The 1,153,433-nt window shown below is 42.4% G+C and overlaps 3 protein-coding genes and 1 pseudogene across 4 annotated transcripts; all 4 read left to right on the top strand.

The window, feature by feature from the left end:
• Positions 1-103,872: 103,872 nt before the first annotated feature.
• On the top strand, positions 103,873-138,191 carry VDAC1 (voltage dependent anion channel 1). 2 transcript variants are annotated; one of them, XM_075009354.1, is made up of 9 exons: positions 103,873-104,002; positions 117,567-117,636; positions 118,558-118,607; positions 125,491-125,643; positions 125,739-125,791; positions 131,233-131,460; positions 135,065-135,215; positions 136,325-136,382; positions 137,271-138,191. In XM_075009354.1, the coding sequence occupies exons 2-9, from the start codon at positions 117,570-117,572 to the stop codon at positions 137,360-137,362; spliced, it is 852 nt and encodes a 283-aa protein (XP_074865455.1). In that variant the 5' UTR covers positions 103,873-104,002; positions 117,567-117,569; the 3' UTR covers positions 137,363-138,191. The 2 variants fall into 2 exon arrangements, with proteins under 2 accessions (XP_074865455.1, XP_074865456.1); XM_075009355.1 differs by lacking the exon at positions 103,873-104,002 and adding an exon at positions 104,034-104,088.
• A 3,131-nt stretch (positions 138,192-141,322) lies between these two features.
• On the top strand, positions 141,323-154,241 carry C15H5orf15 (chromosome 15 C5orf15 homolog). The gene is made up of 3 exons (XM_075009753.1): positions 141,323-141,487; positions 151,592-152,154; positions 153,560-154,241. Exons 1-3 carry the CDS (start codon positions 141,364-141,366, stop codon positions 153,689-153,691), a joined length of 819 nt encoding a protein of 272 aa, XP_074865854.1. The 5' UTR covers positions 141,323-141,363; the 3' UTR covers positions 153,692-154,241.
• Positions 154,242-177,971: 23,730 nt separating this feature from the next.
• On the top strand, positions 177,972-178,145 carry LOC142021379 (ATP synthase F(1) complex subunit epsilon, mitochondrial pseudogene; annotated as a pseudogene).
• Positions 178,146-646,662: 468,517 nt separating this feature from the next.
• Positions 646,663-1,137,332, top strand: FSTL4 (follistatin like 4). The gene is made up of 15 exons (XM_075009751.1): positions 646,663-646,806; positions 693,981-694,014; positions 804,728-804,976; positions 904,485-904,675; positions 916,634-916,754; positions 1,069,813-1,069,979; positions 1,093,149-1,093,269; positions 1,108,007-1,108,168; positions 1,109,131-1,109,265; positions 1,112,416-1,112,442; positions 1,119,496-1,119,614; positions 1,124,400-1,124,549; positions 1,125,070-1,125,177; positions 1,131,514-1,131,623; positions 1,136,599-1,137,332. The coding sequence occupies exons 1-15, from the start codon at positions 646,681-646,683 to the stop codon at positions 1,137,299-1,137,301; spliced, it is 2,523 nt and encodes an 840-aa protein (XP_074865852.1). The 5' UTR covers positions 646,663-646,680; the 3' UTR covers positions 1,137,302-1,137,332.
• The last annotated feature ends 16,101 nt before the right edge of the window (positions 1,137,333-1,153,433 follow it).

Here is a 1,153,433-nt window from a genome sequence, read left to right as displayed (position 1 = left end):
AGGGGCAGCCAGTTTTAATTCTCTCCAGCTCAAGTGCAAAAAGGAACTGGACGGGCTTCTGTGAAGAGCTCTCTGGGACAGGGATGGGAAGCAGGGGGCACTTCTGGGACCCAGCCAGGCTAAGGAGGAGGTGGCTTAGCTTTTATTCTTACATAAATTAACAACAAAGGAAGCCATAGGAAGAGGGTGGATTTGTGTGTGTGTGTGTTCGTGTTCATGGATTCAGATCTGGGTAGCTGCTGTCTTTTGTTATGCAGAAAGAAGGTATTGTGTTCTAGTCTCAATTTGGATCAGCACTTTTCTTTTCATTTCAAATAACTGTATGAAATTGCTGGCCCCTAATACTGTTGGAAATGATCCCTGGCTCTATTCTCACTGACATCAACTAGAGCACACTCTGCCCCATGCTTCAGCTCCCATCTTTCTCTGAATGTTAGTTCGGTAATTCCATGTGCCCGACTGTGGCAGATCTCAACCTTTCCTTTAAGAGTACAGTAATACTAAAACAAAGTTCAGGCTCTGCTTTAACTGGTTATTATGCTCGAGCTCTGTGCTTGTTCTTCAGCATGCAGTTAGGCATGTACGATACCATCAGCTATTTCAGGGCAAACCTGAAATCCTAGGCACAGGCCCTGGCTAACCAGTAAAAGGGAACTGGCTTGTCAACCGTTTTGCTTTAAAATGTATGAAAACTTTAAAGTTTTCTTTGCTCAGGTGCCCATAAAAAGCTTGGCAGTGTTTAGGTGGCTGGTATGCTGAGATCCTGCTGCCTGTCAGGTGAATTAGTATTGTTTCATTGTTCCCCTGTGCTCGCCCTTCTGCCTAGATCCACATGCTGTCTCTCAACTTGTCCTTTGATAGTAAGCTCTTCAAGGCAGGGACTGTTTTTGTTCTGTGTTGGTAGAGAGCCTATCACAGTGGGAACCTGATCCAATATTGGAGCTCCTAGTCTTTGCTGCCATACAAATCTCATCATCAATCATCATCATCATCTAAGTCAGCTGGAGTTTTCTATGTTCAGGGAATAGAGAATCAGGCCCATATCCTTTAAGGGTGAAATTCTGCCTAGTACAGAAGGCCTACTTGGTTTCATGCACCATTTACGACAGGGGTGGGCAATAAGCAGCCTGCCAGCTGGACATGCTGCACTGGGCTAACCTTGCTGTAAGCCATTAGAGGCAAATTCATCTCTGTGGATAAGGAAGTCTTTCTGTGTTAAGACCTGAGTGAGTCTCCCTGTGTGTGGGGCGGGTTGGTTTGATGTAACTGTGCAGGAATGCACACCTGGTGTGCCTTGGGAACTCAGCACCACTGACTCCCGGCTTGGTAGTAGTCAAGCAGCTTGGACATAATAGCAGTGAGCTCTGAGGGGAACCAGAGGAATCAGCCTCGGGCAGTTGCCCTGCCCCGCTGGAATGGCAGTGGCGTGCTGGAGCAGTGGATGACACAGGCTGAAAAATCTCTGGAGGGTAGGTCTGTGGATATCCTACAGCCCCTGAGTAGTATTCTTGGCTACTTGGGTTGGGCCTGGAGTCTCAAGCCCACTGCTTAAGTAGGGCTTGTGTGGCAGTGATGCTCCTGTGGTGAGTTCTGTGGCCAGTTTTTGACAGCCTAGACAATCAGTGTCAGGCAGCTCCAGCCATGGCCACCTGAAGGTCCTACTGGGCCCTCACTCACCCAGCTGAGCTGTGGGCTGGCTGAAGGCATTTGCTTGCTATTGAGCCTTCTGCCACATGGGGCTGCTGTAGTGCTGGCTGAGCTGGCAGGCAGGTGTTTTCTCTTGCTGTTCCACCTCTCTATTGGATGGAGGAGCGGAAGAGGTGGTGGTGGCCTCGGTCAAAGCGGCAGCAGCTGTGGAAGAGGTAAAGGGTTTCCATCCACAGACATCTGCACTAGGCTCCCTCATCATATACCTTAGTAACTCCCACAAACAATCTCCATGCACTGACAGGCAGCCACCTCCCCAGCAACTATACCTGGCCCTGCAGATTTCCATGACCAGCATCTGATGAAGTGAGTCTGTGCTCACGAAAGCTCATGCTCAGAACTTTTCTGTTCGTCTATAAGGTGCCCCAGGACCCTTCGTTGCTGTTACAGATCCAGACTAACACAGCTACCCCTCCGATACTGCAGGCATTTCGTGAGTCTCCGCTGCCCCTAGACAGTCACCAGTGTCTCTCAGCAACCTTCTACCTACCGCATTTTCGGCACTCCCAAGTCTGACCCTTCCCAGCTCACAGGGCAGTGTTTGTGGACCGTGAGCTGAAGTTGATGGCTGTGGGCAAACTACTTAATTGATTTGAATGATCTTGTCACATGATGTCAAGTATCAGAGGGGTAGATGAGTGAGTCTCTATCTTCAAAAACAACAAGAGGTCCTGTGGCACCTAAAAGACAAATAGATATTTTGGAGCATAAGCTTTCATGGGCAAAGACCCACTTCATCAGATGCATTCTTGTTATTGTCACTTGAGCTGCACAAGACTTGGCTACCATGAGCAAGATCTTGTGGTGGTTCAGGGACTTTACGGAGTTTAGATTTGTTTTCACACTTGGTTGTTCCCATCAGGCTGTTAGGGTGACACTCAAGTCACCGTTTGGATGGCTGGGAATAGTATTTTTGCCTTTTTTTTCTTTTGTTTGTTTGACCTGGGGGGGGGGTCTCCAAGGATATTGCAGGGGTCCCACAAATAAAAATTATCATAGAAAATAAGTTTTAAATAAATTGCAAAGTTACAATCTATTATAACAACAATAATGCTGTGAATTGGTGTCTGAAAATCTATGTTGTGGTTTCCTTTCATTTAATGATGTGTACGTTGTGGGTAGAATTGGCTTTGCTGGGGTCCACAAATGGTTTGTGTGGTGATTGGAGGTCAACGAATGCTTTGCAGGGGGTGACTGGGGGTCCACATTACTGAAAAGTTTGGGAACCACTAGCCTAACTGACCTTCCTATATTCTGAATGGAACTAAAATGGGTGATTTTTACTTTATGTAATGTTGTCTCAGCTTGAAAGGACCTGGAGATTTCATGTGCTGGAATGGATGAAGCTGAAAAAAGCGTGAAAAGGTGGACACGAACAGCTCAAGCCAGAAGGAAAACAGAGAAGCCAAAATATTAAAGTCTTAAGAAAACAGACAAAGCCATAAGGCAGGGGACGGCGGGGTGGGGGATGGGGAGCCTGCTTTGTAGGGATCCTCTGCTGGACCTTACACTGGGGATCTCTCGCCCTTCATTTTCAGGAGTCTAGAAGTATTCTTTGTGACCAACACCTGTGTCTTTATCTCCTGATTGGCCCCTCTCTCAGTCTGCCTATTTCTGAGTTTTGGAGAATATAAAATCTTAGCTTGGGTTCAAAGTTTGCAGCTCTGCTCTTTCGAAGTTTGTGAGGAGTAAGCACAGAAAACAGAGAATGCAGAACAGTGATCTGTGTACAGATAGTAATTGTGTGTCTCTGTAGAGCAAAACATGCTGGTCTACAGTTGTTCTCTATCCTTAAGAGCATATTTCTTACTTGAGGTGTTACAAAGCGTTACCGATGCTCATGATTTGCTCTTGAGTTCTGTGATGCTTTTGTTAAAATCCCAGCTCCTGGAGTTATGAGATTACATGAGAAACGTGTGCCTTCATTTGGGGAAAAAAAAAAGTGCCTAGCCTTCAGGGTTGCTGAGAAAAGTGTGAAAAAACAGCCATTATTTTGAAATAACTTTGTGAACGTCTTCACTATGCGCACGCTGTTTTGAAATAAATGCAAAGTACTGGGTGTGTTGTTTTGAGTTTCATAAACCTCATTGTAGGAGGAGTAATTAACACAGAATAGAGTTATGTCGAAATAAGCCATAATAACATCCAATGGCAGTATTTTGAAATAGGCACTGTGTGTCTGGATATGCTATTTTGATATAAATGGGTGCTATTTCAAAATACATTCCTGTGTGTAGCTGTGTTATTTCAAAATAAACTGTTTCAGAATAGCTATTCTAGCATGGATTATTTGGAATAATGCTGCTGAGTAGATATGTAGACTGCAGGTATAGACGTAGCTCAGACCAGAAGGAAACAGAGAAGCCAAAACATTACTATTATTATTTATTTTATTTATTTTAAATCTCATGATTGTTTATGGCCTGATTAATTTTTGAGCACGGGCAGTAGGCAGAACTACTATCACTTTAAACAAAGTGGCTATTTGTTTTCACTTCATCTTATTCACTGTTAGAAGAGTAATTATTATGCGTGCCCCCCCCATCAAGGGACAGACCCTGCAATCCCATATTAGTTGTTAGAATTTGTACATTTCAATAGCTTCCATTGGCTTCTGAGCAGAACCTAGGCTCCTTCACTTCCAATCTGAAAATTTTAGGCCTGAGTTCCAGAGGTTTGGATTACCTGCAGCTCGTGCTCACTTCAAGAGAGAGCTGAATTGTAATGCACTCTTCCTGGCATTTTGTTTGCCACCTACATCGTGAACAGTTGCGAGAAGTGCTCTGCCTTTCTGTTTTCTGTTAAACTGAAACCCAAAGTGATTTCTGAAATATCCGCAAGTCACCAAGTCTGTTTTCAAGCATGGTGTCATGTATTATATATTTCCAGTGTGTTCGTTAGCCATTTCTTATTCTTTCATATCAGCAGTCAACAAAGAAAAGTGGGAAAAGGCTGCTAAATTAACCTTAGCATTGCCCTCACAAAATGCCCAGCATTTAAGACCAGCACAATATAGGTATATTTTTTATTAAAAATACATAATCTTATTGAATTTTGCTCTTTTCACCTCAAAGGATCAAAAGCCATTTTTATATTGTATGTGTGTTACAGTGCAAAGGCAGTTAAATTCACTTAACTCTCTTTTCCAGTTAAGGAAACTGAGGCACAAAGAGGGAGGGGCTAAAAGCGCACATCCTGGTGGTTTGGGCACTCACCTGGGAGGAGGGGCACCCAGGTACCCATCTGTGCTCTAATGAATATTTAACTCTGTATCTACCCATAGAGAGAGACGCACATGGGCACACAATGGAACCGTGTCAATGGGTGAGACAGAGAGATCTGTCACAGAATTAGTGATGTTGTGCCTGTACTTGCCAGTACTGACTACTAGCACCTTGGCAGCCCCAGCCATGGGATTGGCTGAGTGCTGGCTCCCAACGTGCATTTTTTTTAACAAAAAAAAGCACTACTTAGAATAACTCAGTGTCGCAGGTACTAAAAGGGGAAGGTGGGATACCTGGTTCCAGCTAATGTCCTAAATTAAGCAGAGGGGAGAGACCTGTCCCACATGTCAGATGAGTGCCATGACCACTGCAATATTGGGACTAACAGAGGTGATGTCCGCAGGTGTGTTTTGGGAAGGAGCTCTGTAGGTGAGAATATGCTAGGGGTCTGCCCTTGCTACCCGGAAGATCAACCTGGTAAGGTAAGGGTCGATCTTCCAGGGTTTGATTTCACGCGCCCAGTGGGGATACACAAAATTGAACTGTTGGGTCGACAGTCGACCCCTGTACTCTTCAATGTTGTGAGGAGTAAGGGAGGTTGACTGGAGAGTTTCTCCCATTATCCTTCCTCAGTGAGGACGGCCAGGTAAGTCAATTGTAGATAAACAATTCCAGCTACTGCACTTGTGTAGCTGGAATTGACTAATCTACATTAGACTTTAAGGTCTAGTGTAGACCTGGCCTTAGTCTGACAATCCCACTGGGGCTGAGATATGGGTGTGGCAGCAGCAGGACAGATGGCTTGACACATGTGCACTGGCCAGTCATTTGGGCTATGGGGAACTTTGTGGGTGGAAACTTAGGCACCAGCTGAGCTGGAGGTTTTGAGGATCTCACTGTTATTGAAATGTTGGACTTACATCTGCCCACCCACCCTGGATTTGTAAAGTGATGTTGGTGGCTGTTCCCTAGCTGGGGCAGGTCCAGATTCATCTGCCCCACTGTGCTCCCTAGCCGGAGTGAGGAATGCAGCAAACTGTTCGCTTTTGCCTGGCTCCCTGGTGAAGGGAAACACGTACCTCCCTTAGAGCAGGGGTGCGTAAAGGGGTGGGGCAGGCCCCCTCAGTGGAGTGTAAAATTTTCAAAGTGGAGGGCAGAGCATGATCGGCTGCTGGGTGTCAGGCTCATCCATCTCATTGAAAATGTTGAAATACGTTACCATTTTTATGTACTTGTATTCACATTTTATGTACTTGGTTTCTTTCACATGAACATAACCAACATTTCCATGGGTTTGCATTCGGGAGGAGGGGCCCAGCTAATTGCAGGGACAAAAAGTGGGGCCCAGTGTAAAAAGTTTTCTCCTCTCTGCCTTAGATGACCTAGCCCTCAGTGACTTGCTCAGGGTTAGCAGTAGCTCAGTGAATAGAACTTAGTCTAGTGCCTGCCACTGAACCATGCCAGTCCACATCAGAAAGAAGCCTTTTCTCTGGGGTCACGATCTCCCAGGATTTTATAGCTGCTCTTAAATTATAAATGACAAGAGGATTTGTCCAGCATTGCTCAGGTCCTTAAATTAATTTTTGTTTTTTGGAAAATGAAATGAAAACGTATATGTTTCATTTGAATCATTGGTCTGGGGTGGGGCAGGGGATGAGGCATTCAGGATGCAGCTGCCCCAGGGAGAGAGGACTATCCCAGACCTCTCTCTCTGCTGCAGCTTGGGGTCAGGTGAGAAGCACCTCTCTCTGGCCACTGTATCTCCAGCAGCACAACCTGGGGAGGGTGCATGTTCCCCAGCTGGGGCAGGTCTAGATTCATCTGCCCCCTGTGCTCCCCAGCCAGATGTAGGAATGCAGCAAACTGTTCACTTTTGCCTGGCTCCCTGACAAAGGGAAACAACCAAAAACATCCCTTTACAAATCGGCCGGGGGAGCTTCAGCCCTCCCTCCTTCCCTCTCTAAAGGGTACATTTTTGGGGGGAAGGGTTTGGGGTCAGGGCTCTCCCAAGTGGGAGGTGTGGAGAGGGCATCCCCAGTCCATCCCTTTCACCTGTCTGGTGATTCTCTTTTCTGTATTGTTTTATGAGAAGCAATCCCATTCTGGGCACATCCCGTTTTCCTGGCACAGCCAAACCCTTACCTAGCTCTAAGTAATGATAAGAAGAAGGTGTAATATTGAATTTGGTGGTCCTAGCTCTTACCTTTTAGGAGGAGTTCTTGAAGAAACAGACCAACTCCTCAAATATATAGGAGATTTCTACCTACAATTCCCCAGGATATAATGCCAGTGCTTTTCAGCCTACAGCTGAAACAACAGGTGTGCATAATGTGGTCAGGAGAAATCAAACACATTTTTCTCAGTCCCATCCAAACACTAAGTCAGGCATAAACTGAATATTATTGTTATAGGGAATCCTTTTCTCTTTCCTTTCCCTAGGCTCCCCACTGTACCTGCATGGAGGATGAATAAAAAGGCATTTGCTTTGATTACTTACACTGTGGTTGCAGTTCTCCATACTAGAGATGGAACCAAAGCAAACACCCAGCTATCTGCTGGTCTCTGATAAATTTTAGAGCTGAATCCAAGCTTGATTGGCCCCACCCCTAAACACCATCTCTCCACTGGACTGAACCAGAACTTTGGGTTCTGAAAACCCAGAGGTTTTGAGAACTTCTCATCTGAATCCAAACTGTGGTTTAAATCCATTTCCACTATTTCAGACTACATCCCTGTTGGGATATCTTGCAAAGTATGCTTTTCATTCCTACCCGGTCTGTTTCTAATAAGAAGTAGATCTGTTGTTGATCGTAAGTAATAGTGCGTGCTGAAAAATGAAGGAAAAATGGTAATAATAATATTCTTCACTGATCTGTGCCTTTCATCTATAGATCTCAAAGCAAAACAGAGATAATTGTCACAGTTCCCATATAGAGTGGGTTGTCCAAGATTGTATGGTAAGTCAGTGGTGGAACCAGGAATAGAATCCACATTGTCTGGGATCCAGCCCCTTGAATCTAAATATTGGACAGCGCTGTCTCTTTCCATGTTGCCATTTATGAAAAACAGATATAGTTAGAAATTACATTGTATTTTGACAATAATATATAACAGTGCTAGAATATCTTCTATCCAGGTATCTTGAAGTCCCTTAAAAATAAATTATATCCCATTCCCCTTCCCCTTGTGAGGTAGGTGGATCTATAAAGAAGACACTGTTTTGAGTAACAGGGCTGTTAAATGTATTGCTCATATTGTAAGAGATTAAGTGCTACTTTTCAAGGCTGGTTACTAATGATGAGTAGGACCCATTCCCTGAAACGTCTGGAATGAATGCAGAATTCCCTTTACGTCAGTGAGAGCAGGATTGGGGCAACAAGTTGTAGCTATCCCAGCACAGAATTATCAGACCTTTTTTCTCTGCAAATGGCAAAAATGGTATCTTGGTGCAGGGGTGAGCAAACTTTTTATGTCAGGCCCCAGTTTTTGTCCCTGGAATTAAAAGGGCCTCCCAGCCTGTCTAATGTAATCTAAACCAATGGAAATGTCAGTTATGTTTATATAAAAAAACACGAAAAGCTTTCAGCATGTGTCGCAAAATCTGTAGAATGTAAAAACTTTATTAATCGGTATATGCATGTGAATACCCAGACATAAGAACAGTAGCATAGTTCAACATTTTCAGTGAGATGAATGAGTCTGAGACCCAGCAGCTGATTGTACTATGCCCCCTTACGATATTTCATGGCCCCCCAAAGGGGTCCACCCCCCGCTTAGTGCACTCCTATTAGTGTGTCACACCCAGACTTGCTACAAAGCCTGGCAGTTACTAGAAATGTACAAGCTCTGTTAAATGCAGAGTGCAATTAAACTCCGATGGAATACAAACCTATGTCAATCAACTTTAAAAGAAAGATGAACCCTTTCTAGAATGCTGCTGTTTCTTGTCATACAGCTGACTTACTGTGTTTATATTCTGTATGTAACTGTGTGACATAATAGCTCTTTAAAAGATGTCCTGGCCTCACTCTCCAGCCAGAGGTGTGGGTCTGTGCAGCAGGAGAGCAGGGATGTTTCTGGAACTATTAGGCAGGTACGACTCTCATTGTGTTGAAAATCGCAGCTTTTAAGGTCAGGTGAAGACATTTTGCTCTTGCACCCACAGACAGAGAATGGCCTGACAATCTTTATCACAGTTGAGTAAGGGCTTGAACTTCCAAACACTTATTTCAGGAGTTGTCCTTACACAAGTTTTGGCTGCTGCAGACCCTGGAGTGACTTAGCTAGATTGTAAGGTTACCTCAATTATGGCAACCTGTTGCCATCCATCTCTGGGCAGCAGTGCCCCCTTGCAGAGCCTAGTCCTGTGTATTAAGGCCCTGCTGTTTGCTGTTGCTGATGTACCCTTTTCTAGCCTCATGCGTTTGTGGTGGAGCTCGGGGTAGTGTGTGCCTCTGCCAGAGGAATTGGCTCCTGCCTGGATCTGAGTCTGATGTTCCTTCTATGCTGCCACAGCTGTATAAAAAGGCTGTAGTAGAGGAAAAAGTCCTTCCCTCAGGTTAAAATTCACCTCCAAGCTGAGGGGTCACATGAGATTTGAGTGGTGTATAACCCTTGGACTGCTTCTCTGCATAAGGGTGAATTTCACCTGTGAGTAGTGTCACACTGAGGTTGGACTGACAGGAAAGTTAGACTGGAAGATCTCGTGGTCCTTTCTGGCCTTAAATTCTGACTCTCTAAGCTGGTATTCTTAACCTGTGTTCCATGGAACATTGGTCTTCAACGAGAACTCACAGGTGTGCTGTCAGCGTTTGGAAAAATACATGGCTGATAAATATATATTTTCTGTTATTAAAATCAGATACAATGTTACTTCTTCATTGCTGTGATACTTGATTAAATTACTTCGTTTTGTTTTTGCTGTATATGTTGCTATTTGTGTAGGTTGTTTTTTTTGGATCTGGCAACAATTTTTTGAAGAAAAGTTTCATAGGCGTTCCATATTAAAATATTATTTATGAATAGCATTGTAATATTAATATTACACTATCATTGTTCTGTGGTCTCAAAGTTTGAGAAACACTGCTTTAAATGCTCCAGCTGAGTAGGGACTGTGGTGGTGAGCACATGACCTATGAGGAGAGGCTATGGGACTTGGGCTTATTTAGTTTGCAAAAGGGAAGAGTGAGGGGCTATTTGGTAGCAGCCTTCAACTTCCTGAAGTGGGGCTCTAAAGAGGATGGAAAGAGCTGTTCTGAGTAGTGATGGATGGCAGAACAAGGAGCAATGGTCTGAAGTTAGAGTGAGAGGTCTAGGTTGGATATTAGGAAAACCTATTTTACCAGGAATGTGGTGAAGCACTGGAGTGCATTACCTAGAGAGGTGGTGGAATCTCCATCCCTAAAGGTTTGCTAAATCCCAGATTGACAAAGTATGGTCTGGGATGATTTAGTTGGGATTGATCCTGCTTTAGGCAAGGGGGCTGGACTAGATGACCTCCCAAGATCCCTTCCAGCCCTAGGATATTATGATTCTATGATCACAGACACTGTCCGTAAGGGTCTACTCCTGCAAGGTGCTGTGACTCTCCAAAGAGGTGCTCAGTGCTTTGTGTGTATGCAGGATTGAGCCCTACACGAGGCACATTGGTATGACAGGAATGAGAGAATAGAATTATGCACCAGAGGGAGAGAGAGTAATGCAAAATGAAACCTGGGTTCATTTACAACAGCACATAAAAGGTTTCTAACTGTTTCTGATCTGCAACTGTTGTCTGACTCTTAGTAATACTGTAAGAATTCCACAAGGTCCTCCTGGCCCAAAGCAGGAGGTTAGGAACATATAAACATGTAGCAGTTGTGGCATGAGGACTTACCCAGGTGTTTGGATCTTGGAGCAGATGTCTGACTTTAACAGATGTATGCAGCAGTGGAAACAGTATTACTTTGCTACAGGGAGCTTTCTTGCTCGTGGCAGATGATTTAATCAGGGGATTTTTTTAAATGAAAATGAAAAAGTGAAATAGAGAGGGCTAGGTAATTCAGTATAGGCTCTCCTATTTTTGGTTTTAGTGTAAATGTACTTTTAGATGTAAACCTCCTTAGTCATTTGAAAAGAGACACGTAAAAAATAATATGCATGACGATGTTCATATTTTTTGTGTGTTTGTGTGGGAGCAGGTCACCGTCAAAGAGTGTTGCGGTAGTCTAAAACAACCCCTTCTCTCAGTCTGTAGTAATTGCTATGGTTATTTTTACATGGGCATATTTTCAACCAGTGTTGCCTCTAATTTTTAATCATCCATGTGTGGAATAAATTTTGTCATGTGCAGCTGTGCACCCTCATTAGAAACACATGCCACCAGCTATGTGCACTCTGGGCACTCTGCTAATCAGCTGGATGACCACTCAAGTGCTCAGCTTAGAGGGATCACTGTTTTCAACCCTATTTCCAGCATTTTATTCACCTTGGAGATAACACAACTGAAGCAGCATAAATTGAATTGAGAATATACCTGTTTATCAGAGCCCAATCCAAAGCACTGTCCAACACCGTGACTTTGCATAGATGCCTCTGTGGTCTTTATGCAAACTTTGCAATCTACTGGCTGAGTCTGACCCTCCAAATTGACAACTGATGGCTTAGGATCCTTATTCTCTTCCAGGTAGTTGGAGCCTGAGTTTGCTGCAGATCCTGCAAACCATGAGGTCATCTCTGCCCTTTGTTCATTATCTTGACTTAAGCTACACAAGAAACTGTATTTTTAGATCCTGCTTCCATTAAGTCAATGGGAATTTTGCCATATTTTTCAATAGGAGTAAGATGGGGCTGCTAATGATTTTATCTAAAGCATTTGGCCCCAGACAGAAACACAGGATCTTTGAAGATGACAAGTTGTAGAGTTTGGAAAGGTCATTAACACACTTGTCATAGTGAGATAGCGTAAATAAGCAACTTGAAAAGACAGTTATTAATTACGCTTCAGATAATATTGCTGTTTCCTGATGACATACCTTAGCTCTGCAGACAACTGAAATATGAACCCAACCAGCACACAAGCTGAGCAATTAGTTCTTTGTGAGTTGGAAGAGTGACATCATAGCTGTGTCTACACGTGCACGCTACTTCGAAGTAGCGGCACTAACTTCGAAATAGCGCCCGTCGCGGTTTCGAAGTTAACTTCGACGTTAGGCGGCGAGACGTCGAAGTCACTAACCTCATGAGGGGATCGGAATAGCGCCCTACTTCGACCGTGTAGACGATCCGTGTCCCGCAATGTCGAAATTGCCGGGTCCTCCATGGCGGCCATCAGCTGGGGGGTTGAGAGATGCTCTCTCCAGCCCCTCAGCTCACTGGTGGCCGCGTGGAGCGGCCCCTTAAAGGTCCCCTCCCCCTCCCTTCCTCTGCAGGAAGCTGAGGGAACGTGCAGGCTGCAGCCTGCACACGCGGCCAGCCTGCACCACCCTCAGCCCCACAGAGCTGCGATGGCTGCCCGGCAGCCCCCACAGCGCCCCCAGGGGACCCCCCCCCAAGGGGAGCCAGGGCAGCCAGCCCAGCCAGAAGGGCAGCCAGGCTGGGAAGCGGCAGCGGGGCCCCTCCTGGACGGAGGCCGAGCTGCGGGACCTGCTGGGGCTCTGGAGCGAGGAGGAGGTGCTCCAGGTAATGGGGAGCAAGAGGCGGAACACGGATGCATTCGCTCAGCTGGCCGATGGCCTGGCTGCCCGGGGTCACCCTGCCCGCACTCCTGATCACGTCAGGAGTAAGGTCAAGGGGCTGCGGCAGGGTTACTCCCGGGCCTGGGATGTGGCCAGCCGATCTGGGGCCGCCCCCGTCACTTGCCCCTTTTACAGGGAGCTCAGGGACATCCTGGGCTCCCGGCACACCTCCTCCCCTCCGGCCACCCTTGACACCTCGGCTGACGAGCCCCAGCAGGCCTTGCAGCCGGAGTCTGCCCCGGAGGCAAGCCCCGCACCCTGGGGGCCCCCCCCCCGGAGGCCATCCCCGGGACATCGCGGCAGGAAGAGGAGGAGGAGGAGGAGGGGGGCTCCTCCTCTGCAGAATCCAGCCTGCAGATCCTCCTCCTGCCATCCCGGAGCAGCAGCAGGGCCTCCGACCCCCGGGGATCTCCGGACCGTGGGAGCGGACCGACAGGTAGGTACCCCCCTCTGGTGGACACCCCTGGGCTTGAGGGGCGGGGGTAAGAGATATGTGTCCAGGGCCCCCCACATGCTCACATGGCCATGGCCCCAAGGACACCAGGGCCATGGCCCTCACAGCACTGCATCCATCAGCCCCTGCCCCCCCCAACCCCGCATGACAGTGCCATGCCCCATCCCCGGGCCAGGGGGGAGCGGAACCTCGAGGGGCCCCCGGGAGGAGGGGGTGGGACACCCCGCAGCAGCAGCATGTGTTGGAGTGGGGGGAGCGCCAAAGGGAGACTTAGGCTACATATGAGCAACAAGAGCCAAATAGCTCCCAGGGGCAAAGGAGGATCCTGGGGCTACAGCTGGCAGGTGACACCTCTGCCCTGAACAAACAGGAGGGAGGAGCCGAGCTGGCTTGGACTTGGGGGGCGAGGGCGGGGGCCACAGGTAGAGGCTAGGGGAAGGGAGAGCTGGAAGGCAGCCAGCCTGAGGAGGGGGAAAGCTGCATCCCCGAGGGGCCCCCCTTGGGGTCTTCTCCCCAGGACGGGTTGGAAGGACTGTCTCTTCCGACAGCTGGTGCTGTCACTCCTGGGAGAAACTGGGCATCTGTGGCCTAAGAAACCTCTCCTGCTGTCCGACCCTGCGGAGTGAAGTGAGAGTCGCTCCCACCAGGGGACGGGGTGCAGGGCAGGGGGACCCCTGAACCCCATCCATCACAGCAGCATCTCCCGGGGACGGGGATGGGGAACCTGCAGCACAGGGCTGGGGGCACAAAGGCCACGGCTCGGGACCCACACTAACGCCTGTCTCCATTCTTCTTCCCCCCCTCCTCTCCTGTGTCCTGCACCTGCACCATCAGAAGGACCGGAAAAGAGCACTGGAGAGGCGTCAGTCGTCCCAGAGAGCCCTCCGGGACCATCGCTCCAGGGCAGCCCCTCGGCCGAGGACCGACCGGCCCCACGGCGGGCTAGACGGCGGACCCCACGCCTCCAACTGCCGACGGCGACGGACCCCCAGCTGCTGGCCATCCACCGTTGGCAGCTGGAGGTCGCGGAGCAGCACCTCCAGCTGCAGGAGCGGGCGCTGGCCTGGCGCCAGGAGGCATGGGGGGCCTACATGGACACATTTAACCACCTGGTGGACTACCTGGCCCCCCATGCCGTGCCGGCCACAACCTCGCCCGCCCTGCCTGCTCCTGCAGCCCCACCACCAGCTGCTCCGCCTATCGCTGTCCCGTCCGCCGTCGCCCTGCCACCCACCGGCGAGGGCCGGAGCGCCGAGGGACGCCTGGAGCCACCTGACACTCGCCGGCCACCGTACCTTCCGGTCCAGCCCGCTCCCACCCAGCCACGGACCAGGCTGCGAGCGCGGCGGGGCTCCCGGCCGCCAACGCCCAGTGCCGGGCTATAGGGGCGAGGGGCCCGGGACGTGGCCCCCCCCTTGTATATAGTTGGACCCTGTTTTTTTCGGCCCCCAGTTTGCCCCGTCCCCCACATGTAAATAGTTCTCCCCTTTATCCTCCCTGGTTTTCTTTTTATTATTGCGGACAGTTGTTTCTTTGGATTGTTTTATTTTTGTACATATTGCTTTTGTTCAACGTTTGTACCTAGTTTTTGGTTTGTGGTTCACATATTTATTTACAGTCAGAAAAACAAAAGTTTCGGAAAGAAAAAAAAAAGTTTACGTTCAGCCACAAGTGCGTGCTGTCATTTGTCCAGGACAAGTAGGGGGGGGGGGGGGCGGTGGGGTGCTCCATGGTGTGGGCGTTGGGGCAGGAGTGTGGGGGAGGAAGGGGCGGGCAGTAGGGGGCCTGGGCAGAGTTCACCCCGCGGCCTGTTCATCAAAGTGGGCCCACAGGGCCTCCCGGACCCGGGTCCCCTCGGGGTCCACCTGCCGACTGGGGGCAGCGAGTGGCTGGACGTGTGCCCTGGTGGCCTCCGCAGCCCAGCCCTGGAAAAAGGTCTCCCCCTTGCTCTCGACCAAATTGTGCAGGGCGCAGCAGGCACCCACAATCTGGGGGATGTTGTTGGGGCCCGCATCCAGGTGGGTCAGGAGACATCTCCAGCATCCCTTCAGGCGGCCAAATGAGCACTCCACCACCTTGCGCGCGTGGTTCAGGCGGTCGTTGAAGCACTCCTGGCTAGCAGAGAGATGGCCCGTGTAGGGGTGCATGAGCCACGGCCGGAGGGGGTATGCTGCATCTGCGATGACGCAGAAGGGCATGGTGGTGTCCCCCAGAGGGATCTCCCGCTGGGGGATGTAGGTCCCCGCCTCCAGCCAGCGGCACAGGCCCAAGTTCCGGAAAACCCGGGCGTTGTGGGTGCTGCCAGGCCAGCCCATGTAAATGTCCTGGAAACGTCCCCGGCTGTCCACCAAGGCCTGGAGGACGACAGAATGGTAGCCCTTTCGATTGAGGTATCATCCTCCACTGTGATGCGGGGCGCAGATGGGGATGTGAGTCCCATCCAGAGCCCCGAAGCAGTTGGGGAAGCCCAGGGTGGCAAAGGCGGCGATGGTGGCATGTGGGTCCCCCAGCCTCACGAGCCTGTGCAGGAGCATGGAGTTGATGGCACGCACAACCTGCAGGGAAAGCACATGGGACAGCACCAATGAGGGGTGAGCAGGGTGTGCGTGGCCCTGCCCTGCCCTGGCCCCCCTGCCCTGCCCTGCCCTGCTCTGCTCTGGCCGCCCTGCCCTGCCCTCCCCTCGTGGGTTCGCTTACCTCCATGAAGACAGCCCCGACGGTGGCCTTTCCGACACCAAACTGCTGCCCCACGGATCGGTAGCTGTTGGGAGTGGCCAGCTTCCAGACAGCGATGCCGACCCGTTTCTGCACTGTGAGGGCACGCCGCATGGCAGTGTCCTGGTGCCTGAGTGCGGGGGTGAGCCACTGGCACAGCTCCAGGAATGTCTGCCGGGTCATCCTGAAGTTCCTGAGCCAGTGGTCGTCGTCCCACTCCCCAAGCACCAGCCGCTCCCACCAGTTGGTGCTGGTGGGGTAGCTCCACAGCTGCTGGCGTGTGAGGCGGGGGGTGGGGCGGGGTGCTGCAGGGGTAGGGGTTGAGCCCTGCTGCCCTGGGGGCATCTCCTCCACTGGGGCAAGGAGGTGCTCAGCTGCCTCCCGCATGACATGGGTCAGGGCAAGCCCTGCTCCTGCCGGGAGGGCTGGGTGGACCTCTAGCTGCTGCTGCTGCTGCTGCTGCTGCTGCTGCTGCTGGGGGTCCATGACTGCGGCGCCCGGGGTCTGTGTGCCTATGGCTCCTCAGACCGCGTGCTGTGCAGGCTGAGTGTGTCTGGGAGGGGCCCTTTAAGGGAGCGGCTAGCTGTTGCCCCGGAAGCGCTAGTCCGCCCGGTGACCCTGTCTGCAGCTGTGCCTGGCATCCCTATTTCAATGTGTGCTACTTGGGCGTGTAGACGTTCCCTCGCTGCGCCTATTTCGATGTTGGGCTGCGCAATGTCGAAGTTGAACATCAATGTTGCCGGCCCTGGAGGACGTGTAGACGCTATTCATCGAAATAGCCTATTTCGATGTCGCCACATCGAAATAGGCTACTTCGATGTAGGCTTCACGTGTAGACGTAGCCCATGTGTGCAAAACATGCCTCAGTCTTGAGTTAACAATGCACCCATTCATTTTCCTTCCGGGAGAGTCCTGCTGTGCTGCTAAGGTACTACATTAAAGTTTATTGCTCAGAATTTGGTGACTAAGGAACCTGAAGTGCAGCTGAAGGAAGTTTCATCCCAAAGCCTAGTTTAAAATTTCACATGGACAGAGAGAAACAAACCAATTCGAAATCAGGGATCTAACTGTGTGCCCTGTTTCTGCTGCATGGCATCTGTATGCCTTTTAAAGACCTAAGTGAGTTCTTATCAAGATCTTAAGATGGAAGGAGCATGAATGTTTGTACTAGCTGAGGAACTGGCCCTATAAAATCAAACTATTTTTTATTCTTGTGTATTTGTTGGGAAAGCCTAGCTGTTTCTTTTATGAGATCTTATTTAGACCTTAATAATACACAGATAGGAAATGTAAACAGTAACAGAGAGGTAGCTGTGTTAGTCTGTACTCCGACTAAACAAAAGAGCGGAGATGTAGCACTTTAAAACCAGCGAAACGATTTATTTGGTGATGAGCTTTCATGGGACAGACCAACTTCATCAGCTCAATCTCATTTCCAAAATAGACTCATATTTATAAGTACAGAGGACCAAAAAAACCCAAAATAAAATTGCAATAAAAGGTGGCACTGGGGGATGTTAACATCCCCCTGCCCCTCATTCCCCTGTGTCAGTTTTTATTGCAATTTTCTTTTGTTGGTCCTCTGTATTTATAAATATCCGTACATGGAAATGAGATCGATCTGATGAGGTGGGTCTGTCCCACGAAAGCTCATGACTGAATAAACACGTTTAGATAGGCAATATAACCAAGTGTGCAGTTATCAGACAATGATTTAAATTATATATTAAAGATTTGGGAGTAGTTTCCCTAGGGATATTGTGGCAGACTCGTGGATTGTTTTTTATTGTCTAATTTTAAATGATCCACTGTTGACTAGACTGTAAGGAACCCATCTGATACACATAGGCTGTGTCTACACTACCACCCTCCTTCAAAGGAAGGATGGTAATTAGGGTGTTGGGAATTTACTAATGAAGTGCTGCACTGCATACGCAGCACTTAATTAAGTAAATTCCCCCCCGCGGCAACTTCAAAGTTTTAAACTTTGAAGTACCAGCTCGCATCTAGCCGTGGCTCACCTGCCGTTACTTAGAAGTGCCAGGGCAACTTCGAAGTCCCTTTACGCCTCAAAATTTTGGTGTGACTGTGGGGTCCCGGCTGTGCCTTCGTCTCCACCTCCACTTCCAGCTGTGGCTCGTCCACTCAGTGTTCAGGACTGTGTGTGGTGGGGAGAGGTCATGGGTCCCAAAGAGACTCCGTAGCTCCAAGAAGAAGGGGTATGTGGCAAGGTGGCTAGCTGCCCCCCAAGTGTGGGTGTACCCCGTCTCAGTTCTTTGCCTTTTGACCACACTTGCTCCTGGTTGTGGGCAGGGAGTCCCTAGGTGGCCAAGCTGATGGCCAGACAGGTGAAGGTAGCTGTGTCCCACCTGTTCCCGGCTGTCTCCCGGAGGCCCTCTTCATCCTGCCACAGGCCGAGGAGGTCCTGAAACTCTGTCTCAGTTCAGAAAGGGGTGTGGTTTTTGTTGGCCCAGATGGGCTCCTGTGACCCCTCCAAGGACTTGGTGGGGGAGCCCCTGGGGCTCACATGGGGGGGCTGACTGGTGTCATGGCTGTCTTCGCAGCTGCAGAGGGTGGCCATTAGGGTGTGCCACAGGAGGCTTGTGCCTTTGCTGCCAGCATGCTCTGAGCTTCCTGCCACAGGGTTTCTGGTCCCTGAGTCTTTAAATGTGGCCGGATGCAGGGAGCATAGACCTCCGCTGGCACTGCCCAGGGTGTCTCCATGCGCCAGCTGGCTGGGAGCCATGGAGGATTCCTCTTTTGAAAGAGTGGCCTGGGGAATGTCTATATGCATTTTTTTTTATAGAGTCTTTTGAAAGTAGGCGCTCTTCCTGATCACTGCATTCATTTGATTTACTTTCGAAAGAACGTGTTTTGTGTGTAGACGTTTCGCGGGATCTTTAGAAAGAGCTTCGGCTTTCGAAAGAACTTGCTGGTGTAGACACAGCTGAAGTGTGTTTTCAGCATGTGGGAAAAAAATTGCCCATTAATTCTTTCATACCAAACTTCTGTATGTTTTAAGTTAATTTGCCACCATTGCTGTTTGTGTTTTGATTCTACTGTGAGGCAAAATGAAATAAGAAAGAGCCTAATGAGTTTTGGGTTCATAAGGAATGCAGGATTGGGAGCTAACAAACCAGCACCACTGTACTGAATTAGGGAGACCTAGATTACATCTAAGTAGGCATCTAAAACTTCAACAAAATATGATTTCTGTGTTGCATTATAGGTTTCCATAGAAAAGTGTAAATATATACCCAAATCTCCTTTCCTTTTTGTTGTCCTAATCCAATGGGGCTGCTTTGTGCTTATAACTCTCCATGTGTCATGTTGTATTAAGAGCTCACTGATGTTTGCAGAAGGCTCTCATTAATTCCAGTGGGAGTTGGATCATACCCATAAAGATTTTCATGTTGAAATTGTATCTACTTTGCATTTCAATATAATTTTCTCCCTACAGCAGGATACTTTGAACCCATCATTTACATCACATGCTCTTTTCAAATTACTCCATCATAACTTTGGTCTATATTTAGGCTATTTAGGGGTCTGGGACAAATAGATTTAAATAAAAATCAGTCAGGGATGGTGCTTGGTCCTGCCAAGAGTATATCTCCATGTATTTCTTCACCACCCTCCAAAGTGAAGTAATTTTACCTAATATCCAGTCTAGACCTTCTCTGACACCATCTGTGCCACCACACATTTACCTCCACAATTTGATGGTCCCTACCTGGAACCTTTTCCTTGAATAGAACAGATAGACAAGAACATGACTTGTACCTCCAATTCCTTTATTCTTCTTCCTAGAGCCACATAGTCTACAATGACCTGCTCAAGGTCATTCTTGGCAGTATCTGCCCACATGGAGAAGTAGGAAAGAGTAGCGACAGTGTGGGCTCATGCTTGAGTAGGAGGGGGTGCAGGGCGATGGATGCGGAGGGACAGGGAGGGACATGTGGGGATACCCCATTTATCAAATAAAATTTTGGTGGGGGTGTAAAGGAGTGGTGCACCTCCTATGTACTCCCATGAATCACCCCTGGGTAGTGATCTGATGGCTTGACCAATCTCAGGAGATGCTCAACTCATGCTGAATTGTAGCTCCAAGCAAGCCGCATGCTTTTTGAATTTCCTGGTCTGAACAGCAGGTGGATGATTCCATCCCCTTCTGAAGGAGTCCCTAACGTCACCACCCATATCTTCCTTTTGGGAGTGGTAGTTATGGAAACCGCAATGCAGAGAAGATACTTAGGCCTCTAGTCCTTTGACCTGCTCTTCCAATATGGAGACCAGCTTGCACTTTGTACAGACGAAGTCACTTCTCTGCTCTGGGAGAAAGACAACAAACACGGCATGTCCTGTGCAGGTCACAACAGATGATGTCTCACTATCCATATTGTCTTCTGTCTAAGAGCCTCTTCAGATGTATGTACTGCTCACAGAAGCCAAAAAGGTGAAAGAAAAACCAAACCAAAACAAACACCCTTCCGTGGGAACTCTCCTCAGGTGAGCTCTAAGACAAACTCCCTCTGTTTGCTGGTCATTTGGTTCACAACTGGCTCAATGCATTTGGCCAGGCTCAACCCTTTTCCGCTAATGGATCGAGGTCCACCTGGAACACAACATTCCCAATTTGCACCTTTCAAGCAAACAACCACAAGGTCAAACAGTCCCTGCAACTAAATCCAGTAACAACTTGTCACAACAGACAGATACTCAGATATTCACCCCACCAGCTCACAACACGGCCCCCATAATGCAGCTGTCACTTCTCATATGGTTCTCAGGCAAACTTCCTCTGTTAGCTGCTTGGTTCTTTCTGTTTGTTTTAAATCTGCTGTCTGTTCATTTAATTGGGTGACCTGGGTTCTTGTGTTATTTACTCCTTCGCATAACATCTATTTATTCAATTTCTCCACACCATTCATGATTTTATAGACCTCCATCAGATCCCATCTTCGTTGTCTCTTTTCAGTGCTAAAAACTCTTTTAAAAAATCTCTCCTTATTTAGAAGCTGTTCTGTAGCCTTAATCATTTTTGTTTTGCTTTTTGTATCTTTTCCAGTTCGAACGTATCTTTTATGAGATGTGGTGACCAGAACTGCATGCAGCATTGAAGGTGTGGGTGTACTGTGCACAGTGGCGTTTTGATATTTTCAGTCTAGATGTGTTATTGATCCATTTCCTAATGGTTACTACCATTCTGTTAGCAGTTTTGGTTGCTTCTGCACACTGAGCAAAAGTTTTTTCAATGAACTATCTACAATGGCTCCAAGATCAGCTAATAGGCATTCCATCATTTTGCATGTACACTTGGGTTTATGTTTTCCAATGTGCAATACTTTGCATTTGTCAACATTAAATTTCATCTGTCTTTGTGTTGCCCAGTTGCCCAGTTTGCTGAGACCCTTCTGTAACTCCTCACAGTCTACTTTGGATTAACTATCTTGAATAATTTTGTATCATCTGCAAATTTTGCCACCTCACTGTTTACCCCTTTGCGCAGATTATTGAGCAATATGTTGAACAGCACTGGTCCCAGTACAGATCCTTGAGGAACACCACTATTTCTCTCTCTCCAGTCTGAAAAATGACCATTTATTATTCTTAGCTTTAGATTACTCTGTTTTAACCACTTACTGGTCCATGTGAGGATCTTCCCTCTGTTCCTTGGCTGGCTTACTTTGAGAGAATCTGATGAGGGACCCTGTCAAAGGCTCTCTGAAAGTCCAAGCACACTGTCCAAGTCCAAGTCTACTGAATCACCCTTGTCCACATGTTAATTGATATGGTTGCTGTTGCTCGACATATTGTGATTTGTCTTGTTCATATTGTGAGCTGTCTCATCTTTTAAAAAAATTGTGTTGCAACACAACTGCACCTCAGAGGTGAAAGTCAACCTGGGAGAACTTTAAAGGGCCAGAGTCAGGACTCTTCCTGAGAATGTTTTATTCTGGCTAATCATACATGAAACCATGTTGCCTTCTAATGTGTGGCCACAGAATATGTTGGAGAGATGTGTTCTCAGATTAGAAATTCCCGAGGTTCATTTCTGCTTATGACCGAGTCTCTGTGTGGTGCTTACAGAGTTATCTGAGTATTGATAGAAAGTGACAAATATCATCTGGCTTTGTCTGTAGCACTTCTCCTAGCTGATCACAGGAGTGGAAGAACATAATCAGTTATAGAGCCGCTCTACAGGATCTACGCATGGTTCAGAGCTTTGGCGTGAGAAAAAAAAAATCCTGACCCCGTTTAAAGATGTTACAGTCTTGTTCCCCAGGCTCAAATGCAGGCAGTTTCCTTTTAACTGAAAAATGGGGCTCTCCTCAAATGAAGCTGGCAAGTCAATTCTCTTATCTGTAGCTGCCAGTATGGCCACAGATGTGATGTGGGAAACCATCGGCTGTGGTGTTGTGGTCTAAGGGAAGAGAAGAGTGCATTTGCTTGAGCTGCCCTCAGCTAACGAGCTCTGTGGTGCTTACACAGCAAGGCTGGAGGAGTCAGCCTCCCACATAGCCACAATCTGCTTGCTTCACAGACCATTCTGGTTGAATTACTCCTCTGGCAATGCACACCCTAAGTTAAAAGATTAACAGTGTAAAGCAGGTAGAGGTGCTGGTTCAAGTCAGACCAGCATGGGGTTGATTAATTTCCTACCTTTTGAGGGCAAGAATGTGTGAAACATGGTCTTTGCTGGACCTTCTTGGGTTACCATATAAAAAAGAGGGCTCTCCTTCAAGGGAGTATATCCGTATCAGTGTATATACCAACTAATACTGTACAATGTGAGCTGGTAGATACCAATAGATTGACTCCCTCTCAGGGGCATCCTCTGTTTTGAAAGGCCAGATATGACAACCCTACATGCTATGCTCACCTCCTCTTTCCAGCATGTGCCTTTTTCTGGCCTGCGTGGCGTGCTTTTCTGTATTTTGGAAGGGAGCACATGGAGATTGTATACCTGAAATCATGGCACCCGTGACCATGGTTCCTTCTAACTTTTCCCCATCCAGGGGTGGAATAAATTTTATGTGCACCAAGACATATGGGGATGTGTACCACTAGTAGGCACATGCGCTGCTAGCTGTGGGTGCTCTGTGAGACACCTGGGTGGGACACGAATCTTTTCAAGGTGGCCACCCAACTGCTCATCTTACAGGGAACGCTACTCATCAGCCATCCTAATATCACCTTGAAAATCACCCCAGAAGACATGGGCTACACGGTCTTACGAGTGAACACAAAAGAGCTTTTAATCTCCACCAGGATCATCAGTTAAAATGAAAGCAAAAATGTCCTCATTAATCCATCAGACACTAGGCACACTTCCCCTTGCTACACACACACATACAGAATGTGAGGGACCTAAAAGAAGCTTTTCTCTGTTTTTCATACGTGCGCAGGCGTGCACGCACACACACACACACACCCCTCCCACAAAGCACATAAGAAAGAATCCCTTTGGTGGTTTTTAATGAAAATGCAGTTTCATGGCTTTAATGGCCAACAGCTGGGACAATGCATGCCTCTATTCTTCACCCTCTATAGATTTATTTGAAAGATTGGTGTTTTGTGGCTTTACTGGGTGCCTTTCCTGATGATTTGATTTAAAAAGTCATTTAATTTCTTCTAAGACCACTGTGGTTGCCATAGAAATACATGAGCTTGAAGACAAGGAATAATTAGCTTACCTTTGTTCCTTTGTTTCTCCTAATTTCTTCCATTCAGGATTGTATACATGTAATTAAAGAGATTATTCATCTTTCTCATTTTCCCCCCTTCTGTAAATTCATTTAAAGATCAAACTCTGATGTCTGCAAAGCATAAATAATAACAATTATATTTGGTAATTAGTCCAACCTGTTTGCCCACAGAGCAGAAAATGTGTGTTTTCTATTGAGACACAGGAATTTAAACTAGTGGGAACTCTTTAGTTTTCACAGATTGTGCAGCACCGTGAGTTCTCTCTTTATTATTGTAACTAATTAGCCCCAGCTAGGCATCATTTGATAACAGCTATTGTCAATATGAAGTGAGATAGTTAGGGATTGCTCTCAATATGGTGCATGGTTATGATTGTAAAGCTAACTAAATTGCTAATTGTGTCCGCGGTAATGATGCCAGAACTCTCTATCTAGATAGGGCAGCATTTCCAAAATCATTGAGGGACTGCTCCCATTCCTGTTGAAGCCAGTGGTTTTACTTGAACCCTGTTGACTTTCAGACTTGTGCTCCAGCATCACTTGGGAACTTTTGAAATTCCCCCTTCTTGTTTATACAGGATGTATGTACACAATAGGCCTACACAAAAAATGTTATAAAATGTCTTTATTGCATTAAATTGGTGGCTAGCGCAGAAACATTTCATAAATGAAACAACATATTTTTGGAGAAAAAAATGCATGATCATTGTTGCAACTGAACCTGCATATTAGGCAGAATTCAGCCCTAGTTAAACAAGAAAAACTCCCAGGAAAAGCGAAGAGATTTTGGTGAACATAACAGATTGGAGAATTTAGCCCAGTATTTTGTGAATGTGTTCCAACTCCTTTATAAAGAAAAAGTTAAGTGCCAGGCTCCATTCATTTTTTTTTGTTGCTTTTCCTGTTAAATTCTACGATTACTTCCAAAAGTGATCTAGCACATAATGTATATATAATTAATTTACAGGTCGGCCTCAAAGAAATTTCAGCTGGCTGGTATTTAGCTCATAATTTTGAGCTGAGAGTTTATCTTAAATATAGGAATCAGCAATTATTGCTTATGGTTATATGTGATGGTTCTAAATAGGAGAACAGTGCATCAAGATTATGGCTGGGGTTTTCAAATAGGCTTTAGCTTGTAAAACTTTCTTGATGGGAAATGTGCACTTTTGAAATTTCAGCTTGCAAGGCCAGCTTTTAAATGTGGGAACCTAAGGCTTAGGAACACTAGGCAGGTAAGTCAATTGCAGATATGCAATTCTAGTCAGGGCAATTGCGTGGCTAGAATCGACTTATCTGCAGTCGACTTACCTGGCCATCCACACAGAGGGAGGTCGACAGGAGAATTTCTCCCATCAACCTCTCTTACTCCTCTCAGCAAGGAATACAGAAGTTGACTGCCAGCCCAGACAGTTTGATTTTGTACATCTCTACCAGGTGTAAAAAATCGAACTCTGGAAGATTGGCCTTGACTGGGTAGACATAAAATTTAAAGTTATTCAGAGTGTAATCTGTAGGTTGGTGCTTCGGCATTAAGACAACAGATTTTTAAAGTTATTTGGGTATTGCTGTGATCCATTTTCCATGCTTGACTAATTTAGGAGACTGTTTCATTTTCAAAATGGATTGAGGCAATTGGGAGCCTAAATCCCATTGACTAAATTTCATTGTCTTAACCGTAGGCAGCCAAGTTTGAAAATGTTAGCTATATATGCCCAAAGTGGATACTTGCCCTTTGAACATCAACACATGAGCCTTCGTGTATCTGGAGCCCTATTAGTATTATAGTCAGTTGCTTAGTCAGATTTTCTTCCCTCTACTTTCCTATTAACTGCTTTTCCACTTATTGTATGTAGATCTGTGGTATCTTTAGATCAGAAAGATTATTTTCATTCCATTTGGCAGATTTTAGAGCAGAACCATCCCTGTGTTCATGATCTCTTAACCAAGTCAGACTATCATAGAATCATAGAACAATAGAGCTGGAAGAGACCTAAAAAAGCCCTTAAGTCCAGCCCCCTGCCTTAAGCAGGACCAAACCCATCAGATCAGCCCAGCCAAGGCTTTGTCGAGGTGAGACTTAAACACTCCAGGGATGGAGACTCCACTACTTCCCTGGGCAGACCATTCCAACGCTTCACCACCCTCCTAGTGACAAAGTTTTTCCTAATATTCAACCTGGACCTTCCCAACCACAACTTGAGACCATTGTTCCCTGTTCTGCCATCCGTGACCACTGCGAGCAGCCTCTCTCCCTATCAGATTGAAACCCTATCAAATTGAAGATGTTTGACAATTCTCTTTTACACCATCACTTTGCACAGTGGCAGGCAAAATGCAGATCAGATTTACCCTTTGAAACTTCTGAAGGGCAGTTTGGTTTTGTGATGGTCACCCACTGATGGTTAAAGACTGCAGACACAATGCATGGCTTTGTGTGTCTGACCAAGGCTCCCTCTAGTGGCTGACCCCAAGAGTTATAAAATCTTTCTATAACAGCAACGAAGGGTCCTGTGGCACCTTATAGACTAGCGGAAAAGTTTTGAGCATGAGCTTTCGTGACCACAGACTCACTTCATCAGATGCAGATGAGCCATCTTTCTAATCACTGATAGCTAATGGATTTGCTCCTGGGAGTACTTTGAGACCAGTGTTTCTTATGGTATATTCTGTGGAATACTGGTGTTCTATGAGCAACTTGCAGGTATGCCGTGAGCCTCTGACGCTTTTTTTGATATCATACCCTGATGAAATATATTTTGTTATTAAAATCAGATACATTGTTATTTCTTCATTGCTGTGATTAAAGTACTTCATTTTGGTTTAGCCTGAACACATTTTTTTTTGAAGAAAATTTTCATAGATGTTCTGCATTAAAAATATTGTTGTCTGGTGTTCTGAGTTCTCAAAAAGTTAAGAAACACGGGTCTAGACTACTGAGAAGATTGACTGCGTCAGTGTCAATCTTCCGGAGTTTGATATTACGCACTTGGTATTGATGCACAAAATCGAACTGTTTGTGGTCAGCACTCAACCCCTGTACTCCTCAGTATTGCAAGGAGTAAGGGAGGTTAATGGGAGTGTTTTGCCCTTCGACCTCCCACTGTGAAGACAGCCAGGTAAGCTGATTGCAGATAAGTTGATTCTAGCTACTCAATTGCCGTAGCTGCCATACCTGCAACCCACTTCCCTGCCTAGGGTAGACCAAGCTTGAGGGTCAGGTATGAGGGGCTGGTGCTTAATATATTTGATCGGCTCTGCTGATCATGGTACTCAGATGGGTGCGCTCACAGTTTGTTACAAGATAGCACCCTTGAATTCCACTGAACCTCAGATGTTCTGGATGAATTTGTCTATAGGCAGGAATATGTAGCGTACTTCCTAAGTGTGTGTGATTGTGACTTCCCCAGGTGATTGGTCTACTCTAGAGCAGGGGTGCACAAAGTGGAGGGAAAAGTGTTTTTATGTGTGTGTATTCACATTTTTATATACCCATTAATAATGTTTTTACATTCTACATACTTATTTACTTACACTTGCCAAAACATTTTTTTTTTAACATTTGAACACAAGTGAAATTTCCAGTAGTTTTAATTACGTGAGACAGGTTGGGGTGACCCTGCTAATTGCAGGGGCAAAAAATGGGGTCTGATTTGCTCACTCCTATTCTAGATCATACTGCTTAATGCTCTTCTGTATAGTTATGGGTCATCTGCATTAAATATTATCATGAGAAATGCTAAGAAAACACAGAAGATCCTGGCAGCTAAGGCAAATGCCTAAGCTAAGGCTCTGTTCCAAATTATAGATGCAAAAAACAAGGTTTACGTAACAGATGTGTTTAATTCAGATATAGTGCCTGGTTAACCCCTGTGTGCCTTCTAATACATGCTCAAGGCTATGCCAGTTTTAGTGCGTGCCGTGCATTTGAACGGAAACAGATTGAAGATGAGCTTCATCTGAGAAGTGAAGATGATAGTCCATATGCAAAGAAGCCCTCCTTATTGTCTTGCTGTTGTCTGCTACTAATGATAGTAACTAGGCCATGGAAGATCGAAAATGATATTGTAGTCCAGTGGCTTCAGTTCTCAAACCTGTCTGTGGTTGATTTTGGGAAGTCCTGAGCACTCTGATCTTTATCATCGTGTAGGTGAACTCAAGACCACTCTGCTGTTTACCTCACAGAGGTCCTACTGTGGTTTTGCCAAGGCTAATGAAATAGCAAATCAATATAAAGGAAACATACAAGTCTGAACTTCATCTGAACCCTTTGAACAGTACTTGGCAAGAGACAGGCAGCTAGGTATGGTGTGTGTTATTCAGGGATTTGGTTATTTTTTTCACATACTGAATCTGGCAATTATCTTATAAATATGGTCTGTTCTTTTCGCTGTTTTTGATGTGGCACCTTTTGCTTCTCTGAATGTTACTGCTTGCTTTTATTTTGCTGCTGACATCACTATGTAGGCTGGGCAAATGTCATGAGGCCCAGTATGGGTCTGCATATGTCAAAATAAGAAAAACTGTTTTCAATATACAAATCATTCTCCTGTGGTAGAAGATAAACTTCACCCATGGTCCTTAGCGATCCTTGGCAGAACTCTACTGGAGTCAATGGAGTTGCAACAGGGACCAGTTTTGCCACTGGTGTTCTGAAAAAGAAGGTTTCAAAATGCTTTAAATTCTGAGTGTGACACTGTGTTGCATTGTATCCTGTGCTCTAGTAAGATAAAACAGCATTAGATATATTGGAGCTGGAAAAGATTTAATAGGTGACCTAGGCCATCCACCAGCACCACAGAAAATTCTCCCTATCAAAAATTCATTAGAGCTTTATGGGGCTTGCTTTTAAACGTCTCCCTTGATGGAGTTTCCTCATATTTCCTTCTCACCCCTAATTTTCTGCTGTTATTCCCTTTTCTTATGTTGAAACTAAAATTCTCTTTATGGAATTTCATATAATTATGCCTAGTTATCACACAATCCCACCGTGATCAGTTCTCCCCCTCTCCACTCCTCCTTGGGATGCTGATAACTTTCACATCTTCATGTTTAGGCTCCTTTTGTCAAAGACACACATATTCGGTCCTTCTAATCTTCCCTATTCCATCTATTACCCCTAAGGTCTTCATTATTTAAATAGCCCTACTTGAATGGCTTCTCATTTATCAACAGCATTTTTAATAAGATCTTCCTAACAGTATGTTCTTCTCTGGGCCTTTTTCTGTCCTCAGTGTGCATGTATCAGTCCAGTTATATTGTTAGGGCAGTATGCCAAAATAACCAGTGACTCCTGTCTGTTGGTATATCAGTGGGGGCCCCAGAGATGAACTAAAAGAGCACGTTGCCTCCTTTAACTTGTACTGACGTGTAGTAGAGTATGTCCCATGGTTAATGGCCATAATTAAATGTTTGTCAGAGAAGAATACTGGAAGAAGGAATGCATGCAGGACTAATACAGGAAAAGAGGCTGCGTTTGCCTACCATTGTAGACATGTTATGTAAAGAAGCTTCCCAAGTCAGTCAGATCTCTGGCCGACAGCAGGAGTGAGAGCTGGCTACTCACAATTATACTTGATGTAGCTAGCATTTTAAAATCATTATATATTTTGCGTTCAAGAGATGAGATCGTTTGCTTATTTAAGGATAGCGTCTCCCCTTTCTGAATGTCAATCTCATCCAGTGTGAGGTGTCTGCTTTTGTCCCCTTCTGTGTTTCTTAGGTCAAGTTGTGATTTGATGTGCTCCTTCTGTATGTATGTATATAGACACCTGGCAGTGCTGGGTGGGAAAATGAGTATTTAGGGAGAGCCTGCAAGCAAAATGCTTTTAGAGTAAGTAAATTTTGGCCCTAAAACTTTGCCCAGTGTCTGTTTAATATAACCTTTAAGTTTCATGCCATGATGGGTGAGGGAGATTGCAGAAATATGTGTTTAGGAGGCTTTTTATAGCAAACAAATTATGCTAATACACAGAACAGAAAACAACTGGTAAAACCACTAAGTACTAGCAATAAAATATAGTGACCACTGACTATTTCATTTCTGAAATTAAACCACCACAAAATTACATTTCAAATGGTTTGCAGACTGAACATGCTTCTAAATGTTAGCAGACTTTGAAAGAAAAAAAGAGTTGAACAATAAATCCTTATAAACATTATCCGCATAGTTATCAGGGGAAAACAGATCACTCCTGATACACAGTGAGCACTTCAAGATTCTGCTCTGTTTGTACTGAAATGCCCTGTTAGCAGGTGGATGGAGGGTCCATAAAAGTACTCGGGGAGAGGGAGGGATAAAAGAATAATGGACATCAATGGGATTTTTGTCGGAATAGAAACTCTGAGCCTGAGAGTATGTCTGTACTACAGGGAAGATCGACCCAGTCAGATTCACTCTTCCAGAGCTTGACTTCAAGTGCTTGGTAGAGATATGTGAAATCAAACTGTCTGGGGCCAGCAGTTGACCCCTGCACTCCTTGACATCATGAGGAGTAAGGGAGGTCAATGGAAGAGTTTCTCCTGTCAACCTCCCGCTGCATAGACAGCCATGTAAATTGACTGCAGATAAGTCAATCCTAGATAGACAATTGTGTAGCTAGAATTGACTTATATGAAATCGACTTACCTCTCCATGCTCACTCTCCTATCAGCCTCCCTTACTTCCCATGTTACCCACCGCAGGCCCCAGATAGTCCAGGTGAGCTAAGGGCCCCAGAGAGTTCAATTTTAAATTGAACCTCGGAAGATTGACTCTGAGCTCCGGGTAATGTAGACATAACCTAAATAAAGGAGATATTCTCTGTGCCACTGATGGTACTGGCCAAATATCTTGAGTACTGCAGCAGCAATTGCTGTGAAATTCCAATAAGAAATACTGAAGTATAGGGCAGTCACATGTGTAAGTGACTCTGAATGTCTTTGGGAGGTGTCTTGTTGTCTTCATATGTGGGAGACCACAGTATAGCTACGCCACCAGATTGGTAGGAGGTTCTTTCCTTGAGGCTAACAACATTCATACTATACCCCTTTTTCCTGTCCTGCTAGTTGCTACTTTTAAGTTGTCCATTTGTGCTTATTAAATAAAGGCCCCCATTATTTGTCCCACTGCTGATTGTGATGGGACTTTACAGTTTCCTCTGCATCTTTCGGATGGACGGACAAACATGATGTGCATCCTGTTGATCTGTCTTGAGAATTGCTGAACAGAGGCTATTCCTTGGCTCTGGATAAATAATGGCACTGTCATTTGTGTGTGTGACTCGCAGGGGAGACAACAGACTTGCTAGGCCCCTGGGCAAGGAGAGGGGGAGCTCTGCGTACCAGGAATGGTGGGGCCTTGAGCAGAAGGGATGGAGCCTATGGCAGCCAGCCTTTTGCACCACCTGGATGGCCTTTGGCTTTCCCTCCCCCTGCCCCTCTCAGGCATGCCACTCAGGCATCCAGTGGCGATTTAAAGGGTGACCTAAAGCAGCAGTGGCAGCAGTCAGGAGCCCCAGGCTCTTTTGAATCACTAGAGCCCAGGACAGTTGCCTTCTTTGTCTCACTCATTAGAGGGCCCTGGTTACTGTGGTCTTCATAAACTGTGCGCTTGTGTGGCCCAGCTGATTAGCAGAGCACCCAGAACTAGGTGCCGTGTTCCTACTGGTGATGCACATTCGCACATGCCTCAGGGCACATAAAAATTATTCTGCACTTGGATGGAAAAAAAATCCACACATGGATGGAACAGATTAGCAGGACCATTGCTGGTGACTCTTCAAGAGTTATGAGGACAGGGTGGGGGAGAGCAACAGATGGGCTGAAGGTGAGGCCTTGGCCAAAGGAGCGGGGTTGGGAGTAGCCAGCTCTCAGTGCTGCCTGGAGTGCTCCGTATGGCACTCAGGCAGTGATTTAAAGGGCCTGAGATTCTGGCCATTGCTGCTTATGTGGTGAAGCAGTGGTGACTAGGAGCCCCAGGCCCGTGTGAATTGCTGGGCCCGTTGGCCCCCGGCCCCATCAGCCAGCTGGTATGGGAACACATCCCATGACTGGAACATTTTCTGCACATGTTTTCAGATGACAGTATATCAGTAGCAAGATATCGGTCAAATAAGGACAGCATCTTCTGTGTCAGGGTATGTCTACACAGCAAAGTTATCTCAAAAGAACAGCCGTTATTTCAAAATACCTTTGCTAGTGTCTACACAACGCAACCACCATTTTACAGACCTTTTGAAATCAGGGGTGGAAAGGGGATTTCCAACTATCCAACATCACCACTGGGACACTCAGGATCTCCTTTAATATTGAACCCATCAGGCACACAACTGAGTGCTGCCTGCTTGTGAATAACCCAGGGAGGAAAGAAAAGGGGTTACAGATGTTTAATAGGGACAAATGCAAAATACTCCACTTAGGAAGGAACAATCAGTATCACACATAAAGAATGGGAAGCAACTGTCTAGGAAGGAGTACTGCAGAAAGGTATCCAGGTCCTAGTGGACCACAGACTAAATATGAGTCAACAGTGTGATGCTTTTGCAAAAAAAGCAAACATGATTCTGGGATGCATTAACAGGGATATTGTGAGCACCAGACGGGAAGTCATTCTTCCGTTCTGCTCTGTGCTGATTAGGTCTCAGTTGGAGTAATGTGTCCAGTTCTGAGCACAACATTTCAAAAAAGATGTGGCGAAATTGGAGAAGGTCCGAAGAAGATCAACAAGAATGATTAAAGGTCTGGAGAAGATGAGATATGAGGGAAGACTGAAAAAACTGGGCTTGTTTGGTTTAGAAAAGAGAAGATCGAGAGGTGACATGATAGCGGTTTTCAAGTACCTAAAGAGTCTTACAAGGAGGAGGGAGAAAAATTGTTGGAATATGGATGTGAAATTCAGGAGTTCCCACTTTCTAATCACACAAAACCAATACCCTGCCCCTTCCCTGAGACCTCGCCCCCCACTGACTACATTTTGTCTCCCTCAGTGGTTTGCTCTCTCCCTCGTTCTGTTTCGTTGGGGTGTGGGAGGGGATGAGGGCGCCAGATGAGGTGAGGCTGAGGGGTTTGAGGTCTATGAGGGGGTGGGGCAGAGAGATTTGGAGTGTGGCAGGGGGCTGTGGGTTGTGGCCAGGGGCTGGGGTGTGGGAGAAGGATACAGGCTCCAGGCTGGGAGCATGGGCTCTAGGGTGGGGCTGGGGCTGGGGAAGTGGGATTAGGGGTGAAGGAGGTGAGGATGGGGCAGAGACATTCAGAATGTGGGAGGGGACTGTGGGTTGAGGCAAGAGGTGGAGGTGTGAAAGGTGCTTAGGGCTCTGGGGTGGGGGTGGGGATAAGTGGTTTGGAGCAGAGGAGGGGACTCCAGGTTTGAGGGGCTCAGGGCTGAGGCAATGGTTTGGGGTTATCTCACGCAGCTCCTGAGTGCTGGTGCAGTGAGGCTAAGGCAGGTGCTGTAGTAAGCCCCAGAAGTGGTTCCTAGGTTGTGAGGCCTTGTGAGTAGCTCTTGCCTGCAGGCACTGCCCCTGCAGCTCCCATTGGCTATGGTTCCCAGCCAATGGGAGTGCATAGCCAGTGCTTGGGGTGGGGGCAATGACTAGAGTCCCTTGACTCTTGGCCAACGAGCCAAGCCTGCTGGCTGCTTCCGGGGTGTAATACAGAGCCTTGAATTTTAGGGTGTAGTCTGCTTAGCCCTGCAGCAATGCTGACTGGACTTTTAATGGTCCTGTCAGCAGCTGTCTGGTGCTGCCAAGATCCCTTTTTGATTAGGTGTTTCAACTGAAAATTGGGCACATGGCAATCCTAGTGAAATTCCATGGTGATGTGATAAAGCATTTGTGATTTTCTGACATTTACCAGACATATGATAGGTTGTGTAAAAAGCATAATGTCAGCATTATAATTAGTAAGAAATGTTCTGACATAGAGGGGCCTGAGATGGCCTCAGTGGGAGACCACATATTCAAAGGATATGAGTAGCCTTTAGTGTGGACAAATATGAAATATTTGCAAAGCACAGACTTTCAAGATGAACAATAAGAACAAACCATAACTGAAGTGAATAGAGATGTTGCATCCTAGGAGAGATCCCCTTCTTTAGAAGAGGAAAGGATATTTATTAATCCATTTTGCTTCATATCACACATTTCCATTTCATAATAAAGTGAAGCAAGGGGACAGCGTAAAGCCCACAGGAGAGCTTCAGCGGGATTTAAGAAGAAGGTCAGGGGCTGATTGCTTCTTTTAGTGAATTTCACACCCAGTTAATTTACTAGGTTTTGCAACCGATGAAGCATCCTGTTATAAAAGACAGCAAATGCTTTATGATCAGAGTGTCGGATTCAGTATTCCTTGCACTCCCACATCTTCCATTGAGGCAGGAGGCATTTGAGGGGTGCCGAGAATACAGGATTTGGCCCTACATCAGGAAGATATCTTAAATGGTCAAGAAATACAACAGCTTCAAAATAGACTTTCAAACCCCTCACAAAAAATTGGGTAGCCCCTGCTCAATATCCCCTCCACCATTGTTCTAATTTTTTCCATCCATGGGCAGAATAAATTTTGTTATGTGCACCAGGATATGTGAGGCTGTTCACCAGCGGTAGAAACACATGCTGCTGCCAGCTATGGGCAGCTGTGGGCGCTCTGGTAATCAGTGGGGTAGCACCTGAATCGCTCCTGGGCAGCCGCCCAAACACTCAGCTTCCAGTGGAAACTGCCTTCCATCATGGAGCTGATGACAAAATAAAAATAAATGCTATTTTATTTCCACCAAAACCTCCACAAATATACCAAAAATCCTACCTTAGTGAGAGAACAGAATTTTTGTGAGGCTCTTTTTAAAAAGCTTAAATCCAATGAAAATTTGCAGTCCCAGAGCTGTTGAAATCTGTTTTAAGTTATAAGAGCACTTCTGGTCTTAATGTATTTGAAATCTCAATAAGTGGAACCTCTTTAAAATATTCAACCACTTAAATCCCACGAGGCGTTTGCATTGCACTTGGCATTAATAACTTTTGGCTTACGCGATTATGTCATTGTTTGGATGCTTCAACTGGAAGAGTTTGTGTGGTTGGGTATTTATCGAAATAAATATGTTTTAATCCCATTTAAATTTTCTACAAAATTTTAATTCTAGGCTCCGGGATAGCTTACTTTTGTTTTTCTGTCATCAGCACGTTTCAGAAGAGCTTGGATGAGGAAATCGGAAGATAGGGTTTCAGGGTTTCGTACACATGACATGCACTTGTGTTGGCTATGAGAAAGGACAAACATCAAAGAATGGCCATTAATTTCAATGGAATACACATGTAAAACAGTAACAATACCAGTGTATTTCATCTGAGGATCTTAAAATACTTTACAATAGCATTAATTAGCTCCACAACACCCTTGAGGGACTGGGAGGAAATGATAGGCCGCCATTCTATCGATGATGAAACTAAAACGCTGGGCAGAAGAAAGTTTGGGTCCTTGGGTGAAAGTAAAAATAATTTCTTCCTGGTGCTGGGGAGGTTAACATGACTTCTCTATGTGACTCCATCCCACCCCCAGCCTGGGGACCCTATGCTCTTCCCCTCCTCTCCCCATTCCACATGAGCCGGGGGAGGGTGAGCTGGGGGCAGTACAACAGTTGGAGGAGCTGCAGACACACTGCTCCTTTCCCTGCTACTCTCTCCAGTGGGAAAAGGAACAGAAGCCCTATCTCCTGGCCTTCTGGGTCTGTACCTCAGCAGCCCAGCTGGGAGAGGCAGCAGAACAACAGCAGCTCCTCTGGCTGCTGCACTGCTCCCAGCTCCTTCCTCCAGCTTGGCTCTCCCAAGAGGCAGCTCTGGAGAGCACTGGGTGTCTTTCTTAGACCAGGTCTACACTAGACATTAAAGTCAATTGTAGATGCACAATTCTAGCTAATGCAATCGTGTAGCTAGAATCTCCTTCTCTACAATCAACTTACATGACCATCCCCTTAGAGGGAGGCTGACGGGAGAAACCCTACTGTCGACCTCCCTTACTCCTCACAGTATTGAGGAGTACAGGGGTTGGCTGTTGAGCTCCGGTAGTTTGAATTCGTGCATGCCTACTAGGTGTGTGAAATCAAATCCCGGAAGATTGACCCTGACCAGGTCAATCTTCCATGTAGTGAAGACATACCGTTACACTGTACCAGCTAAACATATGTATGCAAAATATGTAAAAAGTAGTCTTTCTGGTGCCTTGTGCCATCTAAAAATACTGTCTTGTCTTACTTGCACAGCTTCACTCTCTTACCACTACATCATACCAACCCATAAGGGGTTACTTTTACCTCTGGTTAGATCTGGAGGTGCTAGGGAAGATAAAGCTACCCTTCACCTCTGTCTGTATGGCTCAAAGCTGCTGCCTCTCCATCCAAATTGCTGGGATAGCGGCTCAATGCCAGTTGGATGATGGTGTGATGTCACAGGAACTAGTCATAGGCTACTCCTGGACTATACTATAGTCACAGGCTACTGTTGGACTATATGGAAAAAGAAAGCTCAATAAAAATAAACAAGTTGTTTTCCTTTTGTTGGTAAAAAGGACTTCTGGAGAAATTTGAATGGTCCTTTATTTTTACTAGTATAAGGACCTGAGATAACACCTTTTGCAGTCAATGGAAAGTCTTTTGTTGATTTCATTGGTCTTTGGATCAGGCCGTCTGGGTCATATCTTCCCATATCTTATGTGAATGTCACACCTTGTGCAAATTTTCATAGCAAAGTTGACGCCAATGGAGATAGGACAATTTTTGCTTTCTGCCACCCCAGATTCTTTTTAATTTTTTGGGAGCTAAGGCTTTATATTATCAACCTCTCTAATCCAGAACCCTCTTGTCCAGCAAACTCCATAATCTGGCATGACTTTAGTTAGCCAGACAACCAATTATCCTGGGTGTGGCCATGTTTCCCATGGTCCCATGGCATTTGTTTCCAGTCGCCAATCCTGTCTCTGTTCTGTGCTGTTATTTAGCTGTAATTCACTCCTAAATGTCTTCTAAGAGCCCAGTGAGCAGTGGAAGTGTTGGCAATCAATGCTTTTTTTCTAGAAAAAAACGGTGTCAGAACTCAACTGTCCCCACCACTGCCCCCAAGTTCTCACAGCCCCAACCCACCACCACCCTCAACCCCCAGATGGCTTAACTTCCCGACAGCCCCAAACTACCCTCTACCCGTCCCCTTGCTTGACCCCCCTGCAGACCCAAACTGTCCCCCTCAAGCCCCCAGGCATAACTCCCAGGCTTAGCCACTCCGCAGCCCAAAACTGCCCCCCCACCTACCTCACATAGGAGCAGCCAGCAGCTCCTCTGCTCTGCCACCTACAGCAGCTCCCTGTACGGTGCAGCCATGCACAAGCCACCTGGAGTGCTGTCCTCTGCAGTATGGTGCCCTGCTCAGAGCAGCTTCTGGTGCAGCCCAGCCATTCACAAGCCACCCAGAGTGGCTTCCAGCACAGCCTGGCTGTGTGTGAGCCACCCCCAGTGGCTTCCGGTGCGGTGCAGTCATGCTTGAGCCACCCAGAGTAGCTCCCAGTGTGGCATGGTGTGGCTCAGCCATGTGCAAGACTCTCAGAGCAGCTCCTTGCACAGTGCAGCCCAGCCATACACAAGCTGTCCAGAGTGGCTCCCAGCATGGCAACCCACCGCACTCAGGGAAAAAAGGTGCCTGAATGCCATTCTGTGGTGCTCCAGCAGGAAAAAAGCCCTGTTGTTATTGCTGTGAGACAATATGGCCTTCTGTAGTCTGGCAAATTCTATTGCCTGGCACCGGTCAGGTCCCCATGGTGCCAAATGAGAGAGGTTCAACCTGTATTAACATGGCGTTGTGCGGTGGCACCTTAACAGCTAACAGTTTTTATTACGGCATAAGCTTTCATGAGTTGCAATTCACTTCATCAGATGCATGAAGCGAGAGAAATAGAAACAGCAAGTTTGACACCATCAGAATGGTTCTGAATAGGAACCGAGAATGGCTCTGTCTTTACAATGAGTAAGTTTTGCACTTTTGGTATTCTTACCTTTTTGTTCGCATCTACACGGATTGAATTAGCTCTGATGTAATACTCCCAGTTCTGTAGTCCTACTATGTTTGTTTTTCTTTCATTTCATGTGTCTGATGAAGTGAGTTGCAACTAACAGAAATTTATGCCTTACTAAAATAGTTAGTCTTTAAGGTGGCATTGGACTTTTTGTTTTTGCTGAAACCGACTAACATGGCTACCTCTTAAACCTGTCATAGAACAGTGTGTAGTGGCATTTAGGAAGTCTCTGAGAACAATCAACAGAAGTAAGATAATAAAACCAGAGGGGGCTAAAAATGAAATACAAGATTCTCTGTGTGTTTTGTGTCATCTCTTAGGCATTGACTTGCTCTGATTTGAAAGAGATTGGCTTTTGCTTTCCTTTGTGTTGACCTATATTAATTTGAAAAGGTCCTTGTTGATGTTTAATAGATCTGAGTCCTTGATATTATTAATGAAAAAGAACAGATAGTGGGGTGTGGGAGTGCTCAAGAATAGCCCATTCTGTGACTTCAGGTTTTAATGCTTAACGTGAAAAAGTACAACAACAGATTATTAAAACAAATATTTTAATGCATGTGCTGATCTAAAAGATTGAGAGACATTTTTCAAGGTTTGCTGCTTTTCAGAATTTGCTACTTTTAATGTATAATTACTTTTTACTATCTTACCAGATTCTAATTTGCTAATTCAGAAAGGAATAATCTGTTAAATAATTTAGCACTTGAAAACAAACAAAAGTTTTAATTTAAAATATTTATTTCACTTCCATTTTTATGTATTCAGTTGTATTGCAATAAATCTAACAAAGCAAAACTGCAAAGAAATATAACCTGATATATCAAGTGGTGAATTTGCAATAGCAATAATTAGATGCATTCAGTTAATAAATCTATATTTATCTCAGTGTGAGAATTTCTCACCAAAGAGATAAAGGTGCTACATGAGGCACACGAAAGCAACAAATTTCAGAAGTTTCCATTGTCTACTTATCTAATTATGAATCTATCTCCATGCAAACGCATCTACTGCAGGTAAAAATATAGCTAGATGTCTATCTTTGTTCCACTGTACGCTTGCCAGTAGATAGCTATACATAGCAACATAAAACAGTTTGTATATCCTGCTAGCTTTTGAAACGTACAAAAACTTATAAGTAGTTTTTTTTTTTTGTGTAGTTTGCTTACATGTTTTTGGATAGAGATTCTCAATATACAGAATTTAAAATAAATAGATAGATAGATAGATAGTATCCTTTGTCCAAAAACAAGTTAATTAAATAAGCTACCACATTATTATGATTATCAGTCTGTTATTTGATAATATATTGTCCTTGAAATCAGTATTGCTGTTAAAAATTAAATTAATCTCAAGTTCATTGGTAGGACTGAAATCACATTCAGTGGCATCTGATTGCTACAATTTAAGAGGAGTTTGTGGTTGGTTTTGTAGAAGTGAATTTACATTGCATCTATATTACCAAATAAAATATGGATATAATAAAGATTTTCTTGGGTGTATGCACAGTTTTCTTGCCTCCTCTGAACTTTAGTCATACCAAATGCAAGACAAATTAAAATGAAAAATCTTACTTAAAATTTTTCTACAAAACTTTTGACAGGAATATTCCTTTACATTTTTAAAATTTTAAATTTAAGTAAGAACAAAAATATTTTCTAGCAGTATTCTAAAAATGCAGGTAATAAAAATACTGAAAACATGTTCCTTGATTAAGGAAAGCATGACTGTTTTACATTGTGGTGTGATTTGTGAGTATAAGACAAAACAAACAACGACATACTGGTTAGTGATGTGTTTAAAGTGGATGAGCATACATGTTAATCAGACTTGTTCACATCTCCTGGCTGTTTGATCCTCAGTATGATTGTTCCTTAGTATTCAAAATCTACAAAGAGAAAAAACACCTGGCCCTATTTTATGTTAACACATTCTGGCTAAGAGGACAAAACCCATATGGTTTTAACAGCAGAGCAGTGTATGGCACTTTGAATTTAATGGACAGTTTCACATTAATAATTAAGGAATCAAAGGAGCACTGAACATCGAGTTATTTTAAAGAGTTTTGCTTGGGATGGCATTGGTTTTTAAAAAAAAAACAGCAAAGATTTACTTAAAAGAACTGTCTTCACAGGACTCAAAGGTTTTATGAGGATTTAGTGCTGTATATAAAATGAGCAAGAGTTATTCCTCATGTGCAGTATCTTTTAAGCATTCATTATTATTTCTAGATAGAATCCTATTGGGTTTTCTTGATGTCTGTATTGAGAATTTTCATTCTACACTCTATTTCAGTAAAAAAGAGAAAAGGCTTTCTGTCAGTGTTGTTGGTCTGAACCTGATTCCACAGAAATGGCAAATATTCCAGTGACTTCAATGGGAACAGCATTAGACTTTCTGCTTTCGCTGCAATTTATGGTCCTGAGCCAGTAAAGCACTTAAGTGCAAGTTGAACCTCTCTAGTCCATCACTGTCTGGTCCAGCAACATTTGTGGTCCGGCATGATTTTAGTTAGCTGGATGTCTACTTCTCATGGGTGTGGCCAAGTTTCCCATCGTCCCATAAAGTTTATTTACAGCCATGAGTCCTGGCTCTCAGTGTTCTGTGATGTTACTTACCTGTAATTTACCCCTCAATGTCTTCTAAGAGCCCAGGAAGCAGTGGAAGTGTTGGTATTGCTGCTAGACGAAATTGACCTTCCATGCTTCCACAAATTCTCTGATTTGGCGCCAACCAGGTCCTCAGGGTGCCAGACGAGAAATGTTCAACCTGTACATGCTGAACTTGTGGTTAAGTTCCAGTGAATTTAAAGGAACTTAAGGAACAGATCCTTGCATTCTACAACTAAATTAACATTACATTTCTGTGTCAGCTGTGCCAGATTATTTTATGAGAAGCCAGCTGTCAAAATCTATTCAGTTTTTAAAGGGAATTAATAATTTTCTTTGTTCAATTTACAAGAGCATACAATGAAAATCACTGATTTATTTGTAAAATGGGTCACATCAGAACTAAACAGATATTTTTATTTTACATTTCATAACTTGAAAGGGTATGTTTTCTTAATGTGCTTTGATTCCATCTGTAATGTGATATAATTAGAAATGAGTGACTAATTCCTAGTGCATAACTTCTAATCCAATGATTTCCAGCTTTTTCTTCTGTTTACAAAGTCTGATTTACTGCTTGCCTGAAATCATGTGAAAAAGTCTCAAGTTTTATTTAATTTGTGCTCTGCTAATCCAAATCTAAAATTCAAGATGTTTTGTTTAGATGTGTTTGCCACAAAAATCACATGGTATTGTTTCTATTCTGTGCCTGGAGGGATCTATGAGTTTTCCATGTCTGTTTTAGCATGTGAGATTTAAAATCATTTTTCTGTTATCATTCATGCTTGTACAACTGTATGATGCTAATGTTTATGGAAAATGAATACAAAAGAGGCATGAGAACAGCAAAAGAAAAGCATTTACAAATTTAAACAGACTATTTTATTTTTATAGTATTATTAATTATTATTATTATTTATTAATATTATTAATAATAATAATACTTTGCATTAATTTACAGCTGTAATACCACTGGGGTGCACCTGCATTTCAGCCCGAATCTTGAAACTCAGCAAACATTTAGTGCAGAAGGGGTCACGGTTCCAGAATAGAAAAGTTATTTTAAAATTAGTTAGCTTCTGCCAACTCATCAGTCCAGTGTGTTTCAGGTAAGCAATACGTCACTTATATAATCACATCTAGGTGCACTGGTGTCTGTCATTGACTTCATGTAGGACCTGACACTGTGATATGTTGACAACCTCCCGTTCCATTGAAATTGAGGGCCCGTACATCAGCATTAAATAAAAGGTAGGCTCCATAAAAGAGTAAGGACATTTATGCAAATTAGACCTCAGGGTATTTCGTAAATGTGTTCACAGAAATAATAATCTAGTCCAAGGGAAAATTCTCCTTCATGGGCAAATGCTTATTCTGCATTGGTTCTTTACGCTGCACTGAAATTGGCGTCAGTGGAATTTCTGTGTAAGGAATGAGCACAGGATATGACAGAGTCCAGAGCGTGGTTAAGAGATCTGCAGATTGCAGTTCAGAGCTTTGCCTCAGTTAGTACTACCTAGAACTTTAAGACAAAAATGTGTGCTAAAATACTCAGTAATTAAGTGGTAATATTAAAATATGAGCTACAAATCCCCCTAGTACAACTTGGGTTTAGAAGAGCTCTTGGAAGTCTTTTCCTAATAGGAATATTTGAAAATATGCTTTGCATTGGAGTGAAAACAACAAGAAGTCCGGTGGCGCCTTATAGACTAACACATGTATTGGCACATAAGCTTTCCTGGGCAAACACCCACTTTGTTAGATAAGGTACCACAAGACTTCTCATTGCTTTTGTGGATACAGACTAACACTTGGCATTGGAGTGTTGCATTAGAACAGTCGTTCTCAACCTGGGTTCTGGGGCCGAAGGTTTTGCAGGGATTCCTGGGGGGGAAAAAAAAGATAAATAAAAATGATCATAGAAAATAAGTTTTAAATTGCAAAGTAACACTCAATTATTATTTTTAAATGAAAGAACTTCCAATAATGTTATTGATTGCTGTCCTTAAATTTATGTTGTCGTGTCTTTGTGTGATGATGATTGTGACAGTTAGATGCATACATTCAACGTGGATCTGTGGCTGAAATCAGACTCTCAGAGGAGAAAGGAGACCGATGAGCAGAACGAAGCATCTGCATTGTTTTAAATGTTAATTATTTCCATTTCCATTTTCATTTAATTACATGTACATGGTAGCTGGAATTGGCTTTGATGGGGTCTGTGAACGGTTTGGGGGGGGTGCTTGAGGAGCTGCACTAGTCAAAAGGCTGGGAGCCACTGCATCAGAAAATTTAAGCTTGTGCCTCTGTGTATGCAAAGACACTAAAATGCTGCACTGGGGTTTGGCCAAATAGAATGAGAGTTTAAAGTATGTAAAAGCTGAAGTGAGTGATGGAAGTAAGGAGATCCTGCTGTGAGGTCTACAGGGCACCTTAGAATAATGTTTTTCCCTTTCACTTTTGGATCCCTTAGTTAAACAAATTGGGACTGCTCCACAGACTTGCAGTGACTTCAGTGGCCTTTGCATCAGGTCCTAAGAGACACTGAGCTTGTGGGTGACAAACCACAGGGAAGCAGAAGAACAATGTCAGCACTTTTCAGGATTGGCACCCTCTGCTCATGAGATGCCAAGACTTGGACAGAAGGAGGACTTGCAGGGTTTGGTTAACTGATATTGGCAGAGTTGCCTGGGGAAACTTATATATTCCTGGATTTGCAGTCTGCCGTGCTCATTCCAAGCCACCATTTTCAGTAGTTCTGGAATGCTTCACTTTCAGGTCAGACAGAAGGGAGGATTTCTATTCAGTCTTCTCCAGGGTTCATTTCATTTCACAAATGACTCACTGGGGAGCTTGGTTGGCAAGAGAGAAACTTTTGATTCAAACTATGCCAAAAATAAACAGACTGGCCTGGAAAGGTACAAAGGTCCTTTTGCTGCCATGCAACATGAAATGGAAATACAGGTAGCCAGCGGGTGTACTTGACAACACTGTGACATGTGATGTTTTCAGAGGTATCTCGGGAGCATCTACCGCATTTTACAGCATGTGAGGCATGTCATCTGGAGCCGGTTTGATCTCTTCGACCCTGTTCACAAATGCACATATTTCATAACAAGCCCTACATCTTGATAAGAATCTCTGAGTTTCTTCTACGAGATACCTGCAAACAATTCAAAGCTCTTCTTCACAACAAATGTGAGAACCCCCTGACCACAGGCTGCCTTTAGCGCAGACCAAGATTTGACGTTACTCATATCTTCCAGTACCTGTCAAAGTTCAAACAGGAAACCTGGTTTTTCCTCTAATGTCAACAACTTTTTTTTTTAAAGCAAGCCTTCAGAGGCAGGCTTAGACTCTCGAGCAGTGGAAGTCCTGTACTTCTTCAGGACCAAATACACTTTCTCTGGTACGTCATTTGTGACATTAACAAGAGCTGAATATGTGGTTTTAAGTGAACCTCTGGGTGTTTCAGTAGAAACGGACACCCTGGCTTTGAACCACTGCACAAAGAAAAGACCCATTCATTCATACAGGAAATAGATAATATATAGCGGAGGGCTCACTTTAAATAGTACTTGGCTTGGAAAAGTTCAGAAAAAAAACTGGTTTCTTTCTTTTTGTGCTGCTACATTAAATGCACCCAAATTTGTATATATGACACCACTTCCCATTACTTCAAACATCTATGTAGTCTGCATGATAGATTGAAAATTTAAATACAATAAATAATAGTATTTACTAGTGATAAAGTCTTTCTTCAGATATATATCTCAATCATTTGTTAATTCTCATGGCTTCTCAGAAAGCTACGGAATGAAACTGACAAACATTTTGGAGATGGGTTAAGGAACTTACCTAGTGTTACAAAGTGAGTTATTCTCGCAGCAGGACACAAGATCCTAGATAACTGCCACCTGTTCTAAATGCTATCCAACATTCTCAGTCTTTGGTAAAAGCAATGAATAATACAGTAAATCATAGAATCATAGAATCATAGAACACTAGGACTGGAAGGGACCTTGAGAGGCCATCAAGTCCAGCCCCCTGTCCCAATGGCAGGACCAAGTACTATCTAAACCATCCCTGACAGACATCTATCTAACCTGTTCTTAAATATCTCCAGCAATGGAGATTCCACAACCTCCCTTGGCAATTTATTCCACTGTTTGACCACCCTGACAGTTAGGAACTTTTTCCCAATGTCCAACCTAAACCTTCCTTGCTGCTGTTTAAGCCCGTTTCCTCTTGTTCTATCCTCAGAGGCCAAGAAGAACAAGTTTTCTCCTTCCTCCTTATGACTCCCTTTTAGATACCTGAAAACTGCTATCATGTCTCGCCTCAATCTTCTCTTTTCCAAACTAAACAAGCCCAAGTCTTTCAACCTTTTTTCATAGGTCACATTGTGTAGACCTTTAATCATTCTTGTCGCTCTTCTCTGGACCCTCTCTAGTTTCTCCACATCTTTTTTGAACTGCGGTGCCCAGAACTGGACACAATACTCCAGCTGAGGCCTAACCAGCGCAGAGTAGAGCGGAAGAATGACTTCTCGTGTCTTGTTCACAACACATCTGTTAATGCATCCCAGAATCATGTTTGCTTTTTTCGCAACAGCATCACACTGTTGACTCATATTTAGCTTGTGGTCCACTATAATTCCTAGATCCCTTTCTGCTGTAGTCGTTCCTAGACAGTCTCTCCCCATTCTGTATGTGTAAAACTGATTGTTCCTTCCCAAGGGGAGCACTTTGCATTTGTCCTTATTAAACTTCATCCTGTTTACCTCAGGCCATTTCTCCAATTTATCCAGATCATTTTGAATTATGACCCTATCCTCCAAAGTAGTCTCAACCCCTCCCAACTTGGTATCATCTGCAAATTTAATAAGCGTACTTTCTATGCCAATATCTAAATCATTGATGAAGACATTGAACAGAACCGGTCCTAACACAGACCCCAGTGGAACCCCACTTTTTATACTTTTCTAGCAGGACTGAGAACCATTAAGAACTACTCTCTGGCTACGGTTATCCAGCCAGTTATGCACTCACCTTATAGTAGCCTCATCTAAATTGTATTTGCCTAGTTTTTTTATAAGAATATCATGAGAGACTGTATCAAATGCTTTACTAAAGTCTAAGTAGACCACATCTACCGCTTCTCCCCTATCCACAAGGCTCGTTATCCTATCAAAGAAAGCTATCAGATTAGTTTGACAAGATTTATTCTTTACAAATCCATGCTGGCTGTTTCCTGTTACCTTACCACCTTCCAAGTGCTTGCAGATGATTTCTTTAATTACCTGCTCCATCATCTTTCCTGGCACTGAAGTTAAGCTGACTGGCCTGTAGTTTCCTGGGTTATTCTTATTTCCCTTTTTATCGATGGGCACTATATTTGCCCTTTTCCAGTCTTCTGGAATCTCTCCTGTCTCCCATGATTTTCCAGAGATGATAGATAAAGGCTCAGATATCTCCTCTGTCAGCTCCTTGAGTAAATGTTGCATCTCTAAGCACTTCACATTCCAGGGTTCAATGTGGCTTAATGTCGATCCAGCCACTCCTATCCTAAATGCTCATAAAAAGATAGTAAGAAGAAAGTGATCAGTCACTGTATCAAACAATTATATCAAGTTCCACTATGCTTTGCAATTTAGTAAAGAGAATAATTTCATTTCTAAGATGCATTTTCCTTTCAACTCCTAATAGCCAATGAAATATCAATGGCAAATAATTTCAGGTATGGCCGTGATTCAACAAAGCACTTATGCAACATGTTTAGATCATGTGCTTAAAGTGAGTGCATGCTCAAGTGCTTTGCTAACTCAGATCCTAGATCAGAAGTGGACAATAAGCTGCCTTTGGGTCGGATACAGTTCACCATGGTTACAGTTCGCCATGGTCGGATACAGTTCACCATGGTTAGATCCAGGCTGACAATGACACTTTATTTACCTGCATCTTCACTGGTACAGCTGCTGGCAGCACCTGCTGGTCATGGTTTGCTGTTCCCAGCCAATGGGAGCTCTGGGAAATGGTGGCTTGGCCTGTGCCTCTTCCTACAGCTCCCTTTGGCCAGGAAAAGTAAACTGTGGCCAACCCGAGTTGCAAACGGTCGCACCTGCAGACACACAAGCAAATAAAGCATCTGGCAGCTCACCAGGGGCTAACCACTTCCAGCTAAGGTCTGCTTATTTCCCACCTCTGTTCTTGATGGTGGGCCACTTTTAAGTTCTGCTTTCGTAGCCACTCAGGCCTAGTCTAAACTACTGCTGTAAATAACGTAGCTGATGTTGACATACTTAGTTCTACTTATTGTGATATCTTCACTGCAGTAAGTTGACAGCTGATGCTCTCCTGTCTACTTCCCCTTGGCTTCTTGTTCTGATGGAGCACCAGAGTTGATGGGAGAGCACTCGGCAGTCAATTCATCACCTCTATACTAGACATGATAAACTGACCCCTGGATATGGTCTGAAGAAGTGGGTCTGTCCCACAAAAGCTCACCTAATAAACTATTTTGCTAGTCTTTAAAGTGCTACTTGACTGCTTTTTGTTTTGATAGTGTATAGACTAGCACGGCTTCCTCTCTGTGACCCCTGGTGGGTAAGTGAAGACATGCCCTCAGATGAGCAATGAATATTAAAGTACTGGAAGCTGCATTTGCCCATCTGGGTGAGTTAGCTATCTGAACCATGCCTGGTACATCCATATGAATTCACTGACTTGAAATGCACTTTCTCACCAGAAGTTCAGGGTGCAGAATGCAGTGCATGCTGGAAAAATTCTGAAGTTGGTCAATACAAACTTCGGGTGTCCTAAGTCTCATCCTGAAAATCTTGGCTGTCCGGATTCCCCTCAATATGGAGCTATCTGTCCAGAGGACATAGCATGGACCCTGTGAGTTAGATAACAGATGTAGCATTAACCTTTGTGGAAAGGGAAGTAAGTGATCTGTTATAGTGTGGTCATGTATACTTCTTATACTAACCTGGTTGGTGGCTACTTCTGTTTTTCCTGTTTGAGTGGTATCTCTATGTAAGTGCTACAATATTGCAGCCATTGCAGTGATATGCAAAGCTTGTTATGGGCATTTCTTTAAGTCTATATAGCTACATTCAATTATTACTTGAAGGTATATGGATCATAAGCTGTCCTCTCATTGTAAATGCATATACTGTGGTTATAAGTATCTTAATAGTAATTGTATGTAGTATGTTATATTTTTATAAACTCACTGGTTCCAGTATGATAGACTATTGCACTTGTTCCTCATTTCAGCTGTGGAATAAATAAATTCTGTTGCTTTTTCATGGCCTTTTAATGCTGTAAAGAGCCATTTTGGTTCCTCCATACTGCTGAGAAAATTGCAATGTAGGCACCTGTGCTGAGGGGGCTGTGTAGATGCAGTAGCTAGATGTTCTATACCATTTCTGAGGAGCACATACATTTAGAGTTTTGATGGACTTTTTTTATTCCTTGCACAGTCTCGTGGCAAATGTAAACTCCTATTCAAAGAGTGGAACAGTTTGCCAGCCTTCAGGAAACCACAACAGGGATATAATTATTAGACTTTCCAAGCACAAAAAGCATTCCCTGCCACTCTGAGCAAAGCCTTAAAACCACACTATTAAAAGCTGATTCCAAAAGTCGTTGCCTTCATGGACCTGTCATTTAAGTGGTGGGAACTCTGCATGTGTGGTAAGATCCACTGCACCTTCAAAATGCCATAGAGCAGGTAGAGCAGTGCAATATTCTCTTCTTGTGTTTTCTCAACAGCATATCTCAGTCCTGACCAGTGAAGTGAGAAGGGATGTTAGACTGCCATAGCCTACTGGCCTTTGATGTCTCTGTAAGGACTGCCAACAAGGAGCCTGCAAACTCATTTCACTTCAGCCAGCAAGCAATCATTAGAGAGTAAGAACCTTTGGTCACTACTGGCCTGGTCTGGATTTATCCAGCAACTTAAAACTGAAAGCTTCTGTTTCTCAGTCACACTCCCTTTATTCCCCCACAGCAGAGGTCGGCAACCTTGCCGAGGCGGAGTGCCAAAATTTGACCTTTAACCCTATGTACGGTCTGAGTGCAGGTGATACTTTTTAAAGTCACTAGGGCTATGTCTACACTAGCCCCAAACTTCGAAATGGCCATTTAGAAGTTTTACTAATGAAGCGCTGAAATACATATTCAGCGCCTCATTAGCATGCGGGCAGCTGCGGCACTTCGAAGTAGGCGGGGTCCTTTCGAAAAGGAGCCACGTCTGGACGATCCGCGCGGCGGCAAGCTGCGTCAATTTCGAAGTCCCCTTATTCCTATCTGCTCATATTCATATCTGCTCATAGGAATAAGGGGACTTTGAAGTAGGTGGGGTCCTTTCGAAAAGGAGCCCCATCTGGACGAGCTGTGTCAATTTCCAAGTGCCGCGACAGCCCACATGCTAATGAGGCACTGAATATGTATTTCAGGGCTTCATTAGTAAACTTCGAAATGGCCATTTGCATGGCCATTTCGAAGTTTGGGGCTAGTGTAGACATAGCCTAGTAGTCCTACTTACAACAGCTTCATTAATAATGAAATTAGGATGCAGAGCTTTACTGTTTAGGTGGCTCATAGCATTAGCTGATCTTTTACTAATCCACAAGCGGCATGCCTTTGAGCAAGCTCCCGGATGCATGGGGGGAAAGGAGGCAGGGCTGAGCTCCGGCCTAGCATGCTGATGAGAATCAACTCACATTCCGCTCTTGGCACGTTTGCTGGGGGGTTGCTGACCCCTGCCTTCCAGGATTGCATTATAGTGTAGTAAAGAAAAGAGAAAAGCTGGCAGTGTTAATGCAGATGTTTCTGAGATTCTGCCCTAGAATGGCTATGAATCTTTAAGGTGCTTTTGTTTGATTTCCAGCATTAACATCATAACAAAAGGCCCACAATTTATGAGGGATGACAGACTTTCAGAATTCAGTGATGGAATTCACGAACAAGTAACCAAGCACTTTGTTACCCATTTTTGTTTTTTTCATGTATAATGACACTGACACTAGTGTCTGTCTCTCGCATTGGTCTAGTTTATGCTAGAAAATAATTTCATAGGTGGAGTCGACGTACATTGGGTTAAATTTCTGGCCCCACTGGAAACAATCCTGTTGACTTCCCTTACTCCTTGGGACACTGAGGAGTACTGTGGTCAATGAGGATGTCCTCGAGGTTTGATTTAGTACATTCCTTCTAGGCACGCTAAATTGAACACTGGAAGATCAACCACAGCAGTGTCGATCTTTCCCTTGGCATGATGGCCGCAGCAGTGCCTTATGCCTCTCCCTGGACTAGACAATACCTTTACCCCAAACCCTGCCTGTGGGGCTGCATGCAGCTCAGGAACAACACTGTGAGTGCCTCAGAGATGCCCTGCTTTGCCCTTGCTTAACATGGGAAGAGGGGGAGAATTTGCAGTCATCTTAGGCACATTAAGACACCCCCATTATAGGTTCAGGTGGTGAAAACTGCATTTGGGAGAGTCGCAGAGCTGCCTAAGGGTGCACCTGCTCCAGTGATGTGGGGAGTAGTTGGTGCACCCAGCTGTGTTTTCCTACACACCTGGAGCCACTGTGTGGGTATCCCATGTAAAGAACGGTTCTTGCTTCCTTTTGTGTGCTCCTAGCACAGCTATGCAGCTTTAGTCACAAATTAGCTCCTTGTGTCTGTGCAGAATGGTCAAAGACTTCATGTGGACAAAATGTGCATCTTTCACTGAATAGTCATGTGCCACCCCATCATTATTCTTGCCACTGTATAAAGTATGGAGCTCCTTACTCATCAAGATCTGAAGAGTAAACACTGTTATGTTATTTCTATGTGGAGTTTTTCTATCGGGATAAAGTCACATTTAGTCTAGAATAGCATCCCACCTGGGGAGTTATACTAATCAATTTTCCTGTGCAGACAAGCCCTAAGCGTTATAAGCTGCATATAATTAGTTCTGGCCAGAATGGATGTGGCTGAGATGCACCGGTCTTCACAGTGTAGATGGTTGGTGTGTTCTGCACTAAACAAATTAGAATAATAAATTGTGTTTTAATTTTCCAGCAGTAGGTAAACTATGGAACTGCAACTTAAGACTTCTGCTCTTGGGTCTCCTGTTGACTCAGTGTTTGCGTGGTTAGTTATTTAACCTCCCTGTGCCTCAGTAAAACAGATAATGATACTTCTTATCATCCTTTGGTAAGTGCTTTGCAATCTGTGCAGTAAGGTTTTATAGAAGTACTCAGTCTTCTCACTGCATTGTTTTATTAGGACTTAAGAATACTTTAAGGATCTAGGAATTAGCTCTCTCTAATTTCAGAGAACTTTAAGGTTTTGGACTCCAAATTCAGAGCCCCATGTTTAAGTTCATATTCCAATACAAAGAATACCCTATCTTTACACTTTTTTGATATGTGATTTACCACAAAATTCTGTATATTAGCTGGAGTTTCATTGTGGTGGTAAGTAGAATTTACGTACTTCGTTCTGTAGCAGCATGTATGTGACTGTGTTAGTAGAACACATAAAAGTAGCTTCTTTCGCATACTTTGGTTTCACTATTTCATATAATGTTAGTAGCAGCAGCGGGTGTTTCAACTCTTTTTTTTTTTTTTGCGAGGGGGTGGGTACTTACTGGGCCCTCTTCATTGCAGTATCTGAGCATATCACAGTCTTTAATGTATTTATTCTCAGAGCACCTGATTAGGTAGGAAAGTTCTATTGTCTCCATTTATCATCTGGGGAAGTGAGGCACAAATAGGTTAAGGGACCCAGAAAATAGAAAGGTATTTGGATGACTGACTTTGGTTGTTACAGCTAAAGTCTTTGGCTGAGCAGGGAATTGAACTCTTGGGCTATGTCTACACTATCCAAAAACTTCGAAATGGCCATACAAATGGCCATTTTGAAGTTTACTAATGAAGCACTGAAATAAATATTCAGCGCCTCATTAGCATGCGGGCGGCCGCGGCACTTCAAAGTAGCTCGGGTCCTTTCAAAAAGGAGCCCCGTCTGGACAAGCCGCGTGGAGGCGAGCCGCATCAATTTCAAAGTGCCACGGCTGCCCACATGCTAATGAGGCGCTGAATATGTATTTCAGCACTTCATTCGTAAACTTCGAAATGGCCATTTGCATGGCTATTTTGAAGTTTTTGGATAGTGTAGACACAGCCTTGGAGTATATCTATATGGGGATTAAAAACCCATGGTTGTCCTTGGTCTACTGTTTGGTGCTCCAGGACTGAAAAAGTGCATTGTAGACATGCAGGATTGGGCTGGAGCCTGAGTTCTGGGAGTCTGCAAGGATAGAGGGTCCCAGAGATCTGACACCAGCCTGAGCCCGAACAACTACATCAATGGCTTGCTGACCTTTTGAGCTGTGGGCCTCCCTCCCGTCATGTCACAAGTTTTGGTTGTTCCTCAACTGAAGCAAAATACAGTTGGGCTACTTATATGGAATCACAGAATCACAGGGCTGGAAGGAAGCTCAGGAGGTCATCTAATCCAGCCCCTTGCTTCAAGCAGGATCAACCCCCACCAAGTCATCCCAGCCAGGACCTTGTCAAGCTGGGGCTTAAAAACCTGGAGGGATGGAGAAGCCACCACCTCTTTAGGCAACGCATCGCAATGCTTCACCACGCACCTGGTGAAGTAGTTTTTCCTAATATCTAACCTACACCTCTCCCTCTTCAACTTTTGACCATTACTCCTTGTTCTGCCATCTGACGCCACTGAGAACAGTTTCTTACCCTCCTCTTTAGAGCTCCCCTTCAGGAAGTTGGAGGCTGCTATTAAATCACCCCTAAGTCTTCTCTTCTGTACATTAAACAAGCCCAAATCCCTCAGCCTCTCCTCATAGGTCTTGTGCTCCAGCCCCTTAATCGTTTTTGTTGCCCTCTGCTGAACCTGCTCCAGTACATCCACATCCTTTCTATACTGGGGCACCCAAAACTAGACCCAATATTCCAGATGCAGCCTCACCAGTGCCAAATAGAGGGGAATAACTACTTCTCTAGATCTGCTCGAAATGCTCCTCATAATGCACCCTAGTATGCTGTTAGCCTTCTTGACTACAAGGGCACACTGCTTACTCATATCCAGCCTTTCAGCCACCATAAACCCTAGGTCCCTTTCCATCTTACTGCTGCTGAGCCAGTCAATCCCCAGCCTATAACAATGCTTGGGATTCTTCCGCCCCAGGTGAAGGACTCTACACTTCTCCTTGTTGAACCGCATCAGATTTCTTTTGGCCCAGTCCTCCAATTTATCCAGGTCACTCTGGATTCTCTCTCTACCCTCCAATGTATCTACCTCTCCCCCTAGTTTTGTGTCATCCACAAACTTGCTGAGGGTGCAATCTTGTCCCTCATCCAGGTCATTAATAAAGATGTCAAATAACACTGGCCCCAGAACCGAGCTTTGCAGCACTCTGCTTGAAACCGACCGCCATTCAGACATTGAGCCATTGACCAGTACCCATTGGGCCCAAACTTTAAGCCAGCTTTCTATCTATCTTATAGTCCAAGGATCCAAACCGTATTTCTTCAACTTATGGACTAGAATGTTGTGGGAGACTGTATCAAAAGCTTTGCTGAAGTCAAGGTATATCACATCCACTGAATTCCCCATGTCCACAGATCCTGTTATCTTGTCATAGAAGCTAATCAGATTGGTCAGGCAGGACTTGCCCCTGGTGAATCCATGTTGGCTACTTTTGATCACTTTCCCCTCTTCCAAGTGCTCCAAAATGGATTCCTTGTGGATTGAGGTAAGGCTGACCGGTCTATAGTTCCCTGGATTGTTCTTGTTTCCTTTTTTAAACATGGGCACTATGTTTGCCTTTTTCCAGTCATCTGGTATATTCCCCCAATCTCCAAGAGTCTTCAAAGATAATGGCCAAAGGTTCAGCAATGACATCTGCCAATTCCCTCAGTACCCTCGGGTGCATTAAATCCAGACCCATGGATTTTTGTACATCTAGTTTTTCTAGATAGCTCAGAACTTGTTTCTTCCCCACAGAAGGCTGCTCTTCACCTTCCCATACTGCATTGTCTACGACCATCATGTGGGAGTTGACTTTGTCCGTGAAGACTGAGGCAAAAGAAGCATTCAGTACATCATCTGTCACTAGGTTACCTCCCTCATATATCAAGCAGAGGACTACCCTGCCTCATGCATAGATGCTAGAGACCCTGAAAGTGAACTTGACTAGAAACAAAAAGCATAAACAGTGAAATAGAAGTTAGATTTTAAAAATTTCTCTCAGTTTTAATAACATAAGATGTTGTTGAGACCACATAGGCAAGGAAATGCCCTTTTAAAATATTATTACAACCAGATAAAATCCTTTTCATTTCTACATATGTTTTACAATAACTTATTCCCATGCCAGAATGCTGGGAAAACATGGAAATCAGTGACAGTTTGTAGCAGTCACTGCTGGGATTTAGCGGATTATTTTAATGAAATCAAGATAAATGCTGTACTTGTAAAAACATCTGTTGGGTGGTCCCTTGTCTCAGCTCTGTCATCTCACATTTCACATCTGCTTTGGAGCAGAATTAATGCATCCCTGGTTGAGCACCAAACTGTTTCCATTATGCAATATTTAAATGATTTTAGATTTCCATAAATGAAAACTACATGGAAAAAAAATGAAAGAAAAAAAAAAGATCACCCGTGCAGAGCAGATTACAATAATTAAGTATTCAAGTGATTCCAACCCATGTCATTGTGGATAGTGGTGCTCTGAGATCACAAAGAAACATTTGCATGTGAGCTCTCTGGGTAGAGACTACATCTTCCTAAGTGCCGGTTCAACATTGGGCACTTCAGGGCCTGATTCTGATGGGAACCTTTGGGCCCACCTCCAGTGCCAATAATAAATAAGAAGGCCAAACTGTTAATTCACACTAATGACTGGGAGACCTACGGGGAATGACTAAGTGTGCATTGCAAAAGAAGCCTTGATCTGCAAGGTGCTCTAGGGACCTACCAAATTCACAGCTCTATAAAATGCATCATGGACCATGAAATCTGGTGTCCTCCTGTGAAATCTGGCCTTTTGTGTGTGTCTACCCTATACTATACAGTTTTCCTGGGGGAAACAGAACAGCATTTCTCAAATTGGAGGGCCAGGGTATTGCCACCCTTACTTCTGCACTGTCTTGAGAGCTGGGCAACTGGAGAGCTGTGGTTGTAATGTTGGCCCTGTGCCCAGCCCTGCTGGTAGCACCCCCCAGGAAGAACAGAGAAATAAGGGTGGTAATACCGTACCCACATTGCCTTTACTGCTGTATTGCTGCTTTCAGACCTGGGTGGCCAGAGAGTGGAAGCTGCTAGGGACTCAGCTCTGCAGGCAGCAGTTCAGATTTAAGGGCAGCAACACCATATTGAGCCATCCTTCCTTCTGCGCCAGTGCTGGTGGTAGCTCTGCCTTCAGAACTGGATTTCTGGCTGGCAGCAACCACTGCCCAGCTGCCTCACTCTGAAGACCATGCTGCTGCCAGCAACTGCACAGAAGGAAGGGTAGCAATACCGCAACCCCCATGCTGTAACCTTGTGATCTGCACACAACTCCTTTGAGGGTCAGGACCCCTAAAATGAAAACATGGAGAAATTTCCTATAGGCAATAAGTTTGCCATTGTGCTTATAACTGTGCAAAAAGGATAAATGAAAATAAATAGATGAGCATAAAGTAAGTCCGATTGTTTTATTCATAAAAGGTTGAGAAACACTGAATTAATGTACCCTCTGGAAGAGCTCTGACTACCCCCGGCTGACTACCACTGCTATAACACATTAATACAACATGAATTGGTAGATATTGATACAGATGCACTCTCTCTCAGGGGTGTCCTCTTTTTTTTATATGGTAACACTACACTGGAGTGCCGCAGATCTGGTGCTGCTTGTAGTTATGCTGGTGCAAAATCAGCTCCACCATTCACTTTGGTGGAGCTACTCTGGATCTATAACCTCATGTGAGAAGAGAATGTTGCCCTTTCTGCCAACTTCTCCTTGCACCTTTTTTTCTCAAGGATTTAAGAGGATGAATTAACTGCTTTTTAAAAACTGCTTTGAGCTCCTCAGATAAAAGATGCTATTGAAATGCAGAGTAGTCCCTCGTCAGGCATTTATCTTAGCAGTCACTTCAAACTTTTGATGCCCCCGCAATGCTGAAAAATTGCTGCATGAGCAGGGGAAGGAATTCTGAGAAGTCTTCTGTTGGTGAGAAACCCGCTTCTTTAACATCCATGTCTTACATGGTTTCTTTGTTCTCAGGTTTTAAGAATCTTGCGGTGTAGCTTTGTTTATAAAAATGGAGAACGTAACAGAAATAATTGAGCAAAACAGGCAGCTTTATAATACCAAGCAATGTAGGCTGATTTTCAGTCAAATTTCCTTGCTGGTTTTTTTTTTTTTTTTTTTGTAAGACCATTTGTGGGTTGCTGCATATGACAACTGGCATCTTTGGCCTCCTTCACTTAATGGAGTGGAGGAAAAATGCTAGTGCAGGTAAGAGAGGGCCCTAAGTCAGGTCAGATGGGATGTTTTTGTGGTGGACTCTGTTTGCCCCTAGCATGGTTTCATGCCCATGACCTTTTTTTCTCCTTTTGCTCTCTGCCTTTCCCCTCTAGAGGCAGCTAGGATTAAGTGGAACCTTTAGCCCCCCCCCCCCACACCATTTGTCTTTTTTATAAAATAGAGGTGGGCAATCAGTGGGCCATGGGGGGCTGGATGTGATTTGCCAGTGTTAGCCCCTGGTGTAAATCTGTTAATGCCACAGGAGTCCTCGTTTTTTGCAGATACAGACTGACATGGCCACCCCTCTGCTACTCTCATATGTACACATAGAGATCAGCAGAATCTATAGCTCAGGAATTCATGTGTATCAATAATGTATAAACCATCAGATTATGATGAGACCATTTATAAACCAAGAGACCTGCTCATGAATAGAGCAATAAACCACTTACGTATCAGTAGCTGATGCTCCATTTACATTCTCCCATTGGCTGCAGATTGTGTTCCTGGCCAATGGGAGCTGCAGGAAGCAGTGTCCTGGTCCACGCTGCTTCCCACAGATCCCGGTGGCCGGGAATAGCAATCTGTAGCCAATGGGAGCTGCAAGCAGCCGTAACTATGGATGTGCAGGCAAATAAAATGCAGTGGACCGCCACAGACTAATCCTGGCAAACTGCCTTCGGCTTATTGCTTATCTCTGAACTAAAGGTAGACACAAAAGCTCAGATGTCTTTGGTCTGAAAACCAGGCAGCAAATCTTAGAAGATCAGCAGTCTCACAAGCTTCAAGTACCTCCTGGGTTTGGCTATGTTCAGGATACCCATGATAAAAACAATTTAACTGGGATGTTGGCAGTTTTGTTTCTAGGCTACCTTTTAACAGCTTTTCAGTTTTTTCCCTTGGGAGACATGATGGCATCAGACAAGAAACTTCTGATTTAGTATTAGAGGTGATTGATGTGGGGAAAATTAGAGTTGTGCAAATAAATAAATAAATAAAATGTAAAATGAAATCAAAGCATCTCAAAATTAGCAAAATTTTACCTCTCATTGTGAAACTGAAAACTGTCCTTTTTCTGATCAATTCACTGATTTTTTTTTCATTCAAAAAGAGGATATTTTCAACAGAAAATTGTGATGTTTTGCCTGATGTGGAGTGAAATTGGGCTGTTTTAAGCAGACAAAATTTGCAACGAAACTACCCACATTTTCAGATTTTTTTTAGATGGCTCGATGTAAAATCTCTGTTTTGTGAAAGTTAGCAAACAGCAAAAATATAATTTTGTGGTTGTTAAATCAGCTGAAATTTAAAAATAATGGCTGTTCTGCAGGTTTGTCCCACCTCCATCCAAATTTCACACAGCCACAGTTGAGATCTGTTTTACTTCTGAAGGCCTTGGAGCATATGATACACATTTGCATTATTTACTATATCTTTCACGCTCTAGTCATTTTACTGCAGTAGTTCTCAAACTTTTTGGCCTGTGGTCCACCGCACTCAACACGAACCTTTCTGCGGCCCAGCAGCCAACCTCTCAAGACAAAATACCTTTGCTTATCTCTAAATACCTTAGCTACTAAATTATTCATATTCGGTCATTGGCGCTATAACAACGCAAGGAAGGAAATCTTATTAATCAACATAAAAATAATGAAACAGACTAAGCACTTGAGCTTTATCATGTTAGTTTATCAAACTTCATTTAAAATAAAGTAAAATATTTAATTTATGCCCAAAACAAAAGGTTTCAACATTGTCCTCGTTTTTGGCAGGGTGGGGAAACTTTTTTGGGTCGGGGCCACTGATTTACAGAAAAATCAGTTGGGGACCACACAAGTGTGAAGCAACCCCCCTCCAAAACCTCATACTCATCCTGCACGCACATCCCCCCAAACCCCAAACCCTCACTGATGTGGCCCCCCAACTGCGATACTCCCCTGGTGCTCCAGCCTCACAGGAGGGGAAGGGAGAAGAGGCAGCAGAGAGGATCAAGGTTCAGGGTTTCCCACAGGCCATATTAGCTCTATTGAACTATTTTGTGCATGGGGGTTTCTGGCCAGGAGGGAGGATGCAGGAGAGGGCTGAGAGGAGGGGAAGGTGTCTGGAAGGGAGAGAAGGGGCAGCATTGGGCTGAGGTTAGGATATCTGGTCTGGAGGAAGGGTGAAGAAGTAGGCTGGGTGTGGGGTGTATGGCCGGGTGGGACAGTACAGGAGCAAGGGAGGTTGCAGGAGCCGGTTGGGGTGTGGGGTCTTGGCAGGGGTTGTGTGCACAGGAGGAGTATGGAGGTACAGGATCAGGGTGTGAGGAGAATGGAGGGCACTTCCTTAGTTTTGCATCCCACCCACCACTCCCAAGCACTATGTCCCAGTCATGGCCTCCTGCTGCTCCCATTGCAGAATTGCAGCCCATGGGGGCAGCAGGAAGAGCCTACAGGCAGTGCCTCGTGTGCTGAAGTTTCTTCTGCCAAGGAAGAGGGAGCAGCAGCCTGTGCAGCCACTTGCTCCCCTCATGACCCGGACCGGGAGTGAGGCACAGGGCTTTTTTCCTCCCTCCCACAGCAGGAGGCCGGTGCTGGCGCTCCAACCTTCTCCTCGCTAGTGGCCCCTGGACCTCAGTTTGAGAACCAACGTTGTGCTGGTGTGCACACTTGGTCTGCGCCGTACAAATATTGGCCATAGTTGAGTTTTGCCTTTAACGTCAGTGGAAGTGGAATCAGGCCCTCAGTTTGCTCAAATCATCAGAACGTCGAAATATCAGAGGGGGAGCCATGTTAGTTTGCATCCGCAAAAGCAACAAGAAGTCCTGTGGCACCTTAGAGACTAACAAACTTCTCATTATTTTTGCAGAATTTCCAAAGGTCTGCTGCGTTTTACCCTGATGTGTAGTGTTGCAGACAGGCCTGCTGGTGGGGGATCGGAGGGCAAAAGAGACAGTTCCCCCAGGGACTGGCAATACAAAAGTGCTTGGGGCTCCTGGCCATCACTGTTGCTACTGCAGGAGTGGCAGTGTCTGGAGCCCGGGGCCCTTCAAATTGCTGCTGGAGCTCTGTGTAGCATCCTCTGAGCAGCTCTCAGGGCTGCCTGGGTGGGTGGACAGATCAGCACAGTGTGCTCCAGGCAACTCCAGCCACTCCCTTTGCCCCAGAGGCCCTGCCCTTTCTGAAGATGCTGTGCTGCTCCCTCCCCTTGCAAGTCTCTTGGCACCTCAGGTTGCAGGATAATGAATCCTAATAAAGTGAAGCCAGTGGCTGTCTTTCCATTGACCAACATGGAAGTTGAACTGAGACCTAATTGCAGATATTTATTCCACAATAATTCTTAGTCTTGTTTCTCAATATTGCTCTAAAGTTTTCACTTGGTTCTCCTGGAGAAGGTGCATCTTACCTTCATTTTCGTCCATATATTAACTGAAACTGTGTTTGTTCTGTTCTTTTGATGGCCCCTTTCCTTCCCTCAATGCTATAGCTTTGTTCAGAAGAACAGAAATCACCAGAAATATGGATATGCAGCCTGCTGCATAGTAATTATGATTCATCACTTCAGTAATGCTCAGTGTTGCACCATGACAAGCTGAGAGTTAGCACAGTTGTAATCTGCAGCTTCAAAAGGGAATAAACAGCAGGTCACATCATGCATATGGATTATTTAGGAATCTGGGTATTGTAGTTTTCTTTCAAGCTAAGCCCTTTCTGATGGTTAGCTGGTGCTTAAATAAGAGAACTAGGGTAACAAGACAGCTAGCCAAATGTAAATTAGCTTTCATTTTTATCCATCATTATTTGATCTGTCATGACAAATGCTACTAGGTGCCAATGAAAAACCCCTCCTCTGCTGCCAGTTTGTTGAAAAAGTTGAAATTTTTGTAGTGCAGTATTTAGATTTGCCTTTTGTTCTGTAATAAGATCTGTCACCTTGTGATTCACAATATTTCCAGATTCCAGCAGGGAAATACAACATTAGAATTCAGTTCTAGCTCAACTCTTTGAGTTCAGGAAAGCAGTCAGGTAGCCTGACTTGTCTCTTTCTCACATATCCCTAAAAAAATAACTATGGGAAAACATGCTTTAGAAACCTTTTTTTTTACCAGGTAAACCCACATAACCATTTGTGTGCCCAGTCTCTGAGGGTGTGTCTACATAGCAGCCTTATTCTGAAATAAAATATTCTGGAATAGCTTATGTTGAAATAACGCTGGTACATACAACAATGCATTTTGAAGGAACACTTAGCTATGTCAAAATACAGCACCTACGCACACAGACTATGTCTATACTAGAGAGTTCTGCAGACAAAAATGGGGTTTTGTTGACAAACCTCAGGGAATATCTACACACAATATGCGTTTTGACTGAAACTGTCAAAAAAAAGCCATATGATTCTCTGGAGGGCCCTTTTGTCGACAGAGGAGATCAAAAGATCGATCTGCTCTTAAATGTAGACGTGATCTGTCAACAGAAGATTTGTTGGAATATCTCTTTTGATAGTAATTTCTGTAGAAAGATGCTTCTCGTGTAGATGTAGCCACAGAATCCATGTCCAAATATAGCCATTGGATGGACTATGGCTTATTTGGAAATAGGCACTATTCCTTGTGGAATGAGGTTGACCTATTTTGAAAAAAACCAACTGCTATTTTGAAATTATTTTGAAATAGCAGTTGCATTTTGTAGACACTTGGCTATTTATTCTACAGTAACTTTGCTGTGTTATACCCTGAGTTACTAGCACAGATGCAGATAAAGTCTGTTGATTTTTAGGTAAGTCTCCTTTCCCAAGAGAATTGCACTGTAATTCAGCATTAGTCAATGGACACTTAATGTGATGCCAAAACCTTCACATGAAGAGTCATACTTCCAAGCTTGAAACATGGATATCCCAAGAGATCTGACCTTTAAAGGGTTGTAAATTGTGAAAACAAGCCAGGTAAAGTATTTAGATTGAAACAGCTCCACAATAATGGCTTTTATGCATGCACCACTGATGTGCTGTTGGAATAAGGTGCTCTGATTTATAAATCTCCTGTCCTGGCACAAGGAAACAAAAGTAGTTTGATCTGAAATTAGGATTTTTATGCAGGAATAATGGGTTGAAATTCTATGGCCTGTGTTATCCAATAGGTCAGACTATATGACCATAAGTGTTTGTTAGAGCCTTAAAATCTATCGTGCTAACACGCCTGCTTTATGTAGCACAAAAGAATTGCAAATCATTTTCTGAACATTTTAGTTTTGTGATGGTGCTTCTTTTCTACGTCGACTTCTCTTTTGGGCCCACAGCAGTGGTGGGTAGACATAGATCAATGGGCACTGCCACCACCTAGTGGCATCATACTATGGATCTTCAGGGACAACAGCTGTTTAGCTTCCTACTTGTTTCTCACCCATCTACGCTGGACAGTTACTGAGTTTTACTTGTTTCCAGTGCTGGAAACTGGGTTGCACCTGGAGCTCTATCCCATAGGATTTCCCTTTGCTGCAGTGAGGCAGCAGCAATGCAAAGGTGGCATAGAATGATCTGAGTAAAAATACCCACCATCCCTAGGCTATTTATTTATTTATTTATTTATGTATTTGTAAGATGAAAATGTGGTACTCTCTCATTACAATAAGTAATGCAGGTATTCTCACCACTTATTCACATCTACTGTGATTGAATTAGCTTGGATGTAACACTCCCATCACCCTACCCCTCCTATCTGTTTCTTTTTCTTTCGCTTCATGCTTCTGATGAAGTGAGCTGCATGCAGCTCATGAAAGTTTATGCCTGGGGTCAGCGACCTTTCCAAGGCAAAGTGCTAAAATTTGACCTTTTGACATCTATGTAGAGTCTGAATGCTGGTGATACTTTTTAAAGTCACTAATAGTCCTATCTGCAGCTTCATTAATAAATTAAGATGCAGAGCTTTACCATTTCAGCGGTCGTTAGCTGGTAGCATTAGCTGGTCTTTTGTTAATCCACAGGCGGCATGTCTTTGAACAAGCTCATGGCTGCATAGGGGAGGAGGGGTGGGACTGAGCTCCCATCTCATGTGGCACGTGAGATGATTTTCACTGGTGCTCTTGGCACCCATGGTGGGCATTGCTAACCCCTGTTTGATGCCATAATAGTATGGTTAATGTTTAAGGTGCCACCAGACTCTTTGTTGGTTTTGCTGAAACAGACTAACTCGGCTAACCCTGTAACCTGGGTGTCTAGGCTGGGAACATTCCATCTTCCTGCCCAATCAGCCGCTTTCATTTTCCTGTTTAATAGTCAAAACCCCCAAACGAGCTATGTTCATACTGGATCCAACCTCTCCACGCCTTGTGTTTCTCTCAGGCCCTCAACATCCTTTAGCTGTTAGCAGTTTGCAAGGTGATTTCCCACTAGAGCAGTTGATCTGTTCTCACGCACTCCCCACGCAAGAAGTGGAGGCAACATTTGGCAATGTCTCACCTCTTAAACGGTTTGTTTCCCAGACAGGAAAATGACTAATTGATCCATTTTTTTCAAAGCACTAATTTTCTCACTCCACAGCTGGGAAGGGATAATGAACAACCTAGGGTTTGTGGCAATCTGTCCGGGTATCATGGGCTTCCCAGAAATGATTTTCAGCAATACCAATCCCACCCACTCAATCTGCAACTTTTAGATATTTTCTTCTTATTTGTAGCTTGGGTTTGTTTCCTTTGGTTGCCTGTCACTATTAATGGATACTCTGAGCATCCCCCACGACCAGCACGAACATCAGTATTGTTGCAAACGCAACATTTCATCTCTCTGATTTAGCTCTTTCACAGACACACAAACCAGCAAATAAGCTATTCTCAAGGTGCTGTGGTGCTGCAGTAATGGGGAAGCAAGAGCACTAAGACAGAGAGGTAATGTTGGAGTCTCTGAGGAATGGTTATTGTGCTCAGCGCAGCATCATTCTTGAGCAGCTCTCGGTAGTCTCCAAAGGATCGTGACACTGAGGATGGCTCAACAGCCTTTTGCCCTGACGTGCCTTTTGCTGATACATGAAGCACTCTGCCAGTGGAAGTCCTGAAGAGAATCTTCTGCAGTGGAGTTACTGATCCACATATTCTGTTTTCACTCCCAGTTCCTCCTCTGTCCTTCACAACTGCCATGCTTGTGCACTTGCTTGTGTGTGTGTGTGTGTGAGTTCGCTGTATAGTAGGGACTATACAGAAAATATAATGCAGTTTCTGGCTTCTTGGCTTTAATCTTTTAAGCTGGCTAGAAGGTTGGGCCCAGCGGGTAGTGATCAACGGCTCAATGTTGGGATGGCGGTCGGTTTCTAGTGGAGTGCCCCAGGGTTCGGTTCTGGGTCATGTTCTATTCAACATATTTATCAATGACCTGGATGAGGGGTTGGATTGCACCCTCAGCAAGTTTGCGGGTGACACTAAGCTAGGGGGGACAGGTAGATATGCTGGAGGGTAGGGACAGGGTCCAGACTGACTTAGACAAATTGGAAGACTAGACTGCAAGAAATCTGATGAGGTTCAATAAGGACAAGTGCAGAGTCCGGCACTTGGGCCAGAAGAATCCCAAGAATTGTTACAGGCTGGGGTCCGACTGGCTTGGTAGTAGTTTTGCAGAAAAGGACCTGGGAATTGTAGTGGATGGGAAGTTGGACATGAGTAAACAGTGTGCCGTTGTAACTAAGAAAGCTAATGGCATATTAGGTTGCATCAAGAGGAGCATTGTCAGTAGATCCAGAGAAGAGATTATTCCTCTTCATTTGGCTTTGGTAAGGCCGCATCTGGAGTCCTGTGTCCAGTTCTGGGCCCCCAATTATAGGAAAGATGTGGATACACTGGAGAGGGTCCAGCAGAGAGCATATGACTTATGAAGAAAAGTTGAGGGAATTGGGACTGTTTAGTCTGCAGAAGAGAAGACTGAGGGGGGACTTGACAACAGCCTTCAACTTACCGAAGGGAGGCTGCAAAGAGACTGGAGAGAGGCTGTTCACAGGGGTCATGGATGGCAGAACACGGAACAATGGTCTCAAGTTGCGGTTGGAAAGGTCCAGGTTGAACATTAGGAAAAACTTTTTCACTAGGAGGGTGGTGCCAAACTGTAGCTCTGGCGACAAACTGGCACCGAGCAGACGGACATACTGTATAAGGTATGCGTTATGAACTTCACCACTGGGAGGGTGGTGAAGTATTGGAATGGTCTACCCAGGGAAGTAGTGGAGGTGTTTGTCTCGCCTCGACAAAGCCCTGGCGGGGCTGATCTGATGGGTTTGGTCCTGCTTAGAGCAGGGGGCTGGACTCGATGGCTTTTTTTAGATCTCTTCCATCTCTGTTGTTCTATGATTCTATGATACTTACATGGCTCCTGTCATCCAAGAATCTGAGCATCTTAGTGGCAGTGTAGGATATTCAGTCTACCAAGGAGAGGCTCAGCATCTTGCAGAAAAAAACAGATTTTCTCTTCGCCATGCTGATTCCATGCAGAATACATGTTCAGGGTGCAAGCCTCTGGGTGCAAAGTCCCCCTTGCCTACAACGAGGCATGTGCCAGCTAGTCCTTTGCTGGATTGGGCCTCTGATACCTAACCCAGTATGAAAATTACTCCCCTGCAGAAGGCCAGCCTCAGGTCTAGAAACCACATAAATCCCACCTAAGCCATGTGTTCAGACCCGTGCTAATACAAATGCACCCACGCAATGTGCAGCAATGACCACTTTCTCTAGTTTGCCAGGTTTCTATTTTTAACATAAACATAATGTACTATATCAGTGTATCTCACCCCCTCCACCGTAACCCAATACTCTTCAAACCGAAGAGAGAAAGCAAACAAGGGACCATTCTCAGAAAAGCAAACGTAACCACATCTGAAAAACTAGAATGTAACTCTCACAAAGAAGGGAAAAAGAAAACTGCTTTCGGACTAATTAAGCTGATTTTTTTTTTTAGTAGTCCGGGTTGGAGCTGAAAAGTGATGAAGCATAGCGAAATGGAAAACCAATTGTCTCTTTGAGACAGTTTTTTTTTGCACTGCAATGTGTGAAAGATCGCTGGGGAAATAGGACTGGAACAAACAGGGCACTGACTGTTTTGATTTTCAGTGGACAGGCTGGAGGTTTATCAAACAAGAAATCAGCCACGATGCATCTCCTGTGTTTCCTCCAGAGCGCGGGGCCAAAACTGACTAATTAGTGCCATGCCTGACTTAATTCCATTACAAACTTATTTTAGAAAAGAGAAATAATTCTAGCTGTTCATATATACTCTCCCCATCCACCCACCAACTCTATTCTCTCTCTGTTAGTGTGTTTATGCACATACACGCTCTATAACATCCTCAGGTCTTACTCATCCAAAATCTTTAACATTACCCAGACTTTTTTTGGAGGTAGGGGCTATTTTCTTTGTTTCTAGACCGCATTTTATTTACTTTTTTTAAATTTCTGGTTCTGATCTGGGAAGCTCCTATATTTCCCTGCTGCTTGGAACGCGTACTTGTCCATTTTGGCCCCTAAGAGCCCTAATTAGCTAACCTTCAGGTGCAGTGAAAAAATCCCCTATTTACGGCTCTACTGAGAATGAGGTGAGGTGAAGGTCAGGGCAGAGGGAGTTGGTAGATATTTAGAGTTAGATTTCTGAAAGGGTTCAGGGCTTATCCTAAGTTCAGGTCAGTGATTTTGATGCTTCTATGGGAGCAGAGGTCTATTTAAAATTTGACTTCAACTGTGGGTGGTGGCCCCTGGCAAAGGAAGATAACCTGATGCAATTTTTTAAAATAAACTTGAATAAATAAGTGCTTATAAATGTATAAGCATACATAACTAACTGGTAGTGATGTTCACTTAAATGTTCAAGTCTCAAATGTTTTGCATTTTGTGACATTAACATTCTGAAAGCCTTTATAAAATCCAGTGGAGAAAAATAAAGAATTCTAAGATTCTGGAAAAAACAAAAACATTTCCCTCTCCCTGCTCCATGATATGAGAGTTTTGTAATTGATTTCCATGGGAATAGCATTTGTCTCAGTCAACATCATCCGGTCCTAAGAACTTTTTGAAACACTTAATGCCCAAATCCTTTCTCAGATACATGTATAGGGCTCCCATTAACTTCCATGGTAAGTTTATCTGAGACCATCTAAGTGAACATTTTGGTCCAAATTAACTCTTTGTCCTTCTGGAACAGCATTGGTTTTAAAGTCTCATAGGGTTAGCACCTTAGAGACTAATTGTTTTTACCACTTGATTTTACCTGTAGAAGCTTATGTCCTAAGAAATCGGTTAGTCTCTAAGGTGTTGCAGGACTCCTCTTTTTTTTTTTAATCAGTTTTAAAATACATGTTTGAAATCTTGGCCCATTGAAGTCAATGGCAAAACTTACATTGGCTTTAACAGGATCAGGATTTTACCTTATAGGTCCACATATAGTAGAGGAAAGGCAGGACAGGCCATAGAATGCTGAGAAAATATAGAAGGTGCAGTCAATGAGCTGGAGGCAGAGAGAAAACAAGCACATAGCTCCTGTGAAATAAGGAGGGCATTTTCACTGCGTTGCCATGGTGTCGAGAGGAATGTGTTTCTTAACAACATTGATGGCACTGAAATCTCAGCTTCAAAGAAGACTTTACCTTTCATTTTCCTTCTATTGACGTGTTTTTTTTTTTAAAAAGAAACTGACTGTATTTAACAGAGCTACATTTTGTGTATTGGGGATTACAAGATATAGCATGCTCTGCTCTGATTACAAAGGGGAATCTTTGTCACATATGGAGGGCACTTAATGCTAAAAGGGTTGAAGAAAAAAGCACCTTACACAGAGCACTAGAAAAGTATTAATTGCACCCAGAGCTTTGTTCTTTGAAGCCCAATTCTAACTGGAGGTTGGAGCATGGTGTTTATATTAAATAACTGGAAATGTATGAAGCAGCTCCTCATTAACTGCTATTGGTATTACTTGCATATAGGGTGTTTCACTACAAAGAAGCCCAAAGAATTCACAGAAGTATCCAGCTGAAATGCAAATTATATACACAAGTTACTTCAATCACTCCTGAAGTGCAGGATGAAGCATGACAACTGTTTAACTGTGCACAGCATGGGTATATGGCATTTCAGAACCGGAAGTGGAGATTACTTTATTCTGTTAACACTGCACAAGGACTTGAAAGCCAGAATGTGATTACCCCATTGGCCAGGATACTGTGGTTAACTCTTCTGAAAAGGGTCTGGAGGACTTTACTGAATACAAGGATCTTGGTTTTACATCACCACCACTGCACTGCTCCTCTAGCAGACCATGGTCACTTGATGTCTCCTAACATGTGGTGGCTTTGCTTAGTCTTTTGCAATGGACAGTCTGTTAGGCATAGCATAACAAGCATTATGTATGGCATAGGAGAAAAAAGCCACTTACCAACCCTGTTGACAAGTCCAAAAGATTGATTAGAGCTCTACACTGGCATCTGCCTCCAAGTTTCTGATTCTTCTTACTGAACTGAGAACCAGTCTGCTCTAACCAGCTCTGGAATCTAAATTAACACCCTCCCCCCCAACATACAAAAATAAAAGCATGAAAATGTTCCAAAGAAGTATAATATTTTACACAGGTGCTCTCTAGAATCTGTTTTTATATCATTTATGAAAGGAAGTTCAGGGGGTTTGGCTTGGTTTCAGTTGACATATTATTACCACAGAATCATGGCGCACTTCTCTGAAAGGTAGAAATGCATAAATTGCACAGTGAGAACTCACATACACATACACGCATTAATGGATTCATTTGTATCAGACTTACAGTAACCTTTCTTTGTTCAGCTAATTTTATGCACCATATTTGGTGTGAAAAATGGATGGAAAGAATTTTACAGGGTGCAAACAAAAAGAAATCAGCAGTTACTGGAAGAATAAGTTTGACAGCTGACATCCATAAGGAAAAAACATTTCATATATGCCACAGTTTGTTTTTGTTTTAAAAGAAAAAAGCCCTTTGCGTCCAGCGAGGTACATTGGACTGGGAGGACTCAGTTTAATGCCATCTGGATGTTCCTACTATCCTGACTGTATGATAAAAGCTCTGTTATCAACAAGCAAGAAAAAAATCAGACCTCCTAATAGTGTATTTTTTTGCAGATATGTATATGTCTCAGTCAAAAGTTCCTCCTTATCCAGTTTTGAGAGAGATGCTCCTAAATCACAGGGACAATCTTGAAGGGAAAACAAAACAAAAATTGATTGCTTGGCATTCAAAAGTGTTGGTCATCTGTTTTTTGTTGCTGTTGTTTCCTTCCTCTCAAGAATCTCACTGACCAATGTATGTCTGATGTGACAAAATGGTGTGAGTCTCTATCTTATAATATCCCTGTGATGTTCCATCCCCCACAGCATTCCACAGAAGAAGCTTGCTGAGCAAATGAATTATTTCCAGTTTGCTCTAGCTCCCCTTATTTTTCTCCTATCAGATTAAGGCAATCTTTACTGAGTCAGCTTTGAGTCAAGGCTTCAATTAGATCTGGGCTGAGAGTCTGCACTGAATACTTCATGCAGCGAGTTTTCCCCCTTTTTGCTAGTTTCAGTTTTTCCGCAGGAATCAGTTACGGCTTCATCAGGAGCTTTTCAGGGCTGCCTCTAGGAGCAGACCAAGAGGAAGATGTGGAACTGGGAGTCAGTCTTCTTGTTGGTCTTGCTCTTCTAGAGTGGGTGCATGATGCGCAAGATCTATGCCTGGTTCAGCATACGTTCATTGCAGTGGTAGCGACATAGCAGGGGAACATTTTGTGCGCGCGTGTGTGTAACCCCTAAAGTTTCAGAGCTTGTGTTCCTCTCATCCATGATGTGAATAGCTCTTGAAAGTTCATAACGCATACCTTATACAGTATGTCCGTCTGCTCAGTGCCAGTTTGTCGCCAGAGCTACAGTTTGGCACCTACTGATTTTTTTTTAGTATATTAATTATTTAGAACTATTAAGAGAATCTTCTCTATGGCTTAGTTGTTAGCTAATCTGAGAGCAGTTCATTGTACATGTCTGAGGTTGAACATTTTATCTGTTTCCACTGTACAACTAGATCACATGACGTATTTCTGGTTCCTGATTGGATGACCTTAGCTCTCAGCAACAAGCTTCCCATGTTAATATTCAGGATGATGAGCCCAGAATGTGTTTGTTACTAATATTCCGAAATGTTTGCTCTCTCAATCAATAGTCCTTCTAGCAAATTTGTTTGTTAAAACAGGGAATTTCAAAAGGGCCTAATGCAATTAGGTATCCAATTCCTATCCAGAGTTTGATGGGATTTGAGTGCCTAACTAAGTCCTTTATGTTCTTTTGAAAACTCCAGCCCAGAATATTTGTGGAGAACAAATACAAAATACTGTGATCTATGTTCTTGTATTCCCTCTAATTTTTCCATCTATGGGTAGATAAAATTTTTATGGGCCCCCATGTATGTGTGGTTGTGCACCACCAATAGAAACATGTGTTGCCCACGATGGGCTCTGTGCTAATCATCTGGGAAGCACCTGAATCTCTCCTGGGTGGTCACCCTCTCGCTCAGCTTACAGGGAACACTAGCTGTGATTCCCAGCCAAAGCAAATTTGTTTAAAGGTAAAAACAAAAAGTCTTGATTTTTTTGCCCTCATTGCCCACCTCTGTTGCTGATCTATGTGATCAGTTGAATGTTTCACTTTAACAATTTGTGTTGTTGTCAGGGTGAAATTTTCCCTTGTGCAGAAGCCCAGAGCACAGACCTTGTTTTGAGGATTTAACTGAGGCTTAAATTAGCTCAATCTGTGCACTGATCTCTGCATATTGGTGAACATAAGTCAAAGTGAGTGGAGAGATTATTATTCAAACTTTTTAAGATTAAAGTTTCATGTCCCATGAAGAAAAGCACTGGGCTTTGGCCAAGGGCTGATAAATAATTCAAAGATGCAGGCTGTTTCTCTGAGATCCAAGTATGGGAGGAAATGTAGAATTTAACAGAAAATTATAACATCCATAAGGTGTTGAACCATCACAAGGAACTGAACAGAGAATTATTTCCCTGATAAAGATTTTCTGGGCTGCTTACAGAAGTTGGTTGAAAACAGAATTTTCCAGGGCTGTTTCGCAAATTGGCTAGAATGAAAACAGGTTTTCTTGGACATCACAAGCTTGATTTACTGCCTGGTGATGCAAGGGAGCATAGCCTGTTGCCCTGTAGCAGCAAGGGAAGCAGTATATGGCAGGAAAGGCAGATAATATACATCTCATAGAACTTTCAAAAGCTCACCTAATAAACTATTTTGCTAGTCTTTAAAGTGCTACTTGACTGCTTTTTGTTTTGATAGTGTATAGACTAGCACGGCTTCCTCTCTGTTACATCTCATAGAACTGGAAGGGATCTTGAGAAGTCATTGGGTCCAGTCATTTGCACTCCTGGCAGGACCAAGCACCATCCTTTTTTTTTTTTTTTCTCCTCCAGATCCCTAAATGGGCCCCTCAAGGATTGAACGCACATAATGATGGCACAAGAGCCCTCCCTGAGAATTTTCACATCCAAGAATAGTTTTAAATTGTGGTTGAGTCTCCATTCATGCTCTTCTACTGAAAGCTATAGAGGATCAATATTAAGTCAGTGCATCTATCACCATAGCCTGTTTGTGGCCGGCTCCCAAAGTAGCTCATCTTGACTTCACCACTGATACACCTTCTGGCCTTGCACAAGTCACTTAATCTCTCCATCACAAGCTATCCTCATATGTAAAATGAGTGATTGATGCTTCTCTATACACCTGAAGTAGGGATGTTAAATGGCCGTTGCCAGTGAACTCTGGTTATGGCCAGCCACGCTGTGCCAGAGCACCCTGTGCTGTAGAGGGGCTAGCAAGCTGGGATGCAGGACCTGATGGCGGGCCCTACCTTAAAACTGTATATCAGTTAAGTGCAATTATTTAACTGCTTATCTACTTTAACATCCCTAACCTGACAGGGGGATTGGGAGCTTTAACTGGTTGATTAAGGTGGCACTCTCAAAATCTAAATAGCTATTTAAGGGCTCGTCTACTACTAGTGTCAGTGGAATGCCTACTTGTATTAGACTATAGTATTCACAGCACCAGGCTACTGACTTCAGAGGCTTTACAAGTCTAATCAGTGCATCTGATGCATGTGGAAATGAGATCTGGGAATGGTGAGACCAGATGTTTTGCAGAGGACCATGTGTTTACAAAAATCACGATGGGAGATTATGAAAATAAAGAGCGTCCAGTATACAGGAGTATAGCAGAATTCTTGTGCACTCATCTATCACTCATCTGTGAATACTCTTGTGTCTTCTCTGGATAGCAGGTTGTGATTTTGTGGCATCAGGTGGCAAGCCAGCAGAAACTGGAGGACCAGGTGATGTAGGAGCCATGCTGTGGTCCTTGTGGAGGTCAAGCATAGAATATTGATTTTGATCCATAGGAAAAAAAATGAATCAAATATAGTTTTTATCCCGGTCAGATGAGCACTGTGAAAATTAAAATACAGTGTGTGTCTTTATCACACTAGAGATTCTCTGTGCTTCTATAACGTTTCCGTCTGAGGAATTTTAAAAGCATTTCAGACTGATTCAGGAAGCCTCACAGCCCTCTTGTGAGGCCCAACCCAGAATCCTATGTTTTCAAAACACACTTCTCTCTTCCCCCTGAAGGATTTTTCATTAGTGAAATTAGTGTCTCTGGTGAATCTGTAGGTTGCAGATTTTCTTTCTCACAGTTCTCTGTAAAAGGGGCTGGATAATATATACTGTTCAGGGCATCAGACAGTCTGGGAAAGGAGGTTTCATGGGGTGGTGCAAGCAATTCAGGATCAGCACTTTGTCCAGTAAGCGTTCTTATTTCTACACTAGAAATGAGCAGCTTAGGGCTTCTGAATCACAAGAGTTTTGGTTACAGCAGTACCATAGAGTCCGGCTCCTTATCACCATGTTATGGAAAGAGGCCCATAAAAGGCTAGGCTATTCCCCAGCCTGGAATTCCTGCAAAGTGCACTGCTTTTCCAAGAGTTATGGTAGGAACAAAGCTCTCAGAGATGTACATATAAAGAATGGGGAGCACATAATGACAATAAAATGGAAGGTCGAGATCTTCAGCCAATGCAAATTGCATACCTCATTGATTTCAGTGGACCCATACTGATTTACACCAGCTGAAGATCTGTCTCATATTTGCTGTATAAATAAGGTACGTGGTAGATATTGCAAACTGAAGATGGGATCTACTAGAAAGTTCTCCTCCCCACGCCTTGTCAGAACCTCACAGCAAGCTGGCTGCATTAAAATGGATTGCTTCCTTAAAAAGTTAGTTTGAATCGACAGAAGTTGACGTGAGAGTGGGAGGATGATATAGGTCAAGTGCTTCAGGAAGCACAAGCAGAATGTTTAAACAACCACAAAATGTGTTTCTGCTAACGTACGAAATAACTTACTGCAGTGCAATGATTGTAATGGAATTTATTTTACAACCATCAGAGGAATTCTTAAAATAAACTTTTCTACTGTGCTACACGCGTGCCACAGGAAGTACCCAGAATTAGTCCATCTGTCCCACAAAGAATGAACTCTCAGAATCTGCTGGGGATGATCAAGATGGCACTTGGTCCTGCCTTGTGGGCAGGGGACTGGGCTTGATGACCTCTCCAGATCCCTTCCAGTTCTAGTGTTCTGTGATTCTAAAAATGTTGCTGAGGCATGCTGTATGTACTGTAACTGTGCCACAGGAAAGGACGGATTGTATGTTATGGGTCACATGCCACCTGCAAATTATGGAGACACTTCCATAGACATGTGTAGCACCTGACACAGGCCACCACTGATCTCAATACAAGGTGAAAGTCTTGAAGAGAGATATATGTCTGCAAAACCAATGTGACCCATAGAATTAATTGTGGTGTTAGACTCACTATTTATTTCATTTTTTTTCCTCTTCTTCCAGGAGTATTGCTTTCTTGCCACTAGCAGGGCATAATGGTCAATGGTGTGACTTCCTAGTGCTCCAAAGCTGTTTCTGATGCCAGTTTTTTCCCCTGCCTTCCCCAGTTTACTGTTCAGCACAGGACAGTCTAGTTACCTGGCTGAGAATGATGGGTGGTGAGGGTATGGTGGCCTCAGGCATAGGCTGTGTAGGTAGATGTCTGGTATGCCATAGCTAAGGGGGCCAGCATTTGTCCTAAAAAGATATAAGCTTGGTCTTTCACAGTTCAATTGAATGGGCTTTTTCCCTGAGTGGGAGAAGGACAAAGTCTAGTCTAGTTCAGTCTCAAATTACTGGGCTCCATACAACTATCACTGGGTCAAATCCTCTGGCCTGTGTTATGCAGGGAGTCAGACTAGATGATCTTAATGGCTCCTTCTGGCCTTAAAACCTGTGAGTGCTGGGATCATCCACCATAGTCACTCAGCAATAGGCACCAGTTCTTAGCAGGGAAACCTGGCTGCTATGGCTAGAGACCTGTGTGGGTACAAATACGTACAGGCAGATGCAGATATCTAAGGAGATACACTGGTATCCACTGATCCATAGGGCCCTACTTACAAGAGACCCTGAACAGATATCCATATCTATGAGTAGAAATGTGTATCAGCACAGGGGTCCAATTGTGGCTTTTCAACTCTGTTGTTTTAGTCATTGCCTATGGCTGTAATTCTAACTATCCCTAGTACATAACCACCATCACACAGTACCTCACCATTGCCTAGCTGTCCTTCTCAAAGGCTGTAACATCTGTTTTCACATACCATGGCAACTAATCCAAAGAAGTAAGATTATCTCTGTAATCCAAAAAAGTAAAAGACAAACCAACATAACTAAATACTGGGTGAAATTCTGGCTCCATTGAGATCCATAGGAGTTTTCCTGCTAACTTTAAGTTCCTCTGTCATAACTGAACCAAGTTAATTCATCTGTTTATTATTACACACACACAGCTGAAATCTGAAGACACAGGGTAGTGCAAGATGTAAGTCAGTACAGCATTTAGCCCTCATTGCTTCATACGAGCTGGTCTCTATGTAGGTGTCCTTGAAGGAGGCTGTGGTGTCCTATAGGGTCCCCTAGATGCCTGCTGTAGTGTCTAGACAAAATTACCCTATTACAGATTTGTAGTAGTCGTAAATTAAAACAATGATTTCTGTTCATCTGTCAAGTAGACCTGGGTCAAGAACCTGGATCCAAACTGCATTTCATAATCTCCAACTCCAGTGCTCCAAAAATGTACACACCTACTTATCATTAAGCCTATGAATATTATTATTTGTACTACAGTAATTCTGAGAGACTCTGGTTGTGAGACCAACTCTATATAGCTGATAGCAGGTTGTCTCTATACCAAAGTGTTTACAGCCTCAATAGATGAGGCAGACCAAAGGTGAGAGAATTCAAGTTCTTTTCCCCATTAATGATTCAAAGGAATAACATTTTAATTCCAACCCCATTGGCCTTAGTGGTATAAAGTTAAGCATAGATATAACACTTTGCAAGTCTGTGGCCTAACTTTGCAGAAGTTTGGCTCAGTAGCTAAAATGCAACTGATTGAAAATCCTTGGACCCAGCACTCTTATATTAAAGAAGCCACCTCAATCTCAAGGGAAGGCACATGCAAAATCAAATATTGTGACTGTTCCAATTAACTTTTTAAGGGCATATTTTTATCAAGAAATGTAAAAGTGGATCCAACTTAATCACACATGAACCAGAATCTTGCAATATTTATATAGATGTGTTGCAGAGTTTATATGGACATCAGAGTCTATATGGACACAAAGGTTTGCCCACGTGGATGTGAATTCTGGTTTGAGTGAGTGAATTGAAAACCTTATAGACTCAGTGTAGCCGAAGAGTCATAAACAGTGCAACAGCTAGGAGATGAAACAATGTTGGCTTTCTAGTCAATTATTTGACATAATTGCTGGAATTCCCTGATATTCATAACAAAATTGTAATGATACATCTCCATAATTTTTCTATTTACCATTTTCTTGATGACAAGCTTTGTTGAGCAACTGTCTTGTAAAGTGTGCTGTTTTTCATTTTGTTTGGATTTTGTCAACTCCTTGTTGCAAAATTAGCAGCATTCGGCCTCTGTCTTATGATCATCCTCTCCCCTAACATGATATAAATCATCCATGTTGTTTGACATGAAAATAGCACACTTGTCACATGGCTCCTGTAACTGCTAATTAACTGTCTGTTCCTTCCCCACATAAAAAGCCTTTTTTTTTTTAATGGAAGGGGGAAACACTGTATTTGTTTTCTTGTGACCTACTTGAGCTTTAAAGGCTCGATTTAACAGCAACATTTTGCAGTTCTCCCCAGAAGTTTCTGAAGTAGTGTGATCTGTAAAGTGTTGGTGGCATTTCTCGTGCCGCAAGCAGGGCTGTCAGCCAATAGGTCTATAAAGTCTGAGTCCAGGAGGCATTGATTACAAAGTTATTTTGGAAAGCCATCCAGAGAGCAGAGAGCGACAGCAGTGAAAAGAGCTGACTAGGAATGGAACAGCTAGTGCCAGCATAGAGAAGATTCTAGATGTGTGAAAGAGAGATGCGGGGCGAAGAGTCATATGGGAGGCTGGGCAGAAAGGTTGGAGATCAGCAATCTGTTTGTCTCTGGGCTGTTCCAAAGTGTTATGTTGTTTGGAGTCACTGAGTTTAGGAAGAATTGCTTGAACACAGAGAGCTTCAGGAGTCGCAAGCTGTCTATTTTATTCCCTCACAAGCTAGAACCAACCAAAACCAGCTGGGCTAACTCCCCAGTGATCTAACTCAGTTACTATGACTACAATAACAAGATCTATCACTGCCACAACCCAATACACAATACAAAGGTGCCAGTTTAGCACTGAGATGAAAGGAGTAGGAAGAGAACATGACAGGAAGACCCAACTTGTGTCACGTCTACTTTACCCAGAAAATTGACCCACTCAGGGACAATCTTTCAGGGTTCGATTTCATGCGTCACATAGAAACACGCGAAATCGACCTATCATGCGTCAGCAGTCAACTCCTCATGAGGAGTGAGAGAGGTTAATGGGAGAAACTCTCATGTTGACCTTCCTCAGTGGGGACTGCCAGGTAAGTTGATTTCAGATAAGTTGATTCTAGCTATGCAATTGCTGGAGTTAGAATTGCATATCTGAAATTGAGTTATTTTCCTAGTGTAGACCTAGCAGCCTTGGTTTGCTGTGTTCCGGCAAAGCAGGCTAATGCTAATGCCCTCTTGGGGCTCAATGAAGGGAGAGTTTGCCCCCTCTTCCAGTGTGGTGTTCATGCAGTCATCTGGCTCAGTTATTCAGCTGCTGTTTCCGATGAGCCTTGAGACCATGCTGGATCAGTTCTGCAAGATGCCTTGTAGGAAGAGAGTCTCAATTGTGGGTTGAACACATGAGGTTTCTGTCCACCAGAATCTAACTTGGAAGGAGAAACAGGTGTCTTTTGTGCTTTGCAGAAATCTTAAAAAAAGGGGGAAATTTTGTTCTGGGCTGGGTTAACCACTCCCTTCTCTACCATTCCTACACAGATGCTGCAGACAGAAGCAATTAGGAGCCTGTACTTAACTTGGAAATGTCGTACTCAGTAATCTCACTGAATTTTAAAATGGCATATATGAGTTTTAGTGATTTAGAAAATTATTGGCTTGATACACCTGGAGCCTGACCAGCTCTCTTTGATACCCAATTGATAGTGTGGGACCTGGAAGTGCAAATCACAGTCATGACTTGGAAGGGTCAATATGGAACCTGACCTATCTTGCCAATGTAGGGACCCACTCATCCAGGGTTTATTGCAGGATAAGGGTCTTGTTCATTTAACTGGGTATAGAAGGTAAATTAAAAGCATACAAGGCAGTTGAAATTCAGAAATGTTGAAGCACAAACTGAGCTCTGTATCCAGTGCCTAACTCCTTAGCATCCCAGTTGTCTGCTATATAAAGGGGCTTCTGAATGGTACAGTGCATCAATGGAATTCTAATGCTATGCAAATTACATTACAATGCTAGTGCAATAAAACTAATGTTCAGGAAGCAGAGGAGAGCCAGACTTCTAATACATAAAGAGGTGCCAGAAGCAGAAACATTCATAAAGGAGAAATATGGGTTGAGGACTGGTCACTGTTATGGATCAAGAAATTACAACATTTGTCCTTGACCTCTCATTAGAGTCAAACTTCCAAATTTTTCCTTTATGTGAGATGCAAAACTTTATCCAATTTAGGTTTTTAAATGAAAAGAAAGTCCTAAGGGCCAGAGCCAAAACTTACTGAAATTGAGGCTCCCATGGATTTTGGATTAGGCCTGAAATGATGCTATTCTGTGCATGTGCTACGGTGGAACTGGAAATGGAGCATCTCTCAGAGCATTCCCTTAGAGCAGCAGTTCCCAGCCTATTTGAGATGGCGACCCCTTTTGACAATTCAGTAAGACTTTGTGACCCACGGCAATTCAAAACCAGGAGTGGGAGCTGGGGATTCTTCCTTTATGCCCCCTGGCTTAAACCCCTCATTGCCCCAAACTGCCCCCTTGCTTCCGGGCTTAAACGTTTCAGCCCTCCGTCTCCTTTTCCCCACTCCTGTGACTCCTGATACTCTTGCTAATATGTTTCCAGAATGACATTTGTCTTTTTCACAACAGCATCATATGGTTGACTCATATTACTCATTTGTGATCCACTGTAATCCCCAGAACCTTTCCTGCAATACGATTGGTAGTTATTTCCCATTTTGTGTTTGTGCACTTGATCATTCCTTCCCAAGTGTGTTATTTTGCACTTTTCTTTATTGACTTTCTCCTTATTAATTTCAGACAAATTCTTGAATTTATTAAGATACTTTGGAATTCTAATCTTGTCCTCCAGAATGTTTTCCATCCAGCCACTCCCCAGCTTGGTATCACATGCAAATTTCATGAATGTATTCTCTACTACATCATGCAAGTTATTAATAAAAGTATTGAACAGTATCAAACCTAGAGCAGACCTCTGTCAGTCTTGACACATTATCCAAGTTTGCCATTCATTACCATTATAAATACTCTTTGAGTATATTTTTTCAACCAACTGTGCATCCACTTTATAGCAATTTCTTTTAGACCACACTTCTCTAACTTGTTTTTGAAAATCTCTTTTGAGACAGCATCAAAAGACCTAATAAAGACATAATATATCATGTCTACTGCTTTTTACCAGGCATTAGGGTGGTCACCCTGCCACAAAAATTAGGTTGCTTTGGCATGATTTATCCTTGACAAAACCATATTGGCTGTTACTTATCTCACTCTTATCCTCAAGATGTCTACAAATTGACCCTTTAATAATTATGTAAGCTACCCTCACATCAGTCAAAAACAGTGGTCGAAAAACAGTGAAAAGAAAGATGATATTTGGAGCATGGAACGTTCTCACCCTCTTGGACAGGGAGAACACTCCAAAGCCTGAGAGAAGAACGGCCTTCATAGCAAGAGAACGGGCACACTACAACATTGACATAGCCACTCTGAGTGAGACCAGACTTGCAAAGGAGGGATCCATCTTTGAACTGAAAGGAGGTGACACCTTCTTCTTGAAAGGCAGGACAGCAGACCAAGACAGAATCCAGAGAGTGGGACTTGCCATCAAGACATCACTTCTGCGTCAGCTTCCTGACCTACCAATTTGCATCAGTGAGCGTGTGATCAAGCTCTGCTTCCCGCTCAACACCTCTCACAACATTACAGTCATCAGTGCTTATGCCCCCACTTTGACCAGCAGCTATGAAACAAAAGAGAGTTTCTATGAGGACCTTGACTGTCTTGCGAGAGCGACTCCTCCTAGTGACAAGCATCTCATGTTGGGTGACTTCAACACCAGAGTTGGCAAGGACTGTAGGAACTGGAAGGGGTTGCTGGGGCATCACTGTGTTGGTAACGTGAATGCTAATGGCCTTCTTCTGTGAGTCTGTGTGCAGAAAATGACCTGATGGTTACCAACGCTCTCTTCAGGCAGGTCGATAAATACAAGACCACTTGGATGCACCTGAGATCAAAACAGTGGAACTGATTGACTATGTTAAGTAACAGGTGAGACATTAATGATGTTAAGATCACCAGGGCCTTGTGGGGAGCTGAGTGCTGGACTGATCATAGACTTATCAGATGTCCTTATGCTGCACATCACACCACTGCACCGCAAGAAGCTCAAGGCTGTCAGACCCTCCTTCAACATTGGGAAGCTGCAACATATTAGTCATCGTGAGCAATTCGCAGCCTGCCTAGACAATGTGCTGACGTCCCATGGAGCTCTGACTGGAGACCCAACACAAAAGTGGGACCAGTTTAAAACCCTGGTGATGGAGTCAGCCAAGTCAACACTAGGACTAAAAAAGAGAGTTTACTAAGACTGGTTTGATAAAAATGTCAAGAACATCATGAAGATCTTAGAGGAAGAATAGAACACATTTCTAGTATGGCAAAACAATCAGTCCTCAATCTCCAAACATGACTGTTTCGAGCACCTTCAGAGTCAGGTTCAGACTGCACTTCGCAAACTGCAAGATGAGTGGTGGGAGAGAAAAGCTGATGAAGTCCAATACTACACTGACACCAAGTCTTCCAAGATGTTCTTCAGTGCTATTAAAGCTGTATATGGACCTTCAAAGCCAAGTACTACACCTCTCCTGTCTGCAGATGGCATGACCCTCCTGAGTGAGAGGAGCAGCATCAAAGATAGGTGGAGAGAGAACTTCAGCAACCTTCTGAACAGGCCCTCCATCGTTGACCCTGAGGCCCTAGACCAGATCCCTCAGAAACCCACGATAGACAGTCTTGACCTGCCCCATACAATGGATGAGGTCAAAAAGGAAGACCCTGGGATGGATGGTGTCCATGCTGAAATTTTCAAGGCAGTAGGACCAGTGTCACTAGAAGCCTTTCACAGCATTTTGACCAGAATTTGGGAAGAAGAAGACATGCCCAGAGACTTCAGAGATGCCACAGTTGTCTCATGCTTCAAGAACGTGGGCAACAAAGCTGACTGTGGAAATTACTGGGCCATCCCCCTTCTCTCTACGGGTGGGAAGATCTTGGCTCGAGTCGTCCTCAACCATCTGATCACCAGCATCTCAGAGAAGAACCTACCAGAGGCACAGTGTGGTTTCTGCCCAGGCTGCAACACCATTGACATGATCTTTGCTGTTCATCAGGTCCAGGAAAGGTGCATGGAGCAGAACTTGGATCTATACGCTGCCTTTATAGACCTGACCAAGGCATTTAACACCATCAACACAGAAGCCCTGTGGATTACCCTGTCAAAATTTGTCTGCCCAAGAAGATTCGTTAACCTTTATATGCCTGTTCCATGATGACATGACTGGCTTTCTTCTTTTGAATGGTGAGTCCTCAAATCAATTTGAGATATCCAATGGCGTAAAGCAGGGGTGCATGCTGCCCCAGTGTCATTCAACCTTTTTTTCACGTGAGTCCTCAGCCACATGGTTAGGGACCTGGACCATGGAGCCTACATAAAGTACAGGCTTGATGGGTCACTTTTCGACCTTTGTTGTTTGAATGCTAAAACCAAGACACTTGGGAGGCTCATCTTTGAAGCCCTTTTTGCTGATGACTCTGCACTTATGGCACACAAGGAATCTGATCTGCAGCTTATCGTCAACAAATTTTGCTGAAAGCACTTGCCTCTTTGGTTTGACCATCAGCCTAGGAAAAACTGAGGTACTGTTTCAGCCTGCTCCAGTATCTGCTGCTCTCCCTGCTCCAATCTCTATTGAAGGAACAGAGTTAAAAGCAGTGGATGAGTTTAAGTACCTCGGCAGCATGATAGCCAGTGATGGGTCCCTTGACAAAGAAATCAATGCCAGGATCTGCCAGGCCAGCCAGGCACTAGGACATCTGAGAGCACAAGTGTTGAATCAGCACAATATCCGACAGTCCACTAAACTGAAAGTGTACAAGGCTGTAGTCCTGACAGGTCTCCTGTATGACTGTGAAACCTGGACCTTGTACAGAAAACGTGAAACTACTGGAGCACTTCCACACACGCAGCCTGAGGTCAATACTGCACATTCGATGGCAGGACAAGGTTACAAACCTGGAAGTCCTTGACACAGCAGGAACCACAAGCACTGAAGCCATGATTCTGAAAGTCCAGCTTCGCTGGACAGGGCACGTCACACGAATGGAGGAGTTGAGAATCCCTAAGCAACTCCTCTATGGTGAACTTTCCCAGGGCAAAAGGAATCAAGATAGGCCTTGCAAGAGGTATGAAGACTGTGTGAAGGTCAACATTGCTCATGCTGGACTAAAGCCAAAGCAGCTAGAGCAGCATGCAGAAGACCAAACAGCCTGGCATGCTCTCTTACGACACACGTAGGACAACTTTGAAGAGCAGCGATGCATACGCCTGATTGGCACTTGGGAGAAGAGGAAAGCAACAGCAGCAGCCACACCCACAGAGCCAGGACAATTCCCTTGCCCTACTGTGAACGCCCTTGCTGTTCAAGGCTTGGACTCCTCAGCCACATGTGAGTCCACAACCGATGAGTCTGTGGAAGCTCAAAACATCATCATCAGACATGATGGACTACTAAAAAAGAAGCTTTTTTTATTCCAAAATAATCTATTCCAGAATAGCTATTCTGAAATAGCTTATTTTGCAATAACACAATTACACACAAGGATGCATTTTGAAATAGCACCCAGCTGTTTTGAAATAGCATATCTGGACACGTGCCTAATTCAAAATAGTGCCATTGGATGCTATTGTGGCTTATTTCAAAATAGCACTATTCCATGTCTTCACAGTTCCTGTTTCAAAATAGCTTCTTCTAAAGAGTTTTTCAAAATAGGCACTATTGCTCCTCATGGTAATGGTAATGAGGTTTACTAAATTCGAAATAAAGCACGTGCTATTTTGAATTTATTTCAAAATAGTGTGTGTGTAGTGTAGATGCTAGCAAAGTTATTTTGAAATAATGGCTGTTATCTTGAAATAACTTTGTGTGGTCATAGACTTTATCACCATCTATGGTCCCTGATATCTGTCATTCCTTTTAATGTGGACATCTGACTGAGGAAGAAAGGCAGCAGCAGAAAAGTAACTTCTTGGGCATGAACCAAGAGATGAGTCGGATGCGTTTATGTGGCACTTCAAAGTATAGAAGGCCCTATGATACTGCACATATGACAGAAATAAGGCCACCAAAATGATGATGTCCTGAAAATTAGGGAATTGGGGCAAAGGACCACCTAGAAAAATATAGTGACCTGGTGAGATTGTTCTGAAGAGCAAATGCAGTGAGCTTTGGTTCATGAAACATCAACATTGCATCTTTAACCCACAGTCATCCAGTGAGTCATTCTCTTTGTGGCTTGGGTTGGGATCAGACCTCTCCCTATGCTCAGAACTGCTTCTTACTGTTCACACACACTTCTTAAGTTTCTTGGAGCTTCAGTATATCCTGAGGTTCTTTCTTTTCATCCTTTCCTGGGATATCAGGACAAGGCACTCAGCAGAATGTATGTAAACTGAGAACAAAGAGAAAGCTTCTTCCCATGGTTGTTCATTTCTGGGATTCCTGGCCACAGTAGAACATGGAGAAAACCACAGTGGCTGTAGTTTTAAAAAGCTTGGATAATTTTATGCCTAAATTTACAGCATATTTTGTGTTTTACAGTCAAAGGGGCAACTCCTCCTCCACCAAAGTCGATTAGAGTTTTGACATTAATAGTTGCAGGGATTTGGGAGCAATTCTCAACTCACCACCATGTGCTGAAGTGCTTTATGAGACATTTGTTTTGCCTCTGATGGATCAACTGTTACTGATAAAGAGAAACCACTCAGTTCCCTGGTATGACGTCTGATATCCCTGCAGTATGTTTGGGCCTTTTACGAGTGTGTGACATTCCCATTTGTAAAAGATTCTTTCTCTTACTTGCACTAAAGAAAATCTATGTCAATATCAAATATTTAACCAAGCTCTTTGTTCTGAGCTGATTTAATGTGAAATTATGATTTGATCAGCATGTTTTCACATTCAACATAGTTGAAAAGAGACCAAGTGTGTGTGTTTGTGTTTTACGGGGTAGATTTCCTCACAAGAGTGCAGAAATACAGAATGGACTGTATTCAGAATCCTTGGAAGTTTATTTTCAATTGTAAACGATCAGATCAGTTTGTGATCCTCTGCACTAAAACAGCTGGGAGCAAAGACTGATTAAGCATGCATGGTGCAGGGGGCAGGAGGAGCTACTGAATATCCTGTTCTACAACATGGCAAAATCTTGTTCGAAAACAAGAGAAGGTCATTCATTTATTCGCAGGAATAATTATTCCAGCAGGACCTTTCCCATGACAATTAGAGGAATTTTTAATTTCATTTTCAAACAATAACAATACTGATGGTGGCAAATGATGAGATGAAAGATGGGGGAGAGGAAAGAGAACTGCCAAAAAGAAATCTCAAGGAGAAACTGATCAACTAGATTTTCTGAAGCAAGCATCCTCAATTACCTAGTTGTGAGCAACGGTACTTTGAACAGACAGGATAACACAAGAAGAGCTGGGGAAAAAGAGTGAAGAAATTCTTCTCTTAAGAAGGTTAGATTTAGTGGGTAAGCCAAAGGAACTGTAGAGGAAAACATAATAACAATGCTTTGCACTTATGTAGGGTTTCAAAAAGCACTATAAATACCACAGGCTAGTCTATACTACAAAATAAAATTGAATTTATTAAAGTCAACTGTGTAACACTGGATTTTATAAAGTTGAAGTTGAGTGTCTGCACCTGCCCACAAAGTCAACTTAGTGTGTCCCCACTAAATCATCAAAGTTTGACTGCTGCAGCATTCCCTTGTGGGAACCTATCCCACAGTTTCCTCAGCATTCTGGGTGTTTTTGCTGGTGCATTATGGGGAAAAATGCCTCACAAGTTGTTGTGGGTGTGTGATGTCATCATCTCAGACTGCACTGCCCTCATTCCCCTCCTGTTGAAAACAAACAGCTATTTTTCAGAAGTTTCCTCCCTTGATGAGAGAAATTGAGTCATCTGCATTACAGACCTTGTTACCAAATGTATGCTGTGCTTCATTCTGTCCCTTTGTAAAGAAAAGTGACTTTAAAAAATAACCTTACCAAATGTGCTGGCTGAACCATGTCACCAGGTTGCTCAACTAGTTTTCTCCGGGTGGACAGACACCAAACAGTTGGGCTTCAGAACCTGAAGTCCATGATACTCAAGTGGAACAAACTGGCTCTGTGAGATGAGGGAAAGATGTCATGTTATTCTTAAGAAAGAAAAGTAAAGAATCCCAGGGGAAAAAAACCCCACCAAACACATGAGCTTCAGAAGCTGAAGCACCTTTAACATTTGTGTTCTGGAAGCACCCAGCTATGGAAAGCACTCAGCTGACTGTACCGTGTCAACAAGTTGCTCAACTAGCTTTCCCCCAGTGAAAAAGCACCTACAAGGTTTCAGATGGCATGTGTATGGTGGGGTGGGGGCTAGCCCACCAGCTGTACAAATGTGCAGCAGAGAAAAGAAGTGTCTCAGCCTCTCCTGCTAAATCACATGTAGGGAAGAGGCTCTCACCCTGCACAGGGCAGGACATGCCACTGTCTGCAAGCTTGGTCGCCACAGCCCAGGCCTGGTAAATCTGATAGAGTTTGCAGCATTGGCTGGAGGGGTTACTTGCAGACAGACTGGAATGAACTGGGAATAACAGTGTGCAGAAAGCAGGGAGCTTGACTGAATAAGCTTTCTCTCATAGCTCTGCAGCAAGGTACCAAGCCAAAAGCATCTATTTTTTCCTATCACAAAGAGCTCTGGCCGTTTCTGACCCTACCGTAGAAAGATACAAAAGGCAATAAATATTAAAGCCACTAGATGGCAGGAAGGGGCTATTATCTGAATATTGACTTACTTGACTTAAAACCCTTGCACTCCCACTGGAGCTCAGGTCACCTACAAATCTCTTCTACTTCACTCTGTCTCAGGACGAACCTTCTAGCTGACCTCAGGAGTACCCCAGTTGTTGTCCGAGGTTGTCTTTTTTTGCATTTTCCTTGCAGGTGCCATGTGAAAGCTTCACGGGTAATGGTTTTCTGAGCGTATTGGCACAGGGTTAAACACTAGGGTTTCCTCCCACCACAGTACAATACACACTAAGTGCCATGGATACCCAGTAACTCTGCCCCACTGGTTGCTGACTAGCCCCTTGCTCCTCCCATACATGGCATCACCCCTTCAGCCTGCACTTATTGTATTACGTGTTTGGTCACAAATCACACTTTTAATGAAGACTGAAGCAAAATGGGCATTAGCATTCTGAGTCTTCCAGAAGTCACCCATTATTAGCTCTCCTTCCCCACTAAGTAGAGGGCTCACACTTGCCTTCATCTTTCTCTTGCTCCTAATGTATTCCTAGAACTGCAGAAAGAGGCAGGGGCAGGAGGGGGAGGGGCATAGGCAGAACATGGATGCAGAGGGGTGGAGCATGGGTGCGGAGAAGGCAGGGGCACATCACTGGTGGAGGGGGGCCCTCCCTCCCTCCCTCCAGAGTTCCCTCGCTAGCCTCCGCTGAACATGAAGATGTAAGTAGTGGCTAAAGTGGAAACCCATCTCACCGACCTGATTTTTCTCTCTCTACGTCATGCTCACTGCATTGAGAGATCCGAGAAGTTACTGGAACTAATTCTCAGGGGCAAGATCCAGATGCAAGCAGAATCTGAAGGAATGCCTCCCTTACAACTAGCTGAAAGGGGGAGGAGTTTCTATGTAAATACAGTTTGCTCCTGCTTTGATTTGTTAAATGTGCAGGAGATGGAGCGGTATTTTGCTTATTGTGATGAACTTAATCTGTAACCCAACACCAGCTATGTTTCTGTTAAATGCAGGGATAGCTAAAATATAGTTTGCAATTTGGTGGGAATACAAGAAGAATGGGACTGTGCTAAATTGTTCCAAAGGGCAGGCCTCACAGTTAGCAGAAGTTGCTAAGCAGGGGCTTGACTATTTGAGGGTTTTGAGATTAGGCAGAGTGAGAGAAAATGATTGTAATCAGGAGGTTGTGTAGTGTCTGGAGCTGGTTTGTTCTGTACTTCAGGGTATGAAGAACTAAACTGAGTATGTACTATTAAGAGCCTTTTCCTTGCATGAATTGTGTTGGGGTTGAATTGTGTCCTGCGTGCTAAGAGTTGAGAGCAGTGGGAGATCATATCACTTGAGGCTGATGGGCTGGATGGTGCCAGATAGTGAGTGACTGCTAGCAGGGTGGCGGTAAAGGTAGAGAGGTGCAATGAGAGGCCAGCAAGGCATCAGTGGAGAGATGTGACCAGTGAGGTGGTGGCAGAGAGCAGGCAGATGGCAAGTGACCAGCTGATTGAGTAAGATGCTTCTTTACCTTCCCACACCCAGGATAGGAGGTGAACTCTGTGGATGCCCCTCTGAACTCTGGGTCTTCCCAGACCAAGGGCAGCAACTATGAATGGGGTGCAGAGAAGTGCTGGGCAGGGAAGGGGACATTTAGAATGCTGGGCTTACGAACCTCAGAGGAAAAGGACATTGCCCAGCCTACTTGAGGTGGAACTTGTACTCATGGTTTATGTTTATGAACCCTGTTGTGATGGTTTTTCAAATTAATGCTGTTACTTCCCTTCCTTCTATTAAAAGTTTCTTTCCTGCACTGAGTCTGTGCTTACAAGTGGGGAAGAATTGTCTCTCAGAGGTGCGCAGGAGTGGTGTGTGAATTTCCCAGACTAATTGGGTTGGAGCTCAAGCTGGTTTTGTGTTGGATGGATGGAGAACTCCTAGATATTGAACCCACCCCGGCTGCTGCTGGCTCCACCTGACAGACAGGTTACATACATGTCCTTGCTAGTTGGTGGTTGTAGAAATTCTGCTGCTGAAAGGCTAGTTTCAGCCATGTTTAAGCATGCTAAGTCTGACTTTAGCCCGTGAATTGCCCTCCTAATTTCAATGAAAGGTCTCTTCTGTGAGAATATCTAACAGAATTCAACCCGAAACAAGCAGCAGCAGTAAATAGAGCATTATATCACATTGCTATGAACCATATTGTGTTGCACACCTAACCGCAGTATGATGGGTCTATCTGTCAAATTAATACTCTTATTTCCTTAAAATACAGCTCTCTGAATTAAGTAGCCTACAGCTCTATATGTGTTGTGTGTTTGGCATGCATACCATATCTTTTCTGTTTCTATAATCCCTTTTGTAGGAAGGAGTAATCGGATATGCTTGAAAAAACAGTGGCTGGGAAAACTTTGTATTTGATTCTGCATTTTTGGGGACATTAACAAAGCTGAACGTCCTTCAGAAGCAGAATGTGTTGAAAGTGCGTCAATTTTGTATTTCTTCTAAAGAAAATGTTCCACGCGGGATGAATTGTAACAATAGAAAGGATCCTCTGTCAGCCTATGGGAACTACATCAGCAATATCCTGAGTCCAACAAGCTCTCGTGGTACTGTGTGAGAAAAAGAGTGGTCTAAAACACGACTCAGCAACCTTTATCCCCTCATGGATGCTTCAGCGCTTGTTATAATTTCACGGCAACCCAAAATATATACAATCCAATCCCCTCCCCCTCTCCCAAAGCCAGACACCCCCAGCCCTAACCCAATGCCTGCAACTCACCAGAGCCGCTGCTGCCACCATGTACTGCTGCCACCAAGTGCTGGGGCATGTGTGCAGTGTTGGAGGGCAGTCCTGCCATGTGGCTCTGAGGCACACTAAGCATCACTTTGCAGCACACCAGTTGCAGAGCACTGCACTGGTAGCAGCCTGGGGCAGGGGGGATAGTGGCCAGAAGTTCTGCGTCCCAGCCCCCCCCAACTCTAACCACTAGGCTAGACTCCCACCTCCCTCTCCTGGTGGGGGGGAAATAGAACTTAAGAGTCCTTGCTCCCAGCCTCCCTCTGCTAGACTCCCACCTCCCACTCCTGAGAGGGAGGGGGACAGACCCTGTGACTGCTGGCTCCCAGTCCCACTGCTCTAAGCACTAGGCTGGACTCCCCTCCCACCCTCTCCCTAGGGCTGGAATAGAACCCGGGAGTGCTGGCTCCTAGCCTCCCTCCGCTCTAACCAGTGCATACCGCATCCCTCCTGCTGCTGGGTTTGAACCCCAGGGTTCTGGCACCCAGTCCTCCTGCTCTAACCACGAGGCTTGGCTCCCAGCCCCATCCCAAGGCTGGGATAGAACCCAGGAGTCTTGCCTCCTAGCCCTTCCCTCCTCTCTGAACACTAGATAAATGTTCAGAAACCTTTATCACCTTGTGGCACACTTCAGTACCCATTACAGTTTCACGGCACACCCAATATATATAACCTGATCCCTTTGCCCAGAGCCAGGCAGTGCCAGGCACACTTCCCCCTCACCCCCCAGCTCTAATTCAACGCTCTCCTCCTCCCCAAAGCCAGGCACCCTCCGCTCCCTGCTCTAACCCAATCTCCCCCCCGTCGTTCAGAACCAGGCACACCCAGCGCCCCCCTGCAACTTGATGCTCGCGACTCATCAGAGCTGCCACTGCTGCCGCCACATGCTTCTCTTACCACATGGTGGGGCGCATGTGCAGAGCAGTGGACAGCACTCCTGGCACATGGCTCTGAGGCACACAATTGCCGCTTCACGGCACACCGGTTGTGGAGCCGTGATCTAAAAGACAGGTTGAGAGAACTTTTGGGTTCTGGTCTTGGCACTGACATTAACTTTGTTGCATAAGTCATATCTGACCCAGCTACCAAAAGTGCTGGTCTCTGAAATTGCTGGAAGCTGCAATAGTTAACTACCTTGGAAAATCACACTATTAATATTTGTACCTCAGCTTGCCCATCTATAAAACTGAATCTGTTACTCCTCTGCTTCACAATTCTTTGCTTTCTAAAGTGCTTTGAGTTCTTCAAATGAAGAGTGTTACAGAAATACAAAGGAGTGTCTATATTAGCTGATGAAAGTGAACTAGCGTCCCTTCTTAATTCTGTGTCACTGCGCAGCTCCTCTTGTTCCTGTCAGCCTTGTTGAATTTCTTCGGTGTCAGTGGCAATAAAACCTGCAATTTGTCCTGGAACAACTGAACTTGGTGTATTTCCTAGTAATTTCCTCGGTAAGCTCATGTTTTTTCCTTACACAAATAAATGTGATCACCTCTAAAGAATCATGTGAGGCAAATATCTTGGGGACTATGAGTAAGTATGGGAGCATACTGTCTGACAGGCTCTCTTAGAAAGAAGGCAACAGTACTAATCCACCAGCGGTGATCCTTTGGCTAAGGTAAGGGTCCATGACCTGTTTGTGAGTAAACCAGACACTGATTTTTCTTCTTACCCTTACCCCTCACCTGCAATTTTTTTCATCTGAATCCACAAAAGATATCCATTAGGCAATTAAATTCAGCATCCCACCTGCCACAGTCACCTCTTCCTCTTGGTTATTCTTTGAAGTATTGTCTCAAATCTGCAGTCAGATCACACTACAATGATACCTTTCCAAATTCCTTCCCTTAGAAGTTATCACGCCCTCACTCAGTTCCCTAGGGATTTTGACATTGTCCAAGGCCCATCATCAAATGGACCACAACTCTAAGCAGCCATTTCCTTGCCTCACATATTAAAATACAGACCTTTGCAAAATAAACAGAAGTCTTAGAAGCCGTTATATGCATTCTGACACTGCTTCCAGGGCTGCAGGGTACCTACCACAATCTTCTCCCACTTCCCTAACATTGCATGCATTTGCCTCTGCAATGTGAGGATGAGGTTACTGAAACAACAGGAGTTTGCTCTCCTCTCAGGAGCCCTGTTTGAAGTAGACTACTGGTCCAGGACAGACAAGAGAGCTGGTGCTGCAGCCTTTGCAACTTTTGTTCAGAGTAAAAAGAAAAATATAGAGTGACAGAAAGAATCTTGCCTTTGATCATTGCCAATTACAGAAAATCAAAATATAACCTAAGGTGGAAGGGGGCAGAGAGATAATATATTGCCAGGTCAATAGCTTTGTTATTTTCCTAGCTCAAAAGAGGCTTGACAGTTTTGCTTTTATTACATTTTCCTTTTATTTCTGTTTTTATCTTTCTGGTCTTCTCCTTCCTCTCTTCCAAAATCAGTAAAATAGGATAAACATTTATTTTATATGTTGTTTTGCCAGCTGCATTTTGAGCTTTTACATTCCCAATCTAGAGATGCACATGTGTCACTGAAGGAGGAATCTGGCCTGTGCTATATTTCCACGTGTTTCACAGTTGGTATGCAGGGGCATAATCTTGCAAACAGTGAAATATCTGAGTAATTTCCCATATAGAAATAACCTCCCCACAACATCCTTGAGTTTACTCCTGTTAAGTATTTGCTGGAGATGACCCTAATTTGTTAATTAATTTTAAATGACTGGTTGTAAGTCTCAGATATAGATATTGATGTATAGATAGGTTTAAGTCACTGAAAATCCGTTGTGTGCAGCTCTAATTCTTATTTGCCAGGTTTTTGAACTGACCCTTTAAATAACAGTGAATGTTTTTTCTTTAACATTCTAGAAATTTTGTTATATTCTGTTGATGTGTATGTGATTGCTTTAGTTGCTAGAGGGTGCACAGATGCCTTGCTGATAGGTGATGACTACGGCTCTCACATATATCTTTAACTAATTAAGATCTTAAATGCCTGCTGATCATGCAGCACAGTGCAAAGACATGTACAAGAACTCTGCACTGCAAGAAATACATAAATGCTGTAGTGACAAACAACACAAATACCTTTAATTGGCATCTGCAAGGGCCTAATAGATCACACCAGTGTTCCCTGTAAGCTGAGCACTTGGGCAGTCACCCAGGAGAGATTCAAATGCCACTCACCTAATTAGTACAGGGCACACAATGCCCACAGCATGTGTTTCTACTAGTGGTGCATATGTCTCAGTGCACAAAACAAATTTATTCCGCACGTGGATGGAAAAATTTAGAGGGATCATTGGCTCACACCTGTACTGCAACTGATGTAAATTGGCTTCTTCTGGTTTCCATGAAACAGCATAAAGAACACAACTGCTTGTGCATGCTAGGATAGCCACACGTACGCACGCATATGAAGTGCTTAGGTGACTGCTTGTGTACGTGCCTGTATTGCATGTGCAGCCAGCTCCATGGGCACGATCAGCTGCATGTGCAAAAGTGAGTAAGCAAAACTAGAGGGCAGGGCTGAAAATATGACCCTCTTTGTCACCTATGATGCTGTAAGATTGGCCTCTACAGTTTACTGACCTCCTCTAATGTAGTTCACAGGATCACACTAGTCATAGTACTTATCTCCCCTTAGGACAGGAGGTTTGATCCTATCAGTGGCTGAGGGGCTCTAGGCAGGTGTTTGTAGGAGATCCTTTGTACTTTTCAGGAGTTATGCATACACCATAGAGAACCCGCAGTTAAAACATCTGTTTCTGCTGCAAGCTCATTGATCTTATCTATGCTGCCTAGTGTGTAACAGAAAACAATTTCATTTTAGTAGGAGGAACTGCAGGGTGAACTGTTGCTTTATTCTGGAAATGGTATCACCATGAAATTCCTGTCAGACAGGATTAGGGCTCTGATTAACTGGGACAAAGGCACAGATATCAGACAGATTTAAATACTTCTTGATCCCAGTAATGACTTCATAGTCTCTAATGAAACTCATATCTGTCACCCTCAAGAAAATGTTAGCAACAGAATTAAAATGACACGAATGCATTTGAATGCTCAGGGCCTGATATGTGAGTACCCACGCATTATACAATCCATCCCCCCCGCCAAGAATGCCTTCTCCTGCTGTACCCATGTAGCTCCTGTTAATGTCACAGAACTGAGAAAACAGATCCTAATTTAAGGCTTGGAGGACGTGTAACTGTTTCTATTACAGCAGTGGCCAGAGAGCCCAAATAGATCAGTACAAAGTCAGTCCAAGTAATTGTTGTACAAACATAGTAAAAGTCAGTCCCTGCCCCAAAGAACTTGCAATCTGTTTAAAATCAGGCACGACTATTAAGAGACCAAGCCGACAGGGAGGATGGGGTTATGTGCATGTTTTGAACAGATTACTTACATACTACTGAAGAGAGCTGGTTTATACTCAGGCCCATATGCAAGGCACTGCAAAGGGATGCGAATGCACCCACACCTCCTGTCTGGTTTCACTCCCTTCCTCCCCACTGCATTGTGCTGGTGGAGGGTGGGGAGGAGGAGTCTGCAAGTCATGATGGGTGAACCCAAGGCATCCTGGGGGCTGTAGTTCCTTGGCCAGCTCCCTGGAGCAAGGAAGTGACTACATTTGCCAGCATGCCTTTGGCTGGCAGCAACAGGAAAGGGAGGGAGACGAGGGAATATTGTTTTCACTTACGATATTACAGCAAGATCCCAGAAGGTAATTTCTATAAAACCTTTATTATGCTATATATTTTTAGCTGTGGAATCTCCATCACTGGAGATGTTTAAGAGCAGGTTAGTTAGACACCTATCAGGGATGGTGCAGAGACTCTTGATCAGGGATCAGTGATCTACGGCACGGATCACTGATGGCTTGCAAGCTGATTTTCATTGGCACAGGAGGTGAGATCTCAGCCCCATCTTCCTCCCCCATGCAGCCAAGAGCTTACTTAAAGCTATGCTGCCTGTGGATTAACAAAAGCCAGCTAATGCTACCAACTGCCACCTAAACAGTAAAGCTCTGCATCTTCATTTATGTATTAACGAAGCTGTTGTATTCGTGATTTTAAAAAGTATCACCGGCACTTGGACTGTACATAGAAATCAAAAGGTGAAATTTTGGCACTCTGCCTTGGCAAGGTTACTGTCCCCTGCTGTGGATGATGCTTGTTCCCGCCATGAGGGCAAGGGACTGGACTCAATGACCTCGTGAGATTTCGTCCAGTTCTAGTGTTCTATGATTCTATATTATACCAAAAATCACTTTACCAATCACTGTGTCCAATCAAATTTTTCATTAACCTCTTATGTGCACACTCATTGCATGGTTGTTCTGAATTCCTTTAGATTTAAAATAATTGTGGTCCACTTCCACAAACAAAGCAATCCCCTTCCCCCGAAATTCCTGCATATAGGCCTGATATTGATAAGCAAAAAATAGTTTTCTTCATTCCTGTGTTGTTAAGGGACTTGAATCAGAAGCAGAATGTATAGTAAATAGGGTCTGATTCCTTATTGCCTTGCCTCTTATGCCATTCCTGACTCCTTTGCAAAATAAGTGTAAAATGCTGCCAGAGCTGCAGGAGAGTTCAAAATATAATGCAGAGCAGAATCAGACCCACGGGGCCTCAATCTGATTATATTTATGCCGCTGATGTAGCTCCATTGCCTTCAACTGAGTTACTCTGATTTATACTAGTGTAAATTATGTATGTAAAATTCCCTTTAATTAGTTAACCAGTTATATGTTAATTTTAACTGGTTAACCAATTAAACAGGAGGAGGGGGCAAATTGGAGGGGCTGCACTGGCCAGGCTGAAGCACCAATGCCTGCAGAGCCCTCAGGCCCACTGTGGATGAGGGCTGCACCGGCCTTGGTAGATTATCCCCTCTTCTACCTTGGACCCCGCAGGGCTGGAGCACATGGCAGGTGGGGGGTGGAGTGGGGCAGCTCTTGCTCCCACTGGTTAACCAGTTAACCATTAACATTCGTATTGTAAATAGTCCATAATCAGGCTCATATTGAAAAGGCGCATCTCACAGTAATATAAGAGAGCGTTTAAAAATGACTTCTCGGAATAACTCCATGCTAATTTATTATCTAACAAATGGTAACTCAGATACAAATTTACTGCTAAGGCAAATGTCCAGTAAAAGCTGTAAAATTAAACATGCCTGTTGAATAAACCCTGGTTTGTTATTATCTACTCCAATCTAAAAACCTGAGGAAGGGGGTCTTACCTGCAAAAGCTCATCACCTAATAAATAAAATTGTTAGTCTTTAAGGTGCTGCAGAGCTGGTTGTTTTTTGTGGTGCCTGTTAAAGGTGAAAATCTGTGATATGTGACAGCAGGGAGAAGGCAGCTGACCTTGTACCTGGATTATTTGTGACAACCAGGGATTCTCTGACACTCCAGCCTCACTTGTATCAATGGCAAAATAAACTGAGATCAATATTGTTCAAATTATAGACAGTTTAAATAAATGAAGAAACGGCCATTTACAGCTTGCCAGTTCTTTTTGATGATCCTCTTGCATTCCAACCCAAACTGCAAGCATAAATTTTTGTTCTGTCATAGTAGAGGTCACAACCCTTCAGTTTAGATAGGATTTATAAGATTCATGGCATTAATCACCTTAGAAAAGAGTGATGTAAATACCCAGTAAACATAGTGAGAGATTTGCTGCCACCTTTTGGTGGATGTGTCTTATGGAAGTAAAGTATTTTAGTTACACTCTCTACTTGCACATTATAAACACCCACTTTTAATGCTCTTCCTGAACTCACCTGCCAAGTTCTCAATACTTCCCACTCCACCAAGTAGCAGTAGGGCTCATCCCTTACTGCACCATCCCACACAGGTGGCACCTATTCTTTTTTTTTTTTTTTTCCCCCAGCAGGGTCTTGGCAGCTGTGCCTCCATTGGCCAGTTCTGATCTGGTCTCTGGTCTGGTGTGTGTCACTGAGGCATCATCTGCCAGGCTAGGAAACAGGCAGAAGTTTGACCTATCACTGAGGCATTAACTTTATGTACCAAACTAACTAAAAGTAATAAATGCCAGGTTTGGGGCTTAGCAGAGCTCTGATTCAGATATACAATAAATAGGTATGAATCTCATCTCACCAAGCCTGATTCCCCACAGGAAAAATTGGTTGAGGTTAGTTGCTAGATTTAGCTAATTACAAATACTTTCCCAATTGCTATACAGTATGTACATTTGCAGCAGTTTACTCAGTGGCATTAGTGCTGCTTTGCCTTTCGTTTGTACACACTCTCCACTGGTTCAAAGTTCCAATGGCGTCATGGCATCTAGTGCCTTCTGGCCATGTTGCAGAGCTGCTCAGCTTGTCACTACCACAGATTGCACTATCCAGCTGTCAGTCTGTGAAGTTGAGGCTGATGTGGGTTCCAGCACTGAAGACCTTCTTGATGCTGGTGCATCCTTTGGCACCATCATTGTCTTTGTGGCAGGCCCCTCTATCAAGCTCATCATTGGCTTTTGCCCCAGTATCGGTATCTCTTCCAGAAGTAGGTAGGAGTGTGTCTCATTTGGTATCACCGGTGCTGATCCCCATTCCTCTTTGGCACTGATGCCACCCCTGTACTGGATTTCAGATGAACAAGTTAGTTTGCCCTTAATGGGACTGTTCCTCCTGAACCTCTGGGATGATTCCAGTAGGATCCTGTGGTGTAAGAACAGGAATTGTCGGCACAGCACACACATCCCCAAATGAGTCTACCACGCCAGAATCTTCCTCAGTTGATGGATGCCCTTTACCACAGTCCAAAACTTCTCTATATTGTTTCACATTTCATCTGGTGACTACAGAGACCCAAGATCAAGCTGTTCTCTGTTGTGTGAGTCTCCCTCACTGGCCGTGTCTACACTTGCCCCCTCCTTTTGGAAGGGGCATGTTAATGAGATAGTTCAGAAGATGCGAATGGGGCACTGACATGAATATGCAGAGCCTCATTAGCATAATAGCGGCCGTGCATGATTTGAAAGTGCCGCTTTCAGAACACACGCTGCCCATGTAGATGGGGGTCTTTCGAAAGGAACCCCTTGACTTCGAAAGCCCCTTCTTCCTATTTGGTTTCAAAAGGCCTCATGTCAGCACCTCATTAGCATCTTCCAAATGGCCTCATTAACATGCCCCTTCTGAAAGGGGGGCAAGTGTAGACACGGCCAATTAGGCTAGGTCTACACTGTACATTAAAGTTGATTGTAGATAAGTAATTCCAGCTACAACAATTGCGTCGCTAGAACTGACTTCTCTACAGTTGACTTACTTGGCCGACCTCCGTTACTCCTGGTGATATTGAGGAGTACAGAGGTTGACTGTCGACAGCACATTCCTGCGAAGCTCTTTAAGTGGGTCGATCTTCCATGTAGTGAGAACAAACTCTTAGTTTCAGTCTTTAATAGAAAACAGGGAGAGCAGAAGAGAGAAAATGGCTCTCCTGTGTATCTGAACATGGTGTTCTGTGGGGAACCAGACAATGGTTCTGAAGCTGTGGACCAGCAGCTGTCAAACTCCTGTAGAGAGGGCTGATTAAATTTTTATTCAGGGATTGGTGGCTCAGGGAAGAGGCGACCCATGAGGCAGTGCACAGAGGGTCACACGCACCTCCCAGTGCCAGCCCTCTCACCATTCACTGGCAGTGTCATGCTGCTTCTTGTGGGGGATTGACACTGTACTCACCAGAAGTGATGCAGTGCTTCTGCAGGAAGGGGCAGATGGGGGCAGAGCAGGGGAGGTGGTGGAGATGGGGTGAAGAGAGGGTGGGGCATGGGTGGGATAAGACACAGGCAGAACATGGACAGAGAAGGGATAAATCATGTGTGGGGGAGGGGTGGGACCAGGGGCATGTGGCTAGTTGTCATTATCATCAACAATCATGGGCTCAGTGCCTGTTGGTGTCTGATGCCTCCCTCATTGTTTCCTTCCATCGTTCCCTGTCCAGTGTGGAGTGGCTCAGTGGCTGGTGCTGAGCTAATCTACAATCTACTATATCATCTACCCATTCTCTTTGGGGTCTGCTTTTCCTGTTTAAACAGTCCATTATGCCAAATACCAGGGTCTTGATTTTTCAGTCGTCATTCATTCTGCAGCTATGCCTGAATAGCTGTAACTTCTGTTGTACAACCTTCTGCAGTAGGTTCTCTTTTGGCTATATCTTTCTATATAATTCCTCACTGGTGGCTTCTGCATCCATCCTATTCTCAGGATCTTTCTATAACAACTCCTCTTGAATGCCAATATCCCTCTCTTTGAATCCTTCCTTATCACCCATGTCTTGCATCTGTAAAACAAGCTGCTGAATACACGTTTTCACGTATCAGAGAGGTAGCCATGTTTGTCTGTATCTCCGAGAACAATAAGAAGTCCTGTGGCAACTTATAGACTAACAGATATTTTAGAGCATAAGCTTTTGTGGGCAAATAGCTGCTTTGTCAGATGATTCATGCATCTGATGAAGCGGGTCTTTGCCCACGAAAGCTTATGCTCCAAAATATCTGTTAGTCTATAAGGTGCCACAGGACTTCTTGTTGTTCATGTTTTTAAGATGCTCAGCTTCATTCCTAAGCTAATCACTTTGCCTTTCCAGATCTCATCCATCGCCTTAGGATTTGCTCTTGCTTTCCCTATTCTAGTTGCTATTTCCTTCTTACAGTCTAGAACATATGTTATGTTGCTCCCCAGATATGTGCACTTCTCTGTGTTCTCTAGGTCGAGCCCGTCTATGCCGATCTTCCTATTTTCTTATCTCCAAATACCATTGTTTTTGTTTTATTGATGTTCATAATCAGTCCATACTGCTTCCCTTCCTTGTTTAGCACCTCCACCGTTCTCGCTAGCTTCTCTTCATCTTCTTCAATGATAACTATATCATCCACAAATCTCAAGATGTTGATTCTCATCCTGCACACAGATATCCCTTCTACCTCTTCCTTGATCTTGTCCATCGCTCTCTCTAGGTGCATGATGAAGATACTTGGAGATATTGTATCTTGTCTCATACCTCTACTTGTTCTAAACCAACTTCCCAACTCCCTGCATGTTCTCACTGCCTCCGCATTGTTGTTGATATCCTTCAAAAACTGTATCAGTGTGCTATCCACTCTGTACAACTCCAACACTTCCCAAATCACTTTTTGATCAATACTGTCAAATGCCTTCTGAAAATGAAGAAGCAATTGTAGATGTTCTTGTTCTTTTGTCGAGCTTTCTCTGCTATCAGTCTTAGTGTCAATATCTGCTGTATGGTGCTTCTGTCTTTCCTGAATCATGCTTGCTCATCTGCTAGATGTTTTTCTATCTGCAGTCTCAGTCTCTCCATCAGTGTCATCATCGGCACCTTGCCTAGATGACTTCTTAGGCAATCGTCCTCTATCCAGGCTTGGGAGTGGCATGGAACACCTAGAGGCTTCATGGCGGAGATAGGTGGCTGATGCCCCTCCTACAATTCCTGCACCAGTTGCCTCTGGGTCAGGGCTACAAACTTAGAGTGATACACTTCCCTGGCTCCATTCAGGAAATCCTACCAATGAGAAAGTTTAATGCCCGGATTTCCAAAGGTGGTGCGTGCCTTCAGTTCCCATTGACCTACAATGGAATCTGGGTACTCTGCCCTTCTGATAATCAGGCCCAAAACCTTTAGGCACTGATTCTGCAAATATCTATGTCCGTGTATTATGTTCCATTTGTGAGTAGTCATTAGGGGTGTTTTAATGGGAAAAAATATCACAAACGTAAAGAAAAACTACATGCATAAACACAGCCAGGGAGTATTGGAAAAGGGGCGTGGCTACGGATCATGAGGATGACTTCTGTAAGGTGTAACCATACATTGGGGTCTGCATGCAAGAAAGTGCAGAGGAAGTTTCTCAAGAGACGAAGAAGCAGACAAGGGTAAGAATGTTGGGAGAAAGGGCACAGACCTGGTGAGCTATTTCCAAGCTCAAAGGGCCACTTGGGTGTGACTTACAAAGCACTGGGGCCTCAAGGGCCTGATTGTTACCTAATTACTGCTATTGCAAAATGCAAGTGACCAGGAGGGCAGCTCAATGGCCATCTGTATGCACAGAGACCCAATTTGCACCATCAGTGGCAATGATTAAGCAACAATCTGGTCCTGAGGTCCCAGTGCTTTGGAAATCCAGCTCCAGTTGTTTACAGATTGTCCCTGGCATTTTTCTATGTATCACCATGTGACCATGTAGTAGCCCCTGGGGCAGATAAAGGTTGCTATTTCACATCTTTGATAGAGAAAATTTATAGAGAAGTGTCTGTAATCTTTGATTTCCGTGAGCATTTGGCCAGGAGGTAAGTGTGTTTGAAGAGGACAGCAGTGAATGTAACATTGACTGTGAACGGTTAGGGAGAACGATTGTGTTGCATAAAATGGGGTCCCTGCTATGTAAATTCAGTGTAACTTGCTGCATAGGGCACATGGACTTGACTGTGAATATACGGAATTTATGGGTGTGGCTATCATGAAATCTTGATGGGCTCTGTTGTCCTATCTGTGAGGAACTACATCATAAACAGATACAAGTCCTGTGGCACCTTACAGACTAACATATTTTGGAGCATAAACTTTTGTGGGCAAAGACCAACTTCATCAGATGTATAATCATAGATGATAGATAATCATAGATGACAACGATAAACAGATGTCACACAGAAATATGACTTCCACTGTGGTCTGTGAGCCTTTGAGGTTTTTTCTTTTTCTCAAGGTGATTTTTAGCTCCTTAAAACCCTGCTGCAGCTCATTTTTCTAGCAAAATTCTAGGTAAGGGGGAGGGACCAAAACTAAACCATGTATTTGGTCTCCAAAGGAGACAGTGACTGGGAAATTTGTGCCCATCCAAAAATTGGGGAAATTGTGTCAAAAACTTGGACTTCTGTAATTTGAGCAAAGCACCCTCAATAGCGAGCCAGTGGGTGAGATAATAATTGGTCTGGATTTTATTATGGCTAATAATTGTGTAATAAATACAGGAAAGATGTCCTATGAATTCACCCTGTGCAGTTTCCCTTTAAAGATGTTGCACAAGTAAGACACATGATTTTAGGCATCTGGTTTGCAGTGAGTTGTCTTACCAGATTTAGCCCCAGCAGCATGTGGGGGGTAGCTTTCAAATGAAAGGAAGATGGAGAATGACTGAGACATGCTAAGATCCAGGTGCTGAAAGAGATTGTAGCTGCTAAGCTTCTTGGGGGTGGATTATGGTTCATTTACTAAATGTTTCTGAAAATATTAGAAAAGGGAACCACAGCTGCAAAACAAGGAGCAGTGGATCTAACAAATGTTAGAAGACAACTACAAAGTGGGATAGGGTGAAAGTGAGCTCCAAGAGTTTGCAGGCACAGAGCAACCGAAAACCAGGAAATGAAAGAGAAACTCTTGTAGCGTGGCCCTGAGAGAAAGCCAAAAGAGAGTGCTGGCTGCAAAGGGAGATTTGGGATTGTGAGTAGGGAAAGTGACTCTTGTTGTTTACTCCTACTGTTATTTGTGGAAATAGTATCTTGTGTACATTCTTTGTAAATAAAAACACTGTCTCAAAGAAATAATATGACTATTTCACCATTTCCCCCTCCTAATACGAAGTCCCAAATATTGGCAAATGCTCAGCCCAGATATAGTAACAGTATGAAAATCAATACCCTTTTTCTTAGGTGGAACTATTATTGTTTGAAGGATTAATGCTACACTATCGTGCATTCAGTGGTATTGGAAAACCAGTGCATTGGCTTTACATATTGTCCTGGGATGTTGGAACAATTTTTCTAGTGAGGGTTCATAGAGCCCATGTACCAAACTTTAAACATTGTATATAAACCAGGGGATGCGACAGCACTCCAGCATCCCTAGTTCCAACACTTACGTCTGGGGTGATGCTTTTTTTTTTTTTTACAGCAGGGAGTTCCTTAGCTCAGGGGTGCACAGAGTGGGGGGCAGGCCCCCTAGGGGAAGCGGGACGTGCAATTTCATAAGGAGGGCACAGCATGATCGTCTGTGGGATCTCAGGCTCATTCATCTCATTAAAATATTGAACTATGTTACTGTTTTTATGTATGTATATTCACATTTATATACCGATTAATAATGTTTTTACTTTCTGCAGACTTATTTTCTTACACATTCCAAAAGGCTTTTTTATATGAACATAACCAGAATTTCCATGGGTTTGGATTCCATTAGATGGGTTGGGTGGCCCTGCTAATTCCAGGGATGGAAAGAAGGGACCAATGTAAAAAGCTTTCTCACTCCTGCCTTAGCTGTGAGCCTTTCATTAAGGATTCAGCCATGTAAATTTCACTCAGCTCAGAGGCAACCAGTGCTGGGATTCCCAGGTCTGGGGGAGAGACAGGTGCACTGGCCACTTGCCCCTGCCCTGCCCACCCATGTTCCACCCCTCCTGCCCCTGCCTGACTGCTTCCTGCCTGTGCTCTGCCCATAGAATCATAGGGCTGGAAGAAACCTCAGGAAGTCATTGGGTCCCACCCTCTGCGCAAAGCAGGACCTAACCAACCTTAACAGCTCCCCGCCTCCCTTGAAGTGGTGGGGCCTGAGGGTAGTGCAAGCTAGGAAGCTCATGCTGTTCTTGGACATGCTAACCCAGGGGAGGGGTGGGATTGCCCCCACCACCCATTGGAAGTGGTGCTGACAGTGAGTACGAAGGAGAGGAGGCAGGCTGATGGTGGGGTGTGTGTGCATGTGCCCCCTGTGCACCCCCCCCATCACCAATGGCTCTATGTTTCAATACTTCTGTTCATCACCTGATGCTTATTCAGTAGCACAGTGAGTTTTCTGAAAATAGTTAACAATGTAAATCTCACAAAACAAACCAGCAGTCATAGCACTTTAAAGACAAACAAAATAATTCATTAGGTGATGAGCTTTCATGGGACAGACCCACTTCTTCAGATCAATAGCACTTCCAGTAGAGACTGACAGTTGTATAGCCTGGACTGGAAAGTCTATTGATCTGAAGAAGTGGGTCTGTCCCACAAAAGCTCATCACCTAATTATTTTGTTAGTCTTTAAAGAGCTACGACTGCTGGCTTGTTTTGTTAGAATACAGACTAACACTACCTTTTTATTACTATTCAATGTAAATCTCAGTGATTCTATCTGTATGACTTTGGCTTTGCTCCCCCAGTGTTTGTCTGGCACATTGTCTGTCTCCCTCCATAGGATGCTGCATTGACCCTCTCTGACAGCTCCTCGTGAATGGATGGATGCCTTTCATCTTTTATTTGACATGGCCAAAAATGAATTTATTATTCCCCTGAATCCTTCACTGTCACTCTTGACAACACAACCTACCTCATGAGAGTCATTGTTAACCCTTCCCTCCTGCCCCAAATTCAGCCACTGTCCAAATACTTCCATTTCTTTCTCAACATTTTAAGGATCTGATTTTTTTTTCTCCTCTTGTTCAGGCTCCATTTTCTCTCACCATGAAAACAGCAAATATTAGAAAAGAGAACTACAGCTGCAAACAAGAACCAGTGGATGTAAGAAATACTGGTTTTGAAGAATACTACAAGGGAGAAGGAGGTGACAGTGAGCTCCCAGCTTCCATCCTCAACATATAAGGTCTCCCTGACACACATGTTGTTGGAGTCCATGCAAAATGCAGCTTCTTTCACTTCCACATTCCATCCAGCATACCTTACTGTCATCATCCCACACCCCCACAACAAGCCAGCATTGACTACCATGCAGCAAACACTTAAGCAAGTGAAAATCTTTATTTTTATGGGTAACTCCATCAGTTTCAGGACTACTGATCGGAGGGAAGTTACATATGTCTGTTTGCTGGATAAAGCCCTTAGATGGTAAGGTCCTGGGGGCAGAGTGTGTATTTTTCACTACGTTGCGGGCGGTGCTGTATTCAGTAAGAGAATGCACTTCACTTTCTAGTTCTCCTGCCCCCAGCACCAGGGTACCACAGCTGGGTAACACACAGGGCAAGGGGGTGTTTCTTCAGTAAAGAAGAGAAGGCAGAAACACACACTGTTGCCCCTAGAATTATACACCACAATTTGGATTTTATTAGGTTTCTATCTGACCTGAAAATTTTCCCTGAAGTGACAAAAGCAGGCGGGTATTGGAACAATTTGCACAGTGGGCAGTGTTCCCTGTAAACTGAGAGCTTGGGTGGCTGCTTGGCCAGATTCAAAACCACCCAGCCGTCTAGTGGAGCACTCACCACTGGCAGCACGTGTTTCTACTATGGTGGTACACATCTGCACATGCCTCAGGGAGCATCACAAATTTCATTCCGCACATGGAGGAGAAAAATCAGTATTACCATCACTGAACTTTCAAAAAGAGAACACTCCTGAGAGGGAGGGTATCAGTATCTACCAATTCATGTTGTATTAAGGTACAGTAAACTCTCAATTTAACGGACTAATGGGTGGAAGGGGTGTCTGTTAATGCCAAAAGTCAGTTAAATCCAAATGGTTATAGTGTATGACGATGCACTGCCCTTCCCAGACCATCTCTCCTGCCTGTCCTCTGCTTCCCTCTTCCTTTCCCCACCTCCTGCCCCGTTCTTATCCTCACCTCCATCTCCCTCACCCAATTACTGGGAGAGGAGCTGCAAGCTGGCCTGGCTTCTGCTACCTCCCGTGGCTCTTGACACGCTCAGTGCTGGGGCTCCTCAGGTCCAGCCATTCCTGTGGCCCCACCAGTGGTGGCAGCTCTGGCAAGTCACTGGCATTTATTTGGGGGAGGGAGGGGCTAGCAGACAGCCTCCGTTATTTCCAAAGCCTGTTAAATCAAGGGTTGACTATATTAAATATACGATAACACATTAATACAAGGTGAGTTGGTCGATACTGGGTCTCCTGCATTCCCGCTCTCTTGGTAATTTTAACAAATTAGACAATCATACATCTTGGAGCATGAGCTCTTGGGGGCAAAGAGGTCTTTGCCCCTGAAAGGTTATGCTCCAAAACATCAAAACAAAAAGCAGTCAAGCAGCACTTTAAAGATTAGCAAAATAGTTTATTAGGTGAGCTCCGTGGGACAGACCCACTTCTTCAGACCAGAGCTCCAAAATATGTTAGTCTGTAAGGACTTCTTGTTGTTTTTGCACATAGACTAACAGGGCTACCCTTGTGATACTCCAACAAGGTGGAGGAAGCAGTGATTGTGGAATGCTGAAAAGTATTGACCCAAACGGTAAACCCCGCATTGGACGCAAACCACTCGGGGTCAGGCTGGACATCCGTCTGGACCAGAGCTACCTGGCCCGGCCGTGGAGGACTTCCAGGAGTTGGAGCTGGGTGAAGCTCCTGGGTACCATGTTCCCCGCCTGCTGCCGAGCTGCCGCTGTGCCCAGCGCTGGTCTCCCAGGACTCTCCCTCGACCAGGCTGAACGCACTGGTTTGCTGCCAGAGAACTGACGCCCGGCCTCGCCAAGCGCCGCACCCACCTCCACGGCTCCCCTCCCCAGCCCAGCCCAGCCCAGCCGGCGGCAGTCACGTCCGCCGTCCATCAGGGCGCGTCCGGGCTGCTATCGCGGTCTCTCCCCAGGCCGGGCTCCAGCCTCGCAAGGTCCGCCCCGCTCCCTCCCAGCTGTCACTCAGCCCCGCCGCCGCCGCCGCAGAGCCGGGCGAGCTAGGTAAGCGCGTGGGCCGGCAGCCGAGCCGCGCTGCAGCGGCTCCCGTTCCCCGGGCAGGCCGCGGCTCCCGCTGCGGGTCTGCCGAGGTAACGGGAAGGCGGGCTGGGCTGGGCTGGGCTGGGCCGGGCGGGGCCTTGCAGAGGTGGGGTGCTCAGGGCTGGCGCCAGGCCCTGGCAGCTGCCTCCCCCCTGGCGCCTTGGAGGAGTCTCCGGAGCCCGAACAGGGCCGCCTGTGCCTGCAGCTCGCCGCCCCCAGCGGGACGGTGCGGTGCGGTGCAGAGCAGTTATGTGGCGCAGAAGGTGGCAGGTGGGGGGGCCCTGTCCCCTCGAAAATGGCACGCAGCGCTCGCTGGGCAGCGCCATCGGCTTGCCCGCCGGGAACGGGAGAGCTTTGCAGGGTGGCTGTCTGCAGCTTCCTTCCCCACCCTGCCACGCCCGCAGAGCTGGGCTGTAGGTGACCTTCTCTCGGGGGGAGGCATGGTGATTCGCCCTCCCGCTTATCACTGGGCAGGCCCCCTCCGGGAGATGTAAGTCCGCCCTCACCCCGGGGCAGTGGCTGGACCTGGACTGGTTACATCCTGGTGCAGGGCTCTGAGCTGATGCAATATATAGGTTATTCTCCAAGCCAGGAGCATTGGGATATAAATATCGTGCCTACAATTGGTAGCTTCTCCATAAGTAAGATGTTGCTGTTGTTCATCCTAACTCCCCCCCCCCCCCCGCAAAAAAAATAACAAAACCAAAACAAGTCATCCTGTAGCACCTTAAAGACTAACATTATTCATTAGGAAATGAGCTTTTGTGGGTAAGACCCCCCTGTTCTTTATGCATTTTGGGCTCTACTATTTCAATTGTTTTCCTGTTTTCTCCTCCCTTTCCATTTTCAAGCCTGTTTCTGGGGGCTTGAGAATAATAATAAAAAAAAGTTTGATGTCTGTCCCTCAGGTGGTTGAAACTGCCAGGTTGTGAGACGTGAATTGCTTCAGTTGGTGTCAGGAATGATACGAGGAAATTCCATAGTAGCTGTGCTTTGCACATTTTTAAAAAATGTACATGGGGACAAAATAAGTATTGTTTTCTAACAGTTGGAATATTCAACCATATAAACTTTTTATGAAACTGTGTCTAGATTGTAGCCTTTGCTATCCGATGGCTTGTGATCCTTTGAAACATGACTTGCTATGTGGTTGATAGAATATGAGCAATAACACTTGACACAATGTTGGTTATACTAGAATACTTTCCTGCAGTGGACAAAATTCTGTCATTAACTCTCTGTGCAATCCTATTGACTTTGATGGAGTAGTAGTACTATGTGCTAATCAGTCAGAGAGCTGGTTTGATGGCAATTGTCCTTCAACCCTTGAAGTGTGCTCATGTTTCTGAGTAGCCGTGCTTACTGAGGGGTGTGCTTTTTTTTTTTATTATTTTTCATTTTCAGATAAAGCAAAAGCCACTGGCAATGTCTCCATCTGTACAGTTGTGTTGTATGATAGTATGACTCAGCACAGAATCTTTGATAGCCAGTATTTTACCTTATTTGAACTTCCTATTCCAGCCTCTTACTTCCGGTAGTGTTGTGAAAAGTGCAAATAAGTTATGGGGCTTAATGGAGGAAAATTCATCATGAAATGTTTAAAAAGACACAAAAAATCCAGCTCTCAAGATAATGAGATTTTGTTAAAAAAGATATTTATATTTTAGCTACTTTAATATTGGGGTAAAGTACCAGTTTGAGAATGCTAGGGACTGAATACCTGTATCCTCCGAATGGGTTCAAGTTTTATGCAGCAGCCATGAAAGTTTCTCCACCCAGCCATATCATGGATGAGACCTGGAAGAACAATTTCTGGTAGTGTAAAATAGCTCTGTCCCCATGTACTTTCTGTGTTTGGCCAATTGAATTAAAATAAAATTGAAGCAGAATACATCCATGCTGTTGAGTTACTGAAGTTATTTCTGAGGAGTGTTAGTGATACCAATGCAAACCTTTCTGATTCTGTGTTGCATATCACATTGCCTCGTGAGGATCAGAAATGAAAACTGACACAACTCATACCTGGAAATGGCAATCTCAAGGATTTGCACACTGAGAGTGCTTTAAAATACACCACCTGCTCCATTTTTACACAAGTCACTAATTTGGCCCATCATTTTTTGTACTCCTTGTTTTTTCCATGGGATCCAACCTCAGCTTTTGTCTGATTCTGAAGTAGAGTCTGAGTGTAGTATGGAAACATAAATGATGTCTGCACTTCAGTGTATTGTGACTTCCCTGCAGGATGGTGTCAGCAGACTCTAAGCAGTGACATTGCAAAGCCCAGACATGCGTATTTTGAGGCCAGGACAGATGAAAAGCATAGATGGAGAAAACTGGTACAAGGTTAAATATAGTAAATGTTTTTTTATAGTGTGAAAGGAACTAGCATACAAAAATACACTGGAGAACCAAATGTTGCCTTCTGTTTTAACTGGTCAGGCCCATTGATTTCAGGGTGCACTGCTAGATCACCCTCTGTCTCCTTTCAGTTCTTTGCCCATGCCTGCTGTGCTCTTTCTACTGGATACCCTATACTACATTGGTGAGATAATTGTGGTAACTCATAGATTTTACTGGACAAGTAAATAACTGTCTTAATTCTGTTCCCGTCCCTGCTGCTGCTGATCACATTATGTCTCACTGCTTCCTAAACATGTATTTGCATGAACAGTTAGTTAATGTATGGTTTGGGATTTAATTCCTGAAGAATAGGATCTGTGGGACTTGTTCAGCTTTCATAACCTTTTTAACTTCATTGGCCGCAGAGAGGAGGGCAGAATTGTATTACGTGTTTTTTTTATTTAATTAGCGTCTTCAATTTTACACATAATAATTAAGCATGTCTAAATTAAAATTGAATTTACAGTCATGTAACTCAGAACTTGAACACAAAGATCATTCAACTGGTCTTGTAAATATGTGCCAGAGGGGTTTTGAAAATGCTTATCACTTGATTGATCAAAAGAGTTGCTTGATTGTAATAAATACATCACTATTTAAGAATGAAATACATTACTTACTTGGATGACAATGTAACTAGTTTGAAAGGGGTTTAAATGCATAATGTTTGCCCAGTAAGTAATGCCCTTACCCTGTGAACAGTTCCATGAACTCAATGTAGAGTTACCAAACATCCCAATTTTGCTGCAATCTCCTCATACTGGGCTTTATCTCCCAAAGGCTATGGAAGCCAATTGGGGAACCTCTGACAATTTGCTTCCTGGCCTGCCCTGGCCCTGTGGTTCTCTCAAAATCAGCTGGCACATTCCTGTGACTTCTAGGCAGAGGTAGGAGGAGGATCTCTGTGAACAGACTTCCCCTCACCCCCGAGTGCTGATTCCACAGCTCCCATTGTCTGGGAACTGTGGCCAATGGGAGTGGTGTGGGCAGCACCTAAAGGCAAGGGCAGCATGTGAAGCCAACTGGCCTCTCACCACTAGAGGCTATAGGAACATGCAGGTTGCTTCTGGGAACCACACGTGAGCCAGAGCAGGCAGAGAGCCTGTCTTTGCTCCACCATGACACTGGCTAGGGCCCACAGTGTAAGTGCTGTCTGGCTAGAGCCTGCACCCCAGCCCTGAGCCCTGTCCTGGAGTCAGCATCTGACACCCCTCACCCTATTCCGCCCCCTCATGCACTTAAACTCCCTTCAGAGCCTGCACTCTGCATCCCAGTCCCTGCCTCAGGCTCAGCCCAGAGCCTCGTTCCAACACTCTGAACCTCTTGAAACCAACATGGAGGCTGCATCCCAACACTTTGCCCCATCTTGGTGAAGGTGAGTAAGGGTGGAAGTGTACAAATGAAGGAGGGAGAGAAGTTGGAGTAAACACTGATGGGGCTTCTGAGAAGGGTTGAGATGGGGCATGGCCTTGGGGAAGGGTCAGGGCAAGGGTGTTTGGGTTTGTGCAGTTAGGCAGTTGGCTTATCTAAATGTGGAACTGCGGTTCGAGGCCTTGCCCTACCACAGACTTCCTGTGTAACCTTGGGCAGGTCACTGAAACTCTCTGCCTCAGTTTCCTGTTAAATGTGTATTTCTACCTCAAAAAACTATTTTGGGGATATTGCTCAGATGCTGTGGTAATGGTTGCCACATAAGTACCTTTAATAGTTTGACTCTGCAAGAGCTTAGTGCTCTACCTATGTGGAACAGCTTGCAGACTTTGGCCTTGTATTTAAGTCACTACGGCTACATCTACACGTGAAGCCAACATCGAAATAGCTTATTTCGATGTAGCGACATCAAAATAGGCTATTTCGATGAATAATGTCTACACGTCCTCCAGGGCTGGCAACGTCGACGTTCAACGTCGATGTTGCGCAGCACCACATCGAAATAGGCGCTGCGAGGGAACGTCTACACGCCAAAGTAGCACACATCGAAATAAGGGTGCCAGGCACAGCTGCAGACAGGGTCACAGGGCGGACTCAACAGCCAGCCGCTCCCTTAAAGGGCCCCTCCCAGACACAGTTGCACTAAACAACACAAGATCCACAGAGCCGACAACTGGTTGCAGACCCTGTGCCTGCAGCATGGATCCCCAGCTGCCGCAGCAGCAGCCAGAAGCCCTGGGCTAAGGGCTGCTGAACACGGTGACCATAGAGCCCTGCAGGGGCTGGAGAGAGAGCGTCTCTCAACCCCTTAGCTGATGGCCACCATGGCGGACCCCACTATTTTGATGTTGCGGGACGCGGATCGGCTACACGTGCCCTACTTCGATGTTCAACTTCGAAGTAGGGCACTATTCCCATCCCCTCATGGGGTTAGCGGCTTCGACGTCTAGCCACCTAACGTCGATGTTAACATCGAAATAGCACCCAACACGTGTAGCCGTGACGGGCGCTATTTCGAAGTTAGTGCCGCTACTTCGAAGTAGCATGCACGTGTAGACACGGCTTACAATGTGTTGCCTCAGTGGAGTTAGAAGTTGGGGCAAAATTAGGACTTCGGTTTCCTATTGATGTGTAATGCAGAATAGTCATAACTATGTGCACTTATGTCCAGGTTCTGCAGCTATTGGTTCATATTTGACTTCCATAACACGATTGGGGTATAAAGTTCAGTGCATGCATAAATCGTTGCCCTGATCAGAAGCCGATGGCAGTGACGACCCAAACGGACTTTGTGTTGGGCCCTTAAATGTCTTTTGAAACAAGACTTAGTTATTTTTTCATCTGGGAGCTGTTTTTCGAGGACCATCTTTTTTGCAGTTCTGTAATACAGACCCACCATGTTGGGTTTTTTTAATTATTTTTAATTTGTAAATTAAATCTTATGGCCAAAGATTCCAGAACGTTGTTTAAGTTATAACTTTATGGCAACTATTTAAAAAAATTAACCAAATCTCTTAGGTTTGTGGACAGTAAAGGGCAGTGCTCCCTGGCCAGCAGCTCCTGAGGGGCCTGGAGACGCACGCCTTGTCCAGCATTTCCAGGCTGTGTGCTTGTCAGGTGGGGCCTGGGTTCTGCAGAGTGGCCCTGGCCTTTAGCTTGTTGGGGGCAGCAGCACTCTGGGGGCTGCCCCCAGCCTGCTGCTAGCTCCCAGGCCTGCAGCTTCTCCAAGAGGGTCTTTGCTTGGGGTAGTGCCCACTTTGTCCTGAAGTTCTTTGGGGATGGGGCAACACTCTGTGGACTGACCCCAGCCTCCAGCTGCTCCCCCCACAGCCCTGCACTGGTCCTGGGGGGTATTGCTTTGGGGGCTAAGTGAGGGTGAGGATCTGGGGATCTGCCCCCTCCAACAGCCCCTCCATGGCCTGCAGGCTCTGAGGGGGACTGGCTCTCAGGGCTGTCCCAGTGTCCCTCCCATGGCCTGCAGGCTGTGTGGGGACTGCCCCCCTTCAGCTGGCCTCCAGCAGTCTGAAGGCAGTCTGGGTTGGGGGAGGGGGAGCTAGGCTCCTGGGAGCTACCCCTCTCCGGTTGCCCCCCATCTCGCAGACTGTCTTGGCAAGGTCAGGCTCCAGGGACTGTCCCCGTTCCAGCTGCTTCCCAGGGCCTGCAGACTGTGGGCCCAATCGCCTCCAGGTTGTTTGGGGAGAGCCAGGCCCTGGGGACTGTCCCCCTCTCCAGCAGTTGCTCCAGAGCAGCCTCCCATAGCCTGCAGCCTGTCTGGGTTGGGTGAGGTTCTGCAGGCTGCCCTGGCCTCCAGCATCCCCTCCCATGGCCTGCAGGTGATCTGGGAGGCTGACCCACCCCCACCAGCAGTTCCGTCTGCAGCTTGTAGTCTCTTCGGGGGGCAGGCTCTGGGTTTGGGGAGGAAGAGCTACTTATCCGGTCTTCGTGGCAGGCAAGATGGTGGAGACCCCCGCCTGCTGGCCTCTCTGGTGGTGCTGCAGCTGCCTCCAGCAGTCACTCAATATTGTCTCCCCTTCTCTTCCTCTTGTCGCTCCCTTTCCATGTTCTGAGAAATCCTGGGATTTCAGCCATTTTCCTGGCACAACCAAACCTTGACCTTGGTTTAAGGTAGGATAGGAGGAAGCTGCATGCCAAATTTTGTGGTCTTAGCTCTTATACTTTAAGAGGAGTTCTTGAACAAAGATCGCACTGCAGACAGACATACTACTAATATATAGATTACACACAGAGTAGGATGGGGATAAGACCAGTACTTTCGGTTTCATTTGTGACCTAGTTTGAGTTCAGCTCCTGGAATTCTGGAGGTGAAAGACGAGGGCATGTGCTTGGTATGTCCTTCGTTCCCGGCCCTTTATTCTGGTTAAGCATGCTGCAGTTGTATATGATGTTATCCATTTGTTGCTCTCCTGTAATAGAGTAGACTTCCATTGTCGAGTTGATGTGAACAGAAATAATAGTTTTTTCTTATCACTACCAGCACTACCACTTTGTTCATAGAAAGTTTTTCACCAATTTTGGACACCTCTTTATATGTAACTTAATTAATTTGCCTTATAAATAAATTTACAGTGGGCATGGACTGAGCATTATTATATTATTTCTTAATTATAGTGATTACATAAGAGGAGACTAGACATCTGCCATGTCTCTACAACCACAGACAACTGCTGCACTATAGCAGCATGTCACAGCTGATTCATCATACAAGCATGGCTGACTCCCTGCTGATAGCTTGCTGAGGAGATAAAATCTTAGAAATGAATCCTTGGGCCTGCCTCCATTCTGTTACACTTGCATAAGTCAAGATTAACTGCATTGCTCTTAGGGGTGTTGCACAACTGAGAGAGCAAAATTTGGCACTGTGGAGTTTTATAGAGGAGAATTATTAAAAAAAAATTTATGCACGGTCCTTGTGAAAACAAGTTATGAAATTTTAAGAAAATGCTGAATCATTGTGGTTTTAGGTGTGTGTTGGAAATGCATATGGATTCTAAAATGCTGCTTGTACTAAGAGCAATTAGGGTTTATGCAGAATGATAGCAGAGACTATTGTTCTTCCCAGCAATACTACCTTGTTTTCAGTCACATGTAGTGTTAATACTGTGATTTGATGCTGCTTTGTCTTTTGGAAATTTCCCCCACTCCCGATTCTAATGAGATTTGGCTGCCAACACTGGATAAGTGGTGTTGTCTAAACTGCAAGTGGCCCTGACTCTTTATATTCTTGGTGTGTCCAGGATTCTGGAGTTTCTAGGCCAACTTTGACTCTGGCTTTTTTGTGAATTGACCTGTACACTGAGGGCCAGAGTTGTGCTGTATTGTGGTCCATGGGGCAGAGAAATATTTTTTTTTAAAGTAGAAGCATTACAAGATGTATAAGCTGTTTGCTGAATCACATCTGGCCAAGTTTTAAACATGATTTCTCCTGTAGGGAGAGGTGCTTACAGAATTAAATCTCAGCTTACATGATGGCACACAAAAGCCCTACAAAATTCTGCCATAATGTAAGCAGCTTCAGATCTTTTGGAATGTGGCTGTAACTTTTATTAACCATTTAGCTGCTTCATGTCAGACTGTTGTTGCTCAGATACTTTTTGGTGCACACAGCTAATAAATTGTAAGATTTTGCTGAGGTGTATGGTTGTAGCAGTGTTGGCCTCAGGCAGTGTTCTCTCTAGTGTTTTCTATGCATGGACAGAATAAATTTTGTTATGTGCATGGAGGCATGTGCAAGTATGCACGCCATAGAAACACATGCTGATGGCTGTGGGTGCTCTGTTAACTAGCTGGGTGGCACGTGAATCTGTTCTGGGTGGCTGCCCAAGCGCTCAGTTTACAGGGAATACTGAAACTAGAAAGACCAGGTGGTCGAGGTAATGTCTTTGATTGGGCTGGCTTCTGATTGTGGGAGAGCTTAAAAGTTTGTCTCTCTCACCAGCAGAAGTTAGTCCTGTAAAAGCTATTAGCCGACCACCCTTGGGTCTCTCAGGGTCTTTTCATGCATTCAGATACGATGTGGTCTGAGTAACTGAATCTAGACTTGAATATGTCTGTTTATGGTCTCTATGTGAATTTAGAGAAGACAGTTCAGTTTAATGTAGTCATCAGGTCTGTTTTATATACTCTAGGTTAGGTATTCTTCACTTATGTAACAGCAAGAGCCTTCTTTGGCAGGCAACAACTTGTTGAGGGAATGCTTGAGGCTTTAAGTGGCTGTTTAAAAGTCCCTGTCAGCTCTTAATGGGTGAGGATTTCATGTGGAAACAAATTACATCCAAGACTGATGCCAAAGAGAGTAAAAGCAACTCCATCTTGTGTGCATGCGATGGGAGTCTATGTGTTTTGTTGGGCTTTAGATCTTACATTAAGGCAGTTTTCTAGCATTGCACTGGTCTTACTGTGTTGAGTCAGGATTGGTTACTCCTCACAGAAAATTCCCTTTATCATGGTTATACTCTCCTTTACTGGAATTATGTTATTAATGTCACTAAACCAAGTATGATTTTAGGAATATGAAATCCCAGTGCAGTGCCTGGTATTGATAGGCCAGGAGAAACCATCTATTTTGTGGTTTTTAAATTGTAAGTACGGGAGTAGGGAATTTGTGTGTGAGCAAAGAAGGTCCATAAAACCTAAGGTCAGGTGACTTTGACTGTCCTTGTCAAACAACAAAACAAAGCACAGAAGGGTCACAGCTTCATATAATGGTGTATATCTATCTATCTATATATATTTAAAAAAACGTGTTTCCTCTGGTATGGCATATCTTACAAACCTCTGTGGGTGTGGAGTGAGGAGAGATCTCTTGCTGATGCACATTGGGGAGGGCTTTAAACTAGGTTCGACGGGGGCAGGGGAGCAAAGCCTGCAGGTAAGTGGAGAGCATGGATACCTGGGAGATGAACTTGAAATGGGAGGGAGTATGGGCTACACTGGGAGAGTAAAAAGAGGGCCAGGGCAAAACTGGGAGGCAAGACCAAATCAATGTCTGAGATGCCTATAAACAAATGCAAGACGTATGGGAAATAAACAAGAAGAATTGGAAGTACTAATAAATGCATACAACTATGATATCATTGGCATCACAGAAACTTGGTGGGATAATACTCATGATTGGAATGTTGGTATTGAAGGGTACAGCCTGCTTAGGGAGGACAGACAGGGAAAGAAGGGAGGAGGTGTTGCCTTGTACATTAAAAATGTACACACTTGGACAGAGGTGGAGATGGACGGGTTGAAAGTCTCTGGGTTAGACTCAGAGGAGTAAAAAACAAGGATGAGGTCCTACTAGGAGTCTACTACAGGCCCCCTAGCCAGGTGGAAGAGGTGGATGAGGCTTTCTTTAAACAGCTAACAAAATCATCCAGGGCCCAGAATTTGGTGGTGATGGGGGACTTCAACTATCCAGGTATATGTTGGGAAACTAATACAGCAGGGGACAGACTGTCCAATAAATTCTTGGATTACATTGCAGACAACTTTTTATTCCAAAAGGTTGAAAAAGCTACCAGAAGGGAAGCTGTTCTAGATTTAATTTCAACAAATAGGGAGGAAATTATTGAGAATTTGAAAGTGGAAGGATGCTTGGGTGAAAGTGATCATGAAATCATAGAGTTCACAATTCTAAGGAAGGGTAGAAGGGAAAACAGTACAATAGAGATAATGGCTGTCAGGAAGTCAGATTTTGGTAAACTCAGACAGCTGGTAGGTAAGGTCCCATGGGAAGCTAAACTGAAGGGAAAAACGGCTGAGGAGAGTTGGCAGTTTTTCAAAGGGACATTATTAAGGGCCCAAAAGCAAGCTATCCCGCTGCGTAGGAAAGATAGAAAACATGGCAAAAGACTGCCTTGGCTTAACCAGGAGATCTTGCATGATCTCAAACTAAAAAAGGAATCATATAAGAAATGGAAACTAGGACAAATTACGAAGGATGAATATAGGCAAACAACATGAGCATGCAGGAGCAAGATTAGAAAGGCTAAGGCACAAAATGAGCTCAAGCTAGCTACAAGCATAAAGGGAAACAAGAAGGCTTTTTACAAATACATTGGTAACAAGAGGAAGACCAAGGAGAGGGTAGGGCCATTGGTCAGTGACGAGGGAGAAACAGTAACAGGGAATTTGGAAATGGCAGAGATGTTTAATGATTTCTTTGTTTCGGTCTTCACTGAGAAATCTGAAGGAATGCCTGACATAGCGAATGCTAGTGAAAAAGGGGTAGGTTTAGAAGTTGAAATACGAAAAGAACAAATTAAAATTTACTTAGAAAAATTAGATGTCTGCAAATCACCAGGGCCTGATGAAGTGCATCCTAGAATCCTCAAGGAGCTGATAGAAGAGGTATCTGAGCCTTTAGCAATCATTTTTGGAAAATCATGGGAGACGGGAGAGATTCCAGAAGACTGGAAAAGGGCAAATATAGTACCCATTTATAAAAAGGGGAACAAGAATAACCCAGGAAACTACAGGCCAGTCAGCTTAACTTCTGTGCCAGGAAAGATAATGGAGCAGGTCATTAAAGAATTCATCTGCAAGCAGTTGGAAGGTGGTAAGGTGATAGGGAACAGCCAGCATGGTTTTGTTAAAAACAGATCATGTCAGACCAATCTAATAGCACTCTTTGATAGAATAACGAGCCTTGCGGATAAGGGAGAAGCGGTGGATGTGATATACGTAGACTTCAGTAAAACATTTGACACGGTCTCACATAATATACTTATCAATAAACTACTCAAATACAACTTAGATGGGGCTACTATAAGGTGGGTGAACAACTGGCTGGATAACCGTACCCAGAGAGTAGTTATTAATAGTTTTCAATCCTGCTGGAAAAGTATAACTAGTGGGGTTCTGCAGGGGTCTGTTTTAGGACCGGTTCTGTTCAATATCTTCATTAACGATTTAGATATTGCATAGAAAGTACACTTATTAAGTTTGTAGATGATACCAAGCTGGGAGGGGTTGCAACTTCTTCGGAGGATAGGGTCATAATTCAAAAGGATCTGGATAAACTGGAGAAATGGGCTGAGGTAAACAGGATGAAGTTTAATAAGGACAAATGCAAAGTGCTCCACTTGGGAAGGAACAATCAGTGTCACACGTACAGAATGGGAAAGGACTGCCTAGGAATGAGTACAGCAGAAAGGGATCTAGGACTTATAGTGGTCCACAAGCTAAATACGAGTCAACAGTGTGATGCTGTTGCAAAAAAAGCAAACATGATTCTAGGATGCATTAACAGGTGTGTTGTGAACAAAACACGAGAAGTCATTCTCCAGCTCTACTCTGCGCTGGTTAGGCCTCAGCTGGAGTATTGTGTCCAGTTCTGGGCACTGCAGTTCAGGAAGGATGTGGAGAAATTGGAGAGGGTCCAGAGGAGAGCAACGAGAATGATCAAAGGTCTAGAGAACATGACCTATGAAGAAGGGCTGAAAGAATTGGGCTTGTTTAGTTTGGAAAAGAGAAGATTGAGGGGGGGACATGATAGCAGTGTCCAGGTATCTAAAAGGGTGTCATAAGGCAGAGGGAGGGAACTTGTTCTTCTTTGCCTCTGAGGATAGAACAAGAGGCAATGGACTTAAACCGCAGCAGGGGAGGTTCAGGTTGGACATTAGGAAAAAGTTCCTAACTGTCAGGGTGATCAAACACCGGAACGAATTGCCAAGGGAGGTGGTAGAATCTCCATCACTGGAGATATTTAAGAAGAGGTTAGATAGATGGCTTTCAGGGATGGTCTAGAAAGTGCTTGGTCCTGCCATGAGGGCAGGGGGCTGGACTCGATGGCCTCTCGAGGTCCCTTCCAGTCCTACTCTTCTATGATTCTATGATTGAATTAGCAGAGAGCATGTCTTGCAGATCATATACAGCCTGAAAAGCTGTTGGAAAATCTGGGTTAAAGCCTATGGCTCTCTGGATAGCCCTGTCCAAAGAAAGCATCTTGCCCAGTAGCCTCTCCCAGGCTCCATTATTTCTCATCTCGTCAGGCCATGCTGCAGAGTTTGCCTGGCGCTCTGATCTTGTTGGTGTGGAGGGATAGCCGATGAGTGCCTGAGGCAGTACGTTCTACACAGCCATCTCTGCCCTCTGTGGTCCCCTCAGGTCAAGTTTTGCACAGTGAATTCAATTTCTCTTCCTGGTGGACAACAGGATGAAATTGAGGGATCAATGCCTAAAGAGGTTTAAAAATCTGATCGTGCTGTAGTTGTGATGCACAAATAAAAGAAAGTTTAGGGTGAAGAATAGCCAGTCAGAGTGTCCTCCCTCCCCCGCATAAATTGTAACCTGTTGAACTGTGTAACAGAGGAGCTTACCTTTTTCTCTGTGGCCATGTCTACACTGCCCCCGTCCCTCGCTTCCAGAAGGGGCATGGTAACGAGTGGAGCAAATGAAGCATGGACGAAAATATCTCACACCTCATTTGCACATTCCTGTGAGATCTCGCTTCTAGAAGATCCCCTACCGGAAGCCAAAACTGCTGTGTATGTGGGGTTCCTTTGGAAGGAAATAGGGGTCCTTCTGAAGGAAACCCCCTTTCCGGAAGACCCTTCTTCTGGTTTGCGGATTGGAGTAGGGCTGCTTGAGCCAGGACTGGGGCCGGGGCGGCTGGAGCTGTGCAGGGTTGAGCCAGGCTACGTAGGTTGGAGTGGGGGCCAGGCTGGGGGGGAGTGGGGGTGATGGAGTGGGGCTGCTGGAGCCAGAGCTTCAGCTGTAGGGGGTTTGAACCGGGGGCAGGGGGTGGTGAACTGTGGCCGCAGTGGGGTTTGAGCTGGAGCCGCCCAGCTTCTCCCAGGTGGGGCAGTCAGGAGCTGGACCTGTGTGGCAGTGTGGGCTGCCATCCTCAGCTTGGGGAAGCCAGGAGCTTTGCTAGTTGAGGGGCAGCCCTGTTCCCAGCACTCCAGATAGGGTGACCATCCATCCCGTTTTGGCTGGGGTGGGGTCATTCCCCTTGTCCCATGTTTGGCCATGGGAGGTATGGTCATCTTCCATATATGTGTCAGTCACTAATACTAGTCACTTGAAAAAAATCACTATTGCTGTAGACATTGCATCCAGCTTTATGGCTAACTGAGACCTGATGGTTGGAAAAAGGAGACTGGCCATACTGTAGGAAATTTACTGACATTATCAGCTAGAAGAATTATTCTAAATATTGTAATCCCGTCTGTTGTTTTTGCAGAAAATGGCTGTTCCACCTGCTTACGCTGATCTAGGAAAAGCCGCCAGGGATGTTTTCACCAAGGGCTATGGTAAGTAATACCAGCAGGAACTCATTTTTTTTTTTTAACTGAACAACCAGAGCCTAGAAGCTGTCTTCCTCAGATTTTATTCTCTTGCCTCCTAGAAATTTCAGTGCATTCGCTACAGAAATTTAGTCTGGTTTCTACTTCTCAGATATCAATAGGTTGTTATTGGAGAACCAGTAATCCAAAGAACTGGTCAACAAGTTGACCTATTACAAAATCTAATACCTGGCTGAAACTAGTGGGAACCAAATGAAAAATCTCAGCTGAAAATTTCCACTTCTGTTTGTGTTGAGCTGTTTACAGCCCGACTGCTAATTTGAGTGCCTTCTGTGATGGAGCCCTTATAAGTTATTTTTGCAGATGATAATATCTAGGGGCAGGTGGAACTTTCTGGCTGAGTTTCAAGGTATTGTAGAATCTGCATCCCACAGGCTGAGATTTAGATTGATCTGTAGAGCTACATGTTTTCCTGCGGGTATAGGTCATCAGTACCTTGCTTAAGGCACTCTCTGATTGAAGGAAACTGGTGTATACTACCTTTTTATGGGCCAGATTATGATCTCCTTAGTCATGTCAAACATTACCTTACTCCATACATAGTATCACTAGTATAATTTGGGTTACTTGTGGACCAAGTTACTCCTTGATGCCAGAAGTATTCCAATCTAGCCTGGTGTAAGTAGTGTTTCTAAAATCAATAGGACTAGTGTGGGAAGTTGCTTCCTAATATGACTATAGATGGCAAAATCTGTCTCCTGGCAAACAAATAATAGGAGCAGCTGTTAATTTTTGTTTAAATTCCATTTTCTGAGATGACTCAAAGGAGATGTATCTGAAACTGTATGAGAGAAAACAAAAATGCTGTTTCTGTATGTTGCTGTTTCAGACTAATATGTAAAATTCTTATTTTTTGCCATCTTTTAGGATTTGGATTAATAAAACTTGATTTGAAAACAAAATCTGAAAATGGACTGGTGAGTTTGGAAAGAAAAAACATTAATATCTGTCAGCTATATATTTGTTATGTCCCCATTTCTGAAAGTGCAAATACATGACTCAAACCTTTTTCATTCCGAATTATATTATAGTATGGCTGTATTATGTTTTCCAGTTATCTTTCTGCAATGAGGGATGTATAATGTGGTAGATATGTTCATTTGTGATACTCTGCATCATTTGTATAATATACTAATTCTACCTTGCATTTTATGAGAGTAGTTAAATGGTTCAATTTTTTCTTACTTGCTAAAATTTCATATTTATCATTTGACCTGCCTTTGATGGGGTGCAATTTTGGTGAATAGATTTGTAGTTTGGTGTAATAGTTGCTAGAGAAGATTGCACTATACAACATGCCATTTTTCAACACTAATTCTGGAGAAGGGTTCCAGAGGAGGTTTGATCAGTTACAAGCTGGTGAACCTAATTTCCTTGCCAGGCAAATTGATATAAATTGTAGAAAAGAACAGAATTGCTAGACACCTATATTAAAATGATTTATTGGGGAAGAATCATCATGACTTTTCGAAAGGGAAATTGTGCATCACTGATCTATTAAAATTCTTAAAATTCTTTGGCAGAGTCATGAAGCATATGGATGGGGGGATCCAGTGGCTACAGTATACTTGGATATTCAGAAAGCCTTTGACAAGGTTGGGGTGTGGTGCGGTTACAGAAGACCCCTTGGGATGTTCTCCAGGGGGCTGACCAGACCAACCTAGTGAGCCCTCCCTGCACAAATCTTTTGCGGAGATATGGATTTCTTGGAGTTTTTGATTCCTTCTGAAGGTAGATTTATTGGATGGTGTGCCCTGGAACTGCACCAGCCCAGAGTTGTGGCTAATCAGTGTCTGCATTGTTCTCCTTGGGGCGGAGCAGTAACTTCAATTGTGTACTTTGGCTGTGGAAGACCAGAGGAGATGGCTTAGCTGGACAGGGTGGTGGGGAGCCCCAGAGAACAAGAAGGTGGGTTTCAGTGGCCTGATCAGCACACTGGGGAACATCCTGAGGGGTTTTCTGTGACCGCACCCCATCACAAAGGTCCTTTACCAAAATGTCTTCAGGGAACTAAGTAGTTTTGGGCTATGAGGCAAGATTCTCTCATGGTTCAGCAACTGGTTTAAAGAAAGGAAACAGTGATAGGAATAAATAGTTATTTTTTCCACAGTGAAGAGAAGTAAATAGCAGGGTCCCTCCTAGATCTGTACGGGGACATGTGCTATTCAACCTTTTATAAATAATCTGGAAAAGTTTACAGAACCAGAAGTGAACAGAGATGTGGCAAAGTTTGCAAGTGGTACAAAATTATTCCAGATCAGTTCAAAGCAGACTGCACTGAGTTACACAGGGATCTCACGAAACAGCATGACTGGGCAACAAAATGGTAGATGCCATTCGCTGTTGATAAGTGCAAAGTACAATACATCCTTGCAATAACAAACATTGGGATTCAAGCCCTTTGTTTGTTATAGCTAGGGGTTACTTACGCTTGGCAGGGTGGTGGCAAAGAAGAGTGATAGCTGACAATTCCTCATGGGCTTAGATTTAATGTTTCTAATATTTGTTATTGTGAAGGTGTGATAGTGAAAGTGTACAGTAATGCACATCAGAATACTCCCAACTTGACATATACAATGATGGGTGCTAAATTAGCTGTTACCACCCAAAATGTAGGTCTTGAAGTCGCTGTGGATATTCTTTGAAAATTTCAGCTCTGCATACAGCAAGGGCCAAAAAGATTAACAATATATTAAGGACTAGTGTGAAATAGAGAGAAAGTAAGATAAAATACCATAATGCCACTATGTATGTCCATTTTATGCCCACACCTTGAATACTGTGTCCAGTTCTGGTTGACTTATCTTACAGAGAAGAAAATAGTGGAACTGAAAAAGATCCAGTAAAGGGCAACAAAGGTGACTGAGGGTATAGAATGGCTTCCATGTGAGGAAACAAGTAGGGCTGTTCAGCTTAGAAAAGATGTCCGTGTGTGTGAGAGAGAGAGAATGATATGAAAGATGTCTATAAAATCATGAAAAGTGAGGAGAAAGTGAACAGAGAAGTATTATTTATCCTTTCACGCAATACAAAAACCTGCAGTTCTCTGATGACATTAATCAGCAGTGATTTTAATTCAAACAAGAGAGTACTTTTTCAGACAACACATAACTAATCTGGAACTCATTGCCATGGCATGTGATGTTCAAAGTATAACTGGATACATTCAAAGAATCCTTCAACTGCTGATGGCCAAGGATGCAGCCCCTCACTCAGGGTATGTCTACACATAAAGGGAGATTGATGCAGTAGTGGATGATCTTTCTGGATTCATTTTAGCGTGCCTAGTTGCGACATGCTAAATTGAACTGTCAGGGCCAAGCATTTAACCCCAGGACTCCTGGCAGTCATGAGGAGTAAGGGAAGTTGACAGGAGAGTTTCTCCTGTTCACCTCTGTGGTGTCAATGGTGGGAAAAATCAATTTTAGATATGTCAGTTCCAGCTAGGCATAGTTAGATTTGTGTATTTAAAATTCATTTTTCCTCCTAGTGTAGCCCAGGCCTCAGGGTGACTCTGAACCTCTGATTATCAGAAGCTATGCCTAGAAGACAGAGTACTCCATAATTGCCCATATTATGTGTGCTCCCCCTGAAGTTCTGGCCTGGGCCACTGTTGCAGAAGAAACAGGGAAAGATGGACCATGTCTGACCCAGTGGGACAGCTCTCTCTGTTCTTATATAAGCGGTATGGTGATGTGTAATCCATAGAGTGGGAGTGGGGAACCTGCGGCTTGCAGCAAGCCTGCTACTTCATTTCATCTAGCCCATGGCGAGTCTTTGCATTGCGAGCTGGAAGCCCCGAATCTTGGTGGCCCCGATGGGGCCAGAAATGTGAGTACTGGCTTTCTGGCCTGACCCAGTGAACCCTAGCCCAAGGGGTGATGAGGGAAGCTCTGTGTGCTGCCCCCAGCACCAGCACTCTAGCTTCCATTGCTGGTCATTCTGCATAGGGGCTAGATATAGTAGTTACTTCCAGGAGGCACACAGGAGCCAGGACAAGGAGGCTGCTGCCTTACCCCCACTTCACGGCTTGTGGGAGCTGGGAAACTAAGCAGTTCTGCTGTACCTGGCTCCAGGCTCCCTGCTGCTTGTGGGAGCAGGGAGCCAGGTGTGGCTGGGAGCCAGATACACCAGCACCAGTCGGTTTCCTGGCTCTCCTCTGCTTGTGGGAGCCAGGAAACCGACCGGCACAGCAGCGCTGGTCGATTTCAGCATGTGTTGTTCTAAGAATCATGCAAGTGGAAGTCATGTAAGCTGGGGGTTCTACTGTACTGTATGCTGGAGAGATAGATTCTAAGCCTAGATAAATAAACAAGCCATAAGGATTAGCTAAGCTAAACTGTTTTGAGGGTTTTTTTTTTTTAATAGCAACAACCAACACAGCAAACAGCTTGGGAATTCATTTGTTAAATCACACTTTTACTGCAAGGCACAGAGAGAGTCTGGAAGAATGATTCATTGCAAAGTGAATTATTTAAGTTACTAACCAGTCAATCCATTCAGCTGTATCCACATCATTTTCTCCTAATAAGCAGTCTTCCTTACAATAGTTCATTCTTGCAACTAAGTAGTGTATCATCTCCTTATCATAGAATACTAGGACTGGAAGGGACCTCGAGAGGCCATCGAGTCCAGCCCCCTGCCCCAATGGCAGGACCAAGTAGTGTCTAAACCATCCCTGACAGACATTTATCTAACCTGTTCTTAAATATCTCCAGCAATGAAGATTCCACAACCTCCCTTGGCAATTTATTCCACTGCTTGACCACCCTGACAGTCAGGAACTTTTTCCTAATGTCCAACCTAAACCTCTCCTGCTGCAGTTTTAGTCCATTGCCTCTTGTTCTATCCTCAGAGGACAAAAAAGAACAAGTTTTCTCCCTCCTCCTTATGATACCCTTTTAGATACCTGAAAACTGCTATCATGTCACCCCTCAATCTTCTCTTTTCTAAACTAAACAAGCCCATTTCTTTCAGCCTTTCTTCATAGGTCACAGTCTCTAGACCTTTAATCATTCTTGCTGCTCTGTTCTGGACCCTCTCTAATTCCTCCACATCTTTCTTGAACTGCGATGCCCAGAACTGGACACTATACTCCAGCCGAGGCCTAACCAGCGCAGAGTAGAGCGGGAGAATGACTTCTCGTGTCTTGTTCACAACACATCTGTTAATGCATCCTAGAATCATGTTTGCTTTTTTTGCAACAGCATCACACTGTTGACTCATATTTAGCTTGTGGTCCACTGTATCCCCTAGATCCCTTTCTGTTGTAGTCATTCCTAGACAGTCTCTTCCCATTCTGTATGTGTGAAACTGATTGTTCCTTCCCAAGTGGAGCACTTTGCATTTGTCCTTATTAAACTTCATCTTGTTTACCTCAGACCATTTCTCCAATTTATCCAGATCCTTTTGAATTATGACCCTATCTTCCAAAGCAGTTGCAGCCCCTCCCAGCTTGGTATCATCTGCAAACATAATAGGCATACTTTCTATGCCAATATCTGAATTGTTGATGAAGATATTGAACAGAACTGGTCCTAAAACAGACCCCTACGGAACCCTACTTGTTATACTTTTCCAGTAGGATTGAGAACCATTAAGAAGGACTCTCTGAGTACAGTTATCCAGCCAGTTATGCACCCACCTTATAGTAGCCTCATCTAAATTGTATTTTCCTTGTATATGCATTATCTCCTTGTACTGCTAATGCTTGACACGTTTTCCTTTTTTACCCATGAAATGAATTTCTTCAAAATATTCCTTGATAAAGTCTCTCCTACATCCGGAAGCCATGACGCTTTTTCTGTGCTAGAAGTGTTTGGGAATAATATTGGAAGCTGTGTGAGTGAGCTGAATAATATTTTCCCTTTTTCTTTGTCGTCCCCTCTGTTGTTCCTTTCTATGCTGCCTTCATCTTTCCCTGTATATTGTCTCTTTGTTTTAAGGCAATGCCTTAACTAATTCCTCTGATGTGCTTGGCCAAGATCCACCACCGCATAAACACAGAACAGAAAGAATCCTATCCAGCCTGTGTCTTTCTTTGCACGTTACTTTTTAGTCTGCTGAGAAATGAAATTGAAATCCCAGAACTTTGAAGAAGCAAGAGCTAATAGTTAGAATGGGCAGACTAGAGCCATTGATTCATTTTTATGAGATTGTAAGTGTATATGTATCATGTTTGTGATGAGATTTAATTTAACTGTTATTTTTAAATTAAAAGTGTAGTATTTTATTGATTTTAAATAAAATTTGATTTAAATAAAAATATCAGATTTTTAATTTTTTTAAGGCGCCAGTTTTTGTCCACCTGAGTCTCTGCACCCTCTGCCTCCTAGACTGTCTGTGGTCCATGACTGATTATTTTATTTTCTGTGGGTCAGTGGACCCTAATGGGAAAAAAGTTCTCCCCTCCTGCCATATGAGTGTGTGGAATGAACTTGTACACAAATGGGAGCCAGAAAATGGAGTTCCTTCTAAACTCCTCCAGAATTTTATTCCCTTTTCTTTTTCACACGCTCCAGGATCTCCTGCATACCCAAAGTCTAGCTGAAATTTCCATGAGCTTTTTTGATTATTCTGATGATTTGTCACTTCACTTTGCCCCTCCACCCTCTCAAAAAAGAATTACATTTTTCTGAAAATGCTCATGAATATTTTCCCCTTAGATCAGCTCTGTTGCCGTCCCTCCAGCTTTGTTATTTCACACTTCCTCCCTGTCTACACTAGGGATTGAAGTAAATCCCAGGTACACAATTCTAGCCATGCCATTTACGTAGCTAGAATTGACGTATTCAGATTGACTTTCTTCTCTGGTGCAGATGGGGCCTCTTTGGGCTCACCCCGATGTCCATGCGGCTGCGTGGAGTACCACAGTTGACGGCTGAGCCCGGAGAGATCGATTTTGCTGCATCTTTACATACGCAGCAAAATCAATCATGGTGCGCCAACCCCCTTCCCCCCCCGTTAAGTACAGACATACCTCTAGGATCTCCACTAAGACACACTGTGGGGAGTAACCCCTCTTTTCCCAGAGTCCTTTAAAAATGCAGATCTTTCCCTATCAGGGGTCCCTGGGATTGCTCTGTATTCCCACTATCTGTGCTGTTCCGAAGGCCAACCCCCCTGCCACTGGGACAGTCGTTCCCTCTCTACCCATCTGAAGAGGGTGAATAGAAAACTGCATAGACTTCACCTTGCAAAGGCTGCAGACTTTGAGTTAGCTCTAAGTAAAGTGTTCAAGATTGAGCCACTTTTGTCTGGGAACCTGTGCCTGAGTGCTCTTTGGCAGCACTGTCAGTCACCTGTTTCAAAATAAAGGGTATAGACTGCTGCTGTGACTTGTAGCATCTCTCCTTCCCTGTGTGACAACTTTTGAAATGTTTGCCCTTCAAAACCTGAAGAATTCGTACACTTTTTCTCATTTGGGTTATGCTACAAAATGAGCATTGATTGCTATTTGAGTACTTAACTGAGCTAGTGGCTGAAATACTTATAAAAGATGTAGTTGCAGACTTGAGAAATTATTTTATTTTCCAGGCTTTCCCTTGCATAGTAACACTTGAAATACTGATTCATTTTATGTCAGCAGAGAAAATTATTCACACATCCATCATAAGTGCATTTCTTAAATGTGAAGCATTCTTATTTTCCAATTTTGTCAGGGCAAGTGTGTACTGATATTAAGGACAAGGAAACAAATGCAGAGAAGGCATTTGAGAAAGCATTGTGATGCTGAATGCTCAACCAACTTGTGCAATTACTGTATTCTGCAATTTATGTATTTATTTTGCTTTACTTTAGGAATTTATGAGCTCAGGTTCAGCAAACTCAGAAACAAGTAAAGTTACTGGCAGTTTGGAAACAAAATACAAATGGGGGGAATATGGCTTGACGTTCACAGAGAAGTGGAACACCGACAATACCCTTGGCACAGAGATTACTCTTGAAGATCAGGTAACACTTAATTCAAAGGTAGCAGTTTGCCAATTCACTTATCACAATCTCCTTTTTAATTATAAATGCAATCAGTGAATTTCTTTTCTGTTCAGCTTGCACATGGACTGAAGCTGACCTTTGACTCCTCGTTCTCTCCTAACACTGGGTAAGAAGTGGTTGTTTGATTTTTCACTTGTTTTTATTTCTAGAATACTGGTTTATTCTTTTACTCCCTCCAGACTGAGGTATAAGAACAGATAGGAATTATTCTCCAAGCAATCAAATAATGTCACATCTTATTAAATCTTAGAACTGAAATTCACTTTCCTGATGTAATTTATAAGAAACAAACGATTAAGTACAGTAATATGAAAATTTATATTTGAAACTGGTGTCAGGTGAAACAGTTTTGTTTTCATCTTTGTGACTTAATACAATCATATCGTAAGATATAAACTTTGGCTACCATCTGAACAGGAAAAACCCTAAACAAATCATTTGAATTGAACAGATTAATCAGTAATGCAAGCCATTTGGCTGACTGCCCTAATAACTCAGTTCAGTAACTGAGTTCTTCTTTCAAGCTGAATATAAAGCTTAAATTCTAGCAGGCTGTATTATGGTTTGGGATTGGATGAATGTTTCGGTTGGTGTGACTGGACATTGACATTTTATATGGGCTAGGAGGATTAGGGAGCTGTAAGACTATTTGTTGATTTTTTTTCTCCGTTGATTCCTCCCTACAACCCCCCCCCCCCAAAAATATTGTGATGATTGAGACTGTCATGAAGATTTACTTCCGAGAGTGGCACATGGCACTGCAAATGACAAGTGCAGTATTCACAGTGAACTTTTCACCCCAAATTGCAGACCTCATAATTTCACATTTCAGACTGCTTGGTAACCCTTGTGCAGATAGTATATTCAGTTTTAGTTTTATAGAATAATAATCTGTGGTTTTGTTGAATTATTATATCAGCTTTTAAAAATAATCACATGTGAATAGGAAATTATAGCTCAGCAGTTATCTCACAGCAGTTCCCCCAGACATTATATAATTTGCCTTATAATTAAAACAGGGATTCCTCTGTGGAGGCTGATAAAGATTATCTGAATCAAGTAGGCCAGAATCAGGTGTGACTGCACTGAATTCTGTAGAATTATACCAGGTAGGAGTTTGACAGGCTTAAACTTTCCCTTTCTTGCTGGATGAACCTATTAACTACAAATGGAATTTCCAAACACATGCAGTGCTGGCCTGTCTGTTGCTTTTGCAGTCCTTCTGAATTTTACTATTGACTTCAGTGGGAGCACACACAGGTAGGCGAATGCCAAGTGCTATTGGCAGATTGTTTTGGGAGCGACCATCAGTTGAGCAATGCAAAGGTTAAGAAGCTCCTGAGAGTAGAAGGAAGGCATAAAGCACTCCAAAAGTGTGATGCAGGCCAGGTTGAAGCCATTAAAGTTTAAATGCTTTTGTTTTTCAGCTGAGATCGTTACTCTGAAAGGTCAGTTAGATTCCAAATGCATGACTCAATGATTCAGGGAAGTTATCAAGTGGCAGAAGAAACTTTTTGATACAATTTCCCCAAAATTTAAGATTAGCGTAACACTTTCATTCTGCTGACAAAGGAAAGAAAAGATATGAAAAAATTAGTCTGCAGTGTGAGTCCACCAGATAATCAGAATTTGCTCCTTTAATGTAAACAGGTCCAAGGAAGTGTAAGATAAATATAATGAATTAGTCAAGACTGTAGCAAGGAGCAAGTGATTCGAGAAAGCAGATTGATCTGTAGGTGTATATGCACATTGAAAAGTACAAGGCCAGTACAGGGGGACTCAGCACTTTCCTTTTGGCTTTTTATTCTGTTGTTGCTAGGTCCTGGTGCTAGTCTTTAAAACCCTTAACTGAATAGGTCTTACTGTCTGAGAGAGTGCCGTTCCCTCTGTGACCCTGTCAGACAAGAGAGTGCAGCTTGCCAGGAGCAGTGTTGGTTTTGAAAGAGAAACCTGTAAGGAACTCTTTGACATAGAAGATCGAATGTGTTTGAGCCTATTTTTGGATTGTGGTGCAAGACCCACCCTGTTTGTGCAAGCCTCCTTCAGAAGAAGGCATGGAAGAATGATGAGGCATGCTTTATTTTAAATGTAAAGAAAGACAATCTCCGTATGAGTGCTGGAGAAGAGATGCTTTGTGGACGAAGGCAATACATTCTTGAGTTTGCATTTGGTGCCTGATACATTTAGCACGTGGTGATTTCTGCACTAGAAATGCATCAGTTGCTTCATAGTTGCCACAAGGCCTAAATTCTTCCAACTTCTTCTTTTACTTAATTGTTCAAAAACTAGACCAGTGTTTCTCAGCATGTGGTACGTGTACCCTTAGAGGTACTTGAGGGAAGTCCGGTGGGTATGTGCGCTGGAGCCATGTGGGGCTCTTAGAGCAATAAAATGCCCAGAGCCACGAGAGCGCTGTGCACCGCAGTGCGCACGTGTCTCTCTGTAGCACTTGGAGGGAGAAATGTTTGGCAGTGGTGGTGGCAGCAGCAGCAGCTCATGAGTTGCTGGTCTTGGATTACAGCGGGGCTGGGTGTGTGGCTGTGTGCCCAGCTGTGTGTGCATGTGCCTGGCTCTGGAGGAGTGGAGGGTGTGTGTATGTGTGTGCGTGCATGCACGGCTCTGGGAGTGGTGGTGGGGGACTGGGTTAGAGTGGCTGTGAGCAAGGTTGGAGCTGCCTGGTTCTGGAGGAGGGGAGGGAGGGTTGGGTTAAAGCAGGGAGCTGGAGGTGCCTGGCTCTGGAGGTGGGGAGGGTGATTGGGTTAAAGTGGAGAGCTGGCTGTGCATGGCTCTGGGATATTATGCTTGTTATCTGAAATAAGAGATGAAATTGCTATTTGTACAATTTTAGGTTAGTATTTATAATTATAACTGAAAGGGTTTTAGATGGAATCGTGAAAATGGACTTTGTAAAAACAAAGAATAAAATTGCAGATTTGGAAGAAGATGATACACAGGAAACAATATCAGAAACATTGATTTAATTGTGGTCCTCAGCAGTTTGAAGCCTAGATTTGAACATTTGATTTCATTCAAACAAGCTCAAATTTCTTATTAAATTAATATTTTTTCTTGTTATTTCATTAATCACCATTCATTGACATTTGCATAAAAGTATATACATATGTATGAATAAAAATTGGACTTATTTTATGTTCATTTAATATTTTGTTATTTATCCTCTTTGCACAATCATAAGCACAATGACAAGTGTATTTCCTATAGACAATTTCTTCCAAACAACCAGTTACAGTTGTTTAAACAAATGTGTTGCAATGGTAGACAAAATTTTGCATGTCTGCAAATTGTGGGCACTGGGGACACTATATATAATTTTTTTTAAAAAGGGGTACATTATTGGAAAAAAAAATTGAGAAACGCCAAACTAGACTGACTCGCTACACAGATGGCTCTGTGGGGCTCTCCAAAACAAAAGTAAACTGAAGGAGTTAATATTTACTGTGACAGAAGGGTGGAAAAGTATTTCCAAAGACTGGGTCAAAACTCTTGCTACTCATAACTCTCCTATTTTATGGCAAAGGAGATCCTTCTGTGTGTCATGTTGTGGCAAGTCTTGGAAATACTGTTTCAGTTGCCAGTGGCTTCTTATTGCAATGCTCTGCTGACTTCTCCTGAGTGATTGTTAATGGAACAGCTACACTTTTACCCCTCCTCTGTTCCCATCTTCATGTTTAATGACAGTGTTCAAGTAAAAATGTTTGCAGTGACTATGGGTGGCTATAAAAAGGGCTGGGAACAGACCTCTCCAAGCCCTGGGCAATGGGGGGAGAGTAGGGAGGGAGCCCAGTTCTGGGTCTTGCCGAGGGGTGGGGCTGTGACTAGCCTGCCCTGGGGCTCCAGCAGCGATTGAAAGGTTCCAGGACTCTTGGTGCTGCTGTTGTCATGCTAGTCCTAGTGGTGGCCTGGAGCGCTGGGCCCTTTTAAATCTCTGGGCCCCAGGACAACTACCCCATCTTCTTCCTGCCTCCCCATTGGCGTCCCTGACTGTACAATAATGGGAACAGCTGTGTAGGGGAGGAGGCAGGGAGTCTGGTTACTTGAACTTTTGAAAATTTGTGATTCTTTATATCTTGTATTTGTGGAGACCAAAATGACATTGATGTAAATATCTTATAATCAGGGAAGAGGGATATGTAGCAGCTGCTGAGGACATTAGCCATAGTTGATCTTTAGTCGTTAGAAGTGTCCTCCTCCTACTGCCATGTGGATTGTGGATAATTCATTGTTACTAATAGAAATTGAACAGTATGGTGAGCCAGGGCATTAGGTAATTTTTAATGGGTGATAATAGAGTTTTCCAAGGGAACGAATGTCCTAGATTAATACTTGTGTATAGAAAAACTAGATGTGTAACTGGAGAAGCCCTTCCTCTTTAGGTTGCATGAAAGGAAACCTATTCAACTGAATGAAAGTGTTTGTGTGTATTTATTAGGCAACCAGCAGTCTGCATGTGTCACTTGATAGCAAACATTTCACTTCCTGCTTTTCTCAGAACTATAAGGTACCTAAGGGATATCAATGAAGCAGTCTTTTAAAAATATATTCAAATAAAAATGACCTAATGCAAAGCAATCTTCGCACTCCTCTAAACCAAGTTACAAAGCACATAAGTAGGATCATATATAAATCAGTCTTTAAGTGCAAAGAATTATCATGGGGTGGAAAACTTTTCTCTTTTTATAATCACATCATTATACAATTGTAGGGGAACCACCAAGTGCAGAATTGAGTCAAGCTGTAATCTTGCATAAATTGATTTATAGCTGATTCCCCATAGAAAGTGCACGCATCGTCAAATGGGATTATAACTGCTCTAATAACTGGGAAGGGAAAGATTGGGAAAAAGTAACACTTTCTGTTTTAGGAGCTGATTCGTCAAGATACTGAAGCACCTCAGTACCATTGAGCACATAAGTAGTTCAGCTGAAGGTTACTTAAAGTTACAGCACCCAGCATATGAAACTTGACTAAGCAAACTTTCTGCTTCATGTTGTCAGTTTTAGGCATTTAGGAGCTATCAGTGAAACAAGCTTTTAAAATTATACTAAAAACCAAAATAAGGACATTAATATTCTCTCGCCTATACCAGTTTACAAATCAATTAGGTAGGATCCTAGAAAACTCAGTCTTTAATAGTTAAATAAGTAAGTAAGTAAATAAATAAATAAACCAGTATATGGTAGGTTGGTAAACAGGAACTTGATGCTTTTTTACATTGCAGATTTCATATATAGTAATTTAGTTTCAAGATCTGCATGTAAATCTTAAGTATTCCAGATGTTGTTTTTATTCAATTTATTTTTTGCTTCATGTGCACATAACTGCAAATAAATTATGTATATAAAATTAAACAAATTTAAAGCATGGGTCTTGGGGTATGTGTACTTTTGTCTTTTGGCACTGTTACGTTTTATTAAAAGTAACAATTGAGTGAGAAACTCACTACATATGACTGATTTTGTCTAAAACATTTTTGTCACTGCATCACCATCCTTTCCCTTCATTTTCCCCCTCTCCCCTTTTCTTTAGGAAAAAAAATGCTAAAATTAAGACAGGATATAAACGAGAGCACATCAACCTTGGCTGTGACATGGATTTTGATATTGCTGGACCTTCAATACGTGGAGCCTTTGTGTTCGGCTATGAGGGTTGGTTGGCTGGTTACCAGATGACTTTTGAGACGACTAAATCCAGAATAACCCAGAGCAACTTTGCAGTTGGTTATAAGACTGATGAATTCCAGCTTCACACAAATGTGTAAGTACCAGCAGATGAGCATTGAGGAATATTGCTCCTTAGTTTAGTAATGAAAGGGAGCGGTCATCAAAATCAAAGAGAGAGAGAATGATGGAGTTGGCGTGGATTCTTCCCTCACTGAAAAGGCTCAGTAGAGGCTTTCAAGAGTGAGATCTGCTTACAGATTTCTGATGCTGTTTATACTGTGCTTTTATTTGTATGTGGGTGAAGGTGTGGGAGGCAGAAGGAATCTTTAGCACTCCTGCAGTTTTGGAGGGAATAGGCACGGATTGTAAACAGTTGATTGGCTTGTCATTCAACTGAATACCTTTGTAACAGGTTTTTATTGGGGGAAGAAAAACAAGTGAACATATCCAGTTACACATTCTTGCTCCACGTAGGAGAAAATAAAAACTACTTGTCTGTTTGTGCAAGGTAAATAGGTATAGAGACTAATGGCTTGGCCCAAGTGAGGTTATGGTTACACTAGTGAATTTTGCCAACAAAACCCTAGTTTTGTCAATAAAACGCTTTGTGTGTACACACACAATGTGTTTTCTTTACAACTTGTCGACAAAACTCTGCACTTTTGCTGGCAGTATTCTGTCCCTCAGCCATGAGGCATAACGCTGCTGTCGACAGATTCTGTCAACAAAAAAAGCTGTATGGACGTTCAGGGGGTGGGTGGGGGAAGGAATACTCCTGACAGACAGGGCATCCAGAACAATGGGTAGCCCTGTCTGCTGTACTTCCGGGTGCCTGTTTTGTTGAGAGAGCAGACGGGCAGTCCAAGCGCTCTGTCGACAAGTGTAGTGCTCTTTCAGTCTGCTTTTAGTGTGTGGCCCCAATCTGTTGGCAGAATCTTTGTCAGGAGATTTCTTCTGACAGTGACTTCTGTTGACAGAGCACTGTTTGTGTAATGTAGCTTGGGAGAAAACAAACAATGTTGGAAGAATGTGTTTGAGAATTTAAATTCCTAATAATCCATCTATACAAGTGCTTGTCATTTCTGCATAAACACACAAAGAGGACAACATTTAATTAAATCTTCAGTTCTGTATTTGCTCTTTTCTGATAATTATTTTGTATGTTGCAGGGCTGTTGCAACCCTTCCCATTTGGAACTTGAACCACTGCCTTGTAGGAACTGTTTAGTCAAACACTGCTTTTGCACAGGTTTCCCATGTTTCCGCAAGATCTGATTTTGGAAGCTTAAATTGCCATAAAGAACAGTTGAATCCATGCAATCCAGAAAGGAATGACTGGCAAACTGCAAATTAATGAACGGAAAATTCTCATCCAAAGTATATGCATTGGCCCTTACAGAAATGTAAACAGAAATCCACATCAAAAGTTGTGAGCTTTCCCATCAAACATTTAAAATGGGTTTCCAACAACAGTAATCTGCAGTAGTGCAAAGCATTGTGTTTGTGGCCATTACTATAAAATAGTGTTGGGAGATTTTGCTTTTAAAGAAGGCAACAGCAGGAAGGAATTTCTAAACAACATGAATGCTGCTGCCGTTTCTTAGACCCCTGGAAATATATTTCTTAGTTAGCAATTACTGCACTAATATTCTCCAAGAAAATTTTTATTTTGTATTTGGCATTCTCAATCTATAGTACACAACCCCACCCCGCGTATATACTATGTGCAAGGCAAAAATGTTAACTCCCGATATTCATGGGTTAATAGATCCTTAGACATGATCTGAGGCTTTAATAAAGTTTGGCACCTGTGATAAGTTGATGGCACTGTGTTTTGTATCAGGGAATTTAAAATTGTATTTTTAAAGAAACGTAAACAAATGTTGTCTGATGTAATCCACAACATCCAGGAAATTGATTTACAGTTGGAACTCCATTCCTAGCATGTTTGGATATTTCAGAATTTTTAAAATGATGATGTAAAATAACATGAATCTTAATTATGATATCTGGGTTTTAGGTAGGGCGAGATGGGATTTCTTCCTTTTGTGAGTACACTCAGCCTCTTACTGTTGCAGGTCAGCTATAGAGCCCAAAATCTGCTTGCCTTTCCAATTCTCAACAGTGCTTTTTAATCTCTCCCTTTCTTGCATGCCAAATACAGTCAGTTATGAGTTTATTGTACATGAACTTTAGTTGCATATGAAGTATTTTAATGCTTGCCTGGAATAATAGTTCTGACAATTAAAAGGCTGATGCTAGTCCTTGAATTTGCAAAATAGGTTTTCATATGTTCCATGAACGCTGCTTCAGATTTATATAGGTTGTAAGGACTCCATGTCCATCTGTCACTTGTCATCTCAAAATGTCTTTCTTACTTTAAAAAGTGGATTATTGCAGTTGATTTTTAAATCCTGATGAGTGATCTCTTATTTGCAAAGGAGTTCACGTGGTTAATAAACTTCTATATTCTGCAAGTTCTGTGCAATATATTTTCACCCTTTTTTAGCAGAATGAGCTTACTGAAAATGCAAAAGCCAGACAGAGCTTTTACCATGAGCTGTGTCAGTAAAAATTGTTTGTTCTTTTAAAAACTTCACTCTTGCTAAGAGGGTTCATAAATTTGATGAATGAAATTTGGAGCTTTCTTTACCTCTTATATAACCAGTTTAAACTAGGCTAGTATTAATTGGAAGTTCTTACTATAAGGTAGCTGAATGAAATCAGAATAAACTTTTAGTACAGACAAGTTTATGGTGCAAAACTGCTATTACTATAAACTACACTAATGTGCATTCACAGGAGGGAGGTTTAGGATTGCGTAGACTTGGAAACTGAACTGGCATTTTACCCCTAGAGATGGTATTTCTTTTCTGTGTAGAAGTTGTGTTGATGAGGCAGCAGGCGGAAATTTCTCTGCCAGGGCTTGTCTAGCCCCTCCTTCGCAGGGGGCATGTAAACAAGAATGAGCAGAGAATAGCAATGAGGTGATCCTTACCTACGCTTCTGTGAAATCTGTTTCCCCATCACATATACCTTTTCAGTGCTTATCAAAAGGGTTACAAAGAAAGTCCTGCAGTCTGAACCTCCTGTTTATCCACAGAACAGGTATAACAGTGGGGGCTTGTATAAACTAACCCCTTCCTTTGAAGGGGGCATGCAAATGAGCCCAAGAAGAGAATAGCAATGAGGTGCTGCACTGCATATGCAGCACGTTGTTAGCCTAATTCTCATTGCGGGAACTTCAAAGTCTGATGGATCCAGTTTGCTGCAAAGATTTTCGTCACTGAGGAGGGGAAATTGGAAACCATCAGAGTTATAAGCCCATTGCTATTTATTTTTCCTGGCTTCTCTTTAGGTCAAGGATGGGTTTATTGAAATTCGATAAGCAATTCATGAAATTCAGTGTTAGAAAAGAAAACAGTAGTTCATGCCTTCTCAAAATCAGTCTGGCCTATTGTTTCCATTCTACATGGTTACTATGGAGTTATTAAATGAGTTGTTAATGAAGCTTTTCCTTACATACATCCTGATGAAACTGTAAAGTTTCCTGTTCAATTTAAATAAAACAAAAAAGCAGTCATGTAGCACTTCAAAGACTAACAAAATAATTTATTAGGTGATGAGCTTTTGTGGAGCAGACCCACTCCTTCAGATCTAGAGATAGTGCTGTACTAGAAATTAATCTTCTCTTTACAGGAATGATGGCACAGAATTTGGAGGCTCCATTTACCAGAAGGTGAATGATAAATTGGAAACAGCTGTCAATCTTGCTTGGACAGCAGGAAATAGCAACACCCGCTTTGGAATAGCAGCCAAATATCAAATTGACCCTGATGCTTCTTTCTCTGTGAGTACTGTAGATGCGCATTTACAATCAATAGAAAACAGGTTCTTATAATGGACATTGAATAACTGCAACACAACCTGCACTGCCTATAATAATATAAAGTTCCTGATTTCATAATACAGTAGGGTCTCAACATTCGTGAGCCTAAATTTTGAGAATTCAAGTATTTGCGAGCGGCCACTTCCCCCAGGGCCCCAGGCAGGGAGCACCAGCAGCCGCCAATTCCCCTGTGGCTCCAGGCGGGGAGCACTGGCAGCTGCCACTTCCCAGGGGCAGGGAGCCCCGGTAGCTGCGGCTTCCTCAGGGCTCTGAGTGCCCCTGTTTTTTGCCAAATTCAGCATTTGCAAGGGTTCTCAACACAGAACCCACATGAATGTCGAGACCCTATTGTATTTGTTTTGGAGTCAGTGGGTCAAATAAATCCTTTATGTAATTCCATGGGATGCATCTGATCCATTCTCTGTACTTTGCCTCCTGTCCATTAGTCCAACATGCACTTTCAGAAAAGTAGTACAGAGTCCTCTCAGGCTGGTACAGGTCAAACGTCTCTCATCTGGCACTCTCTCATCTGGCAACATCTGTCATTTATCATGATTTTAGTTACCCATTATAGAGTGGACATCTGGCTGTGGCCAAGTTTCCCATGGTCCCATAAAGTTTGTTTGTCCCATAAAGCCACTAATTCTGGCTGTTAGTGTTCTGTGCTGTTGTTTTCATGTAATTTACCCCTAAAGTATCTTTTAAGAGCCCAGTAAGCAGTGGAAGTGTTGATAATGCTGCTAGAAAGTGTTGACCTCACATGGTTCAGCATATTCTCTGGTTTGACACTGGTCAGGTCCCGAAGGTGACAGACTAGAGAGGTTCAACCTGTATGTAAGAATTTACCTACTATTCTCTGGTATTCATGACTCATTACAATAGTTATTAAGTTGGTTAACAAAAACATCTTTGTATATATTGCAAGTTTTTAGTGAATGTGCATAGATGAAAGGGCAAATTTTGGTTCGTATTCTCCATGATTTGGAATCTCAAATAGTTTAAGCTCTAAAAAAAGCCACTTACGTTGAAGAAATATACCTACCAGATTATTACAATGTTTGTTTTTTCAGGCTAAAGTGAACAACTCCAGTCTGATTGGTTTAGGATACACTCAGACTTTGAAGCCAGGTAAGTGTAAACAGAAGGAATTCAAAATTTAAGATATCTTTTAGTCTAAGTAACAAAGAGGTTTTTGTGTAGGAAAGTGATTTGGTTTTATAACATTGTCTTACTTGCTAACTCAAGAACTGAACCTTTTAGGGTTGTGGGTTTTTTTTTCAAAAGCTTTTTACATTCAGTGAGGAGCTGGCTTGCCAGAGGCATGCAGCACCTCAAATGACCAGTTAGACACGCAAACGGGCCTTTTGTACGTGTAAAAACCTGATTTAGCAAGTGCATTCACGGTCACTGGAAGCTCTCCTATTGTATGCTTCTCTTTTGAGTCAAAGCCTGACACGCTTGAGCTCCCATGGCCCAAAGAGGAGAACTTCAGTGCTTCTGATCATAGAATTACTGAAGTGCAGTAATGCTGCTCTCAGAACACCAGGCTGACTGATACACATTTTTATAACTTTTGCATTTTGCACTATTCACTTGTACATGTAAACAGGATTTAGAAAGTTGTGTAGACATAATAGACTTGATTCTGTCATTCACACTCACATTTAGTAGTAGCTTATTCTACAGTTAGTCCCACTGAAATCAACAGAAGGATTGATTCAGAGCAAAGTACCACTCAGATGAGTAAATACAGCATAATTTAGCCCTATGTCATTGTTCATTATTATTTCTTTTGACAGAAGTGCATCCACTGCTTTTAAGTATTCTACAAGTTATTGAAAATAGGCAATCCTTACACTAATAGTCATCCCCATACAATCAAATTAAATTACCATAACCAGACAATAATTCAGAGAGGGAAAATATACACTCACCATATTTTATGTGGTACTGTAACTCTGTTCCAGGTTTATCTTGTCTCTCTCTCTCTCTCTCTCTCTCTGATTTCTTATGCAGGTATCAAACTGACATTGTCAGCTTTATTGGATGGCAAGAATGTCAATGCAGGTGGACACAAACTTGGTCTAGGATTGGAATTTGAAGCATGAAAAGGGATTGTATGATTATTAATTTGAAAATAATTTACAGCATAGCTACCTTCAAAATTTAGTGAACCTTTCAATGTTTTATGTCTGGGATGCAGGTATTGTTATGTATCGGTCATGTTGAATGTGGTTAAAAACAGCGAAGCTTTAAAGTGTGCTTTGGGAAGAAAACATTAAAAAAATCTTAATTTTGGGCTTGTTGCCCATCACAGCTGCTAATTATGACTTTACAAGAGATATGCAGGTATTGATTACCTGTTCTAGACTAATGGCTATATGAGGACAGACAAGTGTTATAAGGATACTGTGACTGAGACTTGCAATCCACTGTAGTGAACACTTTATTCATGAAGCATAGTTTTTGGATATTAACTTATCAAAGTTTCAGTCCATGATGGAGTGTGCGAAACTGTCCAAAAATATTTTTAGACAGATGTTTGTTTAACTGTTTGTCTTATTTGGTTATTTGACACCTACAACTGTCTTCAGGATGCTTTAGATTGTTCACTTTGTATAATTTTAATATGCAGGTTTGATGTGAGTCAGTCAATAATACTTGTTCTGTGTTGTGATTCCTTTCCCTTCCACTAAATATGGAAAAAGCTTGTGAGACACAGCCATAAGCAGGGAGGAGTCTTTGTACCTGTCATCACATAGTGGCATCACTTTGAATTTAAAATGGACTTTTGTTTTATTACCACTTTTTTTTTAGCAATTTAATTGATACATTTTTAGAGTCTTCCATTTTGTGTGGAATTAGACCCCAAAATGCTGTACTTAACACTACTGACAATGAAATAAAGAAAAAACCCCACTTGAATAAAATATTGAAACTTCATCTTTTGTCTTTATGTTAATTCTGGAAATAACTTCAGATTAATTCCTCTTGGTTTGTATAAAACAGTCCTACCCTATCTTATTTTATTATGACAAGGAGTCTTGTGGCACCTTAGAGACTAAGAAATATATTAGGTCCTGAGCTTTTGTGAGTAAAACCCACCTCCTCAGATGGAAGACAGTGTTTTTTACTCATGAAAGCTGACAACCTAATACATTTGTAAGCCTCTAAGGTGTCACAGGACTGCTTGTTTTTTGTGATGCTACAGACTAACACAGCTTACCCTCTGAGATTGATTACTGTTTTTTTTTCCTAGCTTGTATCCTGTATGCAGTGCTTTTTTTGTGCCCGTATGGCTGGCATGCAGAACTGGCATCTTGGCAGTCCCAGCCAGGATCCTCGGCCGGGTGGCAGGGGAGCCCTGCCAGCTCCATAGCTGGTAACTGGCTGGGGCCTGGCAGTGCCAGCCCTGGAGACCCAGCTGGGGCCAGGGAACCTCCAGCAGGCTCAGGGCTGGGAGTGGGCCCCTGGCAGTTCCAGCCCCAGGGACCTGAGTAGAGCTGGGATCTGCCAGCAGGAACAAGGAGCCCCACAGCAGCTCAGTCCTCAGGGACCTGGCTGGGGCTGGGAGCTCTGCCAGGAGCTGTGGGGACCTGGGAGCCCTAGGACTGGTAGCCGCCAGGGATGCGGATCCCCACCAGCAGCTCCAGCCCTGTGGAGGAGCCCTGGGGCTGGGAACCATGTTGGTAACTGCAGCCCTGGCGACCCAGCTGGGGGGCAGGGGTCCTGGCAGCCCTGTGGCAGATAGCTGTCTGGGGCACAGAGCACTGGCAGCTCTAGCCTCAGGAACCTAGCCAGGCCCGGGGGAACTTTGGCAGCCCCAGGGCTGGGAGCTTCTCCAGCAGCAGCATCCCTGGGGACCTGGCCAGGCTGGGGGAATCCAGGAGCCCTGGGATTGGGAGCCGCAAGGGGCCTGGAGCTGCACTTGCAGCTCCAGCCCTGGTGGAGGGGCCTTGGCAGCCCCAGGGCGGGGAGGCTTGCCAGTAGTTCCAGCCCTGCGGTCCTTAATCTCATCTAGGATGCATCTACACTAGGAACTAACTCTGAAGTTAGACACTAATTCTAAGTAGCCAGCAGAGAGTTTACACACATTTTTCCTTTGAAGTTAACTTTGAAGTAGGGAGCCCAACTTCTAAGTCCTTACTTAATTCCTGGGAAAGGAGTAGTGCCCTACTTCAAAGTTTAACTTCGTGTGTAGACACTTGAAGTTATTTTTGTAGTGTAGACATAGCCTCAATGATTTATGTTCTAGTCGCCAATTATAAATAAGTATTTATTTACAGATAAGTGAATGCATTTTGTCATCATGGGTGGTTGGCTGGTGGACCACAGAAGGGTTTGTGTTGATCAAGATGGGGTGTGGGCCAAAAAGTTTGAGAACTGTATGCTCTGTTGGTTTCCTCCTGCTGTGCTTCCCCTTGTTGAGCCTTGTTACTTATTCCACTGGGTCTGAGTTTTGTTTCATGTAATAGGCTTTGGATACTCTACTAGTTTCCTGAACTTGGCAGCTCTTAGATTAGGAACTGGGGAAAAGTGATCATACTCTCCCACATTTGCTACTCTCATAATGCTTAAATGACGTATTATTCAACATTAGATTGCATGACTTTAATATGATTTCTTACATGTTTTGATGAGCAGTGAAATAGCTCTTTGTGTCTTCAGATGATAGCAATGTTGTTAGTGACTATTGACACAAATGGGGTAGTTCTTATGGTTTCAGATTGTGCAAATGCAGTTAGCACTAAATCAGTTACACTGTGCTCACAGTTTCAGGACTATCTCAACAAGTACCATAGCTAGAAACTTTATAAAAAAAGGTATGGGCCAAATCAGAATCCTAGGCTGCTGTATATTTGCATTTCTGAAGCTGACTAATATTGTTTACATGCAATTGTTAGTGAAGACTGGAAGGCTGAGTTCTACTTGCTTAGCGTAAGGGAAAGGTAGCAATTTTGCTTTCAATGCGTCAGTCCTTTAGACCAGTGTTTCGCAAGGTGTGGTATGTGAACGGATTTCAAGGGGTGCATGGCAAAAAATAAATTACTAAAGATCTGGAGATAAGCACTAGGATGACTCTAGGAAAGGGGGTACACCAATAGAGCTGAAATCCTGAAAGGGGTATGTGAATGTTTTAAGTCTGGCAAACACTGGTGTCGTGTAAATTCCTTGGTTTATCAAGCTTAATGAGCTTGCTCCTGTTTATCTCAACCTAACCTGTGTCTCTTTACTCTCTACATGATTCCTTTAAGCTTCTGTTTATCCCTCCAGTCTCCCAAAAGTGTGTAGGAACCTTTTGCACTGCTTCATTTGTCAGTTGCAACAACTTTCCTCCACTTCTTGCAGTGGTTTTAGATCTTAGACGAAAACATCTGTTTTGCCCTGTGCATGCAGTACCTCAGCTATGTGTTATGTTTGTTAACTGCAAATCTATCACTTAATCGTTCCTAAGGGTGAGATGCAGGTTGTGAAAGGAGTTACACAAAATTAGGGCCTAATTAGGCAGCAGTCTTTAAGCAGGGCTGCATGCTTAACTTTGAACTCAGGAACAATTCTGCTCAGGCATCTTCTCTATGCAGCTCAATCTTCATTGGCAGGGGAAGGGTGACACATTGCTGTAGCACTGAACTTGGCCTCCGCAGCCATGGAGTGTGGGGCCGCAGGTGACCGTGCCCAGCTCTGGGGGTACATGGTGCCGGCGAGCCTGAGCTGCCCCCCCTTTTTTTTTGGGGGGGGGAGGCGAAGTTAAGCATTTGTCCTGTTTGTCTTTTTTACCAACTCTATCAGGGCGGGAGGGGTTCGTGACGCGGCCCAGTCCCATTTTGGGGGGACGGATCCGAGCCAGCAACGCGCCCAACCGCCACGAACACGCTCAGGCTCGCCCCAGGCGCCGCCGTAGTCTTACCTCCTCAAACAAGCGCATGCGGAGGAGCGTTTGTCGCATGCGCAGTAGGCCTGGGGCGGAGTGCGCATGCGCTTCCCCCCCAGCCCCGCATGTGTGGAAGAGAGGGTGACGTCATCTTCGCGGAACCTCCCGACCTAGCAACGAAAGGCGGGGCTTAGCTACATCCGCGTTCCGCTCCTCGCAACCTCCGGCTCCGCCAAGATGGCAGCTGCTAGGGAGAGGGTCCGGGCAGCCTGGAACGAAGCGTCTCTGCCGGGCTGGGTCCTTTTCCGCCTGCTGCTGCTTGTTGGCCTGGCCTTGCCGGCCTGCAGCCAGGAGCACAATGGTGAGCGCGGCGCGGTGGCACCGGTCGCGGAAGGGACAGCCGGGGAGGGCGGCGTGATGGTGTGAATGGGCAAAGCCTGGGCGGGGGGCTGGGGTCGGAGGCGTGAGGGTCTGAAGAAAGGGCCTGGGAGGGCTGCGGAGGGTAAACGGGCCCTCGGGACGCCACCTGCGTAGAAAAGAGGGAAGGACTCGGCTTGGAGCTGGGGCACCTGTCGGTGGGGGGTGGGATGTGGGGCGTAAGTGGGGGCGGAGGTGTGTGTCTCGCTGAAAATATTCCGCTCATCAGAGGGAGTGTGCGGGATGGTGCGTTGGACCTACCTAAGATCCCCAAACGGTTACAGCCAAGACAGTGGAAGACGTTCAAGGGGGGAGACAGGTCTCCATTTATTTTTCTCAAGTGTCTTTTCTTCAGAGGTTTCTCCCTTGCATCCCCTGCTAGGCCACTCCTGCGGTTCTGCCTTTCCTGCTCTCAGGCCTTTAATGTAGAACTTTTTGAGGTCCGAATTTTGGAAATCTGCAGGAGGTACCTTTTTTAGTATGTATCATCGTGACTGGTGACTAGCCGAGGAAGCTGTGCGAATGCTACCTGCTGTTGTCCACTGATGAAATTAGGATTCCTGTTGCTGTTTTCTTTCTAGAGAGGTGTTAATGATGGGAATCTCACACAGTTATCTTTAGGGGCAGGTTTAACATTTTCCGCAGTATGTTTGGTATATTATCTAATGAGAAAATGTGCCTTTAAACTAATTGGCACAGACTTTATTGTGCTGATGTGTCAGACATCCTGGTAGATGAGATGTTTCTTATGTTGTTTCTGTTCAGTACCATCTACCTTTAACTTGCCTGTGTTGCTTTTAATGCACGTTCCAGTGAATATGCAACGTTGACAGATTGCTTAATTTGACAGCATTGTCCTGTGTGGAAAGTTTGTGTGAAAGAAACAAGGGAGAGAGGTTCATAAAAATAGGAAATGATCTTTGTGAACATCACAAAAATAGCACTGAGATTCAGGAGTGTGTCATTTTCAGGGTAATTTCACATGTATTCCCTCTTATGTAGTCCCTCAAGGATTTCTGGCTCCCAGCCATCACCTGTTTTGGTTGGTGACCTGTCTGTCTCCTTCTTGCCTGGGATTTTAAGGCTGCAGAGCACCTCCTTGCCTTATACAGTGTACTTCAGCAAGTTAGTCGTCTTAAAGGCCAATAGCAATGCTTTGTCTTCTAAGAGTGATGAACAGGATATTGCTAGTAGTTACAAGGAGCCTTGATCTTTGTAAGCAAATGTATTTATTTTGAAGGTAAAATAATTATAATTGAGGCGAAAACATATAAAAACAATAGAAGTTCCTATACACATTCTCAAAGCTTACCAGAAGTCACTGCTCAGTCGTATGAGGCCATGGCAGGCCAAAACTGTATGTAGCTTTCTGAAAGGATCAGGGCCTCCGCTGGATAGAAGTCCTGCCCGTTTGGTGGCTCAGAAAGAAGACACTGAGTCAGTTTAAACCCAGCCATTTATATCAAAATATTTTCCTCTTGGCTTCTGAAGGGATGATATCACTCTGGAGTTTTTAATGTGCATAAAATGTATCACTTAACACCCTTTCTGCTCTCTGACACACTGTTTTTAGTTCCTGGTGCAACTGTGTCAAGTGCTGTCCTTCTGAAGTTAGTGATACCCAGAGATATTACGTAGTATTGCGGCATCTGTCATAAAGAGAAGAACGGTCCAAATGATCTGATTCCTGTGTCCTGAGACAGGTCTGTGACCTATGCCTTAGACCAGTGGTTCCCAAACTTTTCAGCATCACATTTCCCTTTTGATTTTTGAGAAACCCTCATGTCCCCCCCCACCTCTTCTTTACCATCATCCAACCCTCCTTTTAAAAAAAAAACTTCAATTGGTAATTTAAAATAAATACAAAAACTTGATATAGTGCTGTTATTTAAAATTAGAAATAAGCACAAATAGTTCTTCTTGGCCCCTTGTGGGTGCCTGATTCAGCCCCAGCTGCCTGCCCGAGCCCCATGCTGTGGGGGCCAGCTGCCCGCCAGCCACTGGGGCTAGCCTCCTGCCTGCCTGAGCCCGGGACTGCCAGAGTCACCAGCTGCCTGATCCCCATGCTGCTGGGCCCAGCTGGCCACCCTGAGTCTCACTCTGCTGGGCTGCCCACCCAAGCCTCATGCTTCCAGGTCCAGCTGCCCGCCTGAGCCCCCCACTTCCAGAGCCAGCCGCCTGTCTGTTAGCCCGAGCCCCGCGCTGCCAGGATCAGCCGCCCACCCGAGCCCTGCAGTACTAGGTCCAGCCGCCCAAGCCCTATGAGCTCCTTATCTGAGCTTCTCCCTGCCTCCAAAGCCAGGCAACATCAGCCTCCTGCTCTTATCCCATCCCCATCCCCCAAGCCAGTCACTGTCAGCCCCGCATCTAACCCCCGCATCGTTGTCCTCCTTCCGCCCCAAACCACACTCATTCACCTTTGCAGGAAGCAGTATCTCCAAGTGGGTCTTAGTTGGCTGCATGGGGGTTTCCTGCATAAAATGGCAGGGGCTGAGAGCTGGAAGTAAAGGCTGGCTCTTCCTTGGTGTGGGGGGCTGGGTCATCTCACACCACTACCCACCAGGATTTCTTCATGTCCTCCCAGTTTGGGAAACCATGCCTTAGACTGTAACTGTCAGGTTACAGCTCTTTTTTCCCAAGCTCTCTCCTAAGGAAAGAATAAGAGCTGGGGATTATCCCACAGGAAAGCATCCCCAAGTGTTCTGTTCACAAGAAATTAAAGACCTTTCAGTGTCTATACTGACCTCAGATTTCGTCCAAGTGTGTGACCTCTGTGAATGACTCTGTCACCATTTGATTTTATTGTAAACCAAACATAACGTATAAGTCTTGGTTGAATGCATTATCTGTTCTGAAGGAATATTGTGGGAGAAATTGTTTATTGGCTATGTTTGTGTACGGGGACTATTACAATTTACAAGATTTTCTTGTGGCTTGTTTACTCTCTCTTGAAACCGTCACATGTAATAATTGTCTCAAAAAATCATTCACGGAAGATGGGAATGTCTATAATGAAAGTATTTTGTAGTTAATGCCATCGGCTATGGTGTCAGCTAGCAGAAAGAGAGCATTGATGGATTTCATGGCAGAACTTAGCTTTAGACATGGGGAATGTTTATCTTGGCATCACCACCCAAATATATTTTCCCCTGCAGTAAAAACAAAACAAAATAAAAACAAAATTCTAAAATTATATAAAATTCCATCACTGTTATCAAAGGTGTTAGTTAAAATGTAATTATATTTGGTAAATGGTGTCTCTGTAGTGCAGACTAGATTGTTTGTGACTTTCCTTTATTTTAGGAGTTAGAAGGCTCCATGACGTCTAGTTCAAATTGGGTTAGTTGAGGGTTTTGTTTTTACAGTTGGCTACACCCTATTTCATGTTGGAAAAGTTTGCCAGATAAACAAGGAGTAGTTTGTTCAGCTTTAGCCATAAATGTCCATTGGTCTATGTGTAACTTGATTAATGTAGCATCTGAATAATGTTTTATTGGTAAGTAATCTGACAAAAAATGGCTGATTGTCAGTGATTCATTCACAGATATTTTAGACGCCAAATGACTGGTTGGGAGTTATTAATGAATTATTAAATAAACATACATAATGGTAGTGTTTTAGAACATACATTCCCATGTGTGATAAAGCAGTGAAAAAAGCATTTGGCACATCAAAAATAATCAGATTTTTACTTTTGAAGCAGTTGTTGGATATTTGCTGCTAGAGGTAAAGTGCCCTAAACATGAGCAGTTTTATGGTCTAATCCTACAGAGTATTAAGAAGTTTTGTTATTTTGGCCTGTTAGCCCTTAGGAAATTTTTGTCATTAGAGGGAAAGGGGGATTTCTGTAATCGGGTGCTTTCTCTGTATGATCCAGGACTCCTGTATTGTTTCTCATACTTATCCTGCTTTAACTCTATGCTTTGCAAAATTGTCCCAGTCTTACATAGATCATGTCATTTGTCTTTGTTCTCATGGATGGACTGTTCTGTAATATCAGTTTCTATGTACTTCCAATTCTCACTTTAATGACATGTTCAGGAATGGTGCAAAGTTTTTATTTGTGTGGTTCCAGTTTGGTTTACTGTCAGTTGTGCCACTGGAAATCCACCTTTGTCTGTTTGGGGGAAACACTTGTCTTAAAGTTGTTTTGAGTCACATTTCGGTTCTTAAGAACAATTTAATATCATTGCACTTCTTTGAAAAATTAGTTTTATGCAAGCTAACTTTGTTATAGGATTTCTTGGTCCACTGTGGTGTTCTTTAGGATAATAGCAACAGACTAAATTTAAACTTAAGGGGATATGTGGGAATTGTTGAATGGTGCTATGGTTAGGGATGTTAATAAGCTAAACAGTAAGTCTCACACTAAATCAGGGGTTGGCAACCTGTGGCTCTGGAGCTGCATACGGCTCTTTAATGAGCCTCTTATGGCTCCAAATGCTGCCACTGCTGACTCCTCTGGAGGCTGCCACCACTTAAACAAAAAAACCAAGTTCAGTTGCCTGCTGTTAAACCAACTGAATGTAGGTTTTTGTTTGTCATGGGTGTCCAACCTTTTGGCTTGCCTGGGCCGCATTGAGTGAAGAGGAATTGTCTTGGGCCGCATATAAAATATATAATATAGTTAATGTATATAAATCCCATAATAATGTTAAAAGTTTACGATCTTGTGGGGCCTCATTACTAGCTGTCCAGGGCCGCATGCGGCCTGTGGGCCGCAGGTTGGACACGCCTGTTTTAAGTGGTGACAGCCTATGGAGCCCTGAGCTGTCAGCTGTGGCAGGGCAGGGAGCCCCAGAAATGAAAGCCAGTGGCACAGAGTGACACCCACATGGGCGGAAGTCTGAGCTGGCAGGGTAGCTGGAGGGAAGGCCAGCCAAGCCTGCCCCTTCCAGAGCCACTCTGAGAACGTGGCTAGGAGCAGCATGGAGCCTGCGGAGAAGCTGTGCACACTGAGGTGAGTTAACCCTGGGATATCGGGGGTGGAGGTTGGGGCTCAGAGGAGTTAAGCCTGGGGGGAGGGGACTGGTTCACAACACTGGGGGGTGAAGTCAGGGGATAGGGTCTGGATTTGGGGGCTGAGACAGGTAAAGCCTGGAGATGGGGGTAACTAAACTTTCTAACGTGTACAAATCATGATGTGTATGCTGTTCTTAAAATAGGGGTGACAAAAAGTACTGTTTATTTACTAAGAACTGTTTTGCATTCACATGCATTGTGGCTCTTGAAGGGTTTTTTTTTTTTTGTAACTCAGTTTGAAAAAATGGCTCTTTAGCTATTCTGGTTGCAGACTCCTGCCCTAAATGAAAGAGGCTTACTGGTTATGCCTAACTGATGGGGGCTGGAGCAGCCCACTGTGGGCAGTGTGCTACTCCAGCCCTGCAGGGACCTGTGTGAGCTCTTGATTCAGGGTGGTGATAAAGTATGGATTTGTGAAGGCTCGCCAATCTAACCTAAAGATCAAGGTTTGCACCTCTCCTCAGCTAACATGAAGAGCCAGTGTGTGTCTCAAGTTAGTGGTGAGTTTTTGAGATTTCCAGTGATCACGCAGACAGTACTTTTAGCAACACTTACGGTTTGTTTATTTTAGCAGCACAATGGTATTAAAACAGCACTTAGATACAAACTGAAGATGTTTAACACTGTCAGTATCTGGTTACAGTCAAAGATTTTTTATCCAAGATTTTACTTAACAATGTTATAACAGTAATACAAGTTACTTGACTAACTGCACTTATGGTTTAAACTTATGGTAGGCAAACAGGATGCAATACTCACTGATTCTTCTGAACCGTCTAGAACATGGTTTCCCAAACTGCGTGAGGGGGCATGAAGAAATTATAGGGGGGTGTGAGGCGACCCAGGCCCCCATCATTCACTGCACCTGAAGCCCCTGCCATTTTACATGGGTGACTTGGCGCAACCACTGTAAAGAGCAGGCAGCTGAGAAAGACCTTTGTGGAGATAGTTGCCTTCTGCAAAGATGAATGAGTGTGGGTTGTTGAGGGGAGGAGGAGAATGGGGTTAGATGGCGGTCTGGGGGTGCCTGGCTTGGGTGAGGGGATGCAGGAAGAACTGGGGGGCTGTGGGATGGGAGGGGCTCGGGTGGCTGGCCAGCTTGTGGGACTCTTGGTGCTTGGGCAGCTGGTCCTGGCATTACAGGGTTCAGGCAGCTTGGGCTGGCAGCTCGCCCCAGCAGCACAGGGCTCGGGTGGCTCAGGCTGGCAGGTGGGCAGCTGGCCCCAGCAGTGCAGGGCTTAAGCAGGCAGCTGGCGGGTGGGTGGCGGTTGTGGTCAGTTCTGGCGGCTGGCATGGGGCTCAGGTAGCTGGCCAACTGGGGCTACAGCAGGCATCTTAAAGGGGCCAAGAAAAAACTATTTTTGCTTGCTTTTAATTTTAAATAACACTTTACACCAAGTTTTTGTTTATTTTAAATTACAAATTGAATTTTTCATTAAAAGGGTTTGGATAATGGTAAAGAAGAGGAGTGCCATGATCTGTTCTGGGCACCACACTTTAGGAAAGATTTAGATGAAGGCAACAAAAAATAAGTGTGAGAGAACCTTAATTATAAGGAAAGGTTACAGTAAACCTGGACACATTTCATCTTGGGCAAAGAATACTGAGAGGGGACTGGATTAGTCTTTAAATATGTTAAGTGCTTGTAAAGAGAATGTGTTCTCCATGTCCACTGAAGTTTGACAAGCAGTGAGGAGTTGGAGAAGAAGTAAGTGGTTAATCTGCAGTAAGAGATTTAGGTTAGCTGTTAGGAAAGCTAACAACAATAGTCAACTCTGAAATAGGCTTCCAAGGTGAAGTTGTAGAAGCCCTGTAATTGGAGAGTGGAAAACCCTACTTTTGTGATTGTGGGACACGAGGTAAGAAAGTAAATTCTCGGAGAAATTTTCATTTTCACTGGAAAACATTAAAGTGGGCAATGGAGGTCCTATGAAAGTCGTATTTTTTTAGGTGAATTATGACTCTTTGGCTGTAAAGTATTTATTAATTCATATCTTCTATAAGTGTAGTCTTTCATCATTTTTTGCTGAAGTTTCAGATACACCATTTCTCTGTGGAGCAACTTAACATTTTTTGATAGAACACGATGGTGTGACATTCTGACCATTTCTTGAGATATCCTGAATTATTTTTATTGAATTAGATAAAACCTTACTCAGTTTTAGAATTAAAAAAAATCAAACTTATGTTCTGTAATATTGCATGGAGTTCATTAGTGGGAAGAAAAGGTAACCGCAATCCCTGGAAGTTAAGAACTTCCCAGGGCTTTTTGTTGCACTGTATGTGATGTGGATTTCCTAGGAAGTATCTGGGTGCAAGTGGAATGCAAATTCTCTCCTCCAAAAACAACCTCTTAAAGGTACACCCTAGGAAGTGAGACTTCTGTATATTAATTACCTGCTTCTGCAAACTCCAGATCAAAGTTCTTTGAACCATATAAAAGGTGGTCTAAGCATGTTATGAGTGTGCTTTTTAGAGGCAGAGCTCTGAGTTTGTGACTGTAAAGGAAACTCCTAAGTGTGGAATTTTGAAGGAAGGTACCTGAGAGGGAGGGAGGCTGCCATGTACAAATGTGAAACGCAGAAAAGAAGTATCTCGGCCTCTCCAGCTATATCTTGTGCAGGGAAGAAGCTTTCACCCCATGCAGGACATGCTGCCCCACTGTCTCACGTTCCATTGTCTCATGTGCCACTGTCTCATGTGCCATCACAGGCAAGCTGCCACATAGTGTGGTAGGGTGTGGGGTTAGCCCTACCAGCTGAACTGAAGCCGTGGCTCTCCTGATGGTTCCATGCTTGGACTCCCTAACAGGGCTAGATGTGATCGACACACTGATCATAAAGAAATTCATTCAAAATGCCGGGGGTCCGGTTTCCTACTTCCTGCACACCTGGAGAGCAGTGGGGGTGGAGTGATGACTGGAAGGGACACCTCAAAGGGCATTGTGGGATAGTTAAAAGCTAATCAAATCAATCTTAATTCTGCAGTCTCCACCTGTGTAGTCTGATTTTTTAAATTCGACCTCTCAAATTACTTTGGGGGGAAGTTAACATTCTAAAAGTCGATATTAGAGCCCCTTAAAATTGACCTGTTGAGTGCTGGGTGTAAATACATAGTTATATAAAATCAAATTACACCCTTAAATTCAACTTACTCTCCTAGTATAGACCAGGCCCTAGTGACAAGGGAGTGAGATGTGGATCTCCGCCCTAGGAAACTGGTAGCGTGAGAGTGGGTGTCCTTGCTTGGACCTCTGTGGCAGAATACATGTGCAGTTGTGGTGGCCTTGGATGAGGATTCATCTTTTGAACCTTCATATAAGAATTGAGTTAAAGTACTTTTTGTCACTGCAGCCAAGTAATGTGGGTCATTTGTAAAATAAATGAAACTATAGTAATAGCAGCTTTGTTACATGCTTGTTTTAATCTGACAAACAGATCAGACATCTTTTAACTATGTTTATAAAAATATATTCAAATATTTTTTCAAAGCAGTTTTAAAACTAGAAGTGATGAAATATAATAATTGTGTGGCAATGGGTTTTTTAATGATGTACTTTCACCCTGATTTGATCCCTGTGATTAAAACATAATAAGATCTCAAACTTTATTGGCATCTAGGTGGTTTGACCTCATCTATACAAGTAAGATGAGTGGGGAATGTGGAAATATAGAATGCTTACCTAGACAAATAGGGAATTTATTACTTGCATTGCATTGAAATTAATCGGTAAACCTAGGCCAGTGCTGTGTGCACATTTAAGGACTAACAAGACCATAATGTGTCCTTTTGGTATAAACTGTCCATAGTTAGTATATTTTTCTTGTTTTGGCTTTTAGACATACTGTCATCTTTTGCAGAGGCCTTCTGCAGTCTCACGTGACAAAAAAAAAAAATAGCACTACAGGTGTAGGATAAAATCTCGGTGCCTGCAGGTTTCTTGTCTCCCAGGTGAGTGGGAACAGGGTGCCAAGTGCACTTAGATTTCATCCTCAAGCTTTGATGTCGTATTTGAGGTTCTCCAAAGATTACTGCTATCTTCTAGGCAGATAGGTCAAGTCAAAAACTCTGTTTTTGTAAGTTTGGGTATTTTTAAACCCAACATTGACACCATAAGAACACAAGGCATTTTGTTGCTTTGCATATCACTTTCAACATCATGCCACAAACTGAAAATAAAAAGACATTGGAGGTTAGTGCTGATTGCAGAAACTTGCACCGGCGGGTGAAGCAGAAAGGAAACGGTCTGATCTGCAGCTCAAGTGTCAAGCTAAGGTTTCTGGTTTCTTTTGATTCATGTGGGTCTTCTAAAATAAGTTACTGAAACTAAACACCTTTTTTCACTCAAAGGTGAAAAGTGGTTTCTTAGGTTAATTCTTCTTTTTCTTTTTTTTGGTTCTTTGGAAATATTTGAGAATATTTTAAAATAATTTAATATTGACCTTCTTTTCTAAATACTAGTCCAGATGAGTTTTTAAAGCATATACCTCTAATTTGCCAACAGTTACCTTCTGTGGCAGATTTGAAAAGTTTAATCATCCTGTTGTGTTATTTCCCTAATTAACTCCATCCAAGTAAATATATTGGAAGTTCTTCTGACGAGGTGTGAATATGGTATTTGAAAATACAATGAATTTTGCTTACAGGAGTCCAACCTTTTTAGTGTGTTGTGTATTTAAATCTTGCGATTTATACATTGCAAGAATTGTCAATGTCGTAATGAAATATTTTACCATTGTAAAACGATGCATAGTAACCAAAATTGACACTTCAAGTCACTAAACCATTTACCATATTAGCGTAGCATACTGTATGGTTCCTGCTCCATTTTTCTTACTTGTGAACAGTCAGAATTGTATATTCTAGCTTTAAAATCCATAAAATTGTTGTACTCCAAAATGGGCCTAATCCATTGTAGTATGACTTCCTTGTAAATTAAGTCAAGAGACATAGTGAGTGATGTTGTTTGTATTCCAATCTAAAGAAGAAAAAATATAGAATAAATGGCTTTTCTCTCTTCCCCCAGTTACTGCAGAAGCTTCTAATACTAGTGAAGTGTTAAGTACATCTCAGATGTCGACATCCAGTCTGCCCAACCTGATAGCAAAAAAAGAAACATCCCTAATTCTTAAAATAGATCCTGTCACACCTGGACCATCTGTTGAGAAGGATGACCCAGTCACATCAGTTGCAACTCATTCCACATTTGTTAGCCCCATTTCACAAATGGAGGTGGATGCTTCTGAGGATACTAAAATAGAGGAAGAGGGTCTCCTAGCAGATTTCAAAGAAATGCTGAATAGTTCGCCACCAACAGCAAAAGAAACAATGGAGCCTGATGGGCACGATGACTATGGCCATTATGAGATGACATCCAATTCCAGATATAATACAGACTTCCTTGATTTGCCGGACGATGTGGATACTGATATCTTTGGCAATTATAATGAGCATGAGAAATCTATTGATGCCAAGATAAAGGACCCTGTCTCAGGATTGGAAGAAGAGGACACGCATTTTTTTTTCCACCTGGTTATTGTTGCTTTCTTAGTAGCAGTTGTATATATCACATATCACAATAAGAGAAAGGTAGGTATACTCCAAAAGCAAGACAGAATTCCACTTTAATGTTTCAAAGTAATTTTACTTTGAAACATAGAAAAACTTTTTCATAAAAACTATTTGGTTGTACTAATTGTCTAAGTACACTTACAGATAATATTCTGTCTTGTGATCTTCATAGGCAGTTCATTAATATCTGTACAAAGATGAAAGCTAATTTTAAAATGCAATCATTTTAAGTTGGGAAAAATTAATTAAATGATAGCATCAGGAATCAATCAGTTCAGTAATATGCTATGATGGAATATATTGATTTTAGAAAACATCAAGGAAACATTATGTGGAGGTGATTGATGAACTAATTTTGTGTATGCACAGGTTTATAAACCTCAAATTGAGGAAAAATTGAATCTTGTGTAAAGTGAGATTTCCTGAGAGAGTGCTAATGCTTATAATTGAGACCATTTTTGAACTGTAGATATGCCTAGGGCAATGGTAAAAGCCTGTCACAATTTCATAATTAGAAGATTGGGTTACTTTTGTTTGCAGTTCTAACATATCTCACTGATGATGAAATCAGACTATCACTGAAATATCTTTCTCCAGTTTAATCAGAGTAGTCTCATTTCTGAATTTACAGATCACATGACACATTTTAGAAATAAGCTGTGCACTATTTTCTTAATAAATAAATTTAGATGTTTCTCCTGTCATGCTCTTTCTTTATCTCTTTAGTAAACTTTTATTATTTGGCCCTCTGTTTTATTGAGTCTGAAAGGAACATAAGTAATTTTGTACCACAATATTATGTCAGAAATAACTGCATTGCTGAATATGAGTAAAAATGTCAAAAGTGCTTATGATACTTTTGGAAATAGGATTTGGATTAAGGACTAAAATGGGATGTGCTGTTTGTGGGATTTCTGTCTTCACAACTCCTATGACTGCACCTTGCTGCTGAGAGTAAGCAGACTTTGGTTGAGTTACCAGTGCATACTCCTTCAGTGCTGGATTGTGGCAGCAGAAAATTCTCTATAGTGCTGAAACTACTGGCATTAATAGCAATGGAAGGTCGAGGGTAGATCAGCCAAAGTTTTTTGCCAGTATTACCTAATGGTGGCTGTGCTGAAAACTTGTATGCTATTAAAACTGATGTTTTGGCCATTACTGAATTGCACTTATGTAAAATAAATTGTGGGAGAAGTTTTGGTGTGGGCAAGTGCTTGATTAGCAGTGGGTGAGTAAATGGTGGGGGAAGAGTATGTGGAGAGTACAGATTGCTAGTGCTATGAACTTTTAGCAGCTGTCATGCTGACAGTTCTGGATGGGGCCTTGTGACTACAAATGTAGCTGTTAAGTTAGGTGACAAAGTGAAACGTTTGTATCACATTGCCATTTTATCCATATCAAAACTGGTTGTGTTTTCTTCCAGATCTTCTTGTTGGTCCAAAGCCGAAGGTGGCGTGATGGTCTTTGCTCCAGAACAGTGGAATATCATCGTTTAGATCAAAATGTTAATGAAGCAATGCCTTCACTGAAGATAACCAATGATTACATTTTTTAAAAGCACCAGTTCTCTGAATTAGTCCTTTTTTTGCCTGACTTTTTATATAATAATCTTCAGTGTCTGCCATAAAAGAGTTTATACTGAAATGAGAGAGCTCTCTTGCCTGGGTGGGTTTAAGATTAAACTCAGGCAGGACAAGGGGCATATATTATTAGCATTTAACTCTTTGTCAACAGTCGAGTTTCAAATCATATGTACAGAAAATAGATTTAAACAATTTATTTTACTTATTTTTTCCTGTGTTTCATTTTCTTTTGTGCATCCTTTCCTTTTGTCTAGAGCAGTGCCAACATGGCCAATACAAAAATGTGGGGATGAAATGTTTGAGATCTAACACATTGAATCTGCAGTCACTGAATCAAATTAATAGTCTCTTTCTGCAAATAAGTTGTATGTCTCATAAATCCTGCTGTCTTACATAGTTTAAAAATATTTTTTCCATGTATTAATGGCACAGTGCAGCAAAACTTTCATCTCAATACCTTTTTTAACAGCAATGAAGGGTCCAGTGGCACCTCACAGACTAACAGAAAAGTTTTGAGCATGAGCTTTCATGAGCACAGACTCGCTTCATCAGATGCATCTGATGAAGCGAGTCTGTGCTCACGAAAGCTCATGCTCAAAACTTTTCTGTTAGTCTGTAAGGTGCCACAGGACCCTTTGTTGCTGTTATAGATCCAGACTAACACGGCTACCCCTCCGATACTTAATACCTTTTTTGTAATTCAGTCTCTTCTCATGTTAGGTAATTAATGTGTCACACTTTATGCTGATAGTCTTCTCTGGATATTTCATGCAGTAAAGCTTTTTAACATAATTATATACCAAGTATGACAGGATTTCAAGTTCCCTTCCATTTCTTTGGCATATCACAGGTGTGTGTGAAAGTACTGCTGCTTCTTGATTGCCCAAGATTTACTTTAATGATGGTTAAAGAAACATCATTCACTTTTTAAGATAAGTGAACCAAAAATAAACTTCATAGTATAATTATTTATAAAATTCAAATATATCTTGCAGGCAACTGCAACAAAAGTTTTCCCAATTTTTAAGATGCTTGTGGTGTGCAGTCATGTGGTTTGTTTACTTACAAACATGTTAGTTCTGAAAATCAAAGTGATTAATTTTGATATTATTATTCTAACCCAAGTAATTGGCAGGTGGGCTAGAAATTAACTATATTGGTTGCCTTGGTCTATTGACAACACTGCACCATTCTTTAATTTTGTCAAAATTAATTTTACACTGCATTAGGTGTACAAAAAGTTATTGGTATGTTTTTGTACTGTGTCCTATGTAGTTCAACTATTTGTTTTTCCATGAGTTGTAAAATGTACAATTTCATAGTTTTCTTTTTTGTACATTCGATTTGATTTGATTTTCAGAGTTGATAAATATGTAAATAATGGTAAATAAGAAATACGATAACTTGGAAATCAAGTGGTAAAGTACTGTTTTGAGAAGTGAGACTTTACACATGTTAGCATGAGAAGAGTTGTGATGGCACGATGTTACGGGTGAAATAGTTTAACTTCTAAGTTCTTACTGTTACATTCTTGCTTTTGATAACCATAAGAAAGTGAAGCATAAACAATATGCAAGAACTGTTTTCTTGGAGTAGTTTTTATCATATTTAGACTTGTATCACATAACATTTTGTTTTTTTAAAGGGAAGATTATAAGCTTCTGTTTTTATAAAAACTTGATCTATTTGAATGTTTTCATGTTAAAGTATTCACTTTCATTGGAATGTGCTATGTCTTCTATTTAGGGTTGAACAGGGCATTGTGAACTATCTTTTGAGACTCAGAACAACTGTTTGTGCCATTGTATTGATTCATCCTCTGTAGAATCCTTTATATGATTCTTATATAGGCATTTTATAATGTGACAAACAATTTGCACTTTACAAGTACCTTTGCTGCCGTTCATCTCAACCCAATCCAGTGAAGGAGTTTTCCATTGTGTCATCTTGTGCAGGATCACTCAACTTTTTCGAGTAGAAAAGTAAAAATAAAAAATAAGAAAAATTGTCATTTGGTTTATTGTAAACCCATCTTGACTATAGGTTATAGGATCTGGTGGGGAGAGGGGCAGGAAAAAGTCCACACCATAACAGGTACATTTGTCTTGAATCAGTAACCAAAAAAATCTTTGTTTAGGTTTTTTTGGAGTTTATGGATGTCTTACTCTCTCTTATTTGTATCATTATCAGTTCTCAGCTTCACTGATAAACCCTGGACCTACTATAATTATTTGCCGCTCAAAAGGTCTGAAAAAACCATTTATAAGATATGCATTATTTGTATTATAGCAAGTGCTTTCTGGAGATAATGAGATGGCAAACTAACCAGAGATACTTTGTCCGTAAGAGACTAGGAATGGTGGCTTGAAATGTAAATGATGATTAAAACTGTAAAGGTTGTGATAATACTATCTCTTTTCAAAAATATGCCTGTTGTTCTATTCTTCTGTGATGTCCATTATGGAATCCTTTGATTATTATATAGGCATTTTATAATTTTTTTCCATTTTGTGGGGGAAGAAGGGGGCTTTTGAAATCAGGGCACCATTTTGAAGGAACCCTGTCTACACAGCTATTTTTATTTTGAAATCAGCAGTTTCGATGGGCCACATGGCTCCATTATGCAATTAAGGTGCAGAATATTCATACTAGTGCTTCATTTGCATTTTTGAACTGTAATTTACATGGCCCTTCCAAAAAGAAGTGGTAGTGTAGCTACAGAACTACAGCTTTGCCAACATAGTCATTGTTGTGTGGACATGTCCCCAGTCAGTTTTGGTGTCCACCTCTGGGTGACAACTAACTTTGAAGAAGTTTCCCCCGGCTCTTATGTTTGCTCGTTTGATTTCCTTTGGTTTCTCCCTTGCCAGCCTCCTTTGACTTAACACCTGGTTGAAAGAAGATCAAATTAGATGTGATATACATTTAAAAAAAATACACAAGTCCTTTGGTGTGCTTCTAGTCATCTGCCCTCAACCAGAGAGCAGGTGTGGGGATTAGAATTATAGAACTGGAAGGGACCTTGAGCGGTCAAGTCCAGTGCCCTGCACTCCTGGCAGGACCAAGCACTGGTAGATCCAGGGGTCTGCAACCTGTGGCTCTGGATCCACATTTGGCTCTTTAAGGACTTCTTTTGTGGCTCCCAGTACCATAATTGCAAAGTATAAAAACTGTCCTGATTCATTTTGATAAATGGTGAATGTCTAAAAGCCCAACAATGAATAACTTAATCTAAATGGCAAACAATATGTGATCTTGAAACATTGGATAACTCCTTTAATATGTGCGGTGCATTGTGGGATATGATACTGTATGTGTTGTGTTGCTAATAAAGTTTTTTGATTTTTGAAGAGGAAAAGGAAGCTTGCGGCATTCCTGCTGTGAAGGACAACACACATGTTTTAAGAGAGAAATCTGAAATTAAATGTGAAGTTAAATTGGCATAATTAAAATAGGTTCGAGAGTGAAAGTCAGGAGGACAGTAGTACAGACGCGCAAATGTAAAGTGTGAGGAAATAGATAATGTAAAAAGTTTGTGAATGTCTTGCAGTAAAAGTATTGCATTTCAAATCATTGTGTGTGCGCTGTTTTTAAAATAGGTGTTACAAAAAGTATGGTTTGACGTTATTGAGGACGGTCTCATTCACATGCATTGTGGCTCTTGAATTCTTCAGTTTTTACCAAATTTGAAAAAACAGGCTTTTTTTTTTTTTTTTTGCTATTTTGGTTGCCCACTCCAGCCTAGACTGTCTGTGACTAGTATTTCTCTAACCTGTTTCTAAAAATCTCCAGTGATGGAGATTCCACATCCTCCCTCGGCAGTTTATTTTAATTATTAACCATTCTGGGTATGTCTAGAGTGTTTTGTCGACAGAAATTTTTGTCATAAGATGTTTTGTGACAAAGCTTCTGTTGGCAGATTGTGTCCAGATAGCAAAGTGGATCGAAAGAGTGATCTGCTTTGTCGACAGTGTGTGTGGCTGGACTGTCAGGCTCCACTACCCTCAAAATGGCCACCTCGAACCACAGCAGACAGGGTCACAAGTCACAAGCCTTCCAGAAGCCTGGGTGAGATGCTCCTGTAAAGAGACACCCCTCCTGCCCCCAACACCCCCCACCCCATGCTTCAGGCATGCCTATCTCCTTGAGGGACGGCACAGCTGGAGTAGGTCTTCATCTCTTTCTGGGAGACACAACTCATTCCAGGGAGCCGTGGTGCTGGAGCAGCCCCTGGGCTTGCACTGGCCTCAGACAGAAAGCACCTGCTGCACCTCTTGACAGCCATCCTCCTCTTCCTCATGGAGAGTGAGCCCAAGACCATCTTCAAGCACCTTGCCATGGCTGCAGGATGGTCTCGCCTCCCCCGGTCTCCTCCTCCTCCCCCCGCCCCCCAATGCACAGGCAGATCTGGAGGCACTGCACCAGTTCTGATGAGTGGGACTGGCTGGTCATGGTGCAGTGGGACAAATAGCAGTGGCTCTAGAACTTCCAAATATGGAAAGACACCTTACTGCAGCTCTGCGCCTGGCTCGCACCCCCCACTCCACCTCCCGGAGCCAGGAAGCCCAGGGAGCCAGCGTCACAGGAAGACAGACAAGCCCCAGGCCCCTAGGTGGAGGGTTGCTAGTACCTGCCACAGCTGGAAGCGGGCTGTCCACAAGGGCAGCAACCTGACCCCAGACACACCAAGGAATGTGGCGGCTGGCACACAGGCATGCCCGCAAGTGCAAGGCAGCACCTGCTCCTGCAGACAGTGCTGTGAGCTGTGGGTGAGTGAGGGTTAGGGTGCTGGGAGGGCCAGGCTGCTCCTGGCTCACCCAGCATCCATGAGGGGCCCTCTCTGTGACTGGACAACCCCCCCCTCCCCATCTACTAGCTCATCAAGTGGGGTGGGGGAGGGCACCGTGGTCAGCCCAGTCCCAAAGGTACTGTGGAGACCCCATTCGGCAGGCTTGTTGTGTAGGCCACACCTAGCTTTCTCCTAGGACAGTCCCATCTCTTGGCCTGGGGAATGTTGGTCACTGCTCATGGTGCTGGGGGTAGGGCTCTAGGGGCTGCCTTGCAGGAATGACTCGCTGTGTCTCTTGTCTTCCTTACAGCTGCACCTATGCCGTCCGAGGGTTGGCCTAGTTCTACCTCACCGCTAGCTTGGGCTGCAGCTGGAGGCGCCATTGGTGCATCTCGGAGGACCACCTCAGGGACCACACTGCCACCCTCTGGAGGATGACCCAGAGTAGGGAGCAGCAGCTGCTGGCTGACATGGAGTGGCAGTTGCAGGCCTGGAAGCAGCTCAAGTCCTGTTTCCTGGTGTCTGGTGGGCCATGATGGCTCAGCTGCCTGCAGCTGCCACCTCTGCCAGCCATGGATCTGCTCCAGTTGCTGAAGGACATGCCCACACCATCATGTTCCCGGCCTCCTGGCAGCCCCACCTCCTCTGGTCCTAGCCCCAATGAGTGCCCCAAACCCACAGTGGGAGGGGATCCCGAGACTGATGCTGATCAGGGTCGTGTTCCCTCTGGGATTCACAGTCCCCCCCATCTCCTGTCCCAATGCCCACCATCCAATTTCTGATGCCCCATACCCCCTGTCCCAAGCACCCCACTATGTATATATAGCTGAGTCTGTAATGGATACAGTTTTCATTTGGTCTTACTTGTGCACATATTTAAAGAAAATTATAAATATAGCTCCTGCATATGGTACTTCAGGAATACTTATTTACATATTTTAAATCCATAAACAAACATGGATGTGAAATGCTTGAAGTTAAACATAGAACTAGGTTTTACTGGAGGTATTCTTTTTCAGAATGGTAATGCATTATACACCAGCAGTGAATACTCATAAAATTAACAAATACATTCACCAGCTATCCTAAGAGAGGTTTGAAATATAAGATGAGACAGCTGCTGAAGTGTGGCAGAACACTTTCCTTTATTTGTTTAGCTGCAGGCATTATAAAAACTAATTCGAATTATGATCAGGTAATACTGGAATCCTACAAATTAGAAACCACTTAGTGGATGGCTATCACTTTCACTCGCTCCCTAACTAATGGTTAATAAGTGGCGTCAACTGTGTTAGTCTGTTTTCCAAAACTTGGGCTTTGAAAAAGAGAATTCCATTGAGAATTTTCAAGACAGCAAGAATATTCCTTCAGATTGTAACTGTGAATAAGGGAAAAGTTAAAAGTAGGAAAAGGAATAAACAAACTATGAGAAGACCATTTTTACTCAAAACTAGATATGACTACCCCATTTGCAGTACTTTTAATCGTGCTTTTCTTATCCCCATTCTGTAGAGAGACAAAATATATTTATAGAGAAAGATTGGAAATGCAGACAGAAGCCCTCTGCACATGAGTGGCAGCCCTGTGTGACTTGCAAGATTGCCCAGACTTACTTTCATTGGATAAGGTCACACCTGTCTGATGTTTGCCTGTTAAGGGATCTCTAATAAAGAGTTTTTCATTCAAATCACATCATCACTACAAGAGTAGGGTGTGTATCATTCCCTGTGCCATAAAGGAACTATTGCTTACGAGGTAAGCAAGGTGGAACTGTTGTGTGTTACTAAATTTCCAACGTGCACATTCAATTAAATAGTGAAATTCATAAAAGTACAGACCAAATGTTAGCAAATTTATGTGAAAATCTTATCTACAGGATTGATTTTGATGTATTCTTCCCCTGGAGCAAGGAAACTTTCTTGTATTATATGAATTATGACTTCCATCAGCATTCTTATAAAAGGAATAAAATTCCAGATGAGTTTTCTGATTAAACTTCTCATGATGAGAGTTGAAGTTCTATTTATGTAGGTTCTCCTGAGTGACTTGATTCTCTCTTTTATGAAATGAGGAAAGAAATAATAAGAGCTTAAACATGATACATCTCACAAGACGTCAGATAATTAAACTACAAATACTTTAAAATTTTATTTAGTATTAGTGCATGTTATTTGGCTAAATCAGCTATTCTTTGCTTCTGCTCAACTGTATTCAAGATGAAAAGAAAATGGTTTATCTGAGTGGGATGGGTTGAGTTAGAGGAAACTCATGTAGGTTCAGTAAGATGGAAAAATTAACACAACAGTTAGATTAAAGCATCACAAAAATTGTTAGAGGGAGACAGACTTTGTGGAGCAAAGATTAATTTGTGGCCCTAGTGATCTGGAGTTAATCACCACATATACAGTAGAGTTCCTGAATGACAGGGGACAAGTTGTAGGCTAACGTAGACAAAAACATAGACAGACATTTTCAAAAAAAAGCAACCAGTTTTTGGGTCTCAAGTGAGGCACATTGGGTCTGATTTTTAGAAGCTCCCTCTCAAGCAGGGATGGGAACCATGAATAATGGTGGTGGGGATGGGGGCTGTATGGGTGGCCCACCTTCACTTCAGTGGCATGCAGCAGCCCATTGCCCAGTGGGGTTCCACCTGTGGCCCACAGGTGGACCAACCTTGTTTTAAAGCCTGTGAAAGTAGCTTATAGTCAGGGCCCAGTAGTTCAGGCATCAATTTCTATCCCTGAATTAAGGACTATGTCTTAAAGGTTTGCTCTTAAAAACCCTGTGCTTGAAATGTATATTTTTAAAACTAGGGCACAAATACTTTCCTGTATCTGAGACATATAGTAGATATAACTCTTATCAACACTTGGAAGGGCTTATCTGATAGTGGAATAGGGTGGGACAAGGTGATGTCACTGCACCAGCCAAACAGGAAGTCCTAGTTCCACCTATCAGGGAGTGCTTACCTTCTGTGCTTAGCAGAGGAGGCTGAGTTTTGTTTTAGCCCCATTTGGGATTCTTACAAATGAATAGATGGTCCTACAGATATCATTAAGAATTGGATCATGCTGCTTGGGCCCGGCTTTTGCTCTCATGAAGATTTGCAGAACAGCTTACTACAGGTAAAACCTAACAATACAAGGTTTCACTTGTCAGGTGGGTTCTTCTGGTACCATTTAAAGCAGGCATTGTGGCTTTCATATTACCCTTGAGGTAGCCTTTTAACCCCCAATTACAACTGGTCAGATTCAGTTCTTAAAAGTACTAAAGTGCTGGTGAGTTGAGGTTTCCCCTACTAGGAGAACAAGTCCATCATTATCTTAACAAGATTTCTTTTGGTTACTAGCAGCTAAAAAAATTAACTGTCCTGCAAACACAATCTCAGTATTAAGCTTTGCTCGCTGCTGAAGCGTTAGTCTGTGCTGTGATTTCTCTTTTGTAATGGCTAGCATGGGTAAAATCCTTGATGTGTGATGGTGGTGTAGTTTGGATCTACATGTGTCCTTGAGGGGTAGATGGGAAAGGAATATCTGTAAGAGATGAGTATATTCTGGCAAGTATTACTACTGTAATTCTCCTACTGTGTTATTAGAAAGTACCAGAAGTTGGGGCAAACCTTTAGATTGTTTTACAAGCAAAAAAATGTGCATTCTTTAAGGATTCCAGTATATCATTGTCTGTTAAACTGTCTAGTACACAGTATGCAAATGTCTTCTATATAATAATACTTAATTTCAGAGCTTTCCCTTTGCACTGTTCCCAATATTTAATTAGGAAGGGAAGAATGAGATCTTTCCTATAACTGGTCCTTAAATCCATTATCAAAATCATTTCGCAGCCTCCTTAAACTTATTTTTAATTACAAGGTCTATTGCCTGCTTAAATTATTAACTCTAAAAACTACTTATCTTGGCAATTTCTTATCTTTATTAAAATTAATATATGAAGGTCAAGTTATTCTGATTGGGGAATGATCATGGTTTCATTTATTATAAATTAAATTGAAGCCTGATCTAATCAGCAAACTTTATAGCAATTCTGTAAACAATGCTGAAAAGCATATTAGTAGTCGTTTATGGAAATCAATAGAACAATAATTTTAATGTAGGTGCAGTTGTACTCACGATGTTGAGTCTGTTCTGACTTCATATTGCATTAACTAAGAGATTTTTTTTTCCCCTGCTTTCCTGGGTTGGTCAAAATGTCACCTATCTTATGCCTAAGTCCCATCAAGATCCCTCCCTTCCCTCAGCTCACTTGCCTATGAGGCCTGAGCTGACACTGGGTGCGCAGAACCATATGGATGAGGGGGTAGTGACATGCTGCTCGTGGGAGATCCAGATTCATTTCCCTTCTCTGGAGAGGAGATTTGATCTTGAGTTTTCTCCCTTTCATGCTACTGTTTTAACCACTAAGTTATGTCTTTTTCAATCACAGATGATGCTTTTCCACTCTTTAACAAACAAGCAAACATGCTTTGAGCAGGGCGCCTGGGCTCTGGGTCTTCCCTTGCACAGGTTCGCCCTAACCATTAAGCTATAGAATAATTCTCACTCTCCTTTGGCCCCAAAGGGATGTTTACATTGGTAGAAGCAATGGAAGAGCTCTAAAAGGAGTGAATGAAATGCTGCTGCCTGACAATAGTTCATCGCTCAATTGTTAGGGGCATGCTCTCTCTTGGAGGGAGGAGCAGAAGCTATGTTCATATCCCTTCATCAGCTTATGCAAAGGGGAGTACTGAACATTCTTCCACATCCTGTGTGAATGCCATAATCACTTGGCTAAAAGTTGGAAGGTGCTCAGCACACGCCAGTTTTGTGTGCTCAGAACCATTCTGTGTGGACTGAGGTAGTTTTTTTGTTTTGTTCAACCTCAGAGGCAGAAACTCTTTAGAGCCGCTTCAGAGCGTTCCATCTAAATTGCCTTTCCTTTGAAGAGTGTTGGCAGTACTCTAGTGCTGCAGTGACCATATGCAGAGAATGAGTGGGCTAACGAGAATCACCTGACACCCCAACAGGATTCCGAAACACAGAAACCATCAAGGCTGCCCGGAGTCAGTAGAGGACGCTGTCACCGGTGGTTGAGGCAAAGAAAGTAGGCTGACTTTTGTTTGTGGCCAGTACCTCGGTGCCATGCCATCTGCCTTGAGAAGATGCCAGGGACGGAGCTGAGGTTGGAAGACTGTGAAGATGTTAGGAAGTGTAGGGAATTTGTTTGTTCTTATAAATTGTTAATTAACCCTTTCCTTCCTCTGATCCTAGTTTCCTCTTCTCAAATAATGGTCACCTCATTTCAGTGCTGTTGTTTTGGAGTGGTCTTTTCTTGCTGTGGGTAGTTTTATTTCTCTTATTGTTGTTGTATGCTGGCCTTTACTTTTCCTTGCCATTTAAGAGTGATCTTTGTGAATTCTCAAGAGGCAGCAGCACCTCCTGTGTATCTGGCATAGGGAGGAGTCACTTTGTGTAGAGGCATTCAAAGAAAAGGAGCCTAGGACCTCATCTGCATGAGGAGAAGCCACTCTAAATATTGATGATGATAAACACCGAAGAAAGGAAAGGAAGAAGGCTAATGTTACATCTCAGAGGAGGGCTGCATAAATATTTGGCAGGATGGGCAGAGACAGAGCAAGACTATATAGCCCTGTGTTAGGGCTCTCAGTTGGGATTTGGGGATTCTGTCCTTAAGTCCTGGCCAGCAGGACTCTTGGGGTACATTTTGTTGGTGGATTCCCAACCTAGTCGCCACCGGCTGTCTTCTGTGTGGGTGTTGTGCTGCCTCTCTGTCTCCTGGGGTATGTCTGCACAGCAGCGAGGAGTGTGTTTTTAGCTTTGGGTAGACAGACACGTCAGCTCTGCTTGAGTTAGTGCACTAAAAACAGCAGCGTAGCTGCATGGTAGCCAGGTGATGGCTCAGCCCGGCCCAGCCATCACAGCACGTAACCAGGATGTCTGGGGAGATTTGCATGCAAGCAGCCAGCCCAGGTTACTGCACTTGGAATTTTCCCCAGCCTCATTGGCTTCTGTGCTATTTTTTGGTGCTTTAGCAGAGAAGGTAAGAGTTAGTGCCTGTCTTTCTACTTGAACTAGGAAACATCCTCCCAGTTGCAGAGCAGATGTAACCTTCTGCTGCATGGTCTGACAGCAGTCTTAGGTAAGCTGTCCAGAGTGGCCGGATCCTGTCAGCTTGCTTCCAGCACACCTACAGAATTGTGGTCCTGCTGGCAAGACTAGGTATTCCCCGTGTACTTTGAGAATCCCGCTTGAAGGCCAGCAGGTGCCCCCTGTGAGTCGGCACTGTAGCTGGTGTAGATGGCTTTAGGAATTCTGATTAGCGGAAACTTTGGCATTTGTGGAGTTAGACACTTAAGTACCTTTGTGAATCTGGACCTTAATGCCTAGGTCATTTTTGGGATTAGAGTCACTGGTACCTTAGTAACTTTTGAAAAAGTTAGCCCAAGACTTACCAGAGTCCTATTAAATATCCTTCATTCTTATTGGTACAGTTTCTGAAGGTCTCAGCTGGAAGGTGCTGGACAAATGCAATACTAGTTTTTAAAATAGCAGCGTAAAAGCAAGTAATAGGAGAGAAAAGGAACAAAAAGCGAGGTTCTCATGGAAGGGGATTGGGATGAGAGTGGGAAGCTGTAGAGATCTGACTGCTCACAGGTTGAGTAAAGATGCCAGGGTTATGAGAGGAATCCCTTTGTGTTTTATAGTCCTGGGTAGCAGGCAAACTACTCAAATGCTCATTTGTTCTTTGAGCGTCCTTTGCATATTCCCACTCACGGTACACTGATGGGTGCAGCTTGAATGATGAAACCTTCTCCTAGTAATGGTGGTAGAGCTGTCATGCACCTTTTTTACTTCTCTCTCTTACATTCCTGAGTGTCGTGAGGGCACAGCGGTAAAAGGAGGCATGGTACCCTCTGCTGTCTCAGGCCCTTCCATCACTCTTTTAGCACTCTTGCTTTTCCTGCAATCCAAAATGCAAAGGGAGGAATAGAAGTTGTGTTTGAGTGCTGTACTGGAAAGCGCTGTGAGAAAGTTGCACGGTATGAGATGCACTGGCTAATGCAGACTATGAGTGAGTAGGCCAAGTCCATCTCAAGGAACTGTGGTTACAGGTCACTTTGTCTGAACAGCAGCAACAGCATTGTCTCATCCCTCCATTGTGATGGTGTCTCTGTGGTCCCTGCATAACTTCTTGTGCCAGGGATTCTTTCCTGTGATGCATTAGTTGCATTTTTTTTAGTTGCGCATCCATTTCCAGCAAAGAGGACACTGTAATACTGCTGCACATTGTGTGGCTTGTGGCAAATTGTTTGCCACCATGAACACTTGCGCAAACTGTGTGAAAATAGAAGTGACTATTCACTTGTGTGTATGTTGGTAACATTTATTGAAGCTCTTTGTCCTCCAGTTATTATTGATTTCTTTTCTTGGTGGCCTAATGTATCTGAAGTTTCACTTGGAGCATGGTAGGTAAAAGTGAAGCTCTACTCTGGGGGAAAAAAGCATGGCAGGATTCTGTGTTTATCATTCGTGCCCCATCTGTTCCACATCAGATTTGTTCAGTTTGCAATGACAGAGATTGCAACAAGGCTGGAAGTGTTTGGACGACCTACCCTTTTCACCTGGCTAACAGGTGGTAGTCCTTTTTAAAAGCAGAACTCTCCTAACTGAGTTATTGAAGCAGTGGCTTCTTGTCCCACCTGACTATGTGGGACAGGGGATCTCCTGAGAGGAAGAACTCTGAGCAGTTACAGGTGGAGAGCATTGAGCTCAACTTTGCATCATGTCATTGTTGATTTTCTCTTTTTTAACAAAGGTGGATCCATTCCTCCTTCCTAGGAAGGAGGTGAGTTAGGCATTAGGCACTCTGTGGGCTATGTTTGGAGAATAGTCTGTTAGAGTCAGCAAGAGAAGGCCAAGGAATGAATGAACTATGAAGGCTACGCAGTGTGGTTGTAGCTTTGGCACTCCCATGGAGGCTAATCTGTCTGCTCAGCCATTGAGGCGTCTCCCTTTCCATGGTAGAGTGTCACTGGCATGATGGTATGAAAGTCCTACTGCTGATGCCCAGACTGTACCTGGTCTGTGAGTAGATAAGAGGCTTCCATTGCCTTTGATGCTGCTCACAAGTATTAACTTCACCCACATACATCTGTGTCCTCATGGACAAGAAATAAACAAAACCGAAAGACCACCTCTTAAAAAGGAGTTGAATAATGAGGCAGGCAATTTGAAGATTTAACTCAAGCAGTCATTTGTAAATGTGAAGCTACTTTTTTTTTTTTTTTTTTTTTTTTGCTGTTGTTGTGAAACTGCCATTCATGAAATAAAACTTTGACTAATAGCCAGGAGAAAAATTGGGGGTGGGGGGGAATTCTATTCTAAAAGCATGCTTTCTAGAACTGTACCTATGTGTATCCAGCAGGGGGCAATATGACCACACTGTACAGGGGGATGATAAAGTAAAAGAAGAACGAAAAACATTTAAATCGAGCATTGGAAGCCCTTCAGATAAAAGTTGACATTGTAAGACATACTGTGTGATACCATAAAGCATATGCCTTTGTTTTGGATTGTTTACTTAGGAAATGAGGAGCAGTACTGCTGACTGAATTACACAGAAGAAAAGTTTGACTGTCTCACAATCAGCTTTGATTGCTCTTGAATCATTTGCACCAAGGTGGTGACTGAGACACAAATATTCAGCTGAGTGCACACTAACAGTGGAGCTTTGAGGAGTTGGAATATAACAGGCGTGGATGGTACACAATGTCGTTTTCACTAGATGCTCTTGATCACTCTTCCATTCTCTCCCATACAGGAGTATCAACGACTCATCTTGTGGCGGTTCCTTTTCATTGCCTGTAGGTGCCGAGCTTTGCCTGTGCATTCCCTGTTACTTGGATTGTAAGCTTTTTCTGTGGGAGACCATTCTTTTGTGCAGCTTCTAACGCAACAGGGCGGTGAGCCCAAACTGAGACTGCTGATGAATATGTCAGTCCAGATATAATAGGAAGCTGGAGGGGTCAGTCCCCTTAGCCTGCAGTTCCACTGAGAGCTGTATGGACACCATCAGATTTGCACAAGGTATTTTAGAATTCTGTCTGTCCTACCTACTCCCTGATGTCACTTAGGCAGCATGCTTACTGTTAAAGGTTCTGTCCCCACCCCACTGCATCTTGGACCTTATTATTTGTACTTCAGTAGCCGCAGATTGGATCCTAATTGTACTGAACAGATATGAAGTACAGCAGTTCCTGCCCTTCAGATTTTAGTTTTCCAAGCTCAGGCGGTTTTGGTTCATTCCCACATTAAAGCAGTTATGAATGATGTGACCTATTCTTAAAAACAAGTCTCCTTTTTAACATGCACATTATTTGACTGTTCTAAAGTAAATGAATGATTATTGGGGATCCATCACAACGCTCCACGTGACTGGTGTGGGTGGACACCACATAATACATCTTTGGCAATAGTGACGAGGTAGACTGTCAGAGGTCCCCTGCTGGAAGCCTTGTGGAAATTCTGCAGCCATTCTAGGCTGCTGACAGAGAAGCATCCAAGCAGAGAAGCTGCTAGAGAGACCAATCGGGGGCAAAAAGGACCTAATAAGACAAGCCTCAGAGCAGAAATTGCAGTTGCTGTGGGTGGAGCTTGAGGGGGTGAAGATCAAGTGCCTGGCTTGTAAGGAAAGCATTGGGATCAGGAGAAGACAGGGAAAGGAAGGCTGAAGCCCAGAGGACTGAACCCAGAACCTGCCCAGGCCAGCAAGAGTAACAAGATGGGCCCCAGGTGACAGAATGGAGAAGGCAGTGCCTCTGGGAGAAATCTTGGCTCCATGTCCCCATATCAAGGCTTGATATAAGAACTTGGACTATGTACCCTGGAAATGGGGGCAATGTGGGTGAGTTGGCCAGAGGACTGAGCTGCTGAAGTCCTGCCAGTGGGCCCTTGTGAGAGACCAGTGCCACACCAATGTGCACCCAACCCAAGGGCCTGGTGATTTTAAAAGGGTCCAGGACTCCAGGCTGCTGCTACCATGACAACAGCAGAAGATAGAGCCCCTTGTCTTTTAAATTGCATCCAGAGCCCTGTGTGGCTCTGAGGTCTGGCTGCCCCTAGCTCCGCCCTTTCACAGAGCTAGAGTTGAGTCCCCACAGTGCCCAGGGCAAGTCAAAGTCTGTAGCCAGCCTGCTGTCCTGTGACAAAGAAATGATGATGTGGGCACAATGGGCCAGAGAAAGGAGATGCTCAGGAGAGGTGGTGATGATCCCAGTACTGGGATGTATTTAGCTGGCAAAAAATTCCTGATACACAACGTAAGGCCCTATCTTGCATGATGCCGGACTCCCAACTCCAGCCATATGGTGAAAATTTACCTATAATAGTGATTGTGAGACCAGGTGCAACTAGGGAAAGTCCCTGGTATGAAGCCTGCAGTTGGGGGGTGAAGGGAAGGATGGAAAACAAATATGAGTGGGGTTTTAGTGGTGGTGCAGAAGCATATGGCCTCCTGCAGATCTCTGAGATTCATGGATGCTGGGAGAGCAGAAAGCTTGCTGCATCCTGAGGGAATGATTAAGGCGAAAAGCCAAGAAGGGATTCTCAGTCATCCTCAATCTGGTTCAGTGCAGGAGATGTAGCTAAAGAATGAGGAAACATGAAGTCATGTGCTTAATTAACATGATGGGAATTGCATTTAAAGCCAGATTGCTCTTTTCTGTCTGCTCCATGCCCTTTTGTATCCCATGTATATGTTGATAAGGGGGCATGGGCAAGGAAGTTTAAGTTGAGTATTTTGTTTTTCGTGTTAAAACAGGACCTCAGGTTTAAGGATTACCTAACTCTAACCCAAGAGAAATCAGAGCTCGCTGCAACTCATCCTCTGAGGCCACAGCTTGGCTCCAACCTGGAAGGTGGCCTGTCTGACCTCTGCAAGCACACCTTGACACAGCAACTGTCCCTCACTTCCATTTAGGGCAATGGAGTTAACTAACTCATTCCTGTTCATCTCCTTCCCATCTTTCAGTGCCTTGCACAAAGCCCTGCTGCTTAGAGCACATAGTACTCAATGTTGGGCTCCTCATATTTGGCTTTATGCAACTAAAAATAGGCTCTCCTATTTTGTAAGGCTATGTCTACACTACATTCCTCTTTCAAAAAAGGAATGCAGTTGAGGGAAATTGAAAATGCAAATGAAGTGCCGATTTACAAATCTTGCACTTGCATAATTGTGTTTTTGGAAGAGAATTTTGGAAAAAAAAAGCAGTGTAGACAGAGTTCTTTTGAGAAAAAAACCCTTTTTTGAAAGAATCCCTATTTCTGGAGGGGAGAAAAAAAAGTGGTACTGGGGTCTTTTTTTTAAAAAAAAGGGTTTTTTTTGAAAGAACCCTCTCTACACTGCTTTTATTTGAAAAAAATCACTTCTGAAAAAGTGATCAGAAGAGATTATGCAAATAAAGCACAAGATTTGTGTATCAGCACTTCTTTTGCATTATCCATTTCCCTTATTTGCATTCCTCTTTTGAAAGAGGAATGTAGTGAAGATGCATTTGTGAGCACGTTATCCTTATCTGATTTCACAATATATTCTGCCTTACCTCTGGTGGGGGAAAAACTGCTTTCTCAGCTGAACGTATTTCTATTACTGTGTGTTCAAGGAAAACATTGAAATATGAAGGTACAGATCTTTCTAAATATTACTGCATGATAAAGCAATTAATGCAATGAGAAACTTAATATTTATGGGGTTATGAAATTATTTTTACTTGACAGCTTCTTGAGAGCAATAAATAAACTTGCTGGATTCTTCTAGGAAAATAAATTTGTTCTGCTAATAGCTGATGATTCTGCCTCCCCCCAATATTGATTTGGATGTCTGAACAGTGGTTGTTTTATATTTGCATATAATTTGCTTGTCTAATTAGGTGGCTAGCCACACATCCTTTCAATTAAGCATAGAAATGCAGTAATTGCAGGGAAGTGTCTAATGGCTGAAGAAGTTTAGTGTCAGGCTAGAGCACTTTGAAGGGGAATTTTAGTGCTGTGAAGGTGCCCCCACTCCTCAAGTTCATGCCTCGAAGGTTTGCCTCTCAGAAAATTAACTAATTAATCACTTACTCAAATTACATTCTCAGCTCTTCCCTCCTCACTTGTAACAGAACGGAAAGGGCTGTAGTGTGTAATAACCACAGACAGACGAGAGCCATTGTGGATCTTCTGGACCATCAGTGCTGTCCATAATCATTACTTCTAAAAATCTGCCTGCTTATTCGGGTGCTTCCTGCGCACTCCCCTTGATTGGTCACTTTGGAGGAATTACAAATATAAAGCATGTTGAACACAACAGAAACAATTTGATAGAATCGGTGAGCTACAGGCATGTCTCGTACTGCGTAGCCAGGAGAATCTAACTGCTGTCAGCCTTTTTCCTTCCAGTACTGTTCAGCTCTGCCTCTATATTTCCCTCGCTGTGATGTTGCCTGTGAGAGGTACTGTGGCTATTTGTTTCTGTGAAGCTTAAAATTTAAAAACAACCCCCACTCAGCTCACATGCAAAATGCTGGTCTTAGGCTATGTCTAGGCCAAGTAAGCCAATCACAGATACACAATTCTAGCTATGGCAATTGCATAGCTAAACTTATATCTGTGCTCGGTTAATTTGGCTGTCCATAGTGGGGAAGGTCAATGGGAGAGTTTCTCCCATCAACCTACCTAACTCATGAGACATGAGGAGTACAGGGGTTGACTGCAACCTCTGAGAGGTCAATTTTGTGAGTTTGTACTAGATGTGTGAGATCAACCCTGAGCAGGTCAATCTTCTGGGGCAGTGTAGGTGTAGCCTAATTCATCCCCATGAATACCAACAGGTACAATGCCTGTTTATTCCAGGGCTGCTATCAGGTTTGTTACTAGTTGTTCCATAGGACTAGATGGCTTTATTGGCTTACTACAGAATGTAACCCACTATGCTGTGCAGGGACACAGCTAATAGTCTTCTAGACATTTGACTTCATGTACAATTAAACTGTAATACAACATGTCTCCTCTCCCAAGCGTGGCTGCTTCTATGGTTCCTTCTTTTGGACTGTTCAGTCTGGAACATCTCTGAGATGCTCTCCTGTCCCTTTAGATCCAGGGTGCAACTAATGAACCACATTGCATCCAGTCATTGGGAACCCATCAGCTTTCCCTGAAGGGTTCCAAACCCTGCCCCCAGAGACCAGCAGCAAAAAAAATCCTGCCCCTGTGCTACATGCAGTTTTTAGCAGAGCCTTGCCACCCTATGGCTCTGTCTTGTGTGAACCGTACGCACATTTCTTTACATGTAAACTTCAAAACGTGAGTTCTAGTATGATCAAGGAAATTAAACTGATGTTCTCTGAGGCGCAGGAACCGTATACCACAACCTATCATAGAAGACATGGTCATTTAACATAGCTCTCTTAGGGCCTATTAATTTGCTCCACTTGTTCCAATCACAAACTTCAAGCATACAGATTTCTCTTCTCTTTCTCTCGTTCTCTCAAATGCTGTGTGACTACTGAACTTTCCTAAGGACTCTATGGCACACTGCAGATCTTATATTCAGTACACGACAAGCAAAAGAGCTGTACATATCCTATCTTAAGAAGTTAATCCTAGACTGTCCAAGGTAAACCTGGTATTGGAAATTCCTTTTTTTCCATGTTTACGGTACCACTTTTTTCTGTTTAAAATCAATTGTAATTCCAAACACTAAGTCTTCAAAGGAGAGCTTTGTTAAAGTTCAAAGCAGTCTAATATATTTCTTTGAGGCATGTCAGAGTTCTGGTAATGTTCCCTTTTAAGCTGTACGCTGAACAATTTAAAAAAAAACCAACAACCCTAAATTGACAGGAATGCTAACATGGTTCCTTTCCAAAGATTAACTTTTGTTAAGAAATCAATTGCATTCATCAGAACTGAAAGAATCACATGAAAATGCCCATTATTCAGCTCTCCACATACCTCTGCTTGACTTCCAGGTTTCCCACTTTTACACTCATGTATCAGATTATGCAGAGTTGAAAGCAGAATGGTTGAGAGATTCAAGGGAAGCTAATTTTGTTTATTGAAAATATGCACATTTTTCAGAGCATTTGGCGCAGTCAAGATGCACAAGAATATATGTCGTATTGATGGCTGTGGAGTAATATTAGAATGGCAACATGATTATTTGGATGGGTGTGTTACGCATCTCAGCATACTCTGTGAACTAGATTCCTCCTGAGTTCCTAGCAGATTTGGTGCTTGTCTATGCTTTACTGGAGATTGAGGCTTTGGACAACGACCTCTTGGGTGTTGATTTAACGGATCTGGATGGGACATGCTAAACTGGCCACTTATGGCTGTCCCATAGGTCCTGGAACTCCATGAGGCTGCGAGGCATAAGGGAAGTTGACTGGAGAATTTCTTCTGTCAGGTTCCTGCTGTGGGGATACTGCAGAAATTCATCTTAAGGTATTTCTACTCTAGTTATGTCATTCATGTAGCTGGAGTTGCATATATTAAGCCAGCCTTCTCCCTAAGTGTTGACCTGTCTTTGGTCTCATGACCTGCCCCTGCATCAAATGAAAGGGCTGTGCTTTCACTCCGACTACCTGATTTCCATATGCTCACCCTAGAAATGCGTATAACAACAATGACCTTTTTGGGGGGGCTTCTCTGTATTAAAGTTTTGTAAAACTTCTGGCTCACTATGTATTTCAGTGAGGCTCAATGACCTCATTAGGGCTCTGTTATACTAACAAGAAAATAACACAAAGATAATCCTTGCCTCAGCAAATGAGTAAACTAGAACTTGGACAGGAGGTGACAGGAAAATAGGTAGGGCCAAGCAATGTAGACTGTCTGCTCTAGGTCACAGATGCAAACCTGCTGCTATGTTTGAAATACTGTTAGTTGAGTAAATGATCTGTAACAGCCTCACAGAGTATTGCCAGTCTCTATTGCATCTTCACCCCTCCTTTGCATTACACAGTAGCTTGGCTTGTTGAGCCATACAGTATGTATTGCAAGAAGGTGCTATTGCACCTCACACAGCAGGATTAGGTATCTGAGATAAACTGTAGTTTCTATCTACACCAGTACCAAATATTGAGACAGATGAGATATCACACGGTAACCATAAGAGTCCTCCCCGGGGGAGGACTCTTATGGTTACCGTGTGATATCTCATCTGTCTCAATATTTGGTACTGGTGTAGATAGAAACTACAGTTTATCTCAGATACCTAATCCTGCTGTGTGAGGTGCAATAGCACCTTCTTGCAATACATACTGTATGGCTCAACAAGCCAAGCTACTGTGTAATGCAAAGGAGGGGTGAAGATGCAATAAATCCCAAGGTGGACTTCATCCAATTGAAATTAATGAGTGTCTGTTTGGTAGTAGGTTCATTTGCAGGGCTGCAGCCATAAAGATGATGGGGAGTGTTTTTATACTAAGTTAGGTATCTCCTTACTTCACAAATAACCCCACTGATTTCAAAAAGACAGACTGAACAATTCAGGCACTATTTAGCGTCATCTGGTGCTATATGATAAACACTCATACCTGCTGAAACCCCACTGATTGCATGAACATCAGTGGGGATGCAGTGGGCTCAGATTCTTACATTTATTGGGCAGAAAGTTACGAATAGGCCAGACTGGTTTTATTCTTCCTTTGGGCATCTATCTCTCTTCTGTTCCCCTCAGCTTGCTCTATGCAAGCTACTGGGGTTGTTTGTAGCAATACTGTGGAGGGCTGCTTTCAGAATAGGGAGGAGGAAAACCTCTAGCAGGTCCAGCCTTAGGCAAGGCGAGCACGGTGATTGCCTTGGGTCCCTTGCTCCAGTTGATTACAGCATCTGCTGCCTACTGGCCGAGCCTGTCAGCATGCCACTTTGGGCTCCATAATTTTTTTGGCTGAGCCTAACCTCTAAAAGATGGGAATCAGAGGCTTGTCTGTTTTGGTTCCCACTTTGAATGCAGCGTGAAAGACCTTCCTCTGTATTCTAGTTTGCAGGCTCATGTACTGGCTCTCACAGTGTGGCTTGTAAGTTTGTGAATACCCTGTCCATTGTGGGGAGGGAAATACGTGTAAGAGCCTTGGGTGAGAGCCGGTTTTTATTACGAAAAGAAGAGGGAAAAGAGATCCCATTTTCACTAGTGGTCAATTGCTGCACATTTAGTTCAGGGAACTTTCTGCAAAGCTTAGCTTTGAAATGACCAGCTGACTAACGTTGGTCTAGCTGTCAGTCCTAGGATATTAGTAAGACAAGCTGGTGAGAAAATATCTTTTTTTTTCCAACCAGCTGTCACACTAGCTCAAAAAATTCTCTCCCACAGAAGTTGGTCCAACAAAGATATTTCCTCGCCCACCTTGTCTCAGTTGGCTAAAGGACAAGGCTGGCTGTATCTGGCTTTTAAATAGGGAACATTTCTTTGTGGTGCTAAAGCCATTAGCATTCTAGGCAGGAGTTTCAAGGTTAGCTCCTGCATACACAATGCACACGTGAAAGTTTCTGAGTACTTAGGCTTCACCAGACAAGATTTTCCAAACAGCTTGAGAGGGTCTTTGTAGGCTTTGACCTGAATGACACCAAAGCCAGAGCGAGCACTAACTTTGCAGCTTGTAAGGATGAACTGCAGCATTTTTAGTAGATTCTTTGTCCTCGAGGATTATGGAAATGTTAGTTTTTCTTGTACTCCGTGTTGTTGTAGCCACGTTGGCCCCAAGATATTAGCTAGACCAGGTGGCTGAGGTAATTACTTTTTTATTGGATCAACTTCTGTTGGTGACAAGCTTACACAGAGCATACAACAGGAGGGAGAGATTCCCTCCTCCACCTTGTGTCTCCCCAGTTCTTCTTGTGTTGGAAATACAACAATGAGCCATTTCCAAGGGAGTTTGGTGAATTAGCTAGTATTTCAGAGGCTGTTTGTTATGTACTGCTATAGAGATGAACTATGACTCGTTAAGGCCTGGATTTTTCACATATCTGCATAGCACAGTGCAGGATGCACAGGGTTTCTGGGTTCATGTACAGGTGTGAATGAAGGCAATGTGCTGGCACAAGTAAAATTAGGAACCAGGGGTAATCCCTTGCCCTCCTCTTCCATTTTTGTGCTCAGGGAAAGGAAGCATGGGAGTGTTCTAGTGTCAGGGTCACTTTTGCTCACAGAGACAGGGAAGAATAAATTCTTCAGGCCCGCAAAGGGGAAACAAAAATCTCCCCTTTTCTGTCCCATGCATGTTCACCTTTTGATCCCAGTGGTTAGTGAATACTACGCTTGTAGTTAATGAGATTTCAAGGCTATCTCCAAGTTCCCAGGGCTTGCAGACTCCCACTCTTGTGTCTCCTGAGGCCATGTCTACATGACAGCTTAGGTAGGCAAAGCTTATGTGGCTTGAGGGTGTGAAAGTCCCAACCCCCTGAGTGACACAAATTGTGCCAACACTGGAGTTCATAGAACTCCAGTGGCAGGAGAGTGTCTTTTGTTGGCATAGCTACTGGGAAAAGCTTTCTCATTGGCATAAGATCATCTTTACTAAACTCCTACCACTTCATCAGTGGCACTGCACCAATCAGCATGTTAGGTGTAGACTGTGTGCCATTAGTCACAAATCCAAAACCACTGCTACATTTGAAGCCTTGTTAATTGGATAAAATATCCAGCATAACCTTCAGAGTATTGCCAGTCCCTGTTTGCAGTTTACCCATTCTTTGCATTACACATTAGCTTCGTTGTTGAACCTTAATTAATCTGTAAAAGGCCAACAACAATGAAAGCTGTCAAATTATATAGACAGCTTGCCTGTTTAAAAACATTATTGTTCTAAAACAGTGTAAAAGGAAATGGAATCTGCATGCTAGTGTTAACAAACCTGTGCTCAGAAAACTTTTCCAAGCAAAGTTTTTACAGTCTCTATGTAAAAGAATAAGCGCACACAAATCAGATATCAGAAATGGCAATATACAAAAACCCATAGGAGAGCACTTCAATCTCCCAGGCCACACAGTAGCAGACTTAAAAGTAGCTATCCTACAGCAAAGAAATTTCAGGACCAGACTCCAAAGAGAAATTTCTGAGCTACAATTCATCTGCAAATTCGACGCCCTCAGCTCAGGCTTAAACAAAGACTGTGAATGGCTGGCTAAATACAGAAGCAGCTTCCCCTCCCTTGGTGTTCACACCTCCAGATCAACTGCGGTAGTAAGCCTCACCCTTGCTGACTGAGCTAACCTTGTTATCCCCACCCTTGCTCTGGCTTATTTATACCTGGCCCTGCAGATTTCCATGACCAGCATCTGATGAAGTGAGTCTGTGCTCACGAAAGCTCATGCTCAAAACTTTTCTGTCAGTCTGTAAGGTGCCACAGGACCCTTCGTTGCTGTTACAGATCCAGACTAACACGGCTACCTCTCCGATACTTTTCCAAGCATGTTTTCTTACATCTAATTGTATGATCTAGCTGTTTTGGCTGTATGCCACCCCAGCAGGTAGTATTTTAGAAACAATGGTGTACTTCTAACAGGGCTGTGACCATTTTTTTATGTGGCTGTCCTATTATTTAATACTTATTGCAGAAGCATCTTTAGGTATTAATTAAACCCAAGTAAATTCAGCAAAAAAAGGTCTTTCCTTTCAAAGAATGTGTCTCTCTCACTTTTCTATCTCTCTAAACCCTTCCAAAAACACCAGTGGGGAAAGAAGAAAGAAAACATGCTCTCTCCCAAGCTGAGCTTGGAGACATGCCAGAGCCTCCATCGAGTCCATCGGGGCTTTGCAGTTGATGTTTTTTTCATGGACTGTGGTAATAGGTGTCCCTATATACAGCCCTAAGATAGGAAATGAATGATAGTTCCTGCTGCCAAAGGCCTGCAAGCTGAGAAGTTTGCAATTAGAGAGCTCTTACTGCCAGGCTGTGGGGCAGGATATGCTGAACTGTGCCACTGTTGCAAGAGATGGTGTGAAGCTTCTCAAGTGCTAACACTATAACATTCATTCAACATACCATGCTCAGAGTCTTTGATGGAACTATTCGTGTAAGTTACCAGACTTTGCCTACTGCCCATAGACCACTACTTTGGCAACATGAACAAGCTCTTGCATGTGCTGGAGTTCTTCGACCATCTGTTGTCTGCATTCGTCACATCTGCATTTTAACTAGTCAACATGAACAGCAGTAATGCCACATAGTACAGGCTGAACCTCTCTAATCTGGCACCCTCAGGACCTGACTGGTGCCAGACGAGAGAATTTGCTGGATCGTGGGAGGTCAACTTTGTCTAGCATGTTACCAACACTTCTACCACTTAATGGGCTCTTAGAAGATATTTAGAGGTAAAATGCAGCTAAATAACAGCACAGAACAGAGACCCAGGACTGGTGGTTGGAAACAAACTTTATGGGATCGCAGGAAACTTTGCCACTCTGGGATTGCAGCCATGGTGGCGTATTGGAGACAGGCCGGGCTCAGCTACATCCAGCACTCCCAGATCTGTGCCCAGGCTGTCAGAGCAGCACTGAAACCGCAATACAAAACTGAGGCAGAGAGAGGTGCAGTGGCCACTATAAAAATAGTGAAACCTAAAAAGGAGAACATAAGAACATAAGAATGGCCATACTGGGTCAGACCAAAGGTCCATCCAGCCCAGTATCCTGTCTGCCTACCGTGGCCAATGCCAGGTGCCCCAGAGAAGGAGAACAGAAGACAATGATCAAGTGATTTATCTCCTGCCATCCATCTCCCGCCCTTGTACTGAAGGCTAGGGCACCATGCTTTACCCCTGGCTAATAGCCATTTATGGACCTAACCTGCAAAAATTTATCGAGCTCTTTTTTAAACCCTAATAGAGTCCTGGCCTTCATAGCCTCCTCCGGCAAGGAGGTCCACAGGTTGACTGTGCGCTGGGTGAAGAAAAATTTCCTTTTATTAGTTTTGAACCCATCAATTTCATTTGGTGTCCCCTAGTTCTTGTATTATGGGAAAAGGTAAATAATTTTTCTATATTCACTTTCTCCACACCATTCATGATTTTATATACCTCTATCATATCGCCCCTCAATCGCCTCTTTTCCAGACTGAAAAGTCCCAGTCTCTCTAGCCTCTCCCCATATGGGACCCTTTCCAAACCCCAAATCATCTTAGTCGCCCTTTTCTGAACCTTTTCTAATGCCAATATATCTTTTTTGAGGTGAGGAGACCACATCTGCACACAGTACTCAAGATGTGGGCGTACCATAGTTTTATATAGGGGAAGTATGATATCTTTTGTCTTATTATCTATCCCTTTTTTAATAATTCCTAACATCCTATTTGCTTTATTAACTGCCGCTGCACACTGCGTGGATGTCTTCAGAGAACTATCCACTATAAGAGTAAGGAGTAAGATGACTGGCTCAGTGATGTACTGTATGGACAGAATATTAAGTGAAAACAAGATCATGGGCCTGCAAGGGTGTGATATAGTCTGTTCATGGTAGTTGTATAATCTGTCTGCACCTATAAAACAGCATGGTAATAAACAGCTTCTGGTTCACCAATGGGTGGAGGGAGGGAAGTGGTTATCCAGCTAACTAAAATCATGGCAGATTACGGGTGTTGCTGGGTGAGAGTTCCCAATTTGAGAGGTTCAAGGTATATCTACAATTTATCTGTATTCTTTTAAAGAAAATTACCATCCACTTCTAAAGGCTACAATTTATGTGAGTCTTGACTATCTGCTGGAAGTTTCAATTTTCCAAATGTTTATAAGACTTTTGAAGTATATAAAAGTCACTTTTTCATTCTTTCCCATGACCAGCTACAAGTCTTTATGAAACCTGTGTTTTTTTTTTAAACTAAGATTTGCTTTGAAGCAGCATTCTTTTCCCCGACAAAATATTTGTAGAAATTTCTGATGACTTCCTGTGAGAACTGAGAGTTACACTTGATCTTGAAGTCTTGAGGTCTGATGAGATGACTTTTCAGTAAAATTGCACATCACACCTGACTTATTTCATATCGCTGAAGGAGGAAAAGGCAGTTATTTTAAATTCACTTTTCACAGAGTCCAGTTGGGTGCCTTCTCTGTTTGCCTCTTAAGCTACCTTTTGGTTCAGAAATTGTTACAGATTCTAGCACCCACAAACATGGTCATTAAGTTGTTCATTTTATTATCAATAATTGGGAGATGTGGAAAATACATGAAATAAAACTATGGCTGGGATTGTAGGGGAAAACTTGACCACATTGAGGGCTTATCTTAACAAAAGGGTTCTGCTGGCAATAGGCTTTATCACACACCAACCCTTCCATGGATGGCAGCGCTCAGAAAAGCCCAGATCCTCAAAGGTATGTAGACTCCTAACATCTGTTGAAATCAAAATACCTTTCCAGATGAGACCCAAGAACTTAAGGACTTCTGCTTTAACCAGTAGGCAAACTATACAACAATCACCAACATGACCCTTCTGTTTCCATTGTGGCACCATACACACAACTTGTAGTAAGTATTTGTGTTATGATATTACCCAGAGGCTGGAATTGTGTTGGATGTAATAAAAATGGAGACTAGCCCCAACCCTGATTTGTGGCTGGAACACTGATTTTAAATGAGCACATTCTCTAACAGATCAGCAACCTAATAGTTCAAGAATGTTAACCAGGAGAACTTTTAAGTGAGGAGTTACCATGCTCTTATTTAGGCCATACAAGGAACTATTATGATTTTTTTTTCTTTTCTAGTGAAGTGCTGATTATCTCCAGATTCTTTAAGGTTATAGGGCTGGATTGACCCTTTTGTTGTTGATGGAATTATTATAGAGTCTGAATGTTAAGAGCTAATGCCGACAATTATTTCTCTTAGAAACTCCCTATCTATTGCACTCACAAAATATGTCATTATCTGAAAGCCATGACATCTGTCACTCATTTATTGCCTTTGCTTTTGGGCTTAAAGGGCAGAGTAATGCTCAAGGTGTATTATTAAAGGAGATTACTAATACGCTTGACTCAAATCTCAGTAAGAAACAAGATTATAGATGACTAATGTTGCCATGGAAAACCAATCACTTTAATCATACCCATGTGTAGTAATGGATTTCTACTAGCCACTCTAGCCACAACCTAAGTGAAAACAGCTACTCTGTACTTGAGACATTAAAAAGCACTTTAAGGAACTCTGCCGGTGAAATTTACCATCGTCCTGTATGTGTCTACTAAGCCATAAGGGGAACATTTTACATTCATTTTGTGCTGGTGTAAAAGTCTGTTCAGGTCAATGATGAATCAAGTCCTAAAAATCTAACTTAATCTGTACAGTGGAGTGATTGGCCTACTCTGGCAGAAAAAGGGTGGGAAAGGGCTGAGGCTGAAAGACCCAGTGGCTGAGGCAATTAGCTGATAATTAGGGCCCAGCTGGGGTTGTATAAATAGAGGGATCTTTGAGAAGAGGAGAATGGAGTAGACTCTTGCTCCATCTGTGGGGCAGGAGGGAGCTAATGCCTGCTAGCGTGGGGTACCTTGGGCAGAGCAGTGCTGGGGAAAGGCAGGGCGAGCAAGGGGATCTCTGGCCTGAGTAAGCCCAGGCTGAGGCTTACGGACGGGGGTCTGGGGGTTTCCAAGGCTGTGGAGAGGCAGGCAAAGGAAGCACCTCTTTGCCAATGATGTGTGGCCATTTCATAATGCAGTTTGCCCTGAGGTAAAGGGCTAGATGGTGACAGGTAGTGGGTCACTGAGGCAAGATAGTTATTGGAGGCTTGGGATTGCCTGAGTGGGGAGGATCCCAGAGTATGGGGGACTGGGGCAGGGCAGTAGCCTGAAGGCAGGGCTCTGCAGTGTGGGAGGGGGCGTGTGTCCTGAGACTACACGGAGGATGCACGGGTAACAGCTGGCAAGACAGCAGCCTGATGGAGGCATTTCAAAGGCAGAAATGAGCTGGCGGGGGGGGGGGGGGGAATCAAATTCTGACCACAACATACTCCACTTCTGCAGAATTCTATGTATCTTATTTGTCAAAATAACTCAATATAATCACACCAGTTTCACTTATTGTGGTTATTTATTTCAGAATACCTGTTAGCAAGTACGTCAGTAACAATACCCACGCCAAAAAAGATTCAGGAAGTGCGTGTTGACAGATTCCTTATCAGACATATTAATACAGCAGTCTGAGTAATTCATTTAATAATTGATGTCACTAGAAGCATATTTCCTGTATTGCAGAGAGCAGTGCAACAGCTGATGGGAGATGGGTAAAGGAGGCACCCAAGGAAATAATTATTGGGAAAGAATCTAGGTGTGAACTTGATGGTTGTTGGATATGGGTGGAAATAGTATGGGACTGGGTCTTTTGGGCAGTGGGAGGGTAGGGGAATGAATGTTGTTGAGCTGCCCCCATGCATACCTGGGTTGAGCCTCTAGCTTCTCCCATTCAGTCAGTCACATGTGGCCCTGCACCTCCAGTCCCATATATCCCTTACCCCAGTCCTTGATCACTGGACCTTATGAGCCCATCTGATTCCCCAGCAGCCCTATTATATCTCCCCATATTCCTGTAATCTGGCCCCACAGGTGCTGTGAAAAGGCAGGTTCTCTCCCTTTCCCAGCAGGCTTGGAGCAGCTGCTGTGTTCTAGCACCACAGCATCCTCTGGTGGGCAAAGGCAGAACTGCAGCAACCTTTCATCGGAAGCATTTAAGCCGTGTCTACATGTGCACGCTACTTTGAAGTAGTGGCACTAACTTCGAAATACCGCCCGTCACGGCTACACGCGTCGGGCGCTATTTCGAAGTTAACTTCGACGTTAGGCGGCGAGACGTCGAAGCCGCTATCCTCATCAGGAGATAGGAATAGCGCCCTCCTTCGACGTTGAATGTCGAAGTAGGGACCGTGTAGTCGTTGCGCGTCCCGCAACGTCGAAATTGTGGGGTCCTCCATGGCGGCCATCAGCTGAGGGGTTGAGAGACGCTCTCTCCAGTCCCTCAGCTCAATGGTGGCCGCGTGGAGCGGCCCCTTAAAGGTCCCCTCCCCCTCCCTTCCTGTGCAGGAAGCTGGGGGAACGTGCAGGCGGCAGCCTAGACACGCGGCCAGCCTGCACGTCCCTCAGCCACCCAGAACAGGGCCAGCACCTGCCATGGCTGTCTGGCAGCCCCCCCCAGTGCCCCGAGGGGAGGCCCCCCCAGGGGAGCCAAAGCAGCCAGGCCAGCCAGCCCGGCAGCCAGCCTGGGAAGTGGCAGCGGGGCCCCTCCTGGACGGAGGCCGAGCTGCGGGACCTGCTGGGGCTCTGGAGCGAGGAGGAGGTGCTCCAGGTAATGGGGAGCAAGAGGCAGAAAGCGGATGCGTTCGCTCAGCTGTCCGCGGGCCTGGCCGCCTGGGGTCACCCTGCCCGCACGCTTGACCACGTCAGGAGTAAGGTTAAGGAGCTGCAGCAGGGTTATGCCCGGGTCCGGGATGCGGCCGGCCGATCTGGGGCCGCCCCCGTCACTTGCCCCTTTTACAGGGAGCTCAGGGACATCTTGGGCCCCCGGCACACCTCCTCCCCTCCGGCCACCCTTGATACTTCGGCCGACGAGCCCCAGCAGGCCCTGCAGCTGGAGTCCGCCCTGGAGGTAAGCCCCGCACCCCGGGGGCCCCCCCGTAGCCCACCCCCGGGCCATCGTGGCAGGAGGAGGAGGGGGTGGGGTTCTCCTCCGCAGAATCCGGGCTGCAGATCCTCCTCCTGCCATCCCGGAGCAGCAGCCGGGCCTCCGCCCCCCGGGGATCTCCGGACCGTGGGAGTGGACCGACAGGTATGTACCCGCCTCTGGTGTACACCCTGGGCTTGAGGGGCGGGGGTAATAGATATGTGTCCAGGGCCCCCCACATGCTCACATGGCCATGGCCCCAAGGACAGCAGGGCCATGTCCCTCACACCAGTGCATCAGCCCCTGCCCCCCCCCACCCCGCACGACAGTGCCATGCCCCATCCCTGGGGCAGGGGGGAGCGGAACCTCGAGGGGCTCCTGGGAGGAGGGGGTGGGACACCCCGCAGCAGCAGCAGCAGCAGCAGCAGCAGCAGCATGTGATGGAGTGGGGGGAGTGCAAAAGGGAGACTCAGGCTAGATATGAACAACAAGAGCTGAATAGCTCCCAGGGGCAAAGGATGATCCTGGGGCTACAGCTGGCAGGTGACACCTCTGCTCTGGACAAAGAGGAGGGAGGAGCTGAGCTGGCTTTGAATCGGCGGGGGGGGGCCCGCAGGTAGAGGCTAGGGGAAGGGAGAGCTGGAAGGCAGCCAGCCTGAGGAGGGGGAAAGCTACACCCCAGAGGGGCACCCCTTGGGGTCTTCTCCCCAGGACGGGTTGGAAGGACTGTCTCTTCTGACAGCTGGTGCTGTCACTCCTGGGAGAAACTGGGCATCTGTGGCCTAAGAAACCTTTCCTGTCAGACCCTGCGGAGTGAAGTGAGAGTCGCTCCCACCAGGGGACGGGGTGCAATGCAGGGGGACCCCTGAACCCCATCCATCACAGCAGCATCTCCCGGGGACAGGGATGGGGAACCTGTAGCACAGGGCTGGGGGGACAAAGGCCACGGCTCAGGGCCCACACTAACGCCTGTCTCCATTCTTCTTCCCCCTCTCCTCTCCTGTGTCCCGCACCTGCACCATCGGAAGGACTGGAAGACAGCGCCGGTGAGGCATCAGTGGTCCCGGAGACCCCTCCGGGGCCACCACTCCAGGCAAGCCCCTCGGCCGAGGACCGACCGGCCCCACGGCGGGCTAGACGGTGGACCCCGCACCACCACCAGCCGACGGCGATGGACCCCCAGCTGCTGGCCATCCACCGTCGGCAGCTGGAGGTGGCGGAGCAGCGCCTGTGGGTGGAGCAACGCCGCCTCGACCTGCAGGAGCGGGCGCTGGCCTGGCGCCAAGAGGCATGGGGGGCCTACATGGACACTTTCAACCGCCTTGTTGACTACCTGGCCCTGCCATGCCGCGCCGGCCGTCGCAGCACCCGCCCTGACTGCTCCACCCGCCGCACCACCTGCTGCTCCACTCGTCGCCGTCCTGTCCGCCGTCGCCCCGCCATCCACCAGTGAGGGCCGGACCGCCGAGGGACCCCTGGAGCCACCTGAGACTTGCCGGGCATATCTTCCAGTCCGCCCCGCCCCCAGCCAGCCCCGGACAGGGCTGCGGCCGCGGCGGGGCTCCCGACCGCCCACCCCCAGTGCCGGACTTTAGGGGCGTGGGGCCCAGGACCTGGCCCCCCCCTCCCCCTTGTATATAGTTGATTTTTAAAAAAGGACTCTGATGGACAGTTGTAGGTCTCTTTTTTTGTGCCCCCCTTTGCCCCGTCCCCCCCCATGTAAATAGTTCTTCCCTTTATCATCCCTGGTTTTCTTTTTAGTGAACAAACTTTTCTATTACTATTGTTTTCTTTGTACACATTACTTTTGTTACACACATCTTGTATATAGTTTGTTCTTGTTTTAATTCTAGTTCCAAAAAAACAAAGTTCTCAAAGAAAAAGCAGTTTAATTTCAGCCTCAAGTGCGTGCTGTCATTTGTCCAGGAAAAGTTGGGGGTGGGTGTGCTGTTGGGTGCTCCATGGTGTGGGCGTTGGGGCAGGGAGTGTTGTGGAGGAAGGGGTGGGCAGTGGGGGGCCTGGCAGAGTTCACCCCGCGGCCTCATCATTAAAGTGGGCCCGCAGGGCCTCCCGGACCCGGGTCCCTTCGGGGTCCACCTGCCAACTGGGGGCAGCGGGTGGCTGCACGTCGGCCCTGCCGGCCTCCGCAGCCCAGCTCTGGAAAAAGGCCTCCCCCTTGCTCTCCACCAAATTGTGCAGGGTGCAGCAGGCACCCACAATCTGGGGGATGTTGTTGGGGCCCGTATCCAGGCGGGTCAGGAGACATCTCCAGTGTCCTTTCAGGCGGCCAAATGAGCGCTCCACCACCTGGCGTGTGTGGTTCAGGTGCTGGCTGAAGCGCTCCTGGCTAGCGGAGAGATGGCCCGTGTACGGGTGCATGAGCCAGGGCCGGAGGGGGTATGCCACATCTGCGATGACGCGGAGGGGTATGGTGGTGTCCCCCACAGGGAGCTCCCGCTGGGGGATGTAGGTCCCCGCCTCCAGCCGGTGGCACAGGCCCGAGTTCCGGAAAACCCGGGTGTCGTGGGTGCTGCCAGGCCAGTCCACGTAAATGTCCTGGAAACGGCCCCAGCTGTCCACCAAGGCCTGGAGGACCACAGAATGGTAGCCCTTGCGATTGATGTAGCGTCCTCCACTGTGATGCGGGGCGCGGATGGGGATGTGAGTCCCATCCAGAGCCCCGAAGCAACTGGGGAAGCCCAGGGTGGCAAAGGCCGTGATGGTGGCATCTGGGTCCCCCAGCCTCACAAGCCTGTGCAGGAGCATGGCGTTGATGGCACGCACAACCTGCAGGGAAAGCACATGGGAGAGCACCAATGAGGGGTGAGCAGGGTGTGCGTGGCCCTGCCCTGCCCTCCCCTCCTCTGCCCTCCTCTGCCCTGCCCTGCCCTCCCCTCCTCTGCCCGGGCCCCCCTCCCCCCGTGGGTCCTCTTACCTCCATGAGGACAGCCCCGACGGTGGCCTTGCCGACACCAAACTGCTGTCCCACGGATTGGTAGCTGTCTGGAGTGGCCGGCTTCCAGACAGCGATGCCAACCTGTTTCTCCACAGGGAGGGCACACTGCATGGCAGTGTCCTGGTGCCTGAGTACGGGGGTGAGCCACTGGCACAGCTCCATAAATGTCTGCCAGCTCATCCTGAAGTTCCTGAGCCAGCAGTCGTCGGCCCACTCCTCAAGCACCAGCCGCTCCCACCAGTCGGTGCTGGTGGGGTAGCTCTACAGCCGCCGGCGTGTGAGGTGGGGGGGGGGCGGGGTGCTGCAGGGTTGGGGGTTGAGCCCTGCTGCCCTGGGGGCAGCTCCTCTTCCGGTGTAGCAAGGAGGTGCTCAGCTGCCTCCCGCATGGCATGGATCAGGGCGAGCCCTGCTCCTGCCGGGAGGGCTGGGTGGACCTGTGGCAGCGGCGGCTGCTGCTGCTGCTGCTGGGGGTCCATGCTTGCGTCGCCTGGGGTCTGTGTGCCTATGGCTCCTCAGACCGCGTGCTGTGCAGGCTGAGTGTGTCTGGGAGGGGCCCTTTAAGTGAGCGGCTAGCTGTTGCCCCAGAAGCGCTAGTCTGCCCTGTGACCCTGTCTGCAGCTGTGCCTGGCATCCCTATTTCGATGTGTGCTACTTTGGCGTGTAGACGTTCCCTTGCAGCACCTATTTCAATGTGGTGCTGCGCAACGTCAATGTTGAACGTTGACGTTGCCAGCCCTGGAGGACGTGTAGACGTTACTCATCGTCTATTTCGATGTTGCTACATTGAAATAAGCTATTTCGATGTAGGCTTCACGTGTAGACATAGCCTTAGTGGGCAAAACATCAAATGTGGGCTTATTGTGTGCAGTGCCACAGAATTGCCCCAGGACTAACTGACCCCTTGGGAGTCTGACGTGACAAATACAACTTAAAATTCAACAAAACTCCATAGGAAGTGCTTTCATCTGGGGTTTCGCAGGAGCTGATTCAGCACATTGGGTAGCCTGTTTAGCCTTGGTCAGCCCCACTCACCCTGTGGGAGGCTATGGGCCCTTCTCCTGGGATACTTGGTCGGAAGAAAGGTGTCCGCGGCTGAGGAACTGCATTTTGTCTCCTGGATGACTTTTTCACAGATGGAGCAGTGGGGGAGGCCTGCAGTTCAGAGTGAGCACTGAAGAACAGACGTACCTTTTAGCCAGGCTGCACTTCAGAGCCAAGCTATGTCTGCCTCTGTACTGACTGGCACCAAAGAGAATGCAGTATGAAGCCCGTACTCATTCTACTGCAAGAAGAGAACCCTTTGTCCCCACTCACCATGGCTTCAAATAGAATCTATTCAGGCTGTGAACTAGAACAGTTTCCAGTTCCAAAACTTGATGTACCTGCACTGAGACCATTTATTGTCCTTCTGAACCCAGTAAATGAGAAAAAGCAAAGACAGTTGGCATTTCCTAATGTCACTGAGAGATGGCAAGAATGACTCTTAGCCATTTTACTGTAGCCATTGGAATTGATGCAGGTTCAACAATGTAAAAAATGAAACTAATAAAAAGAGGGAGATTTAAATAGGGAAGTGGTACTGGGCAGTTAGATTTAGAGTCAGTTTGAGATTACACAGTGACACTTAGGAAAGCCGAAAAGAGAATCTCGGGACATAATAGAGCTGATTTGTTACAAGCACATAGCTGAAATAAAATGAATTCTCCATTCTGTTTGTTCCCACGCATATTCCCTGATCTCGTAAAGTTACTAATTTTATAATGAAATGCTGTCAAATTCTGGCATCAGTGCTGAAACTTGAAGGGTATAGTCACATTTTTCAAATGTTACAGGATAGTGTCTCTAAGGTCTAGGCAGTGGCTCTCAACAGGGATCCATTTTGACAATTCAGGAAGACTCGGTGACCCAAGGCAATTCAAAAACAGGGGCGGGGGGGAAGTGCCGTAACTAGCTAATTTAGTGCCTGAGCCAAGAATATAAAATTGCACCCCCATGTTTATATAGTTATAGTCATTATTTCATAGAAAAATGGAAAATACATTAACACTACATTTATTATAGTTAATTACTTTATAATTGATCTGAGCAGTGGTGCGGGAAAGACCCTCATCCCCAAACTGCTTCCTACCCCCTGCTCCCACACTCAGAGGCTGCGGGAAGGTCACATTCAGGGGCTGGGGGCGGCTGGGTGAATCACACTCAGGCTGTGGGGAGATACAAACAAAAAATGAAAACTGACAGATCAGCTACAAAGAAGAAAAGGAAGGAGAGGAGGTGAAAATTACTTTCTGCAAGAGTCTATTAAGTGGCTTGCCTGAGAGGACTACAAATATCAAAAGTGGAGGTTCTGTGGCGCTTTGTAGACTAACAGATATTTTGGAGCATAAGCTTTAATGGGCAAAGACCCACTTCATCAGATGCATCCAAAATATGCTCCAAAATATCTGTTAGCCTATAAGGTGCCACAGGACGACTTGTTTTTGAAGATACATACTAACATGGCTACCTCTCTGATACTTGTCTTTGTAATGTGTAATTGCTTCTGTATTTATAGAGACAGCTCCTTAACGCTGCCACATCCAGCAGCTGCAAATGGCTTCTTTAAGACCCACATGCAGATCCGAGCTGCTGGCAACGCTTAACAAATCTAATTGTGACCCATGTTTGGGTACCGACCCAGACATTGGGAATCCCTGCTGTAGATGGACGTTATATTGCCATTAACTGGTCTCTGGGTTACTCCTTTGTTATCAGATGTCAATAACCAAGCATCAGAGACGGGTAGTTGTGTTAGTCTGTATCTGCAAAACCAAAAAAGTCCTGTGGCACTTTACAGGCTAACAGTTATTTTGGAGCAGAATATTTCCAGGGCAAAGACCTGCTTTGTCAGAAAGCTTATGCTCCAAAGTATCTAATAACAGAGCAAAGTTTCATTTGGTGGACCTTAAAAAGGGCAGAATAAACTAGTTGATTATGTAATTGGAAAAAAGTCTGTCTGACCTTGCAAGCTTTGCTAGGAAGAAAACTGTGCCCTTTTGCTTGACGTAGCTTGTCACTTTAATTTATCTACGTAATAATCTTTCCAGAAAATCTTACTTTTTTTCTTCTTAATTAGTGAATCCCTGCCTGGCACTAGTGGGAGGCAGTACTTCAGTCAGGGCTGTTGTTGCACATTAAAAGACTAAGGCAATTAGCTGTAACATGCACAAAAGCTGATTCTCCAAACTTGTACAAAATATTTAATGAGACAATTGGGAGAGATACAATTGGGATCTATATGTATTGCAAGTAGCTTAGTGTTATTAAACTGAAGTCATGAGCTTTGGAGGGAATCTCTTTAAGCTGCCAAATTTCTGCACTCTTCTCCCTCTTGATCAGGTTGCAAACCTTCTTTGGAAGAGAATTATTATTTTTTTAAATGGAACGTTTTGATCAGTGTATTAGTGAGCTCTGCACATGTATTAAAGGCCTTTCAGGGTTTTCTCTTTGCACCTGAGCTATTTGGGTGCGCCAGTCTGGCTGAAAATGCTTGATCTCACTGGATTTCTTAATTTGTACTGAGAATTGGGGCTTGAAAATCTGTCAGTGTGTAGAAAGTCTCTTGCTGTGGAAGCTCATATCTTTAGTTCTGAATTTAATTTTATTTGGGATGTGGTGATCATGTTAGTTCTAAAAGGGGTAATGACCTCATACACCAGCATTCTGTTTTATTCAGCAGCATAACAAAGTCCTGTTTCTAAGACACAAATGTTGCTCTTGAGCTCAGGTAGTCTCGCAGACAGAACATCCAATATGTTTTCTTATCTGACAACTGCTATTTGGGAGTCCTCAATGAACTGATGATCTGCAATTTAAGGGCCCTGGTTCAGCAAACTGCCCAATGGGTTCAAGATCCTTCTGCTCAGATCTGCTTGTTGGGACTGAGGTCTAAAGGTCCTGGTGTTACATTGTGAGGAGCATCACGTTACAATCACGGTCATCCTTGGATTCTTGGATCCGCTCAGTAGATGCGCAAAGTCAAGAGCATACAGGCCAATTGCCATCATATGACACAATCTGAGGAAGGCATTTGGCTGTTAGGTTCCACTCACATATGCACTTAGACAGATTCTGGTTCAGATCAGAGGATGGAGCTGTTTCTGTTGGATCTGAATGTGTTTGTTTGATTTTTTTTTCGTGGGTGGATCCAACAGGGTGCTGTAGGGAGATGATGGAACTGTATATCTGATTTGATTCCACTGAATGGAAGGTTGCAGGGTTGAAGGTTCTCATTTGGTTCAGAGAAGTCAGGGGGGTCTTGGTACCAATGAGCGATTAAACCTCAGATAGAAAGCAGCTCTGTGGGGGGGTAAGTTAGACTCTGAGGGGTATATTTGCCTTTAGGTGCAAGTGTGTGGCTAGGGCTACATTTACAGTGCTCCTTCAAAAGAAGCTCTTTCAGAATATCTCTGATTTCAAAATATTGTGACCACACACACAAAATGCAGATGGAAAAATCAATCCGCTTTTTTGATAGAGAGCGGCCACACTCTAGCTGCTGTATTGAGAGAACAGGCCAGGAAATGCTGCAGTTGGAAAAATTGGCACCATGGTGGACTGCTCTTTCAGGGGAAAAAAGGGCCTCTAGGGTGTCTACACGTGTGTGTGTGTGTGTGTGTGTGTGTGTGTGGTTTTTTTTTTTTTTTCAAAAGAATATTTCAGAAAAAGGTGATCTTCCTCACTCAGAAGCGGAAGAGGATCACTAGAAAAACTGCCACATTCTTCTGATTTCATATTGAAAGAACCCATTTCGCGTGTAGATGCTACGTGGGATTTTTTGAAAGAGTCTCGGCTTTTTTGAAAAAAAAAACTCACTAGTGTAGATGTAGCTTGTATGTGGTTCCATGAATGGGAGCTATGGAAATTTAAAATTCTCTTACCTTGGACATGTTGCCCCTCCCATTGAAATTGGAGGAAGCTTCCCCATTGACTTAAATGGCCACAAGCTATTTTTGTGTGCATTCGGTATTCAGTTTAAATACATTGATCTGATATGTGTATTTTTTTTCCACTCTCTGCAGGTGGTAAGATGGGTGGAAATTTACTTACTATTGTTCAGAAGGTCTGGGGAGAGAAATTGCTCAATTCTAGGAGGTGTTAAGAATGATGTGGCATGGAGGGTCCTCATTACATCACAAGATTCAGCCTTACAGTAGTATCTGAAACAAATCCAGACAAATAACTTCTTGAAGGAAATGAGATACCAGAATGAACACACTACTTATTTGCCTGGATAGATAATTGGTTGCCCTAAACTAAAATACATCATAGTAAATTGGAAACCATTCATAATTTGAAAGTTGGATGCATTTTTCTTTAATTTGTCATTCTAGGAAAATAGGATCTAACTGTTTTGGCAAACGTAAGCCTTAAAGGAAAGTGTTGATCAAGAAAGAGCTTTTTCATCATAGAATGCAGAATGCCTACATTTTCTTTTCGTTTCACTTTGTTTTAGTGCTGTATCTCTATTTCTAATAGTCAAATATTTTTGCTGCTTTCTTCATTGGGAAGGAATATTCCATCAGCTGATATTTAAAATATCATTAATATCTTTTTGCCAAAAAGAAATCCCTGACTTGGAGGATAAGTGCTTTTTAAAAGAAAAGCTCCATAACCTCAGGCTTCCAGTGCACATTACAAAGCTGAGCCAAATTGGATTTAAAATAGCTGCTGAAATAACTTAGAAGTGAAGGGGCTGATACATGTGTGAGTTAATTTAGATTTAGGCCTATGAAATTGTATTGAAATCATTGGCCTGATTACAGTTCTTGTTTTTTCATGGTAGACTTTCACAGGTTGCGTTACAGAGATCTCCTTCAGACTGTTGTTTGATATGCAAATCATACCCCAGAGCTCACTGTCTGCTCTCTGGGATGCTCCACCACTCTATCGTGCTGAGCCAGCAGCTCCAAACTCTCCACAAGCAAAGGCCCAGATTTGGGGCAACAGCCCCTCCCACCAGCAGAGTAACACAGACGCTGGTAACAGCTCTGCCATGGAAGGGCTCATTTATAGGGACAAAGATCCAAGCAGGACCAACCCTCCAAATACATCCATCTTGCTATATATAAAAGTTTTAAAATAGAGAGAGCTCCTGAAATTTGCTTCCTTTATCAGTGACAGAGAGCAATGCTCAGCTGCTGTTCCCCTTCCCTCTGGTAACAAATATTTACACTGGGTTTGATTATAAGCAAGAGTGATTTTTATTGAGTATGAAAAGCAGGATTTAAGTGGTGACAGATCAAAGTGAGTTACTAAGCTAAAATACACAAAACATGCCAAATGAGCCTCATACATGTAGACAAGTTATTACAAATCGCCTATCTCACCCTAGTTCTTATTTCAGATGCAGTTCTGCAGAAGCCAGAGCTGATTTATTTATTTTTTCTCTGCCCTGGGCCCAGCAACGTTCCTCCATGCCTTTTGTTACAGTTCTTCCCTCTCCCCTACCCCCGCCTGGGTATTCTTGTGTATCCTCTTAGAGTTGGAAGGTGGTTTCAAAAACCAGTGGAAGATCCTCATTGTTTGCTCTCCATCACTTTAATAGAAATTTAAGGGAATTTAAGACAGGAATCCTTTGTACAGTTTCTTTGTACTGCCCCCCAGCACCCCACAGGGGAAGAATACTAAATTCAAGAGGGATTCCAGAACCAGGTGGCCTGGTCACATCTCTTTGTAGGACCTAACACAGTTTGAGCTAACAGGAAAAACAAAACTACAGATCATTGTCTTGAGCACTTGGCCATTGAGTTCCTTAAGTATAGCTAGTGGCTTTCACTAGAAGGCCTAGATTAATAACCAGATTTGCCCTTCTTTTTTATAACTTTGCATACAAGAACAATACATGCACACAAATAGAGTACACACCTTTAGCAGGTTATATGCTTTTTAACAAGAGGTTACATGCTGCATTTTGCATAAAGCATCTTTGAGTTATGTACAGTCACATCTAAAACATATGACTATAAAAATATGGGGCATAGTGTCATGGTCTTTTTCTGAACAGTGAGTACTCATGGAGCACTGCCCCCAAAACCATCCTGAATTTAAAATAGTTGGGTAGCAGCATGTTGCAATATATATTTATAAATGAGAAAAGTTAGAAATGGAATTTCAAAATCCATCTCTAGCCTTGCTACCATTTGAAAATCATCACATTTCCTTTATAGTCCATGTATTATTTTCATTCCATTGACACTGGGGTAAATCCAGAGTAACTCCATTGAAGTCAATAGCATTACTTCAGGTTTACACCAATGCAACTGAAGCCAGAGTCACACCCTGTGGGTCTATTTCCTGGAGCAGTGTGGGTTTGTGGTATATGAGTATATTTCTGGATATAACATGAGTGTGTTGCGAATGTGCATGTTGCCATTTTATATACCTGTGCATTATCTAGGGCTCTGCCACCCATGGATTACTCTCCCATTCATCATCTGTATCTCTGAATCCCTTAGTAGTATTAAGGTCACTCTAACAAATGTTGTTTCCCAGTTACTTTTGTCTTTGTCTTTTGCTGCCTTGCTTGTTAAGCTTACACAGCACCCTGTTATCTATGAAGGGTACTTTATAAATCAGAAGTGTATATGTACAGATAAATGTGTTACGTTTTGTTTTCTCTCTCATATCTTGTTGCTTTATTTAATGTTTGAAAAATGAGGGACTGGGAGCAGTGCTTTCTGCTGGTCATAAAGGAGGGAGGCACTTTGCAAACAGCCCACATGCAGGTCTGCCACTGCACATCTGTGCTAACCTGCAGTGCCCCTGCTATGCTAAGCCTGAGCCACTCTTGCGCAGACCCTGATGTTTTTGCTAATTTGTGTGGTGTGCCTGTATTGCATATGGACATGCTGGTGAAACAAGATTGATAGTAGCAAGCTGAAATCACACTGTGCTTCTAACCTTGGTGTCTTGTCTCCAAAAGCATGTGTATGAGTTAGTGTATGTGACACTGTGTGTGTGAACATGCTCGAGGGCAAAACATTTAGTCTAATAATGTAGAGGAAACTCGCTCATAACTACAGAGTCATCCCCTTGGCATTGCATCAGATCACTTAAAATGGTTTGGATGAAATTGGTGAATTAACGTCTAAGTCTGAGTAGGTAATTTTTGAAGAAAAAGTAGTCAGTGTCATATGCCCTTTATTTTCAGCACGCTGTGTAAAAGGAGACCCTGTGGCTATGTCTGAACTTCAGGGTGCCAGCCTTGCAGGTGTATTTTCTGCCATGCATGGCTTAATTTCTTTGTTCCCCTCTTTCTTGTGACCTGCTTGATAGAACTCCCAGGAAACAGGTACACAAAGAGGATCATGTTGTCATATCACAGCCTCCACTCCACTTTGTACCTGTGCAGAGCCCTACTTGCAGCACTCCACTGAGGTTGGCTCTCAGACAGTATTGCTAGCCATTCCGAAAGAGGAGAGGACAGTACAGAGCCTTGAGGTACTGATGGGGTTGTGCTTCCCTGGAATAGTTGGGGTATAGTTCCTTCCTTCCAATCTCCTGCTGGAGTTATGCTGCACTGTCCTGAGCAGAGACTACCTGAAAGGCACAATGAGACCACAGCTACTGAATTCCTAGACTAAACTCTAGTAACCAGCGAGAGGGAAACTCTCCAAACAAATAAGAAAGTTAGGAACTGGTATCTTAAGCAACCCAAGTTCTTTTAGGGTATGTCTTTGCTACGGGGCAGATCTACACTGCTGCAGTCTATCGTCCAGAATTCGATTAGGGACATGTGAAATCGAACTCAGAGGGTGCCTCAACTGCTCCTGCTCCTCATGCAGAATAAGGGAGCTCAATGGGAGTATTTGCTCCCATCAACCACCTTCAGTGGAGCATGAATTGAGGTACATGGATTCTAGGTACGTAATTAGTGTAGCTGGAATTGCTTATCTTAATTTGATCTTCCCCTTTAGTGTAGACTTGGCCTTACTGGCTACGTCTACACGTGAAGCCAACATCGAAATAGGCTATTTCGATGAATAACATCTACACGTCCTCCAGGGCTGGCAACGTCGATGTTCAACTTCGACGTTGCGCGGCACCACATCGAAATAGGTGCTGCGAGGGTACGTCTACACGCCAAAGTAGCACACGTCGAAATAAGGGTGCCAGGCACAGCTGCAGACAGGGTCACAGGGAGGACTCAACAGCAAGCCGCTCCCTTAAAGGGCCCCTCCCAGACACAGTTGCACTAAACAACACAAGATACACAGAGCTGACAACTGGTTGCAGACCCTGTGCCTGCAGCATGGATCCCCAGCTGCCGCAGAAGCAGCCAGAAGCCCTGGGCTAAGGGCTGCTGCCCACGGTGACCATAGAGCCCCGCAGGGGCTGGAGAGAGAGCATCTCTCAACCCCCCAGCTGATGGCCGCCATGGAGGACCCGGCAATTTCGACGTTGCGGGACGCGGATCGTCTACACGGTCCCTACTTCGACGTTGAACGTTGAAGTAGGGCGCTATTCCGATCCCCTCATGAGGTTAGCGACTTCGACGTCTTGCCGCCTAACGTCGAAGTTAACTTCGAAATAGCGCCCGACGCGTATAGCCGTGACGGGCGCTATTTCGAAGTTAGTGCCGCTACTTCGAAGTAGCGTGCACGTGTAGACACAGCTATTCTGACCAGGGTGCCTCCAGGAAAGAGTCAGGGCTAAAGTCAGAGCTGGTATAAGTAGGTGCCCTGCAGTGACTTCATTTGGAATTGTGCCCATTAACACAATTTTCTCAGTTCTTCCCACCATCTCTAGCTCTGAAACTAGCAATGTAACCATGAGACAGAAGCAAGGCAACTTATGAAAGGGGTCGATTGCTTTGTTCAGTGTTAAAGAAAACAACACTGCACAATGCTGTCATGAACTCGCTTGAAACAACACTTTTCCACTTGCATGTAATGGCTCCATGAAGGGAGTAGTCAGCAGGTATGTTTGGAGCATTCCTGTCCAGGCTCTGGGGTTCTGACATACCCTTGTTCTGCCAAATATGCCTTTCTCTGGTTGACTGTTCTTGAAGCCTTTACTTGCACACACATTCCTTAGGTGTGCAGCATTGAATCACAGACTGGCACATTGATGCTACTTGTTAACAAGGTCTGCAAGTCCTTTGACTTGTGGGTGTGTTGTTTGTGAAGGGAAACCCCACATGGTTTACAAGTTGTAACCCTGATGGCACTGCTGACTCAAGCAATTGTAAATGGTTCACAATAGGCCTCTAAATCTGCCTGCTAAAATGTTCTGATAGTTAAATTTGTGTATGTTACTGTATTATTTGTAACCCACTAGTGGCATTTGGGCAACTTTTGGCAATTACTAACCTTTCTGTCTTCACTTTTTCCCTAGTTTGAAGCGAGGCAATGCATAAAGTAATACTGCTGCTGACTGGCTGAGTTGTTTTTTATGATAAATGGCATTTCTGAACCCAATTATTTTGCCTTAACCAAATTTCATCAAAAAGTCCTCAAGCTGTAGGGGAAGATTCACCCCTGCCTCACTTTCACAGATAGAAAACTTAGACACTTAATTCTCTTGTAAACTTCAGCTGGTTCAGCGTGGAGCCTGCAGCCTCATAGCAGCTTAGTGCCCTGTTAATTATTTTGGAGGCTTACTATGCAAGGTAGTTTGGGCATGGTGCATTGTTAGGACTGCAGTGTTCTGAAACAGAAGTCTTTTATTGAATGGGAAGTAACTTTATGGCACAGATTTAAACTTCCTTTAATAAATGGAGGCTGGTCATGAAGGGCAGTTTCCCTGCTGAGGGAAGTGTATGGCCTATGTTTAGTTTCATTGTGACCCAGAGTTTACTGTGCATAAGCCTCTTAACAGAGCATACAGAGCCACCCACTGAATTAACAGGGTTTTAGCTGCCCTCTGGAGGTAGGCAAACATGAGATGTTAATCAAGTTCCCATACCTTCATCTGTGCTTCTGCTACGAAGTCACAGGAAGGAATAATGCTGAGGTTGTAATTTATTTCCATATTCTTTAATTATATTTCACTCAATGTTTGGTTTATGGTCTTTTTAAAACCATCTTAGAATTTTGACTGATAAATGGAAGGCCAATAAATTCCTCAAAATAAGCAATTTTCAGCCTATGGAAGGTCAACAGAGGGCTGTGCAATCATTGTTCCTATTAATATGTTCTATTTCAGTCAGAAGCTTTTAAATGTTGAAGGTTTTCAGAGGGAGAAGCCATACTTTGGATTAATGGATTTCTTCTAATAGCTGGATGGGAAATGGAAATCAAAGCAAGGGGGAAAACACCCATGTCTTTTGCAGTGGAGGAAAGAAATATCTTCTTGTTGATACTGAATGTTGAATTATAATAGAATTGCAAGGACAGCTGGTTCTCCTTTGGAAAGCGAGGTTCAACTTGCAAATGAATGCAAATTGCAGCTGTTAATACTGGGTGAACACACACGCATCTTCCTTTCTTCTTTTCTTTTGTTTGTTTTGTTTTGTTTCATATGCTTTAACATATCTTTTCCCACACCCTCTGGCTTACTGTCAAAGGATAGTCTAATGAAGTAATACAAGTTCCTTTCCCAAAGAGTTTACAATCTAAGGTCCTCCTGAGGTGAAATCCTGACACTACTTGCAGTGAGTGACAAAACTGCCATTGACATAATTAGGACCAGGATTTCGCCCATGAACCTGCAAGTTTTTCCGTTTATCTGACTCCCTATAACCACATGGAACACAACCAGAGTCGATGGGCCTCCACTTGGCTGTGGCAGTGAGTTTGGTGGGATTGGAGCTCCCCACAGACTTGTAAACTTCAGTTCCATGTAGGGCAGGTCAATTGAAAGGACAGGATCTGGACGGAATAGATTTTCTTATGTACACCAAGGCATTTGTGGATGTGTACCATCTATAGAAACACATGGTGCCCATTGTGGGTGGCTGTGGGTGTTCTGCTGATCAGTGGGATGGCACCTGAATCTCTCCTGGATGACCGCCCAAGTGCTCAGCTTACTGGGAACGCTGACCAGAATCCATGTTGGTTTGTTAACTAAGACTTTTCAGTTTTTATATTAAACTGTAAAGTCTTGATCCTGCATTCTCAGCACACTCCAAGATTCCTGTGCAGGTTAGCAGGGCACCTGGCTGCTCAGAGGAATGTAGGATTTGACCTTCGTGGCAGCTGTTTTGGTCATAGAGAGTCATTATCCATGTCTTGATGATGATGCATTTTGAACAAAATAATCCTCACTGGCAATGGCTCTATTAGGTTCAGAAGATCAATACATGCTCTTTATAATTAAACATGCTCAGTTCTTGTACATGGAAGTGTTTCTGACCAGCACACAGTGTCAAGTGCCAACTATTTGGACTATCATGCTGCTGAGCTAAACAAAATGGTTGTAATTCACCTTTAAAATATTAATCCGATGCTAATGAGCACATTAATCAATGCAAAGTAATTTTAGAAGTGCTATTTAGGAACTGTGTGTAAAGCAAGAGCCATAATCACTTTTAAAACTGGTTATAAGGAGGGACAGTTACCTGGAAGAACCTGTCCCTGGACTGAAGAGTGGAAGTGAAGCTATTGCATAGCAGCTACTTCATTCTTCCCTGGCAAGAGTAGCCTCTACACCTCTGGGATCCACAGAGAAGACTAGAGAATCCAAATATGGCAGGTATCCCATCTTTGCTGTCTTGCCAATTCTCAACCTGGGCATGGCTGTATGAGGAGCCCTGAAGGAGCTGGGTTACACATGACAATGTGGAACCTATGTTTAGCTCATCTGATTTTCTGCAGATCTCGTATACAGGCCTTTGAGCCATGCCTCCAAAGATAAAGATTGGTTTTCCCCCTTAATTATGGGTGATCATAGTGTATCTTGCAGGATGATGTCCCCCTGAATTTTAAAATCTGGCCAGGGGCTTTCTCATTGGGTTTATAGGTGGCAGCATACATTGTCCCAACTTGATCTGAAGAGACGCCTCCTGGGAGAATGGCATGCAAGGATGAGTGGACACAGGCCACATTTCTGGCTAGAAGATGAGTGAGGGCAAGTGGCTCAATTTTATTGAATTTTGATGCAGCCCTTGGAGAATAAAGATCTTACAAAAAAAAAGAAGCATCAGTTTCATCCCTATGCCAGCCCTCATGTAAGGACCTTGGTGTTTGACTAATGTTTCTAAAATGCAAGATTACCTTACGGAGGAGTAAACTGAGTGAATTTCCCAGGGTCACTCTGTTATCCAGTTGCAGGATCAGGAACTGAAACTGGAGTTCTGCCCTCATGCCCTTTGCACGAGCTGCTCCTTTGGTTGGGTGGTGTTTGTGCACTGTTCTTAGTCCTTTCATTGTGACACTTCTCTTTGGCCATTGGTAGGGCACCATGGAATTTGACATTGGCAGTTCCCTCTCTAGCTCCTTTGCAATTCCACTTTAAGTGTGGCGGGAGTAAAGAGAACTCTTTGGATAGTGTACAGTACACGAAGGCGACCTTAGAGTGAGTTAAGTCCATGGTTAAAAGGGAAGGTTAAAAGCAGTGGGTGGATAAAATATACATTGAAAAAGAGGACAAGGTTGAAAACGATGTTGCAGTTCTGATGTAGCCTCCTGGGATGGAGAGGAAAGGAATTGAAATAGCAGGAGACAGAAAGTTAAAGTCCCCCAAAAAAGGGAAGCAGAGATGGGAAGGACAGATTATGTAAAGTGAAGACATGGCAAATAGGAAGGTGAAAATGACCAAGACCAGAAGAAAAGGCATGGAGGATGGTGTGGGAACAGTGAGGTGGGGACATGGGTTGCGAAGACAGAATATGAGGAATCTGTCAGTGCAGTTGCTAGTCAGTTTCTCTCTTATATTCTCCACCTTTACAGGTTCTAACTGGAAAGATTAGTTACGATTATGCTGGTATTGGTTCTCACTCCAATTTCCAAGTGGGCTACATTAAGGTGAAAAATTCTGCTACTATTCACTGGATGTCACCTGAGTCAGGGCAAAACTCAGCTATTAGAAATGTCCCCTTTCTAAGGTGATTAAGTCCAATATAACTGACATTGTTTTCTGGTTTCTTCCAGTCTACTAATGAAAAATATTGACATTATCAATGGGATGCAAACTTTGCTTGCACCTGAACTGTATGTAGCTATGTAACTTTTTTCTTTTCTTGTTATTACAACTTGACATGTAGGTGAGCCTCCCACAAATGAGGCAGTTGTTCTTTTGTATTCGGAATGTTAGTTACTTCCAGGCTTTCTCTCTTAGTGATGGGGTGTGTGTATATCTTTTGCTGTGCATAATCTGAAACAAGACATCTAAACTGAAAACACTGCTTTTCCTCTTAATACGTACGAGAGCACACGTACCCGAGTAAATTCATTTCAGCTACATCTAAATGAGAGGCTTTTTCTGGCAAAAATGGGCTTTTCATGGAAAAAAAAACCACGGAGCATCCACATGCAAAACGTGCCTTGTCGACAGTTTGTTAACAAAAACCAGGCATGTCCACCAGCAGTGCTGTACCTCTCCCCATTCAGGTACAACCCCTCTGGCAGTGTTTTATGGAGAAAGGAGCTGTGTAGACACTCCAGGTCTCCTTTTGTTGACAGAGGGAGTTCTCCATGGCACCAGGGGACATCCTCGCCACTGCACGCGTGGCTCTATGGTCTGTGCCTCTGGCCACTTTCAGGGAGCCCTGGAAACCCTGTGAAGGCAGCTGGAGACATGCCAGCGTGCTACTAGCCTGCAGACAGCACCGTGCCCCAGTAGACACTCCCTGCCTGTGGGGAAAATTGTCCCAATCTGCCTGAGACCCCCCCTGCCCCCTCATAGGATGCTGGAGAGGGATCTCTGGCTCCACTGAGGGGCACCAGGAAGCAGGACCCCTCTTGGTCCGGCTTCAAGCTCTGGGACCTGCTGTCCTCTGGGGCGATGAGCCAGTCCTGTTACACCCGCCTGCGTTGCTGGAACCCTGCCACCCTGCCTGCACCCTGGAGCAGGAGCAGGCCAAGGTGAAAGAGCTCTGCCCGGGCTACGTGGGTGCCTGGGTCACACAATGGAGGTCAGGGGCAGGGATGGCCATCTGCCCCGATGATGAGGAGCTGGACCACCTCCTTGGGGGCAACAGTGGTGCACTCAGCCATGAGACAGAGGACACTGGGGGGAGGCTGCCCCTATACAGATGGTGCCCTGGGACCTGGGAACCTTGCTGGAGCCATCCCAGGACCTGCCCTTGGACCCTGAGTCCAGCCTGGATACCCTAACAAATTGCCCTGGACTTGAGCCCATTCCGTGCCACAACATCAGCACGGGCATGTCCAGACCAGGCAGCCCCCGGGAGGAGTCAGAACTGGAGGAACCAGGAGCGGCGACTCTGAGAGATGGCACCCTACCACCACTAGGGCATGCTTGTGACCATTGATGCCCGGAAGAGGACAGCCTTCAGGTCTACACAGCCACCCTCATGGCAAAATGAAATTGCGGATGCAGGCCTTGGAGCAGTGGCTGGCCTGGGCTGACTGCTTCCTGTACATCCTGGAGGCCTGGGTGGCCCGTGCCACTGCACCATGGTCCCTGCCACTCCCGCTCACTGCTCCTGCTCCCCCAGACCCTATGCCTGCCAGACTTGCCTAAGCCCCTGAGGGGGTGAGGGCGGGTGGGGCATGGGGGCACCATGGATGTGCCCCATGGGCTGCCTGTCGGTCATTCAACCAGATGTGGTGGAACACACCCATTGGGGCAGGGCCGACAGCAGCTGGGCGTTGGTCCAGAGTGAGCCTGGGGGCTCCTCTGGCGTGGTAGTGGTCTGGCAAGAATTGCTTCTCGCTCAAACAACTAGGAAGTCCTGTGATGGCTTTGCTTCCCCTTGGGGAGGTATGCAATGGGCTCCTCAGCATGGGCAGGGAGCATGGGTTGGGGTGTGGGTGCATTTAAGGGCATGCAGGTCCAGCAGTCCAGGAAGGGCTTGCCCTCCATGTGAGCCTCACTTCCAGGAGTCCGGGGGTGGTTCTTTTGACATGGAGGCTGGAGCACGTGGCCGTTTTCTGTCAACAACATGGATTGAAAGATTGATCTAGTTTTATGTGTAGACGCCATCTGTCAACAGATGTTTTGCTGGGGAATCCCTTCCAAGAGTGATATCTACCAACAGAGGCTTCTTGTCTAGACATAGCCTTTATGTCTATCTTGTGGGAAATGCAGAAAGTGCTGTTTCTATGTAACACTATTTTAAAACTGCTTCTTAAGATTACTATTAAAGGACCTCCCACTGACATTGTTCTGTATGTGGACTGAGTCAAGTGTATGGGCGTAAACATTAGCAAACCAAGAAATGCCAGACTGCATCAGATCAAAGGATTCACCTTGTCCAGTAACGAGTCTCTGATGGCACCTAGTAGCAGATATTTCAGATTTTACACATAAGAACCCCATAGGACACAGATGTGGCTAATCTGTTGCCTCCTCTTCTTCTAGTAGGTTTCATCCTCATCTGTAGTAGTTACAGATCATCTTCAGCCCTGAAATATAAGGTTCGATTTAATATTCCTTTCAAAGCTCTCATTGTCATTAATTGTGCTGACTCTGGATGGATGCTTCTACACTGCATTCCCCTTTCGAAAGGGGAATGCAAATGAGTGAGGTCGGAAATGCAAATGAGGCATGGATTTACACATCTTGTGCCTCATTTGCATATCTCATACAATCTTGCTTCCAAAAGAGACTGCTTTCAAAACAAAAACAGCCAAGTAGGCAGGGTTCCTTCAAAAACAAACCCCATTTTTGAAAGAACCTTTCTTCCTATTTTGTTTTGGGAAGAAGGGTTCTTGCGAAAACAAGATCATGCAAGAATATGCAAATGCAGCACAAAATAGTGAAATATGTGCTTCATTTGTATTCCCAATCTCACTCATTTGCATTCACCTTTTGAAAGGGGAATGTAGTGTAAGCACAGCAGATATGTTTAATAAATGATGCTTGGTTGGGGGTTTCCAGCTACCTACAGTTGTTGAGTAACCATTTTCACCACTGATCTAAACAAAGGAACATTTTATAATCCCTCCGCCCTTTTTTACTCCTTCAAAAATGATGCTTTTCAGTTCTTTAGGCCTGTCTTTCTGTGATGAACAGTCTCCTGCTTCTTCCACAGACATCTGTTGCCCGTTTGCAATGACACATCCTTTGTATGAATCTGGATGGCAGTGTAAAGATGTTCTCTTACATGGCTGAAAGCTAGAAATATGCGTCTGACATGTCACTTTTGTTGAGCGGTGTGATTTTTTTTTTTAATGGGTGTCTGTGCTGTTTCTCTGGAATTATCTGTGCACACAACTCTTTGTAAGCCCTCTTCTTTTTCAGTGTAGCTGATTTGAGAACTCCTGGAAAAAGTTGGCTGTCCCCAAGAGGTATGAAGAATAATAGTCAAAGCCGCGAGTGATTATTGCAGGGGATCACCCTGGCAACAACTCTCTTCTCGTGTTCAGGGATGCTAGGATTCCTCCATTTGTCTTTCTCAAAGCCACAGGAGAAGGGGAGAGACCGAAATAAGTAAAAATCCGCATCAAAGGACCACATCCTACCCTGCCACAGGAAACTGGTGGGAGGATAAAATGACTGAAACATTCAGAGTTAGTAGCAAATGGTTGCATCTGGGGGGAGAAAGGAGTTTTGTCTATGCACAGGAAATTGGTTTTTGTGGCCCAAAAACCTATGTGCCCCATTGTGCAAGGAGAGGGGTTGACCCTCAGAAATGATGGATTATAGCCATGCTTTTAAGTGCCTGATTCTCCTTTCATGCATTCCTATCTCAGGAGCCATGCCTGTGCCCAGACCCTCTTCTGGTCAGATGGCTTGGACAGAGAAGAGTGACTGCTTGTTCAACTAGCAAGAACCTACTGGATTTTTGCTCCTCAGTGGAATATGTTGGAGTCAGCTACCACTTTCTGGGCCTTTCCCATTCCCAGTACCTAACCCCCAAAGCCAGAAAGGCCCTGCCAACTAGTGGGGCAAACAACATGCAGAAGAGGCATAGCTATCCTCCCTTTTGCTGGGGGTTTTGGTCTTTTTAAGAGCTTTTCTGCTTGCCTGCGTGTCCCCCTGCACTTTGTAACAAAGGGGTGCTCATGATCTCACATGCAAGTATCTTCAGATCCATATGCATGTATGACCGTACCTTTGCTAATGGCAATACCCTTCAGTGATAATACTGTATTGATTATTATTTCTGTTTGTTTACTGGCAGTTGGATTTTCAAGAGAACAGAGCATTGACTTAACTCTGCGCCCTTTGATGTGAATGAGTTTTACAACTTATTTCACTGGGAACAGTCACTCTATCCTGGAGTGATTTTTTGAAAGTCCTGTACCAGTTTAGAGTTACCAGTGTGATTTGGGGCTGTACACAGCAGAAAGAGACAGTCCTGGCCCCAAAGAGTCTACATTATAAAGCAACCAATACAAAGCAGAAATGTTTAGTGCTGGCAGCTTTTGTTGAAGTTGAGATGTTCCCATCCTTTGATTCGTGATGCTCTATGCAGGAACTGAGTCTGTGAGGCCAATTCCCACTGACTTCAACAAGAGCAGTCAGCACTAAGCATTTCTACATCGTACTGATTATTTTAGAGTGTAGGTTCTTTAGGGCCAGGACTGTGTCTTTCTGTAGTGTACAATGTCTATCACACTGATGACTCTAAATTTCCCCGGGGCGGGGGGGGGGCTTGTTGTAAAAATGTCTTAATGAGAGCCGTGTTTTCTATTTTTAAATTAACATGCTCACTGGCAGATGGATGTTAGGCTTAATGCAGAATTACGCTTAATAAATCTGTTGGAAAAGAGCAATTTAAGAACAAAACATTTCAGAGCATTAGTTATAAGAAAGAATGTTCCTCATCTTACACATGCTTATCTTAGGAAGCTCTGTGAAAATCTTACACCATTTAAGTTGCTATTTCCTGAGTGCTCAAAGATTTTGGTGCATCCAATTTGGGAGTGGAGTTAGTTTTAACACTCCAATATATGTGACCTTTGCTTATATGTATAGGGAACAGCATATCTGTGCCCCCCAAAAGATATGATGAGTAGTGTGCTTCGTGAAGAGGGTGTCTGAGAACCTGTCATAGGTTAACGTGAACATTTTCAAGTAATTAGACCCCAGAAGGGAGAAGAAGCAGAATCCTACTTGTTTAGCTGTGGAATTTGAAAATATTCTCACACTTCAGTGAAAGTGTCAATATTACCAGCAGTATAAATAGTGCTGACTGAAATCGCCATGTATTGGAGTCAAATATTGCTATGGGCAAGAGCACAGATCCTAAAACAAATGGGAAAACGACACCCCTTGCACCTGCGGCACTGGAAAGTGGCTTTGACCAAGATTCGATGGAGAAGCAGGAGGACAGGGACTGTTTTGTGTAATATCTTGTTTCTTAGTATATGATATATTTTAACTGTCAGTAAAGACACGGCCTACGAAGGCCAAGAAGGCTAATGGCATGTTGAGGTGCACTAGGAGAAGCATTTCCAGCAGATCTAAAGAAGTTGTTATTTCCCTTTTATTCAGCACCGGTGGGGCCACATCTGGAGTATTGTGTCGAGTTCTGGGCCCCCTGTATAGAAAGGGTGTGCATACACTGGATCGTGTTCAGCGGAGGACAATGAAAAAAATTAGGGGGCTGAAGCACATGACCTATGAAGAGAGGCCAAGGGACTCGGACTTATTTAGTTTGCAGAAGAGAAGAGCGAGGGACAATTTGATGTCAGCCTTCAACTTCCTGAACGGGGGCTCTAAACAGGATGGAAAGAGGCTCTTCTTAGTAGTGGGGGATGGCAGAACAAGGAGCAATGGTCCTAAGTTACAGAGGGGGAGGTGTAAGTTGGATAGTAGGAAAAACTATTTCACAAGGAGGGTGGTGAAAAGCACTGTTTTGCTTTTCCTAGAGAAGTGGTGCAATGCCCATCCCTAGAGAGTTTTAAGTCCCAGCTTGACATAGTCCTGGCTGGGATGATTTAGTTAAGGTTGATTCTGCTTTATGCAGGGAGCTGGACTAGATGACCTCCTAAAGTCCCTTCCAGCCCTAGGAGTCTATGATTTTATGAACAGCAAATTGACAAGGTCTAGGATGTAGGAGACTTCGGGGATGGGAACTAGACATACAAATGCCCATTAAATCAAAATGTTGTAGCGATGGTAATTGTGTACATACAGATGTGTGCTTCTTTGGGCACAGTTTATATGCCATATTCTAAAAAGCTAGGCAGGCATCTACAATTATTGACCAAAACCAGCTTTTTTGTTCCTATTGATCATTACAGGAATTTCACTCTGATGCCATTCCTAGCTTTTCTTCTGACAACCGGATTGTGTTGCTGGTTCTCATGCAATGATTTGAGTCACGTTTCTCTAGGCTGTTAAAAACAAAAAAAAACAAACTGTCTTCTGTCTTGGGAGGAAACGTTCTAAATTTAGATGAAGAACTCCCACCAGAGTTTTATCTCTTCATTTAAGACTATTGTAAATCCATGTATGGGTGAGTCCACCTAGTTAAAAGATGGTGAACTTATCACGGCCACATCACTACTGATGTGAAGGTCAAGTGAGTTTAAATTTAGTGAACTGTGGCCATAAATGGTTTGTAAAGTGCTGATTTTCAGATTAATATATTCCCATTTTAAAAGGTGTCCTACCACCTCTAAACAGTCAATGGAAACTAGCTGGGAGGGTACAACTGTGGGTAGTTCTGCCGCACCACAGTTTTAGTATGAAGTGTGGCCCCACACCTGGGTCCTGGGCACCAACCCACACCCAAAGGAAAGGGGGTGGGCACAACTGACACCAGTGTTCCCTGTAAGCTGAACACTTGGGCAGCCACCCAGGAGAGATTCAAATAACACCCAGTTGATTAGCAGAGCGCCCACAGCCAGCAACATGTGTTTCTATTGGTGGTGCACATCAGCACTTGCAAATAACAAAATTTATTCTACACGTGGATAGAAAACATTAGAGGGAGCAGTGCTCAGCATCCCCACCCTAAAAATTGTTCCAGTGCCACTGGGTGCCCTGTGATGAAACAAATTTGGATCTTTAGCTTAATGCAAAGCTAGATTAAACAGATGTATGTGTGAGCATGTGGGTTTTTTACAAGAAAGGGGGAAACATCCTTTTAAACTGAACTGTCTTGTAATCCAAGAGGCAAAGTGCCTAGGAACTGAGGTGCAAAATAGAGCGAGTATATGGTTGGGAGCCAGGAGTTATTTTACACTAGTCCCAAAAATGCATTAACTCTACAGGTACAAGGACACCCAGTGCCTGTTCTGAGCTTCGTCTACCTGGATGAGATACATATGCTCCTCCCAGCTAAGGACAAGAGCAAGAGTTTTATATTGACTGGGTCACTGACTTGTAGTGCAGAATTGCTGCTTGGCAGCTAATAACAAGCTGTAATTTCAAAGGAGAGCTGCTGCAAAAAGACATGCTCGCTCTGTAATGGGAGTGAACTAGGAGTGTGGGGAACATTTTGTGTAATTTGTAGCACTGTCTTGAACAGCCTTTCTTTTTAAAATGGTAATAAAACAATCACTAAAGATTCGATTTGCAATGAGAATCTGGGTCAAGAAGTTCAGGGACATGTAGCAACCTGGGACTGTCCTAGAAAAACCAGGAACACTATAACTCTTTCTGCAAAATTCTGCATTTCTTACACTGTACGTGCTTGTAGGGGTGATTAAAGATGGAAGATTCCTGAGTCAGGTTGCTGATTGGAGGCTGTATGGCTCAGAGGGCCTCGGACATCGTCTGGAAATATACTCTGCAGCAAACATTACTGTATGGTGAGCTAGCCTCTGGCAAAAGACCTCCCGGACGCCCCCAGTTGCGCTACAAAGATGTCTGCAAGAGAGACCTCAGAGAGGTAGACATCGAGCTGGACAACTGGGAAGAACTAGCAGATGACCGCAGCAGATGGAGGCAGGGGTTGCACAAGGGCCTTCAGAAGGGCGAGATGAAGATCAGACAGCTAGCAGAGGAGAAGCGAGCGCACAGAAAGTACAATAAGGACTTGCCAGACACCCACTACACCTGCAAGAGATGCAGCAAGGACTGTCACTCTCGTGTGGGTCTTCGTAGTCACAATAGACGCTGTAAATGAAGTCCTCAATTGAAACTTTAAAGGGCGCGATCCATAGTCTATGCAGACTGAAGGATGCCTACTACTACTACTACAGCAAACATTACTGCTCAGTAAAGAAACAGATTGGCAAAGCCAGAGGAGAACACAGAAGTCACCTACTTTACGATAGGCCCAACAAGGGAAATAACAGAACACCACTTGTACCTATAGCCCTCAGCTTAATCCCCTCCAGTGCAGGAAGGTCCAAATTGTACTTTGTCATTTGGGGGTGTCCCTTCTACCTCAAATGACTGAGTCATCAGTGCTGGGTTCAGTTCTTCTTTCGGATTAGGAAATTAAGCTAATACTTAGACGTCCTTCATTTGAGGTGCAATAAAGCTGTTTGCAGTGGCCAGCATAAGATGTGCACTATTTAAATCCCATAGAAGCACTACTTTGCTCAGGTGTGAAATTCACATCTATGCACCAATCAAATAACTGACAGCTGCTACATCTGGCTTATCTTGCCACAGTCCAGACTTCTGTAATTTACTTTTTAAAACCACATTCTGGGTAGCTTTTTGTTACCAGTGCTCATGCTTGCTATGTGAAAGGCAGGGAGGGAAATTCACTGCGGAGGTGTTCTCCTGTTGCACCTTTATGTGTGAGTGATAGAGAGTTTATTTAAATGAACGATGGCTAGCAGGCTTATCTAACTAGAGTTAAAACATCACATGAATAATTCACTAAGTTATTTGGAATCATGATGGTAGGAACAAATTAGCTGACTGAAAACTGGAAATTAATGTTGCTTATTAATAATGCATATGTTGGGGCAGAACGCTGGGAGAGCAGGCAGGTTGTTTCGGAGCATACAAATGTTAAATTTTCCATTTTTATAAATATTCCTTCAACGACACTGTGTGCAGAATTATCACAGGCAACTGTGTATGACACCTGGAAGCCAGAAGATGACATCTGGGGGTAGTAATAATATTACTATTTAATCAAGGTGCTTGCTTTTGAAAATAGAGTCCAGTTCTTTCTTGGTGCTAAACGTCAATGTTGTTTTTCCATCTGTGGGATGTTGCAAGCTGCCTGACTAGAAACTGACTCACAGTTGTCAAATAAGTAAGGGAGTTGGCCTTGTCACTTGCAGAACATCCCTCTGGTGTTAGAGGTGAGGAGGACACAGTCTGAAATATCGCTGCCTTGCAGATAAAACTGTGATCATCACAGGAGTAGGAGGTACTTATTCCTCCTGCAGCCTCCCAGGCATCAGAAAAGGCAAATTTTGCCCATTTCACTGATGTGAATACAGCTTGGTCTGGAGAGAGAGAGAGAGAGAGAGAGATGCTTATTTAAGATGAGCAGTTTAACTGGAGTGCTTCATATACGGAACTTCCATGCTTCTCTCCTACTGCAACTTTCTTCTTTCCAGGTCTCAGTACTAACAGATATACAAGGGATTTTTTTACTTTGTTTCCTAAATGGTTATTCTGGATGAGACCATTTTCAAAATAAAGGGTTGAAAATAGTAGCTATAAAGGAAGCAATCTCTTATGGGTAAGACAATGGGTTATATCCTCACCCTTAATTTCAAAGGCCTTGCACTATTCCACAGAATTGGCATTTTTTGGGGGGGGGGAGGGGAAATGATTGTGTGTCACTTTAACATTTCTGGGAAATTGATGTTCTCTTTGCTTTAATACTAATACATCACCTGATGTGCTATCTGATAAGGAAAATATAATCTACACAGGGCATGAATTAGATAATGAGGGGCAATATGCAAAGTTGCATGATTGCTTTGCTTTGATTAAGATAATAGTTGGAAGCGTGGGGAGAAGGAAATTATAATCTATATATTGCTGATTGTGAGGTTTATTTTCAGGACATCATTTTAAGATTGTCAAAAAGGCAAAGCAAGATTCTGAATTCATTGACTGAAGGTGGAACAAAAGAGTGACTTGAATTAAACCTCTGTACTCCTGGTGGAGCATAGGTCATCTACAAGTCTCCTCCACTTCACTCTGTCTTGGGGAAAAAAAACTTCTAGCTAACCCCAGGAGTACATCAGTTGTTGTCTTTCAGTACTAGAAAAACAAGTAATAAAGGTGAAATAAGGAACAAAAATGTAGCATTAAGATGGTCCTGAGCCTTGCCTGATTGGGACTGCATACAGGCTCTTACATTCCAGAGCTCTGCGCTGTTTGTGCAATGCTGATAGGCTGAACCAAATCTGGGACTTGTGGAGTTTAGTGCATGGTTGAACTAAAAGCCAATGGGATCTCAGCTCAGGCTGGAGAGGAGACTAAATCTTTCTCTCTGTAAGCAGTTTAAGTGCCACCGCATGGGACAGTGAACCACAGTCCATAGGTATATGGGTTACACTTGTATTCGGGGATCGGAGCGAGGGAGTTGAAGGTTGGGTGGGAATGTTTGTGATGGGTGGAGTCTGTAACTGGGTGGTGGGGGGGTGAGACAGCTGCAGATGAAAATATGAGGCTGGCAAAGGATTTGCTGCTACTGGAGGAGTTTGGGTGGGAACGGAAACTGTGTTGAAACAGCCTGTGAAGAGAAGCCGTAGAACTGTTTCTGTGAAGAAAGCACTTGTTTCTACTATGTTCCCGTTAGGGATCAAAAGTTTATTTGTTTCTCTCATTCACATGCAGGAAATGAAGATACAGTACAAGCTCATGACTTGCACTGCCACAGATGAGATGCCTTAATGGATGGCGAAACAGCCCATGTGTTATGACCTTGATTCTCAATTAAAAAATTAATTTTTCAAGCTGAATGAAACATTTCACATTAGCGGGTAGATGAACCATTTTTACATGCTACACATGCAGGCTTTTTCCCCTTAATTAATACCAAATAGTGGTGGAATAGATTTATTGTTGTCAGGAAAGCAGTTAAGTGTCATGCCACTTATGAGTCAATGGCTTGTTGTGTGGTAAGGGCTGATAATGCTCAGCTTTGGTCTTGTATTGAGGCTGTGCTGCAGTGATTTAGTTTTTGCACACCATTTAGTTATGCTTCCATCTCAAGTTAATCTTCCTTCTTCCCCCTTCAATTCAATTCTAATTCTTCAGTTCTAACTGGTTAAGTTCAGAAGTGGGTTTCAGGTGCAAGTCGCATTGAAAATTTGCCATCACCGAGCTTCAGATACAATTATGGTCTCTTAGGGCTCTTGTTGGCAGGCCTGGCGAAAGAGTTTGCAGGGCCCAAGGCAATATGTTGACAGCGGGGCCTGGCCAGTGGGCAGTGGATGCTATAAGCAATTGGAGCATGGGGCCCAAGACAGCCACCTTGCCCTAAGGCCAGGCCTGCTTGTTGAAAAGGAAGCACATGAAGCATCACCTGAGGGATGAAGGAGTGACGGTTGACCCAATATGCCAGCATTCATGGAGCATTGGGATCTATAAAGCTGCAGTGTGCCTTGTGAGCAACAGGTAGCCAGATTCTCACCTGGGGAGCCATGCAGGTCCTTGGAGGAGATGTAATCCTGGGAGCTTTTCAGCCAAACTTGCCTCACCTCAGGCTTTTGTACAATCTTTCAGGCCCCCTGGAGAGCCTCTGAAATATCCAGGTTTGTTTGTTGTCTGTGGGCTGTGCAGGTGAGAGACAAAGCAGGCCACAAGCAAGATGGTGTTTGCATGTGAGGTTTCGCTATTCTCTAGAGCCACCAGCAGGTGCTCAGGGAAAGGTAAGGGTGGCTGAAAGCTCCTTCTGTGTTCCTTGCACACTCCCTCTCCCTGCCTCCTCCTGTGCTGCTCTGTCTGGACCTGTTCCCCCATGTTGTGTTGGAGCAGTTGGCAGCTGTTCATACTTCTGCCAGGCTGAGACCAGCCCCCTTGGGGCTAAAACCACTTCTGAGTACTAACATAGTGACAGAGTGTCTGGCCACCCTCCTTTTGCCTCCAGTCATGACTCTGTGTTTTCCTTTTATGCTGGGAACTGGTAGGATGTGCGGACTAAGAGCTCTTATGTTGGTTGCAGGCTACTGGAGAACCACTGTTCCTCTGTAGTGATTGGTCCCTGGGTGGGTTAATATGGTGCTAGGGGTGGTTAGCCTGGCAGTTCCATGAAAACAGTTCTTTCACAGTGAAGAACCCAGACCATGTTTCTGTTTCTATTTTTTAAAATGTCTTTGTTATGTTCGTCCCCAGTTATTAAAGAATTGAGTAAAGCCTGGGAGAGAAGTTAGATCTCAGGACATTCTCTGTAAATATGTTTTGTCTCAACTAAGGTTACTAGGCATCTGCTTGGTGGCTACAGTGGAAACCTGGGGCTAAGGCAGGCTCCCCTCCAGCCCTGGCTCTGCACTACTCCCAGAGGTAGTTGCCAAGTCCATGCAGCCCCAAGACGCCGGATTAGCCAGGAGCTGGAAGGCTCTGCAGGATGGCTCTGCCCCAAGTGCTGGCTCTACCACTCCCACTGGGCAGGAATGGCAACTCTGGGGTCAGGTTTTCCTGCTCACTGTTGCGGGGTGTTGGTTTTATTTATTTATTTGTGACTGAATTCTGCTAGTGGCATTTTCGCTAATTAACGATGGATGATTCCTCACCTTTCATCCTTTTCATTAAATGGTTCTTTTCTACATGCAGACTGTGCTTGTGAGCGGAAAATATGGCCTCCGTGGAGTCTCAAAGGCACCCCCACGTGGCATGTAATTTTCACAGGTGGTTGGGTTGGGGCTTGAGACAGTTCTGTGCTGTCATGTTGAGAAGAAGCTCCTAGAAACTCAACTCTGCACCGGTTGTTGCCATCTCCAACTTGCACAAGAGTTACGAAAGAATCCCATGCAGTGGTATAGAGTTGCGACCCCTTTATTAAAAACAGGGGTAGCTGCAGAGCTGGATACTTTTAGATTTGTGCAATCCAAATTGTGATGGGTGCGTGTGCTGCCTTGTGTTGGTAGGAAGGAGAGGCTGGCTTTATGGTGCAGGCTGCTTCAGTCCCTGTTACTTCTCTTCCTTTAATCACTGCGCTGAAGCACCTCTTTCCACCAGTGGAGTGACTCGCGCCTGTTGTCTTTGCCCATGTTGCTATTTGGTTGTGGAATGTAAAAAGTGAAGCTGATGCGTTTTACGTGGCGGTTCCAGTGCGCCTTTCTTCCTTATTCATTCATAACGGATGTGGCCCAGAGGTGGATTCAGTTTATAGGAATTAAGCATTTCGGGAACGTGCCTGGAATAGGAGAGGTTAGGGATTTGTCTTTTTCCCCCAGACCTCACATGGACTCACCTCACCTTCATGGACCCCTACACTCCCACACAAGCAGTTGAGTGAAACGATCCCTGTGAGATGAATTAAAAGGGGTCCTGCACAACATAAGCGGAAAGCAGGGAGACACTAGCATGGCACATACTGTGAATACCATAACTTCTTTCCCAGCGTTCCTTTTCAAGAGTCAGCTAAGGTTTATTGAATGACCTCCTTTGTTGTGGATTTTTTTTAACCCCTAGACTGCAGACCCAGCGTTAACACTGGGAAGGCTCACCCAAGGTATGTAAATACAATGCATAATCTTTGTTTTTTTCAGGAAATCTGACAAAGCAGGAGGGGAAAAAAAAGGAAATTGACTTACAAATGAGGATGAGCCTTTTCAAATGGCTATTCAATAAAACAAAATCCATTCTTTGTATTTAAATGTGTTTTGTCACTTAAAATAAATGGCTCTCTGCTCACTTGAATCTGTCAGCCCATAAAAGCTAGAGGAAATCTTCCAATGAGTGTTGGTCTGGGAGGCCAACAGCTGAGCTGAAAACCTGAGGTCAGTTTGATTCAATCTCTGTTCCTTGAGGCTGGATGTATAAGAACAATATGCAGCAAGGATTCACAAAGAAGCCTTTGTTTCCACTGCTCCAGATCCCAAAGCTGTTTTTCTTTTTTTTCTTTAAATGCAACCTCCATCTAGAGATTGTTTGTGCTTGCTCAGCAATCCTGTACCAGATGCCAGAGCACATGACCTATGAGGAGAGCCTGACGGATTTGGGCTTATTTAGGGTACAGCTATGCTATCTGGTAGGTCGACCAGGTCGGGGTTGATCTTCCGGGGTTCAATTTTGTGCACCTAGTGGGGACGCGTGAAATCGAACTGTCAGGATTTGACAGTCGACCCCTGTATTCCTCAATGTCATGAGGTGTAAGGGAGGTTGATGGGAGAATTTATCCCATTGGTCTCACTCAGTGAGGATGGTCAGGTAAGTCGATTGTAGATTAGTCAATTCCAGCTATGGAATTGCCGTAGCCAGAATTGCATGCCTATGATTGACTTTAAGGTCTAGTGTAGACCTGGCCTTAGTCTACAGAAGAGAAGAGTATTGGATAGCAGCATTCAACTGTCAGAAGGGGGCTTCTGAAGAGGATGGAGAGAGGCTATATTATAAGTGGAGAAAGATGACAGATCGAGGAGCAGTAGTTTCAAGTTGAAGTGTGGGCAGTGGCACTGACAGCTGCCAGGGGCCGTGGGGCAAGGTGGAAGAGGGGCCTGGCTCCACAGCCTGGAAGGGCAGAGCCAAGAGTGGAAGGTGCATGGCCAAGGGCATGAGATTGCTGCCTGGATCATGGCACTGGACTCTCATTCACTCCCTCATAGCTGTGCAAGGCTGGACCAGCACTACTGTGGTGTTTCAAAGGGGCCTGGAGGTCCAGCCACCACTGCTACCAAAGTAGCAGCCGTGGCAGCTGGAGCTCTGGTCCCCTTTGAAATGTTGGGTCCCAGGGACATCCTAAATGGAAGTAAACTTCTGCTTCCGATACTGTATCGCTCAATGAAATTTAAATGAGGCCACTTATTCCCTGGTGCTTAGGCAATTCTGAAACTAGTTTTTAATGTTACTACTATACCTCTCTCTTTGGGCATAGCCTCAAAATCTAGACTTATTTTTAGCAGGGAACTAACTAGGTTAAAATGGAAAGTCACCCAACATATTCTAATGTCAGCATCCTCCCTAAAGTTTATTTACTCAGAGTAGCTAGACGGAAGGTTGTGAATTTAAGTTAAGGCCATTGGTCAACATTATTGCTGCTAAAGTCTCATGAATTAGAAAGTAGGAGCTAGCACTTTTTTTTTTTCCCCTATTGGCTCCATATTACTGCATTTTGGACAAGGCATCATTTCAGATAGCTGTTCAGCAGCATTTTATATCAGCTCAGGAGCTTCTGTGGCACCCATAAGACCTGTTCTCCCTCTTCCCTACCACACTGAGCAAAGTGGGAACTTTCATGTCATATACCTATTAGAATCTGCAGTATGTTTGCAACAGCAAAAGATTACAAGGTTCACATGCCTTCTTAAAAGATTATTCTGAAGATGTACTACTGGGTTGGGAAACTTTTTTCCTGTCAGGCACTGCTGATCTCCAGGTAGGATAGTGATGGACCACATACAGCCCTGTGGAGATGGGGCAGAGGAGAGGCTTGCGACAAAAATGAGGGACTCCAGATGCAGGAAAGGGGTCCAGACTGGGGCAGAGGATTGGGGTGGAGAGGGGGTGAGGGTTCCAACCTGGGGGATGGAGATTGAGTAGGGTGACCATATTTCCCTAAGCTGAATACAGGACACTTGGTAAAATTAGTTACATTTAAGCTAGTTCAATGGCTGTCAGTCAGGACTGTGCAGTACAAAAAACCCAAGCAGTCCTGTAGCACCTTAAAGACTAACAATTTTATGTATCAGCTCTCGTGGGTAAGACCCACTTCATCAGACTGTGGAGCAGAAAGGAGCAAACAGGGAGGAGGAGGGAAGAAATGTGGAGGAAGAATGTGAAGGAGGGAAGAAAGAAGGGGAGGGAAGGGAGGAGTCACCTATCATTAAGAAGGCTTCTGGAAAGAGGCAGCCATCCCACTTAACTTAATTTACTCTTGGAACATGCAGGGCTTGGCTTCTCCTGGCCAGTGACCTGGGCCTGAGGGACTTGAGCTTTCCCTGGGTGCCAGGCCAGCCTGAGGCAGTGGGAGAAGGAAGGAGCCAGCCAGCCAGGCTGTTGGTGAGATGAATGATCCCATCAGTGTCTCTTTCTGCACACAGTGTGGGGAGCAGGCCACCCCTGTGTAGGGGTGCACGAGGGTCGTATGCCCACCCCTGCATTCACCATCAGTGGCATACCACTTCTGGTGAGTAGGGGGGCGGAGATGTGACTGCACTGATAAACTGGCAGTGGCTAGGCTTGCATGTTGCAACTTTGCCTGATCACCAGCCTTGCACACTCCCACTGTCTACTGGATCCCTGTACTCACCACTAGTGGGTGGCTGGTGAGCAAGGGTCTGGCCAGCAGTTGGACCAACCAGTACTGATGGAAGGGGAGAAACAGAAAATGTGTGATAATTTGCCAGTCAAAAAAAATAGGAACACTGGAAAGAGGGCTTAAATTCAAGACTGTCCCTTTAAAAATGGAACATCTGGACTTCCTAGGTCTGGGGGTGTGAGGTTTGGGGTTCAGGAGGGGCTCTTGGCAAGAGGTTAGGGTGTGGGTCTCAGCTGGAGTTTGGGTACAGGAGGGGGGCTCAGGGTTGGCACAGAGGATTGGGGTGCAAGGCACTTACCTGTGGTAGCTGCTGTTTGGTGGCACAGCATGGTTAAGGCAAACACGAGAAGTCCTGTGGCACCTCAAAGACTAATGGATTTTTTTGGAGTATAAGCTTGCGTGGGCAAAGACCCCATTGTCAGGCATTGCATCCCAGGCATTGCATCAGACGAAGCAGGTCTTTGCCCACGAAAGCTTATGCTCCAATAAAATCTGTTAGTCTATAAGGTGCCACACGACTTCTCATTGTTTTTGTGGATACAGACTAACATGACTGCCCCCCTGATACCGGGTTAAGGCAGTATCCCCATTGACCCTGGCCACTGCCACAAGCAGCTATGCCTGGCATGTCGCAGCAGCCCCCGGGGGAGGCAGGTGGGTGGCTCCATGAGCTACCCTCACTTGTAGGTAGGTTCTATGTGTTATGCTGTTTGCAGCTCCAGCCCAGCAGAGGTACAAGGCTCAGGGCTTCCAGCCCACAGTGCAGAGGCCTGCTGCGGCCTAGATGAAATTAATCAGAGGCCCAGCTCCAAAAGCCAAAGGGAAACCGCTGTTGAGATGTGCAAATTGATGGCAAAATCAGTTATTTATATTGCTAAAGACTTCTGATGCATCTAATCAAGAGGGTGGCAGAAAGAAACCTAAATGTTTCTGGACTGAAGGTACATCTTCACTCCGGACAATGTTGACTCAGCCGTAGTCAATTTTCTGGAGCTCCCTGATGGGGACACGCTAAATTGCACTCATGGGCGCCCCTGTTGGCTCTGGTACTCTTACTGCTCACTAGAGCCACGTCTACACGTGCACGCTACTTTGAAGTAGCGGCACTAACTTCGAAATAGCGCCCGTCACGGCTACACGTGTTGGGCGCTATTTCGATGTTAACATCGACGTTAGGCGGCGAGATGTCGAAGCCGCTAACCCCATGAGGGGATGGGAATAGCGCCCTACTTCGATGTCCAACGTCGAAGTAGGGACCGTGTAGACGATCCGCGTCCCGCAACATCGAAATAGCGGGGTCCGCCATGGTGGCCATCAGCTGAGGGGTTGAGAGACGCTCTCTCTCCAGCCCCTGTGGGGCTCTATGGTCACCATGTGCAGCAGCCCTTAGCCCAGGGCTTCTGGCTGCTGCTGCTGCAGCTGGGGATCCATGCTGCATGCACAGGGTCTGCAACCAGTTGTCGGCTCTGTGGATCTTGTGTTGTTTAGTGCAACTGTGTCTGGGAGGGGCCCTTTAAGGGAGAGGCTTGCTGTTGAGTCCGCCCTGTGACCCTGTCTGTAGCTGTGCCTGGCACCCTTATTTCGATGTGTGCTACTTTGGCGTGTAGACATTCCCTCACAGTGCCTATTTCGATGTGGTGCTGCGCAACATCGATGTTGAACGTCGACGTTGCCAGCCCTGGAGGACGTGTAGACGTTATTCATCGAAATAAGCTACTTAGATGTAGGGTTCACGTGTAGACGTAGCTTAGGAGTTGAATGGAAGTGTGTGTTTGCTTGCAGTAGAGATGGAGCTCAAATTAAGGTACAGTGACTCTAGCTACTTAACAACTCTCTAGCTGGAGTTGTGTATTTTAATTGGACCATTCCCTTTTGTGTAGACCTGCTCTGGGTAGTATATTCTGCATCTTCGCAACAACCAGAGTATAGTTAGACCCTTCTGTTTTCCAAAGGGTTCTATTTGTTGATGTATGAAGACTCTTCACCTCGGTGATACCTGAATGCTTCACACATATTAACAAATGTATCCTATCAACATGCACTTATGGCAGGTGTCAGGAATTGGCACTGTTGCATGTCTGTTAGATCTTTTTCTTAATTTTTGAACAAATCTTCATAAATTGGATGGCCAAAAGTACTCGCTGCCATCATTCTCATCTCCCACATTCAGAGTGGCTGACTGAATTGCCAGATGCTTGGACAAAGTATGTGTGTGTGGGGCCACTCTGCACTCCCAGAGGGGCAGGGCTGACGTAGCCAGTCCTTAGTGTAGCACCACCCCTGCAACCCACCCTGAGTTGCTTGTTCCAGTGTTGATTTAAAGGGCTCTGGGCCTGTGCTCCGGCTGTGGCAGTAGTTGTGGTGGAGGCTGGGAGCCCTAGGTGCTTCTGAATTACTGGGCCCTGGGGCAGTGGCCATCTGTGACCTTTCTGTCAGCTGGTCTGCCTGTATCACAGGTTATGGAACTTCCCCTAAACAATGTGGAGAGTCTATTGTTTTCTGAAAGATCCAGTCTTAATTTAAAAATTGTCAGTGGTACAGAATGCACCCTAATCCCCTTTCCAGTGGTTAACCACCCTCCCCATTTAAAAAATGCATGCCTTATTTCCAATCTAAATTTGTCTGGCTTCAACTTCCAGCCATTGGATTGTGTGCCACCTTTCCCTGCTAGACTGAAGAACTCATTACATATTTGATTTCCCCTTAGGTACTTAGAGACTGTGATTAAGTCTCTGCTTAACCTTCTCTTTAATCTAAAATAGACCGAGCTCCTTGAGTCTTGCTATATAACATGGTTTCTAATAATTCTTGTGCCTCTTCCCTGACCCCACTCCAATATGTTAACATCCTGCTTGAATTGTGGGAACCAGAACTTGACCCATCATTCCAGCAATGTTTGCACCAGTTTCAGGTACAGAGGTAAAATAAGTTTTCTAATCCAACTTGAGATTGTTCTGTGTGACATCTATACCTTGGGGAGCACACTGTAACCTCCATATTCCTCATCTATATATACTTGTGGTATTGCATATAAGGCATGGCATGGGAGGTATGAGGGGAAAGGTTACGATTTGCTGAAAATCATTTCTCTGTCCATAAGTAGATATCTTAAATGCATATGAGGTTATGAAAATTAGGTTGTATGGTTGTCAGTAAGGCTATGTCTACACTGCAAGGTTTTTTTCAGAGAAAACTTATTTTTAAATCAGTTATTTCTGAAACAAGCGTTCACACTGCAAGAACATCTCAAAATTGAACATTCACACTAGGGAGCCCAACTTTGAAATAAGAGCAATGAGGCCAATTAAGCTGTAATGATCTCTGCTTAGGATGCACCAAGTTAATTTCAAAATTGAAAGTAGGGTGGGTCAGCAAAAATCATTTTGTTTTGGTGGAGTTACTATTTATGAGTTAAAAGCCCTGTTATTCCAGAATAACAAGCTTTGGAGTGCGGATGCAAGGGTGGTTCCTCCTGCCCCCTGACCCCCCGAAAATAAAGGGTTTTCTGGGGAAAAAAATGGTGTAGACAAGCCCTAAAACATACTGTAGATTGGGGATTTAGCCTGATATTTGCTCTGCAGAAGCAACAGTAAGGAAAGAAACTCATGTCTGAGTAGGGTATGAAAGAACAACTCAACAGTTATTGTCTAGTGAAGGTGCTACAAGGAAACCACTCACCTGCATGAGGCCACACCAGCAGAATTGCTCAGTCCGGGCTGGAGGCTCCATAAGGTCCCCAGACTTATGCTTGGTATAAAACTGCGCACAGTGCAGAGCACAAGTCTGGGGCTCTTACAGAATCTCCAGGCCAGACTGAGCAATTCTGCTGGTGTGGTCTCATGCAGGTGAGTGGTTGCCTTGTAGCACCTTTGCTAGACAATAACCGATTTTCACCATCTACAGGGTAGTTGACTTTCAAGATCCTAGACATCTACATCCATTTGAAAGGGGAGCAACAAAACTGTCCTTGTTGTAGATGTGCAGGCAGAGAGAGCTGATGATGCGATTTCCTCCAAGTCACACTGGAAGCTTGTGGCAGAGCTCTGCAGGGAACTCAGATGGTGCGGAGTCCCAGCGTGTTGCTTGAACCACAAGATCATACTTCTGTCTGGCATTGCAGTGTAACGATATCATTCCCCCCCCGAAAGTTATCACACCTTGCTGTTAGGGCTGTCAAACCTCAGCTTTCAGGAGTTGAAATTGTGGTTGGCAGACTTGCATGTGGCTGGTAAGGGCTGGGTTAAGTTTCTATCAACTGTGAACCCTTTGTTCTCTGTTCATGTAAAGATAAAATAGGCAGGTATGAAAGAGGGAAAAATGGATATACTACAGAGTGCATAAAAAAGCAGATGACACTAAGTAATGACCATTACATTGCATAATAAATCCTCCGCTGCAGTCTAACATCCTTGCACCCACTCATAAGGCAGGATTATTTCATTGTTTCCAGTTCACTTGCACTGATATATGAGTCCGTGTCCTAATCCCTTCAAGACCACATCTACATCGAAGATGTTATTAATTTTCATCCCAATGTTTTTTTCCTGTCAGCCGGTGGTAATTATGTGGCTAAGCTGGAATCCAGTTTGGTACCTAATGCAAAAATAAGTCATGCATTTTATGTCTCTTGGTCTTACAACTCTTGCCAGAGTGTCAGGCCACATTGGTTTTGTATTTACTTTAACAACTTCTCTGTAGTTATGAGACAGTGCACATGAAGTTTGGATCTTTCTCGCATTTTTGTGTTTTGAATTCATAATACCCATACAAACTTCAGGCATGATCAGATTGGAGTTTTGACTCAGACTGATCTAATGTATTTCAGATTTATGCTTGTGTTTTGAAACCAATAGGACAAAATAATACAGAAATTAGATGCTTGTTAAATTATTTAATATGCTGACTACAGTACAGTAAAATTCCTTGTCTACATATGCAGCTTTGTAAACCTGTGTTAGCTAAGATTTAAGAGGCACTTGTTACAAACAACATGCTCTATTTTCTGTAGCTTTTGTTCCCAGACTGATTGAAAAGACACAGCACAGGAGCAATGTGGTGGTGCTGGGAGTTTATTCTGGTATTCTGATCTTCAGAAAGCCATTAAGAGGCTTCAGAATGGAATTGTTTGGGCTTGAAAGTGCGCCATTAAGCTGCAGTAATGGGCAAATTCAATATTCCAAGACAGCGCTCTGAGGTTTTTTCTAGATCTCATAAAGCTAATAATTTATCCCTGCACCATTCAGTCTGGTGTTTTCAAAGTTTGCATAGCAATATACCAAAGAATTACCTTGAGAGTTGAGGAAGCTTTACTGCTATTACAAATTCTACCATGTCAGTTGTTTTTCAAAAAGAACATTCTGTTGGAGAAGCAGGGTAAGATCTGCCAATCTGGGCTGCGTCTACACGTGCACGCTACTTCGAAGTAGCGGCAGTAACTTCGAAATAGCGCCCGTCACGTCTACATGTGTTGGGCGCTATTTCGAAGTTGAAATCGACGTTAGGCGGCGAGACGTCGAAGTCGCTAACCCCATGAGCGGATGGGAATAGCGCCCTACTTCGACGTTCAACATCGAGGTAGGGACGTGTAGACGATCCGCGTCCCGCAACATCGAAATAGCGGGGTCCTCCATGGCGGCCATCAGCTGGGGGGTTGAGAGATACTCTCTCTCCAGCCCTTGCGGGGCTCTGTGGTCACCGTGGGCAGCAGCCCTTAGCCCAGGGCTTCTGGCTGCTGCTGCTGCAGCTGGGGGTCCGTGCTGCATATACAGGGTCTGCAACTAGTTGTTGGCTCTGTGTATCTTGCACTGTTTAATGAAAGTGTGTCTGGGAGGGGCCCTTTAAGGGAGCGACTTGCTGTTGAGTCCGCCCCGTGACCCTGTCTGCAGCTGTGCCTGGCTCCCTTATTTCGATGTGTGCTACTTTGGCGTGTAGACGTTCCCTCGCTGTGCCTATTTCGATGTTGGGCTGAGCAACGTCGAAGTTGAACATCGACGTTGCCAGCCCTGGAGGACATGTAGACGTTATTCATCGAAATAGCCTATTTCGATGTCGCAACATCGAAATAAGCTATTTCGAAGTTGGGTGCACGTGTAGACGTAGCCATAGTGTTTTTTCTGAGCAATTAGGCCCAGATTCTCTCCTCCAGCCAACCAAAGGTCTTACGTATGCTGTTTCTGGCCTCACCAAGGGTTGAATTTGCTCTGCGTGCAAATCAGAACAGTCTCAAGGTTATCCCTGTATTGTGTTTGTGATAGGGTGGACTAAGCCCTGATGCCCCCTACAGAAGGCCAGACGCCTCACCACACCCTATCCCAGTGGAAGAACAGAAAAGAAGTCCTCCAGGCATGGTAAGAGTGGCGTTTTTGGTGGCAGCCAATCAGGACCCAGCAGACCAGTATAAAAGAAGCTTCTGGGCTAGGACCTGGCAGTTCCTGACAGGTATTTGATCCAGGAAGGTCTATATACTGACTTGGAGACCACCAGCACTACAGACCACTCCGAATGCACGCTGAATGTAGACCTGAATAGGACTCAGGTCTTGTGGCTGAAGGCTGGCCACATGCCTCATACAAGAACCGGTAGCACTGTGGACACAACTAGTCAGATCTTAGCCTCAGAACCTTAAAGATGACCAGACAAGGCAGCATCCAGGAGAAGTGACCCAGGGAGCAAGGAAAGGGCCAGGTGACTGGGCAAGGACTTTACGCAGCATCCCTTTGCCATAAATGGGCACTCCCAAGTTACAGTGCCCATCTCCATGTGGTAGCTATCAGTGGCTTTTCCGTCATCTTGGGATTGCTAGAATGGAAAGAAACTTGGGCTGAACGTCCTTCCTGTGAGGAATGCTCTCTAGAGGAAAGGACTGGGGTGGCACGGAATCCTAAGGGTAGCTCTTCATCATGCTGAGAATTCCCAAGTTCATGTGGAATCCCATGGTAATATTTAAGCGGAGAATGGCTCCCTTGTGCTGCCAATTTGGTCTGAGGGCAGTTTTCCAGATTTGTCCCTCCAAAGCCTTTTCATAAGCAGAGAAGTGTGTGTGTGTGTGTGTGTGTGTGTGCGCGCATGTGTGTTCAAAACACAGAAAACTAGAAAGATGGGCTGCTCACAGAAAGGTTACTACAAAATACTTTGCTAAACTCTAATGCAGCATACTTGCATGGTTTGATCCCACTCTCAGGGCATTAATTGCTGAATAAATGGTATAAAAACAGCTGCTGTCCTTCTGTGTGTGATTTTTTTTTTAAGAGGCATGGAGAGACTTATGTAAGGTAAGGCCCTTTGTTACATTCTATAAATAAAGTCTACCTAGCTTTATAGACATGTAGGCCTGGACAGAGATGCAGCATTCTGACACTGGGGGGTGGGAGGGGGAGGTACGTCTTCACGACAGGGAGGATCAACACTGCTGTGGTCTTCTGGAGTTCGATTTAGTGTGGCTGTTAGGGATGCACTAAATCAGACTCAGAGGGCACTTCCATAGGCGCCAGTAGTCCTGCTCCTTATGAGGAGTAAGGGAAGTCCATCAGGAGCATTTGTTCCCATTGACCTCCTGTAGTGGAGATGGAACAGAAGCTCAAATGAAGATACATCGTCATAATCTTAGCATATCTTAATTTGAGCTTCCACTTCAGCATAGACCTGACCTTAGATTCAGTTTCAGCATAAACTGGTCCTATTTTAGCCAAGCCCAATTTACTCCTTGTCTGCTTTTGGTAGTGTAGTTGTTGCGAAGACCTAATTTCTTCTGGCTCTTGTTATGTATATTTATTTGGTACATGAGTGAATTAAAAGCGGTCCTGACTTGACATGTGAAATCTTGATTACTTTTATGTTGCTTTCCCTTGTCTAGGTCTGCCATGAAAAATATTTTTAATTAAAAATGAGATATGATATTCACTTTGAATATGTCTAGGGGAGAGCAATCTAAAATTATTGGAGAGACCATACATATGTCTTAAAGACTAGTTTACACTGCCACTAGAAACACACAACTGACTTTTTTCTTTGTTATTAACTGACCTTTTTCTTTAATGAAATGGAAGTCTGCAAACAAAACCCTGCATATTTAACTAGCTGTAATGACAGGGGATAATCTTCCTCTAAATTCATTTCACAGCATAATGTAAAAAAAAAAATTGTGTGGACGAGGGAAAGCAACATAATCATGAATTGTTAATCACAGGGGTTTCAGTGAAGTCTGTGAATGAGTTTTGTCTTTAAAAATGAATACATTTTAAGCCTATCTGGTGTATGTTTTCTGAGCAAGGAGGAGTTGTGTGGCTTCTTTTTCTTCAGAAAATGCAATCCTCTATGTCCTACTCTGGAGGAATGATCCATGTTATTTAAATACGACATTGGTTTCACTTTGACAACACTTTGTCTTTGCATTTAAAGGTTGCTGGTTAACACCTACAGCATTGAGCTGAAGTATTATAAGTGACATTGTTCAGAAAGAAGTATGTTCAGATAAGACCTTTCAGTACTCAGACTCTCTCTCCAAAGGGCAGAGGATCATTCTTGGTGCACTGGTACACCGTCTATCTCATTACACAGCTTGAGGGGTTATGGCTGATTGCATAATTGGGGTTTAGAGAGAGGGAGAGAAGGTAGGTGAGGTAGTATCTTTTATTGGACCAACTTCTGTTGGTAGAAGGGGTGAACTCTTGAGTTTCACAGAGCTCTTCTTCAGGTCTGGGCAAGGAAACCAAACTGAGTTAAATATAAGTAGGGTCAGATTGTCAGATACAAGGAGTGCTGTAGAACAGGTGCACAAAGTGAGGGGGTGGGCCCCTTGGAAGGCATGAAGTTTCATAAGGGGGCACAACATGATCAGCTGTTGGGTCTCAGGCTACATCTACACTTGGCAAAGTGAGTCTCAGATATACAGTTCTCGCTATGGCAATTGCATAACTAGAATTGATATATCTGTGTTTGGCTAACTTGGCCAGCCCTACTGGGGAAGGTTGTTGGGAACTCCCTGCATCCCATGAGGAGTGAAGGGGTTGACTGTGACCCTGAGAGGTCGATTTCATGCATCCGTACTATACATGTGAAATCGAACTCCAGAAGATCAGCCTGAAGCAGGTCAGTCTTTTGGGGCAGTGTAGACACAGCCTCAGGCTCATCCATCTCATTAAATGTTGACGTATGTTACTGTTTTTTGTATGTTTGTTCAGATTTATATATTAATTGATAAACTTTTTACATCCTACATATTTATTTTCTTACATGTGCCAAAAGCCCCCCCCTTTTTTTTAAATAAACATAACTGAAATTTCCATTGGTTAGCATTACATTAGGCAGGTTCATGGAGGAGTCCTCTAATTGCAGGGACAAAATGTGGGTCCTGATGTAAAAAGTTTGTTCACCCCACTGTTGGAGACAACCGAAGATGAAGTGGGCAGCAAAGGGTTAGGTAGCAGTAGGATATGTTACAAACATTAGTGTGCCCCAGTTCTTTTAACTCATTTTTAATCTTTTAGTCACTGAGGAGTGAGACTGTTGCCTATTGAGAAACACTTGAATCCCAACCTATTCAATTGCACATTACAGCTTTTATTATGGAATCACTCTATAAACTCAAATTATGTTTTGTGTCTGAGTACATAAATGTAATTTTGTATTCTCTACAGTAGAATGGAAATTTCTAGACCAAAATGACTACTGTAGACAATACTTCTGGAATTTTAAAAACTCAACTATAGCTAATGGTGGATTGAAAACTTATTTATATTAGTAGAAATGCAGGTGAGTAATCTGTCACTCCTTTTTGTTTTGTTTTGAACAGACTAAGTGGTAATTTTTACTGGCCCAACTTCTGTTCATGAAAGATAAGCTTTAGCTTGTCTCACCCACAGCGGTTGGTCTAATAAAAGAAAATTACCTTACCCACTTTGTCTATCTGTTTAATATCTTGGGACCTACCATGGCTACAAAAATTCTGCAAACAGCTATTTAAATAGTCGTGAAATATACAAAATACTTGCTGAAAGCAAGTAACTGAACAGATGGGCAAGGTAGCTAAAGGCAGTGCTTACCCTTTTAATGTTTTTAGACAAAAATGGAAAGCCAGAATAGAAAATATGCATAACTTGGGGATGCTTAGGAGAAAACACTACTTATAATTTCTCATTCTAAATGTTACAACCTGCTGAATGTGTATATCATATTTTTGTGCATGTATCATTCTTCTATGTGACGTTAGAAATGTGGAGTATATCTCTCTTTATAGTTCTAAAGCCATTACTGGTATTGCAGGAACAACCCCAAAGACTGGCTTATCAACCCTAATGACCGAGCAATCCGCTTAATGACTTGTAAACAGCCTTGCAAATCCTGCAAGTCTGAGATGATCGGTGCTAGAACACCATGTGACCATGCCATCTGGTACAGGCCTCCTTTGTAGAATTCACTTTTTTCCCCATGTAGCAGGAACAGGTGACAGGGAAATCTCGAAGAAAGGGTTCAGACGAAGGGCGGGGGGGAGCATATTTAAACAATGGGAATCTTTCAGCAACTTTCTCTTCAGCCTGCCTTAAAAATTGTGTGACACACCCTTAGAGGGAGGGAGAACTTTACAGTGAATTGGAGACCCAGGTCAGGATAAGATGGTTTCTGACCTGGAGCTTTCACTTCGTATATGAACAGATGTTTAGGGTGAGAATTCACATGTAACTAGATTCTTAGTGGAATAGGACTAGCTATGCATTTTCTTTTATTTTTATTTTAATACCTCACTTTGATCTGCCCATTTTACTTCTAACCACTTAAATCTTACTGTTGTTGCTTAATAAAATTCTTTTGTTTATAATCAAGCCCAGTATAAATAGTTATTTCCTGGGAAGGGTTACCATTGTGCATATCTCCCTTTCATTGATGAAGGGGGCTTATGTGATAAGCTCTCTCCATGCAAATCTTTTGCATAGAGGGAGAGAGGTGGATTTAGCTGGGGGTTTTGATCCCTCTTAGGGGTTTGATTTTTTTTTCCAGGTGATATGCCCTACAACTGCATCCTGTCAGAGCTGTGATTGGTTAATCTGCATTGCTCTGCAGGGGGCAGTAATCCCACCTCTTTGACTTGGCTAACAGAGACCAGAGGATCTGTCTCAGCAGGACAGGGTAGTAGGGAGCCCCAGAGAGAAGGTATGTATCTTCTGTTCCCACACCCAGTCACAGAGAGGTTGACTAATAGTGAGGCTAGAACCATGGGTCCAGTCCTGTCTTCAGTGGTGAACACAGTGGAGGGAAACTCATGGTTCACCATTTCAAAGGGTGTGGTAGCCCTTAGTCTGTTATGAATACTCTTGGAAGCATATCTAGCTGGCTAAGCTGGACCTTTTTCCACACATCAGTAAGATTGGTATTATCTTATTCTTGGAACTGGGTTGCAAATGTTAGGGGAAAGGAATAATGTTTATAAATTGCCTCGTTTCTTGATGATGAATTCTTTTAAACTTTTCTGCTGCATGTAGGGTGTGTTTTTAACCAAAGTCCATGGTTAATAACATTAGTTGAGTTACATGAATTACTTATAAAGGTCTGATTTTATTTAAAATGTGAACTCCATGTGTTTTTGCCATGAATTTCAGTGGGACCAGGGTTTTCATGATTGCATGTAATTCCTCTAAAATTCCTCTAAATCTGAATGGAAATTTCTCCATTGCAAACATTACTTTAAGTACTAAGACAGCTTTGGACCTTACCAATCATATAATCATCTATGCTGTTATTTAACTTAGTGCTAGGAGAGTCAGCATGCAGGAGGAGCTGTGGAAAGAAACAGTCATTAAATATGGCAGTATTAATGAAACATGTAAGCCGCGTCTACACATGCCGCCTACTTCAAAGTAGTGGCACCAACTTCGAAATAGCGCCCGTCACAGCTACACGTGTTGGGCGCTATTTCGAAGTTAACATCGACATTAGGCGGTGAGACGTCGAAGCCGCTAACCCCATGAGGGGATGGGAGTAGCGCCCTACTTCGACGTTCAACGTCGAAGTAGGGACCGTGTAATTATTGCGCGTCCCACAACATCGAAATAGCGGGGTCCTCCATGGTGGCCATCAGCTGAGAGGTTGAGAGATGCTCTCTCCAGCCCCTGAGCTCGATGGTGGCCGCGTGCAGCGGCCCCTTAAAGCTCCCCGCCCCCTGCCTTCCTGTGCAGAAAGCTGAGAGAACGTGCAGGCGGCAGCCTAGACATGCAGCCAGCCTGCACGTCTCTGAGCAGCCACACACATACCCCACTGCTGCAATGGCCGCCCGCCAGCCCCCCAAGCGCTCCCAGGGGACACCCCCCCAAGGGGAGCCAGGGCTCCCAGCCCAGCAGCCAGGCGGGGAAGAGGCAGCGGGGCCCCTCCTGGATGGAGGCCGAGCTTCGGGACCTGCTGGGGCTCTGGAGCGAGGAGGAGGTGCTCCAGGTAATGGGGAGCAAGAGGCGGAACGTGGATGCGTTCGCTCAGCTGGCCAAGGGCCTGGCCGCCCGGGGTCACCCTGCCCGCACTCCAGATCATGTCCAGAGTAAAGAGAAGGAGCTGCAGCAGGGTTATGCCCGGGATGTGGCCGGCCGATCTGGGGCCGCCCCCGTCACTTGCCCCTTTTACAGGGAGCTCAGGGACATCCTGGGCCCCCGGCACACCTCCTCCCCTCTGGCCACTCTTGATACCTCAGCCGACAAGCCCCAGCAGGCCCCGGAGGCAGAGTCTGCCCCAGAGGCAAGCCCCGCACCCCGGGCCCCCCCCCCAGAAGCCCACCCCCGGGGCACCGGAGGAGGAGGAGGAGGAGGAGGAGGGGGAGTCCTCCTCCAGCGACGCCAGCCTGAGGATCGTCCTGCCATCCAGGAGCTCCAGCCGGGCGTCCGCCCCCCGGGTGTCCCCCGACCGTGGGAGTGGACCATCAGGTATGTACCCCCCCGATGCACACCCCCGGGGTTGAGGGGCAGGGGTAATAGATATGACCAGGGCCCTCCACATGCCCAGATGACCATGGCCCCAAGGACAGCAGTGGCATGTCCCTCAGAAGAGCGCATCAGCCCCTGCCCCCCCCCAGCACAACAGTGCCATGCCCCATCCCCGGGGCTGGGGGGAGCGGAACCTCTAGGGTCCCCCGGCGGGAGGGGGTGGGACACCTAGCAGCAGCAGCAGCAGCAGCAGCAGCAGCAGCAGCAGCATGTGATGGAGTGGGGGGAGTGCAAATGCAAGACTCAGGCTACATATGAGAAACAAGCAGAATAGCTCCCAGTGGCTAAGGATGACCCTGGGGCTACAACTGGCAGGTTACACCTCTGCCCTGAACAAAGAGGAGGGAGGAGCCGAGCTGGGTTTGAATCGGGGCGGCAGTTAGAGGCTAGGGGAAGGGAGAGCTAGAAGGCAGCCAGCCTGAGGAGGGGAAAGCTACACCCCAGGGGGGCACCCCTCGGGGTCTTCTCCCCAGGACGGGTTGGAAGTACCGTCTCTGACCTGCTGTACTGTCACTTCTGTGAGAAACTGGGCACCTGTTGCCTAATAAACCTCCTGTTGCACCTGCTGAGTGAGAGTCACTTCTGCCAGCGGATGGGGTGCAGTGCAGGGGGACCCCAGAACCCCATCACAGCAGCATCTCCCGGGGACAGGGATGGGGAACCTGCAGCAGAGGGATGGGGGGACAAGGGCCACGGCTCAGGGCCCACACTAATGGCTGTCTCCACTCTTCTTCCCCCCCGTGTTCCGCAGCTGCACCATCGGAAGGACCGGAGAGCGCCGGTGAGGCATCAGTGGTCCCGGACAGCCCTCTGGGGCCATCACTCCAGGCCAGCCCCTCAGCGGAGGACCGACCAGCCCCACGGTGGGGAAGACGGCGGACCCAGCACCACCACCTGATGGCGACGGACCCCCAGCTGCTGGCCCTTCACCGTCGGTAGCTGGAGGTCGCCGAGCAGCAGCTGCGGGTGGAGGAGTGCCGCCTCCAGCTGCAGGAGCGGACGCTGGCCTGGTACCAGGAGGCATGGGGGGCCTTCATGCGGACCTTCAATCGTATCGCTGACTACCTGGCCCCACATGCCACACCGACCGCCGCTGCACCTGCCCTGCCTGCTCTACCCACTGCTCCACCCGCTGCGCCGTCCGCCGTCGCACCGCCACCTGCCACCAAGGGCCCTTCCGCCGAGGGGGACCTGGGGCCCACTGACACCCGCAGGCCGTATCTACCGGTCCACCCGGCCCCCAGCCAGCCCCGGCCAGGGCTGAGGCCGAGGCGGGGATCCCGGCCGCCCACCCCCAGCACTGGACATTAGGGGGTGTGGGGCCCAGGACGTGGCTCCCCCCTTCGTATATATTCCCGCCAGTGTTATGTTCTTTTGTAAATAGTTTGTATATTTGACCCCTGTTGCTATGCTGATCCTTGCCCCCCCCATGTAAATAGTTCTCCCCTTCTTGTCTTCCCCTTTCATCTTATCCTTATTTATAATACATATATATATGTTAGATTTTGCCTGTAAATAGTTAGTCTTGTTGATAATAATAATGAGTTCTACAGATATTTGATTTGATGAGCAACTGTCTGCTTTTATTTACAAGAAAAGTCAGGGGGGTGCTCTTGGGTGCTCTGTGGTGTGGGCGTAGGGGTAGGGAGTGTTGTGGAGGATGGGGGGGCAGTGGGGGGCCTGCCAGCATTCACCCCGTGGCCTCATCGAACTGGGCCCGCAGGGCCTCCCGGACCCGGGTCCCTTCGGGGGTCCACCTGGCGACTGGGGGCAGCGGGTGGCTGCACATCGGCCCTGCTGGCCTCCACAGCCCAGCCCTGAAAGAACATCAAGGCGGGTGAGGAGACACCTCCAGTGCCCTTTGAGGCGGCCAAATGTGCACTCCACCACCAGGTGCGCGTGGTTCAGGCGCTGGTTGAAGCGCTTCTGGCTGGCTGACAGATGGCCCGTGTAAGGGTGCATGAGCCAGGGCCGGAGGGGGTATGCTGCATCTGTGATGATGCAGAGGGGCATGGTGGTGTCCCCCACAGGGATCTCCCGCTGGGGGATGTTGGTCCCCGCCTCCAGCCGGTGGCACAGGCCCGAGTTCTGGAATACCCAGGCATCGTGGGTGCTGCCAGGCCAGCCCACATATATGTCCAGGAAACGGCCCCGGCTGTCCACCAAGGCCTGGAGGACCACTGAGTGGTAGCCCTTCCTGTTTAAGTAGCGTCCTCCACTGTGTTCCGGGGCGTGGATGGGGATGTGAGTCCCATCCAGAGCCCCGAAGCAACTGGGGAAGCCCAGGGTGGCAAAGCCCGCGATGGCGGCATCCAGGTCCCCAAGCCTCACGAGCCTGTGGAGGAGCAGGGCGTTGATGGCGTGGATGACCTGCAGGGGAAGCACATGGGAGAGCACCAATGAGGAGTGTGCAGGGTGTGTGTGGCCTTCCCCTGCCAGGGCCCCCCTCCCCACCGTGGATCCTCTTACCTCCATGAGGACAGCCCCGACGGTGGCCTTGCCGACGCCAAACTGCTGGCCCACGGATCAGTAGCTGTCTGGAGTGGCCAGCTTCCAGACAGCGATGCCGACCCATTTCTCGACGGTGAGGGCATGCCGCATGGCGGTGTCCTGGTGCCTCAGTGAGGGGGTGAGCCACTGGCATAGCTCCAGAAATGTCTGCCGGCTCATGCGAAAGTTCTGGAGCCAGCGGTCGTCGTCCCACTCTCCGAGCACCAGCCGCTCCCACCAGTCGGTGCTCGTGGGGTAGCTCCACAGCTGGCGGTGTGTGCGGCAGGGGGGGCGGGGTGCTGCAGGGTTGGGGGTTGCGTCCTCCTCCCCTGCAGGCAGCTCCTCCTCTGTGGCAAGGAGGTGCTCAGCTGCCTCCTGCATGGCATGGAGCAGGGCGAGCACTGCTCCTGCAGGGGCAGCTGGGTGGACCTCTGGCGGCAGCTGCTGCTGCTGCTGGGGGTCCATGACTGCGTCACTTGAGGTGTGCATGCCTATGGCTCTGCAGACTGCGTGCTGTGCAGGCTGCGTGTGTCTGGGAGGGGCCCTTTAAGGGAGCGGCTAGCTGTTGCCCTGGAAGCGCTAGTCCACCCTGTGACCCTGTCTGCAGCTGTTCCTGGCACCCTTATTGCAATGTGTGCTACTTTGGCGTGTAGACGTTCCCTTGCAGCGCCTATTTCAATGTGGTGCTGTCCAAGGTCGGTGTTGAACGTCGACATTGCCAGCCCTGGAGGACGTGTAGACGTTATTCATCGAAATAGGCTATTTCGATGTCGCTACATTGAAATAGCCTATTTCGATGTAGCGTTCATGTGTAGACGTAGACATAGAAGTACTGTGAAAAAGTTAGCTAATTATTGACATGCCACATTTGCATCAACACTTTGTTTTGACATAAAATGTAATTAGATTCTTTGGCACCAAATCTTTCTCTCTGAGGAATAAATGCTAGACTTCAAATAATAGAACAAACAAATGATACCTTGTAAGAGACCTCTAGATAATCTGGAGAACGTGGACATTGTGACTTGATAATTCTTGGCTTTTGTTCCTGGGTGATTCTATTATAAATAGTTGATGGTTGTGAAAATGAAGGAGAATCTTGCCAACAGGGAAAAAAAGATAAAGATAGTAACAATCACCCAAATGCATTACTGTTAGTTGTGGAGGGGATCTCAATTCTGCATTGAACAGTAATTGCTTTATTGGGTCTCGGCTTTGGAAAGTAACACAGCAAAAGAAACAGCTGCCTCTAATTTGGCATTCAGAACAGGAGTTCTGATAAATGCTTCCAAGAATGACAGCTCATTATTACAAATTGTTGATACAGAGTAAGGAATGCTCTCATTGATTACTGTGCTAAAAACCAACTGAAGCTGAGTTGACACTTGGAGGGGATATTTGCTATCATGATAGCAAAGCTTGACTTGCCATTTCATTGAGCCCACTTTCCCTTTCTTTCTATATGTTCATTTGAGGGATACAGCTGTTTTGGAGAGCAGGCAAATACAGGGCACAGACATGGATGGGTAGGTTCTTGTGTCACTTGGCATTTGTATCAAAAGTGTCCCTGCATCTCTGGCTTAAGGTGGTTGGGAACTGAGGGTGCTTGGGGGGACTGGGAGGTTGAGAAAGCTAATGATTACAACACAACACTTAAGGGGTGTTTACACTTCAAGATTCATAGCTAGAGGAGCCTTGGTTGTGCTAGCTTTGATGGAGCTAGGGTGCACAAAAAATATTTAACCATAGAGTATGAGTGGTGAGTGGGGCTAGCTACCCTGATAATATACTCATTGTGGTTAGCTCACCTGCTTGCACTACTGTACAGTGGCTACCTTACTTTTTTAGCATGCAAGTGTTTCCCTGTATGCTGGAAATTGTACCCCCCCACCTCCCCATCTTGAAGCGTAGATATACCCTGAGTGATCACTGACAGCACCAGCAATGAAAATGAGACATGCTCTAGTAGCAAAAGGGCCACTTGATTAGAGACTCTTTTATAGTAAGAGTGATACACACAGGAAGGTTGATGTGTGATTGATTTTTATTTCCAGTCTGTCACATTGATATGGGTTACAAGGAATTCGATCTACCCTGTAGCATTTTATAGCAGTCCAAGACAGAAGGTCTATGGAAACGGGGAGCACTTTGAACCTGCTTCTGTTACAAGACCATTCTATCTAGCTGTGTACACTGACTTGTTGAATCTCTTGACTCTCCATTAGAATATAGAATCCTGGACATGTTCAGAGGAAGGACTGACACACAATGCAACTCAAAGTTTTATGAGAGAGTCATAAAAATGGGAGACAGGAAACAAAAGAGGCAATGGGCAGCTAAAACTTACCTTCAGGATGCTAGTTACTTTCTGAATGTCTTTAATAGGAAGTATTAGGGGTATATATCTTTTCAAAGGTTGCTTTTCCTCTACCAGAGAGCAAATTTGAATGCAGCTGCTGTTTTTTTTGTGATCATTTTTTACTTTAATTAGAAACACATATTCCAGCAGTATAAAATATTAACATAGCCCAAAATGTCATCTCTGGTGCACAGCAGTACATAATAAGTCAGAGCGCACACTTTCGTGACCATTTTATGGGTGGTGGAAAGTCTTTAAAAGAACTTTGAGCTTTAAATCTCTCCTTTGGCCCAAATCCATTGTTAATTTAACCATACTGACTTCAGTAGAATTACACCAGGAATGAACCTGGCCCATCGTGTTTTTTGCAAAATATGAGGTCTCTCTTTTGCTTATCAAATAAAAAAAAAGTATAAAGTTGGGCAACCCAATACAAATGTAATCAATATGGCAACAGAAATCTTACAGTCTCTCCCCACCTTTTACAATCTGTTTCTTTGGTACCCATTAATTTTTATATTGATTTTACTATAAACACAAACTGCATTTCTCTCACAGCCCAAGGGAAAAACACATTGATTATATTGGAACGAGTTACATTGTAAAAATGAAATGGCTAAAACATTTTAAATGTAGTAAGTTTTCTTAAAGTACATAAATCACATTCTTAATGTTGTAAATGAGAAGTGCCTTCTTAAATACCAGAAAAATATGATGCCATAAAACAATTTTGATGTAAACTAACAATCTCCTTTCTCTTTACCTGCATTTCAAAAGTGCTATCAATAATGATTATGGCTGTTTGTAAACAGAATGAGAGTGTGTTCTCAATATCCTCTTTAAAAAAGTTCCTTCAAAGTCACTTTGCAAAAATGACAAAAAATGGTGTTACCTAGCTATAAATAAATCTGGATTCACTATTATGTTGGCTTTTATCGTTCACTCAGAAACCATTTGCTGGGCAATTGCTAATTATCCCTGTGTGGTATAAATATATTGGTGAGACTGACTACTATTGATGACTGGGGAAAATACATCCAACTTCTGAACAACATGAGAAACAAATTCTGTTGATGGAGCTGTGGCCATTTGAATCAGCTTATATGGGACTATAACTGTTTACAGCTGCTGAGAATTTAGCCCCAGGTATTGCAAATCTCATTGTAAATGCATTCTCCTTTGAGGGCATGTCATGTTGATAAAGAATTGTAGAATTTCATGGTGTCTCTTCTAAAAAGACTTTTTTCAGTACCAACATTAGAACTGCTTGCAGACTATTGATGGTGCACCCATTTAATCCTTAAATTAATCAGGGCAAAGGTTATGTCCTCTTATTTACCCTGTACAGCACCATAATCACCAATTATGGCATATAAATAAATCTTCCATTCCTCTGGCATTTCCTAAATGAGCTCAGGTGACATTACCTCATCTTGGATTTTTTAGACCTTCAAGCTCAAAAACACTAAGGTATTGCTGAATACATCTTGCATTTGAAAAGTAGGATGAAGCTAAATCTATTTCTGGCACATGGGTATTTCTGTCTTGCTATTGTTCCAGGTACCTGTTACTTCTGACATAAGTGCACATGCATTAATTTGAGTCTTTTTCGTATTCTTGAATATCTGTATTTAAGGCAGTGTAACTTCAGAGGAGCAATCCAGAGCTAGGAGTAAAGTCCACAGTATGACTCTTAAGGGCTACGTCTACACTAGCCCCAAACTTCGAAATGGCCACGAAAATGGCCATTTTGAAGTTTACTAATGAAGTGCTGAAATGCATATTCAGCGTTTCATTAGCATGCGGGCGGCCGCGGCACTTCAAAATTGATGTGCCTCGCTGCTGCGCAGCTCGTCCCAACGGGGCTCCTTTTCGAAAGGATCCTGCCTACTTCGAAGTCCCTGAGGGAATAAGGGGACTTTGAAGTAGGTGGGGTCCTTTCGAAAAGGAGCTCCGTCGGGATGAGCCGCGTGGCGGCGAGGCGCATCAATTTCGAAGTGCCACGGCCGCCCGCATGCTAAAGAAGCGCTGAATATGCATTTCAGTGCTTCATTATTAAACTTCAAAATGGCCATTTGCGTGGCCATTTCGAAGTTTGGGGCTATAGTGTAGACATGGCCAAGGAGTCTCTGCCAGACTTAGAGCTATGGTTGCCAAGTTGCCACAGTGTCCAGTTGAAAACCAGACGCCTAGCCACCCAGCTTAGAGCTGTGTAGCCATAGGAAGTCATGTAACATATTTGGGTCAGTTTTCCCATCTGTAAAATGGAGATAATCAATATGAAATAATATTCTTATTTTTCTTCTCTTGTCTCTGACAGAGTGCTGCAAATTCCATACATACTTAACTGGCTTTACACCAATGAACAGGATTTGGCCCATTCATCCTCAGAGAAAAAGAGGGGCTTTATTTCTGGAGACTGAATAGAATCCAAGGAAGGTTTTATGTTTTTTTTTTCTTAAGAGTTTTATGAACTAAAAGCAGCAGTAGCTTAACTGAATTGTTTATCAGCAGCTGGCTTCCATTCAGAATGGTATTGGCTGAAGCTGGTCCTATGCCAAGTGGCAGCCTTTTGGACAGGTTGTATGCACCAGACAATAATCGCCAAAGGAATGCAGTGTATTGCAGCATTCATGCTGTGTATTTATACTTCTGTAAATGTTCCTTTGTTGGTGCCTTTTCCTCAAGTAGGTGAAAGATGTGAAAATTATCTCACCCTTGGGTGGTGTGAAGTCTGCAGCTGCAAGTGGTTCATTACTTGGCACTTCCTTATTCTAATTTCCTTGCATTAGCTTTTCCCACATGGCTATCTATTTGCCCCTTTAAATTTCTAAGTGTTTGTCTAATGGGAGATGCCTATCATACCAATTTGGCCAGCACTGTAGCTCTCTAGTGGTTTTTTCACACCTCATGAAACTCTGCAATCAGCAGAGAGCAGCACGCTTGTTGTTTTTTTGCCAGTTGGGTAGGATCACTGCCACTCCCTCCCATCCCATCAGAATCAGCTGCACAAAGCAATATAAGGAAGCTTGTGAGAAAGAGGAGATGGAGGGATGTGGAGAGGATGAGATTTATAGAAAGCCAGGAGTGTTGAAAATTTTGTTTTACAAGTGAAGAAATCTATTTAAAATGGCATTCTAAAAGGAGGGTGCCTACTTTACAAGGAGAACTCCCAGCTGTAAGGCTTGCCTAAAGAGAAGGTTGGAGTGAATTATCTTGGACCTGTTATCAGTAGGAATCTTTGATGCTTCATTTCCCAGTGCAGCGATCCTGCAAGGTCTGGAGCACTCTAGTCCAGATGTACGCAAACATTTAAGCACATGCTCGTCTTAGGTGCCTGAATAGTCCCATTGGCGTTAATTATAGCATGACATTCAATACTGTCAGTAGAAAATGGAAAGAAGTGAATAACTGTGTAGCTGCAGACCCAAATTCTGACAGTGGAGCAAGTACCTGTTTAAGGTACTTATAAAGCCCCCATTGCTGTAAGCGCTGAGCACCTCACAATCTTTAATACAGTAAAAGCTGTGTTTTCTGGCTCTGGGATAACTGGCAAGCCTGGTTAACAGGCATCTTCCAGGGCCAGCTACCCAAGCACAAATAACTGGTGCATATGATTATCTGGTGACCCTGTTCCCCAGGGATGTTGGGTAATCAAACTTCTACTGTATATTCATGCACTCAGCATCCCTCTGAGGTAGGGAGATGCTAGTTTTCCCATTTTATAATCGGGAGCAAAAGCACATAGAGGCTAAGTGATTTAACCAAGGTCATGGAGCAAGTCTGGTAGAGCAGGGACTTGAACCCAGTTCTCTCACAGCCTCAGCTAGTGTCTTAACTGCACTGCAGATTTACACTGGTGTAATAGACTAAAATTTGGAGTTGCAACCATGTGTTCTGCTCTCTTTTATTGTTTTTATGAGACTCCATACTGGTGCGAAGTGTTTGATGGAAGGTGTGGATACAGTGAGATTGTTGTAATTATGGTGTGTTGCATGGGAATACACTGAAGATTTATTCTAGTGCCCTTGGAATGCTTCACGTTAATTTCATCTAGGGTTACATGGGTGTGTTATAGAAGACTTATAGTCATGCTTGTTTGGCTTTTCGCCTACTTGATTTACTGTGTTGAATTGAGGACTAGCTTAAGTCTTTGCTCAGAGGAAATGCAGCAGGTGTTTGATTTCAGAAGTAGGGTCTACAGATCCTACTGGATTAAACATATTGCAGTATGAAGACCAGATCATGTCCCTGATAGAGAATGATAGTGACGTGGGGGCATCTAGTGGATTAGATTCTCAGCCAGTGTTCTGCCTATTTTTTTTCATCCATTGGCAGAATAGATTTTGTTATATGCACTAAGGTATGTATGCATGTGCACCACCAGTAAAATTGGACGCTGCTGGCTGTTGGTAGTTGTGGGCACTCTGCTAATCATTGGGATGGCACCTGAATTTCTTCTGGGTGGCGGTCCAAGTGCTCAGCTTACAGGGAATCCTGTTCTCAGCTGTGAGCAAAGGCATGATTCACATTGAACTACTCCAGTTTTATTCTGATGCAAAGCCGTAGGTTTTGTGTGTAATATTACATATTGTAATATGGTATAGTAAGTGAATCAGGCCCAAAGTGCAGATTGTACAAAATAGGAAATGACTGACCATGAAAGAGTACTGTGTAAGGGGATCTAGGTGTTAGAGTGGATGAGTCAACAGTGTGACAATGTTGCAAGAAAAAGCAAACACTATTCTGGTATACGTTAGCAGGAGTCTTGAAAGCAAGGCATGAGAAGTTGTTCTTCTTCTGTGGTACACTGCACTGACTAAGCCAGAGTTGGAGTACTGTGCCAATTCTGGATGCCTCATTTCAGGAAAGATGTGGGCCAATTGGAGAAGGTCCAGAGAAGAGCAACAAAAATGATTAAATTCTTGTAAATTATCTGTGGTGGGAACACTGAAAGAATTGGGTTAATTTAGTCTGGAGATGAGAAGACTGAAAGGAGACGTAACATCTTTCAAGTACCTGAAAGGTTGTTACAAGAAGGAGAGTGAAAAATTGCTCTTTAATCTCTGATGATAGGACAAGGAGTAATAGGATTAAATTGCAAGAAGGAGCTTTAGTGCATTCGTTAGGAATAACTTCCTATTGGAGGTGTTAAATACTGGAATAAATTGCATATGGAGGCTGTGGAATCTCCATCATGGGAGATTTTAAAGAGCAGGTTAGACAAACACCGGTCAGGGATGGTCTAGGAACTTAGTCCTGCAATGAATGCAGGGGACTGGATTTGATGACCACTTGAAGTTCCTTCCAGTTCTTTGATTCTATGGTGTGTGTGAAGGTGATTTAAAGCTCTCCTTTGCTCTCCCATGATGCAACTCAAAAAAATCTGACAATAATAGAAGTGGTGTCAAGTGATTTGAAACATTAATTGCTCTGTTATAGAATACCATTTAGTTAAATATTTTGGAAGTTTTCTACATTTTCAAAAATAATGATTTATATTTCAACAAAATAACATAACATCTTTCAAGTACCTGTAAATTTGTTACAAGAAGGAGTGAGGAAAAAATACAGTGCTTGCTTATATTTGTATTACAAACATTTGCACTGTAAAAACATATTTTTCAATTCCCCTATTATAAATATGATAGTTCAATCTCCTTATCAAAGCTGAACTTACAAATATAGAATTATGCATAAAAATAACTGCAAGCAAACAAAGCTATGTAAGACTTTAGAACTTGCAGGCCCACTCAGATCTTCTTCTCATTCAGCCAATGACCAAGACAGACAAGTTTATTTTTGCAGGAGGTAATTTCTTGTTCACAATGTCACCTGATAGTGAGAAGAGGCATTCACATAGCACTGTTATAGCCAGGATTGCAAGATATTGACATGCCAGATGTGATAAATATTCATATGCCCCTTCATGTTTCAACTACCATTCCAAAGTACGTGTCTATGCAGATGCCAGGTTCCACTAATAGTGATCAAAAACAGTGCAGATCAATGCATTTTCATTTTTATCATCTGAGTCAGATGCTACCAGCAGAAGGCTGATTTTGTTTTTTGGTGATCTGGGGTCTGTAGTTTCTGCATTAGCATGTTGCTGTTTTAAGACTTCTGAAAGTCTCTCCACACCTTGTCCCACTCAGATTTTTGGAAGGCACTTCAAATTCTTAAACCTTGGGTCAAGTGCTGTAGCTATCTTTAGAAATCTCATTTGTATGTTCTTTGCATTTTGACAGCTCTGCAGTGAAAAATGTTATTAAAATGAGCATGCGCTCTGTCATCATCCATGGCTTCTATAATGTGAAATATATGGCAGAATGCAGCTAAAATGGTGCAGGAGGCATACAATTCCTCTCCCCTCCCCCCATTGTTCAGTCACAAATGTAATTAATGCATTTTTCTTTATGGAGTATCATCAGCATGGAAACATGTCCCCTGGAATGCGGCTGAAGCATGAAGGAGCGTATGAATGTTTAGCTTATCTGGCAAGTAAATACCTTGCAATGCTAGTTACAAAAAAGGCCATAGGAAAGCCTGGTCTTACTTTCAGGTGACATTGCAAATAAGAAGCAGGCAGCATTATTTCCTGTAAATATAAACAAACTTGTTTGGCTGAGCAGTTGGCTGAATGAGAAATAGGACTGAGTGGACTTGCAGGTTCTAAAGTTTCACACTATTCTGTTTTGTTATGTAACAAAAAATCTACATTTGTAAAGTTACACTTTCCTGATAAACATATTGCATTATAGTACTGGAGTGAGGTAAATTGAAAAACGCTATTTTTTACAGTGCAAGTATTTGTAATATAAAGTGAGTACTGTATCCTTTGTGTCTGGTTTTTGTATCGGAAGTAAATATATTTGAAAGTGTAGAAAAACAGGCAAAATATTTAACGCATTTCAATTGGGATTCTATTGCTTAATGGGGCAATTATTCACAAGTAATTTTTGAATTCCTTGCATGAGTTAATGGCCGTTGATCAACAGCCCTACTAAATACATATATGTAGGTACTGACTCCAGGGTGGCTCTCAGAGGAGGGAGTGGAACTGGACAGGTGGAGGCAGGGCAGGAGGAAGTGAGGTGGAGCCTGGACCTGGGCAAAACTTGGGGTCAAATATCCTCTGGCAGTTTAGAAAATTGGCCCCTGTACATGGCTGCATACTCTGTACTTAATTCAGTTGCTATGGTCTGTTCAAGCAGCACAAAGTAGTCAGCAAGCTGCCATAGGGGCTCAGCAGGAATCCAACCCCCAATTGTTATTGGTGTGGTGAAAAGTTGCTTTTGCAGCATCTGTTACCTGCTTGGCCAGGTCCACACAGTGAGGGTTTTAGGGCTGGGCTGAGGTGGAAGAATGTGGTTACTCTGGCAAACCCCAACTGAACGAGTGGCTAGGGGTTCACTATTGCCAGCAAAATTTGTATCAGCCCATAGGTTGCTTTTTAAGTTAAGTTTGGGTCCAGTCAGAGGACTGGGGGGAAAACAACAGCTTAGAGACACCTTTCCTGCCAAACTGTCCTCCTGAAACGAATGCCACTTGGCTAGTTCAAGGCATTTAGTCTATATGGTAAAGAGTCAAAAGCTAAATAGAGCACTCATGTAAAATAAAAACCTAGCCCTAGGAAGTAATGGTATTTATCCAGAAGGCTAGTGGTCTTGAAGGGTTTCTTCTATGAGTCAGTTTTTAAGGGGACATGAAAACATCTCCACTTAAGCTTTATAAAAAATGGAAGGGAAAACAAACAAACATGTTCTGTGCAAATGATGCTGAGATTAGGACTTAGTGACAGATGGCAAGACATATAAAATGAAGCCTGACACTGTGTTCTTCACATGCCCCACCTTCTACACCATTTTTATTTCTTATGTGCCACCCATGAATGACAGTGTCAACCCTAATGTTGATTTCTCTGGCTTTTGGGGGCGAGTGTCACAGCCTTAATGTTAGTGAAATGGCTTCTTGTATTTAATAGATGCTGAGGAGCGGATGAAGTCACTTTGATTTCTGACAGATGTTAGATGAGTGGGTACCAAGCAGGTCTTAATCTTTGCTTAAGTATTTTCTCTTTTACATAACTTAATACTGTATCTTCTAGAAATAACTTTAAGTGATTGTCTGACTTAGGATTCTGAGGGGATGCAGGCCTGCTTTGAAATAGTCTTGGAAATCTTTTTTCTGCTTTAGATAAGGGAATCCTTATTTTATATACATACTACTTTTATTTATATATATATATATATATATATATATATATATACATATACACACACACACACACACTACTTGCATGATTTAATGCTTGCCTTGTAATAATAATTTTAGCTGGTAACTTTTTGTCACTGCAGGAAAAGAAGTGTAAATTAAGTGTAAAGAATGAAACATAATGAAATAGGACACAAATGCGAAAGAATTAATGAATAAAGTGGCTCAAAGGCACAAAGATTCCCTTGAAAAACAAACATGCAGATAAATGAGATAAATGGTTTGCAAGCATTAAACTGATAAAAGGAAGGAAAGACCACATTGCAGGATATATTATTTAGTGCCAAAGTAGTAATTGCATTCTTTCTTTTCTTAACAAATAAATGAAGATTCTCCCTAAAAGTTAACCAACTGTGTAATTATTGTATGGTAAATTTCCTCCAAACTTACATAACAGTGCATCAAAATGTTTTGACCATCCTCATTAGGTTTGTAAAACAAACCATGTTATACAGTATTTATCTCTGGGGCCTCCTGTTTTCTGAAGGAAAGGCATGCCTCTAGAGACAAGAAAGAATTCTGCTTGCAACTAAACTAACTGAGAAATGGTAGGCACTGGCTCAGCAAAACCCTTTAGAACAGTGAAGGGCAACCTAGGCTAGTGAGTGGACCATATGAATGGCCCTCCTTCATCTCTGTGGATTGCAAGATTGTTGTAACAAGGATCGTCTCCCAAGTTAGGGTAGTTTTGCTAACTGCACTTGCATACATAGAACTTGCACGCTGTGCTGACTGAGCCATAGCAGCACTTTGATTAGATGCACAGGAAGCATGTGTCTGTCACAATGTTGTTAGCACTCACGTCACCTCAAGTGACCTTGATTTAAGTGCATGTCACTTTTATAATACCAGTAAGGGGGGGGTGGGAAAACTATGTGGACAAAAACCAGAAGAATCTGGCAACCCTGTGCCTAAGCAATAGTAAACAAAATGTCTCATGGCCCATACATAGAACTCCAGTGAGCCCCATGTGGTCCTCGGGCTGCAGGTTGCCCATCCCTATGTTAGAACAAGCTAAAGTCTAACTGATGTAGCTGCAAAGGACTGGGTTGCACAACAAGTTCCACTTGATGTCATGGTCCTGTCTGGCCTTGTAAGAGTAGGGTGCTAGAAAACCATGTGCTCATGCCACCTGGTACAAGCCTCTATTTTGAAATTCAGTTTTTTCCCATCAGTGGGAAATATTAAAACAAAGGGTTCCTGCCCGGGGGAAAGTCTCTATTAAAGCAATGGGAATCTTTCATTTCCTTTGTCTTCAGTGTGCCTTGGAAATTGCTTGACACAATCTAAGAGGGAGAAAGAGCTTTACAGTGTACCGGCAAACCAGATAAGAATAAGATCACGTCTGACCTGAAGCTTCCGCCTAATGTAAGAACAGCTGTTTTGGGGTAAGAACGCAAATGTAACTAGATTCTTAGTGAAATAGAATTAGCTATGCATTTTCTTTTATTTTAATTAGATAAGTGACATTGATCTTCCTGTTTTATTTATAGCCACTTAAATCCTACTGTTTTGCTTAGTGAAAACTCTTGTTTTATAACCAAGTCCAGTGTAAACAGTTATTACTTGGAGAGGGTTACCACTGTGCATATCTCCCTTTCTTTGATAAAGGGGGCTAACCTAATAAGCCCTATTTGCACAGAGGGAGATGGATTTAGTTGGGGTTTTGATCACTTTTGGGGGTTGATTTCCTGGGTGCTGTGCCCTAGAACTCCATCCTCCCAGAGCTGTGGTTAATGGGTGTGTGCATTGCTCTGTAGGGGGTGGTAACTACAACTCTGTGATTTGCATGGGAGAGACCAGAGGATCTGGCTCAGCAGGACAGGGTGGTGGGGAGCCCCAGGGATCAGGAAGGTGGGTGTCAGTGGCCTGATCAGCATACCAGGGAACATCCTAAGTGGTCTTCTGTGACTGCAACTCATCAAAGTGGGATTTTCAATAGCATTAGGCGCCCTTTTTTTTTTGTAGGCACCAAAATACCTTTGAAAATCTGGGCCAAATTGCTATTTCCACTCTTTAGTTGAGCAAAGATGTGTCATATGTTTTGGACACTTGGGTTTTAACCTAACGAAGTTCTCATTTGGGGTTACTGAAGCATAACTTTGAGTCAGGGTATCAATGATTTGCTAATGGTTCACATTTGAAACCTGTCCATAGTATATGCGGTTGAAATTTTACTTGTATTCAGATTTTCTTCTCTTGTGTCTGTTTATTAGGGATGGTGTCACGAGAATAGGGTTTCTTATTTTCAAAAGTATTCATGCAAATGCTTGTTTACTCTCAGCCTGAAGTCAGAATAATTGGGTGCATTCATTACCATAGACCCAAATGTGCTCATGGGAAGCAAAGGACATCACCTAGTTAGCAAACAGCAGGTTTGATTAAAAAAAAATCAATATTTTCCTTAAAATGGAGAAGGAAAAAAAAAAGCTCTTTATAGACCATGCTTGCACCAGAATGAGCTCATGCATCCCAGCAAGGGATTGGAGCTAGGGCAACTTACATCAACTTACATCTGCCCTTGGTGATGTGAAAGTCCCTTAAATTTGCACCTAGTTAAGTTTTCTTTATAATACCAGAGTACTGAAAAGGGTCTTGTGACAATCTGGCCCGGTACATTTAGTACAGATACTTGGTACTTGAAATCATTATTCAGGCTTCTCTTATTTTCCCCATATACATATTCAAGTTGAAAGGTTCATAAATAGACATTTCACTTGATTTGCCTGAAAGCAGACTGTACTTTTTTAAAAAGTTTCTGCTAAAAGGAAAGGAAAAAAGTACTTCAGGTAATTTGTATTAAACACTATTGCCAACCTCCAAATGTTCAAAAGTAATTACTCAAATTTACCGAAAATCATGAACTTATGTAAAAATAATAGACTGGATGATGATTTCATTTGCCTTCTGCTTTTTGAGCTTTTAGGGTGCACTGGGGTCACATTTTAAAGCTTTGTCCACAATCAGAAGTGAGAGAAATGTACTTTTTCTTTAAAAGTGAAGGCTGAAATCGTATGCTTACTTGACTACTAGGCGTTGGAGCTTAAAGGAGATCAATCTTGGGAGTCATGATAAAATCATGCTCCTTATTGAAACAAGACCTACTTGACTACAAATCTGTTCTTATCCTTCAAAAACAACTTAATTGTCTTATTTGATGGTGGCACCAGCCTTGCAAATACAAACAATTTGTTCAGAGCCGGGGGTGATGTAATTTCTGTGAACAGAGGGGAACTTAAGGGTTATGGATATATTTGGGGACCAAGCCTGCAGAAATAAGTGGCATTAATGCAGAAATATGACTGAGATTTTACATAGACTGAAGCCAGGACTTCGAATTTAGGATCTCAGAAACTGTTGCTGAGGTTTAGGTTTCCTTCAGTCTTATATTGTGACCTTTCATGCTTCTAATATTTACTTCAAACGTTTTCCAATATCTACCTTAAGGCGAGCTTGTATATGGGAAATATCATGCTGAGATGTGGGATTTTCTACAAGAATAACTAGAAGAGAGCATAGATGTATGTAGCATAGATTTTTATGGCAATCCTATTGGTAGAATTGAGTGCCCCTAGGGTCTCAGTAGTGGTCCGAATCTGCAAACAAGCTTGGCATCCAGTAGCTCTCATTCTCTACAGTGGATACTGCTGGAGCCAAGCACTTTGAAAAATCCAGCCATTTCATGTAACCTCCTAAGTGGCTATGTCTACACTAGCCCCAAACTTCGAAATGGCCACGCAAATGGCCATTTCGAAGTTTACGAATGAAGCACTGAAATGCATATTCAGTGCTTCATCAGCATGCGGGCGGCCGTGGCACTTTGTAGTAGGCGGGGTCCTTTCGAAAAGGAGCCCCGTCAGGACGAGCCGTGTGGCGGCGAGGCGCGTCAATTTCGAAGTGCCGCGGCCGCCCGCATGCTGATGAAGCGCTGAATATGCATTTCAGTGCTTCATTAGTAAACTTTGAAATGGCCATTTGCGTGGCCATTTCGAAGTTTGGGGCTAGTGTAGACATGGCCAGTGAGAGGTAAGTTCTTTTGAAAGGTTGGACCCACACTTTCTTGTCCTCCTTCCATCCCCACCTCTCCATAGACTTTGCTGGGGGCCCTGACTGAGCTCCTGAAGTGTGATTGAGCTCTTTTTCCATATCAGTGGATCATAGTGGGGGTTGGGGTAGAAAGGAATGCTGGGATAGAAAGATCCCCATCAGTCAAGATTTCTTCGCTCTGTTTAGAGGGGTCGAGGGATTGGCAACAAAGAAGCAGCACAGAAAGGGCTGAGGAAAAAGGCCCTGGGAGAAGACTTTGAGGCTGTCAGGATATAGGAAAAAAACCAGGCACAATACAAAGTGGAAATGAGGCCTGAATGGGCACCTGAGGATTATCTGAGACTCCTGCTGTTCATTCTCGGCAATAATGCAGGGAAGGATCAGAGCAGAGCTTGTAGCTGCTTAGCTCAAGGAGGCCAAATGGTTCTTGACGTTCACTCTGTGCAGGTTCTCATTCATCTTTCAGACCACAGCTGTATTTCATTTTACAGATAAACATCAGGTGTTCGAGCCCACAGGAACATAGGGATTGCTGTACTGCATCAGGGCAGCGTAACCTCTAGTGTGGCTGACAGCAGGTAGTAGCAGGTACAAGGGAGATGAAAGGGGAGTGAGAGTGTGTGTAATTGTGGCAATGGACAATTTTTATGGAATAGCTGCTCATAGGGGAAGCCTCTTCATAATCCCTGTTAGACAGTGATGCTTAGAACATTCTTAGCCTTTAAAATAAGATTCTCAAACCTGAGGACTAACTGCAGCCTGAGCAGTTCCGCAACCCGGCCTGCAAACAGTTGCTGCCACTTGAGTCCCTGCAGCCCTGGGGGTGCCTGTACCCTTCTCCCCAGTCCAGCCCCTGCTCAGTGGTTCCCCCTCCCCTTGCACCTCTTCCCTTAAGCCCCGTCCCTGAGAGAGATGTCCTCAGGGATTACCAGGGGTCCTGGCACGGCGTGGCAGCATGAGCTGGGTCCTGTACTCATTGTGATGGTGAAGCTGTGGGGAAGTGGAGAAATGCATCAGCCTCTGCTCTGCTTGGCCACCATCCCCTAGGCTAGCCCCATTTGCTCCACTTCGCTGTGGCAGCAGGAGGCAGTGCCTCAGCCTCAGCAAGGGCTGGTTTAGGGGATGGCAGTGGGAGGTAGCAGATTGCTGTGTACTTCTTCCCATGGCTCTGGCTGTCAAGGTCAGTGGGGGGAGAGGGGTGCTAACCCTGCTGTCGGCCCCAGACCACCCAGGGTCCCACAGACTTGCCTGAGTATGGGGGACTAGCCCATCCATAGGATATTTGGGGTGGCTGCTGCGGCTCCACCTCCAAAGAAAGGACCCCGGGGTGGCTGTGCTAAACCATCCTATGGACAGGATGGTTCTGCACAGACCTCCCCCTGGCCTCAGGGATGTGCTGGCAGTGGCACAGAGCTAGCACCCAGAAGCTAGCTCCGCTGCACTCCCTGTGGTGGCACTGAGGGAGCCTGGGGGGTGGGGTTAAATTGTCTGGGGGTGGAAGACGGGGCCAGGGGATGCATGGAGAGAGTGCGGGCCAGCAGATGGGACAGTTGGATGGAGGGGAGAACACATGGAGGACCCCCCTCCCCACTGGAGCCCTGCCAGAGAATGGCGCTACTGGTCCATTAGGTGTGTTTGAGGACAGCACTGGCCATAAAGAAAACTGAGTTTGAGACCCCTGATCGAAAACAAAGGGTGGGAAGGTGTTTCTTCATCAACAGCTCCTGCAACATTTTAATCACCATTGATACACACTTCTGGTAGTGGAAGCGATTTAGCAAGTATCTGAACTTCTTTTAGAATATAAAAGACCTGCGAGAGGTCTCAGTACATTACAAAGACTTTCCCTGACATCCATTTGTTTAATTTAAAAATGCAAATTTCCAGGAGATGGTTAAATATGCTCATCTTTAATTACCGGGATTACTCACAATCTTTTTTTTAATTCAGTCTTTTGAGATCTAAATGAAGACTAAACCCCTGCTGTTGGTTATGGGGTATGCCTGCCTATCACAGGAAAGTGTGGCTATATGGAGTACAACATTTAGAATTGTGTATAATCCTTTTGTACAGATACAGTAAGAAGGCCTGGAGAGATGTAGAATGAGGAGGATGAAGCCATCTCCTTTGACACCTGCTTAGGATCAGATTTAATGCAAGCCAAAGAGTTTCTAATTTTAATGTCAGTCACCTGTTTCCCTCGCTACTGAGGGAGACTTTGAAAATCACAAAGGGCAGTTGTCATGACATTGTGCTTAGGCCTTTCACCCTTGGCATTGTTAACTTTTCAGTGAAAACTTACAATGCAAGTCGTCAAGTGCAGCAACTGACTTGAATCACATCCCCATACATACATGGGTGCAACAGGACTGACAACCCCTACAGGCTTAGGGACAAGGTGTGGGGGGGCCCGGCTCCATGCACGTGGAAGGGGTGCAGCCTCAGGGAGGAGGGGGAGAGACAAGGGTGGTCAGTCCTGACTGCTGCCTGGGCCATGGGCACTGAGCCTCCTTCCTGCCCTCAGGAGGCATGCAGAATGGCGATCCCAGGACATTTCAGGGGCTCCTATCTACTGCTGTTGCTACTGTGGTAGTGGTGGCAGCTGGGAGCTCTGGAACTTTTTGAGATGTTCGGCCCCTGCAATTTTGCTCCCTCCCTGTTGGCAGGTATGCATGGATGCCAGGTTGTATAATTTTTGCTGGGGCCTAAAACAAGTCCAAGCAGATCCACACTCTCCATAGGATGGACCAAAGCAACCACTTCGGGGGTGGGGTGGGGGGCATGATTTGTGGGGTTTTAGAGTCCAGGAGGGACTGGCACAGGCAGCAGCGAGGAGCCCAGTCCCAGCCTGCTCTCTTCTGTCCTGCCAGCTCATGGCATCACTAGGCGAAGGGACAGGAACCAGAAAGTGGTGGGGTGGTGGTGGAGGCTTGGAGGAAGGGGTGGAATGGTGGTGGGGAGAAGCAGAGCAGCGGCAGACTCTTGGGGGTAGAGTGGAATGGGGAGGGCTTGCTCACTGATGCTGATGCCAGGCCCCTTAAAGCCTCCCAGGCCACCCATGACTGAGTATCTCCCTGAAGCATGGGGTCCTCCTAGGCGCAGGGCCTGGGCCAGTTTCCCCAGTCCATCCTATGGAAGGGCTGGCTCTGAAAATAAAGCCCCTATATTGGCATAGCTGGATCCACATTGGTGAATATTGGTGGAGCACAGGCACCATGGGCCCACAGAAGTTTCTGTCTATGCACACATACACACTTAACTTGAATGTGACAGTGATTTTACCATGAGCTGGAGGGCTTATCAGGAAATATATGTGAAAGTTGATTAGCACAGATCAAGAGCAATTAACATGACTTTGTTGTATGGTTGCAGGCAAGTACCAATTGAGTTCTATTTGTTCTCCTTTGCCTTCCCACAATTACCATTTTCTACTCCTCCCACGTGTTGAGAAAGGACAGTCTAATTTTCCCATAAGTCACCAGAAAAGAAGTCTGAATAATTGAGCTTATTGCAGTGCAAGGAACTGTGGGATGTGCTCCAGAAACCTTACTGCCAGACACACGTGAGTACTCTACCAGTGGAATGAAGTGACTTGGGAGGTATGTCATCATGTGGCTATTCTCACATGAGTGCTGCTAACACAAGAGGAGTAACTTGAATGTAGACAACTCAGGTTAATTAAACAGAAATTAAAAAGTACAGAGCCAAAAGTGAAATCCCTGCAAGCTGCATGGAAACTTTTCAGAGACCATAATAGAGGCTCAACTTGAAAATATACCCCAAATTTGGGGAAAAAAAAAAGAACGAAAAAAATGCCACCGTGGCTCCACAACCAAGAAAAAAAGCAATAAGAGATAAAGGCATTTTATAAAAAGGGGAAGGTAAATCTTATTGAAGAAAAGAGAAAGGAGAATAAACTCTGGCAAATAATGTGTTTAAAATATAATTAGGAAGGCCAAAAAAGAATTTAAAGAACAGTTAGCTGAAAACAGCAATTCAGTAGTACATCAGAGGCAGAAATTCTGTTAAACAACCAGTGGGGGCCACTGGAGGCTTGAAATACTAAAGGAGCACTCGAAGACAATAGGGTCATTCCAGAGAAATTAAATTAATTCTTTTGTGTTAGTCTTTTTTGCAGCTGAGAGAGGTGAGGGAGATTCCTAAACCTGAATCCTTCTTTTATGGTAACAAATCTGAGGAAATGAAGTACCCTTAGAGGAGGTTTTGGAACAAATTGATAAACCAAACAGTAATAAGTCACCAAGACCAGATAACATTCACTCAAGAGTTCTGAAAGAACTTAAATGTGAAATTGCAGAATTACTAACTGTGGTTTGTAACCTATTTTTAAATCATCTTCTGAACCAAAGAAATGGAGGATAGCTAATGTGATGCCAATTTTTAAAAAGGGCTTTAGAAGTGATCCTGGCAATTATAGGCCATTAAGTCTAACTTTAGTACCAGGCAAATTGGTTGAAAATATAGCAAAGAACAGAAATGGCAGACACCCAGATGAACATAATTTATTGGGGCAGAGTCAACATGGTTTCTGTAATGGGTTATTTAACAGAATGTTGGCAATCATTAAAAAGGGATATGGGATAAGAAAAACAATATCTTATTGCCTGTGTATTAATCTGTCTTAAATACTGTGTGCTGATGTGGTTGCTTCATCTCAAAAAAAAAAAGTTATCTTGGCATTGGAAAAAGTTCAGAAAAGTGCAACAAAAATGATTAGGGATATGGAATGGCTATTAAATGATGAGAGATTAGTAAGACTGTGACTTTTCAGTTTGGAAAAGAGAGGACTAAGGAGGGAGATGATAGAGGTTATAATATCATGTCTGGTGGAAAGAAAGTAAATAAAAAAGAGCTATTTACTCCTTCCTGTAACTCAATGACTAGGGTCACCAAATGAAATTAACAGTTTGCAAGTTTAAAACAAACAAAAGGAAGTAGTTCTTCACACAATGCAAAGTTATCCTGTGGAACTCCTTGCCAGAGGATGTTATGAAGGCCAAGAGTACAGCAATGTTCAAAAAAGAGAGAAGTTCCTGGAGGATAGGTCCATAAATAGCTACCTGTCAGAAGCTGGGAATGGGTGATAGGGGTTGGGATCACTGTTCATTCCCCCTGGGGCATCTGGCATTGGCACTGTTTGAATGGCTAGATGGACTTTTGGTCTGACCCAGTATATCTGTTCTTACTGTCCAGTTATTTTTTCAGTGAAGTTATAGCCTCGGAGGGATTTCCACCATCTGGTAGTTAGAGTTATTTGGGATTGAAATATTTTGGTTCGTACTAAGGGTCCACATTAATTTAAATTCATTTTTGGCAAAAACCAAAGTTGTTTGATTTTTCCCTATGTAAGGCTTCCTAGGTATGACACTTCCCATGGGTGCACATCAGTTTTTGGCTTGTCTTTTCTGAGTTACTACTGAATTTGTATAACCCAGATCTTCCCTTATGTAGGGAATTAGATTTAAGCTTCCCAAGTTGTGTTGTGTTTTGAAGCTCCTAGCACAATTTAAACTTCCTTGTTTGAGTTTGTGAAGCTCCAAGTCAATTGCAGGCAATGGAAATTAATGGTTGGCAATGTTAAGGATATGATTTCAAAGAACGTGTCCTGGTATCTACTAAAGCTAAAGAGAAATAGATTCCTATTCAGTCCTGAACATATGCCTCTGAAAGATATTAATCTATTACACAGCCCTGGATCATGGTACTCTCATCTTGTATTTTCAAATTTCTTGTAATCCATGGATAAATTAAAAACCATACTAAGGTATTTATGCTTGCTGTCATTTAATACATATCTGTATGTGAATGGTTTATTACACACATGCTCACAAACCTGGTACAGAACCAAGATGTGTTTCTTCTAACTGCAAACAAAGGGCCTGTTTATACTTGAGAGAGTCTGCAAAAGTTCCCCGCTGCTGCATGTGCTGATTGTAGGGCACTCCACATTGCTAGGATGGTCAGGCTGGTGCTGGCTTTTTCAGCATTTTATTCATTAGACGTTCTCTGAACAGAATTAGATGCCATAAAGCTGGAGATGCTGGCAAGAGCTGGTGTCTTTTTGGTTTCCAGTGCTGCTGAAAAAGTGGTAACTACAGTGGGACATTTTAAAAAGTGTTATTCTTTCACCTCCCACAAAATGAGTGTTTCAGAAAATAGCAGCTATGTCTGAACGAGCAGGCAGCCTAGCATGTAGTTTTTTTGTGTTTTTGTAAAGGTTGAACATCAGCTGTTGCTTTGCAAATAACAAGAGATCCTGTAGCACTTTAGAGACTAACAGAAACTTTGTAGTCTGACTAAGGTGCTACAGGACTGCTTGTTGATTGTGAAGCTATACACTCCTCTGGTGTGCAGTGATCCAGAGACTACAGGGATGCACTGTAAACAAGTGATCATTTATGCTCAGAGGATATCAGACCCTGTCTCAAAGGGCCAGTGGTTTGGTGCCATGTCTTTCAATATGTATCTTGGAAATTCAGCAGCGATCAATGTGTTTCGGATAAGAAAGTGTGAAATCCTTTGAGATGCTGAATATCTTTCCAGCTCTGGACTTGTTTGTTTGCTGCAAAACCATATCGCTGGGCCTGATTCTCAACTTGTTTGTACAGCCATTTACAGTGGTGCAAAGCTGCTATAAATGAATAACCTGTCAGAATGGGAGCGTTAAATTACTCTTCCAGATGTAAGGCAATAGGCAATCGGGCCTGCAGTGTTCAAATCAGAACTGGAGCTTTGCTCTGTTGCCAAAGATAATCACTATAATTGCTGGCTGTACAGCTATTGATACTGGTAGCTAGGGATATGTCACAGGTTCTGTTCTGGATTGTGAATCTTTGCTCTTTCTAAGGGTGATTGGATCTGGGGTTCTATTACAAGCTTCTTGCTCATTTCAGCGGCTGGTCTGGTATGTCTCCCATCCAAACAGCCCTGGAATGACAGTGTTTTGTGAAGGGAGAAAAGAATCTGAGCAAATGGTAGCTATAGATAAACTTTCCTGAATTCAAACTGTGGCTATCTATGATATAAGCTAAATGGAAAACTCAGTTACAGAGACTTGATTTCATCTCTTTGTGTCTTCCCAAGGTGATGTGGTGACTCCGCTACTCTGTAGTTTTTGTGATTTCTGCTGGTCATTTAATTTGATTTAATGCTCCAGGCTAACTCCTTCTGAGTAGCAGGAACTGGTGTGCTGAAGGAACAGTACAGCACTGTGAAGGATGGAATAGAAGGAGGGTTTTTTCGGGGGGGGGGGGCGGGGCTTGAGGGTATGGCTTAATACTATTTCTAGGCTACCATTGATAACTCAATTAAATTTGTTTAGGAACCTTTAAATAGGCCTCACAACACATTTTTATTTACACATGTCTATACCATGTTAGATCCATTTCAGAGAGAGAAACTGAGGACTAGGGCCTAATTCTAATTTATACACTGACTTACATCAGGGATAACTCAGCTGAGCTCTCAGAAGTAAAACTATTGCAAAATAAGTGAGAGTCTAGAATCAAATGCAAGTACCCTTCACAAGTACTTCGATTATAAATGCTTTTGACTCTGTACTCAAATACAGTCATACAGCTTTTCATTATTTGTTCATCATTGTTGCAAACACACACAGTATATCCCTGATGATATAAATAGATCTTCAAATCAAGAGCAACAGTGCTGGGTTTGTCACAGTTTATTTAAGTTTCATTCATTACTTTATTTTAAAAAATATACTTACACCAGTTACGTTTATTCATGACCAGTGTTCCCCTCTCTTTTGATCCACGGGCAGAATAAATTTTGTTATGTGCACCAGAGCATGTGCAGATATGCACCGCCAACAGAAACCCAGACTGCTGGCTGTGGGTGCCCTGCCAATCAGCTGGGTGGCACCTGTACCACTCCTGGATGAGTGCCAAGCATTTAGCTTACGGGGAACACTACTCATGACTTTGGTGACTGGATTTCCATGAGGCGTAGGCAAATACATATATGAACGCTAAACAAGGGAAGAAGGAAGTTTGTAGCTCCAAGTGGGGCATGGTAATTTGGTGTCATTCACATCAGAGGGAAAAATACCCCATCAACTAACTTTACATTGATATCAGTTTTTATACTTCTATAATTATTTCAGAAATTGTAAAGCAGGGATCACCTTGTGTGCATTACATAACCATGGAAACAAAAGAGTGTTAATTATTCGCCTTCATCTTAATTAACACCTATAGGCCCAATCATTGATTGGGTCCCCATGTTGCTAGGTGCTGTTTGAACACTGAATTGCAAGATGGGGCTGCAGATTCATTACAGGTGGCAACAGGTGACCATAGAGATACAGACTGGACGACACAAGAAAATGATGATAGGCTATTGGTTAGCATGAGAGGCAGTGGCTTCAGCATGTTACCTGCCTGTCCATTGTTCAGTATTCTCTCATTTAAACCATACAACCAAAATGATTCTTTGGAAAAGAGGCATGAGATGAGGTAGGCTTTTAAAATTGTGTTTTAACAGGCATATTTATCAGTGACTTACACAGACTGTCTATAGCAATGTTGGCGAGACTTTATTTCCTGAGGATGCAAATTGTTGGGATCAAGATTTGAAAACAAAAAACAAAACAGGAACTTTTTAGGCTGGTACGTCTATATTTAAATTCTGAAGGACAGGTCTATGCCACTGCTCAAGTGAATCTAATTTCCGTCTCTCAAGAGCGTGAAGAAGATAACCCTCTGAGTGACACAAGCAACAGTCTCAGAGGAGAAGCCGTGTTGGTCTGTACAGGTTGAACATCTTTAGTCATATGTGCTCTGGATTTAACTGTAGTCTGAGTAGATTCTGATCCAAAATATGCAAATCTAATACTGAGCAGTGAAGAGACAGGCCTATTGTTCTCCTGATTTAAGAGACTACATCTCATTTTCCCTAGTGATTTAGTTTCTTATGACCTTAAATTCTACTGATGTTTCATTTTTGAAAATGAAATATAGGCTTCTGCATCCCTGAGGCATTGCAACACTTATCTCAGCAACGCCTAAATACCTTTGAAAAATATGGACCAGGGTGATATTGACAGTATTAATATCAGAGGCATATGAAATATTTTCAATGTTTTTGTGGGGAAAAAATCTTTGTCATTTCATTTTCCCCTTGTGTCTGGGGTGTGCTGCATGTGGTCACAAAAGAGGATTAATTACACCTGGTCTACACCTAAGTAAGGTCAACATAGTGAAGGAAGTTATGGGTCTGAGGAGTTCCTATCTCTTTGCACTGTAGCTATGCCAGGCCAATCTCTAAGGCTTTCTCTACACTACAGACTTTATAGAGGCAGAGGTAATGACGCTGTAGCAAGTTATGTTGACAGGTGATGCTCTCCTGATGACAGCATGATTCGCACTGTCAGTTCTCTTGGTGAAACTCATATTGTTCGAGGTGTTTTTATTTCATACAGGGTGATGTGGCTAATTTGACAGAATGGCATTGAATGGGGCAGTTGACCTCCTGCAGTGATGGGGAGGCCCCTTTGGTTGCTGTAAAAAGATCAAGCACATTGTGGTGGTAAACAGCTCAGCTATGGTGCCATGTCTGTATGCCCATATCATAGACATGGCTGTAGAAAAGACATTTTGATTAAGTCTCTTGATTAGAAACTGTGGCGTGCCCTCTGGATATAATTAGCCTATTGAGGATCTATTTTGATGAAATGAAGCTTCTTCCATGGTTTTTTGTTTGTTGTACATAATGTCCTTTGTTATCCTGATGGAGTGCCTTAAGGGTGGAATTATTTGCCAGAAAACTTGCAACTCTCTCTCTATCTCTTGCAGCTTATATCAGTGGTTCTCAACCAGGAGTATGTGTAGCCCTGGGAGTACTCAGAGCTCTTCCAGAGGGTACATTAACTCAGTGTTTCTCAACCTTTATATGAAAAAAAATTGGACTTATTTCATGTTCATGTAATTTTTTTAATTCACCCTTTTTACAGAATCATAAGTACAATGGTAGGCTTATTGCCTATAAGCAATTTCTTCCAACAACCAGTCATGATAAAGAAAAAAAATTGTGTGTCTGAAAATTGTAGGTACTGGCAGTACTTATAATTTTTTTTAAAAAAGGGGTACTTTATAAAAATAAAGGTTGAGAAACAGTGGCTTAGACTGTATCTGCGCTTAAAATGCTACAAGTTGGCACAACTACAGTGGTGCGTATAGCTGTAGCTATACTGCTGTAATTTTTTTGGTGTAAGACAGCCCTTCTAAGTTATTTGGAAACTGTTCTCTAACTCTTTTCTAACTCTTAATTATGTTGAATCTCATAGGCCCAATCTTGGTCTGTCTTACATCAGTGTAAATGCAGAAATCCCAGAGGAGAGCAATAAAAATGATTAAAAAAATCTAGAAAACATGACCTATTGGAAACACTGTGAAATCTGGATTTGAACAGTCTGGAGAAGAGAGGGCATTGGGAGGTGCACAGGGAATAAGTCTTCAAGTCCATAAAGCTTGTTATAAAAAGAAGGATGATAAATAAATAATAAACCCCTGAGGACAAAATCTCATCATGGGAGATTTTGGATAGATAGTAGGAATAACTTCCCAATTATCAGGGTAGTTAAGCACTGGAACAAATTACCTAGGGAGGCTGTGGAATCTGCATCAATGAAGCTTTTTAAGAACAGGTTAGACAAACATGTACGGAAGTTTATGTCTAGACTACAGGGATTTGTTGGCAGAAGTTTGTGTCTGATGATGTGACAAAACTTCTGTTGACATATCACATCCAGAGTGCAGGGCAGATCCAAAGAGCTATCTGCTCTGTCGACACAGAGAGGCCAGACTGCCCGGCCGCTCTATCAGCTAAACGGCCACTGGGAACCACAGCAGACAGGGCAGAAGTCTGCTCGGAACGTCCAGACTGGCGTTTTGTTGATGGAGATCTGTTGACAGTGGCGTTCTTCCTTGTGGAGGATGGAGTACGGCTGTCGACAAAAGCGCTGCACTTGGTGATCTGGACATGCCATAGGTTTTGTTGACAAAACAGCCATTTTGTCAACAAATCCCTATAGTCTAGACATGGGCGAAGTGTTCATATATTCTTGCCTTACTGCAGGGGAGTGGATTAGATAACCTGTTTAGGTCTCTTTCCATCCTATTATTTGATATTATCCTTAGATGTCAGTGACACAGGAATGGTGCCTTGGTTGTCGGGTAACCTCTCCATATTTTGCTACTCATAGTAAATATACTTTGAGATGCTATTTCATTTTCTTCTCCCTCTTTGAACCTTTTGGTGTAGCTTCTGGATATCTCTTTTGGGACTTGGAGGTTTGTGGTTCTTTCTAAAATACAAACATCAGATTCTTCCTTGTAAAGAGCCTGTTCCACTCTCAAGCAGACTCAGTTCATGAATTTGTTTGCCTGCTGTTCCTCTCTGTTGCTCACCTCTTATTCTATCACAGGGGCACTGTAATCTCCTAACCATTTCTGTGAATTAATTTTTTCCCCATATTTCATAGTTTCTTCTGCATGCCCTGAAACTGTACTTGAAAAATAGTGGATACACGCTATCCTTGCTGCCATTAGGCCACTTGTCATAATATTTCCCCCTCCATTTGTATTGGAGTTGTGACAAACTGAGCAGCCAACTTTGTAAAATAGTTTTTTCTTTTAAACAAATTGCAAATGCTCAATTATGCATGTAAAATAAATTGTGAATAATTTGCACATGCAATTACCATAGTTGATACTATTATGACAATGGCTTATCAAGTGACCAGGTGGACACATCCAATCAGAATAGTTGGGAGGGGCGAATAAAGCACATACTTTTAAAATTCTATCATTGAGATGTAATTTTGATGACATGGGATAAGGTATGCACAGAGGGCTAAGGATGGGAGCATAGATGACACATGGTATGTGCATGGGGGGGATACATGCATGACTAAGTATCACCCCCCGGCACCAGGCGCTCCCTGGAAGCATCGGGTAAGGGTGGTGCTTGAGGGAGGATGGGGCACGGCTAATAGAAAGGTTGGGAGGGGCATGGGAAAGGGTGGGACAGGGTGGAGTATGGACAGGGGTGTGAATGGGAGGGGCAGAGGCACATGGCTGGAGGCCCCTGCCCAGAATCTCTGCACAAGTTACCTCTGGATTAGTGCCCCATAAATTTGTGGATACCTGCTTTATATCCATGGGTATGCGCATCCACAGATATGGATGTGGATATCCACAGCTCAGTTTTGTGAATACAGATATGGATACAAATTTTTTATCTAGAACCCTGAAAATTTGTGGATACCTGCTTTATGTCCATGGGTATCCATATCCATGGATGTGGACATGAATACCTGCATTAATTTATGCAGAGGCAGATGTGGCTACAAATTTTGTGTCCGTACAAGGCTCTACTAAGAGTGTTGAATTTGTTCCTTGTCCCAGTATTGATGCATCCTGCCCTTTCCCTAAGTGGTTGCCTTCATACATCATTCAGCTCACAAATGTCACTGGTGAATGAGAAGAACTTGATTTTTCTGAGGCTGTAGGATTATCACCATCTATTTCATCGGATTGTTCAGTTTGAAAAGGGTTTATTTGGTGTGTTACTCCAGTGCGAATGGTGGTTTCAGGTGTAACTATCCACAGTGAAATGCTGAGGTAAACTGAGGCATGGTCAGAGTCTTCCTTGAAGAGGTAAGACATTCATTTAGAGGCTTTTAAGACCAGACTGTGTTCCAGATTCACTGGCTGCATTCCCTAATGATGATCTTGGCTGCTTTGAGCTATATGCAGTCTTGAACAATGACATTTGTACTGCTCACAAGTCACCTCTCCTTACTGTAGTTCTTGCTGGTAAACTAGGGTCACAAGCCTGTCTTTTAACATTGGTGCTCCCGCTGTGCAGAGGCAGGTGTGCAAAGGGGTTAAATAGCCTATTGAACTAATTGTTAAGTATGCCCCACAACCATTTGCTTGCACTAGCTCGCTGCAGCAACTGCAAACTGAGTTAAATTGACTTAAACAAAAGAAAAACAAAATCAAACAAAACCCACATGGTTTTGTAAGAAGAGTAAATTCCACTGCAGTATGTGCTGTGCCTTGACAGATGAAGTTGCGCTGAGGGAAGAAGATCAGGCTCAGTGAAGAAAAAATCGTGCTTTAGAAACCAGACTCTGCAATAACTCATGCTTGTCTTCAGAAGCAGGCTGAAGGAACCTCATACACTAAATATCAGGTAGTACTGGGACATCAGAGTATTTCAACCTTAGGAAGGCAATTATAAGTGTTCCCATTCTGCTCTACTGATGGGACATGCACATGTTTGAATGCCTCTTGAGGGTTTGTGTTCAGTGCATAAATGGATCAAAACAACACAGTTTCTCATGTGCTGAAACAAATACAGGCAAATAAAATTTACATTTGGAAAACAAAGCATCGGAAGATAAAAAAAAGGCTAATCCCAGCCTAGTCCACAAACAAACACTACTGTTCAAACTGGAGCAAGATAATACAAACAACATGTGAATGCAGTCAGCAGAGTGCCTAATGGCTCTCAGTCATATAACATATCCAACATCCTTGCTGTGTGGCTTGCAGTTAGATTTGCTGCCATGTAACTGTTTCTGAAGATACTATATTTAAAGTTGCTTTGACACTATCATTTATAAATGCTGCTTTGCAGCAATTTGCATTCCCAACTGAAATTTGACTCATAGCTTCTCATCCCAGAAGTGATGATTATTTCAGCTGAATAACAAAAAAAAACAACTGAGAGTGGTTGTTACATGTGCGTGTGTGTTTGTTTTAAAGCAAAAACTACAGCAAAACAGTAGATATTTTCCATATATTACTCGTCATTACTGCTGCTGCTTCCAGGTTGTATGTTTTTATTACATATAGAATTCTAGGGTTAGAAGAGACATCAGGAGGTCATCAAGTCCAACCCACTGCTCAAAGCAGGACCAAACCTAAATAAATCACTCCAATAAGAACTTTGTCACTTCTAGGGATGGAGATTGCACCACCTCTCTAGATAACCTATTTCAGTGCTTCACCACTCTCCTGGTGAAATAGTTTTGCCTAATATCCAACCTAGACCTCTTCCACTGCAACCTGAGACCGCCGCTCCTGGTTCTGTCATATGTCACCACTAAAAGCAGCCTCTCTCCATCCTCTTTCGAACTTATCCTTCAGGTAGCTGAAGGCTGCTATCAAGTCTCTCCTGGCTCTTCCCTTCTCCAGATGAAAGAAGGCTAAATCCCTCAGGCTGTCCTCATGAGTCATGTGCTCCAGCCCCCTAATCATTTTGGTTGCCCTCTGCTGGACGCTCTCCAATGTATCCACATCCTTTTTGTAATGGCAGGGGGGAGAATTGGACACAATGGCTGTGTCTACATTAGCATTTCTCTTTCAAAAGAGACATGCAAATGAGGGAAATTGAAAGAACCCTTCTTCCTAAAACAAACAAGAAAAACAAATAAAAGAAAAAGGAAGATGGGTTTCAAAGATGGGACTTACTTTTGAAAGAGCCACGTCCACACATCTTTTCTTCTTTTGAAAGAATATGCAAATGAGGTGCCAGATTTTTAAATCTGGCACCTCATTTGCATTTTCAAAAATGGGGATTACTTTTGAAAGAGCCACGTGTACACAGCTTTTCTTCTTTTGAAAGAATAGGCAAATGAGGTTGCCAGATATGTAAATCTGTGCCTCATTTGCATTTTTGATTTCCCTCATTTGCATGGCTCTTTCGAAAGAGGAGTGCTAATGTAGATGTAGCCAGTGTTGTAGATATGGCCTCAAGTAATAATCGTTTCCTTAATCTGCTGGCAGTGCTCCTACTAATGCAATGGGATCTGCTGTTAGCCTTCTTGGCTACAAGGCACATTGTTGACTCACGTCCAGATTCTCATCCGTTGTAATGCCCAGGTCCTTTTCTGCAGAACTGCTGCTTAGCCAGTCAGTCCCCAGCCTGTAGCAGTGTTTGGGATTCCTATGTTCTAAGTGCAGGACCTTACACTTGTTAAACCTCATGAGATTGACTATATTGTTATGTGCAAATATATATAGTTCTGTGTATGCATGACAGTCAGTCTTGAAACCAACACACTCTAGTCATTTTATATTTTTCAAAAAGCCCCAATACATTAAATCTGCAGTGTGAGTTTTATGTAAATCAATGTTATTGTGCTTTTATACTCCCTTTTTTTTACACAGTGGGCAGGTGTATGTGTAGATAAGCCAAGCAAATAAATACTTCCTCTCTGGTTCAAATGGGCAGTGAAATGCAGTTGCAAGTTGTCATTGACATGAACTTAATGAGTTGGATAATTATTTATTCTAATGAGAACATCTGACATTACAATAAGGATTTAAAACAAACCCAAGAGTTCAGGAAGGGTTATAACCAATGTTTTCATGGGTTATCCAACCTTTAGCCAGTGGGAGTTGGAGGGAAATGTCCTGTTGAGTAGGTTATTCTCTCTAACTGCCTGCACCAGTGTTCCTTTTACCTTGCTCAGAATCATTAGATATATGACAAGATGCTGGCCTAGGATAGCTCAAGCAATCTGATCCAGTACTATGGTCCTAATTTAAACAAGTTTTGAAAATATTTTTGGGTTGGACTGATCTTATTTCCAATTAATGAATTAATATGAAGGACTGTCAAGGGAAATATTACAGGTATGTTTCCCTCCAAAGTCAGTGTGCATAGACACTGATGTCAAGATACCATGTGAACCAGGGACATCTCCAGTGGTGAAAGCACGAGTCTTCACACAGATTGAGCTAAAGATATGAGTTATGTCTACACTAGAGAGTTATGTCAACAAAACTCATGGAACAACTACAACCAAAATGTGTTTTGTTGACAGTTTCTGTCAACAAAAAAGCTGTGTAGACACTCCAGAGGGCCTTTTTGTTGACATAGCCGGTTTAAAGATTGATCCGCTTTTATGTATAGAAGCTATCTGTCAACAGAAGTTTTGTCAGAACATCTCTTCTGACAGTAGCTTTTGTAGACAGATGCCTCTAGTGTAGATGTAGCCCTAGGGTCTTGGATGGGGCCAGAAAAGGCTTTCACCCTGTGTTGATTGGACACAGATTGGGATACATGTCAAACCCCCTGACCAGTGAGTTATAGCTAGGAGCTAGTGTATGCCTATGTGTCTGTAACATCGGTACACACCCCCTTTTGCAAAGATTTTCAGTTGCCTATTTTAAATGAGATGTAAAATTGTGGGTTGAGGATAAAGTCTAGCCCCGAAGAACACTGAAATCAGTGCTGTCCCTGAAATGCTTGATTTGCACAACGGAGCAAATTGGTGGGCTCAGAATGAGAGCTTGTGCATGTGCCTTGGTGCTGGGGGAATGACAAGACAAGTGCAGCAGCATGCTGCTCATTTAAGCCTGTGCATCACGAAACCTGACAGGAATATTTCTTAACAGCATTGATCAAAACTTTACCAGCACCCAATTTTTAGTCTGAAGTCTGCTCTACCCTTAAAAATTAGATCCACCTAGCAACAGTGATTAAAGCTGTGAAATTTTACACTCTCAGCCAATGTTCCTTCTAATCTTTTCCATCCATGTGAAGAATAATTATTATGTACGCTAAGGCAGATGCACAAATGTGCACCACCAGTAGAAACAAAAACTTAGCTTTGGGTGCTCTGCTAATCAGTTGGGCAGCATTTGAATCTCTTCTGAGTTGCAGCCTGTGAGCCGATGCCCAGGTGCCAGCTAAAGGTCCGGTGGGGCAAAGGGGGTGATGCCGCACCAGCAGCTACGCTAAGCAGCCAGGGCAGGCTGGGTTCTTTGGTTTGCGTTTTGTTTGGGTACAGCAGCAAGAGGAAAATTACACTTATTAGAGGCTTTAACAATTACCTTTTATTTATACAAAGATGGAAACAATTTAACTTAAGAAAAGTTTTAGACAAACTAGCTAGCTTAAACTAATACAATTAATGTGTACACAAGAAAGGCATGTTGCAGGTGTGATTTTCACCCCTGCCTCTTAGACCTGGTGGAACCAGAGTCTTTTCCTCAATTCCTATAGGAAAGAAGTGTAATACAGGTGTAATTCTTACCCCTGCCTCATAGATCCAGTGTGACCCAGAATCTTTCCCTCAATCCCTCGGGAAGAAGTAGATAAGAACCAGGCGTCCCCAGTCTCGGGAGTCAATACCGGACCTTGCCAGCAGGTGTAGGTGATTGGAGCTCAAAGGGGGTGGGCTGCCAAACCCCTCTTTATACCCCTTCGGTCATGTAGGCTTCTTCCTGATCTCAAGTGGCCAATTGGGGAGGAATGTGTTTGAACCCCAGGTTTCCCAGGGAAGGTGCAAGGCTCAATTTGCACCTGTGAATTGTGGACAATTGGGCACCTTGGAGGTGATGGGCGGAGGTTCCCCGTTCTTCCTGGGGCAGTTATCAGGCATGTCAATTACTGATATCAGCCAGAAGGGCGGCCATTAGCTAGCCCATTCACTGTCTGGTTTCTGTGTATGGTAGAGAGTCTGGGTGAGACAGCACACCTGAGTTCCCAGGGCATCAAAGGCTGCCTGTCTTGCTCTCTGTCTCTCCCAGTGGGGGGGCGGGGAAGAAGAAAAGGCCAAATGGGGGGTTCATGTCTGGCTACACAGCCCAAGCTCAGAGTTTACAGGGAACACTGGCTATTACCCCAACTCTGCCTTGGATGGGTGAAGACCAGAATTTCTGGCCCAGCAGGACATGCAAGGCACCCCAGACAGCAGGTAGGCTGGTCTCAGTAACCAGCACATTGGGTGGCAGTCCCAAAGGCACTTCTGTGATCTAACTTGTTAGAGTGATATCTGTGACTTGTTAAGTGAAACGACAGTGGATTCTCTGTAAGCCCTTATTCAAATGACAATTTGTTTTATAAAACTGAACAGACGTAAATAATCACATCCAAAGAGCTATAAAACTGTGTGCTCATTTTCTGAGGACTAAACCATTTGATTTGGTCCTGCCGAAGGCCTGAAGTTTTTAAATGGATAACTAAATTCTGAAGTCCATTAAACAAGGTAATTTACAATGTTCTCAAGCTTTGCCCATGGAAATACATTAACACGTTTTCCCATTTGGTTAGTAGAAAAGCCATTATTCTAAGCATGCACACACACACACACACACACACACACACACACAAAATTAATGATGTTTGTGACGATAAAGAAATTGGTTTCCACTGACAAGGTGATTCAAAGCACTTGACCAGTGCATTAATTTTAGAAGAAAGCTGTAGAAGTAGGCAAGCTTCACAAAAGCATTTAAAATGTACCAAAGGCAGATGGGTAGGAGTTGCTTTTCTCTTTCTTCAAGATTTGTGCTTGAGCTGATCTGTCTGAAAATGCTGCTCCTAGACAGCTGACTACTGGGGAACATGAATAGTGGATTTCTGATTGTTTTGTTAGGCCATGAACATAATTAGAACTCTCTTTCACAGGCCATTCTGAAAACCTTATGTTAAGCTTTGGGTAGGGTTGGAACAAAAAATGTTCAAATTTTGCTGAAAAGATGAAAAATTGTTTCAGTCTGAACAAAGTGTTTTTGTTTGAGTTTCTTTGATATTTCAGAAATGTCAATGAAATCTTTTTTGCCAGCTCAGTTCAATTAATTTTGTACAATTGACGAAAATCTACAGTGGAAACAAGTTTTTGTCCCTTTTTTCCCCCACAATTCTACAATGGCTATGTCTACACTAGCCAAAAACTTCAAAATGGCCATGCAAATGGCCATTTCGAAGTTTACCAATGAAGCGCTGAAATACATATTCAGCGCCTCATTAGCATGCGGGTGGCTGCGGCACTTTGAAGTAGCCGGGGTCCTTTCGAAAAGGAGCCTTATCTGGACAAGCCACGCGGCAGCTAGCCGCGTCAATTTCGAAGTGCTGCAGCCACCCGCATGCTAATGAGGCGCTGAATATGTATTTCAGCGCTTCATTAGTAAACTTCGAAATGGCCATTTGCATGGCTAGTGTAGACACGGCCAATGTCTCCATAGAACAGAGATGGAATTAGTTAAATGCATCCTGACGAGCTCCAAACTGCAGAAGCCGCTAAATTTCCATGAGATGAGCCAGGCAGTACTTAAATAGCTTGACAACCACCGAACTAGACTGAGCTTGCTTCCACTATGTGGCAGCGACCCATCCACTGGCCATAGATTTATCATGTCTACTGAGATGTCATATATCGATCTCTGAGTGCTCTCCTGTTGATGCTGATACTCCAACAAAAGAAGAAGGGTTTGTCTACACTAGGAACTGACTTTGAAGTTAACTTTGAAATTAGGTACTACTTTGAAGTAGCAGAGAGTCTACACACATTTTCCCTAACTTTGAAGTTGACTTCAAAGTAGGGAGCCCAACTTCGAACTCCTTAATCCGTTTCTGGGAATTGAGTGGTGCCCTACTTTGAAGTTTAATTTCAAAGTAGGGTGTGTGTTGATGCTCAACTTCGAAGTTGCTTACTTCAAAGTTGTACTTTGAAGTTTTTTTGTAGCGTAGACACAGCCGAAGAGCAGCTGACATTTGTGGAAGAGCAGCCTCCAGCGACTTTAGCTCATGCAAGATGCCATGGTGAATATGTCAACTTCAGCTATGACTTCAAGTACATTTTAGTCTTTATTCCAATTGAACTTTTTATAGCCAATATATTTTTTTTGTCAGTCACTGAGATGAACAAAGTCAGTTGCTAAGTAGGACAAAACTTTAATAAAAAAGATGCAACCTGAAACATCCCATTAATGTCAATGAGCAAACTTCAATGAGGTGAAGATTTTGATGCTTGTTTCTGTCTTGCTGTTGCGTCTGCTTGTAGCTTTTGCCCTACTTGATAGTCCTGGAAGATGTTCAGTGTTTCATGGAATGTATCTTACCCAGAAGCTTGACAGGAGGGCTTTATGTTGGCTCCCTATGTTTGGTTTGTAAGGGAATATTGGAAGAGACAAGGGCATTGGCCTATAGACCTGCTGGTTACTGCTGGGCTGATGCTATGGAAACAAGAGTAGCCATGACATGGTCATCAGCAAACCAGTGTGAGAATAGTTGAGAGTCAGATCAGTAAGCAAGAGTTGGGGGTCAGGATTAAGGTCAGGCTGTCATTAGAGACTGGCAAGGTGAAGTGAAGTCCGGAGCTGCAGCAAGGTGAAAGTTTTGTGTCATTGCCTGACAACTTCCTGGGGCACCTTCCAGGGCTAAATGGTAAGAGTGGTCCATTCAGAGGGCTGCAGGATGCTGTCACTTGGGCCCCTTGGTTCAGTACTCTCTGAGTCTCCTAATGTCCATGGTGATTCTTGTACAGGGCAACATCAGCTGATGCAGGCTCCATAGACCTGGGATTTAGTTCCATGGATCTTTATGGATACATAAAGTAGCATGATATAGCTCTGCTTTTGGCATGGGGATGGAACAACTATGACAGTGTATGTTGTTGATTTTCTAATTTTCCATTTACCCTTGAAAGATTGGTTTGGAGGATCTGACCAGGCTTATTGGTACATTGAGAAATGCAGAAGGAAAATAGGACCATACCAGACTATCTCTAGTGGAGACAACTAAAACTCAGGTAGGAACTTAGTTTTAGGACTATTTAGAGAGGAGGACCCAGGTGCTCAAGGATATTTAAACATCAAACTCCCATTGAAATCAAAGGGACTGAAAGGGGATGTGATAAAGCAGGCACCATAATGAATGGTATTGAGACAGTAAATTGGACACTATTCATGTTCTCAATAATATAAAAAGAAAGGGGAGTCAATGAAGAGGAAAGACAATCATTTAAAACTGATAAGGAAACCTACACAACAGATAATTCACCTGTAGAATTCCCTGTCATGAGATATCATTGTGTCTAAGTGCTTACTAAGATTCATGAGAGGAGAAAAAAAGAATATAGAATATAGACCATGAAAGCAGAGCCAGCGCAGCCCTATGGGTGAAATAGGTGGTTTCCTAGGGGCCAGGCTTTAAGGGGTACCAAATAAGACAGAACTGATATTTTTTCTTTAGTTAATACGTTCATATGTTTTGTTATGTACTATATATTTTAGAGTGTGTCTGACTGTTTGTCAGTTCCACTTTTGTTTAAGAACATCTCTTAAAATGTAAGAGCGATGGACATGAAATTTGCTATGCAGCTTCCTCTTACCAAGGTCAGGGTCTGGGTGTCTGGAAAGTGGGAAATGCCTGAAACTTCAGGACTTCCCAAAACATGGAAAGGGTGGGGCACTGGCAGGAGGAATGATGTACTTCAGACTTACCACTGGGAGCAGTGAGCATAGCTAACAGCCATACGGCAGAGTGACCACAGGGAGTAGCCACAACAGAAAAACGGGCCAAAAGAGACAGGGTTCTCCTCCTCTATTCCACCCCGGCACTTGGCCACAGCACTACAAGGGGGAAGCTCTGCTACCCCAAGCATCTCCCACAAACAATTAACCTCCCCCTGAGATGCTGTGGCCACAAATCCCAGCCCTAGGCTGTGTCTACACGTACACGCTACTTCGAAGTAGCGGCACTAACTTCGAAATAGCGCCCGTCGCGGCTACACGCATAGGGCGCTAATTCGAAGTTAACTTCGACGTTAGGCAGCGAGACGTCGAAGTCGCTAACCTCATGAGGGGATCGGAATAGCGCCCTACTTCGACGTTCAACGTCGAAGTAGGGACCGTGTAGACAATCCGCGTCCCGCAACGTCAAAATTGTGGGGTCCTCCATGGCAGCCATCAGCTGGGGGGTTGAGAGACGCTGTCTCTCCAGCCTGTGCGGGGCTCTATGGTCACTGTGTGCAGCAGCCTTTAGCCAAGGGCTTCTGGCTGCTGCTGCTGCAGCTGGGGATTCATGCTGCAGGCACAGGGTCTGCAACTCGTTGTCGGCTCTGTGGATCTTGTGCTGTTTAGTGCAAGCGTGTCTGGGAGGGGCCCTTTAAGGGAGCGGCTTGCTGTTGAGTCCGCCCTGTGACCCTGTCTGCAGCTATGCCTGGCACCCTTATTTCGATGTGTGCTACTGTGGCGTGTAGACATTCCCTCGCAGCGCCTATTTCGATGTGGTGCTGCGCAACGTCGAAGTTGAACATCGACGTTGCCAGCCCTGGAGGACGTGTAGATGTTATTCATCGAAATAGCCTATTTCGATGTCGCCACATCGAAATAGGCTACTTCGATGTAGGCTTCACGTGTAGACGTAGCCCTAGTCTCCACAAGCTCTTGCTGGGGCTGGGAAAACTACCTCAGCTCCAGGTCAGGCCCCACAGCTGCTCTCCCTGGAGCTGGGGACAAAAAAGCTGCAGCCCTGGCTCCTGCCCTGCCTCCACCCCCCGCTGTTGGGCCAGGGAAAAAAGCTGGAGCCCCAGTTCCAGCTCCCCTCCCCTCTGCTGCTGCTGAGGCAAGGCCATAGAGAACAGCCCCAGCTCTCTTCTTGCTGTCACTGAGATGGGGTGGGGGAAAAAAGCCCCAGCTGTGGCTTGGCCCCCCTGCTCGTGCTAGACTCGGGGGGCGGGGGTGACGGGGAGAACCAGGGCCAGGGCCGTGGCTGTGGCTTCTTTTCCCCAGCCCAGCTGGTGTGGGGGATGTCAGAAGTGGGGGCGGGGGAAACCCTCTATTTAAACACCTGAGCAATCCAGGTCAATTTGCTAGTCTCTTATAAAGGAAAGTTTCAAATATTGTACTTGTAAAACAGGGCATCTTTGCTGTGCCAGAAGTTATGTGGTTTCACATTTGTGGAGCATGGCTGCGTGTGTGAACACAGTTAAAATGTGTCATGGAGTAGCTTCAAAAGAGCACTGCCTGGCTTTGCTGCCTGGGGGCGGAGTCTGGCAGTTCAAGTCATTTTCAGTAGCCTAGGTTAGTCTCAAACAGGAGATCCAATGATAAAATGAATTAAACTCCAGATTTGAACGTGCAAAGGCCAGGTGCAAGAGACTCTGCATCTGCACACACTATTGCCAGATGATCCTGTTACAGTAGTATAAGAAATTTTAATTAACGCGTCAGATATTTCCAAGCTCATACGGACGGGGCTTCATGGCATCAATGTGACTCTCCCATCTTGTTTTACTCAATGGTTTCAGAGTTAGAGAATGCACATGGGCACAAAAATATTCCCAATGGCATGTTGAACTTGGGTGGGGGAGGGGGGGGAACATATATGCTTTGTCCAAGTCAAAGAAATGATTTCCCCCCAAACAACGTCTGGCAGTATCATTGACAGCCAAATTCAGGGACTGTGTACTGCATGGAACAAAACCACCCAAAGATTCATTCCTATTATCAGGGAGGCTGACAGACTTGCCAGGCCCCGAGGCAAAATGGGATACGTGTGGCTCTGTGCTCCTGGAAGGGGAGGGCCATGGCTGGAGATGAGGGCAGCCAGCCCTTAGCACTGCCCGGAACGCACTGGTCTGGCTCCCCCCGCAGCCCTCAGAGATTTAAAGGGTCTGGGCTCTGGACACCACTGCTCCAGCAGTAGCAGTGGTAGTGGCTAGGGGCCACCTGTTTTAGGGTCCCCAGGACAGAACCTGGAGTAGTGGATGGGCCTGGGTTCCTCCCAAACCCTCCCCTCACCACCGCAGAGTCTACTCCTGAGAGGGTGGACTGGGACTAAAGAGGGGTTTCACCCAAGTCCACTGACTGGCCTATGATGAAGGTGGCTCAGTAGGATGTGACCCTAGCCTCTAGTAAAGGGCAAGAGGCTATGTTGAGAGCTCTGAGGCAAGCACTAAGCACCCAGAAGCACAGGACTCCTGAGGCAAAGCCGAAGCTGTCTCACATCAATTATATCATATTCTTTATAAGCACATATGTAGCTCACATTTCTCCTTTCTGCCTCTCTTCTTTCTCTTCCCCCCACCGCCTTTTTATTTTTTTGTTCACTTTCCAAATATTCCTGAAAATCAGAAGTACATGCCAGAGCAATTTGGAGATTCAGTTCATGGCACACCATTTTCTCTTCCTCATGTTTTACATGCACTCACAAAAGTCAATTAACTGGTGCTTCGGGGATTAATCTGTCTTCCTTCAGTGCACTCAAAGCCTGGGGCCCTTTCCCACAACAACAATAGGGCAGAAATTACGGAGCAAGTAGGGAAGTCGTTCCCCAGTTACTTTACAGCTCAGTGCCTTTATTGGATCCCTCACTGGAAGTGGTTTGAATTTCCACTGGCTTTGTGAGGAGATTTAGTGTGCATGTGTGTCTTTAGTTAGGCTTGCAATACATCAGAAGCTTAATGGTGCTTTCAGGCTTACAAAGGAAGGTGAGGGCTAGGAGTTTGCCTTCTTTGGAAGTTGAAGTTTGAAGGTCTGGCAAACTCTTCATTGCAGCGACATTGTGCTTTAAGCACAGCCAGTATCTTGGTTTACAGATTCTCTTGCAAAACTAGATAGCAGAGTTTTAGGACTGTACAATCACTGCAGCACAATAGAACTAGTGTGATATGAAGGTTTTACATTTCTAGCTGATGATTCACAGCAGAATATTTGATATTTAAGACTCTGTTCATTAATAAGTTATGCTCCATTTACCTGGTTTTCTGTGGAATTTATGATTTGAAAGTGCAGAGTGCACCAAAAATGATCCATTAATCAATTTCCTTTTCCTTCTGAATAATTGGCTAGCTCATCATTGTAACCCCAAAGGGCACATTACACAAAAAGGTGTATCCTGCGTGAAAAAGTAAAGCAGTTTTATTTGAGGAGGCGAAAATTCATCTTTTGTTTAAACAGATGGGTGCTTCTCCTGGTTTCTTTGAGTTACCTCTCTTCTAGACTAGAAACGTCCAAATCCTTTCCCCTTCTCCTAGTCTGCTGTATGTAGACAACAGCAGAAGTGATGAGGAAGGGTATGACTTGTACTTGCAAATAGTCCTATTGAAGTCACTACTTTGAAACTAGGAGTTGTAAAGCTGAAAAAAGACCATTGAAACTGGAAAAAGACTGTTAACAAAAATCTGGGTGACTCTTGGAGCATCGTTTATTTCATCTAAATTTTCACTAATCAGCATCAGTGTAATTCTGTTAATGATAGAGAATGTGCTTATATACAAAAGAAGAAACAATTGAGAGTAAAACAGGTCATGCCAATCTAGCACTGAGCATTCTGATAACTGGCAGAAGCACGAGTCAATGAGTATACATACACCTAAAAACTGACAAATATTGCTTTTTTTTTTAAAAAAAAATGAACTGCGTGAAAACACTTCCAAGACGTAGAATCTCTAGCATATAATCCTAAAATTGAGAGCGACTTGGATTTTCTTGTGTCTTGGATTTGTTTTGCTTCTTTTTTTCTACCAGCAAAAATTCTTGGGAAATTAAGTTGGGGAAAAAAGTTACCCTGTCTAATGCTAATTCTGTTCCAGCATGGCCATTAACAGAAGCTTTACATCTTATTTACAGTGTAGCAGCAATAAAAGAAAATACCATGTTTTGGCAAGCTGGCTTTAGTTACTTATTTGCCCAACAGTGGGAAGCAGATTTAGTCCACTAAATCAGAGATTCTTCTAAAACTTTGTATAAATTTCTATTTTAACGGCTCTGAAATGCAAATTGCTGGGCACTGTGACTCTGATGCATCAAACCACTGAAGCGCATGCCCATTTAAACATGTGCATTATGCCATTGACTTTGGTGGAACTGCACATTATTTAAGTGCTTTAGACTGGGAACAGAGTGCTTTGTAGAACTGAACCACAAAGTTTCTCCTACGCTGAGCATAGAAAAGTTGTCAGTCGGCAAATCCTAGCATGTGCATTGAAAATGAGCATTAGGTTAAATTCTCTGGGTTGTGTCATGTAGGTCATCAGACTAGACTCTCATGCTGCTCACATTTGGCCTCAAAGATCTCTGAATCTAATGTTCTCAACCCTACGTGACATCCCCGCAGAGCAGAGCAGAGCCGAGCCAACAGCCTCACTATGTCCATGAGCTAAGATGAGGGAGGGGCTCTCCTCTGTGCACTCCGGAAGGGACAGGGCCTCAGGCAGAAGGGGCAGGGCTGGGGTTCGGCAGCCCTCAGCACCAATCAGAGAGCACCCTATCCCGCTGCCCGCAAACCCTCAGTGCTAAATGGAGTTTTTGACTCCGTGCTCCAGCAGCGATTTAAAGGGCCAGAGGCTCCGGCCACCACTGCGGCTACCGTGGCAACAGCAGTGGATGGAACTCTAGGCCCTTTTGTATGGCTAGGCCCCCAGGACCCCACTGTCAGGCCTGGCTCTGCACAGATTGTGTTATGTGAGCACATCCACATACAGGCAGCTGTGGCCCACTGTGGTAAATGCATTAAGAACTACTGAAAATTGTGTTTTTGTGAGCTTGCTAATGTCAGATGCAGCAGCTGTGGGCACGGGAAGAGTGGGTACCTGAAAAACCCTTGTTGGTTCAAACAACCTCATGGGTAATTAGGCAGTATTACATTGATTTATGGTGTACTTTGGTACCATGCACTTAAGCACATGCTTAAATGCATTTCCTGACTCCGTGACTGAATTCTGTTCATTTTGAAATTAAGCATATGCTTAAGTACTTTCTTGAATAGGGGACAGACTGAGTGTTGATTCTTCCACTGGCATTAACAAGCTACACAGCAAGATCCCTGTGCGCTGGTGTGGCATATATGTTTCTCCATATCTGATGCATCAGGGTTCAGATCTGCAGGTGCAAAACTCTGAAAGAACAGCTAATTCTCTAACAAACAGAGTCCTGCAGTATGTGACCAGACTTCCAGTATGGTAACATGGGGAGAGGTAAGAGTAGTCTGAATAATTTGTCTTAATTAACCAAATCCTTAATGTTAGGAAAAACTGCATGTTTCATAGGGAAAGCAAGAATGAAATATTTAGAAACATTTTGGTTTTATGACTGTTGGAAGGGGTTTTTGTATAAAACTAACTTATTTGGGTACAAAATCTAATAATAATATTACTTATATGAAATCCACAGTCAGTAGTTAGTTTTTCATTTAAAGGCCAAATCATAGCTCTGCTGAAGTTAATGGTAAAACTCTACTCTCTTCAGTGGGACTGGGATTTGACCCCCAGAGAAATGTATGTCGTTGTTAATAGGAATTTATGAAGCCCTCACAAAGAAGGTCTATTTTAGTATCCCATGTGGCTTCTTTGGTGTTTACATAGCAGCAGAAGAAATAAACAAAAGAGAGAACACACCAAATCTTGATTACAATTTGCAAATCATGTCACTGGGGTGTATTAAACAAATTTACTGAAAGCACTTGGCAAGTAGATAAAGTATCTTCCCTTTAGACAAAATTCCCATGATAGTGCACACAAAACAATGTAATGGATTTCTTTCTCTGAATTATTTTGCATAATTCATACAGCATAAACAATGAGGTTTTTAACCTGGTGTTACAGTTTACATCGGTTATCTTTATACTACTATTTCCCAAAAGGAGAAGCCTTCATTTGATTAGCTTTCCCCTTCTTGGTTAAAGATTTCCTAACTGAATTTTGTATTCCTGGTTCATACTCCGCTATATATTTTGAATAGTTGTCAGATCTTCACAAACATTTATTTAACTCATTTCTGATTCAGGAATTGTCACAAATCCTTTTCTTTTTTTATTCACACTCATATCATGCTTTATGACCTTACAGCACTATCAAACCTGCATACCTTATTTATGGATACTGCTTCATCATGTCACTTTAGGGGACTGTTAATCTTATAATTAAACATAATCTCAATTAAATAGCCAGACAAGTTAGTTTTCACTCTTGTATATGGGAAAAGCGTCTACTGTTAAACACTGAATTGAAATGGCATTGTCTACAGGTGGAACTGTAGGATTCTTTTTTAACTTGGAAAAAGTGTCGAAGTATAAAGATATTTGTGAAAACTACATTTTTAAAAAAAATTACCATTTTCTCTGTCTTTCCTGGAAGTCCATGGCTTTATTTTAATTCTAGGGTCAGATTTGCATCTGCTTGTGCAGGCATCTGTCTGCCAGTGAGGGTTACATGCCTCACTCAAGCTACATCTATGCTACAAAACTCGCAGAGCATCTACACTAAAAGTGCATTATGTCAACGTAGTGTTGACAGAACTTGGCACTTTTCTTGACAGCCTTCTGCCTCTCCCTCATGAGGCAGAATGCCTTTCTCGACAGACTCTGTCAACAAAAATGCCACATAGGTGCTCTGGGGGTCCTCTGTACTTCCAATTGGCCCTTCTGTCGAGTGAGTTGCCAGGCAGTCTGGCCACCCTCTGTCAACAGTGCGGGTTGACAGAGCAATCTGCTTTCAAGTTTGTAGCTGCAATCTGTTGACAGAGAAGTTTTGTTGGAAGATATCTTCTGACAATAATTTCTGCTGACAAATTGCTGTAGCGTTGACATTGCCTTAAGTGTAAGTCTTCACTTACAGTGGTACGTAAAGTTCAGATATTGCACATCTAGCTAGCATGGGTATAAATACAAGGGGAGATAGTAGAACACTCCTAGGCAAGTAGAGTATAGATACATTACAATAGGGTATTCCTGTGTGACTCTCTACATGGCAAAGTAGTGCCTCTCATGTCCATACTGCTATTTTTGGCAGGTAGCATTGAACTGCAAATGTAACAAAAGGATTGTGGGTTAATCAAAATGGTCACCAATCCATTTTGACAAAAGTCTCTACATGAACGTTTTTTCCAGAGAGTTACATAAGCAGAAGCTCCACTCCTATCCTCAAACCCCTTGAAAGTCCTAACCTTATGGGAAGCATCTCTGATTCCCCAATGCACTCAGCCCTAATTTTAGATGACATAACCCCTTGTTGTTCTTCCTTAAGCAGTGATAGTCAATCTAGTTTAGTCAGCAGGCCACAAGATTGTTGTAACCAAAATGGTCTTCCATGATAGTGTACTTTTTCTAATTGTGTTTGCATACCTAGAATTGTAGGTTATGCCAGTTGAACTGTAGCAGTGCCTTGGTGGGATGCAGAGGGAGCACATAACAGTCAGCGTTGCCTGCAGTCGGAATGCACCTCACTTCGTGTGCCCTTCCTTTACATGTGTGTCAGCTTAGTAATACTGGTAGGAAAACAACAATATGGATGGAAGCTGCTGGAATCTGGCAACCCTGCTTAGGGACAACAGTAAACAAAATGTCTCATGAGACACACACAGAACCCTGAAGCGTTGCTTGTGTCCCATGGGCTATAGTTTCCCCACCACTGTCCTTAAGCCTTCTCTCCACTAGGGCCTTTTTCTCTAGAAATTCCTAGCACAGGAATTCCTAACTGGCTTGACTCATGTTATCACTTTTGGTACCCTTCTTGCAGGCAAAATCCAGTGGCTTCTGAGGGTTTAGTTAAACCCGTGAACCCCAAGTGGGGCATAGGTCATCCATAAGGCTCCTCCACCTGGTTCTATCTTGGGCAATGGCTTCAATCTGGCCTCATGAATATCCCAGTTCTTGTGCTTCCGTGACTGTAGATCTCCTGCATGTTATTCGGGGTCTTCCTGGGCTGCGTTTCGCCTGAGGGTTCCATTTTAGGGCATGTTGAACAATGCTGGATGGGGGTTTCCTCAAAGTGTGTCCCAGCCATCCCCATTTTCTCCTTTTTATTTGGATTCCCCCTGGCTCTTAGCCTGTTCGTGTCCACAGATGTTCATTTGTTACTTTGTCGTGCCATCTTATTTGTAATATGTACCTCAGGCATCTATTCGAAAACGTCTGCAGTTTGTGTGTTGAGGACTTTGTGGTGCGCCATGATTCACAGGCATACAGCAGGACAGACTTTACATTTGAATTGAAGATTCTCAGCTTTGTTTCGACAGAGATGTTGTGTGATCTCCATACTGTCCACAGAGTTTGAAATGCTGCTGTGGCTTTGCCAATCCTGGATTTGATGTCTAAGTCAGTACCACCATCTTTATTCACAACCCTACCTAGATAAGTAAATTGTTCGACGTCTTCGAGGGTCTCTCCTCCTAAAGTGAAGTTGTCTTGTTTAGTGTGGTTGACCCTCATAGGTCTAGTTTTACATCTACTGATTTTCAGGCCTGCCTTTGAGGCAGTACTATCCAGTGCTGCAACTTTGCTGTCCATATACTCATGCTGATGTGCCAGGAGAGCAATGTCATCAGCAAAATTGATATCCTCTAATTGACGAGAGAAGGTCCACTGAATACCTCTCTGGTGTCCTCTTGTTGTTTTTAGCATAATCCAATCCAAAACTATATGAAAAAGGAATGGTGAGAGTAGACATCCCTGTCTCACACCTGTTCGGACAGTGAAAGATTCTGTCAGAGTGCCATTATGTACAACCTGGCAAGTGGAGGGTTCATAACTGGCTTGAATGAGATTAATGATCTTCTGGGGAATGCCATGATACTGCAACAGTCTCCACAGTGTATTTCTGTCTACACTATCAAAGGCCTGTTCAAGGTCTATGAAAGTTATATACAGTGGGGAGTTCCATTCCAATGACTGTTCTATGATGATCCTCAAGGTCGTTATCTGGTCTATACATGATCTCTCGCTCCGAAAACCAGCTTGTTCATCCCTCAACAGCCTGTCAATCTCTGCTTTCATTCTCTCCAACAGGATCCTGTTAAAGACTTTCCCAGGAATAGACAGCAGAGTGATACCTCTCCAGTTTCTGCATTCATTCAAACTTCCTTTCTTGGGTATTTTAATTATATGTCCATGTTTGCAGTCTCGTGGTATTTCCTTGGTGTCCCTTATTCTGCCAAGGAGTTCATACAGCATGTCTGTGGAGGTTTCAAGGTCTGCCTTCACTGCTTCTGAGGGAATGCAGTCTGGCCCTGGAGCTTTTCCACTTCTCAGCAGAGAAATGGCCTTCTTTATCTCCTCCTTAATTGGTCTGTCTGTATTTATTGGTAGTGGGTTTGCCACCCCATTAATTAAACATGCTCTGCTTTGTGAGTTTACTGCTTCCAAATTTCAAAACTTGAGTGACTTAAGTCGTGGTGAAATGTACTAGCACAATGCTTCTTAAATTTTGAAGCCATGGAACATCAACAAAGAATATTTATTTGGAACACCTATGAAAATTTTCTTGAAAAAAGATTGTTGTCAGATTAAAATCAAATGGTAACAGATACAGCAAAAACAAAATGAAGTAATTTAATCAGATAAAAGAGCAATGAAGGTGTAACATTGAATCTGGTTTTAATAACAGAAAATGTGTACCATCAGTGTATTTTTCCAAACGCTTGAGGCATACCTGCGAGTTGGTCTTGGAACACCAGTGTTCCATGGAATACAATTTTAGAAATACTGTACTAGAATGGCTGTCTGTTCTGTAAGACTAAAACCCAAATTACAGGATCAGTAGCAGTAGTGCAGGCTTTCTCCATAGCACCCTACCAACATGCCTGCAGGATGACTTTTTAGATCTGATGCCTCAGTCGGCAAACATGCCAGACCCTTGACTGTGTAACAGCTCCCCCTAGGGAGCCCATTCATTTTCTTGCACTAAGTAGACTTTTTAATTTACTCCTAGAGGGTAAAATGCTTCCCTTTCGCCACCCTATCAAGATCAGGACTGAAGAGAGAGTGCTTTGACTCAAGGTTCAAGATTATTGCCACTTCAGGAAGTAGGCATCTGCAGGTTACAGTACACATACCACCAGTGACAATGGGTTAAAAAGAAGAGATTTTTCAATTAACTAATATGGCTATCTCTCTGCTACTATTCACTTAATTGAAATTATAATTGTTTACAAGTTATTTTTGGCTTTCGTTCTGCAGATTTATACTTCAAAGCTCAACTTTATCCTCTGTAAGTAGTGTTGCTGATTTCAATGGCGCTTCTTTCAACGTGTAAAGTTGAGCATATACATACGATTTTGTAACAGTTGGGCCTTAACACAATTTCTTGTAAACTCTTCATATGAAGCATGGTGCTAATGACTATGAAAAGTCCCAAGAGCCATGAATCCAGTTTTGGTAGCTTCTTGCTAGAATTGATTTTCTTTATGTTCCAGCTGTAGGGATGAAGAGATGACATGGGAACATCAATTTTAACTTTAAAAAGTAAATTACTAGCCCTCATGGCTGTTTCCAGACAAGTAGCTTGAAACTGTGGGAAGAGTGTGACCCAAAGGACCTGGAAGGGAAATAGAAAGAATCTAACAGTGGCAAAGAGACCATGATTTTGACTTCAAATAGTTTCATGATTTTGGGGCCCTGATTCATGGTGTGAGGAGGAGTGGCTGAAGTGCTACTCAGTTACTTTGTTTGCGTTTTGTTATAGAATGCTGATGTGCCTTTTTATAAAGCACCCAAGAGCCCCAAAACCTGAAAGGAAATTGAGAAGTTATTATATGGATCACCATCTGTGTTAGAGGCGGAATAGACAGAGAAATATTTGTTCTCATCTTCCAATATTTTGTTGTTAATACTTCATCAAACAAGTTCCTAAAAGGCTGGTAAAGAGCTTTAGATTAATGATCTAAAGCATGGTTTCCCAAACTGGGGAGCATGAAGAAATTCCAGGAGAGGTGTTAGGCATCCCAGCCCCTGCATCATTCTGCCCACCCTTTGCTTCTGGCTCTCAACCCCTGCCATTTTCTGTGGGTGACCCGGCACAGCCACTATAAAAAGCAGGCAGCTGGTGAAGACCCATGTGCAAAGGTGAGTGTGGGTTGGGGGTGGGGAGGAGGATGGGATTAGATGGGGGCTGGGAGTGCCTGGCTCAAGTAAGGGGCATGAGGTAAGAGTGAGGAGCTGGTGGTACCTGGTGTTGTGGGAGGGGAGAGGTTCAGGCGGGCAGCTCGCGGGGCTTGTGGGGCTCAGGTGGCCAGCCAGCTTGCATGACTCATGGGTCTTTGGTGGTTGGCCCTGACATCCCGGGGCTCAGGCGGGTGGCTGGCCCAAGCAGCTCTGGGCTCGGGCTGGCAGGCGGGTGGCTGAGCCCAGCAGCATGGGAGTTGGGTGGCTCAGGTTGGCAGGTGGATAGTTGGCCCCAGCAACGTGGGGCTTGGGTGGTGCAGGCTGGTGGGTGGGCAGCTGGCCTGAGCAGTGTGGGACTTGTGTGGGTGGCTGGTCCTAGTGACTGACGGGTGGGCATGTGGCTGGCCCCAGCCGTGCAGGGTTCAAGTGGGCAGCTCTGGCAGTGCAGGTCTGAGGTGGGTGGGCGGCTGGTGCAGGCAGTTCTGGTGGCTGGTATGGGGCTCAGGCAGCTGGCCAACTGGGGCTGCACCAGGCACCCTCCAGGGGCCAAGAAAAAATATTTGTGCTCATTTTTAATTTCAAATGACACTTTTATATCAAGTTTTTGTGTTTATTTTAAATTACAAATTGAATTTTTTGTTAAAAAGGGGGTTGGATGATAATGAAGAGATGGGGTGTTTGAGGATTTCTCAAAACTCAAAAGGGGGCATGATGCTGAACATTTTGGGAACCACCAATCTAAAGTGATCCACCTACAATTAAATGATCAGATTTAACTTACTATGCACACAGCTGGGATTATTTTTTTTCTTCTCATTTTATCTAAGTTGTAATATCTTCTGCTTCCAGAAAGGACTTTGTGGGGGGTGGGAGGGTATGCAGCTGAAAGGACTTTGGGGGGTGTTAGACTGTTTAGGCAGCATTGTCTTTTCCTTCACCTAAATCCCAAAATGCAGACTTGTGAGTTGCCATAATTAGATGAGAACATCTCTTAATTAGTGATGAAACAATCCTAATTTGAAACCAAATATTATAAGATAAATCTCATTGTCATTTTCAGTTTGATGGTTGATTTAAAGCAGGTCAGATTCTTCACAGAATTCTTAGGAAAGCAAGACAGGTGAATGTGGTCTCCCCCATTCACCTGGTGGCTTGCAGGACTGCTATTTTCCTTCCTTTTGGCAACTTCCTTAAATTTTCATTCACTGTATCATCAACCTCTTTTTCTCTTAACACCAAAACCACATTATTATTCTGTGTTTCATTCAATTTCTCATATTCTGTTATCACCACAACCAACCTAGGTGAGTTCAATGAAAATTATATCCCTAGTACATCAATAGACTTGGCATAGAGCAACTTGTAGGATCTGAGCCAGGAAGGAAGTTTCAACTTCTCGAGCTTTGGGGGCTGTTAAAAGCAAGAAGCTGTAGAACAGAGCTGTCCCCACAGCCCAGAAAAGACCAGCACAACTCCTGAGGTTTGACAGGCCCTTCATCTTAGTACAGTTTATTCTTCAAAACCAATAAAATAGTTAATAGAATCATAAAATGTAAGACTGAAAAGGATCTCAGTAAGTCATCTAGTCCAGTTCTCTGCACTGAAGCAGGAATAAATATAATCTAGACTGTCCCTGATGTTTGCCTCATTTACTCCATATATAAATCCTGCCTTTCATCTTGCCTAGTTTCTTCTTTAGGGACCCAGAAAATCTTTCCCCAACTTAATAGCCTACCACAGAAACCAGTATGTTTCCTGTATCTCTCTCCTCAAGTGAGCTCTTTGGCTCTTATAAACCTTGATCCTTGTCAGCTGGGAGATAGCTGATTAGTCACAGGTGAGGTGGAACCAGCCACACTGTGACACTGACACTTGTGAGAGCTAACTGCAATGTTGGCAATTACAGCCAAGAGTGATGTTTTTTGTAGAAGGAAAAATACTGAAGGTGGTAACCACATGAAATTTGAGAAGAGGGAACCTGGGGAGAGAACCTCCAAAGCAGAGGGAAAGATTTGAGGCCTGTCCATCCAGAGTAAAATGTCTTGGAAGTTTGTGTTTGAACAAGCAGTCAGTTCAGGTGAGACCTTTAGTCACAATTTAAAAAATAAACAAACAAACACCCCCCACATGTTCGGAGTGTAGTTCATATGTTTTACTTTATTAACTGCTTTAGGAGGTCCTGGAAAGAAACAAATATATGTGATGTTTCATTTTAATTTAGACTAGTGCAGAAGCCTTCATGCTAAAGTCAGTTCAAGTTTAAGTGTTTGGCTTGTGGAAATAATAAGAAAGATAGATAGCATCAATACTTAAGTAACTGGAGATTGACTCGTGGTGCTAATGGCCTTTATGCAGATACAAGATATTGTAGATATGTATCTGTGCAACAGGACTTCTTGTTATTGTAGATATGCTTTTTCGAGGACTGAGTTGAAGACCTCTCTATTGTACTGTGCATTTGCAGCTGCTTTTTTTTTTAAAAGTTTTAAAGGAATGTGTCCAGCAAAGATTTTCAAGGTGGAAGATTGTCTGTATGAGGACATTAAGATTTTATACCCAATTCTAATATTAAATAGGGCCTATAAACTTTATAGCTTTGCACAACATTTAATTAGCTTGGTTACAACACTCTTGCTTATGAGACATGATGAAATAGATGTTTTGCTTATTTTTGATCCTTTTTCTTCCCCCATGCAACTGGTTTAAAGAGAGCAATTCTCCCATATGAGAGGGAATTGCATGTAAACTGTGAAGTTTAACATGGCTTCACTGGATAATTATTTATTCATCATGCATTTGTTATGGTAGTTAAGCATTTAGGAATGATAAAATGTAAGCAATGTTTTCAGTACAAGCTATGTTTTTTGAAAATGCATATAATCTTACTGGAACTATTTTTCTTCCAGGTTATGGGGAATCTTAACTGTGTGAATTTACATACCCTACAGATTGCAGATGCTTGTTTTTAAAAACAACTACTTTAGCAATTTCTTTTAAATTGTTTGATCTCGAAAAGTGAAGGTGCAAACTTTCTCCTGCAAGATTTACTTATTTTTAGAACTTGTGCCAGTGAAGCAGTCATAAAAGGTAATAGAACTCAGAAGTCAAAAGAAAATTCTATTCTTCATTTAAAACATTTATTTAGGTGGCATCTGAAGTGGATTTTTTTTCTGTGTAATGGGTAATCAAAAGAAAAATTGAGCCTGCAAGTAGGGTTTGCTGTGCATCTATGAAAGGGAAAGAATGTGCAATGCATTAAAATTAACAGTAGTATTTTTTCAGTTGAATGACTTCTTTAAAACCATGGAACAATGAGTTTTAAGCCCATAATTTATTATTTACATGATATCATTCTGGCAGTTAAGAATGAATGGAACAGAGCAGATGAACTGTATAACTTTTATGCCAAAAGTGTTTAATCAAATATGCAGAGAATCTTGCAAAATATTTCATTATAAATAGATATACTGTGTGCAAAAATTGTACATATTTGAGATAATTGCAGCTCTGCCTATTTGTCACTTCGCAAAACTACCTGTACTACTCAGCCATACGGGTAGGGTTGGGCCATGGTGCAGCTCCCTGGAGAGGGCTGGGCCCACCGCAGCTCAGGCCCTTCAGATGGTCAGGAAGGATCAGGCTGAGGTCAGGCTGGGCTTGGCTCTGTGTGAGGGATGGGGAAGGTTGATGAAGGGGTGGGACTTTTGGATGGAACAGGCAAAAGTGCCCGTGGTCATAGGTCATATTTTCTAAACCTTTTACAATTTTTGTTGCTCTTCTCTGTACTTTTTTTTTTTTCATTTTGTCCACATCTTTCCTGAAACGTGGTGCCCGGAACTGGACACAGTACTCCTGCTTAGGCCTAATCAGTGCGGTATAAAGTGGGAGAATGACATTGTGTCCTGCTTACAGCACTCCTGCTAATACTTCCCAGAATGTCTGCTTTATTTGCAGCAGTGTCACACTGTTGACTTATATTTAGCTTATGATCCACTATGTCCCACTGATCTATTTCCACAGTACTCCTGCCTAGGTAGTTATTTCCTATTTTGTATGTGTACAACTGATTGTTCCTTCCTAAGAGGAGAACTTCGCATTTGTCCTTATTGAATTTCATCCTGTTTATCTCAGACCATTTCTTCCAGTTGTCCTTTTCAATTATAACCCTGTCCTCCAAAGCACTTGTAATGCCTTCCAGCTTGGTAGCATCTGCAAATGTTGTAAGTGTACTTTCTGTGGTGTTATCTGATGAAGATGTAGAACAGAACTGGACCCAGAACTGGTCCGTAGAGAACCACACTCATGTCATTCCAGCATGTCTGTGAACCATTGATAACTACTCTGGGGGAATATTTTAAGTACTAGGTACACAAAAACAATTTTTTTTTCAGCCAAACAGTTTTCTTCTTCTTTCTTTCTTCCTTTCTTTGGGGTGGGGATGAGGACAGCGGGAAGCAATTGAATTAAAAAAAATCATGAAAACTAGTCAATTTTTCAAGAAGGGAAGAAATTTATTTGGTTTTGACTACATTGAAACTTGTTTTCACTTTACCACTTTTTTCACTTTTTTTTTAAATAATTAGATAATCAAAACAAAGTTGAAATGAGATGAAATGTTTCAGTGACCCTAAATCATCTGTGGAATTTTTGTCTTTTGGAAAATTTTGGCTTTTGTTTCAAATCAGAACAATTCCATGCCCCCCCACCCCATCACAAAGTCAGCGTTGTTCCTGGAATGGGAATCTTGGTTCCCAGCTCAATCTAATATTCTGGAAAGTTCCTGGGAATGTCACCAAGCCAAAGTGCAAAGGAAAGACTCTCAGCTGCCCCTGGTGGCAGGAGAACTGATAGCAGCTCCCTTACTCTGGGGCCAGATATATGTCACACATTCATATGGCCTCACCATAGTTTAAACAGAGCTGGCCCAACCGGGGCCTGGCCAGTGGGTGGAGATCAAGGCAGCATGCTGACAGTGGGGCTGAGCTGGTGGGTGGTGGATGCTGAAGTCATCACAGAGCCCAAAGCAACCACCTTACTTACCTTGCCCTAATGCTGGGCCTGAGTTTAAAGCAAGCTGCTTTAAACTACTGTAGCTGGATTTGGTTCTTTTACTAGTCAGGAGTGGCTCAAGTATAAGGCATCTCTGCCACCATTTCTCACTCACCATCTGTGTTAGGGGCATACAGGGCTGTGGCGGAGTCATCATCTCTTTGCTCCTTGTTTATTTTCAGAGTGGGATGTGAGTCACTTTTCCTCCTTCTTTACTTTCAGAATGGTGCAAAGAAGAGCAACAGGCCGTACATGGAATTTGTTCTTTAAAGATATCTGTCCACACTATCTGCTGCTGTTTTTTCCTGTGGAATGCGCTCTGTAATTAGTGTTGATTATGCTGCCATTATGTAACACATTTGAAAACACTTTAGTGTGAAGTAAGCCAAAAATACAAAATGTGTTAAGAATATACTTTATTATCAGGAATTATCACATGAAAAGTTTCCGTGATGATGTAAATTGTGAAAGCAAAGCTTGAAGATATAGCTTCAGTGAAACTTTCCAAATCACAATGGCATGAATACATCAATTTGTTGACTGATGTTGCTTTTTCTATATATTTGAGGATATTGGATACATTAGAGTTTTTTATGGGTTAATACATAAATGTGACTAGTTTTTAATGGGTTTGTCTATCTTTTACACACCACATTACAAATCATGCTTTTTTGGGCTTTTGGTGATTAATGCATTTGGTTTGTAAATTTTGCTAATTTTAGCTGCTTATTTTACAAGTTTTGGATTATCTCATGGGCAGTGTGTCTGGTGTGTTGGTGAATCTGTCTTTTATGTAAAACAAAATGAAGTGACAAATCTGAAAGGGTACTATAAATAAGGAAGGCAGATTTTTCTTAGATCCTTTCAGTGCTGGACAGTTTGGTTGCCATTCGGCATGAAATCTTTATTAACGAGTGACTGTACACACTCAGTGGATTTAGCATGGGTCTCTAAGAAAAGTTTCTGAAGACTAATTTTTCCTTCACTCATCCACATAATTTAAAATTCCCTAAAAAGGTGATTCAGACAGAAACCTGATTTTATATATTTAAATTTAATCTGGACATTTTACCAGACGCTATGGGGAAAGCTTAACATACATGACTCTTTTTCCCAGGCACCAAATCCAGCCTCGTCCGTTACCACAGCACAGAATCCCCAGGACTACTACTTGCAGGCTACAGAGGGAAAATGAAACCCTGAGCACTTGTGTTGTTCTTGGACAGCCTCAGTCTTGCATCCTCCTCCGGAATTCAGCCTTGACTATCAGTCTCACTCTCTTCTAGGGTGTCCAGGTTCCCAGTTTTGGACCTGAACACCCAGTCAAAAAGGAATCCTGGAGGCTCTGGTGAGCTCTGCTGACTGGGCTGTGGAATGTCTGGTTTGCAGCTGCAGTGGGGCTGGCAGGCTTTGTGCTAGCTGCTGCGTGGTCCACAGGCAAGCAGCTGAGCTGGAATGTCCCTCTCCTAAATGTAAGGGCTGTGGGAATGGGTGTGTATGCTATCCTGCCCCCACTGCAAGCACAGCTCCCATTGGCTGGGTCTGGGTAGGGGTGGAGCATGACTCAAGTGGGCAGCCCGTGGCTGTTGAGGGGTTGCCTGGCAGTGGTGTGTGACACCTCTCCTGCTGCTGCCTGGCAGCAGCCCTCTTCTTGTGCACCTCATCTGGCAGTTCTCTGCCTGTGGCACGTGCGGTCTGTTGCCCCATCGTCAGCACTTGGGTGTGTGTATCTCCATCTTTGAGTGCTGGGAATGGGGCTGCAGCCCCATCCCCCTCATTGTATCCCTCCCCATCCCAGCTCCCAAGCTTTGCACACTTCATCCCCCAGTCATTTCATCTGTCCCCTTCCCACCTCTGCCTCCATACCCCTCACTGCATCTACCTCATTCCATCCTGTCCTGCTCCCCACACCTACCCATCTCAGACAGCTCTCTCCCACCCATCCTGCCCATCTGTCTCAGCCTCCATGTCCCTCACTCCCACACCCTTGCATCCTATTCACTACACTGCTGCACTCCCACTATGTCCCTATACAGTGCTCCCCACTCCTTCATGCACTGGTAGCCTTCAGCCTCTCCTGGATTCCTCATCCATCCCACATGCTTCCCCACACTCCCACCGCTCTCATTCACTGTTCCTTCCACTCCTACCGTGCTCACATCCTTGGCCTTTTTCATTCCCCAGCCTTCTCCCCACCTGCATCTTTTCTCCTTCAGACCACCTTCCTCCCGGCTGGGTGGTTTAGAGTGCCCCTGGAAAAGTGTATGAAACGGTGTCTTTGTGTAGGGGTGACACTGGGGCTGAAGAGGTTAAACCTGTTCACTTGGCCGGGGAGGCTCTTCCCCCACAACCCTGTTGGGCATGCGTCAGCTGGAACCTGAGAAGGCAATGATCTAGAAAAGGAGGTAAGCAGTGAGATGGCAAAATTTGCAGATGACACCAAGTTGTTAACGACAGTCAAAACCAAAAGGGATTGTGAAGAACTACAAAAAGATCTCAGCAAACTGAGTGATTGGGCAGCAAAATGGCAAATGAAATTTAATGTGGGTAAGTGTAAGGTAATGCACATTGGAAAAAATAACCCAAATTACACGTACAACATTATGGGGTCAAATTTAGCTACGACAGATCAGGAAAGGGATCTTGGAGTTATAGTGGATAGTTCTCTGAAGACATCCACGCAGTGTGCAGCGGCAGTTAGTAAAGTAAATAGGATGTTAGGAATTATTAAAAAAGGGATAGATAATAAGACAAAAGATATCATACTTCCCCTATATAAAACTATGGTACGCCCACATCTTGAGTACTGTGTGCAGATGTGGTCTCCTCACCTCAAAAAAGATATATTGGCATTAGAAAAGGTTCAGAAAAGGGCGACTAAGATGGTTAGGGGTTTGGAATGGGTCCCATATGGGGAGAGGCTAGAGAGACTGGGACTTTTCAGTCTGGAAAAGAGGCGATTGAGGGGCGATATGATAGAGGTATATAAAATCATGAATGGTGTGGAGAAAGTGAATATAGAAAAATTATTTACCTTTTCCCATAATACAAGAACTAGGGGACACCAAATGAAATTGATGGGTAGTAGGTTCAAAACTAATAAAAGGAAATTTTTCTTCACACAGCGCACAGTCAACCTGTGGAACTCCTTGCCCGAGGAGGCTGTGAAGGCCAGGACTCTATTAGGGTTTAAAAAAGAGCTTGATAAATTTTTGCAGGTTAGGTCCATAAATGGCTATTAGCCAGGGGTAAAGTATGGTGCCCTAGCCTTCAGTACAAGGGCAGGAGATGGATGGCAGGAGATAAATCACTTGATCATTGTCTTCTGTTCTCCTTCTCTGGGGCACCTGGCATTGGCCACTGTTGGCAGACGGGATACTGGACTGGATGGACCTTTGGTCTGACCCAGTGTGGCCATTCTTATGTTCTTATGAGAGGAGCTCCATCAGGGCAGACTGCTGCTGCTGGAGTTCCTGAGGAAGAACTGCCAATGGCCCAGGATGAGGAGGCCAGCCGGCGGGGAATGGCAGGAAACGCCCCACATAGTCTAGAGGGATAAGCTGATGAGGACTGCACTGGAAAAAATGGTAGGAAGTAGCCCAGGGAGGAGAGTTGCCCCCAGGAGCTTGGCATGTTTTGGAGGGATTCCCTGCTGAGCTGGCGGTGGTCCATGCCATCGCTAATAGGGCCCTGGGCTGGAACTCAGTGGAGGGGAAGAGCCTGGATCTCCTTACCCCATTGACTGCATGTGGGGTTCAACACCCATTGCTATTAACTCTGGCTGCTAGGCTGCACTGTCTTGAAGCGGGCTTTGCTGTTGACTCAGGCTCCTAGGCTACCCTGCCCTGTAGGAAGGGGGCTGATGTTCTAAATTGCAACCCCTGGCTCCACAGCCTGGGATGACATACAGGAATAGATGGGAGGGGCAATACACCCTCCCACCTTTCCCCACTGGGGTGCTTGCTCTGCAACAGTAGGCACATGTGTGCATGCATTGTATGCATGTAAGAGACTGTATATCTTTGTCTCGGGAAATGAGGGTATTGCTGCATCTGTGTGAATAAAATTTACAGCCCAACTGAGTTTTGGTTCCTGTTGTTGGCTTGACCACAAAAAGCTGATGAGCTAAAATGTGTGTGTGCATTTGCTCACTAGTTTTTAAAAGGGAAGGGAACGTTAAAAGACATGTATTCCATTTTAAAATATGAATATTGTTCATTAACTGCTAATGTATCCTACATTTCCGGCCACCTTTATCTACTCTAGCAGTATTATAAACTCTTTGCTGCAGACTGTCTTTATGTTTATGTCCAGCAGCTATCCCCTGGAGTCCTGATATTATTTGAGGTGGGTAGACCCTAAACAACAATTGTAGTAACAAAAATAATGTGGAGGTACACGTGCTAGTGCATGCCAGATGTGAAGACATGAATACTCGTGTGTATCTGCATGTAGGTGGGGAGTCAGTTTCTACAGATTTTTATGTAGGTATTTGGACAGGTGCATTTGTGGGGCTAGGCTCTAGGGATATGAACATGGCCTTCAGAGTGGGCCTTTAAAGGGTCCGTTGCAACTGTGATTGTGTGAGTCTTATTCCACATATGAAATTGCAATAACTGAAGTGGAACAAAAATATGGAGCTGGTTATGAAAAATGAGAAGAGGGGAGGGAGAGGTTGATGAAAAAACTTTTTTAAATGACCCTTTTTGAATATTTTGCTGCCAGCTCTAGTATCCTGTAACAATTGAAACCTGAACTTAGCACACCACACCTGTCCAAACAATAAACAGGCCTGTTTAGGCCTTGCAGTTAAAATGAGCAGGTGAGCCAGGGTGAGGAGAGCAAGCAACAGAGAGATGGAGCTGGAGTGAAGAGGGATGCGGGTGTGAGAGAGGATAGGCAGTGGGTGGGGCAAGAGTCTTCAGTTTTCTCGAATTAAAGTTGGCAGCTTTCCTCCCTCCTGTAGGGGTTTGCCATCTTATTTACAAATAAACCTAGTGAAAGTTAGCACCGCTATGTTAGTATAATTCTATATTTTTTGTGACATTAAGTCCAAAGTCTCCAGCACTGACTTGCCCTGCAGAGAATTATTACCACACATTACAGATCAACAAAATTTGACAACTGCTCCAGCCCTTTGCTAATTAATACTTTAGAAGTAGCAAGGGTTTCAACTGCAATGTTTTAGTAGACCATGGGTCAAGGTGACCACATCTCCCCTGGCCAAATATGGGACAAGGGGGAATGATGCTGTCCTGGCCAAAATGGGGCGGATGGTCATCCTTCATTGGAGTCAGGCTATGGCTGCCACCCTGCTGATGGTCACCCTACTTTGGAAACACTGCAGTTAAGTTGTTTTAGTCATGGAAAAGTACATGAATGCTAAGCAGTTGTGCTACCTATTGGCTCACAAAGTGAGAATTAGGGTTGGCTCTAAAATGAGATTTTTGGGTTGAGAGTATTATTCAGATTGGGGTTAATTTGTGATTATTGGTTTAGATTAGGGGTTGGAGCAGTTTCTTCCAGTTGTGGCAGTATAACACAGGAAAAAGTTAGATAAAAATAGATGTTCTTGCTGGAAGGATAAAATGCAAAATAACCTTTTCTTAGAATTTAGAACAGTAGCACACAAGAACTCAAACTGCAATAAAGCCGTCTGCTTCTTAAAACTCACCTGATCTTGTTACAGACTGTTAGTAGAACTGATTTAAACTGTCTGCTTCTTTACGGAGCTTGCAATGTGGAGCAGAAACTGCCCCCCTAAGGTATTTAAAATGATCACAATTACACCATATTTGGCCCGCTGGCTAGGGTTAATATTGAAGTGACTTTGGACCAAGACTAAGGACAGGGCTGACGCCAGTTTATACACTTACAGTAAAGTTAGGGGTTTGACAGACTAAGTAATTGCTCATGTACGTCTGCTGACTTAATTGGAGTTAAGCTTGTAGGAATTAGGAGATGTGGTTTCTATTCAGACTGCCTGTCTGTCAGCACAGAAATCCTGTAAGTCTGGATTTTTTTCAGAAGGGTGGAGCACCCAGAACTCCAGCTGAGTCAATGGGAGTTAAGCCTTTAATCTCTTTTGCCTCAATTTCTCCATGTGCAAAATGGGTCTGACAATACTTAATTTGGTTGCACTATGGTGTTGTAAAACTTAATTGCTGAATGTTTATGAATGGTGTTGATTACTCAAAGATGCCAAATGAGTGCAAAGCATCATTAATGACTGTTTCTTTCTGTTTCCTAATTACTTCATTATGAATTAGAATTAGAGGCCTTTCCTGTAAGAGAATAAAGCTGTTGGAACTTCTAGTTTCCGTTGTGTGGGTAATTCCAACATCCTGAAACTCATTTTTGTTCCAAATCAGAATGAAAAGTTTAGATTTCTGGTAGCATGAAATTTAAAAAAAAAATTCCAAACTGCATTTGCTCTTCCATAATGACAGTGTATAGTCTTCATAAGTACATTTTTATCTGAGAGATCTCAAAATTATTTATTAAATATAAAACATTAAAATTAATAAAATAGTTGAAACAAAATTACATAAGAACTTCCTTAAAAGGGCAGACCGAAGTTCCATCTGGCCCAGTATCCTATCTGCTGACAGAGGCCAATGCCAGATGCTCCAGAGAGAGTGAGAAGGTAATCATCAAAGCTATCCCTTTGCTATCATCTATTTCCAGCCTCTGACAAACAGAGGCTATGGACAGCATTCCTACCCATCCTGGTTAATAGCTATTGATGGACCTAACCTCCATGAATTTATCTAGTTCTTCTTTTGAACCTGCTAAAGTCTTGGTCTTCACAGCATCCTCTGGCAGTGAGTTCCACAGGCCTACTATGCACTGCATGAAGAGAAACTTCCTTATGTTAGTTTTAACCCTACTACACATTAATTTCATTTGACGACTCCTAGTTCCTATGATACAAGAACAAGTAAGTAACTTTTCCTTATTCATTTTTTCCACACCATTCACAAATAACAAAGATATATGAAAATTAATATCACACAGTCAGGATGACATGACCACAACAAAGCACATGAACCAAGTGGGAAGAGCTGGGTAGCTGAGGGAAAAGAGTCAGCCTTGCACTGCATTCTGCTGTATTCCTCCGCATTCATTACTTAGGAAGCGGATGCTTGGATGAAGGTTAGTGGTTCTTTGTAGTGAAACTATGTTTGTAAATTGAAAGATAGGTATAAATTTTTGTAAATCAAGGGATAGGTGTACCTTGAATCCCCCTTGTTTACATGCGTATTGACCCGTTCAGAGAACTCTAGTGGACTAGTAAGGTATGACTTCCCTTTACACAAACCATGTTGATTTTTCCCAACAAGTTATGTTACTTTTGTTTCTGACCATTTTATTTTTTACTAAATACCTGGTGATGATTGCTGCGACAGGGCACATCATCCTTTGATAGTATATGTGCAAGCCATGCAAAAGAACTTCATCTTCAAAGGCAAAACTCTGACTCCAGAATTCGGAAATAGCCTGACATGCAGCTTTTGTAATCCACCATGCAAATCCAGTTTGGATGGGTAAGGCATGGGAGAAGCTGCAGACATAAACACTGTCCATAGATCCTCACCGCTGCTAACCACCATCTCTCTAGATGAAAAGGGGCCATAGCATAGTAGTATAGTTTCAGTTAATTTGCCCAGTACTGACATTAGACTTACCGGTCTGAAATTGTCAGGATTACCTCTAGGGCTCTTTTAAAATATTGGCATCCCATTAATTAACTTACAGTCATTAGGTGCAGAAGCTGATTAAAGGATAAAGTACAAATCACAGTTAATAGTTCTGCAATTTCACATTTGTGTTCTTTCAGAGCTCTTGGATAAATGCCATCTGGTCCTGGTGACTTGTTACCATTAAGTTTGTCAATTTTGTCCAAAACCTCCTCTAAAGACACCTCAATGTGGGACAGTTCCTTACACTTGTCGCCAAAAAATGGCTCATGTTTGGTAATCTTCCTAACATCCTCAGCCACAGCAACCAAAGCAAGGAATTCATTTAGTTTATTCACAATGGCTTTATCATGTTTCAGTGTTCTCTCAGCATCTCCATCATCCAGGGGCCCCAGTGGTTGTTTTTCAGGCTTCCTGCTTCTGATGTACTAAAAACATTACTTTTTGTTTTGTCTAGTTGTTCTCCAAACTCCTTTTTGGGGTTTTTTATTATGTTTTTATTCTTAACTTGACGGAGTTTATGTTCTTTACTATTTTTCTCACAGGAATTTAACTTCCACTTTGTAAACAATGCCTTTTTATCTCTCACTGCTTTTTAACTGGTCATTAAGCCACAGTGACACTTTTTGGTACTTCTACTGGGCATTTTTAAATTTGGGGCCTGTATTATGGTGCCTTTGAAAAGTTTCCATATGGCTTACATGGATTTTACTTTTGGCACTGTACCTTTTAATTTCTCTTTAACTAACCTCCTCGTTTTTGTGTAGTTTCCCTTTCTGAAATTAAATGCCACAGTGTTGGGCTGCTGCGGTGTTTTCTCCACAGAAGGGATGTCAAATTTTATTACATTATGGTCATAATAGTCTAGAAATGAAGTTGAAATAAATCTAAGTGAAACAAACTTAGAAATGATCACTGCTATTTCCCCCGTCAAATATAAGCATAGTCCTGCAAAAAGTTTAGATTTTAACAATTTAATTTTTTGTCAGGGAAAACTGTGTCAAAAACTAAAAAGCAGTCATGTAGTACTTTAAAAGCTAACAAAATAATTTATTATGTGATGAGCTTTCATGGGGCAGACCCACTTCTTCAGTTCTGGAGATAGTGCTGTACACATTTTGCAGTACAGAACTTTCTCCCGATCTGAAGAAGTGGATATGCCCCATGAAAGCTCATTACCTAATAAATTATTTTGTTAGTCTGTATCTTTCCAGAACAAAACAAAGTCAGTCATGTAGCACTTTAAAGACTAACATGGCTACCTGTCTGTGTGGAAGAAATGTTCACCCAACTCTGTAAGGGCACCTATCTGTATCTACAAATACCCATCCTCTCCATGAATCCGTACCCATCAGACAAGAATGAGACTAGAAACAAATACCTAAACAAAATATTGCAACCAGCAGAATGAAATAATGGATGAACACTAAGGCCCTCTGGGTGTATATCACATTGCGTTTTGAAAGAACACGGTCAGGTAATGCAAAAGAGATCGATGAGTGTATTCACCTTGTAAACTGTCCACTCCAGTAGACATTTTCCTTATTTGAAATATTGTAACCTAAAATGTGTATAAATATCAGTAAGCATTGACCTTTAGTTTAAGATTGCTAGGATGCTCTCAGTTGAGTTTTACTGCATTTTAACCATTTATTGAGACCCCAAATGCCTTATGGAAATTTTAAAAGAAAGAATTGCAACATTACAGAACAGAGCATCAGCATAACATACAAAGTACTACATTTAAAGTGCATGCAAGTAATTTACAATATCTATGGAATTTACATCTGTAATGTTAATAGAATGGCAACATTGTTGCCATTACTTGTATATTCTACAATAGTTCAATAATGACTGGAATTAAGTAAAATGCTAACCATCCATAATGGATATTGTAGTTGCATTGACCAACGCAGCAATGTCACAGGTAGGAAACCTTTATTAGAGTAGAGCCTATTACAGCTGTCCTGTAAATGCACTGGGGGTTTCTACAAATTCTCTTTGGTCTAGTGGCTCTCCTCAGTGAGAAACTTCCCTCATATCACGGGCACTTTCTCATGCTCCTCTACTAACATCATATATGCCATCATGTGCCAACAATGCCCAGATGCTTTGTATATTGGACAGACTTCTAACTCCCTTAGACAAAGGGTCAATGTGCACAAAACAGACATCAAAACACTCCAGATCCACAAACCAGTTAGTCAACATTTTAATGGAATGGGGCATTCTGTCAATGACCTAAAGGTATGTGTGTTACTGAAGAGGAATTATCGCACCATTTTGGAAAGAGAAGCGGCCGAGCTGGCTTTTATATTCAAATTCGGCACATTAACACATGGTCTGAAGAAGTGGGCCTGTCCCACGAAAGCTCACCTAATAAACCATTTTGCTAGTCTTTAAAGTGCTACTTGACTGCTTTTTGTTTTGATAGTGTATAGACTAGCACGGCTTCCTCTTTGTTACTATGGTTTAAATCGTGATGGGAACTTTCTGAGTCACTATAGGGGCTCGTCTGCATACTTGGCTCAATCTAATTCTTGACCTTCCCTCCCACCCCTCCACTCTCTGATTTGCTCACCTTGATTATCTTTTTCTGATTTGTCCTCCTTGCTTACTGTTTTTAGTTCTCTGTGTCTTAAATATTGAGTCTGTTCTGGTCTGGCTATGGTCTGAAGAAGTGGGTCTGTCCCACGAAAGCTCACCTAATAAACTATTTTGCTAGTCTTTAAAGTGCTACTTGACTGGTTTTTGTTTTGATAGTGTATAGACTAGCACAGCTTCCTCTCTGTTATTTAGCCTAAATGTTCCTTTTTCATGTCTCACTGGTGCTTACCCTAATTTTTTTCTGTTAGGTTTGGATTAGGAAGTTGATGCCCATTTTAGTGAGGTAAACCTAACTATTAGAATACTCAGTTTAGTGGCATGACTTGTGTGAGGTGTTTCTCAGTCTGATCAAAATTGACTGTTATGGATTCCATGATATCATTTAATGGAGTTACACATATCAAATAGCAATTATTAAACAATTTCATGACTAGAATTCATGGTTCATATTTAATTTATTCCCCATTCAGGCAAGGCCTGTTTCCTTCAGCATACAAAGGTGCAATGAGACCTGGTCAGTTCCAGTTTGGCTCAGAGTTAGTGAGGGCAAGTCATGGCCAAGCCAGTTAAACAATTATGACATTTCTTCCTTGACTCTCATGAAAGAGATCTGTAATATGGTACATGAGTAGGGTCCTCTTAAGTGACTTTGCAGCCTGGATTCATAGCTGTGGAATGGCCATATGATGTGCTGGCGTGCTTTGATTAATAAGCATTCTGAGGGCTGTCACTGTGACAAGCCTCCTTGAAACTGGTGACACACAGCTGAAAGCAAAAAGCGATTTTACTAATTCCTCACAATACATTATGCAAATACCATGCCTCCATTACCATTTGAGGGAAGCAGAATAGATACCTTTAGTGGAATTAAGGTGTTTCCCGGGGAGTTGGGGAAAGAAAGAAGGGGAAGAGGACAGAATTGAGCAAATAATGCTGCAGCCATAAAAGCTGTACTGCCCTAGGTATTATCCACAAAACCCAGCCCACGAGTAATCTGATATTTGTTGTGGGTCTAAGCACTTGCACCTTTCTGGGAACGCGACCTGATAATGCTTTAAGGTCTGTATAATTCCCAAATGGACTTTTAATAAATAAATTATAGTGAGTAATATGGTGCTGCATTTCTTAAGTACTGATTGCCATCAGTTGCTTGTGGTCACATATTCATATGGTAAACAAGTGATGTCAGGGGGAAAGTACTTCATGCGCTTTTGAGTATAACCAGTGGGTAAGTGGGTACAAATCAGTATATGGCCACCTTAAAGCTTGAATCTGTGCTTGATGAAAGGTAGCGTCAGTTTGTTCTTGATCAGTAGCACTCCTCATTTCCAGATGACTGTCGCCAATTTAGGGGTCTGATTTGTCTTGCGTACCTTCAAGTTTCCCCCTCACTTAAACTATGTGTTTACCAGATGAGACCTAGAAATACAACCATGTCACAGCTGAATACTGAAAAATTGCTTACTTTTTCATTTTTACCAGATAATTATAAAATCAGTTGGAATATAAATATTGTACTTGTCTGTCAGTGTATGGTATCTAGAGCCATATAAACTTTTGGTTGTATGAAATGTTAGGGCGTTTTATACAGCCTGGTGCAAAACTAGGCAAATATCTAAATGAGCGGATGTACCCCTGGACAATCTGTGTACCTTTGGGGTACGTGAACCACTGTTCTAGATGGCTAATCACAGGCCTGGGAGCCTGGGATGTGTTCTGGTCTCTTCTCAGCCACTGACAGACTGGTCATAGAACTTTTCAAATATTAAACTTTACAGTGCCCCAAAGGGGTAGATAAATAACATTTGTCCTGGCTTGCATCCACCCCTACTGGCTGGGTCCTGCTATCAGCGTAACATGTTGGCTCCTGCCCACTAGCCAGGCCCCACTGGGCTGACTTTAACCAAATGGACTGGACACCATTTGCAGTAATGGTGCATCTGGCCCATCCAGTCAGGGAAACTGGCAAACCTAAGCAGGAATGAGAACTCCACATTTGCTCTCCCAGCCTCTTTCCTGACTTGCCCTTAGCTTAGATTCATAGTAAATAATAGAAGATTCATCTAGTGTAATCTCCTGCACACTGCAGGTCATGGGCTTCCCTTCTGGTCTCTTCCCATCTTTAGGTCTGTGTGCCCTTTTGAAACCCAAAAGTTAGGATTAACTGACAGGGAGAGGTTGCATAGGGCCTGCTCCCTACTAATTGGTTAATGTTATCCTGTGACAATAGTGATTTTTATAGCTGTGGAAAAAATAAGCTAAGAGATTTCAGGTGAATGTTTTTAGATGTGTCAGTCTGGTGCCTGGTTTGAGATACCTAATTCTACAGTAACAAGTCCTGTGGCACCTTGTAGACTAACAGATACTTTGGAGCATAAGCTTTCATTGGCAAAGACCTGCTTCATCAGATGTGCCCACTCATTCTTCTGACAAAGTGGGTCTTTGCCCCCGAAAGCTTATGCTCCAAAATATCTGTTAGTCTGTAAGGTGCCACGGGACTTCTTGTTGTTTCTGAAGATACAGACTAATATGGCTACCTCTCTGATACTAATTCTACAGTGGCTAAGCTAAAAACTCATAAATGGAGGAAACAAAAACTTGAGGATGTTCTGGGAAATGAAGTGTAGGTGATTTGCTAAAGATCACACAGCAAGTGAGTTTTAGAATCAAGGGTGGAATTCAAGTTTTAGGACCCAGTCCTACTTCTGAATTCCTGGACATTTGTGCATCACAAAGGGATTATTTAAAAGGAAATATAGCCACATAACTAGGCTTGGAGCTAGGCTAGGGTTAAGCTCACCCCCGTCAAAATGGAATATCAGTTAGGGATAAGCAACTGAAATGTGTTTAAACAGAAAAATAGGCAAGGATTTAAAAATATGAAAGAGTATTTTATTTTTGACAAGTATCGGGGTAGCTGTGTTAGTCTGTATCTGCAAAAAAAAAACAAGAATTCCTGTGACACCTTATGGACTAACAGATTTTTTGGAGCGTAACCTTTTATGGTCAAAGACACACACTGCATCTGATGAAGTGGATCTTTGCCCACCAAGCTTATCCTCCAAAAAATTCTCTTGGTCTATAGGGTGTCACGGGACTTCTCATTGTTCTGTTTTTGTTAGTGTCCTGGTTCCACTGTGCTAGACACTGTAGAAACCAAGTAAAAGACAATCTGCTACCAAATTCCCTTGAGCTGTGTCATTCCTAATTCCCCACTTCAGTTGTCAATTGTCCTGTATACCTTAGTACTGTGGTTCTCAAGCTCTTCTGTACTGTAACTCTATTCTAAAAACAGAAAAAGCTTTCGGTATCCTCCCTCACATTTAGCCGTAAGAAGAAGTAGAGAGGCTGCAGCCCTCCTGGATCTATTGTTGTAAACTGTTTTGATGACTGAGATACCCTGGTCTACTTACATTCATAGCTCTTGTGGCCAGAGACCTCTGTACAAAAGACCTAACCATGCTTCTGTGTGCTCTTAGTTCTGGTCACCCTAACACAGAAAAGAGATTAGGATTTGAGAAGATGCAGAGAAGGGCAACAAAATTATTAGGGTATGGAATAACTTCCATGTGAGGAGAAATTACAAAGGCTGGGACTCCTCAGCATAGAAAAGAGAGGCCTAAGGCAGTGGTAAGGGAATATCACTAAAGTCCATAAAATCATAAATGGTATGGAGAAAGTGGATAAAGTAGTACTCTCTGTAGCTTCACATATCACAAGTAGGAGTCTTCTGCTGAAATGAATATACAGCAGATTTGAAATAAACACAAGGAAATAGTTCACATGAGACACAGTCAACATGTGGAACTCTGCCAAGGGGTGTTGTGAAGGCCAAAGGCATAACAGAGTTCAAAAAAGAATTGAATTCATGGAGGATGTGTCTATCAATGGCTATTAGCCAAGAATGCCAGCAATGCAGCTGGATGCTTTGGGTCTCCCTAATCATCTATCTGCTGGAAGCTGGGCCTAGAGAGTGTGGGATCGATCGCTCTCAAAATTACTCTTTCCTGTTTGTTCCATTTTGAAGTATCTAGTATGATCCACTGTCAGAAGACAGGATGCTGGGCAGTACGGACCCGTGGTCCGGTATGGCTGTTCTTACATGCATCTGTTGCTTGACCTGTGAGAAAATGAAATTATTTTGGTCACTGTGTTCATTGCATTAAATGATAATGTCTGATCTACTTTAGTCCTCCTGTAGAGATAACATGAATTTTAAATTACATTAAATGTTATATTTTATCCTTGTCACATAAAAATTATTCAGCTTTCAAAAATCGTGTGGTTGCTAAATCACTGCATTTAGTAGTGAGTGCATAAATTACATAACTTGTAAGCCTGGTACTCTCAGTTATTGGGTGGTGCAACATGTAATTGTTAGAGCTGAAAATCATGGGATGTAAACCTTGGAAAGAAGGAAGTCCTCAAAACCTTGAAAAGGCATTAAGACTTGAATGAGACACTGAAGCTACTAGAGGCCAGGTCTGTTTTTGTATGAGACTCCAATACATATTTGGCAGAGGCCATATGTCCCAGCCATAAGGAAAGGGAGTGTAATCAAAAATGTAAACCTAGTTCCGTCACCCTTGAGAGTTCATAGAGTGCCATTTGTTTTCATTGCAGAACTATTGAACATTTGGCTAATGGCTCTCCCTGCTTTGCTAAGAATGCACAATGTCATTTATAAGGATACTTTGGTAAAATTAGCAATTCATCTGCACTTTGAATCTATGCAGTCATTGTGCCTCAACAGAGTATTTTGGTGTCGTGTTGTCAATTAGTTGTGTTTGTCAGCAGCTGTACAACATTACATTTTTCATGTGATTTGAGCCTATTCTTTCAGTTTAATACATTCTCTTTTGCTAAGGGGCTTGGGAGTTGGGGCAGCAGGAAGGAGCAAAGACAATAAGCTTCTCCATCCTCATTCACTGTTTACCTGGATCTTAGCCTGACAAAAGTTGGATAAATAGGACCTATTAAGGTAGACATTCATATGGAATTTGGAGTATGTCAGTGATTCTAGTGGCTGGAACGTACTTGATCTTCTTGAAGTAGTTGTAGTACATCCAATTAAGTGGTTGAAGCCAGATATTGCATATTGACCCATATCTCTTCATGAGAAGTGTCCATTAATGTGCACCCCATGACTTAGTGTGTGTTACCAGTCACCTTCCAAGTCTGACTTGCTAAGAATATGAATCTCTTATGGCACCATATAGAGAACTTTAGGTCAAATTGTAGCAGACCATGGCCTACCTCTGGAGGACAATGATGCATCAGTGAAGACAGGTGCCCATCGCAAATGTGCTGTTACCAGAGCTCTCTATATAAAGTTGTTTCCTTTCATCAATCCTTGAGTAAAGCTGAATACATAGCAATGGGATGGAAAGAATGTGAGATGGTCTCACTAGGCGTCAGCTGTGGCTGTACAAGTAGGCCCAGATGCCTTCTCTGTAGATGTACTGCTGATTAGTTTCCCAAGTTGAGTGGTTACATAGCTAGTGAGGGAGAAATGGAAGCAAGGTATTATAGGCTGCGATTCTGTACTGCTCCTCAAGGTGCATTCTGGAGTGAAGGAGGGGCAGGATGGCTTTAAGCCGCCACTGTGCCCTTGGGGTTCTGTACTCCCAACACAGCTTAAATGGTCCAAGTATAATTTACACAGGATGGATGGCTATTCTTGGTCACATTAGGCTTGTCTGTGGGTTGCAGCTTAAGCCAGAAAGGCTAGGGTGACATTTGTGATTAGCCTGCTCCAGCTGCCTCCCACCGCTGCCCCACTTTCAGCATGATCCCAGTGCAAGATGCCAGAATAAAAACACTCCCTGCAGATCAGTACCTGCTTTGTGTTAAGGGAATTCTTCCTCACCCCCTTTATGTTTATGACCCCCTATACTTCATCACTTTAGCATAAGAAGCCAAGCATGGAGTCTATTCACAGCTTTGAAACAACTTCCTCTTGGGTTACTTACCTAATTCCTTGGGCCAAACAAATAAAGTAAATAACAATGTAAGTAATATGGCTATGAGACTTCCTTATATTCAGACTAACTTGCATGGAAGTCAAAGCAGCTGGAAGACGTGTAGATGCTTTCTCTCATATTAGTAGCTGTTCTCTTGACCCCTGGGCATGTTACACCTAATATTTGACTCGCATTTACTTGCCAACATGTAATTTGGTCTGTAGGTCACCTCTGAGTTTGGCCTTTTGATTCATTTCTGGATATCCATAATAGGGATGATGTATTTATGTGTGTGGTGCAAGTAATTATTGGTTTTATTTTCCTTTTATGAGAGAGCACACTTTTGTATGCCATTGTAGAGATCTATGTATTTCATGGACTAGATAGATGTTTCATGTCCAGTGAAAATGACGAGTCTTGACTTTCCCACAGGTCTTCCTCCGTCTTCTTAAGGCATTGCCACCACAGATAATGTGAATGTTTAGGTCAGCTGAGGTGCTTTTGGTATCAGTGCTATTTTGTCTAAGGACTGGGGGCAAGGCAGTCTTGGGAGAGAGCTGTTGAATATGGAATTTGCTGTGCTGATCCAGATTTTCTCTTTCAAGTCCAAAGTAAAGTGTCTTCCTCAGAAATTGAAATTAGAGTGGGTGTTTGAATTTACGAGGGTGGGGGTGAGAGCTGAGGGGCGACACTGAAGGCAAAGGTGAGTTGTACATTTTGGTTGGCAAGGTGAGTAGGCACTAACTCCTGGCCCACATTTAAAACATCATAAAACACTAAACACCATCTGTATTTGAATGTGATTTTTTTGGTCATAATCTTAATCTGAAATTTTTATTTCAGCCAACATTGTCATAACAAGCATAGCTCTGTGAGGAAGCTAGTTTTCATTCATACTTTCAAAAACTATGATTTTTCTGGTACGAGTGTGCTTTTAAAGGGTATATTAATGCTTCGATTTCAATTCAAATTTCCATTTAACAACCAAATGGAATAATCTTCCAACTGGAAATTTATTTACAACTATATCTGCTGGAAAATGATGAAATTATCAACACTATATGTAATGAATGGGCAATGAGGAGTTTGTGTTTGTGTGTGAGGGGGCGTGATTTGTAGTTAAATGCCTGTCGAGATATAAGGCCAATCTTTTCTTCAGCTTTTTGTATGAGGAGGTGGTATTGTATGACAGGTACAGTGTTCTGTGCTGTTTAGCACTGATTTACAGGTCAATGTCTTCTAAGAGCCTAGTAAGAAGTGGAAGCAGTGGAAATTCTGCTAGACAATATTGACCTTCCCTGGTCTGCCAAATTCTCTCATTGGGCATCAGTCAGGTCCTCAGGGTGCCAGTTGAGAGAGGCTCACCTGCACTGAGCTTTATTTTGAGGCAGACTCTTTCTGGATTGATATGTAATAACATCTTTTGTGGGCCATATTCATCTCCTGAGTAAACTTCTAGAACTGTCAGAATCTGGTCCACTATTTTAAAATTACTGTGTATGTACCCAAATGTAGTTTTGATGGTGCCCTTCAAAAATCCTAAATATGGGCAAACCGTAAAAACAAAAATGATGAAGTTACAGAGGCTTCCTCTATATTAGTTATTGGCAGCAGCTATTCTAGGAGTTTGTATAGTCAGAAAAAAGCCAAAGAAATATTTTTATCACTTCAGAACTGAGCTGCAGAATGGATTTGTCAATAAATTTAAATTGCGCAGTGACATAAATGTCATGAAAGAAAAGTGAAAGTATTTGCCTTTGGCACTTGGGGCAGCAGTGTCTGAAATACTAAAATATCTGGAAACTACTGGAACAGCTGAGAGGACTGATACATTTGAATGCATCCTGGTTGAATCAGGGAGTGTAAACAAAAGTTAGATTTGTGTTTGCTTGTTTGTTTAAGGATGTTATGACATGTACTGCCTCCACTGAGGATTTGTTGTTGGCATTGTGGTGTTCGTCATGAGTTGATAATAAATATCCTTGCATTCTTCAAAACGGAAATGGGCATATTTATTATGCATGAGCATTGGTCTTTTTTTTTTTTTTTTTGCCACACACCACAAAATTTTAAGATGGCATCTGTATTCTCCCGAATGGTATCAGTAATATCGTGCAAATTACTTAATGTACAAGTGTTGGGGATATAATTGCTAGAAAAGTCCAGATGCCAGTTGAACAATGGAACAACATATGTGCTTTCTTGCTTTGTGTCTGTAAATTAGGCCTGAAATTGGGGGGGTGGGGGTGGGGGAAGAGGTCAGCAATGGGCATCCTAGGCTAGTGAGATGGTTGTAACCAAGATGGCCTCTTGGAATAGGGTAGCTTTTGCTAACTTTGCTTGCATAGATAGAATTTGTGGGTTGTGCCCATTGAACTGTAGCAGCTCCTTGGATGCAGACGGAGTGCACAGCTTTCACAGTCAATGTTGTTTGCTACCAGTGTGCACCTCACTTCATATGCCCTTCCTTCACGTGCCTGTCACTTCAATAACAACAGTAGGGAAAGGGAGGGGGGAAAACTATGTGCATAAAAACTGGCAAAATCTGGCAGCCCTTGTGTATGGGCAACACTGAACAAAATGTCTTGCCTGCCACACACAGAAACCTGATAGGCCACATGTGGCCTTCAGGGCGCAGGTTGCCCACCCATGGTCTAGGTCCTGATCCAAGAACCTGGCTTTAAGAGCTGAATAAAGAAGGCAGCCATAGATTATTTGCATAGGGGAGTAGTAAGAGCCACACTACTCTGGTTTGTAAAGGCTGGGAAAATATTGGGTGCATCTACTCCTAAAAGAACATGTGTGCACTATGGAGTTTTTGCCAGATAACTTTGCCTAGCAGGACTGTAGAGGTAGTGGTCACACTGTGATCATAACCCCTCCCCAGATGCTGCTTAAGTGCAATGCCACCCAGACCACCTCAGTTCCTTCTCATCACCCGTGACTACAGTTGCTCGTCTGTCTGTCAAAACTGCTGGCCGGTCCCTCTAGATGTTGTGTGCCCCTTGTGGAGGAGTGGAGACTTTGCACACTGCCCTCAGCCCAATTATTGCAGCTCTCATTAGCCGGAAGCTGAGCAAAGTCTCTCTCTTTCTACGAGAGGCATGCAGTACAGAGAGGTGTGGAGGGAGCCTCCAGCCATTTTGAGCAGCCTGGGGCCACAGCAGGCAGGAAGCTTGTCTCAGATATTCACCTAGGAGACTCCCAGACAGCAGACCAGTAAGCACATCCCAGCCTTAGCCTGCCTCTGCCACCCCACCCTCTCTCAAGCTTCCTGCCCCAGGTCATTGCCCAAAGCCACTGTACCTCCTCCCCAGGTCACAGCTTCCTCCCATACCCTGCACCCATACCCCATCCTTGACCCTGACCCCCAATCCCCTGCCCCAGGTCCCAAACCCTATCCTTTACCCATACTCCCTCTCAGACCGTGCTCCCATGCCTACATCCCAGTCCCCTATCCTGAGCTTCCTTCTGCATCCAGGCTCCATCCCAGACTACACACCATCTCCATAGAAAACTGCAGTCCTTGACCACTTACCAAATCTTGGAGTGGCCTCCCATCAAAAATTATTGCCCAGCGTTTTGCAAATGGACTCATTAAAGAGAGCTGCTCCATCTTCAAGTTGTTCACCAAGAGGACTCAGTGGCAAGAAGCCTTGATTGAAGTAGCATCCTCAGGAGGCATCATACCTTTCCAATGAGACAGTGCCAGAATGTGGCAATACAGTTTAATATTGACTTGCCTCAAAATGAAAAGTTTCAGGTCAGTTTAAAGAAAAATTTTTCAATTCAGGTCAAATCAACCTGAAACATACTTTTATTTTTGTTTTGCACACAGAAAAATAAAGTTGTCAACATGGGAATTTTCTCAAGGAAAAATTCAATTTTTCAGAAACTGCATTTTTCATTGAAAAAATTTTTCTGCCAGAAAACTTCTGGAAAGTTCTGGTGCTCGGTCTCTTCTGTTATTGAGAGAGCATAATGCTAAATTATCTTCTCATCTTGACGAGTTTGTATTAGAAGAGATGTAAATCATTCTTTCCTAAAAAGGTTTCCCTCTCCCTCCTTCTAACTTCTCTATTCAATTCCGTATTATTTCCAGATTTTCTTGTATTAATGCATATAAGACATGAATAAAGTAGTCTGTAGCCAAGAATGCATGAAGTAGTGTAAGAAAAGTTGTGGAAGCAGATGAGAGGCCTTGTGCTTTTAGCCTGTGTTTACTTTTGTGTCACAATTACATTTTTGCAGCTCAGGTGAAAAAGATCCTTTAGGCTGCGTCTACACGTGCATGCTACTTCGAAGTAGCGGCAGTAACTTCGAAATAGCGCCCGTCACGTCTACACGTGTTGGGCGCTATTTCGAAGTTGAAATCAACGTTAGGCGGCGAGACGTCGAAGTCGCTAACCCCATGAGGGGATGGGAATAGCGCCCTACTTCGACGTTCAACATCGAAGTAGGGACGTGTAGACGATCCGCGTCCCGCAACATCGAAATAGCGGGGTCCTCCATGGCGGCCATCAGCTGGGGGGTTGAGAGATACTCTCTCTCCAGCCCTTGCGGGGCTCTGTGGTCACCGTGGGCAGCAGCCCTTAGCCCAGGGCTTCTGGCTGCTGCTGCTGCAGCTGGGGGTCCGTGCTGCATATACAGGGTCTGCAACTAGTTGTTGGCTCTGTGTATCTTGCACTGTTTAATGAAAGTGTGTCTGGGAGGGGCCCTTTAAGGGAGCGACTTGCTGTTGAGTCCGCCCCGTGACCCTGTCTGCAGCTGTGCCTGGCTCCCTTATTTCGATGTGTGCTACTTTGGCGTGTAGACGTTCCCTCGCTGTGCCTATTTCGATGTTGGGCTGAGCAACGTCGAAGTTGAACATCGACGTTGCCAGCCCTGGAGGACGTGTAGACGTTATTCATCGAAATAGCCTATTTCGATGTCGCAACATCGAAATAAGCTATTTCGAAGTTGGGTGCACGTGTAGACGTAGCCTTAATGTGCCCCAACCAGTGTGCTCCTTTAAATTCTTCCAAGTTAATTTTCTCAGTGTTGTTAAGATGACAGACCTCTGGCAACAGAACTGATGTGGAAGACAATAATAAACAAGGAAATAGCTTATTCCATTGCCACTATATTAATTTCATAACTTGAAACATGAACTCATTTTCTAGAATGGCCTTGGGTGGTATGTATGGGTGTGCAGCTACCTGACAATCAAAAAGATTGATTTCCCCTTGCTGCAGGCTCACCTCCCTGGGGGCTCCTCTCCCAGAAAGGATTGAATAAAGGGAAAATGAAGTAAAGTGATCATTTGAATTTTGGGCAAAGGATGTTGTCAGACTACTGCCAGTTGATGAGATCATGTGTCATTAGACGGTACAAATGGAGCTCAGCAGCAAGTGGAGGATCCCTGTGGGAAACATTGTCACATAGGCCATGTCTACACAGCAGCCTTATTCTGAAATAATGCAGCTACACTCAATGGCCATGACTATGCGGCCCCTACCTTTCAGAAGACGCATGTAAATTATGGCCGTTTGAAAATGCAAATGAGAAGCTGATACGAATATTCAGGGCCTAATTTGTGTAATGGTGGCCACCCAGCCCATCAAGTGCTGATTTTGAACTAAAACTATCTGTGTAAATGGGGGTCCTTTAAAAAGATACCCCAATTTTGAGAGCACCTTTCTTCCCAAATTGGTGGCCACCATTATTCAAAGGAAGTGATGGATATTCATAATAGTGCCTCATTTACATTTTTGAACAGCCATAATTTACATGCGCCTTCTGAAGGGGGAGGGTGGTAGTGTAGCCACGGCCAAAATGCATTTAGAAATTGGGCATCTGCACACATTAGAGTCTATTTGAAACAGATCCATAGGATGCACTATGGCTTATTTCGATATGGGCTCTATTCCCTGTTAAACAGCCCCTATTTTGAAACACCTGTTTCAAAAAAGGCACTATTGCTTGTGGAATGAGGTTTACCTATTTAAAAATAAGGCAACCACTATTTCAAAGCAGTAGTTGCATTGAGTAGATACTCTCATAGTTATTTTGAAATAGCCGTTGCTATTTTGAAATGATTATGCTGTGTAGACATACCCTTTCACTACTGGAAAGAGGGGTGGGGTGGATGATTTTGGGAAGAAGGGTCTTTTGAAGTCCAGGGGGTCCTTTCAGAAGGCTCCTGTCTACACCGGTGGCATGTGTTTCGAAAGTTAAACTTTCAAAACACGTATGGCCACCATTATGCTAATGACGCACTGCATATTCATGGCAGCACCTCATTAACGTCTGCCAAAATCCCTCATTACCATGCCCCTTCTGAAGGAGGGGGCTAGTGTAGATGTAGCTGAAGTAAAATTGACATAATTAAAGTAGGTAGGAGTGGAAGTCTGGAAGATAGTGATACAAACACACACACATGTAGAGTGTGAGGAAATAGAATATGTGAAAAAGTTTGTGAACGTCCTGCAGTAAACACATTACGAATCATTGTGTGTCCATTGTTCCTAAAACGGGTTACAAAAAGCATGGTTTGACATTATTTATTAAGAACCATCTCATATATAAATGCATTGTGTCTCTCTTGAATTGTTGAGCTTTTTACCAAATTAAGGAGAAAAAAAAAAAAAGGCCCTTACTGCTATTTAGGTTGCTGACCCATGACCTAGGCAATTTTTCTTGACCTATGTCTGCCAGTAGAAGCTATTGCATATGTACCACAAAGGTATGTGCAGACTTAAGTATTAGTGCAACCACATATGTTAACAGCTTTATTTTACGCTTTTCTGCTCTTCCCTAAATCCTTTTTTCTACATTGTTTGAAGTGCATCCCTCATATGTCATAGCTGTTGCTGTTTAATGAATGAGCTGATGAATGAGCTAAATTAATATGGCCTTGGGAAGTCTATCGGCCATATCCGTAGCTGGTGTAGCTCTACTGAAGTAAGTGGAACTATGTTGACATAGGTCAGAAATCTGAGCTAGTTCCCACTATAGACAAAGGTAAGAATATTCTGATCTGGTCTCAGCTGTATCAGGTTTCACCTGTGGAACTGACCCATTAATTATTTCCTGCAGTATTTTGGGAAAGGCTTGTCAATAGATTAGACAGTTGCAATATACTTTATACACCACCATATTTAATATTACCATCTTCAAAAATTTCAAGTGTTTCAGAATTTAATACTTCTCAAAGTTGCATTTAAAACTGATTAAAGCTTCCATTTAACTTTTTAATCTTGAGCTGATATTGAGAAGCCTTTAAAAAGGTGAAGGAGTAAACCAATGGACTTTCTAATCAATTATATGAAATTATAATATATTGGAAACATATTAATAATGGACTATTCTTTATATGTCTCACTATCTAATCTATCTGTGTCTGTTTCTTTTTAAAGGAATAGATTGATGAATTACTCTAATAAAAAGAGGAAAGAGACAAATTCCTTAGGGCAAAAACGCAGGATTTTTTATAGGGACTTACAATGTTGCAAAATTCTGTGTGCACCACTTTTGTCCTTCTAGACATGTAGTTTAGTGGGAAGAATTTCAGCTTGAAGTGTAGAAGATTTGCATCCTGGTGTAAGTGAGTGTCTCCTGATAATTCTAATAAACAGTAAGTCCTAGTTCAGGGAAGCAATGATGTATGTGCTAAATAAAGGTCCTCCCTATTTAGGACAGCACTTAAGTACATGCTCAAAACTAAATGTTAAGTGCTGCCCTGAAATGGACCCATATCCCTTAACATGTGTCTATATTGTCAATATTAATAATCTTTTGGGAATGTGATTTTAATATTTTATTTTTAAACTGTTGTCCAAGCACTAATTAAATCAATATGAAAGCCCTGGAATGGCTGGCTTTTTTCCCACAGAATTCAGTCAAAATAAAACAGCAGAAATGTAGCGCTTTAAAGACTAACAAAATGATTTATTTGGTGATGAGCTTTTGTGGGACAGAACCACTTCAGCAAATCAATCACATTACCAATATAAACTGACATATAGAAGTACAGAGGTTAAAAAAGAATTGCAATAAAAACTGACAAATCAAGTACATAGGGCTGAAGGAGGGGGGTAAGGGATGGAGGATGTTAACTGTGTTGCCTGAGATAAATAAGAGCATCAAACAAAGGGAAGCAGCCCTTGTTGTCTCTGTTTACACTGGCTGTGTCGACACTTGCATTCCTCTTTGGGAAAATATACGCAAATGAGACGCAAATTTGCACCTCATTTGCATTTCAGACTTCCCTCATTTGCATACCTCTTTCAAAAGAGGAATGCCAGTGTAGACACAGCCACCAACTGTTAATATGTCAAATATGAATATGTATTCCAATTCAAACAGATTGCATAGAGAAAGTTGTGAACTGGAGTTCATATTCAAATTTGACACATTAACATGTGGTATGAACAGAGCCAACAATTGTCTCACGCATTACAAGGACTGCTTCCCTTCCTTTCATGCTTGTAATTATCTCAGGCAAGACACTTGACATCCCCCCACTTCAGTCCCATGTACTTGATTTGTCAGTTTTATTGCAATTTTTTTTTAAACCTCTGTACTTATAGATGTCAGTCTCTACTGGTAATGCAATTGATCTGATCAAGTGGGTCTGTCCCAGGAAAGCTCATCACAGAATAAATTGTTTTGTTAGTCTTTTAAAATACCACATTTCTGCTGTTTTGTTTTGTTCCCACAGAATTCAGTTATCCTGAGAACAAACTCAGGAGATGCTGTTCCTTGAAATAAACCTAGTGACTTTAAGGGCCACATGTAGAAACATGTCATGGTGTCATGTGACAATCTGTGTTATATTAGAGGAAAGGGGCCTTTTTCTAGACGTGGGGCTGGGAAAATGGCATGCTGCAGTCAGTGGGAGCTGTGGGGAACTGTGGATGCAGATGGTCAATGTCAGCAAAATATCTCCTGGCCTGCCAATGGATTACCCATATGGGCTGTGTGCTGCCCATGGACCGCAGGTTGCCTGGTATAGGCATAGACCCTACTGGCAAGCACTGAAAGTTCCTTAGGGCCCTTTCATATAGTGCTGTTTGAAACAGTACTACTTTAACACATACTAACTTTGACTCTGTGAGAAATAAACAATGAATGGCAGGGGACACGATAGTCACTTGCAAACAACAGGGAACCTCTTGGTGAGTGCCAGCAGAGTCCACAAAGGCTGGTTGGTGCATAGCATGTTTGTGGTCCCTTAGAAGTCACGTTTCTTCACTAAAACAACGAGAAGCCCTGTGGCACCTTATAAACTAACAGATTTATTGGAGCATAAGCCGTCATGGGCAAAGACCCACTTCATCAGATGCAATTAAATTTGTTACTCTATAAAGTGCCGCAGGACTCATTGTTTTTGTGGATACAGACTAACACGTCTACCTCTCTGATACAGGAGCCCTTCTACTGCACGCCTAGACAAGTCCTTAGATCTTACTGAAGGGAATAGTAATTAGTAAACTGCTGAAAAGAGGAAGTCCTGTAATATGAATATACGACAGGCAGCTAATAAACTCCCTGAGCCTTAATGCTGTCTCTGAAACGTGTGGCAAGCTACCCACTTTATTTATGTTTGTTGCAATATTGTCTCAGGATTAGGACACCACTGGGATAGGCATTGTACAAACATGTATAATATGAGAGGTGTTATGAAAGTTTCTGAAAATAGAATGGAAATTGGGAAATCAAACAAACCAATAGAGAAGATTAATCTATATTAATATTTCTGGCTCTGAACTCTCCATATATGGGAAAAATCAATTTACCAAACCCCTAAATAAATAACGGATAAAGTACCCTTTTCTCAAATAGAAAACAAAAACGAGAATGGAAAATAAATGGTTGCATGTATGAATGAAAATGCTAACATCCATAGCGAAATTGCAAGGCTACAGGGACTTTAATTTCCATTTAAAGCAAAATTATAAAAGTGCATAAATTGAGGATAAAAGATTCAGTAGTAAGAAGTCTTTGTTTGTTTACTAATGCTCTAAATAGCTCATTTCCCCCCTTATTTTGATTTACAATAATCTAAAATGATGATGAGGGTTTTTGTTGGAAGGAAGCACAGCATGCACAGCCTAATCTTCCATGGCACAGAGAATTACTAATGTTATCATAAAAAAGCTGAAGGTTTTCTTTTTGATCTCACTTTAGTGAAAGTCTTGACAAAAGAAACTGAAGTGCATTTATCATGGAACTAGAGTGATTTTTCATGTACGTGAAAAATATACAAAATCCAAATAAGGCATATTTTGTTTTTCACAGTTGTAATGCTCCGTTGACATCTACAACCCATTTGTTTGGGATACAGTTGATCTCTATTGGGACTTGAGTTGCCTTACTCCACTTACAAACTGATGTAAATTTAAACTTCAAAACAGATGACTTAAACCTTGTCTCTGAGAAATAAACAGGGATTGGCAAGGGACATGATAGTAATAGGACCCTTATCTTATGGAAGACTTATTTGGTCCTACTCTTAAATATGGTATCATTACATCAAAAACTGGAACGAAGGGTCCTGTGGCACCTTATAGACTAACAGAAAAGTTTTGAGCATGAGCTTTCGTGAGCACAGACTCGCTTCATCAGATGCCCCTCCGCTATATACATCGGACAAACTGGACAGTCTCTACATAAAAGAATAAATGCACACAAATCAGATATCAGAAATGGCAATATACAAAAACCCATAGGAGAGCGCTTCAATCTCCCAGGCCACACAGTAGCAGACTTAAAAGTAGCTATCCTACAGCAAAGAAATTTCAGGACCAGACTCCAAAGAGAAATTTCTGAGCTACAATTCATCTGCAAATTTGATGCCCTCAGCTCAGGCTTAAACAAAGACTGCAAATGGCTGGCTAAATACAGAAGCAGCTTCCCCTCCCTTGGTGTTCACACCTCCAGATCAACTGCTGGTAGTAAGCCTTACCCTTGCTGACTGAGCTAACCTTGTTATCCCCACCCTTGCTCTGGCTTATTTATACCTGGCCCTGCAGATTTCCAAGACCAGCATCTGATGAAGTGAGTCTGTGCTCACGAAAGCTCATGCTCAAAACTTTTCCGTTAGTCTATAAGGTGCCACAGGATCCTTTGCTGCTGTTACAGATCCAGACTAACACGGCTACCCCTCCAGTACTTGATATCAAAAACTGGATTGTTTTTGGTGGTGTTATAATAACCTGCCTCTTTCCCCAGTTCTTTCTGAGGTAGAAGTTTCTTGGGTTGTTAAAGAAAAATGGAAGGACAGGGGTATAGCCTTCTGATAAAGTAATTGACACAGACAGTATTCTTTCCAAAACAAAGCATATTTTATTAGCAAGTAACTAATAATCCCTAATGCTGCAGATTCTAAAAATCCTTAAACAGAATACGCAATACCTGAGGCACAAATCCCTTCTTGCAGTTTAAGAGAATTCAAACCATGTGTAGTTCAAATGATTTTAAATAAAAATTTTGTAACCAGTGACCAGTTTGCATCAAATGTCTGACAGCAGTTCTTAAATTATACTTTAAATTTTACTTAAGTAAAATAGAATTAAACACACAAACATTTCAAGCCTGCACATATTGAATACCATCCTAAATTATATTACACTAAAGATCAACAATTGAAAAATTTATTTTGGAAATCTACTGGTATCCCTTTACAATTGTTGCTGCTTTATACATCACACCTATGTTTACATGAGAGGCTCTTCCCAGCAAAACTGGGCTTTTGTCAGGAAAAACCATGGAGCATCTACATGCAAAATTTGCTTTGTCAACAATTTGTTGATAAAACTCAGCACATCCTCCAGCAGTGTTATACCTCTCCCTGTTCAGGTATAACACCTCTCTCAACAGTGTTCTGTCACCAAAACAGCCATGTAGACACTTTGGGTCCCTTTTGTTGACAGACAAGGCTTCAGGTTCCTTGGGCAGCCCTGTTTGAAGAGCTTCCAGTCAGCCGTTCTATGGAGAGAGGGCTGGGCGGTCTGGCTGCTCGCTGTTGACAGAGAGGATTGTTCTTTTGATCTTTTTATTTGTAGATGCAATCTGTCAACAGAAGTTTTGCTGGGAAATTACTTCTGACAGTAACTTCTGTTGACAGAGGCTTCTCGTGTAGGCGTAGCCTGCTTGTCCAATATTCTTCTATAATTGCTTTTCAGAGTCACCTCCTGGTCAGTGAGTATTTCCACACCCTGGAGTGACCAAGCACATTATGGTAACAGAGGGGTCGCAGTGTTAGTCTGTACTCCAATAAAACAAAAGAGCAGACATGTAGCACTGTAAAGACTAACAAAGTGATTTATTCGGTGATGAGCTTTTGTGGGACAGACCCACTTCATCAGATCAATCTAATTTTCAATACAGACTGACACAAGTACAGAGGACCAAAAAAAAAATGCAGTAAAACTGATGTTGAATACATAGGACTGAAGGAGGGGGATGAGGGGTGGGGGGATGTTGGTTAAATGTATGATTTTTTTTTAATTAACTGAAATAGTTAGTAGCAATATCCTGAGTGCGGAGATAGTTACACCTGTGTCAAGTTGATTTATACTGGTATATTTCATTCTCTTTCTTGTGTAGGAAATGGCTATACCAGTATGAACCATCTTTGTATTAATATAACTGCATCCGCACTGGGAAGACTGTACTCTGTCATGAAATCAGTATAGCTAAAAAGGTACAATTTTCTATTGCAGACAAAGCCTTAAAAGTAGCACTGCCGGAATTACACTTATATAACTCATCTTTGGACTGCACTAAAAGCTTATATCAGCATGCCTATGCTGGTCAGGAGTATGTGGAGTGCTCCTGTCAACATAGCCAACATTATTTGGGGAGATGGTGTCAAAGTTAGACTCGAACTCACAATTTGTCAGACCACTCTGTTGATTAGCAAAGCTGCTCTGCTAATACAATCAGAAAAAGGTGAGCCCCCCACCTAGGGCTCAGGTCTCTCAATTTATACAGGCAAAAGAAGGCAAGTTAATAAACAAAGAAAAACCAAACACAGCCCCTGAGATCAGTCATGTATCTTCATTTCCACATTACCTTCAGCAGTCTCCTGTTTATGACTCTCTGGTTACCTTAATTAATTACCATCTAGCACCTACTGCTCTGGTTCCTGCTTTCCCAGGCACACCTGGCTTCATCCAAACCCACCGTACATTCATACACACAGCATCAACGTAACTTCCCCTTCTTGAGCTCAGAAGCAACATTGTATCATAGTGTGATTTTTACAGTGAAACTCTTATACTACCACAATGGTTATCCAGAAGTGCAGGAACAATTCCTTCTTTCAGTGTACACTGCCCCTACACAGGGTGGTTTTCCAGCATAGCTATGTTCATGTAGGCCTGTTAGTGTCGATACAGCCAAATATATAAACAAGCCCAATATGACTGTCTTGAGTACTGTAGCATGTTGAAAAAGTGCAGGGAAATCCACCAATATCCTCTTTTTTTCTTTGTTGCCAATAGAAGTTATTATAGTTAATAGATTGAGTTGACTAATTGTTGAATATATCATTGTTCCCAGAGGGAAGTGAAACAAAGAAAAGAATGTTACATTTTTAAAGTTCTCATAGTAGATCAGAGTGACTAAATGGTACTTGGTGTTCCAAGGTGAAGCAGCAGTGTATAAACTGAAGTTGAACCTGCACTTTTGAGTGTTACAGTAGCAGTAGTAATATTGAAGATTAAGCCCAATGAATGTAACAGATTATGATTATGGAGATAAAGAAAAGGTATCTACCTGGCTTTCCTCTTACCGTGGTGGATGACATTTAATTATTATTAATTCTTTTCCTTCTACAGCACTTAAGCTGTGCACAGCACTTTAGAGACAATTTATATAATGATAGTTGTCTGTCGTAGTGATTTTGTAATCTAAATTAGACAGACATGAGTCTGCAAGGAAAGCCAAACAACAATGAATAGCTAGGACTGGAGGAAAGGAAGGATGACTTTTAACAAAAAGTGTAGATGATATAAGATTATTGCATACTGTGTGCTTCATGTTAGTGCTAGTTCTTCCTGAAGTGGTGTTGGGGGAAAATTTGAGGGGCTGAGGTTAACAAAGAGTGTGTATAGGGAAGTCCATGTGGAAAGCAAGCTGTTAAGTGGGAGTTCTGAGAAGGGCTTCACAGGTGATGAAGGTGGGGCACACATGGACAGGGATCATGTTGCAGACATGATGTGGTAGCAGCATCAGGGTCAAAGCTGTTTGCAGGAGAAATTCAAAATGGTATCAAGGCAGTCTTAATTGAAAGAATGTAGCTTCTGAATGGGGATGTGGTGAGGGCCACTAAGGATGATATTGATCGTACACAGAAGCAGAAAGGCCATGTCTACAGTACAAAAATAACTTCAAAGTTGCTTACTTTGAAGTAACAGACTTTGAAATTGAACAACTACACATAGCCTACTTCAAAGTTAGACTTCGAAGTAGGGCACTGTTCCATTCCCAGGAACGTAGTAAGAACTTTGAAGCTGGGCTCCCTTACTTCGCAGTAAGGGAAAATGTGTGTAGGCTCTATTAGTTAGTTCCTAGTGTAGATGCACCCTTTGGAGTTGGAGGAGGGACATTGGTCTTGTGGTCAAGAAATAGGCAGTTACAGCAGAATTGTTTTTGAACAAAGAAACTACAGTAGTTGTCTGGTCTGACACCCCTCCTCCCCCCGAAATAAAGTGTACATACTTGAACACAATGGTCAGTATTTATGACAAATTAGTTTTAGGTGCCAAAATATGGCCTTTGGTTTCTAGCATTAGACAAACCATGTCTGAAAATATTGGTTTTAGTGTCTTTTCTAAAGAGTTTAGTCTATTTTCAGATTTCATTTGAGTTTCCTATAGGACAGTAGGATTTATCATATGCCTTTCTAGTGTGAGATAGCCAATACCAATATTTCTAGAGAGATTCTAGAAACCACTTAGTAAACAGTTGTAGAATAACCTGAAAGTAGGTGATGGTTGGTTAATGCCTAGAACAGTGAGGGTTTATATGTTTGTAAAATATGTGTAATTTTTCCTAATATAGCTGCAGATATTACCATGTTTCATATGAATCTTCAGTCTTTCATTAGTCCTATTAGACTCTGGTCAAAGTGGTATCTTGTGGCAATTACTTCCATACATCAACTGTGAACCATATAACGGTGAAGATGTATTTCATTATATCATCTTTAAATTGATTTCCATCCAGTCTTATTTAATGTTCCCTTTTTGTGGTATTAAAAGGGTGTGTCATTCTATATTGTATGTCTCTTTGTTCCCATTTACTCAGAGCAATTCTCTGAAAAGACAAACGTTCTAATTTAGTCTTTTCCTCATGTACATACCTGCAATCATTTTTGTTGACAGTGTCTGACACCTTATTTTGCTGGACTCTCTGGGACAAGCTAACCAGAAGTGAAGACTATATTCCAGATGAGGGCACAATGACATCAATATATCTTTTCAGTATTCTAATGTATGGTGAATCTTATTCCTACTAACCATTTCCCACCTCTTTTTGGCCATTGCTGTACGTCTTGCAGAGGTGTTGGCTCATTTGTCCACAGTGATGCCCAGGTATGTTTACTGGGTGGTGTGGTGGGACAAGTTCAGGTGACCATGGGGAGACGCTTCTTACCTGGCCCTAAGCTGCTGTGATGAGAGAGGGAAAGGGTGGTCCTTTCTCCCAGGGCTGTCTGCACACTGAACTCCTCATCCCCAGCTCCACCCCAGAGCAATGATTCAAATGTAGACTTTAGAGTAGTCATTTAGTTTTCCAAGAACCAAATTAAGGGAACAAGCCACCCTAGGTAACTCTCCTAGTAGGCTATTTTACGCTTATTCGCATATTTAAGGATTATGGCATTATGACCCAATCACTTTGGATTCTTATCTTTTGAAATATATTTCCTAGTACTGTTTTAAAAGCATTGCAGTTTTTTTTTTGGACAGTTACAAAATCTGGAGGCTTTGAATGGTCTTTTATATTTTGCTGTTAAAATGTTGGATTAATTTACAGGTGCTGGTTTAAAGTTTGTTTGGCCTGTCTGGTGACAAAGTGGAGCTTTTTTGTTATGCAGTGCTGTGCACCTTGCAAGACAATGCAGATCTTGCATGAGACATGGAATTTTAAAACACTATGGCTGCTGCGTGTGTGACACTCCTATTGAAATTAAAGGGAGATTGGCTCATGCTAGGACAAGACCCTCTGAATACAGGCAGTATTGTGCAGTAGCTAGCTGCATCTTGGTGGCCCCTTCATGATAGCTATAACTTATGTCTCCTTCTCCACAGTCTTATATCACATTCCAGGTTTTTGTCCTATTAGTTTTGTGATTTGCAAAAGTAAAAGTTAATTCTTTAATTATCTCTGCTTGCCTGCTTCCTTTTAGAGAGAATGTTTTCAACAATACACTTGTGCAAAGTTCTTGTAGGCTTCTGATACAAGTCTCCTTCAGTAGCTCATTCAGATATAAATCTGTTTTCACTAGCAGTCTTGTCTTTCTCTCTTCCCCAGTCCCTGGGGCCGTCACATGGAAAAACCAATATTGTAGTAATTGGTTAAACAAAAAATGCGGGGTGTGGGAGAGGGATTATTTACAGACTCAGCTGATAAAACCTACCTCTGATTCTTCTTCTTTTTACTCTGCTCCCTCTTCATTTGTGTATCAGAAACATCTTCCAGTTCTGTTTGACCTGTGCTTTATTTTTAGAGTGTAACTTTAAAAATTTTATAGATCCGGTAATGCAATCTTTAACAGGCAGCCAGGCATTAGGGAGGATCGGGCTAGAAGGCACAGTACTTCTGATTAAACATGTGCACCAAGCTCAGTCTGCTTAGGCTTCTGGAAGCATTTAGTTCAGGACTCCTCTACCTCCAAGGCTTGCATGAGATGGCTAGGGAGGGAAAGCCAACTGAGTCAGAACACCTAGAATGAGGGAGAAGAATGGCAGCAGTATCCAGTATGTTTTTGGACCTATTGACAGTTTTTAGAATTTGTACAACGTGCTTATCACTGAAATGACTAGCTCTATGGTTCACAAAGGGGCTTGTTTAGGGTTGGTCAGAAAATATATTTTTTACTGTTAAAAATGTGACCATTTTTTATTTTACATTAAAAAAATTTTCTGCAAAACTTCTGAACTTCAAATGGCTTGGTTTCTGGCTGTGACATACATTTTCCTTAAATTTTCAGTTAGAGCCTACTTTTGTTTGAAAAATTTCTGTTAAAAGACAGAGTGGCTTTTTTCTCAGGAAATGTCATTTTCAAATTGGTCTAACCTAAATTCTTAAGAAACTGAAGCTGGGAATGTCTTATTGCCTATCAAGGCAAAAATTGTAATGGAGGAATGGTCTGAGTAAAGACACTGTGGAAACCAACAGATGCTATAGTATGAAAAGGAATGATTTGAAAATGTATTTACCTTAGGCAATAATGGATTTATTCTTGTGTTCCTGTGAAATGTTATCCAGTGCCTTAGCAGAAGGAAAAGGCAACCAAGCAGCTGGGTGTAAAAGAGGAAGATAAGAAGAATTTACTTCAGAATTCCAGCTCTAAAAGATTCCCTTTCTGTCAATTGCCAGGAAGTTTGTAATGGGTTTTTCATTGCTGGTTGTCTTTGACTCATAAACCAGCTCACAAGTTTAAAAGATTAGTTCAAATTAGAAAGAGATTTGAGTTCCTCAGTTTAGTCACTGGGTCATAAATGAGGCAAGTGAAACCTGGCCTCATGATCTATAGCCAATTAAAACAGCACCCCTGTTTAGGAACATGGAAATGATTTGTGGCTTACAGCTATATCCTTTTAGCCTGTGATCATGTTAGATCTTAGGGAAGCATTTTAGAACCTAAACCGCAATCCTGCATAGGCGACTAGAAGCTCCTGTCTAGACCCCTACTGACGACATTGTAGTTCTGTTCTGCAGGTGTTTGTTCTGTACTTTGCCCATGTATTGAATCTGGCTCATAGTAAATCTTTTTTTAAAAATAAAGCCTAGGCTGTCACAGGAATTAATGTTGGAGATTCAGTAGGTGGTATCACTGGTGAAACCATGGACATTTGCTATTGATTTGAATGAGACTAGGATAAGGTTTTGAGGGGAGACTAGAAACCTGAATGTGTTTCTTTAGAATACATTTATAGACGGACTAATTGTCAGCAAACATTACCTTGTTACTTTTTAGTTATTAGAATTCAGTATGCATCTTGATGAGCTTATGTCTGTTTTAGAATGAGAAAAAAATTTAGTCAGATTTGAGAAATTTGCTGAAAGAATTATATTTATGAAGCATCTTTCATCTGATGAAATCCATACATTTTATCTCAGCAGTGCTGTGAAGCAGCTATCACTAGTAGAGGTGTCTGAATAATGGATTTATTTTTGCTTTAGTTCATAGTTCTGGCCCAAAAATTTTAGATTAGTTATAGATTTCAACGTGTTTGAATTGTTAAACAAAATTGGAGGAAATTCTGAAATCAAGTAATTTTAAACTGAAAAATCAAAAGGAATTTTTGATTGTTTTTTCCTTCAGATTTTGTTTTCCTGATGGAACCATTTGATGAAACTGACATAAATTTACAAAATGTTTTGCTGTTGCCAAATCTGCAGTGGGGCCGTTTCCTGAAAAATGTGTTGGCTGAAAAATGTCATCCAGATCCACTTACTACCCCACTTCTGCGCATGGAAAAGCTGAGGATGGACAGCCTGGGGCACTTGACCCAGATCAAACAAAGAGGGAGTATCTGAACTGAAATGAGGTTCCAAAAACATTTTTCCCTTTCCCTACTTTAGTGACTAATATTCCAAAAGGAAGTAAAATCAGTCAAAGTTTTAACATCTAAGAACAAAACCATTTGGAAAAAGGATTTGAATGAAAAGGTTGATCAGCCCTCAGCTGCTGTGGAGTGAAAGATTATATTGCTTGAGTAGCATTGCTTATCTCTGCTACAGAGAGGGATGGTGGGTTCTTGCTGCAATATTAATCACAAAAATATCTTGGTGTCCTTTATCTGAATCTTCAACAGGCAAGGTCATTATTACAGAGGAAGATCATGTCACGTGAAAATAGTGCAGTTGGGTGTGCAAGGCCATGGATCAGGAAGACTACCTGAATTAGCTTGACTTTGTAATGAATGAGCCTGGCAATAGCTTTCTAAAGAGTCACAGGAAGCTGGCTCTGCATTGATTAGCAAGGATACATCACCTGTAAAGATCTAGTGCAGGGGTCTGCAACCCAAATAGTGAGAAGAGCTGTTTTTTCAGATTTGGTTAGAAAATCAACACTTCAAGAGTAGCAATACATGTGAATAGGAGACAGTCCTTAATAAATTATGTCAAACCCCACTTTTTGTCACCTCTATTTTAAGAACAGCGCGCACACAATGATTTGTGCCAGTTAGAAAGTTGTTAATCCCATCTCCAGGCTTTACCTGCCTCAGGTCACAAATCCACCCTCCGGTCCCCAAGCTTTACTACCTATCCTGCAGACCCATCCCAGACTTAACTTCTGTCAGCCCCAAAACCCATTGCCCATCCCCAGGCTTAACCTGTCTCAGCCCCAAACTGCACCCCCATCCCCAGGATTAACCTGGTTGCCAAAGAGCTCTGTGCGCTGATGCTGATCATCCCTGGCCACTGCTGCTCCCCCCACACCTTCTCCCCACAGCTCTCCTGCAGGTTTAGACTCCTCCTATGTGTGGCAGTGGTGGCTCCCTGCCCTGCCGCGGCTTTGTTCTCCAGGGCTCCCTGTGGAAGCTGACAGCTCAGTGGCTCGGCTGAAACAAAAAACAAACAAACAGACAAAAAACAACTAAATTCAGTTAGGTTAACAGTGGGCGACTGAATTTAGTTTTTGTTTAAGTGGCAGCAGCACTTGGAGACACAGGTCCCGACCCCTGATCTGTTCAAACAAAATTTCCCGCAATGACACAATTTGATTATCTCTGGACTATGCTCAGGGAACGTGACTAGCAGTGTGGCAGTGAACAGGTCGAAGTAACTTCACAAGGAAAATGAAGGCGTCAATTCACAGAAGCCAAGGTCAGCAGTGAAGTAGTATCTGGAGTAGTGTTCAGGTTGAAGGAGGAAGTAAGAGAAGGTTTCAAGCTCCTCTGGATTATACAAAGCTGTCCTTGCTTGGAGTTACTTGTCTGGCATGTAGTTCATAATGCTCCTTATGAAGATCAAGAGTCTGATTTTGCTTACTGACCCTGGGTAAAACTAGTATAATCCCACTGACACCTGTGAAGTTTATTCATGATTGATTTCAGTATAAGAGCGTAAGGAAATGTGTGGTAAATCAAATGAGGTGACACTGGTGTATTCCGGTCGATAACTGCCCAGTTTTCAAGCATATTGCAGTTGCAAAATATTGTCAAGGGGGAAGAGTTTTCCAAGGTCCTACTCCAGAGGGTTTGCCCCCTCCCACCCACACACCCATGTACTTGGCTCCAAAATATTTCTGGAGTAAATCATATACATTGTAACTGTTGTCTGCATTTTTTTAAATGGGCTTTTAAATCCACTCATGACATCACATCAACCAGCCGGCACTCTAGAAAAGGTGTATGAATGTATTATTATTTGATTGTGGTATCTAATGGGCCGTGAAAACAACGAGAAGTACTCATTGAGCTGTGTTTATCTTGCTGTTTCCTGTTTGTGTGGTGCTTTAAAGGGTGTGTTTGTAATCCAGTTAAATTGTAAATGCTCCAGGATAGGGTTTCTATTTGTTTCTATGTTCGTATAGTGTAGGTTCTGATCTAAAGCTGTCTGAAGTCAATGGGAAGCTGGCTACCAATTTTAGGAGGTGTTAGTTTCATCTTAGGTTTGTTCCCAGGGCCTGATCCAGGTACTGAAATTGGTACTCACAGGTTTGAAAGTAGACGCTGGAGTAAGCTTTGGATGGGTGGTCAGGAACATTTTAGAAGGTACACTGTAGACTTCAAAACATAGTGACATCTTTAATTTTATTAAATAAATACGATATAGTCGATACAATGTAATTTTCCTTTCCTCAGAGTTTAGGAATCCTTAGTTTTAGGAAAAAGCACTTGAGACCTGGAAATAATCCTGTGGAGGCAGTAGTCAAGGCCAGATAACAAGATAGGTCATTTGTATCTCTTGTTTCTATTATTGTCTTTTGTAATTGGTTGCAATGAAACTGAAGTCTCATAGGGTGCCATCCTTCAAACACCTACTTCATTAATTACAATGGGCCTACTCTCCTTCTTTAGGTTAGGTTCATGCACAAGCATTTGCCATGAACCAGTCAAGACATTACTAATGAATGTAGTGCTTATTCTGGTGAATATACTGATTGGTCTCCACACCTTGCACTATGATATTTTTTCCAGAGGTCACTGGAGAAAAGTTAGAAAAAAATCCCATGACTCTATGAATTTAGAACTACATTAATTGGAAAAATGTACTTCTGGTAAAGTGCCCGTGAGTGCGTCTGAAACATGGTATAACTCTACAAGGTCAATGGGTCTCTCATGTAGAAACACTTGATTTTCACTTACATAGTTTAGAGTACCTCCATTGACATGCTCAGTTGCTTCAGTACAGGTGGCATTTGGAGTATTTTATTTTATTTTTTTAAACTAAGGGCCCCGTGGAGATGTGTGGAGCTGGCTGCTTTTATTCATGAACCTATACATAATGTGTGTTTAAACGTCAGCCTTAGCTAATTTGCAGCAGTTTGCAAACTCACATGTATTTTGGATTTGTTGAAGGAAAAAAATCTACTTTAACCAGTTCACTGACACAAAATTATGGCTGAAATGAAGGCCGTTTAGACTTTCTCTATGATTTGTAAAATTGCCATGTTAATTCAAACCACTTGGTCTTTAAGAGATCATATGATGCAAAACCACTTTACCACAACAATTTTATTAAACTAACCCTGCAATTTGCCCAGAATGGCTTTTCTATTGATGAACCATTCATATCACCTGACATGCGTACATATGCAGTGCCTTTCAAGATCTCACTACATGCTTTGGGGGTGTGGTGGAAGGTTACATTACTCAATGTGTTGGTATAAAAGACTTTGTTTCAATCTAAAACTACTGTATATGCTACAGATGCACAAGGATAGCAAATCTTTCCTCTACACAGACATATGGAGAAATCAAGCATGAATGCACCACCACTGAGTGCATAGATTTTATATGTCCCTGGGTTTCAGTAAAGTACAGTGCAGAAAGAATCAAAGTAGTATAAACAGTACCATCTGCTAGGAGAAGTTATGATGGATGTGTGGCAGAAGAGGTAGCCTGGGAATAGTCTTTTTGAAAAACTGTGTAATAGGAACTATATTTGTGAATCAAACTCCTCTTTAGAAATGGGCCTAAAACAGAAAATCTAGGTTTTGCAATATTGTGTTTTTTGTCCCCTCTAACCAGATCCAAAAGTGAGATTGGGCACTGATCCAATTAGTTTCCAACTTGAAAACAAGCATTGGACTTGTACAGGGTCAGTCAGTTGAATTGGGATAACCAAAAGAAACAGGCTTTCCAAGCTGGAGGGAACAGGAAGGTAGCAACTTCCCCAGGGCAACTCCAAAGGGCCTGGGGCTCCTGGCCACTGTCGCCTCCGCTGCAGTAGTAGTAGTGGCTGGAGACCCATCTGGTGTGGTCAGGACAGTGCTAAAGGCTGGCATCAGGGAAGGGGACATGGTGCAGTCCAGGAGGCACTGAGGGTTGGCTACCCAGCCTCACCCCTTCCACTTGAGGCACTGCCTCCTCCCCACCTTGCCCAGGGGCCCAGCAGTTTTGTTGGGCCTCTGACAAAGAATCTCGTATTCATAAATGAGCGCTCTTCAAATGGTCTGCCTTCAGACTTCCGTAAGATATTAATGACCCACTCCAGACTTGGCTTCTGAAGTTGGTAAGGGGTCTGGCTATACGTATAAGCATTTTCACTGGACTGCTTAAAGGAAAAAAGGCCAGGAGGAATTAATTACTGTGGTAGCATGTATGTGCTAGGCATTGGCTCTTTGTGAATGCTAGTAGCTGCTTTCCTAAAGCTACGTCTACTTTGGAGAGTTTTGTTGACAAAACCCAGGGAACATGCAGATTACCAAGGCATCCCATTGATGGTATATTGATAGAACTCAGCACTTTTGTCCACAGCCTTGTCCCACTCCCCGCAAGACATAATGCCTCTGTTCACAGAGATCTGTTGACAGAAAGCACATCTGGATGTTCTGGGGGGGGCGCCCTTTGTCAACAGACAGAGCTTCTGGGACACCAGGCAGCCCTGTCTTCTTGCTTCTAATTGGCTGTTATGCTGATAGAGCAGCCGGGCAGTCTGGCTGCTCTCTGTCAGAGTGGATCACTTGTGGAATCCATATTGGTGTCTGGGTACGATCTGTCGACAGAAGTTTTGTCGGGAGATATCTTCTGACAAAAACTTCTGTCGACAGATCACTTTAATCTAGACGTAGCCTAAGAGAGGGAATGTTGGGCAGGTCTGTTATCCACCTAAAAATACCTATCTTGCTGTAATTCTGAGCAGCATAAGGTGTGAGCTCAGGTTTTGAATGGTACCTGAACCACTCATCCCTTTGTAAAGAAGTGACAGTACCACTAACTAAGGCATTCTGTCAAGTGTCTGCAATTGCATGTGTTAGCATTTCCAGTTTAGCAAGTCGTTAGCTAAGTCTGTGTTCCTTGCTTTCCATCTGTGTAGTCCCCAGATGGGTTAAACTAGGAGCCCAGAAGGCTCACAGAGTAGGAGGAGCTCTGAGGTTGGGGATGCATTACAGAGGTGTGATTTGGGAAATGCTCTTACATCTAGGATGGCTTGGTTGCCCTGTCCTGTGTGCTACAGGTGGGAATCAAAGAAGAAATCTGAGCCCAGGAGCATGCCTGGTAGACCTAGAGTGAGAAAAGGTGACTAGACTTTGACTTCGAAGCATGTGGGACCCAGCAGTAGGGCACACTTCCAACAGACTGGTGACCATAAAGTGGTCTGCTGGGCCAGGTTGTAGCAGCCTTCAGCAAGTTTCTTATTCTCATAGCTGTGGAGAAAACCTGAAAATGTGAATTCAGAGTACTCCAAAGGCTCAGAAACTGAGATGGGATAAAACTCCAAGTGCATTTAGTTTAAATCTTGTGCATTTTAAACCAATCTTATAATTTGTGAGGGCCTAGACCCTGTTTTTTTGAATGCTGGAAGCTGGTAACAATGAAATCTAAACAACCCTAAAGCTAGTTCAAATGGAAATAAATCCACAAGGGACAGGTCATTTGATAGCCTGGAGCTAGTGAAATATTTGCCCAAATGCTCAGGCAAATGAACTACAGATTGAACCTTCCTGGTCCAGCATCCTTGGGACCTGAGTGGTGAAATCAGCAAATTTGCCAGACAAGGGGACATCAGTGCTGACCCTCTGCTGCCCCCAGCTGCGAGGCTCTGTTCTGGTGGTGGCAGAGTGGGTATGGGGGGATGTGATGGGTGGCGGGGAGGAGCAGAGATCGGGCAGCTGCAGAGCCCAGTGGCTGGGGGCCAGGAACAAAGGGCCATGGATAGTGGTGGGAGGTGATGGAGCCCTGTGGCTGGTGGGCTGTGCTCCTGACCATCAGCCACAGGACTTCATAACCAGCCCACCTCTTCCCCGAGCATGTCCATCCCTGCTCTTCCCCCTCCCTGCCTGAGCTTGAGTGCCACAAATTATCCCTTTGTGGCACTCCAGAAACTCTGGGAGAGTCGGATAAGAGTTGCTGTGCACAGGCCTTCTGGCTTTTTTCTGTTGGGTGTCTGACCTTTGATGTTGCTAGACAAGGGAGATCCCAGATCATAGAGGTTCAACCTGTTCTTGTCTGAGTTACATCCTCCCATTTTATATCCCTCTTGATGTACGCCCCGTTACAGCTACAGTATCAATCCGCTGTGATAGTGATGGGCCTCCTGTGAAGTAACAGACAGAGTCTAATCTCTTTGCATTTTAAATGTGACACAACAAAGAAACACTCTTCTCAAGTTTCAATTACACATAGCGTGTGAAGCTGATATTCTATGAAAATTCAATAAACCTTGAAAGGAGCATCAGGCCTGATATCTGTAATTTAAAATAATGGCTATCAAGAAATTGCTTCTCATTTATCTTTACTGTGGAGTTTCAGAGGCACCAAAGAGACTTCATTAGGTATCTTTGTTTTAAATAGCTTCATCTATCTCAATCAATGATGAGTTTTAGAGGGCTGACTATTACTTTGAATAATCCACAGAATAGAAAAACCTCCATCTTTTCACAGATTTTGACATATCTGAGAAAGATGCACAAAATCAGTTTGCTGTGGGAGACATTCTTTTTTTTAAATTCGTCATTAGACGAATGTTTTTTGTGTACGATCCGGTGTTGTGGGCGGAATATATGAGTCTTTGTTTTACAAGGATAGAAGAAATTGCTCCAGAAACTTGGTTTGTACTGTTTGCTTAAGTAATGCTTCTTATACATGACGGAATCATAAAGGCCCTGCTGTGAAGAATTTATCTCCAGGGAACCCAATTTAGCCCTTACTTCTCAATCAGAGTGTAGTTGTTTATGGAAAATTGAAATTTCTAGGCAGCGATTGTTTGTCTCTATTTCTTTAAAAGCACCAAATACCTCAGTCATTATCAGTTTCAAGAAGGATGGATTTAACCCTATCCTGATCATGACATTTGAGTAACCGTACATTTCTGAAACTGTTTCAGTCCCTGAAAACAAGTAAAAATGGCAACACAGTCTATCATTTTCCTATCCAGAATAGTGCTTGGAGGATTGCTTCTTTTTTTTGCACAAACTTAGACACTGATCCTGCAAGTAGAGAAGGGGAGATCAGACCATGCTAGTGGTGCACATCAGTGGATTAGAGTGGCTTCACATCACGAGGTATATGTAGTACATGAGTGTATCTGTGCAGTCCATGAATTAGCTCCAGCTGCATACATGCATACACACACAGTCCTATTACTTCCAACGCTATAGGTGCATTTCTTTTTTCTTTCTGTTAGTCAGTATTGTAAACACACATCTCTGTTGTGGGCCAGATATCTGACCCATGGTCCTTTAATCTCCTTTGTGCCATTCTTGCAGCTGAAAGGCTCTAATGTGTAAACTGGGGAACAATTGATGGTATAAAACTGATTTTATGCTACCCATTACCCCACCCTCTATGTAAGAGCTTTCTGGGCTGAGGCAGGGGCATGATGCTGTGGCAAGGGGCAGAGGCTAAGTGCACCTAACATCAGAGAATTGGAGCTGGTGAAATGGCCCCCAACAGTCTGTTCCAGTTGGCGTAACTTAGAGCAGACTTGAGTGGGTGAGTATAGCCTAGATCCAGGCTTGGGAATCTAGCCTACTGCCACCATCTGCAACCATCCCTCAACTACAGTGTGAATCAGCTTTGCATCCCATAGGAATTAAGTCTTAGGAGCTCTACTGAGTTCTTTGTCCCTCAGCCCTTTCACTAAATATGGGGCATATTAAAAGGTCATCAGACTGGGGATCTGATGATTTACCCGTATAAAGAGACCTTAATTTTGCAACACTATAGCACACGCAGTTCGTCCAGCCAAAGAGACTGAAGGAAAACAGCCTCTAGGAAAGGAAGTCTAATGAAGTGTTTCTCAACCTTTTTTTTAAATAAAGTACTGCTGGTTTTTTTTTTTTTTTGTTTAAAATGTAAGTATCCACAGGCTTCTCTTGTGCACCCTTAGCTGGTTGAGAAACATGGTCCTAAGGTAATTTGAGGTCTTGAAACAGGTGCCATTCAACCTTTCCAGATTACTGTACCTTTTTCAGGAATTGGATTTGTTTTGCATACCACCAAGTTACGGCTCACTTAAAAACTACTTATTTGCAAAAATATCATATCACTGATATCTTGCTGACTTTCTATCATCTTATCAAATAAATGAATTGGAACAGAAATATTGTACTTACACTTCAGCGTAAAGCAGTAGAAACAAATCATTGCCTGAATGAACTTCTAGATTGCACTGACTTTACTAGTGTTTTTTATGTAGCCTGTTGTAAAACTAGGCAAATATCTAGATGAGTTGATGTACCCCCTGGAAAGCCTTGGTGTACCCCCAAAGGTACACATACTGCTGGTCTAATGGATCTTGCTACTTTGGGCTCATAGATAATGTTCAAATATGGACTGCTGCTCTCTCAAGCCGTGTCTACACGTGCACGCTACTTCGAAGTAGTGGCACTAACTTCGAAATAGCTCCCGTCATGGCTACACGTGCTGGGTGCTATTTTGATGTTAACATCGACGTTAGGCGGTGAGACGTCGAAGCCGCTAACCCCATGAGGGGATGGGAATAGTGCCCTACTTTGAAGTTGAACGTCGAAGTAGGGACTGTGTAGTCGTTGTGCGTCCCGCAACATCGAAATTGCGGGGTCCGCCATGGCGGCCATCAGCTGAGGGGTTGAGAGACGGTCTCTCTCCAGCCCCTGCGGGGCTCTATGGTCACTGTGTGCAGCAGCCCTTAGCCCAGGGCTTCTGGCTGCTGCTGCTGCAGCTGGGGATCCATGCTGCATGCACAGGGTCTGCAAGCAGTTGTCGGCTCTGTGGATCTTGTGTTGTTTAGTGCAACTGTGTCTGGGAGGGGCCCTTTAAGGGAGCGGCTTGCTGTTGAGTCCGCCTTGTGACCCTGTCTGCAGCTGTGCCTGGCACCCTTATTTCGATGTGTGCTACTTTGGCGTGTAGACGTTCCCTCGCAGCGCCTATTTCGATGTGGTGCTGCACAACATCGATGTTGAACATCGACGTTGCCAGCCCTGGAGGACGTGTAGACGTTATTCATCGAAATAGCCTATTTTGATGTCGCCACATCGAAATAGGCTACTTCGATGTAGGCTTCACGTGTAGACGTAGCCTCAGTTTAGGAGAATTGAAGGAGTTCAGATAAGAGAAGCAGATTCTTAAACAAAAGTAATGAACCAGATGTCAAATAAAGGGGGAAATCCAGAGGACATATCCATAATGTTACACATGGTGATTCAAAGAGGAAAGGTCTTTTGATCATGTGAGAGTTTTTATTCTACTGCCTGGTTGCCCTTCTATTTTTATAGCAGAGGACTGTACCATTTAATAATTGTGTGTAGTGAACAGTTCAAATTACTAGGTCAAGCATAGGCTGTAACATCTTAAACAGCAAAAGTGTCACTAATAGAGTGAGATAATAAAGTAGGATACTAGTATATAAACCCACTGAACATGAAGAATTAATATGTTTTCTCCAATGTTTTGTCCTTCACATTGGTTCTAAAAAGCTTTTTTACTTGACTGCACTGTAATGCCAGAACACATCACTTAAGGTGAAATATGAAACGAACAGTTCTATCCTATTCATTAATCTTAAATACTAGGGCTGGATGAAAAAAAAATCCAGTTAATTAAATTCTGCGGTTTTAGAATTTTTGGGGAAGGAAGATGCGACTCTAGCCTGGAATAATCCAGTGGTTAGGACCCTCACCTGAAATGTGGGGGACCAAGGTTGAAATCTACTGTTTCCATCTAGAATGCAAAGATTGTAAAAGAAGACACTTAAAAAAAAAAGAGACCAAAATTAGATAAATCCCCCCCAGTGATCTCATGATAAAGTGCCAAAGAACCTGCCAGAATTGGTTAATGAGAAACTATTTTCCTTCCAAGAGACTGTTTTTTAAAATCCAATTAAATCTATTTTAAAGTGAGCTCGGATTCAGTGTTTCCAATTATGATTTATTTACATTCTTTATAAGAAAAAACAACTTTGATTATGTACTTTTCTTTTTTCCCTTCAGTGCAGCAGGAACAGGCCTGTAGCTTGACAATAATTTTAGTAGATGATCTATAATGGTGTTGCCGAGAGTCACACTGGAGCAAGGTGGCAGGGGGCCCTGCTCTGTGTTCCAGAAGGGGAGGAGCCAATGGTGGAAGGGGCAAGGCCTAGGTCATTCAGTCCTCAGCACTGCTGGGACTGTGCTGGCACCTCCACCTTCTCCCTTCAACCTGTTTATATCTCTTGCCATGGCAATTCAAAGAGGCCTGGAGCTCCAGCTGCCACCTGAAACTTTGGCAGTGGTGATATCTGAAGCTTCAGGCCCCACTGAAATGAAAGGCCGGGCTTGGGGGCAACTGGCCTCTTTGCCATCCCCCTCATCTGTGAGCCTGCATAAAGTTATAGAATTTGCTAATGTATGTTGTATCTTTCAGTTTAACTTCGTGGGATTTGGGATAAAACATCTCTTTTCTCATAGTTGCAGCAATAGGACTTTATTTAGATGGCATTCAGTGAGCCATTTCAGAGAGTTCTCAGAATAGCAAAGAACAAAGACCAGTTCCTGCTCCCAGTGGACTCGACAGCAAAAACTTCTATGTATTTTGATGAGTGCATGATTAGGTTCCAGTCTTGTGCAGGCAATGAATTTTCCATTTGAAATTTGACCATTCATATGGATGCGCTCAGGACTGGAGTTCCAAGGATTATCCTGAGAACCTCTTTGCTCTGTGTGCAATTGTAAAATGCAGTCAAGTTCAAAGGCTTGAACAAACACTAAAATAATTGTTTCCAGTAGCTCAGGTGGAATCAGTGTCCATGGCTTAGGCATGTTAAAATACAGGGTGAACTTCTTTAGTCCGACATCCTCAGGACCTGACCAGTGCTGAACTAGAGAATTTGCTGAACCATGGGAGGTCAATATTTTCTAGCAGCATTGCCAGTACTTCCACTGTTTACTGGGCTCTTGGAAGACATTCTTAGAAGAATTGCAGCTAAATAACAGCACAGAATGATGAGAGCCAGGATTGTTGGCTCTAAAACTCCATGGGACTGTGGGAAACTTTACCACACCCAGGATAAATGCCTGGGTAACCAACTTCATCCTGGATCGTGGATGTTGCTGGCCCAGAAAGTGATGGACTAGAGAGGTTCAACCTATATCAGTAACTGAGGTGCTTCTATATATGTGTTTGAGGGATGTGATGGTTTTTGGATTTGGCAGGGGAGGTATCACACTGCACAAGGTTATTCTGAAGCAACTGATTTACCTAGAACTTAATTTTGAACTCGCAGAAATGAGGGTAGGGAAGTAAGGGCTCTCAGCTCCCTGTAGTGGGCACTTCATCCCTGATGCTTCAGTTGAAGGAATCGTTTATCAGACAGGCTGCCTGTAGTGAAGTGGGTAGAAAATCTTGAAGGAGAAGTTATTTGAGTGACCTTGTAGTGCTGGTTTCACACAGGTTGCTAGAACTCTGGCAAGATGAGGCCCTACTTGTGATGTTACTCTTATAAGGTGTACTCTGGAAGTCAAAGGAATGAAAGGGAGAAAGGAGAAGACAAATAATAAAAGTATCTCTAGTAGTGAAACATTTTGGATTTGGATTTTAAGAAGAGTTATTGTGAAACTGATTTTGTTCGGTGCATTTGTGGTAGTAGTCGAAGCTGATGTGGAGCCAGCTAGAGTCTTATTAATTTGTAGTTATTTTCATAGCCAGTAAAACAACAGCAAATCAAACTTTTACTTGTGCATAATTTAAAAAAAAATAAGCACAGTGAGAGACATTAGATCTAGTGTTCTGAGTCCTGAATTGGAATCCAGAAACTTCTGGGTAGAATTGAGCAAATATTTCTTTTTTCAATTAATCGTAAACTTGTCCAAAACACAAATGCAATTCTGGGGCCACTGAGACTATTTGCAAATAGTTTCATCTGAAAAAAAGAGAGATTTTTGAAAAAGTAAAACTGTTCTCTTTTGCAGTGGCCAAAAGAACTTTTTGACTTTCATTTTGAAACAATATTTTGTTTTTCATTTTTGATGAAATTTTATTTTGATAATCAATGTGTGTGATTGACAGCCAGAGGCTCACTGTGCACAGAACTAGCAGCCTGATACTCGACTCCTATCAGCTCAGATAAATCTTGTTCTACTGAATCACTTTGTGGGAGAAGGGCGTGTTAAAAACATCAAAGTGTCAGCAAAATTTTGGACCGTGCACAGTAAACTAATTTAGAATCATAATTTGGTGGAAGACAAATATTGAATGATCTGCCATGTCTCATATTAAGTAGGACCTTAGTGGGGACCAGTACAGGATATATTTCTGATGTATCATAAATGTATAGCATTGTCTGAATGCCTCCATAAGCTGGGGAAGTTCAATTTCACTGTTTTTAGCTAAGCAATCTTTTAGTGGCTCTTGATGTAAAAAGACAGAAAGACATGAGCAATGTGAACAGCCCCAACCCAATTAGCTATTTTTACCTGATCCCAAAAGATGGTGTTTTCTGTAGCGGATTGGCAATTTCCTATCACAATACCTTTTGGATGTAAAATGCAGTTGCTGCAAAACTAAACAGTTTCCTTGGGAGGAAAATATGTTAATGTTTGCCAAATGTTTGTTTCATGTTATGCTGACTCAAATCAAAACATGTTGTTGAGCTTTTTGAAACACATTAGAATGTTTTGATTCAGTTTGATATTGAATCCTTGGTGTCTGTGCTCTCACAGTGACTTATGGAAGACGTACTTTGTGTCTCTCGTGTCCACAGTTTCTTTTGTGAGCCAGAACTCCTGGGTAGACTACATCTCCCATGATTGTACTGCAGCCATCTTGCCATTTGAACCGCTACAGAGACTCGTGGGAGATGTAATACCAACCTAGAACCCAATGGGGATACGAGATGTGACACAATTGTCATGAAGCAGTCAAGCAGCTTTGGGTGACATAGATTAACTCTCAAAATAAGTAGAAATAAAATGTTAAGATGAGGGAGTGTTGAGATGTTTCGTTAGGACCCAAATGTTAAAACATTTCAGTATATAAGTTGGAATTGTCTTGAACTTTCTGATCCTGTAAAACTATCTGTGGCCAGAAGAAGAGCATGTCTGTTCTGGCTTTTCTACCAACTCTTCATGAGCAGTGTTTCTTGATGTTTCTTTTAAAGTGTCAAAGAATGAAGATGAGCTCCTTCTCTTTAGCTATGTGTACACTCTGAGATAATATTGGTTTTAAGTCAACTAGCTCAGTTTTTTCTGAGTGCCTGTCCTCACTGTAAATTCCATTAACTCAATTTATGAGACACTAAATTTGACATAGTATCAATATAATATCATAGTAACCTGATGGGTGTAGCATTCACTTCAACTTTAAAATTCTGGATGAAGTATGGTGAGGAAGCGCCATGTCTTTAAATTGAATTATTAGCTTCCAGACTTGTCCCTTATGTGCCCCCACAGTACTCTGCTCTGGTCTCTTCTATCTCCACTGCTCTCAGGTGTGGAGGAAGTCGGCAACAGGAAGACCATTTCAATTTGGCATCTGGAAGCCCATGGCTGTAGGGTCATGAGAGGCTGAAAAATCTTCTTTCTTTTTGTTTGTTAATAGCATGGCTGTGGGGTCTGTGTTTCTGTGTATACCCCCGCGAGTTGCCTTTTTTTTTTTTTCTGGCTGCCTGGTGCTAGCTCACCCCACCCCCATGTGGCAGCTAGGCTGTGTGTGGGGGTCTTGCTTGTCTGATAGGATGAAAAACTTCGTTTCAGCCATTTTACTTGTTGTTCCATCCCCCATATCCCCTACTTCCCCTCCCTGAGAGGCGCTGTGCATTCTGGAACTTTCCCTCACCCACATCACGTGGCAGCTAGTCTGTGGGTGGGGGTTGTGCTTGGATGAGAAGCTTCTTTTCAGCCATTTTGTCCTGACCCCTGCATCTCTTCCCTTCCCTCCCCCCAGAGGTGTCATGCAGTCTAACTTTCCCATGCCCAGCCGCATCACATGGCTTGACCCTGAGCTAATAAAAGGACATGCTGCGCAAGGTGCCAGGCAGCTTGTGTGTGGTGAGATTAAGGATTTTTGGGTGCTGGCTGTAGTCTGGGGTCTTTCAGCTGCTCAGGTGATGTCTCTCTTGGTGGTCATGATTTTCTGGGCTGGCTATAGCCATGGGTCTTTTAGCATCCCCAAGCCATAACTGTTTCAATGATTCATTGCAGTTTCCGTGTAGCACCCTTCTCTACTTAAAAATATTCTTCTTTTGAGGGTCTTCTTTGCTGGGAGGTCTAAATCCAGATCCGAGCCTGCTAAGAGTCAGTGCTTTTGCATCCTGTTTTCAAAAATCTGTCAGTTTGGACAGGTTTACTACCTCTCCCCTCCGCTCCCCTCAATTACAAAAAGCACATCTCTTATAAAGGCAAGCCAGACCCCCATCTGGAAAAAGGGATGTTTGTTTAACACAACAGGGGAAAGAGGGGAATGAAATGTGGGAAGATATTGTCAGATTCTCACATCTACTTGACGGACATTTTTCTCCCATGCTGCACCAGTGAACATAGCCAGAATGTTGTGGGGCTCAGGGAACTGTGGGATAGGTTTCCACAATAAACTGCTGCAGCACTCAGTTTAAGCTACTTGTGTGTGGCAGCAATAAGTTGATTTGGTGAGGAGCATGTGGGAAGGTGAGGATGCTCAAAATCAAATGGCTAAAACCTGGCATTAATAAATTGATTTTAATAAATTCGATTTTAGCTCATAGTGTAGACACAACCATAGTCGGACTCACTTTGCTGTCAACAGATAAGTTTACAAAGAGTTTTTTTGTATATAACAGAGTTTGTGCTTCATGTTCAGGCTGGTTATAATGCTATGCCTCAGTTACAGGTTTTTTTTTATGTTAGTAAACTCAAAACTTCAGAGAAGTTTTGTGCAAAGTAGAGATCAAGGACAGGGTAAAGATTTGTGTTAATGTTTGTTTTATCTGAACTAAATAGTTCTTTCCTCCCTGTTACAGACTCTCAGCTCTCTTTGAAAGAGAGATATATCAGACATACCTACACTTGGCAGAATTTGATATTTTTATTATAAATTTGATGGACAATAATTCTTTTAAATCACTTTCATTTAAATTTTCACCGGTGACAGATTACCAGTGGATCAGCCAACAGAGAGTGTATGTGGAGTTTGGATGATAATTTAATTATAGTAGATGTTGAGACTTGAAAAGTTAAAGCTTTATAACTGTTTAAACACAAATTGTCAACATCATCTGTCAAAATATACAAAGTAAATAGCCTTAAATTAAACTAAGCTTTCGAGCAGCATTTTGTTTACTCTTGCCTATCTGTAAATTTTGATTGTAGATTAAAATGCTTTATACTGGTTATTCTGTTTATATTTTATTACTACTGCTTAAAATACACCTTACTGAGACAAGATATTAAACATGGCATGCACATTGACTGAAATCTGAAGACGAGGTCTGAGTAACAAAGTGGCTGTGGCATGGATAATTCTTCCTGATTCATAGAAAATATTTCTTTTGAATCATTTTTATGATTTTGAAAATTAAACTCAGAGGAATCAGGCTTTTGTTGATGTGGTGCCATTGGATACATGTAGATACAATCTATTACAAGAAAGATGGTCACATTTTATTAACCATTGTAACTCATCTGAGGCTCTGTCAGTCTATTTGTCTCTACTGAACTTCCTGGTCTTTTCCAATTATCTAGGGAAGTTCAACTAAAAGAATAGAGCTGAAAGCTCTCAAATGTGGAAGCCATTAGTAAGAACCTCCTTCTTTTCCAGAGAGTTTCTTTCTTAAGTATTTTCTGTTCACATGCTAATTAGCATTTTTAATATCTCCCCCCACCTCTGATCTTTACGATATTACTTATACGTGAATAATACTTCAGTGTAGAACCACTACCACAGAAGGTGACTGTAAATCCCAAGGAAGCAAAAGTGAAATGAGGGATCTTTTTCCCATGTTGCACCTTATTGTACTTAATTTCCTCCTTTTGTATTTTACAGTCACATGTCCACTGGTTCCCAATTACTGTTGTAGGTATAGTACCTTTTGGTATCCTCAGCAGGGCTGCCAGCCACTATGGGCCTGGGAACATAATGTGTGGGGGGGGGGCAGAGTGACGGGGGGCTGGCTCCTTGCCCTTGGAAAGCTGGGTGACCACTTATCATGGATGTGACCAAGTTTTCCGTGGTCCCATAAAGTTTGTTTACAGTCACCAGTCCTGGCTCTCCGTGTTCTGTGCTGTTGTTTAGCTATAACTTACCCCTACATGTCTCTTAAGAGTCCAGGAAGCAGTGGAAGTGTTGGTAATGCTGCTAGACAATACTGATCTTGCATAGTCCAGCAAATTCTCTCATCCAACACCAGTCAGGTCCCAACAGTGCCGGACTAGAGAGGTTCAACCTGTAGTTGCTTAATCTGATCCATTTGCCCTAAGAAGTAATTGATTATAATTTTATATTATCTTCTGTTGCATTGCTGAATAGTGCCAGGCTCCTTCAGAACAGCTGATACTAAGAAGGAGAGAAGGGAAGGAACAGAAGGTGAACAGCACCTTGAGACTGGTCTCCTTGTTCCTTTCCTATCTTGTGAAAATGGATAAGTGAATATCCTATAGAAGCAGCTAAAAAGGTTACACTGTTCTCTTTCACAGCCAACAGCAGAAAGTAAACACAGGTTACCCCATCTCTTATAAGTCTTCTTTCCTTACCTTTTTGGTTCAATAGACCCTCCTTAAGTGCTCCAGTCTAGCGAACATGCCTTAGAACTGAATGAGAGTTTTCAGAAAATGATGAATATATGTATGAAGTTGCTAGAACTTAATTCTAAAAGAAGCCAGGCTTGTGAGCTGGGACTGGGAAGGGTAAACTTTGAAAAATGACTTAGGTCTAGATCCTCAAAGGTATTTAGGTGCCTAATGTCCAGTGAAATCAGTGGGAATTTGGCACCAAGGTGCACTTGAAAAAACAACTAAGGGGTCTACCTGCCTCTGAAAGCACCTAACTGTCTTCAAAATCTGGCCCTTGGGAGCCACACTATTACTGACTTTCAGTAGATTTGAGGTCCTCTGTGCCTGGAATACTTTTAAAAATTGAATTTAGGCTTCTAAATCACCTAGGTGCTTTTTGAAAAATGTTATTCTGGTCTCGTAGTTGAAGGGTAAGCACACGACTGAGAAGACTGATGTGTTCCCAGCTCCGTGTGACTGACCTTGATTCACCAACTTCATGGTAGCATGAGGCCAGATTCGAAGAAGTGCTTAAATGCATGGAGAGTCTTGAATGGAAGTCTCAATTGAGGTAGTGAAAGTATATAAAATAGATGCTTTCAGTGCAGGAACCTCCAAGTGCTGCATGGAAGTGGAGTGTAACAAAAAGAAAACAAGAAAGCCAAAGTGATTACACATTTGGTGTTTTTTTCCCCTCCCAACGACATGTGTCTATCTGTGTCCTCCTTCAGATATTTGCTCACATTTTGCTTGGACATCTCTAATTATTTTATTTTCCCACTTTACCTTCAGGCTTCCTGGGAAATCTTGCTCTGGTATCTCCCAAAGGTCTAAGTCTTTACATCTCTGTAAGACTGATTTTGTTACATAGAGTCCTGCTCCATTAACACAATCTATAGGCTACTTTTAATCCCAGGAATTGATTTATTTAATCCTTGTAGATGCCATTTATCATACGTTATTTTCAGCATTTATTCACAGCACAAACAGATGGTCAATGAAACCAATTAACCTTTCCCGATCTCCCTTTCAGACTTTTCACGTCTTCTGAGTCTATGGACAAATGAACAGGAACTACCAAGAGACTTCATGACAGACTGTGATGAATTGGAAGGCTGGTTGGTGCACATGCAGCTTGCTCAGATAGACCCCATGTTCACTAGACTGGAGCACCTGAGGAGGGCTTATTCAACCAAAAAGGTAGGGAGAGAAGACATGTAAGAGATGGAATAACCTGTGTTTACTTTCTGCTGTTGGCTGTGAAAGAGAACGGTGTAACCTTTTTTGTTCCTTTTATAGGACATGCAAGATGTGACGAATATGTATTTTGAGAGTGACAGATGAGTGTTTGTTGTAAAACCTAATCCTCTAGATAATCAAAGCCTTCAGGATACACCACTTGAATATAAATGTCCATTTTATTACCTACACACACACACACACACATATATACTCATAACTATTTCTTTCCCCTCTGTTTTCTTTCAGTACAATAAAATGAACTGTGTACTTTTAGAGGAGCTTAGCCATCTGGAGACTGAGCCCAAGATTTCCTGGGAAAGTAATATTAGGGTGAATCAGCTCCTTGGTCAATACATGGAAGGATCGGAGTGAGTAGGATTTATGTACCACTTTTTGCCTTTAAAATGTTCTGCAAGCAGCTAATTAATTCTCTTCGTATGCCTGGGTTAGGTAATGTGGTGGTAGGTGTCTTGTTTCTTATGTGAGAAAAATGAGACAAAGCAGTTAAATGATTTTCCCAGATCCAAAAAGTCTGTATCCAAGTTCAAAATTAGAACTTTAAGTTCCTTTGATAAAGTAGAATAGAAAAACCTGTATGCATTGTGGAGGATATTTATATTGCTTAAAGATGTGCCACATTTTTATTAACATCATTATTTCTTGCTGCATGCCTGCCTGACTGAAATATTAATATTTTCTTACCAACCCACAGTTGTTTGGACATCTCAAATCCTTTTTGTGCATGCAAGGTGTAAATGGGTACAAGAAAAAACAAAGAGCTGTGTATACTCTTAATCCTGAATGAAGTTTAGATTCACATCAAGATGTTGTAGATTATCCCAATCACAATGGTGGCTCAAAGCAACCCCCTACTTCTAAATAGCCCTGAATTTATGGAGAGGATCTGGGTTGGATTTGGGGTCAGTTATAAAATGTATGGATTATTGCTAGATCCTGTGCTACATCTTGACTAAGAAGCTGAGTGGCATCCAGGGAATCCTCAGGATATTAAGGCTATTCAGACTTGGTCTATACTGAAAAAGTTTTGGCAGCATAATTTTTAGTGGCATAATTTTTTTAATTGGTATAGTTATCTAGGTGAAATTATATTGGTATAAGAAGCTTTGTATTGGTTTAGCTTATTTTGTTATGCCTAATCAAAGGAAGTTATACCAAGAAGTCCTGATTTTTTTTTTAGGCAGTTAATATAAAGAGATAATGTGAGTTACAGGTTTGCCAGTTATTTCCTGATCAGATTAAGTTGCTTGTCCCAAACTCAGGCTGTAATATTTTTTTTGGTGGGGGGAGGGGAGGGTGTTTTTGGGCCAAGCTGAGAGAGTCAACCCTGGGCAAATTGCTTAAGACCGGGCCACTTACAGCCCAGGCTAGAGTTACCTTCTCAGTAAGGTGAACCAAGTTAGCCACAAAAGTACCTCTGCTGCCTGTCTGGCTAACCAGAAGCTACATAAGGTAACTCACAGATTCTTCAGCTGCTTCTAATGCTCAAACCAGTAACCCTCTTTACTCAGGTGAGAGGTTATGAAAACCTATTTCACCAAATCCACACTGATTCTTCCAGGCCCCAAAGGGTCTAGCCATATTTCCAGTCAATATATACTTAGATCTGACCCAAAACAGTATGCTGTGCCAATCCTTTAGAACCTAAAATCTAAAGGTTTATTAGTAAAGAAAGAATTAGGTGAGAGAGAAAAATTACTGAAGTGGTAAATTACATACATCAGTTAACGCTATTGATGTAGGTTACAGCTGATGATATAAGCTGCTATTCATGAGAGTTTCTGAAGATACACCATCTGAGGGATGGGCCCCTTCAGTCCACACAGGCTTCGTTCATAAGGACCGAGGAACAAAATGGTCACTGCCAGGGATATCTTTCTAGACTTCCCAAGTGGAGGGGAAAACCCTTTCTCCTTCACGTAGGCAATGGAGCATCACCTGATCAGGTTACCTATGAAAGCATTCTACCATTTGCAGCTGGGTTAGACAGCTCATCTCCGAACTTGTCTATACTAGGGAAAGAAGTTGGTTTCAGATACGCAATTCTAACTACGGCATTTGCATAGCTGGAATCAGTGTTTAGGAATCAACTTACTTCTTCCCTAGTGAAGACAGAGCCTGTGTAGTCTTGTGTCAATGTCCCTTACTTCATTGTGGAGTATGGGGGTTGACAGCTTAGCCCAGAGAGGTCAATTTTGCTATATCTTCACCAGACATGCAAAATTGAATTCCGGAAGATCGACTGCCAGCATATCAATCTTCCAGCAAGTATAGACAAGTCCTCATTCAATGTGGATTTGAATGTGGGTCTCTGTTCCTTTGTTCAGTCCATGTCACCTGACTGAGGAGGTGATCACATATCCCATTGTAAATCCTAGACTCTAAAACATTCCTAATAAATGTATAAAGCCAATATCTATAACTTTACATACAAATATGGTACAGGCATAAAAGTAGAATAAGCAGATTCAGTGAATCACAAGCTTTCATTAGACATCCAACTTGACCACCTGACACAGGATTTGGTGCAAACTTAACACAGTAATGGCTTTCATATTTAATTTAAAATCCAGTAATGCCACATAGGCCACAGAGTTTGCAAGGACCCTCTGGATGTATGATGGACACAGAGAAATGTAACCTTAAAGACATTTATTGAGACAAATGAAATAATAATAAAATGGTAAAATAATCAGGTACAAATGCAATATAAGTTTTCTAGGGATACATATATTCTCTTCCAGGGGTACTCAAATTTCATTGTACTGTAACCCCCTTCTGACAACAAAAATTGCTGCAGGACTCCAGGAGTCTGCCACAGCACTGCTATGATGCACTGAGGGCAGCTGGGAGGGCTTCCGGGAAGGGAGGGTGTGGTGCCATGGGCTGGCTGGCTGCTCCAGCCCTGCCCCCTTATGCTCAAGGCCCCTCCCCTTCCAGGAGTACAGAGCTAGCCCCTTCCCACCTTGCTTTGGGGCCCCAGTGAGACTGTTGGCCCTGCTGCCCACCACTCAGGGCTAAAATCCTTCGGCTTTTACTTCAGGTCCAGGAGCTCACAAGCCTAAGTTAAATGGGATTGTGACCCACTTTGTGGTCCTGACCCACAGGTTGAGAACTGTTTTTATATATTATAAAGCTTTAGATTAATATTCTCACACCCTTACTTGGTAACCTGTTAGCAATCAGACCAATGACCTGCCTCCCCTCTGGCATGCCAAGAGAATTCAGGTCCAGATTCCTTAGTTCCTGAATGGGAGGTGCAGAGTTGAGAAGCTATAGAAAAGTAAAACTAAGTTAACTTCTTTAGTTAACTGACTGACTTAAAACTTAAATAAGAACTGACTAATAAACAGAAGGATAATAACTAAGAACAAAGAAGCCTTGAAACTTAAAAGCTTGAAGCTGCCTTGGCACAGTGAACCATCTCTTTTACAGGGCTTGAACACCTGAACCCTCCTATTTCCAAACCTGGTTCTCTCACCCACAAAATATTGGGTACAGTTATTCTACAGGCTGGTATGTTTGTATGTATTGATGACACACATGTACCTAATGAATGACATTTAGCTCATGCTCGCATCTGCTATTTTGGTTCTTTCCAAGCTGAGGCGTACCTGTTAAGTTTAGAGAGGGTATGAACTTAGGTAACCTTTCCAAAGCACCCAGCTTTAACACATCCTTTAGCTGTCTAGGTTAAAGTACCAACCATACATGGACCTTTATGCTTTAGTGCATCACTACCTATCTGAGTGAAAGATCCCAAACACATGTGTGCTAATGTGCCTTAGCTCAGTGTTTAGGATGTGGTCTGTAGGTCTCTTGCATTACAGCCAAAAATACTAGAATATAAACCTATTCTAACACACTGTACCAAAATATAATAAAACAAATAATTGAAATCTCTGAGAGGGGGAGAGAGGGAGAACAGGCACACCAAGCAGGCTACCCCTACAGGATACAATAAGCGTTTATAGAGATATAACTGTGTCTATAACTAGAGTGCTTGGCACTTGTTCTTCTGATTCAAACAATGCAAAAACCTTTAAGTGTAGATGAGGCCTTATTAGTGATCAGAGAGGTTTCAGTGAAAGTGGAAATTATAATCACACAGGAAAATTAAAAAAAAAATGTTCACACGAACAATGAGATTCCAGTCCTTCAAAGTGCACATGCAAGCAAATATTTAAAAGACACAAATCAGCTGCTTGAGAAGTTAACACATTTTTGTCGAATGACATTCAGAGCAGGCCAAATCAAGTGGACTCTGCTCAAAGAACAAAGAATCTCCCCCTCACCTCTCCCAGGCGATGGCTCTGTGTGGTAAAATGCAGCTGCTTTAAACCACAGGGCATTGGATCACAATTAGACAGCCCCACCGAGGGTGAGAGCAGGGGAGAATGGCTATTGCCCCCAGGCCCAGTGTTTCAAAGGGGCATAGAGCTCCAGCTGCTGCCACTGCCAAAGTAGTAGTGGCAGTAGCTTGAGCTCTGGGCCCCTTTGAATTGTCAAAGCCGTGCTCCTGCGCACAGCTGTGAGGGATGCCAGGACCATGGTTCAGACTGCACTGAGGGCTAAGAAATGCTCTAGGAGTTGCCCCTTGACCCCGCCCCTTCTGGGGTGCAGAGCTGGTCCCCCTCCCACCTTGTTCCATGGCTCCCAGCACCTCTGCAAGTGGATCATCTGCATCTTGACTAGACCTTCTACATCAAACTCTGATCCTTCTGCCTTGTAAGAACAGGCTGCTATTGCAAGAGCTAAAAGATGCTTTCTGCAGCAACTCCTCGAGTGCATTTACACTGGACGTTCCTCAGTCTCTGTGCATCAAGTACATGTGTTACCTGTTCCCCCAACATGAGCATATAAAGCAGTTTAGCTGGTGATCCTCAGCTTACTTGAACTCTGTGCATATGCAACTACACTGCTCTCTACATACCCAAACAGTGTCTGGAAGGGACTCCTGTTTGGGAGCATATAAACCATTTGCACACACCAGCATGCACATGGTGAGTTGCTAGTAAGCCTGGTGTGCTCCCACCCTCTATTGGGCCTGACTGCAAGCAGTACAACCACACTGGAGAAGCTGCCTGGTCTGGGCACGGGCTTCTCCAAGTAGCAGCTTGCCATGCTACTGCTTTCACTACTGCAGTTTCTGGACATGGCTGCGGGCCATGAACCTGCTGGTCTCACTGATTGTTGCTAGAGCAGTGCAGCTGCACAGATATCGACTCTCTATCCTGGCAGAGCTTTACCTGTTTACTCCAAGTCAGAGCATGGCAGTATCAGGCACAAGAGTAGGAGCTGTTAGGTGTCCCAGCAAGCTGGGCTACCGATCTCCATGGCTCCTAGGCAGTAGAATTCACAATTGTGGCCAGAGCAATCAGAGAGAGGCATTGTGGGACAGCTGCTGGAGGACTGTTTGGGCTGATTTCACTAAGCCGGTCCATTAACCTCAGTACATTGACTATAGCTCAACACATCATGGAGAGGTTGTGTGAGTTTGATGCTATAATGAGGCATTTGCATCAGTGGAAGACTGTTTTGAGCATAGACATGCACAGCTCTGTCAACATCAGACAGATTACATCAGCCGATCATTTTAGTGTAGCCCGATCCTTAGTGATGGAGGAGGGGCACGTCTGCAGTATCACAACAAGCATCCAAAAAGTGTCATATAAAATGTGAGATGAAGACCCTGTACTCTCCTAAAAGAGTTGGATTAGGTTAGGGTATTGTTGGCTACTTGTACAATATGAAAGTGATTGGCTCTTTTACAATACAGAATTAATAGCACGAATCAGCCTAACTTTCGAGACTTTTAAAAAAAATTTATATAAAGAATGTATGTTTCCATTTGGAAAGGTCTTGTTTGCTCGGCTGTAATGCTCAATTTTTCTGATCTAAATTTATTTCCTTTGGCGGGGAGAAAGCATGGAAGAGGAGATAAAACACTATGATCTTTTAGGAAAAAAACTCTCCCTCTAGTAAAAGGACATTTATGGATGAAGAATTGCTTCATGCACTAAACTTAAGTTCTCATTTTGCACCTGACATTCTCTGATGAAAATTTAAAAGAACTCTGCCCATATCCAGCTGTACATTACATGAGAAAATAAATCTAACTTTTAGCTGGTGGTGCCATCTGTGCAGACATTTCTGTTCATGTTTTAGGTAAAAGGTTTTAATAGCTTTTAGACCTCTATAAAAATATCTGCATTTTGAGGATGGGTTAACTCATAGGACAAGAGGGACGCTGGCCTGTCCTACACTTTAAGAATTAAATCCATCTAACTATACTGCTCAGTGTTGTGAAACATTTTGCCTCCTGTGTGACACAGATCAGCCTAACCACTACAAAGTCCTTCACTGACCTAGCTATTACCTCTTGGAGAGGAGGATTGCCTACGTGGATGGACAGCACCTTTCTTTCATAAGGAAACAGCTAGGGTACAAATAGGTGTGCCATTATACGCTCTGTAGTGGAGATGTATTCGTAGGACCCTGTCTTCACAGTTGTGTTACCTTCCCCCAACCCCTAAAAAATAACTTTAACATTAGAATTTATCACAGATATTAGGAGTTGTTGCTGAAAACACGCATGCAGCTCATATGGCATTAAACTTTACATATTCTATTCTGCCCTTTAACACTATTGAAGCAAATCCTGGCAGTCTTGAACAGTTCCCTCTTTTATTCATGTTAAGTAGTACATAATTAGCCCTGTTGATTTCAAAGGACTGCATGCCATGGGGTCAACAGCCAGTGCAGGGCTCTGTGCCCTGAAAGAGGCAAGGTCAAAGTTGGGGGTGGTGTGCCTAAGACAGTCAGCCCTTAGAGCTGCTGGAACCGTGGTGCTAGACTCCCCATCACAGACACATGGAGGGGCTCTACCATGGCAGTTCAAAGGGCCCCTATGCAACAGCCCCCTTGTTGGCAGGCCTGACTGCTTGTGATGTAACTGAAAGGCAGTACTTCATGTGCCGCTGGAATTGTGGTGGAGGGATACTGAGAGGAACACTGAAACCAAAGGAACCATCCTGCAAACCTTTATGGCCCTGAGCAATCCCTTATTCATCTGAATATTCCCATTGAGTTCGATGGAACTTCAGCCATGAGAAGATTATTTTCTTGAGTGATATTGTGCAGAATCAGATGTCTAAATGCTGCTCCTGCAGCCACTGAAATAAGTGAGTTCTGGGTTCCATCATAGGTCCTGGAACTAGGGATGCTACATTTGTTGCAGCAGTCTCTGGTTTGAAGTGGTTTCCATTATATGCATGCTTACAGTTTGGTTCAGTGGCTGTCAGCACCGCTGCTATACAAATTTTGCAAGCACCTCTGGGTTCTAACGTCATTTTTTGGAAGGCTGTGCAGAGTTCGTGGCCAAGACAAGTTCGTCTACAACCCAGGGGTCTTGATATCTAGCCCTCTACACTAAACATTACACTGTTGGTTTTCCCCGTTAGTCACGAAGTGTATTTCTTACATTTGTTCTTTAGCTGATACCTCTTCAGAGCTGGGATCTCTTCTTCATGCCTGTCCTCACACTTCTGGTTTGGAAGGACATTTCTGTTGTTTAAAGACAGCTGGCTAGGCTTGGGCTAATCCTAACATGAGTTAGAGAACTTTGTTTCATACCTTATGTCTTTTTATACTAGAAAAACAAGCAAGAAATACTTTAGAAAGGCTTTGATTTCTCTTGTGCTTATTTTCTACAGTCATGTTTGATGGCAGCATAAGGCTAACATTTATATTATAGTTTTTTGCTAGCTGCTGTCTGTTTGAATAACAATAAAAAGTAGGCCGGGGAGCCTACAAAACAGTAAATTCCATGGTACAGGCTTCTGTGTCATAATCCTCATTCTAAATGTACAGCATGTGTATTTTTCAGATAAAACTAATAAAGTCAAATGATTGTGATGGACATTTATTATTAACTTTCCATTGGAATCACATGTCAGAGCATAAAGGAAGCTGGCAAGGATGATATTCTGTATGTGAGGGAAGGAGAGGCCTTTTATTCTGATTTATGTGACTTTCAGTTTTTAAAAAGGTAGCTTGCTTTTTAGCCAGGTTTTGAGCTCTGACTATATCTCTATTTAGAAATAAGGGTGACATGCTTTCCTTTCATGTTAGAAAGAACATAGCAAAGCCCCAACCTCAAATGAAACTTGTTATTGATCTCACTGAGGGGCAGGGAGTGAGAGTGGAAGTTGAACATGAAATGAGGTACAGATGTTCTGATGCCAAAATTTCCGTCCTGGCTTCATCATAGCTTCTTTTGGTCTTCCTGTTTGAAAAAATACTAACAGTATCTCCTAAAAATACTCAGTGAATGTATGCCCTGCTTTCTGAATGGGACAGGTGTTAAAAAAATTCTTGGATCCTGCTATGCTCCTAATTGAAAGTCTCAGAGGTGTAGCAGTGGTTAGCCTGTAACTTCAAAAACAGCAAGCAGTCCCGTGCAGTGTTCCCTGTGAGCTGAGCGCCTGGGCAGCTGCCCAGGATTGATTATAGTGTAGTCCAGATGATTGGCAGAGCACCCATAGTGGACAGCATGTGTTTCTATAGGTGGTGCACACCCACACATGTTTTGGCGCACATAATAAAATTTATTCCACCCACGGTTGGAGAAGAATAGAGGGCACACTGGTCCTGTGGCACCTTGGAGGCTAACAAATTAATTAGGTCATGAGCTTACCACATATGAAAGCTCATGACCCAATAAATTTGTTAGTCTCTGAGGCATAGCAGGACTGATTTGTTCTAACTGAAAGTGTAGATTTTGAATTTGCTCAGCACGCAGCATCTCCAATTGAGAACAATGGGTGCTAGTGGACGTGGAGTGCTTTTGGAAATCTTGCCAACCAAATTCAGACTGGTTACTTTGATCAGGAGTTTTGAGAGGGGCCTTAACAAAATCCAGCCCTGCTGAGACCTAGTGGAATTTAAAGATTTCTGCTTAAGAGCTTTGCTCAGTTGGGACATCAGCATCTTGAAGCACCCATCTGGAAAACAAGACACATCTGGTCCTTAACTGGTAGTAAGTATTAAATTTCAACAATGAATAGTTTTTTCCAGAGGCTTGCTTTTGCTAGTGGTAATATGAAAACACAAGGGATCATATCCTTGCAAAGACAATGGAGAAATTGTCGTATACCATAAATATGGTGATTTTTGCATCAAAGCCTTGCTTAAATTGTCTACCATCACCTTCTGGTTTACTTATCAATGACTTGCTTACCATTTCTCTAACATAAAATGCACTACACAGTGTTTTAGTATTCACAGGGATGCAACATTTCACTTCAGAAGTATCTTTTAAAAAGTACACTTGGAGTGGACAAATAACTTGTGTGAAGGATAGGCTTGCCTTCCCATAGAAAACATCTGCAGGCTATGCATACTTAGCAGCTAATTTCATTTTGTTTATTTCCATTAAAATTATAGCAGGAGTTGGCTTCACAACCAACCCATCTATATTCCTTCATAGGTGTCTTCCAAACAAAGATGTTTTTCAGTCTGAACTTAAAACTTACAAACAGGAAACACTCTCATGCCAGGAAGGTTCCTTCTAATATTTTGCATCTATGGGTGGAATAAATTTTACATTCACTAATGCATATAGGATGTGCACCACCAATAGAAACACATGTTGCTGGCCGTGGGAAATGTGGGTGCTCTGCTAATCAGCCAGCTAGCATCTGCATCTCACCTGGACAGCTGCCCAAACACTCAGCTTATAGGAACACTGGTTGCTGCCAATCAAAATTAGTCTCACCATGTTTCTGACATGAATGGTGATACCCTTTTTGGCCTGCTTGTTGCCTATTTCCAGCTATGTAATTTAAAGGAGTAGAATTTTAATAAAAATCATTGTTGATCTTAAAACTTATTCCCAGAACTGCTATAAGCATATATAACCATAAATTCCATTTTGCAGTCAGGCAATGCATAAAGAGGTGACATTTCTCAGAAGCCAGTAAACCAGGGAGTACAAAATGATGGAAGGTATCGTGTCATCTCTGCAGCTCAGCAACTTGATTCTGAATGCAGTTTGGCACATAGTATTACCAGCATGAAGTCCCTGGATCAGTGATACTCAGTGTGCAGCTCGTGAGCCACCTACGGCTCTGTCAAGTATAGCCTGTGTCTCTTCAAGGCTCCCTCCAGGACTGTGGTAAATCAGCTGATTGGGAAAACAGGGCTCGCTGAGCTCGTACACAGAACATGCTCCAGTGAGGAGACCTCTTCTCCTTGCTGGCCCTGACACAAGGGCTGAGGATACGAGATGTTGTAAACAGCATTGCTGCATAGAAGGGTAAAGATGTGGGCAAAGGGAACAGAATAAGCAGAACAGTGTGCTCACCCAACCAATGCGTAAGCTAAGCCTAGTTTTTGTTATATTGAATATTTTAGAGCATTTGGCTATAGTTATATATTTAAATTATTGCATGTGTGCACATGGTGTGGTAGTGCAGACGGCATAAAGTAGTCATGTGGCTCTTTACATTAATGGTGGGTGCCAGTGTGGCTCCTGAGTCACCTAACTGGGAGTACCACTGCGCTAGACCATCATGTGGTGAGCTGGTAAGATCAGTTTCCAGGATTAGGTCAGGAATGTAGTAAATGATGAGAATCCTCCCATGCTGAAATTGAAGCAAGTGCTTAAATAGTACCAGGGCCAGAGTGGCCAGGACATTACAGGTTTGGATTCCCATGTGGTCTTGCATGAAATATTTGTGTGTGTGTGGGGGGAGAATGGAGTCTAGTTCTGTATGCTTACCCTACTTCATTGTAGAGTAGAAACATTGCTGGTTTCCCACTCTTTTTAACAGAACATCCCTGTGCAAAATCTGTATGTAAATTACCAGTACTTGTTCAGAAATGGCTCTCATTTGTGAGAGCTTAAGACGGGGGTCAGGAAACCTCAGCACAGATGCCAAGAGTGGCACACATGCTGATTTTCATGGGCAAACAAGGTGGGAGCTCAGCCCTGCCCCTTCTTCCACCATGCAATGGGGATGCAGAGCTCCTCAAGCACCACTCTGTTCTTGCAGGTCACACCATGGTGAGCAGAGCTGCTGTGGGAAGGCAGGGACATGTGAGCCCCTCCCACAAGCTGGCTGGCGGAGGGGTGGGGCAGGTTGCGGGTGTGGGGCAACATGGAACTGTGCCAGGAGCATGGGGCTGGGCCGTTCAGGCCAAAGCTGGAGCAAGGGCGGAGCTGCTCCTCCTGCTGCATGTGCCACCCCTCCTCCTGCCATTTGCCCTCCTCTTCTCTGGGGAGAGGGACTGACCCCTCTACCTCCCAGCTCTGCCATCTGCCCTGGGGAAGGGTTTTTTTAGATCATCTCCCCGCATCACCTCTGCATGGGATGGAGGCTGATCCCGATCACTTTCCATTTCTGCCCTGTCTTGCTACCTCACCAATCACTGCCAGTGTCCTTCAAGTAGTCATATGATTTCAGAGAGGTGTTCGCATGTCCTTCTTCACTAGGGCTGCCCAGCTCCTCCCCTTCAGCTCACCTGCCTCCAGCACGTCAGCCTCATTTCTGCACACCAGGGCTCTCCCGCCTGCCACCAGGCACCACTAAATGGTAAAGCTCTGCATCTTGGTTAATGAAGCTGCTGTAAGTAGGGCTATTAGTGACTTCAAAAAGTATCACCAGCACTCAGACCGTATATTGAGGTCAAAAGGTCAAATTTCGGCACTCCACCTTGGAAAGGCTGCTGATCCCTGGCTTAAAATTTCAAAATATTTTTCGTGTGCTAAGTGTGGCAACTGCCGAGCATTACCATGGTGGTCCTGCACTTCCCTTTCATGAGGTGGGTCAGGGCGCTACCCCTTGCCCTTATTACTGGATACTGTGCATTTGCTTCTGTCCCAGTTGGGGGGAGGGGAATGGGGAAGGGCTATGGCTCTAAACCCCAGTTCCTGCAAATTTTTTTACCCTCTCCCCTCACTCAGTCTTGATGCTGGGAGCAGGGTCTCCCTTTGCTAGTTCTCTGGTCTTTGAAGTTCCAGTATCACACCTCCAAACTCCAGTCATCTCTCTCTTCTCACTCTGCACAATGTCTGAAGCAGTGGGTTTACAGGGGGTCCTCGTTATAAGTCCAGGTAACATTCTTAAATAATGCAACTTAGAGTGAAACAACTTATAAAGGGAAATTAATATCCATAAGGAATAATGTAGTTAGCTTGAGATACGTTCCCAACACATACAGTTCACACGTGCTCCATATAATATACCTATGACCCACAAAAAACAACAAATAAAAACAAAATAGAAATAAATAGAATAAATACCTAGATAATAAGATAAACAAATAAATAGAAAAAGATAAGCCAGTTTCCCACCAGCTCCCCGCAGCTCTCCCTGGTCCCCATGACTTCAGGGCTCACTTCCAGGGCCCCTGCACTGTAGTGCCTGCTGCCTGGCCTCCACAAAACTCCACTATGTTCTTGTCTTTTGGTCCCTTAGCCCCTAAACGATGTAAGTGCAGATTAGTGCAATTTATAATAAATCTGCTTTCCTGAATTACTTGACGTATATGCGAAACAACTTATAGCAAAGCAGCCAATAATGAGGACCCCCGTATTAGGTTTCTGATAAGACCTTAATTGGCTACAGGTGTCTCAATTAACTTGTAGTAACCTTCCCAATTCCACCTTAATTCGCACAGGGCTTCTATGTCTCCACTCTCCTGCTGCTCTGAGGCCCTGCTGTATCATCCAAGTCAAGCTCAAATTTTCATGATTCTGAAATAAATTGTATTGGATTAGTTGAAACATCTTGTTTCAATTTTGACTTTTTAAATTTTTTCTAAACTTTTTAAAATGTATATTGACTGAAATTTAGAGCCAATATACAAAATTTTTCATTTCTGAAATGTCACAAAATAATGTTTCAGTGATTTCTATTTTTTTTCCAGAAATTCTCACACTGATATGTGGTGCAACCAACCCTTTTCTATAGTTTGTTTTCATGAATCAACATTTTTCTAACAAAGCAAAAGTGAATTCATAAAATCATAACCTAGCTCTAATCTCTATCACTGTTGATACCATTACCTTCCTGTCCCACCCCTCAATAAAGTTTTTCTGGGTTCAGGAATATTTCTCATTATTGCCTTTGCTTTTACGTTCGGAGAACATACAAGTGCAGTCCTGCATTCCTTTCTGTTAAGGCAGCATTCCTACTGAGTTCGATGGAAAGGTTATATGAGCAATGGGTTGCAGAACTGGAATTTCAGTGTTAGGAACATGCACAGACTTCGCAGTGACAGAAATCCTTAAAAATCTGAGCGGTGATAGTAGCACTATTAATGCAAACACTTATCATGAAAAGTCTTTGCCACCTCAGAATTTGTTGGACGTCGTTTATAGGGTGACTTCCTTTTTTTATTTTGTATGGATACTTAGCGAGTCCATTGAGTTAATAAATGCAGTTAGTTTTAATCTGTGAAAGTTGTAACAACCTGTATATAATTACCCCTAGTTTTTTTGAATTAAGTCTGAGCTCCAGAACCTTTTACTATAATTGGTCCACAAGTTAAGTCTAGTAAAACCGTGCTCTCCAATTTTGTGCTACTGCTTTATCCTTTTAGATTTGTGGAAAACCTGCTGATTTTAGGATGCTGGGTGAGGTGTATGTAAATCTGGGAAAAAGTTGCTCAGATCAAAGATCTTAGTCTCTCTCAGTGGTTTCTGTGTAATTTTACTCTCAAGTGACTCTGGCAAACAGTTCTGCTTGTTCTTATATGGGTTATGCCTGTGGAATAGCTATTGTACGTCTTCACTGCATTCGTAGCTCAAGATGGGTGAGCAAACGTTTTACGCTGGGCCCCACTTTTCGTCCCTGCAATTAGCAGGGTTCTGTCCACCCCCAACCTGTCTTAACGTAATCCAAACAAATGGAAATTTTGGTTATGTTCATATGAAAAAAAAAAACCCCAAAAACCTTTCAGAATGTGTAAGAAGAAAGTGTGTAGAATGTAAAAACTTTATTAATCAGTATACAAATGTGAATACACATATATGAAAACAATCTCAGAGGGGTAGTCATGTTAGTCTGTAGCTTCACAAAAAACAAACAGTCCTGCAGCACCTTAAGGACTAACAATTTTATTTATTATGTAATGAGTTTTAGTCAATAAGGTCTTACGCACGAAAGCTCAACTAATAAACAAAATTGTTTTAAGGTACTACAGGACTGCTTGTTTTTCATATATAAAAACAATAACACATTTCAGCATTTTTATTGAGAGGGATGAGCCTGAGAATCAGCAGCTGATTGTGCCTTGCCCCCTCCCACTTACAAAATTTCACGCTTTGTTCACCCATGGCTCAAGGTATAATTCAAGTGTCGCCTCTAATTTCATTCTCATCCCCACCTAAAATATCTCCAACTTGAAGCAAATGGGCTTTATGTCTGGCACAGGTGGCCCACCAGGAGGGACGAGTTGTGGCTCAAGTAATTCAGATTCAGGATGTAAAGTCATTTGAATGCTTTAAATTAGATTTTTTTTTTAAAAAAAAATAATTTTTTTATTTATTTATTGCTATGAAGATTAGAAAAGTTAATAGTACACACATCCATCAGTGTAAATTGGCATAACTTCATTGATGTCAGTGGAATGGGGCCAGATTACACCAACTGGGAATATGGCTTAGTATGTTTAATAAAATCTTTCAGAGACAGAGTATGAATGTAATTTGAGACACGAAAAATCAGGCAGTGTCAACTGACTTCGCATTCTTTTATTTCCATTTATTCAGATTTGCCAATTGTCCTGCCTAATGAAGTTTTGTAGGATTTGGAAAAGAGTTCTAATTTCCTGCTCCATATATTTTTCAGACTCAAAAAAATATATAAATCCATTAGTTTCATGTACTGTATTGATGGTGAATTAATTTCCTATTTTTCTGCTGTCCTTGTGTTCTCTGCATACTTAATTAACAGTATATAATCTTGCTGCAAGCTACTTCTCATTTGTACTCACATGCTCCCCTCTCATAAATCCTTCACTAGGTCCCAGCTTGACCTTTGGGAGTGACGGTCTTTCAATCTGCCCCTCTGTCTCACTTGAGAAAAGATTGTAAATACAATACTGCAGTGAAATCAATAGTCATTGCGGATACTGACTATAGAATCTAAAAGCCAGTGTGCCAAACTTATACATCCGTTAGTTAACAGCTGCTCCCATAAGCACCAAGTAACAATAAAACTATATAACTGCCAAGAAGATTTATGGTTTTTTTGTTGCTAAGCTCCCAGTCAGATAATTTTTCAGTGTCCACTTTTCTGCAGTATTGCATAAAAATGAATTATGTAGAATTTGGTTAGATCCTTCTTTTTTGGAAAATGATTCTTTTGGGGAAGTAGATAGTAAGGACTTGGAGGGAGCCTGGCCATTAACCAGTAATGAGAGGTAAAAGTTTTTCAAGTTATTTTGATATTAGTTCTGACAGCGTTTAGGAATTCCATTCCCCATGTCCCTTTCTCTGGATGGAAAATGGGCTTGACAAGAGTTGTTGAGGTAGGAACCTGCATTACATGATTAAATAGAAAAGCTGTTCAGTGACAAAGCAAGGGATGGCACATTAAAAGATAAAGTTTCCCTGGAGGCTCTGGTAGGAATGCAGCATTGCTATTAGGGTAGGGTTTTATTGAAGAGATTCAGTTTTAAGCTCAGTCTGGTAAAAAATCTTTGGCTGCAAAACCACCATGCAGTTTACAAGCAGTAAACTTTACCCCCACTCCACCTCCCCCCACACGGTCTCTGACTACATCTCACTTCACCCCTACCCTCCTCCTGTCCCGTTGCTTTTCAGCTTCCTTTGCCCTGTCTTCTGGTCAGCACAAATGGCCACAGTCCCCATAAAAGAATATCAAAGGTGGCAACATTGCCCTTGTATTGCATCAGGTAGTTAGGCTGCCTGTTCAGGCCAAGGTCAAAGGTATCAAATTTGCAAGTGAATTCCCATTCAGATGTCTCCCTTGGTAATCTTGTGATAAAATTGTCCAGTTCACAAAATTACTTTGATATTCACAGGAATGAAACACATCCTACTTAATTTGCTTCATTAACTGGTCTCAAGAGTGACAGGTAATTTCCTACCCCCTTACCCCCGCATATAGGCCCAGAAATGTTTTTCCTTTTCATTTTCAGCTGATGAAGTGGGTTTTACCCATAAATGCCCATGACCTGGCATTGGTCCCCTAAACCAAGGCTGTTGGCTAGGCACACCATCTGGGCCTATATGCCCTATCACAGAAACCTGAATTTTCAACAAAACTGAAAGCATTGGATAGGTTCTGCGTGTGCACGGCTAGGTGGTTGGGGCAGGGGGGCATGCGACAGGGTTGCTTGTGGCTGCTCCTGTGGTTCAAACCCTATAGGTTGAACTGGGAAGCTCTAGTGCTAAAAACAGGAGCTGCTGGAGCTCCCTATCTGTGAGCTGCCACAACTCTCCTCTGTCAATTGGCATGAGGGTGAAGTATCTGTAAGCATACTGACCTGTGGGTCAGTCATACACTTCCCATGGAGCAGGAAAGCACGGTTCGTTCTTTTTCACTACTAGAGCAGCACCCCTTCGTTTTTGCATGCTTACTGCCATTTGCAATTGGGTGTAGATGTTTTTACTAATGGAGTCTGGGAGTGACTGGGCCTAGGATTTTTAGCTCTGCCACTGACTCGCTGACTCCATCTGGACATACTTCACGCAGGGCTGAAGCCTCTATTCTTTTTGTAAAAGTGCTTTGGTTTTCCTGAAAGGCAGGGGCAATAGTCAAGTATTGCATAGGGGGAGAAATCTCTTAACATATAACCTCATTTGGAATATAAGGGGTGTCACAGGGAGCACTCGAGGGCTGCTCGGAGATGTCCGCTAAGCAGTGAAGCCCTGAGATTTACATGCTGTCACATGTCAACGCTTTATCTTGTGCTTTTTTAGCTGAGGGTTTAATTTCTCTGAGGCTTTATTGTAAGGAAAAGCCTGACTTTTCTGAATATTTGATTAATGAAAACTAGACTTCTGCATGAATGCACACTATAGTACTTTATATGGAGCATTGGAAGCTTTAAATGAATATAGCCATTAATTTTGGAGAGAGAGACATATCGCCATTATGCGGCACAGTGATAAAGCATCTAAGGTGATGTGAAGTTCAGAAGTGGGGAAAAAAGAAACCACAGACAAATATCCCTGGTTTTCAGTGCTTGCTTCTGCAGCAGCTGCATTTGAACATCTCCCTCTTCTACAGTACACTGCTGGCTCAATCAAACTGATATTTATTCAGCAATTTTACATCAGGATAAGACTACAATTTATCCACATTTGTAAAGAATGGGCAGAGCTATACACTGGGCAGCTGGTATAAGAAGCAAAGGGAGGCAATGCCTCTGCTAGGTCTTAGTGTTCAAGCTATCCCCTCTTTGAATCCCTATTCTGACAGTTTGTGAAGGCTTCTCCGGCAGGCTGCTGCAGCTTGCAGACAGGTAACCCAGCTTACCAGACCTAACACTGAACCTGTGAAAGAGCCATGAAGTAGTAATTAAAACCATTTACCAGGCATCTCCCAACTCTGAATTTACTGACAAAGCCAGTTGTACATTACTACGGCGACAGCCACACTACTGCGGAAGATGGACCTGGTCAGGTGTTTCATTTAGTGCATGAATGAAATGATGCTCTCGGACCCAAAGTTGACCCTCGAACTCCTCGCAAGAGGTGAGGAACAAGGAAAGTTGAAAGGAGAAATGCTTATGTTGACCGTCTGCTGTGTAGAAAGACATGGAAGTTGACTGCAGATAAATCGATTTTCACTATGCAATTGGTGTAGGTAAAATTGCATATCTGCAGTGGACTTCTACGTAGACAAAGCCTACGTCTACCAGATCTACACAGAGTTTTGTAAACAAAACTCATGGAGCATCTACACACAAAGTGTTTTGTCAACAGACACTGTTGACAAAAAAGCTTTGTAGACACAAAGAGGGGAATCAAAAGATCGATCTGCTTTTATGTGTAGATGCAATCTGCTGACAGAAGTTTTGTCAGAACATCTCTTCCGACAATAACTTCTGCAGACAGATGCTTTTAGTGAAGACATAGCCCATTAGTTTGTGGGTGAATGTTTTAAAATCACACCTCTAAAAAATCCTTTTTATGTTAGGAAGTCTTAAGAGTATATTTAGAATTATAAAATCGGCTTCGAAATACGGATTAAGGAAATGTAAAACAGAAAAGGTCTGCACCATGTATTCTACAATATTTCATGTATTCAGCAGGACAACTGACTTGCCCTTATTACAATGTTTTTTGCAAATAAATCTCTGACAGACTTCAGGTTATATCACAATACCTGTGACTGACATTATTTTAGTCTCAAATTTAGAGCTCTTAATTGAGTACCTTCTGCATACCCAGTCTTCACAAGCTGGCATGCAGTGGAAAATGTGCTCCATTTGCTTTAAAAAAAACTTTAGAAGAGTGTTTCTCCACCACCCCCAAATGTCATTTGCTGCATTTGGGTTCAAGGATTTAGTTGGAATGATTGAGCAGCAAGGAGAGGGGGATGATGGGGAAGGTGTGGGACTTTGGGAAGGGGGCAGGGCCTACAAGGAGCAGAGTTGGTATATGGGCGGGTTCACAGGCTGTGGAGTTTGCCTCCCCAAGCAGCAGCTTCACCCACCACCCATGGGTAATGCCCCCTTACCCCCTCAGTCCTCTGGTCAAACTTCAAGCTACTATTACAACAGGTTAGCAGAAAACTCCTGTTAGGCCTGGTAGTGGCAGCAGCATTCTCTCTTTCTCTTTCAAACCATGAGATTGTCCAATTTAGATAAAAAGCATGTATACAGCGTTTGTCAGCTATTTATAGGGCTGATTTGTCATTCAGGGTTTATCTACAGCCCAGTAACGGGAAGCAAAGTTTTTGACACTCTCCATGATGATGTTGGTATTGGTACACTGTCATTTCTACAACACTTGAAGGGCTTTGTGTGAAAATGGAATTGGTATCCGTGTTATAATGCAGTTAAAAATAATAATTTAAACTGCTGTCCTGACTGTACCTGTTTGGTGAAAGAATGAAGGAACTCCTTCCCAAGGGCTGTTGAGTTGTCCATAGACTAATAGAATCCTATGGCTGGAAGGGACAGGATCAACCCTAATTAAATAATCCCAGCCAGGACTTTGTCAAGGTGGGATTTAAAAACCTCTAGGGATGGAGATTCCTCCACTTCTCTAGGTAACACATTCCAGTGCTTCACCACACTTCTGGTGAAACAGATTTTCCTAATATCCAGCCTACAACTCCCCCTCTGTAACTTCAGACCATAGCTTCTTGTTCTGACACCAGTTACTACTGAGAATGGCCTCTCTCCATCCTCTTTAGAGCCCTCCTTTTGGAAGTGGAAAGCTACTATCAAATCACCCCCACTCTTCTCTTTTGCAAACTAAATAAGTCCAACTCCATCAGCCTCTCCTCACAGATCATGTGCTCCAGCCTCCTAATCATTTTTGTTGCCCTCTGCTGGATCTGCTCCAATCTATGCCCTTTCTATACTGGGGGCCCCAGAACTGGATGCAATACTCCAGGTAAGGCCTCACCAGTGCCAAATAAAGGGGAATAATAACTTCTCTAGATTGGCTGGAAATGCTTCTCCTAATGCACACCAGTGTGCTGTTAGTCTTCTTGGCTACAAGGGCACATATCCATCTTCTCATCCTCCATATTCCCCACGTCCTTTTCTCCTGCAGTTTCTTAACCAGTTGGCACCTAGCCTGTAACAAAGCTTGTGATTCTTCTGTGCCAAGTGCAGGACTCCATGCATTTCCTTGTTGAACCTCATCAGATTTCTTTTGGCTCAATCCTCCAATTTATCTAGGTCACTCTGTACCCTATCCCTACCCTCCAACTTATCTACCTGTCCCCCTAACTTAGTGTCATCCTCAAATTTGCTGAGAGTGCAATCCTTCCCCTCATCCAAGTCATTTAATAAAGATAGTGTAAAATACCTGCCCTAGAACTGATCTTTGGGGCACCCCACTTGAACTTGATCCCCAACCAAACATTGAGCCATTGATCGCTACCAATTGGGCCCAACCATCTAGCCAGCTTTCTATCATCTTATGGTCCATGTATGCAACCCATACTTCTTTAACTTATGGGCAAGAATATTGTGGGAGACAATATCAAAAGCTTTGCTAAAGTCAAGGAATATCACATCCTTTGACTTCCCCATGTTCACAGAGACATTTACCTCATCATAGAAACTAATCAGATTGGTCGGGCATGACTTTCCCTTGGTGAGTCCATGCTGACTACTTTTGATCGCTTTACCCTCTTCCAAGTGCTTCAAAATGGATTCCTTGAGGATCCCCTCCATGATTTTTCCAAGAATTGAGGTAAGGCTGACCAGTCTATATTTTCCTGACTTGTCCTCCTTTCCTTTTTTTAGTGATGGGCACTACATTTGCCTTTTTCCGCTCATCTGGGACCTCTCCTGATTGCCACGAGTTTTCAAAGATAATAGCTGTTGAAGCACAAGACTTCTCTGTGTTGAGACGGCTAACATTCAGCTTTATTGAATTCAATAAGGCAACAGATGAGCCAAACTGGACACCAGTAAAATCAGGCCCAGCAAGGCTGCTTGATGCAGCTAACTCTCGTATTTTATGCCCTTATACAAACAAGTCCAGTGTCAGAGGCAATTAGTTAGAGAATCGTAAATCAGTTTCCAAAGAGAAACCATTATCAGCAAGGAAAAACAGGTACAAGGGAGCTGGATCCCCAACTCCAAACAGTTCATTAATGAATTTCATAGAGCTCATCCTCCCAGCCATTCCCAAACAGGTCAAGGAAAGGACAGGCTCCTGTGTGGGTGCAGAAGTAAGGGAGGTGAAATGGCTTCTAAACAAGATGGCTTCCACATAGCCAAAGGCTCTGCAATGACATTTGCCAATTCCCTCAGTACCTTTGGTTGAATTAAATCCAGATTCATGGATTTGTATGTGTCTAGTTTTTCTAAATAGCTCTTAACTTGTTCTTTCCCCACCAAGGGCTGCCTGCCTCCTTCCCATACTGAATTGCCTAGTGCTGTAGTCTGGGAACTGACCTTGTCCGTGAAGACTGAGGCAAAAAAAGCTTTGAGTTCTTGAGCTTTTGACATATAATCTGTCACCAGGTTACCTCCCTCATCCAGTAACAGCCCCACACCCTCCCTGATAACCCTCTTATTGTTAACATGCCCATAGAAAGCTTTCTTGTTGCCCTTCACATTCATTGCAAGCTGCAATTCCAAGTGTGCTTTTGCTTTCCTGATTATGCCCCCTGGCATTCTGCAGCCATACATTTATACTCCTCCTTAGTCATCTATTCAAGTTTCTACTTCTTCTATGCATCCTTTTTGAGTTTAAGCTCACCAAGACATCTGACACAAGATACAAGTTCACTTGAAAATTAAAGTGAATGTTGTGAATGGACTCAACAATAGGGGATGTTATATACTGTAACAATGTAATTGTAATTTTCTAAACAATGTGAGTTGTTTTGTATAAAGAACTGGGTGAAATAAGCAACCTGGGAACTGCCAGCTGAGGTTACGAATACATATACACTCAAAGGTGTCTGTTCAAACCAGTTCATCCGCAAAAGGGTACTAAATTCAGTAATTATTAATATCCAACAGATTGTACCAGGACAATAAAGCTATGGTGGAATAAGATTTGCACAACACATTTGACAATTGGATGAGAAAAAATACAAATAGTAATAGACCAAATTTCTTACAATAGTTCCATAATGTTGTGATTTCCCCCCACAAATTTCTAGTAGGTATAGTATCGGAGGGGTAGCCGTGTTAGTTTGGATCTGTAACAGCAACGAAGGGTCCTGTGGCACCTTATAGACTAACAGAAAAGTTTTGAGCATGAGCTTTTGTGAGCACAGACTCACTTCATCAGATGCTTTCAAAAGATGCAAGACCAGCATCTGATGAAGTGAGTCTGTGCTCACGAAAGCTCATGCTCAAAACTTTTCTGTTAGTCTATAAGGTGCCACAGGACCCTTCGTTGCTGTTAGTAGGTATAGTGAGTTTTGGCTTTGTGTATAATGAATTCCTAAAATTCTAAGTAAAAAGGCAGCTTGAAATTCAGAATAATAACAAAATAAAAGTTAAAACAAATATAAATGAGGGACAAAGGTGAAGGATTGAAGGGAGGCCAATGAGCCTACACTGCTTGTGTTGTCACTTTTAAAGACACCCATGGGATTGCTTGTTTAGATTTGAAATACCCCCTCACAAATTAACATCTGACAATCACATTGTATTCAGGTCTTGTTCTTAGAGCTAATATTCCTTAGGTCAGCAAGATACCGCAACAAGTGAGATATTATCAGGTTAAACTGTTTTACCTTGAATCACACATGAATAATTCAAGCCTTTCACATTATCATTCATCCACATAACCTCAGCTGTCACTCCTCAAAGGTTACATTTTCCATCTCTGGGCAATAGTGTTTGTCCTTGACCTAGGCCTCCCACACCCTTGTATGTTAATAGGCACTGAATTAATGGGGGAATAGCTTGATATTGCCCTATGTCTTATCCGGCTGTTTCCAGAGATGAGAACTCTTTTCACACCTATCCATTCCAAACCAGTGGCAGTTCCAGCTCTTTCAAGAAATAAAATCCATTTAAAAATATGAGTGAGGTCCTTTAATCTGTATATGTTATGACAGTAGACCCCCACCCCAAATTGTCATGATACAGGGAGTTTCCTCCTTCATAGATTTTAGTTCTCAGGACACTTGAGGATCTTGGCACATCTGAGGTTTCAACCTTTCTTTCCTTACAAAGACATGAACACATAAAAGCTTCATAATAGAGAGGCAGCTCTGTGGTTTTGTTTTTGATAGGAAGTAGCTTCAGACTTTGAGGTGGTAGTAGGAAAGAATGATCTTTTGGTGCAAGGCAATGTTCCCTGTAAGCTAAGTGCTTGGGTGGCCATCCCGGTGTGATTCAGGTGCCCCCTGCTGATGAGCAGAGTGCCCACAGACGCCCATAAAGGGCAGCCTGTGTTTCTACAGGTGGTTCACATCCACACATGCCTTGGTGCATATAAAATTTATTCTGCCCATGTATGGAAAAAAATAAAGGGAACACTGGTCCGGAGCAGGTCAGCAGGTACACTTTCTGAAGCGCTGCCTCTGGGAAGACAAATGATTTTTTTCAGAAGAAACCTATGGCATTATATTCCTCCAGCATTAGAAATATTTATTAATTTTTTGTACTGATCATATATATTAAAACTCTTCTATGCAAATCTGGCCCATGTAGTAAACTTTCATATCTGGCAGTCCTGGGGCTGGTTGCTGGATATTCAAATATTCCAGATAATATAGAGGTACACCTAGCAACGCTTAACACTGAAGAAAAACAAGATTAGATTTTAAGAAATCAACAAAAATGTATGCAGATTACTTTATTTACCAACGGTAGTATTGTACACTGTAAACGTATACTGTATTTGCTGCATTTGTTTGTATTTACTTTCATTATACAGTACTTTTGGAAAAAGTAATTAAAATTTACTTAAAATGCCAGTTATTTGAGAGATCCAGATGATAGAATTCCAGATACGAAAGAATTTACTGTGTAAGTAAATGAAAATTGTGCCCCATAGCAGGGCATGCTGATTTAAATAGACAATTTTAGCTAAGATTTACGTAGCTGATTTTAATCATGCTTTGTATTTGTATGTTTTAGTTATTTCCCTAGCTGGTTAACGTTAAAGCATGTTGGCCTGCAACTAATATAGCCTTTTCACTAAATTTCTGTCTTCTTTTTCTAACCCAGAATGCACACCACATATCTATATCAGTGTTCCCCGTTTTATTTGGCCACAGAACCCTTTTAAACTTGAAAGAATTTTGCAGAACCCCAGTCCCAGATTCTACCCTGCTCAGCCCCCAAATTACGGTGACCATCCGTCCCGTATTGGGCAGGACAGTCCCCTGTTTGGGAAGCCAAAAAGGTGTCCTGGCTTATTTTTTAAAAGGGACAAATTGTCTCACGTTTGGGCCATCCCCCTTCCCTTCACTTCCCTGAGACTTGGGGAAGCAGGGGTAGCATGGGCAGCTGTGGCTTCCCTGGGGCTCCAAGGGGAGCACCGGCAGCTGCTGCTTCCTTCCAGGCTCCCTGGAGCTTGGTGGAACCGTCCCTTTCCCCAATATCTCCCTGTCCTGCTGTATTTGGGACAGGGAGATATGGTCGCCTTACCTCAAATCCACCCCCTATCCCCAAGCTTTACCCCCTGCATTCCACAAAGCTGACACCCTTCCCCAGACTTAACCCCTCTCAGCCCCAAACCAGCTTCTGGGGCTTAACGCATCCATGGCACTGGCTGGGGAGCCTACATGGGGCAGCCACTTGCACTCAGCGAAAGAAAAGCTGGTATGGAGGTGTTCTGCTGGTGGGGTGTGGCCGCTTGAGTAGCAGGGCAAGAGAGGGGCTCTCTGCTGCTCCCTGCCCTACTGCATGTGAAATAATAGAACTAAATTCAGTTGGTTTAACAGCTGCATTCCTCCCACCTCCCTGCTGGCTGCTAAACCAATTAAATTTTAGTTCTACTCTTTCAGTGGTGGCAGAGCAGAGAACTTCAGAAGAGTCAGCTGTTGTAATGGAATTTTCTCGCGGAACCCCAGGGTTCTGTGAAACACAATTTGGGAAATACTGATCTATATATATTTAAACAATTGTATAGCTTAATTTATATTTATGCAGATTCTTAATTTTTAGAAAATGGTGGTAAGTTAGAAAATGACGACTTCTTAAATATGAATTAACTAGTCATTGAACTGAGGTAGTTGAATAAAACAAAATGAAAAAAAAATTGTCTCTGCACCACCACCACCAAAAAAACCCACAAACAAACCTCAAACAAACCCAAAATCTTATTCAACATATTCATAAATGATTTGGAGAAAGAAGTAAACCGTGAGGTAGGAAAACTTGCAGATAATACAAAGCTGGTCAAGATGATAAAGTCCAAAGCAGACTGTGAGGAGATTCAAAGGGATCTCTGAAAACTAGGTGACTGGGGTAAGAAAATGGCAGATGAATTTTAATGTTGATAAATGCAAAGTAATGCATATTAAAGTATGTAATCCCAAGTATATGCATAAAATGATGGGGACTAAATTAGCTATTACCCCTCAAGAGATCTTGGAGCCATTGTGGATAATTCTCTGAAGACATCCACTCAGTGTGCAGTGACAGTCAAAAAAGCAAACAGAATTATAATTATAGCTTCTATGTAACACTGCATGCACATGTGGTGGCCTTATCTCAAAAAAGATATCTTGGCAGTAGAAAAAGTTCAGAAAAGGACAAAGAAAATTATTACAGGTATGGAACAGTTGCTCTGGGAGGAGAAATTAATAGGACTGGGATTTTTAGCATGGGGAAAAAAGAGGACTAAGGGGTGATATGGTAGAGGTCTATAAAATCAGGGCTGCTGGGGCAAAAATGAATAAAGAAGAGTTATTTACTCCTTTACATAACACAAAGAGAGATCACCAAATAAAATTAATAGATATCAGGTTGAAAACAAAAGGAAGCATTTCTTCACAACAGGACACATTCAACTTGTGGAACTCCTTGCCAAATGATGTTATGAAGTCCCAGACTGTGGCAGGATTCAGAAAAGAGCTAGAAAAATTCATGTAAGATAGGTCCATCTATGGCTTTTAGCCAAAATGAGCAGGAATGGGGTCTCTCGCCTCAGTTTTGTCAGGAGGTGGGAATGGGTGCTATAAGATGGATTACCTTTTTGTATTCATTCTTTCTGTGGCATATGAAATTGGTCACTGTCAGAAGATGGAATACTGGCTAGATGGATCTTTCATCTGGCCCCAGATGGCCATTCTTGTTTTCTAAAAAACCTGACTATTGCTTTCAAAAGTTGGTTTAGCACTTCAAAAGAATATGGTTCCAAAACCTTAATAACTTCCACCAGTTCTTCTTCCTTCAAAGCCTGGCAACATACACTTCCTGCTTAATATTTTTAATTAGTATAAATTATTATAATAGTTTTAATTTCAAATTAAATGGTTTGTGAACATTACTTAATTTAAATATTTTTTTCTTTCAAAAAGAAAAACATAATCTATATATATATATTGCTTAGCCTCACTATAGAGGGACCAATAACTGGAGCTTATTCATCTATACCGCTGCGATGAAAGGGAGGGCAACTACCCTTCTCTAAACATCACAGACATTCAATTAACTAAATTGCTGGTAAAGGGTTAAACTCCGAGACAGCAAGTCCCTGAGAAGCTCCAGGATATGTTGACAGGGAGCCAGGTGAACCAATGGGAAGAGAGTATGAAATTTGAATTGAAGAGTGATCTGTCTGTCTTTTGTTAGTCTTTAAAGTGCTACATTTCTGCTGCTTTGTTCTGTCTGTCTTTGGTTACATTTACACTTACTGTTAGGTTGACCCAGTTGTGGTGGATCTTCCAGGATTCGATTTTGTGTTCCTACTGGGGATGTGCAAAATTCACTATCTGGGTTCAATAGTAGACCCCTGTAGTCCTCATTCTTGTGAGGAGCCAGGGAAGTTGACAGGAGAAATTTCTCCTGTCAACCTCTCTCAGGCTACATCTACACTAGCCCAAAACTTCGAAATGGCCATGCAAATGGCCATTTCGAAGTTTACTAATGAAGCACTGAACTACATATTCAGAGTCTCATTAGAATGCCGGCAGCAAAGGCACTTTGAAACTGACGTGGCTTGCCACCACATGGCTCGTCCAGACGGGGCTCCTTTTCGAAAGGACCCCAGCAACTTCGAAATCCCCTTATTCCTAACAGCAGATAGGAATAAGGGGATTTTGAAGTTGCTGGGGTCCTTTCTAAAAGGAGCCCCATCTGGATGAGTCACGTGGCAGCAAGCCGCATCAATTTCGAAGTGCCGTGGCTGCTGGCATTCTAGTGAGGCACTGAATATGTATTTCAGCGCTTCATTAGTAAACTTCGAATAGGTGCATGGCCATTTCGAAGTTTTGGGCTAGTGTAGACATGGCCTCAGTGAGGTTGGCCAGATAAGTCGATTCCAGCTACACAATTGTTGTAGCTGGAATTGTGTATCTAGGATCGACTTCCAGGTCTCGTGAGACCTACCCTTCATTTGACCCCAGCGAAAATAATAGGAGACATGAGTTAAGTCAGGAAGACAGGTGGCATATTCAGCACCATCCATGCTCAGGGTGGAACTAAATCTGGAAACTACAGATAAGTATGTAGAACAGGGAATGTTTGCATCGACATGACCAGGTTATATTAGTTATTTTGAGGGTTATTGGAATTCTCTGGGCTGAGCACATGTACTCCCTGTATGTTGTAACTTTTAAACTGAATCTCAGGGAATCAATTGTCTGTGCTGCAATCTGCTTTTTTTCAGTTGCTCTGTAGCACCTACCAATCAATTGTGCTTTACCCAGTAAGTCATCTTTGTTTTGTTTAAAAAAAAAATCACCTTTTAATGCTGTGATCTGATTCCTGTGTCCTAGAAGGCAGGAGGTGCATGTGCCTGAGATGGAAAGGTCAGCTCTGCGGAGTGAGTTTGTTTTCAAGCTCTCCCCTAAGGGAAGGTGAAAGAGCTTGTGGGTACTCCACAGGAAGGAGTTCCCAAGTGCATCTTCCTGGGTTCTCAGATGGGTTTCTGTGTTTGGGCAGTACAGCGTATCACCCAAGGTCAGGGAATCTGTGACCTACAGGAGTTTGAGAAGCCTTTAGCAGCAGGTTACTTTAAAGTTTTTTTGAGGCCCCCATCTTTGGCACTTGAAGTACCAGTGTGGGGATCAGCTTTGACAACTGCCAAGTCAAGTCATCTGTTTTTTCTCTTTATAATATTTTGGAACTGAAAGAGAACTCCCACTGATACCATGTTTGATAGTCAATCCTTTAGAACAGCTGGCATCAAGGACCATTACAGGGAAATGTTGTTTTGCTATGGGTAGGCTGAGTTCTGGCTTCCTCAGAGACCTAGAAATAGCACATACTGAGAAGTTTTTTGGCAGATGTGTGAACCTGAAAGTCCCACTGTCAGAGTAAGCAAAACAATTATTGCCATCCACACAATGACTTGCTATACAGTTAAAATGACATTTTTATTCTGAACCAAAATTGCATGCAAATAAAATAATAGCTTATACAAGCTGTAAAAGATTTGAAAGTATGAATTTACAAGTCATGACTACAGCTGTTTAAAGGTCAGTTGGTAAAAACGGATTCAAAAATTTGTTTTAATATTTTCTAACAGTGCCTGGACAAATTCTTCTTTCACTCAGTTCCAGGCATCATTGTGTTTACTCCAGATTCACAGTGGTGCAAATGATGGCAGAAGTGATGTACTTCCTTTTGATTACTTGTACTTTCAACAGCTTTTAACATTTCAGTTCACCTTTAAGGTAATGTGTAGCCTGTCAGTTCAACCTTGAGAGCTATTATGGACTTGCTCTTATAAACTGTCCCATCTCCCCTCCCCCTCCCCCCCCCCAACACCTTGGTAGCATTATGGAACTCTTATAAACAATCTGGGCTGTTATTACTTGTATTTTTTTCTCTTCCAACCTGATGAACAAATGATTCAGATGCAGCTGCACTGTGCTATTGATTGTTCTGGTACAATCTGTTGTGTTGTAATAATTATTGAACTTTGTGTCTTGTTGCAGATGAATTAGCTCGAGCTAACGTGTTTGCATGTGTATGTATTTGTGACCTTAGCTGGCAGGATTGCTTATGGATGCTTTCTGCCATCAAGCCACTCTCTTTCCTAATACTTTGTTTCTATCTGGAATCAAATGATCTGTCCCTGTCTCCATTCAAACCATTGATAAAACTTCCATTGATTTCATTGAGATCTGGAATTGTGGCTGTACCTAAGTACTACATAGAGATTAGCATCAGTTATTATTATTAAACAGCTCAGCTTCATTTGCTCCCAGCATTTCTGCTGCCAGTATCACTGCCAGGGCTGTTACAAGGGCATGGTGAGTCAGGTACAAGGCTGAAGGGGTGCAGAAAAATAATATAGAAAATTTAATTTTTTTAAGACAGCTACTAAGCTTTCTTGTGCCTCGCTCCACGTCAGCACCCCTGCCCATGCAGAGGTCAGTCAACTGTTCCTAGGGGCACATCCTGTTCAAACTGGAATAGTAAAATAATATTCTTTGCAACAAAGATTTTGTCCAATTTCAAAAAAGATGTTTCATTTGTGAGGTCCATGGTAATGTTAATGTGGTGATCCCTTAAAAATATATTTCCGATTTTCAAGATAACTATTTTGAGCAGGAGTGTGAGCCATTAAAGGCTATTGTATTTAAGTTTAAGAATTGAAGTGAGAGAAAGTTGTTTTTATTAGTTGTGTAGGGTGTTTGACCGGAGGTAGATGTTCTTTTGTTAAAATGGATGCAGTAAAGTTCCCACATTCATGAGCTTCAGATACGCGAATTGAATTATTTGCTTCCCTGGGGCTCCCAGGCAGGGAGTGCCGGCTGGTGGGGAGCGCTGGCCACCACTGCCTCACCAGGACTCTGGGCAGGAGCGCCCAGAGCTGGGACTCCAAGCGGGGAGTGCTGGTGGCTGCAGCTTCCCCATATTTGCAAAATTCAACATTCATGAGTGTTTGAAACACCAGATCCTCACAAATGTTGAGACCCCACTGTACTGCTAAACTTCAAAAAGCAGCAGTAGATGCAAGTTTTAACTATGACAGCCATTTGAATGCCTTGGAAATTTTGTCAGAGATCAGAGTTTTAAACATCAGGTATTAGCACTGTTGCCAAATGATTCATCTGCAGCTAGTTTGGACCTTATACAGTTAATTCATGAAGGTAATCTGCTTGAATCTTCATCCAAATTTGGAAATAACCCTGTGAATATTTCTCTGCTTGACAGTAAGTATGACTTCTTGCAAAAGAAATTTTAGTAAACTAAAATTAATTAGGAACTACCTTCAAGCATTCACAGATCAGGAGAGATTATTAAAGATATCCATCTTATCAACAGAACAAGATGCAGCAAATTAATATTAATTTCAACTCCTTTATTAATGAATTTCCCTCATTAAAAGTGTGCAAAGTGCAATTATAAACAAGTACCTAATGGTACCTGACATGGTGATATTTTATAGTTATATGTATTAATGTATAGATTATATGTATAGATTACATTATAGTTATATGTATTAAGACTGTGATGTCCAGAACAGTCTCCACTCACCACATGTGACGAATAGGAGACCGCACTGTAGAGAATGGGGCTTCTTGAGCACAGTGCCAGAGCCCAAGCCCCTGCCAGAGCACAGGGCCACAGACCAAGCACGAGCCCCTGCTGTGGAGCCTTCACTACCTGGGGCTGTGGTAGGGCCCCTTCTGGAGGCGGGGGCTGGAGCCTGAACCTCTACCATGGGGCCCCTGCTTTTCCAAAAGAGCTTGCTAGCGTAGATGTAGCCATCATGTCTGGGTGACTTAGAATTTTTCCAGGATTCATTGCTATTATCCTCTCCTCTCTAGCTGAATGAACCTAAGCACTTTTATTAAATTAGCCAGTTATGTCTCTTCTCACATCACAGAAAGAGATTTCAGACTAATGACTCTTGCAATAGTAGGAGTAAACTTTTAGTGTCACAGCAAGTTGGACTCAGGAGGAAGTCATTGGCAGTGACGTCTAGCAGACAAAGTTGTTAAAGCCATGTCAATATACCACTTGGCTTTCATTTAGCTCAAATTAATTTGCTTAGAACCTTTGCCAAAATCTATTGAAGTCAGTGGAAAGTCTTCCATTTATTTCAGTAAATTAAAAATCTTGGGCAGATGGACCTCAGACCTCAAGATGTGGGGGACGCTTATAATGTAGCAGCAGTATAGTGGAGTCCAACCACTTGTGATTGGAAGTAAAGATCTGATTGATATTAGATTAGATCAATGAATAACATTTTATAGCTTCTCTAAAACCAAATCTATAGATGGGGGAGGGTGAATGCTAGTTCAGAGAAACATTTTTTATTTTTGTTTTCTGCTTCCCACCCTGAAATGATGCTGTTGAAAGTGAACAGGAATTAAAATGGGAAATCCGTTTAAGAAGAGAGTAAGGGGTGAGAGTGAAAAATCCAGTCATACATACTGGGAAATTTTTAATCCATACAAAAATGTAGTGATTTATTGTTTGTGCGTGTGTATATTTGGGGGGGGGAGGGGAGAGATTGCAGAGAGGGGGAGCAGTAGCACATTTTTGTGCTTCTAATTCTTATTAGATTTCAGTGTTCTTGTTGTGCCTGGTACAAATAAATAAATAAAGCCCCTTTCTAGCATGGCAATTACACCTTTACTTCAGAAGCTAGAGATATTAATGTTTACTTCAGAAGCTAGAGATATGAACTTCATGTTTACCAGCCACTGCTTCGTACTGCCGTTCCGTTGCCGTGGAACTAGAGATTGTCATTATTCTTTTGTAGAAGCTGTGCATCAGCCTTTTTACTCCCACACATCACTGTTGGCTGTCGTTCTAGAAATGATGCCTTCTTGTGGACATTACCTCTGTTAGGGTGCATGGGGTGTCCAGGGAGGGGTAGCCCCACTAGTGTGAAGGATTTGCCGTGTCTCTTTGGGGGCAGTTAGTGCATCTTTGGTCCCCACCTGGCATTCAGCTCTCACCTGTGGTTCCAAGAAGCTGTAGCATGCACTGTGGCTACACCCTGATAAACTTCTTCGACAGGGGGGCTAAACCAGGTGAGGGTAGCTGACAGGTCTGAAACTTTTGGCGAGATAGGGACTTGCCTATCCCAGCATACGAAGTTGGCTGTGGTGGACTGAATGGATGAGATCAACAGCGAGATCCAACAACCAGGAAGGCAGCTCTCCAACGCTCTGTGAAGAGTGAAGGCATGATAAGGCACTGAAGATGTTATGGCCATGCACTGCAGTCTCGGAAGTCTCCAGCCGTGATAACTTTTTGTACCACTGGAACCAGGCTTTTGAGACCCAGAGAGTGGAGCTGCCCTTGTGCAACGGCTTTTCCACTTCAGACATTCTGCTGCACAGGTTCTTTGCACATTATCTCTCAAATCGGTCTACTTTATTAATCTACTTTATCCTTCTACATCATCTGTTTACTTCAAAGTCCTGCAGTGATGGGGGAGGGGCGGAGCGTGGCCCCTGGGAGTTGTGGTTCCAAACCTGCACGTAGGTGGCCCGTGGACTTTGGTTGCTTGACTCTGACCCTGGGACAAGAGAGGAATTCGGCAACATCCCAGGTGACTGAGCAGGCCTTTTTAGGAGCAGCACTGCTAACCCTCAAATGAAGGAGGTGACTAGAAAAGGTGTCCCAAAAATTGCTGGTCTCAACCAAACTGGCCAGCCGGCCGCAGCTGGCAGTTTTACCCTTACAGTACTCAAAAAACAGTGAAAAGATAGATGATATTTGGAGCATGGAAAGTTTGCACCCTCTTGGAAAGGGAGAACACGATGAAGAGTGAGAGAAGAACGGCCCTCAGAGCAAGAGAACTGGCACACTATAACATTTGACATAGCCACCCTAAGCAAGACCAGACTTGAAGAGGATGAATCCACGTGCAGACCAAAAGGGGGTTACACCTTCTTCTGGAAAGGCAGGCCAAAAAAACCAGACAATTCAAGGAGTGGGACTTGCCATCAAGACATCACATCTGTTCCAGCTTCCTGACCCACCGACTTGCATCAAGTTTGTGTTTTGATCAAGCTCTGATTCCCCCTCAACCTCTCTCACCGTGTTAAAGTCATCAGCAGTTATGCCTCTGTTGATAGGTACAAATATCTACAGAAAACCATTTTACATGGTCAGTGGGTGTCTCATGTGTAGAGGTATGGCAATATTATGGGGGCTTCTCATCACCTTTCCGTCAGAATCTGTTCTGTTAATGTATGAGATTTTTTGAGCCCAGAGTACATGAGCTATTATAAAGAATGATCTATAAATCTGCTCATATTAATTTAATGTCTCTTTCATGCAAAGCGTTTTTACTGCTACAGCTATTGAGTAAAGACAAGACAAACTCAAAGCACAGTGATACTCTGTAACAACTTGTGATGATATGTACGCACAGTGATCTGGACATGCAGCATGGGGAACAGGCTTCATGTGACCTTAGGATCCAGAATGAAAAGCTTCTTCCCAGTGAGATAAATGGAGCCAAGAGAGGAAACTGTTCAACATGTAGCTGGTCTGATAAATTCTGTCCATTCAGTACAGTGTTTCCTAGTCACACAATCAATTTTACTGCCTAACCATAGAATTGGAAGGAACCTTGAGAGGTCATCAAGGCCATTCCCTTACACTCCTGGCAGGGACCAGCCATTAGCTAGACCATCCCTGATATGTTTGTCTAAATTGCTCTTAAAAATCTCCAGTGATGGAAATTCCACAACCACCCTAGGCAATTTATTCCAGTGGTTCGGACAGTTTGGAAATTTTTCCTAATGTCCAACCTAAACCTCGATTACTGCAATTTTTAAGTCTGTTGCTGCTTGTCCTATCTTCAGAGGTTAAGGAGAATAATTAGTGCTCCAGTGTGTAACAAAAAGTAACTTGTTTAAAAAATCTGGGCCAGATCATCAACCGATATAAATCGGCCTATCTCCCTTGACATCAAACCTCTCCTCCGCCCCACCCACTTTGTTATTGTTTTGGGCTTTGGATCAGAATCTCTACCATCGTGGTTGTCATACTATCTGTCAAGATTTACCTGCTGTGAATACTTTGTCCTTATGATGGACTGATATCACATTTCACCATCTGAGCAGGTTCGCCAAATTGCTTGGGAATAGCAGCTCTGAAGAAAGAGCTGCAAAAATTGGTGTTGGTGATTCATTAAGTGATGCTGGTGCTGCTAAAGCTCGTCTATGCTAAAATCAGACCTTTTGCAGGCTGGAGCATGTGCAATTACATTTGAACTAGCTTTGATTATAGCTCACATGAGTAGCAACAGCACATGAAGCCACAGCAACAGGGATACCAGCTTGAGTACATACACAGAGTCCTAAGTGGGTTTGAACACCCTATATTACCACCAAAGCTGCCATGGCTGCATTGTTATTGTTCAAGTTAGCGGACTCAGGTCCCAGAATACCTTTGGCCATTCAAGGTTGGACAGGGTTTTTGCATGTCTTGCAACTCTGCAGCTACATGTAAATAACTACCTTTAGCTTCAAAGGGAAATATTTGTAGACTGTGGGAGAAAACTGAGCCCAAGTGTCCAAATTCAAATATCATAATTACACTCTTTCTGCCTGCAAATCCTTCCATACGTTCTATTGGGTAGGATCTTCTTTACTTTCCATCAGAGGCAACTGGTGCAGATATTCCAAAGGGGTGCCAACAATGTGTCCTTGCCCTATCCCCTCCCTGCCCATGCCCCACCCAAGTGCCTCCTTCTCCTGTCCATGTACCACCCCTTCTCTGCTAATGCCCTTTCCCCTTCCAGTCCTGCTCTTCCCATTCCCCACCTCTTCCTTTGGAAGTGCCGTGGCACTTCTGTGAGCATGGCAGATGTGTGCTGGGGGGGCATGCCTTTGGCTCCCATGTGCTCCCACAGGTCACCTATGCTTTCTATTGTAATCTGTGCTGTAGTGTAGCCTTGCTGCGTACTGGTGAATAGATGCAATGGCTCAGTTACTTCAAGAAAGGAAGTGATTTTTGTGTAATAAGTAACAATAGTCAGAACCTTCCCACAGAGCTAGTTTTTTGAAAGTTACATTATAATCATATCCCTGCTGGTTCTATTAATTGGGACCCAGATAGTCAGGCTGGCTCCAGATGTTTGGAGGCCCTGTCAGTTTGGTTTGGAAAGAGGTGAGAAAATTTCCCTTTAAGAGAGACAAAGTACCAGGAACTCTGCCTAAATACCTGATTTTTATTATTTATCTTTGGTGTCCTGTTGTGACATGGGTGTCTAACACAGGAACTTTGAACTTCTTGTTGTTATCTGTCTTTAACAGTATTTGGGATCTATTGTTTCTTTGGCATACAAACCTCAGACCAAAACCATTCTTCCTGCCAAAGAGCAATTTGCTTCTCTGGGTGGATTATTATGAGTTGCTGTGACTCGGTCCAAGAATGCAGTTCTTCTTTCTTTCTGGAGGGCGGTTTCTATTACATCTGTCAGTCTTTCACTTTAAAATAAAGAACATTTTAAAAAGCTGCACCATCAATCATTTGATTTCCAGGGGGCTTTTGGTAGCATCTGTAACATGATCAGATGTTTATTTTAAATCACATTTATACCCACTCCCTCAACCTCTCACAACATAAAACAGTTAATGATCCTATGCAGGGGAAAACTTCTAGGTCAGATCAGTAAAACAAATAAGCAACACAACCCTTTTTATTGTGCCATGAGACCATGTTTTATTGGTGAATTAATAGGAATAACTGAACTATTTTAGTTGCTAACTGGGAGCAGTATATTAGTTACAGTTTTAATAAGTGCAGAGTGACAGGAGACTAGAGGGAATCAGAAAATGAGATACTTTATTTTTCCCTTGTGGACAATTTCTTTTTTAAAAGACGTTGGGTTAACTGGGGATAGATATAATGGCTCCGCTATGTTTTTATTGGATGCTTAGTGATGAGCAATCCCAAAGGTGGTATGAGAAAAGAAACGACCCTGCAAAGATGAAGGAAAGCATGAAAGGAAAAGAAAGAAAGCAAAAGGACAAAAGTTTAATGCTTCATTGTTGCCACCAGGGAGTAGGTTTATTTTATTTTTTCCCCTTCTGTCTTTTAAATAGTCACCCACTGCTCAGAACAGACCTTTCCTGGGAGCCAGCATTTTAGATTTAAAGCACAAGATCCTCAGTTGCTCCAAGTTGATGTAGGTTCATGTGTGGCAGGTGTAATAGGCTAGAGGAAGCTAAGCTTTGCCAAACAGGCAGATCATATTTGAAAGCACAACTGCCTGGGCTGTTTGCTCCACCTGCATTCTGCCCCATGGCTCTTATCCTGCTCTTCCTCTGTGGCCCTGTCTTGGTTGCTGCAGCCTTCCCAAATGCCAGAACCTTGTGCTGTCCATCGTTAGGTTCATGGAAATGAGCAACATAGATGTGTCACATTATAACAAGCAAGAATCTAGCCCTTACTTGCTCTCTATCAACTTGACATGCACCTTGCTACACGTTGAATTCTTTTCTATGCCTGGGCATAATTTATACATGTTTCTCTTTTAATCTAGATTTCTGCACTTGTCAAATGCTATTGACATTTGTGGTTTTGGTGACTCAGTGCATTTATTTCTGCCTCTTTTCCAGGGGCTAATTTTAGCTCCTTGCTATTTTTAATGTGGATAAAGCTGCTATGAACACTAAATGCTTGAACTCTCTAGTTTTACTGTCTTATGTAAATTTAGGCCATGTCTACGTGATCCTGCAGTTTGGACTCAGATTGTAGAGGTGTGAGTTGCAATGCTTACACGCATGCTGTTCCTTTTGTGGATGCTGCGTGTTCAAATGAATAGGTATCTAATGGCGTTAATATAGAGCATTGGGACTAAGTTAATGTGAGCTAGGTACTTTTCATTTTGCACTCTCAGTATCCAGGTGAGATTAATGGTGCAACACAGTCATGTGTGCTCCAGTTCACAGTCCTGCAGTCTAAACTGCTTGCCATGTAGACAAATCCTTAGAAAGATTTGATATTAATTATATTCATTGTGATTTTTTTTAACATCTTACTGAAGTATTTTCCTGAATTTGATGGAATCTGTTCATTTGCTGGTTGGATTGTAAACTTTTCAAGAGAGGAGACAGCCCTCTTTATCATGTCCTTTGCAGAGAGCCATCTATGCTTTCAGCACTCTGGCTATGTCTATATCTGAAATAAGCTATTCCAGAATAGGGCTGCTATGTACAAAAATATATTTTGAAAAACCACTTAGCTACTTCAAAATACCTAGTCTGCACACACAAGCTGTGTCTACCACATGCAACTGAATTTCAAAAATACAGGCCCTCTTTTGAAAGAATGCAGGGACCGTCTAACATGTAATGTGTTCTTTCGAAAGGAAATCGGAGGAGCACGGCTCAGACTTTGAAATCCAGACCCTGATCCTGTATTAGGAAAAATGCCCCCTTTCAAAATTCTCTTTTGAAAGAAGGTATGTGTAGATGCTCCATGGCCCACTTTTTCAAAAGAGGAGTCTGCCATGGCATCAGCCAGCTGGAGGGCAGAGGTGCCCTGGCCCACAGTAGTGGGACTCTATGATGCCTGAGTCTGGCCGCTCTTAAAGCTCCATGGACCCAGTAAGGCTGTGGCAGGAAGCTGAGACCATGCGAGCAGCAAAAGCACAAGCTCCTCTCAGCATGCCCTTACAGATGCCCCCAGAACATCACTGCACAGCAATGGTCAGCAGCTGCCTGCTGCAGGAGCACCAGCACCCCCAACCCGTGAGCCATCACAGGGCTCCCAGGAGCATCAGGGAGAAAAGAAAAGGGCGGGAAAAAGGCTCCCTCCTGGACAGAGTCCAAATTAAGAGACCTTCTGGGGCTGTGGAAGGAAAAGGAGGTGTTGAGGGAGATGGGGTTGAAGCGTCACAATGTTGTGGCCTTTGCCCGCCTCACCTATGGCCTCAGTTCCCAAGGACACCCCTCGTGCACTCTGGACCAAGTCCAGAGCAAAGTCAAGGAGCTCCGGCAGGGCTATGCCCAGACCCAGGATGAGGCTGGGTACTCTGGGGCAGGTCCCTCCACCTGCCGCTACTACTGGGAGCTCCACTCCATTTTGGGGCCCCAGGACAGCTTGCTGCTACCCATCATCCTGGACACAGCTGCAGACAGACCGAGGACAAAACCCAGGAGGAGCTGGGACCAAGGAGCTAGAGCCAAGGGCTGAATACCACGCTGGAGTGGTCAAGCAAGGAGGGGGACCTTGTGATTAACATGTCTTCCCAGTCGTACATCCAGGCGACCAGGAGCCAGGTGTTGCCAGAATTTGAGGGACCCTCTGGTAAGTCCACGGTGGGGCATGCACCCTGGCTAGCAGAATGGAGGTGACACAGATCCCAGCAGGCCAACACAGGCCAGTGGTCTAGGCCCAGACACTTTCTGTCTGGCCATGGCCCCTGGCATAACGTGAAGCCCACTGGTGACAGCCAGCCCCCAGCCCCATGGACAGTTCTGTATGCCACATGCATAACAAGATGTGGGTAAGTCTTGACTGCACCTGGGGACAGTCTCACTTGGGCAGGGAGCCCCCGAGAGCCCGCAATACTGCATGGATGCCATGCCCGTCTTGTCCCTCGGGGGGGTGGGTCTCATCCCCCGGGGCATGGACCCAAGGCTCATGATCAGGGACAGTGATGTCATCCTTCTCTCCTTTCAGTGGCACCATCCGAGCACCGGCAGAGTTCTGTGCCCTCTGTAGTCCCCGAGAGCCTCCTGGTGGCAGTAGAGAGTGGCCAGGCACCTCCATCAGTGCCACCATGCCGGACGAACAGCCAGACACCACAGCAACATTCAGGGGAGGACACCGCCAGCCTCCGTCAGGCTGAGGTGGCAGGGCGATGCTTCCAGCTGGAAGAGGCCGACCTGGCATGGTGGAGGGAGGCCTGGGACCGCTTACTGTCCTGCCTGGAGGGCGTACATGGGACCCTTCAGGAGCACATGGCCGAAGTGGCCCACGTCCTGGCCCACTGTGCTGCATCCCCGATGAACCCCCTGCCGAGCCCCTTGCTGAAGCCCTCCCATGGCCCTACCTGCCAGCGCTTCCTGCTCCACCCCAGCCCTGCCATGGACACTGCTCTAGGGGAGGGAGGGGATACCAGGGCCGGTGGAGCTCTCAGCCTTTACCCCGCTGCCCCTGAGAGACCTTCCCAGTTCAGATCTCTCCCCAGCCCCCTCCCAGTTTAGGTCCCTCCTCAACCCCTAATGTACATAGTTTCCCCCCCACCATTGTAAATATTTTTTGTTTCTAAGATTCACTCATTTAAGATTACCAGTAAAGGTTTTGTTTCCCAAAGATGACCGTGTCTCTTGTTCTCATAGAGGGGTGGATGCGTGGGTGAGGTGGTGGTGGTGCGTGTGGTGAGGGGTGGATGCATGGGGGCATAGTGAGGTATGGCTGTGGGTGGGGAGATCAGTGTGGCCCAAGAGCAAAGCTCTCCCAGAGGGCCTCCCTGATATGGCCCCTGTCCTGGTTGGCCTGGTGACTGGCAGCAGCAGCCAGCTGCTCGTAACCCAGCTGGGACTCGGCCACCCACCCCTGGATGAAGGTGTCCCCCTTGCCTTCTGCAATATTGTGATGGGTGCAGCAGGTGCCTACCACCAGTGGGACATTGTGCACCCCAACCTCCAGGTGTGAGAGGAGGCGTTGCCACCACGCCTTCAGGCACCCAAAGGTCCACTCCAGAACATTGAGAGTCTAGGTGAGATGGGTGTTGAAGGCCTCCTGGGTGGGGTCGAGGTGGCTGATATAGGTCTGCGTGAGCCACAGCAGTAGGGGGCACATGGCATCCACCACTATGCACAGTGGCATGGTGGTGTCCCCAGCTGGGATCTCCCGCTGGGGTACGTAGGTCCCGGCTTTCGTATGCTGGCATAGACTGGGATTCAGGAACATGTCCATGAACTGGACTTTGTGATCCACCAGGGCCTGGAGAACTACTGAGTAGTAGCCCTTGCAGTTAATATAGTGGCCAGCGCTGTGTGGCAGGGTGCGGATGGGGGTGTGCATTCCATCCAGGGCACTGAAGCAGTTCGGGAACCCAAGTGCTGTGAATCCCCTGACAGCAGCATCCAGGTCCCCGATGTGGACGATTGATGGAGGAGCATTGCATTTATTTTGTGGATGACCTGCACAGGATGGAGGACATGCACTCTTGTGAGGGTGTGGCAGGGAGTTCCCATCCCTTCCCCCTGAGCCCCATCCCAGCCAGCAGCCCTTGCATCCCTGCCCACTCCAGTTTCCCTCCTGCTTAGGGTCCCCAAGCCCAGCAGCCCCCTCCCCATGGTGGGAGTGTGACCCAGGGCAGCTTACCTCCATGGGAACAGCTCTGACAGAGGCCTTGCCCACCCTGAACTGATGCACCACTGAGTGGTAGCTGTCCAGGGTAGCCAGTTTCCATGTAGCAATTGCGACCCACTTATCAAGGGGAAGGGTGGGCTGCATGGTGGTGTACTGGTGCCTCGGTGCATGGGTGAGCCAGTGGCAGAGTTCCTGGAAGGTCTTCCTGCTCATGAGGAAGTTCTGTAGCCATCTGGCATTCTCCCATTGCCCCAGGACCAGTCACTGTCACTAGTCCAAGCTGCTGAGGTGGCTCCACAGGTGCTGGGACATCCGGGGTAGGATCCAGGTTGGAGGGGCTTCATGTCCCGGGGGGGTGCTGCTCGGTCTCCTGAGGCATAGGAGGATGGCCATGATGAGTGTGCACTAAAGCTGTAGCACATTGTCCAGGATTTCAGTGTTTAAAGCCAGCAGCAGGTGTTTGTTCTCCATGCTGCTGCATGCTGGGCTCTGCTTGGCATTGTGTAGCTCTGCAAGCTTCATCTTGTGCAGGGCAGGAGTGTTTGGGAGGGGCCCTTTAAGGAAGTGGCTGCCCTTGGGCCCCAGAAGGGCTTGGCAGCCATGCGACTCCATCTGCAGCGTCTCTGGCTCCATTCTTTCGAAAGAGTATAAGTAGCCATGTGGATGCTCCCTTTTGAAAGAACGGAGTGGTCTTTCGAAGGGACAGATTGAACCTTCAATCCACTTTTGCTGTGTAGTCGCGCGCTTTCAGAAGGCTAGATTTTGATTACTGTCATTTGATTTTTAGCCTTTCGAAAGAGGGCTCCCGTATAGAAACAGCTACAGTGCTTATTTTGAAATAGGTATTTCGAAATGAGCACTATCCCGCATCTGAACAACTGCTATTTTGCAATAGTTATTGGCCACATCTACACCAGCCCAAAATTTCGAAATGGCCACGCAAATGGCCATTTTGAAGTTTACTAATGAAGCGCTGAAATACATATTCAGCGCCTCATTAGAATGCAGGAGGCCGCGGCACTTTGAAATTGCCGCAGCTTGTCCAGACGGGGATCCTTTTTGAAAGGACCCCGACAACTTCAAAATACCCTTATTCCTAACAGCAGATAGGAACAAGGGGATTTCGAAGTTGGCGGGGTCGTTTTGAAAAGGACCCCCATCTGGATGAGCTGTGTGGCAGTGAGCCACGGCAATTTCGAAGTGCTGCAGCCACGTGCATGCTAATGAGGGGCTGAATATGTATTTCAGGGTTTCATTAGTAAACTTTGAAATGGCTATTTACATGGCCATTTCGAAGTTTTGGGCTAGTGTAGACACAGCCATTTTGAAATAGATGCTATGTCTCCTGCAATGAAGTTTACCAGTTTTGAAATAACACACTCACTATTTCAAATTTATTTTCAAATAGCGTGTGCATAGTGTAGACAATAGGAAAGTTATTTTGAAATAACAGCTGTTATCTCGAAATAACTCTGCAACGTGTCTGTAGCGTCCCTGAATATTAAATAAGCAGCTGGGTTAAAACTGAAAAATGCATCTAATACACCTAGCCTGTTTTTGTTTTGAAAACTCATGAACAGGTACTATTCTTAGTAAGAACCATTTAAAGGTGGTAGTACTCCTATAAAGGATATGGGGTTTATAGTGGATCACAAACAGAATGAAAGTCCACAATGTGTGTGCTTGTGCACGCGTGCACACACACACACACACAAAAGAGAGAGACAGACACTGTTATGGGGAGTAGTGAAAGGTGCGTCACACCTAAGGTGCAGGAGGTATACTCCACATGCGGGTCAGCTCGGGGCTGGGTGTCTTGGGCAGCTTGGGGCTTGGGCAGTGTGTCTCGGGGCGGTGCAGCTCCAGAGGTGGTTCCTGTGAGTCACTGGCAGTTTGCAGTGGGGTGGGGGAGTGGCTGGCTCGGGCGGGGGGCGGTTTGAGGGGGGTGCATATGGCGATACGTTCAATTGCTTTTGGACACCACTGCCCTACTCCTTCTGGGAGCATGGATCTGCCCCCACCTTGTCTAGGGGCTAGCAAGTCTGTCCCCTGTCTTATTTCCTTCATTTTTTATTTTCAGCAAAACTTTAATTACAGCTTATCTACCACCTTCTTCCCACATGTACAATGCAATACATTTCCTTTTTCTCCCTGCAATTGGCATCCTGACCAGGGCAGTGCATATGCAATGGAAAATATTGATTCCCTGAAGGAATTATAACCACATTTCTTCCCAAATGAAAACACACAAAAAGACTATTACAATGCCCCCCCCAGTCAATTGTCTGTGTTGTTCAATAAAGCACAATACTACATTGAAAACACAACAAAATTATCATAAAGTGATTTCTGGGACTTAGAAGGAACAAAGGCAAGTCTGGGAAAGGAATCCTGACAGGACTTTATTTTTCTCTCGAAAGACAGACATCTTCTGTTTCAAAGTTTTCGGATTTATTTTTAAAACCAAGGAAAGTTGGCTTTAGCCATTTACAATTAATCTTGAAAAGATTGTTATAATGTTTAAATTAATCTTTCTATTTGAGGACATCAGTAAGAAATGAGTGTTTATGAACTGTGTCCTTTAAAAATGTAGTCAGTGAGCTATTAGATATCAGAAATAAGGTTAGCAAGAAAAGTGCAAGGTTACTGGTAGTTGCACATGAGGGAAGTAAAATCTTGTAAAAATCCTGTCTGTCATATTGTTGCTGATTGGAAACTATATATACAGTGAGTATTTAAATTCATCCAAAGGTTGAAAAATAGTGGTTCTTATGCAAATGTTGTGTTAATTTGTAGTTAATAATAAATGGCTTAATACAGTAACCAGTGCATGCTCTGGCTGATCTCCAACAAAGCTTTGTCAGCTGTCTTTATGCCTTATGAAGAAGGCATTCCAAAATAATTTAGGTTTTAAACTCTATGGAGACATCAGAGAAGCTTTAATTTGCAAATGAAAAAAATTGAAATCTAAAATAAGTAACACTTGTATTTTTACAGTTGTGACAAAGAAATTGGCTAAAAATGGGATAGGATTCATGCAGCCACAGGAAAAAGAAGCTCTAAAAGAAAATACTTAGGCTGTCAAGCATAATAGTAGCAATCTCTTTTTCACCAAAATTGAGTGGAGCACTTCACGCCTATTTTGGATGAGATGTGAAACAGAGATGGCCTATGTTTTTGTGACAAAGGCTATAGCTTCACTTACCGCAGTGCTGACAGTGTGCAGATCGAACTTCTAGGGTTTGATTTAGCGCTTCTAGTAGGGATGCAGTAAATCGAATGCTTAGTGTTCCCACATTGACCCCGATACTCCTTGCAGTTGCAAGGAATCAGAGAAGTCAACAGGAGAGATTCTCCCATCAACCTATGGCTGTGGGGATGATGGAAGAAATCAACCGAAGCTACAGTCATGTCTAGCTAAGCTTTTCTCATAGCTGGAGTTGCATATTTTAAGTCCACTTTCTCCCATGGTGTAGACCATGATGCTTGCAAAGGGAGAGTAGGTCCTAGACTAGAAAGATGTCTATGTTCTTTCACCTGAATATCAACGTTTAATTACAGCAACGAAGGGTCCTGTGGCACCTCATAGACTAACAGAAAAGTTTTGAGCATGAGCTTTCGTGAGCACAGACTCACTTCATCAGATGCTGGTCTTGGAAATCTGCAGGGCCAGGTATAAATAAGCCAGAGCACGGGTGGGGATAACAAGATTAGCTCAGTCAGCAAGGGTGAGGCTTACTACCAGCAGTTGATCTGGAGGTGGACTTACCAGAGGGTCCCTCAAATTCTGGCAACACCTGGCTCCTGGTCGCCTGGATGTACGACTGGGAAGACATGTTAATCACAAGGTCCCCTTCCTCGCTTGACCACTCCAGGGTGGTGTTCAGCCCTTGGCTCTAGCGCCTTGGTCCCAGCTCCTCCTGGGTTTTGTCCCCTGGGCACCAACCCACACCCAAAAAGGAAAGGGGATGGGCACAACTCCCACCAGTGTTCCCTGTAAGCTGAGCACTTGGGCAGCCACCCAGGAGAGATTCAAACAACACCCAGTTGATTAGCAGAGCGCCCACAGCCAGCAACATGTGTTTCTATTGGTGGTGCACATCAGCACTTGCAAATAACAAAATTTATTCTACACATGGATAGAAAACATTAGAGGGAGCAGTGCTCAGCATCCCCACCCTAAAAATTGTTCCAGTGCCACTGGGTGCCCTGTGATGAAACACATTTGGATCTTTAGCTTAATGCAAAGCTAGATTAAACAGATGTATGTGTGAGCATGTGAGTTTTTTTACAAGAAAGGGGGAAACATCCTTTTAAATTGAAGCTTCTTGTAATCCAAGAGGCAAAGTGCCTAGGAACTGAGGCGCAAAATAGAGCGAGTATATGGTTGGGAGCCAGGAGTTATTTTACACTAGTCCCAAAAATGCATTAACTCTACAGGTACAAGGACACCCAGTGCCTGTTCTGAGCTTAGTCTACCTGGATGAGATACATATGCTCCTCCCAGCTAAGGACAAGAGCAAGAGTTTTATATTGACTGGGTCACTGACTTGTAGTGCAGAATTGCTGCTTGGCAGCTAATAACAAGCTGTAATTTCAAAGGAGAGCTGCTGCAAAAAGACATGCTCGCTCTGTGATGGGAGTGAACTAGGAGTGTGGGGAACATTTTATATAATTTGTAGCACTGTCTTGAACAGCCTTTCTTTTTAAAATGGTAATAAAACAATCACTAAAGATTTGATTTGTAATGAGAATCTGGGTCAAGAAGTTCAGGGACATGTAGCAACCTGGGTCTGTCCCAGAAAAGCCAGGAACACTATGACTCCTTCTGCAATATTCTGCATTTCTTACACTGTACATGCTTGTAGGGATGATAAAGATGGAAGATTCCTGAGTCAGGTTGCTGATTGGAGGCTGTGTGGCTCAGAGGTCCTGGGACATCGTCTGGAAATATACTCTGTAGCAAACATTACTGCTCAGCAAAGAAACAGATTGACAAAGCCAGAGGAGAACACAGAAGTCACCTACTTTACAATAGGCCCAACAAGGGAAATAACAGAACTCCACTTTTACCTATAGCCCTCAGCTTAACCCCCTCCAGTGCAGGAAGGTCCATACTGTACTTTGTCACTTGGAGGTGTCCCTCCTACCTCAAATGACTGAGTCATCAGTGCTGGGTTCAGTTCTTCTTTCAGATTAGGAAATTAAAAACTGGACAGTCTCTATGTAAAAGAATGAACGCACACAAATCAGATATCAGAAATGGCAATATACAAAAACCCGTAGGAGAGCGCTTCAATCTCCCAGGCCACACAGTAGCAGACTTAAAAGTAGCTATCCTACAGCAAAGAAATTTCAGGACCAGACTCCAAAGAGAAATTTCTGAGCTACAATTCATCTGCAAATTCGTCGCCCTCAGCTCAGGCTTAAACAAAGACTGCGAATGGCTGGCTAAATACAGAAGCAACTTCCCCTCCCTTGGTGTTCACACCTCCAGATCAACTGCTGGTAGTAAGCCTCACCCTTGGTGACTGAGCTAACCTTGTTATCCCCACCCTTGCTCTGGCTTATTTATACTTGGCCTTGCAGATTTACAAGACCAGCATCTGATGAAGTGAGTCTGTGCTCACAAAAGCTCATGCTCAAAACTTTTCTGTTAGTCTATAAGGTGCCACAGGGCCCTTTGTTGCTGTTACAGATCCAGACTAACACGGCCACCCCTCCGAAACTTTTGATTAAGAGCTGAACTGTTGTAATTGATGAACGCAAGTTTTTTCTTAAACAGGTTGGATCATGTTCACCTAGAATAGGAAGGAGCAAGGAACTATAACTTAAGTCTAGAAATGTTTCCAGTACTACAAAGCCATAAAGTGTCAGTGGTACAGTATGACATTGCCCAGAATAATGTCTTGAAACAGCACAAGGCTGGTCACCTGGAAGAAATCCACAAAAATCACAAGTTAGTGTCTGGAGAGAGTTGAAGAGACACGTGTGTTCCATATATTACACTAGTTTTCAAGGGCAATGAAAACGTAATGGAAATTAGGGCTCTTATTGGTCATGCTCCAACATCTATTGAAGCCAATAGGTCTCATTTGAGCTCTTTGTATCACATTCTGGTTCTGAGATGAGATTTGATTTTTGCTGTGCCCACGGGAATTGCTGTAAGGATACTAATACTGAAGTTCTATAATTCTGCCCAGTTTGTGTGCTTATGTACCTTTTGGAGGCTACATCTACACCTCCCTATCAAGTGCTGTCCAGCTGAATGAGAGCATATTCTGTGACATGAATTGGTTTGCTGCATTGCTGCATATTTATCCAAGCTTCAGGCTCCTTCCATGTGCTCCTTTTGGCTGAAGGTAATTTAGAGTCAGTTTTCTGAAGGCATTAAATGCATCATATTTCTTCTTCTAGGGTGGTCACGTAGCCTGGGTCTTGAGAAATGGGATAAATTCCCCACTTTGTGGTATACACATCCTGTTACTTATGTCAATTATCTCTCTGTGCCTCAGTTCCTAATCGTCCTAAGCTCCTAGTGATGAAGTGAGGATAAATTCAACATTTATAATGTGTTCAAATGCTGTGGTGATGATTGCTTCATAAATTAGACATAAATATTCATAATTAAAACACCCTGCAGTTTTTGGGTACCACAGTGGTTAACTGAACTGAGAGGAAAGTTAAACTGCAGGAATTTTACAGAAAAAGGTCTGGGATATTGAAACAAAGAACAATTAGGGTTAAAACAGTTAAGTATAGAGTTAAATAATATTGTTACATTTTTCAGTTCCAAATTTGTTTGGGAAATTGATCTTTAATGCAATTTCCATCTGTACCCTCTTGATTTTTAAACTCAGTGCCACTGACAAGTAACCAGAAAAACCAGTATACACCTGAGAAAGTTAAAATTCCAACCCATATTACTGTTCAAATCAACTATAGACAATAGTAAAAGAATAAGCCAACAATAAAATTTGCACGTTAGGAGAACTATCACAACTAGTTCCCATAAGAGACTGCACCTTACACAAATCATTTAAAAATAAGAGGAAGAATTTTATAAAGGAATTATGCTGTTCTTGTCAAAGAAGTTTCCCTTAGCTTACAAGATATATATCAAGATATACACCATGATAACAAAAATTGCCAGTTGTAATTATGCACTCACTCCAAAAACTGTGGTTCGCAGACCTGATTTTGATTGTACTGACAGTGGTTTTGTACCAATGTGACTCTATTTACTTCAGCAGTTACTCCCAACTTTACATTAGTATTGGCGAGATCAGAATCAAGCTCTTTACCCCTACAACAATAACTAAAGCAATATAATAGCAAGTATCTGAACAGGCTTTTTTTTTTTTAAATCAATTTTAACAGAGTCCTAAATTCAGCATGATCATTATGCAAATTGATTGATCTAATCTGGAAAAAGAGCAGTTGATATATATTCCTAAGGCTAGGCCTACACTGTAGCCCTTACTCAAAATAAGTTAAGCATTTGCATTGCGCAAATTCTGTAACTTGTTTCGAGGCATCTTATTTCAAACTTCCCAGTAACCCTCATTCAACGGGGGTTACCAGGCGTGAAACACTGCTTGAAATTACCTGAAATAGAAACAATAATGTAGCCTTAGCCTAAGGCTGTGTTGAGATTGCCAACAGTATGTTGACATTTGACACTTCCACCGACAGTGTTCTGTCTCTCTGCCATGAAAAATGACACCTTTGTTGACCATTTTTGTCAACAAAAATAAAAAAAACAAAACAAAAACACTAAGATGCTCTGGGGTGCCCTCTGTCCACAGAGAGGGCTTCCGGTTCACCAGGCAGTCCTGTTTGGTGACCTTTGGGTTGGCTATTCTGTTGAGAGAGCAGCTGGGCAGTCTGGCTGCTCTCTGTGGACAGAGCAGATTGCTCTTTCCATCTGTTTTAGTGTGTGGACATGATCTGTTGGCAGAAGTTTTGCTGGAAGATCTCTTTTGACAGTTACTTCTGTTGACAGGTTGCTGTAGTGTAGACATCATCAATATGTGCAAAGTCTTATCTGGGAGAAAGATTTACAAAATTATACACAGAAGTATTTAACTTGGCAAGCCAAGTGTTTTCCCACGTGTTGATACTGTTTAATGCCTTGAGTTGCAATATAAATCCCAGAAAACACTAGCTTTTGTCAAACCTAAATTAAGCCCATAAGCTCCAGCAAATAAATAAATACATACACAAAACCCACAATATTAATAAAAACTCATGAAAGGCATGTAAGCTTAGTTCAGCTGGGTTTCAAAACTAACAGTTATAATACAGCTTCTCTCAGATTTCCTACAGGGAGCTCTGAAGTCTACAGGACCAGTTAATTTTCAACAACGATAAATTAGCTAGGGACTACATTATACACGCAGCACATGCTCTGCAGCTCTGCTCCAAATTGAAGCTTCTGAAAACTTGATACACAATTTTAATTGAAAAACCTCAAAGACACAGAAAGGGTATAAAACAAACTTCAGTGAAGCAACTGCTGAACTGACTACCTGTGTCACCTTTCTTACAGTAACTCTGATTGCTTTATTAAAGAGACGAACTTCAGAGTTGTATTTAATTTGTAAGTTTTATTAAATATTCTTAAAAACAGCAAGTAATAGTATATGATATGAGAAGGCAAAATAATATTGGACTATGATTTGGCGAATGAGATAGAATATTTGTTGCTATAATCATTCAGGCTTTCAGAATCCATTTGCGTAACTACAATAGAAACGGATATATTCAGTCATTCTCTTGGGAAAGGTACCTATGTTTAGATTTAGTCCCTTAGAAGGGAATCTAATTTGTGCCAAGTTGCTATTGCCTCCAAAGCTGCTCACACAACAGAGAAAAGCAATCCAAAGCTGGATCAGAAAACAGTAGGTCTGTCATCTACTTGCATGCCAGTTTACCAGGGTCTCTTTTGCAATGTCTCTAATAGTCACCCTTGTGAACTATTTCCTAATGAATGATATTAGCCCCAGGATCTCACTGAACAAACCAATATAATGTAAAATACACTTACAATCGACCCTACCGACTGCAGTGCAAAAACTTGTCCACTTTGTATTTATATATGCCTAGAACAATGGCTAGATCTTGGTATGCATGGCTGAGTGGAGTCTCTTCATTATTAATCAAACCAGCTACATTTCTGATTATTCCACTCTGTGGTCAAGTGTCCTTACAAAAACGCTACATGGTTTCAGTTCCTGCCACAGCACAGGTGTATTTTACCAGCCCGATAGCACAAGCTTTCTTGATGACAATATTCACCTTCTTCATGTTGTCCTTTAAACTAAAAAACCCACCATGAACACAACACCTCTTTTTTCTGAACGAATTAGGAAGAAGGGTGCTTTGGAAAGCAGGATTTCCTTTCAAATGAACCCTATCTACATGGCTGTTTCAAAATCATGTCTTCAGAATTGAGATCCCACACAAGTATGCAAATGAAGAGTGAGATATTTAAATCAGTGCCTACTTTGCATTTCCGATCGGCTGCATTTGCATGCCCCTTCCAAAAGGGAGGGCCAGTGTAGCCACAGCCTCAGTATTCACGAAGTTTTGCCTAACGAGGCATCACTTAGAGGTGACTTCCCTTTTATGCACATGTTAATTGTTAGATTCCGTCAGGTTTTCTATTTTCCTACTGTTTTCAGAATGCCATATGGCATAAATATTTAATATTCATTTAATATGCTCTTAAGTTCATTCACAGACCTGTGGCTGTGTGTGGTGGGGGAAGGAAGTCCCTTTAGCTTTACACTTGTGAAATGCTGCAGCAACTCTGTTTCCTGAGTCTATTGAAACAGTTATGCATTAAACCTTGGGTTTTTATTCTCTGATCCCTGTATTCTGTCTTTTCTTAAAGGTCTTGACATATGGGCAGTTCTTAAATAATAATATCTCATAATTTTGGGGCCTCAGTTATTACAAAATATAAGCTTATTCTTGAAGTCTAGGTTTGTTTAAAAGCAAGTAAACTTTTTTGTGGTAGGTGTCTATAAAAGTAGTTCCTTCTACAGATACTGTTGGCATTTTAAAAAATGTTATTTTTACTCCTTAGTTTATTAATGTCTCCTGACAACAAACATTTGGAATAAACTTCTCCCATAAAGAATGTTTGCATGACATTTTCTGTACTTCATTATGGTTCTTGCAATTAACTAACATATAAACAGGGCACAGAAGGATACATATTAAGATTTAGCATATTTGAAAGTATCTGTATTTCCCAATAATTCATGGTCTAGGGTGATATAATCGATTATATTCCTTTTTCTTCCTGAGGTGGTGATAGAGTATTAAAAATCCTTAAAAAGCAACAAACATTTTTGTTAAATAACAAGAAAAACGGGCTGTTCAGGCATGGGCAGTGGGTAGAAGAGGCCAGGGAAGGCATTGCTATTCCTGGTCTTAGGCCTGGTCTACACTAGGGGATTAAATCAAATTTAAGGGTCTTAGGTCGATTTTATAAACCAGCAGTCTTCACCACAACACTCAATAGGTTGATTTAAAGGGGCTCTTCAGGTCAACTCTTGTAGTGCTGATTTCACTGTGGGTAACACTGAAAATCAATTTTTCAGTGTCAACTTATGCAAGTGCAGACAACAGTATTATTAAAATTGATCGTATTAACCTCCAAAACTATCCCACAGTACCCCTTGATGTGTCCTTTCTGGTTATCACTTCATCTCCATTGCTCTGCAGGTGAGCAGGAAGTGGTAACGTGAAGTAGGGTCGCAAAAGAGCCCCAGCATGCAGCCATCAGGAGATCCAGCCGCCAGGCTGTGCAGACCATGCTTGCAGACAGTGGCATGCCCTGTCCTGCCAGGGGCTTCAGTGCTTGAGAGGGCTTTCTCCCTGCATGGGATTTAGCATAAAAAAGGCCGAGAAACTCGTTTTGTGTGCTGAACATTTTATGTGGCTTCCCCTCTGCCCCCTTCTCTGCCCCAGGCACCATGTGGCTATTACATTTTTAAGAGATCCCTGCTGGAACCATGCTCCAGGGACTCTGCCTCTGCCCTGTTCCACATTGGATATGTTCTAAGGAGTGTTGTCTTCTGTCCCTTTTTAAAAAGGAACCACAACGCCACAGGTTCTTTGGTTAAAGACAGTTTCCTATGCTCTCCCTGCAGGGCCACACTTCCTTCCCAAAGCATACGGCTCAGGGGATGATTTCCTATGAAGAAATGGAGCTTGTGGGCTCTCTCGCTTCCTTCCCTCTCCCACACAAGAGGTTCTAGGGCTCTTTTACCGGAAGAAGCAAGGGAACACCTGCTGTTCTCAGGCTAACTAATTCCTGAGTAGTACCAACAGACAACAGCCTCAAGGGTTCCTCTTTCCTCAACTTTTCTATCTTCTAATCCTTCCTGAACTTTTCCTTCTCTTCTCTTTAGTCTTGGATTTGTAATGAGTCTCGGTGCTTGACTCATGAGGGAAACTCTCAGAGGACACTACTTCTGAAGGGGTAGTGGCTCCTTCGAGCACTCTTACCACCAGACACCAATGCCCTTTACCTCTAGAGACCAATGCAGTTCCAGGCTATGTCTACGTTAGAAGCGTCTGTCGACACAAGTTACTGTCAGCAGGGAAATCTCGACAAAACCACTGTCAACAGATTGAATCTACACCCAACTTGTTCCCTCGACAGAGCACTGCCAGACTACACTTTCCTCTGGTGTCAGAAAGCAGAATGGCAGCTCTACAAAGAGGGCTGCCCGTCAACCAGAAGTCCTCTCGGTCAACCAAAGTGTCTACAGTGCACATGACAGATTGTTACATCTCAAATTTTTGAGGGGTAATACTGCTGAAGCAGATGCAGAGTTCTGTCAAGACTCTGTTGACAGACCGCTTTAAGTATGTAGATGCTCCCTGAAGTATGTCAACAGAAGGCCCCTCCTGTCAATAAATCTCTCCAGTGTAGACACAGCCCTAGAGTGGGAAGAGAACACATGCCCTTGCACTTTATTTCTTTGTGAAGATAGTGGTCCATGTGGCTCCTTCCAGCACTCTACCCGTTAGACACCAGTGTCCTCTGGGACTCCTACTCAGTCTTTCCTTCTATTCTATTTAGCCTTGGATTCATAATGCATTTTGTTGCTTGAGCCACTAGTACTCCTAATAGTCTCCTCGCTTCGTGTTGGAGACATCAGTGTAATAGGTCCTTTCAGCACTCTAACCACTAGACACTAATGCCCCCTACAACTAGACACCAGTGCCTTCTGGGATTCCATACTGAGTCTTTAAGTAATTACAGTGCTTGAGCCAGTACCACTAGACACCAATGCCCTCCCAGTGCTGAGGAGAGAACCAAAGAGTCCTGGCCACCAGCCCTCCCACCCTCTAACCTACTAGATCCCACTCCCAGAATGCGAAGAGAACACCTCATTGTATATTCTTTCTTTGTGAAGATTGAGGTCCATGTGGTCACTATAGACAATTCCATTGGTATCTACACCAGCTGCAAGTGACACTTGGGTGTCATGAGCTTCACTGTGTGAAGAGACTCTTGGGCCAGAAGTAGTCTCTCTTTAATTTACTTGAAGTAGTGACAGTACTTGAACCACTAGTGTGCTTCAGGCAGATTGTCACCATCAGAGCTGGGTATTGATGTGCCAATCATGAAAGCATCCTGATGCAGGGGCAGGCTGTGGAAAAATGGCTGTTTATTTTCAACAGCGGGGGGAGTGAGAGCAACACACTCTGGGATGTTGACTTTACACACGCACAACCACTCATGGTGACTTTTTTCCCCCCCAGGACACTGGCACAGAAAGCCAGGAATCGTGGGATAGGTGCTCACAATGCACTGCTGCCACAGTCGAACTGAAGCAATTTACTGGGGACACACTAAATTGACTTTGTGAGCTGGTGGGGACACTCAACTTTGACTTTACAGAATCTAGTGGTATAAATTCAACTTAACAAATGTGACTTTATTCCCAAGTGTAGACATACCCTTAGGCTATGTCTACAATAGGACAAACTATTGACAGGTATCTTCTGACAAAATTTCTGTGGACAGATTCTGGCCAGAATGCAAAGCAGATCAGAAAACCGATCTGCAGTTGACAGAAGGCAGCTGGACTTCCTAGCTGCTCTCTCAACAAAACAGCCAACTGGAAACACAGCAGAGAGGGCTGCCCAGTGTCCTGGAAACTCTGTCTGTTGACAGAAAGCCCCCTGGGAATGTCCAAACTAGCTTTCTGTTGACAGATCTCTATCAACAGAGGTGTTCTGCCTCATGTGGGAGCAGCAGAGTGCCATTGACAAAAGTGCCGCATTCTGTCCATTTACTGTCAACAGAACATGTTGGGAATGTGGATGCTCTGTGGCTTTTGTCGACAAAACTCTCTAATCTAGGCCTAGCCTTAGTGACCACCCTTTTGCCTCTTCCTGTTTCCTACCCTTTCAGCCGCCTCCCACAGCTGCCTGCTGCCTGGTGAGTCTTTGATCTAGTAACTTAAAAGTAAAAAAGGTCTTCTAGCTTGCCAGACCCATTAGGAGAACAGTGATATTGTTAAGGAGCTATTCAAGTGGTAATGAAGCCAATTATCAGGCATTTGCCAGTCACCACCTGTTGCATCTGATGAAGTGGGTCTTTGCCCACCAAAGCTTATGCTCCAAAATATCTGTTAGTCTACAAGCTGCCACAGGACTTCTTGTTGTTTTTGAAGATACTTCTGGTCTGGCTATGGTCTGAAGAGGTGGGTCTGTCCCACGAAAGCTCACCTAATAAACTATTTTGCTAGTCTTTAAAGTGCTACTTGACTGCTTTTTGTTTTTTCCTCTACCCCTCTGATACTTGTCACCTGTATACTGTCAGTTTCTAATTTACTGACAAACCATTGTGCATTACTGTAATATTTGCTCAGAACATCCTAGCTTAGAATTTGCTTTAAAATATTTCATTAATGTTTTGCTGAAAATAGTAAAGATCATATCTCAAAGAAATCCTTGGATAGATATTTAGATGCACAATCTATGTATTCATCTTCACCCTTAAATGTTTGGATCTACAGACATAGTTTTTTTTAGTAAGTACATCATAAGGACCCCCCTTATCTAAATTACACATTTTAGTTTTAATTACGATAGTACAAAATTTCTCCTGTCTTTTCTAGCTATTCCTGTAAATTTAAATCTTTCTTCCTTCATCTCCTTCTCCACCTCCACTTTAAAAGACCCAAAGGGACAAATCCCTTTTCTTCTAGGTAGTGTCCCTTTCCTTATTTGTAACCAGGGTTCTCTCTCATTTAGTCTGTCCATGGGTGGAATACATTTTTTATGTACACCTGGGCATATTGGGATGTGCATCACCAGTAGAAAAATATGCTGTTGGCTGTGGGCACTGTACGGTACCTGAATCTCTCTTGGGCAGCTGCCAAGCATTCAGCTTTCAGGGAACATTGCTTGTGACTATATGATTGATTAGTTTAAAGAAAAAAATTAAAAAATGCCAGCAAAATCAATATCAAGGAATAAAATTGTTTGTTATGCCTAAAATATGTGGACTTTTTTTTAAAGTTGGTGAAATTTTATAAATGTTTCTATTGTTATGGAGATCACACAAAGTAAATTTGTGTTCCCTTTTGCTAAATGCAATGAACATTGTTATGAACACACTAAACTTCTAATTATTTTAAATTAAATGTCTTTTTCAGTGAGTTAAATATGTGGTAAGCTGGAATGATTATTTTATGCAGGGTTAAGAATACATTTAAAATCACCTTAGAAATACTGATGAAGAAAACATAAAATAGAGAAGAGCTACATCATGTATCCCATAATATTGAATGTTGTATTCAGCAGCACAGCTGACTTGCCCTTACTACAAAATTTTTGTTCAAACTTGTGTGTGTGTATGTGTGTACAAAAGCAGTGGTTTTGTGTGTGTGTGTGTGTGTGTGTGTGTGTGTACAAAATCGGTGGTTTTTTTAAATAATAAAATAAAGAGCTGGTACTCAGCCGGCTTCCCCTCACCCTTCCAGCCTTTGGCGCAGCAAGTACCGTGCACAAAAAGCATTGTATGTAATATATAAGCTCTGTGACTGACAATTTTATTTCTAAATTTAGTGCCTTTAAATAGATACCTTCTGCATGTCCAGTCTTCACCATCGAGCATGCAGTGGAAAACATTCTCCATTTCTTTTAGAAAGGAAATGCAGAAGTGTTCTTTTCAAATATCATTTGCTTCATTTGGGTTCAGGGATTTGGCTGGAGCACAGAGTGGGAAGGAAGAGAAGAGGGAGACAGTGGGGAATGGTGAGGCCTGGGCAGAGTGGGGAAGGAGTGGGGTGGAGTACAGGCAGTGCCAGATACAGACAATGGGGGCTGTGGAGCTTGCCCCTCTAAGCAGCAGTTTCTCTCACTGCTCATGAACTCAGGACAGGATGGTTTTTGGATGAAAAAAATTGAATGCAGTCTTCAAATTCAGCCTAGGTTGGCAGTGATTGAAAGTTGTTACAATCTGGTGGCTCTTTAGTCAGAATGAAATGAGTTTGTGTCTCACACTTCAACACTTGGTTTCCCTCCTCCTCAGCATCCACTCATTGTGCAGATTCTTGTCTCCAGGGGCTGGGAGCTATGCTCCTTCCCACACAGGCTAGCTGAACAGATGGCAGCAGGTCTTCCCTTCCTGGTAGCCAGGGCTGGTTGTTCTCCTGGCCAGCATGTGGATTTCTACCTAACCTCCCTCTCCACACCAGGCAGAGATGGGTTCTCCATTAACACTCTGTATGGGTTGAGGAAGAGGAGTAGCATGAGCAACTATACAACCCTGCTTCCCTGTGGGGGGTCCTTACTGGGGTCTCTTTCCAAGGAAAGCTCTGCAGTCTGTTACAACCTGTCCTGCCAGCAACATTTGTGCCTCAGTTTAGGGTAGCTTGTTCTTTTGAGACGAGAGCTGCATCCATTGATGCCTATGCTAATTTATGCAGCTTGGTTGAGTGGGTAAATGTCACCACCTCATGAACACACAAATGTTAACTATCTGCCTGTGCTCCATTGCTAAGCAACGGTGATCTTGCATTTAGCCTTTTCTAGTTTTGACATTAACAAAATTTTTGCTTTCAGGTTCCCATCCTGTTCTTTCTCCCAAAACGTGACTATTTCTGCATGCACAGTCAATGCATTATGGATGGAAGTATCACGATCTAATAATCAATTTGGTGTGTAGCAATAATTATGAATGCACTGCATTTAAGTTGTGGCTTTTGTCTGAAGATCTCAAAATGTACATATGCGTGATCTCATGGCGTCCTACACATGTTGACTAAGCCTCAGAGCTGTATGAGAGGATTCACACAATCAGTGACAAAGCGGGGATTTTCCCAGATTCTAATTGCAGACTGACAAATGTTTTCATGCAACAGAGATTATTAGAGTAGGCTTGAATTATGGATTGTGTTAAACAGTAATTGCTGCTGTGTTCTGTAGTCTGAGATTGAATAAAACATATAATATTAATGATTTAAAAGAAAGGGATTGCCGTATGGATCAGCATTGGTCCAGCTTGTCCAGTATCTCTGCCTTTTGCCTTGCTCAATCAGACAATTGCTGTAACAAGATGTTATCCTAAATCTTACCTACAGCCATATTAGAGGCATGTGGTATACACAGAGGATGTGCTTCTTTGATACTAGTTCTGATCCTGCTTTCCTAAGATAAATTAAATCTCAACTTCAAAGGGTTCCTTGTTTAATTAACTAAGCCCTTTTTTATCAGTTTACATATTTGGGTTGTTTTTCATGCTGTATCAAGCTGGCAAATTTTTCTCTACAATCAAGTGTTGCATGGAATGTATAATGCACTTTGATTAATAGTAAATGTAGCGAACAAATGTATTTGGAATCTTGTGTCTGTCTTCAGGTAGAACCAATTGTTTGTGTCCTAGATGCTAAAGAAATGGAGAGGCCTTTTCTGACCTTCTTGATAACTGACTAGCCTTTGAGTTAGCAAAGGAAAATCTCAGCTTTTATTTTTTAAAACAGATGGGCTTCCTGCAAAGAAAGCCTTCCTGATGTAAACCTGCACAAGGTAATTGCTGAGATTGAAAGAGAGAAGCATTTAGGATTCCCTTTTTTTCATCTGGAAGGTCAAAGATCCTATGACTCCTCCCTCCCATCTATGCCGCACGTGAATTTTGTGCAAGCCCCCTCCAGAATCTGGACCCCCCCCGCAGCTGGAGCCCTTTTTCCTTCCTGTGCACCCCAACTCCAGCCCTAACTGGCCCTCCATAAAGTGTCCTGTGACACTCAGGGTATGTCTACACTTTCTAGATAGAAGCATCAAGCTCGCAGAATTTGAGTTCATGCATCTGATAAAGATGTGCAAAATTGATCTCTGTGGGGTCCACAGTTGACCCCCCCGCATACTCATGCTTTCACGAAGAGTAAGGGAGGTTGATGGGAGAAATGCTCCCATTGACAGACGGGACAGACCTTACAGTCAGCTGCAAATATATCAGTTCTTTTCCACGAAAGCTTATACTCCAAAATATGTGTCAGTTTATAAGGTGCCACAGGACTTGTTTTTGTGGATGCAGACTAACACAGCTACTCCTCTGATACTTGTCACCATGCAAGGCGCTGTATTTAGCCACATTTCATCTGATGAAGTGGGTCTTGGCCCACGAAAGCTTATGCTCCAAAATATCTGTTGGTCTATAAGGTGCCACAGGACTTCCTCTTGTTTTTGTGGATACAGACTAACATGACTCCTCCTCTGACAGAGATCAAACGCTGAGCAGAGCCATCAGGACAGGCATTGTGGTATACTGGCAGAAGCCAGTTCTGTTGACAAAACAAACAGTAGTATCTACTCTGGCTCTTTGCCTATAATAAAGGTAAGGGAAAAGAAAAAAGTCTCTCAGGAATGGAAGATTTTTGTGGCCAAAACTAGATGTTTTATTGAAAAAAGTCACATTACCACATGTACGCACTGTTTTGTTGGCAACAAACTTGGCAGTGTAGACCTACCCTAAAAGTTGTATCTTTTTTCAGTCCTCTTTTTGCTAGCAAAAGTTATATCTTGGGAGTCTGTTTCTTAATGTCTCACAATCTTATTATGGATTCTTACATTTGCTGCTTTTTATTTAGTTTTAGGAATCTGAGTTGCCATACAAGAAAGATCCTGTCTACTCTAGCTGTCTTTCCTGATATTCAGAAACAAAAAAATGTCCAGATACTCCTGACCCCCATCAAGGTACTTGATTTATTATGCAGTGCTATCTTGTGACCTGATAAACATCCTTCTTGCTCCAAAATGGTCAGCTTGTGAAGGGGCATATCTATCTAACTGTTTAATTAGATCACATTTTGGATTAAATGCATTTTGGTTTGACAGATCTTTGGGAGAATGATTTATTAATTTAGTGAAAAAATCTGGTTAGTGTTTTTAAAAGGGTCCTACAAACCAGATATTTGATAAGAGGCCTGCTGATGTGGGATAGGGCAAGGAGGGGAACTGCATATCATCATCATCATCATCATCATCAACAATAATCATGGGCACAGCGCCCGTGGGTGTCTGATGCCTCTCTCACTATTTCCTTCCATCTTTCCCTGTCCAGTGCGGAGTGGCTCAGTTTCTATAGACTAGCTCTGCACCAATCTACTATATCATGTACCCTTTCTCTGTGGTTCTGCCTCTCCTGTTCCGACCACCCATTATGCTGAATACCAGGGTCTTGATTTTCGTTCATTGTTCGTTCTGCAGATAGGCCTGAAGAGCTGTAACTTGCATTGTATAACATTCTGCAGTAGGTTCTCTTTTGGCTGTATCTTCCTATATAATTCCTCATTGGTTACTTTCTGCATCCATCCTATTCTCAGGATCTTTCTATAGCAACTCCTCTCAAATGCCAATATCCTTCTCTTTGAATCTTTATCAGCCATGTGTCACATCCTTACAACATGCTGCTGAATACACAAGTTTTCAAGATGCTCAGCTTTGTTCCTAAGTTAATCTCTTTGCTTTTTCCAGATCTTATCCATCACCTTCAAACTTGCTCTTGCTTTCACTATTCCAGTCACTATTTCCTTCTTAAGCTATGTCTACACTAGCCCCAGAACTTTGAAAGGGGCGTGTATGGCTTGTCTACATGGGATCCTTTTTGAAAGCACCCTGCACGCTTCAAAATCCCCATGTAGATGAGCCACATACAATCGAAAGTGGCACTTTCGAAGTGCTGTGGCTGTCTGCATGTGAATGAGGCACTGCTTATTAATGGTAGCACCTCATTAGCATATTTCAGTTAGGTTCCTTATTATGCCCCTTTCGAAGTTCTGGGGCTAATGTAGACATAACCTTACACTCTAGATCATATGTTATGTTGCTTCCCAGATACATGAAGTTCTCTACGTTTTCTCATTCAATCCCATTTAAACTGATCTTCCTTCCTCTTTCCTTATCTACAAATACCATTGTTTTGGTTTTATCAATGTTCATAATCAGTCCGTACCACTTCCCTTCCTCATTTAGCACCTGCACCATTCTTGCTAGCTTCTCTTCATTTTCTTCAATGATGACTATATCATTTTGTGAACCTCAAGTTGTTGGTTCTCATCCTGTGCACAGATATCCTTCTACCTCTTCCTTGATCTTGTCCATTGCTCTTCTAGGTGCACGATGAAGATACTTGAAAAGATCAGATCTCCTTATCTCGATGTTTGGTTGCGAAGTCATTTCTCAGGGAATGAAATGCAGCATGAGGCAGGAGTCAGATTCATGCTTAGCAAAAGAGCTAGAGGAACATTTTGGTGAGTGCAAGGATGATGGTAGAGAGATTCAAAGCAAAACCATGCAACACCTTGGCTGTTCAGGTGTATGCACCCACATTCGTCAGTACGTAGGAAGAGCTCAAGCTATTCTGTAAAGACTTGACAAAGATGCTGGAGGAGATACAGAAGAGAGCTGTGTTGATCATTGGAGGAGGGTGGAACAGATAACCAAGTTTGGGAGAGAAACATGGGAAGGTTTGGGTATGGAGAAAGAAATGATTGAGGCGAGAAACTACTAGAGTTTGTTGTGGAACGTGAGATGGTGATCTTCAACATGAGATTCCAACAAAAGGACTGTAGGAAGTGGACATGGTGATCAAAAGACAGGAAGTCGAAGAACATGATAGATATAATCTTGATAAGAAGATGGATAACATCCATACAGTACTGCCAAACTTTCCAAAGAGTGGATATAGACTCAGACCACAGTTTAGTGATCTCAAACATTAAGATGAAACTCAAGAGCAAGTATAAGACACAGTTTCAGAAAAGAAGAGACATGGCAAGGCTATGAGAGGAAGAAATAGTGAATGCATGCAGAGCAGCAGTCAAAGGCAAAATTAGGAATGCAGGCACAGAGAAAGACCTAGGTAAGAGAGTTGAAGAGATATCCATGGCAGTAGAAGATGCAATTGAGCAGACTGTTCCAGAAAAAAGAGAAGCTCAATTAGAAGTGGATTACTCAGGAGACACTGAAGTTGGTCCAAGAAAAGAGAGTGTTGAAGATCAGAAGGGATGTTTCTGAGACGGCAGACCAACAATATAGAGTGAAATGAAATGAGGTATGGAACATGGCCAGAAAGGATAAGGTGAAATGGTTAGAGGAGCAGTGTGAAGATGTGCAGAGTTGCACTGGAGCCCAGCCTTTCAAAGGGTCCCAGAACTCTGGCCACTGTGGCTACTGCTTTGGCAGCAGTGGTGGCCTGAGCTCCAGATTCCATTGATGTGCATATCAGGCCCATTCCATCTGGCTGTGAAGTGGGTTGGGGCCTAGTGTCACCATCTGGAAAGTGCTCAAGGCTCTCTGCCCTAGGGCCCACCTGTTCTGTCCTTTGCCCTGCCCCTTCTGGGATGCAGAGCTGGGCTCCCTCCCACCTTGCCACAGAGCCTGCAGTGGCTGTTGGCCCTACTGTTTGATGACAATGAAAATTTTAGCAGTTGAATGCAACCATTACTTTACTTAAATTAATTACACATTACAGTGTTGTCCGTATTGTATTTCTCAATTAATTTGATGTAGTGCTGTCAGAATCCTAAATATACCTTCGACTGGATTATTCAATATATATATTCAACTGGATAGAGTAAGGAACATTGAGTGATAAGATATTCCATTTTCTCAAAATCAAAGGCTAGGGCTACACTCTAGCCATAACTGGAAATAACTTACACAATTTGTGTTGTGAAAATTGTGTACGTTATTTTGCAGTAACTTATTTCAAACTCTGTGACATTTGACAGTGCCGAAGTTTGAAACAAGCTCATATTTTGAACTACCTGCTACCCCTGTCACAACGAGGTGTAGCAGGAATGAAATGCCGTGCTTGAAATAGCCCTGCAGTGTAACTGTAACCTAAGAGAATTAACTGTCCAAGCAAGGGTTGGCACCACCATGCTATGTGACAGGCACTTGACAAAATTACCATACTAAGTGATGACATAACCTCCCAGCCCATGTTCATCTAGTCATTCGATTTTTTTGAAAATTACCACAGACCTCCGCATTTTTACCCCAGACATGTCACTGACCCCTATGTCAAAGAATAAGAATTAGGTTGAAGCTAGGGCATATATAATATTTCCACCAGCAGTGACCAAGATCAGAGGTCATTGGTTACAGCTAAAAGGACACTCAATAATTGTTGGCATTTAGTGCTTTCAATTGAGTTTGACCTCAAAGCCTGTAACGTTGACTCTTCTAAATCAATAATACTTCCCTTCTAGGGAGGTCTAACCTTGAACACTATTACATGTTATTTAGCACATACCATATCCAGGGTAAGCAGGTGAGTCTGTGTCATTGGTTCATATTTTCAGTAAAAGTTGCCTTAGTAATTAAACACAAACAAGACAAAAGTTTGAGATGAAATTAAGCTGGGTCAGAGGGACTAGGAAAGAAAAGACCAGCCAACTTCAGGCTCTCTCTGTCCTGTGAAAGATCTAGAGGGTGAAGATGGCAACTCACTGACATGTATATTCATGAGTTGTGAATACAGTATTATCTTAATGATATAATCCTCAGTTATTAATACAATTAGGACTATTATGTTGACCATACTGAAATTTAAATGCCTGATTTCAATGGAACGTGGAAGACTTAGACATAGTTTATTTAAAGTAATATGCAATTTACACATGGACATACATAGGAAATTAAATGATTTTGTTTCTTTCGATCTCTTATACAAGGAGAAAAAGCGTTTATCCAAAATTTTCATGAAAATTAAAACAGTCCTCTTAAAAAGGTCTGCAAATATAGCAGCTTGTCCTTACCAGAAAGAGTATGCCATAAATGGAATAAATAAAATAACACCCAAACTGTCACTCGAGATTTTCCTTGCCCTCACACCTACGAAAATAAATAGGCTTTGCAGTGTTCCTGAAAGATCAAGAAATCTGGGCTGTTTTCGTCAAGATGGAGGCCCCACATGATGGACAGTCTCCTTTCAGTTGTTGGCCAGTACAGACCATGGACACCAATACTGTGTGGTTCTGGTAATGTCCTTTAACAAATACACAACCAAGTGGAAGGAGACTGTGAGGGGCAGCTCCAGGCAGAATTCTTTGGGGTACTCTAACCTCAAGGAACAGAAGCGTGCGTTACAATAGCTCTGTCCACATACAGTCAAAATACTTAATCTTTCTGTTTACATACACATAGGTGGAAAAATAACATCCTTGTTACTGTTACTGATTATCTGGCAGCATCTGAAGATCGGTCATAAATCAGCAATGGCAGGCACTCACCTTCCACTTGGCTTCTTCAATCCACCAGTGTCATTTAATATTCAGCCAGATCTATTCACAACCAATTGTTTTTCATCTATGCCCATCTGTGTTACATACCAGTTAAAGAATTCAGTAGCATTGGCTGTATTTGTAGATATAAAGGCAAGCTGCCAGGTTTATTGGCATACTGAAGACAGCCTTGGCTGTATTTCCTCCCTAACCATTCTAACCAATTCACTTCTCAAATGGGATAGTTGAGGTACAAAATGTCAGTAAACAGGTTGTGTGTCTGTGTTGGAGAGAGGGAGAAAGCTGCTTCACCACAGAGGCAGCTGGATTTCCATAGGAGGAGAAGTGTAGCTGTAAATCAGTACTGCATAGCAACATTCCCCAACAGGTTAAAATACCAAAGTGGTATGATAGCTATTCAAAAACAATGGCTGCCCTGTTTTGTCATATAACTTTGTTGACTGGTGGTTGATCTCCTTAACATTTCCAAACATTTATGAACTATGGGGCCAGCTAAATTTGCCTTATTGCCATCTTGTTTAGTTTGGTCATTAATAGTGTGACTGTACCTCCCCAGGCCAAATATGGGACAGGGTGATGATGCCAGGTGTCCCAGCCAAAATGGGATGGATGGTCACCTTCCGAGTCAGATGGTGGCTGCCCTGTGGGGGTTGCCACACGGCTGGAGGGATGCTCCCTAGCTGTGGGGGCAGGGGAGGGGATAGCTGCGGCTCCTGGCTTCTCCAAGCTGTGGGGAGCCGGGAACAGGGCAACAGCTGTGCTGGTCCAGCGCCTGCCTCCCCCAAGCTGGGAGCCAGGCAGTAGCTGCACTGGTCTGGCTCCCAGCTCCCCTGAGCCGCCAGGAGCTGGAGTTTGGTGTCAGTCGCACCGATGTGGCTCCCAGCTCCCTGAGCCGTGGGGAGCTGGGTGGCAGCCATACTGTTCTGGCTCCAGCTTCCCTGAGCCACAGGGAGCTGGATCCAGGCCAGCCATGCCGGTGCTTCTTCCAGCTCCCCTGAGCTACGGGGAGCTGGGAACCAAGTGGAAGCTGTGATGGTACAGCTCCCCGTGGCTCGGGAGCTGGGAGCCAGGCAGAAACCGCAAATAGGGGGTAATTAGTCCCCTTTTAAAAAATAAATCAGGACACCTTCCTGGCACCCAAAATATGGGGCTGTCCCAACCAATAGGGGTTGGATGTTCACTGTATTCATTAAATACCTCTGAGGTGTTAAAATGCATGAAGTGATAGCATGCATTTGCTGTCTGAGTGTAAAAATACTTGAAAACACTTCTGGGAGCAGGCATGGCTTTCATCCTCACTGACATATTGTTTAGTGATGCATGGTCTTTCCCAAAGTTCTGTACTGTGATAGGCCCAGATGGGTGTTTTATAAGTCTAGACAGTCTGTATTCAGAGGTGGCATCCTTGGTTGGAAGTTGATGCTCCTTGGTGTGGCTACTTCCTTAAGGAATGTGTCAACTTAGCTTTTTCAAACAAATAGTTACAATGGCTTCAAGGTGATAGGAGACTCCCTGCTCAGAATTGCCTCTATATCTGAGGCATAAATACTTTAAAGATCCACAGACACTTCTACATAGATGCACATCAGTGTATCATGGCAGCCTTTTAAATATGCATGTATGAATGACTGATTGTGTCAGTTCCCTCCTTTCTAAGCAACATCATAGCCAAGATTTTAGTGAGAGCATAAAATATGTGACAGTTTCATCAGTATTTATGTAACTACATAGATCAGCGAAGACCCACAGGGCTCAGAAAAGAATGTCCTATTCTCCTCTAGTCCAATAGACATCTTTGCACAATTGGCTACATGCTTTATGAGGTTTTTCACCTTTCTCCATAGCATCAGGTATGAACCATTGCTGTAGGCTGCTGGACTTCCTGGACCAATAGTGTCACAAATTTTCCTGTCACTGAGCCTCGTATGTTATTTGCAGATTAAAGGCATTTCTTCATGCCTATATTTGAATTACAAAGGGGAATCAGCGCTCAGTGACCTACACCCATTGCTGCACATGCCTACCTGAAACAGATACTGCAGTTTTCTCCGTAAAGTTTTTATATAGCATCTGTTCTCCAGAGACTTGTTTAAAAAAAATTAAGAAGAAAAGCTTATAACTTAGGTGATAAAACTCTGTAGCTGACTTTGCACCCCAAAGTAATTCTGGTTTATATTTAATAGCAGAAAGTAAGACACATTGTTCCTTTAAGGCTGAATTTACTGTTACCCTCCTATATACATTTCACCTAAATCTGACCTCACCTAAGAATATAAATAGTTCCTGAGTTTTGTTTTAAGTATATCCTGCGCCAAGTACAATCACTTGATGACAGTTGGGTGCAGAGGAAAGGACTGCTGAGGCAGGGGTTGAATACACTGTTATTTCTGGTTGGCTTTGACAGTAATCAGGCCAGGCAGATGTCTCTGACAGCTGCAGTTAATGGGCTACCATACTGTGAGGGGATCAGACCTGTAAATTCTTTATGTTCCACAGCAAGTATGCAGAAGTTCATGTACACAAAAAAAATAAAACCTGTAGCCATTTAGCTTTATTATTAAATTTTGGCTCTACTAGTAAAACAACAAATTGTTGCAGTTTACTTGCCAAAGTCTACGTTTTCCACACTGGGCTGTTTTATTTTTCATTTGTTTGAAAGGGCTGTTTAAATTATTGATAGGAGCTTAAAACTGAGCTAATTCAGTTCAATTTATCCAATGCACAAAAAACAATTTATAATTAACAGAGAAACAAAGGTCACATCAGTGCATAATAGCTGCCAAGTCAAATGAATAACAATTAGGCATTTTTTATGCTTAGTTAAAAATTATTCAGGGACTACTCTCTGAATAGCTTTGAAATGATCGGTGGGAAATTCAGGTGATAGACTCCTGGTTAAAAAAAGAATCCAGAGTTCTCAAAATTATATACCTATGAGAAGACTGAACCAGTTTTCCTTGGTTATTTAGGTCAGCGTTCTTGGGGCAATTAATTTTTGTTCATTTAAATCATTGCTCTGGGGTAGGGGATGAGGGCTTTGGTATGCCTGTGCTCTGGGGAGAGAGGGCTACCCCATCCCTCTCTCACCACAGCAGCTTGGTGCCAAGTGAAAAGTGCCTCTCCATGGTTGCTACTGGTTCAGCAAGCACAGCCTGGGGAGGCGTGCGTGTTCCCTGGCTGGGGCGCATCCAGGTTCCTATGCCCCCTGTGTTACCCCTGCTAGGGTGAGGAAACTGTAGTTTCCACTCTTCTCTCAAATATACAGGAGGTAGCGGTCTCTTTCTCCACTTCTGATGCCTCAATGTGATTATGGCTGTCCTTGTCCCCATCTATTGACCCCTTGCTGCCCCCCCGGTGCCATTACACAGTTTAACTCTACCTGCTTTCCATCACATATCCCTAGGTGGTCCCATGTGGTCATTATATAGCTGAGCTCTCCATTTGTATTTTACAAGAAGCAGTCCCATTCTAGGCACATCCCATGTTTCTGGCACAACCAAACCCTCAAAGAAAGGTAAGTTTATGATAAGAGGAAGCTGCTTACCAAATTTGGTCATCCTAGCTCTTAATGTTTAGGAGTTCTGGAACAAACAGAATCAGAGACAAACTCAAATACATAATAAATAGAGCTGGTTAGACAGGCTGGGTTGGTTTTGAAAACAAGTGATCTTCCAGAATAAACCAGGTGAAACCATAGTGGCAGTGGAAGCCATTTGAAATGCACGTCCATATATAATTGAAAAGGGCAAAAGGTGAGTTTTTACTTGAAATGATGGGGTTTGAGTGTTAACTTGCTTCATCAGTAGAGTTTCATAGAATTAAGTGCTTGTTGTGCAATCTCAAAAGCTGTCAGTATGGTTTAGTTATCTTGGAACAGTCTTACCCCAACATGATTTTTTTTAAGGGAGTAGGAATTTGGTCCTAGCAAGTCTCTGTAGGCCCTCTTGCACGTATACTGTATGAGGGAGCTAGACATAAAGAAATGGCCTTGTTCATTTATTGTTTGGGTATTGTATGTTTATTGGTACAGCTTATTTTTTCAGAGTGGAGCAATGAACAGTAAAGGAAAACAATAGGCTATGCTACAATACCAAATTACTGCACCAAAACTGAAACAAGTATAAAAAATAGCAACATTTGCATAAGAGACCAGTAAAAATGCCTACTTTACCTTTACTTGCAGTACATAATATCAGTTCACAGAACAATGTAATTAGATTGCCACATCACCCCTGTAAAGCAATGAGAACAATAAATTTAGGGAACATTAAAACTCCTTCCATTTTCTAATGCCTTTAGAGAGCAAGTGGATGTAAAAGACTCTCTCCAGCAAAAGGCTCCAGTGAGCTGTTAAGTTTTTAACAATTTTATGGAGTTTTTATTTTTTAGCAGATCAAGATTTTCAGTACAATGAGTTTGTCCTCTCTCCCTGTTCTTGTCTGTCACAATTTTATAAATAACATTCTCTATAACAATAAGTCTAGGCTGTTATGAAGGACTTACATCCTGGTTTCCTGTCTCCACTGTCACACTACACCCTATTTTCTTTATAGATACACATATAATATGGCATAACTAAGGTGAATTTATGCAAGATGGGTCATATAAGGTATGATTGGAAAGACTATGCTTTACAGAACATGATTATCCTGTGTGTATGTATCATATTATTTTTGCTGTATCTGTCCATCTTCCTGTCTGGGTAAGGCGCTACCATGTTCCCCCCACCACACACACTGTGCTGGCCCTAGCTCTTCCCCTGGCCAGCATGGGGCCTGGCCCAGCCCTCCAATGGACCCCCCACTGTGCCAGCCCCAACTCCTCACCCACCCAGCACAGGCCCTATCCTAGCCTCCCTACATAGCCCCCGCTTGCACCATGAAAGCCTCAGCCCCTCCCCTGGCCAGTGCAGGGCCTGGCCCAGCCCCCCACAGAGCCCCTCCCTGGCCAGTGCAGGGCGTGGCTCGTAACCTTTGGATGTGTATTACAGTAAGCTGCTGTGTAGAACTTTCTTCCTGTCCAACTTCCAGTTGCAAGCAGGGCTGCAATAAGGCCTCTAGTCTTTTTTTTTTCAATATCTGAGGGAGAAATTGTCTATGTACCTATTTCCACTGTGTTTATACCTGAGGAATGTCCACCAGACAGAATGGATGGGTCATTAGGGGAAACAGCAGGTCTCTGAAGTTGCTAATCTTTCACCTTGCTGAGAAGTTTTTTGGATGCTGCAAGCAAGTTTTGACTCCTGGCTGCTTTAACAATACAGGGCCATGTAATTTAGTCACCTGGCACTGGTTTCCATGATGGAATTCTGGTACTTTTCCACTGAGGCAGAGGACAAAACACACTGGTAAATGAAGGCTTTCTGTCATATGTAACACCTGTGTAAGCCAGGGAAGAGAGGGAATCAAAGCTGGTTCTTCCTGGAATCCCCATTCAAGATGACTGCTTGTAAACACCTAAGACTGAACTGGAGAAGAGAGGGTGGAACTCAGGTTGCAAAAGGTGACTAGCCTGTGAAAGAAATGCTTAAAACAAAATTTAGGGTGAGCAATTACTAAGTGCAGCTAATTTCTTCACTGCACTAAGCTTAACTTGACACTTGTTTTATTTGCTCAGTGATCTGCTTTGATCTGCTTGCTGTCCTTATCTTCTGCAGTTAATAAGCTTGTGTTGTTTTCTCTTAACACAGTTTGTGTAATTTATAACTGGGGCCTGGGTAGGAGAAATTGCTCATATCTCCCTCCACATTGAAAAAGGAAGTGCTTTTCAATGAGCTTATTCTGTGCAGTCCCCTGGGTAGTGCAAGGCATGATTTTGGATTTTCGCCCTTCACTGCTGGCCAATTCCCAAGATGAGTCTTCCCATATACACCTGATTTTAGTGTTGGTCTGTCCCGCAGATGGGTACCTGTGCCTACCTGTGAGCGTGTTAGAGGACGCTTACGGGAGAATGTGAGGGAGATCAGGCTTATGGCCCACAGTGGGCTGCATGGAATCCTAGTGTATAAAGTGGCACCCCAAAGTAGAGGGGGCCAGTCCACCACACTCCTTACCTTCTCTTTTAAAATCTGTTTCTGAATTTCTGATGAGAATTTTTGTGTCAGTTCCAGGGCCCATAGACAAGAGGAATGAAATCTCATTTCACAAGGAAGTGGCTTCTCACTGTCATTTTCAATGGACAAAATTTATGATTGAAACATACTTGAGGGAAGCAGAGAAGCTTTCTGGTCAGAAGTCCGGTTGTATGAATACATTCAAACCACTGGCAAATAGCCACAGTGTGCAGGGTAATGAAAAAATGAAATATTTTTGTTTCTAAAATTTTTGGCTAGAAAAAGAATACAAGTGAATGTGTTGAAAGCAGAAAACCATTATCCAAGAAGGGAATGTCTTTTTTTCTGCTGCCAAAATGGTGGAATTTTCCTCAGAAAAAGGCTCTAAATTAAAAAAAAAAAAAAAACTTTTATATTGCTGGGAGATGGTCAGAATTTGCTACTTTCAATGGGAAACAATGTTGCTTATTCATGGAATTGCCAGAGTTTGTCTTGGGTAAAATATATGAATACTTAGAGAATTATCAGAGTTAACATGCACGTGAATATGATATGGAGATGGGTAAGATGGGTAGCTTTGCGTAACTCTGCCCAAGTGTTTAAATTGGAGCAGGACAGCAGCTGAAAGAAGGTTTGCAAACTGAACACTGGCAAGAAAAATGTTCCTAGCTGACGTGATTAAAATCTTCAACCATTTAAGACACTTCTTTGGCTCTCTGAGCCAGAGATCAATCATAGAGTTGGGGCCTTTATCACGTTCGCAAGAAAATAATCCCTTATGTGGTGGAGAAGCAGGTAGGGGAGCATACTTAGTGCATTGGAAGAAGGAGGATATGTTTTTCTTTGCCATGACATATCCCCTTTGTGGTTTGGATTCCTACAGTCAGCATTGATTGGCTTGCACTCTAGCACGTCTGGATCACTCGTAACCAAAATGTGGCTCCACTGGAAAAGGAAACATCTCCCTGGGCTCTTTCTCCTCATCTCAGTGCCATGGTTGTTTAGCTCTGAGCATTCAGATTTGGGTTGGTTGTGAGTCGTCCCTACCTTTTGGGTATGCAGAACTAGGCTGAAATGTTATGACATTTCCTGACCTTTCAATTCTGATTTTATTCACAACACCTCTTTCCCCCCACCCCCTCCTTTTTTCCCCCCATAATGTTTTGGCACATTCATTCCTATGTAAGTATAGGAATGGCAAGCAGAACAAATAAATTGTAAACGACCATTTCATATTTTTTTAAAGTACAGTTTAGTTTTAAATCTAAAAATGGATGAAAGTTTGAGCTGAGGGAGATTCTGAGTGGGTTCTTTTAATTTAGTGAAGAGCTGGTGAGGACTGGTGGATTTGCTGAATGAATGATAGAGGCTACAGAAGGCGAGGTTGTGAAAATGATGGAAGGAGGCCAGACTGCATTCTCATGTGTTTTCTGAGGCAAGATGCTGCCAACATATTTAAAATTTGGAACATGACTAAATATTACAAATTGCTGACTAGATGTTAGTACAGGTTGAACCTCTCTAGTCTGGCACTCTCTCATCTGGCAACATCTGTAATCCAGTATGATTTTAATTAGTTGGATGACCACTTATCATGGGTATAGCCATGTTTCCTGTGATCCCATAAAGTTTGTTTCCAGCTATCAGTCCTGGCTCTCAGTGTTCTGTACTGTTATTTAGCTGTAATTTACCTTTGCATGTCTTCTAAGAGCCAGTTGAGCAGTGAAAGTGTTGGTAATGCTGCTACACAATATTGACTGTCTGTGGTCCATCAAATTCCCTCATCTGGCAACGGTGAGGTCCAGAGAATGTAAGATTAGAGAGGTTCAACCAGTACATACATGAGTAACAACGGGACATGTATTATTTTCTTATTTCACTTTACGTATATACCCCCACCCCAATGTGGGTATCTATATGCAGATGTCCTAAATATAAAATGTGGCCTGAGAGTCAAGCTTTCTGTTAAATTTGCAATTCCCTTGCACTTAGAGTCAAAAAAAAAAAAAAGCGGGGGGGCAACTAAAATGGCTAGGGGTTTGGAATGGGTCCTCTATGAAGAGAGGTTAAAGAGACTAGGACTCTTCATCTTAGAAAAGAGGAAACTGAAAGGGGATATGATAGAGGCATGTAAAATTGAATGGTATGGAGAAAGTCAACAAGGAAAAATTATTTACTTGTTTCCATAATACAAGAGCTAGGGGACACCAAATGAAATTAATGGACGGCAGGCTTAAACCAAAAAAAAAGGGAAAATCTTCTTCGCACAGTGCACAGTCAAAATGTGAAACTCCTTGCCAGAGGAGGCTACGAAGGCTAGGGTTTAAAAAAGAGCTAGATACATTCATTGAGGTTAGGTTCATTAATGGCTATTGGCCAAGGTGGGTAAGGAATGGTGTCCCTAGCCTCTGTTTGTCAGAAGATGGAAATGACATTACCTGTTTGGTTCACTCCCTCTGGGGCACCTGGCATTCGCCACTGTCAGCAAACAGGACACTGGGCTAGACGGAGCTTTGGTCTGACCCAGTATGGCCGTTCTTATGTCCCAAAGGAAAGCTTTAAGGGGGACCCTTTTTGGCCTTAGCTATTGAATTCTGTTTTACATTCTGTTTGCTTAATGTTGTTGACTGTTTCTATTGGTGGTGTAGTGGATATGAGTATAGTTAAATGCATGTAATACCTTATAGCTGTTCTACAGTTCGATCCCAGCTGATATTATGCTTGTTTCTTAAATCCTTAAAAGTCTTAGCTCACAAAAATCATCATGACAGCAAGTAGTTCTGAGTTTGGGATAATGAGAACAGGTAACAGGATTACAGTATCCCTTACCATGTGAGACATCCTATCACAGGTGTGCATGAGTCATTCTTCTTACAGTTAATAGTGGTTTTGGAATCAGAGGGAGGACTAGCACTGTATTCAGATTTATGATCACATGCTGAGGTGGTGTAAATGAGTATAGAATCATATGGTTCAAACACAAGAGTTCAAGTCCAACCTCCTGCTGAAACCAGGATCAAGCCCAACTAAATCATCCCAGCCAGGACTTTGTCAAGCCAGGACTTAAAGACCTCTAGGGAAGGAGATTCTACCACTTCCCTAGGTTCCATTCCAGAGTTTCACCACTCTCCTAGTGAAATAGTTTTTCTAATATCCAACCTAGATCTCCCCCCACCGCACCTTGAGACCATTTCTCCTTCTTCTGTCATCTGTCACTGCTAAGAATAGCCTCTCTCCATTCTTTTTGGAATCCCACTTGAGGTTGTTGAAGGCTGCTAGCAAATACCCCCTCACTCTTAACTCAGTTGACTTGCTGACTTACACCAGTTAAAATCTGCCCCATGGCATGAAGTTGATGGAAACATTTAATAAATTTTCTACCTCAGGATGAAAACTGATTACAAACGCAAGGAAAAATTTTAGCTGATTTACAGTACATTTGAATAAACAGATCATTTATACAGTGCCATAGGTGTGCCTGGAGCGTTACAAATGACAGGTCCCTGCAACGAGCAGATTAAAAGCAAATTATAGCCTCAGTAAACTGAAACGTTTACTAAAGGCCACCTCCAACAGGTGACACCTTGTCTCTTGCAACTGCTCTAAGTTGTTCCCAAAGGTTCCAATGCAGTTTCATTTGACATTTAGTTAAAGATTCAGCTCTCCTAGCTTGCTGAGTTTTCCTGGTCTCTTGGGCAGCTGCTGAAAACATTTTAGCTACAAAGCAGCAAGTGAATGGCAATGGAGATAGCTGAAAATGTAGCTCCTTAGCACAGGAGCCAAATTCAACTACAGTGCGACTGACTTCACTTCTCTGAAGTTACAATAGGGAGGAACTCAGCCTCTCCTATAAAAACCTTATGTATACAAAGATTCCTTTATTGTCCCTGTGCAAACACCTCTTTGGGGGGCCCAAGAATTTGTTGTTAAATACACAGGAATACTTGGAGTGTTTGGTGGTGGTCTGTGTAAGGAATGATGCATAGCTGTGCCACCCCAGGAGAAACCCTAGAAAGATATGGTTTCTTCTTAGTTCCCTCTTTTGCTGTTATTGAGAAATATCTTATCCCATCATTTAAAAGTTGGAGGGAAAATGACCCCTTGTACAAGCTCAGTTCTGCTTGCTGCATGTCTTTTAGTGTTCCATCTAACCACCTGCTATGGCAGGACTCTTAGGCATGTATTCTCTGCTCTCTTCCTCAGGGACTTGGGGAGATCTAATGCAGCCACATTTGGAGAATGGGGTAGAATTTTACTTCCCCTGTCCTCTCTGTGGCCTTGCCTAATTCAAATGTCCAATCAAACCTAGAGTAATTCAGTGAGTTCCATGTTCTCCAAATGATGGTAAGATGTTTATATAGCAATATCATTTTAGGATTTTTAGGAATTTAAGGTTACCCCATCAGCATGTTACATGCAAAACCATATAATGACTGCATAATTGACTGCGAATGGGGCCAAGTATTATGGTATCTCTTTGGCATTTAGTGTAAAAGGGAATATTAGAGAAAAACAAATTAAATACAAGTATGGATGTTTCTTAATGGTGCGGTAGTCACAACCCATCCTAGAATAATAATTTTCTCTACTTAGTCTCCACCTCAAAGGTAGAAAGCAAAGGTTAGAGTATAAATGGCAAAAGAAGGAACATTGTCTAGATTTGTTTGAAAGAACTGGATGAGCAGAATGTTGCCAGCACACAATAGTTCATGAAAAGAAAGATGTGCCAAGCGTAATTCTGGGCACTATAATTACTGATAACAATTAAGCTGTATGAGAAACAGTATAAGGCCAATAATTGTAAAATACAAAAACAGAGTGAATATGAACTGCCAATAATTGCAGCTTTTGAATACTCTCTTCTAAAATTATGCATAAAGCTAATGATTTACAATCATTCTTGGACATTTAATTTTCAGCAAGACCCTGAAGTGGGTCAATTTTCACTGACCCAATGACTGCCTTAATTTTTTATCTGACCATTTCTTCCCACTTCAGGTGTCATGGCTGTTATCCAGGTCTTTGACATATCAAGGCTAGACTGCTGCAATGTGTTCTATAAGGAGCTACATCTTAAATACATTTGCAAATTGAAGTTTGTGAGGAATGTGGCAGCTTAACTTTAAGGTATATTTATTTATTGCATTGCAGTAGCCTCAGTCATGGACCAGGGCCTGCTGAGTGATGCCTTGTTCAAACACAAAATAAAAGATGGTTCAAAGAGCCTCCAGTAAAGAGCTAACCATCAAAGTAAATCTTGTGACAAACCAATTGCTAATATGTTAGTATAAATGTGGCTGTTCAGGTACAGCACAGTGTGGCTGGAGAAGAGCTAATGTTGTGCCTCCGTTTCAGAAAGTGATCTGGGCAATCACAGGCTTGTTACTCTGACCACAGTAGTATTCAAAGCTTAGAACAGGGGTCTCAAACTCCCAGCCCATGGGCCGTTTCCAGTCAGAGAAGACGTGCAATCTGGCCTGGGAATTCCAGGAGTCTGGAGGGGTTTAGAGCTCCTAGGATCACATGAGGCATGTGTTTCCCAGTAGAAGCAGAGAAATATTAATGCCATTGTATAAGGCACTGGTAAGCACTCATTTGGAATGCTGTTCTTGTTTTGAAAATGACCTCAGAGTAGAATGGATACACAGAAGAACTCCTGAGATGATCAAAGGAATGAAAAAAGCCTGTCTTGTGAGAGAAGGCTGGTAGAGTTTGGATTGTTTATCCTACCAAATGAAGGCTGAGAAAGGGGTATGATTGCTTTCTGTAAATATATCTGAGGAGTAAACACCTGGGAGAGTAAAGAGCTGTTGAACCTAAAGGACAAGGTTGGCACCCATATGTATATCAGCCAGAGACCTCCTTTGCCTCTCAGTTCTGGACTCACCTTTGCTGCAAGACATCAAGGTTCTGCCACTGACTGATCCCATTGTCCAGTGCCTGTATCATCCTTAGCAGCAGTATACTTGGTACTTTTGGGGGTTCTGCAGTTTTCTGTACTCATGGCAGCCAAAAACTCTGCTGATCAGCAGGGGCAGGTGAATGGTACTATCAGTAGTAAATCCACAAGTGCTTCCTCTGATACTGTTTACTTCTCATCGTTCCAGGTTGTGATCTCCTGCAATCATGCCACCCAACCCTGTTGGCCTTCAGATTATACTTCTCTTCATAGCTGGAGGTTGGACGTTACACATCATGATCCCTTTCCAGACAGTCTCAGGTTTCTCCTCATTCATTCTTAAGCAGATGAAGGTCACAACAATGGTATTGTCATAGAATCATAGAATGCCAGGACTGGAAGGGATCTTGAGAGGTCATCGAGTCCAGCCCCCTGCCCTCGTGGCAGGACCAAGTACTGTCTAGACCATCCCTGATAGACATTTATCTAACCTGTTCTTAAATATCTCCAGAGATGGAGATTCCACAACCTCCCTAGGCAATTTATTCCAGTGTTTGACCACCCTGACAGCTAGGAACTTTTTCTTAATGTCCAACCTAAACCTCCCTTGCTGCAGTTTAAGCCCATTGCTGCTTGTTCTATCCTCAGAAGCCAAGAAGAACAAGTTTTCTCCCTGTTAGCCAACACAAAAGGGGTGGCTGATCAGGGTAGTACTTAGTGCCAGAAGGAGTCCCTTTTACATCCAAGTCTTTAACTGCTAGGACAGACTGTCCCTTGGCAGCGGGCAACCAGGGTGGCTGATGGATGCCCCAGGAGCTTGCCCTTGGGCAGGTGGACAAACTCAACGCCCAGTTTCCAGCACACTAGCACCACCGACCCTAAGGGGTTAATTAGCCAGAAGCCAGCTAGGGTTCTTTGGTTGTGTATAGCTCGATGCAATCACTGGAGGAGTTGGGCTTAGCCTAGTGGTTACTATGATTTATTACAGTGAAAAGTTTAGCATGTAAGAGATGTAAACTTATAGGTAATTGAGATTGTTAAACTTAACTTTAGTTACAACTTAACTTTAGCTCAACAACAATGCCATTTAACCTATTAAATGCGCGCAAAATAATACATAGCAGGTATAATTCTCACCCCTGCATCATCAGACTCCAGCGTTGCCAGCGTCTGTCACTCAATCCCTCGGGAAGAAGAGTACGAGGAGGGTGTCCCCTTACCTCGGGAGGCAAAGGCCCATTCTGACCAGCAGGTCAGGCAATTGCAGCTCAGCTCATGTCTGTTGCTAGGCCCTACTTTATACCCCTTGGGTCACGTACACATCTTCCTTAACACCAGTTGTGCTGGTATGTCTCAGTGACGCCATTCTCAAAAGAAGGTTACTGAATTAATTTGCATTTGTTAGGTGAAGATAGCCAAATGTTAGCCAAATCATTAAGACAGAACATTCTTTTCACATGGGCGTAGGATTCCTCTCCTGGAACATTACGTGGACATATCACTATCAGTACTATTCAACGGTAGCCCGAGGCCCCTGGCTCCAGGAACAGCCTGTTACACCCTTTGTTTATTCTTCTGTGCTTCCCATAGTTTTGATGATTCAGTACATCTGTGCCTTGAAGTAGTTACAGTGAGAGGAGAAGTGGTGGGGGTGTTTGTCTGGCTACACTCCCTCCTCCTTATGATCCCCTTTTAGATACCTGAAAACTGCTATCATGCCCCACCTCAATCTTCTTTTTTTTCCAAACTAAACAAGCCTAGTTCTTTCAGCCCTTCTTCATAGGTCATGTTCTCTAGACATTGGATCATTCTTGTTGCTCTTTTCTGGACCCTTTCCAATTTCTCCACATCTTTCTTGAAATGCAATGCCCAGAACTGGACACAATACTCCAGCTGAGGCCTAACCAGCGCAGAGTAGAGTGGAAGAATGACTTCTTGTGTCTTGTTCACAACATACTTGTTAATGCATTCCAGAATCATGTTTGCTTTTTTTGCAACAGCATCACACTGTTGACTCATATTTAACTTGTGGTCCACTAAAACCCCTAGATCCCTTTCTGCCATACTCCTTCCTAGACAGTTGCTTCTCATCTGTATGTGTGAAACTGATTGTTCCTTCCTTCCTATGATAGGATGAAGATTTCTCTTGTGTTGCAAGTTTGAGTGGTGGTTTTTTTCTGGATTAGAAAGGGAAAAGGGGTTTAGAGTTCAGATAGTGGCTATTTCCACATTCTATCTTCTACTGGAAGAAAAATCTTTTTCTTCCAACCCTATGTGTGTGAGATTTCTTTAAAGGGTTGAACAGGCTCTTCCCCCGATGAGATCCCATGCCATAATGGGATCTAAATTTGAATGGCTTTAGCCTGGGTGCTACATTTCAGTAAAGATGTGGAAAAAATTAGAGAAAGTCCAAAGAACAAAAAAACCATTAAAAGTCTAGAAGACGTGAGCTATGAAGAATAATCGAAAAAGCGTGGGTTTGTTTAGTGTGGGAAGCAGCTTTCAAATATCTAAAGGTTGTTACAAGAAGTGGGGGAGAAAAATTGTTGTTAACATCTGATGATAGGACAAGAAGCAAAGGGCTCAAATTTCAGTAGGGAAGATTTAGGTTGAACATCAGGAAATACTTCCTGTCAGTGTGGTTGAGCACTGGAATAAATTGCCTAGGGAGATTGTGGAATTCCCTTTACTGGAGATTTTTAAGAGCAGGTTAGTCAAACACTTGCCAGGGATGGTCTAGGCCAGGGATGGGCAAATTATGGCCCACAGGCCATATCTAGCCCACCAAGCCACTGGAGCTGGCGTGTGGCCCAGTTGGAACCTTGGGCAGGCTCCTGTCCTGCCCTGCCCCGCCCCGCCCCGCACACTGCTTAGAGCAGCCAGCTGCTGGGGCCATATGGTTTCCCTTAATGCTGTAAGGTCGGAGTGTGTGTGGGGAGGCTTTGCACTCTGCTCCCTCCCCCAGCAGAATTTCACAGCTCCCATTGGCCAGAAATTGGACAATAGGAGCTGTGTCTTTGCAAGACAGGCAGCATGTAAAGTACCCCTTCCCCACTTTCCTGGGCTCAAGGCATTCAGAAAAGCACATGGCTCCCTGCCCCCCTCCCAGCCAGCTGCTCCGAAAGACCTGGGGGCATGCAAGGCAGGGGGCCTGACTGAGGGACCTGCTGGGCTGCTGGCTAGGAGACACTCAGCTAAGTGCCTCTCCTCCAGATCCTGCCTCTGGCACCCCAGTCCCTCCTTCTCCAACCCTCTGCCCTCCCTTCTGCACCCCTGCCCCATGTAACCCAAATCCTCTGCCTCCTGCACCTTTTCCCCCTTCCAGGACTTGCACCCCAGTCACCTGCCCCAGGTCACAACCTGCTCCGTCAGTGAAATGCCCTCCCAGATCCTGCACCCCAGTCCCTTACCTCAAGAACTTGTCTGCACCCAACCTGCATCTCAGAAGCTCATCTCATATCACAGAAGATATGACCACTTACTGAATTCTTGGAGTGCTACCTCCACATCAAAACTATTTCCCATGCCTAGTCTAGATAATACTGATTCCTGCCATGATTTCAGGGGATTGGACTAGATAACTTCTTGAGGTCCCTTCCAGTCCTATGATTCAGTCTAGGCTACTGAAAAAGGACCTGAGCTAATGAACTAATATTTTCAGTTGCACTCATAAACGATGCAGTGATACTAAGAGTTTTTTCAGCTGCTACCGATATTTATAATTGGTACACTTAACACACTCATAAATGCTGCAAGAATCAGCACTACATTCTCTTCTAATTCGTTTGAGTGGCTTCGTAGTGGTTATAACTGTCCATCATGAGTTTCTTGTATAGTCTATCATGTTTAAAAACTATGGGTAGCCTTTGTTGCATGATGTGTGCTTAGTTTCTGGCGGCTGAGGTAGTGGAGGGAAAAGACATTGCTACAGGCTGCGGCATTTTGTTATAAGAACACTTTATGATCTCCCACACAGAAATACAGATCTAATCTGGCGTTGCACTGGTAACATTTCTGTTTAGAAAGTGGGTGCGCTTATATTGCTGGTTGTGTATGACAGGACAGGGAGGCCTGGATCATTAGGTTGGAATACAGTACATTAGCGTTCTGCAGGTGCAAGGGAACTGGGGCTGCAGGTTCTATGATTAGTGAGTAGCTCTATCAAATATGCACTTTTGTGTTAAGAAATGCGGCGGACATGCAGCTTTGTAGTGAGAAGACCTTTATGCTGAGTGCTCAGTGTCACATGACAAACAGGCGGTGCTCTGTCTTGCTTTCCTCAGCTGCTGGTGCCTAGCTCTTTGTCTCTGAAGCCTTTACGACAGTGTTCTTAATTAGGGTTTAATTTAATCTATAGCCAAGTGTAGTACCCAGAGGCACTGAGACCTCATACTAGGGTGATTGAAATCTCTGCTCTACAGCCTCAGCCGACAGCCAGCTTTCCCTTTATTTCATGCGGTAGAGCACAGGGCTTTAGCTCCTGTGATCACAGGTTCAATCCCTAGTGCTGGTGACCTGGGTTTGTCACCTGTACACAAGCAAACTTGAATGTTTGGTGTATGGTTCAAAACTATGTGACTCAGTCTTCAAGGAGAGATCGCTGAATCATAGACTTCTAAGGCTGGAAGGGGCCAAAGGAGGTCATCAAGTCCAGTCCCTTGCCTAAAGCAGGATCAACCTGAACTAAATCATCCCAGCCAGGACCATGTCAAGCTGGGACTTAAAAACCTGTAGGGATGGAGATTCCACCAACTCTCTCGGTAAGACATTCCAGTGCTTCACCACACTCCTGGTGGAATAGTTTTTCCTAAACTCTAACCCACATATCTCCCTCTGTAACTTGAGACCATTGCTCCTTGTTCCGTCATCCGTCACTACTGAGAACAGCCTCTCTTCATTCTCTTCATAGCCCTCCCTTCAGGAAGTTAAAGGCTGCTATCAAATCACCCGTCACTCTTCTCTTCTGAAAACTAAATAAGCCCAAATCCCTAAGCCCCTTCTCATAGGTCATGTGCTCCAGCTCCTTAAATGATTTCCGTTGCCCTCCACTGAACCCACTCCAATGCATCCACATCCTTTCTATAGTGGGTGAAAGACATCTTTCTATCCTTTCTCTGGGTGAAAGACATCTCCCACTCTCCCCTCCCCATTCCAGTAACTCGGGCCATGTTGCCATCTAATGTAATTCTCCTTATTTTTCTTTTGTTCACAACATGCAGGAACTGCATCTGACAAATGGCAATCCTGCCTTGAAGTTGTGACGTTGATTGTAGCTTCACATTGCTAGCCTGTGTCCAAGCTAACATTAGAAATTACATTAAAGATAAGTGTAACATGGGGTAGGGAACCTTTTCTGGCTGGGGGGGCCACTGACACTGACAAATCAATCGGGGCCACATAAAAGTGGGAAGCAAAAAACACAACTCACTGATGTGGCCCCTGTCTGAGACACCTCCCTACCCTCATGCTACAGCCCCATCAGTTGGGGTGGTGGTGGTGGTGGTGAACGGGGGAGCAAGGTTCAAAGTTTTCTCCAGGCCAGATTAATCTAGGGTTCAGTGTCTGAGAGGGGGCTGCCAGGGAGTTGGATAAGACTGCAGGGTCTGTGTGGGAGGGAGGGTGCAGGAGTAGGCTGGGGACCCTGGGTCAGTGTGGGTGGAGGCGTACAGGAGTGGGCTGGATGTCCAGGGTGGGGTAGGTGGTCTTGACAGGTGTTAGGAGCAGGAGTGGGCTGAGGGTGTGAGGGCCCAGGTGGGAAAGGAGGGTACAGGAATGGGCTGCGATGGTAGGGGTTGGGTTGAGGCTGGAGAGTGCAGGAACAGGCTTGGATAGGGAAGACTGGTCAGAGGGGATGCAGGAGCGGGCTGGGAGTGAGGGTCATTGAGCCATTAGTCATTGAAGACAGGATTTTTAGTGCCTACACTTGGATCTGAGTTTAAAATTGTAGCCAAAGTCAAAAAACAGTTAAATTCACCCTCAAAATTAGAGGAATGCCCACAGTGCTATGCCCTTCCAGCTCAATCGGGTGGATGTTGTATCACCTTTAACAGTATCTCTTTAACAGTATCCCTAAGGAGGGAGATGAGTTCTCTTATTATATTTTTTTCCTGTTTCTAGCTATGTTTTTCCTGCTTTCCAGACTAATATTCAATGGCGTTGCCTGGCTGTTAATGAGGTCTAGTGCACAAATCAAAACTCTTTGTCCTGTTAAAATGATCAAAGTCCATTATGGTGTAATGAAATTAAATACTTGTCTATTGCTTTGACAAAAGATTGTAAGCAGCACAGAAAAGTGTGCTATAAAATCCATTATGAGACGGAAACAAACTGCCTTCAGCACTATCCCATGGCGCCCTATCTGTGGATTCAAATTTCAAAACAACATCCTGGAGACCGAAAAAAAAAAGAAAAAGTGAAGGTTATAATGGGAGAGTAGATTAAGCATGTAAAGTTTTTGGATTCCTAGAGCGGATGACTTAAGAAAATAAAAGCCCTCCTCCCTGTTGGTGGAGGATGTGTTTTGAAGCCTAAATATCAGGTTACATCCTTGAGAAGAGGGAGCTAGTTTTATGTATTTGGCCTCAGTGTTCCCTGTAACATGAGCACTTGGGTAGCAGTGCAGGAGAGATTCAGATGCCACCCAGCCAACCAGTGCACTGCTCAGAGACCCCAGCAGCATGTGTTTCTACTGGTGGTGCACATCCTTACGTACCTTGGTGCACATAAGAAAATTTATTTGACCCATGGATGGAAAAAATTAGAGGGAACCTTGCTCAGCATTCTTTGCCCGGTGTGTGGAGCTGGGACCTCAGTGTTACTCTAGTTAGTCAGTCTACTGTGCAGTTTTCCATATATCAAACAAAGCCTACGTCCTCCCACCCCAACAAAAGGAATTTGTCTTAGAAAACCCTGACAGTCCCCTCCTTTTCTCATCCCTTCAAATGCCAAGTGGTACTTGGGGCTAGATTTGCCAAGGTATTTTGGCTCCTGATGGGTGCTTGGTTGAATTGCAAAAGCATTGAACCTGCTTACATTTATGACTCCTATTGATTTTAATGGTAGATGAACACCTAAGTAGATTAGATGCTTTTGATTTAAGCACCTTAATATCTGTGATAATGAATTCGGAGGAATGGGTGACTAGATTTTCAAACTGCATAGCCTATATCAGTAAATAGCTGCTCTCCTTGAGAATCAGTGTTACATGCTATGAAGATACCATATTGACAGGTAATTTTAAAAAATTCTTTTAAAACTAGCATACTTCTTTATCTGATATAATCCCTTATATAGATAAATGATTACATAATAATTGATGTTCTTCAGTGACTCAAAAGATCAATTTTTACTGAAAATTCTCTGCTATTAGCATCATGTGCTTAAATTCCTAAATGATTATGGTTTACTAGCAGTGTTCTCCATAAGCTGTGAGCTTGGGCAGCTGCCCAGGGAAGATTCAGGTGCTGTCCAGCTGATTAGTAGGGCACCAATAGCACCCACGATGGGCTGCATGTGTTTCTATTGGTGGTGCAGACCTGCACAGGCCTTGGTGCACATAACAAAATTTGTTCCCCACAACGAGTCTATATCTAGGTTGCCAAGAACTGTTGGCAAAAGATAGGCAAATGTGTTGTGCGATTTGCCTATCTTTTGCTGACAGTTCTGTCATAAGAGGTTTTCCCAATATTTGGCCCATCCACATGGGGCCAAATGTTGGAAAAAAACCCCTCTTTTGAGACATCCCTTCTTCTTCAAAGAATGAAGTGTACAGGGATGTAGACAGAATGCTTCTGATCGGCAGATCTCTTAGGAGAGATCTGCAGTCTGGAGGGTAAGCGCTGTTAGCAAAACTTCTGTGGACAAAAATGAGCAGTCTTGATATAGCCTGAGGGGGAAAGCCAGCCAGATCATTGGTTACTAGCCTGATGAATTTTGAGAGTAAATTTTCAGCAGTTTTAAAAAAAAAAATCTGTGGCTTAAAGTTATTTTTTAAGGAAGCTGCTCAATTAGAGAGAAAAAAAAAGATTCATGCATTGTAGGTGAATAAATTTTCTTTGTCACTGTTCACACAGGGTAATACAGTTCCAGCATCTGCTGGGTAGCCATGAAAATATTCATGAATCTTGACTGCTTCATGAATTTCACTGCCATAATCAGCTAAATGAGATGTCACCCTTCGGTCACTGGATAGTAAAACACACTGGGTTTTTTTAGCACCATATAAAGTGACAAAGATTTTTAATTGCGTGCTTGGAAGGTCTCTGGTTGTTTTGGAGTGAATAAGTGCATCTAGTGGTTGCCTTTGAATATAAACACTCTGATAATGAGTCAAAATCATTGTTTTTGTTTCACAAAGCTGGGCTACCTATATGTTCGTCAAATTGTTGACCGGAGGCTGAAAACTCTGTTTAGATTGGGGTCTTAAAAGGTTAAGTGAACAATTAATGTAAAGTGCCACTGATACTCTTAAATTGAAATGGCTTTGAGAGGCATACCTTAACCTCAATGGTTCCCTCAATTATTGGACAGAAAATGGACCTTTTAGATGGCGCTTTATTTATTCAGAATTAAAGGGACGGATCTACTTTGGAAATCAAGGGCATTTACCGCTTCAGAGTTAAGGAATGTCTTTTCTCTTCTTAGCATTAGGCTTTGTTCACATTGCCAATTGAATAATGAAACTTCAGTTGTTCACAGGCAGGGGAGACTCCTAAGGAAGGCCATGGGGGAGGGAGGAGCACCACCCACATCATTGCCACTCCCCTTCTCCCGCCACCACTTTTACCCTGTTCTATCCTATCCTACTTGATTTGTCCGTTTTTATTGCAAATTTTTTCTCTTTGGTCCTCTGTACTTACATATGTCAGTCTGTATTGGAAATTAGATTGGTCTGAAAAAGTGGGTCTGTTCCACAAAAGTTCAGTCAGGGGTCATTATCAGTAGTTAATGTGGAGGTGTGAACATCAAGAGCGGAGAAATTGCTTTTGTAATGGGCCAACGACTCCCAGTCTCTGCTCAGTCCTTGGTTGATGGAGTCAAATTTGCAAATGAATTGCACTTCTGAAGTCTCTCTTTGCATTTTATTTTTGACATTTTTTTGTTGTAGGACTGCTACTTTTAAATCTGTTACTGCATGTCCAGGGAGATTGAAATGTTCTCCTACAGGTTTTTGTATGTTACCATTCCTGATGTCTGATTTATGTCCATTTATTCTTTTACCTAGAGACTGTCCAGTTTGGCCAATGCAGATTGTAGTGAGGCATTGCTGACACATGATGGCATATATTATATTAGCAGATGTGCAGGTGAAAGAGCCCCTGATTATATGGTTGATGTTAGGTCCTGTGCTGATATCGCTGGTGTAGATATTTGAGCAGAGTTGGTAGCGAGGTTTGTTGCAGGGATTGGTTCCAGGTTTTAGAGTTACTGTGGTGTGGTCTATAGTTGCTGGTGAGAATTGTTTAAGGTTGGCAGGCTGTCTGTAGGCGAGGACAGGCCTGCCTTCCAAGGTCTGTAAGAGTGAAGGATCATTGTCCAGGATGGGTTGTAGATCACTGAGGATGCACTGGAGAGGCTTTAGCTGGGGGCGGTATGTAATGGCCAGTGGTGTTCTCTTGTTTTCCTTGTTGGGCCTGTCTTGTAGCAGTTGGCTTCTGGGTATATGTCTGGCTCTGTCAATCTGTTTCTTCACTTCCTTAGGTGGGTATTGTAGTTTCAGGAAATCTTGGTAATGGTCTTGTAGATGTTTGTCTCTGTCTGAGGGACTGGAGCAAACGTGGCTGTACCTTAGTGCCTGCTTGTACACAATGGATCATGTAGTGTGCCCTGGATGGAAACTAGAAGCATGTAGGTAAGCATAGCGGTCCGTAGTTTTCAGTATAGGGTAGTATTTATGTGACCATCACTTATTTGCACAGTCATATCCAGGAAGTGGATCTCTTGTGTGGACTGGTCCAGGCTGAGGTTGATGGTGGGGTGGAAACTATTGAAATCATGGTGGAACTCTTCAAGAGCCTCCTTCCCGTGCGTCCAGATGATGAAGATGTCATCAACGTAGTGCAAGAAGAGGAGGGGCGCTAGGGGACAAGAGCTGAGGAAGCGTTGTTCCAGGTCAGCCATAAAAATGTTAGCATACTGTGGGGCCTTGCAGGTGCCCATAGGAGTGCCACTGATTTGAAGGTATAAATAGTCCTCAAATCTGAAACAGTTGTGGGTGAGAACCAAGACACAAAGCTCCACCACCATTTGTGCCTTGGTCTCATCAGGGATAATGTTCCTAACAGCTTGAAGTCCATGTTCGTGTGGGATATTGTTGTAAAGGGCCTCTACATCCATGGTGGCCAGGATGGTATTTTCAGGAAGGTCACCAATGAATTGTAGTTACCACCAACTTCCTTAGGAATTTCAAAGAAAGCTGGGTCAGAATAGAGAGTCCACATATCCAGACAATCCTGTAGTGAGAGTGCCAATGCGTGAGATGATGGGGCATCTGGGACTCCCAGGTTTATGGATCTTGGGTAGGAGGTAGAATAAGCCTGGTTAGGGTTTTAGGGGCCTGTGCATGTAGATTTGTTCCTGTGTTTTTATAGGGAGGGTCTTCAGCAGATGTTATAGTGTTTTTGTGTACTCCTCAGTGGGATCCTGGGACAGTGGCTTGTAGAATGTGGTATTGGAGAGTTTCCTGGCAGCTTCCTTTTGGTAGTCTGTCCTATTCATGATAACAGTGACTGACATTGTCATCCAAGAGGCTGACAAAGGAGAGTTATTTCTGAGGCTGTTAACGGCGTTGCGTTCTGCGCGGCTGAGGTTATGGGGTAAGTGATGTCGCTTTTCCACAATTTCTGCCTGTGCTTGTCCGTAGAAGCATTCTGTGTATAGGTCCAGTCTATCATTTCGACCATCAGGGGAAGTCCATAACGAATTCTTTTTCTTGTACTGTAGGTGGGAGAGTACCTGTGAGTCAGTGCACTGTTCCATGTCCTTTTGGAACTCGCTCTTGGTTTTGCTATTCGCTGTTCTAGTCACTATTTGATGCTTTCACAATCACCTAATGATCCTTCAATGACTAGAATGATAAGCTTTTGGTTGTCTTAATCAGTCTGCCTCCTTCTGTTTATAAACAAACTCTCTGCCCAAAGGCAAAACTGGGAGCAGCGCAGGATCTGTTGTAATTGAGAGGTGCCTCTTGGCCGCAGGCATGCACTGTAAGCAGATTTCAAGTCTGGAGCACAGGATTTTAAACTGCTGGGGGCGGGGGAAGGCACAGATGCCCCAGCCTCCTTAAATCACATCTATGCTAAAAAAAAAGAAACTGTTGAAAAATTCCTGGCAAAAGCTCTCTCAATACAAGATTTGTGTTTCCCTGTTCTCACTTTTTATGCTTATATGCATGATACAAGCCTGAAATTGAATTTTTTCCCATTCCGATCCCTCTGACGTGATGAAATAAAAAGAAGTGATTGACTTATGGAGTTGTGGAAAAGATTTATCCCTGCCTTTTCTTCCTAAAATAATGTAAAATATTGCCAGATGAGGCATTTCCAAAATTAAGTAGGGCATTAAATATAAATGGGACATTTAGGTCTTGATTCTGCAAGCCCCTATGTGAGAGTATGGTGTGACATTGGTATAAAACTAATGACACAGAATGGAGAATAAGAACCAAAATATTTAACAACATCTAATGCTGTAAGTCCAATAGACTAAAAACATTCAGACTAAGAAAGGAACACTTTGTTTAAGTCAATGTAATTGCACTGGCTTATGCAAGATGTAAGTTTACGCCTATGTTTCTTGTGTGGTTGGAACATAAATTACACAAGAACAGGAACTGGCATTGCTTTCAATACCTCAAACATAGCAATAGTGCTGTACAAACAGCATGAAACTAGGAATTTACCCTGATATTCTCAAGGGATCTAATTTAAAGCAGTGTTCTTGGTGAATCTCAGGTCAAGAATGAAGCAGAAAACAATTCAGGGGAATGCAGTTTGACAGCTGTAATATCACAGAGTATTCTAATTTAACTAAGAAGGTCTTTATGAATGATGGCTTTTTGGGAAGAATGCACTTCAGTTGACACCTGGAAATAATGTGGTAAACCACATTTTCATGCAATTTCCAATGGTGTGATCAGTACTGATTGTTTACTGTACAGGGAGTCCAACAGACCTGCTGGGCACCTGGGCAAGGTGAGAAGGGCTAGCTCCATGCTCCTCGAAAGGGTGAGGCTTCAGTTGGAAAGGGCATGGCTGGGAGCTGCTTGCCTCAGTGCCACACAGAGCACACCATGCTGACACCCCAGGCAGCCCTCAGAACTGCCTGGAGCATGCTGGATAAGCTCTCTGGTGGTGATTTAAAGGGACCAGGGCTCTGGTCACTGCCACCCCTATGGTAGCAGCAGAAGCTGGAAGCGCTGGGTCCTTTTGAATCACCAGGAGGCAGGGAAACTGCCCCCCTGTGGCCCCCTCCCTGCCCCGTGTTGTTAGGCCTGGTCTCAAAGAACACATACACATGGTGAGAGAAAGTCCACTAAATGCCTGTATTTTGGTTGTGGACAGTTTAATTCAGAGTATTTTTGTAATCTCTTTTCTTTGCATGGAAGTAAACTGATAAGGGAGAGATGTGTGTATCTGTATTAAAAAAAACACATATAATATCACCCTTGGCTTATACATAGCGTGATGGACTCTCCCCCAATGCTTTATGGAAACTGAGTTATGAACATAAACATTTGTAACTCAGATGCATTAGACAAAATGTGGCTTGCAACCTATCATTTTTGTATGGTACAATTGGCACGTTGTGTAAATCCTATTTTTGTGCATGTATCGTTTTTGCCAATGAAGTTATACATATTGTGTACATATATGTATTCCAAATGTTTGTATCTGTGACGACCTCAGCAGGAAGTGTGGCTACCCTAGTGTGGGAGTATGGCTCATGAGGGGATAGCAGTACTTAGCCAACCAAAGTCTTTTAATGTGTGTCAATCCACACTGAAGAATTTTGCTGTCTATATTCTGACCAGTGAGTAGGAGGCAGTGGGTGATTGTCTAAAAAGGACAGGGACAGTTGATTTCATTCATGTCTCCAGGTTGGAGAGGAATACTTTTACGCAAAGGCTACAGTTACACTACAGCGCTCTGTCTCTCAAGTCCATCAAAAGATGTCACCGTTGGACGAGATTTCCTAACAAAACTTCTGTTGACGGTGTGCGGCCACACACAAAAGCCAGTCAGGAGAGTGCTCTGCTCTGTCGACAAAGCAGCTGACCGCCCGGCTGCTCTCTCAATAAAACAGGCACTCAGAAGCCCAGCAGACAGGGCTGCCCGTTGTTCTGGATGCTCTGTCTATTGAGAGGAGTACCCCTCAGAGTGTCCACACAGCTTTTTTGTTGATAGATTCTGTCAACAGCAGTGTTCTGCCTCAAAGCTCTGAGGCAGAATGCTGCTGGCAAAAGTGCTGTGTTCTGTTGAGATACCTGTTGACAAATCCCATTTTGTGTGTGCGCGCGCTCCACGAGTGTTGTAGACAAAACTGAAGTTTTGCTGGCAAAACTTGCTAGTGTAACAATAGCCAAAGAGAACAATGGAATTCCCTCCACAGGGGATAGGTACAAAGAGGGCCCTGGGATTCCTCCATCTTTTGTCTTCAGTATGCCATGGAAATTGCCTGTCACACCCTAAGGAGACACAAAGTGCTTTACGGTCTACTGAAGATCTGAGTCAGGGCAAGATCATTCCTGACTTGAAGTTTCACCTACTACAAAGGCAGCTGTTTAGAGCAGTGGTTTTCACCCAGTGTGCCATGAGAACTGTTCAAGTGTGCTGTGCAACTTGATCAATTTCTCCTCGTAGTGGCTCTTTGCGGAGCCACCACGGGGGGGGGAACTGACAGCCCTGCACCAGCTGGGGCTCAAACAGCAAGGCTGCCAGCTGGCACAGGATTTGTCAGTTTCCCCACCTCTTGTGGCTCTTTGCAGAGTCATCGTGGGGAGAAATGCCAATCCTACAGGACCCCATTTGTGCTGGGAGGTAGCTGAAATGCTGCTTCTCAGTCTGAATGAGCTGGTGGGGAATCTGCCCCCCACTCCCTGCTGTGGCAAGAGGGAAGGAGCCAGTCAGAGCTGGGACAGGATTTAAATGCCGCATCCTGGCTCTGACCAGCTGGCAGAGAGGGGAGCCCATTTTCAATGGTTATTCATTTACTCAACATCCCTAGCATGGCACTGAGCAGATTTTGAAAAAGCGTCTGTGCTCGTTCTCAAAGATGGTATGTTCTGTGGTGGATTTGGAACCGTAATGCACTTGATTCTTGTTTAGCTTGTACGCATGACTATGTTACAAAATCTCTCTGGTAAGAGTAACCATAGTAAATTCAAGTAAATGTCACATTTATGAGCAATCAGCTGAAAAAACTGGGTGTGCTGTGAAATTGTCTCTTTGAAATGTGCCATGAAAAAGTTGTGAACCAGTGGTTTAGAGCAAGAACTCACAAGTAAATAGATTCTTAGGAGAATAGAATAAGCTATGTGCTTTCTCTATAGTTTGATTTGGTAATTCACCTTGATCTGCTTGTTCTTATCTATAACCTCTTAAATCCTACAGTTTGTTTAATCAAACCTCTTTTGTTTATAATCAGCATAAATTGTTATTACATGGAGAGGGCGACCACACTGCTCATCTCCCTTTCATTGATAAACGGGGCATCCCTGATGAGCCCTTCTTGTACAAAACTTTTGCAAATAGAGACAATTTATATGGGGTTTAGATCTCTTTTGGGGGTTGATTTCTTGGGTGCTGTGTTCTAGAACTGCATCCACCCAGAGTTGTGATTAAATTGTGTCTGCATTGCTCTGCATGGGGACGGTAACCCAAACTCTGTGCCTTGGCTGGGGAAGACCAACAAATCTGGCTGGGCAGATCAGAGTGGTGGGGAGCTGCAGAAATAAAAAAACATGACTGTCAGTGGCATGATCAGTACACTGGGGAGTATCCCAAGGAGTCTTCTGTGACTGTACCCTGTCACACATCGCATTAGAGGAGACATGTACATAAGTATGAGGATCAGTGTACTCTTGAGCCACAAGGGGAAAAAGATTCAATATGCCAAAGTCTCATTTTCAAAAGTGGTCCTTGTCTTCATTAGAAAAAATTGTGCTCTTACCATATTCAAGCATACACATGGTTATCAACATGAGACGAAACCCTATTGAAGATAAGGTTGGTTGTAGTTTTAAGATGAGTTTGCAGGTGGCAGTAAATTTTCCATAGTCTTTACCTTGATGTGCTAAACTCGTATGAAAAAGATGAACTGCCTTGCGTTCGTTAGGATTTTACCTCACATTATTTACTGCATGTTAGTCTGAGTGAAGACTACAAAATGAAGATGCTCCAGTGGGCTTGTAGATGTGTATTTCACTGAGTTTCAGTGGGATACAGCCTCTTAAGTTCTTAAATTCTTTTTGAAAAAAAGACTTTATTTTACTTAAATTTGCCTGAGATGTGTGTCTCTGCTGTGTAAAATGTTACTCACGGCCTGGTTCTGGGTTTAAGAAGTAAGAGAGACAACTGAAATAACAAGAAGTCCTGTGACACCTTATAGAGTAACAGATATTTTGGAGCATAAGGTTTTGTGGGCAAAGACAAAATATCTTTTAGTCTATAAGGCGCCACAGGACTTCTTGTTTTTGCAGATACAGACTAACACAGTTACCCCTCTGATACTTATAACTGGAATAGGAGCTGCAGGGAAGCTTGTTTGTTTGTGTCTGCTGCTCTTGTTGTTTTGTTTAATAAGTGCCTCATAATTAAGAACCCTTTGTTATTTTTGTTCGTCATTAGCTATGTCTCTTTTTATACCCTAACGGTTGTCCTGACACTGTAACCCAGGCTATGGATCAGATTTGAAGTCCCAATAGCAGCTTAGGTCTCCTAAATGCTTCTGGCAAAAAGCAAAACAAAACTAAAAAGGGAAGGTAGAACTTGAAGTGAACTGGAAATCATTGACTGAAACTTCTGTTTTCAGGCTAGACCATTCAAAAATACTTTCTTTAACCTATCTCATGCTACTTTTACTTCTGCTTCAGGAAGGGAGAGCAGGATTATGACAATGAAAAAACAAACAAACAAGTATTAATAGCATATTTGAATTTCTGAGAAAAGACTAGCTGTGTCAAAATTTGGGGTCAAGGTTTGAATTTTAGCCAAACTAGTCAGTATGTTTGCTATTCACAGAAGGCCAGTTTTCACCCTACTATAGGAGTCAGAATTATAAGTACTTACACAGGGCAAAAAATGCACCAGTGTATTTGTCAGAAACACACTAGTTTAGGGGAAAAAAGTTAAAACGCAACAGGAGAGTAAAGGGGTGGTGTGGTGTGACATGGAGCATCATCTCTCCCAGATGAGAGAGAACATAGTTTCCCATTTTAGTCTATTCCTGACATGAGAGAAGCAGGGAATCACTCTAAAGTGTTCAATTCCCTTTAATTTGTTTTAAATCTTTGGCAGAGATTCTGCAAGTGAAGGGCAGGGTTTTCCAGAGAGAGAAGCCTTTTTACAATAAAGCAGGAGCCAACAGAGAGGGCTTTTGTGTTGCTTTTGGTGATAACAATGGGATGTTTAACTGCCTTTGTATTCTGCCTCCCCCCCCCCCCCGCCCCAAAAGGGGTGGTTGGAACCTTTTAACTATATGCTGTCCCATGGGAATGTCTGAATTAAAGGTTTTTCTGGCTTAAAAGGTATAGGACTTTGAAAACAACAGAGGGAGAGACCTTCTGTATTCAGGAGTTTTTGTGTTTGAGGCATAGTTTTTGTTTTAATAAGCCAAGCTCCCTCAGGCATTCTTAAAATGCTACTTTTAATGGTTTTTAAGGTCCAAAGGTTACCAGTTTAAGGTATACTTCTTTTGTTGTATTTAGGAGGAGGGAAATTGATGCAACAGATGTAACATCTCAAAGGGAGTTAAAATGGATAAAAAATAACCTCAGCAAGTTTTAATATGGCATTGTTGAAAGCAAAGAGATATGCCATGGGAATCTCAATGTCTCTGGGGAAATATTCTTACACTGAAGGGATTCTCTGTGTATTGGTTGAATCAGTCTTAAGGGCAGAGGACTCCCTGGAGTGTAAAGCAGCTGTATGACAACCAGAAAGTCTGCTCCCCAGTGTATTTTTAAGCATTTTAAATGTGAAACGTAGACCATTGTTTCACTGGGAAATGGAGGGTCATAGCAATCATTAAAAAACAAATTAAAAAAAGTCTGTTACGGAAAGCAGGATTTTGTATTTTTTAGTATGCATGTACCCATGTAACACAATACACGTTGTAGATTTTCTGAAATTAACCTGCTTTCAAGAAAGCACAACCTTGCTTGCTTTCTTATAGCCTTACAACTTTACAGTGGAAAATTGCAGGCTGTTGTGAATGACACAAATCCACAACAGCTAAAATGGGACAATAGCAGTTAGTTTCTTCAAAGAAGAAACTGTCTTTAACTAGATGAGAAAATAGGGCTTTTCTCTCTTACAGAGGGAAGGTATGAGTTTCCTGTATATCCTTACTTAGCTGGGAGCCAGTTGGCTTTTAGCTCAAGCAGTAGAGGCTCCTGCACTAAGCTCTAGAGGCCCAGGTTCAGTTCTGCCTGTTGGCATCTGGGGCTTGTCCAGGATTTCAACTGGGCCTCTAAAGTTTAGTACATGAGCTGAAAGCCCACTGGCTCTCAGCTAAGGCTGTAAAAGAGGCTCATTCTTTCTCTCTGTAAGTGGTCTAAGTGCCACTACCTGGACAGTGGTAGTAGGTGCCTGGGTTATAATTGTATAAGCATAAAAGGAATGCTTTCAAGAAAGACATTTTTAACAATTTGACAAAAATCATCTGCACACACCAGCAGCTACTGTAAACTCATAACTTTTCAAGTGAACTATTTTCAGAATTTGTAAACTTGCTTGTGTGCCCAAGAGTCTGGCTGGTAAAAGAATGAGAGAGGTTTGACTTCTTCAGATCGGTTAATTCCAAAGGTTGTCTCCCTGGGGAAAGAGATTTTTTTTAACATTAATATTGTAGATGGTAATACACAGGGCATACTGGTACAGAGCACTTAAGCAGACAAACATTTAGCATTCATTTTTTTGAAACCCTTGAGTTATCGCCACATTGCAGGGGGATAAAACTGGGACATAGCATCCCTGTCTACCCAAGAGAAAGTAAGAACTGTGTTTTGAAAGCAGTTTGAATAAATTATTCATGCAAGGCACCCTCATTGGCTATTTTGGCTACCAATACACAGAGGACACCAAGTCGTGTTCAAAAGAGATGTTCAAGTGATGTTGTAGTTAGAACCTAATTGTGATCACGTTTATGGAAAACTGGCACTCTGTACCAGCCAAACAAGAATCACATTTGATTTAGAGCACATGAATGTTGGATCTCAAGGTGAGTAAAGGGATTTCTTTGGGTTTTGCACATTCAGGGTGGCACGCTTCAATTGATTTCAGCATCCACCACCCACTGGCGGGGCCCCTCTGTCAGCGTGCCACCTTGGGCCACACTAGGCAAGTTCTGATCTCCTTACCACACAGAAGCTGTGTCTACACGTGCACGCTACTTCGAAGTAGCGGCACCAACTTCGAAATAGCGCCCATCGCGTCTACACGCGTCGGGCGCTATTTCGAAGTTAACTTCGACGTTAGGCGGCGAGACATCGAAGTCGCTAACCTCATGAGGAGATAGGAATAGCGCCCTACTTCGACGTTCAACGTCGAAGTAGGGACCGTGTAGACGATCCGCGTTCCGCAACGTTGAAATTGCTGGGTCCTCCATGGCGGCCATCAGCTGTGGGGTTGAGAGATGCTCTCTCTCCAGCCCCTGCGGGGCTCTATGGTCACCGTGGGCAGCAGCCCTTAGCCCAGGGCTTCTGGCTGCTTCTGCGGCAGCTGGGGATCTATGCTGCAGGCACAGGGTCTGCAACCAGTTGTCAGCTCTGTGTATCTTGTGTTGTTTAGTGCAACTGTGTCTGGGAGGGGCCCTTTAAGGGAGCGGCTTGCTGTTGAGTCCGCCCTGTGACCCTGTCTGCAGCTGTGCCTGGCATCCCTATTTCGATGTGTGCTACTTTGACGTGTAGACGTTCCCTCGCTGCGCCTATTTCGATGTTGGGCTGAGCAACGTCGAAGTTGAACATCGACGTTGCTGGCCCTGGAGGACGTGTAGACGTTATTCATCGAAATAGACTATTTCGATGTCGCAACATCGAAATAAGCTATTTCGATGTTGGCTGCACGTGTAGACGTAGCCAGAGAGCGCAAGAAAGAGCTGTCCAGAGTCAAGGTATGTCTATGCGGCAAAGTTATTTCAAAATAACAGCTGTTATTTTGAAATAACTATCCTAGCATCTACACAACACTCCTGTTATTTCAAAATAATTTCAAAATATCATTTGGCTTATTTTGAAATAGGTAAACCTCATTCCACAAGGAATAGTGGCTGTCTTGAAATCTCTATTTCAAAATAGGGGCTCTGTAGACAGGGAATAGAGTCTGTTTTGAAGTGAGCCATAGAGCAGCCAATGGCTCTGTTTCGAAATAGGCTCTATTTTGTGTAGACGCTGTATTTCAAAATAGCTAAGAGCTACACTAGCCCCTGCCTTTTGAAAGGGGTATGCTAATGAGCCACTTTGGCAGATGCTAATGAGGTGCTGCCTTGTTAGCATAATGGCAGCCATGCATGTTTCGAAAGTGCTGCTTTTGAAATGCACGCTGCTGATGTAGAGAGGGGCCTTTCGAAAGGACCCCCAGACTTCGAAAGGCCCTTCTTCCCCAAACCAAGTGGCACTTTTGAAATGCGTGTGGCTGCCATTATGCTAACGAGGCACTGGATATTCATGGCAGCACCTCATTAGCATCCCCCTTTCAAAAGGCAGGGCTAGTGTTGCCACAGCCTTTGTGTGTAGCAGCATTATTTCCAAATAGGCCACTCCAGAAAAATCTCTTCTGGAATAGCTAATTTTGAATTCATTCTGCTGTGTGACATATCCTCAGTGTAAGAGTTGGGATTAGAACCATGGAAATCTTGGCTTCATATCCCCAGATTTGGTTCTCTTCACTGACAAAGTGCTAGACTCCCAAGAAGAATGCTGTTGCAGAAAAGCATGTCAATGTAGTAACACCATCAGGGAGTTTTGCCAAAGGGGTCTAAATATGTGTCTAACTGTGAAGAACAGTTAAAGAAAGAGGCATTTGTTATGTTATGCATAGTCAGGTTTTCTGATGACACGATTTGACCCAGAGTTAGCTAAAATTCATAAGATGGTAGAAATCATTTCTGGTTGCATCATAAGAAATTTATAGTATTTGAAATTAATGACAATTATGATACAATGTTCTGCCTAGACTGGGGCTTTGAGTATATCCGGGGCATTTCACCTGATATGATACTCCATCATTTTTACACAAAACTGGATTTGTATTGAGCAAATTCTTTGTATTGCTGTAATTAAAAAATAAATTAAAAAGTTATCAACTAATTAGGCTTACTTGCATCAGTTACTCCTATCCTGACCTACTTCCCAACCTTGCTGTGATTGTCCAGAACAGCTTTTAAGACTGAAAATGCTTATTTGAATCAAATTCTGTGGTGATTTTTATATTCGGGCCAAGGAAGGCCAAATTTATCCCTACATTAACCAGAATTATTCCTTATCCCATGAAAGAATTTGGCACACTGGGTAATAGGCTTACTAGGTGTACCATGGTTTTCCAAAAAGGCGGATGTATTTTTGATGTTTAATGTACTCGCCCTACCAGTTTTACTGTTTACATAAATTTCAACAACTTAATGTGGTGCTCATTTGTCAAAGCTATCGAATGATGATGTATTAAAAGTCACCAGAGCAAATATGGCCTTCAGAAATTGGTCCTGTTGCAATGCTTGCTTGAGAAAAACAAAGAGAAAAGACAAGAAGTGTCATTAAATAGAAGCATTTGAGAGAGCAACTGGTCTAAGGGAGTCAGCACTTCAAAGAGGAGATGATTGCATGTTGTGCAAAACATCTGTGGGAGATTTGATTGCTAAGAATATGGTTTATCACTCAACACACCTTTCTTCCTACTTGAGTATGACAGATCTTAAAACAAAACCATCTAGTTACATGGCAATAAGTTGGTCACCTTATGACATTGCATTTTATTAGCTGATTGAAGAGAGAGACAGTGATCTTATGTATAACTAAAAGGCTCTTTTCCTGTCCAAATTGCTAGAAAGATAGACATCTTATTTTCTCATAGATAGAGAAACAAGAAGATTATTCTAGTTGCAAATTACAGGCAAGATTACAAAAAAAACCCACTATTATTCTTCCTTTTATTCCGTGCACAATGTAGCCAAGGCAAATCTATTATTGCTGTATGCAACACAATAACAACTGATTCTATCTGAGCTGCTAATAAATCTGAGCAAGATTTTAAGCCATCCAAATGTTTTGTGGATGTTTTTCTGTGAACCTAATGAAGAGCTGTCAAATGAACAAGTGGTTTTGTGTAACAGTCCTTCAGTGTGTGAGTGAAAACCTCAGAATATTAGACAATGTTCCAGTGGCAAATGTTCTTAGTCATTCAATAGATTTTTGATGATGTGCCTTCTCCATGGTGATAGAACAATGAGAAGAGCAAACAAAGCTGAATTAGGGCATCAGGTGGAAGCTCAAACTGGAAGAACCCGAGTTAAGATTATGCAGCTAAGACATCACAGTTTACGTCAGAGATGTCACTGCTGTCATACAAATGATGGCTGGAGACAAACATTCGTGCATTCAATACATTGGCTGTTGAGTTTTTGAGGTGGGTCCTAAAAGCATTTGATGACGCATAATTCTGTAATTAAATTATTTGAAAGATATGACAACAGTAACTGAAAACTACAGAAAGTACTGGACATGATCTAAGGCTGGATGCAAGAAATACCATGCAATGGGTGGATACCCTATGCTTCCATGGAAAATGTTTCTGAATGTAGCATCCATCAAACAATCACTTGTAAAACGCTTCTGTTCACAGATGATTCAGAATGCACCTGAGTTTATAGGTGCACTCCCCAGCATAAACATGCCCTCTTGCTGAAGCTTTTCTAGTGGTGAAGTAGCAAAGTTCATCACCAGTAGAGGGGTTGAAAAAGCTCAAGACTTCTACAGCGCTCAGGAGGAAGCAGACACAAGGAAACTTGTGCCTGCTGCATGTGGTAATATGGCTTTTGGATCCCTTGGTGTCAAAGGAGTCATGGTAATTAAGTTAGTGGATACCCATATTATTATCTTTCCCCGTGTACTACTGTCCAAAAATAGAAGACACAGGTAACATGTGGCTTGAAACAGGCTCTAATACCAGCATATCTGAAGATTGCCACTATATATTTGTTCATGCAACTTGTGACTGACTCACTCCTGACTTCTGCAACGTACTGTCAGCTTTATATGCATGAAGAGGATATGACTCTGTGTCAACCCTTTTTGGTATGGGGGGTGGGGGAGTCTTTATTGTTGTTGAAACAAATGGAGCTTATTCATGCAATGACCTTGACAAACCAAGGAAGAGTTATGGACAAGTTGCAATTTCTGCAGGAAGAAAGTTGGTATCAGTACTGTATGAGTAGAGCAAGAGAAAAAATGAAAGGAGACTCTCAAAGAGTTACAGTTTGCACCTCATACAAGCCATCAAAATAGAATAAGTCCCTGGGCAAACTCCTGTTGTATGAAGAGAGTTTTGAAGAGGATGTCTAAAGAATATCATAACAAATAAATATTTGGACCTCTCCACACATATACATGCAGATATTGGACCACAACTGCAAGTGTTTGGAAAGATGTGGATGATTAACTATTATTTATATTCTTCAAGGATCAAATGCCATTTGAGCCAAGACCTTATTTGTGACTTTACCAGTAGGGGTTACTACAGAAATAACTTTGTTTGCAGTCAGAACAATCTATCCTTCCCAGAGCTGTGCACCTGCCAAGACAATGAAGACTGTGATAACCCGTGTACCCGCAACAGCAGTGATAATGATGAGCAAGATGATGAGTATGAGGTTGACTAGAAATGTCACTCCCATCATTATATGTCAATGATATCATACAAATCTATTATTATATTTGTTGTGATATTTTGAGGTTACAGAGAAATTCAGTTTTGTGTCTAGAAATAATACATCAATATTATTCAAAGAGAAGGGAATGCAAATATTTTAAAAAGGCCACTTTAACATGTTGATGGTGTCACTCTTTATCCCTGTTTCAATGATAACAACACCCCATGACAGCTCTGCGTTAGACCTCTAGTTAAAATAGCCATAATACGCTTTCAAATGTTGTTTATGGGGGTATATGTTAAACTGACCAAATCATATCTGCTGCTCACCTGTATGCACCCCTTAAATCCAATTTAAGCCATTGTTAAGGATTAAATTATTGATTTGTAGATTATATTTTTATTTTACAAATAGCTTAATCCTTGATCAGTGTCTTAAGTGAGAAGACCTCACTTAGACCACTTGAGAGGGCTACATTTCATCCCTTGTAAAATGAAATCACTAGACTCTTCTAGCTTAATAAACTACCGTTTGGAATCCAGTGTCCAATAGTGAAAAGCTTATGCAGTAACCCACTGAATGATCTCACCTCTCTCACCAAAAAGTTACTTGCACATTAACTTGATATAATGTCAGGTGAAGTCAGAAGCCAAAAGGGCTGAAATCCGTATCTAGGGTTCCTTTCCATCGATCCAACTCAATTTACATGCCACTTCTGGGTGCCTCTGCAAGGCAGTGCTTAGCCACTTGCAAATACAGTCTGAGTGTAGAAAATGAACTTTTAATAGAAGTAGGAAAGTGACTTGGCACTAATTTGGGAAAACACTGCAAACGGAGTTCATAAACATAAACCATGAGTAAAAGACCCAGACCAAGTAGGTTGGCCAATGGTTCTTAAGTCCAGCAAGTCAAAGGTTCCCTTCATATGTCCAACCCTCCTCTGCAGTCCACTCAAAGTTGCTGCCCTTGATCAGAGTAGACCCAAAGTGCAAAGGTCCATCTGTACAGCACCTCTCACCCTGGGTGGGAGAGGTGAAGAGGCATCTTACTAATCCTGCTGGTCACTCGCCATCTGCCTGCTCACTGCACTCTGCCTCTGCCCTGCTGGTCATTCATCACGCCTCTACTACTGCCCTGCTGGCTGTCAGTCTTCATCCACCTCTCAGCTGTGACCTCTGCAAATCAGTCTCTTAATAATTTTCACCTCTTTTCCAGGCTGAACACTACCTCATCTCAGGTGATGTCAGGTCCCAGCGATGTTAACACTTAGCAGGCAGGACAGAAACACAGCTTTTCCACAAATAAAATAAGGAAGGGGGTCCTAATGAAGCTTATTTAGCTTGAGTCTTTGAATAGTGGAAGAGAACAGGTCAAACTAGTGCAGACTGAACCCCTGGAGAGAGTACTTAACCACCTGACTAGAACACCTGCCCTCACCCTTCTTACTTTCACAGGGCTCTGACAGTTGAGCCCCAATTTATTAAGGAGGTCTTTTCTGCTAACTGTGAGCTCTTTCCTTTGGAACACATGAAGCACCCTCCTGTTTTTCTGTATCCTCACAATTACAAACATTAGCATATATTTCAGTATCTCTGCATTTGATACAAACATAGCTGGTCTTAGGTCACAAATTAAGTTGATTACATTGGTCAAAATGCTGCTTCATCTGCTCAATATCTAGCAAATATAAACCAAAGCAGGAGAAAACCGTATTTACATAGACACACCCAGGGTCTCTCCCACTTCCAACCAGCTGGCCAGGAAGCATTCAGTCAGATCCTGCTTCTATCAATTTAATTACCAAATGACTTAACATTAATATAAAAAATGCTCTTTTCTGGTCAAAGAATTTCACTGACAATTCTCAAGGTACCAACTTTTTTTTTTCATCTGCAAATCAATAGCAAAGCTCCCCAACACTTTTACTATCAGACAATCAAACTGGTGATAGCACTATAATCAGTTTATAGCCATACAGAGCACAATGCAGATTGCTAATGACATGAGTGTTATCTCAGGTTTGCAGGACTTGGTCAATTGAATAGAACGGGGTGACAGTCAATAGCTTTCTATCATTTAAGAACCAGTTCAGGCAGCTTGAGTAAAAAGCTCATCAGCAGTTCCATTTTATGCATCTTTTTGAGTTTTTGGTGATTTCAAAATGCTTGGAATTGAAACTTACTTTACAGGATGCACACACAGAAGTAAGTTTTGCCCATCCGCCAGAAAGCTCAGTATAGTTTAGTATTTTTAATGTTAAGAAAGTGTCTTTAAATTTCAGCACATATACAAACCACATGAGTAGAACACCCTGAGTGCAGATAAGTTCAGTGTAATACCATTACATTCAGAAATGACAGCCATGACAACCCAATCTGCTATTTCATTCCTCGTCTCCCACCCTTCACCTCTCATATCAATGTGTATTTGCAATCTTAGGGATAAAATGATTCTCCCTTTCTTGGCAGTCACTAGTAACGAGTAGGACGTTTTCATGTCACCCTCCTATTTGTGAGTCTGTTGATGTCTGGGCAGCCTGATTCTGGAGCCACAGATCTTATTGGAGAAGGGGCAGGTTTTGCAAGCTGTTGGAGAGGTGTGGGGCAGTTTTTGCTGCTCCTTTATTCTTCTCTGACTCTCCTCATCTGCAGTGTGGTGGGACCTCTCAAATTGTGCCACACCCTCATGGAGTACCATTCCCCACTGTTGATGGTCTTGGCAAGGTTCTCCCAAGCGTCCACACTGCTGCTGCACTTTTTCATGTGTGCCTTCAGCATGTCCTTATATTGCTTCAGCCGCCCCCCAACACTCCCCTGTCCTTCCTCCGACTTGGAAAACAGAATCTGTTTTAGGAGGTGCTGATCAGACATCTGAACCATGTGACCAGTCCAAGAAAGTTGTTGATGAACGATAATGGCTTCAATGCCGGTCATGTTAGACTCTTCTAGGATGCTAGTGTTTGTCCACCTATCCTCCCAAGAGACATTTAGGATACTCCTGAGGCAGCATTGATGATATTATTCAAGTGCCTTAAAATGATGCTTGCATGTTGTCCAGGTTTCACATGTATACAATAGCACTGGAATAACCACTGCATAGTATACAAGAAGCTTTGCCTTGGGATAGATGTTCTTAAAGACACTTTTTCTCAGGCATGTGAAAGCAGAGCTGGCACAGCTCAGATGATGCTGAATTTCTGCAGCTATATTGACTTTAGCGGAAAGATGACTTCTGAGATATGGGAATTGCTCCATGTTTTCCATCAGTTCTCCCCTGACTTCAGTAGAACGTATGTGAAATTATCCTGTTAGCAAGGGTTGGTAGAACACCTTGGTCTTTTTGATGTTCAGTGTGAGGCTGAGATTCTTGTGTGCTTCAGTGAAGGCACTTGGTCTGAAGGGCTGAAGGATAAAGAGCAGCAACAGTGTTTTCATCTGCGTACTGGAGTTCCATGATTGAGATTTTGGAGGTCTTGCTTTTAGCCTTCAGTCTCCTGAGATTGAAAAGCTTCCTGTTCATTTTACACACAATCTTTACACCATCTGGAAGCTTGCCATCAATGAGGTGAAGGATCATGATGATGAAGAAGCAGAACAGTGATGGGCAATAACACAGCCTTGTTTGACTCCTGTTTTGACCTCAAAGAGATCACTTTGGGATCTGTTGTTGCTCAGTGCTGTGGCATTCAGGTTATTGTGAAACAGCCTCAAGATGCTAATGAATTTTTTGGGGCAGCCAGTCTTTGAGAGGATTGTCCACAGAGTGCTATGATTGACTGAGTTGAATGCTTTGGTCAGGTCAATGAAACTCGTGTATAAGGCTTGGTTTTGTGCACAACATTTTTCTTGCAGTTGTCAGGCAGTGAAGATCATCTCCACTGTTCCTCAGAATGGTCGGAAGCCACACTAGGATTTTGGGAGAATTTCTTTTGAGAGTGGCAGGAGTTGATTTGCAAGGGTTTGAGCTAAGATTTTTTCTGCTATTGCCAGTAAGGAGATGCCATGATAGTTTCCACAGACCAACTTATCACCCTTCTTGAAGAGACTGACAGCCAGCATGTCTCTGAAATCTCACAGCATCAGGTCCGTGTCCCAGATCTTGAGAATCGGGAGGTGGAGTTGTTTGTGGAGCTCTGGCCCACCTTCATTGAATACTTTGATAGTGATTCCATTTAGCTCTGTTGCCTTGTTGCATTTCCTCACTTTGATGGCAGCTTGGACCTCGCTCAGAGCAGGAAGTGTTGCCAGATCATCCCTAAGCAGTTGCTGAGAGATTTGGTCACTGGCTTCCAAGGGAGGGACAATTGTCCCTTCAGTGGAGGGACAATTCAAGAGTTCATTTTTTGTGCTTCCTCCAGTGAGAAAAAATGGCTTCATTGCCCTTCAAGAGTTAAGTACCATCCTTTGATCTCAGGGGACTGATTCCATGGTTTCTCGGTCCATAAACAGATTTGGTTGCATTAAAGAAACATCTTGTATCATTGATGTCTGTGAGATGCTGGAGTTCTCTTGCTTTCTTAGTCATCCACTGATTTTTCAGAGTACTTGTTTTACTTAGGACTTCTGCCTTGGCCTTATCATGCACTTTTCTCTTTGTTCTGCAGTTGATGATGTTGCTTTGCCAGGCCATAAAGGTTTTCCTTTTTGCCTCAATCAGGCTCCTCATAGACTATGTCATCATTCACGCTTGGAATCGCTGTGATGTCCTTCTCACACATGCACTGGCTAGTGCTGATGACTGCTGGACCAATCACCACCTTATTCGATCCACAAAGGTGATTAGGATTGTCACCAAATGGAGAAGTCAGAGGAAACAGATGTAACAAAAGATCAACGTACAAGGCTTGAAGGACCCCATCAGATGAAGTAACTTCCAGATAGCTCTCCAAAGGAAGTGCCAACAGTACACCTCGAAGATGTGGAAGAACACTGCTGTCAACTAAAAAATGCCATCATTGGAGCTTGTGGAGCTTAGCCACCAGTCCAAGAAGTGTTGGGACTGGTTTGATGAGAATGATGCAGAAACTGATGTGGAACTGCATCATTCTCATCAAACCAGTCCCGACACTTCTTGGACTGGTGGCCAAGCTCCACAAGCTCCAATGATGGCATTTTTCAGTTGAAGATGCGCAAGAACACTGATGCCAACTGAAAAATGCCATCATTTGTAATGTTTGTGAGGATTTGTGGTATTTGTGATGATGAACTTGTGTTCCACACATTTGGTAAAAAGGAACACTCCTTCTTTCCCAGTGGTAGTCTGTCAGAGGTCCTTGTCTCTTCTGAGCCTGGCACTGAAATCCCCCAAGAGAATAATCTTGTCATCTTTGGGGATATCTTTCAGGACTGTCTCCAACTGAGTATAGAACTTCTCCTTCATGTCATCTTTGGCATCTAGAATTGGTGCATAAGCACTGCTGATAGTTGCCTCTTGATTTTTGGCAAGCTTCAAGTGGAGAGTCACGGGATGCTCACTGATGCTGACAGGGACTTCAGATCGGATCTTTGTCAGTTTATTTTTGATGGCAAATCCTACTCCATGAATTAATTTTTCTTTTTTTAGGGTTCCTTTCCAGAAAAATGTGTACCCTCTGCCACCTTCTCTTAGCTGTCCTTCTTCTGGGCCACACATTTCTACCAAGGCAGCTATATCAATTTTTAATCATTGCAGCTCACAGGTGATAATTGCTGTGCATCTTTTGGGTCGCTCACTTTCTGGGTTGTCCATTGGAGTTGAATATTCCATGTTCCAAAGTTTAGTGTTCAGTTTTGACTGCATAGAGGTGAACCCACTGGACATGGTTATCCAGTCATGGGGGCTGAGATGAACTATGTGTAGGGTGCATTTTCTAGCCCTTTCCCTGCGTGGAGTAAGCAGAGCGGATCCTAAATAGGGCTGCTCAGTCATGGATGCAGCAGCCAATTCAGTCCTTGAAAAGGAATGACTGATACATACATCCACCACCTACATATTGGTCCATGACTAATACCTTCCAGATTTCACAATCCTGCTCCTGTTGCCATTCGCCAGTAGCCACGGGGCTTAAGTTTAGAAGAGTAGCATGTAAAGGGAGATGCCTATGCATGACTTCTTTTAACATGGGGAGACTGTTGCACTACAGCTACCACGTGGTTCTTGATGATTAGATGGCTCAGGTCCAATGGCATGGGATCCAGGATGAGTGGGAGTCTCCTGGCCACTGCAGCCTTCGTGCACTTTCACAGCCATTGTAGCATTACCCTTGCTATCTTCCACCTGTTCTGCCATTGCGGACTTTTAGGATCATTCTTTGCCTGGACCCCTCCCCCCCGCCTTGACCTTGCTGCCATGGGTGACCCTGCTGGGAGTAAGAGACTCCCGACGGCATCTCTCTTGGGTTCATTGGAACATACAAGCCCACTCACCATGACCAAGTGACTATCCAGAGAGAGAGAATAAAGAATCCAATAAGCAATTGAATTGCAGGTTGAAGGTCTCTAATCTGGCATTCTCTCCTCCAGCAATGTGCAGAGTCCAGCATGATTTTAGTTAGCCGAATATCCACTTACTATGCAGTGTGACCAACTTTTCTGCAAGCCCATAACATTCACATACAGTCATCGTTCCTTGCCCTCAGTGTTCTGTGCTGTTATTTAGCTTTAATTTATCCCTAAATGTTTTCTGAGTCAGTATGCAATGGAAGTGTTGGTAATGCTACTAGACAACATTGACCTCCTGGCGTTTGGCAAATTCTCTCGCTTGGCACTGGTCATATCCCCAGGGTGCTGGACTAGAGAGGTTCAATCTGTATTGAATTTTGTCACCTGTACCATAACTGCAGTGGTCATATAAAGGAAATTCCCCAGATAGGTCCTATCGGCCACAGCTTAGTCAGCTATCCAAACCAATGTCTTCTAAAACAGTAGAAAATATTAAGATCCTAATTCCATATTTGATCTCTGGACTAGGAGAACTGATATTAAGGTGATGAATCCTTATATCGCCCGCTGATAGAATTCTCAGTACTCTTGAAATCTGATCACTTACTTAGGCTATAATGAATGGAGGTCGAAGCTTAACATTAGGTTACTGTTTTTGTAAAACCTCATTCGGTTGTAAGTATTTGAAGGATTAGGCTCTTAGGATGGAGATGACTGAGCAAAGTGACAGGCTGCATGGGGCTGCACACAATATTATATCCTCTCACCCGCTATTTATTGTGAGGGCTTCTGAAACTAATCCAGCTTCTGTTGAAGTGAGTTTGACTCTATTCCTTGCCTTCAGTGGGTCCTGGATCAGAGCACATGACAAGATTATAGCATTTGCAGAAATAAACTCTCCAGAGTACCTAGGGAAGCAGCATGGCTGCTGCAAAGAGGTAGCTTAATCATTCTCTTGTCCTGGAACTCCTCCATGTTCTGCCTCCTAGAGGCTCATTAGTTGTGTGTGTTTTGGTAAGCCTGGTGCTGCATTTAGGAGATTTTAATGCCACCTGTGGCCACCAAGCAAACCAAAACCAGCATTTGTGTGAGGAGATTAAGGGAGCTGGAATGCTGGTGCTGAACCCAGCAGCCAGGTGGACAATTGAATATTGCTCCTGGGCCACAGAGGAGCTGGATGAGACCAATAAAGAGGAAGAACCAATATTTTTTCACCCTGGTGAGCTGCAGTTGATCGTTAGAGGCGGTATGTAAAACCAGCTGAGCAAAGTGGTTAGTCTGTTAGATCAGATTTTGGGTGTCACATTTAACTTGGATGTCTCTTACATGTACAGTATATGTAAGGGCTTGCTCGTGCACATTAGCTGCTTGATGCTCTTTTGTCTAGCCCTGTTTCAGAGGGGCTACTGTGGGATAAGCTTAAAGCCAGCTTGTTGCAAACTATGTTACTGTCAACAGACCCTAACTCTTGAAGATTCTTTCCATATAATCTAAAATACAGCCTTTCTGATCCATCCACATAACTACAGCTCTCTCATCCAGGTGCTCATGTTATGTCTCAGTGACTGCAACTTCCTATCCTTTGACCTTGATAAATATAATTGTGTCCTGCTCAAATCCATTCAGAATGCTTCTACAGAGATCATTTTCTTAGTCTGTCAGTTTAATCGGTTCACCCTTCTTGTTTGCATCCCTCTGTTGGCTCCACCATCTCAATTGCATCAAACAGGAGACACTTGCCATGAAGGGCCTTGAAACTTAAGTCTATACCCATCCTTCCTACGGACACAAGCTGGGGAGGGATCTGAATTAGTATGGACAATTCTTTTTCAGGGATTTGGTTGATGAGTCTTGTCCAGCCCACATTCTCAGGGTTTAATTAATGACTGCATTTGAAATTGGTAAGGAGTCTTCCTGAAGGTTAGATTGGCAGACACAATGATATTTTATTTATTTGCTTTTTGGTCTTCTGTCTGCTGCATGTGGCATAGGTCAACATGCAGGCTTTAAACTATAGTAAATGGTCAATTCTCTGAAATGTGAAGTCTTTAAATTATGATTTGATGTCTTCAGTAACTCAGCCAGAGGTTTTCAGCCTATTATGGGAGTGGGTAGGCATGGGTATGTGGTCTGAAATGTGCAAGAACTCAGATTAGATGATCAAAATGGTCTCTTTTGACCTTAATGTCTGTAAGTCTACCTATCAACTCTCATTCATTATTATGAGATTCATTTCTGTCTCTTATCAGCCCATGACACAATCCTTTGCGCTTTTTCCTTTGCTGTCCCCTACATGTGGGAGTAACTCTTTGTAAATGTGTCCAACGCCACTTCTCTGTTAAGCTTCACATCCCACCTTTGACTTCTTTTGCCATGATGCCTAAAAAAAGTGACAACAGTTAGGTTTCTGTGGTACTGAGAACTCAGTGTATATGATGAGCAATATTGCATTGCTTTCATGTACTCCTATATATCTGTATCCATTCGTTGTCTCTTGTCTTAAATCTAGAAAGTAAGTTCTTTGGTGCAGGGTCCATCTTTTTGATTGGGATTTGTATAGCACTTAACATAGTGGGTCCTGGACCATGGTTAGGGTTTCTAGATGTTACAGTAATCTACTATATATTTTAATGTGTGTCTATCTGTGGTGCTGCATTTTGTTCAAGAACTCTGCTAAACCATAAGAGCTATGACCACAAAATTTGGTATGCAGCTTCCTCTTATTCTGTCTTAAACCAAGGTTCAATGGTTTGGCTGTGCCTGGAAAGTGGGAAATGAGTGAAATCTCAGATCACTCACTGACAGAAAGCACGACATATATATCTGGGGACACTGAGTGCAGGGAGCAGCCATACTGCAGAAAGACCACTGGGGGTGGCAGCTGCAGCAGGAAAACAGTGGCCATGTGGAGATGGGATTCTCATGTGGAGATGGGATGCTCGACCCTGTCTGCCTAAGTGTCCTACCCTAGGCCTCAGAGCGGGGAGTCTTTCTGCTGCCCTGAGCCTACCTCCTCCACACAGTAAGCCCACCCAACATGCAAGGGCCAGGAAACCCAGCCTCCCCACACTCAGGTTCATGCTGGGGCTAAGAAAAGTGGCCCAACCCACCCCTACAGCCGCTGGCTCACCCCAGAGCTCAGGCAATGGCCTGGCCTGGCCCCCCTCCAGATCACTTCACAGATCAGGCCAGGACAGGTCCTGTGCTGTGGCACGGCCCCAGTCCCCATGGTCCCCCTGTCCACCTTTCCCCTCCTCCTGGAACTCAGGCTCAGCCCAGCACCACAGTCTGTCCTCAGCTCCCACAGGCCCCCCACCCTCCCCTGGAGGTCAGGGAAAGTGGCCCAGACCTGCCCCCATCCCCAGCTCATGCTGTGGCGGCCCTGGACTAGACTGTCCACTCTGGATCTCAGGCTGGGGCCAGGACCCTAGGCCTGATCTGGATCCTTCCTTCTTGGGATAGGCAGGTAGGCTGGAAGCTACTGCCCAAAGTGGACCCCCAACCCAGGGAGAGGTGGGAGAGCGGGGAGCTGTGGCCCAAACCAGTCTCCCCATCCCCAAGGACAGGCAAAGGGGCTAGGAGTCATGGACCAAATCAGGGCCCCAGGCCAGAGATAGATGAGGTTGGGGAGGTAGCTGTGGCTCAAACAGCACCCCCCACACCAAGGACAGGCCTGGGGATCTGGGATGCACAGACTGACTCTCCTTCCCCCTCCTTGGGAACAGGCTACGTGTGGGGAACAGGACAAAAGAAAACTTCAGTTGAGGACGTGAGCAAAGCCAGGTACCTCTGCTAGTACAAATATATTTTTCTATTTTAGAGAGTTTAACTGCTTGATCAAGAACTCCTCCTAAATAGTGAGAGCTAGGACCCCCCCTAGATTCAGTATATAGATTCCTCTTATCTTAACTTAAAGCAACCTAAGGTTTGGTTGAACCAGGGAATAGGATTGCTTCTTATAAAACCAAACAGAAAAGAGATGAAATGGTCCTAACAAAATAATTTGAGGTGATGAGCGTTCATTGGACAGACTGACTTCTTCAGATATGGAAAATTCTGAATCACCAAATCAAGTACAACCCTCAAAAGTGACATATGTGAGTGAACATGGAAAGAAACTGAACCAAGATGAACCAGAAAAAGTAGGATGAACCTAAATTATGATTGCTTTTCAACAAACCTTACAGAAAAGTGCTAATGAAGAGAAAATTGGAGTAGTGGTCCATTTTTGGCACACCTAAGTCAATGCTCATTGTTTGAAAATTAAAAGAAAATGTTATTGGAAACCAGATGGATTGTAGCCCTTTTTCTTTAAAACATAAAGAATGATAAGGGCTTACAGAGGTGAAGAAAATACCCTTAATGTAATTCCTATTTAAAAAAAAAACTGAAAAAAGGCTAACAAATGTAATAATCCCTTCTTTAAAGAAATCCAAAATAAAAATTAACTTCAAGAAAATAACACCATATGTTTGAAAAATAAAATCATTTAAATAAAGTATGTACCTATTCCTTTTATTTTCAGAAAAATTAATTCAATTTAAGGACCTGGGGAATGCCGAATGCTGGGTAAATTTGCTAGTAATAAATAAGAGAGATTCAAGACCATATGCCGCAAAGCAGGGAGCACTCCCATTGCTTCTTACCTTCCAGATGTGATCAGTCTGTTAGCCCCGTGAGGGATCTGACTTTAACTTTAACAATAGTCCTTTAAAGTTTCCTTGAGTAAATCAGTCAGTGAACATATCTTTTCACTGCAGGTTATCCCTACACCCATCAATTTATTTGTGAATTGTATTGGGTGGATGACTGCTCTTTTTACTCTCCCAGACAGTAATACACCTCTTCCTAAATTCTTTATCATATTTGTAGAGAAATATACTATCTCATTTGAAGGCATTAGGACCCACCCAGAACAACATGGCACCTCTGAAATCCAAATCTGGTGAAGTCATCACTGACAAAGCCAAACAGATGGAGTGCTGGGTTGAGCACTACTCCGAGCTGTACTCACGCGAGAACATTGTGGTTGATACAGACCTCAGTGCCTTCAAGCTCCTACCAGTGATGGATGAACTGGTTCAGGAGCCAACTGTGGACAAACTGAAGAAAGCCATCGACAGCATTGCAGTAGGAAAGGCCCCAGGCCAGGATGGTATACCACCAGAGGTAATCAAGTGTGCCACGGACACCCTCCTGGAACCCCTACATGAGCTACTGTGCCTGTGCTGGAGAGAGGGAGAGGTTCCACAGGATATGCGCGATGCTAACATTGTAACCTTGTATAAGAACAAAGGAGACAGAAGCGACGGCAACAATTACCGTGGAATCTCCCTCCTGAGCATCACTGGTAAACTGTTCACTCGCGTCATCCTTGTTAGACTCCAGAAGATTGCTGAGAGGGTGTATCCCGAATCACAGTGCGGATTCCACACAGAGAGATCTACTAGTGACATGGTCTTCTCTCTGAGGCAGCTGCAGGAGAAATGCAGGGAGTAGAGGAAGCCACTCTATATTGCCTTCATCCACCTAACCAAGGCCTTCGACTTGGTCAGCAGGGATGGACTGTTCAAACTGCTCCACAAGATAGGCTGTCCACCACGGTTACTTAAGACGATCCAGTCTTTCCACAAAGACATGAGAGGAACCATCCAATATGACGGCATATTATCGGATGTTTTCAGCATCAGGAGCAGCTTCAAACAAGGATGTGTCCTTTGTTCCGACATGGTTCACGATCTTCTTCGCACTCCTCCTGAAGCACACCTTTGGATCTTCAACAGACGGCATCTTTTTGCACACAAGATCTGATGGGAAGCTATTTAATCTTGCAAGGCTGAAAGCTAAATCTAAGGTGCGGGAAGTCCTCATCAGAGATATGCTGTTCGCAGATGATGCTGTTGTAGTGTCACACACAGAAGACCAGCTTCAGAAACTGCTGGATCAGTTATCCAAAGCATACAAGGACTTCGGGCTTTCCATCAGCCTAAAGAAGACAAACATACTTAGTCAGGACGTTGCTGAACCTCAATCAATCAGCATTGACAACTAAACGTTAGAGGTCATCCACGAGTTCGTTTACCTCGGGTCCACCATCACTGACACCCTGTCATTGGATACTGAGCTAAATAGGAGGATCAGAAAAGCAGCCACAACTCTGTCCAGATTCAGTGAGAAAGTGTGGAATAACAAGTTGTACACCCACACCAAAATGCAAGTCTACACAGCCTGTATCCTCAGCACCCTCCTTTACGGCAGCGAGTCTTGGACCCTGTACGCCCTCCATGAAAAGAGGCTGAATGTCTTCCATTTGCACTGCCTCAGGCGCATCCTTGGAATATAATGGAAGGACAGAGCATCCAGCACTGCCATCCTTGAGCAAGCTGGAATCCCAACCACGCACACCCTCCTCAGGCAGCGGCGGCTCCACTGGCTTGGCCACATCCACAGGGTGAATGACGGAAGGATCCCAAAACACATCCTGTATGGAGAGCTAGCCTCTGGCAAAAGACCTCCCAGACGCCCCCAACTGCGCTACAAAGATGTTTGCAAGAGGGACCTCAGGGAGATATACATTGAGCCGGACAGCTGGGAGGAGCTGGCAGACGATTGCAGCAGATGGAGGCAGGAACTACACAAGGGCCTTCAGAAAGGTGAGATGAGGATCAGACAGCTAGCAGAGGAGAAGCGAGTACACAGAAAGCACAGTAGGGACCTGCCAGACACCCATTACACATGCAACAGATGCAGCAAGGACTGTCACTCTCGTGTAGGCCTTCACAGTCACAGTCAATGCTGCAAATGATGATCCCAAATGGAACTATGAAGGGCGCAATCCATAGTCTACGTAGACTGAAGGATGCCTACTACTACTACTACTACTATCATTTGAGTGTAATTACCTTTGTCATTATGCAATTAATTTAGAGGATTTATTAACACAACTATTAAAGCCGGGTAATAAGCTCTGGCAATCCCTATGGGAATTTTAAACCACAATGCAAACAGGCAAAATAATAAAACAAAACCTTTTTGTATTCTTCTGTGGGTGGGAACCCTGGCTTTTTTAATTTAAATACAGTGTAAGGGGTGTGTCTGATACCATGAAAATGCTGAGGTCACCTAAGTTCAGGTCCTCAATGAAAGTACAGAAGGCCCAAAGAGATCCCTCAGGCTGCATCTTCCCATAGAAAAAGGGAAGAAGGGTTCTTTTGAAGAGGGGGTTCACTTTTGAAAGAGCCACGTCTACACTGCTTTTCTTCTTTCGAAAGAAGCGCTTTCAAAAGAAGGATATGCAAATGAGCTGTCAGATATGTAAGTCTGCACCTCATTTGCATGCCTCTTTCGAAAGGGGAATGCAAGTGTAGATGCAACTTCTGTGTCTCTGTTCCCAGTTGCAAAAAATAGATACAATTCCATCAAAGAGTAACTTAATGTATATAATACGTTTTGAAATCTTTGGATGAAAAAGGGTGTGTGTGTGTCATAAGTACAAGTCCTTATGACTGATTTAATTTTTTATTATTCTTTGAGTAGATTAATTTACAGGTTTGTTTACCCATTGAAAGGAGTAATTTTCCAATAATGGCCATGTGTACCAAGACAGCCAACATTTCAGAACCTCCCCATTTGAAAAGAGAGTTATTACCAAATTGTATAATCATGGTGAGGTTAATTCTCTATACTGGTAATGAGAAGATTGCTTGAAGCATTCTGCTATGATAGCTCATAATTCAAGCACATGCTTTTGTGAAAATCACACTAAATGAACACATTTGTAGCCAATAATTATATGTAAGAAAAGACGACATGAATAGATTTTTCTGTGGGAAAACCAGGCAAGTCTAACTTGTTGTTAATCTAATACAATAAAAAGAGAGTCAGCTTTAAGTACAGCTTTCAGATACTCACACTTAACTTCATGTGGCTCACCCCTGTCTAGTGCATCTGTCTCCCCTGACACTATCCTGCAAAGAGATGGAGACAGAAAGATTATAGGATACACTGTGGTATGAATTTCCCATACCTGAGTATGGAAGAAGTCTGGAGACAATATTGTTCTCTTTTTTACAGGAGATTGGCCCTGTATTTAGCAGGACTGAGAAACAATATGACTGTTATTCAAAATAGAGCTCTGATCCTGTAATCGGATTTGATGGACCCACCCTTGCCTCCACAGAGGGTCTCAGTGAATTTCATGAGGTTCTTCATGGGCTGTGGGGTCTCCCTGCAGGATCAAGGTTCATGATTGACTCAGAAAAAGAGGCATTCTACAGTAGGTTATAATGACTTTTGAGTTTTTACAGGAATTTAATTTTACAATGAATACGTTTTAAGTTTTTCTGGGAGCTGTCATTTTCTTTTATTTGCAAAAAAAACCAAAACCAAAACCCTGCAAATGTGTGTCTAACTCAGTTATATATTTGTTGCCTGAGAATTGATTTTCGTGTGTGAATTGGAGATGCTTTGCCATACATCATAAAATGAAATTATTAAATTGTATCCAGGTGAAGTATCTAATAGATTAAATGCTGTATTTAGAAAATAGCCATTTCCAGAGTCTTGTTTGTCCTTTTCTTGCTAGTTTAGTTTGCAAAACACTATTGTGGAAGATAAATATGTACATTCTTTATATGTGAGGACAATGGATTTATATTTATTGTATATAGTGAATAAGTAATTATTTAGAAATTTTACTTTATGGATCAGTTTACAATGAAGAAATTATTGGCATGAAATCATTAAATATGAGTAACAATGACCACTGTCCAGTACCAGAGCCCCTACATACAGGGATTTGATTTCCAAGATTGTGTTAAAGGATAAAATTCTGATTCTCCTGAAGTTAATGGGAGTTTTTTCTTTGACTTCAGTGGAGCTCCGATTTCATCCTGAATATCTGGAGTCCAGGTAGTGGTTTCTTCTCCTTCCATAAATATGTCTGTTCTGAGCAATTAGCCTGGGAGCTCAAGAAACCCATTGGTAAAGATGTAAATTAAACTATGCATGGCACTAATGTATTCTGTTGTAATGAAGTAGGATCTTTAGGTTCATGTGGTTGATTTGAGGGGCATGAGAGAAACCCAGAGAGATGTGGGGTATAGAGCTGAGTTGTCTATCAGCCAAGAAATGCACCATTGAACCGAAATATAGTCCCACACCATCTGTTGCTGTGGTTCCTTAGAAAGGGTGTTTCTGATGTATTGTCTGAGAAATGAAACTGTTTTGGAAAAGGGGTGGCTTTGACTTTAGCCAAGTGACTTGAGATGAAATTGTGAAATAAACTGTCTCAATAATTGGCTCTGTGTATGTCCAGGCTCTCTTTTTAACCCTAATTGCTGGTGGAGCTGCAACAGTCAGCATGTGAGGAGGTTGGTGACTACAGTTGTCCAGGTCATACCAGTATAAGCGTATCATACATCATTAACTTTGCCTTTCATACTAAGTTCAACTTGCTTCAATCACAATTTGGAGCACCATGTGCTGCATAATAGTGAGTGGGTGAAATAATTAGGTCATGGGCAGATGTCCATGAAATTTCTGTTCAAGCACCCAGTGACTTGCTGGCAAGTGGGTCTTGCATTGTGTCTTCTCAATGTGTTGTTGAAAGGGCAGAGAGCAATCAAGCTTTACCCTGATTAAGCAGATCTGGTTCAAAAAAGATTGGTTGATTGCTCAGAAAAACCTGCACCTGTTGATGAGCTAGCTGATTTGTGAGATGGAAGCAAGATGCCAAGTCTTTAGTTTGTTTCATTTGTTGTCACTTCAAAAAGTGCTCAGCCAAGGTATCAAAGTCAGACAACAAGAAGGACTTGAGCTCCTTAAAGCTCCTTCTGGCTACTGCCCAATATGTCACCAATGTATAGCAGGGCTGACAGCTACCACAGGCCCTGGGGACAAGTGTGTATGTGTGTGTGTGTGTGTGTGTGTTTTGGGGGAGGCAGGAGATGGCTGTGCACCTCTGGAAGAGGCAAGGCCTCAGGCAGGAGGAGTGGGGCTTCAGGCAGCCAACCCTCAGCACTGCCCAGGCCATGGCATGCTCCTGCCCTCAGAGCTGCACAGGAGGCCACAGTGGAGTCCTCCAATAGCAATTCAAAGGGGTTTGGGGCTCTGGCTGCTGCAGTAGCAGTGGTGGCACCTGGGAGCCTCAGGCTCTTTTGAATTGGTGGGCCCTGGGGTAGTTGTTTGCTCGGTCCCTTTGCTCTGCCTCCACCATCAGTGGGCCTGTCAGTGTATACAGACTTGGTTGCTGAAGTACATGGCAGATTAGTGATGTGTGTGTTCATCTCTAGAAAAACACTGATGTGAGTACAGGTCCCCGGGGAAGTCTGTTGTTCATGTGCCATGGGTCACTTGAATCATCTCCCCACTTGAAACTGTTCTGTTAGGAAACGTCTGCATAAAGATCTCTACAAGTTTCTTGTCTTGGACCATAGAATATAATTTTAGGTGCCAAATTGTGTTGTATGCTCACAAAAGATCAACAAAAACAGTGTTTGACCTTCCATCCTGCCTCCAAGGCATCTTCAGTACTTGATGTTAGTCAAATCACTTGATCCTTAGCGCTGTGGAGTGGTTGGGAAACTGTCTGGTAATGAGGTAGTTGTGGGTCTATTAAAGGCAACAGTCATTTAAGTACCCCTCTTCTCTCAAGCAGCTTAAAAGTGGTGCTGATCATTACAACTGGGCAGCAGTTTTAAGAACCCTGTGCCTTCTTTGCAGTCTTAAGACATGCCTATATGTGACCTTTGCCAGATCTCTGAGCATTCCGGAGAATCACAATAGAATGTCACAACAGGATGAGCTCATGTAATGCAACAATCCCACATCACTGTTGTCAAGCCCAGGATCTTTGTGTAAGAAAGAAATCACTGATTCAGGTTCTTCCCTACAGATTGGCTGGGGGTGAGCTGGTGTTTGAGACGGCTGACTAAATCTTTGAGAACAGTCATTACCTTGTGATTGTGATCTCTGTCATTTCTGGTCAGCTGGTTGCCACAAGGTGGATTGCCATGGCATTTTCTAAGATGAATAGGGTGTCTAGGCTTCTCTGCCTGAAGAGATCCCACGTCCTATGACTTCAGTATGTGAAGTCCAGACTTTAACACATTTGTGCCATCTTTCCTGTTTCTTAACTCTAGGACATTCCACTAACATTACTAGTGGCTGCTTTTGTCCCTCTGGATAGGCTTACTGACTTTTTGATCGTGGTCATCATACAAATCATCTGAGCAGGAGATATATGCCCTAGCCTGTGTAATTAACTTTCTAGTCCCATGAAAGACCTTGGGTAAACCAAGTTAATATAGTCTGTGAGGCATGTGTCTGACTTCTCCTCTGAAGCAATCCCATTTGGCACACTGATATTTCTATCTCCTGTATGTGTATACTTCAGCCACTGTGATCCCTAGCCCTGCTAATAATACTATGAAAAGGGTGATGGAGAAAGTGTGGGAAATTTCCAAGCATATGCTGAGAGATGGAAAAAGGAGCACTCAGCGAGGTGAAAACAAGATCAGATGATGACTCAGTACCTCAGTGGGCTAAGTTGAAAGAGTGAAGCTCTTAGGGGTCATAAAGGCATTTGCTCAGTCAAGAAGCATTCTGTCTTCATCAGACTCAGTGGCATTTTGGGTATTTATGTAAGGTGAGCTGATGTCTGCATATCACTGCAGGATAGGGAACAAGAGGGAATAGGCACCGTTCAGAAAAGGGATGGTCAATATTTATGAGATTTGCAGAATTTGTAAGTATGAGGTACCAGGGAATGTTGCTGTCCTCACATTGTCCAAATATGTGAAACTTACGTGTGAGTTTCCTCTGTGTGGAAATTCAGACCCGTTGAATAGTGGCTGCAATCATCTATTCTCTCATCTGTAATTGAGTCCTTGGTCAGCTAGGCTTTGTGGAGACCTAAAATGTCTGTAATCATATGAGCAGCTTGATGCTGAAAAATGTCACTCATAGAGGGCAGAGATCCCCTTTATATTCAGCAGTAATATTGTTAAAGTGCCAGTGGACAAGTTGGTCAGGATTGGTGCTCCACATCCTGGAGGGTAGGGGTGGGGTGTTAAAGGAGGATTCAAATGACAAAGTTCCTGACATGTCCCACAAAAGGCTTAATTGAATATTCTTCGGTAGTTCCAAAGAACAGAACTAAACAATTTAGTGACTGTTCAGGTGTGGGGCATGGAGCAGCATTCATATCAGACTCCCCATCAGCACCTGTCCCATGTCAGGGGAGTTAATGATCTAACTAGGGGATCAAATTCAGTGATGAATCCTGGTGACCTGCAACCTTCAGGCATGTTGTGCATACACTAGGACCACGATAGTTTGTAGCATAAAGCTAGGTGTTTACCAAGGGAGCTAATGGGATGTATGTTGCCTTGTTTCTTTCCCTTTCTGCTGTGGATAATTTTGATGTTACTTCTAGTATCCAATAGAAATGGCTTCTAATAATGGAAAAATCATACCTTTTAAAGTGTGCTAATAACACCAAGAATGCTGTTAAACTTTTCTCAGAGCTGCCTGCCTCAGCAGTCTTTCAATATGAGCTGATAATCTTTGTTTTTTACTGTCCTCTTTTTTGGCCTTTTGTCTCTACCTGTCTAGTGCAGCTCTAAAACTAAAACAAAACCCTAAAGAAAACATTTGCTTCTTGAAACCCAGAACTGTCATCATACCCTTCACAATCACATTTTCAGTTGGGTTATACTGACATAGTCAATCTATCATTATTCTGTTTACTGAGTTAAGCAGTGGATTGTCTTTGGTATCTATTATTATAAAGATCTTAAGTGATCTTATTAGCCTTTACCTGAACTATGTCTTATGTGGTTTTTAGCCACATCTCATTATATACTGTCTCTTTGTCATCCTTGCTCAGATAGAATGCTTTTTCCTTTAATTTTCTGGCATCAAAAATTGGCATGGTTTGTAATCATCTTGATATCTGAAGTCAAAAGAGAGAACCATTGGTATTTTTCCACATCACATGACGTTAAGAGATGTCAATTTTGCATTTGCGGTGACCTGTGCCTACACATTTCTGCACCAATGAGCTAAGCTAGGTTGATTTTTTTTTATTAAAACAAAAACTGCCAGTGGCACTAATGCATTAAAAAACCAGACTTCTTTATACAGTTTTACTTGCACTATTTCTTCTTGTTCATGCAGAATGCCGAAGCGGTTTCAAAAGTGTGATCCCACAACAGCATTTGCATCCCCAAATTAGATATGTGATCACAAATAAACAGTTTTGGCCATGCTAATTTAGGAATTGGGTTGTGACACCTCTTGAAAATGTAGCTCTCCAATTTGAAGGTGTTTGAAGGGCTAAATTTTCAGCTGACCTTGGCTGCGTCTGCAGAAATTATGAGCTTCCTTTGTTTAAGCATATAAACAATCCTATTTCAGCAGGTAAGGTGTGTCACCATAGAATCATAGAGATCTAGAACTGAAAGGGACCTTGAGAGGTAACCGAGTCCAGTCCCCTGCCCTCTTGGCAGGACCAAGTTCCGTCTAGACCATCCCTGATAGATATCTGTCTAATCTGCTCTTAAGTATCTCTAATGATAGAGATTCCGCAACCTTCCTAGGCAATTTATTGCAATGTTTAACTACCCTGATAGTCAATGTTTTTCCTAATGTCCAACCTAAACCTTCCTCGCTGCAGTTTAAGCCCTTTGCATCTTGTCCTATCTTCAGGGGGCGAGAAGAACAATTTTTCCCCTTCCTCCTTGTAACCCTTTTTTGGGTACTTGTAAACTGCTATCATGTCCCCTCTGTCTTCTCTTTTCTAAACTAACAAAACCAGTTCTTTAAGTCTTCCCTCTTAGCTCATGTTCTCTAGACCTTTAATCATTCTTGTTGCTCCTCTCTGGACCCTCTCCAATTTCTCCACATCTTTCTTGATATGTTGTGCTCAGAACTGAACACACTACTCCAATGGAAGCCTATTCAGTGCAGAGTGGAGCAGAAGAATGATGTCTTGTGTCTTGCTTACAACACTCCTGCTAATGCATCCCAGAGTCATGTTTACTTTTTTTTTGCAACAGTGTCATATTTAGCTTGTGGTCCACTATAATCCCTGGATCCCTTTCTGCAGTACTCCTGGCTAGACAATTGCTTCTCATTCTATATATGTGACACTGGTTAGGCCTTCCTTAGTGGAGTACTTTGCATTTGTCTTTATTAAACTTCTTCCTATTTATTTCAGACCATTTCTCAAGTTAGTCCAGATCATTTTGAATTATGACTCTATCCTCTAAAACATTTGTAATGCCTCCCACCTTGGTATCATCTGCAAATTTACTCAGCATACTCTCTATGCCAGCATCTAAATAGTTGATAATGATATGGAACAGAACCTGTGCCAAACCGACTCCTGTGGAACCCCGCTTGTTATGTCCTTCCAGCATGATTGTGAACCACTACTAACTACTCTCTGATAATGGTTATCCAGCCATTTATGTACTCACCTTATAGTAGCCCCATTTAAGTTGTATTTGCCCAGTTTATTGATAAGAAGATCATGCATGTCCATGTCAAATGCCTTGCTAAAATCGAGGTATACCATGTCCACTGCTTCTCCTTTATCCACAAAACTTGCTAACCTATCAAAGAAAGCTATCACATTTGATTGGCATGATTTGTTCTTTTAAAAATCCTTGCCAGCTTGTAACCATCAGCTTTTCTTCTTCCAGATGTTTGCAGATGAATTCCTTAATTCCTTGGCTTCATTATTGTTCCTGGCATAGAAGTTAAACCGACTGGTCTGTAATTTCCTGGGTTGCTCTTACTCTCCTCTTTATAGATGGGCATTTTATATTTGCCCTTTTCCAGTCTTCTGGAACCTCTCCTGACTTCTTCCAGGACTTTTCAAAGATGATAGCTAAAGGCTCAGATACCTTCTCTATAAGTTCCTTGAGTATTCTAGCATGCATTTCATCAGGCCCTTGTGACTTGCAGACATCTTTACTTGGTGCTTTATAACTTGTTATTTTTTATTTTATCTTCTGTGTGCAGGTGCATGTGGTGTTTTGCATGCATAAACAAATGTTCTCTCAAATTGGACACAATAAAGACCATCACTGGAGACTTTTTTTACAGTGTCAACATTGGATTATGCAGTGTTGTTGTAGTTGTATCAGTCCCAGATTATTAGAGAGGCAAGGATGGGGTGGTAATACCATTTATTGGGCTAACATCTGTTGGTGAGAGACAAGCTTTGTAACTTTTATGATACCCATATCTATTAGGGTATGACTTCACTACCGGGAAGATCAATGCTGCTGTGGTCGATCTTCTGGAGTTCAATTTAGTGCATCTGGTAGGGACGTGCTCAATTGAACTCACAGGGTGCCCCATCACTGCTGGTACTCCTGCTTCTCATGAGGGAATGGGATGCTTGGCTGCAGTAGAGAGGACACAGAAGCACAAATTAATGTTGACTCCAGCTGATGAAATCGTGTATCTTAATTTGACCTTCCTCTTCAGTGTAGACTTAGCCTTATATCCATCCACTGTTATTCTTTATTATAGACATTACATCCAAGAAATGGGTTCCAGGGTACAAACACACTGTTAGGAGAACCCTAGCCCTGAAGAGCTTAAAATGCTAAATAGTCAAGGCAGGTGGAAGAAAGGAAGTATTATTATTCCAATTTCAAAGATGAGGCACTGAAAGAATAAACAACTTAACCAGGGTCACATAGGAACATGTAATATAGCTGGGAATTGAACTCTAGGCACTCAAGAATCAGTGAAGTGCCTTTACATGATTGTCTTTCTTCTCTCTTCTTAGAGCAGACAGTTATTACAGCAAATAGTTTTCATACTGTTTCACCATCAACATTTACAAAGTCATCCTGAAGTATTTGACTTGGTGCAGTGCAGTTTAACTTTTGTGATTGTTTTTATATGGAGCCACTCATATTAAGGTCCCTTAACATCTGGGATTCCAGCTGTAAGATTTTCACCTTGTTCCCCATTCTCCCATGCTTGCTGTTGAACCTGATTTGTTTTTATGACAAGATGACGACAGCCATGTCTGTTTACAGTTAATTTGTTCTGTCTTATCAGGATATGGGTTAAAAGCTTGCATTCCTGGTATTGGAAATATTCTTGTTACATTTTAAATGTAAAATGATGTTCCTTTTTATTAAGACCAAGTATTCCACTTACAGCAACATAGCTGGTTTTATTTTCTCTAAGACCTTTAGCATGTAACTCCTTCTTGTATTTCCTTTTTACTGAAGACCTGCTGAGCTAATCACTACATTATACAGTCTGATCTTTCTGTCTTGGATGAATTCAGTCACGCCCCAGTACTCAAGTGCTTATGTGATCATAATAACTAAAAAGCTAAGAGTCCAATCCTTAATATTCCTTTACCCATTTCATTGATTAAAATGGGATCACTTGCATTTGAGTTGCAGGAACATGTTTTGGACACTGCACTTTATAACTAATATTCAGTAGTTTCTGAAAACTGAAGTTTCTACTATTTTTAGTTTTACTTTGGTAAACTGGGAAGTGACAAGATTAGTGGAATGAGAGCCAGCATAGTGTGTGATCTAAAGGAAGTAACATAATGTCTATACTCCTGTTTTCCCATATGCATGTTATTACATTCATATTTATAATACTTACCCACCTTTACAAAGCACTGTCATCACCAGACAAAATGTGCTATGGAAAGGCAAATTGTTTTGATTGTTTGTTAGAATGTAATTTCTGTAACCTGTTTTATTTCTCCTTAGTGGCTTTGCCAGTTAGTAAGGCCCAATCCTGCAGTGCTCAGAGTACCTTTTATAGGGAGCTCAGAACTCTTCTGTTAATGTTCAAGAGAGCTGTTGGGATGCACTGAAACTCCTACAGGATCAGGTCCTGAGATGGTCTGGCTAGCTTGTCAAATGTGGTAAATGCTACACAGCACAAAGCCTACTCTGATCCTATTTCTAATGCCTTCTGAAGCATAAGACTTGCTGTTTGAGGTCACTAACTATGAATACTTATTATTTATCAAGATGCACACAGGGTATAGGTTGCACCAGCTCGGTCAGTCATGGTTGGGACCTGACTGATCCTGAACAAGAGAATTTGCCAGACCAGGGGAGGTTCCCTGCATGCCCCCCTCCCCTCCCCGCCTGCAGCAGGAATTCTGCCTTGCCACCCCAACTCCCACTGGGCTGCTTGTCCAGCTTCAGGGGCCAGCTGGACTTCAGCCCGGCTACGTTCTGCTGCAGGGAGCTCCAGCCTCATGCTACTCACTGCAGGGCTGCCAGCCTCAGCCCCGTGCAGCTGCCAAGGGATGCTGGCTTTCCCAGCTCTAGTCCTATGTGGCTGCCCCACCCCCACCCCCAGAGCTGCTGGGGGACAACAGCTTGTCCTCATGTCCAGGGCCTCTGGTCTAAGGGCATCTCTGGTCCCGCCAGACGAGAGGTGATGTCAGACTGGGGAGTGCTGCTTTTAGAATATGCAACCTGTAATGAAATAGAACACAAGTTTGGAGTTTAACATGGGGGAAAAACCCATCATTTTTCAGTGTAACTGCTCAAGGAAAAATAATGGAGCAAATCATTAACACATCAATTTGCAAACATCTAGAAGATAATCAGGGAATCAGAAGTAGCATGGTTTTGTCAAGGACAAATCATTTCAAAACAACTTGGTACTTTTTTTTTTTTTGGTAGATAGCAGTAGACGTGGTATTTCTAGACTTGGTAAGGCTTTTCATATGGTCTGGCACGACCTTCTCATTAGCAAACTAGGGAAATATAACCTAGCTGGAGCTACTATACAAGAGGGTTCTTATTTGGTTGGATTTTCAGAGAGGAGTTATCAGTGGTTCATAGTCATGTTGGAAGGGCATAATTCATGGGGTTTCACAAGGGTCAGTTCTGGTCTGCTTGTGTTCAATATCTTCACCAGAGATTTAGATAATGGCACAGAGAATACACTTATAAAGTTTGCAGATTATACCGGGGGGGAGAGGTTGCAAGTGCTTTGGAGGACAGAATTCAAAATCATCTGGACAAACTGTAGAAATGGTAAATAGGATGACATTCAATAAGGATGACTGCAAAGTACTCCACTTAGGAGGGAACACTCGCTTGCATGAATACAAAATGGGAAATGGCAGCCTTAGAAGGAGTACAGCAGAAATGTATCTGGGTGTCATAGTGGACCACAGTCTAAATGAGAGTCAACAGTGTTGCAGAAAAAGCAAACATTTTTCTGGGATGTATCAGCATCAGTGTTGTAAATCAGAAATTAGATGTAATTCTTCTGCTCTACTCCACATGGATTAAGCCTCAGCTGGAGTTTTGTGCTTAGTTCTGGATGCCACATTTCAGGACAGTTATGGATAAATTGAAAAAAGTCCAGAGAAGAGCAAGAAAAACCATTGAAAGTCTAGAAAATATGATCTATGAGGAAAGATTGAAACAATCGAGTTTGCTTAGCCTGGAATAGAGAAGATTGAAAAGAGACATGATAACAGGTTTCAATACTTAAAGGGGAAAGGCTGTTACAAGCAGAAGAGAGAGAACATTTTTTCCTTTACCTCTGATGATAGGACAAGAAGCAATGAGTGGAAATTGCATGAAAGGAGATTTAGGTTGGACATTAGCAAAAACTTCCTAATTGTCAGGATGGTTAAGCACTGGAATAAATTGCTTAGATAGGCTGTAGAATCTCCCTCATTGGAGGTTTTAAAGATCATATTAGACAAACAATTATTAGGTCTAGATGATGCTTGGTCCTGCCATGAGTGCCAGGGACTGGACATGATGGCCTCTTGAGGTCCCTTCCAAATCTGTGATTGTATGAAATGAACTCAGCCGGAGCAATCATGATGCCATAGTTATTCCAGAGATGATACTATGCATTAGTTCATTGATTGCATTTTATAAGGCCTCTGTAAATGTTGAGTGGCTCTTGTATTCCTCATGAATAGTTCCTGATAGTTAATATTGTGGTTTAGATGCTCATGAGCAAATATGATTTGGGGGTAAAAGAGCTGTTCAAAGAGTTTCATCAAAGAATAACAATCATATTTATCTTCTGCCTTCAAACAAAGCAAAGTGCTTATTCATACAAAGCAGGGAACCCAACTGCATAATAATAATACTGCATAATCTTATCAGCAATCCAGTCAGAACATTTCTCTGTCTGTCAACGCAGCATAGGGACAAACAGCAATGGCAAACATCCAGATTTACTGCTAGCATAAGGGGGCACATAATTCCGCTGGGTCGAGTGAGGTACCTCTTCTTACGGCAGTATTTGCACATATGGAATGTTAGCTTAGTCAACTCAAAAGCTGCAGTTGCTTGTAGGGTTCCCTTTAGGCTGAATGCTTGGATGGCAGCCTTAAAGAGGTTCAGGTGCTGCCCAGCTGATTAGTAGAGTCCATAGCCAACAGGGTGTGTTTCTACTGGTGGTGCACATCTGCACATGCCTTGGTGCACACAACAAAATGTATTCCACCCATGGCTGGGAAAAAAATTAGAGGGAACATTGGTTGCTTGTGCAAACATATTTCCATGCCTCTTTCAAGGTCCTTTTTTTGGGAAATACTTTTTGTGTAAGAAAATAATACATTTTTTTAATACCTGTGTATGTCTCCCTGCCTAGATTTTTCACACCGAGTTGTAAGAGAAACTGCTATTTCTGATCCACAAAGCACAGGTGCTTCTCCTTTTAAGGGTATGGCTATGCTGCAATTACGTGCCCATGAGTGCCCATGCCAGCTGGACTCAGGCTGTGGGGCTATTTATCCGCACTCTAGAATTCTGGGATCAGGCGATAGCCTGAGTTCTGGGACACCCCCCACCATTTTGGAGGAGTCTAGAGCTTGAGGCCCTGCCAGAGTTTTCAGCACTCTTTCCAGATCTGAAGAAGTGGGTCTGCCCCACGGAAGCTCACCACCTAATAAATTATTTTGTTAGTCTTTAAAGTGCTACATGACTGCTTTTGTGTTTTGTTCCCAGGGCTTAATTTTGCTTGCTGTGCTCTTGAAGAAATAATGAGTTCACTAAACCTCACACCAGGTTATTCATAAAGATTCAAATTAGTCTGTCCTTTGGTTTCAGTAAAACACTAGTTAGGTTAAGATGCTTTTAAAATTATTTTTAGAGTCTTAAGCAAGTCCTTATTGAAACTGCCTTTTCTGAATGGAGTCAGAAGAGAGGGGAAGGCAGGTGAAGATGAATATGATAGCCTCATTTTTGTGGCAAACAAAGTCCATTTTCACTGCATTATTTTTCCCTGTGATGTAAAAAGATGATAAAATGGCCACAGAAGGTTAAGTGCATCAAGTGATTGTATTCTAAGCTCTTGCTTGTAAGCTGGACCCATTTTGCCACTTAATGTCTGGGATATTTAAAAATAAATCAATGTTCTCCTTTGCTGTTCTGCCTAGACTTTGTTTGATGTGTGTAACGAGGGAATTTTACTGTATGTCAACTTAGTGTCTGAGTTAGGGAGCTTGTTATTGCACCACATTTTTGATTACACATATGAGTGATCTTCTAAAATGCTTTCAGATAATGCTTGGAAAATGTTTTAGTGGTCTAGATGTTAAAAACAAAACAAACCCCTGCCTCATCAGAGGTCAAGACCCAGACCTGTTTGAAGGGCAGGGGTCGTTGTGGTGGTAAGGTGTGTTTGGAGAAGACTTAGCTTAATTTAATTATATAGATTTTGTTTCTTGTCCAAAGCAAGAAGGTAAAGATGGGCTCCTGGGCAATAATAGAAAAATCAGATTTTAATAATTCTACCAACCTGCGTAATAGTTAATGCCATAACTGGGCTCTGAAATGCTCTCTGTGAGAGACTAGAAAGGCCTAATTGATTCCCCGGGTATACAGTCTGTTGTTTTAGGGTGGTATCTCTTATCCCCAGTGTGGGTGAAAAGAAAACAAAGTAAAGGGAGGATTTTTTCCAGGCATAAGGGGCTGGTGACAGAGGGAGGGTTTGCAGGCAGAACCATGCATTTCATTGCTTTTCTTCTTTTGAATATGCAAATAAGTGGCCATTTTGCATTTTTGAGACTGTTTGTTTACATCAAGCTGCTGGCACCATGGTGAGTGTAGCACTATCCAATGTGAGCAGGGGTGCAGGAGTAGGGAACAAAATCAGCAGAGACATTTAGCTTGACTTACAGGACTAGAAGAACTAGGACTGCTTTTCACTTTAAATATAGCTGTTTTCATTTTCTTATCAAAATCAATAATGATAGAGCACTTGTAGTGGTGAGGTTGCCAAGCTATTGTGCTGAGGATGGATACAGCTTTATATATTACAGCTGGCTGCAATGTATTGTCCCTTTCTCTTGATAAGCTGTACTTTGCTCTCTGATGAAGTGGGTCTTACCCACGAAAGCTTGTTACCTAAATAATAAATAAAATTGTTCATCTTTAAGGTGCTGCAGGACTGCTTCCTTTGTTTTGCTCACCAAGTTAATGAGGTGAATTTGATTCAGTCATCTTTTTCTGTCCTGCCACTAGGGGGGTCATAGTGAGATGTGTTAAATTCATGGCTAGTCCCCATGAAATCATGTATTTGAAATTAAAGGAAAATAATCATGAATAGAAAAAGAAAACACTTTACTGGTGTTTGAAAAAAAAACAAACAAAAACCCTCTCCCATCCCTTTATTTGGTGAGTTAATTTCCAGATACATTAAGGCAGCTTAAGAGAAATGTAAAATGTTCAAGGAGCATTTTTCAGTATGCAGTGCCCCTCTGAGACTGTCCTCATGACGGGGGCAGGCCAAAGGGAGAGCATGAAATCTTGATGCTTTTGATTAACTCAGGACAAAAATGCAGCAGATTATTCCTTAATCAGAAAAATCCCATTGAATTCAGCATGAAAGGTGCCATCCTTGACCTGGGGCTTTGTCACCTGGCTTGTTGTTTCTTTTAGCAGCCAGCACAAGGCATGCACTTGTGTGGAAGAACAGAATTGAAGCGGAGAGGGCATTGCCCTGCCTGTCCTTCAGTTCTGGTGTTCTTGTTCCGTGTGATGCCTGCCTTGGGTTTCACACCAGAAGCAGAGATGCTTGATAGAGAATAAAAATCCCATCCACTCAGTCTGAAAAGAGCTCTTTGATGCAAAGACAAGCAGGACCTCCACAATGCAATGCAACTGGCTCTCCACAGAGGTCTCTGCTGCTGTTGTCGGTCCTAAGGCAGTGCTTCAGGTTGGCACTTTCTGTATAGTCCATAGACTATTGGAGTGGGATGTGGCCAGTGGGTGCACAGATTCTGCAGCCCACGGGCTAATGCCTCAGTATAGAGTAGATGCTGAAGCGTAATGAAGAGACCTTATTTCTACATGCAACATCTATATGCTGTCCAGTTCTGCTCTCTTATTAAGCATGGCACAGGAGACTGGTAATGCACCCATTCACTTCACAAAGAACTTCTGAAAATACTCACGAGCCCTTTCTTGAAAACAATCTTGTGCTCTAAAGGAATGATCCAGAACAAGACAATTTACAGAGGGCACAATTTGAACTCCTTTTTCCTAGGGTGTCTGCTGGGATACGTGCCTGGTTGCCGCCTTTGCTAAACTTCTCATACATACCTCCAAATCCTTATTTAGGCCAAACTCCTGCCCTCATTGGGGGGAGGGGGGAGATAACCAAACCACCTAGGGCCAGGTTCTCTGGCCTGCTCATTAAATTTGTTTTGTGTCCTGTGGCTACTCTAAATTATTCCAGGGGCAGTACTAAGCCAGCATTAGGGGAGCAGAGAGGTGACTTAGGGGCAACTTACATCTTTCCTTCTCAGCTACACCAAATGCAAGCTCGGTACAGCAAGGATGGGTTGAGCCTTCCGTCTGGATGACTTACAATTTCTGTGAACAAAAGCAATGAAAAAAAGAACAAATATAAAATCTCCCATCAGCAGGCAAGCTGAGTCTGTACGTCTGATGTTGCATGATCCTTCTGCTTTTGAAAATGCCTCAGGCCTGATCCCTGCCACTCAGCAGACACAAAAATCCAGAGTTCATGAACCACTGAAGCAAAAAATCCAAGCAATAAATGCAAAAATGAATGCACACGTGAATGTCAGAGGGAAGCCTTGTCACAAATATGGAAAAGTCCTATAGACTTTGTTACCCTCTGGTTGCTGTAACTCAGGGGTGCACAAAGTGAGGTGCATGCCCCCCAGAGGGGCACATTTTGTAAGGGAGGCGCAGTGAGATTGGCTCCTCCCTCCCCCCGCTGTGGCTTCCGCTGCCTTCCCAGCCCTCTACTTCCTTCCCCATGGCCTCTGCTGCTGCTGTTGCTAAGGCAATGTCCCCTCCTCCCCGCCGGCCCACGACTGGGCCAATCAGAAAGTTCTGAGGCCCTGAGACAGGTGGCGGGGGGCAGCTGGAGAGTTCCTGGCTTGAGGATGGTCCCTTCGGGGGTCCTCTCCCTAAGCACCCCTCCCCTTTCAGGGCACCCCCTGGAGCCTCCCACCACCCTCTTCCCAAGTGTCCCACTCCCTTTCTGAGCACCCCCCATCCCTTCCTGTGGTCCTCCCACAGGTTGGGGGGGAACTAATTACAGGGCCAGAAATGGGGGCGTGATCTAAAAAGTTTGCTCACCCCTTAATTATGCTGCAGCACATTCAAATGGGTTTGAATCCATGGGTTCTACAGAGTGCTCATAGGGCACCACAGAAAATATTTTAAAGCCTTTATGTAATTCTGTGGGGAATGAAAGCTTTTCTGTAGAGTGTTTGTTTTAACTAACCCCTTGAACAGGAGTGAGCAGCCTTTAAAGTAGGACCTAGCTTTTCATCCCTGCAATTATCAGGGCCCCACAAACTGTCTAATGTGATCTAAACCAATGGAAATTTCAGTTACGTTCATATGAAAAAAATAAAATTTTCAGCAAGTGTAAGGAAGTCTATAGAATGTAAAAAATTTATTAATCTGTATATAAATGTGAATACACAAACATAAAATCGGTAACATATTTCAGCATTTTTAATGAAAGGGATGAGCCTGAGACTCTGCAGCTGACCGTGCTGTGCCTCCCCTTACAAAATTTGCACACTCCTGCCTCGGAATTCTAAATCAGGGATGTAATTTTCTGTTCCAAGCTATATGGGGATGCAAAAAAGTTATCTTCTATTTAATTCTACTGAGTTCTTTTCAGAACAGTAGTCTAGTAGGTAAAGAATTGTACCTCTGGGGAATCAAAATGAAACACGCAATTTTTTTTATGTCAGCAAAGAGCAGCCTGATCATGTTTAAAGATTTAAGTCTGAATCGGCATTATGATATGGCATCTTCCAAATACCTAATGAATAGAACTGCAAGTGGAGATTAATATAGTTTTGAACTAATGAAAAATCAGTCATTTAACCTTCATCTGCTTCCCTCAGATGTTATTCCCAGTTGTATGAATTAGTCTGTTCTTACCTGACTCATTTTATCGACTTTTTATAGCATGACATAACGGATATTTGGTATTTAAATCCAGCCAGCCCAGCAATAGTGTTTACTCTTCCGATACTGTCATTATGTTAAACTGGGACGTGTAAGCAGGCAGAAGTGTCACCCTATGCCATTTGTATGAGATATGGATGAAGAGAACAGGGTTCTCATTGATCCAGAGTATAGTTAGTTCTACTGTTTTCAGCTTATAAAACTACTGGATTGTTAAATGGCCTTGCTCTGAATTTTTTCCCATATGAGCTGGTTCAGTTGATTTAAGTTTCATTACTTTTAACTCATTTCAGGCTTTACCAAAGAAACATTTGGTTTGGGTTTAAATGTTTCAAAGGCTGCACTATGTTAGTTCTGATATATTTGCCTAGAACTCTGTTTACCTCTGCTAAAATTCCATGTATGCTTTGTAGCTGGAAATGTTTGCTCTCCTATACGTTAAAAAGAATCCTTTAGTTTAGATAACACTGAGCCCTAGCAGTGTTATCGCTTTCTCACAGTTGCAAAAAACAAACAAACAAACAAAAAAGACCTGTCTTTGGACACAAAGCTTTTTCATAGCGCAAAACCCATAGAAACCCCTGTGAGGGAAAGATGTGGAATCTTCTTCAGGTGCTTCTCTTTCCCTGCAGAAATTGTGCCCTAGGCTACGTCCACACGAGGCAAAGCATATTGACCACAGATGAGCAATTCTAGTTACAGCAATTGTGTAGCTAAAATTGACATATCTGCGCTTGGCTAACTTGGTTGTCTGTATTGAGGAAGGTCAACCTTCCTTACTCCTTGCATCTTGCAAGGAGTACTGGAGTTGACTGAGACCCCAGGGAGGTCAATTTCTCATGTCCATTCTGGACGTGCAATATCGAACCCTGGAAGGTCGACCCTGAGTAGGTTGATCTTCAGAGGTAGTGCAGACGTCGTTCTAGTGGATGAGGTGACTGGATTTGGAGAGCCTATATAGGCCTTAAGCTGACACATCCACTGGGGCAGGCTGTGGAGAATGGAAGGAGTGGTGCAGTGTAAACATCACACCTCCTGGGTGTGGTTCACCATGTAGTGGCATTTAGACCACTTACAGAGAGTGAAAGTGAGTGTTCTCTACAGCCTTAGCTGAGAGCCAGCTGCCTTTTTAGCTCAAGTGGTATAAGCTCATGTACTGCACTCCAGAGGTCCCAGGTTCAGTTCTGCCTGCCAGTGGTTACAGCAGCACTTTTGAAAAGGGAGAAGCTGGCATGAGTGTAGTGAACTGGGAGGGCTGGAGTAGCAAGGGGGAGAAAACTTAGTCAATTTCAGGGAGCAATTAAGGAGACCTGTGGAGGACAAGATCAGACCTCATACTGCACCTGTCAAAGAACTGTTAGAGGAGGCAAACTCATGACTGTTGTGGAAACGTGTGAGAAGAAAGAGGCATATTAAGTCTAGTGGGAACAGCAAGAACTGATATCGAGCCAGGAGAGATCCGGAATCAGGCAGCTGTTGGTGATGGAGTGGATTACAAGCTGGTAGAGGAAATGATTGTGAGATTAGAACAGTAGACAGAAGGGAAGGGATGCCAGGAGGAGAGTTGGAAGTCTGACGAAGTGGGTTTAGTGCACGAGGCAGGGTATGTGAGTTCAGTGGGGACAAGTGGCTATTGTGAGTGAGGGGTCTGCTCTGGTGGGGAAAGGTAGTGTGAGAAATAGTAAAATTGAAGGGGTACCTGGAGTAAGACCAGGCTGAGAGAAGGCATAGCTGCCTTTGGTAGTAAATTCAGGGAGATCCACACAAGCCTTCTAAGATGGGGCATAAGTTATATCAGCTAAGGCCTAATACAGGAGCTTCTCTCCAATGAGCCATAAGAGGAGCACGGGCAATTCCTACTTAAGGATTCAGAGGCACTGACCCCTTTCAGAAGAACCATGCTCTCTCATAGCTGTGTATGCCTGGAAGCAGAGAAGTGGCAGGGAGGGGTTAGACTGCTTTGCTGTACTATCAGTATATGCCTAGCTTCAAAGCACATGGCACTCACTGCACTACTTCCCATGCCACTGACCCTTCCACTGAGCAGTCAGCAGAAGGAGAATTTACTTTAATAGTTGTCAAAACTCTGAAAGAGCAAAATGGGCTTTATTATACTCAGAAATTTGTCATGGTCATGATCATGATCTGGGCCGTTTGGGCATTTGTATTCCCATCTTCCAGCCGAAGAGACTGAGTAGATGTGGTAGATAAATTTCAGCATTATAGGAGCATTCTGTGTGTACTGGAAGCAGTGACATTGTGGAGCCAAGAGCCTGTGTATAATTTATTTGTTGGTCTGGTATTATCTCTATTTCACGGGAAGTTATGAATGTTGCTGTTAACATGTCATAGTCTGAATACTGAGGATTGGGCAGAAGGAGATACATGGCACAATAAACATAAATCTTTCCTATAAAGAAAAAGAGCAATCATATCATGTATCAATAAAAGCTTCAATCCTCAGATTATTACATAAATGTTTATGTAGTGCCTTAGGCCTGTGGGAGAGTTTGCCTATGTCTACACTAGAGATAAATTTGATTTTCTAACACTGGGTTTGAAAATTCAAATGTGAGTATCCTCACCACCCCACAAATGCCCCCACAAAGTCAACTTAGTGCTGCCATGTTAATGTAGATGCGGCTAAAATGGGCCCAGGTACCCACTTCAGTTTCCCGGGCTTCCTGGTGCCAAATTCAAATTCACAGGCTTCCTGTTACCTACTTCCTGCACACCTGGTGAGCAGTGGAGATGGAAGCAGCCAGAGTGAACAACTATGGTTGATTTTTTTGGGAAATATGGTTGATTTTTAAGAGCTCTCTGTCCATGCCCCAGCACCCAATAAGTGGATTCTAAGCAGCTGTAATGCAGACTTCTGTACTGCTGACTTCCCAATGAAGTTACTTGAAAAATCAAATTTGCAGTATCGAGTTAAACAGTGTAGATTCACCAGGGTTAAAATCTGTTTTATTAGCCCTGGAAACTGTTTTACAATGCCCCTTGACGTGTCCTTTCAGGTCACTGCTCCAAGTGAGCAGGAAGTAGGAAACAGGAAGCCTGGCATTTTGAATTCATTTCATTATGATCAGCATGGCAATCACATCTAGCCACTCTACAGAGCACCAGCATGGAGCCATCAGGAGAGCCAGGGTCTCAGTCCATACAACTTTGCCCCTGACAGAAGTAAGGGATTATATCTAAACTGGAAAGTAACTGTTGCTTTAACATCATAACAAGGTGTTATTTTTATTAGTCTGGAGGTCTGTAATTTTCCCCAAATATTGAATAAAAAAGGAAATAACTATCTTTGTTCAGGATTCCACAACAATCTTGGGTGAAATGTTGGTTGATAAGATACATTGTGGTAATAAGATGTCTTTAGCTGGACACAAAACAAAGTGAACTCCAGGCTGCAGAGGCTACTGAAACTTACCTGTGCCAGAGTTCACACTGTGATGCATTAAATACAAGAATGGGTAACACAGCCAATGATAACTATTGCAGAAAATTCCCCATAAAATAATGGCAGCCAAATTCATCATGAAGGGTGAGAGGTGAAATCTGCTCTTGTGCCAAATACCAGTACCAGGCTTATTCACTGCATATGTCATCAAAATGCTGTATTTTAAGGGCATAAGTTGTTGATAGACCTTGTGTTGGCTGTCTTCACAGGAATTTGACCCTGCATGCTACACAGAGTAGGCAGTGCCTGGGAAAAAAGCTGTGCTAGGAAGTGTTGCTGTTTTAAATAATTAGCAGCGTATCTGTCAGATGATGGATTAATTCAGACAAGTGCATTAACTCTATGTACTGTAGTATGTGTTTCGTAATAATGATATTTTCCATAAAGTACCTAAAATATCACTGTGAAAAAGTTGAGTCAACCCTAGCAAGACAATAAATACTGTGCTTTGAAAATGTAATTTCCTGATAAATGCCACATGAAAACAGAACCTGCTGGTCTCTGTTTTGAAGTGTTTGTGTATGCTCTTGAAGAAGGCACACAAGGAAGCTGGGCACCCAACTGGTATATTCATTACATATTTAGGGTCTACTCCAACCCTCCAGTGAAGTGGGAGTGGCAGGATCTACGCTGGCTCCAATGGTTGTACCACTGATCCCTTTTTTTTTTTGTAGACCAGCAAACCTGCATTAGAGATTTATGTCCAGGAAAAACAAAACAAAACAAAACAAAACACAGGGCTATCACTTAGAAAATGATGCTTTCTTAGTGATTTCACAAAGTTTACTTTCATCAATAGCAAGATTATTAAAATTTCTGTGACCAATATTCTAACTTTTCTGCTAGCCTCTCATGCATATAAGCATATGTTCTTGTTCTACCTTCTTCTCTTGCTCAAGAGGTCTGTTGGACTCAGATAAGTACAACTGAGCCCAGACAAAGTATGAACCCTTCTGGAAACTTGGAAAAGTTGGTTACTTAAATGGTTTTGAAAATGTTCATGTGCTTATGCATTCCTGTGCTCTTGTTTGGGGCTGGAAGCAAAAGCAGGAAAACACTAAAAAAAAGAAGCCATTCTCTTGTCTAATAAGACCTGATTCTACAACAGGTTGAAACTCTCCAGTCTGGCACTCTGGTCGGCAACATCACTGGTCCACCATGATTTTAGCTAGCTGGACGAGCACTTACCATGGGTGTGCCTGAGTTTCCCAGTTCCCTACAGTTTGTTTAGAGCTGTCAGTCCCAGCTCTCAGGGCCTGTCTACACTTTCAGGAAGATCATCCCAGTTAGAGTCGATGTTCCAGAGTTTGATTTCACGTATCTGGTAGAGATGCACGAAATCAATCTGTCTGGGGTCAGCAGTCAACCCCGTGCTCCTCACTATTTTGAGAAGTAAGGGAGGTCAATGAGAGAAATGTTCCATGCCTAGATTCAGCTTACAAATCATGTAGGCTACTGCCTTTTCTATGTGCTAAATTCACCTCAAATAGAAAGTTTGGTTCATGCATTTTGATGGCCTTAGATGTCATCCACCTGGTCTATTGATTCCATGCAAACAATGACCTTGCCAGTTAGTCTTCCATGCCAACAAACTGTTTAGACAATTTTCCAGATGTAGTTGGCAGATTTCCCCAGAATATCCTTGGTATTTTTTTCTCCACCCTGTTTAATTTCAAACAAGAAAAGAAATTCCTTGACTATTCTTTCCAAATCACAATAAAAGAAAATGTGTCTTTCAAAGCAAGAAACAAAACACAAGGAGCGAAAATATTCACAGCAACTCAGTTTGTGTATAAGAAAAGAGATCAATAAGTGAACAAGAAAAGAATATAAATATAAATTGTAAGTTGTGGGTCAGATTTTGAAAGACTTGCATAAATAGATTACAAAGACAAAATGTGCTTGCACTTATGAATATACAACATCCATTGTTCCTTTCAAATGTGAAAGGACAAAGTTTACCTTTACAAATCAGCTTTGAACTTGCAATAAGTAAATAATTGCACATGCCACTAATTTGTGCATCCAGTCTCTATTTGAAGACACACATTCAGTACCTAAGTGTCATAAGTGTGCACACATTTGTATTAAAATGATTTGAAAATTGAACTTCTGCAATTTTTTGCTATTTAATGCCCCCCAGCTGATTACTATATACAAGCATAATTCAGACATGGATAATCAGCTGTAACCCTTAAGGATCACTATAACATTTCCTTAGCATTCCAACTCCCTGGCAGAAAAACTGCTATGTAGTATGAGGACAGCCACAGAGACTGCGTCAAGCATCAAGCTGATAAGATGCACTGCTAGCAGTCAGATAGAGCAGGCATCAGAAGTCATTTTGAAAAAGTCAGAAATATCTGGATGGGAGCAAAGCCCCAGCACTTCCCAGTTTCCAGGATACTGAAAGGACATGATGCGCCTTTTGGTGCCAATATCAAAATCACACCAGAGAAGTAAACCTGAATCGTTTTCATCCCCACGAAATGTTCAAAATTCACGTGGGAAGGACCAAGCTGATTATAGGGCCTTTCCAAGTCTGATGTCAGAAATGGTCTTAGAATTTGTCACTAACTTAAGTTCGGTTTCCTTTAGTCATCAGGCAGCCTGTTGTAACAGTGAGGCTGAGTTCCCTCAGTGGCCAGTAGCAATGGAAATTTAGGATGCTCACCAATTTACCAGATCTTGATTAACATTAGCTGTGCTTATGTTCTTTCTGAATTTTCCAGCTGTGCAAGTCTTCTCAATTAGTTACGCCTTTGAGTGATTGGCAGATGTCTCTAATACCATGGGGGGCATGATATATTTAATCGTATCTACTCTGAAATGTTGACAGAAATGTGTAATATATTCAGTGCCAGCAAAGGGGAAAAAAGTGAGCACAAAGCAGTTAAGGACATCTCTGATTTTATTAATGGCCTAATCTCTCTGTCTTTTTCACTGAAGTCAGTGAGATGCTCCCAGTGGTGGTCTGTGTGTATATAACCTCTGATAATGAGCTTTGCCACTGACTGAAGTGAGAACAAGATCAGGCCCTAAACAAGTGGAGAGGAGTCCAGTTCAATGGAAAATCCAGCCTTTCCATTCAGTTTTTATAGCAAATTCCTGCAATCCTCACTCCATCTGAACTGTAGTAAAGATTAGTCAAACGTTATACCCTGAAAGCAGTCTTACTTGCAGAAGCATTTTATGGCACTTTTTACTTTCAAGTGACATTTTGCTTTCTCCTTTTGTTCTTTCAGCTTTTTCCCATTAATGTTTATGAGCAAATAAAAGTAAATTGCTATCTTGGGCTCTTGGATCATTTAGGACTGTACAGTTGTGAACATCTAATTTAATATAACTTGTGATTTTTTTTTTTAAAAATTGCCTCCTGATGGGTTTTTGATACATTTCATATTGTAAGATACACACATAAATTGAAAATTTAATTCAAACTTGAGGCGACCCTAGTTAGTCTCTTCACCTCAAGTCCAGGTTACTGATGTTTTACTTGTATCTTGTAATTATTTGTATTGAAAAAATAAGGAACAATTTACATTGTCCTTTTTCATTAAGACACACTTCCATTAATTGTAAATGGACAAAATGCTTCACACAGCATTTTAGAAGATTAGAAATGAGATTTGTATATCTTAGAAGGTGAAATCCTGTAGAAATGCATTAGATGGTTTGTAATTTTGCAGATCTTTTTAGATACAATGAAAGTGACCATAACACAAATGCTGCACTAAATCATTCTGTGCTCAAATGGACAAAACTTGCATTGCATAGGAAAAATAATAATATCAACATCCAGTCCTATTAAATGTGAATTTTATCTTAGTAAAAATGTGCTACAGTGGGCCTGTATAATAAATATATTTCATATAAGAATGGAAAAAAAATCAAAATCCTTGTACATGAGGAAAGTAGGTCTCTAGATGCATGTATTTTTCACAGAAAAATTTATTTTGAATGTTTTTTCAAACGTATCCAGAATCAAACTTAGAGGGGATGAGGTCAGATTTTATGGATACTTTCATGCTCATGTTTCAGGCTTGGTTAGCAAGAGACATTGGAATCATGGGCTTGAATGTTGTTTTTTATTGTTTATCTGGTATGCTAGCTGCCTCAGTGATTCTCTCTATCTGTTCTAGTTTTGGTTAGTACACTCTTGAAAATACTGTCAACCAGATCCATGAACCTGCTTCATCCCCTTTGCACCATGTTGGTGAAGCAAAGGGGACTGAAAGCTGACTTAAACACCTCGGCTATGTCTACACGAGAGGCTTTTCCTGGCAAAACTGGGCTTTTGTTGGGAAAAACTGTGGAGAGTCTACATGCAGAATGTACTTCGTTAACAGTTTGCTGACAAAACCCGTCACATCCGTTGGCTTCATTGTACCTTTCCCTGTGCAGATATAACACCTCTCTCAACAGTGTTCTGTCAACAGAACAGCCATGTAGATGCTCCAGGGCCCTTGTGTTGACAGACAGGGCTTCCGGTTCACTGGGCAGCCCAGTTTGCAGAGCTTCTGGTCAGCCATTCTGTTGAGAGAGGGCCAGGCAATCTGGCTACTCTCTGTGAACAGAGCAGATTGCTCTTTTGATCTGCTTTTAAGTATAGACGCAATCTGTCAACAGAAGTTTTGCTGGGAAATCCCTTCTGACAATAGCTTCTGTGGACAGAGGCTCCTTGTATAGGTGTAGCCCTTGGGTAGGCGAACCCTTCCATGGCATGTAAAACAGAATAAGTGACTCGGTGCCATTTGCTCCCCAGCCCCTTAACAAATGGATGTCCTGGATGTGAGCATAAGCAGAACTCAAAATATTTCTAATTATGACAGGGGTGAAACTGGGTTTAGTTTATCCCCAGTCCTGGGGAGATGCAAAAGATAGAAAAGTGGAGTGATGTCACTTTTGTCCACATCTCATTTGTGCCAGGGACAGCTCTGGTCTATCTGAGAATCTAGTCCAGTATATGTAACTTTTTCAGATTACACACAATGAACTACCAATATACTTTTCTTTGTGTTTCTTCATGAAAATAATAAAAAAAAACCCGATCTCAAAAGTGAGGAAGGCTGTAAAAACAATACAAGAGGTATGCATTTCAGATGAGTAACTTGCATCAAAGAGGTAGCCAAGTTGATCTGTATCCTCAAAAACAACAAAAAGTCTTGTGGCACCTTTTAGACTAACAGATATTTTAGAGCCCAAGCTTTCCTGGGCAGAGACCCGCTTCATCAGAAGCACGAGTGAGTCTGATGAAGTGGGTCTTTGCCCACGAAAGCTTATGCTCCAAAATATCTGTTAGTCTATAAGGTGCCACAAGACTTGTTGTTTTTGAAGATCAGTAAGTTGTTATACAAGAGAAATCAAAGGCAAAATTGTACCCTCAGCTAAACTGGTGTAAACATGAAATAATTCTATTGACCTCAGTGGAATTATCCGGAATGCACTTTTATTTGTCTTTAAAGGAAAATTTGATCCAAACAGTCCAATACTTTCAGAGAGGTGCATTTTAAAGAAGGTGCTTTCTTTCTCTCCTTATTTTGGGAAAGACACACAGATCACCTTGTGTTGAGGGCCAATACAAAGCTCACGTGCAGACTAGGGGAGTGTCTGCTCTTAAAGGTAAATTGACACTCCGGAGATTGATTTCTGGGGCGGGGTTGATTTAGCAGGTTTAGTAGAGACATGCTGAATCTACCACTTCTCGCATGCCCATCAATCCCAGTACTTCACAGGGTCACGAGGAGTAAGTGTAGTCAACAGGAGAATTTCTCCCATCAACCTCCTGCAGTGGGGACACCCCAGTAAATCCAACTAAGTTATGCCAACTCCAGCTACGCGTTTCATATACCTGCATAGCTTGGTTTGACTTTGCCCCCAGTATAGACCTGTTCTGAGTGCTCAAACTGAGTTTAAAGGAGACTCAAATAGAACATGTACTTTGTGCACAGCCCTCAGATGTCACGTCATTATGTGAACACAGCCCAGATTCAGTGCAGGTCTGCACTAGAGGGCAAAGTAAAACTCAGTCGTGCAATTCTAGCTTTGCTGTGTCTGCTCTGTAGGGCAGTGGTTCCCAAACTTTTTGGCATCATGCCCCACTTTTGATTTTTGAGAAGCCTCCATGCTCCCCGACCTCTTTACCATCATCCGACCCCCCCCCTTAAAAATTCAATTCAGAATGTGAAATAAACAGAAAAGGTTGATAAAAAATATTATTTAAAATTAAAAATAAGCACAAATAATTTTTCTTGGTCGCTAGTGGTTGCCTGGTACAGTCCCAGCTGGCTGAGCCCCGTGCCAGCCTCCAGAGCTGCCTATGCCAGCCACCCACTCTCCTGAGACCTACGCTGCCCGAGCTGCCTGCCTGAGTCCCACGCTGCCGGGGGCAGCCACCTGCTCACCCACCAGCCACTGGGGCCAACTGTCCACCTGCCCACTGACCACCCAAACCCTGCAGTGCTGGGACCAGCTGCCCACCCCCTAGCCACCCACCCCAACTGTGGCCCAGCCACCCGAGCTGCCCGCCCAAGCCCCATGCTGCCAGGGCCAGCCACCCACCCATGATCCTGAGCTGTCTGAGCTCCATGATGCCGGGCCAGCCACCCAAGCCCCGTGCTGCTGGGGCCAGCTGCCTAAGCCCTGCTCTGCTGGGGCCAGCCACCTGAGCCCTGCAAGCCCTGTGAGCTGCCCACCCAAGCCCCTCCCCTGCCTGCCCACAAAGCCAGCCATCCCCCAGTCCTGCATCTAACCCCATCCTCCTCCTCCTCCTCCCCCCACCCCCAAGCCCACACTCACTCTCATTTGCAGAAGGCAGCTAGCTCCACGTGGGTCTTTGCTGGCTGCCTGCTTTTTATAGAGGCTGCATTGGGTCACCCACGTAAAATGGCAGGGGCTGAGAGCTGGAAGCAAAGGCCGGCTCTTTCTTCAAGTGGGGGAAATGATGAGGGGGGCGGGTCATCTCATGCCCTCCCTGGAATTTCTTCACCCTCCTCTGGGGGGGTATGCCCCCCAGTTTGGAAAAGCATGCTGTAGGGGGTTGAGGGGAGAAACTCTCCCATCAGCTTCCCTTTCTGCTCATGTCCATGCGCAGTACAGGGGGTTTTAATGGTTAGACCATTTGCTTTCATTCGGCTTTGTGGCATCTGTGAAAATCCAAAGCAATAATCCAAAAACCTAACTGTCCCTGGAAAAAGCAGAAACTGACAATAAGAGCCATCAATTTTCCCCCCTTTTCTTTCCCTAGCCCTTGCATGAAAAAACATCTGCGGTTTGCCTTTGCCAAAAACTAGAATTGAATAGTGACCTGAGAGGGTAGATCATTTATACCTGCAATGGTATTAGAATACTGATTACTTGTTTATGTAAGAAGATTTAAATGAATATATAATGTATTTTAAACTGATATTTTGGTGCTTAGAAAGATGGTTGTTCTAAGTCTTTAGTAATTTCAGTGGCTTAACTTCCCCCCCACCCCCCAAATGGCACAGAAAATTAAAGCTTTTGACTATATGTATATAAATTTGACAGCTGCTTTCAAGCTCTTGTAAATTGATACTGGGCCTGTGCTTTGCAGGCAACTTCTCTGTTAGGAATTGTTACAAATCTTACACTGATAGGCAGAGTTTAACATGAGAAATTTCAGAGAGAGGATTTAACAAGAATCTTAAATGAAATCTGGAAATAATAAAGTATTTGTAAGCTTAAAAGATTGCTGTGCAACTGTGATAAGTATTGTTCAGTTCCTGGAAGATTGAGTAGTGGTTTTGTGCTAGCTTTGAAAGAGATAGTATTCATCTTTATTTGTGCTATGGCTTGGATAGAATGGACTTAAAAGGTAACATATATATGAGCAGTACTCAATCTACAGTAAGAACGACAGCCTGATTTTATCATTGCCAGAAGGAATAGGCAGTCCTGTGTTCAGTAACCATACAGAAAACAAGACACAGTCTATACTGAGGTGTAAAGTATTCTTTTATAAGCAGAACCAACATGTTCAGCGAATGTTATTACATAGAACTTCAGCACTATCTGGTGGCATCCCTGCAGAGTAGATATATATTACTAAATATGGCTTAGGAGTTGGGAATATGCAGAGATGCAGCTCTGAGCAACGAAAAAATGGTATAGTAGGGGCTGGCTACCCAAATCTCTCTCTGGATTTCAATTTGTCTGTATGCCTCCCTGATTTGCTGGTATGCAAATGTTTTGTTTATCTCAGAAGAGTTAATAGCTAAAGTTCTGCATTTGAGAGGCTGTTGGATTTACAACCAACTTGTGTTAATCCAAGTAAGCAAGGTGTTTTAGAGATCATGAGGGGAGATGGTGTAGTCTGTGGTAGTACTGACTAAAACACAGATTTATTGGGCAGAAGTTAAACATAATCTCACATGGGTGATATCCCTTCAGATCCAAGTCTGCTGACTACCAGCTGTGAAGGGGGTTGGGAAGTGAGAGGCAAGGACAACTCTAAGTGACAAAAGTACTCCTTTGGATGAAGGGTGAACTAATGGTAAACACCCAGCACGAGGCATCACAGATCTCTTCTTGATTGGTACAGCATGACTTTGAAGAAGTCAATTAATTTCTCTGTACCTCAACTTCCCCATTTTTAAATGTTCTTTGTCATTGTAGAGTATAATAAAATTGAAAGATCAAGAAATGGCCATTATATCTTCCTATGGAATTGCTGCTGATTAAGTCTCATGAAAGTTGTAATGAACAATTTAACTGACTGAACAATTAGCAGTAAAAGTTAACTTAAACCAAATATTGGAAAATAATCATGAAAAACAAATTTTGTAGCCAGGAATGTGAGGAGTGAAACAGATTTTTTTTTTTTGTTCTTTCCAATTAGGACACAAGCCATGTCATTCAAACTGTCTTTCCAGTCAGAGCCTAGGAACACAACTTATACTTTAAATACTTGCAACAAATGATTCATGACGAATCTGTAGATTAAGAAATACATTATGAAAGTGACTAAGCAGTTAATGTTGGCTAACGAATGACAAACCTGTATGAGCAAAGTTGTATGTTTTCTGATTGAACCTTATGGAAGAACGTATTTTAGGAGGGACTGCTCCCTTGCACAGTGATTGATTAATAGGAACATTTGTGGAAAACAAAATTTTTGAATGTAACCTCATGACTATGAAAACTAGCTGAATCAAAACTGACCAGCAAATTCTCTGTGATGGGATGTTCATCCCACATCCAAGGAGATGGGATCAATGAAAGCCTTAGGAGTCTTCATAGGAGTCTTTATAGGAAGCAGCCAATGAGGGCCCAAAAGGGGCTGCAGGGCACAGAAAGGTCAGTGGCTGCAGGAAACTCAAGGAACGAGGAATGATTTCCTAGAAGGCTGTAGCAAGGGCAGTGCCAGCAAGCAGAAGTGAGATCTTGGATAATTGCTTGGACTTGCTGACTGAAAGTCCTGAGAAGTGGGCAGGAAAGTGCTGGAACAATGGGGAAGTGGCCCAGGGAATTGAACCAGCATTGAATAAAGTTGAGACACATGGCCGGAGGCTGCTATCTATAGGGTCCCTGGGTCAGCACCTGGAAGAGTGGCTGGGCCCAGTTCACCACATGCATCACTGGTGGAGTGGCTTGACTGCTGGATGGCGATACTTACCCTCAGAAAGGGGACAACAGATGGTGACATGGTCATAAAGAGGAAACTGTGGTACTCAGACTGAGGCAATGCCTCCAGGGTGCACTGGCTAGCATAGCTAATCTCCATGAGCTCCTGCAGAGGGTGCTACTGCAGTGCGTGAGCTCTGGCACACGTATAAACACACATGGTCAAACCACAGCAAATAATGTTGCCCACATAAGGCCAGTGTTACATAATCATGGCATGGTAAGCTGTAGAGTATTTGTGGTAATGCACTCAGACGGTAGAGAATTCTCTGGCACAGCAGCATTCATGGAGGAAGACCAGAAGTAGACTCAAATGCTCAGAAGGCTGCAGAGATGTTTGTGTAGGAAAGGGGGCAAATTAGGAAGGAAAATATGCTCCAGTCACTCACACTCCTAGGAAGGCAGAACACCTTAAAACTTCATGAGTTATTTCCATGCTTTATGTAGCAGGGTAGGAGTGTAGTCAGAGAAGTACATTGGAGGCCACAAGAATTTTATTTGAGTGCAGTTATAGTTAAATCACATGAAGATGAGTAGCAATCACTTGAGTTGTGGGAGTCTGCAGAGAGTGTTTTGTTGCCCTGTTAGAAGTAGGTTTGTGGGGTGACGTCCAGTCGTATAGCAAAGCAGGGGAGTTTGTTTTCCTTAAAGTGACTTAGTTTTAGTGAATATTGCCCTTAGTGTAGCTGCAGTCTTTCCCTGTTTTTTGGCATTTTCATTCGCTCATGTCTTAGGGCAATCTTGATGATGTGCGTTGCTCATGAATTCTCTTTCTGTGTTAGACATGGGTAAAAATAAGCTCACAGGCTTTTTTTTTCTTTTTTAAAAAAGTTCATTCTATGCCATTTCTTCCCTTCACCCCAGTTCCAGGTTTTACCCTGTTGCTGAATTGTTTGCAGAAGTTTGCATCTCTGATGAAGTATTCTTTGCTGCTCTGCTATTAAATTCTCACTGCATTTATATTTTTGACAGTATATACCAAACTGTGCATAATTCCATTATGTTTTGTATATCAGTGAGTGTCTGGGAATAATTTTGGCTTGTGGTAATGCATCTTGGTTTATGCACAAAAAATGCAGTTTGGTAGCAAAGTATTGGGTATGTTTTATAATGGGATATATATCATTATAAATGGGACACAGTTACAAAATATTTTAAGAGGATGGTAAATTAGATCACAGAAAGTGCATAAGGGCCATAAATTATGCAGTAGCCTAAAGGATTATTATAAAGAGATCTGGTCTCGGCTTTAGCCCATGAAACCTTTAATTATGGCCATTAAAATAAATCCTATCAGCTATTTGCAGTCTCTGAGGAAATATGACATCCTGTGGAATTAACACCTGGAGCATCAAAACCTCTTGCAGTTGGAAATAACAATGGCATCTAATTCTTGATGCAGATGTTTTTAATGAGTAATATTAAAATGGGAAAATTATGGGAAAAGATAATGAAACTACTATATATAGACAGGTCTATAACATCAAAAATGTTTTCCCCATAAAATATTTATCATTATGGGATCCTGGATTTCTTTCCCCACTTATCAGAGGGGCAGACAACTTAGTCCATATCTTCAAAACCAAAAAGAAGTCCTGTGGCATCTTTTAGACTAACAGCTATTTTGGAGCATAAACTTTCATGTGCAAAGACCCACTTTGTTAGATGTCAAAGTTTCAGTGTCTGATTTAGTTTGTGATGTAGTGTGATGAAGCAGTTAAATATCATGAGACAGAGAGTGTGGGCATTTGAAGTCATCATTAACATGGAAGATCTGTCCATGTTTTACCAGATTATCATAAAAGTGTGCAGCATGTTTCCTGTGCAGAAAAAAAAATTCGTCCTTTTCATCTTTTTTCCCCTTACCAAAGAATTGCACTCCTCTGACTTCCATTACATGCACCTTGGTGTAACTTTGTTGACCTCAACAGAGTTTCTCTTAATTCGTACCAGTATAAGTGAGGCTATGTCTACACAGCAGCCTTATTTTGAAATAAGATGTTCTGGAAGAGCTATTCCAAAATAGCTTATTTTGCAATAACTCTACTAGGCTGCTGCTACGTTACTATTGTTCCATTGGAGGTGCCATGGTAACGAGGCAATTCAAAGCAGGATAATGAGGCGCTAATGTGCATATTCAGTGCCTCATTAGCATAACGGCAGCCACATGAACAGACTTTGATTTGCAGATTGACAGTGAAGAAGGGGACAGCTTCTAAATAGGTACCCCACTTCAACATTCCCTTACTTCGATCTAGTTTTGTGGGAGTATGGGAATGTCAAAGTGGGGTTCTTATTTTGAAGCTGCCTACGTCTACATTGTCAATCTGCAATTCAAAGTCTGCACTTTGAATTTTGCATGGCCACCATTATGCTAATGAGGCTCTAAATATGGATGTTAGCCCGTCATTAGCCTGTTCCTAATTGCCTCATTACGATGGCTCCTCCGATGGGAGAATGGTGGTGTAGCAACAGCCCAATACACAAAAATGCACTTAGGCTCTGTGTGTAGACACTGTCTTTTGAAATAGCTGTTTCAAAATAGAGCCATTAGGTGCACTATGGCTTATTTTGAAGTAGGCTCTATTCTCTCTGGCCATGACTACACTAGCCCCCCCTTTCGAAAGGGGGATGCTAATGAGCCAATTTGGCAGATGATAGTGCAGCGCTGCCATGAATGTGCAGCACCTCATTAGCATAATGGTGGCCACACGTGTTTTGAAAGTGTCACTTTCAAAACGCATGCCACTTCTGTAGACAGGGGCCTTTTGAAAGGACCTCCTGGGATTTTGAAAGCCCTTTCTTCCCATTTGGTTTTAGAAATGCCCCTGTTTACATGAGTGGTGTGAATTTCGAAAGCATCACTTTCAAAACACGTGTGGCTGCCATTATGCTAATGAGGCACCGCATATTCATGGCAGTGCCTCACTAGCATCTGCTGAAGTGGCTCATTAGCATCCCCCTTTCAAAAGGTAGGGGCTGGTGTAGCCGTGGCCTGTCTTAACAGCTATTTCAAAATAGGTGCTATTCCTATTTTGAAATAAGACAACTGCTATTTCAAAATTATTTTGAAATAGTGGTTGCATTGTGTAGACAATAGAATAGTTATTTCGAAATAACTTTTCTGTGTCAACCTGCCAGCTACATCTACACCGTATTCTGCTTTCAGAAGCAGGAAGCAAGTGAGCGAGACTGAAAATGCAAATGAAGCATGCATTTACATATCTCACACCTCATTTGCATATTCTCACACTATCGTGATTCCGGAAGAAATTTTTCTGGAAGCAAAAAGAGCCATGTAGATGAGGTTCCTTTGAAAAAAAATTCCATGTTCAAAAGAACACTTCTTCCTATTTTGTTTCAGGAAGAAGGATTCTTTTGAAAATGGAGTTTGTTTTCAAAGGAACCCCACCTATATGGCTGGTTTTTGCTTCTGGAAAAGGCTCTCCTGGATGTATGATTGTGCAAGAATATGCAAATAAAGCACAAGATATGTAAATCCATGCTGCATTTGCATTTTCAATTATTGTTCATTTTCATTTCCCTTCTGAAAGCAGAATGCAGTGCAGACATAGCCACTCTGAGAGAAGAATCGTGCCTGGAGCTGGTGATCACTGCAGTTGAATAAAATTACTATAAAAAAGGAACATTATTATTTTTTTCATAGTCTCTGTCAGCCTAGACACCTATAATCTGTTTGCATTTGCCTGGAAGTTTTTAAGTTTTACCCCTGGTAAATTTAGCCCTTTCTTTCATCTGATTAGTTCTCTTGGGTTTTCAGATTGTATGTTTGACATTTTTTTCTTTGTGAATTGGGAAATGTGGAATTTTATGTAGGTAGTTTGTCTTGGCCCAAACACGTGGCTATAAAATAAGAGCTTGGATGCACCAAAGTGGCCATTTTTTCCTAATATATATCTTGTGGTTTCCTGTCCACTGTCTGGCCGCCAGCTGCTCATTGCTATGAAGAGTAGTGTCTTAACAGAAAAATGTGTTGGCCAGCAGAGGAAAGCCTTTAAGTAGTTTGAAATGTGGCTTTAATTAGCAGTAACACAAATTCTAGTAATTTACCCTTACTTTTTGACAATTAGATGCATTATGTACCTTTTATCACTTCTTACAGTATACAGACTGATAATTTTCTGTATACCTCAAAATTAGAAGGGTGTGTGTATCAGTAAATCACAGATATATTCACATGTATGTATGTAAATTGTTGGAAAATGTAAATGGGCGGAGGAGGCTGGGTTAGAGGGTCAGTTAAATTGTATAGATCTGTTGATATAAAATGAGATAGGTAGAATCAAGGCTGCCAACGGGTTAGGGAAGGGGGCAGGTGCCCCAGGGCCTGGAGTTTTAAACAGGCCTGGGGCTCTTAGCCACTACTGCCTCTACCATGGCAACAGATGCTGCCAGAGCCCCTCATGGCACAATCTGGATGGCACTGAGAGCTGGCTGTCCTTAGCTCTGCCCCTTCTGTCACAGGCCTTGTCCCATTTGAGGGCATCCAGCGCCAAGCCCCCCAACATTTCCTAAGGCCCAGCAGAGTCTGTTGCCAGCCCTAGGTGTGTGTGTGTGTGTCCGGGGTAGGGTGGGGGAATGAATTGCCTGTGAAGGACCTTAAAAGTGAAGTCAAGCAACTTATATTCAATACTAGCAGTTGTACCCAGCATTGCTTGGCTATTTTTTGCAAATAAATGAAAGAAGTTCTTGCTTTCCCCCCATGATAGTGTTTTAGAAGAACGAAGGCTGGACTGAAGGTTTGGGGGTGAGGGAGGGGTAGGGGATGGATGGCTTAGGGCAGAGGGTTGGGAGATGGGGGTCTGGGGCCTCAAGGCAGGGGATGGAGGTGCAGAAGTCCAGGCAGGTGGGAGGGGTGGAAGTTAGGGCAGGGGTCTCAGGACAGAGGTCGGGGGTAGTTACCAGGGCCACCTGTGGCAGTGGAAGTGATGCTGCTATGGTGGAAGCTCCTTCCTAGGGACTGGGGCTGTGCTCCTTGGCCAGGGGCTCCTCCTGGGAGGGAGGGATCCAGGGCTTCCTGCTTGTTGGATGGGGACTGGGGCTTTGCGGGCTGGCCCCAGCATCCAGCTGTACCCCCCTGGTCTTCAGCCGGTTTGGTGGGTCACTCCAATGGCTCCAGTGCCCCCTGCATCCTACAGGCTGTTGGGTGGGAACTGGGCTCTGAAGGATGCCTCTTTCTCCTGCAGATCCCTACCCACAGCCTGCAGGGTGTTGAGGTGAGAGCGAGGCTCTGGGAGCTGCCCCCAGCCTCCAATAGCTCCCGTTGGGCCTACAGGCTGTGTGGGGAAGAAGATTCTAGGACCTGCTCCAACGTCCAGCAGGCTTCCTCTTTGTGGCAGCCCCCCTCCAATTTCCCCTGTCAGCCTACAGGCAGTCTGGGTGGGGAGCCAAACTCCAGGGGTTGCCCCTCAACACCAGTGCCCCTGGCAGTCTACAGGCTGTCTGGGTGGGGACCAGGCTGTCCCACCCTCCTGCAGAATCCCCACCCCAGGACCTGTAGGCTGTTGAAGACAGGGCAGAGTCTGGGGGGAGGTTGCACCCCTCCAGTGGCTGCCCACAGCAGGCAGGCTGCCTGGGGGGAGCAGGCTTCAGTGGGATGCTCCCCTCAGCTGCCCTCCATGTTATGTGCAGGCTGTCGGGTGGGGGCCAGGCTCTGGGGAGCTAACCCCTCTCCAGCTGCCTTCCCCGTCACAGACTGCAGGCTGTCTGGGTGGTGCCAGACTGCAGAGGACTGCCCCTTTCCCCCATGGCCTGCAGGTTCTCTGGGTGGGGTGAGGTCCCCAAGGTGGCCCTGGCCTCTAGAATCCCTCTTATTGCCTGCAGGCTGTCTGGGGTTGCCTCCCCACTCCAGCAGCCCCCTCTGTGGCCTATAGGCTTTCCATGGGAGGCAGGCTCTAGCTTTGGGACAGGAGAGCCACTTAACTCAGTCTTCCTGGCTAGTGTAGATGCAGCTGATGGGGCTATGTTTAGAAACAGGTCTCCCCAAACTGATCCTGCTGTAGTAAGTTGGAGCTTGTGTGTAACTGGTCTGAGGGGGCAAAAAAAAAAAAAGAGGTTTAGTTACAAAAATAGTAAGAGGAAAACAACATAGCTGTTTTGGGAGTTCTTTCTGTACTTGTCTGTCCTTCTTGACCTTTCAGTTTCACCACCTTGTGCTCATAGTGCAGAGTGCTACCCAAGTGACAGAGTGTACTTTTTCCACAGCTGTCTGAGGGATTTGGATACTTAATTCCCACCTAGATAAATTGGAATGGGCATCCAATTCCTTACAGTGATTTGAAAATCTCAGAGAGTGTACCTCCTCACTCTTAATCCTTGTGGTAGCTTGTAGGGCTACTGGAGGGTCCTTCTAAGGAGGTGTTAGAACAGCCGAACATCAGAACAGCCAAGTGGTTGGAATGGGTCCAAGACATTGAGTATTGGAGGTAGGGCTCAGGGTTGTGGCAGAAGGTTGGGGTGCAGGAGTTTCAGGGCTCCAGCTGGGGGATGCAGGCTCTCGAATGGGGCTAGGGTTGAAGCGTCTCAGGACTGGGACAGAGGGTTGAGGTGCAAGAGATGTGGCTGGAGATGAGGGGTTTAAGGTGCCAGAGGAAGGCTCCAGGTTTGGGGTGGTGCTCTGTGCTGTAGGGTTGGTATGCAGGAATGGGTACAGGTTCTGGACTGGGAGAGGTGGGGTTGGCTTTGGGGTGGGACCAGGGATAATAGCTTTGGGGTTCAGGAACATGCTCAGGGTGGCAGGGACCTCAATGTGGGGTGGGGCTTGGATTTACCTGGGGGGTACCCTAGTGGAGAAGGTGAGGAGGAGAGGGCCTCTTTCTCTTGGCCTCCGCAGCCTGGTGCTGGGTACAGCAGGGAGGGTGATTCCTGCTGTCCTTGGCAATTCATACTAGGGCCAGGAAGGGGCTCCTCCCCACCATCCCTGAAAGCTTCAGAGCAGCCCTGAATCCGTGCCTGGGAGTTAATGGGAAGCTGCATGACCACGCAGCGGGGACCTTAGCCACCGATTCTGGCAATTAGCCATTGATGGATCTGTCCTCCAGTTATTATGGCTATGATAAAAAATAATCAACAAATGAAGTAGGAATGCCTTGCCCAGTTCTAAAGTCACAAACACAGAGCCATTTGAGTTCAGCCTTTCATAGAAATCAGGCTGCAGCATCAGGGCCATTATGATTTAGGAGCAGAGTTAGTTGACAATTTTCTGGAAAAAAAAAAAAAGCCAGTTCGTCAGAATGTAAGATGTGTTTGGGAAAGGGTCAGTTTTTACGAAATTTACCCATTTGAAATTGTTTGGAAAAATTCTGAACTTGTTGAAATTTTTTTTCAGTGAAAACTTTTGGTTTTGGCTTGGAAAGGACTTTTTGTTTAGAAATTTTAGTTTATACTCAAATTTAGTTTTAAAACAAAGTTGAACTGTTTAGAAATTATTTAGATTAGGTGTTTTGATCCAATTAATGTTTTCATTGTTTCATTTTTCAAAATGTTGACTTTTTGTCCCAGTTTGGAACAACAACAACAACAAAATCTCAAACTCTCATGGGAAGGGAAAGCCATTTCTCAAGTGGCTGTACTTAACAGTTCACACGACCGTTTTATTATAATAATTCTTCATCCTCTTGTAACAGGGATGCTGTCTCTGGCTCTTCATTTCTAGAATGCTCTTGTTAAGTCACCCTGTCTCCTATATTATTCATTTTAGTCATTTCTAAAATGGTTCAGACTTCTCTGAAAGGGAAATCATTGAGCAAAAGACTAATTGCAATTTCCCAGAGGAGCTGCTTGAAGGTGGCTGTGACTCAGTGGTTGGCCAGCATTGCTATAAGCCATCCAGATCCCTTTGTCAAGGTTAGTTAACTATAAAGCTTTCGCCTATCATGGACTGTCAGACTGAATTTGTCTTACAGCGTGAGCATGAATCAATGAACTGATTAGCAACTGTTGAGCTGGTTAGATTTCTAGAATTGTAATGGGTATGATTTACATGTGTCTGTACCTCTTGTTACACATAAAAGGACACGCTAACATTTTGTGTAAATAAATGTAGCTCTTTTGCTTACATGAGGGAAGAATGTAGCCCACCTATGCAAAGAAGAATATCTCCTATGAGATTTTCTAACATAAATCAATTGCCCTTTCTTCATGAATTGCATTTCCCCATTTTTATTTTAATGTTACTAATGCAGGAACCAAAACTATCTGAAAAATCAATAAAAAGTAAATTTAAAAAAATCAATTGTCCTAGAACATGAATTTAAATGTGACCCATTTTTGCTGTACTGTACATACACTACAGGCTGCTGAGAGATTTATTTTTTTCTCTTGTTTCCATCAGGCTTTTGCAGGACGGTAATCTCTGAGGACAGGAAGATTGGAGTTAATTTCAGTTCTTACTAGAAAGGGGCCCAAATTCAAGCTTTTCTCTAGAATCCCCTAAAACACCAACACTGTCAGGAATCCTTATTGAAGTATTGTTGTCTGATCCCACTGTTGGCTCTTACCTGGTTAGCTATTTAGCTGCTTTTATTTGTTTTCTCTCCCTGCAGCCTGTGTTTTCTTTTTCTCTTTTAATTGCATTTCAGTCTAACCAGTTAATAATATACTGTTATCTTTGTAGTCATTTTGTTTTTGTTTTGTCTTTTGATATGTGTGTCTTTATTGGTATTTGGCACGTTCCCCTGTCCTCTGTGCATTCTTTCTTTGCAATTACTGCCATGTTTGTATCCCCTTATAGCTGTTTCCCTGGCCCACACTTCAGCTGCCACTGCGGCTTGTCACCTTCCATTTGGTAGGGTGTCTGCTGTTCTGTTTGTCACTCCATCTGTGGTTGCTGCTGAGGGAGAGAGGAGTTAGTAAAGGTGTTGTCTCAGAGCTCAAGCCAACTGGGTGGGAGATTCACATAAAGCAGAACAAATGAAATAGCTATGAAGTTCAGTGAGATTAGTGCAGCTGATGGAATTGCATCAGGGAGACCCGAGAGTCCTCCCAAAAATATATTCTTTTCATGTTTATTGGTAAAGAAACAGATGTTCACAGAAGCACACTACATTTTGGTTTCAGTAGAACTACACATACATGTTCTCCACACTCAGGTCCTTTTTTGTTAACAAATAAAAGTTAAGGAAAACTCGGGACTAGGTATTGACTGCTTGTTACAGGAAGGGCTGGAGGTGAGGTGGAAGAATACACTGACCCAGGAAAGGAGCTCCTAGCTTTATGGCAATGTGACCAGGACTAGAAGAGAGTGGTCTAGAATGGGTGGTGAAGCCAGAGGGAAAGGCTTCTAGCACCCGTAGGCTCATAATTCATGGGAATCAGGAATATTCCTGGCCCGGGGCCCAGCTCCAACAACATGTGGTGCAATGTCTCTCTCCTGGCCCCACCTGCTGCCCTTGTATGCTCCCACTGGTGCATTCTTTGGCCCCACCTCCCATCCATGAGTAATTTAAAATAGCCTGGATAACCCACTTCTGCCACCACCATCAGCGCAGCAGGGCTTCCTGTCTTTCACTCTGCTCATCTGCTGGCAAACCCCTGTGGCTCTTAGGGGGAGAGAGGGATGTCTCTATGTACTCCCCTCCACAATGAGTAGGAAGCTGTGGGGGCAGGCTCTGCAGGCATCAGCATGAGGAGACCCCCACCTAGGAATTGCTTCCAGAGGGAGAGTGCCCCAGGTAAGCACACTCCCACACCTCCCTTCCTTCCAGAGCCTGTACCCCAATCCCCTCCCCACATTTTCTCTTAGTGCCTAACCCCTCACCCCCTCCTGTGTCCAAATCCCCTTCCCCAGCCAAGAGCCTGCACCCAGCACACAAACACTTTCCCAGAGCCTGCCCCTCCTCACCAGCGTCTTACGTAGATGTGGGGGGTATGACTGGGCGAGAGAGAGTGAGCAGACTGGGCATTTGGGGAAGCACCATACTTTATGCAAATCTGCCTCCCCCACCTGCCTTCACCTCCACCCAGGCAATGCAATCTGACCATCCATAAGCAGGGTATATTTTGTGTTATAATGACTAAAACCCCGCAACTTTAAATTCTGTCTGACTAGGTACTAGAGCATGGGAAATGCTAATGAGATCAGAAGGTGCATTCCAACAGGAAATACATATAATGATTCCAATGTAACAGGTGGGCAATCTGAGGCACAGAGGTGACTTGTCCCAAATTATCCAGGTGGCTAGTGGGAGACATGGGGAATAAAAGCCAGGCCCAAGCCAGTGCTCTATTGGCTATTCAACTCTGACCTCAGAATAATGGTTCAACATATTTTAACGGTGTTATAATTTGTCACAGAGTGTTATGCATGACACCAGAGCTGACCCATTTTGTAATATGAGTCTATATACGATCAATATGTCACTCAGTTCCCCTCTTCAGAAAGCAATCTCTCATTGTAGACCCAAATCTCCTCACTAGTTTTGAGAAGGCTATTTTAGCATTTCAGTTCCATTACAGGGAGGTAATGGCAACCAGTGTTTGAAGCTAAGATTATAGAGAGTCACCTGCAGTGTCAAAACTAATTACTGTGGGTGTTGATCTGTAAGTGGACTGGTATTTTTAGAGGGAGCAAGCCCAGCATTTTCTGACCATTAGGCCCTTTAAGTGTTAAAAAGAGAGGCACTGTGCATCACTAGTCACTTCTGGCAATTTAGGCTACTATTCCCAAATTCTGTGAATTTTCTGCTCTTATTTTTGACCCAAAGCCCCCAGTTTGAATCGTCTCCTTTATTTGTCTCCCTTCTCATGACCTTTAGAATGTGGAGAGATACGTAGCTAGGGAAATCCAGGGGACTTGTGGTCTTAAATCACATTGGAAATTCTACCCTTTATGTTCGATAGTACATAGAGGCTACGTCTACACGTGCACCCAACTTCGAAATAGCTTATTTCGATGTTGCGACATCGAAATAGGCTATTTCGATGAATAACGTCTACACATCCTCCAGGGCTGGCAACGTCGATGTTCAACTTCGACGTTGCTCAGCCCAACATCGAAATAGGCACAGCGAGGGAACGTCTACACGCCAAAGTAGCACACATCGAAATAAGGGAGCCAGGCACAGCTGCAGACAGGGTCACGGGGCGGACTCAACAGCAAGTCGCTCCCTTAAAGGGCCCCTCCCAGACACACTTTCATTAAACAGTGCAAGATACACAGAGCCAACAACTAGTTGCAGACCCTGTATACGCAGCACGGACCCCCAGCTGCAGCAGCAGCAGCCAGAAGCCCTGGGCTAAGGGCTGCTGCCCACGGTGACCACAGAGCCCCGCAAGGGCTGGAGAGAGAGTATCTCTCAACCCCCCAGCTGATGGCCGCCATGGAGGACCCCGCTATTTCGATGTTGCGGGACGCGGATCGTCTACACGTCCCTACTTCGATGTTGAACGTCGAAGTAGGGCGCTATTCCCATCCCCTCATGGGGTTAGCGACTTCGACGTCTCGCCGCCTAACGTCGATTTCAACTTCGAAATAGCGCCCGACGCGTGTAGACGTGACGGGCGCTATTTCGAAGTTAGTGCCGCTACTTCGAAGTAGCGTGCACGTGTAGACGCAGCTAGAGTGTGGTATATACTAACTATCACTACTACAGGTTGAACTGCTCTTTTCTAGCACCCTTGGGACCTGGCCAGTGCTGAAGGAGAGAATAGAGCCAGATGAGAGAATTTGCCGGACCACAGGGGATCAATATTGTGTAGCACATTACCAACACTTTCACTGCTTACTGGTCTCTTAGAAGACATTTAGGGGTAAATCACAGCTGAATAACAGCACAGAACACTGAAAACCAGGACTGGTGGCTGTAAATAAATAAACAAACAAATAAATAAATAAAATACAATAATGGGACCACAGGAAACTTTGACCACAACCAGGAAAAGTTGTCAACTGGCTAACTAAAATCATACCAGAGGATGGATGTTGCCAGATGAGAGAGTTCTCGGTAAGAGAGGTTTCCACCTGTATACAATTGCCCACTGGTTTGAAAGGTCCAAACGGCATTTGTGCTCCCAATTCTCAGGCAGTAGGCACTGGACATTGCTGCTTAGCTCTCTTTTCTACCTTTGAAAATCTCCCTCACATGCCCATATTGTCACTGTCTCAGATGTTTATTCTATTCTCTGCATGGAGCATCTGCTTAATTTTGTAGAAGAATCCAGCCGTTCTGGGGCTTTTTTTATAATCATGCCCCAAAATGTAAAAACAGCCTCCTGGCTCTCACCTGGTGCCTCAGATATGTTTGTTCAGTTCAGAGCAGGCTGAGGTTCCAACCTGATTTAAAGCCTTTAGGAACCACAGTAAATATAAATGTTTAATAATAATGCAAATTCTCCTTCTCTGTTTAATCAGTGTTTAAAACCCGTTCTTTGTTAGATGGAAAATCTCCATTTCTCAAGTAAAATAGAAGCAATGTTTGGGAATTATCATTAGTGAGACAAAGTAACCCTGCTGAACTCAATGCATTCCCTTGAGAAATTTCTTCTTCATAATCTTGCTAACCCGCACGAGATTGGAAAGAATACGTTGAGAGAACTAAGTAGTAAGAAGAAGATAAAAGTACTTTAGCAAGAGTTAATAAAGAGACCCATGTTCAGGGAATGCAGCTTTTTAAGAGGTATGCAAAAAAGGCACTGCCATTTCTACGCATTTTGCCTGAAGTTATTGTGATTTCAAAGAAAATAGTGCCAATAAGTGAGCAATAGGATATCGTCTTGGTCATTGCACACACAATTACTATATGCAGTTGTTTTTAATGTACTGTACATACAATTGCATGCACACATTTAAAGAACAGGGGATTTTCCTCCACCCATAAACACAAGAATCATACCAAACTATACACAAGCTCTCAGTCTGTCCTCACACATCGTAGTTTGTACGGTATTTTTTCTGGAATGACAATTTGCATGCTTCAGCCTCTACAGGGGAAAGGGGATTTCACCTGTTCAGTGGTAAATTACAACAAAGCTCATGGATATGCACTGCATCTCTAACATGAGGAGAAATTTGTGCTGGCTGTAATCATTCTCCAACTTATCTTTCACAATGCATCTGCTCAAAGTTTATTTCCTCTGACAATGTTGCCTTGTTCTGTGACTTGTCAGATTTAGTAATGTTGACCACATACAGTAATGTTAAGGTAGCATGTGCTGAAATGACTGAACATCATGTGTCATGGTAACTGATAGTGTCATCTCAGAACTGGAGACCATTTTAAGAAATCCCATTCACTGCTGCAATGATATATTTTTTTAAAGTGTCTTAACAGGGAAAACAGTGAAACTGGATATATTTTAAAAGGCATTCTGACCACAGGTTCTGAGATATAGAAAAAAAGGTCAGTTAGATTCACTCAGTTATTTCAAATTATGATAGTGATTTTCAGGAGTTAGATTTATAAATTTAACAAATCTGTTGTAACTTTTTAATGACCCAAGCAATGCGAAAAGACAGTATTTGTGGAACTGAACGTTTACTTAAATGTGTAGGAATTTTAAAAAAATGTATATGCCATGTCACTGTGAGGTGCTTTTACAAATATTTAACACAATAGCACTATTTTAATAAACATAAAAATAATTAAACTCTGACCCCAGAATTAAATTTATTATTTTACGCACAACCAGCCCCCCCTCAGAGTAGGCCTTAGTTTAATGATTCAGTTCAGCAGAAGGCAGATGGTCCTTTCTCATGTGAGTATCCCCAAAGAAACCTATGGAAATACCTGTGTTAATAAAGTTTTACTCTGAATGTCAGCAAAGTGAGGCCCTGGTGGGTCCTCTGCAGAGTGAAGTCTACCAAGGATACCCTGCATGCATCCCCCATTAAGTCTGTAGCCAGAGAGAACGTTAACCAAGTTAACAGATTGCATGTGGACCGAGGGGGTTCCTGTCTTTCTTATTACTAAAGGGGGCTGGTGTTTCCATCTCATACAGCTGCCCAGTACTGATACGGGGGATTGTGCTTGGGTCCCTTGTGGCTGGGTAGCCTAGTGGCTAGATCACCGAGTCAGTGGGCAGAAAGAGGTGGGTGCTGGCCCCTTGTCTTCTGTGCGTCTGGCCCAGGAACCGTGAACCCCTCCAAGCTAGTCCTTAAGTTGGAGGCAAGGCCTCAATAGTCCAAATTCCCTTAGACAATCACTCTCAGTGGGTTTCCCCACATTTCATGGAGGCTTTCTTACTCCCGTTGCTGTTGAGCAGACAGGCTGTGGTTCCTGTCCTGAGATCATTGAACCTCCTTCTGTCTCCCTGCCAGTGAGCCCTAAACTGAGGCAGGCTGCATTCTCTTTTCCCAACTCCAGGCCTGGTACTGGGTGCAGATAAAGCGGGACAGGGTTAGGTGCCCCAGAGGCTTTCTTTAAGAGCTGGGAGGCTGGGCCCTCCTTCCTTTGTTCCCTCACAGAAGCAGTATAGTTTTCCTTCACTACTGAAGTCATCATCTCACTGGAAGTGGTCAGAAGTCTGTGGAATAGTGAAGGGTGATGAAGCATTCCACCCCAAGGAGAATTAATAATCATAAGGCTCTTTGGGGAACTAGGGTCTGCCACAGATCTCTGTTTAGCAGCTGTCTTGGTTGAAATTGATGTCCTGTTCAAATTTGCTCAACTTTTGATTTTTATTGTTTGAAAACCCATGAGCTATGATCAATCTACTGTAGAGCGACACCCTGGTGTGACTTGTGCTTTTAAATGCCAAGCTGTAAGAAACAGAACTCCTGTGGACCTCTGTAAGAACCTACATCCCACCGACTTTGTGGCATGTAGGCTCCTAAACCTAACCACATCTGAGAATGTGACTTATGTTGCTAAGGGCACATCTGTACTTACCCATGGGTCCTGGCTCTGGAAGTTGATCTGGAAGTGTTTCTAGTAGGAATGTACTAAACTGAATATTGAGTGCACTCCTTTCGACTCTGGAACATCTTGCAGACACAAGGAGTAAGGGAAGTCAACAGGACTGTCCCTCCCACCAATATGTTCTTATGACCTTCCACTGTGGGGACAGCACCAAAGTTCGAATCAAGGCAAACTAACATCAGCTACACAATTAACATAGCTGGAGTTGCTCATCTTAATTAGAAATTATCCCCCACTGTAGACTTGGCCTCTGTCACGTAAGTGCTTTTGAAAACTGTACCCCATTGGGATCTAAAGTAGTGAACTATAGATGAGACTTCACATTACTTCTTGCAGGTGAACACTCTGCAGGAAGCTTTAACCTAATTTATTTCTTGGTGAATTTTGTTATTGGCTGTTTATATTTTTCCTGAATGGCAAAACATCAGAAAAATTTAAATACTGCTTTATTGGGTAAAGTGCCCCTAGATCCTCGAATAGGGAAAAGTTGTGATAAAGGCCAATCTTTTTGTCTGACATACCCAAGTCACCAGCTACTTTAGCTTATAGGAATATCATTCAAAGGATTCAAGAATATTGTGGCCTACACAACTTTCAAGCAAAACTATCTAACCAAGAAATGGAATAAATGTGCAGTTAATTATAGGAAAGCAATGATTGTATCCTGAATTGATAGGAAGAATGTAGAGACTTCTATTTCTTTTCTGTGTTGCAAATAAATAATTAAGTTAAAAAAAACATCAGCATTAACATAATATTTAACACAGGCGTGGTATAAATATCCAACAAGACATACACTTCTTTACATGCATTCCAAAACCAATCTGTTCAGAATAAGAACGGTGTCAGCACGTTTCTTAATGGAATATAATTTTTCTATAAAAACAACAAAGACAAATGTTACTTTACTATGACAGAATGGCTAGCTAGTGTAGTTGGATATTGTATAAGGTTAAATCATTTTAATTTAGAGACCCTAAAGCAGCAATTCAATAGCATGGAAACTTCATCATGACATCTGATGTATTGCTCCTAATTTCAGGGCCTAAGGAATAGGTAAGTATGGTATAATAATTGTGTCTTACCTGGCTTACTTATTTTGCAATACATATAAGCTGTGTCTACACTAAAGAGTTTTGTCCGCACACATAAAGCGTTCTGTCGGCAGAGTCTCAACAAAACTCTGCATTTGCCTCGACAGTGCTATTCCTCAAAATTTGAGGCATAACTCTGTCTACAGAGAGGGCTTCCAGTTGTCAGGCAGCCCTGTTTGCAGAGCTGCCATTCTGCTTTCTGTCACCAGTGGGCAGTGCAGTCTGGCAGTTCTCTGTCAACAGAGGATGTTGTGTGCGGCCATCGCTACACTGGAAGCATCTGTCGACAGATGGCATCGACACACAACTTGCTCTGTCTACAGAGAACTGCCAGACTGCCCTGCCCGCCGATGCCAGAAAGTGGAATGGCAGCCCTGCAAAGAGGATTGCCTGGCAACCAGTCCACACTGTCAACAGAAGTGTCTATACTGCACTTCTGTTGATAGTACTCAGAAGGCCCTTCTGTCGACAAAACTCTAGTGTAGGCTGGAGCTATATGGTGCGGCTTTCCCTGCAGATTCATGCTAATGAGCAGCCTCAAAATTGCGAATGGCCGCTTATTAGCATAGCCGCATGAGAGCTTTCTCCCAGCAGAGTGGGGTGCCGGCAGTAAAGAGGCCTTATTCAGGCATAAGAGTCTGGCAACAGAGGGGCTTTTTGCTGGCAAGGACACATCCATTCGGCCTTTTTACTGCCAGCACCCTCCTCTGCTGAGAGCGAGCTCTTGTGCGGTTATGTTAATGAGCCCTGGGACCATGCTAATGAGTGGCCATTTGTAATTTTGAGGCTGCCCATTAGCATGGATCTGCTGGGAAAGCTGCGCCGTGTAGACCCAGCAGGTGTGTATAGAAGCCATCTGTCGACAGATGAGATTTCTGTTGACAGTAACTTCTGTTGACAGATGCTTCTAGTGTAGACATAGCCATAAAGACAGATAAAAAGCCAACAACTCCTGTTTAGGCAGAAATATCAGTGTGCGCTGCACTTAGCAATGCCAATAGATTTATAAACTTCATTGTGTGATGTAGATCAGGGTAACAAAACAAGCTGTTATGATGGGAGCCACCAGTTGGCGCTGTGGCACATAGTCTTGTAAGTTCTCTTTGTTAGCATGCTAGCAGCGTACAGCCTTTGAAGCAGTGTTGTTAGTTCTGTAATGCAAAATGTGTGCGAGGGGAAGGGTGGTAGTGCGGAAAACAGTTTGCTCTCTGCCTTTATCTTTGTAACTGGCATTTGGGCTGAGATTTCTATGGTGGTGACTTGCCTCTGTGCCATTTGTGAACAACTCTGTGCACAGACAGCTGTAGGAAGTGTGAATAAACAAGTTGCACTAAGAAATATCTCACCTTTGTTTCATTAGTTTCTCCTCAGTGGAAAACTGCCCTGCACGTATGGCAGAGGGACAATACCATGTGTAGAACCATATACTGTGCTAAATTTTAGTTTCTTGTGCTGTGAAAGGTACCATTATCTTAAGTATGGGTAAATGATAAAAAAGGCAACACAATCCCTTAAAACTGATATTTTTAAAAGGCTCAAAGAAGTAAAATCGTGTCTCTTAAAATTCAAATAAATGAAAGGTGCCAGATTCACTAGGCTAGAAACAAAGCTGAAGAATGGATAAAGCACAGCCAGAAGGTAGGGCAAACTTCCCTGTCTCACTGCTGTGTCTCAGACCTATCTCTGATATGGCAGTCAAATCACAGCCTCTCCCAGTGTTCCTCTCACAGACTCATTCTCTCTGACACACCTGTCTATCTTTGTTTTACCCCGGCTAGCTGTGTGCTATCTTGTAATCTCCATGGTTTGATATGTTTGGATATGATGGATATAATGGGCTGTGAATCTCTCCAGGTTACATTGGATGAATAAAGGTGGATGTAAATATCTTAACCTCAACATTGCTTAAATTAATGATGCTGTTGACAGCTAGCCACTGTAAATCAGAAAGGTTCATCTTTCCTGACCAGGACCTTGCAACTTGCTTTGTAGGTACATGAAGCGGAAAATTAATATGAGCTCTTATAACGGTAATACTTAAAAATGCAAGGCTGTTAAAGGCATTTTGCAAATATCTGTTTTTAGATTCAACTTGAAAATAAAAAATATTGATTTGTTCAACAGAATAATTTGTCATTAATGGTTTGAAAGTACACTTTATGTGTACAAGCCATTTTTATCAAATTAAATTATGTAGCCTTATTTTTTACAGAAAAACTGTAAAAAAAAAAAAAAAAAAAAAAGCCAAAGTCTTCAGTGTGCTGTGAAAGATGCTATTGCCACAAGAACCAGAGATTTATATTACCCAATAAATCCACTATTCATGTTGTTTTTGGTACCCTGGTGAGCTACAGCACACGTGTTATTTCTTTCCTGGTCTTGATCTACCTTAACTCTAATTGGGAGTAGTGAATTATCATGGTAATTTGGGACGTTCTAGGAAAAAGATTTGTAAGCAGCAAGTGTGGATGAGCACCATTTTTGACTAACTGCGGGGAAAGAGGCCTAGGAAAGATGAAGCTGTGATGAAAACTGCAAGCGTGTGTAATAGGAATACAAATTACAGTTTGAAAGCCAGAAAAAGGTAGAAAGAGCTACCCTTTTCCCAATGAAGGGGACTATAGCAATGACATGAAAAACACACAGAAAAACCCCACAAGGGGTGGATTTCCTTGAAGTCAGGACCACAGGCTGGTTTGTTTCTAAGTCATAAACGCACATATCTAGACAAATACAAAGCAGCCTCATGGTACCTTAGAGACTAGGTCAGGAGCTTTTGTGGGTAAAATGTGAGGAATCTGAGACAAGCATCTCTTTAGCCAGATGCATCTGCACTCCCCTGGCTTCTGGTGCTTCATCTGTAACAGTAGTTTTCAGCTACTGGGCCACAGATCCTGAATGATCTTCAAACCATGTCTAAGGTTTCCAAAGGCATCCACACCTTGATTTGAAGTTTTTAGGGGTCTAGAGATGGAAAAAAAGCGTAGAAAACCGCAGACGCATGAGCTAGCTTACTGTGTGAATCACGTCTCTCTCTCCAGTGATTGTTCCCAAGCACTAGAGTAGCCGCTTTCTGCTGAAAGCACTCTCTTTTCTTTCAAGTGACAGGGTGTGCGCCTTTGGTGCTGAACATTTCTTGCTTGATCTCCAGTGTCCAGGTAGATGAACTATAGTTTGAGAGAGCTGCACAAAAATAGCCATAGACCTCGGGCATTATTTTATAAAATCAGTCACCAACATTACACAGCTAATAGCAGTTCTATGAAGACTGGGGCTGTTAGAAGAAAGACAATGTCTTTGTGTTTGGTGAAGCACCTTGCACACAGAGGCTGCCTCCAGAAACAAATTTATAATAATTTAGTATGAATGATCGTAAAAATAAAATTTCATACTGAAGAATTAATTAAGAGAACATGTTCAAATTTTTTGCTATTGTGTTGTCTTCCAAAGTGGTGATGAAACAAACTTAATTGATAGGAAAACTTTTTATGGTGCAGGGAGAGTTGGGATGAGGGTGGCAATTTGCCTTGCCTAACAAGGAAACATCAGGTGTTTGTTTCATATTGCTGAACATTTTAATTCCTCATTCTGTTCTCGTCAGCCCTGGACAGTGGGCAAGGGCAGGTTCTACTTCTACATGTGAATAATCCTTCCTTCCCATATAAAATCTCTGTATGAGCAGTTTTTGTGGTTTAGGACAGTCTGTCTCTTCTAAGAGTGGCAATTGTGGATTTTGTCCTCTGGGTGGCTATAATGCCACATAATTTCTTTCCCCATTACCCTGAGATTCAGGGATATAGTTGTAATCTGTCTTTTCAAGGTCAGTGATACGAATACTGCCTTTGATGTCTGGTTAATAAGCAGTCTCTTAGACATGTAAATTGTACCCACATTTATCCAGGCACCCACCATGTAATCTGGGCCAACTTTTCACTCCTTTCTTTTGGTAAAAGTTTATGTGAAGTCAGAGGCTGTCTGGTGTCTCCAATGGTCTAAGGCCACACACAGAAATGAAGGCGGAGTTACAGCTATAATCTGGGCTTCCAGTTACAGTGACTTTGCTGGCAAACTCAGAACATGCAGTGCAAATGGACAGCTAGCTTTTTCGTAATCCATTAGGATGCACATTTCCCTCATTTTGACAACTGCATGCACAAATTTATACATGCAGTTGCAAGCATATTTTTACATGTTGTAATATGTTCTTGACTTTTTAAACAACAGATTCTGAGAGTTTGCTCTGTATAGGAACTAGAAGATTTGAACCCTTTTTTTTTTCTTTTTTTTAGTGCTATAAAATATATAGTTGGTGGATGAAATGCATCCTAGAATACTCAAGGACCCGATGGAGGAGGTATCTGAGCCATTAGCTATCATCTTTGGGAAATCATGGGAGACAGGAGAGATTCCAGAAGACTGGAAAAAGACAAATATAGTGCCCATCTATGAAAAGGGGAATAAGAACAACACAGGAAACTAGAGACGGGTCAGTTTAACTTCTGTGTCAGGAAAGATAATGGAACAAGTAGTTGAGGAAATCATTTGTAAACACTTGGAAGGTGGTAAGTTGATAGGGAACAGCCAGCATGGATTTGCAAAGAACAAATTATGTCAAACCAATGAAGATCTAGGAACATTATGTAGGTTAACTAAGCAGCTAGTTTAAAAGGGCACAATTCTATAGAAGCCAGGTAAAAAAATGAACACAATTTTCACCCTGGGGAAGAAATGAGAATAGGTTTCTTCATGTAATACAATTCTGAAAGATACAAATATTATGCTTTATGACACGATTTGGGAAAGCCACAGCCAACATGGGATGAGCACGCCTGCCTGCCTTATGGAGATCAGTGTACAGGTAATTCCCTAGTTTATCCTCCCCAAACCTTGTCTATATGGAAGCTGAAAGGCATGTAGCCATGCGGCCCAATGTTCAAAGCCAGTAAACTCTCCGCAAATATCAGGGCAGTGAGGCCAAATGGCTAGAGTCAGTAAACTTGTCCTGATCTGCAGGGCAGTGCAGCCCAAGGGCCAGAATCAGTAAGTTTCCCCAGTTTGTAGGGCAGCATAGCACCCCTGTTAGAGGCAGGAGATGGAGGGTTACCTTCCCTCCACCCAGCAGGGCATTCCAGGCCCTCACTTTCCACTGGTCCCCAGCCCAGGGCCCTAATAGTGGCTGAAACTATAGCCACTAAGTCAGTGGGGGAAAAACTCCATTCAAAACGTGCTGACTCCTGTTTTTGGCTCACTCACCCATGAGTTGTCACCTATCCATGCACTATTTCCTGCCACCAGTCAGTCAACTACAGCATGGGTCTCTGTCTCTCCTTGCTGGTCTGGAGTCTGACCACTCTTGGGTATCACCTATCCCAGTGATGCCTCCAGAGCATCAGCCTCAGTTGTGGTGCCTCGGCATCAGGGTTCTTGCTGAAGCTTGTCTGGAGCACACAATGCCCATCCTCTCTCTCTGGCCACGAGCCCGAACTGAGCAGAGCTGCTTGGTTTTATATCTGAGCAGCTGGACCATGCCCAATAAGGTAGAAGAGGCGGAGCATTCTTAGCCTACACTGCAGAGTTAATTCCCTCTCACCCAGTGCAGGGGGACTGTGCCCCATGCATGCAGTATATGAACCTGGATAGTCTAGAGAAGAAATCCTGGCTTCATTAAAGTTAATGGGTGTTTTACCCTTGACTTTGGTGGGGCTGGGACTTAATCCACTTCCACCACATCTGTTTTTATCTGTATGTGTACTGTTGAATTTTTAACAAGCTGATTCTTTTTTTTTTTGATAAATGAGGGTGATCTTACTCTTATATAATTCCTTTCCTTATCAAGAGTTTCAAAGTACTTGGCAATCTAACTACACATTTACAATCTGTAGATGAAAAACATCACATTCTCTACCACTGAAGAGCAATCACCTCTGGCATGAATTGCAGCTACCTTTATTCAACTGTTTTAGGAACAGTGAATCCTGTTGTTCTGTTGTAAAATCAAACGAATAGGAAAAATCATTATTATTTCTGAAAAATACACAAAGGCTGCTACCAAGGCTGATACCTCCTCTTTTTTAAAATGAGTGAATAACTCAGAAAATAATCAAACCTTGACCTTGCTGCAATTGATTTGCAGACATTAAGAGCCATATTCTGTTATATGATAGGTAAAAGACAATGAGAGCTCCCTACATGCACCTTGAGGATTGGATTTTGTGCCCAAAGTAACCTCAAGAAAAAGAAGTTTGAATTATTTGTATCTAACCTGTGAAATGAGAAACATCAGAATGGGGCCCAGCAAGTAAAATTACTGTGTATCTATTTCTTAGAAGTTATGCTCAGTTAGTAACCATATCTTTGCCATGTCCCTTTACTGCTCAGGCTGAAGGAGAGTATAACTCAGTTTAATAGGGCCTGTCCTTGCTTTGAAGACACCCTACACTTAAAGCTGCCATGAAACCCTAAGCAATATGTAATGCCCTAATTTTTTTAGAAAAACCTTCTTATAGGTCCATAGCAATATATATAACAACACACTCCGTCTTTCACAGCGTACTGTATGGTAGGACTAGGGGGGCAGAAACTAAATCAATCTCACACTTTCCCCCAGAGCATTCAGATTCCAGCTTATTTTTCCTTAGCGTTTACCCTGTCTCTTCTCCCATAGGATGTCTCAAGAAAAAATATGTCCAGATATAAATATGATTTTTGTTGCATTGATAACTTCCCATGATTTGAATGCAAATCAGAATTTAAAATACATATTTTCATGTTGAAAGTTCTAATAATGGAGGATAAGCATTTTGTATTGGTGGTGGCATGTGCAGTTCTTTGGTGTTCAGACAACCTGAGAGATCTGCGATAGGAGAAGCATACATAGTTTTATAGCATGTAATAAAATAGATTGTGACAACAGCTTAAACCAGTGTTCTGACCAGCTGAGAACTCTGGCATGCATTTTAATGGGTTTGGCTTCCTGAGGAAATTCATCTTTGCCACCCACAGATGCAATTAGCTTGTTATTGGTATCAGATGTTTCATGTTGTGGGTGATAATGTCTTCACTTCATAATCAGGACCAGTTCTAGTATGATGAGTCTGGCTGCTTCATGGCAACTGGTCAGTCTTGGGATGGACAGCAATTGCTGTGTTTTTGAGTTTTGGACCATTTTTGCTTTCTGTAGTGCTGGAGGAACCTAAGAACCCACCATACTCTGGGTCCAGGGAGTTGAATCTTTACCATTGTGACTAGTAAAGTTAAATAAGAAGATAGTGAGTCCATTTCTGTGTGAGGTTGCTAATGCCGTTGCTGCAGAGGTAGGATGCTAAACTCTCTTAAGCTACGTCTACATGTGAAGCCTACATCGAAGTAGCTTATTTCGATGTAGCGACATCGAAATAGGCTATTTCGATGAATAACATCTACACGTCCTCCAGGGCTGGCAATGTCGACGTTCAACATCAACGTTGCGCAGCACCACATCAAAATAGGCGCTGCGAGGGAACGTCTACACGCCAAAGTAGCACACATCGAAATAAGGCTGCCAGGCACAGCTGCAGACAGGGTCACAGGGCGGACTCAACAGCAAGCCACTCCCTTAAAGGGCCCCTCCCAGACACAGTTGCACTAAACAACACAAGATCCAGAGAGCCGACAACTGGTTGCAGACCCTGTGCATGCAGCATGGATCCCCAGCTGCCGCAGCAGCAGCCAGAAGCCCTGGGCTAAGGGCTGCTGCCCACAGTGACCATAGAGCCCCGCAGGGGCTGGAGAGAGCGTCTCTCAACCCCTCAGCTGATGGCCACCACGGCGGACCCCGCTATTTCGATGTTGCGGGATGCGGATAGTCTACACGTGCCCTACTTCGACGTTCAACTTCGAAGTCGGGCGCTATTCCCATCCGCTCATGGGGTTAGCGGCTTCGACGTCTCGCCGCCTAATGTCGATGTTAACATCGAAATAGCGCCCAACACGTGTAGCTGTGACGGGCGCTATTTCGAAGTTAGTGCCGCTACTTCGAAGTAGCGTGCACGTGTAGACACGGCTTTAAACAGCAGTAGTTTAGTAACCAACTCTTAAACTGTCTCTTGACTGGCACAGGCACTGATCTTTTTATGATGCTGCGCTATAATTGCCTCTTTTTGGTGAAGGTAAGTGAGGAGCTGATTTGCTGTGCCTTTTTTGAAGATTTGGTGACTTAGTATAGTGTCTATGGGCTTAATTCATTGGAAAATCTGGCCCCAGTTATAGGGGCTGGGCCCTTCTAGGCTCTCTTGCTACCTTCCCTCTATAAAAGCAGACATTTTTGTGGAACCAGCATGGCCAGCTCCTGGAGAATAGGAAGAGCTGAGTTCAAGGGGAATCCTATTCCTTCCTTCTTGGGTCAACAAGATGTTGTTGAAATGACACAGGGCTATGGGGAAGAAGGGTGAATTAGGGGAAATGAATGTTTTCAGCCTTTATATAAAGGAAACTAAGGCTTTCCAAGGAGAAAATAGAGTGATAAAAAACCTTTAATGTTTTTGGTAATATGTTATTTCCATGCACTATAAAATATTGACAAAAAGGCCATTAAAATTACTAGACACCAAGAAGGCCATTGAAAGGAAGCAAAGGTCTATTGATTTCTTGTTTTGCAAATATGGTATTTATCCATTAGTAGCAGTGTAGTTTTGCCATTGCAGCCCTTGTGAAGGCAATTATTATAATCAATAGAATGCATCAAATGACCAGGAAAATCCCATTTAGATTTTAAAACAATTTCTAATATCCTTCAGGGTATCTTATTGAAATTATTTTTGTCCTGCTGCTTGGAAATGCCTTTATGCACCGTCTGAAGTTGGAGCACTTGTGTTACCTGCTAAATAGTGCATATTGTGTTTGAGAAAATGAAATCTTTGTCTTGTTCTAAATCTAGAGTCCAATCTTGTGTGCTGCTGAGCCACCCGTTGACTTACTCTACTTTACCCTTACTCTAGGGCAATCTCTGGGCAAAGGATGGCTCTGGTAGAGCTTACTGATGAAATAACTGAAAAAATGTTATTAATAAAACTGACTTTTGCTTTCACAATGCTAATTGCTATTTCCTTCTTACAGTCTAGATCGGGGTTTCCCAAACTTTATGTAGTGGAGACCCATTTTTTTCAGTACCTTTTTTTTTTTTTGAGGTCCAGAAATATAAACACATATAAAAATTAATACATTTCCACTGTTTGTTTATTCGCAATAATAATAGTACATAGTGATAATTTGTATATTTTGTAAGGACCGGTATTTTTTTTTCTAAGGACTGGTACTGGGCCACGGACCACACTTTGGGAAACACTGGTCTAGATCATATGTCGTGTTACTCCTCAGATACATGAACTTCTCTGTGTTCTCTAGTTCAATCCCATCCACACTGATCTTACTTCCTATTTCCTTATCTCCAAATACCTTTGTCTTCATTTTATCAATGTTCATAATCAGTCCATACAGCTTCTCTTCTTTTAGCACCTGCCACATTCTTGCTAGCTTCTCTTTCTTACTCGATGATAACTATATCATCTGCAAACCTCAAGTTATTAATTCTCACCCCGTGCACTGATATCCCTCCTACTTCTTCCTTGATCTTGCCCATTACTCTCTCTAGGTGCATGATGAACGTACTCAGCGATATCAGATCTCCTGGTTTCATACCTCTGCTTATTCTAAGCCAACTTCCTAACTCTCTGCATGTTCTCACAACTGCTTCTGCATTGTCTTTAACATCCTTCAACAACTGTACAAGTCTACTATCCTCTCCGTATGACTCTGCCACCACCCAACTCACTTTCTGATCTATACTGTCAAATGCCTTCTGAAAATCGAAGAAGCAATTGTAAATGTTTTTGTTCTTTCATCGAGCTTTCTCTGCTATTAATCTTAGTGCCAATATCTGCTGTATAGTACTTCTATCTTTCCTGAATTCAGCTTGTATGTCCACTAGACATTCTTCTCTCTGTGATCTCAATTTCTCTGTCAGTATCATCATCAGCACCTTGCCTAGATGACTCATTAGGACAATCGTTCTGTAGTTCTTGCATTCCAGTGAGCTTCCTTTCTTGTGTATTGTCACTAGCATGGATCTTGTCCATTCCTTAGGTCCCTTCCCTTCTTTCCATGCTATATTACAGAGTCGGTGTGTTTCCTGAATCATACTTTCTCCACTGTATTTGATCATCCCTCCCATGATCTTATCATTTCCAGGGCTCTTGTCGTTCTTTGGTTGTTTCCCTGTTCTTTCTACCTCCTCCTTCAAAATATCAGTCTCACTCTTGATGCTCAGCAGTGATATCTCTTTTAGTTCTTCAGTCACTGTCTCTGAGACACTCATGTTCAACTGTGCTTTGTACAGATCAGTGCAATATCTCGTCCACCGCTGCACAACCTTCTCCTTGTTCATGAGCTCATACTAATGAGTTCATAACCCACTTCTTATTGATCTTCTCTTCTTCTGGAACCATGTGCTTATTTGCCTCTTCCATTGCCATGGCTATCCCTTCAACTCTTGGATCTAGGTCTTTCTCTGTCCCTGCATTCCTCATCTTCTCTTTGAGCGCTGCTGTATATGCATTCCCTATTTCTTCCGTGCCTAACCTTGCTGCACTTTTTTGTTTCTTGAAATGGATCTTATACTTTCTCTTGTGTTTCATCTTGATGTTCACAGTTACTCCTAGACTATGGTCTGAGTCCATATCCATTCCTTGGAAAACGTGGCACTGCTGCACTGATGTTACCCATCTTCTTATCAAAATCATAATTATCATGTTCTTGGACTTCCCATTGTTTGCTCGCTATGTCCACTTACTATGGTCCTTTTGTTGGAATCTTGTGTTGAAGATCACCATCTCATGCTGCATAGCAAACTCTAGTAGTTTCTCACCTTGTTCATTTCTTTTTCCATATCCAACCTTTCTATGACTCTCTCCCAACCTTCATTATCTGTTCCAACCTTCACATTACAACCTCCTCCAATGATTAATACATCTCTCTTCGGTTTCTCCTCCAGCATCTTTGTCAAGTCTTTATAGAATAGCTCTATCTCTTCCTCTGTGCTGTCTGACATGGGTGCATACACCTGAACAACCAAGATGTTCAACAGTTTTGCTTCAAATCTTGCTACCATTATTCTCACACTCACTAGTTTTTATCCTAGCAATGCTCCTCTAGCTCTTTTGCTAAGAAGGAATCTGACTCCTGTCTCACGCATCCCCTCATCCAGATCATTAATAAACACGTTGAACAAAACTGGACCCAGAACCAACCCTTGATTCTGGGTCCACAAAAATATCCTTGGTTCTGGAGATTCAGTGTATCTTCTTGTTTCTCATCCCTCAGCTGATCCAGCAGCAGAGGAGATTGAAGCGATATTTCTAATGCTGAATAAATTAAATAGCTGGAGGAGATTCCAGTGTGTCATTCCAAGTATGACCTTTCGAAAAGCCTGTTAGATCTGTTTTCAAGGATCCACAGAGTTTAATAAAACTGTGGCAGTTAGGGTGCATGCAAAAACACTTTCCCCCAAGCTTCTCCCTTGTACTTTCTCAGAACATATAAAGTAAGAGATTACCAAATGGCAGGTTATCAAACTGCCATGATACACTTAATTCTAAAAACCTAGGAAAGTTTATATTTAATTTTGACCTGTTTACAGGGCAAAAGGTTCCAAGAGAAAACAAATGAAGCATTTTTTATTGGATTTCCAAGTCTGTATTCCATTGAGTTCTATTGCATCATTCCCAGATGCTCCTTGGTCTGTAATTTTCAGTCTTAAACTTCATTGAAAACTTATTTTTAGTTAATGTTTTACCATCTCTTTTTTCTGAAATGTCTGCTGTCTCATTGAATTTCCTCAGTAATGCTTTAATCTTATCATTGCTTTCATTTTTATAGTGACCTTTTATTAACCTCCTAATTGGTTTAGTCTTTTAAACCTTCTCTCCTTCTTTGGCTTTACATTTTTCCTGTTGTTTTATTCCCTGTTTCCCCACTTTCATTCTTTTTGATCTCTTCATACTTCATCTATGTTTGCTATACTTTTTTAGCCAAAAGGTAACTTTTGCCCATACTTTTAATATCTCATTTGTTGTATCACTGAATTACATGCAATTATACCCTTACAGAGCCCCTTTCATCATAGAATTTCAAAGCTACACCAGCATTAGTTGAGACTCAAAACAACTCAGTATTATTATACACATTTTATAGATGGGTCAATTCAGACACTGAAAAGTAGGCAATTTGAATGAGTTCATATGACATGTATGTAGCATGGACAGTGAGAAGGGACATGATTTGAGAGTTGCTTAGTGTCTGTGGCTCCTCTGTACTTCAATGTTAGTAGAATGTATTCCTCCCCCTGATCCCCCACACACTTTGAAATGGTAGAACAGTTATGTAAGTTCTGGTCTAAGTCTTTATAGTGTTCTGTCTGTGAGGCAGCCTTTAGATGCTTTTCTGAAGGAGAATTACACTCCCTATGCCTATTTTCACCCTGCCAAACCTGGTAGTACTAGGGCTCAGAGCTCTGCTTTGGACAGGCATTTTGGTTCTCTAAAGCCCCAAGTTGAGGAAGGATAGAGGAACATTGAGGTCTATGGGAAGTGATATAAGGACATGCTGAAGACACACATGAAAAAATACAGTATCAGTGTTGACATTCGGGAGAAGCTTGCCCAGAACCATCCCCAGTGGAGAGTGGTAATCCCTGAGGAGTGGCGCAGTCTGAGAGGTCCAGCTACAGCACAGATGAGGAGTGGCAGAGAAGAAGAAAAGAGCGATGTACCTGGCAGTGTGGGAGCTAAACAAGGCCTGTTTGCCCAATTAGCCCTGCCCCATCTCATCTGCAGTCAGTATCAGGCCTGGAGGGAGGTTAAAAGGATGGAAGCTAGCCCAGTTCAGGGCTGATCAGCAAAGAGGCAGGAGCTGGTTCTAACACCCACAGGGCCTGAGCCAGAGCTGCCCCCTGGGTCAGCCACAAGAGGATGCAAGCCTCCAAACCCTCCTCCTGGCACAAAGTGGGAGAATCCAAGGAAACCTCCGCTAAGGAGGGGGAAAATGAGACTCTTGGGGCTACACCTCAAACTGAAGCTACGGACTCTAGTGAGCGGGCTGAAGTCCTACACTATGGGCCCCTAGGTAACATAAGGTCCTAGTTACTAGGCTGCCCTGTGGCTAGTGGGACCTGCCTGCAAGTGGCAAAAACTGCCCCATGGCCCTCCAACAGCTACCAACAACTACCCTTCCATGATAAGACCTGCAGCTCAAGCAGGGCTCATATGTAGCCCCTTTCTACTCTCATCAAGTCAGGGAACTCCCCAGCTCCTAGTGGAGTATGTCCCTGAAAGGGAGGGTGCTGAGAAAAAATTTCTAGGGGGCTTCAAAGCTCTGCATAAGGTTAACTGGAAAAGATCATGTCCTGGCCACAGCCAGGCAGCAACATCTGTAAAAGAAGACAAAAGGAGTAAAAATGGTAAAGAAAAAGTACAGAAAGGCTAGGAGGTCCTCTGACTCAGCTCTCTTCTCCTACTGCCAATAGAGAGAGCTCAGACTCTCATTCTGAGCAGGACAAGGAAAAAAAAAGTAACCTGAAAGATTTCTTCCCCCTGTGAGGTTTGAAACTGTTGTAAAAGTGTTTCATCAACAGTCTAAATCCAAGCTGAGCAGGCCCTTGAGGACAAGCCTCAAAGCAAATATCTTCCTTCCAAGTCCGTCCGTGAGGCAATGGTTCATCTGTACTTGTCCTTTGAGGATGTGATCCGGGAAGAGTGGGAAACTGACAAGGGTAAACATGGACACAGGAATGGAAGTTTCAAACCTAAAGCCTACCATTACTGATTAGGTCTGTTCTCCAATATCATCTTTAGCAAAAGTTATGGTTAACTCATCAGAAAGAAATGTCTTTCCTGCAGATCCCGTGGATAGGGAGTTGAAAGTCGCCTTCAGATGGGATTTTGAAGCTTCCGCAGTCATGCTCAGAACATCTCTGGCAGTTCATGTGCTGAAAGAGTTATGGTGTCCTGCATGAACGACCTTAAGGCCCTGAAGGATAGAATCTACCCTGCCTGCCAGTCTAGCCTTCAGAAAAATCACCCTGGCAACATCATTAGGTGCAGATCCCTCAGTGGAACCAACAAGATCTTCAGGCAGGGCCAGAGGACTCATTTAGCTTTTGTCCCTGAGATAAAAGCTCATTCCAAACAAATTCAGTACACCTCCTAAATTCTCAGACTCTCCTCTGTTTGGAGAGGAGTGGCCAAAAGCAGCGCCAAACTGAAACAGGCCCTTTCCTCCCCACTTAGTGCTCTAAGAAGGGGATGATGCATATCCTAATAGTCAGAAATGCTCCTTTAGTTCATTTTCCACACAAAAATACCAGAGGAAAGAACAGATATCCCAGAAACCATGGAATGAGGGATCAGATGGACAGTCAAGAGGTAGCTTCTCTCTCTCGAAGAACTTACTATGGAAACAAGTGAATGTGTTTCCGCACAGATCTGAACTTAGAAAGCATGATATTGCCACCCTTCTGCACTGATGTTGGCAGCCTGCTGCTTTCAGAACTGGGTACCCAGGCAACAGCTGCTGCTCCCACCACTTGGAAAAGTAAGGGCAGCATTACTGCAACCTCCTTCTCTCCCCAAAAATAACCTCACTCTTTTGGGACAGGACTCCTAATCAGAGAAACACTTGTATAGTAGGTAAAAAAAAAAACACACAAGAAGACCATATTTCAGAGTTAGACCAGAATTCATGGGCCATAATGTGTTTTTCATGTCTGTGAATTTGGATGGGCCCTACTTACGGAAGATTCTTTCCACTGAAGCCACGTGAAACCTCTAGTGAACAAGCTCATTATTTGAACAGCATACTAAGGTGAGGATTTGCCCTGTTCTAAGCAACCTGCAACTTTCATTTTTGTTTCCAGTTTGTTCTCAAGACCCAGAATCACAAGATGCACGTATTCTGCCAGACTCACGATTACATCTCTTCTGATAGTTTTCCTCCTTTTGCTACTTGTTCAATCTATGTGTTACTTTGGACTAAGACCTAAACATAAGGAAAGTCCTGCTATTGAATTCCATGGGTGTGGCTCTGTAATTTTGAATGGTCTTTTGCAGTTTTTATGCCACTGTATTTCAAACTACTGCCTTTTTTTGTTTATTTGACACCATGTTCAAGTACATACTGATGTCAGTGGAAAGCCTCACATTGATATCAGCAACCCTGTACAGTACCTACTTTCCCAGTCCTACCATAGAAATCGTGTTTCCTAGGCACAATTTAAAAAATTTAATGAAGCCATTTAAGCAGTTTATAATCTGAATGCTGAAATGCTCTGATCATCTCTTGTGAATGCAGATTATTGGGATGAATGTTTGCTCAGATCCAGTCAACTTTACAAAAAAAAAAATCCCTGGCTAACATCTTCTAGTTAGCCATCCCTTTATATTGGCATGAAGACTCACACAGTCAATTAAAAAGGGGAAATTAAAGAGAAAAAAGCAGAACCTTTATATTTATGCACTCTCCTTTGCTGAATATCACACCAAGATGCTGTGGTGTTGGTCACATGAAAAAGCCATAAAAGGGTTCAGTTCTGATGTGGTCCCTAATCATGGTGGTCCAGATACTTTGAATAAGTAAAGGCATAGTGGACCACAATGGAAAACTACATCTGCCCAGCTCTGAAGGCCATGCTGCCACCAGTGGCAGCATAGAAGTAAGGTTAGCAGTACTGAAACTCCCCCCACTTCCAAAAAAAACCCATTTTTGGGTCAGGATTGCTACATTTACACCAAATCAAAATTTCAGATTTAAAGAACTGAAATAATGAAACTTATGATTTTTAAAATCTTATGGCTCTGAATTTTAATGAAACCTATTGAGCTGTTTATAATCTGAATGCTGAGATGTCCTGATCTAATCTTGTAAAATTGACCAAAGCGGACAATTAATTTGGGGGGCCTATCCATAAGCACCCCAGTGCATGTGGATAGAGCTGGTTGAGCGATGGAGATCTTGTTAATTATTGTGGATCTCTGATGGTAACTCTAATCCCCATTTATTATACATGATACTCCAGCAAACTGTTCTGAGCTTTTTCTGTCCCTTTTTCTGGATCCTGTAGAAATCCTTCTCAACTTGTAATGGAAGTCTAGGTGAGGGGCGGGTGTTGTGTGTGCTAAAACCTACATGCCTGTGGGCACTAAGTGGAAAAGATGTGTACTCATTCATGCATGTTTTGATGTATCACTACTAAAAATAGAAGCAGGGTCTGCTTTATCTAGGAACAATGTATTTTTCCTAGCATAACTCAGCAATAAATCAGCTAGCACTCCTATTTTCATGGGTTTATGACTACATAGATTCTTAGCAATAGCTATAGAAAAGTGAAGATTAAAAGCATAAAAACTTTTTAGATTTTCAGCTTGTTGCTCCTTTTCAGGATTGTCTTCGGATGTTGGCATAGTGAGGGGAGGAGAAGAAGGTGGTGGCTATTTCAAATGTGGTAAAATAAAGTATGAGAACATATAAAAACCTTTGAGGAAAATAAAAGACCCCCTCTGTATTTCTGAGAAATGGAACAGTTGCATTGTCCATAAGATTTCTTTCACTGAACAGTTCTAAGCACATGTCTTTTAGAACTCCAGGAAATGGCAGGGGAGATTTCTGATTCATTTATGGCAGGAGTGACACACATTGCTTCATGTCTGCAGGTCATGGCTATGTCTCACTGAAACGCTTTGCTGAACTACAAGAGATGCAATACATAAAAGAATGTGTCTCTAAGATGATAGAAGAACATTCCTAATAAAAAGGAAATCTGAATGAAACTGGGAGAAAATTTACGTATTCAGAACTACTCCATAGAAGACAGAATCTGCTAATTCTTGACTGGGTGAAAGTGAACTACACTAGCCTGGCCATCAGAAATTCAGAATGAAATTCTCTGATGAAAATGATCTGATGAAATGTACAGAATGGGAACCAGATCATCCATTAGCTGTGCTTTCACAGCTTATCCACTAGAAACTGTCATTGTGTATATGAAGTTTTGGGATTAAAAAACCAAAATTACAAAAATTATAGGCAGGCTTTATGGCAATGGGAAAATATTCCTTCCCCTAGATCTGCAGATACCTTAAGATCTTTTCTCTGGTTGTAGCTAACCATATGGGAAGCACTGTCTGGTGATTGCCATCCCTCAATGATAACATTGCTTAAATGGGATACATATTTCTGTTGGCTCTTTCATTATTTCTCTTGGGTGTGGATACATACAGTACTATCATAGAAATGTAGGGCTGGAAGGTATCTCAGGAAATCATCAAGTCCAGCCACTTGCTCTATATCATGACCAAATAAATCCAGACCCTCCCTGCTTTTTTTAAAAAAACCTCCATTGATTGGGAGTCTACAACCTCCCTTGGAATCCTACTCTAGAGCTTAAGTATCCTCATAGTTTGAGAGTTTTCCTTAATATTTAACCAACATCTCTCTTGCTGCAGATTAAATCCATTGCTGTATGTTTTACCTTCAGTGGATATGGTGAACAATTGATTGAAGTCCTCTTTCAAGCAACTCTTAGCATATATGAGGACTCAGCAGGATAGCCATGCTAGTCTGTAGCATCACAAATAACGAGCAGTCTTGTAGCACCTTAGAGACTAACAAATTCATTAGGACATGAGCATTTGAGGAAAGCTCATGACTGAATAAATTTGTTAGTCTCTGAGGAGCTACAGGACTGCTTGTTAAATATGAGGACGGTTATCAGCTCCATCCTCAGTCTTTGTTTCTCAAGACTAAACAGGCCCTTTTTCAATATTCTCCCATAGGCGAGATAATCTAAACGCTTTATCATTTTTTCTTTCTCTCCTTTCTCAGACTCTCTCAATTTTGTCCACATCTCTCCAATACTGTGGCATCCAGAACTGGCCATGGTACACCAGCTGAAGTACCAATGCCAGGAAGAGTGAGGTAATTTCCTCCAGTCAGGCCTGGCGACAAGGGGGACAAAGGGGACAAGTGCTCTAGCGGCTACAGTTGCTGCTATGGCAACTGAAGCCTCATGTCCTTTACATTGTTGCTGGAGCCCTGCAGGGAATGCTCTGGGTGGCTCTGAGGGCTGGCTGCGGGGAGTGGCAGTATAATTTGATCTGGGGAGCACTGAGGGGGGCTGTCTTCAACACTGCTCCTCCTGCCTAAAGCCCTGCCCTTTCCAAGAGTGTGGTGCCCCCCTACACTTGTCCAAGGCCCCAGCAATTCTGTTGGCCCCCCTGCCTCCATAACTTACTTACATCATACCAGTTAATATGCTCCAGAATATTAGACTTGCAATTCCATCACATTGTTGACTCATATCTAGTTTGTGATCCGCTATTACTCCCCTATTGTTTTAAGCACCATTACCACCTAGCCACTCACTCCCCATTTTATAGTCGTACATTTGATTTTTGCCTTCCTAAATGAAGTACTTTGCACTTGCCTTCATTGCATTTCATCCTGCTGAATCCAGACTAGTTCTTCACTTTTTCAAGCTCTTTGTGAATTCTTGTTCTGTCCTCCAAAGTGCTTACAACTCCTCCCAGTATGGTGTCATCCACAGATTTTATAGTCATACTCTCTAACCATGAATCAAGTCATTAATGAAAATATTGAATAACACTAAACCCAGGATTGACCCCTGCCTGAACCCACTAGATATGCCCTCTTAGTTTGATAGCATACTCTTTGTGTATGGTCTTTTCCAATAGTTGGTGCACTCACCTTCTAAGACTGTAATCTAGACTTATGTTTTCCTAATTTGCTTATGAAAAATGTCATGTGAGACTGTCAAAAGCTTTACTAACATCAATTTATATCACAAACACTGTTTCCCATATAGCCACAAGGCCACTTATTATGTCAAAGAATAAAATTAGATTTGTTTGACATGATTTGTTCTAGACAAATCATTGCTGGCCATTCCTTGTAACTCTATTATCCTTCAGGGGCTTACAAGTTTATTTTTTAAAATAATTTGTTCCAGTGTCTTCTATGTTTCCCAGCAGTGTTGAGAAATGCTATGAGGAGATGAGGAGCGGCTGTACCCATTCCCTTCCAGCTCACTGACCTAGCTGTAGATAGCTTTTCCCAGAAGACACCCAGGTGGGATCTTCCACAGACTTAGAGTAAATGAAGAATGCTTGTACATAATTAGAATTCTCCTCTCCCCGTTCATTTTTCCCCAGGGCCACCAGACCTTCATTCCTTCCAAACGTTCAGAAGCAGGAGGGCTGGAATTATCTATGTTTGGACTTGAAAAACTTCTGACTTTAGATATTGTTCTCCTAACCACCATCACAGTAATGTTCAACACATGCCTCTGTGGTCTGAGATATTAATTATAACTTGTCATTCTTAACTGTGCTGATGCAGTTTTGTGTAGTCCAGTCGATTGTTTTAGATGGCATATAGAAAACATGTTTTATAGGCCCTGGCTATCACTGCAAGCAAGGAGAGTTGGGAGTGCAATTCTGAAATGACTGTTGTGCAGCTGAGAAGGTTACTAGACAGGGTTATAAATTATGTCATAGTGGGTTCATCAATTATAGAGATAAAACTGTGAAGGAGAGTGGTTTGTCAGGAAAGATAAGGAAAAGGGACTGAACCTAATATATGTTCTATGCTGATGATCTAGTCATTTTTAGAAGTGAGAAGAGTCAGTTGGAGGAGCCACTTAATAAATGTAATGACTGTTGGAAGGGACAGGATGAAAAAGAGCTAGAATAAAATGTTAAGTATACTTGCAATTGCCAAAATCACTATGTTCCTCTATTAAGAAAAATCAAAAGGTTTCAGAGAGATGATTTGTGCAGGTGTCCATGTGTTAACTCATGTCTTCCCAGATGTCTCAGAGAAATCTTATTTGGGTGATTAAGCTGAAAACATAGTAAGGCCAGGCTTTCTCATGAGATTTGCCATACTTCCTGTTACGATATACTGTAAGAACAATATCTCTGTCTGTGGTATTAGTACTTCCTACTACATCCCAACCTACACCAAGACATAGCAGGGGTCAACAAAATTAAAATCATATAAATAAAGCATAACTACATTTCTGCGGCTTTCCATGTGGATTGCCAACTTCTTGCAAGACTTGTGTAGTTGTAGGTTTCTTTGCAGATGTTTCTGCAACATTTTTTTTAAATGGATAGGGTTATTAACCCTCTGCCAACCCTTTTATCTCAGGGAAGGGTGATCCTAATTTGTGTGGTCCCTTTGGCCTGTCCAGTCTGGGTGACCCTTCCAGGAGCCACTGGCTCCTGCTGGCATAGCTTTCTGGGTCGAGACACATAAGCCACCTCAACATGACAAGGAGTGGACCACGGACAATGTGGAGAAGATCTGCTGAGACTTAAGGACAAGAACTGGGGTACTCCTGGAGTCAGCTAGTTTTGTCCTGAGACAGAGTGAAGTGGAGGAGACTTGTAGATGACCTATGCTCCACTTGGAGAACAAGGGTTTAAGTCAACTAAGTCAAATTTTTGTGGCTGTCAAAGACTGTGGTTTGGGATCATCAACATGTTTCCCTCTCCTGAGTTTGTTGCAACTTTCATTGTAACACCTTTAAGTAGGCAGCATTCCCCTCACCACTCCATTGCTAAGAGCTCCAATCAACCCCTTAAAACCAGGTGCTAGCTTCATATTTATACTGTCATCTGTAATTACTTTCTGCCCCTGTGATAAAGAGGTAGGGCCCCCACCCCTCAAAGACAGCTGAATTGAATGGGTGGGAAAACAAATTCTACTTTCTTACTGAAGCTTCTCCAGACATTTGTCTATAGTTTGCGATAAAGTGACTTTTCATTTCTCAGTGCCATGAAGTCCTTTGAGCTGTGCAGAAAAGGAGGCAGGTGACCTAACATTGATAAGAGCAGGCTTCCCTAATTTAATTAATTCCTTAATGGCTTCTCAATGAATGAGAGTGGAGGAGCACTGGGAACAGATGAGGAGATTCCTTGACAGAAGAACGATAGGAACGAGGAAGAGGAAAACATGAAGACTGAAAAGCTTATGCTCTAACACGCTCATAAATTTGTTAGTCTTTAAAGTGCCACTGGACTCCTTTTTAGCTTCTTCACTCTTTCCGAACTACCTACCTGCTAATGACCATACTGACATTTTCTTTTAATGTAAAATAGCGTATAAAAAACACGATTCAATAATCATGCTAATTCACAAACCTACTGAATTAATGGAAGTCTTTCTGTCACTGGCACTAGGTCAGGTCTTATAAATGTGCTAAGTTCTCCCCATTAAAAATAGCTGTTTAAAGTGTGCGTTACTTTACAGTTTTTGTCATTCATTGCCCAAAGATGTCAACGCTCAATTCTGTATGACCTTAACCTCTAACTCCTCTGGTGAAACTAAGGATTGCAGGCTGTCCTCGTTTCACGACTCTCCTTTTCAGAGGAGGACTCTGAGATCTGCCGTATCTGTGCACAGCAGGGTGACTTGTATAATCATCACCTTCATGCTGATTATTTTTAGAGCTCATGAGGCTGAATTTTAACTGCTGTTGGCAGGTGACCATATTTGTAATAGTTGGCTCATTACATCAATGTACTGTATCACCTTGTAGGGAGCTGAGGTTATGACATTGAGCTACATGTGAACATAATTATCGGGGTAGTACAATAAAAATAAAATAATAAATACCAATTAAGCTATACATTTGAATAGTTTCATGTTTTCACCTGAGATAATGACTTCATTTGGCTGGATTCACCTTTTACCCTAAGTCTGTACTTTACCAAGCTATAACAGTTTGCCTCAGGAGTGAATTTGGGCCATGGTTTCTTTTAAAGCTTTTATCAAGTCCATTGTGTTTTCAAAACTGAACAGATCCTTACTTTCTTCTGTACCTTACTGCCAACAGGAGCCTCACAATATGACGTTTACCATTCATTTGTTCCAGTCTGATAATCATGGAATCACAGAAGTGGGAGAAACCTTGAGAGGTCATCTAGTTCAGTCCCCTGAGCTCACAGCAGGAATAAGTTGATCGAGACCTTCCCTGACAGGTGTTTGTCTAAACTACTCTTGAAATAATCTCCCATGATGGAGATTCCACAACTTCCCTAGGCAATTTATTCTAGTGCTTAACAATCCTGACAGTTAGGAAGTTTTTCCATTAATCTGTTAGGTCTGTAGAGAAACACCATGCTTCTTATGCAGTGTCAACACCTCCTTCCATTTGCTCTGATTCTTCAGAAAACACAGCATGAATCCCATATGCTGAAGCTTGCCTGTGTCCTTGACCAATTGGAATGCTATGAGAAACTAATTAAAGGAAACAAACTGATGAGTGTTTAATACTGGTAGAAAGACCATATTCTGGCTTTCTTTTGACTAAGCTGCAATGGGGGCTTCCAAAGATCAGTATACACAGTGAGATTAAAACTTTTGCTTCTAATTCACACACTTCGATAGTGGTACTTCCTCGAGGCCTGAGGTCTAAATAATTTCAAGAACGCTAAAGGTTTTGCTATTGTTTTGTTTTTCAATCCACTTTATATAGTTACATAAAATATATTGCATCCAATTACCACAAAACAGAAAGCAAAGTAGACCTAAATTTTCCTCATAAGATTCTTTGTTGGATGAAGAGTTAGGCAAGAAAATCAAAGTTAAATGAAAGGATTGCTCAGTATACTGTTATATTTTGCTTTTTATAAAAATCCGCTGAAATTATTTTCATATCATATCCAAGTTATATCTTTAGATAAAAATCTACAGTACTTATACAGAATAAAAATGCAAGTGTTGCTTCATTTCAAATGTTTGAATGATTTGAGCACAAAAGTGCATACAAATTAATGTTTCTAAAATATAACAACATAACTAGGAAGCTGTTCCATTTAAGTGATTAGTTTAAATGTCCTTGGATGGTGATGTTTGTAGTAATACAAGAAGTCATTTTTCAAGTTCATAAGAATTTTTTTTCTTTGCTTCAAAAAGTCTTTGCAACACTGTTGATTTATTCTTAACATTAGTAATTACGTGGGATGTGATGGTAAGAGAAAGGAGTTAACGGGGTCATTTTTGATAGTATGACTTCACTCATTCTAGAAAGGTCCCATTACTCTGGCCACTGCCACTCCTGTGGTTGCAGTGGCTGGGAGCCCTGGGCCCTTTTGAATCACCAAGCCCCAGGGCAGTTGCCCCCTTCACTTGCCCCCCTCTGGCTCCTGTCAGCAGGCCTGGGGCTGACCCTTTGATGTAGCAGGCATGCCAGCTGATGACAGATTCTGCTACAGATAATGAGCAAACCCAGATCCGCCTGTGGAGACTAAATATGTCTGGTTGATAGTTAAAAAACAAAACAAAACACCTCAACCTTATGTCGGCTCAATCTGGGGCCACTCAGAGAAGATGTTTCTGGGAGGAGAGACCCTTGTGGGAGCTGAGTAGTGAGCAACTCAGAGTGGTGTCTTTCTGGAGAGCAGAGCTGGTGGAGAGAGGATGAGTCCCTGGAACACAAAGGGAGAAAGCCCTCTAGGCAGGGAACTGCAGGAGATACCTGAGATACCAGGGAGAGACAGCAAAGCTCCAGGCAATTGAGAAGCCACGGATTGTTGAGCCTTCTCCTGCTTTTTTTTTGCATATTAAATAAACAAGATCTCCATTTTCCCTTTCCAGTACAGCACTATCTCCTGATCTGAAGAAGTAGGTCTGCCCCACAAAAGCTCATCACCTAATCAATTATTTAGTTTGTCTTTAAAGCGCTACATGACTGCATTTTTGTCTAGTTCATAGGAGCATTGTTCATTGTATGGAGGCATCGTTAGATGTATCGGAAGAACAGTAAGGGAAACTGAAAGGGGTGCCACGGAGTTTCTGTACCTTGCTACCTACAGCAGCTCCAGGAATGAGTGCTTGTCACTCCGTAGGGTTGTTAGGGCTAAGACTACAGAGAAAGAATAATCTAAGTCATATATTTTGGCAAGAAGGTGGAACGCAGAGGCAAGATTGGTTTTAAACTGGAATGGTTTATTTAAAGAAATACTGACACTGGGGATAGAGCAATTTCTGGAGTCAGGAGGCTCAAGATATATTCCAGGGATTTATGGATGGCTATCAGTGCCATGAGTCAAAAGCTATGAGAGCATTCAGGTAGCAAGTATGCACAGAAGAAAAACACACACACAGGAAGATAGGCAGAAAAGGGGAAAACTGGGGCTGTGATTGGAAAATAGACTGCTGCTTCAGTTGGAAGCTGAGTAGGTTTTGAGTATAAAGGTTCAATTATCTAATTCTATTAATTAGCTTCCTCTCACATTCAGTTCCCACATCAATGAGAACAGTAGGTTGGTTCCTCATTGATTAAAATGTTTTGCACAATTCTAAAATACTCTGCTGAAATCATTTTCCAATATGCACATTTGACCTCCCCGAGCATGGTGCTCAGTGAAACAGACCCAGTCCTGTTCATGCTGAGTCAGGGTATTGCATTTTCCACTCTACTAAGTCCATTTTGCACTGCTTGCTCAAGCAGTACAAAGGTTGTAGAAACTGGACAGAGCTGCACACAAGAGAATTTCCTCTGTGTACAGTAGCTGCCCATTGCCAAAGGATTACAAAGGCAACCCTTTCATCAACACTGGCATAAAGGAAGTGGCATGTTGGTGGCAGGAAAAGGCATGATAAAGCAGAACTTCCCAAGGCAGATCCGCTACTGGAACAAAGTCACTGAGGCTACAGCTATACAGCAGCATTATTATTTCAAAATAAGCCATTCTGGAATAGCTATTCCAAAATAGCTTATTTCGAAATAGCACAGCTACATCCAAGAATGCATTTCAAAATAGCACCCAGTGTGTGCATAGTGTCGATGCTCGCAAAGTTATTTCAGAATAACAGCTATCAACCCTCATCCACAGAGTAAACCCACACACCACTTTTAAAATACAAACCTGGGAGCTTAAATTCATAACTTTGTTAAATATTAAAAATCACAGTCATAATAAAGACACTGGGTTTGTGGCATATTATAATAACCGCTAACCTAGCAATAATCCTTCATTTGTCCTTCAACTACATGGCTGTTAGAGTTATTTTTCCTTGGATGGTCCTTACTATATGTGCCAATTTCTGATGCTAAACTAGCTGTTCCATGGGATTTAGCTGTACACTCTGAATACCTTTCCCTGATCTGAGGAAGAACTCAGTGTAGCTAGAAAGCTCTTCTCTCCCACCAACAGAAGATGGTCCAGTAAAAGATATTACCCTGGCATGCACTTGTAAGGTAGGTTAATATTATATCCATTTAGCAGGTGATTGAACTGCCACACGGAAATTAAAATCAACACTTTCAAACTTGGGAGTCCAAAGTGAGACACACATTTAGGCACCAAAATCAGTGGCCCAATACCCAGAGGGGTTGAGCACACACAAGGAATGGGAACTGCTAACTTTATGCATTGTGACAGACTCAGATCATCTGGTTGCTGCTCACTAGTCCTACTGGGGGTCCAAGTAGTGGGCGGGCTTCCTAAAAGATCACCTGAGGCTCTGGTGTCCCCCAAATAGTTACAGGGGAAAACTGAAAAAGAAACTAGGACAGGTGTGGAGGTCATAAGGTCAAAATGAGGGAGGTGGAAGGGCATACCGATCACAGAACCCTGGACAGTGCCCATCAGTCCCCAAAGGCATCAAGGGAGCCAGTGAATGCTCCTCAGATGTGTAAGTGGATTGAAGAGCCAAAGTAGGCCCCACATTTGCAGTCTCCCCACTTTAGCCAACCTCCTCTCCCTGGTCTTGTAAATGTCCATCTTGGTCACAGCCAGGAGGAGGCTGATGATGAGGTCCTGTGACTTTGTGGGTGGGGCACAGATGGTGTATGCAAGGATCAGTAGGAGAAAAGTGTAGCCAGAACCTCAACAGGTTCTGGAGGAGTCAGAAGGGGGTCTATAGTCTGGTTCATTCAAGATAGATATGCACCAGGGTCTCCCTCATGCTACAAAAGGAAAAAGTGCTGGGCAAAGGGGCAAACTGTACCAAGTACATATCTGTGCTTACAGTGCCAGGGCCTCCATCCAAAGTCCCTCGTGGGCTTCAGGACCAAGATGGATTACAAACTGGCCTACTGGGGTTTCCCTCCCTTTACTGCTTAGTGTCTAGGCACTGCCACATGCTAATGAAAGGCAGACAGAGGTGGGAAAAGTACCCAAAAAGTTACTTGAGTAAAAGCACAGCTGTGGGGTGCAGATTTACTTAAGTCACTGCTGTTGCTCTGGAAAACGACTTGTGTAAAAGTACACACACATCACATCTTGATTTATAATCAAGTATCCAGAAGTGAAAGCAAATGCACTTTTGCTCAAGTAACTTTTTGGATACTTTTCCCATCTCTGAAGGTAGATATGCTGGGCTCTGGGTAAACAGTTTTCTCTTCTCGGAGTACTATTTGCATGTTGGGAAATGCGTGCGCTTAAGCTTGCCCACTGCTAAGGCCCCTCCTCCAGCCTGGTGGTTGGAGCTAGTGGACCCAGGAACCAATTGATTGCTTGGGACAACAAATGAGAAAACAGGAGTGGGGGTGCGGGTCACAGTTTTAAAATGAGGGAACCGGGGGTGAGGGATTCTGAAAAGAGAACCCCAGAGAGCACCCACTGCTCCTTGAAGCCACCTATGGAGCCTGTAGGGCTGAGCCTAGTGCAGCAGAATCAAGCTGGCGCCTGGGCCAATTAGAACTTGCCAGAAGCAGCAGACTAATCAGTGCACTTGCAGCCTCTCTAGGCCTGCTGGGGATTTGTTTAGAAGGCTTCCCTGCAGAAAAGGCAGGAGCTTAAGGTCTGAGAGTGAAGAGCTAAAACTGAGTGAAACCTGAGGATTGTGAACAAGCCAAAGTGCCGTAGAGGAGCAGGATGGACTTGCCAGGTCCCAGAGGAAAGGTATCGGGACGGAGTGTTCGGGGAAGTGGCCTGGGGAAGAAGCTGCTAGACTAGCAGTAGAGGAAACCCTGTGCTTGGTCCTGCCAGGGGGGCAGGGGACTGGATTTGATGACTCTTGAAGTCCCTTCCAGTTCTAATATTCTATGATTCTATAAGTGGGAGTTTGCACATAGGCCTTGCACTGATCCTGTACACATGAATGAAACCTTCTGGATACTTGAGTACAGCGAAGATGTGGGTATGGGTGTGTGCACTTTTACTCAAGTAGTTTTCCAGAGTGGCAGCAGTGACTAGTACTTAAGTACAACCCCCACCCCACCCATCAACTGTGCTTTTACTGTGCCTTAGGGTCCCTTGGCTGGAACCCTGGAGTAGAGGGTGGGCCTGGGTTCCCCCCAACTCTCCCAATGCTGATACAGGGACTCCCTTCAAGAGGGAAAACCAGGATTACAGAGGGGTTTCCACCTCAAACTGTGGACTAGCATATGATGAGGATGGCTCAGGAGGCTGTGATCCTTTCTTTAGTGCAGGAAAGAGGCTGTGTGGAGGCTCACAGGGAGCCTCTGAGGCAAATGCTATCCTGCAAGAAGCACAGGACCCTCATGGCATAGCCACAGCAACCAAGGCCAAAGGCTCCTGACCAGCCAGAATAGAAACAACACAGTAACACCTCTGCAAAAATTTTGTCTGGATGCTGAATTTTCTCATTGTAACATTGGCACACTTCGAAACTCTCAAGTGCTTAAGCAATGACAGTGGAGTTAACTATGGACAAAATGTATGTCATGAAGACGTTCTGAACTGCCAACAATAAAATTCCCGAGTTGGTTCAACCAAAATAATTCAGAGCATGTTTTTAGAACTTGCTCCAGTTCACTTATTCATTAGTTGTATTGGCCTCTGTCCCACTAAAATCCCTGCAGATTGAGAAGTTGGGTTATACTACTCTTTTTACTTTAATTGCCTTTTTTCTTTGTAGGACAGTTAGAAAACAGGTCATAAAATGATTTTTACAGTGTGTGATTAAGACAGACCAGTAAATATAAAACAGGTAGAACCTCTCTCATCTGGCAACCCGGGGACCTGACCAGTGCCAGATGAGAAAATTTGCAGGATGATGGGAGGTCAATATTGTTTAGTACATTATCATCATTTCTGCTGCTTACTGAGCTCTTAGGAACCTTTAGGGGCCAGAACTGCTGGCTGTAAATGAACTTCATGGGACTGCAGGAAACTTGGCCACACCCTTGAAAAGTGGTTGTCTGGCTAACTAAAATCATTACAGGTGTTGCTGGATGAGAGATTTCCAGATTAGAGTGGTTCACTCTGTAATTAATACACATTTCTTTCTACATGATTACCTGTATTATGTTTAGTTCAAACCCTTCATAAAATCAACACAGGAGGTATTTCCTTTATGCCGGCTTGACTTGGTGCGGTAAAATAATATCCAGTAAAATTAATATGTAGGGAAATTCCACTTGCTTCCTGGGGCTTGATTTTTCCCTGTAATGTACACAATATAAATATGACAAAATGGACAACTACATGGCTCTTACCATCTCACTGCTTCCTTGTGGCAGGAACCCATTTAAATTTAGTCTTAACTGCATAGATGCTTTACAAGACAATGGGAGAGCTAAATTATTGGGGAAGGACCCTAACTGCGTTAAATTATTATATGTGCAATCAAGGAACAGGCTGTTTAAATCTGATTTTGTGCAACCATTTCTGAAAAGCAGAGACTAAAGCAGCTAGCTGAAAATCTGATTGCTGAGAGGGTACCTGACAAAGTGACCATGTTTTTCTCTGAATTTCTCTCTCATTTTGTCCCAAATGTCTAGCACAAAATCTTTATAAATTCTGTGCTGTGGTCTTGGTGTTTGTTTTGCAATACTTTGACAGTAATTTAGTAACCTTGCCTCAAAAAACTAGCTGCTCGTCAAGATCAGAGAGGTGAGAAGAGTAGGACCTAAGACAGGTAATCAGAAAGGGACTCAACAGAAATCTGTGAGCTCTTGCAATCTTAATATTTCCTCTTGCTGTTAGGCAATAGCCTATTAAAAGTAAGAATAATGATGGCACTCAAAACCTTAAACATTATTAGGGAGGTAGGAATATCAATGTTAAATTTATTTCCCTCATACTTTTTATACAAGAATGTAAGAATGTATTTACTAGTGAAACTTCTTTCTCTTTAAATCTCAGCACAGACAATTTTCATTAGTCTTAGTCTGGAACAAAGCCAGCAGTTTGTCTGGCTTGGGGCTCACTGAAATGGATTGCTTAGTGTAACTTCAGTGCTAGATATTCTAGACCGGGGTCAGCATGCATAAGGCGGAGAGCTGAAATGTGACCTTTTGACCTCTAGCTACAGTCCAAGTAGAGCTGATACTTAAAGTCCCTAATAGTCCTATTTGCAGCAGCTTCATTAATAAATAAATTCAAATGCCAAGGATTTAGTTGGTGGTTGGTAGTATTAGCTGGTCTTTTGTTAATCCACAGGTGGCATGACTTTGAGCAAGTTGTTGGCTGTATGGGGAAGGAGAGACTGGGCGGAGCTCCCACCTCACATGCTGATGCAAATTGGCTCACGTGCCAATATTGGCACATGGGCTGGGGGTTGCTGACTCCTGATATAGATGGTGCTTGGTCCTGCTATGGGGACAGGGGAATGGAATTAATAACCTCTTGAGATCCCTTCCAGTTCTTATATTCTGTAAGTGGGACTTTGTGCATAAGGCTGATACTGATCTGTATACATGGATGAATTTGACCCACATAGAGCTGTCAAAGTATTTTTCAAAGGAAGATGCATATCAATATCTATATTTTATCTGTGAGGAAGCTGAGGCACAGAGATTAATAAATTTGCCTGTGGTCACCAAGGCTATGGTGACAGCAGTTATTTTGAAATAACTTTGGCAACGTTTAAATGATGCACATACTAATAAAATTGAAATAGCAGGTGCATTATTCTGATTCTGGTAAATCTCATTTTATGTGGAATAATGCCTATTTCAAAATCCGTACTTCAAAATAGGCACTATTAAGACACAAAACAGCTCTATTTCAAAATAAACCTTAATGGCAGCATTTCAAAATAGTGCTATGTGTCTGGAAATATTATTTTGAGATAGCTGGGTGCTATTTCAAAATGCTTTTTGCATGTGGTTGTGTTATTGCAAAATAAGATATTTCGAAATAAGACGGTTGTGTAGACGTAGTCTTTGTGGTCAGTGATAGAGCCAGGAATACAATACTGGTCTTCTTGGTTTCACTCCACTGGATGTTGCTGCTTCATGCAGTCTTTTGAAGTGGGTTGACATTGAAGAAATGGAAAATAACTAGAAAAATACTTCTTCGTCTAATGTCCCGATGGGTGCTTCACTCTGGGTTTCGGTGCATCCTCGTGCCACTGCTCTCAGATTCTTCTATAAATATGGTTTCCTGCCCTGCACATGTGCAGTAGCACCTCCTCATACTATCTGGCACATGCATGGCTCAGGCCCTTCAGTTCCTTCCTTACTGACCTTGGCTGCAGATGGAGCTTTGCTCGCTCTCTCTCTTGCTGAAATACAAAGGAAACATTTGTTGTTGTTCTGCCCTTAGCTGTTCTTATCCATGTTTTCTTTCACATTAAAGTTTGTAAAAAAATTAGTTAGGTTTGGAGTTCAATTTTGATTTCTGCATCATTGCCATGCTGTGCTTTCTGGACTTCAACTGATCTACAACATGCAGGGAAGTCATGCCAGCCTCTGATGGCCATGTGTCCTGTATTAAGTGCCTGGGTGAGGGTCACCAAACCCAATCCTGAACCAATTGCTCCAGCCTTGCAGCAAGGGCCAGGAGGGACTGAGCCAATAGGCTCAAGACTTACCTTTACAAAAAGTCATCCAACCACCAGCCCTGAAGCAGCCCTCTGCCAAAAAATCAATTTGGGAGACCCAGGGTACAGGCTCTGTGCAACCCTCTACCTCAGTTAGCACCCCAATTGCCAAGGCGGGTGCCATCCTCATGGGCTGTGCCAGTTGCAAAGAGTGCTGTGACATCCCTAAAACTGTGCACTTGGTGCTTTTGGTACCACATCACTTTGGTGGCCACATATCTCCCTGGGGTACTGAATATGATTGCAGACACCTTCAGCTGCTCATTCAGCAATCTGCCTGAGTGGGAGATCAGCGTGGTGGCCCTAGAGCATGTGTTCCAGCTTTGGCGCCAGTTGTGCATAGATCTGTTTGCAATCCAATTCAACAGAAAGTGCCATCAATACTGCTCCAGAGTGGGTCTAGGGAGGAACTCCCTTGCAGATGCTTTCTCCATCAAATGGGACATACTCCTTTTTTCACTCATTTCCTTTCCTTCCCTTCCCTTGATTCACAAGCTTCTGGCCAATGTCAGGCTAGCTCGGGCTCACTTCATCCTGATAGCCCTGGCATGGCTGAGGCAAACGTGGTATCCATTGGTGGCAACTCCATATCCCTTTCCTCCTTGCCACAACCTCCTGTCCTAGGACTTCGTCCACACCCTTCACCCTGAAGCACTCAGGCTGTGCCTACACACATGGATCTTTCATGGTTCCAGAATGCTGAACTAGCATGCACTGAAAAGGGTGAAAAGGGTTCTTATTAACTGCAGATGGAAGTCAACCTGCAAGTCCTACCTCTATAAGTGGACGCAGTTCCCTGAGCGGTTGGGCACTAATCACTCTATGCCTCCTCAGACCACTCCCCTTCCCGCCCTCCTTAACTAACTGCTGCACCTGCACAAGTCAGGCCTACCCTTCAGTATTGTCAGGGTGCATGCCATGGCATTAGTGGTGTTCCACCAAGCCGAGGATGAGATCTCCTTCCTCACCCGTCCTGTCGACAGATGTTTTCTGACGGGTCTGCAAAATGCTTTTCCATCAGTATCTCCTCTGGTCCCTATCCAGAACCTTAACTATGTACTCAACTGCCTCATGAAGCTTCTCTTTGAACCCCTGGGGAGGTGTTCCTGGCTCTGTCTGTCAATGAAGGTCTCCTTTTTAGTTGCCTTCATGTCAGCCAAGAGGGTCAGGGAACTTTCTGCTCTCGTGGCTGAATCTCCTTTTACAGTGTTTACCAAGTCACTCTTCACCCTCATCCTAAGTTCCTCACTAAGATTCCCTCTCCATTTCACATCAATGAACCTATTCACTTACCCGTGTTCTTCTTGAACCTGCACTCTGAGCCCATGCATGCGGTGTGACACATTCTGGGTGTTTGTCAGATGTTGGCCTTCTACATCAATTTGCATGAAGCCTTTGCACAAATCTCCTAGGCTCTTCCTCTCCTTCACAGAGGGATCCAAGGGCCACCCTGTTTTGTCTCAATGGCTGCCAAGTGAATCTCCACCTGCATTTATACCTGTTACACTCTTCACCAGAGAGACCGTCCAGGAGCTGTCACCACCCATTCTATGAGAGCTGTGTCTTCCATCACCACCTTTCTCAAGACTGTACCCCTTATGGACATATGGAAAGCAGCAACATGATCTTTGAGCAATATGTTTGCACAGCACTATGCTCCTTCACCTTTGATTACTTCCTCTGGTCAAATAGAACAAGCAGTTCTGTTAACTGTAATCATTACTGGGCTCCATACCCTCCTCCAAAGTGTGACTAATATTTTATAATCACCCGGGATGGTGCGCCCACAGGATGAGGAAGTTACTCACCTTGTGTAGTAAAGCTGGTTAATTGAGATGTGGGTGCTCCACTTTCCTCCTTCCTTCCCCTGCTTTGGAGCATCTTGCTCTATTAGCTAGGGTAGAGAAGGAATGGCGGGGTCTGTGTGGTGCACGCTAAATAGTATGAGGAAGCATTACTGCACATGCACGGTACAGGAAACCACATCTATAGAAGCTCCAAGTGCCAGCATGAGGATGCACTGATATGCAGAGATGAGCACCCAGGGGGACACACATGTCAAATAACCATTTTTACTGTACAAGGTGAGTAATAATTTCCTCATCTACATGGAATACTGAAACACCACAGTGGTTTTGATTAGCTTTTAACAGAATCATTTTGGGTAAATTAGATTATATGTCTCATGAATTTTGAATGTTGAAGAAAAAAATACGTTATGTGGCTCTTACTCTGCCCGCCCCCCACCATTCAAAAGTGTTCTAATGCTGTTTTTTAAAAAACACAAACAAAAACAAACCAGCTCCCAAACAGCAAACAATTCCTGCTTGGTTATGCTCAGCTTCACTCCTTTTCCTACCCACCCCATATGCTACCAAAATTTGAGCCATTCTCTTATAACTCCCCAATCAAACTTTAAAGCATCTGTGTCTTTAATGACTAGTACTGGCAATCTTAGCTATTCAGTATGGCTGGGTGATGAAAAGATTTAATTTTCACCATAAGATGTATTCCAAAGCTTGCTTTAACAACTGTGCAATTAAATTCAAGTCCTCCTACAGTTGTTCTGGAAAACAAAACAAAATAAAAAGTGTTGTTAATTTCCAACGAGTACACTTGCAAGGAAGAAAGCTTATCAACGAAGCTATACAAAGCGGAGGAATCTGTCAAATATACATTGACTCTGAAATACATAGCTTACCTCCTCTGATGGCTTTCACTGTACCTCTGGTAAAACCTTAATAAAAATTGTATATGTATGAGTGATGCTGTAGTGTTTCTTTAAGAAAGCAAAAGAGATGATTACTTCCCCCAAACTTTTTTTCTTTTTTTGGCTGTACTCTGTTTGTCTCCATTGTAATGGAAAAGACAAAGGTGCTCATGTCTTATGTGAAGCCTTTATTTTCATTAAGAAATCATAGAGGAAAGCATCCGCTTAGTTGAAGAAAATGTTCCTTTTGCTCTCATGCTCACAGATCAACTGGAACTGCCATCCAGATTCTGGAATGGATTTTATAGTCTATTGGACTGGAGCTTTATTGCTCATTAAACACAACTCAGGCTTTGCTAGGAGGACTTTTAGGTTTAAGGCTGAGTACACCAGTTATGCAAACAGGTGACAATCAAATAAAGGTCTTCATTTTAGCAACAGCCTGTTATATTTATTAATAGAGATCCTGTGCCAAATTCTGTCTCTATGTAAACCAGCTGCAAGCCCACTGACTTCATTTGGGTTGCATGTTGTGGATCTTGTATACATAATTTTTCTTTTCCCTAAGAATCCTGAAATTCCCCACCTGGTGGTTCAGATTACCTGATGTGGAAAACTACTTGGACAGGACTGAAGTTAACAATCCATTTCACGTTGGCAATCAAAAATGCTTGCAATATCAGTGACTTCCATTCACTATCAACAGGAGCTGGTTCCAACTTGTGATCCAAAAATAAAAGGCTCCATATATCATCGCAATACATCCACTAATCCCCCATAAATAGTTATTTTTATTGTACTCTTTCATTTCTCCACAAAGCAAACAAACTAAATATTGAATCTGAAGCATATATGCCACCATGGAGGAAAAATCCATTTTGGTGCTAAAATGCCTTTCAAGAGAAAGTTAGATTAAATATTCCAAACCATTGCTGGAATTGACAGAAATATTCAAAAATACCAACAAACATCTTATTTCTCATTCCTGGCTACTTCCTGCTGACATGTGTTTTAAAAATTAATTTTAGTAATGAATACCTGCCCTTGTGGGTGTTTTCCAATATATTTTAAAAAAGGCCTATTTTCTTTAGCCCATGGGTTCACACTGAATATTTGAACTCCTAATACAACAGAGCAAAAGCTTTTCTGCTTCTACTGGCCTTGTTTTTGGTGTATTTAGAAGGTGACCAGTTAATAAAAAAAAAAGGGAATTAACTGTGGAATCCCCATACTCAAATTTAATCGGCACAAACTTTTTCAAAAAAATCCCAGTTTTCTTTAAAAAAAATCAAATACTTTCCCGCTGGGCTTGTGGGCATGTGGGTTCCCACTGGGATTGGAATCAAGAGCCAATATATCGTGAGGAGGACCGCCCAGTGTAAATGGAAGCAATGGATCCTATGAGACAGCTTGTTTCGATGAAATCTGATGAACTAGTATTGGGTACTGGAGAAATGGATAGTTAGGCTAAGCTTCTGAAAGTATCCAGACTGGTGGGTGTTTATTCCAAGTGAACCTTTTAATGTTCAATCCTGGAGTAGTTTGACTTTAATTGAGGTCCCCAGCAACATATATTGTTCTATGCTTATTTCTCCTTCTTTCACCAGACTTAGGACTGACTGTCAAGGTTAAGGCATATGGAGAGAAAAGTAAGGGTCTAAGTAGGACTTAAGTGGCGCTTAGCCCAGGGGTTCATTTCACCAGTAGAGAGGGGGGATAAAGTGACTTTTATTTCCTTATAAACTCAAATTGAATGGCTTGAAAATCTCATATAAAAGGAGCTGAGTATAATATAAGCAAGAACCTGAGTTCTGTTTTTCATATAGAGTTCTGCATTCCCCCTGAAGTCATCTCTTCTCACAACCTCAAACTTTGATGCCTAAAATTCTGCTCATTTATGAAAATGAAGAGAAAAGGGTAAAAAACTGGAATGTTTTCAAACTCAAATCCAAATTTAGTTTGGGTAAACATGTTAGCAAAACTGGAAACAATCCCAAACTTTAGTTTTCTATCTGTCCCCTACAAGTACACAAATCGATTTGTAGGCTCAAACAGTAGAGCATAGGACAAAGTAGTACATTACTGCTTGCATTGCCTAGTCTCTAAAGTCACAATGTTACCATAGAAACTGGTCTGTGTTCTTAAAACACTCAATTTTTTAAAAAAATTCTTACTTTTCTCTTTGTCTCTGGAAATATTTCTATGGCCCTTTGGGATTATTTTTTTTCTCCTTCAGAAGATGTTTTGTGGCACTTTGATTTGAACAAGTATAACTTTATAAACTACCATCTGCTTTTTCCATTTTATTGGGCATAAGCACAACTGAAAAGAAGAGAAGAGCTGACCTTTTTTTTTGTTTGTTTGTTTGTTTCTTCTAGCTGCTGAGGACAAACTTGTACAGTCTTGAGATCCAAAGCTTTGATTTCTCCTGAATAGAAGATTATAGGTATGTGGCATTAATGAAAGCTCTACTCAGCATGGACAGAACTTCAAAGGGTTTGTCTAATATCCATATTAAAATGTACTCACTATGAATAGTTTTTGTAGACTTGTGGTAAGCAGCATGGTAACTGCAGGTTCAAGTGGATAATTCAGTGTTAACATGATACGCTGATCTTATTGCTGGAAAAACATATCATCAATCTCATTGCACAATTTGTGCTTGTTGTTCAGCTGCTTCCCTTATTTATAATGGATAAGTGGAGATAATGCAGTTAATGTTCTGGAGCCCAATTCAGAGAATGGGTAGCTTCACTGATGCAAATTTCACAGCCTTGCAGTTTCACTGACTGAATCATGACTCTTGTTCTGCCAGTGAAGGCATACGTTGACCTCTCATCTGGAAGTTGTTTTCAAGTTTTCTTGTTTTGGTTATTTCAGGAATAATTTCTGTAAAAAGGATCTTTTCTTTTAGATACTGATACATTTGTCTAAGAGTCTTCCTTCCTCAAGAACTTATGCATTTTGGAGGGAATGGGGCTGGTATTCATCTTTGATTTCCATACAGGAGATTGTCTCTCTGTCTGTCTGTCTCCTTTAGGATGTTTTGAGTAGGGCTGTGCCTCTTTGCATGGAGAGTCCTCCTCTTTCTACTTCAGACTTCTCATAGACATGGCTCTCACTGATCATCTTTACTCTTCAAGACTTTTTTTGACTGGGCAACTTTTGAATGGGGAAAATAACTTTTCACTCAACAGAAATTCTCTTCTGTGAGATTCAGCTCTTTGAGGAGATCTTTGACTTAGGAGAAGCTTACATGTGCTACTGAAGCTTGTCCTCTTGCAGCACCTTGCATGTGGAAACTAATGACCTCTTACTGTCACATGGACATAGCCACATGGTTTATGTGCACAGCTAGGACTGAATTAGGCTTCTCATGAGCCAAACACATGTGGAGAAGGTATGCTGCTTCAGCAGTAGTACCTGGTGTAGTGACTTTATGATGCAGCTTGTAACTTGACATTGCCGTCTGAGCTGCGTGTATGAATGAGCAAAGCAATCAAAATAGACATCTGTGGCAGGTGGGGTCAGCCTCCACCCAGACCTGAATCCCAGCAGTGGTTCCCCATCCAGACCCAATGGATCTGTGGATCTAAGCTCGCCACAACTCAGCTCTCTACAACAAAGGGATCTGTGCTTGCATTGTTTGTGGGGAGACTTATATTCTGGAAACCCATAGTAAATGTCCCTGAAATTCTGTAGACCTGGTTTTTAGGTGACCACAAACTCCCTCAGAACATTTTCCATATTTACAAACATACTTCACTAGCCTACAATTTGCCCCTATGAAATGGCGAGGTAGCTGCAAAACTGGAACAGCCCTTTCTCCTGGCATGGGCACTGAAAATGTATAATAGCTGTTTTAAAAATGCCCATGGTGAAGAAATAATTCACTCAAGGGCATTACAAGGGGCTGGCAATTCTTAAAGCATATTGTGTCATTTTTAAAACATCATTTTTGGAGGCCAATTATTTTGAGTGACCAAGCCAGGTTTTGTCATAAGAAATGTGAAAGGAGGTTAAATTTACTTGGATGTCAAGTTAATAATGTAGCACTCTCTATGAGACTGGGTATTATAGATAGAATCACAATTCTAAGAACAGTATTGTTTTTTCTTTTTACCTCCTAATACATTGCAGCATTTCATGATAATCTTGTAGTAACAGCTTAGATTAAACCGAGAACTAGAGTCCTTTTCATGAGCTATATCCAGTATTTTTGTCCGCTTAGAGATAAATACTCTCTTCATAGATGAACAGGAAGCAAAATTTAGGAAATATTGTACTGATGTGGCATGAGGTGAATCAAATAGGGAAGGAGGTGGCAGCTTTCCAGCCCCAGAAATTGCCTTTGAGGTGCTCTTCACAATTCCTCTAGCAAAGAGTATCAAAATTGGACTGAAGTCTGGGAGGACAAGAGAGGAAAATGTTGTTCTATATTGTACATTATCCTTAGAAATGGTACAAAATTGGGACAGTAGTAGGAGAGATGTCATTGTTTTGCTTTCATAAAATAACAGCTTATAACAGTTGATTGGTTTGTTTATATATGGGAGTGTAAATAGGTGCATTTGTAGTTTCTGGGGGAGGTGTAGAAATAAATCACAGAAGAAGAATTAAGTTGTGCTTTCCATTAATTTTTAGAATTGGTGAGATCCTATTTGTAGTTCACTCTGGGTAAAGTGCCTGCAAAAAATTGCACTCACAAGCCTCCCACAACTGGCCAAGGATTGTATTGTTCTAATGTAATGTAGCTGACAGTGTAGGTCATGGTTAAAGCTACAGAACTGAAAGCACGGGTAGCTTTGGTCAATCTTTTGGAAGGATTTCCACATTGTGGCAGAAGGAATCCATAAACAAAATTATACACGTGGATTTTTCTAGTATTTTTCACTACAGTAATACAGCTCTCTATGTGCAAAATGCTTATCTTAATTGCAACATGCAGTTACGGCAGCTAAGTTATTGGTATGCAGATATTCAGAGCTGTCTATCTGAACACTGTGCTGCCTGATTTGCATTTATAATGATTGTACATGTGCACTTGTGTGCTTAACCATTTTTATAAATCAGGCTGAATAAGTTGTAGCACACCTCTGATCAGAGCTTGTACACAATATCTTACACAAATATAACAAAACCAAATGCTAAAATAAGGTAAAAAGTCAAATTGGAGAGTCTGCATCTCACTACACTCACCAGCATCAAGCTAGTCTGTATAAGCTGCTGGAAGCCTTTATTTATACGTAGACTTGATGTTCCTCCTGTAAACCTGCTACTTTTCTATGTTGGACAAAAGATTTCTGTCTGTGAACTTTGTGTAAAGCCTCAGTTTATATTCAGAACACTTAGTGCTCCATTCCCATAACCAGTAATGGGTTTTTGTATTCTCTTCAATGGAGTTGACCTGAAGTATGGTGACTGGAGGAAGGTTAGCATTCAGTAGCTGACATTCATCTTCTCTGATTCTGTGCGGAGCTCAGATACAACTTACTGCACTTAGAACTAGGCAGTTATAGAACAAGTGGCGGTTTTTGTTGTTTGTTTTGAGTGTGGGGGGAGAAGCAAAAATTATATAAGAAAAAAATTGTTTTACTAACTTCAAAGTCACTTACGCAATGTGGCCCTGAAAGCTGAATTGCACAGCGAGTTTGGTTCCCAGAGAAAAACACATATGAAAAATGGAGAAGAGAGGTGAAGTGAAAGACGAAACTGGGGTTGGGGGTGGGGTAGGAAGGGCAGAAATGGACACAAATGTTTGTGTTTAAAAAAATACATAAAATCTGGTACACATGTAGTGATCAGTGTTCCCTGTAAGCTGAGCACTTGGGCAGCTGCCCAGGGGACATTCACATGCCACCCAGCTGATCACCAGAGCACCCACAGACACACACAGTGGGCAGCCGGCATTTCCGTTGGTGGTGCACAATGAAGTTTGTTGTACCTGTGGGTGGAAAAGATTAGATGGAACACTGGTAGTGATGGCCATTGGAAAAGCAGCCCTTGCTAGCTATTTACCTCATGGGCATATCTGAATTACTGTTTCCTCTGCATAGTCAGAGATAACTGGGAACTTTTTAATGGAGTTCATCACACTATATGCAGGGACCTTGCACACTCCAGTTGGTTCTCCAGTCTTTAATATGTACCACAAGCCTCCCAGTAGCTAAAATATGTTTTAAATAAAGTCCAACTTAGAAACTGTAGGATGGAAACCAATTAAAATGGGCCAGACACTCAGATAGTGTAAATATGAATAATTCCAATATAAGTCAATGGGAGCAGCAGGATGTTATTTAGAAACCTACCTTGGTGCATAACATTAAGCACCCAGAGAAGATATTCAAAGGCCTAACCTGCAGCTGCACTCATGAGTATTGATGATTTCCCTCCGGTTTCCTAAGTTCACCTGTGGTCCTAAAGCTAGCAGTAGATCATGTGATAGCTCATATAATTCTTTTCTTCATCTTTTGTCATAGATAAGCACTTGTGAAACAAATCCCTATCCTTCTCATGGATCATTATAGGGGACAGAACTAGGGCCATCTGTGCTTAAAAACACAGGCTTCTATCAACACAGCTCAAGCAATAACTCCATTAGCAGTAGTAGGCTTTTATCATCTTTTATCAACGTTTTATGTATACATTCTTACCAATGCTCTCTTTGCTCCTGACCAAATTATGGTTTACAGCAGCTTAGTGGAGTGTGTGTGTGTTGGGAGGGCAGGGAAAGGGGAATATCCCTGAAAACGTTCTTTGTTTCCATGCTTTTTTTTTTTTTTGCCATTAATGGCTAATCCTTCCTGGTTTAGGCTTTGGGTATGTTCAGACAGTATCTGTGGGTTTATATTTATGTTGGAATGTATTTTGTAAAGATACATTTTGATTACTTTTCTCTGTTCTGTGTGTTGCCCTTTGAGATCTTGAAATAAATATTTTTCTCCCTTTATACATGGCAAACACTGATGTTTTTCCCTTACGATTTTTCACACAAGCCAACATGACTTCTGCTCCATTTAATATGCTCTTTGTGTGACAGCAGCTCTGGTGAAGTCAAAAAAGGTCAGGGAATAAGATTTGTAAATTACAGTAACTCAAGTCCCCACTGGAGACTCAACAAGCAGAGCATAAAGTTCAATTACTGATTTTATGTCATTCTGAAGTCTCTTTTTCCCCTTCCCTTTTGGTGATACACCAAAATCTGATCAAACTTAAGGAAATCTGCTACCTTCATGTTACAGTTGATTTAATTTAAAATAGAAACCCCTTTCAGCAGGAAGTGCCTAGAAGGGGAGAAAAAAAGCATGATTGAAATCATCTGATGGCCATATTCTTCTCTGAATAGCACTGAATTTACACCGGTGTGAAGTCCTTGATTTACACTGACCAAAATGAGGAGAGAATCAGCCCCACGCTACTGGAGTGTGACTGAATGATTCCAGGGTAAGATATGCGTGTGCAGGCCCACTGACAGAGAGGGCAAGGGAGGCAGATGCATAGGTGTCTGGAGTTTCAAAGGGGCCCAGGGTTCTGGACACTGTTGCTACTACTTTGGCAGTGGCATCAGCTTGAATTGACGCTGTAGTGCTGCCTAGTGCAGCTAGGGGAGGAAGGAGCATTGCGGTTTGAGTGGCATCAAGGGCTAACCGCTGTGGTCCTGCCACTTCTGCCCTCGGCCCCACCCCTTCCGCGGGTACAGAGCCAGGCCCCCTTTAACCTGTCCTGTGGCCCATGGTAGCTGTCAGTCCCACTGTGCAAGTGTTTCCTTCTTATTATCAATCAGTAAAGCAGGGTCTACATTTAGGCGGAAGGGAAGGTTATATTTTTCACTAGCAAATTTCAATAGCAAAACTGAAACTAAACTAAACTAGAACAGTTGATCTACATGTGCTTATTGATTACCAGAGAGTTCGTAAATTTTTCTGTCATGAGCAGATATAGACAGGACTGTTTGATATGGATTTTCCATGTAATGTAATTGCATTAAGTCAATCACTTTAAAACTATGACCAGGCCATAGTACAAATAGTTTGTGGAAAGGGAGCAGTGACTGTTACAGTACTATTAAATAATGACAATTAGTCCATTGTTACCTGCCTTTATTTTGCTAACTCACTTGATTAGATCCTGTACAAGCCAAGAGAAAAATGCTCTGAACTCTGTGGATTAAGGCAGACCAAGTGGGCTTCTGACATTGTACTCAGATCTGCTTCAACTGCTTTTCCTTTAGACAACCAAACTCCAGCCCTCCCCGCTACCTTTTTTTCTAGTGTTTCATAAATAATAACCTGAAAGAGCAGTCAGAGCTTAATGTAACTTCCCCTCCTAAAGTGAAAACATCCCTTCCACAATACCCTGGGTCCTTCTAAAAATTGTTGTCTTAATAGTTACAAGTTTTCTCCAAGACTATTGAGTTAGAGTGAATCGTGCTGCCCAGGAACAGAACAGGATGCTCTCTGATTTACAGCACAGCTGATGTGTTGTGCAAAGCAATTCAAAGTCTGCAGTTATGTGTCTCGGAAATGGATGATACAATGCTGATGAGTTTGGGAAATAATCTATTCAACATGTAGATAGTCATTTTTATATTCACCTTTTCCTCATATAATTGGAGACGAAGAATTGAATCCTTAATCTGCTACAATTAACCTGCTACTCCATGTGTTCCCGGCATCAATATGTTTTTGTCTTTAACCTGCAGCGTTTAGCTTTGTAAGGTTATTTACAAACATGTCAATACAATGACATTTAGGGTTGACATCTTTTGGCCACCCTTTGTTATTTATTGATTGATCCTCGTGCACGGATTGTCTTCTGCTATATTTTGCATTATTACCAGCGATAAGAGAGCATCAATCAGTGCTATTACTGATATATATCTTTTGCCCATTAAAATGCAAATTTTAAGGTGTGCTGCGGATAGAAATCTTTGCCCCTTAATGCTATGAAATGCCTGGCTAATTATCGCTCACACTATTATTCAGATAACTGAGCACTAAGTCATTATAAAATTTGTAATGTGAATTCTTTTATTCCCTCTGTCCCACAACTGGGCCACAGATAATCTAATAAGACAGGCTCCCATTTCTAGCATTAGTGCCTAGGAATTTCACTTTTTTCACCCCCTTTCAATTAAAAAGCATATAGAGCCAACAAAATCAACTTACTGTGCCAACAGATTAAAACTCAAGCTATCCTAATAATAAATAAGCAGCTAACTGATGCATAATGTGAAAAGAGATGAAAAGTGTAAAGCCTTAGTTCTTGTATCACTTTGCTGTGGCTGTATATCTTTCATGTATGGTTAACGGGGAAGTCCAATTTCTGATGATCTCTATTTTAGGGCTCAGCAGAAACATGGAAGTCTTGCCACTCATGAAAAGTTTCCATTACTCTTTTTGGTTCAGTTGCTGTCGTGCCTAATCTTGGTTAAGGAGATGAAATATATATAATGTCACAGATTTGAATCCTGGGTAAGTGACAGGAACGAGTAGACATGCTTTTATCTTTGCTAAAATATAGCATAGGGAAGGTAGGCACAGTCAGGACTAGTGAAGACTCTGTTTACTATAACACTTGAATCACAGAAGACTCTTGAATTGTGACTGACAGCACCCCTGTAATTTATTACTTTAAATGAGAAAAGTACTTTCACCATTCATTTTGCAACTTTGAGTAACAACATGTCTTGGGGAATATACTGCTGGCATTTTCTGTTTACAAATATTGGCCCGAAGCATGGATATGGGATGAACTTGATGTGCTGTGTGATGTGCAGTTTTTCATTTTAGTGTTACCTTTATTTTAATGGTCTCTTTCATCTTTGTTTGCTGACTGGTGCTGTTTAGCACAGTGCTTTGAATATTTTGGTGTAAAAGCTAGAAATAAGCTGTTTGCCCCTGCACAGCTCTTAGCCTCGGAGATGGCAGATCACTTTTTATAAAATACAAACAGCCTCAAATCTTTGTTTTAAACTTAAACAGAAGCTTTCTTGAGAGTTGATGTTTAGTTAGCTTTTCCCCATTACTATCTCCTTCACCTACTTTTGAAATTTCAGCTACCAACCAACTTGTGAGATATAACCAAGTTCTTTGAAAGATCAACACCACATTAAAAGAACTACAGGAACCAGATCTGTTACATAAAGCGGGTTAACGTGGAAACCTCCATAGACTTACATGACTTAAACCCTTGTCCTCCAGGTAGAGCATAGCTCATCTTCAGGTCTCTTCCACTTTTGTCTTGGGCAAAATTTCTAGCTGACCGCAGGAGTATCCCAGCTGTTGTCCTTCAGTCTTGGTAGATCTTCTTCACGTTGTCCGAGGTCTTCCTCTTTTGCATTTTCCTTGCAGATGCATTCAACGTATGGCAGCTCCATGGAGGAGGTTATAATTACACGCACTATTTTTACATTGCAACAGGAGGTATTAACTACATGCATCCAATTTAAGCTAAACTTATCAGGGAGAAATATTCTTTAACTCCCTTTTTGGGATTTGGTAAGATGAAAAGCAACAATAAATTAGGAGCATTTGTGAAAAGGCATCCCTCTCTGTTTGCAGCACAATGGAGGATCTCCAGAATTTGACTCTTATTGGGTAGCTTGTAAATACAAAATTAAATCCTTGGATTTCACATGTCTCTATCTGTGTATGGCACTGCCAGGCCATCTGAATTACAGCACAGATTGCACCTCCTGAAACCAGCACTCTCTATGGGCTAGCAACAAACCTAGAGGCATGTTCCTGGACCAGAGAGCAGGGCCAGGAGTGCAACCAGCTTGCAGCTGTGCATGGGGCACAAGGGCTGGAGTTCCATGTCCCTCCTGACAGCATCGTGCTGGGGACCCTGGTCAGAGTGCCGGGGCTGGGTCTGGGGGTAAGGGTGAGGTTGGCTGCTATGGGTAAGCCACAGCTGGAGGGCCATCAGGGGCAGCCAGGGACTGGTGGGCATTAACCTCCCTGGTCTAGCAAAACCCCTTACTGGGGACCACTGAGGTCCTGAAGGTGCCAGACTGGGGAGGTGCAACCTTTAAAACTTGCATGTCAAATCCTTTCCAAAATACAAGGGGTATTTTAGTAAGTCTGCAGCAGTGTTGGAAATACTGATGGGCTGCTTGTGTCTGATGTACAGTGCAAAAAGATTCTATTTGGAAACAGTTTGCCTGTTGATGGGTCAATAGGGTCTAATGCAAAGCAGCGGAAAGGGTTCTATTTTTAGACAGGTCTCTGACGTGAGTTTGGTCTGTAATTGTCTTCTACCTGAGATATTGGCTTTAAACTGGGTCCTTGGTTTCTCAATAGTTGATCTCCTGCAGCTCAGCTTGTTTCCCCACCCAAAGTAATGAGCTATTTGTAACATAAGAAGCCACTTTACAGTTATCACATAAATAGCAAAATAAAGTTCAAGTGGTAGTTGTGGTTAAACTAAAGGGGAGAGGAATCAAAGCCTTAGGACCAAAATCCACTGACATTTGGGTGAGTTCTAAATCTGATCATGGATCCATGTTCAAAATTTGCAGAACCAACTTGGCCAGATGCTCTACTAGTGAAAATCAGTGTCATTCCTTTGGATTCAAGGCAGTTACTTGTAATGGATGCTTACTGATGATATGACCCACTTTTCTTTTATAATGATACTAGATCTGAAGTCTATGGCCTGAGCTCTTCTCTTTAAGCGTAGCTCTATGCTGTGAACTATAGATTCACATACATATACTCACACTAGCTCTCATCTGAGATCTTACTAAAAATAGCATGGCAGTTATGGCGCACGCTAGTCACTCTGGCTATGTCTACACCCCAGCATTAGTTTGAAATAAACCATTCTGGAATAGCTATTCCAAAATAGCTTATTTCAAAACACCACTGCTACCCACAAGATTGCATTTTGAAATAGCATCATGCTATTTAGAAATAACATGTCTGGACACTATTTCAAAACAGTGCCATTGGATGCCATGGTTACTTATTTGAAATAGCACTATTCTGTCTCTGAACAGTGCCTATTTTGAAATAGGCATTATTCCTTCTGAAATGAGGTTTACCAACTTTGAAATAGCATGTGTGTACGTAACTTCTACAGGGCACACTTGAACCTGGGATCTGTGGAGCTTAGTCAGGTGCCTCTACAGTTTGAGCTAAAAGGCAGCTGCTGCTCAGCTTAAGCTATGGAAGATACTCACTCTTGTGCTCTGTAAGTGGTCTAGGTGCCACTACACTGGACTGTGCACCACACCTAGGTGTGTGGGTTACATGTACTGCAGAGGCTCGCAAAGTTGCATCAGACTAACAGCTGTTATCTCAAAATAACTGCACTATGTGGCCCTAGCCTCTGAGTGAAAACTCTCCTAATTTGCTGGAGTACGTTTGGGGTGACCGCTGCTGTCCACACTAGTACAGCTGTGTTATTTCTGTGTGTGCTAATGAGTGTATGTATAGATACATGATCTGGGAACACTATCTGCAGCTTGTAGTGTAGATATAGACTAAGACAAATATTGTGGATTCCTGACTATATGCATTTTTAAACTATGGGGAAAGAGAGACAGAATTTTGTAGGCAACAGCTGCTTTTTCTGCCTCTGTTCACTTCTGAGCAGCAGGAGATCTATGGAAAGCCTCAACATGAAGAAAATAAAATAAAGGAGGAAAAAAATCTCCTCTTACATGATACATTTGCAGGCCCCTTGAAGAATATTTCACTCCCCAGCCTATGAGTCTCATACAGCTGATTGTAAATCCTTGTTTAATGTTTGTATTTCTTAGTTGTTTTTTTTTCATCAAGTTAACTGATGGTTAATTAATTGATTTCCACAAGGTAGTTGAGATACTTAAAGGCTAATCTACACACTCCAGAAACATTTGTTTGTTCATTTGTGTCTTTAGGTGGGTTTCTGGAACTAAAAACTCTTGTGCAGGAATATTTGATGGCGTTCCCATAGGTGTAAGGCCATGTCCATAAAAGACATATATGTTGAATCCTGTTGGCTGATGTGATAAGGTCCTATCTCAGAAAAGGCAACTGTCATTTTGATGCATGATGGGTTAATCTTAGGGGGAAGGTAGCTAATATACATGTTTTTCCTAGCAAAGACAAGGTATAGCATTGTACAATAGCTTTGCCCAACAGTATAAGGCAGGAACTGAAGAATAGCTTTGAATTAAAACTATAGGGATAATTTTATGTTGGCAGAAATATAAATATCCAGGCTGAAATCTGAGTGAGTTGTCCAGGTTAAGATACCATTAGCCTTTCAAAGAGTGCCTTTCAATAGTTAGGTTTTATACGTAGTCTGGACACTGGTTTTATATCAGCAGAAAGACAAACTGTAAATAGTGAGTGGGTCTAGCTGCAATTAGCCTATTACAGAAACCTATTAAAATGTCATCTTTTATATTGCTAAGTCCACAATTCACATCACTCCTCCAGCAGTTTAGATCAGGATTGCACATGTAGGCAACACCCTGGTACCATTTTAATTCCATGCATAATATAAAACATCTCACCCATGAGTCCAGCCCTTTTTGTTTATAATTTGTCTGCGTAATAACTAGATATTTTTATCCAATCTTCTTCCATATAAATTAGTTCCAGCAACAAATGTTATCTTTGTCTAACCACCAAACTCCAGTTGAGCAATGTGTCTATTGTTTATGGTTGCTATTGGATTCTATTGCAGAAACAAGTTTGTATATTGCTTTTATATCTCTCTCACTGACACCCTGTAAAATTAAAGACAAGGTTAAATTCTTAATCATTTCAGGTTTTTTACATTTCTGTAACCTTGGGTGCCTAATGTTACAAATCAAACATGAATGCTAGCTGCGTTCAGGCTCCCAGGCAAAGGCTGCTGGCAAAACTGCCACAAAGCTTCCAAGATACAGAACCAAGTTACCATTCAGATTTATAGCCTGGGAGAAGTACATCAATATTTGCTGCAATTCATATTTGTTTCTCTGTTTTACAGCTGTGCCCCCCATCTGCCAAAAGTGAGGCTTCATAAAACAGTGCTGTGGATTAGTGGAAATGTGTGGTTGGCAGTGTCTGAATCTTAAAGACAGAAATTTTCTAATTTTTTTATACTGTTGGGCCACATAGCATTATCTGGCTATGTCACAAGGAGGACAGGAGATACTGGATGTGGTTTTAATCAGGTCAAGAATTTATTCCTTTATGTCAGAGAAGCCAGCAGATAAAATTGTACTTTTTGGGTCATTCACGGCCATTTACACATATCCAGGAAGGCTGCAGTCAGCTTTTCCCTTATACCCATTCTGGTGCCCAGCTAACTCACTGTTATGACCTCCCCACCCCCACTCTCCTGTGATGAATGGGGGACTGCAAAAGGTGGATTGATTCCCTGATGTACCAGCCAAAGGAACCCAATACCAACCCCCTGGCTTTTCACTCCTTTAAAGAATGCCTCCTGTAAATCCTTTCCCTGGCCATTTTATTTGGTTCCCATTTCTTTCCTGCACTGCTTTCCCCCACCCCACTACTAACGCCTCCTTTTATATCAGCCAAAAATGTGTTCACTCCCAATTCTGGCAGGTGAAACTGATCCTCCCTAAATAAGTCTGATATCCTGTATGCTGCCGTACATGGATGAAAAATTACCAACTCTCATATGCCATGGATGACTTTGGCCACCTTCCTATTCACATACCTTCTTACCAAGTTGAGGGGGCATCTTAGCTCCCTGCCATACTGTGCATTGAAACCTATTTGATAAAATAATTTTTATTCCTTGAAAAAGTTCTAGGATCTACCCTAAGTCCCTCTTATCTCTGGACTCCCAACCTCTTGTAAAATAATGAATTCACCTCAACCTCCTTGATCTATCTATGACCTCTTCAAGGTTAATATCTCTGATCACCCCTCCCATTATATATCCCTCACCTCCAAAGCTCTTTCAGAAGAATCCTTACAGGACATGGGTAGTAGCTTGCTGATCCTAAAAGCTCAAAAATAGTACCAGAAATGCCATTGAAAGAGGTCACCTCTTGTCCACAATTAGTAATGGGCACAATATCCCTAAGTGCATTAACAGTGATGAGATGGATGTTTATCTTTGGTGCGCTGAGACCACACAGTTAGAAACTTCCCAACTAAAAATCTGCAGCAGGGATCTGGGTAACCATTCAAACTACTAATAAATATAAGTCCTGACAAGAGATGGTTAATGACACCAGTCACTGGTTTGCCAGCAAAACCACATACTGCAGCACCTGTTGCTCCAAAATGGGATCCATCAGTGAAGTTCTTCCAGCTGCTGAAACTGCACAAATTTAATACTTCTATCAAAGCTGTGAACTGTTCAGAGCCAGCAATTGTTGCTCTACGCTCAGTTGTCATACACCAAGGTTCCAGATCACTAGCTGCCTCTGTTCAGTTTTCTTGTTGTTTCTTGATGCAGTGGTTTACAACCTTTTCTCATTTGCAGACTCCTAAAAAAATGCAGGTGGAGGTGTAGACCCCACCAAAAACCATAGACCTAATCTGTGGAACCCCACGGGTCTGTGGACAACAGACTGAAAACCGCCAATGTAGTGGAAGATCACTTTTGTTTTTTCCTCCAAGAGAGGTATCCCTCTTTTCCAGACAGGGCCTGAAAGACAACCATCATGCTAACAAACTCATCCTAATTCACCCTGCCACCAAGCAAAAAGTCCTCCAATTAATATATTACTTACTGAATACCAGTTTCCCACATCACTGCCTAGAGTAGTAGTATGCTTTTGGACATGTTTGGTCATGGAAATCTGCTTAAGACAGTCACCAGATGTGCTGAATTACTATTGGGCTTGCCTACCTGCCCTCTGGGTTGCCCCAATATTCTGTCCTGCTGAGCTAGACCTTCTGTTCTCCTCCAATGATGGCACAGAGTTGGGGTCACAGCCCACAGCAGAGCAATACTGAACCTGAGACCAGTTCAGGTCTGGGAAGGCCCAGCTAAAGGGGCTTAACACAGCTCTCAGGTGCACAGCTACAGTGGGACCAGAACACCAGATAAATCAGAGTTATGTTGCATAATATTTTATACAGAGCAATCTCAAAAGTTCTTCACCCTCTTTATCAAAAAAAGACAGGCTATGTCTAGATTCCAGGCTTCTCTTGGAAGGCCGGAGGTCTTCTGGTAGAAGTCTGCCACTCCATGAACCCTCTGCTGACATCCCTGTCATGCTCATTCCATGAGGAAAAAGGGAGGTGTTGGCAGCGGGTTTTTCCCAACATTTGGCCCTGCATAGATGGGCCAACTGTCAGGAAAGCCTCTCCTGACAGAACTCTCGGCAGGAGGTACACAAATGCTTTGCGCAATTTGCATATCTTTTGTTGACAGATCTCTTGAATCTAGACAGAGTCTGAGAGATGCACAGATGTCTCCCCCCACTCAACCAGGTAGCAATTATTTATGCTGTGTTTATTAATAAACAAGTGATTTTTATTAAGCATAAAAAGCAGGATATGAATGATACACATGATCACAGACAGATTGATTTAAGTTATGAAGCAAAACAAAACAAAGCATGCCATCTAAGCTTCATATACTAAGGCCGTGTCTACACTAGCCACCTTCTTTGAAGGGGGCATGCTAATCAGCCTGAATGGAGAATCCTAATGAAGTTTTGTGATGAACATGTAGCACATCATTAGGCTAATTCTCCCTTCAGCAACTTTGAAGTGCCCATGGCTACACGGCACGCCGAGCGTAGTTATGTAGGAACAAGGGAACGTTGAAGCATGGCGCTTATTTAGAAGCTGCCCTCATCTTCAGTGTCAATCTGAAAATCAAAGTTTTTTTGTGTGGCTGCCATTGCATGGCTGATAAATGCTAGAACTTCCACAGAGTAGAATGTTTTAGCCGTCATGTCTGTAAAAGATCCATTTTTTTATTTCCATTTCAATCCAGTAAACTAGAAATGGGGAATTACGTGAACCTTTTCATCTTTAGTATTTTGAAATGTAATGTACTTTTCAGCTTGTTGTTATTGTTCAACAGTCTTCCCCTCTGTGTCATCTTCTCTCCTCCAAATCTGGAGACTATTTCCCCATTAAAAGTCACACTGAACTCCTCTTGTATAGCATATGTTTTGCTGCAAGGAATTACGCTCTGGGGTCATGAGACCTGACTCAAAATGAAGAGTGAATTGCTACCCCAACCCTTCTAGGGACTGCATTGTGTTGAGGAAAGAGAAAGGACTTCAGATGAGAGCACTATTGATCTCAGACAATTGAGATAGTTATGAGAATACAGGTCTTAAATCTAGTACCCACTCAAACCAATGGAAAGGTTTTCATTGTCTGTGGTGGTTGTTGGTCTGTGCTCATAATTGTGCCAGGCTAAATCACCAAACATTGACTGTTGCAGCAGTGCATTGTGAGAACCTATCCCATGGTTCCCTCAGCCCTGTAGAATTTGGGGATTTTGCACTGGTGTAATATGGGAAAAAATGCTCTGCAAGGGGTTGTGGATATATGATGTCATCTTCCACATTGCATTGCCCTCATTCACTTTTCATGAAAAGCAAATGGCCATTTTTTCTGGAGGAGACTTCTCCTCGACCAGTGACAGCCAGCCCCCCAAATCTTAAATTTGTGAGCTTCCTGTTACCTTACTTCATGCACATCTGGAGAGCATTGGAGATGCAACTGACCAGAATGGACGACTGTGGGGCATTTTGGGATACATATGGGATTCCTGTGGAGGCCAATAAAACTGGTTTAAATGGAAGCTGTTTTCACACTACCATTAATCCAAACGCTTACATTCAAACTCCTTGTTAATCTCACTCGGGTTGTCAGAGTAAGAATATTGGCCATAGCACCCCTTAAATTTGAAATAATGGCATTTGATGTGTAAACAGTCACAATTTAAAATCAAGCTATGTACCTTAGATTCAAAGTCATGCTTAGATTCATGTGGTGTAAACATAGCCTCAGAAAGGTACAGTAAAAATCTTGTCTGCTTTAGAGTCTACTGAGTGAATAGGCTTGTCTATGCTACCACCTTCCTTTGAAGGAAGGATGGTAATTAAGTTGTTGGGAGTTTACTAATGAAGTGCTGCCATGCATAGGCAGCACTTCATTAAGCAAATTCCCCCGCATGGCAACTCCAAAGTTTTAAACTTGGAAGTACTGGCACACATCTAGCCTCGGCGCACCCGCCAGTACTTCGAAGTGTCAGGGCAACTTTGAAGTCCCCTTCAAAGTCTCAAAAGTAAGGGGACTTCAAAATTGCCCTGACACTTCGAAGTACTGGCAGGTGCACTGCGGCTAGAAGCGTGCCGGTACTTTGAAGTTTAAAATTTCGGAGTTGCCATGGGGGACAGAATTTGCTTAATGCCTATGCACGGCAGCACTTCATTAGTAAACTCCCAACACCCTAATTATCATCCTTTCTTCAAAGGAAGATGGTAGTGTAGACACAGCCCATGGGGAATATAATTGGAAGTTTAGTATTTATTTGTAACGGATGTGGCACAATTTTGGTTTTGGCAAATTATGCTCATGAAGGCAGTAGGGGTGATGTCTGAGGTTTAGTCAACACTAGGGAGCTAAGTCAATTGCAGATACACAATTCTAGCTACAGCAATTGTGTAGCTAGAATTGACTTTTCTACAAAAAACTTTCCTGTCTGTCTACACAGACTCTTTGAAATATCAGCGAATACAGGGATCAACTGCTAACCCCAGATAGTTTGATTTCATGTGTCTCTACCAGGCTTGCAAAATCAAACTCTGGAAGATTGACCCTGTTCAGTAGTGTAGACATACCCTAAATTGGCAATATCAAATGCTGAGCTAAGGTTCCTGAAAAGTAATTTTTAAATGTTTACGTGCAGGAATCAGCAATGGAAATGTACACTGATTCAGTCAGGGAAAGGGAATATAATAAAGTCCATGTGATTTACCAGTCAAACCAACAACTCAGTTTAAGATGAGTAGGAAGTAAAGAGCATTTCCAGAGTGTGAGCAAGAAGAGTTTAAAGTCTTCTGCTTCAGTTGATGCCAACAGCAAAGTCCCATTGAATTCATGTGCCTAAAATGACATTAGTGTTCTCTATACTAGCAGTGCCTGTGCTAATATTAATGACTTCATAGAAAGAGTGAAGCTGTCTTGCACCCATCCTGTACAGTACTGAGACACAACGCTGCCAGAGATCAATCTACTCAAGCTAAGTGGCTTCAGTAAATGGAAATATTATACAATCGAGCCAAATAGAACACCAATAGTCCTTACAGAAATATGTTGAATAGATGTATTTGCTCGTTGTGGTTCCTCACAGGGCGAGTATCATTCCAGAAATAATTTTGATGACTATGGACTTGCTAGAGAGTTTTAACCTACCCAAATAATTGCACACCTGGTGTCTGTGTGTACATTATTTCGCAAGAAATGCACTCACTTGAAGTATTCTACAAGTAGTCTCTCTAACAGCTAGACTTCCTCATGTTGCAGAAAGATGTTTGGAATAAAAGTCTGACTATAAGACCCTTACTCCTGGAAATACTCCCTTTGAAGACTGTGATCTGGTATAAATCTCATTTGCAGCCAGTGGAGCCATATGGTTTAATCCCACAGAGGGATTTGGGTCAGTAAGACTTTTTGCTAATTAGAGGAGATCAGAATGGGAATTTGCCACCAAGGGTAATTCATGATTTTTTTTTTCCTGCAGAAGGTGTAGTTTTGCCATTTCATCCCCCAAAGCCATTTTCCCTTCCATCATTTTCCTGAAAGACTACAAATTAAATAGTGTTGTGTGTCACTGATTCCTAGAAAAGTAGCATAGATAGGAATGATGCTAACTGTAGCAACTTTTCAAATCCTGACAGAACTGTATTTAGATCACCAATTCTTTCCCCAAACTAGTTGAATTCAAGAGTTACTAAATAACTTATTTGAACTCTCTTTATTCTATGCTTCAGAAACTCCTGGTAGAACAGATAGCTATGTACATGTAGAGAGCAGAAGGACATTGTGTCCTGGTTTTACAGAGGCGGTCCATGTTACTTAATGTGCTGTCCCTCCTGGTTTTCATCAGGACATTATAATGACCCAGTTTTTTTCTGCTTTGCTATTGTCTTCCCTGCTGCCTATAGCTACAGGTGATATTTAAAGTCGGCCTTTCCTGTGAAATGTCAAATGCAAAGGAGACAGGACAGGTAGTGAAAACAGCTAACAGCAAGAGGCGTAAGGAGAATCAAAGACTTCTCACTTGAAATCATGATAACACCAATAACAAGAGTGATTTGCTCTTTACATTGCCTCCTATCCATGTGGAGATTCTGTGGTTCCCTTCCCAAAATCAGAAGGCAGTGGGTAGACATGTGACTGTTTTGGGAAAGGAAAATCCACGGTTTGAGGTGTGTTATGAACTTATTATTATCACATATTCAGTTTCCGTACAAAATGAGAAAAACTGGTATGGGTGCAGAATACAAAATACAAAACAATCACTGCCCTTATAGACTAGTCCTGCTTGAAATCCAAGTGGTTTGGACTAGACTTCATTTTTTTACATGCTTCTAAATCAAGTTAATGTGTTTTTTTCTCCCTCCCCTCCTTAAATAGATACTGTAGTTTAATGAACAAAAGCCTTAATCATGCTGGTATCAAGATATCCTTTTTACAGCCATGCAAATGTTCTTTGGTCTATAATTTGTACATGCTTCACTCATCTATTGCCATTGTTCTTCCTAAATGAGCAAATGCAAATGTTGCACTAAGGGGCCCATCTTCATAGCTTACTGAATATAATTCCTGACAGCAACATGAAGCTATTTAGCATAATTTTGCTGTTAATAAACTGCCAATTACAGTAATTTAGTTTTTAGCTTCTAAATACTGCAAGATAAATGGTGATTTCCCACCCCATCCCAAGTCATTTCTCACTGTATTATTGTAATGCTTCTGTGGGGGTAAAAGGAGAAAAATGGCACTGGCTCAGTTGTTTAAAGATTCCCTAAACTAATTTGTTGCCTTTCAGAAATCTTCCTCATTAAAGTACAATTTCTGTGTGCATAGAGCATATGAAATATCAATATTAAACATGACCAATAATGAGGTGGTGTGGATAGCTAACAAAACTAAACTCTTTGTGAAAGCTGCAGTGGAAAGATGGGTTGTTGTTTATTGTGGTAGCAGCTGTTAAAAAGCTCCCCAACCTCAGAGGGTTACAGGGTCAATGGAGAAATCTACAACAAGGGGAGAAAAAGGAGAATATTTAAGGTGTTCCTACTGGAAAAGATTCAAAAATGTAGTGTTTAGAAACAATTATGTTTTGAACAGGCCTTTGTGTTCAGTATTTTTGTATAGGTCTCTCATTAGTTTAGCGTAGCCTCTAGTAAAGGGACTTTAAGGAAAACAAGATCTTTAAGAGTTTATCTGATCTGCTTAGCTCCTCTTCCTGCCTGCTCCACATACTCACCTCCTTCTGAAGTTATCCTGTATGATAGACTGCAACAGCGCACTTAAGTCTGATGGCACAGGAGACTAGTGAACTCAGCAATAAACATACAGGCAGAACAGGAAAGGCATGGACTAAATAGAAGGACATGATTTGCCTTAATAGATTGTCTATCATTGAAAAATAATATCCACAAGGCAATAATTAGTCCTACACTTGTGTATGGCTATGAATGCTGGGCTTTGAGGAAGAAACAAGAGCCGACCTTAAACACAATGGAAATGAAGATGTAAAGATGGGTGTTGCAATTACAACAATTGCCCATGTGCAGAACAAATTAATTAGAGAAAGCTTGAAGGTGATACAGATTGAACCTCTCTAGTCTGGCACTCTTATCCAGCAACATCCATGGTCTGGCTTGATTTTAGTGAGCTGGACATCTACTTATCATGGGTGTAGCCAAGTTTCCCGTGGTTCCAAAGAGTTTGTTTACAGCCACCAGTCCTTACTCTCAGTGTTCTGTGCTATTATTTAGCTTGAATGTACCCGCAAATGTCTTCTAGGAGCCCAGTAAACAGTAGAAGTATTGGAAATTCTGCTAGACAATACTGACTTCCCATGATTTAGGAAATTCTCTGATTCGGCACTTGTCAGGTCCCAAGTGGGCCAAATTACAGAGGTTCAACTTGTACTAATAATAGAAAAGCTGAGAGAATGTAGGCCTAGATAGTTTAGGGATATGGAAAAAAATCAAAATAAGATTGTGTACAGGTGTTCAATCTGGAAGTGGAAAATAACAGAAGGGTAGTAAGATCCAAAAGTAGGTGTAGGGATATCATATGAAAGGATCTGATTAGCTTTGGAGTTTCTTAGGAAGTGCTTTAAGACAGAGTGGAGTGGAGAAAAGGTCTTGAAGAGCTAACCTACAGATAGGACTAAGGCCAGAAGATGAAGGCCTTTTTGCAATAGAAACAGATGGACTCTAGAAAACAAAGGTCCTCAGTGATTAAACAAAAGAGCAGAAAGATTATGGGGCAAAATTTCCAAAAGTGACTTGTGATTTGTGATCCATTTTTTGGGTATCTTAAAAACCTGATTTACAAAAAGTGTTAAAATAAAAGCACATTTATCCTCAGAAAGTTGGTCATCTTTAAGGCTTCTCAAGCAGGGCACTTAGAAATTGAGACACTTTTTGAAGTTCTTGGCCTGAGTGCCACAAGTTAGGCATCTAAGTCTACATTTAAGCCTCCAAAACAACATGGCTTATTGACTTCAGGACAGTGGTATGCTCAGCGCCTGTAAAGATAGAGGAGTTGCTGCTTTAGATGCATAAATATGGGATCAGGGACTTATCTATAAATTACCCATGTGTGGTAATTGTGGCTATTATATATCATCATAATTGTTTGTCTGATTAGTTGAAACAACTTACAACCACCCGTTCTGCTTTACCTAGAGAGGTGGTGGAATCTCCATCCCTAGAGGTTTTTAAGTCCGGGCTTGACAAAGTCCTGGCTGGGATGATTTATTTAGAGTTGATCCTGCTTTAGGCAGGAGGCTAGACTAGATGACCTCCTGATTTCCCTTCCAGACCTAGGATTCTATGAACCATTCTTAATACAGTAAACCGTTTCATATGCGACATTCTGTCATCTGGAACTCTCAAATAACCAGCATTTTAACCATAAGTAAATTTTAGTTAATTTTTTCCATAAATACAGCATAGTGAAAGTAAATACAAATAAACACAGCAAATACAGTGTAAGTTTACAGTGTACAATGCTACTATCGTTGGTAAATAACATACACTACATACATTTTTGTTTGTTGCTTAATATCTAATCTTTTTTTTTTTGTTTAGTGTTATGCATTGCTAGGTATATCTCTCTATTATCCAGAATATTTGAATGTCCACCAACCTCCTGGTCCTGGGGTTGCTGGATATGTGAAGACCTTCAGTTTGGAATCTACTTAGGTCTACTGGAAAATCAAATGAAAGAAGATGGCAGGCAACAATTAACAAGATAAAGTTAGGCTTTTGTTTTGGACAGACACCTAGAAATGTTGTGGCCATCTAAGGGATGTACTCTCTCAAGGATCTGGTGGAGTTTTGTAGTACTCAGCCCTGGTGGGTATCTTGTGTATTCAGAACACTAACCAGAGGATAACTGTGCTGTGAGGCATGTATTTAGAAATGTGGGTGGAATTATATAAGGAGAAACTGCTAGAGCCAGATAGTAAAATTGGTATGTGCAATTAGAAAATTTTTATTTGCATGCTCACCTCTGGGTGCACTCTTTTGCATTAAATTCAGGTCATTATGACATCATTGGCATGAACCTCTTTCTTTTCACCCGGAGTCTAGTTCTCTGACCCATACAATCAATCTGGCTATGGTCTGAAGAAGTGGGTCTGTCCCACGAAAGCTCACCTAATAAACTATTTTGCTAGTCTTTAAAGTGCTACTTGACTGCTTTTTGTTTTGATACAATCAATCAGTTACTTATATTGAGGTTCCCCCACTTCATTGCACTTTGACCGCTTTCTGAGAATAAAAGTTACCATGTGACCCCAGAAGGTGGGATGAAAGTCTGAGCCTGCTTGAGCCCTGCTGCCCCATTGTGAGAGGAGACCAAGTCCCAAGCCCAAGAACTCTGGCCAAAACTTGAACCCCAGGTGGGGGACCTGTAACCTGAGCCCCACTACTCAGGGCCGAAGCCTTCTGATGTCATCCTTTGCCGTGGGCTGTGAGACTCAGACTTTGGCTGTGGACTCCAGATGGGATCATGACCCACCTTGGGGTCTTGACCCACTGTTTGGGAACTGTCAGAATAAAAAAGCAGTCCAGTAGCACTTTAACGACTAACAAAATAATTCATTAGGTGATGAGCTTTCGTGGGACAGACCCGCTCTTTGGGAACTGCTGACTTACTCTGACTTCACTGCAAAGCAAACAACCCTCCTTCTCCTCCTTTGCTAGCAGCAAAGACATGACAGCTGGGCTTTTAATTTGGTTTAACAGCTCAAGTTAAACCCTATCGTCTCTATAGGTGTTCACTTGAGCTGCTACCCTGACTTAAAGACTATCTTCACTGCTAGTTGATTAAAGTTAGCTAACTGGAGTTCAAAATCCAGCCTTTTTTGCAATCTAGACATATCCTGAAAGACAGAGTTTGGATTATTTATTGTGAATAATGTTTAATTCCCCAGCCTTTGTGAGTACTTTATGGAGCTGTCATGGCTCCTACCAACATATTATTTACTCCTAAGAATTCAACTAATAAAGCATGTAAACAAATTTCACTCTGATCACCCATCAGATCTAATCAGATTATAGATGACTTTAATTGCAGTTGCCATCAGTGAAAAAGGAGTACCTGTTGCTCACGGAACTACCCATTACTACTGATGACCCAGGATTATGAGACATCTATCTAGTTGAGGGACAGTTTGTTTGTAAGACAACACAAAATTTTTTAATTAACCCATTGTTAGGGCTTTTAGTTTTTAAATCCTAGGAAGGACTGATGTATAAGCTAGCAGTAGGTGACCTCTTTATGACCTGGTCCCAGTTGACAGCCTTGGTTTATTGAGGACAGGATGCTTCTGCTGACTTTTTCAGAACTCTCAGATTTGCACCCAGTTATCCAATATGCTTAGTTCAGCATTATCCATAAACAGGAAAAGGTCTAGCTGAGCTAAATTCCTAAACATCAGCATGTCATGGCCAGGTTCAATCATCTTAGACAGCATGATTCAGTGACACTCCCATCACTTCCTTTAAACAGATCACTGCACAATGCAGCAGTTTAATTGCATTATTATTATTTATTAGGGCTTATTTGACATTTCAGCTTCAAATGGCTCTACAGATAGTGAGAGCCATACTGTAAATTGCTCCTGCAGGGCATGAGGAGCTAAGAGTTCCCTTCCCTTACAAGTCCACTTATTGGACAGAAACAGGGATAACAGGAGGTGGGTTTGATTCCAGTATTTCTCTCAGAAATAGGTTCTCTTGAGGGAGCCAATTTCCGGTGGTAACTTTGCCCCTTCAACCAGACAGTGGAATTGGCTGCATGCTGCAGGATTGCATTCTGCAGCCCAATCCATGGCAGGGCAGAAGCTGCATTTCTCATGGAGGCAGGACCATTGATGGGAGCGGGACAAAAGGGGCAGTTGCTCCAGGCCCCTTTGAAACACTGCGGCATTGCTGCTCCACCAGTCCATGTTGCTCTGAAGGGCGGGCAGTGCTGTCATCAGAGCGGCACTATTGGCTGGCAGCTCTCGGCTATACCCTTTATCCTGTAGGCCTCACCCCTTCCGGTGGTATGTAGCTGGGTCTCCCTCCCACTTTGCCCCTGGGCCCGCAGTGGCTGTCAGCTCTGCTGTCTAAGCACCATATCTTATTTTGAGGTCCATTGTACTGGAATAATTTATATTTACTTGACAGCTAAGAGGTGAGCAAGGGAACGTTTTTAAAGAACTGTTATGCCTGATGAAAAACTGTTCTGGAAAAACTCCGCCTCATATCTACACTTCATTTTTAATTCCTTCCTCTTCTATTTCAATAAGGACAAGGTCTCTGGGAGTTGATATGTCATGCTGGAAATAAGTATGAAAACATTCAGAGTTGAGACAGTGGTTAATTTTCCTGCAGAATGGCTGCATCTACACGAGCAAGTTCTTTCAGAAAATCCAGACCATTTTCAAAAGAACATTTGGAGCATCTACACACAAGACGCGCTCTTTTGATCCAAAATCGAAAGAATGCAGGTCTTCCTCTGGAAGCCCGCTTCTGCACCCAGATCAGGAAGAGTGCCTTCTTTCAAAAGATTCTTTCAAAAAAAGAAAGAAAGAAAGAAAAAGAAAGAAAGAAAAATACATGTGTAGATGCTCCAGGGGGCCCTGTCTTTTGAAGGCGTCAGATTTTTCGATCTCTGGCCCATTCTTTCAAAAGAGCAGGGGCTGTGTGGACTCTATTGAAAGAGCAGATTGATCTTTTGATCTGCTATTTTGTGTGGATGTGATCTTTCAAAAGAAGCCTTTTTTGGAAGACCTCTTCTAGAAGAACTTGTTTCGAAGGATAGCTGCAGTGTAGATGTAGCCAACATGTTTAAGGAGATTTGACTTGGGTATAGAAATGGGCTTAGATGGGAAATTACATTTTATGTAGAACTATAGAATGCATTGATCTGTAGATGATGGGTTAGAGCTGGATTAAATGTAGTTTCTAAAAGAATTTGTGCCAAATGCTTACATTTGGCTCAGGATTCTGATCTAAGTGTCATTAAAGTTAGGAGGGGTTTGGATGGGGGCTTTCAACTTCAGATTCCTTTATACACTGCCTTTTCCTTAAAAAGCAAACCAAAACAGCCTTCACACTAGTTTTTAATCATGATTTTCAGGAAACCATCTAATTTTTATTGTGTAAGCCCATCAGTCTGATATCAGTCACATGTCATTTAGTCACATCACAGAAAATGCAATGTGACTGATACAACTGGGATACAAGTGAATTCTGTGTCAGATCCTAACATCTCAATTTAAGAACTTGAGGAGTTGCTTGTCCACAAATGTTTAGGCAAGAGGGAAGAAGAGATGTTCCACAACATTTAAAATGTGTGCAAGATTCCCTTGCAAACCTACCAATACCAATGCTTAGTCTTTTAATCATACCTCAACAGCATTGCCTACAGCATTACAGTTGCTTGCATATCTTCCAGGTGTCAGGCTTATCTGTGAAATATTTCCAAAACCATCTATTTATAATGACTATGTGATTACACCAATGTGTATGGACCCTGGTTACCAGTGAGGACAGACAGCAGACTTTCAACACAGACCCTTTGCCCACTGAATTCAATGTTGAAGCTTATTGACTGCAGAAGTGTGGGATCTGGCTCAGACTGTTAAATGGATCAGTAAGCAGTCAGAAGTCAGTGTCCTCAAGAGAGAAGAAGCAAAATTTATGGAACTGCACAAGCATTCGGCTTAATCTTAGTCTGCTCTGGCTTCTGGAAAAGTTTTCATCATTAATCTAACTAGTGCTTTTCAGGAAATTTGACCTCAGTTGGAGCAGAGTGAGGTGGATGATGGGTATTTTTGTATGTTTCTTCACTACTTCTTACTAGGTATACTCAAATTTAATACTGGTATTAGCATAGCCATGCCCCTACTAGCATTCCAGAATCGCATTTGCATACTTTCTCCCATAGCAGTAATTTGAAAACAATCCTCTGGCCTTTCACTCCTAAAAGAAAGTAGCGACTCTACTAAGTGTGACTAAGTAGGAGGACTTTGCCAGCTGTGTGAGTTAATCACAGCAGGGAAACAGGATCATGCATACTTAATTAGTGTATTACATTGTCTCTATTAGATGAAACTATGAAAATCCTATGTTCCCAAGATTTTAAATCTTGGTTGGAGTACCATTTTGTAGTAGCTCCGTGCCTTCAATCCTACAGATGCTACATTCTTCAATAGGGACAGAACTCTGGTGTTTTGTTAACCAAAACACTAGCTCCGTATCTTAAGGTAGTGGAATAACTTTAATTCTCAGTACCATAGCAGGTAAGAACTTATTTTCTGTATTGACCAGACACTACAGGGAGACATGATTCCACAGGATTAGCCAGTGCCTTGCAGATGAAATGCTAATGAACCTTGATTGAAGAGGTTACCTGTATAAAAGGAATACAATTACACCTCTCAGAATGTTCTAACATTGATTGTTAGCTCAACTGGTCAAATTCATCCCTAATGTAGCTACACTGACTTCCACAGGCTAAGGCTAAAATCTGTCCTTTTAAAGTAATATTTTGAGAGCTAAAATTGAAATGACAATATTACAGGTTGAAACTCTCACAACCAGCTCTCTCTTGTCCATCAACATCCATGGTCCTGGTGGACCAGAGAGCCCCAGCGTCCCAGACCCCTGGCCTGCAACCCCTCTCTTCTATGCGGTTATTTAGCTGCAATTTACCCCTAAATGTCTCCTAAGAGCCCAGTAAGCAGTGGCAGTGTTGCTAGACAATGCTAGACAATGCTACTAGACAATATTGACCTCTCCTTCAGCACATCAGGTTCAACCTATACTCATCAAGATACTTTGAATGTAATATATATCAAAAGGGGTTGTTTGGAATTGCTACAATGGGTTATTCATACAGCTCCCCAATTTAGTGTAATGGAAGATAAGTAGACAAATCCTAAAGAGAGATGATTAAAATTTACTCCTAAAATACATGTATTTAGTGATCATATTCACCTTGTCAGAAAGTTATTGGTAAGCAAGGGAAATAAAGGACAGTTGAATTTATCTGCTGGACACTTTTAGTTGTGCTGACCAGTGTGTGGCTTGCTCCTGTGTATCAGAAGAAGCAAATTGGGAAATTAATTTGAGGTATGGGTGATTTGTTAGTGTCTAAGATTTTTCATAGGCTACAAACTGTTGTTATAGTATAGCAAGTCTCTTGGTATTACATTTTTAATGCTGTTGACTGTTCAGTTTGAGATGAATGACTCAGATTAATAATATTGCTTTTCAGATGCTGTTGGTTGCAGGTTTTATTTATAGGCCAGGGCTGTCAAGCTTTATAGTACTTCCTTCCTGGCCACTGTTGCTAGCAAGTACTTCTTTCTAGCCTGACCAGTCTCTCTCTCCCCTTCTGTCCCCCACACTATAGCTATAAACTCATCACTATAGCCTGCGGCTGGAAGAGCCTGACAAGCATTTGCCCTGAAACTGGTGTCAGACTCTTAAATAGAACAAGGCAAGGATTCTATAAGAGAGTGACACTATTGCTAATCTGCCCTCGAGCATTAACTCTTGGCTATGTGCATTATGTCTGTGTATTGCCAGCCTAGGGACCAAAAGCCCCAAATATACTGCCAACACTGCATCTTGTATAAAGCAGCATGAGTGCAGCTGACGTCCTATTGCATTTACTTAGGTGATCATAGGTTTTTTTGATGAGCTAACATGATGGGATGGGACAAGCTTTCATCACTTGAAAAACTGCAGTGTGTTTGTCATTCTAATGAAGAAACGTGCTAGCCCTACTGTTCACGTTACTGATGTAAAGTCTTGATTGGTGGATAGGTTGGATTTCCTGGTAGAGCTTAGTTTGAGATGCGAGTCGTATGAAGTGTTGGCAGGTGTGTTTGAGTTTCTGATCTGCCCTAAAGCATTTGTGAAGGAAAAAGTAGTTAGCTGCATTGTCAATGGATAAAATGGCTGTCACAATCAGGATTAAGGCTAGAATTTTTGGTGCCCTACACAGTACTAATAAACTGCTGATCCTATGCCTGACTTACTTTCAGGAAAACAAACATAAGTTTACAGCATAGGAAAGAGCAGGTTAGATAAACATCTATCAGGCATGATCTAGATGGTACCTGCTCCTGTCATGAGGGCAGGAGACTTGACTTGATGGCCTCTCCAGGTCCCTTTCAGTTCAAGTTGTCTATGAACACCTGTTACCTATGTGTTTTTAAGACCAGTTTAAACAAATTAAGCATTCGATAATGCTATTGGACTAAACTTTCTGTTTAGCGGGAACAGGGTTATAGGAAAGCCTGTCACCATTTTTTTTTGTTTTTCTGTTGAAAAATTGCCCCCTCTCTCCCAAGACCAAACTTGTCACAAATAACTGTCAACTTAATTTTATATTTTTGGCTAAAGACATTTATTATATATATATGTATATACATATATATGTACACTCATGCCTCGCTATACCAGCACAATTGGCTCCCAACTTTCTGTGTGTAGATGAAAACTCGTAAGAGGGACACTAAATCACCATTAAATACATGTTAGTCTTTGATTGGTTCCTAGTGCTCCTAACTCGGCAAAGGAGTGGCAGCATGTGGTGCTGATTTTGAACGGTGAGCCTTGGGTTGGGGGCGGGGGTTGGAGATGTTTAACAGCTGGGGGCAGTGGGTCCATGAGCGGGAGGGCGGGTTAAAACCTGGTGGTGGCTCTGGTGGAGGTGGTGGCTCATTCCTCTGGGGTTCACCAGTGGTACATGTGGGGGATGCAGCAGGCAGGGGGTTCGGGAACCTGGCCAGGGTGGGTGTTGGGAGCAGGCCAGGCTGAGTGCATGGGGGGTCGTCACCGGGGAGTGTTGGGAGTGGGCCGGCAGGGGCTGTGGGTCTCCCTGCCCCCCAGCCAGGGACCCTGTGGCTGGAGGTGAGCCAGCTGCAGGGCTCCCTGCCCCTCCAGCTGGCACCCCACAGCTGGCTCTTATAAGTGAGGAAAGTTCACTCATTTTGTGAACAAAGGTAGGTGTGTGAGTCCCTCATTTTAGAGAGTACTCATAAGTGAAGTACCCGTTAAAGGAGGGATGAGGGTGTGTGTATTGTGGCAGACCATGGGCTGCATGCGTAAGAACCTGGTGGAGGGCAAGTATTTTGGGAGCTAGATACGTATTTTTTGTTCCCCACCTAGGCTCGTAGAGTATGCAGCCCTGCAGCCCAGACAGACAGCTGGGGCTTGGTAGGAATCACTGTGCAACAGAGGCTAATCAGGCACCTGTTGCCAGTTAAAGTCTCCTGGCTCCTGATAAAAGGCTTCCCCCTGGCAGAAGTGGGAGGGACTTGAGAGGGGCACAAGGAAGAGAGGCTGGAGGTTCAGAGGAGCAGAGCAGTGCAGCTGGGTACAGGGAAAAGATGCTAGCAGGAACTGTTGGGAGCAGTGGCCCAGGGAGAAGGCCACTGAGTTTGGGGCAGGGGTAAAGTCACCATCAGCTCCCTGTCACCAGGCATCCCTGGTCCAGAGCCTGATTAATGAGTGGGCCTGGGTTCCCCAACCCTTCCCCTGGAGAGCCTCCCTCCTGGAAGGGCAGGAGCAACTCAAACCTACTGACTGGAGCTTGCTCCCCATGCTGGGACTTGCCTGTGATGAGAACAGCTTGGTAAGCAGAGATCCTTGCCTCTGGAAAGACTCAAGGCAGCGAAAGGGCCACCATGAATCTCTAAGGCACACACAAGAACCTGCCAGGAAGTGCAGAACCCCGAGGGAGCTGACAAGGGACTTGTCACACAAGACAGACAGACATTTGGCAATGAGCTGGGTGGCCAGAGAATGGTTGCTGCTGGCTGGGAACCCAGCACTAAAGGCAGAGCTACTGCCAGCAGCAACACAGAAGTAAGGGTGGTATGGTATGATGCTGCCACCCTTCTGTCTACACTGCTCCTTCCAGAGCTGGGACCTTTGTCAGCAGCTGGGACTTTTGTCAGCTCTGGGTGCCCAGCTCAGAAAGCATCAGTACAGCAGTAAGGGTGACATGGGTATACTATTACCACCCGTATTTCTGCACTGCTGCTGGCAGGTTGCTGACTTCAGAGCTGGATATCTGGTCAACGTGACAGCCAGCACTCTCCAGTTGCTCAGCTGTGAAGGCAGTGCAGGAGTAAGGGTGACAATACCATGACCTAAAATAACTTCGTGATTTTGCAACTCTTTTGGGACAGGACCCCCCATGAAATTGGTCTAGTATAGGGTAAAAGGTCAGATTTCATGCAAGGACACCAGATTTCATAATCCGTGTTTTGCATTGTTCTGAATTTGATAGGGCCTTAGCTGTTGCCATAGTTTTGGGTTTAATATGCCAACAATGTTACAGCCTGTCTTTAGGTGCCTGCACTTGTGAAAAAGGCAAATACTACACTGGAGTATGTTCATTCTTCTGCTCCACTCAGCATGTGTGAGCCTGCAGCTGAAATATTGTATCAGTTTGGGCATCATATATTGAGAAAAAAATTGGGCAAACTGCAGAGTCCAGAGTGAGCAACAAAAATGATAAAAGGTTTTGACAATGTTATCTCTGAGAGAGCATTACAAAATGGTGTAAGTTTGTTGAGAAAAGAATACAGAAGGATGATGTGGTAAGTTTTCAAATATGTTAAAGAATGGTATAAAGAGGGTGGTGATAATGTACCCTCCTCTGAATAGAGGACAAGAAGTAATCAGCTTAATCTGTGGAAGGGAGATACAGGTTAGACTTTAGGAAAAGTGGCTTTCTAGCTGCTAGGATAGTTAATTACTGAAAAAGGTTCCTCAGAGAGGTTGCAGATTCCCAGTCACTGGATGTTTTTAAGACCAGGGTAGACCAGTATCTGTAAGGCATGGTCTAGGAAAACTTGGTCCTGCCTTTGTGAGGTGGGATGGACAAGATGACCTCTCAATGTCCCATTCCTCCCTATCTGTCTAGCCCAGCCCTGTGATTCTATAAAAAATTGGCTTGTGACACTTCCTGATATGAAATAGAAGCCCTTAATTCATGTGATAGAAAATCTTATTAAAAGATAGATTGCTTTGCTTCGAAATCTACTTTTCCATGAACTCTAACTATTCTCAAATTAATAGAGAAGTTCTGAAATTAGGGGAGTTAAAAAATCACCAGTATCTTAATGGAAAACAGTGAACTCTGACTGCAAATCAGCAATGTTTCATTTCTTATCTCAGAGTCCCTGAAAGGGTTGCAGTGTGATTTCAGAGGTAGCTGATATTCTCAGGTGGTCACTGTTGCATTACATTAAAAAGTACCGGCCAATGTGTGAATGTAGATTGCTTGACATGTTTGCCATTGGATACAGTGGATGGGAATATGGAAAGGGAACCCAAGACATTTGAAATGTTGTATGTGGCACAAACTGAACCCTGGCTAGTTACAAATGTCATGGTACAATACAAAACTAAAAATGGTTCAGTGCTGGCTAATGAGATACCTTAAATAGATGCTCCCCAGAATATGCTCCCCTGAACACAAAGAACTGTTTTGAGCTCTCTTTGCTGAAGAAGATAAGTTCATTTAGTATGAAAATTGCTTTCGGTTTGGAGTGGTCATTTCTACAAAGCTTGGGCCAAGTGTTCTCCAAGAATAAAATGAAGGTGAAGGAAGGTCCTGGCCAGGAGTTCTGTAGGGTGGCAAAGCTGTATCACAGTTGTCAGCAAATGCAGTACAGAATGCTTCCTTGGGTCCTTGGAAACAGAAAATCAATCCCTGCAGGCTATGATGGACCATTTATGGAAAGTATGTTTTTGATGATGTACATATTGAGAAATATTCACAGATAGTGGCAGTATTGAGACTATTGGTTCTCAGGATAGGAGTTCTTGAGATGATTGTAAGTACAATGGAAATCAGTTCACATCCAAAGCACAAATTTTCTATTGGGCTATAGGATTGCAGTTAATGTTAGGATTACAAATCAGATGCTAGTAATATTGTTTTGTAGGATATAATTTAAGGTTGTACTTGCACTTGCCTAAGTCTGATTTATAGAGGGCTCAGACACCACACAGGAATGCAACTCAATTCCTATACACTACATGTAGACATGTAACAACACTCCCACTTTACAAGTTGTCAGAGATTTAGTGAGTCTCCAGCACTAGCTACACGTAGCTCTGGGTCAGGGCTACAGGCAGTTTAAGTTAATTTTCCAAGGCCACAGATTTATTGAGTTTCAGAGCTGTTATTTGCATATAGGACGAGGCATATAATAGGCCAATTTTCACAGAGGCCTCAACAACAAATTATTGTTTAATGGTACGTACATGTGTGAGTTCTGGACAAGCAAAACTTGATGCTCAGGTATCTAAGATCTTGCACTGGCATACACACTCACATTGAAATCTCTTAAAAAAATTTGCAGAATGAGGGCATACAGGTTTAGTAACTGCTTTTGGAAAACTGGCCAAATGAGAGATTAATTTTTTAGTTTAGCTCTGTTCTCACCTGAAGATTGAAGATCGTGTTGAAATTTCTGTAGCTAATAAATGCTGATTGGCATGGTTGAAAGTGAAATATTTTTATTAAGCATTCAGCATGTATATAGGGGACAGCAAAAAAACACCTGGACTTGTACTAGGGGAATTGTTGCAAAAGTACCTTTTGATATTATTAATATGTCTGAAGGCCTTTGAAAAATTCATTGCAATGAATAAAGACAGTGGAGGCCATCAAAGACCCACATCAAACTAGAAAGGTTACAGCTGTTCAAGGGGAGTAGAGATACTATATAGTTACAAAGCTCTGCCTTGGAAACGTTCCTTAGTGATGCTAAGTGTGATTCAGAGCTTACTACCTTGAATTAGAGCAAAGACAAATTCAAATGATACAGAAAAGAACAAGGAGGCTGGCAAAATAAAATGTGACACTTCCAGTGGCAAGCATTTATCAATCCATAGATTACATAGATTCCATTTCTGAGGGAGAGAATCAGTAGAACGTGGTGTAATTTCCCTGATCCGTTTTTCTTTTGATAGAATTTGTGCTGTGTAGGGTAGAACACTTCAGTTACCTCTGTGAGCACATGGCTGTTTGTAATGGGATAGAGCTAGAGCAGCTCTACTTAGTGAGCAAGGTTTGCTTTTGTAGTCATGTTGTATTCTATCACTGAGTTAAAAATGCAATTAGCTGCTATAAAGACTTACTGGGTTTGCCCTTGCTCCCGTTGAAGTCAGCTGTAAAACTCGCAGGATCAAACCCATACTGAAGTTTGGTATTCCTCAGAGATCTGATCAGAATGGGGTCTGATTTATATTCCATAACATGAGAAGGGAGGGGATGGATCAAGCTGAAAGAAAATTAAATTATTAAGGGTAATGGTGCTTCAAAAACAAATTCTCTTCTTTGATCATCAGTGCCATTGCACACAAAAATTTACTGCAATAAGTTTTCTCAATTCAGTAACTGTGCTGGCCATAGTGGGAACAAGACATGAATGAAGCAATTCAGAGGATCCCTGAAACTGAACTGACAGCTCTAGTGGGTGAAGGTTTAATGTAACTTGCTACTCGTTTACTCCCAAGAGCTAGAAATTGCTTCTAGCTTTGGTAGGATACTACAGCTGAGGCATAGATCAGAGTTCATGACATGCTCCTTGTCAATATTTGTCCTGGGTGGAGAAACTAATAATCCAACTAGAGGACTAAGTTTATTAATGAATCCTGGCCACATGCCTCTGGCACGTATACTGAAAAGGGAATTATGGAGAGAGGAAGTCAGAAGGAAAACTTAAATGCTAATCTTAAAACTGGGCCTTCCCTTTTGTATGCAAAAGTTTTCTTAGTAAGTGATTATATTCTTATGTGTTTATTCAACCATGAATGGACAGACACTATAATGAAGAAGGGATTATATTATATATGAATAATCCACCTTTTATGAAGTTAATCTATCTAGTGTTAAAATTATTTTTCTATATATATATTCAACTGCAAAATTTCTTACCTTTTGAAGAAACAATGCACAGAGCTCTTGGCTGCTTAAAAGCCCTGTTCAAGATACCTTTTCTGCCTGAATTATGAAATAACGTATATTGGATTGTGATGGTAAAAATGTGTTGATGTTGAAGGTATTTAGTGTATGTACGTTGTGGTTGATTTACCTCCAGGAAGATCAGTGTCAGCTCCCATATACTGTAGTATTTTGTTTATACATAATAATTACCAAGTTAACAAACCTTTTCTAATATGAATGTTAACAGTGGGAAAATCACAAGTTTCCATGTTGGGTTATTTTTAAATGCTTTGATACCTGATGAGGACGGCTGAGAGAATACTGGGAAAATTTATCTGCAAATATTGCTTGGAATAAATGTCCCAATTTCACATTACCTGTACTCACAATTCATTTAGTTATTTCCCAGACATTGGTAGGAGTGAATTATTCACTCATCCACAATATTTATCTTTAAAATGACTAGACAGTTCAGCCCCATATAGAGAAGTTCCTCAATGTGAGTTCATAAATCCACCATAGTTGGTGGAACACTTTCTTCAGGGGATGATGATCTATTTATTCTGTTTTCTCATCTGAAAGGGTTAGCTTAGGCCCTCTTCTGTTTACATGAACCACAGGAAAACAGCCTGCATAATATTTTACTCTTTCCTTGTTCGACTATAAAGCTTTTACGATGTAATTTTCCACTATTGCAGCACACCAGATTAGCAGTTCTCTCAACTGATTATAAGACAGCAAAAGCAATTTTGTATGACATTTTTCACACTTGTGCATGCACACACCCATTAGCTATGAGCAGAAGAGATTATCTCAGATATTGAAATGACTGAGGAAAACGAAGTGAAGTAAATTTTTGAGTCATTGGTACTTTTTATTGTCCAGTTCTTTAGCTTCTGTCTAAAATGGTAAATATGCTGGAGGTCCTGCCTTGTGCCCCTGGGCCAGTTCTTGAGCACCATAGCAACACAAAGGGGCCACACAATTGGCAAATCTAGCCATACAAGAATTCCCCTTGCATGGGGCAACACTGACTTACATAGCTTCCTGCATAGGTATGTATTTGTGTTTGTCTGCAATTAGGCTATATATAGAGCATGGCTAGGTTTTTTTTGGAAATTGTAGCTGGTGTAATGTCTCATCATCTAATTGGGAAACAGAATGTCACCATGTTACTCCTCTGTCTAGTCCATGCAGGTCAAGTTTACAATCGTGAATACTAAATACCTGAAGTAATGCTTTCAGCAAAGAGTTTAGGAGCAACCTCTGAGGTTGTGAGGCATCTATTTTTTTAACCAGAATGCTCAGTTGGAATGGGATCCTAGTGACTTCAGTCAGCACTTCTGACCAGGCCATTAAAAGTCTGTCCACGTGGGCTAAGGGAGGCTCCCTGTCTGGCATAGCTCTGTTGAGCTCTTGGAAGCAGATGGCATGTCCCTGTGGCCTCTAGGTGGAAAGGTGTTCGAGGAATCTCCATTCACTACCCCAGCCACAGTGGTATCCTGGCAGCTGCCACTTCTGGAAACTGTTGCCTGTGGGAGCTGTGGAGGCTGTGCTTGTGGGCACTGGCAGTGAGCAGAGCCCTGCCCATCTGCCTAGGGGCTGCAAAGACATGCTGGTGGCTTGTGTGGAGCTAGGACAGTCAGTAAGCTTGCCTTGGCTTCACTGTGCCACTGACTGGGAGCCACCTGAGATAAGCACTACTGGACTGGAGCTCATGCCCCTCTCACACCCCAATGCCCTGCCTCAGACCGCAGCCCTCCTGCATGCCATCTCCACCCCAGAGCCTGTACCCATGCCCCAGCTCTGATCCACTTCTGGAGTTGGGAGCCTTCTCCCTCTCCCATTCCCCAGCCTTGAGCTGACTCCTTCACCCTAAAAGCCTCATCCCTGGCCCCACCCCAGAGTCTACACCCCCAGTCAAAGATGACACCTCCCCTCTCACTCCAATCCCCTGTTCCAGCCCAGTGAAAGCGAGTGAGGGTGGGGAGAGTGAGTGACGGCAGTGAGGGGGATGGAGTGAATGGGGGCAGGGTCTCAGTGTTGTAAGACTACTGTACATTGAAACATGTTCATATAAAACTTTCAGCAAATCTTGAATGAGGAATCCAGGTGAGAAAATTATCACTTGTTTGCAGGCACTTAACAGACACAGAAAAGGACCAAATACAGTAGCTAGTATTTAGCTCCTCCGGATATATTGGTATAGGAGGTACCTAAATGTATGCTCTCTCCTAGAGGAGGGAGTAACTGTGGTATCTCGGATAAAGCTGGAAAATGCTATATAGCAAATCACTGTTTTAGTAGCCCAACTGGAAAATGAAGACTATGCTAAAGCATACTATAATTATATAACACTAACAGCCAGTCCAAATAGCTTCTGTAGAGCAAGGTGGAATGGCACTTGCATTCTCTCAAAATGAGCCATTTCCTTCATCTGTCTCATGAAGATGAACACAGAATAGCCCAGTGTGTATAAGGGAGATGCCTATGTGTAGTTAGGCTCTTTATGGAATGATGTGTTCTGAATTTCTAATGTCTCAACTCTTTCTGTCCCCTTATTTATTAAGGATTCTGGCTGAATGAAGGATATCTAGCTACAGACCTGCATCAAAGCTAAAATGTTAGCCCTGACTATTCTAATCAAAATTTGTATTCATGAATGTTGCAAAGGCCCCTGAGAGGTATTGTGTTGTGGCTTCTTATCCTTGCCTTTGAGGTCTCTCTTGTGGTGACTTCTTGTTTTTTTTTGCCCCATCTCAATCTCTTTTCTCTCCCTTTCTGCCCCGTTTCCTCTTCTCTTTATCATTCTCATCTGTTTTTGACTCTCTGTCTTAAAAAAATAATAACATTACTTGGGGGTTGTGTCCCCTGCTCACTATGGCTACGTCTACACGTGCAGCCAACATCGAAATAGCTTATTTCGATGTTGCGACATCGAAATCCGTCTACACGTCCTCCAGGGCCGGCAACGTCGATGTTCAACTTCGACGTTGCTCAGCCCAACATCGAAATAGGCGCAGCGAGGGAACGTCTACACGTCAAAGTAGCACACATCGAAATAGGGATGCCAGGCACAGCTGCAGACAGGGTCACAGGGCGGACTCAACAGCCAGCCGCTCCCTTAAAGGGCCCCTCCCAGACACAGTTGCACTAAACAACACAAGATACACAGAGCTGACAACTGGTTGCAGACCCTGTGCCTGCAGCATAGATCCCCAGCTGCCGCAGAAGCAGCCAGAAGCCCTGGGCTAAGGGCTGCTGCCCACGGTGACCATAGAGCCCCGCAGGGGCTGGAGAGAGAGCATCTCTCAACCCCCCAGCTGATGGCCGCCATGGAGGACCCAGCAATTTCGACGTTGCGGGACGCGGATCGTCTACACGGTCCCTACTTCGACGTTGAACGTCGAAGTAGGGCGCTATTCCTATCTCCTCATGAGGTTAGCGACTTCGATGTCTCGCCGCCTAACGTCGAAGTTAACTTCGAAATAGCGCCCGACGCGTGTAGACGCGATGGGCGCTATTTCGAAGTTAGTGTCGCTACTTCGAAGTAGCGTGCACGTGTAGACGCAGCCTATGCGTGCCAACCCACCTTTCTTGCTGGAGGGGTGGGGTTGAAGTCAGGGAGCCGCTTGGCAAGCTCTGGCCTTCCTGGGGAGGTGGGTGGGAAGATTCAGGGACCTGCATGGCCAGCCTTCCCCAACCCCACCCCAACCCCAGGATGGCAGACAGATGCATTTGCATGATGATGTCATTCTGTCACTGAGAGGAAAAAAGTTGATATATAGGAATTGATATAAGGATGTCCTCAAAGCACACATGAAAAAGTGCAGCATCAGTGACAAGACTTGCGAGAACTTTGCCCAGGACTGTCTCCAGTAGAGAGTGGTAACAAATAAGGGGGTGGCACAATTTTTAGAGGTCCTGCCACAGTGCAGATGAGGAGAGGCGGTGAAAAAGACAAGAGCAGTAAAAACTGCACTGCACACCTCCAATCGTTACCAACACCTGCCCCTTCTGGGATAAGATCTGTAGCTCCAGAATCAGGCTGGTCAGCCATCAATGGACTCACAAGTAGGAGGGTAACATGAAGACATCCTACTCATTATCAAGTGACTGCCCAGAGAGAGAGAGAGAAAATGAGAGAGAGAGAGATTATTACAGGTGAAACCTCTCTCATCTGTCACCCTCAGGGCTGAACTGATGCTGGACAAGAGAATTCACTGGAGCACAGGAGTTTAATATCGTCTAGCATGTTACTAACCCTTCCTCTGTTTACTGGGCTCTAAGAAAACATGTAGAGGCAAATTACAGCTAAATAACAGCATAAAACACTGGGAGACAGGACTTGTGGCTGTAAAAAAAATACTTTATGGGACCACGGGAACCTTGTTTACACCTATAATAAGTGGTCATCCAGTTAATTAAAATCATGCCTCATTACAAATGTTGCCAGATGAGAGAGTGCCAGATTGGAGATGTTCATTCTGTACTCTTGTTTTTACTCCCTCCTGTCTGTTCCCTTCTCAGAGACTGCATGGTATTTGGGTAGGAGTGATTTTTTTTTCTTTGCCTCTGTCCCTGAGGGTAAGATACCTATATCTGGAGGGAACTGCTATTAAGACTTACAGGAGAAAGGGAATAGTATTAATTGCACTTGATAATTGTTCAGCCTTAACTCTTGAAATAATTGCTGCAGTCTCTTCATCTTAAGAGAGCTTGGACTTTAGTGAACATTAATAAGACTTTGCCAATACTTACATAATGTCTCCTGATGGTCATTAGTAAACCTATGTTTGTCTGGGCTACTCACAAAAGGAGAGATCCGTTCAGACACTGTTCTGATGAAGTTAACTGTTGTACTTTCAAGTCTCTCTCTCTGTCGAATTACCAAAGTATCTAAGCCATCAAGTGCCTCAGGAAAATTATTGCTGGTCACTACTCTCCTATGAAGCCTTTTTACATCCTTTCCCCCATCTTTTGCCTAGTGGAAACACATGAATTCTGATACACAAAGGCTCTCCTCAACCATGAACGAAGGGCTGGGAGTTGTTACTAAGTGCAAATTATTCTAAAAAGTCTGTCACAAACCCTAGGCTCATATCAATCTGATTGTACCTTGAAAATAAAATGATACACTGAGGAGATTTTTGGGGAAAAGCAGCTAAAACATTGTAACGTGTTCCTATTGTCCTTAGGATTAAACTTCAAATAATGCAAAGGATACACCATGCTAATGTCTACATGAGGGATAGAGGTCTTTCAATCTGAACTGTAATACAGGTTGAACCTCTCTAATGCAGAGCACTCTCGTCCAGCAACATCCGTAATCTGACATGATTTTAGTTAGCTGTACAAATGCTTACCATGGATGTGGCCCAGTTTCTCTTGGTCCCATAAAGTTTGTTTACAGCCTCCAGTCCTGGCTTTCAGTATTCTGTGCTGCCATTTAGCTATAATTTACTCCTAAATGTCTTCTATAGAGCTCAATAAGTGGTGAAAGTGTTGGTAATGCTGCTAGACAATATTAACCTCCCATAGTCCAGCAAATTCTGCCATCTGGTATTGGTCAGGTCCCGAAAGTGCTGGATCAGAGAGGGTCAATCTGTAGCTGAAAGTAAGAATAGATGCAATTCTAGAGTTGCAGTTGTGCAGTGAGCTAATCATATCCACCTCAGCTGTATTAGCTGTTTATTACAGAGAGATGACCTGATGTACAGTATATGTTTCCCATTTGGCATAGAAAAGAAGATTGTCCATTAAAGGAAAAGAAAGTCCAATCAACATGGCCCAGCTGGAACTAAATCCCAGCTTTCTAACCTGTGAAGTTTTTTACCTAAGTTAATATCTACAATGTACACCACTCTACATTAATCTAATTAGAACGTTAACTGATGTAACATTCTGACATAACTAACAGAATGACACTGAAGTTTTAGTTGAATGGACAAATGAGCTTTGAATTTGCAGTCACAAAAGCTTTTATTATAATTTTCTATTTCTGCTGCTGGCATATTTGCATTTTGCTTAACAATTTATCTCCAGTCATTTGTCAGATATTATCAGTCTCTTGCTAATAAATTAGAACAGCTTACATTAAGACTTTCTAATATGACCATGTTCTTGGTATTATGCAGGCTTGCTTAGGCAATGCCTCCAGAGCATCCTCATCCTCTTCTCGTCACAGAATAAGAGCCAGTGTTTAGGAACTGAGCATAGATTGCTCATGTGCAGAGCATTAATACTTATTGGGCTTCAGGCTGATCCAGTGACCTTGGGAAACAATACAGGCAGTAAGGTTCACTATCAGCACAATAATATAATGTATGTGTATGCACAGTGTATGCACAGTGTATGTGTATGCACTCCCACAGTGTCCTCCCACTACGATCTTCTACTGGAAAGAACAGGTAAGAGCCGTGGGAGTTTGTGTGATCTTGTGACTGACCTGCCGCTGGTACAAACTTTCTGTGTCTTCCTGGTGCTTATTCAGTCAGATGTGTTGGTAGTATACCAGTCTCTTCCGTTTGCTATCTATTCATTATTCAACTACCAGAAACATGGAGACCAGCTGAGACCTTACCTTCAGAGCAGAGGTTCTGTTTGTTTGTCTCTCCCTTGTCAGATCTTGGTCCTCTTTGTGTCAATGGCAGAAGACCCTTGCTCCTTAGTTTTTTGTACAGCTAAAATACAGCTTCCACTACAAGGTATTTCAAATTGTGTGGCTAAATTATGTCCTAAGTTTTATCTACCTGTCACCCTGGGGTCTAAGAACCATACACCTGGGCCACCTCCATTGTTAACTGCATGGGTTCATTTACCATCTCTATGATGTCAACTCACAAATCTACCTTACCACTCCTGACTGATCTCCCTCCATTCAACCTCACACCTTGACCTTTTACTCTGATGCCTTATCTGAAATGTCACACTGTCAGGTTACATTTGATGTGGCTAAAATGGAACTCCTCTGAACCCTTCCCTAGCACTGAGTTCTCTGACTGTCAATGGCACCAACATACAGTTACAAACCTGCAAGTTGGGTTTATCTTTAGGTCCTCCCTATGTACAGTTCTTGCTGCTTCTTCCTTCTTCGTCACAATAGCTAGATCTGTCCTTTTCTCTCTGTCCATGCAACTACAATTGTCATCCAGACTCCACTCATTCTTCATCCAGATAACTTACCCAGAAAGGAAGCTTCAGTTAACACCCAGCTCCACCCATTTGATCCACCCAAAATGCACAAATTTCACCTAACAATCTGACCATAGCACCCCCCCTCACTCTGAATCCTTCTGCCGGTTCCTCTCTCTCAAAGGCATAAGGTAACGTTGCTTGTTCTCACCTTCAATGCATGACATGATTCTGTCCAACCTTGTGTGCATGATCTGCAAATGTTGAGATCTTAGCACATTACATTTGTGAGGCCATCAAGTGAGCATGAAAAATCTGACTGTATCTGGGCCCAATATTCATCTCTTCAATTCCTCGATTGTTTTGAGCTCCTTTTGTTGACCATTCACTTTGTACCACCCCATTCAGGCCTCTGTTCCTTGGACAATTACTAGTTCAATTGATATTCTTCACCAGCCATGCTGCTTTAACAGCCTTATTGAAGTCTGCTTAGATTATATCACCAGTCTCACTTCTGTCTCATTGTCACTTTCCCAGATATATGGATCAGACATTAATCTCAAATCTCATTTAATCCAAGATGCAAAAAAAAAATTGCTTTCTTCTAATACACAAGGTAATTAAAACATTACTGTGGTGTGGAGTTGCCAGTATGGTGACATCCTTTCCCTTCTGTTTGTCTTTGGTGTTGAGAGAGGTTAAGATGTTCTTTGGAAATGTGCACTGGTCTGGTGCTTTGGTCTGCATGGAAATATGAAATTGAAGGCAGCCTCTCTCCCAGCTTGTCTAAATTTGAGGAACATCTGTTAAATTCACAAATATCAGAGATTAGCCTGTATCTGCAAAAACAATAAGGAGTTCTGTGGCACTGTAAGGACAAACAGATATATTTGGGAATAAGCTTTTGTGTGAAAAAACTCACTTTGTCAGATGCATCTGAGAAGCATCTTGATCATTGCTTGGGTTATTTGATCTTCAAATCAAATGCACTGGCTTATAAATTTCTTCAGGAGCTCATGAATGAAAGTGAAGCAGAGATGAATCCAGGAGGAAAAGTACAGAATAAGTGAAGGTTATGAAATAAATAAAGCTTCTAAGTAATTATTTAGAATAGGGAAGATGCAACTGATGAAGTAGGGTTTTGCCTGTGAAAGCTTATGACCAAATAAATGTTTGTCTTTAAGAGGTCACAGGAATCCTCATTGTTTTTGTCTGCATAGGTGTATCATCTCCAAATGACAGGCTGAGGCTACGTCTACACTAGCCCCAAACTTCAAAATGGCCACGCAAATGGCCATTTCGAAGTTTACTAATGAAGCACTGAAATGCATATTCTGCGCTTCATTAGCATGCGGGCGGCTGCGGCACTTCAAAATTGACGTGCCTCGCGTCTCGTCCCGATGGGGCTCCTTTTCGAAAGGACCCCGCCTACTTTGAAGTCCCCTTATTCCCATGAGCTGATGGGAATAAGGGGACTTCGAAGTAGGCGGGGTCCTTTCGAAAAGGAGCCCCGTCGGGACGAGCCGCGCAGTGGCAAGGCGCGTCAATTTCGAAGTGCTGCGGCCGCCCGCATGCTAATGAAGCGCTGAATATGCATTTCAGTGCTTCATTAGTAAACTTCGAAATGGCCATTTGCGTGGCCATTTTGAAGTTTGGGGCTAGTGTAGACACGGCCTGAGAGACTTAAAGATACCATTCTGCTGGGCACTACCAAGTAGTATTGAGCTATGTCTACACAGCAATGTTATTTCAAAATAATCTATTCCAGAATAGCTGTTCTGAAAGAGCTTATTTCAAAATAACACAGCTAAACACAAGAATGCATTTCAAAATAGCCTGCCCAGACACATAGGGCCTATTCTGAAATAGTGCCATTGGATGCCATTATGGCTTATTTCAAAATAGGAGTATTCTATGTCTTAACAGCCCCTGTTTTGAAATAGGCATTATTCCTCCTGCAGTGAGACTTGCAAAATTCAAAATAACGTGCCTGTTGTTTTGAATTTATTTGTAAAAAGCATGTGCGTAGTGTAGATGCTTGCAAAGTTATTTTGAAATAGTGGCTGCTATCTCAAAATAACTGCAGCGTGGACATAGACTTAATGTGTGGAATGTTAGCATCTTGAAGTTCATACAGAATCTGGTGCATTGTTCTCTTTATTTTTCTTCTTACTGAAAAAAGTGAGAGTAAGAAAACCTGGAGGCAGAAATATAGGGCAAAGAAAGGGGAAGTTAAATGTGGAGAAGGCTGATAAATCTGAAAATGGAGAGGTAAAATTGACATGTCAGGATGTACACTGCGCTGATTTATAGCAGTGGGTCAGAGTCTTTCCCAACTCAAAACCAGTACCTTAAGTGCATCTTGTGGGTTCCCCACTCCATAAAGTCAATTACAAATGAAGCAAAGAGACAACAGAGGGAGGAGAAAAAATAGCAAGCTGCAGAGGGGACAGGAGGGAGAAAGAAGTATAGGATGAGAGAAACAGACACACCAAAGAGGAGAGGACAGTAACAGTGTCAGAGGAAAAATAAAGATCATATCCATCAATTAAATCAAAGTGGTGTTTCTGCTGGTAGTGAACATGGTCTCTTTAGTCAAAGTCCATGTAATTTGGTTGAATGAATTGAGCTTCTCTGGGTTTACAAAGGTATTTCTGGGTATGGGCTTAGAGACATTGGATTTAATTCTATCACTTTTTATGAAGCTGCACAGCTGTATATGAGGGAAGATGCTGGAGTTACAAAGCAGAAGGTAGATAGTAACAGGTATACAAACAAATCAGGAAGGTGAGACAGAGCACCAAGTGAACCACCTGATCTGGAATGTTGTAATTTTTCTTGAGACATCAGTTCTGGCTACAAAAGAGCCCCAGTTTCCCTGAGGTGTTCTTTGATGAAACTTCAATATTTATGATCATGTCTTGATTATTTGATCTTCAAGTAAAATGCACTAGCAGGAGCTCATGAACGAAAGTGAATCAGAGACGTATCCAAGAGGAAAGGTACAGGATAGAGATTATAGAATACAGAGAGTGTCTAAGCAATTATTCAACATGGGGAAGATTTTCATTTTTATTTTCTTGTTTTTTAATTTTCCATTTTTTTAAAGCACCCTCTCCATGAATGACTTAGAACCTGTGTAATATCAATGTAATGAACTGCATGTTGAACCTCTCTAGTCCAGCACCCTCAGGACCTGAATGCTATCAAACCACAGGAGGCCAATATTGTCTAGTAGCATTAAAATGAATTCCATTGCTTAGAAGGCATTTAGGAGTGAACTAGAGCTAAATAAATGATGCAGAACATTGAGAGCCAGGACTGGTGGCTGTAAACAAACTTTATGGGACCATGAGAAACTTGGTCGCACCCAGGATAAGTGGCTATCTGGCTAATTAAAATCGTGCAGGATTATGGAGGTTGTCAGATGAAAGAGTGCTGGATTAGAGAGGTTCAACCTGTATACATTATAATTTTAATTAAAAAGTGTTTTTGTCCCCATGTAAAATATATTTGTTAGTACTTTGTGACCCAACAACCTGAAAACCCCAAGCTTCCAAACACAATTTGAAGACTGGTTTAGAGTTTGGGGATCAACAGCCCTAAACCTTCTTAGTTAGCAGAACCAACTTTACTAAATTAAATTCATGGTTACACAGCTGGAGTTGTGCAGTCTACAAATCTAGTGCTGTCACTCTAGGAAATGCGTTAACATTCAATGTCTGCCCCAATTTATTGCTTTGTATCAAAAACAGCCACTGTACTTATTTCCAAAACTCTATCAAATCATTACAAATTAGGGGCCACTTCAGTTACAAGCAATATAAAGCCCAGTTGGCAGCGGTGGACAAAATCTGAAGAAAGTTTCCAAGGAAGCAGATAGCTTTGTATTTATAACAAATATTTTTGTATCCATTCTTCATTCTTGATTTTGAATTCATTCTTCATATGATTATTATTAGTCAAGATTTGGACTCCATTATGCTGGTACTACACACATGCTCACACACACAAGACACAAACAGAAGAGGGATGATGAATATGAAATGAGCTATATGAAAAAATGAATCTAGAGAGTTGTTTGAATCATACAGATTCCATTTTTAAGTGGTGGTCGAGGGAGGGATTAAAAAAAGAGTGGATCAGTCAAACAGTGTCACCTGCCCTTCTATGGCACATCTGAGTTCATAGGCACTACAGAAGAAAAGAGTCATAGGGCTGATTTGATGGAGGAAAAGGTAGGGGCTGTTAGGAAAAAAATCCCTCATGAAGTCCCCCCACGCACAAGGTGCAGACTAGAAGTATGCTTATATTTGATGTGGAGATGAAGCAGAAGCCAGGGAAGGATTCAAAGAGGAGTTTGATGAGCCAAGGAGATAATTTTAGCACCAGCTTTTCTAATAGACTTGGTTTCAGAGCCAGAAAAATGTTTTATTTTTTTCCTTCTATATCTGTCCTTAATGTTGAAGGTCAAGGGAACTGGCTCAGAAGACCAAGGATTTATTTCTGTCTCTGTTACTGACAACTCATCTAACTTTTGGCAAGTCATAGCATAGCTTTGTGTCTCAGTTTCCCCATCTGAAAAATGGAGACATGATGCTAAGCTTCTTTTGCAACATACTGTGAAATATGTGGATGAACAGACTATGGAAAAACTAAGTATGATGGGCTATGTAAATGAAAAATGGGGGAAGGGTGAGGAAAGAAGACACAGACAGAGCTATCCTTACATCAATGACAGCTGCCCGTCTAAACTTGAGTGAGTACATTTGGGTGGGATGTTGCATGATTGACACTTGACTGCTCTTGGGATGCTGTGCCTGTTCTCAGGATGGAGAGTTTTTTAGTTTCCCTTTTCCAGGGCTGTTAATCTGATACCTTTAACTAGGTAGCTATGCAAAAGGGACAACAGTGAGAAATCATCAGTCTTAAAGATGCTTGTTAAATATTCCTGCTAGGGACTGTTTTCAATGGTCCATAACTTTAGTCTACTAAGAGTTCATCTTCCTGGCTCCTGTGCAGATGAGGAGAGTGACTTAGAGTGACTAACGGAAGAAATATTCCAAAACAGGGGATATTAAGCAAGCATGCTGAAGACTGATGTCTACTGTTCTCCCGGTGGAGTTATCGCTCATTTGATTTAAGTTGACTTCAGTGACACATTTACCCTTGAGTGTTTCTCCACTTTTTTTGGCAGAGCTCTCTGTACTTTGCTTGAAGTTTTGTAAAGAGCTCTGGAGTGAGGATACCCTGCTGCATCCTCTTAGCACTGTGAGAATGCACTGGTATTCAGCAGTGCTTCTCAGTGGCAGAATCTGTCACTGGTGCTCCATGGTTTGCACAGGCTCCCTTATGGTTTGTGGATTGACTTTAAGATTTTTATTGTGACTTATAAAAACACCAAATTGCTTGGGGCCTTCCTACCTGAGAGATCCATGGTTGGGATTGGCAGAGGAAGAAGGGATTGGCAGTACAGCATTCTCCACGTGGGGTCTTCTGCTCTGGAATAGTTGAGTGTAAAGTGCATCCATTTGTGCAGCTTGCTGGTCAGGTGGGATTTTAGGGAGCTGATCTATTTTGGGTGGAGGAAGAATTGTTTTCTGTTAGCTGATGAGCAGGGCTGACAGCCTGGCCAGGCCCCTGGGCAAGGGCAGGGCCTCGGGCAGAAGGACAAGTCTGGGTTAGGCAGCCCTCAGAACTCTGTGCCTGTCTTATGGCCCTTAGTGTTGCCTGAAGTGTGCTGCACAGCACTCTGGCAGCAATTTAAAGGACCCACCCGCAGCTTCAGCTGTCATCACAGTAGCAGCAGGAATGGCCAGGAGCTCCAGGCCCTTTTGTATTGCCAGGCTCTGGGGCTGTTGCCCCCTTTGCCCACCTCCCCTCTGTTGGCAGATCTGTGGCTGATCATATTATTTCTTTATTAATAACCCATGACCAGGGTGCCTGGAGCACTAGATAAGTTTCCCTTTTTATTGAGAAGTACAAATTTAAATAGACAGATGAATACAGTAAACTCATCCAGCGTTGGGCTAGTAGAGGAGTGGGTGAACAAGGTGTAAACCTAGTGTTGACTTAAAAAATGCCAATCCATAGATAACAAAGGTTCAGAAAGCAAAGGAAGGCCTAACCCATAACCCCAGACTTTGGAGATGTTCAGATGCACACTTAGACTTAATGATAGGTCTTGTCTCTGCCAAAAAATGCACTATGCTGACTTGGGCAAATGGCCAGGGAGCTAGTGAGATGATGCCAAGATACTGCTGGAAGGCATCAAAGCCTGTGAGAAATGAGTTGTTAATCTTAGGGTATAGCTACACTAGGAAATAAGGTTGAATATTTTAGAGTCAACTTTACACCACTGGATCTTATAAAGTCAAAGAAGAGTGTCAACACCTGCTCACAAAGTTGACGTAGTGTGTCCCCACTACGTTGCCTAAGTTCAACTGTTGCAGCGTTGCATTGTGGGCACCTATCCCCCACTTCCTGCAGCCCCATTGCATTTTGGGTTTTTTGGCAGTGTCTCATGGAAAAAATGGGCTGCAAGTGAGTGTGGGTGTTTGATGTCATCATCCCAGAGGGCATTTCCCTCATTCCCCTCTGCTGTTGAAAACAAATGTCCATTTTTCCAAATGAATCAGGATGCTTTGATTGCCATGGTCAGAGCTGGCTATTTATGTGCCAACGTGCCCAGTGTAGTCAGATGCCTTTGCTGGTGTGGTGCTCTGGAATCTGGTCCTTTCTGCATTGATAGCCTTTGGCTGCATGCTTGTGCCCTCTCCCAATGCTGTGCTGACACTGCACAGTCAGCCCATACTGCCAACTTCTGAGATCCCCCCAGTAGCCATAAATCAAGCAACATAGAAAGGCACTGGAAACAGGTTTGTTGTCAGTTGATGTATGGGCTCCAGCACCCATGGTATGTAAATTGGACATCAACAGTTTACACTGGTACATGCAGACACTGTGACAATGGACTCAACACAATTCAGTGGGCGGGACCGCCCAACCTGTAACCCAGTCAGATAATGCAGCCCCTCTAAGTGACACTTTGATACCCAGTTACAAACAAGTTATGTGTCTATGACATTTGCGAGGTGCAGCCCCTTACACACACGATAACACCCTTGATGTAACTCAGGTACCACCCCTTACCTTGGAGATATTATGATCAAAACAACACTATCCATCATGCTGTCATCCTGACTCTGTGCTGAACTTGGGTCAGTAGGTCCCATTATCTCTGGTACCGAGCAAGATGTTCTGTTACAAGTGTCTGTATTTCTGCAATATCGACCCTCTCTTTGCCAAATTCCAGTGAGCAGGACTTGAGGTTAACTCACAGCATTAGCTTCGCTTTATGTTAACAAAATTAACCCTATATTGTTCAGGCCTTAGGCCTTACATCAAGCCTGATTGTCAGACCCTCTCATTACTACACCCAGAGCCCAGTAGACTGGCAAAGTTGAGGAAGTTGTAGAAGATAGTAAAGTTGAGGAAAGTGAAATCCTTGAGAGTGTTGTCAATCCCACATATTACGGCGTCTGTGCTCAGTTTTCCCCAGTGGAAGAACATCTTTCACAGGGCTGGGCAGCATGTCAGGGAGCTGTCAATCCCACATATTAAGACATCTGCACTCCAGATCTCTATGCCATGTTAACAGGTACCTCAGTTTTCCCTTGGTGAAAGAACTCATGAAAAACCTGTCCAGTAGCCAAAGAGATTGGGGAAAGTGCTCAGGCAACAATAATGTACAAGCATTTCAGGAAATCTGTAAATATACTTGCTTTCAGTGGAGCCCATCAGAAGTGTATGTGTGGCAAATTGAAGGAAGTAGTAGATGATAGAAAAGTTGAACACTTGACTGTTGTCAGTCCCACCTGCATGTCAGGGCCTCTGCGCTGCAGCGGATTGTGCCATGTTAACAGGTACCTCAGTTTTCCCCGATGAAAAAACACTTTTCATAGGGTTGGGCAGCAGGTCAGGCAGCTGTTGCCTCCCTGAAAAAGGCAGCAAACAGGACACTATTCAGCTCCCCTGAGCCATACACTTTGGAAAGGGAGAGTGCTGTATCAGTGTGCCAAGGAGTGGGGACCACAAAGATCATAAAAAATTTCCTGTTTCCTACTTCCTGCACACCTGGAGAGCACTGGGGTTTGCAGCAATGACCAGAAAGGACACCTCAAGGGGCACTGTGGGATAGTTTAAAGGCTAATAAAATTGATCTTACTAACACTGCAGTCTAAGAGGCATAGAGGAGTTTCTCTTACCTACACGGTATTATTGATTTGAGTCATGTAAATTGCTCATCTCAGTGGTTAGCTTATAACTTGTGGTAGGGAGGCACTCAAGAGGGGTTGTTTTCAACTTTTGTTCTGACAATATTTTTGATAGGGAGTAGATAGGACATATCTCTTTGGCCCATGGTGGTGCTGACAAGAGTATATCTGTGTTAAGAGAACTTGTCTTCTCTTGGGTGTGAAATTATTTCAGCAGTCTGCTGCCACTTCATTTGCAGTGCACAGAGTTGGAGACTATTTCAGGAAATAATGATGTGTAGTATAAAATGAAGAAGTATAAAATAAGACAAACAGTACTTAGTACACTAGTTATGTAGAACATAGGGTCTCCAATGACACTACAATTATTAATGAATGGGGCCTCATAAAAGTTGTTGGTATATAGGCAAGTATGACTATACTTATTTCACACATGTGAACGACGAGGGTCAGAACTGATCCGTGACTTGCCTGAGTCGGTGACAGAACCCAAGAATGCAGACTCTCCACTACCTCTGTACCTTCCCTGTAAAGAAGCACATTTCCACAAATTAGTCTGTGTATAAAGTGGTATTGAAGGATGTACTACATGATAATATGAAGCTGCACTAGAACCCCAGCTGTGTTCGGATTTCAAAACCAAATGGCTAACTTTCTGGATGTGGAATAGTGGGCAGGGACCAAAGGCAGTGGGTATAAAAGGTAAGTGCAATTGTCATATAATTTGGCTTCTAACTACGCCTCAGTCGGGAGCAAACCTAAAATGTTTTTGCTATTGGTTTTTTTGGTTTGCTTTCCAATTGTGGCCTTATTTATAGATGCTTTGAAGTGACAGTTGCGTAGCCAACTTCACAATTCTCATTTCATATTCTTCAAGTTAGCAAGCTGTCCACATAATGGATCAATTTTCTACTCTAATATGATACATTACAATCAATCTAAATGACTCCAATTTGTTTTAGAAGGCACACAGTTGTTTCTGCAAAGACTGTGCGGTTAAAGATGTTTTTTCCAGTGCAAAGTCTGAATGTGCTTCTAGAGTGGCAGCCAAAGTTTAAAAAAAAATGCCTCCAGATAGAATTGCCAACCTTTAGCCTCCCTGTAAATTTGGCCAAGGACTGGTAGACTTGTTTTAGGGCATGTCATACAAAAGAAGTTTGAGTGTGGTGGAAAAGAGCCATAGTGCTGCAGTTTACAGCAGGGAATATTCACCTGGACAATAAGTCTGGGGCACTGAACTGCAAAATAGGCTGCAGTGTATAGTATTGGCTTGTTTGGAATAAAACACCAGTGTTGTATGTTTTATTGTCTTTTGCTGCCATTTCTTGTTTTTGTTTTCACAAATGTGGTGTAAGCAAAAGTCACTAAAAGTTTATTGCATAGTAATTGTTAATGGGGAAAAAAGGACCTGACAAAAGAGGCATTGTAAAACATGCTAAAATATTTTCAAAGGATCTCCTCTATAAGTAGCCAACATGCTGAAAAGGGTTGATCATCTACAAAAATAAGGTAAGTTTTTGCTGTTATTAGTGGGTTGTTATTGGGCAATCCCCCGTAAGTTTCATAAATGTGAGCACAACTTTTAATGCGTTTGAAAAGTCAAATGAGAAGCACATTTTTCACTATTTGTCATTAATCATTATCCTGTTTTCAATCAAATGAGGGAACAGGAAGTATACCATGTGACTGATCAGACAGACAGCATTTTCACTAGCTCTAGCAGTGGGAGCAGTCATGACATACACTTGATCCAAAATGTTACAGACTTTGCAACAATCTTTTTTGGGTCAAGGGCCACTGACCACAGGAAAATCAGTTGAGTGGGGAGTCAAACAAATGAGAAGCAAAACCAACAAAACCTATGTCCCAGCATGTCTGGGGCTTCCCCCCAGCAATGGGGATAACTGGCGCTGGTACTCCGTCCCCACAGGAAGGTTTAGGGGTGCCAAGGCTCAGAGTCTTGCTGTGGAGCTGGAGCTTAAGGACCAATGTACTGAGCCTCACAGCAGGTTGAATCCAAGTAAGCCAGATCTTGCCTGTGGGCCATAGGTTCCCCATTCCTTTTATAATGTAGTTCCCTGGACTTTTTCCTCTCAAAATGGAGTAGAAAAATGGAATCCAGGGTTCACATAGCAAGGAGGATTGGGGGAAGGAAAAAGAGGGGTTACCTGTTTCTAGTAGGACCAGTTGGTGAAGCAAATTGAGTAGGATGTACCCCATTTTTGTGACTATCCCAGGGGAAGAAATTGTCCTTGTAATGCATAAGAGAGTTGAGATCTCTGACCAAGTTTAAATGTGTCAAATCTGCAAATTAATTCCAGTTTTTCTACTCCATTTTCATCTGAAGAAGTGGGTCCTGCCCCTGAAAGCTCATAACCTAATAAATGTGTTAGTCTCTACTCACCTAGGTAGTCCTGTTTAATTCAGCAACTCATATGAAGAAAGCTTACTACATGTATTAACATTTTGCTGGATTGAAGTCTTAAGTGGCAATATCTTTTCAGTATAGTTAATCGGTAAATTTTGCACAAACTGCTTTCTGTTTTCTGGGTACTTACTTAGTACTTAAATTAGATGCTGACTGTTGGTCTCATAGGGCCAGGTTCAGTCATGGATTAGATTGTGACTTGTACTTGTGGTGCATTTGGAGTAGATGAGAAGCTTAATTAGGACTTGATGGCTACCTCTACACTAGCCCCAAACTTCGAAATGGCCACGCAAATGGCCATTTCGAAGTTTACTAATGAAGCGCTGAAATGCATATTCAGCGCTTCATTAGCATGCGGACAGCCGCGGCACTTCGAAGTAGGCGGGGTCCTTTCAAAAAGGAGCCCCGTCGGGACGAGCCGCACGGCGGCGAGGCGTGTCAATTTCAAAGTGCCGCGGCTGCCCGCATGCTAATGAAGTGCTGAATATGTATTTCAGCGCTTCATTAGTAAACTTCAAAATGGCCATTTGCATGGCCATTTTGAAGTTTGGGGCTAGTGTAGACACGGCTGATGAGTCACACTCTTAATTCTGTTTTCTTCCTTGCGCCTTTGCTGCTCTGGGGAAGGAACAAAACCACTTCCGTCACTCTCACAGACGACTTCCTCCTCTGTGCTGGCTCATATTTACCGTCTAGTATGTTTGGAGGGGCAAACTCAAAGCTCTGCCTCCAGGCTGCACTAAGACTCTCAGTACTGGATAGCCTAAACAAGAGAATGAGGGGGTGTTTTTTTGATAATACTAAAATCATGTGTTGAGTGCTACTAGTTAGATCCTCTGCAGTGATCCATGTGGCTCTTTCCCTGGTTTGACCATCAACCAATAAAAGGAGTATTTTCCTTAAAAGGATCTGTTTGGACAAGTTCCTTCAGTCCTTGTTGTTTCCTGACTTTCATTATGTTCTAATCTCTCAGGTAAGGAATGATTAATAGTGTCAGTCACAACCCCAGTATTTCAGCATCTTGAAATATTTGTCGTGTCCCATGTTTTATTCAAACCTCTGTAATAGAGCAGTTCTTTCCAGCACACCTACTTTATCCTAGCTTCAGCCTATACTACAGGAACCTATTCCAAGCTATTACTACTCTGCTTAATGGCCCTGTTCTGCCTGTTTTGGAAGAGTAGTCTTTAGCGCTGTGTCTCACCTCAGGGATTTAAATAGGCTTGTATATCAAGGCCAAGTCTCTATAATTCCTCTATTTCTGTCAGTATTTTAAATCACAGGGGAGCCAGTAGCTTCTTCAAAGCAGGAAGAAAATGACTTCTAGCAATTAGGCCGTACCTTCAAGTAACTAAAAATATCCCTTAAATTTGCATCTTTAATTACAACAATTGATCAAATTCAGTGTGTTCAGATGGGCAGGAGCTAATTATGCATTTTAACATTATTTACATTCATCATATAAGAAGAGATCTCCTTCGACAATGCTCAATATTACTTTTGTTTGACTTGTGTTATTGATTTGGGCTGACAGACAGATCTGTCAACTTTTTACATTTTTCTAGAGATGGGCAGAGCTGGTGACAGAATTTGCCAGGCCCTGGGCAGCAATGCAGGCAGATGGTGCTCAGTTCTGGGCCCCCTGAAAGGGGCAGTTCTTCAGGCAGGGAGGGCGGGGCTAGGGGATAGCCTCCTCCACCCAGACTGCATTATGCAGGGCACTGGCAACAGTAGCAGTGGTGGTGGCCTGGAGTCTTAGGCTCATTTAAATTGCTGTGCCCCAGCCAGCTGCCCTCTTTGCCCCCACCCTTCCCCCTTGCTGTTGGCCCTGATTATGATATAGCCTCATATCAGTGCTCAAGGGAACATAACACTTAAAAGCTTTCAAATCACAATGAGAACATACCCTCCGTATCTCTTATTTATCAATCTATGCAACACCAGCGAGCAATTATGTGAAGTTCATGTCACTGTGATAGTCACATTCCACTGGCTTTGTTCTACAGAACTTATTAAACATATATCTGATCTCCTCCATATCATACATACATGGACTTTCCCAACAAAATGACAGCAGTGATAATCCTGCTCTTCGTTTTATTCTCTTTAATGGGATCTCCCTTCAGCACTTCAGTGCTACAAAGCGGTGATGGCAGTGCTCATTTACACATTGCCAGTGTGCTTGTTTCTTTCACTTGAGCCACTGACTTGTGTGAAGTACATATTTGCAGACCCCAAAAGAATTCTCTTGCCTCTTCTTCAGTAGCGTCAGAGAATAAAGAAGAATTTTGTTTTAAAAATTCTGTATTTAAAAGTAATAGCATATCCCCCTTTATGGATAAATGTAATATTCTTTCATCTGTAAACTATACTGAGAATTGGAGTATGGAGTAAGGAATGCAGGACTGGGCCCAAGAGATTGAATATTCTTTTAGGTTAAGCAAGCAGGACCGAATCAGTAGAAGCATTTATATTTACTTGACTGAATTTTGGACCACCAAAATCTGGGTTTTATTGAAAGTGGAGCAAAAGTTCATAACAGATTAGTTATTTGCCAAATTTTGGGGCCTGTTTCTGTCTGAAAAAATATACAGAAGTAGATTGTACAACTTCTAATGTATTAGGCATTCAGAATTATTTCATTGCAACCCAATTTTTCTGTCTGACTTGCATGTGAGCAGTTAATTGCGGATATTCAACACTAAAACTTAAAAAATATCAAATGTAATGGACACTCGATTACGTGCCAGTTTCCTGATAGGCTGACTCTGAAGCCAATGACAATGTTGCAAATTCCAAATTATGCAATGTACACTCTGAAAGTATACAACTATTATGGATTTTGAAAATCACTTGTGCTGAAAAGGCAAACTTAACTCCTCTGAGACTATTTAAAGAATTTAGTTCTCATGTATTCATGCTAGTGAAGATCAGAAACTTCACTTCACAGGCGACATAAACTGAAAAACACAAAAGGGTTGAAGTAAGTTGCCTATTGTCACACACTTAATCTCTCTGTGCATAATTTTCCCCTTTTGTAAATTTGGGATACTGCTACTTGTGTCACAAAGGTATTTTGTGGCTTTAATTAATTGTTGCTTGCAAAGTGCTTTGCAATTCTTTGACAGATGGCACAATACAATGTACGTTAGTATATATACTCCAGACAGATCTAGACCTTGAATTGATGACACATAACTACTGTGTTTCCTTATGCATTGTCAACAATTCTTCTCTTTAGAAATATAAATATTTCTCCCTAGATGTTTTGGCCTGATCTTATGAAATAACAGAGCAAGGTGAAAAATGATGATGGTTTTTGTGGATTTCCATAACTTTAAATTTGGTGAAATTTTGGAAGACTGGCAGCTACTTGTAGAAAAGCCTAATAAAAAAACCTCAAAGCCAGCTCATCTCAAACATTGTCATGTGAATACGTGAGGAAGCAGGAGCAGCAGCAATGGTGTGGATGATGTTAGCTGGGACCTGGATATGAACCAACAGCGTTGAGTTCTTTTCCCTCTTATGGCACTCATCTGCATTAATAAAGTTTTGTATTTAATCAGCACTTTATGAAACTCATTCATCAAGTAAATATAATTTATTTACCACCATTTTACAGCTGGAGAAACTCAGAAAAGTTCAGTATTAGGCTCCAAAACCATGAAATCAGGAGTAAGACTAGCACCTACTTTTAACAATGGGCCTCCAATAATTGCTTTTTGAGTCCTTTTCACTAGGCCATAATGTCCCCGAGGGAACTCACATAACCTTTCTGAGCCTTTCTATACAAAACAATGCAGTAACATTTACCTACCTTTCACTATGGACATCGAGAGCCTTGATTACTACTTAAATATGATTACATTGGGGAAAGAGGTACAGAGGGGTTAAGAGTTTTTTGGAGGGAAGAAGCAGCACTAAACACAGATTCCATCATAAGACGGAGTAAAAAGACCTTGGTCTAATAATGATTTGATGGTGAACCAAGGACACCTCAATTACCAAGAAAGTTGCTTTCCACCTTTCTAAAATGAATGTGTGGAATGCTCATAGATTCATAGGGGCTACATCTGCACTACAGAGGTCTTCCGAAAGAAGTCCTTTGGGAAGATCTCGTTTGAAAGAACTTCTTTCAAAAGAGTGTGTCCACACAAACACACACACCAGATCAAAAGAGTGATCTGCTCTTTCAAAAGAGAGCGTCCACACTGCCCCTACTATTTCGGAAGAACTGGCCAGGGCTCGAAAAATCAGGTGCAACGAGGACTTCTGTTTCGAAAGAAGGGCCCTGTGGAGCATCCACATGTTTGCTTTCGAAAGAAGGTTTCGAAATGGGAGTGGGAGAGTGCTTTTGAAAGGAGAGCTGTGTTCTTTCCATTTACTTTTGGAAGAATGCTTTTGGTGTTTAGACACTCCATTGGATCTTTCGAAAGAGTCCCCCTCTTTTGAAAAAATCTTTTGAAAGAACTTGCTAGTGTAGGCACAGTCACAGTATTAGGGTAGATGAGCTCTCAGGAGCTCATCTGCTCCAATCCCCTACTCAAATCAGGACCAACCCCAACTAAATCTTTCCAGCCAGGGCTTTGGCAAGCCTTTCTTTAACAACCTTTAAGGATGGAGATTTAATCCCCTCTGTAGGCAGCTCATTCCAGTGCTTTACCACCCTCCTAGTGAAGTATTTTTTTCCTTATATCCAACCTAGGCCTCCCATACTGCAACATGAGACCCCTGTGTATTGTTCTGTCATCTACCACCACTGAGAATATCCTGGATCTATCCTTTTAGCACCCCCAGCTTCAGGTAGTTGAAGGGCGCTGTGAATCTCCCCTCATTCTTCTCTTCTGCATGCTAAATAAGCCCAGTTCCCTCAGCTCCTCCTTATGAGTCATGTGCCCCCCACACCCAATCATTTTAATTGCCCTCCACTGGACAAAGATTTTACATATGAAACACAGTAAAAATAGATGAGCGGCAAAGTGGCCCAATCTTGCATTTATGATTGTATTGAAAATACCTCACTGCTCCTCAGCTCAGACTGTGTGTGGATGATAACTAGTAGGTCCCAGTCATGGCAGGTGCCTCTGCTCCCCAGCCGTACGACCCCACCAATCCTTAGCTCCCCCATTGCATCATGTGAATTGCACACATGGACAAAATTTGCTTCCTCCTATATATCTTGTATAACTGTATACTCACTAACAGCAACAAGGGTCCTGTGGCACCTTATAGACTAACAGAAAGGTTCTGAGCATGAGCTTTCATGAGCACAGACTCACTTCATCAGATGCTGGTCATGGAAATCTGCAGGGCCAGGTATAAATAAGCCAAAACAAGGCTGGGGATAACAAGGTTAGCTCAGTTAGGAAGGGTGAGGCTTACTACCAGCAGTTGATCTGGAGGTGTGAACACCAAGGGAGGGGAAGCTGCTTTTGTGTTTAGCCAGCCACTCGCAGTCTTTGTTTAAGCCTGAGCTGAGGGTGTCAAATTTGCAGATGAATTGTGGCTCAGCAATTTCTCTTTGGAGTCTGGTCCTGAAATTTCTTTGCTGTAGGACAGCTACTTTTAAGTCTGCTACTGTGTGGCCTGGGAGATTGAAGTGCTCTCCTACGGGTTTTTGTATATTGCCATTTCTGATATCTGATTTGTGTGTGTTTATTCTTTTATGTACAGACTGTCCAGTTTGTCCGATGTATATAGCAGAGGGGCATTGCTGGCACATAATGGCATAAATTATATTGGTAGATGTGCAGCTGAATGAACCCACGATAGTGTGGCTGATCTGGTTAGGTCTTGTAATGGTGTTGCTGGTGTAGATATGTGGGCAGAGCTGGCAACGAGGTTTGTTGCATGGGTGGGTCCCTGAGTTACAGTGACTGTGGTCCGGTGTATAGTTGCTGGTTAGGATTTGCCTCAAGTTGGCAGGTTGTGTGTGGGCAAGGACTGGTCTGCCTGCCAAGGCCTGTGAAAGTGCGGGATCATTGTCCAGGATGGGTTGTAAATCCCTGATGATGCGCTGTAGAGGTTTTAGATGAGGACTGTAGGTGATGGCTAGTGGTGGTTTGTTGGTTTCTCTCTTGGGCTTGTCCTGTAGTACGAGGCTTCGTGGTACACGCTGGGCTCTGTTGATCTGTTTTTTCACTTCCTCAGGTGGGTATTGCAGTTTCAAGAATGCTTGGTAGAGATCCTGTAGGTGTTTGTCTCTGTCGGAGGGGTTGGAGCAAATGCAGTTATATCTTAGTGCTGTAGCTGTAGACAATGGACCGTGTGGTGTGTCTGGGATGGAAGCTGGAGGCATGAAGGCAGGCGTAGCGGTCAGTGGGTTTACGTTACAGGGTGGTATTGATGTGGCCATCGTGTATAATCACTGGTTCTGGAATGTACTCCTGATCACCTTACATTGTACCACCATGTTTGGGTAGATCACAGCATTTAATAATGTACAACACTCAGATGTGATTTTGTGCATTGTGGTGGGGCCAGGCCAGAGGGTCCTTCAGTGGGGAGAAAAGCAGCCCAAAGAGGGAGAAAAGGCCTGCTAAATAGAGGCAGAAGGCAGCAGGGTAACAGTAGCAGCTGGGAGGGAGCTGGCTCGGTCAGATCGGGGCCAATTGACTCCACTGCTGACTTAATGAAGGTCTTTAAAAACCCTCCACTATTGCAATAGAGAAAGAAGAGAGAATGGGAGGGCTAGAGGAGAGGCATAGGAGAGACAGAGTGAGACAGCAAAAATTGAGAACGTGGCAGACCAGCTTCAGGTCAGGACTGCAGAGGAGGGAGTCCTTGGAGCAGTGGCTGGGCTCCCTGCCCTGGAGACCTGTGGCAAGCCCCAGTGCCTGGGGGAAAATTGGAGAGAGACTGAACTGAACAGTGGCCTGGCTAAGAGGAGCCCTTGTCACAGCATGTTGAGATTATCAGAAAGTCAGTGCGTGGTTCAAATGAAATTACTGCACTTCAAAAACTATAGTAACATGTCTTAGTAAGACCAATGTGTCTTATTATGTTGAAGTAATGTGTGTTTTAAAATTTAAATTCTCCATCTTTGGCATTTGAGTAGGACACTGAATTAAACATGGTGAGATGTATTTATAGCCAAATACTGATTGTTGTTACTAGCTAGTCTGCTTCTTAATGACTCAGCAATCATGTTGGTATTTACAGTAATGAATATGGACCTCTGAAACAGGTGATCCTTGTAGTGTGCAATTTGCCAGGAAAATTATGCCAGACTGAAAATGTTTGTATGAAGAAATAACAGGGAAAAGATCAGTGTTGAGGAGAACAGGACAAGATCCAAAGGAGCAATCCCACAACTAAAGATGGAATATTTAATTTTTACTATTATCATTTATCATTTGTGTCGGGGTACTACTAAAATATCACAATCAGGTTCAAAGATCCATTGTGCAGGGTGCTGTGCAGTCTCAAAAAAGACATGCAAACAGATCAAGATCATAGTTGGCACATGCCATAGTGGATCCCTTTTTAAAGATAAAGTAGCCTAGACCTGTTATTTTTCTACCAAGACAGTATTAGGTAGCCCTTTACCTAAGGAGTTGTGAACATTTCAGACTCCTTTTCTGTTTTGCATCTCTCTCAGCTCCCACACTCAACTCTCAAAGAGTGAGATTAATCTCTTTGCCACTGAGTCAGGCTGTCTTAGGGTGACCATCCGTCCCATTTTGGCTGAGACAATCCCTTATTTCAGGCATCAGGAAGGCATCCTGACTTATTTTAATGAATGGGCTAATTGTCTCTCATTCACTCCTCCTGCTGAGCTGCCCTTCCCCCAGGTGAGCACAGTTGCAGCTGCAGGGACCAGGTGCTGGCCAGGGAGCAGGTGTAGCATTTACTGACTGGCCAGGTGTGCAGGCAGCAGCAGGAGAGGGAGCCAGCGGGTTGTGCCATAGTGTAAGGCAGGATATTTTGGGATGGGGAATGGGGTTAGTGTGTGTCCTCCACAGTCCTTTTTGTTGCCCCTCACCCCAAGGCAGGGCTTGCAGTCCTGTTCCTGGTGTCACGTGGCTCGGGGCACTTGAGCTGCACCTGTAAGACTGCAACCCTGTTGCTGGTGCCTCATGGCATGGGGCAGCCAGGGGGCATCCTTCCTGTGCTGTGGTAGCTCCTGCTGGGCAAACACCCCTGGAGTTTGGAGGGTCCTCTGCAGGATGGCAGCGCCAGTTGCCAGCAACACAGGGCAGCCAGGGAGCTCCTCTGCAGCACCAAGGCAGCCAGTTCCTAGCGCCCCACAGGATGGAGCAGCAGGGGTGCCCTTCAGTGTGGGGCAGCTGTGGAGGAGCCCTCCCCGCCACTTCTTCTTGGAGCAGTAGCCTCACTATGCCCCATTGCTTGGGGCAGCCAGGGAGCCCTCATTCCTTGGAGCAGGCCCTCCACAGCCAGCCCCCTTCTCTGCTGGGCTGCATTCCTGGTGCCCCATGGCCAGGCAGCAGCCCCCACACCCAGGGAGGACCCCCACAGGCCTGCAGACTGCAGTCTTCATCCATGGGGTGTCCTGCTCCTGCTGGGAAGCTGCAGCCCCTGTGTGCTGGGCCAAAACTGCAAGGTGGGAGCTCCTCCGCAGGGCAACAGCTGGGAGTGGCAGGGCTTAATCCTGCATTCCCCATGTGCTCCCTGTGGAGGTGAAGCCTCTGGAGTCCATGGGGCAGGTAAGAGTTAGATTAACCTCCTGTGGGCCTGGAGCCCCAACATTTATGTGGGCCTTTAGGGGGCAATGGAGCATGGCACAGGACTAAGATGCAGGCCCTGTTACAGAGCACTAACTATTTACTTGTAAATATATATTTTTATTTTTTTTACCTATTAATTATAAAAATGTCCTATGTCTCTTTAATGGGTGCGCAGTAAACAGTATTATTGTAAATGTTTGTATGGCATAGGTCTGATTGATTTCCACTGACCTTGCTGAAGTCCAACCAATTTTACCAGGTGTCCTGTATTTGTCATAGGGATATATGGTTGGCCTAGGCTGTCCCCACACCTGACTCCAAGCATGCTGGGCAGTGGTGTCAGAGAGCTTTTGTAGCCATTGCTGTGTAGTCCATGGAGTAGAACTCCCCAGAGAATCCATCCAGAATTCCAGAAGCTAGCAAACTCCTTTTTTATTGTAAAATCAAAATCCAGACTACGTATTCAGTTTTCAGTACATGTACGTGGTTCTTGCTGCTGCTCTAATGCATTTCCCCCAGATCTGCTCATTCCTGACTGTCAGTCTGGTCTATTCATTTGATAGTTGTCTTTACCCGCTTTTCTCTGCCCCCAGATATCCCTCCCCTTCTATCCAGCATCCTGGGCTGAAGAAGCGTGGAAAGGAAAGAATAAGTCCTGCGTAGTTTTCTGAACATCAGGGGCTGTGCAGGCCTGTACTTCCTACACCGATGATAGGGGCAGGATGCCAGACCCATCAAAATCTCTGGAGCTTTTTTTGGAATGTATTGCAAAAGACTGCCATTGACTTAAGTGGGCTTTGGATCAGGCCCCATATCATAAGGCCCCTCTGTGGTTATCAGTGCTAATTTCCTCCATTTATGTGCAGCCTGAATTTAAATGCTCAGCTACTGTTCAAAAGTCCAACACTGACAACTGCTGAGAGGCTGGTGTAAATCTGAAAGATACCAGTGGCATTACTCCAGATTTACAGTTTGCACCATGTATATATGATGATTAGAAACTGACATGCCACTGACAGCCAAACTCTTCTCCTTTATCTGTGCTTAGAACTTTCTCTCCTGCTTTTCTATGCTGCAATTCTATTACGGACTGTGTATGTCAGTACAACTCTGTTTGAGACAATTCAATTAATTGACTTTATATGAATTATATGTATTGTTGGAAAAAGAAGAAACAGTTCTTCTTTCTTTGTGTCTGATGCTGCTACACTACCATTTTCCTGTCGGATGTGCTGTGGTAATGAGGCAATTGGAAGCAGGCTAATGAGGCACTAATGTTCATGTTCAGTGCTTCATTAGTATAATGGCAGCCATGTGAACAGACTTCAAATTGCAGATTGACACTGTAGATGGGGACAGCTTCGAAATAAGCGCCCCACTTCGACATTCCCTTACTCCCAGAAAACTAGATCAGAGTAAGGGAACGTCAAAGTGGGGTGCTTATTTTGATGCTGCCCCCATCTTCACTGCCAATATGCAATTCAAAGTCTGTTCGTGTGGCCACCGTTATGTTAATGAGGTGCTGAATATGCACATTAGTGCCCCATTATCCTGCTTCTAATTGCCTCATTACCATGGCACCTCCGACGGGACAATGGTAGTGTAGCAGCAGCCTCAGACAAGGGAATGGACTGAGCAGTAGTGACCAGAGTGATCTTGTCCCATCCCACAAAGGAAATTTTCCTGAAATATAAGGAATGTATTCTAAATATTCTGCATTTCAACTGGCCTCATTGCACTCTTTACCCTTGGCTCTAACAGAGAGAGATGTGGAATACACCTAATTATGTTGTATTAAAATGGTCAGCATAGGGCAGCAGAGGAATATAATTAACAAGGAACAGGAGATAATGAAACATCTAATTCTTGTTTCCAAGATTTTAACATTAACAGTATTGATTCCTGTTCATGACAATCATGATAACAATGGTGATATCTATAAATGTAACCCATTGGTTGACCTTGTCTGGGGACTGCAGCCCCATAATAATGTTCAGGGAGGCTACAGTACTTTCTACTTCAGAATGCCAACTGAGGACACTGTATTATAATTTTGGACCTTCCCCCTCATTAAACTCTACTTAACAACCATTTTGATTGCTGTGTTAATGCCAAAGAGCTGGAAGGTACATGAAATATCGGCAATGGGACTTAAAATCATAGAACAATAGAACTGGAAGGGACCTCAAGAGGTCATCAGGTCCAGTCCCCTGCTCTCACTGCAGGACCAAGTACCATCTAGACCATCCCCAATAGATGTCTGTCTAACCTGCTCTTTAATATTTCCAGTGAGGGAAATTCCACAGCCTCCCTAGGCAATTTATTCCAGTGTTTAACCACCCTGAGAGTTAGAAAGTTTTTCCTTATTTCCAACCTAGCCATCCCTTGCTGCAGTTTATGCCCATTGCTCCTTGTCCTATCTTCAGAGGCCAAAGTGAACATTTTTTCTCCCTCCTCCTTCTAACACTCTTTACGGTAATTGACAACCACAATCATGTCCCCTTTAAGTCTTCTCTTTTCTAAACTAATGAAGCCCAGTTCTTTCAGTCTTCATTCATAGTTCAGTCATTCTTGGTACTCTTCTCTGGACCTTCTCCAATTTCTCCCTATCTTTCTCGAAATGTGGTGCCTAGAACTGGGCACAATACTTCAATTGAGGCCTAATCAGCACTGAGTAGAATCATAGAATACTAGGACTGGAAGGGACCTCGAGAGGCCATCGAGTCCAGCCCCCTGCCCCAATGGCAGGACCAAGTACTGTCTAAACCATCCCTGATAGACAACTATCTAACCTGTTCTTAAATATCTCCAGCAATGGAGATTTCACAACCTCCCTTGGCAATTTATTCCACTGTTTGACCACCCTGACAGTTAGGAACTTTTTCCTAATGTCCAACCTAAACCTCCCTTGCTGCAGTTTAAGTCCATTGCCTCTTGTTCTATCCTCAGAGGCCAAGAAGAACAAGTTTTCTCCCTCCTCCTTATGACTCCCTTTTAGATACCTGAAAACTGCTATCATGTCACCCCTCAATCTTCTCTTTTCCAAACTAAACAAGCCCAATTCTTTCAGCCTTTCTTCACAGGTCACATTCTCTAGATCTTTAATCATTCTTGGTGCTCTTTTCTGGACCCTCTCTAACTTCTCCACGTCTTTCTTGAACTGCGGTGCCCAGAACTGGACACAATACTCCAGCTGAGGCCTAACCAGCACAGAGTAGAGCAGGAGAATGACTTCTCGTGCCTTGCTCTCAACATTCCTCTTAATACATCCCAGAATCACGTTTGCTTTTTTTGTAACAATACGGCATTGTTGACTCACATTTAGCTTGTGGTCTACTATGACTCCTAAATCCCTTTCCACAGTACTCCTTTCTACACAGTCACTTCCCATTCTGTATGGATGAAATGGATTGTTTCTTCCTAAGTGGAGTACTTTGCATATCTCCTTATTAAATTTCATCCTGTTTGCCTCAGACCATTTCTACAGTTTGTCCATATAATTTTGAATTATGACCCTATACTCAAAAGCAGTTGCAACCCCTCCACTGCTGGATGAGAGAATTTGCCTGACCACGGCAACTAGTGCCTACCACATTACCAACACTTTCACTGCTTAGTGGGCTCTTAGAGGACCTTCTGGGGTAAATTATAGCTAAATAACAGAAGAAAACACTGACTGGTGTCTGTAAACAAACTTTGTGGGAGCACGGGAAACATGGCCATGCACGTAAGCTAACTGGAATCATGTCCGATGTTTGTGTACAAGAGAGTTCTGAATTAGAGAGGTTCAGTTTGTAGTATTGTATTCTGGGCTCTCTTTGGGTTCTGAATTGTGTGTCTGTATAATGACTCTCAGGTTGTCGCTATTGTTCTACGCCCATTTGGGTGTTCATTTAGTGAGAAAAAAGACTCAAAGTCCATTGAAATCAATTGAAGGGATCCCATTGACTTTACTGGATGCTGCATCATCCCTCAACTCAATATTGTGCTTTGGTAACTCCAAATGCCGACCCTGAATTCTGAACAATTTAAGTAGAGGTAACAGGCATTGTCTGGAAGAGCTGAAATTTCATGTTCTGATTCTTCAAAGATTTGTGCATATGCTTGATGCTAGACATTGAGAGTAGTTCTGTGGCAGTTAATAGGGCTGTTCACGGAGCACAAAGTTCAATGTGTGTGTACGTGTTTGTGGAATTGTGACCTTAGGCCATGTCTATACTAGTACTTATGTTGTTCAGTGGTGGAAAAAACACATTCTGGCACAACATAAATTATGCCAGCATCAGCGGTAGCATGCACGGCTCCATGCTGGCCAGCTATTGTCGCTTGTTGGGGGTGATTTAGTTATATCAATAGCAGATCTCTCTCCCATTGACATCATGTGGCCACATGAGAGATCATACAGCAGTGCAGCTGCATCAGTACATGGTGCTATAGAAATAGTCTTAGTCTGCAGAAATGAGAATACTGGACACCACTGCTGTGTTCTGAAGTTTTCTATAATCTTGCAGGATATACTAAAGCCAAATGTCTTGCCCTGTGATACTTCCCCTTTCACGAGACAAGTAGCTGTTATCTGAAGGTAATAGTCATGTTCTCCTTAATTGTTCAGGAAAAAAAAATCATTGGCATTTACAGACAATAGAAATGAGCCAGCATTTGTTCAGATTTTGTTTTCTGAAGGAACTAATTGGAGGAAGGAGGCCATTTGAATTCCAATCTCATCAAAACTCTTACCTTTTTACCCACTAACTTTAGTGTTATTTCCTTACTGAACATTGATAATTTACAAAAAGGGGGTTGATAAGTTGATAGAGAGTAAGCACCAGCAGTGAATCAATACCTCAACAGAAGAAATAAAAATGCCTTGTTGAGAAGTTGTATTACATTATTCCTGTGTTGTGTGAAGCACCTGTGCCTCATGTATCCACTGGAAATAAAAAAAAAAAAAAATCCATTTATCTACATTGTTAAGCTGCAAGGATTCCCTTGTGTATCTTTGGGATTTTTTGTTTGTTTGATTTGGTTTTATGTTTTTCCATCAAAGGCTGTTGCACTGCATTGGATTCTCTATTGTTGTCTGAACTCTGAAATGGGCATTTTAGATTAAATGCCTGAAGTGAACAGTAGATGGGTCAAACTACACAGTGTCTCCTTTTCAAGCTCAGCGCATCACTCAATAATAGCTTTCAGTATATTTTAATCATGGGCTACTTTGGTTCTTTTGTTCCTTGCAAAGGATCCCTGGCCTTTAAAATAACTAATTTTGTGTGTACCTACTTTGAGATTGGATTTTTGTATTTTTGAGTCATACGCAAAATTGCTTGAGATTTGGATTCACTTTGCAGTATGCACAAAGAAACTGTAAACTTCAAGCTGAATACTGAGAGATGAACTGGTTGGTGGCGCAGCCTATTTCTGATTAAACAGATGAATATCTCAAAAAGGATCCCAATGGGAGCAGGTTTCCAACAACACAGAACACTGAAAATCAGGACTGGTGGCTGTAAACAAACTTTATGGCAGGCAAGCGAGCGAGGTGCGGGAAACCTGGTGGTCTACAGTTACAAACTGAAGAACAGCAGTTGTTTGCATCTGGGTTGATATTTTCTGACCTAAATGATTGTGCCCTACAACCTTATTATGGCACTGAGGGCTGCAATTTAGGTAGGCTGCTGCTGTACTAACTCGTTGCTCTGCCTGCCATTTTCTTTTGACTTCATTTTCCAGCTGGGGAGTCACTGCACTTTTTATCCTCATTCTGATGTCCAGACTTGGGTTAGGTGCCAGATTGACGGCCCTAGAGACCAGTTATCTGTTTATCAATAAAACAGGTATTGAACACACACGATCACTTCAGGTTTCTTTCTCACGACAGCTTACTTGTCCCCTGACCTCAGAGGGATAGTTTTTCATTAAGTCTTTCTTGGAACACTAAGGAAGTTCCAGAGGACTGGAAGAAAGCTTGTACTGGGACTATCTTTTAAGATGGTAAACAGGATGATCTGCGTATTTATAGGCCTGTCAACCTGACTTTGATCCCAATAAAAATAATGGCTCATCTCATAAGGGAGTCAATCAATAAAGGATGAAAGGGTTTAATATACCAAATGACAATGAACATGGCTATATGAAACATATGTCCTATGAAACTAATTAAATATCTTTTTTGATGAGATTACAAATTTAGTTGCTAAATCTTGATGTAATATTCTTAGACTTTAAGGCATTTTGAGTTCGTGCTGTATAATATTTTTAATTAGAAACCAGAATGATGCAAAATTAGCATTGTACACATTAAAGTGATTTAAAAAGTGGCAAACTTATGCATCTCAAAATGTGTTAGTAAAGAAGCTGATGTGTTTCTAGTAGGGTTCCACTGGGATCAGTTCTTGGCCCTATACTGTTAAAGTTAAATGACTCAGAAGAAAAGCATCACTGATGAAGTCTGTAAATAATGAAGCTGGCAAGTCACTGTTACAGAGCAGTCTTCAAAGCTTTATAAGGTAGGTGTAAGCAATAATGTGTGTGTTAATACAGACAAATGAAATGTCATACATCTAGTCTTAAAATATGCAGGTCATGCCTCTAGTATGGGGGAACACTGGCCTGAGAAGTGGCTGAGGTATGATGGTGCATAATCAGCTGAATGTGGGCTCCTAATGAGATGCTGTGGTCAAAAGTGGGTGATCCAATAGCTGGTTGCGTTAGAAGGGGAATCTGAAGTAGGAGTAGGGTTGTTACATTGTCTCTCTGTTTGGCATTAGCGATCACTATAGGAACACTGCATGCATGTCTAATGTTCCACAGATGAAGGGTGTTGATGATTTGGAAAGGGTTCATAGCAAAGCCATGAGAATGATCAAATGATTGGAAAATCTGTTGTATAGTGATAGACTGAAGGAGCTCCATCTCCTTAGCTTAACAAAGAGAAGGGTAAAGATTGAGTTGATCAGGGCCTATAAGCACCTGCACAAGGCACAGAAATTTGATCACAAAGGCAGACGAGGATAAGGTAGAACATGACAGCAGTCTGTGGCCTCTCATTGGATGTGCCAGAGGAGAGGCGTTTGTAGGGGTGATTTCTAGGATTTTGGGACACATTTGCTAGCTATGTAGACACATTTGCTAGAATGTGTGAGACTGCCAGTCAGTGTTCCCTTTAAGCTGAGCACTTGGGAGGCCGCCTAGAAGAAAATTCGGTGTTGCCTAGTTGATTAGCAGAGCTCCCACAGCTGGCAGCATGTGTTTCTATAGGTGGTGCACATTCACATATGCCTTGGTACATAGAACAAAATTTGTTCTGCCCATGGATGGGAAAATACAGAGCGAGCTTTGCTGCAAATTCTTGTTACATGAGATATCACATAGAAACTACATTGAGTCACTACCAGTCTAAATGTGAACTGATGGCTTGAAGGTCAAGTCTGTGAATTCTGCAGCTTGTTACAAATCTATCCAGACCTCCTTTTGCATTTATTGCAAGACTTATACAGTCCTGGAGCTTAGCAATTCTATCTGTATTGTAGGAGGTGATTTTATTTATTGTAATTCTGAGTTATTCAGTGAAATAGCTAAGTAGAACTCTGCATAATTGCAGATATCTGCTTTATGTCCACAGATATCAATGGATGTGGATGCAGATCCACATTTTTGCAGATGTGGATGGAGATACAAATTTTGTATCCAGAACCCTGAAAATTTGTGGATATACACAGCTAGCCTCATCCACACTTGTGGATGTGGGTATCCATGGCTCATTTTTGCTAAGAAGATGACGATAAAAATTTTCATGCATCTGATGAAGTGGGTCTTTGCTCACAAAAGCTCATGCTCCAAAAGATCTGTTAGTCTGTAAGGTGTCACAGGACTTCTTGTTGCTTTTGTGGATACAGACTAACATGGCTACCCCTCTGATAAAAAATTTGTATCACTTAAGACTCTAGAATAACATCTATGTGACAGGAAATCATTCTCATAAACGGGGATTTTTAAGGTCCCAGAGACCTGATTTTGACCCTTAAATAAATGTCATCTTCTTCCTTCACCCCATAGGTATGCACACATTTCAAGGCAGATTCTGCCCAAATCATGTGCAATCATAACACATCATTGGGCACAAAATCACCTGACTGATAGTTGGAAGAGATGTTAAACAGTAATCACTTGTTATGCTTATTTTAAACATGCCCTTTTAAATCACCAATATATGGAGATCTTTAAACCACAATTGAAACTTTTTTGTAAAGAGTTCTTGATGAGAGACAATGGCTATCTATCATGCATTACGTATTTTTCAAAACTCAGAATCTGCATATTCCCTTGTATTAAAATATCTCCCCTGGATACCTTTTGCTTACACTAATTTTTAATTTAGAGATTTGAATGAAAACCAAAACTAGACCTTTCCCAAATGCTGAGTTTAATTATCCTTTCAATTCCAGTACAGTTAAGCTTCCTATACCTGTCTGCTGTTCCCTGTTGGCCTCGGCACATTAAACATATGATAAAAATAACTTTTCTGTATGGTCCACAAATTAACCAAAAACCTCATACAAGCAGTATATTAACCCAGCATGAAACCAAAAGCTAATTGAGGCTGATTATGTTAGATTAGCTAAACAGGTAGACAATTAGCAAAATTAATATTACTTACTCTGTCTTTCAACACAAGAGAGTTAAGCAACTTGTTTCAGTTCAAGCTGGCAATATTGCAGGTCACTGGATATATTTTTCTTAGAATAAGAGCTTCTGTTGTTTTGGTCTGTTATGTTTTTATTCATTATTGGCTTTACGTGATAATGAAGATAAATGATCTGCAGGAGGTGGTTGAAGCTCATTAATGAACTGTGGATTTTTTTCTAGAACTGGGAGAAATTTTGCTCTTTGATTTGGAGGGATTCAGTGAGGGTTCTGGAGGAGCAAGGAAGGGGCAGGATTTTCTAGCTTAATTATTCTAAGTTTCATGGCGTCTGATATTTGCATAGATCCGGAATGAAACTGTAAATCTCTTCCATGCACCTGAAACTAGTCCCAAGTTCACTCAGGATTTGCTCTCCCACCGGAAGATCCCAGTGAGCATCACCATTTTTAAATTTAGCTTCAATAGCCAACATGATCTCAAAAGCCATATTCAGTTTGTAATGTAGTCTGGTGCTCACAATAACTCATGCTTTTGTGACCAGGCTAAGCATGCCTACTTAGCCACAGATACAAAAATACCTTGTTGTCCATTATCAGCATCAAAGCTGTCTCTCTGACCAAACAAAGTTGGTCCACTAAAACTTATTACCTATCTGTCCTCCCTGTCTCATTCCAAAAGCAGTAAGTGCTTCCTAAAAGCACCAGTGAATTGCTAGCCTTTTCAGCAAGGGCTGGATGATGTCATGGTTGCAGACTGTAAAGAAGGACCTAAACCAAACAATAATGGGTTCAATAAAACTACCCAACATGCAAAATCTTTCTCCCAACACTCTAAAATCCCTTCTGTCTCATATGGATTGAGCTTTATACCAATGAGTTTCATCTGTATCCTAATCAGACTCTAGGAAAGCACAGTGTGGCAAGGTACCTCTGTGTCTTTCCAGGGTCCTACACCTCTTCCTTTGGCTGGAGGGTTGAAGCTGCACCCACCTCTGTGTGTCTGGGCTGGTTGGTCAGTCTGTTTCCCCTAGCTGTGGTCAGTGCTTTCAGTCTCACCAGGGGAGGGGAGCCCAGGTACTCTTCGGTCAAGCTATTCCCTCCTCTTCCTGTCCCCTCTTTTGTAAATACTTCCTGTCTCCTTATCTATCTTATCTCACTCTCCACTGCTTCCCTGCTTCGTCCACCTCCTCTCTCACTGTTCCCCCTTTCCTGACTGGGATGTTTTTTTTAAAAGGCCTTCCAGCACACTGGCTGAAAGATCAGCTGGGCCTCACTGATTAATTGCAGTCCCTCACTGTTGCTTACACCTGGTTGTTTATCCAGATCTTTCGCTTCTTCCCCTACCTGGGACTGTGTTCTGAGATGCCTTTCTCTCTTACTACTATGGTCTGCTGGCATGACCCTGTTACAACAGACACTGTAGAACACGGGTATAGTAAAAATGAAAAGTAGAGTTGTGTATCTCCCTTTACAGGTGATACCTGAACCCAGATCACCTTGCATACTGGTTTAGTGCAGTGTTCCCTATAAACTGAGTGCATGGACAGCCATCCATGAGCGAGTCAAATGCCATCCAGCTGATTATTAGTGCACCCACAGCCTGCAACATGTCTGTACTGGTGGTGCACATCTACACATGCTTTGGTGCATATAATAAGATTTATTCCACCCATGGTTGGAAAATATTAGAGGGAACATTGCTTAGTAGCCTTACATATGAACGTGCGGCTGCTTACATCATAGACTTATGGGCTTTGTTGTGCTCTCTCACCAGTTTTACTTTGGTGTAACTCTGCTGATTTCCATGAGTTGTTCCTGATTTATACTGGCATAAGCAAGAGGAGAATCAGACCTGCTCTTTCAGGCTGCCCCACGAGATGCTTGAAATCAGCAGCTTCTAGATGAGTGACTTCAGTAGGAATTGTGGGAGCTCAGTAACCCTGTGGATCAGGCCATCACTACTTTGTTGGATTTCCCAAAAGCATTCAGTAGTGGAATTTGTTTTCGAAGCAGTGTGGCGATATTAGCTGGACTGGGTATTCAGAAAAAAGGCCATGTCAGATGAAGCTACTCAGAGAAAAACACATTTCAGCATGAGACTGTGGTTGCTTCCATAGCCTCTCTCCCTCCAATACTGATACACAAGGGCCTTGCTTTGTTTTTCTTTTCTAAAATACTTTCAGCCTTGAAACAGCCGCAAAGAGATGTTACAAGCTGCTGAAACACTGATAGAAACAGCCCTGAATGTAGCTAAGATGTTATGCACCATGAAACTTAATGCTGGTGATCTTGCCATAGTCACCTTTGCCCTCCCTACATTTGCCTTCCTGTCAGTGACAAATCATTCTGAATGCTGGATTGTTCACATCAGTCCAGTTTAGCTGCGCAGGTCTTGCCTGATTATGGTTCTCTATGCACTGCACATTGCAGAATGTGTGGTTCCCTGGTCTATCTGTGGTTGGAGGGGGTACAATGATAGTCTCCTTACCATCGAATGAGATCTAGTGAGTAACTGGGAGACTGATTGTCTATATTCTGTGATCTTATATGGTGGCCTAGAATATAGTGATTTAAATTCTGCAGAGCCTGTTGTTCCCTCTGAGATCTGAAAGGAGACTGATCAAACACGAAACAAACCAGTAGTCATGTAGCACTTCAAAGACTAGCAAAATAATTTATTAAGTGATGAGCTTTCATGGGACAGACCCACTTCTTCAAAGGCCTGCTCAATCTCTGTTTGTTTTCCTTTGGTGTGGGAACATACTGGCAATTCTGGGAAATAAATCAAAAACACTTGGAGGCTGATATGAAGCGAAGACCTTTTGGTGCTCCATGGCTGGAAATGTATAATAGACTGGAAGAATATGAGTGCCTTTTTTTTTTTTTGAGCTCCTTTATTTCATCCAGATCAACATAATGGTGGCCGGGTACATTTCAAAAGTGCCACTTTTGAAACGCATGCCACTTGTGTAAACAGGGGCCCTTTTAAAAGACCTACCGGACTTCAAAAGCCCCTTCTTCCCGTTTGGTTATGGGAAGAAGGGGCTTTCAAAATCAGGGGAGTTCTTTCGAAAGGCTCCTGTCTACAGGAGCGGTGTGTGTTTCGAAAGTAGCACTTTCGAAATGTGCATGGCGGCCATTATGCTAATGAGGCACTGCATATTCATGGAAGGCAGCAACTCATTAGCATCTGCCAAAGTGACTTATTAGCATACCCCTTTCGAAAGGTGGGGGCTAGTGTAGTTGCGGCCCAGAAGAGGCCATCTGTTCACAAAACTAGGGAGTGTCCATACTACAAATGCGTTCTGTCTAGAATCTGTCGACAGAACACGACCTTCTTCCTGGCAGAGTTATGTCTTGAAAGTTTGAGGCATAGCATTTCTGTAGACAGATTCTGTAAGCAGAAAAAGTAGTGTGGATGCTCCAGGTGGCCCTCTGCTGTTCTGTTCACAGAAGGCTGGGCAGTCCGGCCACTCTGTCGATGGAGGGCATCAACAGGGGGATCCCCTATTAGGTGTGGACGTGTTCTGTAGACAAAGCTTCTGTTGGCAAAACTCTGTCGACAGTGACTTCTGTAGACAGAACTCTGTAGTGTAGACCTAGCTTACTAGTGAAAGCTAACAAAAGAAAATATTTTAGCAGACTAATTACTATTCATCAGTGTCTCCACATAGCCACAGAAAGGAGGAAAAGGAGATCTGATATTTAGGGTCAATTGTTCTCTTTAATAAATCAGTTGGAATTCATGAAGCAATTGCATACCAACAGTTGTCAATAATCTCCCACCCAGAAGTGATCCACAGATGCAGCTTTGTTCTAGTCCACTCCCATGACCCCATACTTTTCTGCTTTTATTTTAAAAAATACCAGCTTTGATCAGCCTGAGAACTGATTCCAAGATGCGCCCCAATTCAGGTTCTTTTGTGGCATAACCCATATTTAGGAAACATTGGGCAGTTTCTGGACTCTTCGCTTGCATTGCATATGACTATTTTATGGGCATCCCCCATGGAAATACTAGTGTACTATTCAGTCTGAACCACAGGAGTATATAAAGCCTGCTGCCATTTTGATATATTGTGATATAGCTTTGACCATATCAGACGTTATATGTTCCACTTTGAACTTTCATAATATACGTGAACGTTAATTTTTTTCTGCTCTTCTCAGATTAGAACTGGGCTAAACTTCAAAAGGCCTTGTATGACCTCATCCTAAAATCAGAACCCATCTATTTCCAAGCCTTTACCAGTGGTAACCTTTGTTGCCTTCCAAATAGTAAGGTCTAAGAGATACTTGTATTAAAGCCCTTATCCTTCTATAGGTTGCACCTTTCAAATCTGGGAATCTCTCATGTTGCAACATCCATGCTCAAGCAGGACAGTGGAAGTTCTAGGACAAGAGGGTCCCAGGGCTGGAGCCTGACTGGCACCCACAGGCTGGTATGTGGTAGCCTAGGTGGAGTAGGTGGGCCAGGGCTTGAACAGAGCTGGAGCCCCCTGCCTGCCCTGATGCCGCACAGGGAACAGAGCTGGAGCCAGAGGCCCTGCCTGCTTCACAGCAATGTGGGGAGGGCCAGAGCCCTGTGACAACCCCATGGCAGTGTGGGGCCAGGGCTGGAGACCAGGACAGCCCTGGAAACCAGACTGGAGCCCCGTGAGAGTCCCAGCCATGACCACAGCAGCCTCCAGGAGTACAGAGCCACCTGGCAGCAGACCTCCCTTTATCTGTCAAATTCTCTTGTTCAGGACCTGTCAGGTCCCAACCATGCTGGACTGGGGAGGTGCAACTTGTACATGCAACTTTAAATGACCCATAAACAATTAATTGATTCACGGTATAATATTACTCATCTGCATAAGCTTGACAACAATGTCCATAATGCAAATAGAAACTGCTAAAACTTTCAAATGTTAACATGTGAGGACAAACTGCCACTGTTTCAGATTAAGGGCCAGACCCTGCAAACTGCTGAATTTTCACTATCCCCATATGATCAAGGTGAAGGGAAGTTGCTCTGAATTTCTCTGAAAGTTCTCCTCCCCTTAGAGTATTGTAGGACTGAGCCTTAGCATGTCTTTATACCTGCATCTTTACTGCTGGAGAATCATAACCTGTGGCAGCAGATCCAGGGAGTGTGGAATACAAATATGGTTTAAAAGGCTATTGGTACATAAAGATACTAGCTATGTGAAACTAGACTGTGAATCTAGCTTTAGCTCCCCTGCTGCAATCACATTCATCTTGGGCTGACCCCAGACTCTCCGTGGATTCCCACTGATGTCAACAGGGCAGGTAGTCTGCCATGAGGGTCCAATGCAGGATCAGAACAATGAACAGCCAAAACTATAGTCTTTTCAAATAGCTAAATCATTGATATTTTAAGTGCTTATACAACAAGGAGTATAACTAAGTGATTTGAGCATAAATTTTCATGGGATGGAACCCACTTCAGCTGCATGGAGTAGAAATTTCAGTCTAGCAGGTGTGTGTGTGTGTGTACACATGCAAAGATGGGTGGACCAATGCTAAGGAGGTCAATTCAATCAGGTTGGATGTGACCCATTCCTCTCAGTTGATGAGAAGCTGCGAATACCAAAAAAGGGAAAATTACTTTTTGTAGTGAGCAAACCACTCCCAGTTTCTATTCAGACCCAGTCTGATAGTGTCAAGTATGCACAGGAATTTCAGCTTTGCAGTTTTACACTGAAGTCTGTTCTTGCTGAAGCATGGCAACTTTCAAGTCTTAAGTACTTATTTTATTTATACAGTGAGCCTCTTCATCGTAACTAAAGACCACCAGGTGCCACAGCAACATAAAAATCTCAGTACAAATAATAAGCAAAATAAAAAAGCCAAACAAAGCAACCCAATAGGGGGTGATAACTGTATTTTAAAAGGGCTAAATTTGAAATCAAACATTTTAAGATCTTAGTTCTGTTTGATTTGCAAATCAAAGTAATTAATATAAAAGGACTTAATATTATCAAATAATATTCATAGTTCAGTTTCAATCACCTGGAAATTTTTGAATGGATTCAAGCATTAAACACTTTTGTCTTTTCAGCTTGAACTTTAAAGGGTAGCAGAATAATGTATCTTTTGAACATTTGAGCTTGTAAAGAACCTGTACTGTGTGTCCAATTCAAATTCTTTTTATATTCCCAGCACTTACATACAATGAAGAAATTTAAGGATCTTCAGAATATATTTTAAGTTTAAAGCTTTATTAAGGTCTTTTTGTAATCTAACAAAGAAATTTCCTCTAGGTTAAAAAACAAGAAAGAAAGAAACAGACAACTACCTTTTAAAGAGTTGCTAGGGAGAACAGAAGCCGCATCTACACGAACCGGCTACTTTGAAGTAGCCGTGCCAACTTCGAAATAGCGCCCGCCACATCTACACGTGGCGAGCGCTATTTTGAAGTTGAAATTGACATAAGGCGGCGAGACGTCGAAGTTGCTATCCCCAACAGGAGACGGGAATAGCGCCCTACTTCGACGTTGAACGTCGAAGTAGGGCACGTGTAGGCCATCTGCGTCCTGCAGCATCGAAATAGTGGGGTCCCCCATGGTGGCCATCAGCTGAGGGGTTGAGAGACGCACTCTCCAGCCTCTGTGGGGCTCTATGGTCACCGTGTGCAGCAGTCCTTAGCCCAGGGCTCCTGGCTGCTGCTGCTGCAGTTGCAGCTGGGGATCCATGCTGCATGCACAGGGTCTGCAACCAGTTGTCTACTCTGTGGGTCTTGTGCTGTTTAGTGCAAGTGTGTCTGGGAGGGGCCCTTTAAGGGAGTGGCTTGCTGTTGCCCTGGAATTGCTAGTCCGCCCTGTGACCCTGTCTGCAGCTGTTCCTGGCACCCTTATTTCAATTGGGCCGCTTTGGTGTATAGACGCTCCCCTGCAGCGCCTACTTCGATGTAGTGCTGCCCAACGTCGACGTTGAACATCGACAGCACCAGCCCTGGAGGACGTGTAGACGCTATTCATCGAAATAGCTTATTTCGATTTCGCTACATCGAAATAAGCTATTTCGATGTAGCATACCCGTGTAGACGTAGCTAGAGAGCTATAAAGAGAATGAATTAATAGAACAGCTTTTATTGTTGGGTAAGAAGTGGCCTTGATATTGTTTTTTGCAGTTTGGAACAAACATATTAGTTTAGCTGAATGTGTGGATACCATTTGTTAAAGCTGTTTATGAATTTGCTACTAAAAATACCTGTTCACATTGACTATTGTACAGACTGCATGCTACATGCTGGAAATAAACAGGAAGGTTTAAATACCACAAACCAATTACCCTCAAATATTATTTTATTAATATAATTATAATTAATTCAGTGCATGAGTCGCCCAAAAAACTATTTTATATAAATTCTTATACTGCACTTGCCACTAGTATCTTAGTTCCTACCCATAGTGCATTATGCAATATGACTGTCACATGCCACATACTTGGTTTCTGAGCCTCTCCCCAGAGGGAGAAGCATGTGCAGTGAAGTGTTTTGTTTTGGAGAAAAACCATATTCAGGTGTGTTTGCACACCACACACACATGTGCCCCCCCCATATATATATTTGCATCAGATAAGGCAAGCTCTGTGTCGTGCTCTTACTATAGAAAGTTCCATTATTCCAGAGAAGCATAGTTGTTGACACTGCAGTTTTCATCGTGGATTTTTAGGAGATCATTTAGAGAACAGAGGCCTGCATAGCTGAGGAGAAGGATTGAACTCTGTTTGCTGTTCCCTGTGGGAAGTCAGTGTAGGGAATGAAGTTTGATGTGTTTCTGGTCACCTGTGTTGCTGAAGAGGTGTGCAGCAGCAATGTGTACCAGCTGGAATTTCTTAAGCACTGAAAGCTTCCTGCACTGTTTTTACTGGAATGCTGATTCTAAGACATCAAGTAACAGAACTTTACAGCTATGTGTCCATAGAAAACACACTGACATAATCTGAACTTGGGATAGCAAATACTTCAACAAACTTCTTGTGTATCACTTATGGACTGAGAATGATTATCACAAAATTGTAAATGAATAAATTCAAGAAAGTCACAGCACTGTGAACACTTGTAATTTCTAAGGGCCAATTTTTCTGCCTAATGGAATGGCTGTGGAAGGGCCAGAATGAAGCACAACAGGTACTTTTGCCTTGCCGGTAGAAGGATATTTGGTTAAATAGCTGCACACTGCCCTCTAGATTAGTCATAGAGAGGTTATTTGTGCATTGTGGAGTGAGGAAGGTGGGTATGGCCACTGAGTCCAAGACCATATGGGCTTTTTTACTTATTCTCACATGCAAACACGACTGAAGTAGGCAAGGAAGATACAGTGACATTTCATATGTGACCCATTCACCTCTTTCCTCCATGTGGTTTCCTTGTGTATTTGAACTTTGTTTTGTGGTTAGAATTTGCCTTTAAGAACTAGAAGTCTCCATTTAAATACCTAAATTAGATTTGGTTTGCATTCTTTCCGGTTGTGCAAGAAGACGACTGCGGACAGAGTAGGCCCTGTACTCAATGAGGAAGGAAAGACACTAGTAGAAAATGCAGCAGCAGCCCAAGTGCTGAATGCCTTTTTCGTTTCAGTTTTCAATGAACAGGTTAGCAGTGATGGGATGATTATCACAGTGAATGTTATTGTGGATGGAGTAGGATCTGAGACTAAAGTAAGGAACAAGACAAGAGTTGCTTAGATGAGTTGGATGCCTGCAGCAGCACTCAGCTGCTTTTGGCCCTGAGGCAAGAGGGGAGGGGAGCTCGGCTCTGTGCCCTGGAAAGGGCAGGGCCAAGAGTGGAAAGGTCAGGGCGAAAGGCAGTTAGCTCTCACTGTCACCCAGGCTGTGATGCTGCCCCCCCGGCCCACTCCTTAGAGCCACGCACAGCCAGAGCAGGGCTGTCACAGCATTTCAGAGGGGCCCAGAGCTCCACCAGCAGTGGTGGTTGGAGTTCCAGGCCCCTTTGAAATACCAAGCCTGTGGGACAAGTGTCCCATTACACCTTCGTCCCCATCAGTGGGCATGGATGTCTGTGCATTGGCGGAGCCTGATGAAATATTTCTAGATTACTTAAGGGACTGCCTGAAGAGTTCTCCGAGCCATTAGCTATTTTCTCTGAGAACTCATGGAGAACAGGAGAGATCCAAGAGACCTGGGAGAGGACAAATAGACAAATTCATAAAAAGGGGAATAAGGACAACCCCGGGAATTAAAACCAGCCATCTTAATTTCAGTACCCAGAAAGATAACGGAGTCAAACATCATAAAATCAGTTTGTAAGCACCTAGAAGATAATAAAGTGATGAGTAACAGTCAGCATGGATTTGTCAAAAATAAATCATGTCAAATCAACTACACTACAAGGTGGTAGCGCAGCTGGTTGGAAAAACATATTCAGAGAGTTGTTAGCAATGGTTCCATGGGGTTGTAATTAATGTGGTCACAAGGGCTATATCTACACTGCAGAGCTATTTTGGGATACCCAGGTATTCCAAAATAGCTACTCTGTGCCTATGAAATGTGCTTGTTATTTTGAAATGTTTTTGTGCTGTTTCAGCATCTCTGTACACCTTGTTGCAGGAGAGTAAGGGATGCCTTGAAATAGCACACGATTTTGAAATTTGGCACTGTGTAGAAAGTGCCAAATGCTAAAATAGTCTATTTTGAAATCAATTTATCTTGAGTTTAGGGTGCAGTGTAGGCATAGCCAAAGGCATCTGTCCTAGGTTTACTTCTAGTTAATATCTTCTAAATGATTTGTATAATGACATAGAGAGCACACTTACAAAGTCCATGGATGAAGTTGGGAGTGGTTGCAAGTGCATTGCAGGGCAGGGTTAGAGTTCAAAATGGTCTTGTCAACCTGGAGAAATGGTCTGAAATAAAAAGGATGGAATTTAATAAGGACAAAGGCAAAGCATTATGATTAGGAAGGAAAAAGTCATTTGTATACATATAAAAGAAGGAGAACCATGGAAAAGGATCTGGGAATTATAGTGGATCACAAATTAAATATGAGTCAATAGTGTGATGGACAAACATCATCTGATGTTCTAAGAGGATTGTTGTAGGCAAGACAGAGGAAGTAATTCCTCCATTCTATTCACCACTCATAAGGCCTCAACTGGAGAGTTGGGTCCAGTTATGGGCCCCACCGTTCAGGAAAGATGTGGACAAACTGGATAAGTTGCTCTCCCCCACTGACTAAATATGTTTGAATGCCTAGAAAACAAGCCCTACGAGGAAAGACCAGAAAAAGTAGGTTTGTGTGATCTGGAACACAGAAGACCGATAGGGGACATGATAATGTTTTTCAGGTATGTAAAAGATTGTTATAGAAAGGACTGTGATAAACGTAGGCACAGGAACTCTGGGTGTGGGGGCTACTGCAGCACCCCTAGGTGAGTAACTCCTATTCCCATGTCTGGCCTCTGGATTCTGCTCACACAGCCCCTTGCCCAGTGTTTCTAGTCCCCTGGTCCCATTCCCAGCAGCTCTTCGGACATTGGCAGTCATGGGATACTGCTTACAAGTTCAGCTCATGCTGGCTCTATGTATGGAGTCCTATCTCAGTTCCCATCTGCCACTGGAGCCATTGTGCAGGAACTCTGCTTGTTGTCCTGCATCCTCGCAGGGTGCTGACTCAGATCCCCCTGTCCCTGCCATGTCTGACCCCAGGCTGTGCTCACAGCCCCTTGTCCTGGGCTTTCAGCTACCACTGCCCCATTCCTGGCAGCTCCCAGTTCCTCTTGGCCCTAAGCCTGGGGCTTCACACACAGGGTCCCAGCTGCCATTGGCAGCCAGCCGAAATTCTGAGCCCACGGCTATGCTCTCAAACTCAGGTCCCAGCCTCAGCCTTGTTACCCCTTCCAAGCCACAACTCCACTCATGGTCTCTGTTCTGGAGTTGGTGGAGGTCAAATGGACAGGAATAAGAGCGGGTGGGACAAAGTTTGGGGGTGGCTTTCACCAGTACCCCGCCGCAAAATATCTTCCCATGCAACATGTGATTAAATGGTTCTAATTTTATGAGGATAGATAAGATGAAGCAATGGGTTTACATTGCACCCAGGTGAAAGCAGACTAGATGTTAGAAAAAACTTTCTAATGAAAACGGTAGTTAAGCACTGGAAAAAAATTACCTAGGGAGGCGTGGAATCACTGTCAAGTTTTTAAGGTTATGTTAAACTAATTGTCAAGGATAGTCTAGATAGTCTTGCCTCAATGCTGGAGTCTGGACTAAATGACAAAGTGAAGTCCCTTTCCGTTGTACATTTCTCTGATTCTGTTACTGAAGAGAAGATGAGCTTGTGGAGCTGTGAAGTAGAAGGAAGGTGTAGACAGCAGGCTGGAAAATAGAGAGCTTCAAAGCGGAAAGATCACATCAATGAAAACTCATTTCACTGCCTGCATAATGGACATGATAGCAGTTTGTGATAGTTCGGATCCATCTTATCAGGATGACCTTCTTGATTTAAAGTATATTCCATGTTTCGTTTGACTTTGATTTAAAATTAGACTAATAGGACTATTAAAATGTATTTATCAGATGCTGTGACAGGGTAGTCGCCCTTCACTGGCGCATAAGGACTTAAAATAGCCCTGGGTGAAGGCTGAGGCTGGAACCCAATCAGAAGAGGGTCTGAGACAGCCAATCAGCATGGCTAGGCTCTCTGACAAGGGCTCCTGGAGAGGAAGAGCTGACTCCTGCTCCAGCTGTGGAGCAGGAAGGACCCTGGGTGTCTGCAGTTTTCCCCCAGGCAGGGAATTTATCATGACTGGCAGTGGGCCACGGAGGCAAGGTGGATAAAGAGGGTTGGGATTCCCTGGGAAGGAAGGACTCCAGATCATGGGGGAACTGTTGTGGGGCATTACCATGAGGGAAGGGGTACCATGGACCAGGAGGGACCTGGGGTCTGATGAGTGTTGGACACAATAATAGGAGGCAGGTAATGGCTAGGAAAAGGCCAGTAGAGGGTGTTCCAATGCCAAAGAAGAGCTAATTCCCATACTGGCCAACAGGAGGTGCCGTGGTGGTGAGTCTCAACATGTCAGGTATGCTTTGTGAAATATTACCCTCCTTCCACAAAAAACCCACAAACAAAAAACTACCTTTAGTCAAAATGGGAGACACTCATTTATACATGGATACCTACCAGGGTTCCTGTAATTCAGTTTTTGATGGCTTTAAGTCTTCTTTGAAAACAAACTACTATATTGTGAGCATAGCCAACAAAAGTGCTTAGCTGTAAAAATGTGAACATATCTGACTCTATAGAAAGTGTTTATGCACTATCATGCTGACAGTGTTGTCTCATTGTTTCTCTGTGTTGCCCCATCAATCTGTCTCCATCAGCGTTTCTTTTCTCTGCTCTTTAATTGAGATTTTTGAGGCAGGGATCTTATGGTTTACTGTACATTTACACAGCACCCCATGCATGGACACTGGTCCATGACTGGTACTCTTGGAGTATGTCTACACTGGAATTAAACACCTCTGGTTGTCCTGGATCAGCAGATTCAGGCTTGTGGAGCTGTAAAATTCAGGTGTAGATGTTTGAGCTCAGCACCCTATGATGAAGAAGTGGGTCCCTAAAGTTTTACACCAATGACTCACAAGCTCAAATCAAATGACCTAGCTTAGCCAGGGTGTTTAACTGCAGTTTAGATGTACCTTTAGGCACTACTGAAATAATGCTGCTGCTGATGATGATAGGAGTGAGGAACAATGTATGCATATTAAGGTTTGTTGTTGACAAAGCTATCAGAGATGATGACAAGAAAGAGCTGTAAGATCTCACAGAATACTTCTGAGAACTTCAAGTTAGGTGCTTTTCACTCTACAAACTTAACTGTTAGCAATAGCAACACTTAGGCTTTGTCTACACTAGAGAGTTTTGTAGACAAAACTCATGAAGCATCTACACACACTGTGTTTTTGTTGACAGAAACTGTAGACAAAAAAAGCCATGCAGATGCTCTAGGGGACCCTTTTGTCAACAGAGCAGATCAAAAGACAGATCAATTTTTATGTGTTGACAGAAGTTTTGTCGGAGCATCTCTTCTGACAGTAACTTCTGTAGACTGATGCTTCTAGTGCACATGTAACCTTATTGTGTATCTTTTATCCTCCTCAGCATTTCACAAGACGTGCCGGAAAGGGTTAGGTCTTCCATTTCACCAATGTCTGTTGGTGAAAGAGAAAAGCTTTAGAGCTAAATAAATCTAGAGTGCCTAAGCTAAATACAGGTGGGATATGTTGTTAAATATAAGGGTTATGGCTACCCTAGAGAGTTTTTTTGACAAAAACCCACCACACATCCACACACAAAATGTGTGTTTTTGACAGTCTGTTGACAAAACTCAGCACTTCTGCTGACAACCTTCTGCCTCTCCCGGATGAGAAAGATTGTCAACAAAAAAGCTGTGGGGATGCTTTGGGGAGCCTTCTGTTGACAGACAGCTTCCAGGACACTGCTGTGCTTCCAGTTGGCTGTTTTGTCAAGACAGCATCTGGGCAGTCTGGCTGCTGTCTTTTGACAGAGAGATCCGCTTTCCTGTGTGGCCACAATCTGTCAACAGAAGTTTTGTCGGAAGATCTCCTCCGACAGCAACTTCTGTCGACAGATCTCTCTAGTCTAGATGTAGCCAAAGAGCTCTTATATGTTGTAGAAGACCACTTACAGTGAGGTAGGCATTTAATGACTTGCAGGCATTAGGATATGTTGTAAGGGAATACAGTGAGCCATAAAACTAGTGTCTCTGTTAAGCTCATGGTTTTAGTGTCCATCAGAGAACTAGGATTTTAAGTTACAAGGCTCGTCTTTGGAAGGTGTTATGCTGTTTCCCTTTGATAGTTTGTACCTCAGGTATATCATCAGTTTCAAGATCCCTGGGTCCTACATATGGCTATCACAACATATGGTGTACTTCACCCAGGGTATCAAATGTTCTAGCAACAACTATATGGGTAAAACCAGATGGTCACTGGGCTGTCACATGAATTCTCACAGAAAAATAATAAAAGACATAAACAATGTATCACCTCTGGGTGAATACTTCACGAAGGAATCACTCCATATGTCACCTATCAGTTCTCATTGTCAAAGGAAACCTGCATAATCTTCTCCAGAGGAGCTTGGAATCTTGCATTCATAACTCTGCTGGACATTAAAAACCATGCACTTAACAGAGATACTGGTTTTATGGTTCCTTACAATGACTTATGACACAGCCCTCTGCCTAATTTTTCACTTCATTTGAAGTGGTCTCCTACAGCATGCGTGAACCCCTGAACAAATATGTTCTGAATTGTATTTCGCTCACGTGCTCTGTGTACCTTCACCAGAGCAGAGGAAGAGCTCTGTGTCACTGGAAAGCTTGTCCTTTCCACCAATGGAAGCTGTCCCAATGAAAGGTGTCACCTTTACCTTGTTTATCTGTTGTTATTTGAGATTTATATTTCAATTGCCCAAGACTAACCAAATCGGGGCTCTCTTGAGCTCAGCACCACACAAGCCGACATCTTAGTCACACACTAACAGTGCACAGCTGTACAGGACACTCAGGGGAGTTAGGATTGTATTCCTCACCTTCCATATATTGCAGAATGATTTCCCACAATCACAACCCCTGTGCTGTTGAATACCACCCCACTGGAAGCAATTTGCTGAAAATGAGGCAGGAGGTGAACCATAGCTAAGCCCTTCGTATGTAACAGCCAGAAACAGAGCTTACCAGCTGCATAGAGAGGAATATACTTCACTGTTTAAAGGGCTGAATCTTATTAATGCCTTATTCCCTACACCAGAGTGACTGCAGAGCTTTGGGGGCTGTTGTTCTTTCTTGAAGTAGAATATCTTCCAGTGTTTCTCTTGGAGTGGTGGAACTCTGCGTCTTTCCAGATGTTGGGTTGAGGCTAAGTAGCGCTGTTGAGCCCTGTTACAAATGGTTATATGCACTGATACAGCAAAGAAGAAATTTGACAGTGGAGGAGGGAAGAAAGATGTTGAATAATTCTTAAAATAACATTCAGCTGTTCAGAGTGTGGCTACTGCTCAAAGTGTTTTCAAGACAAATAATGGGGAAATTATGTTGAATATAAAATCAGATTTTCTGCATTTGAAGATCTAGAAAACTCACAGCGCATGAAAGCCACTGCAGTTTTGTAAATGGATTTTTAAAAAGCACAGTAGAAGAAAAAGTCCCTAAGATTTTAAAGATCCTTTTTAACCACCAGGCTTTTGAACAGGATGTACCAATTTACATATGACTAAAATGCCAACAGGTCTCAGTGAAACATTAGAATTCATGAAATGGTGCAGAACACCCGCTCCTTGAAGATTCTGAAAGAAGCATTGGGCAGCATAACAGGACATGCAATCATGAGACTTTAATTCTACTTATAATTCACCAAGGTTGTGGTTTAATTCCAAAAGGGAAATGGAGACTCAGACTATATAGTCCTAAGGACAAAGCCATCCGTAGGATTTATGGGCCCTACACAGTACTGCTAAACTGGTGCCCCTATGCCCAAAGGCAGATAGGGTGGGGGGACAAGAAAATGATGATTTTATAATCTTCAGTGACACACAAATTAATAGGTTTAAAATAAATGTTAAACTGAGGTCCTGTAGAGAATTCAGGAACTGGCAAATGCCTATTAGAGCCATTCACATGGTAATGAAATGATTTTTCACCATTTCTGCTGATAGGTAGGGCAGGCTTTTTCACTTTTGGGGCTACGTCTACACGTGCACGCTACATCAAAATAGCTTATTTCGATGAATAACGTCTACACGTTCTCCAGGGCTGGCAACATCGACGTTCAACTTCGACGTTGGGCAGCACCACAACGAAATAGGCGCTGCAAGGGAACGTCTACACGCCAAAGTAGCACACATCGAAATAAGGGTGCCAGGAACAGCTGCAGACAGGGTTACAGGGCAAACTCAACAGCAAGCTGCTCCCTTAAAGGGCCCCTCCCAGACACAGTTGCACTAAACAACACAAGATCCACAGAGCCGACAACTGGTTGCAGACCCTGTGCATGCAGCATGGATCCCCAGCTGCAGCAGCAGCAGCCAGAAACCCTGGGCTAAGGGCTGCTGCACACGGTGACCACAGAGCCCCGCAGGGGCTGGAGAGAGAGCGTCTCTCAACCCCTCAGCTGATGGCCGCCATGGTGGACCCCGCTATTTCGATGTTGCGGGACGCAGATTGTCTACACGTGCCCTACTTCGACGTTCAACTTCGAAGTAGGGCACTATTCCCATCCCCTCATGGGGTTAGCGACTTCGACGTCTCGCCGCCTAACGTCAATTTCAACTTCGAAATAGCACCCAACTTGTGTAGCCGAGATGGGCGCTATTTTGAAGTTGGCGCTGCTACTTCGAAGTAGCGTGCATGTGTAGACGCGGCCTAAGTCAACTAGATGCTCTCTGAAGGAAGCAGAGACACAGATCAGGGATAGAAAGAGGCAGGTGACTGGACATTAAGACCCAGTAGTGCCCCAAAATTTCTGGTGCTCTGTTTAGCCTGTGTAAGAACAGTTCTGTCTAAAAAGGCAAGTGACTTTGACTTGCTAGTTTATGGTTTACTCATGGCATAGTGTTATGAAACTCACTAGCAAAATCTATGGCCTTGATTATGCATGCTGCTGCTCATGGGCAGATCTCTACCTGAGATTCTTCACATTTGCAGGCATCCACCTGTACAGAGTAGCTTGCAGATTTGAGTTTAAACATTACAAAGCTGCAGGGAGTGGGGTTGAATAACAGAAATACAATGAGAAATGTCTGGTACCTGAGCTGTCTCCAAGGTTCTCTTGGCCAAGTATTTTGTTGGATAGTAAAGTCTGGTTTCTTTTGGTTTTGGTTTTTCCCTGGGATAAGGGATTCCTAATGAAATGATGCAATCAAATGGAATTTCTTACGTTCAGGTCATTTTTATAAAATATTCACTTGCAAGCAATCTAAGTAAGAAGTAGTATTGTTTAACATGAGTAACTTGGTGGCTGAACTGGTTTAGATGAAATACAAATTGCCTTGAACATTTGTTCAGGACTTGAACCATTTTTAGGTCTGAAGGTTTTCAGTTAACTTTCATGAAATACTTTTCATTTTCTTGCAGATGTGCACTTCCAGGGTTTGAATCTGATCTCATTTAATAAGCATACTCTGTTTACTTCAGTGGTGTTTGTTCTAATGTATACTGTTGTTAGTGAGATACAAATACAAGGTACAAGGAGCAAGGGGTGTGTGTGTGTGTGTGTGTGTGTGTGTGTGTGTGTGTGTGCGCGCACACACTGTAACAGGGTCAGGCCAGCAGCCCATAGTAAAAAAGGAAGAAAGGCAGCTCAGGATTTAGCCCCTGACAGGGGACAAAGGTAAAGAGCTGGTGAAGCAGCAGGGAGGGACTGCTATTAATCAATGAGGGCCAGCTGATGTCACTGCTAGCATGCTGGCAGGGCTTTTAAAAGCTGTCCCAGTCAGAGAAAGAGGGGAGCATGAGAAAGGAGGTGGACGAAGTAGGGAAACAGTGGAGCATGAGGTAAGGGGAGACCAGGAGTGTTTGCAGAAGATGCAGGGAGGGGGAATGGAGTAGCTTGATGGGAGAGTGGCTGGGCTCCGCTTCCTTGGTGAGACTGAAAGTCCTGACTATGGCTGGGGAAAGAGCCTGACTAACTGGCCCCCATAGACTGAGGTGGGTGCAGCCTAACCTCCACCCTAGCCAAAGGGAGAAGTGAGGAAACCCTGGCAAGACACAGGGGTACCTTGCTATAGTGTATACAGCTTAATGATGGATGGTTGTGTACATAATCTCACAAAATAGCCTTTTTATGATATTTTCAACTAAATTTCACGTGCTGAAAATGGATGATTAGTTAAGCTCTAGGCAAGGTTTATCAAAATGGCTAATAATTATGGATATCTCCCTTTTGGAGGCCTCAACCTGAGACATTTAAAAGGAGCTTCATTAAAGGAGATGGGTGCTTAGCAATTTGAGAATCAGGCCACTGTTCAGGTTCTTGAAGTTGCACACCCTAAAATTCAGGGGATGTAAATCACTAGTCAGTGGCCTCATTTCTGAGCTAGCACGTTTCTGACTTACCCATTACTGGTGAACACAGGAAGTTGTTGTACTAGGCAGAATAAAAGAGCTTTACAAATAACCCTGGCAAAACCCTGCTCTGTTTACAAATCCTCCATTTTATGAGTAGGAACATGCATTATGAAGACAATAAAGATTCCAGATTGTTTCCATTTTCACTCCAAAACTCAGAATGCTCTTCTTCCTTGCAGCTAATATGTGGTGTCCAAGCTCATGGAAGCAATTGTGAAAGGCCTTGATATGTTTGTGTGCTCTGACATACTGGATAGTGAGCTATGCAATGTCAGTAAAACAACACAAAAAACAAACAAACAAACAAAACCTGTCATAAATCAAGGGACTGTGGTTTAAAATAAATAAATAGCTTTAGATATAAAGTTGGATCTTTTGGTCTTCACTCATCCACATTAGAACTTGTTCAAAGCTACCCAAGGTAATAAAAAGACCTTGCTAAAATAAAAGACCTATCCAATCTAATAAAATAACTTGACAGAGTTACAGTGTCATTTTCTAGGGAGCTGTAACTACTACGTTATAGCCAGTTCATTCAGAAATAAGCCCAGAGCCCAGACATTGACAAAGCCCCCAGAGAGAAATTAATGTCTGGCTGGAATGTACACAGAGGTGCTGTGGTAGAGATTGCAACCCTTTTTGGAGGTGAATACTTTTCTTGGTTAGAAAAGGACATAACAATGTTTCATTTAAAGTTTCAATTTGTTTGCAACAGGAACAATGAAGTTGTTTATCAAAATGCATAGAAGTCATTTCATATGGAAGCAAAGCTCTGAAAAATATTAGCTGCAATTCATGAGTGTAGAGAATCTTCTTTGTAACATGGCTATAAAATAAAGAAGTCACTAAACTTGACATTCCCTTGTGCTATCAGATTTGTCATTTGTGAAAATGTCAGGGTTGAGAATATTTTGTACATATCAGAGAGGAAGCCGTGCTAGTCTATACACTATCAAAACAAAAAGCAGTCAAGTAGCACTTTAAAGACTAGCAAAATAGTTTATTAGGTGAGCTTTCATGGGACAGACCCACTTCTTCAGACCATAGCCAGACCAGAACAGACTCAATATTTAAGGCACAGAGAACCGAAAACAGTAAGCAAGGAGTACAAATCAGAAACAGATAATCAAGGTGAGCAAATCAGAGAGTGGAGGGGTGGGGGGGAAGATCAAGAATTAGATTGAGCCAAGTATGCAGACGAGCCCCTATAGTGACTCAGAAAGTTCCCATCACGATTTAAACCATGTGTTAATGTGCCGAATTTGAACGTAAAAGTCAGTTCGTCCACTTATCTCTCTAAATTATCGCATCGTTTTAGAGAGAGAAGTGGACGAACTGACTTTTATATTCAAATTTGGCACATTAACACATGGTTTAAATCGTGATAGGAACTTTCTGAGTCACTATAGGGGCTCGTCTGCATACTTGGCTCAATCTAATTCTTGACCTTCCCCCCCACCCCTCCACTCTCGGATTTGCTCACCTTGATTATCTTTTTCTGATTTGTCCTCCTTGCTTACTCTTTTTGGTTCTCTGTGTCTTAAATATTGAGTCTGTTCTGGTCTGGCTATGGTCTGAAGAAGTGGGTCTGTCCCATGAAAGCTCACCTAATAAACTATTTTGCTAGTCTTTAAAGTGCTACTTGACTGCTTTTTGTTTTGATTGTACATATCAGATCACTTTATTAATTGGGGAAACATTAATTCCAAAGTACCTTTTTGTATATATGGATCACTGGTGAGAAATCCCCAACCTGCGCAGTAGCATTTGTTGTTATTAAATATTCACCACATTAGTCAAATAATTTTCAGCTTATGAGTTTTTCACAACTTTTTCACTCTGACAATTAGCGGTTTGTTTAGCATGGCCTGTGATATGTCACTGGAGCTGCATAACATTGTTTCTGGAGTACTGTAACTTTTCATCAGGAGAATATTCAGCAGCATAAGTCTGGTATGAATTTGTGAGTACTTTTTTTTGTACTAACACTTGTGAATACTCTGTGGTGGTGAGTATTCAGACCATGTATAACAACCTCACACATAATAATAAAGCCAATACATTTATTCATAAATATATTTGTGAATCTGATCCCACTCCTGCTCCCTCCAAAGTGTACTAATATATCCTGGTGTAGCAGACTTTCCCTGACAGTCATTACTTGAAATCAAATTAAATAAAATGTGTACTTCAGGTGAGTCAGCTAAACCAGTGCCCAAATCCTGATGTCTGTATTCAGTATTAACTCAAGCAAAACTCCCATTGTACTGTAACGGGAGTTTGACTCAAATCTGTTTCACAAAGAGAAGTTACCAGGCAGAGATGAAAATCTGGATTACTTTGAGTGAAACTGTCTTTCAAAAATGTGCTTAAAGCATAAGTAGTTGGTATCTATTTTCACAAGCAGGGGCATACTCATGTGAAGTTTTAGCTTTTGCCTGAGAATGAAATTCCATGGACCTTTTACATATGCAAACATATACAAATTGTCAATTCATGTGGGTTTGTAGAAGCCATTTCTGCACTGGTGGTGATAAAAATAGCAGCTCAAAAGAGACAATCAGACCCAGCAACCTGCATGGTTTCTGTCTGCATCAGGCAGTTCTTTCTTCCTTGGCAATGTGTAAAGTTTATAGAATGTAAAATTCTAGAAATAGTTTAGGTGAGGAATTCTGTTCTTATGATTTAAGAAATGACAGGGCTGGTGTTTATACTCCTGGCTGAAATTTTAAAGACTGGGTGCTTGAATTAGGTTCCCTAGTCCATCTTTATGTACCTAAAGAAGTGGATACATTGTCAAAGTGATTCAGTGTAAGCTGGCACGTGTCATTAGAAGCCTAACTTTTAGGCAACAGTTTTGAAAGTTCTGTTCCTAATGTCTGGGGAAGTGAGGAAGGGGTTAACCTAGCTCAAACTAGAAAAGCCACAGTTGTCTGTCTCTACTGGGATCGGGGAGTAGGGGTTGCAAGTGAGTGAAATGAGCTCAGCTCTGAGGAAGGCAGTGCCTGGATCCTTCAAAAAGCATGTGAGTGGAGAAAGAGGCTCAGGAGAGAAATGGTGGATATTCCTGAGTTAGAAACAAGCCCAAAGTGGGTAGGCTGAGGTAAATTTAGCTTCTTTTCTCTTTCTCTGTGTGTACACTCTTGATTTAGAAAAAATAAGTATATGTTTGACTTGACCTGAATGTTGCAGTTTGCCTCTTGCTACTTACTGTAACAACGGAGGAACGTCGTTCTATGGTGGGTGTGCCTCCCAGCCCCCATCCTTGTATGTCTGATGTGTTGTAGTCAGTTTAGCAGATGATGAAACTGGTACACGGATGTGTGGGGGGGGAATGCTTTAAGTATTTAGATAAAGAGTTCAGAGTGAACTTTAGACTGTTTATATATGATCTGCAGCAGACCCTTGTAAGACATACAATATTGCACAAGTTACCCCTCCTCATCCTTAGAAATGATTTTATGAGAGTCCAAATTCAAAGGTATAATTAAAGGATGCACACCGTTTTCCTCATGGAAGCCTGTGTGACAACATGGGATCTTGTTCTAGTTGCACACCATTCTGTGGGTGACAGTGATTTGTTTCCTGTATCAAACCACCAAGGGCAGTAGGACTAGGAAGAAAAATCACTCTCTGACCTTTCTCCCTGACAGCAGGACTATCAGAGAAGAACCATTCTCCAAGTCCCCCTTCCAACTGAAGCTGTGCCCTCCATTCTTCTTGTGGCCATGAATATTATAAGGCTGGGAATGGTTACCTGTTTACTAGCTCAAGGGAAAACTAAAATAAACTATTTCCCTTTCAAGCAATTTCCAGATGAGTCTGATTCATACGATGGGAGAATAAATTGCACCAGCGTTATGCAGTGGGTATACTCATTAGGAACCAAGGGGAAAGCAAATAGAGATCTACTTATATAATTTGCAGGCAAGCATATTTTCTATAAACTAGCAATTGAGTTAACCCTAACTTTTGAATCTGAGCCCACTGGAATTGTGAAGTTCTGAGGGGGTTACAAGGAGCTAGGATTCCAAGTCAAAGGTAGAAGAGATTGTCAGCTCTCTGAAAAGCCCTCTTCATCTCTTCCCTCCAGTTTAAAAGTAGAAGAAAATCCATGCAGTGCTACCACTATAGATAAGACACAGGAGAGACAAAGGCAGCACCAGCAGTTCATGCTATATCTCTCCACCTTTAAATCCAAGTAAACTGAGCTAAACAGAACAACAGCTATTTCTCCTGTCCACCGAACCAACAGATGTCTCCAGGTGCTAATCTACCTCTACTAGTATTGGCTGCTAGTATCTGAGGGGCTGCATTGCAACGGTCAGAAATAAATTACCCATGAAAGTTAATAAAATTCATGGGTCTGGCTTATTCAGTGCCCAGTTGTACAGCATGTAAACACCCACATTGCTAGTCCATTGGAACTATGGGCAAGAGAAAGTGCTGTACAATCTGCCCTTCAGGAGTATAGCGCTGATCTGCTCCTAGTCAGTTTCCACTTCATGCTACTGTTACTTTGTATAATCAGTCAGGATGTTCATTATGCCCAAGGCACTTAAAGGTACAAATGCTGAGCCAAAAAACAAAACAAAAACACCCATAGCATATCTTTGCTGTTGTAGAAGGAGACAAAATATTAAATGACTTGAGTGATGCTGAGTTGATGATGGCTTAGTGAAGTTGGCATTTTACCCTCAGGGCGAGTGAGATAGTTAAGATGAAAAATAAGAGGACTCCTTCTGCCTTTAACTTCAAACGTTCACCTTAACTTATACATAAGTGTTCAGGTACTAATAGGTTCAAATGGGTTATATGTCATGACTGGGGTCACCTGCTGGCTCTACTACAGAGTGTCTTACCAGTAGTATTTGTTAACATGCAAGAGAGGTTTGACTCTTGGGAAGATGTGTTGTGGTGTTTTGTATAACCTAAAACTAAACAAGTATTGTGTAGAGGTACACTGGGAAAAGGGGGAGCTCTGTGAGCAGAAGGAGAATTTATTGTCTCTGCAAGGCTATGATTAGAGTCAATTTGTTAGAGACAGAGTTGCTCTCTGGGAACTGGGTGCTAGTGTTGGAATGATATTCCTGGGGAAAGCATTGCTCCAAGTTCTTCTTAACCATCTTATTTCAGGTGTAAATATAGCCAGTTATACTTTGAATACACCCAGACATTGTCACTGATTTCTCCTACCTTGAGAAACCAACCTGAAGGACCACATCCATCTGCTAATGCTGTGGAGGATGACACTGGTGTCAGAAGAATATAACTTGCATATCTACACTCTTGGTGCAAGCCTAGATAGAATCTAAAGTCAACATCTGCTAGTGTTTGCAGGCCAGTTACCTAATCCATTCTTGCTTACTGCACCAAAAAGCCTATGTTGTGTGGGGGTATGCCACTAAGTTAGGTGTCTTCCTTGTGACTCTCTGGCTGTGGCTACACTAGCCCCTACTTTCAGAGGGGGCATGGTAATGAGGCACTTCAACAGATGCTAATGAGTTGCTGCCATGACTATGTTGTGCCTTATTAGCATAAGGGCGTCTGCGTGCACTTCAAAAGTGCCACTTTTGAAATGCATGCTGTCTGTGTGGCTGGGGGCCTTTTGAAACAACCCCCTGATTTTGAAAGCCCCTTCTTCCCAAAATCAAATGGGGAAAAGGGGGCTTTTCAAATCAGGGGTCATTTCCAAAGGCCACTGTCTACATAGGTGGCGTATATTTAGAAAGCAGCAATTTTGAAGCATGTGCAGCTGCTGTTATGCTAATGAGGTGCTGCATATTCATGGTAGTGCCTTTTTAGCATCTGTTGAAGTGCCTCATTACCATACCCCCTCCGAAAGTGGGGGGGTGGGCTAGTGTGGTCACAGACTCTGTATTTGAGAAATAGGTGATCGTATAGCTAATGGCAATATCATAATGCATCATATGTAACCCAGAGGCACTGAGATAGATCACTGATAAGGGAAATTGGAAGTCTGCTTCGCAGTCTTAGCTGAGAGCAAGCAGGCTTTTCGCTCATGTTGTAGAGGCACATGGCATTAGCTGTAAAGGTTGCAGGTTCAATCCTTCCTGCCCATGATTACCATCTGTCAACCTCACACATGGAAAGGGAATATGCTCTGAGGGAAGAAAGTACGATTGAACTGTGGAAGAAGCTGACTTAAAGAATCTGATGTAATAGCCTCAGTGTATGAGACGGTCTGATCTGTGTGCCTAGGGCTAGACTGAAAGAGACAGTGAGAATGTTTGACCTGGAGAGCTATAGAGAGAGGAGAAATCTGTGGGGAGACAGTGGCCCAAGGAACTGCAGTAACAGTAGCAAGCAGTTCTGTGAGAGCATGACCTTGGAAACTGTAGACATAACTGAAGGTGACAGTAAAAATGCCAGAAGGAGAAACACAATTCAGTTCATACCTCAAGTGTCCATGTTAAAAATTTTTGTGTGTGCATGTGTATATTACATATGTAAATCCCCAGCAGTGTTATAGAACTTGAAATGGAAATCACTTTGTAAATGTGCTAATCAGTCTACAGGAGTCATTATCAATCAAGTAATTGAATTTATACTACGTGTGATAGCCAGCAGATTTTTAATGTCCTCTCAAATGGCTTCCTGTATGCCTACATTACACGGAAGGGTTGATCTTATGGGGTTCGATTTCACATGCCTGGTAGTTCAGTTTTGTGCCTCCCTATATGGGGTTGCCAATCAACTGCTGTATTCCTCAGTATCATGAGGAGTAAGGGAGTTTCTCCTGTCCACCTCCCTCTGTGAGGACAGCTAGGTAAGTTGATGGTTGATAAGTTTATTCTAGCTATGCATTTACAATTGACTTTAATGTCTAGTGTAGACCTGGCCTCAGACACTTGTGCCTAGCAGCTACACCACTGGATAAGCCTTTAGAGGTCCAGATTCTATTCCCAGCTCTCCCATTAACCGTCTGGGTGACCTTGGGTGACTCACTTTGTCTGTCTTTGCCTCAATATTTCCAAAAGGGGATAATGATGTTTGCCTCCCTGTTGAAGTGCTGAGAGAGCTATTGATGAAAAGCATTACATAAGTACTGATATGAATAGTGATTATACATGGCTCTAGTGTCACTAACAGTTTGTAGGGTGAGGTATAGTCCTGATGTTATAATACTGAGTCACTTGGATGTATGTTGATTTAAATAATATTACAAACGAGAGGAAAATACTAGCTCATGATTGGCTGAAAGGAGTCATGTGAAAAGACAACTTTTAGCTTTTGCATATTACTGCCCATATTTCTACTGGTTTAGAGCATGAGCTTTCGTGAGTTAACTCACTTCTTCAGATGCACATCTGAAGAAGTGAGTTAACTCACGAAAGCTCATGCTCTAAACTTTTCTGTTAGTCTATAAGGTGCCACAGGACCCTTCGTTGCTCTACAGATACAGACTAACACGGCTACCCCTCTGATACTTGACATATTTCTACTGTGCATTTCACAGCTGGCAGTGAAAGATGTTTACCTGATTTAATTAGAGAAGGATCACAGTGTTATTTGAAGGCTTTCTCAGGCTTGAATCTTTTTTTTGTTTCATTCCAGGTATGGAATAGCAAGTGTCAACTGATCCATATAAATGTACTGTAATTTTAAAGGGGTTCTAATTCTTTCCTACCCACGGTGATAGTTTTCTTTCCATGTTTGCATGTAATATGAGGATAAGAAGCTGTATTTTGTGATAAGATTTCATGTGAAATTTCCATTAATTTAATGAGGAACGTACATGGAATGAAGGCAGGATATAGCACTTTCCATATCTATATATAGATACATGATTCCTGACTCACGACCCTTTTACTTGGATGATACCACTCCAATCTTTGACAGAGCAGTACTGTTTTTAAGGCAAACTTCAGCTTCTGCTACTTAATTTGCTAGAACAGTGATGAGAAATGGGAGGCCTGATCACCGTGAGGCCCTGGCTACAAGCATTCCCCTTTAAAAAAAAAAAACCTTCATAAAGTTGCTCTGATGTTGTGGTGTACTGCCTTCCCAGTGACTCCATTCCTTCAGTGTTGTCATTTTCTCTGTTCCTGCCTATTACTGTAGATAGTATTCATTTCCCTTTGTCCTCTGCTGGTTGAAATCAGACCAGTTTCAGAATTTGTTTTGTGGTGCAGGTAAGTGGCAGCTCATAGGAAATTTTGAAGGTATTTATAGTGGAGAGTCTCTTTAGCTCAGCTGCATAACCAGCAGCATTTTCTGTTTTGCTCATCTATGATGTTTAGCTAATGACTTTTTTGTGTACAGCTGTCTATGGGCACACACACAAATTGTTTGCACAAAGCATACAAATTGTGGACTCAACCCTGCAATGTGCCTTTGATGTCTGTGGTATGTTAGTCACTGTCCTATCCAGGCATCTCTGAAGCCAAGGGAAATTGCAGACTCATGACACCTTGCAAGAAAAGTTTTGCAGCTTGCAGGATCGAGCTCTGGACTTGTGGGAGAAAATCTTTAAGGAAGAGGTCTACATCATGTGGCTATGCATGCAGGTTGACTGCAGAAGATTTAAAAAAGAAATTGAGCATGGTTGAGGATGGAGAAAAATGAGTGATCTGCTAGAGGGCTGGAAGATCATGAAGGCAAGACAAGGGACTAGACTAGCAAACTTTCAGTGTGAATTGTTTTCTTCCCCAGGAGCGATAAATTACAAAAAATATTTCCCCATTTGTTTAAATAGAAACAGGGTGAATTAAAATGTTCAGATTTGCACCTTCACTTTTGTATCTCTTATTGTTGAAAGCCAGACTCAGCAATAACAAAATTTTTAAACATTTATATATGCATTAAACTTCCTATAATGAAGCGGAAGAAAACTCCATGTCAAGCTTAGATTTGGGGTTTTTTAAGTAGAAAAGGAGGAGGCTAATCTAACACCCACCCCTGCAAAAAACAAACAAACAAACAAAAACAATCAACCAAAAATAAACAAACCCTTCCTCTTCTGAGAGTGGTGGCAGAACCTTTCTTCATTCCTTCAATCTCTGTGAATGCTTGGTCCCATTAGAGAGCAGTTTTACTTAGCTACTTTTCAGTACCCACTGATAGCTGACAGAGGACTGTGAGCCAAAGACATGTCTATTTTCCCCTTCATTCACAGAAGAGTGGAAGGAGAGTACCTCATAATGTAACCTGAAGCATCTGCTGGAAGATATTAACACTCATATTCCATGCCTTCTAATCTAAAGGAAACTATAATGGAGTTAATTAACTGCCATTGCCACCAGATATAACGGGGTTCAAGGAGTTCCCAAGATCAGCTCCCCATCCACAGCCAGGAATGACTCTTACTCATTACGTGGAATGGAAGTTTTATTACGGGACAAGAATACAACATAGTAAAGACTTGTCAGTACAGCAACAAGTAGTAGTTAGTCTGAGCCATTTGGGGAGTGGGGGAGGAGACTCCTAGAGGGGGATCCACCCTCCTTTCCTTCTCACTTGCCCCCAGATTAACTCCCCCTAACTGCTTGGGCTTCCAATTCAAAACCAGCCAGTCTCCATTCCTCTCTTTGTCTAGCCGTCCTGAGAATCAACAGTGATCATCCAGGTTATAAATGGCCAGGCCTAGGTCACAACCAGCAGGGATTTCATACCCTATGTGAGCTATTCATCCCCCACCCCACCACACACTTCTTCACATCTATCCCGCCTTTCAGTGTGGAAGGTCCATATAAGAAAACTCAGTATAGAATTGTGTGCATGATACATCTAACAGTAACCTTTTGCTACACCACTTTGTGATTCAAATATATTCCAAAAATAGACCTTCATCTATCTGAGAGATGTCTTTAGTATTTTGAAATAGCCATTTATAATTACTTTAAATGTCATACAGAAGGAATACCATTCTGTGGCAATGAACAATACTAACTTTTCAGCATTACTGTGTATCAATAGCCAATGCTCTTGTGTGGATGAGTTCTAGCTAGTTGCTAATGGATTGATTGAATGGGATACTCTTCCAGGAAAGAAACCATCACTTCAGAGATGGAGTGGGTGGCCCTTTAATTCTGAGCTATTACAAAAATTGTATCTCACCCCTTTAAAAAAGGTTGAGGGCCTGCACTAAGTCACTTGATCTCTCTGTGACTCAAGTTACTCTATCTGCATTGCTCCTTTGTAAAGGTTTGCTTTTCTGCAGCTCTGGAGCCTCATTTAAATAATTTCATATTTTTTTCCTGAAGTGCTGTGACCTGCATTCATGTATGCACCCTTCCAGGTTTCCCTCCAGCCATCTCACTGTCAGATTGATACAAAAATTACATGTCACATTCATCTTGGCTCCCCTGTGTTGCTTAAGCCTGAGTTCACACAGACAGAAATGTTATGCTAATGGCCTGTTGAAACTTCTTTTTCTTCTAAACTTACATGTTCTCACCTACTTCTAGAACTTTGTCTATTGTATCCTGTCTGACTAATGGAATTTAACTATTTAGGATGCAGACAATGAGACTTTGGCCCTTGAAGGCTTCCTGAGCATTACCGTAATATATAATAGTCTGTCTTAAAATACTGTGAAAATTCTGAGATTTTTTTCCCTTCCTTATGAGAACAAAGGGAATGCTGGCATGTATGCATGGAGTTATTTTCTATGTTTTGGCTTTAATGATGAAAGTAACTGAGTTCAGAAATCTATGCAGTTGAATTTATTTCTGAAGTACTTACAGGCCTGTTCCTGTCTGCACATCCATAATTCCATGAATCCAACAGCAGTCTCTGCCTTGGATCTGGGGGAAGAAGTTGGTTCATAAATCTGGAGTAAAATCAGATCAGAGGGAAGCAGGTGCCACTCCTGTTGAAATGAACTCAATGAAAGAGTAGCATCTGTTCACCCTAGCACTGAACTTCTTCCAGTATATCTTTATGGTGGAGGGAGTTGCTGAGAAATGTACATGTGTGTCATATTTGCTTTAATTCATCTATATGAGTCTATTTATTGTGAACTTTTCATCCTGTGCCTTCTACACTGCAACAAGCTACTTGTACTGACTACTTCTAAGTACATAAGAAATGTACATTGGGTACTGAGACATTTTATATTCCAAACTTTGTCCAGTGGCTGATGGTTTCTTCCTCAATGTGACATATTGATTGTAGGTACATGTAGAGTGAGCATGATTGTGCTCAGTATTTTGAGCTCCTCGTCTGTTATCCCATTCTTATTGTCATCCAAGGTCCAGACAGCATCAAACTGGAAGCAGTAGTGTAGAAATTTACGAACAAATCAAAAAAAGACTACAGCTGTGAAATGAATCAAGCCTCTTTCTACCCCGAGTATTTCGTTTTGCTGTAAAGCATCTGTTAGCTTTTGGAAGGGTGGGGAGCTTATAGCTATCAAAGCAAGCATGAAGCACTGTAATTGCTGTTAGACAGCTTAGTATAGATAAGTAATTCAAAATAACCAAAATCCAGTGACATAGTCTCTCCATCAAATGTGTGATAATTTAGTAAGTTGTGGCAAAGAAATATTAGGCTAGATTTTCCAGTACTTCCAAGCCCACACCATTGGCCCTGATGTCATTTGAACTAGCTGAGTGAGGAAGGATCATCCCAGTGTCTGCGGTAGTGGTGTACAGCTAATCTGAGGGCTTCTATACTACACCTGCTCCTTGCTGCCAGCATGACTGGGGAGAAGGGGTGTGGCTAGAATGCCTGTATGCCATATCTGTCTTTGTCACATTCCACAAGGAGTCCTGTGGCATCTTAGAGAAGAAGAGATGTATTGGGTTATGAGCTTTCATGGGTAAGACCCACTTCTCCAGATGAATTTGATGTGAAAATACAGAATCCTGGGTTTATAACAGGGTTGGGGAAGGAATTTACTTGTCACTAGTAGGGCCAGTTAATGAAGCAAATTAAGCTGGCTGTGTCTCATTCCTGTGAATATCAAAGGTGGGGAAATTGCTCTTGTAACACATAATCCAGTTCAGATTTCTATTCAGGGCAAGGATAAAAGTGTTAAATTTGTAAATGAATTTCAATTCAGAGGTCTCCCTCTGTCATCTTGTGGTAAAATTCTTTTGTAGAATGGCTACTTTTAAATCAATTATTGGATGTCTAGGGAGGTTAAAATGATAGTTTACGGATTTATGTGTCTAACCATTCCTGAAACTGCCTTTATGGAGATCTTAACTGGCTTATGCATTACAAAGGTAATTTCTCCCTCTTTGATATGTATTTGTTTCTTTAACTGGTCCTACTAATGACAGGTAATTTCCCGCCCACCCCTTCACCCTCTGCCCCCTCTCCATGCTCTCCCTGTTATATAAACCCTGGATTCTGTATTTCCATTCCAAATCCTATCTGAAGAAGTTGGGTTTACCCATCAAAGGTTATAGCCTAATAATTTTTTTTGTCTCTAGGGTGCCAGAGGACTGCTTGTTTGTGAAGCTATGGTCTAATGCAAGTTTAGGAGGTCTGTTTTGTGGCTTCTTTTAATTGTTTCATTCTAAGTTAAATGGAGAAATAGGTCCTGCTTAGAGAAGTGACTTGATTAGAAGAGTACAAATACTAGTTTTCAAGTACCTTTGCTTAGCACCCATTACCAGTGCACTGTGCATTTGAGTAGCACCCCAGAACCTGGCCCTAAACATGGCAGCTTATCTGTCAAAGGCCACAGACTTAGGTGACTATAAATGCTAATTGTACTGGCATATGTACCCAAGACTGACATAATCCCTAGAGGTTTGAAGCTGTTATTAAGCTTGTTCCTTCCTATTAGTTTGTGACCAAGAGTATAATGAAAAGATGACAAATTTCAAGTTGACAGAAAAGTAAGCTATAGAGTTAGCAAGGATAATGTTATTCACTGTCAAAGCAAAAAGGCTTAGCTGAATGTATGTGGGCAAAGAGACATGCTGTCATCTTAATAAGAAATTAAAAGATGAAATCCTAATAATTGAATCATGTCTCTTGTCACATTTGTTATTTATTTAATATAGGTCTAGTTTTGTTGGACAGTACTCTTTTAATCAGTATTGATTCAGGTGCCTGGTTCTCATCACTAAAAATGACCATCATAAATCCCTCTGTCATGTTACTTCACTGGATTCCTGATAAGTAGCAATTAAAGGGGTCCATAACAGACCTGGGTCTAAATTACTTCATGCAAGGATTTTGAATAATAAAAGGAAATGACTTGCTGTACTTTAAACCTAAATTTTCAAATCTTATCCCTTTCCTCCCAAACCCATCTTATTTAAGAGTATTAGAAATTCCTGAATATTATATTTTCTTTATTATCGGGTTAATTTCATTTTAAAACCTTGTACAGGTGGAAACTGGGAAACCTTGTCTGTGCTGGTTGGGGTTATGTCTCAGCATAGGTTTACTATGTATAATTTAATTTAGAACAAACCTCTTCCAACAGAAGAGACCCATCAGTTCTTCAAAATACCAATTATGCAAACTAGTTGCTGTGGCTGTCTTTAAAAGCTGTTGTGGTGGGGGTTTTTTTGTTGTTGTTGTTTTGTTTTAGTATGTGATTCTGCCTTTTCACTTCAGATTTTTAATGGGTTTGATTTACTTTTCTGTGTAATATAGGATGGGGTCTGGCTAAGAAAAGTATTGAGATCCAGAAAGAATGTAGGTTTTAGCCCAGCTGGGTTCCATGTCAAGTCCATCAAAACTAATGGATACAGAAATCATGTGATCAGCTATTGTCAATGGTTGAATCTTCATTTACACTGAAGACACTTTGACCACACTGCCTATGAAGGGGTGTTAATATAGCTTACCCCACATGTAAGGCCCTGTAATACTGCCAGTGTGGTATAAAGTAGTTATGGGTGATGGATATCAAAGGCCTAGAGAGGGTGTGCCTCCCCAAAAGCCCTTTGTGGTTCCAGCCATGCTCTCTCCCTGTTCATTTGGCTTTTTAGTTTCTGACACATTTTGAGCTTTAAAAAAAGACTTTTCTCATCTTTGGGTGAATTTGTTTCAGTTCAGCAATACAGATCATTTTCCAGTCCTGCAGTGCCTTGCTTCTTTTTCTCAGCATCAGGGGACTCTCTGTTTCCTGTGTTTGACTTAAAATAATACATTTTGCTTTCTGCTACCTACAATCACCCTTTGCTTCTCATAGTACTTTGGGCCCCTTCGATTCCCAGTTAAATATAATTGCTGCATTGAATTGCTTGAAACTCACCCATCTCTAAGTATTAAGAATGTATCCATTCTTCATTGCCAGGAGTGATGATGGCTTATTTCTCCCACTCCATCTCAAATCCATTTTCATTGGCAGCCACAAAAGCTGCATGAACAAGTAAAGAGGATCTTGGGGCACATCAGAGCTTTAAAGATGACACTACATATCACACCTTTCAGAAAGGGCCACACTATCCAATGGAGATCTTTGAATACCTCTCAGTGCACAGGTGCCAACCAGTTGCTGTACCTTGACTGGAAACTTTCTATTCCTAATATGGTATAAATGTAAGCAGGGAAGATGTCAGTCGATTAAGTGATCAGGGAGGAGGAGAGATTCTAGGGGCCCGAGAAGAGTGCTAGACCGGGGTTGGCCAACTAGTTTGAGACTAAAAGCCATAATAGCTGAAGATAGAGTTCGAAGAGCCAGGTATATTATGTGTGAGCCATATATATTATATATCTATGTGTATATAGATAGATATAAAAATAAATGCGGCTTAATGCCCTGCCCGTCAGCTCTAACCCATTGCCTGGGTCTCACTGGAGCTGCCACTTCCATGCTCTTCTCCCTCCATGTGCTGGAGTACATGAGCAGTCCAGGTGCGCAGCTCCAAGTAGGAACTGCGTGTCATTGAGCAAAGAGCTGCATGCAGCTTGAGAGCCATGTGCTGGCCACCCCTAAGCTAGACAGTAATTTAAAATTTTTAAAAATATCTTTTTAAAATAGCCCTTTTTAAAACAAAAAGATGGTAAAACAAGTACAGAAAGGTACAAGATACTTAGTCTCAAATGTTCAGAGTGCTGAGTGCCATGGTCTGCCATGAAGACAGTGAGAGGTATGGGTGCTCAGTGCCTTTTGAAAAGCTGGTTATTTAGGAGCCCAGTCTGAAAATATTGCCCTTCTTCCATGGTATGTAGCTTTCCAGAGGGTAGGAAATTGTATGGTCCTGATTATTTTAAATGGTTAATGAGTGAATTTGGTGTGAGTCAAATTACATTAGTGTGTGATTTAAATGGAGATGTTAGTCAGTGCATGAATATAGTGCAGCATTGTGTTAGCGTCTCTGCTTTTCCCTGGAAAGCCGCCCGCAGTGCACTCTCTTGCTAATATAGAAAAGCATTCATATCCTGATTTGCATTTGCTCCCCTTGGTGCTTTGTTATCATGTAAATACAGTCCCATCCCACTGTAATAACTGTGGATGTTGAAAAAAGTTCCCCAGCAGAATTTACCTTCATCATCCTATTGCATGTTTATGGTTAGAGGGTTCCCACTTATTCAGTAACTATACTTGTGTGGAGCTGCAGGAAGTTAGGGTCATCCATATCTTTTCAAGGTGTCAAAACTTCCCTTCAGCTCCCCAGAACATCTATGTAATGGTGGCTATCTCACTAAAGAGCGGAGGGTGAAAACGTCATCTTTGTATTGCATCACTTTGGAGGTGCATCATCAATTTTCCAGCTTGTAAGCACTCTCTTCCTGTCTCAAGCCTACCCAATTTCTATATCGCCCCTTTACCACTGACATGCTTACCACATCTAGGGCTCCCTCCAGTGTTCCAGATTTGAGTTTTAGTTAACTATGTTAATGTTGGTGCAGAGCATCATGGGATTTATAACTCAGGTGCCTCTTGCCTGCTTTCTTCTATACTGGCTTGGCCTTCTGATCAGATTACATCACAGCTGGTGCACCATAGTTTTCCTTCTTAGTGGAGGATGGCCTATCATGAAACTTCCATAGTTTCAGTGTATTAAGAGAGATGAAATACAGCACAGGAGCCTGTCCCACACAGGAAAATGAGAGCATGAGGCACCCAAACAAATTCCATGAGGCCCTGGTGTGACATTTTGGAATAACCATACTTTTTGTTTTCAGCTAAAAATTGTTTTAGGGCATTGCTTTTTACAGAAAAAAGTTGGTGTTGAAAAATGATCGTTTTTGTGAAATTGGTTGGTTGAATCCAACTTTTGAACAATTTTGATCAACTCCAAAGCTGGTTTCTTTTGATGCACACAGGAGTTGTGGAGAAGAGAATATTTGAGTGGGGTATTGTGTCCAAGGTTTGGAGAAGAATTGGTCCAAAAGTTGAGAAGCAAAGCTTTCCATATAATGTTACATGCAAATAATGAATGGAGGTTAGTCAGGCTTGGAGAAGCTATAGAGCCCTGAACACCTGCAAACTTGGAAGCTGATCTAAACTTTGAATCTCTGGTCCATTTATTAGAGGGGTAGTCAAGTTAAGTCTGTATCTTCAAAAACAACAAGAAGTCCTGTGGTACCATTTAGACTAACAGATATTTTGGAGCATAAGCTTTCATGGGCAAAGACATGGATGTAAAGTGTGTCTTTGCCCACAAAAGCTTATGCTCCAAAATATCTGTTAGTCTATGAAGCGCCACAGGACTTCTTGTTGTTTTTGGTCCATTTATGTAATGTCCACACCCTGCTCTTTAGAACATCCATGACCAACCAACCCTCTTCAGAATCTTGCAATAGTATCTCACCCCCCACCACAACTACCTACCCTGATCTGGTGTTACCTTGAGGGAGATGAGACAGCAAAGTAACCTATTTGATATTATGTGGAGGTATAACACTTCTCTTTCCACTTCAAGCCTTTGGATGTAGTCTAAAATCACTTCTGCTGTCTCTACCTGAAGTGGTGTCATTCAGTGAGGGATCCCCAAGAAATACTATCTGACTTCTGTGCTTGTGGAAGAATGCAACAATCCATCTGAAATCTGCACATTCTTGGGATAACACATCAAATTTTCTTTCCCATCCCAATAATAAAGTGCCCAAACCCAGCTTTTGCTGCTGCAAAACATGTAAAGGGTGCCACACTTTTACAGCTGCTTTTCAAATTGACAAAGGATAATTTTTGTGTTTGGGGGAAGATTTTTTCAAATTACTTCATTAGCAACCCCTTTCTCAGAGAATTTTTCACTAGGTGTATTTTTTTTAAACTAATGCATTTTCTACTTTTTCCTTAAGAATTAGAGCAACTTTCATCAGGCAGTCTCATTAAGCAAGGCAGCTGTTGGTCTTCATAATCCTACCAAGGCAGTAGTTTTAGTGCTTCCTATAGAGTTTAAAGTGTTTTAATCTGCAGCAATGTCAATGGGGACCTATTTTGTCACCTTTTGGAAGAGAGAGAAACAGTAACACCATATACAGCAGCCAAAGTCAGTGTGGTATCAAACCAGGTGGAGCTTATCACCTCCATTCTTTGAGGGTTGCCCCTGCCCTGAAACGAGATATGAAAACTGAAGTTCAGCAGAAGGGACGGCGGTGGCAGATCAGACAAATCTTTCAAGCTTGTAATGCATTGCTTCCCTCAGCGTTCATTGAGGGGACTTTGTCTGCTGCTGTAAGCCCTCTCGGCAATCCTCTTCCTCTAGCTAAGCACCCAAAGGCTCTCTGGAGTTTGAGAGCAGTGACTCAGAGCCTGGGAGCCAACCTCCGCAGCTTTGTCTTGAGGGATGTCTTGCGAGAGGAAGTCTAAAAATAAAAGGCCTGACCCATGAATCCTCTGCGCCTGGGACAGGCTTTTATCCCCCAGCCAAGCGCCTGTGGGTTGCTGTCTTCTGATTTTCAGCAGCTCCTTTCGGAGCTGTTCTTCCAATGGCCCAGGCTGAAGGGCAATGGGGCCGGTACCTTAGGCCGAATACTTGGACTTTCCAAGGGCGCGGAGGAGGTAGTGAAAGGCCCAGTGCCAGGCGACGGTAGGGAGGAGGGTTATTAAAAGCACCTGCCCGCTGACGCCAACGGGGCTGAGGAGCAGGGGTGAAGCCAGCACGCCTCGCCCCCGAGTCGGGTGGGTAAACTGAGTCACGCAAGGGGCAGCACGTTAGTGCGCTGCAGCTGCCAAGGAGACCCTGCTTCCTACTGCTGCCCTGCACGCGGGCTGGCGCCGTCTCTGCCCTGCCCTGCCCTGCCCAGCCCAGCCCAGCCCGCCCCGAAACCAAGCGTCGCGCGGCGGCCGGATCCCCCCTCCCACCCCAGTCCTACCTGGCTCCCCTGGAGGGGCGGCGCCCGCCGGGCTGCGCGCGGACTCGCTCCTCCCCCGAGCCCCGCCCCGCCCCACACAGGTGTCAGCTCGCGGGCAGAATATGCAAATGGCCGCGTGACGTCAGGCGGCTCCGGGCCAGGCAGCAGAAATAGGGCCGGGTCTGGCACTGACAGCTCCTGGATGGCGACTGGCACCGGCGCCGAGAGCCTGTTGTGATCCCCCCTCGCTCCCTCGCCGCCTCCCTCCCTGCCCCCGCTCCAGCGGGCTTCGGCACCCTTCCTCGCCGCTCCTCTGCAGGCTCGGGGCTGCGCCGCTGCCGCGGGGAACCCCCCCCCCCAGGTAAGGAAGCGGCGAGAAGCGGCTGCTGCTCCCGGGGGTGGGGGGCGCATGGACACAGCCGCGCGACCCTCCCCCCCCAGGTGAATGTAACTCTTGTGGGCGTGGGGGAGGCGAGCGACCGCCAGCCCCAGCCAGGCAGGCAGGCTGGCCGGGCGCTCGGGGCTGGCGGCGGCGCTCAGCCCCACGCCGGATGGTACCGCACGGAGTTTGCGAGAGCAACTTAGGGGCAGGGAACAACGGCTGCCCCGGCGAGCCGCGGAGGGGCTCGGGGGGGGGACGGAGCAGTAGGACTCCCACGCCCTCGGAGCCCCGCAGCCCAGCGCCCTCCCTGGAGTGGGGGGGGGGGGGGGGCGCAGCCCCCGGCTCGCTCGCACTGGGCGGCGTGGGGCGCAAAGGGGAGCGGAGCCGGCGGGGCGGGCTCGGGCTGCTGGGCAAGAGGGTCCGAGGAATACAGAGCGGACGAGCCCCCCGCCGAGGCCCAGCGGTGGGCGCAGCCCTACGCCGGAGAAGCGCTCCTGGCCCCGCTGGGCTATTGCTCGGCCCCCGCTGGCTCCCTGCTAGAGCGCCGGGCTCGCGCCCTTCGCCTTCTCCGCTCCCTCGGACGGAAACCTGCCTGTGGCAGCGGGACTCTGGGGCAGGCGGCATCCCGCTTGTCCTGCAGTTTGTGGGGCGGGGCGGGGCGGACCGGACCGAATCGAATCGGGGAGTCCTCGCGCGGTTCCCCCATGGGGGTGTGAACCCGCAGCCCGTAGGCGGGCGAGAGCCAGCAGCATTGCCCGGCTGGACCGGGCCGGGAGATTCCCCAACTCCCTTTCTGTGCCGGGAGCGGATACAGGAGCTAGTTCCCATTACCCGGCTCCGGCCGCCCTCCTAACACCCTCGCCTCCTGCGCCCAGTCTTAGCTAACTCCCTACCCGCTCCTCCGGTCTGTGGCAGTGGCTTTGCCCGGGACTTAGCTTGTCAGTGGACTCCTGAAAACGTTGCAGGGTGCGTGTTTAATGTGCTCCCCTCCAGTCTACACCAGCAACCCCTTTGCTGGCATTAGATTCTGTTTCAGACGCTGGGATAACCCGCAGTTGTCTGATTTGGGGATAAGCGAGAGTATTTTAAGACCAGGAACTGGCTTCTTTATGGGAAGGTTGGAAGTCCCAGCCAGGCTGAATTCCGTAGCCCTGACCTGTCCAGAGGGGCTGGTACCTGAGTGACTTCGGACAGTGCGTTTCCGTGGGTAGCGCTGTGTGTGTGAGTGTGTGTGGGGGGGGGCGTTATTTAACAAGTTTGGAAATATTTTTCTTTTTAAAAGGGCCCAACGCACACTTAGCAATGCAGCTGAAAGCTGATCCTTGTCTCCTGGGTTAGTCGATGACAGCAGGCTTTGAAAAACATCCCCGTTTAGCCTTGGTGTGAGGATGTAGCGTACAGTATTCCTTATGGCCAGCTCTCCCCATGTAAATTGGCGTGCCAAGGACTTGGGGGAGTCCGGGGCTGTTCTGAAGTGTGTACCCCACCCCCCCCACAACACACACTGCAGCGTAAAAGGAAATGTGGGTGATGTCCCACAGCCCGGATTCCTTTTAAAAACTTATGCGATGAGCCGGAAACGGGAGTGTGGGCTGGATCTATTTCCCTTCAGAAGTCGTATGCGAAATAGTAGAACCGTAGCGCGCTCTCCGTACCTCCTGGTCCTCACCAAACAGCTCCTCTGATGCGAGGGCCTGAAGGGAAATAACACAGCCGCCGTTCGGGATTGGCTGAGAATGGAGCTGTCCACTGTTGTGGTCCTGCATCCTTTCCTTGAGGCCGACCTGCGTGTTTCCCTGGCTTTGGCCTCTAGGTGTCGCCTCGGTTGTTAGGCTGGCTTTTACAAGTGCAGCAAAATGGTCCTTAATACACACACGGTCCTTAAAACACACACACCAATTTCAGGGTAGAAACCAGTCACTACAGCGTAATGTAGATGGGAATTTGCCCCATAACTTAAAAGAGACATTGTTTCCTATGAGACTAAGGGGAATGTTAATGACTGATTATCTTCAGAGGGGCTAGGTAGAGGTACGCACAGACATGCATACAAATCCAGCTCCCTCCTTACATTTACTTACTTAGTACTGGGAATGGCTAGATGAGCATGTTTTATTTGCCTGTGTGTGTATTTACAAATCTGTTATATACATCTGGGATATTTATGGGTGCAAACCTGATCTAATGTGCTTGGTTTTTTCTCGGCATCAACTAAGACCCCAGTGTCTGCCCCTAAAAGCATACAAATTGAAGAAAAAAAGTTAAGTGAGAGGTAATAGGCAAGAAAAACAAAATAATTCCCAAACAAATAAAAACAAACCAATGGCAGAGAAAAGAGTAGCTACCTGCTAGTCTGTTTGTGGGGTTTTGAAAAAGATTTAGCTCTGTCAAGTTTTGTGTGTCTGACACAGGGACTGAATTTTTATAGGTCATTGAACAGATAAATGGTAGAGGAACAAACCAGAGAATACTTTTAATTACAAGTTTAGATTTTTTAAAAATAATTGTGGTTGGCTCAAAAGTGGTGACCCAACTAAAAAGATGTGTTGTCATGCTTAAATCAACACTGCTGGCCAGTGAAAAGCAGTACTGCTCAACGTTGTCTCAGGAACTTTCTTAAAATGTTGGTAATAGTTTATTGCTGGTTTCCCTTAACCAAAATAAATACTTGTGTAATATAGCATAGAAAGAGAAGAGGGACTAAATGCTCAGAATATTAGGGGATACATTCCCACCCAAAACAATAGTAGAATTGCACATCACTTCTTCAAATGAGGATGACCTTGAACCTGTGGTCTTTGCAGTCATGATTTACCACTGTTTATCCTGCAACTGACACTGAGGAATGTTGAGCTAATAAAATAGCAGGCTTCTCTCCCACCTTGCCTTTCACAAGTCTTATTTATGGATTGTGCAAACAGCTTTCCAGTATTTATTGACTGTTAACTAGTCAGGCAAGTGGCGGTAATTATGTGATATTGTGGGAAAGCAATTCTCTGAGGATAGGTCTACACAGAAGTTATTTTGAAATAACTAACTTGATGTCTACACAATGCAACTGCTATTTGAAAATAATTTTAAAATAGAGGTTGTCTTCTTTCAAAGTTGCTAAACCTCATTCTGGCTGTGTCTACACTTGCAGTAATCTTTTGAAAGTGGCATGCAAATGAGGGAACTCGAGAATGCAAATGAGGTGCAGATTTACATAGCTGGTACCTCATTTGCATATTCTTCTTTCAAAAGAAGAAAAGCAGTTTAGAGGGGGGTCTTTTGAAAGTTAATCCCATCTTTGAAAGAACCCTTCTTCCCATAAAAAAAAGGGAAGGGTTCTTTCAAAGATGGGGTTTACTTCTGAAAAAGCCATGGCTACACTGCTTCTCTTTTTTCAAAAGAAGCTATTTTGAAAGAAGAATATGCAAATGAGCAGACATATGTAAATCTGTGCCTCATTTGCATTTTCAATTTCCCTCATTTGCACGCCTCTTTCAAAAGAGGAATGCAAGTGTAGACCCAGTCTCTATGAAAAATAGTGCCTATTTCAAAATACATGCTGTTAAGACAGGGAATAGAGCCTATTTTGAAATAGCCATTGGATGCACTGTGGCCTATTTTGAAACAGGCTCTAAGTATGTAGATACTGTATTTTGAAATAGCTAAGTGCTATTTAAAATGCACTTTTGTGTGTAGCCATGTTTATTTTGAAATAAGGTATTCTGGAATGGCTCTTCTGGAATAGCTTATTTTGATTATAATTTTGCTGTGTAGACCTTCCCTGAGTGTAACCACCAACCAACCATGGGATTAAACCATGTGGAAAGATCACATCCGAGATCATGCAACAGTTGAAGATGCAAATGGAAAGTCCATTCCTGAAAGTTTCTGAGGGACTCCTGAATGTCCTTCGCTCCTATTGATATCGAAAGCTGTTTCTACACATGCCACTTTCTTTCTTCAAAAGTGGCATGCTAATAAACAGCCCTCATTAGAACAAGGTCACATGACTTGTAGTCCAGAAGGCGTTCTTCTGGACTCCAAAATGCTGTTGAGAAGCATGGCCCCCATGGGGTCTTCCAGAAGGAAGTCCATCTTCCAGAGGCCCCGTCTTCCCCAAAATTTCTTCTGTACTCCAAATGATGCGACTTTATGTTAATGAGGCATGGGGAATTTTCATCCATGCCTAATTAGCATATTTCAGGCTATTTATTAGCATGCCACTTTCAGCATGTGTAGAAGCGGCCAAAAGGTCTTCAGGTTTTCAGAATGTTTCTAGTAGCACAGAGTACCGTTCAAGAATGAACTTTAATACAGCGATGAAAACAGCTCCTAACAAAGTCTTCAGCTGTTATTTAAAGTCCGTACAAATGCTCCCTTCCTAAATGGGATTTATGATACAAGTTTACATATTGTACTTGGTACCATTTAGGCACCTCCATTCATCAGAATTGAAGCATTAATCAGAGGTAATCAGAGATAGTGTAGATAATTAATTGGAAATGTAATTTAACATCATTATGGTGTTGCTGAAAGGTTATCTTAGAATAATTTTCCTGCCTACTTTCTTAGATTTAGTAGCATTTTACAAAAATGATGGGTATCAAAATGATTTTACAGGTCATAGATAAGTATTGAGTTTCTAATGATAATGCAAACTTGAATCTTGTATGGCAGGAACCAAAGGCCAGATTCCCAGCATCTGTTATGATACCTAGGGCTAAATCATTAACATTTTCTCTGATAGTAGCAGTCATAATTTTAGGAAGCTAAGATATCACTTTTAATGTAGGTTTGGCTAAAAAGATGCATCTTTATAAGTATTCTTATATTTCTATACCTTTTAGACTGAAACACATCTTAAAATCTGAAAACTACATTAGGAGGTTGTTCTTAAGCTCCTTATTATGGCAGTCCCTATGGGGCCTTGTTATGACTGAGACACCCCAGTTACTATCTAAATAATGGATGCTTTATACTAACTGGAATGGGTTTTCTTTTAATTATGGCAGATTCCTACACCCTTATGCACTATATATATTCGTAGGTGAAAGCACCATTGTTCAGAAGTAACTATTTGAAGTCTGGCTGAATGTGGGAGAAGGGACCCTAAATGATATGTATATATAAGTTTCTTATTGCATCTTTATTAGTACCAAACTTATCCCAGATCTAGCCCTATAGCCAGTGCAAATACATCCAGTATGAATGTGGCCCACAAAATTTCTGCCATTCTGAAAACAAAATCAGATTTACTGAGATTTAAAGTTTAGTTTAGGTTATCTAATATATTGGAATAATTTTCTTTTGCTTGCACACAGGTTATGAAGAGTAGGAGTGTGACAGATGTCTCCAAGCTCTGAATTTAGTTCTAGTGTTCTGCCTAGCCCTTAGTTCAGTAGTCGCACTTGTCTAGGCAAGTTCAGACAGAGAGACTTGCATGGAGAAGGCCTACCCATGTGAGCTCATTTTATATATTAGTCTCCCCAGTTAGGAGAAAAAATTAATTGCAAAAAGTGATGCCACATCATCATTGATGGGTCTGATCCAAAGTCCAGTGCAGTCTATGGGAGTTTTCCTACTGAATTCAGTGAGTGTTAGATCAAAATTTATTCTTAAGTTCACTGAACATTATACAGCTGTTTAAGATGCTGTACTGGAGAATTAAGGGTGAAATTCTGCCAGGAGAAGACCGTGCTTATTTAACTATTTCAGCTCTTAACTGGACAAACTTCATGCATGACAGTGGTACTGAGCAACTTGAAGGACTTGGTCCTAATTAAACTCCTAGCATCTGGGACTTATGACAATATGGAAATTTTTGCTCAATTAAGGATCGCAGAACTTATTCCATATTTGTATTTTTGGCATCTAAATGGACTAACCCAGAGAACACACTGATCTATACTATGTATTAATAAATATTTCGGCATTATAAGTAAGATTAATTAAAATATTGCAGTGTTTCTATAAAAATAAGTAATCTGTAAATTGTATTGAGAAAGATGCAAATTGTTGAAATCACATTCAAAATCTATTGCTATTGTTGTGCTGGGAATTTTAATGCTGTTGTATGAGGCTTTTGTCTTTCCTAATAGGAACAGCTTAATATCGGGTGTCCACAAAGTTATTCATTTTTTAACTGGGCATGAATAGGTCTTTGCTTTTTTTTGAGCTCGAGAGTAATAGTTTCAAGTGGCAGATAAGTCAGAAATCTCCTGAAATGTAAAAATAAATTGTTCTATTTGCTGTGACTGTATCAACAAATGATACAAAATACTTTTATAAGAGTGTAAGCATCAGGACCGCTGTACCAGAGTAGTTAGTAGTAGAATGTATTTGCAGTTGGATAGAGTAACTTTGGTTTATTACACATTTATTTATGACTCTAATAGCATTGCATTTGAGAGTTTTTAATTAGAATTTAGAAAGCCTAATAAATTTTGATTTCACCCTGATCTCTTTCAATTGATGGTGTTTAGAATAGTACTGAGGCATAGCGAAGACTCAAGTGTGCTGTTGAGTGTGCAGAACAGCTGTAATTGCTGTTAGTTTTATTGACAGTACAATTTCAGGCAGACAAAATGTCTAGGACCAAATCTGTCCTGGTGTAAAAGAGCATACATTCTGAAATTCCTGGTGTTAGACCAGCCCTTCACTTATTTTAAATTTTTGTCACAAACTTTCAAGGGTCATATTTATCGTGGCGTACCTCTAACTTCAGTACAGTTGTTTCTATTTACTTCTGGATTAATTTAGCAACTGCGATGTAATAAGGTACAGTGTTCGCTTCTAACTGAAACCAATATGCTTGCCTGCTGTGCAAGCCAAATAATTTGCTTTATTCATTAATGATGTAAGCATTAGGACTCAGTCAGTCTCTTCAAGTTAATAGCAAAACTCGATTGATTTCCATGGGAGCTGGATTAGGCCTAAAGACTCCTGTGGTATTTTTATCATGAAAAGTAGTAGTTACTATAGCTGTGCAAAATATTTGCCACAAAACTTCAAGGCCCACACTTCTCATGGTTTCACTAACCAAGTTGGCCCATGTTCACTGAAAGTCCTTTTTTTTTCCCCTTAAGGTTGCTGAATCTTTTTGTAGAATTTAGTCTAGCTTTTCCCTGAAATGCAATATTGAGGGTGTTTTTATTTTTTAAATTGTGAAACAAGAAATAACTTGGCATTTTAATTTGATTATACTTGGAGAAGACTTTGATGTTGTACAACTTGAATCTTAAATCAAAATTCAGGTGGCTGAGGCAACATACGTCATTTCCAAGCCCAACCTGAAAGCCATGCAGTCAATAATTCCATCCTGGACTGTTCACCTTCCTCCTGGTGTCCTTTTCCATGCCTAGACATTTCTTCTTTATTGGGTCAGGCAATGTTTAGCAGTCCCTCACTGTGCACTGCCAATTAAATGATGCAGCCCAAAAGCTGGAAGGGCGCCTTGAGGCTGAGGAATCAGAAGGGGTTCCAAAGCCAACTCAGAGGCACGCTCCTAGACAGGATCATGCTGTGTTAACACACAACTACTGCCACTTCATGGCAGCAGTGGTCAGCTAATTTTGGTTCACGGGGTTGGGAAAATAATATGGAAGTGTCCCTTCTGCCATTTGGATGGGGCATGGCACTGAGCACTGGGGGTTTTGCCACATGTCCGATTGGCAACCAATTGGGTGGGTGGGGGAGGGCTTGCTTCGTGGGCATTTTCATGGTGCTGCTTTGTTTTAAAGCGGGCCGTGTCCATCTGGAGTTAAAAAAAATATTAAAAGTCACTGCAGGCACACAGGTGAAACATGGCAGGATCTGTTCACCCACAGGCCTAGGTACAAGTGCAGGGGGACTTGCTGCACCATGATTTAGAAGCCAGGCAGGCTGCTTGAGTTTTGTTCTGTATTGGGTCACAGACAAAAAAAAATCATGAAAAGTCAATGCAGTGACTCATGAAACTTCCCATGCATTCTAGGTTGCTAATGGAGACATCAGCTGCTTCAGAATAAGAAAAAGGGATAACAAAAGAATGCTCATTCTGTCTGGGTGCAATGCTGGAAAATATGAAAGATTGCTCTGTGTTACCTTGATTCTAGATTACTTACTGGTGGCTTGGTGTGGTAAGGTGTCTTATGGTAGAAGCAGGGACACGCCAGGTCTCCCCAAAAATCACGTAAGGAGAGAATCCAAAAGTGCCTGTCTAAGATCTTCAGTGAGATGTCCAAACAGGATCAGTGCTCCATCACCAAAAGTATTAAGAAGCTGTTCTGAGGGAAACATGCATAGACACACTCCCCCATGATTACTATTATCAGTTAAAAAAAAAAAAAGAGAGAGAGAAAGAAAGCATACTCACTAGAAGTGCCCTCTACAGCAATGCTTGTCTGCCTCTGAAATCTCCTTGGATGGACTCCAGTGTGAAAAATGTCCTGGATTGCAGGATCATGTTCTGCACTGGAGTGCACTCAGCTGTTGTCCACCTCTTCCTCATCCACCTCCTCAGACTTTGCTTCATCATCCTGCTGTGCAACACATACTGAAATGTCTAGGTGTCTTTTTTTGGGGGGGGAATGTGGGGGGAAGAGGTTGGGTCTATCCCCAGAATAACATTCAGCTCATCATAATAACATCATTTCTGGGGAGATGACCCAGATCGACCATTAGTTTCTTTGGTTTTTTGGTAATTCTGCCTGAGCTCCTTGATTTTTAACATGGCACTACTGAGTGTCCTTGATGTACCTCCACTGAATCATGCCTTGCAATATCTTTGCATAAATATTGACATTTCCTTTGCTGGTTTTGAGCTGCATAAGGATGCATTCTTCCCCACCCCCACAGCAATGAGGTCCTGGATCTCCTGATGGGTCCATGCTGGGGCTCTGTTGTGACCCTGTGAACTCATAGCTAGTAGGTATGCTGCAGAGACATACTCCTAACATCTGCTCACCACACTAGCCAGAGAAGAAAGGAAATGAATTCAAAATTCCCAGGCTGATGACCACTGCTTCCTATCACCTACTTCCTGCTCACCTGGTGAATGCTGAGGTGAAGCAATGACCAGGAAGGTGCATTGAAGGACATTGTGGGATAGTTTCACAGGCTAATAAAACCTCTTTTAATAATGCTGCCATCTGCACTTGCATGAATCAACATTGAAAAATCAATTTTTGGCAATACTCCTTTTGAAATTGGATGTACAAAAGTCAACCTTGAGAGTCCATGAAAATCAACCCATTGAGCACTGTGGTAAAGACCGTTTGGTTTATAAAATCGCCTGAAGACCCTTAAATTTGATTTTATCCTCAACTGTAGACTAGGTCTTAGAGGCTCCCCTGTCTGGGAACTGTTCAGTCCATTTCGGCTTAGTCTGTGATCTTGGCCTCAGGCGGTATGGGGAAGTGTATAACTGCTGAAGTCAGATATGCATGGGAAACAGTAAGAGGTAAAAAGGGATATCTTCTGTAGAAACATTTGCAGTCAGCAGTCGTGAAACCTTAAAAAGAGCTGATCTGATCATGGATGTCTGCTTTTTCAGAAACACCTAGGAAAAGGAAGTTCGTGGAAACTCAGCTTGAAGGCCTAGATTTTTTATAAATGTACTTAAGCATTGCTTCGTTCAGCAGTGCAATATGTAGCTGACTTAAGTTCCTAAGTCCCATTAGATTTAATTTTAACATATTTTACTTTTATTATAAATTGTTTAAATTTCAAGGGGATGTAGGCTGTGCAGCATTGAGCAAATAGACATGTCTATATCTTTAAAAATCTGGACCTAGGTCTTGCAATTCCACCCACATTTCACTGTATTTTAAAATTTGTTTTTCCGTATACTGGTGTAGAGCCTGTAAAGAAAGACCCCGCCTGTACACACAGGGACAGCTTCTGTCTCAAAGGATGCCTGTTCTGCATAGGCATGTAGAAGCAAGGCATGGGAAGAAGAGCAACAGATGAAGAGAAGGAAGAAACAATTTTCGTCTCCTTATCCCATAAAGTTGTCGTGCAACCACCCACCACATTTGTCTCTTCGAGGTGGCATTGATTCAAGTCCACCTGTTGGCCATCTTCTTTGGTGCAATCTATCCATCATTCACTTAGTTTTCCTTGGGGTCTCTTTCTTACCACCCTCTTCTGCCAGGCTATCTCTTCAAGGTCTTCTTTCTTCAGTTGCATACCAAGCAATCATACAGCAAATTCTTAAAATAAAAAAAAAAATTTTCTTAGGGAAAATGCACATAATTTGGCAAGTATAGCCCTAGGAACTCATTATTTCATTATGTGTGCCGTGTGAGTATATAAAATTTCACAAGCAATTTTTAAATATATATTTGCCATAAATTAGCTGAAGTACTGAGTCTGCAAGCAGTGTGGGTGCTTTCATTTCTGTGGGTTTTTCATCAAATTGATAGTTGTCTTTTTCTCAACAGACTCAAAATAATGAAATCAAGAAGCTTTTGGTCACTTCTCATGTTACTTGATGTTTTCCTGTCAGCCACTTGGGGGTGGATGGAATCGAATAGGATCAGGCAGCTTTCTGCAGATGCGGCGAGGTTGCAACATAAGGTACTGTAAATCTGGCAGCCTTTTCATGTTCTTGTTAATGCAGCTTTCACTTTTTTCAGTGTGATGGGAGAAAAATGGGGAGGGTCGTGTAATGAAGATAAATACTTTCCAAAGGCTATAGCAGAGGCACCGTGAGCAATACATGCTAGAAAACAGGAGGCTTCACTTCTTCTACCCACCTGTAATTTCTTTTATTAATATTAGAGTAATGCTCAAAGTCCCCAGTTTGCAAGAGTTGTACAAATATTCATGAAACCCAATCACTGCCCCAAAGAGTTTACAGTCCAAATTTTCAGTCCTCCAGCTGGTTTGGTGTTGATGAAATTCTGTACCCATATGAAACCTGTTGTAGCACCTTGGTCTAAAAATGTATTCTTTTAAGCAATTGTAATAATAGTAGTTAAAGTTTGACAATCTTACATGGACAGTTACCTGAGGACCTAAAATCTAAGAAACTGGTATTCTCATTTTACAAAACAAGGCACTAATCCACAGTTGTTTTGAAGTGGTTTGCCAAGATCCTCACACTGATATAATATGGGGAAACAAAGGATTTCTGAAGGTTACTAAGAGTGCATATCATCAACAGAGTAACTTTTATAGTGGAAAGTATTATGGGGTGGCCATGTTAGTCTGTGTCCACAAAAACAATGAGAAGTCCTGTGGTACCTTATAGACTAACAGATTTTTTGGAGTATAAGCTTTCATCCGCAAAGACTCACTTTGTCAGGTGCATGTAGTCTATGATGAAGTGGGCCTTTGCCCATGAAAGCTTATGCTCCGAAAAATCTGTTAGTCTATAAGGTGCCACAGGGCTTTTCCTTGGTTTATAATGGATTATTTGCTCAGAAGGCATGACTTTTTTCCATTAGTTGTTGTATAATTGCAAGGTGCTCTTAATCCTATGACAGCACTAAACTGCTGGGAACTGTGTAAGCAACTGAATCTGTTTTCACTGCTGAAGTTTAAATGTTGGCTTTTTTTGCAATGACTAAACAGAGACCTTTTATAAATTCTGAATAGCATTCTGCATCAGTATTTCAGGATAAAATATTCAGACTGTGTCCTTATCAGAGTTCTTGAAGTGAATTTGGTCATCATAATAAGTACGTAAATACCTAGTAAGCACAGATATTAAACTTATTTTAAATAATAAGGCTCAGAACAAACTGGTGGTGATAGCAAGGGCATTACTGAAAATTGTTTTTAAAGTACAGTAAGAATGATGAAACTTTATTTGATTATATTTTGATTTCCTATTTATCATGAATTTGCTAACAAATTGCCTTATGTTTTACAAACTTAGAGACTTAAAATTGGCAGAATCTCAAAGTAGTTATTTTATGGCTTACTTGAGGCATGGTAATTGCTAGATATCCTGGACAAGTATTTGCTATTAAAAGTATTTTTATGAAAGAACAGCCTCCAGGGAACTTCTATATTTCAGAATGTTTGTTTGGTTTTCTTCTCTGGATGCGCACTCCCCTCAATGAGATGATTTACATGAGTTTTTGAAGATATACTATAAGTACACTTGTTCACTGCTGGGGATCACTTCAAAAATCAATTCTGACCGAGTTGGTAATGACACTGCATTTGAATTACTGCTTTGAATTCTTCTGCCTCACCGCCATCATACCATATGTATTTCAGTTTTCGAGCACTATGCAAGATAACGTTGATTGTAATGTTAAATTAATTATGCATATGTGCGTTAAGCTCTGCTCTCGTGTCTTTTGTTTCAGATTGCTTTTGCTTTCATTTTAAACACAACTAATTGTATCTTGCATGCCTTTTTGATTTAAAAACTGTTGTGCCATTCTTCATGAAGTGCATGCATATTAGAAATTTGACTTTCTAAAAGAACGTTAATCCTAGGAGTGAAATTCATTAATCAAATGATTTAGTATAATAGTCTTACAGTTTACATTGAAATACTTGAAAGACATTCATTCATTTGAACTTGCTCTAAAACCATACAGTTATTACACCAGTTATTTGATTCTGCTCGGGGTGAAAGGATCTAAGCTGCTGATGTATTTGTGCAAAGATTTGTAAAGGATTTATGAGAAATGTGAATATTATTAAAATATTGAAATTTTTTTATGTACAAAGGCTGTAGCTGAAATAGCTTCCAGGGTATAACACTTATAAATGCAGATTAAATTAAAAAGTAGCAGCACAGAAGGCTTGTTCAACAAGCAGTAGTGTTTGTACAGTGAGGAACAGAATACCAATTGGAATTTGAAAATGAATTACATGCAACTCCATTCCAGACAGTCACTGGAATGGTGAAATAACTAGCCATTCCCTTAATTTCTTTAAAAATTCACAGTCAGCCTTTAAGAAAGTACAGCTTGCTTATGCCAACATTTGACAGAATAAAAACTATTCAGAAAGTTCCTGTTTTCTCTGAGCTGTATTTGCTCATGTTTAACTTCTGTTTTATTTTTTATTTTCTGTCCTATAATGTCTGCAACTTTACTGTACTAGAAATTGAAAACTTGTTTCTCGCAGTTCATAAATTTAGAACTGACAGTCCATTGCAATGACATGGAGGAAGTTCATAGGAAATGCTTTTTAGTTATCAAACAAATGGTTTATGATATATAACTGCAGCAAGTCTATTAAAAGACATTCTAAGAGTAGAATGCTTTAATGGGAAAATTCCTAAATTGGAACTAAGTAAAATCAATTTCAGAGTTACTTTTCTTAGAATAAGTAAAAGGCTGTTAAACAGGTCAAATGATCTTAAGTATAGTTTGAAATATTCTGTAAAATTAATCAAATCAAGGGTAAAGGGCCCAGCAAGAGTTGTCTCCCTTTAGAAGTGGTTTACTGAAAGCATAATGTATTGCTCGATTTATATTCAGATTTCTAAATCTAATTCTTGCTGGCGTATAGTAGAATTTACTGTGCTTTTACTTTGCTTTTATAACAAAAAAACAAGACTTGGGGCTACAGACTGCACCCTACACGCGCAATATGTATCACTCTTCTGTTGGCCAAACCTAAATCTATATTACCATACCAGTGTATGATTTCTTGATGCTCAGCAATCCTCCCATAGTATTATAGAACCTTCTAAGGAAGAGAAAATTGCATTTCTTTTGAGTATTGCTATAATTAAACCCAATAACCTTGTAAGTATATTATTCTAAGGTCTTATGAATGCATAATGAATTAAAACAAACATAACTTTCTTAAAAAAACAAACTATTATTTATTAAGCACCACGAATGTGCTCAGCAATATGCACAATACAGTAAGTCACAATCGTTCAGAAACTCACTCTTTAATACCTTGATTCTACAAAGTACCTAGAAGCTCTTGCAAGATTCTGGGTGTCTGCTTGAAGTTGAGTGAATTAAGCCTCTTGTCATGGGATCAAAGGAGTCAACATGAGAAAGACATGGGCAAAATTCTTTGAGTCTTTCTGAGGATGTTTCTCTTTTAGAACTCGATAGGTAGATGAAGGAACTTTTACTGAGCAGTGGTGGACTTTGTGGAGGAATAGTCACAGAGACCTGAAAACCTGCATCCTAAAACAAAGAGACTTTAATACCAAATTACAAAGGGAGGCATCTGAATTGGGGTTTATTCTCACCTGCGACAGTTTATTCCTGGGTCTCAAGGAGGATAGCACTTGCTTTAAGCATTACAAGGACAGTTTTCCCATCTTTGATATTTGTAGTGACTTCAGGCAACTCAACTTCATAGACACCTGTAGTAAATAATGTTCTTCCCCCACTTGTCCTGCTCCTTCTGTTGTATGTAGCCAATTCATCTGTTTTCATTTAATTTTTTTCTATCATTCTGTTAAATTCATATTATGCCAGTTTACTTTTATCAGAATTTCCAGATCTGAAAAAGTGGGTCTGTCCCACAAAAGCTCATCACCGAATAAATCATTGTTAGTCTTGAAAGTGCTACAGGACTGCTTGTTTGTTTTGTGGAGGAAGTAAAACCAAAACATTGAACAATACATTCTGGAATCCTAGAAGTTGGGAAATTACCCAATAATTGCCCTTTTACCCTACTGAAATAAAGAGGCAAGCATCAAAAATCCACGTCCCTAAGAGAATTATTAATATTTGCACTTTCAGTCACAAATAAGGCTAGAGGTTTCAAAATGTTGAATAGTAACAGAGAGGAAGCCATGCTAGTCTATACACTATCAAAACAAAAAGCAGTCAAGTAGCACTTTAAAGACTAGCAAAATAGTTTATTAGGTGAGCTTTCGTGGGACAGACCCACTTCTTCAGACCATAGCCAGACCAGAACAGACTCAATATTTAAGGCACAGAGAACCCAAAACAGTAAGCAAGGAGGACAAATCAGAAAAAGATAATCAAGGTGAGCAAATCAGTGAGTGGAGGGGTGGGGGGAAAGGTCAAGAATTAGATTGAGCCAAGTATGCAGACAAGCCCCTATAGTGACTCAGAAAGTTCCCAGCACGATTTAAACCATGTGTTAATGTGCCGAATTTGAATATAAAAGCCAGCTCGGCTGTTTATATACCCCAGGAATACCAGTCCTGGAACCTTTCCCTGCAACAAAGCCCGCTGTCAGCTTTGTCCACATATCTTCTCTGGAAATACCATCACTGGACCTAACCAAGTTACTCACAGAATCATGGGCACTTTCTCATGCTCCTCTACTAACATCATATATGCCATCATGTGCCAACAATGCCCAGATGCTTTGTATATTGGACAGACTTCTAACTCCCTTAGACAAAGGGTCAATGGGCACAAAACAGACATCAAAACACTCCAGATCCACAAACCAGTTAGTCAACATTTTAATGGAATGGGGCATTCTGTCAATGACCTAAAGGTATGTGTGTTACTGAAGAAGAATTATCGCACTGTTCAGGAAAGAGAAACAGCTGAGCTGGCTTTTATATTCAGTTTGGTCTCTTATTTAGACCTGGAATTCTATCCTGGAGCTGAGAAACTTTTTCCTGGGCCTATGCTAGAGAGTTTTGCCAACAGAAGGGGGCCTTCTGTCGATATAACTCAGGGAACGTCTACACACTTAAAGCAGTCTGTCGACACAGTATCGACAGAACTCTGCATTTTCCTCAACAGTATTATCCCTCAAAAATTTGAGGCATAACAATTTCTGGACAGAGTAGTATCGGCAAAGGTGCAGTGTAGACACTTCTGATGACAGAGCGAGCTTCCGGTTGCCTTGCAGCCCTCTTTGCAGAGCTGCCATTCTGCTTTCTGGCACCAGAGGGCAGTGCAGTGTGGCAGTTCTCTGTCGACAGAGGTTCTGTCGAGATTTCCCTGTCGATAGCAGCATCTGTCAACAGATGCTTCTAGTGTAGACATAGTCTTTAATCAAAATGGGTATGTTTTCCCATGAAACATTAAGGTTTTAGTAAAATTACCTTTTCTGAGAGAAAAGGATTTGTCAACTGTATTTTTTTTTTTTTTTTTTTTTTTTACCAGATCTAATCACAAAGAAACTATTGACAAATTCTGTCTCGTTAATGGAGAGGTTATTTTTAGTAATATATCAAACAATTGTGTTCTTAACTTTAGGTTGTTTTTACATACAGCACAATGGTGTTATTTCAGACTAGACCATAAGATGGAATTTAAACATTTTCAGGCTGTAAAACTATACATAATCAGGATAATTATGAAGCTTAATTGTGAAGTTAGAGATTTTTGTTATTGACTTCAATGCGGCCAGCAATTCATCCTAAATTGTTAAGCATCCCAAGACTTTCTGAGCTCTAATATTCTTGAAAGAATCTGCAAATTATATGTGAGCCAATGTATAGCATCTCTGAAGTTTTTTGATTTTTCTAGAAATGGGAAAGCTATTGTATCACCAAATACAATTTTCTGTACAGTTTTTTAAATGGTGTAATTTAGTTCATAATGTCAGAAAAGACTACAACTTTATTGAGACAAAAAATGGAAGGAAGTATATTCTTCTTCCAGTGTTTTTCCCTAGGAGTGCTCCCAGCACCACAGCATGGAGATTTTTCTATAACAGTATTGAGTGGGGCTGTGTATGTGCTATCTCAGTGCACTGTTCATGCTACTCAGTAGCACATGCAGCCACACTCTCTCCTCAGCTGCTTTTTTGCCACCCTTGGCTATAAACAAAGTGTGGTCTCTCTCTCTCTCCTCTCCCTCAGACCTGTAGATAGGATTGAGGTTATAGCCAGTCATTTCTTTTATATTATTAGTTATTCACTGATATTTACGACAGTTATTTTTAAAAAAAGGAAAGAGAGGGATGAGGCGCAGGGACTTCTCTCTTGTCAATTTCATTTCGTGCTAGTCAGTTTCCTGATGTGTCAGTTTAAAAAAAAAAAAGAAGAAGAAAGAAACAGATTGAAACTACAACAGCTGAGAACTAAACAATATTAAGAAAGAACATGGCATCAGTCAATTTTAAAAAATGTTTGAAATGCTTGGGCCCCATGCCTGCTTCTGATAGGCACTCCAAATGCATCTGTTGCCTCAGAGAGGCACATATGCCACATTGCTGCTCTGACTGTAAAAGTCTAACAGCCAGAGCAAGAAAGGACAAGGAGCTAAGGCTGAAAATGCTCTTTTTTGACAACCCCCTCCAGCTGCAGTCAGAGCTGCTGTCTGTGGGAAGCATCCCTTCTATCAGACATTGTTGCAGATGACATTAGATTCTGTGAATGTAGCAGTCAGAGCCATGGCCATAGTGATTACCATGCAAAGATTGTTGTGGCTTCAGGCAGCAGGCATTCCAAAAGAGCTCCAAGCAAAGATTGAAGACTTACCATTCGATAAGGTGAAACTATTTGCAGTGAATATGGAGGAAACCTTACATTTTAGCAAGGATAAAAGAATTACATTGCATACCTTGGGGATGCACTCTTCCACATTCCAGAAAAGATACATTCCCATACCAATGCTACAAAGACCAATCATTTATGAGACATTCCTACAGGCCATATCGTAATGCCAACAAACCAAGAATTCAGAAACGCAATAATTTTTTAGCACCAGTGGACATCAATAACCATGGACAGATGGGTTCTAGACATCACCCAGGGATATGCTATCCCTCTATGCTCCATTCCCTCCACACCCGATCCTCTTCAGAGACCCCCTTACACAAGAACTTACTATGGCTCGAAGTCTACACCTCTTGCAGATCAGAACCATAGAAGTTCCACAATAGTATCAAGGGAGGGAGTTTTACTCAAACTACTTTCTAACAGAAAAGAAGATGGGGTGGAGACCTACAGCAGTTGAACAAATACATTTGCCAACAGTGATTCAAGAAGACCACTCTATCTGCTATAATTCCTGCACTGAACAAGGGGGACTAGTTCACAGCCCTCAACCTCCAAGGTGCTTATTTCCACATCATTATGCACCCTGTTCACAGATGATTTCTCCTCTTCACTCTCAGAGCACAGAGCACTACCAATAGAAAGTACTGCCATTTGGGCTTTCAACTACCCCCAGGGTATTCACCAAGGTCCTGGATCTGGTAGTTGTACACCTCAGATAGGAAGGCATTACTGTATTCCAAAATGTCAATGACTACCTCCTTCAGGGACCAGCTCAAGACATCACCAGAGACATGGTCCAGTCCATGAGATAGCTACTACAATCCCTGGGGTTCCTGGTAAAGACAGCCAAGTCAACTTTGGAACCCACTATATGCACTGAATTCATAGGAGCACAGCTTGACTCCAAAACTCCTCGAGGTTTTCTCCCTGTATAGCACCATGAGGCTATAAAGGGCTTGATATCAGAGCTTATCATCAGCTCCACAGTTCCTGTGCTTTCATGCATTCACCTCCTCAGTGACATAGTAGCTACCACTTACATTGTCCCTGATGTTTGGCTACATTTTCACTGCCTTCAGCACTGTCTGACATCAGTGTATACCACAGCAGACATCAAATTCACAGATGAGTATCAGTTCCTCAAAAGGTAATTTGACTTTTTACGCAGGTGGACCCAGGAACAAAATACCTTTTTGGTAGGGGTCCTGTTCAATCGCAACCAACCAGTCTATCAAATGACAATGGACGCTTCACTTCTTGGCGGGAAGCGCATTGCCAACATCATGTACAGGGTCGATGGTCCAGAGACGAGCAGAGTTTACATATCAACCTCTAAGAGCTATGCGCTGTTTTCAATTGCTGCAAACAGTGTTCGCCACATGTCCAAAACAAGGCCATTCAGATCCTCACTGACAACACCATGATGATGTCCTGTATCAACTGTCAGGAAGGAGCCTGGTCACAATCCCTTTGAGGAGTAAAGGGAGTTCGAAGTAGCCCAGGCACTTTGAAGTACCTGTGAGTTAGCTGCGGTTACACGCAAGCCGGATCTTCAAAGTTTAACACTTCAAAGTTGCCATGGGGTAGAATTACCTGAATGAAGTGCTGCATATGCACCACATCACTTCATTAATAATCTCCTGACACCCTACTTACCACACTCCCTTTGAAGTTGGGAGCTAGTGTAGACCCAGCCAAAGTGAGTAACTTCTCTTTCCTCTTCTCAGTTCATTGGTAAAATGCTTACTTTGAAAATTAAACCTAAAACCAAAATCCTATGTGGAGTTTTGCACCCAAGAGTCAATAGAAGCCAGTCCAGAAATTCTGAAGAGTTTTGGAAGCCAATGAAGTAACTCGCATAAGTCACTGCAAATAGCACACCTATGCCTGTAAATTTAGCTGAGACAAAATTATAGTTTTCCCAGCGGGTCAGAAATTCCAGTATTCAACCCTTAGTGTGGGCTTTTGAAAAGAGAAGATTAAGCTTAGTTTTATTTAAAAATCACATTGCTCAAACAGAGGTGATAAGTGAAAGAAATTCAGTGAAAGATAAGCTTCCATTCTTTGCTAAGGTGGTATGAAATTTTCTTTGCCATGTTCCTTAAAGTAAGGGCCACGTCTTCCCTCTGATCTGTGGAGTTGGTGAGATCAGCTCTGTTGCTGGATATTCTACATGCAGAACTTGTTTGGGAGCTCCTCAAACAAAAGATCATGCACTGCTGCATATCAAATGGAAATGCTGCATTGTATTTTGTGGTAAGTTGCTGGCAAAAAGTCCTGGACAATGTTATCCTTCATTTTTAGTGTGAAAATGGAAAATATTCTTGTACCAGTTTCAGGTATTGCTTGTGGCTTTCTGCTTAACCGAGAGAGGAAATATTTTAATGCCATTGATTGCTCCTAATATCTAGCAATTAGCTAGAAGAACGATGGAGAGGACTATTGGGTTCTGTTCTTGTCTATGCCACTGAACACCTTTGTTACCTTGGAATTCAATTACAGTCTTCCCCTGCCTTATGAGGGTAATTTGTTCCTGAAGAACCCCTCTTAGGGTGAATTCTCTTAAGTCGAGAATGTAATTACCATTAATTTCAATGTGAAAAAAAATTATGCATTGCTGAGCCGCAAAATTTGCACCCATTTATGATAAATCGACACCAAATCCCATTAAAATGAACACAATTACTTCAATAGTTAACATTAGTTATCATAACACAACCTAACAAGGCATTTTCCCTTCATTAATTACTCTAGAATATGGCTGTTTACCTGCTTTCAGGGGGCTGTCCCAGGTGCAGAGACAGGGCTGTGAGGGGAACGGAAATTGAAGAGTGCCTGGGAGTGGGCTCCAGGAAACCGCCGCCAGGCACTGCAGAGAGATGCGCTGGGCAGGAAGCAGCTGCGGGCAGCCATTGCCTGGAGCCATGGCCTTTCTCCCACTGCAGGGAGGCTGCGTCCTGCTGAGGCGTGCGAAATCCCAATCAGTCCTCGTAAATGCAAAAAAAAGCCTCATAAGCTGAAGTAGGGGTATTGAATGAAACTCCTTGTAAAGTCGAATCCTTGTAACCCGAATGGGCGTATCTCGGGGTATTACTGTAATCTTTTTGACTTACCTTTTTCACTACTATAAAATGCAAATCATTTTGAGCTACAACTAAGTGCAAATAATGGCCATGCTGTTCATAAACTCATTAGAAGAGAGCTCAGGAGGTCATCAAGTCCAACCCCATGCTTAATCCCAACTAAAATTGTTCGCCATCAACTGTAGATGATTATGAGATTTGCCACAGTTCAGAAGATTCATAAGGCTCTGCACACCATTTAAGCTTTATGAATGAAGTGGACTAAAAAGTCTTACGCTGACTGGTGTGATCCCCCGCCTCTCCAGTGGTGAAAGATTCTGATCCTTCTGTTCATACTGAGGAGTACCTTACTCGATCAGTGATCCTACTGAAATGCATGAATTTACCTTTGGAGTAAGATGCTACTAAATGTGAAAAAGGGGCCAAAATGTGGTCATAACCAAGATTAAAGCTGTAAAGTTAAAGAGTCATTTATATATAAGAGAGCCAATTTCTCTAATTCCTCATGTGGATGTCTTTTATAATGTTTGCATCACCTCATGTCCTGGATACCCATTTATTTACATAGCTAGAGAATCTAACTGCCATTCATAGCTATTGTACTGTTTTCAATAGAGTCCTTAAAGAAAATATTTCATACTCATAAATGTAACAACTACCATACGTCTTACATGATTCCATGATTTTCCCTTCATTGGTATTTGGCAGGCATCAGTTTGCCAGAGCACCAAACGTTTGCGTGGCATCTGAGTCATTTAAAATTTTAGGAGGCAACAAATACCACTTTAGTCTTCATTGCAAGAATAAATAGTTAGATGTGCACGTCAGAGTTAGGTGAAGCAAGTAGGCAGAGTAAATTGTCTATCTGGAAACTATATTGCACTCCTAATGGTTTTTGCCTCAGTCCATGTCTAGACATCTTGATTGTTTTGTGTCAGAGTTCTCACATTACCTGTAGTGTTTAAATGTCATTGTGCCTGCTATTTCAGATGATGATCCTAGCTTATTTTAAAGAACATATAGGCCTACTTCACTTTTTATGGTAGTCTTCTAGTATTTCAAAATCCAACGGGTATTAAAGGCATAGCACAGTTATAGCCGAGTGCAATTCACCCCTGTGTGGAGGGCCAAAAAGTAAGAAGGAAGATTGTCCCAAGAGGTACTAAAAGTGGTGCATAGGCCTGTGCTGGTTCTCTCAAAAAGGGTGAAATTGATCTACATGCATAACATTTTCATATTATAAAAAGAGAAATTAATTTCCTACCTATGAGTGACAAAATCAGAACTCTTTGCATGTAAATATAAATCTTTGACTAGGTAGGTCCCACTGTGCATTCTTTACAAGATGTGGTGTTTTGGACAAATATATTAAGTCCAGCCAATTAAAGTACCTCTGCTCTGAACCAGAATAGTAGAAATTAGTGGGGTTAATATTAAAATTATAGTACATTAAATTTATTACCACTAGCAACAAGATGGTCTCTTTGATTCACTTGTTCTGGTTCAAAATAAAAACAGCAATACTGGCATTTTTTGAATATTGAGCCTCTCTAAGACTCTGCTTTTAATGAATTAGAGACATTTGCTGAGAATGAGTTTTTTCTACTGGTATCATTAGTCAACTTCCTTTGTGTCTGCAAAAAAGTGGCAGACATTCTGAATATTGCTTGTGTATTCTATGTTACAATTAACACTTATGATCTTGTCCTCACTTATTTCAGGGCCCAAATTCAAAAAAACAAACCCAAAAAAATGCCATCTGCTGCAAATTTAGATTGGATTCTATTGACAAATCAAACCTGACCAATGATGTATACATATGTTGCCACCATCCTTGTGTGTCATGGTCCTGTGACAATGGCAATTGTATGTGAAATACAACATAGTCCAATATAATATTAGCTTGTGTAATGTGAGTTTATAAGGTACCACAGGACCCTTTGTTGGTGATGCATTTATTGGTTTTGTTTCCAAGAAGAGCCTGATTTTGAGAGGTGTTGAGGCTCTTCAACACCTGCTGAATTTTACTATTACTGTGAAGTCTCCTCCTTACAGAAGTTAAGGAGTTTCTCAAAGTGTTCTCTATGTGGGTCTCCTGACTCTACAACTTCCTCACCTGGGTCTCAAACAGCTCTAATTTTGTGACCTTAAGCTCATGGTTGGGCAGTGTTGGAGTTGTACGGAGTGGCTAGCAGACTGATATGATTATTGAAGGATATAAATGACAATGCAGAGGCATCAGTGAGAACATGCAGAGCTTGGGAAATTGGTTTAGAATGAGTAGAGGTACGAGACAAGGATATCTGATACCTCTGAGTATCCTTGTCACTCACCTAGATAGAGCGATGGACAAGACAAAGGAAGAGTTAGAAGGGATATCAGTGCATGAGATGAGAATTAACAACTTGAGGTTAGTGAATGATATAGTTATCATTGAGGAAGGTGAAAAGATTAGCATTTTCCAAAGTGCCATGTTACCTTAGCCCCTGCAAAAGGGGCCACAGCCAATGGGATTAAACTAGACAATGTAGAAAAGTTCATGTATCTGGGGAGCAACATGACATATGATCTAGACTGTAAGAAGGAAATAGCGACTAGAATAGTGAAAGCAAGAGCTAGTTTGAAGGTGATGGGTAAAATCTAGAAAAGCAAAGTGATTAGCTTAGGAATAAAGCTGAGCATCTTGAAAAATCTGCATATTCAGCAGTACATTGTATGATTGTGACACATGGGTGATAACGAGTGATTCAAACATAATTGGCATTCAAGAGGAGGTTTTATAGAAAGATCCTGAAAATAGGATGGATGTAGAAGGTCACCAAAGAGGAATTACATGGGAAGATAGAATCAAAAGAAACCTACTGCAGAAGGTTATACAACAGCCATTACAGCTATTCAGGCATATCTGCAGAATGAGCAATGAACAAAAAGTCAAGACCCTGAAAGGAATGGGAATAGGAGAAGCAGATCCCACAGAGAATGGGTAGATGGTATAATAGATTGGTGTGGAGCCAGTCTACAGAAACTAAGCCACTCCACACTGAACAGGGAAAGATGGAAGGAAATAGTGAGGGAGGCATCAGACATCAGCTGGGACCATGGTTGATGATGATGCTGATGATGAAGCTCATATTACAGAAGCTATCTAATGGATAATGGTTTTGCAGAGGCGTGAGTGTATGTTCTTAAGGCTACGTCTACACGTGAAGCCAACATCGAAATAGCTTATTTCGATGTAGCAACATCGAAATAGGCTATTTTGATGAATAACGTCTACATGTCCTCCAGGGCTGGCAATGTCGACGTTCAACTTCGACGTTGCGCGGCACCACATCGAAATAGGCGCTGCGAGGGAACGTCTACACGCCAAAGTAGCACACATCGAAATAAGGGTGCCAGGCACAGCTGTAGACAGGGTCACAGGGCGGACTCAACAGCAAGCTGCTCCCTTAAAGGGCCCCTCCCAGACACAGTTGCACTAAACAACACAAGATACACAGAGCCGACAACTGGTTGCAGACCCTGTGCCTGCAGCATGGATCCCCAGCTGCCGCAGCAGCAGCCAGAAGCCCTGGGCTAAGGGCTGCTGCCCACGGTGACCATAGAGCCCCGCAGGGGCTGGAGAGAGAGCGTCTCTCAACCCCCCAGCTGATGGCCGCCATGGAGGACCCAGCAATTTCGATGTTGCAGGACGCAGATCGTCTACACGGTCCCTACTTCGACGTTGAACGTCGAAGTAGGGCGCTATTCCGATCCCCTCATGAGGTTAGCGACTTCGACGTCTCGCTGCCTAACGTCAAAGTTAGTGCCACTACTTCGAAGTAGCGTGCACGTGTAGACACAGCTTAAAATTGCTCTAGGTGGAAGTAGTGAGCAGGTTTGTTTGAGTTGCCATTCTTGTCCAAATATTTGCTTTCTAAAGCTGCTAGAGGTAGTATTCCATTGTGACAGGCAGAGCAGCTAGGGCTTTTGCCATAAACAATTTTGTTTAAAATTCAATAAAATTATAATGGCCAACTTGAGATCATAATCTGTTCCAGTAGATTTACAAAAGGGATGAAGAGTGGCTCACTACCACGTGCTTGGAGGCCCCGATTTTTGCTCTTGCCTTAAGGGGGAGCATTGAGCAGAGCACCGCTGGTGGGTGGTGAATGCTATATTCAGTTGGAGTGCAGGGCCTTGAAGGCATGGAGCCCAAGGCAACCATCTTGCTCCCCTTGCCGTAAGGGTGGGCCTAGGACTGAGCACCTCTGAAAACTGAGGACCCATTTGTTACCAGTTGGACACCCAAAATATGAAGTACAAAAATTAGTAAATACTTAAAAAATGAAGTTTTGTCTTTTTGTCTCATATTCCTTATCCTTAGCTTCTGGCCCCACAGAGGATTTGAGGAGTAAATCAAGCCATACAGTTTAGACCATATAGACTCTGAACACTTGTGAAAATGTAGACCAGAGTGGATGGAGTTCAGGTCTTTTGAATCTTGTTCATGTGGCATCACTGAAAAAGCATTGTTTTTTGTTTGCTTTGATCCTGAGGTGCCATGAAGGCTGATACTGAATTATGTGTGTGTCAGAGAGGTAAAATAACTTGCTATTGAGATTGCTGAAACTGAATCTTCTGTAACCTACAAATACAGAACCGAGAAAAAACAAGGGGGAGGGAGCCTTACAAGTTGTTTGGCACAACAAAGGTGAAGTTTCAGTTCACCTGGTGGGATGTGTGTGAGTTCAGGTTATTGTTTTGGTTGTTAAACAAATAGGAAAAATAAGATCAGTAGAAATGTTCAGGTTTCTTTTTTTTTTTCAGTAGTGTTTGATGTGGTATCAGGTGCTAGAATACACATCAACTGTTTTCCTGAGTAATCTGATCTAAATTAGCACAAGATAAGTTATTTCAAGACTCCTGCAAAAAGATTTTTGCTTATAAGAATTTTAACTAACCCATTCTAAACCTTTAATATACACATAAATGATCAAACAGAAGACTAAGTTCCTCTTTGATTTCCGTGGAACTAGCTAGCACACTCAAACCAGAATAACTTGCCGTGATTATTTAGGTTTAGAATATGCTAGCTAAAACCCCCTTCGTATTACACCAAGGAAAGTCTCTGAGTTCAGCCACCTGGCAGTTTTTAACCTAAAGTATTTTGAAGGAAGATGTCATTTTTAATTGTTTTAAAAAATTATTTTAACAGGAAGTTTCAAGGCTAAATTAAAAATTTTAAATGAAATTTTTGAGAGATTTTTCTCTTATGGTTTTGGTTTTGTAGTGAGATCATTTGGTTTCCTCCATCCTTATTCCTTAGACTCATTTTGATTTATTTCTCCCTTTAGAGTTTCAGGGATATGCAAGTGAATATACATTGGAATATTTCTGAGTATATTCACCTGCATTCCTTCATCTTTAACTTCAGTTCAGGAAAACTCAGCGGTAGCTCAGAATGCTTCCTAGTCCCACCAAAGCGGATAGTCCGATCTTTCTCACATCTAATAAGCTTTTGGGGTACATTAGAACAGAAACTAAAATATGTGAAGATACATTGATAAAGGCTTTCTGTATTGTTCAGCACATAAGCTTAAAGTGGGACTGGCATAATGCATCATTTTTATAGGTGGCAGTAGATCTAATAACTTGGCATTTACATTAAGAATTAATACCACTAATGCATTCTCCATCATGCATATGTCGTGCTCTTTTTGGTTGCAAGTAATGTGAGGAAAACCTTTAGCAAGGCAATAAGAGAACCAGGCTTGATTTTAAACAAAATGGTCCAGATTTCTCTTTCTCATTCAGCATTAATTGAGCATAACTAAGCCTAATGTTTTCATGGAAGCAGTTCAAAGATCATTTTTTTTACTGTGGTCCCTGATTTTTCATAATGTCATGTCTAGTAAATGGCACCTGTGCTCACTCCAGATAATCCCAATAATTAAAACAATTACCTTGTGTTAATTATTTGGAGATGGCAAGCAAACTTCCATTCTGAGTTCTGCTCAACAAGTCTAGACTGTGTTTGTAGATCAGGTAGTTTCATACTATAGTGCTATGAATTGTGCTCTTCATCCCTCTAACCCAAATGCCTAAAGAGCCTGATAACCTACTAAAGAGTTCTCATTGGGATGAAAGGGCAGAAAATGAAAATATTAAATTTCTTTAACAATTGTTTCGTCTTCCTGTTGAAATCAAGGAAAATGGGAAAATCTACAGTAAAGTCAATGGGATAGTTGCTCAATTGGTGCGCAGCAAGTATTGTGGTGAATCTAAAACCAAGCTGTAAAGCCGATGTCTGCCTTGTTTCTGTTTATGTTTCACAATACATATATACACAATATATATGTTTCACAATATGCTGGATGGACAGAAAACGTATCAATGTTCAGCCAATTAGCAGGGCTATCATATTTTCACTGGTAACAACATGGACCACTGACTGAATACGGGAACATGCAGCTGCAGTAGAGACTGCTGGGACTCTAATGACCCTAAACATTTGGAATAGTAGTGTCACAATTAAAAGTAGCTGTCTTTTGGATGCTTCCTCCTGGGGAAAGAAATGAGAAGCCTTAGAGGTGTCTTAGTTGCTCTTGCTCCATGCTGAACTGTAGCACGAAGTCACATTGGCAGGAATCAAATATTGATAATTTCCCATAGTGTCAAAGTAAAGAAGCTGTGAAAATCAAATTTGGTTTAGAAAATGTAGGTAGATTATAGGAGAGTTTAAAATCAGACTAAAAATGTACTTTGTTTAAAAAATAAAATTCCCCTCACTTATGTAGTTCAGGCAAATATGTGATGGAGGGGTGTACACTTTTTTTTCCCTATTCCTGTGGATAACGGGTGAAAGGGTGCCCATTCATTTTGGAAATGTAAAATCTGCTCCTGTCTGTAGCATATTTATGGAAATGGGTGAAGGAAATGGGGAAATCTCCCATTAGTGTATCGATATTTTGTATCATCAAGGAGCTTTAGATAAGGATCTGTAAAAATGCACATACATTTTAATGCAAGTTTCCAGTGAGCTTTCCTATGGTGGTGTAGAGATTTACCTGCATTTATTATCTGAATTCCAGAAACAGTACTGGGAAGAATCAGAGATGCAGCAGTTATCTCAATTAGATGCGATTTGAATAGCTGGCACTACAGGATTTGAGTCATCAGAGCTTCTCTGAACATTTTTATGAGAACAAATTTTAAATTGCCAGCTTCTATGCTAAAACCCAGCTTCCACAAACAATAATGAAAGCTTGTTTGTTTGTCTCCCCGCCCCCCCGCCTAACTCAGAAAATAGTGAGGGAAAGTTTTGTGCTTCATTAGCATCTTTTCTGATACAGTAAATTCATAACTGTACATAATAAACACACTAAGGTTTTTTTAAGACAAAAGATACAAATTAAAGTTACATAAACATTGCAAAGCTGACCAGCTGTAAGGAAACTACTGGAACATTAGGGTTCTGGTCTGCCTTTCAGGCCTCTTGCTTGTGATAGGGCTGTACAAAGCCGTACTGCTTTGCAGAAGTTCCAGGAGGCATTTTCCTCTTTCTCTAAAATATAACCCCAGCGTGTTGCTGCTGTATCCAGTGTGCATGTCAATCTTTGCACCATTCTCCTCCCAGTGCACCCATACTACATCCAGTCCTATTGTCCTGTGTCTTACAAAGCTTGGAAATACAAGTTCTTTCCGTGCTATCCTTTCTTTCCAAAGAGTATGTATGCAGAGAATATGGCTCATTATACAGTGTAGGTTTAAAATACATCATGGACAACACAGGAGACAGGCTTTGGGAGCTGTAGTTAAAAACACCTGGAATAATTAGCCTGCCCAACGAAAGAGGTGGCTATGTTGTTCAGTGTTGAGACATATAACTTTTTTAATATATCTTTTTTTTAAAGTTCTTCCTAGATGTAAAATGAACTGAAAAGCTGATTGCTTATTTTCTGCTATTTAATATCAAAGTCGCTAGAGATAGCACCAGTACAGTCTTCCCCCACCTTACGACGGTAATTTGTTCCTGAAAAAACCCTCTTAGGGCGAATTCTCATAAGCTGAAAATGTAATTAACATTAATTTCAATGGGAAAAAAAGTATGTGTTCCTGAGCCCCAAAATGTACACCCACTTATGCTAAAAAAACACCAAATCCCATTAAATCTGGTGCAAGGGGGTGGGCAGGGCAGAGCAGGGCATGGGGAGGCAGCCTGGCCTGAGTGCAGGTTAGGTTAAGTGGGGAGGGGGCACTGCCAGAAGCTGGCCATCTGGGGAGCTGGGCAGGCACCGGGGGCCCCCGGCTGCTGAGGGGTGATGCCTCTCTCGTGTGGGGCTGCACGGCGGAGAGGCCCCGCTGGTGGCAGCGGCAGGCGAGCCAGGCACTAAATGAGAGGGAGTGCCGCAGATGGCGAGCAGTGCCCGAGGCACAGCTTCACAGGGCGGGTGGCAGCAGCGCCTTAGCCACCCAGTGGGTTGAGCAGCCGCAGCTGGGCTGGGATGGGCTGCATGCCCAGCATCCACATCTCACAGAGCGGCTTGATCTACTGCTGGGACTCAGACGAGTCTACCTCCCCGCACCAGACCACCACCCCCTCACAGGGCGCCACCGCCCCCCTGCACAGCCTCTTCGTCAAGACCAGTGCAGCCAATTCCATCCCCTCGGTGCTTGCCTACCAGAGCCACCAGCCTCCAAATCGGTCCTCGTAAATGCGAAGAAATGCCTCATAAGCTGAAGTAGGGAATTAAATGAAACTCCTTGTAAAGTTGAATTCTTGTAACTTGAATGGGCGTATCTCGGGGTATGATTGTATTCCCTGTAAGCTGAGCAGCTGATTTGCAGAGAACCCAAAGCTGGCAGCATCAGTTTCTACTGGGGATGACATTTGAGCATGCCTCGGTGCATATAACAAAATGTATTCTGCCCATTGATGGCAAATATTAGAGGGAATATTGGAAGGCACCAATACTTAATTTATCCCTTGTGCATCCTGTATTTTGTTGAGTTAAACTGCAGTGTGTGGGAGATAGATTATGACAGCTGTGTGGCTTAAGAGCTTGTCTCTCACCAACAGAAATTGTTCCAATAAAAGATATTACCTCATCCACTTTGTGCTTTGGGATTGTAATGGAAAACAGTATGTAGAGCTCAATAGGTTGTTTCAGTAAGCAAAAGCTTATATGAGTTATTATGAATGTTACTGGCTTTTGTCAGTGTAGCAGAATTACTGTTGTCAGCAGGAATGTTTATAGCACTGAGAAAAGTGTCCATTAGTGCAATGCTCTGAATAGCAACAGGTGCATCTTACACATTGTCAATGTACACATGTCAAGACAGTGGTAGTTCTTAAAACAAAAATACCAGCCAACAAAATCTTATTGAAAAAAATCAATCAACCCTGCTGAGGTTCCAGTCTACAAAGAAAACCTGCTTTTATTTAAATAATTTCTTTAAATTTTAAAATGAGAGAATGTTTGTTTTAAAAAATGGAAAAATACATCCAGCCAAAGTTTCAGAAATGGCCACTGATTTTTGGAATGCCTTTGTTTTGGGGAGAATCTGCCATCTGACTATTTTCAGAGCTGCTGAGTACCTGTGCTTCCCACTGAAACTAGTGGAATTTGTTTGTGCTTAGCTTCAAACTGTATATTATAATATTATCCACTGAGTGCACAAATAAGCTCCTGCCTCACAAAAACAAATGAATAAGCAACATTTCCCCCCCCCTCTCCCTGGCCCACATTGAGAACTCAAGTTAAAATAGCAGTGAACTGCAGTTTTAATTAGGGTTAGCAACTCGAGTGAAACCTGAATTAAAAAACAAGATGCCTTGTCTTTTTGCTTCTGTTTTAACGTGACTTGGCTAACCTGAGATAAGAACAACCCCTGGCTCCGGCCATGTAAATATACCCTCGGGGTGAAGTCCTGCCCCAATTGACTTCTCTGATGCCAGGATTTCATGCTAATTACTTGACTCTTGAGTCTGATCCATTAACTCTTGACCCTTGAGCCAAATCCATTAACTACTCTTTGAAGGGAACTCTAACCCTATCATTGTAAAACCAGAAGTGCGTTCCATTGATTCATGAGTCTCGACTAATGCATTATGTAATGCAATGCTTCCACTGTCTGCTACCTTTGCTATCAGGGTTGCATTTACTGCCATGATTTGGAGACTCTTTTTACTATGGAAAAGTGCCATAATTGAAATGTATGACTTTGCAAGTGATTCCCTAAAGGAATAGTTTCATATTAAATATAAAATTATTGTAGAAAATCTGATTCTGAAATATCAGTCCCCGCCTGTTTTGAAGTTTTACTCCAAGTTCTGCAGCAAGTTCTGTGTTATTACAAGCATTCTAATTGAAGTGATGAATAATGACAGAGAGATAGCCGTGTTAGTCTGTATTCTACCAAAAGCAAAAAAGCAGTCATGTAGCACTTTAAAGACTAACAAAATAATTTATTAGATAATGAGCTTTTGTGGGACAGACCCACTCCTTCAGATCACAGCCACACCAGGACAGACTCAATATATAAAGCACAGAGGTCCTTCTGGCCAACCACCACAACTGCCTATGAGCCGCCTTCCCAAGCCTCTCCCCTCCCACAAAGCCAGGCACTGCCAGCCCCCCATCTAACTCCATCCTCATACCCGTGCCCCAACCCACACTCACTCATCTTTGCAGGAGGCAGCTAGCTCCATGTGGGCTTTTGCCGGCTGCCTGCTTTTTTTGCAGCTACACCAGGTCACCCACGTAAAATGGCAGGGGCTGAGAGCTGCAAGCAAGGACTGGATCTTTCTTGGGGTGGAGAGGATAATGGGAGTGGGGCTGCGTCACCTCACCCCCCCCCTCGGAATTTCTTCATGGCCCCCCAGTTTGGGAAAACATGGTGTATTTGGAGTTTTCTGACCTCTGTTCGTCCATTCATTCTTTGTCGAAGAGTGTTTGCAGTCTGTCCTATATACATGGTGTGTGGGCATTGTTGCCACATAACTGAAGTAAGTGGCAGTCTTAATGCACCTGGTACAGCAAAGAACTTTGATGCTTGGCAAGCACAATAATATCAAAATATGTATTTATGCATAAGCATAGGCAACTGGTGTGGTGATTTCAGGGGGTACGCTGGCCAAGTGCCCTGCTCCCTCATGTCCCTCTCCTCCAATCTTTGCTCTGCTGTGCCTGCTGCTTCATGTGGAAATGCTGCAATGCTTCCGGTGGGTGTGGGGGCAGACCTCCTCTCCTCCAGGATCAGTGCAGTCTAGTAACGCTTTTGGGTTTTGCATCTGTGGCGGAGGGGTGGAACTACCTCTTACTCATCGGAAGTGGTGTGGAGCTCACAATGAGCACAAGGGGTTCTGCAGGGGTGCATGTGCCTCCCCTGGGTACTCCCATGCGTTGCGTAGGTGAATAATGCAGGTTAGTCTTTAAAATGTATGTAATGATGCTGTGTTGCTCATAGTTATCAAACAGGTGTAATAGCCTGGTCCTGGGAAATCCAGATGAGGTCACTTAGGGCTGTCGACACTGGCTCCCTACTTTGAAGGGAGCATGGTAAGTAGGGTGTCAGGAGATTAATGAAGTGCTGCAGTGGATATGCAGCACTTCATTAAGCTAGTTCTCACCGGTGGCAACTCTGAAGTGTTAAACTTCAAAGTGCCGGCTCGTGTGTAGCCATGGCTAATCTGCCAGTAATTCAAAGTACCTGGGCACTTCCAAGTACCGGCAGGTAGCCACAGCTACACACGAGCCAGTACGTTGAAGTTTAACACTTCAGAGTTGCCACCGGTGAGAACTAGCTTAATGAAGTGCTGCATATGCACCACAGCACTTCATTAATAATTTCTCAACACCCTACTTACCATGCTCCCTTTGAAGTAGGCAGCTAGTGTAGACACAGCCTTAGAATAGTGTTCCTTACACTTCTTGAGACTACGGCACACCAAACAATAATATTTTTATGCAGATCCCCTGTGGAAATTTAAAAAAAAAAATAAACAAACAAAAAAAATAAAACAACCAGCAGCAACATATACAGCAAAAACAAAATTAAGTAATTTAATTAGGTATCATAGCAATGAAGTAACGTTGTATCTGGTTTTAATAATAGAAAATGTCATACACGGGTGGTATATATCAAAAATGTTAGAAGTTTGTGGCATACCTGCAAATTGTTCATGGAATAGCAGTGTTCTGCACAACATAGTGTAAGAAACACAGTCTTAAAGTACCAAGCCTCCAGCTTCCACCCAGACAGCCCAGTCAAACAAAGTTCTACCAATCCCAAAGAATTTGACACATCACCTGCTAGGTCAATAAATATTTCAGACCTTACTCCAAATACATGCTTGTAGCCAGTTGTTATTAACAAGACTAAAATTTATTAAAAAGAACATAGAGTGCTTGTTGAAAGATCAATACACATATAGACATCAGTACAATTATTGAGGTTCAGAGGTTGATCTCAATAGGGATGATGCTCTTGTAGTGCAGATGGACATTTTCAGATCCATCCAGAGTTACTAAAGAGAGTATTCATTGTGAAGGAGCTGGGATCTCCTGGGATCTCAAACTTTATGGCTTGCAGCTTTCCCCAGGAGCACCGAAGTAGATATCAGTTAAAAAGGATTCTGTCCAAAGTGACTTCTGTACCATTGAAAGCAGCCTCAGCCTGGGAGAACAGAAAATAGGCTTTTGACATACGTTTTTTTTCTCCCAAACATTGTGACAATTAGTACAAAGTAATTTACCCACTAAATAGTTCAAATACAATTTCCCAAAATCTTCAGAGCTATATGAACAAAAATACTACTTCAGTCGTGTTTCACCGTAAATGTTAGTATTCCCTTCTGACCTTGCATCAAAGCTGTATAACAGATAAGGTTGGTTTGTTCACATCACAAAACTAGAGCAAACACCTACCATTCTACTGCTCTAACAATGCAAGTTTCAGTTTCAAACTTGTTTTAGTCTAACATAATATAACAGCCCACTTGTTATTTACACATCTTCCCAACAAATCTCTAAGGTCCACCCTCAGTCAGTCCAGTTGACCCTTGCTGGCCATGCACCACAGTTTGAGAAGGTGTCTCATGCTTTAATCAGATAACAGCATGACATGTTATAGCTGCTTCTAACATTTTACCTGAACCTTGCATAGTGTAGTTTTTTTTTTTTTCTGCCTGGCTTTAAACTGAAGGAGGGTTATAATTGTAGATTAGTGCTGGATAACTTGGTTGATACATTTTGACAAGTTAAAAAAACTGCAAATGTTGGTCTAAATCTGCATATTCATGCAAGATAAGTGTTCATGAAATATGGTTCATGTTTCGGTGCATTTTTTGTGCTGCAAATGTCGCTTTGAAGTTCTACACAGTGGTGAGTGCTGGTTTGGAGGAAGGCGTGTAGCTTGTTTAGAAAAATCTATGTTGTGCAGGGGGAAATCTTTGAAGCAGATATTTATTTAATATAGACTGTATTTATTTAAATAAAGCCTTCTTGAGTCACTGCACAGAGTCTGAAAATGCCAAGGTTGCAATACTATACTTCTATATGCAAAAATAGGAGAATATGGGGATAATCACCCAGATCTTTACATCAGTCTATTTTGATTCACAAACAAATAAAATTAGCTTGAATGTTCTCTAGGCAGGTATATTAACAACATTAATTTTGGTTGGGGTTATTTTTACGGGGATGAGCAAGGTCTCCATATTTGTATAAATTACCTTCTGAATAAGCCAGATTGGCTCCTTCTTGTGTACCTCTTATACAGCTTAATTTGATAGGGTAAGTTGATACTGGCTGTGTCTACACGTGCCCCAAACTTCGAAATGGCCATGCAAATGGCCATTTCGAAGTTTACTAATGAAGCGCTGAAATGCATATTCAGCGCTTCATTAGCATGCGGGCGGCAGCCGCGCTTCGAAATTGACGCTCCTTGCTGCCGCGCGTCGCGTCCAGACGGGGCTCCTTTTCGAAAGGACGCCGCCTACTTCGAAGTCCCCTTATTCCAATGAGCTCATGGGAATAAGGGGACTTCGAAGTAGGCGGCGTCCTTTCGAAAAGGAGCCCCGTCTGGACACGCCGCGCGGCAGCAAGGAGCATCAATTTCGAAGCGCGGCTGCCGCCCGCATGCTAATGAAGCGCTGAATATGCATTTCAGCGCTTCATTAGTAAACTTCAAAATGGCCATTTGCATGGCCATTTCGAAGTTTGGGGCACGTGTAGACATAGCCACTGTCAATGTGGAAGTCTTAATCTTTAGAAACATATTGTTTAATAACAACACCCTCAAAACCACGTTGCAGGATAACAGCCAAGACAATGACTGACACAGCACTATTCTAGTTGGAGTAGGTTGCCTAGCATTTACTAGTCATATCCTACAGCATGTTTCACAGTAACCGTCTAGTGTTAAGATATACCACAGTCTGGCTGTACAGAATGTCTGCAGCTGCGAAATGTTTTGCCTGTTCCCTTGTGTCTTTTTTACGTGGAGGTAGAAATGTATCTCAGCTGCATGCTAGCATCTGGACTTCAGTGAAGAGCATGCACCTTCCTTTCTCCATCACCTCCAGTTACACTGGTGTAAACTGTTCACATCACTAGGCTTATGTTAGTGTAAATGAAAGAGAATTCTCCATCCCTCGAGGTTTTTAAGTCCTGGCTGGACAAGGTACTGGCTGGGATGACTTAGTGGGGGTTGATCCTGCTTGAAGCAGGGGGCTGGACTAGACCTCCTGTGGTCCTTTCCAGCCCTATGATTTTGTGAGAATCTGGGTCTCTGCATGCAGTTAAGCTCACCTGCTAACTATTGTGTCTAAGGATGTTCAGTACCTGTTCATGTAAAGCCTGTCAGGATCATCATAGGGCAGGGGTCTGCAACCAAAAAAGAAGAGCCATTTTTTCCACTTCAGTAAAAGACTCCATAACTCCAGAGCCACAATGCATGTGAATTCAAGATGGTCCTTAATAAATAACGTCACACCATACTTTTTGTAACCCCTATTTTAAGAATAGCATACACAATGATTTGTAATGTGATACGTTTCCTGCAGGATGTTCACAAACTTTTTAGATATTCTATCTCCTCACACTTTACGTGTGTGTGTGTTTGTACCATTGACTTTCACTCCTGAACCCTTTCTCTCACTGGAGAATGCTAGCGGGAGTTATCCAGTATTTCAGAATCACATATCATTAGCTGTTTAGTTGTGAGTTGTTCATTTAGGGGCTTTTAGATGTTCACCTTTTAGAGAAAATAATCAGAAGTGGGTTTTTTGCAATTATAACATCGGGAGCCACAAAGAAGTTCTTAAAGAGCCACATGCACTCTGGAGCGGCAGGTTGGAGACCATGTCATAGGGCCATCAATTAGAAACTTCTGGCAGAGAGAGTATTGTGTGTTTAGTCTTAGATAAAACGTCACAACAATCCCATTCACTTCTTGCAGAGAAAATAACATTCCACATGCACTTACAAACACCTGTTGGGGACCATACTACTACTTGTAAATTGCATCCAGTTCCTACTGTCTTGATAACTGATGAGATGCAATGACAACTTGGGGATGGAGGAGAGAAGTAAGCACAAAAAGTTAAGGTTTACCAAGGAATGTGTCAACAGCATACAAAGAAACTACTAAAGCTGTTCATTTTCTTCAGGATAAATCTTTTCAACATGTTGCATTTGGACAAAGTATCATATTGGATATCATAGTTAAATTTGCACATTGTTTGTAGACAAAGCTCTGTGAGACTATTTTAGCTTGCAGTTGCTCTAAGCATCAAATCCAGAACAAAATGCGCCCTCCCAAATGGAGGAATGTTGGGAAGGAAGGAATTAAAAAAACAATGATTTCATGCTGCTTGTGTTGCAAAGTTATATCCATTAAAAACTGAATCAAATTATTGGTCCCCAGAAATTCCAGTTGTATTAATTAGAAGAAGTTACCTGTTTTCTAGTCCAACAAACCAAGAACCAGGAATGTGCCTTTCGTGACTCCAAGTGTAAGTGTGGCTATTTAATTACTAACCTTACAAAGCGCAGTCACTCAGGTCTTTAAATTCTAAACCAAGAAATTGCATGCAGCTGTGTTAATATAGTAGATGTGTAGAGATTCTAAGATTGTGTGTGAGAGAGAACAACTGCAGTAATAAAAATCAGGAAATGGAATTTTAATTTTCCTAACTGCAATGGATTGTGTGCATTGCCAATCATATTCTTATGCTTAATTTGTTTAATATGTAGCTTGTTGCTATTTATGACAATAAGAGCTACTTCTTTGGGTGCACACTGGGGAAGGAACTTTTCCCTCTTTCCAGGCAGATACATTTCCTGTGCTCTACTGTCTCTATTTCTTTGGCCAAAGTAGAGCCCTTGATGCACAGATGGTAACAGCAGGACCATCTTTAGGATTTATAGCCCTATGATGTACTATTAAGCTGGTACCCCTCATGCGTAATGGCAACTGGGAAGGGTGTGTGTAGATTTTTAGAGACATGATTTTATAATCTTCAGCACCACACAATGAACTATTTTAAAAATAAATTTTAAACTAAGGTCTTCTGGAGCAACACAGGGTATGTCTTCTGTACCTGCAAGATCAGTGTTCAGTTTTGCATGTCATATTGGGATGCACAAAATTGAACTATCTGGGGGTCAACAGTCAACCCCTGTACTCCTCAGTCTTGCAAGGAGTAAGGCAGGTCAGTGGGAGAGTTTCTCCCATCAACCTACCTCAGTGAGGATAGCCAGGTGTTAGCCGATGGTCAGGTGAGATACCAACTATGCCCTTGTTTTCATCTGAGATTTCAACTGCTAGGACAGAGTCCCGTCCCTTCACAGCAGGCAACTTGGGCAGGCTGACACATGCCCCAGGGTCCTAAACACCTGACTCTTTTACTGCTAGAACAGAGTTCCTTCGCAGTGGGCAGCCAGGGTTGGCTGACGGGTGCCCCAAGGTTGCACTGAGAGCCTCCTACACCTGAGACTTCAACTGCTAAGATAAAATCCCTTCACAGCGGGCATCCAGGGTTGGCTGCCGGGTGCCCCAAGAGCCTGCTCTGTGGAGGCAGCACGACTGAACGCTGGCTCTCAGTACGTTTCACCGGTGACCAGGCTTAGAGCAGCTGAAAACAGCTGGGTTCTTTGTTTGTGTTCATTTTGCACAGTAACAGCAGGAGTCAGGTTACCACTTAATCAATTACATTGTTTATTTAACTAACCAGATAAGCTCTTGTGGTTACAACGTTACTTTTTTTATTTAACTAACAAGTTAAACTCTCATGGCTACAGTGTTGCAAGGTTTATACTTTGCTTACAAATAGCTAGCATACGCTTTAATTCATAGATCTATACTTGTTAAATGCACGCAAAAAGCAAAAGGTAAAATACCTAGCAGGTCTTATTCTCACCCCTGTGTTACCAACGTGGCAAGGCCAGTCTTCTCACAATCCCTTGGGAAGAAGTCTATTTCCTTTTTTTCGAGGAGGCGGGCATCCCCTGGGACCTCAGGAGACAATAACCTTCCTGTCCGGCAGGCGAAGGTGATTGGAGCTCAGAAAGGGGTCTGGCAGACCCTCCTCTTATACCTCTTGGGTCACGTATGCTTCTTCCTTATCTAAAGGGTGCCATTTGAATTAAATCGTCCCGTGATGCTGGTTCTCATGGGGAGTTCAAAGGCTTAGGTACTACCTGTGAGGTGAAGAAAATTTAACAATTTAGGGCATATTTGCTTAAAGGGCTGGAGATTCCTCGTCTGGGACCAAGTGGGTATATTAATCACCGTTACCAGCCTGACGCCCTGGCAGTTTGTTAGTCTGTTGTTCTTTGTTGTCCAGTTTCGGCCCATTCAGGGTCAGTCTGGCTCTTGCTCCGGAGCATCAAAGACTTGTGCTAGGAGATAAGCACATCTGTGCTCTCGGGCATTCCAAGACAGTGCTGTTCCTTTTAACCCTTTTGTGCCTGAAGCACCTAAGGGAAGCAAGATGGGGTATAGCAAAAGGTGGGAGGGCGGCTCTGTCTGGCTACACCAGGTAAGTTGATTATAGATAAGTTGATTCCAGTTATGCAATTGCTGTAGCTGGAACTGCGTATCTATAACCGATTTTTAAGGTCTAATGTAGATCTGGCCTCAGTAAATTCAGCAAATGACAGGGGTAGGCAAATGCCTGTTGAATGGCTGCATTAACACTTGAATGACTTTTTCCAGGTTCTGCTAATAGGTCTGGCAGGCTTTTTGACTTTTGAGTTAGCTAGATCTTCTCCTGAGGAAGCAGAGCCACAAAACAAGGATAAGAGGTGAATAGGTGGACGTTAAGACCCAGTGATGCCCAATAATCTTCAGGTGTCCTAAGCAGCTGTGTAATATGGCACAATAGCCTAAGTGTGCACTACAACAGCTTCTCTGTAGATTACAATACAATTGTTTTACAATAGTACAATTTATTTACAAATATGAGGTGTTACTATTTGATATGTATTTATAGAAGTGCCCATAATGTGGCTAGGCACTTTCCAGGCATCCAACAAGATATGCCTGAAAAGGCTCACAGGTTAAGGACAGGTAAATAGACAGACGCTTGGGGAAGGTCCAAAAAACAAGTGAGAATTTGTTTGTAGAGTTGTCTTAGATTCCACGTGGACAGTGCATTTTTTTTGACATTACTTGTTCAATGTGATAGACCACTGATTACCTTCCAAATCAAAATGTTAATTGGTTTTTAATTTATTTTGATAAGAAGTTTTGCGGGTGTCTTTTTGCTGGTCCTTTAATGTAACTTGCTTGCAGATTAACAGCCATAACAAGTTGAAACGCTCAATTACTAAATGTTTAACAAAGTTAATCCGGCATGTAAATGTGTCATGTTACGTATCATTAACACAAAGGCAGATATTTATTCTAACTTTGTGCTTGGGTTTCTTCTATTACTTCTAGTAAAATACGTTTAGGTTTTAAAATTGCAGTTGAGAGGCCAACATTTTTAAAAAACCAAAGACATCTAACATATAATTCAAGTTTTATATGAATCCACCAAAAACTGAATTAAGGGCCCAAATAAGTGAAGTGTTAGCACTTTTTGGAAACAGTTGAGCATATATAGATATTGTATTCTACTGAACACGGAGCCTATCTCTTATGTGCATTTAAAAACCCCTAAAGCCAACCTGTGAACAAATAACAGTGAATTGATTTTGAGACATTTAATCAACCTATACATTATTTGTGACTATTCATCTGATACACAAGGGCATTTGCACATCATGAAACTTTTATGAATTCATTCCTGACATGTCTTTTGCTATTTGTAATTCTTTTGTTTAACAAGCTTGTCATTAGAGTTGGTCAACATATTTTCTTTTTCTGACAGAACAGTTTTCCAATGGAAAATACTAATTTGACTAAATCAAAATATTTTATAAGTATTGATTTTTGTCAAAATTTTACATGACATTGAAACATGTATATTTAAACTTTGTCATTATAGCTTATAATACAATGGAATACGTTAAGTGAAAGGTTTTGACTTTCATGTGCTTTAAATGAGTCAAAATGAATATTTTTACCTTCACAAAATATTTCCACAATGTTAAAACAAAATGCATAGAATGTTATGTTTCATGAGAAATTACAAAACTTCAACTTTCCATTTTAATTCAGGATGAAAGCAATGGTTGAAACCTAAAATTTCCTGCAGCACAGATTTTCAGTTCTTTTTGGCCAGAGCTTCCTGGCATCTCATTAGGGACACCATAAATGGACAGTTGTATTGACTTGTGAAATGCCCATAGAGTATGTCTATATAGCAAAAGTCTCTTTGTGTCTCTGTCTGACACACACTAACTCACCAAAATTAGCTTGAATCTACCTACCCCAGAGAGGATGGCACAACTCAGGTCTCAGAGTGGGCTAGTGAACTGAGTACTCAGCCAGGGTCTACGCAGGGTCTATATTAGCTTTAGAGGGACAGCTGTATTAGTCTGTAACTTCACCAAAAAAAAGAAACCAGAAATCAAGCAGTCCTGTAGGACCTTAAACACTGACAGTTTTATTTATTAGGTAATGAGCTGTTGTGGGTATAACCCACTTCAGATTCTGGAGCAGAAATGAGCAACAGGGTAAGTATAAATCAGGGTGGCAGGAATAAAGAAGGAAAAGGAGGGAGAAAAACAGAGAGAAAAGAAAAAGGGGAGAGTTACATATCATTAAGCCATATTAAAACCTACATGGCACCGTTTTTATTATGGTTAAGTGAAGGAAAAACTACCATGAGGAAAAAGAATCCTACATAGTGTTTCTTTGTGGGTCAGAAAAAGGGGCTTAAGACAAGATTGTTTACCTGAGAATCTTGTTTTTTGCAAAGACCCATGCTGAGGTTCGGTTTTAGAGATGTGCACTCTTGGACCCTTTTTATCTTGTGGCCCTTTTGAGTAAGGGAGCTGATGCAGAGTGTCTTAAAAATTATTTCTGCTCCCTACCCAGGTCAGTGCCAAGTTCTTGACGTTACAGCCTATCTACCTCTTGCAAAAGAAAGTTGAACGTCCTCCTCTGTGCACTGTAATGACTTGCAGTATTAGGCCATCCACAGTGTGTGTACAGATATATATTCTTATAAAATGTGACCATGTCTACACGGGTAGCTTTTCCTGGCAAAACCAGGCTTTTGCCAGAAAAAAAGGTGGAGTGTCTACACAGCAAATGTGCTTTGTCAACAGTTTGTTGACAAAACCCAGCACATCCACTGGCAGCATTATACCTCTCCCCAGCCGTGTCTACACGTGCACGCTACTTCGAAGTAGCGGCACTAACTTCGAAATAGCGCCCGTCACGGCTACACATGTTGGGCGCTATTTCGATGTTAACATCGATGTTAGGCGGCGAGACGTCGAAGCCGCTAACCCCATGAGGGGATAGGAATAGCTCCCTACTTCGACGTTCAACGTCAAAGTAGGGACCGTGTAGTCGTTGCGCGTCCCGCAACATCGAAATTGCGGGGTCCTCCATGGCGGCCATCAGCTGAGGGGTTGAGAGACGCTCTCTCCAGCCCCTGAGCTCAATGGTGGCCGCGTGGAGCGGCCCCTTAGAGGTCCCCTCCCCCTCCCTTTCCTGTGCAGGAAGCTGAGAGAACATGCAGCGGCAGCCCAGACACGTGGCCAGCCTGCACGTCTCTGAGCCACCACTGTCTGCCACCCCAGCTGCGATGGCCACCCGGCAGCCCCCCCAGCGCTCCCAGGGGACCCCCCCAAGGGGAGCCAGGGCAGCCAGGGCTCGTGGGCTGGCAGCCAGGGCGGCAAGCGGCAGTGGGGCCCCTCCTGGACGGAGGCCGAGCTTCGGGACCTGCTGGGGCTCTGGAGTGAGGAGGAGGTGCTCCAGGTAATGGGGAGCAAGAGGCGGAATGCGGATGCGTTCGCTCGGCTGGCCGAGGGCCTGGCCGTCCGTGGTCACCCTGCCCACACTCCGGACCATGTCCGGAGTAAAGTGAAAGAGCTGTGGCAGGGTTACGGGATGCGGCCAGCCGATCTGGGGCTGCCCCCGTCACTTGCCCCTTTTACAGGGAGCTCAGGGACATCCTGGGCCCCCGGCACACCACCTCCCCTCTGGCCACTCTTGATACCTTGGCTGAGGAGCCCCAGCAGGCCCCGGAGCCGGAGTCCATCCCGGAGGTAAGCCCCACACCCCGGGGGCCCCCCCTGGAGCCCACCCTCGGGGCACCGGAGCAGGAGGAGGAGGAGGAGGAGGAGGGGGACTCCTCCACCGACACCAGGCTCCAGATCCTCTTGCCATCCTGAAGCAGCAGCTGGGCGTCCGCCCCCTCCAGGTGTCCTCCGACCGTGGGAGTGGACCTACAGGTATGTACCCCCCCGGTGTGCACCCCCGGGGTTGAGGGGCGGGGGTAATAGATATGTGGCCAGGGCCCTCCACATGCCCAGATGGCCATGGCCCCAAGGACAGCAGTGCCATGTCCCTCACAGGAGTGCATCAGCCCCTGCCCCCCCCCCAGCACGACAGTGCCATGCCCCATCCCTGGGGCTGGGGGAGCGGAACATCTAGGGTCCCCCGGGAGGAGGGGGTGGGACACGCAGCAGCAGCAGCAGCATGCGATGGAGTGGGGGGAGTGCAAATGCACATCTCAGGCTAGATATGGGCAACAAGCTGAATAGCTCCCAGTGGCTAAGGATGATCCTGGGGCTACAACTGGCAGGTTACACCTCTGCCCTGAACAAAGAGGAGGGAGGAGCCGAGCTGGCTTTGAATCAGGGCGGGGCCGCAGGTAGAGGCTAGGGGAAGGGGGAGCTGGAAGGCAGCCAGCCTGAGGAGGGGGAAAGCTACACCCCAGAGGGGCACCCCTTGGGGTCTTCTCCCCAGGATGGGTTGGAAGGACCGTCTCTGACTGCTGTACTGTCACTTCTGGGAGAAACTGGGCATCTGTTGCCTAAGAAACCTCTCCTGTCAGACCCTGCTGAGTGAAGTGAGAGTCACTCCCGCTGGGGGACGGGGTGCAGTGCAGGGGGACCCTTGAACCCCATCACAGCAGCATCTCCTGGGGATGGGGATGGGGAACCTGCAGCACAGGGGTGAGGGGACAAGGGCCACGGCTCGGGGCCCACACTAACGCCTGTCTCCACTCTTCTTCCTTCCCTCCTGTGTTCCGCAGCTGCACCATTGGAAGGACCGGAGAGCGCCGGCAAGGCTTCAGTGATCCTGGAATCCCCTCCGGGGCCATTGCTCCAGGCCAGCCCCTCGGCGGAGGACCGACCGGCCCCACGGCGGGCAAGACGGCAGACCCAGCACAACCACCCGACGGCGACGGACCCCCAGCTGCTGGTCCTCCATCGCCGGCAGCTAGAGGTCGCGGAGCAGCGCCTGCGGGTGGAGCAACGCTGCCTCCATCTCCAGGAGCGGGCGCTGGCCTGGCGCCAAGAGGCATGGGGGGCCTACATGGACACCTTCAACCGGCTAGTGGACTACCTGGCCCCCCATGCCGTACCGGCTGCCACTGTGCCCGCCCTGAGTGCTCCACCCGCCGCGCCACCCGCTGCTCCGCTCATCGCCGTGCCGTCCGCCGTCGCCCCGCCACCTGCCACCGAGGGCCGGACCGCCGAGGGAGACCTGGGGCCAGCTGAGACTTGCCAGACGTATCTGCCGGTCTGCCCGGCCCCCAGCCAGCCCCGGACAGGGCTGCGGCCGAGGCGGGGATCCCGGCCGCCCACCCCCAGTGCCGGACTATAGGGGCGTGGGGCCCAGGACATGGCCCCCCCTTGTATATAGTTTGGACTTATTCATTGGTGCCCCCCGTTTGCCCCATCGCCTCCCCCCATGTAAATAGTTCTCCCCTTCCTTGCAATCCCTGTTTTTTTTTTGTAAATATATGCATACTTTTTTATTTTTCACTTATAATAGTTAGAAGTTCTTGTATATAGTTTGGTATTAGTTAAAAGAACAGTTCAAAGAAAACCAGTTTGATTTTACAAACAAGTGCGTGCTTTTATTTGTCCAGGAAAAGTGGGGGTGGGTGTGCTGTTGGGTGCTCCGTGGTGTGGGCGTAGGGGCAGGGAGTGTTGTGGAGGAAGGGAAGGGCGCAGTGGGGGGCCTGGCAGAGTTCACCCCGCAGCCTCATCGAAGTGGGCCTGCAGGGCCTCCCGGACCCGGGTCCCTTCGGGGTCCACCTGGCGCCTGGGGGCAGCGTGTGGCTGCACGTCGGCCCTGCCGGCCTCCACAGCCCAGCCCCGAAAAAAGGCCTCCCCCTTGCTCTCCACCAGATTGTGTAGGGTGCTGCAGGCACCCACAATCTGGGGGATGTTGGTGGGGCCCGCATCCAGGCTGGTCAGGAGACATCTCCAGCGCCCTTTGAGGCGGCCAAATGAGCGCTCCACCACCTGGCACGCGTGGTTCAGGCGCTGGTTGAAGCGCTCCTGGCTGGCAGAGAGATGGCCCGTGTAAGGGTGCATGAGCCAGGGCCGGAGGGGGTATGCCGCATCTGCGATGACGCAGAGGGACATGGTGGTGTCCCCCACAGGGATCTCCCGCTGGGGGATGTAGGTCCCTGCCTCCAGCCGGCGGCACAGGCCCGAGTTCCGGAAAACCCAGGCGTTGTGGGTGCTGCCAGGCCAGCCCACATAAACGTCCTGGAAATGGCCCCGGCTGTCCACCAAGGCCTGGAGGACCACTGAGTGGTATCTCTTGCGGTTTATGTAGCGTCCTCCACTGTGTTGTGGGGTGCGGATGGGGATGTGAGTCCCATCCAGAGCCCCGAAGCAATTGGGGAAGCCCAGCGTGGCAAAGCCCGCGATGGTGGCATCTGGGTCCCCCAGCCTCACGAGCCTATGGAGGAGCATGGCGTTGATGGCGTGCACAACCTGCAGGGGAAGCACATGGCAGAGCACCAATGAGGGGTGAGCAGGGTGTGCATGGCCCTGCCCTGCCCGGGCCCCCCTCCCCTCCCCTCCGCTCCCCTGTCCTGCCCTACCCGGCCCAGGCCCCCCTGCCCTGCCAGGGCTGCCTCCCCCCCTCCCCCCGTGGGTCCTCTTACCTCCATGAGGACAGCCCCGACGGTGGCCTTGCCGACGCCAAACTGCTGTCCCATGGATCGGTAGCTGTCTGGAGTGGCCAGCTTCCACACAGCAATGCCGACCCGTTTCTCCACAGGGAGGGCATGCTGCATGGCGGTGTCCTGGTGCCTGAGTGTGGGGGTGAGCCACTGGCACAGCTCCATAAATGTCTGCCGGCTCATCCTAAAGTTCCTGAGCCAGTGGTCGTCGTCCCACTCCTCAAGCACCAGCCGCTCCCACCAGTCGGTGCTGGTAGGGTAGCTCCACAGGTGGCGGCGTGTGAGGTGGGGGGGGGTCGGGGTGCTGCAGGGTTGGGGGGTGAGTCCTGCTCCCCTGCAGGCCGCTCCTCCTCCAGTGTGGCAAGGAGGTGCTCAGCTGCCTCCCGCATGGCATGGAGGAGGGCGAGCCCTGCTCCTGCAGGGGCAGCTGGGTGGACCTCTGGCTGCTGCTGCTGCTGCTGCTGGGGGTCCATGACTGCGTCGCCCGAGGTCTGCATGCCTATGGCTCTTCAGACCGTGTGCTGTGCGTGTCTGGGAGGGGCCCTTTAAGGGAGCGGCTAGCTGTTGCCCCGGAAGCGCTAGTCCGCCCTGTGACCCTGTCTGCAGCTGTGCCTGGCACCCCTATTTCGATGTGCGCTACTTTGGCGTGTAGACGTTCCCTCGCGGTGCCTATTTCGATGTGGTGCTGCGCAACGTCGATGTTGAACATCGACGTTGCCAGCCCTGGAGGACGTGTAGACGTTATTCATCGAAATAGCCTATTTCAATGTCGCCACATCGAAATAGGCTACTTCGATGTAGGGTTCACATGTAGACGTAGCCCCCATGTGGTATAACACCTCTCTTGACAGTGTTCTGTTGACAGAACAGCTGTGTATATGGTCCAGGGTCCTTTTGTCAACAGACAGGGCTTCTGGTTCACTGGGCAGACCTGTTCACAGAGCTTCCAGACAGCGGTTCTGTCAAGAGAGGGCTGGGCAATCTGGCTGTCCTCTGTTGAAAGAGCAGATTATTCTTTCAATCTGCTTTTATGTGTAGATGCGATCTGTCAATAGAAGTTTTGTTGAGAAAGCCCTTCCAACAGTAACTTCTGTTGACAGAGGCTTCTTATGTAGATGAGGCCTATGTGTATTATTTTACTGTACACACACCACGTACAAATGCCCTTTTATTGCACAATGGCTTCATTTGCATTAACCTAGGTGACCCAGTGTTATTCACTGGGTTTTGCAGCTCAGTCCATCCGCAACAGATATCAATACAACCTTCAGTCATGCAGCAGATTGTGTGTGTTTGCAACCACCAGCAGATGGATTCAAACAGGGGACCCTGGGAGCTCAGTGGAGGAGCCTCTACAGTTTGAGCTACAAGCCTGCTGGCTTTCAGCTAAGGCTCATTCTTTTTCTCTGTAAGTGGTCTAGGTACCACTATATTAGACAGTGAACCAGACCCTACAGGTGTGAGAGATACATGTGTATCTATCTTTTTCTGTTATTCTGGAGATGATTTGGATAGGTCACTATAAAATAATACATTCTGCCTAGAATTAGTATTTTTTTTCTCAAGACAATCCAATAGTACATTTCAAAATACCTCTCTGGTCTGGCACCCTAAGGACCTGACCAGTGCTAGACAAGAGACTGGGCTCTTAGAAGACATTTAGGGGTAAATTGCAGCTAAACAATAACGCAGAACACTGACAGCCAGGACTGGTGGCTGTAAACAAACTATATGGGATCATGAGCAACTTGGCCACCCCCATGGTAAGTGTTCGTTTGGCTAACAAAAATCATGATAGAGTTCAGGAGTTTGCCGGATGAGAGAGTTCAGGATTAGAGAGGTTGTATGGATACTATTTATTAGTGAAAGTCATGGTTGAACATTAATCAGAAGACTGCTCCACAAAATAGCCATTGTTTCTTCGCATGGCAACTGGAGACACTTATAGCAGCAGCAATGTTGTCTGTGCAAAAATGTCAAATTGTATATATGCTCATCCAGGTGTCTGAAGTGAATCTGCGTTATATTGGCTTACGGAAAACAAAGCTGCGGTGTTGCCGCCAGGGGACAAAAAGCCATCAGAAGAGATATGCTATTTCCATTGTATTTTTTCCATCTCAGGTAGTACTAGTGATTCACGCTTAATCTGCTTTCAAGTCATAAGATTGCTTCGTCCTTCAGAAGGGCAGCCCTGCAGTAGATAAATGTCTTGTGAATTATTATACATATTACATTGATTTCAGCATACACAATGATTATTCAGTTCAAATACACAGTTAAACAAGACCTTTACTGAATTTTTTTTTCTTTTAAGCTAGTTCAATTAGCTATCATTAAAAAGGAGGATAATAGGTGCTAAAAGTTAACCCTGATTACTAAAGCTGTTGTACTGCATGAGATAAATGGTATTTGAAATGATTTGCAAGCCAAATTGATATTAAAGGTTTTGCAGAGTGAATGAAAAATTTAAAACAAATTCCCCTCTTCCAAACAGATGATTTATGCTGTGATAAAATTAGATTTTTAGTTAAAGAAATTTACAGTCATTAAATGATGCCCATGAAATCAAGCTCATTTATAACCATCTGCTTTACAGCTTCTGTAGAAAATGCTTCTTCCTCCGGCTATTCATCCAAGTACGTTAGTGTCACTTCTGTCAAAGTAGTTTAGTTCTGCACAAGTATATTATCATACTTGCTTGTGCTTTTACTTAGGAAGACAAAACAATAAATACACTAAAGGAAGGTGAAATGTTTTTTTTTTTTTCATAAAGAGGTAGCTGAACACCTGAAGTCATAGTCTGATCTGAGTTATGCCAGTGTAATAGTTTGTGGCCCTTCTCTGGATTTACTCTAGAATAACTGAGATGAAAATATGTCTGCTACAGTTCTGTACCTCTGGAAGCAACAGGTACAATGGTTTCAATAGTTTAAACCAGACTTACTGTTGCTTGGTTCTGATGAGCTTTAATAATCCATTGTATAATCATGCCTAGCTTTTACACAGGGCTTTTTATCTGAAAACATCAATACGTTTTACAAAGGGAGTGTGATTGCCTTTGTCATGGTGTCTGGAGAGACTCATAACTGTGCTTGTTTTGAGGTGGATTATTATGAAAGGCAGACAGATGCCACCCAGCTGATGGTACATTCTATCATTAGATTTCACCAGGACAGTAACAAATGTGAACTCCTGGATCACTCTACCAGTCTTGTCATAGAAAGTTCCCCCGCACTCCTACTTTGCCAGTGAAACAAACTGAAGTTTGTGATACAATTATATTAAAATAATAATAATAATGAAAAAGTCACTCCACTTTGTTGACTTCAATCCCAAAGGATCAGTTACTTGTACCAAATCAATTGTTACTTTCATTTTTCCACTGAAAAATGCTGATAGCCAATTCTCCACAAAGCTAACTTAAGATACGTGTGTCTTTCCCACAAAAGCTCATTACCTAATGAATGTTTTTTAGTCTTTAAGGTGCTACAGGACTGCTTGTTTTTTTTGTTTAAGTAAAGATATGTTAGCTAAGAAACACTAAATGAATTATTGAAAGGTTAAAGCAGGTAAAATACTTTAACAGATGAGTCAGAGTTAGAAATTATGAAATGATAGCTGAGATGCAGCAGTCTGCTAGCCATGGCTACTCAGAATAACTTGGGATCTCTACCTACAATCTGAAAGAGTTCCAAACAACGCTGAGATGAAATTTCTTTGACTCCACCTTTTATGTCTTCACCCAGAAAGCTATCTGACAGCTTCTGTTCTTTTGTTGTCTGTTCTCCAGAAATGCAGAATGAGTCTGTGAATTTCTACTGTGAACTTTGAAGTTAGCAGTCGTCTTTGATCAGTAATTTAGCTACAGAAAGATACATAATGCAAATGCCCACCATTACTTAGGAATAGATAAGTGAGAACAATACTAGTAATATGCCATTCATTTGCATGAAGTTCTAAGCCAAGAATACACTCTTCATTAATAAACCTTTGATCTAGGGTTATTTAATGTCAGGATATACCTAATACAGTCATAATCTAATAACAAATTATAGGATACAGAGAGACAAATGAACACAATGGACAACTCTTTTGATATTCACATGTGAGTGAATTGTCTTGAGAATCTGACATGTGCTGACACCTGGCCTGTCAGCATCACAGTCTTCCACAGTCTTTACATTTGGCTGGGGCACAGTGAAAAGAAGCTTGCTTGAAGTCATTGAGCAGGCAAACAAGAAAATAAACTTGAGTGCTGACCTCCATGTCACTTCACAAACACTGAAAACCTTCCAAAGCCCCTCTCCATCCAGTAGTGGCAGAAGCTCATAGCCTCCATCCAAGCCCTACCCCAAAGAACACCCCCTCTAACAAAGTTGTGTATGTAGGCTTCCAAATCTTGATACTGTTCTCCAACACTGTTGACCAGGCTCAATGTTTGCCTTGTTTTTTCTTGTTTTGTGGGTTTCTTTGTAAAAAAGAGATGATTTAACCAGAGACTTTTAAAAGCATAAAGCACCTGTGTGTTAATAGTTAATGAGGAATGATGGCTTGAAGCCTGTCAAACTTTCCTATTGCATTTTCACCTCTCTCTCTGTGTGTGTGTGTGTGTGTGTTTAATATCTGGTTTAATTAGAGCTGTAGTTTAAAGGGCCAATTCAGTACAAGAACAAAAGGAGCCTCCATGCAAATTACAGAGAGTCTGCTTTATTTTTTCTCCTATATATGTCCCCTGCCCACCCCCGCCCCCCCAAAAAAAAACAAGTATGTGAAAGGAAATTGACTTTTCTAAATGTTTCTGGAAGTATGATTGTCTTGATTTTCTTCTAATCTCCTGCTCTGACACGAGGGCGATGCGGGTTGGTGTCTTCCCCCTCTCGCATCCCCCCCTGGCCTCCTTCAGTCCCTTGTTACCATGTGTGTTCAAAATGTATATGTTCCCCGTGAACAAATGTCTCACTCCTTGCTTGCTACTAGTGACACTTATCATTCATCATTTGATATTTTTCCTTTGTGCATCTTCATTTTTTGGTTCATTTTAAAAATGCAATTGTTAATTTGTTTCTTTTCCCCAAGACCAATAAGTCTCACCTGCCATGGTCCCTGGGCTTTGAACCTTGCTCAAGTGCAGAAAGCTTGTGCTTGTTGATGACTGTCATTTGTGCTGTCTCAAGAGCTTGGGTGAGGGCTATTTTTCACATCTTCTGGACCCATGGTGGAGAAGCTGAGGGAGGAGTACCTCTGCTGCATCCTAATGAAGACTGCCTTTGTACTCGCATCAGAACTACCCCAGTCTGCTCCCAGTCATTCTGAGGAAGCTTTTTGACTTCTTTCTGCAGAAGAACTCCCACAATTGGGACTTCAAAGCAGCCCTGGCCTCTGAAACATAAGAGGTCAGCTCTTTGAATTCTAGAGCGTAAGAGCTGAGTGCCAAGATAGACTCTCAAGTCTCTCAATACCGAGCCTCCAAAGCTTTCTTCCGGTCCCATTCCTATGTTCATCTGTGTTGGTCTGAGAAGAGTACAGGAATTGGAATGCTTGGGCTGGACATACCTGCAGCTCAGTATGGTGTCAGTCCCCTCATTTGGCTCTCTCCAGTTCCACCAGCATCCAGATAAACATCACTTTTATTCTGTGAGACTAGACCCCTTGGACCTTCTTCTAATAGTACCAGAACCTGTACTGATTGACATATGGTTTCTCAAGTACAAGATTTGACCCTGCCATGGTACCACAGGACCACCCTTTCCTCTCCTTCACACATTTCCATCAGCTGACAAGGTTCTGATATCAGAGGTATCCTCCCTGGCACTAGATTATTTTAAGGTAGACCAGGATCATTTCAGGAAAATGGACATTGGTTTTGGCATTCAAATAGAGCTAGTGGAAGAGAAAATCCTAAAACTGACTGATATTCTCCACTCCGTTGCTGTAGGAAAGCTAGCCTGTCTAACAACAGTACCATTATGGAGTGCACCAAAGCACTGTGGCAAACTTTCCCCCATTCCACCTATAGCCAAATGAAAAAAATGTAAATACCAGGTTCCCTCCCGGGGGATGAGCTATTTTATTTACTTCCTATATAGGTTTGCTTAGTTGTGGCTGCAATGAAGGAGAGAAAGTATGAGGACCAAGATCAGGCTACTCTAAAGAAAAATGGATTGCAACATCTTTTTGGTAGAAAGATTTGTTCTCTGGCAAATTTACATTTCCATATTGCTACTCATCAGGTACTTTGGTCAAAATATGACTATTCTAACTAGAAGGCAGGCTCTCAGTTTTTGAATACACTGCCAGAACAACAAATTTCAGTGCCTTGTTGCTGCTTCTTCTCTCAATCAGTTCTGTATGCTTCCTTGGACGCAAAGGATTCTGCAGCCATCACCATAGCATAGGCAGTGCTTGTGGGCTGGTCCTCCTGATTTTAGTCCTCAGTGATCCCTTTGGAGGGACAATGCGAAACTGAAAAAATATCCTTGTTTTCCTTTAAAATGCTTGAGACTTTGCACATGTGTAGAGACCCAAGGACCTCTAAACACTTCTTGACCACCATGAGGACAAAATATCATCCTTAATACTAGCCTAGGGAGGAGTAATACTCCTTCTATTATATGGTCTACTTCTAATATCCTGGGCTCGAAGTTAAACCAAGAATAGTCAACTCTTTGGCTCTTCAAATGACAGAATTCATCAGAGCAGTTGTCACCTTGGCTTCTACCTTCTTCCAGATCTCAGATTTTTCATGACCTCTGTGTATTCTCAAAGATCACATACCCACTACTGTGAGGAATTGCCTCAGACTTATGGGCCACATGGCTGCATGTACCAATGTGCACCTGAGAGTGTTACACTTTTGGCTCAGATCTATCTGTCTAGCGCTCCCACATTCACCATCTGGAGAAGTCAGCAAGTATCCCAGACAGGGTGTTATTTTCTCTGACCTGGTGGATGAGTCAAGAAGTCTGCAGGTGAGCTGCCATTTTGCTGAGTTTGGTGACAGATGCTTTAGCCATGGAAGGATAATTTATTTGGGGGTCTTTTGCACTCTACATGAGAACAGGTTGCATGTAAACAGTCTTTCGTTAACAGCAACAGGTTATGTCTGTTGTCAGTTCCTGGCTCACATTCAGGGAAAACCACCCAAGAGCTTACCAGCAAAACTACAGTTGTATTTTAAGTGAACAAACTTAAACAGCCTCTGCAGGGAGACAGTCAAGTTGTGCAATTTGTAAATTCAGTGCTTGGCTACTCTCAGGGTGTCTCACCTGCTGCGGTGTTCAAAATAGTTTGACTGATTGTCTGAGCAGGTCTTTCAACAAAGACTATGAATGATCTTTTCAACATAGTCATTTTATTTTCATTGTTACCCATAGAAATTTTCCACTGGAGCATCTGTTGGTAATGCAACTTGACAGAAAATGTCTCCATTTCCGTTCCAGGGTGTATTGCACCCCTGGATCAATATCCGACATTTTTTTTGTTTCCGTGGGATATGGACCCATGTGCACATCTACTAATGCCTCTGAATCCTCATCCTTCTCAAACCAAAACAAGATCGTGGCAGAATGATCCCCAAAGTACCAGCCTAGCTAAGACAGCCATAATATTTAGACCCTTGCAAGCTGTGGACGCAAGAACCTGAGGTGTTACTCATAACTAGAGACTTCATTGCATGGACCCATAGCCGAGCACTGTGCTTGAATCCTCACATGCTGCATATCATGGCCTGATTCATCACCAGTAAAATGCAGAGGAGGCTCACTGCTCAGCAGCTGTCTGGACTGTTCTGCTTAACAGCAGAAAAACTCCCATGAAAGCATCTCACCTGTGTAAGTGGAAATGTTTCCCAGTCTGCATAGCCTATTGTATGTCCCCTAATCCATTCTGGACTACCTTGTACATGTTAAGGAGTCAGCTCTCAACTCATTTAGGGTACGTCTATTGTCTGTCTCAGGGTTTCTCCCTCAAATTAATGACTGTTTTTATTCAACCATCACAGCCTGAAGAGCTAGGTAGAATGTTATAAGGAGACTGTTGGCTCCTTATTAAACCTTGTGGGAAGAGGGTTTGGCTGGCTAGCCTTAGTACCAAAAGAAAGGGAAGGGTCATTGAGAACTCAGGACTCTGAGACTGTTAGGCTACGTCTACACGTGAAGCCAACGTTGAAATAGCTTATTTCGATGTAGCAACATCGAAATAGGCTATTTCGATGAATAACGTCTACACGTCCTCCAGGGCTGGCAACGTCGATGTTCAACTTCGACGTTGCGCGGCACCACATCGAAATAGGCATTGCGAGGGTACGTCTACACGCCAAAGTAGCACACATCGAAATAAGGGTGCCAGGCACAGCTGCAGACAGGGTCACAGGGCGGACTCAACAGCCAGCCGCTTCCTTAAAGGGCCCCTCCCAGACACACACGCACTAGACAACACAAGATCCACAGAGCTGACAACTGGTTGCAGACCCTGTGCCTGCAGCATGGATCCCCAGCTGCCGCAGCAGCAGCCAGAAGCCCTGGGCTAAGGGCTGCTGCCCACAGTGACCATAGAGTCCTGCAGGGGCTGGAGAGACAGCGTCTCTCAACCCCCCAGCTGATGGCTGCCATGGAGGACCCCACAATTTCGACGTTGCGGGACGCGGATGGTCTACACGGTCCCTACTTCGACGTTGAACGTCGAAGTAGGGCGCTATTCCGATCCCCTCATGAGGTTAGCGACTTCGACGTCTCGCCGCCTAACGTCGAAGTTAACTTCGAAATAGCGCCCGACGCGTGTAGCCGCGACGGGCGCTATTTCGAAGTTAGTGCCGCTACTTCGAAGTAGCGTGCACGTGTAGACACAGCTTTAGTGCCCAGGAACAATGGGAAGAGGCCAACATCTCAGCTCAGCCTGATTGGTAGGTGGGCTGGATAATGAGGGAGTCAGCAAGTCAGGGGAGTCCCATCCTCCATGTGAGGTGGATTTGTCTGGGTCAGACTGTGTGTGGCTGAGCTAAGGAAACAACATGAGTTGAGCTGAGGAGCACAACCATGCCAGTCAGTGACAGCCAGAGACACAGCTCAGCAGCAGATCCATGCTGGGGGAAGAACTGCAGCCAGAGATCCTGAGACACAACACAGGGAGTAGATTGTGAGAGGTGGCACCAGCGTCACAACTGGTTTTTCCTGAGCTGGGGCATGCAAGATATGACTTTGGGCTTCCGTCTCATCTCACTGCTCACCTTTTAAGACTTACTGCTTCACTAACATTAATTATTTTACCACATCTTCAGTGTATTAAAGAGCAATTAATAAGTTTGTGTAGTTTTAATTGCACCTAGTATTTCAACTACCCAAATGACAAACCAGAGTACCTGGCTGCCAGTGTAATTGAGTGATATCCCTGTTACAGTGGTAGTATCTGGTCTGAAATCCTGTTCAGTAAGTATCAAGGATATTAATAGAACCCTGAAGCTAATATGTACTGATTACCAATTTTCATCTGTTCTCTTACATTTCACTTCATCTTTACTAATGACTGATTCTCTCTGTTCCCTTACATCTCATTTCAGACAAGGGAGATATTCATCTCTTATACTGTAGCTGTGAGTCTGTTCTCTTAAAGAGAGACACAGAGAGCTAATGCTAGAAATGTAACCTGCAAGCTAGGTCAGGTATTTCTAATTTCAGTGGAGTTCCACAAACCTAATTAGCGCTCACTTTACGTGGTAGATAATGTTTATCCCTCACCATTTCACATTTCTAGTTGCATTCTTGCATGCACAATACCTTAGCAATGTCATTTATTTTGTTCTCCAAGGTGCTTTGACATTTGGATTTGTAATTTCAATAGGGACTCTTACCATGCATTTTGGTAGGACGTATTTATCTTGTGTAAAACCAGACATACAACTCAGCTGAAACTTTTCTTATGTGCTTGTTTTTATATTTGAGCCAACAATATCTGATAGAGGGCCTAATCCAGTGCAATTAAGCTTCAAATTCCCAGTGAGCTAGGGGTAGGATCCCCTATTCACTCAACAGCTCCACTATAGTCCTATTAAGTGTGTGTGTTTTTATGGCTTCTGTATAGTGTTCCAAATGCAATGGACACATGGAAAACTATTCTGAAATAAGGAGACAGACTGTGTGACCCTAGTAAAGAACTGAGCATCAGGATGCTGCTTTCTTGTCTCAGCAGTGCCACTGATGTGTACTTGGACCTTGGGCAAGTACCTTTACCTGTCTGCACCCTACTTTGTCCATTATGGAAAACAGAGTTAACTATTCTCACCTACTTCTGTTAACTGTCACAACAATTTTTGTATTCAAAATCTGCATTGTTAGTGATGCCTTAGTATGTAGAGACCCCAGCTGGCAGTAGAATCCAATTGGGCTAGGTGCTGTGTGGACACAGATGAGATACAGGCCTTGCTCCAAAGAGCCAGCACTGGAAAGAGTGTAATGGGGAACTTAGGGTAAATAAACACAGACATGCGGGTCTGTGGAAGTCAGGGAGTAAAGGGAATTGAATGGTTTAGGAATAAAGGCACAGCGAGATTAAGTGATTTTTTCCCATAGCCATGCAGGAAGTCTGTGGCAGAGCCAGGAATCAAACCCGGAATAAGAGCAGGAGGTTAGGGATGGGGGGCTCAGGGAAAGGAGGATGTGGAGTGGTTCAGGAATAAAGGTATAACGTAACTCAATCCAGTGCTAGATTTTCCTGCTAACTAGTCTGAGGTAGTTAATAACGTCATTCGCTATAACTTAATCTTGAGTTGGCTTTGTAGGTGCTGTCACCTATCATCACTTTTATACTTTGCTTTTCTATGGTTGAAACTGAAAGGAAATATACATAATTTTTAGTGTGCACTCCTGTAATATCTTACCATATGGCAGAAGTTCCCTGGCTGCATCTGGATGTATGAATGTGTGGACATGTCTTTAGTTAATGTTTTCCTGTATTTTGCTTTGCTTTGTCTACATGTGGACCACTCTACTTTAAAAATGAAAATAATAAAGTCTGTATAAAAGAGAATAAGCATCCTATGAACAAGAAGTTCTTGTTATCTAGGGAGGCCATGTGCTACTTCACACTTAGACAAACAAAAGTAAATTTTTATGTGTATAAATATATGACAATAAACAAATTTATATTAATAGTGAGTACTAAGGAAATGAAATAAGATTAGAGGCCACCATCTGTAGGAACATGGGATTTTGTGAACCCATATCAGAGGATTAAGAAACTCAGTGTACAATGCAGCTATACAACTAAAGGCTTAGCAGCAGATGTAAAAGGAAGGAGAACTGGTTCTCCAGATCTGAGGACAGATCTTTTTTTTTTTTTTTTTTTTAAGAAAAGGCACTACACAGCACAAGTAGGGGTCAACAAAGCAAGGATTGGGATCTTAGCTTGAAGGAAGTCAACATCTGGCAGGAATCTCTGCTTTTTCAAGAGAACACCTGTGTGCTTTTTGTTAGTCTAAGGGTAGGTCTACACAGAAAAATTATTTTGAAATTCCAATAACAGCCATTCTTCTGAAATAAACTTCCAGGTGTCTACACAATGCAACCACTATTTTGAAATAATTTCAAAATAGTGGTTGGCTTCTTTTGAAATAGATAAACCCCATTGAACAAGGAATAGCGCCTATTTTGAAGTAGGTGTTTCAAAATAGGAGCTGTGTAGACAGGGAACAGCACTTATTTCAAAGTAAGCCATAATGCTTCCAATGGCTCTGTTTCGAAAGAGGCTGTATTGTGTGTAGATGCTCTATTTCAAAATGCATTTTATGTGGTGGTAGTGTTATTTTGAAATAAGCTATTCTAAAATAGCTTATTTCAGATTAATGCTGCAGTGTAGAAATTCCCTAAGAGATAACTAATCATATGAGAACATGCAGAGACCTACCTTTAGCAAGTTATCTTTATTTGTGTTTTAAGGTTACAAACAAAGGGTCTGACTTTGCAGCCCTTACTCAGGTGGGTAGTTACGTTGTGGTCAGTAGGGGATATTAATAAAGTCCTTTCTCAGTGTAAATAAAGGATGTAGTTTGTGCTCCTCTCAGCAGACTCCCCAGTCCCTAAGTCTTACATACTGGTTGATAGAGGTGACATTTTATTTGGAAATGTTCTTGAAAACAGTGTGTTTTTACGTAATCACGAATTAGATGGTCTGATACGCACCTCCTTATGGCTGGGATCCAAGAGAAGGCACATAGTCTGGGAATATAGATCTCTGGGTGACTGTCGTGTATATATCCAATTAAATTTAAAAAAAAAAATCTCGCTTTGCTAGAAATGGCAGGAATTAATGTTTTGCAAGAGCTGCTGTCGATAATGCTGATCCTACAAAGACTTAAGCATGTTGTTACCGCTAAATATGAGTAATGCCATCAAGTCATCTGGGCCTATTTTCTTCCTCAAAATGAAGCCTGTAAGTCTTTGCAGGACTGGGATCTGTTTTACCAATAAAACCAAAATAGTTAATATAACAAAATCTTATTGACCTGCCATCAACCAAAAGAAAAAAATATTGATTTGAATTAAGGTTTTATGTTTTTTTACTATCATTGATCAAAAGTGATGACTGATGGATAATCTACTGCTCCATTAAATACTTGAAGTTGTAGCTGTTATTGCTAACAGCATTATAAGCACTTCCCCATGACAGGGACTATGTTTTAGTGGGCCTGTGTTTATGCTACCTATGAATTATTCTTGTATACTTCAAAAACAAAAAAAAAATCTCTTTTTCCTTGTAGGAATCCAGAAGCTTTGATGTTACAAGAAGAAAAGGTAGGAAAAATAAAGGGTTATTTTTTTTCCCACTTTGTTGAGTGATCTTGTGGTAATGTCTTGAAAGAAATGTGAACCTACAAACTTGAAAAAAGGTACTTTTGTCCAGGTTTTCAAGACTCTCCTCCATAACATTTGTCTGTCAGATATTATGAAAGCTAACCTTCAGATATTTTCATGGAAAAATATCCCATGCTAAGTAGTGTGATGGTGTCTTGGGAATGTGAGATTTTTTTTTTTCCTTCCTCATGTCACTTGATTAAAATCAAGTTAGCTGATTAGGGATTCAGAGTCACACACTGAAAGCTGCTAGGGAGAAAAAAATTACATGGCCCAAATCCACTGCAGTTGGTGCTTTGGTAATCTCCATGATGGGAAGACATTGTATGTACTCCAACTAAGGCAGTCTTGAATATAAGAGGTGGGTGTTGATTACCAGATTGTTTTGGAAATCATCTTTATGAATATTGGGAGGAGTAAATATCTGTCACTCTTGAATTGGCACAAATGTTCCACATATACACATAGTAACACTCTGTAATGTTTTTAATCTATTCAGTTGAAGTTACTTTAAATTCTATGAATATATCCCATTATGTTTTACTGAAATTAAACTGAAAAGCCTATTATCCTTGTTGATTGCATAACTTGATATTTTAGTGTATTTCTCAAAAATATTTACATATAGAATTATATTTTTACTCAAATTGTGGGGCTAGAATATTCCCCCTGTGATCAGTTGGAAGCAATACGTAAAGGTACCTGATAGTTCAGTGGGGATTTGGAACAATAAAGGGAGAAGAATACTTCTGTAAATATTGTCTGGGAATGTGGCCCAGTTGCACAAACAAGGAAGAGAAAATTGTAAGATTGGGATGAGGCAGAGCTCTGGTTTTGCATTGGGGATTCTGCACCTCTTGGCAGTTATGGCTTATCTCAGAGGCACCCTGTGACTCAACAACCTCTCTCTCTCCTTTTCTGGAGACCAGAATCACAACCTACTGGACAACTTTCATCATAGGCCAGTCAATGAGCTTGGTGGGAGAACCCTCCTTAGCCTCAGTCTTCCCTCTGAGAGTGTCTCTGCAGTGGTGTGTGGAGAGTTGGGAGGAACCCAACTCCGCTGTTTACTCCTAGGTTCTACTCCAAGGACCCTAACAGTACAGGTTGAACCTCAATAGCCTGGCACCTTCAGGATCTGACAGGTACCAAACAAGAGAATTTGCTGAACCACAGGAGGTCAATATTGTCTAGCAGCATTACCAACACTTCCACTGCTTACTGGGCTCTTAGAAGACATTTAGGGGTAAATTACAGCTGAATAACCGCACAGAATGCTGAAAGCCAGGACAGGGGGCTGCAAACAAATTTTACGGGACCACAGAAAACATGGCCACACCCATGATAAGTTGTTGTCCAGCTAACTAAAATCATGCCAGACCACAGATGTTGCCAGATGAGAGAATGCCAGACTAGAGAGGCTTAACCTATAGTGCCAACAGGTAGTTTTTCCTCCACTACCAGAGTTATAGCTCCACTCTGGGCCAGTTCCCCGAAGAGCCCCTCTGAAGTACCTAACCACACTCATCTTCCCAGGTGTTCTATAGCACACCACTTTACTCCCAGCCCTTAAACACCACCCACTCCTGCAGGGGAGCCTTTTGAACTAGCCCCAGCAGGTTCTTAATGGGCTGCAGGTGCTCTGATTAGACTCTTAATTGCACTTTCTTAATTGGCTCCAGGTGTCTCAAGGTGTCTGCCTGCCTTAATTGGTTCTAGTACATTCCTGTTTGCTTCTGATCCTAGTGACTCAGGGAACAGAAAGTTATTTATCCAGTGGCCAGTATATTAACCTTCTACCAGATGACTGCAGCCAACCAGTTAGAAGTAAAGATGAAACACGTCACACCCTGACTTCCCTGTACTGCCACAAGTGCAGTCTGTCTCTCTCTTTGGTGCAGAAGTTGACCAAAAGGGAGCGGTGCATTAGGTCTGCAAGCAGGTTACTTATTGCAGTTGCTGAAGTCCCTCTATGCAGGTATTTTTAAAACCATCATTTTGTTTGAACTGCTAAAACCAATCAGAGTTTGAGTGGCAGCGAGGAGGGACCACAATAAATTCAGTATGTGGCCAGTTTAATGTTATTCTTGTCAGCTTCCTCTCCAGGCCATCAACCAGATATCATGGACAATTGTATGATTTTTTTTTTTTTTGTGAATAAATAATCTTGGTTTAAAAAAAGAGGGGAAAAATGCCTTGCAGAGCTCCTAATGGGCACCGGATATTTCAGCACCCACAAGTAGGTGGAGCAAGCCAGTGGCTATACTCTCCAGGGCTGGCTCTGCACGAGTAAGTTCTTTTAGAAAAACAAGCTCTTTTTCAAAAGAACCTGCAGAGTGTCTGCACACCAGATGTGCTCTTTTGATGTGAAATCAGAAGAATGAAGCACTTTTCCCTGTGGCCCTCTTCCTCTCCCAGATGAGGAAGAGTTCCTTTTTCTGAAAGATCCTACTGGGGGGGCGGGGAGGGCGGAAATGTGTAGAAAACCCTGGGTCTGTTTTTGGAAAGAGCAGTTCTCATGGGGCCAGATTTTCCAGTCCCTGGCCCATTCTTTCGAAAGAGCAGCGGCTGTGCGGCTGCCCTCTAGTGAAAGAGCAGATTGATCTTTTGCTCTGCCTTTTGGTGTGCAGATACACTTTTTTAAAATGCTTTTTCGAAAGAGATCTTTCAGAAGAACGTCTTTCAAAAGATTGCTGTAGTGTAGACATAACCCAGGAGACGAAGAAGAGGGTGATGGGGGATGCCATCGCCAAATGGATAATAATAACTATATCAGTTAGAATAGTTGTTCATATAAATGTAAAATGAGAGTCATGCTAGTGTACTGCTAGTTGAACTCCAATCCCACTTCCTAAAATTGTTTTGAATTAACAACTAATTGGCAGCTGTCTCTAACCATTCTTTTATTGTTAAAGACAGATGGATGAAAATCAGCTATCAGGGAACTCATTCTGTTTATCATTAATTTTGATTTTACTTAGCAGATGCTTTCTGGATCACTCAGTCACCTGCCTAATCTGTGTTGGTATAATGTGAAGTAGGTAACAGCCATCCATTAAACAGACTAATACATTTCCTGATTTCATTTTGGTGACTTCCTTAATCTCTATAGACATACAGAGTTCTGAGAAGCAGGCTATAAACCATCATGGTTTGTATTGTAGGTAGGTTAATAAAAGGTCAATTTAAAATGTATGTTGCCATCTGGGCAAATACTGAGGCTTTGATTTTCTTTGCAGTAGGTTTGTGTCAGATGTTCTGCAAGTTCCCAAGGCAATAGGTCAAACTGAGACAGTAGACTTTATTATGTATTGTTGTTACGTGACCACTATTAAAGGAGAAATCTGATTGGATGAGGTATTATCTGCTTGGACAGTAGCTGTCTCTCAAAGGTTAACTTGCTAAAAATGTATCATTCTTTTTTTTAAAAAAAACAGGCTATCAAGATACACTGGATACCTATAAATCTTAGGTAATTGAAGTTACTTAGGTAGGAACTTGCCAAAGTGCACACCATTTGCCTAACTCTGTTCCTACTGAGATCAGTTAAGCTATGTCTACACTAGAAGCATCTGTCTACAGAAGTTTCTCTCGGAAGAGATGTTCCAACAAAACCTCTGTTGACAGGTCATGGCTACACATAAAAATGGATCAATCCCGGGGGCTGCGCCTCTACACGCAGTTTTGAAGTCTGGAGGAACTTCTTTTGGATGCCAACTTCATGTGACTGTATGCTAACGAGGTGCTGGAAATTTACATCTGCACCATATCATCAGTTTTTGGGATTTTAGTAGCTTATCACTTTCAGAAAAAGCGGCATGTGTAGAAACGGCCATGGAGTGTGTTCACACAGAATGCATTTTTTCAACAGTATTTCGACAAAACACAGCAGTTTTGCTGGCAGCATTCTGCCTCAAAGCTTTGAGACAAAATGTTGCTGTTAGCAAAAAAGCTGTAAACACTGCCAGGGGACCTCTCTCGACACAGGGGCATCAACAACAATGGAAAGCCCTGTATGCCGTGCTTCCAGAAGCCTGTTTTGTCAAGAGAGCAGCCAGGCAGTCTGGGCGCTCTGTCGACAGAGCGGAGCACTCTCCCAATTTGCTTTTGTGTGTGGCCGCATTCTATCAACAGAAGTTTTGTCAGGAAATCTCTTGTGACAGCAACATCTGTTGGCAGAGTGCGGTAGGGTACCCGTAGCCACTGCCTTTTAGATTCAGGACAACAAGCAGCACTAAAGTCAAGAACCGAATGTTACCAAGCATGGTATATATGTGATCACAGAAGAAATGTGAAAGGGTTTTTTTTAAACTCAGTGGAGATTTTTATTCAGTGTTTCCACATATTTTATTCAATGGCTTCCTTTCCTGAAAATCCCTTTGGCTGTTCCTGAATAAAGCAGATTTCCCAGTAATAAAATTTGTAAAACAATTAGGAAAATGGCATTAGAAAAGGACATGAAAAGTCAGCCAAATATGATTTTTGCAATGCACATAACCTTTTATTGTATGTCTTTATTAAGAAATGAGATGATCCAGTTGGAGATTTAGGTTTGTTTATAATAAGCATTTGCCCTAATGCAACGTCTTTTTTTGGAAAATCTTAGATCTGGCTGGGAAAAAATAAGTGCAGCTGAAAATTTCAACTTTTTGGCAAAAATACTAAAACTCTACATTTTGGGCTGAAAACTGAATTTCTGTTTGGAAAATTCCACCATGGTCTCCAGTCCTGTTCAACATCTGTTCTATATCATAGAAGTTGAATGGCCTGATGCGTCATGGCTACGTCTACACTAGCCCCAAACTTCGAAATCGCCACGCAAATGGCCATTTTGAAGTTTACTAATGAAGCACTGAAATGCATATTCAGCGCTTCATTAGCATGCGGGCAGCCGTGGCACTTCGAAATTGATGCGCCTCGCCGCCACGCGGCTTGTCCTGATGGGGCTCCTTTTCAAAAGGACCCCGCCTACTTTGAAGTCCCCTTATTCCCATCAGCTGATTCCCATTTCGAAAAGGAGCCCCGTTGGGACGAGCCGCGCGGCGGCGAGGCACATCAATTTTGAAGTGCCGCGGCTGCCCGCATGCTAATGAAGCACTGAATATGCATTTCAGTGCTTCATTAGTAAACTTCGAAATGGCCATTTGCGTGGCCATTTCGAAGTTTGGGGCTAGTGTAGACACGGCCCATGTGTGGTGTGGTACACCAGAGGAGCAGACCTCATAAGGGAGTGGGGGACATGAGACAAGTGAACTGCAGCTGTAGTGAAACAACATGGTTGCTCAGAAAGACGTTATGTGCAACCAAAATGAAATTTTGATTCAGTTCCCAAAAAGAGGGCAAATTTTGGGATTTCCAAATAGTCATAGGTGGAAATTTTCCTTGGGTCTCTGGGGTTTTGCTGTTCAACGAAAAATTACATTTTCTGTGGACAGCAGACATTTTTTTAATGGGGAAAACAAAATTCCATTTTGGTGGTGGTTGTTGAAAAATAGTTCTTACAGAAGCATTTAGAATAAACTTACAGAAGACTTTTCTACAAAACATCAAATGGTCAGTTGTGCCTATTCTTATACATATCCATGAGAGTACAGGGAGGAAAGTAGAAATAAAAAAAGCCTTCTTTAGGCACCTGTAGAAGATCAGTCTGCAAGGACTTTTCCAGGCTAGCACCAAAAGGAAATTAATACTCTGATCCATTGTATTTGCACTGAGTGCAATGGACACTGGATTAGGCCCTAACTGGTAGAGACAGGCAATTTCTTCCTGACCACATTTGCTAATGGGTTAATCCCCAATATGTGCAAATTTATTTTCATCATAATTCTAGTTAATATAACCACAGATGAATTTTATTCACTTGTCTAACCATAGTTTGAATTTTACATTTTGAATAAAAATTATCTGTGAACTGAAAAGAGGTGAATGCTAAAAGTTGATTAGATGTACATGTAGAAATATTTATGCAGCATTTTAAACACAATAAGCTATTCTTCTCCCTATTACATGAGTGCAATGCACTTTGATTTCCATGGAAGTTACTCTCATGTGGTAGAAGAATATGGGGCACTCAGTCAGATCTGGAGGGCTGAATTTCAGAATGTGCACATATGGTGAATAAGGGCAGAATGTGACATATGTTACCTTTTTTAACAGAATGTCCACTAGACTTCATTTAAAGTAAAAGTTGGAACAGACTGTCTACTTTATACCCTATTAGTGATTTTAATATAACACTCTCTTCTCCATTGTAGAATAAATAACCCTTATAATTTTACTTTCCTTTTATATGGAAGCTTTTTGTGCCTTACCGTTAAAAATACCCATTGGTCTTCTCCAGACATTTTCTATTTCTAGTCTACTTTGCGTGCTTGTATAACCAAAGCTGAGTGCAATCCTTGAAATGAGGATCACTGTTGAGTCACATAATTCTCATTTTTGGTATTATTCTCCATTCTCTGCTTAATACATCCCAGCACCCTATTCAAAATGAATTGCTTGATATCTTCACTGAGCTAGATGCAGTGTGATCAATGTCTGACCTGTGCCATGCATCCATTCTGTTTTGCTGTCTGGGCAGTGGACTTCAAAGGGAAACTTACTAATGTCCTCCTTAAATTGAAATTGTTAGCTCCCTTGCAATTTCCTTTGTGCTTGTGACAGGCTGGAAAGGAAAATATAATGAACTTTTAAAATAAATATGACTTTCAAATCTGCTGAACTGGGTAAAAGAGTGAAATGTTGCCAGAGAACAGCTGGAACAAGAGAAGAAATGGGGAGGCAGAGAGGTAAGGGAAGCCAACAGCTAGGGAAGTATGTGAAGATGAACTGTGGCATTGCAAATGGGAGAGGGAATCCTGAGCTCGGAGAGAACAAGAGCAAAGATGCAGCTGACTCAAATGGTAACAGGCAGCAGGGCAGGCTCAGACATGGGCTCACGTAACTGGAGTAGAAAGGAGGGATTTCATCTGACTTGTGAAAATGTTTGTTTCCAGAGGCCTGTTTCCAAATGAGAAGAAGGAGCATTTGACTTAAGGATGGGCACCTTGACCTTTAAATGTTAGTGGGCTATCATCATGGATGAATAAATAATACTCACTAGTTCTAATGTACCACCTCTTTTGTTCAGGTCTACAGAGAGTTCCAGTAGGTTAGAGCAGGGGTTCTCTTTCTTTTTTATTTTGAGCCTCCCCCCAGCATGTTATCAAAACTTCATGGGCCTCCTGTGCCACAACAATGGTTTTCCACATATAAACTCCTGGGACACCCTTTAGGATGTAGGAAGTGGGGCAACTGCCTGAGGCCCCATGCCACAGGGCAACCCACAAAACTAAGTTACACAGGCTTCTGCTTCAGTCCTGGATGGTGGGGTTTAGGGCCCTGGGCTTCAACCCTGGATGGCAGGATTAGGATTTCTGTCCTGGGTCCCAGTGAGTCAAACACTGATCCTGTTCGCAAAACCCCTGAAACCTTCTTGCAGCTCCCTAGAGCCACCAGTAGAGAGTCATTGGGTGAGACCAGGCATGGTTTAGCCATATTAGTTCTCTCTTCCCGGTGACTGCAGGGAAGTGTAGGCATTCAGCAGTGTGAAGGATAAATCCGTTAATGTTGAAGCTGTGTGATGAGTATAAAATATGTGCCTAAATGCATAGTTAATTATATTAAGCCTAAAAGGTCAGATCTTCAGTGGATGTAAATTGGCAGTGTTTCAATTAAGCTGATGGAGCTACACCAATTTACACCAGCTGAGGATCTCACCCAAAGAATGTAGTTGTACACTTAATTTGTTTTTATGTTGCTCATATTCATCCATTCAACAAATTAGTGTCAAAAATGCTTTTTAAGTCATCCACCCAAGAAATAATCAAACTGATTTCTTCCATTCTTCATCCAAACAACTCTATTAAATGAGATGCATGTTGAGACTTATTCACAGACTAATAAAAAACTGCTATAAACAATTTTGACTACTGGTTCTGCATTAAAATGTTAAAACGCTGCTTAAATGGTGGTGTTATAGAGAGACATGATAGTATGCAGTTTTGCATTACTGTATTTATAATGTACTAATTTAAAATACTAAGTTTTTCTTGTAACAGAGAGGTAGCCATGTTAGTCTGTATTCTAAGAAAACAAACCAGCAGTCATGTAGCACTTTAACAAAATAATTTATGAGGTGATGAGCTTTCGTGAGACAGACCTGCTTCTTCAGATCAATCAAGAGCAAAGATACAGCTGACTCAAACAGCAACAGGGCAGACTCAGAAATGAAGTCACAGGGGGAGGTGGGGAATTCAGAATCTCCAGAGGTTACACAGCATCTCAGGATTGGCCCCTAAGCGCTTGAGAGAACCATTAAATGGTGTGATGATAAACCAACTGGAAGGGAGTGGAAGGTGACTGAGACAAATCTTCGGCTTTAATATGAGTTTTTCTCATTTTGTTCAGTTGTTGAGCAAACTGCTTATTTCAATGATTCCCCACTGTGATTACATAATGAACCAGGTCCTCAGCCGGTGTAAATGTGGATTGCTTCACTGACGTCTGTCAAGCTGCACCAGTTAGCACCAGCAGTGGTCAGGCTGAAGAACTTCAGTGATATTTAATTTCCTATCACTTGATAGCAATTCCTAATAACCTAAATGTGAAACTGTCTCAAGAGTTTAAAAAACAGTGTCATGAATTTCTATTCCTTCCTTGTAGATTGTGAAGAGCCACCAAAATTTCATGGCTTTTATCCATCCATGAAAGAACTTCCAAAGACAGCTTACTTCATGAACTGTTCAGCAATTCTTTTATACCAAATGGACCAATGTTTCTCTATTCCTTTCCCTTTCATATCACAAATGTCCAAGAATTGGCTTTAATTCCCTAGAGCCTGATCTTAGACCCATTATAAGCAGTTGAAGTCATTCTATTCACTATTGTGGCCTTTGGATCAAGCTCCTAGTCCTCTGGTGAAAAGACTGGAGGTTATCCCAGGATCTGAATTTGCTGGATTGTAGCGCTGTCTCAAGGCAGCAGTGGAAAGCAATTCTATGATAGTGCCAGCCTTTTAAAAATCTAAAGGATGACCGAACTTCAACACTTTTAAACAAAAATACCTATCTCTGACAAGGTCATAGGGAGGAGAAATTGCATTGTACATTGCTTATTTTACTAATTTCTAACAATTGTTCTCTCTCTTTGCTTGAAGCAAGAATTCACAGCACTATAAATCTCCAGCTGTTTTATCATTTCAGATGAATTTTTATCATGTCTGGATGTTTTCAGGGCATGTATTGTCACAGAATTGCAATCTGACTGCCAGGAGAAGGGGAATTGGATGAGGTCACAAAAACAATCAAAAGTGCAGCTCACATTTAAAAAAACAGACCAATGCTGTAAAATATATAAGACTCAAAATGGTGCTTCCACATCCTCCTTCATGTACCATGCTCTTAAGAAGTATGATGCAATGAAGTAATTAGCTTTCGGGTGGTGGTAGTGAGGAATGGATGGGAAATAACGAAGGTAAAAACAACTCTTCTAGCAACTGTCAGAGACAATCTTATGCTCTTTCTGGAGTCAGGATTCTCCCAACATGAAGAAACGGTGAAGTTAATTCCTTTTGTACAAAACTTGTATGTAGTGAGAGTTAATAATTATCACTTGACATATTTCTTGGTTGAAATTTAAAAAGCCTGGGGACGGGGAGAAGGAGAGCAAAAAAATCAATTAATTAGCCAATTCAGCCAATCAATTCAGTGCCAGGTGCCATATTAAACAGAGAAGACAGATGGTCCTAGATGGATGGGCCATTGGTAGCTTCTGGCCTGTGCATACTTGTGGAATTCTGGACAAGGCTAAGCCAGCCACAAATGAAACAAGTGGCCAGTTTGTTAATTCAAAGAGCTTATGTGCTGTTTTCTAATGTAAGCAATACTAACTCCACAAATGCTTGGCTCTCAAATTATGTTTTACACTGAAAATCTAAATCCAGTCATAGTATTCTCCAGTATTTCCAGTAGTTACAATAAAGTCATTGAGTGATGTGCTCAGCTCCATCAAAAAAGCTGTATTTGTTGGTGGAAATAGCAAGATATTGTTCCCTGAATTTAATTCACAACTGGCCAGAACATTTTCCACATTTGGATAGTCTGGTTAGGGTGTAAGGAATGGGTTCCATGCCTGTGAACCTTCATTATGCAGTGCTCAAGTTAAACAACAAGGACTCCTGTGCCATTTTAAAGATTAACAGATTGATCTGTGCATAAGCTTTCATGGGCAAAAATCACAGCTTATACCCAAACAAATCTATTAGTCTCTTTAAGGCACTACAGGACCCCTTGTTGTTTTTCAGATAGACTAACACGACAACCTCTCTGAGGGCTCATCTCCACTAGCCCCCTCCTTTGAAGGGGGCATGTAAATGAGCCTGTTTAGTGAATAGCAATGAGGTGCTGTGCTGCATATGCAGCACCTCATTAGCATAATTCTCACAACGCAAACTTCAAAGTTGCTAACATTGAAGCTCCAGCAAGCAGTCTAGCTATGGGCACTTTGATGTTTTGGGAGTAAGGGAACGTCGAAGTAGCGTGGGTGCTTCGAAGTGCCCACAGCTAGACTGCTTTCCGGTGCTTCAAAGTTAGCAACTTTGAAGCTCACTCAGTGAGCATTATGCTAAACAGGTGCTGCATATGCAACACGGCACCTCATTGCTGTTCACCAACCGGTCACATTTACATGCCCCTTTCAAAGGAGGAAGCTTGTGTAGACGAGCCCTGAGTATTAAGATATGTAACTTCACTAGAGTCAAGTTGCAAGACCCCCTAGATGGGTTTAAAAGCCACCTTGGACAGCACGAAACAAGGCAGCTGGTACAAGCAAATCAGCTATTAGAATGGGGCACACAGACAAGTCCAATTTGCTTTAGAGAGTATGCACCAGCAGTGCAAGAGAGTGGGGAGATTTTGGCAGTACTTACTCTGTAATGAAAGAGGTGCCGTGGCTCAAACAATTATTGTTTACATTCATAACTAATGCAGCATGTCCAGAGGTGCCAGGGCTAGGATCTGCCAAGCCTTGTCACAAATTAAGTGCTTGATTTTGGGGGAAAAATTGAAAGAGGCCAAATAAATGTTCATCAGCATGTGATGAAATGATGACTGTTTAAAGTACAGATTTTCAGTTGTTGGAAATTACTTTTCCTGTTTTGATTCTGGCTGAAAGCAGCTGCATTCTTCCAGTTCAATACAGAATTAATTGTATTGGCAACTGAATAAACACCCTGTGGAACAGGTTTCTTCCCTAGCACGTTTAGCTGCTATACCAAGTTTCCTGTTGCCCTGTGAAAATGAGAGAAACAGATTGAATATGTAAATCAGAGGTCAGCAACCTCTGGCACATGTGCCAAGAGTGGTAGACAAGCCAATTTTCATCAGCACATGAGGCGGGAACTCAGCCCCATCTTTCCTCTCCCCACATGCTGCTGGGAGCTTGCTCAAAGCCATGGCACCTGTAGATTAATAAAAGACCAACTAATGCTACCAACGACCACCTAAATAGCAAAGCTCTGCTTCTTAACTGATTTATTAATGAAGCTGTGTAAGTAGAACTATTAGTGACTTTAAAAATTATCACGGGCACTTGGCACCATACATGGAGGTCGAAAAGGTCACATTTCATCACTCTGCCTCGGAAAGGTTGCCGTCCCCAACATGAACAAACATGTTCCTTTCCTCTTGAGCAATTTTTGTTGTCTCTGGATGAGAGCAGTCTGGTCTCCAAGAAGGATCTTGCTAAGTGTCCATAATATTTAATAAAAGCTGCTTCAGAAATCACAGTTTTCCTCTAGTGAAAACCTCAGGTTGAAAAGGACCCTAAAATAAAAATGCTTCTAGCTACATGGGGACTGACATTATTTTGGTCATTGTAGTGAAAGAGAGAAGAGAGCAGGAGTGACAAAATGCAGGTGAGGTTTTTAAAAGTCTGTCCCTTTTTAAACCACCATGTCCTAACCTAAACATGCCAGCCCTTCTAGAGTTTAGTCTGATGTACGACCTGTTAGAATGTGAAGCAGACAGCCCAGACACACTCAGCTAAAGCTGCCTGGCACTGACATGTCGTACATCCCCAGCATTTGATATCCAGGGATGCAGCTGTCACTCAGCAATACCAGAAATGGAAAAGCAGGTTCAGAAAACAGTTGGCTCTACTTGTTGCAAGTCCATAATGACAAACTGCAGTTCAGCCACACACAAAGGTAGACAAAAATTCCTGGAATCAGTTCTGAGTGTTCTGATGGACCAGTTGTTTCATAAACTTGGAAATATTTTGTCTTCCATGGAGCAAGGCAGAAGCAGCTGAGACACTGATACATTTTTATGCCTGATAGAGCCCCTTGTGCATTGCTGATTTGAATCAAGCTCAAGATGCAAATTGTGAAACAATTTTCATCGGTGTTTGCAGATTTCGCAGTAAATGGGAGATTACATTGGGCAGACTTTTGGACATAGGCTATGTTATAAAACAGAGTCACAGGCCCAGAACATGGAAAATTAATTATAACTGCTGTATGTGCTAAAATTGTCAGCAGGACAGTTCTCAAGAAATAAGATGGAGTTCTCCAACAGTTTACAGACCTACTTTGCATGTAGAAAGACACAGTTAAAGAACATCTTTTCCCAAACGCTGGATAGTTTGAAAAGAAAAGCAATATCTTAACATAATTGCCATCCTTAATGGCAACATTAAAACCCAATAAGGGGAAACCCTTTTGCTATAAATAAATTGGAGTGCCAAGAATGCCAAGTTGTTTAGGCTGCATTATGAGAAGCCAATACAAGCTGAAACTCTCTAGTCTGGCAACCCTGGGACCTGACTGAAAAAATCTCCCCAGCTGCATTATTTGGAAGATTTTGTGCATAATTCTTTTACACAAAGAGTTTCCATGAAGAGGAAAGAAGGTGTTAAAACATGCAGAGGCTTAGGATATAATGGATGGTCTTGTGGCAAAGATAAACAAGGAAGAAACAAAGTAACTGCTGGAGGGACTTTGGATTGATGGGACAAGACATAAAAATGCACAACCAGGAGGCAAATAAATCTTATCAGCTACAGACTTCTTGGGGGCAGGGCAGGAAAATCAGCAGCAAGAAGCCAAAAGAATCCTGAAAATCTGTTGATGCTGAAGTGACTTCAAGTCACAGGAGACCCTTAAAATGTTGGAAAAGCAAAGTTCCTTGCCATTATTTCAAATGGATAGGGAGCAGGTTGTGTTTTGAATGTGATCCTAGCAACAGGAGACAGACCAATGAAGGTGGTCTCAAGAGTTGTCCTAGTGACAGTCGTTTATGGTGAGACTAGGCAAACATTTAGAAGAACACATATTAACCCCTTATGGATTTGAATAGCATTGGGGCAGGGAAGTGACCTGTAGGAAGTAACCTGAGAATTCCAGCACCTACTGGAGGTCGGTCAGATGTATTATTTGTTTGGAGCAGATTGCTGGGAGCAGATTGCTGGAGCTACTCAGTTCAAGAACATTAACCCGCCTCCTGTGTTGATATACCTCTCTGGTTTTACTTCTCCAAGACATTACAATATTAAAGTAACTATAATACACAGTGGTGGAGCTATTAATGTATAAAATTTATACAACAGAACCATTCAGGGCTCTGGGTTAATAACAATTAACTATCTAAAACATACACATTTGTCCACAATGTCAGCACCAGAGCTTCTCCATTCCCACAGTACTTGAATCATTCTTCATGCAGCCCAATTTTCAGGGTCGGGGTAGAAAAGGACAGGAGCACCATGTGTTTTCAAGATCTGTACTCAGGCTCTATCACTGCTGTGGTGGGAGGAAGAGGAAATAATTCAAATGGAATGACCTGCTTGCAGATGAAGAGTTCTTGGCTTATATATTTTAGCAGTTCTCAATAGCCAGATTAAAATGCAAGGAGAGATCCAGACTTGAAGGCATCTGTTTTTCATTATCCCAGATGGAGCTTTGCTATCCATGTAAAAGATTCCTTTTCTCTAAACTACATTGTAAGCCTGCTTAAAAGTCTTGCTGTGATGCAAACCCTGGCACAGGTGACTGAGATCTCCCATACAACACTTGCTTTGTGTGCAGATGCTGCAGCAAGGTGCAAATTGATTTGAGCAGTCTTAGTGAAGTATACTGAACATATTTGTTCTACTGTCAGGCTAGAAAATATCCTCATTCTAAGGGTTAATGGAAGGTTGGCAACAACTATTTCTGATTATCCCAGTGGAACACGGCATGGAAATACTCTCCAGCATATCAGGTTATCTAGAATCCTTCTGAAGTTAGGCCCCCAAACTAGGTTTGTTTATGGGCTCTCTCACAGAATTTCTGATTCATTATCAACTCCCTTCCCTTGCCTGGCAGTCTCTCTGATATACAAAAACAGGTTATATTTTCAATGGCAAACTTATTTGTTCTTTTCTTAACAACAGTGTATTACAATGTTGGGGCCCAGGAACAGTATTTTAATGTAAAATGATGTTTTCTGTCTTCAAATGATGGTTTAATCTGGAGAGAAATCAATTGTTAGTTTCCTGAGTTGCAACTGACTGCTTACATACACACTCAAATACAGAAATTATATAGGTCCTATCATTGTTGGCCAGGTATACACTAGGGGAAAAATTGAGTTAAGATACACAACTCCCACTACAAAAATTATATAGCTGGAACTGATGTATCTGAAGTCAATTTTTGCTGCCACTCCTACAACAGGAGGTCTCCTGTTGACTTCCCTTACTCCTTACAACTGCAAGGAGTACCAGGGTCAACTGCGGCACCATGATGATTCAATTTAGCATGGCCCTATTAGGCATGGTGGATCAAACCCTGGAAGATTGGTCACCAGCTCATTGATCTTTTGGTAAGTATAAACGTGCCCTTAATTTGAATGAATACAAGGAGACAATCATAGCTTTTACATGTGACATGCAGTGTGCAAGTTTGATATTCACTTTGCATCAAACAACCTTTTTGCCCCAACTCCTGCATTTGGTTCCCTGTGGCTGCACAGAGCCCCACTGCAACCCCAGCATAAGTGGGGTGACATACATGAAGGCAAAGTTGGTGACAATGTAGAAAATGATCTTACAGCACTGCAGGCTGCTCTAATTTGTCATGTTGTGGATGGTCCCAATGGGTCAGTCAACCCACTGGGGATTGCCAGAGCACTGGGAAATCCTGACCATGTTTTTTTTTCCTGCACGTTTCGTTTAGTCTCCATGTGGAGGTGAGGTAGGAACCACGACAGTGAGTCTGTACTGTCAGAAGAGCCACATATACGGGGGAGATTTTCCTCTGTCTGAGTAAACAAACCTTAAGGAAGATTTGTTCTATTGTGCCTGCCCAAACCTTCCCAAACATGGAACTATCAGCACAAACATAGTACACCCTGCCTCCTATGGCACACAGAGGACTTTCTTGGAGTAAGACCTGGATTAAGTACCAAAAGTAAACTGTGCTTTAAAAAAATTGTATTTTAGTGTCATCTTTAGGGCATTTGGTGAAAGGTCCCAGCTCTGAAGCATGTTATGTCAAAGAAGGATGTGCTATGTACAGCAACTAGAATAGAGGAGATTCTGCATTTGCAGACCTGGGCCTGGATGCACCAGAGTTAGGTGCCAAAGCTCCTCTTTTTAGGCTCCACTGTTCTGCCCAAAACTCCTGCTGAACTTCTAGTCTCACTTGGTGCCTAAGTCTTTGCAAGAAAAATTCCCCAGCAGCTATGTTGTTGCTTCTGAGCATGAGCCACCCCACACCCACTGTGTCCCTCTAGGTATTTGGATGCCTGTCTTCTGCCCAAGCCCCAGGGCAATTGACAAAGCAGGGGGAATTTCATCTCTGAGCCTGTCTACCAGATAGGGCCCCTCAGACAAACTCGCACAAAACAGCTAGGGATGATGGACAGAATAAGGGCCTGCCTCATTAATGTTAAATACGTTCCATTGACCATAGTCCAGCCACTTGAGGAGCTGGACTTCCTACTATGATTAGGCAAAGCGCCTTTCTCGCACTGTAATCTGCACCTATGATACAGGGTTATAATGGCACAGCTTTGGCACGATGGCTGTGTGACATAGCACCTGTAGCGTAGACATAGCATCATTTTGTGCATCCAGACTGCAGTGTTTTAGGAGAGCACTTAAAGAATTGTGGTAAGAAGGATGAAGACTGGACAATGATTGGAGATGGTAAAGGGGCCACTACTCATATCAATGAAAGTTTTTGAAGAAACAAACCTCAGGAAAATCTTCCCAGGCCTAGCAGCCATGAAACAAAACACCACATGGGTGTATCTATGACTTCCTAGTCCAAAATAGAAAAGTATAAACCTCTGCAGCAAATAAAAAAACTCTAGGCTGGGTCTTCAGTGGTCTCTGTTGGCAGAGATCTTTCAGAGTCTATGTAGCTGCACTGATTTTACACCCTCTAAGGACCAGCTGTCTTACCGTACTTAGGAGCAATTCTATTATCCCATCAACATGGCTGTCAAGGATCACTCTGTGTGTGTGTGTGTGTGTGTGTGTGTGTGTGTTAATAGTCTGTAAAATGGTCTAGTTGTTTTTGGTATTTGGAAAAGAAAAATGTACTGCATGTATGGTAATGTAATAACTTCTCAAAGAAATTTCATAAGGATTTTTACTGTGTGCCTAAATACACATTTACTGTACTCAATAGACCAGAATAGATCTGAACAAGCCATTTTGGTCCACTGAGTAAATAAAACTGGTTTCTAAAGCTTTTATAAATATGTATTTAGTCAGTAGACCTCATTGGCTGCTCTGAAGCTGTTTAAGTCTCTCTCACACACACACAATACAAATTTAATAACTTTCCATAAGTGTTTCCTTGTTTATCACAATCTTACTCTTATTTACCTAAGTCATAGCATTTGTTTATCATATTTAAAGTACTGCAAAACTCCAGAGCCTTTGCACTTTAATGCAGTGCATGGTAGTATTCTGATATCTGACTGTTCTGCTAGGCAGTTGGGTAGGGAGAAGTGGGGTTGCATTTATTTAGGGATGTCATAAGAATCGTCAGGCAACAGCACCAGTTCTTTGGCTTTCTTTGTCTTCCTCCTAGTTGGAAGGCCTCTCCTCTCACTGTCCCCATGATGTGTCTGCTGCTCTGTTTAGAAGAGGAAAAACTTAATTTTCCTGCCATTGAGTTCTGCTCCAGCTATTTGGCTGGAAAAGTGAGTGACGGTTAATGGATACTGTATATGACCACACAATAGCTTGTCCCAAGAACTGGATCTGGAGACAGCACACCTTCCAATAAGTCTACAACTACTGTATTGGAAACTGACTGGGAAATCTCTGTAGCTAATTTTGCCAAATTGAAATTGGTGTTGGTGAAACTCACCCTGGACTTTTTGTCCAGGGTACTAAATTCCTTCACAGCCCAGCAAGGGGTGTGGCTGCTGCTGTGTCAAAGTTGTAATGGAAAAATGGGCAGTGGAGTCCAGCATCTGTATATCCAGTAGTTGAGATTGTCACTGAATTTACCAGTTCTAGTGGTTTGTGATATGGACACCTATGGGAAGATCTTTTGATTGACTTCATCAAGGCCATCAGAAGTCCCTGAAACCTGGATTTGTCTTCAAAACGTTTGTGTCTGAAGTATTGAACAGGTAATCTCTCAAAATGCTGCTTCTTACAAGATTTCAAATAATTTCTCATTGCAACTGCAAAGTCAGGAATATTGTACATTGCCCCTTCTGGTAGTTCTGCTTCCCATCCTGCACAATCCCTCAGTATAGATGCCTGTGGGAATATATTCACTTTAAGCTCATTTTATATAATTGAACATTTTATGTTTTCGTTTAAGCAATGCAGTTTTTTTGGGGGGGTGTTAATCCATAGTTTATATTGACTAGTTTATTCATTTTCAGAATTTATATTATTTACATATATTATTTGTTCTTGTTTCTTTCTGTGTGGGGTATTTATGATGTTTATATAGTGGTGTATAAATTACAAGTGTAGCTTTCAAACATCCTTTAAAATCTGCTTTCTTATATTTGCATTAATAATATAAACCCTTTTCTTCCTTTAATGCATTTAGTTCTCCATTCTGTTTAGAAGTTACATACTTGTTTTTATCATCTCTTGCTTTTCAAGCTTTCATGCTTTTGTTTCCCATATTTTTCATGTTTTCCTATTTTCCTACATTATTATGGTTTTACTTGATTTTCATCTCTTCCTCATTGCCCACTGAACACTATTGGTTCTTTGTCACCATTTAACAGAGGCGGCTCTGGCAAATTTTATTTCCTGGGAACAGAGTCACTGAAGCTAGAAATTGGATACAGTATTATATGGCTTCTGTGTTGTTATCGACCTGTCCAACTCTGTATTGGCATCAGTACAGATGAGAGACAATTCAGTGCAAAAAAGTTCATGAGGAAAACCAGAAATTCATAGGAACAGAGTTGCAATTAGAGCAGATGCAATGCTACGTATACAGGATGGATGACTCCACTCCCTGTGTGTGAGAGGATATTGACACATGCAACCAGCAGTGGTCAAGACTTGTGTGTAGTTATACTCTGCATGGAGGAAAGACTGACTTAAAAATATCAGTACTGTTTTCATTAGCCTGCCAAAAGAGATGATCTTTAAAAACAGAGACCCTTTCATAGCCCAAGATGAAAATTCAATGACTGGGATCTGTAGCCGTAGCAGTAGTCAAATGATATAGCCACCTTGATGATGCCCCATTCTACACCAATAATAGCTGAAAGGTTCTACTGAGTTCATAGATACTTTTAGATGCCACTGGTCATAAAAAAAATTCCTGGCCTCATAATAAAAGGGCTAGGTGAAAATGCTATACTATGATTACTGTAAAAACAGGGTAGCTGCTACCATAGGGAGCAAGTAGGTTGGTACCTAAGGCTGCAAAATGTGTTCATGATTGTGTTTTGGGTGAGAACCTAAATTAGTCTGCTTGTGCTGCGGTAAATAACGTCTAAGTTGGAGGCCTCCATATATTAGGCATTTTCAATAAAGTCTGAGTGTGTCTTGGACATGCTGAAAACTTACGAAACTCTTATGGAGTTCAGAGAGTTTGGTATGAACGTGAAGCACATCAGAAATGTCTCTTCATGCTTTTTGACATTCATCCACTAAAAATCATGTCAGAAACAGGTCCATGCTGAATTCTTCAAGATCAGCATGTGTAATTCACTCTACAAGGAGCTATATCCATTGGTAATTGTTTGCTAGAGCTAAGCAATACATGGCTTCTATCTGCCTGATGATCACCATCATCTTTCAAGCATTCCTACCTGAGCCCTCTTTAGCCTTTAAAAATAGAAAAACAATACATAATCTTCTGTCTTATTGTTTCCTTCCTTCTGGGCATGAAGGAGCAATTGCCCTATGAGTTCATGGGGAGATAAGGGGTGATTTATTTTTTATTTCATATGCATGCATGAGAGAGAGAGAGAAGGAATTTGTATTAAAATATTTTATAACCAGTATTTTAGGAATAGACAAATAGTTTAGCCAAACCTGATGAGATCATGAGCAGACTTGCTAGGCAAAAGATCTCATTGTCTGTCTTATTATTGTTTGTCCCGTTAGACAAACAGTACTGAAATAGCTGACAGAGCTCTGCTTTGTTTTATGTACACATGGGCACACATACTGTTTGCAGTTAGCTTGGAAAAAAGGAAGTGAAGTAGTCATTCAGGGTGAGGATCCACAACCTAAATTCAGTTCTTTTGCAAGGGGTGCACTGGAAACATAGAGTTATGGGTTCCAAATCTCCTTTTAAGAGTGGAATCCATTTAAGTCAATGACGTAAGACTTCTACAAAACTGAACCTACGCTCTCCTGAAATAGGCTTATTGACTCAAAAAAGAGACCGAGAAGAGTCATGAATCTTTTGGCCAATTCAATCTTGTTTCTCATGTGTCATTTTCTGGAGCTTTGCCCATTCTAGTCTTATGTGAATCATGCAAACGAAATAGTAACGACTCACCTTGCGGTATATGGCTGTGGCTAAACTACATTCCCCTTTCGGAGGAGGGATGCAAATAAGGGAGATCGAAAATGCAAATGAATTCCTGATTTATCAATCTCAAGCCTCATTTGCATAATCTTGTACAATCTCATTTCAGGAGAAGACTTTTCTGAAAGCAAAAAACGGCCATGTAGACAGTGATCCTTCAGGGGAAAAAAATCCTGGTTTTGAAACAACCCATCTTCCTGAAACAAAATAGGAAGAAGGATTCTTTTGAAATTTTTTTTCCCCAAAGGAACCCAATCTACAAGGCTGTTTTTGCTTTTGGAAAAGTCTCTTCCTGAGATGAGATTGCATGTAATTATGCAAATGAAATGCAGGATTCATAAATTAGCACTTCATTTGCATTTTTGATGTCCCTCTGGTTTGCATTCCTCCTCCGAAAGGGGAATGTAGTGTAGCCATAGCCGTTGTGTGTATATGACACTTCAAAGTCACCAAGCACTCATTTTAGCATACACATTTTATTCCGTCCCAAAACATATTTCTCTTATAAGTGCTGCTATTGTGTTAATGATTTGAGATGGTTTTTATTACATTCACACAAATTTTATGTCAGAGCCTTATTCCCAATGTTACCAAGTAGCCATTCAGTAACTTCCTAGAATCCAATTTTGTCTCCCACCTCCACTACCAGTAGGAAAAGTAAAAGAATTATTTCAGCATCAGATTTTACAATAATTACTGGTGGAAATGAGCTAATTGAAATGCATTTTATCTCATTTATTTGACAATGGAACCACAAAAAAGGGTGCTAATGCTGTGCAATTTACTTGGTAATTTAACTTTCATGCAGGGAACTGTAACTTAGCTAAGTGTTCTAGTGACATATTCTCTTCTCCTGAGTTTCTATTTATTTGACTTTTTTGTATTTCAAGCACTAGGTCTTGGATCTTACTTTAATAAACCTTATTGTTGGTTCTTCCACTCTGTTCCCAATTGCCAATGGGGCTATTCTCAAAACAGTTTCTTTCAGGGAACGAGTTTGAAACAGAAGAGCCCTTTTTTCATGTGTGCATCCATAGTGTGACCTTTGTGGAAGGTTTTACCCAAGGCTTGAGAAGGATTGCTCAAGAGAGAGTCCTAGTAGTAACCAATATCCAACCACTCTATGATCTCCTTGGAGTTCAGCAAACGGTTTTATTTTGCACACATTTTATGGTTTTCATTTTTACTTTTTATACAAAAGGTTTTATGAATCTCCTTAAAATTTTCCTGTTCAAGGCTGGAGCCCCAAGCTGTACCTAGACCTCTAAGTGTCATGGGGTTGGTTATTTCTGTTGTTGTTGAGCCTCAGATTTTGTTTCTAAATATGGGTGGGAGGGCTTAATCCTCCTCTCAGATGTATTTAGAAAAGAAAAGTTGAATGTGGTGTGAAATAAACGCTTAGTAAGCCTTTTGTTCATTGCCCCGGGCTCACAAAAGGCTTGATTGTGCTTCTTGGGCACAGCCTTTCAGTAAGGGTAATGGGACACACACAGATGCATGCCTTGTAGTGCTTAGGCCAGTAATGCAGGGTGCATCCATTTTTACAATTGTCCTCTTTCTGATAGGCCCAGCTCATTTCATGGGCGTGTCTGGAGGGGAGACTTTGCGCAGCACTTCCTGTTGTATAAGGACTATAGTTGTGACTTGTTCTTCTGTAGGGAAAGACCCATTTCACCCACCCAAAGGCTGTTGCCATTTTGCCCAAAGAATGGCAAAGTGATACATGCAGAACTCCACACAGAACTCTTCTTCACCATATAGAAACCCGACAGAGCAGCGATTCCCAACCTTTTAGCAATGTAACCCACCAACTGCATTTTCCCTACCCTTTTCTGAAATCCACCATTACATACACCTGCCCTGGGCTTCTGCATTACGCTTCTGATCCCAGCTCAGGGCAAAGGCGATGCCCTGGAGGGATAGGGGCTGGAGAGTGAGCCTGTTCTTCAGCAGTGACTCTTGTCCTGTGGGGTTGGGCCCAGCTCCCTGCTTGCATAGGGTCACAGTGCTATCCAGGTCTCATGAGCTGCTGCTTCATCTGACAGTGGAATGGCCAGGCCGTGGTTGAGTGAGTGGCATTGCAATCTGCAGTACTACTTGGTTTTGGCCCAACCATCCTTCCTCAATAGCTTTGAAACCCTGTGAGCCAGGTCACAACAACTGGAATGGGGAGATAGGCCTGTCTTCACAGGACTGGTCGGCCTAGCACCTCTCTGGGGTCAAAGCAGGCCTGCAAGCAGGGGGGCAAAGGGGGCTGTTTCCTCAGGGCCCTGTGAGTCAAGGGGCCTAGTGCTTCTGGCTGCCACCACTATGTGCTCTCCAGGCCCTTTAAATTGCCACTGGAGACCTGCACTGTGTGTTCAATTACAGCTCTGAGTGCTGTGGGTGGGGGCGTGCCACACTTAGGCTGGCACAGAGGTCTAACTGACCCCACCTCTTACAGGAGTGTAGAGCTGGGAGCTCTCTCAGTTTGTCCAGGAGCCCATGGAGACTGTCTGCTCCCCTGGGCAAAAGTCAATCTGGTCTAGGGTGTGGCAGTCTTTCTGAGAATCACACTTTGGGCAACAGTGCTGTTAATCCATATTTTCTAAAACACTGAGCACCCACAGTGCAGATGGTTTTTATTTTAAAATAGCTGAAGCTCTGACTTTGAGCCACTCAGCTTAGTTCCCACAAAAGTTTGTGGCAAGGTTGGTCTCTGAGTACCAGTCAAGTGCCATCTCCAGAGGAACAGAAGTTTGAATGGGATCTTGTCTTTTCACTAAGATGACCTCTTTCCTGTGGTTTACCTATGAGTTAAATGCAGACAATACAGTTCTGAGTCAGTGTCGGTTGGGTGAAAATATTAGGAAAGCTGTGGGAAAGGTCTGTGCTTTGGAGTAAGATGAAGTGTGATTATAACAAATCAAGTAACCTCTTTGTCAATGATCCTGGAAAGATTGGCACTCACGATATAATTCATCCTGCCTTTTGCTTTGAGGGTGCCTCTGAGATAGGCATTGGCAACCTGCAGCTCTGGAGCCACATATAGCTCTCTGAGGAGTCATTTGTGGCTCCAAACATTGACTCTGTTGTGGCTCTGGATGAAATGACCCTGCCCTGTATGTCCCCTAGAGGGTGGGGACATGAAATTTTGATGGGGAGCACAGCATGAGCAGCCTCCCCCCACCAGAACCTGCTTCTTGGCACTGTTTGAACTCCCAGCCTCCCTGTAGCTTGGGAGGTGCCAACCTGGCAGCGGCACTGCGGCTCTAGGGGTGGAGAACTCTCCATGGAGTCAGTGCAGGGTGAGTCTGGGGAAGGGGGAGTGAAGACACTCAGAGGGGCCCTGGCTGCCAGGCCCAGGTGCCGTAGTGCTTAGCAGAGCCGATGTGGTGGGACAGGCAGAGGACAGGGCAGTAAGAGGGTGGCTAGTTACCCCTGTTCAGAGCAGGCTGTGTGTTTGGTCATTCCAGTGTTAGTGACCGGGGTGCATTGGCTGGGTGAGGTGGGAGCAGAGGTGAATCAGGGTGAACAACAGCAGAAAAGTTTAGTGGAAGTTCGTTCCTCAGGTAGGTGATACCTGTGCCTGTTGTGTGTCTTCTTTCGCTTTTCCGCTTTGGCAAGCCCTGGCACAAATTCAGCAGTAGTTGTGAGCAATATTCCCACTCATCCTGTCTATCTGCGAGCAGATTTTTTTCTACCCATGTGCAGAATAAGCTTTTTTTGTACACTGAAGCATGTGCGAATGTGCGCCACCTATAGAAACTCAAATCTAGTTGCGGGTGGTGTGATAATCAGCCAGGAATCATTTGACTCTCCCATGAGCAGCTACACAAACACACAGGTAACACCAAGGGTGCGCAAAGTGGGGGATAAGTGCAGGGCATGAAATATCATAACATTGACACAGTACAATCAGCCTCTCCCCATGGCCTCTGCTCGCTTCACCCCCTCACTCTCGCAACATAAAGTGGGGCCCGACAGAATGAGTTTGCTCACCGTTCTATACTCTGTGCTGCTATATTTCCCTTTTGCACCCCCAATTAATTTCTGATACTCATTGCCACTAGATAGGACTGATCTTGGCTCTTACTAGGACTCAGAAGAGGGTTAAATATTTACATGGATCACATTCCAAATCTTTGTGTGTGTGCTGGTCTTAAAACAGGGTTAAAAAAAGTATGGTTTAAAGTTATTTATTAAGGACAGTCTCGTATTCACATGCATTGCAGCTCTTAAAATATTGATTTTTGTAACTGAGTTTGAAAAATATGTCTCTTCTCGCTATTTTGGTTGCAGACCCCTGCTCTAGGAAATTAAGCTGGTATCATTAGTTTGGAAATATTTGCAGGTGGGAAAAGTGGTTTTAAAATGCCTATTACAATAGGATGTTGGATTGGTTGTAATACAAACAAGACCACATTGAAATGTCTGTGATGTACCTCTGGGGAATGGGGGAAATAATGCCACCCTCCCACCCTGACTTTCTCCACACCAACATTCCCTGTTGAAACCAGAAAGAAAAAAACAAAAATATGATGGTGAGACTGCGGTCAACTACAGGGTGTCCTGTGATTCAGAAAGCCCCCATGTTCTGGGCTAGCAGACTAGGAATACTGGAAGCTATTTGCTTGCCTTTGAACACACAAAGGGGTGAGGAACAAGAAGCGAGCTACTGACCGTGGCTAGAAAAGCCAAACAGCCTTGTAAGAAGTAGTGAAAGTGACTGTGCAGAACTCTTTAGAATTAACCAACACTGCACACAATTCAGTCTGAGTTTTTACCTTTCAATTCACAATGTGCAGAATTTGCAAAGGAAAACTGCTCTAAAGAAATGTTGAAAATGTCAAATAAAAAGTAAATCTGGTGATTTTGAGATGTTTTCCACACTCCAAAGACTGACAAAGACAAAATTCCTTGAACAAACTATATCATCTGAATTTTCTCATCTCCTATTGTGATGACAAATGTCTCACTTAACACAGATTACTGACTATACTATACTGTATTAAAAATAAAACATTACAAGTGCCAACTGAGAATTCATCATTTCCATTTTAAAGTGCTTGATGGCACAAAGGCAGTCTGAGGTCTTTATGAACTTATACATGAGGTCTAGAAGAAACTCTCAAGGTCTTAGTGAGGAAATATATGTGAAATTCATTTAGCCTTCAAGAGTATAGAATAAATGTCTATTTAACATCAAGATAAAAACTGATGTTCTCAATGCTCATTATTTATTGATCACAGCTATATGAGGTGTCATCACTTTGGTCTTTAGCTGAATGTGTTATTTAAAATGCCATAAACATAATGTAATTTTCTTTACTTGCTGTCTGTTAAAACTTAATTATACGTTTGCCACTTGCTGCAATAAAATGAATTTCTGGTCTTCCTTCTTATCTCCCTTGTCTATCTCTTGTTTATTGTCCCTCTGGTTGAAAGAATAATCCAACAATATTGATGGAAAGCACATATGGACCAGTTACTGCAGTATTGTTCTTCAGGAACACAGTATTGTAAATTGCCTTCATTTGCAGTGAAGTAGGAGAAGCTATTGGAAGTTTCTGTAGCAGATGCAGATCAGCAAACTGTATGGCTGCAGTGTAACTAGTGGAAACAATGGCATGTTATCTTTAAACCCACATAGTCTTCTGTGAATTTCCTAAGTTCCTAGCAGCCCTAGTCATTAACCAGGACTTTGTATTCTCCCTTATTAGTCTCCATAACCTCTGATTCTCTTCTCTCCTGGTCTAAATATGCTTAGAGCCTCTCCCTCCTTAAAAGCCCACTGGCCTCTCCAATGCCTGCATGATCTCCCTTCTCCTGTTTATAGTGAAGTTAATTGAACACAGGGTCTGTCATCACTGTCTGAAATCCTGTCCTCCAATTCAGTCCTAGACTTAATCCAATCTGGCCTCCTTCCCTGGCATTCCACTGAAACCATTGTCACCAAAAGTGTCTAAGGAATATTCCTAGCTGATGCTCATAACCTCAGTACTCTTAGAACAAAAAGGCAGTCCAGTAGCACTTTAAAGAATATCAAAATAATTTATTAGGTGATGAGCTTTCGTGGGACAGACCTACTTCTTCAGATCATAGGCATATCAGAAGAGACTAGATAACCTCATTATTCCATCATCTTCCCTATCTGTCAGACACCTTTGACACAGTCACCAGTGCTCTTTTTAAAATTTTGTCTTCTCTTGGCTTCCATAACTTTGCCCTCTCCTGGTTCTTCTCCTCCTTCTACAGGGGTTCTGCAGGGCTATTCTTGTTTCTCTTCTCTTCTCTTCTGTTCTCCCTCTACACTTTAGCTCTGGGTTATCTAATTTTCAGACAAATTCAGTTTCCATCTCTGACAGCTCATGAATCTACATCTCTAATCTCTAGACCTGTATTCTTCTGTCCAAACTAAAACATGAGCCTCTCCCTCTGACATGTTGTGGATAACCAGGTGTCTGCCCAAACTCAGAATAGCTAAAACAAAGCTCCTGATCTCTCATCCATCTCCCACTGCTTCCTCTCCTTGATCATTGTAGACACCACCATCCTGCCCATCCCTCAAACATCTTCTTTGACTCAGCCCTCTCTAGGTCCTCACATAGAGGCTATGTCTATATCTTGCTGATTCTTTCCATGTAATCTCTATAAGACCTTTCCAATACACCTGCACAGCTAAAAGTCTGATTGAAGATTTCAACATGTCTCAGTTACTGCAAGGTGCTTCTTTCAGGTCTCCGCATGTGCAGTCTTGCCTCATTCAGTATGACGATGCAAAGATCATTTTCTTAACTCATTGTTTTGCAGCTGTCCACTGGCTCCCCCTTCTCTACTGCATTAAACAGAAATTACTTGTCTTTACATTCAAGGCCCTTCAGGGTCTTCCCCACTCCACCTGTCTTCCAAGGGTGAAAGTAACAAACTTTTCACAGGCACTGCCATGTTGCAACTCCCCCTGCCCACAGGTGTGTGTGGGTGTGGAGGGGATTCAGGGCAGGCGTTAGATGTTGAGGGTTGCATTGAGGCAGTACTCCTAAGAAATTAAAGTGTGATGTGGAGTGCAGCAGGACTCAGGGCAGGGGATGATGTGAATGTGGGGGAGATCAGAGGTAATAGGAGGGGTGGAGGGTTTAGGGCCGGGGCTGAGAGGGTGCATGAGTCAGGGCAGAGGGTGTGGCAGGTTGGAGAGCTCAGGAGCCAGGTCAGAGGGTTAGTGGGAGTTCAGGGCTCAGCACTGCCTGGTCATTGGATCCCCGCTGCTTGCCGGGGTACAGTGACCAACACTGCCTGGCCATCAGAAATGTGGTGCTGGCAGGTGTGGTGACCATGCTGCCTGGCCACTTGAGCAGTGGTGCTGGAGCCTAGGCGCACTTTGGCTAATGGCCCAGCAGCTGGGACCTTACCCTACTGTGCCTGGCCTTATGGTACTGGGGCTAGGAGCCATGGGAGAAGGTGTGGACTCCTCTGGAGGGGAGAAGGAAGGTGTAAGTCACTCATGCCTACAACCAACATGGGAAACTTAACTATGTATAGTGGCCTGCAGCATTCAGAGCCCCTCCCCTGGCCAGCCAGCCTTACCAATGTGCTGCACCATAGCATGCCATCTCACTTTCACCTCTGCTGTCTTGGCTCATTTGCTACTGAGATGCTGACTCCTGCCTCTGAGCAACCCCGATGCCATCTCTCATTGCCAGCTTGTCAGCTTTTCCAACGAGCACGTTTGTTTTCTCCCATGCTGCTACTCAAGGTTGGGGAAAACATAAGCAAATGTAATTCCTTTATCTTTTTTCAGGCCTATCCTTTGCCATGATACCTCTAGGAACTCAACAATGTCCTACACTGTCTCATGGTTTCCTTAGTGCACTCCCTTCTGGGATTTTGATGCCATCGCTTGTCATACAGTTAAATTGTGAGCTCTGTGAGGGCTGAGACCATCTTTGTGTTCTGTTTGTACAACACCTAGCGCAATGGGCTTCTGGTCCATGGTTCTGCTCCTTAGATGCAATAGTAATGCAAATAGTAAAAATGACTCACTTGAACTACGTACAGAACAAAAAGCTGTTCCTGCCCCAAAAAGCACAGTGTAAGGCTATGTCTGTTCTAGATATAGACGTTGATTGCAGATATGCAGTTGTAGCTATGCCAATTGCATAGCTAAAATCAACGTATCTATGCTCAGTTATCTTGTCTGTCTTAACAAGGGAAGGTCAACAGGAGAGTTTCTCCCTTTGACCTTCCTTACTCCTCACATCTCACAAGGAGTACAGAGGTTGACTGTGACCCATGAGAGCAGTAGTATACATAAGCCCTAAGCATAAGACAAAGGGCAACAGTTAAGCTTTCTTTCTTTTCTTTTTTTGCTTGTAGTTCTCCGTCAGTCTTGGTCAGCTTGAGAGGTTTCAGCAAACTAGAGATTCAAACATTGTCAAGGGCTTTGCACCCCAAGGAGAATTTTAAGGGAAAAAAGGGTGGGGTGGGGGGAAGGATTGTTCACGAATTTCCAGGTGTCAGGTTCAAAAATACTGTCAAAGTGTGTCATGTCCTCCTTTAGTAACTGGCTCACTGTTTAGTCTACTGTTGCTTCCAATTGAGCTATTCCTTCAGCTCAAGTGATAGATGTCTGAACTGTGAAGATACATTTACCGGGTTCAAACCCTGCTGACAACACGTGGGCTGTGTCTACACTAGCCCCCTTTGAAGAAGGGGGCATGGTAATCAGCCTGATCAGAGAATACTAATGAAGTGCTGTGATGAATATGCAGCACTTCATTAGGGTAATTCTCCCAGCGGCAACTTCAAAGTGTCAAGCTTGGATGTGCTGTCATTTGTGTAGCCATGGGCACTTCAAAGTGCCTTTACTCCCCAACATTTGAAGAAGTGGGCAAGTGTAGACAAAGCCATGGGGGAGTTGGATGTTTATGCTGACTTGATAGTTTTTCCCTTTTGAGGTGTTGGAGATCTTACTATTACAGTAACTTACAGTAACTAGTGAAAGCATATATATATATATATATATATATATATATATATATATATATATAATGTTGTAGATAAATCCACAAGTGTAGAAGCTATTTGTGATCACTGCATGCAATCCCATATATATACATATATATAGGATTGTATGTAGTTACATATATACAAACTCTTCAAAGATACTGTTTTATGCAAACTTCAATTTCATGCTGAGCGAATCAAGCTATTCTAAATTAGAACGCAAGCAACTGAATATTCAGAAAACAATCACTTTATCAGTGGAGGTTAGTGTTGCAAGTCTTAGCTCTGTGCTGAATGCATAAGGCTGTGTCCTGACCTGCCAGCTCATACAGTTCTATAAATACTCCAAAGAACGGTTAACTTTCTTTATAGCAACAGTTCTACACTTGTTTCTTGCCCTAACAATCTCAATTAATTCCGGTGGGAGTATTTAATACTTTATGTCCAGTTTTCCAGCCTTATGCTTGGATATTTTTCTCTATAGTGTTTTCTCCTTCTGTCAGCATGGGAGAGTGGGGGATAAGCTATAGAAACTCAAAAGATATGGTGAGAATTATTTTGATAGTACTATCTGATTAAACTGTATTTTCATAATATTTACCTATCTTTCAACCTGGTGCAAACCTCTGGCCATATTGTGGCTTTTCTTACACTGATCCAACCAACTGACTTCCTTGTAATTGTAATACTTTTCATATCAGGAAGCTTCTCTATTACATAAATAATGCAAGAAATTTGCTAATTAGCATATTCTGCTGAAATAAATATGCATATTAACTAATTCTGTAGGTAACCCAATCTTATGGGGATTAGCTAACTTTTATAGGGAGGATGGAAGTAGATTTGTCAATGGAAGCAGAACAGTTTGGGAATGTTGCTCTCGCAAACCAGAAATAAATATATCGATGAAAAAATAGAATCTTCATGAAGTACCTTCACCAAGAGCTGCCAACCAAGAAGAGCAAAGTCCCACCAGCCATAAGCAGCATGTTTCTTAGCTTTAGGTGGTATTCCAATGAAAACGACCTACTACCCCATAAACATGGTCCCAGAAAAGTAGCAAGCAATACCGTTACCTGGAGCAAATCATTAAACCCATGGGAAGTTAGGAGAAGGATCTCATCCAACTCTCATGTTAATAACCATCCTGTGACGCTATGTACAAGAAAATACTTCCCTGTGATAATCTGGAAAAATTCACAACATGTGGTTGACAAGTAAGGAATCCATTTTAGGTTAGAAAAGGAACAGATAGGAGTTGGCAAAATCATGCTTTGAACTTTGTTTTTTAAATGTCAGAAAAATAATAAACAAGTCAGCATTTAATAGCTGTGAAGTGTGATTAAAACACTAACAGGAAACACCCACATTTCTTAACTTAGCAACGCTAAATTTTAAAGGTCTTGAAAAAGCAAATAATAATGTCATTACGCTGTTGCAGTTTACAGTTTTCCATCTCCTTGTCTGGCACTATCAGCATTTCCAGGTTTGGAAGCAAAATTGTCATATATGAAAATATCTCAGGAAAATAACCACCAAACTGGTTTAATATATCTTCATTGATCCCTTAAGATATATGTCTATATAAACTTTTATGTCTCTGAGTATAACCCAGCATCAAATTGCCTCATAATTTCTCGCTACTTCAGTATGTGAAATTTCAGATCCCTCAAGACTTTCATAAAAGGAGGGTGAATGCTGATTTTTAAATATTGACTAAAGTGGTAGCAAACTACCTAGTTAGCTGGTTGTAACAAAGCTGATCCACAAAACATAAGTTGGATGCTTACAAGTTGTTCCTGGGCCTGTTCATGGGACCTTCAGGGCCTCAGCGGTCCCAGACCATGGATTTTGCTGCATCAGGGAGGTCAATCATCTCTTGTTGGCCACCAGCCTATGCTCCTGGGCTCCCCTTCTGGTTATTGCTTGTGGTTTCCCAGCCCCTACCAGCTCCTGACTGAGGCTCCCTGGCTGCAGCTCTCAAGCTGCTATTTCCCAGCCCCAGCTTCCCAGGCTGCAGCGTCTCAGTTCCAGCCTTGGCTTTCTAGGGCTGCAGCTTTCCCAGGCCATGGTTTCCCTGGGCTACAGCTTCCTGGCTCCAGCCGTGAGCCACCACAAGAAGCCACTCCCCAGCCCAGGCCACCAGCTTCCCATCCCTGTCACTGCTCCTGGGGTGATGGTCACCTGCGGCTGGCACCCCTTACCACCAGCCTGGCTGCCCTTGTCAGGGCTCCAGCCACTGGTCTAGCTGCTCCCCTTTCCTCCCCCAGCTGCCTGAGCTGTCTGGTCCAGAAACATCCATGATCCTGCCAGACGATGGATGTTGCTGGACAAGGGAACCCTGAACTGGAGTTTCAACCTGTATAGTCAATTGTGACAAATGCAGCTAAGCCTTTTGATCAGGATAAGTGGGAGTTCTTTCAAACCCTACTAAGAACTAAATTTCCAGAGCTTTTTTTAACTTTTATTATTTTACAATTTTAATGGTAGACAAGAGATGTGACAAGGCTGCACTTGCTCAGCTTTTCTTTTTGATATATCACTTAAGGCCTTTTGACTGTTGGGACAGAGCAATAAGGCTCCTACTGAGTATAGCAATCAAGAATGCACAGCTGGACATCATGCCTTTCTTTGTCATCCTGAACAATCTATAGCTACTCCTCTGTACCTAATGGAGAAGTAGGGCAAGTAAGGTGTGGGTTCCATAGCAGGATTGGAAAATCTTCCGTGTAGGGGATGGAACCAGTTGTATAGAGTGTAAAATGGTCTGTCAATTACAAATACAGCAAAGAAAGTAACTTTTTTTTTCTGTATCATTTCAATGCTGGTGCTTCTAAATCACTTTTTAAGGAGCTCTGTAATTCAACAAGCAGTTTCAGCTGGAGAGTTGAGACACCCCGATAAAATAGTGAGTACTACAGGACCCGAGGGAATTGGGAGGCCTTGGCCACCCAATTTCAGTTTGTCTCATGTGTGGGATGGAGGTGTAAGAATTTTAAAATGTGCGAAAGGAAGCTGACTTTCAGTGGGAGTTGGTGCCTATATCCTTTAGGCACTTGTGGGACTCCCACCCTGGATTTTTATATTCCATATATTTCATAAGGAGTCTAACTTTCTGGTATACTCCCACTGGATAAAAATGATAAATCTGATGAAATGGGTCTTAACCATGAAAGCTCGTTACCTAATAAGTACAATTGTTAATCTTTAAGGTGTTACAGGACTGCTTTTTTAAATAAAAGGTTCATTCTATTTTTCAATGCTCAGTATTAGAGCAATTTGGCAGTGGACCGTGTTAAACCAGTGCTAGAATGTATAGCAGTTGATTTATTTGCCAGATTGTGCAATTTGAGTCTAAATAAAAAATAAAAGCTGATGTTTCACGATTCTTCACAATAAACAATGCAGAGTGAGAAAGAGGAAAGCTTTTCTGGAGCTGATAGCCAGTCTGATTTTTATAACAGGGTGAAGAGGATTTCTTAACTCTTATCAGTGGAATCTTTGAAACGATTGCCTTTCAACAAGGAGGTTGTCACAAAATTTTAAAAAATCTGTAACTGAACCTGTTCTTTGTATTTATTTGTAATGTTCTGGAAATCCCAGTTATGGGGCAGAGCCTGATTGTTTTAGGAACTGAACACACCACAAAAATTTGGTCACCATCCCAAAGAATTTACAGTCATAGCAAGCATGTCCCAGCATGTAAAAATTAATGCACTAAACAATTTATATTGAGCCATTCTGCACAAATTACTGTAGTACCCATGGAGTGACGGGCATGAGATCCACACTGAGGTGATCCTCTGCCCGAGCCTGCCCTTAAATATCTCCTGTACACTGCCATGTAAGCAGCTCCCATCAAGACCCAAATCCTGACATTCTGTCTGTGGAGGTTGGAGCAGATGATACTGGTAGGATTGAAGGGTGAGTCTGCATCCTGTGAGTCTGCTGAAGCTTTCTGAATACTTCCATAGTTGAAATTATAGCAGAGGTTAGAGTGGCTGGTTACTTTGGGCTGATCTCATAACAGAATCTGCCATATTAAATAAATCATGAGGGTCAATTGCAAAAACGAGCCATCAGCAAATACTGCAAGTGCATGACTGCCTAGGAATCTAACACATGGTGTGTATGAGGGGGAGGGCAGAAAGGGGAGGTTAAAGGTAGTGTCTGATCAAATCAGAGATGCGGACTTTAGCCTGATCAACATTTCTAAAATGTCTTGAAGTAGTTGAAATATTATGTAACTGAGCATTATCTAGCTCATGGATCAGCAACCCCCCATGTGGACAAGAGTGGTATGCGAGCTAATTTTCATCAGCATGCAAGGTGGGAGTTCAGCCCCATCCCTCCTCCCCTATGCAACCGGGAGCTTACTCAAAGCCGTGCTGCTTCTGGATTAACAAAAGACCACCTAGTGCTACCAACCACCACCCAAACTGTAAAGCTCTGCGTCTTAATTTGTTTATTAATGATGCAGTTGTAAGTTGGACTACAGTGACTTTTAAAAGTATCATCAGCACTCAGATCACATATGGAGGTCAAAAGATCAAATTTCAGCATGCTGCCTCAGAAAGGCTACTGACCCATGACCTAGATAATCCCATGAAGAAGGCTGATGTTCCTTTCTTACCAAGTGGCACTAGAAAAAGGGTGGAAGACTCAGTATAGCAGCTTTCTTCTGAGGATCTCAAAGCACTTTACAAATAAAAAGCGTGTGTGCAGAGAAGTTAAATTCATGAATGTAGAGAAGCATTATCCCCATTTTACGCAGGAGGTGCCTGAAACACAGAGGGTTAAATGTTTTGACCAGGGTCATTGTGAGTCAATCAGGATTGGAACCCTGGGATCTGACTTTTTTCACACACAATACAGGAAATACCCATTAGTTTCAGACTTTTCACTCACAAGAAAGAGGGAGAGACAATCAGTTCCAACTCCCAATCCCACTTCTCTTTTTGCACTGGGCCATAAAAATTATGAGATTAAGGACACCGAGATTTCTCTTGATTAAATGGCAAAAGTTTAGGATGGTATTTTTTTTTTTACTTGCTGCCTTCGAACTTTTCAAACAAATATGTGTAAATGGTATGAATATTGCACATACAAGGTAAAATTTTCAGTCACAAAGTCATTTAGTTTATGTCCTGTTATATGTTAGTCTGTATTGTCACCAAAAAGTGCTCTGGTAGCACTTTAAAGACTAACAAAATGACCTAATAAATCATTTTGTTAGTCTTTAAAGTGCTACAAGACTGCTTCTCTGTTTCACAAAGTAATTTAGAAGCTGAAGTCTGATAGCCAATTGTACTTTGGCTCCTAAACCATGTAAGCATTTTGGAAATATTTACCCATAGGTCACTCAATATAAGGATGGGAAGCCTGCAACTATTCACAGCATTTAGAGCATTATTTTAATTTTTCTCTTTCATGCTTTAATTCATTTTTAAAAATAGCTTTCTTTAGCAATGCAACATCGCATACACTCATCTAACTAACACAGTCCTAAGTGTTTGGTATTCATGCTGTGAAATCAGATACTTAATGGTAAAATTTCACAGCTCTATTTAAAAAAATGTTTCAAGCTGCACTGATAGATTCTTCCGTTAATTTCACCTAGTACTTGCTAATGTATTCAGGAAAGTCAACAGGGTTCAGTGTGAAATAGTTATTAAGACTGGAACTTAAGTGAAGACCAAATCAGAGGATAAAGTGACAGCAGTATAACAACAACAAAAAAATCTAAATTAACATGATGAGGAACTTCAGGACAGAATGTTTTTATAATGGAAATTTTCAAAATTATGTTTCAAAGCAGTTTATGTCTGGTAGCCCTGGATTTGCTGGTTAAGGGGAATGGGATATTGAGGTGCATCTCTTCTGAGAAAGAGCAGAGGTGAAAGGGAAATGAAGAGCACATTCGTTTATTGGAGTTAAGTTTTTTCTTAGATAATACTAAGAAGGGAGGACAAGAAAGGGCGTGGAGAAATGTCAGCATGCAGCAGATTTCCACAATTTGGAAAGAAGAAAAAGTGGAAGGTGTGATGGACTTGAGGATAAAGTCAATCATAGGCTATTTTAAAAAAAACCTGTCATATTTAATTTTGTGATTAAATTTGATAGTCCCAAGAGACTGACTGATAAGCCCAGTGGCATAGATTGATTCTGAAGGAGTCACAGCTCCCTGGATACTTCCTGGTTAAAAGTTATTAGAGCAGATCTATTTCACTGCTTCTTCTGCGTGCAGTATCAAGGCACCAGGGATTGTTTCTAAGAACTCTAATACTGAGACAGTAGAGCAATAGATGTTCTTAGAAGTGAACAGACAGGACCAAGTCTGAGACTGGAAAACAATGTGGCATGCCAGGAAAATACAGAGGGTTTTCATCAAGATGGTACCACACCAAATGCTGATAGCCTTTCAAACACAGTTAACGTGTAATGCCAATTCCCAGCTAGAGGCCACAACACTATGGAAAGAAATGCCATGGAGTTTTCCTGTCCTGACTTGCCTGTCTAAAAGATGAAGCAATTTGCTGGCAAAAAGTGAGATCAAGACTTCCCAGCTAGATGGTCCAGATTAGGGGCTGGCAACCAAAACAGCAGGAAGACAGACATAAAAACACTTCTGATTCACAAACCTGTCAGCCAACACTTTAATGGAGTGGGCCATTCTGTTAATGACCTGGAAGTCTTACTGAAGAGGAATTTTCAGAGCAGTTTGAAAAGAGAGGCTGCTGAACTCTCTTTTATATTCAAATTCAACACATTAACCCATGGTTTGAATGGGGATGGGAATTTTCTAGCTCATTATAGGGGCTCTTTTGCATACACTGCTTTACCTAATTCTTGACCCCCACCCCCCCTTTCTACCCCCTGCTCTCTGATTTGCTCAGCTTGATACTATTTTTCTGATTTGTTAACCTTGATTACTATTTTTGGTTCTCTGTGCCTTAAATATTGAGTCTGTTTTGGTATGGCTATGATCTGTAGAAGTGGGTCTGCCCCACAAAAGCTCATCACCTAACAAATTATTTTGTTAGTCTTTAAAGTGCTACTGGACTGTTTTATTGTTTTGATAGTATATAGACTAGCATGGCTATCTCTCTGTTACTACCCAGCAAAAAGAGCATTTTTTTCTGAATTTGGTTAAAAAATCAATAATTCAAGAGCCACAATGCACGTGAATATGAGATGGTCCTTAATAAATAATGTCAAACCGTCCTTTTTGTAACCCCTATTTTAAGAACAGCGCATACCCATCCCACAAAGTACTGCACATATTAAATGGGGAGTTATCCAGTGTTTTGAGATTACACATCGTTTGCTGTTTAGATATAAGTTGTTCATTGTTGGGCTTTTCGATGTTCCCATAAATACTAAATATGATTGGGGGGTGGTTTTTTATTTTGCAGTTATAATATTGGGAGCCACAAATAAGTTCTTAAAGAACTGCATGTGGCTCCAGTGGCTCAGGTTACAGACCCCTGGTCTAGATGGTCCTTGGTCCTGCCAATAAGTTAGAAACTTGGGTAGTGTGGGATTTTTAGCCCAGAAAAACTGGGCTTCAGTCATTCTTCATTTCAAAACAATGTTCTGACTAGTCCTTTGTGGACTAAATCCTAAGATGATGTGAATCAGTATTTATTCACTGATGTCCAGTGGAAGAACCCCAGTAATGCTAGCAGAATTATTCATACCTAGAGGCTACAGTAAATGGATGCTAATCTCTCAGAGATGCCTTTGAAATGAATGCTCTGCTCGCACCTCAGTTGAGCAGTATGTGATTTCAAAAGATGCACAAAACAGCTTTTCAAACTACTGGCCAGCATTTCTGTCTCACTTCTTTCCATGGAACAAATCCTACAGCTCCCTGTGATTCATAGATTTTAAGTTCAGAAGGAGCCATTAGATCATCCAGTCTGACCTCACATATAATACAAACCATTAAATTTTATCTAATTGCTCCTGTGTTGAGCCCAATAACTTGTCTTTAACTAGAGAATAAAGTTTGATTTGAAGACTTGAACAGATGGAGAATCTACCATTTGCACTAGTGGTTTAGCCCAACGGTTAAACAAGTTTCACTGTTAAAAATGTTTACCTTATTTCTCGTTTGAATTTGTCTGGCATTAACTTCTACAGGTTGAACCTTTCTAGTCCAGCATGCTAAGGACTGATCATCGCCAAAGGATAGAATTTTACTGGACGATGAGAGGTCAATATTTTCTAGCAGCATTACTAACACTTCCACTGCTTAGTTGGCTCTTAGAAGGCTTTTAGGAGTAAATTAGGCATTTCTTCATCAGACTTCTTGGTGAAGACCAACTAACAGGAGACCCAAACTATTTCCCATTTTGCTCTTTAGTAAAGCAACAATGTTAAATATCATCCCTAACGAATGACTACGCTTATATGAGATACAGACATGCTAAGATTTTCATCCTATTAAATAACATCACATTTCTGGAGGATCCGTAGTGATCCCAGCTATAGACTTAATCTATAGCTAATACCATGGGTTTTCTAAACAATGGATTTCATATTGTTTGTTGGAAATCAGAGCAGCCGACAGAATTGCTGGACCCCTTTTCAAGGTGGCAGGGTGGCTGGATCTGCAGTCCTGGAAGGGTTTGGGTCTCAGGCAGAAGGAGCCAGACTACAGCCAATCTCCCCCTGCCTGCCCTTCAGTGCCACTTTGAGCCCACCATCTGGTGCTCTAGTAGTGATGTAAAGGGTCTGTGCCTTACCCACCACTGTCGCAGTATCAGCATTGACGGCAAGAAGCCCCAGGCCCTTTTAAATTGCCAGGTCCTGGGGCTTTGTTCCTTTTGTCCCACCCCGCCCATTAGCAGGCCTGGTGAAAGTTAAGTGAACTTGGAAACATTATGTAAAATGCAATGGAAGGAGAAAGAGGACAGTACAAAGTTTCAGTGGCAAATGTTTTCATGTTTCCTTTTCCCAATAGACTTACTTCAGACTCCTAGCCATTAGCTACCCTTCCACATCACAGTCAACAACTGGAAGTAGGTAGTTCAAAACTATGCAAGTTAAATTCTGCGCCCCACCCCCAACCAACAAGCGTATGACATTTGCAGAGCAACATTCTATGGGCAGAGTTGTAGGTCCATAAACCATTTCAAGGACCCTGTGACTTTGTGGATATCATCAGTTCACCGTTGAATTCATATTTGGCACATTGTGTTATGATATGTTTGATGGTTTAGAATAGATGTTCTTACTGCAGCTGCATGAAAGGAAGTCTTTGATTTTCCGCTTGCACGTCAAATAACTGCCTCACCCAATGAGGTTCTGTGCTGCCCAAAGTCTGCATGGCATGTCAAAATGGGATGGTAACTTGTTAGGTTAGTAATAATGTTCTTATTTGGATGATAGATGAGGGTCTTCATTTTGTTATTCCTTGGCTAGTTCCAGAGACATGATGTGGTTGTACGTGGTCCATAGTGGTTTTTGCAATGTCAGAAATTGTTGGGATAGCTTATCCATAACGTAACCTGCCAGACAGCTTGTTCTTTGTAGCCTTTGGCATGTTTAAGTTCTCATGCTGTAGATATATCTTGATGGATAGCTGGGCATTCAACATTATATGGCCTCATTTAATGAACAGGGCCAAATGTCACAGAGGCTGAATAGTGTTATAAAAACACTGTGCTGTCAAGGTCAAAACAACTTTTCTTTTTAGCACTATTGAATTCTTTTTGAAAGAATTCCAGCTGTATGTATAAACTGTAAAGGGCTTTTCTTCATGACTTATGGTGGGTAAACAACTCTGCAAAGTGGCTTCTTATGCCTCTCGCTGGGAAAGGCAATCCTCTGCACAGCCACGTTTGCAAGATCTACTTGAAGAAATGGTCAGTTGGCTGAGGTAACTAAAGAATGTTACTTCAGTTCTTTATTACAGAGAGAAATGTCCACCAATAGTATATATGTAGCATATATACTGAAAAGAAAACATTAGAAAGATTTTATGGGCAACAACTGTAAAGGGATATTCTTTACCTATATTAGAAGCAAACCCATGCATCTGTGATGTGGTGTAATGGAACAGTTTTGTGTTAGTTTGCCCTTTTTGCTTACTGCAATGCCAGCCTGACAGCAAGAACACAATTGCTGTTCACTGCTTTATGAAGTCAGTGTGGGTGGATGCATTTAAAAGCAGAAGGCTTCAAATTTTGTGATGAGGGCCAAAATGACAATAATGTACAAATAATATGCATTTAAAAATGGCCAAGATTTAAAGAAGACAGGCATCTATTTAAAATATATATGTTCATAATATTTGCTTAAACTATGTATCCCCAGGTAGAATATACAAGCTGCTTGCTTTCAGAACATTTTGTTCATATGCCAACTCATCTTATGAGCCAGAGTTTCACAACACAGGTTAAACCTCTCTAGTCGAGCACTCTTTGCTCAGGCTACATTTGTGATTCGGCATGATTTTAGTTAGCTGGATGTCCACTTACCATCGACGTGGCCAAGTTTCCTGTAAAGTTTGTTTCTGGCCACGAGGCCTGGCTCTCAGTGTTCTGTGCTGTTGTTCAGCTGTGATTTACCTCTAAATACCTTCTAAGAGCCCACTAAGCAGTGGCAGTGTTGGTAACCCTGTTAGACAATATTGATCTCCTGTGATCTGACAAATTCTCTGGTTTGGCACCGGTCAGGTCCTGTGGGTGCCAGACCATAGAGGATCAACTTTTACTCTTTGATGTGGCAACCTTTTCCAGAGTTTGCACAGACTTGTTTAGGAGCAAAGCACACATGTATTTTTATCTCCATAGCTCTTAAAATTCTACCAGAAAAACTCTTGGTCCACTTTTCTCTCCTGTATCTTGTTTAAATTTACAACATGCCTTTCATGTACCCAAGACATCTCCCCTTGAAACTGCCCTGGTGCTCTTTTGATAGCTGCCAACTGTGTTGTCAGAGCTCCTTTTTTAGTGTATTGTAGCATAGCTAGTGTTTGATCTTGTTGTTTTCTGCTTTGCTGGTTCATATGTGGTGAAATACTGCACAGCACTTGACTCTGTCTTCCTGTACACTCCAACTCTTTAATATGATTTTGGTGTTTTTAAACTTAGTGGTCAAATGATATCTCTTTAAGGACACATTTAATTCTTCAGTTGTAACAATTTTGACTACAACTAACCTGATGTTCAGGTAACGCTTCATTGTGTTTCAGTAGCTTTTCATTTTCAAACCAAAGGAGTGTCTGATTTGAATTCAGTGGTGATAATAACCTGCCATTGATCAGCTTTCTACTGCTGTGTCACAGGGTGGCTCTGCAACATATTTAGCCCTCTGGCTATACTGTAGTTAAATACATTAACACGCTCTTAAATCATGACGTACATAATGTGATTATGTCTCAGCAATAGTTCCTTATAGGTATGTAAGGACTAGGGATGAATTTAAATAAATAGACCAGAACCAAAAACCTCTCAAACTTACGGTTGCCTGAAATCCAAACCCAGATCCAAATGTCTACAACTGGGACAAACCATTCATACGCCATTCAAACTCTGCACCAAGATACTTCTGACCTTTGGAGTATATGAAATCAGGATCCAGGCTTTGTGGTTTGAGCTCATCTTTAATCACAGAAAAAACAAAACAATACTATGGCAAAAGACACATACGCAAAATCTACTTCTGTTTGAAATAAGTCACATTATTTATTACTATTCCTTCTCTTCATGATCAATTTTAGCCTAAAAACTGTGAAATTCACTCCAGCACAGAGAGTGTACACGAAGACCATCTCCATAAATTTGACCTTAAGTGAATAATGGTGTGTCTGACTCCAAACCCATTAAAGTCTGTGGAAAGTCTCCCTTTTTCACTGATTTTCTGTCTTTGTGTGTTTTATTCTATAACTCAAAATAGGGATTTATCTATTTTGTCATTACTTTCTGGTTACTATTTATGATTTAAAAGCTTCTGAAAGTTTTCTGTTCTCCTAATAGATTAAGTAGCTTTCTTTTCTTCCAGCTAAGATTGCTTCTGGAAAAGCCTAAGGAATATGCTAGATAGAGGAGGGGAAGGTTATTTATGTAACTTATAGTTGAAGGTCAAACAGAAGAGAAGAACAATTCCTCAGACCACAGTCACTAGGTGCTTGTGGATAATTTTTTAATATAAATATCCTACTTGCATACCATGGTGAAAGTCAGCTGTAAAGAAGGGGGTCAGAAAGGTCTCTTTCCAATTCTGAAAGTTCCTCTATGGGGTGATCCAGTAACAGCCCTGTTCAAGGGCCAAATTCAGCTCTCCTTGAAGTGCTTGGCAAAACTTCAATTTACTTCAAAGGAAGCAAGAGCAGATTCAGAGCTTTTAGATCTGGCCTTTCACAGGAATGATTGTACCCTCCTTCTCACTGGCTGAGCAGCATCTCCTTTGATTTCCCAAAGGCTGGCAGAGTTGGACCCTGTAAGCTTTTGTGAACAATAGGATAGTGATGAGTGCGTGTGGGCCAAAGCCTGTTTCAAAAGGGGTGCTAGGTAGTTATACAGTTCTTTCTGTTCTCCTTACTCAAATGTTTAAGCACAATTGTCCTCTTGTTCACATACTCCTGGCAATATTTTTTTCCTCGTTATAAATTACAATCCAGTCCATATATAGTAAAGAAAGATTTAAGGATGGTTTATATTAAAGACTATAAAGTTACTTCTTTTGGCTAAATCTTATTCTGTAATTATAATGTCTCCCTCCCCACCCAATTGAAAAACATTTTGTTTGGGGAGAATCATTCTTATCCATACTTCTGCCAAGTTCCAAATTACCACTGTAAAGGTACTGGATTTGCATTAAGTAAAGTATATTTGAGTCTTGATTTCCTGCTTTGCTAAAAGCAGAACATTTGCTTTTATCTGCCAGCATTCAAAATGATCTTCTTACTTCACCCACGTGCTGATAAAAATCTCATGCAAAAACACCCACAACACTTATGCCCCAAAGGGGAAAAATAACTTCCCCCACTTAAGTTTTAAACACTGGGCTTTATGCCAATGAAATGCACAGTTATAGAATCATCATCATTAACTCCCACCTGGAATGATGGTGAGACCGATAGACAGGGCCAGATGACCTGCAATAGCAGTAGCGACAGTCTCTGGTCTAGCAAGATGAAAAAGCAGTTAGATCTGTGTCTAAACACAGACACTGTGGAGGTGCTATTTTTCCCACTATAACCACTTCTCAAGGCATCTGTCTAGTTCCTGTATGAGACCTTCCTACCCAGATCTCTCCCATGATTTCCCTCTGAAGACGTAAGTAGTGTGGAGTGTCTTGCATGGGCCTGTCCCAGTACAGTAAACCCTTGATTTATGCTCGCATAACCCGAATTTCGTGTAAGACAGGGTGGCTTTTTCCCTGGCAGAATGCACGTTCTGCAGCTGGGGAAGCAGCAGGAGCACCTGGAGCTCGTTTTTGAACCATAAGCCCTGGGGTTGTGTGGGGACAGTTGGGGAGGGTTAAGCCTGTCAGTGGGTTGGGGCCATGGCAGGGGGCCAGAGGGGTAAGCCTGGGGTGGGTTGGGGCTGCAGTGGGAGGCGGGAGGTTGAACTTGAGCCATGGATGGAGGGTTTGAACCAGGGCTGGGAGCGCCCATGGCTGCTGCTTCCCCAGGGCTGAGAGTGCCTGCAGCCACCACTTTCCCGGGCTCTGGGGCTGGGAGCACCCATGGCTGCTGCTTTCCCAGGGATAGGTTGTAGCTGGGAAGAGCTAGGGCCAGGGAGGAGCAGGATTTTGAGTTGCACTTAACTTGCATTAATGTGAGTTAGGTGCAACTCAAAATCATGAATTTCGAGGCTTTACTGTACACTCTCATTTGTGGGTAGAGTGACTAAAGCAGGGATCAGAGAAACCCAATGTGGAGTGCTGAAATGTGTACCATCTGAGTGCCAGTGATACTTTTTGAAGTCACTAATAGTCCTCCTTCCAACATCTTCACTAATAAATAAAATGAGATGCAGCGCTTTACTGTTTAGGTGGCAGTTGGTAGCATTAGCTGGTCTTTTGTTAATTCACAGGCAGCATGGATTTGAGCAATGTCCCAGGTGCATGTGGGAGGAGGAGCAGGGATGATCTCCTTCCTCATGTGTCGAAGAAAATCAGCTTGCGTGCCACTCTTAGCACCTGTGCTGGGAGTTGCTGACCCCTGGTCTAAAGCATGCTGCTAATTGTCAATCTTATTAAGGATCTAGGGATTTGCAGTCCTTATGTGAAGAACCAAGTCACAACCTCTCAGCAAGTAGTGGTGCTGTTTTGTGTAATATGCCATTCCCCCTTCATGCTTGTGATATTCAAGCTCATCATGTCACAAGGGCTGGGGACAGCTTCTGCAGTTTCCTTGAACTGTCTTTTCTCCCTCTCTCCAGGATACTCATTATGGGACAGGCATTGTTCAGTCCTTTATGTGTAGTTTGCAATATATATAGAGTTGTGTTAAAAGGCTGCTGGGTTTCATCACAGAGGTAGCATCAGTGATTCTGGTGGGTGTAAGAGGTTGAGGGATTTGGGCTTATTTAGTTTGCAGAAGAGAACATTGAAGGATGATTTAATAGCAACCTTCAACTCCCTGAAAGGGGTGCTCTGAAAGAGATGTAGAGAAGCTTTCTGAGTGGTGACAGACAGCAGAACAAGGGGTAGTGATCTGAAGTTATAGAAGGAGAGGAGCAGGTTAAATATTAGGCAAATCTATTTCAGCAGAAGGGTGGTGAAGCACTGGAATAAGTTGCCTTGGGAGGTGGTGGAATCTCCATTCCTGGAGGTTTTTAAGTCCCAGCTTGATATAATCATGGCTGGGATGACTTAGTTGGGGTTGATCCTGCTTGGGGCAGGGGGTTGGACTCGATGACCCCTTGAGGTCCCTTCCAGCTCTGTGATGCTATGATTCTATACTTAGGTTCGTAAATCCCTTTAGGACTCCTCAGGGATGAAAGGCTGTCTTAAATTGTAAGATCATTATTATTAAACTTGAAAGTGGACTGATGGATTTGACATATACAATTTTAAATCTTCAAACAAGATGATTTAATGTGGCAGGGCATGTGGGAATTGCTTTTTCCCGTCACGTTTCAAAGAGTGAAAATTATCCCTCTTCTCCTGGCGGATTTAGTGGGATTAGTTACTACCATTTGCTCTTTTCCATGGCATAGTCTTGCCAATACATGTGTTGTTATGTACCTCTAAAATGTGTTCTGCAAGTTTTTCATTTAACTTCATTTTCCTCAATGCTAATCAGCTCTTAGGGTGGCCATCTACAAAATACCTTTGAAATGGCAAAGAAAGTGGGTGCAGATTTTCCAGTTATCAACTGACAATGCACAAAATGGTTTATTTTTGCCACAGGGGACCTACTGGCACTGACACTCATAACTGATTTGGGAACAACTGCACTGCCTTGGAAAGGTCACTGATAAAATGTTTTACAATTGAAATGCAGTAGTAAATAAATATCTAATGGTCCATTCTCACAGAAGGGTCTTTAAAGTTCCCTGCTGGACACCCAGCACAGGGAGGAGAATGGACTGTCTAGCCTGAAGCAAGCTGATGGCCTGCAGTGTGATACTCTGGGAAATGAAGTATGCTTGGGTGTATGATATGAAAATTAGACTTTTCTCATACTGGAGGCTGAAAATTCCACCTCTCTGTCAGGAAGGCTGTGCCATTTCTAATACAAATCTTAACAGGTGTGTTGTGAACAAAACACGAGAAGTCATTCTCCCGCTCTACTCTACGCTGGTTAGGCCTCAGCTGGAGTATTGTGTCCAGTTCTGGGCACCGCAGTTCAGGAAGGATGTGGAGAAATTGGAGAGGGTCCAGAGGAGAGCAACAAGAATGATCAAAGGTCTAGAGAACATGACCTATGAAGAAAGGCTGAAAGAACTGGGCTTGTTTAGTTTGGAAAAGAGAAGACTGAGGGGGGACATGATAGCAGTTTTCAGGTATCTAAAAGGGTGTCATAAGGCAGAGGGAGAGAACTTGTTCTTCCTTGCCTCTGAGGATAGAACAAGAGGCAATTGACTTAAATTGCAGCAGGGGAGGTTCAGGTTGGACATTAGGAAAAAGTTCCTAACTGTCAGGGTGATCAAACACTGGAATGAATTGCCAAGGGAGGTGGTAGAATCTCCATCACCGGAGCTATTTAAGAAGAGGTTAGATAGATGGCTTTCAGGGATGGTCTAGAAAGTGCTTGGTCCTGCCATGAGGGCAGGGGGCTGGACTCAATGGCCTCTCGAGGTCCCTTCCAGTCCTACTCTTCTATGATTCTATGAAATCTTGGGTTACTCAGTGGGATTTACTCTGCGGGCCAAGAATAATTTTAGGGTTCCAAGATTCATTGTCAAAGCTCGAAAGAGCACAGCTGTGGCACCAATGTCCGGAAAATGTTGAGTTTAAAAGAAGAGATGGGCAAACCTTGTAAAGATGTGGAGACATAACCTGGATGCTTATTGAAAGTGAACTGCCTTGCAGATGCTTCTGCATGCTCCTCTCTCTTCTTTTTCCATTCTACCCCCCCATATTGATAGACACAGATTTCAGTATACTAGGTCTCACTCCATGCTTCCTGGAACTCTAATTGGGGTAGAGGGCAAGGATATGACTAAAGTGGAAATTGCAGAAGAGAGTGGAAATTGTAATGGAGGAGTTGAGCAACTGCAGTGAGGAGCGGGGTGAGGTTTGGAATTAGTTGGGATGGGAGCTTGCTGTCAGAACCAGTATTGGGTCTGTGCAAGTAGGAGCTGCCAATGATCAGGGAACAAAGGGTCTGTGACTGAGCTGAGCAGCAGCTTAATTTCGGGGTAGGAAGTCAGTCAGGACTTCAGTAGGAGCAGAACATGAAAATGAAAGACAGATGTGGATGCAGTAAGGAAAACCTATCTGAAGAATGCTTTGGTGCATGAGGGGAGAAAGTTCATCCAGATTTTTTTTTCAGCCCACTCTAGTTATCTATATATACAACTTGTAAGTCTGCTCTGAAGTCCCACCTGACAGAGCGGTGAGTACAAGGACCATAACCAAGCCAGTGATGATTTGAGTTGTGGCCAGTCAAGCACATTCAAATTAGATCTGTGCATAATGCTTTTAAATCATATTAGGTATATGTCTTATGTTCTTGTTTGCTTCTTTGGACCGATGGCACCTGCATAGAGTTTTCCTTGCCACAAGGCAATTATATTTCTATTTTTCAAACACAGTTGCCCTCCTTCAAAACTCTATGGTATAAACAAAGGGAGAGTCATGGCCATTACACACAAGGAAAGCCTTTTTTTCTTCGCCGGATTGTTTAAGAATATTACTGGCTCTGTGGACCCTTAAGACTTATCTTCACTATGCAGTGGGTCAATCTTGCAATGATAAATCCACTGGTGGTTGATTTAGTTTGTCTGCTTATATGCAATAAATTGATCTCTGATCATTCTCCCATTGACTGCAGTACTCCACTAGGACAAGAAGAGTAGCCAGAGTCAATGAGAGAGCAACCACTATCAAACTTGCCACACCATGATAAATATGTTAACTTCAGCTACGGAAATAAACACATTTGTGTGAGTTAGGTTGACCGCAGGGATTGCGGGGAAAGTGGTATGAGGCCTTATGCTTTCTTTCTACCTCTTGGGACTGGAGTAGGGGTGATTAATACATGGATAGAAGAGTTAGAAGAGTAGAACTGTTCAGAGATAAGGATGCTGCTCTCTCCTGACAGAATTGTTCAGAGGTGAGGATGTCCCTCTCTTCTTTAAAGTATGCTAAAAACCATGTTGTCCAGCACTTGCATGACCAGCATTCAGGCCCACCTATGGAAAGTGGGAAGGGTGTAGTTGCCACTGAGCTTCGAATTGCAAAGGGGCCTGGTGCTCCAGATGCCACTGCAGCAGCAGCAGTGATGTCCAGAGCGCTGGACCTCTTTGAAATGTGGCAAAGCACTGTCTCGCCACTCTGTACTCCGTAGGGAGTGGTGGCCAGGGCTCAATTCCCTCAGCCTTGCCTCTTCTGCCCAAGGGAGCCAGGCACCACTTCCAACCTTGCCTCCGTGCCCTCAGCAGCTCCAGATGCCACTGCCAGTGCACTGAATTAATTTACATCTGCTGGGGCTGGCTGTAGCAGGGCCAGCTACCTGTCTGGGGCTGGCAAAGCAGGGCCAGTGGCAGCAGGGCCAGCAGCCCCTTCTTCAATAATGGGTACATTTTATTACCCAGAAACCCCCATTCCCAGGGATGCTGCATAATAAAGCTTGTGTTGTATCTTAGTTAGATTAAATGTATTTCCCCAAATGTCTGACCATCCTCTGCTGAGGATGAAAATACGATTTTCAAGGAAATTCCAGAGGGTTTTAAGGTAAGAATTGATTGTTTCAGAGATGTATGGCAAAAGCCCTATTCCAGCAATGGACTTTTGACACACTGTAAAGAGGCCCCAAAAGCCAGGTAACTTGCATAGGGAAGAATCTCATAGTGCAAATACACCATGGAAAACAATCTTAAACCTGTCTCCTGTGAACCTCCTGGGTGTGGGTTTTGGGGAACATGGGAGAGTAAAGACCCACCTGGAGTGTCTGGGTAATGCTGAGGATCACATAGTGGGCCCCTGGAGGCTGCCATAAATTATACAGAACCCCAGGACATTCAAAATGATGCTAGAGGCCTGTCCAACTCCTAAAGCAGCCCAGGATTGGGAGGTTGCAAAAGAAGCTTAAATCCACATTGGTCATCCCTGCTTTGGCTGAACGTGCTAGTCTGTGCTTCTAATAGTAACATTTTCCTATGTGTCTACATGACATAGGAACCATGCCATTTGCAGGAGTGACCTGGACACTAGGCTTAAGCCCTGTTGACATTCAATGAGACTTAAGAAGGAAAACTTTGAATAGTTTAACATGAATTTTATAGAAATCAGCAAGAAAGCAGTGATTTATAGTGAAGAAGGGAGATGCCTAGTTGGAGCAAAACCAAAGGGATTTAGGAAAAGATAATATCCTAATCTGTTGGCATTTAGTATGACATATCAATGGCTTAGTTTCCATATAAGGAACCCTTCCATACATAAGCCACATCATGTGTATACAAATGTTCTCTTGAGCTCAGCCAACTAGAGAAACATATGATAGGCTGGCCACAGGACTATATCAGATTAAGGTTCAGCTTTACACATGGATCTGTGATGAAAGATGGATACATCTCCTGCCTACCTCACCCCCGCCCCCATCCTACCTCTTTAGTTGTAGGGAGGGAGCAGTCCTCTATGCTACCCAGACAGTAGGCCTTATCAAAGGCTCCTTCACAACTCTTCCATGTACCCTCTTTCATTCACATTAGGACCAGCTACATTCTGGTTTTGAGTATTTATATGTACAGTATCCTGACCAGCGAGTACAGTGGCAATCACTGTGCATGTAAGCCAGGCATACACTTGTGTGTGTAATTACACAGAGTACCATGATATGATTTTATAATGCAATCTTAATTGCCTGTTTATATGTTTTTCGTTATAAATTTCACTTTTCTAGAGTGGCCTGATTTATAATTTTTTAAAAATGTATTAAAATTATCATAAATAAATTAAGTCTATTGATCTAATAATATTGCAATTGTTATCCTCAGTGATTTGTAAGACAGAAGGCTGTAAAATGTATTCCAGAGGCTACACCAAAATTAAACATCATCATATAACTAGATTCAATTGGTTGAGGCTATATACTGATCTCTAAATAGAGAGCTAGTTAAGTAAATGTGATGGAAGATATTTAATTAAACTGTGGCAGGAATATTGTAAATATCACAAAATTGCCAACGAAAGCAAAATGTATTGGGGCAGTCAGAATTAAGTTTTTAAAATGCACCTATAACTATGTTCTTTTGATATATGTTTCAATACCTCTGTTGAGTGTCTTCAAGTGGATTCAGGGCCATCCTGAGTGTCACAATATATTTGCTTCTGCTCTTAGTCAAGATTGCAACACTTTTCACTTGCAATGGAAACATTGCCAGGAAGAAATCCATTCCATACGTATAAAATCAGCTGCTACAAACAGTGCTGTTAACTGAAAATACAATTTACATTTGAGGGACTGATGACTGTATTGTCACAGATGTCAAATACTCCATTTGTGGTGCTGCAGAGAAAACCTGCACATAAGTGAAATTTTTCCATGTGCCGTTGCCAGTCTATTTCTGCTCCTCCTAGTAAGTGTCAAAATAGACTTTGTAATTCAACCATATCTGCTAATGTTATTCCACTCACTCTTTCTCCTGTTTTATTGTAAAATTTTCAGACCCTAGGAAGAGGTAAGCGCTTCCTGAGACATGCAAAGAAGTTTCAGTCCCTACTGATTTCATCTTAATACCCTATAGAATTGGGCATATATTGGATTACGTGGTATTGAAGAAATTCATATAATCTGTTCAGATATATCACTTCTTGCAGAAGCACGGAATGATGTTTTGCTTAAGAAAATCCTCACAAGGCAGTAGCGGAGCAGACCTTATCAGGTTTACTATGAGAGGCTTTGCTGTATACTGATACATGAAGTTAGCAGAATTGGAATTTAATTAAAGTTTCCTGGCCACCTTGAGAAAATAACTTAAATTGATCATCAAAACAAAAAGCAGTCAAGTAGCACTTTAAAGATTAGCAAAATAGTTTATTAGGTGAGCTTTTGTGGGACAGACCCACTTCTTCAGCCCAACCCCCCGCCCTCGGCAACTTCAAAATGTCAAATTTCGAAGTGCTGGCATGCGTGTAGCTGTGGGCACTTCAAAGTGCCTGTCCTACTTCGAAGTCCCTGTACTCCTAAAAAAAGTTTAATGCTTTGAAGTTGCCAAGGGGGAAAATTAACCTAATAAAATGCTGCATATTCACTGCAGCACTTCATTAGTAATCTCCCATGGCCCTGATTACCATGCCCCCTTCAAAGCTGGGGGCAAGTATAGAGCCAGCCATTGTGTAAGACATAAGAGTCCTTGTGTAATAAGGGCTGTGTGGTATCAGGCCTGTAGAAAATCATACAGACCCTGAGTCAACAAACACTAAAGCATGTGCTTAGTTTGAAGCACATGAGTAGTCCCGTTGACTTCCTTGGGACTACCAGTATGTATGTAAGCACACATCTTCAAACTTTGCTGAATGGATGCTCTGATCATCTGCTGCAGCAAGGATACTCCAGGCTTTCATGCATAACTCAAAGGCAAGGTATATTTTCTTCCTAAACTCAGCCCCTAGATGGTAAATTTGGAAACTGTGCAAACACAACTAATGAAGTATTATTACATTTGTTCACTGTCATCTCATGTCCTCAAGGCAGGTTTGAAAATAAGTGCTGTGTGGGCAAGAGAACGCTGGGAGGTCCAAGTGGGTTTACTGGGGAGGAAAGGGGAGATCTGCCACAACTAGATGAGGCCTACAAGAGGTAGGTGGCTAGGAGGAGGAGCTAGGCATCTTGAAGATGCTGGTCATGGTGACTGAGAATATGCAAAGCCAATGCCCTTTGACAGACTAGACTGTTATCAGCAGTGCAAAAAATTTTCTCTCTACACACTATTGTGAGCTTATCCAGCTCAAGTTGCCAAAAGTAGGATGTGACTAGAAAAACACCACTAATCCATATGGTATGTTTTGAGTAGTCTATAACATTCTGCTATAATTCTCCTTATGTTACTGGAATATAAACGTCCATCTATGCACAGCTGTGTCCCGTTCACATTCAACATGTCCACCTTCACGCAGGCTGACTCTTGGCACCACCCCCTGAATTCCTTCTACTGTGGACCTGTCTGGGCAAGTCATCATGCCCTGTTCTGTGTGCCTCCTCCCCACTCACATCCCTACTGTACCTACCTATCTTTGTTCCCTTTGTTTATGTCACCTGCCTGCAAGAGCAATCTGGAATTTACTGAGAATGCTGCATCTTAAATTCACCCCTGTCATGACAATACAAATACAACCAGGCTTGCTGTGGGGGAGGAAAGGGATGGTGGGCAAAGGGAACAATTGCCCTGGGGCCTTGCAATTCAAAGGCAGAAGCAGTGGCTGGTGCCCCAGGCCCTTTAAATCACTCCTGAAGCCCTGCACAGCATGCTCTGAGTGGATTTGAGGACTGCATGGTGTGGGGGCACCAGTGTACTCCAGGCAGAGCTGAGGGTTGGCTTTCATAGCCCCACCCCTTCTGCCTAAGGACTTGATCCTTGACAGAGCCCAGAGCTGACCACCTCCACACACACACACACACACACTTGCCCATGGACCAGGCCAGTCTGTCATCCCCCCTCCATGCCACTATGACATTTCATTTCAAGGACAGATCAGTGCAAGAATGATGGGAGAAACTGTGAGGCCTGTGGAGCTTGTGTGATCAATGTTACTTTGCTGGTGCAATGTAATCATCCAAATATCTTGTAAATGTCATTTTAAACCAATAAAGCTGCTCTTTCCGCTGCTCATTCTATTGTTGAAAATATAAATGTAATAAGGGTGTAAAGAAACAAGGTGATATTTTATGTTCACTTTATCGAAAACCTAATAAAAATGTAAGTGCAAAATAGATAGCAAGAGTTATCATTCACGCAGGAATATCAGGGTCATGAATTCCAAGTTGGTAAGTGTCAGTTTTCAATTTTGGAAAGGTTTGGATAAATTACAGGAGAAAACCATATAGAAAAAAAAAGAATGTGAAGAGCTCTGTTTTTAAATATAAAAATAGTGAAACTTATATAGAGATAAGAAGGAACTGGAATATGACTAAACAACCTCCTCCAGTGTTACTGTTAATTTAGTTCCAGACCAGAACTTCACAGCGTGGGCTCATCTCCAGTTTCAGACTGCCCTTTTAAGACTGGCATCAGGCTTGATGGAGTGACCTTCATCAAGGCCATGTCTACATTACAAAATGGAGACATAAATTCCAGGTCAAGGAGACATACCCATGGTAGCTCTGATCAACCTAGCATGCTAAAGATCATGTGTAGACAGGGCAAGGCATGCAACAGGAGGGCCAATCGGTCTTGAGTTTGTGCCTACTGTTTCAGACATGACCAGCCCCTGCTGCTACCTGTACCATTGCTGCAACACTGCATTTTTAGCACTCTAGCTCATTCTGAACCAATGGGTATATGTCTCTTTGACCAGACATATAGAATTCTAGCTCAAAATTTAGTATGACTTCTTATCTTATCCTTTTCCTGTCTCTCTTCCCTTCACCAGATTATACAATTACTAGGCTTCACTTTACATCCCTAGATGTACTTTGCTCTCTCTTACTTGCCCAAAGGTTGTTTTTGCCTTGGGATACCCTGACACAATGTTGAGCATCCAAATTTGTCAGTGTTATGAAAACCTGAAACAATAACACTTTTTAGTGTGAGGCTATATGAAATGGGAATAGGCTACTTTAATCTATTTTAAGATAAGTGTTCCTATCTTATGATTTTATTGTTTGTACAGAAACCCCCCGGTTTAAAATAAATACATTTATAAGGTCAAAAGGGATGACTATAATAATTTAGTCTTTATAACCCATGTCATGGAATTTCATCTAGTAATTCCTGCAGATGCAGGGAATTATTCTTTCCTACTTTGTAAGTGAATTCTGTTATGACTAACAATTTAGGGTTGAACTGGAGCTTCTTGATTTAGAAAGGCATCTGTTCTTCATGCAAAGACAGGAAGTAGCATCCAATATTTGTTTTGTACTGTGTGGATGTACTGTACCTGTCCTGAAGATCGTATTATGAATCTGAAACACTGCGTGGAACTCTTTTGCGTTCAATCACTGCAATTAAAAGTATTCAGTTACACCATGAAATCTGCATGAAGCAAAACTTGGAAGTTTCATCTACCTGTAATTAGTGTTTTCGCTGAGACCTCCAACTACACATAAGTGTACCTTGTGGATAATGTGGGCTTCATAAATCATACAGTATATAAAATGCCAGACCCATCTCAAATGTTAATAAAATATGTTTGTGGGGGATGGAATAGCAACAATTGTAATTTTTTTTAAAGTGAATGCACCTTTTTAAGTTAATTCACAGCTATCATGTGATGCTTGAAAGGATCACTGGTTTCTTGCTAGGTAAACAATGTTAATGTAGATAAGTAAATCACCACATTTATCTGTCCATGTAAAAAATGCACTTTGGTTTCTCATGAAAAATTAAAACATAGGAAGATAAGAATGGCTGTACTGGGTCAGACCAAAGGTCCGTCTGGCCCAGTGTCCTGTCCCCCAACAGTAGCCAATGACAGGTGCACTGGAGGGAATGAACAGAACAGATGATCCATCCTGTTAAAATTAAAAGCTAAATTCATAAAGAAAAACTGATGGAGCAACTTAGTAGATGAAGTCAATCACTGTTGATAAGTAAAATGTTATAATGTGGATGAACTTAGTGGATAAACTCAGTCACTGTTGATAATGAGGAATGATAACCTGTATATTTACTTGAGCCCCATGGATCTAAATGGAATCTTTAAAAAGAGAACATTAGAAGAAATTATTATTAGTTGCAAGTGTGTGATATTCAAAATGCATTCTAATGATGAAAGGGAACAATATCATCTCCTGAAAATGTACAATTTATTCTAGGCACATTACAGTAAGCATAGAATTTTCCTTCTTTGTCATAGACAGTGTCAGCTTAATAACTAAACAGACAAGCTGACTTGCAGAAAAACTCTTGCTCATTAATAAAGTCAGAATTTCAAACACTTAATTGAGAGATTTATAGAATGAACTGTGTACATGTGAGCATCATAGACAATCAAATTGAAGGTTTTATTGTATTGTGTGGAAAGCTAAAAGGTGACCGGTTGGCTACATTAACACATTTGATTAAATAAAAGCCCCTAAATTGAATATGCAAGTCAACTCCACTTGAATTAATGAAATCCATGAAAGAAGTAATTGCTTTTTTGTTTCATGGCTATCGTCAAAGAAAAAACATTATTTTAGCTTCTCCAAAATGATCTCCTACAATAGAAAGTTCCATTCTGAAAGCCCGGAAAGAAATTTATAGCATCGGTGTCCCTGCATTCATATTTGTCTGGGCTGTCATTTATTATTGAAATCATATAACCCTGTCACTAAGAAAAGTTTTGGTAATTGAAGCTTGAAACTATGCTTAATGTCCTCAGTGTGAGAGTATTGAGAATATGGGAGTCAGTTCTGCTGGTAAAATCCTATCTATATTCTTTACAAAAACCAGAACCTCCAAACACTGACTGGTAGACTTCTTAATATAAACTTAGGAGTGTACATAGAAATTCGAAGAACACACACTTTCACAGACTGGGAGATTGTACAGACAGCTGCAATGCAAGCAATCCTATTAACATTTCAAGAAATGCTTCCTAGAGACAATAGGAGCCTCCAAAAATGTTTGAGATCAGGGGCTACCTCTGTCCTATGTATCTTAAGTGGCTCAGCACTGAGGCTATGTCTACACTAGACAAGGAAGTTGACTGCTGATATGCAGTTTTAGCTATGTCGATTACATAGCTAAAATTGACTTATAAGCAATTGACTTCAGTGTCTGTCTATGTGGAAGAAGGTTGAAGGGAGCATTTTTCCCATCGACCTTCCTTAATCCACATGGCTTGTGATGAGTTTATGGACTGACTTTTTCCCTGGAAAGTGCTGTTCTGCGCATGTGTGAAATAAAATCCCAAAAGACTGACCCTGAGTGGGTCGCTCTTGAATGGTTGTGTGGCTCTAGCCTGAGAGAACAATGTGCTTCCGTCAGAAAAGATGCCATTAGATGTGGATGCTGATGCCACTGTCACATGATTGAGTGCAGCAGCACTGACAGCTGCCACAGGCCCCAGGGCAAGGTGGGAGGGCAGATAGAGTGAGCCTGAGGGCATTTGTCCCTCAGTGCTGTCTGGACCACAGCAGTGTCCCCCACCCCCAAACACACACACAGCTGTGCACAGCAGTGCTGACATGGGAACACAAAGGGGACCAGAGCTCCAGCCACCACCACCGCTAAAGTAGCAGCAGCAACACCCAGAGCACTAGGCCCCTTTCAAATGTCAGGCCCAGGGGCAAAATTACCCCATTGGCTCCCCACCCTGAAGTCAGTGGGCCTATTTCTGTGGAAAGAATTTACAATGGTTTCATTTCTGAAATCAGTGAAAGATTTTCCTCCTAAGAATTGCAGAGTTAATAAGTAAATTACAGCGCTATAACCTGATAGTTTTGCAAACCAAGAAAACTCATATCCTTCAAGGTATACAGAACATTTTTAATTTTTTTTTAAAAAACTCATTCAAGCCATAAAGTCAAAACACAGCACAGGCTAGAACCTCATAATAGGTTTTGAGATTAATTCAATTAGGCATTAGTAGAAACACCAAAGTAATAAGGATTCCTACCTATATCACACTTAAATGCAAGAACCACGGGAGCGTCATACAGCACTAATTTATGGTAGTTTACAGAGCACAACTGGAAGCTTCTGCTGCCATTATTGATAGATAGCAGAATTCAGGTAAGTGCAAAAAAGTTTGTTGAGGAGTGAGGTGAGATGGCTGGAGGACAGAAAGAGGTCTATGAAGGAAAATGTGTCTTTGTTGACATGCCAGCAAATGTTCACAGTAATTTTTTCCATCCAGACACAGAGTAAATTTTTGTATGTGCACCGAGGCACGTCTGAAAGTGGACGACCAAGAAAAGCACACATCCAGCTGTCAGCACTCTGCTAAATAGCTGGCAGCATTTGAATCTCCCCTGAGTGGCCACACAAGTGCACAGCATACAGGGAACACATACTGGCCCCTCTGAAGTGAAAGACAGCCCTTCCATTTAGTTCAGCAGAACCAATATCTAAGATAAGAATTGGTATGTAGGAAAACAAAAGGAGACATAAATATGAGGCATGGACACAGAGCAAATGAGGGGAAAAAAGTCACCATTTCAACCATAAAGACGTGCTAGACAATGTTTTATTAATTTTCGGCATGCCTCATCAATGTGTCTAATGGGGGGCGAATATATTTAAAATACTCAGAAAGAAATTCAGGCTTCAATGTGAAAAGCATTCAAACATTTTCATACATTCTAGAGCGCTTTTTCATCCCTGTCTGATCTGCTGTGAATAATACCTCCACAGTATGAAAGGAAATTGTATCTTTAAACAAAAAAGCTTCTAAACCTATGTTGACTTGATTGTCACTTTCACAGTAATAGGTTACTAGAGGCTGAATCAAACTGAAGCCAAAGTAGGCAGAAAGGAAAGCTTAGAGAGAAAACAAATATGGTTCTCAGTGTCTCTTGCTTCTGTCTGCATGTGGCTCATTTTTTGCTGGCTGTAAAGTAAGATTAAAAATGTTCTCTATTAATAGAGGTCTTAGCCAATGGACCGTGATAGTGTATAAATGGGAAAGATTGGCTGACATTTTGCTTTTCCAGAGGTTTTCACATTCTATGACACAGTCATGAATTCTCTGATGACAGGGACTGTCGTGATTTAAACCAGTTTTTGTTACTATAAACTGTTGGGAGCCCCGTAGCAAAAACTCCTGTTTAGAAGGTGTTCTGGGAGGCCTGAGTCACCCAGAAAGTGGGAACATTGGTTGAGGAAGGATGATAGCTGGCATGTCAGGGGAATGGTCTGATTCATGTTGTACCTCTCTAATCCAGCACTCTTGGGACCTGACTGGTGCCATATGAGAGAATTTGCCTGAACCATGGGAGGTCATATCGTCTAGCAGTGTTACCAACACTTCCACTGCTTACTGTACTCTTAGAAGACATTTAAGGGTAAATTAGAACTAAATAACAAACTAAATAACTAAATAACTAAATAACAGTCTCAGAACAGTGAGAGCCAGGACTGCCACACCCCTGATTGGTGAAATAAGAGTTCATGATTCTAAGAAATGGTAGGAGGGACAACAGCAAAGTAAAGACAACAGAGTTCAAGAAGGCAGCAAACTCAGGAAGTTGGTAGGTGAGTTCCCATGAGAAGCAAGTCTAAGAGGAAACACAACTGAAGATGGCTGGCAGTTTTTCAAAGAGACTGTAAGGGTACAAGAGCAAATGAACTCTTCCACTGCATAGAAAAGGTAGGAAGTGGAAGTATGACAAGAGACCATCCTGGCTTAACCAGGAGACCTTGAGTGATCTAAATTATCTGCAAACCAAAAAGGGGTCTTATAAAAAGTGGAAACTATGTCAAAGTGTAAAGGCTGACTATAAACAAATAACACAAGTATGTAGGGGCAAAATTAGAAAGGCCAAGGCACAAAACAAGGTCAAACTAGCTAGGGACATACAGGGTAACAAGAAAACATTCTACAAATGTGTTAGAAGCAAGAGGAAGCCCAAGGACAGGGTTGGTCCATTACTCAGTCAAGAAGAAAAAATTATAACAGAAAATGTGAAAATGGCAGAGGTGTTTAAAGGCTTTTTTTGTTTTGGTTTACCCCAAGAAGGCTGGTGTTGATTAGGGGCCTAGCATGATGAATTCTAGAGAAAATGAGGTACGTTCTAATGTTAAAATAAGACAAGAACAAGTTAAAATTATTTCGAAAAAATAGATCTCTTTAAGAATCCATGTTCTGATGAAATTCATCCTAGAATACTCAAGGAGCTGACTTGAGGAGATAACTGAGCTATACCTATCATCATTGAAAAGTCAAGGAAGATAGGAGAGAAGAAGACCAGAAGAGTACAGATATAGTGCCCATTTATAAAAGGGCAATAAGGACAATCCAGGAAACTACAGCCTGAACCAGATTTGTGAATACAAACACTCACAAACTGGAGAAATTGGAATCTGAATCAGATCTTTTACAGCCTAGGCCTTTCTGTTGTTCTGCCTTTTCTGTCTATCGTCGTCAATGTGGAGGATGTATACCCTTATCGGACCACAACTACCCTTACCTTGTCATCAACTCTGTTATCCTTCCCTTCCATCTAACTCATTTTTGCTGCATCTACACTTGCCCCTGACTTCAAAGGGGGTATGTTAATCAGGGTGATGGGAGATTACTAATGAAGTGCTGAGGTGAATACACAGCACTTCATTAGGCTAATTCCCCCCTGTGGCAACTTCTAAGTCAAACATCAAAGTGCCAGTATGCATATAAAGTGCCTGCACTACTTTATACTCAAAATTTTGGGGAGTAAAGGCACTTTGAAGTAGCCTGGGCACTTCAACGTGCTTGCGGCTACACCGCATGTCGTCACTTTGATGTTTGACTTAGAAGTTGCTGCAGGGGAGAATAGCTTAATGAAGTGCTGTATATTCACCACAGCACTTCATTAGTAATCTCCCATCACCCTGATTAACATGCTCCCTTCAAGACTGGGGAGCAAGTGTAGACAAGACCTTCCTAGAGTATAGTTCTTTCTCTTACTGACGCATCAACCTGGATGAATTACTCCAGTTGTCCATCTTATCCCCCATTTTAACATTAGCTAGTGTTCCTGCTGTGGTATTTTTAAGTACAGAGATGGAAGATTCATCCTTAGAGACAGATTTGGTGCTCTTTTTCTTCAGGCCTGAAATGATGATCTTATAAATAGAGGAAAGATCTAAAGAGAAAGTAGTTTCCATGTTGGTGTCCTATATTAAATAATTAAATGATAGCTGTCATAGTCAGGTTACAATTCCATCTGAGGCTCCTACACAAACCACTCCAGATATGTTTTCATTATTTGCTATTAACAAACTCCTTTATCCAGTAATGCAATGGGACAATAATTTAAAGTTGGTTGTTAGTCTGTAAATTAATTGTGTAAATAATAAAGAGAAACAATTATTTCAATGTGCTATTATACAATCTCAGAAAAGCTATCTTCACCTTAGACTTGCCAGGAGTGAAACAATTAGTTAAATTTTTAAATATTTCAAAGAAGAGCAATATTATTTGTGAAATTAAATTAAAACCCCTTAAGGTTTGCATACCATGTTTAACAAGATGAAGCTATTAAAGTAACAAAGTCAGAGAAACTCCCAAATTTAAGAAGTAAGCAATCCCCACCACATACTGTTTTATGAATCCAATATCAATTTTCATTTTATTAGATTACATTTGACTTGTGTTTTTTGCAAAAAAAAAAAAGAAATATATGTGATCTGAACATCAGCAACATGTATAATCATACATACAATATATTAAAATAACAATCACAACATAACAACTCTATTTAGCGCAGTTCTAAAAAGGCAAAAAAAACCCACTGATTTCATTACTATTGGGGAGAGAGAAAAAAATAACATTTGTTTTTGAGATGGTGATTGAAAAATACGCAAAAGAGGCAAAATCGAGCTTTCTTTGAGGAGCTGGAAAATTCTGTAGTCCAAAAGATAATGAGGTAGATTTTCCAGGTTTACATGGGCAAAAACAAAGATGTGAAGGTGTTTTTCTGTATCTACCTTTAGCAGCCATTTCTGTAATTTGGAATCTTAACTTAGTATATAAATGAGGATTTATCATTCTTCTGCATAGTAAACTTTCAAAGCTGCATTAAGTTAATCTTCAGTTACAAACTTTTGAAAGAACAACCACAATATTTTGTTTAGCGTTAGGCATGTTTCTAAGTTATGAACAACCTCCTTTCCCAAGGTGATAATAACTCAGAGGTTTTACTGTAGGTATCAGTTGCCAACCAGGCTCGGGTTCCCCAGAAACGAGACTGCACCCAGAATGCGAGTGCTATATTTGGTTTATTGAAAGTGCGTGACACCCACGGCGGAAGCCCCGGAGACGCCGCAGTCACCCGTGGGGGAAGACCCGAAGCGCCAGAGCTTCGCTTGGGGAGAGGCTCTGTAACAGGCCTTCTAACACTAGCTGATAAAGCTAAGCTCATTAACATAAGATTGCCTAAAATTGCCTATGCATTCCTTATCACTATCTCTAGTGGCGTCCTGCCAGCGTAGCCTCGGAGTCTTGGCACACACGCCTTAGTTCGTAGGTGTTGTGGGGCAAGATGGGTTGTTTTGCAGCTTTCCACCTTGCACAGACCGGTTCTGGTATCTCTCGTTTACTGGCAGCACGTTTCTGTATAGGATTCCTCTAAGAGTTCACAGGGGGGTCGGACTGCTCTCATGAGACCGTTACAAAGTCTTCTCGCACCCTACACTATCTCTGATGCAGAATACGTTCTGCCCCCATTTTAAAAATAGGAGTTATTTTAATAGACTTGCAGCCAGCCAAAGATTCATCCACTACGATTAATTACAATAAAACACCAAACTAGAGACCCCCTTTGAAAATTGTCCTGGGAAACTTCAGCGAGCAGAAAATCTTTTCTTGGGGCTTTACTTTTTATTTTATTTTATTTTACTTTTTTTGTGTGTTGGGCTAAAATAAATGACTGGACTTCACTATCTATTACTGAGGGATGGAGTGGTAAATCAGAAAGAGGATTGTCATTGCATCAACTTCCTCACCTATCAGAATAACATTATATCTGAAAAGAGCACATCAATCATAATTGTAGAACAAGGCTGGTGGTTACTACCTGGATAAGAAAGTATCGAAAGCAGTCTTTGGTGCAGACTACATGGGAGCAGTCGTTGGTAGACAGGCGAAGAACTTGGGGTATTACATAAACCAGCAAAGATGCAATTGAAAGTACTGAACAAACCCTAGCAGAGACTCAGGCAAGGATAAGTGTTTTAAGGGAAATTTCAATTTTCTGTTTAGTGGGCAGCCATGTGCTAGTTATATCACTTGAACTCTGAAACAATGAAATAGAAGTTGATCACTACTAGACTGGTGACACTTCTGGATAGTCTGTCATCAATGTATAGAAAAATATTGATTTTTTTCCCCCTCAAACAATACTAAGGGAATCTAGAATCTCAGCACATGGGTTAGAAGGTTAGACTGACCCTCTTGTGATAAACTGAGTGGCTATATCTCTAGTCGACAGAAAGAAAAGATCTCTTGTCATCTGAGCTAGATAATGGCTGTAGACCAAAACACTACATTTGATGATACATGGGACCTTTCAGCCATTTCAGATGCACCCTATATCACTTGATAGTACAAGCTGAACTTCTCTAGTCTGACAACCTTAGTCTGTCCCACGAAAGCTCATCACCTAATAAATTATTTTGTTAGTCTTTAAAATGCTACTGGACTGATTTTTTGTTTTGATAGTATGTAGACTAGCACAGCTGTCTCTCTGTTACTATTCAAAAAATTGAGTTTCTCTTGGTTTACATTGAAATTGTACAAAACTCTCTTGCATGTGCTAGCCAAAATTTACTGGAGATTGGAGATGTACTTATCTAACAGCACACTGTTGAAAAGATTTAATTCAACAAGATTGCCCAGAAACTTCCTGATTTTCTTTTATTATATTACTGAACTCTAGTAACAAAAATGGAGTAGAAGTCTTGGTATTTTATTTTTCTTCAACTTGCTCTGGAGTCACAGCTGGCTCTGGAGAATCTCAGATAGCTTTGATGATCTTGTCACTTTAAAAACTTTCCCCTTTTATATTTACCAGACAGTGTGTAACTATGTATAGTGCAAATATAACTGAACAAGATAAATTCAGGTTGAGATTAATTTATTTAGGTAAAAGGCTTAAGTAATTATTAAAAGCCTTTGTCTGTAGCAAGGACTTGTAGTGAGTGTATTGTTAATAGTATTTATATTACAATAGTAACTGGATCCCCAGTTATGATCAGGATTTCCATTGCGTAAACTTAGCAAGACACAGTCTTGGTTTCAGAGAGTTTAGTCTCTAAATAGATAAGACAAAGAAAGGTTGGGGGAAAGGAAATATTACTGTGTCTACTTCATAGACGAGAAACAAATTCAGATCTCCTGAAGGTCATGCCTCAAAGACATTACAATAGCTCCAGCATGGATTTAAAATATGCATTTGTGGCATAGCTTTAGGTCAGTTATTTTCAAAATTGTCCACTAATTTTGAGAGTCTTGAGTTTTGGATGTCCAAACTGAGACATCTGTGGTGATATCCTGGGCCTGTTGAAGTCAATGAGAGTTTTTCCATTAACTTCAGTGGGGCCAGGATCTCAGCCTTAGTATGTAATTTTCAAATGTTGAATAAAAACTGCAAAAGTATAGTCTAAATATATGTTAAGAGAATGTGGCTAAACTGACAAAGAGCTATTCTATTGCATATAAGTTCTTATATAGTGTTTATTACCATTATAATCTAAGCATTTCCCAGTAGTGCAGTAAGCCATGCAACTACACATCTCTGGAAAAGCTATTTGTTCTCCCTTCCTCTCCTGTGATGGGGAGGCCCGTGCAATAGAGTGTCTTGTGCCGGCAGGGTTTTAGATTTTTTTTTTCAATATACATGTTGCTTTGTGTTTATGTTAGTGAAGGCAAGCTCAAAGAAATATGCCTTGCACTTGAAACAAAAGGTAGTGAAGTTTCCTAAGGCAACTTATTCCATAGTCTAGAACAGATCCCCAAGGACATTGTGTCTCCTCATAGACAACCTTATCACTGTGTTAGAGAAGTCGAGTTCTCAGACACAGAATTCATCCTGCTGCAGGGTCCATTGTCTACTTTTTCCCCCTTATCTAAAGAAAATATCATGACAAGTCTTAGATCATTATCTTTTAAGGAAACTAAAGAGCTTGCCTCTCTCTTGCTATGTCTCTCAGGCTACAGCTACACTGTGCCCTAAACTCAGAATAGGATATGCAATTTGCATATCCTATTTTAAGTTCAAAATAGGCTATTTCAGCATTTCATCCTATCTACACAGTGCCAAATGTCAAAATACTGTGCTATTTCCAGGCATCCCTTCCTCCTCCTGCAACAAGGTATACAGGGATGCCGAAGTAGCATGCCCTGCTATATTGAAAAATATTTTGAAATAATGGGCGCCTTTCACAGATGTGGAGTAGCTATTTTGGGGCACCTTAGTATCCCAAAATAGCTCTGCAATGTAGACATAGCCTCAGAGATTGTTTTAACTGCTGTCAATCCCTTATGGAGGATAAGGGAAAGTATCTAGCTGTGACAGAGAATAATAAGCTAAGATTGTGAGTAGTGGTTAGGACATTTGAACAAGAGGAGAGAAGTTGGCTGAATGTGAATAGGACAGGGATAATCCTTTAATGTTGTGAATGATACTCCCATTCCTGGTTCCAAAGGGGGAAACAAAAGACAAAAAGAAATAGAAGAACCATCTATAGATCATATCTGATAGGAGAGGAATGAAATGTACCAGAAATGCACATCTGTATCACTCTAAAGGCATCTGCATTATTTGCCATGTGCCAACAGCTGAGGGGAGTTGTGAGTGGGAATTCAGTTAGAAAATGTCCAGGGTAGTTAATAATTTTCATGTTCCTTGCGGCTTTCATCTCTTTTCCTTTTTCATTCAGAAAGTGCTATGGTTCCAGCAAACACTGATAAATCTTCTGATGCAGCTAGTACATTAATGTGAAGCTAAACAGAAGAAAAACAAAACAAGTTCTGCAAGATTTCACAGGTTTTTTTTTTCCTTTTGTAGAGGGAAGGAATTTCTATATGGTTTGTCAGACTGAAAGGAATAAGTATATTAAGGACTGTTTCTCTCCCACTGTAATTAATAATAAAATTCCCATAGATTTCAGTAAGTTCAGGACTAGACCCTCACTAAATTTTTTAGATAGTGAATATCAAATTGTGGCTTGGCATTGCTTGGGGTCTGGCTCCCTGGCCCTTTTCCTGGGGTGGCAGGGCATGAGTTCGGTGACCTTCCCTTTTCCCCTGAGGTCACATAGTAATTTTGTTGTCAGAAGAAGATCATGGTGCAATGAAGTTTGAAAACGACTGTTGTAGAGGAAAGGTATTTTGGAATTGCTCTTACTTGTCAGTTCTCGGAAGTAGCCATTAAGAGGCAGATTCTTGCTCACATTGAGTAACACCTTTACTCCACAAATATTTCTATTAACTGTAGTGGTGCACACTGAGGTCCCATTCAATATGAGTAAAGATGTCGAAATCAGGTCCTAAATGAGCAATTTTGCTTAATTAAAGCTTTTCAGAAGGCCTCTGTCACTGGCCCGAATACCTCCTGATAGTGAAAGTAGTAATGGTTGATACTAACCTCAAGCATCTTCCAAACATCCTACAATACTTTTATGAGTATGGATTTAATGCAGTTTTAACATTGTTACACTTCTCAGAGTTTGACTAGGTGGGCCTGGGCTACCAAATGGTTTGAAAAAAATACATTGTGTTGAATAGTCACAGGCCGGCCAAAGGGGAGGAAGAAGCCTTGGGGCCCAGTGATTTAAAGGGACCTGGAACTCCTGGCTACTGCCGCTGTAGCAGCATTCGTGGCCATCAGAGCCCCGGGGCCCTTTAAGTTGCTCTGAGGATGCATGTTGAGGGTGTGCTGTGGTCTGGGTGGCGCTGAGGGCTGACTTCCCTCAGCTCCGCCCCTTCAGGGGGTGCAGAGTCAGACCCCCACACACCTTGCCCCGGGGCCTGCAGTGGCTGTTGGCACCGCTGACTAGTCTGATGGATTGCCCTCTTGGTGTTCATTAACTTTTGATGAAGGGTGAATGGACCTCACCTCCTCTCACCAACACGTGAAGATCACTTCACATCCTTCCTTCCTTTCTTTGTTACTTCAGGATCTCAACTCTGCTGCCATTGCAACCAAAATGTGTTTTTCGATTGTGAAATAGACAGGCTCCAGATATGTCCCTAGGTCTCTGTAGCATCTGCTTCTGTAGACCTTGGAGGAGATGCCAGCAATGGGAAGACATGAGGAGAAAGATTTGGTGGTGAAAAGTGATATGATCCTTGCATCTACTGCAGTGCAGCACAGTACTGCTCCAGAGTGTGGCCAAAAATCTTGGAAGAGATACTGGTTCCTATGAGACCTGATTCAACTTAAAGCTTCCCTTCCCCAGCAGAAATGCTAATGAAGAACAATTGTAGCTGGCATGGGAGGATCCTGGCTGCTGCAGGAGTGTTTGCTAAAGCTGGCACAAGGACATTTTAACTAAATTTAGCTATAGCCTTAAATAATGTTGTGGGGTGTTGGGTTTTTTTTTCTCCCAGTCTCAGTACTAATACTACAAAGTACCTGTGAAATAATTGTTGCATATCTACTCAATATCCTTTCAAAATCTTTGCAGGAAACTGAAAGTCATTTTCTGTGCATGGAAGTCTGAAATTTAGTCACCACAATACAAAACACAAAACTGCATGGATTTTTATTCCAAAATGGTAACTTTTCCCCAGAAAATGTGTGTATGTTTGGGGATAGAGGGAAATGTCTGGAGAAAAGTTATTATTTTCCTCTGGCATTGAATTTTGCAATATTTTCTGTAAACAATGACAAAGTTTCACACAGGATCAAATGCATAAACATTCAAAAGAATCACTTTTGTATATGGGTCACAAAGCAAAAGAACAGTACAATCAATTCATTACATTACATTTGCAAGCCAACCTGCAACTATTACATTCAGATCAGAACTAAAGTTGTTAAATGGTTTAACTGCTTGGAAAATAGACAGGAAAATCAATCACTCTGCTTCCCTGTTGAGTGAGGAGAGAATCTCACCTGGTATTGTATTACGTCTTACTTATTACTCACCTAGCCAATAAGATACATGGAGCTTCTCTTTATTTTGTACCCTGGGAAAATATACTTCTGAAATGAAATTTTGCGTAATGCATTATTTACAGTTGACCAAGGGATATAATAAATAACCAGATTGTTATAAAATGCTTCATAAAGAACACCACTGTGCAATATAAATGCTCCATATATGGTTTCTGCAACTCACAAAAATAAATCTATATTCCTGAAGAAAAGATTGGGGATGTTGCTACAGTCCCAGAAATACTGGGGCGTGGTGGTGGGGGGCGGGTATACCAATCAGTCAACAGGTATGTCGATGCTGCTGTGGCTCTCTAGTGCCTGGATGGTTGGTGGCCAGCCAATTCCCTAGTTCCCTGGAAGGAGAGAATTTCATTACATGGATACTGCTGTCCAAAATCACCCTTAAAAGTTCCTTTGTTCCTTTGTACATCACTTCACTTTCTGGGTGACTGGACATCAGCCATATGGAATTTTACCAGTTGCTCTGAAGTATTTTGAAATGCTTAGGAATTCACTAGAGATGAGAGAAAGAGAGAGAGGAAATTTGCTTTCAACTAGCTCAGTCTTGAAAAAAATAATGTGAGAACAAAAAGCAAAACCACAAAAATCAGCCTTTTTGTCCTTCTGTATCTCTTTACCAGTATGAGCTCTCTGAGGACATCAGATAAACCTTTTTCTTGTGCAGAACCTCTCAGCTGCTGGAGAGTATATCTTTACTTCAATCTTGCAAGTTATTCATTAGCGGAAAAAATGAGTGCTATTTTGCTGTCATTTTGAACAAGTGGATATTTTGACTTTTCCATATAATCTGAAGAATGATGGCTTTGGTTACTGTAAAGTATTGAAGCATGCTGATTATAATAAAGATGTTGCAGTGCACTCTCCCTTTGACTTGAATGCCACATGATCATTCATGCTATGTCCTCTTTCCTGCTGAACTCTACGATATTGAGGTTCAAAGTGAATATGGTACATGGGGCAGGATGCCATATATGTCTTGTCTTCTGTATCAGGTATGTGAAACAACACTCAAGTCCTTAATTGGTATTGTGTACCCACCAGGTTAAAAAAATACTTAAAACCTTCAAGAAATTTCTACGTGGATTAGAAAGAGAAACAAATCTCATTTAGTTAATAAAGCATCCTTCAGGCAACATATGTCATCACTAAACATATGATTGACTCCTTTTTTTTTTGCCTCTAAACATTATGGGTCACAAAACAGTGAATCTGACATTTGCAAAGGGTGATATTCCGTCTTTGGTTGTGCTTCATTTAGCTGAACGTTTTGTTTCAGTTAGGATAAGAGGAAACTCATTTTTCTTATATGATCCACTTGCATCCATATATTGAATAATGGGAATATTATAAGTGCCTGGATTTATCTGCTTGGTATTATTCTGTCTTCATTCAGAGAATTATCCCAATGGGAGTTGTTATGAAGAAAAAGCAGGACACTAAACCATGGCCAGAGATACGACATCTCTGGATAAACATGAACAAATTAGCTCAGGGCAAGATAGAACATCAACTTGGAAGATATTTCCAGATTCCAGCCAAAATTACACAACCTGTTTTCCAAAGCTGAGGGCGAAAGGACACTGAAGAGTTTATAGATGCAGATGGTGTGGGGGGTTGTCAGATGTTTTCAGTAGTCTGTTGGGCTGAGGCATGGGTCCTTTGTATGGTGTGTCACATGAAATGTCTAATTTTAGAGCACCCTGAAGCCATGACAGCAGAGCTAGCAAAACAGATGGTTGGTTGCATGGTGATCCACTCTAAAGTGGGGTGAACTGTGGGTCTACTCTGAAGGAAGTGCAGGTTGAGTCTTGTCACTTGGAAAGAGTACCCTGGGAAAGAGATCATAGCTGCAGTTTTCACCTGAAGTGTGATACTGTGCTTCTGAAGGGAAGATTGTACATAATATTTTAAAGGTAGAAAAGGGAGGGAATGAGGATGTAAAGCTTTTGGAAAGGACAGATAATGCTTATTTTCATTTATGTGCTTCCATATCTCCTCAAATTAAAACAAAAAATCACAATGAAACTGAAGCAGGTTTGGCAGATGACCCATCCATATAACAAGTCTTGCTAAAGGAATACCTACTACTACAGCACTTGGGCTCTGATCGTGTCAAATGTAATAAGCTAAATAAAGTTGAGGCTAGTCAGTAAATCATAGTATGATTTACTATGTGGAACTCTTTCCCTTGGGCCTGTAGTATAAAATCCCTAGCAAGTGTGAAGATCACAGAAATCCAGCTCATCATAGTTGCAGTTAATGCAAGACTGACTTTATGGCATTTGCACAGACCCGGGGGTGGGGTCAGACTTGCTGAGCCCTCAGGCAAGGTAGGGGGACCCAGTTCAGCACTCCAGGAAGGGGTGGGATCATGGATGGGAGAGGCAGGGCAGGGAACAGCCACACCCAGTGCTTCCCATAGTGCGCCATGCTGTGCTCCACCCTGCCAGGCCTCACAGCTGCCCAGAGCATGCTGCACAGTGCTCTGGTGGCAATTTAAAGGGACCAGGGCTCTGATGGCTGCCACCCTTGCAGTAGCGGCAATGAAGACTGGGATCCCTGGTGTCTTCCAAATCACCAGGACCTGGGGCAGCTTCTCTCCTTTTCCACCCCATCAGTGGGCCTGACCCAGACCCTTACCTCCTTATTCTATATATACCCTAGTGGGAGCTCTAATCATTCACTGTTAGTACCACATCCCTTTCTGAAAGCGGAACGGTATTAAAAAAACAAAACAAAACAAAACCTTGATTCAAATTGCACATTAAATCACAGTGTACAACAAGAATAAAATAGTTATGCAAAACACAAATAAGCAGTGCCAGGAAGAACTGGGTAGATTGTTTGAACCTTGGCAGTCCTATGTCAGGGATTTATTCTGCCATTATTAAGGTATTTGATAACTAGACTTTGATTTTTTCGAATTTTCAAGATATTGTGTCATCCTCCAGGAATGCAGGAGACTATTTTTATTTTGCTGGATCTGTCCTTGCCAAGAGAGGAAATGTAGGGGCTGGTGGCAGGTTTCTGTGAGCAGGTGGAGGTGTGGGGTTCACAGATTCAGTTTCTGGGTAGACGGCATATGGAACTGGAGAGTGACCTGTTGACATAAAAGGACAATACCTCTGATGGATGTTTCCTGCTGGCACACTAACCAAGCAGGGTCTAAGTGTCTTGGCACTGTCCATTGAGAATCTCCCACCCAGATGTTCTCATCTGGATTCAGTGCTCCCCATGATTTGACTCTATGGCATCTGTCAAAGTCCCTTTTTCTGATGGGTTTCACATTGAACTTAGTTCTCCTGCCCTCCCAGGAAGTCAAGCTCAGAAGGGTCTGTTTGGGAAGGCATGGTTAGGGTAGTGGCCTCAACTTCCTTCCCATCAACAGTTCTGTGGATCTGAATTCATTCACTAGAGGTGTCAATTGGTATTCCAACAGGGAAAGATGAGGTTCTGAGGATTTTGAAAGAAGTTATTTTGTTGTCTTTACTGTACCTTCTGCTTCACCTTTTTCTCTGAAGGATCTGTGGACTGTGTGAATCCAGGATTATCTGCCAGTCTCTTAAAGCTGTTGTAGGAGACTTGAGGATCATTGAGGAATCTATGGTCTATGGAATCCCCAAATAGACAAAGACTTTTTTATCCCTCTACTCAGCTGTAATTGATGTATTGAGATACCTGACAATTTCAGAGAGGTAGCCGTGTTAGTCTGTAGCTTTGAGAACAACAAGAAGTCCTGTGGCACCTTATAGACTAACAGATATTTTGGAGCATAGACTTTCATGGGCAAAGACATGCTTCATCACCCCACTCATGCCCATGAAAGTTTATGCTCCAAAATATCTGTTAGTCTATAAGGTGCCACAGGACTTCTTGTTGTTCTGACAATTTCAGTTCATTTTGAGTCATCAAAAGATCATTTGTGTCACCTAAATAGAAAAGATCAGTCCTCACTTTATTTCATGATCTGTTTAGTAGAGCAGATGGTAGCAACCCTTCTGATGGACTGGCTCTCATGTGAGCACAAATATCTCATTTCTCAACTTTTTGTTGTTCATTCAGCCCAGGAGACTAAACACGCTGCTTTGCACCTTCCCTGCATTTTGTAATGCCGTAGTGTGCTTCATGCCATCTGTCAAGGATTTCCTGTTGCAGCGATGCAGGAATAATCAGACTGAACCCCCTTCACAGCAAAACTTGTTTCACTGTAAGACTCCTGGAAGCAGGCCAATGTGGTCTCATAGAGTCTTTCTTGGTTTGTCTGTTTTGTCCAGACTTCTTTGCCGAGAGTCATGACTTGAATCAGTAATTCATCTGCATCTTGCTTCTTTTACAGTTCTAGCAGGCATTTTTTTCTGATTGGTAATGTGGTAAGTGCATCTATGAATCATTCCATGAAAAGTTCCTCCTGTTTGTACTTGTGCTGTAGTGTTCCTGTTATCTGGCCAGACTGCCCTTCCCTTTCTTGACAGAATGGTTTACCAAAAGCTCAGCAAACAGGGCTGCCTGGAGAACTGGAAGCTCTCTCTCTCAACAGAAGTGTCTACATGGCACTCTGTGGAGAAAACACTGCCAACAGAGGTGTTCTACCTGATTGGGAACAGGGATCATGCTGCCGACTGAACAGCTAGTATTGTCGACAAACTCTTGACAGAGTGCTTTAACCATGTAGATGCTCAGTGAATTTTGTCAGCAAAAGCCCAGTTTTCTTGACAGAAGTTGCCTGTGTAGACATGGCCTATAAGAGCAACTAGCGGCTTGTGGTTGACTTCCATATGGAATTTAATGGCTTCTAATAAAAGCTCTGAAACGTTCACAAGCCCATGTAGTGGTTAGGGCTGCTTCTCTTTCTGCATAGCACTGCTTTGTATTGGCAAGTGTTGGTGAGATGTATGTTTCTGGAAGCCACAGAGAAGATGATTGTTCCCAATGGAGGACAGCCCCTTTCTCATAGAAGGAGCCCTCACCTGGAACTGTCACAAGGGATATCCCATGAAGGACACGTCTATAAAGGAGACATTATGAAGCAGTCTTAGAGCGACCATCCAGCCCATTTTCACTGGCACAGTAGTGTATGTTTTTTTTCAATAAAGCTAATTGTCCCTTATATTCGCTCCCCTTCCCGAGCTGCCCTTTCCCCAAGTCAGTGCAGCTGCAGCTGCAGGTAAAATCAGTCAGGAGCTGGCTGGTCATTTCAGGCAGCAGGAGTCACATTCCCATCACCCAGAGGTGTGGGGCAGCCAGGAGCTGCAGCTGCCCCCGACAGAGCAGCCACTGCTGCAGCCAGGGAGCATCCCTGCAGCATTCTCTGAGCCCAGCAGCATGGGGCAGCCAGCTAACCTACCTAGCCTTCCGCAGATCAATTGTCCCTGCAACCATGGAGCTCCCCCATGTGGCAGCAGCTCCGTTCTAGCACCCCGTGGCATGGAGCAGCCCAGTGAATTGCACTTCCCCCACCCACCAGGATGTGCAGAATTTGGCAAAGGAAAATATGGTCACCCTAGAGAATCTGTTACTCTAAATGCAGGATAGAATCTGCCTTTCAAACCAAAGATCCAAAAGACAGAGACTGCATGTCTTCGAGCCATAGGAGAGGACCATATGGATCACCTGGGGAAAGTGTGGAATAGGCACAATTTCTGATGTAACAATAATTCCAGAACTACTGTAAAGAAGGATGAAAGTACCAACACCACAAGAGCCAAAAGGGGTTTTTACATCTGAGGACAGTCTACATTTAATATGAAGGAAAAATGTTGCCTTCTTTGTGTATATGGGCACAGGTATGTAGGCCAGTTATAGACAGACCTCATTTAAATTCTTCTCCAGGTATTAGAAGGGAACAGTTAAATCACACATGAACTTAAATTCTGTTCTCTCTTCTTTGCTGATTTCTTCTTCCCGCTTCGTACCATCCAATACTGTAGAAAATCATAGCTTGTCAACTCCACCTGAAGCCCTTTACCCTGAGAGTTTGTGTGGTTATGTTAAAATAAGGGATCCTCACAACCATATTTCAAATGTCCACTTTATTCATGAGTGTCATCTTCTGTATGTGTGATAGACAGAGCATCAGAGTGTGTAGACTCTGCATCCCTGAGCTTAGACAAGAAAAATAGGTAGGATAGGTTATAACTACTGGGGGCACTCTAAATACAATTTACAAATTCTGTGAGAGAATATGAAGTCTCAATACATACCCTTATGAAACTGCAAACTCCATGTTGAATGTGCAGCCTGTTTGTCTTATCTCTTGTCATTTTACCTCCATGTTGGACTAACATTCCAAAGTATAATGTGGTACAGAGATGACACTAGAGAATAATTAAACCTGGAGGTGCTCCAGTCAAACAGAAGTGTGCTAGACAATAATCTGTCTCCTTCTTAGGATAACTGGTTTATCGGGGTAGAGGTTGTCAAGTAACAATACCACATAATAAACTCCATGGTCATCTGGTGAGGCTGATTCAGAAGTTACCAGATAAAAGGAGCTGAAGATTACAAAAGAGAAACATTTTAGTAATGGGTGAGGGAAGCAAAATGAATAGCTTCAAGGGAAGGAAACATTGTGATTCTAAAAAGAAGGCCGTGGATCTCTGGATCATCAGAGGTCTGTGTCCAAAGCTCATAAGACACTCAAGACTGCTGCAGAAAATGAGACAGGGAAATGTATATAGGTGTATTTACAGATCTGCATATCTCTCATGTCAAGTACAGAATAATATTTTTGTAGAATCTCCTGCAGAGTACCTGTTGGCTTTTATTAATGTCCCTCAGGAGGTTAACTGTAAAGCAGAATGCTTCTGTGGAATTCTGGGGCATGTGCAGAGTATCTGGGGAGACTTGGGAGGAAATGGCCCTACTATCTTTCATTCTTAACACATTCCCTCCCAACATTCATCATTGAAAACTTTCTGGTAAGAACAAGGCAGGTGTAATTTCCCCTATATGAGAAGAATCCCAAAGTTCAGAGGGACCCCATAGCTGCGCTGAGTCCCCTTTTATGCCATCGGGATCTAACCCAGACTCTTCACTTTCTTGGTGGCTCTCAAGAGTTCCAGATCTATGTTTCCTTTCAAAGAGGGTTCAGACCAACAGCAGCCACTCAGTGTCAGAAAGCATGGCCGCCTTGGTGAATGTTCAATGTATAGCCAACATTTTTATTCCACATCTGTGTACATACAGTTTGAAATGGTGAGTTCTTGGGATAGTAAAGATGAAAAATGCTTTACTGTACCTTTTGAAAGGGCTAATTTACAGTTTCAAATGTTGTGTGTTGTGGTTCAACTTCCAATTTATTTTCAAGTGGACAAGTTTTGTCCTACCAAATACCATTTTCTGGCTAGTTTTATTTTTGAAGTGTTGAAAGTTTCAATTAAAATTCTCTGATTTGGGGTGGGGAAAATGCTTCCCTAACCAGCTGTGGACCTAACCATCTATGGTTTTAGTCAGACTTTAAATGTGAAGTATTCGTTTCTAGCTAGTTGAGCTTCAAAAAGTTAGCGATTGGTATAAGTCTTCTTGCTTGAACTCATTTGAACTTCTTTTTCATAATGTCATGTCTGAAGAAATTGGTGGGGAATTTTCTCATTCATGGCATGGGAAAATGTGCTATCTCAGGAGAAAATATCCATATGATCAAACTTCAAAAGGGCTCATGTGGATGGAGATCCCCCAAAGTTGTATACCGTCCACAAATGACTATCTGGTAATTTTTTCATTAGATACCAGTGCTCTTCCCCCCCATTTTAATCTTTTAATTTTACATGTAGCATCCCTTCTAACCATTGTTCCATAAAACTTTTCAGGGTTTTAACCTTCTGACTACCTTATTCTGTGTTTGACTGATTAGTTTTGAAAAGTTTCTGGTAAAATGTCGCATTAAGTCAGCTGTTTGTGAAGTAAGGCTGACAGGTGTGATGTTTTCCTGGGGATATTGAACTAAGGAGAGTATTACTTCATGCAGTAATGGAGCTAATGGTGTTACATTCAGGACAGCTGTAGATACATCTGGTGTTAAAACTACCGTTATTTAAACTTTATGATGCGGGAGACTGCCAGCTCTCCCAATGGCAGCATATAAATTATGTCGATTGCTCATGCACTTTTTTTCACCCTGGTTTCTTTGAATTATGGATGATAGACAGGGCCAGAATTTGCTTTTAGTGTTCCCTTGTGACCATCTGTGTGTTGAGTGCAGTGAAGAGTCATAATCTCAGTGTGTGCAGTCAGGGGATGCATAATGTAATTTGTGCTGTGACCATAGAACTTGTATCCTAACCATTAAGTTGGCTTTTACATCTGAAACTCTCAAGTTATTTTTGGTTAGTGTGGTTTATTTCCTCTGAAGGGGAAAAAACACTTTGCTTCTAGATCTGTGCAGAAAATTTCAGGCTAGAATTAGAAAGGCCAGTGCAGTTCAGAAACATGAATTCTGTGTCCCACAGAGATGTATTTTTAAGAGACAGACTAGTTTTCAGCTGAGAGAACAGCATAGCATATAGAAAGCAGAATGATTGCCTGTGGAATTCCATTATGCATAAAAACAATTTTACATATTTTAATGAAGGTATTTTGTAGAGAGTTCTCCTAAGTTTAAGTCAAAACTAATGCCCACCATCGTCTGTTTTCACAAAATAAAGTAATGCACTTAGTTGACTAAATGTGTCTGCACGCTGGCTAACACACACAATTATAGCAACAGGTTTCTTTGTGTACTGAATCGAGTTTTCAAAAGTCTAAACTTAGCTTGCTCCAAAGTATTCTGATCACTAGATTTTTACGTCATATAGTTCGCCCATTTTCAGAATAGTTTCAAAATTACTTGTGATAGTTTGAAACATAGCTGCTTGCACAACTGCTGGCAAGTAGGTTAGATGACAGACCACACTGTGTGTTTCTGGAGTGCCATGTGAATATAAGTAATGTCACCTGGAACATTGTATGTCTACATGAAACAGGAAGAAGTAGGTGGCTCACAAGTGGGTTGGGGTCCTCGTTCAGTTGCCATAAGCAACAGCTCTGGTGGGTATTGCAGTCCTGCGTCAGCATCAGGTATGAGCCCAAGTTCCCATTTGACGTTAAAAACGAGCTCAGTATGGTCAACTGAACCTTCAGGGTATGCATATGACTTCTCACAATGCAAATGGGAACTATGTGAGGACAATCAAAAGACAATGCGTGAAATTCTACACATATTGAAGTCAATGGAAGTTCTGCCATTGAGTTCAGTGGAGACAGGAAACAGGATTTTGCTCAATAGATCCATTCCTTAAAGAAACAGTAAAAATATGTAATACTTTTTAATATACTATATACAGATGACATATGCTTTCTTCAGAAACCAACAAGCACATATTATATTTATGATACTTGGTGGTGTCTGTTTATTGAATTAGTATCTATTTTAAAATGTCTCAATTAGCAAGCATTCATAAAGTGCAGCACTTTTATAGCAGTATATAAATATTACATTTCAACATTATCATTGTGCTTGAATGCTGCACAAAGGTTAGATAAAGCTATCTCATTCATGTTAATATTGTACATTAGTATTGTACAAAATATATATTATGTTTATATTCAATGTTTACAATGCAAATGTTTTTCAATTAAAAAAAATTATTTCAAATGTTATGAACCTAGCACTGGATTACAATAAGGGTTATAATTTAAAAATGTATGGTAAGTGCCACTCCATACTGTATTGATTTCAGTAGCTCTATAGGCATTCTCACTTTAATAATAAAATGATACTGAATTTTTTCAATGCATTGGTGATCTGTAGGAGCGAAATACAAATTGTTCACAAGGGGTAATTGGTAAGTCTACCAGTGCTGATATTCAAAGATGTTGATGTTGGAAGCGCTCAGACAAAAGTTGGGGATAATTTAGTGCTAGCAGAGAGTTTCAGGTAGGAAATAATTGAAGGCAGGAAGAGAGCAGTGAGAGGGTAGAGAAAAGGTGCTATAGAAAATTTCACTGGAGGAAGGAATGCAATTTAGTAGAAAGATTTCAGGGAAGCTGCCAAGAATTTTTGTTAAAACTGTGCAAATCATGCAGGGCTCATCTCATGTGAGATGGAGATTTAATTTCTTTCCCCACCTCACCCACCCACATCTGGGTACTGGATTTGAAAGCTGAAAGCTGGTGGTCTGCACTTAGGCAGACAGCCACGCAGCCTGTGAATGATGTTATTTTGATGTCCTTTGTCCTATGCCTTCTTCCATTTCAGTGATGGGTACAATTGTAAATAATTTAAACAAACACTCTTTTGAATTAACTTGGAGTTTGGATCCAGATTGTATAGGGAAAAATGGTTCTTTCCTCTGAACTAGTTCTCCCGTGTCTACTCCACTGAGAACTGAATTTACTCAGGGCCATGTATCGTCTCCCCCAGGTAGTATGGCTGAATCTCTGCCAAGTGATAGGGGACCACTAGGACCAGGGCTTGTATTTCACAGCCCCCAAAAGTCAAGCTTCCAGCTAGGTAAAATATATGTGTCTCTTTGTTAGCCTGGAGAGTACCGCTTCTTTGCAGAACCCCACCCACCCACCGTTTGCTCCCAAATAATTAAGGCGGCAGCAGTAAGAAAGTTTTTGCAATGCTCATGTGACCAGCACTATTCATCTCCTCCCAGTGCACCCTTTGCACAGACCGCTAATGTCTGTCACTATGCAACTGGACTCATTACACAAAACACTACAGCAGTAGCATAATACAAAACAGCCTGTGTGCAATGCACTAGAACGTCTGGGATGGTATTCTATGATAATCCCTAGTGCCTTGTAGTATACCAGGCAACAGGTGGCTGCTAAGATTAACTAATCGACCAAGTGAAGCTACAGTGTCTAATCCATCTCAAAAGGCACATTTTGCCAATCTACTACAAAGTCAGAGAGCTCAGCGCTAATATTCAAGACACCATAATATCAAAAAGGAGAAAAGCACATATGTTTCTTTCCTTGTGAGCAGTTGGAAGTGCTTTGCTGTTAGTCTATCAGTGTCATAGAATTTTCTAAAACCAGCAAAATATTAGCACTGGTTTGGTCACAGTCTGGGGAAGCCATTTCTTGAATGTAAACCAAGCACAAATAAGTAGTGGTAGAGCTTGTTCAAAGATCAAAGGGGATCAAACTAAATTCAGAAAAAAATCAGTGCTAATGATATGTATTTATGTTCAGTGCTGAATCTGCTTGATGTATTCTGCAACAGTGGGAAGGTACAGTTATTTAAGTCAATGGTGGGCAACCTGTGGACTGCATGCAGCCTATTGTGGTTCTATGAGTGGCTCATGTGGCATTTTGTTTACCATTGCCCATGTGCAGGGTTGCCAGATTCTGTTGGTTTCTGTCTGCATAGGTTTTTTACTAAGGTGAATGCACATAAAGCAAGGGAAGATGAAGTGAGGTATGTGCTGATTGCACACAGCATTGACCAAGGGGGCCATATGCTGCCCCCACATCCAATCAAAGTGCTGCTATGGTTCAGTTGGCACATACATATACATGTTTCATAGAACTGGAAGGGACCTTGAGAGGTCATCAAATCCAGTCCCCTCCTCTCTCAGCAGGACAAACATCATCCCTGACAGATTTTTTTTAAATCTATTTGTCCCAGACCGCTAAATGGCCTCCTCAAAGATGGAGCTCACAACCCTGGGTTTACAAGGCTAGTGCTCTAACTGCTGCAAATTCCACAAGTGCAGCTTGCTAAACAACTCTATCCTGAGAGACCGTCTTGGTTATGATAAACTTGTGGCCCAGTGAGAGGGAGGAGGGCCACTAATTTGGTCCATTTACTATCTTGGGTTGCCCATGGGCTATAATGGCAGAGTTACAAAGAGGGAATAGGCAGAACTGGGAGGCAAAAGCAAATCAGTTTCTTAGATGCCTATATACAAATGCAAAAAGTATGGGTTTGTTTAGAGGATAAAATAAAAAAAAGAACAAGTTAAAATTACATAGAAAAATTAGATGTCTGCAAGTGACCAGGGCCTCATGAAATTCATCCTAGAATACTTATGGAGCAGTAGAGGAGGTATTGGAACCTTTAGCTGTCATCTCTGAAAAGTCCTGGAAGTCGGGAGAGATTCCAGAAGACTGTAAAAGAGCAAATATGGTGTCTATCTACAAAAAAGAAAAAAGAACAACCCAGGAAACTAAAGACCAGTCAGTTTAACTTCTGTGCCGGGAAAGATAATGGATCAAGTAATTTAGGAATTCATCTGCAAACATCTGGAAAAACATAAGGTAATAGGTAACAGTCAGCATGGATTTGTGAAGAACAAATCATGCCAGACCAATCTGATAGCTTTCTTGACAGAATAACAGGTTTTGTGGGTAAGGGAGAAGTGGTGGATGTGATATACCTAGACTTTAGTAAGGCATATTATATGGACTCACGTGATCTTCTTATCAATAAACTAGGCAAATACAACTTAGCTGGGGTTACTATAAAGTGGGAGCATAAATGGGAGTAAAACAGTTCTAATAGAGTAGTTATTAATGGTTTGCAGTCATACTGGAAGGGCATAACAGGTGAAGTTCTGCAGGTGATCTATTTTGGGACCAGTTCTATTCAATACCTTCATCAATGATTTAGATATTGGCATAGAGAGTATGCTTATTAAGTTTGCAGATGATACCAAGCTGGGAGGGGTTCCAACTGCTTTGGAAGATAGTGTCAGAATTCAAAATGATCTGGACAAACTGGAGAAATGGTCTGAGGTAAACAGGATGAAGTTTACCTGCATAAGGACAAATGGAAAGTACTGCACTTAGGAAGGAACAATCAGCTTCATACATACAAAAAGGGAAGTGACTGTCTAGGAAGGAGTACTGTGGAAAGGGATTTAGAGGCCATAGTGGACCAAAAGCTGTATATGAGTCAAAAGAGTGATGCTGTTTCAAAAAAAGCAAACATGATTCTGGGATGCATTAACAGGAGTGTTCAGAGCAAGACGTGAGAAGTCATTCTTTTGCTCTACTCAGAGTGCATTAGGTCTCAGTTGGAGTATTATGTCCAGTTCTGGGCACTACACGTCAAGAAAGATGTGTAGAAATTGGAGAAGGTCCAGAGAAGAGCAACAAGAACGATTAAAGGTCTAGAGAACATGAGCTATGAGGGAAGACTGAAAGAATTGGGCTAAAAGAGAAGACTTCAAGGGGACATGATAGATGTTTTCACGTACCTAAAAGAGGTTATAAGGAGGAGGGAAAAATTGTTCTCCTTGGTCGCTGAGGATAGGACAAGGAGCAATGAGCTTAAAGTACAGCAAGGGAGGTTCAGTTTGGACATTAGGAAAAACTTCCTAACTGTAAGAAGGTTAAACACTGGAATGAATTGTCTAGGAAGTTTGTGGAATCTCCATCGCTGGAGATATTTAAGAGAAGGTTAGATAGACCTCTATCGGGGATGGTCTAGAAGTTGCTTGTCCTGCTGTGAGTGCAGGGGAATGGACTCAATGACCTCTTGAGGTCCCTTCCAGTCTAGTGTTCTATGATTCTATGACTAATATTGGTGGTTTTAGATAGGCTTGTGCAATGTTAAGGCCTGTACAAAATTTAAAATATGCAGAATGAGACAAAAATAAATAAACTGACCTGCTTGGATTCAGGGCGGACTGCCACAGTTGGCGAAGTGCTTCTGGGAGGATGTGTGTGAAGTCTTCACTTTGTTCTAAAGCATCCTGTATTGGTCTTAGTGGGAGACAGAAGACTGGATTTGGTACTTTAATGTGATGATTCAGTATGGCACATCCTATGTCCCTTTCATGTTTCAGTTTTTCAAGTTGTTGTTTATGCTTTAAAATACTGTGCCCAAATTATTACCACTGCGTGAGTTACTCCCAAATAAGTCCATTTAACCTAATTATCAAAGGCAAAACTAGAGTGATGCTATGTATAATTTGGTCATTCTACATGCTATTCTACACTGGGAGATCATCATTATGCAGCACTGCTGAGCTTAAAGTGTTGCTAAAGCCATAAAAGTGACTATGTAAAAATGAAAATTCTTATGCGATGCCTTAATTGAGGTAGGTATTGATGTATAACTTCTTTTCCTTTTTAACAAATCAATCTCCTTATAAAACCAACATAGTTATGGGGAAATATCCAGATTACATTTTACTTATTAACATATTAACCAAATTATCTTCTAATACCAAATTATAGTGTGTTTATTACTGGTAATGAGCAAAAGGAAAAATAACCCAGCTTCATTTTGAGCTCTCATGTTGAGTTTGCAGAGTTGCCCATTAGAAAAACCTTCATTTGATTTGCCAGCTGGATGCTTTTGCTAAATAAATTGTGAGACAATGTGGAACTGCATAGGATCAGTTATAGACAGTTGTTGTTCTGACTGGAGCTGTTCTTTTAAGAAACCTTGAGGAGATTCAAGAAGCAGGTGAAATTTACCTCTTCCTCATGTTATCTATTTAAATGGGCTGTGTAATCTTCTGATAGAATTCATAACCAAACTGTAACTTTGGTTCAAAAGTATGCTCTGGAGCAATTACTTCTGCTCCCTGGCATCCACTACACAACGTTTTAGCCCCACTAGGGTGACCTTATTCCCCTTGGCTTAATAAAGGACACCCTGGGTGAAGGGGAGGTGACTACACTTTCCTGGTGCCTGAAATAAGGGACTGTCCCAGCCAGAAGGGGAGGGTTGGTCACCCTACTCAGGCAGTGACTGCCCTGTGGGTGGCTGCCACCCTGCTGGTGGGAGAGGTGAACTCACTGTTTGTGGGGACGCAGCTGCAGCTCCAGGCCTTGGGGTGCCAGGATTGGGGTGGTGGCCCTGCTGAGGACTTCCCTGCGCTAATGCTCCTCCTGGCTCTGGAGCCGGAATCCAGGTCCAGCTGTGCTGGTCCAGCTCCTCAAAGTTGAGGGGAGTCAGGCAGCAGCTGGGCCTTCAGGCTCCGAGCTCCCCCTAGGCTGTGGGGTGCTGGGAACAAGGCAGCAGCTGCGCTGGTCCAGCTCCCTGCTCTCCTGAGCTGCAAGAAGCCAAGAGCTGGGGCAGCCATGCTGGTTGAGCTCCCCGAGCTGTAGGGAGCCAGGCGGCAGCCACACTGGTCTGGCTTCCAGCTCCCCTGAACTGCGGGAAGCTAGGAGCGAAGTGCAGCCATGATTATGTGGCTCCCCTGAGCTGCGGGGAGCTGGGAGGCAGGAGGCAGCAGCTCCTCTGCCCAAATATAGGGCAATTGGCCCCTTTGTTAAAATAAATTGGGATGCCTTTCTGATGCCTGAAATATGGGACTGTCCTGGCCAAAATGGGATGGATGGTCACGTTGGGCAAAACCCAAGTAAGGGTCGGTGATTCCAATAGCATCTGTTGATAGTTTCATCTGTTGTATGTAACCGCATGCATATGCACGCACACACACTTGTGCACATTGTTATCAATGCTTGATATTTTGTCATGAGCCTTGGGGTGTTTGATATTTGTATGGAGCACTCTTCACATGCTAAGGTCTCAGCATTCACCAGAGAGAGTTTCTACACCTCATGGTGGTGAAGAAAACCTTAAAAATGTAACCCTAATGCACCCTTCAGGCCCAAGAGCCAGAAGGAAAATAAAGACCCTCATGTGCATTACTTTAGGTCAGTTTGAAATGAAATTCCAGATGACTGGCAGGTAAAAATAATTACAAAGGAAAAGACAAAGATGCATTCAAAAGCCACTACATGAATTAGACCTTCATGGCATGCCAACATGGAGACTTTCAGGAAAATTAAGCCGAAATAACTCCAGATAAGAGTTTTATGAGTGCATTAGTGAAAGTACATTAATTTAAACTGAAGGGAACTAAGGCCACTTTTGCTTCTGAATAAGAATGTCCACACAGAGACGTAATGCACTTTAGCTAATATATTTGAAATTAACACCTTTAGTGAATTCTGTTCAACTTCCCATGTGGACAAGACTTGAGAAGAAAAACGCATCTCTTAATTAAGAAATGAAGCATATAATTTAAGAAATAATAGATAATTAAAGAGTCAGATTTTGCCTGATTTTTTTCATATTTGCACCATTTAATCTGCAACAGTATGCTTTGAGCTAACCTCCTTCCAAAACGTCACCTATTGATACCAGCTGTGGTCTTTGTAACCAGAGGGAAAGGTGCCCATTTGCAAGTTTTCTCACAAAATCATCCACTAAAACCCAAAGAAATTAAATGATTCTTGGACATTTTTCACAAACGAAATCACTGAGCTCAATTGAATACTGTGTTTGGGAGCTATGAACACTGAAATAGAATTATAGAACTATAGGGCAGGAAAGGATCTGGAGAGACCATCTAATTTAGCTGCTGCACTCCAGCAGGACCAGGCATACTGAGACTATTCCTAGTAGGTGTTTGTCTACTCAAAATCTTTAAGAACAGGTTAATGGGGTGTCCACTACCTTCCTTGGAAGCCTATTCCTGTGCTTAAATATCCCTTACAATTAAAATATCTTCCTAATATACCAGCAGAAGAATGGAAGTGCATAGGGCAAATGGCCATAAACATATTGACACAACTGCTCAATTTAATCACTAGGATTGAAAATTTGCCTGATATCTGGAGAACACACATTAGTACAAATATTTAAAAGAAAAAGAGACAGACAAGATAACTATAACAGTAACGAAGGGTCCTGTGGCACCTTATAGACTAACAGAAAAGTTTTGAGCATGAGCTTTCGTGAGCACAGACTCACTTAAAACTTTTCTGTTAGTCTATAAGGTACCACAGGACCCTTCGTTGCTGTTACAGATCCAGACTAACACGGCTACCCCTCCGAAGATAACTATAGTGGCATTTAACTCCTAGTTGCATGATGAAGATCAGAGGGGAAGTTATTGGTAGAAGACTAGAAGACAAGTAAAGATTGGTGACAGTCTGAGTGGGCTCATGCCAGACAAGTCAACAATGGATGCCATCTTTGCATTAAGATTGGTTTTGGAACAATATAGAGAAAAGGGAAAACGCTGTACATAGTATTCAGTGATCTTGAGGAGGCTTATGACCACTTTCTGAGAAAAGTCATTTTGTAGTGTATGAGAATGAAACTGGTACCTACGGACTATATGAGGCCTGTCCAGGACATGTGTGAGGGGCTGTAACTTCAGCTTGAAGGCCATGCGGAGAAACTGAAAAATTTCTACTGGTTGAACCTCTCTAGTCCTGGACTCTCTGGTCCAGAAACATCTATGGTCTGGCATCATCAGGCACTCCATGGGTGTTGCAGGACTGGAGCACTCATGGAGGAGAAACCCGCACAGCAAAACTATGGATGTTGCTGAACCATAGTGCCAGGCAGTAGCTGGGCATGGAGACCCAGTAGGTTGGTGCATGGTAGTGGAGTTTGGAGGCTGGGGCTGAAGCCCAGCTGGGGAAGGGAGACAGAGCCTTGTGGCTGGAGCCTGGATGGCAGCTGATAGCAGAGACCCAGTAAAAGGGAGCAGAGCACCAGGGCTAGGGATGGGTGCTTGGCTGAGGCTGGGCCCTGGTAGCTGGACCCTGGCTGGCGCCAGTTGTCAGGAGCTGGTGGCTGGGAGCAAAGCCAGTGTCTGGTGCTGGGAGCTGAACCCACAACAGGAAATGCAGCTCAGTAGCTGGAACAAGGGCTGGAGACTGGGGCATGGAACAGCAGCCAGGAGCAGAACCCACAGGCTGTCTGAAGAAGGGTCAGTATTGCCCAGCCCTGATCTGTCAAACTCTCTGATTGTGGATTGATCAATTCCTGAGGGTGCCAGACCATGGAGGTCCAACCTGTAGCATCTGCTGGAATACATCACCGCTCAACACTAAGCCCCCTGTCCCCTTTCTTTTCTTATTGGTGCTCAATACACATCCAAAAAATATCCAGAGTGTGATACCCTAGTACATGCATTTTGAAGACAATGCACTGCTTGTAGGCAAGGCCAACAAGGCAGTGGAAGCAGAATTAGAAAGATGGAGGTGCATACTTGAAAGAAATGGCAAGAAAATCAGCAGAGACCAAACAGACAGAGCTGTCCCTGGGTATGGCAAATGCTCAGGACTTCGTTCTTCGGAGGGGCACCATGTTTCATTGTGCATATGTCATGCAGAGCATGGGGTCAGTCTCCAGGCATGGCAGACAACAGCAACACCAGCCGGCACTGCTCTTCCCTGTCCCACTGTTGCCTGCCACCCCAACAGCTGCCAGCCTTCTAGTGCCTCTGGAACATGCCATCACCAGGCTAACCCCATCCATTGCTCTTCAACCCAGGACCAGGGTTCCCTGTAAGGTGTGCATTTGGGTGGCCACCCTGGAGAGATGTGAATGCCTCCCAGCGGATCAGCAGTGATCCCACTGTCTCCCACAGACGGTAGCATGTGTTTCTATTGCTGGTGCACATCTGCACATGCCTTGGTGCGCATAAGAGAATTTATTCTACATGTAGATGGAAAATAATAGAGGGAATAGTGTCCTGGGCTCTTCCTTTTTTCAGGATCCACCCAGCACATATTAGGGAGGTCCCTGACAAGCTGATTTGTCACAGGCCTTGAACCCCCCTGGGGACAGACGTGAAAACTGAGCACATGGTTGGTAGATTTGATGTTATCTTGTAGGATGGCAATGAGGCTGCTAGAGCCAACCACTTCAAAGGATACACAAGGTCAAGTTCCTGAATTCAGAAGTACAGAGTAATAGGATTATGAATCAATAATCAGAACAGGAGAAGCCTGGAGCATGGGGAGAATCACTGAATTCTAGAACTGGAAGGGACTTTGAAAGGTCATCTAGTCCAGTTCCCTGCCCTCATGGCAGGACCAAGCACTCTCCAGAGTCTCTACACCACCCTTGAACAGGTGTTTATCTAACCTGCTCAGTGATGGAGATTCCACAACCTCCCTAGGCAATTTATTCCAGTGTTTAAATTTTTCCTAATGTGCAACCTAAAACTCCCTTGCTGCAGTTTAAGTAAAAGATAAAGTGAGTAGAGTGAAATGCAGTAGAATACTGTACCTGTCATATTTCAGGTCTACAAGGTTTAATTAGGCTTGCCCTTTTGTATGACTCTCAAAGCCAGAAACTGAGGAAGTAATATATGCATATCCTGAGTATGGTGGAAATGAAAATGTTAAGAAGGATACTTGGAGTTACAAGGATGGATCACGTTCAGAACAAATAAATTAGGGGAAGGTTGAACATGATATCAGTTATAGAAGAGCTGAGGAATCCAGACTTAGATGGATTGGGCATGTAAAAAGAAAATTGGAAAAGGAAAATACATAGGAAAAGGAGTTAAACGTAGAAGTGAAGAATAAAAGAACTGGGAGATCCAAAACTAGATGGATAGAAGTTATTTAAAAAGATTTGATTATCTGGGGAGTTTCTGAGGAACAGCTTCAAGAGAGATTGAAAGGATCAAGTCTGCAAGAGTCGAATTCATAGAGATGACACCAAGAAAAAGAGGTGCAGTACTTTGCATGTGTCTTTATTCAATTCTATCATGTTGATTTCAGATCAGTTATTCAATTTATCAAGGTCACTTGGTAATTGGGAAAAAATACTGAAGCCTGATATGTGCCTAAGATGAGCACCAATGATTATTCATGTAAAAATTGTGCCAAATGTGAATTCTTCATCATTTGGTGTTCTTATGTTTTCAAAAAGGCTTTCACCAGACATTCAAAGAACAGATATAGTACCAATTGATTGAGGCAAAAAATCACAATAGTCTGAAAAAATAGTCAGAGTGAACAGTTTATGAAGAGCTCACAGGCTGAAATTTGTCCACATATACTATTAGATGAATCTTTATGAATAACTGATACAGCTGTAGAAATCTGGACTGCTTCGTGAGTGATTCATGAACAGACTGAAGAACAGAATTTACAATATATATTATTCACAGTAAATAATTCAGCTACCTCTAGTGGAACAGTTATCTAACAACGTTTATATTCTCCACTACTAGCACAAAATAGGGGCACAGAAAAAGCTCCCTTTGTATCCTTGCTCATCTTTTACTTTAGAGTAGAGTGTTTAAAATGTATCATTTGAGCATCCTCCTTCTGGTGTTGAATATATTCTCCATCAATATGTCTTTAAAGTTTTATTTAGCAAAGGCCATCAGAATGTAGGTGGAAGACCACTGAATTTCAGGGTCTATGCAGGAAATACGAGGCTTAATTTTATGTAATTAAAAGCATGTTTGACTCCAAGTGGGATTTTGAGACGTAGGAAAATCATAGAGGTCTGTTGATTTTTCCATTGCAACTTGTGCTCCTGTCACTCAAGCACTTTTGAAAATTCTCTCTCAATAACACACCATTAAAATGTAACCATTCATCTTAAAAATTAACAAGGAGCCATTCTCTTCCTATGCCTATGGATGTGCCTCACATTAATCCTCCATGTGAACCAAGGGAATAAAATTAAAAAGATTAAATTTACAAACCTTTAAAGCATGCCGGTAAGGTCACCAAACTTAGGGTCCAATGGACTCCTGTAAGGACTAAGTTATAATGGTATGAACCTTCTGCCACTAGATAGACAGATACATTTTAAAAGGCAACGATGAGAGTGATCCAATGGATTATATCTCCTATGGTACATCTCTAATTTCATAAGTTTGCATATTGTATATTGTCTCTAGAAAGTAATGTAGTGGAAAATACAAGTGTAGCAATAGCCCCTGCACAATGTCTGTCAAGAAAAAAATACCTGCATGACCTGATTGGAACAAGTATCAGGAAGAAAGGATTTTTATTCCTCATACCATTTCATTAATTTAGACTTCTCTGAAGTGAAGTAAACCACTTAGTCTTTGGGTGAACAAATCTGATGCTAATGTCCCTTTGCTTTGTTGGGTACTACGATCTTATTGAGAATTAATGCATTCTTTTCTGTCCCTTGCCTGAACTTGCCTGTGTGCTCCCTTTGGACAACCAGTACAAGGTTTAGTACCAGCAGCTTTCTTTGCCATATCTCATTTTTTGCCTTCCAAGACATTTAAGCACTTGTCATTTGACTTCTGTGCTTGAAGTAGACTTGTGCTGAGTGCTGCTGACTGGAAGTTTGTATTTCTTTTGAAAATACGTATTTTAGACCATAATGTTTAACCACCATAATATTATTCTGCTTTACTCCTTTATTCTGCTGCTCTATTAACAAGTGCATCAGTGGCACCTGTTCCAGAGTATCATATCTATGTAATATTTTAATGTAACGTCAGTTTAAATCATTAGCACAGACATGTGCATGCAAATCAGAAGGTTTTGGACAGCTTTCCAGCATAATTCCACTGTGTATGCGGATGGATCAGTGGCTTGTTCTATAGCTAGCCTTATTGTTTGCAGAAGGAATTCTGTAGCAGCAGTGAGCCTCTACTAGACTCAGTCCCAAAGATTAAGAAAAAAAAACAACCTTGTAATGGTCTTTAGTATTCAAAGAAAACTAAATATTGATCTACTAGTTAGGAAAAAGAAAAAGCTACACTTTGAGCTCTCTTCCTTCAGGGAAATAGAGGACTAGAAACATAGGAAGGGGGGATTTCAAAAGTGCTCTGATGCCATTGAAGTCAACTGGAGTTTTAGATTTTTTTAAAAATTCTACCCTTTGTTTATTTTTATAAATAAAATCTTAGCTCCATAGAAATCTGTTGACGCCTATGTGGTCTGTAAGTGAGGAAAACGTTAATGATTTTTTGTAATTTTACGTTTATCAGTAATAACTTTTGGTCCTGTAAACTATATCTCAGATAGCAGAGCCCAGTAAACAGGAGAACCCTCTCTTACTTTCTGTTCATCACTTCTCAGTGAGTTTTGAAGCATTGTTGAACAACTCGGTTGTTAAGTTTTTGTTTTCAGGAGCTCCTTCCCTGATTCACTCCAAGTCTTGCACCAAACATTCTATTACATCCCCAGATGTAACCTACCTATTTGAAGACGTTATTTTGGGGGGATTGGGGATGGGTAGGAGAGATATGGAGACAGCAAACCTAAGCTGATAATTGAAAGTTAAGTTGTTTCCATAACTATGGGAGCAACTGCTGTCATTTCATTTTATCAAGGCTGAAAACCACCTTTCTCATTTAATGGGCGTTGTTTTGCAGCATGTTCTGATAACTGTCCCCCTGTATTATGTCTTTGACCATGATCATGAGAAAACCATGTCTTAAACAATAACCACCACCTCTAACGACTGGCAAATATTACAGGACAGGGAAGTTCGACAAAAATACTGATAAACATTTGGTCTGCTTCTACACACACCCCCTTTCAGAAAGAGTATGTAAATGCTGTGGATCAGAAGTGCTAATTAGTTGTGGATGTGAATATTTGGCATCTTATTTGCATAATGGCGACCACCCGGCGTGTCAGAAGTGCTGCTTTCAAATTGAAAACTTGCTGTGTAGATGGGATTCCTTTGAAGGGAAACCCCAATTTCAAAAGCACCCTTCTTCCCAAAAATATTGAGAAGGGTGCTTTCAAAATCGATATTTTCTTTCGAAGGAACCCTGTCTACACAGCTAGTTTTCAATTTGAAAGCAGCACTTTCGATGCTCTGGGTAGCTGCCATTATGCAAATGAGGTGCTGAATATTCATGCCAGTGCCTCATTATCATTGCCGATCCACAGCATTTACATACCCTTTCTGAAAGGGAGGGGTGGTGCAGACGCGGTTTGTGCTTCAGGCAGACACAGAGTTGAGCACTCACCTCTGTCACGTGTGCCACTGTCTGAATCATCTCCGCTTATTTGCTACCATGATCCCTGGAAACTGACCCAATATAAGAAATGGAAATGACATTGACTGGAAGAGATGAATTGAGTAGATACTTGTGTTGTCCCTTAATTTTAAAATATATTTGTTCCATTTTTTTGAGCCACCAAGGAGGTAATCTGAACTGCAAGTTAATGAGAAATCTGATGAGTTTCAGCTTGAAATCTTAAATATAAAAGTCTGCTCAATCTTGGCTCATTTGCTGCTAATTTTTGCTCAACTTTATAGTTCGCATAGTTGATGTTTTGTGTCACAATAAAGTTGCCAAGTGAGAGACAGAATAAGAAAAATGCATAAATTGACAGCCCAACCACAGCTGTAATCTTACAAGCTGTCTTCATTGATCTTTACACAAACTAGCGGTTCTGATAATCTGCTTAAAGGAAAGACGAAGCGTGTTAATACTTGGGAAAGCAGAGAGTGAGAGGCACCCTCAGTAATACCAATGCATAGCAGTTATTGTCACTGTTATGTATTATGACTTGTCCCTGATGAATGAGCTAAAAAGAGGAAATTCATCTAAGAATCTTTACTCCTTTTTTTGTAACCTTGCTTTTTGCATGGGACACCCATTTGCTGGCCATACTAGAAGAGTGGTATTTTTCAGTTCTGCGGTATGCCTTGACTGCACCATCACAATCTTGGTAGGGCTCTCTTGGTAGGTCTGGTTCAGAATACAGAAACATAGATGTTGGCATTTTGGTGGTCATGTTGTCCTCATACAGCATTCCTTATGTTGGGCTTGACTAGAATTTGGAAATTTTTGTTTTGTTTTTAAAGCCTGTAATGATGTTGGTCCTGGCTACATTTGAGACTTACTCTTTGAGCATTGTAGTCATGGGTATCTGTATAAGCATGTTGCACTCTCTGGGTTTTTCTCCTTTGTGTCTCAGCTCATCTGGGCTATGTCTACACTACAGAGATCTTTCAAAAGAAGCCCTACTAGAAGATCTCTTCTGAAAGAAATTCTTTTGAAAGAGTGCGTCCACACACAAAAAAAGTACATTAAAAGAGTGGTCTGCTCTTTGGAAAGAGAGCATCTGCACAGCCCCACTCTTTTGAAAGAACAGACAAGGAATCAAAAAATCAGGTGCCAAGAGGACTGTTCTTTTGAGAAAGGGGTCCGCGGAGCAGCTATACATATTTTCTTTGAAAGAAGCTTTCAAAAGAAGGAGCTCTTCCTGAAATGGGAGTGGAAGAGTGCTTTCAATAGGAGTGCTACGCTCTTTTGATTTACTTTCAAAAGAATGCTTTTTCTGTGTAGATGCTCTGCAGGAACTTTTGAAAAAGCCCTCGTCTTTTGAAAATCTTTCAAAAGACCTTGCTAGTGTAGATGCATCCCTGGTGAGTGTGATGTTGCCGTTGTTCAGTTTGTGTGAACAACTGTACCCTATCCTGAAATGTACCCTATCCTGAAATTCATTTTATTTCATTTGCACCCCTCCCACCTTTTTTTTAAATCACCTTAAACCGTTTTTCCCCTGCAGAAATGTTTTTAGGATGATTGATGATGTCTGTGTATTACTAACCTTTTATCTCAATACTTTCTGCTCCTTTTAAAAATTGAATCTCCTTGTTTGAGTTAATGCCTCTCTATTGTGAGGAACATGATGCTTTATTATGGTTTTTATAATGTGGTTTTATGTTGTATATAATATTTGAAAGGGAGAATTCTGTGTCCATATATAATTGCTCTATCTGTATTACCTTTCAAGTTAGGATCTCTATGCTTTACTAATATTAATGCATTTAGTCTCCCAATACCCCCCTGTGAATTAATAAGCATTGAAATCTTAATTTTTCAGGAAGAAACTAAGGTACTAAGAAGTTCTGTTTTGTTCACAGTCACATAGCAAGTCAATGGCAGAACTGGAGTAGAACTCATTGTCCCTATGTGGGAGGTGTGGCTATGCAGAAAAGGGAGTCCTACATCTAACCACTCCGACAATGCATACAACTAAGTATTTCATCACCACAGAATAAGTGTGCCAATGGAAATTTTGCACCACACGATTATAGTTCATTAGTGGAAAGATGGTGTGGGACTAGACAAAGGAGCAGTCATGAGGTAATCTTAGAGTTTTCTTGCCAGTCTTAATGTTATTTTTATATAAATTGGACCAAACCATCAGCTAATATAAATTGGAGTAATGTTCCTGAGGTCTACTTATGTTTGGTTTCTATAAAATACACTTAATTATTACAAGAGGTAAATTCTGTCCATCTCAACCTCCCCTCAATTCTCTATGTCATGAAGAGGATTATAAACTCAAAGACTACGTTTAAAAGAGCATTAAGAGTGTAACAAAATGTGACAAAGCTGTGCCATTAAGAATGTCGGCTGTCATTTTATCCCCAGCTTCTATATCTGTGAATAAAACAGGAACAAAAGAAAAGCAGCAGGCGGTAAGGATGGTGTGTAGGTGTTAACTTTCGGTTTCAGCATTTGATCACTTTAGGTAACAACATGAATTTTTTTTTTTTTAAATTATGCGTTCTTCACACTCACCATTTCTTAAAATTACTTTTCGGGAGGTTTGATTAAAAAAATTCATTTCTCTTTTAACAAATTGGAACAGTTCCATTAGGTAAATACCTATTTGTTCAGAGCAAAATAAAGAAGCCTCATAATCTAGCAGCAGTAGATTTAATTCTCTCCATTTCCCTATGTACTGGGAAGGATGTAGATGTGAGGAGTGGGAAGGAGAAGCATGGCTGGAAAGGTATTACTGATGTTTTGCTTGTTTAAGTGCTAGAGTGGTGTTACATATTCTATTTTCATCAGCATTGTATAGTTCAAAAGCTTCTTAATATCCGCACACTTCTGGTCAAAGCCAGAAAGTTCAGAAGCTTGATAAAATGTGAGCTGATGCATGGTGGAAAGTGGAGGGAAATCAGGACCACTGACAGGGGGGCAAAGTGAGCAGTCATCCTACGTCCCAGTGCCTCAAAAGAGCCTGGGGATCTCGGCTGCTGTCACCACTACTACAGGAGCAGCAGGGGCCCTTCAAATCACTGCCAGAGCACCATGCACCATGCTCTGGGTAGTTCTGAGGCCTACCTGTAGAGGGAGGGAGTGGGGGTGGCATGTTCCAGGCAGTGCTGTGGGCTGGCTGTCCCCAGCCCTGCCCCTTCTGAGAGCACAGAGCTGTCCCCAGGTCCCCTTTTCCCAGGGGACTGGCAAGTCTGTTGGCCTCGCTGGAAGAAATTATCAGATTTTTTTTCAGAAATCCCAAAAATGGTTATTTCAGGTTTTCAGAGAAGTCCTCAGTAAAATCAGTCATATTGCCATCCAAGGAAAAACAGTGTTCTCAGTCTCTCTGTTAGCCTCGAACTTTGTCTCTACACTTCCACAAGAGCAATCAAGAGAGCTCACCAGTTGACATTCAGAAGCAAGAGTACTGTACTTAACTGTCAGGTCTCTAGGTTGCACTAAAAGCACCTAAAGAAAGAAAAGAAAAATTCCTCTCATGAGAAGTCCACTACTTTAGAAAAAGGGGCTGATTATCTGTAATGCCCCAGGGAAAAAGCTGTCAAAGTCTCTAGTTAGCTTAGAGGCACTTAGATTTGAGACATATCCAGTGGAAAGGTCAAAATGTCAGCTGTTTGTCTAAACATAGCTAATGGACCCCATGAAATAACAAAGGCTCCAAAATGTGTCAGACAGTGACAAAGAGGACCAAACTGAAATGCACAAGGCACATAATTGTACTGCAGTAACATTTTCTGTTGCAGTTAGGTGACCATACAAAATGCAGGTCTGAGTGTTTGCAGAATCAGCATGGTGGGCAGTAAAGCTCAATGGTTTTATTTAAAAAATAAGGTTCACTAAACCTGGGAAGAGCTTCGGTGAAGACATAAAAGGAATCAAAGGGAGAAATACAAACATTCCTTTTAATTGAAGCACCTTATAGACTAACAGATATTTTGGAGCATAAGCTTTCATGGGCAAAGATGCATCTGATGAAGCGGGTCTTTGCCCACGAAAGCTTATGCTCCAAAATATCTGTTAGTCCATAGGTGCCACAAGACTTCTTGTTGTTCTCGAAGCTACAGACTAACACGGCTACCTCTCTGATACTTGTCACCTTTTAACTGTAGTGCAACATAACAACATTTTGATTTGGTCTCAAATCAGATTATATTTAATGCTCACTCCTATTCGTCAAAACTGAAGTAAAAGTTTATGATCTCATACCTTTCAGAATATTATGAGTGTCTTAAACAACATCCATGCCATGATCTTCTTTCAGTGTGCCATGCATTTAGTAGATGTTTCAATGGTTTCCATACAATCAGGTAGTTCAATTTGAAATGGAATGTATCTAACTTGTGTGTACCATTGTATGTTTGGTTAGCATTGACTTAAAAAGATCCCTACATGGTTTCCAATACAATTTTGTTCAACCTTTTAGTTAAAGACCACCTCCTCAAAGTAACCAATCTTTGCTAACACCAGTCTCCACTATAAATATCTCCATACACATACTTATGTGACCTTCTTTCTCTTTGCAAATGGTTTCTTCTAATTCATCCAGTTTCTATTTTATTATCATTTTAAATGGTTTTCAATTTTCTTCACTTTTTATAGATCTCTGTATGACTGAGCTGACTGGGCTCACATCATTTCCATTCCTTCCCTACTATCAGAAGGGATCCAAAATACATATCAAAAGCAAAAGACTTTAAAGAAATCTTTTGTCCTCATTGGTTCTAAAGGAATTCCTGGTTTCTCTCATGCCTTTTCATTTTGGAAATTCTCTAATCCAAAAAGCAGAGATCTTTTTGGGTTTATAAAATGGGAAAAATCTTGAAATAATGAAATATCAGCCTGAATTGCAGTCATTTGTAATTTTTTATTTACAAATCAGAAAAGCAGTAGTTCCCAATCCACACTTCCCATCTTCTTTATTCTTTTCCCTCAGATGTTCAAGTCTCAGTCACACCTGATCAACAATGTAAACCATGAGGTCATGATGCAGCAACCTCATTTGGAATATTACTTTATTTCTCAGGAAGTGATGTAGGAACTCCCCGGACTGCCCTGTCTTACAACAATGTGAATTTCTCTGGTAACAGCAAAGTTTTTTGCACTTAGGCTTACTCCTAAAATTAAGAATGTTACATTCTCTTGGTAGTTGTCTCTGCTAAGGCAGTTTTCCTTTCCTCCCAGATGCACTCTTTGGAATGGCAGCTCTGCGCTTCCACTTTTTGTAAGTTTTGAAACTCTTTTTTGAGGCACTTGTTTACATCAGCAATTAATTTGGCCCAATCACTCATTTTAGAGTTGAATGTATAATTACACTGGACTCCTAACTGCTGCATTTTGGAGGTTGACAAAAGAATTGGAGGGAAAAGGAGGTAGAGGAGGGATTAACTTCTACTGTCATAGGCCTGGAAGTGTAATGAAAGGCTAGTGGTCTGTCTGTCTGTTTGCACCATGCATTCCATCATGGTGTCAGGGAAATTCTCTTCCCCTTCTCCTCAATTTTTGTTTCTCTCCCCATCCACTATTATTTTCTCATTGCAGCCCTCTCAACATCACAAATGATGGTTGAGGAGTAGATATGGACTTACCTCCCTTTTGTCCTTGGTCTCATTTTTCCCCTCATTTCATTTGCATACTGACTGGAATACAACAATTAATTAGAAGTGATATTATGGAATGTACACTGGTAAGCAAACAACTTATTTACACTGAGTTGCTGAGTAGGCATCTCCACTAGTTATTTCATGTTTGAGTAACAGACCAAGATTGATTTATAAAAATGTCCTTCCTTCTATATCCCACACAGATGTAATACATCCCCATTCATTTCTTACATGACTCTAATTCCCTCTCTAATGGAACTGTTTGGCTCCTGCCCCACAATTCTATTACACAGTAAGGCTCTTAGGCTTATAATATACGAGGCTGTACAGCAGCTAGGCAAGAAAACATAAATGTAAATTTTGGGTGGGGTAAAAATGTGAAAAAAATTGTGCATCCTCAACAGTTTTCAGAAAGTTTTATGCTAATTTGATGTGAGTAGGAATGATACTAATCCCATTTCTGGAGATGCCTCTTCAATCAGGTAAGGCAGTAGTGAGTCAAACATGCAGTCTGCTTTGAGCAGGAAGCCCACCTCCCATTCTCAACCCTGAAACACCTGCACTAATATAAACCCATTAGAACTAAATGGCCTTCTTTACTTCTCTTCCCATTTATGTTCTGCACCTGGCAACTTTTACACCCAAGTATGTTAAAGCCCAGATCAATAAAACTTTTTATATGCCCAATCTTCATAGTACCACTACCTCTCTTTAAGTATCGGAGGGGTAGCCGTGTTAGTCTGGATCTGTAGCAGCAACGAAGGGTCCTGTGGCACCTTATAGACTAACAGAAAAGTTTAGAGCATGAACTTTCGTGAGTTAACTCACTTCTTCAGATGCTGGTATCTGACCAGCATCTGAAGAAGTGAGTTAACTCACGAAAGCTCATGCTCTAAACTTTTCTGTTAGTCTATAAGGTGCCACAGGACCCTTCGTTGCTGCTACCTCTCTTTAGTTATTCAAAGGACACGTAGGCCGCATCTACACGTGCACGCTACTTCGAAGTAGCAGCGCCAACTTCGAAATAGTGCCCGTCACAGCTACACGTGTTGGGCTCTATTTCGAAGTTGAAATCAACGTTAGGCAGCGAGACGTCGAAGTCGCTAACCCCATGAGGGGATGGGAATAGCACCCTACTTCGAAGTTGAACATCGAAGTAGGGCACGTGTAGACAATCCGTGTCCCGCAACATCGAAATAGCGGGGTCCGCCATGGCGGCCATCAGCTGAGGGGTTGAGAGACGCTCTCTCTCCAGCCCCTGCGGGGCTCTATGGTCACCGTGTGCAGCAGCCCTTAGCCCAGGGCTTCTGGCTGCTGCTGCTGCAGCTGGGGATCCATGCTGCATGCACAGGGTCTGCAACCAGTTGTCAGCTCTGTGGATCTTGTGTTGTTTAGTGCAACTGCATCTGGGAGGGGCCCTTTAAGGGAGCAGCTTGCTGTTGAGTCTGCCCTGTGACCCTGTCTGCAGCTGTTCCTGGCACCCTTATTTCGATGTGTGCTACTTTGGCATGTAGACGTTCCCTCGCAGCGCCTATTTCAATGTGGTGCTGCCCAACATCAAAGTTGAACATTGACGTTGCCAGCCCTGGAGGATGTGTAGACGTTATTCATCGAAATAGACTATTTCGATGTCGCTACATCGAAATAAGCTATTTCGATGTAGCGTGCACGTGTAGACGTAGCCATAGTAAACTAAGTAGAGGCTGAACGTCTCTCGTCCGGCACCCTCAGGACCTGACTGTTGCTGGACGAGTGAATTTGTAGGGCCATGGGAGATCAATATTATTTTATTTTGTTAGTAAGAAGATGCCCAGCTGATGATGCCAATCTCTTTTCTTCTCCACCAGTGAGAGCTTTGTGTGAAAGTGTGCATTGCCCCTCGTTTTGTACCTCTATGGCCTGCTCCAAGAGCATTTAATGTATTGTTCCAAGAAGGAAACTTTTGATGCCAAGACACAGTTGCATACCCCAAAACCTAAAATAAGGAGTTGATATTAAAAAGGGCAACATAGGCTTCACTGTCATGAGGTCTATAACTCTCTATAATTAATCACATCATTTAGACCTCACTGAACAATAGGCTAGCTTGCAATGAGAGAAGAACCATCTTTTCTTCCCCAGGAGCAGCGCTTGAAAATAAAGTGATAGGACAGTGAATGTGTATTCATTAAAGATAGCTCTTAAGCTACTCATTCAATAACCAAAAATAATAAATTAAATTCATATATGTTTCCATTTCTGGGACAGATACGCTAATGAGCTATTTTGGTTCTGTGTTGAGCCTTATAAATTGATGTGCTGAGTGAGACAATGAATAATCAGGAAACTGAAAAATCAGTCTGTCAAATATGCAATACCATCTGGCTTATGCCTGTCTCGGGGGAAATATGTATAAAATGAAGGAAAAAAGTATTCTTCTCTTGTAAATGAATTGATTATGAAGTGGGACAGTGGATGACAAAAATGAGAGACCCTGAGATTTCAAGACTGTGAGGTCCTTCCTCATATTAGAGTTTCGTTTCTGATGTTTCTGAACCATGGCTAATAAAGCAATAGAAGAAATAATCTGCGCAGTAAATGAGTTGTTTGCACACAGAATCACACAGTGATGGCCATTGACATGTTCACCTACAGTGTGATGCAATATACAATGGACATTGCTTTGATCCTTCTCCAAGAGAAGACAAGCCTGAGCCGTGGATTTCAAACACAGATTTATCTCCCAATCCAAACTCTTTCAAAGTTCAAGAATATTTGGATTTGGGAATGAATAGAAAGAGAGAAATGATCTGGATCTGAACTTCTTCAAAAGCCATGGATCTTACATTCTAGGTCAAGTCTACTTCTCCCACTGAAAAAATACTATAGATCCAGTTGCTGAAACTGTGTGTGAAGTGAGAATTCTGTCCTGTTCTCGGGAAAGGGAGAAAAGTTGTATGTGTTGGCATATGGAATCACAGCAATTTGTAAACAAAGCAGGCCATTCATAGAAAAAGAAGTTAGCTTCCTTAGAGAAATAATTAGGTATTGGAGTAAGTGGAAAATGTGACCAATACAATGGTCAATCAACCCTTGAAAAAAGTCTTTAAATTGGTTCTGGAAAATATTAGAAGAGTGGAAGGGAAACTTGTGTGGATAATTTACACCAAACCTGCCAACATTGGCATAAAAATGAAAATTTATTTGATATGCAGCAACAAATAAGGAGAAATCGTCATCTTCAACAACCACAACCATGGGCCCATTGGTGTCGGATGCCTCCCTCATTATTTCCTTCCATCTTTCCCTGTCCAGTGCAGAGTGGCTTAGCTTCTGTAGACTAGCTTTGCACCAATCTACTATATCATCTACCCATCTCTGTGGGGTCTGCATCTTCTATTCGAGCCATCCATTATGCCAAATACCAGGTCTTGACTTTTTACTCATCATTCATCCTGCAGATATGCCCAAATTTCTGTAGTTTCATTGTGTAGCCTTCTGCAGTGGTTCTCTTTCAGCTATATCTTCCTATACAATTCCTCATTGGTGACCTTCTGCATCCATTCTATTCTGAAGATCTTTCTATAACAACTCCTCTCAAAAGCCAATCTCCTTCTCTTTGCATCTTTCGTTATCACCCATGTCTCACATTGGTACAACATGCTGCTGAAAACACACGTTTTCAAGATGCTCAGCTTCACTCCTAAGCTAATTGCTTTGCTTTTCCAGATCTTATTCATCTCCTTCAAACTCGCTCTTGCTTTCACTATTCTAGTTGCTATTTCCTTTTTACAAGCTAGATCATACGTCATGTTGTTCCCCAGATACGTGAAGTTCTCTACATTCTCTAGCTCAATCCAATCTACACCGATCTGCCTTCCTATTTTCTTGTCTCCAAATAACATTGGTTTTGTTTTATTGATGTTCTTAATCAGTCCACACCACATACTTTCTCTGCTGTATTTGATCATCTTTCCCATGATCTTACCATTTCCAGGGCTCTTGTTGTTTAGTCCTTTCACTGCTCTTTCCACTTCCTCCTTCAAAATATCAGTCTTGCTCTTGTTTTTCAGTGGTGATATCTCTTTCAGTTCTTCAATCAGTCTCTCTGAGACACTTGGGTCCAACTGTGTTTTGTTCAGATTGGTGCAATATCTTGTCCATCACTGCACAACCTTTCTTTGTTTATGAGCACCTCGTCATTCTCATCTTTGATTGCCATCTGCTTCGGTTGCCATTTCCTATTAATATTCCTGATCATCTTATATACCTCCTTGGTCTTACACTCACTGTACTACCTCTCTATATTTTCATAGTGCTCCTCTAACTATTTTGCCTTATCCATCCTGGCCGCTTTTCTTACCTTGTTGCATTTCACACTATGTTGCTGTTCTGCCTTCTCATAAACATCCCTTCTGATCTTCAACACTCTCTTCTCTTGGACCAACTTCAGTGTCTCCCGTGTAATCCACTTCTTATTGATCTTCTGGAATCATCTGCTCAATTGCCTCTTCTATCACTGTGGCTATCCCTTTGACTCTCTTATCTAGGTTTTTCTCTGTGCCCTCATTCCTGATGTTCTCTTTGAGCACTGATCTATATGAATTCCCTATTTCTTCCTTGCCTAGCCTCACCACATCTCTTCATTTCTTGAATTGTGTCTTATACTTTCTCTTGAGTTTCATCTTGATGTTCGCAATCACTACGCTGTGGTCCAAGTCCATTTCTGCTCCTTAGAAAGTTCAGCACTGCTATAGTGATGTTGCCCATCTTCTTATCAAAATCATATCTATCATGTTCTTGGACTTCCCATCATTCAAGTGCCATGTCCACTTCTTACAGTTCTTTTGTTGGAATCTTGTGTTGCATGTCACCATCTCGTGTTCGGTAGCAAACTCTAGTAGTTTCTCACCTAGTTTGTTTCTTTATCTATATCCAAATCTTCCTATGACTCCCAACCTTTATCTGTTCCAACCTTCATAGAATCAGCCAAAATTAATCATTCTAGCTCACTTCTGCTCTTTGTACAGGGAGTAAAGTTGAAGAATCACTATGAAAACAGACAAGTCCTCTAATTATTTCTTTATCATTTTCCAACCTTTTCATACGCTGTGTCACAGGAATTTCACTTGAGGAATAGCAGATGATACGTGACACTGAACAATTGATTGCTCAGATTTTTTACAATAGCCCATGCAGTGCAAGCACTCGTTGCAGTGGTCAAAAGGTAAAAGACGACTGAAAACAAGAGGAAAAGAAGAATAGTCCTAAAAGTAAGATTGACGGTCAAGGCAGTGAGAAGGGCGAATAGAAGAAATTAAATGCAACAAGAATGACCTTGGGCAAAGTCCTTTGAGCATTTTGTATCTTTCTTCCAGAAGTGTGGGAAGGTATTGAACTCTTATAGTTCTCTTTCCTCACAGTTACTGTATCCAGATGCTAGCAAGAAGATGCTGGAGAGTGTCTTTATTTCTGTGTCCTTCTCACTGTTTTGAAGTATTGTGATTGTAAAGCCCTAAATAAATGATATGCACACTAACCCTTGTAGTGTTCCATTGAGTTGGTCACTAAGCTTTAAACTTGGATACCTTGGAATAAATTAAGGTTTTTCTTTAAAAGTCTTTCCTATGGATAAAATGGCGGGAAATGTAAAATCAAGTAATGTCTTTCGTTATTTCTATGATTTTATACAATGTTTTTATCTCCTTCATGACATTTCCAGTCACCTAAGACTGTCCTTGGATCAATATGAACAACACATCAGCCAAATATAATGTATCCTTATACTGCGTTTTTTGAGTTTAATTAATATAATAAAATTACATTTGCTCTTAAGTACCTGTGATGCACAATCCTCTAAATACAGCAACAAATGCTGAGAACTGTGCTGCTTCAGAATTTTCTCGGTAAGGAGAAATTAATGGTCAGAAAGCTTGCCTGTCACATAACAGAATAGATATTTGGGGCTAGATTTTCAAACATGATTTTACGCTTTTCTTCTGCAGTTATTGGCAGATGCAATTCAGATCATTTGCTCTTTGGACTTCTTGGTATCAATGCCCTCTGTTTCTTTCTTCACACTTCATACCACCGTGCCAATAACATGCTTTAGCATTAAATTTTTGATCTGAATGTATTTGAGTAGGTTTAAAACTAGGCAAAGTTTAATCCGAATCATACTCCTAATAATGCAGTATAACACTTGAGATTCTTCAAAGCCTTTTCATGATAATCCTTTTTATAATCCTGTTGGGCAGGAAAATAATATTAATCCCCATTTTTTAAGGTGCAAAAATTGGCACAGAGAAGTTTGAAAGCCCACAATTTACAAAGTGTTCTCTGGGTGTGTATAGCTTGATTATGAGAGTTGCTGAACACCAACAGCTCAAATTTTATGTAGATAAATCTTTAAAATATTGACGCAGATTAAGCAGTTCCCTTGGTGCACATTATTGGGATTTCAGGTTTTTGCTATTCGGTCACAGAATACTTACAATAAAAAATCTATTCAAGATAGCTATACCTACCCTTTCTTGTAACAATTTTATACTTTATCCTGCTGCTACCAATTTCTTTGATAAAACGTTCTGAGGATTATGCATTGTTAGGAAAGAGTCCATCCTCTAAAGTTATTTTTGTTGTCCCTAGCTGGAATCCAGTGATATGTATGGAGGTTGGGGAGAATTGCATGTGGGTAGGTGAATTCATATCAGTAGCTTCAAAGCTATACTCTGGGAATCCTCTTAAAAGGCTGATCAGGTTAAAATTGGACACTTTGTAGGATCGGATTGTATCCTGCCCTTTGGTTACAAATGCAAATTTCTCTTTTTTCGTAGAAACATCCTGATAGTGGGGATTTTTCCCTATTACTGATTTGTCCTTGTTTTATAGGTTTCAACTGTGTCAATCCAAAGCCTGTCTTGTATCTGCAGCTGTTCCCTTCACTGATTCCTACTGCTGCATACACTTTATGGCAGTGTAGCTAAATATGGCTCTCATGGCTGCCAGCTTCATTTGCTGTTCTTGATTTTTGTCATATTCTCCTATTAAAAATCTATGTGACATGTAGAACACAGTGCTGTCTAGGGTTGCCAAATTGTTACTTGCAGAATACAGAACACCCTAGTCCTGCTTCTTCTCCAAGGCCCCACCTCTCCCTCACTCTGTTCTCCCTCCCTGCCTCTGTCACTGATTCTCACATTCTCACACACATTTTCACTGGGCTGGCTCAGTGGGTCGGTATGTGAGAGGGGTGATGGCTTAGGCTCTGGGGTGGGGTCAGAAATAGTTCAAGGTATGGGAGGGAGCTCCAGGCTGAGGTGGGGGGGTGGGGATGTTTGGACTATCACTGTGGCGGGTGGGATAGGTACAGACTCTGAGGTGGGGATGAGGATCAGGGGTTTGGGAAGGAGGAAGGTGCTCCAGGCTGGGATTGAGCTGTTATGAGAGCAGGAAGGGAGTCAGGCCCTGGGGCAGGGAGTTAGGGCACAAGATGGGTAGGTGAGAACTCTGGCTGAGGGTGCTGCCTCTGAGGTGGGGCTGCTAATGAGGGTTTTGGAGAGCAGAGAGGTGTTCCAAGGAGGGACTGAGGGGTTTGGAGAGTAGGAGGAAGGATCAGAGCTGACATAGAGGGTTGGGACCCAGAAAGGTGTCAGAGGTACAGGCTCTGGCTAGCTCTTACCCCAAGCAGCTTGCAGAAAACATGACAAGTCCCCCTCTGACTCCTACACAGAAGCATGGCCAAGTAGCTCTGCGTACCACCCCATCCACAGGCATTGTCCCCACAGCTAGCATTGTTTGTGGTAATCAGCCAATAGGATCTGCAGAGCCAGCATATGGGGCAGGTGCAAATTGCGGAGCCACTGGCTACCCCCATATGTAGAAGCTGGAGTGGGGACATGCTACTGCTTTCTGGAGCCAGTAGAGCCACAGCCAGCAGGGAATCTGCCTTAGCCCCATTGCACCACTGAACAGATTTTGAATGGCTCCATCAGTGATCCTGACTGAAACCTCCAGGGTCCCTTTTCAGCCAGGTGCTTTGCTTAAAAACAAGACATTGGAATCTCTCTGAATTGATGTTAGATTTATCAGACATCTTGAACTGGTTCCCCTGAATTTTGCCCATGAGAATCTTGATTCTGCACTATAAAAATCCTTAGCCAAAATTCCCATTGGCTTCAGTAATTAGGGATCTGGCCATCCTCCATCCATCCCTGCCAGGACTTAATCAGACATCATTAACTATGGGTCATTTTCAAACAGCTACTCTTAAGTAAAAATCTGCCAGAGAAATGTCTCCTCCTAGTACTCTAATGTGTTATTTCTGCAACATAAAATATTGGGCCACAGCAGAGGTACCACTTCCTTCTGCACTTGTGGGAGGTTTAAAGTTTGAAGTCAGGACTAAAAGTATAAGCTTTACACCACTGGAATGGAGAAATTCCTACTTTTTCATGGGTGGTGGGGAGACAGTTTTTTGTTTACAAGCCTGGAAAGTCTGAAAGACTGGACCTGAAAACCACAACTTTCTTATTGTATATAAGAGCTTTTTGTAGGTCAGTTTTAGAAACGTCAAACTGTGCCTCATTTTTATCTCCATCAGAGGTTTTTGCAGTTGGTATCATTCTAACCAATTTACTTCATACAATATGTAGTGCTGTATTAATGAGAGCATGCATTCAAAAAAATAAAAAACAGATAATTTTGGAGATGTTAGCTTTTGGTTTATAGTTTAATGTGTGGTATCTTCAGAAAATAAAATAGTGCAGTCTGTTATAAAATTCTGTTGCCACTCTTTTGGAAGGATTTGCATTGCCCATCCATGGATTTGACACTTGTGAGTAATACGTCTGAAGAGATGCCAATGTATAAATGTATAGAAAAGGAGAGTAGGTGTCTGTTTATATGTATGTGAATGTGTCTATAACTTATTGCAGCTTTACAATTTATGGCTCTTTGAAAAATAATACCATATCATTATTTAGATGTAGAATCTATTCTTTCCAATGGGACTTCTAGATTAACGTAGTGGATAATATTTTTCTGTTCTCCTCCTCCTCCTCCTCCTCCTCCTCCTCCTCGGCTACTGTATTCCTTTCCTTTGTAACAGTGTGCATTGTGAATAATTCACATGACCTCCAAACCTTCTTATTATCTGAAAGAGTGGGCAGTCCTTGTATTTGTAATAAAGCCCATTAATCTTTTCAATAGTACAGTAGTGCCAAACGTCACAAGAAAACTTAAACTTTAGCAGGCTGCATTGTTAGCAAAACAGCTTGAAGCATATGTCTCATTTTCTATATTTTTCCTTCCAGGATGAATTATCATCTTGATTAAAAAAAAAATCTGAAAAGCAAAGACTAGCAACAGAAACGGGTGTGTTGATAATGGTTCAAGCAACACCAAGTAGATTTTCAGTGGGTGAACTTCTCTGCTGATGACCTGTGTTTTCATAATAGGCATGTAATGAAAAAAAAAAAAGATTTGCTTAAAGGGTTAGGCATATTCTTGCTGAATGTTTGCCCATTGATTTACATTAGTTTTATTGCAGAAATAACAGTACATACACACATTTGTAAGCTGAACAGGAGCCAGGTGTTATTTGCATATGTCTAAACTTACATTACTTGAAAGAATGAATTAGCCTACAAACATATGATAAATATGTGCTAGTCAGAAAAGGTGCAGGGTCCCATGCTGTCATGTTTACACTTTTATCAGCAGCACAAGCAAAATAAATTATGTTCAGTCAAGTGTATGGGGGATTCCATGCCCCAAATGTATCTGCAATCTGTATTCTTCACAAATTAATATCTAATAGAGATGGGATCACATTTGTGGAGGATTAGATAGAATGTGATTATTGCAGGTAGCAATATCTGCACAAAAAATCTGCGCTTAAAACTGCAGTGAAGTCGTCTATTAACCATTGATTTACTGCTGGCTATTTATTCTGTAGAGGTTATATTTTTCTTTTCCAGCCTATTCTACTAGTAGATTTAGTGACCATTGTAATTAAGGTTGCTTATATTTTCCTCAAATAAAATCTTTCTGGATGTAAATTTTCCATAGTTACTCACAGTTCAGTGTATGTTTGATCTTCCTCACCCAATTTTTTAATCAAATCACGTCTGCTGTGTATTTGCTTTAAAAAAAGGAAAACTACCTCTTCTATTGATAATTCAGCAGTGGCTGACTTCATTTTCTTATTTTACTTTTTTTTTTTGCTTTTAGACTTCAATGAAGTCATGTATGTGCAGTTCTGAGGATTTGATTTTGATACATGTACAATAAAACACGTTAAAATTATATAACATTTTGCAAACATCAGTGAGTCTCTATCGCTGTCTATGAAGAGGGAATATCAGATAGTTCCTCTTTTCAATAAGGGAAAGCTTAGGATCAGGAAGACTAAGTATCTAATTTTGATTTTGACTGTGACTTGCTGTTCAGTTTGTGGCTTTATTTCCCTGATTTTATATCAGGACTCTATAACAGCTTCCAAAGGTGAGTCTTTGGATGATAATTGACCAGTGTTCATCTCCAATAACTTGCAATCTTTTTTATTTATGCAAACATTGTAATTTCCATTTTTGCAATTTTTAAGTGCAGACTGCACCATTACAATTGGTCAGAAGACTGATATTCATTTGCTCTGTGTATGGTCCAACTGCCGGTGATACTCTTTAAAGTCACTATTAGTCGTACGTACCACAACTTCATTAATAAATAAATAAAGATGCAGAGCTTTACCATTTAGATGGTGGTTGGTGGCATTAGCTGGTCTTTTGTTAATCCACAGGCAGCATGGCTTTGAAAAAGCTCCTGGCTTCATAGGGAAGGAAGGGTGGGGCTGAGCTCCTGCCTTATGTGCTGATGAAAATCGACTTGTGTGCCAATCTTGACACCCGTGCCAGGGGTTGTTGACACCTGGGTTAGTGGATACATCTCCTCATAATTCTGAATTACTTCTTCATTTTGCTTTTACACTTTATTTTGAAATAAAGAAAACCCAGTTTAAAAACCTGACACAATTCATGAACTGCGACTGTCTTGCTAGTCATGTCTGGCCTTTGTTTGTCAAGAAGAATCCTAAAAGTCTCAGGTTTCCAGACAACTCCCTCCTGAAGGACTAGAATTTTGTCAGTGATGGAGATAAGTGGACTTCCATTTCTCATCATACTAACTTTAATATAATATAAGAACTTTGTCTCTGATACATTTGGTAAATTTAATTAGTGTTGAAAAGTGGGCTTGTTTTACAAGACGATCATTTTTTAACCTAGGTAAATTACTTTCTTTGCAACTAATAAATTAAATGAATTACATATTTTTCATGTAGTGCTGTGGGGATCATACATACTAAAAGCAGTTAACTGGGAGTTTCACTTGATTACCTTTTTCCATTATTGTTTTTAATAATCCCTGTAGGAGTGGGGAATTCATTCAGTTTTAATAACACAAAAGAAAAAAAATTGAATGGATTCTTGTTTAACCTTGTTTAATTAATGAGCTATATCCCAGTTTTCATTCTTGTCTCAAAAACAAAAAACTTTTTAGTGTCTTAGCCAGCGGTGTAGTCCTGAATGGGCAATTAACAAACTAACCCCATCAGAGTGACCTTGCAAGCAGCATGCTGTGTAGAAGGCACCATTTTGATCTACCAAATCACATCCTTCATGTAGCATGAGCTCACATGCATGGTGCATATCAGATTATGCCATACAAAGGATGCCATTTTGAGAACAAAATGTTGTCCTCAAAAAGGCAAAAGTGCCAATAGGCCATTCCAATATGATCTGGCTCTGTTACAGCACAAACATTAGCTAACAAGCCATAGAAATTCCATTACTTCTCTTTGGGTAGTTATATGTTCTGAACTAGAAGACCTCTTGAGGTCTCTTCCAGTCCTAAGTTTTTATGATTCTTAGACGTCATTGAGATTTTACACTGGATAACAAGATCAAACATCTAATGGGTCCAAAGTTTTACTCTCCTTACCTGCTGATTAATTAAGAATTTCTTTAAATATCCTCTCTGTGGCTGCTGGATTGCCTCATGTGTTGTAAGTCCTTCATGTCCTAAAGTGTCTGTAGTGAGATGCACCATACAATTTAGGGCACCAGAGTGGATTCCCCACATAAATCATTCAGCTGTGTGATCTTTCAGTTCGCAGCTAGGACTGGCAAAACCAGAAATATTAACTTGAGGTTAAATTTGTTGTAATCTTTCGCTGGTATAAAGAATTGCAGATCACTGACATCCATAAAGCTATGACAACTTGTGCAGCTGAATTTCCAAAGTATTCTTTTCTAAGTGGGGATAATTTAAGATGACTAAAGTCCTCTCCACAACCCAGCACATCCACCTAGCTAGGGCAGGTTACAGTCCTAAGTGTTTGCAGGAAGTGCATTTTTACCATCCAACAAAAGAATGCCTGTGGACTCTGTGGGCATAAGAATCTGTGTAGCCAGATCACTTTGTGGACTATCTGAGGAAGAATAAAACGTGGAAATGGATCGAATGCAGTCCTGATTTTTGCAGAAGTTGGAAGAGAGGGTCAATTACTTTACCTGAATTTAAAAAAAAAAAAGGCAAACAAAACACAAAAAAAACTTAACCCAAAATATTTTATCTTAAACTGGTGGTCACTCAATAATGAGTAGGATGTCTTCATGTCACCCTACTATTTGTGAGCCCGTTGATGGCTGACCAGCCCTATTCTGGAGCCAAAGATCTTATCTCAGAAAAGGCAGGTATTAGTAGCTATTGGACGAGCACGCCACAGTTTTTGACAGTTTTCTTCTTCTCTGCCCCTCCTCATTTCCACTGCAGCAGGACCTCTCAAATTGTGCCACCCCTTCATGGATTACCAATCAACAGTCTTGGGCAAGGTTACCCAAAGTGTTGACACCAATGCTGTACTTTTTCATGTGTGCCTTCAGCATATCCTTCTATCACTCCCTGGCCCCCAACGCTCTTCTGTCCTTTCTCCAATTTGGAAAACAGAATCTGTTTTGGGTGGTGCTGATCAGTTATCTGAACCAGGTGTCCAGTTTAACGAAGTTGCTGATGAATGATAATGGCTTCAGTGCTGGTCACCTTGGACTCCTCCAGGATATTAGTGTTTGTGCGCCTATCCTCCCAAGAAATATTTAGTATTCTTCTGAGGCGGTGTTTGTGATATTGTTCAAGTGCTTTCAGATTACACTTGTATGTTGTCCAGATTTCACATGCATACAGTAATGTTTGAACAACCACTGCATGATACACAAGGAGCTTTGTCTTGGGATAGATGTCCTGGTTCTCAAAGACGCTTTGCCTCAGGTGGGCGAAAGCAGAGCTTGCACAGCTCAGATGATGCTGGCTTTCTGCATCAGTGTTGACGTTAGCAGAAAGATGACTTCCAAGGTATGGCAAGTGCTCCACATTTTTCAGCAGTTCTCTATTAACTTCAGTAGTAGGTGCATGAGATTGTCCCATTGGTGAAGGTTGGGGGAGCACCTTGGTTTTTTTGATGTTCAGTGTGAGGCCAAGATTCTTGTATGCTTCAGCGAAAGCACTTAAGATGGTCTAAAGGCCTGTGGGAGAAAGTGCAACAACCATATTGTAATCTGCGTACTGGAGCTCCATGTTCAAGGTTGTGGAGGTCTTGCTTTCAGCCTTCAGTCTCCTGAAATTGAAAAGCTTCCTGATCGTTCTATATACAATCTTCATACCATCTGGAAGCTTGTAAAGGGTCGTGGTGATGGAGATGCAGAACAGTGATCAAACAATGACACAACCTTGCTTGACTCCCATTTTGACCTCAAAGGGGTTGCTTTGGGATCCCTTGTTGTTCCATACTGTGGCAGTCATGTTGTCATGTCATACAGCAGCCTTAAAATGCTAAGGAATTTTTTGGGGCAGACGATCTTTGAGAGAGTGGTCCATAGGGTACTACGATTGACTGAGTCAAATGCTTTGGTCAGGTCGATGAAACTCATGTATAAGGCTTGGCTGTGTTCACGATATTTTTCTTCAGTTGCCAGGCAGTGAAGATCATGTCTGCTGTTCCTTGAAATGGTTGGAAGCCACACTGGAATTCTGGGAGAATTCCTTCTGAGAGTGGCAGGAGTCAGTTTGAGAGTATTCAAACTAAGATTTTCCCTGCTGTTGGCAGGAGGGAGATGCCATGATAGTTTCCACAGTACGATTTGCCACCTTACTTGAAAAGACTGACAATCACTGGGTCTCTGAAATCTTGTGGCATCTGCTCCATGTCCTGTCTGCACCAGCAAATGCTGACAGGCATTTCCTAATATGATACATTCTTCTGAACAGGCCAAGCAACTATAATGATGCAAGATTGACAGGTTTATTTTTCACTCAAATTTGAGACCTTTGTTATGACAGAAGTACAATAGATGCTCTAACTATAGGTGACCTTGACCGTAGGCAATGTGGAGTTTACAAAATGCATATTCCTGTGGATAGTTTGCTCGGACATATTGAACAATTAGTAGAGTGAATAAAGGATATTCACATCTCTCTCTGAGGGACTATACTTTTTAAACTGCTCAGAGACATTTTGACCTTCTAGTTTATTACAGGTCAGGAAAAAGTCAATATTTCTTAGCTGCCAAGGTGTAGAATTTTAATGGGTTATTGAGTCAAATTGTTAATCCTCCAATAACAGGTTCTTTTCTTTTTAAATTTACAATGATAAAAACAAAAACTTAACAAGGACCAAGCAAATATGGTGTTTCGTTACATGTGGAAAATTTGACTTGCATTTTGTACAAATATTTTTATCTCCTAGTCATTTGGAATGACTTTGTTTTAACACTGTTGCATTTTCTATTAGCATGTGTTATTGGGAAATCATAAATGGGCAATAAGGTAGATTAATTAAAGCTTGCAGTAAAATGTTAGTTAGTACTACCTTCATGTTTTAGTTATTCTTTCTGCAACCTCCTTTTGTAACACTCAACTTCATGCTTATTACAACTAATGCATCACAGTTATCTTCTAATTTTCTGAAACTCATAATTGAGTGTAATGCTAGTTATTACTCTTTGTACAGTAGTTTATTTCAAAATATCCTGTCCTCTATAAATTATAGTGATAAGAGGCTCTTGTAAGCCCTTCAGTGCATAAATTTTAGGTGTGGTGCTATTACAGTCTAAAATTACATTTCTTTGGCTTATAGTAATATCAAACAATAGAAAATATAATTAATGTTCAGTTCATCATATTGTGTTCATACCTAGAAGAGACTAGAAATTATTTACATTTATATTTACCTAGGCCAGATGCTGATGGCCTTTGTCATATCGGGAAGCCTGTAACTTCATTAGTACTGTAATTCCTTTGACTTCAGTCAGACTCCTTGTTGGAGAGAGATTTCAAAAGCTCTCGGTATTGGCCTATCTTCACTTTCATTGAAACCAATGGGAATTTTATCATTACTTCACTGGGAGTAGAGTTATGTCCACATTAATTACTTTAGAAAATGTTATACATGTAGGAAGCTGATAGCCAGCCAAGGATATCCGTGTGTCTAGCCCATCATACATGGGGTTTGCATGATTGGATTATTTGAGTAACTTGATTATGATGATATAAAATGAAGTAAAAGCAAAGGATTAACTAACAGTTCATATATAATCATTGTTTTGTTTTTGTCCAGTAAGTTATTTATTTATTTATTTATATCTATTTTATACATTATAAGAGGACCAGCAATAGGTATTGATCCTGCATATAATGAAGTTAAAAAAAATACTAGAATGAAGTTAAAGAATTAACCAACCCAAATATATACTACAGTCAATGTGAACCAAAGCTTCTGCCGCAAAGTTAAGCTTGTACATTAATATGATCAATTCCAATCTACACCAAACTCTTTGAGCTGTGCTATGGATCGGTTCTTTCTTTTTTTCAAGTGTCAGCAACTGACACAATCTTAATTGCACCACTGATAGTCACTGGTTTCTGCCAAAGTCAGGTGAAAGGGCCATATGAGTGACATCTGACTAGACTTCTTTGAATTCAAGAACCTGTAGTTTCACCAGAAAAAGAGTTACACCTCTAGCTTGGTCACTGATAACTTATACAAGTTAATAGACATTGCTTTTTCAATGTAGAAGTAGGGCAGCAAGAATATAATCTTAACAAAATCTTAAATACCACGTTGAAACTGCAGAAGGAACTCAATGTACTATTTACAAATAACAAGCAGTCCTGTAGCACCTTAAAGACTAATACATTTATTGGACAATGAGTTCAGATTTTCCTGCATCTGAGGAAGTAGGTCTTACCCACAAAAGCTTATTCCTAATAAATGTATTTGTCTTTAAGGTGCTACAGGACTTCTTGTTGTCTGTGAAGGTACAGACTGGCATGGCTACTCCTCTGGGATTATAGGTATATAGTCACTGAAGGACATAGCTCAACAAAGCATCAGCTTATCTTTAAGCATCTTCTTATGTTCATCATTATTCAGCAAACCATTTAAGCACACTTTTAAATTAATTGCTGAGTGGGGGCTGTAGGATTGCTAGTGTATGTATCTTTCTACATCATAATTGCAGTATTGTCCATAAGATGCCAAACTATCCTTGGAATTCTTATATCCTATAAACTAAAACAAAAAAGCAATTAAGCCTGTTAAGCAAATAATGGTTAACATTTACACTTTCTCCTTTTTCAGTGCTTTATGGGCAAGATGGCCTATATGCCTCATGTGAAAAAAAGTACTGTGGCCGGGGGAATAAGTGTGTTTTTAACAAGGAGACTAATCAGCCCGAATGCAAATGCCTTGAAGACTGCAAGCCCAGTTATAGGCCAGTATGTGGATCTGATGGCAAATTTTATGAAAATCACTGTGAACTCCACCGATCCTCATGTTTGCAAAGGAAAAAAATCTACATTATCCATAGCGTGGACTGTTTCTTCAAAGGTAGGGTATCATTAACATGTATATAGATTTTCCATTGTCCACCTTTTTGTCAATCATGATAAATTACTGTGTCCTACATATTCTTTCCAAGAGATACATTTGTGAAGGATGATTTATGCCAGGAGATAAAACACAACACTTTATGAAGCTATTAAGCCCGTGAGTATTGTTTCCCAGACTGCAAGCACACTGGTAACTGGTAAATAAATAACATAATTGTATATTTGGTATGCACTGCAGTCGGTAGGCACTTAACAATTTCCAATGTAATAATATTTTCCTATGTAATTTATTTTATTAGGCTTTGAACAGGACAAACATTAAAAATAGTACACTTTGTAACATGAAGGTTGCTGTGGAAATTGGAAGTGCTCTGTGAGGAAACAGAAAGTCATAATTTTCTCACAAAATAGAGAGGGGAAACGTAGAGTTTATTGGTCCTATATTATCAGGGCTTTGTTAATGGATGGCACAGTAGGTGAGAATGAGAGGGTTTGTAGATATGCTAGGGAGGTTTCAGCAACAGTGAGCAAAAATTGTACTGGTGATATTTGGATCTACATCCAATTAACTATCTTCCATGTCTTTGGGACCACTGGTTTTGTGCTAGCAATGATAAGAAGTAGTACTGGGCTGTGATGGATGGGGACGGAAATGATATATATGAAAATAACAAGTGGAAACTGTCACGACTGAAACTTAACAAGATAGGAGATAAATACATCTGATCAATGAAACGTGAAACATGTCCTAATGCTAAGGCATTGTGGAATGAGATGCTCTCGCAGACAAGTGACCCTAGAAATTACACACCCCAATATTCAAAATGTTGTCTGTTCTGACAGTGTCAGGAAATGCAGTGATATTAGTCTTGGAGCAGTGTCATGGCTGAATAAACAGATGTCCCCAGCAGAAAATTCTGACATACCCAAAATGCAGGTCGTGAACAACACTTCACTTCAGCAATTAAAATCTAGATTCTACCAGAATTAATGGCAAGAGTTAAAGTTAACACAAATGGAGCTCTCCTCCAGTGACCTCCTTAAGGATTGTTCTTCATTGTCTCTGTGTTTTCTATTTTCAATTCCTTCCCAGTTCAGTCAGCGCTGACCTTGGTATTGAGCAAATCATGAAAATGCAAAAGGGAATATAGGTGATGCTCCTGAAAAGTGTTTTTCTTTTCTTTTCATTCAGCCAGATTCATTCAATGTTCTTTTACATATCATTGAAGATTTTGGAAATTGGCTAATTCACAGATTTGAGAACCTGCCTCTGGATAGTTTACTGTGAAGAAACAGTTTCTGTAGGCTAATTACTGCAGATGTCTTTCAAAGGCAGCATCTACACTACAGTGCTTTTTCAGAAAATGTTCTTCTGGAAAATCTCTTCTTTTGAAAGAGTATGTCCACACACAGAAAAGCAGATCGAAAGATCGATCCGCTCTTTTGAAAGAATGGGCCAGGAAATGAAAGATCTGGCACCATGAGGACTGCTTTTTTTTAAAAAAAAAACATAAATAAAAATAAAAGCCCCCTGGAGCATCAACATACACTTTTTTCAGAAAAAATCTTTGGGGAAAAAGGCATTCTTCCTCATCTGGGAGAGGAAGAGGGTCTCTTGAAAAAGTGCTGCATTCTTCTGATTTCAGAGCAAAAGAACACATTTTGTGTGTGGACGCTCTGCATGTTCTTTTAAAAAAGGGCCTGATTTTCCAAAAGAACTTGCTAGTGTAGACATGGCCAAATAGTCTATAACATAAATATGTGGGTATGCAGGATTTTTAAAAATCAGGACCAAGGCATCTCAAGCTGGGTGTCCAGAAGTTGAGGCACTTGGCCACTTCTGAAAATTTCACTCTAGTTTTATACTAGTATGACTGTATTGACTTGAAAGGTATTAGTTTTGATTGTATCACTGAGAGTTCATAATGACTACCTCTACTAACTCTCAATTTCAGCCCTACCTGCAATGCAAGGAATGTAGAATTCTCATTAAGAATTATGGAGTAGCATAAAAATTGGGGGAAACTGAGTCAATACAAATCAGGAATTATAATAGGATACTGTAGTTAGAATCCAGTCCTATGGTTTTGTACCTGCTTACATCAGCTTTGACTTTGGGTGTATTTGTCCAATCAGTTTTACATTGCTCTAAAATAATTTTAATGATGCAGTCTCTTCTGGATTTATTTACATTTTCCATACAATTTTTATTTATTCACCTGTGAAATTTTCCAGACAGAAAAGTTGTAAGAATCAGAATGTAGGAAACAGACCTACCCACCTAACAATTAGGAAACTGTTATTGAAGCACAACAATAAATGGCCTTTCCAAAATTTGCCTTCCATATCAGGGATTATAACTAGCCTTCTCAACATCATCAAGAACCATCCAAACAACATTTGTTGTATGAGGAGAAATAAAATTAAGTGGATCAAATTCTCTGTTGGGCAAATTGGCACAATTCCTTTGATATCAGTGGATCTACAACAGTTTATACCAGCAAAGAAGTAGAGTTTGTGTCAATGACTAATTTGAGAAATGCGGGAAAGGGGTCTAGAGGTATGTCATGCTTTTGCTTAAATATAACTGATTCAAGATTATCAGATGGCATTAGAAACTCCTTTTTACAACTGGTCTGTGCCAAGTTCTTCCTTTTTTGTTCATTCCTCTGTTACCGTCTATCTAATATGCCTGAAGTTTAGGGATAATATTATATTGGTCATGCTTGATTGTCAGAAGGACTAGAAGAGGTTTAAAGTAAAGATTTAGCTGCCCCACAATAATTCAGACTGTAGATATGGATAACTGAACAGTATTGGTATTTCTGTTTCATACGTTAGATGCCATCCTGCAATTAGTTCTGCATTGTTGGATCTATTATCGTAGAATCATAAGACTGGAAAGGACCTTGAGAGGTCATCTGGTCTGATCCCCAGCATTCAAAGCATGACCTAGCAGCATCTAGACCATCCCTGACAGGTGTTTGTCTACCCTGCTCTTAAAAATTTCTAGTGAGGGTCTACAACCTCCCAGGGCAATTTATTCCAATGTTTCACTACCCTGAACCAAAGAGTTTGTTTTTTTATTTTCCTAACGTCCAACCTAAACCTCCCTTGCTCCAATTTAAGCCCGTTGCTGCTTCTGTTATCCTCAGAGGCTAAGACCAGTTTTTCTCCCTCTTCCTTGTAGCACCTTTTTATGTCTATTATGTCCATGTGAAGCCCTGTTGAAGTGAATGGGACTTCACAAAGGCACCAGGATACACCCTCCAGAGATCCACTTGTAAGATCAGCCATCTGTCAGCATTCTTTTACTGCATTTCTAAAATACCTCTTACAATAAGGTCAGACCATCAGCCTTTAAACACTACCATAATTAAACTATAAAGATGTTAAAATAGAGTCTAGTTACAAGTAGGAATTATAAATGTTCAACGATCTTGTTAATAACTATAGTAAATTCCTTTCAAGCACATTTCCATTATTATCATCAATGGGCCAACTCTTGAAGTGGGGTGAGTGCCATGATTTTTAAGCATGTTTTTTTAGGTAATGTATTCCAAGGTCAAAAATCAAGTGAAGTTTCACTAGCAGAAATCATGTGATATAATGTAAGGTACTGGGAGCAGTAACAGATTATTTCCAATCCAATGTGACATGCCTTACAGAGCACACACCCAAGCCGTCCAATGAAGATTTGGGGTGGGGCAAACAGGGCAGTTGCACAGAGGTCTGGCATTTTGTCAGCAGTAGCAGCAAGAGCTCTGGTCCCCTCTGAAGTACCACAACACTCCTGCTCCACATAGCTGTGAGAGAGGGAGGGGGACCCAGCACCATGGTCAGGTGCTACTAAACACAGCCTCACCCCTTCTACCATTAGCCCCTCCCTTTCTGGGGCCACAGAGCCAGACTCCACCCGCATCTTGCCCTGGGGGCCACAGTGGCTGTCCATCCCATTGCATACAAGGATTAAACAGAGACTGGGAGTGGCTTGCATCTTACAAAGACAGCTTCTCTGCCCTGGGTGTTAAGATCTCCCCATTAGACTCTGACAATGGCTCATATCCCCCTGTCTGATCTGACTTGTTTTTTCAACTTTTGATACCTACTGTTGATAAGGGGCTATTTCCACCTTGCTGAATAGACCTTGTCAGCTCTGGCCCTCCCTTTTTCAGGGACCCCACTCTTAAAATACCCCTCTGAAACCACCACCCCCTCTCATGCATCTGGTGAAGCGGGTCTTTGCCCACGAAAGCTTATGCTCCAAAGTATCTGCTAGTCTATAAGGTGCCACAAGACTTCTTGTTGTTCTCGAAGCTACAGACTGACATGGCTACCTCACTGATACTGGTTATAAAGTGTAGCTTAAAAACTACATTTACCAAATGTAGCTCTGATTACCCAAAGAAAGGTATGAGTAGGGGGTTCCAATGGTGTGTAGGTGGTTAAGTTGGAGAATAATTCCTGTCACCAGATCTCTGGACACTTGACAACCAGAAGTATTTCAGTGTCTGCAGAACTAGTCATCCCTCTTTGTTTCCGGTACATGATAATAAGAAAAGGTATGCCCGTGTGTAAAATAGGAGTAATAGCACTTTCTTACTTCAAACGAGCTTGAGAGGACAAAGACATTAAGGATCATGAGGCATTCAGATACTATGGAATGAGGGTCACAGAAATAATCAAAACTAGAATATACTGCTGCCATTGCCTCCAACGGCTTCTCAAAAAATACCTTTGATTTGCTGACGTTGCATAGGAATTCCGTGGATGAACAGGGAATTGTACCCAGACATAATCCCCGCACTATTCTTCCTTTTTAGATGAGGGACATGTCTGCCATTCCCATCTTTCACATTTGATCCACTGTGATTGGAAGCTAATTATTCTCAAAATCAATTTATCTTATCTCACAAGGGGCAGAAAATTGAATAATAATAATAAAAAGACCTGAACGTGAAAAAGAGAAAGTGTAAAGGCAGATATGTAACACGTATGTGGCTCTGCAGAATTAATTTGTTTTATAAACTGTTTGAATCTGCCAAGGTCTATTTCTATAAACAAAGTTAATTTCTGCTTCCTTTGCAGAAAACAAACCATTCACAAGCTATTCTGTGTATAGGCATTAATGTGGGAAAGCTTCATTTTTACAGATATGGCTTTGGAAACAGGGCAGCAGCCACATGCTGACATCTCATTTTGCCCTAGAAGAGTAATCGAGTAGTTCTATTCGTGGGGTTTATGCTGCTCCTTAGTAAATTAAGTATGGAATGAATTGATCTATGGCATTTTTATTCAATAACAAATTGGTAAGAGACAAACTAATTAACGAGTTCCATTCTCTGTCCTTGAGGCCAATGTCCATTCTCTGAGCTCTAGTTCCCCATACAACACAGCCAGTTATAAGACAAGAGATGCTGAGTTTTCTAAACATAAACTCCAGCCCCCTGACTAAAGCAGGATCAACCCTAACTAAATCTTCCCAGACCACCTCTCTAGGTAATGTATTCCAGAGCTTCCCCACCCTCCTGGTGAAAGAATTTTTCCTAATATCCAACCTACACCTCCCACTCTGTAATTTGAGATCATGACTCTTTGTTCTGCCATCCGTCACTACTGAGAACATCCTCTCTCCATCTTCTTTAGAGTCCCCACTTCAGGGATGTTGAAGGCTGCTATCAAATGGCCCCAGACTCTTCTCTTTTGAAAACTAAATAAGCCCAAATCCCTCACCCTCTCCTCATAGGTCATGTGCTCCAGCCCCCTAATCATTTTCATTGCTCTCTGCTGGACCCTCTCCAATGCATCCACATCCTTTCTATACTCTGCGGTCCAGAACTGGACATAATACTCCAGATGTGACCTCACCAAGTGCCAAATAGAAGAGAATAATAACTTTTCTAGACCTGCTAGAAAGGCTCCTCCTAATGCACCCAATATGTCATTAGCCTTCTTGGCTGCAAAAGTTGACTCTCATCCAGCCTCTCAGGCACTGTAATCCCCAGATCCTTTCCTGCTGCACTGCTACTTATCTAGTTGGTTCCCAGCCTGTAACAATGCTTGGGATTCTTTCGTCCCAAGTGCAGGACTCTGCACTTGTCCTTGTTGAACCTTTCTTTTGGCCCAATCCACCAATTTGTCTAGGTCACTCTGGACCCTGTTGCTACCCTCCAATGTATCTACCTGGCCCCCTAGCTTAGTGTCATTTTCCTTTGTACTTTTTTCTCCTGTTGCAATATTTTCATACTTCTATGCAGTCTACTCTTTTAAAATTACATTCGAACTAGTTTTTTATTCCTTCTTAATTTTATATACTGTTAAGGAAAATGAGTTCTAATTTCCGTAATCAGCCTTGCAATGGCTGCATTATATCCAATGATGCAATGTCATGCTTGAATACTTTTCTGAATAAACCATGAAATGATAAAAGGAAGAAAGTAGTTCTGCGTTTCAGTTTAGAGAAACCCTAAAACGTTCAGCAATGGGACAATTCTTAGAGTCACTCTTCACCAAACAGGAGCTGGGCAGAAAAAAACTCTCACCCAACCCTCCTCCCAAAATACAAGCAAAATAAAAACTTTCAGTTTACAGAGTTTACAGATATTGGGAAATAAAATAGTCCAGTGAAAACATTTAAACAGACATTTACCAGGTTTTATTAGAGGCAGGATCCGTTTGTGGGTAAAACACTGAACTAAAGTGCAAAGGACTTGCTGTTCTATTTTAATGTAACCATAACCAGGGTATCCCTACACAGCAAAAGGAGGCGTGACTGCAGCCTATGGTAACTTGATCTAGCTAGCTTGGTAGATGGAGGTGCAGCGCGATGGGTAAAGTTGCATGGCTAAATCAAGCTGCCTGGGTGAAGTTCTGGGCAGGCACATGGTCTTCACTGCTCCACAAAGGAGCTAGCTTGATTAAAACCAGCTTAGGTATGTTTAACAAGATGCAATCAAACCAGAGATTTCTGTGTAGATGGACCTAATAGCAGGATAGCTGCAGCAGCATGGGCTAGCCATTCAGGTAGGTGCCTGAGTAGGTTGATTTAGCTGGTGCTGCTGCCCATTCTGCTGTAACTTCACTGCCATTTGAACCAGGTAGACCAAAGCTAGCTTGAATATGTCTACACATGCTCTAGTCACACCTATGATTGCAATGCAGTCACATCCCTAATCTCTCTCTGCTTTGGTCTTCTATCTGTAAAGCAGGAATAATCATGCTAACATTAATCCACCCTTTATCTGTTTGGACCTTAAGATTTTTTGGACAGTCTCCTAATGTGTGTTTCCACCCCACCCAGCAAAATAATAAGAACAGTAAAAAGCTATTCAGCTGATAAATATATATACTGAATAATAAATTTAGTCATTTTTGTCTCAGTGGTTGGACAACAGTGTGTGAAAGTACAAAATGGTCTGTTTGAACCAGATATGGGGTTTATCTCTGTCACTCTGCAAGGACTCTCTATTTGTTTTCTGTAATCAACATGAGTAGATACTTTAATTATTAGAGTACGATTACGTTGATGAGAGGACTTCTTCAAGGTGCTTTTCCCCATTGGCTTCTTCAATTAAGATTAAAGTCCCCATGTAGCAGTACCTGAATAACACTATAGATTGAATCCTTATGGTCTGCCAGTTTATCCAATTATCTAAATGTCAGACTTGATGGCCTTTGCACATAACTACAGATCAACCACATTTCAATGTCTCAGCAAGATCTCCACTTACTAAAAGATAACAAAGGTAGTGTCTGAGATGTTGGTTTCTTCATTTTCTTTGTTTTGTTTCTTTTAAATTTGTTTCTGTTCTTAGTCACAAACTACTCAGATGTGCTTGTTTTTGGGATAGCATCACAGAAGAACATTGATTCATGTTACGTTGTCAGCATTTTACTCTATAATATTACGGTGGCTAAGATGATGAATGTAAAACTGTGAAGGAATCTGGACAATGGAAAAGCAAGAATATTTAAAGTCCTAAGCTGACTGCTCCTCCATCTCAGCACTTTTTCCCCTTGCTATTCACCTCTGTGACAGGGTGTGCACTCCTCATTTGGGTCATATAATATCTTATGCATAACAGTTAGTTTCCTAAGCAGAGATGTCTCTGGTAATTTATGCTTACAGGGGTTTTTCTGTGAAAAAATAAATAAAAGAATACCCCACTTCCTTCCAGAGTATAAGGGATTGATGGCTTTCCACTGAGCCTCCATGGAGAAAAGTTAATCATCCCTAGGGGCATTCATGTCAGGAAATCCTTGGAAGATGATTTAAGATTCATCCTGGTGAACTCATATTTGGTCTCCCTTTTCCCCAGTATCAGATTCTCAGTCCTTGTAGCACAACATTTAATAGTTCCATCAGAAGGCAGTTAAGTTAGTATTGAAGTTGTTTCAGGGAGCTGCAGGTGGGCCAAATTATCTGAAAGTAATCTGGTTGCCAAACAGACCTGCTCAATGAGTGGAGAGGGTGGACAACCACTAATTTGTACCATGGAAAGTGTTCAGGGTAAGTCCAAAAGATGTTTTCATAGGACCTTAGTGTAAAGGCATCATGGAGCACGTTATGTGCAAAACTGGAATAGAACTCAAGAAATGATGCAACTGGACAGACACCTGCATGAGATCCTGGGATCCTCCAAAATGAGTTCTGGGGAAATACTGCAGAATAAGTGGCCTAATGGAGAACTGGGAAAGGATGGTTCTGCTTGCCAACAGGAAATTGGATCCCCATCTTAATCTGAACACACAGTTTGGATGGACCTTCACCCTTCTGATTTCCTGAAGGGCAAGAGGGATTCTGGGAGGCTTTTCTGACTAATAGTACAGTTGTGCAAATGTAATAGTATACATGTGTTTGCTCAGAAGGAGTTGTGTAGTAACTGATAACTGTGGGCAATATGCTATTTGTAGCCCTTAGAGAGAAACCAAGGTGCAGGCCCCAGACATTTTAGGCAGTCTGGCTTGCTGGGCATATCACAGTGTAAGGGAGTGAGCTGATCAACCTTAAAATCCTTGGTCAGGAGTGAGGAAAATATGGGTCTGTGCTGAAGGAAGATGATGACAGTCATAAGCCTGAAGTAGGTGTCCTTGGTGAGCCAAGGAGGGGAATGTGAAAGTGTGGTTGTCCAGAAACTGATAACTAATGCTCTGTGATTGTAACTAGACAATAAAATATACAAGGATGAAATTCCTTAGCCTTTTACAAAAAATTAAAAATATTACTTTTTCTATTTAAGTAGATGCACAGATTCACTTTGACAACTTAGCAAAATAATGTTTAGACCAGTGATTTGCCATCCTACTTCGTTTTCCCAATAGTAGAAGTTCTTTTATTTCCACTTTCATTTTTTTTTCTTCATATCCACTTAGACTCTTCACTCATTTGTTTCTCATTATTTTTGTGTGGCAAATAGGGTTCATGCACTATTCCTCTAGCTGTAATTCCTTTCTATTTTTTTGCCTAACATATTACTTTCTTCAAACACTTAGGAACAGTTTACTGTCCTTGCAATGTACCCCTATTCTTCCAGATAGAAGTATGTTTTTGCCATTTTGTATTTTTTTTATTTTTTGCAAGATCAGCAGTCTTGGAATGCTCTCCTGTCAGTCAGTCCTATGTTACAGAATAAAAAGTTCCTTTGACTTTCCCTGTTTTATTCTTCACATTCACTTTTGTCAGATTCTGACATGCTCCCTTCATCTGATTATACTGCATTTTATGCAAAGCTCAGCTTTCCTTGCTGGGATTTGCAATGGCTTTACACTATAGCTTGTCGGATTTAATTTGTATGACTCTGTGCATTCAATGCCACTGGCTTGACCAAATTCTTGACCTTTCCATTACATACACACCATCCTAGTCTGATTTCTTTATCCGTATTTTGATCCAGTCTAGTCAATACCACAGCTCTAATTTTGTTTTGTCTGACAGCAATTTAATTAGGAAATTGGAGACAGATGGGCTCAAGACCAAATTCTAATATTTTCATTCCAATCCTGTTCTCGCTCTCATTCTCCATCTCCCCTCCCCCCACCCGCAAAAATGTCAGCAATATTATTTCCATAAACTTAACATAAATATATAACTTTATTTTGCAGCACAGGCCTTGCAGAAATTTGCAGCCTTATAACTTTTGACAAATTTTGTGCTTAGATGAAATCAGCAAGAGGCACACACATAGGCCCAAGTTCAGAATTTTGTTCAAAATCGGTGTGGAATTCCAGCTGGCCTCTTCAATGGTCATAGAAGATAGATGCTTCTAAACAGTTCCCTATTTTGAGAAAGATGATACATACTGCTTACCAATATATATTCCTTATCCTGGGACTCTGGTTTGGTGAAAGGAAATGGATTTAGTGCAGTGATGGGTAACTCCAGTCATGAGAGGGACACATCATGCCTGGATCTCCTTCATCTCAGTGGGCTGCAGCAGCCCATTGCCCACTGAGGTGAAGGAGGGCCACTCGTGCGGCACCACAGTGCCCCTGTCCCCACATGCCTCTCATGCACTTGAGCTTGGAGCCCCACATTTATCTGCTCATCCCCCTCCCTCCAGCACTTTTGGAGCAAGCAAATTACCTGAGTCATGCCCATCCCTGCTCATCTCCCTCCATCCCAGATTCCAGCTCTGGGAGGGAGGGGGAGGATGGGAGTGGAATCTGTACAGTGAAAGCTCTGGGAGGGAGGGGAGGAGGCATAGGATGTGCAGGGTCCCAGTTCTCTGGTGTGTGAGAGGCCTGGGAGGAGGGGGAAGCCAGGGAGGTCATGGACCACAGGTGGAGTTGCAGTGGGCTGCCTGTGGCCCACAGGCTCCAGGTTGCCCACCAGTGGTTTAGTGCATTTACATAAGTATGCTGCAGTGTCTTGGGAGAATCTGTTTAATGAAGGATGCTGGCAAAACAATACAGTAGTTTCAGGGTTAAAATAACAGTGAACCCTATTCTAGAAAATATACTGTTTTACCATGAAGAGTTGCTTTTTGTGAAAGAGGGTGGATTGGACAGCTTAATGGGACTTTTCCATCTGCAACCTGTCTGTTCTTGATCTCTCTACATTATGTAATTATATCCCTTTTTTCTAATTATGAAAAGCACAGGATAATCTTTGCAGGCTGACAGAAAATGTAGTCTTTGCTTGCAGATGCGCTACACAACATAGGCTGAAAAAGCACACACAGTCAGTTAATATGTCTTTCAATTCACCTTGTAAAAGATTGATTCAGCCCCAAATGGTGTTATCTCTACTACAGGGTGAACCTCAGTGCTGAATGAGAGAATTTGCGGAACCCTGGGAGGTCAGTATCGTCTAGTAGCATCACCAACACTTCCACTGCTTACTGAGCTCTTAGAAGACATTTAGGGGTAAATTACAGCTAAATAACAGCACAGAACACTGGCTGTGTCTACACGTGCCCCAAACTTCGAAATGGCCATGCAAATGGCCATTTCGAAGTTTACTAATGAAGCGCTGAAATGCATATTCAGCGCTTCATTAGCATGCGGGCGGCAGCGGCGCTTCGAAATTGACGCGCCTTGCCGCCGTGCGGCGTGTCCAGACGGGGCTCCTTTTCGAAAGGGTCCCGCCTACTTCAAAGTCCCCTTATTCCCATGAGCTCATGGGAATAAGGGGACTTCGAAGAAGGTGGCGTCCTTTCGAAAAGGAGCCCCGTCTGGATGCGCCGCGCGGCGGCAAGGCGCGTCAATTTCGAAGCGCCGCTGCCGCCCGCATGCTAATGAAGCGCTGAATATGCATTTCAGCGCTTCATTAGTAAACTTCGAAATGGCCATTTGCATGGCCATTTCGAAGTTTGGGGCACGTGCAGACACAGCCACTGAGAGCCAGGACTCATGGCTGAAAACAAACATTATGGGACTATAGGAAACTTTAGCACACCCATGATAAGTGGTTGTCCAGTTAACTAAAATCATGCCAGATTATAGATGTTGCCAGATGAGAGTGGTGGATTAGAGAAGTTCAGTCTGTACTGTAGCTTATTTACTTACGTCTGTAACTTGCACTTCTAGTAGCCTCTTGTTTTGGAGCTTCAGTATTCTGAAACATGGCTGAGAAAACATTTATGTATTTGCTTGAATCCTATACATATGAAGTAGCTCTTTTTAGCAGTCCACAAATTTTTAGCAAATCTTGTTGGTTTCACAATATGTATCTGTCCAGCTGGAAAAAAATCACTGTGTGTGTGATCCAATGACAGCTGTCCTGGCTGACAGTATTTGCCACTGTAAATTTTGCAGTAATTACTTGTTCAGATGGCTCCACTGGAGCTAAAACATATTGAGAGCTGTTGGCAAGCATGCAAACTGATCCCATTTAAACATAGGCCTGGATCTTCAAAGCGTGGGATTGCCTTGTTAAGAATGATTTTATCAGTTTCCAGGGTATCCATCTCCGGGATTTTTAGGATTGTAAAAATAGATAGCTATAATTGTTAGTAATATTTCTATATTATACATGTTAGGATAGTAAAATTACATTCAAAATATTAATTTGCTATCAGTAGAGTTAGTATATTTATTACTTTTATAAACTACATTAAAGACATCCAGAGTTGTACAGCAGTCAACTGCTTCTCTCTTACGCTTTCTCATTTAATACTGGCAAAGTTAAATAAGGTCTGTTCCCTTTCCCATATGATATGAAAGGGGAAATCTCTAATTCTAATGCAGCCTTTCTAGTAAGGGAAGATGGAGTACGGAAGAGAGATGGATCATTATGTTGGACAGAAAGGAAAGAATTAATTTGTTTTACAAACTTTTTGAAACTGCCTATGTCGTGCTGGAAAGGCTATATTAAAATTAAAAAATTGCCCTTTCATAGCAAAATACTTGTACTTTTGTTCTTTATATGTTTGTATTTAATTATAATTGTTCTCATGAATTTTCTCTCATGTCAATGTATATTTATGTCCATTTTGAAATGTGAACAATAGAAATGAATCAGAATGAATATATGGGCACTGGCACTGTCAGGAACCTGACCCATTACAAATGAGAAAATTTGTAGTACCAGGGAACTCCCCTGCCACCTGCCCCCATGTGCCTAAAGCAGGCATCCTGCTTTGCCCCCCACGCCCTGCCCAGCTGGGGTTCTTGCCAGCTGCTGGCATCCACGGGCTCCAGCTCTGCCTCAACCCCATGGGGCTCTGCTCCCAGCCCTGGGCTTCTGTGAGCTGCAGCAGGGCTCCAGCCCTGGTTCTATGCTCTCCCAAGCCAAGCAGTCAACCCTGTTGCAGCTAGACCTCCTGCTCCAGGCTCTCTGATCCACAAACATCTGTGGACTGGCAGGAGTGCGTTTTTTCAGAGGTGCAACCTATATACCATTTTTCAAAGGAGAATGGCCCGTGACATCTCTTGTAGATTAATCCTGTACATCCCCATTTAACAAGGAAACCCATACAGATGGTTTTCAAGTTTTTAAAAGTCTTTGAATAACCCCAGCCCACCTCCACTCACACAAACCCTGCGCACGTCATTTCACAGTCCACAAATAAAGACAAATTTTCTCCATTGCAAAGAAATTCAGACTCAAATTTTGCTTGCCAATTTTTGTCTGTAAGAAACATCATTAGTTGACTTCTACAACATACTCAGTATTTAAGTAATAAACACTTTGCCAGTTCTTACACTCTTATATCAGGCAGTTCCTCCTCATGTAAGTCAGGAGGACTATTTACCTAGCATTATATTCCTTGACCTGCATAAGAATTAGGCCCTGCATATTTAAAGTTAAAAATGGGTAACAATCCTCATTAGAATAGAAAATATGAACCCAGGGAAGAAAATGAAAAGAAACAACACAGCTGAAGTCCCCACAGAGAGCAACAACGCATGCAAATTGGACTAAAAAAGATGAAATGTAAAAGAACAAAAGCATCTGACGAGAGGCTAATGCACATTACTATTATGAAACCTTTGTCTGGGAATGTTACATCCCATAATGGCAACCCCGCTGGTGTAAAAAGAAGTGGAATCAAAGAACTTCATCAGATACAGTACAGGCGGATGGTGGGTAAATGAAGGAAAGTATGCAATTACATTAGAAAAACTGTTAATGAAGACTCCAAGTGAACCCTCTTTTCTCCTTCCTAGAAGGACAGCCATTATTAATCAAGCAAATATTTGATATAATTTACATGCTGATAGGATAGCTCTAGCTCTTCAATAGAGACTTGCATACATAGACACCCAGGGAAATTAAACTATTCCTGCTAATTGGAAAGCTCTCTCTTCAGTGGAACCAGACAGAGGTGTGGTGTCTATATATGCTGTTCATCACTGAGAAATCCAAATGTACATGATACTGTATTGGTTTCCATCAGCTACGGATTAATCTTGTATGTAAGAACAGATTTCAGATATGATCAGTAAAGACGTGATATAAAATAATACATTTCACCACAGATGAAACTGGTGGGTGAAATAAAAGAGACTTTTAGCTAAATGTCCCAAATAGAGCCCTGTGCAGACACAAAATTGATGCATCTGCAAAAATGTTTGACGCTGTCCTCCTCCACATTTGCAGGTGCAGTAACCCATAGCTACAGAGAGAATATCCACGTATTTACAGGGATCTAGATCCAAAATTGGTATCCACAGCCACATCTGTATCTGCAAAAATGAGCCATGCATACCTGCATCCACATCCATAGATGTGCTTTTCCACAGATACAGAAGATAGCTACAGATTTACAGGGTTCTAGATACAACATTTGTATCCACAGCCAGAGGCCAACATAATTAAGGGATGTCTCTGCAACCACGCCAGCAGTTTAAGGGAGACTTTTTTTTATCTTGAGTTCTTTCCTTCTGATGAGTTAAAGCAGATTGGTTGAACTGGGTTCACCTCAGCCCACAATTTATGATATATGTAATCTGTCATCCTTGCTTCTGAGCATTAAACTCAGTTTGGCAGTTCGTAATTATGTAGAAACATAAGGCAGGATATCATTGTAGTTTATATAGTTACTGAAACACAATACAGGGCTTTAAAGAGCCATTTGCTTCTGAAAAGAAAAGTTCACTCTCAATTTTTATGACATAGAAGGAGATTGTGAAAGCATGAGAAGGCCTCAGCTTTTATAAGCAGGAGCTGCAGTTCAGTGATTGTTTAGGATACAGAAACATCATGCAGTTAATTATGCTTTGGGGTAGCATAAACTCATCCCACTCAAACACGAGCATTGCAATGTCTTCAGTGCATTAATTTCACTTAAGCTAAAAGGTGAGAATGAAGCTTATTTTGATCTGCAGCATTAACACTTGGGACGAGAAATGAAATGAAAACAGAGGGAGGTGAGAAAATAAAAGCAAAAGACATGGGAAGATCTGTGGGAAGTTAAAAGCAAAGGATGTGGGAAAAGGTGTCAGGATGTGGCTCACACTTGCAAGTTGGTGTTGCTATAAACACATTTGTACTGCTCTCCACTGCACTTGTTATCTTGTGTAGTGTTAGTTATTCATTTCCATACGTGGGTTATCTTAGCTACAATACAGCATAATATTAGCTACAGTGCAACTATGAAAGAAAAATTAATGTATATTTGTCATCGTCCCCACCCCTGTGCATTAGAAAATGGAAATTTAGAATAATGCATAGAAGATCTGATCTAGGAAGAGAACTTCCTAGAAAATACAGAATGTCCTCAATGCCATAGATAATGTTGCAGTTTTTCTACCCAGTCAGTCCCTTCTCTTTGCAGAGTTTGTCAAAGGTGTAATTAGTATCCTATTGTGGTACAGGTTGAACCTCTCTAATTTGGCACTCTCTGGTATGGTGACATCCATAATCCAAAATGATTTTACTTAGCAGTACAATTTACCATGGGTGTGGCTAAAATTCCCATGATCCCATACAGTTTGTTTACAGCCACCAGTCCTAGCTGTAAGTGTTCTGTGCTGTTATTTAGCTGTAATTTACCCCTAAATGTCTTCAAAGACCCCAGTAAACAGTGGCGGTATTGGTAATGCTGTGAAACAATATTGACCTCCCATGGTCCAGCGAATTATCTAGTTCAGCACTGGTCAGGTCCCAAGGGTACTGGACTAAACTGGTTTAATCTGTGGTGATTTCAGGGGATTCCCCCAGTTTTGATTTTTGAAGTATTGCAGTCTTCAGGAAATTGACTCAGAATAACTGTAAGCAACCAAATAACCAGCAGATAATAACAAATGGCTGGTGCAATGCAAACTGAGGACTTGCATGCCAAGTTCTAACCAGACAAGGTGGGTGTACTGATTAGCTTTTGTTGGACCAGCTTCTGTCAATGAGACACAAACTTTCGAGCTTAAGCTGAGCTCTTCTTCAGACCTGGGAAACAGGTAAATATAAGGTGGAACAACCTTAGTGGGAATAATTAACACGTATTTCAAAGGGACATTCAAAGTGAAGAGGCTGGTTAATATGCCTGCAGTCACTGAAGGGGAGAAACAAGGTGATTGGTGAGGAGGGACAGAGGGCCCACCCCCCATATGACTGCTTCCTATGCCACCCCTAGCCTGGCGGAGGGACAAGATAACTCCTCCTCTGCCCCAGGCCCTGCCTCTTCATGCCCCTGCTCTACCCTCTCCCCACCCCCAAGTTATGTGACCTGGGGACTAGTGTGACTAGGGATCTGGCACTCGCTCCCCATCCCCCCACACTCATTGGCAGCAGTGAGGGAAAGCAGAGTGAGATTGATCGTGCTCTGCTCCACTTCTGGCCAGTGACAGCATGGTGGTCCCGCCCCCTCCCCCACATAGTGTTCCAGGAGCTGTGCGGAAGAGTGAGCTTGAACCATGTGACTCTACCCCCCGACTGCCAGTGACTGGGGGACAACCCTGCTGCTAGTGCCAGGCCTCTGCCCTGCTAGTTCCCCAGGCCACACACAGCATTTGTGTCTCCCACATGGTGCTCCTGGAGGAGAGGTGAGTCAGATCACTTGAGGAGATGTTAGTGGGCTTTAGATTGCTGTACTGAACCATGAATCTACTGCTTCTATTCAGGCCATGTAATCCAGCAGCAGAGACTTTGCAATCATTTGTATGCATATGATGTCTTAACTTTTAGCTTGTTTACTAAGGAATGGCTCTTAGCAAGATATTTGGGTAAGAGCTGAGATACATAATGGCCAAGGTGGATGTGGTGGTGATCCTTTGGGCTGAGAAGAACCTCACCTATGGTGATGAGGTTTTCAGCAACCCTTCACTATATTTGACATGTTTGTTTGGTGTGTTAGGCCCCGGCCCACAGCCAGCTACAGCAGCCTCATGGGAAGGAAATATTTTGGCAGCTGTGTGCGTTCCTTTATGTTTCCCAGAGCCTAAGGCTTATCCGGGGTCATCTAGCCTATTGGAGGCTGAGGGAGTGGGTGGGCACAGCCTGTACACAACAAAAAGATCCCCCTTAGGAGTGGGGGATCTATTAAAATAGCAGGGTCTCTGACTGAATACAGGGGACAACTAAAGAGAAAACAGGAATGGGTGTGGGGGTCAAAGGGCAAAAATAAGGGAGCCGGAGGGAGATACTGAGCTCTGGACAGAACCCACTGCTCCTCAAAGGTGTGGAGGGAGCCAACAGACACTGCCCAGAGGAACTCTGCATCGATCTGTGAGCATACAGAGGAACAGAAGTAGGCCCCACAGTTGCAGTCTCCCACCCCAGCCAGCCTCCTCTCCCTGGTCTTATAGATGGCCACCTTGGTTGTGGCCAAGAGGAGGCTGACAAGAAGGTCCCTTGACTTTGTGAGGCCATGGATGGGGCGTGCCAGGATCAGAAGGCGCAGGGAGAAGTACAGCCAGAACCTCAGCAGGAGATTTGGGAGGAGCCAGAAGTGGGCCTTTTAACCTGGCATGCTCAAGGTCCATAGGTGCCAGGGTATCCCTCATACCACAAAAAGAGCAGGTGCCCAGGATAGGGGTGAACCATGCCAAGTACAAGCCTGTGCTCGCTGCCCCATGGAGGATCCTCCAGCTGATGTTCCCAGTGGGCTGTGGAACTTAGGTGGAATATAAAATGGCCCACTAAGGCTCCCCACCCTCCACTGCGGGTCATCTAACAGCAGCATGCTAAACTAGCACCTGCTGCCAGTTTAGTACCTGTGGATAATTAAGGCCTGTGGAACCCTTAAAAAGGGGTTCCTTCAGGTAGGCAGGATGGGGGGAAGGAGATAGAAGATGAACAAGGACTGTGGAAGGAGGACTCCCAAGAAGAGAGGGCTGCAGTTACCTGAGGAAGGCACTGGGGAATTCTCTGGTGGAAGTGGCCCAGAGAGGCAGTTTGCTCCATCAGAAGGGCCCAGGGAGGGAAGCCCCTCCAGCCACAGCTGCCTATGATCCCTGAGCCAGAACCTGGTACATGTGGGAGGGTCCAGGTTCCTGTCAGAGCAGCCCTAGAGGGCAAGAGGAGACAGGGCACCCCTAAGGGGGAAGGTCTCCTCCACTCATGACTATATTTTGGATTAGCCAGTGATGAGAATGGCTCAGCGTTGCTGTGACCCAAGCCTCTGAGAGAGCAGGAGGCAGCATAGGGGACACAGAGGGCCTCCGAGGCTGCGTTTTAAACCACCACATAGTACACAACCCGACAAGGACAAGGCTTGGGCTTTGTCACAGTGAATTGGAGTCAGGAATTGAAATTCCTAAAAAGGATTATGTCAGAGGGGTAGCCATGTTGGTCTGTAGCTTCACAAATAACCAGCAGTCCTGTGGCATCTTAGAAAAAAATGTATTAAGTTATGAGTTTTTGTGTGTAAAAACCACTTCCAGTTAACTAATTTGTTACTGAAGATCATCTGTTACAGGCTTCAAGAATCTAATTATAAAATAAGACACCAGCATTTTGAGGTTTGAGTGTAACATCTCATTAGCTGCGTCTACACGTGCACGCTACTTCGAAGTAGCGGCACCAACTTCGAAATAGCGCCCGTCGCGTCTACACGCGTCGGGCGCTATTTCGAAGTTAACTTCGACGTTAGGCGGCGAGACGTCGAAGTCACTAACCTCATGAGGAGATAGGAATAGCGCCCTACTTCGACGTTCAACGTCGAAGTAGGGACCGTGTAGACGATCCATGTCCCGCAACGTCGAAATTGCTGGGTCCTCCATGGTGGCCATCAGCTGGGGGGTTGAGAGATGCTCTCTCTCCAGCCCCTGCGGGGCTCTATGGTCACCGTGGGCAGCAGCCCTTAGCCCAGGGCTTCTGGCTGCTTCTGCGGCAGCTGGGGATCTATGCTGCAGGCACAGGGTCTGCAACCAGTTGTCAGCTCTGTGTATCTTGTGTTGTTTAGTGCAACTGTGTCTGGGAAGGGCCCTTTAAGGGAGCGGCTTGCTGTTGAGTCCGCCCTGTGACCCTGTCTGCAGCTGTGCCTGGCATCCCTATTTCGATGTGTGCTACTTTGACGTGTAGACGTTCCCTCGCTGCGCCTATTTCGATGTTGGGCTGAGCAACGTCGAAGTTGAACATCGACGTTGCTGGCCCTGGAGGACGTGTAGACGTTATTCATCGAAATAGACTATTTCGATGTCGCAACATCGAAATAAGCTATTTCGATGTTGGCTGCACGTGTAGACGTAGCCATTGTGAGCCACCTGGTCACACTGCATTATCTCAGAAACTACAGAATAGTCACTGACTCTCTAATGGAGACCACTATGTAAATTCTATATGTGTGTGTAAATTTATGTCAGTTTTCACTATGGCTGTGTCTCCAAGTGCTGCTTATTCTGGAAGCGGCACGCTAATGAGCTAACCAGAAGATTCTAATGAAGTGTGGATGCAAATTTTCCACTCCTCAGTAGCATTAGTGGCACATGGTTCAGAGTATGATTAGAGTGAAAAGCTGATCTTGTCGTAGTGATGTGAATTTAAATTTCACCCAGTGGAACCTAATTTTAATCTATAAAATTTTGGGGAAGAAGAGGCTTCCAGAAGGAGGGTTTCCTTCCAGAAGATCGCTGCGGGCTGTGCATTTCCACATGTACTTCGGAGTCCAGAAGAGCTTCTTCCAGACTCTGAACCACATGCCGCTATGCCAATGAGGCACGGAAAATTCGCATCTGTGCCTCATTAGCATCTTCCAGTTAGCTCATTAGCGTGCCACTTCCGGAAGAAGTGGCATGTGGAGACGCAGCCATCATGTGTTGCAGTTTCTCCAGGTGTAAAATGGGGTTAATGATATCTACCAATAGTACTTGAATTGTGAGTCTTAATTCATTGTTTACACAGTACGTAGAAATAATTTGATAGGAGATACTGAAGAAAACTTTTTTTTCATTCTTTCATGATTTACTAATCAAAGAATTTTATTAAAATGTTTCAAAAGAGTTCACTTGTGGATTGAGGATACATTTCAGAAATGCCAACCAGGAAGGAAATTACAGCAGTGTGATAACAGGTTTAAAGCAAAACCATTTTTTCAGCCTTATTGGTCTGTAATTGTGATGTAATTTCTTGTGGCAATGGAATCAGGATTCTCGAAATCACATTCCTTATGAATGCAGGAAGTTAAATGGTGTCTCAAACATTGTTACAATACATTGCTAATGATGGTTCCAATAGAGTTGGGTCTACCTACAGAATTCAGGATTGGGGGTTGAATTTTTCTAGTGCAGACGTGTTTAGATCAAGGATTTTGCCACTTTGAAGTGGTCAGTCATGAGTCAACCCAGATCTCCCCCAAATCAGAGAGATGTGGCAAATGAAAAAAAAAATAAAAAGACTGGATGAATGGACAACCATAAGATGGATAGGAAACTAGCTACCTAGTCAGTTTCAAAGGGTAGTGATCCACAGCTCTGTGCACACTCAGGCAGGGCGCTGCAGAGTCACTCAGGGGTGAGCCCCCCTTGTGCTATGCACCCAGGCTCTGGGCATACTCAGACAGGACACTGTGCAGTCACTCAGGGGTCAAGCCCCCCAGTGTGAGGGGCCCAGGCTCTGAGCAGACTCAGGCAGGGTGCTGTGCGGTCACTCCGGGGCCAGGCCCCCGGTGCGATGGGCCCAGGCTCTGGGAAGGCTCAGGCAGGGCACTGTATGGTCACTCAGGGGCCAGGCCCCCTGGTGCAATGGGCCCAGGCTCTGAGTGGGCCACGCAAGGCGCTGTGCGAGTGCTGAGGAGAACGGGTGCTTCCCGCCTTCCGTCACCCACCCCGGCAGCGCCCAGAACAGCTTTGTGCCATGAAAATCAATTTCCTGGTTGACTCAGGTTCATCTCTATTATTTAAACAATATCTGCAGTAACTACTCCTTGCCTCTTGTGGGACCTACTATAAAAACAACTTGCAAACAAGTTATTAATTTTCAACAAAACAGTTGCAAATGAGTTTTCAATGATTCATGTTACCAAAACCCACAAATCAATTAGTGATACTAAACATTGCACAAGAAATTTATTGCCAGTGACAAAGGTACAATACCCAACATAACAAGGTTTCAAAATCTGTTGTCTCTGTTCATTAAAGGTGGTGGAGTATGACTGCTGTTGACTTTCATAGTGCTTTTCAAAAGATACTTTCCAGAGTAAATAATCATATTCATTGCATGCAAAACCCGATGTTAATCTACATGTACAGTAGTAGCAATGAGCAGCAGTCCCTGACAAGGGCCCTGTTCTATACAACTACTATCCCTCAGAGCACAATTAGAGTGAAAGGCTGACCTTGTCATAGCAATATGGATTTCAATTTCCCCCAGTGGAACCACATTTTAGTCTATAAAACTCCACATTTGTAATTCAGATTTATGAAAGCCGCCTGAGATAGCATGAATGGAGCCCATATGTAGAAGCAGAGGAATCATTGTTTGAAACATGTCCAAAGTCTGCCTCATTCATAAATGTCGCCAGCAGTACAACATTGGACTTTCATTCTTACTAGTTAGGTTAATCCCACTGAAGATTTTCTTTGAAAAACGTTTCGTGGCATGCAAGTTCATGACAATTTTCCTGATTTTATTGTCCCACGCAAATTGATACAAACATGAGTTCCTATATTACATTGGTTCAAAGCAGTTCATCTAGCCTGTTGCCCCAAGTTTGGCCTGGGCAATGTTACATAATACATCAGTAAAAAGGCAAAATCAAACCAAACCAAAACAAAAAACCCTCCTATAGTGAAACTGGTCTATTTGTGTAGCACTGTCATAAGTGTTGATAGAATAAATTCCTTTCTGTCCTCTGAAACAGTCAGAGGAGTCTCTTCATTGCACAGAAGAAGAGTGCTAAGAAGAAGATATGCAGCCAGAATCTCACATTTATTAACCACTGCACAGCTGTTCTCTCTCCTGTTTTCCAATAGGGAATAGTTCCACAATTTGCTTACATCATTCAGTTTCTTAGTACATTTGGAGCCAGCATAACTGATTTTATTGTGTCTGTTTCCAGTTCCCAAACCTATTTACCTAACCCAATACTTGCTTATACATGAATGATTAATAAATGACAAATAACAAGCACTCCTGTAGCACCTTAGGCTAAGACTAAATTTTGGTTTCTATTTCAGGATACATTTGTATCCCAAAATAAAAACTGTGTGGCCAAATACCATGTGAGCATAGGGTTGCCTTTCCAGTAACCCCCATCCCTCGAGGGTTACTGGGATGCTCAAAACCCTGGGTTCGAAATAAGGTAGCTCAGAATAACTGCACTGGGTTTGAAATAAGGTAGCTCTGGATAACTTATGCAATTTGCACACTGCAAATTGCATAAGTTATTTTGTGCTAGGGCTTCAGTGTAGCCCTTTTCTGAAAGACTAACACATGTATTGGGTAACAAGCTTTCATGGGTAAGACCCACTTGCTCAAATTGGGAATTGCAGCAAGGTAGGTTTAGGCTGGACATTAGGAAAAATTTCCTAAAAGTCAGAGTGGTTAAGTACTGGAATAAATTGCCTAGGGTGGTTGTAGAATCTCCATCATTGGAGATCTTTAAGAACAGATTGGGTAAACATTTAACAGGGATGATATAGATGGTGCTTTGTCCTGCCCTGATGGCAGGGGACTGGACTTGATCACCTCCTGAGGTCCCTTCCTGTTCTAGTATTCTCTGATTGGAATTCATACACTGTCTTATATTGGACATTATGTACATTGGACTTCCATGAGCTAATAATTAAGGAACAAACAATCAAGTGCCAGAAAAATGATACTTTCCAGTGCTGTAATATACTCCCAGGTATTTCATCAAACTAAACAGAGTCAGGTAGGTCACCAAGTTCATGACTATACCCTCAGTGAGATTGTACTGAGTGTTTTGGAGGAACCTGAAGAAGCAGGCTGGGGCATGTACTAGAACATTTCTCAGAAACTGCTGTAGAATTCTTCAGGCACTCTACAAGGAACATAGCACAAACATGGAAAATAATCTAATAATTAAAAAAAATACCCCTTCACTTGTGAAGATGAGAAACCCAAGAGCTTCTTAATTGAAGTGTTTACTGTACTTTGAAAGACTTCAAATTGCTTTACGCATAGTGCAGTAATGTGCAATTATTGGGACATTCTCTTTTTTGAAGTGCTTCAGCCTGGAAATGCATCAGACAGTATTTCAAGAGAGTGAAGAGATTTACATTAAAAGCATCAAAAATACGTAAAAGCCCTGGGCTTTTTATGTTAGAGCCAAAGAGAGTAAAATATTTAGTTTTTCATCTCAGAAACTATTTTTGTTTGGTTTTTGTGGGGGGCAATGCAAAAAATGAAAGAACCAAAATAGTTTCCATGGAAGAGGGAACACAGTGACTGAGCCGAACAAACAATGGTAGCTGCTTTGTGGTTTGGCCTACAGCTGACAAGTATACTCCTCTGTGGTACATATAAAACAAAATGGCATCTGCCTCCAGCTGCCTAGTTACGTGCAGCATCCTCGTGCCCTCCATTAAGTTTAGGCCTCTGGGAGAGATCAGTGTTTGGTGCATTTGGAATAGCATTTGGCACCTGCTTTTTCTCCCCCGTGTTCTTCTCTGCACTGATTTGAGATATAACAAACTCAGGCAACTTATTGCCCATTTTTCCCTGCAGCTTATGGAAGAAACTCTGCTCTGATTGACTCAATTTGACTCCTTCTGGATTGCTAATATGACTGAAAATGAGGTAGCCCTATTGTGGGGAGGGTATTGCTGATGCTGGCAAGTTAGCTGAGATGATGCTCTTTGGAATTGCTTTGCTCATGTTGTCTTTGTGGAGTCAAACCCTAATCTCTAGTGACATTCACAGCTCCTCCAGGGTCAGCTCCTGTGTATGAACAATGCTCAGTACCTTCTTATTACCCAGAACAAATTGTGGGAGGAAGTGTTACCCAACATAAATGTACCTGACTGTGCTTGGTTCTGCAACATTTATCCAGGTAAGTTAATTTCAGTGGAACTATTCACCTGAGTACAGATTGTAGAATCAAGTCCTTGCTGAGGTGTTGCCAATTCATTGCAGAGCAGAGACAAAATTTTACTTGGAAAAACTGAGGCCACAGGTTTAAAAGTGTGTGTGGGTGTGGGTGTCTGGGTGTTTCTAAAATATGTAGAAAGTGAGAGTGGTAGTCTGCAGGGCTGGGGAGCATGTAAATTCATCTTGGTATACCAGTAGGATCACCATGGAACCTGCCAGCACAGGAATTTTAAGTGCAATGTAACACTGAAAGTTAGAACTTGTGATGTTAGCTAATTTTACTCCAATATCACTGTAGAGACCACCTCTATATTTCAGTACTAAATTGACCTTGCCTGCTCTTGGAAAGGCTTGAATCAGTGTACAAATGTCTGTGATCAAAAAATCTCTTTGATAAACACACCATTCTATGCCATGGAAATAAAAACTGTCTGCCAGTAATGTACTAGGCAACACGAGAAAATCTGTAACGCAGGCAAAAAGTGTAGTTAAAGCCTGGTTTTCTGAGTGGTGCACACAAGATAATTCCCATGAGCACCATGCTTTGAGCACCTGACCACTTTGCCATTTAGAATGATTATTTCTGAATTTGTTCAGCAAACACAGGGCAGGTACATTTTCCAAATTGTGGGGACGTTCCATCAGTAACCGAGGGTTAATTTTAGTAGAATGTTGGCAGGTTCTGCCTTAGGGAAAGATTAGCTATACTAAATTTGTTGTTTAGTCCATGTCGGAAAGCTAAATTGCCTGAGCACTATGGCAATAGATCAGACAATTAGCTATGCGTCTGAAGGCACCAATGGCACCTTTCTCAAACTATATATAATTTATTTGAAAATGCTGATTCGCAAAGGTTTGCTAGTTTGTTACATTAAATCGTCAGTGCCAGACTAAAGCTAATAGAGTGATACTTGACAAAGCTCATCATGAAAGGCAATCTCACTTTTTCAAACTTGGCAAAATGAATGTGAAACTCCATTGGGAGTCTTTTTTTCAACACTACCTATGCCACCTGGAGTAGCACACCAAACTGAAATCAGCACCACAGAACAGATTAGAAATAAGGGTTTTATCACCAACCTCTGATCTCTTACTTTTTTCCTAAAATTCTGAAACAGAAAAGGACTTAAACACATATATGATTTCAAGCATGTGAGTTCAAATTAATGGAACAAAAGACACACTCGGTACTGATTAGGCCTCAGCTGAAGTTTTGTGCCCAATTTTGGGCATCCCATTTCAGGAAAGATGTGGACAAATTGGAGAAGATCCAGGGGAGAGCAACAAAAATGATTAAATATTGAGGAACCATGACTTACGAGGGAAGATCAAAAGAACTGGGGTTCTTTAGTCTGGAAAAGGGAAAACTCTGGGAGAATATACCAGCTTTCAAGTGTCTAAAAGGAAAATGGGGAAAAGGAGGAGGAAGAAAAAATATTCTCCTTAATGTCTGATGAGAGGATAAAAAGCAATGAGCTTATATTGAACCAAAGGAGGGTTAGATTTAGGTTGGAGATTAGGAAAAACTTCCTAACTGTCAGGATGGTTAAACATTGGAATGAATTACCTAGGGAACTTGTGAAATCTCCATCATTGCCAATCAAATGCTCTTCCACATTGCTTTACAAATATCAAGAAAGTTGAAGAATATTTTCCCTTAAACCTTTGCTGGACAAATGGTGACTAATTAAAATTAGCAATGGTTTTTCAAATATTCCTGAAAGGAAGGGATGTTCTCTAGAAATAAACTTTTCCTTGGTATGGGAAGCCTGTGGAAATATAGAAGCATGTGCAGACCTACACTTATTTCTTCAAACCCCTTGTGAAACCAAAGAGGTTTTATTTCTTTGGTCACTGTAAAATTCCATCAACAGATTTCAGATATTTACTAATTTAATTACAGACTGCACAAATAACCTGTGTGCTAAGCCACAGTTTTGAGAAGTAATGCTCCATATAACAGTATCTGGGTCTTTGAAATGGATGCGTAGAAAAGCTTAATAGCTTAATGAACCCTGGGAGACACAAGAGATATCACATTAAAAAGTAAATTGAGATTAAAAAATAGTGATGAGCATCCAAGATTGATCTGATTAGACTACGATAAAGGATACTGGAAACTGAAGGAGGACACTGAATATATGAAATAACTTTGAGAGCTGGATTTAGAAATGCTTTAAAGAAAAGAAGGTCTGACATTTTGAGAATGGTTGATTAAAAGTTATTCTACACAAATGCTAATTTTAATTGGGTGCTCAGTGTAAAAATCCAAGGAGTAAACTGAAATTCTAGATACTGGGGAATACTAAAACACTCGATGCTGCCAATTCAATTAAGTGGCTACAGGAAAAATAAAAAGATACGATTTCCTTCAGAGCTCATTTCAGCTTCTGACTGTTGTATGATTTAACAAACATTTTTTGCTAATGTGCATTCAGAGGAATGATTCCTATAGGAGGTGTCATAAACTAAGACGAATACTATTTAAAATCAGCACACAGCAGGAACCTGCAGTGTGAGGCACAGATAAAATCCTTTGTAATTATTAGGTTGCTTTTTTGCATTTTGTATTGAAGCTGTATTCTAGTTGGAGGTCTATGAAGCACTCACATATCTGTCTGAATATTTCCACTTTCAAAAACTGAAATTTCACCAAAGCACATGAAAACTTGACACATTCAACTAATGAGTGACCAGGAGATGTGGACTACCTGATAGCAATTCAAGACTTGCTCTTAGTAGATACTTTTCTTGCTAAAAAGCTGAGGGAGAATGAGGAATTTCAATCTTAAATTGAATGGCTTTTAAAATGTAAAGTTATTATGGTGGTTACCTACCCATAACACAGTGGGATCCCAGCATCACAGTAGGAATGCAGTGTTCTAACACAATGCATTGCAGCTGACTGCACGTTAAAATTAGGGGGTGAACTCAGCTGAAGACCTTGACACCAGGAGTCAATTGTGATGCTGGGTGTGCAATTTACAATAACACAGCCTCAGAGAGACACTGTTCCTGATATTGTAGATACTGCCTGACTGGCTACTTGATATGAATTAGCACATTTACATGGAAGGTATTGTTAGTATCTCACTGTGTGGTCTGTTCTGCTGGAAAGCATAACATATAAAACCTGTTAATACTAATTGAGTGAGCATCAATCATAAGTTGAACAAGAAGGGAAAGATTGCCAGGTGAGGCTAAACACACAGCTTTTACTAATAAACCTTTCTTTTTGTGGTGTGTTTTCCAAAGTGATTTCAAAGGATTAATGAAGTCAGCCTCACAATGGCTGTTTCTACACATGCCAAAAGTGGCACACTAATAAACGGCCTAAAATATACTAATGAGGTGCAGATGTAAATTCCCTGCACCTCATTAGCATAAGGCCACATGATTTGGAGTCCAGAAGACACTATTCCGGACTCCAAAACAGTGAGTAGAAGCGTGGCCCCTGGGGGGGTCTTCCAAAAGGAAGTCCTCCTTCCGGAGGCCCCTTCTTCCCCAAAATTTTGCACTTGCATGGGTGTGAGGAAGGCTGCACACAGACATGGACATAATTAGTTCAGCATAAGCTACCTTATGTCACACTAACTCTGTAGTGTAGACTCAGCTTCCAGATCTACAAAATGAGGATTAATATTTTCCTGCCACTCAGTAATCTTGGCTGTTTCTACACATGCCACTTTCTCTGAAAGTGGCATGGTAATAAATGGCCTGAAATATGCTAATGAAGTGCAGGTGTAAATTCAAGTTCAAATTCAAGTGCCTTCAAATGGTGTTTGTGCCTTATCCACATTTCAGATGCATACAGTAGTGTCGGAACAATCACTGAATGGTATACAAGGAGCTTTGTGTTGGCATAGATGTCCCAGTTCCTGAAGACCTGTTGTCTCATGTGGGTGAAAGCAGAGCTTGTACAGCTCAGGCAATGCTTGATTTCTGCATCAATGTTAACTTCAGTGAAAAGGTTATTTCCAAGGTCTGGGAAGTTCTCCACATTTTCCAGCAGTTCTCCGTGCATGAGATTGTCCTGCAGGCAAGGGTTGATGAAGCACCTTGGTCTTTTTGGTCTTAAGTGTGAGCCCAAGATTCTCATATTCTTCAGCGAAGGCACTTAAAGTGCTCTGAAGGTCTGTAGAAGAAAGAGCAGCAACCATGCAGTCTTCCACGTACTGGAGCTCCATGATGAAGGTCATGGAGGTCTTGCTTTTAGCCTTCGGTCTCCTGTTACTGAAAAGCTTCTTGTTCATTCTATAGACAATCTTCACACCATCTGGAAGTTTGTCATCAATGAGGTGAAGGGTCATGGTGACACAGATGCAGAACAGTGATGGGACAATGACACAGCCTTGTTTGACTCCCGTTTTGATGTCAAACAGAACATTTTGGGATCCATTGTTGGGGTGAACAGAGAGGATCCTGACTAGAGCTGCTTAGTCATGGATACAGCAGATGGACTGTTCTACCACCTCAGTCTTTGAAACAGAATAACTGATATATACCTCCACAATCTACATGCTGGTCCATGACTAAAAGCTTCCAGATTTCACAATCCTGCTCCTATTGCCATTCACCAGTCATTTAGGGCTTATGTTTTGGAAAGTAGTACACAGAGGAAGATGCCTGTGTGTGACTTTTTTAACATGGGGGAACTGTTGTACTGCAGCCACCACACAGTTCTTCACTGATAGAAGGCTCAAGTCCAATGGCCTGAGATCCATGACACCTGGGAATCTGCTGTCCACTGCAGCCTTCATAGCCCTTGTAGCATTACCCTTGTTATCCTCTGCCTGTTCTGCTGTTGGGGACTTTTAGGATTATTATCTATCTGGACCCTCCCCTTTGACCTTGCCTGCTGTGGGTGACCCTTCAGAGAATATGAGACTCCCTATGGCGTCACTCTCAAGTTCATTGGAACTCACAAGCCCACTCTCTGCAACAAGGTGATGATCCAGAGAGTATTGTCCTAGTGCAGACCAAGCCTAACACAAATGTTTGTCAGATATATTGCATGCTGTTGATATGAGCAGGGATTAGTCTCTCTGAAAATGCATTAAACTATTTTCAGAGAGACCAATGAACCAACATGGAAGTCGGATTATTGCAAGCCCTATATGGCACCCCTGAAAGACACTTTACACTGGTGATTAGCACTGGTGTAAGTGTATATGCATGTACATATGCATTTATTTGTTTTCTGTTAGTGGCTATGAATATCAGTCACGGACTAGACCCCATAGTGCATGGTATTCTTTCAACACAGTACCAAATCCATCATACCCCAAACACTTTTCAGTCTGGCTGCCCTGATACAGATAGAGAGGGGTTGGGCTTCAATTCTAGTCAACTACTGATTTGCTTTGTGATTTCAACAAGCCCGCTGTGGCATTCCTCCATTGCCTCAGATTCCCTATCTGTAAAATGGGTAGTTTAGCACTGTCATTTACCACACTTTACAAGAATGTTGTGAAGGATTTAGGAGTCTCAAATGAAAGCTGCAGTATGATTTCAAGGCTTTTATTGTAAAGTTTTCTATTAAACCTAGAGTGAGTCAAACATTATAAAACATTTTTAGTACATATTTGGTTTTATTTTTATATAAAGGCACTTCAGCTGCTTCCCTGAACCTTTAGGTTGCTATTCATGAATATTTTAGTAAACAAGCTTGTAGGCAGGAAGGTTGCCGAAGAAGCCAATTTTAAGAAATTTTGCCTAATACTTCCAAAAAGCTAGATTCAGCTTTGTAGTCTCAAAAACTTGCTGTGGAAACCTGATTCTGAGTTCTTTTGGGAGAAGACACATGCTCTGTGACTATCAAAACAGCTCACATTTTGAACACTTTATCCTTACACCATACGGCTCATGAACAAACTATAGGTCATCCTGAACAGGGATGTCATTTTCCTTCCCAGGTAACTCCATGTATATAACTTAGTGATTAATTCTGAATATTCAGTACCTCTGATACCTTAGCATTTGTGGAGAATGTGTAAGCAGAAAAAAAGTAATCACCAAATAAACGATTCATTGCAATTTAAATTATTTGCTTTGCTCTGTATAGATCACAAAGAGTCATTTAATAAAGAGGGATTGAGAACTGGTGTATTCTTTTGGATTCCAGGTTCATATTAAACACTGTTCCCTAGAAGACATTTATTTCTTTCCTTTTTTTTTACTCTCTCTGTGACACTAAATTTCATGGCTGTGGGTTAACTCTTTCCTGGCTTGGAACTATTTAACTCACCAGGCCTTAGTGTTCTGCTTTTTAAATCAGCTTAATTTATGGCAGGCAGTGTCCTATTAAATGTCCTGGTAGCCTAGAGAAGAGGAGAGGAATTGAGGAAAGTCAATTGTGTTCAGAAGGAGATTGGTGTATTGATTTCCATCTTGGCCACTACACCGGGGATTGACCTGCAGCCCTCCTGAGCTAAAATAACTTACAGCTACAGGTTAAGCTAAAGAATCTAGTCTCTCATTTTTATTGTAGCAAGCTCACCTCCGCTGCAGAGTGGAAGCAGACAGTGACCTGTAAAATACACTCACCAGTGAGTAACATTAACATGAGAAAAATCTCAGTTTGAGTGATTTCGTCCAGATTGCCATAAAACACTCTATCAAATACAGTGTTTCTTAAACTGTGTTCCACAGAACACTGGTGTTCCGTGAACAACTCGCAGGTGTGCCGTGAGCGTCTGACACTTTCTTGATGTCATACATGGATGATATATATTTTCTCTTATTAAAACCTGATACAAAGTTACTTCTTCATAGCTATGACACCTGATCAAATTACTTCATTTTGTCATTTTGCTTTTTCTGTATGTGTTGCTGTTTGTTTGGGGTTTTTTGTTTTTTGGGTTTTTTATTTTTGTTGGCTTTTTTTTGTCTGACATTTTTTTTAAGATAATTTTCCTAGGCGTTCCCCAGAAAAATATTATTGTTTGGTGTTCCGTGGTCTCAAAAGGTTTAAGAAACACTGATCAAATAGATATCATGGTGCTTTAATATGGCAAATATGCACTAAGCTAGCTTAAAACAAACACTTTTAAAATAGTGCAAGGTATCTTGAACACCCAGTTCAGTGGGGGACTCCCTGTCCTGGGGAATTAAGTATGGCCTCTTTGTATGAAAGGGTTTTAAAGTGCATTTGAAGATGCATGAGGCTGTGGTTCAGTTCTGCAGGTTACTGGGCAGACAGTGGGAGTTTCAGCTACTAGTGCAGGCAACAGGGTACAGTTATCCCTTCAAGGAGAGGTACTTCAAAAGGGTGCTTTTTGATCAACTCTTTCCTACTGGGCAGCGCAGATCTGCAATGGAGGATTCAGTTGTGTCACTCCTCACTCCAGAGCTAGTAATGTAGGTGACTTTAAAAGAGAGAGAAAAAGCATGAAATACTGCATAAAACCTCAAATACATGTATATACTATAAAGGGAGCTAGGGACACTATTGCAACTACTGGGTGTTATCTAAAAGCATATTTGCGAACACAAGAACTGCCAGAAGGATATTTTCTAGGCAATTATTATTATTGGTATGTATTACAGTAGTACCTCAAGGGCCCATTGTATTGGTCACTGTCTAAACATACATAACAGTCAGTCTCTGCCCTCTAGTTTTCAGTTTTAAAAGTCCCACATACTCAGAAAATACATTAAATAGTGCAGCTTACTTGGAATGGGTTCAGTTGCAAAACCAGTAGCCTTGGCATAAGGCAAAGTGTTTCCATTGCACATTTCTGTGGAAAATAGAATACAGTCCAACACCCTCAGGACTTGAGTGATCCCAGACCAGGGATTTTGTCAGACTGGGGAGGTCAATGTGCCCCTGATGGCCTCCCACTCCTGCCCCTGGTGTCTCCTCCCAGCCACCACCTGCACCTCCCTAGCCTCAGTCCCAGCTTCCCAACCTGGCTGCCCGCTCCATGCCCTGCATGATTTCAGTTAGCTGGATGACCACTTATCATGGGTGCAATTGAGTTTCCAATTGGTTCCATAAAGTTTGTTTCCAGCCCCCAGTCCAGGCTGTCGATGTACTGTGCTATTATTTGGTAGTAATTTACCCCAAATGTCTTCTAAGAGCCCAATAAGCAGTGGGAATGTTGGTAATGTGTTAGACAATATTGACCTCCGATCATCTGGCAAACTCTCTTGTCCAGCACCGGTCAAGTCCCAAGGGTGTTGAACAAGAGATGTATTGGCATAGAAAGAGACTAAGAGAGACCACATCTCTGTATTTGAATAACAGAAATTCTAGAGGAAGCATGGAAAGGAAAAAAAATATTCGAAAGGAAAGGAGAAAATGAGGAATTTTGCTGTTCCATGTTTCTTACCAGGGTCGTTGTGGACATGAACCTTTGGCAGCCAGAGTAAATGATGGGAAGATTCTGTAATGGAGGCAAATTCTGACCTATTTTATGGGAAGAAATAGAATATGTTGTGGGCTAAGGAAACTGACAGGATTTACTAGATACTTATATCATCAAATAAAAGGTTCTCAAACTGAATCCAACAAGTGCATTCAATTTATATCCTGTTGTTAGAGCAGTTAGTTTTTTTCCCTCTAAACCTCTCTATTGAGGGTCATGTTTGTGTATGGTAATATCTCAGTTATTTATGACAGCTATTCTTTTTCTCTTGTGCTTCACAGTTAGGTGAAATCACCTTCCTGTCATTGGAAAGGCAGGTCAGCGAGCAATGTTTTTTTGCTTCTTTATTGAGAATGCTGCAGCCCATAGACTGTACTAATAAAATGACAGGCATGTTGGCTATCAAAATGCACGATCATCTTCAGGTTTTTGATGCAGCATAGAAAACTAGACAGATTCAATGAAATATGATTAGTGGCCTGGAATTGTTAGTGTATGCTTACACAGCATGGAAGTCATGGACACAGAACCATACCAGCAAGTGTCTGAGCTTTCCATCACTTTCCCATTTGTTCCCTACAACCATGAGCATCAGATCTTTCTTTCTCCATGCACGTTCTAAAAGCTGAACACAGGCTTGTTGCCCTCTCAAGATGTGAGAAATGTCACTATAATGGAGAAAGGACAGAAACTAATTAGGAAACTGGATAAATTCAAAATCAATTTTTTTCCATTGCTGTACTCTTCCTTTGTTCTCAGGTTGCTAAATGAATGGAACAAAAATTGTTTCTGGAATTCTGTTTAATGGGGGACGAGATGGGAGTTCTGTTTTGGAACATAAGTTAAACATTATTGAATATTATACAAATAGACAAATCCATGTAAGATGCTGAGCACTTTTGAAAAGCAGCCCTTCATTGTTCCTGTAGGTTAGATCTGTCCTCAACAGTATAATCTCAAAGTCACTAGAGAACAGAGGCTATCAGATATTATCTGTCATGTTATGTGCTGTGCTTTAGATATGTTTTTCCTACTTTCAGTAGCTAAAAAAAATTCAACAAGTTGTGTCCGATGACGTGGCTCTTTGCCCATGAAAGCTTATGCTCCAATAAATCTGTTGGTCTGTAAGGTGCCACAGGACTTCTCATTTTAACAAACTAGAAAAGTATCTTGCAGAACTGAATGCTCGTTAGGGTAATGCTAAGATGAAAAATTCACACAGTTTCTAACATCCATGTGACATTTTGGTTTTAGATTTGTTGTCATGGAACAGAAAGACAAATGGATGACTTTTTGTTTGCCCACAGTGAATTTCAGTTAGATTTCACTTCACGTTATGAGTTGGTTGATCAAAATCAGAATACAAGTTCTAAAAATGTGAGCAACTGGCCGTCTGCTACTTTGGACACACTTCTCAGATGTAGCTAATACATTTGCATAGTTGAAAGTTTTAAAGCTTCATTTTCATTTGCAAGAACAGATTTGAGCATAGGCAATACGTACAGAATGGGAAAGGACTGCCTAGGAATGAGTACAGCAGAAAGGGATCTAGGGGTTATAGTGGACCACAAGCTAAATATGAGTCAACAGTGTGATGCTGTTGCGAAAAAGGCAAACATGATTCTAGGATGCATTAACAGGTGTGTTGTCAATAAGACATGAGAAGTCATTCTCCCGCTCTACTCTGCGCTGGTTAGGCCTCAGATGGAGTATTGTGTCCAGTTCTGGGCACCGCAGTTCAGGAAGGATGTGGAGAAATTGGAGAGGGTCCAGAGGAGAGCAAAGAGAATGATCAAAGGTCTAGAGAACATGACCTATGAAGAAAGGCTGAAAGAACTGGGCTTGTTTAGTTTGCAAAAGAGAAGATTGACGGGGGACATGATAGCAGTTTTCAGGTATCTAAAAGGGTGTCATAAGGCAGAGGGAGGGAACTTGTTGTTCCTTGCCTCTGAGGATAGAACAAGAGGCAATGGACTGAAATTGCAGCAAGGGAGGTTCAGGTTGGACATTAGGAAAAGTTCCTAACTGTCAGGGTGATCAAACACTGGAATGAATTGCCAAGGGAGGTGGTAGAATCTCCATCACTGGAGATATTTAAGAAGAGGTTAGATAGATGGCTTTCAGGGATGGTCTAGAAAGTGCTTGGTCCTGCCATGAGGGCAGGGGGCTGGACTCGATGGCCTCTCGAGGTCCCTTCCAGTCCTACTCTTCTATGATTCTATGAATACAGCATATGCAATACCACCCTTCCCACGGAAAGTTTAAAACTACCAAAATGATACTTGCTTCTTATTAAGAAGACGTGAATCTAAAATAGAGCTATATTCTGGAGTGTTGCAGTTTTTGCGGCAACAGTGTAAAGTTGGGTTCTGTCACTTGTTTAAAGTGATAGAATTTGGCAGGGTATAATGGCACTGATCCAAAAGGAGAGTTTTGTTTATATTTTTGTTTGTGGCTTTGTTTTTTGTTCTGTTTTTATTGTTGTTGTTACTTCTCAGGCAAGTTATTTGTTTTCCAACTGACTTTATTCATGGAAGACAAATTGTATAGACAGGTGGCTAACTCAGTTTTGATCTTGGCGAGTTAACATATTGTCCCGTTCCCTTTTGAGGCTTGAGGGATATCAGTAATTGAGAAGTGACTGAATGGTGCTTCATCGATCTGTTATATGTATTTTTGCTCATGATGAAAGCATGTCATCTGTAACAGACTCGCAGATGCACTGTTTTATTTCCTTATCTGAAAATCTCCATAAAATGAGAGGTGGAGAAGTAATGAACACATTTTGCTTTTGAGACTTTTATGAATGTAAAATACCAAGGTTGGTCCCCCTCACCAAAAAGTCTGCTGCAATAGAAACCCAGTTTAAACCAGACTCCCTGGTCATGAAGACTTGCTTTGTTGGCTTTGCGCAAGTGTCTTTCTTCTTATCTGTGACAGTTTTATAAATGGCCAGAACCTCAGCTGGTATAAGTTCGCTGTTAGGCACTATGGGGCCAGAAGTAGATATTGAACATGGAAGTACGTATAGCTTCACTGATAAGGATCTGGCCCTGAGTTTTCATATAATTTCATGTCTTGTTTCACTCAGTGGTGTCTAATCTTTTATTAGGGTACCTCAAAATGTCATGTAGTGTAGGTCTTTGCACAGATGGTGAAGTATACCTAGAACGTCCCTGACAGGAGCTTGTCTAACTTCTTTGTAAAAACCTCCAGTGAGAAGGATTCACAGCCTCTCTTGGGAGATTATTTCAGCACTCCCTGATATTTAACCAAAGATGAAAGGAAGACAGTGTACTCAGTGTGGTGGACTAGGAATCGAGTGGCTGGATGGAGACAGGGCTCTGGATGCTGCCAGCCACCGTACGCTGGTGGGTCTGAGCCAGCACCCACAGCACCTCGGCAGTGTGGCCACAGTGCACCCAGACTTCAGCTGTTCTGGTATGATCCTTGTCACTTGCCAGCCCCTAAGCTGCTCCTAAACCTCCTGCCCTGACTTTACATCCCCCACACACTCCCATCCCAACCCCCTTCCTTGAGCTGTCTCCACACTCACATACCACAAAACCCTGCCCTGAGCCTCGCACACTCCATTCCAGACTAAAATATCTTACAGGTACAGTGGTAGCACACCCCCACAATCCCCTGTCCAGAGCCCTCCCTCCCCTTTCCCCCGAGGGGTTACAGTATAACAGTACGTCTAGCTAACCTAAGCCTACTTTCTGCAGATTAAGCTCATTCCATCTTGTTTTACCATCAGTGGACATGGAGAACAGTTGATTACTCTCTTCTTCGTAACAGCCTGGTATTTGAAGATTCTTATCAGACATCTCCTGAGTCGTCTTTTCACAAAACTGTATATGCCTAGATAGTTTTCTTTTTAACTTTTCCGCCCATGTCTGATTTTCATTTTGTTATTGTTGTTGTTCTTTGGAATATCACCTGTTTTATCCACATTGTTCTTAAAGTGTGGCAGCCAAAACTGGATATGGTGCTCCAAATGATGCCTCCCCCATGTCAAATAGAGTGGGAGAGTTATCCTCCATCTCACACATTGGATATTTTTGTTAGTATAAGCTTGAATAATAATCTTTTTCACAACTATATCCAATTGTTGGCTCATGTTCAATTTGTGATCCACTATAACTCCGTGATCCTTTTCTGTAGTGCTACTGCCTAAGCAGTTATTCCCCATTTTGTAGTTCTGCTTTTGATTTTTCCTTTCTAAGTGTAACGCTTTGTTCTTGTCCTCACTAAATTTCATCATGTTGATTTTAGACCAGTCTCCAATTTGTCAAGGTCATTTATTCTTGTCCTCCAAAGTCTCTTACAGCTTGGTGTCTAACGCATATTTTATAAGCGTGCTCTTGACCCAATTTCCAAGTCATTAATGAAAATATTGAACAGTGCCTGATGGAGGTCAGATCCCTGCAGCAATCCTCTGGTCAGTTCTATGCATCTCTACTTATTACCTTTCGCGTCCCTGCTAGATATCAGTTGAAGACATGGGAATATGAGAATTGTTCTATATACCTACGACAATGATCACTTAATTCAGAGTCCTGGCAGTACAGAACACTAGAGAAAGGTATGAAGCCCACAATGCATGATAATATAATATACCTAGAGGGAATATTTTGTCTTAAACCTGGACTGTGAGAGCTTTGTTTCTTCCCAGAAAACTGACGGCTTATATGTTTATCCTTTCTAAAGTTATTGCAGAAGCTTTTTCTATATGGTTGGGTCTACATGGAGCTGCTCTCCCGGCAGCTCCATGCTAATGAGCAGCCTTGCAATTGCAAATGGCTGCTTGTTAGCATGGTCCCTCGGCTCATTAGCATAGCCATGTGAGCTCTCACTCTCAGCAGAAGGGCGTGCTGGCAGTAAAGAGGCCATGTGGACGAGCCCCTGCCGGCAAAAAGCCCCTCTGTTGTTAGCCCCTTATGCCTGAATTCAGAGGGGCTTTTTGCCGGCAGGGGCACATCCACACAGCCTCTTTACTGCTGGCACCCCACTCTGCCGAGAGCAAGATCTCGCACGGCTATGCTAATAAGCCATGGGACCATGCTAATGAGCAGCCATTTGCAATTGCGAGGCTGCTCATTAGCGTGGAGCTGCTGGGAGAGCGACTGCATGCAGACCCAGTCTGTGTCTAGTCCTTTCTTGAATTCTACTAAGTTTCTTGTTTCAGTAGTCTCTTTGCAAAAATTTATTTCCTCTCAGACAACAGAATGACACAATCATGCAAATGCATCTCTCTGCCACCTGGGGGACGGGGATGGGGTGGGGGAAGGATGGGACTGGCTGTGTGGTTCTATAACCCCTCACTCCCAAGAAGGCCAGGGCTGGTTGCAAAGCTCCCCAGCCCCCCAGGAAGAGAGGGGGAGTTGGTGTGCATAGCAAACAGAGGGCACAGCCCCCTAGTATCTTGTAATAGTAAATTCTTCAGATTACCTAAACTAGTGTAACTTCCATTATCCTTATTTTGATCTTCCCTTTAATATGAATAAATAGCCCCCTTTTCAAACTGTATCTAATTTCCCTATAGTGGTTGCTTATCATTCTTTGTTAATGTGCAGTTGTCTTAAATTATTTTTTGCAGCCTGCTTAATAATGGCACTTTTTAAAATTTCTTCCTCATTTCTGATTTTTGTCTTTGTTATTTTATGGTTTAATGCTTGATATAAATTTGTTCAAGCCTAGCCATCTGTTTACTTTCCCTGATTTAATCTTTTCTCTCTGCTCGATAGAATTACTTACACTTCCTTCTTCCCTAGCCAGGAGGGCTCTGCATCTATGGATAGTCCTGCATCCATAAATTAACGAGAGTTCTGCCTCTGAGATAGGCATGTAGCCACAGATGGGTGTGAAGGAGAGGTGTGGCCCACCCATTTAAAATCCAGTCCCATCCACAGGCTGGGACTTCCAACCCCAGTTCAGTATCCATCAACCTAGCTGTGTTCCCGTCCTGCTGCCACTGAATGCTGCTGCCCCAGTCCCTGGTCCCAGCACTAATTCCATAGGGCAGTGTTGCTTTTGATTTTTTCATCCATGGGTAGAATAAATTTTGTTATTTACGGAGGCATGTGCAGATGTACACCACCAACAGAAACACATGCTGCCTTCTGTGGATGGCTGTGGGCACTCTGCTAATCAGCTGGGTGGCATCTGAATTTCTCCTGGGTGGCCACCCAAGTGCTCAGCTTACTGAGAACGCTGCCATGGGGGCTGGGCAGGGCTAGCACTGGGGACAGAGACTGGAGCAGCAATGTGCGGTGCCAGCAGGAAGGCAATGCTTCTGGGCAGACAGATACCAAGCTGGGTTCAGGAGGGTTAGATAGAGATTGAGTCCCTGCAGTGCTCCTGTCTGCCCCATGGGTGCACCCAGGTCGCTGCTGAGCAATAAAGGGGTTGAAGAGAGGCAGTCATCTCATCCCTCCTGCCATCCTCCCCAGGGCACTGGATCCCTTCTGCTTCCTCCCCTTTCTGCTCCTTCCCATGAGGCCCTCCACCGCCCATCATTTCCAACCCACCCCAAAAGGCCAGGAACCACCCAGTTCTCCTGTCCTCACTATGCCCTATTGCTTTTCAAACTTTTCTCATCATATATCAGTCTTCCATTGAATTTCCCCAGTCCCCACAACTTCCTAAAAAAGCCTAATTGCTCAGTAAAATGTGGAATGTCTCTCTGATTGGCTGTCCTCAATGGTGTCTATAGATCAGCAGGTCTCAACTTTCTCCACGCCAGAACCTCATGAGAAACAGAATGCAGTTTGAGAACCTTTCATGTTGCTGTAAGGAGGGGGACATTTTTTGTGTCCCCCCAAAATATGTGTGTGACCTCTGGGGGAGATCAAAGTCACAAGACTGTGTGAAGGAACAGGGCAGTGGGTCCTTCTCTGTTTCAAGAATGAAGCACGTATTACTTGCTCTTCGAAGGCATGGCTACACAGTGCCTTTTTCAAAGTAAGCTAATCTGGAAGAGCTTTTCTAGAAGAGTTTATTTCAGAATACTGCTGCTACACACAAAATGCATTTTGAAGTAGCCCTCCACAGCACTGATATTCCTGAATAAACTATTCTGGAATAGCTTATTGCAAGAGAGTGCAGCTACACACAAAATGCATTTCAAAATAGCACCACACTATTTTGAAATACAGCATCTATGCACATAGGCTGTGTCTACACATGCCACTTCTTCCGGAAGCAGCATGGTAATGAGCTGTCCAGAAAATGCTAATGAGTCACAGATGTAAATTCCCCACGCCTTGTTAGCATATAGGCATGTGGTTCGGAGTGCAGAAGAAGCTCTTCAGGACTCCAAAATACACGTGTGGGGGGACAGCTGTGGGCATCCCCCAGAAGGAAACCATCCTTCCAGAAGCTCCTGCTTCCTCAAAATTTTCCTGTAGGAAATGGAAAAAAGATATCCCATGGGAATTTCTGCACATAGAAATACACTGGGAAGGGGGAGTGGTGAAAAGAGACAAAAATCTTATTAAACTCCAAAAATGTAGCTCATAAATTAAAAAGGGATAATGAAGATTGAACCTTTCTAAACCAGGACTCTCTTTTCCAGCAACATCCTTGGTCCAATAGGCTTATGGATTTTCCTGAATCAGAATGCCCCATTGGCCAGGAGTCTGGCAGCCAGGAGCCCAGCCAGGCTGGGAGCAGAAAGACCAGGGGCCAGCAGCCCTGCCAGGCTGGGAGGTGGGAAGCCTGTATAAGGTTGTGCTGGGAGTGAAGCCGGTCTGGCAGCTGAGGGCAGGGCATGAATGGAGTGCTAATGGCTATGGATGGGAGCAAGGGGGCTAGAAATGACCTCCCCGGTCCAGAAAACTCCTTCATTCAGGACCAGTCAGGTCCCCAGAGTGCCAGACGAGGGAAATCCAACCTATAATATACATGTCCACGAAGCGTGCTAGCCATTTTATTAATCTTGGACTTTTAGGGCAGGATTTTCAAAATATTCAGTATTAGCCTAATAAAACCCTTATTGCCTCAGTTAAAGCAGAGTTAGGTGATCCCTGAATTTTTTTAAGAAGTGCTGCCCCTATTTTAACTTTGATACAATGCCCACAGTTGGTAGTTGTCAGAGCTTAAATAAAAACACAGAATAACCTACCAAAAAGCAAAATACTAAACCCTGAAATGAATTGCTGTGCATTTTATAGTCATCCTATATGTTTCTGATGTCACCTTGCAAAGCCCTATCTGATTAGTAAAATGCAAACTCCACTATAGACATCACTTAATGATCAAGTAAAGACCATGCGTATTAATTTAGCAAATACTACAGCTGGAGTCAGCAGACTTTCCCATGCCTCCATGTCCTGATATGAACGAGTCATCCTACATTTTAATTAATAGCAATGGTATGAGGTCTGAAGGATAACAAATGATACAAGGTGTACATCAACCTACAGACAGTTGCATTTTTAGTGTTATGCCTAAATTGGCATCAACAACCTATAAAATAGTAATTTTGCAGTTGTCGATTGGGGTGCTTATGCATCAATAGATGCAAGGTATAAATTATTGGGAAAAAAAGATTGTTGTAAAATAGCAAGGGAAATTAACACATTTTTTGGCCTCTGATTTAAGTTTTTGTATATGTTGTTCATCCAGTAAAATGCATCCTTCCAAACCTCTTTTTTAAACATAGTACTGGGGTCCAATCCTGAAAGGTCCAAAGGGCCCAACTCCCACTCCAGCTTACCTTGCAGTATGAGGCTTTTATTGGAATGATCTCCCTTCCAGCATTGACAGTTTTGAGGAAAATCATCTAGATCCAAATTAAAAGACTTCCACATTTCCACATTAGTGTATAATTGATGTCTCAGGTAAAATAATTACCCAATTTGTTCAGACAAAAGGCTTAAGCAGGGGATTTTCTGGGTCCTTTAATGTTGTATAAAGCCTTGAATTTCAGAACTGAGCAAAGTCTGGCAATCACAAACTCTTAAACCTCATTAATTTGCTCTTCTAGTGCAGTAATTTTTTCTCCTTATTAAAAGTACTCACTTGAGAACAGCTTAATTTTGCACATACACTTTCATCAGTACGGGCACAGCTGTCAGTCTTTGACTATTCAGCTATGTGAACTCAATGTTTAAGCATTGCTCGGCATAAGAGTGAATGAACCCAGTTTAATTCCCAAGCTCATGAGTACAGTTCTCATGAATTTCATAATCTTCCATGGTGCAACACCAGGGGAGCCTAATTGTGATACCTGAGCCCACAATTCTAAAGCACTGGCTGTATGAATCTCAGATCCTTTGTCATCTCTCTCACTGGTCATGCTGCAGCAGTTCCATGCACTGCAGAACAACAGCCATAATTAGTACATAAATCACACACACAAACAGAGAGCTGGGACTAGAAACTTGGCCTTCCAGCTCCACAACCATGTGTTCTCCACCATGTAAGCCAAAGGAACTACCATAGGGATGGATTCTATTACCTTTAAATTGTGTAGCTCTTTTTCCCCCGTGACTTGTCCCATCAACTTAAATCATATCACGATTTCAGTGGAATGTCTCAGATGAATAAGTGCTACTCAGCATGGCTGTAGCTACACTAGCGAGTCCTTTTGAAATATCTTGCAAAAGAAGGGGCTCTTTCAAAACTGTGGAGCATCTACACACACAACGCGGTGTTTCGAAAGTAATTTCAAAAGAACATAGCACTCCTTTCAAAAGTGCTCTTCCACTCCCACGGCAGGAAGAGCACCTTTTTTTTTAAAGACTCTTTCGAAAGAAAATGTGTATAGCTGCTCTGCGGGCCGCTGTGTCAAAAAAGCAGCCCTCTGTGGCCCCGGCTAGCTGGAGCATGGAGACACCCCTGCAAGCACCATTGGGGTTCTATGGTCTCTGCATCCAGCTGCACTGAAAAGCTGCCAGGATCCAGAAACCCCATGGCAGGAAGCTGTGTGTGTGCTAGCAGCACCACAGCCACGAGCCTGCAGCAGCATGCCCTCCAGCCCACCCATGAGCCACCTAATGCACCTGGACATCTCTATGGCTGTTGGCCAGGAGCCCCACTCCGAGCCAGTAGAGCCTAGACAGGGCCTAAAGAGGAGGACCCCCTCATGCAATGAGGCCAAGGTGAAGGGCCTCCTCGGACTGTGGGGGGTTGAGAGGAGGTACTCCTCCAGACCACTGGCTGATACAAGAATGCCATGGCATTCAGCCATCTGGCCACTGGCCTGAGTGCCCATGGTCATCCCCTCTACCCCTGTACTGGTGACCAGGTCTGCTCCAAAGTCAAGGAGCTTCAGCAGGCCTACTGCTGGGCCCAGGATGTGGCCAGCTGCTCAGAGTCCGTGCCCACTGACTGCCCCCACTTTAGAGACTTGCATCGCTGCCTCAGGCCCAAGGAAGCAGTGCCTCCCCTCCCCCCTACCATCTGGGTCCTCTCACCTTGCAGCCTGCAGCATGGCCCCCCCTCTTCCACCCCCCACTCCAGGACCCCGCTCCAAGTTCAGTTGCTCCCACCCGCACCCACCTCATTGTACATAGTTCCCTCTGTTTTCCCCTGTATATAGTCCCTTGTGTAGTTAGACATTAAAATAAACTTCCAATATATAGTTAAAGAGTTTATTGTCAGCCGCCCCTCTGTCCCTTGTGATTGGTGGGGCAGCGGTGAGAGGAGGGTGTGCAGGGGCAGTCATGGTGGAGGGTGCCTGGGGGAGGATCATTGGGTCTCCTAAGTGAAGGCCTCCCAGAGGGCTTCCCTGACCTGCACCCTGTCCTGGTAGGCCTGGTGGCATGGGCTGGCTGCTCATAGCTGGACCTGGCCTCAGCAGCCCAGCTGCATGAATACCTTGCGCTTTCTCTCTGCAATATTCTGGAGAGTGCAGCATGCCCCCACCACTATGGGCATGTGGTGGAGGCCAAACTCCAGCTATGTGAGGAGGCACTGAAAGTGCCCCTTCAGATGCCCAAATGCCCGTTCAATGGCATTGCAGGCCTGGTTGAGCAGGCATTGAGCAAGTTCTGGCTGGGGTCCATGTGGCTAGTGTAGGGCCGTATGAGCCATGGGCACAGCGGGTAGGCGGCATCGGTCACAATGTGGGGGGTGCATGGTCATGTCCCTGAGCAGGAGCTTCTGTGGGGGGGGGGTGTAGGTTCCCCCCTGCACCCAAGCCACAAGTTTCTAAATACCCAGGCATTGTGGACCTGGCCCAACCAGCCCACACAGACATCCATAAATTGTCCTTTGGCATCTATGAGGACCTGTAGCACCATGGAGTGGTACCCCTTGTGGTGGATAAAAGTGCCTGCGCTGTGGTCTAGGGTCCAGATCATGATATGGGTCCTATCCAGCATGCCAAAGCACTTGGGGAACCCCCGCTCCAAGAATCCCATCCAGGTCCCCCATGCAGGTGACCCACTGCAGCAGGATGGTGTTTATCGCCCTGGATGACCTGCATGGGATGGAGGGCAAACAGGCTCATGAACACTTAGCGGGGTGAAACCTGCACAGGGCATATATGTGAAGTGTCTTTTATTCAAGAGACACTACTGTGACTTTCCCCAGAGGAGGCAGTTTGGGTCTGGAGGAGGGGACAAGACTGGAGCTGGCCAGCCCCTGACTCCTCTGAAGGGTGGAAGGGCATGCTTGGGGTTTCTCTGGGTGAGGGAGGCTTGTGGCCCTGGATGAGGGAAGAGGCCAGAGGGACCACTGATTTCTGTCCTGGGGACCCAGATTGTTGTTGGCAGGCCTGCACTCACTCTCACTGACTCCCTATTATCCTGCCAGTAAACTACAAAACAAAAGGTCTGTTCTGATGACACACTTTCCTGCCTCAGTGATGTGCACTTGTCCTTCAAAGACAACCTAAAACTCTCTTTTAAATGAATGGAATATGTCTGAATTGTTACCAGATTTTTTATATTTAAAATCAGACACTTCACATGTCTCACCTCTTCCCTCCCTCATCCCACAAGTTCCTGCCCATGTCCTGCCTCTTTCCCTGGAGGCCAAGCCCCTCCACCCCATTTACTCCTATTTCCTCATTCCTTCCATTCCACTTGTTGCTTTCCCCCCCTCCTCCAATCCTTCCCTGTTCTCCCAGGTCCAGAGGAACTCACCTGCAGAACCAGGGCTGGAAACTGACTTAGGCTGAGTAGAAGTATGAATGATGACTCAGCACTTCCCCATCTCCCCTGCCTTCAGTAACTGGACTTAGGGTGTCCACTCAGTAGATCTGACCAGACTCTTGGTAACCCTAGCATGTGTATAGTATACTGAGCCTGACTGTCCTCTCTCCTTCACTTGTGCACATCAGGAATAACTTCATTACAGTCAACTGAATTACACCAAAGATTGCAAGTGTTGGAGGGAGAACAGAATCCAGCCCTTTGAATCTTAGGATTCCCAGGTTTGTATGAAAGACACAATTGCTAACCTGCTATCAGTGTAATTTAGTAGCAGAACACATAAACAGAGACTTATAAGGTATCATGGGCAAGGATCAATGTGATGAGGTTAGCACTGGAGTGATGCTAATGCAGAGCGTGAGCTGTAACGCTGATGTCGTAACCATTAATTATTTCACCTACAACCATAAGGTTGACTGTATCACAGCCTTTTGATGGTAATAACTCTAGCTGTATGCATAATGCTTGTTCCGGGAATAGAAAACCTCTTTTGTCATAACAGGGTCAGAAGTTGCTGCATAGTTCCTGCACGCAGGATCTGACTCACACTTGAAAGCTGCTCTGAAAGTGCTTTGCAGCAGACACGAGTCATGGTTGGCAATATTATGCACTGTCATTGGCCCTCCAGTGTCATGAGGGAATAAGGCTTTAAGAGCAGTTATACTGGCTCTGTTTTACTCTGCTTTGCTGAGAATCTGTCATGATTTGAAGGCGTGTTGTGCCAATGGGCAGCACAATTATGTCTCCACAGCCGTGTCTACACGTGCACGCTACTTCGAAGTAGCGGCACTAACTTCGAAATAGTGCCCGTCACGGCTACACGCGTCGGGCGCTATTTCGAAGTTAACTTCGACGTTAGGCGGTGAGACGTCAAAGTCGCTATCCTCATCAGGAGATGGGGATAGCGCCCTACGTCGACGTTCAACGTTGAAGTAGGGACCATGTAGTCATTGCGCGTCCCGCAACTTCGAAATAGCGGGGTCCGCCATGGCGGCCATCATCTGAGGGGTTGAGAGACGCTCTCTCTCCAGCCCCTGCGGGGCTCTATGGTCACCGTGGGCAGCAGCCCTTAGCCCAGAGCTTCTGGCTGCTGCTGCTGCAGCTGGGGATCCATGCTGCAGGCACAGGGTCTGCAACCAGTTGTCGGCTCTGTGGATCTTGTATTGTTTAGTGCAACTGTGTCTGGGAGGGGCCCTTTAAGGGAGCGGCTTGCTGTTGAGTCCGCCCTGTGACCCTGTCTGCAGCTGTGCCTGGCACCCTTATTTTGATGTGTGCTACTTTGGCGTGTAGACGTTCCCTCGCAGCGCCTATTTCGATGTGGTGCTGTGCAACGTCGAAGTTGAACATCGACGTTGCCAGCCCTGGAGGACGTGTAGACGTTATTCATCGAAATAGCCTATTTCGATGTTGCTACATCGAAATAAGCTACTTCGATGTAGGCTTCACGTGTAGACGTAGCCCACAAGGGCTGCCTCATTTTCAAAGGCAGCACTTTCATTTCAAGATAAAAGAAAATTTGAAACTAAAATGAAATTCTCAAGTCACCAGTGATGAGAAGTAAAACGCAGAGACAAGATTGTACATATCTCTGTGTGGACTCTGTGCTATGGAATTTAAAGTGCAGAAGTCATACTCAGTGAAAATAGAAGCCAAATAACTAGTTTCCCTATTTTGAGTTCCGAACATTTTGATTCTCAAAGAGGTAAAATCACATTTTTTTCTAATTTCATTTCATATCACCTTCAAAAGCACATGCTTTATTGACTCACTTTCAGCAGACTATGCTGAAGCACGTATGATTAACTGGGTATTTTAATTAGCTGCTATCAAGTTCTCTATTATGGCTTGATTAATCTGATTACTCAGTTTTATTTGTATGTTTTCCATCAAAGAAATAGCTTAGTGTAAAGGCAGGCTGTAAACCTCAGAAAACTAGTTATATCGGTTGGGGCCGTGGCGGTGGGGGTGGTGGTCAAAGAGCCCTCAACAATTCACCTACTCATCTCTTTTTCCTCCTCCCCACATGAACAAATTAGGGAAAGATATTGTTACTTAGAACAGGAAAGAAAGAACTGGCTGAATAAATTAATTAAGACAGAGTGTGGGAAGAAGAAGCTTGGAAGAAGCAACTAATTAAAAGATCAAATAGTAAAAGTGTCAGGTGAGAATAATCCATGACTGGTAAAACAGAAAGACAAACAGGTGCATGATATACCCAAAACTTTTACTTTGGAAATGTTCCCCCCATACTCTTTTTTTCTTCCTCTTTAGCCATTGTCACCAGGGAGTACAACTCTAGAAGTCAGCAATCTTGTCATATAAATTGATGCAGGAAGTATGAAACCTATTTTCAATCTCTCTCACTCAAATGAAGGGTTGGATTAGTCATCTGCAGAGGCTGGTGGAATATTTGACCAAATCAATCCCCACTCCAACATAAAATAAATCAACTGCTTGGTTAGCAACTGTGATCAGAGTTAGTCCAAGATAACATGTAAGATGGGCACTTTTCTCTAGTGTACAAGGATCACATGAGTGATCTCCTGTCCCTAGCTCAACAGTTATCTGGCATGAAAGAGCAGTGCTTGAGTCAGCTGCTGCATGAGTTTGAGTCACTGATTTCATACAAATGAAACTGAATGAAATGGCAGCCAGTAAATCACCTGTCTGCAGAGAGTAGAATTAGGGATACTTCAGAGCTAATTTGTAAACCATACTGAGGTTTCCGGCAAATCATTCCCAAAATCCATTGCTACATTTGATGGCAATTACCATGTTCCTTCCCGCTGTCTTCACAAAATAGGTAGTTTCACATTCCACAACTTTGACAATGCATGCCAAAGAGAAATGCCTGATAGGAAGCAAGCTGGGACAATAGTGTGTGTTAGAAAATAATACCCAGCCGCGGACTGGTTTGTTTGTCAAAGGAATTATAGTGGCTTCTATGGGGTAAGGTATCTTAATAGTATCAGACTGCTATTTTCTTGTGACTCTGATAATGAGTGCCCCAGCTATAATAATGAGCTAGTGTTGATAGATGGAGAACCTGATATTGAGTTGTAATAACTTCATATGTTCTTCTCATTCCAACACTGCTTTACATCAAACTGAATATCCACGTCACTGGGGTTATATATTACTACTACGTTCCCTTTCTTTTACATTCTTGGCAAATTGTTGCAAATGCAGTTAGTCAAATTTGTATAGGGCTGAACAACATCCTGTAATGTGTCTGAAGGCTTCCTGGCCCGCATATGACGTTCTACTTTGACTCCCACCCAAGTTGGAAAGGAGCTGTAACATATAGTATGTTCTGGGGTGCTTAGATTTTTTCAGATGTGTGAGGAAAAGCACCTGGTTACCTGTAAATTTTGGAAAATTTTACATTTCAGTTACCAGGACCTGTAAACTTTGATATGCCTTTACAATATAGATAGATAGATTACTATTACTAATGATGTCTTAAACCCTAATGATTTGTGCTACAGTATCAGTCTGAGCAGGGTGAGAACCACCATTAGATTACCCTTATATTTGCAGATTCTAGGAGCACACAAGCTTTTACAAATAACATATTCACACTCATGCATGAGTGTCAACCCCTTATTTACACTGTGACTCCCCATGAATATAATGGTGCCCCCTGTCTCATTGGCTACTCCCTTAGTTGTCCGTAGTCTCACTGACATCTACATCAGTGAATTACCATAGCAAATTGAAGTTACTACAGTATCTCCCAAAGTGTATATTTTCCAGTCTGCTACGGCATATCTTCCATAACATCCACACTTAACACATCTTTCTCTATAATCTTACGCTTCACTAGTTACCTCTTAGTCAACTAGTCATGCCAAATTCCATCAGATCTGAGGTCTTTTATGGCCAGCCTATGATCCTACAAGTCTGCAGGCTTCACCATACAGCCTTGTCTTAATACCTAAAGCATGCATACCTTTGCTATGTACTTATTAGTACTATCCTTATATTAGTGTGAGCCTACTAATATTTTGCTATTTAAAATGACAACTCAAATCTAATCCGTTGCCCTTAGGCTATGTCTACACTCCAGCAATATGTCGACAGAAGTTACTGTTGGAAGATATTTTCCAGCAAAACTTCTGTCGATAGATGGTGGCCACATGCAAAAGCGGACCATGCTGTCAATCCGTTCTGTTGATAAACAGTGGCCCGAATGCCCAGCTACTCTCTTGACAAACTAGCCAACCAGGGCTGCCTTGTGACCTGGAAGCCCTGTCTGTCAACAGAGGGCCCCCACAGAGTGGCCACATCCCCCCCACTCATTTTTTTTTGGCAACAGACTCTGTTGGGAAAGGTGTTCCACCTCCTGGGAGAGAGGCAGAAGGCTGTCAACAAAACTGCCCAGTTCATTTTAGTGTGGAACTTCTATGAGTTTTGTCAACAAAACTCTCCGGTGTAGACGTAGCTTTGAGTTCACCTATACATTTAGCTAAACTTCTCTATTTGGTGTTTATTAGGAGACCACATGCTATTTTTAGTGAATAGAACTTTATTGTAAGATGTTCAGTATGTTTTTCCTCAGATGAAAAATGTTGATGAATTTATGTAATGCAAATGCCAATCTCTAAGAATTTTGCAAATTAGCATATAAATTATTAAGCTAAAGCAGCCCAGTGCTGATCAATAGGAAGATCTGATTTGGGACTTTTCACAGTCATGCCACAGTTATTTATTACTGTAAGGCAAGGTTTTTATCTTTGACTAAACAGAGATATTTAGGAGAATTTACTTTCTGAAGATTGAATTCAGGTAAACTAATGACACTCAGAATTTCAATATGATTTGAAATCTCCTGCAGCCCATAAAAGCCCATATCTGATATTAATAAGATCAATGACTTTTGATTTATATATACCTTTCCCTGTGGTCACAAAGAAATACTCTGAACAGAACAATGAATTTAAGACTCAAACACATCAAATTCTCATTTGTTTAAACAAAAGCAAATTAGCATAACAATGTTTAAGAAAGCCCATACAAGTAAGATTTAAAAGTTCTGAAGACTGTTTCTTTAAGGAAAACAACACTTTTCTCAGTCCAGAGTCTGAATTATTTTAAAGAAAGAAGTAATTGTCATATTGAATAAACTATGAAACATTTTTAAATAGTTGCCATTAGTGTTTTTGGTGACTACCTTAATATAAAGTGGTATAAGGTCTGACAATTAAATTTATTGTACAAGATTGAAGACTAGTTTTCAGACTTTTGTAATATTGGGTATAACTTAGACAAGCATGAAATTGCTAAGCAAGTGACAAGAAGTTAGCAGATTGGCTAGCCACGGGATGATCTCTGACTATAGCTTGCTATGCAAAACTTACACACTTCACTGTAACCTTGTCTTTCACATCCCACCAAGCCAAATCTGTTTTGTCCGCTTGTTGTCATTTACAGTTATGGTTTATAAGAAACTCTGTAGATGCATGCTACAAGAGCCTGGGGAAAGGACAGTATGCTGGGAGCTAGATTAAAGCCTTTCTGTTCCCCACCTGGGCCCACAGAGGGTGCAGCCCTGCAGCCAGTGCAGACAGCTGGGGTTCATTAAGAAACAGCCTGCACCGAAGGCTAATCAGGCACCTGTTGCCAGTTGAGGCCCTGGGCTACCTGTAAAAGGCTTCCCCCTCTGCCCCCTACCTAGGCAGAAGTGGGGAAAAATGTGAGAGGCAGACAAGGAAGAGGCTAAAGGTTCAGAACAGCATGGTGGTGCAGCCAACTATCAGGAGAAGCTGCTAGAAGTAAGTTGTGGGGAGGAGAGGCCCAGAGAAAAGGCTGCCGTGGTTGGGGCAGGTGTAAAGGCCCACCACTTAAGGTTCCTGGACCAGAGCCCTGAGTTGTGGATAGGCCTGAACTCACTCCACCCTTCCCCTAGAGTGCTACCCTACCGGAAAGACAGGAGCATCCAAACCTGCAGAAGGGAGCCTTGCTTTCCCCTTCTCCACTTGGGACTTGCTTGTAATGAGACTGGCTTGGTAAGTGGGGGACCTTTGCCATTAGACTGGCAAAAGGGCCACTGTGAGTCTCTGAGGCAAGCTAGGATTTGCCAGGAAGCCCAGGACCCCAAAGGGGCTGACACCCAACTTGTCACAATTCTCATTATCTATACAACATCTAGAATAATAGGATTCTTGACCTCTGAATGGGACTTGTAGGCACTACCATGGTACAAATTATTACTCTTTTACGTATCAGTATTGCAAATCTGGATATCTTATCTTTGTACTTCCTTCTGCTTCTTCCTTTCTGGAAGAGGGACAGTTGCTTTGTAGTGGTAAAACAGGATTAAAATAAGATGAAGATCTAAAGATTAACATTAGAAAATAGCTTTTTAAATTGTCCCCACTGAGAACTGTGGGCATAATTGTTGTACTAAGAAGCAGGTGTCTTCCAACAAATGCCAGATGAACAAAGGTTGGCTCCTGATTTGTAGCTGAGCGTGCACCTGCTGCATGTACACATAAGGGGTCAATTTTTTTTGGGGTGTGGGGAGACCATTATTATCTTAGACTCCCATTCAGTTTAGCAAAATAGAGAGATTTTGTACTGATTCTTCCTTACTTCTGACAAACAATAACCTCTGTGACACTGTAACCATCTTCATAGTAATTTTATTATGATATCATATACTGAAGAAACTAGTGACGTAAGATCTCATCCTAGGTGTGATTCTAATAATAATCTTCACAGGCCAGACACCCTTCCAGCCTGGGCCCAATCCCTTCCCCCAATTTACTGGTAGATGTTTCCAGTAGTCATCTTCGGCTACATCTACACTATGAGATAAAGCCAATTTTATTGAAATTGATTTTGTAACACTGGGTTTTATAAATTCAAATTGGAGTATCCTCACCTCCCCACAGCCGACTTAGTGCTGCCACACTGAATTGCCAAACGTATACTGTCCCAGCAGTGCATTGTGGGAACCTATCTTACAGTTCCCTTAACCCTCTAGCATGCTGAGTTTTTTCATTGGTGCAGTATTTGGGAGTGGGGGAATGCCCAGCAAGTGATTGTGGCTATGTGATGTCATCTTTCCACATTGCATTGCCCTAATTCCCATCCCATGGAAAGCAAATGGCCGTTTTTTCAGGAGACACCTCCCCCACTTCCCAGTGACAGCCAGACCCCAAAAATTGTTGCCATGGGGGGGAGACCCCCCTCACTGACAGCCAGACCCTGAAAATCTTTGTCACAGGATGGAGACTACCCCTCCCCCCATGTGACAGCCATCCCCTGAACTCTTAAATTTGCAGGTCTCCTGTTACCTGACTTCCTGTGCACCTGGAGAACATGGGAGATGCAACCAGCCACAATGGACGACTGGGGGACATTGTGGGATATATGTGGGACTCCTGTGGATGCCAATAAAACCAGTTTAGATGGAAGCTGTTTCCCCACTACCATTAATCCAAACAAATTCAAACTTCCTGTTAATCCCACTAATGTTGTCAGAGTAAGCATATCAGCTGTAGCACCCCCAAATTTGAAATTATGGTATTTGATGTGTGAACAACCGCAATTTAAAATCCAACTAAGTAACTTAAATTCAAATTTATGCTGTAGTGTATACATAGATTGAGGGGGAATAAACAAGAATTACCTCACTCCCCACCCTTAAATAGACTTTCCATAAGGTGGGAGTCCTTTGTGTCATAGTTTGATGCACGTACACACACGCCTCCTAGATTCTCATGGAAAAGTACAAAATTCAAGGTGGATTCCAGTATCAGGTGACATGGTCACCTGCCTTTGTAGGGCCCCTGTAGCCATGTTTTACAGACTGACCCACAGGTCTGCTGGTTAAGTTCTTTTACAGTTCGTTTTCTCTTGCTAATAGATCATCAGCACTGCCAGGCTATTTGCAGTGTGATCCCTAAAGTACCAGAAATGGGAGTGACCCAAAGCAAGCAAGTAAGCAATATGGCTACACAGATCAGTATTCCCATCTTCATCTGCAAAAAGGATACATGCATACAAATAGGATAATCATATTCAGTACAGCACAACCTTTCCAAGGTTGTTACATGAGCCATCTTAAATAAAGCATATGTCTACTATGACATTCATGGCATAAGCATATTTTCATACAGCATATGGCATGCCCTGTCACAAGGTCATGTAAGATGTATTTCAAATGTAGTTACCCCTGGGTGATGCCCACTAGGTAATACACTTTTAGTTGAAATTGTGGGTGGGGAAAGAGCCTATTCAAGGTAATTAGCCGTGAGGGAAAACAATAGATATGAGGCGAAGTTTATCCATCACCTAAGGAACCTGCCTGTAAATGTAGCATACAGCCTGTAATAATGGCTGCTATGACTCAGCACAGGATGCAAGGGTCTATGACCAGGCCAGGTGATTCTGGACTCCATCTTGGGAAGGAAGTGGGGTTTTTTTTCCACACACTGAGGTTTGGAACAAAGGATTCCTATCATATCCAAAAGCTATATAAGTCAGGAAGTGACATCTGTGGTTATTCTCTCCCCTCTAAGAAGACTCCTAGAAATACCGCAGGAGCAAAACTCAACTGGGAGAAATGGAGGACCCAAACCACAGCATTTCTAGCCTGTGTGTGAAAGACCTGGGAATTCCAAGCTGTAAACCAAGTGCAGTTTGTCCCTTAGGAATCTGCAAACCTCCTTGAACCAGAAACTGCTTATTCATATCCAATCTATCTTATCTGTTAAGCACAGTTTTCACTTTTGTTTGTTTAATAGGTAATCTGGTTTGATATCACTTAATATCGTTTTTAGTTAATAACCCTGTGTCATGTTTTAAATCAACCCCAATGTGCCTTTCAGTGAAGTGTCTAGGGAAAATCTCAGCTTGGTTTAACACAAACTCATTACATTTCCTCTTCACATTGAGGAAAGGGCAAACTCTGATCTTATGCTGTGCAACAGAAAACAGTGTAAATTTGCATTCATGCTCTGTGGGAGTGGGGGTGCCTGGGGAATTGCCAGTTACTTTGGCCCTAGTCTTTCTATTGTTGGCTCATGCAGCAGCTGGTCAGAGAGCCAGCATGTATCTGCAGCTGGGTCTGTCCCTATCTGTGTAAATGCTGGTAAAAGTGTAGTACTAGGCGTGGGTCTGCAGCTTGTCTCATCAGAATAGTGAGAGGGAGCCCAGGCTGGTAGGTCTGAGTACTCAGTGGTACTCCAGTTCCTTCACACCCTCCTTGAAAAGAGCAGACTTCTCTTTTGCAGGTAGTTTCTTCTGAATATCATCTCAGTAACAATAGGCGAAATACTTATGACCTATTTTTTTCTGCTTATTCTGCAATACCTTTTCATACACTTGCAAACTAAAAGAATGAACATCTGATTTATCTTAACCTAAATATGTGGAATAGGCATGTGCACAAACATGGCACGTGGTTAACACATTTCAGTTACTAAGTGCCTGTATGCTAAACTACAGTGACATTCAGAAATGGCAGAAATTACTTCACTTACTACTAAAATGCAGCTACCTCTGGGATGGAACATTCAGAGCAAAAACAAAATTATACAACCATTTTGCATATGACTAAAGGTTAATAGTGCATTCATTTGAAACCTCAGGATGAATTTGGTAGGCAAAATATGGCTATTACCTGAAGTAGAATGCCACACAGGAAGTGAGGTTCCATCCTGCCTGATGATCTGAGAGGATTTTTAAGAGTCTGACTCAGTGAAGTAGTCTGTTCCATCTCATCTGAGAGGCAGAAAGAAGAAAACCTGCAAAATTACCATCACCGGTTCTTGCTGCATCCTGAGATTCACTGAGGTGTGTCTCATGCAAAAACTAACCGAGCTTCATGCTTAAATAATATGATGGTCTATAAGGTGCCACAGGACTCCTTGTTGTTTTTGCAGATACAGGCTAACCTCGATGTCCCTCTGAGACTTGTAATCAGGCTTTGTTCTGACTGGTATTGATGCAGGTTATTCTTTAACTGTGTGGACCCTACAGAATTAATTTTAGCTTCAGAGTAGTGCATGTTCAGAGTTGCTTTAACTGTTGAGGATGAGCTAGTGTTAGTATATCATTTCAGTGTATTTTATTTACACTCATAACTACCATGAGCATCAATATATGTGTGAATCATTAAGCCATTGACATAAGGATATGCCAGAAGGTGTTTGGCACAGCTAATTCCTAAATTAGAATAGATACTTTTGAGTATCTTCTGACTCTGGCAAGCTTTAAGAAAGGACAAAATATAGACCAATGTGATTTGAGGAAAAAGCTGCCTATGTGGGAATGAAAAATGAAACTGGGGAGGTTCAATGTATAGCAACGAAAATATGTGACTTAAGGAAAAGCTGAGGGTCCCCCGTAGAAACCACAGCTCCTTGCCAATTACAGCACAGTAGAGTTTGTCTGTGCCCAGCAAGTAATGGGATGTTTAACTGGATTTCAGAGAAGATTAAGACTGCTCTGCAGAGCCTCTAAGAGAAACATGAGACAGGATGACTAACATACAGAGGAAAACCCTGAGCTTTGTTGCAGATGGTTGGGAATTCTTGTGAGCTGGTTGACGAGCTCAGCCAAGGAAGCATATCTTGTTCTTTGTGCAACATATGGGATGAGAGGTAGAGAAGGTGTTAACTCTTGTTTGATTATGTACAATAACTACATGTGAAAGATGAATTCATATATTGATGATTTTTTTAAAGATTTTACAAAAAATAAAGAGTCCCAAAAATCCCAAGAAAGAGGCAACTTTTGGGATCTTTCCAGCCAGCAGCATTTGAAATCTCTCACAATATTCTGGTCTTATGAGATCACCACTCTTAAGTAGTCATACAGAACTGGTCTGAATAGGCGTTCAAACATCTGGATGCTTTTCTGAGCTGTAACAAGTGCCCATATTTTGTGAGCGTCTCTGACGAAGTTGGGGGTTAGAGAAAGAGGCAGACTCAGTAAGGAAAAAGGTCCTGTAAGGAACAGTCAAGGTGAAAAACAACTCCATTAGAGCTTTCTATTGGCTATTGACATTCCTTGTTGTTTCTGGAAATGTACTGTTGTGCTCCTCTTTGGTTTTTCCCTTTTGCTCACGAGCTGAAGCAATACAAAAACAGTGTTCCCTGAACAGTGTCAAAGTCATGAGTCCAATTTTAGAGCATCATCTTCACTCTAGTGAAAACTGATAAGTAATTTTCAAGTTTTGGAAGAAATGATGATCTGCTTCCACAGCCCATGCATCAGTACAGACTAATGATTGTAAAATTACTTCTCTGTAAGTAAAGCTGGCATATGGCAGCATCTTCATCCACTCTTCCTTATTGATATAGACAAGCAATGTAAGCGCAAGTTGTCCTGCCTCAAATAAAGTGTTATTGCCATTTATTAATGGTGCATGACACTTTTAATACTTTCACAGCAGAGGCTGGTTTTTCCAGGCATCATATTGTGTCAGCAGTGGTCACACAAACTGCTGGCACCAAAATATAAAATAGGTTCCTTCCAGGAATCTTGGATGCTATTTACCATCATACATTTTAAACAGCTAGCTTGAAACTTCTGGAGAAAAAGGGCAGAAGCAACACCAATAACATCTTTATTTTAGATAGCTGACAAATAATGGGTATCCTTACCACTTCTTAACACAGTCTGCAGGTGTCTCTGTGGTCAGGAACAAAAACAAATTATCACCATGATTCCAATGTGTTGTTCATTTAAATGGTATGTAGTTTTAGCAACAGTAATGCCTACAGTTTAAGGCCTGATACAATACCTATTGTAGCTCAGGTGGTTTTTGTTCTTCTGATAAATGCTTTTGCATTTTGGATGGTGGGATAGAACCTTGTTTATGCCATTGCTATATGTGCAGCAATAAACATATGTAAACATGTGTGTGTAGGTGTGGGAGGTAAAGGTGTGGGGCAGGAGTGCTGAAGCATGCACAGATTTTGGGCCTGGTGTCTCCACTCTTGGCACTGGGCTGGTATCATGGCCACCAGACCAATGCCTGGGGACCCCAGCTGCCAATCTCTGGGGTCTCAGCTGTTGGCCTTGCTGTCAGCCCCAGGGTATTGGCCACTGTTAGTCCCAGCTGCTGGCCACATGGATAGGTGGGGCACAGTTCATCTCCTCTCTGCACACCCCACCCCCCCAAAAAAAAATTAATTCCCTGTGTATGTGCCTGTTTTTATAGGAATGTGAATACATACATATATACCTAAACATATATATCACTATACACATTTCAGCCATAAAATGTAGAAAACATATGGAGCAAAGTACTGTACTCAGGCATTAATACAAAAAACAGACCACATGCTGAAACATTTATCCAAGCCATTTTTCTTACGTAGAGCAGCCTCATTTTTATAACTAAGTTTCAACAACTGGTGTGTGAATTTAGCCCAAACAGCCTTTGTTAAATCCACTGTAGTGATTGACAAAACACAGGTCACTTAAACCAAAGATAGAATTGGTGGGAATATTGGTCATTGATGGGAAAATCCTCAGGTAAGATAAATAAATACTTGTACTGTAAGGGAATTGGCACATTTTTGCTTTTTTAAGGTTTTAATGTATTTTACGATACTAGTTAATATTATGGCTGAATCGTTGACACAGAGTGATGTTTAGGAACTGTCATTGTTTAGGAATCCAGTGAATGCTACTTTTCAGCATGTCTCCTTGCCCTCTTAAATATGTTTTTTTCTTTCTGATGCCTCAGAAAAAGTTAGTGTGAAAATGCTTTGCCAAGGTGTTGAAGTAGTGCCCTGACAAACTGTGCAGACAATCAACAGTTTTCTAAACAATAACTGTTCTTAATCATTGTCATTGGCAGCAGAGCTCTCATCAGTTTGTGAGAAATAAGACCAACTCTCAGTAGGTGTATAGCATAGTCCCTATATCTAAGATTGCTTTGAGAGAAATTCCACCAGTGGTTCATTTCATGTTGTCGCTTAAATTGTCCATAAAGTAAATTTTCCTGACAGATAAGCGAGTAGCAATGTTTGGTTTATGCACGGAATATTTCTCACTCTGAGCTATATAGAGGTAAAAATAGATCAGATGCTCAGGCCAACAGATTGCAAACCCACTTTGATGCTGCATATGGAAGATGAGTGGCACATGCTTTGGTATATTTATAAAATAGAAATTCAAGTATGTTTCTATATGTCAGTAATGAAAATGTAGCAACCAAGTTTTTGTCCTTGGATGCATGTAATTTGACTTCATTCACTGAGGCCAAAGAGTTCACTCTGGCAATGCTAATGGGAAAATTTGACTCCTGAATGTCACTTGAAGTGGGCTTCGGCATGAAAATTAACAGTAGAATACATCCTTCAGAGCCTAGCCCCGCCAAAATTTATGCACATGCTTAACTTAAGGTACTCCATGTATCCCATTGGTAATCCCATTGATGTCAATGGGACTAACTCTCAGTGATGAAATTAAGCTCATACATCACTTTTTGTGGGTTTTATGGACTTAGTTTTCAATTTCCATAAATATGAGCTAGCTGAATCTTAATAAATTCTCTTAACAAAATTTATAACTCCAGGATTGTTTCATATCATTATGACCCTGACTCTGATATGTTTCTCAAAGGATAAATGGAGAAAGCTCCTGCTGGAGCCCAAGTGGGTAATTAAATTCTGCTAACATGAAACTTCTTGTCACTTCAGTCAGGTATTTTATTCTTTTCCACTTGTCTCGTACTGCAGTGTGCTACAAAACAGCTGTCCTATACCCCTCCTCCAAAGAGTTTGCTGTGTTTCAGAGTTATGAGTCTATATCTTATTTGAATGTCTATTTGTAAAATTGATTGAACACTTGCAGGGGGGTGGCAGTGTTGGATAAACTGTGACATATGTTACAATTATAATTTATTATTGGAATTCATACAGTAACATTTTATGGTGTTTTTGAGTTAGAGATAAAATAGTGATGAAGCGTTACTCCAACAGTGTTTCAGAGCGTTGTAACTCTGCCTTCTACAATATTAATGCCATTGAGGATCACTGTTTATTTTTACTACCAAAAAAGGTCCCTTCTACTGTATTTTATGTAGAAATTGTGACCTCCAGTGGCCACTTATATTCTTAATGGGACTCAATATATTTCTAGGTATCCCTTTAGAAATGTGTCTGTTCTCAAGTGTTTCAAGATGAGAGATTAAAATCAACAAGTATTTCTTATCGGCGGTCCCATTTCAAAGGCATATGCTATGTCTGTTTCAGATCAAGTACTGTCTTTTTCATCATGTGTCAAAATGAACCAAGTTGTTCTTGGCGCTTAGGTCTAATTTAATAAATGGCTATCAAAATGAAAAGGGCACACATTTTTGTTCCTGTGATATGCATGTGGAACATATTACTGCCAGGGAAAGAGTTGATTGCACAGGTTCAATCTCTGTAGTCCAGCACCCTCAGGACCTGACTGATGCTAAACCAGAGAACTTGCTGAATCCTGGCAAGTCAGTGCTGTCTAGCAGTATTACCAATACTTCTACTGCATACTGGACTCTTAGAATACATTTAGGGGGAAATTACAGCTAAATAACAGCACTGAACACTGAGAGCTGGTGGCTGTAAACAAGCTTTGTGTGGACCGTGAGAAACTTGGCCACCCACATTGTAAGTGGACATCCAACTAACTAAAATCATGCCAAACCATGGATGTTGCCAGAGCAGAGAGCACTGGACTAGAGAGGTACAGCCTGTAGAATCAGAGAGGAGAGTGTTTGTAAGTTGAATCCATTGGTATTTATGGACTGTTTATTACGTTATCCACAATCTACTGTCATTTTAATCTTTTGTGGACTATACAACATGAAAAGACAAAGAATTAGATCACGAATTAGGTGTGTCAAACTTTCAGTTTTGAGCTGGTCATCTCTTCATAAGATTTCGTGATTAGCTGCCTAGTGCGAATATGCAACATTGTCCTCCACTGAATGGAATGAAAACCGCTCGACGCTGCCTCATGGGCCCTAAATTGCTAACCGCTAATGGAGAGGCTCCTTCAGTTAAAGGAGAAGTCTGTGCTCAATTGTCCTCCTTGCTTACTGTTTTTGGTTCTCTGTGTCTTAAATATTGAGTCTGTTCTGGTCTGGCTATGGTCTGAAGAAGTGGGTCTGTCCCACGAAAGCTCACCTAATAAACTATTTTGCTAGTCTTTAAAGTGCTACTTGACTGCTTTTTGTTTTGATAGTGTATGGACTAGCATGGCTTACTCTCTGTTACTAGTAGCAGACATGTTCTGGAACTGTTGTTATTGTTAAGGTGCTAGTGATAAAGGTGTGCAACACTCTAATACCTAAGATATTCCTGGTTAGTAAACAGAGGTGGTTGAAATCCAATGCCTATTTTTCACTTTTTTTTTCTTAAGAACAAATAAGAGAAGGAAACTTTAAAATTGTTTCCAAAGTGTTTGAGGTGGACTATTTTAAAACTTTTAAGCATCTTGTAAAATGTTTTCAATATGTGCTTTCAAATTTTGAACGAAAACACTATCAGAAGGCCCTATATTTTTGTTTAATAAAACTTGATAAATTGCTATAGCTGTTTTGAATATATTAATATATTTATTAAAATATGAAGCACAATTTTTTACAAAAAAGTTATATTTCAATTAGAGAAGAGGAAAAACACCATTTCTTTCCAATATTTTTGCTCAGCGCTATTGATAACAGATGTGTTAATAATTAATCATATCATGCTTTAGCCACATGCTTATGTCTGTTTTATTATAAAAGAGACAATGGTAAAAAAAAACAAAAACCTAGCATCCCATCAGAGGGGGACACCCCTTCCCTGACTCCCAATGCTCTTGAGGGCTGGAAGAATCTACATTTTACTGAAGAGGTCTTTGTCCTGCAGTACACTGCAGTGACCAGAAGTCCCATTTTTATTTCAATATTTGGGGCTTTGTCTTACATAGGTGCCTATTCCCGTCTTTCCCCCATTTTTAGCATTTGCTTTCTACTGACCCTTCATTTTACTGAATCTGAATACAGTAGTGTCTCATGATTCACAAACTTAATGTTTGCAAATTCAATTACTCTTGTGCAGCTGAGTGACTGCTTCCCCTGGGGCCCTGGGCACCCTCCATATTCACAAAAAATCAACATTCATGAGGCTTCTAAACACAGAACCATCATGAATATTGAGACCCTACTGTACTAAAGCTAGATAAAAGGAGCATCATATATCTTTCAAAAAATGTGCAACCCGTTGTAACTCATGTTTTTCTTGCTGTGTGATATTGTGAGTTTTTGATGTGTAAAAGTAGCAGCCATTCTTGCACATGCAAATGGGAAGAGTTGAGAGTTTAGAACTGGGTCTAAAATTAATCTTGTTCAGTTAAAGTAGGCCTTGGCTAGGTGGGTTTGCGGTTTCTCTGCAATCTATACAACTGATCAAAAAAGTCTAGATATTAAGGACTGAGCTTAGCTTACAGTATCTGATATCCCTTGTAGGAAAAGATGTCTTAGTTATTTTTGAGGGACCTCCTCTGGCCAATTTTCTGATTGCAGAACACTGAACACCCTCGCCCAATCCCTTTCCTGATGCCCTGCCTTGTCTTGGAGGCCCTGCCCCCACTCACTCCACTCCTGCTCCTTTGGTTGCTTGCTTTCTCCCACCCCTTGCTCACGTGCTTATTTTCACTGGGTTGGGGCAGGGTCGGGGAGATAAGGGCTCCAATTGGGAGTATGGGCTCCAGGGTAGTGCCAGAAATGAGAGGTCCAGAATGTGGGAAGGGGTTGAGGTGTATGGGGATTGGGAGTGGTGAGGGCTCTGGCTGGAGGGTGCATGCTCTGGAGTGGGGCCAGGGATGAGGGGTTTGAGGTATGAGAGGGCTCAAGGCTGGCGCAAGGGCTGTGGTGCGGGAGAGAGTATGGGGTTCAGGCTCTGGACAGGTGATGGTACTAATGTGGGCTCTCAGAGGCAGTTTGGGCATGGGCGGGGTCTGAGGCAAGGGACAGAAGTATAAGAAGGAATGGGGGTTGTGGACGTTGGGAGGTAATTTGGCTCTGAGAGGGTTTGAGTCTGGACTCTGGGAGGTAGTTTGGGCATAAGATGGGGCTCAGGGCTGGGAGACAGGCTCAAGGCATGTGAGGGTGCTGATGCCACTGTCAAAGTATCGGTAGTGGTGTCCAGAGCACTGGGTGCCTTTGAAGTGCTGTGGCAGCACTGCTGTGACTGTGCGTGGCTGTGAGGGAATAGGACAAGCAGGACAGTGCCGAGGCCAGGTCTTTGCTGAGACCTGACTACCCTTGGTTCTGCCCCTTCCAGGTCCCAAGGGCCTATGGTGGCACCACGGTGTATTATTCCTTTTTTCCTCCCTCCTCCTCCTCTTGCTTCTCATGTAGTTGCATTCATTAGCTGCTTATTTTCCTTGACTGAACCATCTTCTAGCTGCCAAAAAATAAAAAAATGAAGGCTTCTCAGACCCTCTAATAGGACCTTACCTTCTCCTATCTGTTTCCCTCACAGCCCTTTGGAGGACAGCTTTTTGACGCCACCTACTGGCCAACTTGCTTCAGAGTTTAGGAATGACATCTATAGATTATTGTTTGGCTCTGAATAAACTGAATAACATTGTATTTCCAAATGATTCTACAGATTTCATAATTCTTTCCTTACATGTGGAGTAATTTTTTAGAAAACTTGATTTGCTTCAGTAAAATTCCTTTTGCAGGTTTCTGGTAGATGTAAAATGTTCTGGCTTAGTAGTCAATTGGCAACACATTAAATAAGAGCATATAAATTGCAGCAATGGGCCAGATTGATGATGCATCTACCCTGGTGTTCTGTGACCAGCGCCAGAGCACGATGTAAATCTCCAAAAAATAATTAGGCGAAATCATGCCTGTATGGGAAGTTTTTAGGAAGCTAGTGGCTGCTTTATATCCTGAAACAAGAGTTAATTTCCCCTGTGCATTTTATTGTTGCTTCTGTATCTGTGATCAATGTTCTTAAAATCTGTATAAATGTCTAATTCTTCTACAAATGCTATCATACTCTGTATTAAATAATACTTTATAGCAGTGAGTTCCACAGTTTACACCCTCCCTCTCTCCTCATGCCTGATACATAATTATTTGCCTTGGTCAATTTTAACTGCATCACCTTTCAACTTCATTGTCCTTGATTTGCCTGTGAAAGGGGACAGCAATTACAGCAGGGTGATCCAACTGACCCCATTTGCAATAATCCTACTTATTATTTCCTGTACTTTCTTTTTCATCTCTGTTCCAAACTAAATAGTCCTAATCTACAAGTCCCTGGAGTTGTATGAAAACCTTTTAAAACCTCTAATAATAGTTATTGCCTTTCTCTGAACCTCTGTTATTTGTGCTACATGTAAGCTTTAAGAGATGGGGTATAAATGAGGTTTGATCAAAACTAAATGGTGATTAAGGAAGTAATGTAGTATTGTTATATTCCAATATCTTTAGGAGTAGTCTTTCAGGGCCAGGTGATGAACCCCATATTCACCTTGAGAATAATGTTTTACTTGTCAGCTGTGGCTCTATTGAACTCAATGAGACTATTTGAGAAATGAATTACTACAGATTGAACCTCTCTAATCTGGCACCCTCAGGAACTGACTGGTGCTGGACAAGAGAATTTGCCAGACCACAAGCAGTCAATATCGTCTAGCAATATCACCAACATTTCCACTGCTTACTGGGTTCTTAGAAGACATTTAAGGATAAATTACAGCTAAATAAGAGCACAGAACACTGAAAGCCTAGACTGGTAACTGGAAACAAACTTTATGGGACCACAGGAAACTTGGCCATGCTCTTAAGTCGTCATCGGGCTAACTAAAATCATGCCCAATTCCTAATGTTGCCAAGGGAGAGAGCTGGATTCGAGTATTTCAGCCTGCACTCAAGGTGAGCAAAGGGTTTACAATCTGGTCCTATGTCTGTCACAGGGGGAGTCCCAGGTTCATTCCAGGTCCTCTGTATTAGAAGTGACTAGGAGGTACTACAGATGTAGTATGTTCACCTTCCAACAAGAAGCAAGGGGAAACCATCAATCTGTAATCTTCCTTCATGTGTTTGCCTCTGCTTCACAGTGAGAGTAGTTGTAATAACTTCCATTCAGCCCACTTCAACCTAAGAGTTCGTTGTCACGAACACTTAGAAGGAAGAATTAAAATTGTGATAATTAGGAGGTATTCCCAAGAATTAAAAAGGACTTGACTGGCAATGAAGATAGCTGCCATTGTCACATAGAATCTATAATGTAGTCAGTGCATTATGCCCTTTGGGTTTCAAGACAAGCATGAGTGGAGGCAACATATCCTTGTTACAGTTCAGAATTCATATTGCTTACTGAAACTAGAAAAACAATAACGGAGAGGAAGCCGTGCTAGTCTAGATACTATCAAAACAAAAAAGCAGTCAAGTAGCATTTTAAAGACTAACAAAATAATTTATTAGGCGATAAGCTTTCGTGGGACAGACCCACTTCTTCAGACCATAGCCATACCAGAACAGACTCAATATTTAAGGCATAGAGAACCAAAAATAGTAATCAAGGCTGACAAATCAGAAAAAAAAATGATCAAGGTGAGCAAATCAGAGCGCTGGGGCAGGGGGAGTCAAGAATTAGATTAAGCCAAATATGCAAAAGAGCCCCTATAGTGTCCCAGAAAATTTGCATCCCGCTTCAAACCATGTGTTAATGTGTCAAATTTGAATATGAAGGAGTTCAGCAGTCTCTCTGTCCAAAGCAGTGTGAAAATTCTTCTTCAATAAGAAGCAAACTCTTAAGTCATTAACAGAATGGCCCACTCCATTAAAATGTAGACTAACTGGTTTGTGGATCAGGAGTGTTTTGATGTCTGTTTTGTGCCGATTAACTCTTTGAGAGAGTTTAAAGTCTGTCCAATATACAAAGCATCTGGGCATTGTTGGCACATGATGGCATATATGATGTTAGCTGAGGAACATGAGAATGTGCCCGTGATTCTGTGACTAACCTGGTTAGGTCCAGTAATGGTATCTCTAGAATAGATATGTGGACAAAGCTGGCAGCGGGCCTTGTTGCGTGGGAAAGCCCCAGGACTGGTGTTTCTGCAGTATAGACTGTGGCTCTTGGTGAGAATCCTCATAAGGTTTTCTGACCTTGGTTACTATTTTTGGTTCTCTAAGCCTTAAATATTGAGTCTGTTCTGGTATGGCTCTATGGTCTGAAGAAGTGGGTCTGTCCCATGAAAGCTCACCTAATAAATTATTTTGTTAGTCTTTAAAGTGCTACTTTACTGCTCTTTTTATCTAAATCATTATCACCATCAGTAGAATGTCAGTGAGAGTTTTGCTCATGAAGCTGGAGTGGTGTAAGTAGACCTTAGTGTCTAATAATAAGCATGGGTCTAAAAACTACAAGCCTCAGGGATTAATTTTACAGGCTAGAGAGTTTATTATGGCAAGATAGTGGCACCAAACAGGAATGCCATAGCCTATAGATTTAACATAAATACAGTATGTAGCATGTCAGATCCAGGTTGCCAGCTTTTGGAGAGGAAAAAGATGATTTCCCCAGTTGAAGGAATAGTAAAATATACCTGTTGTGTTACTGTATGGCAGCTTTGGTGTCTAGTCTTCAAACTACTTAAATTTATATTTAGCTTTCATTTAATTTGGTTTTTGTGATCCATTAGCTCTTAAATGCCTAGAGCTATAGTCATTGTAATTTCAGTAGGCATGCATAGATAAGTGTGGTGTGAATACATCTAATCTGAAGAAAGAGACCTATATATTCCATTAGTTCCATCAAATGCTGAGCTTGGTAACCTATCATTTTAAAATTATTTGTTTTAATTCAGTTTAATAACACTTTTTTTAAAAAAGTGTCCAATTTGGATACAGATGTGACTCAGTTCCTGTTGTCTTTCAAGATATTTTAACAGCGCATGAAGAGATAAGGGCATTAAGTAGCCAAAGAAGATGAATTCTGGTTCAAGTTAAAGTAGGAAAAATTCATCATCCAAACCAATATAGTGATTTTTATCCATAATATATTGGTGGGGGGGGAAGCTTCAATTATACATTTTAATAAAAAGAAACTGCATTCTGCTTCACACTAATATAATGAATGTCAGATGTGAGCAGTTTTCCTGAGAAGATATATTGCTTGACTCGGTGTTGCAATAAATCATTCTGTGATAGGCTTTAAAGCTACAGAGGTGACAGTATAACCACCTTTCTACAAAAGAGGTAATGTGGCTACATATAAAGTTTATCCAAAAACAAAAACAGATGCCTGCCCATAGCCAGCTGCAGGGCTTCATAGAATGCAGACAGCGAGGAAAAAGAATATTTTGAAAAATAATTGCAAAACAGGTATGGAGGATCTTTTGATAGCTCTGGGTACTTTATGTACCTTTCTGTTACAGGGAAAATGTGCATTACATTCATAGTTTGAACTGTTACAATACTAGAAGAAGTTGATACTCACAAATATGTAGTATATCACCATCCCTAAGATTTTTATTTTTTACAATCTGATTTTCTTACAGGCCCAAACGTTCAGATCTGCTTTACAGTGGTGATTTTTTTTTTTCTTGTGCACAACAGACTTCAAGCTATTGATTCAAGCCAGTCAGACACAATAGATGGTTGTTTAATTTATGCAGCTTGTGACTCTTATGATCTATGCTGGTGGCAACTGAGAATTTCCCTTTTAGTATTGCCATTTGCTAAAAAACAGAGTGCTTGTGTATGTGAAGATATAGGTACATGAATATAGCTGAACTGATCATGAATGAGCAATGTACTATTGCTGTATCCAGGAAAAGTTTAAGCTCATAAACTTCATGATGTTCAAAAACATGAACTGACGGTTCACACAACCAGTACTTCTAGTCCTTAATGGACAGGTGTGCTGTGATCTGGTCCCCTGACACGAACCACTGTGGGTGAACTGTGTGTCTTTGAAACAAGCTTGGTCATTAAAGATTCAAAAGGGACGGTAATCTTTCATCTTTACAGAAGGTTAGTATGTTTTCCACTTCACATCTAGTGTAGCTGTTTTTTCTTTTTATACTGCACTCACATTTTTGACAACTGGGTAGTTGCAAGATGGTCCGATTGCAAACACACCAGAAAAAAAATGCAAGCTGTTGTACAGCGGCTCAGCCCCCTGTATTTGCAAAATTCAATGTTTGCGAGGGTTCTCAACACAAAACATTCACAAATGTTGAGACCCTACTGTGCGTGGCCACCTCTAACCACATCAACTAACAGGGTGGTGACATGGTAAAGCTTTTAGCTGCAGATCTGGGTTTCAGGCCTCTCAAAGATATTCCAATACAGGATTTAGGTTCAGCCCTGTATCTAGAGAGAAGAAATTGCAAGATTCACTATTGATTTTTAGAATGTGTGGTACATTTCTGCCAGCTTTGTCCATGTTTAGTGTTGAGGATTTGGTTCAAGCTCATTTCCCATTATTATTAACAATAATGTGAACTTCAAATACGTGCTTAGGAAGTGCAGTTTACTCAACATGCAGGTGATCAATATGGGATCACCATATCGCATGGTGCGTTTTTCATTAACTAATGTAACCTGGCATGTCTGCCATTTTTATGCTCTCTCACAGTGGTGCTACTATGGCGCCATGACACAAAGATGATTGGTAGCCACACAGTGTCCGTAATGCATGTCTGCATGTTTTTCCGTTCCTCATTTGAATACAGTTCTTTAGCATTGCACTCTTTTAATTGCCATAGCAGCAGATATCCTTTCATAAATGGAAGGAGCAGCATGCCTGCATGTCTCTGGCAGATGCTATTTTAAATATGCAGTCATTGTCCTTTTGAGCTACCTTGTTCATGTTTTGCCTGGCTCAAGTATTACTGTGGTCTCTGTTGCATCCCTCACTTGCAAAACAACTGAATGTATCAGTGAATATGGATATCAGAAAATGCCCTTAATTAGTTGCTAGTTGATGAGGTTTTTTTTCCCTTTACTCTCTATAGCTGTGTCTACACGTGCATGCTACTTCGAAGTAGCAGCACTAACTTCAAAATAGCGCCCGTCGTGGCTACACGCGTCAGGCGCTATTTCAAAGTTAACTTTGACGTTAGGCGGCGAGACGTCGAAGTCGCTAACCTCATGAGGGGATCGGAATAGCGCCCTACTTTGACGTTCAACGTCGAAGTAGGGACCGTGTAGACAATCCGCGTCCCGCAACGTCGAAATTGTGGGGTCCTCCATGGCAGCCATCAGCTGGGGGGTTGAGAGACGCTGTCTCTCCAGCCCGTGCGGGGCTCTATGGTCACCGTGTGCAGCAGCCCTTAGCCCAGGGCTTCTGGCTGCTGCTGCTGCAGCAGAGGATTCATGCTGCATGCACAGGGTCTGCAACTCGTTGTCAGCTCTGTGGATCTTGTGGTGTTTAGTGCAAGTGTGTCTGGGAGGGGCCCTTTAAGGGAGTAGCTGGCTGTTGAGTCCGCCATGTGACCCTGTCTGCAGCTGTGCCTGGCACCCTTATTTCGATGTGTGCTACTGTGGCGTGTAGACGTTCCCTTGCTGCGCCTATTTCGATGTGGTGCCGCGCAATGTCGATGTTGAACATCGACGTTGCCAGCCCTGGAGGACGTGTAGACGTTATTCATCGAAATAGGCTACTTCGATGTAGGCTTCACGTGTAGATGTAGCCTATATTTTACAAATAAATGCCCAAGAAAGACATACTATTTCCCAAATCAGTTTTTCAGTGTATCTTTTTGTGGGAGCTAACTTGAAAAACTGATTGTACCATCAGTTTCTTCCATCCTGTGATACAGATTTTGTGTTCTGTTTTTAGACTCAGATCTGAAGATAAATTCCTCGGCACTTTTTAACCTGTCAGAACCTGCAGATCTCACTCCATTTGACAAGGAAATTTAATTTGTTTCTAGTGAGAGTTAATGAATGGCAGTTTGAGAGCTATATTTTGACAAGCAATCATCAGAATGCATATTTTATTATCATTCTATTGTATCATTGTGAATAACTCTTGAACAGTCATGTCATGATATGCCATAAAGCTCACAAAATAGAGGAAGCATACTTATAATTACAGCTGAGCAAAAAGTGGGGAAAGCCATCCACTGATGTGCATTCACAGACAAAAGCTGTTTTCGCCAATTGTGATTGGTCTGCACATCCACAGCTACATACCTTCAAAATTTGCAAATTATATTGAGTAACAAACTAGCAAATTCCATAACAACTTTTGACCAGGGGGAAGGAGAGGCAAAAATAGGCAAATAGATTTCTTATTGCTGTTAGTCTCAGTTCTTTTGCTTCTATAAGAAAAACATGTACAATAGGTGACAAAGATTTTTAAAAAAAGACAACACTCTCTGCTGGGCTTTACGTATTTTGCAAGTGAAGTAGACATGATGGGCATGATTTTATAAAAACAAATAGAGAAAAAATAATTCTAAGATTTCTATTCCTGCATATTTTATTGCACCATTTGAATAGCCCTGGGCATTCTGCGTCCATTTAAACTGATCAAACGGCTCAGTATTTCCTGATTTTTTTTTAAAGTATTGCTATATGTTACTGTAAATGGCTCATGCATGCCATCACACATGTTCTGTATGATGTTTATTTGTTTGCGTGGGTCACTTTAAAAATCTGCTGAAACATGAATTAAGTTAGTGGGTGTAGGTTGGTGTCTTTGGGATGACAGCATGTTACATTCCATTAAGTAGTGATTGAATTTTTTCACAGCTCTCAATAGATTTATCCGACACTCATAGTCATGTTTTCTACTTGACTGACTATAACTCAAAACGTTTTGTGATATTACAAAACCTAGCATGTGAAGCATAAAATTTTATATTATCAGTTTAAAAGTTTTCAGATGTTTGGCTGGTATATTAACAAAAAAATGAAGAGTGTATTTTATTTCCTTGGTTAAGCCAGAGTTTGCCTAGTTGCACTAATCTCAAAGCTCATTGCTTATTAAGGGCTCAATCGGCAAATCTAAGGATCAGTTACATATTTTTAATTCTATTTTATGGGTTTTTCTATATCCACATAAATAAAGTGATGGTCTGATATCCTGAACTGTCTTCTGAAAGAGGAGAATTCCAGCCCATGATGAAGAAATATATATTGTTTATATGAAAAATTAAATTCAGAAAATATGACTTTATAGGAAAGTACAATAGTAGAAGTACAGTGAAATCAAAAATATGGGCCCCAATTCTAATTTACACGGCTATGAGTGGAGTAATTCCATCAAGGTCAATGAAATTACAATGGCATGAAATGAGAGAATTTGTCATAATTGCACTGTGCCATTTAAAAAAAATGAGATCTTTACTGCTTGAAAGGGGCAAGTATAGTTAGACAGAGAAGACTTGTTACATCAGTATTAGTATTGGCTTATGGTAGCTCCCCTGGGCTACGTTTACACAGGTGGCTTCTCCTGACAAAACCTGCAGTGTGTCCACACGGCCAAAGTGCTCCATTGGGTGTTTGCCAGCAAAATGCAGCTGATCAGCCAGTAGTGTTATACCTTTCCCCAATCAGCTATAGTGCCTCTGTTAACAAAGTGCTCATGTAGATGCCTCTGTTGATGGTGGGTGAGGGGTCCTCCATGGTGTTGGCCAGATGGAGCCGGGAGACTCCCTCTCCACTGGAAGCGGGGCTCTGTGGTGAGTAACTCTGGCTATGTTTAAAGGAACAGCAGCCCAGGAAGCCCCCTACAGATGTGGTAGAACAGATCAATAATCATCAGTGGCAGGACCAGCATGAGCTGGTCCTGGGTCCAGGGCGAGCCCAGGAGGTGCACTGGCATGTCAGCAGTTTGGAAAGATCTGAATCTCTCTCAGACAAAAAGGGAGCCCTACAGCAGCTTGGCGCTCCCTCATGGAGATAGGCAAGGCTGAGCATGGGCAGGGAGCGTGGGTTGTAGGGGACCCTTTAAGGGCACTTGGGGCCCAGTGCTCCCAGATGGCTTTTCCTCCGTTCATGCCTGCTTTCCAGGGTTACGGGGCCAGGTTTGTCAACGGTGGCCACTTTCTGCCAAGTGAGCAAATCACTGTGCTGATCTGCTTTTGTACGTAGATGCAATATGTTGACAGTTACTGCAGGGAAATTTCTTCCAACAGTGACATCTGTGTGGGTCCCAGGATAATAAAGAAACAAGTTGAGTGAAGTATTATATTCTATTAGACCAATTTCTGTTGATGAGAGAAACAAGCCTCTGAGTTTATACAGAACTCTTGACAATATAAAAAAAGACAACAGGCAGATATTAGGGGAACAGGAACAACCGTAGGCAATATATGTACAAATCAACTCCATTACTTGAGAATGTGATCTGGATAAAATAAGCCATGACCTCATAGTTGGACCCATGCTTGAAGTGGCCTATTTTTTTTACCTCTTTTGAGATTTAAACAGTTTGACTTATTTTTGTAATATTATGCTGCACTTCAACACTTCCTGGTTTTAAAAAAAAATCATGAGAAGCACTCTTCTAAGGGTAGTTAGTATTTATACTACACTAGGCTACATCTACACTTGCCCCTGTCTTCAAAGGGGCCATGTAATCATGGTGATGGGAGATTGCTAATTGAGTGCTGTGCTGAATACACAGCACTTCATTAGGCAAATTTCCCCCATGGCAACTTCGAAGTGCCCTCATGCGTATAGCCGTGGGCACTTAGAAGTTCCTCTACTCCCCAAAGCTTGTTACATTTGTACACACAAATTAACATTAATCAGACAGATTTATTTGTGCATGGAGATGCAAAATTTTGAGGAGTAAAGGCACTTCGAAGTAGCGTGGGCAGTCCCCCGGCTACACGGCGTGCTGGCACTTTGAAGTTGCCATGGGGGGGAGAATATGCAGCACTTCATTAGGCTAATTCTCCTATCACCCAGATTACCATGTTCCCTTTGAAGAAGGGTCAAGTGTAGACATAGCCCCAGATACAGGAAAGGAACTTTGTCATTTAGAGGACCTCACTTTGCTTTTAGTTAAGACAATAGGCTTTGTACCATTGATTTCCATAAAAGCAGCAGCATCTGTTCCGTTTCCTACAACCAATTGGTCCACTTTATCCTCACCTCACTAGTTACTACCCGTGTTCAGCAAGAAGAGAAACATGCTTATTGCATCTCCATGTACAAACAAATCTGTCTGATTAATGTTAACTTGTGTGTACAATTGTAACAAGTTTTTTCCTATATTTACAATATAATTAGAACAACTTTTTGCTATGGAAATAGGCATGTTATCATCATGCCCTATTATATTGAAGAACCTGCTATGTTCGAAGGATTTTTCCCATGTAAAGTTTTAATTGGATCACTTTTTCAATGCACTTATCAGAAGAGCAAAGATCGAGTTACTAATATGTGAGAAGTCACTTTCCAGACTGCTCGGCTAACTTTGGGGCACAACATAATTAATTTCCCTGGACATGGGTATTTATGCTTTACAACTATAAAGAAGCATTTTGTGAATTAATAATGTTGTTATTCCTTCCCATGAATGGACTGTTATCAATCAGTCTTTTTGGCTGTGGTCATGCTTGGCCAAACATTTGAAATGGCCATGCTGATGGCCAAATTGAAGAATACTAATGAGGCGCTGAACTGAATATTCAATGCTTCATTAGCATTCTTATGCTTCCAGCCACAGTGCTTCGAAGAAACTGCTTTCAAATGTGCGTGGCTTGGCATAGCTACATGGGGGTCCTTTTCGAAAGGACCCAGCACATTTCAAAATCCCCTTATTCCCCTCATCTCATTTCAGAGGATTTCAAAATGCGTAGGTCCTTTCGAAAAGGACCTCTGTGTAGCCACATTGAGCCACATATATTCGAAAGCAGTGCTTTTGAAGCACCGTGGCTGGAAGCGTGCACATGCTAATGAGGTACTGCATATTCAGTTCAGTGCCTCATTAGTATTCTTCGATTTGGCCATTAGTATGACCATTTTGAAGGTTTGGCCAAGTGTGGCCACAGCGTTTGTATCTACTTTACAAGTTCTCATATGTCACAGAGGAGAGACTCTCTGGGCTTTCTGACTTGGGGATATTGTGACTGAAAGGATGGGAAAATATGTCACTTCCTTCTTATGAGCCACCAACAAATAGAATCCATGCCAATGAATGTGTTACGCTGGATTGTGAGCACAACCCCCCATTTGAGGGAAGAAAAATGAAATCTGCATGGCTTTTTAACATCTTTCTATTCTTCAGTATTGAAGTCCAGTCTCCCAACTGCAATAGACCTCTGAAATTTACCCCTTTGAGGGGCTTGTTTATGTCGTCTAATGTTTATACTCATCTGTTTTGGGTTTTGATGTCTATATATGAATGATCTCCAGTAAATCATTAACAGAGCCAAACCTTTCTGGCTATCTGTAGGTACTATGTTTTATATTCATCTAGTCCAGTAGCTTTCATTAGTTACCAGTTACTAATTTATTGCTAATTACTTTACAAAAGTCTTCATTAGATACATAGTTTACATACATAGGCTATGTCATTATTCTTGTGTTATTCCGAAATAGCATAGCAACACATAAAATGCATTTCGAAATAGGTCTCAGCTATTTTGAAATCGAGCATCTACACACAATAGAGCCTATTTTGAAATGGAGCTATTGGACACACTGACTTATTTTGAAATAGGCTCTATTCTCTGTCTACATAGCCCCTATTTTGATATCGGCACTATTGCTTGTACAATGAGGTTTAGTAGTAGTCATAGGCATCCTTCAGTCTGCATAGACTATGGATCGCGCCCTTTAAAGTTTCAATTGAGGACTTCATTTACAGCGTCTATTGTGACTATAAAGACCCACACGAGAGTGACAGTCCTTGCTGAATCTCTTGCAGATGTAGTGGGTGTCTGGCAAGTCCTTATTGTGCTTTCTGTGTGCTCGCTTCTCCTCTGCTAGCTGTCTGATCTTCAACTCGCCCTTCTGAAGGCCCTTGTGTAACCCCTGCCTCCATCTGCTGCGGTTGTCTGCTAGTTCTTCCCAACTGTCCAGCTCGATGTCTACCTCTCTGAGGTCTCTCTTGCAGACATCTTTGTAACGCAGCTAGGGGCGTCCGGGAGGTCTTTTGCCAGAGGCTAGCTCACCATACAGGACGTCATTTGGAATCCTTCCATCATTCATCATGTGGATGTGGCCAAGCCAGCGGAGTCGACGCTGCCTGAGGAGGGTGTGCATGGTTGATGAGGTTTACCAATTTTGAAATAAGGCACCTGTTATTTTGAAATAACAGTTGCATTGTGTAGATGCTCACATAGTTCTTTCAAAATAGTGGCTGCTTTTTCCAAATAACTTTCCTGTGGAGACCTACACATACAGAGCATCTTTACTGAGGTGAACTTCTCTTGAACCTCAAACCATCTGCCTCCTCAGTCTGTCAGCTTCCACACCCAGAAGACTGTTTATTCTCTTAAAGCCACAAAAGCATTGCAGGTACCTTGTTCATAAAGAAATATATTTCTGTTGATCCACAAAAGGGGTATGTTGCTTTTATTATATCTAAACACTTAACTATATGTCATGTACTTGAAACAAACAAGAAGATTTATGAATATGGAACAGGGAATACAATTTTCATATTGTGAAACTAATCAGACTGATTTAATTGCTATAATCAGGTCTTCCTGTTTTGTTCTTGGTGCCATTTTGGAAGCACAGGGTGAGATGCCAAATATGTTCTCAGGGAAGTTTTATCAATGACTTATTCTGTTCAGGAAGAGTCCATGGGGATTCTTTCCCTTTATTCTCAACTCCTGCTTGCTTTACAATAACATTAACCATCACCCCAGGTCAAAGAGGATCTTAATGTTGCAGAGTCACTGCTTGAGAGCTATGCCATGTGCTCCCCTCCTTCATCTATCACTTTCCACATTTCTGAACTCCTGAGTTCAAGCTGAAATAATGAAATGAAAGTGGCAATTTGCAACAGGAAGGTCTCTTTTTACAGTAGTCTTGGCCAGATCAGCAGCAAAAAGGAAAGAAAATCTCATGGGGAAAGGTTTTTGCAGATGTATAGCTATAAACAGCTTCTTTTAATTGAACTTGAGCTCATATACGACAAAGAGTAGGGATTGTGGCAAGGGCCTCTCTTTCCCAGGCCAGTGGTTCAGCTCATGGCTGATTTCTGGGGTCCAGCCACTTTTTCTGGGACTCTCTCCTCTTCTTTCTCTACTACTGCTTGTATCCTGTCTGTCACTAGCCCTAGGTCTCTCTCTGGCTATGTCTAGATGACAGTGATTTGTCGAGAGAAGTTTTTGTTGGAAGGTATTTTTCTGACAAAGCTTCTGTCACCAGATCACAGCCAGATCACCAAGTGGCGTGCAAGAGTGATCTGCTCTGCCAACAGAGTGGTCGGACTGCCTGAACCCTGTCTCTCGACAAAATGGCCAGCCAGAGGCATAGCAGACAGGGCTGCCCAGTGATCCAGAAGCCCTGTCTGCCAACAGAGGGCTGAAACGTCCAGACCGGCTTTATGTCAACAGATCTCTGACAGAGGCATTCTGCCTCATGGGGCAACAGCAGGATGCTGTTGACAGAAGTGCCACATGCCTTGGGAATGCAGATGCTCTGGGGGGCTTTGTTGACAAAATGCTCTAGTGTAGGCAGCCTCTGTGTGTCTCCTTCTCTCGCCTTTTGAGAAGCTTTTAAAGCCTTCCACTGGTCTCCAGCAGGCCTGAAGTGGAGTCAGCTAGCCCCAGATGGCCTGGGCTAGCTCCCTGCCAGCTGTTCCTAACTGTCCTACAGTGATCCACCTCTAACTAGTATGCCTTTTCCCTACTCTATAGCTGCCATCTGGGCTGACCTTGTCACACAATTATATGAACAAACTTATGACCTCATCTGATAAGGTGCTGAGTGCCTCTGTCACCACCTTCTGCTTGCATATGTTAATTCTACCTCCAGTGGTCAGTATCGGATTTTAATTCACACATGCCCTTAAAATATCTGCTCCACTTAGCACTGCAAAGATAAGGGGAAAAACGTTTCCCCCCCTTAGTTCTACAATAAAAAACTTCACTTTGTAGTTTAACAGCATATAATGAAAAATCCCACTGCCGACTTCTCAATTTTGCGACATTGTTACCTTGACAGGCCTCAAGCTGATCAACTGCTGAATTGGTACCCTGAGCCATTCAAAGGTTATTCGCCTTGTCAGCAGCAAAGAACCTGCAGTGCCTGAATGACTGTCCCATTTATCATCTATCATTACACAGTTTAAGAGAAGCACATCCCCCAAAAGGAACAGAAAATTTCCACTGAGAATTCAATCCAAAAGATGTATTGTACTTATAAACCTTTATTTAATTAGCCTCCTAATTTGTTACTTTTATCTGTTGTATTTTGGAGCTCTAAAAAGAAAGCAAACATAATTGTTGCTTGGAGGTAAAACACAAAAGTATTTGCTCTTTTAAGGGATAACTTAAAATGTGTAATGGAGATACACCTGCTAGAACTGGACCTTGAAAGGTCATCTAGTCCAGTCCTCTGCCCTCTTGGCAGGACCAAGCACCATGCCTGAAATCTATTTGCCCAAATCCTTAAATGGCCTCCTCAAGAATTGAACTCACAACCCTGAGTTTAACAGGCTAATGTGCCAACCACTGAGCTATCCCTCCCTCCAACTTCTGTGAAACTGATTTATTTTTCTTCCTGTTACATTTGGTTTTCAATGTTCCAAACCTGCAGTTGCATTTTAAAACACAGGCCCTGATCCTGCATATGATGATGAAAAGGAGCAATATGGTTTAGTGGAAAACTTAGTGAATGGGGCAGTGTGAACTCCTCTATAGTCTCTCCGTTACTGAGCAAACTACTATTAAAGAGAGGTCTGGATCAACTGCTGTTTGGCATTTCTTGACAGGGCAAACCAATAGGAAGCCAGAGTGAAAACCATGAGTCCTGGAGCTTACGCAGAAGTCCCCCTGGATTCTATGGGCAGAAACACTAAGGTTTAAAATGGAGAAGAGAGCAGGAGGCTAGCCATCTGTGTGCACAGAATGATCCCATTCAAATCCCATACGTGGATCCTTGTTGAGTTCACCACCCAACCCCTCTCCTACAAATCTAGGTCTTTCTTAATATTGTAGACAAATTTTGTGTGCCTCAGAATTCACTGGTTTTAGTATGATACAAATGAGATCAAAGAGACAAGCACCCTTATTAACAAGCATGTTTCATAGGAGTCAATAGAAAAAGATAGTGAATAGCTGATCCCACAAATAGAAAGCTGGTGAATTGTTAGGAAAGTTAAATATATTTTAAGAACACAACAACAGTAAATTGTGTGTTAATGCCAGCATGCTTTAACATCTATTAAAGACCTCATATATTACATTTGCTATCTAGAACTATGACACCCATAAAAAAGTGAGTAGTGGATACCTCTCAAAGGCATCCAGACAGTTTTACAGTTCATAATAGGACTAAGATAGAGGGCAGGAAAATGTCAAACAGCTGATTGCATAGCATCATCCAGTGAAGCTGACATACAGAGCAAACATACCATTTATCTAACAAAGGTCCATGTTGCTAATTTATATCACAACATTTGGGCTGTACTTAGGATGAGTTTTGTTTTTTTTCTCCCAGAATTAAAGTAGCAAATGGTGGGCTACAGTAAAAAGGTAGCTGCTGTCACACAAACAAGCTAGATGGCCAATTTCATCCCTGTGCAGCTCACAGAAGTCAATGTAGTTATGTAAAGGATTAATCTGGCTCACAGTCTGCAATCCATTTTAATTCAATACGGCAAATAAACACCATAGCCTTTTAAAATTGATGTACATCGCCAAGCACAAGATTTTGCAGGTTATTGATCAAGTACAATTTGACACAAACAAAATTTTCTGTCCCAGGCTCCCAGACAGTCTAAAAACAAAACACATTTGATTTGGAAACAATTCTGATTACATATGTTTCCTTTTCTTGATTTTTGTTCTTTGACTTTGATTTCTAAGCACATTTGCAACAGAAAGAGGATATTTGGTATTTAACCTACAGTCCATCCACTTCATCTATTTATCTCCCACTTCACCTGAAGCCTCCATCTTCTGCTCACAATTACATCTTATACCACTCAGTTCAACGATTTACAGGTACAGGTTGATCCCCTGTAAACCAAGGCTCTGGGCTGGCTGCTAGACCATGGATGTTCTTGGACCAGAAAGGTCCAGAGGTTGGAAGTCTGAGGGCAGGAGGGCTAGTGGCTGGGAGAAACCAAGCAGCTGTGTGCCCCCTGTTGTGCAAAGCCAGGGGCTGCATGGCTGCCCCCCTCCAAACTTTCCCCAGCTGCCTACTCCCCCACCCAGGGGGATTCTGGGGATCTCCTCAAACCGCCCCCCCCCCCGCATCTATGTGAAATTTGATTTACACAGAAGTTGCCCAGGACACAATCTCCACATAAATCGAGGGATTACTGTATGCAGAATAAATATATTTTGAGAAAACTTAATTCTAGGAATATATTTTTAGAAGTTTTTCCATGAGGTCCAAGAGGGACTTTAAGAATGCACTCATGTAGAAAATGTGCAAGGAGCCTTGCACTACAGACAGCGGCACTACTGCTCACAACAACAGAACTCAAAAAAGGTACAACCCACAGGGGATGAGACCTTTGGGCTACAAGATTAAAGCACAACTAGGATGTCTCACACTAATAGAGATGTCAGCTCTACACAGGAGGAATTCTTTAAACTAATTACCTCGGATTTGTTGAAACAGTGAGACAGAAATCCAAGTCTGAATTTATGGAGATTGTCTCTTCATTTTCAGGGGCCCTGCTCACTTTTTGTAACCCGCAATAGGTCTTGACCAGTTAGACTTTTTTTAATTTGTGAAGATTTAAAAATATGACAGTCACATTATTGGCCCAGACATTGCATCAAAGACCACATAACAGTGGTGCACAGCCATGTCTCCTATCATAGAATCATAGAGCAATAGAGCTGGAAGAGACCTAAAAAAGCCATCAAGTCCAGCCCCCTGCTCTAACTAAGCAGGACCAAACCCTATGAGGGGAGATCTGTCTGGAAGACATTGCATGTCATGAAAACACACGGCCTGATGGGCACCTTGTCATTTGGGAGGAAGCACTGGCTATCCCCAACCCCCTTAAGAGTTCTGTACAGCCTTTGTGGGCTGCATTGTCTTGCTCATTGCCATACATCTATTTTGACCATTTTGGGTAGCAAGCACCTAAAAAGGACCAGTGTTGTCCTTGCTTTCAGGAGCGCACCAGAATGCAATAGTGCCTAACCCAGTGATGGGCAACCTTTGCTAGTGAGTGGGCTTTCATCTCAGTGGACTGCAAGATTGTCAGAATCAAGATGGTCTCCTGGGATAGGGTAGTTTTGTGAACCGCGCTTCTGTACCTAGAATTTATAGGGTGTACTGACAGAACTATAGACCAGGTTGAACTGTTGGGGCGGAAGAGAGAGGTTGGCATTAAGCCATGTGGCCTGCCCTGGCCTTCCCAGGGCCTTCTGTCCCACCCCTCCCCCGGCCCCAGCCTCTCTCTATATCTCCCCATCCCTGAGACTCGACAGTGAGGGGAGGAGCTCGGAGCAGCTGCCACCGCCAGGGCTATGGTAGAGAGGAAAGGTGTCTCTCATAGCCAACTCTAGCTTCCACTACTGACTCCTCCCACACCTGGGCCAGGCCACAGGATGTAGCTTCCATCAGTAGCAGCAGCCAGAACTTGGCTCTAAGCGGCAGCTTCCCACCCCACCATGGCCTAGCAGTGACTGCTCACAGCTCCTCCCCTTACCAAGAGCTGGAAGCAGCCTAGCTCTGCCCCACCTCCCTTACTGCTCCACCATAGCTGCCTTCCCAGGTGGGAGACAGACTAGGGCTGGGGGTCAGGGGCGTGGAGGCCCCAGGAAGACCAGGGCTGGCTGTGTGGCTCCCCAACCCCCCAGGAAGTCTTGGGCTGGCTATCAAGTTTCATGGCCTCCTTGGAAGAGAGGAGGTTTGGTGAGTAGGGTGCACAGCCCCCTTGTGAAAAATAAATATTAATAATACCGCTTTCTCTGAAGTCCATCTACATCACTCATGGTTTTCCCAGAGAGGCTGATGCAGAGTACTGTATGCCATTCCTTATAACCAATGCGAGATGATCAAGGGCTTTCTAGCTGATACCATCACCTGGAAATAGATGCTATGCAAATTCTTCTATGCTCATTACAGAAGCAAGTGTGCTCAGTTCTTGTGCTGAGAAACTTCTGCAAGAATCAGAGTCTCTCAGCTATTTCAATATACTGTTTCTCAATAATTAAATCAATTCATTACACTGGGAATTTGTTTTTGGTTAGGATCTTAAGTAATTAGACATTCTTTAAGCTCATTTTCCTGTTGTTAAAAACAGCAGCGTAAAGTCCATTTGCTCTTCCCTTCCCCTTGCTTTTTATGTCTTAGGATGCAGCATGACAAATGTTGCTTGATTGGTTGTTACAATGAGAAACAATACAGTCAAAAGAGAAGGTGTAATTTGCAGAATACACAACAGACATACAAAATTGTATATGCGAGTACATGGATGGATGCTCTTGGTTTTCTGTGAAAGTGGATGAAGGGATGGGATAGATAACAGGGATGGTTGCTTAATTTATTACTATAAGTTAATGAATGTAGCCATTTAATTTATTTGTGAATCATTAATAAATTAGTTCTAATTTTTGTTGTTGCATGTGTCATTGGCAATTGCTTACTGAATGGCTTGAATGAACAGTTCCAAGACTAAGGATCATTCATGAACTATTCATGTTGGCTGTCTGGTGTTCCTTTTTCATAGTTTGAAATTGGTCACCTAAATGACATGGTATAAGGCCATCTCTGTCTGGTTGGACAACTGAGATGTTATAGCAGGAGCATAACTAATAAAAGGCAGGTAATGAATAACAAATAGTAGGGATAGCCTTGTTTGTGTGGGAATGGTGATGGGGAGAGAGAGATGAAATCTCCTGAACTGTTATAGCAAAAACTGATTTGTTTAAGTCATTGCATATAATGAATGCTGAGCCGTATGAACATCCATATGGAATTTGCACATTGTTTGAGCAGTATTGGAGTAACTGTCCTATATAGTCAGATGCTTTATTTTGGAAAACAGGGGATCAAAAATGATTTGGGGCTCACTGTGACATCTATCTGAACATGATGTTGAAGCATGATGCAGTGGCTAAGAAAGCTATAGTAATCCTTAGATGTATAAGCAGGGGGATATTGCATAGAACCCAAAAGGTGAGATTGCATTTCTGAAACCATAACTGGAATACTATGTCAAATTCTGGTATCTGTAATTTGAACAAGAATGCTTGACAGAGTGGAAGCATTTAAGAAAATAACTATTAGAACAATTCAAGATCTAGGAATCCTGCCACACAGATCACTGGGGCTGGCAGCCACCGCTGACCCCGGGGCAAGGTGTGTGTGGCGAGGTGGCTCAACATCCACAGAAAGGGTGGAGCCAAGGGCAGCCAACCCTTTATGCTACCAAAAGTATGGCCCTTGGGGCCTCCCTCCAACTATCATAAAATGCATGGGGGGTGGAATGTTATTCCTGTGATATTTCAAAGAGATCTGGAGCTCCCTGCCACCGCTGCCACTCTGGCAGCAGTAGCAGCTGGGAGCTCTGGGCCCCTTTGAATGCTAGGACCCTATGCACTTGTTCCTCTTCTCCCCTCCTCGTCAGAGGGCCTGACACGGACACAGCCAAGAGGTGACTTGATCCTTGTCTACAAGTACCTCCCTGGGGGGAAGATTTCCAATAGCAGAGGGTTCTTTTATCTGGTACATAAATGTATAAGAAGATCAATAGTTGGAAGTTGAAGATATCCTAATTTTGTATTTTAATTTGTCTACGTCCATACTACATGAGACAGTTGAATTTAAGGCTGTTAGTTCAATTTTACAATGTCAGTGTCTTCTTCACTGTAAATGCCATTAGGTTGTTTTTAGCCAGTGCTAAAGATGGTATTATAATATTGTCAGAAGCACGTTGATGTACCATGAAGTTTGAATTTAAAAGTTTGAATTGAGGTTAGTGTGGAAATGCCATGTATTTTAGTAGATTTTATGAGCCTCCAGAGGTGTCTCCATTCATGTGCTGTGGCCACTTCCATCTCCACTGCTCTCTGGGTGCACAGGAATTAGGTAACAGGAAGCCTGAGAATTTGAATTCAGCACCAGAAAGCCTGTGGCTCTGGGGTGATGCTTGTCTGAGAGGCTGAGAAACTTTTCTTTCTTTGCTATGAGCGCAGTGAGTGAATCGAACCATTAAAAATAGCCCCAACGTGGAGTTCATGGTTCTGTCTCTACCGATGCAAGCTGAGCACTTGGGTATATTTTTTTTCAGTGGTGGCCCCAGCCCCTACCCCACTGCACCACGTGACAGCTAGGCTGATGGGGCGGGGGTGGGGCACTTGTCTGAGAGGCTGAGAAGCTTCTTTTCTGTGATTTACATTTGTTCAGGGGCTCCCCCTCCATTCCCCACAGGCACAATGCAGTTGGAGTCTTTCCTATGCCCAGTCACATCACAGGGCTAGCTCCCGACCCAATAAAAAGAGGTGCCTACTGTTCGGTGCGGACCATGCTGCCAGGCAGCACCATGTTCTGGCTTGTGCACAAGATGGCCCTGCCTCAAGTGCCTTTGATTTTATCTATTTAAAGACTTAGAGTAAACTCTTTCATATCTGGCAGCCCCAAGACCGGATATTCAAGTATTCTGGATAATAGAGAGGTATACCTAGCAATGCATAAAGCTAAAGAAAAACAAGAGTAGATATTAAGAAACAAATAAAAATGTACAGAGTACTTTATTTACCAACAACAATAACATTGTACATTGTGAGCTTATTCTGTATTTGGTGTACTTATCTGTATTTACTTTCACTATATTGTACTGATGGAAAGTGTAATTAAAATTTACTTATGGTTAAAATGCCAGTTATTTGAGAGTGCTGGATAATAGAATGCCAGATGTGAAAGAGTTTCCTGTATTTGCAAAACATGCTGCTTTTTGTGCTCCATTCCTGAAAGTAAAAGAAAACAAAGCTATTCTTGTTGCTGTTTTCTTCTGCAATGTATTTGCTCCTCACGCTAGGAAATTGCCATAAGAGCAGTGGTTCTGCAGCCCAACAGGCTACCTAAACCCACTGTAGGACTCTAAAGTAACTGACAAGGAAGTGATACTGCCATTGCCGCCTTCATTAGAAATGACATTCTTCAACCTATTCCAGATACCTTTTTATTACCACATTCGGTGGTGGTGAAGGGTTGCCCTGAAAATTAGTGCCACAGGAGTTCACTCTCTGTAGAGTCTTCAAGTATTGTGTTATTATGCTTCACCCATCAGAACAGCTGAGGTCGGAGTTCCTGCACTAGCACAGTACTGCAGTTAAGGGCAAATACCTGACTGCAGCTGTGCCTTGTACAGCATTCTCAATTGCTTTACAGCTGAGCATGCGGATAAATAATCATGTGTAATTCACCGTGCCGGCTGGAGGTAGGCAGCTCCTAATGCGATTCCCAGTCATGAAATCATAGTGCATCAGCTTCAGGCAAAAAAAAGAATCTGTTTGGAATTCGGATTAGCTGCAAAAATGCAAATCCATAAAGGTAGCTTGCAGCACAGGTTAGGAGAAGGGTGTAATGTTCTGTATGTTGCCATTTGAAGCTTCTAGGCTGTGTAGAGTGCTTAATTTGTAATGAAATTGGAGCCAGAACTCATGCAATTAGGGGTCACAGCTCAAGCAATTTTTTTTTCGCTTTCACAAGTGCAAGCCCAGAGGTGCTAGGGCTATGAATTGCCAAGCCAAGAGGTAGTAGGGCTCAGCCCTGGCACAAATTCAGCATATGTTTTTACTACAAGAAGCGATGGGTAAATTGATTTGGCTAAAATGAGAAGCAGCACATGTTTCCAAGAGAATGTCTGCATGTCGTCTGTGCATTTTTAGATTCAAAAAGGGTATGGTCAACTTTGTCCTTTTCGTAAGTGAATCATCATTCATTTTTGCACTTTCCTAGTTCAGATCCTAAGAAAAGACTGAACATTTCACCACTGACTTTGCTGGCCTCTGCTTCTGGCAACTATCTAGATATTTTACTTCTGTAGATAAAAAATAGAATGAATCCAGCAGCCTATATTAATTTAGGGCACTGTAAAGAATTATACACATATTTAAATTCACAGATTGAGTAACCCCATTAAGTTCAAGGTGAGCACCTACAAAAGTATTTGTCATTGAAGCAGCACATGGGTCATTTTGGAATTCAATTGATACGGCATGTAATTCTAATTAAACACAAGAAAGATATAAAATTAACATGTCACACATTAGTTGGAATAAAAACTGGCTAACCAGTAAGACTCCAAATAGCAGGCCGTCAACATAAAACTGTACAGATAAACCATTATCAAGAAGATGGATTCGTGCAGAAATCATTTCCTGGACTAATCCTCTTTAACATTTTTATCAGTAACCTGGAAGAAAACATAAAATAATCACTGATGTATTTGCAGGTAACACAAAGATTGGGGTATTGGTAAATACAGTTTGTATCTCTCTCGTCTGAGACTCATGGGTCCTGGCTGGTCCCAAACCAGGGAATTTGCTGGGTGAGAGGAAGTCAATACTGGATTCCCTTCTGCCATCAGGTGTAGGGCTGTTCTCTGGCAGCTGCAGAGAGGCTGATATTCACCAGTTGAGGAGTGGGGGCTCAGAGAAGAGTCAGTAGCTGCAAAGCCCTGTGGCTAGGGTCCAGGAGCGCAGCCCTATGGCAGCGCACCAAGCCCTGTGAGTACCTGGCTGTACTCCCACTCCCTGCCGTGGGGCTCTGAAACCACAGCTACCTCTTCCCATCCCCCACATTGTCCCCTCCCCCATCCCTACTTCTCCCATTCCCGCCCTGAACTTGAGCACTGCAAGCTGCAGTGCTCTGGAAGCTGTGGCAGGATATAGGGGAAGAGTTCCTGGGGGGGGGGGCTGTTTTTTCCCCCATGAGTGCTTCAACCCAGGCACACCCATGAGGATGCCAGGCCACAGATGTTGCCAGACCAGAGAAGTCTGGACTATAAAGGTCCAGTCTGCAAGAGGACAGATCACTGATACAGACATGGATCGCTTGGTCAGCTGGGTGCAAGCAAATAATATCTCATCTAAAATAATGTAACATAATCTTCTCTTTCCTCCTGGCTACTCAGGTGCTGGCAAAACTCACCTGTGTGCAGAGAGAAGGAGTGAAAAAAAACAAAACCACAAACAATTCTGGTGGGCAGGGAGCAGGTGTTGCAGGTCTGCTCCTGTCAGAATCCAGGTTAGGGTGAACTACAGTAAGATTCTGAGTTGATCTGGGTTCTTTTATTGTTTTTAACAATCTTTTTCTTTGAAGTGCATTTACCGAGGCTTGCACAAAAAGGAGTGGTAACTTGTAAGTGCAGCAGTGACTCCTGTTAATCATCTGTGAAGAGAAAGCAAATGTGTCTGGATAGCCTGTCTGTGCTGGGAAGAACACAATGAAGACAGGGAATTGTGCACACTGGAAATACCTCAGAAAGAATGGAGTGTAACACAGCTCATTCAAACAGCTCAGTGCCTGGGGACCCTAAAACTGGAAAGCAAGTGCCCTTGCAGCACCACTGAAAGGAAATACATAAGCAGTTGCCATGAACTATGACAGCAGTGACTCAGTGTATGTCTATACTTACCAGGGTTCAATTTCGTGCACCTGCTGGAGACATGTGAAATTGACCTGTCAGGACTTGATAGGCAACACAGGTACTCCTCATTATTGGGAGGAGTAAGATAAGTTGACGTTAGGGTTTCTTCCATTGACTTCCCTCTGTGAGTACAGCCAGATAAGACCTTCCTAGATAGGTAGATTCCAGCTGCGCAATTGTCATAGCTGGGACTGCACATCTAGGATTGACTTTCAGGTGTAGTATAGACCTAGCCTCTGAAACAGGTTTGGGGTTGTGGTGGATAATCACCTAGACATGAACTCCCAGCATGATGCTATGGCCAAAAGAGCTCATGAGATTGCTGGACACGTAAACGGGGGAATTTTGTGTAAGAATAGACCGGTTATTAACCTTTGTGTTTAGCACTCATGTGACTACTGCGGAAATGCTGTCATCAGCTCTGATGTCCACAGTTCAGGAAAGGTATTGATAAAAGCATTCAGAGAAGAGCTACAGTTTTAGGGGGGAGTCTCCGTTAAAAGATTAGAAAACATGCTGTATAGTGGTAGATACAAGAAGTTCAATCTGTATAGTTTAACAAGAAGATTAAGGTGTGACATGATGACAGTGTCTGAGTACCTGTATGGGGGGCAGATATTTGACAATAGGCTCGTTAGCCTACAGAGAAGGGTGTAACGTGATCCACTTTCTGGAAGCTGAAGCTGGACAACTTCAGAATGCAAGTAACAGTGAGGTTAATTAACCATTGGCCCAGTATGTCACGGGTCATGGTTGATTCTCCATCACTGAGAATTTCAAAATCAGGTTTGAATGTTCTTCTAAAAGATCTGCTGTAGGAATTATTTTGAGGAAGTTCTAGGCCTGGGTTATGCAGGGGTTATAATAGATGGTCACAGTTCCTTCAAGTCTTGGAACCTGTGAATTAAAGCTGTATTGAAATTTCTCTATCACCACCTAATGCATTTTGAAAATTAATATTTTAGCTCCATCAAAGATAGCCTTAATTTTCTCTCCTTGTTTTTATTTTAATCATATTTCGGTGAAGGACTTATAGTTACCAAAGTCATTATTTTCTTGTTATGTGCCTTTACTCAAAAGTATATTGAGGATTGGTCTTGGATCCCACTGTAATAATCTGCTACAATTCACAAAAAGATGGACTGCAATTTTCAAAGGGGGACAATTATCGTGCAGGCTAGATTAATGAGGTGTCATCACAATTTAGCCACATTCACCACTGACCTTTTGCAGAGAGGATTGGCTTGATAAATGTACTTCATTACCAAGTTCTGACATGAAAATAGAATCACATGCTATGGTTCTTGGCAGGCTGATCAATATTTTATCTGCCAAAGCATGCAGAAGTTATAAACAGAATGAATTGTGCGGCTGCTACAAAAACACAGCAAAAAACAGAATAGCTCTGATTGAATGGAACATGTCAATGTGACAGGTGTTGTTCAAACCATTTTTGCAATTCAAGCTTAATATTCTGTTTTTACAGGTTTTTATTATTTTGTTGTTTTTTCTAATTCTGAAGACAGCCAGGTATCAAAGTCTTTGTAAGTGCTTTAAACCAATAAAAAGGACATATTTCTTCAGAGATCTCCCATAGAAGGGAAGAGGGAAATCAAAGACTTCTCTATGTTATATTATGGTGTGTTAACTCACTTTCAGCTTCATGCCAAGTAATGCATTATCAGCATAGGCTGCAGGGAGAAGGCTTGAGGTGGGGGTGGAAGTGTCATTTCAGAATGTTGCTAAAGGATAAATCAGTATTTAGATTGTTTATAGAAACTTTTGCCAGAAATCCCAGTCTTTGAATTTGGCAAATAAGCCAAAAATCTCAGCCCAAACCTCATGCACATCTCCCAGGAGGAATCGCATTCAGGGCAGTGCAGCCCTGGCCACCCAGGAATGAGCTGCTAGCCAGGGACAGGAAAAACAAGCCACATCACCATGTCCCTACTGCACCCCAGACTTCAGCTGCCAGCTAGGCCCTGAGCCCCTGCATGCCTCCCAATCCCCTTCCCTGAAAGTCCCACACCTTCCAACTCATTGTCCTGATTTCTATAGACTTCACCCCCTGCCCTGTTTCCCTTACCCCCTACTCTGACTCCTGCCCCCTGCCCTGAGCCCTCCAACACTTCCCAAATCCCTGCCCTGACTCCTGCCCTCCCCACACCCTGCCCTGAGCTCCCACCAGGACGTGACCAACACCAGGTCCATCTGCTAATAACACCACACACATGGCAAGTGAAAGGTGCTGACTGAGGTTGTACATCCCCTCCTTCCCCCCACACACTGTCCAGGACTCCTCCAGCCCCGAAGCCTCCCACCCTGCCAGGCACATGTTAGGCAGACAGGGACAACGAAGTTCACTCCTCATTAGTACAGGGACTTTACTGGCTGTTCCCCATCATCAGGGAGCCAGGGTAATGTGCACAGTTTGCTGCATTCCTCACTCTGGCTGGGAAGCACAGGGAGCAGACAAACCTGGATGTTCCCCAGTCAGAGGGCATGCACCCCTCCCCCAGCTGTTGGCCATGAAGAAGTGCTTCTCACCTGGCCCCAAGTTGCTGTGGTGAGAGGGGCTTGGGGGTAGTCCTCTCTCACTGGGGCAGCTGCATATTGAACTTCTCCTCCCCTGCCCCACCCCAGAGCTATGATTCAAATGAAGCATGTGCATTTTCATTTTGTTTTCCAAAAAACAAAAATTAATTGACTTACGAGCCTGAGGAAGGCCAAATAAATCTAGTATGGTATATGAATTGCTTCACTCAGCTGTCCCGTTCAGTGCTATTTAGAAAGAGGACAGAATCACAAAATTCAGAGGTGCTCGTATATGGTGTTCTGTTCATTACTGAAATAGTCCTCAGTGGTAAAGCTGATACCTGACTCAAAGCTATCCAAAATCTTCTGGCAGTTTTTTGAACCCAGCACATATTTTAAAGGACTCAGTGTTTAAGGCAAATAATTGATGCTCTTAAATAAGAGCAGATGCTTACCATAAACAAACTGTCTCACAGCCTACCAGCAGATTACTCTGACAGGCCATGAGTTGCCAACCCCTGCACTAGGACACTGAGTATCCTAAATGAAGGATGTCTAGTGGCTTAATCCTGAACTTGGGAGACCCAGCGTCAATTCCCTGCTTAGCTACGTTTCCTGTGTGACTTCGAACAAGTCACTTCATCTCTCTGACTCAAGCAAGGTCTATGCTACACCTTAAAATCAATTGTAGATATGCAATTCTAGCTATGGTAATTGTGTAGCTGGAATCAACATATGTACAATAGACTGACCTGGAAATCCTCACTTAGGGAGGTTAACAGGAGAAACTCTCCCATCGAGCTCCCTTATTCCTCCTGAGAATGAGGAGTACAGGGTTTGACTGTCAACCCCAATAGTTCAATTATGCATGCCCAAAAGGGACAGCGGGTCACATGAAATCACACCCTCGAAGATCGACACTGACAAGAACAAAAAGAAGTCCTGTGGCACCTTATAGACTAAAAGATATTTTGAAGCATAAGTTTTCGGGGCCAAAGACCCACTTCATCAGTTGCATGAATGGGGGCGGGGAGTTCCAGAGGGGTATTTAAAGAGTGGGGTCCCAGTAAAAGGAAGGCCCAGGGCTGACAAGGTCTATTCAGCAAGGTGGAAATGGCCCATTATCAGTAGCTCAAAGACTTCTCTCTCCATTTGATTTTTGAAATTTCTTTGTTTTAGAACTGCTACTTTTAAATCTGTTACTGGGGCTACATCTACACGTGAAGCCAACATCGAAATAGCTTATTTCGATGTAGCAACATCGAAATAGGCTATTTCGATGAATAACGTCTACACGTCCTCCAGGGCTGGCAACGTCGATGTTCAACTTCGACGTTGCGCAGCACCACATCGAAATAGGCGCTGCGAGGGTACGTCTACACGCCAAAGTAGCACACATCGAAATAAGGGTGCCAGGCACAGCTGCAGACAGGGTCACAGGGCGGACTCAACAACAAGCCGCTCCCTTAAAGGGCCCCTCCCAGACACAGTTGCACTAAACAACACAAGATCCACAGAGCCGACAACTGGTTGCAGACCCTGTGCCTGCAGCATGGATCCCCAGCTGCCGCAGCAGCAGCCAGAAGCCCTGGGCTAAGGGCTGCTGCCCACAGTGACCATAGAGCCCCGCAGGGGCTGGAGAGAGAGCATCTCTCAACCCCCCAGCTGATGGCCGCCATGGAGGACCCGGCAATTTCGACGTTGCGGGACGCGGATCGTCTACACGGTCCCTACTTCGACGTTGAACGTCAAAGTAGGGCGCTATTCCGATCCCCTCATGAGGTTAGCGACTTCGACGTCTCGCCACCTAACGTCAAAGTTAACTTCGAAATAGCGCCCGATGCGTGTAGCCGCGACGGGCGCTATTTTGAAGTTAGTGCCGCTACTTCGAAGTAGCGTGCACGTGTAGACACAGCTCGAGTGTCCAGGGAGATTGAAGTGCTCTCTCACAGGTTTCTGTACATTACTGTTCCTGATGTCTGATTTATGTCCATTTATTCTTTTACACAGAGACTGTCCAGTTTGGCCAATGTAAATTGTAGTGGGGCATTGCTGGCACATGTTGGCATATATTATATTAGTAGATGTGCAGATAAAAGAGCCTCTGATCGTATAGTTGATATTAGGTCCTGTGATGATGTCAGTGGTGTAGATATGTAAGCAGAGTTGGCAGCGAGGTTTGTTGCAGGGATTGGTTCCAGGTTTAGAGTTACTATGTTGTGACCTATAGTTGCTGGTGAGACTGTTTAAGGTTGGCAGGCTGTCTGTAGGCAAGGACAGGCCTGCCTCCCAAGGTCTGTGAGAGTGAAGAATCATTGCTCAGGATGGGTTGCAGATCACTGATGATGTGTTGGAGAGGCCTTAGGTAGGGGCTGTAGGTGACGGCCAGTGGCGTTCTCTTGTTTTCCTTACAAGGCCTGTCTTGTAGCAGGCAGCTTCTGGGTACACAGCTGGCTCTGTCAATCTGTTTCCTCACTTCCTTAGGTGGGACAATCTCTATATAAAGGAATAAATCAGATGGAGAGAAATCTCTGAGCTGAAATTTATTTGCAAATTTGACTCCATCAACCAAGGATTAAACAGAGACTGGGAGTGGCTGACCCCTTACAAAAACAGCTCCTCTACCCAGGGTGTTCATATCTCCCCCTTAGACAGTGACAATAGGCCTCATCCCCCTGTCTGATATGACTTGTTTTTTCCTCTTTTGATACATACTACTGATAATGGGCCATTTCCACCTTCTGAATAGACCTTGTCAGCTCTGGGACCCTACTCTTTAAACATCCCTGTGGAAACCCCTCCCCCTTTGCATCTGATAAAGTGGGTCTTTGCCCACGAAAGCTTATGCTCCAAAATATCCGTTAGTCTATAAGGTGCCACAGGACTTCTTGTTGTTCTCGAAGATACAGACTAACACAGCTACCTCTCTGACCCTGTCCAGGTTGATCTCCTGGTACGTACAGACATACCCTTAATTCCCCATCTGCAAAACTGAGATAACAGCAATGTGGAGAAGATAAATGCATTGAGACATTCAGATACTTCAGTAATGGGGGCCATGAAAGTACCTAACCCATATAATACTTTCCATACTTCTGGATTTCTTACACAACAGGTAGAGACAATTTCCTCAAAGCTCAGCTTGGAAAAACAGTAGAATTTCCGCCCTCCCCATTTTAGAGGCCAATATCCTAAAGGAGAAGTCACTGAGAACATAAATCCTGTCAGTCTGAAGTATCTAAACTGAGTTCCAATTAAAAAAGCAGTCAGAGTCCCCAGGAGCTACTAACAAGCCATGAGGTATCTTTCAGCAAGACTTACTGATGAGAATATTCCAAGATGAAAACTGCTCATGAGGAGTTCACGTCATAAAGGAAACTACCAGAGGGCACTTAGAGTGGAGTCCAGAATTGGGATATGTGAGAGGGCATAAATATTTTTGTGATTCTTTTTTGTTTAAGAGCTGTGGTTATACCTGGACAAAAAACAACAACCGCATACAAATGAATAGCGCTTCCAAAAACCTGGAGAGAGCTTGAGTGCTTAGTAGGTAAAGCTACTGGATTCCAGGTGCAATGTAAGAAGATTATATGTGCATTGAAGACAGGGAGGAGAGAGGGAGAAATGATAAGAATGCCAAAGCTGTCCTTAGTAAAGTCAGTACAACCGCCACCAATCTGGGACTGCTAGCAGCCTCAGTGGGGACAAAAGACTTAAGGTCACTCCTTTGTAGAGTAGAGAAAGCAAAGACACTTCAGCATTGCTAACTTAACTGTCATTGCCATTTATTTACTACATGAAGGAAGCAAGTGTCCTTCATTCTATTGCATGCAACTGAGTATGCAATAGAGTGACGGATACCTTGTGTGGCTCCATTCATACCTGGAGAAAGGTTGAAATAGCATTTTAATTTGAGAGAGGCTCAAAATATGAATCCAAATGTAGATTTTTGGACACCCTGAGCTCAGAGGAATTTGACTCCAGGGCTTTGGTTTGACCAGTTGTAAAGAGGAGGATCATTTGCAAAAGAGACCTCCATTGAGGTTTGGATTTTGAAAATCAATATTTGAGTTTTTTTGCTTCAAACTGATTTGTAATTTTAATAAAACATGGTCATGTTGTTTGGGTCCAGTTCTAACTTCAGGTCCTTAGGAGAGACTCCCACAAACTAATGTGGACTGCCTGGGGTGTTGTCTGTTTGTGTGAGGAATGGAGAGGAGGCTTGTGTTGCTCATGCGCCTTAATAAGTCTTCTTTATCATTTCTTTAAATGCTTTGAGAATTTTTTAATGGAGAATTGAGAAATATCTGTCACTCTTCAGCCATATGGTGCAGTCCATTGTGTTTATATTTAACATGGCAACCAGCTGTGGAGTTAGATCAAACAAGGCTGTTACAGCTATCAATCCAGAAAACCATAATCAGGGTACAGAGAAAAATTCTTGAGGAAACAGTAGAAAAGATGATTATTGGGGAATCCACACACCTGACTCCATTCAGGCTAAAAATGGGTTTCCTTTTCCCAAGGCTATGCCTAAGATCAGTGGCAGGCAACATAAGGCCCATAGACCACATGCAGCCCACTGGGGCTCTACTTGTGGCCTGCAGACCCCCATCTACTCTCCTCTCCCACACATCTCTCAAGCACTGGGGTCCTGGAGTCCCACAGCTCCTACTCTTCCTTCTCCCTTACAAAGCTGGAAGGCTGTGAATCAGCTGTTTGTGGCTATTCAAGCTCTGGGAGGAAGTGGGAGGAGCTGGGACAGAGCCATAGGCCTGGGAATTGGCCCCCCACCTGAGCAACACTGAAGGGACTATTTCAACTGGTCCTTCAGCCAACAACCCCACACTCCATGACACACCCCTAATTTACTGTGCAGGGGCTGACCCCCCTCATTCCACTGGGGCTGGCCCTCCCACCAGAGCAACACTGAAGGGACCATTTCAACTGGCCCTTGAACCAAGACACCACACAACCACCCATGCACGTGGAAATTCGGTGAGCTCCATCCCCTGCGTTGGACACGTTTGTGTAGTGTAGTTGGAAGCCAAAAATCGTGCATCAGAAAATGTCTTTTTTCCCAATTTTTACAATCCTTCTCTTTCTTCAAACTTTGCATTGTTCCTGTAATATTTTCAGGGATGAAGTTTGTGAATTCAATGGACGGGGGAGTGGCTGGAAGGCCAGCTGCCTGGCACACTACACAGTCTGAAGCCCCCCTGTATGGCACACTAAACCTTCTGAAGCCTACCTATTTGGCTTTCCTTGCCCTGTGACACCCTATTTTTACTTATTTCACTCTGAAAAAATGGCTGTTTGCTGCTTTTTGTAAAATCTTTGATAATTCAGTTATAAAAGCAAGAGATTTCAGTTAATTTGGAGATCTTGTTGATGCTTTCTTTCTAATCTTCATATCTTTTGGCAAATTCCTTATCAAATAGGTTCCTTAACACAGGTTATTCCACACTAGGGTTCCAAGGAGGGAAAAGTAGCTGAGGGACCAGCTGATATGGTATAATCATCTGGGTGATGTCCAAGAACATACACATTGTGATTCCCTACTTTTTCTTCTTCTCTTCTGGAAAAATGGCCATTAGCTTTCCCCGGGAAGAGAATGAGAGCAATGCAATGTGGGAAGATGACATTACACACCCACAACTACTTGTGGAGCATCTTTTTCCCCATACTGCACCAGTGAAAATACCCAGAATGCTCTGGGGCTGAGGGAACTTGTGGGATAGGATCAGTGTTTGGCGACTGAGTGAGGCAGCAGTAAGTCGACTTTGTGGGGAGGTGAGGATACTCAAATTCAAATTCATAAAACTCAGCATTACAAAATATATTTTAATAAAATTGAATTTATTTCATAGTGTAGGTGTAGCCTAAAGTTTTTTGCAAAAAGTTTGGGTTGATTTTTACTGTATCAAGTCTTCTTAGCTGAGTGTACAACCCTCATGCTCATTTTATGGGACCTGCACTGCTCCTGGTGATTCAACAGACACAAATACATGGGGCTAGGTTCTCTTGGCAAAGGCTAGCAGGGTTCACCAAACACTGCCTCCTTCCAGGTGGTTAAACAGTATCTTCACGTTTCACTATTTGAGGGAGGAGGGTAGTCTCTGGGGAGAGACCTCAAAAATAGGGTTCTGTTGCTTAAATGTCCATATCAAAGATGCCCTAGGCCTGTTTCTAGGGATAGGAGTTTGCCCCATTTCTTTTAATTAAATTGTCATCATCTCCCCTTTCTCCAGTCATTGTGCAGTTTGCTTCTCCTTCAGCTGACAGGAAATGCCACTGGTGCTGCTGCTGTTTCTTATCCTAGTGTGGTCAGCTTGTACTCATTTAAACCAGAGGAAAAGATAGTGAAGTAACGATGATGTTAAATAATATTAGTTGTCTGTGGTTTGTAGTCAGTAGCATGATGCCATCATGCTGTTCAGGTCTTTGCTGGGCATAGACAGTGTGTCCCACAATGGTTATAGCAGCAGGAGTAGAAGTAAAAGCAACATGATGTTCTTCTACATGCACTTTGGTGGATGTGATAGGATTTGCAAAGCCTATGGAAGTTGCTGCTAGTGGCTGTTGCCTACTTTCTCTGGTCTCCACTATGGTGTGTTGTGGGATTGTTCTGCGCTGCAATTTAAGGACTACAGTTTCAAATCTTGCGTGTGGTCAAATCTGCATAATACACATTCTGTAGGATACGAGCACCACATTGGTTGAGAATGGGCTCCTCAGAGGATGAGGCAAGGTGTGATGAACTGCTAAGTTTCCATTTGATAATTCCTTGCAGTATCAACAGGAAAATAACAAAGGGGCACCTCTTAAAACTGCAGCTGCTTGGGCCATGGGAGAGGAGTGCTTGGCATATAGAAATCCCTTTAGAAAATCCTAGTGCCATGCACATGCTGCTGAAATTTGTGCATACCCATAATTTGGCGCCATGTGCAGTTCTGATGTTTATGCCTACCCAACAATACACATAAATAATTGGAAGGGGCACCATGTGGATATGTCGGTGTGTTCTGGGTATGTGTAGGAGGAAGTGTTGTTTTAAAAACCAGCTCTAATGGCCGATGGCAGCAGGCTGAGCAGATGAGACTTCCTTGGGCTAGAAAACACACTAACATGCAAAAAATGACATTGGTTGATAGCTGATGGTGTTGTGAAGTGAGTTCTCTGCCTAGCAGATCCCTTCCAGGAACCCAGTTATTCAGAATTCTAATTGCTTAGTTGTATTTATACAACTAACGAAGCATCCAATTAGTGCCAGAGTGTTTCAAAAGACAAGCTATGCCAGGCCCCATGGTGTTTGTGTTCAAACACTCGTTCCCTGTGAATGTCTGCTCTGCTTCCTCTGGCAACGTGTTCCAAGCAGGCTTCTGTTATAACAATGACACTTTGGTGCAGTTTTCCCTTTTCTTTCATATTTGATGTATTTTATTGTATTGACACATTGTTGAAGGTTTTCTTTACTGATGTAGACGTGTTCTGTTTTTCGCTCAAGTCACATCATTTATGGCACTGAACCACATCAAATCAATTTTGCAAAAAAGGAGTGTCATGGCTCGAGGTTTACACTGTTGCCAAATTCCAAGCCATTCTAGGGTGATTAAGTAGAAGTCAGACGGTTTATCCATTTTAAGGACAATAAATTGGAAAGCATGACTCGAGTACAGAAATGAGATTCATGAGTTCTGCCATTGACTCACTCTCAGGCTAGATCTTGGTGAGGAGCTAGGGGTTGGATTCCCTGCCAGGGGTGTCTGTGTAAGATTGATTAGATCACTAAGTCAGTTCATTAGCCAGAATGGCATCGGTTTCTCCATAATCTCGCCATGCCTTGAAGCTGAGATTTTACATGGCAGCTTTTTGACATACTCTTATTGACGTGCTAAAAATAGTAGCATAACTACAGTAGCACAGGCAGCAATGCGTTAGCTGCCCCACGTATGTACTGATGGGGCTCAGGCATGGGGTTGTGCGGCTACTGCAGCTACCATATCTGTAGCATGTTAGCTCCATGAGAGTCCGTGGTAAAGGGCTTTGTGAAATCAACGGGAGCAGCACCTTCCTTTAACTTTTGTGTGTCCCTCATGCAGTGTTCCCTTTCAGCTGAGCGCTTGGGTGGCTGCCCAGGAGACAGTCAGGTGCCACCCAGCTACTTAGCAGAGTGCCCACAGCCACCCACAGTGGGCAGCGTGTGTTTCTATGGGTGGAGTACATCTGCACATGCCTTGGAGCATGTGACAAAATTTATTCTGCCCATGGAAGGAAAAACCTTAGAGGGAATACTGCCCCCATGGTGTGATGAGAAGGAGAGCTCTTACTTGCCTTGCTTTAATTAATGGTGCTTCACTTCATTAACTACTATTTTGTTAGTCACTATGATACCTCTCAGTATGAAAGGCACTATACATGGGTAAAGAAGTGTCACTTACATACAAAAATTATATTCGAATATTCATAGCATTCCTATATTATGTTTGTGTCACCTTTTATAGTTCCCATGAAACCTTATTTGCCCTCTTCTGCATATGAATTATGATGCAATTTTTAATTACATGATCCCTTAATGACTTTTACACCAGGACTACTGCCTCAGTGAGTGCAGAGGATGGATGTTCCTCAATGAATGAATCGATTGTACGATCTTCTTAATTGGGGGACAGATACGAGGTCCATTGAAAGATCTGCATTGGCTTCAATGAAGGTTTTCAGTATGTGGATTTATGCTTCACAGACTTTACACCTTCCAAAACCTGCCCTGAACAACTGAGTAAATTATTATGATCCTGAAGGACAGAGTTGTTTAGACAAATTGAGTTTCAGGGTCACCAAATGGGCAACTTAAAATAATAAGATGGATTTTAAATCATCTGGAAGCAAACCAGACAGGTTTCTTTTTTCCTACTTGTGGCTCTCATCTGGAAATGGAGAGAGAGCAGCTCTGCAGTAGTCAAAGCCAAAAGATATCAGGACAGCAAAGCTCTTTGATTGTGATGGGTGAGGAAGTTGATATTTCTATAACTAAAGTGTGTGACAGAAAGAAATGGAGATCTGGGTGCTTTGCACAGAATGGGACTCAATTGATCTGATGGAAAAAGTACAGTACGATAAATAAACAAAAGAGATAATTGGCAACCCAGTGTTCGCACAACAGGGTAAGCAGAAGTGTAAAAGTTCAGGCACTCATTCCTAGATTAAAAGAAGGAAAAGCTAGGAGCTTTCTGGAAATAACTAAAAAGAGAGGAAATGTTTTGCATCACTCTCCAGCAGTCATCCTGGTCACTGCTGGATTTTTTTATGGCAGGCTCTGGAGTGGTCTGTATCCATGCAGGGCTGGGGGAGACCTTCAGAAGATGTAGGGAGCTGGCTGAAGGAGAAAAGACATCCAAAGTGTCTTGTTGATATTAGTCTCAGCATGGCTCTTCCTAGGACACTGATTGAAAAATGCCACCTGAAGCAATGAAGATAGGTCCTGCTGGTATGCCTTATAACTAATAGACTCATAGTATTTTTAGTGGCTCTGAGCACAGATGTGCGAAAAATATTCCGAATGGATGTGTCTGCTGAAAAGAAAATCCCACATGCAATATTAACCCAGTTTTTGGTTGGAGTGGGGCCCAAGAGGGGAAGGCTCCTTATTACCTTCTGCCATTTTCTCCCATCAAAGGCTGTATCTACAAGACAAGCTTAGCATACAAGGAAGAGTACAGGGGTGCCGGAATAGCATGCCCGTTATCGTGAAAACCATTTCAAGATAATGGGCATGTTTCTTAGGTGCAGGCAGCTATTTTGGGATACTGCCATATCCTAAAATAGTACCCACCATTAGACATAGCCAAAGTGACCCACCAAATGTTGTAACCCAGCAGCAAAGAGCATGGCAAGTCTGTCCTGGAAAGAGCTTCCTCCCTAGGGAAGATTTTATTTGGATTAGTGTGGTCTTGCTGTACTTCAGATCTACATAAGTAATTTCTGCTTATGCTACAAACAGATCCCTAAGAAGGAATTACATTGAAAAGTTTTTTAAAAGCTGATGTTGTCAAGGATTAAACTGAATAGGAGCCTCAAGCACAAGCCTCTTAAATCAGAGTAAGATACTCTACAGTCCCACACAGGTGGAAGTTACTGGAGAACTGCCCTTCATTCTGCCTCAATAGGAATTTCTAGGTCATAAAGATTGAGTCTTATTCTTTGCTCAAATAGCCCAATATCACTTCAGAATAATTGCACTGAGGCCGCCATTATTACTGAAAGCATAATCTGGCCCTCTGCTGGCTCATATCTCAGGGGTTAGCATGACCACTTTCTGCTTCAGTCACACAGAAGATGATAGGTACAATCAGTGCCATGACACCTCAGCTGCATTTAGGTCTTTAAGGTTGTAGACCTTTGTTATCTTCCTGGTGGCCGATTTTTTATCTTGTGATAGATACACAGTTCTCTCCTTTATAGCACATTGCCAGTGAGATAAAATACTCAGTGTCACTGTCTGTTTCATGCCTCATTTGCCAAAAAGCATTAGAGTTTTTAGGCAGAGTAATGCCACTGTCACATGGTAGAAAACTCTAGAGTGGCATTTATTTATGATCAGAAATCTCTGTAAACTCAGACTTGCTAGAATGTAATATTTTACTTATAATTATTGGATGTATGTATTTCATAATCATTGTTAAGGAATATGTAGAGGAAATTTTAATGTGGATGGAGATTATTTTAAACCTACCACCCATTAATTTCATTTGGTGACCCTAGTTCTTTAGTTATAGGAACAAGTAAATAACTTTTCCTGATTTGCTTTTTTCCACACCAGTCATCATTTTATAGACCTCTATCATATCCCTGCTTAGTCACCTTTTTTTCGAAACTGAATAATCCCATTCTTTGTAATCTTCATACGGGACCCATTCCAAACCCCTAATTATTTTGTTGACCTTTTTTTTGAACATTTACCAGTGCCGATATATCTTTTATGAGATGAGGTGACCATATCTGTAAGCAGTATTCAAGATGTGCGCACACCATGAATTTATATAAGGGCAATAAAATGTTGCATAATAGAGGTATAATTTGACTGCTAACAAAAGCTGTGTAATCTTGAACATATTCTTGTATAGAGCTTCTCTGAAGGTAGGATTAATAAAAAATGCTAGTTATTACAGCAGGGAATGACTGTAAGATCTCCCTGAATCATAGCATCTGAGAGCGAATGTCTGCATAGACAGGCTGTCTTTGATTGTGCCTTATTTTTTCCCTTTAGAAGTTCAGCCCTTCACACAGATCAAAGTAAAAATACATGGTCAAGTAATGCAGTTTTCTCTTTCAGGTGACACTTGCACAATGGCAAACTACAACCGTCTTAAAAGCATGCTCCTGGACCTTCAGGCTCATCGCCGCAACCAGCTGAGCAGCCCTATAGAGGACAGAACATCCCAGAAGCGCTTGTTAGTTGAAGATATGTTTAAGTATTTGGATATAAACAGTGACAGGCATCTCAGCAGCGCTGAACTGGCTCAGGTGGGTTTATTGCTCAAAGAAAATTGAATTATGAAATGGACTGCATTTTTCATTCAAAGTGTAGATTGAATAAAACACATGCACAACTATTCTTAAAAGAATCTAGTGTCTAATATTAGGTGAAGGAAACAAATTCTACTGTAGAGTACATAAGTCTTTTCCCTTCCTCCCTTGGGAGACGAATACATTTTCTCAAGTAGTTTAGGATTCATTACAAATAAAATAAAAATATGGCAGTTTCTGCAGGCCTCTCACCATTCCCACCCCAAATAAATCCTTCACTATTTACAATCCTTCTTTGAAATTCTTCCACCTAGCTGACAAATATAGACTTAATTTGCACTTAAAATGGATTTTAATTAGAAAACAATCTTTTCTCCCTCCCTTCCAAATACACTACAAGCTGAAACTCATTAGTTCAGCACCCCCAGGACCCGATTGATGCTGAACCAGAGAGTTTTCCGAACCACGGAAGGTCAATATTGTCTAGCAGCATTACCAACACTTCCACTGCTTACTGGTTTCTCAGGAGATAGTTAGGGGTAAGTTAGACCTAAATAACAGCACAGAGCACTGAGAGACAGTATTGGTGGCTATAAACAAACGGTATGGGACCATGGGAAACTTGGCCATGCCCACAATAAGCGGTCATCCGCCTAACTAAAAATCAATGTTGGACAACATGTTGCTGGACCAGAGAAGATAATTCATCTTGTACTGGCATTTCACTAACCCTAAAATATTTGAATAGTAACAGAGAGGGGGCCATGCTAATCTATATACTATCAAAACAAAAAGCAGTCAAGTCACACTTTAAAGACTAGCAAAATAATTTATTAGGTGAGCTTTGGTGGGACAGACCCACTTCTTGAGACCATAACGAAAGCTCACCTAATAAATTATTTTGCTAGTCTTTAAGGTGCTACTTGACTGATTTTTCTTAAAATATTTGAATAGCTTTGTGTCCCCAACATCTCGTTGCAGTTACTAAAGTCTTGATTTATCAGAACAGAATAAAAGGGCAAAGATACAGAGTCTGGAAAAACAATAATCATTAATTACAACATACTGTTATGTTTGAATTAATCTGATTGGTAGAGTTAACCAAACATGGAGCACGGAGAGTAGAACTGATTTCCATGTGTAATCAAGGTGTGACAGGACTTCAGTAGGCGTCAGAAGGAGGTACTGAAAGAGTTTTGACAGTGGAGAGACTAAGTATTTGCAAAAAGGACTTCTGTATACTCTAGTTCCTTGCACCAACGCTTACTGACTGCTGGGTATGAAGCAAGAAGAGGAAGGCAATCACATTACACAACACATATCATTAGATATGACATTTTGTGCCAGAATACCAGCACAGATTACAGCCACATCTTCACTACGGAGATAATCAGTGCTGCTGTGGTCAATCTTCCAGAGTTCGATTTATTGTGTCTGGTAGGGATGCCCTAAATTGAACCCACAGGGTGCCCCTAATGATACCAATACTCCTGCTTCTTGTTTGGAGTAAGGGAAGTCAGCAGAAGCATTTGCTCCCATCAACCTTCTGCCGTGGATATGGTGTAGAAGCTCAAATTAAGGTATGTCAGTTCCAGGTATGTAATTAACATAGCTGAAGTTGTGTATCTTAATCAGACCTTCTCCTTTAGTGTAGATTTGGCCTAATGTGTGAGGGATTGCAGAGCATCCCAGGCCCCAGAGGTGTAGTGTGTTGGCCCACAATGTGTGGATGTGCCCCAGCACTCCCGTACCATGCCACAGCCTTGGATAAATAGTCCTAGTCGTAGATTAAATGTGGAAGGTCACTATTCTTTGGCTCACAGAGGTATAACTTCTGAGTGACAAATGAAGTTCTAGATATGGGTCAAATAGCTGCATCCACCAGACACTCTGCTTGCCACAGGTTTGGCTGGCTGGGATGAGAGAGTGGAAAAAGCCAACACACAAACACCTCCCACTTAAACTCACTCAAGTTTCAGGCAGGCACTGTGGTTACAGCATTGGCCTTGTAATCCCAGAAGCGTGAGCTCAATCCTTGAGGGGGCCTTTCCAAGGTCTGTTTGTATTTTTTTTTAAGGGTAAAAGGTTAAAAAAATAATCTGTCAGAGATGATGCTAGGTCCTGCTGTGAGTGCAGGGGACTGGACTCGATGACCTCTCGAGGTGCCTTCCCTATGATGTATTTCCCAAGTAATGCTGTGGTTGGGGAGTAGCAGGGCAGGCAGGCAGACAGTGTTATTGGGAGTCCTCAGTCAGAAAGATGCACATTGGTGGTGTGGATATGATGGTCACTTGTCATAGACACTGGAGCAGCTACATTTGTATTCTGGATGTGTTTCAGAGCAGCCCGTTTCAGGAACTTTGTTACTCCTCCACCACTCCTGGATCCAAAAAAAGGGGGAGAAAGTAGTGTGTGTGTTCATAGATTCTTGGCAGGGTATTGCTCTGTCAGGGGAAAAAAAATGGGGGTTGGAAGTTTAGGAGCTCCAGAGCTCGAAAAGTGTTCAGAGAACAAAAACAAGTTGAACCTCTCTTGTCCGGTACTCTTGGGACCTGACCAGTGCAGAACCACAGAATTTGCTGATTTATGGGAAGTCACTATTCTGTACTAGCATTACCAACACTGCCACTGCTGGCTAGTCTCTTAGAAGACTCGGTGTAAACTAGAGCTAAATAACAGCACAGAACACTGAGAGCCAGGACTGGTGTCTGTAAACAAACTTTATGGGACCACAAGAAACTTGGCCACACTCGTGAGAAGTGGCCAACAAATCATGCCAGACCCTGGATGTTGCCATACCAGGGATTGCCAGGCTAGAGAGGTTCAACTTGTAGCTGGATTCTGAATCAAAGGTGAGCGTCTTCAGAAGAAATGCTAAAGGATAAGAATTCTCTGTTACAAAGTTGGATTTGTGTGCAGCACAGAATGTTAAATGATACCCATGAGCTGTGTTTCCGAGTGTTTGAAAAAGCCCTCAGGAGAGCGAGCTACAGTGAACAAAAGCAGTTCCATGGGTTTCTTCACACATTTGTCTCTGCTCACCTAATTAAAATCACAGGAGAATTTTAAAATTAAGGAAACAAACTGGGAATGAGTATGTTTGTAATTAATTATCTGCATATATTTACTGTTCTATTATGCTTTACATGAGAATAATTAGAAGCAAATGGCTCTTAAGAAGCCACTTCAGTTGCAGTTCATCTTGCTCTAGATAAGTATCTCTATTTCTCTCTCTTCTGGGTAAGCATGACATATGTTTTTCAGCATGAAAATGAATCCACTGGGTAAATGGCAGGCTAGTCAGCTTACTTTCTTATGTGCTTACTAGAGGGTCAAAATTTTTATAGGTTTAATGCTTATGCAGTTGACATGATGTAAGAGCTTTGTTAGACAATTCAAGGTTTGAGTGAATTCTCTTAGATCTCATAACTATAAATACATAAAGTAGCTGATCTAAATTTGACTTTTCTAAGACAGCTAATATGTCTTCTTTTAAAAAAAAAGCATTCAGCTATTGACCCTTGATTGTCTGTTCTGCTCTCATATTTCTTTCTCCCTTTATGTGAAGCTGACTCCATCAGGGCATTAAAAACGATCTTGAACTGAAAAAAAGTTTCAGCCATTAGATAACACAATATAACTTCATTTTCTCCATGTTTCTAGAAAAAAAATACAGAAGGCAAAACTCAGTGTTCTATTTTTTTGTTAGGGATTGGCTTATAGTTAAGAATGTGCTCTCCCTATATTATTTCAATGGGGAAGCAGCCTGGTCTAATCAGCACAGGAATGGTAGTTGGAAGCTCTTGAGTTTTAAAACCAGCTCTAGCATTAATATGCTGTTCAGTTTTGGACAAGATGCAGTGGGTTTTATTCCCCCTTCCCCGACCCCCAAGATACTGCAAATGCATATCTCCCGGGGGGAACATGTGTAGGCTTGTCCATACTGGATAGAGCTTGGACCTAGCTCTTCCGGCTCCCTCAGGAGCTGATCTGTCCTGAACAAGGGAGTTTGCTGGACCAGGGAGGTTCAGGCTTGTGGGCTCTGTTAGAGGACCTTGGACCTATGGATTGCACTGGACTGGCTCCAGTCCTGGCCACTAGCAACCTCCACAGCAAGGGCTCTTTGTGGTGGACCACAGATGTTTCTGGGCCAGAGAGGTTCAACTTGTATACTAGATTTGTTCACCTGCACTGCAACTGGAAGTGTGACTGTAGCTCAGATAGGCATTACTGTATTTTAACCAAATATAACAGCAAAGATAATGCCATAGCACAGACTTGATAGTATGAGTATAGATCCAAGGTTCAAGGTGGACTATACAACTCGTGTTAAGCCTTGTGCTGCTATGTCTTCACATCTATTTTTATATATGCTGTCTAAATTAGTGGGGGACAACCTGCGGGCTGCAAGTGGCCACTGAAGCTCCACCTGGGGCCCACGTATCCCCTGGCTGCCCCCTTCTCCTACACACCTCCTCGCGCACAGCGGCACCAGAGCACCACATTTTCTGGGTCGTCTCCCTCTGAGCACTTTCAAACTGTGTAAATCACCTGATTGGCTCTCCATCCCCATTCCTTCCTCTGCCTCTCGGAGCTGGAGCACTATGGAAGGCATGTGGGAGAGAGGGTCACGGGTAGAACCTCCAGGGGGCCGCGACCTGCTGCAGCCTGCTGAGGTGAAGGAGGACCACTCATGCATCCCACTCACACTTTGCAGTTCCCCATCAGTGATCTAAATTTTAGCTAGAATGACTATGCCTACCCAAGCTGCAGTCAAAACTTCAGTTGTAGTGTAAATGTACACTTGCCTTGGTATAAGCAACTTTTATAACAGTATAGTTTATTCTTTTTCAGTGAAGAGAAATAAGCTGTTATAATTGCCTTGTCCTATGCATGTGCATCTACACTGGGGCTTTTTCCGCTAAGTCTGTTTAAAAAAAGATACCCATTACTGACAGAATTATTCCAGTAATATCTTTCAGGATAGACCATCCCTTATGTTAATCTTTGGTTGTCACCAAAGTGCAGGTGCCTAGGATCCTCTTCCCCAGCTCACTGTTTACAAATGACCAGCAACAGATAGGGGAGAGAAGGACTGGAGAACTGGGAGGTGGAAGTCTTGTGGTGAAATGGTCTCCTGACTTTATAGCAATTCTTCTAAAATTATTTTTAACTTTCCAGCCAGGGCTGACTTGAAGGATGTTACCTTACTTGGTCAGTTTCTTTATCACACACTTGAAGAGATTTCTTAGTAAGGGATCTATTTACATTTCCTCTGCTCTATTGTGTCAACTGATTTGCCACATAGATTGGTGTTTGACCTAAGTGAGGTCTTTTCCATTGTAAGAGTTTAAATCAGAAAGCTCCAAAGGCAGGAGCTTTGCTGCAAATCAAAAAAGGTAAATAAAATGAATGTGGTGCAGTGGGAGACACTGTCAAGGCATTTTTCTTGCCAAGCCCATAAGTTGCTACTTCTCATTTCCTTTCATTTATTTAAAAAGAAAAATAGGCTGTAGGGAATCCCAAGCTCTCCTGCTAAGTTGATTGTAGCCCTTAATAATGACATTGAAGCATTTAGTGCATGAATCTCATTTGGGGGCAATGTGCAGTAACAAATGTCCCAGTAGGAGCAGTGAAGGCTGCATGCCTTCCAGAGCCCTGCTGTGTGCAAGGGATGCAGCATCACCTAGGAGTGCAGGATACAACCCCTAGACCCTCCAGCCAGTTCTGCTGGGTCAGTTCCTGTTCCCCATCTTTCCCCCACCTCCATTTGTGCCCTTTTCATCCCCACCCACTTTGGAGCATCCTGCATCCCTAAGGAGTGCTTCCTGTGCATTGGAGGTTACAAGTCTCTTATGCAAAATTCTGCAAGGGGATGGCTCCTTATTTCATCCCATTCTCATCACACATTCAGAGAAGGGCTAGACATAAAATAGCCCTAGAGGAGGGAGAGTAGCTTTTGCCAGTTGGTTTAGTTAAATTCAAATAAATAATTCATGTGCAGTGAGAAAAGACCATTGGAAATCACAAGTGAAGAAGCCTGGTCACACTTTCTGCTTTTAGGGCCTAATCTGGCTCCAGTCATAAGAATGACCCTACTGAAGTTTCCTTTTGAGCCCATTACTGTGAAGTATCAGAGAAACTTCAGAGTTGTGGGTGTACACAGCTATTAAGAGCTGCGGTAACTGGAGTGTTATTTCCATTTAAAATGCCAATGAATTTTAAAATCATTTTCATAAATCTACTGAATAACACTTACAGTAAGCATGGGTTTTTTTTTCTTCTGACATGAAATCAAAGGAGCTAGTAAAAACTTGTCTGTTTTATGAAAAGTTAATATATTTTCAGTACAAAAGGAGACAAAGGGAATTTTCTGTCTTTAGAAGATTGATCTTGGAAGTTATGGTTAATATGACTTTTATTGAACATTTTTACTTGCTAGGTGAAGGGTCATTTTTTTAGCATTATTACTTCAAATTGACTTTAATACAATAAGGCCAAGACTAGAATCATAATAAAAGAAAATATCTTTAAAGATTTTCTAGCCCTGAATAGTCTAAATTTCAGCAGTTTTCTTTATAGTCCCCTATAAATTGAAAGATAATATCATTCATATTATGCTTAATTTTGATTAAGAATCTTTGAATTAAATATTTGCTAAAGCTATGTCCATATCTAGTGTGAGATACAGAGATAAAATGTATGTTGAGAAATGATCATATAGTATGTGGCTCTGGTTACACTGACCCGAACTGCTGGCAGTAGTATGCAAATGTTTGTCTAGAAATGCAAATGGATGCTCATTTGCATATTTGTTCACCTGCAGATGCTGCCGCCAGCACAAAAAAGCTGTGTAAATGTGGTTCTGCCAGAGAAAGCCCCCCTTTGTCTGCAGCCTCTTATGCCTGCTTTTTTCCATGCATAAGAGTCTGCCAACAAAGGGGGAGGGGGTTGCCGGCAGAACCACATTTACAATGCTTTTTTTCTGCCAGCAGCAGCATCCGCCAGTGAACAAATATGCAAATGAGTAGCCATTTGCATTTTCTAGACCGCTGGTTTGCATACTGCTGCCAGTGGTTCGGGTCAGTGTAATGGTAGCCTTTATGTTTTCGCTATTGTCTATATTAGTCATAAAGATAAGTAATACTGTTTTGTCCATATCCATGAAATCTGCATAATCGTTTATGTCTAAGATTAGTTTTATTTTTCTTCCATGTTGAATATTATGATATGCCTGCAAGGAGATAATATGTCTTTAGATAAAACATGTCCAGCTCTATTCTCACCACACAGTGAACTGAGCGTTGATCACTTAAAGTCACCTAAAGGTGGCACTTTGGGTAGTACATAAGGAGTATAAAGGACAATATAATGAATTTTTGGAGGGCGCTGTTGTTCTTGGTAAATGCTGATTTTTTTGGACACTATTTTTTTAATGTATGGGTCTCAACTAAACTTTTGTTGGGAAGATTTCCTTAGCATGAATTTTCTGGTCTAAACCAGGAAGCACCAGTCCTTGAAATAGATTCATAAACTTTAAGGCTAGAAGAGACCTCATGATCATCTAGTCAGGCCACTTGCACGTTGCAGACCACAAAACCTTCCTGGCCTATTCCAGCAATGGGTCCATAATCTCTGGCTGAGCTACTAAAACACTCAATTCATGATTTAAAGATTTGCAGTTACACACAATTAACCAAAACAAAAAAGCAGTCATGTAGCACTTTGAAGACTAACAAAATTTATTAGGCAATGAGCTTTCATGGGACAGACCCACTTCTTCAGATCACAGCCATACCAGAACAGACTCAATATATAAAGCACAGAGATTAAGACTGAATGGACACAAAACAGACATCAAAATACTCCGAACACACAAACCTGTCACCCAACACTTTAATGGAGTGGGCCATTCTGTTAATGACCCAAAAGTCTGTGTTTTACTGAAAAGGAACTTTAACAACCGTTTACAGAGGGAATGCTCAGAACTGTTATTTATATTCAAATTCAACACATTAACACATTTGAACCAAGACAGCAATTACCTGGCCCATTATAAGGACTCATTTACATACTTCATTTTACCTCACTCTTAACTTCCCCACCCCACAGCCCTGTCCTGCCACCCCTCTGCTCTTCTGATTTGCCAACCTTGATAACAATTTTTCGATCTCTATACACTCATCCCTTGCTATATGAGAACAATTGCTTCCCAAATTTCTGCTCGTCGGTGAAAACTCATAAAAGCGACACTAAATTCCCATTAAAATACATGTAAAAGTCTCCAATTCGTTCCAAGTGCTTGTAACTTGACATAAATCAGTTGAGTTTAGGTACTTTTTTGATGTATTTGAATAGTTTGGCACCAGAAGTAGGATGTACTGTATGTATGTAGAGCAGGGATTCCCAACCTATGGGTCAGGACCCAAACATAGGTCCCATTAGATTTGTTAAAGTTTGCCAGCTGGGCAGTTCCCAGCTGTATATGGCTGTTAAAGAAGCCATTTGCAGTTTGTTAACACTGCTGCCTCAGGCAGATATCTATCAATAGAGGTAGCTGCTGGAGATGGCAGCTATCTCTATCACTAGGGATAGCAATTACCTTTTGCCTAAGTGCTGAAACCTTAACACTTGAGTTAAATGCTGGGAGGGCTGGGGGAGCCACCTAGCCTAGCAGCCCTGGTGAAGAGGCTGCAGGAAGAGGAGGAATGTCTAAGGCTGGGGCTATTGAGGGATGCAAGAGGGGTCTGAGACTGGGGGAAGTTTGGGGCTGCATGTGGGGTTGTAAGGCTGGGGGCAGTAGGGAGAGTCTAATGCTGAGGGTGGTTTGGGGCTGCTGGGGGGATGTAAAGCTGGGGCAGTTTGGGGCTGCTGGGGGGATCTAATGCTGGAGGTGGTTTGGGGCTGATGGGGGGTTAAGGTTGGAGGCAGTTTGGGACCTTTGTGGGGGGTGTTAAAACCTGGCTGAGGGTGAGGTCTGCCAGGCGGGCATGTGGGGGGCAGCTAATACAGTAAACCCTCGAGTTACCCAGGAGTTGTTCCTGCAATGCCTCCATAACTTGAATTTTCCTGCAAGGGGAAGGGAGCCAGGAACCACCAGGGCTGGTCAGTTTCCTGGCTCCCAGAGTGGCAGGAGCTGGGTAATAGAGGCAGGCTGGTTCCAGTCTCCCCATGGCTTGCGGGGCCAGGAAACTGATCAGTTCACGTCTGGTCTGTTTCACATTCCTGCCATTGCAGGGGAGGGAACCAGGCTAAGAGCCTTCTCCCTCTCTTCCCCCAGGGGAAGTTCACTCCTATAATGAATAAAGATAGGTATATATGTTTCTTCTTGTAGTGAGTACTCATTAGTAAAATACTTGTTAAATGAGGGTTGAGTGTATTGAGTCTGTTCTGGTATGGCTATGATCTGAAGAAAGCAGGTCTGTCCCACGAAATCTCATCACCTAATAAATTATTTTGTTAGTCTTTAAAGTGCTACTGGACTGCTTTTTTATTTTGATAGAATACAGACTAACACGGCTATCTCTCTATTCACCATTCACCAGTTCACCAATCTATTCACCAGTTCACCATTTACTCTAGTTCAAATCAACAAGTGACCTGTGTCCCGTACTCCAGAGGAAAGCAAAAGAGCCCCAGGGTATCTCTGCTAATCTGACCTGGGTGAACATTCTTTTCCAACCCCAGATATGATGATCAGTTACATCCTGGTCATGTGGATGAGACCCACCAATCAGAAACATGTGAACGAATTCTCTGTAGTGACTTCATATCCCCATCTATTGTCTCATCACCAGACAACTGGGATAGCAGCAGTTACAGATCTGCCTAAATGTAATGATGACCTGATTATCTATTTTGCTTTTGTGTGAATGTAATTCTTCTCCCTCCTCATCCTTTATTCATCCAGGGTATTCCTCAAAAGTGATCAGTTCTCCCCTCATTCCTTGTTTTGGTAGGAGAGAGAAGCCAACCTCTTTAAGTCTCCTCTTATAAGATAGATTCACAAATTCCCATTGTCAAAACTTTTACTGGCACTGTAGCACAACTTGTACTGGCAAGAGATTTCATTCTCATGTTAAACATACGCAACGTGCACAAATATCACTGTCATATTGAACTTTATTATAATACAAATATGGTAATTTCTTCCCATTGTGTTTAGGATTCTACTTCCTTTAGCAAACTCATAACCTCTGCTCATCAAATGTCTACAACTTAAATTTGTTTTTTCAATGGGTGGGAAATACTGAAAAGAAAAGCCAATCAACTGCACTTTGACTTCAAGAGAAAATACAGTATTTACTGGCATTGTTTGATCCATGTATTGTGAGTCATATATAAACATACTGTAAATTGCTGCAAAAGTAAATTGTTCTATGACCAAGATTTGGCAGACAAACCATTTTTATGTTCCTGAAATGACTGAAAGTAAAAGAGCTCAGTAAATTGAGTAATAACTGTGTAGAACCTGTTAAATAAAGCCAAAGGGATAACAACTACACTATTAATTTACTTAAGCTCTTACTTTTTAAAGTCCTTACATCATGGGCTTGATTTCTTCTGCTAGCCCCTCGAATACTAACTGAACTTCCTCACCAACAAAAATATTTCTGAAGACTTGCAAGCAGATGCTCTGCAGATGACTCCTGCACCTGTGCAGAGCTATGATTCCTTTCATGCTCCTCCTCGAGAATCCCAATTTACAAATGGTTGTTTCCTGTAGCTTGATTCTGTCTTGATTTCAATGGGCACAGAATTGCCAGTGGACTTCTTAAGTTTTTGGAAAAATTTTAAAGGTGCCTCAATCACTTTAGGGGCAGAGGGCATGTCTGTAAGGGAATTAAAAAAAAAAAAGTGTGGCTGGCCTGAGTCAGCTGACTTGGAATCATTCTGCACGCTGAAAAATTGCTGCATAGATGTTAGGGCTTTCAGTTTAGCCTGCGCTCTGAGTCCAGGTGAGGATGGATGATTCCACAGCTCAAGCTCCAACCCAAGCCCGAATATCTACACAGCAACTTTTATCTTCACAGCTCAAGGTTCATGAGCCCAAGTGAGCTGACCTGGGCCAGCCATGGACCTGCAGCCAGGCTTTTATTCTGCATAGACATACCATTAGGCAGGTAAGAGAGACAATTAGAGTCTAACATACAGAAATTACTTCTGAAAACGTTCCCCTTTGTGACAAAAGAGGAGAGTATTAAAGAACAAATGGTAGTGAAATGCCCAACTCCCACTGACTTTGAAAGTCTCCCTCCTTAGTGACTATAAGTGACTTATGTGCTTTTGAAAATGGGGCTTAAGCGTGTTAGTGAACTGTGCAATTTAGTAAAATGTAGGCTACATCTCTACTTATATAGCAACAAACAATGAGTGACCAAAGCAGTGCATTACCTGTGCCTACACTAATTATAGTGTAAATGGCAAAGAAATAATATCTTCCACACCAGATGCAACTATTTGAAATACATTTATCAGAGGGCAAATAGTACCCTTGTTTCTTACATTCCATGCAACCTTCAGTACAAATTAGCTCAACTCATTTACTGGAGGACTTAGGTACAGGAGTTACACTGCTAAGAAAAAGGGTATGGTTATGTTGAGCCTTGCTCTACATCCATGCTGACCTCTTTAGACCCCTGAACAGTCAATACACAACCAATTGCCTCATAAATTGTGCAAGATGGCTACAAAAGTTGGTTAGGACAATAAAGATGAAAAGCAGCAATATAAAAATATCTGTATTGATTTCAAGATAGTGGTGTTTTAAATATGTCAAGTTCAAATTTCATCCTAATTTTTACATGCCCTATGTCTGTTAGGATCCCTTAATATTAAACTTACACCATTCTCAGTTTAGGGAACATCCCGTTTTTCTTTATTGAAAAGGTAAGTTTTCTTTCAAAATTACAGTGTGTAACAACTCAGTATGAAGATAACTTTTTGTTCCTACAGCTAATGAAGAAAGAAGCTCTAGAAGATGATTTCTTGGATTGCACCGTGGAAGATCTTCTCCGATTTGATGATTACAACAATGATGGTTACTTAACCCTGGAAGAACTCTATACTGCGTTCCGTAAGTCACGATGCTCTTTTTTTCTTTCTTATGGTCCAGGAGTTACATGAATACCCTTCAGGACAATTTCTGTCTCCAGGAATGAGTGTTTGAAATAGTTGTTTTAATTTTGACTCTCCATGGTATGTGGGGGTTCAGCATCAGTGCTGGGGGTGGGTGTTCCTTATGGTAAGGTGTGCTAATCAGGACATAACAGAACTTTATGGATTTGATAAAAGGGTACAGGCAATGGATTACTTAGTTGCGGCTTTCATTGTACTTCTTGTTAAAAGCATTGAAAATATATTGTTGGATTGCTGAAAATGTAAGTAGAACATGTGTATATAGTTTCTAGGTAACCACAAGGAACTTAGCTTGCTGAATTCACCACTGAAATGTCCCGAGAACTTTTTTCATGAAAGCTGGCTAAATACCACAAGATAGCTGTTATTTCAGGAGTGAGAAAAGTAAGGTTTTCCCCTGCATCTTTTGCTGGATTCAAGACATTTTCCTTCCATCTTTGCCAATTAATTGCTGTGTTATTGTGGGACAAGTCTCTATATCTGTTTAACCATTCACAACATGAGTACTGGTTCTGGTTCAGCAAGGTACTTAGGCAGTACACAACATTAAGCTCTTGAGTTTTCAGTTATTTACCTGGATGATTTTTTTTTTATGAATTCTCATGCAAGTAATTATCTATTATGAGCCATGTTTGGTAATTCAAAGATCACTTTTCTGATTTCTATAAAAATAATACTTTTTGTGCTTATACAAAGCTTGTTTATCTGAGTATGTTAAAGACATTACACGTTATTGAAATCTCACACTCTCTCTCTAAACTGTAGATATTACTACCCTGATTTGGCAAGATACATCTGTATATGCAGAAGTTAAAGCATGTAGGTAATGTTACAGAAATTGATGGCACTAGTGGTATTTCCAACAGGATTCTGGTTTTGTCAGTTTAATGCTTGTGAGATAAGGTATTTCAGTGCGTGCTTCTGCCTCTGCAGTTCTATAGTTTGTAAAGAGGAATAAAAAGTGAAAGCACAGTTCTGCCGCCATCACTCACATTAAACAAAGTACATTGCTCCATGAATACTCCCCATGACTACTGGTGGAATAAAGTTCTGTGCTCAGCCTAAGTAAAGATGGTAGAAGTGGGCATTGAGTTACTTGACAAATCCTGAACTAGCATGAGAATTGCCAGTATTATTCCTCCATCCTATAGTAATAAGGCAAATGGAATAAACTCAGAATCACTGCTTAACAGGTTTTCATGTGCTCTAAAGTGAGAGGTTTCTGTTAAAACTAGAAATGAATATAATTAAAAAAAGGTCTGGGATAATAATTCTGAACTACTCTAAAATTAGCCCCTGCTGGCCCCTTGAATCTGTTTTAAACCACACATGAATTTAATTCATTACAGAATGCTGAAAATAATAGATATGCAATAAAACATAAAACCTTACACATTAAGAAGACTATTAACCCAGCTATAAAGCTGAGACGTGCAGTTACTTGGGAATGTATCTGGATCAATGGGTTTTCAAAGTCACAGGAACCCTAAACTAAATTCTAATACTGCTTTGAATGGATTTGTGGTCCTCTGAATTTTAAATAGGTAATGAAAATCAGACTGGTGTGAGATATTACCTAAAGAACAGTCAATAATTGATAATAATTCCAAAGTATCTAAGAGAAAACCAAGAAGTGATACTACAAACATTTCAAAAGAACTTACTGTGGAAAAAACTGTTTTCCATTCAGACTTCAAAGTTAGCCCCTTTAATGACTTCTCCATTCTGGATTTTACCCAAATAACCTGCTTTTATTGGAAGAGGTGAATGGTTTGTCACCATCATGAATCAGAAAGTAAGATGGATTATGTATCTGTGGAAACTTGGCAGCTTTTGTAAGCAAAGTGAATTTTCTGGCCAAAGTACAGGGTTTTTTTATTAATATGTTCTTGTGCAATGCATTTCAGAAATGTTTGCTCTTCACATACTTGTCTTGTGGGGTTTTGAAGTCTTTGCATGTCTGAATTTTGAGTTAATCACTTCATTAAGAGCTAAAAAGTCAGCTGATTTTTGAAAGTACAATATCCTCCATATTTTTCATATATATGACCCAGCGCATAAGTATTTCTCTTACTCAAATCCACGTGAGTTAAGTTAATCATTTTTGAACAATGGGAATGGGTTTGCAAAGATGGTTGTTCAACAGACTGTGAAATCTAATTATCAGAATTGAATGACATCATAAAGCGTGAATCTAATTTACGCTTCTCCAAAATCATTACATTAAAGTTGTCCCAGTGCACCATATACCTTTGCAGTGTTCTGGTCCAAGGGAGGTACAAACATGACCTTGATAATTTGAAGAGCTGAACTCTCTGAAGTGTCATTCTGCTGCTGTTTTTGAAATCATAGTTCATTTTTAAAGCTCCCATGGCTTTTCTGTAAGAACTAAAAAGCTGTCAGTCTGCCTCTCTCCTGCTTGCTTGGTAGCTTTCTCTCCCTCCCTTGGTCCCCTCATTGATGTCCAGAAAGCATTTTTAACTTTATAATATGCTGATGAGTTGTAAATGAATGCACCAGAGTAATTACATAACTTATCCTTCTTGAGAAGTAGAATGGTTCTGGTTTCAAGTTTATATTATCTAATAGGTGCTCATTAACAGATGTGTTAAATAACTCAACACTTACATATAAATGGTTTAACTCTCACTTTTGGATTTTGGGCAAAATAATGGATATCTCATGTTGTCTCCAAATGAATCATACTATTCTGCTTTTCTGAAAGACACTTTGTCTTTTTAATTAATCCTATGAATACAATCCCTCTGCGTTTGTTTGCATTCATGTAAATTGCTCTGAATAGCTATTAGTAAAGGTGAAAAATAATTAAATTCTTCCTGACCATACATAAATAACATGTCAAGTTGTATAAATATTTTCCTGATGGGCCATGCAAGGAAAGAAAATTGGGGATTACTTCCAGTCTATAGTTATAGAACTTTATCAGATATTCAAGCTCAAGGGTCATGGTGTCAAGAATCTGAGGCTATGTCCTCATTACTCAGGATATTGACCGAGTCAGGGTCGAAAGTCCAGGGTTTGATTTTGCACACCTATTAGGAACATGTGAAATCGAACTATCAATAGTTGACAGTCAACCTCTGTACTCCTCAATATTGTGAGGAGTAAGGAAGGTCAATGGGAGATCTCCCATCAACCTCCCTCTTTGAGGACGACCAGGTAAGTTGATTCTAGGTAAGTCGATTCCAGCTATACAATTGCCGTAGCTGTAATTACATATCAACAATAGACTTTAAGGTCTAGTGTAGACCTGGCCTCAATTGTAAATTGATTATCTCAAGATATCTACATCTAGGAAATGTGAAGAGTACTGCTAAGGTGCTAGCATAATCATTTTATGTTGTTTCTTCTTACTTTCTATATAGTGGCACAAAAGTCAATAAATTACTACCAAGCAATAATGGCATAGCTGTTGTAAGAACTAGAGTAGGGAACACATATAATTAATAAGCAGTCTAGTAATTTAGCAAGCACTTTGCCCAGCTGAGTAGGATCTTGAGCATACTCATATGAGTGGCTTTTCATTATGGGAGAGGGAGTAGATATTCTGGAATTGTGCCAGACTGGAGGTCATTAAAATTAGACGTGTCATTGCTGGCCTTACCTTTATGTCATTTCATAATGAGAGAGTAGTGGGCTGGCAGGTGCAAAATTCTGTCTAGAAAGTTCGAGCTCTATACTGTATCTTCAGTGTGGAAAGATCAATTAATAATACAAATATGTCAAAGACAAGGGAAACCCTGTTTTCAATCAAAATTGGTTTATCTTGTCAATATTGTGTTAATAAGAGGCTATTAAAAGTGAGATAGAAATCCTGTTAAATTATAGCTCATTTCTCATTAGGACGTTTCAAACAGACATTGATTTTTGACAGCTTGGTTTTGCATTTTATTAGATTATCGGAGAGCATAAACAACAAGCCTTTAGAGACTATCTGAAAACAGTTCCACTATTGATGGTAGGTCTCATTGGGTTTAGAGAACTTTTGATTGAGGTTCCTCAATCCAATCTCCTGAATATGTCACAGAGAGCAGGTTGGAAATTATGGCAAGGTAATTTCCAAATCTCAAAGCACTTTTGGTTCTCAAAAGGTTGCCTTCTGTGCCCTATGCTTTTCACTGGGCATTGGCAAAGTGGGGACACAAGGAAAGCCTGCTATATAGTATGTTGCGGGGGAGGGTTAAACTGAATAGTGATGTTTTGAGATGCTCTGTCTAGGGAAAAAGAATGTGAATGCTCTTCGAAAGAAAAGAGAAATACTTGTTTTTTCAATCAATCAATTGATTATTCTTTAACATATTTCAAAACAGATTCATTTGCAAACAATACTCTACGTGCGTGCATATATATATATGACTGTAGTTTGAGAGGAACAAATTATTGCAGAGAATGCATGAAGAGCAAATTGCAGACATCATCAGACCAACAATAGTCGCTGGGATTATAAAATACAGATTAGTGTTTTAGAGCAGGAAACAAAGGTCTGAACCAGAAGTGCCTGTAAGACAGGTGTTTGTGAAGCTGCTCAAGAGACATTCTAATGCTGTCAAGCTGAATAGCAGAGAGCCACAGCTAGGTTTTGTTTCTACTAGTGGTACGCTTGCACATACCTCAGTGCACATAAAATTATTCCACACACAGATGGAAAAAATCCACATATGGTTGGAAAAGAGTAGGGGAGCATTGGTGGGAACAAATAGGACCCCACCTATCTATATGTGAAAAATGTTTCTCACTCTGATTTTCGCATCCCCGTGCTTTGTTATGAAAACCAGTTGTAAAGTTTGTTTGTTTGTAATTTTCCTCTCCTTTCTGGTCCTAATTCAGTCCTAATACTCTAAATCTTCACACATCCCTGAGGAATAATTAAAAATGCATAAGGGAGGCTGAGTGACTTAATGGACTGCACGGCAGAAACCCCAGATTTCTACTTTGAGGTTTGCTGCAGACTCACTGTATGACCTTGGGCAAGTCACTAAACCCTCTGGGCCTGAGTAAAACAAAGATAATCTGTAAAACAAAGATAATCATGCTTCCCTCCTAGGCATGCTGGGAGGACTCTGTAGGTAATGCTTGTAAAGCCCTCTTTAAAAACACAGGATTTATAATATGTTCAAGAAAAATATTAGCTATTTTTGAATTACATTCTCCAACAACGTTTGCTCTTTTTTGTCCACCTTCTGTGGACATGGAAAACAACTTAGTTATCCTCTTATTGCAACTCTTAATATATTTGAAGGCTGTTATGAGGTCCCCTTTTGTTCTTTTTTTGAAGACTAAATATGTTCAGTGTTAATCTGGTAGGTCAAGTTTTCTAAACAAGTATTTCTCAACTTTTTTTTTTTTAATAAAGTACCCCGTTTTAAAAAATTGCAAGTACTTCCAAATTTGTCTCGGCGTACTCTTAAGGGTACATATACCACTGGTTGAATAACATGGTCTTAGCTAATCTGAGGTCTTGAAATAAGTGCCATTCAACCTTTCCAGATGAATGTACCCTTTTCAGGAATCAGGTTTGTTTTGCACACCACCAAGTCACAGCTCACTTAAAAATTACTTACAAAAACATGCAAAAAATGTTACAGAAGACTACTAGTGAAAACTTGCTGACTTTCTACCATCTTATGAAATAAATGCATTGAAATAGAAATATTGTACTTACCTTTCAGTGTAAGGAACATGAAGCAATAGAAACAAGTTATTCTCTGAATGAACTTCTAGATTGTACTGACTTTACTAGTGTTTTTATATAGCCTATTGTAAAACTAGACAAATCTAGAGGAGTTGATGTACCTCCTGGAATACCTCAGTGTACCCCCAAGGGTACATGATCCCAGGTTGAGAGACACTGTTCTAAACCACTTTATTGCTTTTGTTATTGTGTTCTGGACTTTCTCTCAAATTTGCCCACCATTCCTTTACATTGTGGTGCTCAGAATTGGACACAGTGCCAAGCAGAAGGGAACAATTCTCTTCTGTGTTGCATATGAGACTCCATTTAATATACTCTACAATGTTTGCTCTGCATGGGAACCCCAGCTGGGCACAGCCCACACCTGCGGGACCCCCGTGGGGCAGCACAGCTGGCAGTTGGCTGGGGCGCAGAGCACCCGCCAGTAGCCGTGCGGCCGTGAGGACCCTAGCTGCTTTGCAATTAATCACAATTAATTTTTAATTGCTTGACAGCCCTCTTAATAACTACTGAGTATAGGTTTTGAACCCACTATGAATATACCTTTTAGTAATTTAATCTAGAGAACGTTTGCTTATGATGCTTACGAAAATATCATATGGCCTGCCAAAGCTTTACTAGAATCAGTTTATATATCACGACCACTGCTGTCTCTTATCTATTAGGTCAGTAACCCTGTCAACAAAGGAAATTTTGTTGATCTGTCATAATGGACCTTGATAAATCCATGTGATCTACTCCTTTCTAACCATCTGATCCTTGAAGTGCTTACAAATTGTTGTATATTAATTTCCATATCCTCCCAGCTATTGAAGTTACACAGAGTGGGCTACAGTTTCCCGGGTCATCTTTGTTCCCTTTATAAAAAAATAGATGCTATGTTTGCCATTCTCCAGTACTCTGGGACTTCGCCTATCCTCCATGAGTTCTTGAAGATAATTCCTCATGATTCTGAGATTACTTGAGCTAGTTCCTGAAGTACCCTAGAATAAGCTTCAGCAGGTCCTGTGCCTTGAATATGTATAATCTAAATACTTTTTTTACCGTTATATCCTCCAGTGTTGTCCATACCCATATACAAACACACAGCTGCATGGGGCAACAGTAAACATGCTGCTTCTGGGCTCCAGCAACCCTCACCCCGCTTTCTGCACCCCACTCCCAGCCTCGAGTCTTTGTCAGAGTTCAGGCTGCCTCCCACCAGGACTACCTCCCACCAGAGACTCTGGAAGCCCCATGCCCTGGCTGCTCACCTCAGCTCATTGCCGGTCCAGCAGCAATATGCTCCAGGTGCCCCCTCGGGGCTTATCACCAAGCCCCACTTACTGAGCATGGAGCAAGGGGCAGCCGTGTAACAGGTAGATGGAGAAAAGGCATTTTCCTCTTAAAAGAGCTGCTTTTCTTTGGCTGTATGCACAGTCGCCTGCTGCTCCTCTGGCCCACATTTCCCTCCTGGCCCTGTTCCTGCATTGCCAACTTTCCCAGATCAGATGGACCAGGCACCATTGCAGTAAATGGTGTCTGGTCCATCTGGTCAGGGAGAGGTGGCAACCCTTCCCCCACAGCTTCAGCCCCCCCACCCCTGTGTGGAGCAGCCCCTGGAGTCACAAGGAGAGTACCAGTGCTGGCCTACGTAGGACGCCAGTAGGGATGGCCCTGATTTCCCCATTTTTTAAAATGTGTATGTTCCTTTTTCTCTTGTTATTCATATTGGCTGTGGCTACACTAGCCCCTGCCTTTCAGAAGGGACATGGTAATGAGCCACTTCGGCAGATGCTAATGAGGCACTGCCATGAATATGCAGCACCTTATTAGCATAATGGTGGCCAAGCACGTTTCAAAAGTGCCACTTTCAAAACACATGCTACTCATGTAAACAGGGGCCTTTCCCAGAACAAAACAGAAAGAAGGGGCTTTTGAAGTCAGGGGGGTTCCTTTTGAAAGGCCCCTGTCTACACAGGCAGCATGCATTTCTAAAGCAGCACTTTCAAAACACATGTGGACACCATTATGCTAATGAGGAGCTGCATATTCATGGATGCACCTCATTAGCATCTGCTGAAGTGGCTCATTACCATGCCCCTTCCGAAAGGCGGGGGGGCTAGTGTAGACACAGCTATTGGGTTAATATTTGGTGACAATTAAGCTTTTTAGTGAAGAAAAGAGTAAAATAGGCACTAAACTCTTTACCCTTCTTGATGTCATCCACGTTAAGTTCTTCCCTGCTCAGCAGTGCACCTGCATTTTTCCATCTTTCTCTGTTTCTAATGTATTGAACCTTTGATGTCCGTTACTTGGTGTATCTAAGTTACTTCTTAGCATTTCTGATTTTTTCACATGCTTGTGCTGTTATTTTATTCATTCTTATTCAGCCTTATTGACATCTTAGTGTTCTTTATATCCTTTCTTTGTCCTGGAATAGCTTGTGGTTGTGACTTTAAAAGTGTCTCCAAAAAACTGCCAACTCCCCTGAGCAACTCTTTCCCTTAGACCTTTTTTTCGTATGAGAGTCTTCCTATCAGGTCTCTGAGATTCCCATTTCTAAAGAAAAGTTATACGTGTAATCTGTCTGTCGCACATACACATGCCCATATATAAATAAACACTCTATCCGAGAACACATGAGGCACATTACTTTCTAATGGAAAAAAGCAGGGCTCTTTTCTTCTGGCAGAATGCAGCAGAACAGAGTTCTGGCACCTTTTTTCTGTTAGAACCAGAAAAACTTTCACCACTGGTTCTGCAAGAGCGCCAGGACTGGGTCAGGAGCCTCTGCCACCCTGCAGCAGCATGGGGAATGGGGCAGGAGCTTCCGCTGGACCCGCTGCAACACAGGAACTGGGCAGGCGCCCCTGCTGGTCCTGTAGCAGCACAGGGACTGGGAAAGAAGCCCCTACCACTTCACAGCTGCGTGGGGACCATGACAGAAGCCTCAGGCAGGAGCCACCTGCCACTCCACAGCAACGCTGGGACTGGGACAGGTGTCCCTGCCACCTTGCAGCAGCACAGAGACCAGAGCATTAAAAATGAATGCCCTAATCTCTATGAGGAATCATCAGACTTGAGTTCTGGCATCCTTTTTTCTAGGAAAACAAAAAAAAAAAAAGCAGTGGAAAATAGCAATTCTAAATTTCTAAATTACATTTTTAGATTAAGTTTATACCCATCTGTGCTTCTGGTCAGGAGGATGTGAATTTTTCTGAATGCTTGTTACTCTATATTTGGTGAAATTAGTCAACTCTGCTTAATTACATTAGACAACTATATTTATAAGAATATATTGTGCTCCTCTTAAGTCATAGTATTGTAGCTATTATGTGTGCAAGATCAGACCTTCATGGTCCTAAAATATTAACAGTTTTTACATTCCCCAGCCTGCCCCTTTGGCTGTTACCCACTTGCTGTATGGTCTTCCTCTATGGTGTTGCAGATATCAGTACAAAATGTGAAATAATTCATTAGCTCACCAACATTGATTTGTTTCTCCTGTGACCTAGGTTGTATCTTAACTTCAAACATGCTGTAGGAAGCAAGGGAATTGCAGCCTCCCAGATCAGATTGAGGAAGCGGTAGATGATGATGCTTGGCACCCAGGGAAAGAAATGAAGTTTCCCTAAAATTGACCAAGGCATCTACCTTTGAGCCCTGTTTTCCTTAAAAAAAGTGTGCAGCTGTGTTATTCAGAAATGCTGTTTAATTCTGAGACTCCCTTAATGAATTAGAAGCAGTTTAGCAGATCAGTCTTATACTTAGAGTGTTTGCTGAACTTTTCTTAAGAAATTCCTGCCTAATGCTAGATGCACAGAAATAAGTGCTATGATTTGAGTTTCTTTATTTTGAAAACACTCATTTGATTTCCCTTCCATGCATCATCATGTGACTGTGAACACCGTTTATGGAATATTTTTCCAGTCACTGCAGTAACACTTCTGGGAAGCAGTGGGATGCATAAAATAATCAGAATCACTGTAATGGGCTCGATCCTACACTTCTTACGCTTTCACAGATCAAGTCATGTTTTTCATTTCATTGGTGTGTAGTGGAAGCAGGCACACATTTTTCATCCACCGCTAAAGCATGTGGCTGTGAGCGTTTAAATGTTCACATGTGCAGAGGGAACTGACATTGTCCCTTCTGCATAAATGCCAGAAGTTCAGGTCCCTTCCCTTGCTGGCTCTGGCCTCTCTCTCTCTCTCTCTCTCTGAAGCTGTGGTCTGTGTCCATTGTCCCCAGTGTTGTCTCCCCAAAGCCCATTTTCCCAGCACTGTTGTGTGTCTCATTCTTCCTCTTGTAATTCATGCTATTTGAATTACAGGTTGAACCTCTCTCTTCTGGCACCCTCGGGACTGACAGGTGCTAGAAGAGAGAATTTGCTGGGCCATGGGAGGTCAGTATTGTCTAGTAACGTTATCAATATTTGCACCGGTTCCTGAGCTATTAGAAGACATTTAGGGGAAAATTAGAGCTAAGTAACATCACAGAACACTGAGATCCAGGATTGCTGGCTGGAAACAAACTTTATGGGACGACGGGAAACTTGGCCTCACCAATGATAAGTGGTCATCTGGCTAACTAAAATCATGCTAGATTATGGATGTTGCCAAACGAGAGTGTTCCAGATTAGAGAGGTTCAACCTGTGGTCAGTTGGTCTCCATCTACTGGAGTATATGGAACATCTCCTACCAGTCCAAGCACATTACGAGTCCTATAGGCATTTGGATTTGTGGTTCTACTCCAGTCTAAATACCATATTTGGTGTGTAAATCCTCACTATATACTTTAAAAAAGATATGCCCTTTTGGTGTCATTAGCTGCATAGAATGTAGGGTGGAGTTGAATTGGCATGAAAAGTAATTTCCCCTTCAAAAACTGAACTTTTTGTCTGCTAACATAACAGAAATGCATTCTGGCAAACAGTTTCACTAAAATCCAAAAGTTAAAACTCACTTAAATATAAAATGGTATAGTTGTGTGTTGGGAGTGACAAATATTTTGCTATGTTCCAGGAGCATAATGTGCTACTTGGTACTTCAGCAAAACTGTAAAAATCTGGTTTTGCTGTAACACATTGCATATTCTCAATTTTGCTGTGTTTTGTGACAAGAAAAACATGTTGCACTTTGCAATAAAAAGCATTTTTACTGTAAATCTAATTAAATTTCTATTTTATAAAAAGCAAACCGTTGCCCTCAAGCGAAATTATGGAAATACCATATTTTGTGCCCAAAGCAAAATGTTGTTATGTTCAGGGTAAAGAGCTGTGTTTGCTAACGAAATGAACTTGTTTCCTTGAGCCAAATTTGGGAATATTTTCACATTCTGAGCTCGTGCATGCAAATTAGATCAATATAAATCTTATACATTGTGAGAACGTGTTTTGTCTGTGGCTGAACAGGGTTTCTCATGAAGTAACAGTGGCATAGGATCAGCAAGAAGCTTTTAGACTTGGTAAATCTTATCTGATTTTATTTTTTTTAAGATTCATGAGGACAAAATTGGGGGTAAAAAATTAATCAGTCCCAGCAATTTTCTCAGAACAAAGCATTGCTCTGTATCAGCTTTACCATTTACTCAACAACATCAGTTGCACACTGACAAATTTGTGTCAATTGCAAGAGCAAGGTAATTTTCCCAAATACCTTTCATTTCAAAAGATACCAGCTGGAAAATGTTAGTGGACTTAATACTTAATGATTGAAGAAAACAAACTAATTACAAGATGGTATTGGAAATCTATTGTATACAAATTGCAAAGGAAACTCTTTAAAATACAGTGCTTTGCTAATTTAAAAAAGCTCTTCAAAGGACATTGATTTGCCTATCTCTGTTTCTAGGTATAGGAATTTCCAGTGTGGAGTAAAATGTTTCAGAAGTGACATAGCAGAAATCCTTCAAATGTCTTCATACACACATGCAAGACTGGAAATATTTATAAATATGTAGAGATGACTCTCTGGTGCATGAAACGGGCTGAATGCTCTCTTCTAAATAATTATTTTATGTTTACCAGCACAGTTCATTGCAAGTAATAGTATTTTCAATTACTTGCAGATGTAAAATTGTGTCAGTAACATTAAATGCAGGAGCAATTACTCACAGGTTCATATAAGAGGATTAGATCTAGATCCTAACTACACATTTGTACCTTTTCGAGTAGTTAGCAATCTGTTATAATTTGCATCAGCTGTAAGTGTAAAAGTATAGGCACAACTATTGGCAGGCAAATTTTTCTTTCTGAAAATGTAGAGACTGTTCTAAAATTCAGATACTTCAATTTTTAGAAATGTTTGCTGAAATTTATGTTTTACTAAGAATTTTGAATAGTAACAGCGTGGTAGCAGTGTTAGTCTGTATTCCAACAAAAGACACCAGCAATCATGTAGCACTTTAAAGCCTAACAAAGTAACTTATTAGGTGATGAGATTTTGTGGGGCAGACTCACTTTGTCAGATCTGGAGATATAAAATTTTCAGTACAGCAGCGATGGTTTTGTAATATGGAGATCCAAAATAAATAAATAAAAACTGACAAATCAGATACATAGAACTGAAGGAGGGCAGAAAGGGGTGCGAAATACTAAGTGTCCTGCCTGAGATCATTATGAATATCAAAGGTAGGGAAACTGTCTTTGTAATGTGTGAGGTCATTGCTCTCTCTGTTAAGGCCAAGATTGGAAGTGGGTCTACCCTACAAAAGCCCATCATCAAATAAGTTATTTTGTTAGTCTTTAAAGTGCTGCATGACTGCTGGTTTGTTTTGTAAGGATTTTGAGAAATAATAGAGAGATAATAGATATATAAAATTATACACCCACCATATACCACTTCCATGGATAAAATGGCAACACTCATAACAGAGCATTTTGGATGGAAGGAATGTTTGCCCAATTAGTAGAGCCTCGCACAGATACAAAATTTGTATCCGCATCTGCAAAAAGAACCTTGCATATGAAGTGAATATGCACAAATCGTCAGGGTTCTAGACACAAATCTTGTATCCACATCCATATTCGTGGAAGAGAGCCATGGATATACACATCCACATCTGCAGATATTGAGTGGATAGCCACAGATTTGCAGGGCTCTACCAGTTGGGTCATCCTAGGTTTGTTGTGTGAAGTACCAAAGAGAATCCATTCTTCACCTTTTCTTTGCCACCTCTGGCAGATAGGGTTTGAATAGCAGGTTGCGTTGCAGGGGAATATGAAGGTGGGGAGGGAAGAGTGAGTGAGTAACTGCAGAACTCATTCTATGGCAGCAATGACCATTTCCCCAGGGAGACAGGAGCAACAAAACTGCAATAGCCATTCCTCTTATGCTCTCCTAAAACACCACTGTATCATTTCTCAGGCTTTGTGATGACCCCAGGATTATTTGACTCCAAGAGCAGGTTTCAGTCAATTCAGTGTCGAATTTGCAGATGAATTGTAGCTCAGCAATTTCTCTTTGGAGTCTGGTCTTGAAATTTCTTTGCTGTAGGATAGCTACTTTTAAGTCTGCTACTGTGTGGCCCAGGAAATTGAAGTGCTCTCCTACGGGTTTTTGTATATTGCCATTTCTGATATCTGATTTGTGTGCATTTATTCTTTTACGTAGCGACTGTCCAGTTTGTCTGATGTGTATAGCAGAGGGGCATTGCTGGCACATGATGGCATAAATTATATTAATGTGCAGCTGAATGAACCCATGATGGTGTGGCTGATCTGGTTAGGTCCTGTAAGGGTGTTGCTGGTGTAGATATGTGGGCAGATCTGGCAACGAGGTTTGTTGCATGGATGGGTCCCTGAGTTAGAGTGACTGTGGTGCGGTGTATAGTTGCTAGTTAGGATTTGCTTCAAGTTGGCAGGTTGTCTGTGGACAAGGACTGGTCTACCTCCCCTGTCCAGCATGGGTTGTAAATCCCTGATGATGTGCTGTAGAGGTTTTAGCTGAGGACTGTAGGTGACACCCTCAGATCAGGATTAAACAAAGACTGCCAATGGCTGGCTAAATACAAAAGCAGCTGCCCCTCCCTTGGTGTTCACACCTCCAGATCAACTGCTGGTAGTAAACCTCATCCCTCCTGACTGAGCTAATCTTGTAATCCCCAGCTTTGCTCTGGCTTATTTATACCTGGCCCTGCAGATTTCCAAGACCAGCATCTAATGAAGTGAGTCTTTGCTCATGAAAGCTCATGCTCAGAACTTTTCTGTTAGTCTATAAGGTGCCACAGGACCCTTCATTGCTGTTACAGATCCAGACTAACACAGCTACCCCTCTGATACTTGACAGTCATATGTATTGTTTTTTTAACTCTGGGACACAATGAGACTATCACGGAGATGTGGAGCAATGGCGAGTGGAGTGGCTAGGCCAGGCCAGCACAGCACAGCAGCAGGGAGAGCTTGCAGGGAGTTCACAGTTGTTGTAAGAAAGGATCATAGTCCCTTCCCTGGTAGCAACCTGGTGCTTTCCCCACCTCCCTGATTGTCAGGGACTCCCTGTGCATTCCTTGCTGCTGCACTGAGTACCCAGCAAGCCACAGCACTGTGTATTTATTCCCCTCCACAGTCTCAGAAGCAGGAAGCTTTAGGCAAGGGAAGGGAAAGAGTGGAGCCCCAGTCATGGGCTCCTCCAGGGCTGTCCCACCTGCACCCCACGGTTGAGCCACCTGCTTTCCTTGATGAATCACTTTCTGCTCCAAATGGGCAGGAGTCACGGGGCAGAGGGGGGTTGTTACATGGCTTTTGTGGAGGAGGGGGACACAGAAATTATATGGGAACCTCTGCTGCAGTGTCTGTAATGTGTCCTTTTTAAACATGTCTTCTTGACTCCCCATGATCACAGCTTCAAAGGGCAAGTGATGAGCAACACGTAGAAAGCAACATCTCCCGCCGTGCATGCTGCCACTTTTCTAAAGAGATGCCAAAATTCTGTCCTGTATATTTCCAGCTGCAGTACAAAATATGTCAGCTAGATTTTTTGTTCTAGTCATACAAGCTGACAAATAGTCACAGCAACTTACATTTTAAGCCAAATCTAGATCTTGTTTTTTGTTTTTTTTAACCACAGTCAGTGGACTGCAGCATTACAAGCAGAACCTTTCTAGTCCAGCACTTGCTGATCCGGCAACATCCATAATCTGGCATGATTTTAGTTAGCCAGATGACCACCTGTTATGGGTGTGGCCAAATTTCAATGGTCCCTTAAGTTTGTTTACAGCCACCAGTCTTTGCGCTCACTGTTCTGAGCTGTTATTTAGCTGTAATTTCCCCCTAAATGTCTTCTAAGAATCCAGTAACCAGTGAAAGTGTTGGTAAGGTGCTAAAAAATATTGCTGTCTCCTGGTCCAGCATATTCTCCCACCTGCCACCAGTCAGGTCTCCAGGGTGCCGGATGAGAGAGGTTCAACTTGTACTAGAAACATGTTGCTTAGAGAGAGAAATTTCTTCTGCCTGGTAAAGTGAGGTCATAGATCTAATATGACAAAACATATTGCTTTACCTACCCAGTCTCTCTCATATCCCGGGACCATCACAGCTACAACAGTAGGGCATATTTGCCATGTGTGAGCCACAAGAGCAATGCATCTTTTAGCCACCACTCAGTTTGTCACATAAATGTGAATTATTTGTTACAGCAGGCTTTAGGAACACACCCAAATCTCTCGGCATTCAAACATCTCAATGCTTTCTAGAGAGAAGTGAACCTTGAGAGGCAAGGAGTAAAAAGGCAAACTCCAATAGTGAATGTGATGGGTTAGATCATACAAATTCCCTTGGGATTGTTGCCTGTTGTGCTGATCAAGACACTGAGCCCTCATACCTCTGAAACTCCTCACCACCCTGTCCTGCTGGGCCAGAAGTGCTGCTCTTCCACAGCCAAGGCACATTGTTGGGTAACACCTGTCAACAGACAGAGGTGAACCAGCTCAGTTCTGGGAGAACTTAGCTATCAGGCCATTGGCAGCATCTCAAAATGCCACCTCCAAAAGGGACCCATCCCCACCCCCCAAATAAATCCATGTTACTCTGCATAAAAGTTTTGCTCTCCCTTTTCCCTTCCCTAGATAGCAATTATTTACACTGGGCTTGAAAATAAATGTCATATTAAGTAAAAAGTAGGATTTAAGGGATTGCATGTGAAAACAAACACATCAAAGCAAAACAAAGAGCAGAAGTGTAGCACTTTAAAGACTAACAAAATGATTTCTTTGGTGATGAAATTTCATGGGACAGACCCACTTCATCAGAACAATTTCATTTGCAATACAGACTGACGTAAGTACAGAGGACCAAAAATAAAATTGCAATAAAAACTGACAAATCAAAGAGGATTGAAGGAAGGGAGTCAGAGGTGGAGTCATGTTAATTGTCTTGTCTGAGATAATTACGAGCATCAAAGGAAGGAAAGCAGTCCTGGTAATGCGTGAGGTAGTTGATGTTCCTGTTCGTACCATGTGTTAATGTATTGAATTTGAATATGTATTTTAACTCTCAAATCTCTCCTTCCAATCTGTTGTTAAATTCTCTGTGCTCCAGAACACAAATGCTCAGGTCCTTAACAAAATGGTCCACCCCACTGAAGTGTTCACTGACCAGCACTTGTGTGTATTGAGTTTCTTGATGTCTGCTCTGTGTCCATTTATTCTTTGGCAAAGGTTTTGCCCACTCTGTTCCATGTACATAGTGTCGGGGCATTGTTGGCACATAATGGGCTTGTCTACACTACCACCTTCCTTCGAAGGAAGGATGGTAATTAGGGTGTTGGGACTTCGAAGTACCAGCAGGTGTGCCGCGGCTACACATATGCCGGTACTTCGAAATTTAAAACTTCGGAGTTGCCGCGGGGGGCAGGGGGGCACTTCATTAGTAAACTCCCAACAGCCTAATTACCATCCTTCCTTCGAAGGAAGGTGGTAGTGTAGACAAGCCCATTAGCATATATAATGTTTCTGGAAGCACATGAGAATGTGCCTTTGATCTTGTAACTCACATGGTTAGGTCCAGTGATGGTATCTGCAGAATAAATATGTGGACAAAGTTGGCAACAGGGTTTGTTGCAGATCAAAGCAAGTTACTAAGTCAAAACAACAACAACAACAAAACATGCCAGCTAATTCTAATACACTAAGAAAATTGTTACATGCAATTCTTACCCTAACAGTTCTAATTATCTCTTTCACAAGCTAGGCAGCCTCCTGGCTTTGGCCATATCCATGGCCCCGTTCAGTCTGGTTTCCAGCAGGCATCTTAGGTTGTAAGGTGGAGTGTCTCCTGGCATCTGGTGACCCTCTGTATTGTTTGGTTCCCCACTTTATATCCATTTTGTCCAAGGCAGGAATTCTTCATGTTCAGTTCGAATATTTCTCATCCTGAGTGGAGAAGTTACCAGGTCCACAATGGATTCCAGTATCAAGTGGCCTAGTCCCATGTCATTGTAGGACCAACCATAGTTTGGGCTTACAGGAAAACCAAAATGATTTACAGGTCAATGGCTTGATTACCAAGCAATCAACTACCTAAAATATTACTAATGGTTTTACGAGAATATGTGGATTAATAAAACAGGTTTCCACTTAATATTTCTATATTAACTTCATATAGAAGAAAGATTCATACACAAAAATAGAATATATACATTCAGGGATCACAGGCTCATGAGTGATAGGTTACATGATCCGTTTTGTGTAAAGTATTTTTGAGTTAGTCATATTTATAAGCCCATTTTCACACAAAGTATGGGGGGCAAGAAAATTGGGTAGGGAGAATAGTGACAGTAAAATGCTTGTGCAAAAAAGAGCAGAGGATGAAAGTGAAAACATCTTCATCCCCAAACAGCAAAATGGATCCTTGTTTCAATATACTGTATGTATGTGGGTATGTGTGTATATTATACACACACACACATGAAATCACCAGGGAGATAAAAAGTTTTAAATTGCAGGATTCAAAAGACTGAGAACTTGAACTAGTTCTGTAATCCTAAAAAATGCACCTTGCATTTCAATAGAGAATTTGATTCTGAAAGGTTTTCCTGCACCCTAATTTAAAGGAGTTGTACAGAGGAGTGCAGTGTGGTTGTGAATATCATTAACTGGAAAAAGCTTTCTGAAAGGGGCAAATTTTGCAGTGCTGCCTGATTAGACTCCAGAGTCATCTAAATTCTTCTGGAACTTTCATCCACTGATCTGGATCCAAGGTCCAATTCCCTAGCTGTTCCCTTCACTCTCTGTTACTATTCCCTAGCTCAGTTACACTTTTGCAACCACTTCATTCCAGCTGAGTGGAGAATATGGTTCCCTCTCAGATTCCTTCTTTGGGGCCACCTCTCCCCACACCTTTGGGGTACGGTCCCATTTGACTCTGAATCCTAAGTCAAGTACCACATGTAAGCTCCTGCCACTGACGAAAATTCATTCACAACTCAGGTTACATGATTGCTTAAGAAAAGGCAATTTGTTAAAATTCCGGTGATATATCCCCATCCCCATTACATTTGTGGAAATAAAAGAAAAACATGCTAGGGACGTGTATCCTGTTAATAGGCTCTTGGGGTGGGGATGGGTGTATGGCTTGTTTATGCTGGTAGCAGGTGACCTGAATTTAAGTTTTTCTCTACACCAAAGAAATCATTTTTTTAAATATATCACATTACAGGTTCATAGCCTGTTTTTCATGGCACTTGTGAGGTAGAATCTTAAATATTTAACTGCACAAACGTCTCCCTTTTATGTTCTGCTCCTCTTCCCAAGGCTATTGATCTAAGAAGCCCTTTGCTGGGTGATAGAAGAAAAAATGATTTCTGCCATGAAAATTCAGGAGCTATATCCTGAGCCCATAGCAATCTGAGTAGAAACAAAGCACTGCTAGTGCCTGCCTAGACTTAATATTGTTATCCTGGTTCTGTTTGTTTAATCTGTCTCCATTAGCACAAGCCTTTCACATACTCTTAATAAAATCAGAGGCTGAAGGAAAGGTGATTGTCAGTGCTTATATGAAATGCTTTGTTCCCTGGTGTCCTGGGGCATGTAATAAGGCTTATGTCTCCAATACCTGCCGCTAATTTACCAGAGAGTTATTTACTCACTTGTGGGTGCCAGCCAACCCGCAACACTCTCAGGGCATATGCAGTTGTAATAACAAAACATAAAAGTGATCGCTCTACAGTGTATCTGGGCAGCAGCACACAACTAACATGCTTATGGACATGTCTGCGTGTTTTTTCTGGACCATCTTAACTTGTATCTGTATGTTCTTCTCTTCTAAATATAATTAATCTTATGTTTTCCCAGGGTTGACAGCTATTTTCTTACAGAGAAACTTAATCCCATGGTTTTGCATGTTAATTTCTAGCAAGTGTGCACAAGGGTGTTTGAAAATCAAGGTATGCAATTAACAATGTACTGGATATAAAGAATTATCACAGTGTAAAAGTTAGGTCATTAATGTGGGTATTTTCTTAGTAAATGAAGTAGGTCTGGCTCCCCTGTGCTGGAGTAAGGTCCTTCCTTTTAGACAATTAAGGCTATTTCTACACTGCCCAGAAAGATCGATCTGCTCAGGGTCAAAATTCCAGAGGTCAATATTGTTCATCTAGTATAGACACAGGAAATCGACCTCTCAGGGGCTGTAGTAGACCCTTGTACTGCTCACAAGATGTGAAGAGTAAGAGAGGTTGATGGGAGAGTTTATCCCATAAGCCTTCCCCAGTATAAACAACCAAGTTAGCTGAGTGCAGGTATGTCAATCTGTAGCTACACAATTACCGTAGCTAGAATTGCATGTCTGTACTGGACTTACTTTGCCAAGTGTAGAGGTAACCTAAGAGGAATAGGCACCACCTGGTGCCTATGAAGGATCAGTGGATGAAAATCAAGAAATAGGATACACTCCAATAAGTCAAAAATGGACCAGTCAGGATTTCTAGAGACCAGGGGACTGGAAGGGTCCTGAAAGAAACAGGGGTTTCCCAGGGAAGAGCTGAAGGCAGGTAAACCACAGCAAAGGTTTGCTGGCTGCTCTTCCCAAGCTCAACACCTAGCACAGGGAAGGGTTAAATATTGAAAGAGCAGCAGCTGGTTCTCAGCCAGAGAACTGGAGCCAAGGGCCAGGGGGAGTGAAGGCAGGGGAGCAGCAGAGGAACTTACCCATGGACATCTCCAGGACCAGCAATCGGGAGGAAGAGTGGGATCCCCATTTGAAAGGCTGGCCTGCTCGTCCTGGGGAGTGAAATGGATATATGTTTAGAACTTTTGCTATGGAATATCTTGCGTTAGGGGTGTGTGTGTGTGGTATGTAAAATCAGCTATCCAAGGAGGTGGTGGTGTGGCAAGACAGCAGTAAAATTATTGAGGACTCTGAAGGAATGAAACTAAGGTGGGCCTGCCTGTTGTTCCATGACCTGTCAAAGAAGGGTACTTCAGGTGGATTGACCCTGTGCCAAATGGCTTTCAGCAGAGCATGGAGTTGTAGTTTCTTTGCCACACACCAGGCATTGCTGGGGGGTAATAGAGCAGGTTTCACAGAAAGGCAGAGGAATATCAGAAGCAAAACACCACCATGGCAAACTTACTCTTGCACTGACTCCTCTGAAGAGATGTCCCCTCTCTGCATAATGAAACTCATATGAAAAAGGTGGAAGAAATAAAAGAGCAAACTGGAGTCAAAGTAAACATGAAGAACAATACCAGAGGGGTGGCCGAGTTAGTCTGTATCTTCAAAAACAACAAGAAGTCCTATGGCACCTTATAGACTAACAGATATTTTGGGGCATAAACTTTCGTGGGCAAAGACCTGCTTCATCAGATGCATGAGCATGTTGCCAACGGTCTATTTGTACAAAATCAAATGTCCTTGCTCTGACCCTGATCTGAGGCCCCATCTGTTCCCTGCTTCTGCTTTAAGGCCTTGCTGCTGGTCACTCCATCCCTCCCTCCTCCTGTTGCTCCCTTTTACCACCCTCACTCACTTGCTTATTTTCACCACACTGGCTCAGGAGACTGCAGTGCAAGGGAATGGAGAGAGCTCTGACTGGAGGTGCAGGCTCTAAGATAGGGAAAGGGATAAGGAGTTCGGGATACAGGAGAAGGGTCCAGTCTGGGACTTCAGGGGTTTGTAGGATGGAGAAGGAGCTCTGACCTGAGGCAGGTAGTTGGGATGTGGGGGCAAGTGAGGGGTACAGCTTGGATTGTGGTCTCGGGTGGAGCTGAAGATAAAGAATTTGGGGTGCAGGAAGGTGTCCAGAGCTGAGATTGATGGATTTGGAGGTTGGAGGAGGGAATTAGGTGCAGGTTTCTAGAAGCAATGGCGTGTTGTCCCCCTCTGGATCCTACGCAAAAGCACGGCCACATGACTCTGCATTCTATCCTGTCCACAGGCAGCCCTCTCTGCAACTTATATTGGCCAGAAACCAATTGGTGTGGAGCACTCTGGTTGCCCCTAAGCATAGAAGCCAGAGGGGACATATGTTGGCTGCTTTCTGGGAAGTGCATGCCAACTAGACTGGCAACAGCCTTCAAAAACAGGACACCCTGGTCACCCTAAACCAAGGATAGCAAACTGTAGGTTGGGCCCCGCTTTTCAATCCTACAATTAGCAGCTGCCCCGCCCTCGCCCCACCTCAACTTGTCTAATGCAGTCCAAACAGATGGAAATTTTTGTTATGTTCGTATGGAAAAAACCCTTTTGGCCCATGTAAGAAAATAAGTCTGTAGAATCTAAAAACTTTATTAATTGGTATATAAGTGTGAATACACATACATAAAAGCAGTACCGTAGTTCAGCATTTGTAATGAGCCTGAGACTCAGCAGACAATCGTGCTGTGCCCCCCTTATGAAATTTTCATGCCCTCCCAAGGGGACTCATCCTCCTGTTTGCCCACCCCTGCCCTAAACAACCCTCCTGCTTTCAGCTGAAGAACATTATTGAACTATTGTGTGTTGTTAGGGGCTCAGTTGTGCCATGCCCACACCCAGGAAGCTCCAGAAGACATTCTGGTTCAAAAGCCCCTGCAGACCATTCATGTAGAAAAGTGACACTCCCACTATTACACCCCTTGGAGGAGCTACTCCCTTCCTGCTGCTGTCGAGCTCTATTTGCTAATGTGTAGGTCAGCACTATTGTCTTACCACCTCCTGGCCCCCTGGAGCACTATGGCTCCCTTGGGAAAGCAGTAATCAGCAGCCTCTGCAGTTTCCAGAGAAAAAAGGGTTACAGCTCTGGTAGGCCATTATGCAGGCTGTGCAGGGATGGGGAAAGTCTCCTTATGCCCTGCCCACTATTACTGTGCACTCATGGAAACTTGAGGCACAGTCTGTCCCTGTGTTGGCTAGTATTTTAATTCACGATTTATGAAGCGCTGAGACTTGGTCCTCCAAAGGTCCCTGCCTAAAGGGATGTTAAGTACTATGTCCTGCCCATTCCTCATGCTCTGCCTGAGGGCCGGCAGAGCCAGGCCTGGATTACCAATTAGACACCAGCATTGTAAGGGCACTTAGAAGTCAAAAGTGGGTTCGAATCCATGCTTCTGATCCCCCAGGCAGCAGTCAGCTGGGTGCGGGTGAAGGGTGCTGAAGTAGGTGTGCTTCCTCTGCCACTGAGCTCATTCTGCTCCCCCACCCCAAGACAGGCAGCCCCTCAGTGTTCCCTCTGACCCTGTGGTCCACGTTCAGAGCAAGCCAAGTGCAACACCCTGGCTGAAAGCACTGTTTGCACCTCACAATGTTCTGTCAACAGGAGATGGATTTAGCTCTGATTGTTGTTTTCTCTTTTCTTCTGCTACATTAAGCAAGTAACATCCCTTGTTCCTCTGATGTGTTAGTGCTGGTTCCCTATTGATTCTAGTGCATTAAGCAAATTATATGAAAGGGTGCTGCAAGTAATAAGGTTTGTGTTCTAGCCCACAAACAGAGCTTCAACAAATGAATAAACCAATGGCCAAAGGCTGCCTTTTAGACTTTGCTGTTCAGGCCCTGCAATTAAGTGCTGATACAATCATGTCCAGAGGATACTCCAGATACAGAACTGGATTCTCTTCCCATAAGAGCATTTAAAAGTGGCCTTTGGGGAACAGAAAATTCCTTCCTTTCTTTTCAGCTATAAACCCATGCTTCTGAGACTTTTAAGAAATGAGAGAGGAATGATAGGTTACTTTCACCTTGTTAGGTCCAGGGATCAGACCAACAGCTCCTAGCAATAATCAGTTGGATTTCCCTTTATTAAACGTTACATGGGGGTTAGGCAGGCATAATTTCCTTCAAGGAAAGAAACAAGGAAAAAGAAAATTAGGGGACTTGGGGGGTGTATATTTTATTTAACTATTTTCTCCTCATGCGATAACTAACATTACTTGAGCATAATATCCCTGCTTTGTAGGATTTCTGTTCTTCATTTATGCTGAAACATAGGTATTTGAGTAAACGTTAATTAATCCACTTATCTCCTGGGGCACAGGCAACTGAAGTCCTTTATTTAATCCCTGGAAAAGCTCAGCATATGCAGTGGGCAACTGGTGACCCTGATACAGAGGGGACACCAGCTGAAGGGAAGGATAAGTGACCTCCACATGTGACTCCTCCCCACCACCATCCCAGGGCCCCAAGCTCTCTGTGTCCCCTGCTCACCTCACATTACCTGGTGGGAGCTCTGTTCTCCCACTGCCTGGTTCTCCTCACTCCTCACCCTCCAGCACATTCGGCTGCTCTTTGACACAAACCAAACCTGGGCAAGGATTGGGACAAATCTGTTCGCAGGTTCTGCCAGGGAGAGTGCCTGGCTGACAGCCTCCAGCCTGGGCTTGGGACAGCAATTGTGTGAGCTGGGACTTCCCCCTCTTCATCATGCTCTGTATGTAGTAGCCGCTGCCTGGGAGAGAGCCTGGCTGCGGAGGGGGCTGTGGCCCTGCCCTGGCTCAGCTTCAGCAGATGAGAGTTGACTCTGACCATGCCAGTGGTTATGGCTGCTTCAGCCCACTGCTGTCACCTGCTGAGCTGAGGCTGGGCCAGCCTGTTGCTGTCACGGCCAGGCACTCTCCCAGACAGCCTGGATGCTAAACCACACAGGGCAGTGTGGCTAGAAGAAGCTGTGGCCCCATCCCTTCTTTTCTGGGTCTGCCTCTTCCCCTTCCACTCCCTGGTAATCTCTGGGAGGCAGTTTTATTGCCCAGACAGTTCCTCCGTCCATCCTTTACATCTGAGGATCTCACATAAAGGGCTAATGTCACCCTGTGACAGATAGCTTCTGAACTATTAAGACAGTGGAATTGACTTCTGAGTGCTAATGTCTCACTGGGAATCCCATGCTGGTAAATAACAGAAAGGAGGACATTGTTTCCCAAGCCAGAGCATTGTACGATTAGTCATTTCTATGGTGGGTTGTGTTTCACCTTCTGTCGAAGCATCTGATAATAAACCTGTGTTTGACAGGATGCTGTACTACTGGGACCATTCTGATTGAGATGTCAAGTCTTGTGTCCCTTGCTCCCTCAGAGTAGCAGAATTTTCAGTATGTCATTTCCCATCAGGCTGTCTGGTACTGTCTCTCTTCCTGGATTTAAACATCAGAGGGGCTCTCGCATGGCTAACCCTGTCTGCATTTATGCGCGTGTGTAACTTTAGTTATTTGAATGGGCTGACTGGGCTTCAGTGGGACGACTCAGACATGTAAACGAACAGGTGTGTAAGTATTTGCAGCTCTGGTGCTAGGCAATCTCCATTTTTCCTACCAATATCAGGTTTGCCAGTGGGATTCCTGACAAAGCACCCAGAGTTGGGTAAAGAGGATGGTGAGAGATGAGGCTGATGTTGGTACTAGACCAGAATCAGCAGCAATAGAAGCTGCTGTTTCATCTCCCTGCCATCAGTAACTCAATAAAGCAAAATGTACAGGATCCAGTGAGTTAATAGGACTTCAGCCAGCTGACCTGTGTTAGGGAACCCTGGACTTAAGACTCTTCCAATCTGTGCTCAAACCTAGGCCTCTGGCATGCTCACAGCAGCATGCAGACCAAGTCACAGTAATCCCATCCCAGAGTCCCCAGTGCCCTGCCCCAAAATGAGGCCACTCAATCCCTAAAACCATGGTACCTTATGGGAAAACTTCACTGCACACCCAGGGTGTTACTGGAAACGGTTCTCTTTCCATTGCAAACTTAGAAGGCTCTAGTGGTCAGATCAGAGTGGGTTAACACTGACACGAGTAGCGGCTGTTTGCAATGGACTGGGGTGGCTTCCATTTTCAATAGTGTGGATTGAATATTGTGGTGATAGAGAGGACTAAGGATGTTGTCTTAGGATGGGGTCTGCAACCAAGATAGTGAGAAGAGCCATTTTTTCAAATTCAGTTAATAACAACATAAAACCTTACTTTTTGAAAACCCTGTTTGAAGAACAGCACACACAATGATTCATACCAGTTAGAAAGTTGTTACCCCCATCTCCAGGCTTTACCTGCTTCCACCCTCAAATCTGCCAGGCTTTACCCCCATCCTGCACCCCCCCCCCCCCGCAATCAGCCCCAGCCCCAAAACACCCCACAACCCCAGGTATAACCTGCCTCAGAGCTTTTTTATTTTTCTTTTTTAATTGCCAACATGTTTGTTTACCTTTAGTTACAACTGTTTGGAAAAATATTTAAAGTCTAATTTATTTTTACTTTTTATGACTTCAAAGTTTTAGGCTTTAGTTACACAACAAAGCAATGGGGCTCCGACACTGAGTTACAACTTAACTGTAGCCCTGAACCTTCTGCCTGCCAGGTCCTGGGCCCTCAGTTGGAGCCCTGGATTAACCCAGTTGTAGTTAAGATGCAAATCATTAGCCTTTAGCCTGGGCTCAAGTACAGGCTTGTGTGGCTGTATAAACATACTCTCAATGCCATTTCGTGCCATAACCCTCACACTTTGGGTGCAGATTCTAGATTACTCCATTTACACAACAGACATAATGTATTAGCGTCACTTTTAACATTCCCAATCACAAATTATTATCAGAGGAGATGGAGAAAAATAGGTTGTTTATGTCACCCCCCTCTGACATTTTCTAGCTCAAAGAACGCCCCCCATACCTCTAGAGATCCTATCCTCTAGACTAGAGTAACTGCTTTCAGAGCAGGGGTGGGCAAGGTATGGCCTATGGGCACATCCGGCCAGCCAAGCCTTTTAATCTGGCACACTCCTACTGCTGCTTGTTGCTCTGTGTGCTGCCCCCACCCCTAGCAAAACCTCTTAGCTCTCATTGCGTGGTTTCTGACCAATGGGAGCTGAGATATTTTGCTGAGGGGGGCAGCCTCTCAGTGAGTGGGGACAGACTGTCTCAGAGGCAAAGGCAGTTGTTTGGTTTCAGTTTGGGGCTGTTTGAATTTGGAACTGTGAAAGGAGAGGAGCAGGACAGTTCATCTCTAAATAAACCCCACTCCCCGCACAAAGGGGGGCTTTAACTATTGTGGGATTTCGTATGTGATCAGGAAGCGATAGCTCCATAAAGTATAGCAATGTGGGGCAGAGAACCAGTCTGGCGCTGGCTACCTACAACCAGCCAAAACCACAGTGCTTATTTTGTGCTATGACTTGCCAGCACTGAGCCCAGCACCTGTTGGCTTGGCAGATCCAGTCCCCAGCACTTCTGAGTTTGCTGTGTTCGATAAGAAAAAATTTTTAAAAATTCTTGAGCTCTGGCACCTTTCATTACAAAATAAGCACTGCAAGACCTCCACACAAGTGCAGACCAGGGAGCCAGGAAAGGACCCCACCCCAGTCAAGGTGAAGATACTTTTGGGGGGGGGAAAAAAAAAGCCAGTCAGTGTTTATGATATTTCAGCAGGTTCTCAGAGATCTTGTCTTCAGTATAACGTTTGCCTGCAAAGGTGCTAGGAAGCTTGTGTGCTGTGCTGAATGCAGGAAGGGTGGGAGTGGAGGGAAAGGAAATTTATTACACTCTGGTTTTAAGTAGTTTTAACCCTTTCCCTCCCTAGACCCATTGTGGTGTTCATGTGCTAGGTTATATTCCCTGTGAACAGAATAGTAGCTGTGTTTTCAAGGACACAGCGTGTGTCATACACAGGAAACACCTTAGGTAGAGGCACCAAATGCTAAAAATAAATGAAGAATATAGAAGTCCATCTATGTGAGGGGGAGCAATAGGCCATTCCAATTAGCAAGCACCAGGAAGGAGGCTTGAGCTGTGCTTACTTGTTTCCTTATAGAGGTACTTCATTTGACTGACTTCTTCATTTCACTCAACTAATTCTGTACACCAGCCTCCTGCTACTCTCCCAGAAATAATGGGGAAGGGCATTTTCAAATGAAGACTCAGGAGGAACATTCACAATTCCCATTTTAACAAATTAAGGGGTTTATAAAATGCGGTGGGCTGCTTTAAAAACTGGGCTGCAAATATCTGAGAGAAGTTGTGAGTTCCCTCTGTTGAGAAATGATTGTATCTGTGAATCAGCTGGACATGCCCAGGGCTTTGGTTGCTATAGTCCATTGCACCTCTCCTCATCCCGCAAACATCGGAAATCTTGAACTTTCATGAGTAATTTAAATCTCATATCTCACAGCAGTCTTTCTAAAAGAGGCTGCTTCCTGAGCACAGAAATGCTCCTGAACTATTTCTACAACAGAAGGAAATTCAGGGTGCTATGAAATGTCAGTCATTTCAGATCTCTTAGGCAAAGTGTCTCCATTCTTATGGCTCGACAGACTTGCTAGCTCCTACTTCTTCAAGCATGACACTCGGTATTATGTCTGCTGTTCCTGTCCCATCCCCAGCAGTACCAGCAGAAAGAAATTTATTAATACTAAAAAAGGGAAAGAGCAAGCACAAGAAGATAGTAATGCAAGAATAAGGTGGGTTACTAGAACAATTAAGAAGGTATTAGCATTGGTTCCTGATACCAGCTAGAGCCAGGGGCATGGAAATGATCCATAGAATTTATAGCTGAGAGTTATGTTATCCAAACCTTAGTCTGTTTAAGAGGAAGAAAGAGGGTTATCAGCGTAGGCTTCAGAATAATGTGATGGATAGGAACTGTGTTTTCTGTTTTTTCTGCTTTGGTTCTTAAGCAAACTCAGGAATAGATGATGATTTCACAACACAGTCACTTGATGTCCTTATCGAGGTTCCCATCAGCTTGTGATGGGGTGGTGAAATAAAATAAAAGAGGTTAAAAACAGCCCTGGGCAGGCTTTTCCAGGGGCCAACCAAATGAAGGCTGAAGGCAGCCAATCAGGGCCCAGCTACACCTCGTAAGAATAGCTGTTGGACAGAAGGAGCTTAGTTTCTCTCAAGCTATGGAGGAATATGGCCTAAGATGCCTATCAGAGGCTGCTACTACAGACAGAGCAGTGCTGGGAAATTCCCAGGAGCCAGCAGGGCTCAAGTCTGAGTGACTCTTAGGCTCAGGTCCTGACTAAAGGGCCGGAGGGCATACCAGAGTTGCAGAAGGTCAGCCAGAGGAAGGGAGAGGCAGCAGGTCCATGCTCCCCTCCGTGGTGATAAACCTGGTCAATTCAGTCTGCAGTCAACCTGTGGGGAAAGGAGCTAGACAGCAGCAAGCTACTGTGCAATGTAGTGGGATTAGGGGAGGAACCAAGAGAGTGGGCATCACCAGAGGGCAGTGCCTAAGGGCTGAGGCTCTGCAGTCTGGGAGGGACATGGGTCCTGGCCAAGAGACAGAAAGGGTGGGTAACTGGGTGAGAGAGTGTCAGAGGAAGGCACCGTAAAGCTGGCAAAAGTTAATTCCCTGAGACACCAGCAGGAGGCACCACTGCAGTGAGTCCAACCTGTTACACTCAAGAATGGCCTGATCGGTACCACACTGTACCAGAAACCCACTGATTGCTACATTTACCTACATGCTTCTAGCTTCCATCCTGCACACATAACTAGATCCATTGTTTACAGTCAAGCCCTTAGGTACAATCACATTTGCTCTGATCCTACTGACAGAGATCAAAAACTACAAGATCTTTAGCAAATATTCATAAGCCTGAATGACCCACCAGGAGCAATAAAAAAACAAATGGGAAGGGTCAGATGAATACCTAGAGACCAGATGCTCCAAGATAGGCCCAAAAAAGCCAAGAACAGAACACCACTGGTCATTACCTACAGCCCCCAACTCAAAGTACTGCGACAAATTATTAAAGACCTACAGCCTATCCTTAATCAGGATGCCATGTTCCAGAAGGCCCTAGGTGACAGGCCTGTTCTCTCCTACAGACAACCTCCCAACCTTATGAGGATTCTCACCCACAACCGCGGTCTATGCCGCAGAAATACCAGTCCCGGAACTTTTCCTTGCAACAAAGCCTGCTGCTAGCTTTGTCCACATATCTATTCTGGAGATACCATCACTGCACCTAACCAGGTTACTCACAGAATCACGGGCACTTTCTCATGCTCCTCTACTAACATCATATACGCCATCATGTGCCAACAATGCCCAGATGCTTTGTATATTGGACAGACTTCAAACTCTCTTAGACAAAGAGTTAATGGGCACAAAACAGACATAAAAACACTCCTGATCCACAAACCGGTCAGCTGGCATTTTAATGGAGTGGGCCATTCTGTTAATGACTTAAAAGTTTGCGTGTTACTAAAGAGGAATTTTCACAACACTCTTGAAAGAGAGGCTGCTGAACTCTCTTTTATATTCAAATTCAACACATTAACATGTGGTTTGAACCAGGATGGGAATTTTCTGGGTCATTATAAGGGCTCATTTGCATACTTGGCTTAATCTAATTCTTGACACCCCACCGCTCTCTGATTTGCTCACCTTGATAATTTTTTTTTCTGATTTGTTCACCTTGATTACTGTTGTTGGTTCTCTGTGCCTTAGTCTGTTCTGGTATGGCTATGGTCCAAAGAAGTGGGTCTGTCCCACGAAAGCTCACCTAATAATAAATTATTTTGTTAGTCTTTAAAATGCTACTTGACTGCTTTTTTGTTTTGCTCTTCCCCAGTTACCCATCAAATATATAACAAGTCGAGTACTATTGAAATTAGAGATGTATTTGGAAGAAATGTGGTACCTGACCCCAGATGTTATGTGGACCAAAGCCAGATTCTTATCTCAATTACACAAGTGAAATGTACCAAAGTTTAGTTTTTCTGGATTAACCCTAGTGAAATGTAGAGCAGAATTTGGTTCACAGTTTCTGTAACTCCAGGGAGAGAACTGTGGATAATTTAAAATAATAGGTATTTCAAGTATAGACTTGAACAAAATCATAATTTAAACATTAGAATTTTTTAAACCTCTGATTTTAGTTAAATAAGGTTGACAGAAAGTATTCTTGGCTTTGACCCCTGCATTAAAAAAGTTTGTTTAATTAGTTAGATTTTGCTTATGAGACAGACATGTTAAAATGCATTTCTGAAGAATGTTTGAGATAAATGGGTGAAAAAGTATATTTGCTAGGATTTTTCCTTTTAATATAGTTTATTTTCAAAATTTCCTGTAAATTACACCTCTTCCAGTATCTATAAGAAATTGGTTGTTTTTCAGCCTCCTATTCACACTTTTCCTCTTGTGTTTACTTCACTGCATGCAGTGAAGAAATTAATAGATTTCCTTTAGTATTTACTTAGAGGATTTAATCTTTTATATTTTAAGTAGGTTTAGGGACCATATCTGATGCTTAGCTGAAATTTCCAGTAAATGCAGTCCTCTCTTTATGTACAAGCTAGTGAGAGCTTCTCTGCACTACCCAGCCCTTGTGCCAAATCCCACATCTTCAAGGGCAACTTCTCTGAGGCTGTCTCTACAGGGATAGCCTTTGTTGACACAGGTCACTGTTGATAGAGAAACCTCGGCAGTACTTCTGTTGACAGATCGCATCTACACATAAAAGTGGCTCGAAAGAGACTATCGACAGAGAGCATCCAGGCTCCCCTGCCCTCTTGCAATAGAATGGCTGACCAGAAGCTCTACAAACACGGCTGCCCGGGGAACCAGAAGGCCTCTCTTGGACAGAAGTGTCTATTTGGGCACTCAGTTGACAAAACACCATCCACAGAGGCATTATACCTGGTTCGGGAGAGATATAAGGCTGCTGGCTGAACAGCTGAGTTTTGTCAACAAACTCTCGGCAGAGCGCTTTAAGCATGTAGACGCTCAGCGAGTTTTGTAGACAAAAGCCCACTTTTGTCAACAGAAGCTGCCCGTGTAGATGCAGCCTCTGTGAATGGATAGATTATTTACTACATTGATTTGGTCTTTCTCCATTGCTAAAATTGCCAGTGAGGGTTCCAAATGCAGCAGTCGCTGTTGTGACGTGGGCACTCGATATCACCAGTCCATTGTGCCACCAAACTGCCATCAGAAGGTGACGACTGTTGGTCACAACCAACCAGCTCTAAATTTGGATAGGTGTCTTAGGCTCCAGTCAGAGATAACATCAGCAAGTGCTTAATTAAATCCCTGCTTAGGAGTGCTTAAAACCCAAAGGCACTTAAGTCCATACTTAAAGTTAAGCATATGAGTGTACCTTCCTGAATGCTTTCCTAAATCAGCGCTTTGAGCTAAATATCACTTGTACAGTAGTTTTCCTCCAGTCAGTCCCATTCTTCTGTCTTTTTTAAAAAAAAACATGCACACCACTAGAGTTTATTTCACCACATTTTTCTTTTCAGCTTTCCAATAAATTAAATGTCAATAGATTGTCTCCCCTCTTCAATCAGTTCTAACAGGGAATGCAAAACAAAACAGCAATTAGAAATTAAACTGCAAGATAAAGCACAAAGAACAGGCTGGAACCTGAACAGCTTGCCAGAAAAAGTTAAGCAGAATTCTCTTCCACTCAGATATGTCTGCTGGCTTTATCTCTTCCCCCTTCCTTACTTTATTTTGCTTTGCAACAGACAGCTAGAGACATAGAGTCTGTGAATATAAATGTTTTGTTTTGGTGCACAGGTCTCCCCACAGCAGACAATCTTCTCCTGGAAACTGGTTTTTTTTTTTTTTTTTCAGCACTAGTCAGTTTTCTGCTTTTTACGGCTGAGTGAGACTTTCTATTTACCTTTCGACTTTCAAATGCCAATTTTTGCAGCCACTGTCAGCATTGAGGGCCTGTTAAGGTCCTTCTCTTTTGAGATGTAGCAATGATGATGCCTGAAGGTACCTGATAGCTTTCACTATTGTATTCAGCAACTCTTTGTATGCCAGATTCAGGTTGTTCCCTTTATGCCAGGAGATTCTGAAATGTTGATTGCTACTTTGAAAATGCAACGTGCATTAAAGTGAAATTGTTGCTAATGTTTTTCATGCTGTGCATTTCATTGTTTCCTCTCCAAACGAGCCCATCTCTTCTCGGTCAACTGGAAACCTTTGATGCAAATTTTACACGTTCTTCTGTTCAGCATACTGTCCCTGCAGGATGGCCTTGCGGTTGTGCCCGTTGCTCCCTCCACGCCCCCGATGGCCTTGTTGTTTTAGCCAAGAGTGCAGTAAAAACATATCCACCAGTCAGCAGTCTGATATGTTACAAGCACCGAGTGAAAGAATCACCCTGATGTGTAACCAGGGCTGTCCTTACTCATATGCCGAATATGCAGCTGCATATGGCACCTGAAAATTTGGGGTACCTGTGGATTTTAATGTCCACCCAGCCACGTCGTCTTATCCTTGTTCTGTGGTTCTTCTGATAGATTCTGAATGTACATGCTCGTCTACAAAACTTCAGTTTAAATTTTCTTTTGTTGTTGCTGAAGATTATAAAATCACACTTCTAAAAAAATTGCCATTTTCTCCTGTCTCCCCTCCCCCTGAGCTGCCATTGGGCATAGGAGAAGAAGTTTAATAGTACTGCAAAGGGGCCCATAAATCCTAAGGACTGTCCTGGATATAACACCCAGAAGAACTAGAGTAACTTTAATGCCAGGATGACCCTTTTGTTAGATTGAAGAGCTTTACAAACTGGGAGCAGCACAACACATAAGATGGAGCAGAATGGAACAACCAGACCAGAAAACAAAGCAACAGGAGTGCACACATGTTAGGCATCAAAAAGGTAAAGGAAACCAAAGCTTCAAAGAGGACAAAAGTCTGCCCTGGCTGAAACTCTGTACAAACCATCATTTCACTGAGAGATTAGATGTAGCCTAATCATCAACTGTATGTCGCCCTCTGGTAAAGCTTATAGGGTTTCATTCTGCATTCTTTCAGAAAAGAAGGGGCTGAGAGGGGACATGATATCAGCTTTCAAGAACCTAAAAGGGTATTACAATGAGAATTGAGAAAAAATATTCTCCTTCGTCTCGGAAAATAGGACAAGAAGCCGGGAGCTTAAACTGCAGCATGGAAGGTTTAGATTGGCCATTAGGAAAAAAATTTCTAACTGTCAGGGTGTTTAATTACTGGAATTAATTGCCAAGTGTGGTTGTAGAATCCCAATAATTGGAAATATTTAAGAATAGGTTAGATAAATATCTAACAGGGATGATGTAGATGGTGCTTGATTGGACAATGAGTGAAGGGAACTGAACTTGATGATCTCTTGAAATCCCTTCCAGTTCTAGTTTTCTATGATTCTATGATCACAAACACTGTGATTTGTTCAGTTTATTTTTTAAAAAAGATGGCAAATGGTGGATTACTTCATGTATATGTCTTGTAAAAATCTTGTAGCAATGACAAACACTTTTTGTAAGTTGGCTCAGCAAAAATGAAGTATATTTATAAGTAACAAGCAGTGCTGTGGCACCTTAGATACTATCAAATTGATTAGGTCACGAGCTTTCATGGTTAAAACCCATTTCATTAAGTGGTTTGAGAGTGGAAAACAGAATCCAGGGTTTATATAGCAGGGAGCGGGAAGAGGATGGGAGGTTGGGAGTAAGGAAGTTATCTGTCACTAGTAGGACCAGTTAATGAAGAAATTGATTTGGATGTGTCTCATTCCTTCAAACATCAAAGGTGGGGAAATTGCCCTTGTAATGCATAAGCCAGTTAAGATCTCTATTCAGGCCAAAATTAAATAAGTTAAATTTGTAAATCAATTCCATTTCAGATGTCTCCCTCTCTAATCTTGTGGTAAAATTCTTTTGTAGAAGAAAGTCTACTTCTAAATCTATCTTTGAGTGTTGAGGGAGGTTCCGTGTGTAACCATTCCTCGTGTCAGATTTATGTCCATTATCCTTTGTCACAGAGATAGCCCACTTTGTCCAATAAGATAAATGAAATACCTTACTGGCTCAGAAGGTTGCTAAAAACTCAAAAGTGTTGGGTGACAGCAAAAAACTTCCACATACGAAGGGGTCCTGATGGCAGGAGATGAGCTGCTTGTGCTGTCTAACTTCACCACTGAACAGGAAAGATGGTCACAATATATCAGTGGAAGAGGAGCTCGTGTCTCGTTCCAGCAGAAGCTGATCCAAAGAAAGATATTTTCTTACCACGCTCGACTTTCTGAAGAGGAGAGAGGAAGATTAAATGAATTTTGAGCATAAAGATGTTGAAGTCTTTATTTGTGTGATATGTCTCCTTTTTGCTCTTCTGAACTTGGAGAAGATGGGAAATGTCCCTCTCCTCTCCTGCTTAGCTGATGAGAATTGGGAGGCAGGGGGAATTGGAGGACTCTTCTCATGGACTTCTTCTCTGCCTGCTCACAGTGAAGCAAATCTCAAAGGACATATCAGATTCTCCACTACTCGTTTGGCTAACTACAGTGTAGAGATAATAGAGAGCTTATACCATTCCATAGTTAACTGCTTCCTTACTCATTCAAATCAGTCAAATTGTCTATTTACTCTTTTGGTAAACTATATTGGTCCTTTAGTCTCTTCTGGTGTATAGCATATTTAACCTGTCAAACTTTGATTACTGTACTCCCACTGAAGAGCAACTTTCAGCTCTGAGAAGGCAAGGTAGGGCCACTGAAATTTGCTGAATGCCTTGGTGTTATTTCCCATGGGTCTACCAGTTGAAAAGGAGGAGGGAGATTCTGGAGCTACCTAATTGCAGGTAGTGTCAGTTGTGATGGTATGTGAGAAATGAATAAAATAGGCCCATTCTCCTGAACAGCTTGAAAGATGAATGATTTCTGCTTGTGAAGCATGGCAAATTCAGAATTTGTCTTCTCCATTTAGGATAATTGAGAGGGGTTCCAGCAGCCACTGTGAGTTGCAGTCTCAAGCATCTTCACTTCACAGCAGTGACTGGTCGTAATCAGGAAAGGAGGAGCAGGCCAGACCAGCACGCTTGCGGGGAGACAGAGCAGCTGTGGGCAAGGCAGTCACTGTAGAAAAGGAAATAGCTCTGCTCTCACGGTCATCTGAAACTTCAGTTATCAGACAGTCATTATATTGTACAAATGTTTGCTTTTCTGTGCTGACTGCAAGATAGATATAGATAAATCTCAAATCAAATATATTTTATACCAGCAATTGTTATTCTGTTAGTTTTTTCATCTCAGGAAGTTAGTCTGTAAGAAATAGGAGATGCATTTTCCTCCCTCTGATGATTGGTATTTTGCAATTCAAAGGAAAATCATACGGGTTTTTAAAATACATTCCAGATAAGATCCATTTGCCTACCAAGATCTCCATGGACAGACCAATGACTTTCCACATGCACCTTAAAAGAATATTTCTTTTGTGCTGGAGACTGTGTGGTTTATGATTAACATAACCTAGTTTGAGGATCTCCTGGTTGGTTAAAGACATTACAAAGCAGATGAATAACCACCAATGGACTATTATGGAGTGGCATTTATGATCACCTATCATCAGACATCATAACCAGTTGGTGGTTATTCACCAATACCAATTAACTATAGCTAAACAGTCTTCTAAACAGCATGAAATTGTCCATAGTTTTTACCCATTTGTTTGTGAACCAGCATTGTCTTTGAGCTTAAATATTTCTTTGCCCTTCCTGCTATTTACGCATTTCATGTATCTATAGAGATCGGTCAAGCTTTGTTATAGTAGGTTAAACAAAATTTTTCAATGTCCTGTCATAAGGTAGAAACTGCATCTCTTTCTGATCACCCTAGAAGCTCTTGTCCCCACTTTTTCCAGTCCAAATTCATCTTTCTTGAACATGAATGAGCAAAATTGTACAAAACGTTCCAGATAAGATCTTATCAGTGTCTTGTACAGGGGCATTAAAACTTCTCCACCTCTGCTGGAAATGCTTGCAAGGGCCTTTTTTGTAGATGAATCATACTGAATTTGGTCGTCTGAATCTGTAAAATATTTCGTCTATCTATGATAAAAAGTTTGGTTGACCCAATTACATGTCTCAGGGATGTGAAAAATCCACCCCATGTCATAGTTAATCCAAACTAACTCAGGCATAGACAGCACTAGAGGGACAAAAGAATTCTTCTGTCAAGCTAGTTACCACGTCTCAGGGAGGTGGATTATCTAGTGACATAAAAACCCCTCCCATTGTTATAGTGTATAGACTGAAGTGCTGTTGAGATGCAGCTGCAGTTTCAATGAAGAAATAGCCTTATTTCCACATCCAAAAACGATGATCTGAAGTGTGAATTCCAGATGCACAAATAGAACAATAAACATCTTAAAATACGCGTTAATGCTTAACAGTTAAATGCACTAACAAGATAGTAGACTCAATTTCATACAACCACCTTACAGTGTTGTTAAAATTAATGTTATGTGGTAAATGGCACACAGCTTCTCACATGTGCAGTGCTTGCATTCCTGTAGGCGGGTGTTCTTGTTCCCAATCTTCTTGCACAAAACCCCTCTCTCTGTTATGATTTTCTGTTTCTTGATAGGTGAAAGGTGAATGGGGAAACCAGCATAGATTTTACAGCAGCAGCTGTGGGTGGTGATATAAAGAAACATTGTCACTCTTAATTCTTTTTCCCACAAGGAAATCCACCTCTGTACTTTCAGATTCATTGATTTAATACAAGATCCTTGATGCGTTGACCAAACTGTGTTTCCCTTTTCATGGTTTCCTTCAGTGTTCCCTCTAAGCTTTTCATTTGCACAGTTGCTCAGGAAAGATTCAAATGCCACACAGCTGATGAGCAGAGTGCCAATCGCAAGGTTTTAGTTTCTATGGGTGGTGGACATTTGAACATGCCCCAGTGCACATAAAAAAATTATTCCTCAATATGGATGGAATTAAAGGAAGGGAGTGTTTGCAATGCTGACAGGCAGTATTGAACCTTGGAGCTCTAGAGAGCTTCGTGTTTGAGCCTCAACCACTTGAACTCAGTGGCTTGAGCATTGGCCAACTAAATCCAGGGTTGTGAGTTCAATCCATTTAGGGATCTGGGGCAAACAGTTTAAAAAAAAAAAGCCTGTTAGGGATGGTGATAGGTCCTGCTGTAAGGGCAGGAGACTGGATTCGATGAAATCTGAAGGTCCCTTCCAGTTCTGTGAGATAGGTATATCTCCATAGTAAATGCCAGCTGGCCCTCAGCTGAAGCTGTACAGGAGACTCATTCTTTCTCTCTCTCTGTAAGTGGTCTAAGTTCCACTGCATGGGACAGTGGTTACATGTTGTTTTCATATGATCTGTTGTTTTTCTAGGCACCACTGTGGCTGGGTAATAGTTTCCTTCAAGACCATTGCTTTAAGCTTTTGCAACTTGAAGGCTCTGTATGTAATCTGAGGAGGAGTGGTTAAAGGAGACTGTGTTTAAGGATGATCTGTTGGATTAGAGGAGAGTTACAAATGGAGTTCCTCAAGTGCTGGTCTTCAAAACAATCTAACTCAATTTTATTGATGTCCTTCGCACCAAAAATAAGAGTGTGTCAATGATGTTTGCTGATCACACTTCCCCCTCTTTACCTGCCCATACTCTGCTCCCATCTGCCTCGTCCATGTTTACCTGAGAGAGAAGGGAACAAGATGCTTTCTATAGCTGTAGCTGATCCACCACTAAGAGGTGCCCTAGCTCAATGGAATTCTAGCCACATCTAAACTGAAGGTTTGTCCAGCTTCACTGTGACACTCATGGGTGTGGATTTTCCATATCCTGGAGTGCTGTAGCTATGTCAACGTAACTTAAAAGACACAGACAGGCATGGGACTCAAGCAGTAGTGTAAGAGAGAATTATCGATAGAAAAGCAAAGGGAACTACAAATTGCACCTCTCTGGTCCAGCACCCTCAGGACCTCAGTGGTTGTGAATGAGGGATTTTGCAGGACCATAGGTGGTTAATGGCCCCTGATCCCTGGCCACCTCTGCTGGCCTACTGCAGCTCACTGCAGCAGCAGGGTCTCTTCCCCGATGCGGAGTTCCACAGGGCAGCTGGGGGACACCAGGGCAGCTGGCTCCCCAGCCACAGATCCAGCTCTGGCTACACCCTGGGCCACTGGCTCCCTGACACTGTGCAGGGCAGCCAGGGGACACCAACCCTATGCAGGGCAGCTGGGGGACTCCAGCTCCAACCCTGGCACTACGGGGTTGCTGGGGATGCCACCGCCCTGGCCCTCTGCAAGGCTGCCAGGGAGGCCACCTCATGCCCTGGTCCCATTGTCCCCCTGGAGCTGTTGGGAGGCCATCTTAGCTTGCCCTCCTGGCCTGGCCCTCTGGTCCAGGAGAATCTCTCATCCTGCTTGATGAGGGATGTTGCCAGATGATAGAATCTGGTTTTCGGATGTGCAACCTGTAGTTGATCTAGCCACGGGGAATTAGTAAGTCTTTAGCTTGTTCTACTTGTATTTATTTATACTAATCCATTTCTGGACTTACTGTATTTATTTGCCAAAGAGATAGTTGCCCAATGATGTATGCCATGAACTGCTTTTTATGTCACCTCACATAATGTTGCTAGTTAATCACAGAACATTTACAGCTCATTTAAGTACATTTTTATGAACCACTTTGATTAAAGTCTTCTTATTTTCAGACATCTACGTATTCTGCATCCTTAAACACATTATTGTGCAGTTCAGTCAGGTTAAAAAAGGATATCTTGTCAAACCGTAAGCTCCATGAATCTCTTGAAAAAATAATTTTTGTTAGTTTCACAGACATATTTTCTGCACTGGGGGCCAGATTCTGCACTCAGTGTAAATGCTCAACTTCAGGGGACTTACTCAGGATTTTTACTGGTGAAACTGTGATCAGATTTTGGCTTTGAGAGACTACGTTGCCACAATGCAACACATTGTCTGTTTACAAAAGTAGAAAATGAGAGAGGGAAAAAATGATGTATTTATGCTCATTGGAGCTTTTATTTTATTTCAGGCAGAAAGTGTTTGCAATTCATATAATTCATGCAAACAGGCCTCTGCATGCCACTTTGTAACTCCATTTCAAACCATTTGTCCTGGTTTTGGTTTTCACTCAGTCCTCAGTTTTGAAGAGGTTAGATCCCCGCATAAGCAAGGTGAGAAGCTTTCCAACTGATTAGACTTCAAATGCTTTCTTCATTTAGAGCAACCAACAGCCTGAAATGCTCTTCATTGGTTAAATTGTAAGATAAAATTCTATTTCATTCATTTGCTTTCCTTACATTCATACGCTATAATATAAAATAATTAAATCTCATGCACCTTTTGCAGTAGTACACAAATCTTGTTGGGGTAGCTCAGTTGCATAACAAATTGACTCCCAAACATTTCTTCAGAGTATTCATTTTTCATTTTGACTTTTTTTTTTCCTTTGAGAGATGAAAAGTTTTCTATAGGCTTCACTATACTGCACGTGCAGGCAAAGAGCAGCACACTAGGATAGAATATAGAATTTCTCTTTACTCTGTTTGAATGTAAATGCAATTGAAAGTAAGTACTTTTTTGTTTTCAAGAGCCATTTTCCACATTTTCCTCTGTCATCAAAAACCATAGCAGAATAATCAAAACAAAAACAAACTTTCTTCCTTCCAGATTAAATTAGCTTTAGTGTCATGCCAGGTGCTTTTTAGAGTAGACTGTAGGCTCCTGTGGGTGGGAGCTGTCTCTTGATATGTTTGTATGATGCATAGACTTGTCTACGTTTGACATAGTAGTCAACCACAGTTGCACAATTTCAGCTACACCAATTGCGTAGGAAAAATTGTTGTATCTACGCTTGGCAAAATTTTCTGTCTTAACAGGGGAAGAGCAACGGGAGAGTTTCTCCAATTGATATTCCTTACACATCACCCCTTGCAAGGAGTACAGGGGTCAACTTTTATCCCTGAAAGTTTGATTTCATGCACACACAAAATCAAACCCCAGAAGATCAACCCTGAGCGGGTCAACTTTCCACAGTACTGTACATTAGCCCTCCTATCCAAACTGGGGACTTTGGGCGCTATAGGAAGTAATAACAGTAATATATGATTAGGGATCAGTGTTTTTACCCTTTTAAGACAAATAGGAATTTTGATTGAATGGATCCTTAATTTGTATTGGATTTATATAGGTATAATATTTACTATAAACCTCCATTTTGCTTTGTATAGAAAAAGCTTTAAAGTATGTACTGAAATTCAGACTTAAAGTGTAAACTTTTCCTGTATTTCAAAAGGCAATTGCAGAGGTTTGCTTTTGTTTGATAAGAGCGTCCTGGCTTTTCTGAGTAGTAGGAATTGTGTTGTAGTTATTTCCATGGTGCTTGATATGAAGCTTAAGTGAATAGGTTGAAAAGGTGCCATCTATTCTGATCTTTTTTTCACTTTAAAACAATGAGTAGCATGTAACTAAAAGTGGTTTCAAGTAGACACTTAAACCCGCAAGTGGTTTTGTGATCCATTTCTTTAGTTTTGTTTTGTTTTAATTTAATTTAATTTAATTTTATTTTACTTTATTTTTCTCCTCTGTACCACATACACTGGTGATGGGGGAAGGAATTATACAGATGAAATACTGCACCTAGATATACTCCAAATCTTCTCAAATGCACCCAGAAACAAAAAAACATCACGGGGAAATATTTTCTCTGTTATCTTTGAGTTAATAAGAATAGATAAAAATGAGAGTGCTTTGTGTGATTTTTAAATTTAATATCCATTTAACTGGCTTCATAAGGTACACTTAAACTTTGTGGAACCTGCCCGTCTCCCAAGATAATTGTCTTAATAAGTGTATATTCTCGGTTGTGAAGCCTGGCAGTATTAGGCTACATTAATGGTAGTCAATGGGGCCGTTACAAACTGAGGAGGCCAAGCTTTGGTTTGGAACTGATTCACAGGCCGTTTTTCACACCTGTCCCTACTGCTGTCTCTCCAGTCCCTGCAGACAGACCCTGATACCCCTCCCTTCTTCCTGTAGTTCAGAGTCCGCACTGAACAAGCAGCAAATGACGTGGTAGTATTTAGTGAGAAGAGCCCATCACCTCCTCCTTCCAAGGAGCGCTGCAAGGACAAACAAGACAGAGGCAGAATATGGCAAGTGCATTCCTGACACACAGAATGTAACCAGTATTCAGAGACTGCCAGGATTCTTTTGTCAGATCCTCCATCATGGGTCCTGTAAGCAGGCTGCCGTTGGTGGGGACAAGGGAGGCAACTGCCAAAGCCCAGAATGCCTGGCCATCACTGCTGCTGCTGTAGCAGTGGTATTGTCTGGAGCCCTGGACCCTTTAAATCTCTGCTGGAGTGCGAAGTGGTGTGCTTTGGGTAGCTCATAGGTATGCCTGGGGAGGCAGGAGCACCACATGCTGTGGTCCAGGCAGCATTGTGCAGGGGCGGGGAGCACCACAATCTGAGAGGCACTGATGGCCAGCTGCCTCCAGCCCCGCCCTTTCCGCCTGAGGTCCTGCTCCTTCCAGGATTGTGGAGTTGCCTCCCCCACATACACACAGCTTGCCCAGGGGCCTGCCTATAAAATATGCTAAGTTAAAAGAATAAATAACAAGATACTTATTGCCCTAAAAGGGTTTTCACTAAGTTTACATTATTGGTGTTCTCAGAGGAGTGTGTGTAACACTTCAGTCTAATTTTATTTTGGATTTCGTGGGTGGGTGCTCGCTGGTCTTGGTGGTCTCTAACATAGAGCAGGCGAGACAGGATGGTCTGGTGGTCTTTTAAAGGCTATGATTTTGACTCTGCGATGGATTCAGCTTTCATGGTTCACTTAGAATTTGTGACTACCTCGAAACCCCAAGAGGCAGAGCAAAAATATCCGTAACCTGGGGGTTTCAGTCCAAAAGGACTGAAGGTGAAAAACCCACTGAAATCACCATATTACACAGATTGCAGTGAGAGATTGTGCCACACGCTCTCTCAGAAACTGAGGAACCACCTAATCAGCATCCTGTACAACAAACAGAGCAACATCAAAAGAGAGCTCTCAAATCTGGAGACCCTCATAAATGAAAAATCTTCCACGCAAACCTCCACGTGGCTGAACTTTACTAGAACAAGACAGGAGATTTACAACACACATTTATCTTCTCTACAGAAGAAAAAGGACTGTAAACTATCTAAACTCCTACTTTCCACATGGGGCTACAATAGTGGTACCCCTAACTCACGCAGCAATATCGTCAATCCATCCAACTACACACTCAGCCCGGCAGAAGAATCTGCCCTTTCTTGGGGACTCTCTTTCTGCCCCACCACCCCCACAAACTTGATACAGTTCTGTGGTGATCTGGAAGCCTCCTTTTGCCATCTACAACTCAAGGAATACTTCCAACATGACACAGAACAGCGCACTGACCCACAGGTACCCTCCCACCTATGGTACAAGAAAAAGAATTCCTCGTGGACTCCACCGGTGTTCGAAATGACAAACTGGACCTATACATAGAATGCTTCCACTGGCGTGCACAGGCAGAAATTGTGAAAAAGCAGCATCGCTTACCCCATAACCTCAGCCATGAAGAATGCAGTGCCATCAACAGCCTCAGAAACAACTCTAACATTGTCATCCAAGAGGCCAACAAGGGCGGTGTTGTTGTCATCATGAATAGGACAGACTAGCAAAAGCAAGCTGCCAGGCAACTCTCCAATACCACATTCTACAGGCCTCTGTCCGAGGATCCCACTGAGGAATATGCAAAGAAATTACAGCATCTGCTCAAGACCGTCCCTATAAAAACACAGGAACAGATTTACACAGACACACCCCTTGAACCCAAACCACGTTTATTTTACCTGCTACCCAAGATCCATAAACCTGGAAATCCCGGATGCCCCATCATCTCAGGCATTGGCACCCTCACCACAGGATTGTCTGGATATGTGGACTCTCTACTTAGACCGTATGCTACCAGCACCCCCAGCTTTCTTTGAGATACCACCAACTTCCTCAGGAAACTACAATCCATTGGTGACCTTCCTGAAAACACCATCCTAGCCACCATGGATGTAGAGGCCCTTTACACCTATATGCCACATGAAGATGGACTCCAAGCTGTTAGGAACATTATCCCTGATGAGACCGAGGCACACAGAGTGGCAGAGCTTTGTGACTTTGTCCTCACCCACAACTATTTCAAATTTGGGGACAAATTATACCTTCCAATCAGTGGCACTGCTATGGGAACCCACATGGCCCCACAGTATGCCAACGTCTTTATGTCTGACCTGGAACAACGCTTTCTCAGTTCTCGTCTCCTAGGCCCCCTCCTCTACTTGCACTACATTGATGACATCTGTATCATCTGGACCCATGGGAAGGAAGCTCTTGAAGAGTTCCACCATGATTTCAATAGTTTCCACCCCACCATCAACCTTAGCCTGGACCAGTCCACACAAGAAATTCACTTCCTGGACACTACTGTGCAGATAAGCGACGGTCACATAAATACCACCCTATCCCGAAAACCCACAGACTGCTATGCTTATCTACATGCCTCCAGCTTCCATCCAGGGCATGCTACACGATCCATTGTTTACAGCCAGGCACTAACGTACAACCGTATTTGCTCTGATCCATCAGACAGACACAAACATCTACAAGACCTTTACCAAGCTTTCCTCAAGCTACAATACCCACCTAAGGAAGTGAGGAACAGATTGATAGAGCCAGATGGGCACCCAGAAGCCACCTGCTACAAGACAGGCCTCGCAAGGAAAACAAGAGAACACCACTGACCATCACGTACCGCCCCCACCTAAGGCCTCTCCAGCGCATCATCAGTGATCTGCAACCCATCCTGAACAATGATCCTTCACTCTCACAGACCTTGGGAGGCAGGCCTGTCCTTGCCTACAGACAGCCTGCCAACCTTAAACAGTCTCACCAGCAGCTATAGGTCACAACACAGTAGCTCTAAACCTGGAACCAATCCCTGCAACAAACCTCGCTGCCAACTCTGCTCACATATCTACACCACTGACATCATCACAGGACCTAATATCAACTATGCGATCAGGGGCTCTTTTATCTGCACATCTACTAATATAATATATGCCAACATGTGCCAGCAATGCCCCACTACAATTTACATTGGCCAAACTGGACAGTCTCTATGTAAAAGAATAAATGGACATAAATCAGACATCAGGAATAGTAATGTACAGAAACCTGAGAGAGAGCACTTCAATCTCCCTGGACACTCAGTAACAGATTTAGGTCCTGTGATGATGATCAACTATGCCATCAGGGGCTCCTTTACCTGCATATCTACTAATATAATATATGCCATCATGTGCCAGCAATGCCCCACTGCAATTTACATTTATACCCTGCAAAGTATATTATCTGATTTTATTACTCCTCCTGTCTTCCTCAGATTAACTCTTTGATAGCACTGACCTCATTGTACTACCTCAGACACCATCTGCTTTGAGTTACGTTGCTCTGTTGATCTCTCAGAAGCATGATTGCCCATTAAGCGCTATTGTGTTTGCACTGCCGCATGAAAATGGCTGGTTTATGGAATGGTCTCTGTGTGACTTCTGCTGTGTGAAGCTGCATGCAGCCATGGATACAGTGCAGCTGATTTATTTTGCACTGATGAAGGCCACTCATATGTTGTATATTCATAGTACCATAGGTGGTTACTATATGCTTGAAGGTGTATATTGTAAATCAGGAAATAAAACAGGCCCATTGTATGAATAAAAGACGGTGATCCCTTAATAGTCAGTTTTTATTTTAAGATTTTGCTGGTGCCCAAAGTATGCTAGGTGCCATGCAAATGCTTAGGGAGAAACAGTTCCCTGCCCCCAAAGGGATCACAATAAATAGGCTAGTAAATAACACAAAACAAAATATTAGCTGTGATATCTGGTACAGCCTTGTTATACCCCATACTTCCCTCTTTTGCTCTCATAGGCTACGTCTACACGTGCAGCCAACATCGAAATAGGCTATTTCGATGAATAACGTCTACACGTCCTCCAGGGCAGGCAACGTCGATGTTCAACTTCGACGTTGCTCAGCCCAACATCAAAATAGGCGCAGCGAGGGAACGTCTACACGTCAAAGTAGCACACATCGAAATAGGGATGCCAGGCACAGCTGCAGACAGGGTCACAGGGCGGACTCAACAGCAAGCCGCTCCCTTAAAGGGCCCCTCCCAGACACAGTTGCACTAAACAACACAAGATACACAGAGCTGACAACTGGTTGCAGACCCTGTGCCTGCAGCATAGATCCCCAGCTGCCGCAGAAGCAGCCAGAAGCCCTGGGCTAAGGGCTGCTGCCCACGGTGACCATAGAGCCCCGCAGGGGCTGGAGAGAGAGCATCTCTCAACCCCCCAGCTGATGGCCGCCATGGAGGACCCAGCAATTTCGACGTTGCGGGACGCGGATCATCTACACTGTCCCTACTTCGACGTTGAACGTAGAAGTAGGGCGCTATTCCTATCTCCTCATGAGGTTAGCGGCTTCGACGTCTCGCCGCCTAACGTCGAAGTTAACTTCGAAATAGCGCCCGACGCGTGTAGACGTGACGGGCGCTATTTCGAAGTTGGTGCCGCTACTTCGAAGTAGCGTGCACGTGTAGACGCAGCCATAGGCTGCAGCTACACTGCATTCCGTTTTTGGAAGCAGAATGCAATTAAGCAAGATTGAAAATGCAAACGAATCATGGATTTACATTGCTTATGCCTCATTTGCATATTTTCATATGATCACGTTTCTAGAAGAGGCTTTTCTGGAAGCAGAAACAGTCCTGCAGTCGGGGCTCCTTCGAAAATAAACCCCATTTTTGAAAGAACCCTTCTTCCTGAAACAAAATCAGAAGGGTTCTTTCAAAAATAGTTTGATTTGACGGAACCCCCTCTACATGGCTGTTATTGCTTTAGGAAAAGCCTCTTCGGGAAGTGCGATAGTGCAAGAATATGCAAATGAGGCATAAGATATCTAAATTTATGCTTCATTTGCATTTTTGATCTTGCTCATTTGCATTCCACTTCTGAAAGCAGAATGCAGCATGGATGTAGCAATAGGGTATGTCTACACAGCATTCCTACTTCAAAATAAACTATTCTGGAAGTCATGAGCAGATGGGAGTAAGGGGACTTCAAAGTAGGCGGGGTCCTACCGAAAAGGAGCCCCGTCGGGACAAGCCGCATCAATTTCGAAGCGCCGCGGCCGCCTGCATGCTAATGAAGCGCTGAATATGCATCTCAGCGCTTCATTAGTAAATTTCAAAATGGCCATTTGCATGGCCATTTCGAAGTTTGGGGCTAGTGTAGACACGGCCAAAGAAATATTCCAGAATGACTTATTTGGAAATAACGGTGGTACACAAAAAATGCATTTGAAAAAAGCCCTCAGCTCTTTCAAAATACAGCTTCTACACACAACAAAGTATATTTCGAAATAGAGCCATTGGATGCATTTTGGCTTCTTTAGAAATAGGTTCGATCCCATGTCTCAACAGCACCTATTTCAGAAGTGCTATTTGGAAATAGGCACTCTTCCACACGGAATGAGTTTTACCTGTTTTGAAATATGCTGTGTTGTGTAGACGCTAGCAAGTTTATTTTGAAATAAGGGTTGCTGTTTCAAAATAACTTTGCTGTGTACACCTGCCCTATGTGCCCTAGTCAATCTCTGCTCTTGCTGCCCTAATGTGCCTCTGTTTCACCCAGATCCAGGACATTGGCTGATTTTGTTTTGCCTAAGATCTCAGACAGTCAAACCACCAGTAAGAGAGTCTCCTTATTAACATGGGCTTTATTCTGCAGTCATTGAAAGTCCCTGTTATCCCTCTACCCACCCACGGAGACTGGGGAGAGACAGGCCTTCAAGGATGGAGGCAGGGATATATGTGACCTCCATCACTGGCCACACCTAGATTTATTTCACCTCTCTCAGACTTAGCATCCCACTATTTGCATCTGATGAAGCAGGTCTTTGCCCACAAAAGCTTACGCTCCAAAATATCTGTTAATCTATAAGGTGCCACAGGACTTCTTGTTTCTGCAATTTGTTGTTGCTCTAGAAATTTTAATACTGTGCTGCCCCGTGATGTTTCAGTTTAGTTATTGCATTGCCATTCTTTATATTTCTGCCCTATCTGCACTTAGGTATTTATTGACATCACTGCAAGATGAATTATAATTTCATCCATCTACTTCTTAGTTCTTCCCATTGCTTCTGCAGTTTCTTTTGACCTTTCACAAGTTCATTTTATGGAAGAGGAAGAAAGGACAGAGGACCCTGTTGAACACCAGTGAACCACTTGCAATAGAGTAATTACTTGCTCTACAAACTTTCTATGTTATAAAACCCTAGCAAGTATGTTATTCCGAAATCCAGTTGGAAATGGCATTCAAACTGAGCAACAGCAAGCTGTTAGCTAAAGAGTTAGATTCAAATGTCTGGCCTCTCCACTCTCATGAGGTCTGTCATTAATTCTGCAGGCTTGCTTTCTATTCAAAAGCCTGACTGTGTCAATTAAGCACACAATGAAGAGTGAATCTAAAATATGTATTTAAAAAGCTAAAGATGCAGATGCTGAACTGGTGAAGAATTCAATCTGCTGCAGGGGCAAAAATCCAGTGGAATTTGCAGCTATCTAGTGAAATTCTATAATGCTTAAAATGGATTTGCTGCATTGAGATTTGTTCAGGACTGTGTGGACGTACCAAGAATGATTCAGGGAGGCAGCAGAATATAGGAGGTAATCATGAATGAGCACTACATTAAATTATCATTAGTTATTATTTGCAGTGCCGAGGTCCAGTAAAACTTAGGACCCTGTTATGCAAACATTTTGGCATATTGAATGCTTGCCACAAAAAACTTTCAATCTAATTTGATACAAGTTAGTGTAATAAACAAGAGGAGGAAAAGGAGAAAGTAAACCAGGGTGACAGTAATGCAAGGATAGGTCTATACTAAGACAACTGGGTGTGTTCACCACCACTGGCACAATGATGGAAGCTGAGGTGTAATCAGGCCCCAGATGTTCTTATTTCTGTGTCTTCCTGTCCAGGGATATTTAAAATCTTGTTACTGAAGCCAACAGGCAAAGAAGCATCCAACCTCAGTGAGGAAACAATCCTTGCTTCTTATTACAATTAAATCTTATTTCCTACCATAAAATTAAAAAGGAGGCGACCTGCATGTCTGGGATGGAGGATGTGCCTTTCCCAACATGACCTGTATTGCTGTCTATTGTCAGTAAGCTTTCATAGGATTTATGTTACCCCATGGGATGGCTTCTTCTCCTGGGCTTCATTAATTTACATGTGCAATAAAAAGGCTGGGTTTTTATTTCCCATTCTAAGGCTAGCGTATAGTTCAAGACATATGACACTAGCAGCCCTAGCCCAGCAGGGTCCTAGCCAGAAGTGGAAAAAAATACCCATAATACAGCTGCTTCTACTTCTGGATATTTGAGTACATTAAAGATGTAATGTGTGTGCGTGCATGCGTGTACTTTTACTCAAGTAACAGCGACGAAGGGATTTCCAAGACCAGCATCTGATGAAGTGAGTCTGTGCTCACCAAAGCTCATGCTCAAAACTTTTCTGTTAGTCTGTAAGGTGCCACAGGACCCTTTGTTGCTGTTACAGATCCAGACTAACACGGCTACCCCTCCGATACTTTACTCAAGTAGTTTCCCAGAGGGACAACGGTGACTTGTACTTAAGTACACCCCCCTCCTGTCCAGACAGGTGTACTTTTACTCAACTACTTTTTCCACCTCTGTTCCCAGCCTGGTTGAGGCCACTGGGTGCTACCAAAATAGAATTGTTAAGTCAGCAAAATAATTAAGTAACCTGTTTTAAATAGCCAGCAGTCCCAGTGGCATTATATATTATGGCCTAAGAAACTTTTCTCTAGTACCACAGCATGAAAAGGAAGAAACACAGGGAAGTGGGCTCAGTGAATTGTTCATGGGAGCCACAGCAATATTCCCCAAGTTTCTTGATTTATTTTTTGTGGGAACCAAATAGCAGGGGTGCTGCTGACAATGTGGAGATATAGAATGTTCCCTTGGTACATTTCTAAAATGCAGTGGTAAGTTTCAGCAAGAAGAAATGCCACATGGACAAGCTTTACCTCCCCACTGAGACAATAGGAAGGTACAACCACTCGCTGACAGCATTGAAAACCACACTACCAGACAGGAAGAGGATTGGTTTGAAATCAACAGGTTTGTAGCCTGCCCTCGGCTCTCCAAGGACCACCTGGCATTGAATTTTATTCATTCTAACCTCACTGCAAGGCTGCCAGCCACACCTCACCTTAAGGAAAGATATGTCATAGGAACCATAACCATTGCATTTAAATATGCCCTTTGTCCACAAAACAACAACAACAACAACATTGGGCCTGAGTTTGCTTGTAAATCAGGAAAAATGTAATTGAAGCTAATTGTGTTAATTGAAGTAAACGGAGATATGTTTGTGTAAACTAGCTAGGGTGACCATTTCTCCCCATCTCAAATACAGGACAGGGAGTTATGGTGGGGAGGGGCATTTCCTCCTGGGTGAGCTGATGTCCGCCCTCCAGCCCTGGGGAAGCAGCAGACGCAGGAGCTCCCAGCCCCAGAGCCCCAGGGAAGTGGCAGCCATGGGCACTCCCATCCCTGGAGCCCCAGGGAAGCAGCAGTTGTGGGTCTCCCAGCCCTGGAGCCCTGGGGAAGAGGCAGACACAGGTGCTCCCAGCCCCAGTCGCTCTCACCTGGAGCCCTTGGAAAGTGGCAGCTGTGAGGGCCTCTGCCCCAACCACCAAGGGCCTAAATACAGGACAATTAGTCCCTTTTAAAAAATCTCGGGATACCTTTTTGGTGTCCCAAATACAGGAGTGTGCCCCCAATACAGGATGGGTGGCCACCCTAAAACTAACATAAGAGAGAAAAGAATCAGGCCTGCTGCATCTGGCTTTAGCAAAGGATGGAAAACCACCTATTGCAGCAGCATTATATGGTGATGAAGTGTGGCTTCTTTCAGAATTTTCCTCCTTTTGTTAACGGATTTCCAGCATCACATTGTCCATACTTATTTCTCTTTATTAACCTTATGGACTCCATCTATCTCCATTTCTGGCCCTCGTTATGCCCCATAACCATTGCTCATTTGACCCCCAAGGGCTTGACCATCGATGTTAATGGCAAAACTCACATTGGCTTTGGTAATGTAAGATGAGCAAGCAGTCAGGTAAAGATTACCATGTGGGAAAGGTGATGAAATGGTGATTTTTCAATAGTCTGAGTCAAAATAAAATTTCAGATCACACTGTAATTTTAGTAACTCCATTACGAAGTCCACCAGGGACTTTTGTTGCCATTCTTTAACTGAAAAGTGCTCAAACACTATAATGATGGGCAGCAATATAAACCCTATGACTGATTTATAATTATTTTATTTTGATAGTGTTTAGCAGGTAATGGTACTGGTTGAACCTCTCTCATCCAGCAATATCCATAATCTGGCATGATTTTAGTTTGCCAGATGACCACTTTTCATGGGTGTGGTAAAGTTTCCTTCGGTCCCGTACAGTTTGTTTCCAGCCAGCAATCCTGGCTCTCAGTCTTCTGTGCTGTTGTTCAGCTGTAACTTACTACTGAGTGCCTTCTCAGAGCCCAGTAAGCAGTGGAAGTGTTAATAATGCGCTAGACAATATTGACCTCCCATGGTCTGGCAAATTGTCTCATCAGGCACCAGTCAGGTCCCAAGGGTACCAGATTAGAGAGCTTCAACCTGCAATAGCATACATTTTGTAGTGCAAAAATTAGTGAGGGTATATAAACAGCTAAAGTCAGATTACTGTCTCTATGGATTCTTATTCCAAAAGTAAAAACTTTCAACGGATATAAACAACCCATTCCATATTATCCAATTACATATTATTGATTTTATTTGAAAGCAGAAAAAAGTTACCCAAACTTGAATTTGGCCAAGAAACTGTAATTTGTACCATAACATTTGTGGGAGTACTCTGGATTTTTAACAACTGCTACTAGTCAAGACCTTAGTTTGATATCTTCTCTCTTCCACTGAACGCAATGGCATTTGTTACAAAAAGAGCCATGACTTGCCTTTCCAGAAGTACAGATATATAGGATCCTCTGTCTCATTTACAGCATCACAATCCTTGCTAATTTGCCAGTATGGACTTCCATTGATATTCACAACACACGGTCAATATTTACCTCTTTCAAAATACTGCCTCTTCTGTGACATATTGCTGTACGTGTATCCTCAGAGGACGACATAAAGCCGAGTTCAGGAGTGGTTGTAAAAATAGAAAGGTAATGGGTGGCATTGTAGAGTTTAGAATGTGCAGTTAGGTTGCATATACACACAGCCACCTATCTGCTGTCACAAGAGTGACTATAATGAAAAAAATTGAAAGATATCTAGAATCAATACTTCTTGAACCAGGTTTTCCTTTTATTGGATTAAAAATATTTCATGAGAGTTCGGAGGAGAAATGTAGGCTGAAGGCAAAGAAGAGAAGATTATTATACCTAATGCCTTCCAGGTGTGCAGAAATGCTTTGAGTAAAAAAGTAAAATGCCAATTTCTAGGACTATATTAGTTTCTTTAAAATAAGAGAGTTTATATGTTTTTCAATCACTGCAGGAAAACAATCCTTGCTCAAGAACTGTAAAGTTAAAATAATTTCCATTCTGCTTAGAGGTAAAAAAGAATAGTTTAAAAAACTTCTGTTGCCTGTTATTTACAGAACTGGAAGAATGTGTCCTGCTTTTCAACATATTTTTAAAAAATAAAATCCTAGCTATCATTTGGTTCCTTACCATTTATATCAGACAAACTGGTTATGCAGCAAAGTAATTCATGTCCAAGGAAGTATTAAGGTATTGGTTTGTATTCTGCTCTTATTTGTAAATTGTAGAGGCAAAGTTACCCTACTACAGTTGCTCTGGATTTGTACTAGCATCAATCATTTGATCCAGTTTTAATGAAGAGATCAGTTTAGGCATCCAATCAAAATTGAGCTTTTCTAATCTCAGATATCCATTAGATACAATAATCTCCTTGGCTGTGGCTACACTAGCCCCCACCTTACCAAAACCAAATGGGAAGAAGGGGGTTTTGAAGTCTGTGGGTCCTTTCGAAAGGCCCCTGTCTATACAGCAGCGTGCGTTTCAAAAGCGGGAGTTTCGAAATGTGCGCAGCCACCATTATGCTAATGAGGCACTGCATATTCATGGAAGTACCTTATTAGCATCTGCCGAAATGGCTTATTAACATCCCCCTTTCGAAAGGCGGGGGCTAGTGTAGCCACGGCCCTTGCGAACAATCTATATGCCAAAAATTATTCACAGAAAATCTTCAACAAATGAATGTATGTAAGAAAAGGCTCTCCTCCTTTTGTGGTTATGGAGTGTTCCCCTTGTGGGAGGATTCTCATTTTATGTAAGGAGTGGAGGAAAAGGAAATATAGAATATAATTACTATTAATATACAAAAGTATATCAAAATGTTACTATACAAATAAGCCAATAAGTAAATGAAGTCCAGGCCTTGAATGGGATTGTATAAATAGAAGCCTCTGTTGTTTTAATTGGCTAAATTGAAATCTGCCTATCCAAATCCATTCCCTGTGTAATCAAAACATCTGTTATGCATAGCACCATAGTATTATCAACATCAAGGTCATTTTACAACTTACTACAAATATGAATTAAAATAATATTCCTGGTATCCAAAAATAATAAGTTGTAAACCAGTTAACATATTTTATCTTGCTTCTGATGAATAAAAATGCATTGCTTCTTCTTCTGTCTTTAATAAATACAATTACTTTTGTCACCTTTCAGCAGTAGGGATTTTTACCCTTTAGGTTACTGTTTATTAAATCTAGAAGAAATTGAATCACTAAGCATGTTAGTCATGCTCACCCAAACACTTCACTCTACAGGCAGGGACTTGAGCTTTACGGTAATTACGTAATAGATTTAGCCAAAACATTTTAAAATACATTTATAACCCTCAAGCAGAGGTAGTTTTCCTTCACATTTAACATATTAGAGAGAGTGCCTTTATTCACAAAGTATGAAGGCACAACACAATCTCACGTCACCCATATAGTGTGTGTTTCATTTCATAGAGAAAGCAATCATACATGAATGCATTTTCATTTAATTTATATATGTATCGTTAATAGAGCCAAATTAAAATTTTGATCCAATTTTGAGGTGCAAAATATGGATTCAGAGACCCCGAAATATTTTCCCAATAGGTAGCCAAATTATTTGTTTAAAAAATCATTAAAATTAAAATGTTTTATCTTGAAAATGTCAGTTTTTCAATTTTTAATTTTTAAACAATTTCATTTAAAATCTTTAATTTTATTTTAAAATATTTCAAAAACATGTTAAAATATTACAAATTGAAACACAATGTTTAATTTCAGAGCAAAAGAAAATTTCCTTGAACCTAAATATGTTCTAACTTTCTGTTGCACTGAAAAATTCAAACTTTTTCATTTTTGATCTGCCACCAAATTCAAAAAGCTTTTTCTGTTTGCTCTCCTGAGTTGGTCTCTCCTTCCTATCACACAAAATTTAAAATCAAAGATATGGCTTTGTACAGTCTTTCTTTATACCAGTGGGTAGGTCGGTGAATTTTTAATGAGTAGAGAGGGTTGATTCTTATCTGACTTATAAACATAGACATAATTCTGTTGATATTAACAGAACCACTGGTGTAATAGAGGTCCAAATCAGATGTGAAGCCCAGACCATCCCATGTCTACTATAAAGAAACAAATTGAAGTTGATTGTTATTTGAATTTGATTGACTCAGATCAAATAGAAATCATAATATTGGCTATTAATGAGGCCCCAGGCTGAAAACTTGTGGTGGTACTGTAGAGGTACTATGTTCATAATTATGTAATTTGTGAATTGGATATGAATTAAGTACAGTGTACTTACATAGATTAGTCCTTAAATGAAGGTGTAAAATAAGAGTAACGCACTTCTATTTTGATACAGATGTGTCTGATACAGCTCTCTAACATTTTATGAGCATCTGAACATTGGCCAGGGTCTACATTTGGTTTACCACATGGGTATTTCAACTCATGTGTATGGTGATTCTCTGGGATCCTTGGGAGATGATTAAGGAGCAGATGTAGATGAATATGACTGGGGTTCTCTGGATTTTCACTGCTGTAGTTGAGATCACACTGTGTTCCCTAAATCATATTTACAGAGGGCATGGTAACACAAGGAAAAAGGTTGAACCTGTTAATTTGCTAACGAGTGTTAAAACAACCAACTGCTTTGTCAACACTCAGATTTTAAGAGATATTAACTAACATGTTAACATGAACCTTTTTTTCCCCTAGAGAAGACAAAGCCAAAAGCAGAAGGTACCCACTCTCTTTCAAAAGCAACCCACTTACAATATATACGTCTAGTAAAATTTCAGCCTTGTATAATGAATTGTAACAACCATATAGAGCGGAACAGTCTTTGGCATTACACATTAACATTCAAAATCCCAGTAACTGATCAGAAGTTTGTCAGAGAGTTAACAGGTGACTTTTCTCCATTTATCTGCTGAGAAAACAATGATTTATGTTTCATACAAGGAAAAAATCATACCTTTTTATTTTGAACTTTTGAACTTCAAATATGGTATAATGCCACTAGCTACACAGAAGGCATTTTAAAATTTTAGCACATAAATAATAAGTTATTTCACACTGATGTGATCTGACTGCTGTCAACTCTTCTTTCTCTTCTTGTTTACACCAGTTTTACATTGGTGCAAATCTGTTAATTCCTTATGTGCACTTGACGAAAATTAGGCCCAAAGTTCTTAGATGAAACACTGCAACACTATAGCATTCACACTTTAAAACAAATTACTCAACTTTCAGGTGACTCTTAACTCTGTTTATTGACTAGATCAATAGAAATTGTGTCAAAGCTGAGTGATCCCAAAGGCCTTGAATATGCATTACAAGCCTGGCCCAACTTTGTTTGGCTCAGCTATAGACTTTGGGAGCTAATGACCAGTCTGAAATTGCAATAAATAAGCATTGTTTGTTACTGCTAAGAATGGATCAGACAGAGAGAAAAGACTTAAAAAGCCAAAAAGCTTCATGGATATTATCTAACTTAAACTTAGCCTTTACTGGTCTGTTCAAGTAGGTCCCACATGACCTGTACGTCCCTAAGCATTCCGCAACATTTGCTTCTTGCTTAGCCTGGTCTTCCCCTTCAGTGGGTGATTCCCTCAGATCACAGGCCATCTTTCATCTACTTCAAACTTACTTAAGAGTTCCTTCCCATAGACCTCTGAGATCTTGAATACGGTTCCTATCCTGTATCCAGACTTAATGCAGGTGGATCAGAGGCCAGTTGTCAGCAGCTGATTCACTGTATTTTTGTGCATTCAAGCACAGAGCAGTTGAGTAGAAATTAGCACTGAGTTCCTGGGTACCTCCTGAGAGCACTGGTTTGAATTAACTCACATATTCCATAAATCCAGAAACATCAAAATAATCACCAAGTCTGTATCAAACAAACTTTAATTACAAGGTCTGCAACATTTAATGTATGAAACAATAGCACCAGCTAGCTACACAGAATGGGTGTTCTTTGTTTTTGTTTAGTCCAGTTATTTAATTTCCTACTACATCATTATAAGTTTCTAACTGACCATGTACTTCAGGGGTGTTTGTGAAATGAATTTTCTAATGTTTCTGTAGAAGACTGAAGTATAATATCTGCAAAGATGGTGGGAAATATCTGTGTTAATGTCACGAATGTCTATAAATACCTCTGCAGTCTGCTTTCTTTACATGATCAATTAAAAACCTGTACTAATGTCAAGTACTAAATCTGTACTTTATCGTCAATGAAAATTAAATAACTGCACAAACCACTCTGTCAGCGTCAGGGTTATTGCTTTATAAATTAAAACTATGGAGCTAGCAACAAAAGTTTGCAAGTGGCAGGCCTGCTGATGGGAAGGGGTGGGGTAAAGTAGGCAATGGTCCCTGGGCCCAACATTTCAAAACGACCCAGCACTCTGGCTGCAGCTGTGGCTACTTTGGCACCAGCCCCACCCCTTCTACTCTTGGCCCTGGGAGCATGAAAGGGATGCCTGGCACCACCCCTTCCACTCTTAGCCCTGCCTGTTCAGAGGAAACATAGCCAGGACCCACTACCAGCTTGTTCCAGGGTCCGCGGTGCCTTTTGGCACCACTGATAAGTACTTACTACTTGCCAAGTATGGATTGCAAGTTCTCTTTTTTTAATCCTAGCCTTGCTGATTACTGCACATACTGTAATATAAAGGTGGGTTTTTTTGGGTTTTTTTGTTATTGGCAGTTCTTCCTAGGACAACGCACATGTTAGATTGCAGGATTATGTCTAGCACTATTGCCAACACTTCTAAGGATTTTAGGGGTAAATTATAGCTAAATAACAGCACAGAGCGCTGAGCACCAGGACTAGTGGCTGTAAACAAACTTTCTGGGACCCTGGGAAACTTGGTCACACCCATGATAAGTGGTTGTCCGGCTAACTGAAATCATGCTGCATTATTGATGTTGCTGGATGAGAGAGTGCTGAGCTGGAGAGGTTCAACCTGAAGTAGCTTCAATATATTGAGGTCAGCCTGACCTCTTTACAGTTCTCTGACTCTGCCTTATTCCCCTTTTTTCAAGATTGGCATTATGTTGTTAGCCCTTCTCCCGTTTGTCAGGACCTTTCAGGACATCACTCGCTGCCACCAAGCATCTCTTAAATAAAAGCCCTGTTCGTGTTCTCTGTGGTGTAGTTTGATTTATAATTGGTGGATTAGAAGGTTGACTGGTTTGAGTCAGATAGTCTACAATGCAGTTACCTTATTTTTTAATACTAGTTTTCTTTTAGCATGTCTCCTTCTCGTTGTTCTTAGTTTAGTTTCTTCCTTTCTGCTCAGCAATAACACTGAATCACAATAAAATAACACTCAGTCCCAACCCCGCCAGTCTTTTTATGTTAATTTAAATATTAAACATCTTCCGTAACTCTATCAAGTAATCAATGAACTTGGATATTTGATACCCTATAAGCGGTTTTGTGGTGGTTGAGCACGGAGAGGGAGGATGGCACTCTATTGAGCATGCTTTACGTCTTGAAAGATCTAATTTGTATTACATTTTCCATAAAGTTCTGATGGAAGGAAGGCTCAGTCTCTAATGCTCTTTTATGGAATTTAGCTCCCTCTCTCCCCTGCAGCACCTGCATGCCATTAGTATAGACCACAGAAAATTCATCTGCATTTGAGTATGCTTCACCATTTGTAACCCTTTTTCATTCAACAAGCCTTGTTTTTAAATGACATCGGTCATGTGATACAATTCACTGCACCATCCTAGGAATACAGGCTCCTGGCAAGTCAAAAGGTGAATAGGGAAGCTCTGAATTGTCTGTAAAAAGATTCTGCACAGGTGCCTTGATTGATACTTTCTCCACCACCAACAGCAGTTTTGTGAAAAATAAAGTATAAATGTGCTTTTGGCAATTTTTTTGCTAACTGAAGGCTTCTGTTATTCTGCCAGTGCAAGAGTTTGGCATGATAAACATTCTAGGCCTACTATAATTACTGATTGAGCATATGGTGCTCTGCAAAGCCTAAGGCAGTTGATAGAATCCTGCGGTTTGTGTTATAATCCATGTTAAAAGTGCAACATTTAGAACAAGCTTTTCTCAACTGAGTTCGCAATTGTTACTTTATCAACTCCAATTAAACACTATTCTGCATTTATTATGCAAATCAACCTTTAAAACAAAATAAAAATGATTACCAGACGTTGAAGCAAGCTCTTTCACAATGAGTGCTTTTCTTTTGAATGCAAAATTCAGGTTTTTTTCCTACTGATAAACTTGTTCTGCTGCTTTCACTTTTCAGAAGGCCCTTTTAACACTAGGGTTTCTTTTCTCTGTACTCTCTGCTACAGGCCCTAACTATGGTCATGCTTTTGTCCTTATATATTCCTCTACTTACACATTCTTAGTGCAATGTACCTCATTCTGGCCTTCAAGTTATTTACAATAATATTGTATAATACTGTTTATCGTAGTAAATATGCTTAGCATTTTAAAGACTAATCAATGCTGATGAAACTCTTGAAGTCCCAGGCTGCTTGTCCTAGAGACCATTATTTAATGGAGAATCCTGAGTGATATGGACCAGATTTTCAAAGATATTTAGTTGCCTAAAATATAGATAAGCACTTATTGGGATTTTCAAAAGTGTCTAGACATCCAAAAATTCTGTGCCCTATTGATTTCAATGAGAATTATGTGGCTAATCTGTTTAGGTGCTTTTGAAAAATCCAAGTAAGTATCTGTGTGCATTTCAGGTCTTTGAAAATCTGGACCCATGTATGTAACTAATTAAACTTGATATAGAACCAAGAGCAGGTAATTCTGGGCTTATAATTTTCCACTAAATAAAAACAGACAAAATCCCATACACACACTTCCAATTCTAGCAGATACAGTATTGAGAAACTTTTAAAATCACATATAGCCAGAGTGCTCAGCATCTCAGTTGAGTAAAATAAAATCTAATACTAATAATACTTATTTACCGTTAAATCCAAATCCATTTGAGGAAACCATAGCTATGAAGAACTACAGGGTTTTACTAATACTATTTTTTTATGTCCAAACATGTCTCTTTTGCAAATTCGTTAACATGAAAGTCAGCTGCATAAGATCTGCAACTTATGAGCAGGCTGGCTTACGCAGTTCCCCGTGTGTGACTACAGGCAATCATGACAGGGGCAAATCATTGCAATAGTAAATTGAATATCACACTTCTCCACAGTTTGCTTAAACAAATAGAGAGGTAGGGAGATATTTTCCATTTAATGTCCATTTTGAATTGTGCAAGATACTTTAAATGTAGTCAGTTCTCTACATCGTCGAAAACCAACCCCCAATACATGATTTTTTTTTCTTAAGTTTCCCTACTTGCCCTCTCCACTCCCTAGGAGGCAATGTGAGTCCCCAGAAAGGAAAAGGGAGCAATACCAGCACTCCTTGTGGGTGAAGGGACTGCAGTTTTGATTGGCCCTTGTGTAGGCTTCTTGCTGCCCCTCTCCCGTGCACTTGAGTAATGGTCAGACACAATCTAACCTCTTGTGCACTACAGTGATTTAGACCTGATTCAGCTAAGTATTTAAGCCCATCTGACTTAAGCTTGTACACATGCTTCACTGTTTCACTTTGAGACAGACCTGTAGGTGTAGATGTAAGAACACTGCTGAACTGATTGAATTTTCAGATCAAGTGTAGCTCTTGAAAACACAACCCCTGAGATTATCATCACCATTTTTACAGGCATGTATGTCATAGAGCATGGTAAAGTCTTTGAAAGTGAAATCTTGGTGTTCAGAGGGGGCTTTGTAAAATTGGAGTTTTTCACTGGCTAGTGAGAAAATCAAAAATGTGAATGTCATAAAAAAAAGCATTCACATCTTTTTTCATTTATGCATATAGGATCCAACAGGAACAAATGCTTGATAAAAGCCTAATTATTTCTAATATCCTTTCGTGAAGAATAAGAATTGGCCATGTGGAAGCCCAAGACTGGACTGTTCCATTGACATTTTCATGTACCAGAAAATACCTTGTCCACATTTCAACCTGTGGTTCTTACCCAGTTCTAAATTATATAGGAAAGAAAGATAATTTAAGTCACCTTTACTGAGTCAGGATCACCTAGAGCTGACAGTTTTTCGTTGAAAAAAGAAAAAGCAAGTTGATTTATAAGGTCTTTCCTTGAAGTCCTCTAAAGCAAAATTGTCTGTCACAAGGGTCATGGATATCATGTCTAAACGTTTGGGTAAAATTTATAACTGATTTATAATCTTACTAATGAAACTGTCAGTGTAAGTCAATGACAAAGCTGTCAATCTGCTGGGAGAAGTGGAAAAAAAGGTTTGACTGGACTCCCATGTACCTGCTTGCTTTGGAACTCTGAGCAAAATGCTGGCATGCTGCATGCCCTCTCACTTGTATGGTCAGTCAGCACGGATAGAAGCTGTCATGTTCGTGGCAAAGTAAGTGGTTTGGCTGTGGGAGGAAGGCCAATCTTCAAGGCAGGCCTTCTTCAAGGTATAGAGAGACCTGGGCCTCTTCTAGCTTTTGGGGATCGTAGTGATGAAAAAAATTAAAAAGGACAACACATGAAAACAAAGTAAAGCACCAAAAAGGAGAAGTAATTTGAATATTTTTATTTAACATGCACTAATTATTGAGGGACATGCCTAAAAACAAGTTGTGAAACTTATCAAATGCCAAAAAAAAAAATTAACAAATGTTCAACTTTGAGACCCCCTTTAAGCTCAAGGCTAAAAGCTCCTACTGGTCCCATCTTTGGTTGGCCCTCTGTCATGGCATTGCCATCTTTTTGCTGATGAGAAAGGTGAGCCAAGTTCCTAGTGCTGTGTCTGACTGCCAACACAGAAGAGTTTTCACGGGATATGTAGATATGTAGATAACTCAGGTGATCTCAGGGTATTTGTGTCCCCCATAACTAAAAGATTTTGTGTACTCTGGTGAATTTCAGCACTGAGTGGTCCTATGGTGCAGACACAAAATGGCTGAATTTTAGAGATCCTGAGCACCCACTTTTCTCTGCCCCTAACTCTCAGCCTCACAACCCGGTACTGTGAAATATGTAGGGAAGTCTTGTCCTCTTGATACACATGGAAATATTGAATTAAAAAAGGCCAGTGTCTTAACTGAACCCACAGAATGATTTAGTGCACAACTGAGATTAGAGCACAGGGATCTCTAGCTGCAGGTCCCACCTGCAGTCCTTTAGAACTCAGGGCTCAACTTGCCTGTGGCTGATGGCCACATCAACTCAGCAGACCAGACAGGTCATCTCCAAGCAGGTACAAGGAGGCTGTTGGTGGTCCAGATAACTGTACCCCACACAACAGCAAACTTGTCTTGCATCCCCCCATCAGTGTTGCCAGGTTGTAGTTCCAGGTTTTGTGGGCATTTCAGCTGAGGACCCTGAATAATTCATGGTCTTTAGGAAAAACCTCATGAACAAATTCTTATTCCTCTTCATTATGGCTGATTTGCCTTTCCAAGATTATATCTGCAAGGAAAAGAATTTAGACATTTAGGACAAAATTTTCAAGCTTGAGAGCCTGAAGGTAGGAACCTAACGCTCATCAAGTATTGAAATGTGTGGATGTGCCTTTTTCTGTTTTTTATATGGAGGGCTGAGACTATTAGCCTTTATGTTTCTAATTCTGCAATATGAAGTGATCCTAACATCAAATATGACAGCAGAAATTATACCTCTAAGGTGGTCCCAGTCATTACAGAAAAACGTTATTGGACAGAATAGTCACCTCGTTAACACCACAGTAAAGAAAGAGATCTCATATTTCCGTGATAAGAAGCAGTCAAGTAGCACTTTAAAGACTAGCAAAATAATATTTTAGGTGAGCTTTCATGGAACAGACCCACTTCTTCAGACCATAGCCAGACCAGAAGAGGCTCAATATTTAAGGTACAGAGAACCAAAAACAGTAAGTAAGGAGGACAAATCAGAAAAAGATAATCAAGGTGAGCAAATCAGAGTGTGGAGGGGTAGGGGGGAAGGTCAAGAATTAGATTGAGCCAATTATGCAGACGAGCCCCTATAGTGACTCAGAAAGTTCCCATCATGATTTAAACCATGTGTTAATGTGCCGAATTTGAATATAAAAGCCAGCTTGGCTGCTTCCCTTTCCAGAACAGTGCGATAATTCTTCTTCAGTAACACACATCCCTTTAGGTCATTGACAGAGTGCCCCATTCCATTAAAATGTTGACTAACTGGTTTGTGGATCTGGAGTGTTTTGATGTCTGTTTTGTGCCCATTGACCCTTTGTCTAAGGGAGTTAGAAGTCTGTCCAATATACAAAGCATCTGGGCATTGTTGGCACATGATGGCATATATGATGTTAGTAGAGGAGCATGAGAAAGTGCCCGTGATTCTGTGAGTAACCTAGTTAGGTCCAGTGATGGTATTTCCAGAGAAGATATGTGGACAAAGCTGGCAGAGGGCTTTGTTGCAGGGAAAGGTTCCAGGACTGGTGTTCTTGGGATATAGACTGTGGCTGTTAGTGAGGATCCTCATGAGGTTGGGAGGTTGTCTGTAGGGAAGAACAGGCATGTCACCCAGGGCCTTCTGGAGTGTAGCATCCTGATTAAGGATAGGTTGTAGGTCTTTAATAATTCATTGCGGTGGTCTGAGTTGGGGGCCGTAGGTGATGACCAGGGGTGTTCTGTTCTTGGCTTTTTTGGGCCGATCTTGGAGTAGCTGGTCTCTGGGTATTCGTCTGGCCCTGTCAATTTGTTTTTTTACTTCTCCTGGTGGGTAATTCAGGTTGATGATTATTTGGTAAAGTTCTTGTAGTTTTTGGTCTGTGTGAGTTGGATCAGAGCAAATGCAATTGTACCTTTCTGAGTCGCTATAGGGGCTCGTCTGCATACTTGGCTCAGTCTAATTCTTGACCTTCCCCCCCACCCCTCCACTCTCTGATTTGCTCACCTTGATTATCTTTTTCTGACTTGTCCTCCTTGCTTACTGTTTTTGGTTCTCTGTGCTTTAAATATTGAGTCTGTTCTGGTCTGGCTATGGTCTGAAGAAGTGGGTCTGTCCCACGAAAGCTCACCTAATAAACTATTTTACTAGTCTTTAAAGTGCTACTTGACTGCTTTTTGTTTTGATAGTGTATAGACTAGCACGGCTTCCTATCTGTTACTATTCTGTGATAAGGTTATAGAAATAACACACAAAATGAGTTCTAGCTAACTTTTTAAAATATGTTTATTAAAATAATTAAAATATAGATAATTGGTTCAAAATAGAGTTTTACTTTTCATTTCCTGCTTCAAAATTGTAAATTGCTTCACCAGCTAAACTTCTGTGAGGGTGAGAGGTGAAGTGAAAGGCCTTGTCTTCACTGCTAAAAAAGGCACATTTTTTACCCCAGAGTAGCTAATGTGCATGAAGTAGAAACAGAGTTAAGACAAGGCACTTCAATTTAGCTAAGGTAAACTAGACAAGGTGTTAGTGTTATACAGCTGCCTGGGGCTGACTTCACTTAGTTTACCTAAGTAAAGTGAAAGAGCCTTTTCTTCACTCTGTTTTCACCTCTGGACAGCTTACATTCACTTGTTACCCAAGGTAAAAAACAAACTTTTTTTTGCAAAGCTAAAGGCACAGAGAAATGGGGTGACTTGCTCAAGGTCACACAGGAGGTCAGTTGAAGATCTGGGATAGCTTGGAATTTTAACAAATACTTTCTATTATTTTTATCGAATAACATTGATGTACCGTGGTAATATTGTTGAAACCTTTATTCACTCACTTCTAATCAGCAGTGGTACTAGTAGTAGTAGCAGTTTTAGCCAGTTTTCTACTACCTAGAGATTGGTGCAAATCAAAACTCTGTATCAAATTCTTCATAACATCCTAATGGACACAGCAGCATTTCAGGGTCCCCAACCTATCTGAACTTGTGAGTTTTGAATATGGATCCAAAGCTCAGTTTCTCAAATCTCAAGCACAATGCAAACACCTATGATGTTGATTGTATTTCACAAATAACTCGCTTTTTATTAATGGTAGTAATGATTTCTTCTCCTGCTCCCTTCCTGCTTTCAAAGTCCACCTTACAAACAGCAATCTTTCCTTTCTTTACTCTCTTGCTATCCTAAAACTCCAACTCCCCCAAAGAATTCAAAACTGTCTTTTGCTTCATCTTCAAGTTCTCTTATAGTTGTATTTCACAAACCTAAAATACAACCGATTGTTCCCTTTAATTTTTAGTCTGGTATTCTGTCTTGGGCATTCATGTATACAGGGGCCCCAAGGTCTGCGAGGTTCTGCTCTCAGCTGCATACTGTGCTTTTCACTTTAAAAAAAACAATAAAACTAGAATTCTACCCTTGGATGGTCAAGTATGCCTCACTTTTGCTTCAGTGGAGCAGCACACCTTTGTCGCAATTTTTTTCATCATCCCCATCTGCTCAGAATTCTCCATCTCCTTCAAATCTCCCTTTATGACCAACTATTTAAGCTTCCCCTGGCTTGATTGATGGTTTCCTAGGATCCTGTCTGCTCCTGCTGTTGTGACTGATGCATTAAATGTCTGTGCTGGTTTTGGATCCAGGTAGCCATCAGGGATTGTAAAACACTGTGCGCACTTGTAAGTAATAAAGAATAATCTGAGGGTAGAATTGGCCCCATTGCAGTATTGGGAACTGTGAAGGGACAACTTTCTTTTTGTACACTGAAAGAGACCATATTTAGTAAAGGGAAACTCTGATGATGGCCTGGGACCTGTGAGGAAAGCTGAGGCAACTTCATTGAGCTTTCAGTCATGTCGCTAAATTAAGAGACCCAAACCTGATGTCCCTTCTCAGGTTAAACTCCAATTCCTGAATCATTACTCAATAGTAGGTTTACATTTGTTCTTTTGTCTAACAGATCCTTGACATGAAAGCCTAATTTATACCCCAATCTTGCTGTCACTGTCTTTAAGAGCCACTAACTACAGTGACAGCATTCTTTGAGAGGTATTGATTTATACCACAGATTGAACCTCCCTACTCTGGCACTCTCTAGTTCAGCAGCATCAGTAATCTGGCATGATTTTAGTTAGCCAGGCAGCCACATATTACAGGTGCAGCCAAGTTTCCCATAATTCCATCAAGTTTGTTTACAGCCTGGGTCTCTGCCTTCTGTGCTGTTATTTAGCTCTAATTTACCCCTAAATGTCTTCTCAGAGCCCAGTAAGCAGTGGAAGTGTTGGTAGTGCTGCTAGACAATATTGACTTCCCATGGTCCAGCAAATTCCCTCATTCATCACCAGTTGGGTCCTGAGGGTGTCAGACTAGATAGGTTCAACCGGTACTACTTACAGGATGAGCCTATTCCCCTCCATGGCAACCACACTGAAATCAGTAGGATAGCAGCAATCCAAGTCAATACAGAAGTAGCCCTTGGTATTAATAGCACTAATGACTAAATTTCAATATCCTGGGCCAGATTTTCTACAGACATACCGCCATTGACTTCAGTGGAGTTGCGCCAGCAGGAAATCTGTCATAGTCACTTCATTGGGAAGCATGCTAATTATGCAGTAACTAGCTCCAGCACTACCGCAATAACTCCCAATAATTACAGACTTAATGCACATTGGCATTTTGGCTGACTACTAGGTCTCCAATGTCATTGGAGCTGTGGAATGTTGTGGCTGGTGCTCCAGCTTTCTGACTGCTGCCAATGTTACTGATGCCAGCAGCACCAGCAGACAGTGCAGTATGTTCATACAGCAGACCTCAGCGTCAGCTGTAGGCCTGGATCAGAGGTGAAGGCGCTTGGCCAGGTTTATTGTCAACAAAGAACAATGCTCGCATCCCACAGGAGCTACAAGTACACTAACACGTTTGCCTGCACCAATGGTATCTCCTCATTCAGCACTCTAGGATGTTGTCCCTCCACAAATACAGTTAACCCTCTTGTGACTTTTCCTTCTATACATCAGTACAAGCCAGCTATATATTACACTCTAGACACTGTTAGTTACCACCCTTCTCTAGGTAGACACTAGTTCAGAGAAAATATCCTTCTCCATTATCCCATCATTCACCCTTATCTTATGAAGGATCAGTGTGTTCACGTACTCAGGGCTGCAGAGAGACTCACAGGAATTCTGGGCAAGGAGGTATAGGGCCTGGGCTTCATGCCCCCCAGAGGGGTGGGGCCTCAGGTGGAAGGCAATGCCACCCAACTGATTAGAACAAAACCCACAGCTTCCCACACTTGGCAGCACGTATTTCTTTTGGTGGTGCACATCTCCACGTACCTTGGTGCACATAATAAAATTTATTGCACACATGGAAAAATCAGAGGGAACATCAGTGGAAGGGATGGGGTTGGAGCTAGCCTCCCCCAGTCAGCCCTTCAGAGCCAGACAGAGCATGCCACCCTAGGTTCTGGCAGCAATTTAAAGGGCTTCGGGCTTTGGCCACAGCTTCTGAGGTAGGGGCATTGGCAGTTGGAGCTTTGGGCCCTTTTAAATTGCTGGGACCCATGGCAGCTTCCACTGTTTGTTCCCTCCCTGTTGGTGGCACTGCATGCACCCCTGCATTTACATGGTTACTGGAGAGAACTGTGGGACTTTGTACCATCCTCTGCAGTCAAGAATATGTTGATGTGGTTGTCCAGTACTTGATTTATTACTGTTCTGCCAAGGTCACACCTATAGCCTTTGGTTCATGCTGCTAGCTATGCCTAGGGCTCCACAAAGGCCTACATAGAGTAACATTTGTTTAAAACTTGAAAAACAAAAATATCTGTCTTTCTAGTGCGAGAGCCATGGTACGTTTTTAACCACATTCCTTCCACTGCATGGAAATATCAGAGACTTCAATGGCAGCATCTACCCTTCCAGGGCTCCTGGGGTGCCTTATGTGGTCCAGAGCTCATAAGTAGAGGGTAAATGGAGGAGTCGTGCTGTGCTGGACTCTGTGGAAGTCACACTGGCAGAGAGTTGGAAGAATTACCAGAGATGATATGTGAGGTACGGGTCTCCCACTGATTTCCCTTGTCTCCCATGAATCCTGCTCACAGCGAAGCCTGAGTTTTGGGGCCTGGGCTTGATAACCTCCTGAGGTGTCCAGGACTGGATTCTGCTTCTCCAGAAGAGCCAAAGCTCACTCCTCTGGAAAGCCAATGATGAACAATTTCCACAAGGGATATGTGGCACAAATTGTTATATTTGCTGACAAAAAAAAGAGAAAATAGGAAAAATCAAGGGTCCATTCCTGAATTTTGCACTCAGGAAAAACCTCTCATTGGCATGAAAGTGAACAACGAAAAGACTAAAACCTCATGATTGGGTCTTCATTCTGTGCCCTTATGTCCACTAGAAAGTTAGGCTACTATGGCTTTATTTTTTTAGTGAAAGTGACTATCCCGCTGTCTCATGTAGATGCAGTTACAAGAGTACGTAAGTCCTTATACCTGTACTATATAGTTAAGGGGTAGCCAACCAGTCAGGGACTAAAAGACATGTGGATAGAGTGCGAAGAGCCATATATTATATACTTATTTCTCTCTCTCTCTCTTATTTATATATTTAAATAGATAGATATGTAATATGTGGCTCAATGCCCCCCACCTCAGAGCCAGGCACCACCAGCTCCCCTCTCTAACCCAATCCCCCACCCCTCCTCCAGAGCCAGGCATCACCCACTCCCCACTCTAACTCAATGCCCTCTCCCTGCCCAAGAACCGTGCATTGCCAGCTCCCCACGCTAACAGAATGCCCTCTCCCTGCCCCACAGCCAGACACCCCCAGCTTCCCCCAACGCAAACTCAATGCCGATGACTCACCAGAGCTGCCGCTGCCACAACCGCTGCCGTCAGATTCTTCTCCCACCAAGCACTGGGGCGGGGTTCATTCACAGTCATGGGTGGCACTCCTGGCGCATGGCTTCAAGCAAAACTCACATTTAGAGGCTCAAAGAGCCACAGGTTGGCCACCCTGGGTATAGTTTATACTGGTTTGGGAAGGGGAAATAAGTGATACCTATGTAAATCCCCTGTATACCAGTACAACTGCATGAGAACGTAAGAATGGTCAGTTTGGATCAGACCATATGTCCATCTAGTTCAGTACCCTGTCTTCCAACAGAGGCTGTCTGAGGCCCCAGAAGGAAGGAGCAGAAAAGGTTATCACCAAAGCGATCCCTCTCCTGACATCCATTTCCAACTTCTGACAAACGGAGGCTATGGACGCCATTCCTATCTATCCTGGCTAATAGTCATTGATGGACTTAATCACCATGAATTTGTCTTGTTCTTTTTTAACCCTGTTGAAGTCTTGGTCTTCAGAACCTCCTCTGGCAAGGAGTTCCACAGGCCTACTATGTGCTGCAAGAATTAGAAGTACCTTTTGCTACTTTTAAGCCTGCTACTCATTAGTTTCATTTGGTGACCCCTAGTTCTATTGTTGTGGGAACAATAACTTTTCCTTATTCAGTTTTCCACACCACTCATGATTTTATATACTTCTATCATGTCACTCCTTGGTCTCCTTTTTCTAAGCTCAAAATAGGAGCTGTGTAGATAGGGAATAGTGCCTATTTCAAAATAAGGCCTAGTATGTCCAATGGCTCTGTTTCAAAATAGACTATTGTGTGCAGATGCTGTATTTCAAAATAGCCAAGGGCTATTTTGAAATGCATTTTGTGTGTAGCAGCATTATTTCAAAATAAACTACTCTGGAATATCTCTTCTGGAACATCTCTTCTGGAATAGCTTATTTTGAAATAAGGCTGCTGTGTAGAAATACCTAGAAACAACAATATATATGGCTATGTCTGCACTAGAGAGTTTTGTCAACAAAACTGGGATTTTGTCAACAAAACCCATGGAGCATACACACAAACGTGAATTTTGTTAACAGTCTGTTGACAAAACTCCACAGTTGTGCTGTCAGCATTTTGCTTCTCTGTGATGAGGAATAACGCCTTTGTCAATGGTTTCTGTCCAAAAAAAAAAAAAAAAGACCTGTAGATGCTCCAGGCAGCCCTCTGTCAACAGACAGGGATTCTAATTCAGCAAGCAGCCCTGTTTGCTGAGCTTCCGGTTGGCTGCTTTGTCAAGAGAGGGCCAGGCTGTCCAACCGCACTGTTGACAGAGCAGATTGCTCTTTTGATCTGCCTTTGTGTGTGGATGTGATCGGTTGACAGAAGTTTTGCTGAATGATCTCCTCTGACGGTAACTCCTGTTGACAGATCACAGTAGTGCAGACATAGCCATGAAGTCTGGGAGGGAAGACAGGTGCAGGAGCGCACTGTGAGTGGGAGTGCATAGTCTGGGAGGGAAGGAGAGGGGGAGGATGGGTGCAGAAGTACACTGGGAATGACGTTGCAGGGGCTGGGTATGCAGGAGGCAGCTCACTCGTCTTGCATGCCTGCTTCTCCCAGCCACCGTCGCTATGGGAATGGTGCGGAAAAGCCCCCACAGAAGTGCTTTGTTGTGCTTCCATTCCCCCAGCTAGGGGAGGAAGGGGAGCAGCAGCCCGCACAGCTTCTTCTTCCTCCTTCTGCCAGGGTTTAAATCACAGGTGTTCCCAATCAAGGATGCCAGCAAATGGAGATTCAAATGTATAACGATTTCAGTAAAAAAAAAAAAAATCATACCCATAACCTATATCGTTATACGGGTAAAACTGTAGGCTAGGCCAACAGTGGTTTCCTCTCTCCCACCCTATTTCTTTAACCAAGCAAAATACAATCTCTGTGTTACTGGTGTCCAAAAGCAACTCACTCAATCACCACATGCCCTCCTCAGCCAGGCACCCTACCCCCCATCGCCCCCTGGTGGCTCACCAAAGCCACCATCAGAGCCGCCCAGTGCCAAGCTGCGCAGCCCCAACAGCCATGCAGTGTGGCACCTGAGCTCCTGAACCATCCACACAGTGTCAGAGCTCCCGAGCCGCCGTGCTGCAGAGCCAGTGCCCAAGCCGCCACACAACACCCCCGGTGCATTTACCACAATCCACTTCCCCATTCGCCACATGTTATCAAATTCTGTGAAAGTATCTTTGGTGTGTGGATCACTTTGCTGTGGTTTGCATGGCAAGTACACATGTACTTTAGCCTCTAAAAAGAACCCACAGAGAATCCTGAAATTACTAATACAGTCTACTATTTTTTACTGGATACCAGTGTTAATAATATAGAAAAATTGTTTCAACAGCATTAACCATTCAGGAACAATACTTCTGCATCGCATCATTAATGGAACAATGTGATTAAGTATTCTGGCTTGTTTGTAATACTCCTGTTACCTGGACCAAGGAAATGAAAAAAAAAAAAAAGATCATGCCCCGTAAAGCAAGGAAAAGAGACTGCGTAAAATATTAAATGGACCCATTATTTTATATTGCATGATTTTTAATTACATTAGCTTTCTTGCCACGTAATTACTCCACAACTATATTCACGAGTTAAAGCTGTGCTCCTTTATTTGTATTCACTGTGTTCTCCGTGTTAGGTATTATAGTATTTATAATCAGTTTTACCTGTGCATAATTTAACTGGGAAATTTGCTAGATCTTTAATACAAACTATAATTCTAATAACTGTGTACTTTTTCACAAATTCAGATTGTGTTCATCGATACAAATTGTATGACTTAGTTAATTTCTAAATGTGATTGATTTCATATGGGACACTGTACAACTGATCATGAAATAGCGGTTTAAATGTTTTTATTGTACTACAGAGAATAAGCCAATAAGACTGCAAAATGAATGAACTACAAAGGTCACCTCCATTAATGGCATAGAAGGGGAATCGTGGGGGGCGGGGGGGCAGTGTGGAAAGAGGGGAAGTTAAGGTGGCACCCATATAAATACTAAACCACCAAACCCATCATTGGTCTGAATCTAGCTTCATCAGTAGGGTGACCAACTGTCCCGTTTTTGGGATGCCAAAAAGACGTTCCTACTTATTTTTAAAAGGGATGAATTCTCCCACATTTAGGCTCTCAGGGGCTGGGAGTGGAGACAGGAGTGCCCACAGCTGCCACTTTCCCAGGGCTTCTGGCTGGGAGCTCCCAGGACTCCAGGCCAGGAGTGCCCAAGGTAGCTGATTTCCAGGGCTCTGGGCAGGGAGCTCCCATAGCTGCTGCTTCCCCCGGGTTGGTTGCGGGGGAAATCACCAGCTTCCCGGGGCTTGGTGCAGCCAGGGGTAGCTGCCCCTCCCCTGCCACAGCTCCCTGTCCCATATTTGGGACAGGGAGATATGGCTGCCCTGTTCATCTGGCCTTAGTTCCAACATATTTCCGCTGAATTCATTTGACCGCTTCTTGATTTTTACCAAGGTATTGCAATCAGTCTCAGGTCTTATGTAGAACAATATAACTGCTGAATCTTTAAAGCAACATAATACTATGGATTCCATCAATAAAACGTAGTCAGATTCCATACTTAAATTGAACAGCAGACACTTTTCATTGAAGCAAATTAAAGAAACTCACAGAAAAATAGACACAGACTGAAAATGTAAGCTCACTGCAGAGATCAACAATAATTTTTAATGTTTGCTAATAAACTGTTCATGCAAGTGCAAATATTGTGGGTTAAAGATGAAGCCTGATTTTTTTTTCCCAAGAGAGCCTGAATAAAGATAATTTCCTTCAAATGAAAAATGGAATATTTTGTCTAAGTTTAATGACGGAAGCTTTGCTGTTAAGATGGGGTGGCCAACCCTCAGCTCTCAAGCTGCATACAGCTCTTTGAGCCTTTAAATGTGGCTCCTCAGCCCCACGTGCCAGGAGTGCCATGCCTGCTCTGTGCACGCTCCCCACTGCTTGAAGGGTGAAGTGCGTGGTGGTGGCTCCTCCTCAGAGCCGCACTCTGGTAGTGCCACCCTCCTGCTCTGCACACGCACCCCACCACTTGGTGGGAGAAGCATATGGCAGCAGCTGCTCCCACAGTGGCTCCAGCAAATTGCCAGCATTTATTTAGAACAGAGGGCTAGGAGTGCCTGGTTCTGGGGGACAGGGAGGGCCTTTGTTTAGATTGGGGAGGGCTGGCAGTGCCTGCCTCTCAGGGAGCAGAAGGACATTGACCTATGTATTATATATTTATTTTTATATATCTATACATGATCTATATTTATATTTATCAAAACAAAAAGCAGTCAAGTAGCACTTCAAAGACTAGCAAAATAGTTTATTAGGTGAGCTTTCATGGGACAGACCCACTTAGGTCTGTCCCATGAAAGCTCACCTAATAAACTATTTTGCTAGTCTTTAAAGTGCTACTTGACTGCTTTTTGTTTTGATAGTGTATAGACTAGCACGGCTTCCTCTCTATTTATATTTATATATCTATAGATGAGCTATACTTTTATGTAACAATATCTACATAAAAATATATAATATGTGGCTCTTTGCACTCTATCCATCACTATTTTGGCTCTTCACCTCCAACTGGTTGGTCGCCCATGTTCTAAGAGGTTATTCCTGGTGACCTAATGCTTTTCATTCCACATATACTGTACGCACACATGTAAAAAGATGATTAGTAGGGCTGAAGGTCAAAATATGGTTTCTAAAGTTAGAAAATATTAGAAGTAAGATTCAGCCTTAATTTGGCCCCATTGTGTGTAACCATTGTTTTTATCAGAGGACCCCTGCCTCATTCAATGCACAGAATAGACTGTGTTCATTTTGTTTTTTGTTTTTTGATTATTGTTCAGTATCAAATTTTCCCATGGCTCTTTAGCACACACTTTTCCAACCCTGCTCTGGAAACCAGATTTGTTAATTTCCTGATGTGTTTTCTTTGGAGGTCATCAGTATAGTATCTGAGAGCTTTACAGATGCCAGTATATTTATTTTAGCAGTGGGAGTTACAGATGAGGAACTGAGTCACATTTCAGAGTAAATGTATTCGCTAATTTTGACTACCTGATTTGAAATGTCTAGGAGCTCAGTTTTCAGATGTTCTTGTATAAAACACTTTATATCTTCAAAGCATAGCTCCCATTGACTTCCGTATTGGAGTCAGTCAGTGCGAGTGCTCAGTTGGTCTGTAAATCACACTCCAGAGTCTCTCAGGGCAGAAACCTACAGAATAAGAAACGTTAGTGAAAACCTGTAAAAAGTGTGTTTTCTTGTGACTTGAATAGCATCACATAGGAACTGTATGGCAAAGGCGGAGATAGAATCCTGGTCTCCAGGGTAGCATTCGACTGCCTTGACAAAGAATCCATCTTTTTCTGCTCCTGCTGTTCCCTGCCTCATATACAACATGCTTTCCAATTTCTGCAACAGATGAAGCCGGGGTCTTATAGGCAAGAGTCTTCTTTACTAGCCAACGCCGTTTTAGCCTCAGAGCAGCTCCATCCTCTGCATTGAACAATGCAGTGGCTGTATGGGAAAAATCATGTAATTAAAAGCTCCCATAACAGATATATACAAATGCACAAGCAATTTCTATTTTGGCCTTTCTTAACATTTGGTTGGCTTTGCAACCTAACTAATGCTCTTTTCACATAATTGTGTGTAGTTTCTTAGGTTTTGAAGGAAGCAATCTGAAGAAACACCAGAAATTGTATCATGTTGCATCATATTGGTACGCACAAGGGCTATCAGCAGGACTGGAACCTTTAGACCGGTGTTTCTCAACCAGGGGTATGTGCACCCTTGGGGATACACTGAAGTCTTCCAGGGGGAACATCAACTCATCTAGATATTTGCATAGTTTTACAGCAGACTACACAAACACTAGTAAAGTCACTATAATCTAAAAGTTCATTCAGACAGTGACTTGTTTCTTCTGCTTCCTATGGTTTGTGCTGAAATGCAAGTACAGTACAATACTTCTATTACAATTCATTTATTTGGTAATAAAATAGTAGAATGTCAGCAAATTATCACTAGTAGTCTTCTGTGATATTTTTGTATGTTTTTGTAAGTAAGCAGTTTTTAAGTGTGAAGTCACTTTGTGGTTTGAAAAAAGGAAAGAAAAGAAAAGAAATCTGGCTCTTGAAAAGGGTACAGTACTCTGGAAAGGTTGAATGTGACTTGGTTCAAGACCCCAGATGACCTTAAGACCATGTTTCTCATCCAGGGGTATGTGTACCCTTAGGGGTATGCACAAGAAGTCTGGGGATATTTCTAATTTTATAACGGGGTACTTTATATAAAAAATTTTATAACGGGGTACTTTATATACAAAAATTGAGAAATGCTTCTTTAGACCCACCTCACGGTGCTCTGCCACTTAAGCTAACAGAATAAATGGTAGCAGTAGTAAATGGTCATCTTCTTTGTGGACCACCGCAAGAGGAGGATGAAACGCTTTCCCTGTGGATTTCACAGGTATTTCCAGACAACAGAGAAATGGTGAGACTCTGGGTACCATTGCAAGCCCTCGAGGGCCGTGTTCTCTAGTGGGCACAGACTCTTGCCCCAAGCTTAACTCTTTTTGTTCTTTCACCTCCAATCTGTCCCTGCTCCAGTGCTCACTCTTCCCCAGGCCAGCTCCATTTTCTTCCAACCCCCCTTGCCTCACAGCTCAATCCCATTTCGTTTAACCCTATAATAACATTTAATAAAACCACATGAGTGTAACCTTGCAGTGCTCTCTGCTGTAGCACTATTCTTCTCTCTATCTTACTGTGGTCCTCCCTACCTTTGGGGCTTGTCTACACTACCACCTTCCTTCAAAGGAAGTATGGTAATTAGGGTGTTAGGCGTTTACTAATGAAGTGATGCCACGCATAGGCAGTACTTCATTAAGCAAATTCCACCCCCGCGGCAACTTTGAAGTTTTAAACTTTTGAGGAGTAAAGGGACTTTGAAGTTGCCCTGGCACTTCGAAGTACCAGCACGTGAGCCACAGCTAGATGCGTGCTGGTACTTCGAAGTTGCCGTGGGGCAGGGAATGGGAATTTGCTTAATGAAGTGCTGCACTATGAAGGAGGTAGTGTAGACAAGCTGTTGAATGAGGCAACTTTCTCCATTACAGTGCCTGTATCCTAGATGGGATGGTGAGACATCGTTAATAGGACAAGAGAGCTGGTTCCCTGTTCTCAGTTCACGTTCATGCACCTGGCACACTCCACAGCATCCTACAGCTGCAGTTGCAAGTAAAGTTCTAGTCCCCTCCAGCCTGAATCATGGCTAGTGTGCAGGAATCCTTGGGACATCTCTTCTGATTGTGTGCCAACAGTGATTTTTAAAGTCTTGTTTGAAATAGGGTGGATTTTCATTTGGAGAACAAAAAGACACATCCCTGAAACAAAGGCCAGTCCCTTTTCCCTACCACCCCATCCCTAGCAATTGCAACTTCCTGTTTCAGAGCATGGGAGAAAAGACAATCAGAAATGTTGTTATTAAGAAAAACTGTGCATTTCCCAATCCTCAATCCTGGAAATGGCAGAACAGTTTTTACTGAAATTTTCCACAGAATTCTGTCTGATACGCTTACCCAAAAGGCAAAATTTTATCCCCAGTGACTAAAAATTGGCAAAGTTATAAGCATGCGTAAACAGGGCCTAAAGACGGAAAATGTTGGGCAACCTTAATAATAGGCAGCATTACCAGTTCCACTTCTAATACAAATGGATTTTACAGTGAGAGCCAGTTCAAGGTGCCATATGTGCACAACCATTAGGCACAGTGCATACTTCCTAGTCTCCTGATTTCTTGTTCAGCCCAGCAATAGAGTTAATATTTGAAAGAACTGGAGGGATTCTTTTAATTCCCCAATACAGATCTTTAGACCAAGAAATAACGCCTTACCTACTCACTGCCCATACAGAGGACACAAAATCTTTCAGTTAAATATTTAATATAACTTACTATTGACATTTTTAACTAGAAACAGTTTTATCTTTATATTATTTAATAGAAAAATGTACAGCATGTGTTCAGAAAGTAATTATATTTGCCCTGTACCTGGAGTAAATTATGGAATTTCCAGTTCGAAATGCAATGTATATTTACAGAAGCTATAAGTGTATAGTGATCTGAATCATGATATTTGCACAGTATCACAATGTTCCTCATGTTTTCATGAGCTGCTACATACCACTGCTGCAGTATTAATTTTTCCTTAAAATTCAAGTTACATGTAACATGCAATAATTCTTAAGTGTCTTAAAAGTGATACCTACAAAACATTGTTAACTCTCAGGGTAGTGGTGTTTGTCTTTTGCATGGAACAACCGCAGTTCTAATTAATGGATTGTGAAAAATAGGGCCCCCTGATGTGGCAGAGGCACATACAGATCTGCTGATTTAGTTATTTTGTTGCTTGTCCATTGAGGAAGCATGTACGATCTTTTCCAGCAAGGGTGACATTGATAATATAACTACAGAGATGAAGAAATTAACATTAAGATTTTATGTGGTTTTTCTATTAATTCTTCGTTAAACGTTTTCAATGGTCTGCTGCTAACACAGGTGGGTGGAAATTATGAACACAGGAAAGTAACTGCTCAAAGTTCTATGAAATTGAAGTTACATTTAGCATCCGTAAAATTTAAGGGAAATGGGAGTAAATTTTCCTTTGTCTTCTCAGTCAACTAGGTAAATCAGTCCCTTTATCAGAGCACTGGTGTACTTTAATGATTTTATTAACAAAGTGAGCATTTATGCCTCTAATGTGCAGGCATTAATCACACAAGCTCTAAATTCTGTGAAGCTTACTCTTTTACTGGTTGGACCTCTCATAGCAGGTACTTTTTCATCCAGCAACATCAATGAGTCTGGCAGGACTGTGGATGTTCCAGGACCAGAGAGTCCTGGGCCCAGGGCCGGCATCCTCATGGCTTGTGTCTGGCAGCCCTGGATGGCGCCAGTGTCTGCAGGGCCAGGTCATGGCCAGAATCTGCCCAGTCAGGGCCGGTCTCCAGAGCTGCCCAGCTTGGGCCAGATCAGTGTCCGGCAGCCTAGACAGGTCCTCAGCAGCCAGGTTGACACTGATCAGATCCCCCCTGTCTGCCCTGCAGCAGTGTGGGGCCTGGGACTGGAGCCATGGGAAGCATGGAGCTGGGGTTGTAGCAGTCCCCAGGAGAGTCGGACCACCTGGTGGTAGAAGCCCTGGACTTCCACAGGTCCAGCAAATTCTCATGTTCAGGACCCCTTAGGTCCCAGCCATGCTGGAACAGAGAGGTACAACCTGTAATATGATACAAGCTGTCAAAACTTGAAGTAGGAACTTTGGCAGAATAATAATATGAAAAGTCTGATTACCAGTGTTCTATAAGAGAGCTGTTATTTATAATATGTGTTTGTGTGCATGTTTGTCAGTGTTATTTGTAGAAGGATGGAAACAGAGAGAGAGTACAGCAAACTATGGCCCCTTTGCTCCATCGAGCCCAATGACAATGCATTCTGGAATTGCACAGAACCCCAATGATATCAGTAGACCTTGGTGCAGGGATCTGTCCACCCAAAGCTCGTTGCCAGATCAATTGCAAAGTTGGTGAGATGTTAAAGGCTTTTTTTTTTTTTTCTAAGCCATAGCGTCTCCTGGATGCTCAGGAACATGCTGAGGAGCTTTCCCTGTTTAGCCAGTCTCCCACTAATGCTGCAAACCAGGAGGCTGTGGCCTTCCCCTGCTCCTTGCCCCTCAGCAGCTTTTCTCTTGCAGACTTCAGAGTTCTCCTGGACATGTGAGGCTGGCACTCTGCCCCTGAGCTTGTGCGTAGGCCATGGTGCATTTCTAGGGTTGTGTTTAATAAGTAATGTCCATATAATGTTGTTATATTTTTTGGAGTCACTAAGTTTAAGCAAAAATTGCTTGGACCCACAGAGTGACGACAATGAAATCTACCACTACGATAACCGAATACACAACAAACATACCCATGAAAAGGCAAAGAGAAGAGGAGACTGAAATGATTTAGTATACATATGACACCAGTGAGCATGTGGGGGCCAGATGATGGCCTTTACCAGGGGAATGTTGTGGAGTTACAGCCTCCGATGGAAACTCTAGATATTACACTTCAAGAGGTCGCCATTGTGCACGGGGTGGTGTTGGCAGAGGACTGGAGCATTCAGCTCTCTGCCCCCAAGGGAGCAATTTGCATCTCTGGTATAAATGGAGAAGTTCCAGTGCTTCTGATATCACAGACATGGCCTTTGTGAGGAGAACAAGTGTAGCAAATGCATATTGTATCATTTCCTTTGTCTCGCTGCTTAAGGGCTGGGCAGTCAGGTCCTCTAGAGGAGTAATTTTGTTACAGTATTTTCAGGTGCTAGAGCCCATATAGTTGTGCCGAACCATTTCCCTATGGTGAGTGAAATGCATAGTGTCGTGGTGCCATTCTTTAATATTTGAAATTGTGCATTCATTTCCGTTAGCAAGCCTACCTATTTATTGTTTTTTGCAAATAAAAAAACATAGTAATAATTTATTTATGTAGCAAAGAATGCCCAATATTTCCTCTCTTTTTGGCATTTCTCTGAATTCAAACAAGCCATAGATCATGGATTATCATTAATAATGCTGAATTCCTAGTTTACATGTACTGTACCAAAGTAGACTGAAAGCTTAAACTGTATGTGAGATCCATTGTCAGAAAGTTAGAAGCATGCTACATTAAAGTAGCAGCCTGCTAATTAGATCTGTATCCCTTGAAATAACCTTGGATGAGTTTTGTATAGGTTTTTACAAAAAACTGCTTAAAAACCTGCCTTCCTAATTTGTGTTTGATCCAAAGAGCTCTGATAATGCCGTAAAAATCAGACTGTGGTATTTGTAATATTAAATTTACTATGTGCAATAACATTTATCACTGTCACAGTGATTATCTGCCTCTAATTAGAAAGAAGCTAAGAAATCTATCAACCCTCAAATGCTGCAACACTGAAAGAAGCTAGTTAGCCTTCTATTTAAAAAATACTAACAGAAGTTATGTTTTTATGATACATTTGTGCTGCTATAGAAAACTCATTAATATATATTTTTTAAAAATCTGGATGCAAATTGTCATAATGAAGAATGTTGCATCACTTAAAATATTTATCTTGAAACTTAACTTGTGCAAACAGTTTCATGCTACAAAGGACATCTAAAAACTGTCCATCTTACTTCCGTGAATTGGAGGGGCATGGGGAGGTGCGGGGGGCCTCTGTGCTGGATGCGTGGTCTCCCACAGAACCATGAATCATATTTAAGATGGTACTGAGTACAAAATCTCAGGTTTTCTTTGAGTTTTTTGATGTTGCCCATAGGTGGATGGGAAAAGGTCTGTTTTTTGTTGTTGTTGTTGTTCTCCATTTTTGGTACCAGACAGCATTCCTCCAATATAACATATCTTTGAAATAACCATCAGAGAGAATAAGACAGCTATGGACAGTAAGCCACACCTTGAGAAAAGCACAGAAAACATTCAAACATGCACTGATGACTTATTATTTAAAGGGATATATATGACACTAGAAAATAAATCTGCCCTCCCCCTCAATTGATAGAAGATTTCCAGCTTTCTGGTGGCAATAATGACTGCATCAGGCAGTCACACTAGAGAACGAGATGCAGTGTGATTTGCCATTTATGTAGCTAACGTGTGGGATAAGTTTTCAGATGCTCACATTCCAAAATGGAGGGTACATGTCCTCCTCCTGAGTGAATTCTGCACCAATGAGTAATGCAGAATTTCCACAGAATTAATGTTTTATGCAGGTGCTAATTTTTTCCTCACAGAATTGGTGCTGAGGGCTACTGGCCATGCTAGACCCAGCAGAGTGCAATACCCAGCTCACAGAGTACCTGCACAGCAAGCTGTGATTCCTGGGTTTTCCAGCCCTGCTCTGTCATATGGTGTGGACAGTCCCTCTCCTTAAATCATCCCTGCCATAGCTGCTATCTGTGCCCTGTGAGGGGAGGGAGTAGTAACATCTGGGAGCTGCAAGGAGGGGCCTCTGCTTTTGAGGAAAGGTGACTAATAGTAAGTGGAGGTGCCTACTAGTGGGAATATTAGCTCAAACTGTTCTGGCAGTGGCCGAACGTTTAAATTATGCTCCCTCCCACTCACACACTATCAGCAGGGAGGGGTCCCCTCTGCCTCCTGGGACAGTAACAGAGCTGCATAGAGTGGAGTTTTTGCTGAGTTCATGTAGCGAAGGGGGTCTGGATGTCTGAGCCGGGGGGGCACCTATGGGCTGGGCTCTGGGAGGCAAGGGATATGGAATCTGGGCTGGGATAGCCCCATTAACCTGGTCCAGGACCCCAAATTCCCCTTCCAGCACCCCCAGATATCCCCTCCCAGCATACACACCCCTCCAGCACCTCCAAAACATCCCTACCACCAGCCCCCAGATGTACCCTCCCAGTCCTCCTTCCAGTGTTCTCTGTTTGGAACCTTTAAATATGGTAACCCCACAGGGACCGTGCAAAATAATAAATATATAAATAATACTTGACTAAGAGATGAAGAAGCAGAATTTTCCCACAAAATGTGCCCACCTAGCATGTATGACAGAGCCAGACTGAAACTCAACAAAAGCATAACAGCGAAATGAGAACTGGGTTATCACAGGGGTTTCTTTTTAACTCTTGACTTCTAGGGGAATCTTTTTGTTGCCTGTATTGGTATAGGTATAACTGCAGACAGGTATTTTAAAATGAATTACCAAAATAATTCCAATAGGCATGATTATATTGTGTTGTTTTGACCAAAAATATGTAGAATTTTAAAATACTGTGCACAGAATTTTTAATTTTTTGGCACAGGAATTCCCCCAGCAGTAGCATATGTGTGGCTACTTGAATGAGGGATGTAAAATGCACATATGCATACATGCAGGTTAGGGTTTGCTCTCACACATGGTGCATGTGTCCAAACCAAGATGAGACTGCTTGCTCCATACCTGCATGGCTGGCTCACACATAAATACACCCATGTGTTTTCAGATTTGACCCCTTGCCTCCAAATATTTCTGCAGTGAAGCTTTCCATGTTTACTAGTGTTAGTTATCCCTAGATTGAAGTTCTGAGTCTGCAGTTGTGGAGATGTAGCGGGCAAGCTGAGGTGACCTGAACCAACTTGACTGTGCCTGGCCCGTGCAGGCAGAATAGATCAGAGGTTTGGGGACAGTGTCCACACACTTGTGATTGAAGCAAAGTAAGTACCCTTAGAACAGTGGTGGGTAACCTGTGGCCTGCAGGCCACATTCGCCCCATTGGAGTTCTATGGTACCTCTCCCCCATGCCTCTCGCATGCTGCAGGCTCCACACTTACCTCCTTCTCCCCTTTCTCCCAACTCTCCTGGAGTGTTGTGTATTAGCTGATTCACACCACATCCCCCTCCCCCTCCTTCCTCCAAGAGGTTGAATTCCACAAGTCAGTTAATTCACGGCACTCTAGAAATGCTGGGAGGGAGCTGTAAGAGAGGTGAAGCAGCACGCTAAGGGGTGCAGGCAGGGAAGAGGCTGGATAGGGGGTTTGAGGGAGGGGATAGAGGGGGGCAGGGCCTGAAGTGGAGGAGTGCGTCAAGCAGCTCTTGACAAAATGAGAAGTGACGTGCATTTAAAGCCATTTAATTTGTTCCTAATAATGGATCACTTTGTGTTGAAGAGGCATGATAAAGGATGAGAATCAAGTGCAATGCATTTAATCTTATTCTTGGGGTCATGCTCATTTTCAAACTTGCAGCCCACTGAGATGAAGGAGGGCCACTCATGCAGCCCACTCACTAACCTTGGTTGCTCATGGTTGCTGTAAAATCTTTCCTGAAGCATCAATGCAGAAGGATGGCCACACCCCAAACATTCCTCTAGCCCTCTGAAAAGGCAGTGACATACGATACTCAGGAGGTATTCTTCCCAGGTACTCAGCTGGACAAAAAGACCTTTCTTGGCACTTCCTGTCCCCACTGAACATCTGCAAACTATTAGATGCAATTTAGCTCATGGTGTCATGACAGTTACTTATTAATTTGAAGCAGCACATTTCATTTATGTGATTTCTGCACACCTGCCACAACTTACACACAGCTATTTAAACACAAGAATATTTTCTGTTCTGTTGTGAAGAGTGAGCATATTAACAAGGGTATGTGCCTCATTGCCAGTGCATTTTGTGCTTGGTGCAGTTTCTCATTGCAAGTGTGTCTTGTGGTTTAATGCATTGCAAGCGTGCCCTGTAGCTTAATGCAAGCACAGAGAAGCTTTTGGTGCAGTTGTTTGGCTGGCTGCCAAGCCATTTTGTTTTCTTGGGTGAAGCCCCGGTAGTACTAGTATCCCTGCCCAGAAGGCAGTATGAAACTTTGGCATTAGAAAAGAGGAAATGGTTGTTATAGCTTCTTTCACAAGTTTGTTTCGGAAGTTTTAACAACAATTTTTTTAAAGAATAGCAGTGGTTTTGGCACAAGGGAGGAAAGATGGCATTATATCCTGATTCAAGAAAGCATTAAAGCATGTGCTTAAATCCATCTCCATTCAGGACAGCAGTTAAACATGTGATCAAAATAATAATAAAAAAAATTCCTTGCACGCACTTTTCACCCAGGGGAGAATGCAAGAGAACAAACACATGACTGACATTAGTCATTTGCTTAATGCAACATAGGAGCATTAGGTAGTGTGTTGATGAGTAGAAGGTAAGACAGGAATGAGAACCTCCAGCGTGTTGGCTGGACATGCTTTGTCAGGGTTAGCCAATGGCAGGCTGTGAGACAGTTTGTTTACATAAGGGTCTGCAGACACAGCCACTTGCTGTTCTAAGTGGATGCAGTTTGCAATGCCTGGACAATGAAAACTGTGGGAAGCAATGGCTTGGCCCACACTGCTTCTTGTAGCTCCCATTGGCTGGCAATGAAAAACCACATCCACTGATCTCTGCAATTGTCCATGTCTGCAAATGCTCAGGTAGCCAAACCACCTCACAGCCTGCCAGCAGCTAACCCTGACAAGCCATGTCTAGCCCTTGGGCTGAGGTTCACCACCCTTGTGATAAGATCTCATAAAGAATGGAATAGAAAAGAATAGAAAGCATGGGCTTAGCTAATATGCAAAGTAAGAATGGAGAATAGGAATGATTAGGCCCTTATACATTTCCAGAGATGTTTGTGGAATGAGGTTTGATTTATTTTTATTTATATAACTAAAAGGACACTTATCCAACGCCCTATCCAATGCGCCATTAATAATGCCATTGAACCCTCCTCAGTACTAGGGTAATGTATTCAGGAGGAATTTACACATCTACAAAAACTCTTTTCTGACCATTCATTTTTATGGGAACCAGCCCTGGCAAAACCCCCTCTCCACTGGACGTCTTTTGCAGTGTGCCCAGAAAGTCACAAGTTTCAGGATATTGTAGGTCAGGGCAGAGGAGCAAGTTGCAGAGTCCTGGAGCTTTCACATCTATGCCAGCCACCCCTCCTATTTTATAATGACGGAATCCCACTCAAGTTTCCCTGGAGACCCCAGAGGTATGGCATGGGGAAAGAGTGGTTCCCTGAGTAGCGCAGTGCTAAGACATTTAAGGCTTTAGAAGTCAAAGACAATGCCTTACTCCCCGCCTGAAAATCAGCAGGCAAACAGTGCAGCTCCCATAACACTAGCACTATATACTCTCAACACAGTGAGCAAACCACTGTATTCATGATTGTGAATGCATGTGTGGTTTGTTTCTGATTTCTTTTGTCAGCTGTCCCACTTACCTACAGACAATGGAGAAGATAGGATAGAAAATGAAAATAACCAGGAATCCTGAGGTACCTTAAGGACTGCCCAGTTTATTCAGGCATCAGCTTTCATGGGCCAGAACCCATTTTGTCAAATGCATGACTCACAAACTACAAAATGGAAAAAGGTAGCTAATTTTCTGCTCAGAACAGAAATTACACCACATATTTGTACTCCACACAGGAATAAACAGCCATCCAGCAGCAACAGTCAGGTATTCCTATTGATTTCATGCCATGGCATGAATCAGAATGCTCACACCTAGAGACTGTATTTTCCAGCCTCTGCAGAATGATCTATCAGTTACAGAACACTATCAGACCTAGTTTGCCTACGGTTAAATGAAAGTAGCTGTAGCCACAAATTGCATGATATGTAAAAATGTGACTCAACATGTCAGGCATTTGTTGAAAGTTTTCACAGCTTTGTAAAGCAGAATGTAATTATCAGTTCCCCCACTGCTTAACACTAAACTGAGATTTATGCTAGAAATTTTTAGCAGTATAATAATGTCAATTGGGGGAATTATTTTTAAAAAAACATTTTCATAGAAGCCAAAACCCCAAAATCCAACTCCCAGCCCTCTCCATTGCCAACATAGCTTTGCATAAACAACAAAAAAAGCACAATTTTGCCAATATAAGAGCTTTGTACTCTAGGATTTGCTGTGATAACTGTAACAGCATTTCCTAGTAGAAACCTGGCCTAAGTTGGCTCCTCTGCTGAGGTGTGTAGAAATTTAAACTCCCATCTGGGATAAGCTGTGCTGTGCCAATTAGCCCTGGAGGATAAGACAGAAGTCAGCAAAATTCTGTGCTGATTTGGAATGTGGCTGGGTGCAACTCCATGCTAAATTGTGCCTCATAAACACTGGAAATTCATATATTTTCAAACAAAGAATATCAAAAGCAGAATGTAAGGGGCAGATTTTCAAAGGCACAAGGGCAATTGAGCACCCAGATCCCACTGAAACTCAGTGGAGTTTGGCAAATAACTCCCGTTTGTTCCTTTGAAAACCTTCCCTTTATGTCTTTCCACTTCTCTGCCATTCCTGTACCAATACCCACTGATATTTCAGTTCATAGCCAGAAATCAGAGCAGTGGAGAGCCCTCTGTGTTTTTGTCTGACACATGTTCACCAGCCATCTCGCTGTGACCTCTGTATTATGTGGGTTTGCTCTGAAAAGTCTTTTTGCAGACCCACTTCAGAGGAGAATGCTTGTGAAGTGTGAGTGATGTGCCGCTGGCCTTGCAACCCTCATCCCTGTGACTCATGGGTCGGAAATGTTTTCAAAGAACGAATAGAGATTGGCAAACAGTGCAGCCAGGCTGATTTAAGACAGTCTGGGACCCTAGATGCACTGTGACAAAGGCCCCATCTTTGTACTGTGACCCCATTTAAAGCAGCAGTGTCAGGAGAAACTCTTTCCCTCCCAGAGAGGCAGGACAGCAGCAGCACCTTCTCTCCCCATGAGCAGCAGCAGGGGCCCCTTTTTCTTGGTTTACAACAGCCGTGTCAGTAAGGCATCCCCCATACATATTCTAGCAGCTGGATTGCATCTGATTGGTGTCACAAAGACCAAGATTTTAACAGGGTTTTAAAAAAAAGAACTAGATAAATTTATGGTGTTTAGGTCCATCAACAGCTATTATCCAGGAGAGGTAGGAATGGTGTCCCTAGCCTCTGTTTATCAGAGGCCGAAAATGAATGACAGGAGAGGGATCGCTTTGATGACTACCTGAGGGTACCATAAGAGAGAGGTTCAATCTATAGTGATTTTGAGTTACTGAATTTTTGGGGTCCATTTAAGGGGCCTGATTTCAGAAAGTTGAGTGCAATCAGGTCCTTGTAAGATGTTTCACATAGGGAACCCAAAGTAATTGGCTGCTTTTTAAAATGTTGACCTAACTTATTCATCCAAGGCCTCAAAAATGAGTGACAGGCCAAAACGAAGAGGATTTAAATTGCTTTCAATAAAGAGATTGTTTACGCTGCCCCATAGGAATGGACAAGAAATTTCCGTGGTGGTGTTCTTACAAGTTTTCCCATATTGTTCCACTGGAGATTTGGGTTTCTGCTCCATCTGAACAGGATGAGGTGACACAGCACAAACTCTGAAGCCCTCTGTGATCTTCACAGATACAGTGGAATCAGCAGACCCTGTGCTTCCACACTAGCTGTAAGTGTCTAGTGTCCCCCATCCAACAAACTCCTGCTGGCAGGGCTGTGAGTTAGCAGCTGAGCCAGGTGACATCCTGTTTAACGTATCTCCATTGCACAGTGGACAGCAGAAGTTATTTCTAGGACTGCATTGATCTTTCTGCTCTGAAGTCTGGAAAGCGAAAAATACTCTTGGGTGACTTGCCTGCTGAGTGCAAAGGTTGCAGACTTCTGGAGTTTTCCTCTAGTGTAGACACAACCTTTCAGTTTTTTCAGTGCTTTTCCTTGTTGATACCAATCAGGTGTGTGCACTCCACGTGCATGTACTTGGGAAAATGCTTCCCTTAGCAGCAGCCATTGCGTCAGCTAGGGAGCCTCCCGGAGTGGTGCCAGCATAGCGTACTATACATGATCCTGCTGACCCAAACACCTATCAGTTCTTTCTTACCATCTGCAGTGGCATTCAAACACTGTTCACTTGTTGGCAAATGTACCCTAACTTAGCTGTTCTAGTTCTAGTGAAAACAAGGAGGAGTCCTATGCAGTGGCAATCACATAGGCTACATCTACACTAGCACACTATGTCGAAGTAGCCTATTTCGACGTAAGAACATTGAAATAGGCTACTTGGACGCATATTGTCTACACGTCCTCCAGGGCTGGTGCCATCGACGTTCAATGTCAAAGTGGTGACGGAGAACATCGAAAGAAGCTGCCCCGGAAGGAAATGCAGAGTGTCCACACACAGAAGCGCTCCCCGTCGAAATAAGGGGCCAGCAAAGCCCCAAGCTGCTCCCTTAAAGGGCCCCTCCCAGACACACTCGCCTTGCACAGCATGAGATACACAGAGCTGACAACCGGTTGCAGACCCCGTGCATGCAGCATGGACCCCCAGCTGCCTCAGCAGCAGCAGCAGCTAGAAGCCCTGGGCTAAGGGCTGCTTCACGCGGCGACCATAGAACCCCACAGGGGCTGGACAGAGCATCTCTCAGACCTTCAGCTGATGGCCGCCATGGAGGACCCCGCTATTTTGACGTAGTGGGATGTGGATCATCTACACACGCTGAACATCAAAGTAGGACGCTATTCCCATCTTCGGATGGGAATAGCGATTTTGACGTCTCACCGCCTAACGTTGATTTCAACATCGAAATAGCTCACGGCATGTGTAGACGTGACACATACTATTTCGACTTTGGGCCAGCTACTTCGAAGTAGCCGGCTAATGTAGATGCACCCACAGATAGATAGATAAGTATATAGATAGATATAGAGTCGTCTCATCTCCTAAGAGTGCAGAATGCATTTAGCGGGCTGTGTCCATGGATCATTCCTCAGCCACAAGGGGTCAGTAAGATGAGACATCCTCCATTCCATCTTCCTGAGGTAGGGATTGCCCCAAGTAGGTCTCTTCACAATGGAAGACAAAAAGAATTGTACCATTTTTTGCCCGTTCCAGAAGCACAGCCCAAGTTCCCTGTAAGCAGCATTCATGCTGCCCTGGAAAGGTCAATCAATGGTGATTACATCTGCTAGAAGGCTATAAGAGCTGAACTCACTCACATCTGAGCCCCCTAGCACTATATTTCATAAAGATAAGGTGCAGCTCAGGCCTCATTCAACCTTCCTTTCCAAGGTGATCTCTCAATTCCACATGGATCAAGATATATTTCTTTCAGTCTTTTAACCAAAAGCTTCACGCCTCATTTAATCCAGAGCACCCACCACTGTAGCCCACTGCAGCCTTCATCTAGCCCCTCATGTCAGGGGCAGACTACTGTTTATTAGGGCCACCCTGGTGTGTGGCTAGGTGCACTACAAGGTACTACTCTGAGTCCTGGTCCAGGGACCTTCTGGCGGCAGCCTGGTTCTGTCCTCTTCTCTCCTGCTCACGACCCTGCTCCCTGGGTCATCTCCCTTGTGGCTCCCTTGCTCCCTCAGGGCCTCTATTTCAGGGCCAGTAGTCTGGCAAGCATCAGGCTGGAGCCTCTCTGTAGCCCCCCCTTAGCCTGCCCAGTATAGTTGTATTGAAGCATTTTCTCCAGCTGGAAGGTGGTCCTGCTCCTTCCCTGGCTAGGGTCTAACTGACTCTGCTTTGCTGGAGCAGCTCCTTATATGCTCCAGCAAGCTGTCCTCTGATTGGCTCCCCTCAGGAGTCTTTCACTCATTGGGAGGCTTCACATGCTCTCTCCAGCCTGCCTTAGCCCTTTTCCTGCAGTAGTGGGCTTTCCTAGACCAAGTTTTAGTTCAGGACACATGCAAGGCTGTGACTTGGTCTTTGATCCATACTTTCATTGCACTTTATGCTACTGAGCAACAGACAAGAAATGATGCTGCTGTAGGTAGAAAATTCCTACAATCCACAGCACACTAAGTCCAACCACACCTCCTTTGTAGCTTCCTTAGTAGGAGTAGGTCTTAACTGCACCTCCTTATAACTGATTGGAATTGATTTGAACAAGCACTCACCTCTCATTACTGTTGTTCAAGATGTGTTGTTCACACATGCACTCACCTGATTGGAATGGACATGAACAACACATCTGAAAGAATACCAGTTATGAAAGATAGATAACTGTTTTTTTTCTACACACAGTGCCAATTAGACAGGCAGAATTGCAGAATCTCAATGTGCCGATAAAACAATGATGCAGGCAGGAGGAAGAAGGTTTTATTAGGAAATAGTGACCCTCTGGGAAATAGAGGAGCTTATACAGGAAGAATGAGCTCCACATAAATTAAAAAAGAAGCAGATTGCTAGTATGTACAATTTAAAAGATTGCAGAGGAGTTTTTAAACTAAGGGCTGGAAGAAAGCTGACAGGTGCGAAGGAGAACACAGTTCAGACAGAGACTGACCTGGGGTGGATTTATTAACTCTATATCCTAGTAAAGGGGAGAGGAAACAAGCGGATAAAGTACAGATAACAACTGAAGAGAAACAGTCGAATTAAAGAGAATCCCATTCAGTTAATTCACATGAAGAAAGAAATACTGACAAATTTTATAACTACTTACATACAGATACTAAACGTCTAAATACTTAAATGAACTGGAGTGCCTGGTAAGAAATGAGGATATTGGTATAATGGCATGATTAAAAACTTGTGGAATATCGATTTCAATGGGACATGGTAACAGGCTCTCTTCTTGGTAGTCATTTAGTAATGAGTGGGATGTCTTCCTGTCATGTTCCTATCTGTAAGTCCTTTGATGGCTGATGAGCCTGATTCTGGAGTTGCAGGTCTTGGTAGATGTTGGAGGGATGCAGGGCACTTTTTGCCACTCTTTCCTTCTTCAGAATGCACCAACCCCTCATGAATTACCACTCTCCACTGGAGGTGTTCCTGGGCAAGTTCTCCCAAGAGTCGATGCCGATGATACACTTTTTCAAGTGTGCCTTCAGCACGTCCTTAAATTGCTTCCTCTGACCCTCCAACGCTCCTCCATCCTTCCTTCATATAAAAATAAGAGTAGGTTTTGCTAGTAGAGGGAAGGGCGCTATATGTGAAAGAAAACAAAGAATCAAATATAGTAAAGATCTTGACTTGATCACACTATACCATAGAATCTCAGTGGATAGAAATTTCATGTTTAAGTAAGACTATAGCAATAGGAATATACTGCTCAGCACCTGAACAGGATGGTGATAGTGATCACAAAATCCTCAGGGAGATTAGCAAGACTACAAAAACAGAAGACTCAGTTATACTGGGGGATTTCAGCCACCCCCATATTGGCTAAATAAAGGTCACTGCAGGACAGGATGCTGTGATAAAATGTCTAGACATCATTTATGTCAGCTTCTTGGAACAGCTAGTCCTGGAAATCACAAGGGGAGAGGAAATTCTTGATTGTTTCACAGGATCTGGTCTAAGGGATGAATGTAGCTTTGCTGCTCCATAATAGCAACCATAACATAATTAAATATAACATTTTTGTAGAGGGAAAATACGAATGACGTCCATTAATGTAGCATTTAACTTCAAAAAGGGGAGCAACACAAAAATGAGGAAGTTAGTTAAATGGAAATTAAAAGGCGGTCACAAGAATGAAAGGCCTGCAGGCTGCGTGGAAACTTTTTAAAAATGCTATAATAGTTGCTCAAATTGGATGTATACCCCTCAAAAAAAGTACCAAAAAGTGCCCCCATGGCTAAAAAAACAGAGTCAAAGAGGTGCTTAGAGACAAAAAGACAATCTTTAAACACTTACAGTCAAATCCCAGTGAGGAGAAAGGAGCATAAACTCTGGCAAGTCAAATGCATAACTGTAGTTAGGCAGACCAAAAATCATGTGAAGAGCAACTAGCAAAAGACATAAATACTAACAGGAAAATATGATTGGGAGCATGGAGCAGTTTTCTTAAGAGGAGAGATAAGTGTGCCTATGACTGTACAGAGAGAAAAGAAATGACTAAAAGGCATGTGATTGAAGTCTATGCAATCATAAAGGATGTGGTGAACATGAATTCAAAAAGTATTATAAAGTCTTTACATAAGGGGGTCACCCAGTTAATTTAAAAGGCAGCAGGTTCAAAACAAAACGAAGAAAAAAGGAAGTAGTTCTTCACACTGTGCACAGTCAACCTGGGCATAATTAGCTGCATTCTAACTATACTTGTTAAAATCATATTCCGAAACATTCCGTAGTGACAAGAGAAAAAGACAGCTGCTTTGAGAACAGGGTCATTCCTGACATATTGTATATGCTAATATTACGCTCTGGCAGTGTGATGTAAATGCCTTTTGTTTGACCTAGAGATTTGATGAATAACATGAACAGGGTCTTTGCAGCTCAGAAGCTTGTCTCTCTCACTTGCAGAAATTAGACTAATAAATATATTACTTTACCCACCTTGTCTCTCTAGAATACTAGCACTGACATAATCACAATATTAAACCTATTGCTGTGGTTGGTTTCTTCTCTAATCCTCTCACCCTGGGAGAATTATATGTATGCAAAGGGCTGTTTCTGATGATGATTTTTTTTTACATGTACGTGCTGCATCTCTTATGTTAGAGAAGGCAAGTTTGAGAAGTTTGCCATGCACTTGGAGTGAAAGGTGTTTGAGGTTTTCAATGGGCCTTCATTCCTGGAGGAGTTTATTCCATGGTGTACGTCTGGTCCCTAAAAAAGCTCAGTAGAAAGTTTCCTTGTGCCACAGGACCACAAATCTTCATCATAGGCATCTTCAGAAGCTATCCTGGCCTCAAGCCAGTGTGCATTTGAAAAAAACATTAATTCTATATCTGAGGGTTTAAATGAGGATAAAATATGGCCTGAGGAGTCAAATGTTTCTGTATAGACTAAAATGAGACAAATCCTTTTCCCTATTTATTACAACAAAATTTTTTAAAGTGACTTCAGTAAGTAAAGCGTATAAACTAATAGAGCTTAATTATGCATTGATTAGAAAACCCATAAATAGTGCAAATTCTGTCTCTTGTAACCAGGGCTTTAAGGGTATTTGGAAGGAGTTACTAGCATAGGTTAGACTTGCCAATGTGACTTAAAGACTAAAAGCCCATACCTATACCTGATCACTTTAAACACCCTAAAGCTAGAAATGCTCTGGGACTACAGGAAAATCCTTGGGATTACCAGTGATTACACAAGTAAATATAACAAGACTTTTCTTAATTTTCCTTTCGTGGCATGTTGATTTAAAACAATTAGTTGAATTAATATAAAAGTAGAAACAGTAATATTGAGTAATAGAGAGAGCCAACATAGACATGCAGACTGTATACTTTTTAACTATTTTAGCACAGCATACTGATTATATGGTGTGCATTGCAGTTGATATCTCAGTAAAGTACAATACTCACTTCCTCCCAAGGAGCCTAAGAGTTTAGACCCACTCTGCTCCATGGATGGCAAAAGGAAATTGTATGATAGTAGAACAAGGATTTTGAGGTTATTAAAAAAGAGCCAGTACTTCAGAAAAGAAACTTATGAGCCTCATTTTCCCGCTTGCCATGGGGTATTATAGTCCCTTCTACATCACCTTAACCTAAACTTTCCAATACCAAATTAGGAATTGGCACCCTAGGAATTTATGAAGTACATAGATGTGATTGGTAACATTCATTTGAGGTGTTATCCTGAGTATACATGAGGTGTAATGTGTGAATACCCAGAAATACCACCTTGGCAACCCTGGCCTTGCTTTTTCCCAGTAACAGGATAGGTATGATCCATGGGCTCGAGGTTTTTGACCTCTGACACATGCCCTCCATGAGAACCGTCCCCTTGTGAATTGGTATGTGATTAAAAGAGTACAACTTGACAGCCAGATATAGGGCCTAGGTCAGACAGGCACTGATACAAACCACCCTAGTGCTTCCTATCTAGGGGTAAAATATAGGGGAAAACAGAAGAAACTTTGCAACACGCTAATTCTTGCAGAGCAGAATATTCTGCAGGTCTCTTGCAGTCACTGCAAAATGGAGTATAACAAGAAAATAAGTTGGCAATTTTCTAGGTCAACCCAATATGCTTTGAATTAACTGTGCTGGATTAATACATGTAGGCGGTCTCTACACTAGCTCCCAACTTCAAAGGGAGCATGGTAAGTAGGGTGTCTGGGGATTATTAATAAAATGCTGCAGCGCATGTGTAGGATTAAATTTTGAAATGCCGGCTTGTGTGTAGCAGCAAAATTTTGAGGAGTAAAGGGATTTCAAAGTAGCCCGGGCACTTCGAAGTACCGGCAGGTGAGCCATGGCTACATGCAAGCCATCACTTTCAAGTTTAACACTTCGAAGTTGCCATGGGGGAGAATTAGCTTAATGAAGTGCTGCATATGCACCGCAGCACTTCATTAATAATCTCCTGACACCCTACTTACCATGCTCCCTTCGAAGTTGGGAACTAGTGTAGACACAGCCATAGAGAAGCTGTAATTAAACTAATAGGCCTTATAAGCTGGAAGGCTACACTCTGCGCTACAAATGATACAGTACAGTAGATCTCAACCCTTTTCTGTACTGGCCCCTCATCCTTCTCTCCCACGCCTCTCTCTCCCCTCCATGGATCTAGCTGAGATCTTCCTCCATTAAGGAGCATAGAAGAGGCAGGGAGGTTGCAGGCACTTCACAGCTTTTGTAAACCCCTGGGGTAAAATAACCCCAAAGAGAGACGCCCTGACTGAATAAAACCAGCCCATACTAGCACAATTTGTTAGAAAATGTAACATGCCTTATTGTGACAGCTGGGTTAGTATTTATTTATTAGCATACAATGCCTACTCTGGAACCCACTGAAATGCAAACTTAGTCCAAGAATAAAACTGCTAACTAGAGACATTTGCTGCCTGTCACGGGGAAAAGTTAATAGAGGCAGAATCCCCTGAGGTGCATGCGTACCAAAGGAAAAGTCAGCTTTCTCTGAAGCAAATGATAAAATGTAGCCATAATTTAAACTGCGAGAAATAATAAACTGTGACAATACATTGTACCTTGTACTATAACTTCGCACGTTCATTACTGTAGGAGTGAATTGCTCCCAAATCTGTTACTGGGAAAAGTGTAAGATTTAAAATATATATATATATATATATATATATATATTGCCCGTGGATTTCCCCTTTGAAAATATGAGCAATGGGACTTGTGCACACACATATATATGTATTACGCACACAGAGCATGTTCAGATAACGTTACTGAGGTTGCGAAATCAATCAATCAGAAGTTAAGAAATGCCAGTGTTGTAAAGAAGAAAAATATTATTATGTACAACGCTGCCTCTCACCATCATCTGCAAGTTTTGAAACATGAGCCTTTGGCATTGATGCGCAGACAGCTTTACTGTAATCCGGCAGCAGGAGGAGGTTGTTTCTCTGGAAAGGATGGGAACTAGGGCTGTCAACTTTCTAAGGGCACAAAACTGGAACAGCCTTGTCCTCCTTCCAACTCCACCCCATACCGAAGACACTGACTCTTCCCTTCCCCTTCTATGAGGCCTTGCCCCACCCCCATTCACTGTATTCCCTTCACCCTGTGTTATTTGTTATTCGTGCTTTGGGAGGGACCTCTGGCCTGGTACAGAGGGTTGGGCTGCAAAAAGAGGTGAGAGCTCTGGTTAATGGTAAAGGCTCTAGGGTAGGGCTGACAGTGCAAAGTCTGGAATGCACAAGGGGACTCTCAGGGGGATGTGGGGCCAAAGAATTTGGAGAGTGGGAGGAGGCTCTGGTCTGGCAGGGGCTTGGGAGAAGATATTGGGCTCTAGGGTGGAGCCAGGAATGAGGGGTTCAGGTTGAAGGAGGGAGCTCCAGGATAGGGGAGAGAGCTAGGGTGTAGGAAGGATGAGGGCTCTGGCTGGGGGTGTGGGCTCTGAAACAGGGCTGGGGATAAGAGGTTTTGTAAGCAAGAGGGAGCTGCAGGCAGAGGTAGGGGGTTAAAGTGCCCTGTGTGGGAGGGGGCTCAGGTCTAGGGGAGGAGGTTGAGTTGTGAGAGTCAGGGAGAGGTGCAAACTCTGGGCAGTGCTTATGTCAGGTAGCTCCTGGGAAGCAGCTGGCATGCGTGGATAGCTCTGCACATTGTTCCTGCCTGCAGCTCCCACCCCTGCAGCTCCCATTGCCTGTGGTTTCTACCCTCAGGTTGAAAGGATCCGAGCCTGGCTCCCTTTCCTCCTCCCTTTGCTATAGAGCTTAGGCAGCTCCCTGGTGTCTCAGTTGCCAGGTGTTTTTTCCCCTGCTTAGGATGTTCAGTGACTTCGGCAGTCTGCTAACATTTTTACTGAGGAACACTTATGAATGGAAGGACAGATAAATTTTAAAACTCAGTATCTCAGCTAAATCTCCATAGAATTTTGTGGGACAAAGAAAAGGCTATAGGTTGAGGTGATTTCTGCTGCCAGAGATCAAATGCCTGATGCAAACAATGGTGTTGTGAGAGCATCTGAAAAATGTAGTAGGAAATCTTATAACAGAAAGTGGTTAGGCAACCTTCACTAGAAGCTTTTCCTTTAGTGCATAAATGTTTGTGAATAAATCTTCCCAAAAATATTATGTACATTGTTGTTTATGTAGAAATAATGCCCCAAATATGCTAGGTAGCAGACCTGCAGATGGGGTGGGATGGGTGAAACAGTTGCATAGGGGCCTAGCTTTTCAAAGGAGGCCAGAGCTCTGGCTGCCACCACTGCTACTGTCACTCTTCAAACAGCCAAGGCAGTGCCACTCCTTATGGCACAGAGGTGGGGGCAGCAACCAGTCCAGGAGGCACTAAGGGCTGATTTCCCTGCATCTCCACCTTCCACCCTTCCAGAGCAGAGGGCCGAGTCCTCCTCCCACCTTGCCTCAGGGCCTATGGTAGGTAATGGTAGGTTATAATAGACAGTGCAGATAGCACTGACGGTAGTTAAGGTTGAAAATCTGTTGTCAGTTGTAATTATAACTGCTAGATTTAAACCTTTCAACTAGAAATTTTCCATGCTAGGTGTTTGCCTGATATATATTTTTTTTAAATTTCAACTAAAATGGTTATCAGTTCTTAGGAATAAGATTAGAGAAAAAGACATTGTTTTGTCTGGATTAAAAAAAGTTCTTACAGTGGTCTCATTGGAATGCCCGAGTGCCCTCGTGCTTCATTTCAGGAAATTACAATTTGGCTAGGGCATTACACTGATAACAGGGGTGCACCTTTTGTCATCCCTGTGGAAAGTCACCCAATAGTAGCTAAGTTATGAGTTACAAAACTCATTTCCTTTATGTCCAGTGTAACAAACACGTTAGAGTTTACAGCTACATTTTCTAGTATTTTGCCTGCATTGAGCATGTTCCAATCTGTCACAGCTCATACATGTGCATGCACCATCTTCACTGAGAAATTAACCATGCAAAGACTGAGCCTGACATTGTTTTTGTTTTCTTTTGTTTTGTTTTTGTTTTCTCCTCTGCTGAGGGACCACAATGGTGCATGGCACCAGAATTGAGGAGAGACATTGTCTGTTTTGTATGGTCAGTGCTCTCCCTGCTGACAACCAGGCAGTCTAAAGGAGATGGAAGTTGCAGAATTTGAATGCACACAGTTGAGAGACAGAGGAGGAGTCTGATAAGGGACAAGATTCAAGGTGAGATTCAAGAGATGTCCAGTTGGGAGATAGGAGCCTGATGAGTAAGAGTTAGTGGCTAGAGCTGGAAGGAGGGGGGCAGAAGAGGGATAGGAGGAATACAAAATGTAAAATATTTCAAATGTAAAATATTTCTACAAAATGTTTTCTGTCAAATCAGTGTAATGTACAGAGTTCATAATGATGCAAAGAGATATAAAGATTTCATTAGGACCAAAAGGGGAAAAAAAATTCTTTACAGTCCACCATTTGTGACGCTTATGGCTGGGATTCACAGAGCTACCTAAGGGAATTAAGAGTCCAAATCCTTTAGATGGCTTTGAAATGTTTATCCTATGTATTTGATGCAGAGTAGTTTCTGAGAAAGGCATCTGTTTAAGCATAGTAAGGAAACCTGGCCTTAAGTCCCTGCTCTGGCATAGACTTACTGTGTGAACTTGAACAAGTCGCTTAGCCGCTGTGTGTATCAGTTCTCCATCTTCACAACCAGAATAGCAACAGCCTCCACTCATCTGACCTTACCTCCCAGAGATGTGAGAGAAAATACATCACAGATTAGTAGGCACTTGGATATTATGGCAATGGGGGACATATAAATATCCAGGTCTGTTGAATTATTTAATTATATATTTCAACTAGTCATTTCGAGGGTCTCTAACTCTTAAAAACTCACTGGTGTGGTTAGTTCCTCTGAAGTGATTCCCTTCCACATAGCACATAGGAACAGCTGCAGAATTCTTACCATTGATCTGCTGGCCTGCTTGCCTCCAGGAAATCATTATGAATAATTAGACTTGCAATTATTGTACTGCTAAGGATCTCATGTATGCCCTTACATAGTATTCCAAAATCACAGACCCCTACATGGGAGGTATCCCTGCCTGATGGTGATTTCAGGAGATTTAAGACCCTGTACAATTTCACAGAAAACAAGCAGTCCTGGAGCACTTCAAGACCAACCATTTTATTTATTGGGCAATGAGCTTTTTGAAGCAGGTCTTACCCACAAAAGCTCATTACCTAATAAACAAAATCATTCGCCTTTAAGGAGCTAAGGGAATGCTTGTTTTTTGTGCAGCTACAGACTGAGACTATGCACAATTTCAGTTCCACTTAATGGCTGTGGAGTTGGAAATTAACTAAGGAATCTACGTTTGGGTGGATTTCCCACAATTAAATGTGCTTAGTATGTATCACATGAATACTTACCTGAATCTTGCTCACTAGGCAGCGAAAGAGTCTGGTCTTTTAGGGTTACAATTAACTCCTTTGCCTTGGGATGATTTCTTTTCCACCTTTCCCTGTCACTAAAAGCTTTGAAAACATTAGTTTTGACATAAGCCTGGAAGCTATAGAGCACAACAAAGAAGAAAAGAAGCAATCTAGTCTTCGTCATGTTGAGGAAGAGACGGCCCTGGTGTCTTACCAAATTTGGTCCTAAATATATTTTACAGTTATAGTAAAATGTCCTTCAGCTGGCACCAAGTGTTCCTCAAACACTGAGCTAATACATTCAGCAGCACAGACTCTTTAAGGTGAGAATTGAATCTTGTTGCTCCTTGGCGGAGAGGGAATAATAGTGTAATGCAATAGAAAGTTTTTGAAATGCTAATGCACGCCACCTGCAACTTAATTTTATTTTTTCTTATTGCCTTTTTATATGACATTTCACAGTCCCATAGTTTCAATAGATGGATCTGCATCATAAAAATGACACACCAGTGATTTAAGAAAGATAGTCCATCTGAGTGAAATGGACGAAGTGCTTTCAAGTGTCAGTTTAGCACCTCTTACAGAGGGTCAATGTTCGTTTTCAATACATCATTAAAACATCCTGGTAAATCATTCAGAAAATGTTCATGTTCTTCTTTCTGAGCCACTGTGTTAGATTATAGGGATAATGAAGTGTAACTGTGCATAAATGGCAGCATTGCACAAGCATATTTTATTGTTTTGGGGGCCATAGTTTTAAGTTACTCTGAATATGAAACATAGAAAAGAAAAGGAAAAAAAACAAAGAAATACAGAATACTTCTTTAGGTGATAGCTCCTTTGCTCACATTTTCAGTAAGCTACCAGCTCTATCAAATTTGATATGTAGTGAAGTTATTCCCCACTCTATCAGTTTTACAATATACAGTGCTCACTAAACTAATATCAATAAAAATGAAAACTGCCATCAGTCTAGTAGTTCTTAAATTACATTATAGGGGATATATTTCTCTTATTTCAAGAAGAACCTTGGAAAATCAGTTATTTCAAAAGAGCTCACTCTGCGAAGGTCATTTCAAGTGCAAGACTATTATTACTGCTTGCTCCAGATGCTATTAATGGTCCAGGGCCTCAGCAGTACCTATCTCTCGGTTAAAACTTTGACCAGCATTACCAGGTCAAAACAAGACCTCGCAAGATATGAATCAGTATATATTAATACAAATTTTTTAAAAAAATTAAATGTCCTGAGAAAAGAGAGTTCCAAAATATAATCCTACGAATCAATCCCTTCTATAATGTTTATAGATATCCAGTTGATGTGAGGCAAGAGAAATGTTAACTCACCAATACTTTGTTATGAAACCATGATTACCATATTGTGTGAGTTATCATCCACATTAGGAGAGGGTAATACATTGTGTTTTCTAGGTATAATATAAAAAATCACGATGAACTGAAATAGTTTTCTAGGTATAATATAAATTATTTCAGTTCATCATGATTTTTTAATAGAACAGCTTCCAGTTACAAAAGATCAATGCAGTTATGTCACAAGATATGCTCAGTCCGTCACACGCATTTAGACTATAGCCCTCTTAGTTTAAGGGTTGTCTTCTTCCATTTGTTTGTATGCTGCCAAGCACTCTTTTGATATATTTTAAACAAAATATTATCAAACACAATGACAGTGGTGATGAGTTTTGGATGACATCAAAGAGAGAAATGCCTTTGAACCAGTTGCTACAAAATAGTGATTCCATACTTTAAGTTGTCAATAATGTATTTGCTTATTCATTATAAGAAGGAATCCCCATTTCCTTTCCCTGACTGATAATTTAAACTCTTCTTCAGCTGTAAATATACCTAAAAATTAATGCAACCTCACACCTTGGGAGTCCCTAGCCTCTGACTACTTGCTAGGAGTGGACAATAGGGGATGGAACCATCTGGAACTGGCCACTGTTGGGAGACTACTGGGCTAGATGAACCATTGGTCTGACCCAGTATGGCCATTCTTATGTTGTTATGGGTGGCATAAGATGGATAAACATCAAATAGGAAACAATGTAAATACAGTCAGTTTTCATTTATATGAGTCTGTGAAGTCAAGTGGAAGAATGTCTGCTAAGCAGCCCAAATGTGTATGGAAACACACCATCAGAAAGTGGGTAATGACCGTGGTGGAGTAGAACTTTGCTTAAAAGGCTTTAAAAGGTGTCTAATTATTTATTTTTGAATGCTTCCTTTGGGAAATTCCTACCAATAACAAGGTGTTTGTCTCAATGACAAGCTTATTTTAAAAAAATGCTCTTAGCAAATAACTCTACTTGATTATGACAGTTAATGGTACTGAGTTTTCCCCATTTGATTGTAAAAGATTGTAAAAATCTGCTTCCCTGCTGCAAATAAACTGCTCTGCCAATTACACACCCTGCAAATCAGCTTCTCAAGACCCCAGTCCTCATATCAATGCTTGAAAGGAGGAATTGTTTAAAAAAGTTGCTGATTCACATACCTAGGAGATGGAAGTAATGGCAGCAAAATAAAGGCTTTGCCTATTAGGGATGTAACAGACCACATCTGGAATATATGATATGATTGTGCACAGGACAGTCTATTTTTAGAGGTCCTACGAAGTCACACACTTTTCTTTTACATCAGGGAGAAAGGCAAATTTAAGTGTCCAATGTTGTAAGAGACCTCTGCATTTCTTTCATCATCTTCTCAACATACGGGCACTGTGCTCATTTGATGGCACCACCATCAGCCAAGTGAGTATTTGATAGCCCACCATTGAAATAGGTCAGTGCACACTCATCAAGGATGTGCAACAGTCTGAAGTTCATTGCAGCTATGTTGTGGATCATTTAATGGGATTGGCCGCACAATTGGCTAATCCCGTTTGAAACTGATTCAGGGATGACTACAGGAGCCTTGTCAGATCAAAACCTGGGAGACAGATGGTTGGGTCAGTGATAAGAGAGTGATTAACAAGAGTCATCACTGACTGTTCTGTACTAAGAAGATTCCATATCTCAACTGTGGATGACACAAGATCTTGCTGTGGATGTTGGTCATTGAAGAAACCAGTAAACTCATGTCTTGTGCTTGCATTATTCAGATAAAATGCACTAGAAACTATCTTGGAGAAGCTCAGATTCAGGCTTTATTAACTGATAGTTTATGATGAAGTTTGCATCATTGTTGAAGCCTTCCTGATTTTCTGAAAAATGACCGAACAGCAGAGGTCGTCAGCGTAGGTAAAGTTATGCGAGAATGTAGTTGGCAAGGCATTGATGTACACACTGAACAGTAACAGTGAAAGAACTGAGCCTTGAGGAAGGCTGTTTACCTGATGTTTCCAAGAGTTTTATTGGTTGTCCATATGCAGGGTAAGCCACCTCTTTTTAGAGAAAGAGCTCTACTACTTTAATCACTGTAAGCAGCAAGCAAATCCAAGAAGACAACTCTAATCTTCAGCTTTGGTTGAAAAGCAAATTTGATAAATGTGGTCAAGGCTAGGACTTAATCACAAGTGCTGCTTCCTTTCTAAGCTTCCTGCTCATTCTGCAAGATATCCAAACCTAGAATAATTCACTGGAGGATCAAACACTCAAACACCTTGAAACATACCATCAGCAAGGGTTTTGGATGGTAATTCAACGTGTTGTAGAGATCCTTGTCTAACTTAAAAATTACTATAATCTTTGCATAATGCCAAGTAAGTGGTAATTTCTCCACATCACTTCTGTTCATCACTTTATTATATAACCCATTCTTCTGGGATCCCTATTGTAGGGAACATGCAAATTGCAATAATATACTGCCATAAGCTTAAATAGGGTGAATGTCCCTGTAAGTAGACCCTCTCCCAGTACTGACACTGACATTTTGTCCTTTGCTCTGAATTGCTGTGCTTTTGTGCAATAAAGTAGGCACAATTTAACAGTATAATTTATTTCAATATTTAAATATTTTTAAGCCAAGGGAAAAAATGAAGTTGTTAGGAGCGGAAATCTGAGGATCAATGCCGATTGGTTTTTTTCCTTGGCTTGGCTACTGACCTCAGACAAGCTACAACCTCGACTTCAGCAACTTTGTTTGGGGTCTTAGTAAGTGTTTGAAAGATGCTTTCAGAGACTTATATGTGCCATCTAAACAATACACCATTATTAATTGTTTCATAACAATAAAGATTAGTGAATTGATTTTCTTGCTGTTTCACTTCTGAGGTAAAGAATTTGGTTTAGTTGTTCATTCAGCACAAATTCCTTCAATATGTGGTTTTAACAAACTTATCCACAGACTATCCAGGGCCTCAAGAGCTTCAAAAATGTAATTACTGTTGAGCTCCTACAAAATGCTTGTCAGAGTTGGGAGCTTTGCTGAATAAGCTCGTCAAAGTAAGTTACAGTTTGTGAGCTTCCTACACTTCAGCCAGGGTTCTGTCAAGCCTCACCTTAAAAACCTCGAAGGATGGAGGTTTCACCACTTCCTTGGGCAACCTATTCCATTGCTTCACTGTATTCATTAAATAGTTTTTTTTCCTAATATCCAACCTATATTTCCCCAACTTGAGATCACTGCTCTTTTCTTCTCTTATGTGCTGCTACTGAGAGCAAGCTAACTCCACCATCTTTGGAGCTCACTTTCAGTTAGTTGAATGCTGCTATCAAATCTCTCCCAACAACGCCCTTCTTCCACAAACTATACAGATCCACTTTCTTCAGCCTTGCCTCATAAATCATGCATGCCAGCCCCCTTAATCATTTTCATTGCCCTCTGCAGGGCACTCTCTAATTTGTCCTTTCTGTAGTGGGGGCACAAAACTGGGTGCACTACTCCAGATGTAGCCTCACTGGTGCTGAATAGAGAATAGGCAGTTCCCTGGATCTATGGGCCATGTTCCTACAAATGCAGCCCAATATGTCATTAACCTTCTTGGCAACAAGAACAAACTGGTGACAGGTATCCAATTTGTTATCCACTGTAATCCCCAGGACTTTTTCTGCAGAACTGCTGCTTACCCAGTTAGTTCCCAATCTGTAGCAGTGCATAGGCTCCTTCCATCCTAAATGCAGGGACTCATATTTGTCCTTAACTGTGTAGCTTAGGTAAAGTCAATATTTTTTGTTCCTGCTATAGCAGGGGACATTTTTTGGCCAAATACTTTTTGGCAAACAATACAGATTTGGTAACTCCAAAAGGTTTGCAAATTCATCTTGATTTCACTAAATTATTTGTGCTAAACATAAAAAAAATCAAAACATCCCATTCTGACATTTTCAAAATGAAATATTTCAATTTTTCAGTACAGACTGACTTTGATTAGAAATTTCCTTCAAAATATATTTTAAAAAATGTAAAACATTTCTAAAAGTTCAAAATCTAAATAAAACTTTTACTTTTGGTTCAAGCAAATGTTTTCAGAGACATTATTTTCAGCTTTTCATTTTGCAGCAAACATTTTTAAAATTGTTTTGATGGACCCAAAATCTCTTTTTAAATTTATTTTTCCAAAGTGCCAGTTAAATAAAAAAATCTATTATTCATATAGCTATAATTCTTAACACACCCCTCAGGACTTTTTTTTTCTGGCTTCTTTTTATTCTTTGATTTATTTGTGTGTTCCCAAAACTATATTACTGTACTGCAGAGGGTTTTTTTTTCTTTGAAATTGTTCAGCCTGAGCTCATTGATCAGTCCACATTTCCTTGGATTACTGAATAAATTTTAAATTATGTATTCATTACTAGTGTGACAGTATAGCAATAGTATCATAGTTCTCCAATCTTTTATGCTTTTGAAGACTTATTGTAGCCTTGACCTTCTCTCTTCTTTATGAGAATTAACTTACGTCCTGTAAACTTTCATCCTCATTTCCAAATCTTCATTCTGTGGGTCATCTTTGTTTTCCTGCTCTGGAGAGAATAGCTTTCCTATAATACAGTGATGTAATATTGCCAGTGAAGATCTACCTAAGAGCCTTTAGTAAAGAACAGAAGTGTCAGACACATGGATAAACATAATTTATTGGAAAAGAATCAATGTGTTTTTTCTAAAGAGAAATCATGCCTTACCAATCTACTAGAATTCATAGAGGGGATATGAAAGGGTTGACTAGGCCCTGAAGCCCCCTACTGGAGGCCTGTGAATTTGCCATACCCCACACAAAGAAAAGAGCAGAAGAGTCCTGCAGGCAGACTGGAGTGGCTGCAGTAGAATCAGCCAGCCAGCACTGAGCAAACCAGATGAAGAAGTTGCTGGGACAAAACCAGTCAGTTCCTCTTTGTAGTTCAAGCTAGGCAGACTAGGGGACTGGCTGATTGAGAAAGTGATCATACCTTAGACAGCTCAGCATGCAGAGCTTATTGGAGACCATGCTGAAGCCTAGGAATGGCTATTGGAAAACTGGGATGTGGTTGATCAGAAGAGCTGCAGAACCCTGGATAGGATGTTGTTGGGACTTTGAGACAAAGCTTTGATGTGAGGGCAAGGAAGGTGCAGGCCCATGGGTAAGAGACCCAAGCAAGGAGAATAACAATGAAACCTCAAATATCAGCACTCAGCAGACAAATGCTATTTACAGGGTCCCTGGCTGGGACCCACAGAAGTGGACAGGCCTGGCTTCTCCCTTCCTGCTCTCTCCTGCCTTCCAGTTGATACTGAGAAGGGAGAAAGAAGTCTAATCCTAGGCTGTCTAGAGGAAAAGGCATCTGGGACAGCATCCAGTCCTGTAGCAAGGAGAAGAAGTAAATGCATATAGAAACATGCCTTCAACAGAAGGGGGCACTCACAAGAGAGGGTCAACAAGCAGTGGAAAAAGGGGATCCAGGGCATATAGTGTACTTAGCTTTCCAGAAAGCCTTTCTCACCCAAAGGTTTTTTTATTGACTCTTTTTAAATCCATAGTATGCTCATATCTTAAATACTATGTGCTTGCCTCATCTCAGAAAAGATATGTTGGTATTAGAAAAGGATCAGAAAACAGCAGCGAAAATGATCAAGGGTGTGAAATGGCTGCTATATGAGGAGAGATTAAAACTGGGACTTTTAAGATTTAAAAAGAGATTACCAAGGTGGGATACAATACAGAGCTACAAAATCAGGACTAATGTGGAAAAAATTAATAAAGAAGAGTTATTTATTCCTTCCCATGATGCAAAAACTGAGGGTCACCAAATGAAGCCAATACGTAGAAGGTTTAAAACAAACAAAAGGAAGTACCTCTTCACACAACATATAGTCAACTTGTGGAATTCCTTATCAGAGGAATGTTGTGAAGGCTAAAACTATTACAGCATTCAAAAAAAGAATTTGATACATTCATGGAGGATAGGTCCATCAATGGCTATTGGCCAGGATGGTATCCCTAGCTGCTGTTTGTCAGAAGCTGAGAATGGGCAACAGGGGATGGATAACCTGTTCTCTTCATTCCTCTGGGGCACATGGTATTGGCCGCTGTCAGAAGGCAGATTACTAGGCTAGTTGCACCATTCCTCTGACCCATTATGGCTGGTCTTACAAATTCTGTTCTTTCACTAATAGCATTAGTTTATTTTTTTTGCTGCGCACTGAGATATGACGGTTTCAGAGGCTTTTACAAAAACAAATCAGTTCTGATCAGTATGTTGCATGGGTGTTGTAGTTAGCACCTTGACAGGCTCTTTGCTCAGAAACTAATTATTTTACATTTGTCGACATTGATCAGCATCTGCTTTCTGCAAATCTAATCACTTATACAATCCAAAATGTCTTGAAAGTGGGTTCATATTTCCTCCTTATTTCCTCTGCATTTTTAAAACAAAATAGTTTTTCATTTTAACATAAAATATCTTAATTGATTTCCAATGTATATTATGTTATATTATGTTATTATAATACAAAAGCAAAGGAACAAGTTCTGCCTGATTTAGAGTTATGCACAGATATCTAATAGCAGCTCAGAGGTTAGCTCAGAGTTGTCTTTTGGATTGTGTAGTCAGATTCAAACTAGCATGACTCCAGATGGTCTAATTATGAACTTCTCAAAAATTGGTATTGGAATGGAAATGCTGGATGACAGCTAGAATTATGGCCAAAATTTGTCATCATTTCACAGATTGTAAAATTAAGGATTCTTAGTGAGCATTGTTTCACACTAGTTTTTCTGCTCGGAATTTGTAGAAAAATCTATTCTGAACTGAAGAACCTGGGGGAGTAAATATGGAAAATAAAGAGTCAGCAAAACATTTCAAACTGGTTAGTAAGGGATTTTGGAACATAGTGACGTGCTCTGTGGCTCCTTAGAGACTAAGACTACATCTCCACGGGCAGCCTCTGTTGACAAAGGTCAATGTCGACAGAGAAACTTCGGCAGTACATATGTCAACAGATCACGTCTACGTAAAGAAGCATCTCGAAAGCGCAAGCCGCTCTGTTGACAGAGAGCAGCTGGACTGCCCTGCTATCTCTCAACAAAACAGCTGACGAGAAGCTCTGCAAACGGGGCTGTCCAGGGAACTGGAAGCCCTCTCCATAGACAGAACTGTCTACATGAGGCACTCTGTCAACAAAACACTGTTGACAGGGGTGTTATACCTGATTGGGGAGAGATATAACTCTGCTGGCTGAACAGCTGAGTTTTATCAACAAACTCTCAATGGAGCACTATAACTGTGTAGATGCTCAGCAAATTTTTGTCAAGAAATGCCCAGTTTTGTTGACAGAGGCTGCCAGTGTAGATGCAGCCTAACAGATTTATTTGGGCGTAAGTTATTGTGGTCTCCTGGCACCTGATAAAGTGATTTTTATCCATGTAAGCTTATGCCCAAATAAATCTGAAATTAGTCTTTAAAATGCCACAGGATTTCTTGTTGTTTTTGCAGATACAGACTAATTTGGATATCCCACTGAGTATTGGAACACAGTGATTTCTGACACAAAAACAGCTGAAGAATTTAAGTACTGCCTTCAGGAGTACTCTTCCATGTGATCTATATCTTCATGCATTTCAGACCATTGTTTTACTGACAAGTTGAAGAAAAAAAATTACTGGGGATTTAACTTCTACAGAAATATTATAAACATGGAGTTAAGGGGTGGTTATCTGTATCTAACGTGTAACAATTTTACACCAAAGATAAAATAGCATTTTCTGTGTCTAGCCCTCAAAAACCTACTCTGAAACCTCATATGTATTTGCATTGTATATTTTGCTGTCATTTCTATAGCAAACCTATTTCCAAGAATGAACATATCACCCAGCAGTCTTAGAGTGTGTCTATACAGCAAAGTTATTTTGAAATAACGGCCATTATTTCAAAACAACTGTTCTAGCATCTACACAGGATCTACACAGCATCTATACAGGAATGATGGGCTCCACCTAAATCAAGGTGGATCCAGACTGCTGGCATTAAACATTAAAAAGGTCATAGAGCAGTTTTTAAACTAAGAGGTGGGGGAAAGCCGATTGGTGCGGGGGAGCACCTGGATCGGACGGAGACTTCTCTTACACGAGGCTCCATAGACAGGGATTCCCTAGAAGTTAGTCAGATAGGGAACGTGGGAAATAATATATGGGCAAGATCAGATGTGAAACAATCGTGCATAAAAAAATCCAACGCGTCTGTGAAAGGCGGACATATAAATAGTGGTAGTTTTCTAACATGCTTTTACACTAATGCTAGGAGTCTGTCTAATAAGATGGGTGAACTGGAGTACCTCATATCAAAGGAGGAAGTTGACATAATAGGCATCTCAGAAACATGGTGGAATGAGGACAATCAGTGGGACACTATCATACCGGGATATAAATTATATCGGAAAGACAGAACAGGTCGTGCGGGTGGCGGAGTGGTACTATATGTGAAGGATAATATAGAATCAAATGAAGTAAAAATCCTAAAGGAATCAAAATGTTCCATAGAATCATTATGGATAACAATTCATTCCTCTAATATGAATATGGCATTAGGAATATATTACCGACCACCTAACCAGGACAGTGATAGTGATGCTGAAATGATGAGGGAGATTAGAGAGGCTATCAAAATAAAAAACACAGTAATAATAGGAGATTTCAATTATCCCCATATTGATTGGGTGCATGTCACCTCAGGACGGGATTCAGAGATTAAATGTCTTGATGCCTTAAATGACTGCTTCTTGGAGCAGCTAGTACAGGAACCCACAAGGGGAGAGTCGATTCTCGATCTAGTCTTGACTGGAACGCAGGATCTGGTCCAAGAGGTAACTGTTACTGGACCGCTTGGAAATAGTGACCACAATATAATAACTTTTAATATTCCTGTGTTGGGAAGAACACCGCAGCGGTCAAACACTCTGGCATTTAATTTCAAAAAGGGGAATTACACTAAAATGAGGAAGCTAGTTAAACAGAAACTAAAAGGTAGAGTAATTAAACTAAAATCCCTGGAAGCTGCATGGAAACTGTTTAAAGACACCATACTAGAGGCCCAACTTAAATGTATACCCCAAATAAACAAACACAGTAAGAGACCTAACAAAGAACCACCATGGCTAAACAGCCATGTTAAAAAGGCAGTGAGAGAGAAAAGGGCAGCTTTTAAAAAGTGGAAGTCAAATCCTAGTGAGGAAAATAGAAAGGAACATAAACACTCCCAAATTAAGTGTCATAATGTAGTAAGAAAAGCCAAAAAAGAGTTTGAGGAACAGCTAGCCAAAAATTCAAAAAACAATAGTAAAATGTTTTTTAAATACATTAGAAGCAGGAAGCCTGCTAAAAAAGCAGTGGGGCCCTTGGATGATAAAGATATAAAAGGAGCGATCAAGGAAGACAGTGCCATTGCGGAGCGATTAAATGATTTCTTTGCTTCAGTCTTCACGGCTGAAGATGTTACAGAGGTTCCTAAATCTGAGCCAGCCTTTTTAGGCAACAAATCTGAGGAACTCACTCAGATTGAAGTGACATTAGAGGAGGTTTTGGAATTAATTGATAAGCTGAATAGTAACAAGTCTCCAGGACCAGACGGTATTCACCCAAGGGTTCTGAAAGAACTCAAATGTGAAATTGCGGAGTTATTAACAGTGGTTTGTAACCTATCCTTTAAATCCACTTTGGTACCAAACGACTGGAAGACGGCCAATATAACACCAATATTTAAAAAAGGCTCTAGAGGAGATCCTGGCAATTATAGACCGATAAGTTTAACATCAGTACCAGGCAAATTAGTAGAAACACTAGTAAAGAGTAAAATTGCAAGGCACATAGAAGAGCACGAATTGTTGGGCACAAGTCAGCATGGTTTCTGCAGAGGGAAGTCGTGTCTGTCTAATCTATTAGAATTCTTTGAAGGGGTTAATAAACATGCGGACAAGGGGCACCCAGTGGACATAATATACCTAGATTTCCAGAAAGCCTTTGACACGGTCCCACACCAAAGGCTTTTATGTAAATTAGGTGGTCATGGGATAGGAGGAAAGGTCCTTTCATGGATCGGGAATTGGTTAAAAGACAGAAAACAAAGGGTTGGAATAAATGGTAAATTTTCACAATGGAGGGGGGTAACTAGTGGTGTTCCCCAGGGCTCAGTCCTGGGACCGATCCTGTTCAACTTGTTCATCAATGATCTAGAAAATGAGGTAAGCAGTGAGGTGGCAAAGTTTGCAGATGACACCAAGTTGTTCAGGACAGTCAAAAGCAAAAGGGATTGTGAAGAACTACAAAAAGATCTCAGCAAACTGAGTGATTGGGCAGCAAAATGGCAAATGAAATTTAATGTGGGTAAGTGTAAGGTAATGCATGTTGGAAAAAATAACCCAAATTACACGTACTACATGATGGGGTCAAATTTAGCTACGACAGATCAGGAAACGGATCTTGGAGTTATAGTGGATAGTTCTCTGAAGACATCCACGCAGTGTGCAGCGGCAGTTAGTAAGGCAAATAGGATGTTAAGAATTATTAAAAAAGGGATCGATAATAAGACAAAAGATATCATACTTCCCCTATATAAAACTATGGTACGCCCACATCTCGAGTACTGCGTGCAGATGTGGTCTCCTCACCTCAAAAAAGATATATTGGCATTAGAAAAGGTTCAGAAAAGGGCGACTAAGATGATTAGGGGCTTGGAAAGGGTCCCATATGGGGAGAGGCTAGAGAGACTGGGACTTTTCAGTTTGGAAAAAAGGCGATTGAGGGGCGATATGATAGAGGTATATAAAATCATAAATGGTGTGGAGAAAGTGAATATAGAAAAATTATTTACCTTTTCCCATAATACAAGAACTAGGGGACACCAAATGAAATTGATGGGTAGTAGGTTCAAAACTAATAAAAGGAAATTTTTCTTCACACAGCGCACAGTCAACCTGTGGAACTCCTTGCCCGAGGAGGCTGTGAAGGCCAGGACTCTATTAGGGTTTAAAAAAGAGCTTGATAAATTTTTGCAGGTTAGGTCCATAAATGGCTATTAGCCAGGGATAAAGTATGGTGCCCTAGCCTTCATAACAAGGGCAGGAGATGGATGGCAGGAGATAAATCACTTGATCATTGTCTTCTGTTCTCCTTCTCTGGGGCACCTGGCATTGGCCACCGTCGGCAGATGGGATGCTGGGCTTGATGGACCTTTGGTCTGACCCAGTATGGCCATTCTTATGTTCTTATGTACACAATGCAACCACTATTTTGAAATCATTCCTAAATGATTTCAAAACAGCAGTTGGATTATTTTGAAATAGATAAATCTCATTCCGCTAGGTAGAGTGCCTATTTCAAAATAGCTATTTAGACAGGGAAGAGAGCCTATTTTGAAATAAGTCGTAGTGCATGCAATGGCTCTATTTCGAAATAAGCCCTATTGTGTGTAGATGCTGCATTTTGAAATAGCTAAGTGCATTTTGTTTGTACCAGTGTTAGTGGTGAGAGCTAAGTGGAGCTGCAGAAGTTTGGTATCTGTAAAACTTCAGAGGCATGGAATCACAGAATCATAGGGCTGGAAGGGACCTCAGGAGGTCATCTAGTCCAGCCCCCTGCTTCAAGAGGATCAACGCCAACTAAGTCATCCCAACCAGGACCTTGTCAAGCTAGGACTTAAAAACCTCTAGGGATGGAAAATCCACCACCTACGACCCTCCTGGAAAAGTCGTTTGTCCTAATATCCAACCTACTCCTCTCTTTCTGTAACTTCAGACCATTGCTCCTTGTTCTGCCATCTGCCACCACTGAGAACAGTTTATTTCCTTCCTCTTTAGAGCACTGCTTCTGGAAATTGAAGACTGCTATTAAATCACCCATCAGTCTTCTCTTCTGTAAACCTAATTGGCCCAAATCCCTCAGCTTCTTCTCGTAGGTCATGCGCTCCAGCCCCTTAATCATTTTTGTTGAGTCTGCTCCAATACATCCACATCCTTTTTATACTGGAGGGGCCCAAACCTGGACACAATATTCCAGATGTGGCCTCACCAGTGCTGAGTAGAGGGGAGCAGCCGCTTCTCTAGATCTGCTCGCAATGCTCCTCCTTATGCATCCTAATATGACGTTAGCCTTCTGGTCTACAAGGGTACACTGTTTACTCATATCTAGCCTTTCAGCGACCATAACCCCTTGGTCCCTTTCTGCTGAACTGCTGCTTGGCCAGTCAGTCCCTAGCCTACAACAGTGCTTGGGATTCTTCTGTCCCAAGTGCAGGACTCTACATTTCTCCTTGTTGAACCACATCAGATTTCTTTTGGCCCAATCCTCAAATTTATCCAGGTCACTCTGGTTCCTATCTCTACCCTCCAATGAATCTACCACTCCCCCAGCTTGGTGTCATCTGCAGACTTGCTGAGGGTGAAATCCAGTCCCGCGTCCAGGTCATTAATAAATATGTTGGACAACACCGGCCCCAGAACCGAACCTTGGGGCACTTCTCTTGAAACCGATTGCCATCCAGATGACGAGCCATTGGCTGCTACCCATTCCAGGTGTCCCTACTCCTCCAACTGTCATTCATCTGTTCATCTGATAACACCATGATATTTGTTGCTACTTCTTTGAGTAGGGTCCCAATGGGTGCTCCACCATGAGCCCTTCTTCTCTCCCCACCTGCTTCAGACTGGTCTTTGTTGGACATTTGGCTAGAGAAGCAATTGTGGGCAGTTTGCCTGGGAGTGGTATACAGTATATGCTAAGCCTGAATAGACATTGTTAACAGTAAATCTACAACCAACAGTTTAAGGGATGTATGCACATCTAAAGAAGAGTACCCCTAACATAAGAACATAAGAACATAAGAACATAAGAATGGCCATACTGGGTCAGACCAAAGGTCCATCAAGCCCAGCATCCCATCTGCCGACGGTGGCCAATGCCAGGTGCCCCAGAGAAGGAGAACAGAAGACAATGATCAAGTGATTTATCTCCTGCCATCCATCTCCTGCCCTTGTTATGAAGGCTAGGGCACCATACTTTATCCCTGGCTAATAGCCATTTATGGACCTAACCTGCAAAAATTTATCAAGCTCTTTTTTAAACCCTAATAGAGTCCTGGCCTTCACAGCCTCCTCGGGCAAGGAGTTCCACAGGTTGACTGTGCTCTGTGTGAAGAAAAATTTCCTTTTATTAGTTTTGAACCTACTACCCATCAATTTCATTTGGTGTCCCCTAGTTCTTGTATTATGGGAAAAGGTAAATAATTTTTCTATATTCACTTTCTCCACACCATTCATGATTTTATATACCTCTATCATATCGCTCCTCAATCGCCTTTTTTCCAAACTGAAAAGTCCCAGTCTCTCTAGCCTCTCCCCATATGGGACCCTTTCCAAGCCCCTAATCATCTTAGTCGCCCTTTTCTGAACCTTTTCTAATGCCAATATATCTTTTTTGAGGTGAGGAGACCACATCTGCACACAGTACTCGAGATGTGGGCGTACCATAGTTTTATATAGGGGAAGTATGATATCTTTTGTCTTATTATCGATCCCTTTTTTAATAATTCTTAACATCCTATTTGCCTTACTAACTGCCGCTGCACACTGCGTGGATGTCTTCAGAGAACTATCCACTATAACTCCAAGATCCGTTTCCTGATCTGTCATAGCTAAATTTGACCCCATCATGTAGTACGTGTAATTTGGGTTATTTTTTCCAACAAGCATTACCTTACACTTACCCACATTAAATTTCATTTGCCATTTTGCTGCCCAATCACTCAGTTTGCTGAGATCTTTTTGTAGTTCTTCACAATCCCTTTTGCTTTTGACTGTCCTGAACAACTTGGTGTCATCTGCAAACTTTGCCACCTCACTGCTTACCTCATTTTCTAGATCATTGATGAACAAGTTGAACAGGATCGGTCCCAGGACTGAGCCCTGGGGAACACCACTAGTTACCCCCCTCCATTGTGAAAATTTACCATTTATTCCAACCCTTTGTTTTCTGTCTTTTAACCAATTCCCGATCCATGAAAGGACCTTTCCTCCTATCCCATGACCACCTAATTTACATAAAAGCCTTTGGTGTGGGACCGTGTCAAAGGCTTTCTGGAAATCTAGGTATATTATGTCCACTGGGTGCCCCTTGTCCGCATGTTTATTAACCCCTTCAAAGAATTCTAATAGATTAGACAGACACGACTTCCCTCTGCAGAAACCATGCTGACTTTTGCCCAACAATTCATGCTCTTCTATGTGCCTTGCAATTTTACTCTTTACTAGTGTTTCTACTAATTTGCCTGGTACTGATGTTAAACTTATCGGTCTATAATTGCCAGGATCTCCTCTAGAGCCTTTTTTAAATATTGGTGTTATATTGGCCGTCTTCCAGTCATTTGGTACCAAAGTGGATTTAAAGGATAGGTTACAAACCACTGTTAATAACTCCGCAATTTCACATTTGAGTTCTTTCAGAACCCTTGGGTGAATGCCGTCTGGTCCTGGAGACTTGTTACTATTCAGCTTATCAATTAATTCCAAAACCTCCTCTAATGTCACTTCAATCTGAGTGAGTTCCTCAGATTTGTTGCCTAAAAAGGCTGGCTCAGATTTAGGAACCTCTGTAACATCTTCAGCCGTGAAGACTGAAGCAAAGAAATCATTTAATCGCTCCGCAATGGCACTGTCTTCCTTGATCGCTCCTTTTATATCTTTATCATCCAAGGGCCCCACTGCTTTTTTAGCAGGCTTCCTGCTTCTAATGTATTTAAAAAACATTTTACTATTGTTTTTTGAATTTTTGGCTAGCTGTTCCTCAAACTCTTTTTTGGCTTTTCTTACTACATTATGACACTTAATTTGGGAGTGTTTATGTTCCTTTCTATTTTCCTCACTAGGATTTGACTTCCACTTTTTAAAAGCTGCCCTTTTCTCTCTCACTGCCTTTTTAACATGGCTGTTTAGCCATGGTGGTTCTTTGTTAGGTCTCTTACTGTGTTTTTTTATTTGGGGTATACATTTAAGTTGGGCCTCTAGTATGGTGTCTTTACCCCTAGGACATACGTGTGAAAGAACCATAGGTTTTGCACAATACAAGTAATTTTTTCTTCCTTATATATTTTGAACCCTTACCCACAAACGTCTGAACACCAGTTTTATTCAATGAAACTCTTTGTTGTATCTCTTATATGTTCCTGTGTTTGTATCTATTATTCTACTGAAAAACAAGATACCAGGAGATAAATGATTTGAGGGCGAAAATAAAAAAAAGCACTAAATGAGGACATATAATAGGCTGACTCTCGTTACACGATTTATTTCTTAGATTTATTGATGACCTCAAAACTCATGAGTGATAGAGCAAAGAGAATTTATGAAATTTAAGAAAGGTCATCAATAACAAGTAGAAATAAATGATGTATCAGAGTAAGTGTGGTGTTTCCTATCTATGCACAGTCATTGATGATAAATGTGATTGAAGACAACAAGTTGAAGAAATTGAATCGGACCTTTGTGAGGATCAAGACTATCAGGAGGCAACATAACTCTTAGTCTCTACCTTGACGTGGAGCCTTCATAGGCCAGAAATATTCAGCTTCATCTACCAGAATACACCACTGTAGTTTGGAATTCTATAACAAGAATGTTGTTTCGTCATTCAGAAAAGGACAGTTTATTTTCTGCTCCAGTAAAAACGTGAGCCGACAAAAGAGGTGTGAGGATTACAAAGGATGTGGCTCATTGCTTCTATTCCTAAAGGCAGCAGTAGTGTGCGATAGCACTTCTGATTTTATTATCTGAATATGTGGACAACATGAGGTTTCAGATCCCCAAGGAAATCTATGAAAAGGTAGAAGATTTTAATAGTTGCTGCTTTAGTGATGAATTGACAGCATAATGGCATGATAATGCAGAAAGCATTTCAATAATATTTTACAATGGTAAACTGTTAGTTCCACACTTGTATGTTAGTATATAGGAAAAGTGATTTGAACTCAAGTTGTGATCTCATCACAAGGTAGCTGAGACAATATCTTTTAACTTTTAAAGAGACAAGTCTTTGAGCTTACACAGAGCTCTACAGACCTGGGAAAGGAATATAGGCCTAGTCTGCACCAGGAAACAAAACTGGTATAACTACATCACACAGTAGTGTGAAAAATCATAGACAATACAGTTAAACACAACCTTTGGTGTAGACAGTGCTATCTCACCAAAAGGAATCTGCTCTCGACCTAGCTACATGTTAATTCCTCCTACTAAACAGGTTTTTTTTCCATCTAGCCTATATCTGTGACACTTTGGCTATGTCTACACATCACTGTTATTTCAAAATAAGTCATTCCCGAATAGCTATTTTGAAATAAAATAGTTACACAAAAGAAGGCATTTCAAAATAGCACCCAACTGTTTTGAAATTGCATGTCTGGACATACAATGCCTATTTCAAAATAGTGCCATTGGACACCATTATGACTTATTTAGAAATAGCACCATTTCCTGTCTTAAATGTGTCTCTTTTCAAATAGCTATTTTGAAATAGGCATTATTCCTTCTTCAATAAGGTTTACAAAATCCAAGTATTTTGAATTTATTTTGAAATAACCTGCATAGTGCAGATGCTTGCAAAGTTATTTTGAAATAACATCTGTTACCTCAAAATAACTTTGCTGTGTGGCCATAGCCTAAGAGGGCTTGTCAACACTTAAAACGTTGCAGGTACTACATACGCTGATGGAAAGGCTCCTCCCATCGGCATACATATTCCACCTTTCCAAGAGGCAGTAGCTAAGTTGAGAGATTTCTTTTGATATTTTTTCCTTTGAACAGGTAACCTAAACTCCCACAGAGATTTCCAACACAACCTCAGCCACCACTTCCTATGCATCACTCCCATGGCAGTATCAACCTCCAAGACACCATGATCAGCTTCAGTGATGAAACCCTACAGACAACTGTATAGAATAAATCCATGAGTATCAAGCTTATCTTCACAGATTCAGTAATCATCCCAAGCACACAAGGCATTTGCTAGCTACAGCCAAGCTCTCAGATATCACAGAATATATTCTGAGCAGAAAGTCTTTAATACACTTAAAGCCACCTTCACCAAATGAGTATGGTCCACCACAAAAGAAGGTCACATCATACAGTGAGCCATACAAATGTCCCGAGAGAAACTGATTTAATATGGGAAATAACCCTTCCAACTTCACACTCCCGTTGTTACTGACGCACCGAACACTGGAACCTTTATGCAAAGTCATTAAACAGTTATAACCCATACTCAGTGGGAACTACTTCTTGAAAGGAACCTTTCCTGACATTTCTCTTCCAGTCTTCACACAGTACCCAGCCTGCCCAGACTTATCAGAAGCAAGCTATCCGCCAGCCACGAGCCAACAACTGAAAGTGGCATTCAACTCTGCCATAACAAGCAATGGAGAAGCTGCAGACCTCTCTCCAGTGCTACAGTGATTGACACTCAACACACCTTTCCCAATACACAAGTCCTACCTACACCTGTCACAACTCTCAGTCTACTTCATCCAGTGCATTAAATACCCCCAATAACAACTATGTTGGTAAAGCAAGCCAATTACTACCTTCTTGAATTAACTCATGCAGAAAAATGATGGGCAAACATTTTTCACAGAGTAATTGTTCCACATTAGACTTCTCTGTGCTTGTCCTCCTGGGAGTGAGCAAGCTCTCTGGCTTCTCACAAAGTAGCCTCTCTTTCCCATATCTGCCTCTATGTAAAACCTGGTATAACCCAAAATTAACAATACAACATGTCTCCCCAGGAGTCAAAACTTGCTTGCATGTTAAGGAAAAGAGCTTATAAGATTATGTGTAACCTTGTCACCTGGAGAAGCATGCCACAGTAGTATTGTAAACTAACTGGGATCAAGTTGGAAAAATGCTCTTGTTAGACACACCCCTGGACTCAGAAGATTTGGATATTGTTCCTGCCTTGCTGCAGATATCCTGTGTGACCTTGGGCAAATCACTTGTCTTCTATTTTGTATCTTAGTTTCTTATGTGTGAAAGAGACATTATATTACATCCCTACCTTACGCGGATATTGGGAGGAGAAATAGGCTGTCATCTACCTTAGCCCGGAAGATCAGCCCACTCAGGGTCAATCTTCCAAGGTTCAAGTTTGCACATGTGATAGAATTGTGTAAAATTGACCTCTAACAGGTCGCAGTCGACTCCTATATTCCTCGTGAAACACAAGAAGTAAGGGAAGCCAATGGAAGAAACTCTCCCTTGACCTTTCATCAGTGTGGATGACCAGGTAAGTTGATTGCCGATACGTTTGCTCTAGCAATGCAATTGCCTTAGTTAAAATTACGTATCTGCAATCAACTTTTTTCCCTAGTGTAGACATAGCCTCAGCTACTCTGGTAATGGAACCAAAGGGAGATCAGTTTTTAATTAGGAAACATCTAACAGAAAACTAGACAGAAGCTAATGTTGGTGAGACAGTATGTGGCTCATCACTTTGAAAAAGTAATGAATTCCAGAAAGTTGTGAAATGACACTTTGTTGCTGATGATGCTGTTTTTCAAAGGACAATTGAAGTCAACTTCCTGACCATCTGTAGTTATTAAAGATTCCATGGCACTTCTTGGGTTTTTTTGGGTTTTTTTTCAAAATACAGATGTTATTAACCTTGGTATCCTGGCAAAATTCCAGTTTCTCTAATTATGTCATATTCAGTCTGCCTAAATTCTTCACTGCCTCCTCTGTTGCTTCAGGTTGTTGTACGCTGTTAGTCATTTGATGTATTTCACCAAGTTGTAAATGCACCACAGTGGTGGGTAAACTTATTCCTGCCTCTATGCATTCAGATTTTCAAATGTAAATGCACAGCTGCAAACCTAGAGTTGAATGCACATACCTAGTTTAGCTTCCCTCATACTCTGCCTGAGAGATTCAAGGATAGACGCTTATTTTTTACAGATGAGTGGAAGCTCCTACTCTGACAGCTCCTTGCTTACCTAAAAAGGTCATTTCCAGCGAAGAAGCGTCACTTTGCAGCTTACATTCCCACTCCTCCTCACAGAAATGGAATCTGATTTTCAGGCAGACTACTTTCCCATACTATTGGGAGGAAACATTAGAAATGGGCATAATGGAGTGTTTGGTTAAGTTTGTTTTTGTCACTCCTTATATGAAGCTGGCATCAAAAGAATTCACAATTAGTTATTGATTTATTTGCAGGATTTGTGTAATGAGACCAGATGGACAACATTTTGAAAAAGCAAGATCCTTAAATAAATATGTTACGAGATGCCCAGCATGAATGCAGGGGATGGCTGTTCTCGTTTGGTGGGAGGCTGTTCTAGATTTGACTTTAACAAATAGGAAGGAATTGGTTGAGAATTCAAAAGTGGAAGGCAGATTGGGTGAAAGTGATCATGAAATGATAGAGTTCATGATTCTAAACAATGGTGGGAGGGAAATCAGCAGAATGAAGGCAATGGATTTCAAGAAGTCAGACTTTGTCAGACTTAGGGAGTTGGTAAATAAGATCTCCTGGGAAACTAGTATAAGCGGAAAAAAATTGAAGGCAGTTGGCAGCTGTTCAGAGACATTATTAAAGGCACAACAAATAACTGTTCCACCACATGGGAAACATATGTGTGTCAGGCATAACAAGGAGCTCTTGAATGATCTAAAAATCAAAAAGAAGTCTTACAAAAATTGGACTCTAGGTCAAATTACAAAGAATGAATATAAACAAATAACACAAGTATGTAGAGGCAAAATTAGACAGGCCAAGGCACAAAATGAACTCAAACTAGCTAGAAACATAAGGGGTAACAAGAAAATATTCAACAATTAGTAATTTTAATATTCTACTTCTATTAGAAGTGAGAGGAAGGTCGAGGACTGGGTAGGCCTACTCAGTGAAGAGGAAGAAACAATAACAGAAAACGTAAAAATGGCAGATGCTTAATGATGTCTTTGTTTCCATTTTAATCAAGAAGGTTGTTGGTCATTGGATGCATAACATAGTGCATGCCAATAAAAATGGGGTAGTTTCAGAAGCTAAAATAGAAAAAGAACAAATTAAGTTTTATTTAGACAGGTTAGATGTCTTCAAGTCACCGGGGCCTGATAAAATGCAAATAATTAAGGAATGCATTTGCAAGCATCTGAAAAATAATAAGGTGGTAAGTCGTTACAGCATGAATTTGTCAAGAACAAATCATGTCACATGAACCCATAGTTTTCCTTGATAGGATTACAAGCCTTGTGGATAAGGGGGAAGTGGTAGATGTGGTATATCTAGAGTTTAGTAAGGCACTTAATAAAGTCTTGCATTGCTTTCTCATTAACAAAATGGGGAAGTACAACCTAAATGGAGCTAGTATAAGATGCATGCATAACTGGTTGGTTAACCATTCCCAGTGAGTAGTTATCAATGGTTCACAGTCATGCTGCAAGGGCATAATGAGTGGGATTCTGCAGAGATCAGTTTTGGAACTTGTTCTCCATATTTTCTTCAACCATTTAGATAATGGCATACAGAATATGCTTATAAAGATGGTGAATGATATCAAGCTTGGAGGAGTTGAAAGTGCTTTGGAGGATAAGAGTATAAGTTAAAATCATTTGGGATCAAATGATGTAAAATAAATAAGAACAAATACAAAGTACTCCCCTAAGGAGAGAACAATTAGTTACACATATACAAAATGGGATATATCTGTCTAGGAAGGAGTACTGCAGAAAGAAATTTAGAGTTAAGCTAAGTAAGAGTCAACAGTGTGACACTGCTGCAAAAAAAAAAGACATCATTCTGGGATGCATTAACAGGGGTGTCGTAAGCAAAACACAAAAAGTAAAATAAAGAAAATAGAAGACTTAGAGGGGACATGATAGTGGTTTTCAAGTACCTCACAGGGGGTTAGAAGGAGGAAGAAGAAAAAAATTTCTCCTTGGCCTCTGAGGATAGGATAAGGAGCAATGGACTTAAACTACAGCAAGGGAGGTTTAGGTTGGACATTAGGAAAAACTTCCTAACTGTCAGGGTGGTTAAACACTGGAATAAATTACCCTGGGAGGGTTGTGTAATCTCCATTGCTGGAGATATTTAAGAGCAGGTTAGAAAGACACCTATCAGGGATGGTCTAGACAGTGCTTGGTTCTGCCAAGAGGGCAGGGAACTGGACTCGATGACCTCTTGAGATCCCTTCCAGTCTGGTGTTCTGTGATTCTCTGATATTTATGTTCATCTAACTGGAATACAGGAAGAACATGGAAAGGATAAATATGAATGTATTGTGCTGTCGGGTTTGGTTCCTACAGTAAATTTCAGGCTAAGTTCTACTTCTGGCTCAGAAAGTCACGTCACTTCACAACACCTCTTTTACCCATCCCCTCTTTGGCCTTCGTGCCATTTGCAGGCTGTTTAGTGCAGGAACTGTCATTTACTATATGCTTGTACAGAGCCTAGCCTAATGAATTTCTGATCCTCCTTTGGTCCTCTAGATACATTAATAATAATACCCAGCTTTACATAATATTTAAACAAAAATGTGGCAAAACTTAACTCTGGTGCTACAACTGATGTATTACAATTGGCTAAATAAAGTTTCAATAAATTACAATTATTTACCCAAATTAATAACAATGAATAGTTGAACCAATTAAACTATAGGATTTGAGATTGCTTCGGTATAAATCACAAAGAATTATACACCAAAGCTAGCAAAAAATCTTTTTAGTGAGTTCCTTATAGGTAGGTATTGTGCCTTAATGAATGTCATGTTAGGTTTGTGAAAAGCCTTTTCATTCTCAAAGCTATAATTTAAGCATATGGTAATATATGCCAGCATTTACAAACCGACTATTGATCTTATTAATATTGAATGTTCGGTTGCAAGTTTTATCTGGAAATGCTTTCAGCTTTTATGCTGAAGTTATGTTCAGTAGATATAGTGTGATGTAGAATAAATACAGTTATCTGCAATTTTCCTAGTACCTGGGTATTATGTAGTCAAGCTGCAGTCAGAAGCAAATAAGCCATAAATACTTATGTGCTGTATAGAATTATAGTTTGTTGTTAGTTCTGATTTTTATATAAATGTATCTGTCATCATTGTGTCTTTCAGAATGACAATCTCACTTTTAATAGCTGCAGAATGTTGTAATGCCATAATTTAACCAAAGCTGCAAAATACAAGCATATCTACTGCGTGTGTGTGTGTGTGCATACCTATGTCAAACCAATTCTTTTTTTCCTGCTTAGTAGTGTGGCTCAGAACTAACCAGCAAGTAGTGTTACTTTGTCGGTAGGGCGCTGTACTGGGAGACAGGAAGGGTGGAGTTCTGTCACTGACCTGTTTCCTGACCTTCCCTGCTCTCTTGAGGGGAGAACACTTCAGTTCACAGATGAAACGTACCTGGCAAACAGCAGAGCTGACAGCATCACCAGGCCCCAGGGCAAAGCGGGGGAGGGAGGCTGCTTGGCACCTTCAGAAGGGGTGGGGCCTCAGGTGGAAGGGGCAGGGCGAGGAGCAGCCAGCCCTAAGTACCACCCCAACTGCAGTGCACCCTGCTTTTGCCCTCAGTTCTGCCTAGAGTGTTCTGAGCAGTCCTCTGGCAGCAGTATAAAGGGCCTAAGGTCCTGGCCACCATTGCTTCTGCAGTAGGTGGACATGTTGGAAAATCAACATAAATATTTTAATCTAGGACGCACTGATTTTCCAACTATAATTTCCAAGCACAACTCTCTGAAATGGTGGAGCCCACCAATCTGTTTTATTAACTAGCCCAAGAAAGTATTTTTTCTGTTAAGATGCTTAGGATACTTTGCCTCTCAGCTAGAGCTAGACTTTAATGCATCTTGCCATGCATCAAGTCCCTTCAGTAATGCACCAACAGTAAGAGCACAGAGACAGCCATTGTTGTCTTCTACTCTCAGTGCTACCCTAAGCTATCTCACCTACCTGGTGAGCAGTCAGCATACAGCCACCTGAAAAGGAGGAGGTATAGGTGGAAGCAGCAGGATGAGGGTCTTTCTAGCAGGGAGGTGAGAGGGACAGAATGAAATGACAGGGGCCATCAATAAGTAATGGAGTGAGAAATGCTTTGTGGGGGTTGGTATGGGGGGATAGGCTCAGGGACCTCACATTCGAGTAGAAACAAACTGGAAGGATTGGCCAAGGACGGAGGGGGTAGACTGAAGGAAGATATATTCCCCTTGAACCTCTTTTCCTTCATCATGTTCCACAGAGACTTCCCTTTGAAGGGTATCACTCTCCAGTTTCAGTTTGGGTCAGTCGTTGCCAAGTTCAATCATCCCTGTGCCCAGAAGCAAGTTTCCCTTTTATTGAAGCATATCATGGCAAAATTGTGTTACAGTTTTTCATTCAGTGTTCTATTTCATTGGCAGCTCATGTCTTTGAACATTCCCATGTGAAGCTGGGAACCTAAGCTCATTTGTTTAGAGGAAAGTGTGTGTGCATGATGGTAAAAAGTTGTAAAATAATACAATAGTTCTCAATTTGTTGAAGTTATATCCAGAAGAATTCCATGATATCAAGGAAGAATGTTTTGTATGTAGAGCTTTCATTTTTTCTAATGTAAACAAGCAAATATTCCTACCAAAGGAATATTTATCTTCTGTAGAACTTAAAATGCATTTATAAGGCTGCTGATTTTCTTCTATGGTATAAGAGAGAGCTTCTCAAATGGAAAGGTTTTTTCAAGTGAGAGAAAAACATGGTCTTCTGCAGAGAACTTTGTCAATAGCTGTGTCTAGAGACTCTAGTCACTTTATTATGCAAGTCTTTTACAATAGTCTCATTGAATTCACAGGTTTATTCAAACTGATTTCCAGAATCTATGCAACCATGTAAACTATAGACAATTTGGATAGCTTTGTAAAAGTCAATCTGAAAATGGTTTGGTAAGAAAAGGAGAGTGAAATGCAATTACAAAAGCTTTATCATTGCAGAGGCATTGAATATAATATACTTTCAGTACTTGAGTTGCAGTTTGAAGCAAAATGAACACATGAAAGTTACATCAAAAATGTCACAGAATGCAAATCGCACATGAAGAGTAGTATGGTGTGTGTATGAGAAAGGGAGGAGAATATGGGTGTATGACTGCTATAGGCTTCAAAAATTTTGTGATTCTGATTCTCCGTTTTCCTGGGAGACTCGCATATCAAGGAAAACTATATTCTTGAAACAAAAAACTCTATTTTCTTTCAGCTGAAGTTTATGCTTCAACCACAGTTCCTGAAGCAGTTAACTTTTTAAAAGGTAATTTTCTGAAGGAAAAGAAGGAACGTTGAGAAATCCTATAGTCTAGTTGCATGTGCGTCAGAAGGACCAAGGATGCCTAAGCCGTCTCTGACATGTTCGTCTACCAGTTCTTAAAAACTTCCAGTGATGACAATTCTGCAGTCTGCCTTGGAAATCTATTTCAATGCTAAACTATCCTTATAGTAGAAACCTTTTCATAATGTCATACCTAAATCTCCTTGCCTTCAAATTAAGCCCATTACTTCTTGTCCTACGTCCAGTGGGCATGGAAAATAATTTATTTCTGTTCACTTTATAATAACCCTTAATGTATTTGAAGACTGTTCTCAAGTCCCACTCCCCCTCCCCACTACAGGCTTCTTGTCTGAAGATTAAACTTGCCCGTCTCCCTTAACGTTTCCTCCTCATAGGTCAGGTTATCTAAACCTTTTATCATTTTGTTGCTCTCTTCCAGACTGTCTCCTATTTGTCTAGATGTCAAATGTATCACAACCTAGCTAGCTTTTTCCCCATTTGTAGTTGTACGTTTAATTTGTTTCTTTCCTAACGGCAGTACTTTGCAGTTATCTTTATTTAATTTCATCTTGCTGATTTCTGACCAACTCTGCAATTTATCATGGTTATCCAGAATACTAATTATATCCTGCAAAGTACTAATTCTATCCTCCCAGCTTAGCCATCCATAGATTTTATAAGATTACTCTTTACTTCTTTATCCAAACCATTAATTTTGTAAAATTAAAAGAAACTGAAGGTGAAATATAGGCCTTGTTGAAGTCTGTGTTAAAAATTCTATTGACTTTAATGGTGCCAAAATTATACTCTTTCAATGATTAAAAGATTGAGGCTTTAATCCTGCAAACATTTGTCCACCTGTTTAATGTTATGCATAAAATTAAGCATATGGTTAATACGTTGTGAGCAGCAAGGGGTCAGGGGGCACAGAATTGGTAGATCCCCAGGCAAATGGGGGTGGCAGTTCTGTGCTCCTGGGCCCTGCAACAGGTGTACTCTTTGTCCTCCCACAGATAGCAGGCCTGGCTATGGGGGATCATGACCTAAATCAGCAGTTTTGCACCCCTAAGATGCCAGTATCTGGAATTTTGTCAGCAATCTGAATCTCAGGTAAATTCTTTCTAGACTTATAATAGCCAACAATATCAAGCCAGGTCTACGGTGCAATGAAAAATTGATTTAAGATACGGAACTCCAACTAAGGGAATTGTGTTGCTGGAGCTGACATATTGGAAATCGATTTTAAGTGTCATGTCCCGTCAACTTCCCTTGCTCCTTGACAGCGAGAGCCCCATGCCTCACTCAGCATTCTAAATCAAACCCCTGGAAAATTGACCACCATAGCATCGAAGGGTAGATATACCCTTAGTCTCAACTTAGTTAACAATTCTGTTGATGCATTACCTGTTGTAGTTAGGAGGATTTACTGTCATGGTGTCCTTACAGGTCTCTGCCTTCGTTGATGACAATAACCTGTAGACTATCGGCTAACATAAGCAGAAGGCTGCTTGCATATGTGTTCAATGATGTGGACCCAATGGCCGCAAAGACCCTGAGAGGGCCCACAAAGACCAGAGACCGGATAAGGATCGAAGGTGCCAGTCCGGGTTTATTGTTAGGTGAAATACAATAAAAATTGGCAGTAGATTCTACTGAGCTACTGCTCACATGTACTTGCCACAATGGAATGGCTCAGTGGGAAATTTCCACTGCCCCTTAGGTTCACACAAAGACTGTCCCCCCGAAACTCCACTTTATATACAGGTACAAACAAATCACACCTCACTGTTGAGATATCAGGTTACCACCCTTTAAAGCCACCCTTTAAATGTCTAGAGAACACGAGCTATATGGGAAAACTGAAAGAACTGGGCTTCTTTAGTTTAGAAAAGAGAAGACTTAGAAGGGGACATGATAGCAGTTTCCAAGTACCTGAAAGAGGGTTACAAGGAGGAGGGAGAAAAATTGTTCTCCTTGGCCTCTGAGGATAGGACAAAGAGCAATGAGCTTAAACTGCAACAAGGGAGGTTTAGGTTGGACATTAGGAAAAACTTCCTAATTGTCAGAGGGTTAAACACTGGAATAAATTGTCTAGGGAGGTGGTGGAATCTCCATCACTGGAGATATTTAAGAGCAGGTTAGACAGACATCTATTGGGGATGGTCTAGATGGTGCTTGGTCCTGCCATGAGGGCAGAGGATTGGACTCGATGAGCTCCCTTCCAGTTCTAGTGTTCTATGATTCTGTGATGTTGTCAGGTTACCAGCCATCATCCTGTACCTCAGTTTCATTAGATCATATCTATTCATCATGCTGTCATTTATAGACCCTTTCCTGTACCTGGGTCTGTGAGGACTTGGTACCAAAGGTTGTGTTTTTTGTTTTTTTTTTAAATGAGCTGGTGGTACTATGTGATTTCAACTTATGACCAATGCCAATTATTGTTCTGCACCCCCAGGCCAATTACCTAAAAATGTTTTGCACTTCCAGCCCTGTTTGTGCCAAGCTCTGTTATCAGAGGCATGCCTTTTGCTCACAGCTTAGTTATGCTTTATGTTAGCCATGTTTTGTCCATTGCTAGCTAGGCCTCAGGTCTCAGACCAGGCCTGTGCTGCATGGGCTTATGCTTTCTTCTTTGTACATTCCCCCACTTTTTGTTTTTTCTGGGAAGGATGTTTACCTATCATCACAGAAATGCATAATGCGTGGACTGAAGGTGACCCAGTGAGCTAAATAGTTATGCGGACACCTTCGTTTAGCATTCAGGTATTCATGCCCCATATCTCTCTTAGGCTACGTCTACACGTGCACGCTACATCGAAATAGCTTATTTCGATGTAGCGACATCGAAATAGGCTATTTCGATGAATGACATCTACACGTCCTCCAGGGCTGGCAACGTCGACGTTGGGCAACACCACATCGAAATAGGCGCTGCGAGGGAACGTCTACATGCCAAAGTAGCACACATCGAAATAAGGGCGCCAGGAACAGCTGCAGACAGGGTCACAGGGTGGACTCAACAGCAAGCCGCTCCCTTAAAGGGCCCCTCCCAGACCCAGTTGCACTAAACAACACAAGATCCACAGAGCCAACAACTGGTTGCAGACCCTGTGCAAGCAGCATGGATCCCCAGCTGCCGCAGCAGCAGCCAGAAGCCCTGGGCTAAGGGCTGCTGCACACAGTGACCATAGAGCCCCGCAGGGGATGGAGAGAGAGCATCTCTCAACCCCTCAGCTGATGGCCGCCATGGCAGACCCCGCTATTTCGATGTTGCGGGATGCAGATCATCTACACGTGCCCTACTTCGACGTTCAACTTCGAAGTAGGGCGCTATTCCCATCCCCTCATGGGGTTAGCGACTTTGACGTCTTGCCGCCTAACGTCGATTTCAACTTCGAAATAGCGCCCAACACGTGTAGCCGTGACAGGCGCTATTTCAAAGTTGGCACCGCTACTTCGAAGTAGCGTGCACGTGTAGACGCGGCCTTAATGTGCATATACCCTCAGATGGCTGATGGACAGAGTTTATGTGCTAATTGTGTTTTAGTCCCTTATGGTGGGCCTGGGAATGTCAGACCCAGGCCTGTATTTTGTATGTGGGGTCTTGTTGGGATGTGAAGGGATACAATGGACATTTTTACAAAGTAAGAATTAAAACAAGGGCTATAGTCATAATTTTGCCTAAGTATACTATATCATATATACAAATACTAAACTATGGTTATAATACCTCTAATTAACCAGCTATTTAGTAAGTAATTAATGTATGTTGATATTTATGAGTGATACATGTAAGTGTAGATACACTTGTATATATATGCATGTGTGTGTGCATTTACCATTACCACAAGTTATTCTTTAATTTCAGGTGGCTTGGTATTTTTACAGCCACAGGGTTTTGTTTTCTCTCTCTCTCTTTCCTGTTTTGTGGTGCTTAACAGTAACTTTATTCCTTATCAAAACAAAAAGCACTTTAAAAGGTAGCACTTTAAAAACTAACAAAATAATTTATTAGGTGAGCTTTCATGGGACAGACCCACTTCTGATATGGTCGAAGTATGGCAGTGTTAATTGCTACATCCATTCCTTTATTTAACCTATATTGTATGTCTGCTTTTGTGGTTTATCTATTCATGTAGCAACTCATTCTGTGTACGCCTTTGACTGTTACAGCCTGGATTGCCATTAGGAATACACTGAGTGTTCTCATTATTGGTTGTAAGATTACATCTTCTGGAATAGCCCATCATAGTCTTTCCACCTCTTTTTGGACACTTTCTACCTCTTCTATTTGTTGTTGTATAAGTTGGGCTATAGGCAGCAGAGCTTCCTTGGTTCTGGCTACCAAATCATGTACATCTAACTTTAATTGCTCCACTGGAGAGAAAAGTTGAATTAACAAATTGTTTTAAGTGTGCAGGAGGAGTAATTGTGTTAGTGGCAGTGTTGACACTGCTTACTGGCCAAAAAGTATTGGTTCCTATTTGGATTATTCCCACAACTGGGACATGGAATTCTATACTACTTGCAGGGCAATTGTGGCCTGAAATTGAGAAGTGGAAGTAACCCACTTCAGCGAGTAATAGTTTCTGTACCAACTGAGCCCAGCATCTTTGTGTTGTTAATAGCAATTGTAGCATAGCACTCACACAGCCACCATCCTTTATATTTTATGTAGCAAACTTGATTAGTTTCCAAGCCAGTTTCAGTTACCAAACACACTGTGGAATAATGCTGTAGTCATGTATAATTTACCAAACTACCCACACTGTTTGCATAGTATACTTGGACTAGGTTCTGTGTCCATCTCGGAACTACCTTCATGAGGTGTATAGTTTTACTGTCCTCAAGGTCCAGGCTAGGTACTTTGTCAAATTTGGCGAATGCAGACGCTTTGGAGCAATATGATGTATTCCTCGTCTCTGTATCTGTTTGAGGATAGCTGTGTGATCTAATAGCCAGTTTTGTAACTGCACCTGGGTTGATTACCAATTAATGTTTGGCACTCTCAGCTCTGTTTGCCAAATTCTGTTACCAAGGGCCTGCCTTTTGCTCACAGCTTAGCTTTTCTGCATGTTAGCCATGTTTTGTCCATTGTTAGCTTGGCCTCAGGCCAGGCCTGTGTTGCATGGACTTATGTTTTCATCTTCCTACACCTGGAAGTGAATCCAACTCACTTTCCTGTAGCTGTGGTGGCACTGAAGGGATATGAAATCTGTAAAGCCTGACAGACACTGTTAGCATCAGGGTAAATCTGTTGTCTGAGAATGTGACTTTTTTACTTTAATCTTTCGGAAAAGAATTACACTTCAAGTATTTACTGTTTGTTTATTTCCCACATTAAGAGTTAGTTGTTTCTTGGAAAAACAAACATCTGGTTGAAAATATGTATGTGATGAAAAAATTGCTAGTCTCTTGATTTGATTAATAGCGCGGTTTTGTGACATTCCACGCATGGTATTGTGATGGTAAGTCATTCAGCATTAAACACACTTTCATTTGATTGGCCATCCATCTCCACAACTTCAGTAAATGAATTTAAAAATTTTCTCTAAAAATATGTTGAGACTAAATTGGCAATAACTAGAGGTCTGATTATGGTCATGGCAATTGTGACTTTAAATAAAGTCCGTGAAAGAGAGGGGCATTGCAACCTGGCATATTGGGTCATAAAAGCACTCAGGTTGAGTCTGTCGGGTTATCCATCTCCCTCTATGGAGGGTCCTGAGTTGAAGTGTAAATGGCAGAACAATGAGCCCAACCCAGCTCCACAGAACTGGAGCACCCTCTGTATGGTAAATGAAGGGCGGGCTCATGCTCCAGCCCCGCCCTCCCCCATTATTTGGTGACTTTTCTCTTACATATTTTTCTGGCACCTATGCTGTGAAATATACTAAAATTTCCATGCCAAAATCATAGGCTCAGCAATAACTGATTATCTAATGTAGTATATATCATGTATAATATACATTTAATTTTATTAATCAGATGTGCATTTGACTGAGTTTGTTTTAATTTTCTGTTATTAAAGGTAAGCAGTACATGTACATACAGTGATCACCCTCAGTGCCAACCTTTGTCATCAGTTACCATAAAGTGTGAGACCAGACTTCCTAGACTTAGAACAGGCGAAATCTTATATAGGGTCTTAGACAGGGAGGAGACTGTGAAACTGCCAAGCTATTTAAAATGACAAGATGCCACTGCTGGCAATTGAAGCTGGAAAAAATTGTAGTAGTGAGGTTTCTAATTGGGATCAGAGTAGGCTGGAATTTTTAACTGTCTGGGTTAATCTTTGAAACAGGTTTCCAGGGATATGGTCGATTCTCCATAACATGATATGTGTAGATCTAGATTGAATGTCTTTCTGAAAGTTACACTCTAGCTCAGTCACAAGATGGTGAGGTTGATGCAGGAGTTAATGGGCAAAGTCCTGTGGTCTTTGTTCGGAAGGAAAGCAGCTTAGATGGTCCATTCTGGCTTTAATGTATGTGTGATACACACACTGCATCTGTAATAACTGTAAAGTAGCAATTGCCAAACATTCATTTTTCATGGTTTCCATTATAAGTTTATTTTTGTTCAGATAATAATAGAACATAATATATTAGGTGGCCAGATAGCATGGATGAGCAAGCTGCCTGGCTTCAGTGTGCAAAGGAGAAACACCTGCAGGACGTGAAGGAAGTGAATTAGGACATGGAACCATGATATCTAAAACTGGTACAGAAGTCTGTGGGTTGCAGAGGTGGGAGTTGGAATGGGTGGGAGACTGGGACTGTGAGCTCTTTTAAGATACTAGAATGGGCTGTGCTGGGACTCCTTCTACCCTGCATAATTGTATTTTGTTTCTGTCTATATGGCAACCTTCTTATCCGATGCTAGTCAAGTCACATAAGCCAAACTTTAGATGAGTTGTGCGTACCTTACACTCTGGGTGCCTGACTTGAGAAGTTGAATTCTGAGCACATACAGCTGCAACTGAAGTCAATGGGAGCTGTGCTTTGACCATGTAAAGTGTCATAGAATGTGAAGTACACTAAAAAATCAAGTCCTAGATATTTCAAATGTGATGTCCAAGAGTAATGCACGCTTTTTCTTTTAAACTAACTCAGTTGTCATCTCCAAAATAAGGATAACGCCCCCCACCCCACTAGCCCTATTGTGAAAATAAAATAGTTGTGACGCACCCAGGAACTTTATAGATAAAAGCCATGCAAAATCCTGTGAGGAAAATAATTCTGTTTCAGAGTTGAGATAGAATCGTGTGTGGTAAATGGAGCATGGGGCCACTTTTTGAATAACAATAAGAAAAAAGAAATATTGCATAGTTGTTCCTTCAGTATTCATCATCCATTCTCTGCGTTATATAAAGTGGGGGTCCTATGTAAAAACAATGTGCAAGGAATGCTTGAGCATGTAATTAAAGATCAAGTCACAGTGCACACTCACAGAAGGACTCAATTAATGCTGCATAGGCAACCCTAATTCTAACATTTCCTATCTTTGTAGTTTTTGACTTTGCAACCTTAACAGTGTTCTTTTAATGTCAGTTTTATATGTGTAATATAAAGGAAATCCATGGTGACATTTTTCTGCAAGGTTTTATCAGTCTCAATAAACTTCTATCCATTTGTGTGCGTACATTACTGAATGAACAGTATTTTACTCGTGGCACATTTTGGTTTCTCTTGTATCTTTTAATATGGTATATTAGATTATTTGCTTTTCCTGTTATTTTTGAAACTCTACTTTCTCAAACCTGTTAACTGCAATCTCCCCTTAAAAGCATTTTCACATAATTAAATATCAATGTGATACTGATTTTATTTAATGGAAATCCACGTAATTTAAAATTTATTTACATTTTTTCTGTCTATCTTGGGTACTTATGAGGCTCTTGTTACTGTAGTAACTGAGCAATGTTATAATGTATCTGACACATCGTTTTAAATGTATTTATGATCACAGTACTTCTACGAGGCGGAGAAGTACGATCCTCTCCCTTTTACTGATGGGCATCTGAGGCAAAGTCACTTGTGCAAGATCACACAGAAAGTCTGAGGTGTGAGTGGGACTTGTGCCCAGGATTGCCAGGTTCTAAGCGAGTGTGTCCTAGTCACTCAGCCTCAGCTTTGAGAATTTATGAGTGACCCCCCACAAGACTTATCTCCCTTCCTAAGGGTGCAGGTGCGATAAATTATCATTTACGTCACACAGGGATTTCTTATTCCTTGTACGTTTTGCAAATATGTAAGAAAACAGAGTGCAGTATAGCATTTTTCACATATTTCACTATGGTACTAGGGCTCTGAAAATACTGTGTTTCTTCCTGCTTTAGTTATTTTTGATGGAGTGGAAGAGGGATGCAAGATGCTCAAAAAACTTATTTCTGTAATCAGATTTGGAAGTAATAAGGCTCATGTGGCAGAAGCTTGTAGTGACCACTAAAATTAAACCCTCGATTTAATTGGCTGATAGGGGAGAGGGGTGTCTGTTGAACCAGAATGTCCATTAAATATGAGGGTTTACTACTACTCATTCCCATCAGGCTCCCCCAGCCCAAGACCCCCTCCCAATTCACCCCTCGCCCAAAAAAAAAAAAAACGGGGACTCACCAGACCATAGCTGCTGGAGCCTGCCATGCAGCAGGGGCTACCAGACCTTGGCTGGGACCCTGCCACACATGGCTGGAGGCACCTTGCCACACAGCTGTTGGAGCCTCATTGCATATGGCTGAAGGAACCTCGCCACGTGTGGCTGAAGGGACCTCACCGCGCATGGCTGAAAGGGCCACTGTGCTGCCTGGAGGAGCCACCGGTGGAGCTGCCACACTCTCCTCCCACCAGGAGCTCGCCTGGTGAAAGGAGTGGGTGGCAGCTCCAACAGGAGAGGCAACGGCTTCTACAGGCCACAGCAAAGGTAAGTCTCTAGATTTTTTTTGCAGAGGGGGCATAATTTAGGATTTTACAGACCCCAGTGGACTTCAAGAACAAATGGGTTATCCGTTGTTCCCAAAGTCCACTGAATCAGGGTCCGTAAAATCAAGGGTTTACTGTACTAAAGTGGCAGTCAATATAAGGACTTAAATTTCTGTAGGTCTCTGGCAACCCTTGAAGTATGTATTGTGTAGTGGGATAAAAAGTCAATTGTTAGTGCATTTTTTTTTATTATCAGTGAGGAGCTGCAATATTGCTGATGTTTGCTGATGAGTCCCCCACATGTAATGGGTGTATTGTAAAGCTGTATGGTATTTTTGGTATGCTCAGCACTGGTAGAACTTCTGTAACCTGGCACCCTTAGGACCTGACTGTTGCTGAACAAGAGAATTTGCCAAGTTCAATATCATCTAGTAGCAGTTATCAACACTGCCACTGCTTACTGGTCTCTTAGAAGACATTTAGGGGGAAATTACAGCTAAATAACAGCACAGAACACTGAGAGCCAGGATTAGTAGCTGGAAACATGCTTTATGGGACTGCAATAAACTTGGCCACACCGATGATAAGTGGTCATCAAACTAACTAAAATCATGCTGGATTACAGATGTTGCCCGACGAGAGTGCCAAATTAGAGAGGTTCAACCTGTATGGAATTTAGTCAACGACATATAACTTTCATATTTTGATAACATCAGTGGCTCTGATTCTTTGTCTTTACCATATTAAAGGAATAGTGGTTTTATGGTCCATATATAAATCTGGATGCATTATGAAGTTTGTGGCTGTAAAGTAGCTGGGGTAATTCATATGCCCGTGTGGTCCCCCACTTCCGGGCCGCCATCCATGCCTTCAGCCAGCCCTGGCAAGAAGCCAGCAGGTGGACTGCCCAGGCAAAGCCAGGTACATCTTCTAGTGCATTATATTTTACTCTGCATATATTTGTGATAAAAAGACAATTTCTAGAAGACAATGAAATATCAGGTTTGGATCCAGTATTTCACAGGTAGCATTTTATAGTCTTCTTGCACCTGCATGGATCTACTAATTGACTATACAAACTCATCCAGCTGGATCAGCAGTTTTCTTCTTCAGCTAAGGAAAATTACAAACTCTTTGAATTCTGATGCGTCATTTGACACAGTTTTGAAATGCTACTGGAGCACATGTTTGTTGGCAGAGCTTCTAAATTCCACCAGACCTTACAAGAAGTTTATTAGTACTGCCAGATCTTGACAAAATTTATAATCTCAGAATTTAAAACCTACTCTATACGTTATTCTCTGGCTAGAAACAACACACAAAAACTGAGATGGAAAGAAGATGTTTTCATTTAAGAGGGTAAAAATTAGAGTTATCAAAGGAAAGCTGTTCGAGTCACCAGTATGTCTCCAGATTAAATTAATCTTTTCCAAGTGGATATTGCAATTGGTAAAGACATAACCACATTGTCAAAAATCTATTATATGAATTAAATTTGAGAGGACTTTATGTATCATTTACGCTCTCTTCTTCAATACAGTTCTTCTTTAGAAAAAACCATTTTCCCCCTTAGACATTCAAATGCAAATCCCACGAGGTTACAAAATGCATGTGTGTATCTGAGGGCACAATTTAGGCCAAAATATTTATTTTCAATCTCTGCAAGTATCACTTTAATGGAAACCTTTGAGGAGTTCAACCTTTATAGCCATTTCTGTATTTCTAAATGTTAAATGTTCAAAAACTGTGAGATTTGCTTAAAATTATGAGATTTATTTTAAAATAATGTTTTGGGTCTTTTTATTTTCCTTCTAGTTTTTCAATCTTTAGGATTCAGGCCATTTTCTAAAGCCATGAGAGCTCAAAAACTCTTTAAACTGAAAGCTGAAATTACCATGTAATCATGATTCCAGAAGCTAGAGCTTTAAAGAAAAAAAACCAAAACATGTGACATTTATGAATAAATCATGTTGACAAGACCACCATTTTGAGGGTAGGCTCACAGCAACCATCTGTCACACAAAAACAACAATGTGGTTTCTTTTCTTCTAACCTCCCAACCTCTAATCTTTGAACCATTCTGTATAGAGTGAGTTTTCCATTTTGATGGAATAAACTGCCTCACTTGCCACATAAAGCCTGTATTTTCCATTTATTTACCCATTGGTCCCTTCCAAGCATTTGCTTGTCAGTACTGGAACTCCCTGTGGAGACTAAAACCTCTGAAACTCCAAGCCATGTGTATTTGAAATGCTGATTCAAAATTTCATAAAAGCTCTCAGTGCCTGCCAAGAATAAAACATGATTTCTGATGAATTATCTGTTCAGTTTATGTAGTATTGTTAAAAGGTTCTTAACTGCAGGGGGTCTAATTTTAAAAGACTTAACCACAAGAAAGCCTGGTAACAGCAATAGACGTGCTGATAAAATGAATCATGTGGCTTTTCAGGGGGGATTACTATTCTATTTTCTTTTGTGACAGTTAACTTTAGTATTTTTTCCTTTAGTGATATACATTTCTTTATTATAATATACTTACTTTGTCCAATTTTACTTGCTTCGGAGTTTGTATTAAGATACAGATTGGGTATCAAACATGGTAAGGTTGTGTGAAATAGCTGATGCATGAGTTACGACATTACAGGTAAATTTATTCTTAGAATATGGAAGATACATCTTATCTGAATAAAATTGTATTATTGCTGTGCAGTCACCTGCATTCTAGCTGGATTAAATAGCTCCCAGATTTGCCTTTGGCCTGTTTATTTGGAATCATTATTTGAACAAATGCCTATAAAAGGCATGCGAGCAGTATTTCTAATGAGCGTTGAAAGAAAACTATAACCTAAGTACTCACGTATGTTTGGAAAGGAAAATAGATTAACAAGAGTGGATATACAAAGCTGAAATTCCCAAGCCTATCCTCCACATGAAGTAGCAGTGGCTGGAGGCCCTTCTTCCCTTCTTCTTGCTGTGAGAAATTTATGGGGCCATATTCAACCCCACCCAAATCCTGACTACAGGGTCCCTTTTTGCCACCTGGAGAGGAGTGGTAGCAGCAGGGAGGGAGGCCTGCTACCCCAACAACCAGGTGTATCAGCTGGATGTGTGCATAGGCCAGACACGCGCACACACACCATTTGCTTGTTACACACAACCCTCTGCTCAAGTGATGTTTGCCACCCTCCCAGCAGTTTTCCCTGGAAGCTGAGAGCTTGGGTGACCACCCAGGAGAGATTCAGGTGCCGCCCAGCTGATTAGTATAGTGCCCACAGCCATCCACAACTGCCAGCATGTGTTTCTCTTGGTCATGCACATCTCCGTACGCCTTGGTGCACATAACAAAATTTATTTCACCCTGGATGGAAAAAATTAGAGGGAACCCTGCCCTCCAGAGTGGAATCTTGGCATCAATACCTCCCCCACCATGTCAGAGGGCTGGCAATGCAGCAGAAGCTGCAGGGGGGACAGGAGAGGGGAGCCAATTGTACTGACCCAGTCAGGGAAAGGGGCGGGCGCACCTGTGTTGCCTTCCCTACTGCCAGGCTGAGGCAGCTGGTTCCCAGCAGCAGGAGCCAGCTTGGCTTTGGGGTGTTCCGGCAAGGCACTTGCGCTCTCTCCTTGGCACCACAACCAGCCCAGCCCCATAGTGCTTCCCCCGCTCCTCTGGGAGGAACTGCCACTCTCCTAGCACCTGAGCCCCTGGCCAGCGCATGCCCCCACCTGCATCCCTTCCTGTGGTCCTCCCACAGATTGGAGGGGGCCGGGTGGACCCAGCTAATAGCAGGGCTTAAAGGCAGGGTGCAACATAAAAAGTTTGCTCACCCCTGCTCTTCGGCATGAGCCCAAGACATATCATTCAGGTATATGTAAATTTAATTGAAATATATGCAAATCAGCACTTCTGATTTGTGTGTGTGTGTGTTTTGTTTTTTGTTTAATGACAGTGGCATATGTAGTCATCCAAACTGAATTCAAACCATTTATATCATTCTGATCTGGATCCAAGGATATAATTTACACCATATGGTAACTTAGATTAAACATTTGCCAGGCAAGAGGAAGATTATAAAATGAACCACACCACAGGACATGGAGAGAGTTTCTTCCTAGGGACATATGGCAGACTGAGAACCAAGAGCCTTTAAAATGAGAGATGTTATTTTGCAATGTTGTAGTTAATATTTCTATTTATTGTAATGCAAGCTCTGTGCCAAGGGGTGCATTTTGTAAGTGTCTAGCTATAGGTGTTTATCTTCAATTATCTTTTATTTTCTGTGCATAACTGTAATTTACCAAAAAAACTGTTTGTTTGTTTTAATCACCTAGACTGGGACTTCAGAAACTCTTAGTGGGCAATTACTGAGTGTCTTAAAGAGAAATTAATGAGAATCCAAAGTTGGTACAGCTTGAATAGAAGCTCAGGTGTATAGGAGAATGATGAAAGGTCTCGATCTTTGGCTTTGGTCAGCCTGGGCATGGAGTAGTGTTCCCTGTAAGTTGAGTGCTTGTGTGGCCCCCTCAGGGGAGATTCAGCTGCCGCCCCGCTGATGAGCAGAGCACCCATAACCCCCCATAGCTGGTAGTAGGTGTTTATATTGGTGGTGCACACCCACACATGCCCTGGTGCACATAACAAAATTTATTCTGTCCATGTATGAAAAAAATTAGCAGGAACAGTAGCATAGAGGGAGCTGAAGCAGTGTATTTATTAATTATCCTAAGTATGGATACAATCAGAAAGAATGCAAAACCCAGCATAAGCATCTAGGCTAAATTAACAATGAGCCATAGAAGCAAGAGCGAAAGTTCGGGGAATTAAATGAGCAGTGCTCACTTACAACTCAAAAATATGATATCCCTGACTGAATGTTGACTAACGCGCCAGGCCAAGAGATGTTGATAGAAGTATATAAGTATAAACTTAAATGTCTGGAATTTTTCCAGAAACCTTAGAATCATAACAGACCATTTATTAGTTGTCTTTATTCTACACATCTGTGTTACTTTATTTGCATGATATGCATCATATAATAACAATATGATGCAACCATTCAGAAGTTGCAAAATTATTCAGCAATACGGGTATTAGACTGAAGCATTTTGCTAGAGCTATTTGTGAAATCTGAGTAGTTTTAAACTATTTCTTAATGCTTGTTGAACCCACAATACTCTACGGACTGACTTGTCTCTATTTTCGAAGTAATTTACTATATATTATAGCAATTCCCACAAGTGCTGATATAGTTAATGGTCTGTCAGTGTTTCCAATGATAAACCTTAGGGGTCTACAGAGCAGCCATGAAATTCACTACAGAGAGAACTTGGTATGCCAAGTCCTACACTACAAGCTATCTTTTTTTCCCCTCAAATCAGGTATAAATCTGTTCACCCTCTGTAAATTATAGGAGTTTTTAGAAAGTTTAGTAGTTTCAGATGTTTTTGGTGCCTCTATAACTCAAAAACAGCATAGTTCAAATATATACAATGCTTACACTTAAAAAATTCCATTCTGTGGTAATGGAATTCTGTTCACATTTAAAGAGAGGGAACAGAAGGACTAGTAGATGTTTCAAGTGTATATATTTGAATTAAACTAATCTGCAGTTGCAAAAGCACAGAAACAATTGAAACTACTAATTTTATTTTGTTATATTTTGCACTATAAGCTGTTAACTGGAAAGGCAGGAATAATGGGAAAACAGAAGTTTAGGGGAAACTAATAAGCTTCATTTGCAACTGACTTTCTGTGCATGTTACTGTCCTAGACTCCAAGGCTATGTCTACACTAGAAAGTTCATCAAAAAAACTGGTGTTCTGTCAACAAAACCTAGGGAATGTCCAGACTGACAAGTTGTTCTGTCAACAGTACATCAACAGAATGCAGCACTTCTGTCAACGATCGTATCCCACTCCCCACGAGACAAAACACCTGTCAACTGAAAGCCAGTCTGGACATTCTGGAGGGCCCTCTGTCGACAGACAGGACTTCTGGAACACTGGGCAGCCCTATCTGCTGTGCTTCCGGTTGGCCATTTTTTTGAGAGCATGGATCACTCTTGTGATCCGTTTGGCAGTTTGGGTGTGATCTGTCGACAGAAGTTTTGTCGTTAGATGCTTCTGTCAACAAATCATTTTAATCTAGACATGGCGAATCTCGTTGTAGGAACCATGAAAATATAAAATTCAGAGTAAAAATATTACAGTGAAATTATAAGGTATAAACTAGCAATTGTACAAATGTTAGATTTTCATATGACTTTTTAGTACGCTTTCCTATTGTGTAGTATAGTTTCTGAAATGCATGGATTATACCAAAATCAGTGACTTAACATTTATCAGGAGATAACATACTGAGTAGATACATTCATGTGTCTAATAATATTTGCTATGATTGCAGCCACTAGCTTAAAATAATACAGCCCGTAGCTGGCTCCTGAAGGGGCTTATCTGAGATTGTGCAGTTTGCACAGCTGTAGATAACATCATATACAGATAAGACTCCTACAGTAATAGTCTGGTAGAACATGGTGGATTAAGAACAAAGAAAAAGCATTAACTTTAACCCTCTACATTACCATAATCATACTGAAATATTTAGGAAAGCAACTAAACACCCTTTCTTCAATGTCAAAATTTAGAAATGAATTCCCTTGTTTTCTCGGGGTCAAAGAATGGCTTTAAAATTACTCTCTCCATGTTTTTCCATTATCAGGACAGATTTGGGAATTACACTATGTCTCTTTTTCATTACTAAAACGGGCAAAAATTTGTAGTCAAGTGTTTTAATGGCATGATGACTGTTAGAAGTAATTGGAAGAAGCCATTAGTCCATTAGCAATTTTACCTTTCAGATTAGTAAATTGACTAGAAAAATATAAGGCCGTTACAGTCTACACACGGCACTGTTGACACAACATAGGAATGTTTCATCAAAAATTAATCATATCAACATTACTTTTAGAATCTGTAAGAAATAGGAATTTAAAATAAGAACAAATCTATTTATGTGGATGATTTTCTAAAATCTACTTAACTAATTACATAACTAATTCATCACTTATCACCCTTAGGAGATTAGATAAGTAAGCAATGAACAATTTATATTTATTCATGTACTTTCAAAACTGAATGAATTATCCCTTCCTGCATATACTTAATATTTTCCTGCTGATTAGTAACATGGATGGAAGGATAGGATTTTACAATAGAAACTATGTTTTATGTATTTCTTTAACAGAAAAAAGAACCTGGTCTCCCTCTCTCTCACACACACACACACACGCACACACACAAGCTGCGTCTACACGTGCACGCTACTTCGAAGTAGCGGCACCAACTTCGAAATAGCGCCCGTCGCGTCTACACGCGTCAGGCGCTATTTCGAAGTTAACTTCAACGTTAGGCGGCGAGACGTTGAAGTCGCTAACCTCATGAGGAGATAGGAATAGCACCCTACTTCGACGTTCAACGTCAAAGTAGGGACCGTGTAGATGATCCGCGTCCCGCAACGTCGAAATTGCTGGGTCCTCCATGGCGGCCATCAGCTGGGGGGTTGAGAGATGCTCTCTCTCCAGCCCCTGCGGGGCTCTATGGTCACCGTGGGCAGCAGCCCTTAGCCCAGGGCTTCTGGCTGCTTCTGCGGCAGCTGGGGATCTATGCTGCAGGCACAGGGTCTGCAACCAGTTGTCAGCTCTGTGTATCTTGTGTTGTTTAGTGCAACTGTGTCTGGGAGGGGCCCTTTAAGGGAGCGGCTGGCTGTTGAGTCCGCCCTGTGACCCTGTCTGCAGCTGTGCCTGGCATCCCTATTTCAATGTGTGCTACTTTGACGTGTAGACGTTCCCTCGCTGCGCCTATTTCGATGTTGGGCTGAGCAACGTCGAAGTTGAACATCGACGTTGCCGGCCCTGGAGGACGTGTAGACGTTATTCATCGAAATAGCCTATTTCGATGTCGCAACATCGAAATAAGCTATTTCGATGTTGGCTGCACGTGTAGACGTAGCCACAGAGTGTTAATAACTGGAATGTTATACAAGTTGAATCTTTCTAATCCTGCACTGTACTATCTGGCAATATCCATGGTCCAACATGATTTAAATTAGCCCAATGTCCACTTACCATGGGTCTGGACAAGTTTCCCATGGTCCTATAAACAACAAGAAGTCCTGTGGCACCTTATAGACTAACAGATATTTTGGAACATAAGCTTTTATGGGCAAAGATCTGCTTCGTCAGTTCTGACTAACGCTTCTTGTTCTCGAAGACACAGACTAACACGGCTACCTTTCTGATAATGGTCCCATAAAGTTTGTTTACTGCCACCCGTCCTGGCTCTCGGTCTTCTGTGCTATTATTTAACTTTAATTTTCTCCCAAATGTCTTCAAAGAGCCCAGTGAGAAGTAGAAGTGTTGGTAATGTGCTAGACAAGAATCACTCACATGGTTCTGCCAATTTTCTGGTTGCCACCAGTCAGGTCCTGAGATGTCCAACCTGTAGCATCTTAGTCAAATTTAAATTCAAATTTAAATTTAAACTATGTCTGTAAAGGGATTTATATATGATTAAGAACGCATATAAATAATCTAAGTAGTCATTCAAACCCAGATCCTCAAAAATATTCCTAGCTCTCTTGGGATCTCAATATCCTTAGAAATGAATCATCACTTCTGGCCTGAAAATCTCTGAATCTAACACCCATTGAAGCTAATAGGAATATGTGCTGAGGAACCTCACATCTCCTTTATTGTGTTTCCTCTTCACTTTCCTCTTCCATTGCTCTTTTAGGTGGGCATGGTCATTAGCTTCAGTACTGGTAATCTGCTAGTAAGCATGGAAATCAGGAACGTGGACATATAGGACTTGTTATACTGTCTCAGACTGTGGGGTCCAACTTGTCATATGTTTTGCCTCTGACAATGTGCAGCCACAGTTGTTTCAGAAGAAGATGGGAAAAAAATCCCATAGCCGGCATATATGGGAGATACGGGATAATCTTCCCCATGAATGGACCGCTGAACTCTTCAAAGGTAGAATTTAATTTAAGCTCTGAAGCATGAGGATTTTATCCCTTTCAAAACTGTGCTAACTGCTATAACTCTGATTACCCTTAGTAACAGAGAGTAATTGTACTCCAATGAAACAAAACAGCAGAAATGTAGCACTTTAAAGACTAACAAAGTGATTTATTTGGTGATGAGGTTTCACGGGACAGGCCCACTTCTTTAAATCAATCTTATTTCCAATACAGACTGACATATATACGTACAGAGGACCAAAAAAATTGCAATAATAATAATAATCAAAATAATTATTTACTGCAATATTTTGGTCCTCTGTACGCATAAATGTCAGTTTGTACTGGAAATGAGATTGATCTGATGAAGTGGGTCTGTCCCACGAAAGCTCATCACTGAATAAATCATTTTATTAGTCTTTAAAGTGCTACATTTCTGATTATTCTTGTTGCCCATATAATTATCTTTAGTACACATCACAATGGGAAGAGCAAGGGGGGTTCATATGCCAGTTGCTGACAAATAGTTAAATGAGGTTTTATTGTTCAGTTTGTTTTTTTGAATTTCCCATATTTTCATATTTGGATTAATCTAACTAGTTGGACTCTGAGGAATTGTCCAAACTTGATTGGCTTGAGAGAAGAGTTGTCTCTAAGAATAACAGCGCATATAAACGTGCCCATAAAATGATGGTTATGTCCCCACTTGTATTTTGAATTATACATCAGACTACATTTTATATCTTCAGTGCCAGATTAGAAAGCTATCTCAGAGAGTCATAGCTTGTGGACTTCATGAGTAATGACAGAAAAGGTTTAAGGTACTAAATTCTTTCGTACCTCTAGAAATATGATTATACCTTTTTACGTCTCTGAAAACAGCATTGCTAATTTAATGGAGGACTTACAATAAAATACTCCTTGAGGTGGCATACTCAGGGTACTGAGGATTTATAAATTACATTAATAATTTGAATCACCGCAGTTGCGAAATGAAGCTGAGGTGTGTGTATTTTCACTTAGCTGCAAAAGTCATTTTATTATACACATTAATTCAGCTTACAAACAGCATCTGAATGTTGCATTGCTGCATCTTCTTTCCATGGAAATCAAACTCTAAAAATGTGCTGTTGCAATACGATAGTGGTTGCTTCCTCCTCAGGTTACGTCTACACGACAGCCTAAACCTGAAATAAGCTTATTTTGAGTGTAGTTTAAAATAGGCTATTTCATCATCCAGTGCTGTTTCTAAACAGCACCAAATGTTGAAATAAAGTGCTATTTTGAAGTATCCCTTACTCCGCTTTGTCTAGGGATAGATGTCCCAGTTCTCCGAGACCCGTTGCCTCAGGTGGGCAAAAGCAGAGCTCGCATGGATCAGACTCTGCTGGATTTTTGCACCAATGTCAACTTTAGTGGAAGGATGACTTCTAAGGTATGGGAAGTGCTCCACATTTGCCAGCAGTTCTTAATTGACTTCAATAGCAGGTACATGAGATTGTCCCATCAGAGAGGTGAAGCACCTTTGTCTTTTTGATGTTCAATGTGAGGCCAAAATTCTTGTAGGCTTCAAAGGAGGTATCAAAGACGGTCTGAAGAGCTGCAGGAGAAAGAGCAGCAACTATGTTGTCGTCTGTGTCCTGGAACTCCATGATCAAGGTCGTGGAGGTCTTGCATTTAACCTTCAGTCTCCTGAGACTGAAAAGCTTCCTGTTCATTCTACAGATAATCTTCACTCCATCTGGAAGCTTGCCATCAATGAGGTGAAGGGTCATGGCAATGAAAACAGAGAACAGTAATGGGGCAACGACATAGTCTTGTTTGACTCCCTTTTTTACCTCAAAGGGGATATGCAGGACATGCTAAAGTACCCCAGAACTGGAGTAACAATGCCATAAACCTGTGGGCTTGTAGCAGATTTGGGGGCTACCAAAAGGGCTCCTCCCCTTTCAGGTCAGTGGGTGGCCCCTCCACCCCACAGCCACGGGTGCCCCAGCAACCCCCAAGTTGCTAGTCCTTAGACCATCTTGCCTCAGGTGGTGAGAGGCAACAGTTTAGAACCCTGGCCTTCAGGCAGGCACTGGAAAGATTAGCTGAAGTCTTCCAGGAAAGAGCCCAGGCCCTAGCTCAGGGTGAGGCAGCACACAGACAGTTTCAGGAAGTCCCGGCCCTGAAATCAAACAAAAGTTTCTGAGGCCCAGGCCCTAGCTCAGGGCAGGACAGCACATAACAGTTTAGGAAACCCAGTCCCTAGCTCAGGGTGGAGCATCACACAACAGTTCAGGAGGCCCAGGCCCTAGCTCAGGGTGGGGTAGCAAACAGCAGACACTCTGCCCGTGCTGGCAGAGAATGGGGAGAGTGCCACTTGGCAAGTGGGTAGCAAGGGGGAGGTGGGCCTTCCCACTCCACTGCGTCCCAGCCCAGGAGCCCTGGTTGCAGCAGCATGGCCTGCTGCCCAGGTCAGCGGGGAATCCAGACTGCAAGATGCCAATCTGAGGTCCTTTAATGGTCCTCTCTACCCCCTGGGCTGCTCCCAGTGTCCCCCAACCCCAGCACATACCCCCTGTCCTGCTAGCTTCTCGGGCTCACAGAGTTCTGGGTCCAGGTGTCCTAGGGGTTCCATGGCCTCAGGCTGGCTTGGGGTGCAGGCTGAGGCCAGTTCTCCTGCCACCTCAGGCTGGCTCGGGATACAGGCTGAGGTGGATACCCTGGTCGGTCCTCCAGGTCCAGTGGGTCTTCTACAGGCTGGTTCTGCTGGGGTCCACAGGATACCAGGACCAGCAGGGGCCCAGGCAGCCCAATCTAGGCTTCAGCCTCACTTCACCAGTCTTCCACCTCCCAGGCTGGGAGCCCAGAGCCATCATCTGGCCCCTCTGGAGTCTCAGCCCCCATTGAGTCCTCAGCCTGGGCTTTTGTAGCCCTGGCCCTGCCTCCTGACTTCCAGTCAAGTGACTGGTAGGAGCCAGGCTCCATACAAAATAGTTCCTAGAAGGATTCCTCCCCTTCTGGGTAGTGGGAGGGTCCACCCCACCCCACTACAGGGCTGCACAAACTGTTGTTCCATCTCCCCCCCACCCACGCACACACCCAAAATACATACTTTTGTTGAAGCTCATTCTGAATTCTTGGGTGAAAGTTTTTATTTGATTTTTATCTCATGGAAAATAGTTCATCCATCACTAAATCCTGGTGAGGGTTATGTTCTCCCTCATCCAATCTTAATTAAGAACACTTAGTAAAATTAGTTTATCCTTCAAAAACAGCTTAAGTAAGTACATTATTTCATTTTTCCAAGCCCTGAAAAGGTATCTGTGAACAGAAGTAACAATGATTAAAGGTAGTAAAAATTTATTGGAAAAGTGTATTTGCAGGGTTTGAACTGAAAAGATCTAATTAAAGATACAGGGTTTTTTTACAAAATAGTATCAACTTCTGTATGTACTGTAATATAAGAAGAGGAGGGCTGGGAAGCAACATTTACTATGTAAATTATCTCTAAGCCATGCTAAATCAATGAGTTTTGCTCTATAGATGCTCATTCCAGGTTGCTCCCTGTAATGACCTCAATTATACATGTCTTCATTGTGAAATTATGATTGCCTTTGGCGGGCTGCAAATGACAGCAGAGGAAAGATTTCCATGATAAAGCAGCACAACAAGTAATACCTGCTCACATTATCATGCATAGCTTGATGTGTAAGTCAGTGCAACTCCTGTTTAACAATCTAAGAAATAAAATAGGACAGAGGAGACGGGAACGGGAAAAATGGGAAAATGTATCTTGATAATAATAATAAACTTAATAACAGAGAATGCTGTAGAAATGTGTGTTGGGCTCTGTATTTGCAAGAAATTATTTTACGTCTTTTAAGTGGGATGTGGGCACACAAAGACACTGACCACAGAATTACCATGGGTCCTTCCAGTCAGCCGTGGCCTAACTCAGGGGTCAGCAACCCCAGCACAGGTGCCAAGACTGGCACGCAAGCCGATTTTCATTGGCACATGAGGCGGGAGCTCAGCCCTGTGCTTACTCCCCCATGCAGCCAGGAGGTTGTTCAAAGCCACACCACCTGTGGATTAACAAAAGACCAACTAATGCTACATCACCCACCTAAGCGGTAAAGCTCTGCATGTTAATTTATTTATTAATGAAGCTGTTGTGAGTAGAACTATTAGTGACTTGAAAAAATATCACCAGTGCTCGGACAGTACACAGAGGTCAAAAGGTCAAATTTTGGCACTCTGCCTTTGAAAGGTTGCTGATCCCTGGCCCAATTCATAGTAATTTTGGAATTTGTTTTTGCCCTTCTCAGCGGCCAAGAGTAACAATTTTATCACCAGTCTTGTGGTATTTGCATAGTTGCAGAGAACAGCTTCAAAACCAGAAGACAAATAAAATCTCTCTGATACGTATTGTTAGTATAAAATCTCATGATGTTTAAGCCAGTCTTGTGATTTGGGGGATCTGACTCATGCTTTTTCGATGTTCAGTGTTGACAGGTGGTACTGTAGAGCTGACTTTCAGAAGCTGCTCCTTGCTATTTCTGAAACATTAACCTACGCCAGCAAACAAGCAGTATTTAGCAGCCTAGAACCAGGTTTAAAAGTCTGGACCACATTCACAAACAGGAAAGTAACAGGAAACTGAAAGCTGCTGAGCCAGCCCAATGGAGCAAAAGACTTATTTCTGGCAGCAGCACAAGTTCATGACCCCCAGAGATTGTCAATAAACAGTAGAATATACTTCACTTTGAGCTGAGGACATACTTTCTCTCCCCTGATGTGCTTTTTGCTTCACTCTTTTTCACTGCAGTCCCTCTGCTGCCAACCTCACTTTCTGTCCTCTGTGTTCCATCCGAATCTGCCCCATTTATTCCCTCTTTCCTCAATGCACACATCTCTTCTCTCTCTTTTTTTTATTAAATGTACAAGGTCATCATAAACCAAACATCTTGTACTGATTTGTATGCTTTATAGCATGCATGCAATTGCTCAGTCTTGGGGCTAAAGTCTCTGCTGGCCTAACTCTATTTGAGAATTGGTCCTTAATGTGCAGAGTTCATTTCTGTGCTATGGAAGTAGGCACTCTTTGAACAGTTTCAATTTTCTTTTCTTCAAGCATGTTGAGAATCCTGAGTCTTCTAATAGTTTTGAAAAATAATGCAATCCATTCAAAACTTAACATGAGGAATTTATAGAAGAGATTATACTAGAGAAAAGCTGTTACTATTTGAGTCACTTATGTATACATAGATTTAACACTGGTTTCAGATTTTTAAAAATGAGAAAGTATTTTTTGTATGAAAGCACTCATGGAATTTTTTAAAAAAAGTTTATACTGATAAATCAATACTCAGACCAGTTGCTGATTTTTCTCTGGAAATACTAAGCATCTAGAATACCTCTGTCTACTACCTAAAATATTTAGGAAATGGACACATACTATCTTCTTTGTTTTACTCTATTAAAGCAAAAGAAAGCATTTATCTTCCTTTTTTCATATAGGCTACATCTACACTAGAAGCATCTGTCTACAGAAGTTACTGTCAGAAGAGATGTTTCTACAAAGCTTCTGTTCACAGATTGGATCTACATATAAAAACGGATTGATCTTGATCCAGTCTGTTGAAAAAAGGGCCCCCAGCACATGTACACAACTTTTTTGTTTACCATTTGGCTATGTCTGCACTAGAGAGTTTTGTAGACAAAATTGGGGTTTTGCAGACAAAACTTGCAGAGTGTCTACACACAAAATGTGGTTTGTTGACAGAAAATGTCAGCAAAACAGGTGTGTAAATACTTCAAGGGGGCCCTTTTGTTGACAGAGGGAATGAAAAGATCAGTCTGTTTTTATGTGTAGACACAATCTGTCAACAGAAGTGTAGTCAGAATATCTCTTCTGACAGTAACTTCCATAGACAGATGCTTCTAGTGTAGACATAGCCTTTTTGTTGACAAAATGCATTTGGCTGCATCTAGATTCAGTCCAGCTGCTGGTAGCATGATGCATATGAGGGCTCATTAAATTGCAAATAGCTACTCATTTGCATATGTGTGGGTCATTTGCATGTTCATGGCAGAAAACAATCAGTGTAGACATGGTTCTGCTGGCAAAAACCCCCTCTGTCACCAGCCCCTTATCCCTGATTTTGGGGTGGGGGATAAGGGGCTGGCAAAACCATATCTATGCTACTTGTTTTCAGCTGCAAATATGCAAATGAGTCATGCAAATATGCAAATGAGTGGCCATTTGCAATTTTTGTGAACTTTCATTTGCACCATGCTGCCAGCAGCCAGTCTGAATCTAGATGTAGGGCTTCTGTGTACACACTCCATGAGTTTTGTCTACAAAACTGTCTAGTGTAGACATAGCCATATTGATCTGTTAAGGCAATCAGTGCATTTCCAAACCCACATCAATACCCAAACTAGTCCAGAAGTAAGTTTGGAGTAATGAAGGCCTATTTGCTGCATTGCATTGCCTATGATGGATCCTAGATATGTCAACTGGCAGATTGTAGTTAGGTTGAATTTTAGATTTGTTCTTCTTACAATTAATGCTATTGCTGCTGAGGCCTTTTCTGCACTTACCCATGCAGTCAACCTACTTTTGCTATGCAAAAAGTGTAGCTGAAGTTGACATACTTACCACAGTATCTTGCATTCTTGCATGCAGTTATGTCCATGGGGGGGTGCTCTCCCATTGATGTCAGCTAGTCTCCTCATCTTGATGAAGTACTGGCATTGACAAGAGCAAGTTTGGAGATTGATTTATCATGTCTACAGCAGACTTCAGCATCAATCAACTGCGTAGCATAGATGAAGCCGAAGTTTTGTTGTTGCTGGTTTTTTTTTTTAATGTCTGGTCCTCAAATAGACCTAATCCTTCTCTTCGACTATTAAAATCCTTTTGTCGCTTTTTTGTGCCAAATGTCCCTATTTTGTTCAGCTTTTCTGAGAGCTTATTATGGCTTTGGCAAAGAAGAGTAATGAAACTCAGTCGTTATATGCTTAAGAGTCCAAATTCCACAGAATGCACAAGCGTTTCACTCATAACCATGCAAGTAGAAATCAGCATGTTTAACAGAGTTCAGAATGATTACATGTAGTGTTCCTATTCTCGCCCTAAATACAAGTTACCCATTTAGAAGAAAAGGCAATTCAAAATTAATCTTCACTGTTTCATTGGTACTGTATTAACTAATTCCAGGGATTTAAGAAATAACGGAAACCAATTTGACAGGGCACAAAGACCCTTCATCTACTGTTTGTGGTATTGTATTACAATCATATCGTCCTGTCTTTTTAAGTCTTTCCTCTCTCTGGCAGTTGTCTGAAAGACTCACAGACAGTAGCGAAAGCTTACTATTGGCCTGTTTCAACAAAGAACTTAAGTACATACTTAACTTTAGTCTGAGTAGTCCTCTGGACATAAATAGTCACTGGGACCTCTCTCTTTCTTAAAGTTAATTGTTAGATCAACTGCATTGCTGGATCAGGTCCTAAACTGAGTATATGTATCGTATTGTCAAATTGTCAAATATACTCCTTTGGTACATGTAACAGCAATAGCTAAAACATAAATACATTATCACAGAAGTGTGTGTTTTTAAATTGATTATATCCGTTTAACATAAATATACATCTGAATAAACCCGGTGCTGGAAGTGTGTCTTGGTAAATGTGATTTTTTTTTGGTAAAACAATAATTAAAGGCACGATAAACAATTTTAACTACTTTCATGGAGAAGTATTTAGAACTTAATGTGCTACTAAAAACATGCTCTTTAGCTAACTCGATGAGAAAATGAAAATTGATTATGTTTTTGTTTTTCAGTTGATCTGTATTTAATAGGGCTGCATCTACACTAGACGCATCTATCTACAGAGGTTACTGTTGGAAGGGATGTTCAGACAAAACTTCTGTCAACAGATACTGTCTACACATAAAAAGCAGATCAACCTTTTGATCCACTCTGTCGACAAAAAGCCTCCCGGAACATCTACACAGTTTTTTTGTTGACAGTTACTGTCTATAAAATACATTTTGGCTATATCTACATGGACAGCCTCTGTCGACAGAGGTCACTGTCAACAGAGAAACTTCAGTGGTACCTCTGTTGACAAATTGCATCTACTCCTAAAAGCAGCTTGAAAGAGCAAGCCACTCTGTCGACAGAATGACCGACCAGAAGCTTTGCAAACAGGGCTGCCCAGGGAATCTGAAGCCCTGTCTGTCGACAGAACTTGTCTACACAGACACTCTGTCGACAAAGGCATTATACCTGATCGGGGAGAGGTATAACACTACAGCTGTGTGTACACTTGCATTCCTATTTTGAAAGAGGCATGCAAATGAGGAAAGTTGAAAATTCAAATGAGGTGTAGATTTACATATCTGGCACCTCATTTGCATTTCTTATTTCAAGATAGCTTCTTTCAAAAGAAGAAAACCAATGAAGACACTGCTCTTTCGAAAGTAAACTCCATCTTCGAAAGAATCCTTTTTTTATGGGGAAAAACCCCCCAGTTTTGTCTATAAAACTCTCTAGTGTAGACAGCCTGCGTAACCTTTTCGGTATTATTTCACTAAAGAATGGCAACTATTCAGTTTTCTCCTTTACTAGAAATAGACAGTTGTTTTACACTAGCACACTTCTAACATGCAAAACTAAAGCCTGCTTGGCTATAATTTCCAAAGAAATCCCACTGAAGAGGGCGTTGATAGGTTTCAGGCGTGTTTTATAGAATTCAATGCAGTGTGAGAAATAGCACATGGGATTAAGGAAAATATGTAATAAGAAATAAAACTGAATTCTCTAGTGAATGATCCTCTATTTCACTTCTCTCCAAAGGAAGATGGTCCTTATCAGCCTTACTGCATGCTACATATTATACTAATTAATTGTTGTTTATCCTCCCGAGTACATTCAAAATACTGTGTGCATAAAAAGGAACTCAGTGCTTCATACACAAAGCAACTACAATACTAAAGCTTAGACCCAGTACACATAGTCAGAATCATAGACTCATAGAACACTAGAACTGGAAGAGTCCTCAAGAGGTTCTTGAGTCCAGTTCCCGCCCCCATGGCAGGACCAAGCACTGTTTAGAGTCACTAGAATATCTCTGATAAGTGTCTGTTTAACTTGCTGTTAAATATCTCCCGTGATGAGGATTCCACAACCTCCCTAGCAATTGATTCAATTTTTTACCCAGCCTGGTATTTAGGAAACTTTTCCTAATGTTTAACCTAAGCCTTCCATTGCTTCTTGTCCTATCCTCAGAGGCCAAAGAGAACAATTTTTCTCTCTCCTTCTTGTAACAGTCTTTCAGGGCAGACAGTGAGGAAATGATGGTACAATACGATGTTATAATTAGAGACTGGGACATAGCGTACAGTCCTAAGATGCTGATGGCTACGGGAGTTTTATATGAACAAGGACAAAAGGATTTTAAAAGCAGTGTCGTCCAGCAGGTAGAAAAGTCATCTGAACTGGGACTCAAAACCTGGGGGCCTATTCCTAGCTCTGCCACTGACCTACTTTGTAACATGGGGCAAGTCACTGCACCTCTATGTGCCTGTGTACCCTCCTACTCTTTGTCTCTCCTGTTTATATAGATTGTAAACTGCCTGGGGGAGGAATTTGTATCTATTTACTTACCTTGCTTTGCGAATTGCTTGTTCACTAGCGCTACCGCTATGAGGCCCTTATCCCAACTGAGGTCTCCAGGTACTCCCAGAATCCAAATAACAATAATAATTCAACTGAATGTAATTTTTATAGCTATTCTTTCTTGCCCACAATTTGTGCTCTTCCTGAAGTAGCAGTGAGAATGTGAGGTGAAAGAAGGTCTGATCCCTCACACGCAGCACGTGAAAGGTCATATTGATTTTTTATAGCCCTGAATCAGTCTAAGACTTCCAGTGGTGGACACAATTTGGAGCACACTAGGCTGTACATTACCTTCTGATTTACCTGGGGGGAATACAGACAAGAAGGATGCAGCGGTCATCTTTTCTAAGCTGCCTATCTACTTTGAAACTGATGATTGTTTCATGCCAGCCAGCTGGAAGGCCCTGGCTCTCAATTGTTTGATAGATTGACAAGCAGTGGAAGCATCTGAAGTGAATTCTTTTAGTCTTCCCACTGCTACCAGAGGGAGAACCTTCTCCCACACAATCAGAAAAGTCACCAGTTTAGGAACTCAAGGGGAAGCCAAATGCAAATGAGGAAGTTAAACATCATGGAAAATGGTTCATAGACTCAGAGTGTAACTGTGTTCATCTGTAGCTTTACAAATAGCAAGTCGTCCTGTCGTACCTTAAGCCATTTCTACATATGCCACTTTTTCCGAAAGTGTCATGCTAATAAACAGCCCAAAATATGCGAATGAGGCGTGGATGCAAATTCCCCACACCTCGTTAACATAAGGTCACATGATTTGGAGTCCGGAAGACACTCTTCCAGACTCCAAAACAACGTGTAGAAGCACGGCCCCGGGGGCGGGGGGGGATCTTCCAGAAGGAAGTCCTCCTTCTGGAGGCCCCTTTTTCCCAAAAATTTTGTGGAAGAAGGGGCCCTTGGAAGGAGGCCTTCCATCCGGAAGACCGCCCCCCCCCAGGGGCCGTGCTTCTATGCGTTGTTTTGGAGTCTGGAAGAGTGTCTTCCGGACTCCAAATCATGTGACCTTATGTTAACGAGGTGTGGGGAATTTGCATCCACGCCTCATTTGCATATTTCAGGCCATTTATTAGCCGAAAGTGGCATGTGTAAAAACATCCTTAAACACTAACATTCATTTATTAAGTCATGAACTTTCCTGTGTAAGTGGATAAGGGAAAATACTGTTTCTGTGTCTTCATACACAGATTACAAAGATAGAAGCTGTTTTCCTTTTATTTTTCATATTGCAAGATGAAAGAGAACTCAGTAGCTTTAATACAAGCAGTACAAAAGATTTCCCTTTTGAAGATTTTCACCAGCGGGGGGAATCACAACCACATTTTCCCTGTAGTTTTCTAGGACATTAATCACTTTGGCCATGGCTACACTAGCCCTGGTCTTTCGAAAGGAGGATGCTAATGAGCCACTTCAGCAGATGCTAATGAGGCACTTCTATGAATATGCAGTGCCTCATTAGCATAATGGCAGCCACAAGCATTTCAACAGTGCCGCTTTCGAAACGCATGCTGCTAGTGTGGATAGGGGCCTTTCGAAAGGGCCCCCAGACTTTGAAAGCCCCTTCTTCCCATTTGGTTTTGGTTGCTGTATTTATTTGTATTTACGTTCAATATACTGTACTTATGGAAAATGTAACTAAAATTTACTTATAGTTAAAATGACAGAGAGTAAGCTGTGCTAGTCTATACACTATCAAAACAAAAAGCAGTCAAGTAGCACTTTAAAGACTAGCAAAATAGTTTATTAGGTGAGCTTTCGTGGGACAGACCCACTTCTTCAGACCATATCCAGACCAGAACAGATTTAATATTGTGAGACTAAATATTGAGTCTGTTCTGGTCTGGATATGGTCTGAAGAAGTGGGTCTGTCCTACGAAAGCTCACCTAATAAACTATTTTGCTAGTCTTTAAAGTGCTACTTGACTGCTTTTTGTTTTAAAACGACAGATATTTGAGAGTTCCGGACAGTAGCATGCCAAATATGAATGAGTTTACTTGAGTTATCATTGTACAGCAAATGTTAAGCAATAGAAATCCACAGGCACAGATGTCTGGATTCCATAGATGTAAAGGCTCCCTAAATTAATACACTGCTATCTTGTTTGTTCTGCAACCAGAGACTGCAGCAATTTTGTGCCAAAAGTGGTTTTGAACTTTTCACATTCATCTTAATGGCTGTTAACTTGAAAAGCCCTGCTTTGAGCATTTAAATGGGACATAGTTTCAAGGGTTTTTGTGTAGGAGCCTTGTGAATAGGGCTGAGAGGAAAAAAAGGGATCATAGGAAAGATAACACTGTGAACGTTGCAGTTTTGATATCAGTGCTGTTTGATTGGTCTGCTGAACTGACTAATAATGACTATCTGTATTGACGGTAATTCTGACATCAATTGTCTTATTTATTTATACAGCCACATATGGCAAAATGTGCAGACATCTTTACACCCATTGGCCAGGAAAAGAGTAGAACATTTTTGTTGTTTTATAAAAATATTAAAAGGGCTTAGAGCCCAAACTAGGCATGTTTTAAAATGTAGGTGCAAATTAAAATTAATTAACATTTTAAATTGAAATATAGGAAAGGAGTTGCAATTTCATAATAGAGGAAAAAAATGCTGCCTCACATGCCACATAATATTTGGCAAATGCTTGCTTTTCTTTTCTTCTGGTAGCCTCTATATGTCACTTAAAAAGTCCAGAGCAGATAGGTTTGCTCACAATGCAGTTATTATTTTGTTGCTGCAGTATATGTAATTTTAATTCTGAGTCTTTGGAGAGGAAATGGGCATGTCTGATATCATGGCCCTGCTTTAATTAGCAAGGAAGTTGTCTGACATCCAAAGAGTTAGGTTAAAGTAGCTAATTTAATTGCTTTGTTGCTTAGGCTGATCCTTTTTATACTGTATATCTTTTTCAAAGCTGAAATATGCCCAAGGAATCAAAGGGAGAATAATGGCTTCATTTTGGTATTGATAATTTCTTCCTTTTTTACCTTCCTTTTTGCAGAGGTAGTACAACTCACTCTTCCTGAAGAGCAGAAGGTTAGCATTACCACAGTGACAGTAGGAATGAGTGCTCTATTGACCTGTGCCATTCATGGAACTCTTAGACCCCCAATTATCTGGAAACGCAATGGAATCACACTGAACTTCTTTGATTTGGAAGATATCCATGTAAGTTTTCAATTGTGTTTGTTGTTTTATTTCTAGTGGATTGAGTATTTAAATTTACATTATTTTTATTATTATTATTATTATTATTACATTATTGAGTATTTACTTTACATTATTCCTTTATGTTATTATTATAATAGAACATGGCAAGAAGGATATTTTGTTTCAGTATGAACTATGACTAGGAAGAAAAAGGAAACTGAGTCAGGCAAAGTCAACAGCTGGGAGCATGAGTACCAGAATAGAATAACACCAACTACCAACGTTTCTTCTCTCACAATTAATGGCAGCCCAGTGAGACTGATGGTCCACGGGTGTCAACCCTAACATTCATGAGCAGACTGGCTACATAAGCCATGAATCTCCATTAATCTCCTCTTAAGCCCAGTGAGAAGAAACATATTTAGCCATCATGGGAAACCACAAGTCTGCAATTGAGTAAAATCTTTCGTATATATCCAGTTAAATAATATACATTTAACCACCTTTTCTGATATTTTGGGAAGATCAAAGCTAAACCTTCCATGAGCTACTAGTTTTTTGTTGGGAAGTTTTGCATTTCATCTCATTCTGTAGGGCATTACAATGTCCATCAAGAAAGGAACATGTATATCTATTAACTCATCCTTCTACCTTATGTTGTTGCCTAATTATGAATATGTCAGCTAGTTGTTTTCTTTCTTAGTTGTTTTATACATTAACTTGGCAAATTATAGACTCTATTAAAGAAAATATATTTTTGAAGCTTTTTTTAATTACTAACATTTCATTTTAGAGAAGATGGAGAATGATGTACAGGAAATATAGTCCCTATTTCTTTTCTCTTAGCATTAAAATACACAAATCAGGTTTATTTTAATTACAGAACAATATTACTTTATTTACATTTTTTGTTCCGCTTTTGTTAATTAACGTATTTTTTAATGTAGGTTAAGAGCTGGTATATATTATATCTCACTAAATTGTTGTGGAACCTGGATTTCTGAAATGTAGAAAACAGTTTGTTTTCCTGTCTACATTAAAAAATGGAAGCTACAGAATATTGGCAATAAGTGAATGCTACACCTCGGTATTGCATTTTTCTTTGTCACTGTATGAAAATTTTGGGCATATGTGTCTCAGATGCAGAGAACTGGTAAGCCTAAAGACTATTTTATTGCAGGCACAAATTGGCTATGTTCACCTTTCTAAACATTCTGTTCTTTGCATCAAATCAAGTGCCACCCCTTTCAAGCGTAATTCTTGTTGCCATCTGGAACATGACATTGAAATGCAACTTGAAACCAGCAACATATTGCTATAATATTAACACAGGGATGTAGAGGAAGTTTAATGAAGACAGGCAGGATAGCAAAGCACACTAGTATACCTGACCTGATTTCTTATCGAAATTTTTGAGCGGTATGTTGTGAATAACCACTTTTGGGTCATTGTCCGTACAACTGAATGGAATCTCACCAAGATGCTAGGTGGAGGACTGTGTCTTTCAAAATTATAGCAGGAAAGTGACATAACAAAATGTATTGTGTGGTTTTGTTAATAAATTACTACGTTTACTGTTTTGTACAAATATTGTTCTGGAATTAGACCACAGACTAGGCTTGTTTTTCATAGGTGGTGAAGGCTGCACATCTTATCAAAATGTTTAGTTTAGCTGATCATAAGTAATTTTTGGATATCATTTTCACTAGATATGGGCTGAGAAGACTTTTAATATCCAGCTCTGGATTAGATGTAAAAGAGGATTTGGTGGTCACCCTCAAGGTTAAACTAGGACTAGGATTCATGTTCAAATGGTTTGAATCTTTATGCTCAAGAGTAGATTTTTACGAGATTTCAGCCCAAAACAGAGGACAGCCATGAGATCAGACATTTCAGGAGATACTGGCCATATCCACAGTGGAGGTCCCTTTTGCGATCTAAAACCAAAACCGAAGTCCAGAAATTTAAATTCCAACATACCCTTACATTAGAAGATGCTTGGTTTGTGGTTTCAGCTCATCCTTTGCTGTATTAATTAAAAATTATAAGAGAAAACTTTTAAAATCAAATACACTTTTACTCCTTTTAAAATCATATATATTTGTCATTGTGACAGGTTGACTCATGGTTTACATCATTTCTAACTGTGCCTGACATTGGTTAGTTGATAATAAAGAAGAGCTTTATTTAAATGTTAGGAGGAAATATGTCCTAATACAAAAATGGAATCATTTCTATATAATCTCACTACTCCTTTGACTAATTATGCACTTTAGACCTGCCTTCAAGCAATCATTCACTCTTCAAACCTGTCTGTGCTCTCAGTTATTCATGGTGGCTAGGTCTTTTCCAAAGGGGTTATCACTGAAACTTTGTCAGAATGGCACTTTCAAACACTTGCATGGAGGAGAAGAAATATCTCTTCTTCCATTTTAATGTTTCATATTTCATTCTATCACTGGCGCACCCTTTCAAAGGAACCCCAGCTACACAGCTATTTTTATTTCAAAATCAGCACTTTCGACAGGCCGGGTGGCTGTCATTATGCAAATGAGGTGCTGAATATTCATATCAGTGCCTTATTTGCATTTTCAAAGGACTGTAATTTACATGCCCCTTCTGAAAGGGAGAGGCAGCGTACCCATGGCCAAGCAGTGGCCAGGAAGAGGATATTAGAGAGATGAATACAGTGGTTTCTACTTGAAAATCATCATTTACCCCTATATACTTCTCAGTAACAGTAGTCTAAGTGTAGCGAATATGTGCAGAAACTGAATGCATGTCTGATATCCTCCCCAAACATCACTAAATCTGCTCCCTCCAAGTAGGGGGACTCTCATATCCCACACTTGTCATTCTGAACCCATTCTTCAGGTATGGAAGTGGGATGTGAACATATGAAGCAGCAGTGTGTCAGTGCTGCTCATTTCTGAAAATGAGGCACCAGTCCCTGCAGGTGATTTCAGGGGTTAGCACTGCTTCTTTTGCTAATCAGTGCAGTGGGCTAAAAACATGGTACTTTGGCTTTGACACCATTCCTCAAGACCATTCTGTTTTGTCACAATCAATCTTACACCATCACAATCCAAGAAACAGAAAGTTGCATCTGAGATGATTATGTTGCATAAGCATTTCTTGGGCAATTGAGCCCTTAGTTTTGCAATGTGGGCATCAGCTCATTCAGACATTTGTGCACCATTGCTCTAGTTGGATTTGGGCTACATTAGACAATTTAAAGGCTGACTGTGATGCTTTGCAGTGTCTCTTGTGAGTACTGAAATTCACATTATTCAATGTTCTATTTAAAGGCATTGGGGGGAAAGAAAGCAAAGAGTGTGCTTCTTAATATACTTGAAGTCAGTTAATTAAATTGCTTCAGTGTTTTCTTCTAGTATGCCTCAAGCAGAAACTCAATTGCATTCTGCTTTTCACAATAAGGTTAGCAGTTTGGCTAATTGGAAGTGCAGCAGGGGATTAATTGCACCTTTTTAACTTCAGGGGAATCCTTCCTGCTTCTGGCACAGTTTTACAAAAACCTGCTGGATCTCCATGCTCTCAGAAAATGCCCACATATTATATTTCAGTTAAACTCTCCCTTCTCTAAATACTAATGGTGAAACGGAACCAAATTGAAAAGTAAATTCATCCATAAGTGGTAATCAGAAGATTTCTAGAAAGCTGTGGTACAGAACTATGAATACTCTGACTAAAACTATGTATATACTAGTAAAAAAAATTGACCTCAGAAACACAATTTTAGCTATTCCAAGGGCTTGTCTACACTAGCTCCCTACTTCGAAGGGAGCATGGTAAGTAAGGTGTCGGGAGATTATTAATGAAGTGGTGCACTGCAGAGGCAGCACAGCGCTTCATTAAGCTAATTCTCCCCTGTGGCAACTGCAAAGTGTTAAACTTCCAAGTGCCAGCTTGCGTGTAGCCACGACTATTTTTTTGAGGAGTAAAGGGACTTTGAAGTTGCCAAGGCATTTCAAAGTACCGGCGGGAGAGCCGCAGCTACACGGAAGCTGGAACTTCGAAGTTTAACGCTTCAAAGTTGCCGCAGGGGAGAATTAGCTTAATGAAGTGCTGCATATGCAGCACAGCACTTCATTAGTAAGCTTCTGACACCTTACTTACCATGCTCCCTTCAAAGTAAGGAGCTAGTATAGACAAGCCACAACTGCATAGCTAAAATCTACATACCTGCGCTCGACTAACTTGTCTGTCTTTACAGGGGAAGGTCGATGGGAGAGTTTCTCCCTTTGACCTCCCTGACTCGTTGCATCTCGCAAGGAGTAGCGGAGTTGACTGCTACCTTCTGAGAGGTCAATTTCATGCATCCACGAAAGCATGCAATCAAATCCTGGAAGATCAACCCTGAGTGAGTCAATCTTCCACAGTAGTGTAGATAAGCCCGATGTAATATGGCTGTCTTTTTCTGCTCTGTTCAGCCTCTTGTTAAATGTACAGTGAGAAGAAAGAAATATGATCAAAATTAAAATAGGAATTGACACAGCTGGGCAACACAAACCAGAATTAATCCTGAATTTACACAGAAATTAAAACTAGAAGATTAAAAAAAGCCTTATTATTTGTATGCCTTTTTTCTTTATAATGTTTTGAGACATTTTGATTGGCAACAAAATATTAATCACTTTTTGATGCTTATTTAATGAGAAGCTTTCACAAGTAACACAATAATAATTTGTCTTATCTCTTAAGAACTGAGTTAATGAATACAGCCACATAGCCATTACAAAACACCATCCTAATGACATGTAATTAAATGGTTTTTTTCCCCCTTGAAAACATTTAGGATTGCCTTAAATACCAAAATAATATTTAATCTTAAGGAGGACCTTTGTGACTATGAAGTAGAAGTGGCATTAGTTTTCCCATAAAGAAAATGTATTTTTTTTATATTTGACCCTTAATGAAAGTTGTATATGCTTTAGGTAGTGATAACGGGTTATCTACTTATAAAGAATTAAATGATGAAATTATTTTCTTTCTAAAGTGTATAATTTTGCTCTTCAACAACAATCAGAGATTTTGCTAATAAATTTATCTAGTAAACCACTTCTCAGTCCAAAATATAATAAATCAATTTATAGAACCCTCTGTATTTATAATAGCTGCAGAACTCCAAAATAAATAGACTGCAAAATCCAAGAAGACAAGAACTTGTTGTCTTGCCAAGTATCACGTTGTTAGCTAATTCATAAATTCATCTCTGCCTTTCATTACACATTACACGTTAATCTGCACAATTATGTTTCAATCCCCATTAGATGATTAGTCCAGAAATAAGGATTTTTTATCACCCAGCCTTAAGATATAGACATGGGCAATGAGTATAAGAGGCAAAAGGAGGCAATGCCTCCCTTGGGTCTTAGTGCTCAACATCTCCCCTCTTCCTCTCTCTATTCTGAGAGCTTCTGAGGGATCTTACGACAGGCTGTTGCAGCTTGCAGACCAGGTGACTGTTCCCCCAAAGTGAACAGTAAACCCTCAAAATTCACGATTTCAAGTTGCACTTAATTCGCAGTAACGTGAGTTAAGCACAACTCAAAATCCTGCTCCCCCCCAACCCTGGCTCAACCCCCCCCCAACTTCACCACCTCCACCCCAATTTAATCCCCCCACAGCCCAGTTTACCACCTTTGCAAGTGGCTCTGGCTCAACCTCCCTGGTTTAAACCCCACCCGCACATGGCTCTGGCTCAAGCCCCCAGCAGCCGGGCTTATCACCCCTGCATGTGGGTCTGGTTCAACCCCCCTCCCCCACCGCCAGTTCAGACACCCCACACATGGCTTCATCTTACACCCCCCCGCCCCCATGCACAGCTCTGGTTCAACTCCATCCCCCACCCCCCTGCAGCCTTGACCCCCTCCCATGGCTCCAGCCCACCACCAGGTTTAACCCTCCCCAGCTGCCTCCCCCCCACCTCAGGACTTACCTTTCAAAAGGAGCTCCAGGTACTCCTGCTCCTTCCCCGGCTGCAGAACGTGCATTTCACCAGGGGAAAAATGCTGCCCTCCGACTTACATGAAATAAGAGTTATGTGAGAGTGTGCCGGAATGCAACCCTCGTGTAACTCGAGGGACTACTGTATCTGTTAACTTAAAAGTGAAAAGACCTTCAGCTCGCCAGACTTATGATCATAATATCAAACCTATGAAAGATCCATGCAGTAGTAATTAAAACCATTTAGCAGGTATGTGCCAGCCCTGAATTTAGCAGAAAAAATTCTCATTGTGCATTACTATGTCTGCAGGACCTTAGTTTAAAAGTTGCTTAAAATATTTCATTATCTTGTGGCTGAATCTTATAAAATCGCATCTCTAAAAAACCTTGCATTGATATTAGGTGCATAATCTGCAAATCTGGGATCTTCAGACATAGGTTTTTAAATAAATTCTTCAAAAGACTAGTCTAATATAACATACACATTTTAATTTTAATTCTTGTAGTACAAACACTTGCTTCCAAAATCTTGCAGTCCTTTCTATCCATCCCTACTCTCATTTCATCCCCTTGTTGAAGAGAGCCCTTAAACAGACAACATTCCTTTTCTTCCAGATATCTGGACAAATGAGTTTTACTTCTGATGCACTAGTTTTAAGAGAAACCTCCACCAAAATCAGTATCTTACTAAGATATAGGGCTAGTCTACACTACCACCTTCCTTCGAGGGAAGGATGGTAATTAGGGTGTTTGGAGTGTGCTCATGAAGTGCTGTCGTGCATAGGCAGCACTTCATTAAGCAAATTCCCACCTGCAGCAACTTTGGAGTTTTAAACTTTGAGGTACTGGCACGTGCCTAGCCACGGCTCACCCGCCGGTACTTCGAATCCCCACCGGGCAGCCCTGTTTGCAGAGCTTCCAGTCAGTCATTCTGCTTCAAATTTGAGGAGTCAATTCTGCTTCAAAATTTTGAGGAGTAAGGGGACTTCGAAGTTGCCCCGGCACTTCAAAGTACCGGTAGGTGAGCCGTGACTAGATGCATGCCAGTACTTGAAAACTTCGAAGTCGCTGCAGGGGGGAATTTGCTTATGCACAGCAGCACCTCATTAGTAAACTCCCAACATCTTAATTACCCGCCTTCCTTCGAAGGAAGGTGGTAGTGTAGACAAGTCCATAAAATCCTTTGTTATGCCTAAAATCTTTGAAAACAAATTTTAACATAAACAAATAGGCTACCTCTACACGAGAAAACTCTGTTGACAGAAGTCACTGTTGGAAGGTATTTCCCGGCAAAACTTCTGTCAACAGATGGCATCTACACATAAAAGCAGATCGAAAGAGTAATCTGTTCTGTCGACAGAGAGCACCCAGACCGCCCGGCCCTCTCTCAACAGAATGACTGACTGGAAGCTTGAACAGGGCTGCCCAGTGAACTGGGAACCCTGTCTGTCAACAAACAGGCCCCAGAGCATCTACATGGTTGACAGAACACTGTCTAGAGGCATTGTACCTGAATGGGGAGAGGTATAATTCTGCCAACAGATGTGCTTGATTTTGTCAACAAAGTGCTCTTTTGCATAGAGACACTCCATGTTTTTTCCCGACAAAATCCCAGTTTTGCTGGGAAAAGCTTCTCTTATAGACATAGCCATAGTGAAATTTCTTGTTGTGAAAATTACACAAAACAAACCAGAGTTTCCTTTTACAATAAACAGCTCTGACTGATTAATTTCAAATTATGTCTTTGTTTTAGTGAGTTTAAATATGTAGCAATCTAGAATGATTATTTTAGGAAGACTTAAGAATATATTTAAAATGTGAAATCACCTTAGAAATACTGATAAAGAAAATGCAAAACAAAAATGCTGCATCACGTATTTCATAATATTCAATATTGTATTCAGCAGGACACTTGACCTGCCCCTGCTACAAAGTTTTTGCAAATGAGTCTCTGACAAACTTCAGATTATATCACAAAACCTGTGACAGACATTTTTTATTCCCAGATTTAATGCTTTTAATTAAGTACCTTCTGCATGCCCAGTGTTCACATGCAGTGGATAACATGCTCCATTTTCTTTAGAAAGAAATCTTAGAAGAGTGGTTTTTTCCTCCCAAAATGTCATTTGCTATATTTGGGTTCAAGGATTTGGTTGGAATGGGTGAGAAGAGGGAGTCAGTGGGGAAGGTGTGGGACAGTAGGATGGGGATGGATTCACAGGCTGGGGAGTTTACCACCCCAAGAAGCTGCTTCACCAACTGCCCAAGGATATGTTTGATGCTGATCCTGGAGATAGTGAAAGTTATATGCTACAAAGGACAAATGCAAATCCCAAAAGTCAATTGCTTGCTTGTTGAAGACACACAAGGGAATTAAAAGTATGGAAGCAGGAGTTCTTTAGCAGCTAGTTTATGGCTGGGTTTTCTACTTGTATGGTGAAAAATCAATTATTTCCCTTAAGGAAATTGCTCTCAGGAGTTAACAGGATATATACAGCATATAATTTATTTACTTGTTGCTTGAATGTGTTGATTAGTTTATCTTGTGAAAAGTCCAGTAGGATTTGTGTTACATTCTCCATTGTGTCTCCAGTATTTCCCTTTGGAGAGCTGTCCAGTAGCAATTCTCCACATTCACGCTAGCATTATGCTTTTTTATTTCTATGAATTGGAATTCTCATAGAAGAATTAAAAATCTTCATTCAACACTTTTCACTCATTTTGATTTTCTTACGTGGAAAATTCGTGACAATATACTGCTGTTACAGAAATTTACAGCATTCCTTCATGTGAAATGTCATGTGTAGTACTGGTCACCTCGTCTCAAAGCAGAGGTTACAGAATATTGAGTAGGTTTAAAGCATGGTGAAGAATATAATGGAAAAACTTTCATGAGAAGCGAGATTCAAAGATTGGGATTGTTTACCTCGGAAAGGAAATAAAATACAGTGCACTTTCTAAGTTATCTTCAGCAGTAACCCAATACAGAGTGCACTGCTGTAGTTTAAACTTCCTCAAGAAGGTTATCAGTCTGGGAATTTTTTGGATTCCGGCTACTTAGTGCAGTGCTAGTTGCCACTGTAGTTGTTATCAAGTCTGGATCAGAGAGGAAAGTCTACAATCTCTTGGGCAGGAAAAGTGAAAAAAAGAATACTTCCAGTCACTGCTTTTAGCTGGAGAACCAGCTATTCAGGATCCAAGAGACGCCAAAGACTGAGAAGCCCCTTCACAAAGGGAAGGGCCACTCTCAACATATGGAACATTACCATCATCAGGTCTGGGTTAAGCTGTGGTTCACTGGTTAGTCACTTGAAAAATAGCTCTTTAAAGATCCAGTTTGTGGCTCTTCAGAACAGCCTTTAGCCATCATTCCTGAGAAATAGATATTGGAATAGTATCTGCAGAGCTCTTTCCTATTGGTCTGTGTAAAGAACTGGTCCATTATAATGGTTTTAAACTCATATGTTTCTGTAGAAATGTTGGAATTTATCTAAACTGATAAACTTGGTACCTGGTCAAACAGTGTGTGTGGAAGCTGCAAAAATTTTATATCCAATATTACCTTTATATAACATGAATTAAATATCTGATCTTCTCTCCAAAAGTTCTTCAGTTCTCATACCTTTCGCTACAATTTCCAGAACAGACACATGTATTTTCAAACTTAGGCACCTGTACTTAGTCGCATAAATCCACAACTTGGCACATAAATAAGTGGCCTGATTTTTACATGCCCCGCAGCTGCAATGGGAGTTGGTGTAGATCAGGCCACTTCTTCGGTGCTTAATTCATAGAAGAATAGAATCTTTGGACGGGAAGAGACCTCGGGAGGCCATCAAGTCCAGCACCCTGCCCAAAGCAGGATCAACCCTAACTAAATCATACAAGCCAGGGCTTTGTCAACATGGGACTTAAAAACCTCTAGGGCTGGAGATACCACAACCTCTCTAGGTAACACATTCCAGTGCTTCACCACTCCTGGTGAAATAGTTTTTTCCTAATATCCAACCTACACCTCTCCCTCTGTAACTTGAGACCATTGCTCCTTGTGCTGCCATCCATCGCTACTGAGAGTAGCCTCTATCCATCATCTTTAGAACCCCACTTCCAGAAGTTGAAGGCTGATATCAAATCATCCCTCACTCTTCCCTTCTGCAAACTAAATAAGCCCAAATTCCCCAGCCTCTCCTTGTAAGTCATGTGCTTCATCCCCCAGTCATTTTGGTTGTCGTCTGCTGGACCCTTTCTAATGCAGCTAGTTATATGAGTAACTCCAGAGGCACTAAGACAAGGGATTGTGAAGTCTCTGCTTTAAGACTTAGCTAAGGGACTACTAGCTTTTAGCTCATGCAGTAGAGCACGTGGCGTTAGCCCCTAAGGTCATAAGTTCAAACCCTCCTCCAATCACACAACTCCATCGGTTTTAGTCATTCCATCCTGCAGACAAGTTTGGTCCACTGGCCTTGTATATAATTTTAGTCACCCAGTTTTAAAAATATGGCCAGTGTTTTCCCCAAAAGATTCAATCTTGAGATGGTACAACACTGCACTTCATAAATTCAAGAGACTTCCAAATACATGCTGCCATGTGATATGGCTAAGGCAAGTTATCATGCTCAGTGGTTGTGAATGTGGTTTAATAACAGTCCCATTTGAAGGCACATCAATTCTGAGCAAAGCTTGGCACTGGAAGGATTAAAATATAATCCGAGTCACACTGCCAGCAAAAAAAAAAAAAAATTACATTTCCACTTCTTCACAACAAAGTGAAATATTTTAGTTTTTACCATCTTGAGGAGACCAAAAAAGGCAAGCTTTCACAGGTTGAAAACTATCATTTAGCTGTCAGCCGTCATTCATGATCATGTGTGCCAGCCTCAGGACAGACTCTCAAGAAGCAGGGCAGAGACCCCAAACAGGTTGTATGTTCTGCAATTATATTTTACCAACCTAGTAACAAATGTGAACACTTGAAGCCCTGTAAAACAGTCTTACCATGGACTTACAGACAGTCTCTTTGGATGTTTCATTCTATCTTGACACCCACTCAAGCTGACCTTACTGACAGTTATACACCAAAGATTTTAAAATACCCAGTCCCAAGAGACCAGTCACATATCTCACGTCAAGTTGTACTTTAGATCTCTCGCCAAAGACAGACCGTTTCTACACAGGCCACTTCCTTTGGAATTGGCATTCTAATACATGGAGCAAAAGATGCTAATGAGGCACAGATGCAAATTCCCTATGCCTCATTAGCATAACGTCATGTGATTTGGAGCCCAGAAGACCATTCTTCCAGACTCCAAAATGCCATGTAGAAGCGTGGCTCCCGGGGGAGCTTCTGGAAGGAAGTCCTTCTTCTGGAGGCCCCTTCTTCCCAAAAATTTCCCAAATATTTTACAATTGGTTAATACCATAGTAAAAGTGTTTTAATATCATATGCTACAAAGAGCCTCAGGAATCACATCAGAGCTGCTTGCATCTCCTGAGACTCCATCTGAGTATAACTGCCTTAGTATGTGTATAAAAGAAATCTTTTAGAAACCCAGCTTAAATGTGTGATGTCAAAGTCCATTTTAGAGTTAAGTATCCGAGGGGTAGCCGTGTTAGTCTGGCTCTGTAACAGCAATGAAGGGTCCTGTGGCACCTCACAGACTAACAGAAAAATTTTGAGCATGAGCTTTCATGAGCACAGACTCACTTCATCAGATGCTGGTCTTGGAAATCTGCAGGGCCAGGTATAAATAAGCCAGAGCAAGGGTGGGGATAACAAGGTTAGCTCAGTCAGCTAGGGTGAGGCTTACTATCAGCAGTTGATCTGGAGGTGTGAACACCGAGGGAGGGGAAGCTGCTTTTGTATTTAGCCAGCCATTTGCAGTCTTTGTTTAAGCCTGAGCAGTGGGCTTCGAATTTGCAGATGAATTGTAAGAGTTTTACCGTTTTAGAGTTAGTAGCCCATATGATAATTAAGTTAAACTTCTTAAATCAGCAGGATGTATGAAGGTGAAATATTCTTGTTTGGTCTTAATGTAGTGTCCACTGAAAACCAATAAACAGGTCATATCTGAGTAACCTTTCTGAACACCTTGGCTGGTGGGACACAGATTGTTAAAATGATCAAATTTTCATGCCATCTTTAATTATACAGTAACCCTGGGTGGTCTTTAGTGGAAATAAAGTAACATTTCTTAGTCCCTTAAGGGCTGGGGTCATTCTCCTTCATGGAATTACATCTAATCCCTGGCTCACAATGATACATAAAATTAGTATAGTCAGCCTGCCCAAAGATGTTCAGGAAATTGCCATATCTGCCACAATAAGCATGTTTAAAACCAAGAACAAATACATCTAATGAAGCATAAGTTCTCAGCTTGTCTCTGGAAATGAATTATTAAAAGAGTAAAAGATTTAAGAGTCCATAACTTAGTTTTGATATAAATCACTCATGAATCGATTAAAAAAAAAAAAGAGACATTTGTGAGCGTGGAAAAATTATTTTCTAAGTGTCAGTGTAGAGTTTCCATTGTAATGATAATTTCATTTTATGCCAGAGTACATTTTGTTTTAAACATTCTCTGATGACTATTTCTGGGACTGAGGATCAAGTAAAATTTTCAGCAAAATAAAAATTGGCATGTTTTAATCACAAGAGTGTCATCAATACAACACATTCTGACACTTTTTTTCCCTTTTGAGAGAAATACATTGCATAGCGAGGCATAAAATCAATGCTGAACCGCTATAATCAGCGGGTTTGCAATAACTCAGTTCTAGTGAGAGTGGACAGGAGATCGTGTTCCATCGGTTTATGAAATGCATTTAACAATTTGAAACGTGATGCTTTGTTCTTCCTTCTGTATGGGATGTTTCATATCATATACATTCTGATGGAATAATATGACAAGAATATCATTAGCTGATGTGTGTGTTGCCAGGGCTTGATATCAGCCCTTTGACAGCTGCCGGTAATTGCTGGCATGGGTAGCTCTTTAGTATTATCAAATTAGAAATCACCAGGCCCTCTTCAGTCACCCTTTGGACAGGTGTTTATCAGCGGTGGGAAGCAGCTGATTGTTAAAATTAAGAGTGAATAGCATTTCAGAAGCTTGGTCAGCACAATGGAAGGAGTGTGGGGTTTACCCATCTTCATTAGATACATAAGGCAGCAGGAGGAAGCCTATTTAGATGAGCCTGCTATTTTCCGACATAAGCATTATAAGTAGAGCTGAGCCCAAGCCAAACCCTCTGAGCTGATCTTCTCTGAAGGTTGGGTGGATTTAAAAATGCAAAATTTTTTTTGTGATGAGGCAGATCCATGGCAGATCCATGGCCTAAATGCAAATGCAAGCCCTGACAGAAGGACCACATCTATCCAGCAAATTAGCGAGATTGAAAATGCAAATGAACAATAGATTTACATATCTCTTTCCTGATTTGCATATTCTTGTGCAATTATGCTTCCGATAGAGCCGTTCCTAGAAGCAAAAAACAGCCATGTAGACGGGGTTCCTTCAGGGAAAAAACCATGTTCCAAAGAACCCTTCTTCCTGAAATGAATGTGGAAGACGGGTTCTCTCAAAAATGGGTTTTTTCCCCAAAGGAACCCCATCTACACAGCTGGTTTTGCTTCCAGAAAAGACTCTTCTGGAAGCACAATCTTGCAAGAATATGCAGATGAGGTGTGGGGTATGGAAATCCACACTTCATTTGCATTTTCAATCTCGCTCATTTGCATTACCCTTCCGGAAGGAAAGTGCTGTGTAGATGTGGCTAAGATATGTACAAATCATTACAACGGGCCAAAACAGAAAAGATTAAATTTGGGAAGGTTCAGAATTCAAAGCCATGACTGCAGGTGTAACTTGGAATTCTCTCTTTGACCTTAACCTAGCATCTAGCTCCAGGTCAGGCCTTGGTTAAGTATGCAGGAGAAAGGCAGATGGGTTCTCCCCATGTCTCTGAAGAGTGATTCCAAATGTCTGAAGTAGCCCTATATTCCAGTAATGCTAGCTCTGCAGTGAGAAATACAGCAAGTACAATATCAGAGAGGCAGCCGTGTTAGTCTGTAGCTTCGAAAACAACAAGAAGTCTTGTGGCACCTGGTAGACTAACATAATTTGGAGCATAAGCTTTCATGGACAAAGACCCGCTGCATCAGATGCATCAGAGGGTTTGGCTTGGGCTCAGCTCTACTTATCATGCTTATTTCAGAAAATGGCAGGATCATCTAAATAGGCTTCCTCCTGCTGCCTTATGTATCTAATGAAGATAGGGTAAACCCCACACTCCTTCCATTGTGCTGACCAAGCATCTGAAATCCTACTCACCCTTAATCAGTGCATCTGATGAAGCGGGTCTTTACCAACGAAAGCTTATGCTCCAAAATATCTGTTAGTCTATAAGGTGGCACACGACTTCTTGTTGTTCAGTAAGTACAATATGCATCTATATAGCAGTGGCTGTTCTTGTCCCTCTCTGATGACCCACCAGACCTGCCTGATCACATAACAAGTCTGAGCACGGCAGCGGCCAATAATCCTACTGTGAGGCCCATCAGCCATTTCCACCCTTTTTCCTAGGAGAGTCACAGTGGTTCTTTTTGCTATGGGATAGTGACTGTGGAAGAACTACATAAATCAGAGCAGTCTCCCTTACTGCCTCTAAATTCATTGTTAACACACTTTTCCCATGAAGTGTTTCAGCAACAACCCCCTTAAGAAAGATGTGCATAAAATTCTTCTCTGCTGTGGGTCTAGACCATACGGGGCCGTCCTTACCCATATGCGAAGTACACACAACCACGTAGGGCACTACAATTACCTCGGGCACCACACGTAGCTGATGGCTGGCTCAGAGGGGCAGCAGCAATGTGTACCTCACTGAATGTGTTTGCTGGGCACTCTGAGAAGAGCAGGGCAGGGCCAGGGCCCAAGAACTACCTGTGTAATGTGAGGAATCTCTCCCCAGCACCTCTGATGCCACTTCAAGTGTGTGTGTTACTTGTTTAGGGAGTGAGAACCACTGCAAGAACCACTGATGGACTTTTTAGGCAGCCCCAGCCCCAGTTGGTATCCTTTTGCTGTAGTAGGGTGTGAGGGGGAAGCAAGGTTGGTGGAGAGGGTTCAGGGCGGGGAGGTGGGGAGCTGCTGGAACCTGGCTGTATTTTGCAGCTACCAGCTAGAAGTACACTCTGTGCTGACTGGCTGTAATTCCCACAGCAGAGGGCATGATCCTTTACAGCAACACACTGGATAGGAGTTGGAGGAGTAACCCCGCCCACCCCCTCGCTCTGCAAAGTGGAGTCCTCACTTTCCCCAGCCATGCCCCTGATTGCCCCCATCCCACACTGAGTGCAGGAGGCCCCCACCTTATGGGGGTCGGGTGTGCTGGCCGCATGCCAAGGAAGGGACTCCGGCTCCCCAGCAGGCAGTCCAAGCTGCCCAAGTGTGTATGGCCTGCCCCATGTGTTTGTTGGAACAAACAATTCCCCCACCCTGCTCATGCTCCATTCACTGCTGCCTTTCCTCCTGTTCCCTTTACTGCCTCTCCTTCCCCTGGCCTCACCACCTCCCCGCCCTCCATTTTCCTCCTATTTCCCTGCCCTGCCTGCCTTTCCATGTTCTCCACTCACTAGCTCCCCTGCCTAGCCACAAATTGCCCAGCTCATTCTCCCCTGCCCCCTGGTCCTGTTCCACAATCCGTGCCCTCCACTCACTGCCTTCCATCCCTGACACCCGCAGCTCCCTCTTTTTGTTCCCCCTGGTCCCCACTCACTGCCACTTCTGCCCCCCGCCCACTCACTGTTTCCCTGCTCCACACTGTCTCTCTTCCCCACTCACTTCATACTAATTTCTGATAAAATGTTATATTGACAAATTTAAAAGTATACTATGTGCATCATTTTGTCAAAAATTAAAATTTTTCTGTAGTCATAGAATCATAGAACACTAGGACTGGAAGGGACCTCGAGAGGCCATTGAGTCCAGCCCCCTGCCCCAATGGCAGGACCAAGTACTATCTAAAGCATCCCTGATAGATGTCTATCTAACCTGTTCTTAAATATCTCCAGCAATGGAGATTCCACAACCTCCGCTGGCAATTTATTCCACTGTTTGACTGCCCTGACAGTTAGGAACTTTTTCCTAATGTCCAACCTAAACCTCCCTTGCTGCAGTTTAAGCCTGTTGCCTCTTGTTCTATCCTCAGAGGCCAAGAAGAACAAGTTTTCTCCTTATGACTCCCTTTTAGATACCTGAAAACTGCTATCATGTCACCCGTCAATCTTTTCTTTTCCAAACTAAACAAGCCCAATTCTTTCAAAGGTCACATATTCTCTAGACCTTTAATCATTCTTGTTGCTCTTTTCTGGACCCTCTCTAGTTTCTCCACATCTTTTTTTGAAGTGCAGTGCCCAGAACTGGGCACAATACTCCAGCTGCGGCCTAACCAGCACAGAGTAGAGCAGAAGAATGACTTCTCCTGTCTTGTTCACAGCACACCTGTTAAGGCATCCCAGAATCACATTTGCTTTTTTTGCAACAGCATCACACTGTTGACTCATATTTAGCATGTGGCCCACTATAATCCCCTAGATCCCTTTCTGCTGTAAGTAGTGCTCCTTCCTTAGGGCAATCCTAACTGTCCACAGGGGGGGCTCAAACCTGGGACCTCTGGAGCTTAGTGCATGAGCCTGTATATTTTAAGCTAAGAGTGCCCTGTCTCATAGCTGAGGCTGCAGAGGCAACTCATGCTTGTCTTTGTGTTAAGTGGTCTAGGTGCCGCTATATGGGACACTGACCCACATCTAGGTGAGTTACACAACCATACTCCATCAGAATTATAAAGTGTTTCATTTGTTTAAACTGTTTTTAATAGAGTGCATGTGGCAAGTTTTCCATTTCCGTAAGCTTATGTTTGTGTTGCTAAAAACAATTCAGGTGGGCATAAAGGCACCACTTTAATAGTACTGCATAGAGCACCATAAATCCTAAGGATGGCCCTGAGAACACAGAAGGGTAAGGCTAAATGCCGTAATGGCATAGTTTACCTCTCACTTTGCCAGGATCCATATCTAGTGGTCATAGAAAAATTATGAAGTTGGCTGAGTCTGCAGTAAGAGAGATTTAAATACAGTATTAGGGAAAAAGTCAGTCTCTATGGGTAGTTAAGCCCTGGAATAGGATTTCAAGGGGGTTGTGGAATTCCCATTTCTAAAGGTTTTAAAGAAATTCTGACCTGCAGGCTGCATGCAGTTCATCAGGGTTAGCCCCTGGTGGGCTGCCAGACTGTTAATGTGAGCATCTACAGGGACAGAGCCCCTCAGCTTCCAATGCCTGCAGTCCAGCGTTCATACCCAGTGGGAGCAGTAGGAAATGATGGTCTGGCCCACACCAGTTCCTATACCTCCTATTGGAAGAGAAATGAAATGCAGAAAAGGCATGTGTCATTTGCCTCCAGTAGTTTTCTTTTAAAATTGGCTGTGTGTGATAATGACTTTTTAAGATTACTAAATATAATACTAGGCTCTGATTAATTCAAAACACTAGCTTTTAATTTTGCAAAGTCTGAATGTATTCAGAGATTGAATTTATCAGTCCTTTATTTGAAGGCTAACTGCAAAATGTAAATGATACTCACTAGGGAGCACAGCCTTTTTATTTCAAAGAGGGGAAAAAGTAATCCAGGCTGTAAAATTAGTCGGTTTGCCATCTGCCACTGCTAGAATCTGTCAGTCATGTACCTGCAGAAAAACAGAGATATTCTTTGTTACGGGTTGAACCTCTCTAGTCTGGCACTCCAGCAACATCCATGATCTGGCATGAGTTTAGTTAGACAGATGTCCATTTATCATGGGTGTGACCAACTTTCCCACTGTTCTATAAAGTTTATTTATAGCCACCAGTCCCAGCTCTCAGTGTTCTGTGCTGTTATTGCTAATGTACCCCTAAATGTCTTCTAAAAGCTCAATAAGCAGCACAAGTGTTGGTAATGGGCTAGGTGGCAGGGAAGGTAATCTCAATGATTTGAGTATTGTCCCACTGAACCCAGTGTGGTGAGTTCAAGCCTTAAAGGGGCTATTTAGGGACTTCAGGCAGCCAGTTTTTAAAAAAATCTCTCAGGGATTGTGATAGGCTCTGCTGAGAGGACTGGACTGGATGACCTCTGGCAGTCACTTCTAGCTCTATGAGATAGGTACAATATTGACCTCCCCTGGTTCAGAAAACTCTCGCTAGGGTGACTGTCTTTTCAAATGGCAAAAGCATGCAGGGACTCTACCCTCTGTCCCTCACACCTCCTCTTTCCTGAGGGGCCCCCAACCCCATCCTCGCATGAGGCTCCACCCTGATCTTCCTCATTCCATGCAAGGTGGAGGGTTTGTGCCTCCCCACAAGTGCCAGGCTCCCAGTACTGCTCAGTTTTGGCATCTGGTCTGGGGTGGGGTCTCAGCTGGAGAAGAGGAGCAGTTGGCAGAACAAGACCACCTCAGACCCCCATCCCCAACAAGAAGAGCCTCAAGTAGGTGTGGAGCAGCACCACAGGAAATCAGGATTGAAATCAGGGACTTGAACGCTGTATTTCAGGACTGGCCTGCCCAATTTATGGCTGGTGGTTGTTTTGCATATATATATAAATGTAAAATCCTGCTGTACTAACTGATCTGGTCCCTGCTGAAAAACAGAGAAAACTTTAAGATGCAAAAGGGGGAAAACAGTCACTAATGTTACAAAACACAATATTCTTTCAATAGACAACATAGAACTTTAGGATAGAATGTAATAATCCCAGATTTTGATACCGGTCATCCTAGGTAATGCTCTTATCTTCCATCAGGGGGATTTACTGTAAATGCATAACCTCCTACAACTTGCAAATATTACCCCTCTGTGTTTGACATTAAAATATGGTATTATCTCAATTTAGTCCATGACCTTCTTCTTTATTACGAACCAGAAAATAGTTTTTAAAAGCTTTCCTTTAAAGGAACAATGTATTAGTGTAGCAGAATAATAGTATAATCTTGCACCTTTTTTGGTTTTGGAAGGCTCTTTCCATGTACTAATACATTTGTATGCATCAGAGAAAATACATCATCCATAAAAAAGACAATTACAGAGCGGCAATCAAGCGTTTAACACATTATTCAACAACATATATAAGTAAGCATCACTAGAAAGAAAGGTTTTATTGTTTTGTTTTGCTATAACTCCTTATAAACCGTTTCATAAAAGCATCCGTCTTACTTTTGAGGGAAGCTCAATCTGAGAGGCATCTAGGATTCGCATTCAAAAATGTTAAATATCCTGTATAATATGCAGTTTGCATATCTGATGCAATTTTTTAGACATTGTTGCCACCTAGAGATTAGTGATTTTTTTTTTTTTTGTGGTTTGGCTAGCTATCTGAAAAAAAAAACAAAATAGAAAATACTACATTTGGTGTACCGTTAAAATATTTACCCCAGGAACACTCAGTGAAGCCACCAGGCTATCATGTTTTGGGATGCTTAGCTGTCATTCTCCCCTGTTGATGCTTATATAGTCAGGTGAATTTTCACTGAGCCAACAAGAATGACTTTTTGAGTCTTTTGGTTAAGCCATTCCACTGGGAATGGAAACAGATGTCAACTAAAATCTTCTTTCTTCCAGATTCAGAGGAGGGATTTGAATACATTTTGTATAGATTTAACTTCTGTACTTGAGAACTGTGGCTTGAGATTGCACTTTGCCAAGTCAGTTTCAGTATGTTGAATCTCTAGGGTGCTGGCTGGATGAGGCTTGTCCGGGAAAGCCGCTGGCAGGTCACTAAATGGTTTGTTTACTTGAGCGGCTGCAGACATGGCCACTGCAGTTTTTCATTAGTCGTGGTTCGCTGTTCCTGGCCTCTGGAAGCTATGGGAAGTGGCGCAAGCCAGGCCACCACTTCCTGCTGCTCCCATGGGTTAGGAACACCAAACCAGGATGACTGAGGGGGCTGCAGGACTTCTTCCTGTGAACATTTAGGTAAACAAACCACTTGGTGGCCCACCAGTGACTAACCATGACAAACCATGTGCAGCCCACATCTCAGAGGATCCCCACCCCGACCTACAGCTATGTCTGCACTACAGCATATGTTGGCATAACATGAATAAATCACTGCCCTGAGTGACACAAGTTATGATAACATAAGCGGCAGTGTGAACAGTGCTGTGTTGGTGAGACAGCTTCTTCCATTTGTGGGGGCTGCAATGGTTACGAAGACAGGAGAGCTCTTCCCCATCCACTGAGAATGAGTTACTGAGCTTACAGTGCCACAGCTGCATCCGTGCAGCTGCACTGCTGAAAAGTCTCTAGTGTAGCCATGCCTGAAGACAAATCTTTACTTCAATACAAATGCAGGTTTTGGCCTAGTTTCCAGGAGTCATGGAGTACAATGTGCTGAGTTGCATCTTGAATGTTATATTGTTAGACAGCACTTTGTAAATCACAGACAGTTGCCCCCAAATACAGATTTATGATGCAGGAGAGTGATCACGCTCAGTGAGAATGATCAATGCATTATGCTTAGCAGCATTTTCAAAATCAGGCCCAACCTTTCCATTGTCTGTTTCCAGTAGATCGGACTATACATTTTGAACTCATACAGTAACATTCTGGCTCCATTGAAGTCAGTGGCAAAACTTTCAATGACTTCAGTGGGTCTTGGTTTTCACCTTTAGGGCCAAATTCTGAGCAGACAAGAGATTGAAGGGGACATACAACTTTATCAAGAAGCATTGGTAAAATTTTCATTTGTGTGCTAAGGTCATGTTAGCAGAAATAACAATAGCCATGTCCACAGTTATGGCCACCACCTGTGAAGTTATAGGCATCAAAGAGCATGGCCTGGGACAAAGGGCATGTTCATCACATTGGCAAACTCCACTCGGCTTGAAGCACTTACTATATTCCATCTTGTAACGTGAAAACTAACAGGGGGTCTAGGGCCACCTTTTTTATCCATGGAGGGTCTACCTTTGATTAACCTGCCCTCACTCAGTCTTGGTATGGTTCAGGGAGAGAGATTAAACAGGAGTTATCAGTTAGCGATGGCTTTTCTTTAACCCCCAGCTGCTGGAATCAAGAAGTAGAATGAGAATCTCAGCCTGTAAAAAAAAAGTTTCAAACCCTCATAGTTGGAGAGAAAAATAATGCTTTGTAACATGAAGTAAGGGCACCCTAATGGGTCAGAAACCAGAAGACAAACAAAAAAATAAAGACAAAAAAAAACAGATGACAAAAAATACTCTTATTTTAAATCCAGTCTCAGGGGGCAGGAAAAGGGCCTGACTCAATTTTTGAAACTTTTGGGCTTGGCAGTCCTGCAGTGGAGATGATAGAGCCGCCCCCCCCCTCCCCCCACCACCACCACCTCCCCCAGACATTAGCTGTGGATGGAAGGATATGGATAAAGAAATTTCTTGTGGTTAAACCTAATGACTACAAGTGCTAGAACTAGATGCATCTTTCCCTTCCCCATGGAAACTCTTGCTACCAATCCTCAGTAAACACACATTTTAGCCTACGGCGAGTCCCAGCATTCTAACTTATATCAGGATTTAATGCATGTAAGTGAGAATTTGGCTCCTTAACTAAATTGGTATGTTTTCAAGATCATAGCAAACAAAACCAATTGATTGCATTTTATTCTGAATGGGAGTATTTTAAAAAGATGGCTAAAACTTCCCATAGGGATTTCCCTGGTGCATATTGCAGATGTGGTTTTCGTTCCTTCAGCCACACTCAGGAAATGTTTGTAAAACATTCTTGGATTTTGACCAATGGAATAATTTTTATCCCTGTTTATTATTCAGCCTGTTGTATTTATTTGTACCTTTATTTATGTATTTCCTCTCATTACCTAACATGGTATTATACTGCATTTCTGCAGTGAAATTCTGCAAAGGATTTCATTTAGCATGCTTCAGGCATTGAGCTAATTAACGAAAAATAATTCTTTGAACTAATTAACTATGGTTTTTAAATGTTTCCTTCTGAGTTTCTCATAAAAGTGTAAGCATTTCAGCGTAGCAGAAACCTGAATTCTAATGAAAAGAGAAAAGGTGCTGTGCATGTTATTTTCCAAGACAGCCTCATGTGGGATCGTTTGCAATAACTTGATATACAGAGGACAAGATGAAAATGTTGAGATATTTAAACCTAGCAACAAAGTCATGAGAGTCTAAACTTCTTTGGAATAACTTTCATTTTAACTTACACGACCTGAGAGATAAGGGAAAAAGTGCATAACCAATTAAACAATATTCTTGAAACTAATGTTCTTTTTTCTTATCTTCTAACTTGGCTGTTTCTGAAATCCTTTTGACATGAGTTTTTTTTGTAGATAGATAAATATTTGCAGTTCTTTCTCATCTAGACTCTAGGGCTATGCCTACACTACAATGATCCACTTTCTTCTGTGGCTGTGATTTGTTGACAGAAGTTTTGTTGGAAGATATCTTCCTACAGTAACTTCTGTCAACAGATCGGGGCCACACACAAAAGCAGATTGTTCTGTCGACAGAACAGACAACTGGAATCACAGCAGTCAGAGCTGCCCAGTGACCCAGAAGCCTGTCTGTTGACAGGGGGCCCTCCAGAGTGTCCACATGACTTTTTTGTTGACAGTTTCTGTCACAAAAGGCATTCAGCCTCCTGGGAGACAGGAAGAAGGCTGTTGACAAAAGTGCCAAGTTCTGTCATCAATATGTTGGCAAAATGCATTTTTAGTGTGTACATTTCATGGGTTTTTGTCAACAAAACTCTCTAGTGTAGATGTAGCTTAGGTCAAGTTGTGTTGTGGTAGTAGTAAATGTAGATTAAAACAATGTTTAACACACCCAGAAGTTAGAGCTTGCTTTATAACCTTTGTAGAGAGAGAATAAATTCCACTATAAATTACTGATAGATAGCTGAAGATTGTCATCTTTTTACAAGCATCAAGCGTCTTGTTAACACCAAGCAGAAAAGTTCACACTCTAATGTGAATTACTTTACTTGCATTGCCTTATTCTTAAACTGACACTCATTAGCTCCCATATGCTGATTTATGAACTCCAAACCTTGCTATTGGAAATTCAAGCTGTGTTTCCAAGTTGAGAGCCTAGCAAAACAAGCTGAAAAAGATAGCCTAGTTTTGTGTGATGTGGAAAATAAATTTGCTAAATAAGGCCTCTTTCTTTTCTTTGGTGACCTATAGGATTTTGGAGGAGATGATTCCCTCTACATCACCAAGGTAACAACTATTCACATGGGCAATTACACCTGTCACGCCTATGGCTATGAAGAGCTGTATCAGACCCACATCCTTCAGGTGAATGGTTAGTAAATGGCATATATGAAAATCCACTGAAAACATTCCTGTAGGCAATGTTGAATGTTAATCTTGGACTCAGAAACGTATGAAATGGAGAATGCCAAATTTTCTCTCTAAAAGGAAAAAACCAAAAATTTTAGTTCACATGCTCACATCCGCATACTGTGGTACGCTGGTAAAGTTAGTATAAGTAGACATATCTAGTAGTATAGAGTTGGTTAGGTTTTAGGAGGCATATCAGCCATTATAAAACCAAAAAATATTTGGTAGTATACAAGACTATTGTGTGAAGCTGTATAATTTAATATTATAGTGTGGACAAAATTTTATCAGTAGACCTATTACTTCAAATTACTAATTCCATATTTCAAAAACTGATTTATGTTGCATTAAAGGGTTTGGAATGCTTACATAAATATACCTGTATAGCACAATACTTTTAAGGTCAGTTATTGGGCATAGGTGGGACTATCAGATGGTGTGAATCAGCATAGTTTTATTCAGGCCATTTTATACCAAAAATCTGGCTCATTGGATTCCACAGTGAAGACAAACTGTTCAGCAACTATCAACATCTTCCCAAGTGATCTAATAGAGACAGACCCTTACTCTGGTGTACTTTTGCCTTATTTCTCACAGAGTGCCATAGAGAAGAGGTCCAGCAGCTCAGAGTTTATACTCACTTGTGAATCACTTTTTTGCTTTCCCCAGCCTGAGCTGGCTAATGACTGAGATGGCTCCCAGCATAGTTAAAGTAGCATATGAACATTCTGCTCCAATCTCTCCTTGCTCTGAACTGTCCCATACTGGAAGGAGGAGAAGTGAAAGAGTCAGTTCTATAGCTCTGTCTAATCTTTGGCTGTCCATTTAATGCGACCGTCCGGCTGATGGGTGCTGGTGATCAAGTAAAGAAGTAAAGAACTAGTGCAGCCGTCCCACTGACTTCACTATGGCCAGGTCTACACTTGGCATTAAAGTTGGTTATAGATAGTCAGTCCAAGCTACTGCAGTTGTAGAGCTAGAATCAACTTATCTACGGTCGACTTACCCAGCCATTCTCAAAGAAGGAGATTGACAGGAGAAACTCGCCTGGTTGACCTCCCTTACTCCCAGCAATATGGAGGAGTACAGGGGTCGACTACTGAACCCAGTGAGTTTGATTTCACGTGTCTCTACCAGGCCTGTGAAATTGAATTCCAGAAGACTGACCCTGACTGGGTCGATTTTCCACACAATGAAGACATACCGTCAGACTGCACAAGGAGTCAGTTGTATTCAACTTGAGTGACAGTACCATACTTCAGCTCCATATATGGCTATCCTTTAGAAGGCTCTCAGCTGCCCACTCATGAAATGTAGCAATTTGTTTAAACTCTGGGCCTGATTTTCCAGAGCCTTCCCCTGGTACTGTATTTATATTGTTGCAAAGTGGAAATTACTGCTACTGACCTGACATTTCATAGCTTCTTGACTAGTGTAAAGTGTTTGTATATGCTACTATATTCATCCAATGTGTTAATTTGCCCAGAGAATCACCTTTTTTGCAGACTAGAGCTTTGTTTACTCATTCTGCCCGAATGAACATTTTGTGTACATTTGGTATTTTAATGGCTTTAATTTTGCGGAAATATTTTGTCACAGAACCAACTATTTTTACAGTAACACCCTTAAAGAGCTATGAAGTCTTCAGACACTCAAAAAGAGACATAGCCCAAGAGCAATTCAGAACAGAAAAATACACACAGATCAGTAGGCAAAATGAAATAATATCTATGAATTTTTATGCAAATCTAACAAAGCCAGAGTTAAAATGAGGCTTTCAGGGGGCTTAAGTGTGACCAGGGTAGGGATCTCATGGAGAAGCACAGGGAGGTCTGTCTCTAAACTGTTGTATGGAGGGACAAGAGACCCTGACACCACAGAAAATGTGAGTTTGGATGTGGGGGAACGTGGGGAATATGAGCCAGACAGGATTCCTGAGGAGGCAGGCCCCAGCCTCCACCCAGTTGTGCCCAAACTCTGTATCTTTCTCTGCAGACATATCTCTGCTGCTACAACCATCAGCCTCCCCCGACCCACAACATACATTTCATGACCTGTGGAACCTACATATGCCTAATATGTAGTCTACCTCATCCTACGCATTCAGTGGGAACCAAGAGCCACCACAGGCCCCAGGGCAAGGTGGGAGCAGGGCCTGGATCCATGCGCCTGGTACAGATGGAGCCAAGGGCAAAAGGGGTGGGGTCTGGGGCATTCAGCCTTTAGCACCACTAAGACTGCAGAACAGGGTCACCCCGTTTTACAGCCACACTGGATGGCAGAGCTGCTGTGCTATGACTCTTCAAAGGGGCCCAGAGCTCTGGCCCCCAGGGCTGCCTAAGAAGGAGTCATGGCATTTCGAGCACCAGGCTCCTCTGAAACGCCAAACCCAGGGCAACTGCCTTCTTTTTTGCAACAAACCCCCACCTCACCACCATTGGCGAGCCTGAATGCTCTAAATTCACCCAATAACAACCATGTGAGTAAAACTAGGCAATCACTACATCCTTGAATGAACTCACACAGGAAAATGATAAAACAAAAACCCTCCGTTGCTGGTGGGTGAACACTTTTCACAAAGCAGTCACTCTGCATCTGACCTCTCTCTCCTCATCTTTCAAGGGAATCTGCACGATGCTTGCCAAAGATGAGATTGAGAGCTTAACTTCATAAGTTTTCATTCATGGTTAAAATCATGGTTTTAATAAAGACACTGGATTTATGGCTTATTATGACTGTCTGTCATCCACTAACCCCCTTTGTTGTCCTATGACCACAAAGATATTAAAAGTCGCTTCATCTCTAGTGGTCTCTTAGACTATGTGCTAACTTCTTATGCTAAACCATCTGTTCCATGAGGTTCCAGTCCCAAACCGAAGGAAGAACTCTATGTAGCTTGAAAGCATGCCTTTCTCACTAAAAGAAGTTTGTCCATAAAAGATATCACCTCACCCACCTTGTCTTTTTCTCAGCAGTGTTTGTATCTTCTCCTACCCTTTTCTGGAGCTGTTTCAAATTTTCCTGAGGAACTATTTCACTCTTCCAGAGTTTTGCCTCATCCTTCTTTCATCTCTGCAGGATGAGTTGGGTCTGCTTCCTGTAGATTCAGACATCCCTCATCCCCAGAAGTCTCTGAAAAGTTACTTAATTGGGCTCAGGTGCTTTTTTTCCTCTCTTCCCCTCCCTTCCCTCTGCCCCAAGTGACAGTTCATTCTGTTGCAGGCTCATACATTGCACAAGGGAGACTAAATGGAAGAAACTTACAGGTAGTTTGATTGGAATCCCAACTGAGTGTTTATGGACATTAATTTCTCATTTTTGGTATGGTAACTTGCAATGTCTCAGAATAAAGATAACTAGATTGTACGTGTTTCAGTGGGAATAGGTTTCCCTTCTCAAAATGTTACTTGTGAGGTGAATGACAGTTGAGGAAAAAACATGGCAGTGGAGGGAAAAACAGCCTAACAACTTAATCTTTTGTACATTATGTGCTTTGAATGGAGTTTATTTGGCAGGCAACAATGTATACTTTATCACTACTTAGAATTTAAGGCCTAAATCATTTTGAAACTAAAACCTTAATGCAAAGAAAATTACATGAAGTGGGATTTTTCAGGCAGTAGTTCAGATCAGAGCTACCCTCAGTCTTGTCTATCTGATGTAAATTGTTGGAAGGGATGTGTGTTATTTGTAGACGAAAGTGCTGTGGGGAGAGATTTGCTGATCAGCTCTGAAGTTTTTCTTATCACAGTACAAAAATTCTTCTTCATTTGTTTTGTAATATTGCAAAGTACACCCCACCACACCAAACACTAACAAAAAACCATGTGCACTCATGTCAAAAAGAACCTCAAATATGATCTAATAATACTCTGTAGAAATCTTTGTGTTACGCAGTGTCCCATACACCATATGCACTCTTGAGGTTTGCAAAACTGCTTTGGTATCGTTCTTAATGTGCTTGGCTACTCTCACACATCACTAAAACTCTCTGCTTTTATACTTGAGTGATTACTTGTTCCAGCAATTGATGTTGAGGCAAGGTTACAAAAACTGATGACAAAAATATGCTGCTTCACCAAGAGAAGACATTGTGGGCGTCCCAAGACACATTACTTTTCAGGAATTTCTTGTCTTTGTATTTAACAGTTAGGGAGACATTCTGAAAATTCACTTGGGAGGCAGAGGAGAGGAAAGGAGGAGAATTGTATCTGATGAGTTGAGATCATTTGAGTAAGTCTGTCTGCATGGGTAGTGCAGGCAGAATGGCTTAGGAGTACCAGGGTACTACAGCCAGCACCAGCAATCCTTCAGAAGAGGGTAGCATAAGATTCCTGCTGCCCTGGACCACCTGCTGCTTACACTAAAACACATAGGCCGTGAGGCAGGAGGCTTGAGACCAGTGTTCCTTATAAGCTCAGCACATACTTAGTTACCCAGGAGAAATTCAGGTACCATCCAGCTGGTTAGCAGAGCACCCATAGCTGGTAACATCTGTGTCCACTGGTGGTGCGCATCCACATATGTCTCAATGCAAATAATAAAACTTTCTGCACATGGGTGGGAAAAAAAGAGGGAACATCATTTGAGATTTAACTGCACTTACAACCCAGATGATTGCACACCTTTGGAGCCCTGGGGCTCCACCAGATAAACCAGCTGTACTCCTCTGGTCTATACTCACGAGCCATAAAACCATAGGGCTGGAAGGGACCTTGAGAGATATCTGATTCAGTTCCCTGCTAATATGGCAAGACCAAGCACCACGTAGATCATCCCTGACCAGTGTTTGGACATTTTTAAGAGCAGGTTAGACAATGAAAAGTTTAATCTGTAGTATTAGAGAGGTCATATAAACCCTTTGTATGATAAGACCTAGTTAAACAATGTCACATAATATGCTTTATGCCACAATTTGAAAAGCACCAGCCACAAAATCTCAGTACCATGTACAGAAGCTATGTGGTATAGGGAATATGTGATCTGATGATTGTGTGATGACACAGTGACAAAAGAGGGAGTGGCAGAAGCACATATATGTTCACTAGTTTGCTCCTAATATCTTATAAAGAAATGAGCATGTAGGTCAGATAGTGTAAAGATCCAGAATGAAAACAAATCCATCTACATTGTCTTTTCAAGTATGTCTGTGATGGGATGAGTTCTTCTCCTCCATTTGCTGAAATGTCATGACAATTCTGCACTGCATACACTGAGTGTAGTGGGAGAAAATGCAATCTATCATTTCTAAGAGAAGGATTTGGTGAGAATAAAGACTCTTGTAAAATTACAATCAGCTACAAAAACTGAGAGTTTGCCAATCAAGGGACCGCTGAGTAGTGAGAATAATTTTCCTTTGTTCCTGTGCTGTGGAAAACAGTGGCATAACTCACAATAATGTGTTTCTGGAATACAATTTCCATAGGTAGTTGAATCTTCAACTCAATTATGAGGCTCCTCTAGGAGCATTTGTTAGTAGTAGAGATATGTTCTGAACAATACAACATTTTGTAATGTGGCTTTTAACTGAAAAGAGAGAGGGATGCAAATCCCTTTCATTTGTGAATTTAAAGGATTAGTACATCTGAGAAATGATTAATCCATTAATTAAAATAATCGCTAAAGCACACATCTACTGTAGCAGCAATGTGTCACTTTGGAGTTTGATGTAATCATCCTTACTCAGAGTGCCTCATACCTCATCCACAGAAAGAAGTGGGTCTACTCACAACATAAGATGGTGTGAATAGGATAGTAGAGTCAGACGACCCTTGCAGGCAAGACTGTTTAACTAATCTGATGCATAAGTCGTATTCCTTGACAACTTCATTTAAAATACTGGCACTTTTATCTTGCCTTTACTTGTAGACACATTATCCTGTTGGAGATATGTGATCACTAACGGAAAGTGAAAGCAATAGTCCGTATATTCCAAAGTCTTAACGTGTTATCATTGCAAGTTTGAAAACAAATGTTCTTACCTGGAAAGTACTAATTCATAGCACAGAGCATGAATGGGAAGTTTTTCAGCCTCAGGAGACTGAAGGCTAAAAGCAAGACCTCCACAACCTCAATAGTAGAGCATCCAGTACATGGATGACAACATGGTTGCTGCTCTTTCTCCCATAACCCTTCAGGCCATCATAAGTGTCTGCCCCAAAGCAGATGAGACTCTTGACCTCACACTGAATATCACAACACCAAGGCGCTCCATCAACCCTCACCAATGGGACAATGTCATGTACCTTTTATTGAAGTCAGCCGAGAACTGCTGGAAAATGTGGAGCATTTTCCATACCTTGGAAGTCATCTTTCCCTTGAAGTCAGCATTGATGTGGAAATCCAGCATCGTCTGAGCTGTGCAAGCTCTGCTTTTGCCCTCCTGAGACAAAGGGTCTTCGAGAACTGAGATATCTCTGTAAAGACAAAGCTCCCTGTATACCGTGCAGTGGTTGTTCCAATGCTACTGCACACAGGTTGAAACCAGGACAATGTACACGCATCATTTGAATGCACTTTAACAATATCATCAACACTCCCTCAGGAGCATCCTAAATATCTCTTGGGAGAATAGGTGCCTGAACACTAATGTCCTGGAAGAGATGAACATGACCAGCATTGAAGCCATTATGATTCATCAACAACTTCATTGGACTGGTCACATGGGCTACAGCTACACAGCAGCCCTTTTTCAAAATAAGATATTTGAAACAGCTATCTTATTTATTTATATATTATATCTTCTTTTGAAAAAATACAACTACACATAAGGGCTACATCTACACTTGCATTCCTCCTTTAAAAGAGGAAAGCAAATGAGGGAAATCGAAAATACAAATGAGGCACTGATTTACATATCTTGTGCTTCATTTGCATAACCTCTTTCTGAAGAAATTCTTTTGAAAGAAAAAAAGCAGTGTAGACGGGGTTATTTCAAAAATAAACCCCCATCTTCGAAAGAACCTGTGGAAACCATCTTATATAGAAGCCATTTCTTGTTTCTTATTTCTGCACATCCACAAGAGCTTGAACTTTTCCTCACCTATTTGGGAATGGCAGGGAGGACGAACTAAGTGGAATGCGTTAATGAACTATTTGGATTTGGGGCTCTTACTCCCTAGTACCTGTTCCTTGTTGCTGATAACAGTTTTCTCTCTGAAAATGACTGATGCTTCTCTAATTGCTTCTGGCTCTGGACCTGTTTGTGTAAGGGTGTAAAATACTAGAGTTAGCGGCATCAAGCAGCCTTGCTGGACTTGGTTTTACCAGTGTCCAGTTTGACTCATCTGTTGGCTTACTGAATTCAATAAAGCTGAATGTTAGCTGCCTAAACACAGAGAAGCCTTTTGCTTCAACAAACCCTTCTTCCTGAAACAAAAGAGGAAGAAGGGTTCTTTCGACAATGGGGTTTATTTTTGAAAGAGCCCCATCTACACTGCTTTTCTGCTTTCAAAAGAATCTCTTTCAAAATTAGATTATGCAAAAAAAAGCATGAGATATGTAAATCAGTGCCTCATTTGCCTTTCAATTTCCCTCATTTGCATTCCTCTTTCAAAAGTGGAATGCAAGTATAGGTGTAGCCAAAATGTATTTTGAAGTCACACCCAGTTATTTTGAAATAGCAGTTCCAGACACATAGAGCTATTTTGAAATAGTGCCATTTGAGCCCATTATGGCTTATTTTGAAATAGAGCTATTCCAGTCATGTCTACACTAGACGTCTCTTTCAAAAATCTAAAAATAGATTTTCCTCCATTTGATCCCTTTCAAAAGGGATCACCCACACAGAAGAAGGGTTTTTGAAAGACGAGTTAGCTCTTTCAAAAGAGAGCATCTATACATGCATATGTGCTCTTTCAAAAGAGCTGTACAGAAAATGGCATGGATGGAGTTGCACAGCTGACAAACTCTTCCGGGGCTCACAGCCAGCTGCTACCTTCACGAGCCCCTCCCAAATTCCCATGCGCTGCAGTCAGTCTGGCTCAAGGTTTCACAAGCCCTGCAGGGCCTCTACACAGCCTCACAGTGGTTTGAAGTCTGTCCCTGATGGATCCTCATCAGCAGGTCCTTCTGTTGGAGCTGGACATCCTCCATGCCTTGGTTGGCCACCTGTCCATGATGGTCACTGCCACCCTCCAACACCTTCTGTGGTCGACCCCTAACACCAGGTCCACCCCCCCACTATCCCACCAATGACACTAAGGCACAATGCATTGATTGAAAAATAACGATTTATGTCTTAATATAAACTGTTTGATTTACAAATGTACAACCTTTTTTTATAAAAGAAAAGGGGAATAATTATATGCAAGGTTGACCTGAGTAGGCAGGGTTGGTGGAAAGGTGGGAGGGGGAAATAAAGCCATACAGGACAGTGAGGAACTGAAAATTGGAGCAGGGCAACATCTATGCTAGCATTGAGGGGGAAACATCAGCTGAGGTGGGAACTTATTTGGGACTTTAACCAGGATGGTGGAGGAGGAAACATTGTGTGTGGGGTGTGGTGAACTTAACGGGGAGAGGGGAAGTGGGGGCATATGATGGCTGGCCAGCGGGAACCTTAACCTGGAAGGTGGAAGAGGGAAAATTGGGTGAGGGATGAGGTCATCTTAACTGGGAGTGGGGAGTGGGTGAATATGATGGGTGGGTAACAGGGACCTTAAGCTAGGCTGGGGAGGGAGGTGTGCACTTCTCCAGGGTTGGGTGGATGGCCGTGAGCCACATCAGCCCTGTGTAACCCTCCCACCTCGGGTATGGGATCCACAGCGGGGCTCTGAAAGGGTGGGCTGCACAAGGAGATAGGGTCTGAGAGGGAGTCTGGTGGCATCAGGCTGTGCAAGGAGATTGTTGCTGGGGAGAAGAGGGTGCCTGCTATGGAGAATGAGCAGTGTGGAGTCCCTGGGTGGAGGTGGATGCAGCGGGGGAAGCCAGGATTTGTCTGAGAAGCCCAGAGTGCTTCTTCAGGACCTCGGTAACATCCCTGAGGTGCCCCACCAGCTCTGCCCATGCCTCCCTCTGCTAGGTGTATTGGCCACAGTCCAGTTAGAGGTGCTGCTGGGCAATGTCCACAAGCTGGTGGGGTGCCTCTGTGGCATCTGCCCAGCATTTCACCCTCCAGCCACAAGCTCCTCTTCTGGTGGAAGGATATGGTGACCATTCCCCCTCCTCCTCTTTCTGACCATGGAGTAACATGGTATCGGGGTCTTCCGGCCCTCCTTCAGCATGTCTGCAAGGATGGATAGGAAGACAGTCAGTTCATGGTTCCTGGCTGGATCCCCACACCTCTGCATGCACCATCCACACACCCCAACAGCAGGCATCATAGGTGTATTAAATGTTCCATAGGGGTTGCCAGACATTCTTCCATGGTCTAGCACCACACCCAACTCCCCACCCATGTGCCTTGTGGTGCTGTCCCCAGGGGGACCTGTTCTGTGTCCAGCATGGGCGCACCAGTTGTGTGGGTGTCCTGCTGGTGGCTGGGATGCCACCACTCAAGGCACTCAGGTGTGTGCCCCATCAGCTACTTACTAGAGGGACTCTCCACAGGCTCCACTGATGCATGCCTGGCCATTGCCCTGCTGGAGGATTGCGAGGGGATGTCTATAATGAGGTCCCCCTTGTCACTGGAGACCTCAGTGTCTGCTTCTCTCCCTGTCTCCGTCAGGTGGCTGCGTGCTCCAGACTCTTCTTCACTGGGGTGCAGCTTTTCCAATGCCATATACAAGAGGGGTTATTGGGAGGAGCTTTCTCTGGGACCCAGGAGCTAGTGTAGCTCCTGATAATACGGACAGGTTGCTGGACCTGCACCTGATTGCTCGGTGGCATCCCTGGCCTTGACATACTCCTGCTATAGTTCTTTAACTTTGCTTTGCACCTGCTTGGGATGCGAGCAGGGTGTCCTCTGGTGGCCAGCTGTTTTGACAGGTGAGCAAACACATCTGCATTTCGGCGCTTGCCCCCCATTTCTTTCAGTACCTCCTCCTCCTTCCACGGGCCAAGGAGATTACCTAGCTTGGGCTCCATCCATGAGGGCGCCCTTTTCTTCGAGGACTGGACAGAGTCCTAGGAGCCTTCTCATGGGTTGGAGGGGGAATCCTTGGGGTTTTCCTGAGGCTGGCTGCTGGCCATGGCTTTTTCTCTTAAATCTGCAGAGCATGTCAGGCTGTTGGCTGCAGCTCATACTTAACCTGCGTCCAGCACACTCTCTGCTTCCTGCAAAGAGCTTTCTGGGAGTGTGGTGCTTTACGCACAGCATGACATAAATAACATAAAGCCCTGCAGCAGCAGGGCAGGGTGCCTCCACAGTCCTCCATGACCGCCGCCATGGAGAACTCCTCTTTAAAAAGAGCAAAATGTGTAATGTCCCCACACATTCTCTTTCAAAAAAGGTATTTTGAAAGGGGGCCTTCTTCCCATTTCTGGAATGGAGGACAGAAATCGAAGTTTGGCCCATGTTCCTTCAATTTAATTTCAAAATAGAGCATTATGTGTGTGGATGATCCACACGCTTTTTCAAAAGTGTGACAATAATTTTGATTGTCAGCGCAAGTGTAGATGTAGCTTCCGTGTCTTAGCAGCTCCTATTTCAAAATAGCAATTTTGAAATAGGCATTATTCTTCCAGCTTTGAGGGTTACCAATTTCAAAATAATCCACCCACTATTTGGATTTTATTTCAAAATAGTGCATGAGTAGTCTAGATGCCTGCAAAGTTATTTCAAAATAATGGCTGCTATTTTGAAATAACTCTGTAGAGTAGTCGTGGTCTGGATATCTGATCAGTGCCTTCCAAAACACATTCTGTTTTCCAAGTTGGAGGAAGGATGAAGGAGTGTTGGGGGCCACAGAAAGTGATATAAGGACATGCTGAAGGCACACATGAAAAAGTACAGCATTGGTGTTGACACTTCGGAGAACCTTGCCCAGGACCATCCTCAGTGGAGAAAGTGAGAGAGGGATGGCACAGTTTGAGAGGGCCCACACCAATGCAGACGAGAAGAGGCGGAGAAGAAGAAAAGAGCAGCAAAAACTGCCCTGCACTTCTCCAACAGCTACAAACACCTGCTCCTTCTTTGATAAGACCTGCAGCTCCAGAATCAGGCTGGTCAGCCATCAATAGAGTCACAAATAGGAGTGGCATGAAGATGTCCTGCTTGCTAACGAGTAACCGCTGAAGAAGAATTTATAACAAGCACAATAGAAATGCAACCTGTAGTTTGCCAGTGATCATTAAATAGCTAAACATTATGACTTACCTGTATAAAGAATTCTAATAAAGCAAGAAAAGAGGAAATTCAAGTTAAAATGGTGGCGGGGGAAGCAGGAGAAGACAGATGCACTCTATTTGGAGGGTGAGAGAGGAACATGGTTCCCCATTAAGCATTCTGAGAAAGATTTGCAGCTGGTCATATTTTCAAATTAAGCCAGTTTTAATGTAGTACATTGATTCAGTACCTAGGCTACCTAGGGCTACATTTGGCAATGTAAATCTGTTTTGTTCTCACACTACTAATAAATGATGTGAGTGCCTTGGATCCCAGTAAGCAATGTAAAGAAACAGGGAGACCCCAGTCAACTCTGCTTTGTTAATTTGTGCTTTGTTTTTAGAAGACTTGAGCGTGCACCCTTAATTAATGGAATTGTTAACCTAAATGGGAACTGGATCAGTCCCAGAAAAATGCAGTGCAAATCAGTATAATGACAGCTAAGAGCCACCCTGCATTGTAAGCTGGGGAGTTGTCAGGCTGGCAGGAAGAAGAGAATGTTTTTTACAGTAATGTCTCAGAGACAAGGCAAGGGGAGAGATGTAAAACTGCTGGAAAAGAGACCAGGTGAGGGCTGACTCATCACTCAGGAATTAGGGGGCTTAAAAGGTCGGCTTGTGCTGGGACCCTTCCCTCTTATTCATGATGCAGGATCGGCACCACCCACCCTCCCTGTCTATTCTGGTAGTAAATATTCCAGATTATGGGCTATATCTGCTGTGGGTATTACTCTACCCACCCATTAGGGCTGGTTGTAGTCAGGGTTTTTCATGTTGTTCAAAGCAAGTTCAGGAGGGCCCTATGCATGCACAACATGATGGGCGATAGGCCGTATGTCACCACTCATTATTTAGTTGTATAGCAGATGCATGTGCCAGCTGCTTTGTGAGTGAGGGGCTCTCTGCAGCTCCCTGCCCTGCCACTGCTAAAACAGTAGAACTAAATTTAATTGAACAGTCGTCAGGGTGGCAGGAGGGATCTGGCCATTAAACCAACTTAATTTATTTGCACTATTTCAGCAGCAGCAGGGCAGGGAGCCACAGAGAGCTCCTCACTCACAAAGTAGCCAGCGCATGCGCAGTGGGGATTGGGCAAGGGAAACCCATAGCTATCCAGAAGGGGAGCCAGATGGGTCCTGCAGTTCCTGCATCATCCTTGCCCTTGATTGGCTGCGACTGACCTCTTGCATTGCCATAGGGTGGCCAGTGAAACTGGGCCCTTGTGACTAGAGTTGGAGGAGCAACTAAGGTAGGTTCGTCTGCCATGTTGGGTGAGGTAATGTGAGGAGCTAACTTGGGCAGAGTTTGTTCAGGCAGGGTCAGGCTGGGGGTTCTCTTTGGGTGGATGGGTTCATCTTGGCACTGGTTTGAGGCTGAAGCGGGTTAATCCTGTGGCTGGATGGTGGAGGGTTGGGGCTGAGAGGGGTTAAGCCATATATAAGACTGTTATTATGGTTCCACAAAATTCTTTTCAGTTTAAAAGGGTTTCATGGCCAAATAAAATTGGGAAACTGAGTTACAGAGTTCTTTTTTGGGACATGTTAAGTTATTATATTACACCATCCTCTTTCTAGTCTGCTCTTTTCTCAGTCTCATTTTTCCTATGGTCTATGTCTTTCAGTAAATGGTAAGAGAAGATGCTGTTCTTTGTTGCAAATGAGCATCCATTCTTGATTTTCCATGAGAGCAGCCCAACACACTCTGCAATGTTATTTTAGACTTTGACATATAACCAGTAAAAATAGAATTCATGTCCCCTCCAAAGAAATACCCATAAATCTGGAGAGGGAGAGACTTAGTTCTTTGCTATGTTGTAGGAAGTACATCGTAGATGTAAGATCAAGCCATGAAAACCACCTCCTTCCCCGCCCACCCCACTGTAAGAAAACATGGGCAGTGTAAACCAAAAGGCTCTCTTTAGCAGTGTAACAGACTGGTGGATCTTGCTATGTGTCTTTTCTCATCAGGCTATTGAAGTTAGACTCACAACTGCTGACATCACAAACACTAAGACTCTTATCACCAGAGGTTGGTAATGGGATATGGAACCATTCACTTCTAAGCTGCTGGAGTGAACCTTGACAAAGGTTTCCAGTGAATGAAAGTTTTGGCCTTTACAATGGCCTACCTAAAAGTTGTGTCTTGACTATCTGCATTGGTAGATGCCTGAATATATTTGAATGGCTCATCACCATTAATATTGGGAACTGCAGATGAAAGGCGAAAGATTAATGGACCTAACATATTTATAATTATTTTAGAAGTTTTTCATGAATTATCTCACCTCTTGAGGTCAGGACTGAGGAACATAGGACGAACAATTCAGATGAATGGTATTCATGTTTGTCTGTTGTTGCCTTCTTGTTGTCTCCATTAAAAAGTCATTATGTGCCAACAGTTACCACACGGTATGGTGTATGAAATACCACAGTATTTTCTTATATTCAAAAATATGCTATATCTGTGGACAGTGTATGGTAATGGTGAGCAAATATATCATTTTAAACGGCATAGAGGATTTAAGACTTCAAATCTGTAATTCTGTCAGCATGGCAATTTTCACAAGCATTCAGTTGAAATGTATTTAAATATTAAGAGTAAAAATCACACACTGAATAAAAACAAATTTAAAAAACACTTTGCCATTATTTTTAAATTTGTAAATATATCACAGCAGATAGTTCAGCAATAGTTAATGAGTAATTCTAAGGTATGTTGACTTGAGCAATGATCGCAACATGACTGAAAAATCAATTAACTTTTTGAAATTATAATATAATTAATAGTTCTGCCAATCAATACACAAATGCTTTCCGCAGTTTTTGGATACCTTTCAAATAAATAATGCATACATATTCTGCTTACTCTAAATCATGCGTAGTAAACATTTAATCTGTTTTATTATGCATGCTTAATCATTAAAAATATTGACTAGTTAAGTGTCTTTTCTTGCATAAGTGCAGGCAGTGAATCTAATTTTGCTCCCACCAATTTCCATGCAGTGTTTCCAACTTAGTTTAGAAAGCTCGCTCATTAGTCCCTGAGCCAGCAAACATTTAAAAGCACATGATTGACTTTAAGCACGAGTAGGTCCCAGTCCAACTGTCTTTGAAACTGATGGGAGTATTTCCAGTAAAGTCAGTGAAAACTGGTCTAAGGCCTTAGTAAACAAAATCAGAGATGATTTTACTACAACATGACATACAAGGACAACTTTCCAAATTTAATTTTGTATCATCTTTGCTTTGATTCAGTCAATAGACTATAGTAATGATTTTTTACTCTAGTTTACAATGGAAAAGAGAATATTTATTTCATAATCCCTTGGATCATTTTTTTTCTGTCACAGAGATCAAAGTCAGTGGATTACAAAGCACAAAGAGAGATGACAACTGAGAAGTCAGTTTAAAGTCACCAATTCCTTATTTCCACAGTGCCACCAGTGATTCGTGTATATCCTGAAACCCAGGCACAGGAACCCGGTGTATCCGCAAGTCTCAAATGTCATGCTGAAGGCATTCCCAATCCCAGAATTACCTGGCTAAAAAATGGAATTGCTATCATGCCCAAATTATCCAAACAACTAACACTCTTAGGTAAGAGTTCTGGTTAATTTATGTACTGAAAGAAAAAGGTTTTAAATGCTTTATGTTGCATCTAAAAGTAGATGTTCTTTTGCTGTCACAAAAGTATGAAAAAATGATGTTCCATGAGCTCTGTTCTGTCTTTTTATCTTTTTCGTCAGTGACTTTTCCAAGAAGTACAATGTTGGTTGGTATAAACACTAACATTCTTTTAAACTTAGCACACTTGATTCTCCACTTCCTTGACCATGATTTCAATCAGAACAAATCAGAAAGACAATATATTTAGTATATTTACACTTACACTAAACATAATATATTTACTCAAGATGCAAGTCTAGTGAGAGTCAGGCTCTGACCCATGTGCCTCACTTTTGAGATTATCTTCTGCAGATGAAATTATTTCTTGTTGCTAATTTTATACCCTTATTTTCAAAAGTTAACAGAGGGACGGATCAGGTCTAAATTCCACTTGCAATACAAATATTAAGAAAAGGAGATCTCACCCAACATACACACAGAGATGAAATAGTACTTCAAGTGATAGAGCATTCTAGGAGAACAACAGAGTAGGTGGGATTATGTAGAATACAGTCACAACCACTTCTAAAATGCTGGAAAAAAACACAAGGTTTTCACTGGTTTGATGAAAAACTTGTGTAGTATTTGTGTAACTTTGCACTAAAGGGAATATTTTTACAAATTTTTACCTGAGATAAATGTGAGATGTTGCATTCCATTTGGTGTGCAATTTCATTTTCTTTCTTTGGGAGAAATCTGTATTTACCACCAGGAAAAGAAAACATTTCCATCTTCTCTGACAATTCACAGACTCTTCAATATCTCAGTTTAAACATGGGAAAATATTCAGAGGTAAAAAATTCCCTTTAATGGCAAGCTTCCTCTGGAATGAAAGGCATTTCAACAGCTATGTTATAGCTGTGAGGAACAGTTTGTGGTTGTCTTTTTTGCAGCAAATGGAAGTGAACTTCACATCAGTAGTGTTCGATATGAAGACACCGGTGCCTACACATGTATTGCTAAAAATGAAGTGGGAGTAGATGAAGATATATCTTCTCTCTTCATCGAAGATTCCGCCAGAAAAACTCGTAAGCTTAATTTTCTCTTTATCTTTTCAGAAAACCACTATTTATTTTTCTACTAATGGTTTGTGGTTTATCCAGACCTGAGGGAGGGTGAAGGGGCACAAGGAGGACGTTGCTCCTGTACCCATTTGAAATGCCATGGCAGCACTGCTCCAACTGCATGTGGCTGTGGTGGAGGGTGTCCATCACTGCAGTCCAGATGGCAATGCGAGCTGACTGCTGTTGGCCCCGCCCCTTCCAGTCTTGGCCACACCCCTTTCCAGGTTCAGACCCAGGCCCCCTCCCACCTTGCCCTGGACTCCACAGCAGCTGTTGGCGCTGTTGGTTTATCGGAAGTTATTGCTGTGCCCCACCCCCACCCCCGCTTTCTCTTTTGTTATAACCACTGGGGACCTGAATGTATTCAATGCGAATTTTATCTTAGTAAGGATTTCAAGGAATAGGCCTAACATGAATGTGATCTGCTTTGTCTGCACTTTTACATGATTACATTTTTATCCAGTAAAATAACTATCAAATATTAGCAATTAAAATTCATTCCTGAAATCATTCTACATGATCTGTGGAACTCCCATTGAAGCTAGAGCCTATCCTGTCCTTACAGTGATTACAGAATCACATTTCAGGCTCTATTTTGAAAATATATCCCATGCGATATGATAGAAGACTTACTGTATCACATCACTGAAGGTCTTTTGTGTTAGGGTTAAGTTGAGATATGGGCACAGATAGCAGCTTTACTACAGTAAAATATATTGCTAATATTTCTGGCTGTGAAATAATACAACCCAGAGATCTCTGCAACTGATTGCCTGATTTTAAAAGTTAAATGTCATTGTCCTGGTTGTACCGACTTTTCCCTTTAAAACCAAATAATACTCAAAATGAGCAAATGTTTGGATGACTAGAATTCTGGTCTATGAAACTCTTAACTTTAAGAGGTGTTATTGGTTCAGATTCCTTTATCTCTTTTTAATATATCTATATCACATTAAAAAAGTAGCAAAATAGCTTTTAAAAATACAAAGATGATTTTCCATACCCAAGACATATATTTTGCCACCAAAGTCTTAGCCACTGTCTTTAGTTAGGCTATGTCTAGACTAGAGCAATTTGTCGACAAAAGTTTTTGTTGGAAGATATTTTGTGACAAAACTTCTGCCGATGTAGTGCATCCAGACTGTCAAAGCAGAATGAAAGAATGATCTGCTCTGTCAACAGAGAGCAGCCGGACTGCCCAACCACTCTATCAGCAAAACGGCCAACCAGAAGCGCAGCAAACAGGATTGCTCGGTGTCCCAGGAGCCCCTTCTGTCAACAGAAGAGCCCCCGGAATGTCTAGACCATCTTTTTGGTCAAGAGAGGCATTCTTCCTTGTGGCAAGTGAGGTACAGCTGTTGACAAAAGTGCTGACCTCTGTCAGCTTACTGTTGACAGAATGCTCTTGGGAATCTGGACACTCCCAGGGTTTTGTTGACAAAACAGCTATTTTGTCAACAAAACTCTCTTGTCCAGACATAGTCTTAGAGTGCAGCAGTGCTTTATTAGTGCTAGCCAATGTGAAATTGCAATATATGCAGAGCTGATTGATTGCCACTTTGGGGTTATTTTCCAGTGTGCTTCTGCATATGATGCTTCTGAAGGTTCCGCAGATTATACATGTGTGTTGATAGTTTAGGGTTAAGCATAAAAAAGATTCTGCTGCTTAGGTCACCTCCCTAAAATATACCATATTCTGAATTACATGTTAAATAATAGCTATGCATGCACGGCAATACTTGACAAGTATCAGAAGGCAACTGTGTTAGTCTGTATCCACAAAAACAATGAGAAGTCCTGTAGCACCTTAAAGAGTAACAGATTTTTTTGAGCATAAGCTTTTGTGGACAAAGACACTTTTTGTCACATGTAAGTAGTGGAGATTCCAGAGGCAGCTCTTAAATACACAGGCTCATGAAAAGATGTTAGGATCAATCAAGAGAAAGGCCAGAGTTGATGAGGTCAGTTCAGTCAGGGATGACGTGGCCCCCATCCAGCAGCTGATGTGGAGGTGTGAACATCAAGAGAGGAGAAACTGCTTTTTGGCTGGCAAGTTTTTTTTATTGCAGGATGGCACAGTAACAGATTTTAAAGTAGCCATCCTACAACAAAAAAACTTGAAAAATAGACTCCAAAGAGAAACTGCGGAGCTACAATGCATTTGTAAGTTTGACACCATCAGTCAAGGGCTGAACAAAGACTGTGAATGGCTGGCCAACTACAAAAGCAGTTTCTCTTCTCTTGGTGTTCACACCTCCATATCAGCAGCTGGAAGTGAGCCACATCCTCCCTTTGGCTGAATAGACCTCATCATCTCTGGCCTTCCTCTTGGTTGGTACTACCTTCTTTTCATGAGTCTGTACATTTAGACCTGCCTCTGGAATCCCCACTACAAGTTTCTGACAAAATGGGTCTTTGCCCACAAAAGCTTATGCTCCAAAAAATCTGTTAGTCTATAGGTGCCACAGGACTTCTTGTTGTTGTGGCAATACTTGGTTCACTGAGTAGAATTGCATACTCTAGCTTGTACTGGTCATTTTCACTTTAACACATGAGAAAGAGAAATTATACTATGACAAAAAATAATTTGAAATATTACAAACTGAAATTCAAGTAGCATGCCTAAGGAAGTTGTCTGACTCCAGAATGAAAATATTATGTTGCTGCATAAAATTTCCAGAAGAAATACTGGAAAGCATTTAGTATAATTATCTGTTCTAGGCTCCGGACAGATGATATACGTCCTTACTGAAAATGTACCAGTAATCACTCTCATCAACATATTCAGGAGAACGTTCTGTATATCAAGGCATGATCCTACAGTCTTGGCACAGACAAAACTCACATTCATTGTAATTAGATGATTACCAGTGTAAGGACTGCAGGACTCTCCACAAGGAGATGTTTGACTTTGGAAATGTTTTTTTTCCTGGTGTTTTATTCAAATTAAATACTTTGCCTGGATGAATACTATAAAGGTTTTTTTTTAATTAAATAGTTCACTTAAAATCAGAGTGTTAATTCAGTTAACTGTTACAATGAAAACTTTGATGACCTATGTTTTTTTTCTTTTCTTGATTATTTTCTGGCTTTCCCAATTTTCTGATGCTGCAGTTGCAAACATACTGTGGCGAGAGGAAGGTACTACATACAGTAAAGTTGTTTCATTGTAGTGATAATGTGCTTGTCTGCTTCAATAATTCCATAATGGGCCATTCTCCACTGACTTGCCACTAACTTTATCAGCTCTCACAGCTGTCAGAGTAAGGATCAGAACAGCAGTTTAGAAGCCGCCTTCATATAATAGATATAACTTTTGTAATGTAAATCCTTAACATAATTTTGATTTATTCCTATAAAATAATAGGTGACAGCGATATAGCTGAAATTCTTGATTTGGCATAAGCAAATATCAGTAGTTTAACAGAATTTCCAGAATAATTATGATCTCAATTTACAGTATATGAATAAATGTAGATATAAATTCAGTATGTCACTTTTTTAAACATGTGGTTCATGTCTTTCATTGCCTGCTCTCTACTAGCATGCAAACCACCTACATCCTTCTTATATTCATATGTGTTGAGTGAAACAATAATTGTTGTTCCCTCCAATCCTTTAAGTAGATGAGGGGCACAGGATGCCTTATCTCTGCTTGTTTTAATTGGCAATTAAGGACTCTAATCTAATCAGATTTATAGTGTGTCCTGTCCAAGGTCAAAATTTCTGTAAATTGAAGGCTAAATTAGAGAAAAAGCTTCATAAGTAACTAATGGATTCAAGCTCAGGAGACACTTATGGCCAAAATTTAATTTGACTTTGTGTGTGCATGTACTGCAGTAATGTGCAAAAATGGGTACACTTGAACATCCTTAATCCAGGTTTCTGTAATCCAGGAACACCCATGATTCAGACTCCCACATGGCTGGAGTGCCATAATGATAATAAAAACAAAATAAGTTTAAATACAGTGCTACAAAAAAAAAGTATGCCTACATTTATCTACTGTACTGTCTAGCACAAACTTAACTTTCAAATATGAAAAATGTCAGAGATGTACAGTTAGAGGTTTTCTACTTAATTACCTACACATGATAATAAAAACAAAATGACAGTTTTAATACAGTGTATTAAAGATTTGTCTTATGACCTGTAATACATGTATAGTATTCTATAATGGTTGGTACATACAAAAGCTTTAGTTACAGACTTTGTTCACCCTTCATTATGGCAAATATCCATGGTCTGGAAAATCCCATAACCTGGCATAGCCTATTTCCCAAGGTTGCTGAGGTTCAAGTGTATTAAGATATCTATATCCCAGTTTGCACCTGCAATGGCAATAGATGAATATGTAAAATATCTAAACAGTTGTGCCCCAGCTGAATATTTCACCCTTTCTCCTCTTGCACACATAGTTATGGCAACTGCATGCACAAATGTGGACATCTCGCTCTGTGCACTTTTGAACTACAGGTCACTTTCTAAAATGCCTCTAAAATCCTGATGGCAAAGCCAAAGGAAAACCAAAAGCCCTAAATCATATGATTGCAATTAGTTCCTCTCTTTGCATAGTGTAGAGGACTGGATGTAAAATGGTCCTTGCACGCTCAACTGGTATGGTGGAAATATATGCTCTGCCTGATTGCAGAAGGTAAGGATGCTTTTTGCCAGAAACATTAAAGTCATTTTAAAGAACTGTTTATCTACTAAGAAAGACTGAATCCATAATTTCAGTAGGCTACTATGGTCTAAGCTAGCTTGTGTAGCAGCTATACATATTAAGCCTCCACCCAGTGTAAAATCTGTTTGTGACAGAACTTAAAAAAAAACATATTTACATTTTTAGTGGTAGGAGGGATGGGTGTTTTATAGTCCAGGGGCCAATCCTACGACAGGTTGAACCTTTGTAGTCTGGCACTCTTGGGGTCTGACCGGTGCCAAATGAGAGAATTTGCCAGATTGTGGGAAGTCAATATTGAGTAGCACCTTACCAACACTTCCACTGTTTACTGGGCTCTTAGAAGACATTTAGGGTAAATTACAGCTAAATAACAGCACAGAACACTAAGAGCCAGAACTGGTGACTGTAAACAAACTTTATGGCTACATCAACACTGAGCTGTAGTACGAGCAGCTTGATGCGAAGGAGGGCTCTCAAAAATGCAAATATGGCTTATTTGCATATTTGTATAGCTATTTTGTACATTCACATGAGATGGCCTTGCTAGCAGAGGATGCTGCCTGCAGAAAATAAGCAGTGTAGATGTGGGTCTGCCAGCAAAATGCCCCTTTGTCAGCAGTCCTTTATCCCTGATTTTTTTCCAGGCATAAGGGGCTGCAGACAAAGGGTGGTTTTGCCACCGGAACCACATTTACACTTCTTGTTTTCTGCTGGCAGCAGCCTCTGCCAGCAGGGTAATCTCACATGAATATGCAAATTAGCCTCACAAATATGCAAATGATCTTCAATTTGCATTTTCAAGACCCCTCCTTTGCATCAAGCTGCTGGCAGTAAGACTCCATGTGGACACAACATATAGGAGCACATGAAACTTGGTCACACCTGTGATAAGCAGTCATCTGGCAAACTAAAATCATGACGGATTACAGATGTTGCTAGACAAGAGAGTGCCAATTAGATGGGTTCAACCTGTAATGGCTTGGAGGCATATGAACACCCAGAGCGTATCTTCTGTTCCATTCCCTGTAACAGCAGTGGTGGCATATGCTTAAAAGTAGCAGATTTTGGGTCATTTATAATGGCAGTATCACTAGCTTGAGCAGATTGTTCTGGGACAGTTCTTCCCTATTCCCAGCTCAACTCAGGTACTGGGTAATACACAATGATGGAGATTGTTTTCTCACTGCTGAGCTTCTTGTAAATTTCACTGTGGGCATTTCTATTTGTTACATTCCAGTGTTTAGTTTACCCAGGTCTGAAACTGCTGTTGAATTAAATCAGTCAAGCATCAACTATGTAAAGGTGCATGATTGTTTATACATCGTATATCTCATGTTCTAGCTAAAAGAGTGTGGGGTGAAATAACTTTACATGAAATAAGCAGAAAGAAAATCGTAGGACTACAGGCATTAAAGGAATACACATACATAAACTCAAATAACTGTTCTACTAAATAGAGGGCTTGTCTACACTTGCCCCCAACTTTGAAGGGGACATGTTAATCATGGTGATGGGAGATCACTAATGAAGTGCTGCAGTGAATATGCAGGACTTCATTAGGCTAATTCTCCCCCATGGCAACTTCAAAGCATCAGACTTTGAAGTACCATCATGCATGTAGCCACAGGCACTTTGAAGTGCCCGCGTTACTTCAAAGTGCCTTTACACCTCAAAATTTTGGGGAGTAAAGGCACTTCGAAGTGCACAGCTACACACATGCTGGCACTTCGAAGTTTGATGCTTCGAAGTTGCCATGTGGAAGAATTAGCCTAATGAAGTGCTGCATATTCACTGCAGTACTTCATTAATAATCGCCTGTCACCCTGATTAACATGCCCCCTTTGAAGTTGGGGCAAGTGTTAGACTGACCCAACTGACCAGAATCAAACGTGCACATTTCAAAATTAAATCCCAACCATTCAGGTGAGGGTAGATTTACTTTCCCTGTTCCTGAAAACCTGAGTTTGTTTAGAATATGATTACATAAATCTTTCCCTACATATTAAACATTAAGTTGTAAAATATTTGATCTGCAAATTTATTCTAGAGAAAGGAGCCAATTTAGTATGATAAAACTTGGCAAAGAGAAAAGGGTAGTTGAAAAAAGATGCCTGTTTGTTTGTTTGTTTGTTCACTCATACATATTTTCCTTATTATTAAAATTAAAAGGCAGTATTTTAAAAAGGATTATTAACCAAGGGATGATCACAGCTGAGTCCAGTAAGGTGATCACTGTCATGTTGTTTGTGTTACAATAAATTAGATACTGCAGTAAACTAATGATGTGAGTTTACTGTATGTTGTGCTGCATGAAACAAGCTTTTTGCTTTCAATCAGAGTTTAAATAATTGCAGTAGGTTATTGAAAGAGGGCTATATTTTCAAAAATGTTCACAAAATATACACAGGAACATGAGCACACATAGCACACTCAATCAGTTTCACGCTGAATTGGAAGTATACACAATAGTTAATGCTTTCATGTGCATGTATTTTGTAGTGAAAATAATGGGTAGAAGATGGGGTGGCTCAGATATAGAATTAATTTTTCATGCTGTTGTCAAAGCTAGAATAGTTATCATTGGCAGTGATCTGTCTACAGAAGTTACTGTCCGAAGATACTTTCCGATAAACCTTCTGTTGACAGATCGCGTCTACACTTAAAAGTGGGCCAATCTTTTGATCCACTCTGTCAACAAAAAGGCCCCCTGGAGCATCTACATGGCTATTTTGTCAACAGTTTCTGTCAACAAAAAGCATTTTGTATGAAGAAGCTCTGCAAGTTTTGTCAACAAAAGCCCAGTTTTGTTGACAAAAGTCTCTAGTGTAACCGTAGCTATTGTGTCTAATCCAAGGAATGACAGGAAAGAGCAACAAATAAATAATCATCAGTAATATAATATAATATAATATAATATAATATAATATAAACTTTAAACATGAAAGTCTGGGATTACCAATGTTACCTATTTAAATATTTCAACAGATTTGGCTTAGAATGAGGAAAACCATTACACGGATTGTCCAATTGATACTAGCTGGATCCTTACTGTGTGTATACCATCCAGACTTGAGGAGCATGGTTTTATATGACAGTTGAATTCCAGTGGTTAATTACCAAAAAAGTAACTTTGGTGGTTAAAAGCTTATCTGAAAATTATTGACCATAAGAGCATTTTAATTTAATACTCTTTAAACCTTGACAAGAATGTTATCTTCAATAAGATAGAAATAATTCTTGGTCCTGATTCCATTGAAGTTAGGCACACAATTCATACTGACTTTAGTGAAAGCAGGTTCAGGATCATGCCAAAACATTGCAAGGTAACTAAAAGAAATTGGACTGGTGACTCCAAATCTGCAAAAACTTTAAAGCATTATTAAAATAGTGCTTTTGCCATTAAGGGCTACTAAAAGTTGAAATGTGCATTCATATTCTTAACCAAATCATCAAATAAAAGTACACTAATAATGTGCATGCAGATACCAAGTGGCATCTATCACAATTTTCATACTTTATTGCATGACTTCTTTCACTTTTTAAAATGAAACTTCTATTTTACATACGCAGAATCATTCGTTCATAACACAAAGGACCAAATTCTGCTCTCTGGTATATGAACTCAATTCCCATTGAAATAAGTGGGAGTTATGTGCATGCAGTGAGAGTGGGTTTTTGTTGATAATACCGGGGCAGAATGACCTGGTAATGTACGTCTGGAAAATTAGTCCTTAGTACTTACTAAGCTACTTGGTCCTTAGCAATGTTCCCTGTCAGCTGAGCACTTGGGCGGCCACCCAGGAGAGATTCAGGTGACACTCAGCTGACTGGCAGAGCACCCACAACTGCCCACAGCTGACAAGATGTGTTTCTATTGGTGGTGCACATCCACACATGCCTTGGTGCACATAACAAAATTATTCTACCCATGCATGGAATAAAATAGAGGGAACATTGAGCCTTCGACAGAGCCTAAGTGGAAATTCAAGATTTGTTTCTTTTTTTTCAGAATGCATGATCCCTCACTGTGGCATCACTTTTAAGGATCACAGCTCCCCATATCCACTTGATGCCTTAACTGGGGGTATTTCTGTGGTATGGTTCAGAGCTAATCTTAAAGCATAAGATTCTCAGTGCAGCAGCAAACTTATCAAAAGCTAAAGTACATTTCTACATGCAGTTGTATACTGAAGCCAGAGCTTCAGCTCCCAGATAGTTTAGTCTTAAGGAACACTCTCCCATGCTGAAATTTCATTTAAATCAATCCCTCAAATATTTTATGAAATTTGCTAAAACTTGGTTAGTCCCAATCATATATAATTCAAACTGTAAAAACTTCACATGATGAATTAAGCGCCCATCCTGGAAGCACTTAACACAATGCTTTCGATGTGAGTAACCTTAATAGGAATTATAGATGCTAATATAAGGAGAACTAGTCCCTGTAGTATGGAGTTGCTCATCTGTCTAAGTGTTTGCAGGATCAGGAGTTAATTTTCTGTGGAGCAAATTTGAATACAAACAAAATTCTTCATCACCAGTGCCATGGAAGTTTGGCAGATAAGTACACTATCAATTTTATCTGAGATAACAAAGGCCATTGGAAGAATTTTTTAGCAGGTGATCATAAAAATCTAAAGGGTGTTGGGATCCTTCTGAGTACAGTATTTGAAAAGATTCTCCAACCCATTTTAAAAGATATTATTTACTGCATTTGCATGTAACTGAGGGAGAATTAAACTCACAATATCATAGGGCATTTCTGCTAAACAGAAATACTTAGATTATAATCATGCAACAGAAATCCACTGAGAAGCATCCAGTTTGTCAAAAACTCCTGGAATGCCCCAGTTTTGAGAGAAGAGTGCTATTGCAATGCTGAAATATTCCACATTTGTGAATTACAGTTTGCAAAATTTCAAAAATGTATTTGTTTTGGTGGCTATTTTTGATTCATGTAGATGTTTTTAGAATACAGGGTGTATTTCTTAAAAAATATATATATATTGTGAAATAACCAAGCAATTCTATTTCTCTTCTTTACAATTTGCAAATTGAAAAAGGTTAAATTAATTGTAACTCTGTGGCTTTGAGGGGTTATTTTTGTGTGTTTTATCTGAAATTTCCCTCTCAGTTATGTGACAGTTTGCAAGGTATTTCCAAAGTAAGTGGAAAGAGAGAGAAAGTCATGATTTGACAAGGTTAGAACATCACCCACATTCAAATTCTGACAAAGCTATAATCACGGAATACATCAAGATGCTTCCTTCACTTTGTTTCTGCTGCCACCAAAGCAATGTGTTTTTGAATGTGTCTATACCTAGTTCCTCACACCTTTAACCCTTGCTATTACATGAAGTTTGATTTTGTGAATGCATCAATTTACTTGCATCCAAATTACTATTTTTTATGTAAAGTAATTATTTGTTCTTCTCCCAAAAACGTAAAGTCTAGAAACGTGGGGAACTATTGTCTTTTTTTAAAAAAAATATCTGCTTTTATTCTTAAAGGCTTAAGCATGGGAAATATGTTTTATGTCTTTTCCAATGATGGGATCACAATCATTCAGCCAAACGAATGTGAGATCCGAAGACATATCAAACCCACTGAGAGGATTTTCACAAGTTATGTAAGTTTTTGTAATGAAGTATCCAAGTCATCTGTCAGCTTCTGCTCCCTACATCTTGTGAAGAGGATAAAAATTAAGAGGGAAAAGTTACATTGACACAGTGTCCAGCTGAGGATGTGCACTGCAGGGATTTGTGGCCATGCAGAAAATGAAGAAAGTGTAGCCTTGGAATCACAGAGCGCCTTGGGCCTGTCTTGCCAATAATCCAGCACCCTAGGTTGTCATTTCTATCATGGATATAAAATGCTACCAAATCAGAACTATATCTTCTAAGCTGAGGCCTTCACCACTGGGGCCTCAGCTAACGTAGTTCTGGTGTACATGGTTTTTATGCCCCCACTACACCCTCCTGATGCATGTGGGAGGTTGTGGTGGCAGGACTGGAATAGTATTGTGTTCTGGAAGTTGACCACTTGAGATACCAAGCTCAAGAATCAGGGAGCCACAACCAGCTTCTTTATAACCCCTGTCTCAGTTGCACCCAGGAGATACTGAGCTTTGGGCCTAAATCTGTGCAAAGGATGGTACTTCCACAATACTTGTTCCATACAATTCTTCTTCAAGTCCCTGTGGGTGCATCTCTCTAAGCATTTTCATTTAGCAATATCTGTTCAGCCCACACTTGCACCTTACATACGAGTGCACAATTGGACCATCATCAATTCCTTCTTAGCCACCTCAGCCTGAGATATAGCTTGACCATGACTATGCCTTGGCTTTTGTAATTTTTCTATAGCGGTGAGACAGGTTTTATAATTAGCAAGATAAATAGTGATAGGATTGGTTTCTTAACTCCTGAGGGAGAGACTTAGTTTTTCCTGGTAGGGCATGCCTGGCTTGCAAGGTTTTAAACGGTCTCTCTCCTGCCAAGAGGCTATACCTGTGAGCTACACAGTCTATTAATTGCTTACAGGAGTCCCACTTCTCCCAGCAGTGCAACATCTGCCTCATGCTCAAATGAGGGAACTCCAGGATACCTTGGATAGATAGGTGATAGCTCTTCTACAAGTGAGGAACACCATAGACTGGTGGAAGAACCAACTTAACATCTCTGCAGGCATTCCCTTCTGTTGCCCAGTGTGCTCAATTACCTTTGTGACAGATGCATCGCTGTTAGGATGTAGAGCCCACCTCACTACCTGCACAATTCAAGGCAGATGGACAACTGAAGAAACCAGGTTCCACATCAGTCTGGTGGAGTTCAAGGTTGTCAGGACTTGCCTTCATTTCCTATTCCTCATAAGGGGCAAATCACTCAGGGCCATGACAGACAACATACCCTGCACATTCTATATAAAAAAGGAGCAGGAAGATCTCCCTTGCTGTGCCCTGGAGTTAGTACTACATGGAGATATACCTATCTCATAGAGCTGGAAGAGGTCTTCAGAGGCTGTTGAGCCCAGTCCCTGGCAGGACTAAGCACCATCTCTGATTTTTTTTTAAATCTACTTGCTCCAGACCCCCTAAAGAGCTTCCTCAAGGATTGAGCTCACAACCATTTAACAGGCCAATGCTCAAACCACTGAGCCATCCCTCCCCCAGGCTAAGGGGCTTTACATTTTTTAGACAGTTAACACAGAACCTGCTTTCACATTTAACTGCTGTGTAAGCTGCCAGCTAACTATATACATACACACACACAGCCAATTATGCATCTTATAGAGCTGGAAGGGACCTCAGAAGGTAATTGAGACTAATCCTCTGCCTTCTCAGTAGGACTAAGCACCACCCTCCCCCCTGTTAATCTAACTTTGCCCCAAATGGCCCCCTCAAGAATTGATCTCACAGCCCTGGGTTTAGCAGGCTAAGGCTCAAACCACTAAGCTATCCCTCCCCCTGCTTTATAGACCTGGTACATAGCTCATTAGAGCAGAATCTCAGTAGTCTGCCTTTGAGATATTCAGAACACCACAGACAATGTCCTCAGCAGATTCCTCTCACAGCACTGCAGATGGGAGCTAGAAAACCAAGTTCACCTCAGCATATTCCTAACATAAAGACTGCCAAAGATCAATTGCTTCACCTCGTCCAGGAACTTTTTTTCTCAAGAGGTGCACACACAGCTGAAGTGGGACACCCTTAGCGGGACACATCTCTAAGAACTGCAGTTACTACACAAAATGAGTAAACTCTTCTTCTGCAGGATAGATATGTGATTGGTCTTCACTTCAGATCTGGTCCATTATGGCAATCACTTTGCTTCCTAGGCTGATATTAACAATACAAAACAATGCATAAAGTGAGATAAAGTGACAGAATGGAGGGAGAAGTTTGCACCCCTGCTGACCATTCTGTGTAAGTTCCATTGAAAGTAAGGATGACTTGGGCCCTCCTATTTGTCTCTCTGGAATGTTCTACAACTATTAGATTTTTTTGAAATCTAAGGTTATATGAATTCAAAAAAAACCAGTAAAGGAAAGTTTTGCCCCGGCGGCAGTAAACTTTTAATATTGGATCAAACACAATGATACACAACACAGCAAGCTCTGTAATAAGATATCACATGCCTTTAAGGCCTTGATTTAAGTTTTTTCCATGATTCATATCATGCTATTGCAAAATAAGGCACCTCTTGTATAATCTTATTGAACTATAAAATATCTTCAAACACAGGTACTAAAATACAGCCAGAAATGTTTAATTTATTTGTTTAACATGTTGAAGAAAGGGCACCATTGTGTTAAACAAGTTTTTTTAAAGTATTAATAACTCTTAGATTAACATTTTCCTTCATCTTCCTTTTAATATATCATCATATGAATCCACACTGATCCTCACTCCTGAGCACTCTGTTTGGATATATTGTTAAATCTTATTACAGTAGTTACAACTCAAGGAGAAAAATATTGCTTAAATGTGCAAGGCTATAGTCAAGAAGGTCAAAGTACAGTTGGAGTTGCAGCTAGCATGGGTCATGAAAGGTAACAGGAGGGGTTTCTATAGTTATGTCAGCAACAAGGTCAGGGAAAGCTTAGGACCCTTACTGAGTGGGAGAGGCAATCTAATGACAACGTGGAAAAAGCTGAAATGCTTTCTTTGGTCTAGGCCTTCATAAAGCCAGCATAGCATGGAGAGTGGATGAGTAGCCACCAGTGGTGAAAGAACAGGTTAAGGACTATTTAGAAAAGCTGAACATGTATATGCCCATGGGGTCAGATCTAATGCATCTGAGGGTGCTGAGAGAGTTGGCTGATGTGATTGCAGAGTCATTAACTTTCAAAAGTTAATGGGGGAGGTTCCAGGCAATTTGAAAAAGACAAATATAGCACCCATCTTTTTTTAAAAATAGGAAGAAGGAGAACTGGGGAAACTACAGACCAATCAGCCTCACTTCAGTCCCTGGAAAACTTGTGGATCAGGGTCTCAGGGAATCCATTTTGAAACATTAGAAGGAGAGGAAGGTGATCAGGAACAGTCAATATAGATTCACAAAGAGAAAGTCCTGTCTGACAAACCTGATTCCCTTGTATGATGAGATAACTGGCTCTGTGGCTATGGAAAAAGCATTGGATATGACATACCTTTACTTTAGCAAAGCTTTTGATATGGTGTCCCACAGTATTCTTGCCAGCAAATTAAAGAAGTAAGGATTGATTGAATGAATGGATTATAAGGTGGACAGAAAGCTGGACAGGTTGTCAGTCTCAACAGATGGTGATCAATGGCTCACTGTCTTGTTGGCAGCCAGCATTAAGCAGAGTGCCCCAGGGTTTGGATGTGGAGCCAGTTTTGTTCAACATCTTCATTAATGACCTGGATGAGGAGATGAATTGTATCCTCAGCAAGTTTGAAGATAATACTGAGCTGCGGGTGGGAGGAGAGATAGACACACTGGAGAATAGGGGTAGGGTCCAGAGTGAACAAGACAAATTGTAAAATTGTTCCAAAAGGAATCTGATGAGGTTCAACAAGGACAAGTGCAGAGTCCTGAACTTAAGATGGAAGAATCCCATGCACTCCTATAGGGTGGCAACTGAATGGCTAAGTGGTAGTTCTGCAGTAAAGGAGCTGTGGGCTATAGTGGATGAGAAGCTGGATGAGAGTCAACAGTGTGCCCTTGTTGCCAAGAAGGCTGATGGCACATTGGGCTGCATTTGTAGGAGATGAGAGCAGATGGGAAAGAAGGCATATAAAGAGAAAGCTATTACCAAAAAGGAGACGCAATATTACAGACAAAGTAGCAAAGGACAAATCCTGCTGATTCTAATAGGAATCTAAATTCAACAAATGACTCATGTGAGTAAAGTCAACAGGATTGGGCCCACAGCATATGATACTGTTATAAAATGAAAGCTAGGGTAGCATTAGGGAGACAGTTGGACTCTTCTGCTACTCTAACTCACAAGGAGCTGAGAGCATGATTCCCTAAAACTCAAAATGAAGGCTATTGGAATAATGTAGCACACTAATTCCATTAAAACATAGATCACTGTGGTTTAAACCCTAAAGAGATTTATATTGCTAATAAATGTTGACAGCAATATAAGTCCTCTTGTACCAGGGGATACTTCAAAAGATACATTCCGTGCAGCATCATGGTTCTTTGAATATAAATGTGAGTTTCCAGCAAGCGCCACTTGTTTAATCTCACTGGGATAGATCCAGACTACTGTCTGCTACCTAATGCAATAATTATTTCATGTTTTCCAGGTAAAAACGGGAAGGGAAATAATTTAGGCATACTGTAGTCTCCACAGATTTTTGTTCTATGATTCCAGGCTAAGGTGCAGACTGCTTAGAGCATGGCCCTGAACTCACACAAATTAAACCTATTCTCTCTTTCAGGAAGAGATCTGTCCTAGAGTTGAAGGTGAAGCTGTTCAGTCCTGCCTCTGGGCTTCAGCTGTCAACGTTAGAGACAAATATATTTATGTGGCGCAGCCCAAGCAGAACAGACTAATGATCATTGATATCCAGACACAGAAAGTCATGCAGGTACTTACCAGGTGAACTATTTATTCAGCACTGTCAAAGCTTGATACGCTAACCATTGAATTTTTAACCTAGCTCATCTGTTGGACAGCTTTTCTGTTGTCAGTCAGCAGGTATATTGTGTCATTTGCCTGCTATAACCACAGTCTCAAAAACTGCTTTACAGCATGATTCTCATAGTTCTAGGAATCCTTCTGCAGCTCCGCAGATAAGATAGTGATCAAAAGTATTTCTGATTTACTAGCTCTGACCTCTGTTATAGCCAGGTTGAAAAGAATGGGATTGCCCGAGAGTAACTCTAGCAGCAGTTGTCCCCTGTATTTACTAGATCAAAGTTGTGGTCTGAGTTGGTGTAATATCAGCCTAGTGAGCTCAGAGGACTTGGAATCAAACTGCCTACTTTCTATTTCTGCCTCTGCCACTGACTCACAGTGTGCTATTTGTCTTTGTGAACAAATATTAACACAAACAATGGTCATCAGCCACCTTTATTTGACTAATAATACTATTTGTTTCTCTGAAGTCTATAGATGTTGATCCCCTGCCAGCCAAATTACATTATGATAAATCACATGACCAAGTCTGGGTCCTTAGCTGGGGGAACATGCAGAAGTCCCATCCAACACTGCAGGTAAGTGTTGTGAAAAGTTAACAATTTACCCTCCTTCCTTTAGCAGCACCATTGGCTATTGATAACAACACTTTCTGTCTTGAATTTAAGCTGGTTTTGAGTTGCACCTGCACTCTCCCCACCTCTCTTAGGCTAGATGTTCTCACAAAACTTCTATTGACAGTTCACATCTACATATAAAAGTGAATTGATTCTTTGATCTTTTCTGTCAACAAAAGGGACCCCAGACCATCTACATGGCTTTTTTGTCAACCATTTCTGCCGACAAAACAATTTTTGTGTGTAAATGCTCTGTGAGTTTTGTCTACAAAACTTTCTAGTGTAGATGTAGCCTTACAGTTTAATCTGTTTTTGAGATGCTCTGAGGCACAAAGTAGAGAGTATGTTGTAGAGCAGTCATGGGAGTTCCTTGTTGCCCTCATCCTTTTGGTTTTAAAGGCTGATGACATATGCCACCAGTGTGCGTAGAACCAGCTGGAGTGGTAACAGGAAAAATGCAAGCAGACAAAACTCATAGGCTACGGTTATACTAGCAAGTTTTGCCAGCAAAACCCCAGTTTTGTCTTCAAAACTTGTGGAGCATGCACACACAAAATGCATTTTGTCAGCTGTATCTGGACAAAACATAGCATATTTGCTGACAAGAGTTCTGCCTCAATGCTTTGAGGCATAAAGCTGCTGTCGACAGATTCTGTCAACAAAAAAACTGTGTGGCTACTCTGGGGGAGCCTTCTATTGACAGACAGGGCATCCACAACAATGGGGAACCCTAGCTGCGTCTACACGTGCACGCTACTTCGAAGTAGCGGCACCAACTTCGACGTTAGGCGGCGAGACGTCGAAGTCGCTAACCTCATGAGGAGATAGGAATAGCGCCCTACTTCGACGTTCAACGTCGAAGTAGGGACTGCGTAGACGATCCGCATCCCGCAATGTCGAAATTGCTGGGTCCTCCATGGCGGCCATCAGCTGGGGGGTTGAGAGATGCTCTCTCTCCAGCCCCTGCGGGGCTCTATGGTCACTGTGGGCAGCAGCCCTTAGCCCAGGGCTTCTGGCTGCTTCTGCGGCAGCTGGGGATCTATGCTGCAGGCACAGGGTCTGCAACCAGTTGTCGGCTCTGTGTATCTTGTGTTGTTTAGTGCAACTGTGTCTGGGAGGGGCCCTTTAAGGGAGCGGCTTGCTGTTGAGTCCGCCCTGTGACCCTGTCTGCAGCTGTGCCTGGCATCCCTATTTCGATGTGTGCTACTTTGACGTGTAGACGTTCCCTCGCTGTGCCTATTTCGATGTTAGGCTGAGCAACGTCGAAGTTGAACATCGACATTGCCAGCCCTGGAGGACGTGTAGACGTTATTCATCGAAATAGCCTATTTCGATGTTGGCTGCACGTGTAGACGTAGCCCCTGTGAGCTGTATTTCCAGGTGCCTGTTTTGTGGAGTGAGCAGCTGGGCAGTCCAGCTGGTTTGTCGACAGAGCGAGCACTCTCTGATTGGCTTTTGTGTGTGTGGCCACATCTGTCAACAGAAGTTTTGTCTGGAAATGTCCCCCAATAGTGACTTCTGTTGAAAGAGCACTGTAGTGTAACTGCAGCCATAGTGATTTTTGCTGCATGATCTGAGCCTCCTGTGAAGCAGAGCTGGCACAATGTGGATGCAAAGTAGCTGTCCAGTCACGGTGATTTCTAGTACCAACTCTGCCACCTCATGACCCATATAACAGGATCCCTTGAAGCAGGAAGCAAGTTTGGGGAGGGCAGGATTGCCACCAGACATTCTTACCCCATGGGTATTCCCCTTGTGCATAACAGCCCATAGAGGTTTTTTCATCTGCACCAGACTTCCCTCAGACAACTCTGATTTGTGCCAAACCAACCCCAGCATAGGTGCTCAATTAGCCCAATATTTACTGGAGCACCAGTACAGAAACCATTCCTCTGCACTGTAAGGAGGATGAGGTAAGAATGCAAAGCATTTTGTGGTACTGGGCAGAAAAGGTACTTATATATCTACACACATTGTACTGTAGTTTTCTAGTTTCTTCAGAATTGTTTGGCCAAGCATGTGCCTGCATCAGAACAAGCCTATTTCTACCTTTTTAACATTGAGGAAGGACAAACAGTCTATTAAATACACTTAGCTGCTATTCTTCAGTTTTATACAGGATCTAAGTTTTCTGCTTGTCCATTAAGCTGCTGCTTATTTTCTTTGAATTCTGCTGATTTTATTTCACATCTTGCCCCAAAACTTGAGCTTCTTTTTGCAGCCCACAAAACAACAGAATAGAAATGTCAGATTGGTTTCCAAAGCCGCTCTCAAGCATAAAGAAGCACACGCACAGCCCCTAAGACAAATTTTGTTTCAGAAACATCAGTGCAAACACAGAATAAGACCACAGTCCTCCACATAGTTACTCAGCCTTGATCCTGGGTTAACTATTAAAGGAACTGAGCTCTACTCATCATTTTACCAAGCTAACAAAAGACCAGAGTCTGGTCCATCCACACATGTTCCTGTGTAATAGATATATTCTGATGCACATGACCTAGAATCTTCCAGGTCTATGGAGCTCAAGCTTCGCCCTTTACCCATCATTATCAACAATATCCAGATCTTTACAAGCTAGATTGAGCACTGGCCCTAAGTCCTGTGTTCAGGTGAGCTGAAAGACTTGCCAGGCCCCCATGCAAGGTGGGAGGGGGCAGTTCCATGCTCCCAAAAGGGTCAGGGCCTCAGGCAGAAGGGGTGGGGCAGCTGGCCCTCACTCCCCCTCCCCACATCTGGAGCATGCCACTCAGGGCTTGACTTGCAATTTAAAGGACTGGCACTGCTGCCACAGTAGCAGTAGCAGTTGGGAGTCCTGGGTCCCTTTGAATCTCCAGACCCTAAGGCAGTTGCCCCATTTGTCCCCACTGTCAGCAGGCCTATGTGTGTTAGACGCGATGCACAACAGTGCTGTCCTGGGAAAGAAATGATCATCAGTGAGACACTATTGCCATCCTTCTCCCACAGGGTAAGGCCCATGCCCAGCAGCAAACTACATCCCTCCCACTACTGTTTGGCTACACTAACCAGCATATTTGTGGGGCAAATCTGAGGCTCCATGCCCACCACCACATCCCACCCCAGGTGCAGTGCAGGAGGTTGTGCATAAGAGTGGACTGTGGGTTCTCAGATTGTCTTTGACCCTCACGCAGTAGTAAAGGACTGGGCTGCCTACGTCTTCACTCCCCCTTCCCCAGACTCACCCTGTGCTGATTCCATGGAGAGTTCTCTATCCTCAGAGCTGCAGCACCGCTGCCAGGTTGGTGCCTCCCAAGCTACTGGGAAGCTGAAAGTTCAAACAGTGCCAAGCAGCAGGGGAGGGAGGCCGATCGCGCTGCGGCCCCTGCCAAAATTTCATTCCCCGCTTCCCCCCAAGTGGACATGCAGGACAGGACAGGGGTCATTGCACCCAGAATCACAGAGGAGTCAGCATCTGGAGCTGCAAATTATTCCTCAAAGAGCTTCATGCAGCTCCAGAGCCACAGGTTGCTGACCCCTGAGCATGTACCACATGGCCATGCATATCTTACCAACCAAGTAGGCCTCACTAACAAAATCAAAGAATCACAGAGTCATAGAACACCAGGAGGGACCTCAAGAGGTCGTTGATTCCGGTCCCCTGCCCTCACAGCAGAACCAAGCACTGTCTAGACCAAATGAGGACTCCTGCACTGTTATAACCTCTGGCAACAGAAGAGCAGCAGCTAGACTGAAGTTTCTGAAGCAATGTCGGCTATCTTCCTTCATAGCTAACAAGAGTTCCTGTACAAGATACAAGAAGACAAAATGGTTTCCCTTTACTCTTTCCAACTTAACAGCTTCCATCCAGCTGTGAGCGGTTTCTGTAATTAAAGGAAAGATGGTGCAGACATGTGATTTTTAACAAAACAACACCAATTGCACAGCTGGAAACTTGTTATACAGCGGTAGTTCTCAGATGGTCCTTTCTACTATCTTGTGAAGTACAGAAACACTTTGAGAACATCAGATTAACAGCAGTGTACCTTTCGTTTTTCTGATCCTGCCCTCCGCCTCAGAAACATTGCAGTGTCTAATTTGATGAGGTTTTCTTCCCAAAAAAGCATTAACAGTTTCCCACAGCTCCATAATAAAAAAGAAAAATGCAGCTGTACAGCTTGACCTTAATTTTCTCCCTCTTCAGAAATTAGTTTATTCAACAAAGCTATGCAGCCTATAAATGAGTTGCTAATGTTTAGTTGTTATTCATTTATGGGAAAGCAAATGTACCAAGGCTTTTTTTTTTTTCCTGCTGGAATGCCAAGGAACAGGGTTCCAGCACCTTTTTGCCCAGTGCTGCCATTTTCAGGGCCATAACTAGGATGAGAGCTGAGGGGGGTCCAGCTTTGGAGCTGCCTGGCAGCTGGCTCCAATCAAGGAAATTAGGAGCTGGGCCCTAAACAAAGATGGCATCCTGGGGTCAGCTTCAGTGTGCCCTTTTTATGTGAGAAAGTGGCACCAATGAGGGGCAGCAAAGGCCCCAGGAGCGTTCTGTGATTAGCTGGCTGCTAAGCTTCAAATTGGAGGGCGAGGCTGCTGCAGAGACTGGGGGGCATAGGTTGTGGAGTGGTCAAGCATGCGCTGGTGTCTGAGTCAGGGCTGACCCACACAGGGTTAGAGGGAGAAGGCTGGGGTGAGTAGCAGGTGCTTCCAGGAGCATGCTGCCCAGCAGCGTGGGGTCAAGGGCTCCCTCTTGGCCTGCATTGGGAGGGGTGCGGGAGGCGGATGAGGCTGCAGTGCATAACCCAGGCTGGCAGGGTGCCTCAGCATTCTCACTGCTCCCCTGCACCCCAGCTGGCTCCTTGGCACTGCTGGCACTCCAGCCCCTGCTGGCTTCACAGCCTGGTGCTGCTGACGCTCCCCTGACCCCGCCAGCTCCTGTAGTGCTGCCAGCGCTCCCCCGAATCCCGATACATCCAGCACTCCCCAGCCTCAGCCCCACCAGGGTCCCTGTCCCAACACTGCTTGTGCGCCCCTGCACCCCAGCTGGCTCTCCATCTCTGGTGCTTCCATGCCCCAAGCCCCTGCCCGCTCCCACAATGCTGCTGGTGCTCCCCTGCATGCCAGCACTTCCACAGACTCAGCCCTACCAGTGCCCCTGGCCCCGGAGTAGCCAGCACAGCCCTAGGAGCCCGGCATGGTACCTTCAACTCCAGCTCTATCAGTGGCTCCATGAGTCAGTGGAATGTACGGGAGTGGGATTGGCTGGGGGAGCCTGGCTATGGGGTAGGGAGAGGGCATTGATTTAGAGCTGGAGGAGGGCTGAGGGTGCCTGGCCCTAGGGGAGGCATTCATTTAGACTGGGGGAAGCTGGGGCTGTGGGGGGGGGAGGGTGAAGCCTGGGGGGAGGTTTGGGGCTGCAGTGGAGTTAAGCCTGGAGGCAGGGTGGCAGGAGGTGGTTTGGAGCTTGAGTTCCAGCACCATTTTTTTTTTTTCAGAAAAAAAGCACTGAAATGTACCATACTGTTTCTGGCTTCAAGCAGAATGTTTGAACTGAAACTTTTAGTTTGTTGAACATCCTGTGATTAATTATTTAGCCATAAATTCAAAAGAATTGCTATTAGCACACTCTATTCACAAAAATCTTCTAGTGAATTGACCTATACCATCTTAAACCAAAACAAGCCCAGTAAGTGGCTTCAGTATTTAACGTTTTAATTGTTGAAAAATTCTTCCTCCTCATATTTCTGGGGTTGTATGGGAGATAACAAAGCTGCGTTTCCATGGCAGCAGAAGGGTTGCTTTGTGTTGAAGGACAGCATTTTGAGACAGAGAGCGCCTTTCTCTGCTCTTCAGTGTATTTTACATGATGTTGTAGATGGGTGAACATTTCTGCACCTTCAAAGTGATAATTAACTGCTAAGAGTTAGCGTTTTGATCATTCAAGGCAGTGAATTATTACTGTGCATTTAAGCGAGGTTAATAAATGTGGCTATGAAATAAACGCTTATTTTAAACTGTGTAGAATGCATTATTTTAGGTTTAGTATTGTCACACTGTTCCAACTTGTACGTTTGGTTTGTGTACTGCTATAAACATCATCTTATAAAAGTTGAGAGTTTTGCACTTACTTTACAAATGTCAAAGCTCAAATGCCATTTTATTAACACTATTTTTCAAGGTGCTACTCCAAGCACTATTTTGAAAGTATTAATCAGTTTGAATCTCCTAAATACATAGCAAAAATCGTTTGGTGTCTTGGACAGTTATATAACCTGTATTTATTTCTATCTTCCTTTTTGTTTTCCCTATACTCAACATTTTGTTTATTTATTGTAGGTAATATCAGAGGCAAGTGCAGGAGAAAATCAGCATCTCATCCACACCCCATTTGAAGATGTGGATGATTTTTTCATACCGTCAACAAATCTTATTATTAATCACATTAGGTAAGGAATGATCCTAGTGACTCTTCATCATCATACTTTGTCTTTCCAGGGGATCATCTGTCTAACCAGCTAGCGTATTATACAAATATTAATGAATGTGTGATGTAGTTTTATCCCCATTTTCCTGATGTGGAAACTGATGTAAGAACAGAACAAGCAAATTGCCCCGAACTATTCGGAATGTCTATGTTAGAGTCAAGGAATTGCACCTTGAGTGTCAGGCTTCTGCTTTAACCAAAAGTTAGAAATCTTAAGGTTCAAAACGTGCCACTGTGGACTGCAAATTAAGGTGTGCTTGTACTGTTGGCAACAGCAGTAACAAACACACAGCAGCACAGGCTTCAGAATGGGCTAGCCTTGCCAGTACAAGCCCCTAAGGATTCTGGGCTCATAGCAGTATGGCAACCTATCCTAAGATTTATTGAACTGGGCGGTACAACTTTATTGTGAGTTAAATTTGGCTGTTGAATACATAAGCGACCATTTTGATTTGTGATTTGTGTGTGCAGTAACAAGGACTGCACAAATGGTGTAAGCACTTTTTAAATTTAAAGCCTTGCATTGTAGTTACAATCATTTCCAAGGCAATTACAATGTAGCTTAATGCACTTAAATTAATATGTATCTCATGGCATTAATGTGGCAACTACATGTGAACAGTTGAAATTAGTGGTAAGTACATAGTAATTGATTATATTGCTACCATATGATATCTCAACAGCTATGTCATAATCATTTTATGTGGTCAGTATAGCTTACATAAGATTGTTGTAAGGCATCTTCTGCTTTTTAGCCCCTCAGTCCAATAAAGTACTTAAACACACATACAAGTTCAAATTAACAGCTGGATTGTGGCTCTACTGATGACTGCAATAGTATCAGTGGCACTGGCTGTAGGCTTTGACCCAGAGTAAATAGTTCTGCTTGCTGAAACTAAAAGTGATATTACACTTTCAACTGGCTGTTAATTCAGACAAATATCTAAACAATGTTCTTCAATTAATATCCTTATTGCTGCTCCCCTTCAGATGTGCATGTGACCCACTTACCTTTTGACTGTAAATTTTCATTAGGTTTCCATTTGTCTCCATTGCTGATACCCACATATTGCACTGAGGCAATATCAAGCTGTGCAAGCAAACTGCCCTCAGTTCCTGCAATGAGACAGAATTTAGTGCATCCCCATCAGGTTTGCCTCAGCATCTTACTGACCTCTTTCTACTTAGTTTCTTAGTCTGTAGTAGTATTTAGTTACTCGTTACTGAAAGGTTGTGTTATGTCCTCTGTGGAAAGGCTCCATGCATGAAGCATGCACGGTTCACTGGGGTTTAAATGTTGCCTCGTGTAAAGAGACTATCCTTGTCAACAATTTTTAAGTGTGTGTAGCCTGGGAGAATCACATTTCCCACAAAAGTATCACATCTTATTTAACCCTCAAACTGAAGCCAGGGAAGCAGCAGGAAATCAGTCTGTGACTGGTAATGATGGAGTATTCCCTTTGCCTCACTTTGGAGACAGGTCAGAATTCCCACTCTTCTCCATGAGTCCCAAGGGATCGCTAGTGCTTTTTTGTATCCTTGACTTTCTTTGACATTATCATACTCTGTCAGAATTCTTCCAGGGAGACTCTCAACTTCAGTCAGAAACTCCCTTCAGCTTCTAGGTCACATAGCTGCTTGTATTTGTGATGGAACATGTGAGATTATGGCTTCACTGTTTACAGATGTGGCTCAGATCAGCTTTCTTGCCAAACAGATACAGCCTAAAAAAGGGTATCAATTCCTCAGTTGGTTGATTGTCACCTAGATGAATGGAAGGTTCATCACTCACCCCTTCCTCCAACGGGCACCACCATTACTAATTGGATGTACCTCTGTTACGATGGGGGGCACGATCAATGTCCTGAGGTGGTCACCCCAAGAAACTACCATCTATATTAATCTATTAGTGCTCCGAACAGTCAGAATTATCTGCAACTTTGTTTTCTATGTCTCATCAGCCAGTTCTATCAAAGTCATGACAGACAATGTGGCCTGCATATTTTCATATCAATTGTCAGAGATAAGTGAGATATCCTTCCCTCTGCATTAAGGTTAACTAACTGGAATACAAAACATTATGTAAGAATTTCAGCATCTATCTCCAGGGCACGCAAAATATCAGAGTCAATACTCTGAGCAGGTGTTTTTGTTTTGTTTTGTTTTGTTTTCCAAAGACTACGACTGGGAGTTGGGTTCCCAAGTTATCGGTGATAAAGTTTAGATGTGGTGATTTTCAGAAACAGATCTCATCATTGCTACAAACAAAAAATATCATCTATTCCGTTCAGCATAGGAGGTTAAGTCATCACTCACCACCACTTCACTTGGACAAATAAGCTATTTTAGTGTTTCTCCTCATGCCTCTGATTCTCCAAGTGGCGAACAAAATCAGACAGAACAAGAACACATTATCCTAATAGACCCAATGTGATCAAGGCTCGCATATGTCTTTGTCCAGCGATCAATCTGCCCCTCTCTTTTCAGCTCCTTTCCCAGGATACTATAGATGTTTCTTGTGAGCATTCTCCCCCTCACTCTTAATGGTTTGTGGGGTTAAAGTCAGTCTGTTCTAAAGAATTACAACAAACACTATTCTTAAAAAAATAAATAAAACAGGAAAGAACCAGAACATTTGCCTTCAAAGTGGAGAAGATTTAGCCAGTGGTGTTAATTCTAAAATGCTACCCCCAAAATTTGTCCCACTTCCAGTTGTACTGGAATATCTGGTGCAGCTAATGGAAATATAACTGTGACTTATTTCTCTCAGGTTCATCTGGCTATTTTAAGAGCTTCTCATGCCACCTTTGAGTGGTTCTTAACATTTGTTTGACAAGGTTAAAATCTACAGACATCTGTGTCTCTGTTTAAAAACTGAGCTGAAGAGTTACTTCAAGGTCTTTAGTAATATGTGTTAGTAATCTCCTCGGACTGACGCAACTGACAATGCAGTTTTTCCTTTGTTCTGGACTCAATTCGAAGTTCCCTGCCTTGTTATTGGAATACTGCCTGGAAGACACATGAAGTGGAGCACCCATAAGGAACAGTACTCAGAGAAGACAGAGAAGTTACTCATTCTTTGCAGTAACAAGTCTTCAAGGTGTACCCCCCGCTTCCATCTTCCTTCCACGTGCTTTGGAGTTTCCTTCTGAGACTTGGGGAAAGAAGGAACAGATGGGCAGTTTGCCCATGCAGCCCGATATAGCCTCTGTGCAGCGGACAAGATGTGTGAGGATGCTGCTGATAGTCTCACCTGTGGGCTGAATGGCCACTGATGAAAATTTCCAATCAAAGGCACATGGGACACATATGCACTAGAAGTGAAGCTCCTATGTAGGGTTGGGGGGACACGTTTTTGAAGACCAATATTTCTGTATAGGGTGAGTAGTCTCTCTTTTATGTTTTTGGGGACAGGGCTTAATTCTCAATGTGCCCTACAGACTCAATGGTGGTTCAGGAAAAAATTACTCTGAACAAGTTTTTTCAGTGAGATTTCAGAGCAGAGATTTCACACAGTCATTACCTTTGTCATGAGCTCTGTGCCCATAAAGCATGTTTTGACCCACTTTTTCAAATTGACGTGCATAATAAAAGCCAGATTTTTCCTCTTATTCAGTCACTTTGCCAAGTATTAAGGGTGTCTTAAAAGAAACACTGTCAGGGTGTTTTTTTAAACAAGTCAAAGTGCCCTCATTCATGAGAAAAACTGATGTCATCACCTATTTCTTTCACATATGACTCTCTATGGCAGTTATTTTAAATGAAGTTTGTAAAGAATCATAACATAATGAGAAAATGCTAGGCTAAGCTCAGTGATTTTTCACAGAACCATACAGTACATTAGCTAATTCTTCAGCAGTGAAATCACTCCTGAATGTGTCACTGATGTTCTGCCTAAGATTAAAGAAATAAAGCCACAGAATGCAGCAAAATATGTGTTTTAACTGTATGAAAACAAGTCTCTTGTCACATTTCATAAAGCAATCTTACACCTTTTAAAGACAAGCCAAACATCTCACTTAATTTCCTTCTTTCTGTATTGAATGGATGAAAAGATATTCAATGTAAAAATAAGTTTCACTCTCACAAGTGTACCCAAAAGATGCCCTTTCTACTGTCTTCAGTGTAACTATAACCATTTTTTGGCTGTTGCTGACCTTTTTCCTGGGTCAGCAAAGGTAGCCTACTGCAGCCTCCCACTTTTATGGGACATTTATTTGCTTTTAGGGGAGATTTATTCAATATTCATTTTATTTTTCTGTTCTCCCAAAACTGAAAATGAAGACCCCAAATTTCCACCGCAGTAAGTCTTCTTTGTGGGGATCAGCTGACGAACTCCTAAACCACCCGTCCTTGCTGCAGATGGTATGGGACACGGTGTGCACTGCAGTAGCCTCGGCTAAAACAATGGTCTCCTGGAGTTAAATTAAAGTGGACCTCCCGCCGGGTGGCTCTAAATTACACTAAGACACTGGCCAGAATCAGAAATTCCTTGTATTCTCTCTTCTCAAGTACAAAATATGCTTTAGTCTGTATTTGTGATTTTGAGCCATAAAGTGTCTGAAATACGCATGGGATTATACCATACCAGAATAATTTGTAATTCAAGTACAACATATAAAGGGCCTGATCCTGCACGCTGTTCTTATCACTGATGTTAATGAGATTATTCATGTGAGACAGGATTCTTGTATTGTGTGATTGCATCCCTAGTTCATAATTACATATTAATCAAAAAAGTAGGAGGTGGGGGGGGGGGGGGCTGAAGACATGGCAGAAGAGCTAAAATGTCAGTGGTGTCATGAAGAAAAGTGGGTATTATTATACACAATGGAAAATAACAGCGTGGAATCTGCCTGTTCTGCTGATTTCAGTGTTCTCTCAAGCATGTTGCCACAGCTCCTGCGATGACTCCCATGTCATGTTTTATATTTCAGGTTCGGTTTCATCTTTAACAAATCGAAATCTGCAGTTCACAAAATTGACCTGGAAACTGTGACCCACATCAAGACTATCAGCTTCAAAAACTATACCTGCACCCCGCAGACCATGGCCTATACCCATTTAGGTGGCTACTTCTTTGTCCAGTGTAAAAAAAATACATCGATCACAGCCTCTCCCCAGCTCATTATTGACAGTGTTACAGATTCTGTGATTGGCCCTAACAGTGACATATCAGGTACACCCTATATTTCCCCTGATGGACGCTTTTTGGTCAGTGCAGCTGAAGACAGTGGCAGGCTTAAAGTCCAGGCAATAACTATCCAAGGGGAAATTAAGTTGATTTATGACTTACAGACAAATGTACATGTATCTGATCTGACATTTCAACCCTCTTTCACTGAAGGCAATCAGTACTATATATATGCTACGTCACATTTGCAGACAGATGTGCTTTCTGTAGAGCTGTCAACTGGGAAAATGAACGTACTGAAGAAGTTAAAGGACCCTATTGTGGCCAAAGACTGGCCCTGGAGCAGCTACAACAGAATTATGAAAGACAGTGGATTATTTGGACAGTATCTTATTACACCAGCTAAGGATTCACTCTTTGTTATTAATGGGAGGCAAAACACTTTACACTGTGAGGTTACAGGCATCAGGAGGGGTAACACAATGGTCTGGGTTGGGGAAGTATGAAAGGGCACAGATGTAGAGTCTTCAGCAGACAAATCCTGATAGGACCTTACACTGCAACAAATAGGCAGTAGCATTGTATATTTTTTCACAGGGGAAAAAACTGTATAAGCTTCATGGTGCAACACTGGTCAACTTGCAAGTTTTATAGTATAAGGTATGCTCTGCTAATAGAAACTGGGCTGTGTTGGGATTTTTTCTTTTTTTGGAAGTATGATTTATGGCTTGAATTTTGAAAGGAACCCAGAAAGAGACCACCGAGGTCTTGTATAAGATGCATAACTTAATGATTCTGTAGAACAACACAGCTTCAGAATTTCCGTACTGATGAGTCTCTAAGTTCTATTGAAGTCATCAGTTTTCTTTCAGTCTACCTTCAAATCATCTGCACCTCTGACTGTAGTGCCCTGATTATTCCATCCATATGTAAGCTTTTATAACAGACCTTTGTATTATGAAAAAGAAAAATCATAGAAAGCAGTTTGCCAAATGCAGACATTTAGGTGAGAGATTTAATGGAAAATGACTGGTTTCCTTTGTGGGATGGAGATAGAAGAATTCTTTGATGTACTTTCAGAACAAACATGACAGAAGTATCTGCTGCCAACTTTCTTTTTTTTCTTCTTCTTCTTCTTTTTCCCCTCTCTGTCTCTCTCTTTACTCTTGTTTGCTATGGGAATAGTGAAAGAAAGGCAGTACTATCACCTCCACCTTGGTGGATAAAGAACAGTCTAATTATATTTAAGAAACTTCTTAGTGGAAGAAAGAGGGGATCAGAGGGTGGCTTTGAGAACCAAAAAACATGGCTAGTTAAATATGCAGAATCTATCATATTATCATATGAAGAGATAAAGCATTCCTCCTTCAGCACCATGGGACTCAAATTAGAAAGGACACAGTGTGCAAAAGCCTTCCTTCCAGGAGGCACAAGAGCCAGAACTGTTGCTAATGTAGGCAGAAACATTTCTAGATATTATTCACTTCCCTCATTAGCAATTTAGCAACAGTGAAGTGATTTGGTTCTTCATAAAACAAGGGCTAGGTATCCAACTCGCCCAGTTTCAGCACCTATTCTTAAGAAAGCACTCACCCCCAGTATCATGGTGCTCTTAATTTACGTGTCCCTCCTCAGAGTTTCTGGGAAGGATTATTTTTGTTGTCGTCTTTTCCCTCCCGTTTATATTGCACTTCTTTATCTACAATTACTATTAAATTATGAAAAAAAAAATTCTTGTAAAAAATCAAATAAATTACCCCAAAATGCAATAGCTGATTCTGAGAAAGTTATATTGATTTCCCATAAAAATGAACATCCCTCTGCACCTCTTCTATACATATAGCAGAAGCTTTTCTCCAGTTCTGTTTAGCAGCTTTCAGTGTTCATTTTCCTGAAATAATTAAGAAAAATAAGGGTAGTTATGGGTAACTTTTCAGAGTGGTGCAAGCCAGACAAGTGCTAATAAAAACAGCAGGAAGAGAGCAGCTAAATACCACACACTGTTTTGAAAATGTAAGCTTGATGTTAGTGCAAGCTCTCTTTTCCAGTGAAGATAACTGTTATAGCTTAGCTGTTGGCCTACTCAATCGCCTGAAAGTATAACTAGACTATGGAAAGGCCTGGGCTCTCCAGCATTTACAAAAAGCAGTTGTTGGCTATATACAGTGATACTTAAGGTACACTAACTGTTTTCCAACACAGATGTTTGTCACCCTCATGACACACACACAAAAGGTTTTTAAATTGGAAGGACACAGAGTAACACAGATAGCTTTGATTTAAACATTAGCTTTTACTGAAAGAGTTGCTTTTTAGGATGGCTGTAGAGATCAACCTTCTTAGTTCGCGAATGATTAGCATAAAACAGTTTGGACAGAGGTAAAGAGACAATGAATCCTATGAATTCATTATATAAGAAATCATTTAACTTGCCATTTAACATCTATAGGATGAAACGTGCATATTTTCTCTTATGAGCCATAAACATTAGGTGCCATTATTTCATCATTAAAACATGTTCATACCTGCATTTAGAGATGCATGGTGCTCTACTCATCTAGCAAGGAAACATACAGTCATCAAGGAAAGGAGGAGATCATCTTTGTAAGTACTTTTAAATATGCACAACTCCTTTCTCAAACAAAGCTGTCTCCATACATTGCACCCATCCTAAAAGTGTTTTATTAGGCCAGACCACTGCGCTAGTGTAGTCTTTTATTACTTTTAGAATATTTTATTACGCCTATTGTAAGTTTCTTTGTAGAGATGTTCATTGTGTCATAGATCAAGCAAATATTACTTTTTTAAGACTATTTTGACAATGTAAAAAAAAACTGTTCAGTAAATATTCTTACAACTGGTGTGTATATAGGCTGTGAAAGATGTGTAATAGCCCTCATGTCTTTCCCTTTGTCTCAAAATCGTGGACTAGAGGACACTCAAATTCCCACTTGAACCTTCCAAAGACACCTGCATTTTTCCTTCTGCAGCCTAAGCTCTGGTGATGTGTTTTCTAAGGTACCCTGCTAGTTATATCATACTTAGAGAACTAAGTATGATTTAGATTGTCCACGCTAGCTGCGAACAAGTCTAATCATGGTCACTCTAGCATTAACATGCTGCATATTTGTTATTCTGGATTTCTTTTTTCTTATGTCACAAAGAGCACCATTTTCTCTGTACCAGGAAGGCGTAATTTGTGTTTGCCTTTCCACACACTGATTGCAAGCATAATAAATCGCCTTGATTACAGTTTCTCTCTCATTTCTGTGGTATGTACGTAGCTATTACTTCACCACTTTGCATATTTATTCCTGGGTAATGAATTACTAATCACAATGATTAATTGAAATGAATGTAAATTGGATTAGCAAATAATTAGTAACTCACACATACTTATGTTATCACTTCGGCGTTCCATTTGATGGACACAAGGATCACAGAAAATAGCCATTGATTTCAGTAAGCATCTAGTCCCTCATCATTCACTTGCTTTGAGTACAAGAAAAGTATCATTGTGGTTCTAATTAGTAAATATTCCCCTTTCATTTTCTAGTGCTCTTCAGTCCAAGACTTGCACATACATAGTTGGCTTTGATAAGGAGGGAAGGAAAAGAAACTTAAATTTGGAACAATAAACTGTGAACCACCTATCACTTAGTTTTTTTATAACATCTGCTTCTCATTAATCAACTAAATATCCATGGGTGGCAGGTGAAGGTGCAGCAACAGAAGGCAAGGCCCAGCCCTGCTCCAGGCCCTTACAATGGGATAACAAAATAGAAGGGAGGAAATTGGGAAGAGGTACAGGGTGACATCTGTATGTCAAAATGGTTATTCAGTCTGATGGAGTAAAGAAATACCCTCTCTTTCCATGGTGTTCCTCTGCCTCCCAGCTTTCAGGATTTAAATGAGGAAAACATGCATATGTTTGTCTGAATACCGTGGCTTTCTGTTCATTTAGCATTCACTCCACTCGACTGGACTTCCTGTAACTGTTGTTGATATCTCAAGCCAGAGCCAATCAAAAGTTGGTGTCAATGGACTTAATATCTAAGAAATGCCACTTTGTACCCCATAGTTTGCCACATCTACTGTGAAATGGTAGCACCAAATCCCACTTGCATTGCTCTCACAAAAGCTGATAAAGGCAAGTAGCTGATTTTCCCCCGTCCCCTCCCTCCCCCGCCCCCAGTTTCTGAAACAAAACCTACAGCATTTGCTGAATCACTGGTTTGCAAAAGGGACACTTTCTCTCTTTCAAAAGCAGCAAAAGACTTAAGCTGTAGAAAACAGGACAGAGATGACTTTAACTTCATCCCTAATGCTGCTTCTTCCTATATATTTGTTCATCATCCTAACTAATCTGTCTTTCCTCTGCCCCTCCGCAAACACTATGCAACCTACACCTCTTAATACACTGTCTCTTCCTCCTCTCAACCCACAGTGTCTCTGGATGTACTACTTCCTACGTTGTTATAGGCTGCCGCTGCTGCTCAGCCTACTTATTCTGAGATACGCATGTGCACACACCTACCTCTCCATCATATTTGTCTGACTCGTGCCATTCAGCAGCTTCATTCCCTTTGGTACAGAGACATTTTTGCTGTTTGCATTCTGAACCATGCCCAAGTGAAACCATGACACTGTCCAATAGAGGAAAGGAGAACCTGGGCATTTTTTTTGAGGAATTATATGGCGCTCAGATATTACCATCACAAATGCAGTATAAGTGCTTAAAAAAGGAAACTATTTGCTTAAATAACTCATACATAATGCTGCAATGAATTATTTCTTTCCTGTGCAATGGACTGTAACAAAATCAAAAGGAAAGGCCAGAGGACACTTTGACAGTTTTTAAGCCATATGCCGTATCAGTTTTTTTGTTTAAAAAAAAAAAAGATCAAAAATCTAGGATTAGGGAAGAAGAAGCTTAAATGTGGCCTCCTGGTAACCATCACACACATTTACATTTTGTAGACAAAATTTAGAAAAAAAATCTATCATGAAGAGGGGGATTTATCTGACAGCGTTGTTGGTGCCTAAGAAATTTCATGTATATTACATCTTTTGGGATTGCTCCAGAAAAGCGCTGCTAATGGAAGTGAATGGCTTGAACATATGTTTATTCCATTAAGTATGGCCACATGACTGAGTCTGCTAAATGAAATGCATGCAGTTCTTTTTACTATTGTACAGCCATCATCTGTTCAGTATCACCTGTGGGGGAAAAAAGAACTGGGTGCAAAAGTGTGTGTTTGTTTCATTTTTTAGCTAGAGGGGTTAAATATTAAAATCCCATCTTTACCTGCTCAAGCTAGGTGGAACGTACTTGTCAGGATAGTGCTGGGTTCGTTCCTTTGCCTCGTCTTTGTATCTCTGCCAGACATCACAAGCTATGTTGGTGCCCTAGCCATGTTGAGGCTGCACCCTGTTCACAGAAATGCAGTGCAGAGAAGGGCAAACTAGATGGATTTTTTTTTTTCTAAATTTCCTCCTAGCAGGAGTGTTAATGACACTGGTGACTTTTATACAAGTCCCCAGACATTTGGTCCTTTGAGCCCAGAACCAGAAATACAGACCAGTGATGAGGTGGTTAGAAAGTAAGTTGCATGGTTGCAGAGAAGAGCTTGAAAAACCTGACCTGAGTGTACACTAACCAGTACCCAGAGTGTCAGTTTTAAGGTTTTTACGGTTTTAAGCTAATCTGATGATTTGGCTCTCAGAGGCTTGAATTTTTTTTTTTAATGTTTGGCGTTACCACCACTGGAAAAAAAAACATTAAAAATTGCAAATTTATTTTTCCATTTTAAAACCAGATCTAAATGCTGTTAAAAAACACTCCCACTGTGGTAATTTTGTCATGCAGACTGTTATGTCCTTGAAGCTAGCTTAATTAATTAACTTCAGCATGGAACTTCAGCATGGAATTACACGATGTGCTTGAAAGCATCAGACAAAAGAGGGCAGGAACCCAGAGGAGTACAGCAAATAAGCCACTCTAAGAGGACACAGGCTAGTGCACTGTCATTTGGCGATGTGCAAGGCAAATGTTCCTGGATCATGCCAGGCTTCCAGCCCTGTTGGCTGAACTTTGGATCTGTTCATGCCCAGACCACTGTCTGAGACCCAAAGGCTACACAGTGATACACCACAGCTGAGCCACACTGCCACTTAAAAGTGGGGGGGAGGGGCCTAAGGAAACTGTCAGTCACTCTCACATTTATCCAGACAAATGAAGAGTAATCGATCATTTGCAATGACGACACTGTGGTACCTTTGAAAGGTAATGAGTATAATTGAGACCTTCAGTTACCATATAGCAGGTTTTATTTCTATTTAGGAGGAGGATACACCACCTGCAGATAGCTGAAAGAAACAGATAAGTACAGCTAATAGTCTCTAGGGTCTAACCATCTTTACAACCAGTCAACATAGCATTTACACATTTCATGGAGCTGGAAGGCACTGCAAGAGATCATCAAGTCCAGTCCCCTGCGTTAATGGCAGGATGAAGCACCGTCCCGGACAGATTTTTTTTTTTTTTAATCTAGTTGGCCCAGACCCCAAAATAGCCTCTTCAAGGCTTGAACGCATAATCCTGAGTTTACAAAGCTAATACGCAAATCGCTGACCTATTCAAAAAGAACAAGGTGCATAACGATTTATACATTTGTCTTTCTTCTACTTCAATTCTTAAACAGGCAACTTCAACCCAGTTAATCAGGAGTCTCCTGTGCGTTGATTTTTTTTTTTTTTAAATTTACCTCTCTGGCATTGACCAATCCCAGCCCTGTTTCGTTTACATAAAAACAGACTCAAACACCAGCTGCTTGCTCAGAGCCTGAATTTATGAACATGCTGGGTCTGAAATTCGGAAAAGTTGAGACTGACCCATCACACAGTATCAGTTTAGAAGTAAGGCAGTGACTCGGGGATAGCAAGTATGTTGCACTGGCACCAAGGCAGGGTCTTCACATTACCTTGTTTGAGAACCGGCTTTGGTGCAAGCATGCACATACCTTCTATGATGAGCATGTGAGCACTAAGGGTGCACCTTAGCTGTTATTCCATGCCCCATATGGTGGGTAAGTTTCTATTTTCTTCATCACAGTATTGCATGATTTATAGGTTTCAGAGCATCTAGCATAACACCCACTGTAGCGTTGCCAGTAAATTTCATCTAGTTACTCTGCTAATGAACCCAATCAGTTGGATTTGGCAGAACTATAGCATGCTCATTTTGACCTGCAAAGAGCTGGAGAATCCAGCCGGTCCAGTGATAGATTGTTGCACTGGCTCAACGCCCTCAATGTTTGTTTGTTTTTGTGTTTTGTTTTGTTTTTTTTTAAAAAAAGGAGTAATTCACATGTGCTCTGGCTCAGTCTCCCGTTTGCTGGTGGTTATGCCTGCCGCTCACTACCAGATCCAGAATCCTATATCTTCTCCCCATTAAGCTAACCATATCAGCTCTCAATCTTTTTATCCTGATAAAAGAAACAAAATGAGCTGTTTAAAAGTAATTTTCACCAGTGGCTAAATCATTTTTGTGACCCTCTTTTCACTGCTTCCCTATTTGGTGTGTGGGCACCAGTGCTGTATGTGGTAAGCTAACATCAGCCTCACAGCTACATATTGAGCGCCTTGATCCTACACACACTGGCCCTGTTTATGCTTTAAAAAGCCAGATTAGCTCTCTTTGCCACTGCAGCACATTGAGGACGCTTTACTCTGACCCGCTTTTCAGTCACTGCTTTCCAAGATGCAGTGTCCTATTATGTAGCTATGGCTGGTATTCCACATTCCTATTTACATCCTTTTATATTTGGCTCTATTAAAGCACATTTGGTTTTCATGGGCCATTACTGCATGAGCTGGCTCAACTGGCACGCCTTCCATCTCCATTATAATGTATCCCTCTGCTAGTCTTTGTAGCTTGGTGTGATAGGTAAATTATTTGCTCTAAAAGCATGGTGATAGGCATTAATTATATTCCCATCCTTATTTTTTTATTAATTGGTGTGTATTAGCTGATCAAGTTTAAATGGCCGGCCTCAGGCCACTTGTTCATTTTCCAATATTTTCACAAAAGTCAGCACGCTTCTGACCTGCTTGAATTTCTCCAGTATTTTAAAGTTTATTCACATTTAATACTGTCACCTTTGGCATATGTTAGCATTCCTGAGAGCAAATTATCCAGGCTTGTTGCTACTTATCCCTCATTTAACACCCCCCCACCCCACTCCGTGATTAAAATTGGACTGGAGAGGAGTTAGTCAGCCTCATGTGCTCAGGTATTCTATCCTGCTTCCTTTCAGAAAAACAGAAATACACCTGTCTCATAAAACTGTAAGGAACCTTGAATGATCATCAAGTCCCGTCCCCTGTTCTCAAAGGTGAACACATCACCATCCCTTGCAGATTTTTTTTTTTTTAAATCTAGTTGCCCTGGAGCCCCAAATGACTCCCTACCCTCAAAGATTAAACTTGGTTTTAGCAGGTGAATGTGCAAACCCCTGAGCTACAATTCTGCTGTGTTTTTTTTTTTGCATCATTATTACTAACAATGTTACTATCATCAAGTTAAGGATCCATATTAGTAGCAGGATTTCTTTTGGTCCTAATGCACTTCTTTTTAATGCTTCCAGGACTTTGGTTTGCTCTTTTTGTGTGTCACCTAAGCGTTTTGTCTACACCATAAATTCTATTTGTATGGCTGCTGTCACCCCTCTGTTAAGTAAGTTTTTATTGTTCTAATTGCTGCCTTCCCATCAGACCAGGATGGTTTTCCAGCCATAGAGTTACCAAGTTCCACAAAAGAAGACTTTCTAAAATAATAAATAAAAATAGTAATTGGGAAAAAAAATTCACAATAAATAAAGGCAGAAGCAAATCATACTGAACTCAAAGCAAAAATTATCCTTTAAATCACTGGGCTTTGGATGAACTCCATACATTAGAAACCATGCGCCAAATTTCTCGAAGGCACAACCTCACATCAGTGTAACGTCATCCTCTTTCTGCCCTGCTCACTTTAGGGTTATGCTGCTACATAACAAGCACATTGTTGGGCTAACGTATTGAAGCACAAGGCATTGACCATTATTAAAGGTAGATAAAGGTGGCCTAAGTCTTCAGGGGATGGGAGACCCCCCCTCCCCCCGCCAAAAAGGCAATGCCTTCAATATGACATAGTGAAGCTATTTAATTACACAGATTGCAGAGAGACTGTGTGCTCCAATCCACCATGTAACTCAACAAACCTGATTTAAACAAATCTGAAAAACAGCTTTATTGTCCTGAAAAACCTATTGAAACTTGTGTTTGGTTTAAAAACACAGGGCATGTAGCCCTATGAAAGAAAGCGACTCACTTGTTTTGATGCTGTATGCTCAGTGTTCCAATAATTAATAAGGCTTGCTGTACCTGAGCATTTTTATCATGGTTTTCTGTCAGCTGTGCAAATGGATGGCCATGCAGAAGTTCTGTGTTTCTCTTTGCACATAGCACATACCTTGGTGCATATAAAATTTATTATGCCCATTGCTGGAAAATGTCCACCAATGGATTGAAACGATTAGAGGGCGCATCAATTATTATATGCCTGTAATTCAAATTTGGGTCTCAGGTTCCATTTTACAGCAGACATTCAGATTATTAGGTATTATGACAATGAGAAACAAGACGACAAGACCAGTGTGAGATGCTGTTTATTGCTTTGGGGCACTTCTTGCCCATCACTCCAGATACAGCAAAGTTGCGCCCAAAGACAGGCGAGGAGGGGAAGTGGCATTGGAAGAGAGGTGTGTTCCCAAACATGGGAACACAATGGCTGTGTCTATACTAGCAATGCACTTTTGAAAGAGGCCTGGAAATGAGGGAGTCAAAACTGCAAATGATGTACAGATTTACATATCTGGTGCCTTATTTGCATATGCTCATTTTGAAATATTGTCTTTAGAAAGAAGAAAAGCAATATAGCCATGGCTCTTTAAACCCCATCGTCAACAGACCCCCTCTTCATATTTTGTTTCAAGCTGAAGGATTCTTTTGAAGACAGGGTTTATTTTCCAAAGACCCCCATCCACACTGCTTTTTTCTTTAAAAAAAAAAAAGGGCTTTTGAAAGGAGAATATGCAAATGAGGTGTCTGATATGTAAATCAATGTCATTTGCATTTTTGATTTCCTTCATTTGCATGCCTCTTTCAGAAGAGAAATGCAAGTGTAGGCACAGCTAATGCGTTTACAATGAAGGTTGCATTTACTTTCATATTTTTAAGACATGCACATCTTGGGGCTGCAGGAAAACAGTAATTAGAACACCTATTTGATACAAACAATCTAAAAAGACACCCGCTAAGGCAGGAAGGCTATTCACTCCTAGCAAGCCACTGCCCTCCTAATCATCATCAAATGAATAAAAAGGTATGTTTTATGCAACAAGCTGGTGGTCAACAAACTCTTAGTCTACCAAGGGGGGGCGCTCTGGGTTTTGATTTTCAAAGCCAAGTAAGGGCAGAAAACAAATGGGGGTTGCATGGCGAAACCTATTTGGTGCCCTTGAAAAATCACAGCCAGAAGTTCATTGGTAGCCAAGGCTCAGAGGGCAGAAGGCAACAGGCTCATTTTCAGCTCTAATTTGCATTTTAATAGAACCATATTTGACTGCTTGCCAAAGCAATGGCTTCGAAGCACACAATCTCTCTGCCATTTGCCCATGTGGGTTCATTCTTCAGCCTGGACCTGAATGTGCCAATTAAACTAGCCATTAAACAGGCATCTAGAAATAGCATCACAAAGCCCTTGGGAAATTTACACGGCTGCAACAACGGCAGCAAACAGTTATGAAAATGAAAAGTAATGCCAAGACTTCCTTGTGACCTTGACTTTAATTTGCAGCCCATATGATGAGCTCAAGGACAGGTGGTGTATCCTTGTGAGGAGGGACGTTACAGGTTGAGCAAAATAATGGCTCCCAAATTATACTCACTACTAGCCCTTATTGGCAACTTCAAATGTTGGAATTTTTTTTTGGTCTCTTTACCTCAAGAAGCAAGTCCAATTGCTGTGTGTCCTACAGTAGACTTTATAATCCAGCTTTCTTTTAAGTACAGCAAAAAAAATGGACTTGTGCTTGTTGTAATTTATGGCTCATTGGACAGATTAAAACCATAGAATGACCACACAATCCCATTGTAAACCTTTGTGGACTTTGGCTAGCTCGCCACATTTAGCTTATTTTACACACACACACACACACACACACACACACACACACACACACACACACACACACACACTTTAATTTATGTGATCCAGTTACTCCTGCACCACCCAGCACCTCTGTTCTTAAATGAATACTGTGCCTCATCCACACATACAAAACAAATCTTATTCATCTTTGTGTCCCAAGGCAGAGTAAGTCATTCTAACCAGTGACACATAATGCAAAGTAGTCAGTGCTGTTTCAGAAAGCTGCCTGCTTGCAATGACTGTGCATGTGATCTTTTGTTCCCTTATTTATAAAACAAATAGATATTATTTTAATACATCATTTTAAGAAGGGAGCAATTTGTACCAACACTGTAATGGTTTGTGACAGTTGAAATAAATTTGTGTTTATGTTGATGACTATGGTAGTGATAACACAATGTATTTTCATTAACACTTGGTATCTAAAAATATGAGCCACAAAAGAGAAGTATAAATTATTGCAGTCATAAACACTCTTTTTCTGAGGAATTTTGACGAGACAACTTGCAAAAACATAACTTGCCATGCCTGTGTTTTGTGTTTTTTTTTTTTAATTAATCACTGTTTATTCTCAGGACAGCTCACTACGCCACACACCCTTTAACACTGGATGTATTTCCATGCTGTTAGTTTGCTCTAATTTACCCTGAAATATTTTCTAAGCGCCCACTATGCAGTATCTGTGATAGTAGTGCTGCTTCACACTATTGACCTGCCATGGTCTGGCAAATTTTTTTGTTCAGCTCCAGTGAGGTCCTGAATGGGCCAGACTAGCAAGGTTCAACCTGTAGGTAACTTCCATTGGTGGGCCCAGTTAAAAAATAGAGCCTTCAATGAGGGATGACAGTAGGGATGAGCGGTGGACAATGCAGATGGGCCTCATGCAAGCGAGTTGCTGCTCCTGTCTCGGTGATGATTTCAGCAAGTCGCTGCCTCTCGCAGTTGCTCCACCCACCATTTTATCTGTCTTGTATGTTCAGACAAATTTCTTAAGGGGGAGGATTTGCTTTCAGTAAATGGTGATATCCTGCCTGGCAAAATGAGACCCTAATTTTTAGCAGAGCCTTGAGACACAGCTGTAATACAAAAATTGTTAATAATAACCTACTGAAAGTTCCAAAGCCAGTCTCTTCCTCAGTTCTACGTGATCATAGATCAAAGGAAAGACATACCTCTATAATTCAAATGGGGGTGGGAAGGGGACCCAATTTAACATTGAATGCCTTACTGTGAGTCAGATGACAAAGCGATAGCTATCTGAGACCTTTACAGCATGACAGGGATCAAACCGCTTTTTTTGTTTTGCCGTTGAGCCTGGAGGCATGACAGAGCTGAAGGTTGGCGGGGGGACAAATGTCACTAATTTAAATACTAAAGTCAGTTGTCCCCCCCCTTGAACTAGTAAAAGAACTCTCTCAACTCTCTCGCTCTCTCTCACACACACACACACACACACACGCTCTACTGTATAAAAAGATGATAATCAATGTTTTTATTCCTACGTCACTAAAAATAGACAGAAGGTCACAGAAGCAAGCTAAAGTGATTTTTTCTATAAACCAGCACATAGAAGGAAAATTTTCCCCCAAGAAAATTGTGCTTATATCACTAGTATTGCCTTGAATTTCTTTTTTGAAGGAAAAAAAATGTTCATTTATAACTGAAGAGCACCAAGTCGCACTTTTCGCCTTCTGGCTATCTTCACTTCATTTTACCTGTGCTACATTCCAAAGGTCAGATGGGCCCAATCAAACACTGCACCACCCCATTGGCTTAAACTGTGACTCAGCACTTGATTAGGCCCAGTTTGTTTTAACCAGGATATTGCCTACCACTGAACAACAGCCCTAAGTAGAGGTATCTTATTCTTTCAGTAGTGCTACAGCAGTCAATGAAGTGCAATAAAGAAGGTGCTATTCCATGTGAGTAAACACCACAGCAGGGATGGGGTGTAGGCTAGTATTTGGGAGTAAGTCATTACATGACACATAAATGACCAACTTTAAACCCTGACATGTATTTAGTCTGCGAGCAACACAGCTCATTTATTATTCAAGACCATAACTATTCATGCTGCTCTACAAACAAAAAACAACAAAGATGAGCAAGGGGCCAAAGAACTGCACTGCCACTGGCATTCACGAATGCATCAGGATTTGCAGTTTTGGATCCCCTATATTAGGATAAGCTAACAATGCAAAATGGTAACAAAACAGCTCATTGAGTTGAGGGTAGGGGCGTGGGGAGACTGTATGGTAAAAGAGGAAGTGTACTGAAAGTCAAAGGCGGGGAGAGGGCATTGGTATAGGAGGCCAATTGTCAGATGCATTTGCTCCAGTATAAAGTGCAAGTCCCGCTGCACCCTAACACCAGAATTGGGCCCATCGTATGGCCAACAATCTTTTTGTAATTTCATCTGAGGCTGTGGAAAGAACAGCTAGTACACAGTTACAGACACTCTAGGCTGATAGGAAGGCGTAGTATGTTGACTATCAGTGACACTTGTGACATTCTTTCAAGCGTATAAAAATCTAATGCATGAAAGTCAGCTCTGCATACACAGCCAACCCTCATTGCTTCTTGTGGGATTGTGCAAGGTATAACTCAGAGAAGACGCTGATCCTTAATGGTTGATTCAGATGCACCCATTTAACTGCCGTAGAAAGGGCCTTCAGAAGGGCGAGATGAGGCTCAGACAGCTAGCAGAGGAGAAGCGTGCACACAGAAAGCACACTAAGGACTTGCCAGACACCCACCACATCTGCAAGAGATGCAGCAAGGACTGTCACTCTTGTGGGGGTCTTCATAGTCACAGTAGACGCTGTAAATGAAGTCCTCAATTTAAACTATAAAGGACGTGATCCATAGGCTATGCAGACTGAAGGATGCCTACTAGTAAAGATGATCCACTTACTGCATGTCTGTCTGTTTTAAAACACATTTTATGCACCTCAGTCAGCACAAACGACCTAATGAAAGCCTCAGCTTTAATATTTTAAGTGTGTCCCTTGGATAGGGTCCAAGCTCACAGTCCACAGTACGGAGTTAAACAAAAGTGAATTTCTTACTGTGGGCAACCACTGAAGTTACCTTGCTGCAGAATTCAGAAATCCGAGAAGCAACATCTCAGAGTTTATTTTGCTCACCTATCATTAGTAGCTTTCAAGAAGGAAAAAGCAATCAGCTACCCTTCAAGTATTGTACCCATGAAAGCTAATAAATAAATAATAAATGTGTTGATCTTTAAGGTATTACAGCACCAGATATGTTTTGTAAAAGTAGAAGTGTGTATTTAAAAGATTAAAATGACCCACACCAAAGTAACTGGCTGCCAAACCATGCAGAAACTGTCCCTGCATTGTTCACCTGACTCTTGATACTTACAGAAACACTAGGTGACAGACAGCACAGTGTGCCAGGACCCATAAGTGATGGTGCTGAAACTGCCAAAAACCAATGAGACGTTGTAGAAGCACTGCTAGCGGAAAGAGATTTAGATCTGGATAAAAAAATCCGTTGGCATGATACTCTGCATGAACACAGGTCAGAACTCAACAGTGCAACAGAGGTAGACGAAAAGCAATTACCCCCTCACTCCCATTTACTGGATTCTTTGAGAACTGTTACCTCCAACTATTAAAAAACATTGGCACAGTTTTAATGCACCACCGTCATTAGTATTTGAAGATATTTCTGTAACTCTTGTTTTTTATGGATAGGGCTGTTAACCATAAGCCAAGCCCTTTTACCTCAGGGAGAAGTAGTCCAAATTTGTCTGGACTCTACCCTTTGACCTGTCCAATTTGGGAGACCTTCCAGGAGCTGTAGCTCTGACTGACATAGCTCTCTGATTCATTGAGACACACAAGCCACCTGAATAGGGCAAGCTTGAGAGTGAAAGAAAACAAGTGGCGTACTCCTGGTGTCAGCTAGAAGTTTTGAGAACAACAAGAAGTCCTGTGGCACCTTATAGACTAACAGATATTTTGGAGCATAAGCGTTCATGGGCAAAGACCCACTTCATCAGATGCATGAGTGGGGGTGCGGGGATGTGGTTCAGAGGAGTAGTTAAAGAGTGGGGTCCCAGTAACAAGGAGGGCCAGAGCTGGCAAGGTCTATTCAGTCAAGGGGGAAATGGCTCATTATCAGTTGTATGTATCAAAAGAGGAAAAAACAAGCCAGATCAGACAGACAATGGGAATGGCCCATTGTCAGAGTCTAACGTGGAGCTGTTAACACCTAAGGCAGAGAAGTTTTGTCCAAAGACAGCGTGAAATGAAGGAGACTGGTGGATGACCTATGCTCAAGTCAATTAAGTCATTAATCTTTTAAACACTGTCCTGAACTACAGAACAGATGGAAGGAGAGTGCAGAGCTATTCTGAACCTTTCTAAAAGGTATTCAAATAGTCAATTATTATTTGGGAAAACAGGAACTAGAATGGAACTATTGCTTGTGTGTGATACTATGTAAAGCAATTCTGTAAAAAGTAGACACGATTAGGCTGATTCAACCATTGCTCAGGTTGGAACTGTAGAAGACTGCATTCTCTGACAGTGCACAGGAGCGAGATGTACTAGCCACAAGACTAAAGATTCAAGTTCAGCTATGCCAACCTTGAACTTTTGCACACCTTTTGAAAATGTGATAAAGCTCAAATCCCCCAGATCATCCTTCACCAAGTTGAAGCAGCTCACTTTAACATGTATGCTGGGCAAGCAATCAGAATGACTCTCCAAAAAAATCATATGACAGGATGAAAGGAATTATAACTTGGTTTTGTTTCCTGTGCCTGGTTTCAGAGCTTTTCAAGCTACACTTGGCTCATATATCCAGCTTTTCTCTACAGACATGGTGGCTAGAAACATTTTTAAAAAGCAAACTAAGGAAACTCTTCCAGAATTGCCAGGGCCCTGGGAAAGGTTTGTTGGGGGGGGTGGGGCTTGGACTGTGCTTCCGTAGAAGGAGGTGGGGCGGGGCTAGGACAGAAGGGGCATGCTGCCCCACAACCCAACCCTTCAGAGCTTTCCAGCGTGTGCTTCACAACACTCCAGTCGTGATAAAAAGGACTCAGGAATGTTGCTCCTTATTCCCTGCATACCACACCCCACACCTGTTGGCAGGCCTGGACTCTCCAAAAATCACATCCTTCTAGCCACGGCTTTAAGACAACTACCAAATATCACGTTTCACAATAAAAATAAAAACACCACAATCTGGCAACACCAACCACTGGCAAATTTAAATCAAACCCCATTCATTCATCCAATTTCAATTTGTGTTTCTGTGACCATAGTACTGATGGGGTCATTTGACATATGACTGTTCCTGAACTTCAGCTGGGTAAGAATAGTTGAAAAAAATGTCTATGTACACAAAATTTG

Source organism: Carettochelys insculpta, chromosome 15 (assembly GCF_033958435.1).
Source record: "Carettochelys insculpta isolate YL-2023 chromosome 15, ASM3395843v1, whole genome shotgun sequence".
Taxonomy (NCBI): Eukaryota; Metazoa; Chordata; order Testudines; family Carettochelyidae; genus Carettochelys; species Carettochelys insculpta.
Note: the sequence above shows the minus strand (reverse complement) of the source record. Positions and strands in the feature narration are given on the sequence as shown.

Coding starts and splice junctions, on each gene's coding strand:
- C15H5orf15 (XM_075009753.1), top strand. CDS start 141,364: ATGGCAGCTGCTAGGGAGAGGGTCCGGGCAGCCTGGAACGAAGCGTCT. Junction 141,488..151,591: donor CTGCAGCCAGGAGCACAATG/GTGAGCGCGGCG, acceptor CTCTTCCCCCAG/TTACTGCAGAAGCTTCTAAT. Junction 152,155..153,559: donor CATATCACAATAAGAGAAAG/GTAGGTATACTC, acceptor GTTTTCTTCCAG/ATCTTCTTGTTGGTCCAAAG.
- FSTL4 (XM_075009751.1), top strand. CDS start 646,681: ATGAAATCAAGAAGCTTTTGGTCACTTCTCATGTTACTTGATGTTTTC. Junction 694,015..804,727: donor TGATGTTACAAGAAGAAAAG/GTAGGAAAAATA, acceptor CTCCTTTTTCAG/TGCTTTATGGGCAAGATGGC. Junction 1,119,615..1,124,399: donor AGAGGATTTTCACAAGTTAT/GTAAGTTTTTGT, acceptor TCTCTCTTTCAG/GAAGAGATCTGTCCTAGAGT.
- VDAC1 (XM_075009354.1), top strand. CDS start 117,570: ATGGCTGTTCCACCTGCTTACGCTGATCTAGGAAAAGCCGCCAGGGAT. Junction 118,608..125,490: donor CAAAATCTGAAAATGGACTG/GTGAGTTTGGAA, acceptor GCTTTACTTTAG/GAATTTATGAGCTCAGGTTC. Junction 136,383..137,270: donor CACTCAGACTTTGAAGCCAG/GTAAGTGTAAAC, acceptor TTTCTTATGCAG/GTATCAAACTGACATTGTCA.